Below are 1,082,854 nucleotides of genomic sequence, written 5' to 3'. Positions count from 1 at the left end.
CAGCATATTTTAAGAAGATTTAGAGTCCCCTTCATTTCTAAAACGCCCCTCCCTTAGGTGTATGAAAGTAACAAGTGCCCGATGATACCAATAGGAACAGTGTATACAGACAGTAAACCTAATTATTTTTGGTAATCACTTACAAGGCGTATAGTACAATTAGACTGACAGACAATTCCGCGACAGGCTAGATATTGATTGAGAAGGCGATTTAAGGAGTAGCAAAGCCGAGATATCGAAACTCAACCCCTGGGAGACTACTATGGCACCTTTTGGACGCCAGGTATCATGGAGAGTTTGAAGAAGGGCCGAGAATTTCAAACCAAGCCTACAGTTAACGGCTTTACTCTATCCTCTCCTCATATTCTAGCTTCCAACCTCTTTCTATATACCCTATAGAGATGTATTTTTATGAAAGAGAGTTTTTGGAATTGGACGTCTGGGATTCTCATGAATCACATTTCAGCAGTGGAATAAAGATATATTGAAAGGGTCGGAGTGATTAGAGTAAGCGGCTCTTCTAGATATAGGATAGGATTGGCAAGAAAATATAAGCATTGAATCTCTAGTATTGTAGTTTAATAATTCATCGCAGAATCCGGCGAAGGATGAAAATAAAAATCAAAGTAAATAGGGGGGTATAAAGCCGCTCGCCGCCATCCAGTCACAACCCGGACGACGACACTTTCTCCTCTGCGGGGAGGACGTCCGCGAGATAGTTCTCTAGGTCTTGGATCTCCAGCGGATCGCTGGTGTGGCCCATCCCACTGCAGTTGAACAAGGTTAGCAGCAGCACTGGAGAGGCAAGGAGAGCGGCTTTGGATCACACGTACGAGTATTCACGAAATTTCACATCAACACCCATGTCTTCAAGATGCTTGGCGGAATTCTGGCCGAATTCAAACTTGACGACGGCATCGGCGTCGCCATGGGCCATGAACACGGGGGTCTTCAGATTCGGAAAGCCGTCCGGGACCAACTCCTTAAACTTGTGCGACAAGGGCAGGTAGCACGACAGCGCGAAGATGCCGGCAAGCTTTTCCTTGGAGGTGAGACCGGTGATCAAGGCCATGGCGCCGCCCTGGGAAAAGCCGCCGAGCACGATGCGGCCCGGCTTGATGCCCTTGTCGAGCTCGGCCTGGATGAGCGAGTTGAAGTAGTCGCGCGACTTTAAAATGCCAGGCTCATCCTGCTGGCGGAGGAATTCTTCCTGTGAGGCCTGTGCTCATGGTGAGTATCGGCATACGCAAATTGGGAATGCTGGGGGTACGAACGGTGACGGAGAGCGTGGCGATGTCATACCAGCCAGGCATGCTCATACCAAAGTTCTACGGGTGGGAGTCAGCGAAAGGCGCCTGCCAGCAGCTCGAGGGACGCAGTTGACGTACGACGGTGATGGGGATGGAGGGCGCGTTGGGGAAGATGAACGAGACTTCCTCGAACAGGCCCCGTCGGCGCCAGTTGCTGGCCAGCATCATCCTGCGCGGCGGGGGGTCAGTCCAGCCGACGCTGGGCTGCGATAGAGAGAAAGAGAAAGGCAGCATACCATCCTGCACCGCTACCGGACCCGTCAGCACGCCGGGCATGGCTTGTTGGAGCGGGGGGAGCAACTCACGTATCGCCCAGACCGTGGGCCATAATGACGGTGGCGGTGTGCTTTTTCAGCGCGGGGACTACGAAGGGCGCCGCCATCCTGAACATGAGTCGCCTAGGAGTTGGAGGCGGAGATGCTGCTGTGGGAGTGCTGGAGGGAGAGGATGCTGAGGGTAGTTAATTATATGGGCGACGGATTGATGGCGGAGAGGCGGGCGGGGTTGATCCGAGCCGGCCCGCGCAGGCCGAGAAGAGAAATCACGAGGTGAATTGACGGACGATGCGACAACTAAAACTACATGCAGACAGACAGACAGACAGACAGACAACAGCCACAACGCTACGTGCTTGCAACCTGTCCAGAGCTCATTCCAAATGACTGACTATGACTGACCACAGCTCCCGGCTCGTTCTTCGACCAGCGACGACGACGACGACGACAGCGCTTACAGCAGAGCCAAACCACCGGCCACGACGGCGCCCATCACGCCCCACGCGGCCGTGTCCAGCGACGCCGCGCTCGACGACGACGTGGGCCGGGGCGCGCCGCTGCTGGTGCCGCTGCTGCTGCTGCCACCGCCGGACTGTGCCTGGCCGTTGGGCGTCGACACGTTGGCGTTGCGCTGCGCCGCGGCGCCCGAGAATAGCTGCGCGCTGACGCCGGTGCCATTCTTGCACTTGCCGGCGTCGGGTAGGTTGGCGCGCGACGAGAAGAAGATGTCGGCACACTAGCACGGACGGGTTAGTCGGTTACTCTTCCAGGCGATGGGGGCCGCCCGCGAATTCAAATGCTTACGTTGTACAGGCCGCCTTTGGGGTCGCCGTTGGTCACGACCTGGATGGTCGCGTTCATGTTCTCGATGGGGTCGACGCCGAGCACGTCGCGGTCGAGGCTGATCCCGGGTATACAGAAATCACCCAGACCGACCTGGCGGAAGGTCGGCTTAAGGGTGATGTTGAAGTTGGAGCCGGGGTCGGTGCCCAGTGCCATCAGCACCTGCACGGCCGACTGGTCGTGGCCCATCTGGAGGGCGATGTTGACCGTCGGGCGAACCAGCGAGACGTCGTAGCGCTGGCGCGACGGCGCCTGGCCACCGCATGGGAAGTTGACGAGCTGGTCCTCCGAGAAGCCACGGGGCGGCGGGTCCTTGAGGACGAAGTGCGCGGTGGAGCCGGCCGTGAGCGCGGCGAGGATGAGGGCACAGGAGAGCTGCATGGCGGGCGTGTATGGAACTAGGAAAAGAAGGGCAGTTGGATCGCGGTCGGAGCGGGAAGGACGGAGGCTCAAGAACGACGAGCAGCAGCTCCTTAAGCACAAGAAAAAAAAGAGAGATGCGGGGGGCGGCGCCAGGCGGTGGGCTCGCTGGCACCAGCGGCTGGCTCTGAACTTATTCTTATTAACGCTGCCTGCGATGGGGCCGCGAAGGATGCGGGTATCCGCTCAAAAGGGCGCGGCGGGTGGAGGCGAGGTTGGTGGGTTTGAGCGTGTGTTTTGCTCATTCGGCCTCATCGCCGCAGAAAAGCCTGCTTCGCGCCCGCCATCTGCGATACGATATGCGCTGTGCATGCCAGCCTGGTTGCGCGCAGGCTCGCGTGCGCCCGTCCCGCCGCAACGAAACTTGGGCGGCGCCGGCCCGGCATGGCCCCTCGCCCGGCGCGCGGGGGGTAGCTAATGTGCTCAAACCTGCGCGCTCTAGCCAGATCGGGACAAGCGCGGCAATGAAGCTTTGTTGGCGGTGGCAGAATACGGTACAGTACATGCGGTAATCTCGCTAGCCCCTTGCGGCCAAGCCCTAAACCCTAATCCCGTGCCCCCCGCGCCCAGCGCCCCGTGCCGCCCAACCTCAACCCTAACCCTAACCCTAAGCCCTCGCCCCCGATCAGTGCTCGTCCCAGCGGTGCGCAAACCGCCCGACCGCGACGTCGCCCAGGAACACGCCCGCCAGGATGCACAGGAAGTACCCCACGTTCATCGTCATCACCGCCAGCATCCTGCCCCGCGTTAGCCAGCCCGTCCGTCCTTTCGTGCTTCATAGGGGAGCTTACATGAGGTAGCCAACACCAGCCATCAGCGTCACAAACGCCGCGCGCGGCAGGTCCACGCTAAACCGCCACGGCATCACCGGCGGGCCAGCCGTCCGGGTCACTACCTTGACCTTCTCCTCCACGCCGTTCTCCGACAGCAGCGTCATGATTTTGGCGTCCGGGTCGCTGTACGCCCGCTCCGCCTGCGGTGACTGGCCCGCCACGACCACGAAGCGCCGCTGGCGCGCCTGGTTGAGCCAGCGCTGGTCGAGCGCCGCCTTAACCGCGATCAGCCCGCGCCCGATCATCGCGAGCAGCACTAGGAAGATGCACGTGGCCGCGTACGTGCCGCCGGTCTTGGGCGTCCACGTCGTCGTGAACAGCGGCGTCTGGATGAAGTTCTGGAAGACCATCGCCATGATGGCCGACGACGGGTCGCCGCCGCCGGTGCCGTGCGAGTGGCCGCCCGCCGCGGGCTGGGGCGCTGCCGACTCGGGCATCGCGCCGTGACTGTGCGACATGGTGGAGGCGTGTAGAGAATAACAGTTGCAACAACGATGGTGTCTCGCGAGGAGTCAACGCAGATGCTCACGGGGGAGGAGGGAGGAGACTGAGGACCCCGGGTCGAAGCGGAGTAGATGTGATATATAATAAGTCTTTGAAGGGCTCCCGGCCGAGCTGAGACAGGTCTGTGGCAGCCAAGATATTTGTTCGTCTCACGCCGCACAGAATGCGCTCATGTTCACGACACGTCAATGCCGTTTCCCTGCGAGCAGGTATTTATTCTTCTTGTTCGGTGTCGTTGCGCGGGAGGTGGCGCTGGACTGGGACAGCGGTGGTTGTCGCCGGCTAGGATAGCTGCCCAGGGGGGCGTGCTGGCTGCTATATATACAGCGAGTACGGCGGCGTACCAAAAATACCCTCCGGCTCAACGCAAACCCGGGCTCGGCGCCTCTCCGCCGCCGCCGCGGCCGCCAAGCGGCGCCTCGTCGGCAGCGCGTTAGTAATATTCTGCTCAGGCGCTGCTGTGCGAGCAACTCCGCGATCTCAACCACCGCCAGCCAGCCGACCGGCGGGTATCGGTTGTGCTGCTATAATAGCAAGACGTTGGCTGTGCTTCTGCTGCTCGCCGCCCCCTCCTCCCCGCCTGCCCGATCCTGCCAGATACGCCCCAGATGCCGTGACTCTCTACTCTGCACCTGTCCGTGATACCCCCAGAGCCATGGAGCGCCGCCACGACCACGGCGGCGGCGACGTCGCTGTCGCGGGCGTGCCCGGGAACCCGCAGCTGCAGCGCTTATACTATGCCATCGTGGGCGCTGTTGTTGCCGCCGCCGCTCTGGCGAATCTCATGAACAAGATCATTGCTGCGCAACGGTGTGTGGAGACTGAGCCCGTTGTACCGTATAACTAGCGATACGTACGCTGACAATGCATGGACTAGATTCTCCGACCGTACCGCAACCCCCTCGAAGCCCAAGTCGCTCTTCTTCAAAACCTATGCCACGCTTACGGCCACCGCCAGAGAATTCATCTATGCCATTCCAGCCGGCGTGGTGCTGGGGAAAGTCAGGCTCAGCCTCCCGCCGCTGGGCGGACTGGCCATGGTACTGGCCAACCTCGCCGTGGTGATGGTGCTTTGCTTCTACAAGCTGAACACTCTAGATCAATGGAGCTGGGAAACGATCGGCTACCGGACTGGTTCCGTGGCACTAGCCCAGATGCCGCTGATTTTTCTCCTCGCTGCGAAGACCAATATCATCGCCTTCTTTGCCGGTTCCAGCTATGAACGCCTGAACTGGCTGCATCGGTGGACTGCCAGGACACTATGGCTCACCACCACCATTCACATGTGCTTCTGGTTCCGCAGCTGGGGCAGATATAACTACATTCTGGTCAAGCTGAAGTCGGACGCCATCAGCCAGAGAGGACTAGTGGCGTGGTGCATTCTATCGCTTATCGTCATTCTGTCAATAGCTCCCCTGCGCCGCTGGAACTATGAGATATTCGTCGTCTCACATATCCTTACCTTCCTCGGCTTTCTCGTGGCCGTTTGGTATCATTCTCCGCCCGGCCTCAGGATGTGGGTATGGATTCCGATTGCCCTAGTGGTATTCGATCGCGTAATGAGAGTCGTCTTCATGGCCATTGCAAACCTTCCTCTGTTCTCTCGCCGCCAACAAGAGGCACCTACCGGCCCAAGGGCGAAGGTGGGGAACAGTGCTACCTTTACTCCATTGCCCGGAGGCGTTACGCGAATCACGATTCAAGATCCGATCGTTTCGTGGAAACCTGGACAACACGTCTTTCTCTCCTGCCATTCTCTCTTACCACTTCAAAGCCACCCGTTTACGATTGCTTCTATCCCGTCCGATAAAAGGATGGAATTCATAGTGCGTGCCGAAAAAGGAGCTACGAAAAAGATGTTCTCCTATGCGTCCAATAATAGTGTTGCTAAAACCGTGACGATCGATGGTCCATATGGAAGGATACGCCCGTTACGACAATTCGATAGCGTCGTGTTTATTGCTGGGGGCATGGGAGCCACCTTTACCATGCCCCTAGTACGTGATATCGTCGAAGGATGGAAAACTGAAATCCGCGACTCAAAAACATCTGAATCCAAAGCTCTTTCCCGTTCGAACTTTGCGTTAACAAAACGAATCCGGTTTGTCTGGGTTATCCGGGCGTATGCGCAGCTGGAGTGGTTTACGGATCAACTGCAAGAATTAATCCGGGATTTTGACGACTGCGCCGACATCAATCCTATGTTCGGTGAAACAAGGAGCCTTGAGATCAGTGTATATGTTACGTGTGACGCCAACTTATACCCTGAGGCGATCCGCCCTGGATCCTCGTCATCCATCGGATCAGCGCTCGACCAGGATGCGACACTGACCTCACGGGAAAAACAAGCTATTCTTGAAACAATCCCACTGACCCCGATTATCATCCCGGACAAAAGCATCCCGTCGCCATTTGAGCGCGAGTGCAGCTGTACCGTCAAAATCACTAACGAAGCAAACCCCCCCGCCCCATGTACCTGCGCCGGGCCGAGCGGCGAACGCGCTTCATCACCCATATCCGCGTCCACAACGGACACCAAGGCCACCAGCTCGTCGGGCGCCCCGATCTTCTCCCCGACACGCGAGTCGAGGACGTCAGTCGTCACTCAGCGAGTTCCTTTATTATCGGGCCGCCCGGACGTGCGGGCCATCATCCTCGCCGTTTTGGAACGCGCCGAGGGCGAAAGTGGCGTGGTTGTGTGTGGCCCGCCGGGGCTGAATGCGGACGCGAGGCGTAGCGTGGTGTCTCTGAGTGACGAGCGTGCGGTGCATAAAGGAACCGGTGCCCAGGGGATCTATCTGCATGTTGAGGAGTTCAAGAAGTTCTAGGATCGGCGGTTTGGTTTCTGGAAGACGGCGTTTTTTCCTTTTTTCGGTGCGTTTTTTTTTCTTCTTTTGGGCTGGAGTCGTACTGAATTTGACTGAAGAGCCATTGTCTGATGCCCGTTATGAGTACATCTTGGGTTTGAGTCTTGTTCCATACTGGGTAATATTTACATGATGCACATCCGTACATATGCGTGTGTTTGTGTGAATTCATCATTTTTCGTAGGCTCTTATGCAGTCATAGACTATGAAGGGCCACTCTCCATAATCTGGCTTATTTGCAGCATGTCTCATCCTTGATATCTGGTCTCCTGTCACTTCTGTTTAAGTCTCAAACTGTAGCATGTCCAGGGGGTCAAGACCCCTTATTAAGCTTTTCACCAAATTCTCCTATTAGATCATGCTCTCTAGGGAAATCCTCCCAAAATCTAGGATGTAACTGGTATATCTAACCATGGCAAGAATCAACAGAAATCAGAACTAGATGCACAAGGTCACACTAAGACTGATTTTTCCCAATTCCCAGCAGTCAATGACCTTGTCTTCTAGAGAAAATCCCACGCCACCCAGAGAAAGATGCTTCTCTGTCGGTAAAATATCTTTGGGGATAGTGGGATTTGAACCCGCGACCTTCTTTCTCAGGTGGTTGCCGCCCAACAACAGACCATGCCAGAATGATTCCTGCAGACATTTACCAACACGCCATACACTCTCCCCTTCCGTACATATATTTGACATCTGACTTGACTTCCGCTAGATAGTAACTAAACCGCGATATGCGATGGAGCCGACTCATAGGAGCCGTGCCATACAACACCCTTCATACCATTTATCATATGGATTGAACATGTTATAAAAGTTCGCGGGCAGAAGTAACTACAGTACTCCGTAATGGAGTTCCTATTGTGTCATGTGACTGCGCTCTCACGTTGGCCCCACTATCATTAGGCAACCGCGTTGAACCTTATTTAAATCCGCGTCAGACATCAACATGAGTACACAATACTCTATACAAAATAAAGACATCCACTTAGCAAGACTTAACTTAAGCACTCCGACAAGATGGATGATCTAGAGGAACTAAGGAGGCAGCTTCAGGAAGAAAGGCAACTTCGACAGGCTGCAGAGACGCTAGCGTCCGAGGAACGACGGGGGCGAGAGGCCGCAGAGACTCGAGCGTTCGAGGAACGACGGGGGCGAGAGGCCGCAGAGACTCGAGCGTTCGAGGAACGACGGGGGCGAGAGGCCGCAGAGACTCGAGCGTCCGAGGAACGACGGGGGCGAGAGGCTGCGGAGGCTGTTTCCGCCCCGACAGATTTGCGTACATATATCTGGAACTGCCATGACTTATCATTAGCGATCGACGTTGTTACTGAACCCACCGAGACTACAAAAGGAGAGACAGCAAAGGCAACCCGACGCTACTATCCTTCACAAATCATTCCTTGGAAGGGGTTCACACGCCAGCAGTCTTCAATTTGGGAAGTGTTTTATAAACACTCTTCATTCATGTCAACAAAACAATTTGCCAACTCCAATCAGATGGATTATATTCGAGGGATAATTAAACCAATCACGGCGGAGATGGACCTTCGCTATTATGAGCGTGATACTGTGGAGAACCATGTACAGTCAGTGGTGGAGAAGGTCTACGAGGACAATGTCTTGAGGCAGGAATTCCAGATGGTGGGGCCTGTGACATTTGAAAGCCATACCAATCTTGGAGTGTCAAATCAGCGGCCAACCTTGGAAGATAAAATGCAAGAACTGTCCCTTGGATCCAACCAAACTGCTGGCAAAATCAGAAAAGGCAAGGACATTGCCAGAGAGGATACACCACTTGTTGGCCAGGCGGATAGGTTCTGTGTGTATAGGCGAGGAGCAGAAGGAAATATCCCAGCAATTGCCATTGAATACAAGGCACCACATAAACTCACCTGTGATGAGATCATCACTGGACTTTCTGGGGAGATTCAGCCAGCTAGAGATGTGATCGGCAAGGAGGAAAATACTTCTGAATTTTATTCAATGCGTCTAGTCACTGTTGTGATCACCCAGCTCTTCTCATACATGATTGGCAAGAACCTGCAATATGGCTATGTGTGTACGGGGGAGGCTTTTATTTTTCTTCACATTCCAGAGGATCCCTCTATCGCTGAATATGCCTTGTGCGTCCCAAATCAGAATGTCCAGGCAGGATGTGAAGAAGATCTTGAGAGTACTGCAGTCGCACGAGTAGTTTCATTTACCCTACAGGCACTCGCCAGCACATCTCCATCTCAGAAATGGCGCAACACCTCGAAAGAACTTGGAATTTGGCCCGTTGAGTACGAACAGATCCTTGAGCAGACCCCGCGTGAAAAACGACTGAAAGGTCGCAAAGCTCTCTCCCCAATTTACCGTGGCAGGAAGCCTGACGTCCCTCCGTTCCGGATGACACTACGTTCATGCCGGCCAACGGAAAATCGGCCAAATAGATCTCCAACTCCACCGCCTCCGGATTCCCCTTCTCCCGCATCAAGAGCTCGCGGAAGGGGTTCCGCCAGCCTGCCGACTCAAACCCGAGGTGCAAACTCCAACCGTCGTGGGGGCCGAGGCCGCGGCGGACGTGGTGGTGCCAAACAAAGTACAAGTTCTACGATTAACATACGAGATCGCCCATACTGTTCTCAGAAATGCCTTCTTGGTTTAAGGGATGGAAGCTATCGCGACCCACTGTGCCCAAATTTCAAGGACCATTGTGGAAAACCCATTCCCTCTCGCGATTTTCGAAAACTTGTCCGAACGCAGCTTGCCATTGATCTCGGCAATGATGCTGACTGCTACCCACTCCACAGGTCTGGAAGTTATGGCACCCTTTTCAAAATACGCCTCTCTTCCCATGGGTTCACATTTGTAGCCAAGGGAGCGTGTTATGAGAATTGGAAGCTCTTACTGCATGAACAAAAGGTGTATCAGAAGCTGCGTAACATTCAGGGTGATCATGTCCCAGTATGTTTGGGTGCCATAACATTGGATAAAAAGTGTCCATACTACTTTCAGGAAGGTATATATACTCACATGATCCTTCTAAGCTGGGCAGGGGCGCCCATTACTAGAAGACTCACAGCCGAGCCACAGATGCACATGATGATTCGGCGCTCCCTTCAGGCAATTCACAATCAAGGTGTTCTTCATGGGGATGCTGAACCGCGGAATATTTTGTGGAATGACCAGTGTCATCGCCCGATGATAGTTGATTTCGGACGATCATCCTTCAAGGAGCCTCTGGGCACAATCAGCCCAAATACCATGCGCAAGAACCCCAAAGACCCGAAGAACAAAGATCCTTTTATTTTAGAACAGCAAACCATGCAACATGGCCTTGAGAGTGTTGGTATACTAGAGAATGAGATTCGGCTGCCAAGACACTATCAAGATTGGGTACTAGGAGTATGAGAGCAGCTATATCATTCAGACGACGAATACCATATATATATCACCACAGCCAAATGAATAGCTTTATAGCTGAGCTGAAAAATTGCTGTAGGGGGAATACCAGTTCTAGTTCAAGCCACCTTTGCTTCAGAGCACAGCACTTCTACAGCATTAGGCACTTCAGCCTCTTGTTTTTCTTTTACAATATGCCTTTCTTACCTTTCTTCAACACCCTTAAACGTGCTCATTGGCACTACTGTGATATTCTTGTCAGAGATGGCGTCTTTCTGCTTTATAGACCATCAAAGACAAGAAAGTCCTGTTGCAGTTTAATTCTAATAACTTTATTGATTTTTTTTTTTTTTTCAACTTTTCACTTATTAGCTTTTTTCGGGAATAGATTACCAATATTCACTGAGTCATATTAGTATGCACACTCAAAAGAATAGCAAAGATATATTGAAATAAGTACTAAATGAGATAGAAAAGTTGACTTCAAAAAGCAATATGTAAAATAGAAAGAGCTTCCTGTTTTGGCTGCAATAGATGACCATCTACTCTGCATGGAGTATGAAGTATTTTACATTCATGGCAAATGCTCCCCTAATGATATGTATGTTAGGGTGGCCAGCACCCATAATAACTAACCGCGTCTCGCGCCCTTATAAGGGCTTAGCTGGCCACCGCCGCCGGCCAAATTCCAAGCCATCTCGACGCCCACGCCTTCCTGTTGGCTATCTCGCGCTGCCTAGAAAGTACTCTAGTTATTTTGTATTCTCAAGAGAAAGTCAACTAGCCATGGCATTTGCTCCTGATCCGACAAACCCTGCACTGCTGATGCAGTTATATTAAAGAGCTTGCTCCACTGACCTTTGCTATAACAAATAATGTTCTTGCTTCAACATCAGTCATCTTTAGAGAATTTCTTAGACCTCTCCCCACAATTCTTACTAAATCCTCAATATCATGAAGCAGCAACAACTCTTGTCAGGAGCCTCATCCAGCTTTATGGAATTGAGCAGACTATCTGCCATGGCGATAAATTAGCATTTCTTATTCAGGCCATAATTCAGTATATTCAAGCAAAAGATTTGTTCCTTCTGTTCTTTTTCTCATTTTTGTATGAAAGCCTCTGCCCTGACATAACAGGCACAGCAGAGCCAGAAATCATGGATTCTTGTACATCTTGTTCTGATTTCTATTGGTTCTTGTCATGTTTAGAGTACCAGTTAGACCCTAGATTTTGGGAGGTAGTTATGATCTAATAGGAGAATTTGGTGAAAAGATGAATAAGGGGTCTTCGCCCCCCCTAGACATGCCAGATATCAAGCATAACAGATGCTGTAACTAAGCCAGATGAAGGAGAGTGACTGTCCATGGTCTAAGACTGCATAAGAGCCTAGGAAAAATAATGAATAACACACAGAGGACTCTGTATGGAGTAACTATATATTGACTAACTACTTCGTACTCCGTACAGTTAACTTATTAGCCCCAGCTAAGGTTTGAGATAGTTGTTAGTCGTCACAAACAACCTCTCCATCTGAGATGGCTACTGACAATAGTCCACAGAGCGATGGCCACCAGGTTTGGATGCTCCTGAGACAGCCATTGACTTGCCGGCTGCTGCTCACTTCATTGGCCTGCCAATTGTCTACATCCTGAACGCATCATGGCTGAAGGCAAGGGCAACAACGTCGCCGCGACCCCATTGAACCCAGATGCGCAAAATACGCCGTCTGTTCTCCAGGGCCTTCTGGCTCTGGGAACTCCCCTGTCGCGCTTCGCACTCTTCCCAGGGGAGCAGATCAAGCTACTGTGCTCGAATATCCGCCAGATGATGGGCCGGAAATTCGACCCCGAGAAGGACATCGTCGACCAGAGTGGCAAGGTCCTTCTGATCACTGGAGGTATGCGAGGGCCAGAAAAAATCACTTATCTTGCAGAGCTTTTAAATACTTATTGCATCCCCAGGAAACGCTGGTCTGGGCAAAGAGGCCGTTTTACAGCTAGCAAAGCACCATCCCGACCGCATCTACCTCGCGGCGCGCAACCCAGACAAGGCACGCGCCGCCATTGAGGAGATCCAGAAGACCCTTCCACAACCGGCAGATATTCGATATCTGCCTCTTGATCTCTCCTCGTTCCCCTCTGTACGCCGCGCCGCGCAGCAGTTCGTATCCGATAGCGACCGTCTCGATACTCTCATCCTCAATGCCGGCATAATTGCTCCCCAACCCAGCACGGCGGAGTCCGGCCACGAACTCAACCTCTGCACAAACCATCTCGGCCATTTCCTGCTCACGAAACTCCTCCTGCCCACGCTGGTAAAAACCGCCGAACGCGAGAATGCAGACGTGCGAGTTATCACAATCGGGTCAATGGCGTGGCAAATGGCACCTCCGCTGTCATCGATACTCTCTACGAACACCCTTCTATCCGAAAACCAATACGTCCGCTACGGCGCATCCAAAGCCGCTAATATGGTCTTCGCCGCTGAGCTTGCGCGCCGCTATCCCCAGCTCGTATCCGTCTCGCTACATCCGGGCGTGATATTCACGGGACTGTATGATGCCACAAGCGCTCTGAACCCGGTGATAGGGATGAGCGCGAAGGTGCTGAAGCTTGTCACAACTAGCGAGCAGCAAGGTACCTTGAACCATCTGTGGGCTGCGGGGTCGAAAATTGGTACTTTGAAGAGCGGCGAGTACTATACGCCCGTTGGTGTCGGCGGGTGGAAGAACAAGTGGGTAGAGGATAAAGAGGCGGGAAAGAAGTTGTGGGAGTGGTCTGAAGAGGCGGTGTCTGAATACCAAAAGGACTAAATATGATTAGAAGCCTGGAAGAAGGGCTGGCTCCTTCATCAAGTATCAAGTTGATATTTTGAAGATCTCTGCAGAATCTTGAAAATCAATCTGGAATGTTGGCAGGGTTGTTAAATTATATAGCGTACATAAAGCGCGCTCAGGCTTTGTAAGTATTTAAATTATTGTATTTACTATCATTGTGTCAGAAGCCCTGAACGGTAAAAGATACTTCTTCTTGTCTCGTGCAATAACCGGGGAGAGAAAGGCACCGTCATATCGTTCCTACATGATCATATTTGGAATGACATCGATATGGCATCGTGATAGGTCAAAAATTAAATCACAGACTCCGTTCTTCATACCACTCTTTTACTCGACCTTGGACTCGAATGTCTCTCCAACAAGATCTGGGATATCCTCATCATCTTCGTCATCCTTCTTGCCTTCCTCCTTCTTTTGCATGTTCTGGTAGCTTTCTGCCAGTTTACGGAGAGATGCGAGGGAGTCGGGGCCGAGCTGGTTAAGGATTCCAGGTACGAGTTCAGTAAGTTCTTTCTCTTCGCCGTTGCCGTAGATGGCGAAGGTGTTGCTAGGAACGGATGCTTGCACTGTTACAATAATACGAATTAGCGCTAATGTCTCCTTGCGGTGCTACCAGTCTCTACAATGAGGATCAAAGCTAGGTATACCTTTGGGGGCAGCGAAGTGAATCACGTTTCCATCCTCCTTAAACATGTTCACCTCCTCAATGGCCTGAATAGGCTGAACATTGAGCTTCTTCAGTGAAGTTTGCAGCTTCTTGTCATCGGTGCCGGACGACTTGTGAACCTTCTTTGTCTTGCGGCGTGGAGTACCTTTGCCTCTGGAAACGATATATCGTTAGTAAGTAATTCAGCAAAGTGTCGACGACCCATTGCGCTCCAAAAAAGTGCTTTGGGACAACCCAATCATCCAGATGTAATCGTAGATCCAAGGGCTAAAATTGTTTCACGTACCCTATGAAAATCACCAATTATTAGCAAAATCTCAACAGCACGAAGCTCTGTTTTATTGATGGTCAAGTAACAGAATATCGGAAGGCAATTCAATTGTTTCTAAGAAACTGCGTTCATTCTAAAATAAAGGAAAAAAGAACATACCAATCCGCACACTCTGTTGCAATCTAGCCAATTTCGCCGCATCCATGATTCCTACTGTATCGATATATCAAGCGTTCGAGTAACCGAGCGGTTCCCGAACAATCTTTCTAAATCCTTGAAATAAACCGCCCAATTGGCCGAATTCAATCGTTCAATAATCGTTAGACGGCGGGCGAAGGTGATTTGCACAAGCTATACAGCAGTTGCAAAGAAAAGATTAGCTTATACGCAAACTCCCATTTGAAACGATCGCGATTTATTTGTGGGGTTATTGTGTGGACAAAAGACAAGGAGGAAATCCACGCAGCGCCCCTCGACTCAGAGGCGTCGTGATGACCTTGGAAAAAGGTCCGATAAAATGGAGCCATACCAACCAAATAAAAGAATCGAAAATACCTTTGACGGACAGGAGTCTCTCGCAATGAAGGCGTTGAAGTTGGAATTCCCTTGTTCGCCTTTCGCGGTGCGGATGCTCTTTTCGGCCTAGCGGTAGAAAAGATGATGTAAGCATGCCGCTGGTGATCTTCAAAGCCCTAACTGCCGGATTCGGATGCTTAGGCTTCATTATCTATAATGATTCAAAAAGCAAGTATAATATCTCTATCGTTGGACAAGGTACATTTACTTTTGGTTAGCCCACACAAAACACCAGCGCTAGTAATATACAGAGTAGATGCCGGAACATAGTAGTCAGTAAATCAACATCATAAACCATGCGTATTGAACAAAAAAGTAATTAATATCGGCCTTCCCCTTGGGAACAGGGGCGCAGTATATTTGAAGAATTCTAAAGTTCGATTAAACTAGTGATCGATAATCAATTTCCAGCTAGTCGGAAGGGTTAACAACTAGTAGTAATGATGGGAGTCCGCATTTCAAAGGCATCGCCGGAGTTTGGAGTTTGGATGAATTGGGGTAAAAAGGTATGACCTGTTTGGTTGAGTTGCAATGGGTTTCTGCTCGGGTTTCACGTAGTAAAGTCTTTGATTTAATAATCGAATGATTAGGAGTCTTCTTTCAACCCACAGAGATCGGTTCTCAATATTTTATCAACCATATACCAGAAGCGCCAGTAAAGATTCGACTTGTCGTGGTCAAAAGTTCCATCGTCCTTAAGAACAGGGCCATCACCCACGATATCGCCGCTGAACCAGCTGAGTATGGGAATCGAACGAATAATGCGTTCACCTAGAGAAGGCTGTGGGGGCAACGCTTCTGATGCTGGCCGAAGAATGGCTCGCCGCACTGTGGGAATGTGAGTCATGAATTCGGATTTGGAGTTTTGTGGGGCTCGCGAGCGAAGAGTGGTATCAACAGGCGGAAGTGCCGTGACGGTAGCCGAGCTCGCAGTTACTGAGGAAATTTGAGATGTCACATCGTCATTAATAAGTCTATCAAATTTTGAGGTGGGATTAAAGGGTCGAAAATCGTTCATTTGGTCAAACTCTTCCGTTTTTTCACTATTATCAACCCCTGAATTGCCGACTAAAACTGCCTTCATTTGCTTCTTCCGACCCGATTCAAGGGAAGCATGTAGTAGAGGCACGTCTTCCTTAGGCCCATGGCCATGGTATAATTCACAGCGAACAGAGTAGCCGTCAATGACTTGCGGTGAGAAGTGGCAAGCGCGGTCAGCGGCACTAAACGAGTCGAATGTCACCTTGATCCAATGTCGACCACCGGCGTATTTTTTTGACTTTCTGTTTGCGTCGGCAGAAAGATTTTTATGTACCATGAGATCGTCAGCACTGAGTAGCTGTGGGTATTTTGGCGCAATATCAGGATCAGTGCGGGGATAATCTTCATAAATGGAGCCTTGTGAAATGCGCACAAATCGATCGATGACTTTCCATTCACAGGTGCGATCCTTGTAGCCATAGAAAATGCATTCAGTAGCAACAGCATCAGCAGATTTGCGAGAGTTCTCAACGGCGGAGGACGTCGTGGCGGACGGTAAAAGCTTGTTGCGGGCTTGCTCTTCCTCTTGCTGAAGCGCGAACAGTCTGCCAAATTCTGCTACATTCAGATTCTCACGTCTAGCAGGTGTGCCTGTCCGAGTTCCAGAGCGTGTAGAATTGTATCGGGCATTTCTTCGTTTGCCAAAGGAACCGGTCTCTTCGGGAGGTCTTCGCGGATTTCGGGATTCGCTGTAATTATCAGTAAATACCTTAATACCAAGAAGAAAAGGACAGAGGCACCGCTCATGAAAGCAGCCTTTTTGAGACGACAATATTGGCACTTACTCTTTATAAACATGCCCGAAAGGGAGAAGATTTCCTTTCGAATCTCTCGAGCGCTCTTCAAGAGGAACGGAGTGATATTCCATTGTGATGAAGGAGAGCTACAAGATTAAATTCTTTGGGGACGAGGACTAAATGACGTGAGAATGAGCCGCGAGCGACAGTTAATTCACTACTCCGTAGTTCACTAGCGAAGCCGAGCGCCGCGTTGGCTGGGAGAATCGGCGGGCGATCAACAGGGCGGTTGCCCGGCGCAAAATTGGCTGTTTATGGCATGACGTGAGGTTAGTCAGCATTGTGCACGTGAAGCATCTTGGCCTTTTCTCTTCTCGTTCGTCAGCGAACGCACGACGAGGCGGCGAGCAAGCAACTGGCCTGCAGTCGAGCTGGGCGACCTGGGGTAGCGATCGGAAGGCTTTCAACGTCTGTTCTAAAGATACGATGAGCACTCATTCAATAGTACACTAGCTACACGTCGATATTCCGACTCCACCCTCCTTGCATGAAGTTTCTGCCGTTCTCAGCTCCGCTAACCCCATACTATCATATATTAATATCAGAGAGGAGAAATTCCTCGTCACCATTGAGCATTTTCACAGAAATAAGCTCCAAGGACTGTTATCGGACCCTTAGGGCAGAATATGCTTCACCCAGGCTGCTCCTCTCGATAGCCTTGCGCCTTGTAAGAGTTCCATTCCCACTCTCCCTACCCATCCATTCCCAGAAACTTGCCAGGATTACGCCCACAAAACCCTCTCACTTGTGCGGCTTAGCTATGGCCATCTCAGCGAGATGGCTGAGTATTGTCGTCGCCTGTAGGGTCTGTCGGGTGGGTAGTGGTAGTGGTAGCCATGCCGGGGTCCGGCAGAGTGCTAGCCATCGCAGGCATTGTCGGCACTGTCCCGGTATTTGCACCAGCTTCAGCGACTGAAAGCTGCTGGATCCTATTTGAGAGTATCCTATCTACCGCAGGAGTCCTTGGGCCAAGATCTGGCAGGGGTATTAAGGCAGGCACTGGGGTGGGCTGAAGTTGAGAAGGCCAAGTTCTTGTGGGAATGCCGCTCCCCTGCATTGGCCGGGCTTCGCCGTGGTTGTTAGGATTTGAGCTCGAAGCCGCAGGTGCTTCTTGGCCCCTTCTCTGTCGAAGCGCCGCTGAAAAGGCCAAGTCAAAGACGTTCGTGTTCGGATCCGTAACATCCGGCAAGTCTCCCACGAGTAGAGAGTTGTTATTCGTACCATCGCCATTATCATGTTCGCCCCCTCCTTGGCCCAGTTCCTGCCCATTGGACGCTGGTATACAGTTAACATCAAACCATTCTTTCTCAGCAGGGGATAATATATACAGGACTGTACTCACCATGACCATTTGCTCGTGGTGCATCCGTCCCAGTGGTGCTTTGGCGCGAGGATGGATTGCCCGTGCGGTTAGGCATCTTACAAATGTAAGATTGTCGAAAATACCCTGCCCGAGGTGCAACTAGATGAAAGTATCAGGCATACAAACAAGGCCAAAATCGCAGGTAACACTCCAATGGCCGTTTTGTGTGAGTAGTAAGAAAGAGCAACCAAAGTGCGCAAGCTGGAGCGACTTTATATTTGGAAGCAGCAAAGCCTCGTTTCGTCTTGCATTTTTATATTACCTGGCTCTCGAAGATACCGCAAGACAAGTCCTGCCACCTTGCAAAGCGCGATATTCTGTCGAAGCTGCTTATATTTGACATGCTTCTCATTAAACTAATATTCCCTTTAAGTAAACAGATTTGGGAGATCGCTTTATACGGTCTGGACTCGCCCTTCGCGATGTTTTGCTATACCGAAAGTCTATTGTTGCGCCCATTCTCACAGACCCATTTCCTAAGGGTGATCTATTTCGGTTTCTAATATCTATGCAAAGCTATCACTGCTCTATTGCCTCAGAAAAGATATGCTTGCTTTTTTGCCTTTCTCTAGACCACACACGCTCTCAAATTCCCCTACTTGTTTGCCACGTACCCGCACCCGCTCCCCAAACTCCGCCAGAGAACAGCTTGCGCCTGGGCCAGAACGACACCCTGGCAGTGGGACAATACCGTCGTTGATATTAATCCGTAGAAAACTAGAAGTGCTGTCATCAGAAGAGGCCGTTCTCTTGCTTTCTTCGACTCTGCATCTCAGACGTTCAAATATGACCCTTCCACCCATCGGCATTACCTGCGACGTTTTCCACTTGCGGTTCCATGCGATGTGTGTTGTTGGCAAGGGCTCTGCATCGTTGAATATCTCTAGTGCAGCGAGCATTGGAGCAATATCTCCATCGTGGACGCTGCAGACTTCAGTGAGCAATGCACCTATTTAGGAGAGAGAGAAAACGCACAAACTTAGGAACATGTTGCCGGTGTTCGAAGACTGCAGTAGCAACTCGGCTGTTTTGTTCAGCCACAGCCATCCCATTGCAGCAGCGTATGGATTGCCTGGTCCCGCACGATAGTAATGCAACAAATCTCTTGCATATTCAAAATGATCCCAATCTTCTCGTGTGAAAACGTCACACCAGGGGCTCGAGCCTCGTGTCATTGTTTCAAACCCACACATCTCATGCATGCTATAGACTTCTGAGTTTGTGAATTTTATATTTGGATTATCTTTCATTATCCGGATAGAAATGGGGGGAATATAAGCCTCCTGAAACCTCGCTAGCATGTTGATACCTTTATCATGGCCATGTTCTGGATCGTCTAGGTAGTTAATACATGTATCTCCAGGAGTTAAGGTGTCTGCCGCACGGTCTGCTGTTTCAGGAATGATTTCTAGGTCTGCCAGGTTCCCCGTTTCCCAATTCCACCCGAACATTCCGGACGCAAAATACCGTGCCGAATCAATAACTCTTTTGCAGTCGCTAGCCCAGAAACGAATGCGCTTCTTGAGTGAAAGAAGATGGGAATACCGTGTTCGAAGCCTCATTCCAGTAGTAAACGCTTGCAGGGTTCCGGCATACGGCCCATGGCTGATTAATTGGTCGAAGTGAACTTCAGGTGATTGAGTTATGTACGTCCAGTTGTGCAGGAAAGCAAGGGTACCATTCATTGGAAGGCCTAAAGCTTTTATTCGCGAAAGAAGCAAGAGATGTCCTTTGTCATCGTGAGACTCAAAGTCATATATCAAATATAGGTTTCCAGAATGTCAGGAATGTCACATACTTCCACCAGCACTCGTTGTGGGGTATCGCTCTCCGTGCCTTGATAGCTAAACGCATCAGAAATCATGTCTTAGTATCAATCTCATCAGGAGCAGAAATGAATCGTCATGGTGCTCCTGTCGGGTGAATTGTGATGTTTGTAGTGCTGGAATAAAGGCGGAAAAAGAAATCCAGTACCATATGCACGCTGTCCACTGTACACCCCGCTGGAGGGGCGACGCCATTTCCGCTCTCTAGTACATCATCCACCTTCTCAATCCACGGACCAATTCCTCCAAAATGATAGAACAAATTCCAATCTTTTGACTGCTGTTGGGCGTGAGTCACGACGGAGCCCGGATGCCACCAGCTATTCCAGCTGGCGGTGTGAGGCGTAGGATGAAGAAGTAAAAATCGAGAAATAGGCTTGGAAGCATATAGGATATCGTAGAAAAAGCGAAATGATGCGTTGTCGGCAAGAGGGAAAACGGGCAGCCATATGGCGAACCCTAGGATCAAAAACGCTGGAATAAATAATCGAGGGGTTGCCATTGTCGATTAAGCATTCCTTTTTACTTATAATCAGATTCTCAAATTAGCCTCACGTCTTCCAGCTTCAAAAGCGACCTGGTGCCGGCGAGCTGAGACGAATGACGTTCAATGGAGTTTGCTTGGCAACGCGGTTCTTAGAAACCAACCCAACGTCAAAAAGATCGGCCATCAGATTTTCTGGCAGTCGAAACAAATGCAATATTTCAGGTAATTTTAAACACTATTGCTTCAATAGGTGCTGCGTCTTCTCTCATAAATACCAGTTCTCGCAAGACAACATCGAGGCTCAAGCCCGCGAATTCTGTTTTGAATCTTCTATATAGAGTATAACGAATTTAAGTGTGGAGTTTTCTTCTACGGGTGTGTTATAATGAGAGGTTTACATAGAAGATGAGAATAAGCTGCTTGAATCAATTGAAATTCAAATCATGCGACGCATTATTCGACACAAAATGCAAACTACAGTGGCTGTGTGAGAGCGCTACTCAGGTATAGGGTGACCATCCTCAGGTCTTTTGGCCAACGTCCCTACCCGTATGTTACTCGCTCACTGATACGCCGGGGTCAAATAGTTCAGGGTCGATCTTGGGATACCAGTTCTCTTACGGCCAAGCACAATGCTTGATATTTTGTGCTTCTCTAAATATATTATAGATCTACATACATAATGCATACAGAGCACGTGTATTTACTTTCGTAATAGTACCCCATTGACTATTAATGTAAAATGTACTGTCAAGCTCCGATAGACCCTTGGATGATCCTCGATTTATCTCAACTCATGCTGATACTTGATATTAGCCAAAACATGACAACTACTTTAGCTATCTGACTGATCGCTCCTCCGTGTGCGGCCATTCATGAGGGCTTTCGGATTGACATCTCGCCCGTAACGAGGCTCAAGTCCGGCCGATAAGCCGCCCCACCCGAGCCACGAGAAAGTTCAATCGGGCCCCACACCGCTCATCTTGGCGCTGCGGGTTGCCCGCGCGCTCGCTCGGAGTGCTGGAGCCAGGTCCTGCCGCGGCCAGTCAGCCATTGGATTTCAACTATGTCAGCATCTGTCATCAAGCAACTCGGCCCGAGTAGGAGCGGAGAAATAGTTCCACAGCAGACCGGGGCTCGAATGCTTCAGACGGTCGAGTACATCCCATTTCTCAGCATCGCCAAAGCATCCCCTCATCCAATGCCCCTGTGATTCAATATCTCTCCACTAAATTACCTCAGGTCGCTCCACGCTTTTGCTTGCCTGCTGTGGGATCCAATCCGTGTCACAGAATTATCAGTATCCAAGCTCACGAAACGAAGTCTATACTAGTCAAACTCTATCCCCAGACATATGCTATCCAGTTCCTGGAGGCCCTGTTTCTCTTTCCTGGAGAAAACTTCCGTTTGTGTCGATAGGAGCTCCTCGAGGCAGTATTATACCAAGCAAGGTGCCGGCAAATACACCTATTTATTTCTCTTCTCCTTGAACATAAACTGAGAGGGGGCTGCACATAGAAAATACTGGCCTCAAACCATGCCTGTTTTCACCGAATTCGCAACCTCAAGTCGCCAACTGCGTGTTCTGCCTTCATTTGCAGATCCGCTACCCCGTCTGAGCCCTGCATTTGAGAAAAGCGAAGACAAATATGAAGTGGTTATTGTGGGAGTGAGTATATTTACCTTTTTCTTTCAACATCCCAACAGGGCGCCTTCCGAACTTGACTGATCTAGTTCTAAGGGCGGGCCTGCAGGACTCATGCTCAATCTCCTACTAGCACGCTATGGGCTGGGGGATGACTCTCTGATATGCATCGATTCAAAGTCAAGCACGCTGTTATCCGGGCAAGCTGACGGGCTGCAACCCAGAACCCTCGAGGTCTTAAAGAGCTTAGGTGTCGTTGACGAGCTCTTGAATGATGGATGCCAGATGCATCAAATCGCTTTTTGGAACCCTTCAAACAATGGTGGGATTGAACGTACCTCCACTGTACCGGATATTGCCATTAGGGCAAGATACCCACATGAAATTACGATTCACCAAGGTAGGATAGAGCGTATCTTGGAGACCGATCTTCTTCGATATTCAAAACGCGGCGTAATGCGATCCACGAATTTGCTGAGTGTAAAGATCGATGAGGAGGGCGACCCAAAGTTTCCAGTTGCTGCAGAAATTGAGACTGCTCAAGGCCGTAAAGTGATCAGGGCAAAACACTTAGTCGGGGCTGATGGTGCTCACTCGATCGTTCGTCGTAGCATGGGCCTTAAACTAGTGGGTGAATCCTCAGATCATATCTGGGGAGTTGTGGATTTTGTTGCTGTGACCGACTTCCCAGATATTCGAAAACGATGCGCCATCCACTCCGAATCCGGATCTGTCATGGTGATCCCACGTGAGCGCATACAGTCGGGGGAATATTTGACACGCCTATACGTCCAAGTGCCGGGAGTTGTGAAGCCAGATGACGATTCCACAAACACCAGCATCGTGCCGGAGTGTGCCAAACTAGAAGCAAAAAACAGACGAGCAGAAGTAACTGCGGAAAGCATTTTTGAACAAGCAAGTCAGGCATTCAAGCCCTATACTATCAAGATGCGGGACGACAAAGCCCTCGATTGGTGGGCTGCATATCAGATTGGCCAGCGAATGACGAGCGACTTTTCAGTGAAAGATTCACGTGGAATAGAAAGGGTCTTCATTGTCGGAGATGGTAAGATTTATCTAAGACTTAATCAACCATTCCCACCACTAACTTGTGCTTTGTATCAGCATGTCATACACATAGTCCAAAGGTATGTTGCTAGGATAGGGCTCAGGCCATTTACCCCTTGCCCCAAGACAAATAAATATCTGATGCAATATCTAGGCTGGCCAAGGAATGAATGTTTCAATGATGGACTCATACAACTTAGCCTGGAAACTGGCTTATTCGATATTTGGCTTGACACCCGATGCAAAAGATGCGCCTAATAAATCAGACCGAATTCTTGAAACCTACCAGTCAGAGCGGCAGACAGTCGCCCAGCAGTTAATAGATTTTGACAAGGCCTTTGCCAGCATGTTCTCTGGCAAAATCAAAACCGAGGAGGACAGTGGCCTGACTCATGAGGAATTCCTGAATGTTTTCCTGACGGGAAATGGCTTTTCTAGCGGGTGTGGAGTAGAATATATCGAAGGAGTACTTGTAGACAAGGACTCCCGGGGTGTTATTGAGGGAACGGACTATCTTTTAGGGGCCTTGCAACCTGGAAGACGTCTTCCCGACGTCAAGGTGCTGCGACATGCTGATGCCAATCCTAGGAGCATCCAGGACGGTATTGACCTCCCCACCTGAGAATTTTCATGTACTAATATCCTACAAGATTTTCTCTCAAATGGTCGCTTTCGAGTGCTTTGCCTTGCATCGAACGACCTTCTCAGCCCTGATGGTATGTCTGCCAGAGCCTTTAGCGGAATCGGCGAAATATTATCCAAATTCCCGGCTCGAGTTATTGAGCTGGTTGGCGTCTACCCACCACAGCTGCCTGACTTTTACTGGCAAGAGATCCCAAGTGTCATCAAACAGCTTGCTGAAATGCGGTTTCATGCAGCGTCGATTGACGATACGTATAAAATTTATGGTGTATCTGTCGAGAAGGGAGCATTGGTGGTGGTTCGACCGGATGGATATGTCGGCTGCATTGCACCACTTTCAGAGCTCCAAACTGTGGAGGAATATCTTTCGCGTGTTGTATGCAAGAAAATTTAGTCAAGGGCCCTTCAGGGTCTGATCTAGAGCAGCATGAGCACAGTACAACGTCGTTATTCCTTAATTGTTCAATGTAAGTTAAAGTGCCCTGTCAAGTAGGAAATACACCAGGAGCACATTACCAAGATATATTTTGCTTCAACATTGCGATAGCTAGGAGCCCATGACTCTCTTCAGTAATAGAAGGAATTCCCGCTCGTAAGGCCGCCACAATGTTGCTCCTCGTGAGAAAGGCAATTTGCGGTCCCAAGACTCGGGCTTGGTTGGCTGGCTGGGAAGCTGCAAATTTCGGGCAGGAACAACTTTCTTACGTCGCCAAGCATTGGTTATGTAACTAGGGTCACGAAGTGCTAACCCTAGGTTTCGCCCGTCGAGATGCAACCTCTGTCCATGCTCTACATTTAAGCCAGCGACGCAGATATCGTCTCAATTCTATGTGTGAGCGGATTGTTATTCATATTCGAATCGCCTTTTGTCTCTAACTCTGTTATTTCGAACAGGCACCGATTAATCCTGCCTTGCCCAATGTTGCAAGAGGTACGCATTGCTTTGCTCCAAGGTGTTAAAACCAAGTACGCCGATAGAGCTTTCAATCAGACGGCAACTACGTGTATACATCTGTTTATCTTCTTTCATTTTTCTTAGCTGTTATTCAGAACATCTCCGTCTCTTATGCCTCCATACCTTTTGTTATTTCCCTGGTGAATTATATGATATCTGGGCCGTCCACCCGGTTTATTTCCCCTTGGAAGGATATAGTAAAATCCTTCCACATCAAGATAGTCTCAACTCGCTCTATTCAAATCAGAGCCCATGCTCTGGCAACATCTGTTTAGTGAGATGTTCACTCTTCTGCACACTTTCTCTTAACATACCTGGCTATTACTCTTAATTCTGATCAAACTCCTACTATCAGTTTTAGCCTCTGCATATGTATATTTCTTAAATGCTCACATTTCTAACAGCCATGGTAAACATGCACTTCGCCCGCTCATTTTGCCAGCAGTCTAGAAAGGGACTACTTTCCCCACACTCTGATCCCCTTTTACTTGCTTTTCTGGCGCCTCCTAAATTCCTATGAAGCATGTCCTAAAGCCAAATTTAAGGGAGCTGGGTTCTTTTCCCCAAGTATTACATGCCCCTCTCTATACTAAAAAGTTGGGAAGTTACGGGTATAATGTTGCAATGCGTCTATCAATATCAACTCACCCAACATTCATTCCCTATGGGAATAAAGCTACTACATTTGATGAGCAAAAGTCTAGCAATGTTGGAAATTTCACTTTACAAGTATAGCTGATCAATTAAGGGTCAAGTAGTATTAGTCCGTGCCTTTGACACTTGATTTTGGAGATTTTGTAGGTAGGAACCCGGGTATTCTTTGTTTTTAAAGTGCTTATTGCTTACTAGTAAGGTTCTTCTTCACTTTTTCTTTTCGAAAATTCCTCCATTATGACTGGGAGTGGACTTCTAATCAGCCCGTCTGTTATAACCAGCCTTCTATTAACATCCTACACCATTCCCGGTACTAAAGGTCAAATCTATGGAATATTCTTTCCCCGGCTTCAAATGAATATAACAAACTGCATGTTACCAGTAGCAATGTCAACGAGACTGATATTCTCATATCCAATATGGTTGAAAATTTATTTCTTATTCTCACTCTCCGTCTTGGACTTTGGAGTATGAAGTCTACACGTACTCATCATGATCCTAGTCAGTGTTAAAGACATACTCTGCTATCCAATTAGCAAGAATAACCACAGAGAGGTTACTCCTGAATGAAAAATTTTTTGTCATAAAAATGGCAATTTTGCGCGTATTAGCGGAATACTTGGAATAGTTAACAGTGCATGTAAAAGATTTACTTCTTGAAAGCTTTTATCTTTGCAGATGTTCAACTTCCTCCGGACCAATCTTTTGCTCCCTAAACTATTATCAATCTCAGCTTTACTCCAGTTGTGATGTTTAAGTGTCTGATATTTTCTATCAAAACCTGCGTCAGGTTTGGTTAACTGTCTATTGACTTTGATGTTCAGATATTCTTTACCAATTGCTTTTTTATAAATTCTTTAGTAGAATTCAACTCAACACAGGTGGCACTCACACGTTTATTACGGCTATATCTGCATTTCTGAATTCTGATCGTTGCATCCTAGACGTTCCCATATCCTCCACTTCTCATGGAGGGCGAATAAATCAAATCACATCTGAAAAGTCAACTATGAGTTATACAAAGTGGAAATTGACTATTGCTACACGCTATAGTATTGCCGAATAAAGATGGAATTATCCGAAAGAAAACGAAGATTCTGTATCCTACAACCTTCTTTTTCCCTTTAGAGCACTCCAATCTTTACCAAGACGCAAAACAGAGGAGTATTCGGACATCTGATGGCTCTCTTATTTGGTTGAACGGGCTCTTTAGGGAATATAGATAAATCGGATGTGTTTTGGTTGCCTAATGGGCATAATACATCACACTTTGATGCTCTTAATGTTACGCCAAAGAAGACTACTAAGAAAAACTGAGCAATAAGCGCTGGAGTTGTGCAAGCTGTGTGAAGTACGGACAACCTTCGTTCCAAATAAAATACACCCTTATTTCCATCATGTACAAATAATCTGACGAACTGGGTACCAGGACTTGAACAATTATTCTAGAACAGACCAGCTCCATACAGAAAAGCTAATCCAATCTACGTGATCCAGACTATCTATCCACTTCAAGTTCTTTGTCACTGAAAATTAGATAAAAGAATGCCAATATCACAAGATTAAAATTAAGCGAAATCGAGAGTGCCTGTTGCCCGTTAGTAGTATATATAGAATCGGGAAAAGAGATATCTTAAGGCTAAGGAGCTTTCACGTCAAGACCCCATACAATAACCTGCCTCTTCCTAGCTTGTATTGTGAAATAATATCATAAGAAGGGTAGGGAAAAGAGTCGCAAGGTAGGTGAATCGTGCCGAGTAAGGTACCTAGAAATGAACCGGGCTTCGAATCCAAGCAGGTTTGGAATCAGCATTATGAAAATTCTTCTTTCACTATTATTCATCCAGTTAAATTCTTCGGTCATAGAAAACATATGCACCTAGGGACGAATTCCTGCTGCCCACGGTCTCCCAGGGTCCGTTCCCCCATCAGTGTTTGCTTAGTGCTTATTTATCAAATCAGAATGTCCTGTGAGCTCACACGCCATCATAATGAAAAGTCCAAGCACACAAGTGCTCGCCCAAATACTCCCGCGCCGTTTGGGGGGCCGCGAATAAACTGACAGGGTATAGGGTATATGTTGGAACTTTCTAGCGAAGTGAGCTGAGGAAGGCATCGTTGCTAGTGTTCAGACGGCCGCTTGGGGTCTGCTGTGCTATTGGTATCATATTTTCGGTTCAAACCCCCAACTGTGGGGGCGAATTGGGGTAACTAAGCTATTTATTTTGTATGGTAAGATGTTAAGAGTACTATTGTACTGTACTTACAAGAGGGTTTCCGGGAAATAGCAAAGGAGAACACTCCAGTCCGTCGATCTACTCTTCCTCTAATCAACTCCGTACGAATGCTTGGGGCATGCCGCCCGTAGGGATGGAAGGCAGCGTATGATCATCTTTAGGTCTTTCTAGGATCTTCTCAAACAGCGACCTGCAATTCGAATTACGTATGTAGATTCGTCGTAAGCACGCGTCGTCTGAACACCGTGCCCTGCTTGCCACACTAAGTAACTCACTATGACTAGTCAGCTTGGTGGGCGGTGGTAGGATCGCCCGCATGCCGCTTGTCAGAAAGCGGAGGCATGGCCATTTTTTATCGTAGTCGCATCCAGCATTTTTTGCTTGGCGGTGCCGGGGCTAATCTGCTGAGCAAAGAAAGGCCAGAGAATGCCAGTGATGGGCGGGCGACGAAGGAGAGGATGTGCTGCTTCTTCGTAGGCAGATGGAACGCGAAATTGGCCTCCGCGCCAAAATCAACGAAGTTAAGACGCCTGAGTGTCTTGGGAATGGCTTTGTCGCCTCTATGATGTACTCCGCATGAGCGCAGAGCAAGTCTTGAAAAGAACCCCCAAACTCAAAAAGAGAAAAATAAAAAACGAAAACAGACACGTCTCCGCGGCTCGAGAATAAAGCAGTTGGGGTTTCAGCTCTGCTGTCAAACACGCAGATCCTGTCCTTGCAGTTCGATCTCGCGTGTCAGCCGATGGCATGTACTCCGTAGAGACGGCGGCTTGGTCTGAATCACCAATCAGTAAGTAGATGGATGGTTTGCAGTCTCCAGTCAAAGGACTCCAGAGGTGTTGGCCTCGGTAGATCGTCGGGAACTAGAGCGCCCGCCCTTGCGGAGATCTAGAAGAAATCCTACCTCGTAGCCCTCGACTGCTCGGAGATGGCCGTAGGGGTCAAACAGGGTTCATAAATACGTACTTCGTACACCGTGCACATTGTTGGTCAGAATTGCTGGCATTCAAAAGCGGATGTTTACCAACTCTGATGCTTAGAAGTATTGGGCAACTTTCATCGAGGTCGCTCTATTGTCGCAGAAATCCAGTTCAGGATTTGTATGTAGTCACCGCTTGCGATATCGGCGGCCTTGATCAATGTGGCGATTCTTAGCAATTTGCGGTAGTAGTAGACAATTAGTTAGAGGAGAACGGCCCAGGGTAAAAATAGATGATCGACAACGTGTCATTTTATTTCTACGAATAGAAAACCTAGCCTCAGCGGCTGTCCCCGCAACCCACTGGCATTCTATTGAAATTCACATGCCCTGGCCCTGTTACGTTGCGAGAAACTGGACTGGTGGAGTTGATATCGATTGCCTGTCTGTTATGGATATCAATAATATTCCAGCGACACGGAGGTTCTCAAAGAAACAAACAGATGCTCAAAAATTCGCTTCTGATCTTTAGAATGAGGCAATTCATGTTTTAATCGCCAAAACTCTGGACGATTGGGGCGGATGCCCACACGGAAAGGGCGTAAATAGGCGACATTTCGCAGAATCGCACTGTTTGATAGGCTGGTGCAGGGAATTGTCTATTGGATTGTGAGGTGCTTCCCGTAATTGCTGGTTAAATATAGCAGCAGGAAGTGAACGGAGTAGAACAAGCAGCACCAAGCAGAAGAACAAACAAGAGAAGAAGGCCGATATGGATTGTTTCTTTGAATGACAATTCCTAACATGTGATGAGGAAAGCCATGGTGATGATTGTATGTACATACATACGTATGAATGTATGGTAGCAGCGTCATTTGTTGACGTGACAAATCCTCTAAATAGTAATGCGTTGTCTTGTGACGAAGACAAGACTTCACGGAGTCTGGCCAGTGTTACACGAGATTGAGAGCGCAGGCGTGGCCGATGATCATTCTGCATGGCGCAACGGCTCCAAGTTTACGACGTTCATACACTTTGCAAGGGCATGAGAAGATACTTCCCGTCGAGATTGGACCACTTGTCGGATTTTCAACCTGCGCGGCAAGCGGCGCGACGCTTGAACGGGGTATTTTTTAAATAGTTCAGCACGAGCTGGCAGTGCGCTGATACTAGAAACAAGCAGTCAGTGCTGCAGGTTGCTCACCTCTTGACGCCCATGAAACAGTAGGTCGTTGCCCGATGCACGACCATGCTATGATCAACGATGATACTTAGTGGGTGCTTTTTCTCATGTTTTGCATTCGTCCATTGGAGTAGACCCGGATGTTAGAAAGTTCGTATGGAATCCTGAGAAAGAAGACTTGTAACCCAGTTAAGAAATCCTTTCTGTTCACCCCTCGCGACAAGACAGAAGGGGAGCTCGTCTCAAAAGCGCCTGGGGGGAGGAAATCCTGCCCGGGAGGGTAAAAAAAAGGCCCTGAAATAGGACGAAGAATCTTCCTCGCTCGTATGTACCCCGTGCGCTTGTCGTCCATTTTCATTTCTCAGCTTCGAATTTAGATTTGAAGACTTTGAAGGTTCCAGCATGATCCTACCCGCCTCTCGCGGGGAAATTTGGTGTCATGCAAGTTGTTCCTGTCAGCAAGTGTCTTTTCCCTTGTTGGAATAATAAGAAAAGCACGCCATTGAGCCAGGGAGATTGCGTCAGGTAATTGTTGAACATACTCCGTATGAAGTTTCCCTTTAAGCTGCTGGGGGATTTCTGGTGTGCCTTTCGGGTTCGAGTTAAGAATCCTTTCTGTGCGTATTTTAATAGCCGCATTCTTAATATTTCCTTTCATGGTTGGTCCTGCTTGTTACCCATGTTTAGGCGAATTGGAGAAGCGACATAATTATTACCATTCAAACCAGTCATTGAAGCACTCAGGCAGCTGCGAAAAGAGCTATTGTGTTGGACGCTGATTGGATGGCATTTTTGGTCTGTTCAAATCCTACCCAGAAGGGCCTTCTTTTCGGGCGAAACCCCGGGGTGTTCGGTACACACGACACTCCGTCGCTTCTCGGTTGAGGATCCCTACCTCGTGGCTCAATGACCTCGAGAACCTCGTATCGCCTTCGTCACGATTTGACATCCAGGTCACCGTCTAACACCAACAAAATAAGCACGCACATGTGCTGGTGTCACAGCTCAGCGCACCGGGCTTCATGCCTGAACAACTGTCGGTTTCAGCGCTTGGGTCACGGTGGGGGGCTTAGGAGTCAGAGCTGAGGTTTCTTCGCCGCAAATGCTAAATAATGCATACAAGTCTCCGATCCCAAGGGGCACTACTGCATCTACCCAGACTTGCAGAATTTTGAACATCTCCAAACCTGATTTGAAGGATCTCTTCCTCACGGGTGACAGAAACTCCTGGCCAAGGCGGCAGGGTCCGAAGGAAAAACATGCCCTTGCGAATCAGGCAAGCTAGCTTCAGACACAGCTAACTAATGCAGCTTAAAATTTCGGAAACAGACATAAGATGTGCCCAGGTGAAGGATAGGCAAGTCATTGTCGTCCTCCTCAGAGGCCTCCAATGTTCTCGTTCTGAATCGAAGGTCAAAGTTGGCCAAGACAGCGCAGCACGTGACTAGTTAGTTAACTAACTAGTTAACTAACTAGCTCAGCCAATCAGAGCGACCTGCTTAGTTAGTTAGTTATTCTCCCCAGAAGGGAACAGTACGGAGTATAGTCCTGCATGCAAGTCTGGAGTATGTGCACGGATTCATATGTACAGCGGCTCAATCAGACAAGATCTATCTTTACGAAACATATATAAATATATATATGCAATGTATATTACTGCAAGTGAGCGAATCCTATTGTTCTTCGATGCCTCCCATACCGAGAACAAGGGTAAGCGAATGCAATCTTTCAATACTAATTGTCTTCGCTTGAGGCACGAAGCGCGGCCCTGCATCGCTTATGTTGCTCGCACATTCGCTCTCCGTCATACGGAGCGTGCATATCATACATATGTCCAGAGTGATCCGTACTCAATACATACATATTTTCGGTTATGATTTCTTTTTTCGAGTCCGGGGAAGTGACAGCCAGCTTGGCTGGAAGAGAAGCTGAATACGACCCCTAAACTCAGCATCAGAGTCCTAAAGGGGATGCTGTTGGTCCTGGCAAACTTCGCGAGCTTGAGACAGAAGCAGCAGATCGCCGTCCAATCAAAAGAGGGCTTGTGTCAGTGGTTCCAGTGTCCGTGTGATGGCTGTAAAGAATAAGTGAATTTTCAGACACCCATAATAGTTCTGTACTCTGTACTCCGTATGTGAGTCTTCGTCGTCGTCAGAGGGCGTTGATTTCGCCAGTCATCCCAAGGGAAAGAGTATTTGTGATTCGTAAAGGGCCACTCCAGAGTCTAAAGCTTCCAAATCGATGGAAAAGTGTACTTATACCTTTTGGCTCGGTTCATTTTCGGCTATTGCTGTTCAAAGTTGGAGAGCTCCTGACAGCAAGTTGTCACGAACCAGGCGTTGTCGCGCGGGCTGTCTCTGGCCGGATCATCCTGCCCAACTCCAATCAAGAGCCATATGGCTTGTTTTAGGGAATCGCCTAGGCCAAATACGTCGATTGGTGAATCCCCTGGTTTTAGAGCAAATCCCGGGCTTGGATGTGTGTCTGTTCTCCGTAAATTGCCTCTGGCCAGCGGCGCAGCGGCCAGTATTCTGGATGCAGCCCGGAGAGGAACAGCCGTCGCGTCCAGACGTACCGCCCACCGCGGCTTCTCGCAGATCCACGGGCCAGATTTCTGGATCTAGTAATATTTGCCCTTGAACTCTGACCTGACTTTCGCTTCTTGGAGAGGCAAAATGGCAATTCCGGCTGAGTGGTTTGCGGTCGACGGGAGAAATAACCAAGGCTATGAGCAGGTTAAAAGAGGTTCCAGAGCAGTTCGAGAATAGCAAAAACTCTGTTGGCGGGCCCAAGAACCGGTTCTCGGATCTCCGCCGGGAATCACTCGCAGTGGCAGTAGTTGTGGTGGCGAGGCTTGCACGAAAGCAGTTAGCAGTAGAGACCAGGAGACGGGTGCGGTGAGTTGGGGCCTCCCGAAGGTTTGTTGCTCCTTTGGACCCAGCGAAATCTCTGTTGTGGAGCGGCTATCAAGATCGTACGCACACAGAGATTTGTTTGTCGTAGGATCCACAGAGCATACATAACATCTACGATCAAAAATGACTCGACAGTGATGATTTCTGGTAGAACTTAAGGCATGCAAAAGTGGGCGATTCCTATCTGTATCGACTGTTCAAGCACTGGCCTTTGCACTGCTTTTTGCTTGTATAAGAGCGATCACCAAACAGTAACTTGTTACACATACGGAGTACGAACGTACCATGTCCTCAGCCGAGGCGAAAAGCAAGACGCTTACATAGTTACCCCGGTCTGCATGCTGTAGTTACTTGAGCTCAGCATTAGGCTGAAGGCGTCGACAATAATCATCACAACCCTGCCATTCTCTTCAAGGAGAGACTACTTGCTTAGTTACTGACTTTTTTCGCTGTGGACGGGGCCTTTTCCAGAGCTCCATCTTCTACTTTGCGACCTGTGCAATTGTTGACTTATTTTTAAGATATCCCGTTCTGCAAGGATCACCAACAGATGTGACTCCCCACCAATATATGGATGTATGTACAGACATGCGTGAGGATAATACGTCAGCGAGTCGCAGCCAGTGAAGAGTATACATGTGCACGGGATATCATGGGGCAGGGTATTTTCTTTCGTGAGATGGGCCCATTATTATTAATAATAGTTATTGTGGAAAAGAGTAAAGCCCTTCAGGCTGAGGCCCCCGGTCAACCTCCTCTTTTCGATGCTTGATGCAATAGCGATCTCTTGATGATCAGCACATGAAGACGTGACGACATTGCTGTTTGGGTATGGATTGCGGTTGCGTTTTCAATACCGGGATGGATGGCGGCCGCAGCTCCAAGGCGAGCAAGTCCACAGGAGAATGTCCAGCGGAGAAGCAAAGCTGAGCTGAGTTCTGTCACCTGCGCCGTAATTTTTGCTTGAGAAAATGCTTATCCTGATGGGGGCCCGCAGCGTTCTCCTCCTTGAATCGTCTTGTAAACCGCCTGTGTCTAATATCGTTACATTCTGGGGGCAAGGTGAGCCTTACATCTGCCCCCAGATTGACTCAAAGTGGAACAGTTCTTCATGTGTCGCCCAAATGGCTTCGTCAACAACATAGTCTTTTCCCAGCCAATTGCAGCATGCGAAGTGACAAGTAGTCCGCTCAAATGCGATGTTGGGTTTGAAGGAGCGAACCCTGCAGGCTGCTGCCTCCCCTCAATCCTGGCTGAGACTATGATGCTTACTTTTGAAACAGGGGGTGTCTGGTCGACGGGCAAAACCCTATCCGATGCAATTGACGTTTGTGGAAAATGGAAATACAATGCCGTTCGTTCTCTTGCGCGGCCTGTCAGACGGCGCACCAAAACCACAGCTCCGCTGTCACCAAAGAATGGTTTGCGCTGGGGTGGATCGCTGATCGACGTGCTATGGCGATAGCGGCGGTTTGTATCGATCCAACAACAAATCATGAGTTGATCGGAATTGGGTCGACAAACCGGAATGGCAAAGCTGCAACAGATCCGCCAAATTTTCCCAGGAATTCCTTCGTTTTTTGACCGGGCGACTAAGAACAACTTGCCATCGAGCAGCGCTCTCCAAGCGATGATGTGGGCTTTACTCCGTACTGTGGTATGCGTGGATGTGTAGTAGTAATTGGAGGGGGCCTTTTAACCTTGGGGCAGCTGGTATGTGCTTGGAATTTTTAGCTCATCATATTCAGGTCGAATCACAGATGCCACTGCATGAGCCATGCTGGTATCATTGCTTTTCGCAAGTGATGGGCGGTTCAGGCCAGGGCACCGGTTTCCAGACATACCAAAGTCGGCCGCAGGGCCAGAGAAATGAACGCCGTCCGTCCGCAACCTGAAACACTGCGGGATGAATCATGATCAGCTCACGCTCCGTATTGCTGTTAGCGACTGTTTCCGGCGTTCGGTGTTTGCACGCCCCGTACTAGCGATACCGGCAGCGGGCCCACTTATCAGACTTTACAAAACACGTGGCCCATGAGGATGATCGGCCACCGCCCACCCTCCCCCCCCTTTCCCGCCCGCCAATCACCAGCCGGTAGCCGCGGGAGCTGTGGCTGGGCGGGGCGCATGGACCGTGTCCCTGGGGGCGCGCTAGCGAACCTTAGATACCGGCGGTCGGGGCGCGCGTATCGCAATTCTGGCGGTTGCGCAGGACAATCGCATTCTCCCACAACAAACCGTTGATCGCTGCGTGATGGCACAGCGTCGATCTGCGCGCGCGACGCGGTGCATCTGGCTCTCGATCCTGGGTCGCGGAGAACGGCCGTGATCGCGAGCGTGTGACGGTGGGAGCCTAACACGACGACACCAGCGGAGGTCGGTATGTAGATAAGTGCGACTTATGTAAGGTAAATGAATTATTCTTAGCACTCGCAGGTCATCTTCTGATCCCTGACCGACACGCGGGCCAGGAAATTCAATGGTGCAACCAGGATCCAGCTTTACCCGGGCAGAGGAGGCTGACAGACCCGCGTGGCCAATACGGCGGTTTGGTATTGGTACGACCTGTCCCGTATCGATACCGTGGGACGGCTTTGTCCCTGACTGGTCAGTTGCCGGTTCCGAGGCTGTAAAATACCGCGTGGCCGTACGTGTCGGAAATTTTCAGCCACTCGGCATGGAGAGAATGTTCCGTTTCAGGCCTCCAGGGATCACTGCCTTGCCAGCCAGCAGCCCAAGAGACATCGACTGAGCCTTGCAGAAGGAGTATTGGCAGGTAGGAGTTGGGAGTGAGGTGGCATTGTACTGCTTCAAAGGGAAGAATTGGGATTAACAGCCACCTGCCCGGCGTCGAATCCTCCGCTACCACCACCTTGCGTAATCGCCCGAGCAGCGATCTACCAAGGACGGACGATGTGCGACAAAAATAATAATATTAAATAATAATAATAGACGGCATCAGGCAAGGAGGGGGGTGTCTGAAAAAAGATCAACAGAGTTGTTGGTCGGGAGATTTGCTGCCAGTGATCTCCAGTGCTCTCGCTTGAGTGCGCCAATGGAGGCTCGAGCCGATATGCAGGCAAGGGATCCGCGCCTTTGTGCGCAACAACGCCCTGGCGACAGATGGCCCAAACGGTGTTAGTGTGGGACGGAAGTGCGGCCTGCACACAGAAGAAGAGGCTGCGTCCAGGGAGCGAGGATGACATGGCCGGATCTCGCTTTGCCGGCCACATGGCACCCACGAGATACGAGAGGGCAGCGTCTTGGTGGCCTGCACCAAGCAAGCGTCCCGAGACAGCTTACTTTGCTTTTGCGAAGAATGCGTCCCAAGCGTTGTCAGGTGCCAAAGATAGCTGTGCACCTGTGCTGTGCGGCGTCCATAGGTAACTAGTAGCTAACTAGTGTAGGTGCCTCCGTACTCTATCCACGGTGGTATGTGAGGGTCAGCACCCACGCCCCCTGGGGGGGATTTCATTTCTGCCGGGCAGCGCCCACAAGACCCCCAATCGTAGAAATAAGCGATTTGGTGTTCCTTTTGGCCCACGGCGGATGGGCAGCAGCGTTGAATTGTGACAAGTCACAGCGGCACGGGGCGATTTGGAAGATCATCCAACGTGAGCGATCAGGCGGAAAAAGAAAACATGCGTGCGGGCACCAACATTTGCCGTGTTAGGCAAGCATAGTTAAATTCTCGCAAGGCACACTACTGGCGTCCGCGTCCGCGTCTGCCTCCCCCACTCCCTCCCCCTGGACAAGAAGCACGACAAGAGAAAAAGAAGGCTGCGGGCCAGCAAAGCCCCTGGGCGTGGCATGCCGGTCTGGCGTGTCTGCGTCGGAGAATTATCAACATTATTATTATTGCTATTATTCAGACTTGCCGGGGGACTTATTTTTGACATCCAGGTCGGGCGGGCGTGGGCGGCGTGGGGCGGGCATTATGGACCCGCCGCTTGGCACTTATCCCAAGGGGGGAATTGCTAAGCCGCTAGCAGCGCGGAAGGGCAAGAGCCATGATCCTGGGTCCCAAGATCGCGGCGCGCGGGCGATCTGGAAGCACGACGCCCAAAGCTTCGCGCGCGCAGCGTGCTGATGGCGCGCCGGCGAGGCCAGCGCCTGCGGAGCGAGCGCGACGGCCGTTCTGCAGGCGTGTGCGACGCGACGGCCACACCGCGCGGATCGGCCTCGCGACGTGCGGGCGATCAGCTCCGTGGGACCTCTGCCTCCCCTCGCCGCCGTCGATCGTTTCCAGAACAATGCAGGATCTGAAACGGAGACGGAAAGACCACGCAGCACCCGCGGCGGCGGCGGGGGCGGCGTGGCTACAAGGGCCCGGGGCCGTGGCGGCAGCGCGCGGCACGGTATGGTACGGAACCGGCGTCCGTCCTGTACGCGGCGAGCCGCCCGCCGCCCAGCGCGCTAGACCTACCCCGGACTAGCGCCTTACCACGCGGCGCCGCATGTACGTAATGCGCGGTACCGCCCAATCACGGCCCCCGCTTCCTTCTGCGTCGACTTCGGCTGCCGATCGTCGCCCGTCCTCCTCTCGTTGCTCCTCCTCCTCCTCTTCCTCCTCCTCCTCCTTCTCCTTCTCCTCCTCCTGCTGCTCTCCACCACCGTCGCCGCCGTGCCCGTTTCACAACCGGGAGGGTTCTGATACAAACTCTACGGCCCGTGGCTGCCCTGGGTCGCCCCAATCGCCGCCTGCCACCCCGCCGTGTGCGCTGGCGCGTCTTGGGGCCCAGAACACCGCCAGCTGGGCGCCGGCGCACGTCCAGCTCGCTGCTCCGGCGAAGCTCCAGCGACGGCCGGCAGCAGCAGCAGCAGCACAGCTCCACTGCGCGCAGGCGTGGTCGCGGCGAACCATCGCGGCCTGCAGCTTAGCGGCACGCCCCTCGCCCCAACCCAGCAGCGCCGTCTCGACATCATCCCGTCCGCGGTTGGCTCGCATCGATCTGCGCTAGGTGCTGTTTGGGAGGATCATCCCCAAACTCTGCTCCTATATTTGCATGCTTTTCTTCGCTAACCCAGCCAGTCAGCGCCGCCGCTTAAGGTTCGATATTCGTTAATCACCCCATGGCTCAAGCCTCACTGGTCCCATGGATCCTGGGTCGACGATCCGTGATGGCTTCGCATGCCAAAAATCCCCTTGCCGTTGGCTTAAGCCTGCCCGGGCTAGCTTCCCACGAGGCACTCCAGTGGCGCGCTGTGCTCTTCCCATGTCACAGCTCGGCGCCCACGTTCCTCTGCCCACCTGGGCGGCCAGGGAGCATAGCCTCCCCCCCGAACTAGCACCAACGCAGCAAGTCCAAGGTCGTATCGCCTACGGGAGTACGGAGGACGGAGTACGGGAGCTAGATCCCTCTGCTGTGTGGCCCGCCGCTGGCCCTGTTTGCCAGCTCGCCTGCGTCCCGACACGCCAGCCCTGGGCCTGGGGGTGGGAACAGGCTCGCCTCCCTGCCATCACGACCCGGGTCCACCGGAAGAGAACGGCCACGATGGTTACGGCTTGCATTGTGATCACAACGCCTGAGTTTTTTTTGGTTCTCCGCACTGCCTTCCAATCATTCGTGGTTTTTACCGATCGCCCAGCCTCGTTTTCCCCGGTCACTTGGGAACCGGCTAAAATATAGAGTTACCTTCTGGGGAACCTCCGCCAGATGGCGACTTTTAGTTTGGGTTTATTCTTATTTTTCTCGCCTTTTAATACGGCCGTTCATTATTTCTTTTCGTACCAACCTCGTTGCCCCCATGCTCCAACCTACCCCCGTTTTTTACCTAGAGTATTATTACCAACTCTTATACCCAATCGTTATTCCCGTTTTGATGAGCGACACTGACCCCGCTGACGCCGTGAAAGATCCCTTAGCCTTGGTCGATCTTCTCATCTCGGCTGATATCAGCAAACTCGCAGTCATCAATTATTACTTGTTTTTCCCGTATTAATATCCTCCTCGCCCGCTACCCCCCGCCCCCGTCCCCTATCCACGTCCACACCTCAACCGCTTTCAGCCTTCCTGGACGGGTTATATCACCGCATTTTTCCCACTGCTATTCCACACACCAGGACCCAGACCAGATATCCCTAGTCTTCTGATATTCCTCTCCTTTGCTTCTGCCTTCGAGACACCCAGATCCCTGCAAGGCACAGCTATCAATATGAACGTGGCTAGCCTCATCAGCTGCGAGCAGCCAGAGCCCTTCCGTGGACCTACGAGCTCATATTTCACTCGACTACGGTCTCCGTCTATCCCCCATAGAGCTCCAAAAGAGCGCACGCCGTCCGCTTCTCCATATAGCAGAGCCACTAGATTTCCACTGTCGCCGTCAGAGGATGACGGAAAGCCAAAATGCTCTCTACCTTCTATTTCGTCTCTCTTTCGAGAGGTCAGCGGGGTGGCTGACACTCATGTTGCGAGTATGGCGCTCCCCAAAATTTCCTTGTATGCGACCTTTCTGGAAATCTAACATCTAGCCAGAGCGCCAACGAACAAACCCTCCCCAGATTGATTTGAGTCTGAAAGGTCGAAATGCACATCATGATGACGCCGCCGCCAGACTGAGACCTGCTTTGCCGCTCACGCCTCCTCTGAGACCCGATTCAAGCATGACTACCAACCAATCTCAATGTATCTCGTCACCACCGCGCAGCGCCATCTCCCTACCTAGCATCGTTAGTGGTTACCCGTCACCGATTTCAGAGGCCCCAGAAGCCCGACGGATGTCTCAAAACTCGCCCCACTCAAGAGGACTCTCGACTTCGCATTCTCAAGCTCCATGCCCCGAGACTCGTTACCCATCACCACCACAGGCAAATTCCCCAGCGTTCTCCGCCCCAGCTGAGCAACCCTCAGCTGGTCCGGAGTTTTACACTCCCGCTACGCGAACTGGCAGCTTCCCTCCGATCGCATTTACTGTCATTCCAACCCCAACCACACAACCTCAGATGCTTCCCCTGAGAGGACCTGCATGGCAACATCATCACTACTTTCCTCCGTCAAATACAACTGCATACCCACTCAACCACGATCGGTATATCTGCCGAATCTGCCACAAAGCCTTCTCTCGGCCCTCTAGTCTCCGCATTCACTCGCATAGCCATACTGGCGAAAAGCCCTTCCGATGTCCTCATGCTGGCTGCGGCAAGGCGTTCAGTGTGCGAAGCAACATGAAGCGACATGAGAGAGGCTGCCATCCTGGAAGAGCAACAGCACAAGCGGCCTTGGTCAACTAAGTGGGCTGCGCGAGCTGACTGTCGGCCCATTCTGGCAGCCGACCCACTTCTGGTAGTGGCTGGATAGAGACAACAAAGAATGAATTTTGTACAAAATACATCCTGGACATCGGAGCAAGGCAGAAGTCTGGTGGCGTAACCGTCTATTTTTCATATGTGGTGCATAGGGGGCGAAAGGAAATAACATTTTCGGAAAGCGGCATGATCTTTTTGCTATTTTTGACACTTCTCACAATGTATTACTTTATCAACTTTCGATTCTTTTTTTTGAATCGCCTTTTTGAGGCGTTTTTACAATAAATTATAATCTATTGAACACTTAAACACTCAAACCAAACTTTCCAGACTGGCGTGTAGCTAACTACTCCGTACTGTAGTGGGATCTCTTTAGTACGGATGGCCACAATTCATAGTAGTTATTTCGTTAAGACATACTTCGTTTAGCGCCCACTTCTCAATCTTGCTCACTATACGGGAGTAGTGAGACATATGGAGCAGACATGAAAATATATACAAAAGGGGCGAAAAGCAGCCAATCGTCGTGTCAACTCGATTGCAGTAGCACGGTGTATTGTACATTTATCGCTACCTGCGCCATGGTTTTTAAAAAAATAGACGGAGTACGGATACACTCAAGCATCCAGATTTAACTTTTCCAGTAGGATATCTAGCTTTCTTTGGAGAAGTTGATAGTTCGCAGCGTCCCTCGAAAACGTGGAAGAAGAGACTGGCGGCTGTTTGCTTAAACTCCGGATCTGGGGGCTGAAGGGGCTCTCTTTGGGGGCGTGCCCAGACAGCTCGACTTTGAAGTCGCCGATGTTTTCTGGATTTAGGGTTCCAGCGGCCCGAGAATCCGACGAAGAGGATGATGGAGTGTCTGTGTTGGAAGAATTCGAACTAGATGTGGGTTCCGTGATGGCCTCGCGCAGCTCCGCTACAACCTTTTCCGAATTTTCCTCCATCTCGTCAAACAAGCAGTCTTCTTCGAAGCGCATTCGAAATCGATCATCGAGGTAGTATCGAATATCGTCGATCAATTCAATAGTGTCTGTTTTGTGTCGTTTCTCAATACGTGCCGCTGACTCTAGCACCAACTGTTCGAATTCAGGCCTGTCGATATGTTTCTCCAGCCTGGTGGCTAAATATCGGGCTGCAAATTCTTCTAAGCGCTGAACACGGGTAAACCAGCCCGCGCGCATAATCTCGTAAATATCAATGGGTTCTTCGTCTTCTTCAGCCTCGCTCAAGGCTAACCCGTAGGCCATATCAGCTGAGAGCTGATCGGCTGCAGGGGCACCATTCAAAAGATTAGACTCAAGCGGATTGGTGTTTCCGCTACCCAGAGAGCTGATAATCAGTGCTGCTTTGTTTTTAAGTCTTTCAATCATGAGCAGATCTGCTGCATAAAGAACATCAATGGCCACATTAAGCGGGAAATTCGCTTTTTCGGTATATAGAAAAGTCAGTACTATCTCTAATACATCAGGGGCGCAGTCCACGGATATGACCTGCAAATGCTCAGACATCTGCGCTTCCCGAAATCCGGAAGAAAACATAGCGAGGAAGAATTCGGAGCGGAGAAGCATTGCCCGATGAACTGGGTATAAGACAGATTTGCGAGCCTGCAACTTTGGGCCTATTAGAATGCGCCCAAGCGTGCCTCCATCGTGAGATATTTCGGTCTGTTCCACTGCATCGGTAGCATCTTCGTCGGCTTGGAGAAGAACGTCAGCGAATACCATATTGTCTCGGCTCCACTTTACTTGATCAATCGAGTCTGTGTCGGTAACAATTTTGTGTTTCAGAACATTTTCCTGGAACCATATCTCCATATCATCCCTGCCTTTTGCGCTCTCATCCACCCTCCGCTGCCTGGCAAGTCTTCGATCACCACTATCCATTATGGTATCCATTAGAGTATGGAGTCCTAGTTGAGTAGCAATTTTGTCTATCCCGGCTAGGACTTCAGACTCAGAGAAACCAGTGCCAGGACCGGACCTTAGTTCTCGGGGAGTGTCTCCAAAGTAAAGATATCTTATACCAGCGCTAAATGCCTGCGGCGGAAGAGTAATTGGTAGCTGCGATGTCGATACATTCGGGAAATTGAGTAACTTCTTCCGAAAGTAGGGAGATCTTGCAGATAAAATAAACTTATGCAAGTGAAATGATTCATCCGCTGAAGTTACAACAATATCCGAGGTACGAGGATGTTCCCTTGTTAATAAAGATGTGATATGTGCCGCATAAGGTTGCAGAGGGTCTGTTGCCTTTGAGTAGTCATACTTCAATAAAAGGTTTCGAATATTGTCATTCAAGGCATTGTAAAGGCATCTGGAACAATGAAAGGCATTAGCACTACGGGGGCAAATGAAATGCATATTGGACGGGGAGGAGGGGGCCATTGCACCTTTCACCTTGAAAGGTATCTCGTTCACACAAGGCACCAGATTCAAGAAGAAGGCGTACAACATCGTAATGGCCACACAGGCTAGCCTTTAGATCGCTGTCATTTCTTTGTTCTACGGGATGAAACTTGAAATCACTCTCCCTCCCACATCGAGAATACACTTACAAGTATCAGAGGAGTACAATCAAAAAGATCCCGCCCATTTATATTCACCCCCAGGGCAATTTTTTCATGGCAAACTTTTAAGTCTCCTCTTCGACATGCCTCACACAACTCCTTGAAGTCATCGCTAAGGTCGAGAGGGTTATCCTCCTTCAGCTTGCCAGCTCGGATCAGTTCTCGCTCGTTATACAAACTTGTCTCTAGCTGATCTTTCCGTAGCACGGCAGGACCAGCCATTGTGGCTTCGAGGCGCAGAGTCCGTTGTGAAACGTATCAGATGAACGGCAAGGTTGGCGCTGAGTCACCAACGTCATCGATAACAGGCGCTAGCTCCATCTCGCCTAGCGCGAACGGCTAAATACCCGCCGACATCCCGTTCTTGGCAACGACTATTCCTGTTTTGACTAAGCGCCCCGTCCCACTCTCGTTGCCGCGCAACAACGTGAACCCAAACAACAAATTGCGCTTTTGGGTCGGCGAACATGAGACTTCCCTTGATCAACCGCAACGAACTCCGAGTCGCCAGCTCTCGTCCAGCTTCTTCAGCTATCTGCGGCTTATGGTACTAACATAGCAGGTTTTGTTTGGCTCAATTCTCGTCCATGCATTCATTTGTACCTTAATTTTCGGTTTTTAGCATTCATTACATCATGGCAATCGCATTGGCAGAAGCGGACAAGTATGAGGTCCTCGAGAGAATAGGTATGACAAATTATGTCTTCCTCAATGTTGTTATTGTTGCATTCTTGCTAAAATCAAGTTAGGAAGTGGTTCTTTTGGGGTGATTCGGAAGGTGAAGCGGAAGTCAGACGGATACGTATGGATTTCCCTATATCTACATCCTTGCAATAGTATTAACAACTACGTATTTTCAGATTTTATGCCGGAAAGAAATCAATTACATAAAAATGTCGCAGAAAGAACGTGAGCAGCTCACAACCGAATTCAACATCCTGAGTTCCCTTCGACATCCAAACATCGTGGCATATTATCATCGGGAACATTTAAAAGCAACTCAAGATCTCTACTTGTACATGGAATATTGTGGTGGCGGAGATCTCAGCATGGTGATAAAAAGCCTCAAAACGAATAATAAATATGCTGAAGAAGAATACGTCTGGCGCGTCCTTTCGCAGTTGGCTACAGCACTCTATCGCTGCCACTATGGTGTCGATCCTCCCGAGGTTGGCTCAAACGTCTTTGGCCCCACCTCCTCCACAAGGCCAACGGGGCTAAAAGGGAAGCAAGCTCAGGTTATGATTCTTCATCGTGATCTAAAGCCGGAAAACAGTAAGTAAGAACTGTTACCTTAATGCTTCCTGAAACTCTTTTTAATGGAGAATAGTTTTCCTTGGAGCGGATCAGTCAGTAAAATTGGGCGACTTTGGCTTATCTAAACTCATGGGCTCTCATGATTTTGCATCAACTTACGTTGGTACTCCTTTTTATATGTCCCCAGAGATTTCCGCTGGTGAAAAATACACCCTCCACTCCGATATTTGGGCTGTTGGCTGCATAATGTACGAACTATGCACCCATGAACCACCGTTTAACGCCAGAACACACCTGCAGTTAGTACAAAAAATTCGCGAAGGGCGATATCCCCCCTTGCCGGATTTATATTCTCCAGAACTCAGAAGTGTTATTGCCAACTGTTTGCGCGTCAATCCAGATCACCGCCCTGATACGGCAGGGCTATTAAAGCTTCCGGTAATTCGGCTAATGAGAAAAGAAAAGGAGGTTGTTGACCTGGGAAATTCTTTGCGTACCAGGGAAGATGCAGCTTTACAGAGGATCAAAGAATTGGAACTTAGATGTGCCCAAATGGATAAAGAAAAGGCTGCGATGAAGATAGATATCGGTAATTCGGTTCGTCGTGAGTGGGAAGTCAAAGCGAGACTGGAAATTGATCGACAGGTTCAAATGGAGCTTGAATCTCTTCGAAAACGTTTCGAAACTGAGGTGCAAGATCGGGTGGCACTCGAGCTACAGAAGATGAGGGTCACAATACAAACCCAATCACAACAGGTTGAGGATGATTGTCCTGGGTCGCCCAATGACGTTTCTCGCTCCTCTGTCGGAACCGATGATACAGACTTTCCTTCATCGACAGATTTGAGTGCTCTCTCCCTCGAATCGCCGACCTCGGACCAAAGCAAAACGAGTAAAAAATATAACAGAACACCCTTTGCCCGTGCTAGGTCGGCGCTAGAATCCCCAGTCGATATTCAAATGGCTGAGCCATCTCCTATGTCAATTGCGTCACTTTCGCTCTCTCCACGGCGCGTGCATCTTGGATCAACTGCAAGAAATATTTTCGCTGACGGTGGAAAGAAAGCTCCGAAATGGGATACGGCACTTATGTATTCGGACGATGAAGATGATGTCCCAGATCTTCCGTCGCCTACTCGGCCACAGGTCAAAGCTGATCCATTCAAAGCTCCACATAGGCCGTTATTACGACAAAATACCACGGCAATGATGCAAAGACTTAGTACTCAACCAAGCCTGTTCCCTTCCAAGCCCACAACACAACCTACGCAGTCTAATGGTCCTCCTCAGTCAGACGCCCGTGCGACAGAGTCACGACCCAAGTCTCCACATCGTCGTCTATCTAAAATTCCTTCTTGCACAAGCCTAGCCCTAGATGGCGGGTCGCCTCGAAGAGCAGCAATGAAAGCTCCAATCTCCAAAGCAAACGGTGGGGGAGAGGATATGTTCAAAGCTGTTATGCAGAGAAATATGGGTGGGAGGACATTGGTTGAGTTGGCTCAAGCTCGCGCTGGTGGTAGGCCTATTGAGGAGCTGAAACGCCCTGGAGGACTGGCAACCACCAAATCCATCGAAAGAGATCCACCTGCTACTTGGGACCCAGAAAAGGACGAGATGCCCAGCCCCTTTTTGGCTCGTGGGGCAAAAATCATTCGAAATTTCCGTTGAATCTAGGGCCAATCTAATTGACGGCTACGTCACATTAATGCCGGGGCCACGGGGTGCAGTATATACTGCAATATGTTTCCCTTTGATATCCTTGCAAAGATGATCTGCGGAAAAGCAAAAGAAAAAGTTCCGAAAATGAGAAGGCGCTTTTGTTAAAAGGTTTCTACACAACAACTTGCATATCGCTAGGAGCTACGCATACGTTGTCTAATCGCTACATTTTGGTGAACCTTGATATTCTAGGAGTCTCCTTTGTTATCGCATTTATGTGGCGTTGAGAGTTTGTGGATACGAATTGGTTCGTCGCCTCACTTTGGATTTGTGTTGGTCCGATATTATCAGTCCCTTTTGGATGGCATTGGTACATGAAGTTATGCGTACAATCTTATTTTTTGCTAGGAAATTTTTTTAAATATTACTTTCTACCATCGGTACCAGCCCGAATGAACGTCGTCACCATCGTCCAGCACTCGTTAAGCTCTATAATTTGGTGCATTACCTTCGTTCTCTCTTTTGGCCTAAGACCTCTTAATGTTCGAGCCCTGCCAGGCATATGAGATACATTTCGTTCATTCTTGGATGCTATATTGTCTAGGGGGTTGATTTTTTTTAAAAGGAGAACTGCTTGTAGTTTTGTGTACGTTTCCAGTTTGGACTAAATTTGGATTGAGTCTCTTGATCAGAGTTCCATGATGATTAAAGATAACCGTTTAGTAGCGATGCTACTGAGTCATATTTCATACTGTAACAAGATAATTGCACTATAGGGCTCGAATAAAATATAAAATGCTACAATTATTCAACTACAGGAAAAAATTTCACCACCTCATGAAGTTCATCAAGAAAATGCTATTGTACTATTAAAAATCGAGTTTCGGGTCTTTGGAGCAGTCTGCCGTCTTTGTACTCCAGTCATATATTCCACCTCTCTGATGAAAATTCTCCGCATCCCTGTAAACCTGTCGTAGCGCCTCCATAACACCGACGTCGAGAATGGATGGGGAGGGAGCGCCAACGCCCTTGTTTATGAATCGCATGTATTCATCCATTAGGAGATAGGAGCTCTTCATGACAGTATTCGACTCCGGAATCAAGCATTTATGATTCTCATGGGTTTTGCAGAACAGCTGGAAGTGTTCTTCCGTAATGGCAAACTGCCGAGCATCGCGTAGGGTAGATTCTGAGCCGTTTTCCTCTTCGATAATCAACACTTGGAACACTTTCCAGCGAAAGGGATTGAGAGCTGTAATATGCTCGTCCATATCCTCGTCAAAGTTGTACTTGTTAACAACGGTGTTGAGCTTAAACCTGATGCCGTACTTTTGGCAAAGGTCTGCCACCCGGGCCATGTCCCGGAGGTGGGCTCCCTTTCCCCTGCCAATTTTTATATTCACATACATGAGACCGCAATAATGTCAACATATTGTGCGTATTTGGACATAAAGCGCTCAGTAACACGGCTTCCATTGGTGACGATCGAAACTCACTCAATCTGAAGATCCCTTTTGCAGAATTCCGCTAAGGCTCCCAGGAACTTTGGGTATAAAAACGGTTCTCCACAAACGAAATTGATCTTTTTCATGCCTTCCTCTCGGAGAAGCTGCAGCCCCCGCTTGGCGTTTTCCAACGCCTCCATGTGCGAAGTCTTTGCGGTGTGAAAACAAAATCCGCACTCATAGTTGCAGGTTCGAGAAATGAAGTAACTCACCGAGGTTCGGGCTTGGGTTCACCATCACAAGCCGTGTTGTAATTTATTAGCACGCACTGGGCCTGATCCGACGTTTTCATCCGTCATGGACTATCATCTTCATTTTAGGCGGGCCTGGCGCTGGCAAAGGCACTCACAGCCACATAGCCGAGGCGAAGCTCCCTCTAGTCCATATCTCCGTGGGAGAGCTCGTACGGGCAGAACGTGAGCGATGCTCATCCGATAGCTGGCGGTTGATAGAAACGTGTATGCGAGAAGGCACCGTGATACTCGTGGAAATAGTGGTCGGAATTTTAAAAAAAGCTACCCTCGATTATGGGAGGCCCATAGTTATTTATGCAAACTATAGCACCGAAACAAAAGCCCAAATAAGGAGAAATAGCTTGTGTAAGCAAAGATTTAAACAGTTGATTTAGTAAAAAAAAAAAAAAAAAAAAAAAAAAAACAAAAGAATGACTCCGTATAGTTGTAAGGTAAAACCGAAATAGTAGCTATATCTTCAACATCAAGTGCTATTGACTGTATGCTAAAATGCTGACGTTAGAAAAGGCACAGTATGACGCAAGCTCCACGATATATTCTATAAACAGCAAAAAACTCAACATGGATACTCGCAATCAAATTGACGGCTCTACAGATAGGTTTGTTAGCTATTGGGTGAAAGGAGAGAGAGTTAAAAAGGAACTTACGAATGCTGCGGTTGGACAAGCTCCTGGCCCTTTTTTGTCCCAATCCTTGCCTTTAAGCTTGCATCTAGCTTCGCCATTCGAGGTTCCGGACGTCCAGGCAGTTTTGCCGTAGTAAAACTGGATATAATCATTTTTGTGCTCTCCAATAATCTTCAATTCATAGCGCATGTTACTTTGTTTTATTTTTAGAGGATTACTGTTGTTGATAGACAGGCCTGGGGTATGGGCAGACTGTTGAGTAGTGTAGAAGACCTTGCCGTCTGAGCCTGTAAGTTGAACTCGAGCATAGAGGTTCTTGTCGGCAGCTTCACAAGTCCAAATCTGGGTAATGGCGAGCTTGCACGTTCCAGAAGACTTCGTATTAATCTGAACATCATGAATAGTCTCAATGATTTTGTCACGATATGCCACCATGCCTGGGCTCCGAGGATGGAAGGTTTTAATTTGTCTTGTAGGTGTATACGAGGGAATGTGTTGACCCTTGAAATCCTTTTTGGCAATCTCCTCGTTAGCCATTTTTAGACGTTTCGCAGTCTCGCCATTTGGGTATTTTGCGACATCCTTCGCCGTATTGCACAGCCAGTTAGCCCAAGGATCCGGATCAGAACCCAACATTGAACCGCAGGTTTTGTGATCAGGAAGTTCAACTTTTCCAGCGTTTACAAGAGCTTTTATTTCATTCTGTTCTTGATTTATCCCAGACTATTTCAAGACAATTAGAGGATATTAGATGGATATATTGCCGGACACTTAAGCTTACCTGAATGGATGCACCCTCGATTTCAACATCTGGCCAGCCGCTCAAGAAAAACCAGGTGTCCTTGCGACCAGGATCTGGCTCGTGAAAGTTACCAGCCTCGCACCACCGATGATTTGCCCATTTGCTACCAACATCCACAAAGTGCACTTGGTTGCTTCGGTGCTCATTATTAGCATCATCAATCGCACCGCGTATCACATCGTTCAACTGGCCAACAAGATCATTGAGCTCTTTTCTAACAGGTTTTGTCAAGTAAACAATTCTCGGATCCCAAGATGGATTGTATCCAGCCCACCAGTAATCAAATGTCGTTTTGTCACAGTCAGGGTCGTCATGGTTGAAAAATCCAATATAGCCGGTGACATAAAGGTGGAAATCCTAGATGAGCTTTCAGCAACTACATGCAGCAAAAAGCGAGGGAAAAAAGCGTGGATCTGAGTCTAGGTAGAACATACATCTCTTCCTGATTTGTCAAGTATCTTCTTGTATGCTTTCTTCAGCTTACTCCGCAAGCCACCGTCGCCCCGATCTTCCATCAAACGTCTAGCCTTGTCTTTAGCGTCTTTACACTCCTTTCTAAGTGTCCAAGGAAACAAAAAGTGATTGAAGGTAAGAATGCAGTAGTAAACCATGTTGCTAAAACCTAGGTCGTTACCTCCAACAGAAACGGTTGCGATATCAGCTTTTCGTGGATTCTTCCATTCATCGATTTGGCGATTGAGGCCCACGGTCGTATCGCCGGAGCAGACCTTTCTCTGGAAGTCCACTCGATCGTTGTTGGTCCACTTATATAAGAGATCGCCGAAGTTGTTGGATCCAACTCGGCATGCATCTGAGGAAGTGGTGCCAGTGCCCATACCTGCACCGAACGAGTCACCGAAGGCAACATACCCGGTTTTGATAGGCCAGTTGTCGGGAGCTCGCCTCAGAAGCACACGATGCTCTGCATTGACTGCTCCCATCATAAGAAGAAACACAGTGAAGACATTTTTAGCGGCAATATTTGAACTCTTCATGGCTGCTTGATTCGAAGGAAACTGATGGCCCAGGAGAAGATAGCTGCAATACACCTTGCCATATCGACGGAAGTAATGACATTATATACAGCTCGTCGGCAGGCCATGTCGCCTGGGCCGTAGCAGTGGCCCCAAAGCGCCCCATCTCAATGTCCGGCCAGGGTTTTGAATTCTGCAAATAGATATGCGGTAGATTCCAACAGAATTCAGCTGAGATATGGGGGTGCTGGGTTTCGAAATCAAAATCGCCAGCGTTCTCAAGATTCGAGTTCAGGTAGGGGGCCGCGGCAAACGCCGGGCAGCATTAACAGAAGGTTTTGCATAAACAAACGGGTCAAGCGTGGATGTAAACCCAGCTGAAAATCATATTATAGGCGGGCTGCTTGCTGTATTTCCAGCAGGTATCACAAGGGTTGAGACGTCGTGCATATTGCCAACGAGTGTTCTGAGTAGTGATGCCATCATGGACGTATCGAATATAGTGCTTTCTGCAAGGAAGAGGCTCCAAACGGCAGCCTTCACCGTCGTATCAGTATTCAGCGTTCTACGGAGTATTTTGGTGTGGATGGAGCTTCATTTAAAACTTGGAGGTAAGTTGTTGATTCAAACGCCCCAAAGGTCGGTCTTTTCCTCTTCCGGCAAAATCCCCGTCGCTGGAACAAGCGGGCCGAACTTAACGAGGCTTTGATGTCCGAGCCATCCAACAGTGCTCTGACTAACTGAACATGCTGGTCAACAGTTGGGCGTTGCCGCCGGCAAGGCAGCCATGTTTCTGTCAGGAATTAAAACCGGACAGGCGTTGAACTCCCACTGTTCTAACTAACTAACTAACCATCTACCACCTTCCTCGCTGCACACCGCACATCTAGAGCAGTATGAGGGCGGCAGATATATTCCTGAGAGTGCTAGTACCACCAAGCTCAATTATGCGTCTAGTATACAGCTAACATTCAGCAGTGCTCTGCTCATCCTGAGCCTGGTCTCCTTTGTTCCGCAATACCGCCGCATTCTCTCGCGCGGCGACAGCTCAGGCATATCCATCCAGTACATTCTCTTCAACGCAATCGTTGCCACCGAGCAGTTCGCCTTTGGGCTGCATTTTATCGTTGATAATGCGGAGATAGGAGACACCATCGTGGCCAGTCCGCCCACAGCTGGCGACTGGCTTAATTTCCTCCAATTTACTGTCGTCTGTGTCTGCTATTTAGGCCTGTGAGTTCTTGATACCAACCAGCGCATACTAGCACCTTTCTCACTGGAATACAGATTCATATTGTGTTTCTACTATCCATCGGAGCAGGCTGGAGAAAAGCGTACTGCCTTGACGATCTACATTACCTTTTTCCTAATCTCGGTCGTACCTGTGATCGTCGAGTCCGCCCTCCCGGCACGCCGCGACGACGTCGAGCAAGACCGACGATGGTTCTCGGCCATGTTCTCGGGCGTGCATATGATCTTCGTCCACCCCATTGTCACGCTTCTTGGCTTCGCCTCGCTGTTTGCACAGGCCCGCGAGACACTCTCGCGCTCGTCTCCAGGCGCGTTAAGTCCTCTGGGTTTGGCGGCGCAGGCGGTGGTTTTCGCTGCTGTTGCGCTGTACTGGCCGTTTAGGATGACCATACCGGAGGAGTTTTGGAGAATGTCTCCGTGGAATAGACTTGTCGCCTGGTACCAGCTGGTTGGCTGGGCCACTGTCGATAACACTATTTTTGCTCTTGTCCAGGCAATCCTATTCTGGATTGCGACGCGCCGGACGGGAGATAACCTGGGGCTAACGAGTGATGAGACTGCTCCTCTATTGCACAGCTAGTGTCAGTGGACGCACTAAGTATGGAGCATGTAACTAGATATTTTGCTTTACCAACTTGTTTTTGTAGAATGTAGCTATCAGAGAGAACTGCACCGTGCACAAGCCTCCATCTGCCTCGGCAGGTCCTAGTGTCCGTGTAACTAACCCCATGTGCCAAGCGTCCGGCGGTTTATTAGCAGCATAGAGAATAATCGGAAGCCGGCTTCAAGCATCTGTTTCCACCTCGCAGTCATATATGTGGTTTCCAACACTGCTTGTTACAGCACGGGAAAATAAAGAAATTCATCTCATCTCTAGTTAACTGAATCAATTTGCCAAGATGGTATGCCTACTCCATATTGAATACCTGCTACCGCTAAACACATTTCGCAACAGGCGTCGTCCACCCAGCCAGCCGTAATTCGTTATCTCTACCATTCGTCCTTGGTCGTGCACATCGCCGACCTATTCCTCTTCTACACCGGTTCCCCACTCCTGTTCCCCAACCAGTCAGAAATTCGTGGAAGCGCCGCCGCGCGCTTCTTTATGCGCACCGCGGTGAACACCTCCTTTCCGTTCGCGCTGTGCGCATGGCTCTTACGCGACTATCACATACGGCGGACACATGTTGGGCGGGTAGTGGGCTCGTGTTTTGCCCTGTCGCATGCTGCCTTGCTGGCGCTTTATACATGGAGCAAGTTGATCGGCGGAGGATATCAGCTTGCAGACTTCTGGGGAGTGGTGGCGGTGCATGGTGGGTGGACGGCTGTTGCGTTATGGGGTTTGCTCTGCGCGTAGCGAAGGAACGTTGCATATCATGCTTTTTCGATTGTTACCAGATACTTATCATATATCCTCATCCTCCACATCCTCAATGTGAACATGTTTTAGCTCGCGGCGAAATCTTTCCTCTTCTGCTGCGAGAGTAGCTGCATCCACCTCTGTCGATGCTGGCTGCCCTTCCGAATTTCCCTGCCCCGTATCCGCCATCGAAGCGCTTCCCGAGTCCACAGAGGCTGGCGCATACCCTGCCTTTTCTAGGCGGTCCATCTCTTCCGGCTCTACCAAGCGTCCTTCCCCCCTCGCGGCAGCTTGTTTCATTCGGACAGTCGAAGGCACAAACTTGCTCACGGCCTCTTTTCGTAGATCGCGAATGACCGGCGCGGACTCGTAGACCGTCTTCACCGCTATCGATGGTTTCTCCGGCAGCGCGTGTGGTTGTCGATCGCTGGCATCTTCGATTTCGTCGGGAGGGCCTCGCCGTGGGTGCCGACGCGGAATCGGGGGCGGGGTGTCTCGTGGCATGGGTATGTTCCGAACACTTTCATCTGTCTCACTGCTGTCATCGTGTTGCCTGTGCTGCTCGTGTCCTTCTCGCCTCCTCTTGCCCAGGACAGCGCGATTCGGGTTGTCGTGTTCGGGAGCGCGTCGCTTCTCGCCACGACCAAACGGGGGAGCTTTGTCTCCCAGGGCTTCTCGCGCCTTTCTCACAGCGCGTAGGTCTTTTTCCAGGCCTTCCAGTATCTGCTTTTCGCGTGGTTTCAGCGGCTGGCCGGAGTCCTCGATGGCCTTGAGGTCGTCCACTTGGCGCTGGAGACGCTCTGGGTTGCGGCGGGCCAGCTTCTCATTGCGGCGGGCGTGTAGCTCAGCTTTTCCCTTCTTTAAGGCGCGTTGTTTCTCGAGGCGGCGCTGGGCCTGGGCCGGGTTGACGGTGCGTTCCTTGTCTTTGGCCATGGCCGGGCGGTTGAGACGATGCTGCAGTAGTTAGACGAAGAAGGGCGGCGCAGGCTTAGAGTTCAGAACAGAGCAACGATATCTTGGAGGAACGCAACCCATGGAAAGCTAGCGAGTAGCCTTTCCGAGGCGCCGACACTCGCCACGCTGGTTGGCCGTGGGTCGCTGGCGATCGCCTGTACAAGCCGGGGCGAGCCTCCCTGCACTCCTTAGCTCTGGCGGCGCGGGAGCCCTCCAGTTGGGGTGGTCGCGGGGGTGATAATGGGGTGATGGCTTCACAGAAGCCTCACAGGTTGGGCAGCCGGGTCAGCGTAGCTAGAGCCTAGCTCGTCAATGCCTGGGCGGATCCGCCCACCGGGGCCAGCAGGGCGATGCGATGCGATGCGATGCGGCTTGCTCCGTCGTTCGACGATCAAGTGGCCGGAATCGCCAATGGGCGCCCGGCGACAAGGCGTTTTCGCGGTGCGGCACTGCACGAGGAATCGCCGGGGAGGCTTGACCTGCGGCTGATGCAGCGCTCGAGGACGGCGCGCGTGATGGGATGGATGGATGGATGCTGGAGCGGCCGTTGCGTGCTGTGGTGGTGGTGGTGGTGGGTGAGTGTGAGTGTGTGTTCAGTGGCACGACAGGCCGTCTGCACTGGCTCTGGCGGGCGAGCGCGGGCAAGACGACGGACAAGCTGGTCGAGGACGAGAATACTGGACTGCGCCGTGCGTTAAGCAACTTACAAACTAACTCGATTAACGAAATCCCCAACTCCTGTCGCCGCCGCTGCCGCCGCAGCTCCACAAAAGCAACGGTGCGGCGCCCGTCTCGCCGCTTCTCCGCCGCCGCTCCTCCTCCCCAGCGCTCTTCGTGTTGGCCCTGCTGCGCCTGTCCCTCGCTACATGCAATAGTTAAATGCCCCCTGGGCTCTCCTCTCTCTCTCTCTCTCTCTCTTTCTCGCTCTGCACCCTCTGCGTCGCCGTTGAGCCCGCCGCGTTTTCAATCGGGCGTCTTGCCAGGAGATCGATGGTGACCAGCTTCACCTTCCTAATCGCCAGCAGCTCTCGGGGCGTCTTCCACCGCCTGTGATCCCTCCTCGCGCGTCGTCCCAACCGTATCCTCCCCGTCCAGCGCGCTCCCTCCCCCTTTCAACCATGCTTGGCCGTCAATCCTCTCGATCTAGCTCCCCCCGTTTCCCCCTCGAGCCTCGATTGTAAGAGCATGTCGAGAACGCACAAGCCCGTATCAAATGTCCACGTCAATATCAGTTCCTGATGCCCGCCTTGGCCTCACGTCGTCTGAGTGGCAGATGGTCGTCCACCAGCAGCAGATCGCCCTGCAGGGGAGCCACAATGGCAGCGTCGTGTCGCGGGGAAGGGGGATGGGCAGAAGCACCTCCAGCTCCCGCGCCGCCAGTGCCGCAAGCAGCCAGGGCAGACTGCTGCTGGATCCAGACAGTCTCCAGGCCCTGTACTATCAACTCGATCATTTGCTGAGGGATATCCGACGGAGAATCGAATATGTAGGTTGTCTCTTCATCTTTCTGCCGTCTCTCGCACATTCACGCCCCTTCTTTCGCCCGACCTAGGACTTTCTTTACGATTTCATTCTTACCTTTGGATTTGCACTTTGTGCGATGCCTGTCGCCTCGCAGTCCCGCCGATACAAATCTGGAGATAGGCTCTGACTCCTTGCAGTTGAACGAACAATCCGAACTTTCCATCCAGAATACCTATGACAAAGCGGGGAACGTAATCGCGGATGCTGATGCGGAGATCGCGCGTGTGCGGCGAATCATCGCATCAATCGACGAGCTCGAGATGGAGTTTGAAAAAATAAAACGGATTAGGGATATCGTCAAGGGCTTTCGCGCTCGAGTCGAGGCCCTAGATCACCGTCTAGACCAAGCATCACGCAGAAGGCGGTAATAGAACGCAACCCCTTTGCTCTTTTTCTCTCTTCCACTGCCGCCTGGAAGACCTGCGGTGCGAACCCGAATGTGACGAGCAATCCACAGCGACTTGTATGATGACATGAAGAAACGGCTTCTTTATTTTCTCAGTTTATATACATGGAAACGGCCCCCCACCACCACTGCGGAGTACTGGCTCCCCTAAATCTATGGCATTACCTGCCGGGCTTTCCTCTTTTATTCTTGATCCTGCATTATCGAGTGGGCCGGTTTCAGTAGTAACATCAGTCCGCAAAGTTACCTAAATGATGAAGGCTACCACGGACATCTATTTTATTCTTCTGGTCCTCCTTTCATGGCGCCTCTTGCGGAACAACACTCACGCGTATGGCAATCCATGGGAACGGAACCGACCTTTGCATTATTGAGCGTTGCCTCTGGAACCCAGCCCTATCAGGACCTTCCAATTCTTGATTTCGTCATAATACCTTGTGCTACAGCTCTATTTCTTCATGTAATTTCTATCCATTTTTCTTCCTTTTTTTAACTCGAAGATTGGTACATGCCTCACGGCGCACAGAAATGCCGTCCATTCTATACGGTTTTTGGCTTAGTATGTCATATGCTTTAATTCCCTCCCGCGGAGATATCTTTGCCAATGGCATTAATTGAATTTGTATTTGTTTTATTCCTTGGACCTATTGATGCGTGTCAAGTCCTAGGTATAATGTAAGCCCGGAAAGGGCATCGAGAAATAGTTTTTTTTGCGGGTGATTGTGAGATTTGTTATCTCGATCATACACACACAGACACAGAGAACTCCATTCTGGTTGATGCCGGGTTTATTGGCAGTCACTAAGAATATGAAGACTGCCTCCAAGCGTCGAGTTTGATTTCCAAGACACAGCCAAGAATCTGTATGGCAATACATGTCTCTTGGACGCCCTTGCAATTTCTACTTGGGCGCCTGAGTACTATGGAGAAGTGTCACGTTCCGGCCGTCGTCCGTAAGAGGCACAGTATAGGATTGGTAGAAGACCGAGCCTGCTCAATATACGACAGCATCATCCAACTTTTTCTTACTATTCGTCCCCTGCTGGCGATGTACTAATTTTACTGGCCGTTTTTTTATTTGGGGATACCGTTTTATAGCCCCACAAAAGCCACATGTCACGACCAGAACATCAGCCCAAGGCTTTTTCCCTCCACGGCTCTTGTTTTCAATCTTCCTTGAACAGGTCAAGTCAGGAACCAGCAAGGAATCACATCGCTTGCATAGCGTGTGTTTTATTTCCCGAGACAGCCTCAGCTGGGACTTTAATGAAACCGCTCGTAGCTGGGCGGCACATTGGCGGGCTAGGTATGAAGACTGGCTGGCTTTCGGGGGATGGTCTTCAGCTAGCATGCCTGTAGATAGACTGTTTTTATTCAATGAAGGACAATGCGGGGTTCTCTCTGAGCCACCTGCAATTTCCGGTTGATCCGTGGGTCTATTTTCAAACAGAACGAAAGAGTTTGTTTGCCCTTGACCGGGTGGCCGAGGGCCCTGTGCAGATTGAAATAACTGAGACGCATTATATAGATATGACATTCGAGCACGAAGATGGCTCTGTACTGCGCCCGTGGCGGGCTTCGGGTTTTTTGCTTTTGCCATTGCAGGAGCGATGCGTTTGATATCGGCGTTGAGGGAAGCTTGGCCTAATACGGGCAGCTAGGATTTCTTGCCCAAGCAGTTCTTCCTACCGAGTTTGGTTTAGAGCAAATTTATCGGAAAGATCCAGGCATAATTAAAGAAAGGAGGTGAGGCGGCCCAGGGAACCTGTTCATTTTCTGGTGTTTGTTTGCCAAATCACCGCTCGGCTGCCTGGACCCGTGATGAGTCATTCTTTGTGTACATCTTTCGGGGTATTTTTCAAGCCTTAGAATCTGACCAATAGTAACACACCAAACACAGCCCTCTCTAGTACTTAGCCAACCAGCGCTCAGCAGGACTTGCAGTGGCGCGTCACAGCCAAACAAGGGTGTTTAACCGTATGCGGCTAGCGTGTCTCGCGGCTCAACCTCCAACTCCTTCGTTCACCTTTTCATCGTCTTTTTGTTCTTCGCCTCTTCCACCTTGCTTTGCTTCTATCAAGGCCGCCTCTTCTTTGACTGCGTTTTTCGTGTCACAAGTCGCACAGTCTTCTCTGAAGGCCTACTTTCCCCTTTTTTCCTTCGAATTTTGACCTTTGTCGACGCGTATCCGTCTTTCACCCTCAATAACACCTTCATCATGTCCCACGAAGAAGATCTTATCGATTACTCCGATGAGGAGCTTCAAACGACCGATGCCGCGGCCGCGGCCGCTGCCCCGGCTGCCAATGGATCGGCTGCTAAGAAAGGCGACTTGACCGTCACGGGTGCTCGTCCAGACAAGAAGGGTAGTTATGTTGGCGTCCACTCGACTGGCTTCCGCGATTTCCTGCTGAAGGCCGAACTTTTACGTGCCATTACCGACTGCGGTTTCGAACATCCTTCGGAGGGTTAGTTATCATCTTTTTCACAAAGCTTTCCTCCACTTCCTGCATCTTCCAACGTCCGTCCATCGCGAACTGGGCTTCATCGGGTCAAATTCTATGCGAAGATTCCAGGCGGCACGGGGATATGTCTTTTTGAAATCAAGAAATACTGTATCGAAGCTGCGATTTGTTTCCTATGTCCCTTGGGGTTTCCTGTTAGGGATTCAGAAGAACTGCAGCCGTGAGCTTTCTCCAGTGCACGCCACTGTTTGAAAATCACCACTTTGACGAATACATTTCATCGTTTCAGCGCCGAGACTGAAACGTCAGGTTGACTACACCTGAATATGGAATCGAATCCTCGTGCCGACCTGTGAATGGCTTTCATCATTTTTCTGAGTGCTTCCTTCCTGCGGCCAGTTTTTGCCCTTCGTACGCTCTTGTTTTCGAACCTTTGCCCCATAATTGTTGATCACTTCAGGCCATTCGCGATGGACGGACGTTTGAGAACAGTGATGGTCGCTTGTTGCCAAGTTCAAAATTCTGGGTCGAATCAAGTCTAACATGTCCCTCGCTCCTCATACAGTCCAGCAAGTTTGTATTCCAACCGCCCTTCTCAAAGTCGATGTACTCTGCCAGGCAAAATCTGGTCTCGGTAAAACGGCAGTCTTCGTTTTGACCACTTTGAATCATCTGGAGCCTATTGCCGGTGAATGCTCGGTTCTTGTCATGTGCCACACGCGAGAGCTTGCGTATCAGATCAAGAACGAATATGCCAGATTCAGCAAATACCTTCCTGATGTCAAAACTGCTGTTTTCTACGGCGGTACTCCGATGCAAAAAGATATCGAGACGTTGTCCTCCAAAGATACCTACCCCAACATAGTTGTTGCTACTCCTGGTCGACTGAACGCTTTAGTTCGAGATAAAAAGCTTTCCCTTCGAAATGTTAAGGCTTTTGTTTTGGATGAGTGTGATAAAATGCTGGATCAGATTGGTAGGTGTTGTCATAAAAGCCCGACTTTTCATCATGTATAATGTTCTGATGAGCTCTTTAGACATGCGTCGTGACGTGCAGGAAATCTTCCGCGCGACTCCTGCGGAAAAACAAGTCATGATGTTCAGTGCCACTCTTTCCCAGGAGATTAGGCCCATTTGCAAAAAATTCATGCGCAACCCCCTAGAAGTCTATGTGGATGATGATACTAAATTGACGCTCCACGGTCTCCAGCAGTACTATATTAAATTAAGCGAGGCTGAAAAGAACCGGAAGCTCAATGAGCTCTTGGATAATCTTGAATTCAACCAAGTTATTATCTTTGTGAAGAGCACCCTTCGTGCGAATGAATTAGACAAGCTTCTTCGCGAATGCAACTTCCCTAGCATTGCAGTGCACTCCGGTGTTTCGCAGGAGGAACGGTAAGTCTTATGGATTGTTTACTTGAAGTCAGTAGCTGATTTGGCTCCATTCAGAATTAAACGATACAAGGAGTTTAAAGAATTCAACAAGCGCATCTGCGTTGCCACCGACGTTTTTGGCCGTGGTATCGACATCGAGCGTATCAACCTCGCGATTAACTACGACATGCCTGCCGACGCAGATTCGTACTTGCATCGTGTGGGCCGTGCCGGTCGTTTTGGTACTAAGGGTCTGTCGATCTCCTTCATCAGCAGCGAGGAAGACATGAAGGTCCTTAAGGATATCGAGAAGCGATTCGAGGTTGCCCTGCCGTAAGTTATATACATCTGATTTTTCCGTGTTTTTAAGCCTCTTACTTATACGTTAATGCTAGTGATTATCCTGAAGAGGGTGTCGACGCGGGTACCTATATGGCATGATTGGTTAGCATACGGGTGAGATTACCGCAGTTGAAAAATGCCGTAATATGGAGCTTCTCCGTCTTCCATTTTTAGTCTGTTTCCATGGTTGAAAGGGGTTTCTGGTTTCCAGTCTGCGTTGTCCGGTGTTTGATCTTTGCAATCGCGTTTACAGTATGCTGGCAGTTTGAAAATGGGGGGATTTAAGGGTCTTTCTGTAGGGAAAATAACAACGCTTCAGACTCAATCTTCTCTTATCAAGTGATTTCGCCCACGTTGACGTCAAGCTTCTATTTCAGTTTCACCTTAGGTTTCTAGTGTAGTTCTCAGCGCCAAAGCGGGCTCCGTCAAATTCCCGCACCCCGAGCTTACTCAGCACAGCGCATTCGCGCTTTATCGGCCGTGCAGCGATTGAGACCGTTGTCCCTAGAATATCGAAGGTAGCGTAGCCTGGTGACTGTCTGGGTCTTTAATGACTTTTGCGACTCGTGGAAAGTCAACAGTGCGCCTCCAGCCTCCGGGGAACCACCTTAAGCGGCGCGCCCAGACGCCAACCGCGCGCGTGCCGATGTGGTATCACATGCCCCGAGATTTCCCCAGACGAATCGCCGCTTTGCTGACCACCAGACATCCGTCATTTACCAACATCTGGCTTCACGCGTCTCTGCCTTGCAGGGCCATTCCACCACTTTGTCTATACTGTCCAATGGCGATATTGTCAGAGTGCCTTGTATACTTGCTGCATTTGAGATTTTCAAGCCGGTGCTATGCCTTATACCGGCAGAGACCTTGATCGCTCCACCCCCAGCCATGAGGGGCACAGCACAGCGCTTGTTCCCTGTGCCAATAATCTCGTCCCTAAACCTAGCAATACACTCCTGCCGCGCCCGGTAGCCTCTCTAGTGACTCTCTTCGCTCATTCGACCTCCCTTTCGCTGCGCGTAGGAACCTATTTGGGCGGCTTCGCAATCGATAGCGTTCGGGCAACTACACTTACAAGTCTAGAGTTGAGCCGGGCCGTGGTGGAGGGAATATTAATAAGAGCTGGTCGAGATATTGTTTCGAGGAGCAGTGATGACTATGGCAGGGTAGAGGCGGAGTCTTTACTGGAGCGCAGCGTTGGTATATAACTGGCCTTTTTGACGGAACCTATAGGACTAACTTGGTGGATGGTAGTTGGCAACTCTGCATTCTACAATTACCTCTGCGTCCTTCTTCGCCTCAGCGAGCTTCCACCTTTCATCTACCACCCTTACTTCGGTTGCCCATTTTTCTCAGTCCCTCCTTTCCACTCTCGACGCAATCCTCGGCTCGTCCGAGTCTTCCAGGGCAATCGCATCCATTATTACATTGATTCGAAGAGAGTTCCGCAATCCTGACACTGTTGCATATGGCGGTAAAGTTGGTATTGCCGATCTACTCGTCGGCTGCATAGGTTTCGCGATGCTACAGCGGATGGGTCGGCGAAACACGGAACGAGAGTTCAGGGAAAACGGCAACGAGGAGACCATTTGGGATGTTGTTATTTTGGACAATGGGTTGAGGGCGGATGTTGTTGGCACTCAACGTACCGAATACCCAACTGCTGTCGACAGCCTTGATAACCCACCTCCTCGCCCGGCATCGTTCCTAGCAACTGAAGGTGCAGGTACAGATGGAGATTTCCAAGCATTAGAGAGGGAGTCGACACCGTTCAATCCCCTTGGCCGACTTGTTCCGCATGTATCTCTTCCAGCGGATCGCCAACATGCACTCTCTGATGAGGAGATACGGCGGTACATTGTGGATCAACTTCCACGCGGCTCGCACGCTGCTATCAGAACCGATAGTGTTACTGCAAGGACGATTACTGTGGACGTTTTTGATAATCAACATAATTTTATAGAAATCGCCCCCCCTCCAGGAACCGCCCTCATTAAGGAAAGTTTTCATGACTCTAAAGACGCCGACGATATCACCATGGTAACCGAATCCCAATTACCGAAGCATTCCGTCGTATTTCAAACCATCTCGAATCAGTCTCATACTTCTGAACTGCGTCCGGACCGAAATATATCTAGAGAACCGTCAGTAGCCCGCCCCAGTGGCCCCCGCTCGAGGGTATCTCAGAGGCCCGCTACCAAACGGTCCAAGACTGGTAGCTGGGTAAATGACTCGACCCCCGCCCCCTCCTTCGATCTTGAGCCCATGGACGTCGATATGCCCACGGTTTCACCACGGCGTCCTTCCATTAAACGCACGAACTCAGACTCTTCAGCTAGTGGCACAGAAACACCTCGAGCTTCGCGGCAGAAGATTTCTATGGCCAAGGCAACACACAAGCTTATATCCAACGCTGAGGCAAAAATAGGGAATATGACCACTCTGAAGAAACGACCACCAGTGTCATCAGGTCATAGCCGCCATGCCTCTGAGTTCAGTGCGGATGACACCCTTAGTATCAAAGCCCGAATCCGAGGCAGGTCTAAGCCAGGTTCACGTGTCGCAGATCAAAAATCAAAACTACTACCTGCCCTAACACTATCGTCTCGAAAAACCGAAACCATAGAGCCAAAACAATCCGAAGAGCACCCTTCTGTTGGCTCTTCCGACTACTTTCGAGGCCGAGAGTACTTTTCATCTCATGAAAAAAGCGTTGAATCTTATATGGCTCGCACCGATGCGTATTCGTTACATTCTCTCCCTAAAACACCCTCTTCACCTAAAGTTGCCAGGAATCATATATCTAGCACGAGCTCCCTATCAAAGGTGAAATCTGATGGCGATATGCAACGACTATCAAGTGATACTAGCCGCCCGTGCAGCCCTATGCTGTCGCGCAGAAACTCGACCAGATCCCTCGCGCCGACTATCTATTCTCTTGCGGCAGCTGATTCGAGGGCTTCACTGGTACTTGCGCCTCGGTTTATCAGAAGCATATATGAAGACCAAGATACACTTTCAGCTCTTTCTAGAGATGGTAAATTTCCAGGTCTTTTCCCTTATAATCATCTCGTTCACAACATTCAACGTTTTTCGAGGTTCTCGTCTGCCTCGTATGGGTCAAATTTCCTGAGAGTCATGGGTATTGCTACTGGGCCACAGGACTGGCAAAATGAAGAAATGGACCATCATGAGCACGGCTCGTTCTCCAATCATACGGGACTACCCCCTTCAACTATCTTACTCTCTTCTTTTGTGGATCCTGCGGGTGGTTCAAATTCTTCTGGAGAGACCCAAGATGGGTTTCCGTTGGTGCATTACCTAACATTAGATCATGAGTCAAAAGCTGTGGTTCTTACACTTAGAGGGACCTGGGGTTTTGAAGATATCCTTACAGATATGACATGCGACTACGATGACTTACATTGGATGGGTAAAACCTGGCAGGTTCACAAAGGGATGCTGGCATCCGCCAAACGTTTACTCGAAGGAGGTGGCGCGCGTGTGATGGCAACTATAAAAGCGGCACTAGAGGAATTCACCGATTACGGCGTCGTGTTTTGCGGTCATTCATTAGGTGGCGGTGTCGCTGCGCTTCTTGCAGTGCTTACATCAAGACCCAATGACACCGACTTACGCGGACCGGCGTTTGTGACTACATCTACCCACGCTGGCAGCACTGATAGCAATACTCAGCGTCTACAAGGACAATTTCGACTACCGGCTGGCCGGCCCATTCATGTATACGCATATGGTCCGCCAGCAGTTATGAGTCCACCATTACGCCTTGCCACCAGGCGCCTGATTACGACCATGGTCAATGGACAGGATGTTGTTCCCACTTTATCATTAGGCGTCTTGCATGATTTCCATGCTGTTTCACTTTCATTCAAAAGCGACGTCGCTGACGCCAAATCTTACGTGAAATCCCGAGTTTGGGATAGCATCAGCCGCAGCATCGCCAACAAACTGTACATCAACCAGCCTCCTCTGTTGGTACATGCTGGTAATGGTGTGGGTGAGGATTCTTGGGCGTGGAACACGCTTAAATCCCTTCGAAGTCAATTGACTGCCCCAAAGCTCTTACCGCCGGGTGAAGTCTTTGTGGTTGATACGATGCGTGTCCTTCAACGAGATGCCTTTACTCTGGATACCCCTACCAGCGATGGATATCCACGGTTGGGTCGTCCTGCCACCAGGGTACAGCTAAGATTTATTCGCGACGTGGAAGCCAGGTATAGAGAGATCAGATTCGGCTCTGGGATGCTGGGCGATCATAGCCCTGGAAGATATGAGGCGAGTTTGGCGGTTTTGGCGAGAGGGGTTCTAGAGGAGTGATTGGATTTGAACAGAACATTTTCGAATTGCCTAACATTTCACTGCCTGTTCTTTTCGGATGATTTTATGATATTTACGGATGTGCTACGGCTGAATTACGATTGTTCTATGACAGAAGGGATGCTGATACACTTTAGAAATTTCGGTTACATATTTATTGCTGCACCTAGATGTTTTGTGTACATACAAAATATACATTTTCAGGATAATCGCCGCCCTGGATAATTATTGAAATGGCACAAGAGAGTCCCCAGAATCTTTTGGGCCTCAACCCCAAAATCGAACTCTTTGTAGCGTACTTAAGCCGTCTTTGTCGTAAATGGACTGTAACATCTGCTCCAGCAGCAGAGCCAGGCCGTTTTGTCTTCCCTACAAGACTCTCTCATGGAACATGGCGGAGTAGTCGCACAGTGGCATACGCCACGATACCAGCCGAACCATCAGTTGTAGATATTGGCAGGAGCAGGTCCATATATTCTACCGGGAAGACTCCAAGAACAGGTTGATGCGTCCCTGGTGAGCAACCTCCAGATACCTAACTCCACTAGACACGCATTCAGCTGTCTGGATTAATGCGGCAGGTTATCATGCCCATAGATCCATTATCACTTTTCCTCAATCCGCATATCGTAATTGATAGCCGCGCTTTAGGCGAATTATTTAGCTCGTGTTATCACCACCACGGCTCGCCTTCCTGCTCTGCCTTTCTTCGATATCGCGAATCTGTTGCTCCAATGTCTCCTTTTTCTGCATCAAGCCTGCTCGAACGCCTAGTAGTGCATCGATCTTCTCCTGTTCTGAAAGAGCCTGGCGCTTCTGGATGTTCTGTTTAAATTCCGAGTCAAAAATCGGCATCAAAATATAAACTGCTGAGGATCTCTAAAGACAAGGCCACAGTAAAGGAGGAAATACCTGCTTTGCATCTTGCGTCATTTTTAAACTTGCTCCATAAAGCGCCCCGGATGCCACTGCGGCTGCCATCGTGCCAGTTATGAGCACTCGGCGGAGTTTGTTGGTGGAAGACATGGTGCGAAGCCTCAAGAATCAACTTGTCAATTGAGAGCTAGAAAAATTCACAGTTTTAATTCTGGAGCAAAGATCTAATAGCCATCTTTTCTGCTCTCTGAGATCATGTTGTTTAATGCGAACTTGTGTTGGAGACTTTTACGATACGGAGCATGAAGTACATAACGTTTATTGTTTGGTATGTTTGCATCTAAGCTAAATTGAATAGCGCAGTGGATGAACTAAAACAAACGACTTCTATCTTTTGAGGCCAGATATGTCTTATAACCAAATGTTTCGAGTTTTCACATACAAGGGTTCAGCTTATGACTTCTTTTAACCACTTGTTCGATTGAAAGCTTCAGATAGAAACCGGCGATATATGTATCTCGCATCACGTAGGGCCCCGGATCTAAAGTGGATTGCAGGGATCAATAGTGAATTCATTCATTTATGTAAAGGAAGTCAAGATCGTGTCCTTGATGGCCTGGCCGACAGCTATAGATTTGTATTATTTAGTATATGTCGACTGTGTAAAATTGGTCGTGATGACATACCCATCAGCGAACGCCAATGAAGAATACTGTCTTTATATAGACGGCCTAGCACCCTGGATTCGAAAGTTCGACGAAATAGCAGCCAGTTAGGGCCTGCAGGGCGAAAAGCTGTATTTCAAGTCGGGTTCTTTTTAGGACCAACCCTAACCAAGTAACTCGACCCCAGACGCGTAGCTCCAGTCTATCAGGCCGGATCGCTAGCAGAATTTGCGCCGTGACTTGCGGTATTTTTATCTATCCCTTCTTCTCCCAGAACCTTCGCTGCTCCCATGAAAAGGCCACCTACGTAGCCGCCCAAAAACCTCATGTCGCCTGCCTGCGCACTGGTCATCCTCATAAGGGTTTCTGTGTCTGATAGATGTGCGCTCAGTTGCGCAATTTGGGCATGAAGATGCGCATACTGCCGTGCCTTAGATGCCGGCATACTGGATGCGGAGACTAGGGCGGCTGAGGTGGACGCTGATGCCGACGTCGGGATCGACGGGCCTGCTGCGGAAGAGGATGGCGCGGTGGATATGTTCCTGGTGTGCGAAAAGGCGGCGGATGACGGACGAGAAGGGCCGCGAGATGACATGGTCTTTCAGAAGCAGTTCTATTGATTGAGTGCTGTACGGAGTATGTCGATGCTCAGACGCGTTGGCGTGGAGGCGGCTATAAAGTGCTGACTAATGGGAAAGGCTATTTTGCGCCCCAGAACTAATTTACCTAGCTACTCCGTACTCCGTACAGCTTGTTTGTTCAGTTCTGCCTATCTCCCCTGTCAATTAGGCTTGAATCTATGCTGCAAATAGGCCAGTTTAGCCGGGTAGGCTCAGTTCGTCTTCTATTCCGCCACACAAAACAAACATTGCTGAGACATATTTCTATTACCTGCCGTGGTTTGTCGCGGAGACGTAGCCTATAACTCCTTCAAAAGACTAATTATTTGACGCAGGTAACCCTATTTGCAAAGACGATCTATTTAGGTATACCAATGGTCATTTTTTAATTGATGAAGAGCGCCAGTTTCACGGACGCTATGCGAAGTTCAATGTCGACGAGCTTTGCAGCGTGGCTGCTGCTTCTGGAGGCTCCGAATCGCCAATTATTGCCATCGATAAGATGGAAGGTGGCTTTTGCAAGGCTTTGTTAATGAAAAAGGCAGATGGCACAGAAGTTGTTGCAAAGCTACCTACCAAGCGAGCCGGCCCTCCTCAACGCCTAACCGAGTCAGAAGTAGCCACAATGCAATATGGCAAGTTTGCTCTTCTACAAAGCAATTTTGATGATTATTTTTAGGCGTTGACGGATGCTTCAGTTCAAGAGCATACTACTATACCCGTTCCTAAAGTGCTCGCGTGGAGCTCGAACTCTTCCAATAAGGTTGGCAGTGAGTATATACTCATGGAGAAAGCGCCTGGAGTTCAGCTGTGGAACAGATGGCCCAAGATGAATGGATCATCTAAGCTCGCTATAATCGAGCACCTCGTGAAGTTGGAGAGCCAACTTGGTTCGATAGAGTTCCCTTATTCAGGAAGCCTTTATTTTCGAGATGAAATTAAAGACATAAACGCCTCTACTCCACTTTCGAAGGAGTTGGACCCAAGACAGTCGTATTGTGTTGGACCAACGGTGAATAGCTCCTGGCACTACCAACTACACCCCGGGGCTTCATCGGTTGAACGTGATAATAGTGGACCTTGTAAGATTCATTTGGATCTATTTTTGAGTAGAAATTGATATTGTGCTTTTGATATTCCATAGGGTGCTCCCTGTCTGATTACGGAAAAGACCTTATACAGCGAGAAATATCCAAGATTTCTCAAAGAGAAGAGCACGGAGGCGACTCACATAGCCAAGCGGACAGCAAAGGAGCAATTAATGATCTTACTGCAGCAACAAAGGTTCTAGAAGTTCTAGAATCTTACCATCCAAAACTTACTTCGCTCTCAAAACCGACCCTCTGGCATACGGATCTACATTTAGGAAACATCTTCATTTCCGAAGATGATCCTTCAAAAATTGTCTCAATTATCGACTGGCAATCGACATCAATTGGCCCTTTGTTCCTTCAAGTAACTTGGCCAGAGTTCTTGAAGCCAACAGGCGAGTACATGTGCGGCTTGGTCAGGCCGCTACTACCAGAAAAATTTGAAGAGTTAGACGAGTCCGAAAAAAAACGTGCCATTCACACAAGGGATAATGCGCTTCTTACTAAAACATACGAACTAAGCAGTTGGCAGGTTAACAAAGGTGTGATTTATAGCGCATTGAATCTACCATCCGTCCTTCGCGAGATATTTATACGCTGTGGAGAATCGGCGGACCAAGGAACTACAGGGCTGCGTGCTTGTTTGGCTGAGTTGTTTCAGTCATGGACAGAGTTAGACATCAGTGGAGAGTGCCCTATCTCATTCTCAGCGGGAGAACTTTCGGATATCGAACAAGAGTTTGAGCGGTACCGGGAATGGAGTAGCATTCAAGAGTTTGCGAGGGAGTATCTAGAAACAGATGTTGACGGTTGGATATCCCCAGAGCGTGATTTTGCTGAGATCCAGCAACGCAACAAAGTCGGCCTGCAGAAGTATATCCATGAGATGTCCAAACGTATGAGCCCTCACGAGGCTCGAAAGATATGGCCCTTCCTAGAGAATGTCTAGTATTGTGAGATATTGAAGCATACTTTTGTATCTGTAGAATAACGCTACTCGTGCTTAACTATTCCCTTGTAACTATATGTATGTGTAAGTGCTCCGTAAGCTCATTATGCATGCATCCCTTAGAGTAGAATCAAGAAATCCAGTGGCTGGAGGCTGCAGTGACGGATACCCGCCCCAAGCAACTAACTAACTAGGCAGACATGATTCCATCCAAGAAACCAAATCGAGGCCCGATATCAACACGCCCACTGCTTCCAAATCAAAGCCACATCTTACATCAACCTAACCTCCCCCGAGCCCACGCCCAACAGCATGCCCTCCGAGTACGAGCTCGCCGTGCAGGGCCGCGACCTGTACAACTTCCATGGCAACCGCGTCGTCGAGTCGCAAACAACCGCCGGCCAGTTGGTGGCCGTCAAGGTCAAGCCCACGGCCTACTTCGCGCGCTCCGAGGCCGAGATGATGCATTTCGCCTCGCAGCAACCAGGCCTGCTCGCACCGCGCGTCATCGGCTGCTACGACATTCCACCGCGAATCACCACAACGGTCACCAACATCCTCGCCGGCGAGTCGCTCGACAAAGTCTGGCCCACCATGACCAGGGCACAGCAGAGCTCCATCAAGACGCAGCTGAAAGAACAGATCCGGCTGATGAGGACGTGCCCTCAGCCGTTTATCGGGCGGCTGGGCCGGCAGCAAACGCTGAATTTCTACGATCGACTGGAATTTAATTTCATGGGACCCTTCGAGACCGAGGAGGCGTTTGACGACTGGTGTCTGCAGCGGGTGGCTTCGCCGCTGGCGCGCGACGACGGGCGAGCAGCGGCGCTTTGTGCTCACGCACGGCGATCTGGCGGCTCGCAACATCATGGTAGCAGATGGGAAGATCACGGGCCTGGTGGACTGGGAGTACAGCGGCTTCTTCCCGGAGTACATGGAGTACGCGCTGGCCACGGTGATCCACGACTGTCATGAAGAATGGTGGACGCCAGTGTTGAAGGAGATCTTGGAGCCATGCGGATTTCAACGAGCCAAGTTTACGGCGGGGATCAGGTACCGCGGGTGGTGACGGGTATGTGACTATGCTCTGTAGCTAGATACTCTAGCGGACGTCGTTCATGCTCGATGACACCGGGAGCGCATTTTCCTGCCGCTTTGATTAATTTGTCGCACATGATTTGTCTTGAGACCGTTTCTTCCGAGCGACCTTGCTTGCCCTTGTCCCTCTGCGTCCTGATTTTCTATCCCACTGATATATGTAACAACACACCGCTTGGTAGAGACAGAGATTCCGGGCCAGAAGATCGACGCTAGACCATAATACAGGCTTGATATTTCTCCGTATTCCAGGCCTATTTCAAACGCAGACTGCGCGCCGTGAATCGCACATATAGTTACGCTGGGTCGAGCGTGTCGCCTCCCGCCCGGCCCGCGCTTTGCCGTGAGCAAACTTGCGCCGCTGTGACGGACGGACCGGGCTGGCGATCGCCGCAGCAATCACAGCGCCGGGTCGCTGCACAAGCCAGCAAGCAGCATTGCGCACGCCCGCTCACATTTCAATATTCGAAACCACTCCGGAAGGCTGTGACTCGGCCCGAGACCAAATGCCCGGCAGCCACCCCCTATAATGCATGGTCGCGTGTCGATGCAGGGTGACCGGTGATCACCCGTTGCGAGCACAAATCGCCCGACTCAGAGTCAGCGGAGATAAAAATAAAGATAAAAAAAAGGACCACGAGAAAAGCACGGTTGGGAAGCGTTGAGCGATGATTATGCGACAGGGTCCATCCATTAAACGATTTTGTAATTAACTAAGAAGACATGTTTGGAGAAAAGAACAAAAGGCCATGATGGTTGACACCGACAGGTCGGGGGGGAAAAAGGGGAGAGCAAAAAACAAAGGAGCAAGGTCCGTATCCGTACCACCAATTTTCTATCATGATATCAGCCACCCGAAAGCAAAAAGGAAACACAACATTAGCCCATCACCGGATTCATTTTCCCATCGTTTCCTTGCGCCAGACACGATTTCCATATCCCCTAATCCGGAGCAGGCCGAGGCAAGAATGTTGATGTGGCTTGCATTTGAATATAATAGTGTAGACAGAGCGCGGCTGGGAAGAAGCTGGAAGAAAGAAACATTATTTATTGTGCGTATGGCTGGCACGGAGCTCTGAAAAAAAAGGGGGAGAAGCAAAAGGAAAAGCAAAGCTGTCGAGCGCCGCAGGTATGCAAAGTGGATCAGGAAAAACAGCAAGCTAGAAGATGCAGACGGTTACACAAGTTTTTTAAGAGAAAAAAGAGATAGAGATTGATGCGGATGAGAACTTGTAAGGAAAGCCGGACATGAGAACACTGAAGAGAAGCTAAGACCGGAATAAAGAAGGGAAACAAGGGTCATTTTTTGTATAAAAAAAATTCAGGTCAACCACGTAAGTCGCATGAACGGCAAAAGAGCCTCAATTTAGAATCCGTCCTGGTAAAGCTCAGTCGCCCCGTCAGAGGGAGAGCAGAGTCAGGTGAAGTGCAGGTGAATGGCGTCCAGACGGCGATGGAGAACGTAGGAAAATCGACCGCTTGCAAAATATATGGAAAACCAGGCAGAAACCGGAATTAGAGTGGTAGGATAAGCGATGCGAATCCAGATGATATGGCCATATCCACGAAAACATTGTCAAAGGAAAAGCACGTATATGGAGGCAGTCGTTCGGAAAACAAAAATATTCGGCGAGGCGCAAACCGCGAGCCGATTAAGGTGCCTTCGGTTTCCGGAAAGCGGGATGTGGACGCAGGCTGCTTTGGCTGCTGTGAGCGGACGTTCCGGAATCGATATTCGCACTGGCACCGCTATCACCACTCCCCGCGCTAGCGCTCGCACTTCCTGTCAGACTTCGAACGTTTGGATGCCCTTTGGCAGGATACGAGTTGCTCACCCCAACATGCTGTTCGACTTGCTGCGGCATAATGCCATTGCCCTGCCCAGGAGGGTGTCTTGGAATTGGGGCTCTCATCATTCCCGGTGGGCTTCGGCGGTTGGGAGGAGGCGCTCCGTTCGGGGTTCCGTTGAAACCATCCATCGCACTTGCGTTGCGGCCCATGCCGCGACCGGCCGGGTTAAAGCTGTGGCCAGGGGACTGGCTTGTTCGTCTACTCGGCGGAGGATATGGCCCGTGTCCGACTGCCTGGCCGAGTTCGTTAATCCGATTCGCCGTCAATGAATTCGCTCGCGATTCGGCCTGCATCTCCCTTCTATCAACATTTCCATATCTATTTGATGAATAGTTGAGCATGGCATTATCAAGTAATGCGTCATGCGCTCCTGGAAACTCTTCGACAATTCGAGCACTGGTGCGATTTCTGTTCATGCCGAAGGCGCGGCTAAATGCTGAAGGGGGGCGGGAGGTGCCCATTTCTGGATTTTTGCGAAACTGCCCGGCGTTATTATTCACTACCTTTCTATTTTTCCGGGAAGTCACGCTCATCATGTCAAAGTTGTCAGGGTCGATTTGAGGCATTGGCGGGGGGGCGTCGAAATATTCGCCATCATCACCGTCGTCAAAGTTGTCACGAGCCGTTGACATTCTCCTGCTAGGTGCACTACGTCGCATATTCAACTCCTGCTCTCTCAGCTGTAGCTCTCGTTGTCGTAATCTCAGTTCGCGTTCTCTGAGTGCCAGATCGGCAGTGGAAGGTGTTCCGTTGGGAGTAGCGCCAGCGTGATTGTTGGCCTGTGGCAGTGATTCGTCAGGTGCGTCTTCGTAGAGAACAAGGTGGCTGAATTCCTCCAGGCCATGATCCTCTGCTGACGGATCGCGCTGGCTGGGTGGACCTCGGGGCGGAGGATGGCCGTTAGGCGGCCGGTGATTGCCCATCGACGAAGCAGCGCGTCTTTGCTGAGGCGCTCCCTGTGGCGAGGAATAATTTCGCGCGCCACCACGTGCATTCATAGGAGGACGGCCAGCAGACGACATGCGAGGAGGATGGGCTGCAACAGGCGAGGCAGGCTCGTGGGCCGGGCGGGTTTGGTTGACAGTATTGATGTGATGGAGCATAGCATAGAGTGTTTCGATTCGGGGGATTTTCACGCCATGTTCAATGCTGAGCTTGATTGGGGATCCGAGATAGGTTTCTACCTCCATGGGTCGACGGGCCAAGAAATCTTGGTACATGGTACTGGGATTTTCGGGCTGAGCGGTCATTTTTGCGATGGTTGTCTCATTAAAATCTTCAGAAAAAGTACAGCCAAGAGCTTGAGCGAGACTCATTAATTCGTTAATAACATCGGATATCAGATGCTGCACTCCAACTTTCTTCAGAAGCTGGGCATAATTGGCAGTTTCAAACACAACGCTCGCAGGGTGAAAGGCAATAGGTCTTTAGAAAAAATTCCCAGTTAGTGTGAACACGGTTGAGTAGAGGAAAGAAAACAGCTTACCCAATCATTCGCTCAAACTGCTGTTGTCGAATGTTCTGAGAAACTTTACAGTTGACCTGGCCGGTGCTCAATGTGATCGACAGAGCGGTAGCCATATCATTCTGAATTGCTGTTGGGATGGAGGCAGTGGTAGTAGCAGGGCCAACCCAGAGGTCACTAGACGCGGTGTGTTCAAATTCGCTGGGGCCGGTTTGCACGATGTCAACCCCTGAGACGAGGGAGAGAATGACATTGGTAGGGAAGCGATGCTCCAACTCAGACTCCACGCCGAGAGTGGTTGTAGTGTTTACAAGAATACATGTGTGTTCCGGAGTAACAACGGAGTGGATGATGTCGCCGAGATCGTACAGGTCGGGGAGAGCTTTGACGCACAAAATGACGTAGTCATACGAGTGCTCCCTTGAGGGAGCTTCATCTGTGCTGCGAATGACTGCAAAGAATCAGTATTTTGCCGACAGTGGACGCAGTCAGGATGCTTCATACCGTAGCGAGGTTTGAATCGCTCGTTCCCGAAAGCTTTTGATCTGAGGCAGACAACAAGTCAGTTCATCGAATTCCAGCACACAACAGGGTGTTTTCGTACTTGAATGTAATGCCATACTGCGCCACGGCTTCATAGTTTTGTTTCCAGACCAGAGTCACATCGCAGGCATTGGTAGCCTGCAGTCTCCACGACAGAAAGGCGGAGATCGCATTACCCCCCACTACAAGGCATTTGATCAGTTTCACAACCATCTGGGATTCAAGGCAATCAAAGCAAGTAAAGAAAAAAGGTGGTCTCGAAGTTGAGGAGGGTGGCGAGGCGAGTTCAGCACCCAGCGAAAACAAAGACACGGCAGACACAAGGGTGAAGAAAAGTAGCAAGCAGGGTACCATACCAGACAAGACGCGGAGTCGGGGCGGCGAGGCAGCCATTGGACCCATGCACAGGCGTCAGTAGGAGCTATCCAGCGTGTCGATGAAGGGCGGAGAGAAGCTGCCGGGCGACTGCGGGAAGCAACAACCACGGGGCACTCGGGCCGGCGTGTGCGTAGGCTTTGGTGTTCGGTCGGGCAGAGGTACTACGACTAAGCACGGCAGGTTGTGAATTAGAAGATTAGAAGCGGCGTGGTCTCGACGACGAGCATAGAGGTGTCGGCAGCCAAACGAGCGACGGCGTGGCGAAAGACGAGCTGGGAAAAAAAGGAGAAACAAGAAAGAAAGAAAGGAAGAAGGAAAAAAAAAAAAAAAAAGAAGAAGAGAGCGCGCGAAGAAGCAGGCGTGGCAGGCTGGGATGGGATGGGATGGGCGCGAGGGCCAGGATTGAGTGGGAGGTCAAGTAAGGTCTAACGAGAGGCAGAGCCCGACAGGTCTCCTGTCATCAGCGGGCCTGTGGGAGGCAGAGAGAGCGAGAGGCAGCAAGCGACGGCGGGCGGGGACGGCAGGACGGAGAGCGGCAGACTCGCGAAGCCACAGGCTGGGAGGGAGAGGAAGAGAGAGGGAGGGAGAGGAGGGGAGGCGGGGAGCGGGCGGCGGACGGCGGGTGATGGAGGAGAGATGGAGGAGGGCGGAGGTGAAGCTGGTGGTTGGTGGTTGGTGGTGATGGAGGAGGGAAAACGGACGACGGGGATGAGTTGGCTTGGGCCAAGATGGCGGAATACCTGCCCATGCGCGTACCGGCGTGTAATCGTGTATTTTTAGGGCGCGCGCGGGTGGGCGGGCTCCAGCCACAGGGCCCCGTAAATGAAACGTACGTAACAGGTAGCGAAAGTCACTGCTTAACAGCCTGTTGCCTCCTGTTTCTCCCCGAGCAGCAGTGCTGCGCGCAGCCCAACCGCAACGGGTGCTGGCGGAGCCGGAAACGATCTACGACGAACTACGTCTCGACGGCCGCGGCCACAGGCATTATTATAATTATTGCGAACGCGGCCGCAGTCGGGCAGCCTCAGTCGACGCGCGCGCAGGGGTGCCGGCGGGTGTGGGCGCGCGCCGTCGCCAGGCCCGGCGAACTCTCGCAGCTCGGTCCTCGCCAGCGCCCGTCGTGACGGGCGGCTATATCTGTCTGCCGGGGCTTGCTCGTCGACCCTCATCCGCGTCGCGACTTGCTTTTTCTATTCTTTTTTTCTGCGTTGTGGCCACCCGTGCGACTAACGAGTTAGCGTGCCGCTTCGCCGCAACGCGTCGTCGTCGTCGTCGTCTCGTCGGGGGATAGGGGGGTCAGCAGCACACGGCGAGGATGATGTGCACGCAGCCGAAACCGCTGGCGACCGCAACGGTGGAGACCAGACGGCGAGCGAGCTCACGGCGCGCGCCCAGAAGGGGATGTTGTTGCCGCCACCACCGCAGCTGAGAGCTCCTGCGTGCGCCGTCGCCGCCGCCGGAGGAACACTCGCGCCCCGTGCGTAAAACACTAGTACCAGTACCAGCCGGTGCTGTGCTTGGGTGCTCCGGTTTTGTTTGCACCAGCGCGCGCGCCGAGCGAAACACCAGCTGGGCGCCGACTGAGTCTGGCAGTCGGGTGTGCAGCTGTGCTGGCCGCGACGCCCGGAGGAACCATGGGGGCAGCAATGACAGCTGTCCGGTGTCTCAGGGTACGGAGCGGGCACGGCTCTGGCGTGCTGCCTGGCTGTTCTCGAACAGCTACGGAGTACTGCTCTCTCATCGCATGGACGCCAGCTCTATATGTAACCAGCGACTCTGTCTATCGCTGCTGATCTGGTATGCTCCGGCCCGCCAGGATTGATTGTTGTCCGCCATCCATCCACCGATCCCATAACTAACTACGGAGTACTCGCACATCCACCCCAACCGCAGCGCCCGCCGCCCACCACCACTACCACTACCACCACCACCACCACCACCACCACCACCACCACCACCACCACCACCACCACCACCACCACGCCGTCTCGCGGCTCCCCCAGCATCGCCCGATGCCTCCTCACCGCCCACCCAACGCCCACGGCGAGCTATCTCCCTACCCGTACTAGCGGCCTGGCCCGTGCTGTCTGGCTGCCCTGTTTTGCATACGCGGATCCTGCGTAATCTTACCGACGGGTGGGCCGCGCTAGCCCGGCTTGGGGGGGCGCCGAGCCCCGCGCTGATTGGGTCGCCGCGCCCGGTGCCTGATCCTGAATCTGCCTAGCGCGGCGGGGCGTTTCCTGCTTTTCGCCTCCCACCGACGTAATCGTGGCTGATTGGGCCGCTCCCCCCCCCCCGGATCGCCCTGACTCAGCAGCCACTTCCTTCAGGCGAGAGCCCGCCCGCCCGTGAACGCGCCCCCGACGGGCCCTGCAGCCGCGCGCGCCCTCCGCCTCCCTTCTCATGCTACACCACCACCACCACCCGACGGTGGCTGTGCGAGCCATCGTCCGGCTCCCTCGACTCACGCGCCTCCCGCTGCCGCTCGATGGATGAATGCTCGTTGCGCAGAACGCGGCACCGCTGCGCACCTGGCGCCCCCCAGCGACTCGCTAGTTATGTTATTTACCGCATGTGAGATTGAGCCAGCCACCGCCGCCTCCGATCCTCTCATTCCCCCCCCCATCAAATCGTCAACAAGCATTGCCGACCGTCGCGCCAAGCGCACCATACTCGGCCTGGACCTCCTCGCTGTTTGGGGGGTCTGGAGCTCTGTTCATTTTAATTTTTTGCCTTTTCGTGCTTGCTGCCACGCCGCCCGAATACCACCATATCCAGCCAAGAAGAGATCAGCCAACCATCTTCCTGGTATATTATTATTTCGAACCCGCGATCCCACTCGGCTTACTCCGTGCGCGCCTGTCATCTCCGGCCTCCCATTCCGTGCACCGCGCGTACGGAGTATTTTGGGCTGGTTCCATGAGCGAATGCTGTGGCCGGAGTTTTTATGATTGTTGACCGTCGTCATTGGAGCGCGCGGGACACGCTTGGGCCTACAGCGGGGCATGCCAATTGCGATCAAGCAAAGGAAAGGATTCTAGCATCGTCAATATCCGTGGAGGACTGTGGTGTCCCGGATAAAGATTCTTGTGTATGGCATCCGCAGGAGCATCATCATTGGGTCTATCCGTCCCCGTCCGGCCTCTCAACCGGTAGCACGGAGAATCAAAGGGCCCAAGCAACAGAAACAAGATTCAAAGGGTTACTTATATACCGAGTGCTCCGTACATTTGCCTGTACCCCGTACGTTCATGCATACGTAAGCCTTTTCGCTCCTGCTGGCACCTTGGGCGATGAACCGAGTACTCATGCAGTGCTGCGCATAGCGTGCGTTGTTGATATCAGGCATTACATACTTCATTATATAATAGAGACACGGTCCTTGGCCAAGGAGTGAAGTTTAAGCTCCCCCGGTTGCAAGGTTCAAAAGCCTGTTTTCAAGGTACGAGACAATGGCTCAATAAAACTTATAGCTCTAAACCAGCCATTTCCGTTTCAATTGTAGGAGAGAGCACCAAAGCCTCAGGGAAGGAATACCGAATGGTCCGTAGAACAGACATGAGCATGCGGTTTGCTCTTTTGGTACTCCGTACTGTGACCAGACACATTTCGCGATAACCTTTGGAAGAACTGGGTCAAGCGGGGCCACGAAGTGCACCTGTAATTACGCTGAAATCGATCGAAAGGCGTGCTACCACGAGGCCGTTTTTAGATGAGCATGGGTGTCAGGATGGATGGATGGACATACATATGGACCGGGCGCACGGAAGTGGCTCCAGAGACAAGACTTATTCTGTCATTTGGGCTAGACTTGATGGACACTCTGTTCAGAGGTCTTCAATAATAATGAGCACAATGCTCGTAAATGATGAGTCGCATCTACGCGAACCATGGAGTATGGACAAATTTTGCGAATTTTGAATCGGGAGATACATCTATAGCTGCACCCACGTCCAGGAAGTGCACGACTGATTCTGTTCAGATCATGTTCAGATGAGACCAACAAAGAGGATAGAGGATGACTCAGCAGGAGACGCCAAGGCCCAGTAATTAACGCGTCAACCCGCGTGCCCCAGAACGTTTGACCACCAGGCCAAAAAAAAGTGTCGTTTCGCGACCCCATCGCCACCTACGCACGCCATGAATCATGGCCTCCCTACCTCGTCGCCAGCGCCGGGTAGTGGACTCAGATTCAGAGGCTGACACTTCCCGGCAGGATGACTCGTTCTTGCAGGCCACCAATGGAGCCAAACGCGTGCGATTGTCACCCCAGCCTGGTCGCACCAACGCGGCAAGTTCAGTGAGCGAGGATGATGATGATGACGATGATGATGATGATGATGACGGTGACGAAGACGACGATGAGCCATCTGGCTCCGTGGATGCGGTCCCGGAGACCCAAGTGTCTTCTGCTCAAACCCGCGTTGCTGCCGTCCAGGCGGGTGCCGATCTGGATACCTATCGTCCCGGAGCTGTAGTCCGGATTAAGCTCACCGACTTCGTCACATACAAGTCCGCTGAGCTGAAGCCGGGCCCGCGGTTGAACATGGTAATTGGGCCAAATGGGACTGGCAAGAGTACACTGGTTTGTGCAATATGTTTAGGATTGGGGGAAGGCCCGCAGGTGCGAATTTGCCCCCGTTCTCTGATATGGATTTATGCTAAGAACACACTGGCGTATAGCATCTGGGACGTGCAAGAGACGCAGCTGAATATATCAAACATGGCTGCAAAGAAGCGACAATTGAAATCGAACTTGCCGGGGAACCAGGGCAGCGCAATTTGGTCATCACAAGAGTCATCAAGCGAGAGAATAAAAGTGTCTACACAATTAATGGGAAACAAGTTCCTGGGAAGGCTGTTCGGAAGCTCGCAAAGCAGCTATCTATTCAGATCGACAACCTTTGTCAATTCCTTCCTCAAGACAAGGTTTGCCAATTTGCTGCTCTGGCCCCCGTCGAACTCCTGCAATCGACACAGCGAGCGGCCGGCTCGCGTGAATTGAGTACGTGGCATGAGCAATTGAAAGAATTACGCTCTGGACAGAAGAAACTCCAAGCCTCAAATAGACATCAGCGGGAAACTCTGCAGAACTTAGAACGGCGACAAGAAGGCCAACGCGAATCAGTCGAGAGAATGAAACAAAGGGAAGAAACTAAAAAGCGCTTGAGATACCTTGAAGCCTTACGACCTCTTCCAAAATGTCGCGAGGTTAAAAGCAAACAAACTGAAGTAAAAGAACGTAGACGGCTTATTGTTCAAAAGAAAGCCAAAATAACCGAAGAGCTCAGTCCTATTTTGGATATCATCGCCGCAAAAAAGGAATATCACCAAAAACTTAGGCTGGCATCCGAGCGGAAACAAGAACAATTCGCAAGAACGGATAAAGCTGCCAGGGATGACCTCAAGGGTATTTTGAACACTGATGAGAAAATGAAGGAGCTCACGGCGAATATCGAAGCAGAGAAGAAAGCTAGCTCTTCCTATGTTGCTGACCTCAGGAGATTGAAACAGTCTATCAACCGGATCGAACGTCAGATGGAAGAAGGAGAACCCGAGTTTGATCTGTCTTTCTACACAGAGAAAATTGTATGTATTTTCACCCTTGCCTGAGGGTGGGTTGGCATTATTCACTGGCCTTGACTGATTCCATTCCAGCGTGATCGAGCCCGACAACTAAACGAGATCGAGCAAAAGGCATCTGCCATAGAAACACAGAAAGAGCATACCGCTCGTGAACTTCATCAAAAGAAGGAAGCCATTTATACGTGTAAGCGTCGGCTGGAGCATCTTGACTCCCAGGATGGCCAGCAAGAAGAAAAGTTAAGGAAGCTCTCTGAGGATTCATATGAGGCGTGGCAGTGGCTTAAACAGGAGAAAAACCAAGAGCTTTTCGAGAAACCTGTCTTTGGGCCTCCAGTGGTCGTATGCTCTGTGAAAGACCCAAGATACGCTTCAGCGTTGGAATCCTTGATGCAAAGAAATGACTTTTGCACAATTACTACACAAACTCGCCGTGACTTCGCTACGCTGCAAAGGATCCTCTACAGAGAAAAGGGTCTATATGACATTACCATAAAGACTTCAAGTGTTACCTTGTCGTCTTTGCGATCCCCTCTTTCAAGGGAGGAACTGAAAGAACTAAACTTCGATGGCTGGGCGAGCGATTACGTCGCTGGGCCCGAGCCGGTCCTAGCCATGCTTTTCAGCGAGAACAAGTTTCATACCACCCCCATCATGCTTCGAGACATTACGGACAGTGAATTCCAGCATCTGGAGAACAGCACGATTTCAATGTGGATTTCGAAAACTGAGTCCTACCAAGTCATTCGTCGTCGTGAATATGGCCCGTCGGCGGTTTCCACCCGTGTTCGACAATTGCGGGCTGCGAAATTATGGACGGACCAGCCCGTTGATGAGACTGTGAGACTAGAGCTGCAGCGTGAGATTGATATGCGACGAAGTGAGCTCGATGAAGTCGAGAAGAAGATTGAAGAAGAGAGATCTTCGCTCGGCAGGCTAAAAGCAGAGTATACCACCGCTTCAAGCGAGAAAGTGAGTTATTCTTTCTTGATATATGGCACATTTGCTAATTTTCTGTTAGGCCGAATTCGAGCGAGAAAAAGCCGAGAAACAGACTGCACTCACGACCTTTAGGGCTCTTCCGACCAGGCTTGGTAAGCATTTTGCTGATGGTATATCGCTGTCGTGTTCGCTAACCGTTGTGCAGCCCAGCAAAATGAAAAATTCAAGGAAGCGGAAGATAAACTGAATGACCTTAAGTCAACAGTTGAAGAAATGAGAAAGAAACAGGACTATGTCTCTTTGGAAAAAGCTGCGGCCGTGCTAAAATATGCAGTAAGTATAGCGAACTTTTTCTTGTCTGATGAAGCATGCTAAATTTTTACAGAAATATGTTGAAAGGCTTCAGGTAATGCATGAAGACTTTTTGCAGGTGGAAATCAAACGGCACGAAGCCCATTCTGACTGGGAGGCCCTTAAAGATCGAAACGTCGAAGCAAAACGAATACTTGAAGAGATTAATCAGGAACTCGATCAGATTTCCAAAGAAACCAAAGCTCTTCAAGAATCTTATGTGAAACTCTTTAGAGAGGTACAGGCGGTCACAACGGCGCATAATGATAGTGAAGAATTTCGGACCATTGTGGAAACCGTTACAAAATATTCTGTTGGTGAATTAGAAGCTGATATTGATTCTGCAAAGGCCTTACTGGATCTAAGTCATGAAGGCCATGGTAGTCGTTTCATTGAAGAATTTGAAAAGCGTCAAGAACAGATTGACATGTTAACGGAAAGGCTTGAGGAATCGCAGACAGAATTACTGCAGTTTGATAACAGTATTGCAGAGATTCGAGGGAAATGGGAGCCACAGCTTGAGGCTCTGGTGCAGAAAATCAACACTGCATTTTCCGGCTTCTTTGCCCGCATTGGGTGTGCAGGACAGGTTAGCATCGACAAAGCCGATGATCTTCCGGACGAGGAAGGCCGCCTGGGTGACACCACCAACTTTGATGCGTGGTCGATTCGTATCCAAGTCAAATTCCGCGAGCACGAGTCTCTTTCGGTTCTCGACTCCCACAGGCAGTCCGGCGGTGAACGCGCGGTCAGCACCATTTTCTACCTTATGGCTCTCCAGTCGCTTTCCTCCTCGCCGTTCCGTGTTGTTGACGAGATTAACCAGGGCATGGACCCTCGCAACGAACGCATGGTTCACGAGCGCATGGTCGAGATTGCGTGTGGCCAGGCTGACTCGGAGGAGTCCGGCGGACAATATTTCTTGATCACGCCAAAGTTACTGAGTGGTCTGCACTACCAGCCGGGAATGACTGTCTTGTGTATTTACAGCGGCGAGCATATGCCAGCAGACTATCAAAAGCTGGATTTCAAAAAGTGTGTGTTACGAATGAAGGATTTGCAGAAGGAAAAAAGCAGGAGATTATTGGAGCAAAGGGGTGGAAATGGGGTGGCGGTTGACGCTTAGACGATTTCGTTTGTTAGATTTATGATATCTTCGTGGTTAGTAGGGCGGAGGCTCTCTGATTTATAGCATGTCTATTGTTTGTAGCTTGCGTGGTTATCTTACACATAGTTACATGTACTCTCATTTTTCTTCTCATGATTTCTAACTTTTCATGTTGGGTAACCGATGAGTGCCGGTCGACTTCCCCCCTTTCCCCTGATGCAATCCCAATGCCCGCCCAATCCATATTGTCGCCGCAGCTTCCAGCCCCCCATCGCGTGCTGCCTCTCGCTCTACCAGTTGTTTAATCTGTTGTTCCACTTGGGTAGTCTGAGCCGTGCCTCTGTTGCTTGAAGGACACTTCCCAATCGCCTTACATCGATTCAACCCGCCGACAATACCAATATTTCGTGTACTCGGGATTCTCATCAAGGTCTTCTGAACATCATACCCCATCTCACTCGATATGTCCATAGTTTTTGCTGTGAGAGCTCCGTATGTGGATGACGGAAAATCGCCCCCATTCACTTGTTGAGCAAGCTTGGTAGCACGAAGAGCCTTTAGATCACCTGTAGATGGCTGTTCGTTCTCCTGTTCCGACTTTTGGGCCTTCTGTTTTGGTGTTGATGATTTTTTGGGTGGTGGGGGGTATCGAAATCTGGCACCAGATATGGAATGCGAGCAGCAGGGGATGGCCAAAAAGGGCAGAGGGGAGGAAGGGTTCGCCAGAGCACCAAGAAGGGGAGTCCAGATCGTGAGTTCATCCGCATGGTTAGATATAATGAAAGTATTTTTTTCAAATACGCCATCATTAACAGACACAGAGTCCGGAATGGATTTGAAGAGGATGGGAGCGGCGCTCCGGAACACTTCCGGAATGAAAATACTCTCTTTTAAGCGGCTTTGGGTTGTAGGCGGATATATATTCCAGCTTTTTCTTCGCCTCGCGTCGAATCCCCATCCGCTATAACCCTCAGCTAGGAGAAGATGAACAAGCACACCGTTTCCACATGCAATGTCGACAAAGCCTGGGAACCATGCTGCAGCATCACCCTCACTTTGTCCGGGTTCTGAGTTGTACATTATCTTCCACAACTCGATTAGAAACGCCGCTATGGCAATGTCTTCAAAAACATGTTTTGACGGCTCCGTCACTTCAACCCAGTCTTCTATCAGGGTTGATGCGTATTTATTCTTCAGCCTCACATACGTGGTTTGGAGTATATGCTGTGGAATGATATTATCCTTAAATGGCTTTGGTTTACTTCCAGTTGGATTGGATGTGGCCGACGGACTGCGAGCAAGACGGGCTTGCGTCGAAAGTAGGGCCAAAAATGTTCTTTCAAGACGGTAAGGTATTTCCTCTGGAATACCTGGTGCGAATGGTAAGAAGTGAAGTGATAGTGTTCCATTTCCTTTCTTGGTTTCGTCTGGATCCCTTAATAGAGGTACGGAGAATTCGTATAGAAATCCCAAGGCTCGCACTGCAGGATGATAAAAGGGGACCTTGTTTTCTGATATATAATGAGGCAAATATATTAAAAGGGATTTTTCCACTTGTAGGCCCCGGTCCTCTAAAGTTACAGCCTGTGAATAGAAGTGGCATGTTTGGTCCAGTTCAGGGTCGAGATTCTGATTTCTGGGAATAAATCTCCTCAAAATAGTCCTTGTTAAGTAAAATCCATCGAAATTCCTGGCAGCAAGTGGTTCAACAACTTCGTCACCTTCCGTCTCCGAAGTTCCATTCTTGGGCACAACTGTGTCAGACTCCTTTTCCTTCGGAGTCTTTAGCATGCCAGAGCTATCGAACAAGATGTCTGCTCGGAATAGATGGCTGGATGTCACATTTGGATTTGCCAAAAGATAACTTGCGGAACCTACGAAAATTGCAGGTTCAAATTCCAGATTTCGCTCCTCCAGTTGAGAAGACGATATCCAATTTTCGCCGTTTAACGCTAACGGCGACACGGTGAGAGTCTTGGAGAATTCCATGGCTCTGCCTCCAAACCCCATGCTAATCGTCTGCTTGTTAACTTCAACTGTCGCTTTCTACAGAGTATCAACGAAGCCTGCATAAGCTCAACTCAATTAGCTAGCCACGGCAAAAAGCGCCGGTAAAACATCGGCCCGAAGACCAATTATCGAGAAAGTCCACAGGCAATATCAACCTGTCAACAACAGGAAGATCAAAATTAGAGCGATAATAGCATGGCTTACATTTTATGCATTTATTGCCTTATCATCTACAGTTGATTTAGCACTAGTCTTTGGATCCGTACCGGACAAGCTTTGCCAGCTCTAGAAACGCCGCCGTGTCATTCAAGTGTGGGAACGGCACATCAGGTACTGGAACCCCCAAGAACTTACACAGCGGCTCCCATCCATCCTTGACTGAGTACTCTAAAAGGCTGTCTTTTGGTACCAGTCGCCGCACCATATCATAATGCCCAAGAAAAACTTCTTTGCCCCGGGATTTGAAGTCGTCCGAGAAATTGACTTGCCAGAGCCTGTCTATCATCTGGTCGCGAATCATATTCGGACTTTGTAATTCACCTTCGCTGGCATTTTTTACTTTTGCACTGTATACCATCAAATATACTGTGTCGGATACCGATCTATATCGCAAATGCATATTAGTAACTGAGACCCTTTCAGTCAAAATATCAAGAGCAGACTTTGTATATGCCTGCTTATGAACATACTTGAACCACGCATTGACGTCTCTAGTATTCAAGATAACTTTTGCGTCTGGATATGTCGCAACTAGCTCTGGAATAAATGTTGCTGATGGGTAGTCTGTCACAGCCTGGCATCAAGATTTATCAGTGGCCTGAGAAACGACATAGTTCTGTCTCCGTTATAGTTATCCCAACTACTGACCTGACAGTGCCCAAGAAGTTGGTCCCAATTCTCCTTTGTGAATTCACCAACGCCATCATATTTTGCACGGAGTGCGTCTGCCCACATCTCGCAGTCCTTGACATTTTCAAAAGCTGCTGAGACCATATGATAGGTATCGTCAAACCCTAAGCGTTTTAAGGCGGCCCTTAATGCTATGGGAATATCAGAATGTAGATTCGAAAGGTTAGTAGACTGATACTGGGTTTATTATGTACATACATGTTGTGCCGGTTCTGGGCAGGCCGGCACAGATGACTCGCATAGGTACAACGCGAGTGCAAGTTCGTCGGTCAATGCTGGTAATTTCTCCAATAAGTGGCTCCATGATGCACCGTTACTGTTGGGTACTTCTGATGTTTTGGTGTAGTGTTGTAGTTATTGGTACAATCATGGCTCAGCCCCCCATGCCGGCCTTTAGCTACTACATAACATGCTAGCAAGTATCGCGGGGTCATTGCCCCTTGCTCACCCCAAAGCTAAAGAGTATATGGTCCCGAGTTGCCACCATATTTACTTGATCGTTCTTAAAATCAATAATCATCTTGGACTTCCCGTATATATGTGCAGTATATACATATATTCAGGCCTAGGTGATTCCATACTGTGCATATAAATGGAAAGAACAACTGTCTGAGCTCCTGATAGTATATAATTATTTCAATGTTGTAGGTTGTTAGCAGAAACTAACGGGCCTACTCCATGCAACACGAGCCTAGAATAGTTTGATATCTCATACCATTGCAAGAACGACTCTCTGACTCCACAAGAACATTATTCTGTCTCGCAATAACAGCAAACACTTATCACTACATGGTCATAAATAAATTCTAAACCATCGTGAACCCTATATGTTTCTTTTTGAAGATATAAAGGATTATATCTGATCATGCCCACTCGCAATAAAGATAGGGTATATGTCGCCCTCTACGCGCGTGGAGGGAATGAGCCAAACACGTATCACTGGGCAATTATCGTTGGGCCTAAGAAGGAAGGGGATGGGAAACTCGGCTATCGCTACCATGTGAAGCATGTGCTTGTTCCAGCCGCCCTGGGTCAAGTGAAATGGGAGTATCAAGCCATCGAGATACCTCTTTTTCAGACAGCCATGTTACTCGGCCGGATTATGGTTGCCAAAGTCACCGATGGCGCCCAGCTACATCGCTCCTTAGCTGCAGTTCCAATCATACAAAACAACCCGGAGTGGACATGTCGAACTTGGGTAAAAGATGCCGTTGCGTCTTTAGAAGCTGATGGGAAAAGTCTGGGAACACGAGTCACAAATTGGGAGGAAATAGAGAAGACTGCCAATGAATACATTGAAACAAAACGCCAGCAAAGGCGATATGACGGTTCGGGGCCATGGAAGTTCAGACTGTTCCGACGTTTGATCTTATTCAGAAGAAAGAGACCATCCCATAATTATCAGAAGTTGTTGGTGCGGAGAGCGTGGGTAAAGATATCTCAAAAGTCCCCAAAATATTTCCGCCGTATTTCCTCCATCCTCAGAGCATCTGGGTATTCCACAAGGAATTTACCAACCTCTTCTCGCCAAAATTCATTGTAAGGATTGACATTCCAAGCAGTTGTATATTCCCAATATTCTGGATACCAACCACAGGTGTCCCAGTCCACAATTCCTGAAATTCTGTCCCCATCGACAAGAATATTTGCGCTGTTCAAATCGCCATGCGTGAAACATGTTGTAAATTGTGAGGTTTGGTACATTGACAATAATTGATTGATCTCTGGAAATTGATCTGTGGACTGTTCGACCGCATTTGTAAGAAAAGAGTGAAAGCTTGGGATGCTATCGAATGGCCCATATCCTTCCATGTCACTGGAAACTCTCAGGTCATAGAGCATGGTGCCATTAACACCCTCAACCACGCCTACAGCTGGAGGTTTCAAGGAGCGCATCTCATCAATATAACCTTTAAGTTGCTCTAAAAGTTTCTTCTTTGACTGATCGGACCGCTGAGACCAGTTACTGCCAATTGGCAAACCCTTGAGACGAGACATTACAATATACGTAATGCCCTTGCGCTCAAAGGCACAATAGATCTTCGGAACGGGCATTGAGGTATTAGAAGCGATTATCTGCATGGCTTCAGCCGAGGACAAATGTTGAAATTTGCCATATTTGATGCATATTCCGGGGGTAAGAAGCAGGACTTGCGACCAGTATGGTCGAAAACGTTTCAGGAGGGCGATTGCTGCAAGCGTCAAGTTGCGCCGCCACCAGTTGTTTTTTAGAGATACTTCATATGATCTGGGAGTGACCATTGCTTGTGGCAGAAATAATCCAACCCTTTGGTTTATAACCATTGATGTTGCTCAGGGCCAGCTTCAGGAAGTTAATAATGGCACCAGTATAAATGCACGTGATTCAAATTAAGGTTCAAAATCACGTGTATTTTCTTATTTTTCATTTGTACTCCGTACTCCGTAGTTAAACAACCAACTTGAATGCATATCAGTTCTTTAGCGTACATTAATGCAAAATAAAGGGCCATGAAAATGTATATATATACATAGATAAAGCACAATTATTAGCTATCTTTGAATATTAAACTTTTTGGCTGAGTTCCAATTCTGACTTCTTGTTTTTCATTCTACCCCCTCAACACTCATTTAGATGTCACTGAAAGTTGGGTCCGTTCTTTCTGGGATAAAATGGAGATATCGCCTCATTGATCGCCTTGGGGACCACACTGTCTTTTCCAGCGTGTTCAAGGCTGAGATCCTACCTGGCAGCCAGAGTAAAGTACCAACAAAATTGTATGTGTACACGATGTTTGGAGATGTCGGAGTAAATGCTGATGGCGCATCAGTGCCGTTATAAAAACGACTGATCCTCAGGTATGCTCCAAGAAAAACTCCCTTTTTAGGGAGTATAAATATCATAAGGCGTCTTCGATCAATGCATGTCCCAGTATCCGAAAGATGTATGACACTATCAATGACCCCAATGACTGGACAGCTGAAAAGCCATTTTGTCTTGCTTTGGAATGGATGGATACTACCTTAGAAGATGTCCCTGCTGTTATACCTCTCCGAAGTACAGCACTGGCTAAGGCCGTTGTTGAGGCAAGCCTTCATGCATTTGTAGCAGCAGATCAAGAAGGGCTCGTCTACACGGGTACAATTATCGTTCATTAACAAAGATTTATCATTATGTGCTAAATTTTGTAGATTTGAAACCCTCGAATGTTCTTCTTTCCGGTGTCGATGGGCCGTCCCCGCAGGCAAAAATTGGAGACTTGGGAGTGAGTATGTATAAAATCTCTCTATATCGGAAACATGGCATGCTCAATATTTAATTCTAGTGGGACCTGAGGGTCTTAATGAGAGCTGGCTTCAACCTGAGGCTTTCCGTGCCCCCGAGGTGTGGGTATCAGTGAGCTGCTACCACAAGTCTGATGTATGGTCTTTGGCTGCCCTGGTAAGTCCCATATGCACCTGTATTTCAGTCTTCCATAGCTGATAGGGGCAAGATGTTGAACTGGATCGATAATGGCATTGTCGGGAATCATGATAACAATGGCTCTTTTCCGCCTATGATTTGGTGCCTGGCAAAACTTATGCGTCTCTTCGCCACTGAAAATAATCCGATAGTGCCTCCCTCTTCTACTGCTAGCAAAGACCTGCAGCTCTCCTTCGAGTATGCCAAAAAACTTGTGTCAGCGGCACGACCTGATAATCCTAAGCAATACATTCTGGATACGCCGGGGTTTGACGAGTGGGCCGCGGCAGCAGAGGCAGCGGATCTTATACCGAAAGTGGTGTTGGACATGATTCGCTTTCTTGCTATTCTTGATCCCGCAAACCGACCCACAGCAGCCCAAGCCCTCGTGTCGAATGAATTCAAAGCCCTTGAAGCTGCAGCAGCTTTAGAATCCAAAGGCTGAGTTGCAAAGCCCAGCTAATTTTCCGAGGGCATAATCTCGAGTTATTAGCTGTGCAGAGAGTTGGCCTTAATCAACAACGTTAATATAAAAGAAGGGGTCAACACATGTACAGACAGGCTGGCTAACAAGATTCCACTGACATTCCAGAGCCAACAGTGAACTCTATATCACAATGATTCATGGTGTATTATATCTACAACCAAAACCCCACTCTTCAAGGACTAGGATAGTTTCATTAGGTAAATTTAAAAAATAACATCTTCAACCTATTAACGTACTGGTAAAGAGTGGGAAAAACGTGACGGTCAAAATCGTCGGGCACATATTACGCATTTTTCAAGGATTATGATGCATCGACATTCAAGCCTTTCTTTGATCAGGCCTTTTAACCGCACTTCCTACTGGATTGAGGTTTATAGCTTGCTTTTCAAAAGTCTTGGAGGTATCATCACCAGGGTTTTCGGGTTGGCTCGGGAATGAAGTAGGGTGGCCCTGAGTCACACTATCAGATGGTCTCAATCTACTACAAAACTGGTATATAGAAGTAGAATAGGTATGCTGTATTGGAAATAACATGATATTGATTGCTGGTAGGGTATCTGAAATTCTTTAGTTAACTTTTAAGCATAATGCTGCGACATTAGTAGCATCCCCGGTCTCCAAAACAAAGACCACCGATTTAGTAGGGGATTCTATTGTCTCTAATAGCCGCAAAATCCCCCGAATTCATGGTGAGCTCTAGCAATCCCCTGATGTCCTCCTGCACGGCATACAACGAAGCAAAAGTCATCAGCAGGTAAGACTTGGGCAAATCTTCGTAGAACTCAAACGCAATTGTGATTTTCCGCTCGGCCAGCCAGTAAAGTAGCGCCCGAGAATCTTCGACGTATCCGTATTTACTGTAGTCCTTCGTCGCAACGCTCCAAAGGCGCACTGTGCTGATGACAAGGAGGGCGGGGTGGAGGATATACACCTCAACAATTGCGTTGATGGGCAGCCTGAGGCCCGGTGAATACGCGGCGGAAGGGAAGTAGTATGGGGGCTCGCCGCTTTCGATGATATCGATGTAAATTGGGTCCGCGCTAACATACCCAACATCCTATCATTATCGTCAGCCAAACAGGAAAAAAGAAACGACTCCTGCTGGTGTAAAGCAAATACTCACCGGATCGAAAACAAGCCCTATGGCGGACGTTAAACCAAACGCCTCGCCCGAGGAAACAAGGACGTCTGCTATGTAATCTTTGTCCATGTCGACGAGGACGTTAAGAGTCATGGCAGAAGAGTCGGAGGTAGGCCCCGTTGCACCACCGATACATGCAGTCTCGATGGCATATCGGCCGACCAGCAAGTAAGGAATTCTGTGCCTTCCTAGGGCAATTTGGAGAGCCGAGGCGGCGCCTTGGATGTTCATGCTTCAGTACGAAGCAAAGGCTCAAGACAAAGTAAATTCCAAAAATAGATAGCACTGTCTGTTAAAGGAGTTGGTGCTGATTTTTCAAAACCAAGAGTTGAACTAGAAGAACTCACAGCCAATATGAAGAGCCTTAACACTGATGCTTTTTGTCACAGAGAGTAATACCAGTAGGTGCCCTAATAATGTCTCCAAGAACTTGTTTGCTGGTTAAAAGGAGTGTGCAGGTGTGATCGTGTGAAGAGGAAAAAATATGAGGGCAAGAGAACAAGATAGAACTTGTCCATGATGCCGAGAAGTCAAGTGATTGACAGTGAATATGGGTCTGCGTATTGTGAACACATGTTTCCTAGACGATTGCGACAGGCAAAAACGGTAAGATAATGTGTAAGGTGAAGGGTGGTAGATTCCACTGTGTAGGAACCGTAACACCCGGTGTAATAACAGTGGCATATAAGTATATGCACTCCAGATGCATGTAGCAGAAATTGAGAAGAGGAAGGCATCGTCTAGTAACCTCTGGCTAGAAGTGAAGAGTTATCTAGCCTTGAGATTTCAGAGCTCATGCAAGGGCAAGGATCTTTTAGGCAGCCGTAAGAAGTGCTGTTGGAGGCTTAGCCCCTCCACGAGGGGCTATGCACATATATATACATACATACGAAAGCTGGTGTGAAACAAGAAACTGCCGGCCTTATTGACTGTTGCCACGGGGTAAATAGTCAAGTTACAGCGGCTTGGTCAAAGAGTCTTTGGCTGCACTCAGGGTGTTTGTGAGTCCAGTACAAAGTACTTGGGGCTGGGCAAAGGAAAATGTCGGCCAAATGAGCCTCGCCATAATGGAAAAAGGACTTGTTTGGACTGCGTACTCCGTAGAGCACAAAGACAGCTTTGCAGCCTTTTGAGGCGGGATGTCGAGAATGCTCGCGAGAATCCGACGCGGAAAAAGGAACCAACTAGTGAATGCAGGCGTGCAAGGGCCGGTGTGCCGGCAGTCCCAGGCTGGGAGAGCTGGCGACAGCACGGATCAGCAGCAGCACGATCGGCATCGAGATCGGGGTGGTTGACTGACGCCAATGCAATCAATTGGCCGGCTGGTCAGCATTCGAACTGGGCGCGTTCCAACGTCATCGCATCGCGTAGGCACTGGCGGCAGGGCCGAAGTACCGGTACAGGCAGCACGGGCAATGGGTGGCAGGCGCCGAGGTACCGGTACGCGCCGCCAGGTAGTTCACTAGCTAGCTAAAGGGCTCAGCTGAGCAAACACGGCGGCTTGGATCAACTGACGAAGATCGCGGACTCGCGCTCCCATTGGACGTGCAGAGACGAGCCCACGGCCCGCGGGCGCGAGAACGCGCTCTCAGGGCCGGCAGCGGCCCTTTCGCTGGACGGCTGCGCGAACGAACGAACGAACGAACGAACGAAACGACGACGGCGGCGGGCGTATCGCGACGGGGCTCGTTCTGTTCTGGAAATACGGCGGGCGCGTGCAAACCAGACAAGCCCCGGAACGGCGAATAACAGCGGTACGCGTACGGGCGGGTGCGGCGGCTGGGCGGCGCGCGGCGGCCAGCGGCGCTGAGTCAGACGTACGTGACATAAAATACGCGAGGCCGTTTCTGACAGACCACGTATCGGGCCAGACAAAACAGGCGCCGAACCCAATTCGTGACAACACCACCACGCAACCTCCTCTGCTGCCCTCGACTCTCTCGCGCAAAAACACCCCCTTGGCACCCGCCGCGTCGTATTCTCTCCCGCTGCCGGCTCGAGGCTGCTCTGTCGACGTCGCCCGTCGCGCTGCCAAAACGTCTTCCCCTCTGAGCCTCTCGTTTTTCACTCCTTACGACGCTGCTCTCCGTGATACGATGGGTCGTACTGTCGACCAAGAGGTTCACGCGGCTTTCGTGGAATTTCGTGCCAAGGAAGACGATAAGGTGAAACTTCCGTATTTCATGTATCTTGGGTAATATTTCCGCCGCCGCAACGACTGTACTGACTGGAAACCGGTATAACAGTGCCTTTCCGTGCAGTGCATCTACTGCCAGCAGATTCGAGCGAAAAACACCAGCCGCCAGAAGCAGCATCTGCTGGAGTGCCCGGCCCTGCGTGGTCAGCACAACCCGCATGCGCCGCCGCCTCAGGCCAACGGCGTCACTGCCCCCAATGGCTATGGAGCGCCGCCCAACGCCCCCGCCGTGGCCCAGAGTGCCGCCTCCACCGGCGCTCTCCCCTCGAACACCGGCTCGATGCTGGCTGCCGGTGTGAACCCGCACGGTGCCACCCTGCAGACCTCCATGCAGAGCATCCCCGGCCGCCCGTCTCTCCCCTCCCAGGCTGCTCCTCAGGCGTCCTCCTCCGCCGTTCCCCCTCAGGCCCGCGCCCACAGCACGCCCAAAGCCCAGAAACCGCGCCAGAGCACTTCGAATCTGCCCGCGCCGCCCCTCGACGATGTCCATGCTGCGTTTGTGGAGTTCCGTGCGAAGGAGGAAGACAAGGTGTGTAGTCTTGGTCTATATTAGTTCATATTCAAGACGCTTTACTTACTGTTGGGCAGTGTTTGTCCGTCCAATGCATATACTGCCAGCAAGTCCGCGCAAAGAACACAAGCAGACAGCGCCAGCACCTTTTAGAATGCCCAACATATTTGAATGTGATGAAGGATTCCATCCCCGCAAACAATCTGCAACATACCTTCCCCGAGGGTGATATTGCGCGCTCGCTTCAGCTCCCGGCGCCGGCGCTAGAACTCGATTTTCGCATGAGCTTAAAGCTGAATCCAACTTTGTCTATTGGCCCAGGCGTCTGGGGCCAGAGGGATTGGATTACTTTTGTTGGTGGCCAGTGGGCAGGTAGATGGGCCAAGGGAATCGTCTTGGTATGCCTCAGGTCTCTTCATTCTTTTGATGTCATATGCTGATGTTTGTTGCTGCAGCCTGGTGGTCAAGATTCGCAAATCACCGTAAAGGAGCTTGCTACCAGCATCCGGTCGACTTTTTTGCTGCAGACTGCAGATGAACCCCCAGCATATATTGCTGTACGGACAAATGGCTGGCTGACTGGCGCAAAAGAAGTGCTTGAGAAACTCCAGGATCCGAATGTGGCAGACACTATCAATCCTAACACGTACAAGTATCGTGTTAATATCTCTATGGAAACCGGGGATGAGCGGTACTCATTCGTGAATACGGTAATGTGGATTGGCAGTGGTTGTCGTCGTGGTTCTGAAGGTATGATGCTCCGTGATTTTTGATCTCAGCGTATCTGACAATATTGTCCCAGTCATCTTCGATGCTTTCCGTATCACGTAAACGCCATCGCCGTGTCAATATATATGTGTTTAATCATCAGCACTGTTTGCAAGCTTGCGGTTTTTGTGGGAAATTGCAAAGGTGTTATGTCAAAGGTGTCTTGAGGTGAATGGGGGTTGCTCCGTCCTTGCCAAATTGCTTTCCTGGCTTTGTCTCCTGTTGTCTCAGTTACTAATCCCTTTTATCCTTGTTCATCCTCAAGCTCCGTTTTCTCCAATCCTTTGCTATTTCTCTTGTTTCCGTTCCTTTGCTAGCCTTTTTTGTTCCAATTCTCCCAAAACTTTTTCTCCTTGGTTGATCGGCTCTCCTACTTGAATCTGGTTCTACACAAGTTGGTTCAGCGTGAGATTTCTTGATTTTATCTGTATTTGAATTTCTATCTTGATACGGAGTCCTCGTGCTCTTATTTCCCCTGAATTTCATTATTATGTGCTTGTAAGAATGGCCGCAGCTGAGTCCTTTGAGCCAGTTAGGTGGGCACGTTGTGTACAGAGTAATGACTAAGCAATACGGAATACGCCGTACAAGATATACAGTACAGAGTACCCTGTATGTTGGTAGACCTAGTATGTAAAGGGACTTGTTTGTATTGTTACAGCACCGAGGGATGAAGAGTAAAGCAACAATTTATATTGGAGTTGAAGGTCTGGTGTCGATGAATGTTCCCCTTAGGTGCTGTCAGTCAATTTCAAATTTCACATGCTCGCTATCATGGTATGCTCTGTGTTAATTCACAATATATATGCCCCTCTTTTCGCAATTCGAGGAGGACGCGATACTTCATGTACTACAAAAATACTTCGTACACGAAGTACCGTCTATTATACGCATACCTTCGTACTGAAAAGTTCTAAGATGGAGTATGGAGTACCTGTACGGAATGTACTGGTACGTGTACTCCGTACAGTGCAATTAGAATGGAAATATAATATTCCGATCCCGTTTTCATAGGAGTAGGATATTTCTTAGGCTCTTCTTTGTTTACCGACACAGTTAACCAATTTATACCCCGTACGATTCTGCTTTTGAAAATTCGAATAGGCTAGCCAGCTGAGGGTGGCAGATGAGAACAACCTTCGAAGGTGGGAACAAGAATGGGAGGAGGGTGGCACCCTGATTAACAACTTTATGAGATATGGTGAAGGGGGTGACTTCATCTCATAACAAGATTTCATAATGCCCCAAGCTGAATCTCTTAAGGTATCCTAATTATGATCCTTGGTTTATTATTAAAAGCCCTCATTATAGACTCACTAGATTAGTCGGAAAACTTCTCTACGAATTCTTTATGTCGGGCAGCACGCTGGCACCCGCGGGCAAGAATGCCGACAAAAGGCCAACAGAAGCCGTTTAAGGACAATTGACGGGATATGAGACTCAGCCCTTGAGTGGGTTTGCAGATGTTCTGTGTTTAGCTTAAGCTTGCGGACCGCAGAAACATTCCTTGGTTGAGAAGCCCACTGCGCGATATGGGCGCGCAAAATGGTTGCCGTATCAGGATCAGGCGTGGGCAGCCAACGGAGGAATAATACAGTGTGGGACGCCCCAGTTGCATGTTGTATGTAACTGTGGGGAAATATTATCCATGGTACTTATAGCCGTTTGAAATATATCGATAATACCCCAGTTCCGTCGAGTATCTGGGGTCATTGAGTTTAAAATCGGCCGGTTCATGTATTATGCATTATTATTATTTCGCCCGACGAGACTGGCTTCATACCTTGCCGTCCAACAAAAAAGATCCACTGCTCGCGCTAGCATCCAAACTCTGGAATGACGCGGCCCCTGTCTAGCCGTCGCCTACCTTGCCCGTCCACTCTCCAGGCTATATTAGCTAGCTCCCTATGCGCAAACCCTGATCGCCCTAAAGATATAACTAGCCGCGCTGTCGCGGTAAAATCCAAACGAGCGGAATATGCAACTAGCCCAGTGACGTCGGCCCAGATCCATTTAGCCGCCGTTTCGGCCGGGTCTTGATTGAGCTTGTTGTTTGCGGAGTCTGCGTGTCTGAAAAGGCGACATGGAGAGCTGGTGGAGAATATGTACCTCCGGCGGCATTTTCCGTGGGAATTAATGTGGGCAGCCAGTAAGCCAATTTCCCGAATAAAGGCCGATACTCCAGTCCAACCTGCAGCCCTCGCGTGTTCTGATCCTGCTATGGGACCTTTGGATGATTTGCACAAAAATCTTCATACTAAGAGCAAAATTGAATATTGTAAATAATAATATTGATCTCCTTGTTCGAGACTATGGTGTATAATCCAGAAATGCATACATCTTCTACATAAGATATTCATAATATCATCAAAACGCTAGACAGTTTCAATATATCGCTTTACCTCCCTATATCACAACAAATCAGTATATCTGATGAAGTAGAGGAAATATAGAAAACTTACCAATCTGTGACTGCCTCCTCCCATAGCTTAACTTCATGTTCACGCGTTCCACCAAAATGATCAACAAACTCGTCGCTGAAAATTTCTCTCGCAATGCTATCTTTCGCCGTAAACCGCACAATAGCTTCCTTTAAAGATTTAGCAAGTCGTTGCCCTTTATCAGTTTCACCTCCCACATTTTCGCCCCGAGCCAGCGGGGGAACCGGTATTTCCAGCTTCTTTTCAACCCCACGCCACCCAAGACCAATGATGGCCGCTAGAACATAATGCGCATTGATATCTGCACCAGGAACTCGGATCTCAAGTCTCGAACTCTTGGGTGTGCATGTTGGTGGCGTGATTAATCTAACCGAGGCAGCGCGGTGTTCCAGGCCCCAAGATACTGTGACGGGCGCCCAGAAGTTCTCAACAAGTCGTTTATACGAGTTGATCGTCGGGGCGAGAAGAGGCATGATGTCTGGGAGCCCAACAAGCACACCAGCCAGGAAATGTCTCCCGAGATCCGAGAGGTATTCAACATCTGGATAGGGTGGTGATGGGTCACGTTCTTTGCGGTAGAAGAGATTTTCGCCTTCGCTATTGACAAGAGAGACATGCATGTGGCCGCTGTTTCCAGGGAGTCCATGTACTGGCTTGGCCATGAAAACTGGCGTAATTCCGTATTTACTGCCGAGAGCTTTCACCACATACCTAAGTGACTGTGTTAGCGGTGGTGGTCTGCTTCAAATTTCTGCTTAGGTGTTCTCACTTAAACAACCCTGCTCTATCGGCAATCTCTTTAATTTCTCCAAATTCGAGGGCCTATTTTCCAAAAACAAGTTAGTTCAGTAGACCACATTTCTATAATCAAGGGATCACAAACCGCTTCAAACACACCAGGGCCACTCTCAGTATGCCAGCTCTCGATGTCACAATGAAATTCCTGACAGCTATTGAATATGCGGTAGTAATACTCCTGATTATGAACCGGCCTTGTCAAACTATATCCAAACATTCCTTCCGTTAAAGGAGGTAGATCTGCGACTGTGTTTGATTTGAGAAATCTGGCTGTTCCTGACGAGTTGCGTTCTGAACTATCCTCACTTGATGGTACGCGAAATTGATAAAACTCATACTCAGCTAGAACCAGGGCGGTCAGCCTTGAACACAGTGCTAAATTGCACGGACAGGAAACATACCACCAGCCATAGCCTTATAGCCCTGTTTCTCCATTGCTGCACAAGTAGTTTTTATCAACCCACGGGGGCATGCTGAGATTGGGGCATGAGTATCGGGGTTAAGGAAATCCACCAAGAAGAATGGCACGTTGTCTTCCCAGGGGATCCGTCTGAAGCTCTTCAAGTCAGGAATAGCAAGCATATCTCTGTAACCGTTCTCCTTATTGCTGATCCCTAGCTCCCTGAAGTACGTCTGATCATGCATATCCCATCCGAAGATGACGGAGCAGAAGCCGAACCCATTGCGTGCGATCGAGAGGAACTTCTTCTTGGAGACGAGTTTTCCACGAAGGATGCCATCTGCGTCGATTCCAGCTAGCTTGACCTGGGTATCACCTGCGAGAAGCGTCTCCAGGGAGTCGTGACTGGTTTCTGAGAGGCGGATGTCGGCCGTCATGTTGGGTAAAGCTGGGGTTCGCAGGGTCTTGTAGGTGGCACATTCGCAGCTTGGTGTTGCGATCCGACCGGCTTTAAGCAAGAGGCTGATCGGGAGCTAGGAGGGATAAACTTCGCCCCTTGCGGGAAACGTCAGCAGGCGCAGTTCGGCGGTAAGATGCCGAAGCACAGCGAAACCGGCCAGAAGCTCATCCGCGGCCCTCGCGTTGGCGGCTTAGCGCCCTTATCTGGCTTATCGCCACCCGCGGTCACGGGAAATTCCCCAGCTGCGCAAGGTTCGCGCTAACCCCGGATCCAATAGCGTCAGGTGACTAGAACTATTCTATTCTAGGCCTAGTGTAATTTAAGCTTCGCGTTTGCCGCCGCAGCACTGACGAATGAATCCACGCAATTCCCGCCGGGTAGTTAAGGAGGGGCAGCTTTGGTCGGCGAGCTTATCGTGGTGGGGAGGTTATTCGTGCTGTCGACATTGGGGACACACCATTATCGCGACCCAGAAGCCCTGCTACACCGAACATATAAGAACGCCTACTTGTTGGCTGTACCGTCTGCATTGACCCCTCACTCACCCTACAAATTTCCAGCTCTTCGGACTTTACCAGCCTAAAGCTCGATTTCAAAGTTCCCTCGAAGTTTACCTCTTGAAAATGGCTGCTCGAGGACGTTTGCAAGGCAAGAATGCCATTATCACCGGTGCTGCAGGGTATGCTTGTAACTGCTCGTAATATCATGTATCTTCTCTATCATTTACTGACAGATCAAATCCTCTAGCGGTATCGGCCTCGAAACTAGCATTCTTTTTGCTCGCGAAGGAGCATCCGTCTTAATGGCAGATATTTCGGAGCAAGCTCTCGAGAAGGCTCTTGCTAGAGTTAAGGCAGCTGTCTCCAATGCTCCAAGGATTGAGACAGTCAAGTGCGACGTTTCCAAAGAATCAGATATTCAAGCTATGGTAGACAGCTTAGATTCGTGGGGTGGTCTAGATATTATTTTCAACAACGCTGGCATCATGCATGCGGATGATGCCGATGCTGTGGATACACCAGAGAAGATCTGGGATTTGACACAGAATATCAACGTCAAGGGCGTGTGGTATGGATCCAAGCATGCTGTTCTCAGCATGAGGAGAAACAAGAAGACCAAGGGTAGCATCATCAACACCGCAAGTGTCGTCGCTCTAGTGGGAAGTGCGACCCCACAACTTGCATACACAGCAAGTAAAGGTGCCGTTTTGGCTATGACCAGGGAGTTGGCCATTGTTCATGCCCGCGAGGGATTCAGATTTAACTCGCTGTGCCCAGCTCCTTTGAAGTATGTTTTCCTTTCAGCTCTGTACTCAAGCTATTCTGACAGTATCATTAGTACTCCCCTTCTTCAGGACTGGCTAGGCGATGATGCCCATAAGCGTATGAGACGTGAAATCCACTTCCCCTCTGGCCGCTTTGGCGAAGCTGTTGAGCAGGCCCAAGCTGTTCTCTTCCTTGCCAGCGATGAGAGCAGCTTCGTCAATGGATCTGACTTTGTGGTTGATGGTGGCATGACAAAGGCAAGCAGTGCATTCCAATTACTTTCCCCCCATAGCTGCTAACAGATTATATTTTAGGCATATGTCACCCCTGAAGGAAACCCAACCGAAGCACCCAAGAGCTTGGCCGCCTAGAGACCTAGATATACTGAACATGGCCCTAAGGTATCTTGTTTTATAGTGGGCTTAAATGGGTACGCTGTTAAATGACCTTACTTGTAACTAATCACCTCCCAAAATCTCCCCAGCAAACATGAAAGGAATGTATTGAAATATTCAATGACAAATTTGTCCATAGAACACTGTTAGTCTTGTTCCATATGCTATTATAGACCCAAATCTGTCAGAAAGAAAGATATGTACTCCATTGCAATTTTGAGAGCTACAGGTCCAAAAAGTAAAATCTAGTAGATACATTAGTGTTTTGAATACCGCATCCACTAGACCCAATAGTTCTTTTAATGTTCTGTGATCCGGCAGATCGACCTTAAGTGCTGCATGTACATACCTTCCTGTGTGTGGTCAATGCTCAGGATAGGCAAGGATTTGACCACCAGATAGCAGCATGCTAAGATAGTAAGGAGCACCCTGTAGTACAAGCTTGTTACTATTCAAGGCAACGTACATAGGAGGTCTCTATTTTACCATCTCTTTGTGCCTTGGGTCACAAGAGATATACTCTCTCGCGTGTTGGCCCTCGAACGGTAGTATTAGTACCTTTTGACCGATCTCTAGTAGGCAGGCATAAACTAAGAAGCTTTGCAAACACAATATCAGTTCATGATTTGAGAGGAATATTTTCTAGGTAGAAGGCTTAATAAATATGTAGGTGGGTAAGTTGGGTGAGGCGATCCCCCTACAGCGGTGCTAACACTGCTACGTAGCATCATGGTAGGGCTAAATTATGTAGTGACCCTTCATAGCAATGAACATTATTAAGCAGAGATTTAACACACCCACTCTGTGAGCGAAAGAGTGTGTTTATGACTGTTTGAAAAATGAAAATCTTTTTGCAAATTTCTTTTTGTGGCATCAAGGCTCACAGGTTGCTTTCTGCACATGGGGATCCTTATGCAACCACATCCAGCATCCAAATAGGCAGAATTTTGCTATTTTGGCTTTTCTTTATGGGTTTCTTTCTCAAACAGCGACAGTGAACCCCGACACTCTGAAGAGTTTCATCCCAACACTCCATCGTGATTCATTTTCAGAGCTATTTTCTCGTCAGAACTCTGGTTTGAAGTGTAATGGAAATACTGCTGAATAAGTTTTCACACGGCTAGGCTGTTATAACCGGTCTGTGCAGATGTTAAATGTTGCTATTATTGCCTGAAATTACAAGAAAGTTTCTGTAGTGGGACCTTACTCTTGGTTTATAATGCTTTCTATATGAAAGAGTCTGCTGTTAATGTTGCATCGCAGGTTGCTCTTCATTGATTTCTCAAGTCCACAACTATAGAAGGGAACAAAACGTCTTTAGATAACGAGAAGAGTGGTGTGGTGATTCTAGAATTGGGCATGTTGAGGAACATCACTCTGGTTAATATGACGGTTGCCTCCGTAGAAACCGCCATGGATGACCCTGCCGTAGAACAGAGCTTAGTGAGGAAATTGGACTTACATGTAGTGTCATTGCTCTTCGTCTTACGTATACCCCCTTGTTATCTGCTAATAAGTCCCCTGTTTGACACATGTTGCAGTTATGCTGAGCCTTCTCGATCGAACTAATATTGAAAACGCCAGGATTGCCGAAATGGAAGATGATCTTCAGCTTCATGGGAGACAGTATACATGGTTGCTGATATTTTTTTATATCTCGTATATTATTTTCCAGTTTGGAGCCATTCTGTGGAAGCTGCTTTCCCCACACATCGTCCTGGTGACTCTTGTTTTGGCCTGGTGAGTGTGATACCACTTCTATATTTAGAGAAAGATAAGTTGAATCAGTTAGGGGCATAGCTGCTACTTGCCAAGCAGTGGTGCAATCATGGGCTGGAGAGATAGCACATAAATTTCTTCATAGTGCAGCAGAAGCAGGATTTAGCCCCGGAATCCCGTACTTGCTGTCATCCTTCTATCGTCGGCGAGAGCTTGGGCTACGCTGTGGCATATTTTTGACAGCGGCCCCCGTCGCAAACACGTTTTCAGGGGCCCTGGCGATGGTATTATGTATAAGAAATCGAGCCTACCTCCCTGGAGGTTGCTTTTTCTTGTAGGGGGACTACCAACTGTCTTAATGGCCCCAGTGGCATTTTATTTCCTGCCTGACAGTCCGAGTACAGAACGTTTCCTCACTGAAGAAGAAAAGAAAGTGGCACGGGTGAGAGCAGTTCAACAGGTTGGAAAAGTGAAGCGGGTTGGTGGTATAGACTGGAAAGATGTTTCCGCAACACTTTGCGATATAAAAGTTTAGGTAGGCACAGTAGGTAGACCATATTTACCTATCTTTAATAGAGCGCAATTTGACTTGGAATATAGCTCATGTATTTCAGCTGCAGTTTTAGTTTCGCCTCCATTGCCGTATTTCTTCCAACGATAACCAGAGATATGGGTTTCACCGCGGTGAATGCCCAAGGCTTAACAGCCCCGCCATTTTTTGTGTCAATCATAACCACCGTTGGTACAACTTGGCTAGCCGATTAGCTTCAACAGAGGGGCATAATGGTTGCCATTCTCTCCTTCATTGCAGCGTCCGGTTACACTCTCCTTACACTTGCACTTTGCCCTGGTGTGGCGGCCCGGTACGCCGGAGTATGGGTTGCGGCGAGCGGTTTATTTGCAGCTATGGCTAGCCTCGGCCCATGGCATTTGGGTAATATAGCCCTTCCTCCTCCAAGGTATTCTTTAGATATATTCGAAGGCCAGATCTAACATTTCCCAGGTAATCAAGGATCTGATAGTAGGCGGGGAGCGATCATGGTGATCATCAACCTCACCGGCCAGTGTGGCACAGTGTTGGGAACAAACATCTTTCCAGATTCTGATAGCCCGCGATACGTCAAGGGCCAGGCAATATGTGGTACCTTTATGTTATTCAACTGCATCCTCGCGATAGGCTTGAGAACGTTCCTGCCATGGGAGAATCGTAAACTCGACGAAAATTATGGAGAAATAAAGAGAACTATGGCCCTACCTTTCGGTACGTCCTTTGAGGATGCTTAAAGAATGTGTGTTTTCACCACGGCTATTATCTGTAAGTCGGGCGATAGCAAGGGAAAAAATCATTCAAATCCGTCATTCCGCTCCATGCTGTGACATGAGTGAAAACGATTTCGAACTCAAGTACTGTAGCAACTTGGCGGTTTGTGCTGCCGGTCGTCCAGCGTAACGCCCTTCAGGGGCTTGACCCAACGAGCCCTAGAGTCCTGCTGGTACCTGGGCAGTTTCAGCAAGCAGCGATGTCTGTCTCAACAATCCCTGCACGTGATTACGGTACCGCCTTGGCGCGCCCAGCCGGATTAAATACGTACCGTACTGTCACGGCGCCCGATTGGGCCAAAAACTTCACTCAAGTCCGTCTCAGCCTCCCACTCTGTCATCATCGCATCCATCGTGCCATCAACCTCACAGCCACTTTTCTCTTTACCATCGCCACCAGACCGACCATCTCTGCTGAATTCTTCCTCCGCATCGTGATAACAAGCGTGTCGAGTTCTAGCGCCGTACCTCCAAATCATTGCCTTCGATTTCTCCTAGCATCTATTTCGACTTAGCCCTTAGCCATGGCCGACCGTGACCAGCCATACGATCCCTATATTCCATCAAACTCAAATCAAAATGGAGCAGCCAACAGCGGGAACCAGAGAACTGCTGCGCTGCAAGCGGTAGGTTCCCTACCACCTCTTGAATTGTTAAACATTGCACAATCGCTGGCTCTGTTTTGGAGGAGTTATTCCGTACACCGGCCTGAACAATGCACCTCTCAACTCCAAAGCTTGTTCCTACCCCCGATGCAAGCAGCTAGACAGTTATTCGCGTTTAGGGGAAGGGAAAACCGATGCGCTCAGCAGAGCCACCATTGTTTCTTGCACGACTTTTACCATGTTGTCTAAAACTATACTAATGTGTATCTGGTTTTTTCTAGCAAATTGATGATACAGTTGGCGTTATGAGAGAGAATATCAATAAAGTATCGCAGCGAGGTGAACGTTTAGATTCACTCCAGGACAAAACGGACAACCTAGCTGTCTCCGCACAAGGCTTCCGCCGTGGCGCCAACCGGGTCCGCAAGCAGATGTGGTGGAAGGATTTCAAAATGCGGATATGCTTAATTGTCGGAATTATAATCCTTCTAGTTATCATCATTGTTCCAGCAGGTATGTTGATAGGACTTGTGTTCTCAAGTTCCATGCTAATTTTACCTAGTCGTCGCCACTAACAAGGGGAAATAAATGGCCCCTTTCCTTCGACTCTCCTCATATCGATACTAAAATCTGTCGGTATCAGCCGGACGATGATTATACAATATGGCTTGTTCTGCTCTGTACAGCAATGAAGAAAGCTTTATGACATTCACTGTTTCTGATTGTGTTTTTTCTTTTGGCGCTTCTGTTTTCTGGTAGTGTTCTTGTCCTTTTTTAATTCAGCTATGGCTTATCTGGATTTTGCAACTTCCTCCAGGTCGAGCTTACGAGGGAGCGGGTCTTTGTAAATGATACTCTGGTAACTGTAACCGTCAGGTAGTGTGTTTTTTCTGATAGCAGCTCTTTAATGATTTGTGCCCTTTGCTTCAATGGCCCATATGGCAAGGCCTGGCATTGTCAACCTTTTAAGGTGATACATGGTGTCCATTTGTTCACTAGAAAAAGTGCTGCCTTTTTTTTTGTGGTTAGAAATAGCAGCGACCAGGCAACCAGAAAACTGTTGTAGGTGTCATCTTGTTGCAGGCTCCAGTGGCTGAGAGAGAGTTTTGCGGATGCTCTGTGGATGAACCCACACCCACTTAAGCTTGAGTCACGAGTGCCAGGGTGGAATTTTCTCCTTGGGCCTCCTCACAATTCCCACGCGGCAACAGATATTGAGTGCAACCTGGCCCCGACGACCCTTGCACGCATGCCTAAGAGTTCATTCATTTCACAGACTGGGCTGCCGCGCGTGGGTTGACAAAATGCTACCTGCTCGCGTCCTTGTGCGGGGAGGTGCCCGAGCTGCACGCCTCAGCATTCCATCCGCTCGTTTGGTCAACTTCACGGCTATTCCTTGCTGTGCATCCCAACGACGCCATTACGCTCCGGGCTCTGCGCCTTACCTGTCAACGCGTTCTACCGTTGTCCAATTGCTAAGTAACATTGGCTCGAAGCGAGAAGTCCAGCAGTACTTGTCTCATTTTACTTCCGTTTCTTCCCAGCAATTCGCCGTGATTAAAGTCGGCGGTGCGATTATAACCGAGCATCTACAAACTTTATCCTCCGCCCTTGCATTCCTTAACCATGTCGGCCTTTATCCTATCGTTGTGCACGGAGCGGGCCCACAATTGAACAAGTTGCTTGAGGCTGCAGGCGTAGAACCGCAGTTTGAGGATGGAATCCGAGTGACGGACGGCAAGACCCTGGCTCTGGCCAGGTCCCTTTTCCTGGAAGAGAACTTGAAATTGGTTGAGGAATTGGAACGCTTGGGCGTTCGAGCGAGGCCTCTTACGACTGGTGTCTTCTCGGCGGATTATCTTGATAAGGAAAAATACGACCTAGTTGGGAAAATCAATGGCGTTAACAAGAAGCCAATTGAGGCAGCCATCAAGTCTGGTTGCCTCCCGATTTTGACCTCTATGGCGGAAACCCCGGAAGGTCAGGTTCTCAATGTTAATGCTGATGTTGCTGCTGGGGAGCTGGCTCGCGCCTTGCAACCATTAAAGATCGTGTACCTCGCTGAGAAGGGAGGGCTTTTTAATGGAGATACTGGCGAAAAGATTTCTGCTATCAACTTAGACGAGGAATATGATGATTTGATGAAATTGTGGTGGGTTCGCCATGGTACAAGATTGAAGATCAAGGAAATGAAGGAATTATTGAACGACCTCCCACGAACTTCGAGTGTTGCCATCATTCATCCTGCAGACCTTCAGAAAGAGCTGTTTACAGATACAGGCGCAGGAACTTTGATCAGAAGGGGCAACAAGCTTCACGTGAAAACATCTATTAAGGATTTTGAAGACCTTGACGCTCTCCAAAAGACTCTTGTGCGGGATCAAGAGGGCTTGGATGCCGAAGCCATGGTTGACAGGTATATACAGGCCTTGAAAGGACGCGAATTTAAGGCATATTTCGATGAACCTATGGATGCACTTGCTATAGTTCTTCCTCCGAAAGAAGGCTCCAGTCTCGCCCACCTGGCAACACTCACTATTACGAAATCTGGCTGGCTTACTAACGTTGCTGATAATGTATTTGCAAGCATTCAGAAGGACTTCCCGAAATTGGTTTGGACAGTCAAGGAAGACGACGAGAATTTGACTTGGTTCTTTGATAAAGCCCAGGGTAGCCTTAACCGAAATGGCGAAGTATTGTTCTGGTCAGGAGTTAACAGCCCAGAGGAAGTAGGACAATTGGTTCATGAATTTAGCCAGCGTGGTGGTGATATGTTCGGCAACATTCACCTGGATGCCAAATTTACTGCCCCTAACAAAATTGGCTCAAGCCCAGTTTCTTCTCAACAGAGACGGGCATTCTCGACCACAGTTCGTCCAAATGCATTCCTTGGTATGAAATCTCACTCTGTTCGGCAATACACCACGACCAACCCTAACCCTCCTCTTGGGAAAAAGAATGCATCAAATACACATCCTTCTCGGGTAGCTCTGATTGGCGCTCGTGGCTATACGGGCCAGGCTCTTATCAACCTCATAAACGCTCACCCTTATTTGGATCTTCGACATGTATCTTCTCGTGAACTGGCTGGCAAACCACTTCAAGGCTACGATAAGCGATCCATCGTTTACGAAGAACTTAGCCCTGAGGATGTTCGTCGCATGGCGGAACAAGGCTCTGTTGATTGTTGGGTCATGGCACTACCAAACCTTGTTTGCAAACCCTACGTTGATGCAATTAATGAGGTTGACAAGGAGAAAGCTGTTATTGTGGACCTAAGTGCAGATTACCGATTTGATAGTAGCTGGACCTATGGGCTACCTGAACTTGTTAATCGGGGCAGCATTGCTCAAGCGAAGAGGATATCAAACCCTGGGTGTTATGCTACTGCTGCACAGCTGGGCATCGCTCCATTGGTTCCATTCCTCGCCGGCCAGCCCACAGTTTTCGGTGTCTCGGGCTATTCTGGAGCGGGAACCAAGCCAAGCCCAAAGAACGATGTTGCAAACCTTACCAACAATCTTATCCCATACAGCTTGACGGACCACATCCACGAGAAGGAGGTTAGCAACCAGCTTGGTATAGATGTTGCTTTTATCCCTCATGTCGCTGTATGGTTCCAGGGTATTCATGTGGGTCGTTCATACTCTTTTTACACTCATTACTTACTGACTATGTCTATAGCAATCTATTAGCATGCAATTGAAAGAACCCATGACATCGCGGGATATCCGCAACCTCTACCAGGACCGCTATGCCGGTGAAAAGCTGGTGAAGGTGGTTGGAGAAGCACCAGTGGTCAAAGAAATCGCTGGCCGCCATCATGTCGAGATTGGCGGGTTTGCTGTTCACTCCAGTGGGAAGAGGGTGGTTGTTTGTGCAACAATCGACAATTTGTTAAAGGGAGCTGCTACTCAATGTCTTCGTAAGTTTTCCGCTAATAGTTTCCCCTATAGTAGGGTCGATCTGACATATCTTGTAGAAAACATGAACCTTGCGCTCGGATACTCAGAGTTTGAAGGCATACCAGACGAGCACTAACCAGTATCATATTCCATGTATACTCACATGATACGATCTAGAGCGAACAGCACTAGATCGAATTTTATTTCATTCCTTTTCTTGCCTCTGAAAGGCTTTAGAACTCTTTGCTAGCGTGATATTTTTCAGTCTGTGTGCTGATATGCACCTGAAAGTTGGCGTTTCCCCATTGATGATTGTAGTATACTCTTGCATGTATGCTATAGATCTGCCTTTGGATGATTTCTGCTTCCAAATTATGTGATGTTCTAGAATTGCTTTCAACTAGCTTTACCTGACTGGTGTGTTTGGAGATTCGAAAAAAAAGAAGAATACGTATAGACAGAATACGCAGCAGGTTTCAACGATACTACGATTATACCTTTTCCTCGTATGGAGTATAATTGAGCCCATACCAGTGGCTCCATATTTCCCTTTCTTATTATTATAAAGTGAGTCTGGGGTGCTGTTCATCCCGTGGAGCAAGCCCTGAGGATCCGTCTTTTCCCAAGAAAAAGAATAACACCGCCACCGTTCTTCAATTCCCGTGTTCTTGCAAGCTACAAACGTATCCCGTGACTCTTCCTCGTCTTCACTCCCATGGCGACTCCCGTCCTTTCCCTTTTGGGCGTACGCGTCCTATGGCGCCCCTCATACCATTCACCGCGTGCACCTTCAGACCACCGAAAGGTCTCACTTCATCGAAGTGACCTGCATCTCTATTTTATTTTTTCAGCCCCTCATCGCCATGACTATATACATTTGACTACCCCGTTTTTTATGTAACGCCGCCGCATCTCATGATACTGAGGCGGAGACCGTTTCTCTAAGTAAAGTAAGCTTATCCGTATGATAGGTGGGCTAAAAAATGTTTTACAGCCACGAAGGTGTGTGTTTCCGGGGAGTCGACGATGGGTATTTGGCTTTGATTATAGCTCAAGGCACTGACGTGGATTACACGGTAGTCCTCACATCGCGTGAGCATGGCGTTGCAACCGTTTGGTAGGTCATGATCTATCTGGACTTTGATATAGAGTGCCGTACATTCTGCTAACCGGAGCCGGGCAATTGTTCAGGCTCGTAGCGACTCTGGGCTCTAAATCTACGACAAAGAAAATAAACCGCAAAGCGATTCTCGATGTCGACGTACCCAAAGCTTGTGGGATGATTATACACCCAGAAGCTCCAATGGCGTTGAGGTTGCAAGGAAACTTGCTGTATTCATTCCCTTGTACTCCGTAATTTGTCCAACTATATCAGCCAGAGCTAATTATATAACATCCCTCGCAGTTACGGTGTCTCTAAAGTATATAATCAGCAGTGTGGATATATACTCCTAGATGCACAGGCAGTCAGGGACCGCATGACGGCTATGTTGAAAGTCGTTCATGGCCGTGGGTTGGATCCAGACGCTGGAAAAGCAAGGTTTGCTCTCTGCATAGTGTTATTATCATATTATCCTGCTGCTAAGCTGGTCAAAATCCACCAGGCGGGATCAACTCGTATTACCTGAAGACCCGACATTTGTTCCAGGATTGATGCTCTCAGGGTTAAACCTAGATCTATCGGCATTGGATATTATGACTGTGCTCCAAACCCCACGTAAAATGACGAGCCTACTTTCCAGCTGCCACAATCAGTCAAATAGATCAGACCAAGCGTTTGACAATGAGGTCCAACTGAATCTTTCTTCCTCGCTCGGAGGATACAGCACTGTTGGCGGTTTGGGTTTGCCGAGCGAAATGAGCAGTAACAGAAAAGGGCCTCAAATGGAACTTCCGGCGTATTTAGGTGACGAGGAGGGGGTTCTCTTGCAACCGGATTTCGAATTTGATGCCGAGGGAAATATCGTTGAATTATCTGTCCATGGAAAGATAGATCATACGGGTGTAGACGGGACAGGTCAGAATCGACAGAGTTTGAAAATCGGTAGTGCAAACAAATCTGGCATTGAAGAAGTTCAAAACATGGTAAGATGACAAAAATTAGGACTGCATTGTTATTGACTTTGTGATAGCAGCTTGAAGATATGCCGATATATGACGAAAATCTGAGAGAAATGGTAAATGTGAATACGATTTTGCCATTCGAAGAATCCCCTTGTCCAAGACACCAGGGTCACGATCGACCAGCAATAACTGAGAATACTTCTGATCAAAACCCACAGCAATCCGAAAAGAAAAGGCGGCTGAGAGCTATGGAAGTTGACGACTATCCAGAACTCAGTAATGCTGACTTGGCCCAGTGGAATTCCGAATATGCACAGAATATGGCTTCTGCTGCTAAAGTGAAGGAAGCTAACAAGCTTATCACGATCGCTAAAAAGAACGCGGCGTTCTGTGTTCTGGAAGTGGGAATTGGGGCTGTCGGCATGGTTCTTGGGATGGCCAGATTTTCTCATCCACTAGAAATGTTCTCTGGGAGCAGACTTCTAAGTGCTCTAACAGGTTCACAGACAGATGGACCAAGGCGCAAACGCGACCGTAGCACGGAAAGCAGCAGTGACGAATCCAATGAGTCCAAGAGGAGAGTACGACAGAGAAGCAGAGACATCGAGACTGCTCGTGGACAACAGGCGGAGAATGAGGCATTTCTACCATTTGATGTAAGCCTATCAGCCACAGAGCCAGTCTAGGCTTCGAAATATCTGACTATACTCATAACGACAGGATATCGAGATCGGTCGACATGCACCCCCATCCCTTCAAGGCGATATATCCCTGCAAATGCCGTGGAATGTTACCGCCTCGATACACAGTTCTCATCGGGGTTCATCTGTCGTCGGACCATACTCTGGTATTGGAGGACCAAACTCTGCGTTGCGTTCTGGACAGGATCTGCAGGTTCCCAATTCGATCAGTGGGCGCAGAGGACGGCTTCCGAGCGCCAGCCCTCTTGCAGGCCGTGGAAGAATGCAGAATACCTTTCTTGGCGTTCGATTACAAGATGAAGATCTTGATATGGATATAATCGGCGGCATGGATGTAGACTCATATATGGACGAGGTTTGTATGAAAGAAACAACTGGGCTGAGTTCACCCTCGGCGCACCGAGATAAGATCGCCGAGCCTTCATGGTTCTTAAGTAACCTCGATCAACAAACTGTGAATTTCCTCGAATACGTGAAAACTCGAGGCAAAGAAATGCCTGGCACCGAGATGTCGTTCGCCTTCTTGTTTCCACCCGGACAGAACACAAGGGTTGTCGCAACCCATGGACTGTTGCACGTCTTGACTTTGGCAACAAATGGAGTGCTGCAGGTGCGCCAAGATGTGGATATAAGCTTCGCCAGAGGGTGTGACGATGTGGGAGAAATCTTGCTATCCATGCGATGCTAAGATCTAGACCATGAAAGGTGTCTACAGACAACCTTTTTGAACGATCTAAAACGACCAATTTCTGCTATAAGATTTATTCTTCGATTTTTCAAGCGATACATATTCAGAGGGACATATTGCTATCTGCGGGGAATTTGTTATGCTATTTATCGCTGCCATGTCCCTTTCTCTTTCTCTTTCTCTGCCTCCGTATTCCTAGTTAGTTACTCCGTACTCCCATTTTACCTTCGCCTTCTGTTTCATATCTTGACTACCGGATGACGCACTGCCACCACTCCCGTCTCGGCGCATGCCGCTGAGGGTCGCCGTGTAATGTAATTTCAGTCCCATACCGCTGGCCCCAGCAATTCTCCGTAAATTTCGGTTATGTTCCCTGCACACCTGTATTAATAGTACCCTCCCAGTCTTGGCAGCACGACACCAGCCCTTGAGCCGATCCAGACGCTGTCTTTGCTCCACGCTCGATCCCAACTCCCCCTTCATCTCTTTGCATCGTCTCTTTGCGATGTTATGAGATTCTCTTGCGGCTGCTTTAATCATCATTCACTCGTTTACTGTGTTTCCTCTTTCCGTGGTTTTCGTCGCCCCGGTCTCTACCCTCTCGACTCCCCTGATCGCCGGCTGGTTCCCCACTGTACCTTCGTCGAATTTTGATCGTTATTTGGGGGTCTATCGTCTATTTCGCTCCGCATGACATAACGAACCCTTTTGTTTGCTAAATCTCCACCGAGTTTCCGTTTTTGACTCCCTGTCAAAGCCCCTGGTTTCTGCGTACTTCGACGGAGGCACCCGTATATCCGCATGGTTGATTCCACGGCGACCTGATTGTTTTTGCACCGAATTTCATTTCAGTTTATCGATAAAAATCAAACATGAGGTTACTTACTGTCCAGTCAAAGAGTCCGCTTTCGACTCTTTTCGTAACGTCGCTACTTGGCGTCCAAACGGTACAAGCGTCTATTACTTTAGACCTAGGTAGTCCAGGTGAGTAATGCACAACTAATATTGTCTAGTAGGCTCATGGGCTGATTCCAATATCTTATAGAGTCGATCAAAGATGCAACAAAGCAAGTTTCGGCCGGTTTAGTCAAGTACTACACCGGATACAAGCCCGGTGATGTACCAGGAAATCTGCCCAGCCCTTACTACTGGTGGGAGGCAGGTGCTATGTTCGCCGCTCTGATTGACTACTGGTTCTATACGGGCGACTCTCAATATAACGATATAACGACACAAGCTATGCTTCACCAAGTTGGAACTGATAAGAACTTCATGCCTTCCAACCAGTCAGCAAGTCTTGGAAATGATGATCAGGCTTTTTGGGGAATTGCAGCCATGACTGCCGCTGAAAATAAGTTCCCGAATCCTCCAAATGATAAACCACAATGGCTTGAGCTTGCCCAGGCAGTTGTTCATTCTCAGATCCCTCGGTGGGATGCAGACACATGTGGGGGTGGCCTAAGATGGCAGATCTTTTCATTCAACAAAGGTTTTCCTTACAAGAACACCATTTCTAATGGTTGCTTTATCAATATTGCTGCCCGACTTGCACTCTACACGAAGAATGACACTTATGCCAAGGAGGTTGAAAAACATTGGGAGTGGATGGCTGATATTGGATTGATCAGCCCGACTTGGCAAATTTTCGACGGAACAGACTCGCTCAAAAATTGCAGCCAACTGAACCATATCCAATGGACGTATAATAATGGTGTGTTGCTGGCAGCAGCAGCTGCCATGTATAACTACGTACGTACTATTTATTCTCATTTTTTAGACGCACAGACCATTCTCGACTAACCAATTCTATAGACCAATGGGGCCGACATTTGGAAGAAACGTCTGGACGGTCTTATCGACGGAGCCGGAGTGTTCTTTTCCAAGGATCCACCAGATGTTATGACCGAAGTTGCTTGCGAGGCGAACGGTAAATGTGGAGTTGACCAGCGCTCCTTCAAAGCATACCTTGCTCGTTGGATGGCACTGACCATCCGAATTGCGCCTTATACCCGTGAGAAACTAATGCCTCGACTACAAGCTTCTGCCAAGGCGGCCGCATTGCAGTGTAACGGACCTGAAAATGCTTGCGGCCTACGCTGGACCATGGGTGCTGCATACGATGGCTCGACCGGCGTCGGAGAACAGATGTCTGCATTGGAGATTATGCAGGCACATTTGCTTGACTATGTCGGTGGCCCGGCAAACAACAAGACAGGCATAAGCAGGGGAAACCCAAATGCGGGCACAGGCAAAGAAACCAAGTATACCAAACTCAGTGATATCACCACCAAGGACAGAGTTGGCGCTGGGTTTTTAACCAGTGTTATTCTGCTGAGTGTCCTTGGTAGTGCTTGGTGGATGCTATCTTGAACTACTGGTGTCTCAGATGTACATGTCGTTGAGTTGTCGTTTCCCCTGAGTCTTCTTGTCGGCTCTATCATTTCTCTTTTTACGTCTTTTTTCAATATTCAATATTTGGATTGGGAATATGAGGGCTCAGATCTTATTTCGTTCAATGTCTTTTTTTGGACCTTGTCGGGGCCTTCGATACTTCTATATACTTTCATCTGTTGTGTATATGTATTCCTACTTTCTCTGATATCTGCTGGTCTACCTTGATGCCTTTTAGGTGTGTGGAGTTGGAGTGTTTATACAAAGCAATTTATATACATGAAATATACTCGAAGATACCAACAACTTGGAGTTGAGTATTATACATCTGAAATTTTTATTTTGGCAAGGCTATAAACCCGTAGGAGAGAATTTCTGTCATCCATTCGCCCACATTTCCTCATGGCGAAACGTCTCATGTTGATTGGAACGCCAGAAAGCCCTAAAGGAGATGGGCTGAGTTAGCCTACTCAGAATTCCATGCGCCGCCCATGGTAGTTATATTTAGCGCACCCTCAGACCAAGCCACCACATTGTATTCCACGAATCGCAAGCAAAAATATGCGAGGCCAAAAACGCAGTCTGCGAATATACCATACAGCACCACAAAGTCCGATAGTTGCTGTATATGCGGTGACGGGCGGCCTTATACATCCCAGGCCCTTTGTATAGAGAGATACGAGTCTGGACTGTCCAAAAATGGGAAAAAGAGCGTTACCAGTAGCAGGGCATTAGTTATGAAACTGTTTATTGTGCAGGGTTTTCTTCAGGCTGCTCGGCGGTTTTCTTTGCGGCGAGGGCGGCTTCTCGACGTTGTTTCTTTTGGAGCTCTTCGGCTTCCTTTGCTACAACCCAGACTGAGAACACAAGTATTAGCGTGGGAGCAAACAGGATGTGCGGGTGTGCACCGCATTGGGGTTCTGGGAGAACGTACTGGGCTTGTCGGATTTGGAGTATTCTTTCAGCTGGGTGACGAAGTCGTCGAATTCTTTTTGTCGCCTATCTCGATTTTCTAGGTTGCGCTTTTGGAGATCGGGGTTGAATCTCTGGAGACATCAGGGAGATGGCTTAGCAAGGGTGATGCACGGAGTTGTTTTTGCGATTTTGCGGGAGCAAGCTCGTACCTTGAACAGTTCTTCCTCAGATGGGCGGATGTAGTTCACGAACATGGGGCCGCCGATACAGATAACCGCTCCGCTAGTCATAAGATCCCGTCAACAGTGACCGCCGCGCAAGAAGTCCGTGGATACTTACCCTACGAGCATCTTCGCCCATTTCCCAACCGAACCCATGGCCGGGGAGGTGGATTTGGGCAAGTGAGGCGAAGCAGTAGCGGCTAAGAAACGGCGGACAAGCTACACGATGCAGCCCTGAGTGATTTGTATCTGGAGAAGCGTCTTGTACCGGGTCCTTGCTGGCGTGTCTGTTGCTGGTTGATGTTTGTTCGATCGGCCTGTCTGGATGATGCAATTTGAGTTCGCGGTGTGGCGCGTGTGTGGCTTGCGCGCCGAGGAGCCTCGCTCCCTGGCGAGGTCGATGGATCTCATCTACTCCAAACGCGCCGGCAGTCGGGGGCCTGAAGCCGCGGGAGTCTTACTGCGAGACGTGCGAGAAGGCCACACGCTCTCAATGCGAAACTGCAGGGCTGAATCTGCCCGGCTCCAGAAACGCGGTCCCTGGCTGCGGTACAGTGATATACAGCAACGGGGCCTCACGCTGCTCTTGCTGGCCGCCGGCCACTTGTTTCCAGACAGATCATGCGTCGAGGTCATGAAACGCCGGGGGACATTGCGATGGCCATCGCTAGCAGGGCTGGAGCTGATCTGCAGCGACTGTGGTGCTGACCATCGTCGCAAGGCCTCAGGCGGGCATGGATGAGCTCGCTAGGTAGTTGACTTATACGGCCATCGCGGCCTGTACGGGGCAAGGCCAGTCACTAGCCAGCGGACCAAGGCGTCGCGCTCCCGCGCGACCCGGGGCGTCGACAAGCAGGAATGCTGGCGGACTGGCGGCTAATAAGCAGCCTGGCAAAGCTTGGGCGTCGCCAGGAGACCCGTTGTGTTTGGGGGTGACTCGCGTGGCTCAGGCTTGGACGCCGAGCGGGGCTGCTGGGCTCGCCCGGACTCGCTCTCGACCCGCCAGCAGAGCCTGCGCGCTGCGAGCTGGCTGCCGTTTCTGCGCCCTCGCTGTGTCTCTCTCTCGCCAGTCTGCGCGCTGGCTTCTCCCAGGCCAACTGACTAGTTAACTACTTAACTAACTAACCGCCTGCCTCGCCCTGTACCCTAGTTGGCTAACTACAGGATCCGGATTGTCTGCTCTCGTTCTCAGCCGCCTCCCTCCCAACGCGCCGAATTCCGGCCATATCAACTGCGTTATTGGTGCGTCTCACCACCGGCCTGTTCGAGTTACATCGTATCCCGGACTCTCTGTGCTTTTGAACGAAGCAGAGCACATAAATTCCCAACCTGCCCCTGCGTGGGCGCATCGTATCCGCGGCTAGGGCCGCCACTCATCTTTTAGACCTCAATATTTCCCTCCATCAGGCTGCGCGCTCTGCTTTCTTTCTTCTGCGCTGGAAGGAAATTTTTCCCCCTTCCCTTTCCCCGTGAACGTTGGAGTTGTGTCGAGGCGAGCCGGTAAGGAACGCCAAATGTGTGGCTGTCCTATTGTGATACTCACTTTACTAATGCGAGGTTTGGGTTTTAGGAGTGTGTCGCATACCTCTTGATGCTCCAAAGCGCTTAGCTCTCGGAGAGTCGTTCTCATATCTATTGAATATCTGATTTTACCCTTGAAGCCGCCCGCAGATATGGCATACTCCCAGCGTGGCCCCCCATCCCGACCGCCTCCAGTCAGACAATATCCCAGCCAACAGGCACCTCCAGGCAATGGATGGCAAGGGAACATGGGTAGGGGGCAGAATAATTACAGAGAAGATCCAGGCTATGGTGGCTTTGATGACTACCAGTACAATCGCCAGGAACGGTATCCTGTTCAACAGCGTGGCCCACACTACCAGCAGAGACCGCCTCGTGGGCCGCCGCCGGAACATACTGGGTATGGATACAATGATTATGATTATCAAGAGCCGCGACGGCCGCCTCCTCCACAGGCCCATCGAAATGTGTCTTCAAACAGGCCTCCTCCACTGCGCAACCCGTCAAACGCTGGTAAGCTGTTTACTCCTTAGCCCCCCACTCCATGCCGATGCTTAATTCTTTCACAGCAATCGAACCAGCGCCTACGTCTGCCACTCTCTCTAGTCGACAGTGGGACGGGCCCTTTCCAACTTTCCCATCGAAAAAGCCGCGTGGAAATTCTTTTGATTTGGACCTAGGCGCGGAGCTAGGCGGCTTGAGTATCAACGATAAACCAGGTCCTGCGAGACCGCATACTTCGAATTCCCACCGCCAGCGGCCTGTTCAAATTCCCACAGAGCCTCTCCCTTCTTTGATGACCAGCCGCCCAGGCGGTTGGCCCTTAGCTGGCTCTAGTGATCGAGACCCCTACTCCGCACCCCCTAGAGAAAGCACCCCTCACGTCTCTGCTCCGAAGCGAAGTGCAACAATGCCAATGAATGCACCAAACCCGCCACGTTACCCAGGCCAACCAACTTGGCAAGAAGCTTCCTCCGATCGGGGTGGGTCTGCTGTTCCGCCCAGACCTGCAACTACGACAGGGGTGAGGCCCGACGCCGTTGCGCCGCCGAATGTGCCACCTGTTCCCAAGGAGCATCAAGCTACTACGTCGTATTATGAAGACGACTACTATGATGACGATGATGTGCTGGATCACTACCTCAACTCTACCGAGCATGATAGTGATTTGCCCAATTTTAGCGCCATGGATAATTCTCGGGGGCATCATGAAGAATCGTTAATACCTCTTGATAAATCAAAAGCCCCAAACGCAACACAGTCTGAGTCTAAGCCCACATATACAGCTTATCAGCCATCTAGCGGCACTGCGCAGCCATATCGATCGCAGGCTAGCCCAGACCAGAGTCAGAACTCAGGATATCAATACAATAGGCCTGGCATGGCACCACGATATCCTTCAAATGGCGACGGCTATGGATATCCAACTGCAGATCCCTATTCAAGGCCCCCAGACACTCGAGGGATGACTCCCCGTCCCGGCTCAGCTCGACCACACTATTCACCAGGCCCGCCAAATCAGTACCAGCAGTACCCAGCACCAAACAACATCGGGCGTCGACCATCGCTTGATTATCAAGGAAGCTATTCAGGTATTCAGGATCCTAATGTAAATGGCCAAGGGCAGTACCAAAATCCCGACGCCCTTCCCCACCACCCTGTACCTTTCCGGCCTGGTCTAGAACAAGGCTCAAAGCCGCCTCCAGTTCGACAATATGACAACCAATCAAATTTTGCTTCTCAGCCGAGGCCAGGGTCAATTGAGCAGCCCTCTCGGCCCGCTTCCGGCCCGATTACTCCGCAGGAGCTGCAGCAAATCCAGCAAGCTGCGCGAAGTAACCCTTCTGACCAGGCGACTCAACTTCTTCTAGCCAAGAAACTTGTAGAAGCCTCCGTTCATTTGATTGATGATGGCAGAGGGGACGCAAGGACTAGGAACAAAAACAGAGAGCGATACATCTTTGACGCCCATAAGATTATCAAGAAATTGGTCAATGGCGGTTATCCTCATGCGATGTTTTACTTGGCAGATTGCTATGGCCAGGGACTTTTAGGTCTGCAAGTTGACCCAAAGGAGGCGTTTAATCTGTATCAATCTGCAGCAAAACTAGGCCATGCGGAATCTGCGTACCGTCTTGCCGTATGTTGTGAAATGGGCCATGAGGGCGGTGGAGGAACGAGAAGGGATCCTATGAAGGCTGTACAATGGTACCGTCGGGCTGCCGCCCTGGGTGATACTCCTGCAATGTACAAGATGGGCATGATCCTACTCAAAGCCCTTTTGGGACAGGCAAGAAACCCTCGAGAAGCCCTCTCCTGGCTTAAGCGGGCGGCTGAACGGGCCGATGAAGACAACCCGCACGCGCTTCACGAGCTGGCTCTACTTTATGAAAACCCCAGTGGCAATGATGCTGTCATTCGCGACGAAAACTATGCCAGGGAGCTGTTGCTGCAAGCTGCTGAGCTCGGCTACAAGTTCTCTCAGCATCGCCTTGGTGCTGCGTTTGAGTATGGCCTTCTCGGTTGCCCTGTAGACCCACGCCAAAGCATTTTCTGGTACACTCGTGCAGCTGCACAAGGCGAACACCAGAGCGAATTATCCCTCAGTGGCTGGTATCTTACAGGGGCGGAAGGCATTTTGCAGCAGAATGACACGGAGGCCTATCTTTGGGCACGAAAAGCCGCCATTTCAGGCTTGGCGAAGGCAGAATACGCAATGGGCTACTTTACGGAAGTGGGAATCGGAGTTCCTGCGAACTTGGATGATGCCAAACGGTGGTATTGGAAGGCATCATGTAGGCATCCTCCCCTATCGATGGTATGTGAATTCTAGCTAACCCTTTGTCTCTAGCACAAAATTTTCTTAAGGCCCGCGAGCGCCTTGAGGATCTAAAGCGGGGCGGTGCGAAGATGCAGAAGACTCGGGTCTCGCGCTCGGCAGTCAACAAGCAGAATGAAGGTGACTGCGTTGTGATGTGATTTTTAATGCTTTCTTTTTAACCAACCTTTACTTAATTTCCTTTACCTTTTGTGAATTACTTTCTTCCCTTCTTAAACCCCTCTGAACCTCTGGCAGGAATTTTTTTCGCACCATCCACTTCCATCCCGTAGACCCTATGTCCTATTTTCCTTTCCCAACCTGTTGACTGATTGCTTGAATTTTTGCTTTGTTTGCATTGGCAAAACAACCTGTGCGGCGTGATGAGTTCCCTGATAAACGATAAAAAGATCCTGCCATGCTAGACTGAATATCCTATGTAATGTAATAATGCTCTACTTATAGAATAACGTTTCGGTTCCTGTTCCTTTCCTGCTCTCACCAAAAGAATGACGCAGCTTATCGGTCTTAGTCAGCACGATAAGCCGATAAGCCCGCCGCCCAAAAAAAAATCTCCTTCCTGCGCGTTTCAACCTCGTTGTCCATTTTCTTCAGTTGGGCCAGCTGTTTTGTCTTTTCTTCTTTTCTATGCATTTATAGGTCCTCTAAAAAGTCTATATTTTCTTCGTTTTTCTGGCGATAACGGTTGATTCCATCTCAACTCGGTGTCCTCGCCATTTTTCTTTTTTTCTTTGGGTAGTTTACCCCCTGAACGATGCCCCTCGTTGCGATGGACGGTGCATCGTCGTATCCGACGATGGTTTCCAAAACTCCATCTTCCATTCCTCCCAGCGATGCCGAAATCTCCTCGATCCTAAAATCTGCCCTCGAGGCCCAAACATCGCAGCAGTCCCTCGATGCCTCCTACGCCCTGACAAATGTCCTAATACAGAGCACTGGCGTTCTTGGCCTCCGAGATCCCAATTTATTACGAGAAATTAAAAAGGCAGCGACAGATAAAAAGAATGGCGCTAAGAGAGAAAGTTCCATGCTGATACTTGGTGCTTTGTTCGAACGGTTTCCTTCTGAACATCCGCTTAGTGAAGTTGTCTTCCTGACTGAAGATGGAGGACTGCTCAACCTGGCTCTAGACTTACTCGCAGACAAGGGGGCCGTGGTTCGAGATGCTGCACAGTATGCCGTCGATGCTTTGTTTTCTAATTTGAAGGAGGAGTCTCTGGTCAATGCTCTACTTCCAGCGCTCTCAAGATATTTGAGTAAACCCACCGGCAAATGGCAGGGTACAGTTGGAGCTTACAAATTGGTGGAGAAAATGGCGAATAAAGCCAAAATCGGCACAGATACGAAAGAAAAAGAACTGCTAAAGGATCTGCTGCGCGAGTCTATGGGCAAAACATTGAAGGATCTCATTCCTATCGTTGAATCTGGAATGCACGACTTGAAGAATGAGGTCGCAAAGCAAGCTGTGAAGACTATGTGCGCTATCACGACATTAATCGACAATGACGATGTGGCACCTCGAATTCCTTTGCTTCTCACTTCTATGGAGAAACCTTCCGTCGAAACCCTTCAGAAGGCGATACACGCTCTCTCACAGACCACGTTCGTTTCTATCGTGACTTCTCCCGTACTTGCGCTTCTTACACCGCTTCTCGAGCGATCTCTGAACACGCCCACAACGTCCCAGGAGGTTCTTAGACAGACTGTGATTGTCGTTGAAAATCTTACCAAGCTCGTTCACGATCCTGTCGAAGCGAGAACTTTCCTGCCTAAGCTCAAACCCGGCGTTAAGCGTGTCAAGGATGGTGCTTCTTTGCCTGAAGTCCGCGAAATTGGCACAAGGGCGATGGACGTCATTGAGCAGGCAATGGGAGAACACGGCGTAGCAGCCGGCTCTGTCGTTCAGACAACAACAGATGACGTTTTGCAGGTTCTAGAAAAACTGGTTAAGGCGCATGGTGGAATAATTAGAAAGGAAGATGCCGCCTTCTGGAACCTGACCAAAACATATGTGTCTGAGATGGTCCGTGAAGATGCAAATTCTCGTCAACTGGACCGCATCCCTCTTTGTGTGCGCCCTTATCTAAGCCCCCTGATTGCAAATTCCGAAGATGTTACATCCGCACTGAAGGCACATTTTATTGAGGAAGACCAACGGAAGTATGGCGTTCCTGCTCAGGAAGACGATGGCGAGATTGAGATTGTGAATGCTGATTTCTCGCTTGGCTACGGTGGTCGGCTTCTTCTCTCGCATGCTAACCTGCGACTGCTGAAAGGCCATCGATATGGTTTGTGTGGACGCAACGGTGTTGGAAAGTCGACTCTCATGCGCAGTATTGCGGAAGGAAAACTAGAGGGCTTCCCTCCAAAAGACGTTCTCAAAACTTGTTTTGTCGAGCATAACCAAGGTGAAGATGCCAGCCAGAGCGTGCTCCAGTTCCTTACAAATGACCCTGAGCTTGTTGGAGCTGGGGCTGAGAGCATAGCGAATGCACTTAATGAGGTTGGATTTACGCCAGGTCCAGATGGAAGACAACAGCAGGCTGTGAGCTCACTTTCTGGCGGATGGAAGATGAAGTTAGCACTAGCAAAAGCTATGATCATGAAGGCTGACGTTCTTCTGCTTGACGAACCGACGAATCATTTGGACGTTGCCAACGTGAAATGGCTTGAGGATTATCTGAAGCAACACACCAATATCACTAGTTTGATCGTCAGTCACGACTCCGGTTTCTTGGATGAAGTTTGCACAGATATTTATCATTATGAGCAAAAGAAATTGGTGCTTTACAAGGGAAATCTTGCTGCGTAAGTCAATTTCTCCAGTCAAAGCTTTTCAAATAAGATACTTACTACTCTCTAGGTTTGTGAAGCTCAAGCCTGAGGCTAAGAGTTACTATACGCTGTCTTCTATCAACGCACACTTCAAATTTCCCCCGCCAGGAATCCTTGCGGGTGTCAAGTCCCAGACTCGTGCAATTCTTCGAATGACGAACGTTTCGTATACTTATCCCAGCAACTCAAAGCCTTCTCTTTCTGAAGCAACTTGCTCCCTCTCGCTGTCTTCTCGTGTTGCCATCATCGGCGCCAATGGTGCTGGCAAATCTACTCTCATGAAGTTGCTGACTGGTGAATTGATTCCACAATCCGGGAGAGTTGAGAAACATCCAAATCTTCGAATTGGCTATATCAAACAGCACGCCTTGGAACACGTTGAAATGCACATGGAAAAAACTCCAAATCAATATCTGCAGTGGCGTTATGCTAACGGCGATGACCGAGAGGTGCTGATGAAACAAACTCGCGTACTCACTGCGGATGATCGAGCACAGATGGAAAAGCCAGTCGATTTGGGCGACGGCAAAGGTGCACGGCGAATTGAATGTCTCATGGGAAGGCAGAAGTATAAGAAGAGTTTCCAGTATGAAGTGTAAGTTTTATGACCATTCTTCAAGTACTTCTGTAGTACTGACAGTCATTTAGAAAATGGGTTGGACTCTTACCCAAGCATAACACACAAATATCGCGTGAGACGCTCCTTGATCTAGGGTTTTCCAAATTGATTCAGGAATTCGACGACCATGAGGCTTCCAGAGAAGGTCTTGGCTATCGAATCCTTGAACCAAAGGTTATCTCAAAACATTTCGATGACATCGGCCTGGATCCCGAGATTGCAAATCATAACGAAATCTCCGGTCTCTCTGGCGGCCAGAAAGTCAAAGTTGTGCTTGCAGGTGCAATGTGGAACAATCCCCATCTCCTCGTCCTCGACGAACCGACCAATTTCTTAGACCGTGACTTTTTAGGCGGCCTTGCAGTCGCTATTAGAGAATTCAAGGGCGGTGTGGTGATGATTTCTCACAACGAAGAATTTGTTGGCGCTCTCTGCCCTGAGCAATGGCACGTTGCCGACGGGCGGATTACGCATAAAGGCAGCAGTGCTGTCGCTCTTGATCGATTCGAAGACAGCTCACATGCCCCTAGCACCGTTGCCAGCAGTGTTGTGTCCAGTGCGAACGTGTCAGCAGTCAACTCTGGCGCTGAGGATACGGGCGAGCTGAAATTCCGGGCAAAGAAAAAGAAGAAGTTGACGAGAGCACAGCTCAAGGAGCGAGAAGTTAGGCGCAGGCTCCGTCATATCGAGTGGCTGAACAGTCCCAAAGGGACACCCCACCCACCAGATACAGACGACGAGGCTTAAATTTTGTTCAAATGGTTTTTTTATGTGTTTTAGCTTTACAAAATGTGGTTTTGGCTGTTTTGGATATACATCGAATAGACTAATTGGTTGTTTCTACTTGCGCTGCTAATAGATGGAGGTTCTTCGGGCTTTTTCTGATTATAGTTATGTCTTTCAGTGAAAATTTTCTCTTGGATATATTATCTTTTACAGTCGCTTTATATCGTGCATAAATGTATATCGATGGCTACATTCCTCCCTCGTGACCTCAAGGGAATACAGCGCTGCACTTAACAGCTCTCTTCAAACTACTTTCCAGCTCTGGTTTCTTTTCAAGTAGCCGACGAAGGGCCGCCACGCATTCGACAGTTTCACAAGCCAGCTCATGGACTTCAGCAATTGTCGTCAGGCAAGTAATGTCCAAAATATCGCTCTGTTCCTTCTTACTCCCCTCACGCTGGGCTTGCGACAATATCTTTTCCCGCAACAACCATGCAATACTCATGACCTGAACGGTTTTTCCCCTTATATGTACAGGAACTGGAGTATTTAACGGACTGTTGAGATCATACTGGGGTCGATCCGGCCAAGCTTCGATATCAAACAGCTTGATCTCCACCAGCAAGGGCTGATCGCCCCGCTGCATGCGAATAGCGGGCATGCTAAAGCCGTTCAGCGTCACTGCGGTAAATGTCTCAGGGAATTTGGTTGCGAGGGATCGTGAGATTTTGTCGGCATCGATGCCCTTTGCTGCATTGGGCTGGATGATGGCGTCGATGTCCGCGGTGGGATGCGCGGTGAGATGGAACCTTTGGGCGTGCAGCGCAACTCCGGCGCCTCCGATAATGCCATACTTGGCTCCACACGCGGTCAGAGCGTCGGCGAGGATAGCGGCAGTGTTGGAGAGCTCTTCGACGGTGAGAATAACGAGAGACATGGTGTCGAACTGGCTATGCTAGGCCGATATAGTGGACGGAATGGATGGATTGTCTGTTGAGGATTAGGCGGCAGCATGCAGTGGCACTGAGACCAAGAGCAGCTTGGTCGCGCCATGGCAGCACTGCTGCCTGCAGCAGCCATACCAGCCTGCGGCCTTGACAACAAAACATGGAAGCTCCCAGGCATCGCTTCCCACTTGTGCCCTGGCCCCTGAGTCTCGGCCAACAGGATGATCAGGCACTGGCGCCCTAAGACGCTAAAATAGTTCGCATCTGTCAAAGTCTATCGAGCACCAAAGAGCGTATCACTTTCATATTATATTACGTAGGCAGATAAGAAGGATTCTAATTTCGAACTTGACATTTCTACTCCATACAGTCTATTGCCACTACTTCTGGCGATATTTTAATCGAGGCGAAGTATAGTGGATCTAACTACATAACTAATCCTCGAACTGTTGTGTTCGAAGCCTCGCTTTATCAGAAACAACAATACCAATTTGAATAGGGATAAAAGGAAAAGTCTCGCCCCACCAAACCCCCAGAGGGTCATCGAAATGTATATGTTTCTGACGAGGAGACCAATGGGGAGGGATGGGAGGGCGCCACTGACCATCTACCCCAAACTAAGTCAAAGTAAGTACAAAGCCCAGGAACCTTGATTCGCTTTAACAGTCTCAACATACCTGAAGATATGGGATTTGAACTAGGTGTTGCTGGGCAAGTTCCCTTTCACAGAGGGAAAATCGTACAGACCTTGGAGGGCGACGAAAACTGGTAAAATACAATGTCTCGTAGGAATCTGAAATATTTACGTCAATATTTGAGATCCCTACCAGCGGATCAATTTGAAATCTGATGCTCTCCAAGGTAGCAAGGGGAATATAAGTTGCTCGTGTAAAATATCTAAGTGAAGCTCGAGACATTGAATACCTGGGCTCCACAGGCAACCCAGAATCAACCCAAGAGCCATGTGGTGGCATTAGTTTACTGGAGAAATACGGTTCTGCACCAGCTCTATTAAGAGGGACGATTGCACGGCACTTCTGAGTCTTTGACAATAGTCAGTAGAGTAATCAGCTTTAAGAAAAGGGAAAGGAAGGTAAATAGAGGCTACTTACGTCTCGAATGATCCGTAATCTTCGCGTGTCTGCACCTTGAATCACGGATAACTTGGCATGGAAGGGGCGGGCATAAGTATTCAAGACCCATTTTGGTCCAGCATGAGTTTGTTGAAATGCAATATCTATCACTCCCATTTCATCGCTTCTAATCGCAAGAAAGTTGCTTTCACCAAGCATATAATCTCGACTGGAATTTTGGCTGATTTTGGCGCCTGCGTTGAAAAGTGCTATAGATGTAGAAGAGAATAAAGTAAATCCGAGAGCTGTTATAACGGAAACTGGAACGATGTATCCTGAAATATGCTTCTGTACAAGCGTGTATAGAATCCAGTCGAAAAGAGCAGACACGACAAGCCGTAGAAATATTCGAGCATGGGTCGGAACTCCCAGATTCGGGGTATCAGAGATGTGGCTGATATAGGTCCGACCACCAATATCAACTAGGTGAACCCTGATCATGTCACTGTTTAGAGTCAACAGTGTCTCTGTGAATCTATGTTCTGGAACTGCTTCCACTGTTTTGTGTCCCTTGAGCAGCTGGGAGGCTGTCTTCATGACAAACATCAAGCGTCCAATATCATGTTCAAATATCATGTCTTGAATCTCTTGTGGTAAGCGACTGAGTGACCATACTGGTCCTAGGCTGCAATGGGCTGTAGCGGTGAATGCACCATGTGGGCCATAACGTGATAATGGGGCCAAGTAGTTAAGAAAGGTCGGCTCTACCAAATCAATCAGAAGGCGAAGCTGAGAAGGCGAAAGTTGTCCAGTCAGGTCATGGCATCTTTTATGAATGAGAAAAGACCGTTGTCTATAAGCAAGTATAGGGTAAGATTCCATGATGCTTAGCCGAAGATCACCAATTGTGATCACAGAGTATTTTTGCAGCTGCCAGTCATTGGAGGAGAAAAGTCTAGCATTCACTGGATGGACTGGAAGAATATAAAAGCAATCCTGTCGATGTATATCGACTGAGTCTTGGCACAATGGGCACTGAATCAAATAGAAACCGTTCATTTTAGAATAAGAGTTGAATTCTTGGATGTTGTAGACCAAGGGCTAGGGAAATAGAGCAAGAAGATATGAAGCTGGGTGCTAAGTTTTTGTGCATGCGATGAAAGTCGGGCATTCTGGTGACACAGGAGGTAACTAATCTGTGATTGACATGCTGATTGGTCTCACTTCAGGCACTGCGGGTGTCAAGGAAACCGCCAATGAGAATATCACGATGATCGTTAGAATCAGTTTCTTTCATTAGTACCAATTAGGAGAGGAGAATGCCGTAGGCATGGTTTTCATATTTATAGAGGCTTTGAATTGTACGGCCCCCTGATATACCGTGAAATTTGACAGCCCAGATACGATTATACAACTGCCGAGTGAAAATCTTCGGAGCCTTTCAGATGGCTGCAGGAATGGTATTAGGGTAAAATTGTGGTCGACTCTATGTGCCAGTCAAGCCAACCCACATATAAGCAGACATCTCTACGAGCGAACAGTCGGTGGTTTATAAGCAGCCCATCCACGAATTCAATACCAAGGCTCCAAGTTTTTCGGATGTTGAGAGACGCGAGACCTTGTCAATCTGGGCATGGTTTTAGTGAGTGGTGGAGATTTCGCGGCACCGCTGAAGTGTTGTTTCGACCGAGAGTATTTATAGAAGAGGGTACTTTGTACACGCCTGGGCCGTTTGCTGTACAGTCTATGCTGCCGGACATAAATAATGGTTTGTGTTAGTGTTTAGGAACGGGATGGGAGACTTATTGGGTATTCAAAACTGTCTACACTTGATAGCTCTATTTCACTCTTCTTATTCTAAGAACAACTGAGATGTAGAGAAAATAATTGAGGGGGGCAGAGTAGTATAGTGAAGAAACCGTTTGAGCCGAAATATGGTAGATTGATTCTGGTCAGCGAAAATTATCGCGTGCAATACGGAGTACATCCCACGCTTTGGTCTTCAAATCAGTGGCTTGTTTTTAACGGCCCAAGTCCGTGAGGATTTCTCGCAGCCCTTGTAAAATGGGGGTGCCAAGCAAGTAATAGTTATCTGAATCCTGCTGTCGTACTCCATAGGAGGAGTGGATGGATGACTTCCAAGTACAGAGAACCGTGCTGTACGGAGTAGTAGGGTGGAGGACATGGACTCTCTAAGGCCGCACCACTACCGTATAGCCGTCTTTAACCGTGTGGGTGAGAGTATTTCAATGCGCGATCGTTTTTTTGGTGGCAATTCGGACAAGAATTCACTACTGGCCAACAGTAATATTTTATTGTTGCTCCTTGCCTTGATGGCGTCTCTGCTTCGCTAGCTCGGCGATGGCTTAATTATAGGGAGACTTGGTAGTCCCTCTAGGCTCTGGGATACGGAGACTGATTGGAGTGCTTCTTAGTGTGCCTTGATTCGCATGAGACAGCTAACTTATGGGCTTATTTACCGTATTTGTCAATTACCTGGGCGGGCTGAGATTCCTCTTGAGAGGCAGAAATCAGTAGACCACAATTGTAATTTCACAACAATAATAAAGACAAAAAGATGCCTCGTTGTTGCGCTAACTATATATGTTCTCGGTGAAGGGTGATCTGAAAGAAAAAAAAACTAAGATGGGAACAAGGGGTCCACACTGCTCATCATTATTGTCTTTCACAAAGTCTGGCAAGGCCAGGAACTGGAAATAATGATAAATAAATACGGGACAAAGCTGTACCCTTATTAGACTTTATGCACGTAACATAAGGTGTGGATCGAAAACTCTTCATTGGCTCAGAAACCTTGCGAATATCTCTAATCTTGAAGCCACCACTTAGAAAGAATTTTGCAGCAATGTTGTAAGTTTCACCACCACTAATTTTGCCTTAGATGGGAGCAATAATGATGTGAACAAGCAGTCCTGTGTTGGTCAATGGGACTTTCTGAAGTTCATAAGCCGGTTCGTGCTCCGTACCCCCACCGTATACGACAACCCCACGCACAAGCCCTTCAGAAGAAAGAGGGACGAAACGTAGCCTGCCAAGGGCGTCTCCAGAGCCCCATAGTGCCGAAGCCGCCCTGCTGGCACGCTTGCGCTAGGCGAGAGGGTAGAACAGGGGGGCACGTGAGGTGTTTTCATGGACCTGACCTCTCAACGTAGGGGTGCATTCTTATCAACGGGCCGCTGGTGACTGATGGCCAGTTAGACGCTCGATGATCACAGGCCCGAAGCTTGACGGGCGGCATCTGTTAGACCTGCAACTTTGGGTTGGTGGTGAGGCCATACGGGTAGAGGGGCTAGTAATCGCCCCACGTCGATGGAGCTGCTAACGGAGAGGCATCATCATGGAGATTGCACGGAGGACTCCATTATTATGTGCTTTGTTGGGGCCATAATTGCGGGAGCCATCCGATGGCTAAAACGCCGAACAGATGCCCCTCTTTCCGGTTTCCAACGCTCAACTGCTGGGTCAAAATGAAACGAACCGCGACTGCGCGCTTGGGACGGGAGTCAGAACATGGCCACGCGGCACCAGAACAGCATGCTGGATATTGGGTCTGAACCGTCGGGCTCCGAGCCACGCGAAGCCAAGCCGTCGCGCGGGTAAAATCTGCCTGGAGTGGCCGTGCAGCATGCCGTAGCAGCCGGCTATTTCTCGGCAGAGCGGGGCGGATAAAACACGGGCCGTGGCTGGGCGCCACATATGACGTCACATATGCTGACTTAATGCGGGGCTGAGCAGGCTTGGCTTCACATGCTAGTCACCTGATTGCTGAGTAACAGGCGTTCGCTAGGCCTTAAAAGGCTAGTGCAGGTCATGGCCAATGAGAAGCGGCGGCTGGGCTGCTGGGCACGGCGAATTCATCGACGAAGGCAATCCCGCTTCGCCGCTCTCGATCCGCTCGGAGGCAAGGGTACGTCAACGCCCGCCAATTGCGCGCCGGCTGGAGGATTTTTTTTCACGCAACAAGCGGGCCCTCGCTGGCAAAAACTGGGTAGATGGCGGTGGGGACCGAGGCGCATCCGTGGTCAAGGAGTTAACTAAAATAAATTAGTTGAGCCCGACGGCACAGAGGCTTAAAAGCACCCCGGATTCACTCGTCGCCCAACACCGTGCGGGAAAAAAACTCTTTCTGTTTCGTTTCGCCGTTCCTCTCTTGTGTTGTCGTGCCCTCTGCGCCCTCTGCAACAGCCGTCTGTGTTTCTCTGCCCTCGCCGGGTCACCATTGCGCCCTCGTCGTCGTTGCCGTTAGCCATCCGGATGATGTCACTGCTCTGAACCCATCTCACGCGTCTATTCCCACACCATTGCACCTGTCAACGCCCTGTACGCAGCAATCCAGCCCTAGCAAAACTCGCGTTCATTCGTCCAATCTCCATCAGCCTCAGCATCGTGTAACGCCAGTCAAGGATCATCAGCAAACCCTCACCAATAGCGTTCGGTTTCATCAAAACGGTGAATAGTCTCGATCAACTTGTCCCTGTTGCCTCAACTGCCATCAACGAGATCGTAGCAACTCCCAATGCAACAAGATTCCCTGTGCGACTGAAACTGAAGTGCGTTATGTTCGCGGCTCGCGTCTAGTATCAATGCCCCAATGCAACGCTTGAGTTGATATTTGATCTCTTTTAGGAATCTTAAGTCAATTGACTTTCTGCCACCAGCAACAACTGCAGCTTAAGACAGTATTCTTATAGCAGTATAGTTACTCATGTCGTCCAAGATGGATGTCTCTGACAACGAAAAGCAATATGGAGAGCCCCATGTCCAGGATGACAGCTCCATGGACGAGGATGCCGCCAAACTTGCGGCTATGGGGTATTCCCAAGACATGACTCGGAAATTCTCCATTCTGTCCCTACTGGCTGTAGGTTTCTCGCTGACAAACTCGTGGTTTGGTATTTCGGCCTCTTTGATTACCGGTATCAACTCTGGCGGTCCAGTTTTGACAATCTATGGCATCCCCTGGATTGCTTTCATCTCAACCTGCGTTGGAATCACTCTCTCGGAACTGGCGAGTGCCATGCCCAATGCTGGGGGGCAATATTTTTGGGCCAGCGAACTGGCTCCTAGAAAACATGCCAATTTTGCCTCCTATTTGACCGGTTGGTTTGCGTGGACTGGAAGCATCTTCACTTCTGCCAGTGTTGCCTTGAGTCTGGGACTGGTTGGTGTGGGCATGTACCAACTGGCACACCCTGACTTGTATGTTTCAATTCCACGCTTGAATCTGTTAATCGTTCTAGAATTACTAATTGTATCGTTGAGTACAGCGTACCGAAGGCATGGCATGCTGTCCTTGCTTACCAGGTGATCAACACGTTCGCTTTCTTGTTCAATTGCGTGGGCAAGTTGCTTCCCAAAGTCGCAACGGTGACTCTTTATACCTCGCTTATCTCCTTCATCACCATCTTGATCACCGTGCCAGCTAAAGCTAAAACCCACCAGAGTCCCGAGTTCGTTTTTGCGACGTTTATCAATTCTACAGGCTGGAAGTCCAACGGTATCGCATACTTGGTTGGATTGATCAATTGTAATTGGGTTTTCGCCTGCCTCGACTCCGCAACGCACATGGCCGAAGAAGTTGCCCGACCTGAAAAAGCGATCCCAATCGCCATCATGGGCACCGTGGCTATTGGCTTCACTACCGCATGGTGCTTCGTTATTTCCATGTTTTTCAGCCTTAACGATTTTGATAAGGTGGTGAACAGCGCCACTGGTGTTCCAATCCTGGAGCTTTTCCATCAGGCTCTGGGCAGTAGGACAGGGGCTATTGCTCTGCAATCCCTGATCCTGGCCACTGGTATGGGATGTCAGATTGCGTCACATACCTGGCAATCGCGACTTTGCTGGTCCTTTGCACGCGATCGCGGACTACCATTCCATGCGCTGCTCTCCAAGATTGACCCCAGACTCGATGTTCCCTTCATGGCTCATTCGGTCAGTTGCTTTATTGTAGGCATTCTTGGGCTTCTCTATCTTGGATCTTCGGCTGCATTCAACAGCATGGTCACAGCTTGCATTGTCCTGCTGTATGTTTCGTATGCCATCCCGATCATTTGCCTGCTGATTCGCGGGCGCAACAACATCAGCCACGGCCCATTTTGGCTTGGAAAGCTTGGTATGGCTGCGAACATCATTGTCCTTGCTTGGACATGTTTTACCATTATTATGTTCTCGTTCCCTTCTGTATACCCTGTTCAAGTTGGCAGTAAGTACTCCGACCCAGAAGATGCGTTTATTTGGAGAGGCTAATGCGACGCTAGATATGAACTATGTGTCTGTTGTATATATGGTAGTGATTGTCGTCATCGTCATCGATTGGTTTGCGCGTGGAAGACGGGAGTTCAGAGGCCAGTCGACTCGCCATACCGAGGTCGACTTGATCGTGCGAAGAGAAAGCACCAAGGGGTAAGAGCAGAACTTATCGCTAGACATGGTGTCTGGTGACTTCATAGTGTAAATAGCACGTTAGAAAATCTATTCTTCTTATTTTTTTTTGGAAATTCATTCATTCTCTGCTGTTCTGGTGATTGATTGGCAGTTCGCGCGCAATCCTTGTAGTCGCGATGCCAAGCCAACACAGCTTAATGTTTTGGTTTTGCCCAACGCGGTCTACAGAGCAACAAAAAGCAAACAACTCACATTTGGCGGAAGCCATGCAGCCACCCAAACCGACACTCGCTTGATCCTCGGCGGCTGATTGCTTATTTTGAGGCCATTTTGTCCGGTAAACCCGGTTTGCCATTTTCACACACACGACCTAGTACCCTTGCATATATAGTTACCCTCATTGTACAGAGTACTCCGTACATAACTTGACAATTCACAGGTATCCATGTTTGTACTGGCTTGAACCCTTCATTAGGCTTCTCGATGAATGTGACAAGCAGCACCTCCTACGCCCAGCAGGGTGGCATTCCTCCACAAGCACAACAGTCGAGACTCAGCCAAGAAGCCCTTGATATGAAGAACACCAGAGACTCCGCCCACGAGTCCATGGGCCTCTTGCAATCAACAGGGGCCTTGCGGCATGAGAAACGCAAATTTCTACCTCCCTGGCTTCGCAAAAAACGCTGTTTTGCTTTATTAATAGTGCTCATCCTCGCCGTGGGCACGACACTTGCTGTACTTGGTGGTTTGGGAAGGCTAGGAGACCTTGGAAAGAAGAAGTCCCAGGCGATCGCGCCCAAAGATGGGGTGAGCTCTGCCATTTCTTTCTCCATACTTTCAGTATGATTAAGCCTGACGTTTGCTGAATATATTTTTAGCTCTCTCCACCATGGTATCCGACCCCAAAGGGGGGAACAGTTTCAAACTGGTCAGATAGCTATAAAAAGGCCCAGAAAATGGTAGAAAGGATGAGTCTGTCAGAAAAGGTGAATGTTACTACAGGAGTTGGCTGGCAAATGGGTCTCTGTGTCGGTAATACGGGTATGTCAGAATTTCTTTGATTCGGGAAAAATATGCTTTCTACCGCGAATATCTAAAATACCTGATTCGCACGCTGACTGATTTTCAATTAGGACCTGCCACTTCTGTAGGATTTCCGTCGTTATGTTTACAGGACGGGCCCCTTGGTCTACGGTTTGCAGATAATATCACCGCTTTCCCAGCTGGTATTACAGTCGGTGCAACTTGGGATCGAGACTTAATGCGAAAACGAGGCCGACTTCTTGGAGTTGAAGCACGTCTCAAAGGAGTTAATGTTCTTCTAGGACCAGCACTTGGGCCACTGGGAACGTTACCCGCTGGCGGCCGCAACTGGGAAGGCTTTGGATCAGATCCAGTTCTTCAAGGCGTTGCCGCAGCAGAAACAATTAGGGGCATACAGGAACTTGGCGTAATTGCAACCGCAAAACACTACGTCTTGAATGAACAGGAGCACTATAGGCAGCCCCATGAATGGGGCATACCTAATGCCATGTCATCAAATATCGACGATAGAACTTTGCGCGAGGTATACATCTGGCCGTTTGCCGAAAGTGTGAGAGCAGGAGTCGCTAGCATCATGTGCGCTTATCAGATGGTGAACAATTCATATTCTTGTGGCAACAGCTTGCTGCTAAACGGCATTCTGAAGGATGAACTAGGATTTCAAGGCTTCGTTCAGTCTGACTGGTGGGCTCAACAAGCTGGAGTATCGACCGCTCTCGCTGGCTTAGATATGTCAATGCCTGGTGGCGGTCCTCGTTTTAGCCCCGGAGTTTCGTACTGGGGCAGCAACCTCACGTTAGCTGCATTAAACACATCGGTCCCTATGGAGCGGATTAATGATATGGCTACAAGAATTGTTGCAGCTTGGTATCAGATGAAGCAAGACACGTGGCCCAAACCAGCTCCGGAGGGGGACGGCGGGCCGAACTTTTCGTCTTGGACGAGGGCGAAGGTCGGGCGCCTTCACGAAGGGAGCGATGACAAAGATGCTGTTGGCGTGGTAAATAAGTTTGTGAATGCCCAGGGAGAGGGAGACAATGCACATGGGCTTCTTGCACGACGAATTGCCGCTGAAAGTACTATCCTGCTTAAGAATGAGGGCAATATATTACCCCTATCAAGAGATGGCAACGGTCGAGACAATGCAACCTACCGCGTGGGTATTTTTGGAGAAGATGCCGGTCCAGGAAAAGGCCCCAACTTTTGCCTAGATCGAGCTTGCAATCAAGGGACTCTTGGTTCTGGTTGGGGCAGCGGCGCTGTCGAATTTCCCTACCTAATTACTCCGGGAAAGGCGCTTAGTCAAACCTTCAACAATGCATCTGTTAAAGTGTCACTTCATTACGAGAATGAAGTTTCCGATGCTGATTTAAAGGATAAAGAGCTTTGCATTGTATTTGTAAATTCGAACGGGGGCGAAGGCTTTGCGAGTGATGGCGATATCCGTGGAGACCGAAATGATCTCTTCTTGCAAAAAGGTGGAGATCGTTTGATAAAAGCTGTGGCCAGCAGGTGCGGCAAAGGTTCTGGCCACACAATCGTTGTTATCCATGCTGTTGGGCCGGTAGTGATGGAATCATGGGCGGACGAGCCTAATATTAAAGGCATCATACTTGCTAACCTTCCTGGTCAAGAGAGCGGAAATGCAATCGCGGACTTTTTGTTTGGCAATGTTGATGCTTGTGGCCGGCTCCCTTATACTATCGGCAAGAATCTAGATGATTACGGGCCCGAATCCAAAGTGCTTTACAAAACAGATGACCCCGTGCCGCAAAAAGATTTTTCACATGGACTTTACACAGACTATCGCTACTTTGATCGGCATAACATCACTCCCCGCTATGAATTCGGGTTTGGCCTCTCGTACACCAGCTTCAATTTCTCCGATCTCACTATTACACCCTTGCAGAACAAAACGGCCTTACCGTCTCCACGACCTGAGTCGGACGTTTCACCCCCCTCATATGACAACCAAATCCCATCAGTGAGGGACAGCCTATTCCCAAACAAATTCCGAAGGCTTTCTAAATACATATATCCTTACATATCTTCCGAGAGGCAAGTGACGCGTGGCAGCTATGACTACCCAGTAGGGTACAATATAACCCAACAACCATCCCAAGCGGGCGGCGGTGAAGGTGGCAACCCATCACTTTTTGAACCGTTTGTCAATATATCGGTTGTTGTAACCAACATCGGCCGGCGGGCAGGAAAAGAGGTCGTCCAGCTGTACGTCTCTTTTCCGCAGAATGTAACAGATGTCGGGAACCCTACAACGGGTGGTGGTAATACTACAGCAACCCACGGCACACAAGATAGTATTGATTTTCCCATTCGTGTGCTACGAGAATTCCGCAAAGTCGAGCTGGACGCAGGCAAATCAGCCACTGTGAATATGTCGCTGACGAGAAAAGACTTGAGCTTTTGGAGCACGAGACGACAAAACTGGGTGATGCCGACGGAGGGTGCATTTCGGATATGGGTTGGAAATAGTTCGAGGGCCCTGCCCCTGGCGGGCCGCTTCTAAAATACGAGTCATGAGGTTACATGCTGGAGCTGGGATAAGCTTATCGCGCGCGCCTGAGCACAAAGTGGCCCATAGGATGCCAGCAGGCGGGAAACCAGTTTGCCAGCGGTGAATAGCTGGTAAAGTCCTAATAGACAACGACACGCCCGTCGAAATGCACGGCGCAAACGATCCCGACTATCTCGGCCATTAGTCAGCCGACAGCGGGCTTGGCAGGATTCTCCGCGATTTCAGCCTGAACAGCCTCGGATCAACAGCAGGCGGGGATGCCGGTCGCCAGAGTAAGTACGCTCTACGTGCGGTTGGTTATGGCTTTCTTGATTTCTAATTTCGACATGGGGCGAGTTAGGTGTACCCGACCTTGCCGCTTTGTCCTCCGATGCATTATCCCTTTACGATAGCCTACATCTTGAGGCCGCAGTAGCCCGGCTTTAGGTTGCACCAAAACACGGCAGCCCCTCGGGAGGGAATTGGATAGGTATTTTTACTGCGAGTGGCGCCTAGCGAAGAGGGAGCTCGGCATTGGTGTCTGCTTCACTCAGATACACCGAGGGTCGTCGAACTGCCTGGAGGGGTACCGCCCATTGTTTGGGGCTGGGTATAGTCATGGCTCCGACAGCTGCAGCCTGTGAGGGGCACAGCCGTCGGCTCCGCATTTTAGCCCGCCTGGTATGTGTATGGCCATGCAAGCTGAAATACGGCGTCGAATAAGACGTAGCCAATAGTGCAACACAAGAGAACATTGCGTGGCATATTCTGATAGATTCGATTTACTTTTCTACCTCGCTGCTCCTTCGGTCTCTTCTTTTCTTCGACAGGCAAATAGTCTACATCTGCAACACATCCTTCGGATATCTCCCACCTATCCAGAACACGACGCATCTTACTCACTATGGCTCCCGGTATCGCTACACGATCTGGGAGTGCGTCGAATGGCATTTCTAATGACGGCCTTTCAAGTTCTTACGAGATTGATATGGATGCAATAATAGGAAGTTACCAGCGAAGAGTCAAAGTCATTACTATTGGAGCTGGAGTGAGCGGAATTTTGATGGCATACAAAATTCAGAAGCTGTGTAGCAACGTTGAACACGTCATCTATGAAAAGAATGAAGACATTGGTGGGACGTGGTTGGAGAATAGATACCCAAACTGCGCTTGTGATGTCCCGAGCCATGCATATATCTATGATTTTGCCCCTAATGTAGGTTTTCCTTGCACATCTATTAGCTTACAAGTATCATATTGATGTCTTTGCTAACTTGTTGCTGCAGCCTGAATGGCCACATTTCTATTCATACTCTCCAGATATCTGGAAGTATCTTGATAGAATCTGCAACACTTTTGACCTACGAAAGTATATGACCTTCAATACGAGGGTAACTGGTGCTTTTTGGGAAGCTGATAAAGGAGAATGGAGAGTTACAATGACACAAACAGCGCCAGATGGCACCGAGAAAGAAATTGAAGACAGATGTCACGTACTTCTAAACGGTAATGGTCTACTCAATAGTTATAAGTGGCCCGAGCTTGAAGGGCGAGAAAAATTTAAAGGCAAGGTGAGGGCTTTGGCAGATATAGATTTCTACAATACATGTTTCTAATCTCAATCGCAGGTAATTCATACTGCTCGGTGGCCCCAAGATTATCAGGCAGAGCAATGGAAGAATGAGAGAGTTGCTGTCATTGGGAGTGGGGCCTCAAGTATTCAAACTGTGCCAGGGATGCAGCCATATGTAAAACATCTGGATGTCTTTGTCAGAACAGTGTGTCATCCTCAAACTCTAGTTGGCTAGCAGCCACTGATATCTGATCACCGGAATAGGCAGTGTGGTTTACAAGTATCGCGGGTAATGAAGGCCTAAACAAGCCCTACCCAGATGAGGACAGAGCGAAATTCAGAAACGATCCTGTAGCACTGGTGGCGGAATCAAAGTTCATTGAGAACCAAGTCAACGGGCTGTGGGGGACGTTCTACAAAGATAGTGAGGCTCAATTGAAGAGTCAAGAGTTCCTTCGTAAAAGAATGGCGGAATGGATTAAAGATGAGCGTCTTTTGAAAGGTGAGCGTTTGACGCACAAATTCAAAGCTGCTAAAGAACCAGTTTCATTAACGTCTAAACCAGGCTTCACACCAACATTTGGAGTTGGTTGTCGGCGAGTAACCCCTGGCGATCCTTACATGCAAGCTATTCAAGAACCAAATGTGGATGTTCACTTCACCGCTGTCGCCAAGTTCACTGAGAACGGAGTTTTAGGTGAGGATGGTATTGAGAGAGAAGCTGACACCGTGGTCTGTGCCACCGGCTTTGACACGTCCTACAGGCCAAGGTTCCCAATTATTGGTGAAGGTGGCGTTGACTTGAGGGAAAAATGGAAGATTTGTCCGGAATCATACCTTGGGTTGGCAGTGCCAGGGTACGTTCCTGATTCCTTCTGGCCTTTGAAATGCATCTAATAACAGTAGCTTTCCCAACTACATTACCTTCATTGGCCCAACTTTCCCCGTGGAAAATGTAAGTGTTATGCTCAGCAGCAATGCACCACCTATTGTTAATAGTTAATTCTGGGATAGGGCTCTGTCATGGGACCATTAGTTGAAGTTGCGAACTATGCAGTCAAGATGATCAAAAAGATCCAAAACGAACAAATCCACTCACTCGCTCCGCGCCAAGATGTTACCGACGCATTCAACGACCATGTGCAGGAATGGGTTAAGCACACCGTTTGGGTCGATGACTGTCGCAGCTGGTATAAGAATAATGAGACGGGTCGTGTTAACGCCATCTGGCCAGGCAGCTCGCTGCATTATATAGACACTATCAAAGAGCCGCGATTTGAAGACTACATCATCAGTTACGAAAATAAGAAAAACATGTGGAGCTTCCTAGGCATGGGCAGAGCTCCAGCAAATGTCATACCTGGCTCTGACTATAGTCCCTACCTATCAGTGGAAGCAATTGATCCTTTGTGGCTAGAGGAGATCCAGGGCAAGCGGGACGGAGAACAGAAGGACGCAGAGGCGAAGCCGGCCATTGAAACATGATTGACGTTTTAATCTAGTTATATCTCCCCAGTTGTTGTAGTTAGCTGTTACAGGAATAATTTACGTCATTAGCTTAACTAAAAGGGTTGAACTTTTACTCCGATTTGCCATGGTTGCCCCTGTCCGGGAGCACCCCAGCACCGCGTCAGGCTGAGTGAAAGCAATGATCGCGTCCTGCGTCGCTGAACGCGTTACGCCACTGACAGGGAATCTGCCATACTATGCGCATGTACGCAGTACTCAAGTAACACAGCCACTCTTGTGTCTCTTGAGACACCAGCAACGTCGATCTATAGTCTTCCCTGCAAGTAAGGAGTATAAGGCTGTCGAGGAGCGGGATGAGTAAGCAGAGTCCCTGTTTAGGTAACTTGTATGGCCTTGGCGCTGAGGCCAATCAGAGTCATGAAAAAGGTGGGGAAAGGCCCGTGCCCTGTACACCCTCTGTACGGCTGTATACGGCTGTATAGGGGATAGTTTCTCGCCCGAAGGCGCGAGTCGTCCAACGCAGAGCATCAGTCACAGCAAACTCCATGCGATAGTTGTTCAATACAGTTGTGATGCTTCGCCTCATGCCCAGGAACTTAACAGCAACCGCTCGCGTGTTCGCTCAAACGCCACAACAGAGTTACTTTGCCCCTGAAACCACGCGCCAGCCTGGTCGATTGGGTTTCTGCTCAACCATGGATCAGGAAAACGCTGTTCCAGCCTTTCGCTCGGGGCCGTGATCTCGGCAATTCGCCTTGTCTTTTTGGTTAGAAAACCTTAGTTCTAATAGCTAATTCGCGACTATGCGCGCAAGCGAAGTTGCGGGCGCAAAAATATCGAAGTATAACGCCTCGTCGTGTTCGATTTGGGAGAAAAAAAAGCAGAAAGCAGCAATGGCAGGAGTCCATATAGCAAGCCGCGTCCGGCGAACGGGCAAGGAGGCACCTTCGCACAGTCTTTTGTTATTCCAGTCGCTCATTTGCTGTTCTGATAATGATGAAGCCGGCTTGTCTGCTTCTAGCCTTTGCGGCCGCGGCCTGTGCGACTGAGCTGCCTGTGGAGGATCGCGCATGCTGGGATCGCTTTGAACTTTGGAACAAGAACTGCGCTCTGTTGGCGACGACGAGGACAAAAGTGTACGTTTCCGGCATCCCGTTCCCCAGTCGGGTTTGCAACAGGAAGGACTCATGAGAATTGGATATAGTTGCACAAAGACAGTCACGCCGACGGGGATCACGGATTGTTCCAGCTTCACAACGCAAACGGTAGAGCATACGGCAACTATCACGCTTGACCCGGGCCATGTAACTGCTGTACGATCTGCATGCGGTCGTCCTTGAGTATTCCGTCGAGAACTAACTCATTGTTTGATAGACCGTCACTGCAACCGAGACACAGACGGCAGTTCAAACCGACTATCACACAGTAACAGCTATCCAGACAGAAATTGCCACGGTGACTGGTACACAGTTTCAAACAGAAATCCAAACAGTCACAAACACCCACACAGATCTCCAGACTGTGACCAACCTCCAGACGGATTATCAAACTGTCACCAATGTTGAGACTGTCACAGATGTCAAGACAAATTTTGAAACAATCACAAACATCCAAACGGTAGTGGATCTGCAAACAGTGACGGATATTCGAACCAACTTTGAAACAGTTACTGCTTTGCAAACAGTGACCGATGTTCAGACCGTTACAAATATACAGACCAATGTGGAAACAATTACAGCCATGCAGACAGTAACAGATCACGAAACTGTCACCAATGTCCAGACCCAAACAGTCACGCAGACAGCGGCGGTGAATCAAGCCTGCGCAACCTCCACAGGCCTCAATATCGTGGCAAACCCAGGCTTCGAAGTCTCCGGGTCGTGGGTATTCATGCCAGCTTCAAGCGACTCCGATGTGGAGATTGCAGCTGGCGGTGGCCAGGAAGGAGCCCGCTATCTCCGCATGCGCACTCCAGGAACCTCTTCGAACTTGGGCCAGAATGTTCTCCAATCGATTTCTGTTTGTCCCGGCAGAAGTTACAAGCTTACTTTCTGGTACAAGCGAGCCACCTCCGCTGGAACAATTACGGTGAGGGCGTATCTAGGTTCCATCGTCGTGTTCTCCGGCACTGCAACATCTTCCACTTGGGTGGAGGGACAAGGCGTCTGGACGGCCCCTAACGGACTTGATTCCGCCATGCTAAGGTTTGAAGCGGCCTTCTCGGGTGGAGTTGGCTCGTCGAAAGAAGTGAACCTGGACAATGTTAAGGTGGTGGCAACTAGTTAAGTGTACGTGTTGTTAGAGAACGTGCGGGGAGGGGCAAACATGACGAAATTCCATTTTAATTCGAAATAATAATAATGATAAGACCACAAACTAGTACTTCGCTTCTCCACAAGACTCTTAAGAAACAATTTAATAACGACGATACCCCGCTACTACCTTTTTGTCAAGATTCGCCCTCGCTACGTGTGTATGTACTGTAAGTAAGTTGCCTCTGGCAAGTTAAGAAAAGAATTTTAAACGTATTCCTTTGATCGTGTGTTAGACCACACCTGTGGCGTGGGCTGTAAAAATCGTGTTAGTCCCATGAATGGTGTATTGATGGGGCTGTCTCCGGTGTAAAGGAACACGTCGTATAAAAAGCCACCAAACAAGCATCCAAAGAAGGGCGAGACCATGGGTATCTATTAGTTGAGGGTTAGATATGGGCTCCTCTTACCATTAAGATTTGACTGGCTAGGCAGGGACTTACCCAGAAGTACCAGTTGCCAGCAGAAAATACTTCTTTCCCGTATCCAAGGAAGTAGGACATCACTCGCGGGCCGAAATCACGAGCAAGATTGATGGCATAACCAGTTTCCCATCCGAAGCAGGCTCCAATGCCAAAGATAACGAAAAATAATCCCAATGGGGTCAGGTTACCAGCTCCCATATTCCGGTCATCCAGGAGGGCGTAGATGCAGAACATCAGTATGGTGCTGGCAATAAACTCCGAGAAAAATTGGCCTGTCCGGGACATGAATGGAGCTGGGTAGGTACAAAAGATCCCGGCGGACGACGTGCTGAGACCGACAGTCCGGATACCTGGGCCACCTTCAAAAACGTCGATTGCGGAGATGTAATTGGCATAAACAATCCCTGAGGCGCAGAATGCACCCAGAGTTTGGGCAATAGTATAGATAGGGAACTTCCTCCAGGGAAACTTGCGGAAGACGCAGTTGGCGAAAGTAACAGCAGGGTTCAAATGGGCTCCAGAGATCCCAGCAGTATAGACCCCGAGCATGACGCCAAGCCTGAACGGGGAGAGATGTAATGTGAGCATGAGACGCGTGAATCAATTGTTTGGGGAGAACCAGACGCGCGTATGTTCAACTTACCCCCAGCCCCAGGAGATAGACTGATAGTCTCCCTTTTCACCCTTGCTCAGCACCACCTGGGCTACGGAGCCATTTCCGAAGAGAATCAGAACGAAGACTCCAAAGAACTCTGCAAAGGGTTCCCGAAGGGTGTGTCTAATCCTGCACCACAAGACATCATCATTCTTTGTCTGGGTGACTGTAAAAGTAAACAGAGAGTAAGCCACCCATCAACATATCTGGTTGAAAGAGACAACTGACCTTGTTCGACAGGGGAGTCAGGGGGAACTTCCTGTACGATAGGAGACATTTTACCCGACATGGTGGCATCCAGGGAATTGTTCGACGGGCTTCCGAAGAGGGGGAGCTGAGACGTTGAAGACATGATAGCGAGTCCTGGGGGTGTTGATATATAGGTCTGTTTCCTCACGATACCTCAGAAAAGGTGGGGGGGCTTTGGTGGGCTTTACATTCCACGGCTATAGGGTAGTCGGGAAAAAGGGAAGGTGAGTCGTCGTGCAGTAATTAATACCCGTTTTAAAGTCAGTGACAGGTGGAAATGGGGCCTGCAACTAGCAGCAGCCTGCAAGTACCAATTGCCCGACGACCAGGATGGGAGTGCAGCAGGACGGGCAAGGGATGGGATCCTCCTTGCAGGTCATGCGAAACAACAGCGGTTAGCTGGGTCCGGCGGGCGCTGGCTGGGTGGGCACGCTGGTAGCAGGCGTCACGCAATGATGGCAATCTCATGTTACAGACAGAGTGGCGGCCGAGAGCTGAGTGCAGGAAGGACACGGTGCCGGGCCCAGCGGGCTGCTGGTGAGACTTGGACTCTGGCGTCATGCAAGTCTCCCCAGGGTTACCTTGGGACCAACCTCCCCTCCGTGCAACCGCGCAGTAGATCCGCCAAACGTCATTGGCGCTGGCCAGAGCGTGGGTGCAGGTCGAAGTGCCAATATCACAGTTCGTCGCGGCGCCAAAGTCCGGACGTGCGTGCGCCGAACGCAGGCCTGGGCCAAGCGCCGTGCCACTTGTTCTCGAATGCGGACAAGCCGTGATCCACGACTATTCGGGGGGAACAGGAGCCAGGAGCGGCGTGGGCCGACCGGCCACAGCGGCGACGAGGCCACAACTGCGTGGAATCCCCGCGGGCGAAGAGGTTTAGCGGAGGGGGCATCGGCTTGGAGGCGTGTTGCAGGGATGTGGCGTGCCGATCGCAGCGGGGGAACGACAGGACTGCGCGCGCCCGCTGCTGCTGCACATGTGAAAAGCGGTGCGACGAGCGGGCGCGCGCGCAGCCGCTGTTATCTCCAGCGCAAGGACGAGCCAGCTGTGGATTAAAAGGACGGGCGGCGTGCTGTTGTGGGCTGGCTGGCCTGCAAGATCGTTGGCTCGAGAGTTAGTTTGTTCGAGTGCGTGACAATGGCAGACTCCGACGTGTACGTGGGCTCGATCGACCAGGGCACCACCAGCTCGCGCTTCTTGATATTCAACACCGCGGGCGAGGTCGTCGCATCGCATCAACTGGAGTTCACCCAGATCTATCCGCAGCCCGGGTGAGTCGAGCCGTGTATTCCTGCGAGTGAAGCTGACGGATCGCCCAGGTGGCACGAGCACGATCCGCGCGAGATCGTTTCGTCTGTGGAGCGCTGCATCGACGGCGCAGTGTCTGCCTTTGAGAAGCAGGGGCACCGCATTGGCGCCATCAAGGCCATTGGCATCACCAACCAGCGAGAGACCACCGTTGTCTGGAACAGCGAGACTGGCGAGCCGCTGCACAATGCCATCGTCTGGACTGACACCCGTACCCAGGCGCTGGTGCGTCGCCTCAAGCAGCGTCTGGGCCACAACGAGCTGCAGCAGCACTGTGGGCTTCCCCTGTCAACCTACCCCTCCGTGGGAAAGCTGCTGTGGCTGCTGGAGAATGTGCCCGAAGTCAAGGCGGCCTATGACAGCGGCGTGCTGGCCTTCGGGACAATTGACTCCTGGCTGGTGTACAAGCTCAATGGCGGGCCCAAGAAGAATGTCTTCGTCACAGATCCCTCCAATGCCTCGCGGACCATGTTCATGAACATCAAGACCCGCCAGTATGACGAAAATCTCATCGATTTCTTCCGTATCGATACCAAGAAGTTGAAGCTGCCGACGATCATCCGATCATCCGACCCGGAAGGCTATGGGTCACTGGAGTCAACGGTGCTGCGAGGTGTTCCTATCACTGGGTGTCTTGGAGACCAGTCTGCAGCCCTGGTTGGGCAGAAAGGCTTCTCGCCCGGAAAGGCGAAGAATACATATGGCACAGGTTGCTTTTTGTTATACAACGTGGGCGAGAATCCGGTGATCTCCAAGCACGGTCTTCTCACCACTATTGCGTACGACTTTGGCGACCGAGTCATGTATGCACTGGAAGGTAGCATTGCTGTAGCGGGTTCGAGCGTCAAATTCCTCAAGGATAATTTCCAATTCTTCGACTCATCCAGTGAAATCAATGACCTAGCTGCAACAGTAGAGGATAACGGTGGCTGTGTCTTCGTTACGGCCTTTAGTGGCTTGTTTGCTCCGTATTGGATGGACGATGCGAGAGGAACGATATTCGGTATCACAACATACACAAAACGTGGCCATATCGCCCGTGCCACGCTGGAAGCTACATGTTTCCAAACCAAAGCCATCCTTGACGCCATGGCTAAGGACAGCGGAAGAGCTTTGACCGAATTGGCAGTGGATGGCGGTATGTGTAACAGCGACCTGACTATGCAAGTAAGTAAATCCAAGGTTCCCCACTGTACCTTATTATTAAACAGAAGAATTCCCGTTGACGACGTGGCACTAGACTCAAGCTGATCTTATCTCGATCCCGGTTGTCCGTCCCGCAATGCGGGAGACCACGGCCTTTGGGGCCGCCATTGCTGCAGGACTAGCTGCAGGTGTCTGGCAGGATATCAAGGACCTGGAAGTTGTAAATACAGATGGTCAGACCATCTTCAATCCTGCAATAGACGAAAAGGAGGCTGGGAAACAGTTTGAGAGGTGGGAGAAAGCCGTGAGAATGTGCCAAGGGTGGGCAAACTAAGCTATCTCGCCAGATATTCCGTATTTGTTCATGGTAGTGAGTTCAATATATTCCGTATGACAGGTAACTGTAGAGCCAGGAGAACAGCTCCGGAGGGTGTTCCAAACCGAGAGTGCAAGAAACAATTGAAGAATTTCTCCAGAGAACACACAGTCACGAAAAGAAAATGTCGTTACCATCCTGTATCTGCCCGACGCGTGGGGGGTCAATGTTGGGCACCGCCAAGTCGCCGGCCCGGAAGCGCAGATATTTACACATATTGAAGAATCCAAACAGGGCTGAAGCACAGATGTAAAAGCAAGCTCCGGTGCTTAGTTTCAAAACGGTAGCTATAATTAGGCATCTGCAACCCATCCGTCATCTGCCGCGGGGCTGTCATTCGACGCACCAAGGCGACCAGATGTAACCGTCTGTACTCAAATGAGCGGCGCGTTGCCGTGGATGCGTGATCAGTCCGTACAAGCACGGAGAAAACGCAAAGGTCCCACAAGACAAGCCGTTTATCAATCTAAATCAGCGCAGATTGTTGCTTTTTTGCGCGGCTCTTAACGCTTAGTGGACGAGCCGTTGACGACCGGGATGAGCTCGTCTTGCCTGCAATGCGTTCCTGGCACGTCGGAAAAAAAAGTAGTACGGAGTACGGAGAACATAAAGCTACTCTATACGTCAGCATGTTACGAGCAGCTCCAGGTGCCATGGCTTTTCTTTTCATTTCATTTTCGTCTTGAGTTGTTTCGGGTGATTTGCGGGTTTCAAACAACCATGGCTCACTCACAGTCAACAACAGCCCGTCCCGGGTTTGCTCGTGGAACAGAGTCTTTGCCACGCCCGACGAGTCTTCCATCTCAAGAATTCCTGGTGGATCAAAAGCCTGTTGTGCGGAGGCTTGAGGTGAAACCGTTGATCGGGTTGGCGGCCGCCGAGAGGTTGACAGAGGCTCAGGGGTGAGTTTGCTGGGGTTGTCGAAGCTTGTTCTTTTTGTCGCTTCGCTTCCCAACCAGCGGTGAACATGTGTGGTTTCCGACGGAGTATCTTACTGCCACCTGCGCTTCACAGCCAAAGTTGCCCCCTCTTTCAGCGTACGAAAATGCACGTACGCATGCATGCATGTATGTATGTTCTTGTTCCTGGAGCAGGTTTCCAGTCACAGAAGAGAGCCAAGCGCTCATCCAGGTCAACCCACCATTCGTTTTCTGGAAGAAAGATACTACAAAAGGTGGACTGACAGCTAAATGGAATGAGGAGTTGTGTATTCGGCAGCAGGATCCGTTAGGGACACTCTCCCCAGGACCAGGTGCGGAGAATGAAATAGGATAAGGCGAAGGATACCAACCAGGCTTGGTAGCTGATGACATCCTTCTCGTCCAGCAGAAATTGGCGCTTGACGACAAATGACACTCGCTGATTGACCGCTGGAGCCCGTCTGAGCACAGCATCGCCTCCCGATTCCTACCAGCGCTGCTCCTGTCAATTACCTGTCAGTCAGCATGGCTAGGAAGAGAGCCTCGACATACTATTACGAGTATACTCACTCGCAGCCCTTCAAGTCAGGGATTACGGGTGTTCTACTCCGTCAAATCAAGCAATTTTACCAAGTTCTACTGGTCAGTCAAGAGACTATTAGGTCGAAAGACTCCTCTCCAAGCTCACCATGTGTCTCTAGAAGCCCAATCAATGCTTGACAGCACTGCTGGCGCTGGAAGGCCGAGATTCTTCCGCTCCCTTTTCTCTTCCGTGCGCAATGCACTCTTGACCACTCAAATCCCTCCTATGCGCCAAACATTTTTCTTTTTGGCCATGTCAAAGAACCCATTGTTATACATGCACCCTGATCCATCCGCCATGGACTCGGAGGGTTGATACTCTCAAGACACATCTAAGTAGCCGCAGACTGACTCGAAATCTACCCCCAACCACAGTCCCGCAGTTTATCAATCGCGTGGAGCATTGACAGCAGAGTAGTCTTTACAAGTATCAGAATCAAGTATCAGGATCCATGTGCACGTATTCATGATTGTTTCCCTGATTTCAGGTCATATTTTCCTGTCGGATTGTCTAAACAATAGCATTTTTCTCGCTGGCGTGAGGATAAAGTAAGTTAAAGGGACTCTCATGGGCATTGCGCTTACTCTGGAATGGCATAACGCTCTCCTTGAATCGTTCAACGAACCTTTTTCACACGTCAACTTTGCTGAGCATCTACTATGACGTATTGGAATATGGGCCAGACTATTAACCTGAGTAAAATAGAAATACCCATTTAGAGTGACACTGAGCTTGGACTGCATTACGTTTTTGAAAGTCTTGTTTAAAGGCTGTACACCCCACATATGACTCTGGTGATATATTATATCACGCACAGGATCATAAAACAGCCGATCGCGGAATATGAGGCCATTTTTTTCATAATGATAATAAAGATCTATGAAGCGGTGTTCAAACTTCGCCACCCACGCCGTCTTGGCGCTTTGCTGTCAGCCGTTCTTCCCAGAATATCTATCAATATCTACATACTGGAGAACATGCCTTCATTCAGGCTTTGATCAAATACCAAGGAAACCTCAACCTTGGCTTCTATATTCGCTGGCAATATGTCAAGATAGATGGTACCAATCACTATCCGAGGCTGGACGGAATCTTTGATCCCGCTTGTGGGGTGTTTCTGAAAATGAGGGGGTTGGTGGAAAACCTAACCTGTGAGGTTATAAAAGCTCGTCCTAAGTTATACTATATCTGCAGACGATACGACGCCTAGCTCTTCGTGTTCCTAGTCGAGAAGCTGAATTTGAGCGTGGCCGTAAAAAATTAGTTGTTTTGGATTCCGGAAGCAACCTTGTTGAATCTCTTGATAAAGTGCTTTGCAACAAGCTGTATTTGTAGATTACAGGCTGCCACACCGTAGGCTCATCCGTTGGAAGGACAGAGTGCTCGAAGGCTGGTGTGTTAATACATCTTGTTTTAATCTGACAGAATCTGGATTATTTCAATTTGCATAGACCAAAAATGAAACATGCTCAGATAGCAATAAGGCTACTTTTTGAATCAAACAGGATGTCAAGAAGACAAGCGGTTCCTTTTTTTCCTGTTTCAAATACAAAAGAAAACCGATGAAAATCATTGGTGTCCTAGGGAAGTTGGAAAACCGCTACACACTGACCTGGTCAACTGACATGAATATCGCTTTTTAGGACTATCTGACAAAGGCTTGTGGGTTTACATATACAATTGGGTTTGTGAAAGAAAGGAAAAAATTGACTGGTTTGCTGCAGTTTACAACTTGGCTGCACTTCCAGGAGCAGAGATCTCGTTGTATAGCAAACTGTTTCGCATTTGTCAGTTCTTGTAACCACATTTTAAGCAGTATACTTGGAGATTATGACTTACGTTGTCAGAAAATCTGCATAGTCTTCTCCTGTGACCTGGCCAGCAAAGTAGCGGGCGGCAAGCTGGAACTTATTACCCTTCGGTCCCTTGGCAGCAAGTTCGTCGGCCTGCTCTTTCAGTAATCGCAAGTTATATGATTTGTCGACCTTTTTGCCCTCCGCAGTCATCGCGTTATGCCGGGCCCATTGCCAGAGCTGACTGCGGCTGACTTCGGCGGTGGCAGCATCCTCCTGCTATCTGTCAGCATGCTTATGATTCAAGACTTGTGTTATTAGGACATACCATGAGGCTGTTGATTGGGATACAGCCAACACCGCGAAGCCATCCTTCCATGTAAGACAAGCCAATGTTAAGATTCTTTCTAATACCCTGCTCTGTGATGCTACCAGGGACATTGGTATTTAGTAGGTCATTGGCAGTTACATTCACATCTTCCCTTCGAACGAACAGTTGGTTAGGAGTTGGCATATACTTGTTAAAAATGTCTGAAGCAATTGCAGCAAGGGCGGGATGGGCAACCCATGTGCCGTCGTGACCCGCACGCACTTCTCGAAGTTTATCGGCGCGAACGCTCTCCATGGCAGCATCATTGGCCTTCGGGTCGTTCTTGATTGGAATTTGAGCAGCCATACCACCCTGTGGCTCAGTCAGTTTGGCATTTAAATTAATTAAGGCACGCAGGTGAACCCACCATAGCATGAACACCACGTCTGTGACAGGTCTTGATCAGAAGTCTGACATATGCATCCATAAATGGCACGGTCATGGTGACAGATGATCGATCAGGAAGAACAAAGTTGGGATTCTGTCGGAATTTCTTAATAAAGGAGAAGATATAGTCCCATCTTCCGCAGTTCAAACCCGAGCTATGGTCTCTGAGTTCATAGATAATCTGCCAGCCCTCGTTAGCCAATTTCATACAAGAATTATAGTCCGGCTGGTAATCACCTCGTCCATCTCAAAGGCAGCAGTGATAGTCTCGATAAGAACAGTACCACGGATTGTGCCTCTGGGAATACCAATATAATCTTGCGATATGTTGAAAACATCGTTCCATAGGCGAGCCTCCAAGTGAGATTCCATCTTAGGAAGATAAAAATATGGACCAGCACCTCTGCTCACGAGCTCTTTAGCATTGTGGAAGAAATAGAGGCCAAAATCGAATAAACCGCCGGAAATAGGTTCTCCATCGATAGTGAAATGTTTCTCGTCCAAATGCCAGCCTCTGGCACGGGCAATAAGTGTGGGCAATTTTCTGTCTGTCCGCAATTTGTATTCCTTTCCTCCCTGTGTGAAATCAATCTGTCGACGGATCGCATCATAGAGATTAACCTGGCCGTTGACCATATTTTCCCAAGTTGGGGCACTCGAGTCTGCACAGAGAGGCGTCCATTAATCACAGTGAACGACTAGAGCAAAAATAACAAACAAACCTTCAAAATCAGCCATATATGTCCACACGTCCGAGTTCAAAGCATTTACAACCATCTTCCTATCAGTTGGGCCTGTAATCTCAACGCGGCGATCGACCAATCCGGGCGCAGGAGGAGCACCCTTCCAGGCATCATTTTCACGGATATGCCGAGTCTCGGGTAAGAAATCTAGCAGCTGTCCGCGATCAATCTCGGCCTGACGGGCAATGCGTCGCTGAAGAAGCGCTTTTCTTGTTCCATTGAAGGTGCGGTGCAGCAAAGCTAGAAAGGCACAAGCGTCTTTGGTGAGGATTTTGCGGGCCGGCTCGCTGATCTGGCCGAGGATGGCGACATCCTTGAGTTGGGTATCGACGGAAGTCATGATTGTTGCAGTGTATTTGGGGGTGAAATGGAGACCTGAATATCAACCTCAGACGAGCAAGAGTACTGCCAGTTGACGTTCAGTATAGTATGGAGGATTTATAACGTCAGAGTCGTCGTAGCCGCGGCACATGCTAATTATTTATCTTCGCCTGAAGTTTGCTTGGATTTCAAGCTTACAGTCATCCAGTCACGGAAGTCCACCGAGTCTCGTCCAGTCACAACCAAACCGCGACCGGCCGGGCCAAGCACCGGAGGCGAAAATGAAAGCTAACACGTGAGTTGACATTATTGTTGAAGCTCGAGCTACAAACTTAACTCGGGCGAGAAGCAGTGGTAGCACGTCTGTATATGCGAGAACTACAGTGTCAACCAGCTAGCAAACCAGCCTCGGGATGCGAGTGTGGTTGCGGAGGTGGAGGTCAGCCGGGGGTTTGCTCTGTTTGCACCAAGCCGACGCATCCTCGACCACAACAACCGAAAGAGCGTGAACACAGCATTGACTATGCAGTTTGGAGCTCGTCGACAAATAATAATGTACAGTCCCAGCCCCTGCCTGCGCTGTTTTACCCGGCAGCCGGCCGAAAGTGGCGTTTAAAGGTACACAGACCCAACGAACAATTTGGCCAGCCTGCTTTCAAGCAAATATGCATGAATGGCTAACTAGTTAGGTGAGAGCTCTACATTTCTAAGTGATAGAGGCCGATAGTAGAGCTCACAAATACTCGTTGCCCCAATTATAATGATGACGATGGTGATCCCCTCCCAGAGAACACTTTTTTTATTCCTCTCCACTCCGGGGGTACTCCGGATTATGGCTGAAACGTAAAATAGCTGGAGCCTGTCGCATGTTAGGATGAACGGAACCCTTCGTGGTGAATCGGCGAATTTCTGCCTATCAAAAGACACACCAAAGAAACTTCCTCTCGGCCGGTTCTACCCGACGGGTCCTCCGTACACTCTGTGGGTTCGAATGCCACTCATGGTCCCTATCATTCTCCTACTGGCGAGAAGTAATTAAGGAACGCTCTCAATGCCAAAAAGCGATTTCCTTTGCAGGCTTCCGACCGAGCGAGCTCTGCAGCGGACTTGTACGCAGTCCGCACAATAATAGTGCCACACACACACACACAGCACAAACCTGAGCGCCGACAGCGACCCCAAAGGTTCAAAGCCCAAGGGCCGTACCGAGGTTTCGCGGCGCGCGCCCGAGGCTGCGGGGGTCCAGTTTCCCGGCGGGAAGGTCACGTGGAAACACACGGGCCGTTGCAATCTTGTCTTGTTGACAAGACAAAAATCAGAAGTTTTTACAGCAAAGGGAGAAGCACTTATACAAGTGAAGAGTTACTATTGCAAAATCTCTTATGCTGATCGCGGCTTTCAAATGAAGACGGAATATCAAAAAGAATGCTAACTAACATACATACAGTCCGCCGGCTTCGTCGTGTCGAGATAAAAATCGTTGTTTCTTCCCTATGATCCTTTTTGGTTGTGATTGGCCTTTCGCCAGTCATAGATTCCTATATATACTGCCAAGCGGCCGAATGTGGGGCTGTATAAGGGAATGCCATTGCTGAGAAGCCCAAGCAATCGTTAACATTTCCTGACGGCACGGTTGCGTTTTGGATATTCGCGAACACCTGATAATACTGAGATGTCGGGCTTGGACAAGCTATAAAGCCGGTAGCTCCCCACCCTGTGAATCCGTATGTGCCATGACTTGGTCCTGCCGTATACGTAAACCCTCCGATAAACGACCCGGCTGGGATGCTGGCTGAATGCGCTTGTGTGAATCCAACAGCGCCATTCGGCTCGACGTACATCATCTGGCCTCCAGGTACCATGACATCCTAGAATCAAGTCTGTTAGCAGTTAAGAACACCCCAACCTGAAAGACCAATAGCAGCTTTGCAAGGCAATTGAGAGAAACACACCAAAGAGCTTAGTCCCGCAATCACTGTGTCTTTTCCTGGGGGGCAATTTTTTCCAACTTGCTCTGGACAATATGTTTGTGTTGGACCCCCCAACCAAAAATGGCGGCCTCTAGCTGCCATGGGTAGTAAGTGGACTGGCGAAGCTGAGCGGGCGGACATTACTCCAAATCTTAGTGGAGTTGATGGTTCGGTTTCTTGTTGTTGTTCGGATGCAGGAGCCGCAGCCGCCAACAGTGGGAATACCACCGCAAAGAGACTAAACTTCATTATGACTTGTCAATATGTGATGGTTTCTGGGTTTGTTGATATCAAAACTTTTGTTGATTTCTAGGGTGTCAGACTTGCAGCTACTAGACCTGCGGGAGGTTGATGGGAGATTTATATCCGGATTCAAGTGCCTAGTACTAAGGTTTGCCACATCGCATTCTTGCACCTGGTGTCTCCTGACACCACAGCCCTCTGGTCGAAAATTTCTTAGCAGACATGCCACTGTACCTCCCGAGACATCATATGCAGATCAGTCGCCTTCTCGGATAATGGACCTCTTACGTTACTAGAATATACGGTGTACATGAGCCGAACTACGACTACTGCATTCGCTTACAAGAACCCCGCCACTACTATACTCTGCCAGATACACGTTCATCGAACATCAATACCTATACTCCGTACATATTTTCAGCACAGTCTAGCGCAGCATACCCCTACTCTGTATTAAGCATAGGACAAGCAAAGAGCTGCGTTCTACTTGTTGAAATTCGATCGCAGATGGTACTTCCAACCCGACATCTATATCTGGGAAGTGGATATGATCGTGATCTAAATATAAAGTGGGTCATCGCGTGAACAGGGCGAGGGTGGCAACCCGGCTACCAACATCGTTCAACGGTACTACTCGGGTAAACATAGTACTACCTAGTTAAAAACCCTGGTTAACTATGCTAGCTAACTCTATCCTTGGGCAGCTTCCAACTTCGGACCGGAGAATTTCACATCCGAACTAGTTAAGTTAGTTTACTAACAACAAAAGGGACAAACCTCTTTTAAAAGAGGTCAATGATCAGCCTATGACCATTCAAAGGCGAGAATTGCACTATAGCTTTGCTATGGATTTTATATTTATATTTATATATATATATAATATATACGAAACGCCCCACGATTCGATGCACTTAGCAGTTATCCGCTTACCGCCCACTGACTGTGTTATATACGTACAGTACATATGTACACGTATATCCCACCTTTTCAGAGGGACAGACAAGTTCTTTCGACACCTATGGAGTATCATATACTCCATGTGATATTATTTCTGAGCGGCTACCTTTGGAAGAGAAGCTAGCCGGAGCGCCGCACCCTCTCATGTTTCTCTCTATCATTGTTCAGAAGCTTGAGCCCGAACTCTAGGTGCCATCAACACCATCCAAATTTACGGCTCTTTTCTGCTGAATTGACTAAAATATACAGTTCAACAATGGGCATCAATATCAAGGCTCCTATAGTGGGAGCTCGAAAGGGTATCCGACACGTACTCTTTGTTTATGGAGTGCGCTGAGAACTTGCATATTTATTCCTCCTTTATGGGCCAACTTTGTCTCGATCCATCCATTGTTTAATTTTTCATCGAAACAATGGCGTTGAGGATCATATTTCCTCGAGTATTTCAATGTCCCTCCAACGCTCCGGAGTGGGCATAACTCTTATATATTTACCTGTAGGTTTTATCAAATTCCGCATTGTGGTCTCACTACCTCATTCCCCAACCTTTATTTGGTTGAGCGTCAATTTGACATTGGTATATGACGGTTCCGGTATCGACAGGATTGGAAATATGTCCTCTGACCCACCTTCTGAGGTCAATGAGAATTATCCCGACTTTGATTATAACCGATTACAACCCCCGCCCGAGGAGTGGGAGCTCTATGACATTCCTGACAAGACTCATTTGAGAAACAGGGCCCTCGACCTGAAAACGTTTAAGAAACTAGTCAAGCACCACTCATGGGGAATTCACGTAATCATCGGCGAGCGTCGGACAAAAGAGAGACTGCTACAAGTGCTCAAAAGAATTATTTTTAATCAAACACCGCAGCTTCGACCTACGTGGCATGAGTTTATATCTCGAAATTGCGATGCGGGCCCCAGACTTTTACGCAGAAGCTACAACGCCCTGCAAATCAGTCGAAATTATCCTACTGGTGTTCCCGGACAGTCAATTTATCTTCGGCCGCTAAACGCACAGAAGGCACAGTTGGCGCTTCAACCTAGCAATCAGTCTATCGCTTTCACTCATGCATCTAATCAGCCTGGGCAGATAGAAACAGGCAATTATCCTGCCGGTCCCAATGACAGTTCAAACACAATCCCTTCAGAGCCGCCGGGATTTATGACGGGTTCTAACATCCACCAAAATATGGCATTTGATCTGGGTAACCCTATGCCGCTCCTACCGATAAACTATGACTTACAGATGCCACAAAATCCTTCTTTTCTGCATCCCCTTCCGCCTGCGCCAGCTATAGGCCAATCCAACCAATATTATAATCCATCACGATTCGTGAGGCCCAATCAAACATCAAGGGAGCAATTACCTACCTTACCAGTAACTGATACTGCTGACGTTGTTGAAGCTATTGAGCGGGCCGTTATGAGCTTTCCCTACCAAGAGTTACAAAGACACCAAAATGCTCGCCAGATTGCTCGACCTATCCGAAATTATATTGCTACTTCAAGTCTTCACCTTACATTAAGTACACCTAGGCTATACTCAACCATTTCCCATATTCGAGCCATTATCGAGGGAAATATTCCGGCATTCAGGTTCGCGCCAAATGGTAGTCGCTACCCTTTTCGTGGCCGGGGTCCTGTATCAGGTCGAGATACAACCCCTATTGATTGCGCAATTGTTGTGGGTGTACTGTTAGATGCCGGATCTACCATTGCAGATTACACAAATGGAACGAGTGTGAAGCCTAGCCCCTCACTTCTGGAAAACGCTTTTTTGGATGCTCTGCATGTTAATTGGGAGGTACTTTCGGAAACAGCTAGTGTAGGCCGCCGCGATGAATTTCGAGATACCCTTGTCGACTGGCTAACCGGCAGAGGCTTGGCTGTGAGCCCTACAAATGTGTGGAGTCTATGTACTGAGTCCTTTAGGCAGTTCTTTATCACCTATACGGAGCAACTTCACCCATGCGCCTGCCAGGAGGCACAACCCAGCACATTACCCTTCACAACAAAATTTGTTACGCCCGAATTCCAGGATGGTGATGCAGCAGGAGTGGATGCGGCTACGTTACTTGAACGGTTCTTCCATAGTTCTCAGCAGTTCAATTGTTCTCTCTGTGGAAGCTTAAAGTCAAACCATATCGAGAGAAAATTTGGCGATCTCCCCTGGAGATTGGTCGTCCGCGTTGATCAGCGAACTTTGCTTCAATCCCACGCGGCACGAAGTATCAGTTTTGACTATGTCGACAGCGACTCAATACCGCAGAAGGCAACGTATCGTTGGCTAGGCGGAATCTACTGCGTCCTCATTGGCCAGAGTTACCATTTTCGCGTGTACTGGAATGACAACGAACGGGGAGAAATTGATAATGGCGCAATTCGAGTTTATGACGGAACGCAGGTATCTGGCTCGATTATCGGTGGATTGCGTGCAACAAAAACACTACAGCGCATACCACCTAGCTGGTGGGCAGGGGGGGCACCACCTCTATTGTTTTACGAAAAGATTGTTAACCCAACCAGGAATGCACTTCACTCTGCAAGATCCGCGATTGACAATATATTAAACATTATGGACAAAGGTGAACTTGTTTTTCAGCAACATCAAGGGTGGCATCCACACGGTTCTACACGAAGATCACAACAATGCAGACATGGCACCTTAGAAGCAGACCCCAGGGCTTCAGGTCCAACACTGGAGTCCTTCACTCGATCCCAGCCGCCGCATCAAATGAAAATTCCGGGTCAGACCGATAGAGAGAGTGATCAGCTTCAGTTACCACCTCACCCACAGAGCTTAGTCCGGTCAGGTCTACGGCAAATACCACGGAATCGACGGGTCGTATACCATCAACAGACTGGGATACCGTTCGCCCAGCCAACAGAACACAGAGCTGGAAACTCTCGTCAGACAATCAGCACCCAATATCTTGACACCACAGCAGGTGATGGCGGCACCACACAGGAAGATGGAATTCCGCCTGGCCCACAGCAGCAGGCTGCTTCGTCTGGGGCCCAGGCTACAAAACCTTCGTTTGATTCCACTACCCAACCTGTAGATAATAATGCTACCACGGACTTTGAAAATCTGTTTGATTTACCCGATATAGGATCTGCAGGTTTTTCATTTTCGTCCTTCAACGACATTGAAGAACGCACGGCCGCTCTCTTTCGTGATCCGTGTGATTTCTCTACTTCAGAGGCAATTTCTACAAGTACAATACCTCAAGGAATTACGCAAACCACTCTTGGAGAAAGGTCTGTAGTAGTCTCTGGGGATACAGATACAGGTCCCTTTCAGAAAACACAGGCTGTGCCGGAGGGAAATGACGATGGTGCGGATATGGCAAACGAATTTCTCGTGAATCCATACGCTGTGCCCCAAGGGCAGTCGAATGTGAGTCCTATTACCTTCTCTCAGACTCAATTCATAGAAGATACTGCCGATCTGGACACCTCAAATATGCCAGCGATGGACGACAGTATAGAGTGGGCTTTTGATTTTGAGGCTGCAAGCGCTGAGCTAATGGGCAACCCCAACACAACGCCTCCGACCACTACAAGAACAGCTCTACTGACGGAGACAGATCCTTTTGGGACAATGTTTCAAGAATTCTTGACTAGCCAACAAATGCAAGAAATGGGGTATGGTATGCCATATTCCAGCGAGCCAGCGCAGGGGCCTAGCGTTGACTTCGGAGACGGTGGTGGCGAAAATATAGGCACTGAAAAGCGAAAAAGAGGTGCAGATTTAGGCAGTGAATCGAGTGATCTAGGTGGCCCGAAGCTCGCCAAACGATGAACGCTATGTGGAGCGATTTATTATCATATGAAGGGATCGTCTGGTTATTTTGTCTTCTGACCGACGGGGGAAAGGCGCAAATTAGAATTTCTGAATGGAAAACTAAAGGTTTGACCAGATAGATGGAGTCTGCACATAGTCTACGTTGCTGAGGTATCATTTGCGGCATACTAGCAAGAAGTTATATATAGATTGGAATGCTGTGTAAATGCTGCCCTGCCGTTGGTTGTTCCTCCTCGGCTTCTCCGCACCACCCAGCGGCCCCGCATCTCCCTCGTCCCCTTCTTGTTCTCGTCGACACACCAGTTCTTGTATTTTGTCTATCGGTTTATCTTTGCAGTCTATAATCATACAAACGCTCATACCAGAGTAAGGAAATCCTCTATGTCTATGAAATACCAGGCGAACAAATAAGCAGATACCTGCTTTAGAGCCGGGCTCTCAAGTCTCTCACAGAGTTCTTTTTCGACTTCCGGGGCGGCCCCGTTGGCGTATCGCTCTTCTTGGGCGCAGAAATATACCCGCCCTTCTCGTTATCTGTATTGGTAATCTTCCCACTCCCATCTCGTGTGATGCCTAGCTCTAGTAGCTTGGAGAAAGCCTTTGCAAAATGATCGAAGAGTAGCTCCTTATCCGCCGCGTATTTGTCCACCCATTTCGAGAATTCCGGGTCGGAAAGCAGGCACATGTCCGTTGGAAGCATCATCAGTGGTTCTTCCTTTTCATCCTCTGGAACGTCCGGGTCGACATAGGTGAACTGTTTGACGCCGTTGGACAATGTTGTCGGTTTCCATTCCAGCCTCTTGAGGAGAATAAAGTATTGGTTGGAGAAGCGAATCGGGTTGTTCACCCATGGCCCATCGAACCCGCTACGGTCAGCATGCGTCCGGCCAAGGTTGTGGGCGCCAGAAAGAGCAACTATTTCCTGGTCGTTGAATCCCATCCGGTAGAAAATCGCCCGAAGATGATCGCTTCCTAGAGTTGCATCGGGCAAGCGTCCACGAGGAGGGACTTTCGAGTCGTCTACAAAATCGGTGCGGCCAGACTGCCACGGGATTTCAGGGCCACCCATCTCCTTGATTGCTACGGCTCCCGCAAGGGTCCAGAGGTCAGAGTATGTGATCCATGGGTGCTTCTTCTTGACTGGCTCTAGGAAAGCTCGACCATGTTGGAGTCCTGCATTCGCCGGGTCACCGCCCTCTTGCTCGTATCTCATGCCCGCCCCGTTCGAACCGCCAGTGTCAGATTCTTGGTCATAAGTCCCCGAGGAGTGCCTATGGGGGAAAAAAGATGTCAATAACGATACATGAATGATAGAACAGCCGCTGTTTACCATGCAAGGCGGACGAAGACCGGGCCTGCGCTACCGTCATCGTAGCCTGGCTGCTTCATTTGGGCAACTATATCCTTCCGGACGGCGTCGAAATCACCCGGCGAACTCATGATTATGCAAATTATGGGACAAGATTTGTATAAAGAAAGTGGAAATCGTCGAAGAAAGAAGGATGTCAAGTCAGAAGGCTCAAGGTATGAAGAAGGAAAGTAAAGACACCAATAATACGCAGCAAAGATCAATATCTCATTAGACGGCAAATTTCACATGACTGTTAACCTCTAGTTCTCGAAAAAAACACTTCTCGTTCCCGAAAACTGAGATCCACCCGTTCATTCGTCATAGCCCACGCCGAAGCTCTCGAATTGCCGAGGTTCTTCACCAAAGGCCTAAACGTCTGCGAGAAGATTATTATTAAGGGACATCTAAACCTTGTTTCGGGTTTTCTCGCGACCGAGATTATTTTCTTTTTTGTTACCTCGACAGAATGTAGGGCATGTTCCTTGGTGCTCAGGAAGAGGATTGAAGAAAACGTTGGCTGCCTACGGAGTATTGGATAGTGATTGGCCAATACAAGATGCGGAGACGCAAATAGAGAAATACGAAAACTTGATATCTTTTAATGGAGGGAATCAGGCAACCGTTATCTAGAACAAGATGAAAGGTGCCGGACAATGCAGTGAATGTCTACTTGACAAGGTAGGGTTCGAAGTGAAAAAGAAGACATTGAACAAGGCAATAGCCGCCTCAAAACACGGAAAGGTGTGCTATATCGCCTTTCTTGAGTGAAGGAAATATCACTAAATCACAACTTTACCATTCAACGAAACTTCAAGCTCTAACAAAGGTTTAAATATATGGAGTGAAAGAGGGCGGCTCTTTGGCGGAAAATCGTGGTTTTGACTCGCCGAGATACGGAGACCAAACCTTGCGGGCCCGACCACGATATCGGAACGATAAGATAGGGGCCCAAGGGGATATTTCTGATACCCCTGGGGCCTGGTTACGTGGACAAGGCGGAGGGTTGGATGCCAATAACGATGTGGCTTGAGAACCCAAGTTCGCCTGGTGACGCGCTACAAGCCCACAAAACGCGTCAAATGTGGATGTGAATTCAATAATTGAGGTTGAGCCGTTGGAGCCGCCGACGCGAGAAATTTTCGTCGCGGCAGCGTGGCGGTAGGGATTGGCAGAACTATCAGTCACGTGAAGGTATTGCTTATTTAAGCACCATTATCGCTTGTCGGTGACTGTCATTTTGCTCACCAGCGTTCGTTTGATCCATGTCCATGTCCTCGCTGGCACTGGCGTTGGTTTTGACTGCCAGCTTCTTTTCAACATCTCCCAAGTCAACCTTTCTTAGCCCCTTCAGCTCATCCAATTCCCTCTGCAACCTGCAAGCTCTCTGTTGCAAGATCGCAATGCCGTTTCTCGCCAGCCCCAGCAGCTTCTGGATATCCCTCTGGTGCTGGCCGGCCATCCTTTCGATACGTCGGTCCTGTCTCTTAAGCTCCCGCGCGAGGCTGCGTTTCTGCTTGTCTTCCACGGTCATGACGTTGTTGACGAAATCGTACATCGGCTTGCAGTTCAGCTTGGATAGGTTCCCGGCCTTGGAATGCTTTGCGATGAATATGATGGAGGCATAGATGTCGTTGACGAGGGCGGCGATGCGCGCGGTCTTTTCGCTTGAGGCGAGCTTTTCTATGCCTGTGAGAGATAGCGCGCCTCCCACTGGGACAGTGGCGCTCTTCCTAGGCATCGTAGATGGAGGTGTTTGGTGTCGTGGGGTCGAACTGATTTACTAACGCTAGAATATTCAACATAGTGTTTTTATTATAGATTTAAGAACTATGGATTTCTCAGCTATCTCCTTGACAATGGTATTTTGGTTCTAATTTGCAATGGAACTGAGACCGGAGGCATGAAGCAAGCGGCTTTCACGTCGGCTTAATAAGACCACGGCCATTTTCCCATTGTCTCCTAATAAGGAGCTGTTCTGTAGAGCCCATCCCATGGCTTTGTTGAGCTCAAGGAAGCCCTGCATGTGATTCTCGCGACGTGACTGATGACGTCGTGGGTTTGTCGGTTTGTCATGTTTGTCTCGGACATAATTTTTTTATCGCATTGCGGGGAAGCAAAAAGAAACCCGCCAGGCAAGCTACAAACAACGCGGGCTCCCGTTCGGCGGAGGGAAGAGAACGGACAAGGGAGGAGAAATAAAGAACACTACCGTGACAATGGCCCGAATAGAAGAGCTCCCCAGCGCCTTCGACGACGCCCTCAACCTGAACGTCCCGCCCACCACCACCAACACGACTACTGCCAACGCCTCCCACGAGACCCCCTTTGGCATCAAACCCAATGGGCTAACGACAAGCGACCCCACAGCCCCCTCCCTACCGCCCTCGATGGCATCCGTCAAATCGCACTCGGCAGCCGAGATCCAGGCGATGCTGAACCAGACGCCGCTGTTCATGACGGACGTCGCGGCGGCGGCGCAGCCGGACGAGGGAGGAGGGGAGAACATGTTCCTGGAAGCCATCCGCGCGCTGCAGCACGAGGGCACGCAGCTGGAGGTGGCGCGCGGGTTCCGCGAGACGGGCAACGAGCTGGCGCGCGAGAAGAAGTGGCGCGATGCGCGTGAGTTCTACGACAAGGCGCTGGCGACGGTGCGCGCGAAGGAGGGGCAGGGAGAGGGGGAGGGGAAGGTGGTGTGGGATGTGAGTGCGGATCCGGAGGGGGATAGGGAGGCGATGAGGGAGGTGGAGGAGAAAGTGCTGGTCAACCGCGCGCTGTGTAATCTCGAGATGAGTACGAAAATCCCCCCCCTTCAGGCCCCGTGGGCCGTATATCTAGACACAGTAAAGAGCGCTAATCCGGCCGTATAACACTGCTACTAGAGAACTACCGCTCGTGCACGCTCGACTGCGCGGCGGCGCTGCAGCTCAACCCGCGCAACCTCAAAGCCTACTACCGCACGGCGCGCGCGCTGCTGGCGCTGGACAAGACCACGGCCGCCGGCGACGCCGCGCACCGCGGCCTGGCGCTCGACCCGGCCAACGCCGCGCTGCAGCAGCTCGCGCCGCGCATCGCCGCGCGCCACGCCGCCCTGGAGCAAGACGCCGCGCGCCGAAGGGCCGCCGACGCGCGCGCCGCACGCATCGCACGCACGCTGGCCACGGCGCTGCGGGCGCGCGGCATCCGCACGCGGTCATCAGCATCAGCATCAGCATCACAGCAGAAGCAGCAGCCGGAGCTGGAGGACGCGGCGATGCATCTGGCGCCGGACCCGGAGGCGGCGGGCAGCACGCTGGTGGTGCCGTGCGTGGTGCTGTATCCGGCGCACGCGCAGAGCGACGTGATCAAGGCGTTTGCCGAGACCGACTGCGTGCGCGAGCACCTGGCGTACCTGCTGCCGGCGCCGTGGGACCGCGAGGGCGAGTATACGGTGGACGGCGTGGAGTGCTTCATGGAGACGGCGGCGGGCGGGCTGGTGCGCGTCGGCAAGGACGTGAGTCTGCTGGAGGTGCTCAGCAGCAGCAACGGTGGTGGTGGCGCGGTGGTCGAGATTGTCGACGGGCTGGTGACGATACATGTCTTGCCGGCCGCCAGGAGCGCGCGGTGGATCGAGGAGCTAAAGGCGCGAAGGAGCGTGCGCGGATGATGGACCATAGTAGTACGGAGTAATGAGTTACTTGCATGATATAACTAACTACTACATACGTGGTGGCCTGCCCAGCCATGCATGCCCTCTTGGCCGCGGGAACAAGCGCTCCGTCGTGCGCTGCGCAGGATTCGCGTGGCGTTTCACCCCGAAGGATGTGTGCAGCATGGCGCGGACAGGCCCAGCGCGCAGTGCCAATAATATAGTTAGTTCAGCGGCGGCGCGCGTGGAGGGATTGTTACTTGTCTGGCGTGCAGCAAAACGATAATAACAAGAATAGTAGCGCCATTATTGAGGGTTAGATAGTCGGGAAGTACTCCGTAATAAGAAGAAAAATATCCAATTTTTAACTCGTCAAGCGCCCCCCAAGACACCCCCAAGCCCGATAAATCAGAGCGCGAAGAAATTCGAAGAAAAAAAAACAGCGAAATAAATCCGAAGCCGCCCCAATGCTGCTCCATTCTCTATCCCAGAAACGCGCGTAAAGAAGACGAATTGTACATGCATACATACAAAGGAGTGACGTATAAATACAGTTTGGTTTGGTATCACAGAACAGAAGAACAGGGCGTATACGGGCAGTACAGGAGTGATTGGCAACTCCGCACGGTGGATGGATGGCATGGGCGTTGTGAAGAGGAATGAAGAAGAAGAAGAAGAAGAAGAAGAAGAAGAAGAAGAAGAAGAAGTAGAAGGAAGAAGGTGTATAGAACATGTGCGGAGTACTCCGCATGAAGAATGGAAATCACGGCTGATAGCCCGCGCTTGGCAGCAGGAGATCCCAGTCGACCGAGTACATGCTGTCGAAGCCAAAGTCCGGGGTCAGGTTGTACGCCGTGGGGTCGACGAAGTCCGGCATGATGGCCAGCGACGACGCCATGGTGTTGAAGCCGGTGCGAATGGGGTGCTGCAGCAGGAGCTGCTGCTGTTGCTGCTGTTGTTGCTGTTGCTGTTGCTGTTGCTGCATCTGCTGGCTCTGTTGTAGGTACGACGAGGCGGAGGCGGATGGCATGCCAAGTTCGCTGGGCCGTCTCCCGTTTGGTTCTGGTGCGTTGCTCGTCGAAGGATCGTCGTTCAGGACGTAGCCTATGTCGCACCGCTTCAGGTATTTTCGGGTGGTCTGCTCGCCCCCAAACACCGAGGAGATCTCGGAGATCAGAGTTTCGGGCTCCAGGGGCTCGTGCATCCCACGGCTGTCGTGCATTTCCAGCATCTTGATGAGAATCTTCCTTCCATCCGCCACCGTGGAGTAATCGGCGTCCCGCAAACTCAGGTCGCAGATCACCATCTCGATGTCCTTGCGGATGTTATCGGCCGGGAACGACCGCTCGACCAGGAGGAAGGCGGCCAGGGCGACGGCGGCCGAGAAGATCTGGTAGCCCTGGATGAGGAACTTCTGGGACTTGGTGAACTCCTCCACGTTGCGGTTGCGCAGGTTATGGTAGACGGCCAGGACTTCGTTGGCAGCCTTGGCGCAGACGGACCACGAACGGCCGGTTCGGGTGTGGATGAAGGGCCGGTTCATGCGAATGCGCTGCATGCAGATGCAGCTATGGATCATATGGTGCTGCCAAGTAATGAATTCAAGATTGTCGGAGAGCACGTTGCATTCTCGGTTGGGCTTGATCTGGAAGTACCACGGAAACGTCGAGACAAGCTGCTCGATCTGATCGTCAATGCATTTCACATGCTCGTAGTTGTTGAGGAGGTCGATGTCGTTGTCGAAGAGCTTGCGGAAGACCATGAACACCTGGGAGCGAAGGATGTTTCCGCTGGCATCGGTGGGCTCGGTTATGGGTCGGGCCTCGACGGAGGTTTCAGTGATATCGATGTCGTTGCAGTGCGAGGGGAAGGGGACTTTGGTGGGATTGGAGTGGATCAAAGGGGTGCGGCCTAGACACATGGACTGGAAGCTATCGGGGCAAGGGGGATCAGCGGGGATTAGAAGCATTATGCGCGGATTGGGACAACGTACACATCGCAATTGAACAGCTCCCACCAGATGCGGCGGCGGTTCTCGTTCTCGACGCAGTTCTTGACGGGAAAATCGCGGTCCAGGCCGAGCGCTTGGGCGTTTCTCAAGGCCTGGCCAAGGCAGCTGTATTACGACGATCAATATAGGCAGGCGGCAGTGGGCAAGCGGAAGGAGACTCACGAATTCAGGGCCTCGACGTTCTTGGTGGCCAGCCAGTACGATTGGGTGACGAGGAAGGTTTCAATGCCGACCAGGGTCGGGCGGGATTCAAAGTTGCCTGCATGCAGCGCCTGGCGGGAGGCGGAGTAGAACATGTGGGCTCTATTTCGGATGCTGGACTCGGCAAAGCCGGCAGTTTTGGCGACGCGCAGCGGGAGGTAGATGGCGCTGGAGGAGATGATGGCGTAGAGCAGGGCGAGCCAGATCAGGTTGACGTCGTGCACCTTGGTGTCCCAGAAGGCGGCGTACTCGTCGAGGTAGGAGGGCACATGCACGACATGGTAGACCCAATTGAGGTGCTCGAGGTAGTAGGTGACCAGCAGGTCGCACTGGCGCTTGGTGGGCAGGAAGGCGATCAACTGGGTCTTCCAGAAGGCGGCGACCTCGGCGTGGCGGACGGGGCTCTGGCCGGCGGCGGCCAGGAAGGGCAGCGAGGCGGGCAGCAGCGAGGTGCCGGCGAGGTGCTGGGTCAGGCTGGCGAGGTGGTGCGGCGGGACGGAGGCCACGGTGTCGCGCACGGTGAGGGCGGCCGCGGCCAGCAGGGCGTCGGGGGGGTGTCTGAGGGGGGCGGCGGCGGGTTGGGACGGGTGGAGGGCGGTGGTGGTGGTGGTGGTGGTGGTGGCGGCGGCGGCGGCGGCGGGGGGATAGGCAGCGGCGGCGGAGAGGTCGGCGACGGCGGCGATATGGTTAGGCGGGCCCTTGGGGGCGCCGCGCATGCCATCGAGCAGCGAGGAGGGCGCGGGGTGCTTGCGGCAGAGGTCCTCGCGGCGATAGCGGGTGCACGAGTGGCAGGGCACATGGCGGTCGCACTTGAGCTTGTGGCGGCGGCACGGCAGGCAGCTGAGGGCGCGGCGGGTGCTGGGGCCTTTGCGCGGCTGCTTGGGCTGGGCGGCAGCGGCGGTGTTGTCGGGCAGGGTGGCGTGGACGGGGTTATTGGGCGGTGGAGGAGGAGGAGGAGGAGGCATGGCGGAGGGGAGCAGATCGGGGGGAGGGTTCATGGTGGTGAGGGCATTGGCCGGCCCGGAGGAGGAGAGGAAGAAAGAAAAGAAGGAGAGGAAGAAAGAAAAGAAGGAGAAGAAGGAGGAGAAGAAGAAGAAGAAGAAGAAGAAGAAGAAGGAGACTGAGAAGAAGCGGAGAAGCGGAGGCGGGCAGGCAGCGGCAGCATCATGCAAGGGGCATGGCGGAGGCGAGGGGACACGGCGGTCCGCAGGCCAGACGGGGAGCGCAGGGGGGGAGGAGAGCGTGGAAGTGGAGTAATAGGAGAGAGAGAGAGTCGGAGGAGAGTAGACAGCAGGAGAGAGAGAGAGAGAGAGAGAGAGAAGACGGAGAGAAGACGACAGCTTGCCGTGCAGCCTGGGCGCCGCAACCTCGCTGGCCGTCCACGCCGCCCCGCTTTTTGCCGTCTTGGGGCTGGGTCGCGTGGGGTGTACCGCGCGCCGTAGTGTTTAGCTAGCTTAGTCAGCACGCCAGGCAGCAGGCTCAGTCAGCTGGTTCTCTCTCTCTCTCTCTGGTATTTCTCTCTCTCTCTCTCTCTCTCTCGCTCTGCCTGCCTCCCCCCCCTTACCCCCGCCATGAACCCCCCCGGCGTGCCCCCGTTCCACGCCCAGCAGCCCTTCCCGCCGCACTTCGCCAACGCCCCCGCCTACCACCCACTCCAGCAGCAGCAGCAGCAACAGCCACCCCAGCAGCTCGCCCAGCACCCGCAACAACAACAGCAGCAGCAGCATGCGCAGCACGGCCTGCACCAGCAGGTGCCCTTCTATCCCGCCCCGGGCCTCTACGCCCACGATCCCACGCCCCAGCTGCAGCCGCCGCAACAGCAGCACCAGCAGCCCTTCGCCCATGCCGCCCACGCCATGCCGCCGCAGCCCGCCGCCGCGCCCATCATGATGTCGCCCGCCCAGCTGCCGCATAACCGTGAGTCTGAGTCTGCCATTGCCGCCTCGCTGCGTCTGACACCCCCTCTAGCTGTCGCCCATCACCCCGGCTTCTCGCAGCCGCCGTTCTCGCACCCCGGCATGCCCGCCGCCGGCCCCCAGCTCGCCCACAACAACAACAACAATACCGCTGCCTTCGCGCAGTCCATGCCCATGCCCGTGCCCATGCCCATGGCCAGCGCTGCCATGCCGCGCCCTGCCTTCACCACGCCCGCCCGCCCGCCGCCGCCGCTGCCCGGCCAGCCCGCCGTGCACACGCCCACCGCGCCGCAGTTCCAGCCCTCCCCGTCGCCGCACTCCCCGCATCCTCCCGCCCAGGCTGCCCACGCCGCCGCCGCGGCTGCTCGCGAGAAGGCCCGCGTCACCGTGCTGCTCGACATCAACTCCGCGCTGCTCCAGGAGGTCGTGCACCTGCAGGCCACCGGCAAGGCCGGCGTCGCCAACCAGCCCACCACCACCACCACCACCAACAACCCGTCGCCCGATCCCAGCGCCGCCAAACCCACCACCAAGGCCTCGCCCGCGTACGTCGACTGCATGCGCCGCCTGCAGGCCAACCTCGCCTACCTGGCCACCATCGCCGACCGCGCCAAAAAGGCCGGCGCCCACGCCCCCGCCGCCCCGGCCATCATGACCCCGCCGCCCAGCTTGCCCGCCCTGCAGCCCGCCTACGCCCAGCTCAACGACCTCTTCCCCCCCGCCGCCGCCGCCGCCGCTGCCCCTGCCGCCAAGGGCCCGCTGCCGCCGCGCCCTGCTGCGCCCCAGCCCATGCCGCCCCACGCCCAGCCCTTCGTCGCCATGGATGGCATCCCGGGCTCCGTCGGCGCCATCGCCGGCTGAGTCGCCATTCTGGAATCCTTGTTAGTCTTCTTTCGTTCTTCGAAAATAATAGCCGAGAAATCCACGGAAAGTAATCATGGGGAGGACCCTGGGGGGAGGGAGGGAGCAGCACGCGCCCCATTGTGACTGTTTCCAGGATTGGAAGGGAGAATATTCACCCGTCGACACGCCGCGATCCTGGCTGGCGTGCTTGACCAGCATCCAAAGTCCATATACTATTTGCCAAAGAGCAAGCCCGACAACCTTCTTTTTGGCCTTTTTGTTTTCTTACTTGTATTCTTATTTTTTCTGTTTTCCTTTTTACTCCTTCTCTTTTGGTTACAGCTTGCCGCCGCCATCTCTCCTCCCCCAATCACCTGGTTGTTCGGCCGTGACCAGGGTGATTCGTTTCACGCCAACTAGTTAGTTACATGGGTTTGGTTGCATCTTCAGCCAACTAGTTACTTAGTCCCAGGGCCCGGGTTCGCCGCGCTTATTCGCCTCACGCCGTTCTTGCGTCCACCCGCGCTGTTGGGTTTACGACGGTGGCAGCAGCAGGGGCGTAACGCAAGCGCTTCCAGCCTCTCACCCCTGGCGCCAGAGACAGGGCTGCGCTACGTCTGTGATAGGGCTGCCTATTCGCCGTTCTACGCCGGACGACGATGGGCCATAGTTAGTTGCTTTTTGCCCGAGACTAGTTCCTCTGAGCGGTTTCGCGGCCTCAGTTGGTTCCTAGACAGCATAGGTGAACTACCATTCTACTGTACATACATACAAACAACACTGCCGCCGTCTCTGTACATACATCCATACTCCCTACTTCACCGCGTAGACCAGCGCGGTCGTCGTGGCAGCCCGCCAGCCACGTGACAATGCAAAGCACGCAAACATTTCGAGCTTCTTTTTCAGCTTCTCATCGCATCGCCAGCGACCACGACGACGACCACGACGACGAACCTCCCCAGCGGACGCCCTGCCCTTCCTACCCTCTGCTCCAGCCAGGCCCGGAGATCCCCCCCTCCCGCCGCTCTCCCTCCCCGCTCTGGCGTCGTGCATGCTCACAGCGCCCCAGTCGCTGTCGCCGCCGCTGCTGCTGCTCGTGGAGAGTCTTCCGCTCCGGCGCGCCGTCTCACAGCCAGCCGGGCTCTGCCGGTCTTCCCGTCCTCCATTGCGGCGTCGTCTGCACCTCTGGCCGTGCCAACCGCCGCTTTACCCACAGCCAGCCCACCTCAAACGTGGTTGGACCTCGTCGTCGTTGTCGTCGTCGTTGTCGTCGTCGTTGCTCGCGCGCTCGATTACGCCGCAGCGCCTAGACCCTCATCTTCCCCGTCGCCAGTCACAGCCAACGCCCTGTTTGCCGCCCGCGTCACCTGCCCCTGCAACACATTCACCAGCAGCAGCAGCGCTTACTATTCACCACGGCCTCGCACCAGCGTGCCGCCTGCCAGGAACAACTTTCCGGCCCTCGCCAATCCGCCCGCAGCAGCAGACACATAAATACCGCCTTTGTCTCCCCTCCCTCCGTTCTTTCACCATGGACCTCAACGGCACCCCGTCTCTCAAATCCAAACGCAAACACAGCGACTCCAGCCCGCTCTCCCTGCCCTCTGCCAAACACCGCCGCGCAGATAACACCTCCTCCTCCGCATCCATGTCTCCCGCTGCCGCGGCTGCGGCCGTCGACGAAGCCGCCGTCATGCAGATGCTGCCCGTGGGCAGCAATGCCGACTCGGCGGAGTGGCAGGAGACCATCGAGATGGTGGTGAAGAGCGTGGTGTCGATCCATTTCTGCCAGACCGCGTCGTTTGACACCGACTTGTCCATGTCCAGCCAGGCCACGGGCTTTGTGGTCGATGCCGAGCGTGGGTATATCCTGACCAATCGCCATGTTGTGTGCGCCGGCCCCTTTTGGGGGTATTGTATTTTTGATAATCATGAAGAGGTATGTAGCTCTAAATGCCTTTTTATTGGTAGACTGGCTAACGGGGAGGATTCCGCGATAGTGTGACGTTACGCCTATCTATCGAGATCCAGTCCATGACTTCGGCATCCTCAGATTCGACCCCAAAGCAATCAAGTACATGCCTCTCACAGAACTCAAACTGCAGCCAGAATCTGCCCGCGTTGGCGTGGAAATTAGGGTTGTTGGCAACGACGCCGGTGAAAAGCTTAGCATCCTCTCCGGCGTCATCAGCCGTCTGGACCGCAACGCCCCCGAGTACGGCGAAGGCTACAGCGACTTCAACACAAATTACATCCAGGCCGCCGCCGCCGCCAGCGGAGGCAGTTCCGGCAGCCCCGTCGTGAATATTGACGGCCACGCCATCGCGCTGCAAGCCGGCGGTCGTGCTGACGGCGCCGCCACCGACTACTTCCTCCCGCTCGACCGTCCGCTCCGCGCGCTGCAATGCATCCAGAAAGGAGAAGCGGTCAGCCGCGGAACCATCCAGACCCAGTGGATCCTCAAGCCCTTCGACGAGTGTCGCCGCCTGGGCCTGACGCCGGAATGGGAGACCAAAGTCCGCCAGGCCGCCCCCAAAGAGACGGGCATGCTTGTCGCCGAGATCGTTCTCCCAGAAGGCCCCGCCGACGGCAAGTTGAAAGAAGGCGACGTGTTGCTGAAAGTCAACGGCGAGCTGCTCACGCAGTTCATTCGGTTGGATGACATTCTCGACTCGAGCGTTGGGGGCGACGTCCAGCTCCTCCTTCAGCGAGGTGGCGAGGATCTCGAGGTCACTTGCAAAGTTCAGGACCTGCATGATATCACTCCATCTCGATACGTGACCGTGGCAGGCGCGACGTTTCACGATTTGTCGTACCAACAAGCAAGACTCTACGCTATTGCTTGTAAAGGGGTGTATGTCTGCGAGGCCGCAGGTTCTTTCAAATTGGAAAATACATTTTCGGGGTGGATTGTCGATTCCGTTGATAAGAGGCCAACCAAAGATCTAGATGAATTTATCGAAGTTATGAAGACTATCCCAGGTATATATGCCCCATAGCCCCATTCCCCTTAAGCGCCTGCCTAACAACTTTACTCTAGATCGCGCTAGAGTCGTTCTATCATATAGACACATTCGAGACCTGCATACGCGCGGCACGCACATCATCCACATTGACCGCCATTGGCACCCGCACATGGAACTCGCGCAAAGAAACGACGAAACCGGCCTGTGGGACTTCACACGTCTTGCCGAGCCAATCCCCGCGGAGCCCCCGGTTCCGCGCAAGGCGGATTTCATCCAGCTGGACGGCGTGAGCCATCCTGCCGCGGCGGATATCGTGCGAAGCTTCGTTCGCGTTTCGTGTACGATCCCCGTGAAGCTGGATGGCTTTCCGCAGGCCCGAAAGACCGGGTTTGGTTTGGTGGTCGATGCGGAGAAGGGCCTTGTTGTGATATCCAGAGCTATTGTCCCCTTCGATCTGTGCGATATCAACGTTACCGTTGCCGATTCGGTGATCGTGAGCGCGAAAGTTGTCTTTTTGCATCCCCTCCAGAACTACACGATCATCCAGTACGATCCTAGTCTCGTCCAGGCGCCGATCAAATCGGCTCGCTTAACTTCTGAGTATATGAAGCAAGGTGTGGACACCTTGTTTGTTGGCTTCAATCAGAATCTGCGAATTGTCGTTGCGAAAACGGCTGTGACGGATATTACGACTGTTGCCATTCCGCCCAACGCGTCTGCCCCTAGGTACCGTGCAATAAACCTGGATGCCATTACCGTCGACACGGGACTCAGCAGCCAGTGTACCAGTGGTGTCCTGCTCGGAGACGATGGTGTTGTTCAAGCCCTGTGGCTGAATTACCTGGGCGAGCGCACACAATCGTCGCATAAAGACGTGGAATATCACCTCGGCCTTGCCACGCCGTCTCTCATACCCGTCATCTCTCAAATCCAAAACGGGACGATCCCCCGCCTACGCATCTTGGACATGGAAACATACGTTATCCAGATGAGCCAGGCGCGGGTCATGGGCGTCTCCGAAGAATGGATCAACAAAGTCGCCGAAGCCAATTCCGCGCGGCACGAGCTGTTCATGGTGCGCAAGGTCGACTGCTCGTCGCCGCTGAGCACCGATCGCCGGCCCTTGCAGGAAGGCGACGTCATCCTGACCCTCAACGACAAGCTGATCACGCGCGTGTCGGAGTTCGATGTGATGTACGGCCAGGAGACGCTCGACGCCCTGATTGTGCGCAACGGCGAGGAGAAGCGCATCCAGATCCAGACCGTGCCCACGGAGGACCTGGAGACGGATCGCGCCCTGGGATTCTGCGGCGCCGTGCTGCAGAAACCGCATCATGCGGTTCGGCAGCAGATTAGCAAACTCCACAGCGAAGTCTATGTAAGCGCCAGGGTATGTATCAATATCTTGCAAGAAAGATCTTCCTTTTTGATAGTTGATACTGACAATCCTTTCCAGTCCCGCGGCTCCCCCGCCTACCAATACGGCCTGTCCCCGACCAACTTCATCACCGCCGTCAACGGCGTCAAAACCCCCGATCTCGACTCCTTCATCCGTGAAGTCAGCACCATCCCCAACAACACGTATTTCCGCCTTCGAGCCGTGACGTTCGACAACGTGCCGTGGGTGGTCACCATGAAGAAAAACGACCACTACGTAAGCCATCCCCCCAACCCCCCTTCCCTTCCCTACCTGTACTGATTAATTCCATATAGTTCCCCATGTCCGAATACGTCAAGGACGCCTCGGCTCCGCTGGGCTGGCGCACCATCCGCTACGACGGCAAGCGTCGCGGCACCGGCGATCTCTCCAATTTCAACGCCGATGCCATGGATGAAGGTCGAGACGATGGCCCCAGTGACGCCGAGCCGGACGAGTGTTGCCACGCGCGCAACTAGACTTGCTTAAATAGTTAGTTAACGGAAGCAAGGATCTTTCTCAGGGATTTATTTAGAAAAAGATTTATCAAAAAAAAGAAGAAGAATGACTTGCTCATGTACTGTATGTGTATAACCACTCTGGACTGCTCCTGGGGGCCCTTTGGCTGCTTTTCTGGGGGCTGGGGCTGGGCTTTGGCATATTGGGTAGTTAGTTATATGGTGTTCCAGGTCGACGACTTCTCTTTCTTACCTTTTGCCATTTTTTCCTAGAGTCTCGATGAAACTTAGTAGTAGTAGTAACAATATATTCTTCCTTGTTCTACCAAAACAGAAAAAAGCAGAAAGTAGCTCTATTTACTGGTCTTCCATATGCCCATGGTCGCTTAAAAAAGTGCAGACAAAATGAGTCAGAAATTGCTTCTTCATAGAAGAGAAGAAACACATGAATAAATGCTGTTGCCTTTTAACCTCCGTATATCCGATTCACTCTTTTAACACGGCCCGTAATTCCCAAGATGTACCGCCGAAAAAAAAAGCCGTGCTAAGTGTTTAAACCAATTCCCATTCCAAAATGGAGCCATTCTTCTCCATCTCCGTGTAAACCACCATCCAAATTACTGAACTCCAAACGTCCATCCTCCGTTCCTCTTCAGTCTCTCCCTTTGTTCGATATCCCATCTAACTTCCTCCACTGTCAGGCCATCCGTTCCAACCCAGTTGGCACTACTGGTTCTTTCCCGGAACCTTCTAAACCGATCTTTGTTGTCTTTGAAAATCTCTTCCATATGTAATGGCGCCGTGGGGCCGAATACCATTTCCCCATCTCGACCTTCTTGTTCTATTAGGATGTTGCGAAGATTTTCTTCTTTTGCCCATTCGGGTACATGGTATGGCTCGGTCTCAGAGTCCTCGTCTTCGCTATCCGTTGGGATTTCAGGAAGCTTAATATTTTCACCATGGGGGTATGCTGGGGAAGAGCGAACAATCTTCTGCTGTGGTATTTTACCCGGAGTTTTGTGAGAACCGGCATATGATGGGTTCGATTCAGCAAATGGGATCTTTCCGTTTGCGAATTTAGACATTTCCAAGGGGTGGGCGGGCTGCGAGTGACCAGAAGGTTGCAATTGCCGTGCTGCAGCGGGCGGATGTTTGAAAATAGACGCTCCGCCCTGGACTGGGGTCGGAGCCGATGGTGCAGCAAAATTGGTTGGAGGGGCTTGCGGCTTAAGTTCCTGCGTTCCCATTAATTGTTGTTCTTGGGCAAAATTCGTCTTTGTACTTACTTTTCGGACAGTTGACTGACGAATTGGGGGTGCCATCGTTGGCCGAACAGTCTCACTAGGAACTTTTTCGTCGGTCTTCCTTCGCTTCCCCGAAACTGACCGCACAGCTTCTTCCTCATTAGCACGTTTAGGTGGTTTTGCAGGGTTGATAGTGGGTTGCAGCCTGCTTGAGGGTTGAGCAGAATTCAACCTTGATGCAGGCCTTATTTGGCCCATTTCTGAACGCTGAGAAGTCTGAAAGCTAGATTTTTCAGAATGGAGAGCAGTACCCTTAGGAGAGGGGTTAGAATCATATTCAAGAGACCCATGCCGGTTCAACATACCGTGTCATTCGTGGTACCGGTTTGCTGGCTCCTCTGCTGCAATTTTCGAGCATTTTCCAGTCGTCTTTGCTCAATTGCCTGCTTCTTCATGGCACTCTTCGGGTCTTCTGCCGCCAGTCGTTCACGTTCCTTTCGTTCCGCTTCAATAGTCAGCTGTTCTTGTTTGCGATCAGCCTCGCGTCGCTGCTGTGCTTCACGACGTTGCTAGAGGTCGTTAATAGATGACAGGTGGTGAAAAGTATTCATGAAGGTAGCTCACCTGTTCTCGTCTCTCAGCGGTGAGAGCAGCTTTCGATTTGGAACTAGAAACTGTGGTAGAGCTTTTGAAACTACCTGCGGAGCTGCTTGTTTGCGATGAAGCAATGCTTGCTTTTTTAACAGAAAGTTGTCGGGTAATTCCTGGTGTATGGATAGAATCTTGAGTACCCACTGCACTAGGGGTCGCAGAATTCAATGGAATTCGCTGTGACAAAGTTCCAATTTTAATAGACAGGGGTTGAGGTCTTGCCTTCTGTGTCTCCCTTATTGGTTTAACTAATCGTCGATCATTTTTCTTCGCCTGGCTTTGAGTTAACGTTGGGATATAGAACTTAGCATCTTCCTCGCGACGCAATTCTGGCTCCGCCTGTTTTGGAGCTGCTTGATGCTTCGGTAGATTTAGTTTGGTCACAGGAGCCGGGGGGATCGCAACATCATCTAGTTTTTGCCTTACGGAGGGTGGGTTTTGCATCGTTTTAGGGCGGGCGGTGTTCGCTCTTTCAACTTCTCGGGCTTTTTCCAATTGTTCCTCAATGCGCTGGCGTTCCTTCAATTTTTGCTCCCTGTGTCTCTCCTCTTTTTCTGTCGAACTCCGAGTACGACGGCCCTCTTGTTTTATCGGGCTGGCTGATGTCGATGGGCGAGATACACTTTTATTGAACACACCATTTAAACTCGGATATCCTGTATTTTGGGGCCGAATTGCACTTGATGATATGGTGTCCTTTCCTGTTGCAGGCGAGGCACCATTACTACTAAATAATCCTTTAGCGGATTTCATGATTGACTGAAGCTTGGACTTGGACGCGCTCAACGGCCCCTCAAAACGCTTGGGCGAGCTCACGGGTGTTGTGGAACTTTTTGGTGTTCCGTCCACAGTGGTAGATTTATATAAGGATCCTGCTGTCCCGGGGCGAGGCGAGCCAATTAGTGACGAGACGGACGCAGACTTCCCATGAGAAATGAAATGCTTTGGTGCGGGTGACCGACGCTCAGGGGTGCCCATCCGCAATGACCTGAATCTGCTAGATGGGTCAGGATTCGACGGTAGTCCGGATTTAGGCCTCTCTCCCGCCTCTAGGCTCTGGTCCTGAACAAAATGAGACTTTTGAACCAGGAAAGGCGAACTTAAAGGCTTCGATACATCATCATCAACTGGCGTGTCGTCTCCAAAACTTGTCTTCGGAGCCTCGTCGGATGGTACAATACGTGAAACTGGTAATTCTGGATAAGAAATTTGTTGTGAGGCTAGTGGAGCAGTCGATGCAATTGACTTAGTGCTTCTTGTTGATTGTGTTTTTCCAAGCATGTTTATTTTCTCGTGAAGTAGTTGTGTTGACGATTTGGTGTGTAGCGTAGGAGCTTTGACGTCTGAATCAGATTCACCGTGAACTGAGGATTGCACATTGTCCACGCTATCTGCAACGCTGGTTTGTCGATTGTTCTCTTCACCTAACAGTTGGGTCATTCTTGCTCCAGTCGGGCGACCAAAATAGGCGCTTTTCGAAGGGTCAATCTGGCTTATCCTAGAAATCCTAGGACCTCCAATACTTTTTTTAGTCAGCGGTTCTCTAGCTGGTAGAGATGCAAAGCTAAGACTGCTCTTCCGAAGAAGAGGGCGACCAGGTGTAGACTTTTCAGACGGTGAGCCCATATCATCAAAGTGATCAAGAAGATTATCAATTTTTTGTTGCTCGAGTACGGTCGAAATGCTTTTTTGGTTAGGAGGCTGGGGTCGGGGAGGTGTCTCGTTTGCCATCAACTGACGGACAGGCGATGAAGGTAGAGAGGCTTTCTTATGGGAGGGAGAGGGAGAGTGATCCATGTCTACGGGATCTAGAGTGTTATCCTTGCTTGCTACAACCTCCTGTGCGGAGTGAAATGATTCATCGTTCGTGCGAGCAATCGACGGGCTATCATCTGGAGCGTCTCCTAGTATTGTAGACTCATCGGCACGCTGCGTAACTGTGGCACCACCCTCAAACTCGGATGCTGCCACTACTTCTGGAGCGGATTCTGGCTGTGATTCCGACGTTGCATTTGTTTCAGTTTCACATTCAGTCGCAAGTACATTCGTACTCTCTAAGGCAAGTTCTGCCTTCTGCGTTAAAGAGATGTCTAGCTCCATCTTGCCATCGTCGACTATCCCATGGTAGCCAGAATCATTGTTATAATCCGAATTAGAGTTCTGAGTTTGAGTAGGGCCCCATTGGTGCTGATGAATTGGCTCTCGAGTAACAGACAGTTTTGAAATCTCGTGGTTAAACCGATTTGATGGAAGAGGATTCGGGTTGGCAACCTGGGAAGAAAATATATCGCTCAAAGGCTAATTATAATCAGCCAGCCTTTCACATTGGCGCCAGTGAATGACAAAACATAGCGGCATATAACTTACAATTCGCTGCGTAGCCGGTGTCTTCATTCTCCTAATAGTGCGAGGCGTTTTACCTCGCAGTTTCCCCGGTGTTTTGAACATTTCGGCGACATTACTATACCCATTCTCAATCAGACCGCATTGTTACGAAAAAAGAAGCGCTGTGTCAGGCGGGCACATACAGTTGATCACCTCGAAAGACGCCAGCCATATGTTCATTCAACCAATGGAGTTCATGGCGAACGGGAAACTCCACTTCCTCCATCTCCTGGTCTACCAATTGTAAAATATTTTCCTTCTCGGCGGCAATCCATTTTGATGAGCCCACTGGCATCTGCAATTTCGACGCCATGGTGAACTGTAAACAAAGAAGTCGCGGAGGAAAGGCGGGAGAGGATTGGCGGGAGGCAATGTTAGTGAAGTAAGAGATACGAATTATGTTTTCATAGAATTTTATACCGCATTATATGGGAGTGAAGGGGTGTAGGTCGTCAACGGCGGGGATCTGTGTTGATGTTCGAAGTGTGAGTTGCGATGCGAAGAGGCGAAAACAACAAACCAGACGCGGGTTCACGTGATGCAATGGACTACCATCGGAATACCAATTTTCCGAGCTGTTACGTAACACCTATAAAATAATACCAACACTCAACAGCTTAAAGACATCTGACATGAATGGTATTTTGATTCCAGATCATTATCGGCCCAAGATCACTACAACACATGAAGTGATAGACTTAATCTTGTCATCTTCAAACAACATATCATCTGTTACTTCATTTCACTCTTAGATCAATGTATCAAAACCTTTACCTAATAGATGTCTTTACCATTTTCTGAATGTGCAAGTCCCCAAAGAAAATAATAATAATTTGAAAACTTCATGATGGGTTTAGATTCTGTCACCCATGTCTCTTCAAAATCAACAAAGTAGCTGTGTGTCATGCCCATTGTAGGCTAGGCCTGCCCTAAGAGCCAGTACCTTATTAGTTAGCATAGCCCTAACCTCACTAGTACTTAAAGCCATGCTGGCCTTCTCCCACAGAAGGTCAGCAATGAGTTCTTCTCTTACTGCACATATAGCAATACTACTTTGATACTATAAGTGCAACTTAGTTACCTTTCTTACACTGTAGGCTTGATACATTGTTCTTTAGCACCTATCTTGTAGGCTGCCACCTTACAGTTCTCATCACTAAAAATGTGAGATGATTCATCAAGCTACTCTGTTAGAAAACTTCTTTCTATCCTACCTCTTCAATATCAATGCATTTTACACAACAACAAACACAATTCCACACTGTTGGATACAATTAGATACTATGACTGAAATCAGAAGTGAAAACAGAAAGAGACAAACAGATGTGAACTCTGACAACAATCCACAGATTGAAGCCTCTACCACTGTCTCTCAGGGAGAACAGATGAGCCAGACTATAGCACCAGAGACTATAGCTGAAACTCCTCCAATGGGTAACTAAGAAGTGCCAGTAGTGCAAGTTGAACATCCAATTGACACTTTCAGTAAGTCAATGAATGTTGACACCTCAGAGAGAGCAACTCCAAGAGAACAGACATCAGAAGCTGTCATTTCAAATCAGAAAAAGAACATTACAGTCCAGAATCTTCTTTATGATGCAGATCAAACCATCATGAAGCTTGAGGCAAAGCTCAATCTTATCAAGAAAAAACAAGAGATTCAAAGATTGGAAAATCTCATTAAGAACAATGAAATCTCCAACAATCCTCCACTGGAGGAAAGGACTGAATGGAATCAAGAAACAATATCCCCTACATCTTTCTTCAATCTGACACTCAGAATGCAACCAATTCCTCTGGAATTAAACACAGAGAACATCAAAGGTGCAATGGATGCACAAGCAACAGTGCTGGAAGCACAGCAGAAGAACTCTTTCTGTGACAGAAGTGCAAAAGACATAGATTCTGTGCATGCTCTGATCCAAAAAGTGGAAAAAAGATTCATTGCCTGAACTCTCAAGGATTTAGAAGAGTTTATCACTGCCTCCAAAGTCTTCCACCTCTACCAAGAGAAATACTTCAAGAACAATGATAAACACAAGATGTTGAAAGTCATTCAACACTTTGAATCAAAGCTATTGACCAAGTGGTCACATAACTTTAAGGACTCTGAGGAAAGAACCTCATGGGAGGACTTAAAAGCATGGTTGAAATGTCAAATTGTGGACCCAGAATGTGCTCTTAGGGATGCAGAATGTGAATATCTGACACTGATGCAGAAGAAAAATCAAAAAGTGCATGACTTTGCCATGCAATTAGAGATCCTAGAATGCAGACTGAAACACAAATATGATGAACACCAGAGGAAGTCACATCTCTATTTAAAGGTGCTCAGTGAAGTATGTGCTGAATATGACAAGTATGCAGATAACTTTGATGCACTTGATTATGACACACTGGTATAAAGACTTGCCACTGCAGAAAGAAACATCTCAGAAAAGTACAAGAAACCAAAATCCAAAACATTTCCTTCATTCTCCTTCCATCAGAAAGGTAGTAAGAAAACCTACTATAAAGAGAAGAAAAAGAGCAAGCCATGGAACAATAAAACAGATCAAAACTCAGAGTATGGTAATTCCTCAGCAGACAAAAGCAGCAGAAAGTGCAAGTTTGATAACAAATTGATACCATATTGTACTTTCCACAAGCAAAAAGAGCATGCAACTGAAGATTGCTTGGTTCTGAAGAAACAGAAATTGATGAGCACCATGTCAAAAAATGAATAAAAGAGTTCATTAATGCTGCAATGGCTCTAGATTTATGCAAGAAGTGGTGAAGCCTCATGTCTTTTCTGATCACAGTACAGATTCAATCAGCAACAGAGAAAGAAACAGTTCTGATCTTAGTGAACTCAGAAGCAGAAGCAAACTTCATTGACTGATACTGAGTTAAATCAAAAGAACTGATTAATGATGGAAAACCCTTCAAGCTAGTCAAAGCAATTGATGGACACAAGATATGCATCTATGGAACCCATCATCTTGCTGTCAGTGCAACCAACAGTAATGAGATTACACAGTCAGTGAGTCAAGAGTTTGAAAGTGTTGATCTAATCAATTACAATATGATCTTAGACTACTCTTGGCTCAAAGAAATCAATCCACTGATTAACTGGCAGAAGAACAACTGAACATACTGACAAAACATTTCTGAAGATCTCCAAGAATCAGAGATTATCTTGGCTGAAGAAGCTATGGTGAAAGTTATCACAGAGACTTAAACTTATATGGTCTCAATTGATGAACTTCTTATCACAGACAATGATCAAGGTATCAGTGCGCTCTACAGCACAAACATTGCAGACACCATGTCAGAATCTCCCAACTACATTATGCCACTTGTGCAAAGTTTCTTCAAAGATAACACCAGCATCACAATTAATGGTGCAAATGTTGTGAATTTCATGTTGACATTGCCTGACTATGTTACACCATATGTGCACATCTTCTTTGAAGAAAACACTGCCAATCTGTCCAGACCATCAAACACTGAACATGCCATAGACCTGGAGGAAGAAAAGAAACCACCATTCATGCCAATCTATAATCTGTCAGAAACAGAGCTTGCAGTACTCCAGAAATACATAACTGATGCACTGAAGAAGAAATGGATTCAATTCTCAAAGAGCCCAGCTGGGGCATCTATACTCTTTGCACCAAAGAAGAATGGAGGTCTCAGACTCTGTGTAGACTATAGAGATCTTAATTGCATTACACTAAAGAATAGATATCCATTACCATTAGTTAGTGAAATGTTAGACAGATTGTCTGATGCTAAGATCTACACAAAGCTTGATCTCAGAGATGCTTACCATCATATCTCAATACACAAAACTGATAGGTGGAAGACTGCATTCTGCACCCATTATGGTCACTATGAATATAGAGTAATGTCTTTTGGCCTTATCAATGCACCTGCCACTTTCCAAGCTTACATAAATGAAGCTCTTGTGAATTTACTAGATGTGTGCTGTGTAGTCTATCTGGATGACATTCTTATATATTCAAATAGCATGGAAGAACATAAGGTGCACACACATATGGTATTAGAGCACTTGGAGTGTGCAGTACTGTTTGTCAAACAATTCAAATGTGAGTTTGCAATGGAAAAAGTCTTCTTCTTGAGATTTATCATTGGACCCAAGGGTATTTCAATGGAAATGGATAGAGTGTTAACCATTCTAGACTGACCAACTCTCAAAAGCATTAAGAAAATTCAATTCTTCCTTGAGTTTGCAAATTTCTATTGCTGCTTTATTCATGTCTATTCATGCATAGCAAATGCACTCTTTGAGCTCATCAAAGGGGATACAAAGGAGAAACAGTGCAACTTTGACTGAACAAAAAACACTTAACACACATTTGAAGAACTAAAAAGAAGCTTTACCTCAGCATCTTGCCTAGCACACTTTGACAATCAGCAGTGCATTCAGTTAGAACTAGATGCATCTGATTATGCAGTAGCAGCTATCCTTACACAACTTCAAGAAGATGGGCTATGGCACCCAGTTGTCTTCTGAAGTAGAAAGCTAATTGATGTGAAAACCTGCTATGATACCCATGACAAAGAACTTTTAGCTATAGTAGCTGCATTCAAACACTGAAGACACTATCTGAAGAGAAGTCAGAAATCAGTACATGTCTTGTCTGATCATGCCAATCTACAGTTCTTTATGACAACCAAGAGCTTAAACAGACATCAGACAAGATGGACAGAAGTGCTTAGCACATATGACTTCATATTACTGCACTGCCTGGGTAAATTAAATCCAGCAGATGCACCAAGTTGTCAACCAGATTACAAAGATACCTATCATGGTGAGACTCTTCTACCTACTCTGCAACAGAAGATCAGACATGGTGTTCAACTAGAATGAAATCTAGAGGACAACAAACAGTTGGCTCCTATAGTAAACTGTGTCAGAGTGCATGACTGAACACTGAAAGTGCAAGGAACAAATAAAAACACAGATGTTGGCATAAGTTCTTCCCTTGCATTGCACTCAATACAGACAATAACACTGCCAGAAGACATTAGAGGATCAATCCTTGTGTCAAGACTCATGATTAATGCTGTCATGAAGTCTGAGACAGTCTACACTAAAATGCCTGAATTCTTAACCTCTCTATTGCTGCAGCTCCAAGGGCTGGACACATTTGTGTCCACTCAAAGAAGAGAGGTGGAGAAGAAAGGTGTCTTCATGGCTGGAGATGTAACATGAACAATTTCCAAAGACAATGTGCTATGGGCAAATAATAGAGCATATGTACCTAGCCAACCAGCATTAATCAATGAGATTATACACTCAAATCATGATGACCCACAGGGGGGTCACTTTGGAATGAAATGTACCATTGAAGTCATTCAAGATAAGTACTATTGGCATGAACTTACCAAGAATGTAGTGGATTATGTCAAGACATGTGATATCTGCCAGAGAATCAAACCCAGAAGACATAAAACACATGGAGAATTAGGAACTATTTCAATGTCTTCACAATCCATGGAGTCAATCTCAATGGACTTCATCACAGAATTACTCCTCTTCAATTGGAGAGACAATACCTTTGATGCCATTCTAGTAATAGTGGACATCTATATGAAATTCGCCCTATATCTACCATGTAGAAAAGACATCAACACAGAAGACTTAGCAGAACTATGCTATGAGTGCATCTTTACTACCTATGGTACACCCAAGAATCTGATTTCTGATAGGGGATCTCTATTTACAAGCAATTATTGATCAACCCTATGCTTCTACTTTGATGCAAAATGAAGATTAAGCACTGCTTACCATCCTCAAACAGATGGTCAAACAGAAAGACAAAACCAAACCCTGGAACATTACTTATGAGGGTTTATTAACTACCACCAAGATGATTGGGTGCAATGGCTATCTATGGCTCAACACACATACAACCAATTGAAGCATAGCTCAACAGGAGAAATACCAGCAGTTGCATTAATGAAGTATAGACCAGAGTTATGTATAAATGTGGACAAACCATTGAAACACATGGCTCCAAAAGCCACAGAAAGGGCAGAGTCATTGCAAAAGATGCACAACCATCTTGAAAAAACACTCCATGTTGCCCATGAAGTGCAGAAAAAGTATTATGATTCAAAGCACATACCACAAGTATTCAATGTAGGAGAATGGGTACTCCTCAATGCAAAAAACTTAAGCATGCTTCATCCAGCCTGAAAACTGGACCATAAGTATATAGGACCATTTGAAATCATTGAAAAATGGGGGAAACAATTCTATAAGCTCCAATTACCACCCTCATTTAGAAGTATTCACCTGGTATTTCATATTTCTATGCTAGAGAAATACAATAAAAGGGAAAATAAATTACCACCACCAGATTCAGAACTGGTGGATGGTCATGAAGAATACCAAGTAGAAGATATTCTGAACAAACAGATACACAAAAACAAAATTGAATACCTAGTCTGTTGGAAAGAATGGGGACCAGAAAATGACATCTGGAAACCAGAAGAACATGTTCAGAATACAGAAGCACTAAACTTCTTTGAACAACAAGTAACATCCAAAGAAGAACACCCAAAAAAGTGCTGATGGGAAAGAAAAACAGCATAATTGCTGCAAAAAATGCAAGAAAGCACTCCATGTTGTGTAAGAAATATGAAAAACAGAACTTCCAAAGACTTTTGTTCTTGTTATTCAATGAAGAAAAGAAAAAGAAGTGTAATGGAAGACTTCTTCATTGATTAAACATCTGAAGATGGCCACTATGTGGACTTAAGAAACTAGGTACAGAAAAAAAGCACTGAAGTGTGCAAAAAACAACTCTTTTTTGAGCCAAAGCTCAATCTTTCTGAGAGTTGGGGATCTCCTGCTCATCATGGGCAGTGATGTGGACAGCATGGTGGACAGCACAGCAGGCAGCAGCAGTGTGAGCAGCTTGACAGACAAGATGATGAGCATGATGAGTGAGATGACATTTTAAATGTGCCTGCACTGACTTAATCTGCTCTTTCTCTCCCCCCTCTTCTCTGGCTCTACCCCCCTGCAAACACAGAGGGGTGCTGGGGGTGGCTGCAGGCAGAGACAGTGCAGGCATGTGGGCTCTTGCTGCTGACAGAATCCATCCATAGATGGCAGTCTCACATCTGGCATTGACTGTGGTGGTGACTTCACAGATCTGACATCTTTCAACATCAACCAAGGCAGCTGCACATGCATGCTTGCTGCACTGCCTTGTGGCAGAAGTGGCCAGACATTGCACCTCATGCTGAAGATTCAAACACTCAGTGAAGATGGCCATGTCCAATCTATCAGCATAGTAGATCAGACCCTGCAAATCAGAGATCCACCAGAGCTCACCCTCTGAACTGACAATCTAAAGTCTGTGTCAGCAAGGAATGGAACAATCTAGACATCAGAAGTGCATGGGACTTGACAAACTCTAGAGTGTTGGCACAACTTAGTGCTGAAAACACACCAATGGGTGACCACCAAAAACCCCCACACACACAAAAGATATAGGGTTCTTACTGGAGTACATGGGCAGTGCACCCCCTGGCACACTTTACAATGGTGGTGTCCAGGCATAACAATACACAAGTCATCAGGGTTGGTGAGCAGGGGGAGGCAGCAGGAGCATGGGGCATGACTACACCAAAATTGATTAGTGAATGTCCACACAAGTCCAAAAACCAAGACATCAAAAACACCGCAAAGGACATAAACAAAAACAAAAGTGAGTATATCACAAAAGATTAATGCTAACAGCAAATAGCATAGGCAAGTCAAGAGTCATTAGCAAAATCAAAATAACAGTAGCAAATGCTACTGTGCAATAATGTTGTGGATTGACAATCCACAATATGCAAAAGCAAAACCCCCATCACATCACTTAGCATCAACAAGGGTGCCAAAGTGGTGTGAACAGATCAATTCAGTACTCACACAACATGAAGGATGGCAGATGATGAGACAGTGTGATGAGAGGAGTGGTGAGGTATGATGATGATGGTGGTGTGATGATGCTTGAGTGAAGAAAGAAGAAGAAAAAGCTCACATGCTGATGTTGTTGATATTCACTAAGCATTAGTGCCACACTAACACTGATGACTACACAACCACCAACCACACTAATGCTCACACTAATGCTGGTGGTGTGGCACCACTAATTATTCAATCAGCACTGGTGCAACAAAACACCAACACTCAATCAGCACCAGCACAACAAAACACTGACATCACACCCCAATGCTGCAACACTGCAGACTCCATCTGTGTCAACACTCAACACTATTGCAAATTATTAATCATATGCTTTAATATTCCAAAATTAGGACACTGATAGCACAATCTGATGTCAAATTATATCACTATGCTACATTTTAGAGTCTTGAGAACAATGCCTACAAGGAAGGGGGACAATTGTCATGCCCATTGTAGACTAGGTCTGCCCTAAGAGCCAGTATCTTATTAGTTAGTGTAGCCCTAATCTCACTAGTACTTAAAGCCACACTGGCCTTCTCCCACAGAAGGTCAGCAATGAGTTCTTCTCTTACTGTGCATATAGCAATACTACTTTGATACTATAAGTGCAACTTAGTTATCTTTCTTACACTGTAGGCTTGATACATTGTCCTTTAGCACCTATCTTGTAGGCTGCCACCTTACACTGTGACAAATGGCAAAGTTATTATAGTAGCAAAGAAGGAGGAAATTGAGTTTGAAGCATACCACATGTCAGTGCTCTCATCATAGATTAAATTGTCAAGTCTGTAGTCAGCAGGGTACCCATGAACATTGAACAGTTCTCTGTTCAAATTGTGTCAGCTTAGTAAGTAACAGTACTATGTAGATTCATGAACGTACTCAAGGCTTCTTCGGAAGGAAGCTCGGATCTTGTCTCGTTTAGGGCAATCATACTTCCAGAAACCAGTCAAAGGCACACCAGGAAGCTCCTCCATGATCAAAAATACCAAGGAGCCACTTGGTACTGGCATATGTGAACCATGTTGCAATGTTACAACCAAATTCAGCAGCTGTGGTACTGATTTACATTTCTTTTTATTGAAATGTTGTAGAGCATGCACCTCAAAACGTGTCCAGAAGGCAGGCTGCTCCTGGGCTATTTTTGTCCTGGCCAGAGGGTTGAGGTCAGGTATATTGGTTGGAGGAACCCTATCTCAAATATTAGTTGTCTGGGCTAAGTTTCCCTCTATTTATTATAGCCTACTGCATTCGAACTTTCATAATAGCTCTCTGTTGGGGAGATTTACCAGGAAGTACCTGGGTGCAGTGATAGACGGCTTGAGCTTCGGCTTCCGTTGGATGCTTACCATCACTGAGATCAGGAGCAAGGAGGGATTTCTCACTGATCTTCTTACCAACCTGCCACACTGTTCCATCAGGACAGGTGATCCTTTCGTTGACCCACATAGTACCAATCCAATTGTCGCAGAAATTCGGGCGACCCATGATGATGTGTGCAAAAGAGAGGGAATGGAAAAAATGAATGGCTTAAAAGGCCCAAGAGGAGATTGCAATAAGATGCAGGACGAGGAGAGTACTACCGCTGTTGTTGCTCGAGCGAACCTATGACTCGCCACCAAGCCGGCGCGTTAAGTAAACGGAGTAGGTCAGCTACTCGCGCCACCGCGCTAGTTAACTAACTAATTAGTTAGTTAGAGTTTAGTGTCATATTAGAGTTCAGCATTTTTATTTCCGACAACATTGAAGCGGAAGGCCAAGCAACTTTACTCTTGCGGGCAATAGGACAAGGCGATATGCCCCCAAATGATGTGTCTCATTACATTGTGAAGAATAACTACAGGTCAAGTCACGGTGCAGGCTGACAAGTATTATGAAATGTCTGGAGTAGCTTTAGTGATTTGAGTTCCTCCCTTTTATTCATTGCAGAGTGTTCCGGTCCATATTTATGCCAGCAGCCTCGTAGCAGCCAATATCGCTGAAAACGGCTAGAATGATAATTCCTGCGAACCACGACAAGGCCTTCATGGTGTGAATGCTGATTGACGCCTGCTCGCTGGAGCAAGATTACGTACAGAGTAGTGCTCGAAAAGGCAGCAAGACATACGCACCAGATTTGGGCGGCCCATTGGTCGTTGTTACTGAAGGCATCTTGCATCCATTAACAAAGGGTACAAAAACTGCTATGGCGATGTATGTACATCGTATCATGTTAAGAGAAAGTTTTTACATATGTGAAGTGGAAGCTTTGATGATGTCTGATGCCCAAGATTACCTGCCAGTCGCGTGAGTAGACGATATCTATCCTCCGTATTGCCCCGGTGCAAACCCCTGAGAGAGTATCAAAATTGTCTGTTTGCCATGCACCTAACTAAAAAAATCGTATTTCGGCCGACAGGATAAGTAGTTGGTTGGTTAAGCTATCTGTTCTGGCTCAATTTTTGGATAAAATGAAAGAAGAAAGAGAACGCTGCCGCCCCAAACCCCAGATCTCCATAGCATCAGGGCCATCTCCACGTCTTATGCCGTTGTAGAAGTTCGCCCGTGCTAACGATAATCCACGCAACTTCTCGGGATTTGAGCTCTTGTCATCAACATTTCCAGTCGTCGATGGCTTTGTCTCTTGGCTCTGGTGGTTAACCTCTTCACATGAAAGCCTAGGGGACGCTAAACTCCAGGATTGCAGCCCTAACTCGTGCGTTCGTCATGGGCCGAGGCTTAACAAGAAGTGATTTAAGAGAGCGACATGCCAGAGAGCGCATGCCACTGCGTACTAGTTAGTTATGTGAAAAAAGAATATGGCGTTCTATATGCAACAGCTGGCCAGTGCTAAACTCGCCTCCGTCGAGAGTGTCTGGGCCGACATCGTCACCTCGTTCTCGCCCGCCACCATCGAATTTGTCGGCACGATCATCGTCCAGATTATCTCCTTCTGGATCCCGTCGTTCTTGTTCCTCGCGCTGGATAGCTGGGCGCCGTCCTTCTCGCACCGACACAAGCTGCAGCCCATCCCCAAACAGCCGACCAAGGAAGAAATCAAGTCCTGCACCCTCCTCGTTTTGCGCAACCAGGTGTACAGTTCCGCCCTGCACCTTCTGATCATCGCCGCTGCACCGTTCCCAACATATCGGGTCCAGCCCTCACTACCTACCTTAACGGAGCTCGTCAGAGACTTCATGCTCTCGCTTTTGATGCGCGAAGCCTTATTTTACTATGGCCACCGTCTCCTCCACCACCGCGCCTTATATGCCAGAATCCATAAACTCCATCACCGCTTCACTGCTCCCGTTGCGCTTGCAGCGCAGTTCGCGCACCCAGTCGAGCATCTCCTTGCAAACATCCTCCCTATCACCCTCCCTCCAGCAATTCTGAGAAGCCATATCTTAGTATTCTGGATCTTCCTGTCGTATGAATTGTCCAATACGGCACTGGTGCATAGTGGCTACGACTTTTTGAGTGGGTTGGCGAAAATGCACGACTTGCACCATGAAAAGTTCAATTTGAATTACGGCTCGATCGGGTTGCTGGACTGGTTCCATGGCACGAATAAACTTCACAAGAAAGTGCAGTAACCGGGTTTCCAGTTTTGGACACCAGGCACGCTGGTGAAGTGTTCGCCTTAGAGAGCTTTGCAAAGCTGAAATGCGGGTACACAATACCCGCTTTATACCCGCGAGGAATGTTGTTCTCGGAATGTTCTTATAGGGCCGGGTGGACCCCGCCCGGCAACTTGGAGCTGGCCCCTTCCGGCTTAAGAAGAAACAGCGGATCGGGAATCGAAGGAAGCTCTTGATCCCTTTTATCCCCTGTATATTTACGAATGATATGATCCATTGTATATATTTGCTCACTACATATGCTTGAAAAAACTCCTTGTCCTCTATGTCTCTTCTCGTACTTGCTAAATATACAACAAATGAGTAGATCAATAATTGGCTCAGAGTAGGTGATTGTAACCCCCCCCCAAGCTCCGGTTCTGATAAAATCACTGAATTTACCATAACGGAAGGCTTAGTCAGTTAAGGCAATCGGAAAAAAACAGCTCCATCTAGAATTCAAGATCCTGGTGCACGAATCTCAGCATCGCAGCCTCAAGCGGACAGGGATCAAGAATCTTCTCCAAGCTTTCAGGCCAATCATCTACCCACTGTAGACAGCAGAATGTTCCGGCGTACTCCCAATATGACGGATACCAGCCGGCGGTTTGCCAGTCGACAAGTGCACTGACGACATAGTGTTCTTCGCCTGACACCGTGTCAATTCTTTTTTCCACAAGTATATTTTTTCTCTGGAGGTCTGCATGAGTGAATACGCTCTCATGGTCTTTAAGCGCACGGTGAAGATTGCGCTCGTAGAAATCTGCAAGCCACGGATATCTGGCATTTTCTTCCCAGTTTTGACGCGAGTGCTTTGCGAGCGCGAGATTAAGATCGTTCTCAGTTTTGAATGGACCCACAATGGCCGGGTCTTTGTCCAAAGTCCAGAAATATTGGTGCTCTATCGGGCCACCACTAACATTTCCAAAAAAGTTTCGTGGAGGTAGAGATCTCATCTTATTGAAAATGTTTCGTAGTTGGCTTAATATCGATTGCTTATCGGGGCTTGACAATGCAGGCCACAGAATGTCCAGGTTTTCCCCAGACATATATTCCATGATAATATATAGCCAAGGTCCCTTTCGGTACATAGCGTACAAACGCGGAGCCGGAATTGACAAGTGTTTCTCAATGAATAGTAATGCATACCCTTCATTCTCGACATGGATGAGAGTTCTGCCATACTTCACAACAAATTTATTTCTGATCAGGACAATACGGCCGTACTTGGGATCTCGAATTGAGGGCAATGTTGTGGTTGCGGCCTCAATTTCTTCGTCGGTCGGCAACGGACCCGGCAGAAGGCTTGCGTCTCTGAAATAGGGCAGAGTTACAGACATTGCAGAAGAACCTTTCTTTGCGCTTGAGTAACCATAGAAAGTATAAATAAGTTTTTATTCCACCATTAGCTGAATATATACTCCGTACTCTGTATCGAGCACTCTGTATGGACATAAAGAGCAAGCGCTTAATAACTATTTGATCTGGTGTTGTTGATTTGAGTAAGTTAGGTACCTTCTAGCCGACTATCTATTTATGCAGCTTTGGCGCCGTCCAAAGAAGGCATTCAATGCACCTCGACAAGTAACTAGTTAACTATCTAACTAGTTACGGATTTGTCACAATTCACACAGCTCGACAGCCAACCATTTCAGCCACCAACACAAACACCTTGGAATCCCCATCTCGAGCAGCGCAATCCATGCAGCTATTACCCTGGAGGGCGCCTTTTTCCCTGCAATGCATTGCATGGAACAGATTCCCACTTCAACACACTTTCATCTTGCGTCGTTTCGGAAAGCCGAGCTTTCCTGTCAAGCATTGGCTCCAGCTCTCAATAGCATATTTGTATTTGGCCTGGATCATTGCAATGGGGTCAGAAGCTCCTTTCACCTTCTACTTACGGCAAACCAGCTGCTCTCTATTTGTGTGGCTCATTTGGTTGGCTGGCATTGTATACTCCAGGGCTCTGTTCCCGTCTCCCTATGCATTTCATGTGAGAAGATTTTCTCACCTTTGCGTCGCATTGATAGGCTTTTCAATAATCAGCTGAAGTACCCTGCAACGGATTCCGAAAATACCCTTCTACATCCACAAGATCATGTACGCGAGGCGTAGCAAATGCGCCATATAAGCGTCTGTATGGGTCTCATCTTCGGTCCCGTTCGATTGCTTTCCCCACAATGCTGTAAACCTATGAGGCCTTGCACCATTTCAAGTAAAAAATGTTATAAATAATGCCTCGATGCCCGTGCCGTTGAGTAATTTCAATCTTTTCAAGCCTGTCCACCCTCATCTGGCCGAATCCAAATTGGCTACAACCCCCTTAGTACACCGCAGCCAACGTTTTTCCAGCCCTTATTCTTACCGTTCGTTTTGATTTTCTCTTTCTTGAAGTGAATACAGAAAAACCATGCCTCAGCAATATGAAGTTTTTTTGGTCAGATATTCATTGCTTTTGGCAGACCCTGATATGCCTAGCCCACGGTATCACACTACAGTCGTGGTTCTGACTGACGGGGACAACGGCGGATACGTCCATCACGTCACCGGAGATCTCGTTTCGGCCAATGGGATGAAGTACGAATGCAAGAGATGCCATGCTCCTGAGAAATCCACTACCTTTTATTCCCAAGAATTACTTGGAATAAACACCCGCAGGCTTGGGAAGACTGTTTGAGAAAAGTACCTGCCCCTCCTCGTCAAAAGGCATTCAACCCAATTACATTAAAAACCGAGCCATTCAAAACTGCGAACCCTTTGACATTTTACGAGCCCGGTGAGCCCCGACGACCCCTGATTAAGTGTACCGAATGGACTTTGGAGCGAGCAATTCCCGCACTTCGAGCTGCTGGGCTTATCCAGTAGGAGGGATATGGAGGAAGGGGGGGGGGGGTTGACCTACCGCCAATCTAGGTTCGAATGTTTGATAACTAGGTGGTTGATGCTGGAGAAATGCTTTGTGACTTTTTTTTTTGTTGAAACGCGGTCTTGTTTTATTCGTCAACTTCTCGCCTAGGATTCAACTCCATGGGCATGTCAGGTAAAGAGCTATTCTAAGGACTTTGTCGATGAGTTTGATGGCAAGATATCTAAATGTGGGATGAATAATGTATGTAGTCAATGTGATGTGCCTTATTGACTGTGTAATTGGGAAATTGTAATTCGCAATCCAAAGGCTTAGCCACCCTCACTACCCTGTCATAAAAGATAAGCGCCAAAGAGCCCACTGAGTAGTTAAGCTAAGGATATTGGCCAAAAGAATAACATACAAGTAGTACTCTAGACCATATGGTCCTATGTGTGTATGTATTATTAGATCTCTATTCTAATTAAATATTTGAGCCTTGACGGTGTGCCCACGAACTTATAAAGGGTACCTGGCATAGCAGATATCAGATGAATCAAGTACTCTTCTCTAGCTCCTAGCAAGTAGCTTCAGACCAAAGAGCCTATGGTGTGACTACAGAGTAGTTACTGTGAGGGATGTTGTCTGACAAGGTTTCGATGTGCGGGATGATCCGAAAGACAAGAAGAGTTCATACTTAAGTGAACTAACTCTACCCTTGGCCCTTGTTGTGACTGGTGCATTAACTAAGCCAAACTAGCCATGTTCATGTCCTGGTCAAATGGGCTAAACAACTACCATCATCCTACCATAATAGTAGTTAATTAATAACGGGATCCCTGGTCTCTCATACTCTTTTCCCCGCTTCTTCCCTTCTCCCAGGACTGGTTTTCATTCAATAATGGGCCTTTTCCATTATTATAGGAATGTTGGTTGAAACAATTCAATCATGAGTTGTTTGCTGTTAAATATCCCCCAAAAATGTATCCTTTAGCTTCCATTTTTCTTTACAGTATATTTTCGGTGCTGTGGCTTTGCATCACAGTCTCTACTCAGCCTTTAATATCCCCCAACGTTGTTCGTGGTCTGCCAGATGAATTCTTAAACGAGCCATCCCTTTTCTCCTGCCCTGCCGCGTCCTGGCCGCCGACAAAAGCCGGGACTCCAAACAAGCCTCAGACCCCATCAAAGGAGCTTCAATCCATTCTCTCACAGATTTCTCCTACGCGAATTGAAGACTCTATCCGCAAGCTCGTGTCTTTCGGGACCCGACATACGCTCTCTACCCAGACAAACGCGACATACGGCATTGGAGCAGCGCGAGACTGGATCGCGGCAGAGTTTAAACGGTACGCGAATGCCAGCGATGGCCGGCTCAGCGTTGATGTTGTGGGCTATGAGCAGCAGCCGGATGGGTCCAGAGTGCCATTTCCCGTACGCATTAGTGACGTTGTCGCGACGTTGAAGGGGACAGAGGAGCCAGAAAGGATCTATCTTATTTCGGGGCATTACGACTCCAGAGTTAGCAATGCGAATGACTACACGAGTTTTGCACCGGGGGCTAACGATGAGTACGTGTACCCATTACGTCGGATCGCCTATAATTCCCTATAAACCTCCTTCCCATTTACACATCCCACAGATAAGATGGCTCGTTTGATGAAAAGGTTATCCAACAGTGTATAAATACTCATGCTGTTCACCTTAGTGCCTCGGGGGTAGCTGTCTCTCTTGAGCTCGCCCGCGTTATGTCACAGCCACATCTTCCTCGCCTCAAGGCAACACTTGTTTTCGCAGCCGTGGCTGGTGAAGAACAGGGCTTGTATGGCGCTAGATTTCTTGCACAGACATATCGAAACAAATCCGCCAACATAGAAGGGATGTTCACTAACGATATCATCGGCTCATCCACAGCGGACGATGGCACAACTGACCCTAATGTTGTCCGACTTTTTGCACAGGGAATACCACCACTAGGCGTCGAAGATCAAAGGACACGCGAGGCCCGTCTTAGCATCGGCGGTGAAAACGACACCCCAGCCCGTCAGCTAGCCCGTTTTGTAAAAGAAACAGCCGAGAACAATCATACCAGCATGCAGGTGTCCGTGGTCTATCGACTAGACCGATACCTGCGCGGTGGCGACCACAGGCCCTTCTTAGAAGCTGGATATCCTGCAGCACGATTCACTGAGCCACACGAAAACTTTGCCCACCAACATCAGGATGTACGTATAGAAACCGACCCAAAAACAGGAAAGAAAAAACAATACGGAGACCTACCTGAATTCTGCGATTTTGAGTACATTGCACGGGTTGGGAAAGTCAACGCAGCCACGCTCTGGAGCTTGGCAAATTCTCCGGGAATGCCACGCAACGTGCGCGTGAGTACCACTGAGCTTTCCAATGATAGTAAGTTCTATTGGGACCCGCCAGCAGGTGGGAATACTGCCGTTGGGGGGTATGAAATTGTCTGGCGGAGCACCATTGCGCCATTTTGGACACATGTACGTGATGTAGGGATGGTGACAGAAGCGACTGTTGATCTGAGCAAGGACAATGTGATCTTTGGGATTCGGGCGCGTGGGACAAATGGGGAGCGAGGCGTTGCAGTTTTACCGTTTCCAAGATAGACGATGTTTCTTGCAATGAAGCACCCATTTTTCTTTGTATGCGAAATATTGAGAATTGATACTATCAAAATACTGCCATTCTCACCACAGTAAGTAGTGACTACTAGAGCTGTCACAGTGTCTGATATTCAGCCGAAAGCGCTGCCATTCTCTGAATCCTGAAGCCCTGCAAGAATAAAATTCCTTTCAAAGACTGTTAAACTGGGTGAGTTATTTCCATTGACATGCAATGATAATGCTGCATGCTAACCCCAGGGTGGCACCAGCTACCCAGTATTGTGGACTGGGCCCTCCTGCTAGAAGAGAAAATTCCGTCCTGTATCCGCTAAACCAACCTTTCATAACATTTAACAACGAGGAGGACTTGTGACCTTGACTTTCAAGATTCGAGCCCAAGGGAATAACATCATTTTTAAGTTTATTGTAGTTATTCGTGTCAATTTTTATTCCAAGACTATTGCACTGGTTTTTAAATAACTCCAGTTCGTCGAGCTTCTGTCGTACTGCTTCCAGTTCAGGTTGACGAATCTCCATCGCAAAAAACTCGTCTACTCTTTTTCTATGAACTATGTCTTGCCGATAGTAGTCATGATCAAGCACTGAAGCGAACACATTCCCAAAATAATGAGGTTGCATCAGTCCATGAGCAATAAAAATATCTGGGGACCCAAACTTTTTGTTCCATAATCTTGTTAGTGGAAGCTCATCAATATCACAGCATTTGGGATGGTATGTGTGCTCAACATCGCTTGTTTCCATTTCAAAATCAAAAATCCTAGCTTAATAGGAGAGTCGCGCATACTGTTTTGTAACTCCTATTAGTTCGCAGCCAGTAAGCCACGATGGAGGGACAAACATTTGCTGGGGGATAGTGTGAGTCCATTCCCAGTCTAGAACAGAGGTAATATTAAGATCCTCATCAACAAGGATATTTGCAGAACGTAAGTCACCATGCATTAGAACAAAAGGTCCATGATTAAGCTCAGGCTTAACCCATTCCATCAAAAACTGACGTAATTGGTATATGTTGTAAAGATAAGCACGCGCATCCACCTTAGAGCTGATGCTGCCTGGTACCCGATGAAAATCATCCAAGAGTGCTTGATGCACCATGAAGACATAGTCAATGGTTGAGTGATATACCTGAATAGGTGAGATATAGCGGCATGGTTCAGCACCAGCAAGGGATTGTTCATTCATATAAACAGAGAGAGGGCGATTCCTCTCAAAAACCCAATTATCATCATTTGCGTCTAGGGTGAGCGCACCAATATGATCAAATTGGTGCTGGAACAGCTGCAGGTAGATTCTCCCTAACTGTGAATACAAATGGCGTCTTCGAGGAGCTGGGAGCTTTAGCAGATCCACCTTGATGAGCATTTCCCCATCAACGAAATTCAGTAACATGAACGGTAGGCCTAGGATATTATCCTTGCTGATCGAATAGCCGCGTAGACATGGAATATGGATCGTCGTTTTTTCGGCGATAAACCTACATAGCTGTCAGGGTCCTCCAGCCGATCAAACAGTAGTATTTTTCCACCTAATATTCCGTTGACAAGAGAAAACCTCATGAGCCTTACTTCATCGTAGCAATCTCGGCTCGAATTTTTTCGTCGGGAAACGCTAGGCGTGGTAGAAGTGGTATTCGCATCATCCATCGCTCGCGAATCGTGTGCTCATTTCCGGGGTCTTCCAGGAATTCAACCGGAAAGCAGACATTGAATGCGCCTTTTTTCTTTTCGTCGAAGATGCGGCAGGGCTTCTTTTGTGGGTGAAATGAAGACGCGAGGGCACACACGACGGAACAATCAATAGAAGCAATGAAACGCTCAACTTCCTTTCCAATTCGATGCCTCGTGATATCGTCCATTTTGCCGGGTGCTGGTAGTCCCTAGTTTGTCGAATTGGCCTTTTCGCGGGCTTGGCCGTTGTTGTTGGCGGCGCTTAGTCATCGTCCATATTTTTGATGCATCCTTCAACATTGTACTCTCGTGGCATTCATTAAGGCATCACTCATGAAGCACTTAAAAAGGGAGGTAAAGCTGCCGTTGAAGGAGACATGTCCATGAGGAAAGACATATTTCAGTGCCATTGAACACAGCCGTTGTTCATATGACAATTTTCTTATGCCTACCACTTCATCCGCAACCAGCTTTGACAACGACAGTTCTAGACTTCAGGTCTAGTTTCACATTATAATTCTAGTGAGATCAGGCTAAATGCCCCAAAATGCTGTGGGTGGTCGGCAAATGAATTTCCAGAGCTCTTGACGTGATTTTTCGACCTTGTTATTTCCATTTTGTAATCATAGCCCGAGATTAAGAAGTATTCTCGGATGCCAATCACGCATGCAGATATTAAAAAACGGTAAAGGAAGTTTGTAGTGGTTCGCGCCTTCAGGTCCGAAAACAACCTGGCAACGATTCATTGATATGAGAATACTCGGCTTCTCAGAGCCGACTGATGGTCATCAGTAAGCAGCAAAGTCGAAGCATACTGGATGCATGGCCAAACAATATGGTGTGCATATGAGAGAGGGAGTAATTAGCTTACATATTTAGAAGCGGCACTGCGAAAGTCAGTCCAAAGAACCGACAACGCTTATCGTGGATTGCACTCCTAGTGGTCGTCTGCTCTTTCCTCACGGAGCCCAAAGTACGGAGTATCAGTGGGAAATTCTTCTAGTTTCTTGAAGCGCACTCAGTTTCCGACAAGCAGAGTTCGACATCGCGCATGCGCATACTTCTGGGCCACTTCGGTCGGCAGATCTTGCCTGTCCGTTCTTCATGGGCCACACCTCGAAATAGAAAATGTCGTCGACCAGATTTGTTCTGCCGTTCAGCAGCATTTTCAATAAAACCACTTTCACCTGTCGTCGACGCGGTTCCGGAAACAATTTATGCTGTATCCACGGCACCGGGAAGGGCCGCAATAGCGATTCTGCGCGTCTCAGGCTCGGCTTGCACACAGGTACGAGATAGTGACTACATGCAATGGCACATTGACTGATTCATACGGCTTGCCTCTTAGGTCTATAATGGCCTATGCCCCAATTCTCAGCTCCCTAGGCCGCGATATGCCGGCCTTCGAACGTTATACGAACCCAATCAATCTCCGTCTACGGATACCGTACTCGACTCAGGAGCTCTAGTTCTATACTTTCCGTCGCCAAACACGGTCACGGGAGAAGATGTTCTCGAATTTCACGTCCACGGCAGCCCTGCCGTGGTAAAAGCCATACTGAATGCTATACCAAAAATCGCAAGCAACACAACGGAAGCTGGCTTGCAGCCATCTATACGTTATGCTGAACCAGGAGAGTTTACTCGACGGGCGTTTCTGAACAATCGCTTGGATCTTCCGCAAATTGAGGCTTTAGGGAGTACCTTGGCAGCTGATACTGAGCAACAACGCCGCTTGGCTATCAGAGGCACAAGCGATGCGCTGTCGGAGAGATACGAAAATTGGAGACAGCAGCTACTATACGCACGAGGGGAACTCGAAGCTTTGATTGACTTCTCGGAGGACCAGCATTTTGATGAATCTGTCGATGATTTTTTGGTATCCGTAACATCGCAGGTCCGAAGATTACTAAAGCATATCAAGGTGCACATTGAAAACGCCTCAAAAGGGGAATTACTGCGAAGTGGAATTAAGATCGCTTTGTTGGGTGCACCCAATGCTGGAAAGAGTTCGCTTCTAAATCGCATAGTGGGACGAGAAGCGGCCATTGTGAGCAGCGAAGAGGGGACTACTCGTGACATTGTCGATGTTGGTGTTGATATTGGCGGCTGGTTCTGTAAGTTCGGCGACATGGCGGGATTGCGCTCTGCGCCAACTGCGCAAGCTGAAGGCGATTGCGTGACGATCGGTGAGGTGGAAAAGGAGGGTATCCGCCGTGCGAAGAGCCGAGCATTAGAATCCGACGTAGTTGTTGCTGTATTGTCCGTTGAAACCTATGCGCACGGCTCAACGTTGAGGCTTGAATCGGAGGTGGTCGAGGCGGTTCGGGACTGCTTGCGACTGAAGAAGCAAGTCATCGTCGCGATTAATAAGACTGACAAACTACCCCTGGAGACGCCGCACGACTACACAAACGTTCTGGAGCAGATCTGTACAACGTTCCCGGGACTCGGCAAAAACCAAATCTACGCTATTTCGTGCAAGGAAGCCCAGAACGCGTTGGCCAGCGACGACGATCCAGGAAAGATACAGCAGCTACTACGAGGCATAGTCCATACGTTTGAAGAGATGGCCACGCCGACAAGATCAGAAGAGGAGGATAATCAGTATGATATTTCGTATTACCAGGACTCACTGGGAGTCACACATCGACAAAGCTCTAATCTAAAAACATGTGCGCAACATCTAGAAGACTTTCTATCCCAAATAGTAGCAATTCCAAACGCCAATACTGCAAGCGACAACAACAACAAGATAACCCGAACTCCAGAGGATGCTGTCGCTAATAATCAACCAATCGAGGACGAAATCGACATTGTGGTGGCGGCCGAGCATCTTCGGTTCGCGGCAGACGCGCTGGCGAAAATCACGGGTCGCGGTGAAAGTGGTGATGTGGAGAGTGTTTTAGGAGTGGTGTTCGAGAAGTTGGTCATCCCCCCCCTTTGCTGCCTAAATTTCGGTGGTATGGTCGCTGATCAAGTTTTGCGCAGGTTCTGCGTAGGGAAATGATACACCCCCCTGCCACAGGAACACGAGATTGGATTGAAAAAGCGGGCAAACTTGTTCTCCGTTATTCCTGGAATCTAGCAAACCCAGCCTTGGATTTCTAGCCCCCCTCCGTCATCAGTCATTCCCGAAAAACTTATCGTGCCTTTTGGGGGGGTTTTCGCCAGTGTCCTGCGCCAGTCAATCCCCCCTAGCACTGCTGAGAGCGGCATAATGCCTATTTCTCGTCGTCCTTGTCGTTCACATCGTTATAGCCGCCCCGGCCCCGGTTCACGGGCGGGGTTTGGGAGCCAGAAGACTGGTTGGGACTGTTATAGCCTCCGCGACCCATTGTTAGGTTTGATGTTGGAGTAGTTAGGTGACGGGTATTCAGAATTTCTGAGAAGTTGAGGTCCTGTGACAAAGAATTTGGTATAGTATATAAAGGCGAGTTTTGAACGTGCCAGATAGCAAGGGAGGTTGTTCGCAGTTTGATTATATGGTGGAATGAGGATGTTTATTACAATATATAATCAGAAGAGGGAACAAGGAAGAGGAGGTTGTCTGAATGAAAGAAGAATTCGGGGAGATAGGCGGAGGCTTGGTGCCTTATATATCCAGAGCGTGTCTGCCTGTAGAAGCATATCGTCAGATATAGAAAAGAGCACCAGTAGCGCCAAACGGCAGCACGAATGGCTCAGCTCGCATTCGTCGCCCTACATGGTCTGAAGTGCTCATGGGAATTGATAGCCGGCAGGTCAGGTCAGGAAATTGGGTCCAAAGAACCAAAAAAACCGTGAAAAAGAAGCTATGACACAAAGCAGATCCCAGCATGTTTTGTCTTACCATTTCCCTTGTGGCAGGGCACCTTTTTTTTTATTTTTCTTTTCGTTTCTTTTCTTTTCGGGCGCATTTTCCCTTTCACGGCATGGAGCCAAAAACAGTGGCTTGAATAGCGCAAACGAATCGGATGGCACCGAACGGCCGTAAAAAGAGTGGTAATGGGGTTTCCGACTACATGTTACAGCATGTACTCCGTAAGGGCACCCGCCAGCAGCAGCCAGGGGGGTTGATCTTTCGACCGGGGCACGGCGTGGCAGGCGTCGCCGATGGCCTGCGAGCGAGTCAGCTGCCCAGGCCTTTGGGGCTAGCTAACCGTCTGGGCTCTCAACGGTCGAGGTGTTTGTCCGCGGGCCGTTGCGGAAATGGGGGGACGACGGTCAAGATTGGGGCCATCATGGCTTAGCTCCATCCTTCTGCACGGCGTTCTTCAACCTGCCCTGGCTGCTGGCGTTGGGTCCGTGTTGATGAATCATCGTTAGTCGAGCGCCAGGCCCCGGGCGGAGGCCCGTGATTGGGAGGGGGGGCTTAAAAAACACGATCTACCGGACATGCACACAGACCGCTGATCCCTGAGGAACAGGCATCCTGGCTCGCAGGCGGGGGCCATGGGGGGGGATTGCCGTTCTCGACGCCGCGGGTGGGCGTTCCTTTGGGCGGGCGGGCAGGCGGGCGTTGAAAGCGTCGAGGGCGGCCAGGTTGGTTGGCGCTGCTCCACGGCCGTTTCATTTGCATTTTGACTCACTCGGGGATTACCGTGAGGGTGGGTCGGGGCCCGTATTGAGTGACTCTGCGTTCTTGAAGTAATTATGATGCAGGGTACAGCTACCGGCACAGAACACTGCGCGGGCGGCGTCGCGGCCTCCAACGCTCGAGGGCCGCAGGCCGGCCCCGGGTGTTGGGAGCGTGGTTAGTCATCCCCAAGGGGCGCTGGTTCCGGCGCAGAAGAAGCCATCGTGAGCTTAAGCTAATTATAGACACGACGGTGTCTCATGGACGGAGGCAGCCAACGCGGCCGGCAGTGAGACACGCAACAGCATATGCGTGCTATTATTGATGATGCTGCTGCTGCTGCTGCTGCGTCTCCGGTGCCGTGCGTGCGTCTCGACAGCTCCCGTCGCTGTGCAACTGGCCGGCTCCGGCTCCCGGCCAGCTTCCCTCCCTCTCGCGTGGCTGCTGCGCTGGGGGGGATCCCCGATCGGGAAATAGGCCGGGCTCCTGGTCGCGGCCCCAATTGGCTGCGCACACCCAACAGAACAGCGCGCGTTGGCGGCCGGCGCACGCCCAATGCGTTATAAATAATGTGCTGACAAACATGAGGGCCGTATTTGTCAAGTGCCCACGCATCGCCGCCATTATTAATTAATCTGAGGTTGGGTGCGGCCGTCAAGCGAGCGAGAGAGGGACAAGCAAGCGAGCGCGCGTCACCACGACGATGGTGATGATTACACGGCCGAAGCGAAATACGCGTCGTTTCCATACCGTTCGATACCACACCACGTGGGCCCAGGCCACCGCGGCCTCAGCCCTAACGAAACCGGCCTAGCGCCGCCCAGCCGGCGTACGGCCCGTGATATCTTCCGTACGGGACGCACCCGGCTTAGTCATGCTGTTGCGGCTCGAGCCACGCCCCGCCGCTGAAGTCCGCCCGCGCGCCAGCCGCGGCGGCTGACTGGAGTTGCATCTCAGCGCTGAGCCTGAGCATCCCGAGCAATTTTACTTGCCCGCCCAGCCCAGTTCCACCGCTCTTCTGGAACACCGGCCCCGCCACCGGCCAGTGCGGCTCCAGCGTCCTGGAGCTGGTCTGTTTCGTTGCAGCCGCGACAGAGTCAGCCTTATCCCGATGGATGACGGCATGGCAGGAGGCCCTGACGCAGGGAACGAGACACGATCAGCCCGCTGCCGGGTCGTTTCATGTTGGACACTGATGGGCGTCTTGGGTGGTCTCGTAACCCGCCATGATGTCGAATTTGCCGACTTGGTACCCCCTTTTCGCCTAACTGTACCTCCACGCCAGCCATGATGAACCTGGGAGAGAAATTTTTTTTTCCTGTGCACGTCGCACAAAGGGCGCAACTGAAAAGCCCGTCGGCCGCTGCTAGTTCGCGATCTCTCCGCGCCAGATTGCCGACGGAGACTCGTCTCAAGGAGTTTGCGTTAACTCCTCTAAACTCCGGCCGTACCTCGACCATACATGCAATGGCTCTCGGGGTTAGCCTACGATTGGCTCGTATGCAAGTTACCAACCCATGGGGGTTTCCCCCTTAGGGGAATAGCATCCCGGTCGGACATAACGTGCGTAGGGGCTTGCAATCCCGACTCCGCCGTGCGATTCGCTGGGGAAGGGCGAGGATCGACGGCAGGCTTAGGCCGAACCCTTACACTCGACGGGGGAGGATCTACGCAACCGCGTCGACGAATGGCTCGCAATGTATCGCCTGAGCAGATACGAGCAGTACGCGATGGGCCGGTTTGTGTATCTCCGGATTCGCAACGTAAACCGTATCAGGGTCGAGATGTCATTTGATGCCCGCGAAGAGTCATTATTCCTCACTATGAGATCACCTCGTCGACCTGCTGCGCTCGGGGCATCCGATTAAGCGGCTCTTCTACTCGGGATTTGCATCGGTCTTTTCCTCAGCCTTATCGGGACATTGCTCTGCGGGAAGCCAATCAGCAGACAGACCAGGCAAACTGGTCTCGAGAAGGGGTTCATCCTGCCCACGAGTCGTTTCTTGTTTGCCATACCCGGGTTTTGGTTAATCGTGGCGCAGGCATGGGGGCTCGTTCGTTGAACGGCCTCCCTGGTGCCGACTAAACCATAGAGTCTACTAACTGTTTGCCTTGCGGTGAGCTAGTTAGAGTGTTATAAATAGTAAATGGTACTGTAGTTACATACATGAAACGGGTGCCTAGAACCCTTTGCATAGTCCATGCATATGTTTGAGACAACTGGCCCGGCCTTTCCCTTTCTTCAAATCAAGATCCTGCAATGCTTAAAAGATATCACAGATTGCCTCCAAAAATATACACCGACAAAAAACAATTGTGCTACCAATTCAATCCTCAGAACAACGATAGCACGGCGAGCTTAATCGACCCTCATGGCGATATACCGCTGAAGCTGGCGGAGTACCGCCCGGCGCCAGCAAGTGGGAACACTCTCCACATGTTGGAAAAGGCTAGAAAGCTTGGAGAAGATTCGTCCGCATAAGAGGGCAAAAATAGGGGAAGGGGCTAGCGTCTGCATCGTGGTAGTATTTTCTGTCCGGCCGCCTGGACGCTAATCTATCGAGGTACTGCCTGGTAACGCCGCTGGGACAAGCGCCAGACTCGAGGTGAATGAGCATGCCCGAAAACGACATAAAGCTTCCGGTGCAGCCGTAGCACTCAAGGTCGCGAGGCAAGTGGACTTGTCGATGCTGTCATATCGCATTGGCCTAGATGTTAGAGCGGCCAACTTCCAAGAGCAATACAAACAACCCACCATTTTCAAGTTATTGTCATTTTCAAAAAAGGTCCCGCAGGTTTCACACCTATGAAAGAACTCCATCTTCACAGATGTAGATGAAAAAAGAAACAGAAAAGGAAGAAGGTTTGTAGATTCAATCCTTTGACGCTCCAGTCGAGACAAGCCAGTGTGGTGTGCTGGGAGTAGTTACGGAATAAGAACAGTGGTATTCCTCTCGCTCGCCGAGATCACGGCCGACGATGATGGGGGAAATTAAACATCCCGCCATTGTAGATAGTAGTACGTTGGCGTTCGTCAGGCTGGCTCATCTGTTTCAGGGGAACGCGATTTGGTGGAAAATCGTAGTTATTAGCTTAAAGGCAAGAATGCGTTAGCCTGTTCCAAGAGTCAAGCATGTTGGCGCAGCGGAAGCGCGCCGGGCTCATAACCCGGAGGACCTTGGATCGAAACCAAGACATGCTATTTCACATCTTTTTTTTTCTCGCCTTGTCAACGTCCCTACTACCACTTTAACAGATTAACAGACTATATATTCGATTTATGTCGTAACTTATGAGAGTGTGTGAGCTATCGCTCGTCTATAAAAGCCGCCTAAACAAACTGTTCCAACCAAAGCACCATAAATGGGCCGAAAACGCCACCTCCCATCTCTTTTTGTTAAGAAATCCAGATCAAAATATACACGCGCCCCCAGACTAGTTCTACAATCTATGATGAAATGGAGTTCTTTACCCACTTCTCCAATCCGCCAAGAGCTATGATCTCTTGCACGTTGGGTGGCAGTTCTCCGACCTTCTGGGTCCACTTCGGTCCGTCAGGGCCTTCCTGGACCTCAATTTGGCTCCGACGCACATCCCACGTTAAAGTCCAGCCTGTTCGACGTGTCAGCTGTTTATCACTAGCCGCATCGCTCGCAAAGGTCTCTCTTAAACGAGCGACTAGCCGCGGAACTTCCAGGCCCATCAGCGCATTGTTGATGCTGTTACGCGAGAAGATGTTGCCAAAACTGCCGGATACCACAAGAGGGATCTTTTTGGCTAAGATTGCGGTAGCAGCTTGTTCTCGAGAACTGCCACAACCAAAGTTATATCCAGTTACAAGGATGTCACCACCCTTAGCAACGCTTCGGAACTGTGTGTCGTAGTTCTCCATGCAGTATTCGCCCATCTGTTCGTAGGGAATGTTATCCTGATACGTGTATTTCCCAGGATAGATACCATCAGTATTGATGTTATCTGCGTCACAGAAAATGATTTCGCCAGACACTCGTTCAGGGAATCCGGGGTAGACTTCCGTCAGAGCACCGTCGTCCGAAGTCTGTGCACTTTCGCTGCCAAATAGCTTCTCCGCATCCTCGACCATATTATCCAGCTGCCCAATTACTTTTTCCAGGGCTTGTTCGGCAGTTATCATTTCGTTGCCATTACCTTCACCGCGAATAACACCGGTCCACCCCTCGGGGGCCTGGTACCACCCAGGACCACTGAGCTTGCCACTAAGCGCACTGGCTGCGACAATCTCAGGACTAGCGAGATATGCCTTTGCGTCAGTGCTTCCCATTCTACCCTTAAAATTTCGGTTTGTCGCACTGATGCCAACTTCGCCGGGTTCCAGTAAGCCAGTTCCGAGGCCGATGCACGGGCCACATCCAGCCGGAAGAGGCTCAGCTCCAGCTTCAAGCAAGGCCTGCCAGTCACCCGCCTCCTCAGCAGCGCGTTGCTCCGGGATGGATGCGGCTGCGATGTAGAATTTAACACCATCTGAAATCCTGGGTATTTGTCCACCGTTCTTCTCGGCAGCTTCCTTGAATACCTTGGCAGCTGCGGCAATATCGGATGCCCTAGAATTCGTACACGATACCAGGTATGCCTTATTAACTTGGATGTTCTGCGCCTCCAACTCTTTCAGGGGTGTGGCAACTTTCACAGAGTTGGGTCCAGCAACATATGGCGATAGAGAAGACAAGTCAAGGAACAACTCCTTGGCGTATTTAGCTCCCTTATCTGCGGTGAGAGATTCTTCGAAAAGGTTTTCCAATATAGAATGCTGGAATCTTTCAGGAGCAGAACTCTGTAGTTCAGGAACGGTCGACCCCCACATAGCAGCCGTAGTTGCTTTAGCCCTCAGCCACCCCTTTAATATCGAGTCCATCGGGAACAGCCCACTCAAAGCACCCCATTCAGTAGTCATGTTAGCGATTGTCAAGCGGTCATCGATCTGTAGGCTTCGCATTGTTTCCTCGGATCCCGTAAATTCAATAGCATGATTGAGAACATCATCCTTGTCAAATAGACCGCAGAGCGCAACGATGACATCTTTCCCAGTGACCCCTTTCGGGAGCACTCCTTGAAAGGTAACCTTTGCGACCGGGGGAATCTGCCACCAGGTCTTTCCAGTGGCCCAGATGCTAGCAGCATCGGTTCTAACGACAGGTGTGCCGAGACAGCCAACGCCACCATACATGTTGGAATGGCTATCAGATGCAACTACCAGCGTTCCAGGCCAGGCATATCCTTCTTCAACCATAATTTGGTGACCGATACCTCTGCCTGCAGGATAAAAATCCACCCCGTGGGTTTTCGCAAAATTTTCAATCTGCTCATACTTCTTCAAATTCTTTTCTGATTTGTTCTGTACGTCATGATCGAGGGTCATCACAATTTGGGTAGGATCGTTCAATTTAGAAGCACCTATCGACATAAACTTCAAAGCAACAGGCCAACTATTATCATGAGTCATAACGCGGTAAGGAGATATCGTAACGTAGTCGCCAGATTTGACAAATTTTTCTGCAGGAAGGCCAACAGAATAACGTTGTACAATCTTTTCCGTCAGAGTCTGCGGGACAGCCTTGGATGACTCCATTGCCGAAAGAATGGCGGCCATCGAAGGGTCATTGCGCTGTGCATGAAAAACGTCGGTTGACTGGGCGCGCGCAGTCGACGAGATACATCTCTGGTATCCGTAGATAGGAGGGACCCGGAGACATTGTAATTGCTGCTTCTGAGCTCTGGTGAAGGGCACTGGTCTTGTCTAAGTTGTCAGGCGGTATTGTCAGTCTTTTGAGCTTTGATAGAGGGGTCAGGAGGAAGGAACAAACGTACGACGAGCGCCCGCGAGCTCAAGGGAGGTTGCCTCGCTATCCCACGTAGCTGCCGATGCAGCAACTGCCGAACGCTGCTCATCGTTGCTCAATTGCACTCAACAGAGCGTAGATAATTCTTCGATCAATCAGCGTCGAGATAATTGCGTTGACTTTAGCGTGTGCAAACAGAGCAAACATTATCTTGGGAACTGGTATTCCCCTTCAATTTCGGAGCCCCTTTTCGCATGTGCTGCACCATTCAACGACATGCCGGCAGAGTAGATAACATGCGGGTCAAGCAAATTGAAATCCATCTACATTTCTTCAGCGTTTTACATTCTTTTATTCCGGAACTGTATGTAAGGAATTGGGAAGGTTATAGAAACGAGAGCCAGCCAGTTAAGAAGGTTCAGAAGCATCAGTGTTGAGGGGAATCTATGTGAGTAGCTCTTACAGAACCCTATAGACTATCAGATTATAGTTATATATATAACCTCTACACAGTAACCGTGCCTTCCTTTTGACAGGCACCTAGCGCCTTCTAAAATTGAGATAGGAAAGAGCAATGTATAATGGGGAAATAGCAGCCCAGCAGTCACACTTTCCAGTCCAAGTTAGGGAAGGAGCAGTGGACAATGAGGAAAGAGCATCCTAGTATTTGCACCTGCCAAATCTAAGATAGGAAAGGGTAAAGGACAAAGAGGAAAGAACGTCCCAGCAGTCGCACTTTCCAGCTTGATTTAAGGAAAGAATAATCGACAATGAGGACTCTTTCCTCTTTATTCTTTACCCTTGCCTATCTTAGATTTGGCAAGAGCAGCTCGGTAGTTGCACCTTCCAAACCTGGATAGGAAAGGGCATCCCATTAGTCACACCTTCATTTTGCAACTATGCACCTTCCAAGCCTAGGATAGGAAAGAGTGATCAGCAATAAGGAAGGTGCATCCCATCAGTCACACTTTCCATATCCAGGTATGCACTTTCCAAATTTGAGATAGATAAGAGCAAGTGACAATAAGGAAGGTGCATCCCATCAGTCACACTTTCCATTTCCAGGTATGTACTTTCCAAACTTGAGATAGGAAAGAGTGATGGGCAATAATAAAGGGGCATTCCAGGACTTGCAACTTCCTTTTGCAAGTATGCATCTTCCAGATCTAACACAGGAAAGAGCAATGAACAATTGGAGAGGAACGGGCAGCCGAGTAGTCGTACTTTCCAAATTTAAGATGGGAAAGAGCGATGGATAAGAATATTATAGGAAACTAATTCCACAGCATACACTCGCTCTCAATTTTTGAATTCTGTAATACTGAAAAAGGGATGATTCCATTTCAGTGTCAAGAGTCATTTGTCCATGGTCTTCCTGAATGACGGGTCCCTCACAAGCGTTGTGGCGGTCAAATTTTCTCAATATCGTAGTTAGAGTGAACAACTTGGCTCTGGCATTAAGCACGATTTTTCGCTCAACTTCAGGCTGGCGCTGGACTATTCGTCCTATAAGTCTATTTGGTGTTGCAAGCTGGCTGTACCAGTAATTAATAGTATGTAGGAGGATATAAATCTCTTTCCAATACTCAGATAAAGGATCGAGACACTTGACAGTCCCGGGTATTATTACTCCCTAGGAGTAGTGGGAAAATGTGAACATCAAGGTATATTTTCACAAATATAACGACGTAGCTCCGAATATCAGGCAAAGCTTAGAGGTTTAGCATAACGGCGATCTGAGGAATAAAAGTCCAAGGAAGGATATTTCAGTTTTGGAGAAAATAAGTCGCATGCTCCGACTTCCATGGCCGCTCGGAACCCAGCAAGGCAGAGTTCCCTTGTACTGAATAGGCCGCACAAGCTCTCCCTTCTTCCTGGGATTTAGATGTAGAGTATTTTCCTTCGCTATTCGGCCGAGCATGTAATATCTAGAATCTTTACTGAAACCATCGAGCGATTCCAGCCTCCATAAATAGCTCCTGTAGGATATTCATTAGGAATGTTGGTTTTAAAATATAGAAAATAAATCGTGAGTTAACAACTAACCACAGTGCATGCTTTCATCCTATTGTAGACTTTCCAATGCTGTAGGCCAGTGTTTCGCCACAGGCGTACGGCTTTCCATTGACCTCTGTGTCAGTACGAGTATGTCAGAGTCAAGACACGGACCCATTGTCGGAAATATCAGAACTCGAGATTGGCCATTATTTCCGTCTCTAAATAGCATAAATGCTGGGTGTAACGTTGGAAGGATTTGATCCTGGATATGAAACCCGTTTTCTGAAACTGCGTTCTCAACGACACAACTTGCAGGCAAACATGTCTTTGTCCCTGACGATCGTATCAAAGCCATCTAAACGGTAGAGAGGCCACCAAAGCCAAGTTTGTGCTCAATCAGGTATCTAGTATTCATTACTTCTCCAAGGTAATAGAATATGTAAGTCGTGGGCCCCTCTTATGTCATATCAATGTTGGGTTGACAGCAACTTCTAGGAGACCTGTTCTTTCATTTTCAGTGGTTAAAAAGGCTTTAAAATCGCCTATGACTTCGGTCTCAAGTGGCGTTGCCTTTTTTTGTACGCTGCGTGCGGCTGTGATGCTGAAGTTCTCAGGAGTAGTGATTTAGTTAGTTGAGACATTCGGGAAAGTACATGCAGGCCCCGCAGAGGAAGTCGCGTAAAGACTCGGGGTTGCCAATGTAAGTGGTGCAGTTTCCTTGTGGAGTGAGTGCCACCAGGATAGACCTAGTTATGTACATAATATCGCGAAAATATTCTTGTTTGAGAGCCCATAGGTACTCCGTAATTATAGCCATAGACTGGCGAGGCTTAGAGGTAATGCATGCAAAGGTGTGGAGAAACGGATAGTTACCAGGGTACGCTGGACGAGTTAACTATGTAACTACCTCGATCTCACGTTTATTTTCGCAAAAAGGCTGGTAACCATAAAAATACCCAGTTACACAATGCGCATTTTCTCCTTGCTATTTTGAAAGATATTGGATGTCAGTGCCCAACGCTGAAAGGCTAGTTGAAGGCCGGTGGTATCTTGACTCCTAAGCCCTCAGTTGATAGAAGCAGAGCAACTCCGGTTCTAGGGGCGTGGAAGTATGAATCTAGAATTTCTAGTTTATTCTCTCATACCTGAACAAGAGCGGAGAAATATTTTGTACGGTTTCACTCGAGGGAAGGTGCAGAGCAGGGTATTTCTGTAGCTCGCTGGCCAGTATATAGGTATGTTAACAGAATCCCCAGGTGGGCAGAGATACATCAAATGCAGTTCAAAGCAAGCTGTTGAAGACTGATGTTGGACCGGTGGGCCGGTCTGGTTAGCGGATGCTCAAAAGGGTGCTGACTCACCGAGGTACATAACTACTCAGAGCATCTCTTGGGGTGAAAGAATTGCGTGCTCGGCTCTGTGCGCCATGCCGCTCCGTTCAATATACATTGCACACTGAGAAAGACACTTCAAGATGAGTCATAATATCTATCACTGCTAGAAACCGCTCCTACTTACCTACCCCTCTCCGCCCATACATTCTCCCACTAATAGGGCATATCACCCAGCTCTCAAGGCGCATTCTCTTATTTCAAAAAGAACATACTTTGACTGTAGCTAGTTGAGGCGCCGGCGATGCCCTCTCGCCCCGAGGTCGCCTACTTTGGCGCAGGTCCCGCCCCCCTCCCCACTCCTGTTGTCGAAGCTGCCGCCAAAGCTTTTGTGAACTTCAATGATACCGGGCTCGGCCTAGGAGAGATATCACACCGGTCACCAACCGCGAATAAAATTCTTGCGGAAACTAAAGAAGCTCTGGCTACCCTGCTTGATATCCCGGACAACTATGAGATTTTGTTTATGCAAGGCGGGGGCTCTGGGGGATTTAGCGCTGTGGTGTATAACCTGGTGAATGTCTGGGTTGAGAGGCGTCGGCGCAAGATTGATGCAACTACAGAGGAAGCACTTGTGGCAGAATTGAAGAAGCAGGTAGAAGAGGAGCTTAAGTTGGATTACCTTGTCACCGGATCGTGGTCTTTGAAAGCTGCACAGGAAGCAACGCGGCTTCTTGGGGAAAAGCATGTCAATGTCGCTCTTGACTCAAGAAACGATAATGCTGGAAAGTTTGGAACGATTCCATCTGAGGATACCTGGAATCTAACAAAAACTAAAAAGGAGGGGGGAAAGTCGGCCCCTGCTCTGGTCTACTTCTGCGACAATGAGACTGTGGATGGAGTGGAATTTCCAAGTTTCCCTAAATCCTTAGAAACGGATGAATGGGGTGAGGATGATGAAAGAATTGTTGTTGCTGATATGAGCTCCAATATTTTGAGCCGAAAAGTTGATGTCAGCAAGTATGGCGTAATATTTGTAAGGCCCAGTGAATTTATTGATCTATTTTCAATGAACAGCACGCTTATTCAACCATTTAGGGAGGAGTCCAAAAAAATATAGGAGTCACAGGAATAGTGGTGACCATTGTTCGCAAAGATCTGTTGCCTCCTCATACTGCCACACCCTCCCCGTCCTTGCTACGACAGCTTAACATCGGTGGACTTCCTGGCCCAATCATTCTTGACTATGCCACCGCTGCCAAAAACAATTCTCTTTACAATACCCTTCCAATTTTCAACCTCTGGGTCTCTGGCCAGGTAGTGATCGACCTCGTTCGAACACACGGCACCAGAAAGGTGTCCGGTCAGGAAGAAGTTGCAAACAAAAAGGCGCAGATAATATATGACGTTTTAGATAAATACTCAGCAGTCTATCGCGTCGTTCCGGACAAATCTGTTCGAAGCCGCATGAATATCTGCTTCCGCGTGCACGGAGGAGACCTTGACAAAGAGAAAGACTTCATTGCTGGTGCAGAAAAGAGACTACTTCAAGGCTTAAAGGGCCATCGCAGTGTCGGTGGAATGAGAGTCAGCAATTACAACGCTGTGCCACTTGAAAATGTTGAAAGACTTGTTGGTTATCTAGACGATTATGCAAATGGTCGTGCGTAGTTAAGATCAATAGCCGCTGGGTATTTCTTTGCTGCATTAAATACATGTACAGTCCATAAATATAGATAAGTTCAACACACCAAAAATAGACATTTATGCGCCGTGTATACTCTAGTTTACCCAAACTCCAACGTTATGCTGGCTAAAAAAGGTCAAAAGAGACTCATCTCAAAGTTTCCAAATTACCCAACCTTGTAAGTCTAGCTGTTTCAATAAGCCTTGAAGAGGGCCTTGGACTTCAGTCCCAGCTCTCCATAATTTCGGACCTGCTAGATAGTTTACGAATCCATCAGGTCCTGAGACTAACACCAACTTCCGTGTTGAATCATGGTCCGGTTGGTTATCAGCTTTCTGAATGATTTTTGATAATAAAGCTTCATTTATAAGAGTGTTCTCCTCATCCACGAAATAGTCAACCGAAAGCTGCCCACGGGATTGAGCTTTCAGCTCCTCAAGTTGAGCGACTGTGAAGCCATGCGGTTCTTCTGTAAGCTCCGTTGTCTGTTTCTGCCCCGAATTGCCTAAAAACAACGACCACCGTCTTTTTGGCATTCCGGTAGCAGAGTTTCCCTTGCCGCCACGACAATCTTCTCTTCGCCTATTTGCCCAAAGGATATGCATCCTCACATCTCGCTTCGCCCTATCTCCAAAGATTGCATACGCAGCCTGCAACGCAGGTGCAATTCCGGTTCCGCCGGCGATAAACACGACTTCACGAATGCTGTCTGGTAGCTCATATTCCATTTGTGGGCCCCGAAATTCGAGTATTGCCCCAGGTTTCAGTGAATGCAGGTAGCCGGAAACTTCTCCTTCTGGCTCCCTGCGAATGAGGAATTGCAAATTATCGCCATCCCTGACCGCATCGTCAATTGATAACTCATCTTCTCGTATTGGTGGTAATGGTGTATAATCCCTTCCCACCTGCAATTGCGGTTGTTTAAACTGCACACTCCAAAGTCCCCTTTTCCAGGCTTCCTGGTACACTTCATAGTTTGGCCCTTGCTCCACAGGCCGCAGGGTAAAGACGCTACATGTTGAAGAAATGGGCTCTTTGGAAAGGAGTTTGAATTTCGTGAACGTTACCGGGTTGAGAGTAGAGGTAGTATTTATCTCTCGATTTCGGATGTAAAGGCCAATTCCGCCGGCAATGATTGCTACGATAGTGACCCGTAGCCATCTGTTCTTCTTCGGCGCCAAAGGGACATTTGTCTTCGCATTCGTTGCCTTCAAACGTAATAATATTGGTTTGTAAGTCAATAGTTTTTTCGCGGCCGAGCCTCTTATGGCAGGCTCAAAGCCCCTAAATGGAGGCAACCTAGGGACCATCGAAGAACGTAGGATGAGTAAAATGGCTTTGCGATTCAAACTTCGCTGTGGTCACATGCATTCAATAATTTGCCTTTCGCCCCTGGGGATTTTGCCTGCTTAGTCATTGGTCATGGACAGGGGGGGAGGTTATTATGATCAATCTTTTTGCGAATGCAATATGCTCCGACTCGCTTTGTACCTGGAGTCAATATCTGCCACCGTGTGCCGATTCATTATATATCCTTCCTATTGAGCATGAAAAGTTCTTTATTGTGTTTCTATGACCAAGCGATTTGATGAGAGATATGATGTCACGTTGAACTTGCACCAACCACCCACCTCCCTCAACAGCCATCACCAATGATGGCTCTGCTCCTGTCTGATAGAACGAAAAAAACCACCCTTGTTCTTTAACTCCAGCGTGTACCAGATGTCACACGTGGCATTTTCTACCCTCGTACGGCCCGGGCCCGGCACTGCCCGAGACTCTCTTGAGCTTGCATCCCTAGCTTCCTCCGAAGCCGAAATTATAACATCGAGGTCGACATCTCCTTCGGGCGTATCTTCTTCACGGAGGGCATCCCTCGAAAACCAAGACCCTCTCTCAGAGTCTCCTTACGAAGTCTCCAGTTCACGGCATGCTCGATCATACTCTGTTTCCTCCGCATTCGATTTCGGGAACAATCTATTTCCTCTATCGCAAACAGTTGGAGGATATACTCCGCTTGGAGCGCCATCGTCCGCGTCATTGGAACATGCTGGTTTAGTGGATGGCACCCTCGAAAAGCGCAAAACTTTGACCTACCTTAATGGACTTTCTTTGATCGTTGGGTTGATTATTGGCTCTGGTATATTTTCTTCTCCGGGACGAGTAAGCTCGAATGTTGGATCGCCTGGCGCGTCTTTAATAATATGGGCTGTGGCTGGGATACTTGCATGGACAGGCGCGGCGAGTTACGCTGAACTAGGAGGTGCTATTCCGTTAAACGGTGGAGCACAAGTATACCTAGCGAAGATTTTCGGCGAGATTGCGGGGTTTTTATTTGCTTGGTGTGCTGTGTTTGTTCTCAAACCTGGCTCTGCTGCGATTATCGCCATAATTTTCGGAGAATACGTTGTACGGGCAGTTGTCGGTACACACGTCGAGGCCGTCAATCCATGGATCAATAAAGGCGTGGCGTTACTGGGACTTGCCATCGTTACCTTCTTCAATTGCGTATCGACGAGACTGGGGACACGAATCGGGGATGTCTTCATGTTTTTCAAGTTTATTGCGCTGCTCGGAGTTACTATTACTGGAATCATCGTTGCGTGCACAGGCATATCATATGACGGAAAGCCAAATAAGGAATGGAAAACCACCGGGTGGTTTGAAGGGACTAATAAGGATGTCTCCAGCTGGGCCGTAGCATTGTATGCTGGTCTCTGGGCGTTCGACGGCTGGGATAACGTGCGTCTCTCGTTTATGACATTGTGTTATATCTAGGCCGCTAACTCTGACACAGACAAACTATGTCACCGGGGAATTCAAACGTCCTAGTCGAGATTTACCACGCGTGATTCATACGGCTATGCCTCTCGTTATTCTCTGCTACCTTCTTGCCAACATGGCATACATCTTCGTCCTACCTTCTTCTACCATTGCTGGTACTAATACTGTCGCTGTACAGTTTGGCGGCAAGGTATTTGGCCCCATTGGTGCTATAATCATTGCTCTTATCGTCTCTGGCAGCTGCATTGGGGCCTTGAATGCCACCACGTTTACTAGTGGTAGACTAATCTACGCTGCTGGTAGAGAAGGCTACCTGCCCTCTGTATTCGGCCAGATTGGGGTTGGAAACTCCACAAATCCTTCAAGTGATCGTTTGAGGACACGTTCATGGTTTCAAAAGCTCCTCGTTCGCGCGTTCGGGGACGATGTCGGCATCGGCTATACCCCCATTTACGCAATGATATTCAATAGTACTCTGTGCTCATGTTACATCGCAGTTGGCGAATTCGGAACTCTTGTCACGTTTTATGGAGTAGCAGGGTATACATTCTACTTTCTCACCGTCCTTGGCTTAATCGTACTTCGTATACGAGAGCCGAATTTAGAACGCCCATACAAAACCTGGATATCGACACCTATCATATTCTGCTGCGTCAGCTTGTTTTTGCTTAGTCGTGCGGTATTCGTGCAGCCATTACAGACCCTGGTTGTAGTGGGATTTATTGTTGCAGGAGTTCCTGTATACTTCTGGCGAATATCACAGCGGGACGGGAAGTTGGAGTTGAGTGCGGGCTGGTGGAAATTCTGGCAAAGATGGGGAAAGGCATAAGACCAATGATTTCCGAAATGTATAAGAAGTGTGATGGTGTGCTTTTAATTGCCTAGGATACACTTTTCTTGTCGATATTTTAATCGGGTCACGGGTGTGATGGCTTGAGGCTCCAACCTTCGCTTAGGAACCCTGACATGTAATTTACATTCTTCTTTACTAAGGCACTACCTAGATAGCGAGTATTTAATAACGAGGAACGATATCAAATTTTCACTTTTCGCTCAGTAGTTCTCTATATAATGTTTCGAGTGCACATCACCATAGTTAAGTCCCTTGAAAGAGAGATAAATCATCATCTGAGGAGGTTGCCACCTCTCTACCGGTTTAGCGCTGGTAGTCAATGGGTTAAGATCCAGCATTCCCAATGCTGGGGACCGGGTTCGAGTCCCGGCCGGCGCAATTCCTAAAGCCTTATTCGTTTTTAACTTTTTGAAACCACAAACATTTGATTACTATTTCCTCTCTGGAGTTGCAGTAGTTAATGGATTGATTTTCTAATTCATCTCAGAATCTGTTCTGTGGCTGAGGGATCAATAATAGTGACCTAGCAACAAGCGTATTTATCTGAGTAACTACACCCCAGATCCAGGGATAATGAAATTCATCGCGAGTCCTCAGTGCATAAGAGATCGCATCGACTGCCAATGCTAAGAGGCTTCACTTCATGCCCCGCCTTCTGCCTACCCTTCTCCGTCGCGCATATTCGTTCAACCCACTGCTTCCACTCCTCCTTCGAGAATGTCGTGATCTGGCCTCCGCGCGCAATGAGCTCCGATGGCTCCAGGAGCATGTACACTCACTCAATGCCGCGAATATCCGTGGTGAACGATGGCGCCAGAGAAAACTACGATTGATGGTACAGGACCGGTCCCGGGGCAAGCCACTCCAATATATACTTGGAGATCAACCCTTCGGTGAATTGGAGATTCTCTGTAGGAAAGGCGTGTTGATTCCTAGGTACCAAGGGGGATTTTGCCATTGATCTCGTTTGATTTTATTGTTCTACTGTTAACTTGCAAGCTCCTTTTTTCAGACCCGAAACAGAATCCTATACTTTGCGTGTAGCGCGCTTGATCTTGTCACGGCTTCGTACGAATGTTCCCCTCACAACACCGTTCCGGATACTTGATCTATGTACCGGTACTGGCTGCATTCCGCTACTTCTACACTCTCTTCTGGCACCATCCATACCTAATCTGACTATCGTTGGGATTGATATCAGTAAACAAGCATTAGCGCTTGCGAAGACAAATCTAGAGTACAATATTTGCCGGGGACATCTCCTGCCCCGGGCTAGGCAGGACGTCCACTTTCACCAAGCCGATGTTCTTGATGACGGGGCCACATGCGGCAACAATGCTAGCCCTAGGCTCCAATCTGTCCTTTCCAAATTCATATCTCTCGAGGATCGACATAAGGCACGGGCCCAAAGTACACAATGGGATATTCTTATATCAAATCCGCCCTATATCTCTCCAATTGAATTCCGCAATGGAACCACAAAGCGGAGCGTAAGGCTATATGAACCATCACTGGCACTTGTTCCTCCACCACTCATGCCAAATTCCGAAACTAGAGGCATTATAATGACGGAGCTAGAAAAGCAATCGCTAATAACAACCCGTCAAGACTTGTTTTATCCCCGGTTACTTGGAATATCCCAGCAAATAAATCCTACGCTTACTGTGTTGGAATGTGGAGACCTAGCACAGGCCAACAGAATAGTCGATTTGGTTAGAAAGGAGAGTTGCATTGGTCGTTTCATGGATGCTGTAGTTTGGAGCTGCGAAGTCTTTGTGGACTCGGGTTTTTCTGATGCTGATGAACAAGAAGGAGCACGAGCTATTGCAATCGCTAGTCGCCAGGACTCCTCAAGTCTACTCGGGCTAAAGTAGACTGCAGTCATGCTACGGCTGCCTGGTACTGCTACAAATTAATCTAGAACAATATATAGACAAATACCTATTGGCAAGGTTATATTGTCTACCGGTAATACAAGCTATCGATAGAAGATTAACTATATCATTCAGATAACTAGACTTGCCAAATGAGAGAAATAGCTTGAAAGACAGTACCATCAATGGCCCACAACAAACAACTTGTCTCTACCGAATATTGCAAGGAATGGTTCGTTACATTTTGAGGGTATATGCAGGAATCAAACAATGAGGGACCAAGGAGAAAAAGAAAAGCACCAAACACCAGAACCATAGATATGCAAATGATGAAATATTTCTTCTGGAGTATCAATCATTGAAGACATGAAATGTGACAGCATCGCCGCCGTATATACTTAATGAACAAATGTTTGCGTATTACCTCTCTCTGATTTGTTTTCGGAAAACCGACGCTGCTTTCTAGCGATCCTAGAAAGCGGCAACGAGTGTAGGGCTGTCTACATAGCAGCAAATACCAAGCCTGCTCCGGCGAGACCTGCGATCATCCCAATAGGATATTCAGGTTTCGCTGTCGGGACCGCGCCGGCGGTTGACTTAACAGGTCGAACGCCAGCATTCGAACCAGAAGTTGCGATTGGAGTCAAGGTGGTCTGAACGGTGGCAGTGGCAGTTCGGGGTGCACTGGATACGGCACCACTAGCCGCAGTCGCATCCGGTACACTTCCTTTGCCAGTGCCAATCTCGAGGATATCGTTAGAAGAAGTGTTGAAACGTGTCTGAGCAAGGGAAATTTCATCGTTATCAAGATCGTAAACCACGTAAGCGCTTCGAATAAAGGTATCACCGAGGATGGAAATCGCGTGCTGTGATGGGGCGATGCCAAAGATACATGCCAGCGTGCCGTCATCAAATTTAAGAGCCTCGCCGTTTGAACCGGGGCCGGGATTAATGACCATCTCATCCATATCCACGGAGATTTTAGGCTCAGAGAAACTGAAAACGAATTTGGATTTGGACCCAGCGAGAGAGCACGGAACGTAAGCCGCACCAGACTCCGGATCCCATTGCGCGGAGACGGCATCAAAAATGTCGGACACGATAGCATCTGGAAGGTAAGTAAGACTACTACCTGTATCAAGAACGGCACTGAATGGAAAATTAGCACTCGGAAGCTGCTGAGTACCGGAGCCACTGTTCACAGCCAATCCAGTTAAAGCAACAGCAAGATCTTTGTAGGTTCCCCGATTACGGATGACAGGAAGCGTTTTCAACGAGCCTTCGAACTTGGCTTTGTTGACACCACCAAACAATATTTCTCCTGTATTGGAGTCAAGATCATTAAGCCAGATACTATAGGCATTAGATTTGATGAGGCCGCCATCCACGAGAGCCTTTGGCAAATTGGCGTAAGGTGCCTCCCTGTTTCGAACAGCTTGGACTTCGTTCGTAGGGTATCCAATTCCTAATACTCCCTCTATTATAGTGGTCATTAGCCACGTTGTAAAAGCAAATTTTTGTATCAGCGTAGCCTACCTCTAGATGTAGACTGATATCCGACTGCGAATTGAAAATCCTCTAGAGAAATTCCACCAACGTTTATCTTATCAGATACATAGTCCCCAACAGCGCTGGAGCCATCTGCATAAGTGATATTGAAGTTACTGTTGATGCGCTTATACGTGGATGACTTCTTGGGATCGTATGTGCCGCCAGCCTGGCAGAGATTCCGTCTATCTTGGCAGATTTTGGAACTGGGGGTGTTTACCCACAGATCACTACTCCCAGTGTCAATGTGCATCTGCAATTTTTGTGGTGGGGTGCCTAGGGTGAGATTGCAGAAATAAAGCGTTTTCTAGAGGTGAGAGCCATGGTATCAGCAAGGTAAATTGCCACGACAGGATTATCCAGTGCAACACCTGGATTTCCCGCGTTTACCGCGAACGCTGGCAACAGGTGACACCGAGAATTGCGCTGCTCGCATACCTTATTATCTAATACCTGGCTCACCACCTTGCTCTGGCGCCGTACCCTTCGATCGTCTGATTCGGGGAGAATTGGCACCTTTCTGCGCTCGATTTCAAAGCCAATAACCGCCGGTGAAGACCTTTTCACTAGTTCTAGCGCTTGGGTAATCTGGAGGACTGTTGCCGCCGCTGCCAGCGACCAGAGGATAATGTCGCGCATGGTGGAAGGAAGGATGGACGGATGGATGGATGCGTTTGAACCGCTTCTCGAATTAGACCCAAGGCGGCCCACTTGGGATGGATGTATGTCCAATGGGGAATCAACGGCACTGGAGAGAAATGGGCCTGACAATTAGTGACCACTTAACTAGCATTGTCAGTTGAATGCCATTCTGTAGCAATCATAGAACGCCGGCAATTGAGGTCACGTACGCTGATGAAGGCGCCAAAACCGCCTGAAATGATGACGGGGTATGTGCAAAACGACGGAGAAAACTGGGAGAAAGGGCAGGTCTATTCACTTGCCCGCCAAGCTGGTGGTCTACGGGGGTTGAAATGGAATGGAAAAGACTGCGCAGGGAAGACAGAAGCACGAAGGCGATCACTTTGGGTATCTCCAGTCCTGGTTCGCCAGTTTTGAAGTTTGAGCCTAAAGCCGAACATGGAACAAGGGCTGGACAAAGGCCGAACCAGACGTCAGCCGAGCACAGCCCCCCATGCCGTCATCCACAACACGGCGTCAAAAGTTTCTGCTGCCACACTGGATGCGAAGCTGAGCGCTGGCTGCCGTCTCGTGGTGCCTCTTCCAAGCCGATTGTGCAGCCTGTCCGGCCACTCACGCGCCCCGGCCACCCACCGGTCCAGCGGCTGTGCACGGGCGGTCCAATCACGCCGCCAATATGCGGCTTGGCGCTTACCTAACCGCTGACGCGACTGTGGCGCGAGGCTGGAGTGGGAAGGTCACGTGAAGCGGCTGGGCGGAGGTCTGCCACAGTTAGGTTTCAGGCCACCATCAGTCAAACCACGGCTGTGAGGCAGTGGCACACCAGTCTGCGTGTTTAAGGTCAATATGCTTAATCTACCTATCCGTAGTCTTTCGGAAGATGCGCTTCCTCCTCACGCAAGGTGGCCCCTAAATGACGGGCATTGGCCGTGCTTCTACCGCAAGACCTCTTGCTCCCAAACTGTCGCATGTACTCCGTACCATACGCAACTGATCAAGTCTAGTTCCCACTGTAAAAAGTCTAAGGGTACTGACTTCTTGACCAAGACTATCATTTTAGCTTGCCAGTGGCCACTCCCTAGCTGCTCATTCGCCACATTATGGGCAACGCCACCCCAAGATTTCGAAGTCTATGGAGTAAATCCTTCTAGAAGCCGATATCAGGATTCTAGCACGGATGGTGGAGCCGAATACCGGCGGAGTACTGCTGGACAACGATATGCTCTACGCAGTTCCTCGACCGAAGGCCATTTCTCATCTGAAAATGATGTAACTAGGTGTTTGATCTACAGAACTACAGGCCCGGACCGCTTAGTTCTCCGTACACCCTATTGTACGGAGTGATCGGTATACGGAGTACGGAGGAGGCAAAAAGAGTTTATATAGACAAAAGTCTGCACGGGGTAGGACTGGCCCTTTGAACGCAGGGTGGAGAGCAGGAGTCGATCTACATAAATACACCCACCGGCTTTCGCCGTGAGTTTGCTGTGTATTACTCCGCTTGTCGCGCGGTTTGAAGACGAGAGAAGTCAGGATATCATGACCTTTCAAAACAACCACTACTTGACTTCCGGTCCATGTCAAGAGTTGGACTTGTTTGTCCAGCACGGATGCATGCTTAGGCCAGATTGTTCTACAGGCCCATTATAATTCCAGTTGAAACAACTACCTCTCATTCCCTATCTAGGGTTGCGGAAGACATCGCTTTTTGAATCTGGTGTTTACGTGAAAATAGCGCACTTTCCACCCCTGCGCTGAAACAAAAGAAGCCGACCAAGGGCCGGTGAGCCTCGGGAATGAAATAATAATGCCATGTATCATACCACATATGTAACCCCACGCCGCTATGGCAATTGTAATGAGTTTGGAAAGAGAAATGCAAATAGAGGAGGATCGTCAAGAATAAAGGCGATATTTCGGGTTTTCCTATTATTATCCCAGTCCGCTTTTTGGGAATGCCAACCGTGACGCCAATCACACCCTCCTTCGCCCCCAAAAAATAAGAAAAACAATGCATTATTTACCGGTCGCTGCCGCTGAGGTTTGTTCCGTCGAGGCATTCTCGTATCGAACTTCAAATTCGGTTCTCTGTAGTATTTCCTCTCTCGAATCAGTATCATTCCATTTATTAGCGCCTGGCTCCGCGGAGACAACAACGGTGTTTAATTCGTTTTTGGGAATCTGCACTGAGCGTTCGAACCGATGTCGTGAGCGTAGAGCTAGATCGCCTTCACTCAAGCCCGATTTGGATTTGGAGTGAATGTAGGAGTCGCCATTATATGCGGAAGGCCGTTTGCGAAGTGTGAACAGAGACTTGAAGGACGCAAAGCACGATGCCATCACTGCCACAGTTCCCTCCATTGCACTCCAAAAAAGTAGCCAGGATGGCGGCGGGTGCTTTGAATGGTTATCGTTGACAACTATGCGAACAATCGACATGGTAATGACCATGAAACCGAGCATGAACAGACCAACAAGGCCAACTTTTTGTGGCGCCGGAAGATAAGAGTTGAGAATGAATGCGACCGGAAGAGCCATGACTAGATACCGGATTAATTTCAAATGTCGCACGGGATTGGCATTGGTTGGTCATTGTCTGTACATACTCATAAGATCCGTGAGGATATCTGTAGCCGCAGTGAATCGTACGGCAACAAGGCCTCGGTGAATCGCGGCTGGGTTTGTACACGCAACTATAAACCGGAGTCAATAATGGTCCTGCCATGCATCATTTCAAATCCCTTACAAGCCTTCAAGTCTGAGCAAGCGATGACTGGCACAATGGCGGTGATCACCGCTATCAAGGCCGTTATAGAAGTAACAGCCCACCATAATTTGCGGAATGAAGGGAGATTTCGAAAAAGTCTCCATAGCAAAGCAAGCAAACTTGCTTTCACAAAATAAAGACAGCCAACAAAAAACATATTGCTCGCGAACATCAATACAACCAAGTATGTTATCTGATCGAAGAAATCTGGCGGTCTCGAGGCTCCCGCATATGTACGAAGCAGTAGATAGATTGACGGAGCGACCATCGTAAGTAATGTATTATGTGCCACCAAGCAGACATAGGCAATTGCCACGAATATGTCGTCCCAGAATAGTCGTCGGTGGAGCCATAATCGAATCGCATAACGGAAAATCAAAAGCATTGTCGCGACGGCGAAAAACACCCAGACGGTAATCTAGAATATCATTCAAAATGAATAATCCGCGAGGCGCACCGGAGTCGGAATTGCATACTAGTAAAGCATCGCGAGGGATATTGTTCGCGCGGACCGGCTTATCCTCTGCCCCCATCGTGGTTTTGTTATCATCAAATATGAAAATAAAAGAACGCCTTCAAATCCGAAGCATAACCCCTCCAAAAATCAGAAAGGCTCGAAGTAGTGATGTTAATTAGTAGGATTCCATGTCAAAGGTTGCTAATCCTCTCGATGTCGTTCCTTAGTAAAACTTTTGAATGTCATGCACGGAGTGGTGTACGACGCTTGCCGAGCACGAAAAGATTTATCCCGCGGGCGCCGTCCTGGAGATCGAGTCAGCTCGTTATATGTATGTAATGATCCCCGTCAATGAATCCACATTACTGTTTCCTCTATCAAGAAACAAGCGTAGATACGGAGTACAATTGATCTTTTACTCCAAAAACCCGGCCTACCGGCCAGGACTTAAAAGGGTGCCGGGGCCAAAGCGCCACCTCGAACCAGGGTCGAAGAATCTGATTGGTCATACAGGTAAATCTGGGGCACAGGCCGTCAAGGCTAGAGATTAATACTTGTACCCTAGCGTTGCTTGCATGGAGTAACTAACAGGCATGTCGAGACGGGTAGAGCAACACCTAGGCAAGCGAAGTTCTGGAGGCGACTAAACGCCGACAAGGTGGTCGAATAGAAAACTAGTTACTTAGTACTCCGTAGTGTTTGGCGATCGCAAGAATTCGCCTGCGACGACGTGTGAGAGTGTGCAATGGGCCGGTCTGGCTGATGTCCAAAATTTCCAGCGCCACAGCCGGTGAAAGGGAGTTTTATTAGGCCAAGCCGGACCTGACGGCTCGCAAGAAGAACAGCAACGTTGGCGGGCCAGCAAAAAGCCCAGGATCATCAGCCGCCACTGGTGGGCAGCTCTTACAACTTGAATATTTTAACGACGGCGCCTTTTGCTGCGACGAAAAGCCACGCCGCCGCGACAACTAGCGCACCGCCAACAACAAGCCGTGATTCGTGTCCTTCCGCCCTCGCACCGAGCCGTCAGACTAGAGAGATGTCTGTATGTTTCAGCCAGGTCTCCCTGCATATAAACCTGCAGAAGTCGATAGTGGGCCGAAGGTTTGCAGGGCCTGGCAGAGCCAGGCCAGGCCATCGCTACCCTGAAGTGTAATATCATGGAGCGCGCCGAATGCCGTGTTCACTCCGTTATAGCCACTGAAACGGAAGATTCCACATAAATTTTGGCTCTGTGGGCTTGAACGTTGTCCCGCATATTCAAGCCTAAGGTTTCTAGCGAACACTTTCCTGCTCCGTACTCCGTATAGAGTGCACATGCATTGCATCCATAATCTGTACAGAGTGGTACAGAATTCATGTGCGGCCTGGGAACAAGAGAGCGGCACGAAGAAGTTTTGGCGCAATAATACACTCCCCGTCTCAACGCTGGTTCGATGCCGGGCCGAGCCTCCACGAACCGAAGAATCTCAGGATCTAGGAAGCCCCTGACCAGATCGCCATTTTTAGTGGCTGCTATCGATCCCAACTCAAATGGCAGCTATTCGAGTCGCGAGGTGCATTGACGCTCGCATGGAACATCGCCAAAACAGCATTCCCGTGTATAATTATTTGCTTTTGCAGGCCAGGGGGAAGGACGAAGGAGATATGGAGTAGGACTGGTGACGCCGAGTTTGCCAAAATGGATGTCGTGGAGAGTCGAAATATAGCGTAGTTAACTACTCCGTACGGAGTAGTCAGTTCAGTAACTACCACTTGCCTGCCCCTTAGCTAGTTAGCTACTAATGGGCGGCAATTCCGGCTTGGTCTTGGGACAGGCCTGATCCAATGTATCGACAATGGGTTGTGATCAAGACTTGACCCAATATGCCTCCCTAGTAAGTTTTATTCGAAACGGCCAGGCGTGCTCCATTCCTCGGATGCTAGGAAAAAGGCGGCGCCATTTGTTGCCTGATGTCTCATTGCGATGATAGCCGCGCGTTATTTGGACGGCTGGGCTCCTCCTACCCATCAATTATCAAGGTACAGAGTAGTCACAAGCTTTTCTCGACATTTTATTCTGATCAGTTTTGCCTACCCTCCAATTCCTCTTCTATATCCGCTTGCTGCGAGAGTATTCCTTCACCCACTCCAAGAAGCTGCTGCAGCACTCCATGAACTAGGACATCTTTCCGCGGAGCTCGGTCTTTGAATACCCCTATGTGGAGGCTGCAAAGCCCTTGTGCTCCACTCCGAAAGGTAGTAAAACTCACGGCATGTAATAAAAGGTCTCCCAGGCGTTGTTGAAGCCAGGTCGCAGCCTCGACCAATTGCTTCAGATCAAATTGAACCCTGTGTCAGCATCTCATCCCAAGATTGCTGATGCGTGGGTAAGTTAAAGACCCTGCGATGATTCAAAACACCATTCGCTGCAAATGCAGACGGGCAGAGCTCCCGCTTTGAATGCCACGCCCTGCAGAGGTAAGTAGGTGACGTCTCCCACAGTCGGGCCCAGCTTTCACTACTGCTTCGGCATTCCCAACCTCTGGAGGCATGGTGTCCGTCTCCCCGCCCATTGGCGGACGAAGAATCAGGTGGCGCGGGAATTTTTCGATGGAATTCTGGAAGAGCGAGCCGCCTACCTTCCAAGGCTGACGACTGCGCATGTGTTAGTATCATTGTTCTTTTCTCAACGGAGCATGGAGTAGTATAGAAAACCACGGGAATCGACGGAGACCAAACCTCGGGCTGGCCACCGAGTGAGGGGTGGTTATGTATGTACTGAGTATTTATACGAGTCAATTGCGTTTATGCTGTTGTCATCGTCACCACTAGAGGTCAGCCAGCGTTGCCACACCATCGTGTCCACGGTTCTGGTTCGCTTTTGTCGATAATTACTATACCAAATGTTCATTTCACGTCACTAAACTTCCATTGGAAGCTGGACTCTGGATATGATGAATAAGACAACCACCTGGGTTCGATTGATTTGCCTCAAAAACCTGACAGGCCCTAAACAGACCAGATCTCTGAACAGACTGGATATATTTTGATGTGAAACTGGTCAGATTTAGTATCAAGTTATATTGATCATGACTCCTGAGCAATGGATCAAACGCTACGCTCATGCATGGGAAACCAGCAGTACGTATGAAATCAGTTGTCTCTTCTCCCCCGACGCTTCATATCGCTCCTTCATCTTCCGCGAGCCCCATGTCGGCCGTGAAGCTATCCAGCTCTATTGGGACGAGACCGCAGGCCGCCAGAAAGAGGTAAAAGTTAGAATGGGGAACCCCATCGTCTCCGGGAGCGGGCCGAGTGGCTCCAGTCGGGTGGCAGTGGAATGGTGGACTACAATGGTGGACCCGGAGAAGGGACCCGTTTCCTTGCCAGGCGTTTTACTACTGAAATTCACCGAGGAAGGGATGTGCAGGGACCTCTGGGAATACTGGGAGGTCAAAAAAGGAATGGAAGAACCACCAGTGGGCTGGGGCAAATGAAACGAACAGTGAGACATCAGTTCTTGGTGGCTTATGGCACTATACCTTCAGGCCCTTTTATTAGCAAACCCTGAATAGCGCGCATCTATGACAGTGTAGTGCCCTAACAAGCCGAAGAAACGCCCTGGAAAAACCAGTCCCACTCCCAGCCGCCTTTCTGGACTTAAACATCAGTGCGCCCTCTTCGTATTTGCTGTAACTGGATTTGCCAAGGGCAGATATCCTGGCGTTCTGTCTGCTTTCAGAGCTTCCAGCCGAATGATATGAACCCTATGGCTGGTTGTATAAATAAATTCTGAATTTTCAAAATATTAGGTTTCTGTCTTTCATCCTTTCGATGGCTTGAAAAGTTCTGGCTTCATGTTGATCTTGGATAATTTCGCTACACAACCGCTGAGCTGTACAAAAGTCTGTAGGCCCTCTAGGATGCGCATGTGTGCAAAGCCAATTTCTTTTATAAACTCAAGCTTCGAGTGCTCTGAAAGGGTCGGAATTGTTTTAGTAACGCGCAGCATAGTTGAAATAATGTCATGCGATGAATACCCCAGCTCCCTGCGAAGAAACAATTTTAGTTACAGCCAAACTTTTGCATATCTTTAAGGCAGAAAAAATCGAGGAACAAACGTACCATAATTCTGATAGTGCGTCCAATGCAGCATCAATTTTGCCCTCATAACAAGCTTTAATCATAGCCTGGACTTTGACGGGATGCGGACTATCGACCACCCTGAAAACATTGTCACCACTTACAAATCCAAAACCAGCCCAGGTGCTTTGTAAATTGTTTATTGCTTGGCGCATATCTCCTTCAGCACTAAATACAAGGGCTTCAATTCCATTGTCGGAGTGTTTTACACTTTCTGCCTCACATATTTGCATGAGTCTCTGGACGACTTGCGCGTCCGTTAGCCGAGAATAGCGTAATATGGCGCAACGGGATTGAAGTGGCTCTATAATTTTGTTCGATTGGTTGCATGCAAAGGCAAATCTGGTAGTCGCAGAGTATATCTCCATAGTGCGTCGCAGGGCTTGTTGTGCCCCAGATGTCATACTATCCACGTTCGGTCAGAACCGCGTTTAGAAGGAGTAAAAAGATAGGAAAAGGCCACACCTATCCGCCTCATCCAGAATTACCAGCTTATGCCTTCCAGGAGGGAGAGTCACCTTCTTTTGAGCAAATCCCTTGATTCGGTTTCTAACAACGTCAATACCTAACTAAGACTGTCAACAGTCGTCCAATTTTGTCAAGATAACAACTCCTTTGCAAAGGATACCTCGTTCATCACTAGCATTGAGCTCCAATACGGCCTCCTTGTAAGTATCCCCTAGCATTTGTCTTGCCAAGCATAAAATGGACGTTGTCTTTCCGATTCCCGGCATTCCAGAAATAATAACATGAGGCATATTGCCATCTCGGGCGATTATCTTAAGTCTCTCGATAGTCTCTGTATTTCCAACGACATCGTCAAGCAAAATCGGTCTATATTTCTCTACCCTATATACATTGGTCGGGTCAATGGCGGGGCTTGGATTGGGGAGAAGCTCGATACTTACCATGGTAGCTCATAGTCTGAAGGTGTACCCGCAGTATTGACGCGCTGCGCGTTTTTGGCGACAGCGTGAGAAGATTCCGCCTGTACCATTTTCAAAATACGCTTAAGCCTATATAGCTTGACTTCAAATGATGCGACTTTCGCTGAGGACGCGGCGTGATAAACGCGTCTCGGCACGTGATTTTCAAAGCCCTTATCGATAGCTAACCTATCAGATTCCTCAAGACTTTGCGAAGTATGGGGAAACGAAAATAGGTTTGGACAATTTCAGCGAAGAGACTGGGTTCTTATGAAAAAGTGCGAATACTAGTCCATTTTGCTGTCATCATCCAAGCTATTTTTACAAACCGCTCCTCTAAATCAAATCACCTTCACCCTTGAGACCCCTCAAGAGTGTGCATTGAGTAGCCCATTGGCATCAAGTCCATAGCTGTCCTATACCCATCAGTTCGGCCGAATTAAACGAAATGGTGCTTCGGTATGCAAAAAAAAAGTGAAAAAGAAATACAGACAAATGTGGACCATGATACGGAGGTCGTCTATACAAGGAGATTTCCTGCTGCGCCAGTTATAACCGCCTCGCACAAATACACAAGGAGAAAGGTAAAAATGAGATGCTGTGGAGTATGTATCAGGATATCGTTATTAAAAGCACCGAATGGAATGACGGGTCCGGTAGATAGGTATCAAAAGGCTTCTGGCTGGTTTCACTCGGGCTCATGCTGACTGCGTCATGATATGCCAATATTGCCATTAGAACGGTGGGGTTGCGGTGTTTCCTAGCTCGCCGCTTTCTTGCTGCTCCATCAACTCTTCTGTCGCCATTTCGAACGAGACGGCGAGGCCGATTTTGGCTTGTTGCTATTTACCAGAGACTTAGAATAGAACCACAAGGTACGGTTTTCTAGGCAGTAACTTACCTTAACCTGGTCGATCTCTCCTGCAAAGGTTAAAGAAATCGGCATGGCAACTCTCTTCTCAAGAAGACAGCCTATCTTGCCGGAGCTATCAAGCTGAGCTCGGAATGTGGATGCCCTGAATTCATACTTTGCACCTACAGTCGCATTTCCTTCTCTCTTGAGGCTACCGCCCATCATAGGATTGCCACTTGGTGAGAATTGTAGGTTTAAATCAACACCCGCCTCTACTTTGTCGGATAGCTTCCTCCAATAAGACGCATTGACTGCTCCTTGAGCCTGTAGTTGAGCACTTGCAATCCAGTCCTGGCCTTTGTATCTGGCGCAGTACGAAATTGCGGTTTCAGGACGGGCACTGAGCCCTGCCCGCTGCCACATCGCCTCCAAACCCAAAGCCAAGCCTGGGGTTATAGACTGCAAATAGCTTCCAATGTATATTCCTGTAGGGCTTCCGTCAAGGAACGACGGATTGAATGTCTTGAGAGACGCGGAGAAATCTGAGCCGGTATAATCATTGTCGATTTGTAAAAGACCCTGGGAAGCTCCGTGGGCTATCTGGGCGTTAACCTTCGTGACCAAGGCGGAATTCCAGCGATAATTGCAGACAGCGTTAAGAGCTCCGTCGCTACCAATATTACCTTGCATGAGAACCTAGCAATAAGTTAGGCTATGCTGATCGTACTTCCATTAACCAAGATTCAACAGAATTAGCAACTTACGTCGGGTGTTCCAAACATTGTCGAAAACGCGTAAGGCGGCAGATTGCCTTGTGAGCCCATTGCAAATGCATGCGAAATTCGAAACAGTGGGGAGACACCAAAGACTTTGGTTAAATCTGCACGTAGGCCGGTGAACATGAAAGCGGAGAGCAAAACATCTTTCTGCACTTCACGGCCAACATTCTCCACTGTTCCAGGGTTTGTTAACCCAAGTGTTTTCCTGCGTTCCGAAAATGCATCGTAGGCGTCTCTGAGAAAGGAAGCCACCGCATTGTCAGTGACGAGGCCGAGGGAAGAGCTGAAGTCCGCCATGGTGGTGAATGTCCAGATCGAATTGAAGGAGAAAAAGGCCGCTGAAGAGGGGGAGTTGGCTTTCTTGCTGTGCTAGAAGCCCTGTATCAATGGCCACAAGCGACTCCCAGCTTCTGGCGCTTGAACGTTAACCACTGCTGTGGAATGGGCAAGGAGTGGGTGACCAGCAACAATGCAGCTTTCACATCTGCAGAAAAAGCAGGTCGCTATCACCGGAGCTGGGTTTTCTCCGGCCGCGGCTTACGAAAGCACGAATGCCAAGGCAGTTCATACGACCGGCCGCTAACCCCGTTTTGGCCCTACCTGTCGCTGCTCTCGTGCCTAGTAACCGTCTCTGATGTCCCCACTTGGGTATTCTGCTATGATCTGGTGCATTGTTCAGCTAAAGCGCGATTGCTTTGCTGTCCCTTATCGATTCTGCCTGATATTTGCAGATATTGTGTGTGGCCCCCAATGCAGCCGGTGATGCCCAAAACCCTCACTACCTGAGGACAACATTATCCCCTACCCGCCTTGCATTGACAAGGGGTTCGCGCAAAGCGCCAACTATTGTGATTATCGCCCTGGAACCCTTGTTTGCGTACTGCCTCTTGTAAACATAGCTTAGTCGTGTTCACGCTGCTATATATATGCCTTCATTAATCCTGCCTCCTTGACGAATCCCCCTCTTTATTTCCCTTTAGCTTGTGCCTGAAGCATTAGTTAGTTCATAATGGATGCCCATTTGTGAGTATAAATCATCTGCACTATCCTTATTTGGTTCCTTAAAGGGGTTTATGATGGCTGTAGATATTTCTAGGATGCTTGGACTTCCATGAATACTTCTAACCACTACTAGAAATCCGGATGTTGTTGCGAGTTCGCCTCGTTTTCGCCGCAAGTCTAGCACCTTTGTGGATGCTATACACGATCTCCCTGATAAGCCAGAAATTGCTCCAGCACAACTGTACAGCACAGAGTCTGGCCGTCTATTTCACTCGGGGCGAATCGTGATTATCACTGTTGGCTTACCAGCAAGAGGCAAAACGTTAGTACTTCAATTTTCTGTATCCTTCGTTTGACTAAAGGCGAGGTCTAGTCATATTTCTGTAGCTATTGCTCGATACCTACGTTGGTATGTTCGTCCTTAATATTACCTTCACCATCCATTCTCATTCTTTGATAAAGGCTTGGGGTCAAAACCCGTATTTTTCACCTCGGGGATTATCGGCGCGCTACCGTGGGCCCAGGACAAGATTTGCCTGAAGATTATTTCTTCGTAAAGGGTAAGTATGCTTGTTATTTTTGATGTTGTCTTGAGGCCATTAGTGCCTTAAAAAATACCCGCTTCTTGTCGACAACAGTATACTTTGCTTCTACTAGTATTGAAGTCCATCTTATGCTTACAGCTCCCTTTCTAGCCTCCGCATCATCTGTTCTTCTCAGACAGAAAATTGTAAAAAAATGCAGGGATGACATATATCATTTCTTGAGTGACGAAAACGGCCAAGTTGCCATATACGATGCCGTCAATCCGATTGCAGCTGGCCGAAGATCGTTAGCGAAGGAGTTTGGCAAATATGGCATGGAGGTAAGGCAAACCAAACGCTATGATATGAATCCCCTTACTAATATTTTTAGACTCTTTTTCTTGAGTCGTGGTGTGACGATGAAAAAATCATAGAAGAAAACGTGCAAAGAGTCAAGATCTCATCGCCTGATGTGAGTTGAATCCGGCTTCTTAACATTAGACTGAAGCTGATGTTGTGAATTATAGTATAAAGGATGGGACCCCAAGGACGCAGTAAAGGATTACTTGTCAAGGATTTCAGCGCGCATACCACAATTCCAAACTATGGAAGAAAAAGATTTAAATTACATAAAGGTTTGGGTCTGTAGTATGCTTTTTTGAGCTGAACTAATCAGAATATGATAGATGATCAACGCTGGTGACAAGATGATGATCAACAATTGCAGCTTCGGGTACCTCCATCACCGGATTATTTTCTATCTGTTGAATCTACATATTCAAAACAGACGCACATATTTTGCACGGGTATGTTAACACTTCTCTGCTCTTGGTAGCTTTTCCTAAATTCTCTTATTTAGGCTGGGACATCTCTGGAAGCAGACTCATATAAGGCAGATGCTTCACTTTCTCCTCAAGGTGAAGATTATGCTCGCAAAATGACGCAGCGACTTCTTGAGCATCGTGAAGATGAACGGCAGACGGCCATTGAACAAGGAGACTTGGAGGGACAGATGCGGCCTCTAATTGTTTGGACTTCTACCAGACGCAGAACAATTGAAACGGCGCAGATTTTACACAGAAAAGGGTTTAAAACGCGGCATAGATCCCAGTTAAGTCAGCTTAACCCTGGTGTCTGTGAAAAGATGTCGGAACGTCGAATTCGAGAGGAATTCCCCGATGAGGTAATCCAGCATGACTTGGACCCCTACCATCATCGTTATCCCAGGGCAGAGGTGAGTTCGGAGTTTTAAATTCTATTATTAGCTGCCACTGAACAAGTTATCCATAGTCGTACCATGACCTCGCCGTTCGCCTTGAGCCCATCATCCTCGAGCTAGAACGTGAGAGAAACGACCTCCTCATCATCGCACACGAGAGTGTTTTACGCGTGTTGTACGGATACCTGATGGCTTGTAACGCTGCTGATATCCCTTTCTTGTCTTTCCCTCGTGATGAAATCATTGAGGTAATTCCCTATTTTTAACTTCCCTTAATGCAATATGACTGATGGTATTTTACTTATAGATTATACCCGCAAGCTACAGTAATGAAGCTAAAAGGATACATGTGCCGGATCTCCCTCCAGAGATAATTCCCGGGTCACCCGAAGACATCAAAATACCAGTACCACCAAGTGGCTCCGTCTCCCCAATAACCGACGGTTCCGCTGGTACTTTGACAAGGGGAGGGACTCCACAAAGTGGCCTAAGAACACCTCGAAACCCTGAGCGGATCTCACAACTTCATGTTGAGGATGTTGTGTAAATATTCGTCTGAACGCCGTGTTTTCGACTTTCGTCAATTCGAAAACTGTATCACGATCTCCACTAAAGATTTGTTTTCAATACAGTTCTCCAGAGCTACCCTCCATGTAGCGTTGATACAAATAGGATGTTATCTCCAGACTGTATCTGGTATTCTTCTTCGCCTTCTAGTTCCCAGTCTGCATCGTTTATGAGCACAAGTATTCCTGGGCGTCTGTTGGTTTTTAGAAGTCAGTAGTCATTCCAAGATTTTATTAGGTGAATCAAGGTATGCAGATAGTATTACACAGAGTCGTCCAGAACAAAGAGTTCTTTCCTACTATCTTTCATAACATTTTCGCAAAGGTGCTGTATCAGAAAAGCAATGTTTGACGGATCGCCATTTGGGTTCGTCGACGGTAGGGTAATCGTATGTTTACGGCAATTTGAAAATAACATTTCTAATCCTCCGCTGAAGCGCTTTACATTAGTTTTTTTCAACGTACAAGTGGCTAAATTCAAGAATACGAACGTGAATTCTACCGTTATAGCCAAAGAGGGTTGAACGTCAATATTCTCCATCGCATGAGATCCCATTACACTCGAATTAAGCCACCCTTTCCAATAAGGGAGTTTTTGAGTTGTCTTTTATTTCTTGATCGCTCGGAAGTCGCCAAAAAGTGATTCTGCGGGGAAGAAAGTCTCTTATCGATAAGGTCGGTATCTCTTGGCGCTACAATAATCTCCTCCAATGTCATTCTTGTCAACGCCCATCCTCACTACCATTACACTTTATATGTTATAATATCCCAATTAATTCTTTGATTGGCTCCCTCTAATTTTTATTCATGGTGTCTTTTAATACCCAGTATATCAGCGTCGGGGGCAATAGGCACCCCGCCGCAGCTGATTGGGACCAGCTGTCAGGCCTTGTCGCGTATGGAGCCCATGATAATGTCGCGCTTTGGGATCCTGCTGTATAATTTCATGGCATTTTCCGAGAATTTAAATTCACATGCTTATTCAGCCTCTAGGATCCATATCATCGTGGAGTGCATGCGCTTCTAGTAGGCCATACCGACAAAGTGAATGCCATCCGCTTTTGTACGCCATTGAACGGCGACTCCAAAACGCCATTGCTCATTTCGGGCTCAACTGATCGAAATATAAAGATATGGAGGCCCGATACCAATTTCCGCACCTTTACACTAGCTACCACACTCCAGGGCCACGAAAACTCTATAAATTGCATTGCTTGCGCGAGAGGGTCTGATATTTTTGTGTCCGGTGCTGCGGATGGGACAATAAAGACCTGGGCTATTGATACAAAGGGTTTAGAGACGGTCTCAGCTAGTCTACTGGATACTATCACCCTCAAACCCCATTACTTCCCTCTTGCATTGGCATTAAGGAAGCTAGATGGGGGACAGCTTGTGCTTGCTGTAGGTGGAACAAGAAGCATTGTACAGATCTTTGTCGCACAGAATTCATCAAAGTTTGAACTGAAAGCTACATTGACTGGACATGAGGGTTGGATAAGGGCTCTTGCTTTTACTGATGTTAACCTTCCTGGAAGCGAAGATTTTCTCCTTGCCTCTGCTAGCCAGGACAAGTACATTCGTCTATGGAGAGTCCATCCAGGTAACACAGCTAGCTCAGTATCTACAAGTGCTGAAGGCCCGATACTAGGAGCTGTGGACCATACTTTATCGAATAAGGCACACTCTTTTGAAGTCGCTGGAACGAAGTACTCCATCACCTTTGAAGCCTTACTCTTTGGCCATGAAGATTGGATATATTCAATCGCATGGAATCCGAATTCCCAAAGGCCTCAGTTAATGTCCTCATCAGCTGACAATTCTTTGGTAATATGGGAGTGTGACGCTGTGTCAGGTGTTTGGTTTTCAGGCTCAAGAATGGGAGAAATCAGCGTCCAGAAAGGATCTACCACGGCAACCGGCAGCGCTGGGGGTTTTTGGATTGGGCTTTGGTCCCCGGATGGGAATAGGGTCATATGCCTGGGACGTACTGGAAGTTGGAGATCCTGGGAGTATAAAAGCGACGCGGACGCATGGGCTCAGGTTTTGGGTATTACAGGGCATGTGAAATCAGTTAACGATGTTGTCTGGGAACCAAGTGGAGGGTACTTGTTGTCAACAAGTGGCGATCAGACAACAAGACTGCATGCACCTTGGCAACATAACAGCCATAGCTCCTGGCATGAATTCTCGAGACCTCAAATTCATGGATATGATCTAAATTGTCTAGCATCTCTTGGGCCTCGGAGGTTTGTGTCTGGCGCAGATGAAAAGCTCCTGAGAGTTTTTAGCGAGACAAAGTCAATAGCACTGCTGCTGGAACAGCTGTCTGGCTTCAAGCAAGCATCGCAAGATGAAATGGCCGAAGCCGCAAATATACCAGTTCTAGGGCTCTCAAACAAGGCTGTGGATGAATCAGATATGAACAGTGAGAATGAAAATGAAACAAACGGAATGGAGGGCGAGGCGCCTCGACCAGTTATCCAGCTCGATCTCCATCGGCCTCCTCTGGAAGATCACTTAGCCAGGCATACACTCTGGCCCGAACACGAGAAGCTCTACGGCCATGGTTACGAAATCTCAGCTGTTGCCGCAAGCAACGACCGGCTCCTTATAGCAACTGCATGCAAAGCTAGCTCAATAGACCACGCCGTGATTCGCTTATACAACGCTGAAACATGGCGTGAAATTCGCCCACCACTTACCGCTCACTCATTAACAATTACTTCTCTTCAATTTTCTAGCGACGATCAATTCCTTCTAAGCGTTGGGCGTGATCGTCAATGGGCGATATTTAAACGGGATGTGTCCGATAAAATGGCGTACAAACTCTGGACTTCGAACCTCAAGGCGCATTCACGGATGATACTTAGTGCAAATTGGGCGCCGCATCCAACAGGGGTTTTTGCAACTGCCGGGAGAGATAGATCAGTGAAAATATGGGCTCGCGAAGAAACCACTTTCGTTTGCAAGTGCACTATTGCCATTCCTCATCCCGTCACGGCAATCGATTTCCTACCGAAAATTGTGGAGGGTCGGTTATGTCTGGCTATTGGAGATGATACTGGGAGAGTAATGCTGCATGAAATTTCCTCCGATAGTTTCACACCTGGAAAGAGCGCAGAAATACCAAAGTCTGAGAGCCCGTCGAGGGCAATCACACGACTATCATGGCGGCCGATTTCTATAGCGAATGAAGACTCCAAAACAGACTTATACCAGATAGCTGTTGCTAGCGAAGATTCTTCCGTCCGTGTATATGATGTTTGGGGTTTTCCACGATAGTACGGTAGTGTATTTCTTTGATTTCAAAAACAAAAAGAAGACTAGATCGTCTATAAAAAGCCGAATCTTCTGTGCGTTGAAGCCTTAATCTAAAGTTATAGGATTCGCCTCACCGTTAAGGGTAGAGGTGACCTTGTTTAGACTCATAAGGCAGTGAATGCCTCGTCATATGCTCTCCGGTCAAATCTCCATGTTATAACCCGGGTCTGGTTGACTCTCGCTTGGTCGTCCCGGCCGTGGGCCTCTTTCCTTTAAATCTTGCTTTAGCCACTCCATGACGATTTCCCCTAGTCGACTATTCTCCGATACGTTTTTGTTTCCGGCGTGGAACTTCTCGAATGCTCCGGAGTCTCTAACTTTGCCCATGTGCATGTGGACTAGATGCGTGGGCCATTGGGCAAGGTTATCCAAAATATGGGTCGCGTATACGATCGTACATGGTCGAGTCTCTGTCTCTCTTTTCAGAAACTCCAGAAAATTTGCTCGGCTTAGTAGATCTAGGTCCACTGTAATCTCATCCAGAAGAAGTAGATTCCATGGCCGTAATAAACCCATAGCTAGCTGAACACGACGCCTTTCGCCGTCTGAGACGGCATGCATATGCCATGATAGATCTATGTCAAGCATCTCAACCAATTCATCTCGTCGCTCTGGGTAGTGGTCTCCTCCGACTGATGCGAGAAGAGTAGGAACGTCGATATCTGTCCGCACAATAGGGTTCAAAACCCATTCAACACCAAGATATGTTACCCCTTCGAGACCATCCTTGAAAGGATCGACACCGCCAATCAGTACGGTACCGGACGGAGCGAGGCGTTTACCGGATAGAAGTCGGAGAAGTGTGCTTTTGCCAGCACCATTCGCTATTTGAGGGGTAAGCAAATGCAGGTAGCATAGATAATGCACTTGCCTGACCTCCAATTAGCAGTGTACGGCTTCCCAAAGGAAGATCGAGATTAATACTCGTCAGTCCTAGCGTGCCATCAGGGAATTTATAGTTGAGGTTGGTGATGTGGATAGAAGAGTCGGGAACGGCTGACGCCATCGCACTAAGACCGCTAATGCCAGATTCTTTTGTAATGGGAGGCGTGATATCTTTCAACAATTTTTATTTATCAGGTTAAAAGCGAGCTGTTTCTCGTTAAATGAAGGGTTACAGTCGTCCGTGACTAAGCCGGTCAACGAACCTAGCCAGCAACCCGGGGTTAACAGGAGATATGCGCTCTAAAGGCGGAGGGGAACGGTCCGATGTTCAGACTGAACAGCCCCCTAAGATTATATACAACATCTCGACGGGTTTCTATGAAGCCTCTCGTTACCGTCCTCGGGGCAACGGGGACTGGCAAGTCTAAGGTTTGTTTCTCGCATTTAAGCTAGCTAAAGGAGTTGGTGGCTGATACCAGAACAGCTCGCGGTTGACCTAGCGATTCGCTTCAATGGAGAAATTATCAATGGAGATGCTATGCAGATGTATAAGGGGTTACCTATAATTACCAATCAAATACCACTTGACGAGAGGGCGGGCATTCCACACCATCTAATCGCGCGTATCAATATTGACCAGGAGCCATGGAAAGTTGGACAATTCCAAAGAAGTGCTCTGAAGGTCATTGAAGATATAAGGGCACGGGGAAAATTACCCATACTTGTGGGTGGCACACACTATTACACACAGTCCATCGTGTTCCACAAGCAGCTAGTTTCTGGATGCAATAGTGATGATGAAAATGCAGACGGAAAGTATGACGAGGTCGTAGAAAATGCGAAATGGCCTATTCTACAGGGAACAGCAGAGGAGCTCCTACATGCTTTACGAGAAGTTGACCCTGTTATGGCTGAACGCTGGCACCCTAACGAAAAGAGGAAGATTCGACGATCCCTACAGATATATTTGCAAACTGGCCGTCGGGCGTCCGATATTTATCAGGAACAAAAAGTTGAGCTTAAACGAATATCGGCAACGGATGATGACTTCAACCCTAGTTTGGAGTTTATCCCTACAGAGAAATCTGGGCATTTGAGATTTGATACCATTCTTTTGTGGGTACATAGTAACAAAAGTATCCTTCAACAAAGATTAGACGACCGTGTAGATGTGATGATCGATCAAGGGCTGCTGGCAGAGGCCCAGCATATGTTTGGCCACCTGAAACAAAAGGAGAGAGACGGTGTTCACATTGATAGAACAACTGGTGTCTGGGTATCCATTGGATTTAAGGAGCTAGATCCCTTTATCTCGGCCTTATCAGCCGGCAATTTCTCGTCGGACCACCTCCAGAAGCTTAAAAAAGAATGCATTGAATCTGTCAAATCAGCTACAAGACAATATGCGCGAAGTCAGATTAAATGGATACAAGGCAGATTATGGAATACCTTGGAAGCTGCGAACGCGACTGATCGACTTTATATTCTCGATTCCACAGAGGCAAAGAGCTGGGACAGTGCGGTTCGGCTGCCTGCAGAAGAGATTGTGGATGCTTTCTTGTCCGAAAATCCTCGCCCACATCCAAGCGAGGTGTCGGAGATAGCAAAAGAGGTGTTTGAGATGAAAAAGCAAAATGGGCAACCTTCAACTGATAATATAGAGATCAAACGTATGGGTTGTGAGGTGTGTAACGCGAGAGCAATGACTGAAGAGCAATGGAAGGTTCACATGAAAGGGAGAAAGCACAAGAATGCAGTGAAACGGGAGAGTAGGAAGAAGGACCGGGAAGAGTATTTTAAGCGCATTCAAGAGGTGCCGGAAAACGAAATACCCCAGCAGGCCCAAGAAATCAAATCCGGATGAGCAGACATAATAACAATTGGAGGAGCAAACAATACCATCGGATTTACCGGATCACTATGGATTTCTTGCCTGCCACATGGCCAGTATGCTTATATGTACCCGTTATCCACGAAGAGCATAACCAGCCAAAGGACCATGTTACGCTTTTATGTTCTAAAGCATTGCGTTGAGATTCACAAAGGGTTCGTAAGACGGCGCTGAACATTTAAGATGTCCAAGTGCCACAACTCAGAGAGCAATTTCACCAAAATTGCTCCTGTGAATATTATTTTTGAGATCGCCAATTCATGAACGCATCCGACAGAATTCCTCCATAACCTGTGTCTTCGAGTTTGAACACTTCAATAACCGGTGCCTTCTCTCTCTTCCTAATCCTCCATACACCTTCTGTGCTAATTATATTCCGTAACCCTGATATCATTAGTTCCTCCAGCCTTCCACGCCAAAAGCAGGAGCGCTTACAATCTAGTAATTGAGCGGTAAAATTGATGCATATGTTGCCATCCCAAGAATTTCTTCCATGTCTCTTAACGGACCCTGGTATCTCGTGGGTGGTCATCTCCTCGAGTCGGCGTAGAATTCCGTGCTCATCTCGAAATCCGACGATTATTTTTGGGACCCCAAGGAGGAACGATTGAGCCCAGAACTTTAACAACTTCCGCTCGTACTTCAAGATATCTCTGTCACTCCGAATCTCTGCAGTTGTTTTTAATTCAACCCAGTTAATAGGGTCCTCTTTCCGTTCGGGTTTACAATCCCATACTACGTCAGGGAATGAGTATTCGAAACACAGGTAGGGTCCGATATAATGCTCACCTGCATCAACCTCTCCGCCAAGAATTAACTTGTTATTTCCTATTCCTGTACGAACAACGGAACAGTATTGAGAGCTATTATTTACTACCTTTTCTTCACGGGACTCAATTGTTTCGCGAGACGTCTTATCCCATGGCTGGTCGATGAGGGACAATGCTTCAAATTTATATCCTATTTGTATCCATTAGCTGGAAATTTCGAAAGTTATATTAGTTATATTATACCCCAATACATCATCAATTCCTGGGACGGGGCACCAGGTGGCATTCTTTGCCCTTTCTGTACCTGTTTCTGGTTGTTTTTATACTCATTGTTTTCTTCGATAAATCTAGAGTAACCAAGAAACTATAAGCATACTCATCGTATGCATTTAAGGAAACTTCCAATGACTTACACTGTGCCCTTCAAAAGCAGCAGAACGAATGTAAGCCGCTTGATACTCGAAAGGACAAGAAAACAAGTTGCCCACCTGGAAAAAAGTTGCATTCATCTCAAACCTGTGAATTTCTCAGTATTCACTCTTGATCATTCAAGAACACGGGGAAAGCTCCAATCACCCATTCCAGTTATCAAACGGAGCAGTCATCAACTTCATCGATCTCCATCAGCTGGGTCTGTGGAGAGCGGGGTATATCTCATCTTCATGTGCTACCTTGGTCATCATACCCCTCCATGTAATTACATCCCCTTCGCATTTTGCATTCGTCCTTTGCTCAAGGTCAATAATGGTATCTAACAATGCATCCAGATGTTCATCTTGAGAATCATCTAGCTTTTCAAAACTTTCGAACCCTCCATTTAGGTCGGTAGGAAGCCTTGGAGGATAATAATATCGAAGAGATGATTCGTCGAGACGAAAATTATGCTCGTCATCATAAGAAAAATATGCAATCTCCTTCAAGAAGTTAGCCAATCTTGTTCGAGCGTGGGCGGATGGATTATATAGTAAGATCAACCTTTGGCCGACGAACTGCAGCGTTGGAGCCGGCGAACCTATGCGAGGGTTGAATTTCAAAAATGTGGGAATTCATAACTGGATACAGAAAATGGGCACTGTGGATTAATTATTTAGTTGACTAACTAGCCACACTCGCATCTTCAGTTCACATAGCCATATCACTCGGGCTTGGGGGCCGGTGGGGAAGGAACTATGAAAGTAAACAGGGAAAAAAAATCGACGCCGCAAGGATTCGAACCTTGGCCCTCGAAAGGATCACATGTCCTAAAGTATTGGAGACTTCAAGTGTGACGCGTTAACCACTCCGCCACAGCGCCTTGCTGATGGGCTTTCCTGATCGACTGCTATTTGACCACCAAAGCTAGGTGGGCTTAACTAGTTCTCTTTATGTCAATTTGGGTTCAGGACACTGTTTTAGGAGCTTTCGAGGCAGCTAACTTCCTCTTCCTTCTAGTCACTTATGCTACTTACTTCATCCCTGGTTATTCCGAATTCATCATAGACACGATAGTCTAACCTAAACCCATTGGCGCTGTGGTTGTTCTCAGACCATGAGCTCGAGAATCGATAAGACAATCGCCCGGCACCAAGAAAAGTATGAGCATCTACCGCCCGTTGCAGATATACTTCCAATATATCGAGCCCTTTTCACTCCATTGCTTGCGTTCCTAGTGTATTTGGTGAACCTCGATCTAACTGTCCCTTGTTAGGATCGCTGCCGGAGCGTACTATGAAGCCCACCAGCAACTCCGTGTTATCGCTGCCAGATATCTCAAACAATCAAACTACGATGCAGCAGCAGAAATACTCGCCGGTGGCGCAACGGCACTACTAAAGGCTGGAACCCAGCAAGGGGCGTCCGCGAGTGGTGGAGATCTTGCTATCATGCTTGTGGTTGATGTGTATAATAAAGCCGAGTGGGCGCTTTCAGAAGATGCTGCTGGTAATGAGAGAAAACGCACGTATATCTTTGATCCTGATTTGGAATTTTTCTCTTCTATGTTGCCATTCTGTACTAACTAAATGGAACATAGAGCGGCTAATCAACATCCTACGGGAGTTCCCACCAGAAGAGCCTACAAGGAAGAGGTACATCAATGAAATGGTAACATGGAGCTCTAAGTTCGGAGAAATCGAAACTGGCGACCCGGAAATACACCATGCTATTGGAGCTATTTACGCTGAAGGTATAGATATTGACTCGACTTACTATAAGTGGTCAACACGCTGATACGGCGATCAGAAAACGAAGCATATGATGCGGAACGGCACCTAGCTTTAGGAACCGCTGACTCGGCAGAGGTGCTGGGCAATTTAGAGTATAGGTGGTACACGTATGACGATGCGCACACGGCAGGAATATATGCTGCTCGTGCAGTATTCCCATACTTACTCACCGGAAACCTTCAAAATGCCAACAAAGCATCTATGGTGTTTAGGAACCAGTTGTCATCTTCACCCGCAAGTCAAGCACTAGGTGTGCAAGACGTGAGTAGTCAAAGCAACGATATCCGCGTTTACCCGTCCCTACCGCTTCTCAATTTCACAAATATGTTGTTGTTGGCTATTCAGCGCGGAAGCCCAGACTTGTTCAAACAGCTGTTAAGACATTATGCAACATACATTCAAGAAGCGGGAGATTGGGACCAGGCGCTGGCTCATATCGGCGAGATGTACTTCGGTATAAAAATACCCAAACAATCGAATCCGTTGATGGATATGATGGGGATGTTTTTTGGTGGGGGTTCTAAGTCAAAACCTTTACCAAAACCCGGTAGCACAAAACAGGTTGAAGCTCCAGTATCGATGGATTTGGATTAGATGTGTAGACAGAAAGTCGCAGTATTTCCAGTCAACTACGCACCGATCGGCAAAATATGAAATGGAGACCCAAAGCGTATTGGATGCTTATGTACGAATTTCTTGTTCAGATTCGAACATCCACCTATCTTCTTCCAACAAAGCTACTCTGTTTTGTAAGCTTTGCTGGATAAGTAGATAGACCTCTACAAATGACTGTTAGCTCTTGTTGCTTTGCACGTTGAGCGTAGAAATAGATGGGGTTGGATAGTCATGCTAGAAATGTAGAGCAAAAACAACAGCAAATGTATTGAGATGATGCAGAGTTGGATGATCGTTACTTACCAGAAGGCTCGCTGTTCAGTTGCCTGCTCCGGTTGCGTCGCATCATTTCGGCAATACCGGCATCGATTTCTAGAAAAGAAAGGTTAGAATGACATGGTAAGGAGCACTCAGCCAGGGAAACGAGTTCAACAGCAGAGATCGTTATGCAAACGAAAATACATACTCTCTTTGTCTACACTGGTCATCCCTCCGTCAGGCCCAAGCCCCATATGTTCATCACCCCCAATCGTTGCCATTGCATTGCCATTCTCACCGCTAGCCATCTCTCCTAGAGCCCCAGGCTGCAGCATTGGCATATCAATTTTATAGCTTCCGTTCTTATCACGGACAACAAGATCGTCCCCGTCGGATATCGAGTTACCAGCGGCGCCCAGAGACAAAGCCCCGGCTGGAAGGCGGTACTTCGACGACCCATTTATATCGCTGCTTAGCCCACTCCCATCCCCACCAGTCAGTGTACGGGTGTGCGTACGGTTGCTTGACAGGGAGCTCGATGAGGTGCTTGACGGCTGTTGTCTGCGACTGAAGTGGGAGTGAAAAAGATTGCGTCGGACCGAAGAGGGAGGAGGTGCGGGGGTTGGGTTCTGGGAACCTCCATAGCTGTTGGCAGTCGCAGAGGGGACTGTGCCGCTGGCTGAGGGAATGCGGGTGAAATGGTTTCTGGGCACCATGGTCGCGGGGCTTGGTGCGAGCGTCGGGCTCTGTGAGTGGCTGGGCTGTGAGTACAAGATATATCTATTTAGGGGGCAGAAATGCAGCCCGTGAGAAAATAAAAGAGTGGCTTCACCGGCTACGGCACCTTTGCTTACAGCAGTTTTCTGTAGTGGACTGAGAGCATGTAGAGTATAGAGAAACCGAAGGATAACTAATTAGTCAGCTTATGTAACTAAGGCGAGTGTAAACTCTCCGGTCTTCCGATGCGCTTATTAGCTGGGATGGTCGATCTCCTTGCGCCCCACAAATGCCAGGGGCGGGGGAAGCTTGGCCGTTTCTTCTGGACCTGTCCGGGACGCTCCACGGCAGGTAATGTGCTGATGTACTCGGTGCTTACCATTGTGCCTTTGCAAAGCTTCCAACTTCTCTTGCTATGGGGTAGTACACCCAACCGTCATGTAACCCCGCACGACATGTGATGAACGGGTTGTCAATCGGGGCTTTCCCCTCTTTGATACCCCTATAAATGCCCAATAGCTCTCCTTTTTTATATTGTTGGGCCAGACAGACCCTATATATCTATTCTTGGTTCATATATTCACTTCTATTGGCAGCAGCATCTATCTAATCGTAACTATGGGTAAAAAACGAGTTCTTGTTGGCTATGGAGTTGACATTGACGCTGTAGCTGGCTGGCTGGGCTCTTATGGTGGCCAGGATAGTACCAATGATATCAGCAGAGGCATGTCTTCACACATATTTTCCCCGACTTATTCCCCACTAATCATCCGCACACAGGCATTTGGGCAGGAACGCATGGGACTCGCAGACTTCTCAAGCTTTTTGAGAAGTACGGCATCAAAGCGACATGGTTTATTCCCGGGCACTCCCTTGAGTCCTTCCCTGAGGAATGTGCCATGGTCCGTGATGCAGGTCATGAGATAGGCCTCCATGGGTACTCTCACGAGAACCCGACAGACATGACCCTTGAGCAACAGCGAGATGTGCTTCACAAAACCTACCAACTACTCACCAATTTCTGCGGCAAACCTCCTCGAGGTACCGTTGCACCGTGGTGGGAGACAAGCACGGAGGGAACGGAGCTTCTTCTGAGCTATGGGATAGAGTATGACCACTCAATGTCCCACCATGATTGTCAGATGTATTGGCTTCCCGCAGAAGTCAAATGGACAAACATCGATTACACGAAAAAGGCAGAGGAGTGGATGAAGCCGTTGGACCAAGGGAAGCCAACCGGCCTGGTTGAGATCCCTGGAAATTGGTATCTCGACGATTTGCCACCAATGATGTTCATCAAGAACTCGCCGAACAGTCATGGCTGGGTGAATCCAAGAGATGTGGAGGATCTCTGGAAGGTAACAGCCCTATTTAACCAATTTCATAAATCGTAAACGTCATACTTAAGATCTCCCAACAGGACCACTTCGACTATTTCTATCGTGAATATGACGAATTTGTCTTTCCCATGACTATACACCCAGATGTTTCTGGCCGCCCCCACGTGCTACTTATGCATGAACGGTTGGTTACCACATCCCTCCCCTATCAAATTTCTTTTATGTGATCCTAAAATTCCATAGGATTATTGAGTATATTAACAAACATGAGGGGATCGAATGGGTGACCTTTGAGCAGATGGCGGATGACTTCAAGAGCAAAAATAACCCTCCTCAAGGTGCTGCGATGCCGGCATCTCCTGAATCTGTGCAGAAGAAGTTCAGTTCCTGAAGTCGAGTATGCTCAACACTTCATGTTGGAATGCGGAGCAATGGAGAAAAGGAGTAAGATCAAGCGCAGCTGTTTCCGTAGGCAATATGCCGAGCGTAAGCCACCCAGTATAATTTTATATACAAACCCGAATCGCAAGGAAATTGGTATTATTAGTCTAAGAGCTTTACTGTGTTTAGTGCTTAACTTTATCATCTTCCCTTAAATCATTTATCTGGTCGAAAATTCCCGGCTATCGGGCCGATTCCCAATCTATCATCATAATCCTCTAAATGAACGACGAATATATTGTAGCTTCATTCCATCTACCAAGTTGGAAAAGGGGTTGAAACAGGAATGAAACTAACAATACGTAGGATAATAACGAGGAAAATACATTGGATTTAAATCGACAGAGCTCTCGAAGGAAAAATGTCTCAGGGTCATTAAATATAATAGATATAAAGGCTGTTTATTGTCGTTTCTGTAGGCGTTCATCTTCCGCACAAGCCAGGGACAAGTTGCGCTTTCTTTCCCACCAATCCATCAAGATAGTCCAAAAGTTTCGAAACAGGGATCATATCTAGAAGGCCCAAACATGGGCTTGAGCTTCGCATGACTTGTCCACCAAATAGCACACGCACGAAATGCTCCGGTCTGCCTTCCCATGGGCTCTTCCGTTTGGTATACAATTCATATACTATCTCAGCACCCATTCCTGGCCACACCATTTGGTCAATTTGCATGACGGAAAGGACACGAGAAACACTGCCATCGTGCGCAATATTGTGTCGATACAGCATCTGTCCATCGCAGCCGGCAATTTGATCGCGCAGATGCTGTGCTAATTCGGCAGCCCAGACACCCATGCTGGCAGCACTCGCAGCCAGAGAGCTGGGCGCGTCACGGTAGACGTAGGAATACTCGAACTGACCCAGGCGGAAGACTGTGTCTGCCTGTGCTTGGGTAATGCATTTTGAAGTATCGTTGAGAGAGCAAGGAAGGGGCTTAGCATGGCAGAGACGGGCTGATAGATTGTCGAAGTAACGATCAAAGCTCGAGTGCCAGCCTGAATCTGACGCTGGAACGCCGGATACTGAGTCCAAGGAACTAAATAGGTCCTTTGTGCGGGAGAGATGCGCAGCCCAAGTGGTATTGGGTTGACTCTTAGCTTCAGAAAAAAGCGCGCTGGATTTGGGACATGAATAGGATGGCTCCAAAGAGTCAATCGACGATGACTGGTTTACCCATTAGCCGTTAGCTCTACAGCATGGTCTGGGGGAGGTTAGCATACCTCAACAAGTAGAGGCACGTCCTGGCACACTCTATACATCCCGTTGATCAACATTCCTGCAACCTGACTGGTAATCACGTTTGTGGTGACACGGAACGACACTTTGCGCAGGTCAAGGAATCTGGGGATAAAGCGCAAGAGATTATGGTAAACCTCATACAAGTCTCGCCCATGCTGCCAGGAGTCGTCCAGCCCTTCCTTGCTGATCTGCGGAAATCTGCAAGAGCCCTTGAATCCAGGCGCACTGAAGGGCGTGATCGGGTTCTGGTACCCTTTCCAATAGGCGTCAGCACTTCGTCTGCCATTCATCGGTTGGCCGTAGAAGTACAGCCCCTGATCATCACAATCCCAAGGATACGATTCTACAGGGAAAGTATTCGACTGGTAAGGAGTACGTTTGTGATGGCGGTGTATCTAGATCAAACTTAGACCGCATTCCTCACTCCCACAGCTGGTAACTAACTACCTACTCCGCAGTCAGGGGCTCACGTACCACTTCCACATACTTCAAGACATACTCCGGCGAAGGCCTCCTGTACTCCCGTCGACGCACACGCGGCATGTTGCACCAATTGTAGGTGCCATAGTCCTTATCAGGGGTATGCGAGGAATTGAAGATGAAGCCATACACGCCAGACGTGTTCAGGACGTTGTCGAGGTCATTGATCTCCGTGGATCGGGGGGGATACCACGACACACCCGCCGCCTGCGCACCCTGGCAGGCAAGCACGGCGAGGAAGAGGCACAGAGGATCCGTGCAATGCATCGTATGTAGCAACGAACGACCACGACTGGTGACTGACAGGGTCGATACGGCCAGACAGGGCGACAGCGCACCGCAGCACCAACGACGCTGGCGAGCGGCTGTTTATACGCAGCCGCCTGCGCGTCCAGGCGCGCCCAGCGACGGGCATGCGAGGATGCCTTGCCCGGCGGGAGATTTCGCTGTTCCTCCAGGCAGCGCGGCTCTCGCCCACGGCCAATCGCGCAGCACACGTGCGGCGCCGGAGATGTCGGGGATCGTCGGCTCGGCGCGCTTTGGCCGGCAGCTGCTGCTGGGCGTCGTTCTCGCCGCGCGCCTAGTATCCATAGTTATGTCCTGGATATAACAAAGCTGCCTTTGAACCGGCTCACCCGCCCACCCACTCGTTCCTGACCAGCCGCCATCTTATAATCTCCGAACGGCATGGCTGCTTCATCTAGGATCCTAGGAGCCATCCGCACTGGCCAGCTCTATGTAGTTGCCCCCACACAGGCAATCTCCGTTCGTTACCTTTATACAACTCTGATGTAGACTTGTGGGTTATAGATACTTCATTATTATGAATAATATAATATAATATACAAGATAAGAGTATACAATATAAGAATATATATAAGGATTTCAAATCCGTAAAGACGGTCTGTTCAACTTCGACAACATCAATAACAACAGCTGTCCCTGCTTCGTACTATCATCTGCCCAGCATCTCGGCTATTTAATAAAATAGACAGCTGTAGAGAGGGCACCATTAGCTTGAACGTGATTAAAATACACTGGCAGTTAAGGTCTTTCAACATACCGTTCAGAATCCCGTAACATAACAACTTCGTATATCAATAATCCAAAATATTCGCTCGACATACAAGAACAATTATCGTGCCTAGTCGGATGGCGATAGCTGCGCCGGAGTGGAATGTGTTTCCGGATCGAGGATTCAAAAGTGAGCGCCGTCACGTTTCTTAATGCGAGAAAAGGTCGGATGGCCAGAGCTGCGCCGGAGTGGGATGGGTTTCCGGGTCGAGGTATTCAACAGTGAGCGTTGTCATGTCTCTGAATGCGCTACACGGAGTAATAATTTGCTCAAATACAGCCCTTCCTTCAACATCACGAGATCCACGGATACGTATATGCAGGTACGGGATCTTGACGATAGCTGTCAATAGAATATTAAGCTGATATGCTCTAGCCAAGAGTGAGGATTCCTGCCAGCCCCAAGAAGCCACTGCTTCTAGATTCAAAGTGAGATGCACCTTGCTAAGTTTGTGGAAAGGGAAACTAATAAATTCGTCAACCGAAGACGAACGGTTTGCAAGAAAGCCCCGTAGCAAAGGCGGAGCAATTGTGCTTTGGCGGGAAACGCCTTTATATCTGGCAAAAAAGACAGTATTGAGATGGAACGATGGTGTCAAGACAAATTCCAAGAAAGAGTGACGATAGATGACCTCCGAGATTTCGTTATACATGGAGTGGTTTGTTTGGAGAACTCGAAGATCAGTCTTGTCCACAGCCACTGGAACAAAGTAGAGCCATATCATCTCTCTGATTTCAGCTGGAAGCCGTGAGAAAACGCCTAGAGGAGCGTCCGACATATTGCAGGGATGTCCCAATCGTCTTTGGTTGAAATCGTCGTTTGTAATAAAGAAACAGGGATGATTTTGAGTAATAGAAATGGGAGAAAAGAAGAAGAAGAAGAAGAAGGCGACAACGGCGAAGAGCAGGAAGATAAACTGAGAATAGGGCCATAAACTCAGATTTGACTCAAATAACCACCGTTTTGGGTATCTGTGGTATCCCTTCTACCAGGTAAACCGGTTTCGGGATGGAAATCGATGATGACAACTTGACTCATTTCGGAATCATCCATCCCCTACGTAGTATACTTTGAAGAGTGGCCTTGCTTTCTCAAACCATATCGGCTCTTCTTAGCTAATGTTTTCGTACTCATGTTGGCACAACACTCAACTTGAGTTTTCAAATTCCGCCCGTTTGATATTCAGGCGTAGGGGCTGTGAGAACGGTGGTATCATGAACTAATTCTCTTTAACTGCTCTGTATATAGATCAGTCCAATGAGGATGGCCATCATTGGAGGCAGCCAGCTGCGTAGTCGAGCTCTCAGATTACATAGAAGAGTTATGTAACTAAGCGCGAATATTCCTTATGGGAATGAGAAGGAAGGGGCGTTGGAAGAGAGGGACGGGAGGCAAGAGACGCGTCAGCAAACAACATCGTTCTCTTCAAGTTTCGATTAACTCTGCAAGTATGCAAGAATATACTGGAGAGAGAGCCAGTTTGTCTGCCTATTCTTCCAAGGCTCCAACGGCCCCGACAAAAACAGTCAGCCAGCTGCGAGCCAGAACCAAACTACGCAAACAACCTGATTCCCGGCCTGGGTCTTCGAGGGAATGGGTAGGAATCGGCGCAGCTCCTCTCCATGTCCCTATATATCTCTACATAAATACTAATATTTTCTCCTTCGAGGGATAAAGCATGGCTTACCGTTTTCGTCCCACCAAATCTGACACATTTCACTTCGCTTCAAGAATTCTTTCGGAGACGCAAAGGGTATGGCGCGCCAAGCGGTTGTACGGTCGGTCGGCCAGGCGGGCTGCTGCACGAGGCCCGTTCTGGTAGCTGAAGCTATCCCCGCAGCTTTTTTCGCTGGGGAAAAAGTCAAGGAATTTAAATACCGCAATATTCCTATCCTGACACCCCGACCTCCAGAAACCCCGGAAACACGATAAAAAAAATGGTATCAGTTGAACCAGTAACTTCCAAAGGGATAGCAGAGTGTTGCTTGTTTACCCAACAATGGATTGGCATCTGGGGAGATGGGGAACTTGTTTGGCATGTTCCAGTTGAGCCGTTGAACAAGGGTATGGATGAGAGGTACAGAACCAGGCGCCCCCCGGCGACAATACCAGGTATATATATGCATTCATGTTTGGTTGCTGCCAGTAAGCTTGACTGATCTCCAGGGATGCAGCAGAGGGGTCAGTCGACTTTCGGGGAGTCTTGGAAGCGAGCCACCTCGAGTCCGGAGAATGAGCTGTGACTGAGGATCAGGGCTCTTCTGTTAGCTGAAGTCGCTATGATTGGACAATACAAGAGGCCAGCTGCATGCCCTAAATAGTGCTGCGAGGAGCTTCAAACTCTTTTTCAAATGGGCCGCTTCGTGCTGGTTCGCACGGGAGGAGCCCAAGCGGCCAAGCTGCTCGCGAGGCAGGAAACGTCGAGAATGCATAACTAACCAAAAGACATTGAGTTCAAGAAAACACAAATCTGCCCTTGAGACGATGAGCGGTGAAAGCTCGTCGAACGGCATGTTTCCTTGCGGTGATATGGCAAGGAATGCTGTCTTAACACACCCAAGCCCAAGGCCTCTGTCGAGACAAAAAAAAAACAAAGCACGCATTTACATAAGTCTATCATGGCGCTGCAGGTAATAGCCCCACTGGCCAGGGGGAGCCCATGCCAGTCATGATCACCTGGCCAGTGATCTGGGCGCTGATCCGGCGGCCAGTCCAGGGGGCCACGCCAGCGACTTGGCATTCTCCTCCCAGCCGTCTGGCTTCTTTTGCTTGTCGTTGGTGGAAAAGCCAACACCGAACAACGCTAAGAATGCCCACGACATGATATATGCAAAACGAGCACTCCTGACAAAAAGTATGTGGGCTTGAAGGCCGTTAGGGTTGCCGGTGATTCAGACTGGAATCATAGTACAGGCTCAGGAGTAGATAGGGTATAATTCCCTCTGCCTCCGAAGGATCCAGCATGACGGATTTAATCCCTTGGGCATTATTATGGCGCCCGCTGGAATTGGGATTTCCACTCGGTATTGTTTTGTACCCTACCCAAACGGGCTGTGATCTTGAATGGAGATACAAGACATACGCTACTGACCTAGGTCCGCAGGCCCGGATAAACATTCACCCCAGGCACCAAACACTGTGTTTTCCGCAACTGATTGGGCATAATATCGAGGGATGAAGACCATAGTCGAACCCGTACGGAAGATGAGACAATAACGAGAAACCGACTGCGGGTAATAAAAGGCGAAGCTCGTTAAATAAAAAAGTTGAGGCGACTATGAGAATCATGTTCAGAAGGATGGCAGTGAAAGAGGCACCAAATCCTATCCGGTGTGTTGTCAATTGACATCAAGCTCTCGCCAACAAAGACGGGTAATCTAGCTGCTAGCGTCCGACCACGAAAGGAGGTACCCGAGCGATGAACAGGCAATTATTTGAACAGGGTGCATATACTCCATAAACAAGGCGAACGCCGAATTTTCTCCAGTTGTGGACGACGTGCACATGCAGGCAGGCATTATTATTATTAGAAATACTATGGCGCAACGCCGGAGAGGAGGATTAAAGCAATGAGCTTGGCTGGAGCAAACTCGCGGGGCGCGGAGACGTTTGGTGACTGGTCATTCTTGATAACATCCTATAATAAAGAAAGATACAGTTACTCGCGACGGTAGCTAACTAGCCAACTAGTGGGGGCATTGTTTTGATCACCAGGCTATTAATGCGCCTTTAGCGAAGTGGTCGCGGTACTGCATCGAAAAATGCCGAGAGTGGTTCAAATCGAGTCTGTTCGTGAATCTGGATATTTTATTCTCTCGCCAATGAACCTCAAGACCCCATCCACTGTGGCGCTAGCTGCGAAAGGCTTAGGGCGGGTGGGTCTCTGGCGGACTGCGCCTTTCCGAAAACGGACACGACGCCCAGAACCTTAAAAAACAAACTCTCCACTTATGTAACACGCCAGCCCACTTTCTTGGGACCGCCCTCCTCCCGAAAGCCGCGTTTGTCGCCGGCAGTTTTGAAGGGCGCTCTCAAGAACATGCTCAGCAGGGAGCGCGGGAGGGCAAAAATTGGGACGCATCTCATGTTCTTAGGTGTCGTTCCATGGGCGATTGATTATGCAGACCGTGGGAAAATACTGCTCGTACCAGAAGTGGAAGAAATCGAACTAGCTCACCCGCACCGCCGCAGACGCCAGCGATCCACTTGGTGGCAACGTGGCAATAAGAGAAACGGGCGTGCGGTTTCCCAAGGCGAAGCCTTAGAGCAGCTCCTCTGTCAGGGAAATTCCCTTTCCAGAAATACAAAGCTACCAGTTGTCCAGCAGCCCTTTACGGAAAGGTTCAGCATGACCTTGGTCTGGGGAAGAACGATGACCCTGTGGGACCTCTGGTGGTGGCGAGGTACGTGTTTAGTAAGTTTGACCTCGATTTTCTCAAAAATGCACAGAGTAGCTGCGAGGCGAGAAGAGACGTTAGAAAATGTTGCGTGATGAATAGAAATGTCGAAATTTTAAGGGGCAGTTCGCCCTTAGCCAGAGGGTAGCCTATGAACACCCAGCTTTGGACCCGGACGTGGCGATTAAGTTCAATATTAATATTATTTGGGGGCAGGAGCTCACAGACCTCTGTATTCAAGCTTCCTCCTTCTTGCAGAAGCAAGGCGTTCAGGTACAGCTGATATTATTTTTAGAGCCTTCGTCACTCCCGGGTGGACAAACACCTGCAGACGAATCAACGTAGATGTGATGTAAGGGGCAACGGGTTTTTCTTTTTTCTCGCTTCCTTTTTCTTTTTCTTTTGTTCTCTTTTTTATTTCAGCGATTCACACTAAATGTTTGGAGCAAAATTGGATCTCAGGTAAATCTCACTGGCGGCAGCGCCATTGGAAATGTTTCCTTCCAACAGTGTAGAAGGCTGGCGCTACTTCTGTCGGGTCTAAATTTGAGCCGCTGGGTATAAAAACAACATTATTATTGCACAGGAGTGTCTAGAAGTGTCGATCTGACAAAGGTGCTTGTGAACACTGTGTGTCCCCATCGAGGATCGATCACTCTATACCTGGCAGTACGGGGTGTTACGGCGAGCAGCAAGCGTGCCACAAAATCAACTGAACGGCATTTGACCTGAGTGGATTGTTGTCTTTGAATAATATATATTGTTCCAGGGACCACACAATATGGCAACAGGCGTCTCCGATAAACAACTAGTTCCGTGTAACATGGCGGGAAAAGCCCAGATTGTAGGAAAATATGGGCAACCAGGGCAAGCGGGCTGGTCAGGGTGAGAGTGTGCGCGCAGGGCCCAAAAAGGCCACCCCCAATTATGTGTCTGGCATTGGTTGCCTGAACTGGGAGTCCCATCCACGGTTCGGGAGCCAGCAAGCGGCCGATGGAGACGATCATGCCAGATCTCAACCGGTCTGGTCGCGCGGCCGGGCCAGCGTAGATTTTATGCTTCTGTTCCTGCATGGAACGGCTCCAAAGTGTATTGCCCGGTGGAGGGAGCGATCTTGTCTGGGAGCGAAAACAAAAGATGGGCGGGTGACTTCATGCCCGTGTGCTTGGCAGATCCGGGTGGATTAGTTTATTGGGAAAGCACAGAGCTTCTCTTGCTCCGTGGGCGTGTGCGCGCGCGCTCTCGTTGGGTGGCCCAAGGTTTGAGGTGGGCGCTAGCTAGTTGGTGCTAACTAGTTAGCCCACGTCGAGTGACCAGCTTACCCCTCCTTTTGCGCACGCGGCTACCCGAGTCGTCGACACAGCTTGCTGGGCAAAGCAGCAGTGGCAGCTGTAGAGGGCGATGCAGCAGCGGCAGAGTGCAGAGCGGGATAGATCCCAAAGCAGGGCGGTGCGGGCACACTCGCAACCGTTGCTTGTAGTCGTCGTGATGATGGATGGTGATGGGTGCATCGGAGCAGCGAGACGACAATACGGGCCTGGTACAAGCGTAGATTACGGTAGCGCCGTTGAGAGGGCGCGGGCCAATGGCGGGCGCAGGTTTGCGGAAATCCAGCGCGACGACGGCGGTCCGGTTGGGCGGCGGCGGGCTTGAAAATTGCAATTGGTCACCCGACTCTCGTGGTGTGGCGCTGAGTCAGCAGCCGCCAGTGGGCGTGGGGCCGGCCCAGCGCCTGTGAAACGCAACTCCTGCCCAGCGCGTGCTGACTCAGCGCCGGGTCAGCTGAGCTGCCCTCGCCCGATCGCCCAACGTCATCGCGCCCGGTGCTGCGCTGGCTGGCTCGCGCAGTGGGAGGCGGCGGCGGCGGCGGCGGCGGCGGCGGCGGGGAGGGGCAGGCCGGCCCTCGCGGTGCACTGTCCCGCTGGCTGGGCTGCTGCTCCGGCGGGTGCGAGGGGCGAGTGCAGGGAGCCGGCGCTGGTGCCGTGCTGCTGCTGGTGCACCCGCGCCTGCCCCTCTTTTTCGCTGAAACGCAGCAGCGCGACAGCTGTGAGGCCAGGCCTAAGAATAGTGCTCCGTCTTATTTAAACGCTCAACCCTCCGCCGGCCCAGATTGCAAGCACGGGAATTCGGTTCGTAAGAAACTGAACGCTGCTGGTGCGCAGCGCAAGTGATCGCCCGTCGTTGACTGCTGGCTGGAGTGGCGTTCCACTTTCGTCAGGCTGAAGCACGTGGACATTGACGTCGTCCAAGCACGCACCCCCCAGCGCAACACCGTATTTCCACGAACTGGCGCTGACCGTCGTGTGGTAGTTTCGCGGGCGCTGTTGAGTAGTTAAAATATTATTATTGCTGTTGCGAACCGGTGCCCGTCCTCGCGGGCGCGGTCGCTTCTTGGGCTGCGGGACAGGCCCTGGCGCTGCTGCCGCTGCCGGTGCTGCTGCCCGCCGTCGCCAGCCCCGGGTCGGCCTGAAACCCGCTTCTCTGGCCACCCAGCCCGTCGCCCGCCTGTCAACGCTCAGCTTCCCCTGTCATGTGGTTGGTGGTGGTGGTGGACGACGAGGGCCTGTTCCCTGATACCGTACGGTACCTCTGGTACGGGCTTGTAACACCGCCAATCTGCTGTCCGCCATTAAAGCACTTCCGCCCGTAAGATTCGAATCCACCGCCCGCCGTCTCTGTAGCCACAACCACCACCGCCCGCCGCCCCCGTCAGCTCTTTTCTGCTCTCTCGATCGCTTTGTCGTGCTGTGTGCTTGCTTGCCTGCCTCCCTCGCCCCGTGTCGCTCTCGTTGCTGCTCGCTGCTCGCTCGCAGGCTCAAGCTGCCTGTGTTATTCCGCCCGGCAGTGCTCCTCCCACTCCGCCTGCCCTCGCCTGCTCCCACCACCACCACCACCATCACCTCCACCCCAGTCTGCTCTTCGATCTCTCATCTTCACATCACCTGCCGCGCGCTGCCCTTGAGCTGTGACTCTGTTGTGACTGGCGCTGTGCTGACTGTTCTCTCGTCACCTCTTCACTTCCCTCACCCGCTGCCTGCTTTCGTCTGAGCCTGCAGTGACTGTGTGCCCCATTCACGTTGCCGTCTCAGCATTCACTTGTGTTGTTGCCAGCCATTCACTTTCGTCGCAACTCTCCTCACCTCACTTTCCGACATAAAACCCGCCTGCTGCCCTCTTTTTTCCTTCTTCCCACCATCCTTGCGACGCTATTTTTTTTCTTTTTCTCCTGCTCCACCACCATTGTCTTCGCTTCCCGGATCGTCAACCCAGCACCCGCTTTTCCCACTGCCTCGCCTCGCCTCGCTTCGCAATTGAACCCGCCGAACCAACCGACCCATTGGCGTTCCGCGTGTGATGCTACAGAATAATCGACCCAACATGTTCTCCAGCCTGCGCATGGGGGGTAGGTCGTTTCCGTGTTCCTGGCCCTGACTCTGATCCTGCTCGCCGAACCACTGCTGACCCTTTCTCTTGCTGCCACTACAGAGGTCATTCGCGAGAAAGTCCAAGATGGAGTGACCGGCGAAACTCGAGAGATGCAGTATACTCAGTGCAAGATCGTCGGCAATGGCTCCTTCGGCGTCGTTTTCCAGACCAAGCTCTCTCCCGGCGGGGAAGATGCTGCTATCAAACGTGTTCTTCAAGACAAGCGTTTCAAGGTTGGCCGACAAGTCCTCCCATCTGGAGAAAGTGTTAGTGTTTAACAGCTATTAGAACCGTGAGCTACAGATTATGCGTATCGTCCGTCACCCAAATATCGTCGAGCTCAAGGCTTTCTACTACTCCAACGGCGAGAGGGTACGTGCATAGGTCTTTTCTGGGTTTGACAATAGCGTGTTCACTGACGAATGTTGCCTGACTTTAGAAAGATGAAGTTTACTTGAATTTGGTCCTCGAATTCGTACCCGAGACCGTTTACCGTGCCTCTCGATACTTTAACAAAATGAAGTCCACCATGCCCATGCTCGAAGTCAAGCTTTACACGTACCAGCTTTTCCGTGCGTTGGCCTACATTCACTCTCAGGGCATCTGCCACCGTGATATCAAGCCCCAGAATCTTTTGCTTGATCCTAGCACTGGTATTCTCAAGCTCTGCGATTTTGGCAGTGCTAAGATTCTCGTTGAGAATGAGCCCAATGTTTCGTACATTTGCTCTCGTTACTATCGTGCTCCCGAACTAATCTTCGGAGCTACTAACTACACTACTAAAATTGGTATGGCACTTGGTTTTTCTTTTTTCCGAAGCTCTAGCTGCTAACCAGATACTAGATGTGTGGTCCACTGGATGTGTAATGGCTGAGCTGATGCTCGGTCAGCCACTCTTCCCTGGCGAGTCTGGTATTGACCAGCTTGTCGAAATCATCAAAGTCCTTGGTACCCCAACTCGTGAGCAGATCAAGACCATGAACCCGAACTACATGGAGCATAAATTCCCTCAGATTAAGCCTCACCCGTTCAACAAGGTATGAAACTTCACAGTAAAATTTCTCTGTTTGATGACTAATGAATCAATTCCAGGTGTTCCGCAAAGCGTCGCACGAAGCAATCGACTTGATCACCGCTCTTCTTGAATATACCCCTACTCAGCGTCTTTCCGCCATCGAGGCTATGTGCCACCCATTTTTCGATGAACTCAGAGATCCAAACACTCGTCTTCCCGATTCGCGCCACCCAAATGCTCCAAGCCGTGATATGCCCAAGCTGTTCAATTTCACTCATCATGGTAAATTCACGTACCCTTCCACCCACAACCTCGTACTTCTCACTGACTCCCATCTTTAGAGCTATCCATTTCCCCCGCCATGAATCACAAACTCGTTCCCTCCCATGCTAGAGCCGACCTCCTTGCTCGTGGCATCGATATTGATAACTTTACCCCACTTAGAAAGGAGGAGATGATGGCACGTCTGGACTGAGTGGCGCCACTTCTATGGGCTTAATATTTGTTTGCTGGAAGCAACAAACACAACGTCTCGAAACCTTCTTCTCCCTCCCTGATATGACTTGCAAGTTTTCAAGCTTACGCATTCGACGGTTCTCTCCCCGAAAGTTTTTTCGCCAACTAGATTATTCCCCTGGATGAGAACCTCGAACCCAGTCCGTCATAATCCTGCCTTTAAGATAATGATGGAGCCATGTGCCGACGAATCAATGATTTCTTTTTCCTGATCATGAGCTGGTGAACGTGATACCATGGAGTTACGGGACTGGTTGGTGGGGTCCTAAGATCAAATTTCCGGAAATTGCGAATGGATTGGGACATTTTATGCCTACTCGATCTCATTTTGTTTTTTTTTTCTTTACTTTTTATTGATGCAGGTATCTGATGAAACTGATGGGAAACGAAAAGTGTACCCGAAACTCGAGGATTGATGAGATGGCTTTGCACAAAATGATTGGACCGTGGTGTCAAGCAAAGCGAAACAGAGCTGGTCTGGGGATGATAGGCGTTTATCTTTTCATTGATATTCGCACTTGGCAGCGGCATCCATATTTGCGGTCTTATCATTGAATTCAGATACCTCTATTCCTGTTTTGTTTTATACAGCGTTCTGAAATGCCCCTGCTCCCTCAGTTCTGCCGTATCCTGCATTCTTCCATATTTCCCCTCTGGCCACCCCTCTTGCATTCCAGTGACTCGAAGTGAACTTCCGTGTTCCTTTAAACAATACTTTTTACTATGTCACTAGCTTCCATTCCTCGAGTTATGTTTTACTATGCGAGAATTTGCAGCGAGGCGTATGATCATGGCCTGGTCTTTTTTTTTCTTTTTGTCCATCAGGAGTTTTTACCTTTTTTTTCTCACCCTGAATTACCCATGCTACATACTTTACACGCCCACTTTAGGCTTATTTCGCTTCGTTATAAGTCGGAAACGTGGCTTTAAATTCCGGATATGTGCTGCTTTCGTATGCATTGTAGACGGTAAACCTCCAATTGCAGAGCTATGAAAGTCCCGGACTAAAGCTATAAATTATTGCTTGTTGTATAAATACACAGATAAGAAGTAGTTGCCCTGAAAATATACTCTAAGTTAGCACGAGTGCACAAACACGGAGCAGTACTGAGGCAATAGCCCTCTTCCCACCCAATAGGTATCTATCTAAACAATAAATATAGGCTTGAAAGATTCCTTGAATTTATAATTCGAAAGAAGGCTGGAACGCTGTCATAGGCAGGCGAATTCGTATCAAGAAGCACCTGCCATCTGATCTTGGGCGCAACGGCCTCCTGAGCGGCTGTTATTGTAGCTGTTAAGTATCATTTCCATCGCTCTTTCCAAACAGAAGGAGTCGTAGAAACAGCATAAATAGGACCTGACAACCTCCTATTCCTCTCTCTCTTGTTCTCTCCACCATATCTTGGTGAACTTTACCTTCAAAGCACACCCAAAAAGACATCTTGACAACTTGCCAATAAAATCGGAGAGAATAAAATAATCACTTTTTCCTTTTAGAGTCAGAGCGATAAGCAACTTCTCTCGATCTAAAACAACCACAATAGGGGCTGTTTTTTGATCAAGGTAGCGTTGGCTCAAGAAGAATCTCATCATTCTCTAGGAAATGGCCCCCGGAAACCCACTCTTCATCACAAATAAACCCCCAGATGGAACATGGGAAAACGTCTCAGGTACGTGTACTCGTACTTCTTGCCTATGATGAAACAAGACACATATCTGAGGGAAGAAAACCCCTTTGAAGATAACATATGACTACTCTGAGGCGAGGCATGGGATATATCCCTTGTGTTAGCACTGGGAGTCCTTAAGAGGGTTGTGGGTTTGTGGGTTTGTGGGTTTGCTGGATGCAGAGAGGCTAACCTCTCTGCAGTGACAATAGGTTGATGCTGAACGCACTGGAGAAAGAATAGACGGCAAATGGGGGAGGCATGAAAGAATAGGGTAGGGTATGTGTATGGGCTTACCTGAAGATGAAGTTGTTGTGGGGAATAACCAGGAATGAACAGGCTTTTTATAATCATGATACGGAGTACTGTTGACTCATCCACATAAGACGTCATACACTCTTCTGAATATGTTAACTATGTACTCCGTACTCCGTAAGGTGTACTCTGTAACCTCTCTATATATTTACAAGGTGTTATCAAGATTATGTAGCATCCACACCTACCTTACGACGCCTGATAAGATAATAAATATACCTCCATAGTATAAAGATAAAAGAAGACGGCCTGTATAGTAAGCCGAACAGACAGTTCTTCAGCCGACGGAGAGATGACGATGCCAAGCGATACTAAATACGGAACATTTCGGCCCGTCAATTAATCACGTGAAATATCAGGAGCCGGAAAATTGAAAATGCGACAATACTTGGCATAGGTTAGACCACTGATATGATTGGCCGCAGTTCTTTCCAGTGCTTTGCGCAACGAAGCCGCAACTGTTTTACGTGGAGTCGCGATTTACAGGCTTCAGAGCTACTACTCTTTGCCATTGCCATCATTCTTGAATTGAAGCCGATGGTTGAACACGAGCAGCGTCGAGGAGGAGGCGGTTTCAACCGCAAAAGGCGGCACAGAGGTGTGTACAACGGACCAGAAGCTCTCGCGGACTAGTAAACAGACGTGATAGCTAACACCTTTGGGCTGGAGCAGAGGATGAAGGAGGCGAGCGCCATCGGTCACGTAGAAGATATGATGAGCCATTGTCGTCTTCTGTTCGAAGACAGCTGCTGACAATTGGAGAATCGGTATGTCTTCTAGCTCTTTATGAGCTTGCAAGAGGGTTTCAGATCTTTGCTGACTGTGTCTTTGGGGAATTTTCGGATGGTTCTTAGCCTGTACGAAAAGTTCAAGAGGATATCGCTCGCGTTGTGAAAGCTATTTGTGACAACTATGAGGATGAAGAGGTGAAAGCGGATTTTCAGGATTTGGTTCTCCAATTGTAAGGGCTCCTGAGACGTGAATTGGAAAAGATAGCATACAGCTGACACTACCTATCGACAGGATCGTCGAGCAGCCGTTTAAAATACCATTTGTTGCCGCAGTTATCCTTCTAGTCAATGTTGAGAAGCCCGAGCTCCCTGGCCTCGTATTAGGCAAGGCCGGAGAAATGGTTCAGTCGTATATCACTGCGGGCGAGTGGCGCGAAGTGAAGCTCATGCTGCGCTTCTTTGGCTGCCTTCAAGGTATCCTGGAAGGGGATGGTGTGTTTCCAATACTTGAAGAACTCTTTTCACGCGCCGTCGACTTGCAGACATCGGCTTCTGAGGACGTATGTGTTTGATAGTCATCGCTGCTAAAAAGAAAACTCGCTGACGTATTTTTTGGCAGTCTCTTGGCCTTGAGCTTGTCAAAATCATTCTTTACACGATACCCTACGTGATGGCGTCTTCTGCCTCAGGATTCGAGTCTCATGCGTCTGTTTTGCTAGAGAAAACAGAAATTATTGCATCGATTCCGCATATTCTAGAGACGCTTGTCGACCCATTCCCCTCGGAAGAAAATCAAGAAGTTGAGAGACTAAGCTCATTGGCCCTTGTCCAGAAACAGTTGCAAGGAGAGGCCCAAAATTCTTGGGAGCTAGCTTGTATGCCTCGACCATGGAGAACGCCGCCCAAGGAGGCCGCCGAGGATGCGCCAGCGGCAGTTGAAACCAAGCATGCCTTCCCAGCACTTACGGTCCCAAGCCCAGTGAGAAATGGCCCACGGGCTATCTTTCCGGAGATTTACCTCTCGGTTTACACGGGTCAAAATATTGAAACTGTCCCTCCAATTACCAACATAGCTTCTACGTTGCTTCGTGATGTTTTGGTTGACACCATTAATATCCTAGATTACAATCGCATTGCAGCTGCTAAGTTTCTTATTGATGTCGACTGCTATTTCGCTCCAGACACCTTCATCAAACGGGCCACTCCCTTCGACAAGTTACGTGATCTTCCCGCAGAAAGCACGACCTGGAAGCCGGAAGATGTCGCCCTCGATGCTGTATTTTCGCAACTGTTACAGCTGCCAAATTCTGAGCACAAGCTAGTTTTTTACCACTCTCTCTTGACCGAAGCCTGCAAACTTGCGCCAGCAGCAATCGCACCAAGTTTAGGTCGTGCAATTCGATTCCTTTATCGTAACTCGGATAAGCTAGACTTAGCATTGACATATCGATTCCTCGACTGGTTCGCCCACCATCTAAGCAATTTTGGATTTACGTGGAAATGGACTGAATGGTAAGATTCGCCTACTACAAATGCTCCGCCGCCCATTTATACTAATTTTTAAAGGGTGGATGACGTTGAATTACCCTCCGTGCACCCTAAGAAGGCGTTCATTATCGGTGCACTGGATAAAGAGATTCGCTTAAGTTTCGCTCAAAGAATCAAGGGAACACTTCCCGAGCCATATCAACTCCTGATCTCCGAGAACAAAGAGAAGGACACTCCTGATTTCAAGTATGCACAAGAGAGTATGTTTGAATTCCGCTATCAGTCCGTAATGGGGCGTTGCTAATGCCATTACAGCTACTCCCTATGCGGAAGAAGGGCGGGAAATTCTACAACTTCTCCGAAAAAGAGCATCAGATGAAGAAATTGCACCTTTGATTGCTGCCATTGAAGAAAAGGCAAAGGCGCATGGCGTCGAGGACCCACTCATCCCCTCAACGGACGCCTATGTTACGTCCATCTGTTGCGTTGGCTCAAAATCACTTTCCCATTTCCTTTCTTGCATTGAGCGATGCAAAGAAAGGCTTCTCGCGATTGGACCGAGGTCCGCAAATGCCCGACGACAAATCATTACCTCCGTGATGGACTACTGGGTTGACCAGCCTGGAACTGCAGTAAACATTATTGACAAACTTCTTAACTACACAATACTCAGCCCCATCTCGGTCATCGAATGGGCACTTCTTGACAATCTCTCCGCAGGTGGCATCCTCGCAAAACCTCATATCTATGAAATGGTGTCTGCAACCATGGGGAAAGTTACAAACCGCATTCGACAGATCGTTGCCGCCCGTGTCCAACCGACACTCTTTGAGCCACAGCTCAGCGTCATTCAAGACACACTAACGAGAGAAAAAGGAGATATGGAGGCAATGTTTAAACTTATTGAAGACTCCATAGCTCCCATTGCGAATGGATCTAACGACGTGATGATGGAGCGTGCGGATGATAGTGCTTTGGCACCGGAGAATGCGCTCATTTGCGAATGGGGCAAGAGATGGTTACGGGTGTTTAGACGGAAAGCTTCCGTGGAAGAGTCGTTTATTACGGAGGCTATGCTCGCTGCAGTACCTGTTGGGACGATGCCACCACCCCAGCCCCAGGCCCAGCCGCAGCCCATGCAAAGCCCTCTAGAAAACGCTGAAGCCCATCTGCAGGAAGACTTGATCGATATGGAGTAACCCGAAATTTTGAGTTATAATCCAGGTTGTGAATTGTACAAATTTAAAGTGTGATAACAGCTGAATGATGAGTCCGTCAGGATGTGACTTTGGGTTTTCATTCGTATGTGTTGGGCTGCTGGTCTAGCTCATATTGCTATCTGCTGTGAATGTAGCATACATGTGTATGTACTCTATAATAATCGTTTACGTTAACAGGATTAGAAGAATTTGTACACTGGAGTTATCACGGTATCATGACAGCACCATACCTGACAGGGGGCTGGATCTTAGAGCTAGGGGATTTAGCTCAAGATATGCAACAACGACAAAATTTTCATAAGCTTTCAACTATTATTATAAGAATTAGTATATACGTCACGAGGAAATAATAAAGCATGGTAGTACAAATCGCCAAAAGCGAGATCGAAAGGCAAGGTTCACTTGGTACAAGAATTTAGGGCTTGGAACCTATAAGAAGACTCAAGGGGCAATGAGGTGACTGATCAAGGGCATAGATAAGCTCGGAGTAGGAAATATCTTGCGAAGCAGAAAGGAATACTATAAAAATGGCACTCAGTGTCGATATCGAAAAAAGTAAGGTCTTGGGGCAATCATATCTCGTTTCATTTGCCTGGTCAATTGGCCGGTCCGTGGGTTGGTCGTGTTAACCCGGGAAATGAATATTAATTTCATCTGACCAGCAGATTTAAATGTTCTTTTTCTTATCCTCGTCGTGCAAATACTGACGATCATCGTCACCTTCGACTTCTTTCACGAGAGCTTCCATCTCCTCGACTTGACGGTTCCATTCGGATTTGTCCATCTTAGTTTCACGGCGGAATAATTCATCGTTTGGTTTGCGGTAACTATTGCCGAGTCTGTCCCATAGGGTCGTAAATTGTCCATAGTTATAGTTAAAGTATAGATGATGCATTGTGTGGCACGCTGCACCGTTAATGACAGGATTGTTGGTTGCATACTCGCCATCGTGAATGAGGATGGTCCAGATGTTGATTGCCATGAAGAGGAGCACATAAGCGAATTTCTGGAGCGGAAAAATAAAAGGAAAGATGTGATATGGCAAACTTTGCGCCCAGCCATCAACAGGGTGGAATGCATGGGATGCAAATGGCGTTGGCATGATCCACTTATGGTGCGGTTTGTGCAAGCGTTTATAGATCAACGGGTGATGCAGGCCGCGGTGGATCCAGTAGATTAAGAAGTCGGTAAACATAAAGAAAAAGGGGAATTGAATAACGTTGTAGAGTTTAAACGGCGCCTCATCAAAAGTGTCGTACATTTTTCCAAAGCCTCGGACCTCTGCAAGAAAAAAAGGTACTGTCAGGATCGCCATTATCGGCAGAGCGCCCATAGTCTGCGCAATCTCAAGGCGCATCTGATTTTTGAGGTATTTCGGGTGGTTGACGGTCGTTTTATCAAAAACTAAGAGATACGAAAGGCTGGCAAAGACGAAGTACAAAACGACACCAAAGATCCTATTACATGACAGTATTAGTAAACAATGACCAAAACAGAGAGGTGGCAGCATTCCGTACCAAGTGATGATGAACAGCGAAAAGGCTTGCCTGTATGGATCATCACGGGTTAAAGAGCTCATATATGCATACTTAGAGGGTTCGAGATTCAAATATTGTGAGGCGGGGTGGTATATGAACCCGTTACCCTCTGTTGTAACGGTTTTGTTTAAGCCATCGACAATTTGGGTGGAAACCAAAGGGGCCGAATCCAATCCCGGCAATGCAAGAGCGTATAAGTAATCAAAGGCAAGCGAATCAAATACTTCAAGAACGACGTCCATGACGGGAGAACTTGGTCTTCGCGTCCTCCAATCAAAGGGGTATCATCGAGCGCGGATTGCGGCCACGAAGTAGCGAGTAGCTAGGAGGTCTAGCCAGCGGAAGGAATGAACAGATGATGGCTGGAGGGATAGTGTAAACGAATGTGGTGTCGCGGGCGAGCTGCTAGGAGGTGCGTGTTGTCTTTATGCGATCTTTTTTTTTCGACGCAAAACGATCTGATAAGCCAGTTGACGCCCCGGCGCTAAGGGCCCCGCTTTAGGGTTAGTGTCGAGCCCCTGGCGAGGGCAGCCGAGACTGGCAAGGCGTTTGCCGATAACTCCGAGCAGAAAGACGTTGAGTGAGGCTCGGCATTATTGTCACTGTAGACAGCACCTCTATAATGGCCTAGTATTAAGCGAGTTTCCCTGTCTAATTAAGAAGAAAAAGCTAATTACGTACAGAGAAAAGAACTTTCAGCCAGTAATCAACGGCACTTTGCCTGTCCCCATGGTTACCTTGAATCTCCATTCCATGCCTTCAAAACGCTCTCTAGGAGTGAACCTTATCATGAATGCCTCCCGCGGTGGTGGGATGGAAGCTGTTATTGATTTGGGGTTTATTGTCGGTGGTTCCCAGCTGCCTGCCACGGGTTGAATGTCAAACCTCAGCATTAGCATTGCCACTGTTGCTACGACTACGCCACTCGCGAAGTGACGTCCAGGGCATATATTGGGGGACGTTCCGAATGCCATGAAGCCTGGCGCTTTGTGGCGATTCTCTTTAACGCCGCCATTGCTAGAGACAAACCGCCTTGGGTTGAAGCTCTCAGCATCGGGTCCCCACGTTAAAATTTCACGGCTCATGAAATAGGCTGGCATCTGGACAATGGAGCCTTTCCTCAAAAAATATTGACTGTCCACCTCGATATCCTCTCTTACGATTCGGGTGGGCGCCGCACAGGACCTGAGACGAAGAACCTCCTGGAATGTGGAAACTAGGAGGCTGCACTTGTTTCTTATATCCGCAAGATCAATCGTATGTACTGTTATTCCATCTTCTTGACGTTGCGACTTTATTGCAACTTCTGTAATCTCTGCTCTCAGCTCAGCCAGCAGCTCAGGACGTGAATATATATCAAAGATTGTCCAAAACGTGGATGGAACAGTATTAGACAAAATACCGATACTCGAAGCAGTTTCGTTTCGGGCAATATTCTCTATGGTTGCACCTGCGTCATTCTGTATCTTCCAACGTGCAAAGGCGAAATCCGAAGAGATCAAATGGCCGCCAATTTCGAAATACTTTATGAAATTTCTCGCAATCTTATCCCGCGCTTTGCGTGGCACAGACGCGGTAACTTGTGGAAAAGGGCTGAACAGCAACCTGCTTAAGTTCGACTCATACTCCCTGTAAACCATTATCGGTTATTAAATGCAGTGCGAGGGGAGCGTGGTCACCACATACCAGAACGCGTCTTGTACCTCCACTGATTTGAATGGGTTCAACTCTCCCCAGATGGATTCGGTGCTAGCTGCAATTGCTACCTGTCGACACCACCCATGAAGATCAATTGGAATGTTGCTAGATGTTGTAATATTATCTATAGCAATCTTGAGGTGCCTTAGCATTGAGTCGTTCATCTTATCCACTCCAGGTCCGATCAAGCACGAATGCATTGAACGAGAAAGAGCTCCTTGGAGGCCACGGCCATGGACGTCAGTCTCCTGAAGAAGCTTAAGCCCGTCGCCATTTATTCCCGTCATACGATGGGTAAGGCCTCGCAAAACGGGATCAAAGGAAATAATCTTTGATAAACGCTGAACCTTTGAAACCAAGCTGGCGGACTTTATAACATATAGCTTCTTATGCAATATGTCTAAGGTAAATGCTGGCAGGGCTTCATTGCTATTTTATCAGTCGGTCAGCCCCAAGTTCACTTTTCTCTTCAACAGACAGGCCAATCCACGCTCCGACTTGGGGGTTTACCTCAGCCTTGTATAGTAAAACAAGCCAAAACGGAATAGACCAACAATATGGCCGATGGCTGGAAGACGTGATGGCACTGATGGTGGCTCTCGAGAATTCGACTTCGATATATAGCGTGTGAGTGCGTGACACGCCACACCAACAACCAAGACAATGAGCAGACTGAGAAAGTCCATTAAGCCCAATTAAAGACAATGGCCCAAATAGCAGTGGCCAGCTCAATTGAGCTCTCAATTTCGAAATTCAGAAACGTTCATTCAAAACCCACTATTATTGATTCCCACATCAAACCTGGCAGGGATATTCGAGTGTTTACAAGATTCCTGCTCTTAACCGTTGGTTTATGAGATCAATACGGTTTCCTGTAGTTAACTAAGCCTCGCTTTCATTGACTGCTGGAGTTTTACGAGGTGGAATTCTGCCGCCCTTTATGCCTGCAGATCGCGTAGTATTAACTTCGTGACGCACCTTGCTTTTATTTCACTAGTTATTACTCCGTAGTTTGGCTCCTCCGTATAGGCAATATATATAATTATTGGGCTCAAAAATTGAGCTTCGCTTGAATTAGCTACCTGCATAATTAGCAGATCATTTGGAATTTCAATTTGGCCTGTGTAGCTGTGCACCTTTAATGGTCATGCGTGCGGACCTATAGATTCACTGACAGAACCCAACGCCTGATGTGGTTCATGTAGGGGGAGCAGCAACATGTCGAGCCTACCTCGCTGCATAACCACAACAGAAAACAATTAAATCACTCAGGTTTGTTGCAATATGCGAATGGAGGACACTGAAGTGATCCACTGAGAGAGTGTCAGCTTGCTGAAGATCTATCAAAGATAGCATGCAATAAAATAAAACCAACAGCTGCAGGGGCGTATTTCCAAATTCAAGACATGAGCTCTCACTCTTATTTATTATCTATTGTCGTTCCCATTTCTTTTCAAGGCTGTTCTCCAGGTCAACTGTTCTCACTTGAACAACCTAATTACTTATAGTGATAACTAAATCAGGGCCTGCTAACATAATTTGCAATATTGCTATTGACGGCTAAGAGTATCTTAATATATCCATTTAAAAGTCAGCAGGTTATAAGTATTGAACACCTCAAGTATATATATATCTAAATCAAATTCTCGGCTTACCTGGTCCTACTGTTCTTACCGTCGAAACAGAAATATACCAAATAAATTGCTAGCTGGATGCCATATGCTACACAAACGTCTCACAATGTTTAGCTCTTATCTCCCTTTGGATGCTGGTTCAAATATACTTGCAAGCATCATATTGTGATAGAAGTTCATCATGCTTTTTGGATAGACCACTGATGCAAAAGAAATCTTGCAATGTTATTACTACCGGAACTGGAATATGGCACATCACGATGGTGCAAGCTCGTAAATTATTATTTTAATTTGGCATAATGATATAGAAATACAAGGTCTACATACGGAGTAGTGACGTAGAAAATTGAAGGTGCAAGTTCAAACAGTCAAAATAAAAGTCTCTGCAGCGGGGCGGCGCTTAGCGGGGAAATGGCTACCTGAAGCCTAAATGAAGCCAACAAGGGGTCTCTGAAACCAAATAATGCCATAGCGGAATTCCGGATCTTTTCACTACCATCGGGTTACCGATTTTCCAAGCTGTTACTCCGTACGTAGTTAACCCTTACCATCATATCGTAGTTTCAACGTTGGCTTCAGTAACTACTATGTATTTTGACTATTATGTAGTATAATATGTAGTAAGAGCTTTTTAAGTCACTAACTAACTAACTCTCTCTCCTACAGTAGAAGCCTACACATTTTTCTACTATCCTACTAGCTAGGCTAGTAGGCGACCCCCTACAATTCCTACTAGCTAGGCTAGTAGGCGATTCTCTACAATTCTTACTAGCTAGGCTAGTAGGTGATTTCTACTATCCTACTAGCTAGGTTAGCAGGCGATTCTCTACAATTCTCACTAGCCAGGCTAGCAGGCGATTTCTATAATTCTGTTATCACAGGCGCCATTCTCAAAGGCGGCAGGTGAATATAGCTAGGATAGGATTGACATGGCTCACGGATCTGGAAACCAAAATCTGTTTAGCTCTGCAAATCAGAACACGGGCGGGCAAATCTCACCGTATTTAGTAGTTCTACACAATGGTTTTTCCATTTCGTCAATAGCATGCTTGTAATCAAGGGAATCAGGGGCGTTCTCTGCTGTCGTCATTAGTCCTACTTAAAAGTCAGGTATATAGAGATATCGTAACTGACCGCCACACCTGAGTTTGGAGTATATCTGGCTACATTTATACCACATTACATAATGTATCAACGTGTCCCAAATTCGAACCACACTATCTTTCAAACAGTGAACAAGACGTTGGTTCCAGGAAAATGAAGTTGACAAGGTCTCTTGGAGATCAATTTGCAATGAAGCAAGAGAATCGTAATGTAAATGCCAGCATTTTTGAATAATCGGGCCTAGCAATAGGTCATCAATTGCGGGGAAAGTGAGCTCGCATAATTCCTCGACGGTATATGGCCCATCCCAGTCGCTGGGAATATCTTTATAAAGGAAAAAAAAGACCCATCCAATGGCATACTGATCACTTTTATGATCTCGCGTCTCAAAGGCAAATGGGACATACGGAGGGGATCCGCACTGCGACTCGCCTCCTATAGGTACAGCTTCCCCGAAATCACTCAATTTGATGTTGCTATGACAGTCAAGAAGCAAATTTCTTGGGGCAAGATCACCCTGGGAGTAGCCCAAAGATTCTAGCCACACTGAAGCAGAAATGATTTGTGATGCCCATCGCAGCCTGAGCTCGTCGCTGGCGTGCCACTCTTCAAAATGTAAATCACGGTAGCGTATGACACGGTCTTCAAGCGTGGACTGCATTCGAGGAAGAAATATTCCCTCAGAAACAATCATCAGCGCAGGGATGATATTTTGGTGTGGGCGATTTTTAAGGAGCTGGAATATCTTTTTCTCCACAGCCATAGATTCCTGCGAGACATATTCCTTGATCTGGGCGGACTTTACCGCTTTTTCAGGAAGATCACCTTTGTAACCCCAGCGAATAGGGCATTTAAAGACAATGGATCCCGGAAACGCGAGAACAAAGGCTTCGCCACCGTGGTCGAGGATGTTGGTAAGTCGTAGAGAGGGGAAGGGTGAGAGAAAGAATGTTCTAGGGGGCGAAGCAGCTCTATTTTCGGCGTTCATGGTCCAAGGTGGTCAGGGGAAGCTGGTAAGTGCTCAATTATACATCTATGCTTCAGAGACACTCATTCGAAGAAGAGACAAGTTCATGGCGAGGTGTTGTAAATTCATAGTCGCGTTTCACACTTTACAGAAAGTTGGTTAGTAACTATTCAGTAACTATGGGGCGCGTAGCGCGAAGGGAATACCTAACTAAGACAGGATAATTGTTTCTCCATCCAATGGTTCTAGGTAGTTACATAAGTGACCTACCTACACAAAATGCATCTAATTTACATACCTGACATTGATAAGTTGTTAAGTCTCAAGCTGTAACATGTTTTAGAAGAGGTCAAGATCCCTTACGCTGGCTTTCATCATATGCTTCTTTAAGATCTAATAGAAGTTCAGAAAAAGAATATACAAGGTTATAATAGACTGAAGTATTCAAATCTATGATTAACCCAGCAATATCCTTATATAACTAGCCTCTACTTTTCTCACTTGAAGTGTTTTCTAGCTCTCAGCAGTCAATAAACTTAATCTTTTTCATTCAGAGAAGAGTGCTTCTCTGTTCATAATATATCTTTCAGAATAGTGGGCCTTGAGCCCATAGTCTTCATCCTCGGGAGTCTGGTGGTGGTTTCCCCCCAACAAAAGATCATGTCAGAAAGACTTCTAAAGACGTTTATTGAGTGCACCACACACCCTCCACGTTCATAAATTGAAGAGAAGAGGTAGAAAATAACTTAATTCTCCAAGGCGAAGCGTTCTGTCAGACTGTAGACAGTTGTGAAGTACAAAAGAGACGTGATGAGTGGGAGGGCTGTGTTTATTCACATCAAAGACCAGCACCAAAAGGAACTCATTAAGTTATCTGATAAAAAGTCCACATCTATACCAAATCTCCATCTAGACAATTCAACTAGTTACAAGGAATTGTTATGCTGTACCTAAGCAAATCCCATGAAGAAAGTGATGAAGAAAACAAAGGGTGAGAAGTGAAGAAAAAAAACACATATGATTAAAGAAAAGAAAGCGGCGAACCCTCACTGGGAGTAAGTGGTTGGCGTGTTCCTTAAAAATGCCCCATTTGAAACGCCTATCGTCTTGATGTCAAGAATTATAACATCCTTGATTCGGAGCCAGCCCGAGAAGCAAAAAAGGAGACTTATCAAGCCTCGAAGTCAGGTAGCCACGGCACGGCTCGTAGCCTGGGTAAAAATGTGCTTTCTCGGCTAAATTTCATCCGTATTATACCGCTGTGTGGATGGATCATTTCGAGTGTGGCGAATACTGGGGCAGCGACGCTCAACCCTCTTCATCCTGATCGACTCTTCGATACTCTCCTTGGTTATCGTTTTTCTTGCCCTGCCTTCCACGCCTAATCATATTTGTGATCCATCCGCCAATACCTTCGCCGCGGCTTGCCTCCTCCACGGATTTGCCTGTTGTTCCATTGTTGCCACTTGCGGAGGGAGCGCTAAGGTTAAGCCCAGGAATCGCTGCTTCTGGAGGCCCACGTTGGATGTCAAGAGATGGAACAGGCGATCCAGCACCCATCAGAGCATTGCGTTCAGCTGGAGTTGCTGGAGTTGGCATTTCAGAAGGAGCATCGCCAAAGAGTACGTCCATGTCTTCGAGCCGCACGCCACTAGTTTCTGGATAAAGGAAGTAAACTGCAAGTACCAGTTAGCCGTCGAGCTAAATATACGCTTAAGAATACAGTCAACTCACCAACAACAAAACTTGTAGCGCAGAAGAACGCATGCATTAAATAAAGCCTCCACTGAATGACCTCTTGAAGAACTGGAGTAAGCTCTCCAACCAGCCAGTTGAAGGCCCAATTTGTCGCAGTACTCAGACTCGCACCTTTTGCACGGATGCTAAGGGGCAAGATCTCCGGTGGATAGAGCCAAGGGATAGGGCCCCATGAGGCACCGAATGCAGCGTTATATATCATGACAAAAACAACTGTCATGGTTGGTGTAGTGCCGGGAATATCAAGATAAATCCAGTAGGCAATAAGGGAGAGTGAGAAAATCATGGCGACGGCGCCAGACAATAAAATTGGACGCCTTCCCCAACGGTCAACCAGGTACCAAGGGGGTATAGTTGAGCCAAGGTACGTAATTGCGTTGATACCAGTCATTAGAATAGCATTGCGCCCAACCCAGCCAGCAGACTCAAATACAAGAGGCGCATAGTAGGATATAACGTTGATACCGTTGAGCTGCGCAAACGCTTGAGCTGACATCGCAATGAAGACACGATTACGGTAACGACGAAACATGTCTAGGTAGCTTCGTTCGCCTTCTTGACGCTGTATTAAAACGTCCATTTTGATATCACGATATTCTTGGCGGGCCTTATCGTTGTGGATATCACCCTTGCCATACAGGTTAGCAATGACAACCATTCCCTCTTCGTCATGGTCAACATCCAATAGCCACCTATAAAGACGTTAGTAATTATGTCATTGGCTTTGGCTTGGGAGGGGGGTGGAAGAATACTTACCGGGGCGATTCGCAGATAATAAGGCTGCCAAAACCTAGAAGCGCACCCATGACACATTGGAGAAACAATGGTAGACGCCAAGAGTAATGGTTATTGATAAAACTGCAGAAGTAATCTACCCAAACACTGGCTGCGTAGCCACAGATGTTGCCTGTAAACTCGATGCAAGCAAGCTGGCCACGGTTGTGCGGAGGGGAGATCTCGGACTGATAAACGGGGACAATAGTGGACAAAGCACCGACTCCCAGACCAGCAATAATACGGCCAACCAGCATCATCGGTATTCCCGTAGCAAAGGTCTGGAGAGCTCCGCCGATGAAGAAGACGATGGATCCGTAAAGTATAGTTCTCCTTCGGCCGATGATGTCACCGATTTTACCAACGCAGAGCGATGAAATGAAGGCACCAACTTCGAGAATGGCAACCATTGTTCCGATCTCCGCGCGCGTTGGTTGGTTAAAGTAATCCTTAAAAAATGGTCCTCTAAATAGCAGAACGGTTTAGTTTCATACGCACGGTCAACGAATAGATTCCACGTACGTGATGATTCCGGACATAACGCCTTGATCATATCCAAACAAAAAAACGCCTAATGATACAAAAACACTTGTAAAGTACCTGGTGTAGATATCAAGGTTAGCTTCGCCTGGATCGGGGTCTTAATCTAGCAGATGAAGTCATACAGAAGTGGTTTTCCCACCAGCCCGTGCATTTGGGCTGTCCGTCTGTCTCCTGGCGACATGATGGCAGCAAGGAGGATTTCTACCCGCGAAGGTGTGCGCTGAGGAGGTTCCGGGATGCGTATAGCCTCCTTTGAGATCTCGGCTTTGGCTTTAACCTCGTCTTCTTGCTCCGCGTAACGCACCCGTTTCCGAGAGCTTCGCGAGCGGGCGCCAGATCGATTAGAGCTTCCGTGGTCGAGGCCGGGTTCCAGCTGTATGCGTAAAGGGTCCTGCTCGTTGGCAAGTTGCTCGGCTAAGTCTCCGGTATCCGACCAGACCGAGAAAGCTGATTCCGAAGGAGTCAGGGGAGGAGAGGACGAAGGGGACCTCCGGGCGCCCTGCTTCTCGCGTGAGGAGCCTACTAGCGAGGAGGAGATTTCAGAGGAGGGCCGGGAATGAGGAGAAAGGGACCGGAGGGGAATCGGAGCGGAAGAGCCGGGCGGGAGTGGAGGAGAAATGTTGGCGGTGGTAGCCGGGCTGAGCGACGCAGCCCTACCGAAAGGAGAGGGAGTCGGAGAAAGACAAGATCACAGGTGACTGGGCGGTGGAGAATCCTGGGGGGGCATGGGGGGGGAGCACACGAGAGCAGGCAGAACGGCGACGCATCCCACGGCGATTGGCGACGGGGACCGGGATGGGCTGCAGACGTGTGCCTGGTGGTGCAACGCAGGTGGTGGTTGTTGTGGGTGTTGTTGGGCGTTGGCGGGCGGGCAAGACGCGGGTATGGGGGCGGGCAAACTAGCGTGGGCTGGCCGGGCGGGCGGCGGCGGGTGGGCGCTGGGGGAGAGAGCGCGGATCTGCCGTCAGCGAAGGATCGTGCACACACTGCTGGGGAATCGCTGGTCTCTCGCTGCCCAACACTATTTATCGCTCTCCTTTATTCAACGCCCTGACACGCCCTCGCGAGCCGAGCCCGATTCAAAGCCAGTTTCGTTTGAGATGCAGCTTTACCTAAACGGGACGCCACCGGCCCGTTGGGTGCAGGTGGCTGGCTATCACGGCCTCACGCCAGCGCAGATCGAGCGACAAAATGGTCACGGCATGCACCTATTGGCAGATGTGCGTATGTATATTGGGATTAGTTGGCTAACAGCTACGGAAGTCTATGAATCTCTAGCTGGAAGCGGCTTGGGTATCTAATCAAAGACCCTCTTACGTGGCACCGGATATTGAAACACGCATCAACGGCGGTGTCACCCAAGGTTCTAGAATCTGCAGCATCTCAATAAGCTGCTAAACTATGAACACCTTCCTCGAGCCCTCTCATGTCAGAAGAATGTCATAGCCGTCCTTTTTGATATGGATGGCCTCGGCGGGAAGTCCATACTTCCGCCGCACCAGTTCGAAAATCACAAGCCCTGCACTTGTGCTAGGCACCTGCCGGATGGTATTCCAAAGGAACCCACGAAATAACCACGCCCTCCAACCCTCAGCGCGCTGCGCTCGCTGTCGGCACCGCTCAAACGTCTCTTGATATGCATCAAGCCGGCGTTGCATCAGGTCTCGATTCGACTGCACTCGGCTCAGCCGGCAGTCCAGCTGCTCCAACCGCCTGTAGTACACACTCTGAACTAGTCCGATCGGGTGTAACACAGCCTGTTGTCCGATCGATGCCGTTACTCCTGCCAGCATCAAGAAACATGGCTCAAGTGCATAATGTGGTCGAATCACCGGGATATCACCAGGATGATTTGCGGTGGTTGATAATTTCTCTACCACCATTGGTTGTAGAGAGCCGTAGTAGCGCGTTACAAAGGAATAATACCCCTGGGATTTCACCGTTTCGAATAAGCAAAAGAAGAGTGCCGAGCCGAAACTATCTTTTAGGAAGGATAGACTCCAACCAGAAAATGTTCCTCTCAGTCCGATTTCGCTTAATTTATTTTTCCAGTGGTGCCAAGCACTCCTATGTTTGCCATTAAGCAGTTCATCCGATTTGAAGCGTGCTTGAATAGCATCCAACGGCGCGGCAATGACAGATTGGATAGTACCTGCAGCAAAACCAGCGGTAAATGTGTCAAGAGGGGAGGGTGGTGGATATATGCGCTTATTTGCCATTGATGTCGGTCCATGCAAACTGCTTAGAATCTGAAGGTACGACGTGTATAGAACAGCTCCAACACTTGGGCAATCGCCTATCAGCTCGGGTTCTGGGAAATAAGAACGAGAGTGCATACCTAACGTTTGCAACCAAAGGCGGCAAAACTTGATATGGAATAAATCTCCAGCCATAGATGCGCACTGCATGCGCGAGCAGTCCTGGTGTAGTAGTTTTCCATGACCAGGCTGCACCCTCTGCAAGTCGAGGGTTGATGGCTCGAGCAAGAACCTAGACTGATCAGCCTTGCAAGGCACCGAGCTTGGCTGTAATCTCCAGAAGAGCAGCATACCATGTAGCTACATGAACACATATTAGCAACTCAGTTCCACATCAGTCAACTACTAGCTACGGTGCACATAAACATACTCCACGCGGGTGCGGAAGAAGGCCTTGACTGGAGCGCGGAAATAGAAAGCTACAGCCTGGGCGCTAAGGGCACGTACTCCGGCAGCAGAAGCCGCCGTTGCAGCATTGGTTCGAGGGTTTCGGCGGGCACCTCCATCGGTATTTTCGTCCAAGGGAAAATCTCCTTCGAAAGACAGCTGTGAAGGGTCATCGGTAGGAAAGGACATAGCTTTGCGCCGAAGGGAGAGACGGGTGCTCCATCAGCAACGAAACGTAGGAGGTAAGTAAAAACAGCTAAATATTGAAGGAAATAAAGAAGTCAAGATTGAAGCAGAACTGTCAAAATGAAGGATGCAGTCACACGCAGCCCAAGTCATCAGAGGGGATCAGAATCGACGGTCAGCACGAAGTACAAGGAAGCCAATCAAACACGACAAACACCTCAATCAATTTATTAGCTAAGCAGAACGCGTTGCGCTAATCTAGATAAAGCTAGCGTGAAACCTTGCGACGCGTGAGAGCTAGGTCCCAATCACGATTTGTGAGCGCATCGCTTTCTTTGGTGGAGGAGCTTCATCCTTTCTCTCACTCTTCCTTCGGCATCGCTTCGGCATCGCTCTGGGCCTTCCAAGACTGCCCTTGTATCCTCTCTTTTTTTCCAATTGTTGGAATCTGCAACTTTCCGCCTGCCCGTATTTCTCCAGGTCCTTTTTGGGCTTCATCGCCCAAGATGGGAGAAGAAATCAAAATTGACAAGGCGTTGTTCTCCGATCGCCTATCTACTCTTTACACAGCATGGAAGGCGGACAAGCGATCTACCAGCCCTGTGTTTGGCGGAGCCACTTCCATTGTGGTCGTGATGGGCAGAACGGAGGACACGAACTCCTTTCAGAAGAGCAATTCAGTGCATGTAAGTCTTCATCTAGCCCTCTAGTCACAAGCAGAATAGCTTATTTTTCAGTTCTGGCTTCTCGGATACGAATTCCCCGCTACCCTCTGCGTATTCACACTAGAAGGGATGTACGTTGTCACAACTGGGAAAAAAGGTACGCCTGGCTGTTCTTCTACTTGAGGGATGAATTTAGCCTAACAAATAGTAGCCAAGCATTTGGAGCCTTTGCAGGGCGGCAAAATTCCCGTGGAGCTTTTGATCATTTCGAAAGACCCTGAAACTAAAACAAAAGCATTTGAAAAGTGTCTGGACTTGATTAAATCCTCAGGCGTAAGTAGATTACCTAATACCTATTTCCTTCAGTGTTCTGCATCAAAGCTAATATTTGACTATAGAATAAAGTCGGTGTCCTTCCTAAAGACACCTCTTCTGGCCCCTTTGCGGATGAGTGGAAACGAACATATTCAGATATTTCTAAAAATATTGAAGAAGTAGACATTGGGCCGGCGTTATCCAGTGTCTGTTTTTCTGTGAAGAGCCAGGAAGAACTGGTAAGCCCTATTCGTTTCCAATTTAGTTGCCTAGACTAAAAGTACTATTTTACAGATTCTCATGCGAAATGCCGCTCGCGCCTGCAGTGGACTTATGTCAGAGTATTTTGTTGATGAGATGTCACAACTTTTGGATGAAGAAAAAAAAATGAGCCATAGGGCACTGTCTGCGAAAATTGATGCGAAACTTGATGACGCCAAATTTTTCAATAAGTTAAAACTGCCAGCCCAATTCGATGCCCAGCATATTGATTGGGCGTACGGTCCTATTGTTCAGAGTGGCGGCAACTATGATTTGAAGTTCAGTGCTATCAGCGACTCTAATAATCTGCAAGCTGGCATCATCATTGCCACGTTTGGCATTCGATACCAAACCTATGCCGCAGCCATTGGACGCACTTTTCTTGTTGACCCTACGAAGTCTCAAGAAAACAATTATGGCTTTTTACTCAGCGTTTATGATGCAGTTATTAAAGAAATTCGTGATGGGGCAGTAGTAAAAGACCTTTATAACAAGGCATTGGGCCTCATCCGGGCCAAGAAACCTGATCTTGAGAAACATTTTGTGAAAAATATTGGTGCAAGTATTGGCATCGAATTACGAGATAACAACATGGTTCTCAATGGGAAAAATACCAAAACTTTGAGAAGTGGAATGACCTTGTGCCTTGCTGTCGGTTTTACGGATGTTGCGGATCCCGATGCCAAAGAAAAGAAAGATCGAACTTACTCTATGGTCATCACCGATACAGTTCGTGTTGGCGATAGTGGTCCTCATGTTTTCACCAAAGATGCTGGCATGGACTTGGATTCGGTGTCATTTTACTTTGGTGATGAGGAAGAAGAGCAAGCAAAACCAAAGAAATCTAAACAGGAATCCCAGCGATCGAGTGCCATCGCCAGCAAAAATATTACAAAGACGAAATTGCGAGCAGAAAGGCCCACCCAAAGTAACGAGGGTGCAGAGGCGCGCAGGCGAGAGCATCAAAAGGAACTCGCGGCAAAAAAAACCAAGGAAGGCCTTGAGCGATTTGCTGGCACAACAGGTGATGAGAATGGTGTAGCACAAAAGAACTTCAAAAGATTTGAGTCCTACAAGAGAGATAGTCAGCTACCCACTCGAGTGAAGGATTTAGCCGTCTACGTTGATCTCAAGGCCTCGTCCATTATTGTTCCCATTATGGGCCGTCCCGTGCCTTTCCATATAAACACAATCAAAAATGCAAGCAAAAATGACGAAGGTGAATATGCGTACCTACGTATCAATTTCCTATCCCCAGGTCAGGGTGTTGGTCGAAAAGATGATCAGCCCTTTGAGGATCCTTCAGCCCATTTCTTGCGAAATTTGACATTAAGATCCAAAGATAAGGATAGACTTGGCCAAGTGGCTCAGGATATCACCGAACTTAGGAAGAATGCCCTGCGACGGGAGCAGGTCAAGAAAGAAATGGAGGATGTCGTTGAACAAGACAAACTTATCGAAATTCGAAGTATGTTTCCTTTCATAAAATGTTCAGTTCTTATCAATGATATCGCCTTGCTAATATTTCTCAGATCGTCGGCCGGTGAAACTACCTGATGTTTACCTTCGACCCCCGTTGGATGGAAAACGAGTTCCCGGAGAGGTTGAAATACATCAAAACGGTCTTCGATACTTATCTCCCTTACGAAATGATCATGTTGATGTTCTTTTCAGCAATGTGAAGCACTTATTCTTTCAACCCTGTGCCCACGAGATGATTGTTATTATCCATGTCCACCTAAAAACCCCTATTATGATTGGCAAGCGAAAGACTAGAGATGTTCAATTTTACCGTGAAGCCACGGAGATGCAATTTGACGAGACTGGGAACCGCCGGCGAAAGCATCGATACGGAGACGAGGAAGAGTTTGAGGCTGAACAGGAGGAAAGAAGACGCCGGGCCGCCTTGGATCGTGAATTCAAAGCTTTTGCAGAGAAGATTTCTGATGCCGGAAAAGATGAAGGGGTTGATGTCGACATTCCATTTAGAGAGATCGGTTTCACTGGAGTGCCTAACAGATCAAATGTTTTGGTACAGCCCACAACTGACGCTGTTGTTCAGCTGACCGAGCCTCCATTTTTGGTTGTTACTCTTAACGAAATCGAAGTAGCGCATCTGGAGCGTGTGCAAGTAAGTCTTTCACTCTTGAATACAAACTGTGAGCGTATCTAACATTGGTCCAGTTCGGCCTGAAAAACTTTGACTTAGTATTTGTGTTCAAAGACTTCCACCGACCGCCTGCTCATATAAATACAATTCCTGTTGAAAACCTTGAGGGTGTTAAAGACTGGCTTGACTCGGTTGATATTGCGTTCACTGAAGGACCTCTCAACCTCAGCTGGAATGCCATTATGAAGACCGTCACTAGCGATCCCCATGGGTTTTTCCGTGATGGCGGGTGGTCCTTCCTGGCGACAGAGTCTGACTCCGAAGAATCAGAAGAGGATGAAGAGTCTGCGTTTGAAATGGATGATTCTGATGTGAACGAATCCGAAGAAAGCTCTGAGGAAGAGAGCGAGTTTGATGATGATGCCAGTGCTTCGGCTAGCGAAGGCATCAGTGGAGATGACGATGAGGACGGCGAGGACTGGGATGAGTTGGAGCGTAAGGCAAAAAAGAAGGACGCCGAAAATAAAATGGAAGACAGAGACAGCGGGAAGAAACGCAAACGCTAAGCTCTATGGAGTACACTCGTGTTTGTTTCTCCGGAGTCGTCCTCCGGTGATATTTTCTGCATTGCGCATTTTCCGATTTTTGGCAGTACTGGCCTGATTCGTCCCCTTTTTGCTCTTTAGGCGTACACTATTCTGGTCCTTTCTTTTACGCTCTCCTAATCTTGGCTGTTTTCACATACTGATGTTACTACTATGCATTCGACTGGCTGTTGCTGAGGGTAAACCAACCACACTATGGAAAATTTGGGTTTTGTACAAAATATCTACACTCAAGTATACGGCAATATAGGCTGCAAGGTTATTTTGAACTAGATTGTTCATGTTACCCCAGAACAACGAAAATTGACAATGCTTAAAATACACTGCCATGGCCTGGAGATGCCTGCTCAGCCACCTGGGGCGGATATAATCGACAAGATATCAGACCACCGATAATTCGCCGCGAGCTATGTTCGCAGGGTATGTTTTAACGAGTTGCAACTAGGAATCTCATAGCACGTTTGGCATACGATCAGCTCGTGTCTTCTACCTGCCGCTTTTTTAGGCGGTGGGGTTACATGCTGGATTAAAGTAATCTGCTGGGAGAGCGGGGGTCGCTTTGCGATAAATGCTCGGCCTAGATAGACGGGACAAGCATAACGAAGTCTGCATCCGGTACTCTATCCCCAGCATTATACGAACTTTCACCCTCAGCCTGGTTCAACAGCCATTATCCTTGTTTCACAATATGCTTTCTGAAGGCTAGAAAGCAGGGCCGGAGTGAAAGATGAATCAGTCTTCCATTTAATAGCCCGTTGTCCAGCGAAGCACACCATTCGGATCTACAACGTCAAACCTCTCTGATCCAATTGGAGAGCTCTTATGCATTTTGTCCATCCTTGCATTTGAAAAATATTTCATACTTTTGGCTTGCAGACTTACGGATATCAAGGTGACCTTGTATTGTTCAATTGATAATGAATCAAGTATGTACATGTTCTGGATAAGTCATTAAGATTGTTTTATGATCAATTATTACGAGAATTAACCGATATACTATTGATATGATTAATTACGCGTGATAGTAACAGAGATCTCGGTTGCCGTCGTGATACTGGGGGCTGTGAACAAGGCAAGGGTACGTTTGTCGCGTGGGAACTCCCGCAAAGCTGTATCAGGTGAAACTTGAACTTTGAAGCCTTGAGGGTATGTGAGTGCAGGCAGGATCAGTTCAGTGGGCGCTTTTATCTTGGGATCGACTATGAAGACCAGTTTAAATGTACCCGAGCTGGGGTCGAAATGATAGCTCTTGGGATTACCAGCAACGGCGGCGGGATATGGGCGGCTGTAGTGTCTCGCCAGCTCGGGATATGGCTGGCCAGTCGTGCCATTGTATAGATGGTCATACGTCCAGCCGATCCAGGAAACCATTTTCTCATCGGTGGCTGACATGGCGTCCTCCATCCCGCGCATCGTTTTCGCATCGCCCGTTTTGAACCACAACTCCGTTAGCACGCCTGCAGTCTTGAGGCGCTGGCTGTCCTTGCGGCGGTTGTAAAGCGTGTCTGCGATAGTGCCTAGCTGTGGTGGTCGATAGTAGTGAAAGGAATGCACCGCCTTGGAGCCATCACCCAGAGGCACCTTCTCGAAGCCAGACAGGATGTCGAAAGTGGCACCCTCAAACCAGATCAGCGTGTCATTGTCGACGGTACGGATCTGTGTGCTCACGCGGTCCCAGAGTGGCTGGAATACTTTACGGTCTGCCAATCCAGGAATCAGGAGTGTTGGATTACGCCAGGTGTTGCCCACCCACGGCTCATTGAGCAGGTTGTAGCCGACAATGTTGGTGGTTTTGACATAAACTGACGCCAGCTTCTTCCAGTATGCTGCAAAAGCATCAGCCAGGCCGTCGTGGTTGCGGTAAAACCGGTCGAAGGCGTCAGCTACTGCGGCGGAGAAGTAGGTAACTGACCACTCGATTGTCCCACAGATCGAAGGTGGCGAGGGAAAGCCATTAGAGTCGACGGGAAACGGCTTTAATTTGAGTGGCCACGGATACATCTGCCAATTTTTGACCCAATTGCTCTTCACGAACCACTACGCGGCGTCAGTGTTGACGAGGCCAGATCACAATCGTGACAATGCTTACCTCAGGCACACCGTTGCCGCAAAACTGCTGTGCCAATAAGTCCTGGTGCACGTCTACTAGCACATAGATACCGTGGTCCTCCGCCAGCTTGGTCTGCTTTTTCATGATATCAAAGAACGTCTCGTTGTACTGCCCTCGCACCGGCTCTGCGCCTGCCCAGCTGTGCCCCAGGCGAACAATGTTCATGCCCAAGTCACGCATATTCTGGACATCTCGTTCGCCAAACGAAACGACGCCGGGCTGCCACTTGGAGGGCAGATAGTATGGAGGTCCCTTCTTGACGGCATTTGTTCCGTGGAAGAACCGTGTACGACCAAATTCATCGACGATCTGATTCGTATTTTGATTCACCAGGCTGACCCGCGACAGGCCTGGATTGGCTTTGTACCATCCATCAAGATCCTGAGCCAGTACACTCGCTGGGTGTGTGCTGAGTGCGGCAAGAATCAATGCAGCAGTAAGGGGAATGGACGGCATACTCAACGGAAAGCCCAAATCGGGCCTAGGAATATAAATAAGACCAGAGCGTTATTCTCGCACGGCGAGATTGAACGAGACATTCTCAAGGCAGTTAGTTATATAGGATGCTGCTCTTGCTGTCCGTGCGGTGGGCGAACGGCCTATCTCAATATTATTCCCGCTCAATTGCGGAGGCAGACCCACAAGGCCAGCTTTAAGGTAGGATCGGGCCGTGCGAATTTGGCAGCGTCCCACGAGAATCAAGATGCGGAGGATTTTTGAGGATTTTCGAGGTTTTTTATTTAGCCTGGAACATGTGATGGGAACGGTAAGCGACGCCGAGGGATATGGCGCGGAGGCTAGCGAGCTCACGGACGCTCCAAGGCTCTCGAGACCCCTTTTCAGAGCATAGGGCAGTCAGTAGTAGCTTGAGAGACATGTTATTCAGGAAAGGCCACAAACGTGCTAGGACGTCGTTGGCGTAACTATATATCACTAACACGGGCTTTAGGTAGCGGCTCAACGTGATAAGCCCGGCAGCCCTTCTTGGAGGAAGCCAAGGTCGCTTCTGTCGAAAGAATAAGTAGATGAGAGCCACCGTTGTCCCAAACAAAATCAAATAAACAAAGGACACAGTCGGGTAGTTAATCAGTGGAATTGTGTTGACATGCGCAAAACTAAGTTAAAATGTCAACTAAAGCAGTCTCAGAATAAGGTTGCAGTGCAAAGTACGAATACGAGAAGCGCCGGAACAAAAGTAAAACATGACCCAAGAACTCAACGCCAATTTCACCTACCCATAGACCGCCATATATAACCAAGATATACAAATGTGAAGCCAAAATAAGGCAGCAAAGGATACACAGTATTCATCGAAGGAATTCATTGCCTGGCATGAATCGTAAGTCTAGCCCCCAAACCTACCGGTCGTAGTCGCTGTTGGTGGTTGCTCATTGTTCCAAGTGAGATACCTGTGGTCGCCCAATTTTCTAGATGTATTGATTAGCCATGTACATAGCGTGCGCAGGCAAAAGAAAATATATGGCACCTTCATACCTTGGTTTTATTAAATGTGCCACAGTGAACAATGCTCCTAGTATAACGCAGATGCCACCCACAACAACATATGCAATGCCCAAGAATGAGTTCTTTCCGCCCATGACTGTAGTCGTAGTGAGGACAATGGATTTCTTCCCGTCATATTTAGAAACCGGAAAAACTGTGTGAAACTATTAGCAAGGTCAGCGGACCCAAAGAATCAATCAATACATACAATCCATGATATCAATTCGATAAACACCGGCAGTCATCGTCCTGTTATCGACTCTTTTGGCAAGCTTGCTAAATGTAGGCAAACCCGCAGTCCTCATCCATACTTGGAATTCCTCCCAGTTCTGCAAATTTGGCGGCGGATTCTCCGCTGTGTAGCCATTTGGGTACATTTCCTTCCAATTCGGGGGTGGAGCAACTTGGTCAGGTTTATACTCCGTAGGTCTATACAACTCACGGTCCGACGCCCATGATATTCCCTGGTTCGTCATCTGGAACGTTTCGTCACGGCCTGAGCCGATTTTTAAAGGGCTGGAAAATGAATCGTTGAAGAGTGAGTTGGCAATTAGACCACAAGGGTAATATGCCTTGCCATCGCTGTTCAATTTCAAGGGGTCACACGAGCCACCTTTAATGGTATTATTTGGAAGTGCTTTCCCCTTCAGCTGGTCTAAATCCAACGACTTCACATAGCGACGATGGTTTTGATAGAATTTCGATAGACGATAATATAGATAAACAGGCGGGCCAATGTCGTTGGGGATGTCGAAGACCAGAGAACACATGGTAGAATCTTTTTTTGTAACACCGGAAGGAAGTCGCGCTTCTTGGTTTTCTGTGCGATACCACTGCAGTTGGGTCGGTTGCTTAGATCTGAACGAAGCCCGTACATTTCCAGGGGGTATTCCACCAGCATTTGATTCTCCTACAGGGGCGTCTCGAGCACAGCTTGTATAATCAATGACAATTTCTTGGACCTATCCATTGCATCGAACGTTAAAGGTGCATTGGTCTATTTTTAGAAAGTATGCTATACCTGTGAGCTAGCCCATATCAAAAGGCCGCCGATAGGCGCAAATATAACTCCGACAGCGAAGAAAAGAGGGAGGACAGTTTTGGGCGTAAGGATCGGCCTAAATTAAAGGCAAGATAGTTAGTAAAGTAAGTTCCAAATGGAATTTCAACCCGAGAGATCGTGGCGAGTCAGGACTCACTGCCATGCCTTCAGACGCTGCTGACGGAATGCGGTATCTATGGCATCATTACGAGATTAATCATGCATTCTGAAAATCGAAATGTAAAACGTTCCCGCTAGCCCGAGACTCATGTTATGGAAGTCTGCCGGGGATACTCAAGGAATGATAAGGCAATAACGTACTTGCCGGTCTCCTACTCTTCGCTTTCTTCTCCTCTTTGGAGTTATGAGGGTCCTGCTCCTCAACGGAGTCGGCGCGGGTCACGGTTTGCGACATTGCGCCGCCTCATTCGACGTGGCCGTAATCGGTGCTTCGTAAGTCAATAGTGATTCCAAAGGGGAAGCTGACGGCGGAATGGAAGGCAGAAAGGCCTCAGTAGAAACTATTTCGTAGCAACTTCTCTTGCGTTGCGTTTGGCTTTGCCCGTCGATGTAAGGATGGCGTTGGTCTTCGATGGCTTAGATGCTTACGAATGGCGGAACAGGGGCCGGAAGCGGTTAGTGTGATCACTTTCGGTACAATAATGCTCCTGTCACGTGCAATTACTAGCCGGCTATCACGTGAAAGCTGCTTTGGCCAATAATGTTAAATTTGGATGACTAAGCATGTCGTTTGTCTGCACGTTTCGGGATCCCTTGACCAACAGCAGTTTAACCTTCTCAAGGCTTATTTTACAATAGCCCGATGTGAACACGCTGTTTCATCACAAGAAACGGGAAATACCCAGACATATACGTTGTATACCCTCTGTAAGAGTACATTGTGGAATGGAATGATAGCTATCATTATTCATTCTTCCATAGTTAAACCCCCTATTTTTCTATCATATACCACGCCTTTTCCATGATATTGACCAGCCATGCGCAATTTCCGCCAGCATATTGTACCCAGCAGTTAACCTTCTCAGGCCGCAGTCGTTATCTCCATCTGTAACTTCACTCCCCAATCATAAGGAGGTGGAATCTATTTATCTACATCGTCCCCCTTCCTCATCAAACAAAAATGGACATGATCTGTAACATTCCTCATAATCCCTCGTCAAGATCCGTAGGGGGAAAAATACTTTCTGCGACCTTGAGGTTCCATTCTTCTTATAATGCCCCCGGGTGGTTATTTCTATCCAAAACAGAATACATAGTTTTTTTGGGACAGAGCGCTGACTACGGATATTCCCGAATATGGGGATCTTGTTGCCCGATAATCCTTCAATCCCCGAAACATCAGCGTTACACATCGAGATCCACCTCGACATAGAGTCCCGACATCCTGGACAATCGTGGGAATCCAGAACGTCTTGTTTGTTCGCCTCTCGGACGTGGAGTCATTGCATCTCAACCAACCATATCTTTCATTATTCTAGTTCATACTCACCTTCCCACGTCAGTTCCATGCGCGATGTTCGGCTCGACTTGTCAAAATACCGCGGGGGAGTATCCCTGGGGAACTTAGCACACATGACATATATTGTTGCAGGGGTTGGGATCATAACTAAAACAATCATCCTGGCTAATAACGCTTATCAGTAGCTAGAATATTATCATTGAGCCAACGCAGACCTGGCGGGGGCGTTCGATACCATCGTACCTAACCGAAGCCCTGAGTACGGGGAGGGCCATGGGGTGCCAGCTTTGAGTCTCAGGAAACTTCAGTCGCACTGATCAATAATTGAGAGTCGAGAGTCGGGGCTAGAAATGGTTGACTGTGGCAAATCAAAGTCATATACCCAAAACCTTGTTCATTATAAGAGTCCTATGCCGCCTGCACTGTAGATCATCACGTATCCTTACTTTCAGCAGGCGGCACGCCGTGAAGCGAAGAGATGGGGTCGATTATTGGTGGGCCACTGTTTGTCTTGTCACTGTCCGTGAGAAGCTGGGTGGCCCAAATCAACGGGAAAATTCTCGGCGGTCTGTGCCCATTTGTTCACAACAAGGAGTTCGTACATCCATCCCAGTTCTCCACGACGGATTTGAAGCTTAAATATTTGCCCATGCAGAAGAGTGACCATGGCAAATAGACGCCTTCCCTGTCGATCACTATCAAGAGAGCTTTGACTTTCGAGCCTCTTTTCCTCACCTGAGGGTTCGATGATGCTCTATGAAGCATATTGATATGCTTGAATCAAGATTAGCACCTCCCCTAGCTCAATTTTACCAAGTGCGTAACTTTTTGCACATAAAAGTCTGAAAGACTCCACTGTGGAAACAGAGAAAGGGGGGAAATGATAATAATAATTTACTGAGGACTCTGCAGCAGTCATGAATGCCCACTGGTCAGTGGTCACTTCTGTCCCGCGTTGTGTCACCATTTTACAGCCACCCAGCAAGCCAACAGCGCAGCGTTACCCCAGGTTTGATGGGTTAGGGCCCTGTACCATGTCGTTCTAGAAAGTAACGACATGCCCAAGAACCACTAAAAGGCCGGACCTGTACCGCGATACACGAGCCCGATATGGTGTGGAGAGTGCGTTTGCCACCTCAATCCGATGGAAGACAGCTGCTGAAGTCGAACGCCCAGTCACAGAAAATGGAACGACTCCGGGATACGTGCTCAGCAGCCCAATATGCATACCGCTTAACCTCCAGATAAATGAATAATGTCGTATTCCAAGCAAAGGTTCATCAGTTCCCTTCCGATAACTGTTCTTTTATGAATTCAGGGTGGCATTCATCAGGCTTTTGTCTGCAGGGAGCTTTTTGGTCGCCGTCAAAACACATGTGTGGACTCCCCCTCGGTTAGAATTGTCTGGTATCCTGAAGCAAATCATGGCGTGCCACAGCCCATGAGATATACGGACTGAATGCATAGTCCTTGATCCTAGCAAACCGTCGATACCCTTGAGACTAATGAAGAAGGTTGCATGGAGCACAACTCGTGGAAACATGAATATTTCCCTTCCTCTTGTTCCCCGCGCGACAAGAGATATAAAAGGCGAGGATTCTCCCTGCTGGGTTCTTGATCCTCTTTCACAGTGGCTCGTAGCCTCTAATCAAGACATCAGACTCTGCTACCTTTCTTGCCACATCGTGGTCACTGTTCGACATGAAGCCAACTCTCCTCCTTCTCGGCCTCGCCGCTGAGGTTCTCGCGGTTGCTGTTGCTCCGCGTGAAGAGAGAACCACCCAAGTTACCCGAACGTTCGAATTGCCGCCCTTCACGGACTTTCCACCAACCCACTTCCCCACTCGGACAACACGCCGCACCACCTCCACCACCTCCAAGAGGCCAACTCACCACCCAACCACCAGCAGCAGACCGACCCATCACCCAACCACCAGCAAGAGGCCAACTTGGACTCATGGCCCAAAACCCACCTGGGCTGGTGATGAAATCGTCGAACGCGATGTTATTGAGGAAGAGGCGGAGAAGCCCACCTGGACTCGCCACACTAGCTCCAGGAGGCCAACTCATCATCCAACCACCAGCAGGAGACCGCCTCACCACCCAACCACCAGCCGCAGACCAACTCGGACTCACGGTCCAAAGCCCACTTGGGCGGCTGAGGAAATTGTTGAACGTGATGTGATTGAGGAGGAGGAGAAGCCTACCCATTTCCCGACTGGCTTCCCAACCAAACTCCCAACCCAGATTCCCACTTGGACTCGCCATACTAGCTCCAGGAGACCAACTCATCACCCCACCACTAGCCGCAGACCAACTCGGACTCACGGTCCAAAGCCCACTTGGGCGGCTGAGGAAATTGTTGAACGCAGTGTTGTCAGCGGTGACAAGCCCGATGCGGACAAGATCAATATCGTTGGTGTCACCTATGGCGGTACCGGATGCCCTCAGGGAAGTGTTCGCAGTGTCATCTCTGATGACCGTGAAACTATCACCTTGATCTTCGACAAATATGTCGCTTCGGTCGGCCCCAATGTGCCATTGGAGGACAGCCGCAAGAACTGCCAGGTCAACCTCAAGCTCAACTACCCAGGTGGCTATCAGTACTCTGTTCTTGGCGTTGACTACCGTGGATATGCTCGTTTGGACCGCGGTGTCGAGGGTACCCACAAGACTAACTATTACTACTCTGGCGAGACTGACGACGTTCGTACCCCCTGATTTGCTGTTTATTTTTTTGATCTTCATCCCCACTGACAACGAGATAGTTCGCTCTCAGCACCAACTTCCATGGACCGACTGAAGGTGACTTTCTCCTCCACGACGAGAGTGACCAGGTCTCTCGCAACTGGTCTCCTTGTGGCAGCACCCGTGGCCTCAACATCAACTCTCAGGTCCGCGTCAGCAACAACCGCGACCGCAACGCCTCTGGCATTCTGACCAATGACTCCATTGATGCTGATTTCCGCCAGATCTTCCGCATCAGATGGCGACGATGCTAGACAGAGGACCGATAACCATCTGGAAAACCTCCAGGCCGGCACTCCGGTCGTCATGCTGCGTTTTCAACTGAAACGTTTGAGTAAGTTGAGGTGACGAAAATTATTAAAGATAATAGGAGCTGGTCCTTCAGATAGGGGGCTCTTCAATGGATCGTCTGTCATTTCTGCATACACATATTTCGCTAATACGTGATGGTTTAATTTTTGCATTCCTGCTCCTTTTTGAAAGAGGAATAGTTTTTGAAGAGGTGGAAAGGCACGCGAAGTCCTTTTTCCTTTCCCACCTGAATTTTTCACTTTGGTTGTACATATTTCACTCCCAATGATATAAAACCGTTGATTTCTGAAAAACCATCGCCATCGTTCTGGGTATCAACAAATGGAGCACATGTCACAGCTGGCCATTTGAGCTCAACCTCCATATTATCATTTAGTTAGGTAGTTATGTCGATTTGCCGTTGACCCGGTGAACCCGCTGCAGATCTTGCGTCTGTGCTCTTCACCAGCGGAGATCAGGTAGATAGGTGGGCGGCGCACAAAAGGTAGCATGGCCGCTCAAAGTTAGGAGACCGAATGTTTGACGGTGAGAGCGTTAGCTGTATCATGGAGCTCACGGGAGGACAAAGACGTCTGGATCTGCGGTTTGAAGTCCATATGAGCTGAAGGTGTCGAAGCTCCTCTATCGGCGATGCCGTTTGTGACTGTCGGAAAAAGAAAAACGAGACACAGCTTTTGTCTGAAGGATCCTCTTTTCTTGGAAAATGGAACGAGTTCTCTCTCCGGTCAGTCAGGTTCGTGGCTGACAGATCAGTATACGAAACAGGCCGTGGCACTATGTAATGTCAGAGGTGCCTAACTAGCTTACACGCGATGAGCAGGCAGAGCACAGACCGCCCCGGCAAAGGCGAAAGTCAATCAGTGCCGCCGAAAGGAAACCAAAAAAACAAACAGAGCAGGCAAAGCCCATTCATTAGTTGCTAATTCAGGTGTGGCTTTTTACTCGAATAACCCGTGAAGACAAGACGGAGTCATTGTCTCCGCAAGGCAGCCAGAGAGCCAGAGACGAGCGGAGGGGCAACCGGCCTTGCTTTTGCCGTGCTTCCTGCCACGGGCCCAATCGCCCGCCACCACAGCTCCCGCATTATTGCCTTCCATTGACAGCGCCCCATCAAGGAACGCCCTCAAATGGCGAGGCAATTCGATCAATGGGAGATAGACGCGTGTATTTCTCGCCAGGGAGGCTCCGTTTACTTTCTTCCGAAGCCGTCTGCAGCGTGCAGGCAAGAATGACGCAATGTCTCATCTTTCCGGCTGATTCAGCAACGTCCTCCAGGATCTCGCCCGGGGGTTGTGGGGGAAGGGACACAAAGGGAGCCGATGGTATTGACAAGCACGGTGCTTGGTTACTCCATACATACATGCAATTGAATCGAAGTTATGGACACGCGGAACGCGGGTGCTGGACAGAGAGAGAGAGAGGGGGGGTGTTGCGTATATTATTATTGGCATTTTGGTCATACGAAGATGCAGTGTGACCTGGTGCTTGTCTGTCTATCCGGCCCGCTAGCTTTGCCCGAGAGTGGCCAGATCCCCGAGATCCCCACCACCCCCCCCCCCCCCCCCCCCCCCCCCCCCCCCTCCCCCCCCCCCCCGATCCCCTGACACGCAGGGAAAAAGGGAAAGCGCCCATGACAAGAAAAGAAGAAGAAGCAGGCATTGATCAGGAACTAGGCAGGCCATTGGGGAAAACTCACGGCCTTGCCTTGCGCGTATGTATCCATTCTTGCCCGCGCCTCAATCCTTCTCTCAATTGTCTAAATATAGCCCTTGCGCCCGGGAGTCAGACTGTTCGAAGGAACCAGGCCGACGTAGCAACGTACACAAAGAAAAAACAAAGAAAAAAAGAAAAGAGACGGAGCAGTGCCTATAGGCCGAACGCCACGCTGTGGATATTGGGCCGGAGAACAAGGCACCCCGCATACCTACCGAGTCTTGTGAGCAGCCGGCTGGATCAATCATGCCTGCAAACGCAGGTCTGTGGCTTAGAAAGGCTGTTGACCGCTGTCCTACCACAGCGCCCGGCAGACAGCGCCGTGTTGGGGACAACCTGGTTGCACAGTGGACTGGAAGGGTGAATTGACATTTTTGAGCCGCAATCTGAGTGCAGGCCCTGATCATGATACGGAGCATGCACAGGTACCTCCCGCGAGCACTGTTGGTAAAACAATATTTCTAGAATCTTTTCTTGGTAAACTTATGGGCCTAGAATATAGAGAGTAGTACATATCTAATTGCACCCGATCGAACAAACATTCAAACTATGCCTCGAGCTATTATGGGGGGTATCACAGTATTGGGGAGAGACAACGCAAGCAAAATTCAAAACAGAAACCAACCCACAGCCTTAAAAGAAAGAACATTGGTGGAGATATGAAATATGTGTAGTAGCCAAAAAGAATAATAGTAATAGTAAAAATAACCGTGTGAAGAGGCCAGGGATCCGATGCTGGAAGAGAAACACATCAAACCAAAACAATCAGACAGGGTATCCTAAAAAAAAACACCAACCTCCCTAGTAGCCCATTCTGCGAGATGGAGATAAAAAAAAGCACACCGACCCGATGCAATCTGTGTAAAAATAAAATGCGGTTGAGTTGTAGTCCAGAAGTGTTCCAAAAACGCCAATTCCCGAAGAAAACAAAAAATCCAAATTTACTCCAAGTAGCCCTCCATGCAAATGCAAACAAATAATGAGGGTCGTAACAAGTCGTGGTCTGGATTCACCGTTGTGTTGTGGGTAAGAATGTGGAGGGAAAGCTTAAGAGCCCAGCCCAGCTAACCGGTTTGCCCCACATGGCAAATGAAAACGCGAAAATTTCAAATGAGCTCAGACCAACTCTCAAAAACCATCAAAAAAAAAAAGCCAAACAGTCGTGAAGAGACACACCGCAACCGCCTCAGTATTCGCGCTCTAGCTATACGGCCATAGGAAGAGCAGAAAGGATGAGACGGACGGACGGATCGGTTCGAGGACATGAGTTAGGTAATATACCCAGCTAACTCAAAGATATTGGGTAAAATACTTCGGCTGGAACCATCCAGCCCGGTCGAATGCTAGCCACAACTTGCTCGCTTTGTTCACGTCGATCTTGCACGCCTGCTGAGCATCCGTTTTCCGAAAGTCCTTGCGGCAACGAAACGAATTGATGCAAGCCACGAAGATGCGGCGTTTGTTGCACAGGTAGCTATTGCAAGAAAGACGAAGGGTGGCGGCGAGAGTAAGCTCATCTCGGTGAAGTATCTCCCGGTCTGGATCCTCGCTGAGGTCAAGCATCTGTCCTTTCCATTCCGCCTTGAATCCCTTTGCCGTGTCCAGCGTCGAGATGGGAGGGCTATAGTCGACGATAGACCGATAATCCGTGACATCGCGATTGGTGCCGATGACGCGAGGCTTGGGTGCCGCCTTCACAGGAGTAATGGGCGAGGGTTTTTCCGCTGGCTCCTGGGTCGTCGATTTGCGTGTCCGCATTGTATGCTGCGGCTTCTGCACTCCGCTGGCCTTCGCTTGGATTACCTTCGTCTTCGGGCTACTCTTCTTCGATTTGGCGTTCGTGGCCCGACCGACTGGTTTTCCATACATCCTCTCTAATTGCTTGTTCTCGAACTCAAGCCAGGCGCGAGGGTCGCGGTTGAATCCCTCTATCACTCGGCTGCGGCCGCATATCTTACGGGGCCTAGCTCTCCTCGTACCCTGCTTTTCCGTCGCCAATGTCTTTCGCTGCGCCAAAACCGATATATCGGGACCGAATAGCGGGACGTCGGAGGTTTCTTGAGGTCTTTGGTCAATCGGGAAGAGGATAGGGTCTTTTGACGATCCAGCTAGCTCGTTGTCCGGTCCGGCAGGCCCTTCCTGGGGCATGGCATCACCCTTTTTGAATGGAGTGATGGGCGGCGAAATCATTTCGGATGGCGAGGAGACTTCTGACGATGTGGCCGTCTGCTTCTCTTTCTGCGATGCGGCCGTCGAATAGGAGGTGTGAGGAGGTTGAGACGTGTTGGTATCGAAGGTGTGGGCGGTGTCGTTCGGGGGGGAGATAAACAGAGAATTAGACATTGTGAATAGAGCTGTGGATGCACAATGACTAAGGTGAAAGGAGGAGGTGAAGAAAGAAACAAAGAAGGAGAAGAAGAAGAGGAAGAGGAAGAAGGAGGAAGAAGAAGAATGGCCAGAAGGGAGTAGAAGAGGGAACCGGAAACGCAGGCAGCGCCTCAAAGGCCGAAAAGAAATAAGGGCAGGATTGGAGGGCTGACTTCTGACCAAGCCAGGCGGGCCTTGGCGCGCGCGGATTTGTCACGGAGGCGTGGCGATAAGCAGGCACGCGTCGGGGTTAAGATAAGGGCTGCAGTAAGGCCGGCAGGCGAAGGAGGGCGATTGGAAGAGTAAGAAGGGTACAGAACGAAGATCTGGAGCCGGGATGGTCGGGCGTGCAGCAATTGAGTTCGCAGGACTAAGTCTTGGAGAGAGAGAAGCCGACCAGGGGAGGCGGGTCAGGCAGGTATTTATAGCCGGGGAGTCAAATGATACAATCAGTCAGAGCTTGCGCGGAAATGGACGCAGTCAGCATCTAGAATAGCGGCGGGCGGGCATCAACGTGCACCGTCCTGGCCCTGAACCTTCCGAAAGCAAGCTGCAGTGGCAACGAGGATGGCGAACCAGGAATTGATGGGAAAGCGTTCCGTGACAGACAGCCAGATCACTAGCCGGATACGCAGAAAAGGCTGGTCAGAGCCTGCAGGAAACAAAAGACTTCTAGAAAGCAAGACTCGAGCCAGCAACCGTTGGCAAAGAGGGGCTACTAGGTTTAAGTATTTTGTCGGATGCTGTGGTGATGACTCCTTGTGTGCAGCGGCAAGCTAACTAACCTAGGATGGAGTTTGCTTTTTTGGGGCGCGTCTGCAACGCGCGCGGGCTGCTGGTCAGGCCTACCTACGGGGAGGGGAAGAGAGGGAGTTAGGCAGACAACAAGAATAGCAACCGACCGACCAGCCACAGCGGACGTGTTTGCTGATTTGACCACCTCCGATGACTGGGCCCGGTTTTTTTTTTTTTTTCCTCTCGTTTCCCTGCTCTTCCTTACACTACTTCGTATCGTAGAGGGCGCACAGCAACCTATGACTACGGGTGGGAAGCCGTCGTGTTAGTGACGGTTGTGCGTGGTTGTATGTATGTAATGCGACTCTGGAAAAGTTAAGCGGGTATCGGTACTCTGAACGAAATATCATCAATTCAGGTACTTACTACTCCATACCTACCTCATAGTTAGTTGGGTAGATACCGCGTGGCAAAGGGAGCATTGTTTATCCACCCCGAAACGGCGCCGTTGTGCTGCCAAAAACAGACCGCCGACGCAATGTAGATGAGACATTCAAACACAATAGCCAGAAGCAGCCCCAAGAACGGGACAGGGCTAGCTAGTCTGCATAATGCCATGGCCTCTACCCTCTCAAGGGTGCTCTGCCATGCTGCTGGAATGCAGTCCCAACCATACTTTCCAGTTCTGTGGTGGTCTGGATATTGAGTGGTGCGGTGCAGCATACGCAGTACGGAGTACATCGGCATGATACCAAGCCATGCAGGTAAAATTCATAATTACGTACGGAAACATCCAATTTTACACGGTCGGGCGTGGCCATAGAGAGACAAGCAATAGATTACCAACCCAACCCCCCTGCTACGCCGTGGCGGGAACGTGGCTATAGCTAGCTCGCCTCCATCGCCCATTACGAAGAGTCACTCCCAATGCGGCTGATGCCCCCGATCAGCCGCCAGGAAACGCCGGGGGCACTGATCGCTGGCAGGCCGTGCTACGCAGGGGGTGACTGCAGCAGCATCTCGAGCATTGGTAGGCAATCGCAAATTTGGGGCAAGTTCTCCGTATCTTGTTCGGCCGTTTGTTATTATTATTACTCAGTAGTATTAGTAGTGATCGCGGGCTGGTTGCGCCCATTCCCCGCGGTACCCACGAGGCGAGTGGGCCTTCCTTCTCCTCCCCAAGCAAGCAGGCCAAGTGCCCGAAACTCTCGTCGGAATCCCTCTTTTAAACGACCGAACCACTAGTACCGGACTAGCCGGATGATTTGACCATGGGTTGAGCAAAACTATTATTCCCGACTTGTCTCATATTTTGCACCGGATAATTCGAATCTTACTAATCAGAGCCACTGTCAAACGCCCGGTTCAACCAGTCTTATTCGCCCAACAGTGGATACCGGCTAGTTTACCAGAACAGAACCCCAGCGGGTTGGAAAGCCTTTGTCTGCATGGGCAAGCGCCATTATTGGCTGCATTGGCAATAGCAAGGCTCTTTGTGAGTCAGACACCTTGTATGACGTCGAGGCAGGCGGGAAGCAGGCCAAGAACCGGGCTTGCCTTTACTGAAAATGCTCTGGGCCCAATAATTCGTCCCCCTTCCATTCGCTGCGTTCGATCCCAGGCGCTGTCGTCGCTTGTGGTTCCTGCGTCCATTGGACGAGCAGCGCGGCCAATCACGGGGCGTGTCGAGGCAGCGCCCGCGGGCCAATAGGCACTGGCGCGCGGCCGCGCCAGTGGGCGGTGATTGGGCTGTTTCAGGCTGCATTGTTGCTCACCGCCCCCGGGGCCAATGGCGTTGTTTCCCGGCGGGTTCGCACGACGGCGGCACGCATGGTGGCCGCTGCGAGGCGCATCGGGAGATTTGCCCTGCAAAGGACGCGGGGTAGCCTGCCCACAAATGGAGGCCCCGTCGTATTCTTGCGGGCCCAGCTGGGCGTGGTGTGATGCTGAGCGCAGGGGCGCGTGCCGACCGTCGTGGCCAACGCACGGGAGGTAGATAGGTTTCAGTTACGGACTCTGTAGTAGAACTCAGGTAACTAACTAGTTAACTATGCAATTGGAGGAATAATGGACGTGCATACACCACAGCATCCAAGCAGAAGGCGGTTCGTCGTTGCGTCGGGGCACGCCCACCATCGATCGATCTTCGGGCGGTCAGCCTGGGCGCGTTCTCACCAACCAGGCAAATACTAATCACCTGCGCGCGGCACATGACCGGCCCCATCACGGGTGCCTGATCGATCTGCTCCATGGCTGGGTGTGGCTTCCCCCGCCGCCGCTGCCCCTCCTTTTCGCTCCACGCCTGCCACGCCCGCCAGTCGTGCGCCGCCCCCGGCTCGCCTCTGGCGCCCGTGTGAGTGCGTCAGGCGGCATGACGCCAGCGTGGTGTGACAGCACAGAAGCATGTCGGGTGGGTGGGACTGTTCTGTATGGATGTTTGTAGGTGCAACACTCGACCGGTACCACAACGCCAATGGCTCGCAGCTTGCCGCCAGCAAGTCCAATTGCATCCAGACTCAAAGGGCCCCAAAAGAAAACACAAAAAAAGACCAAAAACCGCCGCTGGAGGGCCTCTGGGACTACCACTCAGCATTACTACTCACCGCTGCGACGGTACGAAGACCGTAAATACGAAGCGCTGTGGCAAGCGTTCTCCCAGGAAATTCGCCAGTATGGCTTCCACGCGCGAGTCGCGCGCAAGGGTCCCGTTATTCACATGCGAAACGTCGGGCGGCATGCCAGATGACAGGCCTTTAGCGTTCGTCTGAAATGAAAGGGAACGCATGCAAAGCGTTTGGTTTGTTTGGTGTATCATCGTTATCTTATTAAACTCTCAAACAAAACCCAGACGGCAGTGACAACAATGCCAATTGAAGCAGGGGATTTGCTGGACGTCGTCTGCAGGTATGTATGTACTCCTGGCGGATGCAGGTGGGCTGCTGCTGGCAAAGCCGGTCCTGAATGGAGCCAGATCACAGACTTCGTGGCCTGACTGATAACTACATGCTGCTCTTCAGCCCGCCCACAATTGGGGCGACTTCGGCTGCGCCCTATCCGGTGAGTTAGCTGGTCCGGCTGGCCCTTTGCCTTGCACGGGCAAGGCAGAGATAGATCCGTATCCGGCGAGGCGTCCCGCGGCGTCAGTCAGCCATTTGAGTCATCGTTACTCATCTTGCCAGCGATATGAGAGAACAAAAAACAAACAATCCAGAAGCACCAATACAGCTGACAAAGCCTTAACTAGGCAATCCGATCGACTCCAATTCTTCTATTCGCATCTAAGCTGTTGTTTGATTTCTGTTTTGAAGTTGCTTTCAAGCTTTCGCCTTCTATTGTTTTTGAGTTGCCCTCAGTCAGGTACATGTACTCCTAGGCATCTCTACAAATAGAGGCTGTAACTACCCGCACATATCTGAAATAGTCAGTATTTTGAAGGACGAGGCACCAAGCATCAAAATTCCAAGTCAGGCGCTTTCTATCGACTCTCCCCACATAAACAGCAGCAGTGGTGCTACTACCGTCGCTGTAGGGTTGCGATTCTAGGTTATTGACGGGACGTGGCCAGAGAGTAGAAGAAAAGTTTGAAAGTAGCCAGACCCAGCGAACAATGCGTTGAGTCTGTAGTTGCCAGTGCCATTCAACACATATATTCCCAGAAATCCAACTACGTCGCGGCCGTTGGCTGGCCCTCCAAGCGCTGCAAGTCGGTGGAAGACCGGTCAGGCTTGGGAATGTATCACTGAATGGATGATTTAAATAAACTACGGGTATTCTTCCGAAAACGTCGATGGGTTGAACTTGTATTTCCTTGGTTTTTTTAGTCTATGGTACAACTGTAAATGCATCTCTATATAGTACAATCACTTCCATGATTTTCCCAAAACCTCGCGACAACCAAACCGGGCAAGAAAAAGCTTACTTGTCATAACCCTATGGCGTCTTTGACTCGACTCATCGTGCCGTGTGCGTTATCCGCAGCTATGCGTGCGCCTTCTTGTGCTATAGTATCCAAGTAGTCTCTCCCCGAGGCCTGGGCCATCAGCTCTGAATACTTCTGCCTGATGGGGGCGAGGTGATTCGCCACTTTCTCTGCAACATGCTCTTTCAGTGTCTTCAGACTTGAATTTTCGTGCTCTCGGGCGAGCTCTGCCGGCGAAAGATGGCAAGATGAGTCAAAGTTGCTAAGCAGCTCCAGAAGATTGGACACGCCCGGCCGGTTTACTGGATCATACGAGATCCCAGGAATTGAATCAGTAAGGGCAACTTTAATTTTGTTCTTGATTTCGTATGCGTCATCCGTAAGAAGTATCCGGGAGTTGGGAGCAGGATCGGATTTCGACATCTTGCTTTCCGGAGATTTTAGGGACATCACTCGTTTGGCAGGAGCTGGGGAGATGTCGTTAGTCAAAGACACCTAGCTCTGAGGACTTTATGGTAGACATACAAACGAGAGTGTCTGGAGCAGTAAGGACAGGTCCGTAGATTTGATTGAAGCTGTTTGCCACATCTCGCGCAAACTCGAGGTGTTGCCTTTGGTCTTCTCCAACCGGAACGTGGGTTGCCCTATTTTTTTTTTCCGGCTCTGATCAGCATCGTTCATCTCGAAGAGGATGAGAAGAAAGCGTACGAATGAACCAGGACATCCGCTGCCTGCAATACTGGGTATGAGAATAATCCTAGCCGTAGCTTCGCCCGCGCCCCAGAATCATCAAGTGTAGAGCTGTCCGGAAGCTGTAGTTTGCTCTTTATCCAAGAACGGAAGTATTTTAGCATATTTTTTGGCTTATTGTTGGAATACTAGCAAAGAGCCACACCTTCCACTGCGTCATGCGTGACAAATACCCCATCGACGATACCGTGCTCAGAATCCACATAAGTTCCGTATGCGCCGGAACCTAAACGGCCGTCTGAATTAGCCGCAATTCTCGAATTTTCATAGTCAGATCACTTACGGCACTTTGAAAAAACAACGCAACCTTCTCCGGTTTCAATCCCACCGCAAGGAGGATTGCAAAAGATTGCCTCCTCCACTCCTGCAGCACGGCCGGATCTTGCGGCAGCGTCAACGCATGTAGGTCGACGACCGAAAAAAGCAACTTGTCTTCCGGCGCAGCCTCATTCTGCAGTTTTACCCATTGCTGAAGCGCCCCGAGATAGTTTCCCAGGTGTGGAATGCCTGTTGGCTGGATCCCGGAAAAAATGACGCGAGAGGCATGGGGGGTGGTGGTTATCGATTTTCGCTGAAATGACGGGCACCTTGGATGCCAGGGACGTAATGTGGAGGCATGACAAAACCCTGTATGTCTTTGAAAGCTGCGAGCAGGTATTGACATCATGATCTTTTCAAAGGAGCGTAGCTATGGATTCATGGTAGTAAAAACGATGACACGTCACGTGAGGTTGTTTTTCATAGATAGATGCAAAACTCTTGTCTGTTTGTCTATACATGTGTGCGCGGAAATTAGGTAGTTACCCAGGACAATGGCGATGTGATTGATGTCCCATTTTTTAACAATGCAAGGATTATACATAGTTACTATACTCCCAATTCCCCCAGCTAAATGGTGCAAAACAGCTCCCAAAACCCGATATCTACAATCTGGTGATAATGCGTATGTATGAGTGAACATATATGCCGCATACAGAAATCTTCTCATCCCTATTAATCGCTTTTACCTCTTCGAGACCTTTTCGGTCCTTCAGGTAGCCTCATGCTTTGAGGACTAGGGCCAAATTTTCGAACTTCTGAAAGAGGCGCGTGATTGCGAGTAAACTTTTCTTTATCAAGAATATCTTGAATGGAATCGGGAAAGCTAGAGCCTTTCCTCGCACCAAAATTGGCCAATTGTGAACCAAGGGCCTTGAGGACCTCTTCGCCGGTTTTCTCCATCTCTTTGCCCACGTCTGGGATCGGTTAGCAGCTGGTCCAATCATCGAAGAAAAAGAAAATAAAGAGTCGCACCTAGACTAGCATACTCCCAGACATTTGCCTTCATACCCACACCGTAAAACGAGTTTTTTCTCAAAAAGGCCAACCAGGCTTGCACACCATCCACGTGTCCATCCTTGATCTGGATGAGCCGCCTCAGTGTAATTCGTTCGAAATTCTCTGGTTTTTTGCTGTGAATGAAAGGGCCTCGCAATACAGTCCATCTTTCAACGATACGTGGGAGTGGTACGGGCCCCGTCGCCGGAAGGTTTAGAAAGTATGCGGCACGGAGCGCAAAATCGGAAAAAAGATCTACTTGTCGGGAGCTGTAGGCGCGGAGCTGAAGATTGCAGACTGGAAGACCGTATTTAGCGGTTCGTTTGAGAGGCTGGAAATGTAGGGCTTGGACGCTTCGGGGTAATCGGAATTTAGAATGGATGGACTCCAGACGTTCCATCCTAGGAAGAAAGCCTTGCGTTAGATTTGTACAGCAACGGACTTCATACTGTTGGTATGAGCATGCGCACTCACCATTCTTTTGCTGCCGGATCTGCGTCTGGGTTTTGTACGAGGCTGTAGGTCCTGGTCTTAGTATTACATTTCGCGTCTATCCTCGGGGGACCGCAACCTACGCCAATTGTTCAGGCGTTAAGTCTGGTGCCTCTATCTCTTTTATTATATCAGAATTAGGAGTGTGGATCTCTTCTGATCGGACTGATGTGGTGGTGAGCGGCCGAGTTGGGATGGACAGCTATAACAGAAAAGCGTTGAGCGTCAGTGGATTGCTACTGTTCACGACGTCCAAGAAGAGGATTTGTACCTTCAGCCGCTTACTGCAGTGCAATATTGATCTAGAGTACGGAATCCCAAACATAATGCCTATCTGATCGCGCAAGTCTCCCAATGCCGTTTCCTCCGCCGTCGTGCTTGCGAGCAATTTTCGAGTAAGATAATTTGATTACATAATCAATCCATCCCGCATCCCGGCCAATAAACGGCGTCCGTCGGCGGGCTCCGCCGCCATGCAACGAATTGCCCGAACAAGCAGCCTCCGCAGTGCCATCGGCCCATCGCGAGAAGGTTGGCTGTCAAGCAGACCCGTTGTCGCTACTATTCACGTGGGATTCTCTTGGGCAAACTCAATCCAAAGCTGCTATAAAGTGGAGGGCCCGTCCCCATACTTTACCCCTCTGTAAAAGCCGTGCCGTCTCATTTCATCTCACAACAGTACGAATTCCCGCTGGGCGAAAGAGATCATGGCGGAATCCTCAACATTTAAGCTAGCCCAAGAAGCATTGGAATTCCTCAAGCCTAAGCTGCCAGAAGAGCTACAGAAGCCCCGGATAGCTATAATATGCGGTTCCGGCTTGGGCGGCCTTGCTGATACGATTGACCCCAAGGTCAAGGTTGAATTTGACTACGGGGATATTCCTCATTTTCCTACGTCAGCTGGTGAATAGTCTCGTCCTTATTTCTATCTTAATGCTAGGTTTTGACGCAATTGATTAGTCCCGGGCCATTTGGGAAAGCTTGTATTTGGGTACCTGGGAGACGGCACTCCAGGCGTCTTAATGGTGGGAAGAGCACAGTCAGTATTACTCCCAGCCGACTGGAAAGGTATATGGCTATGCGTAGACGGTCGGTCTCTGAGACAACGAATAGTTTCTACGAGGGACATGCCATCAACCGGGTTACATTCCCAGTGCGGCTCTTTAAACTGTTAGGCGTGGAGATCATGATAGGTGAGCATAACCACTGAACATGTTTGAACCATCACTCCATTCTAGATACTGATTAAGTAACTATGTACAGTCACCAATGCAAGCGGAGCATTGAATTCCGAGTATGCCGTCGGGGATGTTGTGATAATCAACGATGTAAGCTTGAGGAGATCCACTTACTACGGCATGGATTGGTAACATTGCTCAGCACATTTTCCTCGCCGGTTTCGCAGGCGCACATCCATTGCGAGGACTCAACGAGGACGAATTTGGAGTCCGATTTCCGGCTCTTTCAGATGCATATGATCTTGATTTGAGACGAACAGCGCATCGTGCATGGGCCAAGGTGATACCAGCGGACAGCAAGCGCAGACTACATGAAGGCGTATACGCCTTCTGTGCAGGACCAAGGTGAGAAACATTTCTACCATGCCATGAGTATGCAGCCGAAACTGAACTCCTCGAAAGCTTCGAAACTCGAGCCGAGTGTAGATTCATGCGACAACTCGGCGTAGATTTGGTTGGAATGTCAACAGTACCAGAAATTATTGTCGCTCGACATTCTGGGATCCGTGTTCTTGCCTTGAGTTTGGTCACCAATAATGCGGTTTTATCTCCGGTTCCACGAGGCGACGACACTCTCCTCCAAGAAACAGACAGATCAGGGCTAGCTAAGATCGTCGAGGAGGGTAAGGCGAACCACGAGGAAGTGTTGGAGGCAGGTCGGCAAGCCGCAACAGACGTCCAGGTATGTTGGCGTAAATGTCATATTTATAGTTGTTTCTAACCAGACGCCTGTAGAAAATGGTTCGACAAGCAGTTATCGACATGTTTCCACGGACCAATAATTAAAATTTCTGGTTAGGGGTATGTATATTTGTCCACCTTCGCTGGGTCGACGAATAACCGTCTGTAAAATAGAGGGTAGAATGCGAAAAGATGTTTCAGCGTTTCTTTTGGCTTCGTTTTCTCTTAGCTTGTAATCCTTTGTAGAAGGCTTTCTTGCCGCTAGTCTTCGCGTCCTGGATTTCATTATATTTGCGTTTGAAACGGCCGCTTTCTTCTTCAATGACCATGGCTTCTTCAACGAAAGTCTTCTTGCGATCCCTCTTCGCAATACGAGAGCTAAAGAATTCGGTAGCACCCTCAATAATGGTTCCAACTTGGGAATACTCTGGCAGCTTTGCTTTACCGTTTTCCTTCTTATAGTGACGTTTTGGGTCTAGCACGCTTCTCATTCGAAGAATTTGTAGATCCCTCTTCAGCTCAGGGGTAATAACAGTCTTGGGAAGGTCAAACCAATCCGGCCCAGAGGTGGGCTTGTCTTTGGCCTAAGGAATCCAATTAGTTGAGGCATTACACATTGGACGATATTTTAAACCCAGTATGGAATAATGTGGACGTTCAGAGTAACTATGATTATAAAAACTATCATGGAAGCAGACTAATCCAAGACGGACTAGGGGACCTGCATCAAGAAAATGTTTTGGGATAGGTTTTCCTCATAACATTCAGAGTAAAGGGGGAGTGCCAATTTTAAAGAGAGGTATCAAACGAACCTTAGCTAATTGACCAGGTTGCTCAACGGATCGGATTGTGTCTGACAGCTTTTTCAGCTGATCTGGAATGACCCGAGATTCATCTAATGAGGCAACACCTTCCACTTCTTGTACATAGGGCTTCACGGTTTGGTCCATGCGCAACTTTGGAATGCTATTTTAAGCTCGGTCAGTAGAGTGGTCCAGTTTGATCGCAGGCATAAGACGTGGTAACTCACTATACTCGCGTTTCAGTCTTTGGCGTCTCTACTAGGGATAAATGGCCACTATCGGCATTATCACCCTTATTTGTTTCTGCAGACTTCTGCAAAAGCCGCTGTTCTGCCTCAAGGAGAAGGGCTTGGATCTTGTCGTCAGAGAGAATTTTGTCATCTCCAATGTCAAGGAGCGGCTGCAAAGAGAGTACCATCGTAGCTGATTTGTATCACATTACTCCGTCGACAGCTCTGGAATACTCACTGAAGACGTAGATTTAGAGCTTGTTGGCTCACATGGATCAGTGAAATTGTTGTGGCATATTTTGGAAAATTAATCGAGCTTTCTGATTGCCAAGATTACACGTGATGCTGTCAGCCAATGAGAGGAACCATCGGTTTGGCGCGGATAAATCTATTATCCGATGCCGGAGTACTTTCGGACGGAAAATCTCTACTCCGAATACGATAGAACCCGCGAATCCATCAAGAGTCGTACTTGGTATCGAATTTATAGATTCAATTATATGTATTAACTCTATTAAATTCTTACGGCCATCGATTCTTGGCTAATACAGTGAAAGATGATACCCATTGCGAAGTCGGATATGGACTGAAAAGTTTCAGCAAGACAGGTGTCGGCGTTCATATCCGGCCCAATTATATAGCTGTCAACATCCAGACCATCCCCACATAATTCAGATTGCAGAGTTCTTCCTCTAGAAACGTGGCTCCAAACAATGAGGTGTATGTGTCGATTATCCGCGTTCTTCCTGTCCATGCTTCATCACTAGGATCGCCATCGTGCAACGGATCAAGTTAGTGGGATGCTTTGGTGCTGGCAGGCAATGCTTCTGGGGAGGGGAACCGAGGAGAAGAAATATAGTGCTTACACACATGGATGCCCACTATGCCCCACGTTCTGCAGACCAATGGCCAAGTGTGGGAAAAGAACAGTTAAAGGTAACGAAGACTTGTGACGGAACCCTGGAATATGATACTAGGCGCATTTCGCATTTAGCGACCGCAGCCAAGAACGATGATACCCCTCACACGATAGAGGGATACCTGTCTCAATTGGGCTCTTCGAGCAGATCTTACTTGAGCTTCAATAACAAAACGGGCGTGTCAGCCGTCCGCAGATCATGGCCAAGCGCCAACACACCAAATCTGGTATGCCGTAAGTCACACTCTCCTAACAGTACTTTTACAATAGATACAAAAGATACCTATGGAGATGCTCCATATGATAGTTGTGGTATGTATGTATCTACACAACATGCAAAGCTCTGGTATGGAACCGAGACGCCAATCACACTACGCTAAGAACTGTCATGGCCGGCTGCCCATCATGGCTTACCACTGAGCATTGTAGTCTCACATAACTGGGGCCTAGGAACCCAGAGTTTGTCCCTAAAGTTAGAGCCACGCTGAGGAATCAGCAGCGCCTCTACAATACCTGAAGCCTGCAATGATCTTATTAACATCTACTTTATATGAGTTATAGAGTCGAGCCCAATCACTGTTGAACTGCAGAGGTGTAGCTTCACTCAGGCAAGCTGACAGAATTTTATAGGTGGTCTACCTAAAGGCGCAACGATACATATTAGCAAAATTAAAGTTACTAGATGCCATGTCTAGCAATAGAGGGTGTCTGCTGTTCTGAATAATCCCGTGGAACTTGTATATACGGAGTATATTCAGGAACAGACTACTTTATTCCCCTATAACCAGTGGGCATTGTTACCGACAAGAACCAAGCCAAGAGTGGCAGAACTTCGTCTATGTAGCAATGCCTTTAATTTCTCACACTCTTCTCGCAGATGGAGGCGAGAGCGCTTATCCATTTTTAGTCCTGCCACGTCTATACAGACACGAACCTGCGTATTATGTTATAGTGGTTATTTCTTGCCCAGATGGAAGGATCTATGTAGAAAGGATTGTTTTTACACTCCATTTTAAACAGAACATATTACAAAACTCGAGCCGTACTTAACACTTAGCAATTCGCGAGACACGGGCAGCCTGACTGCACCAGGCTCAGCTCGCCCTTTGTGTTTACCGTCACGCATTGTAAAGAACGGAACAGATATGGGGCTGAAAGATCACAACTGGTTGTTTGACAGTTCAGACAACATGATGGTACTACTTACAATTTATCACGGAATTGCGTGTAGAGCGCATACGAACTACACGAGTTAGTTATGTACCCGTACGGAGTACTCGCCACTCAATTATTTCTTCAAGGTTCTCGTAGGGCAAAGGTGACCACCAGGCCTCTTGAGAAAGAAAAGAGCTGTTAGCGGGTAGCACCGATTGTCCACAACAACGGTTGGACGACAAGTCGAGTGATTGGCGCTCCAGCACACAGTGTTTCGCCCAGAGTCTGTGGGGGAAGTTTGACAAAAATAGCCGCGAGGTTCGGGGAGAATGCGCGATATCATTGGAACTCGTGTTGTCCCTTGTCGGACTTAATTGGCCCCCACCAGAGCCAGCGCTGGGATGGAATCCTATTAGCTGCCGGGCATTTATTGGGTTGCTCGCGCCTTGAGAACGAACTCATTATTATTCTTGCCTCACCATGCAGCGACAGGGGACACGGGCGTTGGGCAAGGCTGAGCGCAGCTGCGCTGGGGCCACGGCCAACAGCTGTAGCGAGCACGCGTGGTCGCAGGAGGAGCGCGACTATGCGCGGTGCTGCCAGTAGAGGGAGCATGAGTAGCTGTTCAGATTGTAGCTAGATCAGACTGACTGCTTTGCCAGGCACCCAAAGGGAGGCCCAGGAACGAACGCCGCGATCTTTGGGCGACAACTCCCCAGTGGTGGTTGGCGGTGGGCCGCCTGCAGCCTAACTAACTCGGCGCACGCAGCATCCCATGCATCATCGCACATCATCACATCAAACACCCAACCGTTGTCCAAATTCTCGTGCTGTCCACGCCCGCCTCTCCAGTCCCCTCGCACAGCCCTCTGCTTTCTTTCGCCGTCTGCCCTCCCTTTCCTGCACCTGCCGTCGTCCCTCCAAGCGCGCGTCTCCTTCCGAGCTCACCGCTTCCTACGCCCCGCTCGCGACCGCGCGCCCGTGCTGTTCTTGACCCCCGCTGACCTCTCCGCGTCGTGAATGCTCGAGTAACCGAAAAGCCTGTTTAAATAAGGATTTGAAATCGCGCACAGATAGCCGCTCGTTGAACGAGGACAAGCAGCCTGAATGGAGCAATCACAAGCAGGCGCTGGCGCGCAGCAATCATCGTCCTCCCGCCAACGGCACCACCACCACCAGCCACAGGAAGGCCAGGTACAACAGCAGCAATCGCAGCAGCAGCCTGTGTATGATATTCGGAATGGCGGACATTATGGTGCGTGTACCAACCCTGTAGCCTCTGGCCAGTCCGACGTCGCGACGTCCGCCGCGTTGGGGCCCTCTCTTATTTTGCCGACGACGGGCTAACAAGCATCTTACGAATTCTGGCTAGGATTAAAGGCGCAAGTGCCGCTGTATGATTCTGTGATTCACAGCTACGCCTATGAGCAATTAGACTAATTTTCACATAGCTTTCCGCTCAAGGATACGCACCCTCGCCAGATCTATATACCGGCACATGGGCCAACGTACGTCCGCGCGTGAACTTCAAGTCGCCGTTCTCTAGAGAAGTGGCTAATTGTAAATTAACGTGAATGTATAGGTCAACCAAGGCTTAACAGGTACAGCTCGGGATATTCTAACGACATATTGGCAACAAATGATCAATCACCTCGAATCCGACAACCATGACTACAAAATCCACCAATTGCCGCTCGCCCGGATCAAAAAGGTGATGAAAGCTGATCCCGAAGTGAAAATGATCTCAGCGGAGGCTCCCATCCTCTTTGCCAAAGGATGCGATATCTTCATAACCGAACTGACCATGCGTGCCTGGATCCATGCTGAAGACAACAAGCGACGGACTCTGCAGCGTTCAGATATTGCTGCGGCGCTAGCAAAATCAGACATGTTTGATTTCCTCATCGATATTGTTCCACGGGAAGAGGCGACGTCTACGAAGCGGTCCGCACCGGCCGCAGCTCAGCATACCAATGCTGGACAAATCCCGCCCCAACAGCCGGGCGTTCAGCAGCCGCACCACATGGGTCCTCCCGATTATGGATCTTTAGGGCAGCCCACGATGGGTCAAGAACAGGATTATAGGCCGCAAACCGCTATCTATGGCGGAGCCGTCCAGTCCGACCCAGGGTATGGTCAGCAGCCCCAAATATTTGAGGGCATGTACGGGTATTCGCATTTGCCCCCACAACAGGTCTGTCGTCCTCCCTGAGCAATTCTAGTTTCTCTGCGAGTTTGCCTCGAGACTAATGCAATGCACGCAGTGATGAAATTGCGGCTTTATGCGAGGCTGCCTTAATTTCGAGAAAGAAAACAGGATTATGGAGCTGGCGAAATTTGGGCGTAATTTGCGATTCCAGAAAAAAAGGTATCACGCTTTGCTTTGTCAATTAAGGCGCTTGAAATATGTAATAGTCCCCTTTAGTTGTTCGTTTGTTGGTTTTGGCGACAACTGAGCCTCTGAGTAACAATGAAATCTTGATTTGCAAAATAGATGCCTTTAGGCCGCCCTGCTCATGATCACCGCACAATTTTGTAGCTGTCGGTCTTTTCATTTCATTCCAAATCTACTCGACAAGGAGCCGAATTTGTCTGTTTTTGCGGGTGCGCTTTGTACGGTTTTGGTGAGTCTAAAAAAAGTACCAGTCAGCATACCTCTAGCAGTGCGTTTTAACGACTTGGCGTACTTCTCTATCAAGACTGGACCATTCATAGCATCCACACGGCCATATTTCTTATTTCGAATTGAAATATCGTAGAATTCTTCCGTGTTATCGGACATCAATAATTGCACCGTCTGCTGTAATTCGTCGAGATTCTCGAGAAGAATAGGCACGCCTAGGCCTTCTACAAATTTCGTGAGGTAATCCGCATCACGAGCTAGTGCTGCAACGCCGTTGGGGTTAATTTTCTTAACATCCGGTGAAAGAGGTAGGGCCTGTCGGATATGGTTAGCCATAATCTGAATATATGGAGAAAAAAGGAAGAAACGTACTAAAACCATGTTTGCAGCATGGCTCAAAGCATCAAAATAGATTAGCTCCTTAATCTCCGTGGGCAGACCAAGTAATGTGGAGTTCATAATATTGGATAAAAATCGGGTCAAGGTCTGCATATAATTACTGGGCTCCATTTGCAGTTTGGGTGCATTCCAATCATATTCGGCAGTTTCGATAAGATCATCGATTTTAGAGTTAACCAGTTCGAAAATTCGCTTTTCGGCGACTTTTTTATTGTTTCTGAACTTATCCGTAGCTCCAAGGGCCACTGGCCCGTCTCCGGTGGAAGGTGACCGAGCTGCTGCGAGAAGAAGCTCGAGTTCCTGACATGCGATTTCAAAATACTCAAGATTAATGAGAATTTGAACGATCTGGCCTAGATATTGAGCGTTGAGACGCTCGACAAGGGTTTCGCAGACTTTATCGGAAAGTAATTCGTCCAATGCCTAGACAGGGTTAGTTGAGTCTAAGGAATGACATTGGAAGGGAGCATACGCTTTTTAGGGTCTCATCAATAATGCTTGGATGTTGGAAGTCGTCATTCGAAAAAAAATAGAACTGATTCAAAAAGTTCCGGATATCAATGCAACAGAGGGGATACATCTGAGAGAAAGGCAAAACACAGGGGAAGCTGTAAGTTGTTAGCATCGGCAGCTGATCTGAGATGGCAACGGCAACTTACATTTGTTCTTCCCTAGGTTTCTCTGGAGTATACCAGCTTACATTGAGGACTTTGTCGTACTCTTCTTTATTTTGTATCGCCATTGGCATGTAATCATCGGATTGAACAATCTGTTTTAACGTGTAAGTAAATGGTGACTCTGTAATTGAAATTGAGAACATATACCTCTTGAAAATCATCGCTAAACCTCCTCTTCAAAAGATCGGAGTAGTTCTCAAAGAGTAGCAAAAGGAATCGATCAAACGCGTCGACTGGGAACCCCCAGGTCTGGAATCTGTAAGTAACTCAAACGGCCTGCAGGAAGATCTGACTTACATCCATCGTTTGCATGAATAAGGCAACTAGATTTTTAGTTTTGAGCAAGCTTTCCGCGTTATCTACTGCTGGGAGTCCCTTTTTCATTAAGCCAACGGCAGTCTGACACATGGAATCCCAAAGTTCGTCCACCTAAATGGGCATATGGTTAGCTGTAGTTCTTGAACTGAAACAATCGATTACATACGTCAACTGGTGACCTAAGATCTGGTATTCTTTTCATTGTCGTTCGTTCAACAATAGCAAAGCCCGCAATCTCTTCGAGAAGAGTATGAAGACAGGCGCCCTCTTCAGCCAGCAAGTCAATCGAGGGAGGCAATAATAGTTCCTTCTGTCGTCGCCTCGTCGTTGCATATTCGACGCGAAATCTATCCATTTGCCCCAAAGACTGGTGGATATGTAAACACTCAAACAAAGGGGTGAAGTCCACTTGAAGGTCATCGTTCTGTAATAGGTCAAATTCTTCGTTTTCGTCGGATATCAATTCAATGGCAGAGTTCAGCTTGAAATGTTCAAGGTACGGTATGTTTTGAGCGCGCTCCTGTAATCTTGCTCGACGTAGGTCGGTATGGTAGAGGGAAATTTCCCCAAGATACTGAGAAACTTCTCTGATACGATACAGCCAAGTGTTAAGATCAGCCATTACAGCGTCCGCAATTGCTTTTTGAGTAATGGGAACGGAGCGTTGGATAACTTCTGCGATCTTATATTGAGTGATTCCCTTTAAATGGACATTTTGGAGCTCATCAAGGGCCCGCAGTGCGGCGTAGTGGTTCTTCTTGGCAAGCAAATCATATACCTGATTTGCTAGAAGTAGAACCTCAAGGCAATCTTGTAATGCTTTGGAGGTCTCATCGATATTCTGTCTATGGCTCCGGGATTCAACCAGAGCCTTCTTTTGTTCCGCTAGCTTCTTTGTACTCGCTTGTATAGACTGATTGAGGTCCAATATTTCTGACGTCAGATTAACCGTACCTTCGCGGATATTCAACAATTTATTAATCGACGTTACGAATTCTTGATGCGTAGATGTACAGATACCCTCAATCTGCGACTCGCGATCATTCGCGAACTTAGTGAGAGACTGTAGAAGTTGGGAGGTTCGGTTGCCATGGCTATATTCTCGGATCGAGGGAATGAGCTGGTCTAGGTAGTCCGTGTCCGAAGAAGAATTGACTATCTATATGATCCGGAGGACAATTACTATGGTATTCTAGGCACTGGTAGGGGTAAATTCAGTTCAACTTACGTGATTAAGAAGATAAGCCAGTTCGCTGCGTGGGTTCACCGCGGCAGGCATTTTAGTTTCGGCGTAGTCGCGCACAGTTCGCTGACAGAGTCAAAGAAGAATACAATGAGATAGTATTTCTATGCGCCAGGAAGATGCCACACCATCCCCCTACATATTTAGTCCTTCTGATACGTCGTCAATGACTCCTGGATGGGTAGCTATGTGATTACATAATCACCCAAGCTCACAACAGGGCAGTGCTTGGCATCAACTTCATTCGGAAACAGACATGAAAGTCCAAGATGACTTTGTTATTAGAGTGATTGAAGCAGCCAATAATCGAATGTCCAAGATATTTAATATCTTATAAAATCCCAGATACAAGCAATGTTTGTGTGAATTGGCGTAACTTCACCTGGACCTCCTAAACCCAGACGACGAGCCTGAGTTGTGGACCTGGACTAGCTAGCTATATGGGCACGAATGTATGTACTATCCATACATTCCCTGAGAAGTTTCCCCAGCCTTCTCATTTTCTTTTTTTTCCAACACTCTCTTTTCGGATGTGATGTCCTTCCGAGCCGTTCAAACCGTCAGCCGACTAGCTTGACAGTTTCTCCTTGTTGGATATCGGCTGTGTTATGTGGTACCGGCTGGAGAAGACAGTTCGAGGAATTAGGCGAGGTAGCTAGAGTGACAACTTGATATGAAGGTTATGCTCTTCATATCACTGTTTACTGCTACGGTTTGCTTTATTTTGTAGAAGCAGCTACAGAGTATAATCACGCTGGCATCTCTCTGTGGCATAAAACCAAATACCCATGGCACGGATGGCTGTCACTACGAGTAACATGCGTAAAATAGTGGTATATGGCGGTGCTCTCTGGGAGTCGAGCCGCTGCAGTCACTGGGTCCGCCGGCCTTCCCAAATAGGCATTGTTGTGGTGCGCGTTCTTTGAGCCCCTCACTTGCAGCCTCACACCCACCCCCTCATCTGTTCAAAGAAGCCTCCCAACCTCCAGCCCTCTGCTTGTGTTTTAACCCAGCTGGCGCTCTGTAAGCGCTCTCTCACGCAGAGCCTTCTTTCTCAAAGAGCTTCACTCTCCTAGTTCCCCCGTGACACATTACCCACTGCTCGCGCTACACTCTGTGTTGTGGCTGTTTGACTGCTGGAACCCTCCGTCGCGTCAGGCCGCGCACAATCTCACTCGCTTACCCCGATCTCATCTCATCTACCCAGTTTTTTCCCACAACACTGAGCTTTATATCGACATTCCGTCTTTTCCCAGCCATCTTTTTTCCTCCTAGGTCTCGGGTCTCTGCCCACCCTTCTCATTTCTCGTCTCTCCCCCTTTATCCTCCTCTTCCTTTTCTTATATCTCTTTCTTACCCCCATTCTTTTCTCTTCTCGCCCTGTAACAACATTTCGAATCCTCTATCCACCTCTATTTCCGTTTGAATCTTTTTTCGCTGCTGGTTCCATTTTTATTTCAGACATCAAACTTATCTAACTTCGCAAACTACATTTTTACCAACGTTCGGCCCATTTTCCCGCGTTCTGAAACTTCGTCAATATGAATCGTGGAAAGGTCTCTCCTGGTGCAGCCAGTAGCAATCATTCTTCTGATGAGGCCGCTTCTCGTAACGGCTCTCCTGAGACCAAGCTCACGGCGTTCTCTCCAGAGGACGTTCGTATGAAATCGCTCTTGGGCCACGGAACTGCGATTGACGCTTGCAACAATGAAGCCATGGCTTTTGCCTCAGTGTGAGTACTCCTCCTTTCCCTCTCTCAATATTTCAGACTATTCTAATCATTTTTTACCTCTAAAGCCATCGTGCTGGATTGGGAAATGATCCTTTTATTGGATCTGTTGGACGAGCTCAGCTCTCTCCTACTGCAAGCCCCTTTACTCCGGCAAGCTACATTCATCGTAGCCATTTGGGGAATGAATATGCTTCGGCATATTTGAATCACGACCTTGCTTCCCAGTCCAAAATGAGTTATTTGACTCTCAATTCGGAGCCAGAAACCCCATTTACCCCTAATGGGTCGCTTGCTCGTAACTCCCCGCCCCGTTTTGGGCCAATTGCTCCCGGTGGTGTAGTTTCCTCTGCACCGAAACAGATTGAGGTCCCCCAGCTAAATATGGGCTACCTGATGGCTACTTCGGTCCCAGAAACCCCATTTACTCCGAATGGGACGTTGGCTCGTAACTCGCCCCCTCGCTACGGTGCAATCGGCCAAATTCATGTCGCTTCTGATCTACAGCCTATTAGCTTTTGTCAGGTTGGCACTTTTGACAAAACTAATTGTAACCGCGCTTTCGTCATTGAGGGAGTTCCAAAGGATTTTGCCTATTTGACTATCGTTAATCTTTTTGAGGTAAGAAATACATAAATTTTCAAAATTTTCTATGCTAATAGTTCGTATCAGAAACGTACTTACAGTAGCCTGAAGGGCCCTATTCTTACTGAATTGGGGTCTCACGGCAGAATTTATGCGGCGTTTGCCGATAGTCGTGATGCTAGAGCCGTTTTTGAGAAAATAAACGCTATGTATCCGAATTGGCACTTCCATGGCTTGACTGCAAAAGAGTTTGCAGGGAAGCTTGATGCTACTCATGTCGCTTGGACCTCCGACTACGAAGGTCATATCCTCGTCTCAGTGTTTTATAATGGTAATAATCCTAGTGCCGATCCACGTGCTATTTCGCACAACTTCAAGACTACTCTTGAGAAATTCGGTGATATCAAGGCTTTTGCTACTATACCCACTGAGCAGAATCATGTTATCGATTTCCATGTCGAGTTTTTTGATACTCATGTAGCAGAAAATGTGGTTTCTGCCCTAGACGGTAGCTGTGTCAACGTAAGTTCTGGTACCAGTTTATTTTTGCTTGCCTTAGTTAACAGTCTTAATTCAGGGTTGGGTTCTTGATATCAAACTTTATAGACCTGATGCTACGGAGATTCCCTATGAATACAAGAAAAGATCCGATGCATTTGCGAAGCAAGCATTTGGAAGCCACAGCAATGCTATTGGCCACTCATGTATTGAGCTTAGTCCAACCGGTCGTTCAACTATTCCAATGGGTGACCCTGCTGGTGACTTGACTTGGTTTTGCAAATCTGATGATCCTTATTCTTATCTTCCTCGTCCCGACTTTGGACGTCGTAACGACAATCGGATTAATAACCAGAACTATGTTGATATTGAGAAAGTTCGGCTTGGCCTTGATGTCCGCACTACAGTGAGTAGCTTCCTCTATTGGTTTCCTAAGCTTTTACTTACTGCCAATGTATAGATCATGCTTCGCAATATTCCCAACAAAATCGATCAAGCTATGCTTAAACATATTGTTGATGAGACTAGTTTCGGGAAATACGACTTCATGTATTTGCGTATCGGTAAGTCATCCTATCAGCGTAGTAGATTATTCAAGTTCTAATAATTGCTCCAGACTTTGCCAATAACTGCAAGTTAGTTGCAAAGCAAATACCCTTTCGTTGGAGCTGTGTTTAACTTACATGCGATTAGTGTTGGTTATGCTTTTATCAACTTCGAGGATGTATGCTCACTCTCCCTACCATCTTTTTTATAAGCAAGTTACTAATTCTCAAGTAGCCAATTGATATTATCGATGTGAGTTGGGGACTGTGATACTTTAATTGTCATTTCCTAACTTTTTGTAGTTCGCCAATGCCCGTGCTGGCCGTACTTGGTACGATATTGCTGCGACAATTTTGTAGATTTCACTAACCTTAGATAGGAATTGCTTCAATAGTGATAAGGTCGCTGAAATATCCTATGCTAGTAAGTATCTTTCAAGCTTTTTCTTATATTATTCACTAACCACTCGCTATAGCCATTCAAGGAAGAGATTGCCTTGTTCAGAAGTTTCGCAATAGCTCGGTGATGCTTGAACACCCGTCATTCCGCCCAAAGGTATTTAATGTCTTTACCGTTCTTTAATAAACATTATCTGACTTCTTCTAGTTGTTCTATACTGGCATGGGACCTCTCGCTGGCACAGAAGAACGATTCCCTGGTCCCGATAACCCATCCAAAATGCGACGAAGCGTCGAAAATGCCGAGCACGTTGGTGTGTAATGTCCAATAACTTATATCTTTAACCCTTCTTAACACCCATAACTTTAAGGCCTTTTCGCACCAAGAGTCGGTCAACAGTATCGTGATGAGCAACGTCGTCGTCGATCTCAGTTTGATCGTGGAACTACCGCTGCTGAACGTGAAAATTTCTGGAGTCGGTCTCAACATCCTCGTCGTATGTCCCATGAAAATGGTAATATCCATGGCTATGTCCAAATCCCACGTCTGTGTGAGTTCCAGTATCACCACTAGATATTGAACATTGCTTGGACGAAACGACAACGCAATACGTTTGTAATATTTTACTCAAGGATTTCTACGATCAATGATCGATTATTTACTTATGTTTTGATTTTTGCTTTTACTTTCAGTTTTCTTGCTATTTCTGGTTTTTTTCTTCGGTTCCCGAGAGAGTCAGGGTTGCTCGTTTGCAAATTTGGGGGTGCTGCCAATTGTTGACAGGGATTTCAGAAACATCCATTGACTAGCCCTACCATATTTTATCTTTGGCGGCTTGGGTACGGTGCATCGGGTTTCCCTCTACATATTTTTCCGCATTTGGTTGCGAAAAATACACCGTTGGAAGCCTACACCTTATTTCTTACAACACAGTTCCCATGTCTAGGCCTAGCCCTTACGATTGCCCACTACTGACTCTTAACTGAAATTTCTTTTTTTTCCCTTCTCCCTTGTATTACTTATCTGACTCTGCTGGTTTTTATTACTTGTGGTTACAGTTCTGAGAATGTACCCTCTACGCCAACAAATGTCCACGACATTTGCACATGGCCACAATACTTTCGATTTTAGTTTGTTAATTCTCTGTTCGATCGTTTTCGTTTATTGCTCTTTGCTGGAAATTTTACGAGAAACACTGGGAGAATCTTGTACTGTACATACTTAGCTATGTGAAAGCCTCGATTCTCAAATCTCGAATGGAAATACAGTTCCATATATATTCTTTTAATCTTGTCGCCTACAGGGACTGTAAAGCGACTTTGATAGTCTGTAAAAAGTCATAGACAGATATACTAGAAACGATACTTGAAGCCATGATGTACGTATTATAAGTAAGTAATAGAATGCCTAGTTTGAAAGAGGTCAACAGCACTCGTATCAAGTGATATTTGGTAACTATGGGAATATTAGCTAGAAGTATTGAGTCTTTTGTAATTTCTATATCTATGTGTGTTATATGAGTATAAAAGTTCTAGACCAACGTCTTCAACAAAGATTTAAACCTACTGAGATTTTTCTCTCTCTTTAAAGCCCACCAACTTCCCTACCCAGTGCTCGTTGCCATTTTCCAAATCTTCCGCTATGAAATCCGCAATATGTTCCAATTTAGTCGTATAGCCAATCGTGTTAAAGATAATTTCAAGAGAGGATCCAATCCAAGGGATTCGGCCAACCCATAAGCGCGGCCATGCCGGTGGGACACCTTCTCCTGTTAGCAAGTTATGAGTCTCCGGCTGGGACAGTAGCTCGATTCCATTGCGTAGTGGGAGCATGACGGCGATGCAAACGAGGGTCCAGTGGAGTTTCGAAAGGGATATGGCGCTAATGAGCGTTCTTGTTTCATGATGTTGCTCGAAAGCTATATTAGGAAGACTATCTAGGGGTTAGCAGAAGGCGTCTATCATAGAGTGATGCGTAAGTAATAGGGACAGAAAGCAAGGCTGGCATTGGACTCGGCTTAGAATTCTCAAAAAAATCCCATTTATCGATCTCTTCAAGGTGCTTAGATTTTAAGGAATTAAGATGCTAGTCGAATACTCATATAATTCCTCCAGTTTAGTTAGAGTCTGCTGAAGTCAATGAAATTTCCTACTATCCAATGCACTCCAGGGTTTTTGATTGTGATTCTGTAGACGATTTATGAAGAAAAGAAATGCTCACTAGCTGCCAAGGGTATATGCCGGTTCACCCCTCATTAATAGAGATCTGGATCCAGCAGTGGAAGCATTACCCAGCGAAGGATAGTTCAACTCGCCAAACCCACAGAGAAAATGGGCTCGTATGGGAATCCCACGCTCCTCTCCAATTTCTATGGCAGCTTGAGATACAGCTCTGGCAATTTTCCGGAGCTGATGCTCCTTCCATGGCCACACCTGATTACCCGCGGTATCAACAACCGCGGTGCAATTGTGCTCACGGATAGCAGTCTTCAGCCTTTCGACGTCTGTAGCATCGCCGTGGAAAATCTTCACATGCACAAGCACGGATTCTGGTGCCAGAGTTTGGAGCTTTTGCGGAGAACGCACGTAGGCCACAACCTGATGGCCATGGACGAGAAGAGCTGGGATCAGGCGAAGGCCTAGATTTCCGGTTGCACCGAGGAGGAGGACACGCATTTTGTATTTTTATACAAAGACAATTACTAGATCAAAAAAACACCGGGTATTCAAAGCTTAAACGGATGACATTATCTAGGTTAAACGAAGAATAACCTGCTGGTTCTGGAGATGGGTTAGTAGACAAGATGAATACGACTAGCAGAATAATGGGAGAGGGGACGGAGTAGTATATGTAGCAATGGCCGGAGTTCAGCTAGTCGAGAATATTGAAATCACCATCGCGGATCAACGTTGGCTTCTCGTGCTCGAATATCCAGCGTCACCATTGACAAAAGCTTAGCGGCGCCAAGCCCTGCAGCGGCTTAACGTCACCTCCGGAGATTGAACCAGTTCATCCGGCCCGTTGAGCTCGGCCGCATCCAAGCTCCCGGCTCTCGATTCTGATGCTAGCTACTACGCATTCTACATGGATTGCTATGCCGAAGCGCTGCTCGCAAACAGCGATCCCACCCGCAGAGTCTTTTTTCTACATACGCGATAAGCTTCACCTTATCTACCACCACAACAAAAACCAGCACCGGAATATAAAGTGGTTTAAGTGGCTAGGGATTTTGAAACGATGGACAAATAAACTGGCTGTTGAGATCGAAACTACTCGGACTCGAGTGCATTTTGATTTGATGTTTGAGGACGACGAGTCTGAAAGTATACAATCCATTGCGGCGCATCTCGCTCGTAATATTGTGCCGAGATGCTATGGGTGCGTATCATTTTTCTCTGCCTAACTCTGCAACTAGCCCAGGTTACATTTCTGCAATAAACTGACATTCATCTGCTATGTAGATCATTTTCAAACATAGTCGCTGATAGACAATTTTCGGCCCTGGGTACCGTACTAATTGCTTTACTGGCTGAGCTTTCTAGCCTCCTTAAAATGCCGAATCTAAAGGATGATTCTATTGATATCTCGGACGTAAAACAGGCAGGCATTTATATGGATGTCAGTCTTGATAACACTGCCACGTCATCCCCTAAGTTACAGTCCAAAAACCATCCTCACGAGGATTTGGGAGAGGTCGTCCGTCGATCCCCCGGGGTGGAAGTATTGCCATCTAGGATAGTAAGAAAGGAGCATCAAGCTATCCCGGAGTCAAGTACTGCACCAGCGGCAGAGATAGATGCCAACCGATGCCAGGGAAAGAGAAAGTTTGTAGATAGCAGCGATGCCAATGCCAATGGCCAGGCTGCTCGAGACAGAAGCCCACTACAGGCCGACGCACACACAAAATCCAAAGACAAGCGAAAAAAGAAGAAGAAAAGGAAAAAGGGCGATGCGATCGATGATATCTTCGGGGCCTTCGGCTAAGCTTGTACTATATAGCCCCTGCGTATTCATGTATGTTACTCCTATTCTTTTGGGTCTATTTTCTATATACGAACGAATAAAAAAGCTCCAAAGAGTAAATAAAATCACCATCTCTGTAAGACGAGGGTGAAACGCAGAACATATATCATACAAAAAAACAATTAATTATATAGCCACCTCATGAGTCCGTCTCCCAACAAGATATTTACACCAACATGCTGCCCCAGTGCCCACGCGGCGCTGTAAAGAAACTTTGGCGAAAAGACAGTCCATATAAACAAGTGTGCCCGGAGGATTGTACATGCCACCATGACAGCCAACAGGCTCGTGGCTGTAAAAAGCGTCCATAGCTGTATATGAACATCTTGTTGTTTCTGCTTTTTCTTCTGTCCCTTTTCTCGAATCATACAATATGTGGCTGATACCCACCAAATGGACCCGGCCCAATTGCCAACAAATGTCAAAATTCCAACTAGTACGACATTGTAGCTGCTTACTCCATTGTATGCATTCGATAAATCCACAGATGAGATGGCGTTAGAGCCACCAAAAGCGAAAAACGAGGTGTATTGAAGGATTAATGAAGTTATGGAAATTTCGACACTGGATAGATCCATAGATGAGAGAAAGTCATATTGCAGTTGGAAAATTCCGAATAGAGGAATGTTGGTTGCCCGTGACTGGGTTAGAAGAAAGAGGCTTAGAATTGAATGAAAAGCGGATGCATAATCTAATGTATGTATATTAGCATTGCTGTAGATGATAATTGACCATAAACCCACCTGTTTGCTTCCCAGAATTTGCTTTTTTCGCTGCTTTCCTCTTTTGATACACATTATATATCAAGGCGACAGTTAGTCCAAGAAATATTACTCGAGCTTGCAAGAGAAGAGTGAAGCCCCGCACACTTTTCACTATAGAGTCAAGAACAGGTGTATAGCGAATCAACTCCGGGGCATCTGCTGAGGTAAAAGCGGCCTTAAATATGAACGCAAAGCTTGTCAACGGAAGATAAAGGGCCGTCGAGATGTTAAGTCTCTCTCGCGATCCCGGGACCCTCAATCGTTGGTAGATATCGGTATATGTAAGAAGAGCTAATATCCATAAAATATTCGGATACTCAGTGAAAAATGTTTTGGCGATATCGGGTTCTGTTGTAAATTTCTGGCCTGTCTGGTTCCAACGCCTGACTATTCGGGACAATGCACCAAATATTAAAGCACTCTTGAATTCGAATCGGCCCTCAGCCTTCCTACAGCTACAAGTATATTAGCACAAACCAATAGCAAGAAATAGGAGTGAACATACGTCTTGATATAAAGATAACCAGTCCATCCAGTCAAAATCCAGTACCAGAATTGTTGTTCCTCTTCCACATAGCTGCTCGCAAACATGAGAGCAAAGTAGCCAGCAATGGCTAGTATGAAATACTGTATTGCCCCCGATGCTCGGTTCAGCAGCAAAGGATCACAACACAAGATAATGCATAAAAATACAGCAGCTGCGGCTATCACAGTTCCATAGTATAGTCTTGCTAAAATGTAATTACTAGCAGCATTGCTCATGATAGTTTGCGCTGCGCGGGAGAATTCTATGAGAGACAACTCAGCTTCAGCAAGGAAGCTCCTATCACTTTTGCTCTGTTGTACTAGCTGAGATGCCTTCTGCCATCGACATTCCAGGCTAGTCAAATCAGCTGATGAATTTCTAGTATCGCAGTAGAGGTCAGAACGTGTATTAAATTTGGGAAACGTTTCCTTCACGACGTTTAAAATCTGTTCGGCGTTGCTATACAGCAGGTTCAGTCTTCGTGTATCTAGGTAAAAAATTAGCTGAAACTTTAGGGCCAATTACTGTATTCTGGCCTACCTTGGGGCCACAAGGAAAGAAATTCTGGTATAAAAACACCAAGATTGTTCAAGGAGACGGGAAAACCAAGCAGACCCGCCAAGGTCGGCGCAATATCGGATTGTTCCACCAAATGATAGTAATTGAGATCTTCAGATGGTATAGTTGGGCAATCATTTCCTTTGTGGAAGTGCCGAAACTTTGGTGATATGAATGTCAGTGCGGGCGATGTTTCCCCTGGGGATGCTCCGCCATGATTTCCTGCGTCAGTCATCCCGTGGTCGCCACACAGAACTAGGACCGTAGAAGAAAGATGAGCTTTCTCTTCCATTGCAGTATAGATTTCCTTCACAATAGAGTCCATTTCTCGCTGCTTAGGAACCATATATGGACTAGTAATCCATCAGATTAGCCGTCATACGATTTGGTACTGTTCGTCTAACAACACACCTATACGGCCCTGCCTTATGGCCGATATGATCAAGACCCAAGTAATGCATGATCATTGCGGACCAATCATCGTTTTGTAACTCTTCGGGGATATGACGGGTAACATTATTGTCCACCTCGACAAAATCCTAGTAAAATTTAGCCTACTGTACTTACAAATGGTAGCATTTGGTTATACAAACTGAAACAAAAAAGCTGGATGTTCCATCGTGTCGATGGAACATACCTGGGAATAGTTTGAGCCAGGTATCATCTCCGTACATCACAAGTCGCCCACCAGGCCGGGTCCTGATTTGTGCTAGCCATGTATCTTGATTTGCAAGAGTCGATGAAGTATCAGACTCTGCGAAATTTAGAATTACATCCAAAAAAGAAGGGACAGATCCTGTAGTTATGGCCTTTACACGTGGCATTGTGATTGTTGGGGAGCTGGCATGTGCAGTAAATGGCAGAGCATTGCCATTTCTTATCAATCTGTTTAACATCAGACACCCTTCATATGGCTGTCGGAATGGATTAAACTACTAACTCTTGAGTAAATTCAAAGCCCGAATAATTGGAATAGACAAAATCACTGTAAGGGTAAAAATGAGATGTAGTGTACAGCAATATGGTGCTTTATGATATACCTGCGTAAGGCGTCAACAACCATGAATATAACCTTGTCGAACGCCGCCGGAGGACGTTCACCATCTCCATTGAACGTGGCAAGTCCTGGGAGAAAGGGCTTATGGGGGAAAAAGCCACTGGCAAACAGAATCAAAGAAAGAGGGAAAAGAGCGACCGACACCAGGGTCGCAATAACCTTTGGGTTCAACGGCATCCTGTCCTGTCATAAGAAAGGGTCTCGCAAAATGGCAACGGAAATTGCAAAGAGGATGCGACTACACGGCCCTCGGTATGTCACCGTATTCCACACATGATGTCCGCTGCAGCTTGATCGTTGGCTGTTGATAGTGAGTGGTTTTGTTACCTTGCGGGCGACGCCCCTTTCTACCACTAAATAACTAGCTGCCTGACCGCCCAGAGCTCCAGGCCAATGAGAGACGAGTAAAAGTGTTTGAAAATATTCTGCCACAATGATTCGAGAAATAATATGTGAGAATTGGTTGGGAAAATGGATTTGGAAATTGTAGTACTGTATCTAAAACCGTAGGCAAAAAAAAAAAAAGAATCATGCTTTTGCGAGCCCTCCTTAACCCCAGACGCCATTGACTGCAAGTTCACTATGATCGAAATCGAAACAGCACCCGCCCTTTAAGCCACTCCTATTTCCTCTTGGGTGTTTTCTTCACCTTCCTAGGGTGTGGTTTAAAAGTAATGGAAGGCCGGGTTTTCCTTCGTGGTCTCTTTTGAATCCGACCCGTACGGCCTGATTCATCGCTAGATTTCGGTTTGGAAGAGTCGGGCGACTGGTCAATGTCCATGTCTGCAGGCCGGTGGATTAGTTAAGGCCATGATAAGTTTACGTTTAAGGCAAGTTGACGAAGGGAAAAACTGACCATCCTTTGTAGTGGTTGCTTTACCAGCTGAAGGCTCGGATGCGTCTACAACACAGTCGTTAGAGACATCCACAAGGCAGTATGAAACGGACGTAAATACCTATCAGATTGATTTCTGCATCCACCATATCGGCATCTTTCACCAGTTTTGCCGACGCCAAATCCTGAAGCTTTGCCGAGAGTCTTTCTGTTCTTCGATCAACAACGGGGCCAAACACTGTGGCCCGCAACTTGGCCTTGTTGCGCTTCTTGACACTAGATCGAGCACCTTTCGCCATTTTTCCCGGGCGAGGGGGCTATGCAATGGTGGACGGCGGGGAGCGGGGGCAACGAACAGAGGTCGCTGGGTATTTGGAGGTGCGTACGGAGAAGTAATAATAATACCTCCGAGATAGGAAAAAAAATCAATCAGGCTATTTTTGAGGCTGGTTAATAAGCCAAGGTACCCTGGGCACTAATACAGACACTGTGGCGGAGTGGTTAACGCGTTGGACTCGAATCATCGATTGTCATCCAATCTCTTCGGAGGCGCAGGTTCAAATCCTGCCGGTGTCGGGTTTTTTTATTTTTTTTTCGTAGCCCTAAAATACTAGGTATGCGGTAAGAACTACAGAGTACAGAATTTTATTGTTGTTTTAGCTTGGATCTCCTTGTTACAATTTCTCGCTGTAGTTCTACTTAGGCAGCTACGGAGTAGACCTGAGAGACAATGAGAGCGTCCATACCTTTCCCACAAACAATATGCTAACCCGATCCGGTGTAGCCAACCGATTGATGCCTAGCATGATGATTATATAATCCGATCCATACTTTGGTGCCTTCCTTATGTCATCATCCTATCGTTCACGATATCACTCAATGTTCATAGAAAGAAGTTTCCGGCAATGAAAAACCACCTTGAGTGTGCACCACTTTTTCAGGAGCTAATCTAGCAGCAGGAAGGCCTTAGAGTCACCTTTTTCTCTCCACAATGCTTTCGTCTGCACTCATCTCCAACTTCCACCGCCAAAAGCTATCTGATTCTCATTAGTTAGAGCACCATCTTCTTTTCTTCAACACCATTCCCGGTTTCACACTAAACCTGCTGAATTCCAGCAGATAATTCTCTTCAATATGCCAACACCTCCTCAGCCATATATGCAGCATGTCACTGCCCTGGTTAAGTCTCTCCTCAATGCGCAGCTCAAAGTGATTCTGCGCAATGAACACCTGCCTGTGTCAGGGGTAAAGCATGTACTGCAATTAAGGATATTGAATCGTAAGCTCTTTCATTAGCTATTTTTAATGCTGCTTAATATCTGCTAATCCTTATCTGTCCCCTCTAAAAACAGATATACAATCAGTGGCGCATATCCCCGCGGAATTTGAACGGCTAAAGGCAAGCATTTATTTCACAGCGAAGAATTCACTGTCAACTACGCCCGATCAATCTCCCTCGTCTCATCCAATGCCTTCGCATGCACCGACCCAGCCTTTACCAACTCCCAGGCCAGCATTTTCTACAACAATAACACCCCCATATTCAACTTCGACTGGTATTTACACGTTACCCCCCTTCCAAAAATATCAAATTCGATCTGACATGAATATCCCAGTTTCTCCAATTTTTAAGGAGAGCCCCTTTTATACTATCCTCGAACCCTTAACCTCCGTGGCAGAATGCAAAAGTGAGATTTTCTACACATCTCCATTTTCTCCATGCCCCGCTAACCATTGAACAGTTCGTGAGACCGCAAGGGATGTGGTAGAGCTCAAATTCCATCTTACTGAGTCTGTGGCTGCGAGGTTCCAGACTGAATCAGACTTACGTGTTATGGTATATTGCACTGCTGATACCGGATTAAATCAATATTCAAAGTCCGACATCTCATTTCCCCACCAAGTGGAATTAAAGGTCAACCTTGATGAGGTTAAAACCAACCTTAGAGGGCTGAAAAATAAGCCTGGCACTACGAGGCCAGCGGACATTACGAATTTTGTTCGCAAAAAGGCCGGCTATGTTAATCACGTATCTATAACCTATGCTCTAACTCAAAAGGCAAGCAACCTGGAACTTTGATCCAAATACCGATACTAACATGATGATAAGAAATTCTTCGTTATTGTTAACCTTGTCAAGAAACATTCTGTTGAAGAACTTGTCGAAAAGTTGAAAAGCAAGCCATTGATAACAACGGAGCAAGTCATTAGAGAAAGTAAGACCGACAGTCCGAAATTTAAATGTTTCAAAATTCTGATATTTCAAAGTGAAAAGCAAGGCCGAAGATACAGATATTGTGGCTACATCAAGTATTATGTCCCTCAAGTGCCCATTATCAACGCTTCGCATTGCAATTCCCTGTCGCACGGTTTTGTGTTCTCACAGTCAATGCTTCGATGCCGTGTCATTCCTTCAGCTGCAAGAACAGGCGCCTACATGGACCTGCCCCGTCTGTAATAAAGTGACTTCGTTTGAAGGCCTTCAAATCGATCAGTATGGTACCTATATATACATGTCCCATGCCTTCAAGCTAATTAATAAAGATATTTTGACGATATACTTAAATCAACGTCCACGGATACCGACCAAGTGACGATCGAGCCAAACGGGGAGTGGTCCAAACCCGGCGACCGAGACCCAACAACTGAAACCCAAGCACACACACCTGCACTTAACGATGACGATGATTTGATAGAAATCCAAGACTCGCGCCTTTTATCACTAAAACAAGAGCCCTCGGCCTTCCAAATACCGCTTCCGCCATCAATCACCCCGACCCCTTCTTCGCGTGAAGCATCCTTAGTCTCACCAGCTCGGGTTTCAACCAATAAACGGTCGGCAAGCCAGGTCATTGACTTAACGGGTAGCGACGACGAAGAACCTCCACGGCCAGCGAAGCGACCAACGCTTCCTAACAGCGCATCTTTGAACGGGTTCCGAAGGCAAAGCTACGATTACCGTGTAGACGCTAATTACAGAAGTTCGCTTTCAAATTCTAACAGCAATTACTAATTTTCATTTTAAACATACATGAGAGGGATTTTTATTAAATATCTAGTTTAGCCGGACTGTTGGCAGCATTTTTTTCTTTAGGTGCATATCTCCATGTGAGGAGTCTAAGGTGGGTATCATTTTGCGGGTTGCAACAGATTCAGGCGGACGTAGATTATTTTTCGTGTGGGATCTGCTTTTTCCCAGCCATTCAATGCATACAATTCTCTATTGAAAGAGGATGGCCCCGGTTTCAGTCACTGTACAATCTAATTTTTTATGTTTCGATCGATTTTGTCGTGCATTGTAGGTATTTACCTGCGCTAACTCCGTTCACTGCTGTCTTCTTCCTAGTAGCTGATATGTGTTCCTATTACGATTTTATACATAAGGAAAAGCTATTGGATTTAAGGGTAAATACTAATGCACCCTGTAGGCAGATAAAGCAAGGACTTTCGGGATCAGATTACTGCTATTTTTGAACCCTCCGTGGCGCGATTAGGTTTTTTTTGGATATTAGAGAAAAGGCCAACTACTCTGTACAGAAGTAGCTATTATATCTTTCTTCTTAGTTATGTCTGAACTTCCATACTTTTTCATTTCCACTTGATACAAACGGGAGGGAATTATCAATGGCTCTACCCATAAAACAGCTAGCTAAATAAGACAAAAATGCTTTTATAGGCCCGCAGTGAGAGCTGGAGATGACTCCAAATCATGTAAAACTTCATCGACACTCTCATACCTTTCTGCCCAGCACTTGCTGACTACTGTCTGAATATTTATGGGCAATTCATCTAAAGCCGGGAATTCCCTCGCGCGTAGAAGTCGCTGGACATCCACACTCTGTTGGTCGGGATACAGTCGATGTCCGACAGTCATCTCATATATCAAAGTCCCAAGAGTAAATATTTCATCTTTGATCGTTAATACTAGGTTATCCTCAAACACTCTCTCTGGAGATAATGGGAGCTGATACCGAGTGGCATAGCAAACCTTTGGCAGAGTACCGTCTATCATTGAGCCGCCAAAATCAGCCAAAACTATCGAACCATCATCTCTGATAAGAAAGTTATGACAACCAATATCGCAATGGATCACATTTTTGGAGTGGATATATTATGGCTTTAGTGGCTTGCATAGGCCAGCTAGAGTAGAGCTCACAGTTAGAACAAAATATACAGAGCATAGAGACGTATACTGAAGGGTCACTAACAGAGGTCTCTGTTCAGGATATTCAGAAAGAGCAAGTTTCTCTGCTAGCGTTCCCCCAGGCAAATATTGAAAAACAAGCCCGCTGGGAACCCCGTTTGATTGATCGGTGCTGGACTGATACTCCCCATAGTATTGGAGAATAACTTGGTGATGGCCAAGACGCTCATATATCTGTTTTTCCACAGGTAAAAGATCGGGTACTACGGGGTGCTCCAAGGACTCCTTCACGACATATCCAGTATCACCAATGCGGATAACGTGAGCAAAACAGCCAATTCCCGCAAGCCAAATATCACTTTTAACTGCATTATCCAATGCGTCTTTCCAGGCGGTTGTCATCACAAAGCGAGCAGAGAGTATCTAGATTATAATAACGATTGGGATTAGAGTTGTTGATACTCGCTCGTAGTTAGTTAATTAAAGTTAAGCGCTGCAAGGAAACGACTCAGGCACATAACTTTACTTAAATGCGAAAGGGGACGATGGCGAAAACGAAGAAACAGATATGGGTTTGCTTTGGTTAGTTGTCTTCGGGTTTAGTATGTCTTGCTAATTTTACTCTGTTTATGAACAAATCAAAGGTCATCGGCTCGTCTTTTACATGTACACAACTATGGAGGATCTAGGGCGTCGGCACTACATTAACTCTATCTAGGCTGAAGGGGTGGTCAGGGCAATTCAGAATCAATACTCCGTACACTGTCAAAATATTACTTTCTAGAATCATTAAGCATGGTCACATCGATTAAAAATGCAGGGGATAAGAGGCCAGGAACCAGCCTAAAGCGTGAAAACATCTAACCAGTAATACCCGAAATGAACGGCGAGCAAACAACCTCAATCTAAGGCTTCGGTCTGCTGAGTAGAGGGTTTAAACTGTACGATTCGCCAGCCGCTGGTATGAAGGCTGAAGATAACAACGTAAGCCGACAAATCAGCGCTCACAGGGATGCCCTAGATCAATAGGTTGAAATGAACGTGAGTACAGTCGCTGTAGAGGGCGAAGGGAAATATGTCAATCCAACGTGGCCGTCTGGAATCAATACCCTCTCAAGAGAGACAACTTGTAAGTCTGAAGATTAAGTGTCTGTGATTCACAAATTGACTATCAATGATGGCCTGCAATTATGAAATACGGCCGGACACATCCCACTGGATGGGATTGGGCAATGCGGGCTATGGGTTAAAAGGATGTAATGACATGGTTAATGAAACGATGATGGTGGACTGGGATCGGACGCAACAGAGAACTGCTCCGACTTGCCTGGATGTTGAGATGAGGCTGGACGGGCGCTGTCAACTGCCATCCCGGAATTTCGGATTAACATGTCTTCCGAGCTGATAATCCACCACCAAACACAACCACGGAATACGGAGTAGTTGACTGGTTGGCGCTTTATTAATTAGAATCGCAGGCACCGGAATCACGGGAGGAGACAATTACATCAACGTCTCGCTACACAGCTCTCTCTACAGAACCCGATACCTCTGAAGCTGAGATTGTCTCACAGATTGTTCTTCTATAATAACATACCGAATTCAAGCATTCAACCCCGTCTTCGTATCTGCTCACAAGACTAAGCAGCAGAAATGTCCTTCGACACGACACCGACCCCCTCATTCAACGCCTCCGATCCTCACGCGCGGTTTCTAAATTCCTCATGTCTTGATCTCCTACTCATTGAACTGGTGCCCATGGCCGAACGATTAGTTCAGGAACTCGATTCCAAGAATTCATCCGATGAAACAAACGGCGTCAAGGTATTAGATGACGAAGAGTTGAGAGAAGCTGCCTTCTATAGGCTAGAAAGTCTAGGATACCGTGTTGGACAGGGTTTAGCGGAGCGGTGAGTGAGAAGAGGGTCTTCTTTTTGAGCGGTGATATACAATTACAAGAACAAGTTCTGCGTGTGGGGATGAAGGTTACCAAACCGGGAACCTGAGCTGTCTACGAGTAATTATGTGGCTATTATAGAGCCCGTAGCGACATTCCTCTGTTGTAGCAATGCCAGACTGCCGGATTTGCAATTGTTCTCAAGCGTTTCCACCCTTCTCCATACCTTCTAGCTAACTCTGATTCCCTCCAGTTTCTCCCGCGATCGTCCACGCTTCACTGATAATCTCGACGTAATCAAATTCCTGTGCAAAGATATGTGGACAATTCTTTTTAGAAAGCAGATAGATAACCTGAAAACAAACCACCGAGTACGTTACCCAAGGTCGTTCCCATCTACACTCGATTCGACTGTTTTTCTGACATATTGTGGCGGTGAATACAGGGCGTATATGTTCTTACAGATAACTCATTTCGACCCTTTCAGCGTATGAGTATGGCGGTTCGAAGCGAAGCTGTGTCTAAAGCACAAATGGTAATATCGGTCGCCCCATATAAACAAACAGCTACTAACATCAATAGCACTTATGGTTCCCATGTGGTATCATTCGCGGATTATTGGCAAATTTAGGTATCAGTGCTACAGTGCAGGCCGAGTCGGCGGATTTACCTGGTGCCACGTTTCAAATCAAGACAAGCCCTCCAAAATCATGAAATTGTTGCATGCTAGAGCGTCTTAAACAAAAACTCGGGAATATTTCGAATTCGAATCGTCCTACATGACAAGGGCGTTACGCGGAGATTTGCGGTATAAAGATATGGTTCCGGAAGCGCGACAAGGTCTCGTTTAACATCATAATTTTATTCAGTTATGCGGTATATCTACCTGCATGGTCTACCGCGAAACTCGACTTGAGCCCCCCCATCCGTCTGCAACGTGCTACCTCTGATTTACAACCTGCCGATCAACAAATATCATTAGTAAGATGTTCTCACTGGCGCAACAACGACAGTCCATTCCTCAGAGACAATGATGCAAATCGATGGTTGCACAAACGGTGGTGGTGAATCAGACATTATGTCCAATCAAGGCGGCAGGTGTTTTTACTTTTGAGCAGGAGGATTTTTGACGAAGTCAATACCCTTCTCGATGTTGCCTTTGAGACCCTTAAGGCAGACCTCGAGAAGCTGCTTCTCTTTCTCGGAGGCGTTGCCGAGGATATCGATAGCTTTTTCGGCACCGGAAGTCTGTACATAATGTAAGCTAACTAGAAGAGCTCAGAAACATAAGGGTACTTACTCCAAGTTCAACGGGGGTCGAAAAGAATTCCAATCCAGTCTGCTTAACGATAGCGTCACCGCCCTGAACTCCTGGAAGGTAAACAAATGTGGGTTCAATAATGCCTTTCTCGCCCTTAGCAGCCTTGATCACACGTTCGGCGAATCTGCTGCCGTCAGCGATACTACTACAACACGCCAAATGCCCAGGTTATAACATACCGGTATCCAGCGTACGCCATAGAGAGGGTTGCAGATCCGGCGCCATTCTTAGCCTGGACGACTTCGTCACCACCGAATTGAACGCCTAGTGGAAACTGAGTTAAACCATGTAACAAAGAGCAAACACGATAGGCTTACGGTGAACGAGAGCATCATATTTATCCGCTGGGATTTCAAAGGCAGGCTTGGCTTGGCTGAACATCGGAACGATGGTGTCACCGGAGTGTCCTCCGATGACAGGAATCACGGTTGAGGCAGGGTTCTTCTGGCCAGTGAATTCTTGAGAGAACGTCTCGGAGCGGACAACATCTAGGGTGGTAACGCCAAAAAGTTTCTTTGCGTCGAAAACGCCAGCAGCCTTGAGCACTTCAGCAGCAATTGGGACGGTGGAGTTGACAGGGTTGGAAATGATGAGGACAAATGCCTTAGGGCAGTGTTCGGCAACGCCCTGGATTAATTCCTTAACGATGCCTGCATTAATTTTGAAAAGGTCGTCACGAGTCATGCCAGGCTTGCCTGTCATGGGGGTTAGCACCGGGAACTTGTGCTCGAAATGCAAGGCTTGGCATACGGGGAATTCCAGCAGGAATGATGACAACATCAGTTCCAGTAAGAGCACTCTTCAAGCCATCATTGTCTTTGAGAAAGCCGGTGGTTGCCTGCAGGCAATCGTCAGCAACAGCTACCCCCGCATTTGGAATTATCACTCACGGCAATGGAGGAGATGTGAGACAAGTCAGCCGTGACACCGGGGGTGTTGACAACATCAAAAAGAGCGAGTTCATCAACCAAAGGGCAGATTTTGAGCAAAAGAGAGAGCGGCTATATGAACGAGTTCTGTCAGTCTACCAGTTTAGGAGCAATCATTGTATACAATGAATTATTTACCTGGCCAATGCCACCAGAAGCACCGAGAACAGCTGTAGTACCATTAGAAATATGATCTCCCCTAAGATGACATCCATTTATCGTACTCACCAGCCTTAACCATTGTTGTTGTGTTGAGGAAGGTGACGCGGGGTAATGTAGGATATCTGAAGCTTTAAATCAGAGTAGTTAGTTATCAAGAGCAGGGCAGGGGTGCAAAGTAGTTGGTCCAGCAACTCACCACAAAGTTAATAACAGTGAACTGATGGATGAAATGATTGAAGAGAAACCAGCTTGGAGAGAAGAGGGAGGGGAAGTGAAGTGAGGTCTGAGAGAAGAAGTCGGGCTCGGGAAGTGCCAGTCACATGTTCTGAGAGGGGCTACAAAGCCCGGCGACGGCGCCCAAGGTGGGGAAGCAATTCGGAGGCAAAACCGAGCACCATGACGGAAGTCTATGCATTGGCTTACAATATTCCGCTGTTGAGTTAAACTGAGCCTGTGGCCGCCTTCCGGGAATTTCTCTTGCGAAGTAGAAATCACCCGGCGTGGGGATAAAGTGCTGCTTAGCCGGAACTTTTAGGAACAGCCTGCCGCCGACATGGCTACTGGGAGACTTCTGGCTGAGGTATTACAGAGCACTTTGTACAGCATGGAGCTGTGTTCTAATTTGTGATACCCTGCAGTGATAGGAGGGATACGCGATTGAACTGAAACATAGCTGTTACCAATCCTGCTAGGGGTGTCGTCAGCAAAGCATATGTGCTCGTCCAACGCCTGTTTGCAGCCCAATTGAATAATCAAGTAATGAGACAGGGGTTCAAAAGATGGTCATTAGAGAGCAATTGGTGTCTAGGAGCAGCGTAAAATGAGTATCACAGACATAGCAAAGTCCTCAAGAATGCATCTATCAAGCAATGATCTCATGTTCTCCATTTCACTGGGACATAATAATTCACATCAGAACATCAAAGAAACTCCCGGCTGCCTAGGTCCAACATCAATCCCAGATGTAATAAGCCTGCCCCCCTCCAACCTCACAAGGAACGCTTCCATGCTGAGAGATTTGAGAGGCTGCATCCCCAGCGCTCTAGAGAATAGATATGATTTTCTTTCATTTTGATTCCAGACATCCACATCTTTATTCCTCCTTCTCAGCGGCCTTGCGGGCCTTTACGCCTCGTGGCTTTCGCTCGGGCGTATCCTTCTTTGGGCGCTGGGAGCGTCTGAGGGCACTGGCACGGGCAACAGCGTCTGCGCGGAGGTCTGCGCGGTAACCACCGAGAGTGGCGCGGTTGGCAACACCCTTGTAGACCCTAAAGCGAAGAAAAGACGAACACACAAGGTCAGTCTAACCATTTTGATCCTGTATTTTCATATCTTTCGCCTCGTATTCTCGGAAGAGGGGCCGTTTGCTTACTTGCGGTTGTGGCTGGTACCGGAGATGGGGGTGTTTGCGAGGTGCTTGGCCGGCTGGTTAGCATTGCCAGCCTTCTTGGTGGTGATGGTAAGACCGTTGTTGTCCGCAGTTTGGATTCCGATAGCCTAAGTTTGAAGACTGTGAGCCCATTGCTTCCTGCCTCCCCCGTCTACCGAGACAAATTTGACATACTTTGTTATTGGAGAAACCAGAGTTCTGCACAGAATACAGTCAGCACATTTTAACCCAGATTACATATATCATTGCAGACGAACCTTGCGGCTGTGGATGTTGGTCAAATTTAAGGGATCGCGGGAGAATCTGACACCACCACCACTCTTGCGGTTGACCAGATAGGCGTTCTGGGAGCCTGTCGCACAGATTTATACCATTAGAATCGCATATAACCGACCATCATATCATAGTCTTCGAAGTGCAAAAAGTGTCACGAAAGAAAATGGTCCACGTACGAACAACCTCCCAGACGAGGTCCTCGGAAACATTAGGTCTTGCAGCGGCCATTGTAGCGTATCCGTGTCGGTAGACTGAAAAGGGAGCGAGGACGTTCGACGGCGAGCTTTCGAAATTGTTCCTTGGCCTAGACGGCAACGCTGCTTCTTTCGATTAATTGTTGTGTATTTTGAAGTCTTGGCGTTCAGCGACTGGCGGAGCCCTGTGATTGGCTTCGCTAACATGCCCCCTTTAAGCCTAGATTACATCACCTGCTTAGTAATTTATCTTGTATCGGAGATATATTTTCCCTCTGCCGGGCTGCAGTCGCCAAGGCGCAGCCCTGCATTTGTCCGTCATCAGATCGTCGCAAGCTTGTGGCATTGCTCTCAAGAAGAACGAAAGAAGTGATTCGAATCTCAGGGCTGCGAACTAGCTCGTAAACTGAGCTGGTTTCAGGCCTTTTATTCAAACAAGTTGTATCCCTCCTTTTCGCTCGTTTGTCCCCTATTCAACTCGTTGCAACTCGATCCGTGATATACCATACCCCCCTCCCGGCGATACCGATTCATTCATTATTGCTCTATTTTCAACAACCCGAAAATCCATCTCAAAGATATTATTCCCAGGATATATCTTCCCCACTTAATACCCAACTTCTCTCCACGATGGGCTACCTCCTCTACTCGCTCACCCTCTCCGTCCTCATCGTCGGCACAAGTAAGAACCACCACCACAAAGAACCCCTTCTGCCCACAGCCACTCACTCACCCCTGCTTCACAGTCCTCATCATTTTCCGCAGCCGCTGGATCCATCTCGTCGCTCTGCCCGAGCACATCTACCACCGCCTCCCGACCACCTTCCACGGCGACGCCGAACTCGGCCTGTCGTCCGCCGATTTCAACCTCGCGTCCAATATCGTCGAAGGCGACAACCGCGGCGGGCTGGACGAGCGCGGCAAAAGAGAAGTGCTCAAGATCATGAGGAGCCAGCGCGTGGACTTCAACGAGGCGCGAAAGATCTACATGGAGAAGCGATTTGCGAAGAATAACATTGGCCCCGACGGCATGCCGAAAGACCCGAAATTCGTTTCCTTTTCGTGACGTGGAATACTTTGATACTTCTTCTCCTTTGTTCTTGATTTTTTTGCTTGCGGGTTGAGCGGTTTACTTTCTATAGGCCGCGCTTGAATGTATGCATTCGCGAGGTTTGGGTAATTTCTATGTTACTGGTTCAAAGCACCGGCGTCTTTGAAATGCTACTGATACACACACATCCACTCCCTTCTTCCCTTTTGTTGGATTTTCCTCTATACCCGTCTTGTGGCTAAAGGGTAATACTCTTGCGATTCAATTCCTTGAGTCTCTCCTTTTCGAATTCCTGATCGTCATATCCTTTGATTGTATTAGTTCTATATCACATCTTGCAATGTGTTTTGAGCATACTTAATGGAAAATATCTCCCTTTATTCTATCTCCCAGCTTCCCACCACGTCTCGCTACCTTAGACTCCAACTTAAAGTTGACCATCGGAGACGGGAGCGACGGTATGGAGTACCCAACAGTATCCTCGAGAGCCCGCATCTTCCCGTATCAGATACGCGCATACAGCCTCAATTTTAACTCTAACTCTGTAGCACCACGCCTCTCATCGACCTCGTCCATAGCCGACCTGCTGAAATCCCGGTGGTAATTGGCCGGGGGGCGGACCATGCCCGCCGACGGGCGGCACGCCGAAGCCAGGAGGTGGCGCAGGCTGGCCATATCTCTGAGGGAGAGGAGGGGCTGCAAAGCCGGGAGGCGGACCTCCGTAGCCAACCTGCGACGGCGGCGGGCGGGCAGGCAAGCCGGCGGGAGGCGTGGCGAGAGATGCTGCGAGCGGTTGTGGCGGAGGAACAGCCCGGTGAGGCGGCTGCGGCGGCATATTCGAGTACGGCCCGTTGGGCATGGGCGCGCCTCTGCCGGCGCCGTAGTCTGGCGGCGCAGTGCTCATGGGGCGGCTGAGGTCGCCGTTGATCATGGGCGTAGGGGCGATTGGGGGCGGTGGAGGGCCGCCGGGCAGCTGTGGCGGTATGGCTTGGGTCTGGGGCTGAACGTTGTGTTTGCGAGCCTGGGCTGCCAGCATTCGTTCTGCTTCGTCGCCGTGTCGTTCTCCCTTGCCGTCTTTCTTGTAGGCGTATTGGACGGAGATTTCTTTGTTCATCAGGTACTGGCCGTTCATGTTGTTCACGGCGTCGTCGGAGGCTTCGAAGTTAGAGAAGGAAACGAAGCCGTAGCCTTTGGATAAATTGGCATCATCGCGAGCGACCTGCCCACCCAATTAGTATCTTATAAGAGAGCCAAACAACAGGCCGACACTCACCTTCGGCATCGACACCAGCGACCCAAACCTGCTAAAAGTATCATACAACATCTGCTCCGTAACCATGGGATCCAGATTCCCCACGAACAGCTCCGCGCCCACCTCGACGGTCTTCTGTTTATCCGCCGACGCCTTATTGACCCGAATCGGCTTGCCATACAGGCGCACCTGGTTCATAATGCGCGAGGCATACTCGGCATCCTCCTCGCTGATGAACTCGACGAAACCGTAGCCCTGGTGCGCCTGGGTGACACGGTCTTTGGGAAGGTGGACGTTAACGATGCGGCCGGCCTGGAGCATCAGCTCCCAGACCAGGCTGTCCGTCACGCGCTCATCGAGGTTGCCCACGTATACCGTCGCTTCTTTATCCTGCTCCCTGGAAGCTTGTCAGCGCTGCTGGTCCGGACGCGGTTAGATGGGTGTGCGGGCGTGCGTACCAGTGTCTAGCTCCCGACATGATGAATCGAAGACAGTGCCTGTTCCTTGCGTGTTTGTGACGATAATTACCCGAACACTGAAAGCTCTCGAAGCGGCACCGGCGGAAGCTTTGGTATGTAGACAGGTCGGCCGGCGGAAACGAAGTTTGAACGTAAGGTTGCTGGGCCCAGAACAAACATTCCAAACAACGTCCAAACCCAAAACTGCAAAACCGTAAAAGTTGCGAACCTCCATCGACAGGTTCGTGCCCCGACTTTGAACGAACAGCCCCCCCTTTGCTCGCAGCCAGGCAGAGAACCCGAGCAGCTTGCAAATCATCATTGTGCGAAATTAACTCAGAACCGCTTTACCCACCCGGCTGTCAAAATGGTTCAATTCTCCGAAGAAACCAAGGTAAGCTTACCGCCAACAACTGCACCGCCATAGCAGCGCACCAGGCTAATTATCGGCATTCAGGAACGCATCACCAAGGTGATCGACGTCTCTCGCGTCGCGATCCACTAGTGAGTACTCGAAATTAACCCAGAATAGTCCTTTGAAGACGCAAGATGGACTCATACATCGATACCAGCGGGTATCTCCCCTTGATCATCTACCTCGGTGAGTCTTGACTTTCTTTGCAACGGGAACGATTCTAGAACAGCCCAGCTAATAGTTTATAGGCTACACCTACAGCGAACCGCGACCGGCGCTTTTCAAGTATGATTTAGTCACGCATCCCGACAATGTATGCTCTATACTGATTGTCCGCGCAGGCTCTTCTCGCCTCTCGCATAGACTCGAGACTCAACGACCTTGCAAACGCCTACGCAGCGTATTTCCCGCTTCCATCGAATATACAATGGGCAAGTTTGGGCCTATTTAAACCTATGTCGAGAACAGGAGCCGATCTTGTGAATGGTCAGAGTCTTTTTTTTTTTGGAAAGGGGCCCTTACTTCTGGGGTCTGAAAATTTCATTTGCGTGGAGTTTAGAGATGTGTATGACTAGATGGATAGTATTATGGGGAACATGATGGCCAAATTTGCATCGGACTGAAGTATTCGCGTCGCATATAAGTACTATGGGAAGCAGGGCGTGGCAGTAGATGATAGATCATAAGGTGACGCTCCGGCTGGAGGTCGGGTTATGAGTCCGGTGTACCTACCTGGAGATCGCAGAGCAGCATAGTATAGCCAATGAAGCTTTTAAACTGGAAATATTATTGCCCTACCTCGCAGTAGAATAACATTCCCGTTGAAGCACCATGAAGCTTCGCTAGCGTTCCGCCAAAGGCCCTGCAAGAAAAAAAAAAAAAAGCAAAACCATGACCACCAAACCACAACCACACCCTCAACCACCCGCCAAACGAACCTCACACCAACCCTCCGAGACCGCGCACACACCTGCCCTCCAACGCGCGGGCTCTCCACAAAGCATATCCTGAGAGGAGTACGGAGGCGGGAGGGGGGCACGGGACGCCGATTGATGAGCGACGCACGCGGGCTGTCGCCATGGGTCGTGGAGACGGCGGCCGGGTTCACGGCGGGCGTCATCTCGACGCTGGTGGTGCACCCGCTGGACATCATCAAGACGCGACTACAAGGTAAGCCCAGAAAAACAAGCATAACACCGCACCCCATCCATCCATCCATCCAGCGCAAACTCATGAGGGGCCGGCAAGGGCTAACGCGCGCCGGCGAAAACTACCAGTGGACCGGTTCTCGCGGTCGCGCATGGGCAACTCGCTGCGGATCGTGCGCGAGATGGCACAGCACGAGGGCAGCGGCGGCGGTGGGCTGCTGCGGACGTTCTACCGCGGGCTGACGCCGAACGTGGTGGGCAACTCGATCAGCTGGGGGCTGTATTTCCTGTGGTATAGCAAATTGAAAGACGCGCTGCAGACGGTGCGTGGGCGTGAGGAGTTGACGTCGCTGGATTACTTCGTGGCGTCGGGGACGGCGGGTAAGGAGGATCTCTCTCTCTCTCTCTTCCCAGGCTTGAGGCTTATACTTATGCTGATATATGGATTGTGGCCCAGGGATTCTCACGGCCATCCTGACGAACCCGATCTGGGTGATCAAGACACGCATGCTGTCGACGGGCGCGCACGTCGCGGGCGCGTACTCGTCGATGACGCACGGCGTGCGGCAGATCTACCAGACAGAGGGCGCGCGCGGGTTCTACCGCGGGATGGTGCCGGCGCTGTTCGGCGTGGGCCACGGGGCGCTGCAGTTCATGGCGTACGAGCAGCTCAAGCAGTACCGGACACGCAGCAGCACGACGACGACGCGCCTGGGCAACATGGACTACGTGGTGCTGTCGGGGGCGTCGAAGCTGTTCGCGGGCAGCGTGACCTACCCGTACCAGGTGCTGCGGGCGCGGCTGCAGACGTACGACGCAGCGGGCACGTACGGCGGGCTGGGCGACGCGGTGGCGCAGATGTGGCGGCGCGAGGGGGTGGCTGGGTTCTACAAGGGGCTGGGGCCGAATCTCGTGCGCGTGCTGCCCAGCACCTGGGTGACCTTCCTGGTGTACGAGAACATGCGCGCGTACCTGGGGCCGCAGGGAGGTATCATATAACTAGGTAGATCGTTGAATTTTAGGCTATCATCCCTTCATGACCCTACGGCCGCGCGGCGGGAAGGCCGGAGCGCAAGGGCACGCGCTTGGCGGATCCTGCGGGGGAGCGGGCGCACGCATCGGCCGCGGTTTCATCGGCGGCGCTGGTGGAGGGCCCGCGCGTGCGTGACGTCACCGCCACCCAGGCAGGCACATTTCAACTCGCCAGACAGCGACGGGACCATGCGTGAGCATTGACGAACGAAGAGAAGAAAGGAGGACAGAAAGACACAAAGAAAGATCACTTAGAATGCCCCCCGTGCGGATCCGCGGGGCGCGCAACTTCGGCGTCTACGTGCCCGACCTGGACGACGCAGAGCAGCAGGCGGTGTTTGGCGAGCGCAGCAACAACAACGACGACGACGACGACGGCGACGAGGACAAGGAGGAGCCGGACCGGCAGCAAGACACCGACGGCACGACGATGGGCAACGCGCTCAGCGACGGCAAGCACGACGAATACTTCCCCAGCGTCAGCGACGTGCTGTGCGCGCGCGAGATGCTGGCGCGGCGGCGGCGGCTGCCGGTCGAGATTGTCGATGTGATCCTGGACCACGCGGAGTACTGGGCGTCGGCGGAGACGGTGGCGGCCGCGGGCGTCTGCATCGCGCAGGACGGCGACGCCGAGGTGCTGCGCACGCGCGGGCTGTGCGAGGTGTGTATACCTGTCTGTCGTATCAGGATGCCCGTCTACCTACCTACCTACCTACCTACCATCTACTAACTCCTCCCTCCTCGCAGCACCCGTCCTCGTCGCGCCCGCTGCCGCACCGCACGCAGCACCCGTGCCGCAAGATCCGCTTCACCATCCACGCCTGCGACCAGGGCTGGGGCGGCAGCAACAACAGCAACCACCCCGCGACGTTCCTGCGCCGCAACCCGCTGACGGGCCGCGACGAGCCCGTGCCCGCGCGCTACGAGGGCTCGTACTCGTGGTTCGACGCCTACCGCATCCCGGCCAACACTGACACCGACGACGACGACGACGCGCCCGACTTCTCCGCCGCCACGCACTTCCTGCCCACCGACACGCGCCTGTGCAGCAACGCCGTGGCCGACCGCGCCGTGGCCGCGCGCGTGATCGAGTGGCACTTCACGGACGCAGAAGACGACGACGATGCCGCGCGCACGGTCGAGCTGGCCGAGGGCCGCGGGCGCGCGACGCTGGACGGCCGCGTGGTGCGCGCGATGGGCGTGGGCGACGCGGTGAGCGTGTGGGCGCGCGCGCGCTTCCCGGGCTGGCAGAACGACGTGCGCCGCGTCGCCGTGCGGCTGTTCTGGGCCGTGTGATTGTCTCTGGTCTTTCTTTTCCGAGCAAGTGCTGCAGCCCCGGCGCCGGGCTGGAGTTCGTTATCTGGTTAGTTAGTTTCCTAGTCAAGCTAAACAACTGGCTGCTGCAGCTTTTCCTGGCCTCTCACCAATAATAATCATGACGCCATCCCATCCAATCGCACAATGATGAGGATTGACCAGAATACGGGGCCCGCCCGTCCATCCCTATCCCGTTTTTGCTTTTCCGGCGTTTTCCCCTTCTTCTCTCTTTTTTTCTTTTGAGTTCCTGGTCCGTTTGACAATTTCGATCCGGCCCGCGCGCCCGATAAACAGGGAACCCAGCTAGCTAGTCTGTACGGAGTAGTTCCTAACTTACTATTTGAAATCATTATTGTAATGTATGGCCCGCCGTTCCGGCAGTTCCAAGCGCCCGCTCCACGCAACACCAACGCGAAGCTAGTCCGCTGCCGGTGGTCTAAATCGGAGTACGGAGCACATCACGTACAGATACGGAGGACGCGAATCGACATGGGGTTGGGAGTGGCCCTGCGGCCTCGTTTCCGCGTATCTGTATATGCCGCGATTGTCGTTGATCGAGGTGCGAACAAAGGATAATAGATGCATAGATAATCATTGAGAATCGACAATAATAGTATTATTATTACGCCGAGGATCCGCGAGGCCAATCAATTCGGTTTTTTGTTTACGAGAAGAAGAGACAAGATACGCCTCGCCTGCCATGCCCTAAATACAGAGAGATAAAAGAGACGAGATAATACGGCAAGTATACGGAGTACATAAAGAAAAAAAAAAAATAAAAAATAAAAAATAAAAATCCAGGGGAAATGAATAAAGAAAAGAAAAGGAGGCTGAAATGACAGGCAAAAAATAGAAACAAACACAAAAACAAAAAATAACTTAACTTTCAAAGGCTTTGGGTGGGCGATTATTTTGTCAAAAATCATGCATCAATTTTTGTTTTTTTTTTTTCTTCTGGTTCCCTCCTGCTGGTGCAAATTCCCCCTCTTTACCATGAAAAAAGAAAACTGTGTCTTGTGTTCTGCCCAAAAAAAAAAAAAAAAAAGAAAAGAAAAACAAACCAAAAGACAATCCTCCTCAAATGTAGACAATATACGCTTGCAATCTCCTCTTCTCCATTTTGTAAAAACCAGTGCTTTGTCAATGCTGCGTATTTTAGGGGAGAGTGGGGTGGGAAGTGGGAATATATCAAAATAGTATGTGTGTGTGTGTGTGCGCGCCTGCTTGCTGTTGTGGAGTTCTTCGCTACCCGAGTTGCTGATAAGATATTAACCGTCCAAAAAAAAAAAAAAAAAAAAAAAAAAAGCTGTCAAAGATTCCACGCTGTAAAGTCTGTATTACTCTCGCCCGCCAACCAAAAAAAAAAGTAAGTTGAGTGCCGTATATAGTTATTGTATTTTGGATTTATGTATAAGGATTTTCTTTTCAATGCGGCCCGCGCGAATACATGTGCTCGTGGAAATCGACCTCGTCGCTGCTCGGCGTGCTCAGATACGACGACCGATGGTGGAACATGCTCATGCGGTGCTTCTCGTCGTCGAGACTGCCCGCCGCCGCCGCCGACGTCGCGGTGCCGCCCATCTCGTCCATGCCGCTGCTCACCGACGATCCGGCCGTCGATGACGACGACGACAGGGAAGCCGAGGACGAAGCCGAGGACGAGGGGGCAGGCGGGTGCGGGTGCTGGAGCGCGTGTGGGTGTGGGTGTGGGTGTGGGTGCGACGAGGACGAGGGGGCAGACGACGGCGGCGGCGGCGGCGGCGGGTGGCGGAGCTGCTTCGCGGTGGACGAGACGCGGCGGTCCTTGCCGCGGCCCTTGATGCCCTTGTTGCTGTTCTTGTACAGGGTCGCGAAGTACTCCCACAGCTCGACGTCGTGCTGGGCGAGCCGCTCCGTCTCGGACAGGGTGGAGAAGCGGATCGTCAGCTCGCGCAGGGTTTGGGCGTGGAATTTGTTTTGGTGAGACTAGTCCGTTCGTCTCTTGTCTCAGCATACTTGGGTTTCGCGGAACGGGGGGGAGGGAGGGAACTTAAAAAAGGGAACTTGGGGAGAAAGTTTAAACAAACGCCCCAAGCAAATTGGACTACTGACCTTGAGGTTGCCGAGCTGTGTGAACTGCTTGCCGCAGTCGTCCAGGCGGCAGATGAAGGGCTTGGCCTTTTCATGCGTGATCTTGTGAGCGCGCACGTTGCCGCGCTGGGCGAATTTCTTGTTGCAGATGTCGCAGGAGTACGGCTTCTCGCCAGTGTGGCGGCGTTCGTGGGTCTGAATAATTTTAATAATTAGCTTAGCTTCGCGGCCCGACCGTTGGTTTGCAACGCTAAAAAAGCAAAACGCGAAAGGCAACGTTTGAAAAATAAAATAATAAAGAATGGAAAAAAAAACTAAAAAACAGGCGGTTGGTTTGTTTGTTTTTTGGCTTACCTTTAAGTTGCCCAGCTGCGAGAACCGTTGACCACAGCCGGCCTCTTTGCAGATCTAATATAAGCGCCCGCATTAGCTCCCAACCGTAGACGTATCGTTTGAATAAGGGGGAAGGAAGGGCAATGTCGCGTACAAACGGCTTGTCACCCGTATGCGCGCGCATGTGGATGTCCAGATGGGTCTTCTGGTAGAAGCTCTTCCTGCAGTTCGGCAGGGTGCACTCGTACTTGCGGCGGGACTTCTGCTTGGAGGGCGGCGGGCGGTCGGGCTGGGGCGGCGCAAACATCGACGCGGATGACAACGACGACGAAGACTGCTGCTGTTGTTGCTGCTGTTGCTGGACGAGCGGTGGCGGCGGGGGCGGTGGCGGAGCGGCTGAGACGGCGGCACCAGGGCCCGGGTAGGACCAGCCGGGCACGCCGGTGGTGAACTGGTGCAGCGGCGGCAGCTGCGGCTGGGCGAGCTTGGGCTTGGACTGGATGGTCTTCATGAGCGTGTCGACCTCGGTGGAGAACTCGATGTCGGGCTTGACGCGCAGGGACTGCTTGCCGGGCCGCGAGTCGCCGGTGGGCTGCTGGTGCTGGTGCTGCTGCTGCTGCTGCTGGTGGTCGTCGGGCTTGTGCTGGTGGATGATGCTGGCGGGGCGGGAGTGCGAGTGTTGCTGGTGGTGGAGGTGGTGTGTGGGATGTTGATGGTGGTGTTGGTGGTGCTGGTGCTGGTGGTGGTCCGGGTCGAGTCTGGCGGGATGGGACTCGATCAGGCGGGCGAGGCCGTTGGCAGCGGCGGTGGAGGGCGGAGAGGAGGAGGAGGAGGGAGATGTCGTGGGAATGGTGGTAGTAGGCGTGGCGGCGGCGGAGGAGCGGGCAAGGGGGGCGGCAGCGGGGTGGTCGGGCAGGCGGTGGGCCAGCGGACTGGCGGCGGCGGCGTAGAAGGGCTGGTAGGAGGAGGCATGGCTGGTGTTGAGGATGTGGCCGAAGCCGTAGGCGGCGGGGGCGTGCAGGTGGGCGGCGTAAGGCAGCGGCGGGCTGGCGTAGTAGGGCGGCATGGGCGTGTCGGGCGGCGGGCCCATCAGGCGGCGGTGCGAGACGGCGGCCAGGTCATGGGGGCCGCCGAAGCCGTAGGAGACGGGCACGGCGGTTTCCATGGGAGGAGAGAGAAGAAGAAGAAGAAGAAGAAGAAGAAGAAGAAAGGAGCGGCAGAAGCAAGAATAAAGGAGTGAACGAAGCCACGAGAACTGCCAGACTTTGTTTTGCGGCTGTGTGAGAGAGAGAGAGAGAGAGAGCGAGACAGAAAGAAAGAGAGGTCAGAGCAGACGCTGAGGCCCAGCGGGCGGGTATAGCAGTTAATAACAGCGCGCGGGCTGGGCTGGGCGGCGGCGGCGGCGGCGCTAGGCGGACAGATAGGCAGGCTGGTAGGCTGGTAGGCTGGTAGGCTGGTAGGCTGGCCCGGGGCTGGCTGGCTGGCTGGCTGGCTGGCGGGCGGGTGCGCGGCGGGCCATTTAAGCTTAACGCCGGCGGCCGCGGCGGGCGCACAGGTCACGCTGGGCGGCGAGTCTACGGGCGGTCGTTAGGTAGTTATCTGTCGCTGGACGGAGTACGGAGTACATCTTACAACTGACTGCCCTATACTCTCTCTCTCTCTCTCTCTCTCTCTCTCACACACACACACACACACACATACTCCGTACTCACACCTCTCCTCCAAGGCCAGCTGCGCCCGCGCAGGGATGCCGCTTTGCGACTGATCAGACCCGCCGGCCGATCGTGCCTGGCAGGCGGGCGCCCGCGCCCTCACCGAACCACGGCCGGTGGCGGGCCGCTCACCACCGCTACTACTACTACTACTACTACTACTACTACTACTACTGGCGGCCGGTTGGGCAGCACGGCCAGCCGTCGCTGCCAGCGGGATGCAGCCCTAAAACATGGGATGACCCGGCTCACCGCCCGCTGCCTCTTCCTCCCTCCCTCCCCCCCGGCGATCCAGCTCGCTAAACTAGCCAGCTAGTCAACCCACTGGCTAGCCGGCCTGTCTCGCACGGCTTCGCTTCCCCGGCCGTCGCTGTCCCCAGCTCCCGGCGCCCTGGACACCGGGAGCCCGTCCGTTGCTTTCTTCTGCCGTGCGTGCGTGCGGCCCCGTGCCTCGCTCGCCTGTCTTGTTTTAGCCTCACCATCACTCCTCCTCCTCCTCCTACTCTCCCCTCTCCCCCCCAAGCACCAGCCCTCCGATCCCGCGCGTGCTTCTCTCCAGCCCAGCCCCAGCCCGGCGATACGAGCGCCTGCACTGTTCCCCGGACGTCTAATAACCCGCCCGCCTAAACTTCCGAGCCTGCTTGTTATTCTTAGCTCTCCCTGTCTGTAGTTACTCCGTATCGACCACCTGCTCGTTTCTTTTCTCCCTCCCTCCTTGCTTTTCCTGCGCCCACGCGGCAGCCCTCCAGGGCCCGGGACAAGGCAGAATTTCCGGCGAGTCGGAAGATAAAGTTAGCCATCGTTTTTTTATTTTTATTTTTTTTCATTTTTCCTTTTCTTCATGTCAGCATAAAACCAACAAAGCTCAAGACGCGTGCCTGGCACGCCATGCCGTCATCGCCCGGGGCCATGAAACTCGACCCGCGGCCGAGTTAACTAGCTAGTAATGTGATTTAGCCCTGTCACCGCATTATTGATGCCAGGCGCTGTGACGGGCCCCCGTCCGAACAGTCTTCAAACCCGCCCGCCCTGCGCACTGGCCCCTCGCTGCCCCTCGCCCGCCTCTACTAGTTAACGACTCCGTACATATGCGCGCATGCGCATCACCACGCAGTACATCCAGTCATATCTATGCAGGCGCCAATCCTGCGCGCCCAGCACATTCTCGCCCCGCATGACGGGCATCCTCATCTCCCTTCTTCATCCCGCTCGCGGGCGGGCACTCACAGAGAGTTTCTGCCTGTGCCCGCCAAGCGGCGGTCGCCAGCGTATCACCGTCCGCAGCGCGCCTGCGTCGCCCTGAGGCTGTTGCGGGCATGTCCCCGGTTCCTGGTCGGTCGCGCTGCTAGTTAGCTTCTCCTGGCCCCCGGTCGTCAGTCTTTTTTTTTTTTTTTTCTTTTCGTTGTTGTTGTTGTTGTTGCCGCGTGACTTGGCGATATCTCTTTTCTGCTCGGGCTGTGCCACGGGGCGAGACATAGTCACTAACTAGTAGTAGATCGAACAGAGAGAGAGAAAAAACGAACGAAAGACGACCAGCAAAAACCGTCGGCAATCGTGGCCAGTCACTAGCTAGCTGGCGAGTTGGCTGGGTTCGAACGGCCGCTCGCCAATCGGGCCTGTTCCACACTTCCGAAACCAGGCCCTGGCGGGCGAAGAGCTTGTCAGCCTCTCTCTGGCCGCGACAGACTGCCCGTTTCCCACCCCTTAGCGAGCCACAAACACTCTACTCCATCCCCAGCCGACGAGGACCGTGATTGCCCACCGCTACTTAGTGACTTTATCTGTTCTGCCTGGAAGGGAGGCAAAAAATCCGCGCCGAGCTAGTTTGGCTAACTAACTAACTAGTTAATTATCCGGAAAGGATTTCCCACCCGAACGAGAAGGGAAAAAGGGTCTCATGATGCCAAAGCGGGAGAGCGAGAGGGAGAAAGAGAAGTAAGTGGGTTGGGTTGACAAGGGCCCCGCGCTCGCTCTGGACGAGCCTCGCCGTCAGCGACCAGGGAAGTAGTTACTAGTTAGAGGACCGACCGACATGGGGGACGGACGGGCTGCCGCCCCAAACAAGCCCGTGCCTTGGGATCTGTGGTCTGTGCCTGTGGCACAGCCTAGTTCCGCGTCTGTAGCTACTACCAAGCTGTCATCATCATCATCATCATCATCATCATCATCATCATCATTTATCGTCGTCGTCGTCGTTGAGCCACACTGCCACTGGTTTCAGTGATCGGCGGCCGGTCCGCCAGTGTGTGTGTGTGTAACTGTTGGGACAGTTAGTTAGTTAGATAGCTCCTCCGTGACTGGCTGGCTGGGCTGGCTATCAACGCCCTATTACTCTCGCGCTCCCAGCTGTTCGTTCCAGCCTGCATGCCGAACTCCCCCCCCCCCCTGCCCGGCCAGGGGGGACATCTCTGCATGTTATTACTCTATGTACTCCATCGGTAACTGGGTATTCCAAATCATCCCCCGTCGAGACCTGAATATGCACGCCGCCAGTCCTCGCACTGCATTTCCTGTCCTCCGCAACTATGTAACTACTAACTACTTCTTACCTCCAAGTCCAGTCACAACTACAACAACAACAATGATAGCCGCCCCAACCAGCAACACGTTCCCGGAAAACCATACATTTTTCTTTTCGCAATGCATGTCCGGAGTAGACAGCGTCCTGCTGCTGATCCCCAAAGCTTAAGAGCCGATCGTTGTTCTTTTTTTTTTTCTCGTCGGCAACGGAGAGGCCTGGTACTTACCTAGTTACCTACCTACACACATAACTACGGAGTACATACATACGATCGGACTTTGAGGCTTGCTGGATGCGGTATGCTGTTGATCCCGGCCGGGCGTGGGGCGTGGTGGGTTCAGGGGGGGAGGGGCGTGTTGCTGTCAGGCAACCTTCGCCAGCGAGAGCAGCTAGGTAACTAGGTAGTTAGTTGACTGGTCACATAACTAACGACCTGGCCGAACGACAGGAGCTGGAACTTCCCCCAACAAGACAGGCAGAGATGTTACATGTGCGAATTCTCAGAGAGATTGAGAATCAGGGTTGCCGCTCCCCCCCTTTTTTTTTGTACCATCCCCTGACAATGAACACACGGCATTGACCTTTTTTTTTTTTCAATTCTGATTCTGATGCTCATCTAAATATTCCCTCAGGGTCCTTGCGCACATACACCCGCGGCTAAACTAACTAATAACTAACTAAATGCCTAGCAGGCACATCGTCAGATCATCATCATCATCATCGCCCGCTAACTCCTCCGTACCCAGACCCAGCTATCTAACCCGCATCTCCTTAACCCTGGCACTGCTCTGCTAGCTCTCCATTTTCCCTAAACGACCAGATATTTATGGGGAACGGGGAAACCGGTCGCCGCGCACGCGAAACAAGGACCTAGATCTCGTCCGCCCAGCGCGGCGAGAACTACACCGGCCCACACTTACCCACCACCCCCCCGATATATTTATTATTGTCGTTGGGCAGCAAGCGGGCAGCTTCTCCACCCCCCTCCAAGTCCTCAGGGCCCCAAGTATTTATATTATTATTATGCAGAGTGTGCATTAATATGATAAGAGGGGAGGGGTGGGCGGTGGGGTTGGGCGGAGCCAACCAAGGCAGTGCGCGCGCGCGCGCGAAGCTGCCTGCCTCGCTTGCCGAGTCAAGAAGAGTTGAGTGTGCACGCGCGGGCTCAGTCAGGGCTTGGACCTTGGGAGCCGCTGCTCAAACGCACCGCTCAAGGGCGGCCCCCGGCTTGGGACGGGAGGGGGAGATCTCGCCACCCGAGTCATGCTGAATAAATCACTCGCATGATGGGTGAGGCGGGCAGGCGGGCGATGATGGAGAAAAAAATGATCCACAGGACTAAAATTGCTCTTGAGCGGGAGGGCGTTTTCTTAGTATCGAAGCGGGTGGGCCGTCGATTATTAATTGAGATGTTTTTATTTTTGGAGTCCTGTAGGGGGAATACGAGGCTGGAAGAATGGAAGCTGTGAAGGTCCATCGCAAAGGATTGTGTGTGAATCACTGCCAGTAGGATTCTCGCTTCAGGCCCGATCAAAGAAAACTATTTATTTGGCGCTGGGCAGCCACACGCATAGTCGTCGCTGCATCGGAAATTGCGCGGGAAGAGACGAGCTGATGATGCACTCGCAAGTCACAGACAAGCGCCAGGCTGGCCGCGGATACTGTAGGACTTTCTTTTTATGTTTATTTTTTTCGTAATCAAGATTTCTTTTTTGTCGATTTCCAAGTCGGCTACTGGGCATTGGCAAAGTCTTCGAAGCTTTTTGGCACTCATGACGATTTGCAAGCCAACCCGTCGACCACGAAGTCGCATCCAACAACGACAAGACCCTGAGCGACACTTAGCCTCCTTCCAGAGTGAAGCAATAAGAGTACGCGACTCCCGGCCGAGATGTCGCCCCTTTGTGAGCAGCAGCAGCAGCAGTAGTACTCCGTAGCTGATTCTCATCGCAATCACACCGGGCGGGCCAATGAGGAAACCGCATCGTCGGCGACGAGCAAGCCGAGTACCGGGATGAGAGCTCGTCGCCCGCGCGCGGGCCCGTCGACTTGTGTCACCTCTTTCTCTCTCTCTCTCTCTCCCCCCTTTCCATCCTTGCACCGTTTCTCGCCTCCTGGGCCCCCGTTGGACGGTGAAGGGCGCGCAAATCAGGCTCGCTCGCCGAGGAGCAACGGGGTCCCCTCCCTTCCCTCCCCGGTCGCCAGCTCTCTCCCCCCCGTTTTCGTTTCAAAGGCCCCGGGAGACTTCCTAGTGGAGGAGGACAACGACGACGACGACGACGGAAGAGGCAGAACCCATGCGGGATGCGCACGTACGCGCGCGGTAGGAAGTCTAGTTCGTTTAGTTGGCGGTAGTGTCAGAGGAAGCGAAGTAGGAAGCGTGCAAATCACACGCAAGCAAAACACGCTTCGGAACACCCGACGTCTGCTGCCCAATCAAACTCAGCTTGTCGGCGCTATCGCCGACTCGCCACCCCACGCTCTTGAAACGCCTTTGCCGGCGGAGCTTCTTGGAAGGAATAATAATAATAAGGGCACACTACTGTCCCTTCCGTAGCTTCATCCCAAACGTCACCTGACACCCCTTCATGCCAAGTTTGGGGAAAGTGGCCGCTTCATTTTTGGTGCCCGCGGGACCAGTGGCGGGCCAGAATTGGCGGCTGTCAGTTGCCGGGTAGTTATCGAGTTGGGATGCGAGGGAGCCGTTATGCTTCCATCCCGCGTCGAGCCTGCCAATGCGTAGTTTGTTCCCCGGCGCACGCGGTGTCTTGGTGGCATGGACCAGCTAAAACAGGTTTGCGTTCTGGCCGCAGGTGGTTTCGAGAGAGAAAAAAAAAAACAAATAACCACCATTAAACCCAATCTGACAGAAAGATATCCAACTCTGATATACAATAAAATACATCTTCACCCAAAAAAAAACCTGCGCGATACGAGGGATTCTGCTGGAGTTGGCACAACTCCGCCTTGAAATCCAAGCTTTGGCGAGAGAATTAAGGAGAATTGCCTGTGTGAGAAGAACAGCGGATCCACGGCATGCGCAAGAGAATCAAGGTGAGGCGGTCCAAAGGACGCGCGCATCGCGACGAATAGGGAACAAAGCCAGCACAGAGGCCTAGAGAATTGTACCCGTCCAAGGTACAATTCGTGACCAAAGGGACACATGGAACCGGATCCAAAGCCTCCCGGGGAGACACAGAACTCTTATCTATCAAACCCTTTTCCGGAGGGGGGTATTGGGGGGGCCCTTCTCAATGGATCGGGTCCAAGACAAGGGACGACCAGTCACACGATTCAGAGTGGACGGTGATATCTGACTGAATATGCTGAGTTCCTGGACCAATGAGGCATCATTGCATTTTTGAAATTTCTATTAGCCATTGGGATTTTTTGAAGAGCTTTCCCCTGTCATATACATACGCATCTGCTCGCTGGTAGGAGACGAGCTGGCTGCACTCTTCCCGCCGTTATATGGACATTCGCCGTTCTCACAGTCCAAGGGTCTGGAGTGTATATAACATGATTTCGAACAAAACAAAAACCGTTATCTCGCCGGCGATAGACCCACGGTATCCATAGGGACCACATTGGTCAATCTCCTCTATCCATGGAACCCGCAACGGTATTTGCCCCGGGCTCGCGGAAGATTCCGAGATTGCCGGGCGTCGGGTTCAGTTGTCGAGAATGCGTTCGCGGGATGGAAACCTATTGCCGCTCGCAACACGGCAGATCACAGTGCCATCCCTCTTCTGGCGAAGGTGAGTGATACTGCATGAGAAGAGTAGCCGAAGTCACTCGCCGTCGCCATCCGGGCCTTCTCGAGCAGCTGCGTTCCGCATGGAGGTCACCCAACCAGCGCCCGGCTCAACGTTTCTCCGCCCACGGTTCCGATTCGCGTTAAGTTCGCGCCCAGAACCTTGACCGCCAGCCTGTTACGCCAAAAAAAAAAGGCAGCTCATGGCAGCTCGTTTGGAGGTGTGGGGGGAGGCGAGGGGAGGGATTTTCGTCTGGCTGCCGTAGTTACTCCAAGAGACGTGTGGCCCGAGAGCCCTGGCCGCCGAATAGACGCGTCTCCTTTTCCGAACAGCGCATATGCACCTCCCGACAACAAGGGGCGGCCGGCCTCGAGTCCAGGAGCCTCTTGGAGCTTAGCAGCGGACCCGATCTGCCCGGGCATGCATACGCGAGGGTACGTGGACGCATTAGGCTAAAGTGGCCGAACAGCCACCGGCGCACCAAGTGCTGCATATCGCATCCTTCCATTCATAGCTGTATGCTCGATGTGCGACAACCGAGAATGAAATGTGGGGAAGCGCGGGCCGGGTGGGAATCGCCAAAGTCGCGCAACAAGGAAGACCGAACGCCCATTGACGCCCAGCATCATCGCCTCAGGCCCGGGTGAGTGAGGTGTGGAAAGCTGAGAGAAACAGAGATGCAGGAAGTGGTGCACGGAGGACGTATCTTGTGTACAGGATAACATATGCCAGCCTATGATTACGAGCGAAAGCCGGCATTGTTGGACAGACAGCTTGAGACCGCAAGACTTTCTCCATCCGGTTCCTTTTCCAAAACGATCGGGCTGCGTTTCTGGTAGGTCGTATTCATCACTAACATCATGGTTGATCAACAAGACACGTAGGAGATGGAATATAGCGGTATGAGAACTTGCACTCCGTACGTAGTACTAAAGAAAAAAAATTCAATTCATAGCCCAACGAACACCAGCATTTTCGAATATTTCGCACACCAGAAGTACAGTACATGCAAACCACATCTGTTCCGTTTGGTATCTTTTTCTCCCGGTCCTCCTCGGGAATGACGGCATCCACAACCTGAGGACGGCTAGTTCCGACCACAGCAATAACAACCCCCATCGAAAATCCAGTATTATTCAACGCGGAGCATTGTGTAAAAAGCAGTAAACACCGAGAAGCACAACATTTGATCGAATTCACATATCTTTGAAGGGGAGAAAAAAACACAGCGAGAGTGAGAAAAAGAGTGGGAAAAATTACAGCACAATACTTTGCATACATGCTGATAAGGCATGGCAATACTAACAAACCCAGTATCTCACTTCCATATTTCGCCAGGCATGACTTCCACATTTGTATTAACTCCCAAAACTCTGTTTAGCTCTGTCAAAAGAGGTCTTCTCGGCCACAAAGGCCAGCGTTGAGATCCGTTTATGACAAGCAAACAGCAAAACACGACAGCCAGGATCAGAAATCGAGTGCCATCAGAAAGCAATACTGTTTCTCGTACGATAGCAAAATGTCAAAGAGTAGGGGGATAGATGGAGGGTATTTAACCAAAACATCTTTACCGACGTCCCCAAGGACCGTAGCTAAACAAGGAAAATAGGTCATCAGTAAAACGGAAAAAACTGCAAAGGGACTGAAAGTGAATACCCACCTCCAGATTTTAGCACGGCAATCACCGCTGCCAGTAGCAAAGAGCTGTCCTGTTGGGCTGGGTGCAACAGAAATGACTATGACGAATTAGCATCACTATAAAAAAAATGTAATCGATCATTTTAAACGCACCAGAGTTCTTATGGCCCTGAAGCATCATTTGGGCATGGCCAGTCATCACATCCCAGAATTGTACACCTCTATCTTTAGAGCCGCTCAGAACCCAGTGGCCATCTGGAGTGAAGCAAACACTTAGGACGAAGTCCTGTTCAGTGGTTAGCAATGCAAGAACTAGTAAGGTTGCATAGGTTGTTTTGTCCTTTTACCTTGTGGCCTTCAAATGTACGAACGCATTTTCCACCCTTTGGACCATTGCCAGGTGCCATACCACGCGATGGAGTTAACTCCCACATCTTGATGGTCTTATCTAAACTACCGCTGACCAAATCTCGGCCGTTAGGAGCAAATGCAACGGAGTACACGCTGTCTCGGTGGCCATCGGGGCTCTCCAGACGTTCCACAAGGTAGCCAGTCGTGGTATCCCATACCCTTACGCTTCGATCGAGAGACCCAGCAGCGACGTATCGGCCATCAGGAGAAATAGCAACAGTTGTTACGCCGTCCTCGATGCTCAGGATAAGTTCTTGCTTTCCATCATACACATCCCACATCCGCACGGTCTTGTCTCCACTGCCAGATGCGATATACCGGCCGTTGCGCGAGTAATCGAGGGAATAAATGTCATTTTCGTGCCCGGCAAATATGTGTCTGATTTTTCGGTTCGCAATATCCCAGACCTGTGAAATTTCACAGTTAGTAGATAAAACACAATGTAATATAAAATTTTGATAGTCGTACCCGAATTTGCCTGTCTTCAGCACCAGTAGCTAAGCATTTTCCATCTGGGCTGAAGCAAACGCTACGAATATAAAGGTCACCCTCCTTATTCGCCGTTTCATCTTGCAAGGTCGTTACCAGTTGTCCAGAGGCAACGTCAAAGATCTGGGCCGAACGGTTGCAACCTGTTGCAACATATTTCCCATCGGAGCTAAACTTGACACAGCAAACAACGCTGTTATGGGACAGAGTGTGGACCAGCTCGACATCCAGGACACGGGGGATCTCAGGGTTGAACACAGCATACCAATCGCTGCCTTCTTTTTTCTGGGTCGGGGGAAGCTTGTCGGGCTCTAATTCTCCAAGGGCATTACCGACACGGTAGGGCACTTGTTGGCCGGGGGGAGTAGGCTGTGGAATCTGTGGAGATGCTCTAGGGTCAGGATACGCCACCGGATGGTTTTGCTGGGGTGTAGCGGGTCCAGGAGGTGCTCTGTTCGCACGTACTTTTCCAGGGCCAGGAGAGGAAGTTTGAGTTGGTGGTGGTGGCCCATAACCTGCGAAAACGACTGTTAGAGTTTGCTTGACGAGTAATATCGGTTACTTAGCTATTACCATTCACACCAGAATTCGGTTGATAACCGCCGAATGCGCCTTGCTGTGGCTGGGGCGGTCCTTGCGCACCTGAAGCTGGTTGCTGCATGGAGTGCTGAGGAGGCTGTTGTTGGTCCTGAGGAGGGGGAGGGGCCAAAGCAGGGGGCCCGCCACCTTGGTTTGTTATAATACCACCAAAGAGATTACTGGGACCGTGGCCTAAGGCAGGGGGCGGCGCCTGAGACAAACCACCATGGGTTGGAGGACCACCAACGTGTGAGGGCGGGAGATGGATACCGCGAGACTCTAGCTCCATTCGCAGAGCGCGAATTTCGCCTTCATATCTATTTTAGGCGCGGTGAGATTCGAGTGCGAAACAATACAATGGCGTGTTCATATCAAAAAGCGCGCACGTACTTTTGTTTCATATCCATATGAGCCTGCTCCAACTGACTTACTCGCTGGCGGATCATCTCCATCTCTTGAAGCTGCCCGGTCACTAGAGTAAAGTTAGTTCCAATTAACATTATAAATCGCAAGCCGTATTCTATTTCATCACGCCGACATAGGAAAGCGCGTGCGCTAGGGCTATCATGCCCATCCACCAGTAAATCTGGGTTTCCTGGCAAGAATAAAAAGAAATTCGGCGCCTATCTAGGTTTTTCATACATTGATGCTCACACTCGCCATGGCTTCGAGATTGATTCTCGTACTCTTGACGCAGCTGGTCAAAGAGTTCTGTCAGACGCGGATTCGGCGCCGGAACCATCGCTCGATTGTACATATTCAACCAAAGTGATGGCGACGAAGTTGGGCGACAAGCGACGGGGTCAGGCGAAGGTCAGATTTAGAGGGTTGCGAGGAAGGCAAAAAAAATGCGCGTTCAAAACTAAGTAAGGCAGCGTCAATAACAAGCGACAGGTCTGCAGCGATGGCGTCGAGCGTGGGGTGCAGTTGCGCCAGTCGTGGCGATGTGATGTTGCGATGTTGTTATTGTGAAGATTTGCAGTTTGGGGGTTGAGCGAGGGGTGAGCACTGACCACCTTTTTGAGGCTGAAATTGGCGCGAGAAGCGAGGTGGAACCTCGTCCGTTCATTCGGCAAACAAGCGACAGGCCGTCAGCAGAGACGACGAGAGACGAACAGAGCTCGGACGATGGCTAAAAAGCACGAACGGTGATGGGAAGAGCTGGCCGGGAGCAGGATAGGCGGATGTTGGAAGGAGGTGCAAAGGCAAAAAGTCAGATGGGGCGGGAGAAGGGTCCCTGTTTGATACAGGCACTCCGCTTAGTTCCTTTTTTTTGGATGGATCCTGTGGCACCCCTGGTTGATGGCACGGAAAGGCTAAAAGCGTACGTCGAGATGCGGTGGTCAGCCAGCGGTGGTGCGGCGACGGGCTGGACTGGCGAGCGGGCGGCGGCGCCAAGCCTGCAGCCGGGGCATTAGCTAAGCAGCCCGACTCGCCGCCGCGCTGGTTCTGCGCTAGCCCAGCCACCGCCCCCAGCTGTGGCGCAGGCCCGATTTGGCACCACACGTGGCACGTTTGCCCTGTTTGCACCACCGCCAAACCTCGCGTCTGGCGGCCAGCACCTGTCCAGGCTCTGGTCGCCGGGGGCCGCGTTTCTGCGGCGCGCTGTGCTTTATCAGCTCCAGGGGGCCAAGCCTGGGGATTGCAACGCTGGTCCACGGGATGGATGCCGGGAAACACGCTGCTGATCCCTTCTCATCCATATTATTATATGGGGCACCGCGCCGGCTGGCGTGTGTTATTATTAATTATCACCATGGCAGATACACTGCGCTAGCCCAGTGAATTGGCTATAAAAATCTAAACCCTGCCCGCACCCTAGCAGACCAGTCACAATCACAGTCATGGCTGAGCACGCGTGGGCGCTGCCATTGACATTCCCTGGATGAAGTATCCTCATGGCCCCCATTCGCAGTCAACTTCGCAGTGGCCTGATCAACCGTGCGCCGCCAGCGCGGCGAGCTCCGTATTGTTCCAACATTCTTCTTTACGCTGTCGCCAAGCAACGCATTGTCGAACACGTTCAGCCCGCCCAGGCAATCCCGGCTTGCTGGTGGAGATCCGAATCTTCCTCCGCCCTGGATCGGCGGATTAACTTCCTCCTTCGTTCACGTGATATGCAATCCCCGGATCTCGGTGGATTCGTTTCTCCGGCGACTGGCCTCCTACGTCACTGGCCCAAACTCACTTGCATCCAAGCTTTTCGCATCGCAACCGTTGTTTGTGTTGGCCGTTCTGCTGTTTCACGGAACAAACTCAGTTTTTGTCTCTGACTTTCCTTACTCTTCTCGCCTAGAAAATCTAAACCTCTCCAAAAAGCTTTGAAAACACACACACACCTTTGCTCAATTTCGGTTCTTATCGTCAGTGGCGCGTCTTACGTTGTCTTCACTCGGTCTCTCCAATTGGCGCTTCCGTTGCTTCTTCATATGGTCCGGCGCCTAAAATTCCCTAGAACGTGCTGCTTTACCTTTTTGGAAGCCTGGCGACCTATCGTGCATGCAAATCGCCCCACTATAGCTCTGGAACTACTCCGAGCTCCTTCCCATCAACCTCCTCATCGTTCAGCCAGAACGTCTACAGACAAGACAATCGTTCTTCGCTCAGCTTTCCTTTGCAATTCCATTATCCCACCAGAACCTCAAAGTGGCGTCAAGACGAGATAGCCTGAAGCATTCTCTTTTACGGCTCTCAAATCCCACCATCCCATCTGCCTCGAAGGCCAATCTCCGAACCCCATTGGTAGACTCGAGGTGCAGTGACTTATCCGGTTTTGTGGTGGATAATAATGCCGACATGAGGGTTGAGTCTGAGAGCGTGGGAGGCTCCCATGCTGATATTTCTCGTGAGCGGCGCACTCAGCAGGATACTGATTCCCGTCGGGGGTCTATCATGTCGACCCAAACTTTTCCGGAGTCAGGGCCACTTCCTGTGCTGCAAACTCTAGCCAATGAGAAAATCATCGCCTCTGGGAACGGAATTACTGTCGCAATTGCTCAAGCCGAGCCTGTGATCTTTCTCGAGGACGCAGATAGCGGAGACAGTTCAAAGGCCGCCATGCTCAGGGGCCATTTGCATATCAAGGTTACCAAGACGACCAAAATCAAGAGAATACTCCTCACATTTAAGGGTGTGGTAAATGCAACGTGGTCGGAGAGTGAGTATTCTTGTAACGCCAGGGGTCTCAACATCTAGTACAGTCACTAACGTTTTCCAATTTCTTCGACAGGTTTACCAAGCCAGAAACATTTTTACCGTGATAGCCGCGGTGTTATGACCCATATATGGCCCTTTTATGATGACAGATATATAACCCAGCAAAATCGTTATGGTGCCGATTATTTTCGACTGCTTCACCCCAAGAAGGGAGCACCAACCTACCCAACCTCCGGACTCTTCCCACGGTCTCGCTCCTCTGTAAGTTTAGATCGCATGGCAAAAGAGTTTAGGCGACTTTCACTCCCACACAGTTCATCACGAAGCTTCGCAAGCGATGAATTTGCTACCCCCTCAGCCTCCGCACAGACGGGCTATACGTTGTTTCAGCCAGGTGATTATATCTACAATTTCGAGCTACCAATCGACTCTCACTTTCCAGAAACTATAAAAACTGATTATGGGTCTGTCAAATATTCGCTTGAGGCGTTTGTCGAACGAGCGGGCGTGTTTCGTCCAAACATTTCAGGCTCAAAAGAAGTGCTTCTCGTTCGGACTCCATCGCAGAACTCGTTAGAACAGGTTGAACCAATCGCGATTTCTCGCTCATGGGAAGACCAGCTTCATTACGATATCATTATATCGGGCAAATCATTTCCTTTAGGGGCACAAATCCCGATTGCATTCAAACTTACGCCCCTTGCTAAAGTTTCATGCCATCGGATCAAAGTTTACGTATCCGAGACAGCTCTGCATTGGTCATTAGGCAATGTCGAGCATCGTACAGACAAAAATCGACAAATCCTGCTCTTTGATAAACGTGCTGGATTTCCTGTGATCAGTACATATCCAGGAAGCAAGTTACGAATCACTTCGGGCGGTGGCATTCGATGGGAAGATCGCGAGGCTGCAGCACGTGGCGTTGAAATATCCGATCCCATGTGTACGAATCTCCTCGGCGATGTTGAGAATGACTTCGGTGCTGGGCCAACAGAGATGGAATTTGACGTGCAGCTTCCAACATGTCCGCTCATGCGGAATGTTGAGTCGGCTCAGAAATTGCATTGCGACTCCGCGTACGATAATATCACTATTAACCACTGGATCAGGGTAGGTTATTTCATCCCTAACCCGTTATCGCAACAGCCGCTAATGCTATGTAGATCGTCCTTCGACTATCAAGGCCCGATGAAAACTACTCCCATAAGCGCCGCCACTTTGAGATTTCAATCGACTCGCCATTCCACATTCTATCCTGCCTGGCAAAGCAATCAAACCTTGCACTTCCACATTATACATCTCCTACGTCAGCCCCATCTGCAGAGTATGAATGTGGCTGTCCTGATGCTAGACCTCTCGCCCCACCCACTTCAATGAACACTGGGCTAGGCGATCTCAATATGATCCTCAATATTTCCAACGCTAGCGACGGCTCCCCCATCTATACGCCGCAGTCCTCTTCCTCTGAGTCTGTAGACCGCGCCCGTGAGGACACACAGCCTACAGATTCCGGGGACTCTTTAAACATGCGCACCCGACCTATCCACCTCATACGAGTCCCGTCATTTGCACCACCGCCATTCGAAGACATTCCCCCGCCTCCTCCTGTCATGACCCCGCCACCTGATTATGCCGCGATCATGCCGAATCAGGACCCCAATAGGGGCCTTGTCGATTATTTTCAACGGCTACACCAAGCCGAACAGGAGTATGACCAGAACACGCGCGGGAATGCTAGGGTGGATGTGCCTCTAACTCCAGGTGGAAGAGTGCACCGAAGCATTGAGATCCCAAGGGGATTTTTCCCAGGGGTGGAGGCCATTACTGAATGAAAAAATTTCTGTTATTTCCCCTCCGTTTCTAGTATGATACTCCCGACGTGGAGATGACCTTCATTGGTCCTATCACAAGGTAGGATTACTGATCTTGATGCCATTGATTTTATTTGAATGAAAATATTATGCAATTTTGATGTTCAATAATCATTTGGAGTGGTATATTTGGTGGAAGCCTATTCCTGCAGGAACATTTCTCCTTGTAAATACAGGTTTTGGGAGCACGGGAACGCTGAAAATTGATATTTTTTATTTTTTTCCTTATCCATTTTTTCAGGAATCAATTGATAGCAAGCGTTCCTACTACTATTTTCTGGTTGATGGGACACATTTGACTATAAAATGAATGATTTCTGGAGGCTGATTGAGAATGTATATAATTGAGTATATCTATGGTTTCTTACCAGCCAATCACTGCACATTCTTTCTCCTATGTCACTCTTAAGTTGTCCTGATTTAATATTCTTTTATCTATGCTATTCTAATCTAAAATAAAACAGAAATAACATATTCAACAACTACCACTGGGGCAGTAATACTTTCAACTACTTCGTATCATATATTCGTATAGGACATTTTTTCCCCCATCCCAGAAATCTTTTTCCTTGATTACTTTAAACTACAATCGATGTTGCCCTGTTGGAAAGCTTTTCCTCTCTTGATCTGTTACAGATATTCATGGGAAGTCTCAAGTGTTTACGCATCCAATGGCTTATATGTATGTATAGCACATAGAAATTCAGAAATTACCTAGTTACTCGATTCTGCAGTCAAATTGTTTACTGTAGACCAGCGCTTAGTTAGGGGGAGGGGCCCGTGCACTCACCGCTAGTTGGTCTTAAATCCCCAACGTCTCGATATCAATACTCTCCTGCCTCATTCACCTTCTTCGGTTATTTCACGTTTGCATTCTACAAGATATATTCGAGGGTTCTCTGCTTCGTTTTATGTTGGTAACTAATCCTAAGGCAAGGCTTTCCGTCTCTTCGGTGTTAACATCAAAGGAATTTCGGGCACTTGAGGCCCTCTGATGACTCAACCGGAAGTTATACCTCACTCACATATGTGGCAATCTAAGAACAAATATAGGATATATGTGATTTACGTTCCTTACTGCCCTTATATATTCAACTGCTACTAAACAGTGTATCACAGGGATTGCACAAGCTTTAAACTAATTAATTGTCTTGCCCACCAATCTTCCAATCTTTAAGGATTGTTAGTAAGTGCTCATTTCTCCATAGGTGGAAAGTTTCTCCTACTATGTTTATAGGAGTGGTTTCAAACAAATCTAGGGTCACCACTACGTTGTTTAACTACCCTTAGTGTTGTCAAACTGGTTTCTAGGTTTTGACTAAGTGCAGTGATATATCTCACCAGAGCTCCGGTGATTCAGAGGTGAAAAAGGAAAGTTTAGCAGTTTGTCAGTCAGCCAGTTCAATTAAGATTCAGCATAGAAATTAATCCCGAAAATCAATAGACGGTTAGTTAAAGCCCGTCATCAAGGGCCTTGCGACCTTGTCTGCCACCCGGGCATCAGTCACTCGCCAAAGGAAAATTGCAAATGATTAGTTAATCCACAATAAGCAAAATCACTCTGTCTGTTAGACCTACCTATGGAAAATACCTCCTTTCGCTAAGTCTTATCTTTTCCAACAATCGCCATCAAATGTGGCCCGCTTGGAAGAATATGCCACTCAAGCACCCTGGCGTCACCCAACGCCCCTCGATTCTCCCCGAGAAGCTGAAAAACACCTCTTCCGTTTGCTGTGCCGGACAGGGTGTCAAATGACTTTTGCATCTGTTCGCTGCCATGGGGTGTGATTTTCTTGTCCACACCATGGGTATACTCCCATCCCATATCCTTATATACCTGTTCCATCGCTTTCTTGGTGTTTCTGTTGGTAACGGTGTCCCTCATGATCCGTTGAAGATTACCCCGGTTTGCGCCTGCGACCTCGGACCATTGCTGCCATGTCACTTCAGACCATGACATACCCTCTCCTTTCCTCCCTTCGTTTTCTTTAATATTGCGTATTGCAATTATTGTTCCCTGATCCTTGCTATAACCGTTTTCAAACACTTTGAGGGTCTTTATCGTCTGAGTTTTACTACCGAGGACCCTCGTTTCAACGGTGATCGTATCATGTCCCATCACTGACTTGAAGCCTTCAGTTGAATACTTGATATTTTGAGTCATTGTGTCCTGCTCATACATCTCTTGGTAGCGCCGTGAGACTAGATCTGGCTGGCGTTCTTTTATTACTCTGTCCAGCCATACTTGCTCTGCTTTACCCATACGAGGATAAAAGTCCGCGTCGTAAGCTTGTGGCTCCTTGTTATCTTTTGTCGGTGAAGGGATTCGATCCGCAGGATCTCGTGCAGCCCCTGGGCCAATCGATAGATCACCAAACCCGGTGGTTACGTCAGTGACTGCTTTATCCAGTGCACTATTGCGGTTATTTCCTTTGCGCCCACTTCCCCCTCGACGAAGGTTAACATGTGCAGTTGGACCGTCATGTTTCAATATCTCCTCGATCCACTTCTTGCTGGCTTGATGTTGTTGCTCTATCAACGGGTTAACAATTTTTGGTTTGACAAATGACTAGGTTTGCCTACCAGCCCGAGGGCTGCTGCTAACTTCCTTGATATCATGGGGCCCTCTTGCTAACAGGCGTGAATGGGGAACTCCAGCATCAATCAGGAGTAAAGTCGCTAGGAAGGGTATTGATATCCAGATACGGGAGCGCATTCTGGCGATTATCGGGTCGAACTTTAGTCGTTTAGATTTCCTGAATGGCTACTATGAGTAAACATGGATTCTTATATATAACCATGTCCTTCAGGTGCTGCACCCAAAGCTCAGCTGGGGACTGGACACAAGCAACGATGACATCCTGTTCTCAATCGGGACTTTCTCCGGTCTCTGTGTAATAGGGCACCGGTAACTCACACCCATACCCAAGCAATCTCTTCGACAGGTGACCATTTGGCGAGCCCCCTAATATCACCCTCAAGTTTGAGTCGCGCCATATATCACCATTGCCTCTTGTTTCATAGCTGACTATCTGCCGAAGAGGAAAATATTTGTATGGTTGCACATACATACACGTATGATGGCCGCATACATGTTTACTATGTCTGTATTATATGCCCAATTGCGGAGGCGAACCGTGACCATCATTAAGAATGCGGTCTGCACGAAGCTACATTTCTCCGGGCATGAATCGGACTTATCGCCTCAATCAAACGCAGCCTCGCTTTGACTAAGTAAAGTGGCAGTTTCACCACCCACCCCTATCTTACGTTCACCTCAGGAGTTATGGCATGTACGGCCTAGTTTCTAGTGAGAGGTTTTTTTGGGATAGTACAGGTCTATCGATAGCTTAAAAGTTCTTTTAAGCCAATAGATGGGACAAATCGACTACCAAATATTCCAGATAATGCACCACGCGGCGAGTATGCCATGGATACAATGGGAGTAGATAATACTGTGTTATAATACGATATGATAGCTCTACATACAATTAAGAGAGCCAATTCAAAAGAGAAAAAGAGAAATTGCAACAAAGACAAGATGAACCAAAGCCAAGCTTCCGCCAGCCGGGGCGGTCTGGTTCGTCTGCTGCATACCCAGGCCTTGCCTGTAAAACACCGGCCTTAAACAGGAAAGAGTTGCCTCCGGTGCCGTCAACATACCCGGATAGGATGCGGAGCCATTTTTATGCCAAAACAATGTCATTATCGGAGTCACGCCGTGTATAGCGCGTCTAAGACTGACATAGTCAACTGCAACGCGAACTTCGGTCTTTTCAAAAATGGTGATATTATTATTTTTCTCCGTTGTTGGGTAACACTCGCCTTTTGGTACGCGCGATGAATTGGACGGGCCGGTTAGTGCTGTGATCCTGGTTAGTTGTATTGCGATAGGGTCTTTTGAATGGCGGAGATGCTCACCTTTGGCAGTGACACGGCCCCACTGCCCTTTATATACATGAGCACACGAAGATGGTGCATGCTGATGCTGCATTTTATTGCCCAACGCCTCACATGTAGACTTGGTCTGATTGCCGTGGGTTGCTTTCAATTCTGTTACCGCCTGTGATAGCAAATCATTCAGACACTGATCGCCTAGCAAGCTGGGGCACGTCCAAGTCTTTTCATCTGAATTCGAGAATCTCAAGAAGGTCGCAACGCCTTCGAAGAGCAGCGCACATCCGTCGAATGGCAACTTCTCGTCCGTCAAGTCTAGGGACGACGGGCTGGAGAAGAGATAATTGCGGTTGAAGCTAAAGAAATTACCCTTAAGTGGAATGCTGATCCACTCGATGCCAAAGGTCCAAGTGAATATTGCTTTCGGGTTGAGCTTTGAGTGAACGGTTGCAACTCCTACGTTGGAAAGGGAGGTGTTTCCAATGTTGCATTCATGCATCGAGTTAAAATGACCCACGGGGCAGGAAACGTCTTTGCAGCCGGCGATCTGGGAGCTGGCATGCTTGGTAGCTACAAGCAGAACGGTTAAAATTGAAAGGAGAGGTGTGTGGGGGGCCATTTCTCTCAGCATGTAGAGAAGGAAAACTAGAGAAAAAGTAGCAGAGCAAGAGAATCTCAAGAGATAGTAATAGGTTTAACAGGGCATATATGTGAATATATGCATCATCAGAAGGGCTGACACGGAGTCAGTCCCCTATCTACCGTTTGTCATTGTGGTATAAACCGGAACTGTTATATTGAGAGGCAGGTAACTATAAAAATAAAATGGCCAAAACATATGTCTGTGGTATAAGATCCGAGCATATCCATTTCGCTAGCAGGCTGCGGTTCGGCTATTCTCACCAACGCAGATTGTACGTCAGTTATGATATCGGCGTTGGATACGAGAAGGCCAGCATTCACCCAGGTGGCACAGGCACAGTCGAAGGAACTAGGTTCAATAACCTAGCTCCATCTGCTCTTTTGCTTGTTGGATACTCTGTTTCATATTCTCTTGCTCCCCCCTGAAACGTTTCAGGTATCGACAACAAGTTGGTGTCACACACGGAGGGGAAACGTTTTATCCTTTTGGGAGTTGCCCCGAATATCCGTGAAGTACTCAAGGGGTGTAGAGTAGTGAGCAGAGCCGCCGGGGAATGGCGGTATGCTGCAGCGGGAACTAACTCCCCCCTCCGCCCTTCTGAGGGGCCTTTAACTCACTGTACAATACTGCTCTTATAAGTCTGTTAGAATAGCAGTCTCTCTGTTTCTACAGATGAGAGCGCATTGTTATCGTGCCCCCCCCCTAAAGTAAAGGCAGCTATACATGAATAACTGACCTGCTGGTCAAATACACCCTGGAACCGCATTCCGATGTACTTCGCCGAGACGAACGCAACATTCGCTGCAGTAGAATCTGCAGCAAAACTCGCTCCTCGAGGTCTTTCTTTTGGAGCCACAGTCGGCTGGATATTAGCCTTGGGGTTCCTCGGAATGGGCATTGAAGGGTATATCCCACCGGCGCCCAAGGAACCTGGCACTAGCGTCAGAATCGGCCTCGGCACAATAAGGGAAGAAGGCAGTGCTGGCGGGAACCTGCCCGGTGTTGCTGCGTGGGATGTATATGGTAAACGACTGGGCGAGGCTTGGGGAGGGAAAAAAATAATTTCAAACGGAAGCCCCGTTGATATCCTGGCAGTGCACTACAAGGGCCTCGGCGGCGCCCTAGGGCAGTACGTCGCAGTCACCAATGGCGGAAACGACGCGATTTGCATTGCTTTCATGGTGGTCAAGTGGCTGGAGGACAATTTTGCCTGGATCGGGGATGCTGGAAAGGAGTGCAACGCCGACTGGTACTATTCCGAGACGATCATCAGGAACAGTCCCACGGGGCAGTCGTTTAAGCCGGTGTGCATCTGGATTGACCGCGATCGGTCTCTGGGCCTCCGATTTCAGGGTTTCGGAATGCATATCATCGATTTTGACGTCCGGGAAATCGGGCGGCAGCGACAGTACACCAAATATCCCGAAACGATGTGCAGTAGGCCGAGATTCCACATGTATAAAGATATGAAAACCGAGGACGACATCTATGTCTTTGATCCTCCTCTGGAGTATCTGCCTGACGGCACCGACAAAGATATTCGGAAAGTCCTGGTGGGAGGGAAGCTGGCCGGTACGTTACGGAAGCCCTGGAGAAAACGCGACAACTATCACATTATGCCACGGGCCGTTCCGATTACGCCACGCGAGCAAAAACTTCGCTCGAAATTCCTGAGGGACGTTCTGATAGTGAGCGGTTGGCCAGCGCACAAAGCGGTGCAGCTGTGCAAGAGCCAGACGTCGGCGGGGCCGGACCTGGTATCCCTGAGCGACGGTTTATTCTGTGATATGGAGAGTAAGGAGGTCTGGCCGCTGTGTAAGAACGGGACGATGACGAAGCATGCTTGCTTTGACGTTGATACGCGGAGGATGAAGGGAGGAAGAATCGGCGCTCGAGACCGGCTCTCTGGGCGAGCGATCCCGGCCAAGGCGTATGCAACAGTCAGAAACTGGGGTAGCTGATCTAGTTAGTTAGTTGGCTAGTTAGCATCGTGGATTAGTTCGCCGGTTTCTATCTATAGTGTACAGCGGATATTACGCAATTTGCTTAAAATGCAGGGCTTAAAAATAGTTGCAAGACGTTTATTTCGGGGAAAGATTGAATTTGGTTGATGTATGTACAGGCCACGACAAGTATGTTCTGGCCTTGGTAGGCGTTCGGGTTCCTGACCCACATAACTAGCAACTATATAAACATCAGGGGGTAAAGAACTCTATTATCCCATTAACGAGTGTAGTAAGATCTGGGGATCCAGTAAACAAAATGATATTGGGGCAAAAAGAAGGTGAATAGAAGCAGGGGGTTGAAATTAGGCCAGAACACGCCACAAGAAAGAAAAAGAAGAAAACAAAAAGATTGAGTGGCAATTGTGGGAATCGAAAGTATCAAATCATATTTCTCATCTTTGGGCAAACATCGTGTATGTCCGGCAATTTTTAGTATTATACCATAGCGTCATTCTCAGCAGCAAGAAAGATTCTGTGTTAGGCGAAGGGGCCGTATTATAGTAGGCGATTCAAATGCCCTCTTAGCCAAGAGTTTTAGACGAAAGCCTCTTTCTATCACTGTCGTCCTCTTTCAGGGTACTGCTTCTAAAAGTAGGGGAGCCGGGAACAACGGTCGGCGAGGGTGGATGTCCCAGGTCTACCAAGTTTCGTTTTAAATTCTTTTGTTGGTGTAGAACCCAGCTTGAGGTAGTGCGGAATCGGGGAGCTTCGCTGTCTTCCGAAAATACGGTCCCGGCGTAGTTGCTTGCTAATGAAGGGAGTCGCTGGGTGTGAGACATGGATGCCAGGGATGTGGTTTTGGTGGTTGGGGTAGACCATGACAGTTTGGAGAGACTCTTGCGAGCGACTCTCTGGGGACGGGCCGGGGCATCCTGCGGCGTGTTATCCCGCAGGGCTGGCGCCGGTATATCTACACATAGGGCGCCAGATGACCTGGTGCTGATGGTCGTTGCATGCGCCTTTTCCGGCATGTCCGGCAAATGGTCATCATCGGCGGCTTCTTTCGTCAACGAGACTTGGGAGCTGTTGTCCGGGGGAATGGGTAAAGGTTTCCGTCGCAATATTTCAGATAAGGCCAGACCTCCCTGAGACGTTTTGCGGGCGTGGTGCCATATTTTATGGATTACTGAAGAAGCGGACGATTCCGTCCTCAAATGGCGGTTTGATCGCCGCTTGACGAACGGTGGGGCAAACGTAGACTCTGGGTCCCATTCATAACCCCCAGAAGGGCCGGCGGATCGATTTGAGCCTTTTTCATGGAGATTCAGCTCATCCCGGAAGGACTCATCTGCCTCTCTATCCCGACGGCGTCGTATAAATATTACAATTAACCAGCCAACCACGGTAAAGAGGATAAGAGAGGCAACTAAAAGAGAGCATGTTAGAGACGTGCAAAGAAATTCGACTTGCGAGGGCCCTTACTGGTGATTCCAACGGCTAAACCCGCCACCCTGCCAGAGTCTTGCAGAAAGCCGTTTTTGGCGGGAGCGGTGGTGGGAGATGGGGTTGGAGCGATCAAAAGAGGCGGATCCGTTGCCCTATCGCGAGACGTGGTGCTGGGGGTTGCAATTTGTGTGATCTTAGAGACGACTGTTTCTGTCCGTACAGCAGTGACGGGGCTGGATGGCTCGGGGGTTGGGCTAGAAGTGGTGGCCGGGATAGCAAAGCGTAGCCGGGAGCTGAAAGGTTCGGGCGGCTCCGTCTGTATGGGGAGCAGGGTAAATGGATTCGCGGAGCCTGGGGTCGTAGGAGTAAAAGGTGAGGGCGTGGACGGCGTGGACGGCGACGGCGGTGGTGGGATCTCGTGCGGTGGCAGCTGCGGCGGCGGGACGACGAAGGGCAGGGCCGGCTCGCTGGCGTCTTGTGCCGTCACTGGGCTTGGGTCTGCCGCGGGCTTGTTCTTCGCGTTGCCTCTGGCCTTTTCTTGACCGTCGTCCTTTGCCTTGCCAGGCTTATCCGGTTTGTCTGGCTTGTCTGGCTTGTCCTTTTTCTCCACCTTGTCCTCTTTGTCGTTCCCACCTCGACGTCGCTGCAGCAGCCCGGGCGAGAAGCCGCTGGTCGTCGAGCTCCTCTGCTCGCGCGGGGCGCCGTCCGATCGCCGAGCCACGATCTGGGCGTGTTTGGGCCATACTCCCGGGTCTAATATGTACACGGATTCCTCACGGCGAGCAAGATGGGGTTGATGCGACCTGTAGCTCATTTTGCCGTGCGAGAAATCGGTTGCCAGCGCCAAACCTCAGACAGAATCCCCATCCACGTCCACAAGACCACCACGGCGAACGAAAGAAGGAGAAGGAAAAAAAAACACCAGCAACACAGATCAGATGAATAATTGCGAACAGACCAGCTGCATTGGAAAGGAACAGGAAAGAATGCGAAAAGGGACAGTTTTGAATGCGCAAGAAAACAACGGCAGACAAACAGGCTGAAAACGACCCCCAGTCGTGGCGGGAGGGATCCGGTGTTTAACTAAATCATCCTTAGCTTGCCGGAGGTCGCACTCCGTGGCCAACCCAACTCTGTCCTGAACCCGGAACTCGGGAGATCACCGTTGCACGCCATGCGTGACTGATGGAGACTCTGGGGTTTGTGGAGCTGCATGCCAGGCCGACACGCGAGACCACGCACCGCCGCCTGTCCACGAGCATTCCCATCGGTGTGTTTCTGGCCCTCGCAGGACGGCTGCCGTGCGCTGCGCCGTCTGAGGGGGGGGGCTTCCTGCTCCGGGGGTGCTCCAGACGCCCCTGTCGAGTGCGAAGGAACTGGTTCTCGCCCGCCAAACTAGGGGGCTGCCGTCGCACCTATCCCAGAGAGTTCACATCGGCTTCTGTTTAACATCGTTAAGTGGCTTGGCGATGTCTCAACCCAACTAACTACCGCGCCCGCTGAGGCTGCAAGAAGCGAGATCTTAACAATGCTGTTATTCTTAGGCCAGCTCAGGGTTGTGCTTGTGGTGCTCCAGGGAGCTGAACGATGCAATCTCTGCTGCTGACATCGACGCGACCGGTGGGTGTGCGCCGTGGCAAATCGCTGCTCGTGAGATCGATCGTGATGATCCTCTCACTGAGCACGGGCAGGGTTCAACATGAAACACAGCTTCCCTGGTTCTCAACATTGATGTTTCTTTTCACGTAAGTCCTCCAAGGCCGCTGTCTAGCCTAGATGTCAGCGCAAAGAGTGCTTCTTGGGGACGTGCAGTCGATGGCTGTCTCGCTACTAAGATGGGAACCAAGGGAATGACATGAAATCTCTACTCCGCCCACATATTAAGAACAGACCAGGAGCTACGCTCGCGGTCTTTACTATTCTAGCATAACTAATCATCCCGCTTGAATCAATTTTGAGTCAAGACCCATGGCTTCTGGGCGGACAAGAACAAAATACGGAGTCCACTGGTCGGAACCACGACTTCGTAATGACTTTGGAGCCCTCGACACAGGTTTTACTGTGGCAATGTTCTTGTCGAAGATTGATGTGTCCGTGCCTACACCGTAGTTGCCTCTACGAATATCTAGTGGATCGTAACTGGTGTATTGGCCAAGTGATGACGCCTGCCATTTTTGCCTTACACACCTGGGGTGATGATCCTACTCCGTACTTATTAATCTGACGCCGGCAACTTTGATCTTGAAAACGATAAGATGTTTAATGTCGGTGATCAAGAAGATGGCCGCCACAAATCAGGCTCATTTGTACGCTCTGCACGGGATATTTGTTGCATCAGATATATCGCATTCGCCATCAGTCCCGGCAGGGGCTTTGAATGTCTGGAGGGCCTGTGGAAGAAGAAAGAGAGAAATTGAAGTCAAGCTTCTGACCCCCAAGGGAATATGTTGTGTAGATCGACATAAAATCTACTCTTTCTCTGTGGCGAAAATACGGAGTACCATGGTAATCATGCATTCTGTGCATAGTCTATGCATTTCTCTTTTTATCTTAAAAAGATCCATGAGTTCTCGGGTGTGAACTACAAAAAAGCAACCCGAGCTTTTTTTTTGAATATTTTACGCGAAAGTGGCGTTCTGCGCAGAGCTGAGTTGATTTATAATTCTATCGAGTAAACCCAGGTTTATGCCAACCTGCGCGAAAGGCTCGAATCCAACATCTGCTACGTATGTTTGGCTTGTTACCCTGCTCGACGGTCTTAGCTAGGCCAACGCAAGCAAGACCTCGACTTGGCTCGCTCCCATGAAGAAATATGTATCAGGTGTGGTATGGGACCTAGGTTAATGAGCGAAGATCAGCTATTTTATTCCGGTCTAGGGGATTGTTTTCCTTCTACAGTCTCCTAAAGCGGGCTTTGCACCGAGTTCATCTACCCTACAGGCTTTTAGTCTGTTAGGCTGGCAATAACAGGGGCCAGACAATCACAGCGTCTGCTGGGCTACCACTTCAATGTTACTATTCTACAGAATATCTTCATAACTTTGCTCCAACCTCTTCTATGAGCATGGGGCATATACATATTCAGCTGGGCCCTATATACAGAAATTTCTCTGTATTGTCCCCTGTCTCTAGGAATTGCCTTCGACGGAATGACGCTTTTCCATTGATAACAATTATTATTTATCAAGAATAATGGAAAAACATTATACTCCTAAGAGAAATTCCTAGAGACATTCTCTGAAATACCAGGAATATATCGCGGATACTCCAAGAACGAAAAGTGCTACTAACAGCCAGTAACATCACTGTGGAAGACAGGTGGGTTGCTTTCCCGGATTTAAATATGTATAAATCGTCCAAATTGTTTTTCTAGATAAAAAGCTATACGTCCATTGTTTGCTGAGAGCCGTCATCGTACCTCTCCCAGAACTCAACAGCCATCACGGATACCTCTGTTGAAGAAAACTACCCTAAAAGTTGTCAAAAATAAAAGAGGAAAAAAAAGGTAAAAGTAAATAGAAAAGAAAGAAAGAGTGCAATGTCAGTAAGAAAAACGCGCCTTCGCATCATAGCCATGGTTACTCGATTATCAAGTGGGCGGGTGTTCGGGGGCTGTTTGAGAAATAAGATATGTCAGTGAAATCATTCTTAACGAGAACATGAAAAATTATCTAGTTAAGAAAGTAGGAGAAGGAAAACCTACAAAACTTATCTAAGAGTAGTACTCTCTGTATGAGACGAAGCGTTGATAACTACTCTGCTTTGTGGTTCGTTGATGGAGCGGGGTCACGGGTCATGCAGTATAGCTTCAGAGAGTTAGCAATGCCAAACCGAAGGAGATATCAGAGCTCACCTTGCAGACAGTCCCATTGTCGTCACAGTCCAAATCTCCAACGGGGTTGAACCCCATGCGCTTATAGATGTCAATGTTGGGCTCCGCCTTGGAGCTTTCCAGATAGCACCTCATGCCTTCTTTGTCAGCTTTATCAGTGACTACCTTTATCAGTTTTTTCCCTATCCCTTTGCCATGCATTTCCGGCAGAACTGCAACCAGATTGCAGTGGTAATACCCGCGCGCATCGGTCCAGAACTTCTCCGTTGCTTTCGTCTGGGAGTCCTTCCAGATCCAGTATCGATGGACCTGCAAGCCACCGTGGCCCTGGAACTGGATATTTGTCATGAGTTGACGAAGACTGAGAAGCCAGTCTTGGAAGCGTGAATTCCAAGTTCCACTGTGCCCCGGCGGGTAGGGTGGAAGCCACATAGACGCTCCAACGACGCGGTACGAGGCCGGTTGCTCTTTGCCAGAGTCGTCTTTCACCCCCGGAAGTCTCTCCCTGGCAACATAAAACAAGCCGTTGGTGATACCCCAGAGACAGCGGTTTCTCAGCGAGACGTAGTTTCTTTCCTTGGAGAACTATGTATTTAACATGATGGTCCAGAAAGAATCTGGCCGCGGGCGGAGGAGACCTCGGCCGCGAAGGGACAAAAAACGTCAGCTTGAGTTTATTGTCAGATGGAGTAGGAGTGAAGCACTCCTTTCCCAATGCCAGCTAAGAAAAAAGTTTTTATGTTAGCTGGACTATTAGGTAGAACGCATACCTTTGCAGGGTCGAACACCCAGCAGAAATAGGGGTCGTCCTCGAAGGCCCGTTGAACGCACTCTATCGCGCCGGGAATGTCTTCGGGCGTCAGACGACAGATCTCGATCGCCATGGTATGCCGGCGTTCTCCACAAATGCTTTCGTGGACTTGTTTCAGCAATCACGGACTGCGGTGCGGAGAGGAAAGTGCTGTTCTGCAGTGTTTTAAACTACTACTGCTACTAGAACTGGGAGGTCTCAGAAAGAGAGTAAATGCCACGGCAAGAGGAGCGGAGAGGTTGCAATGCAACATCAATGATGATATCCCGTGGAATATCCTTAAAGGGGAGCGGGAATAGCAGAGATCAGTGGTGCTTTCCAGCAACAAAGCCACCACTGTTTAGAGCACAAGCAATCTTCGGTTTACAATCCACACTCGAGGCTGTCTGGATGGATGTTGTTGAGAGCTCTAGGATCGGGGGGCCAAGGGACGGGTCCACTGGGCGGGCGGCGGGTTTTATATCCCACGGAATGGCGCCTCGCACGCTCCGGACCAAACAGGCCGGAAAAAGAAACACCGCACGGGAGCTCCATCTCCCCCGCCGATTGGTGTCACTGAGCGCACTTGGCCCTGCACGTCCTGATTGCTAGCATCACCAGCTGGTGGTATGCCGCTGGCCACCCTGCTGAGGCTGCCCGCCCGAGGCCAACCACGGCGCGCCGCTCGCCCGACACAGCATGGCGGTCAGGTGACGGGGCCGTGGCGCGCAGGGTTGCGCACAGCGAATCGCCGCCGGGATCGCCAGCAAACCGCCGTGCGAGCGTCGATGCGCTGCGACCTTGCGGCCGTGTGGTGGTCGCACGCCCGGCACCTGACGCGGCGGCGGGCGGGCTCGAACCTCCCGTTGGGCTTATGGTGGTTGCTCCGACGCCTCCGTCTTAGGCTGCACGGAAGCCCCACTCATCGCGCTGGAGCGTCGGCCTGAGACGCAGCAACCGTCTCGTATCATCTGTCCTCACTTAACTACTGCGGTAAGTCTAAGCGGGATCGGAAGCGGTTTGTGGAAAGGGAGAGGACCTTGCTTAATCTATCTCTCTCGAACGACCTCCTCTTCCCTCCTGTTCTTCGTACCTCGCTCCGCACGGAGCTGGGTGGACTGCGCATTGCCCACATGCCCCGGCGCGTGGAAGGGCGCCTGGCGTCTGGCGCAATTATATGCAGCGATATACGGAGTTCCTGTACAGAGCCCCTGGCAAGTTTACTCGGATTTTTGACTTTGGAATGGTGCAATGGTGGCTGCTAGCGGCACATATCTGACTTGCTCGACAGGAAACGTGCCCGTCAGCGTTCTTCCCACCATTGGTCGAGAGCACTCCTGGCTGGCTGGCTGCCTGGAGTGAAGAGAGGTCTCACAGCAAGCAGCCTTAGGTTTGCCAAAAAGCTTCTCAACAACTGAAAAGACAAAAAAGAAATTCTTAGATTTCATGGTCCCAGAGGGGGTCGAACCCTCGACTTTGGCGTTATTAGCACCACACTCTAACCAACTGAGTTATGGGACCTCAATGGGTGCAAACTTAGCGCAATTGTGAAACAATATTTATTTGTGAACTGTGAACATATTACTCATGTTAACTTGCAGACAACTCAGCAGCCTAAGTTCCTCCCTGACCTCTATACTGCTCATCCGCTGTTCTAGGGACAGGTATCATTGGTGTGTTCGGCTTTTCGGCAGGAATTTCGCATATCTATGAAATATATAGTCACCTAGATGCCAAACATCACGCATCGTGGATACCCAAGGTATCACAAAAAGCCGTTCCACTGCATGCCTATATCCCTTCCAGGTCCGTGGTCGTTACGCAGAAATTTACGTCGTGTCCACGATTTATATCTCTGCTAAACAACTCGCATCTTCCAAGCCAATCCATTCTCGAATTATCAGTTATCATGTGCCGAAACGAAACCAGAAGCTACCATCACCAGGTAGCCGAGAACAATTTACGGAGGGCTGGGCCAACTACAAGTGGAGCAAACACCTTTAAAGCGCTGCACTGCTAGTATATGGAACCATGTTCATCTGGACCCGGTCATTCTCTGGCCCGGAAACTTGATTGCTAAATCACCGAGGTCGTAATCTAGCCATGGGCGAGCTCTGACTGTAATTCATATGACAAGTTCTAACAGTCAATCTCGGGAGACAGCATTTCAAATCAGATGCACATGTGAGCTTATGTGTCAATCTGCCCTGATTTTTTAAAGTCAAACTTTCAGAAAATGACCATTCTGGCCACTTTTAAGGATATAGCAAATGTCTTTCCAGCGAATGCTGTCAATTGGCAGGACAGATTTCATGTGGCTGAGGGACATTCTTGCGGAGCTTCAAAATACAAAGACCCATCGCTGCCCATAGCTTGATCGAACTGAAAATTTTCAGACCGGCAAACTATCATATACTTGTTATGATCCTTGAAAAAGTACCTTTCCCTACAGCAACAAATGTATTCTGAATATGGACAAGGAGCTTGGGGCCTGACATGATAGGTACCTCTCAGAAGCTCATTTGCCCCCAATCAAGAACAAACTCTTCTCAAAATGTGACATTATCTCAAATTTGTGATCGAGAGTACGTGGGGCCACTAATCCACAGATACTCTCTGTTGTTAAAGCAGGATCTTGCTTGCCCTAATGCTCTTGCCCAAGTTGTGATACTTCTAAGAAAGAGGTTGGTCAATGAATTGACCTTGGAGACCTCTTGCCATGACATGGACATCAACGGATATAAAGATACCCTCGATCCATGAGATGAGTAGCGTCACGTAGCCTGATATTCACTTACAGAGTCTCTTTCTATACCTTCTTTTTATATTGGCCATATTTGTCAGTACCACTATGACTGCGCTGCTTGAAAATACAGCTGCTGCATTCCCTGTGCTGCAATTGAAGCACTTAATGGTAGTAGATAAATAAATATGCAGCTCACTGCAGTTGGAAAAGCTATATAAAAAGTGATTATGATAAAGGGGCAAGCGTGAGCTTACAGTCTCGAAATTGAGCTGTGTACTGATTCTTTCCCAGGCACTAGGGTGAATGTATACAAGGAAGGTGACGAATTGTGACGATCTCGAATAATCATATACATCAGACACGCATACCAGGATGATGGACTATAAATAAATTGGATCCCAGTGAGACTGTTAAACTTTCAGAACATGGCTCTGCTATGATTTTCTTAACTAGTCTTTCAGCTGACTCGCCCTTGAGGCCCAAATTTTTCTAAAATGATTCAATGCTGATCTGATGAATTCAAAATATGAATGCCAAAATTGCATTTTCCGCCAAAACTGAAGGCGCAGTGGCCTTTATATATAGGTACTGATGTTCATGCGCGTTATCTGTGGAGATTCGAAGCGCCGATTATACTTAAATGCCGTGATACCGATCAAGCATCTGTTTTCGCCCCTGAGCTGACCCACATGCATCACGTTTATGGGGAAGCTTGACTGGGTTATAGGTATGAGAACTTACCAATCTCTCATGGTGGAGAGAGCATTCAACAACACAATTACTTTTGCCGTTATGGCACTGGTATGCCACTCGTCTCTTCCATTTTTCTCAATCCAATACTTGACTCTCTCATGATAGATGCTTCCCGTGGGAGTTTTAAATCAGAACAGTGACCAGGAATAGTGATGTCTTAGAGGTGACAAATACTAGATAAATACTTTGTAACCCCCACGGCCGTGACTGTAAGAGCTATAGCGGCCAAGGCCTAAGTTAGATATTTAAAGTTCCTTTCTATATTAACTACTCACTATGTTTTTTGTATCCAACTTTTGCTTCATAGTATTCTTGCAAAGTATAAGTAACCAAAGCAAGACAGTTTTACCATGTAACTACCCCGCAATTCGTACCCCGTGTAAGTATCTTTTATGCCGAGTAATGGGATGCCGAATCTTAGCAGACTCTAGTTAGCCAGTTAGGCCATAGGGCCTTCCAGGTTTCAAAGAAACGCGCCAAGTTCTTGAATTCTGCAAAGGTGTTTCGTGGTGAATGCGCCATGGAAGTTGGCTCTGTTACAGTTGATCTGGAGAGGTAAAGCCGGGTATATAGTGCAATTGCTATATGCTTGGGAAGGTGTCGGTTTTAGACGCGAGAATCTTGGCTTTGGCATGTCTTGTATTTTGCCATTGCCTATCCCCGTATTACGATACTGTTTAAGAAAAAAAAAGGCAGTTGATTACATTGTGTCACTGAAAGCCGTTGCCGACTTCACTCCTATATTAATTACGCAAAGCGTTGCTGTTTCTAAAATTATACCATTTTCGTTGTAATTGAGAAAAAAAGGAAGAGTCAACTTCAAATATGACAACCAATAAGTCTCAATTTATAATTGGTTAAGAGAGGAGAGTCTGTCAATTGTTAAGTATATTGATGAAGTGAATTATCTTCGATGATTAACAAACGCTGCCATCAGCCTGCCCTTGTCAGACACAGCTTGAAGAAATATATGAAATACCTTGTCGAAAACCATCGAACAATCCTCAGAATCTAAAATGTCGAACTCCTCATCATAGCGCGGCATCGGCTGCAACCCACCTAATTGATAGTGATAAAGTCCAAAGACAGAGCCAATGGCAATGGCCGCGCTAATGTAAACTGCACGCTTGAAGCGCTGGTCAATGAAACCAGCCAGTTGTCGCTCGCACCCTTCCCAGTAGCCTTCGCTAATATTTTCGCGAGACTTCGAGCATTGAATCACAAATATGCAACTCTCACGCTGTTTCTGACAGCAGAAGAGGCTGCAGCGCTGCTCGACCAAGATGTAGACGCGGTTTCCATCAATTTCTTTAGTCATTCGTATATTCGGGAAAAAAATTGAGGGTGCAAGACAGACAGTAGACCAAAATTGGACTACGGATTCTTCGTTGAGCTTCTTGCCTTTGGGATCATCTTCGTTTGAGAATTCCAAAAGAGCATCTAAAAGATCGTCCACTGCGTCCATCAGCCGATCAAAGCTTGGTCTTGAAAGATCCACCGGCATATTTTGTCTGTGGAGCTCTTTGCGCAATAATAGTCCACTACTGAGGGTCTGCGGAGTACTAGTATTCAGCGGAGTAGCGGGCTGTGTACCGAGTGCATATGAAAACAAGAATCAATAACCAATAATCCCGGAAAGGGGTAATCCACACCTTGCATGTAAGTACTCCGTATTAAATGGGTTTCTTGATAATTTATGTGTCAACTGCGGATATTCATTTCTTGGACAAGTGGAGGTCTGGGTCGATTTTGGTTTTGTTTCAGTAGTAGTGATGTGAAGCACAGCCTGCTTGCAGACCCTTTGAATTGGACGCCATTTGTATATACGTATGCAGCTACATACATATCCTGATTGATTCATTTCCAATCATCATTATTCACCTGCAGGTTGTGATGCAAGTTGGGGGTACTCGGACCTCCATATGGAGTATTAATACTCCGTAGAGGTGTTCGTCGTTAAAAATAGAGTTTCAACCTCCATCCTCGCATCCTTTCACAGGTTAGCTAGTTACCGCAATCACATGGGGCTCGGCCAGTACAGCCTCGTCGTATTCGAATGGCAGTATTCTTGCTGTTGTGGGCAGAGTATCGAACGTGCCTCTCCGCAGACCAACGGTTGCAGGCTAGTTCATGCCCCGGGCAGCCTCGGCCGCACGAACGTGACAAGTCGCCGCGTCATGCCTGGCGGGCCAAGCGGGAGCCTAGCCCGATGCGGGCACGGCGGCGGGATGACTCAGCGCGCTAACTGCCGCGCGGTGCTATCGGCCAGCACGTCTATTATTAAAAAGCCACTGCTGCGATGATCCTCTTCACCGATGCACGGCTCCTGTCGTTGGCACTGCGCGTTTCGGGCCGTGCTTTGGCAGCAACCCTTTCGCCCCGACTTGCCACGAAGCCTTGTTGCGCTCGACCGACCATGAGTCCCTGTCCTCCATCGATCAGACCCTGCGAGACTTACTTGATCGCTGAAAGCTGGGTTTGGGAGCCCCGCTCCCTTTACAAACACCAACCTTTTTGAAATTTCTGCTTTTTGCTTCTTAAGAGCTGGAATTGGAGGCCAAGGAGACATAGAAGCACACCTGCCAGCCAGCCAGGCCAAAAGACGGCGAATATTCAGTGAGCCGCAACCTTGCCATGGCCGCTCATAACGACAATCGAGATGGGAGACACGGATCACAATCCCCACGTTATCAGCCGTCTGAATCGCCGCTTAGAAATTCCAGCGACGCTGAAGATGGGAACCAGCTCGCTGAAAACATAATTTCATCCCAGAATCCTGGGGAACAGCAACCTTTGGAGACTGCTGGAAATGGAGCAGAGTCACAGCCAACTTCACGGGGTCAGCCCTCAGAGACAGGTCCAGGGCCTTCAACAAACACGCCTGTTTTTAGAAGACCTTCACAGCAACAGGTACGGTTCTCCATCGATATAGAAGGTCTCCCGCAAACCAATACAGATCGATACACAGTCGGAGAACTTCAGGATAGGCCGTTAAGTCGCAGCAACCGTGTTGCTGCATCCGGGCTGACAATCAACACCACCGCATTATCTTCTCAAACCCAAGACTCCCGGACAAGCGCAAACCCCTCTGGGGTATCTCCAACTTCATCACCTATCATATCTCCAGGAACCCGTAACCGGGGCTACTCGCTTCGACGCTCCTTATTCAATCGCAACCTCACTCAAGACACTTCTCCCGTGAAGAATACGTCCACCGAATCTACCAAACAGGGAGATGTCTTCGAGCTTAAACATCGCCGATCGCGTAGTGGTGGCACGAAAAACTCGAATGCTCCAGAGGTTGAAGTTGTGACGGAACCAGCCTGTAATAAGGACGATGAGTCTATGTCGGAACGAACAGATACCCTCAAGGGATCCCGGACTTACTACTCGGGTGGCAGGCAAACACTTACCAAAAGATTCGTCAGCCAAGCGTTGCTGTTTTTTGGACTACTTAGTGCTGCCTTTCGAACGCACGTTCTCAGAATCAAACCGATTCCACCAAGCAAGGATGGAAGACATATAGATTTGGACGCTCACCGCAGTGAACCTTTAATAGATGAGCGAACCGGCAAACACTATATCAGTAATTATATTCGCTCAAGTCGATATAGCTTATGGAGCTTTTTCCCCAACCAGTTTATTGCACAATTTTCAAAACTTGCTAATTTCTACTTCCTTATTGTTTCTATTTTGCAGATGATACCCGGCCTGAGTACTACTGGTACTTTTACCACCTTTGTGCCTCTCATGATTTTTGTTGGAATTTCTATGGGAAAAGAAGGATTCGATGATTTTCGTCGGTACAGATTGGATAAGGAAGAGAACAACCGAATTGCCTGGGTCCTTCGCGCAAGCCCAACGAATAATTCGGAATCAAAGTTGTCGAAAGAACAGGAAGCAGGAAACAACAACAACTCTGGGCCGTGGATCGGAACGAAATGGATTGACGTCCAAGTGGGCGATATCATTCGGTTAGATCGTGATAGCCCTGCGCCCGCTGATCTAGTTCTTCTACACGCCGAGGAACCAAATGGAATCGCCTATATCGAGACTATGGCATTAGACGGTGAAACGAATTTGAAAGCCAAAAAACCCTGTATTCCTGTTGGAAACGCCTGCGCTACTATCAACGACGTTATCTCAAACAAGGTCACCCATTTCGCGGTGGAAGACCCTAATATAGACCTATATAAATTCGACGGAAATGTTACAGTAGCTAACGAGAAGCTTCCCCTGACAAATAATGAAGTTATATACCGTGGCAGTATTCTGAGGAATACCCAGGAGGCATTTGGGCTGGTCATCTATACTGGGGAGGAATGCAAAATTCGAATGAATGCCAACAAAAACCCGCGGATCAAGGCACCTGCTCTCCAGGCAATGGTGAATCGTGTGGTTGCCGTGATTGTACTTTTTGTTGTTGTTCTGGCTTCTGCTTGCACCATTGCGTACCGTTTTTGGTCCAAGGATATTGATGATAAATCTTGGTACCTTGCGATGGCAAGGGTCTCTTATGGTCCCATTTTCACCTCATTTATTATCATGTTTAACACCATGATCCCAATCTCTCTCTATGTCAGTCTTGAAATCGTCAAAGTTGTTCAGATGCTTTTGCTCAATGATATCGATATGTACGATGAAGATTCCAATACTCCTCTGGAAGCAAGAACTTCAACCATCAATGAGGAACTTGGGCAAGTAAGGTGAGTTTATCCAATTACTTGATGGTATTTCCTGATACTAAGATAATAAATAGTTACATATTTTCGGATAAAACGGGGACGTTGACCAATAATTCCATGCGCTTCCGTAAAATGAGTGTCGCTGGGACCGCTTGGCTTCATGATACCGACTTAAACGAGGAGGGAGAGCCCAAAATGCTCATTCACAAAAAGAGAAAGGGCAAAAAACCAGCCGGCCGAAAGTGCACTGTTGATGACGTAACGATAGCATCAAAGCCTTCCAGAATGTCAATATCAAACCAAGAAGATGCGACGAGAGCATTGCCGTCACGGTGGAAGTCTAATAGGCGGGGTAAACAATACCACGGCGGTCGAACTACTGAAATGTTACGCTATATTCACCAAAGACCTCACACATTGTTTGCCATAAAGGCGAAGCTATTTATTCTGGCCATTGCCTTATGTCATACCTGTCTTCCCGAGGAGACGGAGGATGGGGATATTTCTTTTCAGGCCGCATCACCAGATGAGGTTGCATTGGCGCTCGCGGCTAAGGAGCTAGGATACGTTATTGTGGACAGACAGCCAAAAAGCATCACGATACGGAGGCTATCTCTCAGTCCCGATGAATCATATGCCGACGAGGTGTATGAAATTCTAGACATCATTGACTTCTCTAGCAGTCGCAAACGGATGTCGATTGTGGTTCGCTTACCGGATCAAAGAATATGTGTATTCTGTAAGGGCGCAGATTCAATATTGATGAAGCGGCTGAAACATTCTGGCTTAGCAATTGAGAAGGCTACAGAAATCGAGGGAAGGGTAAGCGTCAGGAAGAGCATGGAAGCGAAAGAAGTTATGCGGCGCAATAGTGAGCATATGTCGAGGCGAGACACAAAGCGGTCTAGCATCAGTATTGGACGACCCAGTTTTGCCGTCGCGCGCAGATCAAGTGTATCCGGAAAAGGCAACTCGGCTTTACGAGAAAGCATTGATGTGTGGTTACGGGAGCGCGAGACGGATGGAGGAATTGATCTCAGGCAAAATGGCAATGAAAACTACAGCCCGCGTCCATCTGGCCAATTCGGTGGCCGGCCCTCTCTCGCATACTCTGACGGCCGGACTTCTTTTCAGACCGATGACAGTGGGGATTTGGTCGATGAAGCTCTCGTGGTCAACGAGGCTCAAGTTTTTGAAAGGTGTTTCCAACACTTGAATGATTTTGCTACGGAAGGTCTACGGACTCTTCTCTATGGATGCCGGTACATGACTGAGGCCGAGTATAATGACTGGAAGCAGCAATATCATGAGGCTGTAACGAGCCTGGTTGACCGACAAGAAAAGATCGAGGAAGTAGGGGAGCAGATCGAAAAGGATTTCGATCTTTTGGGCGCAACTGCTATCGAAGACAAGCTTCAAAAGGGGGTACCGGAAGCAATAGATAAGCTAAGACGAGCGAATATCAAACTTTGGATGCTCACTGGTGATAAACGGGAGACGGCCATCAATATCGGGCATTCTTGCCGGCTAGTGAAAGATTATTCGTCAGTTATCATCATCGATAATGCTTCAGGGAATGTCGAACAGGTGATAAACTCCACGATGGCAGATATTAAACGAGGGGATGTCGCGCACTCGGTGGTTGTTGTGGACGGCCAAACTCTTTCAGTCATTGAGAGCGACCCGCTCCTCCAGGCTCTGTTTTTAGACCTTGCTATTCTCGCCGACTCAGTCATTTGCTGCCGTGCTAGCCCGAAACAAAAGGCGTTCCTTGTCAAATCGATTCGAAAGCGAGTAAACGGCTCTATCACCCTTGCTATTGGTGACGGGGCAAATGATATTGCTATGATCCAAGAAGCACATGTTGGAATTGGAATTACTGGCAAGGAAGGCCTCCAGGCTTCCAGGATCGCAGATTACTCAATCGCCCAGTTTAGATTCCTACTCAAACTATTGCTTGTCCATGGCCGCTGGAATTATATCCGAGTTTGCAAGTACACGCTGGGCACATTTTGGAAGGAAACAATATTTTACTTAACGCAGGCTCTTTACCAACGCTGGAACGGATACACTGGGACCAGTTTGTATGAGCCGTGGAGTTTGAGTATGTTCAATACTCTTTTCACCTCCCTCCCTGTTATATTTCTTGGTATATTCGAGAAAGACCTTGCAGCGTCCACTCTTCTCGCAGTTCCTGAGCTATATACCAAGGGCCAGTTGCGACAAGGGTTTAATGTTCTGATTTACCTCGGATGGGCATTCATGGGGACGTGCGAAGCCATGATTGTCTACTTCGTGATGTATGGATTGTTTGGAAGGGCCATATTGTCGAACGATAATGGAGTTTTCGCAATGGGCTTGCTCACCTACTCTGCATGTGTGGTTATTATCTCAGTGAAGCTACAGATCCTTGAGATTCACAACCGCTCCGTGATGGCTGTGATCTCGACTGTGCTTTCTATCGCCGGCTGGTGGTTATGGAATATCGTTCTTTCTGAGCGCTACAAAAGGGACAAGATCTACAACGTTCGGCACAATCTGCTCAAGCGGATCGGGCTTGACCTATCTTGGTGGACTACGCTTCTAATCACGATCGTCATCGTAATCCTCTTTGAGATCGCTGTCAGCACCATTCGTTCTCTTTTCTTCCCCACGGACGTCGATATTTTTCAGGAGTTTGAAAAAGACATTGAAATCCGCAAACGGTTCGAGGAGGCTGCCGCGTCAGAGCTGCAGCAAGGATGGGATCGCGGTACCAAGAAATCCAGCTCTGAGCTTCAGCGCGAAGCCGCGATTGCAGACGCTAGAGAGCAGCAGGTTCAGGAGTTGCTTGACCGACGAAAGGGGGACGACGACGTCAGCAACGGTGGCGCAGAGGCGATTTCTACGGGCCAGCAACAACGTAGCAGCCAAACTGTTGCGGCAGGCCTGGGCGAATCCGACCAGCGCGCTGGTGGCGATGCTACAGCTACGCGTCGGTCTCTGGACACCCATGAACTGTTCAGCAAAGGATTTGGGTCGATTCGAAAAGGCCCAGACCTACGCTAATACTTGATTTTTATCTCCCTGTCCGTGTGCTCTAGACGAGGTGGTTTTCTCGCGTCTGCCAATGTTTTTTTTTTTTTTTTTTAGGTGACGTTGGCCCGTTGTTTAGATACTACCTTCTTGATTTCCAATGGCTCCAATGGCCACCCCGACGGACCTTTATGTTTCGCCGCTCCCGCCTTCTGGAATTCCAGCGTGCGGAGTCGCGTCTACGCTCCCAAATATCGGCTGGCGGCTGGCTTCCCACGTGGCTGTCGCACCATCCCGCCCTGCCCAGTCTTGATTTCCAAACTTCCCGTTTTCGGCATCCATGATGTCCTATTGGGAACCAGTCTTCGCTCTGTTGCGCATACATTTTGATACCCCGTAGTCGCCAGACCAGCTGCCGCTGGGGTGTTGGCTTGGATGCCTTTTTTACATACCCTCTCTTTTTCTTGTCAGAGCCACGTCTTGCCATCTCTGCTCCACATTCTTTGCCACTAACTCCATACTTTGTCGCCTCTTTTCGTTCTGTTTTTGCGGGCATCCCTGTATATAGATGGCATTGTTCTATGATATCATGTTTCCCTGGTCGGCTGGATTATTTGTCTGTGATATACCCTCTTGCAAAGTGTCACCTGATTGTTTTTGCTGGGGTGCATTACCGAATATAGGGTGTTAATACGGGTGGGATTTATTTTTTTCAAGGCGCGTGGCATGTATATACGTTGCATGTATTTCTAAGTCTCCTCCTCGGATCCTCACACTTCAACGAAACCCTCACGGGCCCTGTGACCAGCGCAAATGGGGTTGTCTTGAAAGATGGGGGGGATATGTTTCAGAAGAGTAGATGTATTACGACATATATTGCAGCAGCTTCAGGATTTTTTTTAAATTAACGGGCGCATTCTATAACCCCAGGGTGTTTCCCGCACAGACATTTTCCAGCCCACCACCGCACCGCGCGTGGAATAATAATAACACCATCGCAAAAAAAAAAAAGATGGTGTCGAACCTGAGACCAGCTGAGAACGGCAGGCTAAACTCCAACCCAAGCGTCCTAGCTCGCGAGCTAAACTTGGCAGGGCGGCATTCAACCAGAGAGAAAAAGGCAGGCCGCGGTGTAGCAGAGAAAAACATGCCTGCCGCAGATCCAGAACCGGCGTGTGTCGACGGGCAGTTCGTTATATGGCCTTCCAGAAGAAGAATAATAATAATAACGAGAAGCAAAAAGTTTTACAGGCCCAGTAACTCTGAACAGGGGACAGGAGTATTTTAGGCACACGTCCCAAGCGTTAATTTCAGACCAGGGTTAGTCCCAGAAAAAAAGGGGGGGCTTTCTTATTAAGATCAAGGGGCGAATGTGTGAAACGGGCTCAATTTCGCTTGATTTCGGATTTTTTTTTTTATTTTTTATTTTTTATTTTTTCTTTTGTGTATTCTGTATTTTTTTCAGTCTTTCGGCGTAACTAATCAACCCCCCTCTTCTAGTGGCGAGACACGCCGCATTGCTTGGAAAGAAATGGAATGATAGACGGCGCGACAGGATGAAGGAATGGTTTTGGAAAGTCGCATTGCAGCTGTTTTACATTTTGGGGCGTCCGTGTGTTGGATTACGATTATTGATACTCCCGTAGCCTTGGGCAAAGCCGAGGGTTACCTCTCTGCCCCTGGCGGAACACGGCGACGGATGTGGGGTACGTGTATAGTGTGTCTGCACGATGGCTCAGAGATGGAGACCTTTCTTTTTTTTTTTTTTTTCTTTCAGCTACTGGTAACTCACTAGTAGTCAATAACTGGGTGGACTGTATTTTATGACGCCGGCTCGCGAACGCTGGGGCTCAGCTGGTTCCTGCAGTCGAGATCCTTTCGCCAAAGGAATGGAGCCGATTAGGTAGCGCTGTGGGATGCGGAGCTGCATGGCGCGCGGGCTCGACCGGCGCGTGAAAGCGCCAGCAGAAAAGCAAAATGTAAGGAAGCGAAAAATCAAAAATAAGGAGAAAAAAGAAAAGGAGCAAAGCCGCGGTATGCGTTGCATCGTTGTGAGTAAGAAGCTTGGCTCAGTCATGCGCGCGCGGGCGCGCGGGCGCGAGGTGCATATACGGAGTGCCCGTCAAATATCTCTTGTCCCAAGACGAAAAGATCCCGGAGAATCGGGAACAGATGGAGTATGGGATGGAGGTGGGAGATCGACCGGCCTCTTGAGCTCGATGCTCGGGAAAGGACTCCATTATTATTATTTGTCTGTCTTGGCCGTTACTGTTCGGGGATGTTTTTACCGCCGCCGGCATGGCAGTTTATGTAAACTGTTTTCGTGTGCATCCCGAGCATTCATTATTACTAGATGTCAGAATAGTAAGCACCGTGTTATTGGCGGGGATACGCTTGGTTGGGCGATTCCCGTTTACCATGCATTCCTGTGATACCTCAAACGGGCTTCTAGAAAATGTTTCTCCAGCGGTGTCCTGACATCGGCTGTGCCACCAGGTTTCGGCTTCGGCCCCCCTTTTGCTTTTTTCTCAATGCCTCCTTTTTCTTCAGCCTTGTGGACCTGGCACCCCCTTTTCCTCCTGCAGAAGGTGCATAATAGAGCGCATCATCATTGTCGTCGGTGGTAAAGGGGCTGAAGCGAAAGGATAACAGCTGTAAAACGGTAACTCCTGTGAAACGGGGTCTGCCCAATGCTGCGGTTTCCAATGTAATAGCCTAATGGAGTTAGTTCCACCGCACACTATATGGCTACTAGTTGGTGATGGGATCCGCGGAGACGGCCCATGAGGCAAGACAAGAGATCTGAAGCGGTGGCTCGGCCTCCAAGAGTCCCCGATCCAACGAGTCCCCGAGTTAGTTACAAAAATTCTCAGATAGACAGTAATCCTTTGTGTTTCCTCTAGCTTTCGTCGTTTTCGCGTATTCCCTGCAGATACGAGCACAGAGCACGAGAAGAAACAGGTCTGGCAATCGCCTGATCAGTCATCGGCTCGTGTTCTGCGCGATGCACATTTCGCGTTGCAAGGGAACTCGCTCGCTCTTTGAGGGCAGTAGTAAGAATAATACAAGTGGTATGCCCGCACAAAAAGGATCATCCGGAGTCAGAAGCGTGGGGAGGCGACGGGCCCGCTTTCCAGGAATTATAGCCAGGGGAGACGCTATAACTCGGGTATGCAGGCTAGCGCTCTTAGCACAGCCGATAAGAAAGGGCTGGAATGTCCAGAGTGCCAATTCGTAATTTCAACGCGAACCAATCAGTGGAAGATCTGGGAGGGTTGGCTCTCTCTCCGGCAAGAGTCAGCAAGTGCATCGCTCGCGCAGAGCAGTATTTGCATGGCTGAGGAGGGCAGCGGCAACAAAGACATGGCCACCACGAGGTGACGTCCAGCGTTGACACATAATGGAAGTGTTATCGACAGGCTCCCTGACAATAATTCAATGCGATATATACGTACGTACGGTACGTATGCCAGCCGTCAGGTGTTTCCAAGGACACGTTCTCCGTGTCGGAAACGCCGTGATCGACGTTTCGGGGTCAAGCAGACGTGGAAGGGCGAGAGTTTCAAGAGCTTCGAAACTGGCTGACTCGACAGTCTTGGTATTTGGCTTTTGCCATCCTAGCTCAAGGTTCCGCGCTTACCCAGAGGCATAATGATGTGCAGAGGGGAGTTCCCGGGTTACAAGCGCTTTGGCAGTCCTAGTAGTGGGCGGGCCGGGCAGAGAGCAGGCCGACAGGGCCAGTCACAGCGCCCCAATGGTCACGCGTGAGCTTGCGGCCGGAGCTCTGAGTCGGCGGCAGATTAAATGTTTCTGATCCACGGGTACCCAGGCGGGGAAACGGTCGAAGACCACGTTCTGAAGGCAAAAAAAGCAGCGAGAGAGAAAAAGATTGCTGGAGCTGGTTTGCGGAAGGGGAAGGAATGTCTCAATATCCTGGTCCACGAGTCGTCAATTTCAGCGAACCCAGTATAGCTGGTTTTCTTGGTCGCCCTTGGGTTTCCTCCCCTGGGCCCTGAACCTGATGTCCGGATCCAAGGGGCCATGGGACGGCGAAAATGGGGCTCGTAGGCCTTCGCCCGTCCAGGCCCTTGCATTCGGGAAGCGACGCCAGGTTCCGACGAAGCACTGACCATGGATGGGCATGCTCAGCAGCGAGATGCGCCCTGGTCTCGATCGGCCTTGTGACCAGTCCGCGATGGGCACGTCGAATGCAACCGGCGTCGTCGGGGCGGGCAGGCAAGCTGGCTGCGCGCGCACCGACGCGGGCCCGGGCCGGACCACGGGCCAACACGCGCACGGCGGACCACGCCAGAGCAGGCAGGCAGGCAGGCAGGCAGGCAGGCCAGGCCAGGCCAGCACAGGACGTGGCGAGCGCTGGCTGGCTCTGCGTGCGGGCCTAGGGCTGATTGATATGAGCTTGGATTCCGTGTTCCCGCGCAGTGCTATTATATCCGACGACCCAGGGGACCAGGAAGCGAGTCAAAAGAGCATCTGGACGGGCAGCGGGCAGATCTGCGACTATTCTTAGCGACAATGTTTCCGGATCTATAAATACGGGCGAGAGGGGAGGGGGTGGGAGGCCGGGCACGCGAAGCCCGCGAGGAGCCGGGGTGGGTTTCAAACATCGCCATGTGGGACCAGCCAGACACGGCGCGGCGGCGGGCGTGCAGGGCGGGCGCCCCCGAGCAGGGCAGGGCAGGGCAGGCAGGACGGCGGCAGCGCGGTAGTCACACAGCGCGGTCAAGCGACGGCGGCGGCGGCGGCGAGGCGGGCAGGATTTATTTTTCACTGCACATGAAGCGGCGCGGGCGCTTGGCGGGGGGGCGCGAGTCTGTAACGGCGCGCGTCTCTGCTGCCGACGCTCGCCCCGTGACCCGCATGACGCCGCCCGCCTGGTCTTAGTCAGCGCCGGCGCGCTAGCCCCAATGCGGCGCGCGTTCCTGGATCGGGCGGGCGGCGCCGGCCAATCGCAGCCCACGGTCCGCCCGCCGCGCAGCCAATCGCCGCGGCCGCCGTTGCCAGCGCGGCGGCGCACTAGGCCGTGTTGGGGCTGGCGCGGGGGGCACGGCGCGCTCTGGTTGGCCGGCCAGGCTGCGACCGCGAGTGACTTAGTGTGTCTGGCATTCTGCGTGGCCGCGCGAGTACCGCCCGGTCGCCTCCCGTGCCGGGCCCATGCCCTCTGCCTGGTCTGTCCGGCGCGCCCTTCTTATCACCACCGCCCGCTCCTCCTCCTCGCTCCTCCTCCTCCTCCTCCTCCTCCTCCCTCCTTCTCCCCTCCCGCTGTCGCTTTGCCTTCACTTCTTCGCTTCTTTTCCTTTCCTTCGTGCCTTTTTTTGCCCTTCCTTTCTTTTGGCTGCCGCTGCTGCCGCTGCCTGGACTGCCCGTTCACTCCTTTACGGCGTCCACTCCACGCTCCTTCGTGCCGTCTCTCCCTTTGCTTTCATTATTCAACTTCCCTTCTTGGCCCTGCTTCGCCTCCCCCGGCCTTGCGCCCCAGCTCTTGCGCTCCCACGCTCTCTTCTGCCTTCTCTTCGTCTTCGTCTTCTTCGCCGTCTGCCCGTGCGCCCGCCGCGGCTGATACTCGTCCTCTCCCTCCCCCCCCCCGTCGCTGCCTTGGTCCAGCGACTCCCGACGTTTCTTCTTTTTTCTTCGGCCCGCCTTCGTTTCCACCCTGGTCCTGGGCCGCTTTGAAAAGTCACCCATCATTCATTCAGGAACATTTCACTGCGCCTCCAAAACGTCGCTAGGTTTTGCCCTGTGGTGGAGAGTGTCGCACCGCTGCCGGTGTCAATCTCTGCGCTGCTGTCCGCGCGCGCTGGCTGGACGCCTACATTCGTTTGACCCCCTCTTATTGGACGCCACCTCCGCTCCCCTTGCGCGGCAACAAACAAAAAGATCTCGCTCGAGCTTGATGCCTCGACTTTCGACGACTTGACGATTCATCGCTTCTTGTCCACTGGCTTGCGACGAATACTTTCTCTCGTTTTTTTTTTTTTTTTTTTGGCTGACTGGTTTGCTACCCCCGAACCCGCCGTCCCTTCGTTCGTTTTCCCCTCTCCTCTATCCATACATAGTATGTCCCGGACCATGAACTCTATCATCGTCCCCGTCCGTACGGAGCCGTCGAGCACGTCGGCTCCCCACGCTCCTTCGCGCCCGGCAACCTCGAGTCCTTCCATCTCCTCCGCGATGGTCAATGCGCCCGGCACGCCCGGCGCCAACGCCTCCGCTCAGCAGCAGCAGCAACAACAACGTGCATCGCGGCGTCCTCCACGAAAAAGCACGCTGACACAGCAACAGAAGAATCATAAGCGCCAACGCGCCACACAAGATCAGCTCGTGACGTTGGAGATGGAATTCAACAAGAACCCTACGCCAACTGCTGCTGTGCGAGAGAGAATAGCGGAGGAAATCAACATGACTGAACGTTCAGTTCAGATCTGGTTTCAAAATAGGTACCTTCATTCATAATCTTCCCGTCTGTCTGTGGTTCGCATGCTAACCCTCTGTCTTAGGCGTGCCAAAATTAAGATGATCGCAAAGCGAGGAATCGAAACCGGCGAAGATTGCGACTCTGTGCCTGAGTCCATGCGTCAATACCTCGCCTTGCACTGGGACCCATCCAAGTCCCGTAACATCTTTAATCGAGGCTATGGCCCTGGAGACCCCATGCTGAACTCCCCTGCCACGTCCGGCAAAATCGGTACGCCGCTGTCTTTTCATTTACCTTTACAAGTGATTTATGCTTACCGAACCTACAGTTATTTCCCACTTTTCCTGTCGTTCCCTGAGAATTGGAACATGGAGACGTGTTGGCCAAAATACGATGGACCTGGTCATCTTTTACTCTCCTGAAAAGTCTTGTATGACTTACTATATCAATAACGACTCGGCTGGATATAAAATCGAGTACCCCTTCTCTTCCATCAAGAATATTGCTTTAGAACCAGCGGAAGCCGGTCCCGCTACTGATGGTGTGCCCCCAAAATTCGGTGGGATCGTTATCGAATTGAACCGCCCTCCGCATTTCTACATGGACTCGTCCAACTCTGGAGGATTCTACCAGTGTGGAGACTTCACTGAAGACCAGCAAGCCTCAAAGGCTTTTGTTCACCATCTTGGAGGCGGCCATCCTAAGGTCCTTAGTGTACAACTTGCGAAGTTGGTATCTTTGGAATCTTTCCAGAACCGTCACGTCCATTTTGGTTTCAATGGCTTTTCTTCGGCTCCAGTATCTCCGCACATCATTCATCGACCGGCTTCACAGCCAAACCAGCTCGCACGCACGCAATCAGTGGTCTATCCTGAAGGGCATTTCGGTATGAGCCTTCATCCACCGCGTGGTCATAAGCGCCAACGCAGCCGGTCCGTTCCTGTTCCGGTCGATTTCTCTGCTATGCAAAGTCCGATGCCATCCTTCCACGTTCAACACCCCTCTACTCAATTCCAGTCCAATCCAAACATATTCGCACCCGTACCTCAAACCCATATTCCCGTAAATGGGGTCGCAAGTTCACTCCAGGTTGACACCTCTGCGGCATACAGTATGGATTTCCACAATTACCCGATGTCCGCTACCACTGCCTCTCCATCGGAATTCAGCCCATCCTTGTTCGCCACCACGGCGCCACCAGATCAATCGCATGCAGCTCACATGGGCCCACAGTATACTCTCCCATTCCTATCGCCATCGTCCATGGACCATAGCAATGTTATGGCGCACTCGACAGGTCCCCTGTCCCATGTTAATCCTGCCGAACCTTCTATTGCTGATCAGTCCCCACAACTTACAACTCAACGTAGCTCACCGGCGGACATCTTTCCGATGTCAGGCGACGCCGTCTCATCTTTATCCGATGACGGTCTTGTTTTAAGTGAATTGTACTCCAAACAAAACTTGAACATGTCGATGCCCTCGCCTCCCATGGACGACAGTGCTTTCGCTCTGACGATACAGGGTCTCCAGGACCAAGGCACGCCTGACAATGGAGTTGACTTCCATGGAATGCTTGCTTTCGAGACCGTGGACCCGTCGTCGCTTGCTACTGAATCCTGAAAATTCGCTCCTTTATGACCACTGAAGCCCAACGGCGGTCGCTCAGACCTTATTTAATATATAATATACCGCCTCTTGACATGGATTTGGAACATCTACGGCTGCTCATTACGAAAATCCTAGGTTCGTTTCTCGGATACTACCGCTGAAATCGCGATACCGGTGATATGTGCTTGTGATGGCTTCATATATTCTGTTTTTACGGGGCCGGCTAATGGCCTAAAACTCCAAAAACAATTTATCAACTACGGTCTCCTTGATGACCCTTTCCGCTACTCGATTTCGCCTTTACCTTCAACTACGGCTGGCCAGTAGACCTTGGTACTCTCTTCTCCCTCAGATTCCGCTCAATTTTTTTCTTTTTTTCTTTTCTCTTTTGAATTTTTTATTCTTTTTCTGGTTTTGCCCCCATCCTCGGTTTCCTTTTTGGTTTGAAGCGACTTTTACCCGTTATTTCCCTTCTAGTTTTCTTCCCTTTCTTAGATTGGCTTATATTTTCGTCATGATCTATTCATTATCTATTCATCATACCTTTCGAATTTATATGAGTGTGCAAAGGAACCTTGGATGGGTCAGGGGGGTTTGAGGATTTTGATTTCATTTATATTTTCAACCTTTTTTTTTTCATTATATTTTTCTTTTTTATTTCCACCATTTGGATACATCTGCTTTCTTCGCTTCTTTGCATGCCTAAAAAGCGCATGCGGTGACTAATTTGCTGCATCCCCGATCCTTCATACCCCCGCACCTTGAGTCTTGTGCCATCCGTTTGTTTTTGGCAACTCTCCACCTCAAAAGCTTTGGCGTGCAAGTCGACCATCCTAGAGATCTTGTCGCTTTCTTGCACGCAACAGGGCCATGGCTACCTTGAATCATGGCCCATATTAAAGCAGGAGGGAGGGATAGTAACAAGTTGGATTTTTCATGGCAGGCGAATTTTTCCATTTTTTGAAAAACAAAGAGTTTGTTCGTCTTTTCTACGTTTCTGATTGACGACTGGGGATGAAACCGTTTCATAGCTTGTGTCTTACCAATCTTGATTTTGTGTTTTATTTTTTTGATTTTTGCGAGTTGCCATTTTTTCCTTTCCTTTTTCTTTTCACCTTTTTCCCTCAGAAGCGGAATCGATCTTGTGTATCTTATAGCGGAGCTATGTATACTTATCAATGAATATCTTATTTCACACCAGTGCTCCACTTACCTTGTAGGTTCTCAGATCATCTGTGACTCCATCCACTCCGATTGGTACGCCTCTCCCGTCCAATTCTGGGCTCAGAGGAAAACAGGCCAGCACTGCGCATCATCAATCCGTATCCTCCCACCCTTTCGGCATCGAAGGCTTGACCCCCCTCCTCCTTAGATATCTCTCCAGCCTCGTCTCCATTTTCGCCCATATCCCGCGGTAATCCACGCCCTGCCTCCCTAGATCTACACCCTCCGCGCCCTCCGTCACCCCATCCTTCACCCAAACGCTCCAAGCACCCATCAGCCCCGCCATCAGCACATCGGTCCCCAACCGATCCCCCACCACCGCAATCTCCGCCGGCGACTCCACCACCCCACGCTCCACCAAATACCTCAAGATCGCCCGGTGCGAAAACGGCTTCTTGATAGGCGTCCGGTGGTGGTGGTTGCTGCCGCCGCCGCTCTCATGCGGCGGCGAGCGGAACACGGGGATGCGCAGGTCAGCAAGCGCGGCTTCGAGCGCATCGGCCTCTGCGGCGTACCGCGCGTTGGCGGGATTGCTGCCGGCGGTGTTGGAGACGATCAGGATGCCGTGAGGATTGCGCGTGAGGTTGAAGGGCGAGGCCGGGTCGGTGCGGAGTGAGCGCAGCTTCGCGAGGTACGAGGGCGGGACGGCGAGCCGGTTGGGCGGCGTGAAGGTGTTGTCTTTGTCGAGCACCAGGGCGCGGATCGTGGGCGGTTTGAAGGCGGTGCGCGCGGTGGAGGATGGCGGCGCGAGGTGTGCGCCGAGGTCGGCGGGGAGCTGGAGCAGAGTCGGGACGGTGAGGTTCGGGAGCAGGAGGGACGGGCGGCGGAGGAGGGTTGAGACGGTGAGGTTGAAGGCGGGGATGTTGCTGTTGAGCGGGCGCATGGTTGAAGAGGGTGTGAGTAGGGGTTTTCGAGGTGGTCAGGTCGTGTAGAGCAGCATTCTGGAATTCTCGTAGCTGGTGGCGCGCTGTGGTGTTGCGGGTGAAGCACTCGAGCTGCTCTCGTGCTGTGCGGGCGAGGTTGAGCATCGTGATGTGGCCCGTGCGCGCCCTCCAACTCTCCCAAATCTCCGCTCTCTCGCATTCCGGCTTATCACCCATCTATCAGCTGCCCGTCTGCTTTATCTTCTGATCGATTATCATTTGTTTTGAATAACTAGTTGCACTTCTGCCATCCAGCAATGGGCAAGCTGACCAGCACTATCGGCATCCCCATCAAGCTCCTCAACGAGGCACAGGTCAGTTCCAGGTCGAGCGCGCCCGCGCACGATTCTACGGATCCAGTGCAGAACGCATGCTAACGCAGATAATCGCGCTATCAGGGCCATGTCGTTACTCTCGAAATCACATCCGGCCAGGTCTACCGAGGAAAGCTCTTAGAAGGTGCCCATCCTACGTCCTTTTTTTCGCATCCGTGAACAAGACTAATTCGCTCTTTTTTTTTTTTTTTGCCCCCTCTAGCCGAAGATAACATGAATGTGCAGCTTAAGGACATCACAGTTACAGCGCGTGACGGCCGTGTCTCGCATCTCGATCAGGTTTATATCCGTGGAAGCCATGTTAGATTCTTTATTGTACCGGACATGTTGCGGTATGCTGAGCTGTTTCCTTTCTACTCCAAGAGGCTATATCGGCTCAAACCTCTGTGTTATTACCGTGATATCTGCAATACTAATGCATACCGATGAAATTTTAGAAATGCGCCAATGTTCCGATCAAGAGGCCAGCGTGGAAGAGGTGTTGGGCTCGCCAGAGGCAGAGCCACCGTGAACAGAGCTCGTGGGCAACGACGTGGTTAGACGTATTTTAGAGAAATGAATGCCTGAGCCACACATAAACCGCTTATAAACGGGTTCCTTTCGATGAATGTGCGCAATATGTTCTTCGATGAATACCCGGCCATATTAACATTGTTTTTTCTGGGGTCCGTCTAAGAAAGAATACCCAAAAATATTCTTGCGGGCGGATTCTTAAGATATCTCAACTTCATCGGACCCAGGGATTAAAGCGTGGGGCTACTTTCCAGAGTGGTATTGTCTTTGATGCGAGAGTCTGCAAGGCGCTGATTGTGGGAATATGGCATATTGATTTGTGAAAAAATGGATAAATCTCATTTCCGGCCATAGTTAAAACGGCTACGTACTTTAATGCAGACCCTATGATATTAATTCAGGCGTAGTCTAGCTTCGGTTGATATTCGTCCCCATCAGTATAAACCATGCCGCCACTCTCCGCTCCCTCTCCGCCCCGCCACTACAAAAACACATCGCAATCACATAGTAGAATGCCTTCAGGAACTAACCAAGAAGAAGGGCAACTGCAGAAAGGCGGGCGAATATCAAATCCGCAACGTCTCTTAATAGTGACGCCCAACATACACTCGCATTCTACCATCCCGTCCTTTCTACACAACTTGACTGGTGTACAGGTTTCCCCACAGAGACCGCAGAATGAGCCCTCAACGGAAGACGACAATCAATGTATGTGCTCATGTTCCGACCATTTTTGCCCTCCGAATGATTAATGGCCCGTGCTAACCGCTCAATGTAGCTCATGGCGCAACGTTCGCCGGTTATACCACCCACTCGCCCTTACAACTAAACACAAAGTACTACTCTGCAGATATACCAATATGGGTGGATGAAATCCCTATTCCTACAGAAACCCCGTCGTCTACCACCCCATCATCCCAATCGCAACAAGAACATGATACTCCGTCCACCTGGTCCCTCACGTTCCTCGCCCCAGCCGCTGCAGAGGTCCGCTCCGCCATTGGTGCAGTCATAATTCTCCTCCAAAAACCCGCCACTGTGAGCCCTGCTATCCCAAGCAGTGAGGCGAGTGAAGAAAGGGATCGGGTGCGTGGCGAAGTAGCCGCGCTGAAAGACATTGTGAAAGCCGTAGCTGATGTGAGGAGGAAGATTGGAGAGGAGAGGGGAGAGGGCAGCTTCGGTGAAGTACCGGGGATGGTAGTGCTCGTTGGCAGTGATGAAGAAAAACTAAGCAAGAAATCATCGGAAACTATTGAAAATGATGAGATTATAGGGCCTGAAATGGTTGAGTATGGTGTGAGGTGGTGGGATGAAGAGCTAGCGGATATGGGGATATACGAATTTGAGGTTCTAAACTGGGATCCAGCTATTGCTAGTAGCAGGAAGGAGGATGAGGAGGAGGTGAAGAAGAGGAATGAGTTTGGTGGTATGCTCTTCTTTGCTTGGAGTTGATTCTAAGCCTTACTGATCTTTTGATAGAGCTAGAGGGGATGCCCAGGATACGGGAGGTGCTGGAAGCCAATGAATGGGCAATGGCTTCTAGCCATGAAGATGCTACTGATCTATCTTCAAGCATGTTGGAAGATATAGAGGAAGGAGGGCTGGGGTTTGAGGTTGGTGAGTTGGAGCGAGAGATGTTGGGATTACGCATGGCCATCGAAAGAGGCGGAGACGATGGTGCGGAAGATGATTTTGAAGAGGATGATCTCCAAGTAGAGCAGCTGGAAGCGTTGATGCAGAGGGTACAAGCCATACGCGGTGAGTTTGCCTTTCTAGCCTTAATGGGTGGGTCTGATCCGACTTGACCAGATATGGGAGCAGAGCTACCTGAATCCGAGAGAAAAAAGTTTGCTGCAAAAGCAATCAGGGATATCATGGAGGACCTGTGAATTATTAAAATTGCTAATCTTGCAATCATCGCCGACAAAACGCCACGCAATGCCAGCGTCGATTGATTCTAAGACGACAATCTATCCACATTTTTTGCGAAACCAGAAAGAAATACACGCAATATCTTACATATAAGCCATGTAGGATAACGGATGGCTAGAAAGAGGAAACGCAGTCAAGTCCATCCTTTCATTTATTCTTCTTTTTTGCGGCTGCCTTCAAGACCTTTCGTCTTTGGGCCATCATGTGCGTGTACAAGATATACGATCCTGAATTTATATCAGCAAAGCTGTTTTTGGTGCTATAAGAGAATCATTGAAAGGATAATCCTCACCTGGTACATATACTAGCAAAATCGCCTTGAACGCCCAGGGCAGCAATGGGTGTTTGTGCGCCGCTGGCCCCAGGGCAAGATACATCAAAATACACTCACTGGAGATACCAATCGGGTACAGCACAAAAAAAGTATTATACCTTAACCCCAATGTCAGCAAAACCCTCGCCATGCAAGGTCTCCAAAGAGGATAGAAAACCTACCTTAACCAACTAACCCATCCCGGCACCCCTCTCCCCCAAATCTGGCCCACAAAGAACCCATATCGAATACACTCCGTCACACCCCACGCGCAGACGCAGCCTACAAAAGCCCAATCGCCCAGCCCGGCCGGCTTCTTCTCCATCCCACCCAACATCTCGTTTCCAAACAGCCACATCACACCCCACACCACGACGATGCGACTCGCCACCTGCATGCCCGTCGTCACCACCGGCGCCCTCACAATGCCCGCGAGCGAATGCAGGATCTCAAGCAGCGCCAACGTCTGCGTGTTTCGTAGGAATGGGAAGAGCGCATCGTAGACGGCGGGGACGTGGCCGGCGGGGGCCAGGAGGATTAGGAGCAAGAGGAGGCGGAGGGTGATGATGCTCCAGAGACTGAAAGAGAGGGCATTGTAGGCAAGAAGGTATGTTCGGGTAGAGTTCGAGGTTGGCGGTTTGGCGGGCGCAGAGGAAGATGCTGGCTTCGAGGCCATGTTTGTCAACTCTGGGTGCTCCTCTTTGTGCTAGAAGAGCGATAGGGGGATGAACCCTCTTATTTGTTTAATTCAATAATATCTAAATAGGAATTGAATATGTCGACGCGTCCTGGTGTTGGTTGACCCTGACCCTAAGCTACTACGAAGCTTACTTTGAAGAGCTCGGCTAGAAAGCACGTGATAGCTAGGAAATGCCCGATAGAAACCCCGTTGATGCCATCACCAAGCCGTCATTGCGAGTATTTATTTTGAGAAAGATAGGGTGCAATCAAACTTTAGAAATGAAGAGCGGAGCATGGTACATAATGATAGAGTGTGGGATTAACTACATTAACTAAACTGTTATTACATAAAGTAATTCTTCGCAACCCGAAAAAAGTCGACAGACTGCAACGACAGTAGAAATACACTACCGCTTTCCTCTTAGTTAAGTGGCGTCCTGCTGTTGCCACTGCATATATTATATTTCGAGCACAAACAAACAAAGGCAAGCCACCATAAGAATACATTTCCCAACTATTGATTGGTATCATAAAAGAAACATGTGACAAATGAAACGTCGCAAGAGAGGGTATATCAGTTTAACGTCGAGTTCTTGTTGAACAAAAATTCTACAGGACTGGAGCTTTGGTACCAGGAATGGTCTGGAGTCCGTTTGAAAAAGTGGTTCCAGCGGTTCCTGCAGCGCCGGTGGCCGCTGCGGCGCCTTGCGCCCCGGCCGAGTAAGCGCCGCGAGCAGCATCATCAATCACTGTAGCACCAGTTGTAACACCAACAGGGGCAGCCTGTCCAGGATACGATACTGGTCCTGGTGGGTAGGTGGTCGGGGGCTGGCTGGCGAAGCCAATAGGCTCTCCTTGAGTAATAGGCATGGGAGCAGCGCGTGGTTCACCATATTGAGCAGGGGCAACGCGTTGGGCAGTAGCACGATCCGCTGTCTCCTGCTCACGGGGCTTGACGACAATTTGATGGGGTTTTCGGGTAATAGGGGCCAATTTCGGTAGATTGCTTGTCTGAGAGGCCTTGCCGATTCCGAAAACAGGAGATTCCCAGCGATCACCCTTGGCAGCCAACTCTTTGTATTCCGTGGCCTTGGAAGAAATGCCTCCTGGGAGTTTGACCGCCTGGAATATGGAATCATGTTGGGTAACGGCCATGTTGACCTTCGTGTCTCGCTTTGACTTGGCCTGGGCTTGTTTTTCAGCTACCTCTTTCTTCTCTGCCATCTTCTTTTTGCCTGCCTCAATGTAATGCGAGTACATGCTGCTCTTATCTTCAGGGTCAGCACGAGCCGCTTCCCTCGTGCGGTTAGCTTCCTTGTGAATATCGTAGGCAAATGCGTCCGCCTTCGTAAACGAGTCGCGGATCTGCTTCTCCAACGCCTTTTGAATCGCTGGGCGAACCAACGAAAACAGTAGGGGCCTGAAGATACTAAACAACAACTTGTGCTTCGACTGCTTGAGTCGGATGTCAAGGTTCTTGATAGCGACCTGGACTTTATCGGCCTTAAAGAAATGTTGTTTGTCATTGGGTTGACATGTCGATCCGATGATCTTACAGCTAAATCCTTCGCCACCGAGATAAATGTCCATCACACCTGTGTCAGAAATCTTGGGAAATCCCTGCTTCTTTTTGATATAGTAGCTAACATCTGCTCGCGAGTCAGCAGGCGCAAATAATCCCAAGTGAAAGAAAAAAAAAAGCATACCCCTCAAATCAGCTTGAATTCCAGTGGCAGAGATCAGCATCTTATTGTCGTGCTTATTAGTAAACTTCTTGCGTCCCCAGCGCCAGTAATTGTCACTGCCAAACTCGACAATATTCGGCATTAGGTTGTCGCTCTCGATGGCAAGGTTTTCAACAATCTGGGGCGTATGGTTAGGCCAGCGCTCCCATAAGATCAAATATTCAGCATGCTAACTTACCACATCAATCATTGGGTCAGACACTTCGATGCGAGGAATTGGAATGTAGTGGAGGTTTTCAAAGAAACCCGGCACCACAACAGTTGCAAAATCATTCAAGAGATTCTTCTTAAAAACAACTTTTCCTTCTCTGTCGGTACCCAGATCGGTGAACAACTTTTGCATAGAGGTGGAAAACTGCTTGTTGAGGGGGTCTTGGTCGAATTGTTCACCCATGAATTTTACCTCGCCGACAAGGCGATTGCTGTCGTCACGATAGCGGTCCCGGAAAAGGTATTGCCCTTCATCATACAATCTTCTCCATTCCTCATTGGATGCTTCCTGCAACACAAAGCCTTGCTCTTGCAGACAACGGCTAGGTATGTGGTTAACTGTGTGATCAAACAATCTCGCGGCTTTTTTACACATACCGAATGAAGAAATTGACAGCCTGGAACCATTCTCGTAGTCGTGGATCCTTTTCAGCATTTCGATAAAACTTGTTGATAGAATCAAACAAGTCATCGAGGGACGTGCTGTTGGCAAAACGCTCAATTAGAACCTATGATCTGATTAGCTACATGTATTTCCAATGCCGTCAGCAGGTCCACAACGTACCTTCAAGTTAGCCTCTAATCTCTTGAGATCGGACGACTCGTTCCTAGCGCCCTTCAAGTTGCCTAATCCTTGTTTGGATAGATCCTTGGTGTGACCAGTGTAGGTCTCAGCGAGACTGAGAAGCGTTTCAATAGCTTGTTGATCTGTAAATTGAAATTGTTAGAGACGTATTGCAAATGGACTATACAATAAGAACGTACAGTCCGAATGGCCCTGAATCTCCACAATCATTTTCTTCATGCGCCAAACGGTCTGTTCTCGGCGTTCTTGCGGCATTTTCGTGGCGAGGAATTCCTTAGTCTTTTCAGTCATTTCACGGCGGCGCTTGTTGGCTTCTTCTTTTACTTCTGCTGTCATGTCACCGTTGGCGGCACCGTTTTGAGGTTCGACACCTCCGCTCTCCTTGTCTTTTTGAGTTCTTTGCTTCCAACGGGCTTTCAGGCCGTCTTTGGACATATCAGGTCTTTCATGCCACACATTTTCTGCTGCAGGCTGGTCAATCTGGGAAAGCTGATCCGCAGGTGGTCTGATGAAATTGGCAGCCTTCTGTGCAGAGTCGCTGGCCATATCACGGATCAGCAGGGTAGCGTCGTTCACTGTGCGAGCTTGTTAGGTCATATTTAGTTCATTAGGCACGGCTAATGCTTACAGAGTTTCCTGAATTCGCCATTAGTAACCAAGAGTGTTCCTAGTGTCTTTAAACCTTCAGTGACCTGCTGGCCATGTTGTTTGGCACCCTCTTTGTCGAACGGCTTCTCTGGAGTCGCGATTTCGGGGCGTTTGAAGCGTTCGGCATCCCAGATAAACTCCTGCAGGAGATTGCCTTCGTTCTTGACCAGAGCAAGATTTCGCGTATGCGTGATAACATCGCGAATATCACGTACGATGACACGGCCCTCTTCCGAAAGCTTGTCTGACGGCGTCGCAAGGGCTTTGGATTCCAAAGCACTATTCAAGGCAATGTCGATTTGTTTGTTCTATGGGCACTGTAAGTTAATTGGGACCACAACTGGGACGGAGCATTGAGCGCCATACCGATGGCACTTTTCCATTTTTAAACGCCGAGTATATGCCGTATAACTGCAATTTTTTATTGATATCCTAGTAGGATGGTCAGCGAGATGCGGGTAGGTGGCAATTGAGCGAGCTCACTTTCTCCCTGAACTCGGCGTTCATGGGTCTGTTGACGTTTGACTTGGTCATTGCGAATCAATTGCGCCCAATAACAAGAAAAAGACAACGGATAAGTTCAAAATATAGCGTAGATACAAGGTAACGATAGGTGTCACAATATTCGCCGTCCTAGCATTAGGTGTGGTTAGGGTGAGGGTGAGTGAGGGAGGTTGCGGGTATCAGGGCCAATGGGCGCAGAACTGGGAAGAACAACAAGAGGAGGGAAGCACGACCCGGCTTAAGAAGCACCGGCCGGGGCTGACGTCATGGAGCTGCCGCGATTTGCCAGCAAAATTAAGGCAGAAGGGAGAGGGAGCCAGCGCCTGGCAGCAGGGCAGCAGGGTTGCGCTGGCCCATGGGTGGGTTTTGACCAAGTATTTGCAAAACAGCTTCGTGTCCCACTCTAGCCGCCTTGGTTGTTACGTTGCCTGGCGACCGGCAGGGCTCAGATGAAACTAGCAGTTCGCCACGGGCGCACTATCATGTGCTAGCTGGCTAGCATGCGCCGGTGATGCGGCGCGCGCAACGCATGGCGGGCACACAGAGCTCTGCGGTGGCTACGTCATGCACCCGCCCACTGGGCAATGGAGCTGCAGGACGCGCACCGCCACGGCCGAATATTGGCTTTGGGCTTGGCCGGCGACACGCATCCCCAAGGTTGGCTCGCCAGCCAGGTTCTGGACCAGCGGCGCCACTGACGACCGGGGGTGCCGAAGCCATCGCGCGCCTTGGGAGTGAGCTGTCACGGCAACGGGGATGGTGGCCAGCAGGGCCAGCAGCGCTGTGGCTTTTGCACAGGGCGCGGCCATTGCGACCTATGCGCCTATAAATATGGGCTGTCGCGATATCCCGGCGCTCGCTTCGCTGGCGATGTCGATGCGGCTCGATCCTGCAATCCTCACATGCACCCCACGCTAGGCCCGATATGGCAGCTTCCCATGTGCTGTCACGTGCCCGCACCTCGGCGACGCGCCGCGACGAGGCAAACCAAACAAACATACGGCCGTTGATTGCCTGAGCCTGAATTGAGCTTTGTCGAAGGAGCGGCTGGAGCTCCGTTGCCACACCGCTGCTCAACAGACAGCCTTGAGGCTGGCATTAACATTGGCTTCGATGCATGCAAGCTAGGGTTCTCCGAGAATGTCCCGCATCGCAGCGAGACCCAGGGTGAAGAGGCAAACTCGTCTGGACTTGACCCCAATCCCATCCTCCTCGCCTCGTTTCGACCATAGCTCTGATAGCGCTGCTACTGACCACTTTGCTGCTGTTCGATGTGCGCCCGCTGGTAGCTCTCCATTTTCGCGGAGACCTCTCGCCAAACGCGATGTTCCGCCAGGCAGCCCTGCGCCGTTGCAAAAAGCGGACAAGTCATCGTCATCTGATGACGACGAAGACGCTATCTGTACTCCGGGCCGTAGAACCCAAATTGTGCCGCGTGTTTTGATTCACGAACCGTTGGCAATGAAAGCAAAGGCCGAAAATGAAGATGGCGATGAGAGTGTGGACGAAGACGACGACGAGGACGACATTCGGGGCCTTGGCTCTACTCGCCGCCGAACTGGCAAAAGACTCCTCGTTGAACTACGTGACAATAACGAGAGTCAGAGTTCCAGCTCCGAAGCCATTATCTCATCTCCTGCAAAGCGTAGGAGGCGAAACAGAGTTGCAAGTGTCCAGGTGCGCGCCCAAGGTGAATCTGAGCAGACCTTGCGCGACCTAGAGGAAGATCTAGAAGACTTACGCGACTCCGGTAGGTAGCATGTCTCATCACACAGCACAATTCTACTAACCGTATTATACTTCTAGCTGTGACTAAGGAAAGAACAAGAGGTAGCGTGGTTCACTCAGCTGCGACATTGAAACGCAAAGAACAATTGGAAGCGCTACGTCTTCGTCGAGCAGGCGAGAAACCGCCTACCACTAGACCTACTAACGAATCGCAGAATTCCTTAGAACATGGCGGCGACAGCCTAAGCAATGAAGAAAATGAAGACCAAGCGTCAGACTGCGCAACATATACTTCGGACGAGGATTTACCTGGCGATAGCGACGAAGAGCCTCCGCCCCCAGAAGATTTAGATAAATATGAAGATGACTTTGTTTTACAAGATGAGGACGCCGAGATCGGTGTGCCATCCGAGGTCGTGGATTTGCCCTTCGAATTCTCCCGCCACCGATATAAGCGGCTAAAAGACCACTTCCGAGACGTGGTGGAATGGATGGTGCATAACAAACTAAATCCGGCGTTTCCACGCGACGATGAAGTGTATAAGGTGGCTTTCAGCAAAGTTCAGGATGAGGTTTTGGGAGTGGCTGGATCCCAGCTAGTCTCATCAGTTTGGGTTGGCGGTTTCAAACACGCGCTTGAAGCGCGACCCGGGATTGAGGTTCTGCCGTTCTCAGATCCGTCTATGGACTACTGCGATGCCTGTAATCGGTCTAAACACCCTGCCTCGTACGATATTCGCTTTACCGGACGCCCGTATTCACTTAAGACACTCGAACCACTATTCGATGAAGATGACACAAGTACCAGCAATGATGGCAACGATAGTGATAATAGCCAACCAGAAAACAAGAATAATATCGACCGAGACGGCCGCACTATTCCTGATGAATCCACTCATTTCTTCCTAGGCAGTTTCTGCAAATCCAAAGCCACCATGGCTCACACCCTGATCCACTGGCGATTCCATCTGAATGAATGGGTTATTGACTATCTCGAGCGGAAAGAGCTATTCTCCGATGAGAGTGTTTTGGAACGAGAGCATTGGAGTGTCAAGAAGCGAACCAAGTATGCGAACCAGGTGGTGGACTCGATGCGTCAAACGGGGGAGACTGATCGGTTGTGGAAGGATTTTAACTTGAATGCAAAAACTGCAAGGGAGCATGGCCCAGTATGTTTCCTTCGCGGCCATTATACTCGCGCGGGCTACTGACAAATGTTCTTTAGGGCGCTGGAAGATGGTGAGAGTTTCATGGAGATGGAGAACGATTCGTTATCCGTTTTAATCAAGTGGTGTTGTCCATTCTTCTTTCTCTTCTTCATCATAATGGCATATTTTTAGCATTTACTCTCTAGGATATCTATTTATTCCTTCGCGGTATTTGGTATGGGGGAGGCAGGCGTTTCAGGAATTACCAAACTTCCGAGACTGATATGCATTCCACCAGATTTCCATTCAGATATACACATACCGTATTTCCATGTCAATATAATATGAGAAATGAGACGCCAATTGGTAAACTACAAGGGTTCAAGAGGGATTGGAGAAAAAAAGAGGGAACATTAGAGTAACGTGAGGTGTATCGGAGATGCCGCAAAATCCAATGCGCCCTAGTAAATGCCCACACAGCCTGATAAAACTATAGAAATTGGCGGCACGACACTGGGTACCGCGACGTAGGCCGCCAAGCCGATTCGATCCAGGCTGATCAAGTTCTCCTGCTACTCGATCGTACATCATATGCATGGAGCCGTTAATGTATGTTTTTTCGAGTATCATAGCGCACGACCGAAAGCTCCCATTCCGATTTCAAAGAAGTTGTTTCTTTGTTTCTTACAACGTCGGCTGCGCGGGCTGTTGGGTTAAGGCACTCGTAGCACCGGGCGTCAACATCTAGGAAGTCACCCATATTAGCTTCATGAAATATCAAGTGACAATGGCGAGTCGCAGCTCACTTCGTTGGCACCCTTGATCATCCCCTGCTCCCTCTCCATCTGCACATACTGTTGCTCCTCGGCCAAGGCCAATGCCCACGGCACGCCGAGCAAGAACGCGCTGGTGCTCACGACCCATAAGGTCTTTCCACCGAAGGAGAAAGTTGATTTGGTAAATGAGGTCATGGAGGAGAAAACGTTGGAGATCTTGCGGCGGGAGGATGGGGAGATGATGTCTTGAAGAGCAGCGAGGCGTTCGAGCAGGGTTTCTTCTTCGAGGATGGAGTAGGAGTCGGACGAGATCTCGGATTCTGCAGTTACATGTTAGAAGACCACTGAAACAATCAATCAGCTACAAAGGGAAAACTGTACCTGTGTCTGTGAAGTCGTCATCCTCCTCGTCGCTGACCAGAAGAGCATCGTCCTTGCTCGTGGTAGGCTTCTCCTTGAAGTGCTCGTCTTCGACCTCGGTAAGCTTAACCATTGCGGCGGTATTTGGCGGCTTCGATGGATTTGATTGATATACACAATGGGCGTGTGCTCCGTTGCTTCGATGAGTGAAGGAAGCACGAAGTCCAACTTTTTCGGCCGCTTGTTTAGCGGTGCTGAGTCAGCAACACCTGCATGCAGGCTGCGGCTAAAGCGGCGCCGGCCCACGACACTTGATTCGCTCGCGATCGAGACGTCTGAATAGAAGAAAAGGACATGCTTGCTCTGCTGGACATCTGCCAGGCGGCGCCGTGATTGTCTGTACTCCGTATGGGTGGGCGATGGCACTCTGGCCCCCAGCCCATGCCTGTGCTTCGGCGAGTGTTTCGGCCAGGGAGTCGGTCTCGGCCTTGCATTTGACTTTTCAGGCAACCTTCTTTGATGCCCCAAACAACCCGCCTCTGTCTCTTCCTGCGCCATGGGATCACTGTTGCAGAACAATGCTGTGCTGACTGCCCCATTGTGCGCATTTGATCCGCTATTCGCCCTCGAAACGGCCCGCGCCTGACAGAAGCTGTTATCCCGGCGCCCTGCAAGGTGTCTTCCACCGCAAAGGCTGCTCTCCGTCAAGACTCAGCAGGGTTTGCAGGAACATCGCCGACTTAACAGCCGTTCCCTAATCATGCGCATGCCGGACCGTTACTTGGTCTTATGTGACACGATACGCCGAACGAGCTGAACGGGGAGGACTGTCGTCCCGCCAGGTTACGTCTAAATCTCAGATTAACGTGACTGACTCTGGTGAAGCACTGGATCTGCTCACTCTTTTTGCAAAGGGATCTAGTATTCTCAGCCCTTTCCTGCCAGGGCAGAACGCATCCATCATGGCAGAAGACTACGTTCCCGACATACCTATACCTCCTCCCAACAACCGTGGCTTCCTCGACCCCTTCATCATTCCTCCGCGCCGCAACCACACCCACACCATGATCCTCCTCCACGGTCGCGGCGGGGACGGCCGTGACTTTGGCGTTGAACTCATCACCACCAAACTCCTCTCTGGCGATACCCTCCCTCAACGATTCCCTACTACGAAATTTATTTTTCCTACCGCCAAGCTTCGACGGTCCTCCCACTACCACCGCATGCCCACACCACAATGGTTCGACCTTGTTAACCTTGGTACGGACCGCGAACGAAAAGATATCCAGCATCAAGGACTTAGAGAAAGCGCTCAATTTGTGCATCGACTAATCGACAAGGAGGCTGCTTTGGTGGGACCCAAAAACGTCGTCATTGGAGGGCATAGTCAAGGTGCCGCCCAAGCATTACATATTCTGCTGAGCTATGATGACAATGGCAGTGGCTCCTTGGGCGGTTTTGTGGGAATAAGCGGGTGGTTACCTTTTAATAAAGAAATGGCTGCTCTTGCCGAAGAACATTCATCTCAATTTGAGTGCAAAGTTGAATCCAACAACAACTACGACTCGGACGGTGTTCTAATTAGGAATGCCGACAAACATATAGCACTTGGTACAGTTGCAATGAATTTCTGTCGCCAAGAAGTGCTCAATATTGAGCCACTCTCACCAAATGCCTCACCACCTGGCTGCTTATTCACGCCAGTATGGCTTGCTCACGGCGCATTGGACGAGAAAGTTGCCCCGCGCTTGGGTGAATCGGCGGCACACACAATCGAGAAATTCGGATGGGATGTCACCTGGATGCTCTATGATGAATTGGAGCATTGGTTCGCATCGCATGAGTTAGATGATCTGTCAATATTTCTGAACGCTAGGGTAGGTGTTCCAGAAATCGACTGACCTGATACCTCAGCAGTTCACTGGGCTGGAATTATTTCATACAATGGTTAGCATGGTTATGGAATGGAACATTAAAACGGGGGGTTACAAAAAGGGCGGGGAAATAGGTTTTTCGGATTTTAATATGGATTCTCGAGGGTTGGGTATACTGGGGCTTGTTGGCAACGGCGATTCATTCTATTTGATATTTGCAATGGGTTCGGAATATATTCTTGCCTTTAATTGCTTGTCACGATGCATACATACACATGATTATTTAAATATTTGTTTTAGATGGTGGAAAGAAAACGACGCCATTTAGCAGGCCTTACGCCTTGTTTATAAAAATAAATAAAAACAAAAAAAAAGTGGTATACACAGTAATCCTAATGCAAATGTCCACGCCTCTTTCAGACGCCGCAGGCGAGAAATACTAATAAACGCACCTTCACACATCGAGAGTTCCTCAATTTCTGCCCAAGTGCCATCTGGAAATCCTCTGCTGGACTTCCTCCCAACTAGATGGGTTTAATCTCACACCCTCCATTTCACCCTCTTGCATGACCACTGTGGGGCGTCCGGTCCCATTGCCCGGGTTCCTCACTCTTCCAAAAAACACATCCTTCGCCACGCGGCGCAGATCTGCCACGGTCACGGCTTCGATCTGTCTGCACATCTCCATGACGCCGATTTTGCGCCCGTGGACTTGCACTTGTCTGCCCAAGTCCTCCAGCTCAACCATGCGCGACTCAAGATTCATCAGCAACGAAGATCGTAGCTGATTCTTCGCGCGATTGACCTCGGTAGGCTGGAGCGCTGAGTGTCCGCCTTCTAAGGTGAGCGCCTGTAACTCACGGCACATGACGTCGATCATACTTTTAATGTGGGTTGGGCTGCAAGACGCGGCGATTCCAAATAGCCCGCTGTCGGTATAGCTAAGGTTGAATGCCATGCAACTTTCTACCCAGCCGAATTGGTTCAAGACATTAGTATATAGGCGTGAGTACATTCCCTTTCCGGGACCGCCTGCAGAAAAGGAGCCGCCGCCTCCCAGGAGGGTTTGGAGTGTCGCCAGGGCATAAATATCGGGTGAAGAGATTGGCAGCGCTTCGAAGGCGAGGTGCACATGGCTGAGACGGGGGAGGGCAGGATTAGCTGGAGGTGGAATTGGTGGTAGGGAGAGGAAACCACCAGTATAATGTGATGGCTGAGTGAGGTTTAAGGTGGAGGGCAGTAAAAGGTCTGAAGATAAAGGCGAGACGGAAGCACCATGTGCTGCAGAAGTGGAAAGATTTTTGAAGAAGGGTATCCGTGAGAAAACGCTCGAGGATGTCGACGAGGCGGGTGAAGATGGGCTTGGCGGTGGCGATGATACAGATGATTCGGTTGGTGTAGTCGACGAGGGCGAAAATGCTGGGAATGTAGGCACCTTTTCATCACCTTCTAATGTTGGTAGGTCATCTCGCTTCTCCATATCTCCGAAAAACTTTTCAGTCAACTTGACCGCCTCCTCATGCTGCACGCCAGCGAAGGCTACGACAATTCTCTCCGGTCGATAAAATATATCTCGGTACTTCTCAACCGTGGTCCGGTTGATTTCGTTCAGTCTTTCTTTTGGACATAGCAGCGGATTACCTAGCGTGTTATCCTTATACGCTGCCATATTCACTAGCTCTGGCAAAATCATCTCTGGCTTCGCCCACAGCTCTCGAATCTCATACTCAGCTACATCCAGTTGCATCCGCACTTCCTCATCCGTAATCAGAGGCTCGCGAATCGTCTCCGCAAGCAATCCAAGCGTCGTAGGCACTGCTGAATTGAAACTGGCAGATTGATACATGAGCGATTCGCGGGACGACGCACACTGGATGTTTCCGCCGAGAGATTCGAGAGTCTCAAGCATCTGGTCTCCATCTCGATGCTTGGTTGATTTGAAAGCAAGTCGGTCTATTATATGGCTGACACCGCGCAGGCTATCATTCTCGTAGCGGGAGCCGGCGTCGACGTAGACACCTACGCCGGCAAAGGGGCCGGGAAGGGATTCGGTTGCGACGCGGAGGCCATTTGGAAGCTGAGTAACTCGATCAAGCTCGACGGGATCCTAGATAAGCCAAGAGCTATAAGTCCATGCGACAATGAAAGTGGCGTTGATATTGGGGCTTTCAAACCTTTGCCGAGTTTGCAGCGTTGACTTGGGCGAAGCGTTTAGTCCAAGGCAGGGTAGATTTTGGTATAGAGTGGGCGCGTGTTAACGACTGAAGTGAGCCTGGTTTTAATGCAAAGCGACGCATTGTGGCTATTTTCCGGTGTTATTGAGCCGTTTTACCTGTCCTGGCCAGAGAGAAAAAAAGATGCAGGCCGGATTGGTGATGCAACATTTAGACTCTGCCTAGCGTGCGTAACTATCGGCGAGCTGGGAATAGTTACATAGCCACATAGTTACTCCGTACGGAGATAAGGATTTCAGCCATTACAGAACTCAGTAATTATATACAAATCTAGTCTAAAACTTATATATGCTTCAAGAGAAAAAAAAATCAAATTATCAATAAAATAACAATCACCTTAATGTTCGGCCGCCCATTTTCGATACCACTCCAGGCATGCAGCGTTTGCAACGCTTGCGCCAGTCTTGATATTCAACCCGCAAAGAATCTGTTTGACTGCATTCTCAATCTTCTTGCCATTCGAAGTTACTGGGATCTCTGGACAGGAGTCAATGATCGCAGGAACATGGCGGGGACTCAGCTCCTTGCGAATAACAGCTTGGATGCTAGCAGCCAAGCCTTCTGGTAGAGCGTCTGGTTCCCTCACAGTACCTGTCGGGGTTGACATGCCGGATGGAGGACACGATGTGCTGTTGAGTTTTACAAACAGCACTACAGTCTCATCGGTCTCAATGCCGTTCCTTCGCCGTCCGATGCAAAGAGAATCCTCGATGATATCCGCAAAGTGTTTCAAGATCACATTATATATCTCGGCGCTGCCGAATCTCACTCCCGCAGGCTTGAGTACGCCGTCACTTCTGCCAAGCATGACCAGTCCCCCAGTGGTTGGGTTGATTTTGATGAAATCTCCGTGGTGCCAGATGCGGTCGCCATAGGTCTCAAAATAGCTGGCGCGGTATTTCTCTGCCCCGACAGGCCCGGGCGGCCAGAACATGACCGGCTGCGCAGGAAATGACTTCGTACACACAAGGTCTCCAGCGTCGTCTGTGTTCGTGATATCTTGAGCAGCATGATCAAAGACAGATACGGCCATGCCAAGTCCTCGACACTGGATTTCACCACGGTGAACAGGTAGAATGGGGCAGCATGCTCCAAATAAGGAAATGATATCAGTTCCCCCTGTTATTGATCCGAGGAGGATGTCCTCATGGATGGATGAGTAGACATAGTCAAACGTGGACGGCGCAAGTGGAGAGCCAGTGCTGAAGATAGCCTTGAGTGTCCGCAGTGTCACAGGCCTATATGGATGATTTCTTGGGTTCAGAGAAGCTTGCTCTAGCACGGATAAGTACTTCGCTGACGTTCCGAAATGTGTAATGTGTAACTCGTCGATAAGACGGGCCATGGCCATATCACCCTTAGCATTCTCTGGGTCTAACGGCCGGAACGGTGAGCCATCATATAGAACTACGCTGGCACCGCTAGCTAACGCAGAGACTAGCCAATGCCACATCATCCATGTGGTGGTTGTGAAATAGAACAAACGATCCCCGAGGCCAATATCACAATGGAGGACGTGCTCCTTTTTATGTTGAATCAAGGTTCCCAGTGCACCATGAACAATAGGCTTTGGCGCCCCAGTTGTTCCGGAGGAGTAGAGAATATAGACTGGATGGTCTGGGGGCAGGTATTCAAACTGCAGCGGGACAGTCGATTGAACGGCGGGGGCGATAAAGTTTGCAAAAGACACACAGGTACCATTGGGTGGCCGGATCGACTGGGCGTCAAATGCGTGATCTCTAACTGCGTCAAAGACCACTACCAACTGCAGACAAGGTAGGCTGGCGGCTACCTCAGCCACCTTAGCATGCGTGTTGTGTACCCGACCATTGTAAAATGCAGCATTATCGGCAAAAAGCAGCTTCGGCTCGATCTGCCGTAATCGCTCGAGAACGGCGTGCACACCGGTGTCTGTAGAAACGCCACTCCACAGGGCGCCAACAGCAGTGGTGGCCAGCATGGCGATCAGAGTATTTGCATGATTGCCGACGAAGCCTGCAACGCGGTCACCCTTTGCAACGCCGGCATCTCGCATGGCGACAGTGCACTGGCGCACTCTCTCGCGGAGGTCCTTCCATGATATATGTTCCCGCGTGCATTCGGTGGCGGTGATGACAGCAACGGAGTGTTCGTGGGGATTACTGGCGGGGAAGAGGAGGTTTTCGGCGAAGTTGAGCAAGCTTCCGTCAAAGAACGGTCGCTTCGGGAACATGGGGGCATCAAGATCGCAAACCTAGAACGCGATCAGCGCCAGATGTTTCGTATCTGCTGGGTATTTTTATTTTTGCTCATGCATACCGACTCGTAGGTCGCATGCGCCTTGACGCCGGTGTAAGCCCACACTTCCTCCCAAAATTTCGCCGGCTCCTCGACACTCCACTGCCACAGATCCTGATACGAATCAATGGGCAGAGCGTGTTTGGTCGCTACCTTCGTTATGAAGTCGAAAATCCTCGTGTTCTGAGGGTTGGAGGGGCGCCATAGCTCCCGTGCTTCGTCTGCACCGTTGGCGGCGCTGCTTGTCTGGGCGATGAAGGGCATGATTGCTCGGGATGGTGTCTGTCGTGTCGCCGTCAATAGAAATGCAGATGGGGAAGGCTGCGGCTGCTCGCCGCGCTTTTTTGCCTGCTGCTCTCTACCGACATCCCCGTCGCTCAACGTCCGATGCGAAATTCCCGACCGCCGCGGGCCAATCAGACGTCGTCGGGGCCCGGCCGGATTATGTCATCGCGGCTTCGGCGTATTACCCCATTCAGCACGGCGCGGAATATTGTCTTGCCGAGAAACTGTTGGGAATCACGTGTTCGGGCTGGAGAACCTTTACCGTCACGAGCCGTACGCCGTTACCGTACAATCCCTGTACAAACGAAACACGAACACAAAAGCAGCGCGTAATTGCCCCTGAATTGTGGGTCGGATGATGTGCAGCTAGTAAGAATGGGTGGCCAACCCGTTTCGTCTGATTCAATACGCGTTAAATTTCGCAATACAGACTAAGGCCTGCCGATTTTACCTCGTTCGTCCAGTACGCATACCATTTGTATGGTTGTGACACGCCGTGACCACCTGCCTCGAAATTACTATCCGCATCATCGCCGACAGACGTCGAATCCGTTCAAAAGATCTTCTCGACAACTCTCACCGCTCCCTCGAGCTCCTCAATTACCTTCAATATCCAATTCAGCCGATGTTGTGATTATCGCCACGACTGCCCTCGACCTCAACTCTTGTTCTGGTGCCCACTTTCTCGGATGCACCGGATCCCTACCTGCAGCAAGGTTTCTTTTCGGGCAGACTCATCCGCCCGTGCCAGAGCTTGAATTCCCACGCGAGCTCTCCTGTTTTTCCCTCCCGTCCGTCGCGGGTTCTAAAAGTATATCCCTCTTCAGCAATTTTTTTCTGCTCTTACCATGGTATCAGAAAACTGACTTGAAAAAAACTTTTTCCTCGTTTTGCAGCCAAATCGCCGCAGCTCCATCGAGGCTGCCTCCTGCGCATCCGGCCGAGTTGCTGAGGGTTAGGCCCTTCAGCCTCTTCAGCAGACGGGCTCCAGCCGATTAGCTGGATACCCACACCCTGAATTGCTGTTGAACCCAAGAGCCGTTGTTCCTGGGTGTGGCCGCCTGCGATGCCTCGTCAACCTACGAGCAACATCGCCAGCAACTCCCCTAACTCCTCAAGGCCTACAAATCCGAATCGCAATCGATTCAGTCAGCTGTTCCTAAGCTCACCCAAGCCCAAACAGGAGACGTCCTCGAATCAGCTTCTGTCTGGTGGTTTGGACCATTCTGCAGCAAACACTCCTTTGTCCTCAATGTCGCTCCCTACAATAGAAGCCACCAGCGTGGATGATCCGACGACAACAACTCTCTTTCAACCCCCTTCCCCGCAGGAGGCCCGTCGTCTCGCAAAACAACATGCCCAGTTCGGCCCCCTCGGTCATCCCAGCCATCGCTACACCTCCCGCCATCAGGGTGGCCCGTTCCCTGATCCGGTGATGGACGAACCACCGTATTTTTACCTCTTTACGACCTATATTAGCTACCTTCTCTTGATTGCTTGTGGCCATATTCGAGATTTTTTCGGGAAACGCTTCAAAGAAAGGCACTACCGTCATCTAAAACCGCAAAACGGCTTTGGTGCGTTATATAGCGATTTTGATAGCTTTTACGTTCGACGCCTGAAATTACGAATCAACGACTGCTTTGAGCGTCCCACCACGGGTGTTCCAGGGAGATATATAACTCTAATCGACCGTGTTAGTGACGATTTCAATGGCCATTTTCGTTTTACGGGTACCACTACCGATACTTTGAACATGAGTTCCTATAATTATCTCGGATTTGCCCAGTCTGAAGGTCCATGCGCAGATGCAGTTGAGCAGACTATTAAAAAGTACGGAATCAGCTCCGTTTCGACCCGAGTAGACGCTGGAACGCAGGATCTCCATGTCGAAGTTGAGGATTCGGTCGCAAAGTTTGTTGGCAAGGAGGCCTCAATGGTATTTTCAATGGGATTCGGTACCAACGCAGGAATTTTTCCTTGCTTAGTATCTAAGGGATGTTTGATTATTTCTGACGAGCTGAATCATGCCTCCATCCGCTTTGGGGCACGTTTGTCCGGCGCTTCTATCGAGATGTTTAAGCATAACGACGTTCATGCACTTGAGAAGAAGCTACGAGAGGTTATCTCCCAAGGTCAGCCGCGTACTCATCGTCCCTGGAAAAAGGTCCTGGTTGTTGTGGAGGGTCTTTACTCGATGGAAGGGTCAATGTGCAATCTTCCTGGGATCCTTGCCCTGAAAAAGAAGTACAAGTTTCACCTTTTCATTGATGAGGCTCATTCGATCGGTGCGATCGGCCCCCGCGGCCGAGGGATATGTGACTATTTTGGAATTGATACAAGCGAAGTTGATATTCTAATGGGCACATTGACCAAGTCATTTGGTGCCAACGGAGGCTATATCGCTGCAGACAAAATTATCATCGATCGGCTACGCGCATCCAATGCGGCCGTGTTTTTCGGAGAAGCGCCTACGCCTCCCATCCTCGCTCAAATTTCAACTTCACTCCGCATAATTTCAGGCGAGCTTGTTCCTGGCCAGGGCGAGGAACGATTACAACGTCTGGCGTTCAATTCGCGATACTTACGCCTAGGGCTGAAACGCCTTGGCTTCATTGTGTATGGAAACGATGACTCTCCTATTATTCCTTTGCTCCTATTCCATCCTGCAAAAATGCCAGCCTTTTCACACGAAATGCTTCGACGGAAGATTTCGGTTGTTGTCGTCGGCTACCCTGCTACCCCACTGGTTTCATCTCGGGCTCGATTCTGTGTGTCTGCGGCACATACTAAAGAGGATTTGGATCGGTTGTTGTCAGCTTGTGATGAGATCGGCAATGTGTTGCAACTGAAGTTTTCCAGTGGTGTTGCGGGAGGCGCACTTCCACCGCCGGATGGAGTTAGCCCAGAAATGGAGAATGATTGGTACCGCAAACAGGCCACTACCGGTCAAATAACTCCCCCAAGATGGCGGTACGAGGACGTTGTTCGCCGCGGAGTGCAAGATGTTAAACGACCATTAAGATAGACCTAGTGCATTTTGAGTCAGCTGTGCGTCCCGAGACCGAGGGTGTGGCAGTGCTGGCAGTTGTGATACCCTAAACGACTTTGCTTTCTTCCTTTCCGGCTTGCACGTTGGACCCTTTGTCGCCTTCCGGCCCTCGATTGGGGAGAGCCAATTTAATCGTCAGGCATTTGCGGCGTCTTTCTCGCTTTGTCGGCGTTGATGGGGAAGAGTGTGTACGGTGGAGTCAATTATTATGTCTTGTAATCCTTTTTTTTCATGGTCCTACCAGCACAGGAAGTGTTCCGGTATTCGGCTGATGCTGAGTGTTCTTCATTTTTGCCTCAGGGAAATTTTGGACGGGTTGCCGCTTCCGAGACCAATGTGTGGCAGCAGCTCGACTGCCTTCTTACAAGAGACTAAGAGTCCTTCTGGCAGAACCTCGGTTGCATGCAAGTTGATGCAACTGACCTTGTTTCCTCAGACCTAGTTGTCAGAATTCCGCCATGTCGCACATGTCCCTCCAACCCTCTTTTTCTTTTACCTCGAACTTTTGTACATTCACGAGAGAATGAAAATTACCCTAATGCGTATTCTAATGGACAACTTATTACTCTTTCTTGTTTCCGATTTCTGGATTAGCCCCATATTTTGTCTTAACAGCAATGTCGATAGCTAAATGCCGAACTGTCATAAGAATGATAATACATACCTATACTTGTGATGGATTCTCCCTGTTTTCAACCTCCAACGGTTTTCCGTCTAGCGGGGCTCTCGCCTAGTGTTATCAAGCCCAGATTGCGTGCCGAGGACTAACAGACCAAGGAAAGACACATGCTGCATAATGCAGCTGTGCGGTTCCATACAACAAGCTGAGCACAATGTGTTGCCACTTATCCCAACCGACCATGAAAAAAGTGCAGAAATGCAAGTTCTGTTGAGATTTGCTATGAGCTTCTAACCTACTGTGGGTTGTTTACGCGCCGGTGTCCAGTACACGACATGCACATCATGGAAAAGTTGGTGTCTGCCCTTGTCATCTACCGGAACACTGCTGCTTGTCTTGTGTTTTCTGCATGATGAACTGTTCTTTTCATTATACCCCCTTTGTGACACGCTATATGGGCACAGCCGATGGACTGGCCCTCTCTGTGCTTGAGTGCTCCGCGGAGAGTTTATGCCTTGTATTTGAGGTATAAATAAGCGCCCTGCGAAGGATACTATTCTGTACTTTTTTCTCCCTTCATTTCATTATCATCTTCACTGATAACTGGTTTATACAGAGTTTCCGTGATTGCGCAGTCTTTCTGTCCCTGTGATATTTGTTCTATGTAATATTTGCTATTGTACTTCCTTAGGTATATGGCCTCCTCTTACACTCCTACCCCCTGGCACATGGTATAATCTCGAATATATCGCTCCTTTCCTAACTTACAGCAATACTGGAATGCGCAGCGGCTTTACGTGTTGAAATTGCCTTTCAGGGACAACACATCACTCTAGGGAGAAGCTTGGAGTTTAGATTTATATATTCCAGCCACGATACTCTGTAGTGTTGCTTTTGCTTTTGGGTATGATACCTATTCCCACCTCTGCCTCATGTTGCTCCCCTGAGTCTCTGGGCTTACCAAACAGGATAGCACCAAGGATACCACTTTTTTGCACGGATCACAGAACGACGAATAGCTATACAAGGGGGGAAAGGGGGAACCCTCTACAGCTCGGAATACGTCACACGACACAAGTTCTAGCCTAGAGATAGGCGACAGAAGGGCCGTCCCCATCGAGCTTGTCCACATATATACACGCTGGTATTATCTTTATTCGGCGATATATCACTCTCGTCTTCCTCGTCACTGCAAGATCGAAAGCAGCTATACAACAGCCTCACTCCTTAAAGTGGGGCTTTGTCAATACAATATCAAGACTACTTCTTATTATAGTAGAAGCAACAACCACACCGGATATTGCAGAAGCGAAATCAACTCATTTCTTGCAACACTGTGCACAGGATAGGATGTGTCATCAGGTCATTCGTCATTGTGAATGCGGGCATTTTGAACCTGGTGGGTTTCATTCTTGCTTAAGAAAAGGACATAAGCGTGATGGTTGTCGGAAGGTGAGGCAGATCCCTGTACACTGGGGGTGCTGCTATTTATGCCGAAAGGCTCGATGAAGGTGGCTAGCAGTTAATGGTTTCTTTTTAATGCCCGAGGCGTCTAAACTACCTCCACTATTATATAGTAGGATCAAAATTCCTCCCCATATTCTATTCGTGCAATTAAAAGCATATTAATACACAGGTTTTAACCTCCAGAGCAACCTCTCTGCCTCCAATTCATCTTCATAGTTCTTGTCAAATGCGAGGCGCATTTGACGAGCAAATCTCTCGTTGCTCATAAAGCCCCACACGACCTTTGTGTAGTCCCAGTACTCAGGTTTAAAGCCTGCGTTTTCCCAGTCAACAATACCTGAGAGCTTGCCATTCTCAAGAAGAAGGTTTGAAAGGTGTAAGTCAGAGTGTGTGAAACAAATCTCATGCTCCTTATCATAGAGCAAAGAAAGCGGCGGCTTTTTCCTGAGCTCGTCAAGTCCTTCAGTGAGCTGGTTTAAAAAAGCAGCCTTTGACATATAGGGCCCAGATGGGACATCATCCGTCCTATGATCTGTAACTGGGCCACCCAAGGTGTCGCATATAAGGTTTTTGTTGCAGTTCTTGATACGACGGTATTGAGAGACACATTTTCCAACGTCCCTTGCAAGCTGTTCCCGTTCTTCATATGTCATTCGAAATATTACTTTCTCGGCTGGGATGCCTGGGACTGTAGTCATCAAGAGAAATCCTACTCCATTTTTTTCTTGAACAAAATCAAGGAATTTGGGAGCTGGAATTTTCGTGTGCTTCTCAATGAGCCGAAGGGTATTGGCTTCGTTTCTGGAAACACGTTTACCGAATTTTAAGCAGAGGCCGAGCGGAAGATATGTGACCAACGAGACGGAAGAGTGGGATACATAACCCATTGCTTTTATATAATAATTGTAGGCTGCAGATTTCAAGAATACAGGGAGAATACTTAGACACCCTCGCAGGGTAAAAAATATAGCTTTTTGAAGCCATTGTTTACCTGCTAATGAATCAATGACTTGGTAATTGGTATGCAAAAAGTGTTAAAAGACTAACTTTTTTGTGACTCTGGCCAACCTTGCTGGATTTCACCTTCAAGCAATTGAAGGTATCTTATAGACGAGAATGTTTTTTGAATGTCGAGTAAAAAAGCTTCCGGCAATGGCAAACCCGTCTCGTCTGGTGATGATGGCTCGGTATAAAATTGATCGTCCAGCAACCCAGGAATGTCAGAGTCCTCATAAAAGTGTTTTCGGATGTTCCACTGCACGAATCAGGTTAGAAGCCATAGGAGAATATAATCAGAGCGGAACGAACGTAGATCTTGGATGAGGTGCATATTTTAGACACGCTGATGCGCCCATCTTGAAAAGCTGAACTTATAGGCTGAGACATAAGCCATAGATTTTTTAGTTGGTTTTCCTGGCTACGGCATTCTATAAAAGAGAAGAGGTTTCTGGACGTTTCAGGGGATATAACTGCCTCAAGATAGGGTCGCAATTCTCCCTGATTTTTTTTAGCACATAAATTGCCAAGTCAAAGAATAAAAAGAACATACTCCAGGGAGCAAATCTGGATCATCTAGGATTGAGGGCGGAACAATGTAGGTTGCTTGGAGGCAATTTTCCGAGCCCGATACACAACATCGGGAATTGTCCCTTTTGCGAAGAGCAGAATGCACCTCTGGAGATATCACGAGGTCATTTGGCAAGACTATTGGTAGAATTAGATATTGTTCGGTGGCATGATACAGTGCAGCTGGCATTACATCTTTGGGCTAAAGATTTGAAAGATCGATTAATGGACCTAAGGCTATCTTCAATACTCTCCCCGGGTTTCTGGGAGGCGTTTAAGATGAGTCGCGCAGTATCATCTTTTGAAATGGCGTTTATCAGGAGAAGTCCTAATTGGAGATGCTCTATCGCTGAGAGCTGAGCAGATTCGATAGTGTCTCTTGCCAACCGATAAAGTTCATCGCTATCAAGCGTAGATTGCATATCTTTGTCGCCAGAAAAATTCGGAAGCGTAATTCCTTGAGCCCTCCGGGCATATAGAGCTTATTCAAACTTCTTTTATATGCATGTTGGTTCACTACAGGAGTTGGAGCGGAGCTACAGGTGGACAGCTCTGAGAGAGACCGGAAGTTTATTGATCCGAAACGACTTCCACCTGCTGGCTTCACATGAGATGATGGTTGCTACCTATCCACTAGTTACACACCCAAGAAGGCGGCAGGGCAGGGGCCTCAAGCAACAAGAGGACGTATTTACTACTGCCTGAGCTTTAGGGCTTGCTTAAGTCACTCTTTCTAACAACCTTGACTCTTCCATAATAGCAGTATTGTGCTATGTCTTTCGCTTCTTGTTCGATTTTTTGAATGTCATCCCACTGAGGCAACAGCCCAATGAAGCCCCCATCAGCAAGGTTGTAAAGTGCGGCCAGAGCCCAGGTGCGGCAAGTAAACTCCCCAGTGACTTCGGTCTGGCGGATAATATCCTTGATCGCAGCCATCCACTGATCGTCAACACCTTCGACAACTCCGAGTTTCAGCGCAACAAGCAGGCTACGCGAATTTGAAACGTTTCTGGGTTCGGCAGTGTATTTCCATTTCAGCCCAAGCAAGGTCTGATGGAAAACGATGCCGCTTTCCTGATCTAACGCAACAAATAGACCCCAGTGGTACTTATTAGAAACGCCTGTGTTCCATAGTAACATATATAGCCCGTTTTTTTCAACCTCAAATGACGCTTGAGGAGATGGATTGGGAGAAGTATCGGGTGCATTGGTCTCTGATTTGGAGGAGAGCCCAAACATGTCCACTCTAGTTACAATCGTGAACGCGACAAAGGCGTTGGTTCTGTTTGATGCAGACTAGGGAACTCTTAGCACTCGAGATAATTGGCGATCTGAGACCAGTAGGTTGTAGGCTTACTGGTAGCTAGACTAGTCAGTGACTATGTACTTCTCAGTGTCGATTCATAGATAAACAGCACTCAAAAAGGCTTGGATATGCTCACGACAGATTGATTTCGGAGGAAATTTTCGCCCATAATTGGGACACATTTCGTATTTATATTGTGCACTGCATGGCCAGCGCTATCGCGCCGTAGAACATGCAGGGATCAGTATCCCTTGCGAATCAGATTGATATCTGAGGGCGCCTAGTTCTAAACCCAGTATATCCGATTCGCTATTTGCACCTGCGCTGTGATGTCAGTTACCACTGAGGGGCAATGTTAAACTAGAGTCAACTTTCGAAGGTTTTTTGGTCGGCGCGTAAGTAGTATTTTTCGCCGTCTAATCCTACATGAAGGCTGAATATCGATTTGAGGATGAAATCAGTAGTCGGTCAGCCAAAGAGTCGTCATAGCCAGAAGTGGACCATTAGGACGTTCCACCTCCACTGTTGGTTCATTGATAAACTACCCCATACTTATCTTAAAGAAGAGACTTAGGGACCGGATACTGATGGTGATAAGGGGCACTGAAGCACGGGGAATGCAGCGATGATAGATATGCAATGCTAGGTGCTCAAAAAGGAAATTCGATACTGTAGAATGAGCACCTATGTATGCTTAAGGAGATACGCAAGTCAAGTGTCTGATTGGTTCATAGAAGCAGTTCGTCTATATGTCAACAGGAGGATGATTGTTTCCAGCGCTATTATGCTCACAATCCATTCCTTGGATCTTAGCTAACCAAAACAAATCCAGTGCTAGTATATGACTTAAGAAATATGATGAGGGAACCCGAAAAAATTCTCACAGTAGGAAATCAAGCTGTCAAGTGAAGCCTGAAGATAAGGATCTCACAAGACATGTAATAGCCAAAAAGAAAAATGGCTGTACAGAGTAGATGCATCAACAACGCTATGTATCGTCAAGAATAGAAGTCAAAACGTGGATATCGTCACAAAGGGAGGCCTCAAGGAGGCCCAAATGGGTCAAAACAAGGAAGTTAGAAGGGCAGCGAGAGTGGCAGAGAACCAGATCATGAAAAGACCTCGATTCTTAGACCTTGATTCTCGAGACTTGAGTCTCGTCAGCCACAGCCGAGAACACTCTCATAGTCTAATGCTCAAGGTTATATAGCAAACCAAACAATTCCAAATGTTCGATGGGTAAGGGAGATGCAAAAAGAGACTTAAACAGCACCATATCTATCCCTTTGATATGCAGCCAATAACGCCTGGTTCTCTGCTCTTACCACAGCTGCGACAGCTGCGTTGTCGGTTTCCGGACTCGAAGGAACCCAGCCCCTCATCCAGCCTGTCACCTTTCTCCACTTATTTTTCCCATGCTCGCGGACCTTGACCACTAGTTCGTCATGTTGCTCTGCATACATCATAAATTGGATACCCACAGTGGCGTCAAGTAGTAAAACGCCCGCAGCACCGAGGAAAAAAGGGACGGCCCGTGTAATCCACTCCCAGCGGTCATTGCCGTCGGCGCCGACCCATCCACCACCACCATAGGCGGGATAATCATTCCAGGCGTTCGGGTTTGTCAGCAAGGACGAAGAATAGAAACAGTTTCCACAAAATGCAGCGAAGAAGAGAAGCGGTGATAGGCCCGCGGTACTTTTTCGGCGATGGTTCTTCAAAATTTGGGGAAGACGAGATGCGAGGTACATAACAGTACAAGTCCAAGAGGCAATGCGCCCAGCCAGAATTCTGGCATCGGAGTCATGAGGAGATGGATATGGATTGGTTGGTGGTGGTTGTGTAGCGGGAAGGGTGGCTGCGTTAGAAAGAACTGCGCAGAGTAATGTAACCATAACGACAGCGCGGGGAGATGTAAGTGGTAGTGCACCGGCAGCACCGGCGACGCTGCGCTGAATGGTTCGGGAGGGCTGGTTGCGTTTCTCATCCGGGGATGCAAGTGAATTGGTCCGAAATCTATTTGAGTGATCACCAGTTGGCGCTGGGGAGGTTTTTGTCTCAAGTGGTGCAGCAGGATCAATAGTGTCATTTCGCCCGCAAGCATCGGCGTCGCAAGGCAGTATGGCATCCCATGATGCTTCATCTCTATCAAGGTCGAGAGATCGGACATGAGCAAATCTTGGAAACTGCCATTCTTTTAAGTAGGTATACCAGTAATACTGGAAAACAAGGACAACGTCCACCAGCACATAGTATGCTGCGATGGTTATCTGCCATCCTGCCTGGCGAGTTAATATTGACCCTATCAAGTTGCCAGAGTCACCTAAACACCATTCGACGAGAAACCAAGCAGATAACCCTGCCGTCGACTGAATTGTATAGTTTTTGTATATCTGGGGTACTTGGGCGAATAGCCATGACACGATACTCAGAGTCCCAAGCGTTGTCGAGAGTAGTCCAAGAGGTGTAGGTAGGCATGTGTGAAAAAGAGACGAAATCGCGGCTAAAAATGGTGACGAAGGTTCGCAGTGCTCAGGAAGGGCATATAACGATGGGTACAGGGCCCATGATGACGACATTATTTGGTACTCCCCGTCAAGTCTGCAGTTCAACGTCACAGTCCTTGGGATAGAGGAATATGATAGAACTGGAAGTTAAACGTAATAAAATGCTGAAAACCAAACCCACGTTCAATAGGAAGGGTATAAACGACGGTTTCGAACAGCTCGGCGGGTGATGTAGGAGTCAGGCGACAGTAGGATGGCCGAAAGTTAAGGTGTCGACGGAGGTTTCAGACTTCGGCACGCGAGCCCACGAATATCAAAATGCTACGTTATTAAACGCTCCCAGAGGCTTCGACTATGCTGTGTGCCCGCCGTATGCAGAGGGGCCGTTATTGTGGAGGGTCTGACGTGTTCACTATGACGCGAACTGACTGCCCGAGGCTGCGTTCAGCAAATGACCACACAACAAAGCCCAAAAACCAAAAAACAGAGCTGGAAAGTCGCGTGCTAGTAGGATACAGGCGCTTCTAACAGCGACAAAGACGAACGGACGCAATCAGTGAGGGGACAGTGATGGGGGAAGAACAAGACGACACGAAGCACAGCCGGGGTGTTGACTGGGGGCTTATGTAACGGCGTTGTTATCACGCGGGCGCGATAGGGTTTGGGTTAGCGCGAGCCTTGTTTGTCTTTAGCTTCCACGCTAAGATAACCCAGATAGCGACGCTGACTCAGCGGACGATAACCACCAGTGTGATGTTATCAGCAGAGCCAAAATCATGTCGACGTAGGGACGAGCCAGTCACCATAAATAGCATCTGCCCGTAATGAGCGGAGGTGGTCGCGTAGTCCGAGCTATGTGTAACGCTATCTGCTCTAGGTAGGTAAACCCACCGACCGCTGATGTTCGAGATGGTAGAGGCGAGTCGTTGAGTTTTAAAGATAGTGATAGAAGAACTCAAAAAAGTCTTGAAAAGAAAATGTCGAATTTTCTTGCAGCTATGTGAATGTATGTACTCCGTCTGTATGTATGTACCTAATGCGTGTAGCAAAAGTGAAGTATCGAGAAAGGGCAGCAGCGGGAATGAACGGAGTCTAAAAAGAGACAAATGCTAATATGCTATAGCAATCAAGGCACGGAATGAAGCACAGAGGTAAAGTCCTGCTGAATGAACATATGGGAAAAGGAAAAATAATGAGAAATGAAGAAGTCGTTGTGAGGGCGGTTAAATGAAAAAGCATGTACGGAAAATGAACATATAACACAAAAGCAGCAACAGGGGGTATTTCGAAGCATGAAATCAAAACAGAAGTGAAAGTCTCCGTTCGTAAAGTCATGTATTAGGACGTCGCAGATATGGTCACTCAGTGGCAGTCAAATGCGATGACGATGCCTGCACTGCGTATTCGAGGGGTAGATACAGCCTTTCGCTCACAAAAAGCACCACAAACTCCTACTGAATAGTATCAAGGGTGAAATCACACCCATGTTTCATTATCAGAGCATCAAAAACCGCGGCAAACCATGAGGATCGTTTCTCATCTAGCCGCAACAGAAGGCTTTCTAGCTAGCCATCCAGCTAGCATTTCATCAAGGCGGCTTGACATCTCGTTTAGTGCCTTGCTCTCTTCCCTAAAAAGATTTCCGGTGATAGGATGGTCGGGTCCGGCGGGTAAGACATTCGATTTGTCATGAACAATTATCAATAGATCACGAATATCGCTGCCATCCTCCAGATAGGCCCGTAAACCAGCGTCGTTCCATACCGGGCTAGGAGTCGGTGCGGGCGCAGTTTCCATCGTATCATTAAGTTCACTTTTGGATTGTGAACTTTCGAGAGGATCTGACGAAGGTGGGGGTACGGAGCCGGTAGAATAGACATCTTCCTCTGGAGGCGCTTGCTCCTTGGGTAATACCGTAGCATCATCCGAGCGATAAGGATCCACGGGAGTTTCTTGAACAGCGGGTCGGGAAGATATAACCGGCGGCGCTATAAGCATATTTTCTACTTTCGTTGAAGAAAGGGCGATGGGGATTTCAGAAGGTTTGTCAGCAGCATCTATTGGTTGCAGTGAATAATGTATCGAGTCAGTCCTGGGGGGTGCGGATATAGTAGAAGTAGGGTCACGATCCAAGGGTGGATTATAAGATGGCTCTTGCTTCATGTCCGACGGACGGACGCGAAGCTCTGAGACCCCTTCCTTTGATTCGGGGATAACAGCGCGTACAGACGGGGCGATGGAAGTGTTAGTCGACGACACAGACTCCATTGGTTGTGACACAGGCCCAGAAGAAGCTGGTTTTGTCAGTTTGCTTAATTGGCGAGACACCACCTGCTGCTTTGGAGAGCGGCTCTCTTCCTTAAGCGACTCGATTGACATTTTCCGATCCGTGGACGAGCGAGAGGATTCTTCGGATATCTTTTCGGGATTTTCGTCACCTTCATCTTCTGCTTTGCTCTTCTTATCTTTTCTTTTGAATAGCCCGCTAAGCATTCCTGGTTTCTTTTCCTTGCGCTTTTTGTCGTCTTTGCCTTTATCGCTAACCAGAGTCTCGAAACTTCCTCGAGTTTTCATCTATCAATAGTAGTTAGTACAATGAAGGTGGCTGGACCAGACTATGCGAACCTCTTTGGAATCGATCGAAGCAGTCTCAGTGGCATCATCCCGTAATAGGTTTGGGGTGAGCGATATCTTCTTTGTTTCGCCCGTATCGTCTTTGAAAAACGAGTCGGTATTTCGTAGAGTTCCGTTTCTCGATCTGCCATGTTTGAAGTCGTCTAGAAACACGTTAGCGCAATGTTCCCTCAATATCAGACACGGCGACTTGCCTTGTTGATTTGAGGGTTGTTCCGTATCAACGTCTTGCTCAAGGCTCTGCCGCTGTGATTCCTCCTCTTTCGCATTCATCCCACCATCCACCTGAAGTTTCGAGCGCAATGGCTCTACGTTGATATTTCCTGTCCCAGACTCCTCTCGGTTGACTTGAGCATCTGAATTTTCTGCCCCATCTTCATCTTCTTGTTCCTCCAAAAATTCGCCGTCCGCGTCTTCTTCAGTGGAGTAATCGATATCCGATGGTTCGAAGTAAACGGGAGAGGCAAAGGTAACTGTTTTCGCGTTCCGTCGGCGCATCGCTTTCTTCAGGGGGTTTTTGGATTTTTCTGCATTATCACCAAGCATGGTGGCCGAAAGCTACAGCTATTAGTGAAAGGTCTAATAAGAGAAGTAAGGGATGAAGGGCGTACATCAACGTTTCGATGCTTGTTCAAACGAGCAAGCCTCTCGGTAGGGGTTTCAATATGCTCGGCAGGAAGGTATCCTAGGCGCGTTTAGCTATGAACGCGTGGGAAGAGACAGTGTCTGGGATATACCTATGCTTCCATCTTTTACAACACGTACTAACCACCAATAGCTATTACTATCGTCCAGAAGGACCATAGTATCCCCTTTGGTTGCATTCGCTTGGCCTTCGACCGTGGCAAAAAATGTATGAAGAGCATAAACAAATTCGAAATCGATGTCCTCTGTGGAGAGAGTCAGCAGTGTTTGTGACGACATTCAAAGGACCAAACAAGAACGAGCGGCCGTAAGGTCCCTGAACAACCGGGAAATTCATTGATAGGTACAAGGGGCGAAAGCACAACGACGCTTTTCCGCTAGGGATGCAAAAACTCGATTGGGCCTGGTGACGAAAAGTTGAAGTAGATCGGTGTAGCAGGGCAAGAGTATCTTGAAGTCACTTTGCGATAGACGAATAGCAATAACGGCGCGCAAGTAAGAACACATGTGATTCGCCACGTCAAGTTTTAACATGAAAAGTGCGCGGTTTCAGGGTGACTCTGATCCTCCTCAAAGCTTGAATAGTTCGTCGCAAGAGATAAATGAAAAGTAGAGACACCCACCATCATCTATTGAGGGAGAACTCGAGATTTTATCTAGCATATCATCGTCATCTTCGTCATCGTCAAGCTGATCATCAAGGTCGCCGTCTCCAACATCATCCCCAATAAGATTCTCATAGCCACCAGTTCGACCACTTCGCAGTTTATCAGAACGGTCTCGTAAGTCAGTTTGGTCTTTTTGAATATCTTCTTGGAAAGAATCCTTTTCCGGAGATAGAGGGCCTCTAGCAATTTCTTCTAACATGTCCTGCTCCGCGTTGCGCAAAGTCTGGTCCTGATGGCGGCCATGCACGGATCGAGATACTTTGCTATTTGCGGAACGAGAGTGGTCTTGCGTGGATGGAGCATCGGGATTCTGCAAATCGATCGTATCTAAACGATGACAATCAGCGAAGTTCTCGCAACCACAAGAGTTCGTGTTCAGTCTCACCAGCCCGGATCATCTGCGGTCGAGTCATGGTGCATAAAAATAGCCGGAGCCAAATTAATCGGAGTACACGGTATCTGGAGTGACTGGATCAACAGCCCCGTCATTTGCCAGTTGTTCAAACAATATGAAGGAAGCCCTTGCAGAGGAGCGAATTTTCTGGGCAAAACACGCTCCGGAGCGGGGATGATTAGAGACGAAGGAAACAAAGCGAAGGCAGCGGCAGCACAGGCAAATTAGGATGTAATCAGTTCAAACGAGCGACAGGTGTCCTTATGACTTCAGGTGGCAGAGCCATCGTCGATGCGCATGGTGCATTGATCAGGACGATGGTAGTGCTTCGACGGTGTTCCTGATTAGGGCGCGCGACAACAAATCGGATTTAAGGTTTCAGGAGGTTGGCCCAGGGGCCCTAATATGGTTTAGTGTCGTCATGGAGAACTCTATTTTGGTCCTTCTTAGTCATTGTCTCTGCATGGGCCAGCCCAATCCTGATCCACCAACCACAGTAACAGAGAATACACCTCGCCACTAAGACGCCAAGTGCGGAGCAGTTTGCAAGAATCAAATTGCGTTTGTTCTCTCCTGTCCGCCAATCCGGTATTTATATATGTGTGGGATCCGGCCAAAGGGACAGAGGCATTTTCAACGCGGTAAACCATAAAATACTTAGGTAAGCAGCACCAAGAAATATTGCGGATTCGGTTTATTGCTTTGGGTATGAACAAGAAGTAGGGTCAGCTAACTAGATATTGTTACAGGCATACTACCATATCTGCGAAAAGCGCGTGTTCATACACTTGCGTATGAAGTATTTTGATTTGTACATCCACAGCTATATTTAAGAAACTAGCAACGTAATTCAGAGGAGAAAGAAAGAGATAAGCAATGTAGAACAGAGCTTCTGGGGGATTGCTAGGCTATGAAATGTTGTCGACTGCCTCTCAAGATTGGCTGCATGTCACTTCTCAAATGCCGCAGGAAACCAGTCACTCATAGCGCTCATAGCGTTGAACAGGGAGAGTGAGAGAACAGGGAAAAGACCAATAGTCCATACATTATCCTGATGGATTTACTTTACTGTCTATGCAATAATAATAATAATGAGATTTTGGAAGTGTGTGAATGTCAACATTGCTACCTATCAAACGTCCGATATCTAAGCTGACCGCGTGATAGAGCACCGGCTACGGTAGAACAATAGTCCGAAAAACTGACTAAGCAAATATAAGCCTCGGCACGGTTTCTATGACACATCGCCTGAGTCACAGATTGCAGTGCGCCGCATTGGGCCTAGCGCCTTGGAGATAAGGCGTTTTCGTGGCGGGATCCGGTTTTGCCCGACTGCTCGCGACGCCGCTGCCTTCGCACGCTTTGTCTTCCGGTGGCCTGTTCGGGCTATCTCCTTTTCTCCCGCCGTCTCCGGCTTCTTCTTCTTCTTCTTCCTCTTCTTTTTCTGTTTCTCTCCTCGTCGTTGTTTTGCTTGCAGCGTTGTTGTTCGTCCTCTGGTTCCGCTGCTTCTAGTTCGGCATCTATCTTCGCCGCAGCACATGCTAATCCTGATAAGAAACTCTATCAAATTCTGAGTTTGGCTTCTTCCTTTGCCTCCGGACTCTCCCCGCAGCTCCATCGCACGCACCTTGCTCGCGAGAGTCCCTTCTTGCGGACTCGCAACAGGCGTCTTTGGGAGCATCAAGATATCCGTTGCCATATTCACTTTGCCCATATCTTCTCTTTACACTTCTTTGCAGTCATCCCCCCGTTTTCTGAGGGGATGGCCGATACGGAGATCCTTCCATTTGAAAATAGTCAGATTGATGCACGTTTCCCGGAATCACCTATCCCATTACGCGGTGATCGTCACTATGGCTTCGATGGTGCTAGAAAAGTTGCTGCGCGATGCGTCTTAAAGGACGAAGATGGCCCGGTCGATGCCGATACCGCCCATGAACGGGGCGAGGCATGGCAGGAGCACCGTCCAACGCCTCCAATCAGTGTCCCATATGCCGATGATAAGCAACGCCAGGACTACGCAGATGATTCGTCTTATGGTCACCTCTCGCCGCTCGAAGAGTTCAATCGAAAAAGGCGGCCGTCTATTTCCTTCAACCCGGAAGTGACTCTTGACTGTGGAGCGCATCTTGCTCTCGATGAGCCACTGAGGAAGCTGCGTGTTGAAGAACAGGCCGTTACGAAATCTCCCTGTAGCGAAACCAGCGGCGAATCCGATGAAGAGCAATGTAACAGTCCACAGCATTATGAAAATGCCTTGTTCTCTCGTCGCTTTGCGCAGCAACCCCTCTCCTCATCCGACTCTGATAGCTTTTCTTTGGATGTGGAACTACCTCGAGCCGTCTCTTTGACATCTCTCTCAACAGCATCGCCTGCTACAGATGAGTTGCGGACGCCTCCAGACGGCCGTCGTGATCTTTATCTTGCTAGTTTGAGATCATCGAAGCTATACCGGCCACATTCACTCGAAGCAACCGACGTTTGGTTTGATCGACACGGTATAGACACCAAGTCCCGGAGCTTTTCGGGTCGCCATAGCTTTCGTCATGGTTCCCGCAGGTCTACCAACTCTGGAGGCAAGTCTCCTGCTAGTGCATTCCTGTCTTCATTCGGCCGGGATACATCAGCCCCAAAACCCGATGATGAAGGTCAACTTGTTGGTACAGATTACGTGCTTGGCAAAATTATTGCCCATGGAGGCTTTAGTACTGTTAAGGAAGCTTTCAAAGTGAAAGATGATGGCAAGACAGAACGCCTGGCGGTGAAAATTGTGAAAAAGCAACTTTCTGGTCAGTCAGAAAGGGAGAACGAGCAGTTCCAGGCAGAGTTTGATCACGAAGTTCGAGTTTGGAGATACCTGAACCACCCACATATTCTACCACTCCACGCCGTCTACGAAACAGATTACGCCACTTTCTGCTTTACTCGTTTGACAAACGGCGGGACATTGTTTGACTTGGTCAAGAGACATCATCGAGAAGGCTTACGGATGGACCAAGCAAAACATTACGCATACCAGTTGGCGTCAGCTGTCCGATTTTTGCATGAAGATTCCCGTGTGATCCATCGAGATGTTAAACTGGAAAACTGCCTGTTACAATTCAAAGACCCTAATGATAAAGAGGCACTCGGAAAATTATACCTGTGTGACTTCGGGATGTCGGAATGGATGGTGACAGACAATGGCGTCAATGCGCCGGCCCCCTACGATGATGCCGCTGATCGGCCGCCACCAAAGACTATTGGTCCCTCCAATATGAGTTCCAGCGTTGCAGGTGGCGTTGCTGGTAGTCTCGAATACGCCGCTCCCGAATTGCTTATGTCCAAAGAGGGTGTCCTTGAACCTTCAGTGGACATCTGGGCTCTTGGTGTCATTATTTTTGCTTTGGTGGCTGGAAAGCGGCCTTTTGACCATTCTTTTCAACCCAAGGTGCCAACGAACATTGCGAATGGCCGATGGAATCGGAATGCTGTTTTCAAGGGCGATGACGATCTTGAGCAGCGACACGACGCACTCGTTCTGATCCAGGGCTGCCTCGAATTGGATCCTTTGAAACGATGGACGATCGCAGACGTTCTGGAGTGTCGTTGGTTTGAAGATTGTGCCACGAAAATCGAAGAGCATATCCACCCGAAGTGGAACTATTAAAATACGTTCTCCTTTTGCATTTTCCCCCCCTTTCTATTATCAACGTTTATACGAAATCATCAGTGTGCGACGGCGCTTCGGGGTTTTCTATCATAGTTATTATCCTAGGGTTTCAGATTCGTCAGTTTTCTTGATACCCTGTGGAGCCTTGTTACAACTTTTCGGTTACTTCTACAGATTGTTTTAACTGCTATCCCATTCTAGCGCGAGCTTTTCACGTGGGCGCCGGTGAAGTCCTTGAAATTCCCTGACCTGAACCTACGGCCTTACAGGTATTTCTTTCCGCTCTGTCTTCTATTTTTGTGACTTTATCTTCTCCTCTTGCTTTTGGTTTCTTTTCCGGGCGGCTTCGTCTCTTTGCGCAGCGTGGAGTCGAGTGGGTTCACCTTTTCCAACATACTTTTCGGTTGATGAATGTTTATGAGCCGATAATTTATTTCTCCCTTCTTCCCCTTAAACTTGGATGTTTTCTTCTAGTGCATCTCGCTGATACCAAGGCCTTTTCTTTGGCAGCGATAACCCAGCCTGCTCATTTTGTCCAGACGATCTATTTACGATGATGATGAGTGTTTTGGCGTTTTCCTGCATCATTCATGTTCTCTCTTATTCTCGGGGTTTAGCATTTACCCATACTTTTTTCTGGGACTTCAGGTGATTGACTTGACGGAAACCGTGTTGCGGATGGATGCACTTTGCACCTGTACCAGTAGCTGTTTCTTTGATCGGCGGCAGAATTCTTGTGAAACGAAATATATAAGTAACAAAGATAATTCAGTAATGAATGACGATATGCCATTCCTCTTCTAACTTTCCCATTCAACTCGGAGCAGCCTGTCACATTATGCTTCTCCAACGGAAACGGCTACTACCACATAGGAGCCCTCCGACCAGAGCCTTGTTGAGATACTCTATAGCCTCAGTTGGTGGAGTAAATAGTCTTTGTAAAATGCGAGATAGCATTAAATCTAGCTTTGGCCAACAAGAAAAAATACGGTAGCTACTGCGCCGCGGAAAACCTCAAGCTCCTAGACCCCGGTGGAAAACAAAACCAGCCAATGTATCCGCCATCCACTCAGCCGCGATGGAGTCAACTTTAATCGCGCTACCAAATAGATCCTCAGGCCCGCTGAACCCTATAACAATATCATGTCTTGGCATAGTTATCTAGTTGAGCAAGCAACCCAGCCGGGCCTGTTAGTAGCAAACATTACTTTCTGGATATGCAAAAAGCCGTGTTTATTCGATTTGTTGGTTCTCTAAGTACTATATATGAAGATAGTATCACCATTGCTCTCTCTCAATAGTAATGAATAATGGGAACTCTAGAGCAACTTGCCTATCTTTAACTTCTAAGATCAATGTAAGAGTGGAGAGCAGTAATGAAAAGGAAAATGAGAAGAGATAGTTACATAATATCAACCAAAAATCGTACTGAAAACACTGCTTCCTGTTTTCCGAATACAGCTGCGAAGCCTGGGACTACAGGGTGTGTATCGAGAGACCTTTTCTCCATACTGATGTATTGGGTGTAAGAACGGGCCTTATCTGGTTCTGACGATTGGCTTTTGAATATTAAGGCCCTTCATCAGCCAAGGGTCCAATACTAGTTCCTCACAGTTTGGCCTCTCTTCAGGGACCCAGCATAACATTTTCCGGAAATATTCCAGAAACCCTTCTTTATCTTCATCATCTCCAATGATGTTGGCCCCGAGCTTCTCTAGACTAATATCAGGAATTGGTGCGGCTCCCTTCCATTTGCCTGTCGAACGTCCTTGTCAGCTTATCATATGGCTTTCAGCCCTTCTGACAACCGATTGGGCGCAACTTACCTGTTTCATCCCACAACGCACGACTCATATGTGATCGCTGAGTAAACTCCAAAGGGGGGTTCCCCATAAGCGCAACCATTTCGGCCATATGTACTCTATCATCTTGATACGTACCACAAGGACTTCGACCCTTAAATAAAGGTTCTCCCATGAGAAGATGCCAGACCTGCAATTTTATTAGAGCAGAGAAAAGCTGTGGACAAAGAGTTAGGGGTTCTCACCACCATAGCAACGTTCCAAATGTCAATTTGATGATCCCATTTCATTTGAAGAATAACCTCTGGTGCTTTATAAACATCCGGCATGACATCTTCACCAGGAGTTCCAGCCTCCTCAAAAGTCCGAGCTTCTCCAAAATCACATAGCAAAGGTAGCCCATTGCATAAATTCAATGGTCTAGTTGAATATATAGTACGGCCATCGTCGAGAATTTTCCTTGGTACGGGGTCGGAAGCCTGTTGATCTTCGAAGGCCGCAAGGATCTCTGGTCTGCTCACACTAAAAATTAAGTTGGTAGTTTGTAAATCTCCAGATACAAACAAGTTAGCCACTTCTCTTCGGAAGCCCCGTGACGTTGGAGTTACCTGTATGGATAATGCCTGCTATTATGTGTAAAAAATCCAAGCCAATGAGAATATTACGAAGAGAAGGCCTTATTATCTCGAGATCTAATTTTCTTCCGGGGTAATAGTCTGAGATCTGACTCAAATTGAGCCCAAGCGGCTCGTGGACTAGACATAGATGATCACCATGAGGGCCTTTCACCTGAAAAGAATGAAGAAGTTTGCGAATAAATGGTCTTCCTGGATGATCTGTTTCTGCGCAAGCAGCCTCTATGCGCTTGTACATGTTTAGCTCACGGTCTCTCTTAGCCCCGGTGACATAGAGCTTGAGTGCAACGTAGGCATCTGTTCTAAATTTGGTTGGAAATGTTTTCCACTATCGCAAGATATAACGAAAAGGGATTTTCAGACGAATTAAGGGCGAAACTTAACATACTGAAGATCACGGCCTAACCATACGGTCGATGTAGTTCCAAACCCTAACTTCCCAAGAATTTGATATCTCTCGCCAAGAATCTCCCCCAAATGAGCCGGATAGTATTTTTCGGGGTAATAGGATGGAAGAGTCTCCTCATCTAGAAGTTTAGGATTTTCAATCAATTCAAAGCCGGTGGTCGGATAGGTTCCGGGTATTCGGGAAGAGGATAACATCGGGTGTGTATGAAAGTGCGAGATCCTGACCTGACACCAGATAGGTCGCGCCCTGGATTTCACTACCGCGGAAACAAGTCTTTTCAAAGTAAAGGACATCAGTATTGGTTAGCTTTTACAAAGAAGAACCTTCCTGCGCGCCCCGTCAAGCTTGTCCCCAGGTACAGGCGCTAAGTTTCGAAGACCACACGGAGTAAAAAATAGAAGAAGTATGCACCTATGTAGCTCTTAAAACAGGAACAAGGTTAGTCCGCCATGCCGTTTACTCTACCAAGAGAAGTTCGTTTAGAGCTGTCTATCTATGCCAATCTGTAACCGCTTTACTACCTGAAAACATGGAATTTAGCTGCTAACCAACTTCTCATGACAAGGCAATTGTCTTAACAAACATGGTGCCTACGTTGCCTCTCAGAAAGCTACTGGCGCGCGAAGATGTGATCATACTATCATGGGTCTTTGGAAACACCTCCCTGGTTCGTAGCTATGAGTAATACTATAATTTTCTTGGGAAATTGCCATTATTGATATCCAGGAACACTCTGGGACATCTTGAGGGTTGCTATCGATACCGCTCCAAAGTCCTTGCATCATAATGAAGAATCCACCTCACAAGCATATTTCAAGCTAACACATATCAAAACGTCACGATATGAGAAAAATAAGTTTGTTGTACAAAAGAGCCTATGGTCAAGATTAAGGCTCCTTTCTAAGTTCATAGCATAAGCCTTGCAGCGATGGTATCGTTCAGCAAAACCATAAACCTTTAGTCATTACGGCAGTCCTCGTAAATGGCTTACAGCGGCCTCAAGATACACCATAGAGTGGTTTTCATTCCTGTCGAGGATATGGAGCATTGGCAACTTGAATTCATAGTTATATGGGTATATATTTCTTAGGCCCAATGCAGTAGCTTCAGGCAGCTGGCTCCTTCAAAGTTGTGAGTATTATTGCCTAGCACTCTGTAGTGGCAGCCAGCCGATTCGCTTGAGGCGTGCGGATGAGGGTCTGCCAAATGAAGGCTAGAGATTGTTTCTTTGTGCTGGAGAAGTGGGGGTTGTTCAAACCAACATCTTGGAAAATGAACAACAGGCAGCCATTGGCGGCAGACTATCTATGAGCTTTAGGCCTTGAATCTGCCGGTATCCCGATCAACTGCTCGTGTGGTTGCTGGGCCTTGGGAATAAGCTGAACACGGCCACAAAATTGCATGTAAATCCAGCATGCTGGACGGTGAGGAGCTGCACGTGATTGCACAGGCGAATGCCGGTTGAACTGGAGAAATAAATAGTGAGGAGTTTTCTTTCTCTCCTTGTTGTTCAGCGCGAGATTTGTGCGAGGTTGGTTGTTTGGCTCGCTCCAAAGCACGTCAGTCTGCGCAACAGACTTTTCTCTCCACCGCAGGAAAAAAGCTCAAGCCAGGGGATTTTAGCTCGCTGGTCTCGGTGAGAGAACCCCGGCTCCGCCAATCCACGGGCGCGCCGGCAAGAAGGTTTCAGAGTTCTCACCTGTGATCCAAGAATAGGGTGAGTGGCTGTTAGCTTGTAATTGTTATCAGCGTCCGAGAAGAGTCATCGGCTGGAACTTTTCTCCTTCAGCGCCTGCAGCAATCTGACATCTCTCCCCTCCCTTGTCTTCTTTTTGCTGATTGACCTCTCAGTTCCGTTTGTTCTCTGCTTTTCACCCCTTTGAGCCTGGATTATCCCGAGTCCGCACCGCTTTGTTGATCCAGCCGACGACTTTCACAAGGAAAACACATGGCAACTTCAAAGCTGCTGGTCCGGCCAGCATTGCAGCTGTCTGTCGCTGCATCGCGCCGGCCATTATTCACCCTTTCACAGAGGCAATTGACTCAATTCACACGTCCAGTCAAGAGAACAACTGCTCTGCGCACTCTCCCTCAGCAACGTTATGCTACCACCTCCTCAACCACACCTACACCACCCGCTCCCAGCCCACGACGGAAATTCAGATTCTTCAGATGGTTCTACCGATTGGTGCTGTTGTCACTGCTGGGAGGAGCTGGAGCATTAGGATATAGCGTCTATGCCCTGCGCCATCCTGCAGAGCAGTTTGTCCCGGACCCAGATAAGAAGACTTTGGTCATCCTAGGTATGCAGCCTCTGCTCTACGCCCTCGGTTACTCCATTAACGCGATGCATTGCAGGCACTGGATGGGGCTCAGTGTCTCTTCTTAAGAAACTCGATACCGAAAACTACAATGTTGTCGTTATCTCTCCCCGCAACTTCTTCCTCTTCACTCCTTTGCTCCCATCGTGTACTACCGGCCTTATTGAGCATCGATCGATCATGGAGCCTATCCGGAACATCCTTAGACATAAAAATGCAACTGTTAAATACTATGAAGCTGAGGCTACCAAGATCGACTATGAGAGAAAGGTAATCCAAATCAGGGATGAATCGGAGATCCAGGGTGATACCTCTCAGACAGAGGTTCCGTTTGATATGCTGGTTGTTGGAGTTGGCGCTGAGAATGCTACTTTTGGTAAGTTGAGTGCATTGCCCGTTCTCTTGCAGCAATGCTAATCTTTGTCCGAACCACAGGTATCCCCGGTGTGAAAGAGCACTCTTGCTTCTTGAAGGAAGTCGGCGACGCGCAGAAGATCCGAAAGCGCATCATGGACTGTGTTGAAACCGCCATTTTCAAGGACCAGACTGCGGAAGAGGTCAAACGACTACTTCACATGGTCGTTGTCGGAGGTGGCCCCACCGGCGTCGAGTTCGCGGGCGAGCTTCAGGACTTTTTCAATGAGGATCTAAAGAAATGGGTTCCTGATATCAAGGATAATTTCCAAGTCACCCTAGTGGAGGCATTGCCAAACGTAAGGCTTGCTGTGCTTCTTCTACGACTATTCCGATGCTAATTGATCTTTTTGATAGGTTCTTCCAATGTTTTCTAAACAGCTTATTGATTACACCGAGTCTACCTTCAAGGAAGAAGCCATCACCATTCGTACCAAAACCATGGTGAAGAGAGTTACAGACAAGTTCATCGAAGCCGAGATCACCAAGCCCGATGGTACAAAAGAAATTGAAAAGATTCCCTATGGTCTACTAGTGTGGGCAACTGGCAACGCCGTGCGTGGAGTTGTCAAGGATCTCATGGCTCAAATCCCGGCCCAGAAGAACTCCCGCCGTGGCCTTGCGGTCAATGAATACTTGGTTGTCAATGGCGCTGAGAACATCTGGGCCGTTGGTGACTGCGCTATCACGAATTATGCCCCCACCGCACAAGTTGCCAGCCAAGAAGGTGCGTTCCTAGCACGCCTCTTCAACACCATGGCAAAGACGGAAACAATTGAAAAGGATCTGAAGCACCTGTCCGTCGCCCAGTATGAGGCCAAGAATGACGAGCAGCGCAACCAGATCCTCGATGAGATTCGGGCCCTGCAGAAGCAACTCCGACGAACAAAACAGATCGGACCCTTCCAGTACTCCCACCAAGGTAGTCTGGCATACATTGGCAAGGAACGTGCAGTTGCAGATATCAGCTGGCTTAGCGGTAACATTGCCAGCGGTGGCACTTTGACTTATCTTTTCTGGCGCAGTGCATACCTGAGCATGTGCTTTAGCAGTAAGTTCCCCTCCTCGTTATCCTTAACTTACCGTCCGTCCTGGGCCTCGATCCCTCATTTCCCTTCGGTTCTTCGAATATCGCCCTTGTCCCGTAATCTTCCGAACTCCCCCTCTTGGTTTTCCGAAGACTAGGTTGCTGACATTATCATTTGAACTGATTAGCGCGCAATCGTATCCTCGTTAGCCTTGACTGGATCAAAGCTAAACTCTTTGGCCGAGATGTTTCCAGAGAGTAGAAGCTGTCATTTTTTTCCAACCAATCTTCATTGTCAATTACCGATGGGAAACCAAAGACTACCCCTTTTTCGGCTTTAAGAAATAAACGATACAGCGATTGCCTTTTCAAAACGTGCTTTGTATTCTATTTCCTTCTTTCTGCTTGTATTTGTGCCTTTTAAAAGTTGTTTCCAGATACCGCCAGCAAAGCCCAATTTTCCAATATTCCCTTTAATGGTGTTGAATAGCGCTATAGTTCTTATTTTCTGGCTGTCTGTGACTACGAAAGCCCCTTCTTTCTTCGTTGCGTACTAGAATCAATATAGACTTGTTCTTTTCTATAACCATGTACTGTATGAATCCGGCCTTTCTCTTCTTATCTAGACTTCTCTAGCCTACAGAAGAATACCCACCTACTTTATTTGGATTTCAGAAAATGCATATCCATTTTTGTGTTAGGATCTTCTTATCTAGGCCCCTCTGCCGCACTCACACACTCACCCCATTATGTTGATCATATTTACACTTTCAAAAACACTCAAAGATCCTGCGCCGTGTATGCATTTCAATATGAAAAGTATGTTCGCATAATCCTCAATTCCGATGAGAAAAAAGCACAGATCTTCGAAATGTCTTGCTTTTTCTCCATTTTATCATCAACTGTATATAAAAACAAAATTTATCACTAGAAATACATTATAAGATACATCGAAATAACAAATTATAGAAAGTATTCGATTCCCTTAAAAGACGGTATCAGAAGTCAGAATTTAGAATAACCCCAACCCAGCCGCATCCTCCGACTATTGTGATTGTGACATCAGAAATCGTTCGACATGAGAAATCGGATCCACGAAGACAGGTTGGTGTGCGATGTCGAAACACGGTACATTATGTTTTTTTGAGGACGGCAACCTAAATGTTTAGCATATATCATAGTCGTGATCGCCATGTTGGCACTGAATTTGCGCTTGTTCCATGGAGTATTGATCTAACGCCGCCATTCCTTTACCTGTTCGCCGTAGATATACATGTGAATGAAACGCTTTGGAACGTACAATTATTTGGCAGAAATCAACAATGTTGAGACACACGAGCCAAGTGCTCGATAGCGACAAAGTTGGAATTTAACAATAGCCCTCCCTTAGCGGTAAAAGTGCAATAAATCCAGCCAGGCGGAATATATAGGACTTTTGAAGCATCAAGTTCCACAGCATATCCACCTTCAAGTCCTTGCGAAATCATGGATAGCCGGCTTGATTCATTGCGAGCAGTGTAGAAATGTCGCAAGTTAGCTTCGGTTGGAGGGTACAGAAGCCAGATAGCAGAAGACCCTCCAATCGGCAGTGATAGACGGCAATGGTTATAATCTGTAAGTTGTTAGAGAACACATAGTTACCCATTGAACTGGCGTATACAGTAGCATACCAATATTGAGATCTGCAAAGGTTCCAGCAGAAGTGCAATTCGCCCTCAAAGGCAGATGGCGGTCTTCTAAGATATGAAGGGTTTTTCGAAGATGCAGGTTGGGCCGCAGATGCCATAAACTCTCAGGGAGAGGGACTTCCATCAAGGAATACGGTTCTAATTCAGCAAAATCGGATGGCTCACCGAGGCATTGCACCAGGGCGGCTGTCACAGCGAGATTCCACGATTCCAACTCCCTCGCTGTTTCCCCTTGTTTTACAAGGACGCCATCTTCCAGAACATCAAATTTATGTTTGGATTCAATTGACATGCGAAAAGCATGCCAGACTGTTAAGTTAGAAACTGTGTCATCCCAACATTCGGATGGTTCTAGCAGTAGAGGCCGATCTGTCCGTGAGGATGATACATTCGAGCTGGAAACAATGGTCACACCCTGCAGCTGGCAGGGGGGAAAGCGTCCTGAAGCCTGGAGATCCCGGATTTTGACAAACAAGGCATTTTCTTCACCAAAAGATGGGACAGCGAGAATGTTATCTACAGCAGCAGAAGGGACTTCTATTACACCATTAGACCTGGAGAATGAACGTGTTAAAATTCGATAGCCTACCGGACTTTATTCTATTTCGTCTTCTGCAGGTCATCATGTGTTTCTTCAAGTACCACTTCGAGTAATCTCTCCCACAGATCCCGCAACGCGGCTTGTCGGGTCTACAGCACCTATGTCGTGGCAGGTCGCGCGCAGGCATGGAAAAGCCACATATAGTACATGCCACAACGCCATTCTGCTTGGGACAATTGGACCTCAAATGTTCAGGGATGTAGTTTTTATTAAACGACTTTCCGCAGCCCGGGCAATCCCGCCGCAAGGCCATTGACGATCAAAGGAATGAATTGGCCGCAGCACTTGCCTATAGCGTGGGTACAGCTTCAGTGCTAGCTGCATCAGCCGAGGCCTCAACCTATGTACATACACTCTGTATACTTGTACAAGAGAAATTCCGAAAAACCACGCCTAGGCTGATGTCTAGCAGAGATGCCCAGCAGGCGAACCATTGGCCGGTTATGCCGCTTACTAACCAAAAAACTACTGCTTACCTAAGTTTGTTTTGTTTGCACTCACTGGGCACCTTTACAGTCCTTCACCTCCACGCCCGAGTTCTCTGCACGCATCCCTTCGCACAGAGGCCGTTTATGACTTCAACGCCCCGTATACCGGATGCCACATATATGCCATGAACCAGGCGGAGATTGCCGATGGCTTCAAGACACATCGTTGGGGCCTTGTTGCTTCCATATACCTCTTGGGTGTCGATCCCAGGCATTTCTCCGCTGGCGATTGATTGGGCCAGGAAGGGTCCATGAAACATGATCGCCTTGGCAATCCTGGCCGGTGAGGTCTTGCGACGCGTGTTCTCGTTGGCTCTTTTCATCTTTCCCGTCGGAAATTTGGCCAAACCTCGTCCCAGTTCTTCCCGCGCCCGCTCTTGTTTGCGCCCTCGATGTCCTTCTGCATGACAAACATCCGCCTCTCCCCGCAGAAACCCCCCGCTGGTGCCCGCCGCTCAACGACCTTAAAAACCCCTCGTCTTGGCTTCTGGATATCCGATACCCAGATTTTCTGCTTGACCCATTGCCCCGGCTTATGCGACCGACGAGGGTTATCTTTTGAATACGCCACTGTGCTAGCGATGTACTGGAAATTGCGCCAAACCCTTTCATACCTCCGAAAGAACTGTATCCATTTCCAAGTAGCCTGTGAGTAAGCAACGCGAACATATGGGTTGACAAATACTCCAGTTCCATTTTTCGCTTCCGGCACGCCTAAGCGTTGTTCCATATCCGCAAAAACTAGGCAGCATTCTGCGGCTTCCCAGAAGGGTTCTGGGTCGTAGCGAAATTGTATTGACAGTTCGTATGTATCCTTGTTGGTAAGGCGCTGGAATACACTAGCATCGAACGCCGCAATCCCACCCCAGCAGCTCCGAACTCTCACAGCATCCTTTTCAGCTAGCACATCCCGTCGACTGGTAGCTTCGCCTTGAGTAGGAAACCAAGGAAAAAATGGAGTGCCAATTCTATACCCTTCAACGTCTCGCATGACAAACGTATCATAAATCTTGCCAGGAGACCCGAAGTCAATGGCACATGCGGCGCGATAACTAGCGCGTCTATTAGGAGCAGCGTTGGTAGAAAATAATAACTGAGCTACATCAAGTGGGGTGAAGTAGACGTCATTTAGAAATAGTACCCGACGGAATTTTATTGGTGCATGACGGAACTCCGTTGCGTCATCTTTCGGGGTATATGAAGGGTCCAGAGGTCTCAGAGCGCGATTTCGGACTTCTGCCAGGTAAGCAATGCGCTTTATTCGCCTTTCTCCATTCGGTAGTGTCACGGCAGGAAATTGAGATAGTGGCAAACGTGCACCAGTCACGATCGACGAGTTACCTAAGAATTTAACATGATCAGTACTTATGCCACGGTATCATTGCAGGTCAAAGTATATACCGACATGGTAAACGCGCCCGCAGTTCGTTCAGTACAGCACTTGTACCGGGCCCGCTGTCATTTTCAAAGATGCTGACGAACACGTTCTCCTCACCGAGAATACCGACAAGTTCTAGCAAGGCATCTCCCCAACTTCCCCGAATCAGCCGTTCATTGACAATATTTGCCGCGATAAAGATCTTTTCGTTATGCTCATTTCCTCGCCCGGAATGTGAGAAACTAGTAATTTTGTCGCGAAGTGTCTCATAGTGCTTCGGCGGATGCTGATATGAAGGGTATATAATTCCTTCCAAAATCGAAATGAAAGCGAAAAAAAAGCTCGATATAATGGTGGCTTTTACGAGGCGAACGAGCAGAATATGAATGCGGGATCGTCCTCGTGAGCGACGTTTGCCGGGGTTCAGGAGATTGCACTGCAACCACGCTTTGCCTTGATGCAGGAATCTCCAAATAGGGTAGGTAAGAAAACGGCACAATGACGCGTAATTCCGAGGATCTCGACGGCTGGGTTGTTGTTTGGTGGCCAAGGCGTCTGGTAGGCTATCGCGCGTTGGTGCCCGCCGTAGAAACGGGGTATACTCTGCCATTGCACGCAAATAAACCCGAACATCCACAGGCAGCAGGAACAAGAAAATAAGAGTAAGTTGGTTTGCTTTGATCAAAGAAGTCCATGACTGTAGTTTTGTGGGTATCTGGTCCTGCCGGCCGTCGTTGCTTGTTTACGCAATTCGGTGCTCCAGCCTCTAAACTAAGTCAGGAGCGTCGTCACCGCTGCGCCCACGCTCCTCCTCCTTTCACCGCCCTCAAAGCTGCCGGCAACACTGCGACAACGGCTTCTGTAGCGTCGTGAGATCGGCATATGGTCACATCTGCATGTGGGACGGCGCAGAGCAAAGTGATCGCCCACATCAGTTGGGGCATAGAGTCGATATTCCCACAACTCCCTAGATCCGACTTCGCCAAGAATAATAAATTGGCCACTCCGTCCAGAACCTGGAGTATTATTTTAAAGCCATCTTCGCAGCTAGCTGGCTCCCTTCCGAGGCTCCGGACGCCTGAGAGTGACCTGCCAAGTGCAGATCAAACCTCGTCGCAGCAACGGCTCTGTATATGCGGAGTAGGAAGGCTAGAGCAGGAGTTCTAGGCAGCAGGCTAACAGCCGCAGTGGCAAAACGGGCCATGGCAGCTAACGGGTAGGTAGGAGTGGAGGATGCCCACAGATGTATGCTTATTTCGGGTCGTGATGCTCTTCTAGTCCTAGCTGGAAGAGTACTCCGTAGTAGAGAGTAAGTTGTGTTTACTCCGTATGTTGGCCTATTATTAGGCTGCGACGATAGCTCAGATGCAGGGAAATTGCCCTTCCGCCCTGAGCAGCACGCCGGCACACAAGCTTTTTAGCCGACCGTAATCCCTGGCGCGCTTTAGGCCTTAATACCCTTGGGCGGCTAAACTCAAAATCCCGCCGCTCGCTCCGGATCCAAAAACCGGATTTTGGGGCCACGGTGATCGCTCGATATTCCGTACGGGGTACATGCATGAACTCAATAATGGGCATGCGCAAAAGCGTCCTGCCTCAAGTCGTGAATTATATTGACTCTGTAACTATGGATACTGTATACCCACCCGCCTGGCTGCCGTGCTGACCCCCGTCCTAGCACGGAGTACTTAGTGGCCAAACTTCAAACGGCCAGCTTAGGCTATTTCCAACTCGGCCCATCTAAAGGCCTGTTGCCTGTCGTTCCGTTTCACGACTGGGTTACCGGGGATGTCCCAGACGGGCATCTGCCATCCCATACCTTCGGGAGGCAGCAGCTGTACATGAAGCCAGAGTCTGAGGGGTGTATGCCGGAATCTTCTGGTAAATGTTTGCTGGCCTCAGTATGTGCTACCTCCTGCTCCATTGACCGGAGAGGAAAACTATCATGGGAGCCACCGTTCCACCTCTGGCCGTGTTCCGATGTTGATACCCGAGACATCCTCCGTACCGTGAGGTCAATTGTTCTTGTGTGCGGGCAGAGGTCGCCGACCTTTGGCTCCATTATTTCTTGTGCTGAACTGGCACATGCATGCCTAGATCCTCCATCCACTCCGGCATTATTGCGCTAGAATGGACCTCCTTCGCCGATCCATATGATTATTCGCCAAGGCGTTGAAGCAGTGCAGTATACACGACTCATATTAGGTTGCTTTGAATATCTCGGCAGTGGAATGTAGATTTCCAGAATCACTGTATTATTATTCGTACAAGCAGGCGTTAGACGAGGATAGAATGCCGACAAACTTAGCTGTCATTCTGAAAGCCGGACCGGGCCGCGCGTGATTCGTGCCTAGAGAACTTTGGTACGGAGTATTCGGTAACTAAAAAGCCAGAATGTAGTTTTTGCCAATATGCTAGTGTCTACTCCGTAATTCAGAGAGCAAGTCCCCATAAACGACCCTACCCCAAAACGCCAATCCAACGCTCTATCCAAGATGGAGAAAACTAATGAAAAATGGGTATTCCCCTATTGTTTGTGTATTCCGTAAGCTCGACCCAAAGAAAATTTCACCAAAAAACAAAAAGGAACCCAAAGGGATAGAAAAAGCAGGGGCCGCCGTCCTCGCCCTATAGACGAACACCAAAACTCCACGTTCCAAACATAATGTCATTGAGATCACGGTATCCAGCCGTATAGAGAGAGAGAGGATTCATAAACTGCCACCAATACCTCGTTGCGCTGGTCAGAATAGGCATGTTGGAACGAGCTGTGGAGGGACAACTTACAAAGCAGGCAGGGAGTGACGGCAAAGTCCGACGCCAAATGCGATCATTACACGCATTGCATCCATCCAGGGTACTCATACTCTGCGGAAGAGCCCACGAGCCCGCCCCGCGAGACTCGGAGACCGCCACCGTCCGTCCGAAGGCAAAATAATAATGGTCAGCGTTTACAAACACGGCATTGACCCACTACGACAATGAACCGCTCGTGGGGGCTGCCGTTGCATCTCACTCCGCCGTTTCCATCAGTGGAGATCCGGAAGAAATGGTTGGCAGGGTCTCGACAAGAGCTATAGACATAGAAGTTCTTGAAGAAGTTGCACATTATCGAAAACAGCTGGTGAAGGCGGTTCCCGGGCCTCACGCAACACTTGTGAATGTGCTTCAGTAAATCTGTAAAATCTAAGTATCAAGCTGAGGTCAGCAAATGCAAATCCTGCTGCAACTCTTGAAGAGATTCCATACCGATTATAAATTCTGAAGAAATCGAGCTGCGAAATTCGGCACCAGGCTCCTTTGTAGGGCAATGCGTTGAGGGTATTTTGTTTGATCAAGAGCCCGGCTGATTTATATTTGAAATTAGTAGCCCGGTGAACTAATTAAGAAATACGACGGAATGAATCCAGTACCCGAAGCACGAACCAACAGAGAAACTCAACGACCCTCCCAGACGTCAAATCCTTGCCATAGAGTGGAGATTGGTTCATTGACACTACTTCAGAGCCGGTGGAGGAAGCAGAAGTATGAAGCTTTCAAGGCTGAAATGCCAATGATAATACTATAGTAGCAGACAAGCATGAACGCTGCTATGCATGTGAGCATGACGAAACGTAGGGGCCAAGGATGTCAGCTTGACCTCGTGGAAAACCAGACAAGCTCGACTAGCTTTGGGGCGACATAAGGACGGGGAATCTAGGCAAAGTCCCGTTAAAATGCAAAATCATCGGGTACCCGATATTAGCCAGTACTCCACATGAAACATTCCAATCAGAATGCGCGTCGGCAGCCCGCTGGATGTTGCAGGTCGAGGAGAAAAAAGCACAGACATCAGTGCTTTGGAAATAGCCAATAAAATCCCCCAAAGCCTCGGGTAGATGCTTCTTCAGAGGCAGCCGGCTTTGGCACTTCTGTATATATTTTTCAAAGCATGGCCGCTATGTGCTCATACCCCTCTACATCTTAGCTCAGCCAAAAATGACAAAACATAGTAAATGCACAACGAGAAAAAGAAAAAAAAAAGAAAAGAAAAGGACCTGGGCTTTCGATCGCTCTTCCGAAAAAGGTTGGGTGTCCGGTCATGACTCCGTTCAAACACACAAGGATCTTTGCCAATACTGAACATAAGGGTGTCAGCAAATATAGCTGTCTCAAACTAGTATCTTAAAGGAATAACGTGGTTAGGCCCATTCAGAATTGGGAGACTTGTCTGGATCCCGTTTGTGGCAATGGCGTGATTTAAGAAAATCCAAGGGGAGCAGTGATGCCGTTAATCCTGGCACCCAATGCTGGGGGGGATCTGGAATGTTTCTGCATGTGCTTTGACATCTATCGTGGTTAGCAGCAGAGGAGGTGAAATTGCTATTATTTGTGTGGAGGGACCCGTGGGAAGTGTGATGCCCACCCCACCCCAATGCCGAGAGCACACCCTGCCGCTCACCTTGAGAGACTGGAGTTAAAGTTTTCGGTAAGAAAAGCGTTCCTTGAGAGCCGCTACGCATTATTTTCTCCAGGTCGGAGTCACCGGAAATGACCCAGCATCCTGTTTGAAGGGGTACCCATGCAGGGTAATGTAAGGAGAGGTTCAAGAAACAACGCTTGGAGTGCCAATTTGAGATTTTTATTAAGGCAAGGAGGACAGGCATCACCGAGAGAAAAGCATGAATCATGACCCATGACGAACATTCATCTTAACACCACGGTTATACGTAGCCGGCGCGATGATTTGACGATCAAGCGGCCACAGCGTTTGGTGCTGCCGCCTCGCGCTAACTGGATCTGGCTCCCGCCGAGTGGCGGGGGAGGCTGGGCTAGCGCGGCTCACGTCAGCCTCACGATTACCTCAGCAACAGCCGCCCAAAACAGCAAAGCGCCGCCTAGTCCCGAGCGGGAAACTCCAATGTCCAGCCATCCGCAATCAACATCTCAACGCTCGCTCGCCTAGATATCCAGCCACCTTCGTTTGCCTTCACAATATCGTCGTCCCCCCCCAGCGACGTCTCGTCCGTCTTACAACAACCCCAGCTCGCCCTTCGTTTCTCGACTGCCCTGCGTGTTTTTCAACTCGGATCCTCACAGCCTTTTTCACTTCACACGCTCCCTAGCCCCACGCCGTTTCTGCCCCCTTTGAGGTCAGGGGTGGCCATAGCGGTGCTCTATCACGAGGCACCATGGGGTTCGGCCAATTTGACTCGCTGTGCCGGAAGGCGGCGATTCCTCTGTGCTCCCTGGTCGGCCAGACGTCGTCGCTTTCTGGAACCAGGGGCATTTTGCCGAACTGTTACGCAAGGAATATTGAAGTCGCCAACACCATTATTTTTCAAGGAGCCACCGATGTGATACATATTTTAGCCCTTGGTATGACCGTCGTTATGATCATACATGTGCGATCGAAATTTACAGCTGTCGGTATGTTGCGCCCCGGCCTAGCCGCCAGCTACATGAGCGTTCCGTCTCGTATCCCGACTAACACGCCATTTTCTTTACGTTAGGACGCAAGGAAGTTATTACTTTTTTCTATCTTTACATGGCACTAACGATGTGCTCTCTCGTTCTGGACTCTGGCGTGACACCACCGGGGAGCAGCGTTTTCCCCTATTTCGCGGCTGTACAGAATGGCCTCACCTCCGCTCTTTGCACTTGCTTACTGATAAATGGGTTTGTGGGCTTTCAACTCTACGAAGATGGCACCACACTTTCCGTGTGGCTTTTACGGGTCGCTTCGCTCGGCATGTTCATTATTTCCGGCGCCGTGTCTCTCCTTACTTTTAAGTCCTGGGGCGGACTTTCGCCGTCGAATACTATCGGACTCTTTGTTGTTGTTTACATACTAAATGCCATATGCCTGTTTGTGTATGTGGTTATGCAAATTATCCTGGTTGTGAATACTCTTCAGGACCGCTGGCCACTTTGGCACATTGGCTTTGGTGTGTTCTTTTTCGCCATTGGACAAGTTATCCTGTATTCCTTTAGCGACCTCATTTGCGAAGGTGTTCAGCATTACCTTGATGGCCTGTTTTTTGTCACGTTTTGCAACCTCCTTGCCGTCATGATGATCTATAAGGTGAGTCTACCTCCAAGCTACGTTACACAACAGAACAAGTGTCTGACAATTCTGCAGTATTGGGACTCGATAACAAAAGAGGATCTCGAGTTCTCGGTTGGCTTAAAGCAGAATAACTGGGAGGTTAAAGAGCTACTTCCTGAAGAAGACCGCAGAGCCACAGTATATCATGACACCAATTCAGAATATGCTAGTAGCGTGTATCACCATCGCACGTCAACATATGGTGGACAATCTTCCTATTAATTCCTGTAATGATGACATTACTCTGGAATATCTTTTTGAAAAGATTTCATTTATTGGATAATACCCTGAAATTTCGGGTTTCTAACGTCTACTCAGCAATCTCGATGTGGGTCATGCATGTCTATTTCAGACTCCCCACATGTTCAACCCTTGTTTTGCTACCCTTGATCATTTTTCTCAGAAAAATTTTGTGACGACCCTTCTTGGTGGCGTTTTGATGTTACATGGCGCAGATCGGTCTTGGTGTTCAATTTTATATAGTTCCTTCTTGAGCACGCTCCCACATTATTCAGCAAACCCTGCACATATTTTTAGCTACATGTATATCTTTCTACCTGCTCTTTATATTAATTTTAATGCATAATATCATCTTTTGAATTTGTCTTGAGTATATTGGCCTATTAAAACAGATAAATACACATACGTATATACGCCTCACTCTATGACAGCTACGCGGTCAGGATCTGTGGGACCCCTGTTTGCGCTTTGACTATCATCATCAGGCCCGGTATTCCGAGAAGACGTGTCGCCAGCGGCAGAATACCAGCCCTTATCGACCCAGGTGATCAACAGGTCTCGAGCTCGATGTGCCATGTAATAAAATGCAGGGTTTTCAGAAGGCAAAAACATACTGATATGCGCCTTTGTTTCATCAGCAACCTTATCGTTCACTGCTTCGATCCACTTAAGTCCCTCCTCCTGCTTAGAGGCTTTTGACGAATTACTGTCCTCTACATCGCGGGGAAGATTGCAGAACGTCCGCACCTTGGACCGAACTATATGCCGACTGATCGAAAATTGTTGTGGCGCAGCACTATCAGGAGCCTCAGATGGCACCGCCACTGCACCCCTGCCGAGACGAGTATAAAAGTTGGCGCAGCCTAGGTTGCGTTCTTTCCGTAGTTGAGTGAGGGCAGCAACCCTCTTACGCAAGTCCTCAGGCTGAGCTAGGCAGCCGACAAATTCTAGGTGCGAAGTAGCCCAGGCCCAGCCTGCTGAAAACCGGTCTCGCTGCGAATACAGGGCTGCGGCACCCCCGGCCGCCATGGCGCCGGCGGCGCCTGCAAACATGGCATAGCGGCCCCAGCGTTGCCATGGCGGCGCGGCTGCCGCATCACCAACCGGCGACGCAGGTGTGGGGAGAGGCGCTGGGGTCGGGGTTTTAGCAGCCGCTTGCGAGGCAGCTCCAGCACTGGAGCGAGAATCCTTTTTCGAACCCCAGCCAAAGACGCTCGCAACGTCCGTTATAGCACCATATGCCGTGGAGGCGGTATTATAGTGGTTCTCGGCCGTGTACGAAACCGTGCCCGGGGCGATGCCGAGAAAAGGAGTATCAAATGCCATGACCCCTTGAACGTGTGGGAACATGAAGTTGTTTTGCTCAACGGACGCCGAGATATTTGATGAACCTATCAAATTTTCAGAGGCAAGCAGACACACTACCTCCGCGGCGACAATCCCTCCCATCGAATGCCCGATTAGGATAACGTGGACCGAAGGATCCACCGTAGGCGAGGGTGCTTGGTTTGAGACTTCAATGTCTATCACGGTATTCTGCAGCCTACGCTCTGTTAGCCCACATGTTATTCATCAAGAGCTAAGCGAAATACAGACCATTCTCTGAGCCTGCTCACACAGCCTCGCAAATCACCTCTTGTCTCGAATTGTGGGTATGTGACCGTGATCACATCGATGTTAGGGAGCGCAGTGCTGGTGATGGCGCGCAGATGCGCGGGAAAGTTGCCAAAGGTGTCGTTTCCGCCCTAAAAGATGCGACAACGCCCTCGATGTCAGATAGTAGCACTTCGACGCCTAAGCGAGATCAGACCCCACCTGAAACCCATGGATGAAGACAAGAAGAAGAGTCTTCTTCATCCTGCATTATTAGCTGCCGCGTGGGCTATCTGGGAGCCTAGTCCTCATTGTGGTCCGTGGAGAATGGCCTCCAGAGACAGTGCGGAATTGGCACTGTATCCAGATGGCTAATAGCTAGCCAATGGAGAGAGATTACGTCATCTCAGCATGATATTTACCTTAGTCTCAAGTACCATCCAACCACCATTCTCGAGTTTACACTGAATAATCGCAGGGTGTTTCGGACGCCTGCCCACCTAAGTCCGTACTAGGGCCTAGGCTTTTCGGTACGCGAAAAACGCGTGGTCATTGTGAGGTGTGCGCAAATATGCCCCTGTGATCTGCCAACCGCCAAAAAATATATCCCCTCCCAATTGTTATATTCTGAAACTTCCTCCTCAGTGTTTAGCCCAGACTCGCGAGAAACACGGCACATGGGTACTCGCAAATATATTTTTCGGTTGAGCTCTGTTAAGCCTTTGCCGCGTGGCTATATGTCGCTAAGCATGGGCTTGTACACTAAGAGCGACGGAGCGAGAATCTTTGCCACATTCTCGTGAGCTGAGGTATTTGCACTGTACAAAATGTCAAATTCTTCTTTTATCCTAATGGCCAAGTATCAGTGGAACCAAACACATTTATAGCCTCAGGAATATTTATATTTCCTAAAATTTAAGTCTGAAGATCATGGGAGAAATGTAAGCTGTGGAAAGCCAAATGGAAGATTTTTCAATGCAAACATGCTATTTAATAATGATTTTTGAGCCAGGTGTTCTAGTAGACTAGCATAACGAACACTGATCCAAGTGAAGTCAGGTACAGTGTAGTTAGCGTTTGGCGTTATAATAAGAAGGCATGGGATACAGCTTGTGTCTAAGTATACAGGTCAGATCTAGCCGACAGTATTTTTGAATAATTATGGGACGCTTTTTGGAGTACCTGTGGTCTTTCTCTACCTTCAGAGCAAAAAAGTAAAAGTGTAGCCATGTGAGCCCTGCCTAATATTGGTAGCATTTACTTCTCTTTCTGACTTGAGGATAATTGATATTCTATACTCTATAGAATTTACCCATGATGATTTGTAGCCTTCGAATACACATGTCTGCCCGGAAGCATGTTTGATGGGCATAACACGGGTTATAGAGTAACTAGTTACAGAAAGTGTCAGACTTGTCTGCCAGCCAAGCAAAAGAATGACCACCCTTCTAATTCCACTAGGCTCATGCACATAGTCTGTTCAACAGAAAAGGTATGTACTCCGTACAGAGTAAATAGTTAAGTTAACTTAGTTGGTTAAACAAACTAAGTAAATGACTAACTACATCACGTGGTACCACGCCACGGCCGCTATTGCTAATTGGACAAACTATCAGACAGCAAGGATGCTTTCTATTTACCTTTTTTTTTTGTTGTTCTCTCAACAGTCACTAGCACATCATAAGATACACCCAATATTAATTATTTCAATTGCTCCCCTATCTTCCAACCCTCAATTGTCCCCATGAGTCGACGTCGCACGACCAAAGCTCCGACTACCAATGCAGTTCCTACTAAACGACGCCTCGAGACGGACACAGCCTCTCAACGCGATACAAAACGAGTCAAAGCAAGACCGACAAAGGTAGCCAAGCGCACGAAGCCAATAAAGAAACGTCAATCTCAAGCTATTTTAAACTCGGTATCAACAAGAAGGCTACATACCTTTACCTTTGGTACTGGAAGCTCAGGGGAACTTGGTCTGGGGCAGTACAGAGATCGTACATATCGTCCCACCCCGAATGAAATGTTAAACTCCGATTCAGTTGGTATTATCGGCCTAGCTGCTGGTGGAATGCATGCTGCTGCAATAACCCATGACAATCGGATTTTCACTTGGGGCGGGAATGACGACTTTGCCCTTGGCCGGGACACCACCTTTGAAATGAAAATGCAGGATATCGATGATGCTGATTCCGACGATTCGGAAGACCCCGAGTTGAATCCCTTAGAAGCTACTCCAACTGCAATTCCTTCCCGCTTCTTTTCGTCCGACGTTAGCTTTGTTCAGGTTGTAGCTGGAGACAGCGCCACATTCGCTTTAACTGCGGATGGTTTAGTATATGGTTGGGGTACATTTCGAGTAAGATTTGTCTTCGTTTGCTAAGGATATAAGCTTATCTTTTGTCAAGGACTCCAATGGCAAACTTGCCTTCTCCATTGACCAGAGTGGCCAAATAATTCAAATCCAACGATCGCCGCAGTTGATCCCACAACTAAAAGACATTACCCAGCTTAGTGCTGGTACAAATTATGTTCTAGCGCTTGACACAAGTGGCACCGTCTATTCCTGGGGAAATAATGAGCAATATCAACTTGGGCACCGCTCACTTTCGCGGCATCGGTCTTTGCCACTTCTGCCTAAGCTCGTCAGCTTGCCCAAAAAACAAATCGCCTTTATTTCTGCTGGAGCTTACCATGCATTTGCCATCGACAAGACCGGAAATGTTTGGGCATGGGGTTGTAACAATTTTGCACAAACAGGAATCCGTCAAAATGCAGGTGATGATGGTGCTGTTGTCTTTCCTCCACAGAAAGTTGAATCCCTTGGGACGGGACAGATCAAATTGATTCAGGGGGGGAAACATCATTCCGTTGCTGTCTCATACAACGGTAAATGCCTAGCCTGGGGCAAGATTGATGATGGTCGGACTGGGATTGATACCAAGAGTCTTCCTTTGGATGATGCAAGCATTCTTGTCGAATACAACAAACCACGGGTTCTTCTTACACCTACGGCTTTGCCCATTTCTAATTGCAGTTTTGCCGCTGCTGGGGACGACCATAGCATCGCTCTGACCTCCGAGGGAACCGCTTACTCGTGGGGTCTGAATAACTCAGGCCAATGCGGCTTGGGCCCAAATAACTACAAACGTGACCCTGAAGAGGAGGTCCTTACCGCTACTGTTATAAGTTGCGATGCCCTCCGCGGAAAACGTATCTCCTGGGCTGGTGCCGGAGGCCAATACTCAATCATCGCCTGTGAAACTTCCCCTGAGCCTTCTGAGGCCCATGCCAATGGTACCTCCTAAGTCATTTTCTTACATTTTTAATGTTTCATCTCAAACGACTAGCAATAAGTTTCTTTCATTGGCTCTGGCTTGTATTGGAGTGTGTTGGCCATCAGTTTCATCATTAAGCTCTACTGCTTAAACGAATGGCCACGGAAAAAAACTATTGATGCATGGGCAAGGCGACGTTCGCTCTATACTCGCTTTACCTTGTTGATTCAGCCGCCTTGCCCACTATTTGGAGCGAAATATTTGGTTGCTTGGATATGAGATACCCAGCACCACTTTCCTTTTCTCTTGCTGCTCACTAGGGGGCGTTTCACGGGACTTCAGATACCTGTCACGTTGCAATACTAGCTCACACTCTGTTGTGCCTCTCATCAGTGAGATGGAAAAGATCCTGCGGATGTGTACAAAAGGGCAGCATTTCCCAACCATAACTGTGAAATATCTCTCAATATCAAAACTCCCTGTGCAGCTATGATCAACTTGGTTGTGGCATTATCGTGAGACTAATCTCCTTGGACTTCGGTGGGCTTAATTTAGGGGTGAGGAACGTCCTCCCGCCGTAGTACGCGGTCCTCTCGCTCTAATGGCTATTCCCACGGCTCGTTCCTGAGAAATAATGATGATAGAGACGATTTATCATCCCGCCTGTCACCTGATCGCGCTCAATACCGCTACGGGGTTCTAACCAGTTCTAGATCAAGTGGTTATGAATTACCCGGCAACGGATTAAATACCTATCAGTCAACTGGCTTCGGAACAGGTCATGGCCCAGAGCAATGCCAAAATGCCCCAGGCTCGATACGCCATGGATCTTTGCAATATCAGTATGAACTCATCTAGGGAAAGGGCAGTGAGGGTACAAACAAACTACTCGGATATTAAGCCGAGAGGTGAGGCAAAGACGTGAATGGGAACGACAAATAATAACCCCCTTGAGAATTCTCAAACCAAGCATCCCCAATATAGTCTAAGATACTGACCAAACCTACCAATTTTTAGTATATCCGGAGCAGAAAACTAGCTACAGAAGGGCAGAAAACCACGCAGCTTCAGCAACAATCGAGCAGAGCTGCGCCCTTTTTGCTTATAGAATTGTGGTAGAAGTACTTACTCGCGCCGCCATGCCCACGGGAGTAGCAGCAGCGAACGAAACGAGCAAGCTAAAGTAATACTAGAATTATACGAACACTCCCCTTTTTGGCTCATGTCCAACTATGCTAGTCCAGGCAAGCCCCGTCTGCAGTCCTTTTGAAAGCCACGGGGCACATGCCCTGCGGTGTGTCCAGAGGACGAAATACGTTGAGAATAGAGGGACCCCTAAATCTCAATAGATTTGCTGTCCTATTAACTCGTAGTTAACTGTAGAGCAGTGGAAGTGCCTCGCATAACAAAAATCAGTCTTTTATGCCCGTTTATGTATGTCTTGAGTACATGGAACAAGTGGGATTATGGCCAACAATATATCTGAAAGTCGTGTAAAAAGGATCCATGAGGAGTCCTTGTACTCGGTACTGTGAGCCATGTAAAAAGGATTGCAAGTGGAGTACTTCTACTCTGTACAGTATCAATATCCAGATTCTGCACTCAGGTCAGCTCCCCTATAGCAAAGACAGGTCCATTTCTGCCCTAGTTAAGATCAAAGTGAAATAGCATCATATTTCAGCCCTGATTGCTTTCCCTAAAAAAGCGTAAGGAGGCCCACAATCTTTCATCGATAGTGTGAAGAGGTGGATATTCACGAGCTGGGGTCAACCAACTCAGCCATTCGGCTAAAAAGGTGAACCCCTTCCTAGGTGTAGGCTGTCGGTTCTGTCGTCTTTTCCCACCGCTGGCTACCCAGGTACCTCGCAGCCGTGGAGCTATTCCGATCTCGTCAACTCACGACCTCGTACACCTAGTTAGTTGACCAGCTTAACTAGTGTCGGCGAGGCGGTTGAGCATTTCGCTAGGGCTGCAACGGGAGAACGTCCCTGGCGAACTACCATCACGGAACGTAAATCACTAGCTCCAACGGCTGACCAACCTTGTGATTTCCCTCCGGCGCAAGGCGGATTTCGAAAGCAAGGGATGAGACCTCTGGAGAAAGGGGATAGTCGCTGGTGTGCTAGGGAGGGCGGTGTTGATGATTCCCACCCGCTAACTAGGCCAACTGGACGGCCGCTATTGACACGGCTCATCGGTCGATAATTACCCTCCGTGTGCAGCATGGCTGGCTCTAGAGCAGGAATCATCGGCTGAAAACCGAAGTTCAACAAGAATAACATCCATCCCCAGTGCTCCTGAAGCTCGCGCAAAAGTCAATTCACGCGCCGCAAGCGGGACCCTGGAAGGGCTGTCGTCTTTTCGAAACCGAAGGGCCAGCGAGCTAAATCAAGTTGCCGTTTGATTCAGAGCATCGCGCACGCGGGAGAAAAAAAAACACATCCCGCTTTCGCCGTGAATCTGGCTCGGCACATGTGGGCTCGTTAATAATAATATTCTTATTCAAAAAAAGGGGGGGGAAGAGAGAGAGAGATTGGAGATTTCTATTTTTATAGCCGATGATGCTCTTTTAGGTGCTGAAACCCCAACCCCCCTCGCAAATCCACAAATCAACCAGGGGCGGCACGCAAGAGTCAATCTCTCTCTGACTTACTCCGTCATCCTCTCAGACTGAACTAACTACTACATCGTTAGCGAAGGAGGAGGAGCGCGCGGGCGTAAGATGGGCACGAAAGCTCATCCCGGGCGTGGGATTGCAGCACAAACAGAAAAGCAAAAGAAAAACCTGCTCGAATGTCGCATCATCCAGGCCCCCCGATCGGTATACGGCTGCGACCTTCTCGAACGCCGGGTCCATGCGAGGGACAGGGGCACACTTGGGAGAACCTGCGGCCGGCGGTCGAGGCCCGGCGACCGTCCCCGTCTGCTCATTTAGTTATCGCTCCTTGCAGAGGAATGGAAAGACAAGAGAGAGAGCGGCGTGAAACCGGCGATGTCTCCTCGCCAGCAATACTGGATTTCTTCGCTCATCGCGCGATGCGCATTGAATCTTTTTCTTTTGGCTAGTATCGAGGAGTTGTACCTAGTCAAAACACCCTGCGCGTCCTCCGTACGTACAAACAAGACTTTTGACACAGTTTTTCTTTACATACGAAGATCGATCGAAATCTTGCGCAAATAATAATAATACCTGTCCTGCCATGCTAATAATCATTTCGTTCATTATCAGACGGGGCCCCCAGAGCTCCGCTTTTCCCTGGGGGGAGCCCTGAGAATCCCAGGCACTCTGAAGCTCTCGGTTCCCAGGTTTTCCCTGTCGACAAGCCAGAAGGCGGGCAGGGCCGCAGGGGGGTGGGAAGGCAACTCGAAATCCCAGAGCTGGAGATGGAGAATACATACGGAGTACAACAATAATAACCATCGGTTACTATATGCACGTATCCCTCTCGAGTCAGCGATTAGCGTTCTTGAGCATCAGGTATTTCTTGCGCGGTCGAAGTGATCGATGCCTTGCGGACCCTGCTGCGCGGTCGAAAAAAGTGGCCGTTAACTCTCTTGGTAATGCACGCGTGTTTCCAATGGGAATGGCCGCCCGGCAGCGTGTCGGCCTGGGGGGTCGTGAAGTGACAAATAATACTAGTTCGTCGGGCCCGCAAGTGACAAGTCTCATCAAAAAGAAAAGAGCATTGTTTCTCTACAGCATAGTTAGTTAACTATGCCCGCTGGGCGAAAATGGACTCGCTCAAAGCTTCACGCCTATTTTCTTCTCTCTCTTTTGTGTTTCTTGTTTATGAAAAGGTACCTGCACGATGCGATTTTCCCCAGGGACCCTGCCTGGCTCTGACATAGCAGTCATATGTATCTCCCGGGGGAAGCGCGGATCTCTCGAAATGGCATGACAAGGAAAAAAAAAAAAAAAACAAAAGAAAGGGACGCCATATGTCGCCAAAACCAAAGACCATGCAGTGATGGCTCGAGACGGCGCGTCGTGGGACGGCGTCGAGCCCGATCAGACACCCTGGGCCTCAGGCGCACGCATGTGTATATCTTCGAGCATGATGTTTCAACTCCTCGGCCTGGAGAGGCGATATTCTCGAATTCTGATGCTTTGCCCAAACAAGGCACTGGTGTTGCGGCGTGAGCGCCGGCCCACGGCGCCCTGCTGGCTGGGTATATTGTAGTAGTTAACTACTGAATATGCAGTGTATGTAAAAATGGAAAAAGCGCAGAGCAAAGGACCCAAGAACCCCTCCCCCCCCGGCCATGCTGCGGGAAATAAATGATAAATGAAATAATAAAAAAAGATATGCACGCCAGGCCTGGTTCCATGCAGCTCGCGCGTGCATAAAAAAAAAGCCCACTCACTCTCCTGTCTGGGAGAGCTGGTAACAAAAAAATAAGACGAGAGAGGGCGAGAGGGCAGTGAAATGCCGAGATTGGGATTGCCCTCAAATTTGAGACTCCGGACGAGTCGCCGTCGCTCAACAGCAGAGCATCACCAGACCAAACGCATGAAAGCCGGCTGCCGTAGACAACACAGTACCCGCCCGTGGCACTCTTTTGCTTTTTTTTTTCTTGTTCCCCATTCTCACCTCTCTCATCATAGAGTCTGGGGGTGTTAAAATGGTCTTGGGAGAGGGGGGGCTGGGTATGGAGTACGGAGTAAAGAGGAGCCCCAATGATACCCTTTTATTTTTATTATTTCCCCCTCGCGCTGGTTTGAGCTGGCGCTGTGCTCGCTCTTCTTCTGGGCTCTGATTCATCAGACGGGGTCTGACGACGACCCTACCCTGGCCGCCGGGCGGGGGAGGGGCTTGAACAGCGCAGCGCAGCGCAGCATGTTGTGCGGTGGGCTGGCTGGTGGCCGTGTTGGTTTAGTTAGTTAGTATAAGGACCAGAATCGGGGTAACTTATGTACCTCGTAACCCGTGTACTCGGTGGTAGTTACATCGCTGGTATTTTGATGTGATTGTCGCATCTGCGAGAGTTGACCTGTGATGCGCACAAATTGTTTTTTTTTTTTTTGTTCTCCCCTCCCTGGTATCCCTTCTCTGCTCTCCAGCTGACCTCAGTGTGCATCAGAGCAGTAGTAGTGAATGCCCAGCCGTACGTATCACAGCGCGCAGCCCCCGTCTCTCTCACACATCATCGACCTACCTAATGGACGCACAACCTTGGCTCTCCTCCGAGTTGAACAGGCGTGCTGTTGACACCAAAAAAGGTCACGACGACTCGCCCGAAAGCTTCGCACGTAAGTCATATGTAGTCAGTTAGTTACTAGCATCTAGCATGGAAGACCGGATCGGTATTATTGTTATTGTTATTTTCATTATTTGTCTTTTCGCCGCTCTCGCGTATGTATGTACGGATGGGGTTGGATGGGGCATGCGATCCATCCAATGCATGGCCGCAAGCCCGGGCCGGGGGGTTATGAAGTTGTTGGGCGTGAAGCATGGCGAAAAGGCAACCTTTTTTTTTTTTTTTTTTTTTTTTTTTGCCTGTCAGCAGGTAACTAGGCCCAGGGCGAAGTTTCTTTCTCTTTCTCTTCTTTCTTTATCTCGCCGTGTGTAAACAGTTTCATCCTCATGATGGCAACCACTCACTCTACTAACTCGCTTCCGGCGCGGGTCACCGACGGGCGACCCTGTCTGACATTATTTTTCGTTATCATCAATCAGCATTCCACACCACCCGCGTCTCCTCTTTCTTAATGTTTTTTTTTTTTTCAAGCGGCCCATCGCTTAACCCACTAGTGAGTTACTTCGTCGTCACAGCGGCCACCCGCCTGCCTGCTCTAGGTCCGTGTTCGCGGCCCGGCATGGGATCCAGTCATTCATCATCATCATCATCATCATCCTCGCCACGCCCGGACTCGCAAATAATAAAATAAAGAATAAAAAAAAAAAATTTCGAAATCAAATCAGAAATCGTAAAATACGGGAGCAAAAATCCAACAAATAATAATAATAAGAAGTCGTTTACGGTCTAGGAGACCCTCCCCCGCCGAGGATGGAGCCACGCCCAAACATTGGCTGGCTCATGGATTAGTTAGTTAACTACTCCGTAGTTAGTGAGCCCTTTCTTATGCGCCAGCGCCAGCTCGACGCTTTGGAATATAAATAAGGAATCCGTGTGTGTTGTACAAGATCCCTCTTCGACATGGGCGGCGGTCGGTGCTGGGCCGGACCTGGCCTGGCGGAGTTACATAGTCACATACTACTACATACAACGATGGCCCCAAGACGTGGCTTGGAGAAATCGGATCGGGGGTCATCCGCTTGAAGAGTTGATATTTTTCTTTATTGTGTCTGCCTGTCAGGCCTGTCGATGGCGCTTGGCTTCAGCTGGGCGGAGGGCATAGACCTGACAGGTAAGCCAGTCAGTGAACTATCACGAAGTGGCCGGGCTACGATCAGCGGTTGGACGGAGGAGTATCGTAACTATGCTTGCATCGTCCGTCAGGCAGTTATTCATTATTCATTGGTCGCTGCAGGCGTTTCGACGGCGGGCGATCGATCTCTGCTTGGGAGTTAGCGAACTACGTGGTCTTACATAGTTAGTTAGCCAACGCTGCCCTGGAACCATGTAACTCTCATACGCATGATGGAGTCACGGAGTGGCAGATCCATCGGCCTTCCTGGGGTTGCGTCGCGCGTACAGGTTTACCTGCGCATCCCAGGATGATATGTATGGCATGGATTTACTCGTTACGGAGGCAGCGGAAACAGGTACATACTAGTCCTCTTGTCCGCGGGCTTCGACGCTCTTCGTTGGCAGGAAGTGCCATCCGTCGAGGACCTGCGGGATCCAGCGGGAAAATGCCCATCCGCACACATCGACTCCCAAGACCAGCCGGCCTGGCCTTCTGCGGCGCACGCCAACCGGGTTCATCCTGATTAGTTAGATACCACGATCAGCCCCCCCTCTCCCGCGTTCAAACCGGTCAGATCGGGGTGCACAACGACGGTATCCTCTTCCCTCCCTCTCTCTTTTCTCTCTCTTTCTCGCCCTCCCGAGCGAGTGAAACCTGCAGCGACAAGGTTTACGCCCGGTCCCCGCCCCCATCGAATATCCTTTCAAATGCGCGCTGACTCAGCCGCCAGTGGGCATCGTGAGAGGGGCGGCGTGTATTATTATTTGCGCGGCCCCGGCACGCACCAAACACACACATACGACCTGCCTTGCTCCGGGGGTTTTTTGTCTTTGGTAAACTCCTGCGTAGCAGTCAGGCCTAGGCTCGCCGGGGCAGGAGCCGCAGCAGCAGCAACAGCAGCAGGAAGAGGATGAAAGAAGACGGGGGCGGCGGCGGCGGCGGCGGCACGGTAAGATCTTAAAGGGTCTCGCCAGGCTGGCACCCGTTTGTGCGCGGGTTGTGACTTAGGGCGGCGATGGTGGTGGTGGTGGTGGTAGAATGACGACGGGCTTTGTTGTGTGATTCGGACCTTGGGAGTGAAACGGCGGGCGGGCGGGTTTCATAGTCATCATCGCGGATTCACAGCCCGCAACGCAACGCACGGTGGGACGCACACACATGAGCGATGCTGCTGCCGTGGGGCTGGGCGGCCCGGCGGATGGCGATGGCGATGGCGATGTCGTGCTCAAAGCCAGATCGTAATAAATGCCGTGATTAATAGAATAATAATAAGGAGAATGCACGAGCATGTCACATGCGTTGTTTTACGGGAATAATAATAAGAAGAAGAATATAAGTCTTCTTTTTTTTTGTCAAGACAATAGTCCCATGCGCACTGGCTGCGTTCAGAACGCCAAAGCGCCTTGAATCTCGTAACTGGGAGGGAAACACGGGGGATTGGCAACACACATCCTGTGCCAGTGATTGTTCCAGGATGGCCGCTTTGTGCTTGCTCGCGAGTCTTAGGACCGAGCCAGAGGAGGAAAATACGATGATGATTTAGATGAAGGGGACGGCAACACACATGTGCTCTTTTTGATGAGAGAGGTGAATGATAATAATAATAATAATAATATGTCTTGGGATGCTGGCCTCGCTAGTTGAAGCCAGCCCATCCCAAACTTCGCTTTTTCGCACAGGAAAACTCTGTGCTCGCTTGGAGGGGGGGGGGGAGGCAAGTGACAGGCAAAGCCGTGCTTGGGTCTTACGGTCTGACCCTTGCATAACGGAGTAGTGATATGTACTCCGTATGTACTCTGTATAGTACCAATCAACCGATCACATATGCAATCAAGTTGTCCTGCTGTGTTTTCACGCGCCGGGCGGGCTGAGTAGATTAAGTACATACTCCGCAGTACGGACATCCCCCTCCCTCCAATCAATCGATTGAAACGTTGGGCTCAAACTCCCACGGTCGTGAAAAAATCAAACCCGGCCAAACAAAAAGAACCAAGAGAGAGAGAGATTTTCGAGTCACATCTATTCATAGCCTGCGGGCCAGACAAGTCCGGTTTGTTCTGTTTGGCCAGCAACGCCAAACTCCGCAGGAGTAGTTAGTATGTCTGACGGCCGTGCAGCAGTGGGGGGACGATGGATGAGGCGGGCTGGAAAGACCGTGGCCCTGATGATGGACATCACTCAATTTGCAGGGCGTCACCCGGGGGGTAAAAGCTGCGTGGTGGTGGTGGTGGTGGTGCCGCTGCACGCCAGCGGAGGAGAGACGACAGACAGACAAGGCGGGTTCGACAACTCCGTGACAAGGCAAGGGTGGCTCCTGGCCAGTAGTACTCCGTAGTCACGTAACTACGTTAGGTAGGTATGTACGGGAGTATAAGAGCGAGGCGAGTCCGAGAACGCGACCGTACGGAAAAGCCGTAATGTCCGGAACGGCACAGGTATTGTAACAAGCTCGCTCTCATGCATTCATTCATTCGCTCGCCGGCTGGCTGGCTGGCGCGCGCATGCATCTGGGGACTTGGATTGGCTGGCACAATCCCCAGCCAATGGGCGGGCGCGCCGAGGCTGGAGCCAGCCAGAGCCAGCCGCGTAACGGCGCTAAAGGATGCCGCGTGGGATTGGCTGCGTAAAAGCGGCAGTCTGTTATTCCTTTGCTGACAAAGCCCCTTTTTTGTCCTTCCCACCGCCTCCCCCTAAACCTAGTGTTGTTCGCCGCACAGAGAGCGAGAAGAGAAGAGAGAGTCTGGGCGCGGGCTGAGCAAGCCCGCCAAAGAAGGACGGGACGAGCATAAAGCAGATGCCTAAAGTCTTTATGTGGGCGGTGCACACAAAACCCCGCGGTGTCATTATTAATTACGCCGTCCCTCCCTCACCTGACAATAATAATTCGCCATGTTCGCCCAAGCGAACGCAAATCCTTGGGATGGGCTGAACTGATCGCCAGAAATCCATTATTATTATTATTATTATTATATTTTTTTCCAACGACCCAGATAATCTCTTTTTTGCGTTTTTTATTTTCTTTCTTTCGTGTTCGGCCGCGGGCGGCGGCGGCGTGCTGCAAGCGGTGTAAATACTAATCAGAGTGAGACTTGCTCAATTTAATAATAATGGGGGCGGGGGGAGGGGAAAGTGAGCGGGGTGGTTATCCCCTTCTTTTTTGTTCCCGCGCCTGGCTTGCGTAGTGAGTGAGAGCGACAGACCCCGAGGGAAGATCGCTGGTCGACCCGGTCGTCGTCGTCGCAGGTAGATAGAGTATTATTACGAAAGCTGCGCTGTCTCGCGTGCTGATTGGAGCCCCCCCCCCCCCTCTCCCGGACAAGGAGACCGGCCGTTGATACGAGCCATGCCGCTTTAGGCCAGGCATTCCGCGGGTTGATTTTTCTTTGTATTTTGTATCTTGTCTTGTCCTTTTCCTTTTGGTTTTTTCTCTTTTTCGTGATTCGCTGTGTGGGGGTTTTCTTGTGCTGCGGCGAATAATGCGGAATACTCCTACGACCGACCGAATGAACAAACGCAACGGGAGTGGTCGCACTCCGTAGAGCCGTTTAGTTAGTTACAGCCTCGGGAGGAATTTCTACGCGCTGTGGTTCCCTCTCCCAAGCCCCCCCAGCAGCCCCTACTTCTGCAGCCACCAATCCGCAGGCGGGCGGCGGGGCCCCGTCAGCTTTTCACAAAGCACCCGTAATCACACTTTTTGTGCTTTGTGGACCACGGATAGAGGGGGGGCAAAGAAAGAATAAAACTGGAGCAGTATTAATGAAAAGCTTTACCATTCACCTAAAAGAACCAAAAAAATCTCCACTCCCCGATCGTCTCTTTTCTCTTTCAACGCAAAAAACCTACCACCACCACCATCACCCCACCCCCTACCCACAGGAAAAGTAAGGACGGAGTACGGCCGACGTCGTTGTCTGACGATTCAAGCTGAAAGAGGTTGGTGGTGGAATTTGAACCAGCTTAGTATTAGTTAATTAGCAGGCTAGCGAGCAGGGCCAGCAACACAACACGTTGGTGCTGCTGCTGCTGCCCCTTGTTCTGGGCGCGGGTTTTGGCCCAGGCAAAAAAGCAAGCCGTGGCTGTTCTGTTGGCATTCGAAACGCCGGAATGGAGAGCGACACGGGAAGAAAAAAAGAGTGCAAGGTGTGTGTGTGTGTTTGTCTCATGCCTGTTTTAACAAGAAATCCCGGAACAAAAAAAGAGTTGTAGAACAACATATGAATGGGCGATGAATTATTAAAGGAAAAAATTACAGAGTAATTGCAGGACAACTGGTTCATGATAAGTTTGGGTCTGGCCCAAACTAAACTTCCTTTCAGGCATTGCATCCCACAGGACTGTTTTTGTTTGCAGGCCGCAGGATACATCCATCCCTGAGCAAGTACTTGTCCGTCCAATCCATTCTCACATTCCCGCTTTTTCTTGTCCTCGGGGTTTTTTCCCTGTGAACACTGTGTCATATGCCCGGTGAGGCCAGCAAGCCGGACCAACTACTTAACTAGCTCACTCACCCAAGACCTGGCCCGGTTGGCGGACTGCATGACTCAAAAAGGATCCCGACAGGAGCTGGCGGTACGGAGCCAGAGTAGAGTAATATACATTAATAACAACCAAGATAATACATGCGCTCTCTCTTTCCAGCATTGGTCGATATATTATTAATCTTCCATCCATGCAAAAAACACAAAAACGTAAAAAAATGTAAACGACGGGCGAATCCACGTTCCTCCCTTCCTACTACTGCTATCCCTACCAAAGACCATTATGTTTTTTTTGTTTTCATTTGCTGCGTGTGACTTGAATGGAAATTAACAAATGGATTGATTTCCTTTTTGTCTCACTGTGTCTTTTTTGTCTCTGCTCGCATCCTTCTCTGGAGCCAGTATTCTTATTATTGATTACGGCTAGCTACGAGATAGTTACTTTGATAGTCGGCCGGCCCTCTTTTTTTGGGTGTTGCATGATGTTATTACGGAGTATTGATTTGATTTGCATTTATCGTTAGATTGCGGCCCAGAGCAGCAGCGGTAGTGTGCTGTCCAACCTTGCACGCAGGCCAGGCTGGCAGGCAGGCAGCTTAGTGATATTAGTGTCAGAAGAGACTCACTAGTGTGTGCATCGCTGCCCCCTTTTCTTGAAAAGACGCGGCACCGTCGTAGGGGACTAACTAGTGTTATGTCGGAAGTTGGCGGTTGGCAGGCAGGACGGGGCGGCTGCGATTGAGATGGGGTCGAAGTGTGCCGGGTCGCTGCTGGCGGGCGTGGGTGCAACGCCGTATCGCTGGTGCTGCGGTGGTGGTGGTAGTGGTGGTGGTGATGGGGGTGAATAACGAGTATTGATAGTCACAGGCGATGGAGACGGGGTTTGCGAGGGTGCGCGGGGCGTATCGGGTGGCCCGAACAGGCAAGCGATGGGCGCGCGGGCGTCGTGGCCCTTTGGGCTGTGTGAGTACGAGGCGTAATCTTACCGCGCCGGAACCATCGCTGGGCGGCGTACGGTACGATACGATACGGCACGGTACGGGGCCTCTTGCGCGCTTGGGGACCAACCGTCGCAACGGGCGCTGCGTCGCCTCCCTGCCGCGGCCTGGGCCCCCCGATACACCCCCTCCCCCGGCCACCCGTCCCCAAGCCCATACGCCCGGCGGATACACTACCACGAGCCACGGCGCTCGTCGCCCAAGGAATCCTCTTTTTTTCCTTTTTTTTTTTTTATTTTCTGATTTCTCGCTTTTGTCGTTTTGAGTTTGTTGGATGGCCCTGTCTGGTCTGGCTGTTCTGGCGGTCCCCTGATCGGCGGCCTGGTCGGGGGGGGGGGGGGGGCAGCAGCGCAACAACAGCAGCAAACAGCGCCCGCCGCGGCTCCACCGCCGGGCCTTGCTGCGCTCCTAAGTAACTAATAATCCCTAGAGGACGAGACCGCCAAAACCCAAAACCTTCCAGCGGCACGCCTTGATTTGCCGCCTCCCATTATTTGCTGTTATTACCACCACCGTCTTCTTGTTCGGCTCCCTCGCTCGCTTTTTTTTTTGGCATTATTTGCTGCTCTTCTTGCTTCTTTTTGTTTTTTTGTTTCCCTGATCCACCGGAACTCCTCTCCCAATCCCCAATCCCAAACCGCCGCCCGCTAGCGACCAGCCCGCACCGCTCCTCGTCCCAGCCATGGCCCGCCCTCCACTAACCTGCCCTCGCTGAAACCTTGTGCTGCTTGCCCGCTGCCGCTGCTGCTGCTTGCTGATGCCGGTGCTGGTGCCGGCGGTTGGCTAGTGAAGTAAATGAGAAGGTGTGGGCTAGCTAGCTAGTTAACTCACTTCGCTCGCTCGCTCGCTGGCTGCTGCTCGGCCCTGGCCAATTGCTCGCTCTGTCGTCATCTGCGCTTCCTCTTCCCGCCGCTGCCCTTCACTCCTTCATTCTTCTTATTACTCGCGTTCCTCTCGCTCCTCTTTTTAGTCACTCCACCGCTGCTGCTGCCCATGCCTTGATTGTCCTCTTCCTCTTCCTCCTCCTTTAATGCCTCCTTCGCTCCCCGGCCTCTTCTTCCACTTCTTCTCTTTCTCCTCCTCTTCCTCCTCCTCACCTGCCACTCCATAACCTCCATCCCCCCCACTCATGCTCTGCACGCCTGCCCGTGCCCACGACCCATTGTCGCCCTCACCTCCCGCCTGCCGCTCCCCAGGCTGCTCCCCCTCGCGAATGCCGTGAGCCAACGCCGTTTGCTCGCCGCCCGAGGACATGATCGACCTCGCCGTCAAGCCGCCCTTCTCGCTCGGTCATGGCCGCCAGCCCTTCCACTTCCCCGGTCCTCTGCACTCGGCCGTGGCTGGCTCCCTCGCCATGCCGTCCCAGACCAAACCCGCCGCTGTCGCTGCTATCGACTCCCACGGCTCGCGTCAGCAGCAACCGCCGTCCCTGACCAGCCAGATGCCCGCCGCCGTGCCCAAGCACGCCAAGGAGTCTTCCATTGCCATATATCTGCAGGTGCCGTCGTCGATCAGTGAGAATGGTGGCAGCCTGGCCGATTTTGCTGCCCAGGTGAGATTCTGCCCCTTGCTGCTGTGTGAAGTGGTTTTATATTGACTTGGCCTGGTCTCGTGTTCTAGATCACCTGTCTGTTCTGGTTTGCCAAATCATCGAAACTCAAGCAGATCGAAGAGCGAGGACTGTCGTCACAGTTCATTCCTCCGCTCGACCCGGAGTGCATCCCCAGCATCGGCTTCACAAAATGGATGACCACAATCCTCTCCACCACGCAAGTCAGCCGCAACGTCGTCTTGCTGGCATTGATGTTCATATATCGTTTGAAAAAGTTCAATCAGTCCGTGAGGGGCAAACGGGGCAGTGAATTTAGGCTCATGACCATTGCCTTGATGATGGGAAATAAGTGTATATGATCCTTTTGGTTGTCTGGTCTTTGAAAATGCTTGCTGACCTGGTGCTCTAGTTCTCGATGATAACACATATACCAATAAGACATGGGGCGAGGTATCGGGCATCCCAATACAAGAAATACACGTTATGGAGGTCGAGTTTCTGAGCAACATACGCTACAACCTCTTCGTCACCAAGAAGGAGTGGGAGAAATGGCATTCGACCCTTCGGATCTTTGCGAACTATTTTGCCCGTGCATCTCGCATGCCATTGGACACCTCGACACAACAGCCCCAAATCCCAAGCCTCCAGACCTCCCCGTCCTTCACATCCATGTCCGCAAGCCCAATAGGAGTTGGTCGAGCCACACCGCCCACTTACCCTTCAACCCCAGTGACGCCATTTGGTGGGTCGTCGGCTTCCTTCTCTCGCCACCTTCCAGCAGTCCATCCACCAATATTGAACTCAACTCTGGCCAACGAGAGAAAACGCAGCTATGACGAACAGGCGGACGAGCATCCTCCCAAGAAATATGCTGGCCCTAGTACTTGGAGACAACCCGTTGCACACCCCCCTTACTCCGTGGCGACGTCCGAACCTGTCTCTGCCTCGTACAACACTTTGCCTGCTCTGTCAATTCCCCCTATACCTCAGCTGGTTCCTACAATGCACGTACCTGTCTGTCTCCCATCTACTCCGTCATCCGCCGGCCTTCCCACGTCGAGCTCGTCCACCAGTTTTCCGTTGTCCAATCAGCTGCCACTCCCAGTGTCCCGTGCCATGCCGAATACCTACACATCTGCTCCTACTTGGGGACGACAAGGAATCTCACCACCAGCCCTGGCACCCGTACTCAATCCAGCACCTACATCGGCCTTGCTGCCCGACCTTGCCAGACACTCCACTACGTATCCAGCAAACACATCGATTATCTCGCCTGCTCTCACAGCTTACTCGACACAAACTCCTACCCGTCTTTCTCCCACCGGAATGCTCGATAGAAACTCTCCCTATCGGCCCGTCCGCCCTGTCAACACGCTTCTATATCCCAATCCCTCTCCATCCTTCCCGCAAGCACGACAATTTCCCATGAACATGATGTATTACCAGCCGCTCGGCAAATCTTTGGCGGAACGCCGAACCGGTGTTCTTCCCTACTATCCGCAGCCGGAAGAGTGGCCAGAGAATTCATTGCCACCCTTTCCTCAGCTTCCGCCCCGATGAGCATGTTCACATCGAAAACCATTTCCCATTTGCTTAGCCCATCTCATTCATACTAGTCCTGACCGTTTCTTTGTACAGCATTACATCTCTGCATCTGATTTTGATCTGCATTTTCCCGGTGTTTGAGTAGAATGGAACCTTGGCTCGCTGCATATTTTATACCACTGTTTGGCTCTTTTTATTATTTTATTCTGCGACGATCATGACAATCATATTGGAGGGGAAAACTTTGCAATACGCCAGGCTATAGCCTTGGGTTAAATTGTTTATGCTATTACCTGGATTCATTTTAAGAGATATCCATGGGGGTGCGCAATATCATGTGCTTTTTTGTGTAAACTAATAATCACTTGGAATGCAATATTTATGCGCCACCCAAAATACCTGGTTTTCCTCCAGGAATGCTTTACCCGCATTTTCTTTTTTCACGAGACGGGCCATTCCGTGGTTGGCCTGCAGGGCGCCCGGCCCCGAGTCACGTGGATGTTTCAATTTCGCCGGAGCCGCAGTAACAATAGTCCGGGATATGCCGTGGCATCCCCCAGAGCCTGGTGGAGCAGCGAAGGACGGGCTGGGCTGGCTGATTGAGTGAGTGAGTGAGCTATTATTAAAAATACCCCCGGGCGTTGTCGATAGTAGGGTACTCAGGCCCTTATGTCTTGAGAGTATGGAGTTTTGTATGTGCCTATGTATGTGAAACAAGGGCTCCCTCCATGTTTCGGTATATACATCAGAAAAACAATTACCAAAAGAGAAAACGTATGGGGACGGGGCGGAAGGAAAGTTATTTCTTTTTCTTTCTGGGACCTGTCGGCTATTGAACCCTCGCTCGCTTAAGTCTGGTCTTGTCTGCACTTTTTTTTATTTTATTTCTTTTTTTTTTGATTATCTATTGATTGACTATTGGCGCGGTTGTTTTTGATCCCTTTCGAAGGATCCGAGGCTGGGTGAGATAACTCTCTAACTAACTAACTAACTAACTAGTCGATCTGTTTTGGGGCGAGCGCGCGCTGGCCTAGACCTTGCGAGAGAGCAAGGCAAGCTCCGATTGCCTGCTGTTCTTTTTATTTTTGTTGACCGAACGGAGTATTCGGAGGGTGGATGGTCTCAGGTTTTTCTTGCTGGCTTGTTTGCTGTTGCTAGCTATGCTTATTATTATCGACTAACTAATTATTGCTGCTGAGCACTCGGTACTACTACTACTACTACTTAGGTGTTGAGTTGGTTGCTGAGAAGGAGGAGGAATTGAACCCCCCCCCTCGAGGGATCATCGCACTTGTGCGTCATTTTTATCTTATGCCTGATACGGCGAGAGGCGGTCTGTGTACGGCAGGATATGTAACTCGTTCTTATTTATTCTTGTTATTAATATCAAATGCCATCCAGCGAAAGAAAAAAAAAACAGTGAGGAGCGTGGCGGTGGGGACCAGAAAAAAAAAAAGAAAGGGATGATAGATAAAGATAAAGACATACATACATACATACATTGACTGATCTACAGAATATGTATCGTCCGTACGGAGTCCTCTGTACAAAACAAATGAACCTGAAATCCCCAAACACACGAATCAACCCGCCAACCCCTTCCACTCGTATGCACGTACGTAGTTACTTACGTCACGTTCGTCCCGAAAAACCCCCCAGTCTATCCAGCCCCGTGTGCGTCTCACACGGACGCCAAAAGGCTCCTTGCCTTGCCTATGTGTGGCTTCTTGCTGGCAATAATGCCACGCGGGGCTCCGCCGCGCGTGTTCCTTCCGGGTTTCATGCCTCGAAACGGCGGGAGGGGGGAATACGTAGTATGCATGTATGCGCGTGTGTGTCGATGTGAATAATCGCTGGGCGGATGGATAGGGGCGGGGGGGGGGGGGGGGGGGGGGGGGGGGGGGGGGGGGGGGGGGGGGGGGGGGGGGGGGGGGGGTTGCTGTGCATCCCTTGGCGCGCTGCTGCTCGGGACGTTTGTATGTATGTATGGAGGGCCTGGTGGGTTTGAGTCTAGCGTGCGTGTGTCTGCGCGCTGGGGGAGAGAGAGAAAGAGGGTTGGTGGTGGAGAGTTGGGTCTGAGAGCTGGTGGGTATTTATGTATGTGTGGATGGAGCTCTGCGGGACGCGTGCTGATCATAGATAACGACCCGAGGGCGGACGGACGGACGGATGTTGGTTTGTTCCTCGAGGAGTATCGAGAAGGGATGATCAGCTGCGTGCGCTGTTGTGGGTGGGTTTGGAGCGAGAGAGAGCACGGGGTGCTTGCGAGTGGAGGATTGGGTCTGAGGGTTAGGGGCGTTTGTTTGTGATGAGCGTTGGAGGTCTTGTGGATGGAGTACGGGCTGCGTAGGGGGAGGCTGAAGGTTTTGATTATCTGCTGGGGCTGACGATGGCACGGCGGGTGGGAGATGGGGAGGGTGGAAGACGGGATATGTTGTTGCATTGGGGCTAGATGTGACCGTGCAGTCTTCCAGGATAAGCGGTAAAATAAAGCCTTTGAAAAACGGTGCAATAAAAGGACCAATGGACTGAAGAAGCAAATCCTCGTGGGTTTGCTGGGGAATATCTAGACACTGTGCAATAGAATTGATATATCGTGGTAAACTCAAATCACATAATATACAATCGTACCTGGCGAGCTTACCAGACCCGGTTCTCGGATAGCTTCGTCACCTCCTTCTTCGTCGTCTTGCGGGATTCTTCGCCCGGCGGCCTGAAGAACAAGCTGGGTCCTTCATGCTCCCCAACCAAATAGCTCAAGTAGCCCCGATGTTCCGGATCACGGTAGTACTCGATATCCTTCCGATTCGACGGATCCGGTAAGCGGTACTGGAACCCTTCACCCTTCACTCTGGGCTTATCGAAGCCCATTCCAACAATCAACTTGGGCGGAGCATTTGTGCCGTCAGCCGTCTTGCTCTCGACCTCCCCGTTGTTGTCCTGCTCTTGTTTTTGCTCTTGCTGCATCTTCACCCACGCCAGCGACACAAACGGATCCGTCTGGCCTTTCATGATCCGTTTGATCGCGTGGCGCGTGTAGTACCTCGTCACAATGGTGCCGCCGGCGGCTTCGACGGCGGCAATGGCGGACGCGGACGCCCGTGAGACGATGATGTTGATCGGCTGCTTGAGGGCCGACGAGCCGCCGCGGCCCAGCAGCTTGACGCCATCCTTGATACCGTGGATGCAGCGCGATTTGGCGAGTTCTTTGACTGTGATGGGCTGCGCAGGGTTAATGCGGCCTTGGTCGATCCAGTCCTGGATGCGGTCGATATTGACTTTGGACATATCCAGGGTGAAGCTGAAAACAATATAGGTTAGATATATCCTTCTGTTCCAATGATCAACTCATATTTTCTTTCTCAAGCTTACATATTGTCAAATCCGTGCGTTCCGTGCACGACTATGTCTTTGGTCTGCCCACCATTGAACCCAGCAGGGACTTTGCCATGCTGTTTTTGACCCTTGTGCCCCCGGCCAGAGGTTTTGCCCTTGCCGGAAGCCGGACCTCGACCTCGTCTGATGCGTTTGTTATATGCGCTTGGATTATCGGAGAGAGAGGAGAGGATTGATGCGTTGCGACTCTGGCTGGATTGCTGGAATGGTGACTGGCATTGGGACTGGGATAGAATTGATGGGAGTAGGCGGAGGAAAGGAGAGGGCGTCGAGGATGAGAGCTGCGATTGGAAAGGCAGAAGGGAAAGCGACGGTCGCCAGGGGAGTCGTGGAGGCATTGTGCGTACTTCCGAAGCTGTTGAACAGCCTAGCCTTGAGTTCCTGGACGTCTTTTTTGCTGTCGAACGAATTTCTTTGGCGCAATCATGTGATCGGAACAAATATATTCCGACTTTTAGAGTCCTTCTATGTTCCGCATGATCTATCGATACCATTCAGGGCTGTTGGTTTAGTGGTATAATACCCCCTTAGCATGGGGGTGGTCCGGAGTTCGATTCTCCGACAGTCCAAGTTTCTTTTTGCCGTTTATCCATTTTTATCCAACCTCTGGTGACATTGCCCCTGCACAAAGAAGGTTGGGGAAACCTTCTAGATAGACTTATACTTGCTTTGTTGATCCAAAGCCTGTACTCGGAGTATAATTTTTTTTCCCAACCAAGGAATGGTAATCCTGTCATCTACTCGAGTTGGGGTTCAACGTTGACGGTTCCCTGATATTTTTATGTTGCCCTCTCTGCCGATGTCATAAACATTGTAAAACTTGTTAGAAGAGGGGTATTCTTTCTTTTACTGGCTAATAATAATTGCAGGATTCGCGGTTGGTTTCCAATCCATTGATACTTCAATGAGATGCGCCTGATTGGCCAATGGCTATCGGGCCGGTGAAATTCCGCTTAATCGCTTACCTAATCTCTTTACAGGGTAATGACGTCAGGGCAAAGCTGTGCCACAGCCCCGCCGAGCCACACGTCATTTCGGCACGATGGCTGTGCTTTAGCGCGTGAATGCTCAAGGCTCAGGATATTAAGCATAGACAGCTGCCTGCCCGCCTTGCCCGTGCTCCGTGTTTTTTTCGCTTCTTATCAACAACCGTCATTTATCTGTCTCTCTCCAGTTCTTTAACTTCCAAATTAGAGACTAAAAAATGGGTGTAAGTTGCTTCTCAGATGTCCCTCAACCCTCAGAACCACCCCCGCCATCACCCCGCCTCAATCCACTCCTGCTTCTCAAGCCTCTTGCTGCTCCGTTCCCAACAGCGCACGGTGCTAACCAGTAGATTCTTCTTTGACGGTCAATAGCTTGCTTCGAAACTTGCTGCCGCCGGTGGCGCTCCGCCTGCCACGTACCCGGGAGGCCCGCCGCCGCCGCAGCAGCAACAGCAGCCGCAGCATGGAGGCCAGCAACAAAAACCGGCATATGTAAGTCAAAATTGCACTGCTTACGCGTTCGATAGAGGAATTGGAATCTTCGAGCCCGTTTAGGCGATTTAGCATTTCTTTTAGGGGACTAACCACTGTTTTCCAGCCGGGACAGCAGCAATATCAGGCGTACCCAGGCAATGCTCCCGCAGCCGCCCAAGGCCCACCATCAGTAAGCAAATCACGTTTTCCTGCCCACTTCACCCCACCGTCATCAGAAACTGCTTGCCTGTTTTCGCAACGTCGTTCCATCTACCGTCGCGCAACTTGCATCGCTCTTTTCTTTGCCCGGCTTGTCGTGTTTGCCAATTGTTTTCCCTGATCTGGTTTTTGTGTTTCACTGCTGCTCGGGGCCCCTCCATTCCACCCGACAGTTACCCTTTCAATCACTCGCCAAGTCGATCATTATGAGTGCTCCATTTGGCCAACGGTATCACGGACAGCCGCATCCGAACGCAGGTCAACCCCCCTATCCGCCGGCGGGTCATCAGCAGCAACCTCCGTCTCAGTATCAAGGCCAGTACGGCCGCCCTGCTGTTCCTCCAACACCCCCGCCAAGTACTCCGTTCCAGGGTCAGCCTGGTCAGACTCAAGGTTATCAGCAACCCCAATACCAACAAGGCTATCAACAGCAACCATATGGTCAATCACAGGCGCCTTATGGTCAACAACAGCAACAGCAACCACCTTATGGTCAACAGCAGCAGCAACAACCACCATATGGACAGCCACAACAATATGGAGGCCCGCCCCAGCAGAATCCCTACGGTCAACCCTATCAGCAGCAACAGCAGCAGCCCTATTACGTTGGTTCCATTTTCTGAATTTTTGTTCCCAAAACTTCGCTGTATAGACATTTCTAACCCATCTTTAATTTTTAGGGACAGCAACAACCTCCCCAGGGCCAGTATCCGCCGCAAGGCGGTCCCGGCTACCCACCGCAGGCGCAAGGTTATCCTCCTCAGGGAGGTCAAGGCTATCCGCAGCACAACCCCCCATACCCCAATGCACCCCAATATGGCGGTCCACCACCTCAAGCTTCCCAGGCACCCAGCCCGCAAATGCTTGCCGCCTATAAGCAGTCGCTCCTAGCTACGATCAATGAGAAAGGGTTACAAAACATGTATCCGCCCAATTCACCCGCTCTTGACCAGATCGTGGGCAGAATAACTACCCAGATTGACCAGCTTTGTACCGCATGGCGTGTACCCCGCGAGGTTGGGCAAGATATTGTCAAGCTGGCCCTCTTTGATGTTATCTTGTACATCGATGACAGTGGCTCCATGCAATTTGAAGAGAACGGAGAACGTATCAAGGACCTTAAGCTTATTCTCTCTCGTGTTGCTTACGCTGCGGCTTTGTTCGACGACGACGGCATCCAAGTCCGTTTCATGAACTCTACAGAGCAGGGTGATGGCATTCGCAGCGAGGCGCAGGTTGAAGCTCTTGTTCAACGCGTCCAGTTCAAGGGTTTGACCCCAATGGGTACTAGCTTGAGAAACAAAGTCCTGGAGCCTTTGGTTGTTGGACCTGCCCGCGCTGGCCAGCTCAAGAAGCCAGTTCTCATTATTACCATCACTGATGGACAGCCCGCTGGAGAGCCGCAAGGTGCTGTGTTTGATGCTATCCGGTACGCAAGTTCTGAATTGCAAAACAACACTCGCTATGGCCGCGGTGCTGTGTCCTTCCAGTTCGCTCAAGTTGGAAATGATCTCAAAGCTCGGGAATTCCTTTCTAAGCTGGATGAAGAGCCTGGAATTGGGGAGTTGGTCGACTGTACTTCAAGTATGTATCCCCGTACCTGCTTCATCATGAAGTCTTCCTTTTGCTGATCAAAAAAATAGATTTCGAAGTCGAACAGGATGAGATGTCTCGCGCAAACCCACCTGTTGACTTGACACCAGACCTTTGGGTAAGCACATGATCTACTTACCCCTTCACCTCCTCAGATTTCTAATATCTATCACAGTTGGCAAAAATGATCCTCGGTGCTATCGACTCCTCATATGATACCAGAGATGAGAAGGGTGGTTCTCGCCCCAACCCTCCTCCCCAGCCTGGATACGGAGGTCCTCCACCTCAAGGACAATATGGTGCTCCTCCTCAAGGTCAGGGTCAGGGTCAATATGGCGGCGGTCCTCCCCAACAGCAAGGCTACCCTCAATATCCCCAACAAGGCGGGTATGGTCAACCTCCTCAGCAGGGAGGCTATCCGCCTCAGGGAGGCTATGGCGGTCCACCTCCACCTCAAAGATACTAGAATTGTGGTTTAAAATCCCGAAATCTCCGCTATTTGTTATGTGAATTCTTGTAATTCTCGGCTTCTATGTTCATGACTGTCATGTTTTCAACTTTTCTGATTTAACGACCTGGTTTATGAATGTGTGTGGTGATGAATTCTTTATCCGATATGCTTGTAATGTTATCATGTTTCTATAAACTAAAGTAAAATTGTTAAGATAAGCTAGCAATGTAAATGGCAAGATGCATACTATAGGTGACCTTTTTTAGATATAGATGGCACAAACTATCAACACTACACAGTTATACATAATACATATATATTTGTCTATCTAAACTATCAACAGGTCTAAGGTGCTACAGAGTCGAGATTGCTCTCTTACTTAACAATATATACAATGTAGGTGTTTGTTTAACCTCGAAGTATCCTACGCCAAACTTCCCGAGCTACGTTGAAAGTGCTAGCTACCGATATCAGATCACCTTGGATGACATTCTCCTGCATCCAAGATTCACCGGCAGATTTGGAGGGAAAGAGACCGATATTCGGACACCAATCACTGCACAGCGAGGCAGCAGTAGACGTATTTACAAGAAATAGCATGGCGCCGTCAATTTCGCGAGCCCGCCCATCTTCGAAACTGAGCTGGATCATCTCATTTGTTCCTGGAACACATGCTGTCCCGGAACCGGAGGCATCGAGAGCGCCAAAGATGCCAATAATATCCAATGGGCACCAAGTCCAGAGTTTTTGACCCTTGAGGGTAATTTGGTGCTTGGTTGGCGTAGTACTCAGACCAGCGGCGGCCGCAATATGGCCGTCAGAATCTAGCTTCAAGAAGCCGGCATTTCGCATGGATGCTATGCGTTGCAGGGCAGTTTGCTCGTCTAGCTTCGTTGATGTGCAGATGTCTGAGATGCTAACGCGGCGCCCAGTGGCAAGAATCGCTTGGAATGCGTTGGCAAGAATCAGTTTCTCATGCGGATCGTGACAGTCTAAGATGGGTATGACACGGAGCGCGGCGATGATTTCTTCCGGCTTCGGAAGATCAAGCCGACAAGAGATCTGTCTGATCGACGTCGTTCGACCTGTGACATCGAAGTCGTTGATTAGAAGCGTGGGGGAGCTGTAGTCCCCGATCGTGGTTTCAACGGCCGTTTGGATATGTGTCTGGGTCAGACATTGATCGACAAGATCTTGCACCCTTGGGACCAACGGACAGTCTGGAACTGCGAGGATCCGAACCCGCAAAGGCTGTTGTTTTTGGATCATTATTATTGCTATTATTGTTGCCGTCAAGGAGCTGAACACCCAGCAAGGGGCGTGAGGATTCGCCGTGGAGTGGTAGCGATGCCTCCTGCGACAGGTCTGATGCCCCTCCGCGTGTTTCGGCCCGAAGGGAGTGAGTGGGTCACATGAACACGCGTCATTCCTTGCTCAACATCGCCTTCTCGACCGTCTCGCGGAAGACCTGTCAACAACGGGCGCACCGCAGGCTTGAGCGAAGCGTCACACCAGCTCTGGCGTGCTACAATTGAGCTTGAACTGGGATCTGCACGGCCTGGAGTATCCCTTTTTTTGTGATGGAGTCAAGAATTCAATTAGCGCTGTCGTCCAGCTCCATCGCCGGCCAAGGTCCCTCGGACACCCCTGCCAGACATAACGTGGCAAACGCCTGTCATCACCAGCAACGTGGAGGCGGACGGACTTCTCATTTCCAACTACGGAGCATATCCAGAATCCAAGCCGAATACGAGGCCACCAACGAACTCCATGAAACTTCTCCCAAGCGCATCGCCGCCGGAGAAAAGGGAAACGGCGAACCAAAAACCCACAAAAGGAGCAAGGTTTGCCTCGATTCTGGTCCCGGTCGCTGCCTTGAAGTGGCTGAGCTCCTGCGGCCGCCAACATGGCCTAAATGAACCCGCGGCAATCCCTTAGATTAGGCAAAAATGCGGAGACCTGCATAAGCCCCTACCAATTTTCCGGCAACATCTGCGGCGGTGGTAGTGGTGGATTGCGACTGAAAAGCCCATGGAGACATCGCGGAGCAGATGGGCCTGATTCTAAAACCGGTAAAACAATGAAACGGTGTCAAAGTTTGTTTGACCAGAAGCCTGCCTCTTGGAAAGACGCTATAGATAGTCATCGGCCGCGCAATGGCTGTTCTGCACAGCGCTAGCCATTATTGAACGAGACTTGTGCACGGTACTCTTCATACATTCATGCAGAGTGCAGATAGGGATGTATACTAATGCGTCCTGGGTACGGAGTGCATCGCGCGGGATGTAACTCCATGCCGAGAAGAACGGTGGGGTGGAGCAAAGGAGCACCCCAAACTGAGGATAATAAAATAATAATAACTAGTAGTAGTTAGCTCCTAAGCATTAGAGCTGCATCCCGCAAGTGATCCGGCCCACTGGAATGAAACGTCCGTGCAGCGCATGGCGACAATCAAAACACGATCCTTCTTGTCGCGCCGGAATCCGTTTGCGGAGCCGTTTGCCAGATCCCATGAGCTTTCTGCCCAGTCAAGGACCATTTCAGCAGTGGGCCCCAGGCCCAATAAAAATTTTATATTTGTGCGAGGAAATTATCAATAATAACATGTTCGTTATTATTTTTTCCGATATTCTGGAAATCTCCCAGAAGGTCTGCAGCCAAGGATACCCCATGATATGAAAAATCCCCAAGCTCCAGTCCAGCCCGTCTTGCGTTGTACCCCTATGCCAGACGGGTTTTATTAAGCGGGAAGAATAGCCTGCGACGAAATCCTGCGTAATAGATGCGCGTTCTCGGACCTCTGCCTGTACCAACACCATGTGTTGGTGCAGCGCGGTGAGAAATCTCAAGAGAAGCTAATCCTTTCACACAAATAGGTTAGAACTGTGAAGCATGTATACATGAAACGCGTCTTGCGCCCGCGAATTGGATGATTGTATTGATGTTCGTCCGATGTCACACGGGTTTCTTTGCTCGATTCAGCGATGATATTCGGTCGCAGGTTTCGCCTCCCCCAAGTTTCTTTGCAAAGTCAAAATAACTCGTGGCTGCACGGAGTCCGCGAGACACGTGCGTCGAAAATTACGTGGCTCATATGGATAGAACTACGACTCAACTTTGCCCAAGCTTCGAGGAGGAATGTGCATCGTGCCTGAGCTTCTTTCGACAAATAATAATTCTGTTTGACGACGACCGAGATGGGGCCCGAAGTGGCCGTGTGGGTTCGCGCTTGAGGTGGGCGGGAAGAAAGGAGCGCTATAGACAAGCGCGATACTGGGTCCAACGGTGCGAATCGGCGTCTGTGGTGCAGCAGCTAACTAGTAGTTAGACGCTATGCTAGTTAGTTAGTGAACTACTTAACCGGAGCGGCCAAGCTGAGGTCCGAAAAGTTCCCCATACTCTTCGATTCTGGACCAGACATAGGGTGAACACTCGCTAACCCACGGGATGAATAGTATGATATATACTTCCGTGATCCTCCAGGTGCGCTCCGCATCGACTAGTTGGGCACTAATTGTTCAATTGGAAGAAGGGATAGCACGTTACGACTGACGTGTAAAAGCTGAGGCTGCGCGATGCATCCTTCACTCTGCCAGCTCAGAGCCTCGATGTTCGGCGGTTTCGGCTGACCCTTGGCCAGCATCCTTCCTATTGGCTTTCTCGTAAAGGAGGTTAATTGATATTGATATAGGAGGATGGTGGAGTGATAAGCTTCGAAGTACTCCGTAGGGAGTCATGAGGCGACAAAAAAACAGATGTAAGAGTGCGGGAGGGTCTTCCTCCAAGCGTCGCTCTTGGATGCAATAATGGCTAGCTTTGTCTCTGCCAGATATAGTCAAGGACGAATCGGCTTTTGCCTGGTTCGAGATCAATCATATGCTCGTTGCCCAGGAATTGAGAGACAAGACTTGCATTTGTTGTCAGAAAGCGAAGGTCCGTGTCCCTTCTCCGCCCGTGTGTTGCAGCCTATCAAGGCCCTGGTGAATCATATCAATTCAGTTTTCTGCTTTACAAGTTTCACCAATAATTATGGAGTACTACCAGATAACCGTTCTGAAATTGCAGACTCTGGTTGCGTTAGTGGCAGATCATATGTCCATCAAAATGGTCGCCTGCAACGGCGATCTCAGATACTGCCCTGGGCCGTGTCAAGGATTGATAGCAAGATGACCATGGTCAACAAGTGGTCTCCTTGAAGATTCTCTAGCATGTATGCATATCTTGAGTCTTGCATGACCCTTCTAGTGCCGAGAGGCTCCAAGGCCATGAACCCTGCACGGCCAAAGGGGTCCGACGCCGAGAGGCGGGAACGCAAACATTCCTTCAGGGGGAACCAAACCCCAGCCTGTCGACAACTCCTGTTTAATACGTCACTGGGCGTTTTGTTCAGCTCATACTCTTCACGCAGACTCGCACATATGTGGGATGCGTGGTGGAAAAAAGCACAGATAGGATGGATCCCTGAAGATCATGGGGCCGTGACCCCCTCCGAAGGTGGCGGAGTTGTTTTGGCACAGCACAGCTTGTCGGCGAGCAAATCCTTCAATGTTCTGATCAGCATTCGGCAAGTTTTGACCCGAAAGTAAAGAATGCGACAGTCAAACACGTCTGAAGAGTCTGTACGGAGTAAACGAATAATAATTTAACAACGGAATGCTACAGCAAGCGGCAGATGTGTGAGGGTCCGTCATGTGAGTTCTGTCGCCAGACCCTTGGCTGAGCTATGGACTGTGATTGTACGGGTAAAGCGGACGGATCATTCCATCGTGCAGGCTTGGCAGGATTGACAGAAGTACTTGTGGCTAGTCGACCGCTTGGTCCGGCTGCGGAACTTGAAACTAAGAGGAGCAGGGTATAGATGACATCGAACTTCAGGGATAGTAGGTGGTGGAAGGGGGGAGGAAAAAAACAAGGCAATATACTTCCTATCGTGCATGATCGGGAAGTACCCGATACGATATCTGCTCAGGTGCACCCGGGTTTTTTCACCGGCGCCGAGAAACAATGAAAAATGATTCGATAAAAAAAAAGGAAAAATGTGGGATATGGTGGCTAGATCTGCAGAGAGTGTTCCGTAGGGAGTCCCTCGCTCTCTGGCTTCGACAGGTTCTCGCTCAAACGCCGCAGGATCGGACCACCCACACACAGCCCTTATTGAGCGGGATTTCCTTGTAGTGTAGTAGTAGATACTGAGCAAGAAGCATCGAGGCGAAGCAACTAACGGCAGCGAGAAGGTAAGAATACGAGACCTTGGCGAAGATGTGAGCCACTCTAAAGGCCAAAGAAAAGAAAAGCAAAGAGCAGAGCTAAAAAGGGGCAATCAAACGATAGCGACCATGACTCTTTTTTTTTTTCGCGCGGCGGCGAACATCCCGGCCGCAGGAAGGGACCAGACAGACCGCGCGCGAGAGTTGAAGTTTAGGAGGGGACGGCCCGCGATTTGCAAAGGCTTGCTTGAGGGATTATTATTAAGGGAAAAAACAAATAAAATAAAATCATGCTCCGCTAGGTTCGCGCGAGGAGGACGAACGAGGATCGCGGCCGAACGAACGAACACATGCTATTTTGCCTGACCTTGCGGCCCGGCAGGCGGATATTTGAGAAAACTGACGATTTTTTTTTCCTTTCTCCTTATCTCCCAGGCTAGAAAAATCTAGTTTTCTTGTTCATAGAAATTGCCGATGGAAGAGCCGCTAAGATGTGGATGGAGACTTGCGTTGAGTTTATCTGAACTAGAACTGGTGGCCAGAATCAGTAAATGCTGAAATTTTTAGGTCCTTTTTTTGTCCTTTCGACACGGCCGTATCATCAGTTCTTCTGCCGGTCGAGAGAGGGCGAAGAAATTTATTACTTTTCGCCTCCCACCTGAACAGTTTCACTGTGGTCCCACTTTGGAGAGGAGCCCAAATATTTTATTGTGGTGGTCAAACATACACGCACACACGTAGCCATGCACGCACACACGAGCACACCCTGCGCCCACAAAAGAGCAAGCTTTTCCCTGTCTGTAGTGGTCATCTGGTGCCCCGACCCCACGGTTCAGAGTCGAAGGAGCTGCATATGGGAGGGGCGCGGTGCGGGCGCGACGTGGGACAGCTGCTTTCCTGGGAAAAAAAGGAAAAGAAAAAAAAAGACGCTGTCAGTTTTGCATGATGATAAGACACCGGAAAGCATATATAATGGGCCTCCCCTCCTCCTGTTGTTGTTGTTGCTGCTGTGCTGGCATACTACCCCTCCCCTTGCACAGAGTATCGGCCGGAGGGCATTTATTTTGACGGGCTGGGAGGGGGACCCAAACGCGGTTCCTAAGATTAGAAACAAGCAAATGAAAAAAAAGGGCCGACGCAACCTTCCAAATAATAATAATAACGAGCTTCCTCAACGGGAGGAAAGGGGGAGGGGAAAGTAAATTGCGGGAAGGTCGGAGGACCAATTGACCAAAGCAAAAAAAAAATAGAAAATAAGGGACTCCTTGGCTGGACAGACGGGACGGGAACACCCTTGTTATAAGAAAACAGAGCGCGAGAGTTATAGTCGTAGAAAGTCGTCTTTTCTTTGCGAGAAACACCCCCGGTTGGTCGCCAGGCATTATTACAGTAGCTAGCCAGGTAGTGTAGTTAGGCGTTAAAAAGTTATACGGGAAATAAGACCAGGAGCAAGGCCAGGGGGGTGCAACACGGCGCCGTTCCAACGCATGTCATCGCGTCAGCCCTATTTAGCTCGAGCTTACGCCGGCTGTCTCGGTGCGGTCTTGACGGGACGGGGGTAGAATAATGATTTTATTTTATTTTTCATTTTGCGTTTGATTTGCTAAAGAGGCGAGAATTTGACTTTTTATTGTAGTTTCCTTCTTCCCGTCCTTTTTGTCTTCCGTCCTTTTTTTCTTTTGCCATCCCTTTCTCCGGGTTATTTTATTATTTATGCTGCGTATTATATTTATTCATGAGGGGCGCGCGGGCAAATTGGGAAAAGGGTCGCATGCTAGAAACCACCGCGTCTCAAGCTCCGGCCGAAGGAGCCAGACCCCGGCGGCCCACGCTAAGTGGAGGAAAAAAATAATAATGGATGGATATAAAAAGAAAGTGTCAAGTGGAGACACCGCAGAATCGGAGAGAGAACGAGAGAAAAGAGAGAGAGAGAGAGAGGACTCCGTCGTAGTAGTAGTAGCTAGTTAGTTAGTTAGAGAGAGGCTAGGAGCCGGCCACGTTGTTTCAGTTCGACGGACGGTTGTGAAGGAGACCGGTTTGGGGTTCGACACACACTAGGCGGTGGTGAGTTGGGATCTGACAGCCATCATCCCTCCCGCGGAGCCCTGCTAGTGAGTTAGTTAGCTAGCCGGCATTTAGTGGTGCACTCCAGCGGTTGTATGCGACCGCGATCTAACAGCGGTTGCGGACTTGGCTTCCTCGTGGCCTAAAAAAAAAGTAATCGCAGGACAGTGGGCTGATCCACTGCGGCTTGCTGGCTAGCCAACTAGCGAGTGTTTAGTGAGAGCGTTAACGTGCGCGAGCAGACAGAAGACTGACACACGACGGCGACGATCGGGGGCGCGCGTCGGGGCCAAATAGCCGAGACGGGCAAACAAGAGACAACACGCTAAGCAGCTAGGCGGGGGCGGATGACGCCGACATCCAGGCCGTTTGCATAAAGGAAAGCTGAAGCGGCGAAATGAGAGGGGGGTTCGTTATGGCGGAGTCGGCGTGTGTGCTCAAGGCGGAGCGCGCGGTGTGTGCTGAGCAAGGATGAGGTAATATATGGCGGCGTGAAACTGGCGGTGCTGGCGGGCGCAGGGGGGCACGGCCGGGGCGCGGCGTGGCAGCAGCAGCCGTCGGGGTAGGGCTGCAGCTGCGGGTGGCCTGCCGCATCGCGAGCTAGCGAGGGCGGTATTACTATTCACCGTGTTAGCTAGGTAGCTGCTGTGGCCACGGCCCGGCTGGTATCGGGGGCTGGACGGGCGCCGTCGCGACGGGGAGGGTGGTGCGGCTCGCGGACTGGAGGCTGGAGTCTGGCGAAAATACGCGCCGGGGGAGTGTTTGGCTGGTGTTTCCTGCGGGCTGTCAGGGTCTCCAACGGGGAGAGGCAGGCTGTTTGAGCGGTGTCTCAAGTTGTGGTCAGGATACGGTTTGAGGCGCCCCGGGGGGTGTCGGAGGAGGTGAGGAGGAGGGGAGGGAGGGAGGTTGAAGGCGACGGCGACAGAAGAAGGCCAGGTCACTGGACACAGGTCACTGGACGCGAGTCACTGGACCAGCCCGCATCGCCGTCGCGACTTCATCTCTCCGCCGCCCATCCACGCTGCTACGGAGTAAGTACAACCACACACTACTCACTCTCTGACACCGCCCGCGTTCAGATCTGTTTTGAAACAGCGCATCGCTAAACTCAAATGCGGCCTCGGCTGGCGCTCTCGCTGGCGCAACCTACGCTCGCCCGTTGCCGCGAACCCAAGCTTCCTAGGCACGCCCATCCCCATCCACCCATCCTGACCTCGCGACTAACTAAACCACCCAGCTAGTGAACTAACTAACTAACTCGCACACTGTCGAACTTACCGGTAAACCTAGCGGCCAGCTAGTCAGCTCCCCAACTTAGCTCATCACTCTGCCTGGCTGTCTCACGCCCGCATGGCAGCGCCACCGCGCACATCACTTGTCTGTAATCCGCCGCAGCCAGCGTCGGATCGCTCTCCTGTCACCCTCAACCTTATCCCATCGCGCTCCACTCCCTCCATGATCGTCGCCCGCCGCTGAGGGCGAGACGCCCGTGGCCCATGCGCCCGCCGCCCGGCGCGGTTTAAAAAATATGCCCTCCGACATGCCCGGCACCCCCTCGACCGATCTATGTCTTTCCCTCCCTTCGCTCCCCTCCATACCTCTCGCTCCCTGGCCCTCTCTTCCCTTTCCGCTGCCCCGTTGCTTGACTTCGCCTTTCCCTGATCTGCTCCTCTCCCCCCTTGGCACGCCCCAGACGGCCGCCCACACTCTCTCGCGTTTAGATCTGGCCTGGTTGACGTCCTTGTCAGTGAGAGCTGGTGCGCCGTCACCTCCCGTCTGTTGAATGGCTACCACTGTCTTCCCGCGCCCATCTTCTCGCTGACCGGTGGAACGTCCAAGTCGTCATTGTCAACGTCGCCTCCGGTCCGTCTCGTGCTCGCTCGTTCTTGCTTTACACACAAACTCACCCTTTCTTTCTCTCTCTAAACTTCTTGCATACTTTCTCTTTACCACTCTTCTTCTTCTTTAACTTCTTTCCTCTTGCCTCTCGCTTGCTCTGGTTCCTGGTCCGCTCGTGTGTCCCGAGATATAGTTCCGTATATATATATCTTGCTCTCCTTTCCTGCCAGTCCTTCTGGCAGCTTCCCTTATGCCCCGCCAACCTTCGCCGGCTGAGCGATCAAGAAATATGGCAGTGTCGTTCTCTGGTCATGCCTCTGGGCATACCCCAAAGTTGCCCTCTTTTCGAGAGGTGAATATACCCCTTACTCGGGTGCTCTCTCTCATCACTAACGCTCCTGCCCGTCTAGCTGCTCCCTGACTATCTACATGACGAAATCGATTCCGCTTCATACAACCCGCACTCAGGCTCCCAACACGGGGGCCGCCTACCTCCCGTCTCCCGCCAGGATATGGCCTCAAAACGGGCCTCCGTCAGCCGTCAGTCGTCTGGCTCGACCTCGCGAGATGTAGACTTTGACCGTCTGCCTTCTCGCCCCAGCAGCTATATCGAAGGACAATCCCGATATCACACCCACCACCTGCCCCAGGAGAACCCTTACTACGACAACAGAGTACCCTTGACCCCGACATCCCGCACACGTGGACTCGACTCTAGCGATCCCAGCAATTATCTACCCCCCCTGCGCAGCTATGAGTCCGTGGCTCCTCCCCTCTCGTCACCCAGCACTCGGCATGATGCCAGGAACTATGCACGAGGGTACGATGCCGAGCGAGTAGGCTACACGCCCTCCCGTTCGAGCACGCTGGCAACCACGGTCGCCGGCTACCCAGCCTACAGCAGCCCCGTCCACGCCTCGTACCCTGGGCACTACGGCAGCGGCGGTGGAGGGGACTACGAGCCGGCGAGCCATCCCGGAGCGTACATGGACGCCAAATCCACCAAGTACGACGACGCCGGCGACGCTAAAAGCAAGAAGCGGCGCGGCAACCTGCCCAAGCCAACGACGGACATCCTGCGGGCCTGGTTCTATGAGCACCTTGATCATCCGTATCCGAGTGAGCAGGATAAACAGATGTTTATGACTCGTACGGGACTGACGATCAGTCAGGTAAGAAAACAAACAATAAAAAAAAGAACCAGTGGTCCCGTGTTCCTAACTTGCGTTTTCTAGATAAGCAATTGGTTCATTAATGCCCGACGTCGACACCTGCCGGCGCTGCGCAACCAGGGCCGCATCTCTGAGTCCGAACGGCCGCGTCCCAGCTCGTCGCTGAGCGAAGACGATCCCGATTATGATACGTCGCCTTCTCGTAGATGAAGAAGATAATAAAAAGAAAAAAAAGTCCTGCATCTTTCCCACCCTCCGACATGCATGCCTTAAACCTTGCTCACCTTTTTTTTTCTTTTTTTTTTTTTTTTTGCTTTTCGACACGCCTTAACTCCCGGGGGGAAAAAACCCATGCCTTGCTTGTTATACGGCGTAGTTTCGGCGCATCGGATGGGGCGATCTTGCGGGTGTCCCCGTGGGCTAGTTACTCTTTTCTTTTTTTTCTTTCTCTCTCTTTTTCCTTTCTTTTTTGCACACCCCCTTTTCCTCGTATTTACATACATACACCATCGTCCTCGTCATCATCGTCATCTATCCTCCGTAGTGCCGGCGGGGGTGACACTTGAGTCGTTATTGGATTTGGGTTAGTGTTTTGTGTTCTGGTAAGGCGTCTTGGCACATTAGTAGGTAGTTTACTATAGCATCAATGCATCATTCTATTTCTGATATATACAATTTATTCTTCTAAGTTCTTGCCGCTTTTTCATTAACCCAACTTACTCGAGTACATCCTTTCATTTCATCTTTTTAAATTTTGTCCTTGACTTGATTGTAATACTGGATTGGCATAAGTCAGGTGGTACGGAGTATAGTTACTCCGTACCTCGTAATTGAAATGCTGACATAAGCATGGGCGACGCCAACAACACACTCCAGAGATGTGGGGGCTATCTGATTGACACATTCGTTGAAAACTAAATATCACATACCAGCCTGCAACTTGGCACAAGTCGTGGGAGACCATACGTTGATGCAAAGCGTGGACTACACCAGTGTTGTTTGACGGTAACCACCCCCCAAAAACAAGTCCTCCAATGTAGCGAGTGGCCTTTGGAAAGCCGCCGGGGAGCTTGTCCAGCCCTCCCCGTGTCCCACAGGATTTGCGTACGGAATATACTTTTTTTTTGCTCTTTGGTAATTTTGGAATTTCATCAGAAACTCGCATTCTAGCAACAGAATCCGGCCTGCCGCCTGCTGTCATCAGTTCTCTGGATGGGTTGCTTCTTCAACAAAAGGCCCAAAGTACACACAGTTTGTGACATGTGGAACTACAGGTGTATTTTTGCCGAACTTTATGGGGAATATCAACCGCTGCTTCCTGGACTTCAAGGCAGGACTTACTGGGAGTCCGTTGCCGAAACAATTGAAAGGCCACTATCATCAGCTTCAGAAAGAGCCGGACGGATTACAGAGAGGCTGAAAACATAAAACATGCTCTGAAAGCTCCTTTTAGGCCATCATGGATGCATATTGCATTACAATACAGCAATTACCTCCTGTGTATCAGCTTTTTTGGACCATTCCATCGATTTTGAAGACTGATGTCAATATGTGCCAAGAAAAACCACAAGCAATAACAGGATGGCCAATTTGCTGCTTGTTAGGTCCTGGACGAAATACTGGAAAAAAGGGGCGCCACTATTTTGCACTCAAATGCCACAGTGTATGTAGCTCAGGGCTTTTGTTGAGATCCGGACTTACTCCGTACTCCATATACTCTCTCCTTTCGGCTCTTTACAGGTTTTCAAACACACAAGGAGCGCTTTTTTTCAGTTTGGAAACATTATACGTCTCTACGGAGTTCTTGTTTTTTTATCCCCTCAGAATCTTTTTATTTTTGGCCTGCTTGCAAGTCTGTGTCACGTCGGGGCTGGCTTCAAACTACTATTGCTGCTACCAGAAAATAGACTGGGAAATTGGAAGGAGGGTCGACAGGACCGGGCGGGCGATGTGTGTGTGTGTGTGTGTGTGGGCCATGGGCCACAGAATTCGTTTGAAACTGGATTTCTGTGTGCGCCTGGCTGGCTTGCCCTTTCTCTATCCCGTCTTTTTTCTCTTCTTGCTGTCAAGTTCGGGACCGTCTGGATGAGGGATTATTCCTCTCCCTCCGCCCCACAGGTTTTCGGCGTGCTATAGCGTGTGTCGTCTCTTGAGCCTTTTTTATCCATCATCCTTTCTCCCCCATGTGGCTTTTTGTTTGCCGGTTTTGGGGCGGTGGGCGCCCGGTTAGTTAGGAAGAGTAGTTGCGATTGTTTTATTTTTATTTTATTTTTTTTGTTTTTGACGCCATCTGGCACTGACAGCTTTACACTTCAGCTTTTTTACACATATTTTACTTTTTAATCTTCTCCAGCGGGGTCAGGGTTGCTGTTGTTGTTGCATACCTTCGTGGATGAGCGCTAAAATCACACCAAAAAAAGTAGATGTATCGCATTTTCAATCTTGCTCGTCTTCCTTGCTCCACCAAGAATAATAGTATGGTCTGGGGCGGCTATAGCTCCGTCGGCCACGCCCCGACGTCGGCGGACCGCCATGTGGCCTCCATTCTCTCGATCAGCAGCCATTTCGATAGCCTTATTTCTTTTCTTTTCTTGTCATTCGTCCTCTTTTTTCCCCTGTACGGAGTGCATACAACGATCTCGCCAAGCCGCCGGCGTGCAGAGCAGCACAGCAGAAATTCTAGCTCCAGCCAACCAGTATTATTCTTCGGCTGGACGTGTATACTATTCTCCTGGCGATGCTCTTTTGCTCTTGCTTCACCCCGCCAAGCTGCCCAGAGCCGGAACGCAAAAGAACACGCCAATATCTTGCTCCCGGCGCAAGGCTTGAAGGCCAAGTGTGACACAACGAGATTGGACTCGCAGAAATTGCCCGCCCGGGTAGTTATTTGAAATTGTTGGCCACAGCTTGCACGCGTAACGCGGAGGGAATTTGGAGAGATGGGTCAGGAAGGATGACGATGCCGATGACGCCCGTTTCACCGCCGGTGCTTTGTTGCCTGGCTGGGCTGCCTGGGTAGAAGATGAAGTCCTTTTCCCCGGGCCCAATCTATTCTGGGTGAGCCTTTAATTCCCGGGCGATCGCAAGACAGTCGTCCATTTTGAATTTCGCGGTTCCAGGGGACGTCCAGATTGTACCATGGAACGCCGCTGATAAGTTAGTCTTCTCCCCCGTACACGCAGCAAAGGCCCGTGGAACCGGTGAATCAACCACAGATGCCCTTCCCTGGTAACGAGAGCCGTGCAAATCAACGGCCAGCAATCCCCCGAAGGCCCGGATCGCAAGCTTTCTCGCGGAAACTCTCGTGCAGGCGGCGTGTCACTCGCTCACTCCCGCACTCTCGCACAACTCGATTCGCCATCTGCTTGGAGAGGCCACTCAGCCAAACTACACGGCCAAATGGGGCGTGTTGCGTGCGGGTGCGAGGAGTGTGTTTTCTGGGCTTTTCTTCCTCCAGCCGAATCCAGGCAAGTGTCGTGTGTCGAAGCTCTGCTGCAAAACACTGGCGGAGAACCTGTCTCCGCCGCCGTCTCGGGTCTGTAACAGACCCGATCTCCGTTGCGTCTGCAGTTTTGCCCATTTTCTTCATGCAGAAGAGACGAAGAAGAGGACGGCCATAGGCTTCACGCATGTTTCGCGCGGGCTCTCTTTCTTTTTCTATTTTTGGACTGCATGGCTTTGCTCTGTGTCTCAGTCCGCGCTGCAGACATACATAAAACTCAGGACGCCGGGCTGACAAGCCCAGCCCAGCCCGCTGGCGCCAGGTAGTCTTGCGGAGCGGCGTGCCGAGTCGTGAACTACCGTAGCGCCTGTGTGAGGTTGCTCGACGCCGATTCTCAGAGGCTTCAGGCTGGCATCCGCGTCCAGTGCAAGGTCCCGGAGCAGCACAGCCCGTGCGCAGTCAAGTCTGCCCGTCTCTCTACACCGCCATCCCGCAGGCTCTGGCTGGGCCAGGCCGTTCTCTGCGTGTGGCTTGTCTCTGAAGGTGGAACGCAGCTGCCTGTTCCCGTGGCAGGCGGGCCTGAGCTCCCAACGATCTCTCGATGCGCCAAGTGCCCGTTCAAGGACAGCTGCGTTTTCACATACTAGCACCCCCGGCTAGGGGTAGACGCGGGCGCCTGTAGCTCTGGGCCTGAACTTCCCCAGCAGGTCTGGAACTTGGTCTGAGGGTGGTGGCAGACAATCCCACCCGCGCACGGAACATTAACTAGTTTGCGTTGCGAGGATGAGGGAGGCGTGTCTCTCGCTATGACCGCCTGAGATCGCCCAGATATGCTGCCGCAAGGGCTCGTTTGTCTTTTCTCACCCACCCCCCTGGGCATACTTGTGATTTGGCGAGGATTCCCTTGGGTCTGGTATCTGACGCGGCCTACATTCTTGTTTGCTCTACGCTGGGGGCAGCTGACGAGGGATCAGCGCATCAAACGAAAATCTAAAAAAAAAAATAAAAACAAAAAGCAAAAGGCTTCTTCCAGCGTTTCGCTATCCGTGCTATAAACAACCTATCAGCTGGTCAAGGTTGCTAAGTCGGCTTCAGACCCTTCCACTCATGACAGTCGGCTGTCTCAAGCTGCGTGATTTTTCCCATAGGTTGGCGGGATACCTAGGTTGGTCCCAACCTATTCTGTTTTACGAGCAATTGATAGAAGCATGGACACATAGTACCTGTCAGCGTCTTCAGCTTGGGTTAGCTCTGCGTGCCGTGGCATGTTTCAAGATGCATGTTGTCTGTTTTGTCCCGTTTTATCCGAGTCTAGATGCCGCATGTTGTGACGAATACAGAGCATGGATGGCTCCTTTCTCTGGACACGAGGTGAACCGCCTGGTACCATGGTACCCTCAAACATGCCGTAAGAGCTCGATTGATATTGTCGCCTTGATATTGCCTTTTTTGCTTGATGTCAGGAGTAGTAATCATCTCTGAATTCGCCTGGAAACTCTTGCCGACACCCTCAACAGCACTAAGATAGTGGCGGCCTTGCTAAAATACCCCCATGCCACACTACTATACGAAATTGCGGGTGGGTGGGCATGCCCGCCGGCGAATGATGGTTGCTTATTTGCCGATGCCTGCTTGGATCATGTCAAGGTTGGCGTGAAGAGCGGGCTTTCCATGGCATCCGCCACGCTAATGAAGAATATCCGGGAAGTTTGAGCTCCCCATGACAGACCAGGTCATGCCCTGCCGTCTTTGCTCTTTATCAGATGGGCCCCATGCCCTCAAAGCAGGCGATATAGCCGGACCAGTCGCTTCTGTTCCGGTGAAAACCCGGAACCGAAAGCTCCAGCACTTGTTTCTCCCGCAAAGGGTGCCACGGGACAAGGCCTTCAGCCTGTTTTCGGCTTGTTTTTTGTGTTCATTCCCGTCATATGGAATACTGGCAGATCCTCGGCATTGGAGAAGCTGAAGTTTCAGGCTTCAGCCATCCAGCCATCTTCTCAAGCCTGTGGGCTCGCGCGAAATGGCCATGTTAACAAGAATCTTGCGCCCCCTAAACCAACCCTCGTTTCGGAACAATAGCTGCCAGTGCTAAGCTTGGGCTTGTGCACGGACCTTAGCTGATGGTGTCTTGTCAAGTATCTGGCTTTTTGGCTTGCCAAATTCCTCTCAGTAGCTTTCCACCGGAGCTGGATATGAACCGACCTCCGGTTCAGACGACCGCTAACAATGGGTTTGGCTTTGTGTACCTTTCACGAGATCTCCACGCCCCGGGCGGCTTCTTAGACCGTGCTCTAACCGTGTATAGGTCTTGAGAGCGCCACGAACCGCCTAGCCCATCCAGCCCTCGCATTTCGTAGAGTTCTGAGCTGAGGAGTCCTCTAGTCTTGCGATATATCCGCGGAGAAGAACCCCAGAGAGGGGGAAGGGAGGCTCTTACCCCACAGCGAGGCCCGTGCGTCTTGCGGCGAAATACTATATCATCCCTAATATTAAGAGCTAGGCGATTATCTGACCAACTACTCCGCGCCAACGTTTAAGCGCGATCTCGAGATTAGTTTGGTTCCATGCGCGGTTCAGGCTTGCGTCTGTCCATGCTCCTAAAAGCGTTCACTGCGCCCCTTCTGGAGACCGGTCCGGCCTCTGATTTGAAAATAATAAACTAAGTTGTATTTTCTTGCAAGTTAACCAAGGGAATGGCCTAACACGGACATCAACGCTTCTCTGACTTGCCATTATCGGATATGCAGGTACTCCCTCAGACGTGCCTTGCGTACGCACGCCTCCCCCCTACGCCACTCAGTGGACGCGCAGCCCAGGACCCGCATCTCTGGGTTGCCGTTTGATTAGTGAGAGGAAGGGTGAGCTGTTACCAAGGAAAAGGAAACGCGCGTAAGTTGGATTTGGTCTAGCCAGCCCGCAAACTCTATTTTGGTACGTGAAGAACTAACGTATCATATGCACAATCGAGGTTGTCGATGCATAGGATGTTTGTACAACAATGATGCGCAGACGGGCTGTGTCTAATAAGCGAGTACTGGAGATGGGCTGCCGAATGAAGGGTTTGGATTGTTCATTGATTACTGGTTGGATAATATCAAGAAGTTGACAGGCTGCTGATAAGCAATCAAACTTCTCAGCTACCGAGTACGGTTTGGGGCCAGAAACAGCAAAAGAGCCTCGGTCTAGATTGGTTACTTTTTGTTTACAAGTCGAAAACTCGCCGTCCTATTTTTAGATGCATCTTGTGATGTGCTGGAAGCAGCGGCGGCAGTATCAGCATGCTGGGGAAGACGTCAGTCGAGGGTATCGAAAAAAAAACTAGCAGACCTGAAAACGTACTCCGTACGTTCGAACGAGGAACGCAAGTTCTGCAAACCAGAAAGAAGGCTACCTTTAGAAAAATTGATGTCATCTAGATCTAAATACGCTGCTACACAATCGGTCCTACAAAGTATCGCCAATGACCGACCATTGATACTATTGTCAGATGTGATACGCAACATAGAAGTACATGCATCCTCTTCGAGAGCGAAATTGAAGCCCATTGATACCAAATATTGTGTCGATGCTCGTTATTATACCCGGAAGTTACCGTATTGAGACGGACTGAGTACATCCACGTTGTATATCTGAGGGAGCGCATCAGCCCCGTTATTGAAAATTTAGAAGTAGAGTAGAATGGCATCCCCCACTGATCAAGATATCCGCTAAGAAAAAACAGTCTTGAGTATCAATTTTCGATTGGTGGCTGAAATACAGCATCGCAAGTGTGGCAGTGTATGTGACTCCAATACAGTTGATGTCAATGACTGTAGTATCTGGTTTTCTCGGAGGTTTGGAGGGATCTAGACAACGGGGTCAGATTCTGCAGCGGCGTTAATACTAATAGGCTTCAAAGAAGGTAACACAAGAAACGTCACGAGCGGGTAGTTGGTTTGCTAACCAGGACTACTGCCCAGGATATCACCGCCTATAATGCCGGTATCTGCAATGACAATATGGCTGGTTTTTCCCGGCGACTTTGAAATCGCCGCTTCGAACAATTGGACTTGTTCTTCCCATGAACAGACATTGCATTTTACAAATTGCGTTTTCCTGTAAGGCGGGGTAGTTTGAAATCGGATACCAATGTATGGATGAGAAAGTAGTTGGATATGTCCTTGCAGATCTGAAGCAACTGCATCTCCCTCGGCCTCTGAAATATCACCAAATGTAACAAAGGCTCAAATTCAGTCCATGTTATTAAACGCCTTCAAACTCACATTGAACCCCTATGGTGGCACAAGACCCAGCAGCAACAAAGGCTTGACGTATGCGTGGCCCAGTCCTCTTGCCTCTGTATTGAAACTGTATATAATTGTAAGTAAATGAGTGTATGGATGGATGTAGTCATGTGGCGTCGTCCACGACGCTGCTCCCAGTAAGGTTTGGGCTTGGTTCTAGTACCTTGGAACCGGCATTTTTCGATCAATAATCGATAAAACGGATGGAAGCTTTCTTTGACACCGAGAACCTAATCTGTAGAGTTCGGATGGTTGCTGTTAATGTCTAGCTTAACCAGGTTTAAGGACAGAGAGAAAGAATTTGCCATTTTGCGTAGATCTCCGAAAACTGTTTTAGAAGTTCTAACATTGAAGGACAAGTACAGCAAAGATAGGAAATCTTCATTGATACGGAAGAAAGGTTGGCGTCACCCTCTTCTACTCCATTGGCCAAAAATGGGTGCTCAATGAAACTTGGTTCGCACGATGAATGGTGAGTCGGCGAATGGAGGTGGCTAAGAGAGTTCGATTCAAAGAAATTTCTCGAGTCGGTGTTGTGCCACCCAGCTACTGACCTGATTCTTCTCTTCCTTGAACAGACGGGCTGCGGCAGGATTCGGAGGCCGAAATACGGCGGCGGATTAACTATTCCCCATAAGGCATCTTAGGGTTTAGGGCTTGAGACATTGCTGTCAGTCTTCAGTGACATTGAAGTCGCAGTGGGTGTTGGATTATAGGTGATTTTCCGACGAAAGATCGAGCTACAGGGTTTCCGGGTATTACGGCCATAAGCCTTCATAATATAAGTGAGCTTTTCTCTGGTCGAATGGTCTCTTTAGCGCATGCTAACGGGATTCAATGGCTTTTCAGGAACTACATGAACTTCGCAAATGGCAGCTTTACAGAGCATAAGCGCTCTGCTACAACAAAGCTCAATCGATGATCATGACGAAATTATTAAGGCTTGCAATGCAGCCCTGAAAAAGTCTAAGACCGATCTTGAGGCGCAGCATGTCAAGGCCGTGGCTCTCATCAAACAGGACCGTTTTGACGATGCGGTTCGGGTGATTGAAGATGGAGGTGATGCCCTGAAAAAAAGAGCTTCTTTGGAATGGGCGTACGCTCTATATAAGAATGGGAAGCTTGAAGAAGCCATTGAAGCAGCAGTAGCTTCCGATGGGAGAGGGGCAAAGCATTTGGAGGCACAAGCTGTTCGTTTCCTGCTTTGAGCTATGGACCCGTTTAATTCAAAAGTCCGGGCTGATTTTTCGTTGTTTACAAAGGCATACCGACTAGAGGATTTTCAACGTACCAAAGATACGTATGATGAGCTATATAAAAATCGCAATGCCTCTGCGCAAGAACACACCGACCTTCGAATCAATATGACTGCCACTCAAGCCCAGCAGCAATGGGCTGGGAAGTCAAATTCTCCACAAATTTCAATTTCCAGTGACGAGGACCTGGACGCTTTTGAAACAACGTATAATGTTGCTTGTGAGCTTATTGGTAGAGGGGAGTTGTTGCAGGCCCAACAATTGCTTAAGAGAGCGAAAGGTAGATTACTTGCTAAATTTGGGCATATAAAAGTGGGCGCTGATTATTTTTCTATAGAACTTTGCAAATCTTCCCAGGATCTATCGCCGGAAGAGAAAAGGGCTGAGTTGGTTCCCATTGCCCTCCAAGAATTATACGTCACGCAGCGACTGGGTAGGGTAGATGAATTCACTACCCTCCTTCAAGATATAGAAATTTCCGAGTACGTTTTTTACTACCGTAACATATATTTACTAGGCTAACCTCGTCCTAGAATACCTGAATTATCGACAAAAAGAATTGCCCAAAATAACATTCTTTTAGCATCACAGCAAAGCCTTAACCCCTTTTTGCAGCACAAACTATTCCATGAAACACCTAATCCCAGCGATAGTGACAAGTTGTTTCGGTTTCAAAGCAGGGTACTTAATCAAAACTCGAACATTATTGAGCTTCTTGTTCACAAATCTGATGGTGTTGTGCGGTCAACATTGAAACTTCTCTCGCAGCAAAAATCTGCGACATTGTCAGAAAACGCAAATTCTCTGTCAGTTTTGAATGTTGCAGCACAGACGCAAAATGCTACAGGACAAGCTGCTATCAAAATAACATTGTCTATGCTGTCAAAACGGCCACAAGATGTTGGGCTTGTTCTCCTTGGTGTTCAGTTATACATCTGTGAAGGTAATGTCAGCTGTGCAGTATCTATTCTAGAAAGGTTCTTGAAACATCTGGACGAATCAATATCTGAAGAAGATCAAGAAATACGGTTCAATCCTGGTTTGATTAGTGTTCTTGTCGCCCTTTACAAACACCAAGGACGCGAACGGCAAATCAAGTCAGAGCTTGCCAAAGCCGCCACATTTTGGCGCCAGCACCCAGAAAAAGAGCAGCCGGTATCCCTTCTACGAGCAGCGGCATCTTCACTTCTTCATTCCTATGACCATTCAGAGTTTCGCACTGCAACCGAGCTATTCGACACACTACATGCTATTGACCCAACAGACCAAATTGCAACAGCCGGCTTTGTTGCATCCAATGCTATTTCATCCCCATCCAAGATTAAAAACGAACCGTCCAATCTCTCATCAATTCCAGACTTAATATCAGGTCTTGATGTTGCCGCCCTCGAAGCAGCCGGAATTCCTTCTACTACCACCACCGCAACCTCAGGCTCCACGTCACGTAAACGGAAGGCTGAAGATGAGAAGAAACAAAATGTTCCCAAAAAGAAACGAATACGCAAGTCTCGCCTACCTAAGGACTTTGACCCGAGTAAGAAACCCGATCCCGAACGTTGGCTCCCATTGCGTGATCGTTCGACATACCGACCCAAGGGTAAGAAGGGAAAGCAAAGAGCCGCCGATAGGACCCAAGGGGGTATAGTGAATGATGAGGCAGCAACGCCGACGGCTGGCGTCGTTCAGCAGAAAAGTAGTGGGGGAAAGAAGAAGAAAGGCAAAGGAAAACGATGATAATCCAACCCCATAACACTTAAATACTTTTGGGGCTCATATCTAGAGAATAATAATGAAACAATTTTTCAAGTGTGTCTCAGAAAACTTAGGCCTTCAGCCAACTTTATGAATTGCTGATACGGAGCTCATTTACATACCAGAATTATACGGGATAATATAGCATAAGGCAAGAAAGGTATGCAGTCATCTTTCCCTAGCACACATGCTAGCATCCTCGTTGAAACTGGACGCCATACATTTCAAGGGCAGTTCAGCGTTAGGGAGCATACCCCCACCCCCCACACGAGCCACAATACTGAATTTGGTAAGAATGTTACCATTTCGAATGAGAATATTCCTTCCATATATGACGTTTTATTCGTAGCTTGCGCCATGATAGCTTGCAAGTGGGCCTTATAAACCGAGTAATACACGAAGGACAGATTTTTTAAATAATAATAATTGGGCTAGTTGATGCTATTGCTTGAATGCCTAAGAGCAGTGGTTGTAGTTGGAAATCCAGCATCCTTCTATCATTCATCAGCCAAATGTATAAAACAGAAATATTCCAGAGGGGCGCTTGCAAACATTTATCCATATACCCGAAAAAAAGAGGAACAAAGGGGCAGAACATCAGGAGTGAACGATAAGGAGAGTAAAGAGGCCGTTTCAGAGAAAGGCTTTTCGAGAGATATCACTTTCTGATAAGGAAATCTATTTTTTTCTTTCAGCATAAACAAAACACCACCATATCAACGAGAAGAGGGAAAAGCCAAAAGAGATAGAGATATAAAGCGTCGTTAGGTTTGCAGGACGATGGGTATCGAGCAGATGCTCAGAATTGAGCTATAAGAAAGCAGCTATTTCAGGGAGATTCCGGGCAGGATGGCTATCAGATGCTGGACAAAAATCTATGGTACGGTGCTGAAGATGGAGCATCTTAGGGTCCGTATGACGACTTTTTCTAAGAAGAAAAGCAGAAATGAAAAGAAGTAGATTGTAGAAAGATACGTGGTGACGGAGGCAAGCGTCAGCCAAACGATCCACTACCATGTTTCCTGTGGAAAGAAAGTCAGTATCTGCGGCACGCAACTATCCGAAATACACATACTGCAATGTATTGACCGGCATCTTTCTTGCCATTCCAAAACTGCTGGGCTTCAGAGCGGTTCAGGTTGCCCTTGGCCATGGCGACATCTAGCAGAGCCGCCTCGACGCCCTCGCCCATGCCTTTGCTGCTCCCGCAAACAAAAACACGGCCATCAAGTGCATTAATCACATACCAGACAAGATCTGCCTGGTTGCGCACTTCTTCCTGCACATAACGACCTTCTCCACGTCTGCTTTGAACGACTTTCTTGACAGTCTCTTCGTGAACGCCCCATTCGCCAGAGTAAAGCTCGTCAAGTAAAGAATCTCGAATTCCCTGTAGCACCCAGACCTTGTTGGCACAATTTGCGGATTTCAAGCGTCGCTGAACGAAACCACGGAATGGGGCAACACCCACGCCAGCGCCAATAAGCAGCATTGGGCCATCCAGGACGAATTCTCGGGCAAGCGGGTTGGCCATGAGGCCACGGAACATTGGAACATGCAAGTTAAGTGCGCTTACGTCGGTTCCAGCTTTCTCTGCATCAATGACCTGCTGTGCGATTCGCTGCAAGAAGCCGGACCCGACTCCGTTTCGCTTTCCACCCCGCCAGTCTGGAGAATCATGGAGGGTAACGGCTATTTCGATGAGACGGTGGCTTTTCCCATCATTCACGGTCTGGGATATGAGAGGATCCTGAGAAAGAGAATAGAAACGCGGCATGAGAGGGTTCAGAACTGAGAGAAGATGGTCCAAAGGGGGCTGAGAAGAGGGAAATGCATGAAGGAGCTGGGAGACAGTAATATGCTGGTTTGTGCGAAGATCACAGAAAGCCCCTTGGCCCTGGGCAGAGCAAATATACATCAATATTTTCTTTTCATCTTTGTTCGATGCGTACTCTGCTAATAGTCGTAGCAAAGGTTTCGTTGGCGGGTAGCTCTGTATATCTGTACACCAGGATAGCAGTTCACGCCGTGTAGTCAATAAATCTCTTGGTTTGTCGTCGCCCCAAACAGTTGGCCATCTTCCCTTCGTAGTGTGAAGCACCACTTTCTTATCTCGTACAAGTCTTGGGACACCTAGACAATTAAAAATATCTTCAACAACATCACGGCTATTGCTAGGGCAAATTCCAATTGCCCCCCCGACGACAAAGTCAACATCTCCTCCTTCCGTTGGGTAATCCGTAACGTCGATATCAAAATGAAACGTTCGTTTTTCAGCACCAGGCCTAGTCAATTCCCTGGAGTGCCTAAGTGGAGCGCGGTAGACTTCGTAAGGAGGATGCGGTTGAACGTACTTCGGTGGGTGATCACTTGGGCCTAACTGTTTGTCTAGCAGCTCCGTTGGTACCGCGGAAAATGAAGCTGTCTTTTCAGGCAATTCAACTATACTTGTGAGCTCGCTGTCATGAGATAGAGTACCAAGATACAGTTGCAGGCTCTCAAAAGCGTCGTTGCTTGGTGGGATGACTGGCCATGCTCCGGCTGCCAACGATGGTTTCCTGAGGGGTTGGAGTTTGCAGCACCCGCCGCCACAGCAAAGTTTCTCAATTCGAGTTGTGCCGGCGCTCCCAACATTTCCGAGGATTTTCTGAACATCATCTGAATTTTGGGAAATAAGAACCGTCGACGCCCGTCTTCTGTGAACAGCTGGTTTGGGGGATATGGTGGAATTCCCTTGTAGCTTTAGTTTTTCAATCCCCTCGGTAATTTCATCATGGACTAGCTCTGTCAAGGGCGTGGCGGGAGCTTCCGAGTCGCTTGAGGCTTCTGAACCAGCAATCAAAGAGGGTACTGACGACTTTGGTTCAAGAGAAGCAACAGAGTCTGGGTGGAGGAGTGTTAGGTGGGGTACACCAGTTGGTTCTTCAGGAATAGGATTCTCAGGATGAGACGTGATTGAGGAGGGTATATTGATGTGGTCTATAGGTTTGTTCTCTATTGCTCCTGATGCCATGGCTGCTGAGGAGGTGAAAGACTTGGTGGTTCCAATACCTGCAAAAAGTGAGATAGTTAGTCACCGAATTGCACACATTGCAGTTGAATAACCAGGAGAGATGGAGGGGAATGACACATCAAATGTTGCCATTCACCAGACCATGGAAGAAGAGAACTACGGAGTCCTCACCTCTACTTGCAACCACAATGCACCTGTAAGAATAATGTAGGCTCGGTGAAATCAAGAGAGAATCTGCGCCGAGATGATGGCAAAGTCAATCTCATCAGATAACCACAGGGCTGGTGTTGTGACACAGGACTGCGCACTGGTGACAGACAGCAAACGCACTGGATGTTAGCTCACAAACACAGACATATCAATGGAGGGAGGTGGTTTGTTCTCTGCATTTGGGCCGCTTGAATGAGGGAGAGACAGTTGGGAGGCAAAAAAGGGACGGCGAGATGGGTATCGGCTGCGATTAATTACGCCCAGCGAAACGGCGGATTCGGCTTGAAAATTACATCAAAGCCGGTTAGGATCGCGACGTCCGATCGATCACGCGGGTGCACGACTCGATGGCGATCGCAGCGATCGAAATCCTCCGCAAAACAAAACATGAGCCGCTCTTCCAGCCAAAATACTCTGCCTCAACTGCGTGCCGCACCGCTGGCGCAGAGGCTGCAGCACCCGGAGCCCGATGTGGCCCGTATTGACATTACCCGAAATACGCTACTTATCAGATTGTTTCGGCTGCGCAGCGCCAAGACCGGCGTGAAAAAGGAAATTGTCTCCACGTTTCTTAGTCACGCCACATCGCCGGATCAGATAACGCAGCACCATCGATCAGATTAGATTGCACGTTGCCTGGCTGTACGGAGAGACGACACACGACGGCGCCGAGAGGTGCTGGCACAGTTGAAGCCCAGCCCGACGGCCGATGAGCCTGACGGAGCCAGTTTCACGCGCACAGAACCCCAGGAGAAGTGCAATGTGAAATTTCTACGGAGAAGAAGGATTGTGATATCATGTTGCTGAACGCACAAGTGGTACGGAGTGTCGCATTCTTTTCCTCTGTGCAGATGGCCTTTTCCTAACAATTATTGCAGTGTAGAGACAAAAAAGGGGAGCCGGAGTTTCGGCTTTTTGATCTTCTTAAATGGAGTCCGTATTTATCATATGCTAGACCCATTGAAACCGCGCCGTGAAACCGTAAAACAGGTATCGACCCTGTAAGTCTCAACATAATATTTGGCCTAGAGCGCCCCAGAGCGTCCCAGTGAGGCCCACACAAGTTCTTTGCGTTCAGCTAATGCAATTCTTGGGTACTTGTGAGAGGAGATCGACCCAACAACCTGGTCTTATGAAGACTGAAGTCCTGTACCTGCATAGTGGAGTTGCGTTGTGTGTTTTTTCCTGCATTCGGCGGCAGGATAAATGGGGCGGTATTACTACTGACAGCCGTCTAACCGGGGCGACGACTCCCTGGTATAGTTAAATAACCTTATGGATCGGGGTCGTTAGTCCCTTGCCACAAAACAGCCTCACAAGCATCTGTGCAGCCGAAGCTCGACAAGAAGGGTCAAAAGCAGCCATTTCTTGGATCCTTGACAGCACTGGATCCATTTTGGCCATCTCCACCAGCTGCTGGGCCTCTACAGGCGACCTGAGCCGGGGTTCCAGGTGACGAAACCCGTGGACATCCATCACCCACATCATCGTCATAAATAATGCCCATACGTCTACTCGATCTGTCTGCGGCATCCCGAGAACGATTTCAGGGGCAAAGTATACCCTAGTTCCGATATTAGATGTCGTACCAAAGTTGTCAATAAGCCCGAAATCAGCAAGGTAGAAGTGGTACCTGCCATTGGACTGGATTGAATAAAGGATGTTTGCGGGTTTGACATCTCGATGAATCAAATTCTGATAGGCAAGATAGTCAAGAGCGGAAAGGATCTGCGGCAATAGTCGATCACAGATATCGAGGGTGCTTATCTGACGCTTAGACATCAAAGCCTCCACACTACCCTGTTGCAACTCTACAAACATTTCAATTTTTTCAGGCCAGATACGAGACCGAATAAATGGTATAACATGCGGCTGCTGGTTGATTAGCATGATAGTAGAGAGGGCTTCAAAAATATTCCCTTTTTGGTTTTAAGGTAAAAGTACGACTCACATGTTCTAACGTGGCGAGGGCCTTTGCTTCGCGCAACAGAAGGTCATATTGGAAGCGCCATAGCTGTGGTTCCATCTTTGATTTATCTCCTGCTTGTTTTACAGCCATCATCCTTCCAGTGTCAACATCGATGGCTTTAAAAACTTGCCCACACGCGCCGGCGCCGAGTGCACCTATTTTGACATGCCGAATTCGACGTCGTCGATCGCCCTGGTTAGTACTAGGAATATCAACATGTCGCGGTGCATGGCCCACCCTAAGACCTCTGGCTAAGACCTTGGCTATCGTTTCTGCCGCATAATCATGCCACAGCATCTCGAACTGCACAGCGCCTGGGGCTTCGCCGCCAAGCCCGATTTTTGAGTTGAGTCCATGTATAACGGCAATCTGACGTGACGAGCCGGAGCGAAACGGTATAGAATCCCTACCGAAGACATGGGTGCTTTGATCAACAGAATGATCCCGAAGCATGATAACTCCAGTATCCCAATTGACCTTGAATGAGCACTGGGTAGGGGATATATCACGCCTTTCCACCAAAATATCAGCGTTATCACTCCCAAAGGTAGCCAAGGTATTGGAGTTCTTCGAATAGTTTTCAAAGCCAATATTCAAGACAGCGCCACCGTTCGGTAACATAGACACTAGTCGCCTGTTGTGATGACTTTTAAGAACCGCAGTAGCGGCGCTGTTCAAGGGCTTGATGGACAGTAGAGTGTGCCTCCGTGACTCGTGACGTATATGTCGGGGGGACATAATGATGGTATATATGCTTTATAGATTATAAAGCAAATAGATATTCCGAAAATGTGCAGACTTGCACTGGAAAGTTATACCAGAGTCGCAGATGAGTTGTTCTCTGTTGCCCTATTGAATTGTATATAAATACTGATGCCAACCATCATGGCAATTATTATACTATGGTCGGTGAAAACAGAATGGTATTTTGTTTTGTATTGCTCCAGGATCTGAGTGAAGAGTAAGTGGGAAAATTCTATACAGATTTGGTTTATTATTGTTGTATTATGCATATTGAATATAGGAACTTACTTCACGCAGCGTCTTCCTCAAGCTGTATGCTCAAGCGTTTCATTGGTATCCCTTACACATGACTGGCAAGTAGTTATGCCATTTAAACCGGCAATGGTATCTGGATACCGGCATAAACCATAATTTTGGCGTCAGGGGCTATAAAGCATTTTACAGCACCGGTTGCTCAACATATATGAAGAAATAGTGACATCTGGACTGGTATCTGAATGATTTCGTGGAAACACCCCTTTTGCGGGAAGACCTGTGTCCCGCGCTGTATGGTATGTAGTTGAATTGTGTCTCCAGCTCAGGATTTCAACCACATTGACTTGCATCAAAGCAGGTTCGTCCGACTCCTGTTCCCATATCGGGGAATAATTGCGTCCTGGCGGACGGTTAGCAAGATCGGCCGCGGTGGATGTTCAGGGTTCCGCGGATCAAGCCACCGAGAAAAGCGCATCTTTATATATCTAAATTCGACGTCAGGACGGGCAGTGCGGTATAAAGTGATAGTGTGATCTTGTTGACAGAATAGAGCAGTGGAGGTCGAATGTTGTAAACACTTGGCTAATGACGGCAAAGCTAGCCAGTATTCTTTACTGGTTATATAGAAGACAACAATTCTCCGTGTAGAATCAACATGCTTCAGGTCAGTAAGGGCAAATAATACACCAACATCTTTGATTGATATCCGGCAACAAACAATGTCTTGGAAGCGGCTGCCCAAAAATCAGATTTTCATTGGAAACACCCTGGACTGAAATGTGTACCCCAGTTTAACACCATCAAATGATCAACATCAACATCTGTTCTATTCTATTATAACTATCAGCAGTGAGCCATAGTTGTTTGTTTAATAGGAAGGCTGACCAATACCAACATAATTTTGGACATTCATAACAAACATCACCCTTTTATAATATTACATTCAGGAGATGGCTGTGAGCGGCCCTTATTAATATTATTTCTTGGTTTGTCAACTGCAACTGAATTTAGGGTGAATGAGAAGATGCACCCTTCTAGCACATTGATGTAACAAAAAATCTAGGTGTATAAAAAATGACACTTTACTGCAGGCTTAGTTTGAATTTCTCACAATAAAGTTAGAAACTGGATCCTGCCTTAATCGAATTGTAAAGATTGATATTGGTTTAATAACCGATTGATTAAAACAAGGGAAAGATAAGGACGTTGCTCTGCCCGTACATAGTAAGACTTTATGCATGGAGGTTGATGCGTACGGCCGGTCCCCTGCTCGCACTACCTTGAAGTAAATAAATATATCGTCTCACTTTAATGGCAAGCATCTACACCTGCCATCTCCCTTCTCTCCAAACAGGGCGGCTGATCGGCCCTGGGAAGTCAGGAGGCACTGGTTTACTGTTCCCGGTTGACCAGTCATTCTTGTCAAGCGTCAATCCTATACCAACATTTGTTAGCCAGTGGTACAGATAAAATACTTAAACAGTGCAAAGAAAACTTACCGAGGAGAAACATTGCAAATGTATCTATTTGAGGTTTGTCAACACAAAGTTCTGCAGAAGTATTATAGCTCATCAGGACGAGGCGGCACAACTTACCAGCATTCCTAGAAGCCGCACCAGGGTTTTGTTTGGCAAGCTCGGTAATAAGTTTCCACCCATAGCAAGTTTCCCCATTCACATCATAATCATCTGGTTACCCAAAGTTAGAAATGGCGACGTGTAACCTTAGGTGAGATACATACATGTTCCACCATCACAGTCGAAGATTGAGCCGGAATGTGAGAACTCATGGGTCAATATAGTTGCAAGATTGTTGTCATCAATATTATCAATTTTGATGGAATCAGCATCAAAAGTTTTTTCCCGTAAAGCCGCATAAGGTGCAGAATTGTGCTCGTTCCAATTAGAAGACTTCAGAGTTTGATCACAAAGAACGGTAAGGTCGACGAGCTCCGGTAACATGTCATATTTTGTTGAGGACCAGGCTTGTGCCTCTGGATTTTTACATGGGAAAAGCTCTGACTTGTCTTCGACAAAGTTCAAGGTACGTCCACCCCACTCTGCAGGGCGCATGTCCATAACTTCGGTATCGAGGTCAACTAGGTGAAAATGATAATCAGCAATCCACGAGTGCATATGATTTGCATGCAAAGATAGCTGGGATATTAGGGATATTAGCTCTCGTGCATTAATTAAACTTACGGCCTTCTTCCTGTTTCAGGAATCCCTCTCGACATACGATATTGACCTTATATTTGGGGTTATTTAGAAAATTGCGGAATGTTTCAATTCTTTCTATTCAGAATCAGTAGCTGAAAATTTGGGTGATCTAAACAGGTTGCTTACTATGAATATCCTCTACCCTCTCAGGTCCTGCACACTCTCCAAACACAGTTTCAAAGAACATCAGTGTCGAGAGATCAGAGCCTTTGATAATATCGTTTGGACCCGGGTTCCTCTTCAGAACATCTAGCAGTTTTCCAGTGCGGTCCTCTGCAACCGAAGCCTATTTTATTATGGGTGTCAGTAGGTATATGACTGGCAACCAACGAATCACGCACAGCCAGTTTCATGCTATCGACTGCCTTCGATACAAGGGCTTCTTCTTCTGGGGCGCAGTCGCTGATTTTGAGGGTGAAGCTGCCATCGCCAAGAGCGAATTGCACCGTCAATCCAAGTAGCAAAAGCTTAAGGGCGTTCGGGAAACCGAGTTTAGAAGGCCTCATTTTGCTGCTTTTAGTATGCAGATGACAGTCTTGCATGAAAATAGATTGAGTCGGCAGAAATTCTGGGTCTATTTATCATAGACAAACTATCAACTAGGTCTGTGATAATGCGGCTTTTTTCTTGTGTATTACCAGATGTTCAGTGCATGCCCCTGTGATATAAAAATAATACCGCATGGCACCTGGCGCCGATTCTTATGGTACTACCACATTCTCCCATGTCCTATTGCCAAATTGTCGGCTTGCATCTGAAATGTGTCGGAACTTCCATTGTTGTGAACTTGACTGATTGAGACGCCAATCATGGCCCTCTGCATTCTCCTAGGCCAGCAGATACATTATGCTGCTTAGGATAACAACAAAACTGTTGGCAATAGCCACTTAAAACTTAAATGGACGGTAAGTGCACAAATGATGAACCACAATACTGTGAGAAAAATAATCTGTATAACAGCCCTTGAGGATATTGTAGGAGGAAAGGCATTCATTTCTGGGCTATCACAGGTGGTTTGTTGATTTTGAAGTACTCTGTATGGCTTACACCTTAGCCAACTTCCATTCTGCATAAAGGAAGTTTCCAGCTCATGCTGGCGGCAGAACTTCAATCCCGAAGTTCGGTAGCTTTCGAGCCTAGGGCATATGGGACACTGTTACTGCCTGTGGTTTGGATCCAGTTGGCTTGGATGCGCGAAGCTATGGCCGTTCCACAAGTTGGGTTTTCCAACTTCGATATGAATAATAATACCGTCATGATAGCAGCAAACAAGCCCAAGCGGATGTCTTGAAACACCTCGGCTAGCGAGGACACGGCATGGGACAAGGAAATCTGTGCTGATGTGGGTTCGGTGAGAAAATTCGCGAGAAACAACGCGTAGTGTTCATGACTAGATCAGAGACACGCGTCGATCAGCAGCCAGGACGTAAGTGATGTCTAGTCGTATGATGGTAGTAAGATTGAGATGCTCTTCTGAAGGGTTTTCAGCCTCTCGATAATTAGCAAGTACTCCGTATAGCGTTCTCAACATTAGATGTAGCTAAACATACCCGTCTGTCGTTCTTTGTCCCGGTTCTGAGGGGGTTCATAGTCACAAGATCTTACTATTTTGATTGGCTCAAAACTGGGTTAAACTTTAGGTATGGAGTACTCCGTAAATTCTGCTTTATCAGTCTATTGTGCAGCGAGAGCTCTGCGCCCTTCATATCAATAGTATCAATTCATCACCGAGATGAAATGTCTCTCCAAGAGGAAATAATACGTAACACATATGGTGCATACCGCGGGAGTTTTGTTAGCACCTAAAAACTCCAGTGGTCGTGGCAATACAGCGTATGATGTTTTCAGATGATGTTAGATTGAATAAGGTCTGAATCTGGCAAGAGAATGGCACTTTAGGCATAGGGCTAATTTGGATCCCTTGGAAAGTGGGCGGCTAATTGGTCGGATCTTGATTGGGAAAGGTCTCTGGCAGAGCAACATGAGAACAACTCCAGTGGTGTTGCTCTGCCAGACAAAAATTTGGGTGAAAGATGTCGCTATCGGGTCTGGAGAGCCATACCCACCCTGTAAAATGCCTTGGTGATACCGAAATTTGACATCGAAGAATTCAAGGCTTGGAAATTGGACTATGCCAACCAGTGCTTCGCCAAACCTAGCCCAAGGAATGTGCGTGACTATAAAAGCACAAACTTGTAGTGTGAAACATTCCCTGGTTCGTCATACAACCTCCAAAGAAGGCGTTCGGCGATGAGCTCGTTCGCGTACGATGGAAGTTTCAGTTTGATGTTCTCCGGCCAGTCTGGTGTCTTAAACGAACTATAATATGCCTTTGTTAGATCCCAATACTCTGGGTACCATCCTGCAAGTGCCCAGTCCACAACTCCCACGATCCTGCCATGGTGTATGATAATATTCCGCGGAGCTAGATCTGAATGTGAAAAAAAAGTTCGATAATTGCTGCTATGACAGGATGCAATTTCATCACCGAAAATCCTTGCTGTGTTTTCCAGGGTAACGCCGCCCCGTAAGAAAGAGTGGAAACTGAGATGCGACTCAAATGGTCCAACTGGATGACTACCGATGCGATAATCAAGAATAGGACCGCCCTGCGCAGATGCAACAATTCCTTCTTTGGGAGGATGTAGCGATCTAAGCTGAATTAAGATAGCCGCGATATCGTTGATAATAGCTTCCTTTTCCTTCGGCTTCACCAGGCCTCGCATCCATAAAGTTTGAAGATCTGTGCCTTGAATGTGATCCATCAAAATATAGATGCCTTCTGGCCTATTGTATGTACATCGAACTCGAGGAACCGGAATAGTGGTGTGTTCTGAAACGTAGAGAAGTGCTTCAAGTTCTGCGGGTTCACAGGGCCCCTTAATTACACGTTTCCAACTAACCCTGACAACAGTTGGACCCATAGATCCAAAGATTGACCGGGCTATTCTAAACCAAGTGTGAAGAATGATAGTTTTCAATTCTAACATAAAAGGCCGAAATTTATGTTAGCATCGTCTTGATGGATGGTAAGGCTTTATATGAGCAAACCTTGTAATGCCATCATCTTCCGTTTTAATGGTCGATAAGCAATATTAACTAGTTTTCTCTAAAGTTTGCAATGGGAGAGGGTAAGTGAGGGTGATATATAGGAAGTTTGCATGGAACATCAGGATCATTTATGTTATATAGAACACTAGGAGTTCCAATGCTTTGGGCCAAGCTCTCTAAATTGACAGGTAAGATGGAGGTGCGGAGTGTCTAGTTTACTAGGTAAGGTACCTTAATCAAGGCTGGAAGCTGCGTTAGGTTAGTTACCTAACGAGGTAGCTAGGTAGCTAACATCCAATTTTGAGGAACAGCTGGAGGTTGCCTCAGTTTCTGGTTGGAGGAGGCCGATACTCTATTGCCAAGGAGCTAGGCCAAACTAGGTAGCATGATATTGGCTCCACATTTGCAGAAGAAGGTACCTAAAGTACCCCGTAGTTAGTAGCCCGTAAATTTGTACTCCGTACAGAGTACTCCCCTTCTTCCTCTCCTTAACACCACCTTAAGGTACTGCGTAAGGCGTACAGAGTACTCCTTATATCTCATTGACTGATCAATTGTGTGCCCGCGATAATTTTACAGAGGACAGACACTATACCAATATTCTGATATTGATCATTATTGCAAACTTAGTTCGAAAAATTCGAGTTACTGATATCAAGACGATTTATGGGAGGAAGATCGTCAATAGGAAGATTGTCAATAATCTCGAGTTCGAATTGTGATCACTGGAGACAAGTGGAATATTAGCCCATTTGTACCAATAGTACTCCATTCGAATGCTCCTTTACATCGAAACGAATTTGAATAACGAGGATATTAACTCGCCCTATCAAGAATACAAGCTCCATCGCGCCCCGGTAGTGACTGGGTGCCAGTGCAGTTCAAGATGCCAATCACTGGGTGCGTTCATCTATTGCACTTCCACGGGGCTCTCCTAATGCTCGTATAGAGTATATTTCATCCCATCAAACCCAGGCTCGCCTACAGCGCTGGCCACAGTGATGGAAAGACTTCGTTCAACATGTAACGCCACACCCATTGACCGATGGGTACTTGAGCATAAGCTCCTGAGAGATACTCCTTCCTGCCTCCCCCCTTCATCATACTCCCCACTCCCCCAACTACAGCCCCGATTTATGCATTTTCTCACCTTAAGCCATTTTCCCTCTCACTCGTTTGTGAATATCTCAGATCGACCTGATCCAGACCCATGGGCGCCGGCCAAACATCATCCCACATCTACAGGTAGCTCTATTTCAACAGCACAACAATTAAATATAAATCCACGGGCAACCGCTGAAAAGCATGGCTCGGGAGAACATTCCTCGAAAGTATCGCAGTCGTCATCGTCATGGACCATGATGACGATTGATACAGAGTCGTTTCAATCCTTCTTTACGATGACGTTGCGCATCTGCGAACCTCTTTGGAGTCTTCGACATACCATGGTTGTTGCAGCTGGCATAGTCTACGATGCAGGGGAGTTTCGTGTGCGGCTGGGAGATGTTCAGCAAATTCAGCCTCTCAAGCGCACTCGAGGGTGTGTCATTGAAATTGAATACCGCGACAATAAAGGCTTACTTGCGCTAGCAAACGGTGACGCTGAAACGGCCTCGCTGGTTGGGGATGGGTGGCCTGGGTTCTCAGATGCCACCGTGGAGGAAGATTTGGTCACGGAGGAGGACTGGGAGACGGGAGAGAAAATAATTCGGCAATTTTGGAAACTCTTTGCGGTTGATGGTGCGAGGGAGGCGATTCGTGTTCCAGGACTGATGACGGAGGCGAAGCGGGCGAAACAGAATGGAGTGAAAAGGCTAACCGCGGGGGATGCGGGGGCGTCTAATGACGGAATCGCCGGTGCGGATTTGGCGAGGCAATATATGGAGGTCTTGCGGTTAAATCGGTGAAATATAATGATGGTTATAGACCTCCATTCTTAGGAGCTGACGTCGCCCAGAAAGGACAGGAAGCCATTGTTCTTCAACACGAATCGTTCTCCAAGGGCGGTTCTGTATCCAAGCGTGTTGATAACACGTTTTTGGTGGACTACGACCATATCCAACATGCGGCCCCAGGAAGCGATATGTCCTTCCAGGGTACGTTCCCGCCAGGTACCGGGTGGCCATTTAGGTGCTGATTCTCAACTACGATAAATGAAATGTCGAAGCCGCTGCTGGGAGAAAGTAACACAGTAAACTAAAACAACCACTACACATAAGAGGTCTTATTTCATCCACGAAATTATATTCGTATAGCTCAAAATAACATAGTCATAATTGTCAGGGCCGTGAGAGGGAAAGCCAGCAACACCCTCGCGCCTTCTAGCCTTCTTCAGGTACCGCGTGGGCATACAAGTAGCGCTTCGACAGCGCTAGATGAAAGGCTCGAGTGCGGAAAGCAAGTGGACATGAGGAAAAGAATCAACACGGCAGATTAGATTCGCTGCTCCAAACGGGGGGGATGTTGGGTTTGTTTTAAAAAGTTCTTGGCCTGCATATTAAACCTATTTCTGCATCATGAGCTGCACAAATTCATTATCTGGGAAGTTGTGAAGTTAGCGAAGGGTGTTTGAGTTTTTAACGTGTGTCACAAATCGACAGATCACATACAGTCGATTCTTCCATCCCCATCCTGGTCTGCCTCGCGGATCATCTCATCCACCTCATCGTCCGTTAATTTCTCGCCAATCGAGGTCATCACGTGACGGAGTTCGGCGGCAGAGATGAAGCCGTTGTTGTCTCGATCAAAGACCTTAAACGCTTCTCTGATCTCCTCCTCTGAATCAGTATCTTTCATTTTTCGCGCCATCATGGTAAGGAATTCTGCGCAAAGAGGTAAATGTTAGACACAGTTGCTTCCCCTAAAAACCAACTCAAGCTTGAATGGTCGAATGGGAGCCGTATACCTGGGAAGTCAATGGTTCCATTGTTATCGGCATCAACCTCATTGATCATATCCTGCAGTTCAGATTCGGATGGGTTCTGGCCAAGGGAGCGCATTACTGTTCCCAGTTCTTTGGTCGTGATCTGGCCTATACAAGTTCTGGGAATCAGCATTCGAATCGCGGTACTTGCGAGCAGCAAGAACACTGGGCCGTGAAATAGAAGTGTGCTTCCACTAACCATCGCCATCTTTGTCCTATATAGCAATTATAATCAGTCAACAGCCCACGTAGTGATTACCCCGCAGGGGTGGGCGTGGGCCAAACTTACAAACAAGGAGAAGGCTTCCTTGTACTCAGAAACTTGCTCTTCAGTCAATGAATCAGCCTAATCGACAGTGATTAGCTTGTCAGCGTGGACTCGGGAGTCGCGAGGTTCAGTGGCACTGGGAGAGAAATGAGGGGCACGAGGCTGGAGTCGACGCAACACACCATCTTGAAAGCCTATGAAGCGGGCACAGGAGTATACGGATTAAGCAAAGACGGGGAGGGTATATAGCGATACGAACGAGACAGCAAGAGCGCGATGATCTGGGAGAGCAAACGGGCTTGTTTGTTGACTGCAAAGGCGAGAAAGAGGGAGATGGTGGATTAGGAGTTCGCTTTAAGCCTTCTGGGTCGGCAGAGGCGAACTTTCTTGGGGCTTAGGGCGCTCCAGGCAGCTTGCCAGCGACGGTGCTGGGCGTGGGCGATGCCGGCTTGCACCCTGGCTCGGCTGGCCAAGGCGCCCTGGGGGCCTTGCTGGCGCATCTGGCACGGCGCGGTGCTAGCTGTCAAGCAAGCAGCAGCTAGCTACGTAGGTACATCCATCACCCGCCCATCGTTGTGCAGCTTCGCGATGCCTGCGCCGCAGCTGACAGCCTGGCCTTCAGCGCTTACGCAATGGCACTCTCAAACCCACTCCGGCCCAAGGCTCTGCAACGTCTGCTCGAACATGGCCCCCATCGCTTGGAACGGCCTGCTCAGCTGGGCATGGATTGGCAGCGGAGAGATTTATCGCGATATTGGCCCGGTGCTCTGTTCGCGTGGGCGGGGGGGGGGAGATCATTTGGGTTATCATGGCACGCGGTGAGAGGTTTTTATATTGGCCTGGTTACTTGATTGACGAACTACAGTCTGGGCCTGGGTTCTTGGGAGCATAGGAGTTTGTTAGTAGGCGCTCGACATGGTATCGGCAAATTCGTTAGGTAGTTATGTAGCCGGTGAGTTGCCGACTCTGAATAGCTAGTTAGTTAGTTGACTAGCACGCGGCAGATGAAGCCGTGGTCGAGAGAGGCGCACTGCACGGATCACCGACAGTGACGGCCGCTCCATCGTAGGAGCCTGGCAACTCGTTAGCCAGCCAGCTGGTGGCCTGGGAGCCCGAGAGCCTGAGAGCCTCTGAGTGTTTAGGCGGCTCCCCGGTCGAAATGGGCTTAATTCGGGGATCGGCTGGGGCTCGCGATCCTCCCCAAATGCCAACCCCAAGGCAGCCCCAACATCCAACACACGTCCTACGCTACGGTTGTCGTCATCGAGCGTCCGCAGAACCTCTCGCCAGCAAGAGCCATTTTGCGTTTACTCGACCATGAGCTGGCCCCCGTCGTGATATCTGCTGCCTGATAAGCATTCCCCTGCGATCGTTCTAGGACCTGAACAGAACATGTGGCGGGATCGAACGAACCTGTGAGCCTCCATTACGTCCGCTCGTCTAACGGAATATTTTCGCTGACTTTCCGGTTTCTATAGATACATCTCTTACCGCCAGTCCTTTGCGCATCATCCTGCGAAAAAACCCAGGCACCTCGGGGGCTCATGGACCGATGACACCTCCGAGGAGCGCCGGGGGCTCATGTCCGGAGGCGCCGGCTTCGATGACGATGGCGATGCAATAATAGAGATGGATCTTTTGCCTCCGCGGTGGCTAGACGTGCAAGACGAGGTGCTGGATTTACTACGTGGTATCGGACAGAAATCCGCCCAGCTCGACAAATTACATCAGAAGCATGTACTACCAAGTTTTGGCGACGAAGATGTGCGGCAGGAGGAGGAAAGCGTAATCGAGCGATTGACCCAGGAGATCACAAGGGCGTTTCATGACTGCCAGCGCAATATCCAGAAGATAGATGTGATGGTTCGAGACGCGCGGCAGCCAGACCAGGAGAACCGGGGAGAAGAGACGATGGCACGGAATCTCCAGATCTCGCTGGCTGCAAAGGTACAGGAAGCAAGTGCTGGATTCAGGAAGAAACAAAGCACTTATTTAAAAAGTACTACGCCCAACCCTCCCCATGAAAGCCGCTGTGTTCCTAACCCATTTCAGAACTTCGCAGTCTAGACGGTCTATCCTCGCCGATCGACCGCTCACCAACCCCAATCCTGCACCAAAACCCCTACACAGACCCTTCCCTCCTCGAATCCGATGCCGACAAATCATACTCCCAGTCCACCCTCCTCCAAACCTCCCAACAGCAGCGTCAGCTCGGCCGTAACGCCAATGACGCCGCGATCGTCCAACGAGAACGAGAAATAAACGACATTGCGAAAGGAATAATCGAGCTGTCAGATATATTCCGGGACCTACAAACCATGATTATTGACCAGGGCACGATGCTGGATCGGATAGACTACAACGTGGAACGCATGAACGTCGACGTTAAAGCCGCCGATAAGGAGCTAACGGTGGTATGTATTAATCTATCACCGCATATCTCTCGACTTTCTTAAGTAGATACTTCTTACTGATCTTTCTCCAGGCAACTGGCTACCAACGGCGCACCACAAAGCGCAAAATCCTCCTTTTACTCTTCTTGTTAATCGTTGGCATGCTCGTCTTGCTCCTCGTCAAGCCGAAACGCTACGACTCAGCACCCCCGAAACCTCCACCTCAGACTTCCTCTGGCGATATCCAAAAAATAGAAGCCCGTCCGCCGGCGCGTGTAGGCTCTCGATTCCAAGGGAGAAGGGTAGTGTATCCCCCGGTCGGGACGGTTTCGGACGACGATGCTCTACGTAGTTTGCTGCGTAGCAGTTGGGACAACCCGCCAATATATAGAATTTAATAGTCGCCGTACCGGCCTATGACAAATAATGATGAAAATATTATATTACAATTTTCACGGAAGTCTCTGTAGGAGCATAGTGGACCCTATTGAGTACAGATCGAAGGGCATAGTTTCGGGATTGATCCCTGTATCAAATCAACTGTTTTCACCGAGGCATTATTTCCTTTATAAAAAGAATTTCAGCACGCTACTACAACGGGCCGTATGGAATCATCGAGGATACAAACACAAAGAGGAGATAGCGCCAAAGTCCATCCCGAAGGAGGTCCATAACTCGTATAGGAAAAATACACAACACCAGAATCGAACTTGCATTTAGCCAGCCGCCTTAATATTTATTGCTCTCCTGCCGCAGCAGCTCTGCCACATCAGCGTCCAGATCTGCCATCGCATCCCCTTCAAAAGTCGCCGCGAACTCGTCCATCTCATGTGTCACCTTGCGTTTCTTGGAGCTGGAGCTACTCTCAGCTTGGTGGAGCTCCGTGGGAGGGTGAGCACTTGGAAAAGGTAAGTCAACGCTCTTATCATGGCTAAGGCCACCAATAGGTAGACTTTCGCTGGTAGGAATTCCAGGATTGAGGGTTGGGTTTAGTTTTGGTGATCCTACAGGTGTGAGGGCTTCCACTGGCGGCGGGGTCAATTCTTCCACGGCGGGAGCTTCGAGTTCGTGGTCTCCATTGCCCGCACCGGGGCCCATCCAGTTCATATCACCATCGCCCTGAGGGCTTTCTGCAGCAAGATTCCGCATGATGGCGTCTTCGACCTCTCGTTTCTTGTTCTCAGTCTCGGTTTTACGCGCAAATATGCTTTCAAATTGAGCCTTCTCTGCAGTAAATGCTGCACGATTTGTATCTAGTAGCTTTTCGAGGCCTTCAATAAGACTTTGGCGGGACTTGATTATTTCAGAAACAGAGCTTTCGGCACTGGCGAGAGATTTTAGAAGCTGGCTTAATCGGGCAGCGTGCACTGGCGGCGTTGGAATTGTAGCCGTAGGCTCATTCATTTTCTCGTATTCTGAGTTTGCATTCGATACTGCAGTACTCGAGGACATGGCCGCTTTTGAAACAGCAAGCTGCAGAGGAGCTAATGGTTGTAATTCGGGGGGAAGGGAACCGCTAGAGGTTGAGAACAGGGAGCCGCCGAGTAGTTGTTTTTTCCCGGAGGACCGGGATCTATCAACGTCTAAAAAAACAGATAAGTCAGTAAATATAGCTGGCAAATATCATCTTGTTGATTCTATAACATACCATCTACTCGAGCCTCGACAGCTTCCTGGATTGGCATTTCGAAGATGCGTCTTTGCCTCCACACTTCCACGACGCGTCGCAATTTCTGCTGGATATCGTTTGATGCACCTTTGAAGGCAGTGGCCGTGGCATCGGCAATGATCTATGTCATCTAGTCAGCATCTTCGAAACATCAGCAAACCGGGCGATAGAGTAAGCACCAACCGGAGAAAAAGCGATCAAAAAGTCTTCTTTTCTTCTTGCTTTGGATTGCTGTGCAACTTCTATAACATATATATGTCAGGTCATTAAATCCGAATCCGGACGAAGGGTGGTAAACAAACCATTTGCAAGATATATCAAATTGAGCCGTTTGGCAGAATTTGCATCGCGTAACTTTTCCAGCCAGAGCTGTGCGGTGCGGTCTGCATGTCTCCTACAGGCAGCAAGCTGATCAGCAGCGGATACAGCTTCTTGGTAAACGCGTTGTTACCTATGAAACATCACCCATTGTGCAACGGTTACAATGGATTCTTGCGTCTCGTTAAGCGCCGAGAGCTTTGCTTTGACAGCATCATCTGTATAGGACATTGCTGCGACACTACAAGTCTAACACCAAGTGAAGGGTATGTTCAGAGAGCTGTGAATTGGAAGCTTGAAATGTGATGCCTGCAAACTGAGCGGGAATGAGACAAGAGGTCCTGTCAGAGACAATGACTTCTCTCAGCCATCTACAAAATGCAATAAGGGGGGGGGAAAAAGAAGTAAATAAAGTTGAGCAGAAATGTCAAGCGTTAGAGAAGTGAAGGAGATGGAGCTTGCATGTTGGAGCCAAACCAAACGATGTTTGGGATGGGTTGTCGTCACCGCCTTGGGGGTGGCTGGCAGAAACGTTGGGCTGTCCATTCCAGTTTGCCTGCTGGTCGATGTTGTGCCCTGTTGGTACTTAGCCATTCACCTCACATACATTCAATGAAACATCATCAACGCCTCTTTGTCAGGCCTACACTCCACTTCTAAGCATTTCTCTTTCGAAACTACATCTAGGGTGCCATTGGTCTTCACACCCACATAGAACCCTGGCTAGAGGAGTTGTTGTTCCTCCTATTCAGGCCACATTATTGTATCCCTCTTCGCCCATCCTTTTAAATACCTCAATATGGCAGATCGATTCCCATCGTTGGACGAATTAGGGGGTATGACAGCCCCGCCCTGCTTCACTCGCTCTGGCTGAGATATCTCTAACATACCTCGACCCATAGACCAGCCTGCACCAACAACCAGCACGCCGGCCGCGGATAGCGATGATTTCCTGGCTCGAGAGCGAGCTGCATTGGGGGACGATGCCGACCAGTTCATCTCCGCCAATGATCATATGAAAACCCCCACGGTAGCAGATGCCGAAGACGACCTCCTAGGCGCCGGCGAGCAGCATCAGGGAATGGATGAGGAGACGGCAGGCTTTGAGTCGTCGTTTCCAGCTTTAGAATCGCAAAACGAGGTGCGTATATGGGCCTGTCTGTCGCAGCGCTTACCCCTTTGCTGATGGGCATCGCGTTTCTAGCAAGTCGCTCCCGGCGGGACAATCACTGGCGCAGACACCTTCCAGCGTTCTTTCTCGACGTATCAGGAACCTGAGGAGGAGTCGGAAGCTGTCCGGTAAGAGCCATATTTATTACACCACAGTTTCTTTTTCTTTTATACTGGCGAGTTTGTCACCTAGCGATTAACACCCACATTCCCCACCACAGCGAATGGCGCACGAAGCGCGACGAAGAGCTCTCCCGGCGCGCCGCCATCTCCTCGGAACGCAAGGCGGCCACCATCAAAAAGGCGCAGGAGGACATCGACGACTACTACGAATCCTACAACAAGCGCGCCGACAAAGCCAAGGAGCGCACGCGCGCCGACGCGGAGGAATTCCTCGCCAACCGCGAAGACACCGCCGCCGGCGGCACCAGCTGGGAGCGCATCGCCAAGCTCGTCGATGTCAGCGGCAAGGGCATCAAGGGCGGCGCGAGCGGGTCGGGCAAGGAGCGCTTTAGAGAGTTGCTGATGGACCTGAAGAAGGACCAGAGTGCCCCTGGGGTGAGCGGGCTTTGAAGAGAGGGAGAGGGGGTTGTATACGCTGTTTTTTTCTTTTTTTTTGCTACGTCGGGTATACTTCGTTCGGTGATGGGGGCAAGCCGGGGTATCGTGGTTTTAATTCGTTTTGTGTACTCTAGAAATTCCATTCCCATTGCTTGCTTTGCAAAACAGGTAGCTAAAAAAAGACGATTTCCAAGTTGCACGTTGCGCCTTCAGAGAAGCATATAGTATATCAAACGTAGCCCGCCCCTGGAGATATAGCCAAATTATTTACTTTGGGAAAAGGGTTTCCTTTTAGCTGTCGTCCCATACATAACAAAGGAGCAAAGCAGAATATGGTAAACAAACCGACCTAGAAGAGATGCATCACCCACAAAAAAAAAAAAAAAAAAAAAAAAAAAACCGTGACTCCAAAGAGTAAAGAAAGAAAAAAAAAATACAATGAAGGGATAAATGAAGAGAGAGAGCAAGTGAGTTTGAGATGGTATGTATGTATAGCTCGAGAGGGTATCAAAAAGAGGATATCACTGAGCATATGGGGTGTCGAAGATAGATACACGCGCGAAAGAGAATATACAAAAAAAGGTGGCCATGGGCGGAGTATATGCAAATAATCACGTATTTTCGAGTATCACCAGTCATATTATATATATATTCTTGAGATAGAAGCTACGGGCCTAAATCGCCTCGCCTCGAGGGGTCTATTTCGAGGCTCCAAGGTGGGGGAGGCAGGCTCGGAGCTGCAGGCGTTTCCAAAAGAAAAACCAAGCGTTTGGCCGAGAACAAAGAGCTCTTCGGTTTGTTGTCGGCAACATTGGGGGGGGGGGGGGGGGGGGGGGGGGGGTGGTTCTACGTCACTTGGGTCAAAGGGAGAGGTTTCTCCTGGGGCTGCTTCTCTTCCTCCAGGAACATCAGGTCCTTCATCCAGTCGACCACGGAGGCGCAGGCGGGGTCGACGTGCTTGGTCCACAGCCACGAGACCATGTACAAGACGGCGTAGAAGGTGGGGATGGCGAAGACGAAGGCCAGGGGACCGGCGCGCTTGACCTCGACGAGCTTGCCCTTGTCGTCGCGGAGGGGGGTCTTGGCGGCGTTGGGCCCGTAGATCATCCAGACGAGGATGGTGCGGATGAGGGAGTTGTGCAGCAGGTACACCGGGTAGGAGACGCGGCCGAGGAAGTTGAAAAAGGGCGTGGTGAGCAGTTTCCGCGCGTTCTTGGAGAAGAAGATGCCCAGCATCAGCAGCGTGACGCCGACCGAGGAGCAGTACTTGTTGGTTTCGGAGCCGCGGGGCGTGATGGCGGCGAAGCAGTTTTGCATGATCCTGGACCAGAGCGCCCAGTGCGGGTTGTCCTGCGGAATGCACCAGAGGAAGAGGCCTAGAATTATGAGGATGCTGGGGACAATTTTTGGTAGCATGCTGGTGGCACGCGAGCCGTAGTCGACGTGCAGCTGGGCGATCAGCATCCCGGCGAATATGTTGGTACCAATGAGGTCTGTTTTATGGTGCAGGGATTAGCTTCCGGTCGCATACTTGCCGCGAAGTATGGTAGCACAGGGACAGGAACCAAGCTTGCGGCGCAAGTTTTAACACTCACAGTCACTGGAAACCCAGGAGAATACATATAAAAACGACGTAATCAGCCACCAATAGCGCGGGGCCACCAGAATCATGGCCAGCAGCGCGACGTAGATGCGGAACGAGCCGTGCAGGAAAAACGGCAGCGGCCAGTGCGTGGCGTCGTACTCGCCGCCGCCGGAGCTCCAGTAGATGGTCACGGAGCGCAGCAGCTTCAGCAAGGACACGGCGAAGGGGTCCGGGTCATGGCCGACATTGCGGATCCAGCCGGCATCGACGCGCTTGGCCAGCTGAAAGGCGCCGATCTGGGTGAGGAACCAAGCGATGACGGTGGCGGAGCTGGTGGGCAGCACGAGGCGGCCGGAGCGCGTGAAGGAGCTGCGGGCGAGGCCGGTGAGGGCGGCGTGGGTGTTGGCGGCGCGGGCGCTCTTGACGGTGGACAGCGAGTTGACGAAGCCGGTGATGACGAAGAAGAGGGCGACGGCGCCGCGGCCGCCCATGGCCAGGCGCAGGAATGGCAGCTGCCAGAAGCCGATCGGGCCGTTCTCAGCGAGCGCGGGATTCTGGAGATACGGCGCGAAGGATGAGCACAGGTGGCCCGTGACCACGATCAGGGACGCCACACCACGCACGCCCTGCGGCGGTTAGCTATTATGTTATTGCACATACACAAACACGACGGCAAGGGGAGAAGAGTTCAGCGTACATCGACCCAGTTGTCGTCCCGTCGCCGGGGAGGCATGGCTGGCCAAATCTGCTCTGTGTGCGCGGCGTGCGGACTACTGCGGGTGGATCATCTACGTCGGTCGCAGGCGAGAGCTCGGGCAGTTACCTAGCGAGTTAGGTGACTGGCTGAGCCGGCGGGCATCTGCCACGGTCCAATTGCCAGCACAAGCGAACGCAGACGACGGACGAAGGCTGAGGCCAGCTCGAGCGCAGGCGGCGAAACGAAGGCGGAAGCACAAGCGAGAGTGCCCGACAGACAGAGAGACAGACAGAAAGAAAGGAAGAGAGAAAGAAAGGAAGAAAGAAAGAAAGAAAGAAAGACAAGGAGGGATGGAGGGGGAGAGGAAAGAAAGAAAGACAGACAGACAGAGAGAGAACTAGCAAGGTGGATGAATTCAGGGGAGAGACTGAGGCGCAGAAAATGCCCGAAAAGTTGGCGGGCGATAAGGCTCGCAAGCCGCGCCGCGCGCAAGGGGAGAGACAGAGAGAGAGAGAGAGAGAAAGGCGGGATCAGCGCCAGTTGAAACCCTCTAGCGGGGCTCCAGGCCAGCCGGGCACGACGCGGCGCAAAGCATGGCGGGCGAGGCGCAGGCGTGGCCGGCGTGTGTACAGACTTCGAAGGGGTAGTTCATTGACTGACGCTCAGTCCCTGCAAGCCTGGGCCGTCGTGGACGCAGCATCGGGGGCCGGGCGTGCGGGTGCGACGAGCCGGCGAGGAAGCGCGGCGCTTGGCTCGAGGATGCGGCGAGGACTGAGGAGCAGCGCAGATCAGGGTAATCATTAATAGCGATGGGGTTGCCGGCTTCGTCTTCGGAACACGGCAGCATCCTTCGCTGGCGGTAGGATGCGGCGTGCAACAGACCGGCGATCTACGCCGCCGAGAGAACAGCGACGCCCGCCGTGCTCGGCTGGGTTTGGGCGATGTTTGTTATATGAGAACAGGAGTGTCGGGGGGGCGTCCTCCGAGTTAATATTGATACCAGGACTCTACTACTACGAATTCCTGATGATTCAGAGGACCGAGCTTCTGTTCCTTCGCAGGGGCGCGGGTGGGGACCGGCAGGCCAAGCGACAGAAACAAGCCTCGCTTTAGACTCCTTGGCTGCGAGTTGGGAAGCGACCTCACGACCTCCTCGTCTTCATCTTCGCCTTCGCCGTTGTTAGCACCCGCGGCGTGCTTGCGGCGGACGGCGGCTGTCCGCAGACACGCGCGCTGAATGCCCAGGATGGCTCTGGGCCGCTCCCGGCTGGCCGTGGTGCGAGCGATCAACAGTACCGAGTACTCTCGTGAGTCTCGTCCGCCTGCAAGCCACCTTCCCAGCGCCGCGGCGGCCGCCTAGCCGTCTCGCCGACTCCCGCGCTATACTCTCGCCCGTGGCTCATCCCAAGCTCTGCCCTCTCAGCTCTCTCTTTCTTTCTCTCTCTCTCTCTCAGCCTCGCACTCTCTCTCTCTCTCCCTCTCCCTCTCTCGTCTTCCTTTCTCTTTCTCCCTCTTCTTCCTTTCCACTGTTCTTACTCGGCGCCCGCCGTCGGATGTGCGCTCTCCCTCTCCCGCGCTGCTGAGCCCGGCTGCCCTTCGTGACCCTGGCCGCCATGGGCCAGAGCCCGCGGTTCTTCCGCCGCAGTCTTGCCCTCCTGGCCGCTGTGGCCCTGCTGTTCTTCACCCTCCGCCACGGCTTCGCGCCCCAGTACCTCGGCCGGTCCAGCGCCCCGTCCATCGACAGCCATGGCCACTTCTGGCTGCACTTCCACCGCATCCTCAAGGCCGCCGCCCCCGACTGCAAGTCGCCCAGGAGGATCGAGGACCACCCCAAGGCCATCGGCTTCCGCCCCGACGCCACCAGCAACGTCACCCTGCCGCAGCATATCGTCGTCGACAAAGAGGATCTCGAGAAGCTGACCAACGCCCACGAGCGCCTGATGACCTTGCTGTCCGCCCCCTCCAGCCCCAAGCTGGCCTATCACCCTCGCTCCAAGGGCATCGTCACCACCGCCGGCGGCTCCTTTCTCCCCGTCGTCGTCACCTCCCTGCATATGCTGCGCCAGACCGGCTCGACCTTGCCGCTGGAGATCTTCATCGCCGACCCCAGCGAGCATGATGCCTACATCTGCGACTCCCTGCTCCCGACCCTGAATGCGAGGTGCATCACCCTGTCCGATATCCTGGCCTACTCGCCCCTGGCCGCCGGCCTGAAGAAGTACCAGTTCAAGATCTTTGCCCTGCTCTTCTCCTCCTTCGAGGACGTGCTGTTTCTCGATGCCGACGCCTTCCCCATCCGCGATCCCACCCCGCTCTTCTCCTCCGAGCCCTTCGCCTCGCACGGCCTGGTGACCTGGCCCGACTTCTGGCAGGTCACCTACCACCCGGCCTTCTTCAACATCACCGCCCAAGACCTCCCCACCGGCTTCGATTACGCCTCCACCGAATCCGGCCAGCTCCTCGTCTCCAAGAAGTCGCACGGCAAGATGCTGCTGCTCTCCGCCTACTACAATTTCTACGGCCCTTCGCACTACTACCCCCTCCTCTCCCAGGGCCACCCGGGCGAGGGCGACAAGGAAACATTCATCCCGCCCGCGCGCATCCTCAACCTCCCTTTCTACCCCGTCTCCACGGGCCCCGCCGTGCTCGGCTACCGCAAGCACGACGGCCAGTGGGAAGGCGGCGTGATCATGCAGGCCAGCCCGACCTGGGACTTCAAGCAGCCCAAGGGCCACTTCGCCGGCTGGCGCGACAAGCCGCGCGCGCCGCCCGAGTCGTTCCTCACCTGCCACGCCAACCTCCCGAAACTCGAGCCGATCGGTGTCTTTGGCGACAAGGGTCTGGCCTGGTCCAAGGACCGCCGGCCCCAGCGCATGTGGGGCTCCGCCCGGGACATCGCCAATCAGGTCGGCCACGACATGGAGCGGCATCTGTGGATCGCCTTGGGCGCTACCGCCTGCGACCTCGAGGGCCAGTTCAAGCCGTGGCAGGGCAAGCCGAAATTGTGCGCGACAATTAAGAAATTCATCGTCGATATGGAGGGCCAGTGAGCCGGCTCCCTCTCTTCCTCTGCTTCCTTCCGTCGACTACGACTACGCCTGCATCATCGGTGGAGTCTGCCACCTTCGGCCATCCCGCGCTTCTTATAACCTAAGTGGACCATATACCCAAGCGTTTTTGATTACCGATATGCATATCATTATTTTCGGAATTAATAATAATTGGGACACCTCACCGCCAAGGTTCATCCCCCTTTAAACTCCGTTTTTTGGCCTCTTGGCCCCCCTTATTAAAACAACATCTCGGCCCTTTTTTTTGAGCACGTTGTTTTGCATCAGCGACCAGCCCATCCAAGCCCGGTCGGGCAGTTTGACCGTGTCCCCATTTTCCTTTTCTCTCTGACCCTATTCCTCCTTAGCCACATGTAATACATGACCTAATGGTGTTGTTAGCGGTGGGGTACTCCGTTCATGCGGACGCGTCGTGTCTGTCACCCTCTCCTTGTTTTTTTTTTTTTTTTTTTTTTTTTGCTTTTTTTTTATGATACCAGAGAGGCTTAAAAGGCCGGCGTCGTGGCTATATTTACCTAAATGGCTACAGCCCATGATAATTTGAAAAAAAAAATATAACAGAGGCAGTTTTTTTTTTAATTCTGGGACTCACGGAACAAAATGCCATCTTGCCTCAGAGTGACTTGGCTGAGACACGGCATGTTGGGATTCTTAATACTCATCACAGGAGGGGGAAAGGGGGGCGGTGCATTATTAGAGCAGTCTCAGCAGCATGGCGCTCGAATTTTTTTTTGTGACTAGCAAATGGAAGTTGGTGCTTGACTGCAGCATGGGGAAATATTTGATCGAGAATATGTATTAACATTGTTAAACACACACACACTTTGTTCCATCAAATGATATTCACACTTTTGAACCAGAAACAGACTGTCAGGTAAATGCGCAGACTATGTTGTCCCACGCTCATCATTCAGGATCCCCAATCGCTTCCTCCTTCTTGTGAGCCGCCGCCGCCGCCTTACCTTCCGCTTCCATTTCCTCCAGCCATTTTTTCCCTTCGTCCGTGGTCGCATCGACAATCCCCTCCTCCAGCGTCAGGATCCCACTATTCCCCAAATTCTCCACCACCTCCTCCGCCTCTTCAACGTTCATCTTCCCCAGCACGCTATTGACCTCGTCCAGGCTCTCCGACCGCAACGCCGCCTGGAGGCCCGGCGGGAAACGGTCGAAGATTTCCCGCGCGGCGATGTCCTGCGGCGATGTGCTGTCGGCCGGCGGGATGGTGATGTGGATCTTCGTGGACGGGTCGACGGCGTGCAGTTGGATCTGCTCGACGCCGCCGCCGCCGCCGGACGATTTGGCCAGCTCGCGAGAGCGGTTCTTGATGCGGTTGTAGGTCCCGTTGACGTCGTCGCGGAAGTGTGCGTTGGCGCGGTGGTCTTTGGTGGTGATGCTGGAAAAAAAAAAACAAAGCTGGTATGTTAGCTGTGCAAGTAGTCGTTACCTAGTTTAAACGAATTCTCCGGGAAACTTGCCGTTTGAAGAACAGTGAAACGCCATCGCGACCCAGCGCGCGACAGTACTGAAGGAGCAGCCCCTGGTGCACGCACTGGCGAGCATAGTCCTCGTGGCCGGCGATCTGCGCGTCAAACGCTTCCATCAACAGCTCGTCCGTCTTCCGTTCCGCCACCACCTCCGGGTGGTCCATGATGAATCGGAGATACCCCTGGTAGTCGCCCACGGGCAGCTTGGCGAACTGCCGCGCCAGGGCCGTCACTTTGATATCATCTTCCGGCTCCTCATCGGCCTCCGCGCCCGACGACACGGCGCCGCCGATTTCGCCGCCGGCCATCGCACCGGGGTTCAAGAGCTGCACGCTGCCGCCGGCGTCTTTCTTCTCCGCCGACGCGAGCGGTGTTTTGGGCTTCGCGATGAAGCTGCTGTTGAATCCCGTGTGGATGCTGTCGCTGGTGATCTTGCTGCCTTCTTCCCGCTCGAGCTGCGCCAGTTTCACGAGCAGTTCCTGCTGTAGATCCAGGACTTTTTTCCTGTGGCCCTCCACGCCCTGGATGAAGGCCTCGAACCGGTTCGCGGGCGTAGTCTCATCGAGCTCCTTTTTGACTTGGTCCACCAAGGAGCCCATCATCTGCGAGAACTTGGGCGTGTCCTTGACCTGCGTGTAGACATCTTCTGGCGGGACGGGGGGCTGGTCGTGTTCGGGCGCGCCGGCAGACTCGATCAAGGCCTGGAAGACAAGTTCGTCAGGCTGCCTCGTGCTGTCTTTGTGCTTCTTGAGGGCAACCAGGAGGCTATCGATGCGTTGCAGAAGCCCGTCGTTGATGATCCGCTCGTACTTTAGTGTCGCGATCTCCTGGCGGCGCTGGTGCCGCTGCTGGTGAATCTGGTTCTGCTTGGCCCGGATGAAGGATCGCTTGTCGACATTGGGGTGCACTTCAATGTCCGAGTCGTCAGATAGTTCCAGAGAGTCCCACTTGCTGTAGTCCAGAACCATTTTTGAAAGAGGGGTGGCGGGCGGCTATGGAGCTTCTCAAAGGACGGAAGTGCAAATTGTGCGTAGACGGGGACGGACAGCCAGTCCTAAACAACAGGTACAGCGGAAAGTCGCTCCCTGTGTACTCCAAGCTGTGAGCCGGTGGTGGGATTGTGGTATCGCCGTGACTGAGCTTGAGGTGGGGGAGCTGAGAGGAACCATCCGCAACCGGCGAAGGTCGCTAACTTACTAAATCGTCATCGCGGGTTAAAATTCTCTCCGGAAACTATAGCTCAGCAACGACATGCAACCCAACTCGAGCCCGTGAATTCCGGGCTGCACCCATGAATTCATCGGGCCAGTCTCTCTGAAACACCGCTCCGTCCGAGCACACGAATGCCGATTGACAATTCGAATCATTACTTATCGCCCATCAACCAGCGGGCGAGCGGCGGCCGCCGCCGCAGTTCCTTGAACGCCTCTCCGCGATGTGCAGCTCCGGTCTGCTCGCAACGCTCCCCTCGCGAATACCTTTGCATCGAGTTTCTCGTCTAAATGGCCTCCGCCTTGTAGCTCTTCCTCCTCAGATCACCCAGCGAGCACTAACAACTGGTCCTACGCACACCCTTCCAAACTCCCGAACTCCGCTGGAGACCTCTCCAGGCCATGCGTTTTCGAAACATCCCTTCCCCGGCGGCATATATTCAACTATTCACGGGCTTTCCATTGCGGGGCCTACGAATTTAAAGCCTATTCGCTCGTTTTCTGATTGTCAAAGTCTTCGAAAGGACAATAGTCCCCAAAAACCAGGCAGCCATGTGAAAGAGGATCTGGAAGAAGCTATCGCGCACGAGGATTTACACAAAGGATTTGAGCGCTCGGAAAAGGCCTCGCAGGCCGCGCAGATAAATCTCAGCGCGAAGCTGGCGAAGGATGGCCTGGCTCATGGACAACGCGCCGGGATTTCGGAGATCTGGCGGCTGATCAAGATTGCTCGACCGGAAGCCAAGGTTCTCTCGGTGGCATTTGTGCTTCTGCTTATCTCGTCGTCGGTGTCCATGTCGATTCCATTCTCTATCGGCAAGATCCTAGATATCGCCACGAGTTCAAACCCAGACGGACTGAAACAGCTTTTCGGGCTGAGCCTCCCTTGGTTCTACGGTGCTCTTGGAGGAGTGCTTACCCTTGGTGCTATGGCTAGCTATGGAAGAATTGTCATTCTACGCATCGTTGGCGAGAGGATTGTGGCTAGGTTACGGTCCAGGCTGTACCGGAGAACCTATGTCCAGGACGCCGAGTTTTTCGATGCGAACCGCGTCGGTGATCTCATTTCGCGATTGAGTTCTGACACCATCATCGTTGGCAAAAGCATCACGCAAAATCTCTCCGATGGCCTTCGAGCTGCAGTAAGTGGTGCTGCTGGTTTTGGCATGATGGCCTACGTCAGCCTCAAGCTCTCTGGTATTCTTGCCTTACTACTTCCACCAGTCGCCGTCGCTGCTTTCTTTTATGGAAGGGCTATCAGGAATTTGAGCCGCAAGATCCAGAAAAATCTAGGCACGCTCACCAAAATCGCGGAAGAACGATTGGGGAATGTGCGAACTAGCCAATCTTTTGCAGGAGAGAGATTAGAAGTACACCGATACAACAGCCAAATCAAACGCATATTTGAACTGGGGAAAAGGGAATCATTCATAAGTGCAACGTTTTTCAGCTCTGTAAGTGCTTCTATGCTGTAGCTTCAATAAGTACCCGATTAACAACATTGGTATAGACTGGCTGGACGGGTAACATGACAATTCTTGCTTTACTTTATGTAGGTGGTGGAATGGTCCAAACAGGAGCAATCTCGATTGGCGACCTCACGTCGTTCCTGATGTATACTGCCTACGCCGGTTCTAGCATGTTTGGTCTATCTAGCTTTTACTCGGAGCTGATGAAAGGAGTCGGGGCCGCCAGCCGTTTATTTGAACTTCAAGATCGGCCGCCTACCATTTCACCTACGATTGGTGCGAAGGTTGAGTCGGCCCAAGGGCCTATTCGCTTCCAACACCTTGCATTCAGCTACCCCACTCGCCCTGCTGTGACCATCTTCAAAGACCTCGATTTCGAAATTCCCCAGGGGGCCAATGTAGCAATTGTCGGTCCTTCGGGTGGTGGAAAATCGACGATAGCAGCGTTGTTGCTCCGGTTTTATAATCCAACCAAAGGCCAGATTTACATTGGTGGCAAAGACATTGCTACAATGAACGCCAAATCGCTCCGAAGGAGGATTGGTGTGGTACCGCAGGAGCCTGTGCTCTTCTCAGGCTCTATAGCTGAGAATATATCTTATGGAAAGCCGGACGCCACGAGAGCGGAGGTCATTGCCGCTGCAAGAAAGGCCAATTGCCAGTTTATCAGTGATTTTGTAAGTCTCGACGGAACCCAATCTCTTGTTATCCAATCTATGTGCTGACTATGCAATTCAGCCTGATGGCCTGGATACAAATGTAGGTGCGCGAGGTGCGCAGCTTTCTGGCGGACAGAAACAGCGTATAGCCATTGCTCGAGCGCTAATTAAGAACCCTGATATCCTGATCCTCGATGAAGCCACATCTGCTCTTGATGCGGAGTCGGAAACGCTCGTTAATAGCGCTCTGGCAGCTTTAATTCGTGACAGTAACACCACAATCAGCATTGCCCATCGATTATCAACGATTAAACGCTCTGATATAATCATTGTGCTTGATTCCGACGGCCGAGTTGCCGAGCAAGGATCCTTTAACGAGCTTAGCTCAAAAAAGGACAGTGCATTTATGAAGCTTATGGAATGGCAGATGACCGGTGGGGAGTCAGGAATGACTCCAGTAGCACACTACGAGGGATCCACAGCTCGTGGACCACCTTCTGAAGCGGAAGAGTTACAGCAAATGCTTCAAGAAGGAGAAGACGAAGAGTACGATGATGGTATTGATGCTGAGGATGAAGAACCTCATCGACAAAAGCCTTTGGAGCCTGCACGGAGTGATGAGGAAGTCGGTGAAAGAGCCGGCACCGCCGTCAGGCCTTAATTCTCTTAATGTATCTCCGTCGCCCTTCTTCTGTGTCAAAGCCTTATGACGCTTTGCATAATATATTCCACCTCCGCTACTCCCCACCCTACTTGATTTGCCACTGGCTACCTGACAGCGCCTCCTCATTCACTTGTATATAGTGGATATTTTTGGTGGATGTCTGACAAATGATTCCTACGAATCTTTGTTTACTTTATTTGACTATTTGAATCATGATATCCAATATGAGACTAAGCATATAGACTTTGTGTGTTATTCTGCTTTTCTCTTACCGGCCTTTTGTGTATTATTGATATATCAGCCAAAGCCATGTATCTAGATGAATTCCCCATTTCGGTGGTTTATCCCCCTTTTCATTTCTTATGTACAAGCATTCCACTCCGCTCTTGTCCTGTCTTGTTCCCCAAAAATGTTGCGCCGCACAATTATTCAGCTTGTTGGGTTGGCCATCAGACATGGTTATGTCAGAGCAGCTCCAGTGAAAAGCTTTATAACTCCATTAAATAAAAGGCCAGAATGTTCAGAATTACTTCAAAACACTTTAGGGGGCTTTTGTTTCCTTAACCTGATAGATTCAGACTCCAAAACAGCACGATAGCCCAAATATATTAAATATTTCATGAATTCAACGCCCCCTAAAATGCCTGATCTATCTAGGTATGTAGCACTATGATACCCCAAGAAATGCAACCCATATTTATAAGTAAAAGAAAACGCCCTAAAACATTGAAGAATGGGATTTATAATTTCGCAACCAGAAAACTTAATAGACTTCCAGTCGCCAGTCCAGCAGCCAGCATGAGGCTCATAAACCCTCCTGCAGCTTCTCTCTCGTCTTCATCGACCCATGCTGCCGCTCCAATCATGCATGCAGAGCACAGGTACCCACTCGTGAGACCAAACATAAATTGTACAACAAACAGATAATAGAAATCACTGTTGATCTTTGCGCCTTGTCCGCGAATATTACACATCAAGTACATGGGAATAAACAAGATGCGCATCAAGGAACCAGCAAACAGCAAAAATGGATAGCGGCTGGCTTTCTTAAAGCATGAAATGCCTGCTGATGTTCGCCCGATAAGATCTCCTGTGTTCCAGAAAAGGAAGGCCAACGGTATGAATACGGCAGATTGGAAAATACGAGGTGGTGCTGGGGTTCCTGATTCTCGAATGCTATGTATTTCGACTGTGAATACCGGGAAAGCCATCGTGATTGCAAAGCAAATGAGTATTCCCAAAGAAATCCAACGGAGCTTCCGGAACAATAGGCGAAGGGGAATGGACTTCTTGTTGAGAGTCTCGTCCTCATCCAGATGAAGAGGAGATTCATCGGTGATTCTGTGAAAGCCCTTCGAACCATTGAGGTAAAGGAAAGCAAAAAAGGCAAGACCAGAGACACCAACTGCTGCTGTGAAGTATATGAAGGCTGATTTTGCAGACTGGTATTCGACGGTGTCTAAATCTAAAGTTTCGCTGGCGTCGGGAACCGCGAGAACAGCTAGCATTTGCACAATGCAGGGCAAAACACCGGAAATGCCCTGTCCAACCATGATTCCCTGCGTGTATTCGCTTCGGCCAAATCCTGTAACATAAGCGAAAAGGCCGTTCTGACTCATACCTGTAGCCAAAGAAGCGATAAAGACCATTGCAAGCACAAAGACGAAGTATACAAGAGATGAAATGTTCCGAAACATGACGGTGGATATGGCAAGGAGAGCGAAAACGGCTATGTTGAGGAGTATCGAAATTCTGATTCTTCGGGGGTACGAGGCATTCTCCTGGAGTTTGGCCAGTATAAGCGCCGAGGAGAGGTTTGTGAGGCAAGAAACCGATAATATGCAAGATTGAAAGTTCGACCGGATCCAGGGGTTGGACCCAAATCGCCGTTGGAAGTAGGGTGCTGCTGCGAGGAACATATTCCTGGGCGTCACGATGAATGGGTTAGTTCACTCGAACAGCAGTATCGTCCAAGAATACCAACGTACCACGCCCATAGCATAGACACCCCAAGCCATAAAAATATTACATATTCCAGCCGGGAGAATGGAGCCACTGGGGGCTCTTCTGGAGTAGCATATTCATCCAACCGCTCCTCTCCATCTTCTTCCGCTACACGCTCATAGGAGCGGCGCGGATTAACGAGCCGTTCGAGAATGCTCCTTGACATTTTGGGTCGCTGACGAAAAGCGAAGCCCTATGCAGGCATCGTCAACAGAACATTGTATTCCAGTCTATAGCTGTTGTTGGCTCGGGGGATTCAATGATGAAAGTACCGGCGCACAATTGACGTCATGTGACAAGGTCACGCGCTTGAACCTTAATTACGGAATACTGCGTACGGGGTACGGAGTACTGAAGTCGTGGTGGTTAACTACGCCGTGCCGTGGGGAAATTCAACATAGGAATCCAGCCTACAGTGAATTGCTAAGATGTCTTTTCATCCCAACTACTCCGTATGGAGTACTCTATACCCGGTGGCCTGAGTTGCTATTTATTTGCACGTGATCGCCTAGCCAGGTCTTCCCCACACGCCACCCAGCACGAGGGGCACACTTCTCCATCCCACAATCCCCATGACGATCTGGTACATTTCCCCAACAGCACCCAAAGCTCACCGCGGCTCGATTGGGGCGGATGGATAGAACCGCTGCCAAGGGGGATAATCCGCAAAATTCCCCTGGGTTGGAGGCCGAGAAGGCCGTAGCGAGCCCGCCGGCAACGAAGTTGAGGCGATTCCAGTGCCGACACTGCGAAAACAAGTTCTCTAGACTAGAACATCTCCAACGACATGAAAGAATCCGTATGTACATAATACTGCTTTTTGTATCAACTTTCTGTTACTGAATACCAAATTGCCATATGCAGACACACAGGAAAAGCCGTTTGCCTGCCAGTTGTGTGAGCTTAGATTTACTAGAAGGTAATAACTATATCGCCCAAAACCTTAAACAATGCTGCTAACATATCTCAGTGATCTTTTAACCCGCCATGAGCGACTGTCACACAATAAAATTACACCACCAAAACGTGGCAGGGGGTCTAGATCAAGGGCCGGCAGGTCAGGGGCCTTGAGCCAACGGGAGATACCACCAGTCCCACACCATCCCGCCACTACTGAGGATGGTGTTCGTCACACTCCCACAGGCACCGAACATCCAAGCATAGAATTGGCTACATTATCTATGGCTGCAGAGCATGTCGCTCTTCAAATGCCCTATGACACTCCCTCTAATCATGCAACCTCTCATGCTCACCATGTCTCGTTGGGCCAGAATGATTCCATGACAACGACAGGAACCCCTTCTCATTCAAGAGCTCATATTCATAATTTGGAATTTGATAACTCTTTTAGCGGCCTTGCATCTTTCTTGGATAATAGTACCTTATCGTCTTATCATTTCTCTTCGCTTGTCTCTGCTGAGCAGCCCATGCCTCTCTTTTCTCCAGAATCCATGGCTCGTCTTTCTGATTTACACGGGGATACTTTAATCTCTTATGATGTCAGCCATCACCCCAGTGATGGATCATTCTCTCATTTTGGCTCACGCCTTCCATCACTCCAACCGGAAGAACAACCGCCGCAGATTAAACGGATGCATATTCCCCATCGTCCTCTTGGTGAAATTTCCCTGGAAGATAGAAGAGAGATCCTGTCAAAATTGGATGGATTTTCTGCCGTTCTCCAGCCCTCTTTCCAACTGCCATCATGCTTAGCACTGACAAGATATATTGCCGCTTATATTAACGGTTTTCATGAACATCTTCCTTTTCTGCATATTCCCAGCATGTCCGTCCCCCACTGCTCTGTTGACCTTCTCCTTGCTATCGCGGCCATGGGAACTCAGTATTGTCTAGAAGCAGAAAAGGGCATTGACTTATTTCACGCTAGCCAAGCAATTGCTATGGAAAAGATTCGGCGCAGAGATGTGAAAAGAAATACATTACACCGCCATGAAGTCACAGGTGCTGCTTGTGTTCCAGAGAATGAAGAGCAGGAGCAGAACTCGCACTGCGTATCATCCTCATTCAAGGAGAGTCGCTCTCCCAGCGAAGCAGCACATGAGAAGGAAGATCCAATACAAACGATCCAAGCGTTACTTGTCCTAATGGCCGTGGCGACCTGGGCAAAGCAAAAAGAGATCCTGCGCGAAGCGTTGGCTTTGCAGAGCATTTTAGCCACACTTGTTCGTGATCACGGCCTCCATGATCAGCCCATGCCAAAAAATGTCCAGTGGGAAGATTGGGTTCGACTAGAAACTGCGAAGAGGACGAAGTTCATAGTTTATTGTTTTTTTAATCTACATTGCATCGTTTATAACATTCCATCTCTGATACTAAATTCGGAGGTTAATCTTATGTTGCCCTCTGGCTCAGCCGAGTTCAAAGCCTCAAATGAATCATCATGGCTCGAGGAGAGAAATAAAGGTTCCCCTGAAGTGAATTTTCAGGATGCTTTAAATCACTTATTTTCTCGCGGTGGAAATGATGTCGCAGAATCCACCTCTTCACTAGGGAATTACATACTAATTCACGCAATCATACAACATATCTTTTTCCTCCGCCAAGTAGCCCTTGGTTGCTTCGGTGGTAGAAGAGATATGGCAACTGAAGACATTTGCGCGTTGGAACGAGCGTTGCGAAATTGGCAAATTGGATGGAAACGGCACCCAGAATCATGTCATGATCCCCAGGACCCAAACGGCCCTGTGGCATTCAATTCCACCGCCCTGCTCCGTCTCGCCTATATACGCCTCAATATCGACATTGGCCCTGGTCGTGCTCTCGATACACGAGACCCCGTGCAAATTGCAAAGGCTTTCCGAGCGAGCCCACCTATACAACGTACTCCGAAATTAGTTCGCGCGGTTCTTCATTCTGCTCATGCCTTGAGCATTCCGGTCAAAATTGGCATCAGACTTGTTGCCCAAACTCAAACTTTCATATGGTCTATCCAGCACTCGATTTGCTCGCTTGAATGCGCCTTTCTTTTGAGTAAATGGCTTGAGGCGTTATCTGTACCAAACCCTGAGCCCCCAATTAGTGATGATGAACGTCGCGTCATTGCTCTTGTGAAGTTGATGCTTGATGAGACGGAATTTCCTGTGTCGCCTACACTATCGATGTGGTCGCCGCAGATGAATCAACAGTTGAATGCCGGAATATTGCGCGTATGGGCGCAGATTTTTAAAGGATCCCAAACTTGGGCTATAGTTGGTGTTATTGGAAATGCTTTGAATATCTGCGCTGATTTGGCTTAGTCTCCGTACAGAGTAGTGTATTGTCAAGCTCAAATCTACTCCATTATTGGTAGTGTTATTTCCTATTCACTAAAGCACTATTCCGTACTCCGTACTCTGTGAGGGCAAGAAAGGCTATACCGGAATTCGAATTCTAGATTTATAGGCGTACAGCAACATTACTCCCAACGGTTGCCCGCAATGTAGTAGTACCCCCGCAGCAGTTTGGGGTGGGGCATTCCCCCAATAGCAATGGAACTACTCCGTACTTAGGTATTTCTTCATAGTTATCCCAAAAGGTCTGAGGTTATGAGGTAGCTGACTGCTAATAATTCGGTTGAAACACCAGGGCCCCATTGATTTGGATGGGCCTTAGGATTCCTAGAGACAGCAAGGGTCGTCAATATTCTTCAAATCGAGTTTCGGCATCTGTGGGAAGCAACAAATACAGGATAAGCTTCCAAGAGTCTCGGCACGGTTCAAAGACATCATGGCACGCCGTATTGGGCCATCTGATATTGTTGACTCCAAACGTCTAGTGGAATGCAAATTTGTTAATGTTTACCGCGTCGATGAGCATACAGTAGCTAAGCTATGTCCTCCAGCACAACTTGTGGAAGCAGTAGCTATGCAGCTAGTTCGATCAAAAACTTCCGTGCCTGTGCCTAGAGTATACAACGCGTACGTCGATGATTCAACCTCGCGTGGCGTCATTCTTATGGAATATATCCATGGGGATGTTTTGACCGACGTTTGGGACAAGCTTGATCCTTGTCAGCGTGCCAATATTATTTCCCAGCTTCGACAATTTATGGATGAACTTCATGCAATTAAGGGTAACCTTTTGGAGCGGTGGATGGTACTCCTTGTAACGACCCAATGTTTTGTGCTGAACTTGGAGGCTTTGGCCCCTATAAGACCGAGGAGGAACTCAACAATGGAATTGTGAGAGCGTTGCAGCTCTCAATCAGTGATACATGGGTGGATCGTGTTGGCCGAATGGTCAAGCCAATCCCCAGCCATGAGATTGTTTTCTCTCATGCCGACCTTTCTCCACAAAACATCATTGTTCGTGGGGATAAGGTCCTTGCTCTTCTTGATTGGGAGATGGCGGGTTTTTATCCAGCGTACTGGGACTACATTAAAGCCTTATACCGTCCCGACTGGCAGATCGGGTAAATAAAAGACGGAGTAGTAGAAAAGGTCTCAAAGCCTTATTATCTTGAACTCGCGGTGTTTCTACATGTACAGGAGTTTCTTTAGCAGAACAAGGCAATGATGCTTGTCAAGGAATTAGTTCCTATTGTCAGTGGATGCTGGGATCTTCATAACTTTCCCAGCTCTTCTGTGCCTTCCCAGATGCAGGACAACACCCAAGCTATTTTATTCTTTTTGTTGTGTTTTCGTCATCAAGGTATACAGATAGACTATGCTCTCTAAATGTACAGCCTTTACATAGCTACATGTGCTTAAGTATTTGTCTAGTAAAGCTCTTGCATTTATCAATCTGCCTCGGTGCAAGATACTCTTCCGATGCTTCTGAAGGGGTCTCTTGGAAAACGAGAACCTATTGAAATCAACATAAAAAATCGGACTCTGCTAACCATTGTGATCCAATGGCAAAGGCCACTAAACTCCCTGTGCAATGCAACAGCTCCCCTTCTTCCTCTAGATTTTCCGGCTCTAAAATATCCAGAACTGTCTGTAACCTGTCAAGTAATTCACGCTGAAAATCTAGCTCAAGTAATTCATACTTCGGCGTAGCTTTAGATTTGGCAGCCTCCTTTCCACGTAGTTTCGAATTGTAAATGGTGGTGTTATTCACGCACCGAGGGGTTAATGCTTGTCGAGATGCTGGGAGAATACCTCTGGCCTGACCTTTGGTAAGTAGCATAGTCAAAAGGAACGACAGCCATATTAAATTGGTTCTTGGGTTAAACCCTTTCCATGGCTCGCCTTGAGATTTAGCCGAGTCCCGATTCTCATATACTTCCGCCCGCATTCTGGAAGCATTAGCTTTAAGTTTAAAAGACAATTGTAGTAAACAGGCTCTTACAATCTGTATGTATCTCGAAGGAGCCTCTCATCGTCGTCCCTGCCAATAGCGTCAAAAAGTTGTTTCTTGTCAAGGTCAGACCAGGCGACATTGCAATCATTTGAAGTCCCACCAAGCAGAATATCGGCTCGCGAAAGAGAATAGTCAATTATTGTTGACTCAAGACCACTAAGTCCGAAGCCGGTGCTATTTTTTGCTATTGGTCTATTCGGCAATTCTTCTTTTGCTGACTTAATACAAATATTTCCAAGATGAAGATCACGATGCTGTTTGACACACTTAGCAATAGACTTCCAAAAAAAGGATATTCTGTCGCCTTACCTCGAAAGCAGCAAATTGCTCCGCTCGAGCCAGCGCAAGCGCAACGCCCCAGAATATATCATATATCTGAAAAATAGAAGAGCAATCAAACTTCTCTAGCTCAGAACCAGCATTATCCATTTCAAGAATTGCCCATAGCTGAGTATCTGGATATGATTTCTTTTTGCTTGGATCTGGGTTATAGCAGTCATCCCTTGTTTGGCTATACCGAGTCCAAGCGGCTTGGTAAGAAGCTGGAAACCGGCCTTGAACAACATGAACATCTCGGTACCTCGCAAATCCTGGGATTGCGTCTAGCAATTTTAACATTTGCACTTCGGCTACGACTTCAGGTATTGAGGTGAATTTCTTCGAGCCAGGGCCGGTTCGTGCACGAAGAGGAACAATTTTGAACACACCGTTATCATATTCTTTTAACTTCTCTATCTTGAGTTTTGAAATGTCCCGCTTGGCATTCTCTCGTCGAACGTGTAGTTGATATACCTCACCGTAAGAACCTTCTGCAATCTTCTCGACGTCAAACATCTCTGCCGCACGATCTGCCCAAGAATTAAAGTCTTGCACGGTCTTGGAAGCTATTGCCTCTCTTAATATTGGCCTAGCATAATCGTTTATAACATCTTCCAATGGTATCGATGGGGCCTTCAGAGGCGATTTCTGTTTTCGCTTTTGCCTTGTCCTGACTGGTCTGCACGCTTTCACAAGTGGCTTCATTGGCGATTCTGGCGAAGATTTTCTAGCGATATTACTTGATGGGCTCGATTTAGGGCGTCCGTCCTCCTCCGAGTTTTGTTTTGCTTGCGATTTCCGCTGCTTGATCACTACTTTCACTTCGGGGTAGGCTGTCGATTTTGAGCACGCGTCCTCGAGATTGATGGCAGCCAGGGTTTCTCTCAAATCATCAACTAGTTTATCCGTTGTTTTCTCCATGATTCCTTGATTTTTCACCTTCTTGGATGCTGAATCCTCCTTTTCCAGTACCGCTTTTGCTGATGCTAACTTTCGTCTGCCGTATACGCGATTCGATTGTAATGTGCGACTTGGGGCTTTCGGTGGAGGAGATATGTTCCAAGGAGACTGTGAGTTTAGAAAACATTCCGAAGAGGTCATTTTGTGCGATTCCTGACTTCATCTCCAGCCAAGTTCATTGTGATCTGGTTGATCAAGATAGCGGGTTATCCGTTTCTTTTGATTATTCCCATCTAGGCCTAGCGCTCTTCGTTACTGTGGAGACCAATCGGTAGATTACCTGAGAACGTTTAATTCATCGGCAAAACGGTTTCTCCGACCCGCTCTTGATGTCGACAACGCCCAATCATGAGCTCTGTCTTCTTCACTCAACAACTTTAGGGGTTGCGCGATTTGTCGAGGAAAATCAACCAGGACGATAAACGAATCAAGCTGGATGATGTTCTGAACTAACTAGTTTCTTATTAATTCTCGCCCAAAGCAAACTGTTGGCCGCTCAGTCAGAGCGTAATTATTTCTTGTACTTCAAAGAAGTTATATGGCATCGTGAGAAAATATCCCGCTAGCTGAGTTGTAAAGAAAATGTTATTGCTCCAGGGCCCAGCGGACTTTCCCCTAAGTCATCATGGATATACCCACCATATACCGATAAGCGCCTATACTGATGGGAAAGTATAACCAAGTTACTGTTTATAACCAAGTTACTGTTTTTTTATGAAGGGCAGTCTGGGTATTTTAGGCAGTTAGAGTCGTTTTTCACATCATAGTGCTCTTCATGTGCAAGCCTTGTACAATAGTGCAGGAGTACGGGCGTTTTAGTTCGAGGGTCCCTAGCGTTTTGTACTCCCTACAACTTCAAGGACATACGAATATCCGCGGGGGAGGCGGTGTGGTTTGTTAAACCATGAGCGCCGTGGGCCGTGGCCAAGCCAGTTTTAGCACACTGGAAGCAACCTTAACCTTGTGGCTAGCCATCTTCCAAATATAATAATGATTCCTCCTAGAAACAATCAAGTAAAATCCAGCTGTATTTGAGAAATAGCATTTTTTCCTATCGTTGATTATTTGGCATAAACAAGTTATAGCAGCAATGATATCATTTGCCACACTTTCCGAAATTGCTTTATAAGACTCGCTTGCAACTGAGATAACCCATTAGACAATTAGGCACGGCGTCAAAGGACGTTAAAACAGTTAAGAAAAAATTTGGTTCCGGTTCCATCTTCCATTGTCAAGGATCAATGGAAGGGTGGGGATATTCAGGGCCTTTTCGAGAAAAAAGGCTAAAAAATATCAAAGGCATTAGCTGACATCACCCTTGACTGGGGCATATGGTTGGATGATATCTTGAATGCTGGTGGGGGCGGGGTTTAGGTTCCGAGCCGTTCCAGGAGGATTTTGCAACAGAAGATGTATATTATTGTGTAGTCTGTACTCTGTAGTGCGGCGTAGTTGAGACAGCCATAAACGGGCGAAAGCCAGCTGACACGATAGTCTAGTATGTATGTAGGCATATGTACGCCGAGACAGAGGCTTCCATGCATCAAGCAGTCATAGATGGGTCTTCAACGGGAGATCATCAGAAAAGCGGATCCTTATGGGCGGCGCGGAGTATCTTTCTTAAAGAAGATGTGGGGTCGGATAAACAATTGTCCCTAGGAACTGTGCCGCGAATAAACACCGTGTGGTTGTAGCCACCCATGCCCAGGCTCCACTGCACTCCGGTGCGTTGCCGATACACCCACAGCCTCGTAACGGTACTGCCACGCTCCTATTCCTCCCGGCCGGGTAACATTGGTACGGCGAGACCGCGTAAATCTGGTATTTTTCGCTCTTGGCCCCAGTATTTGGCCGCCAAGACTGTTTTCTTGTTTTCTTTTTCTCTTCAGGGCAAAATTTCGCGATTTTGCCGCCCCGTCGTCGCCCTTCCAACCCTCCGCACAGCCATCCCGAGCGTGCTCAGAGCAGCCCATCCCGAGACACGCCAGTTCACATGTGTGGGATCAATATATTATTAGCTTGATTTCAAATGTCGCCCGCCCGCGTTGTTTGGATCTCCATTTCCCCTCCGTTCTCACGAGACCCCCGGCCCACGCGACTAGGCAGAGTCTAGTCATTCTCCATATATTCTGCCCTCCCGATTCCATCAAATACCACGACGCCTCGACCGCTGCTTCTTCGAGACCCAATGCGCCACGATGGCCTTCAACTTCAACTGGTCCCCGTTGATGGCGGATGCGGGATTCTACATCCGTGCACAGGACCTGCTAACCGCGGCTCTCAATAAATCACCAAAACCCCCGATCATTGTTGATGACATTGTTGTAACGGAATTGAATCTGGGCTCGATCCCTCCGGATCTAGAAATTTTAGAGATTGGCGACCTTGCCGAGGATCGATTTCGCGGCATCTTTAAAATGTCATATTCTGGTGACGCCTTTCTTACTCTGAAAACCCGCGTTCAGGCCAATCCATTGAATACATTTCTAATTACTCGCCCTGCCTATGCCTCGCCTAAACCTCTTGCTGCAGCGTAAGCTATGTCGTCCTCCTCTCTAGTTATATATTGCTAACCGAGGTGCGAACAAAGGTCCGGCTTAACCATCCCCCTCCAAATCACGCTTTCCGATTTCAGACTTTCCGGTTTCGTTGTTCTGGTATTTTCGAAACAAAAGGGAATAACTGTCGTGTTCCGAAACGATCCGCTCGAGTCTCTAAAAGTATCTTCAACGTTTGATTCAATTCCCTCCGTCCGAGACTATCTTCAGCGAGAAATCGAAGGACAGCTGCGAATACTCTTTATGGACGAACTCCCCGCCATCATACATAGACTGTCCTTGCGACTATGGGTTCCCGAGTATCGTGGTTTAGAAACTGATGCAGCAGTCTCACCCGGATCCGGAGAAGATCCACTCCTGAGCCCGCCAAAAGATCCAGTGGATGCGTCGGGTAACCTATTGACTTCCGCTGACCTTGCATCTCTATCCTTTGACTCAGGTGTCGAAATGCATTCCCTTTTCTCGCAGCAAAGCCTTTTACGACTTGCTGCACTAACAAACTCCCAACGCACACTATCGCTCTTCACACCATCAATTCGGGAAGTCGTATTTCGAGCATGTACAGGATTTGCCGATCAAAACGAAGGCTTTGGCAGTGGCCTGGCTTCTCCATGTGGCATGGCTCTCTCCAGGTCGCATTCTCATATCTCGTCTCCGTCAGCATCCTTCCAGGACACCTCCAGTGTCCTATCTCTTCAAAATCGATCAACAACAACTGGCACATCGTTCAGCAGTTATGGTCTTGGTCTAGGCGCTGGTCGCCATCACAAAACTCGACCGACCAGAAAGAGAAAGAAGCGAGTTGTGGACTTGAGAAAGCATAATAAACCCACAGACTCGGAGAGTGTGGATGGTGAAAGTGAATTTACAGAATCCACTGCTGCTTCAATGACATTCTCATCTTCCGTGATTCCAGAGGAAGCGAATGATGACCCCGTCACTCCGCCTACCTCACCCGAAGCCGCACTTCGAATATCTAATCGCCAGCATCGATTCTCTACATCAGAGGGCAAGGGTAAAATGAAGACACCTGTTGCTCAGCAATTAACTTATGGTCAATTGCGAAATAATAGTCCTCACTCCGAGCCTACAAGCAGTTTACCGCGCTACACTGAAACTTGCAAAACACCACCCCGACAATCTCCGCCTAATCCAGAAGCATATTCAGCTGCCCAGGAGAAATCTTTTTTACACCAGCAACTTTCTGTTTCAGACTCCGCATCACAGAGTAGCATCCTAGGACAGGCGTGGGTGATGAAAATGGCAAATGAAATTGCTCGCCAGATGCAAGAAAGCAAATTTTCTGCGGACAACAACAAGTTTCATGGCGCCTGGGAGCCGGCCCGAGCCCACACACCCCCACCGGCATATGGCCAGTAAACCTCGAGTAATCGTGGTGTTTGGTGTTTTGCCGTTCTTGTTTTCATCTACTATCCCCACTCTGTTGATCCAGCAGGGCATGTTCGTTTTTAGCAATTTCACTACTAGACATTCCTTAGTCTAGTCTTGGTCTAGTTTGTATTTATACGTCTGGAGGCTTTTGTGTTGAATTTTGGCGCTTTCAAGAGGTTATCTCCTGGCTAGGAAAAAGGGATTCGGTACCTGGAGTCGGAAAAAGGGAGAAAACCGAGTTGATTTTGGAATATTGAGATGCGTGTATATTGAGATTGATATCAGTCGCTCCTTATAATTTCTTTTGTCGAATATATGTACTTTTTATCCAAGTTTGACGAAATATTACTGGATTGAGCATTATTATATGGAGTAAACAATCGAACCCATTCCTCCACATTTTGAGTGGCGGACGTGGCTTGGCACCCAACATTTTAGCTAGCCCAAGCTACTGCTTCGTGCATATGTGCAGTTTCAATACACCACAACAATTCAGCAGCGCCCTGCTGGATGCCAATTGAGCTCCAAGCATCATGTCTGGTCTGTTTCAAAATTTGCTGAAAGGCGGATCGCAAGGCCCAGCCGCGGGAGCTTCGAAGCAAGAGGATACAGGTATGTTCTCAGCAAAACTGCTGCTCAAAACAAATTGCCTCCAGTAATAGAAGAATATAAGTTAATGGAAATCTTTTTACTTGAAAGACTTCGCCGAATTCGCCGTACCATCTCAGCAGTCCGGCTCGCCGATTTCCGCGGCCACAGACCCCCGTTCGACCCTCGAAGCGCCAGGAAGCAACGTGCCGTACACAAGATGGTATCGCGTATGGGAGCGGACGTCGCCAAAGGACTTCATGCAAGAAGCATTTGTTCTTCCATTTATTATTTTTATTGTCATTTTCCATATATGGGGAACCCGAAAGAACCGCAGCAAGGCTAAGGCGTGGGCGCAAGCTCATATCCCAGTTTTGCACAATGAGTTTGCTGTTGTGGGTTTCAAAAGTGTGCGAAGGGGCGCTGGACTCAAGGATCTTTCATCCTCAGAGGACCTAATGATTGATGATAGCTTACTGAAGGAGAATGCCGCAAATGAGTTTTCTACGTACGCAACCGGACGGCAAAATGTCGCGTTTGTGGATATCTCGATCCAGCTATGGAAACGATATAACCCTGCGTTTATGATAGGTGATTCCATTATGGGTCTATTTTTCGAATCCCTATCCACCCCAGCAGAAAAAATTGAGATCACTGCCTACCCGTTCGACGGCAAAGAAAAGGACATGGTTCCAGCACCCCCAGCGGAAAAAGAGCAGTTGACCAAAGGAAACAATTCTGCCTTTGATGGATTTGTTTTTGCCATTGTGCATAAAAATGCCATGCGCAAATTGAGAGAGGATCGATATGATGTTTCCTTAACATTCACAAAGGACAATGCGAAACTCCCAGGCTGGATTACAGTAATGAGCGAGAGTGCGGAGATTACAGATATTATTCTTACCAATGAACTCATTAAGGCCGTTGAAGATGCTGGCGATGACTTCGAATACTTGCTCATCACCGATCAACCTGCAGATAAGCCAAACACGTATGGTTCTACTTCTTGATGCTACTGTGTGTCTACTAATTATGCTACCTAGGGTCGAGGAGGTTACATCGCGCAAGCGCACCATGCTCTCCATGCGTGTGCCATCATCCACATCGTCCACTGCATATGCTTCTTCACTTCCCCTTTTCCATCTCTTCCTTCGTCTTAACGATCGACTTGCCTCTGCTGCTCGGTTCCGTCAAGAAGTCCTCCGTAAACTCCGCGCCACTCGAGAAGACGAACTACGCAAGCTGCGACGCGCCAGCGAAGAAGAGAAGGCTGAAGAACGCAAAGCTGCTGCCGAAAAATCAAAGAAAGAAGAGCGGGACAAACTCTTACGTGGTATGTCTGCGGAAGAGCAGAGGAAATATCTAGAGAAGGAAAAGGAAAGAGAGACGAAGAGGGAGATGAAGAAGCATTCCAGGAGAGCTTGATGTGTACGATTATTCATCTTCATTCCAAATGCTGTGGTTCAATTTGGCTATGGAGAGGAATTTGCTGGGGCAAATATTTTTTTTAATTGTTAAACTACTTTTATATAATGTGTTTTATAGTGATGTGTGCACCCAATCAAGGAAAAGTCGTGCATCTTGCAATGCATTGTATTGCCCAAAAGGCAAGCGTTATCGGTCTTCACGAATAGTTAATTCTTAATGCCTTATGGGATCAAGTAAAGTGTCTGTAGTCGCATTCTCTAGAACCGAAATTGTGTGGGAGAAAAAAAAGCTCGTTTCAGTGATAGCATATTTCTCTGTAGTATTATATACAAGCTCTCCTCAATCTATCTTCTGACGTAGCCAAAAAGATCACAAGGGAATATGTTTAGGAGCTCAGTCTTGTTCTAGGAAACGTTTAGCCTTTTCCGAACCAAGTCTTGTGGCCCTGTAGAAAATTATCAGTCGAATTCGATGATACGGGACAGGCGGCCTTTGAATTGGCGGCAATATCTGCTACCAAAGTGGACGTGCAGGGGATGTAGGAAGTAACGATTTACTTACGAAAACCAGTCTCGTCATTCCGTAAAGAGCGGCTAGAAATACAGACATTAGTGATTTTGCATGGAATATAATCACTCATAATAAATGTGTAGACCTACCGCCTAAGCTTCCAGCCATGGAGATATAGTATGGGTACATGAAGTATGCACTTCTATCGGTCTATGTAGAAGTATATGTTAACAATGTCTCTTATCCGAGCTAGTTCTAGGGCCTCGAACCTTCCACCATTGGCGCTTGCCATCGTGCCTCTGGAAAAGTCGTTGATAGTAAGGAACACGATTCTCGCGGAAAACGAATCTAGGTAGTGATAGTAAGCATCTGAAATGGTCACTGGCCTGGGTTCTTGCCCAGTCGCACACAACCCAAACGACGGGGTTCGGGGCGGCAAAGGATGATATTCAGGTAGTCGGAAGTATTAATATAAGGAGGGAAGCTTACCCGCCGAGTCTGGGGAGTGTTCTGGCGACCATTTTTTCACGAATTCGAAATTTTTGGAGGGGTTAACAGGGTACAAAACGACCTGGTATCGTGGTTGTTTGGCGTGAGGTCAAGATCTCGGGAACTCCAGAATCGCATCACGTTATCCAATAACTAGTCACCGCTTAGTCAGATAAAGTTAAGTTTGTTACGTAAGCATATTCGTTATTAGTCAGCGATTACTTCCAAAAAACTTCAATGTTTGCGACCAGCTCGATGAGAAGAGATGGTTGTACTCCATATGGACGGTATGGTCTAGCCTTGAAGATTTCCGGCCTCGACTGGGCTACACCCGCTCATCAGCTATTTGTCAATAAGCTGGTGGCTTGCTGTCAATGCGGCTGGCGTGCCTCCGACTAGCACTCCCATTGACATCCCGAAAAAATGACACCCTCGTGAAGTTCTACACGCCAATTGCACACCGGACCGTATTTTCACGTCACCGGAGACTTGTTCCATGTAATTTGGTGGCTAGATCCAGTACCTTAGCTCCCGAACACACCGTTGAATGTCCAAAGTGCCATCAAAGCTCTGGAAATAATGGGATAGCAGACGACGTATCTTCCGCCGAAAATCAAAAAGCACTTTCCACCCCACCGCCACAATCCCTCCACATATATGAGCAAAGGGCAGCCAATCCGGGCCTACCGGATCGGATTTCAAATTACTTGGGGCCTACCCACGATGTACTCGACCCTATGAGGCTTGAATTTGAGTCGAATGTCGGCAATCTTGAGCATATTGGAAGTAAATTGATCGACGATTTTCGTTATCAGCAAGACTTTCATCTCTGGAGGGTACTTCTAGAATACCGCCAACGGCACTATGGCGACGAGGGGGTTGTGCATATATGGAAGGGATTAAATGGGAGATGTGCTGAGCTGGGTCTTCCAGTCGAAGGAGATGATGCTGATTACCTATGGAAGACGTTTATTTCCATTGGCTTGAAGCAGGAATGGCTAATGAGGGAAATACAGCTTCATGGGGAAACAATATGGAAGGCAACGAGGAAGAGATGGCACCCATTCTATGAAGAGGTTATCGGCGGTTATTTCAAGTTACACCTACCACGAGAAGCCCTGCGTTGGCATCTGAAGCTGAAAGAGATTCATCTCGAACGGTCAAACGAAGTCATTTGTATTCTTCCTCATGCCATGACGACCGAACATGGCGTACGCGGCTTCAGGAATATCTGCCGGAGTCTGGAGGGACACCAAATTTATAGCTTTGTTGTTCCTATTCTTTGGGAAAAGGGTATGGTAGGGGATGCCCTTGCTATGCATGAATTCTTGGTTTCCCGCCGTGACGGCCCAAAATCCCTGTCGGAAATTGAGCCTCTATTAAGATATGTTGAGATGTATGGGTCAGAAAAGCAGCACAATTATTTCATGCAGGAATTAGTTAAAGCCGGTCTTATGGATGATACATCTATCGATGCAAAGCAACATCAACACCATACCCCGAAAGCAGCAAAAAAATCCACTAAACAGCCCTTTCGCGACGATTTTGGAGCTCGGTTGTTCGCAACTAAATCCTTAACCTTCGAACTTATCCTTGGGGGCTTCAAGATGTTTGGTGTTGATACGATCGGCCCTTTAACGTTACGAGAAATGGCTCTAAGAACGGTTAACATGAAGGAGTTGGTATCCCAGCTTGCCGCCCTCCAATCATCCGGGATCTCTACTGGAAAATCTGTTTTTTCAAAATTGGTTATTAAGTCTGTCCAGGACAGAAATACGGCATTGCTACGCGATATTCTTGAGAGCGATCAGCACCCTGATGTATTTGAAGACCTAGAAACGCAAAAAGTGCTTCTTGCCATGTATTCAAGAGCCGGAGACTGGCCCCAGGTCCATAAAACTTTGGCTATCATGTCAATGGCATCAGATTCACGACGTGAGAGGCATGACGTGCTGTTTCGAGATGTTGTGAGAACCGGCAATGCAGCTTTAATTATACAGCAACTTGAGTCGATGAAAGAACACGGTCTTTGTTTGTCAATATCAACTGTGGAATCGATGGCCCGCGAAATTCTTCCTGCCCGACCCAGCGGCTACAGCCCTCCTCGGGATTCAGCATCTATGAATGATCTTCGGTTTTTGATTTGGCTATATCAACAAGTAATAATGTCTGGAGGGCATGTCCCTCCAGAATCCTGGCTAGAATGCTTGAAACGACTCGGCATGTACAACCTTTGGGATGAGTTGGAAAAGCTCTGTTTCTGGCTGGTGCCAATTTACGGACCCCCCAAAAAATCCACTTCCGAGCCAATTGACGGCATTAAGCCGCCCAAAGCAGGCACTCGAAAGGGCTCTGATTTGTTGGAACACCTTTTGCCTGCGAGTCACCCAAGATCGCCTCTTAGACGGATCTTTGGAGTTCAGTTGCAGCATGCTATCGTTGCTTGGGGGTTCAGCATGCGCCCCTATGACGCCGAAAATACTATTATGCTCAACCCATTCGGCAATGAGGGCGAGCATCTGATCCCATGGGCCCGTGGAATCGTTCTCCTTCGCCAATTAAAAGACAGGGGCGTTATTGTACAAACTAATACTATCAAAAGCGCCAGCCGTATGCGCCTGGCCGCACTCTTCTCCGATAACCGTTCTTCGCGTCGCAAATACAATCGTCTACTTCGGAAGAACAATCCATGGTCTCTGGAGGAACTCATGCAGAGTATAGACCAGGCGTGGGGGAAGCCTGTATTTTCTGAATATGAAGGGGACCTTCACAGGCTAGTGAACCCTAGGCCTAAGGTTCGACATGCACCGTTTCGTTCCCGACTACCATTCCAGACCCCCCCGGTAAATTTTACAAATTTCTAGCCAACGACGTCAACGATGGTTTGGAGGGTTACCTAATCCTATAATGGAAGCTCTAGGATATTGCTTTTTGTTTTGTGTATTAGAAATGTCCTCAAAAAGTGACATTCTAGCGCAATTTCGATAGCTTGCCTAATACCCTCCCTAATCATGACGGTCTCTTTCATATTCATATATAATTAGGCACAATATAGAATATTACAATGGAATAATGAAATGCCAAATGCAATTCTCTAAACTGGTGAAAGCTCCTGCTGTAGCCTTTACAAATCGGACGCTAGTATATCCTCGACAGCTTTGACCTTGCTTTCCATCGTTTCTTTTTTATCCGTTCTATTTTTCTTGTTAGACTTTATCATGCAATATATGCAAGAGGCCACCTCACCTCGTGCCCACCCTGATGCTAGTGTGAATGCGAGCCATTCCCTGCTTGTGAAGCATGGCGTGTGCCTGACCGATCAGATCGAAGACTTTATCCCACGGGCCCTCTTCACACGCCGGCATTAGCCTCCCCTATGTAAAATTTCCGCTATTGTTGAAGAGAAATATAATTACCAACTGTGGTCCCGCACGAATGCATCTTGAATTTCAGTCCTGATTTCCCAATCAGCCGCTCCACATCGGCAATACAATGAGAAACAGATGGAGAAGATGTTCCTATCTACTCAGAAAGACCAAATGAGGTCAGGGTTTTGAATGGGAAATAGCCAGGGAAAGAAAGGAAAAAAACGCACTGGGACCAAGCAGAAGTCGGCGACGCAGTGGTCTGGCAGATTAGACACATTCGAGTCCCCCACATTGGCCATTGTGGAATAGCAGGTGTATTCAGCGTTAGCTTGATTTCAATTTAGTATAAAGGAAACGCGGGTTACGGAGACACGTTCTATCAGACTATCTGGGCAACGAGTTCAAACATTTTGCTTTCCGGAGAGCAATTAAGGTTCGTTAAGTGGTGGAGGTTGGATTTGGTTATTATTCCGCCTTGCCCAGCTGATGTCATATGTAACCAATAGCGACTACGCCTGCATGACTTCTTTGAGTACTCCGTAGGAAACACTGTTTACTCCTACAAACAAAATCCATCATGGCTACTTCAGATGCGGCAGCGAGGTGCGGCAAGCCTGCATTTGGTTTCTGCACTTTGCCAACCACTTGGACCCCATTTGTTGTTTATTGTTCATTGTTCGTTGTTACCAGCAGCGCTGCATTATACGTACGTACTACATGCATACCATCAGACAATTCTTCAACCCGGACACGATAAGTGCTCTCCAGGTCTATGGCTTCAGCGGCCACTTCAGCAAGCTCTTCAATATTGAATTGTCTATAATGTTGTGCCAAGTTCTTTTCCTCATCGCAAGAAACCAGGAACGTATGTGTCAAAAGAATTCATCATTTTTTGCTCCAGCAGTCGAGCATGTATAAAAAAGCCGATTTTGGGCGAACAGTACCAGGGCTTGTTCCAGCAGAACTTTGCCTCTTTCCGCCCTTGACAGGTGCATTTGCAGTCAGAGAATCTCACCCAAGGTTCATTGTTTCAACCGCCGCAAAACATCCTCTAAACACAATTGTGATACTGTAATCTTTGCCTGTGAAATCAGTCGGCATAGAGTTAGGAATAAATCAACTGATTAGGCAGTTCATAATTGATGCTTTTTGCAGATGTGAAATAACATTTTGGTAATACAGAGTGCGGAGTACTCTATGGACTTAATTCGCTTGCATCTTGAAGATTCATACCACTTATAAGCAATTTAATCAGGAAACAAGACAAGGGTGCCGACCTGTACTTGATAACTGACTCCAATACCACATAACTGTAATTCACAGAGTTGTCACTAAGCTGAAGATGACGTTTGGTGGGGGCGGGTATTCCAATGACTTCAGGACACATTACAGTGTTGGCTCTTCCGTGGGTCACATCGAATTCTGATACGATAAGAATCCTAGCATCCTAGCATCGTACGTGTGGTGAAATCGGTTTAAAATATATTACTACCCCTGGCATTGATAGCTGATCAGCAGGTGACGAGAAGAGAGGGCCAGGCAGGCTGGCTCGCAGGGCCGTTCCACATAGATCAACCCAAAAAACACCCTTGATGCAGGGCCAAAGCGCGCCGCTCAACCCCTGAAACTTGCAGATCTAGTTACCTAACTAGCCCTTCGGCTGATAGGCTGTCCTTGTCGCTCTGGTTGGGGGCCTCTTTCTGAGTGGGTTCGATATTTCAGCTCTCGAGACCATAATAGTCCATGGTGCACGGAGTACTCCATACGGAGCAGATACAACCATAACTACTCCATCGTATGACTCCGTAAGCTTGCGCTATTCCGTGGGACAACGGAGAGCGATCGACAGGCCGACGTTTCGACCCAGACGGCGCTGTTCCACACTCTGGTAAAACCACGCTTCGCCGTTAGACACAAGCAACGCCTCTCTGATTTCTGCCTCCTGTGGCTGGTCGGCAATGCCAGGCCGTGCCGCAGCGCCGAGCGCACTCCCGGGCCTCTCATCCCTGGCCTGCGCGCAGTCAAGTCCAATCAAGAATGCTGGGCGCGGGTGGCTCTAGCTGCAACCGGGCAAGATATTCGCCGTGCCAATGGGCACCGCCCCGTGGCTGCCGCGGTGTCGAGGGTACCTGAGGCGTCGCGATCCCACGATCTGGTTTGACCGCCTGATCTGCTCCGTGGATGATTCTTCCTGTATCTCTCCGGGCGCAAGAGCCGCTCGACGAGCTGGCGCCCGGGTATTTGTCCCCTCCCCGGCCCATATCGGACCTGCATAACCCTCGTATTTGGATCCGATCACAGACGACGTGCAGTTGCAAACCCGGCCGGGTGGGCAGCGCGCGTTCTCCGGTGATGCACGTCGTCAGCATCCTGGCAGGCTGTCATCTGCGAGTCTTGCGCCGTATTTTTCCTGAGTGTCTTCATCGCAGACTGCGTGTCGTCGTCGTCGTCGTCGTCGCTGCAGCCCTGCGCACGCGCAGAGATCAGGCCATCAGCGTCCCGCCCAGCTCGTGTCGTCGACCATGTGACGGATAGACTTTTTCCGCTGTCGTTTTGAGACTTCGTAGAGGATTTCGCGGTCCATGGATCTGCCTGGTTTGTTGTTGGCGGCGCAGAGGCCGACGGGCGATTCGTGAGAAAAGCCGCCACATGGAGCTTAACGGATGCGCCCGCAATCCTCCTCCTCAGCCCACGCGATGCTGGTCCAGCAACGGAGGCGAGAATGCTCCACGATCTGGCATTTAAGCTTGCCTGCCCCCGAGCGCGTGCTCTTTGTCCCGTCTCCCGTCTCTCGCTCTCGGTCGCGAGCGCAGATGAAGCGCCGCCGTCTCGCATCCCCCTCTTCTCGCCGCCTCGCTGACGCGCCCGCTGACCAGACTCCGCTGCTGCTTAGGTATGTAACGCTGGATGTGCGGCTGTTTTTTGTTTCCCTCTTGTCGCCATGCGCCACACCAGCAGTCTGCCGGCCAGTCGGAAGCTGTCGTGCTGCGGGCGTTCTGCGCTCAAATACGAGGCCCATGCCGGGTCTGGCCTGCGCCTTGTTTTTCCTTCTTGCGCCGGTGCTCCTGCTGAGCATCCTCCTCTTCGGCTCTCATGTGCTAAGTATTTCATACATAGCCTGTCCTCGCCGCCCTGCTGCCGCCCGGAGGTGTTGCCGTTCCCCTGACCGTCGCCATACTTCACTATCAGCCCCGAGACGCTTCCCCCAGCGCCCCTCTCCCGCTATCAACCCGCCGTCCATGGCCCCGGCTATCTGTCGAAACCTCCCAAGTACTGCGTTGTCGGAGCACAAGTACTTTCTTCTCCTGCTACGTCTCCAAGCCTGGCATTTCTCGTCAACTCAGTTGCAGCCGCTCGTTTCTTTTCTTTGACCACAACTGTTAGCTAGCTCTATATCTTGTCCACGTGAGGAAATGACTGCATCGATTGCTCTATAGGACTACGTCGGCTTTGTTCTATAGCTCTACTTAAAAGCCCACGGTGAAGCTAAGGCTACATCCACCAACCTTGAGAGGGGGTAGCTTCCCATATCGCTGCATCACCCTTTCCAGCAGGGAGCTTATTTGGTTGCCTATTGAGGCCCAATTAACGCAACCTTTGTTATGCTTTACGGGCGACTCCCCACTGCTGACGTTGCAATCGCCCGTACGGTTGCCCTGTCGCCGATGTCTCCAGCGTCGGTAGATACAGCAGCAGGACTCTTGTCAGCAATGATGCGAATCCCCGAACTACAGACCGATATAGAGCTGGCATACCTTGCCGAAGGTGGTGCAAATATCGTTTACCGGATGGTGATGCCCGAATCATGTAGGGCAAAGAAAGAAACTGAAACAGAGTGGCAGCACACGTACGGCGGAAGACTGCTGCGTCTCAGAAAGAAAATCGGATCCGGCACGCCGTATATTGAGACGGCGATCAATTTTGATTCCCAAATCAAAGCATTGTTTCATGACAGCGAGCTCGTGGAGCAGACGCTGGTGGCATTGCCGAAGGATATCGTTTCAGTATGCAACGCACAGCTAGAGAGCGACGAGGCGAGTGGCCGTCGACCAAAAGGCAGACGTGGGGGATATTTGTCCTTAAAGGAACCATTCGGGCTGCTCATTACAGATATGAGTCCGTCTCCCAACTCTGGCGCAAGTCTCTGGGAGTTTAAACCAAAATGGCTGCTTCAGTCACCTTCAGCTCCACCAAATGCAAAGAGATGCCGGACTTGCGCTCTGCGCGAAATGAAGAATTTTTATGCTTGCCAACGTGGAGAGAAGACGAGTCGCGCGTTTTGTCCGCTCGATCTCGTCTCGAGCGACTTTGACGATGTCTTGCGCGCGGTGCGATTGATGAAGGGGCCACAGCATGAAAGGAGTCGCCTCGCAAAGTTCTTGCATCAGCATCCAACGCTACTCAAGCTGCGAGACTGTCAGATATTAAAGAATGCAGTTGGTTTGCCTGGGTTGTGTGCTGACTCTCGCGAAAGGGCCGTGTCAATGACCATCCGAGACTGTACAATGTTTGTTCGGGTACGTAATCTATTCTCAGTATTTTCCTTTTTTTGATCACCCTCATGACGCAGTCCGGTTTTCTTTGAGCACATCATAACGCGATTCGCACGTAGTTGCTAACCTGAGCTCTAGGTCCCGCGCGACGAACGCGAAACGCCCGAAGTGCGCCTCGGGGACCTTGATTTCAAAAGTGGGACAGGAGGAAAATTAGAGTATTGGCGGGATCTCGAGACCCGGCTCATAGAGGAGGGATGGTATCATGGCAGGGAGGCCGTCGCAGAGATGCCCGACTGTTCTTTGCAATATCGCCGCCAAAGAACCCCGGCCTGAAACAAAGAGGCCCAAACACCGCTCATCCTTGAGTGCGTTTTCTTTGCATCTCGTTTCTTTTCGAATTTTTTTTGAACATAAATTATGCTGGAATAGATGCGACCACAGGAGCAGGCATAGACCTCTGCACGCAGACACATTACATACCTGTAGCAGGCCCCGTATTCATGATCCATGCCACTTGATTGCAGCGAAACCCAGCAGCGCTCATAAACCACCGGAAAGCGCAAAAGATATGCAAAATGCTGTCAGGAGGATCATCATGTGTAACTCCAACCCCAGTGGTGACCAGAATACCCATGCTTCAACGTCCCTTGGCCCGGAGAACGAACCCTGAGTCGAGCGACCAAGGATCGGATAATTCTACTCCGTCCGGAGTACTCCGTACTGCCAAAGTCAAATATGTTTTTCATGATGAAACAAAGGAGGGTTCATGGCTAGCTAATTATAATAAACCAACTAGCTGCTTGTTAGCTTGTTGTTGGTTGTTTTTAGTAACCGCCTATTATGTAGTTAGCGAAATGAATCCAGAACTCCCAAGCACGGGGCACTACTCCGTATTGGAAGCCACAATATAAGAAGCGCCCAGACAACTGCACTCTCGACCCCGAGAAATTTCACAACGAGATGTGACAGCTCATCAAGAAATCCAAGCAGAACAATCCATATACCCCACCAAACAATGAAGCTCCTAGCCGCCTCTTTCCTCCTCTCGCTCGCGCCTTTAGTTGCCGCCGCCGCTCCCAATCAAGCAGCTGGAGGCGTCGTATTCTCCGGCAGGCTCATCAACGCGGAATGCACCGGCTATCGCCTCGATGACGAGAAATGCACAGGGAAAATGTTAGTCGGAGGTGTTGGGCAACCGCTAAACTGGTAATTACCCCTCCCTCTATAGAGAAAACAAATCCTACGGATAGAGCCCTACAGTGGGACGACCACCGAAAACGGGGGCGCGCAAGCGATTCACCCTTATTGCCATGTGCCAGAGACTAATATGTGTCATGATATAGTAAGGAGATGAACGGTAAATGCTGTGCCCTCGATAAAAACGGAAAAGGGGGCTTCATGATCGAGAAGGGGACTACACGATTCGGGCCTTGTGAATTCTGCTTTAGTGGGGGATGTAAGAAGGCGTGAGGGGGGACTGGTTATGCAGGCGAGGGAACATGGATGCAAGGCGTACTCGAGGCGGATATACTAAGGATTGGAGCATTGTCATTTGATTTTCTTATTCTACTGCTTTGCAGGCCAAGCTCCCTTATGATTTCGGGACAAGGACATATATTTCTGACGTATGGATTTAGACAGCCTTGAACCCATTAAAACACATCATCTTCCTTCCCAGGGCTAAGGTTGTTGAAGTATATGACGCTGGGGTTCATCACCTGTCAGCCTAATCCTCGAACAGAACCTATGCCAATAATACATCAAAGAAGTATCCAGCAGACACCACAGTCCATAATAGATTGTGGTGTTTGTTCTTCTTAGGGTAACCTTATCGTACACACACCCTGGCATTTTGATTTACTGTAGTAAGGAAGTGTTTGGAGCATTCTTGGGGGCCATGCAGGTGTCCGTTTACCTCAAAGGGTGGTATTGAACCAAGAAATAGCCTGTGCATGCAGAAACGGCCATGTGCGAGTTGGAGTAGCCACTATTAGTCGGCTCTCGGGTACTGCAAGGACACTTCAGTGGTTAAGCCCCAAGGTAACCTCACGCCGGTTGTCCATGTCCGCTAAGTGTCGAAATCGTATTGTTGAAGATGTGGTTCACTTTTTCTTCTGAACAACAGGCAAACCTTCACTTTCCTTGAGCTTGCCGAGATACACTTCTCGCTCTATTAGTTTGGCACGCTCCTCTTTCAACATTCTGTCCACCGTCTTTGTGGCCTCGCCAAGCTTATCGAGTTCCTTGGCCTCCGATTTCTGGCTATAGGGATTCCTGGGAGAATCCGAATATGGAATCTCTGCTGTTCGGCCGCTTTGCTGTTGCTGTTGCTTTGAACCCTTTCCGGCTTTCCCTTTCGAGGGTAGTGGGGCGAGAGTTCCGCCAGTCAGCAAGTTGTAGAATTGCTCCACTGGCTCGTTGAAAACAACTTCTTCATAATGCTGGCTGATGATGGTATCTCGTCTCGCCTTTTGGGCTTCCGCGTCTGGTCCGTAAGGGTGCAATTTCAAGCCATGCCATAACGTCTGTGGTTTTTCCGTCGACTCTGGAATAAAGTACAGCTTGATTTGGATCTCAAATTCACCCCAGCCAGTTTCTGTAACTTCAAATGGTGGGCCTTCAATCGTCCGGATAGATTGGGCGTAGGTTTCGTGGAGCTTGAACTGGACTTTCTTCAACCAGTAGGAAATATCTTCGTCATTGACACCTTTGACAAAGATGCGCCATTGGTGCGTGTGATCTTCGGGAATGCCAGTCGGCCGTTTATTTGGATCAAATGGCTGCGCTTCGCTTCCGAAGACTGTTATTAAAGATCAGCTTTAGCTTAGCAGGTATGGATGCTCGCCGAGAGGGTCATACTGAAAGGCCGGAATATCGAAACACCCTGTCACAGCGACGATGGTCAGTAACAGCAAGCCTAGCACTCGAAACAAAGGCGACAAACCCTAACTCGCTTTGTACCGGCGGGCGCTGGCATCCTTGCTTTTATAGACGTTAATTTGAGAGTATTTGCGCACGTCGATGGCCAGCCGCGATTGTTCATTCAGCGCGTTGAAGATAAAGTCCTGCCAAGCCCATTCGCACGTGATGTTCGGAGAGGTCCAGCCGGGAGCCAGAGCTATCGGACGACGAGGAGCAGCGGAGCAGAATGTGAAGGGATCTAGATCCCTAGGACGCAATTGAGAAGCGCCCAGCTGCCTTGAACTTGGAAAGCCCGTGAAATCTACTAGATAGCAAAAAATTGTCACGATCACAGCGAATTTCATTACCCCCACGCATGCTAGCTTGGAAACATACTTTCTAGAACATGGCAGCAGCAGCAACAAGGCTCGTCGTTGCAGGCGGAAGCGGCTTTCTAGGTACACTGGTTATTCAATATCCGATGCTCAATATCAAACTAAAACTCTGTCGATAGGGTCTAGAATCTGTCAATCTGCCGTTACTCGAGGGTGGGATGTCGTTTCCTTGAGGTACTTGCTCTCCAATGCTTGTGCACTACTTCTCACATCGCAATCACTAATAACTACGTGGCAATAGTCGACATGGAGAACCTACGTGGGATGCGATCACATCATCTTCCCAGGCACCGCGCTGGGCGAAGTCTGTCAACTGGGCCAAGGCTGATATGTTGGACCCAGCAACGTACTCGTCGCACCTCAAAAACGCTACAGCCGTTGTATACTCAATGGGAATTCTCTTAGAAGTAGATTATAAAGGTATCCTACAGGGAAAAGAGTCGGTAACTAGTGGAATACAAAAAATGCTCTGCTCATCATCGCTGGAAAATGGAAAACGGAATAATCCACCACAACAAAGTTATGCGGTTATGAATAGAGATTTAGGTAGATTTCGAGCCCTGCGCGAGTGTTATATTAATACTAACAAAGGCTGTCGTGACAGCGGTAACCCTGGCAAAACATTCATCGGAAGAGAAGGTCCCGACGTTCGTGTATATTTCCGCTGAATCCGGCCAACCTATTCTACCTTCGGGCTACATCGGTTCCAAGAGACAAGCCGAATCTTTGATCTCAATAGATTTCCCCGAGACACGGAGTATTTTCATGCGGCCGACATTCTTGTACGATTCTTCGAGAAAACTAACAATGCCCATTGCATTAGGCGGAATAATCGGATCCGAGGTCAACAATATGTTGGGTGGCAGATTATCTTTTTTGGGCCCGATGATGGCAAAACCATTGAAGGTCGGTACGGTTGGCGAAGCGGTTGTTGAGGCCATTTCAGATGGGGTGACCAAGGGTGTGGTAAGTCCCAGAAAGATCGAGGATTTGGCAACGAAGGGCTGGAGGAGAACGATGCTTTGAATCGTTCCATGGCCATTACTCCGTTCCCATCATCCTATCAATAACTGCCACAGCAGGTTAAGTATCCTGTGACTGTTATTGAAATTCTGTACATTGTTGTGTTTTTAGCCTCAGATCATGGTGCCTCTCTCAAAACTATCTCGAATTTCAGCAGTATACTGTAACAAAATAAAGGTTAGCTGACTATTCTAAGAATCATCTTAAGCTTATACTGCATACCTTGTTATAAAACCTGGCCAATTTCTGGTTAAATCGTTTGTTTTTGTCATTGATATATGTAACGTCGCCATCGTCGTCTCCAAGGCCACGTTCTCTTCGCTTTTTCAGGCGCATCTCTTCCGCCTTTTGCAGATCGGCTACCAATCTATCAACTGCGGCGCGATCCGGTCGGTTCTGCGTGAAATCTATTGAGTCTGCGGTAGAGTAAAAAGTTCCATTCTTATCCACAGCCACTAGCTCGCCATCTTCGCCTTCAATGAGATCAAGACCTCCATTTGCGGCGGCGCGCATAACGGCATCCGCTTTCTGGGATTCGTAAGCCTCAAGATTGGGTTCCATTCGTCGCAGCTGCCTTTTATAATTCTTATGAGAGTCTTGACGCCAATCCTGGAATGCAACACCCTCCCGATGCTTTTGTTTCTTCTCCACTCGGCGGTCCCATTTTTCGGATTCATCCACGGTCCAGTCCCAAGCACGTTTGCGTTCAAAGTCTTCACCAGCGGCTTCGACATCCGCTTTTAAAAGATTGTGTGATGCAAAAGCATGTTTGCGAGAGATGGAATTTAGTAGTGTCGGATCTGTAGACAATCGGTGGGACTCGGCAGCGGTTTCTTTGAGATTACTCTTCGCAGCGCTTTTCTATCCAGAGAGTTAGGCGGCTTTATTCCAGATTGGGCAATATTAGGAGCTTACCGCTCGCGCTTGGAGTGCTTTGAATCTCTCAAGCCTCGTTTGGCTCTTCGAAGCCTGATTGCCGTCATCCTTCTGATCACAGGGTTTGGCTGGGCCAGCTTCTGGTGATCCGCAAACATCTTGCTTTTCTTCGGTACCCTCGATTTTAGATTCCTGTAAATCTTCGGTGTCCTGCGACTCCTTTATAACGTTCTCTTTGGCCGTCATATTGTATTCGAAGCCTCGTTTGGTGCTCTGATATGGACGATGTTTCAATATAATGAGAGCGTATTCTATACTCCGTAGTTGGTTTTGCCAAGCCTGTATTTTCTTACATAAGCACCAAATCTTCGCAGGCAGACCAGCTGTTTAAGAGTAGCCTCCAGTGCGATGTCGATTACACGCACGCCTCAATGTTCACGGCGACTTCAAGGGCGTACCGGTTCCTTAGGGCTCTCCAGCTGAGGAAGTACAGCTCGCCATGCGCGGGATCAAGGGCGCCTTCCAATGTCCCTCCCCCAAGAAATACCTCTTCCTACACTGAGCTCCCGCGAGTCCAGCTTCTCCGATATGCGTTGACGGGATCAGTGGAGGTTCCTGGAAACGTAACCTGCGGCGCGATTATTAATGCCGAACTAGCAAAGCAGTTTTCAAGCCATCGTCTACCCTGGACCACCAGTCCCGCGGAGCATCCTGTGAACTTCACGCTACACCCTAGTGGTGGAAGAGACGTGCTCTCTGGGATACAAGATGAAATTCAGACCAAAGTCAAAGATCGAGACTCAGCAAATGAGCTGGTATACTCCCTCGCTTTGTTAGACAAAGCTTTTTCGCTGTGCGAAGGTGGAGCGCAATGGGAGGATCTCCTAGCAACAATCAACGGGACATTGGCAAGGCTGCGAAAACTGGGAGCTACAGATACGAAGGGGCTGCTTCTTTTAGGGATAATATATGCCTCTCGATGCTTTTCCGTTCCCGCGTTACGATGTTATTTGCAACAATACTCTGCCAATGGATATGGCTATTTAACTCCTGAGATGGCAGCCAAGGTAATAAGGCATCTTAATCAAGCCTTAGAAACGGGAGATTTTGATGTTCGGATGGATGGAGCTTACATGCGCTCAATCATCGTGGGAAATACCGATAGTGATGACCGCCCTGGTACTCTTGATTCGCTTCTCGATATATCGCGGCCATCAGATAACTCTTTCCTTGGCTTGTATGCCGAATTATTGGGAAAATTAGGCTGTTATCAGAGGCTGAAAGAGCTATGGTCAATCATACGGGTAGAAATTGGCCGCGGTCATACAGCAAAGCCGCTCATTGATACCGTCACATCCTGCTTGCAAGGTATGATTGAGACTGGTAACCCAGAAGCAGCAATAGCAGCTGCCCAGGATATTTCTTCTTGCGTGGATTTGAATGCACTACTTCCTCCTCGACTTTGGGTTCTGTTAGCCCGTGATGATAGCAACGGGATAATCCGCACTCTTGCCACTGAAAAAACAACACAATCGATCCTTACAACAGAGCTGTCTTCTGTCGAATTGATGCTTGGGCTACAGTGGGTGGGAGGTGACATTGGAAACCACATTGTTTCCCGAGATACACCAATTTGGTGTAATAGCGGCAATCCAGAGGAGGCCTTTGAATCACTCGGCACTATTAATACAACCCCTAGTGCACAATACTTGGTAGATACCTTTAGGTTTCTCACCTCGACCAAATCTGCAGCAAATCTGTCCATGATGGCAGATATATTGCACGAATACGATGGTGTCGAGATGTCACTATGCACAACGCGGGATGATAACCTTGGCCAGATCGAACTGACGTGGATCATCCAGTGTTCGCCTGTTGAAGTATTGCAAAATACTATGCCCGCTGTGGCATATGATAATGTTTCTCTTAATTGTTCATCTCTAGGCTTGCTGAGGGTCCGCCAGGACTGCAATGGTGCTCCTCAAAAACTTAGCCCCCACCTCTACTTGATGCAGCTTGGATATGTCGCTGCACGAAACAAGACTTTGGATGAACGAAATAAATCAACACCAACGGGACACTTAGTATGTTGGGATCGTCAGAAAGGCGAGCTTATCCTTTTGTGGGTTGGGGAATCCTGTGGCGTCGTGGGAGCAGGGCCACGACAGTCTCAACCCCCACCGTATTTTCAGTATTCCTGCGTGAAGGCAGGAAAATTGACAGAGCAGCAACAGCGCTCTGAATTCGATATACAGGGACTCGAGCTCATTGAGATCTTCAAAGATGAACGAAACGTTTGGATTGATATTGATCCAGCATATGATTTGCGAACCTAAGTGGAATACTGAGCGGAGTATAGAGTGATCTGTACGGGCTATAGCACCGGGCCTTCCTGCTCCTCAAATTGTGTGCGCTTACATCCATACCTGCTCCGTACTTCGTACATATATATGGATATACATGCAATTAACCTCATCTGCTGCCCTTGTTACAACATTTTGGTCGCAATAGGGAGGCTCTTCTTCCACCCCTCGCCTCCTGTTCCGCCCCTCCTCCGGTAATCGATTTCCTTACCTTTTCTAAGACTTAATTCCTGCTCCAAGCTCAAGCATCGTTAAAAACCATTCACTCTAGTCTGAAAGTCAATACGAAATGGCCGTGCAGCCTGAGGAGCCAGTGCGGCCCAACATGTAAATATAATTCAAGTGAATCACCTGTCTTAAATGAAATTATACTTTTTTTAGGGCCAATGAAATGCGAGTTATCATTGGGGTGTCTTGTCCCAGCCTGGGTGGGTTCGTATTGGTACCTTGCATCGGGTGCATTCTCTAGGAAACGCAAACTATTGGAATACCGACTAGATTGCTGTCAGATGCAATTAGCTGGCGGTCAGTGAGCCAGCGGTCAATTTGAACCCTCACCGGCCCTTGTCTGGCAAAGGCGATTTTGCAATATCAAGCGTTGATCACCAAATCCCCTCGGTTCCGCAACACACCACTAGTAATATATACTCACAGCCTTGTGAGAAACCCAGTATTATACATCACACTTCTGACCCAAATATTATGATTTCATATCCCGCTACTTTTGCAATGCCATTGGGGTAAGGGCCGTGGGCCCAAGAAAGTGCCGTCTCGGAAGATGTATTCCGTAGACTCTGATTTCGCAGCACTGATCGTTCAATCTGCAGGTCAGCTCGTAGGAGGGTTCGGCACAATCATGACCAAGATCAGAGAATGAATTCAGCCCGTCAGCAAATTAGTTTTCATTTTCTGCGGCAGCTTTCGGAACCGGACTTCGACACTCGCTACCAAGCACCATCTCTGGGTTTGTGGCTGTCAGAATGGGCTTATGTAGCTATATCGGGGGGCACGTGTGGAAAAAGTTTGCTGGCACGCACAGGGCTGTTGGCGACTATCCACTGAGATCCTTATCTAGAAGGCTGAAGGGAAAAAAGGCAGTCAGAATCTCAACAAATGGGTATCGAGTGCTCTCGCTTCGATGATCGCAATGTGGAAACACCAACTAACCAACAGTAGAATCCTCTGCCGTAAGGTGTCACAAGAAACGTGGAACTGAGCGGTATAGCAGAGAGAGTTGCTCTGGTGCGATCGTCAGCGTTGCCCTTGACAGGAATTAGTTGCAGCGAGCTGTTTAGGAAAAGGGGGTTGACGATCAAACCACGCGGAATATGAACGCAAGAAAAAGGAACGAAGAAGTAAAGCTATTGGGGGGAATGTCCCACGCGATTTGCATAGACTGGCACCCTTTCCGGTATCGTCCCATTATTATTTCGTCCTGAGAATGTTCTTTTTTCCGATACTTTTCCTGGTGCGGGAGACCCGGCATGATACCCTGGCTCGGCTACACGAACGCTGAGTGGCCTGCTCAAATATCAGCCGTACCATCACTATTTTTTGCTTTCATCGTGATTGGCAGGCCTTGCGACGGGTCGCCGCATGCTAACCTGAACTATGCAGTATTTTTCGCTCGTTGACAGGCGACGTGAGACTCAAGCTTTGGAATCGAAAGCTTCCTGGACGCGGTAGAACATGGACTATAGCTAGCGACGCACGGGCCGTTCCATGCGTTCGCCATGTGGATTTTGAACCGAAAGTCAATCACACTAGCCCCCTTGACAACCGGGGTTCTAAACCTGCGAGACCCAATGTACACGTCTTCTTAGACTACCAGAAAACCGCCTTGAGACTGGCTGCAGGTTGACTAGGATCCCGACGAGGCAGGCCCATATTGCTTTTGGTTTCAGAAGTCCGTCAATAGTTGAGTGGACTTCAGATTACCCTAAGCATGACGGAAGGAACTTTTATTCTCAGCCCTCTTGACGCATTGTCTGGAAATTTTTGGAGTGGACATTACTCTTGGGATCAACATTTGCTTGCCGAAAGCTTCGTAGTTTTCATATTCACTCTTTGTTGATCGTTGGGGAATTGGGTATCATTAAAGCAGCCATCAGGGAAACGATTCACAAAGTTTTTTGCTCTGGAATTTATAAAGTCTCAGTGCTGGGCCGGATATTATATCAATGTCCTTCCAACACAATGCTTTTTCGGCAGATAGCTTCCTGGTCCCCAAGCATAGCAAGATGTATCCCAGTGAAGGCAATTTGGATCAGACCACTGCCTCTGAGTATCCTCGTTTTGCTCCGAAGTCAAATATTTGTTATGGGCCTGGAACCTATGTTTTCCAAGCACCTGTGTACCTCAAAGAAAGCACATACAGATTGACCAGCCTTTCACGACAAGAATCAGGAGAGCGACGGGTAGAAGAAAGGAGAAGCTTTGAAAGTGGAGAGTAAGCAGGGTCCAAAATCTATGTTCAAGATTCAAAAGCTAACAAGCCTAGATATATCCAAGAGGAAACTCCCAGTATGCCAAACACGGTCTCCAATCAGTCTCGAAAACCATCTGTCCCATCAGGTTTTGATCACCTCCTTAACCCATCCCCGGATCTACCTCTTGCTTCTCGGCTGCGATTATATGTACGGCAGCAACCCATTGCCGCGCGAACTTGTGCAGCTGGCGAAAAGAGTCGTCGCTGTATCGATCCATCACCTGTTCTTCAACTCCTCGTAGCGGGTTTTGATCCCCATTCAACGGAAGATCACAAAATCTTGAAATACAGTCAATACGTCGTTGCTTGCCAACTCTTCATCGTCCTTAAGAAGACACATGGTTTCGATTCAGCACCGCAGTCAATGCTCGTCGAGCAGGGCAAAGACGATCCTAATTTAATTAGGCCTGTATATGGGAAAACGTGCGTTAGCCCATTTTTCGTTGAGATGGACCCGGAGCCTGCCAAGGCTCCTCCGCACCCCGGCTCAGCATCCCGAGGAAGACAAAGCACATTCTTTGTATTTGCTGATCTCCGTATACCAACAGCGGGGGTATATCAACTACGTTTCCGACTTATAGATGCTGGGGCGCCGCCCACAACAGGCAAGATACCCATTTTGGACGAAGTATGGTCGAACCATTTCCGAGCCTATCCCGCGAAAGATTTCCCAGGAATGAATCCGGCGCCATTCCTATCGGAACAATTAAAGGCGCTGGGGGCCGATGGGGCGAAGTCCAAGAAAACGAGATGAATACCTGGTAGCCATGGATGACTACGGCATAACACATGTACATAATATATAAGCAAAAGTCATAGTTGATGACTCGCCAATAGGATTGAAGAAGTGTCGGCATCTGGGGTAGTCCAAATTTCCCTGAGGTTAGCGACCACTTGTGTGTATTTTGAATCATCTCCCACTCGATCTAAATAAGCCAACCCGTCTTGAAGTTTGTTTTCCTGGCGAAGCAATATTGCCATTTGCAGAGAAGCCATTGCTACTCCTTCGTAGGCAGCAAGTTCAAGCCACTCTTTTGCCATTCGATAATACTCTGCAGTTGATATATATGGTGAGCGGTCAAGTATGAGCCCTGGAGATATCTTTCTTGAAGCAAATAGGACCTGATAAAATGGATCATTTTCGGCTTGTTTTAACCCAAGATGTTTTAAGCGGTATATTTGGCCCAGTACATGACAAGCATTTGGATCACGAGACATTGCCGACTTCATGAGATGACCTTCAGCCTTATCGTGGTCTTGATTGTTCGAAGAAAGTATTGAGGCAAGTAATTTGTGGCACCCTGAGTTGTTATATTGGGAGACCCCTACCTCAGCTGCTTTCCTTGCTTCGTCGACTTGCTCAAGTTTTAGCTTGAGTTCGGCATAAGCTTCAAAGGGAGATTTTACGAGGGCAACCGCGTTTAAGATTGTCTGAAGCGACGAAGGAGTTTCAATTGGCTTTACCGCATTCATGGCACTTTGGTACCAATTTGCTGCTTCGTCAGGCTGGCCCTTTTCAAGCAGAATCATGCCGTAAAGGACCATTGCTTTCCAACTATTACCTTCACGGGCAAGAGTCTCCACTTTTTGGATCAGCCACGGTTGGTTATTTATTGAAGAAGAGTGAATCAGTTTGGAGGCGAGAGTGTTGATAGAGAGCGGCTCGCCAGCACGAGCCAATGCGGTCCTCACAAAACGGGAAACCGTTTTATGGCTTGGAGAACGGTCCAGTATTGCAGTCACTATAGCGATTTTCCTCAAGTCTACATGTACAGTTAACGTGTGCGTAATCAACATTCAAGGATGAGGGCGCTGACTTATGTCTATGCTCTTGACGTCCAATGATGACGATTGAGTGTTGTTCTGAACGGCTGCTATACATTTTCGAGCAATATCAAGAGCTTCTGCACAATCAAATTCGGTCTCGCCGTAAAGAGCCGAAGAAAACAATGCCACAGGAGGTTCTAGAGTGGACGAAAAGTTTTGGGCCAACTTTGATGTTCGTGTTGGTCTCCGGACCGGTAGGCGCGCATGCTGGGAGCTTGCATATCGACAGCGGAACTTGGCGTTACATATTGTAGCCAGAGGGCTTCTGGCCCAATAGGAGGCTCGCATTTGCCACTAAACAACGATTTTGGACGATAGATGAGGCGTAGACGAGCACTCCTTGTGAAGTATTCTGATAGAGCAAGAGTGAAAAATATGATGACATAAGGAATACGCTAATCTGAGTTTGGCCTAGTTAGTCAGAGCATCTCGGCCGCTACTCTATTCAAACGACGTTTCTCATCATCAACCAAGGCTAAGACAACTATCGATACCAACATCATACGATCGGGCAATAATTATTGCATATACTATGTCATCCATTATGAACACTGCTATTGTGCATTTGGTTCTACGAGCATAGAGCTCTAGTTTACGGGGGCCCAAGAAAAATAGTGTACAGCAGGGTACGCCGGATCAGACCATGTTTTCTATCTGCTGCATGAGATGGCTTCTAAAATGAGGGCGGTTTCTCTAGGCTTACCTGTTATCAACTTGGCAAACCACCTCAAACGGACTCTGGCAATCTTTTCTATTGTTAATACTGACTGTTATTTATTGGTCTGTAAAACAAAGAGAATGGACCGACCTCCCAACAACTTTTACTTGCAAATTTCTAGCGTCCTTGCAACCCTCTGCTAAAAACCTTTCAAAAGCATGTTGTGATATTTGGGCCGGGAAATATCTCGCGCCCCCACCTTCCCCACTGCTCCCAATACGAAGCACCCCCAAACTCATTAGCGTCAGTCGAGACCTTGGCTCAGGGGACTCCCTCCTCTTATGCCTAAGCAAAGTCCGTGGTACCAAAATCCGGGTCTCGTGACAAGACGAACAGCTCAAAGATGCGTGTGGAAACTTACAAAAGAGAGTGCCACCGTATCTCGATCATTATTTACTATTTTATATTTGTTGAACTTCTCGACTATTGTTTATTTGCCTCTATTTGCTAACAGAAAGCGAGACAAGACCAGGGATTATTCAACACTAAGACTGGACCTGTAGCGGCATACTAAAGCCCAACGCTTAAAAACAAGTGGCCACCTACGGAGTACCTTATACTTCTTTGGGTGAAGACTGGTGGCTGTCATTGCATCTTTCTCGAGCTGATATCAGACGCTATCTCCGCTACACGATATAATATTACAGAAATATAGGCAGTATCAAATTAACCTATTAAGACTCACCTTAAGAGTTGCTCTAGTGTGGAGAAGCAAGCTGCTTACTAGACCACCTTTTAGATGGGGCCCGGAAATCGGCAATTCATTAATGCCCAGCGGCTCAGCATCGCTGTTCTTAAGAAGATGTTAATTACTATATATGAGCATCCATACATATAGGGGCGAAGTGCGTTTCATAATGGTAATCTATTACTCTCTACCTTACTATATGTGGCTAAAATATATGAGTGAGTTTGTTTGTTTGAATACGTAAAGCAAAATCAGATCAACGAAGCCGAGTCCCGTTAACTGGACACCCCTCTTTCGCTATTGAAGTTTGGTGAAGGAGCATCAACTGTTGCTGTCCCTTAAATGGCAGGGAAGTCACCGTTTGCAGACAGCGGTTACCTGGCTTAAATAAATATTATTATTTCGAAATTAAGGCTTCGGCAGCACTCAAAGCGCTTATTATTACAACTCAACCTGACACGATTTCGATGAAAGCTCGCTTAAAGAATTGTACACTTTACTCGCATTGAGTTTCTAAAGAGAAGGGTTGTCAATTATGTTTATAGCTGACAAGGGTGATTGGAGTGAAAACCGTTATTGATTTCTCCGCCGTCAAATATTCAATGCCGACGGGAAATATAGTCCGATTAAGATGGCCTGCGGGGCAAACTAAATGAAGTAAAGCGAGTTGAGAGTGCTCCATGATACTAAGGTTTACTCTCTTTGGCAGCTCCTGTTTTTAAACAGTTTATCAAAAGCTACCAACGCGATGCCCGTCGATTCGTATCTGTCTAGATGCGCGGCCTGCCGATTTGCTAACTAGCCAAAAGGGCCATTTTGTTCAAAACCATTCTCCTAGATCTCAGATCGACGCTAGTATAGCTTATCCCCTATAATACGAAAGCTAATCAACGATGCATGCCCTGTTACATCAGCCCAAAGAGGAAAGAAGCTGGGACTCGCGGTTTCGGGCGTCTAGATACAGCGTAGCAAGACCTTTTTTCTCCGATTATGGCAACACCCTTGTTCAAAACATTAGTCGCTTACAGTTCAAACTCCAGAAGTTCCGGGGAAGGGAGCCCGTATTAGTTCTGGAAGGGATAATCAGCCTACCTTCATCTTATTTGGAACAGCTTCGGTATTCTTAGTATGATGAATGCTCTCAAAATCAGCAGGAAATGCAACTATTTCTTGAGTAGTCGCGTGGCACATCTGGTGGCTGGAGCTTACCATATAGTTTTCGCTCTAGCGTTCAAGATCTTCCATCTATTGAAAAGTGACGTTTTCTTGTTTTACAAATGGCACCATAGGGCGGCGCTTAGGACAATAAGCGCATATTTGGCAAATTTCAGACTATATGCCAGATCAAGCCGGCGGAGTTTGAAATCCCACTATCGGCAGCTACTCAGTCCGCCTATATGTTTGCCGCAACTAGGTCAATTAAGTCAGAGAGAACGTCAATGACCCTTGCTGAAGTTACGTGACTTTGAAAGCAAAACTTCCTCATTATTGTCTGAGAACTCTCGACTCGAGAGAATTGGCAAGCATGTGCCAGAGCCAGCCAGCAGTTTCATCAAACACGACGCCACCTTACACACATAGTTAGCAGACCAGCGACCCAGTTTCATCTAGAAGTATTGACGAAGCGATCATTCTTCATTCTTCACGTATTTTTCCTAACAGCAATATTAAAGGGTTCTATACGAGATGGCCTTCTGAATCGGAGACATGTCAAAAAAGTAAGAAATTGAGCGGGACGTCACGTTCAACATCTGGTTCTTGCAGGAAGGATCGGAGTTTGGTCACCCCAACTCGATGTCTGACACCAAAACCAGGATACCGAGCGAAGAACAAATAGGGAGTGAGTCCAAGGCCGATGATGGCGATGTACGATCAGAAGCAAACATCAGCGACGACAGGTTTGAGAGCCAAACAGGGCAGGCTTAGCCCTACCCTCCACCAGAGACGACGTACAAAGCAGGGAGGAAGCTTTTGGTAGACCACAACACAGCTGGGATGACGCCATTGGAGTAGGTGTTGTCTAGGAATAGACATCTACATCTAACGTAATAGATAGCTCCAGAGCAGCGATCGGCCAGGGGCGAGACACCTGCGAGCGCGCTGAAACGGTCGGCGGTTTTGCATGCAGTTGAGGGTAGCATTAAACAAAAAGCTCGACGGGCACCAGGGGGGAAGATAATCACGCAGCCAATTGGACAGCAAAGCCGCTTTGCTCACACGCAGGCGATAGATAGGATGGAAGCAGCATGACGACTACTGCTACTGTACTTGGAGCCTGCGGGCGCGCGTACGAGGAACTAGTTAACTAGGCTCGTGAGGGGCGTGGCGCAAGCTGGGGTTGGGAATCGTCGGGCACCGAGCAACACCCACCCAGGGCCGGAACGAGGCATCCGGGACGAGGTGTTTCTTCACGATCGCAGGAAAACTAGATGACAGGCCTCATTCCAGCACTGCGGTAGCCAAAGCGCCACCCGACAGGCTGCGAGACGTATTTCTTTTTCGGCCGGGCCCTGGCTCGCCAAGTGGGGACCACGCGCTGGGTTGTGCGGTGGAGGCCTAACGCTGCCGCTCGTCGCGGGCCCAGTCCGCGCGGCGAGCGGCGGGGCTTGGCGCATTGCGGCGTCTTTGCTTTTCGGCGGAAGCCACGGCCTCTCATCCTGAAGAAGCAATATAGCCAAAGGGGAGACGTTCGCCAGTGCCGGCCGGGCGCGTATTGGCTGGATCCTGCGTGGGTGCAATACGGGCGGACGGGTCGGGCAGCAGCTGTTGCGCCCGTCGATTTAAGATTCAGGAACAGCATCCGGAAGATGGAAATGCGCTGCAGCGTCGCCGCCTGATTGGCAGGCTGCCCGGGCGCCGTTCTCGCCCGTGCAGCGCCAATATCATCACTCCAATACTCCGTACTCCGTACTGCTATTATTCAGCTCCAGACAGTTGCACAAACAATGCAGCGAGTCAGGACTCAGGGTGCCCTGCCTGCCCATAAGCAGGGATGCCCCTAACGACCAGCGTATATGTATAATAACCCCCCACCTCCGAAAAGCTAGCTGGCAGCAGGCAGCTCGGGTGGCCGATACCTGGCATGATTTGGCCCGAAGGGGATATCGGTGCGTTCCCTGGGGGGATAATAATAATTCCTGACAATGCGAATAACGGCCCGGAGCGTGCAGAGGGCGCGGGCATCTGATCTGCCCAGGTCCCTACCCCATACTCCGTCCTACACGCTATTACGATGTTGATGCCACTGCTGTTCCTGCGCGCAGCAGCCTGACACTGGGTGACATCCGGACAGCACTTTTTCCCCTAGCGCAGGCAGATCGGCGGTAGGCAACGAGCAGCAGCATGGCGAGGACGTTGCAGGCAGCACTCGCCCCATGCGCGTGGAGCAGCGAAACGGCAAACACTCGGCAGCGCGGGCGCGAAACGGCCAGCTGCGAAACACATTTAGGTATCCAGCGCGCGAAATCGGCGCGGGGGGTACATCGCCGCGCCCCGCCACGTGCCCTGGCCACATGGAGCTAGCTTGGAAGATGGCGCTAGCCCGATCAGGCCAAGGCTGCGCTCGAAAAACACTCGCTTACGGCAGGAGTATCCACGCACCGGGCAGCCAATCAGCGGCGAGTTCCTGGCTGCTGGCCCGCTCTTTTCCCCTCCGCGCTGCATTGCCGCCGCCGCCGCGAGAGCAAACGACGACGAGGACGCCGACGACGCCAGGCGGCGACAGACCTTCCACACAGCCACACCACCGCTTCTCGCCATGCCGGCCGGCTCGCACGCTCAGCGCGGCTGCAAGTGCCCTGCCCAGCGCGCCGGCGGCCGCTGCCGGCAGGCCTGACGCCGCCGTCCGAGGCCCCAAGGATGACACGGCTTTGGTTACAGACAACCCCTGGTTGAAGGACGACATGGTAGCGTCAACCGGCTCCACCGGGCAGCGTCAAGGGGGGGAAGGGATTCGTGCTTGGGGCGTCCTTCCCGGCTGAGGGGGCCAAAAAGTCCAAACGGACGCCACAATGGGGTTTACTGGCTGACTTTAGCGTCTGGACCCGCGCGCGCCCAGCTGCCTCGCCCGTCGTTGATTCACCCTCATCAAGGCCGCTGGACCCGGATTCTGTGTTTTTTCCCCCTTCTCCTCCGCTCCCCTTTGGCTGTGCTGCGCCCTGTCCGTTTCTTTCTGGTTGTTTGCTTTCAACGCTGTTGAGGGGTCGCCGCGCGCACTGCATCAAGCCACACCACTCTTTTGCTGCCGGTCTCTTTGTTTGTCATAGTATTGCTCCCCCCCAGAGCTGAAGATCCTCCTGCAGTCCTCCCCCGATCCGCGCCTTTGGGGTTGCCGTAGCGGAGCCCCATCCAAAGAGCCACCAGTATCTGCCCCTTTGGGGGGAATTCCCGAAATCCTCGAGTTTGAATTCCTCTTACTACATACTCAGTACATTCCCTGTCAGCCGCTCGCTTTTTTTTATCCGCTGCACCCCCGCCTGGCCCAAATCCGGTACCGCTTTGCACCAAGGATCTACGACCGGAAGCCCGCTGGATCAAAGCCGCGTGTGAACAAAGAAGCCAACTTGCCAAATAGCAGCTTTTTCTACTCCGTATTACCTCTCCATCTCTGTTCTAAACCTATTTGACCAACCGGACTTCAAATCGGCCCCAAGCGGCGGTCGTTTTTCTCCTACCCACGACGAACGATGATGGATGTGGAGCGCGCCCGGAGCCGCCGGGAGAGGACATTTGTTGGGAGCGAGTGCGCGGTCTGTGAGGAGCCGCTGGAACACACACTTCGTGGAGAGCGGGTGATTCAACTCTCTTGCGCGCATGTCTCTCACGAAGCCTGCTTCTACGAATACATGAAAGAATTCGACAGCCAGTACTGCCCGACATGTAATGCACCGCTCGGGCTAGATAGCAACCGAGGTGGAAGTGTCTTGGACCTTGGTATTTTTCTCCGTGGACGTGGTCGTGAGGGCATACCCAAAAAAACTAATCTCGATATAGCGAAAATAAGCAAAATAGTTCGCGCCGCTTCGGTCAGCGAGCCGACGACACGGCTTAATAGCCCCAATAATGCTGCGCCGACGCCTTGGGACCTGGGAAACCGCATAAGCCAAGCGACGAACGATTACTCATCTCACTCAATGTCTCACGAGAGTCAACAGTCACGACGTCGTGATTTCAGGGATTCGAATGTTCAGCGCGAGAGAATCGAGCGCATGGTCGCACCTTTGCGACCCAATCATACGCGCAATATTAGTGAGGCTACCGGCACTGGCGCATCGGTCGAGTATGCGAGCATCGGAAGAAGACATGACTACGATGTGCAAGCGATGGAATCGGCTCTCAGTCCGCGCCAGGGCTCGATGAAAAATCCAATACCCTCGCCAGTAGTCACAGTGCGCAGCGAATTTCCGACTCTGAACCGTTCGCGACAGCAACAGTCTCTCACGTGCCTGGTTACAATTGAGGTTCCTGTAGGGAAATGGCAGCCGGATCTAGAAACTATGCGGCTTGCTCCACCAACACCCGCGTTGCCTCGGGAGGAACTCCAGAGTCCAATGAAGCCTGCACAGGCAAGCCAAAGCCCAAACCGTTCACAGTATGACATGCAGGAGGATCTCGATGAGATTGCGGAAGATCTGCGCACACGTGTCGATAACTGGCATGGCCTGGAATTTGATCGGTACGTCAATACACTCACACCGGATATTGTATATTGTTGCTGACAAGTATCTTGTAGATTCGGCAAACTCAGGCTGCAGGGTAGACTAAAGGTCGGCAAAGATCGAAGATCTTGGCAGGAACTAGAGTGCTTTCTATTCTCGGAGATGCTCATTTGTATAAAGGAGAAGAAGCCCCCAAGCCAGCACCAATTCGACGATAATAGCGTTAATACCAAGTCTCCGCGGTGTGCGTTGAAGGGTTCTATACTTATCAAAAAACACTTAAGAGAGGTTGAAACAGTGCCTGGTACTACAGACTACTCCTTTCTACGTGAACTGTGTTTATCAAATCGGTTACTGACTCCGCTCCAGATGAACCCGTTTTGACTTTAAATCTCTCCGTGAACGAACTGCCTTGTTTCCATCTCCGATTCCAGCATCGTAACCAGCTCGAGATTTGGAAGAGGGCTTTGCTGGATTTGCATCACCCAGAGACTCCTGCACGGAATCCCGATTATGATTTGGAAAATTCTAGCCCTGAAGATGAAGACTACAGAGCCTCCAAAAATCCTAAGAGGGTGTCGTCAACTACTTCCTCCTATGGCGCTGGAAAATCGAACGCTACCGCAATTACTGATTATACAAACCCGCTTCGAGATACTAGACCAAGCAGCTTCCATGTTCCCCTAGACATTGTCGTTGTGATTCCTGTTTCTTCCTCAATGCAGGGGTTGAAGATTACACTTTTACGCGACACCCTCCGGTTCCTTGTCCAGAATCTTGGACCTCGCGATCGGATGGGGCTGGTGACATTTGGGTCTAGTGGTGGCGGAGTGCCCCTTGTTGGCATGACCTCGAATTCCTGGAATGGGTGGAATAACGTCTTCAACTCTATTCGACCCGTAGGCCAGAAAAGCCTTCGGGCGGACCTTATCGAGGGTGCAAACGTGGCGATGGACTTACTGATGCAGCGCAAATCAAGCAATCCTCTCTCGTCGATATTGTTGATCAGCGACTCGTCGACATCAGAGCCAGAGAGTGTTGACTTTGTCATTTCCCGTGCCGAAGCTGCCAAGTGAGTGCTCCACTTCTGTTTCATGTACCTTTTTCCTTTTAGGGTTTCGGGAAACTAATCCTGCTGATAGAGTTGGCATCTACACTTTCGGCCTCGGGATGACACACAAGCCCGATACCATGATTGAGTTGTCCACTCGTACCAAGGCATGCTACATGTATGTCAAGGACTGGATGATGCTGCGAGAATGCGTTGCTGGGTGTTTGGGCTCGTTACAGACGACTTCGCATCAGAATGTGAAACTCGAGCTGCGCCTGCCGGAAGGATCTCCCGCGAGGTTCGTGAAAATTAGCGGCGCGCTGAGCACTACGAAACGTGCGACCGGAAGGGATGCGGAGGCGGTTTTGGGGGATTTAAGGTTTGGGGACAAGAGAGGTATGGACCTGACTCCGATCGTAGGAACGGGCATGGAAGATCTTACTAACATCTTTGGTAGACGTTTTGGTTCAACTGGCGATCTCTCCTGACAGTGCCTCCCCTGACCACGTACCCCAAGATCCCTGGGAGACGATTGTGTCAGGACTCGAAGCTCTCGGGGGTCCTCTCGATGGGGAGGATCAACGTGTCGTAAGCGTCGAGGAAGTGCCATTGCTCCAGGCGGACGTTACATACGGCGATATCCTACGTGAAGGCCATCTCACTCGGTCTCCCCGCCCATCCCTGCTTGCGATAACGATGCTTCCCGCGCCGCCTAAAGCAAAGCATATCGGACGACCAATCACTCCTCCGATTCCTCCCCATCCTTCCATCGTCCAAAGGCGAATGGAACTACTTACCTCCGATATGCTGCTGCGCGCTCTGACTTTGGTATCGCGTGGTCAACAGGACCGTGCGCATCATCTTCTCACTGAGACGCGGAGTATTCTTAAAGGGCTTGGAAAAGGTAGCCTCCCTCCTCTCCCACCCAGCGCCACCATCAAACACTCCCACGGGCCAAGTACCAGTAGCAGCATCGACACCAATTCCCCTGCTTCTCTCTCGCCGCGTTCTTCTGAAGCTCCTGAAGGTAGCCGCCACTCATCCCATAGCTCTGAGGCCGCGACAATCACCCCGGTTGCCGTTGTTGACTGCAACACTTTCTCTGCTCTCGACGCAGATCTGGAAGCGGCCTTGGAGTGGATTGGTCACCCTGCTGTTTTTGGGCGCGACTCGCGCAAAGCGGTGTTGCAGGCTATTGGTGTGATTTCGTCTCAGCGGGCGTATACGTTCCGCACTCCGTCCGAGGTGCAGTGGGCGGACAGAATAGCAGGTATTAAACGGCTCACGGAACGATCGCGTGACTGGCGCGAAGCTGGGGATGAGTCGCTCACTGAAGAGTAAAATTTTCTACGCCCTTCATGATTTTCATGTTGACTGCGCTTTTTTCCATTTATTTAACGTTTCCCTGCCCTTTTTGTGCCTGTTGCATCTATACGGCTTCGTTTCATGCTTCGGATATAGGTCTGGTTTAATGATTCAATGCTGAATGCCCCCCCCCTACGTGATTATTTACGTCGTCAAGATTTTTCCCCAGCTGGTTTTTGACAAGTTTTTATACCCCTTGGTCTTGTGCTCCTCCGTCCACAATGCCTTACACCGTTGCTGCCTGGTTTTTGATTTTTTTTCTTTTTTGTTTGGGGAATTTTCAGGGCCCAGACCCTAGTAGATTCTCTCTTAATTCTCCTATCCTAATATCTGGATGGCATATATGCTACCATTAATGTCGGTTTTTGGGTCAGATGGTATGGTTTAGACTGGACTGGGGGGCTTTGGATGGTTTTATTGGGTTGGCAGTTCCTTTGGTGTGCATTCACTTTTTTAATATTTTGATCAAAGTCACTCTCTCCAAAATTATGGCTAGTTCCAGCTTGAATATCAATGAAATTTTTTGGTTCTTTGAAAGAAACTCTGCTCTCGCTCACGTTGGGATTTTCATTGTACAGTGGGAAAGATATGATGTTGGGGGGAAGACAAAACAGGGTCAAACTCCAAAAGGGAACCAATAATATACAGAGCAGGAGAAAAACGAAAAGATAGACTCTATCAAATCCATCCCTAGCCTCAAGCAAAGAAACATGTATATGATGAAGACACCATGGCGTTTTTTCCCTTTTTGTCTACTCCATTACCGCCTTCGCGCCCAAGGCCTTCAGAGTCTCGACAATCTTCTCAGCCTCCTCCTTAGGCACGCTCTCCTTCAAGACCTTGGGCACGCTCTCGACGAACTTCTTGCTTTCCACCAAACTCAGGCCCAGCAGCGACTTGACCTCCTTGATCACCTTGGCCTTGGACGTGGCCTCGAATGACTCCAGTTTGAGGTTGAAGAGCGTCTTCTCCTGCGCCGCGGGCGCAGGGTCGTCTTCCTCCACGGCGGCCGCGGCTCCGGCGCCGGGTCCTCCGGCCGGCATGGCGAAGCCGCCTACGGGGAGGTCGGGGATGTTCAGACGGGTCTGGAGAGGAGGGGGTTAGTAAAATAGTAGAGTGTATTGATTGGGACAGTGAATTTCGGACGAAGTGTTTGCCGGGTTCCGGGTGTTTGCTCTCGGGGGTATGCATTCTCATACCTTCAAACTCGACACCAAATCAGCGGTTTCCAGCAGCGTCAATTGGCTGATCTGGTCCACAATCTGCGTGATCTTGGGGTTGACGGGCGCCGCCGCGGCAGCGGCGGCGTCTGTCGATTGCCATCGGCGGGCTCGCGACGCCGAGTATGCTGGGGCGGCGGCTCGAACCACGGCGGGAGATTGCCGGAGGGCATTTCGGCAGCACCGGGCGGAGATCTGAAGGGGGAGGGCCATAGTGTGGTCGGGATTATTTTTGACAAAGTGATTTTCGAAACTTCCGGCGGCGCAATTCCACCGTTGTCGCACTGGCTTTTGAGTCCAGAGTAGCCGCTGATGATGCCACAGGTCAGTCAGATGCAATTGGGCGGAACAGAAGAGCTGAGGTGGAGGTGTGGTCGTTTTTTTTCTCTGCTGGCGCCGTTCGGCTGTCAACGCTGAAAAGTTATGCTCCAGTTGGGACGAGCACGTGACACATCAAGGCCCTGCTTAGTCAGGAATTCCACTAGCCACATTAACCATCAGCCACACTACCCCGTGTGTGGCTGTGGCGCGGTGCCCTGTAGTCGAAACTCGGTCGCGCGGCTGCAATCACAACCAACCGTGCCAACACGGAGCACAATGGGCGTGATGCAGCGGACGCGGGCAGCGGCGAAGACGAGGGCGCGGGGTGGCCGCCAGCCCGTGGCGACGTCGCCTCGTCATCCTTCCCAAGAGACGAACTGGCGGTTGGTTCTCTAGCCCACGGCTTGTTCTCCACGGCCAATTTCACGACCCGGAATCGCGCCAGCCAAGGGGGCTGCCAGCCCGCTCGCAGCGCGCCGCCGTCCAGCGCGCGACGCACCGCGTATTCGATTCGACGGCGGACCAGGCGTGCGCAAGTGCGAGCGGTGCGGCCGGGGGGCAGCAGCGCCGGGCCAGGCAATGAGACGGGCGCGCGCCCGCACGCAGCGCGACCTTGGACGGCGGCTGCTGGGCAAGCAGCTTCCACGTGCAGCGCGATGGCACGCTGGGGAGGATCCGCCCGCCCCGATAAATTGGCTGCTGCTCCCCGGCTGCTGTTGTCGTTGCTGCTGCTGCGCGTCGCTGCGTCTCTCTGCCTGCAATTGTCACCATGAAGCTCACTGCGGCCGCTGTCGTGGCCGGCGCTCTGCTCGCGGGCTCTGCCACCGCCGCCCCCCGGAGCCATGGCCAGACGCCCATCCGCAACATCCAGGTCGGCGTGCGCCCGGACTGGCTCGTCAGCAAGATGGCCGACGGCCCGCTCAAGCGCAAGCTGCAGTCGTGCTCTGAGAAGCGCCCATGCAAGACCGACTTCACCATCAGCCATCGCGGCGCGCCGCTGCAGTTCCCCGAGCACACCATGGAGGGCCTGTACGCCGCCGCGCGCATGGGCGCCGGCATCATCGAGTGCGACGTCACCTTCACCAAGGACCGCCAGCTCGTCTGCCGCCATTCGCAGTGCGACCTGCACACCACCACCAACGTGCTGACCATCCCCGAGCTGGCGAAGAAATGCACCGCCCCGTTCACTCCTGCGACGGACGGCAAGCCCGCTGCCGCCAAATGCTGCACCAGCGACTTCACCCTCGCCGAGTTCCGCACCTTGTGTGGCAAGATGGACTCCTTCAATAGGACCGCAAAGACCCCGGAGGATTTCCAGGGCGGCGTTGCCGACTGGCGCACCACCCTCTACGACCAGTTCTGCGGCACGCTCTATACCCACAAGGAATACATCCAGTTCATCGACACTCTCGGCCTCAAGTTCACGCCCGAGCTCAAGACGCCCGAGGTGAAGATGCCATACGAAGGAGACTACACGCAGGAGAAGTACGCACAGCAGATGATCGACGAGTACAAGGCCGCGCGCATCCACCCCAGCCGCGTGTTCGCGCAGTCCTTCCTCGCCGACGACATCTACTACTGGGGGCGGCGCGAGCCCGAGTTCGCCAAACAGGCCGTGTTCCTGGACGAGCGCGTCGACACCCCCGCCGGCTACAAGACGGCCGTCGCCGACATGGACAAGCTCGCCCAGAAGGGCGTGCGCATCGTGGCCCCGCCCATCTTCGCGCTCCTCACCACCGACGCGCAGAACCGCATTGTCCCCTCGGACTACGCCAAGGCCGCGAAGAAGGCGGGCCTCCAGATCATTACGTGGTCGCTGGAGCGGTCGGGCCCGCTGAAGAACGTGGCCAAGACCAAGGAGTACTACTACCAGTCCGTGCTGTCCGCCGTCAAGAGTGACGGCGATATGTATGTCGTGCTGGATGTGCTGGCGAGAGAAGTCGGCATCATTGGAATCTTCTCCGACTGGCCTGCCACCGTGACGTATTATGCTAATTGTTTCGGGCTGTGAGCGATGTCTTTCTTTGTTCTGCCTGGTTTTTGATGGGGAAAACCAGTTCCACGGGGATATGTATTCTACTTCACATTCACATAACCGTAATTAGCTCGTTAGATAGAGCAGTTAGTTAGATACGTGCTTTTATATAAACAAGTATGGGGAACTCTCGTCCCTGGCCCCGTCCCAGAAAAAGAGAGAGAGAGGTGCGGAGTCATAGGGGGCGGCGGTGAACTCTGGCCCACAAAAGGCAAGATGACCGAGCGGTTAAGGTGGTAGACTCAAGTAAGCGTGGCAAACTGCGCCCTTCGGCCCTCAAACGGCTGTGAATTCTACTGGGGAAACCCGCCAGGGTTCGAATCCCTGTCTTGTCAAGATCTTTTTTGGATTTTTGAAAAAGGCACCACCAGAGTAGATAATGCTGGGAGAAAGAATACTGGATGTTTCTTGCTGCGACGCGAACCAGATGTCTCGATGCAGGATGGACTACGTGACAGTAGACGAACGGACACCTGAGCAGCTATAATTTACTCTCTTCTTCGCAATCATGCACAAGGCACGCCGACGATGAAAAGATAGTATCCCTTTAGAGAGAAGAGCCAAAAAATGCGCCTGTCAAAATCCCGAAGGATGTTGAGTGGCAAGACTCGCCACGCTGTGCAATGTAGGAGCCTCTCCACGGCAAGACGCCTTGATGATCGCGTCCGCCCAAACAAGGTAAGTATGAAGAAGAGAAAAGAAGAAAGAAAAGTGAAAGTGGCGGGCGGGCGGCCGGCTATTTATGCCCTGGCCGGCCCAGCAAGGTTCGCGCTAGGGGCTAGCGTGGATTAAGCGAGGCGCTGTGGTTGGCTGGACGTGCCGGCGCGGACTATCGTTGATGCGAACGCTCTGCTTACATACGACATCTTGCACGTGACGGGCTATGTCGAATTTTGTCTGCAGAGCAGTGGTGCAAGGCCGGCCAGCAAACCGTCCTAGCTGTCGTCGTTGAGTTCGCATTTCTCTGGGCACAATGCGGAATCGGTGCACCTTCAGCTTAAGGAAGCCGGTAAGCCCTGCCTTCAATTGCCCCCCCCCATCGGCCGGAGCTAACACCACAGCACAGAAAGTCCGGCAGTCATGGAACAAATACAACCTCTACAATCTCTACCGCGCCAAACATCCCCAAACCGCGAATAGAACCTTCTTCCAGCAGAAATGGACCGCCAAAGCTATGGCCCGTGGCTACCACGGCGAGCAGATCCGCGAAGGCCAGTGGGAGCTCATGTTCGCCCGCCGCCTGCGCTCCGTCGTGCCAATGGACGCCAGGTATCTCGCCCGGAACGACGGCTCACGGGAGTCTGACGGCCGGGGCTCGGGACTGGAGCGGTCGCCGTCGCGCGGCGGCGTGGAGGGAGTCTTTCGCCGCAAGTTGCAGCCCATCCCGTACATGCAGATGACTTTTGCCCCCATGGAGCGCCGCCTGGATGTGGCTATCTTCCGGGCCATGTTTGCCAGCAGTACGCGGCAGGCCAGGCAGTTTGTGATTCATGGGTTTGTGACCGTCAATGGGAAGAAGGTAGAAAACCACTCGCCCCTATCGTGCGCTTTAGGGACCTGTCTAATTCGGTGGGATTTTTTGCATTGTAGATGAAACATGCTGGGTATCTCTTGAATCCTGGAGATCTCTTCCAAGTTCAGACTGAAAGAGTCATGTATGCCACAGGAGCTCCAAAGGATGCCCTAGAAAGACGCTCCGGGCGTATACGACGGCGTGCAGCAAAAGGGGGGGAAGACGGAGACAAGAAGAAGGACCCTGAACTCAAGGAGGAAGATACAAAGGAGGAGGAGGAGGGAGAGGAGGACCATCGAGAGGTTCTGAAACGACTTCTCTCGCAGGCTAAGGGCATTATGAACGTCAACAAAGACACTCTCCCTGCCAAACGAAGACAAGATATCCGGGCTTTCCAGCGCGCCGTTCGCAGAGTCCTTTCTCGCTCATCAACCAGCACGATATTAACAGAGAATCTCGAAGCCCAGTTCCTAGAGCTCAAAGCTATTCTCTCAAAAGACGCCGAATCCGCCCCCTCACCACCACCACCATCACAACAGACCGAGGACACCCCCTCCAAACAGCCCCAGTCACCCTCACCTCAACCAAAATCTTCACAAACCGGCGACGCATCCATGGACCACCTCAACCAAGCCTTCCGTGAAGCCACTCTCGACCCCTCCAAGCCCCTCGACGCCGCCACCATCTCAAACCTCTCCGACAACGACCTCGACGTCCTCAAGCAAGCCCTCGTCCAGCTCCGCGACAACCCCATCGACAGCACGAAGCCGTACGCCACGCCGTGGCGCCCGCGCGACTACATGAGCCCGTTCGCTTTCATCCCGCGGTATCTCGAGGTCAATCACAATATCTGCGCCGCGGTCTACATCCGCCATCCGGTTGCGAGACCGGGGCTGGCGGAGGTGCCGACGCCCTTCGGGGAGCAGATTGGAGGTCCTGCGTTTGTCTGGTACTTGAAGAGGAGATAAAAAAACAAAAACACGGATTAGTTGTGTTTAACTGGAATATTTTGACCAGGAGTTTTTTTGTCCTGGGCTTAGAGGGGGAGGCGTATGCACAGTACAAACTTCCTCCTTTTACTATTTGATCAAACCCCCTCTATATGTCTGTACGATTTGGCTTGGGTAGATCCGGATTCATGTGCTCCGTATGTATATTATTTCTCAAATGAGCCTGCGTCGCATACTTTGCTTCATACTTTGAATATTCTTCTGGGAATAAAGGTTATCAAAGAAACATAATCACTTTTTTTCTATCAACGAGCGGAGACTGGAAGGCTGATAATAACTCAGGGCCGATGAAACTCAAAATTGGTAGCCTGGCTTCATTGGTTTTGAAGTTGGGTCCAGTAAGTAGTATAGGGGCCTAGATAGAAGGAGCTTCGAGCTTGGGGGTAGTTGATCCATGAAAAATGTATAATGAGTGTGTCATTGATTTCTACTACTCTGTATCGGCCAGTCTTCTAACTATAACCGAAAAACATTCCATTGCGTCTAACAATGGGCTGAACAACAATTTGTCTAAAAATGATGCTCATCTCTCTCTCTCTCTCTCTAAAGACCGTTCGCTGTGCTGGCTCAGGCAGATTATGGGAGTAATGTACGGGGCATTTCTCCACGTCCGGGAGTGCTCGGTGCCTCGACAGCGGTCCTTGGGAAGCATGCCATATTAACGGCAGCGCTTGCTTTTGGAAACACAGGTGCCAGAGCAGCATTGGCTCCCCGAGCTGCAGGGATACCCAGCCTCTATGTCAACAGTTAAATCGTTGACTTGTCCATAAAGGCATACTCATATCATGCCCCGAGGAAACAGACCTTTGCATGGCGGGTGTCTAGCAGCACCACCCAGATCAACCGCTGCCCCGGCTTGAGCCGAAGACGCAAGGACGCCGGAGGCAAGGAGGACGAAGAAGATGGTGCTGGTAAAAGTGAACTTCATTGTTTTGGGTTGATGGAGGTCTGCCACTAGGGTAACTGAAGGAGCTGAAATTTGGGAATGAGGCTTGATGCTGGTGAGGAGTAAGCTGATGGTTTTAGAGAGGAGATAGTGGGGTTCTGGCAGCTTTATATATCCATTTCTCTCTCACTGAGATATAATAGCATCCCAGCCGTCTGGGAGAATCGGGTGTTCACTTTTCGACAGTGGGGGTGAAGTGCATGTCCAGACCCTATCGGGTTGCGATTTCGTTCCATTTCGGTGTTAATACGCGAACAATGATATTCAACCAGGCCATCAAGAGAAGATCAGCTACGCTGAGGGGTGACAACAGTAGACAGGAAAAAGAACAGAACGTCGCCCTGCCCAATGACGATGGGAATGGACTGCACTGTTCTGCTGTCACATCTCCACGGTAGGTAAATAGTCCACTTGGCATGCAGCGTTCTCAGCCCGCGTTCTACGGCCGGCATCTCTGTGGATGGGAACACTGCATGCGATAGTGCGACAGTACGAACATAGCCGTTTGGGTCACTCTGCTGATTGATGACGCGAAGGTGGGCTGGCGAGTTTTGGGCGGCTTACATAGATCTACCTTCCTAAATGGAGGAAATATGGTGTATTTTGCATGCGGGCATCGACAGCGTTGGCTAGGAACTGGGATGTTCTTAATACAACGGAGTACAATACTTCGTAGATGAGATTCAAAACGAATATCCACTGGCTTCGAAATTGGCGAGTTAAGCTTGAAGTTAAGCAACAACTAGCTGGGCTGCAGCTCTGGGCAAACCTTCGTTCCCGGCTGGAGTTAGGAATCTGCCTCCTAATATATTTTGATAGCATTCTACGCGATGCGAAAGTATCAGGTATCATTTTGAAGGACAATAACCACAGGTTACCTCGGACTCAGTAGACTGCCCAAACTAGGCACAGAAGAGCCAACCATGCAGCCATGGTATTTTATATACTCTTAAATTACAGGCAAAAAGGGAAAAGGAAAAGAAGGTGTCCAGTAAGAAGGTCATACAAGTTGAATCCTAAACGTCCAGTGGCTATTCCGGAAAAAAGAAATCTTTTTAGTAGTAGAATGTTTCTTCGGCGGTACGGCCACGCATCCAGAGGGGCTCGCTGCCGCGTACATAGATGTCCTCAAATAAGATACGAGGAGTCGCGTCTGGTACAGGCATTTTCTCGGCTTCCGCCACTTCCGAGTCGACAAAGCTGCGGGCTTCCTTATCAATCGTCTTTAATTCTTCTTCCGTTGTGATGTTCCAGTCAAGCAATTTCTGTTTCAGTCCTGCGATTGGATCATTCGTGCTGCGCATGCGCTGGATTTCCTCACGGGTGCGGTAGGTAGTTCCGGGGTCGGACATGGAGTGGCCACCATATCGATATGTAACGTATTCGTAGACGAGGGGTCCGTGGCCGGCGAGAGTATACTCACGGCCGTACTTGACAGCAGCTTTGATAGCGAGAACATCCATGCCGTTGATCTTAAGACCTGGGATATACTGGCCACGCTTGTAGTAGTCGGTCATGGCCGCGGCACGATTGGCTGCGGTTCCCATGCCGTATTTGTTGTCTAGATAAATTGTCAGCGGTTGTTTGGCTATGATATTTCAGGTTGAAACGTACTCTCGCATCCAAAGATAACAGGAAGTTTCCACAATTTTGCCATGTTGAAGGCTTCGAAGACCTGTCCTTGATTCGATGCACCATCGCCATACAAGCAGATAGTGGCGTTTTGCTTGCCCTCGTACTTCTGCGCAAACGCCAGTCCAGCACCGACGGGGACCTGAGCACCGACAATCCCGTTACCACCATAGAATCCCTGAGCGAACATGTGCATGGAGCCACCCTTGCCATAGGCAATACCCTCGCGGCGACCAAGAAGCTCTCCCACGACGGATCTGATGGTTCCTCCGCGCATATATGCAAAACCATGGCACCGGTAGGCCGTAATCAGCTTATCCTCTTTCTGAAGTGCGTGCTCAATTCCGACTGCAACAGCTTCTTGACCTGTCGACAAGTGGCAGAATCCTCGGATTTTCTTTTCTTTGTACAGTCGATCGGACGCCATTTCCATGCGTCTAATTGTGTCTTAGCGACATCAAACTAAGAGGGAGGTTCTAAACGCACCTTATCGCTACCATATCGCGGTACATTTGTTTGAGTTCTTTTTTTGTTACTTCAAGTGTGTATGGGGGAGGGTCGAATTCGTATGATTCGAAGCTCTCATCGGAGAGCTTGATTGTGAATGGCTTATCCTCTTCCTACGGAGCGTTAGACACAGCCAACCTAGTAACTCCCGGTTGCGATCCTACTGTAGGGACATCTTCTGCATGAGCCGAAGCAGCATTGGTCGTCACAGACCGGCGTGCAACAGAACGGGGAAAGCGGCCCAGCTGGGCCACCGAGCGAGCACGAACTAGTCTCGAGAACATGTTCAAACCGAGACCACTCCGGTACAATGTGCAGACGAAAAGGAAAGGGAAGGGCGAGGAGCGGAGAGATATTTTGCTGCTCAAAGAAACGTTGGGGAATTGTATGCGAACAGCTTGTTGGGTCTGCTTATGTCACGGAGCAAACAGTGCAAACACGCAGGCTTCGCTCCCATTCCGAATTCCATCCACAGCCAAACATTTGAACTGAGCTTGAAGAGCCAGAATACCCTTACTTTTGGTGCTGTACAGTCTCGTGGAAGCCACAGTTATATTTGTCTGTATAGTCCACGATGTCTCTAGCGATTCCAAACGCGCCCAATGCTGGCCTGTTTAAACAGGGCTATACCAGGTGAGAAACTCCCAAGGGCACCCCACCAAAGAGCTCAAGCTTACCCTACGCCTCGACACCCAACAGCTACGACGCCGAAGATGGCGCTGTTCTTCGCAATATAGACGCTTGTAGGACCATTGCACAGACCGTCCAAACCTCCTTAGGGCCTTATGGCCGAAACAAGATTGTCATCAACCACCTTCAGAAGATGATTCTTACTTCGGACGCCGCAACAATCTTACGGGAACTAGATGTGGTACATCCTGCAGCTAAACTATTAGTCATGGCCAGCCAGCAACAAGAATCAGAAATGGGAGATGGTACGAACATGGTTATTGTTTTCGCTGGGGAATTATTACGAAAGGCCGAAGATCTTTTGCGGATGGGATTGAAAGCCAGTGATATTGTGCAGGGCTACGAGAAGGCTCAGGCATTTGCTTTGGCCTGTTTAGATGGTTAGTCATTTATATTTGAGGCTTCTTATCTGTTTGAATGATAAATTTTGCTGACTAGGTGACTAGATTTGGAGGTGGATAGATTAAAGGAGCTACGCTCCACAACCGAGCTAGGGAAGGCATTGAAAACAGTGATTGGGAGTAAACAATGCGGTTCCGAAGACATCCTAGCTCCTCTGGTCGCCGAGGCAATCCTCGCTGTTATGCCAAAAACTCCTGCTCAGTTTAATATTGATAATGTGCGTGTGGTTAAAATTATGGGTGGGAGTTTAGAACAGTCGAAGGTCATCAAGGGTATGGTATTTGGTCGGGAACCAGAGGGCTCCATTAAAAAGGCTAAAAAGGCGAAGGTTGGGGTTTTTAGCTGTCCGATCGATATTTCACAGACTGAGACCAAGGGGACTGTCCTCTTGAAGAATGCGCAAGAGATGCTCAGTTTCACAAAGGGCGAAGAAGATCGCCTGGAGGCTGCGATTAAAGAAATTTACGATTCTGGAGTTCGGGTGCTTGTTGCGGGTGCGACGATTGGCGAGTTGTCTCTACATTACTTGAACCGGTTCAACATTTTAGTGATCAAGGTTCTTTCTAAATTTGAGCTTCGCAGGCTGTGCCGTGTTGTTGGAGCTACTCCGCTTGCTCGGCTAGGAGCTCCCATGCCCGATGAGATGGGTAGCATCGATGTTGTTGAAACCATGGAGATTGGAGGCGATCGAGTGACAGTCTTCCGTCAAGAAGATACTTCCAGCATCACTCGAACGTCTACAATCGTTCTTCGTGGAGCTACGCAAAATCTTTTGGACGATATTGAACGTGCAATTGACGACGGAGTCAATGCTGTCAAGGCGGTTACCAAAGATCCACGCCTTGTGCCCGGTGCTGGAGCCACCGAAATCCAGCTCACAGAAAGAGTTTCCCAATTTGCCGATAGAACCCCAGGACTAGCTCAATATGCGATTAGAAAATATGCCGAAGCGTTCGAAGTCATTCCTCGCACGTTGGCCGAATCAGCGGGTCTCAACGCTACAGAAGTCCTATCCAGATTATATGCCGCTCACCAACGACAAGACGAATCCGCTGATAGCAAAGCAGAGTCAGAAGAGTCATCTGAAGATGGCGATGGAGAGGAGGAGGGTGATAACGATGACGAATCGGAGGAGGAAGAGGAAGCATACTGGACCACTGGAGTTGATATGCACGCATCGACGCCTGCTGGCACCATTGATGCCGTGGAAGAGGAAATCCTGGACCTCCTGGTGTCCAAGCAGTGGGCAATTAAGCTTGCGACCGAAGCTGCTCGGACAGTGCTCAGTGTTGACCAGATCATCGTAGCCAGGCAAGCGGGCGGACCCAAGCCTCCGGGCCAGAACCCCAACTGGGATGAGGATTAAACGGAGTTTGCTGCATGGAGGAATGCTTCTCGTGTTCTTTCGGACACCATGTTACTCAAGGATATGGAGTGCTTAGGTCGATAATCAAAAGCTCAATTATGTAGTATTCAAGCTGAGGTGCTTTTGGCGAATTTCCTGCCTCAATATGAGATATTTACATACCGACTTTTTCTTTTCACCACGCTTGGGAGTTTTGGCTGTTCCTGTAATTCCAGTTGTCAGACTCGATACACAATCTAGGAGCCGCGCCAACCAACATGCAGGCACCTGCATTCTCTATTGGGCAAAATGAGAATTCCAAGCTCCAGCATGTTGCCTGCTTTCAATAACAAGAGGTGATTCTAGTTATCAGACCCTCGAGTGAAGAGCCAATGTCGCAAATGAGTATATTAATGTAGATTATCAGTCCTCTTTACTGTCTACAACACCCAAAGCGCATCAAACATCGTAAGTGAGCATAGTCTTTCCAAGTCCAGAGCCGTGCTTCTTCATGCCCTCAAGTTACCCCCTGTTTAGATATCATGTCCAAAAAAAGTCCAACAACCGACTACCTCCTTCATTGCAGTAGAATCTACCCGCAACTAGGAACTGTTATGACTGGGTGTGGGATCGCTGGGTTTGTCTATCGTTTTAGCAATAACATCTTTCCTGGCGCAAAAAACTATGTGATGGAATGATTCCAAAGAAATTTACAATGCCATTCCCACATATCACCTGCTGGGCGAAATCATGTGAGGCTCTGGATTACCCTAGCCTTCAGGGAGTTGCTTTGGGCGATGTTATCCAACGTTGTTGGCAAAAGGGGTTCTCTTCTGCTAAGGAAGTGGAAGAAGCTATTGAAAAAGAGCAGGCGATTCAGAAAGAGGCGACTGTTTGACGTCCTCCATTCAGATTTCCTAGAAAGGGTTCTATACCGGGCTGATCACTCCACTCAAAGATTTCTCTCCAATTAAATGGATTGATATGGTTGGATTAGTATATTGTTGGCGGAGCAAGTCGGTAGAACACGATGGTTTATGGCTGCTTAGTCACCCAAAAGCACTGGCTATAGGAGCAAAGTGGCGCAGAGTCCATAATGAAGGCAAGATGACCGAGTGGTTAAGGTGCCAGATTTAAGTTTACTCCGCCTGAAAAAGGTGGGCCAGGAACTCTGGTGGGGAGACCCGCGGGAGTTCGAACCTCCCTCTTGCCAAATCGTCTTCTTTTTTGCGTCCCCTTTTTTATAACAAGATAATGGTTAGAAGGGAGTAGTAACTATTATTTATGTATTGATTGGCCTTGATATATCTTACAGCAGAGCAGGCCGCATCTGCAGCACGCTATATACATTTTACATTCATCTATCATCATCATTCATTACATGAGGGTTCATGCACCAGAAAATCGCCAAAAATGGCATCTCGAAAAATCTCATGTATCAGGCAATGTTCGCTGGAGTGTTTTTGACGGGCGAAATGCTTCTAGCAACGCCTCCGCCTCCTGCGGATTGACCGTGTCTTCTAGCATCTCATGCGCCATTTCAACCGTCTCGTCCGTAATTCCGGCCTCGAGAACAGGCCCTTCACTAAACGCCAGCCGCGTGAGCACCACCAGGTGTTTTTGTACTGCGCCTGGGAACCCGCGCAGTTTTGTCGGCAGATCGACCACGTCCGGAAACGTCATGATGACTCCGTATGCTAAATGCGTAAGGCCATTGACGGTTGCGGCGCGAAGCTCTCGCTCTGGCGGATATGAGTAGAGAGAATCGAGTTCGTCATGCATCGCACGGAACACGCGTGCCAGCGCGCTCGGATGCGTGGCGATCATACGAGCTGCGTAATTTTGCTGCGGCGTCGGGGAAGGGCAGGAGAAAGCAATTTCTTGCAGAAGGGACATCGCCTCGTAGCGTAGGGTAGCGATGTCCCACGACGTGTATGGCGTTTCGCCCTCGTCCACGGAGGGCTGTTCTTGGAGTAAATTGGCAATCCGATCGATTAAGTAGTTTTGATTTGCGACTTGGTCCGCTGGTGAGTTCAAAATAGGCCCAAATGTGGTGGAGAAAATGCTGCAGGAGAGGAGGTTGAGGATGAGGATAATGTCTTTGATGGGCTGATAAGAATTGAGCATCATAAGAATAAAATCGCAGCAAATCAAACGCCAAGCTCGCTGAAGGGCGCCGCCAGTGTGAGAGCATGCGTTCGCTGCAAGGTAAAGCAGTTCCAGAGCCTCTGTGCCATTTACTAGGGGATAGAGCTCTTTTTGTGGCGTTTGCTTCACTTGTCCAAAATTCGTATGCGAAACAGGGGAGTTAGTAAATCGTGGGACTCCATTGACATATGCTGACTTCTCTATTACCGGTACTAGATCTGCAATGAGAAGAGGAGCGATGGTCGTAGTATCTAGTGTAATAATGAACCTGACAATAGACATGAGCATAGAGACAGGCTTGTAAAATTTCTCTTTTAAGGCACGGGCCCATAACGAAATGACAGCCTTTCCATATTCTACCACAAAATTCTGCGATGGCTTTGTGGTCGTTGCTTGTAGAATATACGAAGAAAACATCTTCCCAGGCTCGCTGGGAAACGAGATGTCCGCAAAAGCCTCAAGGTCAGAGACTTTACGTGGATAAGTTTTATGCTTGAGAATTCTCTGCACTAATTGAAGAGCACGGTCTTCACTGTATTTCTTATCCAGTACTGGTTCTGAATGTATGGCATTTGGGGGTTCTGCAGCTGCCAGTGTTTCTGATTCGAACGACTGGCTCAGCTGAAGAGCAGGGACAATGGGAGAGTCATCTGGTATAGTCCGTTTGCGTTTCCCGGGAGCAGATGGTGTTCCTCGTTTCGATCTCCTTCCCGCTGACTTCGTTGGGGAGGCTATTAACTCGTCGTCGTCGAACCCATCCCTCAGGGGAAGTACCTTTGGCTTTTTTGGTGTGGTCGGGGCCAAATCATCTACCTTGGATTTGGCTTTACGATTTTGCTGCATTTCATTGAACCTAAAAGCTTCTTCCTTCAGGTCCTGTTTTAAGAATTGGTTTTCGGTAGTCAGCCGCTTGCTTTCCATGACCAAGGCATCGATCTCTGCCTGGTGCTTTTCTAGCTCTTCATCTCGAGCACTCCGCAACGCTACTAGTTGGCGAGACTGGCCTTGCTCTAGTTTCGCTTGGTTCGCCCGTATAATGGCAATCTCTCCAGCGCGGGTTTCTGATTCGGTTTTAGCCGCTTCTAATTCTTGATATAACCGCTCACGCTCTCTCGTAAGCTACATACGCAATTAGCATATCAAGCCCTATAGCACTGAAATATAAGAGACAAACCTGCTCGAGTTGCTCCATCAATTCTACCGTATCCACTGTTTCCCTGTTGCCATTGACCTTGCCCCCGTCGTGAATTATATCCATTTCCTCCTCCGACGCCGTGTCCTCAAGCTCTGGTGGTACATTATATAGCGGCGCATGCTCTTTCACAGAGCCTGAAGTTCCATTTAATAGTGAATTGCGTGCTTTGGCTTCGTGAGTGAGGGATGCGCCGTCTGCTCTTATGTCATTTCGAAACCCCGGCTTCGCGTCCAGCAGCAAAGATTTTCCGCCATCATCTAGAACACCAGCATCGAGCGTTCGAGCATCTGTATCACCAAAGCTTATAGGATTGCGAATGAGCCGCGCCGACGGAGGGAGAATGTGTCTAGTGCCGTGGTTGTCATCTGGGGGGGCGGGATACGCGGCAACCGCGGATTTCTGAAGGGGCTGAGCATTGGCAGATTGACTCTGGGCATTGTCTACGAGGGCAAACAATTCCTCGGCTGGGATATCGGCCAGGTCGAAGTCAAAGTCGTCATCCATCGTCCACGGGAAATATTTCCTCTAGCTCGCTGTGCACGGACGGTTGGTGCGTAGTTGGATTCATAAGGAGAGCAGCTCTAGATCAGCGGGAAAGGAATTTTAGACAGAGAGCCTTCCGTCTCAAGACACGCAAGACAAGCCAGAGGGCACAGCATTGCCTGTGTGGGCGGAGTCGAGCAGCGGCGGTGCTTCGCGTGAAGCGGCGCGGCTGGTTTGCGTTGACGGCGGAATTTCACAAGGCTGATCGCCAAATCGACTGAATTGAGTTCGTCGCTGCACGAAAGAGACTCTCGCCCAACCCAACAAACAAGCACCCAAGCTGGCTGCAGACATCCGCCGTCCGCCGGCCGAAGCAGCTCTGCCCTGAAGCTCTTGTGCCCAGTTGCCTATCGCAAGCGATCTGCCTCACAGCTCCCCCGAGCCTTCTTTTTTTCCTCGCCCAACAGTTGTTCCGCCAGCTCTGCCAGCTTTTTCTCTCAACTCCACCACACGCCCTCTCTATGAAAGTCGCCTCCATTTAGGTCACTATGGGCAAGCCGAAAAGGACTGTCCGCTTCCAGCACCGGACTGGTAGCGAGATCTCGAAAGCCACGTCAGACACCAGCGATGTATCAGAGCCCTCGAGCCCGCGCGAAGACCGTGAGAACAAGGCAGACACCTCGTCACCCGAGGTAAGGAAGTACCTGTATAATCTTTGCTCAAAGCTGATCTTGCGCTAATATCATCTGGGGTCACTGAAACAGGCACCTTCTGACGGCCAGATTTCGGAATACGAGAAAAAGAAGCAGACCTTCATAACTCGCACGATATGGACCTTCGTGATGATCGCCGGGTTCTTTGTGGCCATGTTTTCCGGGCACATATACCTCATTGCTGTTGTTACGGCTATTCAGATTGTGTCTTTCAAGGAGGTCATCGCTATCGCCAACGTGCCTAGCAAGGCAAAAAATCTCCGGTTCACCAAAGCTCTCAATTGGTACTTCTTGACTACGACGATGTACTTCCTCTACGGAGAAAGCGTCATCTACTATTTCAAACGTATTCTGCTTGTCGATCGCGTGCTTTTGCCGCTGGCTACGCACCATCGGTTTATTAGCTTTATGCTCTATCTGATCGGTAGAGTCCCTGCCTGACTCTGGAGTTGTTGAAGCTCTTGCTAATAGCTACTTAGGCTTTGTATTTTTCGTTGGCTCCCTACAGAAAGGGCATTACAGATTCCAATTTACTCAGTTTGCATGGACGCATATGGCACTGTTTCTTATTGTTGTCCAGGCACATTTTATTATGAACAATATCTTCGAGGGCATGATTTGGTTTTTCCTTCCTGTCTCGCTCGTCATTACGAATGATATTTTCGCCTATATCTGTGGGATCACATTCGGCCGCACGCAGCTTATTAAACTATCGCCTAAGAAGACGGTCGAAGGCTTTGTCGGCGCCTGGATATGCACCATTCTCTTTGGCTTCGTCATGACCAATATCCTGATGCGATATAAGTACTTTACATGCCCTGTAAACGACTTGGGTTCAAATGTTCTGACAGGCCTGGAATGCGACGTCAACCCCGTTTTCAAGCCACAAGTCTACCAGCTACCCCAATGGACCCACTTCACACGATCCTTTCAAATTGCCCCAATACAATTTCATATTCTCATGTTTGCAACTTTTGCTTCACTAATTGCTCCCTTCGGAGGGTTTTTTGCCTCTGGGTTGAAACGGACCTTTAAGATCAAGGATTTTGGCGAATCGATACCTGGACACGGCGGTATTACGGACCGCATGGATTGTCAATTTATCATGGGATTTTTTTCATACATGTACTACCACAGTTTTATTGCACTGCACAAGACGAGCGTTGGCGACATCATCGAAACTGCCATTACTGGGTTGACGGTTGACGACCAGCTTGAAGTTATTAAAGGACTGAGTAAATATTTATATAATCAAGGCGCGGTTTCGGAAAAGGTATGTTTGCGATAAGCTACTTGATTCCCGATGCTGCTAACATGACTCGTAGATTCTTGAATGTATAAGCGGAGATTTCAGACTCCCAAGGTGACCTGTTTGTCATCGATCTTCATACCGTTACGAACTTCTAAATTGATTTTACTGTTGTCCAGGCCGGTAGGCCATTTTATCTTTCTGTTTGAGTGCTAGCGTGCATGTATCTGTGCTCCATCATGGTACTTGTTGATCTTCCGATGAAAATTCTTTCAGTGAGGTTCTAGTTCTATTCTACCTCTTTTTTCAGAACTGTGATACTGACCCTTGCATACAAAAAATTTTTACTTTGTTAATTTCTCTATACAACTACTTCCTCAGTTCCGATGACAGCAGTTTTGTTCAATACTGAGTTAAGATTACAAAATTGGAACATGGATATCGCATGCCTACTTATGTTGATGCAAATATTCTTATTACTTAATTACTGGGTCATTGGTGCCTGTCAATGTTAAATGACATCAGAAACCATCTTGGTGATGGTGGAGACAGCAAACAGAAACATAGAAAAGTCGCAGCCTTCAGAGGAACTCGAAGAATTTGATGTTAAAACTCTGTATATAAATATTAAGTATATATTTGCCGATGGAGTATTACCTAATAAGAAGCTGGGAAGTTGGAAATATTACGGAGTAGTTTTGGTTGGTTCAAGAGGCAGCTATATTTACTTGACTTACCCCAAAAGGCTCCATTACCAATTCCACTTATACTAAATCCTCCCGGTCGTCTATGGGCAGAATATCATTCAATAGCTATGCTGAATAAATATTGATCGGCCGACCGGTTGTTTTCTGTCCTCTGGAAAGTCCTAAGATGTCCCTTTATCTCCCCGTATACTGGAACGAGCCATGACTGCCTCGGTAAGCTTGTGCATTGCTGTGGACTTTCCATAGATTGTAACAACCATTGAACAATGTTGTTTCACTCCATGGTTGATGTGACCAACTTAAATAGGGCCCATGGAATGCATATATGATAGCCAGAGGTTCCAATTACCAGAGGGTCTGAGTTGTCTTGACCAAGCCAAAATCATGATGTCCTGCTTGAGAGGGGGACCAAAGGCAGGCTAAGCCAGGCCCACCCTGGCTATCCGTATCGTCTTCCAAGAGAAGGGTAGGAGTGGTATGAGGAAGATGCATATGTGAATGGTCCTTGAGGAGTAGATACCAAGGGAGAGAATAAGGTCTGCAGAGATATAAATAGCGGTTTGCTATGATTATCGGTAGAAGACTCTTGAGGTCTCTCTTTCTCGTTAGGCGGCATGGTCTTTAATTCAAGGTCACAATAGCTTCGCCTAGACACGGTCATGGCCCTTTAGAATAGCTGTATCTCTCTTAGTATTCTCATTCTTACTTCAACTGTTATTCCTTTGTAATTCCGGGGGTAGCTTCGGCGGGAATACCATATTTCTCTCAAAGAGCTGCTTGCTGTCAGATTGCTTTCACTAGAGGCCGGCTGGTTAATTTATCTTCGATCCAGTTTTTCACTAGCATCGCGGGTATTTTCAATGTCACGGCTCGCGGATCAAGTCAGCATCAGCGCACCCGGGAAGCCAATGCCGCCGGCGCTTGAGCCTCAGATTGCCGGATCAGTCCACGCACTCCCAACCGTTTTCAAGGGATTCGGCTGCATGAGCCCAAGCACATCGGAGAAAGCGAATTGAGACTCATAATCTCACAAACAGTTGGAGGGATGCGTGGAGGAGGTGGTTGTGGTGGTTGTTGTCAGGTACGGAATACAGCGGCTGAAGCTCTCTTCTCTTTAAGCTTTCCTTCCCTGGTGGCCTGACCATGACGTAACTAACACTAGCGCACTGGGGCCTGGGGCCTGGGAGCCCCTGGCCAATCATGGGACCGTAACGGCTATCTGATCCGATTACATAAGCTCACTGTTTTCTGAAAGCGGATGCGGATGCGAAACGACACGAAGCAGACGATGCGAGGAAAAGGGGGGAATGCAGAGGCTGGACGTGGGCTCTTGCAGAACTGACTGTCGATATCATTCCAGCAGATTGAAGTTAAGCAACACTTCTCTCTATCCGTCAAACCTAGACGCTCCCGTCTCGACCTTCTTTGAAGCCGTTCTTTCGTAACAAATTCACCATGGATATAGCCCTCGATCTCTTAGACCCTTTGATATTCGACAAAACCTACGCATACCTCGTTCCAGCGACATCTTCCAATACCACAGCCAGTGCAGGCCTGGGCCTGAAGCCATTCTCATCGCCCATTTCGGCATGGCCACGGGATAGCATACTGCGACAATGCATCTCAATCCTCGCGATCACGCAGGTTGGCGCTTGTCTTCTCTACTGGTTCTTTAGTGCTATTTCGTACTTCCTGATTTTCGATCGACGTCTTGAATACCACCCTCGTTTCCTCAAGAACCAAGTCCGGCAGGAGATGATATCGTCGATGAAGGCTGTGCCGTGGATCAACATCTTTACACTACCATTTTTCCTGGCTGAGGTCCGGGGCAAGAGCATGTTGTATGATAGGGTAGATGAGTACGGCTGGGCGTGGATGGGAGCCTCAACTCTGTTGTTCATGATATGGAATGACTTCCTCATCTACTGGATTCACAGACTCGAGCATCACCCCAGTGTTTATAAATACATTCATAAGCCCCATCACAAATGGATCGGTATGGATCGCCATCTGGTATGATAAGGCAGATGCATTGGCTGACTTATCTAGTACCGACCCCATGGGCGGCGCTTGCGTTCCACCCCCTTGATGGATATGTTCAGTCTTTGCCGTACCAGTGAGCACCCCATACCCTTCAAAAAGTAGCCGTGAGAACGCCACCCTGACGTCTTTATTTAGTATCTTCGTTTTTATCTTCCCCGTGCAAAAGTACCTTTACATAACACTCTTTGCTCTCGTGCAGATTTGGACAATTCTGATTCACGATGGCGACATGATATCGGGCCACTGGCTTGAAAAGTATATAAATAGTCCCGCTCACCACACCCTTCACCACATGTACTTTACCGTCAACTACGGCCAGTACTTCACCTGGGCTGATAGTTACTTCCATTCGCATCGAGCACCATGCCCTGAGCTGGACCCGCTTCACGATGCTCTCCGTGTCATGCGCGAAAAGGGGCTTGTGGATGAGAATGGTAACCCAATTCCCAATAAGAACAAGAAGGAGTAGAGTTCTCTGATAAATGTTTGTTGTTTATCCTCATAGACAAGGTGTTGGAATGTATTAAACTTATAATTTTATGGACCTACCAAGTGCATGGTCTGCATATGACAACTAGAATTAATATTAGCTTTCTGTACATTTCGCTAATGAATGGTAAAACCATTGCTTTTATCTTTTTGCCTTGAATCCAATACTTCAAAAAGCATTTGGGTATCTTCCAAAATCCACCGCTATGTCTCTTTTTATTATGAAAGAGAGCGAATAATATCCTCTGGCCGGGATTTTCCACTCGGGCTAACACCGATCTTTGGATTTCTAAACCAGAAAGCCTAGCGCATGTGAGGGTCGTCCCTTACATGACCGGAAGGTACAGAATAACTTGTCAAGGCAAGGTTTTAATTAGGTAATTCTGGCTCGAGGAGTCCTCTTGTCCCGATAACAGCCGCTATTCAAGAGAGGGAGACCGGTAGCAGAAGCGACAAAAAGTCTTGAACGGGAAAATCTGCTGTATAGACAGTGGCTTGTAGTCGTAAAAGTATATTGCCAGCCGTCTTGGCAAGAATTTCTTACCCCGTTTTTTGGGTGACGTATAAGAAGCACGTCTTATTCTTCCACTTCATATTGCTCCATTTCCACCTTGAAATATTGCTCGACGGTCGACCTTTCTGCTTGCGCTTGTTCCGGGTCCAGCATGAACCGTATTGTAGCATCTCGACCTCTCTCCCGATTGGACGTATCGTGGGCAGCAGTTGGCGCGAGAGGGTTAAAACGAGAAGCCTCCTTGGCTGTTTGCGCGACTATATCCTTATGCGGATTATCCCTATCCCTCCTCGATCCATTAGATGCCCGTACGCCATTGGCGTCAGGGTAATGTTTGGCAAAATTGCTGTAGCGAGGCAGTTTTCTAGAGTCAGCCTCTTGATTTAGGGGGATGCGAATGTTGAGAAGGGTGTCAAGGGAGAAATCAGGCCCGACCGAGGTTGAGTTACGGTGATGTGTATAGAGTTCAAGTAGATCAAGTATAGTTTCTAGAAAAAATATGGTAAGCATCTGCTGTTAATGAAAATAACGTGCAAGAGGGATGGTCACGAACCCATCACTTCTACCCGTGATGTCTGCCACTGTTCATACTCCAAGTCCGACTCAAGATCCTCTAGTCGTTCATCTAGTAATCTTCCTGCTAATTCTAAGCAAGCGAACGCCATTGTAGCCGATGTTTGCTTGAGTGGGGCAAATGTGCGATATAAGTCAAGACTTATTGAATAGGCAGTTCTGGCGATCTGTGAGTCTTTTCTATAGCCATGCAGCTTTATAAGCTTCAAGAGGATTTTCTGCGGGTGACGACTTCGAAAATCGAAACCAGATGACTCTAGCATTAGTCGCTCGAGGCCAATAATGCTGCGGGAGTGGGATTCAAAAACCTGCACACACAAATGAGTCTTGAACACACGAACAGGCTATCAGGGGTTAAAATGGACATACAGGGTCATCAGCAGAGGCTTGTTCTGCAGGTGATAGCTTTAAATTGTAAGCAGTGCACAGAATATCTCGCGATTTCTTGAGCGTATCCTCCACTTTGCATGCAGTGAAAAGAGCAGCGGCAGCGGCGTCCTTTAAGAAAAGGTTAGAGTAAAACAAGCACCCGAGGTGAGAGATCAGAAGCATACTATGTGATTATACTCAGCGTCCGAGTGTACCAAGCGAAATTTGTGGAAGTAGGTAGCTGCTGTATTGTACGTCTTCACTGGGCTATCTCACGGGTCAATATATACTTCATCGATATCAAAAGATGCTCGCGGTGCAGCCTACAGATGGAGTGCCTTTCGCACATTATCAATCCAGGTGATGCCCTGGAGTCGAACGCTATCCTCCCGTTGCGGATTTACCCTGGTTGCTGCGAGACACTCTTGTACAGTCTTCTCGAAGACATACGGATTTGCTACCTGAATAAATGATGGATGCGGGCCCGTAGGGGGAGGGGGAGGTGGCGGAGGGACATTATTTTGATCGCCGGAGCGAGAACTTTCGCTCTTTGCCGGCGCCATGAGGTGCAGGGTTGTTTACTGCTGGACGGCACAGGACATTTTGATATCGAGCTTGGTCGACGACCGCCATTTAGACTTTCTGGGCGACAGTCGGCAATATGATGATCCGTTTCCGACGGCCTTAACGCTGCCAAGCTAGAAGGGCGAGACATCATAGGGGCGACTTCTAGGGTCCTTTTAAGGCTCATATATAGGGCACTATAAGGGGGCTAGCTAATGTCTGCTATGGTTGAAATTTGCTCTATTTATACTATATCAGCCCCGAAATGGCCTCCTTGGCTACCTTAAGTACTAGCCGCTATCTTTCTTGCATTCAAGTTTTCAGCATGCCGACCCCCTCCGGACTTATGATTTTTCAGCGCCAGACTATCACAGAATGCTTTGTTGCATGGCCGGCAAAAGTTGTGGTTCTCCTGCTCTTGGTGGGTGCGCAGAGTGTTAGCACTGTATGCAGAAAATGAACAGCCATGAACAGTACATTTATATTTTCCACCAGCCACTCCAACTTTGACAGGGCGAGGTCGCAAGCTACAGTGAGCATTATCATGCATGACAGACATATGCTGTTTGTGACTGTTCACATTCTCAAAATAGCTGTTGCATGGCTTGCAATAGCAGTGTCCCTTCAACTGCTTGTGCGTCATGAGATCCCCCAGGGTAATGTGGATTAAATCACAAGTTGCACACTGGAAGTTGTGTACTTGGTCTTTGTGCTTCCGCAGCATCGTGCGGTCAATAAAGAAAGCAAAACACCACTGGCAATAGTTGTGACCCTCCACCATCTGATGCTGATGGAGCGCGAGGATATTGCCGAAGACTGCTTGGCATTCAAAGCAGATAATTCGGCCTGGCTCCACGGCTGCCGTCTCCTGGTTGTGCAATACCAATGAAACTCCTTCAACATCCCGAATAGGGGACCCCATTGTCGCTTCTGAGCTCCCTGGAGTGAATTCCGGCAAAACTGGAGATCCAGTCGACGTCGTCTCCAGTGGAATAACAAACCGCTTCTTGAGCTCAACCTCTGAATTCTGACCTTTCCCACCGGTAGACTCATGCGAGTTCCGCTTCTTCAAAGCACCTTGAAAATCTGTAATTGCTTGCCCAAGGGTTTCCGCTTTTGTGGATACGGGACTTAGGTCCAATAGATCACCATGTGGCTGCCCTAGCAATGTCGAAATGAGGAGCTTTTTACTAGTTCCTCCACCCAAAACCGGAGCATCATCAAATGGATTATCAAGTGCAAAGTTCTGCGGAACCTGGTGACTTGTGGTGATTGCGTTAGACGATGTACTCGACGTCGAAGACTCTAAGTTAAGCATTTGGACATATTTTTCGAAGGATTGCTGTTCGAGAGGTTCTTCATTATCCGGTAGAGCAGATGCAATTTCTGGCCGCACATTTTCCTTCGCTGTGTTCTCTTGGTCGCTATGGAAAGCTTTATTAGCGGCATTTCCCCTACATATCGGGCTGTTGGGTGTGATTGTGACTTACTGGGTATGCACAGTCAACTTGTGCAGCTCATAATCACACTCAATCTGAAATGAGAGAGAACAGGCGGGGCATTGCTTGTTCGCAGCTGGCTTGACATGCTCCAAGTATTCCTGTAAATTCGCCAGGACAGTGTTGCAAGACACACATTGCCTCATGACTGCAACTGCTATCGTGTGCGTCTGCCTTAAAATTTTAGTAGTGATGCGGGACAATGCTAGAGCGTTTTATGCCAAATACGGAGGTTGCTGAGATCAGCAGAAAGTGAGCTGCATTCAAAACACTGATGAAAGAACTGGTCTTGTCAACAGCACTCTGAAAATGGTGTTTGTTGCACCCACCTTTTCCAATTTCAAACATCTGTTTGCTGGCAGCGTTTTTGAGTGCAGTTAAGGACAAAGGGTTGAAGAAGCCGTCTTTGAACTGAGGAAGAGAATACTTTGCGTTCAAGTCTGCCTGGTAGGGTCAAGATCTGAATTTATAATGAACAAGCAGATGAAGAAGGCTTGAAGTGAATTTAGACTGCCAAAGACACATGAATGTTGCAAAGTGTTTTTGTTTTTCTTTCATTCACAGATTTCTATACCAGTATGATGTTAATGTGAGGAGAAGGCATTAGAGGTTCATTTTCACCAAGAACCTGAGGCTATTATCAGGTTTGTTTCCTCCTGCATTCCTTACAGCTCTGTTCCTTGCTCTAGCCCTGAAACTTTTGCTTTCCTTGGTGGGAATGCAAGTAGCCGATCGCAACAAACTCATGCGGGTAGAGTTGGTCACACTAACTAAGCCAAAACACATCATATGGGAGTTTAGTACAAATCCGTTTGAGGGCTCTAACGGAAAGCCCAGAAACACAGTCTTGAAATGACTGTGCTACATGCATGAGCTGCAGATTCCCCCATTATAACCTACTATGGGCATTAAATTGGCTCTAACGGCGAGAAGAGTTGTGGCTTTCATAATCTCTCTTGATTCCTTTTATTTCTCTGGTATTGCTAGGTGCAGATCAAAATCAAGATTCTTTCAGAAACTCTCCATTCCTCAGGCTCTCTTTTGCTTTTGGCCCCGTTCAAAGAAAGAAGCTAGAATCTTCTTACCTTGTGGTATCTTTTGAAACATGCTTTCCTTTGTCTGGACATAAGTATCAAAGACCAAACAAGATGCAGCCCCCTGTGTTCCACTTAGTTGCGATCAGTGCTGCGTACAAAGCTGTCGAGCCGCACTCGAAGGCCGTGTCCAAATCACCGGTATGTCTCCGTTTTTCGTATTTCATCAACATTGGATGGATTAGTGGGAACCTGATAAAAATATACACTGCATTGTCGTCTGGACGTGGCGCAAATCCTCCGTTTCCAAGGAAATGAAACCATCGGGTCTCGATGCTGTGTTGACATAGTGAGTCATGAGAGTTTCGATAAGAGTTAGTTAATTGAACAAACGTAATCCAGGTAGCAGAAGTCGCCGGCTCTGGTAGCATTGCTGCGCCATCTATGAAAAGCTTTTAAAAAACATCAGAGCTATATTATGGTTTAAATGGCAAAAAGAAACAAAAATTATATCCTTTGCAACCATTCAGGATCATATTTCTTAAGCAGCTGATGCATTATAGCCACAGCACCTGAACGGTAGCCACCGCCAAATATCGTATGGTGGTTCAAATGATGATACCTAAAAGCACTTGAAATCAGCTCCCATTCGTCAGCTCAGGGTACGGACTCACAGTTCATAGAGCGAGACTCGATCAGAATACTCCTCAACCGGCTCCGTCTTGGGCACCAGGCGGTGATACTCCTCATAGAAGTCCCTGCCAAACCCTCCAAACATCTTCATGATCCCCAATTCAAACTCACTATGTGCATAGCAAGCCGACGGATCATAAACAATATCGCCAACCTCCCCATCTCCATCCCCATTACCATTCGCATCTCGAACCTCATTCCTCACCACCCTCCCCCTGCCCACATTCCCACTCCATAAATCCCCATGCACCACCACCGGCACAATCCAACTCCCCTTTCCGTTCTTATCATACCCCAGATGACCATCCCCCAACAACCTCGGCACCACAACCCGCGCCACCCTCTCCACCAGCTCCCGCAGACCACCATCCGCCCCATTCCTCCTCTCCGACTCCGCCAGCACACTCCGCAGCCGCTGCTCGGCGTAAAACTCCGCCCACGACCGCCGAAACGCATTCTCCTGCCGCACGTCTCCGCAGAACGTCGGCACGGGGAATCCAAACTGCGGCGTCACGCCACTGCCCGTGGCCGCATCTCCCTGCGCGATGTTCACGATGTTCATCTCCGCTGCCACCTTCGTGGGCGGCGGTGGCGCCGGCCTAGAATGCAACGCCGCCAACCTCCTCGCCAGCACCACCGCTCCATCCCCAGCCCGCTTCCCACGGCGACCGCCCAAGTCCAAAAACTCCGTCGCCAAAAACCACCCCTCGCCCTCCTCCTTCTCCTCATCATACTTAATCTGCCCCCACGCCAGCGCGCGCGGACCCAAGCCCGGCACCACCTCCGCAATAGCGTTCAAGCCCGCGAACTCGCCGCGAGCCATCTCCATGCTGGGATCGGGGAGCGAGGCGCGGGGGTTGGCGGTCTTGATGAAGAAGTGCTTCTCGACATCTTGGGCCGGGTTGGCTGGGTCCGGGACGAGGGCGTGGAGGTGTGCGGTGGATGTGAAGCCGGAGCCGGAGCCGTGGGGGGAGAGGGTGGTTTTGGAGGGGTCGGTGGGAGGGGGGAGCGAGAGGGCTGTGAGGATGGAGGCCGGGATGGGGAAGGATCTGGGGGCCATGGTGTAGCGTTGGATGGAAAATGTGGACTCTGTGCTTGCTGTCCGGGAGGCGTACTGGCCTGAGAAATTATGGTCATCAAACGTGGATGATAAATTTCCGTTTCTCCTGGTTGAAAACTATCTAGATAAGCAAGGGAGGTTGATGATGACGTAGTTGACTACAAGGTGGTGCAAACAGGGCAAATCGACCAGGAAAAAGGTATCTACACCGTAGCTAGACCACAAGTAATTACGATGTTGTTTGCATGCAATGTCAATCAATTTGTATGCCCCAAAATACCGAGCTACCTCGTCTATAATCCCCCTTTTTCGACCGTCCACGCCTCGCTGGAAACTTTTTTTTACCAACCAAAAAGCTAACTTCCAGAACAATGAGCAGAATGCTAAAAGGGGCAAGATAAAAAATCAACAGCACCAAAAAAAAAAAAAAGACAAAACAAACACCAAGTTGAGTATGCTAGGAATATTATATGCAGAGAGAGGAAACAGTTCTGACCGTTTCTCTTCTTTTGGAAAACATGTTCACAGGCTAAATGAATAGAAGGGGGGGGGGCCAATTCGCCACTCACGCTTGACTTCATTATAACATCAACTGGTTTATCAAATGCAAAGCCGTTTTCGTACGCTCGCGTACGTCAGATTCCATATCATCGTCCAACAGCATCAATTGCTCCAGTACACCCAAATCACGCAACTTAGTCGCGCGCTCCCGGCAGCTGTTGTGGTCGCTCTGATCATCTTCAAACGTAAGATTGATCACGATCCACACACAATTAACACGAACCTGCCGGCTGGGGTGCTGGAAGAGGGGCAGCAGGAGCTCGATGAGCTCCGTTTGCGCTATGAGCAGCTGTCGATGGCGGGACAGGCCAGCCGCGATGTGGATCATGATGTACGTCACAGAACAAATGATCTCGGTCGGCACTGGCGAGACTTTGGCAGTAGAATCCTTGCGGCTGAGTTGAGATTTGGGACGTAGCTTATCCGCCAGGACATCGAAAAGATCGGTGACCTCCTGAAGCAGATAGTCGATCATTTCGGTAGCTCCGGATCCACAAATCAGGTTTCGCACGAGATCGAGGGTTTGCTCTTGGACTTGTATATCGTCTCGACGCATTTGTTTTGTTTGGTCTAGGTCCCCGCTCAGAGCCAATTTCCGTTGTCGAGCGCCATTCGTTAGGAATGCATCAAGGCTCATCTTCGGCGGCATGACCGTGTCGGTCATTCTGTGATCCACCGTTGGTTCCGGGGTGTTGCGGAGATTGCCTGGGGCGGAATCTTGGGGCTCGCTCAACTCCGCGGGAGCCGGCGAAATGTCCATCTCACTATCTCCCAACGCCGCGAGGTCTTCTTCCACTTTCTGTCGAATTGTCGTATCAGTAGGATCCTCGCAAATGACTTGCTTCAGCCACGATGGCTCAAGCGCGGCAAGTATCTTCATCTTGATATCGTTCGTCGAATTATAGGCAATGTGTTTCAACGCCCAGATCGACTCTAATCGCAGCTTTGTGTTGTCAGACCGAGAATGTTCACAAAGCGTGGGAATCATATCAGCGGATATAATTGCCTAAGATAATGTTAGCTATTATTCTACCCGAAAAAAAAAAGACGAGGGCCGTTTTGGCGTGGAAACTGACTTCTTTCATCGGGCTAAAGTCCATAGCCAGATTACAGATCACAGCGGTAGCCGCAATCTGGACTTCAACATCATGAGACTTGACGAGATCAAATATTGGGCTTGCTACGCCGGCGTCAATCAAGCTAGTGCGCAAGACACTAACGGAGCGGGTGAGCGACCGGGCAGCAGCACAGGCAGCAAGTAACGTAGGAACGGGATTGCCTTCCAGCGAGGATACTTTCGAACTAGGGTCACCGGGTTCATAGCTTTTCAAAGAATCAATTACATAGGAAATGACGCCATTATCGCAAATAGCTTTCCGGTATTCTTCTTTGAAGAGAGAAAGCGCGGATAGGGCTCGAAGAACTCCTTCTCGAACCCTGACACGATGGAGCAGAGTAGGGGAAACACCAGCTACGCCGAGGCTCGTTTCTGGTAAACCATTGGTCGAGGTGTCTTTCGGAACAGGACTCCACATGGGTTTTCCAGAGTCCTCGATCGGGTTGAATGATTCCTTGAGCATCTGCGAGAGCTTCCTGATAGCACCGCCATCCGCCGCGTACTTCTGTAGGTCCCGACTCTCCATTAAAAACGTCGCAAGAACAGCGGGAGCTTCTTCCTTGACCCTTTCAGTGCATGAGGCCATCCCGTTCTCACGCGTCTCGCTGTTATTGGGGGCAACGTAATCATTGTCGAGCATTTGTATAAGAAGTGGCACCAGCAGGTATCCAAACATCGCAACACGCTCCTTTCTCGCAAGGCCCAAGCGAAAGAGTACAGCACCCAACCTAATAGCCATGAGCCGTAGTAAGCCTGAATTTTGTCTCGCGATGCATATCAGCCATGATATCATTGCACTTTCAGGCTCGTTACCAACTGATGGTTCGTCGTCGAGCAAAGAGGGGGCCGGCGACTGAGCGATAGCAATGCCCCTCCTATCATAACCTAAAGGCGGAAAGCTAAGAGGTCCAGGGGGCTGCGGATGGGGCACTGATGGCAAAAGCTGATCAATGGGGTTTGAAGGACTGAGCTTCGCAGAGACTAATGGGGTAATCCATGGACCTCTTTGGGACATACGGTCCTGCATAGTGTTGTGCAGCGGAAATACAGTCACCAAGGCTGGGGATGTTATCAAATGCTCAGCGCGAGATTGGGAGTACTCGATGATGACGGAAACAGCTCGAAGCAAAGGGCTGAGCTGGGCGCTTGGTGGAGCGGGTGGGGGTAAGGCGTCCAAAGTGCCAGCAGTTTTGATTTGATTTTCGGCGCCAGGAATAACAAAGCCTTGTGAAACGACAAAGCTCGCCAACTTGGATGCTAAGGCATCTAAGACGCCGGCCTCGGCAAGCATGACCTTGTAAGACTCTTCCGTACATGTTTTCGAGATAATATCGGCGGCTAGAGCAATAGATGCTTGTGTTATAGAAGATTTTGAGGTTTGTTCAAAGATTTTGAGCAAGCAGTGGATGTAGTCCCCGGAGTATAGAAGCGTTGAGAGGCGCTGGAGCTGGGTTTTGCCATGCTGATATGCTAGTGGGAGTTTGTCGGCAATGGTGTGTAAGGTTTGGAGAATTGTCAGGTCCAAGACGGCTGGAGAGGAGGGCGATGATAGCATTGAAAGAAGGGCGGGAAGGATGTCACTGGCGAGGATGGACGAAATGTAGGCTGGTCCAGCTGCAGGTAGAATCCGACGGTCAGCACGGCACAGAGATGGAGGCCGGAGAACAGGTCTCAAACAATGGTGGGAAAAGAACAAGCACTAACCTTGGGCAAGACTGCCAATGATCACCACGGCCTCCCGGTGGATGGCATCTCGTTCGGCCCGGTCGACGCGGTGGACTGGGAGCCGTTCTGCGCCGTCGGCCGGGGTCACAGGATCCTTCTCGGCAGAGAGCGGCTCAAACAGGATGGCGGACAGCACGGGCACAACGCCCTTCTCTATCCACATGGCCTTTTTCTGGTCATGGCCGACGAGATCGTTTTTCAAGGCGCGCAGGGCCGTCAGTCGATCATAGGGAGCATGTGGGTCCCGGAAGTCCGCAAAGATCTCCAGAGAGGAGATCGGCATCATGTTGGCGGGATTGAAGGCGTTGGGTAGAAAAGATGCCGGTGAATTGAAGTGCACGAGAAGAGCTTGATAGTATGATGTTTTTTTAAGCTAGGGCTGCAGTTGTGGTGACGTCAACGGGCGTCTTGCGCTTGCAATCTTGGAACAAGCTCCAGCTGCACACACCTCCCCCGAGGACACCGTATTGTCCGTCGCCAGATGCAGGGCCGGGTGGGTGTGGATGGCAGGGTCGGGGGTCGCGGGTTGGACGGCGTGGAGGAAGCGCAGGGTTGTCCGGGCAGCGGGCGAGAAGACGGCGACGGACAGGCGCAAACGACAGGCGGCAGTAGTGGGCAGTAGCAAGGTAGCAAACCGGCAGCAGCGACTGTGCAGGCAGCGTCGGGCAGCAAACGGCGAGTCGACGTCGTCGTCGTCGTTGGGATGGGCGGCGAGGGCGAGCTGGATGTCGCGGCCGACGGTGGCCCGGCTGTGTTGGCAGGCGCTGACATAATCGGCCTGCCCTATGGCTGAGTCAGGGCTGAGTCAGCTAGCGCCGGCCGCGGTAGCCGCGACCCCATGACCCTTCTGGACCACATCACCACCACCCACCACCACCCTCACTCACTGACTCACCTCACGTCGACGACCGTACCACGCCGTCCTCCGTACCGCGGACGGAGCCACCACATCGTCCGCTGCGTCGCCGCTCTCTGACTGGCCCGCAGGCCCGCAGCTGCAGCCGCCGCCGCCGTCGCTGCGGCCACGATGCGCGCCGATCGCCGCCGCGCCCGCCGCCTGCCGCCCCCCGTCGCGTGCCCGCCATAGCGGCTGCCGCGCTGGCCCACGTGCGCGATGCTGTCGCCGTCGCCGCAGCCGCCGCCGCAGCACGCCGGGCAGGCATCGTCGCCGCCCGCTGTGGTGATGCCCGCCTGCTGCCCGCCGTCTGCTGCTGCTGCTGCTGCTGCTGCTGCTGCACCACCACCGCTGCCGCCCGCCCGCGCGCTGGCCTTCCGTCGCCCAACCGCCGACGCGGCCACACAGTCGTCGCGCCCGCCGCCGCCCGCCAGTCTCGCCGCCCGCCCAGCCCGCCCGCCGTTGTCTCCCACCTCTACCACTACCACTACCACAGCTCTCACCACAGCTCTTACCACCACCGCTGCTACTGCTGCCACTACTACTCTTAATCCCACCTCCCCGCCGCCGCCAGACGGCCCTCCACACCTCCCGTCCTCGCCCGCTGCCCAATTGACGCCCACCACTACCACCACTACCACTACTACAGCTGCTGCTGCTGCTGCTACTGCTGACACTGCGCGCTCTCCTCTCGCTGGCTCCCGAATGCCCTCGACCGCTGCAGGCTCCAGGCGCACCACGCACACCTCCCGCGCCACGGCTGCGAATGCGCGCTCCCAGCCGTCCTCCACCACCGCCCCCCCATCCTCCTCCTCCTCTTCCTCCTCCGCCCTCGCCATCGCCCCCAGGACCAAGAACAAGGCCAAAAACAAGGACTGCGCCGACCACGACGCCCCCGACGGCTCCGTGCCCAAGAAGCCCCGTCCGCCCAGGCCCGCGCCCAAGGTGCTCCCGCGCCGCTACGACAAGGCCGACCCGCGCGACCTGGTCGTGCTCATCGCCAGCATGCTCATGGAGCTGATCGGCTTCAACGACGACATCCCGCTGCGCGACGGCCGCCTGACGCGCTTCCACTCGCGCTCGCCGCCGCGCATCTCCGTGCGCGACTATCTCGCCCGCCTCACCACCCACGCCACGCTCTCGCCGCCCATCCTGCTCAGCATGGTCTACTACATCGACCTGCTGTGCGAGCTGTACCCGTCCTTCACCGTCTCCAGCCTGACCGTCCACCGCTTCCTCATCACCGCCGCCACCGTCGCCAGCAAGGGCCTCAGCGACAGCTTCTGGACCAACAAGACCTACTCGCGCGTCGGCGGCATCTCCGTCCCCGAACTCGCCCTGCTCGAGCTCGAGTTCCTGTGGCGCGTCGAGTGGCGCATCGTGCCCCAGCCCGAGAAGCTCGTCGAGTACTACCAGAACCTCGTCGAGCGCTGCGCCGACTACGTGATGGAGCCCGAGCCCGCGCTCACCGACCCCGAGCCCGACCCTCGCCCATATCAGCATGCAAGGCCCCACGGGGGCTCCGTCGGCTAGTTTTGAGCGTGCTTTACTTTTTTATTTCTTTTGTTTTTGAATTTTCTTTACCCAAAATCCAGATCTCACGAAAAAATCATTTCTTATCCCACTGCATTTCTCTCGTTACCAGCATCATATTCTACGGAGATCCCTTTTGTTCCGAACGAGTTTCTTCTGCGCATGTTGCATGGAGTTCAGTGCTTTCCCGGTCTACCCACACGAGAGAGAGAAGGGGCTTATGCGGTCGATTAGATGGGCGGCTTCCTGGATTTCCCACGTTGGCGTTTTACACTTGCATTCTTGCTGCATATATTACTTAACGCGGTTGCGGCCAATACACACATACATACGCACTGCATGACCTTGACTTTCTTTTCTGTTTTGTTTTTTGTTTTTTGTTTTTCTACTGTTGATTTGCTCTTCGCTTTCTAGAGTGTTTCTCGTGCGACGGGGGTAGGGGGGGGGGGAACTACGCTCTCGAGCCTCCTCGGCGGGAAACAAAGCCTGAGTGAGACAGCACCGAAGAGAAGCTCGTGATAAATTAGTTAGCTACCACATGGCTCTTTCGCGGCGCCTAATAGGACTCTGTGCCACTAAACAAAAGACCAATCTATACTCTTTCTTTCTTTGATCCCTGTGCTGGGTTGTCTGCCCCGTCTGTGTTTGTTGCTGTGACGTAGATTCCGAATGCGGCGCCAGTTAGGGCTTTAGCTTAGGGCCTGCCCGCTTCGGGACGACATCGCCCATCGCGCGCATCACCCACACGCTGCTTCACAACAACCTCAACGCCCACCGGCAGAAGACGCGCGCATCGCGGCCTACGGTGTGTACTCTATACTACTACGATCGGAATCCTGGGTGCCCCGGTGGCCCGGCAGTCATGCGCTCCCCGCGGATCTGATCTGGGCTGGTCCTGACAATAATAGGCTGCCCCCCCTCCACGCTCGATGGCTTCGAAGACGGACGTCTTGGATGGCCTGACGCCGCTGAGTGGGCGGCTGGTCGCTCTGCCGACTGTCCAGGAGCTTCGGCCGTCCTTCGAACAAGGTGAGCACCAATAGTACTCCCACGCAGTGACCTCTGACACCCCCACGCTAACCAACGGATAACAAAGCCGACGCTCTGGTCGCGGAAATCGACATCAAGTCCGCCAACACTGTAGTAAAGTCCGCTTGGAACATCCTCCCCACCCTCCCCTTGTGCCCGGCTTATTACAGCAGAAGCCCCGAAAAACTAAGCCCTTTGTTATCTGTGCTAGGTTACTCGACTCCACCTTCCCACGAGACCCGTCGCTCAGTCTCACCCACCTCCGACGCTTCGCGAAGCCGGAACACCTCCCGGAGCATCTGAAGCCAGCCAGCGAAGGAGACAGCAGCACCAGCACCAGCACCGGCAGCACGATCTACGTCTTGATCTCCCCACCGCTGCCCGACCGCTCCGAGCTCCTCGCGCTGCTCACACCGTACCTCCCTCCCAACAACAACAATAACAACCCAGCACCCACACCCATCCTCCGCACCACCACCATCCCGCTCCAACCACCCCTCTCACCCACCCAAGCCCGCCAGTGGTCCCACAACCACTGGCCCACCACCTACAACCCCGCCGCGCAGCCGGCCTCGCACGCCCCGCCGCCCAAGATCCTGCAGCGCGCGCACACCAGCCTCGCGCGCCACGCCGGCCGCTTCCTCGCGCTGGCCTGGCACGCCGCGCGCGACGCGCAGACGTCCAGCTGCGGCCGGCGTGTGGGCGCCGTCGTCGTTGATCCCGCGCTCGTCGCGGACAATGACAATGACGACCCGCTAGCGGCCGTCGTCGCAGTGGCGGGCGACGCGCGGTATCGCGACGGGCCCCGGCCGACTGTGCCCCGCGCTCCAGACGAGGACGGCGGCGGCGGCGGCGGCGAACCGCCTCTGAAGTACGACCCGGACACGGAAGGCCAGCCCAGCTCGCACGCGGTGATGCGCGCGATCGACCTCGTGTCTCAGAAACGGCAATGCGGCGCCGCACCGCCTCCGCCGTCGTCGTTGTTGTCGCTGTCCGCTCTGGAAGCGCGCTTTTTCGGCGTGGCCAACCTGAGCGCGCCCGCGGGCGGCGGATACCTGTGCACGGGGCTGGACGTGTACGTGACGCACGAGCCGTGTGTGTGCTGCGCGATGGGGGTGTTGCTGTCGCGCTTTCGCGCGATTGTGGTGGGGAGGCGGGATGGGAGGAGGGCTGGGGCGGCGCTGGATGCGGAGAAGGGGTATGGGCTGCATTGGCGGAGGGAGTTGAATTGGAGGGCCATGGCGTTTGAGTTTGTCGAGGATGGTGTGGAGGATGATGGTGGTGGGGATGATGGGTTTGGATTCCATGCGTGAAAGAGAGAAAGAAGAATAGACTAAATCTGCTTGATTGCAACTTTTTGTTGATCATGATTCCTTCCATCCATCACTAGAATACAGTCCACAGCTTCAGCCCCGGATAGGAGAAGAATGGATATCAACAGGCACTTCACATCAGATCACCTGTCTTAGCCATCGGCCCCCCAACGCTCAATCATGATCTCCACGTAGTCATGCCTCCAGAAGTCTATCAGCCATTCTTCCGCCTCGGGCCCGTCTTAAATACATCAAGTGAGATCACCACCATAGCCGAGAAATGGAAAAGATGGTATATAAAGTTGCATAGTGTACATATCCACAGCCGTAAACAAAGAGATAACGAGATATGTTGGCACATTTCCTTTTGCACTTCATAGTACAGGGGAAGAAAGTCATGTAAAACCAGTAAGCCAATAAAGAGGTGCCCGTTTTACCATACCAACAAGGAAAAGGAAATGACAAGATAATTATGAGGCAGTGTCATAGCTTCTCATGCATGATCGCTTTTTGATCAAACGCCGGGTTCAAAAGGGGAAAAGACTTTGAAAACGAGAATAATTCAAGCACAATTGCAGACTAAGATTGGGAAGGAGTCGTATCCTTCAGCTGTCGAGCCCAACGGCTAAGCTGTGAGATTTGGCGAAGATACGGGGCATGTGGATCATGAGACGCAACCGACATGTAAAGCTCTTGGAGTCTCTCGATTAACACATCCATGATTTTTGGCACAATGCTTGCGATATCAGGGTCCTAGTGATGCACCCGTTAGCTTGTTAGTCTAATATATGTGTAGGGGATCCATACATTGGTTTTGACGGATCCGAAGACGTGGAACAACCAATTGAGACGCTCCACCGGGTGTGTTTTTAGCGAGGACGTCACAGCAACACTGACGGAAAGTGACACAATCGGTGAAACCGTTTTCAAATAGGCCGGATCATGATGGATAAATAAAGTATCGAAAAGTTCTGCTTGCTTGGTAGATTGCACCCACTATATTTATTGATGAGAACATGCGGTCAAACTAAAATAGGGTATTAACTATACCTTAATGGAAGCTTGTTCATACTCCCTTCCAGTCATCAGACGGCGGACCTCTTCAACCTCTGTATCCTCGGGCGGTGGCTTAGAAGCTTCTTTTTCAATCACTGGAGCAGCAGCAGGGGGTCGGGTGCTCCGTTCCTGGGTAGCTATCTGCATCTCCTCCAGTCGGCGACTCATTCCCAAAATTTCTTCTTGCAATTTCGTTTGGGAGGTGGCCATTGTTGATACAACTTGGACAAGAGAATTGATTTGGTTGGTCAGCTGGTCAATTTTAACACTGTCGCTGAGATGTTGATTTTCCATCTGCTGGAATTTAGAAATAACCACCTTCTCGACGTCGCCCATGACCTTCTCAGTAGAACTAGAGCACTCGTTCTTGATTGCTGGCAGAATCTTGTGGCGAACAGTGATGCTGAGTTCGCTCTCCACGCTTTTAACAACCGCTGTAGCCACTGAATCCGAAAAAGATTTGAATGCCTGGGGTGTCTGGATTCCATGGGCAACTGCATCTGGTAATGATTTCTTAACCGAATCGGATATCGCTGAACGAACGCGCTTATCAAATTCCGCTGCAAACTGCTTTTCCAGAGATGCAGTCGTCACGGTTTTGATACTTGGCACAACAGTGGACTCAATAGCACCGGTAACAATGCGGGAGAGACTTTTCTCAACATTTTCAGACAGAGTGCTGGAAATTAATCGGAGCACGGCGTCCTGTCGAGAAACTGAAAGTTCGTCTTGGGCACGCCTGTCCTCATTGAACCGGCTATAGAAAATACCTAGTTCGCGGCTAAGTAGAGTAGAAAACTCTTTGGACAGATCAGCCTCCGCGGCTTTGGCCGTTTTGGCAGAATAATCAGAAACCCCTTCAACAGATGGTCCCGCAGGTGGTTTGGGTGTTTGCAGTGTTGGTTTTTGTGGTGGAACTAGCTCCGCTCCTTTGAGCGAGGTATCAGGCTTTCCTGCAGGTTCCACTGGACCGGTTTCTCGAGAAGATTTGGGCCCTTCGTTGGACTCTTTCGGCTTAGGCGAGGTCTCTATGGCAGACTTTTTCTTTTTCTTCTTGTCTGGTTTTTCTACAGGCTCACGCTGAGTGTTATTTACGTTGTCTTGTGACTTTTTCTTTGTCTCTTTAATTGGAGATTGGCTGCCCGATGAGACTGCAGAGGATGGTTTTTCAGGCGAAATTTCGATTTTCTTGGCCGTCTCTTTCCCATTCACAACGATTGATGGCGATACTTCCCCAGCAACAGATTGCTCATCGGTTTGAGAAGGAGAGGTTTGCAATTCTTTAATCTCGACAAAATCTTCGTCCACGCCATTGATGTGTTGAGCGATCTTGTTGTCCATGGTCCAGCCCAAATCTGCCTTCTTAATGTTCAAGCAGGTGACACCCTTAGAATGCATAACATACAGCTCGAACAGCCCGGAATCCTCATCGCGCGTGGATGGATAGGGTTTGCCCAGAGGGAGCAGTTCCAGACTTCTAAGCTCACCTTTGGGCCCAAAAGATAGCTCTCGAAGCCCACTCATGCAGGCGGTGGATTGAGGACCAAACAGCTGCTCATCTTTATTAATGATACCCTTCATGTACGCTTCTTGAGACATTGGCGGAAGAGTATATTTGGGGGCCGATAAATGGATAAAGTAGATAGAATTGCGCGTAGGATGACCAACAACGATAATGCCCGACGCGGGGTGGTAAGCCACGCTGCAAATTGCATCCGACTCATTTTCATGAGGAAAGCTCAATTCCTGAACTGCTTTTCCAAGTGCCAGATCCCATAGTTGAAACGTATGATTTTGCCTAAGACCGACAAGCATATATCGCATCGCAGACATCTTTATATAAGGCCGCAATTTATCAACAAATAGGACAGATGTAGGCCACGATTTTTCATTTGGAGTGCTGGTCACCAGGGTCAGGAGAGGCACACGAATATCAGCCTTGCCGGCTTCGCTGTTTCCATTAACCATCTCATGAATATCCCAGAACCTCAAGCGCCCTGTTTTGTCTAGAGAGACGATGACAGTATCATCATCACTGAAAATGAAATCCTTTCCAGCTTTTCCAGTTGAAATCTTCACAGCTCGATCCTTGTAAAACTTTTCGGTATCGACTTCACGGCTAGATCCTGAAACACTATACTTTGGAGACAGGGCAGCGCTAGGCCACACGATGTGGATTGATTTGCCGCGGCCGATGGCGAAGAATTCAGGATGACGCGAGCTTGGTCGGGCGCGCGTTTTCAGCTGACCACCAGACGTATTCTCATCGGATGCCGGAAACGGAGGAAATATTAAACTATTAATATCAAGCGCATCCTTTTCAAAAAGATTTTCATCTCCTTTGGAGAGAGGCGCCCAATACACGGAACCACTATCACCAATACCTAGAACTGCCTCATCCTTCCCAGACGGAGAATTTGGACCCAAGCGGCATAGAGCAACATTGAAGATGCGGTCGTTACAAGCACGGAATACTTGCCGATCGTAGCCATCATCCTGCCTAATAACGCGTATTCCACCATTTTTGGACAGAGCGTAAATGATATACTTTGCTGTGGCCGAGGTAAGCGAGCGGTCAAGTTGATCAAATGGTTTCTTTAGCCTAGCGATGTCCATGAACCCATCATCGCGAACCGAGACTATGTTTTTTGTGGTACCCTTCCATGTAATAGAAATGAAAGGTCGCAGCGGGAAGCCATAGACAGGAACAATGCGTTCCGCTTCATTTTCCCATGAGTCAGCGAGGTCTTTCTCTACATTCCCTTTAACAGCAACTGATACAGAGCTGCTGGCGGCGGGCTCTTTTTCAAGTCGGCCGCCAATTCGGTCCTTAATCGAATCCACATCCCCCGAACCCCTGAGAATTGGTTTATGGGTGCCATTCGATTCCGTCGTTTTCAGGACAGCTTTCCCTTCAGTAGGACGGGCCAGTGCGGTCTCTACTTTAGCCTTGGCTTCCTCGCCAGCACTAATGAGAGCATCGGAAACTGTTTCTTTTGTCTTCAGCTTTTTCCCAGGGCGAAGCTCTTGGATAGTAGTTGACCCTGCTTTGGTTAACGGTTCTGGTTCTTCCCGTGGTCGTGTCAATCCAGTTGAGACATTACGCTCAAGGCTTTGACGTTTAGAGGCATCTTCCACTGTTGGTGCACCAGGCTTCCCTATGGGGCTTGAAGACGCTGCAGCAAGCTGTTCAAACGGATTAACGTAACTAAAAATTGGGGCTTGCACCGGCGCATCTGACTTAGGAGCTTCGAAAGGCGTTGTTTCACGGCTTTCACGAGTTCCAAAAGCACGAACAGGAGAGTATTTACGCTCTTCTGAAATTTCTTTCTCAGGAAGCTGGGTCTCAGTAGAGGCAGGCGGTGAAAAAACTGGCTTATGTTCCAAAGGTTTTGGCAAGTCTGCATACTGAGTTTTAGATGCTGGCCGATCATTGAGCACTTTTAATAACATTTCCTGAGTATCATCCTTCTGTCGAACACCAACCGTGGGAGGCTGATTCACATTATCTTTGCTAAGCGGTAGACTCCGGTTCCCCGGCTCAGCCGTAGGTTTCGGCATAAAGGCCGCAACTAGATCAGAAGCTGATATTCCCTGAGTATTTGCACCACGATCTATACCAGTCCCCGGCTTATTTGGGTTTGAAGGTATATCCGTAGCTGCTTGGGGCGGAGGTGAAGAGCCGTTGGAAGTAGGCGATTCAAATTTAAGTAAACCGAGTAGATGATCGGTACATTGTGAAATCGAAGGAGGTGTTGGATTTGCTTCGTTTCGAGGAGTGGGAACATTAGGGCTTATGATGTCAGATCCATGGTGGGGAGGAGTCCCAGCCACCGGTGGACTAACAACTGGTGACGATACGGATGGAGGGGCGTAGTGCGGGCGGGAATGAGTGTTGGGTCCAGGTGAGCCTGATAGAGTACGGCTTTGCTGCTGCTGGTACTGAGCGGCAGATGAGCTCTGGGACGATGGTGTTTTGCTCACCAACGAGGCAAAGAGCCTTTGAAGCTCCGCCGACGACGACATTTCTGCCTGCACCACCGACGAAAGACCCCTGACACGTAAAGAAAAGAAGGAGTAATTACAAAATAGACTAAAAAAGTACTGTTGTAGCTAGAGAGGGTGGGGGAACGGTTTGATGAGAAGGTGAGAAGAGGAGGAGGTGAGAAGGTTGATGATACAGAAGCTGGCGAGGTTGTTTTTGGGCAGGCCGGGTGTTTGCTCTGTTTGTGTGCTTTGCCTCGCTGTCAAACATTGTGGGCGATAACTGCCGCCTGTTCTCGGCCACCACCAGCGCAGCGCGGGTTGTTGCGAAACCAGAAGCATCCTCCCGTCGATGCAGTCTCTCAGCTAACTATAGCGGCAGCTTTAACAGTCGTACTCAGCTCTCTTAGGCGAAACCGCCTCGGATGCGAGAATGTTCTGCCTCAGAAGGTACGCCACTCTTGCTCCTTGTTTGTCCGAAGGTTGCCTAACATTTGCGGTATCAAGCTGGCTTCCTCTGCTCTTCATCCCAACGAACGCAAGCCCTCTGTTCATAATATCTTTTGTCGCTCTCACTTATCTCCTACATCGACCTTGCATCTACTGCTCCGCGCTCCTCTTAATCCTATTTCTATCTTCGTGCCATTGGTCCGACCGATGCTTCATTGATTTTAAAAGCAACTGGTTCTCCCCCCAATTCGTCGCGCCGACCTCCACCACGCCCAGTAATGCTACGGAAGATACTACCGCCGGGTTAGTCGGGTATGCTCTAGAAACCGTGAATTCGACAGCCACTGCATTAGCCACTGCTGCGTTTGAGGAGGCGAAGAAGCGAATTACTCCAACTGGAACGGAGCCAGTGGAGGCGCAGCCGCAGTGGACGGGCGTTGGTTTAGAATGGTTGCGGAGCCTTTTGGGTAGGAGGGAATGGACCTTACCATGTATTGGTGTCAAAGTGAGGCTATAAGAAACTTTGAAAGAAAAAACCCCCCTCAATTAAACTTGGAGGGTCTCCTCAACCACCCTACTGGCCTATGCTGGGTCTTTGGAACTGCATCGCTTGTGCCTTCGGGCCTACAGGCCATAGGATAACAGAACAACGACGGAACCCCATCACCGTCTCGGATTTCGACCTTTCGAGTATATTGAGCGTGGATTGCTACTATAATACGCGTTTTGACGGCTCTTCAATGACTGTTCTATTTTTAACAGAACACTGTTTGCAATTCAAAAACCCACAAGGCACATGTATTTTATAAGCTTGTTGTGGATACATATGCCCCAGATCTGTATTTTTTTATATATACATATTCTTAAGTTCTCAGTTGCCCCTATAAATAATTTGTTCCATCGAACGACAGGCTAATTGGCGTCTCTCGTATGGACCCCCCCTAATTTGGAATCCACCCATGGTATAGTCGTGTTTTTTTCTTATTCTTACCGACTGTTCAGGTAGCTGGTCGTCAAATGGGACAACGCTTCCCACGGCCTTTTTCTCACCCAAAGCCCTAAAATACTAAGATGAAAGGACTATTTATTTGGGTCAGAGAAAATTTTGCCCTGGCTGTTCGTATGTCACTTTAATTCTCGTGTTTGCCCTTGGCGCATCTAACTATGACTTGAGCTTAACGCATTGCTGCCTGGAAGCTCGCAGCCTTTACCGTCTTAGGAGTTATACTTTCCTATTGTCCTAAGCAATGGGGGGCGTATTTTCCTTAGAGTAGATTCTAGGTCTAAGGTGCCGATATAAAACTTTTCACGCCGCAGCTCTGAGTCTCAGTATATATCCTTACCCCAGTGACCATTTTCGTCATTTTATACCTAATTACGCCTCCGCAACTATGCCTTTCTCGCATCTCGGGTTCTGCGTCCCTCACAGCAAGCTCAATGAGACTCTTTCCTTTTACCTTGCTGCCCTAGCCCCTCTCGGGTATAAGGAGCACATGCGGCCTGTGGAAAATGTCATTGGGCTCGGGGTATATTATCCAGACTTCTGGATCACTGGTGTCAAACCGGAGTCTGAAGACGGGGGCGACAGAGACCAAGACGAACAAGAAAACCAGCGAAAACCCCTGCATATCGCATTCAGTGCCAGCAGTAAGTCCCAATATCCCAGGAAGCTTAAGATATCACCAGTCAATTAACTTATCCCCTTCCAAGGCCGCGAGCAGGTCCACGCGTTCTATGAAGCGGCCATAAAGGCCGGTGGCAAATGCAACGGTCCGCCAGGCCTAAGGCCGCAATACACACGGTTTTACTATGGGGCTTTTGTGCTCGATCCGATGGGGAACAATATTGAAGCTGTGTGCATGTGGCCGGGTTGGACGCATTGGCGGTATTGGCTCGGGATGGGAGTTTTCGGTAAGCCGAGTCAGAGTCCCGCCGAAGGTCCTCAAGAAGAAAATACTACAAGGGATTCAACAGAATAAGGATTTGTACAGAGTAGTTTCTGGATTATAGTTGCTGTCGTCACTCTTTTCCTAATAATGGGATGAAATTGAAACAACAGTTTACCTCCACTGCAGTTGCCCAGGTTTCCAATTACGATAGGGTATATACACTTTAAACAGAAGGGGATACCAAAGCACAGACGCCTATGTAATCGCATGAATAAGTCACTGCAGCAAATGATAGATCTGTTAGAGATCTATTTCTGATTGATGAATGTACGGATTATAATTCATAAGCTCCGGGTATATATCTTTATGTACTAGACATGCAGGTTGCAAGCAGCAGAGCAAACAACCAAGTCATCGATATTACATCATTAATTTTTCCCCCAAGCGAGAAATCGCCAACGCTGCATTTATATATATAACAGGCATACACGCATAAATTAGTAGACACATTAAAGAAGAGGTGATACAGAAGAAAGTAGAGAAACCCAAAGATGATCAACAAAACATATCAATAGAGCAGGGGGTATTGTCGGCATATCTTCCACTAAAAAATCACACTCCTTTCCGTATGGGTATCATCATTTGTTCAGGAGTATCCCCCACTTCCACCAGAGGGCATCGGCCAGTCATCTTCCGTTATACTACTCCAGAAGACCCAAACCATGGCGACGGAAAGCATGGTAAAGAATGTCTCGAACATAGCGCCATTGATTTTGCCATTTACCGACTGGCAAATATGAGTGCTGATAACGAAGTTGAATATTTGGGCAATTACGAAAAGCAGGCCGGCAACAGACAGATATACTATAATTTTCGATCTATATTAGCAAGGTGTCAAGGATGGAATGGGGCAACTGGAACATACCCATTGGGCGCTTTTCTCCAAGCACTCTAATGACAAGAATTGACTCCAGAACAAAAAACCCTACGAGGCAAATCAACGGAAATAACAGGTATAGGACGTAAAGCCCAATATTTTTGTTATCTCCTGAAAGGCTTGGGTCAAAATGTCCTGTCCAGCTGAAAGAAGTGTCCAGCGAGATATAGCCCGTTCCAACGAAAAGGACGGCCGCAGACGTCAAAGTGAGACCAATTGAAATCGCAGTTCCGTCATCAATAAATTGAAACCCGACGACAGCATTGACAAAAAGTATCCAGGTTGTCGCGGATATGGCCGCAAGGTGGACCGCGGTAAATCCCTAAAAAATGGTCAGCAATTGACCCAGACATTCTATGTAATAGGTACTTGAACACTGCGTACCTTTCGCACGTTATCATCTAGCGGGAAACCGCCGACAGTAAATATTTCGCATATCTGGATAATGATATAGCCGAGAAGGAACAATTGAATTTCCCTAAAAGTCGTTGTCAGTATCAAACTGTTACATTGTCGACTCTACAGTGATTGAATAAAGGTCTAACCTTCTTCCTACTGCGGCCTTTTTTCTATCCGATCTCCATATGAAGAAGGCGCTCATAAATATTGCGAGGAAACAGAATAGGATCGAGCCTGTAGCCTATCAGAATCATGCCATTCTGATGATAAGAGATATCTGAGCGAACCGAGATTTGCAAGATGGCGGCCATTGCTTAGAGGTATTCCGGTCAAGGGGCATCCACCAAACTTTGCGTTTGGAGGTTGGTTATTATCCACGAATATCTGATCCTAGTCAGCGCCAATTTCCTAGACGATTTCAGTAACGACGTACATTGCATATCGGCAGTGTCGTATCACGACAAAAGTTCTATGTTCACAGCCAGCGGTCAGCATGATGTCCCAAACCACTCCCAGCAGCCCAGCGAGTTATGGACGTACATCAAATTTGCCAAACTGAGTTGACCCCATGGTGCCGGCGATAAAACGATGCAGGCCACCCTTCGATTCGCAGACTGCGAATCGGTCTACCTCAGGCTACCCAAGGACCAGCTATGCCGTGGCTTCCTCCTACTCCAAGTGAATGGTGAGTGTGGTAATAGCCGATACAACAAAGCGGTGTCTCTTCGTGGTGACAAGCGAGGTGAGGTCAATGCGAGGAAACATACGACCAGCGAATGAGAGGAGAGTGAAGGCTCGTGGGGTCAAACGAGAGCTCGAAAGCAGTGTGAGAAAGACCAGAACAGTCTCGACAGGGACCCGCCTAATGAGAGAGAGATTGGAGTCGTCGCGCGTGGGCGAGCGTCGGTGGGAGGCGGAGGAACCGATTGCTCGCTGCCGTCGGTCACAGTAGGTAGTAGGGCTGGGCAGTACGGCCCAATACCGCGCAAGCCACCGCGTATTGTCAGCGTGGCTGGGCTCCACTGCGCCGGCTACATCGTGAGCGGTTTTTATATGGCCCTGGCACGGGGTTTCAGGGGTCTCCACGGAAACGTAGCCAATCAAAACCGCGACATGTGCGCTGTTACTCCACCGGAATACGGCGCGTGGTACAGGCCCGTAACAGCGGTATGGCTGCCCGGAACGGGCGTGGTCGCCGAATCGGGCAGCGCGAATTGCTTGGATGCAGACCCTCCGCCAGATTGCGCTGCGAAACAATTCATGCTCCAATGGGCCAATGACCCAAGGATTTTTGTGGTTGAAACTGCCACTCGCTGCCTTGGAGCTGCCGCCGTGGCGATAAACTTTAGCCCTCGCGTCCACTAAAACCTTTTTTGCTTCTTTGCCCGAACAGAAACGCGGCTGGTCTCACAGTCGACACCGCTCCCAGCGCTGAGCACTTGTCCCACCCATCTCAGACGGCTCCCGGTCCACCCTGAGGCGATAGGCAGCCGCTGTTCCGTGCGCCCGCCTCCTTGAATCGCCGTGGTTGGGAGGTGGTTGGGCAAATGCGTATGCAGTACGGAGTACGGAGTGCTCCATAAGCCTTTCAGACCCGTACCAAGGCTGTCCACTCCGCTTCGTGCTCAACGAAGCGAGTTGATTTTGGCGTTCCCGTTGTTGCATTTCTTGGCTGTGATCGGCTGGTTATAATGGCCGATGAATACTTATTGAGGCCGTGTTATCAAGACTGGATGACTTGGAATATTTTTTGCGAATACACCATAGACTATCACCCAACAATGCTGGCTCTTTGATTGTCTTTGTTAATTCCCATTGTGTACCAGCATCCGCCCTGCGCCGGAATAAGAGAATGCATATCGCGATCACACAAATGCAAAAATAACAAGAATTATGCCACGACAGAAGACAAAAATCATTATGGTTTGTGGTTCACAGTTGGAAAATTCTGTTTCTGAAGGCAACTACTTTTATCCACTGGAAACTTTCAGTGACTACCAGAGCTCAGGCAAAAGAACTTGTGGCGCTCCCATCTGTGCTGGGTTGAGCCATGGGAATTCTTTCCCCATGCCCATGGTTTACATGTCTCTGAAGATTTCAGAGGCAAGGGTTTGTCATCATATCTAGGAAAGGGGGCAGCGAAAGCATAGATCGCCTCAATTCACTACTACACATTTCAAAAGTAAGCATATCCCACAGAGGAACCGCTGATGGCGTGCAAGTTAGCAGACATGCTCTACTTTCAGGTCTTTTCCATCCGAGTCCCCCAGCTCGACCTTGAGCGTGCGTCCAAATACTTCGAACATCATCTCTATGCAAATTTTTGTCACTGCAGGGTCATATCGGCCTTTGCTCAATTCATCTCTGATAAATGCGTCTGAATAACGGTCAGCAGGGATTGGAGAAATGCTTGTCATTTTGACGTGACAACTCACGCTGAGCCCAGGCTGCCTCATAAAAGCTGAAGCAGACTCCTTTTTCATGAAGCGTGTCACGAATCAAATTGCGCCCAGCCGGTGGGACATGGGTGTCGTTTTTGCCAAATATCTATATAACCTGACATCAGTATCAACTAAATTACGTCAATGAAGTCGGATAGCGCCAATGCTATAGACCTACCATAACCAATTCGCCTTTGATATCCCCTGCCCTCTGCAGACTGTCGTCGTTTTTCCCTTCGCCAAGGGTCTTACTGTGAATGTCGGTCGCAAAAAAACATACAGCCGCTTTCACCCGCTCATCTAACGCACAACGATATGCTAAGTGCCCACCCAGGCACATTCCCGTGGCGCCAATGCGCCCATTACAGGTAGGAAGAGAGACAAGATAATCGATGCACAGCTTTGCGTCTTCATCGTAGGCGGCAACTTTCTGTATGGAAATGACTTAGTCCTGAGTTTTGCCTTGGATTTTCCTATGTTAAAATGGCAGGCACCGATATACCTTAGTGATTTTCCATACGTTACCCTTATCTGTGTCCTCTGCGTCGTACTTCAACGGCTCGGGCCCTGTGAACTCGTGATAGCTTGATGGAGCGGCGCAGATATAGCCATGGCCGGCAATTAAGCGTGCAAAACGGGCAACCGGCCCGGTAACTGTCCCACAATCCTTTTTAGTATTTAACTTCCGATTTACAATGTAACATAGCAAGTGGATGTAGCATGGATGCATAATTTATGATCTGATCCTTCACGGGCTGTTCATATATACGCACCTTGGTATATCTCACTAAACACCACGACACCGGGAAATTTAGCTTTTGGGTATCCGGGTATTGTGGGATGGAATACATAGATCCCTAAACATGACGTCAAGAGAAAAAAAAGGAGGTCAGTAGTTGTAACATATCTAGAAGTTTTGATGTGAGGGTATCTGATGAAGCAGTGCTTAGGCGCGGTATGCAATTCAGCGCCTCAAAAAAAACGTCATCTCTGGTTTCAAAGTGGGTACAACAAGAGGACAATCATGTAACCATTTGCTTGAAGGAAGTGTTTGGCGCAGCAACATGAGTTGAACTTTCGTGTGAACACTTACTCATGCTCCCCTCCCCTGCAACTGTTGTTTTAACATCATGATATGACTCCTGGAGAAGCATCCTGTCAATTGCTGTACACTATGTAGCAAATTAGTGTCCAAATAAAAATGCTGTTTTACCAGGCAGGCGAATACGGAGCGGCTAGATGTTGGTCAACTCTCGGGTAATGTTAGCTACGCCCTGACTAACCCACTTTCTCAAGGTTTGATATTCCAAAGTGAAACAGAGGGGCATAGTCAAGCCCAAAACTCAATATTTAAAGTGACAAACGAAATCTAGGGGATTTCTATGCTGATATTTAGGATCTGTTTAGGTATTGAATACAATCAAGCCATACACTTCTCATGGATTGGAATCCAGCATATCCCTAGAGCTATATACGTGCACATGTCTAGAGAACACCCCGCTATGAAGCCTAAGGAATCCTCAATAAAACGGCAGCTCCCTAGCTTTCTCTGAAATGGGCGCTCCGCCCGTCTACCATTTTCTCAGGGACGACTGAGCTACAATAGCTATCGAAACAAATGGAGTTTAAAAGATATATTTCGTTGGTCATCCCAACACGTTAGGGCACATCATAGCTCCAGGCCTCTCAGGAAATTGGCATTTAATCACACCAGGAATCCTCATTCCAGCCCTCCATTCCCATTGCATATCCCTTTTGAGGAGAATCCAAACACTTCACGACCCACGCTTTTATGTATTCCGAAGACCACTCCACACCTACGGCAAAAATCAATCAATAGGGCGGCGTTTGGCAGAAGCAAACAGACAAGGAGGATTGCCGCTGACAGAGGGGAAACATGATCTCTGTATTGTTTGTTTCCCAGCTCGAGAGAGTTACGCGTGAACCGACCATGCAAGAAACAAAAGTAAAAACCGATTTGACCAGCCTTCCATTCATGCAACAATGAAGCACCTGGAAAATGCCCAGAGACGTGAAAAATTTCCAAGGCATGTCAAACAAGAAAACAATGGTGAAAAAAGGCCCTAGAAAGTTGTTTCACAAAGGCTATACGAAAGGAGGAAGTCATTGAGGGAGGTAATATATCAGAAAGTATTAAAGATATCTATTTGTCAACGACGTTCAGATCTGTTGATAAAATAGTAAATAGGCGACCTTATTCTCTCGAGTGGCCGACCGGTTGCTGGGGATTCTTTTGCTCGTAGAAGCTCCCGACGTTGGAGAAATAGTCCCGTTTGCTAGGGAGCTGATAGATTTCTTGCTTCCGTGGCCCGAGCCTGAGCCATTGACACGATTCCATCCACTGTCACTATCTTGATCATCATCTTGATCAAAGTGGCGGAAAATGTTCGTCTGCGAGCCATTGCTTGCAAGCTTTTGTTGTTCTAGAGCTGCAGCAAGGGCTTTGGGATCTTCCTCGCTACCAGCGAAGGCAACATCGTCGCTCCTAACGCGAAGAATTTCAGTGTCGTCAATACGTATCCATTCACGGCCATCTTGGCGGCGGAGTTCAACTGTATAATGGCCACCACTTGCACTTTTGCCGTGGTGATATATGACGCCAGTAAGCCGATATTTCGGCAGGCCGCTGCCCTGTGCAGCGAACATGTTTCGGCGTGACTGGGGAAATACTTCCTTGGGTATTTCAAGTTCTAAAGGATACCCGACTTTTTTCCAGATCTTCTGGGTGCCTTTTGTCACATTGTCATATTGGAAGCGTTTAAGGTGGAGAATTAGAACTGGTGGTAGGCTTTCTATAAAGATCTGCTTCGTAGCGCTCACTCTGGGGCCGCGCGATGAGCTGAAATCTCCATGCATAGTTTCCGGCCTTGTGAGGCCTTTAAGCGCATCGATTATGTTATTAACCTGAGGAGAGCCAATGTCAAGCTGAAGCGACTGGTATGGCTCCAGGGTGACGGATATTTTGTTGCCTGGAACCCTGAATTCGGAACGGATCTTGCCTCCGAAAATTTTTGTGATCGGAGATTCCGTGGCGATGTGGCCCGAAGACCTGGTAACGGCGGGTTTTTGTTTATGGCCAACTTCAAGCCAACCCTCTGAAGTATTAGTAATGGAAAGATCATCGAGATCACTGGGAGTCGGGACATCAGAAGGAGTATTCGAACTCTTCACTGCAAGTAAGCATTCTTCGTGGAGTTCTTCAAAAAGAAAGCCAAGAAATTCTTGTGCATCTTGTTGGTGTCCTCGCTATCGGTTGTTAGAACTAGATACTTTCATAGCTGGGACAGCTGAATCTACTTACGCGCATATCTCTGAAACGAGGAAGATGCCGAATAACTTGGTACACGTGTTCAGGTATCAATGACGGACCGAACTGCTCTAGCTCATTTGGTTTCAAACGTAGCCGTAGCTGTTCGGTCGATACAGCAGAATCAATTACTCTGAACTCTCTCATAAACATGATCCTGTCAAACAACCAATTAGTATTATGGTAATATCGAGCGGAAGAACGATAGCTTACATGGCATCAAGAAGGGGTAATTCGCTCTTGAAGGCATGTGCAGCACGACGACTAATTCGATCAAGGAAGTTGTAGAAGGGGACGCAAAAGACTAGCACTTGGAGAATCTGGAGAAAGTAAGTCAGTATTCCAAGGTCTGAGAGGTCGATCAACTTACAGAGTTCATGTAGCACATATTCCCTGTGTTGACGAGACCACGAGGCTCGAAAAAAGTAACCATATTATTACTGCTGCTGTAGAACTCAAGTTCAGAAGACCCAAGATCATTAATGACATCGGAGAGAGATTCATTTTTGGTAGAGCCCAGGGCGCCAACGACTCCTGAGGACGGTAGAACGCTATTGCTGGCAGTACTTGGCTTTGTGGTTCGAACCAGGTCAGCCCATGATTTTGGTGGCGGGCGTGAGATGGGAGCGGGCTTCACATCCTGTTTAACGGACAGATCTTCAGCAGGCTCGCTAAGACTATCTGCAGAGACCTGTCCATTCGCTTTTGCGCTTTCAGAAACTTTTTCGATCTTTTGTGGGCTTTGTTTATGAACAACAGGGCTAGGTGGGAGGATCGGAATAATGGGAATTATGGGCGCTATATGTCGTGATGTAGTTGATTGGGAGGATTGGCGACCATGAAGTGGGGTATGGACGCTGACGCTGGTTGAAGGGCTAGTGGGTTGTGTCGATGCAGGCTCAGATGTTGGATGCGACGTTGTGGGGGTCGCAGCGGTGAAGTCTTCCACGAGAGCTAGAGTAGTAGGTTTGGGGCCATTAACATCATTTTCAACTTTGAAAGATAATGCAACGGATTGTTGTGTAATTTGGGAGAACCCAGGCTTTCGTCGCCGAGGCAGGCGTCGAGGGAACGGGGCTTCGGGGACCGACAGCCAGGGAAGCTAGAGTGAGATGCGTGTCAGAGAACAAACGTTTGTTTTGCGGGGCTACTAGGACTTACAGGTGGTTTGAATGGCGCTTTGGTTGGCTGTTGTTCTTTAGTTTGTTTTTTTACCTCCGGTGGTTGAGAATTGGAACAGGGCGTGAGAGGAGAGGAATCGGCAGAGGTATCAGATCCTTTCACTTGTACCTCTAGTTGTTGGATACGAGGTGCATCTTCTTTTGCGTCTGACTTGACTGGCGCTGAAACTGCCGACAGAGGTGGAGGGGTAGAAGTAAACGAGGCAGCTTGCGGGGTTGAGGTGGTTGGGTGTTGCGGGAGAGAGTGAGGAGGAAGAGTGGCGGCAATATGTTGAGAACGAGGATATGAAGAGACGATTAGAGGACTGTACGACTGGTACGGCTGTGGTGGTATGGGGTGAGGTGGATGGGGCATCTGTGGATAAGAATACCAATGCGGCTGATATTGGTGAGGAGTATATGGAGGCAATGGTCCAGTGGCATGGGTGTGGGCGTGAGGATGATAGCCCGTGAATGCTTGCGAAGAGCGGGCATTAGGCGGCCCACTTGTATATGGTATCTCGGCTTGCCTGCGATGAGGGGGAGCGGGAGATTGCCCGTGAGGTGGCGGAGGATGCTGGTTCATTGTTCCCATTCCCGGCATGGTTACGTTGAGCGGACGAAATAGGCTAGTGGGGAGCCATGCAAGTGATGTCTAAGCACGGCAGATAGATGGGAATAGCAGCAAGCGCCGCAGGGAATTAAAACCGCATTGTGAACAAGAAAGTGCGGGCTTAAGGACGACGGAGTGTTGTTGATTGCTGGGGCGAACTGTAAGCTGAGCAACTCTTTCGGCGAAGTGAAAACGTTGGGTTGCAAGCTTCCTTCAGATATCAGAGTGTTGAGACAGCATGCAACAGAATAAGATATGTTATTAGAATTTAGAAATGAAGTAGAACAGAGGTGCTCGGCGGACTGGGGGAAGCTGCGTGGGTGTTGGCGAGTGGAGGGCTGGCGGCTGGACGTCGCTTCGGCTGCGATTTTGATGTTTTTTTCGTGAAACCGGCTTCTGCTGACTCACCAACCCAGTCACGGGAGCATGGGCCAGTAGGAGGTGGTACTGTATTTTCAACGCGTCATACAATACCCAAACTGTTGCGTGCTTTGAATGTAACCCCGTCGGTGATTTAACTGGTAGAAAAGAAACGGGATTACTGTACGCCACTGTACGATACACGTATGGTATACATTGCCCTGCTGACTCACCCGCCCGCGTCGCCCCTCATCATCATTCGATCCTCGCAAGCTCACCAAGCCGACAACACGCCCCTCGGGGGAGCTGAGGTTCAATGTGTGCTGGAATATCTTGCTCTTTATTTGGTTGCTCGCTTCTGTGGAAGATTTACGGCGGTGCTGCCTTCTTGTTGCCGCAAAGAGCTGAGCTCCGGCAAGCAACACCTGGTATATACGGCAGAGCTTGATAGAGGCTTTGGATTCGGCCAGCAATGTCGTCGGCATCAGGCCAGTCCTCTAACCTGTCGAAATCGGTGAATACCCAAATCCAGTCTGCGCCTGCACCCACAGCTCAGGCATATACCGGCAACCCCGACTCCAACTCGCAGCGCAGGGGCGTTGGGAACCCCGGGGCGCTTCGGAACTCGTCGGTACCAAAAGCCAACCAAGCTCGCAGGCAGCAGCACAAACGTCACCGTCGGCCGCGTTTGGTAGATGAGGATGCGTTTGCGGAGTCTGTGTGTGCTGATGTTTCTTTTTAGCTTGGTGCATGGTGCTAATTGGAGTAGGTTGCAGTGAGAAACACCATGAGTCGCAAAGGCCAGACGTCCATCACCCACCTTATGAACTTTTCTCTCCCTCCGCGCCCACACGCTCATCAGCACTATGCACCCTCTCGGCCACCTCCTCGCCGTAGTTATGGATTGGGACTTCGCTCGGGTGCCGTGGACAAAGCCAGGTTAGACTAGTGACCCAAATACCGCTTTCTTGCCTGCTAAAGATTGTTAGATATGTTCATGCCAACTATCGATTCATAGTAGATCCGACAAAAGACTACTATGCGCAAGCAGCGGACGCGAATCGCCATCTTGATTGGAACACCGTTTTACAGGTTCTGGTCTCGTCCCAAACCCAACAGACTTCCTGTCCGATCTGCCTCTCCACCCCTGTCGCGCCACGAATGGCTAAATGTGGTCATGTTTTCTGCCTCCCATGTCTTATTCGGTACATGAATTCCGTTGATGACTCGAATCCGGTATTTGAGAAGAAGGCGAGGTGGAAAAAATGCCCAATCTGCTGGGATGCTATCTACATTTCAGATACCCGTTGCGTTGCATGGTACGCTGGACAGCAAGTTGACCTGCTCATGGAGGGAGGTGATGTCCTGCTAAGATTGATCTGGAGGATGCCCAGGAGCACTCTCGCTCTCCCGTGTGACGGTGCTGTTCTTGGACCAGAGGAAGATATTCCATGGTACCATATTGCCGATGTACCTGATTACGCTCGCATTATGAAGGGTGGTGAAGATTACATGATGTCACACTACGATCAGGAGATCGAGGATCTTGGAAGGTTGGAGCATGAGGATGAGTTGCTTTTTGGGGAAGATTCAACTTGGACTCAAAAAGCGATTTCAGCAATCAAGGACGCGAAAGAGAAAATTAGAGGAATCGGAAACCCGCCCGAGTTGTCTAGGGAACTGGTCGAGCGGCGACCAGCACGATCACAGCGATCGTGTGAAGAATCGGTGGGCGACGCTCCCGATATGTATTTGATCGAACGTTCGATTAAATCGGGAAGTACCCCAGCAAGCCCTGCTGTCACTCCTTTGACTACTGAAACTGGTAAGCCCAGTGTCAGTCAGTCAGACACGAATGGAGTATCCGACATCTGTTCAGGCCTTTCGACACTATCTGTCCTCTCGAATGAGGTTGTTACTAGCACCACGCCCGAAAAACTTCATTCGCCTGGTCTACTACGCGGTGCTGAGAAGTCGAAGTACTCCAATCTGCCGTATTACTTTTATCAAGCTCTCCCTCATTTTTATCTTTCGCCTTTGGACATTCGCATATTGAAAGCCGAATTCGGCGACTTTTCACAATTTCCTTCTACAATTTTGCCCCGTGTCGAACACATCTCAACGGGCCATATTGTTGACGATGAACTACTAAACCGTATGAAGTATCTCAACCACCTGCCTTATGGCTGCGAGGTAAGTTTCTTGGAATGCGATTGGACAGATCTTGTGAGCCCCTCGAATCTCGAGAAGTTTGCGCCAGAGATCAATCGCCGTCGAAAGCGCAATGTGGACAAGGCCACCCGAGAGGAAAAGGAACGTATTCGGGCCGAGAAAGAGGAAGACGAAAAACGATGGGCCACCGCTCGAAGGAAACGGTCGAGTATAAGTGCCCCATCCAACCAGCCGTTTTCCGATAGTGATTTCCTGCCTCTAATCACGCCGTCGAAGGTTGAAGCAGCTGCCTCAGAGTCAGACACAGTTGCTTCTCCTCCCTTCGGACCCTCTCGCGGCGAAGAGCACCCATCATTTGCTGCGCTTGCTTCTCCATCCAGCAGTCCCCCCACTCATAGAACAGTGTGGGGTACGACAGCCGTTGGTCCCAGCCCAGAGCCGCTTGCCCAGCCTAGCCAGACTCAAGGCGATGATGGGTGGCTCCAAGACTGGGAAAGAGAGCTTTTGCTTGCTGAACAAGAAGGAATCCTCGCGCAGGTCGAGGAGGCTGCTACACCCAGCAGTGGTAAAAAGAAGAAAACAAAGAAGATCACACTGATGTCAACTAATGCTAGACGTGCAGCTTGAACAATGTTTTTGCTCTGTTCCTCTGGTCCATAGTTGCCTAGTAACGGCAGACTTGGCCCTTTAGCTCTTGCTCACTTCATCGTGTTTGCATATCATCAAGTGCTTTGCACACAGGGTGGCCGGCGCAAGAGGCCCGTGTCTGCTTGCCGCGTACCCGACATGATGCTGTAAGTACGCTCCAGCCGTCTGCTACGCACGACTCGGGCAACGGGCTTCCAGGGCTCCGAGCGTCGCTGGTCGTGTTCCGCCGCGCCGAGCAAACGCAGCGGCTCTGTGGCGTTGTAACGAACGTGTTTTGGCTGGTGCTGTCCGCCTGTCACATAGTGTTAATTACATGTATCATCCGACCCGGCCAATCAACGCCTGGGCTGCGACAGCTTCAGGGGCTTCAACGTATTGGCGCGTCACGCCGTTACCGTATCGTTCGCCCGGTAAGATCGGCCTGCGCGAATTCATTGGCGACTGTTTTCGCCAAAAAACACAACGGCAGCGTGACGGCTGTGGCAGCATCGCCGGCGTGGAGGAAAATTCTGCTTTCGCGTAGCCAGTCAGGGGCCGCCAGTCCTCCTTTAGTTAACCCGCTGCGCTTGTCCTGTTGCCCGTTATGACTCTCACGCGCTCACAGACGGGCAAGACGCCAAAGTAAGTGCGATCCCCATGCTCCTCGCTGCCCCAGCCCAATCACACCGTGGGCTTCTCGGAACGGGCTGCAATGCGTCGCACAGACTCTGCTGCCTATCGACCGTCGTCTAACGTCCATCGTGCCCTAGGAAAATCGTCCTCGAAGGCTTCGTTGAAACCCCGACCCGGCGCGTCACGAGAAGTCGAGCTTCCAAGAGCCCCGAACGCACCGAGGCAAAGCTTCTGTCGAACGGAATAATGGCGACGTCCATCCAGACGAGACACCGGCGTGATGCTCAGAAGGTCGGCGTCGAGGTGGTTGGGTCTGTCGACTCTGCGGCTGTCGTGCAGTCGAAGGATCAAACAAACGTTAAACAGGCGGAGACCCAGGCTTCGGGCAAGTACACGGACCACTTCGAGTTTGGGGGATCGTGGGGCGTGCTGTCTATGATGATTGGTTTCCCGCTGCTTATGTATTATATGTGGATTGGGGCCGTCTACTACAACGGCCATCTTCCTCTGCCGGCGCAGGGCCAGTCTATGGGGGATTTCGTGAAGCACTTGGGCAATATCGTGTACGAGGGTGCTTTCCCCTCGCTCAAGGCGTGGACTATCTACTGGACCTTCTTCGTCTTCGAGGCCCTGTGCTACTTGTATCTCCCTGGCATCGAGGTGAAAGGCAGGCCCCTGGAGCACCTGGGTGGAAAGCAGCTCCCCTATCGCTGCTCTGCCGTCGCCTCTTTCTACACGACGATTGTCATTGCACTTGGCCTTCACTTTTCGGGGCTCTTCAAGCTCTACACGATAATCGACGAGTTCGGTCCGTTGATGAGCGTTGCTATTGCAACTGGCTTCATCCTCTCGTTCGTTGCTTATTTCTCCGCGTTTGCTCGTGGCAACCAACATCGTATCACTGGATATCCGATTTACGATTTCTTTATGGGCGCGGAATTGAACCCTAGATTGTTTGGTATCTTGGATTTCAAGATGTTTTTCGAAGTACGCCTGCCTTGGTATATCCTGCTATTGGTCACAATGGGCGCGGCAGCACGGCAGTACGAAAAGTATGGATACATTTCAGGCGAAGTGGGCTTTCTTTTGATGGCCCACTTTTTGTACGCCAATGCCTGTTCAAAGGGTGAAGAGTGCATTATTCCGACTTGGTATGTGGTTGCTCAGCTCAGCAATACTATACGGAACAGAGCTGGGACGGTGCTAATAATTTTTTTGCTTTACAGGGATATGTACTACGAAAAACTTGGCTTTATGCTAATTTTCTGGAACCTTGCTGGTGTGCCACTCAGTTATTGCCATTGCACAATATACCTTGCCAGCCATGACCCCACCACCTACCAGTGGAATAAATACGCTCTCGCTGCCATGTACGTTGCCTACGTGTTCGTCTACTGGGTCTGGGATACAACAAACAGCCAGAAGAACCGATTTCGTCAACAACAGCGGGGTGATATGGTCTTGAGAAAGGCCTTCCCTCAGCTGCCATGGCAGACGGTTGAGAACCCCCGGACTATTACAAGCAAGAAAGGCGATACAATTCTTGTTGACGGCTGGTGTAAGTGTTCCTCTTCGCCCAGCGTAACGCCTCTTCTCGATACTAAATACACTTTAGACCGTTATGCCCGCAAAATTCACTATACCTGCGACCTTTATTTTGCCTTGAATTGGGGCTTGGTCACTGGATTTAGCAGCCCGTTCCCATGGTTCTATCCTGTTTTCTTTGCCGCCATGATCACGCATCGTGCAATGAGAGATATTCAGAGATGTAGAGCTAAGTACGGAGAAGCCTGGACCCAATACGAAAAGGAGGTTCCATATCTATTTATTCCTGTATGTGATCATATCCACCCATGCCAATATTTTTACGATAGACACTGACGTTCTGATATTAGTATGTCATCTGAGCTAGTGCCTCCAGGTATTTTTACATTTTGAGACTCCTTTTTTTTCTTTCTATCATCATAATACCCCTATACATTTGATAATCAATAATTCAATAATGTTGAGGTAGTACCTTTTAATTAGCCAATAACGAACACATGAATTTTGATCACCTTTTATCTCAGTCTTCCAGCAGGCCCTCTCAAAAGAGCGAGGTGCCGATTACATTGCCTCGAAGCAAAAGCCCGAACTCTCAATGGATAACAGCACCAACCACGACACAACAGAAAGACTAGGAATCTCCTCTCCATGGCGTCTTCTTCTAGAAGCTTAGCTTTGTCCGCAGTAATTGACATGAACTTCCATATAGTATTTTATGGCTTCCTTCCATAAATAAATCTCATTATCCCGTATAAATGACTGCGTGGATCAGAAAAATCATTTCTAACGGCCGTCAATAATATATCAAGCTCATCCACAGTCCAGCCCAAGATACGTGTGAACAGTGCTAAAGAGTATGATTCGATAGATTCCTTGATTTGGATTGCTTGCAATTCGCCAAGTTGCCTTAATTTTGGGTCTTTTGCCCAGGGGCGAAGAGGCACCTGAATAGTTATTTAGTTTAGATGTGTGAAAATGAAATAAATAACATAGAAAAAATGCCATACTTTAAATGATACATCCGCCACATCTATAAATCCAGCTTTTTCCATTTTCTCCCTCCACCCATCCTCAACATCCAGCCGCTTGCCGAACTTTTCGCTGCCTATTAGAAGAAGTTGCTGCCACTGCGTCGCGGTTACAGCCCGCTTATCGGTTCCGTCGTCAGAGAAGAATTTAGCCTCTAGACTTTGTAGCTCCAGGTATCCACCAGGGCTGAGATGGTCAAATGCTTGATCAAAAAGCTTGTCATAGTCAGAAACAGACCCTGCTATATTGCGGGCATGAATAAAATCGAACGAGGCAAATGGCTGGTAGGGCCATTCGGCTTCGAAATCGTCTATTTCGAATATACAGTTGCGTGGGCACCTAATGGAATAATTAGTAATTGATCCTGAAATTCGAATTTAAAAGGTAATAAAAACCATAGTTGTTGAATAGGACTAAGATCAGTGCCTGTTATACTTTGATACTCAGCATTTTGTCCTCGGCGTACAGGTTTATCGATCATGCGAGGGTCACACACCTAATACTCGAGAATTGGGATGTCGTCTGTAGTACAGGTCATGTCAAACAACGGAATTCGTATACGGGGCGCGTGCATCACAACTCACTGTGCAAAATCCAATGCCCATGATCCCGTTCCCGTGCCCAAATCGAGAACTTTCCTCGGGTCCTTAGTGAGCGGAGAGAGATATAGTCTCCCCTCTAACACTAGCCGAAACAACCTATGTTCCTAAAAGAAACATGTTAGAAGCCATCCAATAGCCCAAGTCTTCTTCTGGTAGCCCCACCATTTCCATACGCTCCTGCTCTCGTCTGTCATTGGGCTAAGATATAGTGAAGTACCTGTCAGCAACAGCTTAAACTAGGATGGGATGCCGCCGATGAGACTGACCAACAGATATGCCCCATCACGGTAGCCATGATACTGTCGACCATTCTGAGAAAAGCAATTAGTTCTACTTTGACTCCTGCATTGTTATCAGGCGTGGCTTGCCGTGCAGCTATCATGGCCATACCTCAACTCTACATGAAGGATGTTAGCAACTGCTAGCCATTTCTACCAAAATATCAAGAGTACAGACCTGTACTTGTGGACTTCAGACGCAACTGAGGTGGCCGAACTATGCCTTTAGAGCACGTAAGTAACCAATCTATCATTTTCATGCAATGTTTTATTTCCATTGAGGGGCATGTGGATGCAGAGAACACTCTTGTCTCAACAACAGGTAGCTTAATACCAGTGCAAATGCCGGGTCAAGGGCAAGGAGAAGCAGCCTTACGTACAGGTATGAAACTGCGGGCTTATCTATCTCCTCTTCCTACGAAGAAGCCCATTAGTCTGTATATTCTTGAAGTCAAAAGGAGCTCCAATGCTGAACTCACATCGACTTCGATGGTACCTGTCGGATTTCCGATTGCAGCCGCATCGTCACTATCAGCCATGATGATGGGTGTGTTTGTCGTTGCCGTGTCGGCGGCTACTTGGACATGTCCATTGGGGAGATCTCAACTGGAAACCCGACAAGTGGCGCGGAGGTGACACAGACGATTATTTGAAGAAAAAGAGGCTTGACCCATCCGTTCATGCGGCCTGCTGTTCTGAGCCCTCTTCTCCCATGGTGTTCTCGGGCCTCTGTCGGACAGATCACACGCTCGACCAACTCCATGCACACTCGCCCCCTACAGGTGGCCACAATATAAGCCTGCATTCAAGATGCCAGGATTGGGCGGCGCAGACAAAGAAAAACGGGCCCTCGCGACCCGGCGTCATGGCCAGCGCGGGCTCAATTTTGCGATTCTCTGCTCGACTTCCCTTCTCTGGCGAGTCGATTGGCGTGCGACCAGGGTCGGCCTTCGGGCGGCGTGTTCGCTATCGGCGGCGCGCACAGTTATTTATTCTTAGTAGCGGATGCAACGCATTTCTTGGGCATTCGTTTGCCGGCCTTGGAACCCCAGCATCAGTCAAGAGCCTGGCAGCCCAGTTTTTACGGACGCAACATTACGATTTGAAAGCTGCACACCGGGCCTCAGCTCTCACCAACATTTTTCGGTTGGATACCTGCATACATGTGGGACTGTAGGCAGGTGGTTATATCAGCTCTCTCTCTGAAACGGCCAAGGTATGTAAAACGCTTGTCGTCTTCCATGAAACGTGTCATGTTGGCTGGCGCATGGCAGGGCTTGTAGTGAACTTGCAGCAAAAAAATGCCCGAGAAGCGATCGGGCTAGCTTGGATCGTTTCCCCTCCTACCCATACAGGCTCCAATTTTTTTAGGGCAAATGATAGGTATATGCATGCTGGGGCCGTTCAGGGGATGATATTACTGGAGGCGACATAGGAAAAACTTGTCAAGATTTCGTATCGAATAGCTACTGGAGTTATCGCTATCCACCCTAAACTTCTGGTCCAAACCGCGCTGGCCTCTCTCCCAGCGCCAGTAATAGCCGTGTTCCTATAAAGGCCACATAAACGTTGGTTTGTTTAAAGCGGTCCTGTCCTACAAACAAAGGAGTCAGTTACCTGCTGCTAATGCACCCAATATGCTTTGCTTACTTGTGTTGCAACATGATTTTACATCACGATCTTACGAATGATCGCTTTTTCTGGGACGCGATGGAGTACGAGGAACTCTGAGTCGGTCAGTGCCGAAGGCCGGAGGCTCAGACATAGGGCCTTCCGAAGATGGCGCACTTCAAAAACATATGACGTGTTCAGTTTCTTCCCATTAATATGAAATACCTGCGACGGTATTCCCGTTTTGCGTGACATGAGCCTTGCGAAGTTTTCGGTATGCTCTTTATTGACCAAGAGCGAAATGTACGGACTAGGTTTTCTACAAGTCCAATTCATGTGGTCTTCGACGGATTCTTTATAGGAATATAAGGCATGATTATGAGCATGGAAGAAGGTGGGATCTTGTGCTTTAATGCCATCCGTAGTGTTTGCCTGAGACCTCGCGTGGTGAACATAATAGAGACGATTCGGGACCTGTTCTTTGGAAACACGGTAATCGTTCATGCTGGATGATGTAGGAACCGAAGATATGATTATGAGATGTTGAAACGCTTCGACTCCTTCGTGAAGACCGGGGGCAGAATTGCCCTGGCCCAGACAACTTGTTCGGCTGTACGGAGTAGTAGAAGGGCTGTGCTGTAGCTTCGTGTAGGTTTCAGCACTACAGTTCGTTGCGTTTGAAGGGAGTGAAGGCAGATTTCCCACCAGGAGCAAATGAGTGTCGCCGGAATTTCGTTTAATAGGGCGGCGTATTCTGCGGTGACTGCTGACAGTTAATGTCTGTAGAAGAGTGCTCGGCATCTGCACTGATTCCGCAGCTCTGTTTGATCTCCATTAGACTCTCTGTTCTCATTGCCTTTTGAATTAGGCCTGGTCCTTCCCGGGGAATATCATTTCTCCGACCCCACATGATCATGTAATATTCCACACAGATACGGAGTATAGCGCTGTCATTCGGGGTAATTGATTGAGGGCCCAAGTCCGTTGGGATCAACAACATATGAGTACGGATACTCCATTGCTCTGTAGTGACTTAGGCCACGAAAAATAATGATTGTTACCCTTTATGCCTAGTGTACAACACTCTCATAGTTTCATTGAGACACTCGGAGGCAACGCGCTTACCCATCTGCTATATGAAAAGTATCGAAAATCGAATATTCGACTTTATTAGCAAGATTACCACTCGTACTCCTGTGCAGAGGCCTGTTTTTCGTTTTGATTCAAAAATGAATTCAAAAATTAGTTCCCCTTGGCTCAAACAATGCCCTATAAACAGGTGGACAAAGGCCATTTTTGCCGCAGTCTTTTCGTGTCCATCCTTAAACACATCATGGTGGGGAGGAGTAGTGGTACTCAATATCTCGCAAATTGGAAGGCACCGTTCAAGTTCCCCCTACTTTCCAGGACCCAAACTTTCCTCCAAGAATTGCTGGGACATGACGTCCAGCATTACATCAGATTTACGAAAGCTCCAAAACACTCAATCTTCCCTATAAAAACGATCTATATCTGGAGTCGTCTTCTGTGGGTATTTTCGACATTGCTAAGGGTTCGTATTATCGTTTTAGAATTGCTATCTGCTTCTTCACCATGACGTTTGTTCTTGAAGGCCTAAATTCCCTGCAACAATACGCTTTATCATGGGTGTATGCGAAGAAAGAAACATCAAGTATGGCGAAAAAGCTCGGTGTCCTTTCATCTGCAAATATCAATGCTTCAGCTAGTCAGTATTTGCTTTAGTTTCCATCTATATTCAAAATAAAATAACCAGGCAATCCAGTAATCTACCCCTCTAAATCCCACCCGGACGTGTGTCTATACGGCGTTGCATCCCGAGATGTGTCCAAAGCGGCAGCGTATGCAAGAAAATACGGCTTCCAGAAACACTACGGTTCTTATCAGGCACTACTCGATGACCCAGACATCAGCATTGTGTATATCTCGCTGCCAAATGGCATGCATTTTGAATGGGCAAAGAAAGCTATGATAGCCGGAAAGCACGTTCTGTGTGAAAAGCCGCTGGCATCGAATGCTGAGGAGGCAAAGGAATTGGCGAGGATGGCTAAACTGAAGAAATTGGTTCTCGAAGAAGCAGTATAGTTTTACTCCCCAAGCTAGAATAACTTGAGCTAAGTTAGGAAACTCCTACAGCTTCACTGGCAATTCCACCCAGCTGCGCACAAATTCCGCGAAATTATCGAATATGGAAATTATGGTAAAATCCTTAGCACGGCTGCGTGGATGACCTCTAGCATAGGAATTCCAGAAGGAGATATTCGCTGGAATTTCGACTTGGGGGGTATGCATATTTATTCTTCATTCTTGAGCTTCTATAAAGCTAACATGGTCATATTTTAGGTGGCTCACTGATGGATCAAACATATGCTCTCTCTTTTACCCGCTACGCAATCCACACACCTCACTGTCCTAAAACTGTTCTCTCTGCCGTCTGCCGCTCATCAAAAAATGACCCCCGCGTCGACGCCGCCATGCATGCGCATCTTCTCTTCACCTCACCCACTGAGCCCAGCTACAGCATCCAAAGCCGCATCTACACTGACATGTCCCGCAAGTGGACTTTTTTTGGTCTCTTGCCGCGCCTCTGGGAGCTTCCTTCCATTGAAGTTGAAATGGCCAACGCGACGATCTTCTTCCACAATGCTCTGATGCCGCATCTTTACCACTATATTTCTGTGACAGATAAGCGCACAGGGAAAATTGATTATTTTACTCAGTTTTTTGGCGGCCCGCTGTGGGGTGACAAATGGACAACTGGCGGTAAGGGAGGACATCTGTCCTGGAGTACGTACCGGTGGCAGCTGGAGGCGTTTATGGATAAAATTAGGGGGAAAGAACCTCCCTGCTGGATTACAAATGAGGACAGTATTTCGCAGATGGAAGGTATTGATGCTATTTACAAGGCAGCAGGGCTTCCCAAGAGAGGAATGGGAGAGAAGAATGGCTAATTAAGCTACGACGTGTGTACGAGGAGTACTCCGTAAAGAGACCAGGATAAAAAGTTACGAGCCTACTGTGTATGCTTTTTTAACTGTGTATAATGGGTATTGAGGAAATATTTTCCTTGAATATATCAAGGTCCATGATAACTATATGCTGAAGACTTCAATGATACAAATTTTTCAATACCATCACGCAAAGGAAGATGTATGTAAAGGCAAATGCCAAGTGAAATATTTCCCTATGATGTCATTGATCAAAACAAGCATAAAAACTCTATCTAATCAATCTAGTCTAGTTAGTCACAGCTTACAGCCCTGCAAGCTATTCTGAGCAAATATTTCGAGTCATCTGCAAAACATGTCGTGCCAAATCTAACAGAATAATACTCACAAATATAAACTCATTTACTTGTGACAACATTGGAAATATCATAATCGCCCTGGCACACCACGATTCGAGGCAAAGTGGGTGTCTCATCCAGAGCCCCGTATCCGTTTACTGCCTGTGAGGAATTTAGAGCCTCATTTTCAATGTCGCAGTCATTAGAGCATCTGCTTGGATCTCGTATCGGTAGCGAAATACCCAGTAACGGGGAAGATGCCGTAAGTGGAGCTGCCGGAGGAAGAGGGCACTCATGGGCTATTTTCCCCCCCGGTGCCGCCGAATTACTGTCGTTGTTTGAGATAACTGGCCGTCCAATGCGAAATACCACGGGCTTTGGGGGTTGAGAGCGCTCGCGAGACGTAGTTTTGCCATCTTGCTTGGATGATGCCCTGCCCCGAATGCTAGGGGGGAGCATACGGGACGCAAAAGCAGCTAAGGATTGGCGGAATGGAAAATTTATAGGCTCCGGATCGGGATCTGTGCTCATGCTCAGAGATATTGAGAGGGTACGTGGGAGGTAGAACACCAGTTTAGCAAGTGGGATCGAAAGCCCATGAACAATCTAAGCCCAGATCAGTAACTCTCTTGGTACAGAACGAATTAGGGGAGAAAATAAACCTACAATGCTGCATATTGTCATGAACCAGACTACAATATGTACGACCTCTCCCAAATGCTTTGCATCCTCCCGTATTTCGCCATCAACTTTGATATGGTGTTCTAAGTATTCCAGTGTGATATAGAGATAGAATATAGCACTGACACCGATAGGGCCAAAAAACCCAACAAATGCTGCTTGGCGAAATTCTTCAATCTGTCGAATGTGTTTGTGCATAGCAAAAACTACAGGAATGCGTCGAAAAACAAGGACGAGTATGCCTAGGGGCAAAAGCTTATGGAAGGGAATGACGTTGTTATCAATGAATTTGGACCAGGGGCAAACAGCGCCAAACCACATGAAGATCGAGAGATTGAGGAGCATATCAATTGTAGGCTGTAAGGAGTCATCCATCGTTTCGACACGGAACCAATCGCTGCTCAATTGTTTGGCTTCATAATGCTACATAGGCTCCACGCTTGTGGAGGGAAGGTGGAAATAGACTTACTCAATGGTGAAGACATTACCAGCAATAAAACAGGCAAGAACATCGTCACTTCCGATCATACCACATGTACCAACAATGAATAACTTTGGTAGTCAATGATACTATCTTTGAGAGAGCACAAATAGGGGGAAAACTTACGGCTAAAGCTATAGCAAAAACCAAAAAGCTTTCTCGGTCAATGTACCTATTCTTTTCTGCCCAGTGGAGCAGCTCTTTCGCAAGCCACCCTACAGCAACACCATAAACTATACTTAGAAGGATTGTATAGCCCCAGATTTCTCCAAACCAAAGTGTCATAGCTTTTTGGACGCCGCCTGTTTGGCCAAGTGCACCATGTCCTGTGTACCGAATGAGGTATAATGCAAAGAATAAGAATGGATATCCCAACCCATCATTGGCACCAGATTCTGCAACAATGATGCTTTGGAGGGGCCGCGGAATGTTGTTATCAGCAAACTTGCCTTTCACGATAGAGTTGGACAAGATGGGATCAGTAGGAGTAACACAGGCTGCTACCGCGAGTGCATGGAGAAATGGAATATGCGGCACAAACGCCCAGATAATTAAACTTGTGCAGAGCCACATGCCAGTCATGCCGGGTCCAATTAGAAGTGAGAGACTTCGCCATTCCTTCAACAAATAGCGAGTAGGAAGCTGCACTCCGGCAATGATGAGCTGGACTCCAAGAACTAGACGGGTAAAATAAAGAGTTATTGCTTCCAAAGACGCCTGTGATCCCTGAGCATACTCTAGAGGCCTGATAAAGTTGGCTGCATTCGGGGAGAAAGCAACACCTGCCAGAAGCGATATCACTGCACATATAATTAGAGCCGACCAGTAAACATTGACCAAGGTTGATAAAACATCTAGTTCTGCATCGCAAACTTGTTCGAGATTCTAGGGATCCTACATACGCGCTTCTGAGAGATAGAACTGCTCCTTAAAAAGGTACGACACCAGGCCGAAGAGCGAGATAAAGCCTCCCAAGACTGCGCAGACGATATTGAAGTTGGTAACTGCGAGAGTCGGCATACCGAGAGGCGTTCTTCCCGTTGTTCTTGAACTGCGCTTGGCGGGCCGGATCTGAACAATCGACCAGGGAACAAGCCCGAACGATAGCTGCTAAGAAATGCTTGATGTAGTTAAAAGATATGGAGGTGGATTTCAGGAGCTTATTCTCCTGAAGAACAGAAATCCAGAGAGGTATATGTAGGAAGACTGTGAGAAAGGACAGGCAAGCCAATATGGTAAGTTCGCCAGGATATAGCGGAGCAAAAAGGACAGAAAAAAGCCCAAAAACAATTCTAGAACGTGTTATTCTGATAAACAGGGCATTCTCATACCATGCACAAAAACAAAACGTTTCTTGCTCATTGGAAAGGGACGAATCAGATAGCAGTGAAGAAAAGCAATGAACAGGAAACTATACACAGGAATTAACAAGAGCACGGTTGAATAGGGGGGAGGGTAGAGCTGAGATGAGGAGGAAACAGTTGTTGAGAGCGCAGCAATGCCTGCTCTGTGTATTATAGAAGTAGTCAGAGGAAGACGCAGAGTAGGCGGGGAAAGCAGCTGATGATAAGCAACGCGCTGGGTGTCTGGGGCTAGGCCGTATCGGGTAGTTTGTTGGGTTTGCGGGGATTGGGGGCAAGGAGCCAAGGACGCGCTTTCCTCCCGAGCCCCATATCGCGCCAGTCAGCTGGGTCTTGGCGCGGCGATGCCTTGTTTTGCTGTTTCGCGTGACGGTCAGGAGGACGCAGATGACCGCGTAGTTACGCCTGGGCGGGGGGCGGAGTCTTCCCGGGTATGCAATAATTACAAAATGTGCACTTCCATGGAAGCGTTAGCTATCAGTGCGACTGCATAAAGTCCGCGGCACATATTTCCATGTGGTTGCCGCTTAACCTGGTCAACGGCGGGATCACGGAGCCAATCATAAGCCCTGTATTTGGCACAAATGTACTGTTTGTATGGACTAACCTTATGTGATATAGCCTCATATCCCCTGCTTATGTCATCGCACTACTCCTAATATGTTTATCTGCAGAATCCCACCTCACAAAGTCGCCGTGCTTTGATGCCTCAGCCCTGGACTGATGTTGTCTGAATGGTGATATTTGCGGGTGATTCTCAAATACTTTCCACTGCCGACTGTAACTCCAGATCCCTGTCAGATGGCCGCCTCCGCGTCTGAGCTCACCACGAGCTACCGAAATTTGTTGGGGTGGTCAGTAACTACCTCCCCCCCCCCCCCGCCTTGGGCTTTAGTGGAACCCTAGTGATGCTGATTTGCCAACAGGTACAACTGCCTACACTCTCGAACCGTTGACCTAGTCGGTGACTATGCGGGCGATGACCTTTTCATCATTGAGGGTGACTCCCTTCTTCTACATGCGTTCTGTGATGAACAGTTAGACTTTTCGCCAGGTCTCCAGATACTCCACGCGACCTATATTGTAGAGGCCTTTCTGAACAGACTGCGTCAGCGCAGATGTGTTTTTCAAATTATTTTTTTTACTGATCACGCCCACTTGTGTATACCAAATGGCGTAGCTGAAGAGCTTCGCCCAAGGTATCTTTTTGCCCGAGAGGCAATCATTCAGCATCTCTGCCAGAATGCTGCTCCGTCCATAGAAATTAAGATCTTTAAGAATTATCGCCTTGAAGACTTCAGAGTCCACCTCCCGTCCTCCGGAGCATATTTTTTTATGTGCCATGATGGCGCATTGTCTGAATCAATAGAATCAAGAGGCATAGATAGCGATATAGAAGAGTCCGATGAGTCTGAATCCGAGGATGATTACTCTGAAGACGATATTTCCGGGGAAACGCCTTTGGGCAGTCAAAGCAGCCGTTCAAAGTTTGACTTGCGGCTTATGATAAATTGGCTTATGTCTCATGGATATAACATTGCTCTTATTAATAGTGTCGAGTTCAAAGACTCAAAGGTATGATATCTTGCTTGATTAACTTCCCTTTTATGATATTGATCGTGATTAGATCATGGCGATGATCGTTGAAGGATCCGCCCCAAAGGCCAAAAAACTCTTATGTAGTTTGATGCCCATTGATACAAACGGTGTGCAGGATCTATCTGACTCTGAAGAGCACCCTACTCAATTTGGATCTACGGGAATGTTCCTTCCTGTATCTTATACTGCGGGAGATGCGCCACTCGAATTTCCTCAAGCAGAAGAACTCCTCAAAAGGCTGGTGATGCATAACCCAGACCTAACGCAGCGACAATGCCTGGCCATTGCATCTTTGAGCATAATGCTCAATTCTGATACCATTGGCTGTACTACCGATGAAGCCAAGGCTATGATTTTGCATACAGTACTTCTGCAGAATATTCAAATGTTGGATAGACTAGTTGAGTCTTGCTATACCGACACGGCTAACGAATTTTTCAACAAATTCGCAAAAACAGCCCTCTCACTACTTTCTTCACGTTTTTGGAGAGAAACAATGAGTAACGCCGGATCAGTGTGCGATCTATCGGATGCGGTAGATGCGAGGCTTTTTCTTAAGGTCCACAGGTTCCTAATGAGAAATGATGAGACCATACCGCTCATGTGTTTAACACCCTTTACAGATCTTGTATCTCTGCTTAACCTTCTTTCTGGAGCTAATATTCCTTTGCCACAGGCAGAACAAAAACAAAAAATCCCAACTAACCCCGCAGACTCCTCTAGCAAATACCAGAATAAATGCGTCAACATTTCCACTAGAGTGCTTCCCTTCAAAAATCCTGTTTTTGAGGCCCACTTACAACCGATTCGTCTATCGATTGATAATTCTGCAAACTCAGTCACTGAAACAGAAACTTCGAAACTGTTTCAGGAGTTAACTCACTGGCATAACCATAGGCGGCCGCTTGATCAGAAGGCAAAAGTTCCATTGACCCCCTTGCAGATCCTTCGATCCCAACGCCGAAACCAGTTTTTCATGGCTGAAATGAGAGATTATGCGTTAACTATGTCCAGCTCTGGGGGCGCCTTTGAGCCGGAAACGGTATTCGTGACATCCGCGAAAGCAAAGCAGCAGAAAATCACGAACAGTGCCACGACAGAAGTTCGTAACTCTGGCTCAACTAAGACTCTTCCAAAATCCGGTAAAAAGGTTCAATCCAAAGGCAGCAAGCCATCCGTTAAGGACATGGCTGCTTTCAATGCTCAGCAAAAGGAGTTGGAAGCAATCCAAAAACAGATACAAAAATGGGGCTATAAACGGGCGACCCTGGACAAGGAAAGTGATGTCATGTCTCGCTTTATCAAAGCGAGAACATATTTGTCGGGTTTGGCAAAAGATAGTCGCCTTGTCCTTGAAGCTGAAGTTTTAATCTACATGCTGGATACTCTTCTTCAAATACTGATTGACACAGAAGAAAAGCAGCGGCAAATGAATACTGTGGCACTGATTTGGAATACTATCAACTGCGCTGGGAAGGTTAAGTCCGGCATCCCCGCTGATGGCGTATCATTTATTACGGCTGTTACTAAATTGCTTGGATTGCCGAGTATTGATGTTCGCACCCGAGAGGAAGATAAGCTCTCCTTTAAATGCGCTTCTCCTCTTAGATTCAATAAAGTCGATATCAACACGAAAATGTCACCAATGGAGTTTCAACTTATGCATGCAGGTCCTTTTATGGATCGCAACATGGACTCTGCACCAGACCCGCGAACTCCGGACTTTGAGCCAGATCGGTGGCAGCGTGACGTCCTGGATCAGATCGACGAAAAGAAAAGCGTGTTTGTAGTTGCTCCTACTAGTGCTGGAAAAACATTCATATCGTAAGTCTTTTGTTCAGCCAATGATTAATAATTATTATTAGCATGTTAACAGTTTTTCCTAGCTTCTATGCTATGAAACAAATTCTAAAGGAGGACGATGATGGAGTTCTTGTATATGTCGCCCCCACGAAAGCCCTTGTCAATCAGATTGCCGCAGAGATCCAAGCCCGCTTTTCAAAAAATTATAACGCTAAGCATGGCGGGAAGTCGGTATGGGCAATACACACCAGAGATTACCGTATCAACAATCCCAACGGCTGTCAAATCCTAGTCACAGTGCCTCACATTCTCCAGATTATGCTGCTTTCGCCATCCAATGCAAAATCGTGGTCCCCTCGTGTTAAGCGCGTTATCTTTGACGAGATCCATTGCATCGGACAGGCTGAAGACGGTGTTATATGGGAACAACTACTGCTTCTATCACCATGCCCAATTATCGCCCTATCAGCTACCGTTGGAAACCCCAGGGAATTTTGCGATTGGTTAAGCCTAACACAAAAGGCAAATAATATTGATTTGACAATGATTGAGCATCGGCATCGCTACTCGGAACTACGAAAATATACCTACAATGTGCCCCATATATTCTCTTTCAAAAGGCTTCCAGATCCTGTTCCATTAGCCCCCCTTGACTTGGATGACATTCCCGAAATGTCTTTCGTTCATCCAGTTGCCAGCTTGGTGGACCGCTCAAGGGGGATGCCAGATGATCTTAGCCTTGAGCCACGAGACTGCTTTACGCTATGGAAAGCGATGATGAAGCATCAGACGAAGAATTTCCCGGTAGATCCATCACTAGACCCATCCGTCACGCTGCCTGCCGTCATTCGAAAACTCGATATCGTTCACTGGCAACAAGGTCTCAAAGCGCAATTAACATGTTGGATGAAGGACGGAAAATCACCGTTTGCGAAAGTGATAAATGAACTAGAGCCTGTTTCAAAGGGTGAGAGTCAGCTGCTTCTTACACACTCGCCCATCACCGCTGAATCAGAGAGCGGCCGTTCGGTACAAACTGACGACCCGATTGAGACAACCCTTCCACTAGTTTGTTCACTCTATGCGCAAAATGCTCTCCCGGCTCTTTTCTTCAACTATGACCGGGCTAAATGTGAAGAAATTTGTCGTACGTTGCTCACGCGCTTTCAAGATGCGGAGAAAGAGTGGAAAGAAGTTAATCCAGCGTGGAAAGCCAAGGTTGCTCAGTGGGAGGAATGGAAAAAATACCAGGAGAAAGCATCCAAGAAAGCGCAAAAGATCGCAAAAAAAGATACTAATGACGGTGAAATGTCCAAGGCAGACCGGGCACGAGATACTGCATCCGCCGAGACGAGTTGGCTCGAAACCTTTGATCCTGACCGACCTGTGGAGGGTTTCCATGTGGCAGATATTAAAAAGCTTACACCATCACAATTCCAAGAGTACACTAATAAATTACGACATTTTTCTATTGCAGATTGGCTAATCGATGCTCTGGAGCGTGGCATCGGTGTACATCATGCTGGTATGAACCGCAAATACCGACAGGTTTGCGAAATGCTATTCCGTCGAGGATTCTTGCGAGTGGTTATTGCTACCGGCACTCTGGCTTTGGGTATCAATATGCCGTGTAAAACGGTCGTTTTTTCCGGAGACTCTGTGTTCTTAACAGCTCTTAACTTTCGCCAGGCCGCTGGTCGGGCAGGTCGCCGTGGTTTTGATATGCTTGGAAATGTCGTCTTCCAGGGCATCTCCTATGCAAAAATTTGTCGGTTGATCAGCTCCAGACTTCCAGATCTCAATGGGCACTTTCCAATCACAACAAGTTTAGTCCTACGTCTTTTCATCTTGCTGAACGAGTCAAAACAGTCGGTATTCGCTATCAAGGCAATCAATTCCCTGCTTTCATGCCCACGCATTTACTTAGGTGGGCCTGCCATGAGGGACACGGTGCTGCATCACCTCCGGTTTTCTATTGAATACCTTCGGAGAAACAGGTTGCTTAGTAGCACAGGTGCACCGTTGAATTTTGCTGGCTGTGTATCCCATCTCTACTACACTGAGAATTCCAGCTTTGCATTCCATGCTTTACTTGAAGGCGGCTATTTTCATAAGCTTTGCCAAGGCATCAACTCTAAACCTAAATCAACCTTACTTACGTTAATGCTCACCATGGCGCATATTTTTGGACGGAGAAATCTCCGATCTTCTATTATCGAAACGTTTCAAAGGGGCGACAGCAGGACCTCCTCACTTGTTCTCCTTCCGCCAATGCCAAGGCAAGCAGCACAAATCTTACATCTGCAAAACAAGAAGACGCTTGGTGTTTATGCTGCATATGTAACAACTTTCATTGAGCAACACATTCAGGAGCCCGATTGTACCTTACCCCTTAGTAATATGAAATGCGGTGGAGATCATTCGGCCGCAGAGCTTGGTGTTGGCTGGTATCCTGAAAAGCCTACCCGAGTAACATCTCCTTTCTTTGCCCTTTCTGGGCACCGTGACGAATGGGATAGCGTATATCATCTTTGCAGGACTGTTCGTAGTGGGATCTGGCTTGAAGAGTCAGTGATTCCTTACGTGTCTGTGGAGGAAGACGAAAGAAAAATGCCTCTGAACGCCTACCTATATGATTTTTTCAAGCACGGGAACGTTCATGAGCTGGAAAGTGCGAATCGAGTTCGACGCGGTGACGTTTGGTTTGTCCTCAATGATTTCTCGCTCATTCTTGCGACAATTGTGACTAGTTTTGAAAATTTCCTACAGCTCTCGAGTAACGTTGACGTGGATATGATTGACGTTATGGGCGGTGGTGATGCGCACGAAAATGAACTTGATGACCATGTTATTGAGAATGGGGCTCCAGTAACAACTCATGGTGCTGCCAGTGCCGGGGTACTTCCGATCCGCCAGCAGCAGGTGCCCACGGCTGCCCCTCTCCAAAGCAATCCCCCAACCCAGAAAACCAAAAAAAAGGTCACGGAAAGCTGGGACGATGACCTATCAGATGATTCAGAAGACAATGGAGAGTTTTCCGACGGTTATAGTGATGTAAAAAAAAGCAATAACCAGGGAGATACGCCCAGCATCGAAACCTCAAATGTCTCTAGCGTCAATGACTTGTTATTGGTGCTTAAGGCCTTCAGGATGCTCCAGAGCGAGTTCAACCAGAAGTTTAGAGCAATGTGGGCATAGTCGGTCAATTTCAGGCCGCAGCCAACAAAGCATAGTCTTTTTAGGGCATTGATCGAGCTGTGTGGTATAATTTGCATACCCAAAAGTCTGTATTCTGTTTGATAAAAAGCCGTACTGAGTAAATATTTGTCTGTACGTCCACATGCCAAGATTTACCACTGAGTCACTAGAGCCTCAAAACGATAATTAACGCGATTCAACGGCTCTCTGTCCTCGCTTGCCGATGCTCCGTAAACTGCCAATAACAATCACTGTGCTGGGGTGTTGGTTGTGTTGGCCATGTACTCCGTATTCTTAAAACTCATGTGTTGAAGCCCGTTCTAGCCGTCTTGGCGAGGGGTCCAGGGGCGGTAATTGGACCTGCCCATTGGCCAGCCGGGTCTCGCTCCGCCACACTCCGATTGATTATTGGAGGCGGCTGTTCTGATGGGAGTGTATGGAGGCGCCTAGGTATCTACCTACGGAGTAGTTATCCCATAATCACTCTGGACTGCACCGGTGGGTCTCTCGCTGTGTAGGCCAGAAAATGAAGGACAAGTAGGGAGCACTCTGTAGTTACCCTGCACACCTATACATACAGTACATAAAAACGCGCCTTGACCCTTGCAAGCACCACCTCGCAGCAGCGAGAAACTCCAGTGGTCTCTTTGTAAATGAGGGGTAAGTCTCGTTCATTCCCAAAACATTTAAAAGGGCTGGATTCCTCTCTTCTGAAAAGCAACAATCAATCTCTGGTTAGAACTGTTAGCCTCCATTACAGTGCAGTATGCAAATCCAGAGTCCCTCCTTACTTGAGAATAGCATAGCTAATAGTATGACAGCAATGTGTGAATATACTATCTTCTCCTGCACACATTCGTTGTGCCGCGCTGATCCCAAACACCTGATCAAAGAGCGAAAACGGACCGATTTTATTCCTGGGACGCTCACAAACGAAGGAGTCCCTACACCCGATCCCTGTCCCAACCCCAAAACGGGGATTGGCCTTGGTCGTATGTGTGCTCAAGCAACACAGTCAGACAGCATGGTGTTTGGCAGTTCCAGTAAAATAGGAGGATCGGTTATTCGGTGCCCAGAGTGTGTCAGATTGGGGTACTATTAACAATTACACTTGCGCGAGTTTATCGATGCTAAGGTGATATTGAGGGCGGGGGGTTTATATCAAACAGCGTGGATGGCACCGATTGGAGCATGAAAATCAGTCGACCGAATAGTTAAATCTAGTGTCGAAGCGGCTTTAAGTTAGAAACTCGCAACAACACCCAATAGAATCTATTTTTATAGGCTCACTACTTATGGAATACACAACTGTATGGAGTATCTTGATAGTATCCATATGTACACGTTGTCTTTACTAGAAAATGCCATGGGCACACAGATTGTTAGGATATTTCTTTCAAAGTACGCAATACATTCTTCATTTGTGCCCAACTACTCTGTTACTACTCTGTAGCTATATAGTTAGGTTACTAGTATGGAGTACAAAGTTCACTAGCCTGAAACTTACGGGGCCATTAAGGTCGCGCCCCGCGAATCGGGACGCCCCGTAACTATAAATAGTGCAAACAGAGCAAACACAGCGGCAATCAAAAGCAACGCTCATTCCCATCAAAGCCTCCTCACACCGCAAATAAATCCCAACCACCCTCTCGGTCATCCCCTCCACTACCGCAGCAATGAAGAGTATTGCATTCGGCGCGACCTCGATTGTCACGAGGGCCACAGATACAACGGTGATGAAGCAGCCCTTCCCTGGATCAGAACATGAGGTCAAGTTTGAACGGCAAATTTATGAGCTGCTTGGGCCGCATCCTCGAATCGCCAGGTACATAGGTCCAGTTGTGCATACTGTGAAACTACAATTCTATGAGAATGGCTGCATCGATCAGCTGAAAATGAAGAGGCCTGACTTTGAAATACCCTATCTACAGTGGGCTGAACAAATTGTTGAAGGATTGGTCTTCTTACACGAAAACGGCGTTATACATTGTGACTTACGATCTGCCAACATTCTAGTTACTGACTCCTTGGATATTGTTTTGGCCGATTTCGCCTCCTCTTGCTTGAATGGCGAGAGGGTGTCCTACATCACAAACAAAACTAGATATCGCCCCGGTAGCTGTGAGGACCCGTACGACTACTCCTTTACTATTCAAGACGATTTTTTTGCATTTGGCTCTGTGTTGTATAACTTGATTACCTCCAAAGATCCTTATCCAGATCTAGAAGATCATGAAGTAGTCCAGCTATATAACTCTGGAACATTTCCTGATGTCTCAGGACTACCCATGAGCAATATAATGGGTAAATGCTGGCGTGGAGAGTACTCTTGTGCAACAGAGCTGCTGGAAGATATTCGTTAGTATTTCATTAAGCCGCTATCATTCTTAGACTAATATCATTAGGCCGGATATCAAACCCTCCATCTACATCCAAGTATTGGCCTCTAAACCTCTTTACTTTTCGATATCCTAGAATCAATATTTTTCAATGGCTAGGGTTATCAAGCTGGAAGCTCCCACGCCCTCTATCGGCACTATGGCAAAGATTCTTCGCAAAGAGGAACGAAGACAGTCAATAGTAAAACTCAGACAAGAACATATATTGATAATATCGAGGTTGGATGAGCTCTTCATCCATCGTCTTGGACGAATTTGGCTAGCTATAGAGATATGAGCTACAATCTGTGATTGTGCGGGGACACCGGCAATACTTCTCTCCAATGAAGTCGAACGACTGTTGGTAGCCTGGTCGCATTTGCTCCATATTGCCGATGCCTACGGACTACGAATACTTATTCTCTGCTAGACTCAGCAACTCCTCCATCGAAGGGTTAGAAGCTACCGAAAAGCTGCAGTTCGCTCAGTATTGGGTGCATGTAGAGGATATTCAGTGAGCCTTTCCTGGCAGACCCATCATTTCATATCCGAGCTACCTTTTATATTTTTCTCCTTCCGACTAAGGCACAAAATAACCATATCTTGATTATTAACCATGTCGACAGATCATCTCCACACTATTTCTGGGCTATTTTCCTTTTTAAAGTATTATCCTCTTGAGAAGAAGCACCCTAACGAATGTTCCCCTTCTTATTGAAAGTTATATCAAAAAAAAAAAAAAAAAAAAAAAAAAAAACTCACTGTACTACGGGATGCTATTGATTCATAAAGATACCTTTGGCTATCTGATGTTAGTTCTGCAGTACTCTCCAGAGCAGCGGCAAAATTAGACTATAGTAGTCTCCATGGCATCTGATACAACATAGAAAGACCGATTTTCGGTATTAGACGAAAATACAAATGATAATATTGCGGTTTAGGCAATGTTATCTCATGCTCACTCACACATCATAGACAAAGGAGGGCCCAATAAACTGGCATAGAGAAGACAGCCGAAGTTCGGGAGGTATTTAGGAAAAGCACACACCAAGGTGCTGATTGAAAACATAAATATTCAGACAAAATAAACGAAAAGAAAACAGATGAGAAAGTTAAAATAAAGAGTATAGAAACACCATCATAATTCGTCCTCTTCTTCTTCTCCTTTTTCCTCCTCGTTTTCCCCTGATTCCTTTCCATCTCCCACAGAAAGATGGTCATTCATTGCTTGTAGAGCGGTTCTCGCCCCTCGCACGGCTAGTCGATCAGCAGCCTCATTCCCTGCATCTTTATTATGTCCCTTTACCCACTCAAACAGCGTCTTCACACGTAACAGTGTGCGTTCTTCAATTTTAGCAATAATTGCTTGGATAAGGTCTTTGTTTTCAACAGGTTTATTATCCTTCGTCATCCACTTATTTCGCTGCCATTTCAAACACCAGACTGTCACGCAATCGATGGCATACTTGCTGTCTGTAAATATGGTAACGTCACGATGACGGGGCGCAATGTCCAAGGCACGGGATATAGCTGTCAGCTCCGCTCGTTGGTTGGTCTGGCGGGAGCCTTTCAGGGGCTCGGAAACATTTCTATACAGCAGACAACGGTTTAGTTGAAACGGCAGAGAGTGAGAGGAAGAATGCGAATTGAATACCTCTCATCTCCTGGGCCGAAGTACACTCCGACACCCGCTTTGGCCACGGACTTGCCATTGCCTAGCGCGCTACCATCTGTGTAAATGTTCAGCATGTTGGGTATTTCTTGCTTCGGCTGCAATTTCGTCGCAGCTTTCTGGCTAGCTGTTTTGTACACTAGCTGCCCAGTAGTTGGATTTAGTAACACGTTCGGATCAAAGCCATCCTCCGCGCCAGCGGGCAATGGCCCCAGACCTGCGGGGAGTTCGTTTCCTTGTTCATCTTTAGGCGGCTCGGCCGTCATTCCCGGCGCGCCGCGGAGGGGCTTATTCACACTGGCTCCATCTTGGCCTCGACCTAGCCGGACAAACTCATCTGCTTCAGCCCAGGTGGAGAATTTGCGGTATTTGGGTCCACGGAAGCCTTTGATCTGATCTTGAGCTACTGCCCAATCGGTATACACGCCGGGCTGCCTTCCACGCTGTACGCCGTAATATTTGGCATGGGCCGTTGTTGGGTTCTCTGAGACTGGTGCAGAGTTGCCTGCCAGGAAGGAATTGGCTTCTGCAATGGAGGGAAATGATTGAACTGCTCATACATCGTTTGCGTCAGTATATGGGTTTGAGGGCCGATGGAAATACAGGCAAGACGCACAAACAGCACCCTTGTACCCTTTTACCTGAGCAAAGCATTCACTCCACGTGTTATATATGCCAGGGTGGAATCCATCTTTAACGGCGTAGAACTTGGGCTCTGTGCCCCGCTTTCGTTTCGTGCCTGCGGCCGTCTGCGTCTCTGGAGACTCTGGAACAGGAGATTGCGCGGGACTTTTTGCGATCGCGTTGGAAGTTGCTCGAGAATTCATGGTTGAGGCTGGGTGGTGACCATGAATGGCAGATGCAACGTGGGAGGTGGTGAGGTGGAAACAGGATGGGGGGCCGGCGTTACGGAGGGATGGGGGGAGCAGGACGAAGGGCTTCCACAAGGGAAGAGAGTGGGGTCTGATGCGCGGCGTGGTGGCTGTGGTGACAACGGGAGGGGCGGCAAGTTCCGAGGAGTACGAGGGCGATGCGATGCTTTGCTTCAGGGTCTTTCTGGCAGAAACAAGCCTGGCACTGGCGATGCGAGGAATTTCGCGATGAAGCTTCGTCGCATCTTTGAGTTTGGGAAGCACGGGCCGGCGACGCGGCGCTGAGCCTGGGTTTGCGTTGAGCCCGCGCCGGCGTCAGGGACTGAGTTGTTCTAGAACTGAGCTTACTCGAGCTACATAGATATAGACAAGATTTAGGAACCTATTTACACAGCAGCACTGAGTGTATTCTAGATAAATCTTTTGCCGGCCCGGCGAAGAGGCTCCGCCTGCTTATAATGCAGGGCACGGTATGTGCCAATAAAAGTATATACGGGAATATGTCCGACAACATTGATATATAGACAAAAGTCACCATCACTTCATATCTTAGCCTTGAGAAGCGTTCCGAGAACGCTGAGCCCGGCTGGGCCGTCGTATATAAGCTGTTCAACAGCTCGAGCATTGATCTATAACGTTTAATTAGTATCACTTCAGGGCGGCGGGAGTAGCGTGACTGACATGCTGCATGCCGAGGTCCTCCACCTTCTCCACTCCTAGAAGACGCATAGCAGTTGCGGTTTCATCGTTGAGAACTTGATAGAAAATTGTTAGCTGAGGCCGTCAAGTCAAGGCACCCAACTTACTCTGCAAGACCCTTTCTACGCCCGCAACCCCACCAGCTCCCAGGCCAAAAAGAGCGGGCCTCCCAATACCAACACCCTTGGCACCCAGACATAGCGCCTTCACAACATCTGTACCACGTTTAACTCCTCCGTCAATCCAAACTTCTAATTTATCAAAAACTTCTGGACAAAACTTCCTCATCTCCAGCAGTGTATGCACTGCCGGAGGTGCAGTATCCAAGGCTCTGCCACCGTGGTTGGAGAGAATGATGCCTTTGACTTGTGGGGTATGAAGTGAAGCAATGTATGCATCTTCATGGGTCTGAAGGCCCTTGAGAACAATGGGAAGATCGGTATGCTGTGCCAGCCAGGGCAGTGTCGTCTTCCACGTTAACGACGGGTCAGTGCCACCAAACAGCTGCTTTCCAATACCGCTGGCGCCAGAGGCAGGTGTACCGCCAGCGTCCTTGACCAACTCCAGCGTTTCACTAGAGTTTGGAATATCCTGCGTTCGCTCGTCGTCCTCTCGCTTCCCGGGTACCGCTGCGTCCAACGTTAAACAAACAAACTTGATAGGCTTGAGTTTCTTGATGCGTGCCAGCATGGCTTCACTCTTGCGCTTATCCGTTTGCACATATAACTGCCACCCAAAAATTTGGTTGGGATCCGCGTTCTTGACGATCTCCTCGGGTGTCATGGAGGCATTGTTGGAGATGAGCTGCATCGCGCCGAATTTCGAGCAGGCGGCGGCAATGCCAGCTTCGCCGGCGGGGTGGGCCAGACGCGCCATTGCGGTTGGCGAGACATAGATGGGCGAGCCGATCTTGTAGCCCAGCGCCGTGGTGGAGAGGTCGCATTTTTCGCAGTCTACAAAAACCCGAGGGCGTAGGAGTATGGAGCGATAGACAGTAGTGTTGAGGGACTTGGAAATGAGATCGTCGGCAGCAGAATAGTAGTAGCCCCAGGCCTTTCGGCTGATCTGCTGCGTGGCCACGCGCTCGATATCGTCGAGGTTAAGCAGCGTCGACAGCGGCGGGGGGCCTTCGCGGGCCTGTGCGGGTCTTTGGGCCTTGACGGGTTTCAACTTGTGCAGCGATTCGGGGTCGACGGCGCCAATGCAGGCTTCTGGCCGCAGATTCTCCTCCAACGTCCCGCTGGGGTGAATCGGGTCGTATTCTTCGGTCGCATCCTTACCGGCTAATTTCAGAATAATGCTCGCGCCTCCAGGGTGTTCGGGAACGAAGTCAGTCACCTAAAATGCCAGGCTGTTAGGATCGTCCCAAGGACTAATTAATGGGCTGCAGGCGAGCCACTCACGTCGTACACCTTGCCATAGAGGACGACCCAGCAGCTGTCGGCAGTGTTGTGTTTCGCAACTGGCGAGATGTCAGTATCCGCGATCTGTGCCACGGCAGCCAACGAGAATTACGCACCCTCTGCCGAATCTAAAAATTTGTTTTGTGCCATCACCAGTCAATAATGACTCTGCTGCTTTCTCTCTTCTTTCTTTTTCTGTGTCTTTTCTCCGCCACGTTCCAATCGATGGCTTTCCGGGACCGACTATCCAATGGCCAGTCCTATTCCAAGGATGATACTGATATTTGCTACACAGCAGCGTGCTCCCGCAAGGTTATATCCGGAACGTGGCCTGGAAAAGACGGCACGAGGTGGCTGCGGACAGCCTGGCAGGATTCCCCCCGGCTTGCGGGGTGGGCAGTCTGGGGTTCGGACGGCCTTGTTGAGTCTGATCCGGGCACACGCGATGACGCCTCCCGTGGAGCTCCAGCATTTTTGATGGAGCTTTGGGCGTCGGCTCCAGGCAATTCGGCCGACAAGCCCGGAGTTTGAGTTTCTGCTTAGAATCTTGGGCTTGCTGATTCGGCGCCAGCGCCTATAGAGCTTGCTGGCCTGGCTCCTACCCACGGAGCACGGGTGGCATCCTCGGAAATAGCCGCCAAATTATCCGGCTCGGGGATTATATATGGGTGAAGGGTGTTCCTAGCAAGTTTGGAGGTTGTGCCAAACGGAGGCTCTACATGTGTACATGCGACTGGAAGCAAAGAAGATATGTCATTTTGTTTTGATCAGTTAGTTACCCCGGCTGCATCTCTGTGGCTTCGCTTGAGTTAAATTCGTTGGCTTGGATTTGTTTGGCGCTTGAGATTTTCATCTGGGAGGGCTGCGTTTCTCTTGCGGTTGACTCCTCCATCACCGAAGATACTCATCAGGAGCATTGAAGCGAGATGCAGCACGCCGCATCACTGTGCATGGAGATTGTCGCATGCAGCCCACATTCTGCAGCCATGGGACAGCCGTTGTCCGCCACACCGACCGTGCGCCAGGCCACGCGGGCGAGCCATTGCCGGCAACGAGCCTCGACAGCGGTAGCGAGAGTGATGCACACACACGGAGTACGCCTCTGCACATCTAGGGCTCAGTCAAGCCCGGCTCGTAGGATCGCCACCGTATTGCTAGCAGCGTAGGCACAAGGAGCGGGCAGAATGATGTCAGGCTCAGCTGACGGCCGATGCACCCGCGACGGTTTGCCGTCAGCCACCACAGCGACCAGAGCGCGAAGGATTCGGGCGAACGCTTCTCGCTCTTATACCCCGAGTGTCTCTTGATTTCTCTCGAAAATCAACCTGTAGACTCGAGTCTGCAACCCCTGCTCGCTTACACACGCCATCTTAAGGCTCTTTTAACTTCGTTTGAGCGATTATGTTTGAGGTACGAGAGCGCCCTACTCCTGACCGCCTGTTGGACAACCCCCGGCCCGCCAGGCTATTACCACACACGCACACAGTCCCCATTCACGTTGTCCAGACTCTCTCGTTTGAGTTTCCCGTCTGGTCTTGTCTCTACTGAAGCTGACAAAAGGCCTTTTTTCACTGGCAAACCAGCGTCGAGCCGGTGAACGATACCGCTTGCGGCTGCACCGCGCCCGCTCCGTGGTCTTGACCGAGCAAGAAATCGTCGAAGTCCGCGCCGCCCAGCGCACCTTCGAGGGCGCATACATCCGCACCTCGCTCTCGCAGTTCTCCTTTGCCCTCGTCGTACTGAAGATCTTCACCACCGAATTCTACAGTATTGGGGCGCTGTTTGCCGTGTATGGCGCCGCCGTCATGGTCGTCGGCTTGTTTCGCCGGCAGCAGGGCAACAAATCGTTCTTCCAGGAGGTCGACGACGACGGGGTGAATCGACGCAAGTTTCGGACCAGCGGCAATGTCGTCGTCGTGCTGACTGCCCTGAGTGTGGCTGCGTATGGCTGCCTGATGGGATTAACGCTGACGCTGAAAATTTAAGCATGCCCTCGTCGTCGCCGGGAGGCAATATGGCAAATGTTTTGGATCGACAAATACTTTTACGATATTCTGTTTTTTATCGGTGATTTACTGGGCTGTCTCGATCAGCTGGACTAGGCCTTGAGTACGCTCGAGATCTTTGCAATTTTCTTTTACCCCCCGAGGAACGCCGAAATTAGGGGAGGGGCGGCTACGTGCTTTGACTAGAGAGGAGTGATAGACGAGATGTATGGGAATGGCTTTCTTATTCTCACTGACGGCTACGGCAGGTTGGAGCGCGGCGTACAGGACGATTAGGCCAGGGGTGCGGGCATAGTTAAGTGTCCATCTGTATTCGCTACCTGGCCGGCCCAACCCCCGGCCGAAGAGAAGCTGATGAGAGTTGTTCTAGGAGGTTGTCTACAGCTGCTGCAGGTTATGTACCCGGTGACTGACTGTTTCTTGCATTCTACGTGTGCGTGGGTGGGTGCATCTGGGTTAGAGTCTTTGAACATTCTGGTCGAGGCGCGGAATGCATTTACAAGCCACTATATCATTGTGTATGTATGTATGTACGTACTCCGTTCTGTGTGTATCTGTATGGATAGCAGGTAATAGCTGAAATTTCTTTCCATGGGATCTTCCATGGCTTTCTATCCCCCTTAGCGCAAAACAAGCGGAAGTTCTCACTTGGGTCCGTCCCTGCTATCTGAGCCTGATCGCAGGACGACCAGAAGCCAATGGCTTCCTTGACCATCCGGCTATATATAGAGGGTGCTGGGCCGAATGCTGGTGAGAGAACTTCCAGCATGCGAAGCATACATATAAGGCGTCTTCCTCAGTGTTTCAACAATGGTCTGGAAGCCCAAGCAGCGGCAGTGTAGGCTCTTTGTGTGTGTGCAGGCGGTGCATTGTATATCAGGATCTGGTCGGGAGGCTTCATCATAGTGACGGTTACCAGGCCATTCAGCTGCATCAACACAACCAGACGCGTCTGCTTTCTGTGCTTTGAAGAACACATTTCCCCTCCTTCTCCTCTCATTTAGCCCTCAGCCTTTTCTTTCTCTTTTGTCCTCCATCCTCAGTTTCTTTTTCTTTCTCACTCACCCGCACACAACTGCATCTCGCGTCACTCTCTGTAACCACCAAGCTTCTGCGCCGAGAAGCCTCTCATTAAGCTTAACCAGGTAAATCACACACTCTCCAATCACCAGGGCAGCCACTGTTACGCTGCGTGCGGGCCCTCTCACTGACCGGCATGGTAGGGCTGAGCGTGTTTGATATCAGGGTGCGTGTGCCCAAGCGCCGCCAATGTCACGACACTCGCTCCTCGCCCGGCAGGCCATTCTGTCCAACTTCTTCAATGCCACCACCAGAATGCACGACCAACTCGCGGCCATCGAGAGCCCCAGCGACTCCACTTTCGGCCCCAGCAGTGACACCAGCTCTGCACCCTCTTGTGACCTGGAAGAAGACCCCGACCGTTTGATGCCTCCGCCAAAAACCGTGGTTGGACGGGCTCTTGGCACCAACGCAGCGACAGGTGGCTTTTCCAGCGCTGCAGCGCCGGCGGGTGCTGGTAATGCCCTGGCCGACACGCCGATATCCACCGCTCCCCCGTCGCCTCAAATGTGAGTAGTCTGTTCTTGCTGTCCTGCCCTGTCTTCTGTCTGCGTCTCCGTCCGTCTCGGGCGCTCCTCTCTCGCCCGATCTATATACTTTTAACTTTGCAGGGCTGTTTCGCGGCATGTGGAGCCAGCTGCAAATGAGACTAGCAACGAGCCGCTGACTTTGCGTTGAATATCAGTCATCCCTTCATCTCTGGCACGTCGACTCCAAGCAAGCCGCGTGCCACCACCCTTGATATCCCCGGCCTGACCAAATCCAAGGTCTCTCCCGATGGCCGTATCGCTCAGCGTGATGTCGGCTCTAAGCTGGTCATCGTTATGGTGGGCCTGCCTGCCAGAGGCAAGAGCTATATCACGAAGAAGCTCTCCCGATATCTGAACTGGCTGCAGCACGACACCAGAATCTTCAATGTCGGAGAGCGTCGCCGTGTTGCTGCCAGTAGCGGGCCAGCCGACGGTGCAAAACACGAGCAAGAAAATGATCATCACAATTCCCAGAATGCACCTGAAAACAGCTCTCAAGACGCCTTTAAAAACGACGCTGAACAAGAGCCTCAACCAGAAGCAAACAAGATTATTCAAAATGAAAGCAAAAGCAACAATGCTAGCAAACAGGACGCTGTAGGGGAGCTGCATAATGAGACTCAGGATATTCCAGTCATCACGCTCCAAGACACCGATGAAAACACGATCAAAGAAGGCTTGAAGGCGCCGGCTTCTGTTGAAGATGAGCTGAGAGATTCAGTTCGCTCAGTTGTCGATGATGCCAATTACACGCAAACCCCAGAAGTTCGTCGCCAGGTCGAAGCTACTGTAGCTATTCCGGCTGCCAGAATTCTGATGGGTGGCAAGGCTCTAGAAGATCCACGAAAGGGATTACAATCTGCAAGCCCAATGACTGATCTGCCTTCCACACCCGCTGAAACAATCTCAGCTACCACAAACACCGATAAAGAGAACAAAGCGGCGACCGCAAAGACTGAAGGCCAAGAACACGAAGTGATGGACCAATCTGCTGGCTTTTTCGATCCCGATAACGAACGCGCATTGCAGATTAGGGAAAGACTTGCCCTTCAAACCTTGGATGAACTTCTTGATTACATTCTTGAGCAGGGTGGCAGTGTCGGTATTCTTGATGCAACTAACAGCACCCTGAAGCGCCGCAAGGCAATTATGCAGTATATCCGTGCCCGAGCTGGACCGGACTTGAACATTCTATTTGTCGAAAGCCAGTGTCTTGACCAAAATCTATTAGAGTCAAACATGCTTCTAAAGCTCTCTGGCCCCGACTACAAGGGTATGGACCCTACCGTCGCTTTGGCGGATTTTAAACAACGCGTCAAATTGTATGAAAAATCCTATGTGCCTCTTGGTGAATATGAAGAGATAAACAGCCTTCCATACGTCAAAACGATTGATGTCTGCCGGAAGGTTGTTTCTTTTGAAGTGAATGGCTTTCTTTCCTCGCAGGTTGTTTATTACTTGCTTAACTTCAATCTATCCCCGCGACAGATTTGGATTTCCCGTCATGGTGAAAGCTTGGATGACCGTTCTGGTAAAATTGGAGGAGACTCACCATTGAGTGATACTGGAATAGCCTATGCTGAAGCTCTTGCAGGTTTTATTGGATGGAAACGCTGTATGTGGGAGCTTAACCTGCGAAACAAAGCTGAAAAAAGTCATTTCCCGCCACGCCCTGGAGACAGCACACCTCCAAACCCACAACGCAGTACTTCCCAGGGCATTGAAGCGCCTCGAAACTTTTGTGTCTGGTCATCTATGATGCAGCGATCAATTCAGACTGTGCAGTTCTTCAACGAAGAACAATATGATGTGAAGCAGATGAGAATGTTGGATGAACTGAATGCCGGCAAAATGGAAGGCTTGACATATGAGCAGATCCGTGCACAGTACCCAGAAGAGTATGCTGCACGTCGCCGTGAGAAACTTCACTATCGCTATCCTGGTGTTGGTGGTGAAGGATATCTGGATGTCATCAACCGTTTACGAGCAGTGATTGTTGAGGTTGAACGCATGACAGATCATGTGTTGCTGGTTGGGCCTCGCTCTGTTGCAAGGATTCTGCTTGCTTACTTTCTCGGGCTCAAAAGGGAGATCCTGACTGACTTAGATGTGCCCCCTGGAACCATCTATGCCCTGGAGCCTGTGAGTCCCCTCTTGTTCCCCTTTGCGTTTGTCCGAAAAAACATACCCTTCTAAGCCTGTGTCCATTCACTGACATTCAACTCTGTTTGCCCTTTAGAAACCCTATGGTGTGGAGCTCAATGTCTTCCGGTATAACGCGAAGACCAACTGGTTTGAAGAGATGCCCAACTATGAGCTGAAGCACGAGACCTACTACTAGAGAATCCTTGCTTCTCGCCAACGCTCTTGCTTTCCTCTGGTGGCGGCCTTGCTTTCCTTTAGTTAGGCTTCGTAGACTCTCCTCAATCAATGGCTCCGTAACGATACCCTCCACTTCGTCCCTTTCTCCTCTTCCTTGGTTCCCTTAGCACAGTGAGGCGTTCGGACGCTTCTCTACTTCTCTTCCCCCCTCTGTTGGCCCTTGTCTTTCGTCTGCATCTCTGCCCTCTGTGGGTCTTATTTCTTAGGCGTTTAATTCCTCCTTCACAGTAATACCACTTCTCCTAATATTAATCCTTATCCCCATTCCGTTTTAAGCATAGGACTGGCCGGCGTTGGTATGGAGTTATATGGGATCTTTTTGTTGCGCCATAAGGGATAGATATATGATTGTTTCGGAAATAAATACATTCTGTCCCTTCTTCAACTCACGCAGATTAGTAGGACTTCCAAATAACAAGGGAGTGTGTGAAAGTTTGCTACATGTAAGATTACCCAATAGAGCTGTCAAACGCGTGCTGTCTCAGCAAGGCCGCGAACCTTGGTGGATCCCCTGCAGGTGAGCTGTCGAATTCTTGTCTTGCGGGAGGATCACCCCGAGGTGGGGATCCCGTTTTGACTCTGCCGGTGGAAACGCCCGTAATCACTTGATGCCGATTCGACGATGGCTATAAATAAGAGAGAGCCGCCAGCATGGAGGAACACTACGTGTCTCCATTACATCGCACCGTGAAATTCTGCCCTTTCGAACAATTTATTATAACTACGTACATAGGTACAGATCAAGGCGAGAACTCCAATGAGAAAGAAAATACTCCGAAAAATGAGGGGTTATTTTGTACGCGCACAGGTACATACAAGATGCGTGTGGTGTTTAGGGAACGGGATTAAATTGCATCGTTTGAATCTCGAGAGATTCAAGACGACCCAACTTGGTTGACAAATTGAAAAACGGCTTCGCGTGCTGAATCCGCAACACTGGACGAATTCATCGCAGCGATAGAGGTGGAAGTCGACGGGGGTGGATGGGGGTGTTTCGCGTTCCAGACAGTCGCATACTATCAATCAGGACCATGGTTAGTCTCACTATATATGAAGAGCTGACAAATAGGGATCTTGCAATGAGAGGCCTAGGAAGACTACTGTCTGATACGACGAGTCGGCGAAAATGCGATTGGCAGGCGCAGTGCTTTCCGTGACACAGATGCACTGACGCAATGGCATGGAGGGCCGGAAGAGAAAACACAAAGGGAATATGAAAAAATGGCTGGGAACCGACCTTTAACCAGAAATTCAACACCAGGGCAACGGCCATCCCCAAGCACACCACCAACGGCCCCGCGACGTTGTCGAGATTCCGCCCACTCCGCTGCCTAATCAACTTCGCTCGCCACATATATATCCACCAGCCCCATGCGCCTGCAAAAAGAGCAAAACACGTATACACAATTGCTAGCGTGCGGGCGATAGGGTTCTTGGGGCCCGCGGCGTTATACAAACCAAGTGATACTGCGGCGAGAAGGACAGAGATGTGCTGCCACTTAATAAAGGTTCGTTGGTTGGCTAGCCATACTTTGGCTTCGACACGGACTGGCCCGGAGTCTTTGATCCATGTATCAGGAGCATACACGCCAGGGGGGAGAGGCTGTCTATGGGCGCGAGCATAACGAGACATGGAGAGCCGCGGGAGGTTGAAACGAAGACCGTTGGACCAGGGGCGTTCATCTTGCTCCTGCGGCTGTTCTTGCACATTGTCGATCTCTTCTGGGATATGATCAGGAATGGGTTTGGGCGCCACAACTTGCAGAGAACGAGGTCTTGCACGCTCGGCAGATTCTTCAGACAGAATCCTGCCAATAGGTGATCCTACAAGGGGCTGGATTACCGGAGTCTTGTTCCCTAAGAAGCTGCCTACAGCAATTTGGTCTTCAGCACGTCTGGCAATCTTTTCCTGTTCCTCCTGAAATGCTGTCTCGGGGTCTCTGCGAATATCGATATCAAGGTCGCTAAGCCAGAAAGGGAAGCTGTTAATTTGATCCTCAAAAAGCTGAGCTGTTCCATGCACGAATTTTGAGAACCGTGGAGCTTCTTTTACCAGATGGGAGGACATAAGGTCAGCAAGCCATTCTCTACTAGCTCTGCGCTGGCTATCACCCCTCACTTTGATTTCCAATAGGGCATGTGGGAAGCGAGCAATTTCTGCCGGGTTAATGCCAGTGAAAGGAAATTCCATGTCACCATCGTCAATATCATGGCGATGCCAGTCTTTTGGATCGCGGCATGGATTCTCTGAATCCAATGAATCTTCTTTAATTAAGGCAACATCCGTATCTAAGGAAACCCTGATACGGTCATCGCCTGGGATCTGAAAAGCTGTCCGAGTGTAGTTGGCTCTGATCATAGGTTGAAGCTCATTCTCTCGAATGAAGCTCTGGATCTCTTCAATATCGCTCTTCAGGGCATCTATACGGCTCTGGTCCACGTGTCCACGTCGCTGCATTCTTTCAATTATTTTTTCCATCTTATAATTTCCTTCTAGGAAGGACTGGATGTGCTTTGCCTTCAAGCTGATTCTGACTTCGCGGCTGTTGCCGCGTTCTCCCATTACCTTCTTTTCGAGATAGATTTCAGGCTTATCCCTTAGCTTCCCGGTCCAACGGAGTCGTAGGGAGCCTGCACCCGATGATCTTTCGATTTTCTGACTATACAGATCGAACGATGGGCTGTCGAAATATAAGGAGGTGATACTAGGATCGTATTGTCCCAGGTCCAGGTCCTTTGAGGCATTTGGATTATAGAGAAGCACAGGTAAACGACGAAGGATATACGTTTTTACTTCCATGATGTTATCCACATGAACCCAGAACTTATGGGAGATGTAAGCATCGTGGCCAATGTGGACATCCACAGTGGGGACTTCCTTCACGACCTCGGAACCGAAGTCCAGAATTTGGCGAACGAACGAATACATAACGGAGAGGCGATATAGGAGCGGAGAGTAGTCCTCAGAGTTGAAAGGTAGTTGGGATAGGCGCACTTGAAGTAACGGCCTTACTCTGTACCGGGTACCTCTGCGACGATCATGCTTCTTTGCCGCTTTCAAGAAGCCAGTGAAGTTGATGCGACTGAACTTCTCAAGTTCACTTAGCTCCTTGGTCACCTTGTCCAGCTCATTTAGAGCTTCCTGCGCGATAGCTTTCCTCTCATTTTCTTGCAGATGGCTGACGCTCGTGTCCAGAGTCAAGGGCTCTAGTTTAGTTTCGCAAGCCGAAATCCGGTCCCGAAGCTGCTTGTATGTCTCCACCTGGAACGAATTGACCTTATCAAGTTGGACGTTCACCAACTCCTGCACGAAATTTTCCTCATCGTCCTCCGTCCACTGCGCCCCGTCCCCGTCGGCTTTGGGCTCATGCTCTCGCAGGAGCTTCTTAAGGGTGGAATAATCGATATAATGCTCCTTCCATGGCGCATAGATGGAGCTCTTCAAGATTTTGCCGAAGCGCATTATGGCGGATAGAGAGGGGCACGCGACGCAAGCCCTCGCTGCGGTGATGCCGGTGAGAGTGCTAGGAAAAGATCCAATTGATCACGACGGCGGGCGGGCGTCAGGGTATATATGGACTGAGTCTGTCGGAAGATTAGTATCGGCCGCACTGCCAGCCTAGGCCTGTCGTTGTCCCCGCTCACGCGCACACAGACCGGGGTCGAGAGCGAAAAAGCTGCGGCGGCTGCGATGCGAGTGGCCGGGGTTGCGCGGGCGACCGCCGCGGCGAGACTTCCGCTGCAGCTACGGGCCAATCAGCGGCCGCGGCACCCTCACGTTACACGAGCGGCCAGCGGTGCCTTTCTGGAAGCGGACTAGCGTGTTTTACTCTCATTTCACCAAGAATGATGTCATGCATAAGCGGATGAGTAATACCTTGGCTTATTTGTATAGTTTGTATAAATTATGTAAGCTGCGTCGACGCGATGCATTTCAAGGCGAAGAGGGGAAGCTCAACGACAACCCGCGAGCCACACGCCATGACTGCTGCGGTGCGGCTCCCTTTTCCAGAAGACATTGGCTAAATTTCGGTGGAAGCCATGGTGGTGGCCCCTAAGCTGTACCCGCGGGCAACTGTCAAGCGAATTGTCAAGGCCCACACGCGGATGAACCTGAGCAAGAATGCAGACATTCTCGTGCGTCTCGCGCAAACCTCCCGCTCATTAACAGCTGGCAATCGTGCAGTGAGCTTCCGGGCTTATGATGCTAATCATGCCGTACAGATATATTTAGACTATATGCTCTTTATGCAAGAGTGAGTACAACACCATCGCCGGGAACGACTGGGCCGCATCACTTCACCGCCGCATGCGATATTGACTGTAGTGAGTTCAGGTTGATGCGAGAAGCTTCGATCCGGTCAAAGAAAAGCGGAGAGAGTGGTGTTTCTGCTCGAAGCATTCGACGAGTTACAGAGGTCGGCATTTTCGTTCAATGAGCACCTTGCTACCGTGCTAATGCGTTAATATTTTAGGGGACGTTGCGCAAGTTTAAAGGATAACGGGCTGGGCGAATAACCGAGACTGCTACCCAAAACGTGTTGATATTGACAAGGGGGGTGACTTAGCAATGCTGGATACCCTGTGAATCCTGGGTGCGGGAGTTATTGGAATCGTGGTTGTCGCATGTAGTATTAGAGCAGTATAGTAGATTTCAGTCCTCACAGGCTGCCTGTTGAATTCGCGTGGAATCCTCACATGCCGGATGGACCGGCGTAGAAATCAAGAGAAGCGCTCGCTGGTGAGCTTAAGGGGCCTGGAGGATGCCGCCGCGTGGATTTGCTGCTGCACCACAGCTCCACAAAGGCGAGCGGCTCGCCCACCAAAATCAAAACAGCCCGCGGCTTCTTTCTCGCACTCGATTATTGTCTCCACGACACACCTCTTACCGCACCCATATCTTTCTTTTTCACTTGTACGCTTTGGACAAACCCAAGCGCGATTATTACTATTCCACGCTCCTATAGCCACCCTTGACTGCATCTTGTCTCTTGTCCCGCATCACACGACCCGCCCACCTTACCGACCATGTCTGCATCGGCAGTTGGAAACACCTCCCCAGTCGACTCTAAGAGCTCTAAGAAGAAGCGTGGTAAGGCCGAAACTCCTGCGACGCCTCCAACTCCTTCCGCCCCAGAGTCAGCTTCTGTTGCTGAGTCGACTGCCAATGGCGCTGGCTCCGATTTTTCCTATCTGAAGGACCTTCAAAAGTACGCTTTCCCTATGTCTAGACCTTCGTGAGCTTTTTTTTTTTTTTTTTTGCATTCTTGCGTGCTGCTAACACTGTGGTCTCTGATAGGAGCTTGAGAAATGCAACCAAGAAGCTGGTAAGTTCTATTAGGTGTTCAATGGGCTGTGGGGTGAGGCATCACTGACGCTGAATGCCCTAGAACGCCACGGCTAAGGTCGATACCATTGTTGCCGAAAATCCTGGGCTATCGCTGGATGATCTGGTTGCTGCCAAAAAGATCAATGCAGACCAGAAGGCGCAAATGATAAAAAAGCCCGCCCTCCAGGAAAACGTTGCATCCATCGAGGAGCAGATCTCTCAGTTCAAACAATATGGCGCGCACTATGAAGAACGTCTCGCAAAACAAAAGGCAGAGCTGGAAAAGACACATCAAGAGCAAGTGGATGCTATCAAGAAAGATGCTACTGCTGATGCCCATCAAACTGCAGAGAAGGACTTCAAGGAGAAACTGCTTATCCTCAGTAAATTCTTGCGTGCTGCTGCTGCTATGAGACGTAGTGGAGATGAAAATTCAACCGACAGCCGTGCTTTCGAAGGTTTATTGTTTCAGGTGTATGGAGGCACAGATGAAGCAGTTGATGCCATGGAAAAGTTGATCAAGGGTGCTGAAGAGAACGTTACAAGTGTCGACGGAGACGCAATCGAATTGACCTGTAAGTCAGCAACGCAATAATCGATGATAATCAACCCTCATCCTTATACTAATATTACGTTTAGATGAACGAGTCAAACAGGCATCGTTGGACTACCAGCCCCCGGCAGAGACATGGACTGAAGAAGCTCAACAGTCTACCGAATCGATTCTCACCTCTAGTGCTATCCAGGCTACAGACCCTACCCTAGCGAACGCCGGGATGACTGAATTGCAGGATCAGTCCTTAATGGCCCAGGTATCAACAATGAACTCCTCTACACTCCAGCCCGCAGAGACTGTCCCAGCACAAGCCGTTGTTGCGAATGACTCTGCTAATGCTGTGGCACAGGCTGCATGGGCCACCCAGCCAGCGATGAGCTCTTCCCAAATGACCGAGGAATGGGTTAACGTTGAGAATCCGGACAAGATCGCAGAGGCCTTGGCAGCATCGCAAGAAGCTCCACGCCCTCCCTTCCAGTCTTCCAACAGTTGGGCCGATGATATCCCCGTCGCCCCTCTTGCTTCAACCCAGGGCGTTCAGCAAGTGGACGGCTTTGAGCCCGTCCTTCATCATAACAGACAGAACAGCGGACGTGGCAGAGGCTTCCGTGGCCGTGGCCCGCGAGGTGACGGCTATCGTGGACGAGGCGGCTACTTTCGTGGAGATCGTGGAGACTTCCGTGGACGTGGACGTGGCCGTGGAGAGTTTAGAGGTGGCCGTGGTCGCGGGTCATTCTCCCATCAGGCCGGAGAAACTGGACCGGCACAGTAACAGGAGCCGTAGAGCGCGCAAGTTTTACATCAACTGATCGCCAACGACGTGCTGCTTGTACTGTGAATACCCTACGACACAGATGCCTGCCGGAATCGCAGATTGATAGTCGGGTCGGTATCTCTGCTCTGACTCTGCTCCTATTTTTCTTGCCGCCGAATCGAGGATCCTATCTTTCACCTAAAGCCCCACCAGTCCTTTGCCTTACGGTCTCTCTCCTTTTACCATTCGTGTTCCGCCCTCGCCGTAACTGACGACTTCGCATCATCGGGAAGTGGCCATTTCTTTTTCAATCGAGACAACGCAGAGGAATCAACAATGAAAAAATTGGCTTTATGATTGTTTTAGCGTGCATTCGGTGTTGTTCGTTTCTTCCCTAGTTATCTCCTGGGCCCCTATTTCTCGTTTGTTCGTTGTCTCTTTTGCCGGTTGGGGGCGAGCTTTTTTTTGTTCCATGTAATTTAATTGACCTGGCTAGCACTTGGGACTGGGGCGGAGGGGATGGAGATTGACCCCTAGAGACTTGATAATACCCTTTATCCTTAGCAATGGCAGTCGAAGAGAACCTGGCTGTTCAATATCAATTTGATAATTCCGCAGGCAACCGAGAGAAGAATATGACATGTAGAACTAAGAACACAGCCCTTCCGATCCTGAAGGAACCGAATCCTTCACCAACTACGGCTCTCGCTGCAAACACTCTCGCCATTATTAGCTAACTATAGGGGCTCAGCCGTTTCCTCCGCAAATAGCCCATCGGTTCGGCATGAGGTACTTGGAGCTGGAACCCCGCCAAATCAAGGTTCGGTTTGGGCGTGTCTCAGTCTCAGGAGAGCTCCGAAACCGTAACCAGTTAACTAACTAACTAGTCAACTAAAATGCGCCAAAGCTTCTCACTGCTCTCGCTTGTCTAGTTCGTTAACTTACATTTAAAAAGACCCCGCCGGTTGCTGCTCCAACTGAGAATTTCACCTCCAGGAGCAAAAATGCTTGAGTGCGCTTGATTGACCCCGACGTTTTCCTCTCCATGGCGACTACTGCTGTCGCTCCGGCGCAACGGAAGCGCATTCTCAAAGTCCTGTTCATCTCTCTACTGTTAGACCTGGTAAGCAAGTCCAAAGAACTTCTAGCCCCCAGCTGAGCAATATTGTACTGAAATCGGGGCCACTTACAGATATCCTTTACGTTCATTCTGCCGCTGTTCCCGTCTCTGCTCACTTTCTACCTCCAACGAGATCAATCGCCGAATTCGGTGCTCAACCGCATACTCCATTATCTTAATGCCTATAAAAATTCATTTGCAAGGCCTATTGACTCCAAATATGATGTCGTTCTTTTGGGAGGCGCGCTTGGGTCCCTATTCTCATTTCTCCAGGCCATGGCAGCACCGTTTATTGGGAAAATATCCGATAGAAAAGGGCGCCGGACAGCTCTTCTCTGGTCCATGATGGGCAATATCGCTAGTGTTGCCTTATGGGTTGCTGCTACAGATTTCAGAACGTTTCTCGGGAGCAGAATTGTTGGTGGCTTGAGCGAAGGAAACGTACAGATCGCGAATGCGATTGCCACGGATATCAGCGACGAGAGCCAGAGAGGAGGAACCATGGCTCTGGTTGGGGCGTGCTTTAGCATTGCCTTCACCTTCGGGCCTGCCATTGGAGCTGCACTCTCTAACGTGACGGGGGTAGCGGAGAACCCTTTTGCCGTTGCAGCAGGCTGCTCGCTATTGTTGATTTTGACGGAGACAGTTTACATCTACTTCTATCTACCGGAAACACACCCGCGATATTCAAACCTTACCGAGAAAAAGATATCTCCTGAAACCTCGACAAAACAATCAAAAGATAATACCAATACCTCAGCAAGTCCTGCCGCGAAAAAGTATGCCAACAACCCATATTTGCTCAACATCACACATTTCCTATTCCTCCTACCCTTCTCGGGCCTCGAGTTCTCTCTACCATTCCTTACCGCAACGCTTTATTCCCAAATATCACCGTCACACTCGACAGCAAGCCCATCAGCCCTGAACGGCCGGCTTCTCTCCGCCATGGGCCTCCTATCCTCCATACTCCAAGGCTCCATAATTCGCCGCCTCCCACCTCTTCTTACCATTCGCATCGGTGTTTTAGCATGCACCTTTTCTTTCTTTTTCCTAGCTCGTATCTCCTCTTTGACTGGCCTCTACGCTGCCGGTTGCCTGCTTGCTGTAACAAGCGCCACTGTAGTCACGGGGCTGAACAGTCTGGGGAGTCTCGAAGCTGCAGAGGGTGAGAGGGGCGTGTTTCTAGGCCGCTTGCGAAGCTGGGGCCAGGCAGGCAGAGCAACAGGTCCAATTCTTTTCTGCACCCTCTTCTGGTGGGGCGGACGAGAAATTGCCTACAATGTTGGTGCCGCCGCTATGATGGGTGTTTGCGCCATTGTCTTTGGTGCTTTGAAATCCCCAGCCAGATCAAAAATAGCGGCAGGCAAATAAGTTTCTTTTGGATCATGGGCTCATAGATTACATTGAGTATTCCATTTACTACATAACACGGTAAGTTCACGGCTTGCCACACCTTGTTTGAATACCACTGTTTTTCTCTTCAATTTTGGCTTCTGGGGTCAATGGAATTATAGAAGCGAGCTGTTTCCTAAGGGGCGGTATATTATTTATCACAAGGATTGGACTTAAAAAAATTCCGAAGCCTTGTTCTGAAGAAATGCATCTACATTTATATCTTTTATTTTATCTATAAACCCATACTATGCTAAACGCCGTGAAACAATTCCATACAATTGAAGGGACTTATGTTATTTTTTCATTACTATATGGAGGAAACACGGTTCCGCTAAGAATATAAACGAAACAAGCTCGAAGCTTGCATATTACTACTGTAACAGGTATCTGAAAGCTTGATACTATAGAACATACTAACAAATGACCAATCTTCGATGCTTTAAAGAATACTTCTTGTAGTCCCTATCCTATCATACTATAGCCAGTCCACTCTAAGCCTTCTTCTCGGCAAATACTGGGTAAGAATGGTGTCCCATGCGCCATTCCACCACTCCAAAATCATAACATAATTGGCGGCTACGAGATGTTCTCTATACCGGGCATTCGAGCGCACGTATGGGTCAAATATCAAGTTTTCTTTTAATGGATCTAGCCCGGTCTCTCTGAAGCTGCCAAAGCAGTTTGAATATTTGGAGCACTAGGATACTTCATTTATACATGTCTCATTGTTCAACTCAGATTTATCTGAATTTCATAACAAGAAAAGTCTGAGAGGAGAATTTCAAACCCAGTTCTTGGGCGGGGGAAAATGACAATCAACATAGAGCCTCCCATAACTGCTGTCCCAATTGGGTATTGTACAGAGTGAAATGACACTTGGTCAAACGCCAGTTCAAAACTCCCACAACTTAAGGCATCGGCAAACTGATACAACCTGCGCATTCGAGATAACATGAAGCTAAATTAGGAGACCAACTTAAACAGAGAGATGAAGGCGACTGTAAGCAATGAGCGCCACACCTTTCAAAAGTGAAGTATATGTTCAGGCTGCCTCATGCTGACCAACATTTCTTGTCATCACAAGTTGCACACTCACTGGGTAGCCGATCACTAGGAAGCTGTGCAGCTTTGTTCAATCTTAATCTCTCACACGCATTCATCGGTGGTATTTCGACCACAAATGCAGGTGCGGGATTCGATGGCTCTCTAGAGCCCCATTTGGCTTTTCCTAGCAGCCAATCCGTCAACGTAACGACCTTAGCAGTTCTATCCCAGCCGGAATTCTCATCTGCATGCTCAATGGTATGTGTAGCTATACGGCCTTCCTCGTCGAAAGAAAATATAAACAATCCTGTAAATTGTTCTTCTTTTCCAAGCTTGAAAATTGGCACATCACCGCCTAGCAAGGCACTCAATCCCCTGTTTGCCCCGTTAGACGATGACGATGCTGATGATACAGCACTGCTTCCCGAACCTTTACATTCACCCCTAGACATAGATGACAAGTCACTTTTGGTCACTACTCTATTTTTTGATCCTGACGATGGGTTTGAAGAGCCGTCTTCCGTCACCCAGCGCACAACCAGCTTCTCGTCACCGTAGGAGTCATCGCGATCAAATTCGCACATTGCCCCTCCACGTACCATGCGTTCGCTGATAATTTGCAATCGAACATTTCCAACAATCGGAACACTGCCCCATGCCACCGGGGCGGTCCACAGCGCCGCACGGTAGGCAACACGGCCCTTGACGGTGGGTAGGTGAGGATGGGTTGATGGAAAAAGATGAAGACTTATATTTGGCGAAAGGATTTCCTGAGGAATTGGGTGAAGTAGGAGAGTTGGTAGGTGGGTAGTGAGGGTACGAAGAGCTACATAAGTCAAAAGTATAAAAGTCAGCTTGATATCCGTGTTGATTGAGGATGTTAATATCAGCACACACTCTTCCCAAGCTTAAGGATCCGCTCATCCAGGGGCTTGTGATTTTCATCCTCTCTTCCTCCGCTTGTTGCCCTTGAATCACTCCGGGATATTAATGTAGGCTGTGTGGCAGTTGTCCATAGCTCCGAGTCTGTGTCGCGCTCAGGTCGCAATCGAGCAAGAGAGCGCCGCGGTATGAACGGGGCCGAAATTATATAATTTTGGGCATGTGTTCGGTGCAAAGTAGAGGGAGCAGCTGGGACTATCGACGAAGAGCATCGGTAAAGGGCATTGATCACTGACGGTCTTGGGCATAGGCTGCAGAGAGGTTTGGGCATAGTGGAGATGGCGGCAAATGCTAAGGAAAACAGGAATTCAAAAATCGGGATACTTCATGAGTATCGATAACAGCAATATAGCTCGCCTTCATAGGGATTCGTTAGAGGGAAACCTGCAGTTGATGCTAAGCACGCCGTCCGTCGGAGGCAGCAGAAAGTTTTGTGCTGCGGGCAAACGGCCAATGACGTCGCTCGATAGGAGCTCAGACTCAAGCAAACAGCAAAGAGAACAATTGATCTGTCTGAACAGCTATAAAGAAGTGTATATTTTGTGAGAAATAGTCTAGTATCATACAAAGGTATCATCATTGTCGTCATCTTCACCCAGAAGCCTCCTCTCAGCTAATGTCCTGATCCGCTCATCCAGAATTGTTCGCTCATATCTCTGCGCAATCTTGCTAGCAGCCTCAAGCATCTTTCCTGTTCGATCTCGGAACATGGTAACCAGCTCATATGCCTTCATCCCCTTTTCTTCTCCTTCCCGACATTCGACTGCCAACAGCTGTAAAATGGTCTTGTCAACCTCGACCTCTTTCCTTCGTTGGTCTGCAAGTTGCGCCGAGCTGCCTTCTTCCGCTTCTACACAATCTTCCAAAAGACTGGCTTCGATGACGACCCTAACCAAGGTTTCTTGAAGTTTACGGTTAGTGTCTTGACCGTTCGGTGCCTCCATTTCCGTATCGCCGTCGTCGTCATTTGCTGGGTCCTTGCGTGTGGAAGAAATCGGTATTTTAAAGTCGAACTCAGTGAGAAGTGGGCGAGGGAAGTATGGATACTGATCTCCCCCTTTGAGAATGATGCAGTGGAAAGCATTTTCTGCAACAGCAACCGGCCAGTATGTTTCTTGCTTCTTGCCGGACGCCACACGATCAAGCTGCTTGGTATCTAGTAGAGGTACCCACCTCGCCTGACCGGGCTTTCGCCAATGTTGAAGCACTAGAAGTACTCCAGACGAATCGTATATGCATGGATCCTATTTGCACGTTTTAGCATTATGGAACAACGGGCGCTTCGAGCTGCACCTACTCCTTTATCAGAGAAAAAAACGCTTCTGAGATCGGTATCGTCTGCGAGGGCAACAATGTCTTCGTTTTGGCAAATGCGGTCCTCTTTAACATTTTCTATTGAATATGTTAATTGAGCGATGCCATCACTACCAACTGAGCCATTCCCAATGGTAAGAACATAATCTCGCCATGCAGCGCAGGTGACAGTTTGGCTTTTTTGCCGATAGATCCGAAATGGGGTCCCAAATAATGTGTAGACTCGGATATAGTTCGCAGAAGTGCTGACAGTGATATAGGAGTTGCTTAATGCAATTGCTATATATGAATCAGTCGATGGAATGCAAAAAATTGTATGCCATGATACCTGTGATTTTTTCGCCTTCTGGAAGGTCAGTCCTCCAGTCTGTTCTGGCTGTCCACATTTCATGAGGTCGATAGAAAATACTAGCAGGATTTCCGTCAGAGGGCTGGCAGGAAAATAACGTGCCTTTGTCATCTGCGATGTTTTAGTCTTGGATTCGGTGAAGAGAGAAAATTATCGACATACTCATGCATGCTTTATCGTATAAAAACGGATCTGTAAAATGGAAATCTCGGTAACGTTCTCGATCATAAAACTCAACAGTCACTGTATTATGAGTATCTTGGTCTACGCTCCATACAAATCCAATAAGATTTAGGCCTTTTTTGTATCCATTAGCATGTACAGTACGTGCATGGCTATATCTTGAAGAACTCACATAAATATCTTCTACCACCACGCCAGGGAGTGCTACCGGGTTGGAATGGCTCATGCTTTTGCGGCTGCCATAATTCGCCGGTTCTTCGCTTTTTTGCATGGCCAAACGGATCCCCTAGATGGCCATTGCTACGCTTTCCCAAAGGGTTGATACCTTCAGCATAGCCAGCACCATCGTCGTCATCCACGAAGTCTTCCTCATCGTCCATAGGTCCTAAAATATCATCAAGGGAGTCAGGGGAGTCTTTTCTTAACCCCCTTTCCCTGCGCAACCCATTTGCAAAGGTTCTACTCGGAAATTCCGAGCCAACATCGATTCCCGTTGAGAGTAAAGGTGCAACTTCCAGGGTCTTCTCAAGCAATTGTTTATATTCAGAAGGAATAAAATCTTTATGAATAAACAACTCTCCATCAGAGGTAGTGAATGAGAGTTCGTTTGCAACAGGATGCCATGCAACATTAGTGACGTTTGGAAAGTCATATTTGCGGAGGATATTCTGGGTTCTCGTTTCCCAAAGGACAATCTGACCATCTGCGCTTGCACTAACAAGCAATGCACCGTTGGGTGACCATGCTAGTGCCGTTATATCAGCAGTGTGGCCGTTAGAGAATTTCTTCTGTTTTGTCCAATCGCTGCTCGACACTACAACGATGTCTTTGGTAGCTTCGACAGCCGCAAACGCTGTACCATCCGGGTGCCATACAGCTTGAGACGTTGCTTCATCCTCGGTTTCTAATCTTCGAATCACACCATCAACTTTTTGGAGTAGGGTAGGTTCGGTTTCAATAAAAGAATAAACATAGATAATCCCATCTGAACAAGAAACAGCGACGTATCTTCCGCTTGGATCAAATGTAACATGTTTGACAGCTTTAGTTTGGTCTCGAAGGTATTTAACATGCGTCATATCCTCTATATTAACGATTTTGACTGAGAGTTCACTAGGAATAGCACTATTAGCCCTTGCATAATGGCATCTCTGAAAAAGTATGTTCACTTACTCGCTGGCAACCGCTACCCATTCTCCATCTTTAGAAATTGCTAAGTTCCGTACGGGTAATGAGCACCTGACGAGCATTTTATCCATTTTGCCATCTGGCAAACCATATTGCCAAACGGTACCATCCTCTGCGCCCATGACAAAGGAGTCATTCTAGATGTGTCTGATTAGCAACCTGCGCCCGAAATTTTATCCGATATTTTCCCGGCCATACCAGTGCAGCTATCGCCAAATGGCCATCCACGCCCTCGTCGACGGTTTTCGGCTCGCCATCTTCCGCGGTTGTGTAGATCCGAATGGCAGAATTTGATCCACCAGTGATTACTTTTCGTCCATTAGGAGTGTACGATAGCACCGTTACCCCAGGAGTATCTAATCAGACAATATTAGATGTTAATGAACTATGAAAAAAAGGCATTAAATATAGGAGTATTATCATGGGGGGTTCTTACGGGCTGGTCTGCCTCTTGGTCTCGCCGCCTCCGGCGCCATTGGACGGGGTAATTTCGTCAGGAATCTGTGGAATTACAGAAGAAAAAGACCGTAGTAAAAATAATGTAAGTGTAAACCAGAAGTGGCATTGCTCAATTCTGAGAAGTCTACTCAACAGCCCTTAACTTCTTCCTCGTTGCTTCTCGATTGAGCGACGCGTTGCGCGCTTGACACGCGTCGCGAAATTAGGTAGTTAACCAGCAAATTAACGTTTATTCCAAGGCTATAGTTAGCTTGATCTGATAAGATAATATCTTTCTCCAGTTGAGAAGTACCCGTGACCTTGCCAAGCCTTCATTGAACTGCTGGAAGGCTTGGCAAGGTCACGGGTACTCCATATGCCGTCTGGAGTAGTAATATAATATTGAGATGGCATGCTTTGAATAAGGACTTAGAGAATCAGAACTATAATTTATATTTTAGATTTTCAACTTCATTTTTACTCTAATATCCCTTTTAGGCACGCAAGTTGCGCTCCCATTTCTGCTAGGTAATACCTCCCATGCCTTGCCATCGGCACGCTGGATGTCCCACATGGCCAAAAAGGAAGCAGTAAAGAGTAGGGCTTGCCGTTCTGCAAAAGAGCGGCTGTAGCTAAACATGTCGTTAATTCCATCCGGCCATATATCGTCAATTCCCTTCGAGACCAGCTCACTCGATAGTAAGCTTTCATTTTCGACGGATACAACCTCGGTTTGAGAATCGAGCCCATCTTCCAACAGTTGCGCCAAAAATCTCTGCGGGTCAAATTTGCGTGGTTCTGGAAAATGCTCAGGGTCGGTATTGTGAATGAAGTGCGGAATAGCGACATAGCTTCCTGCTTCACATCGATACGCAATTGAATTTCGATTCGTAGCAGCGGAGCTTGATTCCTCAAGAATAATATCATTGTTCAATCTTCGGTAACTTATTGGTGTGGAATAGACACGAAGAGTCTCCATGTAGGTGGCCTTTAATAGAGGGCAAGCAGATGCGATTTTGTCTGGGTCTAAAGATAAGCGGGGTGGTTCAGGGATGTTGAAACCGGATTCCTGCCAGTTTGGGCGCGATGCTTGTGCGCATAGCCTAGTCTCCTCTAAAATTCTACCATGCAGCTCCTTATCGGATAAAATGTGAACAAGGTTCCAAAATACAATTGTATTCGTGGTCAGATTCAGTGTCCAAAGAAAAAATAAGTGTTCAGCGGCTGCTTGCTCTGCCGTGTATCCTGCGTCAACCATTGATCGAGAACGACTTTTTATTACTTCGGAGACATCATCCATATCCTGCCAGTCGAACCCGGGATCCACACCAATTTCTGTGGCAGCAAGAGCATTATGAAATGCTTTTAAAGCAAGTAGTAAACGGCGGCGGGCAGCATATGAAGTCACAAGTCCAGGAAAGGGGACCCAGCGTGGGACGCCCAGCAACATGGCGTTGAAATTCTTGTCGAATTCCCAAAGGTCATTTAGAGAGTAGGGGAAAGCTTCAGTAAACGACTTGCCCATAATGGCGGTGGTGGATATTACCCCAATAAAATTCCGCACAAGAGCAAATAAGTCAGTTTCACAGATAGGCCCACTATCAGCATCGACAATGGATACTCCGCTAAGCCTCTCCCAGGTTGATTGGTCAACAACACTCTGAGAAAATGATAGTAGATTTGGCATAGCTTGTTTGATTTCACGTGCAACCGTGGATGCGATATCTGTTAGCCAAGGGTCTTCGTTGAGAAACTGCATTGGCCCAGACGAAGAGTAAAGATCAGTCCTCTTGAAAAACCTGGGATTTCTTGGCGCACCAAAAACATTTTCAAGAATGTAATGAGCAGGGCCTTCATTAGATGAGGATGATGCTTTCTCCAGTAGGGAATTTGCTAAAGATGCGGTGAGTAATACATAGTGATCTTTCCCCTGAACATAAAGCGCCGGGAGAGCATTGTGCCTCCCCGTCCTATTAGATGTTAGGCAAAACCTTTGATAAAGAAACGAGGTTTCCAGCTGCACACACCTCAGCTTCTCGAATAGAATCCGTCGTCGGAATCCAAGGAGCACGCCATGCCCGATGTATGGGAACCAATATGGTACTCGTGTTGGCGATATCGACCCATCAGGAAACGTCGCTTCAGAGCGACCCCCTACGCCGGTGACGACTCGAGTTAAGACACAGACCAAAGCTATGAGTAATAAGACAGATAATGGTGATATTCCTGATCCAGTTTCTTTCAATGACTGAAGAATAAGTAGCGGTAGAGAGACTGGGCTCTCGTCCATGGCTTGGGGTTTGGTATTCAACCAATTCCGTTCTATAAGAGGACCCAAAGCGCCCGTCCGTGATACAGAGTGCCACTCTGTCGACACTATTGTAAAATACACATAACGCTAAATGACTTTCTAAAGATAAGCTGCGTCCCTTGGAGGCGAAGATAGAATATGGCCAGAGAAACGACTCCTGAAATGCGGGCCTAACCAAAATAACACTAGCGTGTAGCAACTTAACTTAGGCCTGTGGAGATTACCTAATCAAAGTTAGTTACTCCCTAGGTGGAGCTTCCTTAACTCAGGGACGCCAAGGCGACCCCGTCTTCTTACACCAAAAGGATGAGGGTCTGGCCTAATAATAACACTACTCGGATAAGAACCCATTTTTCATTGGGGGTTCTTCTATTGTTTATCATTCAGTATCTCAGCCATTTTGCTATCTCGCATCAATGAAGCGCTCATATCAGCGAAACTGGGCGGCTTTACACCTGATTGTGGTCTATTGCGCAAAGGGCTCAGTGGACAAGCTAACCGACACAAAAGATGCGGTACAATAGCACTTTGGGGATAGTGGGATTCAAACCCACAAACTTCCTTCCGAGGTGGTTGCTCCCCAACAGTAGCCCATGCCAGAAGAATTCCTGCAAGCGTTTACCAACTATACCAGCACCCTCTGCAGGTGTTATCATATAAATATTTGCGAGAGTTTGAATGTTATATGAGTTGGGGAAAATTGCAGGTTTTACCGCCCCATCGCTCATCCAAGCGAACTGAGGTGTGGCACTCGAAATCAGACTTGGGATTGAAGCGTCTTCTTCAGCTCTGCGCTTTCTCTTTCATACCCCTCGATCTTGGCTTGGCTGCTCGCTAGCTTGCTTAGAAGCCATGATACTCGGGGTCTGATTTCTCTCGGCTCTTTTGCAAAGGATGACAACACCTGTAATTCTCCTTCGCACTTTTTAATATTCTCAAGTTCCATCTCTGTTTGCTGCCCAAGCGTGCGAATATCAAGCCGACAGCGGAGAACATCATCTTCAAGAAGGCGCTTAAAAGCTGCGGCGTAGACTGGCCTGCCAGGTTTTATTGTCGAGGGGCGCCCGTTTAGTGTGGTCACGGAGATCAATTCCATTTGCTCTAGAGCCCGTATGGTCCTCTCGCCATCTTTCTTAAATAAGTCAGAAAATAGCACCTGGCTATACAAGACGTCACCATCTTTAGTATCGCCGAGACTCTTGATAAGAAACCATGCCTGTTCTGGAGACCAAGTCCGAGACGAAGTATCTACGTCAGCAATGAACATCTTCAAAATTTCTGCTGCCGATTGGCGAATGATGTCGTTAACGGCGCCTACATTTATTAGAATAGATCCACAGCATGCAGCATAACAAATCACATGTAGATAACGTACCTTTTGGGCTCTCCCCCCTACTTATCATCCTTGCAAAGAACTCTAGGTCCGACAAGCGGCCACCTAGCACTCCAATACTTTCCTCAAGATCGCTTATATATTTGTCTTCCAAAGACTCTAATTGTATACCGGCCTTTGGATCAATATTATTTTGATTCGCAAGAAGATGCTTTAGCACGAACTGTTTCGCCACTTTGGGGGTACAGTCCCCTAGCTGAATTTCATGGAATACTTGATTAGGCAAAGCACGACTAAGTGTTTTCGAATATGAAATGTCTCCAGTTAGAAAAATAACGCGAGCAATATTGGAAGCCGTGAGTGCAGCCGCCCAGTCTGATAGTTTATCGTAAATCATCTGGTTATCATTTGCCTTATGCAAGAAGTTATCGATGATAATAACGGGTCTATATTCAGGATGAGTTTCGAGAAACTCATCGTCTGTCAAATTTGCATCCTTTCCGTCTTTCTTCTTCTTTTCTAACGCAACTTTTTTCAGCGCATTAGCAGTATTCTGAAGAATGTGACCCAGCTGAGAATCCAGGGTTTCTGAAAGTCCGGCGTTTGCGCCTAGCGTCTGTGTTGCGATATCAATCAAGCTGCTTATGCTGTTCATCCACGAGAACACCGGTCGATAACCGACTTCCGCAGCGGCAGCATTTATTGTGGCACTATCGCCTTTTGCCTCCTGAATCTGCTTGCAATCAATAACCAATTTGTGGCGATAATCTTTAAGTGCTTCATCAAGAACGAGTTCTTTCTTCCCTGAGCCCCTAGGGCCATGCACGACTGTGAATGTATTTGTAGCCTCGATCAACCAGGTTTGAAGTTGCTGGATATCACCTCTGCGGTCGTCCCATATAGCAGTTAATCCGCTAGAGTCTGAGCGCTGTTGCGAGCGGAACGAAAGTATGTCATTTGCTTTGCTTGCTTGAAGTTGTATCCATTTCCATAGCCTGCTATCATGAACATCAATTGGTGGAGATATCCGTATTTTGATAAAAAACGTGCGGATAGGGTCGAAAATTATGACTGTTAGCGTAGCCAAGAGGGCAGCAATAACTGGAATTACAATTCTCGGGTGATTGAAAACCCAATCTCTTATGACGTGAGGTTTCAGTTTCTGCTCGTAAGAAAATTTTAATACTGTACCGGTACTTCCTCCACCTTCTGCTTCCGAGACATTATACCCATGTAAACAGTTTTTTGCCATTATAGCGTACCCTGGGTTGGAAAATTCGAGTAGTGCATATCTCGGTTGGACTTTCGAATCGGAGGGCTGAGGAATAATATCGGAAAGCTTCCCGTACCTTCGAGCTAATGAATAAAGTGACTCGGGTGATAGTTCCACGTATGATGCTCCTGGATGTGTTGGAAGAAATTCCACCTTAAGTCTAGAGCTCGGGTATCTTTGTAGGTCTTCTAGCCAGGGGCGTCCACGAACCACAGCAGCTCGTACGGACCTGAAAGGACTAAACCATGGTTTTACAGGCTGATTTTCCAAATGTGAGTCTATCAGGCTTGAAAGGCCCTCTGGGTTCAGGTTTTGTGTACCTGAAAGCTTCACAAATGCACCGCCTTCCGAGTAACGGGGAATAACTTTTTCGATATTACCCCGAAGCTCGGGGGGAAAAGAGCTCTCAATAATATTCAACGGACTAGCACCAGTGAATCGTTGCATTAAGTTTCCCACTCGCTCTAGAAATGAAGGGGTCGGATCTATGCTGGAAATCCGACGGGAGAAGATAACTTTCACCGGGAGCACATCTTTTATTTGAGTCAACGCTGGGCTTGTAGATGCATTACAAAAATTAGAGCACTTACTGTCAAGGTATAATACAGACTCGCTTGGCGTCGTGACAATATGGCCAGTTTCGTCGGCATTCGAATAAGTAGCGGCATATCTTCCCTTAAGGGGCAGGCAAAACAGCCTGCAATTGATGGGCGGAATTTCTCGCCGGGCAAGGCATACTGGGGTCTGCCAAACCGTCCTCACATGTGTCCTCTTCACAATATGTATCATTATGCAGCCCCAGCCTCTCTATATACAAATGTAGAGAGATTTATGGATGGTGATAGTCAGAATCAATATATCGTGTTGCAAGACAAACATGACGTAGGGCAGCATTATTCCGGCGCTAGTAACTTTGTAGTGAAAAATACGCCTTGGTACACCAAAATTTCACCTTCGTAATTATATTTCAATCTTGCATTTCGAGGAGTTTTGCGACAAACGGCGCTTGTCCAACCTTGTATACCATAATGGGGTGGTGGTGGAATTCATCCGAGCAATCATCCCAATCACCCAAACCTCACAATGCAGACGCGTCGACACCGCTCCAGCCGAAAAGCAAAAACCCAACACTTCCTTCGCAACAGCAAACGCCGGTGGCTCGCGATGAATTAGCAGAAGCGGAGCTTCAGAACTTCCTTGCGAGCATAAAAGACACAAACGAGGCTGTTCAGCAGGCTCCAACGCAAAAGGCTCCTTTAGAATCCACATCCACACCTTCTTCGATTGACCCCGACTCCCTCTACCAGACCACCATGTCTTGCCGCATGGCTTTTGACTACGCTTTCTTCTGCCAATCCTTCGGTGGTCAGTGGGTGAATTACTACAGATATGGTGAATTAAAGGATTGCTCCCAACATTGGTCCGATTTTTGGTTTTGCATGCGAACAAAATCATATTCAGAAGCAGATAAGGCTAAGATGATTGCGGATCATAATCGAAAAAAGGCTACGAAATGGAAGACTGGTCCAAATAGTGAAGATGTGTGGGATATAAGAACAGAACCTGTGCGGGGAGCTTTTGAAGGAGACTTTGAAGCTGCGGAGCGGGAAATGAAGCTTGCAGAGCAGCGAGAGCGCGAGGAATAGCACCAGGTGACAGCATCTGGAATCTGGGCCAATCATGTCTTCACCGTATCATTTTTATTGGTTGAATATACTTATTTGATAACGGTGATTTGCATGGATTATGTACATGTCTTTTATCATCATTTCTCTTCTAATGATTTTCCCACTTTATCATATCTCGGATCTTTTGCCTTGTGAGGATGTAGATCTAGAAGCGGCAGTCTTGAATTTGAAAAATTCCTTACCTAGTAGGATAAATCTGGTGAAAGGCGGTAGATACGAAAATAAAAAGGGATCGCACTAAAAAAACGAAAAAATGCTTTCAGAGACCTCAAAACGAATCGTAGTAATATTTGCATACATTATTTATATACATGTCTGTACGGAGTACATACGGATCCTTTTATCAAGGATAGGTTCTAAGTCACACAATCAACTCATCAGATGACAGGTAATATTCGCCAAAAAATATGCATTTCGAAAAAATTGCGTAGAGCAAGGGAAGTAAGAGAAAAAGAGTATATGTCTCAATAAGGGAAAAGGCATAGTTTTATAAAGTCGCCTCACAATTAAACAGGCTATGGACGTTCAGCTGACCACCATAAATCATAATAAAACAAAAAGATATTGCAAAAAGGAAAAATAGTAGTACACCTCGTAAACTGTCGGAAAGTGTCCCATCGGGTTATGCAGTAAGTTACCATGCCGATGCGGATGTTATCAAATGGCTGATGGTTGCGTTTAAGCAGTAACGCTTTGCAGCTGGACTGGACGGGTTTGTGGCACCGAGTCTATCGCGGAGCGACGAACGATACCTCCAGTAATAGGAAGGTGAGAGGACGTGCCTAAAAGGTAGGAGTCGATTTCACGAGCAGCTTGACGGCCTTCATTGATGCCCCTGAAGCGAGAAAAGGTAAGTACATGAGTCACGACCAGAAAGGGGGACAGAAATGTTTCTTACCAGACAATTAATGACTGGCCGCGCCTGCAATCTCCAGCGGCAAATACTCCTGGGATATTAGTTGAATAGTGACCAGGAGGTGTTTTTATATTTTTTCTTGCGTCCAGTTCGACGCCATCGCCCAAAACCCGGTCTTCTGGGCCCAAAAAGCCCATTGACAGCAAAACAAGATCCGCTGGGAAAAACTGCTCGCTCCCTTCAATTGTTTTCATGTCCCAGCCGCCAGAAGAGCTCTTGGCCCACTCAACGCGAGTGATATTAATACCTCTCACGTTGCCTTGGTCATCTCCAACGAACTCCTTGGACATCACACAGTATTCACGAGGGTCCCTACCAAAGTGAGATTTAACTTCACTATGACCGTAATCCACGCGATAGACTCGAGGCCATTGTGGCCAAGGGTTGTCCCCTGCACGCTCACCAGGTGGCTGTGGAAGCAGCTCAAAGTTAGTGACTGATTTAGCGCCATGACGTACGGAAGTGCCAATGCAGTCATTCCCAGTATCTCCACCCCCAATAACAATAACGTGTTTGTCCTTGGCCGATATGTATGCGCCATCGGCGAGTTCAGAGTCAAGGAGAGACTTGGTATTTTTGTGGAGAAATTCCATAGCAAAGTGAATCCCATTTAATTCGCGGTTCGGGATTTTAAGGTCTCGAGCAACTGTTGCGCCTGTAGCAATGACAACAGCATCGCTTTCCTTTCGCAGAGATTCCAAGGTGACACCATCATCTGGTCCAACAGGAGTGCCCGCACAGAACTTGATACCTTCGGCAGTCATGAAATCAACACGTCTCTGAACAACCCGCTTGTCTAATTTCATATTCGGGATGCCGTACATTAAAAGGCCACCGATGCGGTCTGCGCGCTCATACACAGTGACACTATGACCTGCGCGATTCAGTTGATCCGCCGCAGCAAGACCAGCTGGGCCAGAACCAATGATTGCCACGGTCTTCCCAGTGCGATTTGGCGGTGGATTCGGCACCATCCAACCCATCTCAAACCCTCGATCAATGATAGCGCACTCAATGGATTTTATGCCAACTGGGTCTTCATTAATTCCAAGGACACAAGCACCTTCACAAGGAGCCGGGCAAACTCGGCCGGTGAATTCGGGAAAGTTATTTGTCATTAGCAAGCGGTTCAGAGCATCCTGCCATTGGTTCTGGAACACAAGCTCATTCCATTTAGGAATGATGTTAGAAATTGGGCATCCCGTATCAGATTGGCAGAAGGGAACACCGCAGTCCATGCAGCGGGCAGATTGATACTTCAGTTCATCTTCTGTCAATCGTTGTGACAACTCGGCCCAGTCCTTCGTTCGAGTCTTAGCATTGCGGTATTTCTCATTATGGCGACGGTATTTCATAAAACCCTTAGTTTTATCAAGAATCAAAGCAGTTCGCTTTTTCTCCGCTTTAGAATCTATGATACTATCCTCTATATCAAGGATCTGGCTCTTTTTGCCTTCTTCGTGACCGGCACCTACCTTCTCCTTAACAAGTGGCTCTGGGGATTTCACAATAGAGTGCCAGGGCTTCTTAGCCGCAGCTTTTTTGGCAGCTTCTTCTTCCATAACACGTTTATAGTCAGTCGGGAGAACCTTAACAAAATGACTTAATGCTCTGCTAAAGTCGAGAAGAATGCGAGCAGCAATTTCGGAGCCAGTATAGTGGTGATGGTCTTCAATAAGACCACGGACAAAAGCAATTTCGCTTGGGTCCTCAATTCCACAGAGCTCAACCATTTCCGTGTTTACTCGAGTGTGGAAATCACCTTGCATGTCAAGTACGTACGCAATGCCACCGGACATGCCAGCTGCGAAATTGCGGCCAGTAGTGCCTAAAATAAGCACACGGCCACCAGTCATATACTCACAGCCATGATCACCAACGCCTTCAACGACCGCGGTGGCTCCAGAATTGCGAACAGCAAATCGCTCGGCCGCTACGCCGCGGAAATAGCAGCTACCGCCAGTTGCACCGTATAGACATACGTTACCAATAATGATATTTTCTTCGGCTTTGAAAGCAGCTCCCCGATGGGGATATATGATGAGGCGACCGCCAGATAAGCCTTTCCCAACATAGTCATTTGAATCACCCTCTAACTCTAAGGTGATACCGGGCGCAAGATATGCACCGAACGACTGCCCAGCCGAGCCTTTGATATTTGCATGGATGGTATCCTGAGGAAGGCCAACATTTCCATATCGTTTACTTACGTGGTATGAGAGGGTGGCACCCATCGCTCGGTCGGTGTTGACAATGTCACATTCAACACGACATGGAAGGCCTTTCTCTAATGCGAGTTCTGCTTCAGCAATAAGCTTGTTGTCGAGTCGAACATGGAGGCGGTGGTCCTGCTTTCTAACATTGTATGTCGCAACACCCGGGCGAAGTGAATGAGCAGGTGTAAGGATGAGTGAGAGATCAATATTTTCCAATTTGGGGGATGACAAGTCATCGCGAATCTTGAGTAACTCTGCACGACCAACCATCTCATTAATAGTTCTGATACCTAGTTTTGCCATGATAGCACGGAGTTCATTCGCCACGTAGTAAAAGAAATTAATAACATGCTCTGGTGTGCCCTCGAATTTTTCTCTGAGAGCAGGGTCTTGGGTCGCGATTCCAACCGGACACGTACCCAAATGGCATTTACGCATCATTATGCAGCCCATAGCGATAAGAGGAGTAGTTGCGAAACCCCATTCTTCGGCTCCAAGTAAGCAGGCGATGGCAACGTCTCGGCCCGTTCTCAGTTGACCATCGGTCTGTACGATCACACGACCTCGAAGATCGTTGAGCACAAGCGTCTGGTGAGTCTCAGCGAGGCCTAGCTCCCATGGCAAGCCTGCATACTTAATACCTGTCCATCTCGACGCGCCTGTTCCTCCATCATGGCCAGAGATGAGGATATGATCAGCCTTGGCTTTCGCGACTCCGGAGGCAACGATACCAACGCCAACTTCGGAGACCAGTTTCACCGAAACACGCGCGCGAGGATTAGAGCATTTCAGATCGTAGATCAGCTGCTTCAAGTCTTCAATGGAGTAAATATCGTGGTGTGGTGGTGGTGAGATCAAGCCGACGCCAGGGGTAGAGCGGCGAGTGTTGGCAATTGGCCCCGTGACCTTCGAGCCTGGAAGCTCACCGCCTTCTCCCGGCTTGGCGCCTTGGGCCATTTTAATCTGCAGCTCATCTGCGTCGGCGAGATATGCCGACGTCACCCCAAACCGACCTGAGGCTATCTGCTTAATAGCAGATCGCATAGTGTCGCCATTTTCGAGAATTTGACTGCGCTCCGGGTCTTCGCCTCCTTCTCCGGTATTGGATTTGCCGCCCAGTCGATTCATTGCGACAGCAAGAGTGGAGTGCGATTCATAAGAAATGGAGCCATACGACATGGCTCCGGTGACAAAACGCCGAACAATTTCTGTCCATGGCTCGACTTGTTCAATTGGTACAGGTGGGCGCTGCTCGAAATCAAAGTCCAGTAACCCACGAAGTGTACAGTTTTTGACCTGCTCATGTTCTGATCTCGCATACGCTTCGTACGACTTGTCGTTCTTAGTGCGCACGGCATCCTGAATATTTGCAATACTGACGGGGTCGTTAATATGAGCTTCGCCACCGTCTCGCCAATGGTATTCACCAGACTCAGGAAGGCCAGGGATTTGGGTAATATGTCGTGTGGGATATCCCCGTTCGTGGAAAGCGAACGCGTCCTGCGCAATTTGTTCGAATGTCATACCACGAATCCTGCTGGCGGTGCCAGCGAAGCAACGGTCAATTACACTGTCATCGATGCCTAAGGCCTCAAAAATTTGAGCGCCTTTATAACTCTGCAGTGTGGAAATACCCATTTTGCTCATCACCTTGAGAATGCCACCATCGCAGGATGTCTTGTAGTTGGTGATCACTTGTTCATCTGTGAGCGTCTTTCTAATCAGATTTTCGCGGTGCATTTTCAAAATACATTCCATAGCCAGATATGGGCAGATAGCATCGGCGCCATATCCCACAAGGACACACATGTGGTGAACTTCACGGGCTTCTGCAGTCTCTACTACTAGGGCAACAAGTGAACGCCACTTATTTCGAACCAGATGATGGTGGACTAAACCAGTAGCAAGAAGGGTTGACACCGATACTCGATCTTCAGATGTAGCACGGTCGGATAGTATAAGAATACGGTCTCCATTTTCAATGCCCGTAGTAGCGGCAGCACAAATATCATCCAAAGCATTAAGATATCCCTGGATACCCTTTGATTTTTCAAAAGTGATATCTATTGTTTTGATAGACCAATCGCTGTGCAACGATGGAAGACTTTTAACGGCATTAAATTCGTTGATTGAAAGGATCGGCGAAGGAAGATGGAGGCGATTGCATTGAGAAGAGTCGATTTCCAAGAGGTTTCCCTGAGGTCCGACATAACACTCTAACGACATAACAATAGCCTCACGGATGGGGTCAATTGGGGGGTTGGTGACTTGTGCGAAAAGCTCACGGAAATATTCGTACAACAATCTTGGCTGCTGTGCTAGACAGGCTAATGGGGCATCGTTACCCATAGACCCAAGTGCTTCCTTAGAATCTGCAGCCATGGGACCAAGAAGAAGACTGACTTGTTCGAAAGAATAGCCGAAAGCCTTGAGACGTGGGTCCTGTTGGATAGTGATACTATCCAGTGTTGGTGTGAGATTAACATCTCCATCTGATAACTTTTGATGGATTTCAGGAAGGCTCAGCAAGTGCTCTTCAATCCAGTCTTCAAAGGGCTGACGATTAGCTACAGTCTTCTTCAGCTCTGTATCATCAATGATCCTTCCGGCTACAGTATCAACTAGAAGCATCTTCCCTGGTTGTAATCGCCCTTTTTCGATAATTCGTTCCGGGTCGATGGCAATGGTACCAACTTCTGATGCACAAATTATCCGGTCATCGTCAGTCACATAGTACCTGCATGGACGAAGGCCGTTCCGGTCAAGATTTGCGCCACAGTAGCGACCGTCGGAGAAAGTGAAAAGAGCTGGCCCATCCCATGGCTCCATCAAACAGGCAGCCCACTCATAAAAGGCAGCTTTTTTGGGGTCCATCGCCGGATTATCCTGCCAGGCCTCAGGAACCATCATCATGACAGCCTCTGGGAGGGACAGCACACCATTAATCGTGAGCAACTCGAGAACATTATCAAAGGCGGCAGAATCGGAACCACCGTCTTCGACAATAGGGTAAAGGTATTCGAGTTCATCGCCGAAGATATCAGATTTAAGTACACCCTCTCGGGCTCTCATCCAATTTTTGTTTCCACGCAGAGTATTAATTTCACCGTTATGAGCGGCCCATCGCAGAGGCTGTGCGCGGTCCCATGATGGAAAAGTGTTGGTCGAGAAACGTGAGTGAACGAGAGCGAAATGACCCTCGTAATCAACGGATAGAAGGTCATGATAATATTCATACACTTGGATCGGCGCAAGTTGGCCCTTATAAATAATGTTTTTGTTGCTCAGCGAGCAAATATAAAACCAATTCACTAGGCCCAAGACGTGCGTTGCTCGTTTGCGAAGGACATAGAGTTGTCTCTCGAATGTTCTCTCATCGAAGTTTTCTTCATGATCACTATTTGGTTTATTTCCATCACCATACGCAGAGTGTAGCACAACGAATGGCTGAATAATAAATGGCTCACGAGAAAGCGCAGCTGGCCCGAGAAGAGTCGAGTCGCGGGGAACCTCGCGCCAGCCTAAAACACGGAGGCCGAGGGACTTTGCTAGATCCTCAAAGGTAACTTTGGACTCTTCAAAGGCTTCCAAATCTGGTTTAAAAAATAGGTTGCCCGCGGCATATTTTCCCAGTGGTGGTAATTCCACACCAGCATCCCGAGCAAAGTGTTTTACGAAAAACTTGTGTGGAATGCTGGTCATAACGCCTGCTCCGTCTCCATCTCGGGCATCTGAACCCACAGCACCCCGATGAGTCATGTTGCAAAGTAGGTATCGCGCTATTCGAAGAAAAAACAGTCAGTTTCGATAACCCAAACCACAAGATTAAGAAAGCCGCCCTACCATCAGTGATGATTTTATGACTCGGCTTGCCTTTAATATGACTGAATTGGTTCGTTAGCTAAGGTAGGAGCGAATTTTATTCCAACAAATTTCACATACGCTGTGAAGCCTACTCCGCAGGCATCTTTCTCCAGCTCAGGGTCATAAAGGCCCTGCCTTCGCGGCAAGGCCTCCGCCCAGCCATAGCCCTTCTCAGACCGGTACTCTGAGTACTCGTGCGGTTGTTCCTCCTCTAGATTAGGACCATATATGTCTTCCAAGAGACCCATTCTTCCGTCGGCAAGCGACAGAGAATGCTAACAACGACTCTGGTGTACAACAGGAATCAAAAAAAGATATGATCCTGACTCTCCAGCTGGGTCTTCCTTTTTCGCAGAGAAAATGTGTCTCCGGATACCACGGTTCGTAAAAAAGTTGAAAAAAAGTGAGATGGAAAGGAAGGTGTGAGAGAATGTGGGAAACTTAGGCGAAAGGTGATCTGTGATTATATTGCCCAATTCTGCCTGGCCGAAGGCGTTCCGGCAGTGTGGGGTCAAGTTCCCGATGCAGGACCGTGGCAAAGGGTCTGGGAAAAGCTGGGCCAGCCGGTGAGGAGCGTTTATTGCAGCCACTGCGATGGGATGTGATACAGGTCCTGAACAAGCCGGCCCGGGGAGCGCGTGGTAGTACAATTCAGCCAAAGGTTGTCAGCCAACTGATATTGAAAAGAAGCTGTTGTCCGATCGGAGTGTACTTTGGAGCTTCTCGCAGAATCCGCGGTACATGTGAATGTGAAGCAGCTGCCAAAGTTCGTTCGCCTTGGAAGATTGCGAAACTAGGCCCGCGCGTTCTTCCTCGGTCCTCCTCCATCATGAAGCCAACCTGGGGAAGAATGGAGCCCTAAACCCAAAACCTAGAGATAAGCGCTTCAAGCCAATCAGCGCCGCCTGATTAGCCCATGCTGGCGCCGCTGCCCCACCGAACGAGAATCGGAATCCTTGGCTAAACCTTACCGGCGTTAGGCTCGGAGCTAATTTCGACTCAGCGCTCCTGGCAGCACGGCTGGCTTCGTTCGCAGTGAGTATTCAAGTGCCTTGGGCTCTGGCTCTACGTTCTTCTGCGGACATAGTTAATATATACCCGACTTCCTCTGGCCTCGAAAGAAAATATTAGGAGGACCGGAAAGAACGACCACCCCGCCCTTGGCAACTGTGGCCGTATCACCCTTGGCTACCTCCAGGTGATCGCCGGCAGCAGCTGAATACGCCCCCGGGTGAAAGGACTGACAGGAATACAAGCCGTGGATTGACTGAGGCCATCTCACAAAATCCTTTGTGTACTCTGGGATCGCCCAAAGCTCGCTCCGGCAGGAATGAATAAGTAAGGCCGCGCGGGATACAGGCCTTCACCACTTCTTAGAATACGGAGGACTTTTTGGCCCATCTCGGGGACCCGTCAAGAAGAGGGATTTCCCCAAAGAATCGGATCATCCACTGCTTTCCTTGGCATGGTCTACCTCTCGCTAGTACTCCGTACGGAGTACGCAGTATTGAATGGCACAACAGATGCCATTGGCTTGGCATCACGATGAGAATTTCTAACCTGCGTCTCTTGCGTACACCCGTAACTCGCTGCAAAATACGGACGGTGTTCAGATAAGTAAGACCCGCGATTGCCGTGATGATTCTCAAGTATTCCACTGCCGGGCTTTCCATCCTTTGCCGACCCGACGGTCCTGAGCCAAACCCAACGGCACGGATAAATGTCCTCCCGGCTAAGTTCGCCCCTGTGGATCCCACCCCACCGAATAAGCATCCGACATCGGCCGAGCTTCGCGCTAAAGAGCCGCACCTTCGACTCTCAAATCCCAGCCGCGTGATTGGCCCGGTTCAGTTTTCTGCTGTCATGGATTCGAGTCATCAAACATCGCCTCCCGCATTTATCTGGACAAGTTCTAATTAGCGGCAGTAAAGCACTGGCACTAGCACGAGCTGCCGTATGATCCCCTCCCGCCGCAATGACCTTTCCAGCTCTTGAGTTTCTGCCGTCAAGGTGGGGAAACAGAGCTTCAACTTCACGATGTTGATTCGCGAGGCGGCACGAATACTTTTCTCCTACCGTTGGCAACATTATACCTTCATCAAATCGGATCCATTTGTTTCAAAAGCTCTCTAGCATGTGAACTAATGCTTCCCCAGCTTGATTTGGCCGAGGGGGTTTGTTCAACACCAAAGCCCCACATCCGGCCAACTCCGATAGCCTCGGGAGATTTCGGGTTCCCATATCATTCAACTGGCATTACTCCGTATTGCAGGCAGTGTCCAACATATCTGACGTAACCCGTCGTCGCTTACTTGACTATGGCGGTCTTCAAGCAGCTCGCAGTTTTTGTGTGGGCTGTCATTATAATTGCCACCTTTCTCGCCTTCCACATCACCTGAGCAATAAGATGAGTATACAGAGATTTGCTCACGTTTGCATGATACTGACAAGCCGGATTAATATACGGTTCGAACCACTTATTATTCCGTTCTCTGGCTATGGGCTATTATTACCACAGACTATGCATTCAATTTGATGCCCCACAGCCCATGGTAAAAACTACCATACATTTTATGGACCCCTTTCCGCTTCTTAAGCAGAACCCAAGATATTTGTCTCAAATACGGTGGAGGTCTTGCCGGTGTTCATGTTTTTGATCTTTTGGAGATACTTTCTCAGCACGCTCTCCCAAGCTGATGTTGATCTGAAATCCGCTTACCTCGTACCTTGGGTCCTCCGCGCCCCCAGCAACATTTCGGCCAGCTTGTTGCGTTGGCTCCGTCGAGATTGCCATTATTTTTCCAGTGCTTTCAGAAGTGTTCGATCCTGGGCCTGAATGCCGGTGAGATTTCCCTGATAATTCAATGCGGAGAACGGGCCATGTCACGTACCACCAACGGGCTTATAACGAACGCTCTGACCTTCGGAGTAACGAGGCATTATTAAATCCTTGCTTAAGTGGTTCTTCTTGATTTGCTCTCTAAGTATTTTCAATGTTATTTTTTGAAAGATTCCGCCGTAATCCTTCTCCGCTAGCTATATATACACATACATACCAATGCCTTTCTCCTGGGCTACGTCATGTCAAACCATCCCATACCGTCATGCAGTCGTCATCTAGAAGAATACGCTTCTCCAAACGTGCAATCACACTCACTCAAGGAGCCGGTACGTGTCAATATGCAGCCAGCGTACAAGAAGATCGGGCTTGCCACCAGGCGGGATTGGTTAGGACGGCCGTCAGGTGCAGGTTTCTGCGGAATCTTGAACCTGAATCGAAATTTCGCAATGGATCTAGAACAAGACATCAGAAGCCCGAATGGTTGAACATTGAGCTACATTATGTGAGTGCTGAGCTGAACAATAATCGATCGAGAGTTTATTTTTACAGAATCAAGGTCAACAATTGCCGCTCTATAAATATCAGAGTTTATGCTTACATTATGATTGCGCAGCTGCTGTTGCCAGGTATTGGAGTGAAGTACTGGCTGGAAACAGAAGTAGGAGGGCTAGGGGCCTGGGCGATTCCTCCACTTGTGTATGAACATAATATTCACAATTCTTATAAAATGAAAATCACCCATGGCATGAACTACTCTGGCAATATGACACTACAGAATCAAAAGCACAGGATTACAGGTGACGAGAAATTTGTTTCCCCTTTCAGAATTAAAGAGGCTAGAAATTATCTCTCATATTCATAACCCCATAATTTAGGGAATGGAATATCCTATATCTCGTCAGGTCAATAAACAGCAAGAGCAAAAAGGCCTTTCAGCACACAGCATACGAAGACATTGTCTGATAACAGCTGGTCTGGTTTGAATAAAGTAACATTTTGAAGTGCTTTCGCGAAAGACATAGAATGGAGACAAGGGTAATCTTTTCAAAGGAGGTTCTGACACCTTTGATCTAGCTAATAAAAAGTGTCCTAGGGTATCAGGCCCTATGAATATGTACCCATTTGGCTGAGCACATGCCTGTGTGAGCCTATATCCACACTATCCAGGGCTTTGCGAATAAAGGGCCTGGTGGCCTAGTGGTTCACTCATACTGGCGAGCCAGCCCCGAAATGGCTTGGGCTGAAACCCGCCTCTACTCCAGTATGCACTTTCTCGCTATATATTGATACTGCTCAATCATCCCCAGTTATAGTGGCACAGGGTCAGAAGATTAGGGGCAGTATAGAATTGCAGAGGATGACTTACTGTGATCCTCAAATTCTCAGCATTGCTTACTAGGCTTTGTGATAATTAGTTACTAGCAGTCTTTTACTGTATTTTCCTATGGAGAACACTTCGAACTCCGCCTACTATTAAGAATTTTTTCAATGTAATGTAGAATATTTCGAACTGATGCAATTTAGCGGTCATTGGGGCTCTCGGCCACCAAAGTGCTCCCTAGCTTTTTTTTGCTTTTTTGTATATGAAATCGTGAAATGCTATTGACACAGCTCATTCATTTCATTCAATGAATGACAGTGCAAGGAACTATGGAGGCAGACATAGATTTGATACCACTTCTAATAGATTCACCCACCTATCACACTTGAGACTTTTATTTCATCTCCAAGATACCATTGTAGGCAACCTTGTTTGGACTATCCTTTGCATCCTGGACCAAGTCGGGGATTGAAAGACTAAGAACCTTTGCAGTAACTGCAGAAGGAGAAGCAAAGTTTTGCATGCTCATGAGGTATGCGACAATGCCAGCGACATGGGGACTTGCTGCAGAGGTTCCAGATGCAACGTTGGTTGCGTTGTTCGCGCCCATCCAGCAGGACTTGATGCCATCTCCAGGTGCCCAGATGTCAACAACCTTTCCATAGTTGGAGAAGCTTGGCCTGGTGTTATTCCATCGAACGGCTGCTACAGTAATGGCATTTGGCGATGATGCTGGGGTGTTTTGTGAGGCGTCCCTCTAGATGAACGTATTAGCCAACGTCTGATTTATCTAAATGTTAAGTCTCTTGAAAGACTTACTCCGTCGTTACCAGCCGCAGCGACCGTCAAAACGCCGGCCTTGAAGGCCTTCTCAACAGCATTGTCGAAGGGTTGGTATTTAGCCCCAGCTTCACGTTACGGTCAGTACTTGGCATCAAGAGGTCGCGGTGTGGGCTTGTCTTACAGATACTCAAGTTAATAACTGATTTTGACTGACGTTTGCTATCAGTGATGTTCTTGACAATCCAGCTGTATGCATCGAGGATATACGTGTATGTGCTCTTTTAATCAAGTTAGCATAATGAGCTTGGACAGAAAGCTGGTTAAGGGGACTAACAGATCCGCCATCAAAGGCTTTGGCAGAAACTACGTTGGCCTTCTTTGCAACTCCCCAAGTTTTTCCAGCAATAATTCCGGCAACATATGTACCATGGCCGAAGGTGTCTTCATGAGGCTTTCCTTTAACGGCATTTCGGCCTAAAATTGCACGCCCTTCGAATTCTTCGTGGTTAACGTTGATACCAGTATCCAAAACATAGGCCCACACTCCCTCTCCAGCCTTGCTGTCGTAAATGTAATCAGCAGGATTCTGCCATGTGGAGGTTGGCTTTCCTTTGTTCGAAATGTGACCGAGGTTCCATGTGGCATTTGTTTGTGTAATTGTCTCTGCAAGATGAATCATTTGGTCAGGATGAACTGATTTGACCTATTTGAATAGTATATTCTAGTTAATAAACAATACTTGCTGAAGTTAGGACATTTTTAGCTTACATATGGGCTACGTCTGATCTCTTCTACGGTTCGCCTGTCAAAGCCTCCCGAGTACATGTTCAAAGTATCAATCTGGAAATGGTTCGTAATTCCCTCTGATTCAATTCCCCCACGACCGCTAGCAATATTTGATCGGTGGATAGAGGCAACAGACGTCTTGTGAGACTCAATATCTGCAGCCGAGAGGCCATCTTTCAGAGTAACGATGTATTGCCCGGGGATTATGTCCTTGCTTGCCTGTGATACAGGACTTGCTACCACGAAGGGTACCAAGAACAAGAGGCTGCTCAACAACTGCATGATGACCAAGATATTATTAGGAAAAGGAATGCCACGAATTAAGGTATGGATAAGAAAGAGACACCCAGGAAGTGGGTTCTGACATCAGTTTATAATGAATGGCGCGGGTCACATCCGGTCAGACACCGCCCATCAACCAAAAAACAATTTAAATTGGCATTGTCAATACGGAGTAGAGTACCCTGCTGGCTTGAAGTATTAGGCCTCAAGGCGCAACTATACAGAGTACATCCTCGACATATACCGGGGCGAACGAATACCTTCCTCGTCGGGAGAGTAACCCCACAGGTGGGACATCCAGTAAGCGTATCGCTAGCTTTCACCGTGATATCTCTGGCGGTGTTGCATTGAACATTCCCGGGGTCCCTGGGAATTACTCCCCCAAGGGTAAATCTGCTCGAACATCTTTCTCAAGATCATGGAGATGGGGTGGATATCCGACAATATCCAAGGATAAAAGCCGAAGTGGCACTTTCTCATGTGGGCAAGGCTATTAACGGCCATGGTTGTTAATACTGAACTTGCGTCAGTTGATAAAATGACAGGGTGGTTTGCCAGGCTGTTGTTCGATATTGCGGGATGAGATGGTTACCCCAGTGTGGGTATTTGAGGGGAAGGGGCAATCACCCGCCTTCTAATCATTTATATCCAACTCTATTCTCGATAAGAATGCACACAATAGTTTCGAAGATGCGACTATTGACGGGGATCATGCCACAAGAACGATGCTCTGGAACATTGAGTGATGCTACCATGCGTGGCTCGCTGCCGGATTCTGGAAGATTGCCGATGTATTGAATTGGCCGGTATCGTTCTGTTTCAATACTGAAATTTACGACTGGTGTTTCAATTCCACGTCTCTGAATGAGCAAACAAGTGGTGCAAATGAGCCAAACAGGCAAAGCGGTAAGAGACCGCTATTACGTGACCTGAAATGCGGGTGGCCAGCCCTGGACCATACCAAACGCGCTCGGAACAAGGGAAACAACATACTAACTTTGTAAACACTACCAAGCTCACGAAACCTCTACTGTTGAAGATATCAAGGACCCGCTGGTTGAGTTCTGTATGTTGAGTCTGATATGAAGAGACTCGAGCAGTCCGGATCTTTGTGTGTATTGATAGCCCTTTGTTGAATAACTACACCAACCGGTTTCTATAGCAGTGGGAGACACTGTCTCTCTTTACTTTTGACAATGATCTTCATATATTATCAGCAGTGGTTCTCTCAAAGTAACCTGCTGCGCAGGATAGCGGGCGACTCACCTCGTCAGTCAGCATTTGAAAGAAGAAAAAGCAAAGAGTCACCATGTAATGGTTCACGGAAGCTTCCCTACATCAATTCATTCTCTCAGTTTACAAATAAATCACTAACTTCTAGAGGAGCGCAAAAAACCCATTACCCTGGAAAATATATGTTAATTTAAGCTGATGGCACTTAAGACTCAACAATTGCAGCTGCAGTTTAAGAGTACCGAGATCTACTCGGTAATAACGATAAACTACGTCCTCAAGGAATTAGTCTTTATGTTTGCCTTCCATGAATTATTGACTATGGTGACCACTCATCGGGGAAGACCTCAGTTCTCGAAGCCATATTTGGCTTATCATTCCCAGTAAAAAAATCATCTTTGTATAGAGTTGCGACCGACTTTATACTTCGCCAAAGCTTTGACTTCAACTACGACTATCGTCCCCTCAACAAACCGTTCAGAGGGAGGGAATGCAGCCCTTCGCCAATTTACCCCTTCTATTTGGAGGGCCCGTCTCTGCTTAGACTGGGCTGCGGAACATGAAAGTAGCAATGGACCGTTCATCCACTAGCTCTGGAAACGTCTTTAGCACTTGATGTTCTATGCATTGGATTGCCCAGGTGCCAATAGACTCACTCGATGATGGTGGATTTACCTGGCATTTTCGAGGCTGCGAACAGTGAACGGTCCCACGAAGATGCGGTAGTAGTCAAAGAGCTTGCCTGCTTATATATGCAAAGTCCGCGCAGTATTATACTCGCCGTTGTTTCCACAAACAGTAACCCTGCCCTTCAAAGTATTACCAAACATACCCGCAGGTTTTACCCAGAGGAAATGCATACCTGGGGATAAATCACCAAACCCGGCACCTTAGACAAAGGGTCAGATAGTGAATATTCTGCTCCAGACACAAATAGGGCATAGTCTTCAATTAAAATCCGTTTAAAGGCGATATTCTTCAATACATGACTCGATTTTTAAAAGCCCCCTTGGCTGTCTCCTAACTCCTGCACAATCGAGACCGCCCGAATAACCTCAGAGAATGGAGAGTCTATAATAAACATGGAAAATATAAACATCAAAGACTCTATGTAGAGCACGTCAAACCGAGACAGAACACATATACTCGAACGCCGAGGCGCCAAAACGTGGTTTTCTCATTATACCACCTGTCCAAAAGCGGGTATCAAGGTTTGTGCCAGCCAAAAGCTGAATACCAGTTTCGGGCCGGTCATCAGCAATTTAGGGGTTAATCCTTTGAAGAAACTGGTCATGCCTTCGTTTCGTATCATGCTGCTAACAATGCGGAATCCCGACTCCGGGTTCTCAAAGTTTCGGTTTTGAATACGTGTTTTAATGACATCTAGTGGTGCGGAGACAATAAGCGATGCGCTGGCGCCGGCGACAGATGCGACAAAGTTTTGAGACCAAGTTGCGGCGTTGTAGTCCGAAAGGCCGTAGATGTACTCCTTGGCGAAGGCAGAACCTCCGAAAAGCTAGGAGGTCCGTTAGCGGGGGTCGTTAGAAACTTTAAATCCGGATTCACATACCGCGAAGGAACCGGGGGCGTTACGAGCTGCCGTCCAGCCAGCACCACGGTACAAGCCCATGCCCTCATCAGAAATAATCTTAAAAAGGCCGCGGCCACGGAATGCTTCTGGGTTGGTCTGTCGTTTAATCTTTAACACGTCGAGAGGTAGAAGAACAATTTCTCCAATTCCGATTAAACTAGAGTTGTAATGTCAGGGGGGGCATGTGCTCCGAATTGGGAGGGCTATTCATACCTTCCAGCAGTAGCGTGCATGATGGCCTTGCCAGTACCTTTTCCAAATGCATTGTCAAAATCGGCTCCATAGTGTTTAGCCAAGTAGTCACGGGCAAAAGGTTGCCCTCCATACTTATAAATTCGTTGCAAGACCTACGCCTGATACGTAAGCCCAGTTCACAAAATCAGGTATTTCTCATATTTAAGCACCCACCTTATACCCTGCAGCATATCCAAGACCAGGAAATAGAGAGGTGAATTTACGGAGCACGGAGGCGGAGGCAAAATCTTTGAAGACGACTTTGTTGAAAGCGGGAACAGATGTAATCTGCAAGACATCAGGTTAATTAAGGGGTAAATTTCCGTGTTGTGTGGTCTCACATACTTTTGACTGGTTGCTCATCAGGCGCTTTGCAGTTGTGTCAACCTAATAGCAAGCTGTTAGCCATGGCCGCATTCCATTTGAATGCCAACATGTGAATACCGGATGGAAAATGAGCAATTCAGCAATACCAGCAGAGCCTAGAAAGATGGTGTTAACAAAGAAACATCTCAGAACAACTAAGGGAATAAGGTCTATACCAGATCCCAATAACCTAGCAGTTGCAGACTCTTTTTTCATGTCTTTAGCTGCAGCGCCGGCACCGGCAGCAGGAGCTAGGACTACAGGAGCCATTTTGGAATTGTCGATCGGCAGAAAAAATGAATGTTGAAACAGATAAAATGAAGGAAAGTTCACGGTAAAGTGCAAAAATACACAGGATACACTGCTATGAGTACACCTTCAAGAGAATGAAAGAATCTTCGACTCCGCGCATCTGAACACCAAAAGTTGATCAAAATTTTGATGCACCGAGAACTCGAGCTTGGACATACGCTAGTCCTGAATATGCCTAGCGCATTATATTTTGGGTCCCGAGGCTGCGGACAATCGGCGCCGATTCCGGAGAGTCACCTGATGAGGTCTCCATAAATCACGTGGGCATCGGGCGGCTTTTGGCCCCGACTGAATGTCAACTTCAGCTTTGTGATTATTGCCAGCACCGCCAGATGCCCTGTTTTGACCAGCGGCAATGTCAACATGTCAATGCACATGCTTGAATCTAGCTCCCTTTTGCGGGATGTTCACTGAAGTTTGTGATGTGAACGCCATAGTATCTGAAATACCCGCCAAAAATGCCTTCATTGAAGCAAGAATGTGGGGTGTGACGGACTATAAAATACTGATATAGTATTTTGACTCTCCAAGTTTCAGTACCAGCACCAGTGGTGCATTTCAATTCATTATTCCCTAATACGGGAAACCCCCATGCAGTTTGTTGTTTATGGCCTGTGAATGAAGCCAATCCCGGGCGCTAGGCTACTCCCGAAATGTTGCAATGGCCATAAGGTGAAAAGTATGGCATTACTGGTTCTAAACTGTGAATGCACCTCTGAGTCTAACTTGATTCTAAAGTCTACATAAACCCCTTCTAGCAGCACTTGAACAATCTCTCTTTTACAACATTACTTTGAAAGAACACAATATCAACTCTCCAATCTTCTACCCCTTCAGCCGCCTTTATTTGCTCTGTCATTGATATTAATACCTAATTTGCCAACAATATGAAGGCTACCGCCTTAATCCTCATATTTTTGCATGCCATAGTTGCATTGTCCCAGGCGTCCTTCGAGACTAGTACTGAATCAAAACTCGAAAAATTTACATTGGCGCCTGGCGAAGTCGTCAACACTCTACACCCTCCCGAGCAACCTAAGAACGCTGCCCGCGCTTTGAATACCGAATTCAAATTCGACCCGAGCTCCGTTTTTCCTGCCATCTCACCGCCCAGCGATGACAACATGAATACTAACCGAACACACGCGCGGGGCCTTCAAAAGCGCGAGGGCTGTCCCCCCGAGCGCCCCTGGCTTTGCGATGGGGTTTCCTGTTTCAATAAGCTGTGGTTTACGTGCTGCAAAACCGGAGTGGTGTGCCCAGACAATACAGTCTGCGTTACGAACCGCCTCAACATGGTTGTCTGCCGGCGTGTATAAGCATCGATTCGAATACAAATGGTGTCGGTGATTTGCTAACGGCTAATTTCTATGGGTTTTTCAATGACATTTTTTCAGTGTTAAATTTCAGAGGCTGGCTAAATGTTTTGTCGAATTTTTTCTTCCCTTTTTGCAAATTTCGATGACAGGCTGTTCAAAACAATGACTATGCAATGGATTCTCTCTTCTCATGATTATTTATGTATCTAGATGTTTCTGCTTCCTCTCGATAACTTTCAGTTGAATCTGCCAGGCTTTTCTTTTGCACATTTAACTACATTGCGCACTGAAGCTCGAACCTGTCTCGAGGCATCGGGAAAAGTAGACAATGTAATATTAATCTTATACTAATCATGCTCCAGCTAGCTTATTGGACACAATAGCTCAGTTCGTTTTATATTGGTTTTGTCCCTGCCATACGGGGTACAGAGTGTCAACTCTAAACAAGACCGGTGCCTAGCTGTCATGGTTCCAGGCCCCAGAAGCTTAAAAATAGCGACAAGGTGCCGGAATAACAACTCCAAACACAAAAACTGCCCAAGCGGTGCGACTGATCAAGCTCCCTAAAGCCACTTTGGAGACACTAGATTTTATAACTGGCCTTTTTTACTACCTTGATAAATTGCTCCTTTAGACCATCACTATCCATTGTTGCATTTTATCTATCTGCTAATGTTCTCACTACCATCTCTTGAGCCGCGAGATGTGAGTAACCGAAGAAGATACATTCCAGAGCTATTAGCTTGGATCTTGAGTCTGTAGAAAAATTGCTGACTCTTGTAGCCTCATGCCTTTTGGTACGCTCCATCCCAACGATTCCGCCGCGGGAACTCTCAGTACAACAGCCATGGACACCGTCCACATGGCCACAATCGCAGGTCTGACCAATATAGAACACCGAATTTACCGCCATCTTCAGACTCCCTTGCCGCTCTAGCGCTTGAAGAGCGGGCGTTTCGTATTCGCAAACAAAATATTGCATCTTTTGGCTACTCATGGATTCGGCCCGCCGGGTATCCCAAGACAATGCAAGGAATTCGGGAGGAGGAGGCTGAAAGGGAAGAGGCAGCGAATGCGGCTACAGAAGGCGAAGCGGAATTTACTGCGGGAACGGGACTAGATGGCGCGACCGCGGGGGATACTGAGGATCCAGAGGCACTAGCGGCCATGGAGAGGGATTTAGACGACGATATTCCGGATGCTGACGAGACGACCGGTGGGCTAGTGGAAGATGGGGAAGAAGGTCTAGATGAGGATGATCTTATTGACGATGACGAGGAGGCATTAATGGAAAGGGACCTGGATGATGATGTCCCGGATGGTTTTGGCCCTGAGGAAGATGACCTAGATGAAGAAGACGACTTTGATGAACATCCTGATCTAGACGACGACATACCATCAGCTTCAATACACGAAGACGTCGATGATAGCATGATGGAACGGGATCTAGATGCGGATATCCCTGACGAGGAAAATGACATTGGCGACGACGATGATGAAGATGATCACAATCTGCAGCAAGAATGGGAGCACACAGATACAGATGCAGATGAAGACGAGGAAAACTACTCTGACGAAGCATCCTACGACGCTATCGACCCACAGTTCTCAGGATACTCCCATCGAATAAGGTCAAGTATCCCTGGCCGCGTCGAGAATTCACCTCACCTGCCGCCGCCTCTCATTCGTCATAGAGAAACAGAAGCCCAAAGACTGTTCCTTGACAGGTGGAGCGGGGGAGTTGGCGACGATGTCGAGGATTCTATGGCAGCTTTTCGAGCGAGTGGCATGTCTGAGCGAAGCTTGCGGATTCCCAGGGTTCGGACGCGAACACGGCGGTCGATGATGTCCGATGATTCTAATGGTAGCATTGAGTAATGAGCTCCATTCAACTACGGTCTCTGAAACGCCGCTTTGTCTGTTTAATATTCGTCACTCCAACGAAACTATCGCTACGATAGAGCTGTGCTTCGCCCTTGAACATCTTGGCTAGATATCAGCACGATGTACCTTTTATTAGAAATTAAGACACTGCGCTAGAAGTTTCATCGCAGACTCAGATACCTCTCAAAGGAAGGCGCCGCTTCTATAAACCGCGTATATTAAAAGTTGAAGCTTTTAATCACAAAGTTATGGACACAAATTTGGCTAGAGCAAAAGGAAAACAACGCCATCCGTACCCAGGACTCACCAGGAGGTCCCAGGGGTTATCGTATGCTCAAAACAAACATATAGAGTAACGCCATTTGCCCAAAAATTACACATGGCTTGCGTGAAATATTACTGTAGCACCGAATTTGATGATGCTAGTTGCTCTTTCGTTTCTTTTCTCATGCCAACAATATAACTCCAGTAAAATCGACAAGGGTGTGGGTATGGTGTCGATAAGGCCCAAGGAACGCAAAATGTATGTCGCTGCATATGAATCAAGTTAAGGTATCGCGAGAGTAGCTGCGTTGTCAATCATTCAAAACAGCCAGACGTAAGCGAAAAGCATGAAGACGGCGAAGAAAAAGCCGAGCCAGACTTTCCATCCGACACCAGTGCGTTCTGCCATTCGTAACATTCTGTTCATGGTGCCCCGGAGGCGGACGCGGGTATTGTCGAATGATTCATTCATCTTATCTGCGAGGGCAGAAGAGTCGCGGATCTCATCGCCAATTGCCAGAGTAATCTTGGTGCTTGTCAGTGGTTATCCTATGCGTGAAATTGAGGGGCAAGACAGCGGTGGGAGAGACTTTACATCTTTCAACATTTTAACCTTCGCTGTAATGCCCTCCACTTCGGCGTCATTTTGAGACTCTAGAGATGATAACACTGCATCAGAATATTGACCACTAAGGCAAGATTGTCAGATCACGTCTTTCAATATCAAAAAAGATCACGCGACCGAGAACAATGCGATGCCATACCTCTTGTTCGGCGTGGCGCTGCGAAAACTTCCGTTTATATCCCCGCTTGAAGATCCCGCTAAGCCATAGCCACCGCCGGCATATGCGGGAGATTTGTTTCCAGGTCGATTTCGCTCCTTGCCTCCGCTGTAGGAATCAAACAAACTGGATGAAGATCTGGGGTCTCGCTGATGCAGCGTCGAATGAGGAAATCTGAGCCGTAAAAGTTTAGCTACCCGTATACGTAGTTGTATCATATCTGTTAGTAAGGCTCACCTTGATGCCATTTAGCAGGACAATAGGAACAATGTGGTTATCATAATGGAATCAATTCTTTAAATCATAGAAAACAAAATGATTCGGAAGATCGTGAGTGGCTGGCTGAGTCAGCGGTATGGAAACTCTATATATAAACACGCTAGTCCCGGTATGGATTAGCTCCAGATAAGTAGGTACCTAATAGTTAGAGCCATAGAACCTGGCGTACCAGAGTGATCGATTGCAAGAACAACGACAAACTTCCAGGCTTTTTAAGCAGACTGGTCAAAACAGCATCCGTCTAACTCCCTAGAGCTCAAGCTCTGAGAGAAAAGGCCGAAATCGTACAATCTCGTTTTGAATGAGACAAAATCCTTACACAAGATGCAGACTAACTAGAACACACGGCTTCCCAGGCCCCCAGCTATACTCCACAATCTCCCTGGTGGCTCGAATAGACAATCTCATATACGTGCCCGTCCGGATCCTCCACTGTGCGCGAGTACATTCCCCACTTCTCTTCTTCCGGCACCATCCTCGGCCCCCTCTTCCCGCCCGCCCCAATGGCCTTCCCTACCAAACTCTCCACTTCCTCTGGGGATTCAGCGCCTAGGCTGATCAGTGACTGCGTGACTTGATGTGCGTCCGCGGTTTTGCGACCCTGGAATAGCCATCGCTCCCAGGTTTCGTGGGAGTGGTAGAATATATGGACAGAATCGGAGTAGGCGAAGCTAGCGGATCTCATACCGTCACGGCCGCCATCGAATTTTTTGATCAGGCCGAGCGCGGATGCGAAGCGTTTGGAGGCGTCGATGTCTTTGCTGGGAAGGTTGATATAGACCACTCTTGGAGACGACATCGTGTTGGTTTGGTTGTGGGAGGTGTGAGGGCGCAGAAAGGTATGTACTTTGAAGTTTTATTTGCCGATAGTAGATATTTGCTCTAGAGCTAGTAGGTATCGATTGAACCTCTACGTGACAGAAGCACAACCGCTCTTTTTATATCCATTTCTCTTCTACCTTGTTGGACCGTCAGACCACCGCAACTATCCTGCAGCCTGTCGCATTCATGGATCCGACACCCATTCCAAGCAGCTGCTATATGATGTTCAATAATCAGTCCTCTCCAGTCATGACAGTCAGAAAATTCGCTCTACCAAAAGGTAAATTTGATTTAGCTGGCCCGGCAAGCCTGCCATTCCCATGCATGAGGCAGCTTGAATTAGAGCATCTATCCTAGAATACGAGGCGGGATAGCTCGTGCGTTGACAAGCTAAAGCGTGAATAGTAATACAGAAAACTCAGGCGCTCCGTAATCCCCGACGCCTCCAGCTGGTTGTTCAGTAATCGGAGTGCCCAACCCCTGCATGGCGGTTCTGGGCGGAACTGCAACCTTTCACTTGCGCGAAATCCCGCTGTCTTGAGAAGTGAGATTTTTAGCATTTGCGGAACTCAGTTATCCCGGCAGCCCTGGCTAGTGAAGTGAGATGTTACTCGGCGTGGTGATCGTCGTCGAACCCTTCACCACTGAGGCATATTCTGGCTGCAGGGCTGCCACTCGACTCTCTAGGCACCCGAGGGTCCCGTCACAACTTATCGGCATTGGGAAACAATGCATGATGGATTATGAGACCCAACCTGTTAGATTGACCTCATTTGAACAGCACAGAAGTGAATGCTGGTACGGGTCCACGGTTACTCTTGCTGCCTTCACTATCACTTGTGTACTCACGCGGAGTACATGGCCTCCTCTTATAAAAACTCAACTTGCAAGTTCAAACTCTCTGATCCCTATCTTACCCTATGTTTCTGGATTGTTTAGAAATCCACCAAATCAAAATAAACTACAGAATTAGCAGCTACAATATCCTCACACATATTTGGACATTCTCTGTAGCTCATGGGCATATCGACTGGCGTGGAAACTTAGTTTCAGGTATTTGAATGCCTGGGCAGTCGATATGCTCGTGAGCTACAGTGCCACGGCAATGCTTATTCAAGCAGCAGGCACACCCAGGGCGGTGGAGCCGTGTCTGGCAAGCGCCCGCTGATGGGATCGACAGCGGACGGGATATGGTAAGTGCGACCACATCGCTCGTGAGCCAATGCACTCGCTGTATCTGCAGCTTGTTAAGTTGCTGAAGCTGCTGTTTTTTCTACAGGACAACGACCGGCCATAACTGTGCGACATGCCTCGGTTCACCACTCCCCAGGGTTATGGTCGGAATGGGGAGGCGAATTCGCTTTCTTCCGCGGTTGTACCAGTCGCAGACCTATCTGCTAGAGGATTTCCGAAATATGACCCCAGGTACTAAGTGAAATCACCAAATGCCCGTCAAAATATATCCTTTATACCTATAAGCTAATGCATTTACACCCCCTATAATACACCAGTCTCTGCTACACAGAGAGAGAGAGAGTCCAAACTTTCACTCTCAAAAAAGAAGGTGTATAGGACACTCTTCTCTGATACAACCCTGGGAACACCGCCACGTACACTGGAATTCTCAAGGAGGTACCCACCGATGGACCTGATAGCGGCGGTGGCACAGGGATGATAATTTGTATGCTCTCCGCTTGCCGTGGAATTGGAAGCGCCGCAGGTGGCCCCCTAAGCGAGATTTTAATAAACATCCTTGTGGGGTGATCGGTGGAAGTTTTATATAATTTTCGACGCCTTTCGAATACACCAGCAAGGTTTCTTTCCAAGTACTAGAAATCAGCCAACATGACAGAAGAGGCGATCAAGAATCTCGCCGCCTTCGGAAAATCCATGATAGAAGCAATGGGGTCATCGAACCAAGTCAGCTGAACTGGCTAGGGGCCGGTATTATACTGTATGTCATGGGTGCTCTAATGGAAATGGAGCTTAATTCATAGTCATTTAACTGTTGCAGTGGCAGATCCGGATTGATGTTTTATAGGGTTTTGCCCTATGCAGTCATGTCTCTCTTGATTGGTTGGATTTCTTTATGTGATGGAAGAGTACAGCTCTTTACACTCAAATCTGTCTAGAAAACAGAGTATCTGATATGATATTCTCAAGTCAGCGAGAAAAGGGTACAACAGTAGTAAGTACAAATTCGCTTAACTAGGCTTTTTAACTTTTCACCCGCAAAACACAAGCTGCAGATGAAATGTCCTATGATTTTGCTGCATGGCTGCAGACTAGGCTTGACTGTCTGAATACATGGACATGAGCTGAAAGTGGGTTGCTATAATTATCTGCTGTACCCTATATTGTTGCAGGTAACACTGAGCTGAAGGCAAGGTGTGACCTTGTGTAACATGAAGTCTAACACTATTTCACAGAGACAAGTTATAACATCATAACATACACTGTGGATAATGTCCCCCTGCAATGGGCCTGTGAACCTCATGAACAGGCTAGAAAGCTTGACACAGTCACAGATATACTCCCATGAATAAGGCCAACTGCATAGCCCTCATTTCAGATCAAATTCCGAGTTTAAACAATGTCAGCTACGCCACTATCCTGACCTGGATGAGGCAATATGCATCACTCTGTCCATACGACATTTCCCTGTTTTCTTGTAGCACAGCCTTTAACCCAATTTCAGCAATTCCAATGTTAATCGCCGCAGGAAGGTTGCCTTACCACCTTCTTAAGGCTGCCGGTTGCCTATAAATATGTGGACTGTTTCCAGCACCTCGATGAGCTATAAAATCAGTCAAACTACCCATTTGTCACGTAGGCTTTCTGGCAATCCTCTGCTTTGCGTGTCAATATTCTTATTCACTAGAATACACTATCTCCTCTATCCCCCAACATTATTCCGATACCAGTCACCACAGTTTTCTCGGCATAAAAATGGTTTCCTTCAACGACATCAAGTGGGATTCTCACAAGAAACAGTTTTACTACGATGACGACGACGTTGCACGTACCCATGTCCCCGTCAACTATGAGGACCAACGTGGCAATTTTTCCCTCAGCAAAGCGCAGTTGGATAAATGGTTCTCGATCGACAAACGTTCAAAATTATCTCTGCCAAAATACATAATCACGAACGAGATGGAGTATGGAAACAAAGAACAAAACCAGTACTGGCGTCTCAATGGAGGTATCGCAGTTTACGAGCCCATTGAATGGGTCCCTTGCGTCCATCTCATAAAACAATTCCCAGCAAGCATGCTCGAGAAGGAAATCACGATAACGGAGTCCGAAACCCAGCAAACCGAGCTTTGGGCCGAAGCAAGTGCATCTCTTTCTATGTCTGCCAGTGCCAGCTACTTTGGCGTTCAAGTTGCAGCCGAGGCGAAGGTCGAAGGAGGAGTCAAGACCAAAAAGGAAACCAGCAGGATTATGGAAGTTAAAGAACACGGGAAAATACCACCAGGAACCCCCTGCTATGAAGTCATGGTCGGTATGATTCTCAAGTTGAAAAAGACCCACTCCTTTAACCTGAGACCTGATGATGTGTACTGGACACAAAATGACAACAGAAAGCTTACCTGGGGTGGCGACGAGTCCTGGGGCAGTATCCAGGTCTTAGACTATTCACTTCAGAGGAAGGAGGTCAAGGCACTGCAGTTTTATTACCAGTCAACTTTTATCCAGACATTGCCGGTGCTGCAGAACCAAAAGTTGCATGGTATGCATATTCTATTTTCATGCGTAGGGTGGAAAGAATGGTATGCTTATACCCGGGCTGAAAATAAGGACGAAAGGGGGCAAATCCGGCTCCAAGCTTACCCAGCATGGGATCCAATGTCAACTCTCCTTACACTTGAATAGTACGTCGCCTTTACCCAATGGGATGTTTTTCCCTTCTATTTTTTCCACACATCGTCATCTAGCCGAAATGCGGGCAGGTGTAAGAACCAGGTTTTTGCTGGGAGATGCAGGGCAAAAGCCGTGGTATTCTGTCTTCAGGGTTGATATGACAAGTTTTCTGAAATTTGTAGAGGTATAGTTTCTTTTTCCGGCTGTTTAGTTGGGTGATAAAGTGCAAATATCAAGGCTAGATAGAGTCTTATACCCGCGATCACACCAGCTACAGTTCTACCATACTGCTAAAAACAACTACACTATTCCATATTTTCACTGAATATTACATTTGATACCCTTTGTCCATTCACCAGATCAACTTTGTCTTCATTACTCACAAAGACCTTCAGTTTTCACGCGCGCTGACTGAAATCACACTTGAAACTGGGAGATATTCTCGCTTTGGCCTTGTATCTCGCCCCCGGGACTGACCCGTCTCCTACAACGGATCACTTCCATACACATTGCTTTCAAAAACTACTCCTTTACGTAACTATTGTGGAAGTCGTCTACAGGGCCTCTCTTTTCTATCTTAGTGATAGATCCCTTGGCATAAGCCTCGGAAGATGCGTTATCTTTTACTCCATGCTCTGTAGGTAGCAAGAAATATCATTTCGCTCACTGACCTCGTCACGCCCGTAACTTCATGATTAAGGATTCTGTTTCTTTTATTTAGGCTCTAGGAAATGCGCTTTTAGAGAGTGGCCTTAGTCGCGATGAAATTTAATTTTCCGCAGGCGGTGGAGATGAAAGTACAGTAAGAGAAGCACGAATCAACGGTTCCTCTCGTTCTAAATTGAATTACCTCTTCGACATCTTCAGGTTTGATTTCGGGGAACAGATTCCAGATCGGTGACCAGCACGGCCGCCATTAAAGGGCGCGTGGCGCGGGTAGTCCGCAAATTCAAGTAATGGGAATACGAATAGGCAAAATTGGTATTGGAGCTGAGCCGAAAAGGTGGATGTAAATAGCAGTATCTTCATGAATAACCCATAATGTGACATTTTCTAAAGCGCTGTGCCGTTGTTTTAAGAAAACATCGAGCTCTCATTGAAGCCAGAAAGCCAACTGGCTGCATTTTCCATTCCTTACCACCCGTAAACTTGCCCTAGTCCACGCCTCCGTCATGCATGAACACCATTGCCATCCGCGCTAGAAACCGCTCTAGGGGAATAATAGGTTGAAATGAAAACCAGCCAAAATAAAAAAAGACATGGAGAGAATTAAAAAGTAAAAATCAAAGGTAAAAGAGATACATTTTGTAGGCATTCGAAGTCGTAAATACCGTGCCGATTCTTTCGGTGGACGATGGAAATTGCGGGCGGTATTACCTAAGATCTCATTTCCTCAGCGTCCTCGCGTGGCGGGGCATAGTAATCTTCGTCGTCGTCGTCCTCCATGGTCTCGTCCTCATCAGCCTTCGCAGCAGCTTGGGCGTAGTCAATCTTCTTGCCACGAGTGCGACGACCGCCTTCGATGATGTTGCTGGCGGAGATTGGCTCGAGCTTATCATCATCATGATCCTCTTCTTCGTCGATGTCATCTAGAGAATGCGCGTGAGCATTGGCCCAATACGGCGATAGGGTCTGGATAAGAGCGCAAGATGGGGAGGAAGGGGACAAGTGGATGGAGGAGCGATGGAAAAAATGGCCCTGGAATAATTGGAATGTGTCTCCATACCTTCAACAAGCTATGTTATGAAAAAAAGACATGTCAGTCAAACTATTATATCATCAAAACAAACAAAAAGGTGTTTCAGCAATTGTAAATAAACAACAACTCACAACCTCATCATCTCCAGCCTCACTCTCCTCAGAATCAGTATCCTCAGCCTCCTGGCCCATGAACGCATCCTCTGGCTCCACAGCCTTTGCCTTCCCCTTGCCCTTGCTGGCGGTAGCAGTAACATCAGGAGCGGCAGAGCCGGCGTGCTCCAGCTGGGCGGGATTCTCGTTCTCAGTACTCATCTTGTAGAGATAATTAGATTAAAAAAAGAAAGAATTGGATATCACAAATGACTTGCGACGCAACAAAACAAGCTCAATAGGTATGAGAGAGTGTGGGGAGGCAGTGGTTTGGAAGAGTGTGAGAGTGGAGGGAGAGAAACAGAATCGCGATGGATGTTCTTTTGCGCGAACCTTCGCTGCTGGGCACGTGAACAGACATCACGTGCTGGGCTGTGATAAATCACATTGATGGGCAACGACTGTTAGGGATGGTAACATGGCATATTCCCTTGAATGGCAGTGAAGTGGTGATGCTCGAAGATGCTATCACGGCGGCTCTAGTGAGAAAGCATGAGAGCCCCTGTACAAGCAACCTGGTCTGTTTTCTGCAAATCATTGCTAGGAACGATAATATCGAGTCTTACACAGTCGGCGAGATAGAAATTTTGGAGAATTACACGTTCTACGAAGGGATTTGAGAGTGGAAAAAAGTTAAGCATTGAAAAGCAGCTCCATTCATCATTATCAGAAACTTTTCCTGCCTACAGAACCATGTAAGAAATTTTCATTTGTTGTTTCAGAGAGCATGATTAAGAGAATTCGAATTGGCCGCGGCCTAACCCAAATCTATGCATCGTGTGAAATTAAAAAAAAAAGAGCACACCGTATCTCATACCCATCGCAACCCTTTAGGAAACCATTGAAACAAAGAGCAGAACCCGCACCCAAGGAAAGACATTGAGACATCATAATTTTAAGCGCCGGATATGAAGAGCGGTCGGAAACATAGAAAAGAGGCGTCAAATTTAGTCGACTTCCTCAACGGTTGGGCCGTCATCACCGCCGTGGCCACGAGGAGCAGCACCGCCAGGGAAGCCTCCAGGGCCACCAGCACCAGGTGGGAAGCCGGCACCGGGAGCACCGCCTTCACCGCCAGCTCCGTAGAATTTCATCATGATGGGGTTGGCAACACTATAACAAATCAGTTAGCTTATGTTTTGAGTTGAATGATGGAAGTATTAAGAATACATACCCCTCGAGTTCCTTCTGCTTCTCTTCGTATTCTTCCTTAGTAGCAGTCTGGTTGTCATCGAGCCAGGCAACGACCTTGTCGACCTCAGTCTTCAAGGTTTCTTTGTCGGCAGCATCAAGTTTCTCATCGACCTTGGAGTCGCTCATGGTGTTGCGGAGAGAGTAGGCATAAGATTCGAGACCGTTCTTGGCGCCAATGCGAGAAGCTTCGGCCTCATCTTCAGCCTTGTATTTTTCAGCTTCAGCCAACATGCGTTCAATCTCTTCCTTGGAAAGACGACCCTTGTCGTTGGTGATAACAATCTTGTTGGTCTTGCCAGTGCCCTTCTCAAGAGCAGAGACGTTCATGATACCATTGGCGTCAACATCGAAAGTGACTTCGATCTGAGGAACACCACGGGGAGCAGGAGGAATGCCAGTAAGTTCGAATTTACCGAGCAAGTTGTTGTCCTTGGTGCGAGCACGTTCACCTTCGTAGACCTGGATCAAGACACCAGGCTGGTTGTCGGAGAAAGTAGAGAAAGTCTCGGACTTCTTGGTTGGGATAGTAGTGTTGCGCTTGATGAGAGGAGTCATGACGCCACCAGCAGTCTCGATGCCCAAGGAAAGAGGAGCAACGTCGAGAAGCAAGATTTCGTTGGTAGACTTGGAGGAAGTATCGCCAGACAAGATAGCAGCCTGGACAGCAGCACCGTAGGCAACGGCCTCGTCAGGGTTGATAGACTTGTTGGGCTCCTTGCCATTGAAGAAGTCGGAGACCATCTTCTGGATCTTGGGGATACGGGTAGAACCACCGACCAAGACGATTTCGTGGACGGAAGATTTATCGATTTTAGCGTCACGGAGGACACGCTCAACAGGCTCCATGGTGGAACGGAAGAGATCCTGGCAAAGTTCCTCGAAACGGGCACGAGTGATGGAAGTGTAGAAGTCAACACCCTCGTAGAGAGAGTCGATTTCAATAGAAGTCTGGGCAGCAGACGAGAGAGTGCGCTTGGCACGTTCGCAAGCAGTGCGGAGGCGGCGAAGGGCGCGAGCATTGGAGGACAGATCCTTCTTGTGCTTACGCTTGAATTCGTTGACAAAGTGGTTGACAAGACGGTTGTCGAAATCTTCACCACCCAAGTGAGTGTCACCAGCAGTAGATTTGACTTCAAAGATACCCTCCTCGATGGTCAAAAGAGAAACATCGAAAGTACCACCACCCAAATCAAAGATAAGGACATTGCGTTCGCCCTCAGCTTTCTTGTCCAAGCCGTACGCAATAGCAGCGGCAGTAGGCTCGTTGATGATTCGAAGAACGTTAAGGCCGGCAATCAGACCAGCATCCTTGGTGGCCTGACGCTGAGAGTCATTGAAGTAAGCAGGGACGGTAACGACAGCATTGTTGACAGTGCCGCCAAGGTAGGCTTCGGCAGTTTCACGCATCTTGGTCAAGACCATCGACGAGATTTCTTCGGGAGTGAATTGCTTCTCCTCGCCCTTGAACTCGACCTGGATGACGGGTTTGCCGGCTTTGTCGATGATCTTGAAGGGGAAGTGCTTCATATCAGCCTGGACTTCAGCATCGTTGAATTTGCGGCCGATAAGACGTTTTGCATCGAAAACAGTGTTTGTGGGGTTCATGGCCACTTGGTTCTTTGCGGCATCACCGATCAAGCGCTCGGTATCTGTGAAAGCCACGAAAGAGGGCGTAGTACGGTTACCCTGGTCGTTGGCGATAATTTCAATGCGGTCATCACGAAAGATACCCACGCAGGAGTATGTCGTGCCCAGATCGATACCTGAAAATATATTAGCTAGGGTGACTCAAGGAGAGGAAGCTCAAGAGCGGGGGAAAAGCAGCCACTTACCGATAGCTGGAGCCATTGTGAAGAAAAAATGCAGGGAATATGGTACAAGAGAAGTTTAGGAATGAAAAAACAGTTGATCTATGGGGGAGAAGGGAGGAGAGAGATGGTCACAGAGGAAGAGAAGAAGAGTGGATGGGTTGGGAGAATTTTGCAAGTTGGGTGGAAGCCGAAGCGAAGAAGATGCTTATATGTGGGCAGTCGAGGTTTTGGCGCCAGAAGCTTCTAGCAACCCTGCGGTTCGACGGGCATCCACGACCTTCCATCGCCTGCCCAGCGCCCACGCGAACGTTCTGGCGCACGCAGGCGGCCTCTGGCATTGCGCGACAGTCTCTACAGGCTAGCTGACCGTCTACATATTCCCAATGCCCCCTGCGAGTCGCTCCACGGCTGTTCTGGCGCACTCATGGCGGGTAGGCGGGCGGGTTGCGTGTGGGCAGCTGTGACGTAATCGGGTGGGATGCCCGCCGAAAACTCTTCTGGCCGGGCGGAGAGAGAGACTCGCGCATGTCAGGCCACAGAAAGCATGGCTAGCCTGGGAGCATGTGGCAAACTCACTTGCACCGGCTACACTGAGCTCTTCGCTGTCGCTAGCAAGCTCCGTGACGCTGCTGGAGGGCGAGATGGCGGCTTCATCGCGGGGCACCACAAGCGACGCTGAGTCAGCAGACTTCTAGCGAGATCGGATGGTCAACAACACGCATTTGCATAAATAAATTAGGGTCAATCATTGCTACAGTACACTATGGAAACCCGTCTAGCATACATTCCAATCCCAGCACCGCTCGATTAGTGATTAATTAACCTATTACTAGATGTTACAGAACTACCCAAACATATCCACCCTCTTTCTACTCGCTTACATTAAGGCAGCGAGAGCACCCATAACCCCAAGGCCAAGAGCCATGGCGGCGCTCTGCAGCTGGCTGGCGGCATTCTTCGTCTGCTGAGGCGGAGCAGCAGTCGTCACAGTCGTGTTTCTGCCGGGAGTGCTTGGGCTACCGGTGCCGGTGGGGATGATGGCACGCGAGGAAGCCGTGGATGTGGACGCAGGCCTCGTCGAGTTGGTAGACGGCGCGGGCGAAGAGGCCGGGGTGCTGACCTGGGCCTGTGGTGGCGGGATAACGCTGAGCCTGCGAGTGGCACCGCATTGCTCAAGCGTCGAGCCATTCGGGCAACACCCGGTGTCTGTGCAGTACGTGCCAGCCCGGCAGTACTCTGTTGCAGGCCCTGTTAGCTGGCTGACCTTTTTTACACCTCGCTGGAGCTTTCATTGTGGTCTACTTACTTCCATTGGAGCAGCATGATTCGCCTTGACCGGGGTTGTAGCACATGTTCGGGTACACACACTGGGCGTATCCGATGCCACAGGACCGCTCGCAAGTGACTGGGGGAGCGACCGCCTTGCAGATTTGCGTCTGGCGCTTCAAAATGGGGGTGTTATCGTTTGATTCATGGGTGGCTGCGACGAACTCGAGCGCCTGGGAGGCAACGGCGAGAGTGCCGACAAGAAGAAGCGAAGCCTTGAACAACATGTTTCAATCAAGAGCACGCCCTTCTACTGGGTAACTAGGCTATCAAGGACCGGGAGAATCTTTTTGCACAGACTTGAAGCGAGAGGCTGCACGCGGAAAAGACACCAGGACGGAAGCCTTTCATGGGAGACCCGATGACCCGAATCCTTCTTATATCTATCTTCACATCCTTTCAGCTCACACAGACTATGCCCCTAAGCGATGGTACATCAAAAAAACAAATAATTCAGGAACAGCCAGTAAGCAGACATCTTTTAAGCCTGCGGTCTTCGTATCTCGAATATTCTCTCAGGCCATCCGTTGATGTTCGAATCCAATACGAGGTGTCTGCCTTGGTCAAACAAGCTCACGACGCCCACAGCAGCCCTAGTTACAATCCAAAGGGTCCAGACAAGCTGACGCAGCTTTGCTCAATTTAATTATATGCAAAATTCCTACTCGTTGTCTCGCTCCTAGAATTCAACACAGCAAGGCATGGGTGTGGACTACCTTGCACCTTCCACCATTCCCGACAGGAATAGTCTGGAATAGCGTTTTGTTCTCCTGAGTTCGCCTTGAAATGCCAGTAGCCAATTGGCAATGTGTGCGTGAAGCGCATATTTGTGGTAAGCGACAGGCGGCTGACAAGGAGAAAATAAGCTTGTTTGAGGCGTTCGCCGGTAGGCAACGTGGGTGCTCTGACGGGCTGCAGCCAGCCTGGACAAGTTCAGCCCGATGCGAAAAACTCGAGAAAAAGCAAATGAATACAGGTCCATTCCCTAGCTGCTTTAAATCGAAGGTTAACTAGGTACCTACCTAATTAAACCTTATTGTTGAGCCGTTTTGTTTCTTTAAAAACAGGCGTGAGTGCTACAGAGTGATGGAACTATGGTCACCGCCTGTCCATGGTGTATGTAGTTACCATTCACTTCTACACTATCCGGTGTGGCCAGTCTATTACAATGACCCTTGTGAATGGCGAAGTCGAAAAAATGTGATTTTCTCTGCCTTGAGGTAAAGCCGACCTCTTTCATTCCTTTTACGAGACACGGCCTCTCAATATGACAGGGCCCAGTGCTATGTCAAATGGTTCCAAGCTTTGATATCGGTTTCGTCAACCAGCCAAGAAGCGCCATCGAGTTTCTTTCCCGAATCAACAACAGGAAACTTGAGGCCGCTCTGAATACTACCTAACACCATGCCTTACAGTGCACAATGCAGGACTGCGTCCCGGGCTTCGCCTAACTCCCGTCTTCTTGAAAATATATTTGGTAAGGAGTTCATTTTTTTTCTTTTAACCTTTCCCGGCTACTACAACAATATTCGTCTTTTTGCGACACTTTGCAACGAATCAAAGTTTTAAACATATACATTCATGACTTCTTACCCACCTACCTTCGGCCACTCAGTCTTTCTTCTCGTATTGGTTAAAAAGAGAGCATAGGCAAATTCTATCCGATAGCTACAGCCTATATACAGAAAATAAGGGTACGAATATCTCCTACGAAGCTTAACGGCCGCTACCCAGCATAACCCTTCACCCATAAGGAGTACATTACCTCACACCCTGTACACAGCACTGATATGAGATCAAAAATAGCCAAATATACTCCACATAACTGATAATAGATACACACGTCTGATACCCCCCCCCCCATGGGCCACTCAATGCTATCTATTTTTAAATTCAGGCCTTGGCAAATAATTAGCTATATCTAACGAACGGTAGGTCTTTGATGAGGAGTTTTAAGCGTTATGTACTTCATATACCAGGACTATGTCTCTTTGGCCTTGTCTCTATCCCACGATTACTGCGGCTTTATCGGCAACAGTGGATAATACCTTCCTCGAAGGCGAGAACCCATCCTCAAGGCTGATTGTTTGGTTTTCGCAGATGCCCTGCACTCAAAGACAAGCAGGAAGAACCAAGGAATCAGACATATCAAAATTTGCTCGCATCTTGCCTGGCAAGTTGGTGAATAATTCTAGCGACAGGTCAGTATATCGCAGCAGCAGCTCACAGATATAGTCAACTACCACCCATGCTAGTGCTACTTGGGGTTTATGATGCGGTGTTGCTGGGCACAGATCTACCAAGGCCTAACCCTCCTCGAAATACACTCCGTATCGACCGGTGAACGACATACTCTTATTTCTAGCTCAGGGGCCATCATGATTTTGGTCAAGTAGGGTGACTTACAAAAGGTTGGCCCGAGGTAGGCGGTTGTGAAACCCGAAACTGAGTTTTTTTAAGATTGCCTATTTGCTTTCCCTGCAAAATTTACCTGGCCGGAGAGTACACTAGGGAGCCTCGACTGGCGTTCCATTTTCCCGAGCTCACTTTTGGTGAGTTTGTATAGCGGCTATTGATTATCAGTTTATCTGGGAGGGGGCAAACTACCATACTACATGTTCCTTGTTGCTATTATTAGTAGAGTTCTGAATTGCATTAAATATAAATACATATAATTTATATATGTGAGTACAGGAGTTTCAAATAGCAGAGGCAATTACTCTATCGGATGATTCATGAAAAGCCCGTTTGGAAGTAACGGGCCACTCTACCTAGCCAAAAGCTTGGAATCTCCCATCAGAGCCCCTTTGGAGGAGTTAGATTTTGTTGGATCCAATCAATATACTTGCTGACCCTGGTATATACGGTCGGATGTCCGCGGGAGCTGCAATAATATGAGAACGACGTGAGCCCCACTACAGCTTTTGTTTTTTCATCATAAAGAGGGCCTCCGCTATCCCCAGAGCATGTAGCCTTTTCCTTTATGCCCGCACAAACGTGGAAGTCTGTGATGTTGGGTGAATCGGGAACTGTTGTAAAAATGTCTCGACATTTCGAACGGTTCCAAATAGGAACCCCAACCTTCTGCAGATACTCGGTCGACTTTCCTTCAAATACGCTACTTCCCCTATTTACGAATTAATAGGATTCCAGCCTTGGGGCGGGAAGAATTGACTAACCAGCCTGCTGCCACGTCTATCTTATTGGGACGAGGATCGGTTCCGTTTTTTGGCAGCTTGGCAAAAGTAATATTTGGACCCTGTAGAGGTGTCTTTAAATAGATAAGAGCAATGTCATTGTGCCCTTTGTCGAATACAAACCCGGGGTGCACATAAACAGACCTAACCCTGGCGGTTTTCCCACCATATCTCCAAGTCTAATACAAATTAGTTGTGGTCAAGACATTAAAAGAACAACTTACGAGGGACCCTCCGCGGATAAGGACGGTCTTAAACCAAATTGGTAGGTTCTAGATGTAAAATTTATCAATCTCAAACCTGTTTTGAGTAGAGACAGGTGCATACAGTAACCGGTGGAGTGCCGTCATAGAGCGAAACACAATGGGCGGCCGTGAGAACAACGTTCTGATTCAGCAATACGCCGCCACAACGGTGATATGTACTTATGGCATCATCCGTTGCGTTATTACCGCCGATATGGAGAATATCAGTGAATTCGCCCGGTGCTGCTGGTGATCCTCCGACGATTCGAGAACTAAGAGCTGGGGCCGGAGCAGCGACTGTCAAGACGGCTGGGAACGCAAAAAATGCAATAATACAGAGTGCAGAAAGTATGCTTGCCATTATCTCGGTTTGGTTTGAAATAACTCCCAACATACCTAGGGGCAGAGTAGCTCTTATAACTATCCCTTTAACTAAGCCTTTGAACTATGAGAGATTTTTTGAAAATCACCAAGACATTCTGAGCAGTGGATATAGTTACCGTTGCCCCATTGCGTTGTTGTAACAGGACCGAGAAAGCTTCGGTCTCGATGATCCCATACCAACTTAAGTTTGGGGTTTGTGGAAGAGTGTCATTAATAAAGGATAGCGCGTTGAGAACGGGAAGTATGTTCAAGTAGATCTCAGAGAGCGTTGCATTTCCACGTCATCACACAAGATATTTTTCGTTGAGTGGGTATATGGAGTGGTTGACCAAACGAGCACATTTCAAACATGCAACCTAGAGACGGCGCATGCTTGTTTCTTTTTAGAGTTGAGCTTTATCTTCATCGGATGGTGATATAACTAGTATCTAGTTATATCCTCCGTACTGCGTACACATACTTCGTACTCTGTAGAACAGATAATTATTGGAGTACTCCGTAGTTAAGTAACGTCGTATCGAAGAAAGCTAAGCTTGCTTGATACCGCGTCTTGGGGGAAATAAGGCCTAGGAGACGCGTGAAACAGAAGTCTGGTAGGAGGAAGAAGATCAAGCCAAGCGACTACTCCATTGCGCTTTGTTTGTCCGTTTTGGGCGAAGTCGAGAGTTGATGCCTGTGGAGACAAGAATTGCCAAGGTAACCCGCCTGTTTAGGTGGCCTAATTAGCTAACTAGTTCACCCCTAGTTAACTAGTTAGTCACATGATATAGTTACATCGTGGGTTAGGTAAATTTGGACATACAGCGACGACAACATGAAGGCCATCTCCGCAATGGCACCTGCAGCTTACCCATATTTGATCTCCAGGTAGGACCCCGCTCACCGCTGATAGCATTTCATTTCCTGCTGCAGGGTAGGAGTACTGATCTCTTTGCGCCCAGGCTTGGGGATCCTATCTTCGCGCTGTTTATTGGCACATCAGCGGCTCTTATCCGTATTCGTCGCGAGCACCGGGAAAAGCACCCAAATGACCCCAGCGACATTCTGTCGGTACTGAGTTTGGGAAAGGGGAGACTGGAGAGATGGTGGAGTGGCTGGCCGTGAGCGGGTACCAAACAGCCCCTCGTTTAACATCTTGACAGACGTTGGGAGACTGTTCTGGCTTCCTCACTGGTGGCCGCTATTTACGGGTTTCAAAGTTCTATTGGCAGAGAAGGCCGAGTTATCATAGCTACAACATCGGTTTCGGAAGTACTGGAGTTGGTTAAAAGGAGGTGGACCCAATAATGCACCACTGGTTGAGGGTAAAAGAAACCGGCGTTTAATGGAAAACTACTTAATTGCTCGGATATCCTTATCCAGTGCTTCCCCATGCATTACAACATCATCAAAGACATTATCGCACTTACCGGTGGATTCTGTTTTGCTCCGCAAATTGTTCAGCCGCTATTGCACCGTCGTCCACAATGGCATTACCATGCTCTAATCGATGTTCGCCTTGCTGTCTGCAATTCCCTCAATGACCACTCAGGAGATGAGAATTGATAGACTCTAAAGCGACCTTTCACACTCAAATCCACTCTCCATCCGACGGTGTCAAGCATCCTCTGGCAGAACCCCATTAGGCTCCCGAAGTAAACGCCGTGGCCATCACGTATCTTGCCACCATACTCATCGATGTCTGGATGTCCCAGCCTGCCTGTTGTCACTGGGAGATAGGCATGGCACATTTCGTGGATCAGAACCTCGACTATCAAATCAACACGTCTTTTAATACTCTTTATTTTGCGGTTGCAGTTCAGATCACTGCTCGATAATTGTATTTCGAGGGGGTAAACTCCACACTTCGTCTCTCCTAGTGCCTTTATGGAACCCAAATTATTTCCCAAGCCAATGCGTACGTGCGTCCACAGAGCCTGCGCGAAAAAGATTCTGTCCATTATTTTAAAGATGGCAAGAACAATTATTCTCACAGGAAGCCGTTGAAAATCTTGGTCGAAGTAGAGTTTTCTGTATAACCTCTCAGCCGCTCTCGCGTTAGATCGAAGAAAATTTTCAGGCCGGCTCCAATTCTCCATCGCGGCCATTGCTTGAGTGGTGCTCATGAAGGCTCCAGCTTGAGGTGTAATTACTTGGCCTAGAAGAATATCCACGTCACCTGGGTGCACGTGGGGATCAGCTTCACATACAATCTCGACAGTCTCTTCATGATCGGGTTCACGGGGCACCGTCTTGTACGGTTCATATTCATATTGAATATTGTCGACTACCCCACATATGTCGCAGAAATAGTCCATTGATATAGCTGCTCAGAGCTCTCAGGGGCTTTCGTAAGCAGATTGACTATAATCGAGTGCGGTGTAAGTGCAACTCAGTAACTTCTCTCCTAGTTGTTTTTTTTTTAATTGCCGAATGTCTGTGAGCTTTGTCTTCAAGGTTGACTTTGATGGTTAGGGTCTTGAGGGAGAATGTTTTCAAATGCTTTTATATGTGCGCTGGATGTTACTTTGGCAATGATTACAATGCATTGGATACCTGCGCTTGTACTGTTGCTGAGGTACTTTTTGGGGTTTTGTATGTATGACATACATGCATACATAAATTAGATCAACCCTAAGGCTCTTCACTGTCCCCTTTTTTGGAGAATCAGTATTAGGGACTTCCTGAGAACATATGTAACATCATCACACTTCCTGGAAGTGATAATTTTCTTACATCCCTGTTAATGGTTGAGAAATAGTGATTTATATAATAGATCATTGATGACATACTACCAATGCCACAAAAGTAGACTCCATCCATTATCAGACATTCTTATAGTAATCACAGCCCCATCGAAAAAAAATGCATAAGGATAAAGAAAGCTATCATCCTCTGCCCGTAACACACGGTATCACGGACAGGAGGTTAGAAAAGAGAGGGTAAATAGGGTAAAAGCAAAGGGAGAAAACGCCATAGTAAGACTAAAACACCGAGTACCGCAAGAACCCTGATTTCTTAAGCACATGCATTTTACCCAATATAAGAAAGACCGTGGCATAGAGAAAGAATCCAAAATGAGAATACGAGGGATGGGGCAGTATATGGAAAATACGCTGAGATTACTGTTCCAGACCATGCATCAAAGGAAGCTTAGAAAGCAAATTCTATTTCCCGAGATGCTAAGTGCCAACTTGAAACTGGGCGATCCAGATTAGTTTCCAAACGTATTCTCCCCCGAATATCTAGATCTTAGTCAGTAGGGCTTCTATTAAATTTCCATACAAACAGGCATGACATACGTGATATACAAGAACCCGTCATCATCCTTGTGCTCTTCATAGATACTGCTCATTAAGGCGGCAGTTGGGGGCAAAACCTCGTCGACGAAAATGAAAATCGCCTTCTCTGGTGACAGCTTGATACGTTTGCGGATAACGTAGACAAACTGGCCTACGGTCAGGTCGGCAGGAACGAGATACTTCTTCTTGTCGATAGTAGCAATATCTGACTTCTCAACCTTTTCACAGATTACCTAGGAAAGAGTGTAAGTCAGCAGTGAAGCGGCGAGGACGGGGTAGGGGAGAGGAGGCGTCCGTAACGTACAGGAATGCGATCTGTGTACTTCTGGCGGATCCGCTCGGCCTCAGCCTTGCGCTTTTCGAAAGGGTGCTCGTCCTTAAACTTGGAACGCATGGTGGTTTATGCTTGGTGGAGGCCTGACGTAGGTTTAAAGGCGCAGGTATCACGTTGCGAAGGGAACAACGGGAAGGAAGAGTTCAGCTCTGTCTAGGTGGGTCTTGATACCTGCTGTGTAGAGACTGTAGGATAATGTAGCTGTTAGAATCGATGCGGGAGATGGAGATAGATGGATTCCGTCTAGGTAGTCGATAGAAAGTAGAAGAGAAGTTCAGCCCCGCGTAATCGATCGGGAGGGCGGTGGAGGCAGAACTATGCTGGACTGGGTTAGCGGGGGGAGCCTGTGACAGGATATGATGACTAATTCGCCTCTGTGGCCAATGACGTGACCCGTAAGGCGTCCACGTGATACGCTGTTTACCATCGAGTGACAACCTGCAGCAACTGCTCGTGGGAAGGGAAGAGTCATAGGTTTGGTAGTAGTCTCCACGCCTTGTTTTATACCATTCTAGTCAGTTGCGTGGTCCTTGCGCAATTGTAGGTCCATTCGCACTTTGTGAGCGCTTGTCGCCTCCCAAAACGATGACCTCATGAACTCAAAACGGGAGGGCAAGCAAACAGTGCAAATACTCCGGACTGGAATAAAGATGATCCGAATTTGAAGCCAAGCGGAAAATAACGGAGGATATATAATTCACTAACCAAGATTGGTTAGTAAGTTCGTTACTTAGTCATAGGTGAGGCTACCTCGTGAAGCCAGCTAACAACAAGATAGTGATGCTTTTGTATGGAGCGACTACTGTGTACTCCGTGCCTGTAGGTCATTGACAAATAGGAGCATATCTTTTCCTCGATGATTATAGGATAGAAGTACCCAGGCATGTTTTTGAACAAGATGTTCTGCCTGGTAGTATGTTTGTTGTACGGAGTACTCCGCACTTACTCCAGACTCGGTTGGTATTCAAGGAATAAATATGGATGACGGAGCGAAGGTATTATTCTTAATAAATAAAACTAAGCCTGTTGTCTTGCAGCATACAAAATCCTATACAAAATCCTTAATTATCAACAAAACAAATCCAGAGTTTTTAAATGCCGGACAGTTTTTAAAAGAATACAGATCTTTAGTTCTAGAGTGGAAAGCATCTACATGCAGGGGATCTGGGCATATTAAGAGAGTCTGTGGTTTGCAACCATAGCGCGGGCCAAGGGGGGTGTTTGCTTTGACACGTCAGTAGGGTTGTCTTCCGTTGCCAATCCTGTGAGCAGCAGCAAGAGCAACCATAGATATCTTCAGATTTTACAGTAGTAAGAACGAAATGTGCATTTCGAGGCCCCGAAATAATTACAGGGAACTATGCGTGATATACGTGCGTAGTGATTGGCCCGGTGCATCCTCGGAGTTACTCCCCGCTGTCCCAAGCACGGTCCTGGGCGCGCCGATTAAGGTTGCCATGTTATGGTTGGAAATTCGGGGGCAGACATTGGACTGACGCTTGCATGCCTGTACGACAGGGTCCTTAGCCGTGGAGAATTCAAAAACAGAAACTCCGGCGAAGACGTAAAATAGGCAATCTGCGGGCTGCGTCCCAGAACCTGGGAGTGGCGGGAGCCCGCATGACTCCAGCATTCCGGCACTCGGGTGGCCTCGTGAACTTGGCCGGGTTGTTTGCGAGCTTCGCTGTAATTGCCGTCTCTCAGCCACTGGAAGGATGAGGCCACAAGCCAGTTGTAGTCGAAGTGATGCAATTCTCGTACGATGGGCACGAATATTCGCCGAAACGCGGCGGGCGCCGAAGAGTCTGCCCACCCCCGGTCACGTGCGGCCGCCGTCGTTCCGGAGCCGCGCAGCTATCAAGCCAAATAGGCTTGCAGGAATACAAACCAGAGCTCCGGCTGCTGGCTAATGGCGGCAATTTCGGGGCATTTATAGCCTGAGCGGTCCGGCTGTCTGTCTCCGGCTGTATTGCACTTCTTCCTGCTTCGATTTACGCACCATGGCTGCTCCGCGCATCTACTCCCGCTGCTCCAGAGCGCTGGCGCGTTCAACCTTCCAAAAATGCCCACGTCCTATGCCCGTGAGAATTCCACGCCGCCAGATGGCTACCTCACCTCCTGAACCTCAAGGTGGCCCTAAAAACTGGAGGCCAGTAGTTGCCATCTCGGTTGTGGCAGCCTTGAGCCTGGGTATACTACAAATTTTGGTTAGAGCTTCCCTCGATCCCCCTCGAGGTTAAGACACCCCATTGCTAATCATCCGATCAAATAGAAATCCTCCGTGCCGGTTGAGCTCGATGCCCCCTCAATCGCCTCCCTAGATGACAAGACCAAGCGGGAAACCTTCATCACGTCATCGTCACCCATGCGCCTGCGCATGGAGAAGCTTATAAAGGATCACCAGAAAAAAATAGTAGATGAACTTTCGAGAATAGACGGAAAGCAATTTACAATTGATGACTGGAATCGGCCGGATGGTGGAGGAGGGATCTCCTGTGTTTTGCAAGACGGAAATGTCTTTGAAAAAGCCGGCGTCAATGTCTCTGTGGTATATGGAAAATTGCCCCGGCCAGCTATTGAAAAGATGCGAGCAGATCACAAATCGTTTGTGGGCACGGATGTAGATTCATTGGATTTTTTTGCCTCTGGCCTGTCCCTGGTGTTACATCCCAAGAACCCTATGGCACCAACAGTTCATCTTAACTACCGCTACTTTGAAACTTCGGATCCCAAGGACCCAATGCACGGCCCGAAGAACTGGTGGTTCGGCGGTGGAACTGACCTCACACCCTCATACCTTTTCCCTGAAGACTGCAAGCACTTCCACCAAACCATCAAAGACGTCTGCGATAACCACGACCCAACCTACTACCCCAAATTCAAAAAATGGTGTGACGAATACTTTTATATCCCTCACCGACATGAGTCCCGCGGCATTGGCGGCATCTTCTTTGACGACCTAGACACCGATTTCCTATCCCATTCTTCTGCCCACTCCTCCACCAACGCCCAGGAGACGCTCTTCTCATTTGTCTCTGACGCCCTTGCCTCCTTCCTGCCATCATACGTCCCTATTCTTGAGCGAAGAAAAGATATGCCCTTCACACAAGCCGAGAAAGACTGGCAACAGTTACGCCGGGGCCGCTACGTCGAGTTCAATCTTGTATATGACCGTGGTACGAGTTTCGGTTTAAAAACACCCAACGCTAGAGTGGAGAGCATATTGATGAGTCTACCGCGCACTGCAGAGTGGGTGTATATGGATCCTGTTTCTGGCACGAGAATAGGCGAAGAGAAAAGGATCGTCGACGCTCCCGATAAGAAGAGAGAGCAAGAAATGATAGATGTTCTGAAATATCCACGAGAGTGGGTATGAAGTGATATTTCGAGCATTGAGGGTTTTGGATTATTACTCGTTGGTATCAGTCTGGCTACCGGACCAACAGATATGTGCTGAGCCTTGTTGGGAACTTAGAAATGTACCATATGCACCGAACGACTTGGTTCTAGAGCGGCGCGGCACATAGACAGCTTTTATTTTACTGAATTTGGGAGGTTGTATATCGGGTTGGGAAGTATGTGATTAAGACATACAAAGGATTTATAATAATATATTCAAACTTTGACAATCATATTTCTTTAAGTCTCGCACATGAGTAGTTGGAAGTCAAAACGCCGTAAATAAACACCTCTGGAGGACAATAAACCATAGCAATGCTTTGCCTGACTGAAAAAGATGATTGGTATGCCCGCCCATATATTGACACATTTGCTATAAAAAGACCCGGCAAAAAGGCTATACAACCGTGTTCACCGAATAATGAGATGGCTAATGCAAGGAAGAGCTCAAGATATGAAAGCTCAATGTTAAAACACCGGTTCCGTTTTAATTCTAATATTAGATCCTGGAGAATCATCCTAGATAAACAGATCAATAAGAATCGATAAATTCAAACGGTGAAATTACTCACTTCGGCCTTACGCTTCCCTAAAACCGAATCAGGCGTCCCTGTTCGCCCAACAGGCGTCACTGAACGAGCGGCAGTGCCAGCAACGGCTCCATTCTTTGTAATTTCCGAGTAGCAACTGGCATGATAGACACGATTTCCAACTTTTACTGCGTCTCTCCATATCCAATCCTGTGCCTCTTCTGACCATGTGGACTCAAACTGTTCTTGGCAGATTGGGCATGGGGTATTCCTTAGAGCAGCATCGTTTGGTGCACGAATCCATCGTTGCTGAGGTGCTTTCTTGGAAGCTTCCTCTTCGGTCATGGGTTTACTAGACGCTGTAGTGGCATCGCCTAGGCCAACATCATCATCAAACTCGCGGGATTTGATCCAGTCCTAATGTATATTAGAGGCAAAGTTTAGAAAATATAGAGGGAATAGAAGGTGGCTTACCCGTTCATCTACATACCAACTGCGGCTTTGTCCGCGTTTGGAGGCCTCATTCATACGCTGGTTGGTTTTGAAATGCCAGTCTAAATGCCGGGCCTTTTTCTCCTTGCCCTCATCATTAGCAGCGAATCGACGACCGCAAGTGCCACATCTATTAGGCTTTTCTTCATAGAGACGGAATATCAAATTTGGCCGAGGTCTAGAAAATAAATAAGTATATGGTTTAAAGAGCGGCGAACGATAATTGCTTACACTCTAATGGATGCAGAAGTCATTTGCACGGAGATTTTGATGTTAGATTGTCCTGTGAGAGGCAACTGGGGCGTGGCACTAGGCGTATATCCATTCTGGCCTGGAAGAATGAATGGGAAACCAGGCGAGGACTGCTGCACTGAAGCCCCAGGAACCAGTGGGAGCAACCCTCGAGCTCTCAGTGAAGCAATCAGGGGATTCTCACTGACGGTAGTTGCAGATGTAGCCGACGCTGCAGCAGAGACTTGAGGATAAGTTTGTGGCAGCGGTGGAGGGGGTGTTCGATTTTGGGGGTTGGCTGTAGCTTTTATTAAGTCGGCAAGTGTGCTGGGGTTTAATAAAGCTTGGAGGTTCGGCTGTGGAGTATGGCCAGTAAGCGTTGGGGGTGGTGTCGGAGCAGATGGTGTTGAGATAGGGGGGATCGGTAGGCCAGGAGGTATTGAAAATGTGGTAGGGGCGGTAGTTGAAAGCTTGGATACCTGGTTTCGAATAAGCTTCAGCTGCTCTTGGGGCAATTCTTGCTGTTGAAGAATGCTTTGCAGATCTAAGAGCGCTTTAAGACGCTGCTGAACAGACGCATCAAGGGGTTTGTTTGCAAAATCATTTCTGGCACTAAGGATGAGGCTGTCGATATCGCGGTGCAGGGACCCTAAATCAACAGTATCCTGTTGCCTGTAGGAGGTCTGATGGTTCAGTGGGTACTGTGGGGGTGAAGACTGGGCATATCTTCCTTTATAAGGATCAGACTAATAAGATTTAGCATCAATGTATCAACAAGGATAACCGGGTGACTTACATGGCCATTAGTCTGGGCTTGACCAGCAGCATACGGAGCAGCACTTTGGGGCGGAGTTGATGTACGCATCCATACTGGAGGAGTGGCAACGCCTAGATTTCTGCCGCGAAACTCTTGATGTTGCCGGGCCTGTTGCTGCTGAAGTGCAGCTGTTCTTGCTTTTATCAAAGCATTCTCGATGCTGCGTGTGAGCTCAACAGGAAATACGGGCCTCGGATCCAACGAGCCTGGAACAGGTTCCTTCCAAGTCTTCAACATTTCATCTAACTTTTTGCGTGTCTGGGAGTCGACTAAGGTATATGCATTCATGAACGTCTGGTAGAGGTTGCGTCCCAAGAACAGGGTGTAGGGGGTTCCTACATTCTTGACGACTGAATCCACTACATAAAGAGCCGGTAACTTTTGGGCGGGAGGGGTCTACAGAACCAATTAGACTATGCTCAGCAAAGAAAAGGAGTCTACAGCCCAATGCTATAAAGTGAATGGTTAAAGACGAACAAAAGCATAAAAGCACAACTTAAAATTTAGCACAGAAAAGGAGAGCCTTTGACCTACTGTTCGGATGTGGTTTTCCAGGACTCTGGATATGGCCATCGCATGCTCGGTATTCTCCTTTGCGATAACAGTTAGATTGCTGATTTGGAACTTGTCGTTGGTCATTAGATCCTCAAGAGAATTTTTGTAGTCCTCAGCAACTTCATCTGAAGCGAGTCCAGACATGCTGGGCGGCTATATCACTGGAATTTGAAATCGACCAGATGCAACTAATTAGTCCAGAGAGGTGACAAGATAAAGGTGGACTGGGGAGATAAGAGGAAAAGTAATAATAATAATAATAGAAAAATCAGGGAACAGGGTCGAGTTGTGATTATTTTGTTGCAAAGTAAGATTTTTTTTTGGAGTTGATGGCTTCCTGCAACACCAGGAGTAAAAAGTCAATGATATCTTGTTTCTTTGTCTGACTGTCTTCTGTCTCTCTCCCTCCTTGCGGAGATGAACTCTGAATCGGGCGAGTAATAGAAGAAGACACAACACAAAAACCCAGAATAAGCAGAAAAAATTTTCTTCGCTAGCTATTGTTCGCAGAGAGTCATAGAACAGAATCCATGCGACCTCCCACGAATTCAATCCCAAAGCACCTTTGTTCCCTCTCACAGTATAGCAATATCAAAAACACTTCCCCGCTCTCAATACTTCCCCCGATCGATAAAGGACAAAGCGGACTCTCCAAACTCTGCTATTGGCAAGCGGCTGTCACGGAATCCCCGGAAGATGGCGAGCGGTACGCAGAGGCCACGGCGAATCCAAAGGAGGAAAAAGAAGTGAAGAAGGTAAAATTACAGCAATCTGTCGCTAATAAACAAAGACCAAGCAGAGGAAAATTAGGGTCGGGCACAGGCAACAGGGGTGGCTTGATGTTGAGTTGAAGTGATGTTTGGCGGGCGAGAGCGGCGGAAGTTTGCTGGTGGCTTACATAATTTCAGTAGTCAGCCTAGAAGCCAGGGATGACTCAGCGCAACCCTAACTAGTGTGCTAGCCAAGCCACGCCAGTGCCATGACGTCGCGGGTCAAGCCACAGCCAATCCCGCGGGATCGCACTATTCGGGCTTCCGCTCCGTCACGCTCGATCCCTGCGATACCACCCAACCGAGTGCTATTAAGACTCCAGGCAGACACATAAAAGGCGCCTCTGCGCCCCGCTTCTCGTGGCTGTTGCTAACGAGCTCATCGCAAGCAATTCACAGACCTCTTTCGCCAATAATGAAATTCCTCTACACTCTTCTTGCAAGCGCCCTCTTTGCAGTTGTCATGGCGGGCACTCCACTCAAATCCGTCATCATCAGCTATCCTGAAAACACCCCTAATTCGGTGATCGATATGGCCAAGAAAGCCATCCGGGACGCTGTACGATAATCTATGACTTGCCACTCCCTTTCATATGACCTCGCGTGCTGACCACATATCTCTGTAGGGGGGCAAAATCACCCATGAATACTGTAAGTTGCGCCTGGACCTTACCATATTTGTTGGCTGGTGCTAATGTGTTCTCCTTCACAGCTTTAATCAGGTACGCCTCCTTCCTCGTCATGCCCCTCACTCAACGTTGGTTTTAACACGTGTCATCTCTAGGGGATTCGCAGCAATGGCACCGCAAGTAGCCTTAGACTCTGTGAAAGCTTTCGAGACACCGTATCCTGCGACAATCGAAAACGACCAAATAGTCACTCTCGATGATCCGAACGACCCAAAATTTGGAGACTCAAAGTTCGCGATAGGGGGTTGAATTTTGAAAAATGGTAGCATTATTTCAAGCAGGATAACTGAAGGCGAGGAAAAGTCTTATTTGCAGGAATGATATGAAATGGCTATTTTATGATATATACAATGAAACTTAAACCCCAGTATGAGACCAAATATAAATCCATATACATACTCTGTACATCTTATCACTATTCTCTCCCTTCACTTATAGGCAAGGTGTGTCAGGGTGTGCACCGAATCCATTCAATCCCGTGTTTTATCGAGGATGAGATATTTGCTAAATCCTCTTCCAAATCCATCGAGAATACTTGTCAGTCGAGCTTATAGCTAAGGAGCCCTCTACTAGGCCTAAGCCGTCAACAAGTATTTCCAAGCCAAGTACTAGAATGCTGCAGTTCTGTTGATGCTAAGTAGCTCTCAAGACTTCGAAACAGGTACGGTACTCCGTATCAAGCCTGGCGTACACGAACTTCCCGGTCTAATATGTCCTCTTAACAAGTCTTATTTGGAGGATCATTATTATTCTTGAGCCATCGTCATTCGCGCATCCTTCTCACTCTCGAGCGAGAAGGCCGGAAGAAAAATATGTATATTCAGCCCTGTGAACTTGGCGTAGGAATAGCAGTTCGCTGGATAGCAAGCCCGCAGGATTCGGTAACTAGAAAGCTTGAAAGCTGGCAGTAGCGTTAATTTCACCATGGCAAAAACAACCGTGGGTGTGTGTAGTACCGAGAGATCGTCATCTGCGTTTAGGAAAGAAGCCGTTAGGCCGTTGGTTCCCAAGCAAAGGAGCCGGGCATCAGGAGCTGGAGGAAAATAAAAATCTAAGGTATGTACTCCGTAGCATTGTCTGCTGGGAAATCCTGCGCGCCCTGTCTTGGGCTGGGTGACTATGTATGGCACCGTTCTTCAGTCGCTAGGAGCGAAGCAGGACTCAACCATGCTGGCATCCGCACCTAAACAATACTCGAGTTAGGCAACCGGATGGAAAACGGACGGTGGCATGTATGTAACTACCCGCCGCAGGTCTGGACAGGGGATGGGGGCGGATTTGACTCCGTGCTAGCCCACAATCTTCGGCCTATTTGGCTGGGCCTGCGCATGAAATATTCGTGATGCCAAACAAACGACGGAGCAGCACCAACTACTCGAATTCAAGCGACCCGACATCTCCGGCCTCCGCCGACGGTCTATGAACGTCGACATCTTCTAAAGCCCGTTGCCGCAATGCACGAGCAGTGTCGGCTGGTCTTCTTGGTATTGGCTTAACCAACTAACCTCCAGGCGCGCCGTCCCGCCCCCCTGAAATCATGCTTCCCGATCTCGAGACCACCACCCTCCTTGAATGGATTAACAGCTTCTCTCTGGGAACTGTCATCCGCTGCAGTGAAGACCTGAACGATGGGTCTATTCTTTGGGAGATCTTACAGGATATCGATCCGTCGTACTTCCTGGGGGCTCTCCCAGAAAATGCACCGGCCGACCACTGGGTTCCCAAATGGCAGAATTTGAAGCATATCCATAAGCTGTTGATCAGCTACCTTCGAAACCAGAACGATGGCGAACTACCCTCAGGACTCTCTACCGTCCCGGACCTTAAAGCGATCGCCGAAAAAGGCTCCGTCAAAGAAACCAACCGGCTGTTAAAGCTGCTGTTAATGGCAGCAATTGGATCTCCGCACGCAGAAGCTTATATCATGACGATGCAGAAGCTCACCACGCCGACACAAGAAGGGCTAAAGGACATCATAGAAGAGGCGCAGAACCCATCGGACGACCGTCTTGAGCAGATCAATTTTGAGCAGGACGAATATAGGGCTAGGCGTGATATTGCTATGGACCCGGAATTACAATTTGAGGAGCGAGTCGGAAAACTCCTGGCAGAGAACGATAAACTATCCAATGAAAAGAGGGAGTTGGAAAAGTCTCTGGCAAATTTACATGAACGCCTAGCGAAACTTCAAGAAAATAGCGATACATTAGAAACAAAGCTATCGTCCACCGAAGATCGGTTGGCAACGCTCAAGGCTGGAAAAGGAGACAGAGGACTTGATGCCACCGGCTTTGAAGGCCGCGGTCGTCAGCAGGAGGACATCATCGCCTCCCAAGAAGCAAGGCTGTCGACGGCACAAGATGAAATTGACAGTCTTCGAATGTCGCTTGAATCAATGCGCCAGAAAACGGAACGGTATCAAAAGCTACAGGACGATTACGATGAAATTAAAAACGAAAGGGATCAGCTGTCTAGAAAGGCAAATGCTGCCGAGAAGTATCGCCAAAAGCTTCAGGCAAGCCAGGATTTTGAAAAAGAAAACCAAGCGCTTAAAAACCAGGTGAATGACTTAAAGCAACAGTTGAAAGAGAGCGACTCTAGCCAGCGCCTTTCATCTGAACACAGCAAAGAACTCCAAAAATACAAACAGCTTATCACTCAAATTGAGCTGGATCATCATGAAATCCAAAATTTGAAAAAACAACTGGAATTTGATAATCATGCTTTGACCGAAAGGCTACAAGGCTCCGAAGAACAGCACTCTCGAGACGAAGCTGCCATTGCCGAATTACGAGAACGGATAAGGGAGCTAGAAGGCCTTGAGAGCCCTGCCACTGGAAATTCGACGCCAAAAGATCAAGGGACTTTCCAACGCGATCTTGATGAAGCTGGAAGGCGGGAGGCTGAACTGTTAGTTGTATTCTGTCCACCTCAAAGTACCCCCATACTAACAAAGAGCAGCAGTGCCGAAAATGAGCTTCAAGCCGATCTCGAAGAAATAAAAGGTAGCTCTGTATTAAGTGAACCTAACATTGAGAGGTGAGATTCTCGCTTGATGTTAAGATATATCAAAATTAACCCTTCTTTAGCGAAATATACCGAAAGCTGCATGAAGAATATGCGAGCCTCCGCACTAGACTTACCGTATCTGAGACCCGCGCTGAGACTACTGAACGTGAACTCTCAGATGCAAAGATTGATTGTAACTCTCTCGCTCTCCTTTCATAAAGCAGTTGCTAATGGCTACGGCAGTGGAACTTGTGGACAAAGATAAGGTAGACATCCTTAACGAAATTAAGCAATATAACGGCTCGGAATTGGCAAAGATGCGTGCCGATTGGGATACTCTTCAGAATAGGATCCGCGAGCTTGAGGGTAAATTAGACGTTAGCAGAACTATCGTCAGAGAGGTGTGCAGTGAGCGGAATGCTCTTCGTGAGATACGGGATAGAAGGGAGCAAGAGGTCCGTGAAGAAGATCGGGAAACGTTGCAAGAGATGAAGAGGTTACTTGAAGAGTTGACGGCCAGAATGGACGGCACTTTGAAGACCCCGGAGCTGTCACCTTTACAGCTTTTGAAGCGGTTCGCTGATACGACTGAGAAGAGCGCTGATAGCCTGGCGAAACGCTCAGAGGTGAGTCAGCAATCATTTCATCTACTTTTATTGGATTTCTATTGCACGTCCAAAGGTGCAGGCATTTTTTCCTGTCCCCCATACTCTCTCGGAACCTTTACCAAATTGTATCCCTCCCACCCCCAATCCCCAGGTTCGATGGGGTATAAAATGAAAATGTCTACTGCCGCAAGATATAGAAGCGCTGCAAAGCAGAAGTTGACCATCACTAGGTCAATGGTAGCCCCATCAGGCTCTGGCATTGGTCCTTCTCTTTGCCCTTTCTTGCCATTGTCGTGTTCTCCGCAGTCTATCCCCAATCCACATCTGCTTTGACCCAGCTATTTTCCGTCGAGATCACTTTGCATCATGGCGAACAGGGCTTCCTAGCTAATACCTCCTCGCTTCTCCCTCTCCCCGGACCACCGAGGGATGGAGGGAAGGCGATTGAATCGAATATAGCATATTAATCAGCAAAATGAGCTGATCAAGTCGTTGCAAGAGCGACTTGAGAATTATGAGGGGCTGCCTGGTGATTTGGAAGGGTATAAGACAGCCAAGGAAAAGGAGGTATGTTCGTCATCCCCTATTTGTTATCATCGGCTAACCCAAAATTCTACGACAGGCCGAACTCATGCAAGTTGTCCAACGTCAAGCCCGAGAAATCGCCCTCATATCTTCCGCCTGGTACAATTTCCAGTCACGGCTGCAGATTCATAATGCCGGTAACATGGCACGATACAACCATCGCAGCATTGCGTCTCCTGATGCAGGACGGACGTGGCTGGCAAGGCAGCGGGCGATTGTAGGTGGTGCTGGAGGAAGAGGGGCTGCTGGGGGCAGGGAGCCTTGATGGAGTGGAAGACATACGATAATACGATAGATATACACACAGTAGCGGAAGTGTGATTAATCTCCTCTAGATTTTGCTTCGATTGGGTGACAAATATAGAACAGATGACACAAGATACCTTTTAGAATACACGGGCTTTTAATTGACAATTGACTATAATTTTCGATAGCTAGCTCACTTGCTAGGTTTTTTACAAGCCAACAGTCATCACTACGTAGTTAGGCGAAGAAACGGTAAAAGGAAATTTAATGATACATACTATTAATTACATATCGCGGTATGGCAGATTTCGATCAGGATGAGAAATCTTATTGCTGAAACGGTATTGAGGGAAACATCGCGATAGGAAACTACCCCAGAAGAAATATTTCTTTCCTTTTACCGGGAACCCAACAATAGCATGTTTCATAAGTATCAAATAGTAGAGCATGAGATAGCCCCGAAGCCTAAAGGAAGGCTGGCCGCAAGGAGACAGTTATCGAAATTTCATCAAGAAAGCGCTTGACCTAGTCCTGTGAAGTTCCAGTTCTCCCAGTGGGAAGGGCGATTGGTTTCTTCCTCAACCAACACCCTAGGACCAAAATCACGTTAATCTTTCTTTGTAAGAGAAACATTCATAAAATATGTGGAAATATGTTGCCAATGTCTCTCAGGGACTGGAAGAGGTTGTAAAAGCCCCAGGGTCTTGTCTCGTGGAACCGTGGTGCGACGACAAGTAACACAGTTAGCCACAAGCCTATCCACATCCTTGGTCCATTCTTCAGTAATATCTTTTTCTTCCCAGGATGAGCTAATGTATAGAGCTGTAACAGTCATTGAAAAAGCGTAAAAAGAAGAATCGCCGGTGATTGCTTTCCCGATGTCTCCGTTTGCCATGATGCATATGGCAAGGCGTAGAAACGCAGGGAAAATTTCCCTGGTTTCCAAGTGAAGAGAAACGCGCCAACCGAAAGTGAGTCGAGAATGCAGGGAGAAACGGAACCACCATGCGATGCCCTAGCTCCAACACCGAAAAGCAGGTCCAGCATCGAACATGGTGAGAGAGCGTAGGCAGCTTCGAACGGCTTTGTTGCCAGCATAAAAACACCCCCTTTATCGTTTTAAATGGTGCCAGGGGCACCGCAGGTGGTGCAGGGCTGCGTGCCTGGTTCGCACGCAGGGGACCCCTGAAAATTGTCTGTTTGTTGCGCCGCTATGGTGCCCGCAATTGCTACATAAAGTACATTAGCCTAGATAGCAATATCACTTTTCCACTTGTTAAGAATTCCAGAGTGGTATTTGGGTGTTAAGGAGAGCCATCATAATATGGTCACTTACGCACTGGCAGTGGTGCGCCAGCCCAGCGCGCAGATTTATGGCGATGATAAATAAATCGCCCGTGCGGGCCTCCAGGGAGGCACCTATTGCCCCCAGGGTGACGAGGCCCCAATGCACATCCCATTGGAACAGGGATATGTTGATGTTGCTGAGAAGAACAATGGGAAAGGAGAAAGGAATGTAAGGGAAGAGGTGTATTTATATAGACAGAAACACGTGAACTGCACGTGGGAATGTTTTATATCACATTGAGCAACAGGAAACTTACGCTTAACATTCAATCTCTCCATGTTAACAGTGGTATGTTCCCTGAAAGGAGGAGTAATGTTAGACATCATTCATTCATTCCGAGAAGAATGCTCACTCAAAACAACAGGGAAATCATAAACTCACAGAACTGGCCGACTGATTTTACAGTTATCATACTTTTTTGGAGACTCCTTCTGGGTAAAGAGTCGGGCTAGCATTGGCAAGCACATCATGGCAGGGCAGAAACAAACGTTCTGTTAAGCTGGAATAGAACTGAAGAAGGGTATGGGTGCTTAAGTTAAAATTGTATAAGATTCTGCAGGTCCTAATGTTGGATGGGCAGATGCACATAATATTGAGAATGGTGGAAGGAATCATCTCTGCGTCAGAAAGATACATGGTCCGGCTTAGTCGTCAGTCTTGAGAACCACACAATGCACTGAAGAAGTGCAGAAAAGAATCTTTTGAATCTCATTCAGGGTAATTCACTGGTGCCAATTGGTGCATTGTCTATTGGGATCCATGAATAGAAAGAAATAATAGGGAAACAATGCTCAAATTGAACATTGCCATGAAAGGTCAAATTCCCAGTGCAAAAAAAAAAAAAAAATAATAGTATACATAGGAGGCAGACCCTGCAGTCTATACGCATACAATTTAGCTTGCCTATCACAGAAGAGACACAGACAAAAACATTTTCAGAAGAACAGTCATAAAGACATATCCAATTCTCTAGGGGTGTTTGAAATGAAAATACCCCGTTGATTGAAAAAAGGGTGGTTATAGTATGTCAAAAGGTCGTAAATCTATTTTGACAATCCCATCTTATTGAGCAGGCTGGAGTCTTTCTTTTCAAAGACTCCCAGGAGGCTTTTCCATACTTGACCAGGTTCCTGGCTGGCATCAATACCTTTCCAGATACCAGTCGTCTTGTAGTATCCTACGACGGGAGCGGTCTGCGAGTGGTAGGTGACTAAACGTTTCTTCAAGGCTTCGACGTTGTCGTCTGAACGCTGAATCAATGGTTCACCGGTGATGTCGTCAGTCATTTCAGTCTTTGGGGGGTTGAATATCTTGTGGTAAGATCTTCCTGAAGCCGGGTGGATCAATCGGCCAGTTATCCTGGAGACCAGAAGTTCGTCGTCGATTTGGAGCTCAACGGCGTGTTGCAGTTTCTGGTTGCGAGAGTTAAGCATGTCGTCGAGTTTCTCAGCTTGTGTTACGGTGCGTGGAAAGCCATCCAAGATGAAACTATGGATTATTGTGTTAGTAAATATATCATTTGTATCCCTGGATATTTCGGGTTCCGATTCGTACCCATTGCGGCATTCTTGGTTTGTTTCGAGCTCATGCTTGATCATATTGACCATGATTTCATCGCTCACTAAACCACCTTGATCCATGATCTCCTTGGCTTGTTTTCCTAGCTCTGTTTTCGCAGCAACCTGCGATCGGAGCATGTCACCGGTGGCCTAGACGACGTGCTCAGGTAAGTATTTATCAACAGTGGATGCGTCAATTGGAGTACCCGAACATACGAGGTGGCAGACACAGTATTTATCCTTGATTTTAGGGGCCTGTGTTCCCTTTCCTGCAGCCTACAAGTTAGTGAACAGACATGGCGCATCGAGCATGAAAGAGCAGCCGGCACGCACCAGCGCCTGGAGGACCCATCAAGACCATTCGCATGCTCTCCATAAGCGAATTGGGCTTTGAGCTGCTCCCCCCATCGACGATCTTGCGTTCCAATTGAACGACTCGGGCCTCTAGGTCTCGGATGATGCTCTTGAGGCTATCAACCGTTTCGTCTCTAGCGGGTGCCATGGCGTGAAATTCAACGGAGGACGCGGGCGTGGGCTCGGTCGTGTGATATCGCTCGATGGATGAGGGCACGAAATGGGGTGGGAGGAAAGGGGCGGCGGAGAGACAACGGGCCGTTTGGCTGCGAGCCGGCGTGAGGTTGGAAAATTGATGTGGTTTGAAGGTTTGCTTGTGTTGAGTTTCCAGGATGCCAGGCCGCCCGCAGGGCCGAGGATCTGCCAAACCACAGAGCACAAGAGGCCACGGTTGGGCTGGACGGCGGATCTGCACGTCTCTTTCCCCAGAAGAAATGCAGGCTGCTTAGAATGCAACTCAACCCAGATTAGATCTATTGCTCAAGCAGGGTTCTACCAGCCCAAACCGTTGGGGATCGCATCTCTACGGCATGCCCATACGAGGCAAAACGAAGCGCCCGTCGAGTTCGGCTGAGGCGTCCCAATCAACGTTCGTCTACTTCCCGCTGTGCTCGCATCGGCCGGGGGCTTTACAGGTGGCCTCCAGTCCCTTCGGCCCAGCATTCGCATTCCTTTTTCGCGGCCTTTCGAAACAAATCGAAGTCGGCCCGTTTAGACTTTAGAGTTCGCGGTCCCTGTCGAGCTTAGTCATCTGCCGAGTGGGAAGAGTTCCAGCTTACTCCGGAGAGTACTCCGTACGGAGTATGGAGCACTCTATAATATATTCTGCTCCGTACTGCCTTGTATTCAGCAGGGATGACTGAATCCCCGCCTCCCATGTTTTATATATACGTTGCAGGCGAATACATAGCTCTCATGCCAGATTCCAGTGTCATGAAGGATGCAATACGGAGTACAGCAGCCTGGTATCAAATCCCAACACTACGTACAGACATGCATTATCATGGAAATCAAAGAAATCAGAATTAGGTGGGGGAGCGTTTCCCGGGCCCTCTTTGTCAGATTTGTCACTCTCGCAGAGAACAAGATCCGGCCAAGTGACAAGAAACAATAGAGAATGTTCCGCAAAACGTCCCTTAGTAGGAGCATCTTATGAAAGTGCCCGCCATGCAACCAAAAGGTTGACTATCCTTAAGGCCCTGTGGCCCAAGGCACTACTTCTCTCTTGTGTATGCTCTTCACTGGTGAATATGGCGGGTACATACATACAAATAGGACGTCAGAGAAATGGGTATGCGAGATGTTTCGCTGCGCTCCTGCTTGACCAGTGAGGTTGTATCCGGGGGAAACCGTTGTTACCTAGTTAACTAGCCAGCTCATGTTCGCGTTCTTCAACCAAGCTCAGATTGAGGACATAAAGTCCTATTTATGCTATCGGCGCTAGTCTCCAGCGGGCTAGACGGCCACCGGCTCGGTAATGGATCATCATTTACCCGGCTCCCAGCTCCAAACCGCTCCCAGTAAGCAGCTTGAGCAGCATCGCAGTTTGCATTGTCCATTAGAATTCTCCAAAGCTTATATCAAGAGAAAAGGGCCCTTTTGTACCTAACATTGCTCTCTTAAACTGTCATTATGCCGGCTACGACTGCCGACACTCTCTCCCTAGTCGCTCGCACCGTTTCCGTTGCTCCCTTGGTACTTCTATCGGTCGCGGATCATTACGGTCGGACAGCAAAAGGTACTCACAGGCGGGTGGTTGGCGTACTGCTGGGCCAAAATGACGGGCAGAATGTTCGAGTATCAAACAGCTTTGCAGGTGCGCTGGCAGCCAAGCAAACCAATTAATGATACCCGCTTTCTACTAACACGTCCGTTGGCTTTCAGTTCCGTTTGAAGAGGACGACAAAAACCCCTCCGTCTGGTTTTTAGACCACAATTTTGTGGAAGCGATGAATGATATGTTCAAGAAGATCAATGCGCGAGAGAAACTCATTGGATGGTATCATTCCGGACCCAAACTGAGAGCATCAGATTTGGAGATTAACGAACTGTTCAAACGATATACACCGAATCCTTTACTAGTTATTATTGATGTGCAGCCAAAAGAAGTTGGCGTTCCCACTGATGCATACTTTGCTGTAGAGGAGATTAAAGACGTGAGTTTCCTTTCTTTTTAGAGAATCTTTGAGAACATCGATCTGACAAGCAATTACTTGCTACGTAATAGGACGGAACGACAACTGCAAAAACTTTTGTTCACACCCCATCTATAATTGAAGCGGAAGAGGCTGAAGAAATAGGCGTGGAGCATCTTCTCAGAGATATTCGCGACGTCGCAGTTGGCACCCTCTCTACAAGAATAACATCACAACTCCAATCATTACAAGGATTACACCTAAGATTGCGCGACATCGGGCAATATTTACAAAAGGTTCTTGACGGTGAATTACCCGTCAATCATGCCATCTTGGGAAACCTTCAGGATATCTTTAACCTCCTCCCCAACCTTGCAACTGCAAAACAACGCACTCCAGGAAATGCTTCAGAGCCCACACAAATCGAAAATGCAGAGCTCGCGCGTGCTATGAACATTAAGACCAATGACCAATTGATGTCAATATACATAAGCAGTTTGATTCGAGCTATCACTGCCTTCCACGATTTAATCGAAAATAAAATCCAGAACCGTCAACAGCAGGAAGAGCAGGAGGCCAAGGCAGAAGAGTCAAAAGATGAAAAAGCTACGACAAATGGCAGTAGTGAAGAGAAGAAAAAGAAGAATGACGGCGAGAAACAAGATGAACCAGACAGCTCGAAGGACAAGGACAAGAACAAGAAAAAGGGATAATCGCTGCTCGCCACCTTCCTCCCGCTCTTTCCACCATTTTGGTCTGAACAATACATTGCATATTCTGTGCGTTTTAGAGTAGAGAAGATTCTATTCCATCGTCACGGCTTTCAGACGTATTCAGACAATCTAAACCTGGCTAACTGGCATCGAATCAGGTCCTTTACGCTTGATACGCTCATAAAAATCATGAACTAGGTTCTCCATCCTTGGTATTTGAGTCAAGAAGCAACAGGATATAGCCAGAGCCCAGTCAAGGCATATGTAGTCGGGAATTCAGACATTTTTAAAATCATGGAGGCCTCGTAGCCCACGGATTTGTTCTCTCGTAAATCTAGACAATATTTTAAGATGCTCATATTCACAAGCACTTATTCTATAAAATGTGTGCTGTGTAGTTCTGTTTCATCCAGCATATAAAGCTGCCATCTCAGCCTGGGTTACGGAAACCCGCTCGATACCATGCCCAAATAATTCTGGACACTGTGTGCCCAAAATACAGGCGAGCAAGTGTTTGCATATTGCCGGATTAAGATGCCCGTCCTCAATATCACTTCCTCTGGTCAGAGTGCCACCGAATCGCCAGCCCGTAGAAACGGCATCATTCGCACGCGTAAGAGGTTCTTCCGTGTCATTGTGAGCAGTTCCTGGGGTACTTGTATCCGAAGAGGACAAAGAGGCAATAGCGAATGCAGGGCATGTGCAGTGCCATGAATCAAGATGTACCTGATAATACTTCGCTGGTAGATATAGCAAATCCGCCGGGTCATCCGGAGCGGACGACATACGTGTATCAACTTTAGATTCAGGAACTGGGATAGCTACCTGGACAGTGGCAGGTATCATCGAGGAAGAGAGGACAAATAACGTCCCCCGTGTTACATTCTCTATGATAGGTATATTCGACAGGACATAGTTTCTGATAAGCCTGCGATCCAAGATATCCAGGGCCAGTAGGAATTCACTGGGAAAGAGGCAATGTAGTGTCAAAAGAAGCGGTTTGACTTCACTCAGTGTCTGTGGTGGTAAAGATTTAAGCGGGTTAACAACCCTATCAGCACATGAAGCTCTAGGAGATGTTGACAACGCCGGCGGGGTGGCTGCTAATAGCTGCCTGAAAATTGAAGTTATGAACGAAGATGGGCTAGGCGGAGAGCCTGACTGCTGCTCGGGCTCCATTTACATGAGACGGGGAAGTGACGGGAGGTTAACTTGAAAATTGAAATGTAACTAAATAGCCACAGAGTTAAGTTGTATATGTAACTAGGTCTAGCGACATCAATATCTTACTTTCTTACCATCCAACTAACTACACAGAACACCGAGCTAAAAGGGATGTCTTGAAGAAAATCTGATAGACCAATACCGGCCCCTAACGCCGAGTCAAGAGATAAAATCCAGGCTATGTACATAAAAGACAATTGTCTTATTTTATGGTATCTACTTTGGCTGTTGCCTTGCATTTGCGACCTGGCGGTTTTCTGTTCTTTTTTACACCTTCTGGCTTTTCCGGGGGCACTGAGCCCTTGGTGTTAGTGGGTTGATCTGGCCGGCCCCGGCTTCTTCTCAGCACTCCTTTCATCTTACCCTCCAAAACAATATCACCCATTATGACTTTGATAATAACTTCCGCAGGTTGGCCTTCCCATCGCGCTGAAAGGGACGGCGAGACTGCTGCCTCTTCTGTAGGAGAATCTCCTACTTCCGGGTGGTTACTCTCTCCCGCGGCTGGAAATGAAATACTGGCCTCTACCTCCACATTCGACTCGATTTTATTGAGAGTTTGGGTCGTCATGGTTCGTTTGTTTTCATCGTCCGGCTTACTGGCTTGACCGGTTGACTTTTCTATGGAAACTTCTGGAACGGTTGGTAATTTCTCATTGTACGAGCTGTCATTGGCAAGAGGTTTTGGCTCAAGAGGCTTTGGCTTAAAAAAATTTGGATCAATAGGTATTCGCCTGGGGACTGTGGAGTTGAAGGGAGTGCGAGCATAAAACAAGAGGTATGGTATTGCTAGCTTAGAATGCCTCGAATCGTTTCCGAGCGCATCTTGGACGTTTGCGCTGTGTATTTCTTCGTCGTCTATATATGACCATTGGTCCGTCGGTGACCTAGCAACGGTGATATAATGACCTCGCTCAGAACTTGTACCTATATGAAAAATGACGGAATACAGCTTATAAGTCAAGGATTCGCCTTTTTCTCGGGCATAGGGTTCGAGTAATTCTGTAAGGTCCATATGTTCTTCGTAAGTCACTTTATTCGTTCGTCGGGTGCCGGTATGATTTCCATGCCTATTTAACGCAATAACGAGGATTTCAGGAGCGTCCCTGATGTACCCACGGCGAGTAGGCTTCGCATTTGAGAAGCAGCTGCCGCACTTATAAGATGCATCGGGAACGCCCATAGTCTGCACCAGCGCCTGAGGCAGTGTTGGCGACCCAGAATCAGGGATATGGACGCGGAGAACACTATCACTGTATTTTTCTGGGAATGACACATGCTTACACATGGTGCACTCCTCGCGGTACTTAATAACAGTGTAGAACATATGCTGCAAGAGCTCTTGGTGGGATCTAATTCACATAAATTTTATAAGTAAAAGTAGAAAAATGCCGGATTTGCATTGTTACCAACCTCTCTGGGCCTAAAGGGTCATTGGAAAGGTGGGAAAGAAGATATTGTAGGAATTCTTCGGCGTCTTGTTGAACGCCTTCGCGCTCTTTCCAGAAAGTGATTTTGCAAGTAGACCACACGTAGTGACTCATTAGACGGTTCAAACCCCTTTGGTGGTTTTTAAGTTTGGCGTCTGTCCAGTATGTCATACCGAAGACACTCAAGATACAGGTAACACATTTATGACGGGCTGGATCATCTAGGCTGTGGTTGTGTTCACAAAGCCAGTAGTACATGACGGGCATATGTAACAATGCTACAAATACACTGTTTCGAAAACAAACTAGTTGGTCATCGTTTGAGATACCGAATCCTGGGGAGAAAGAGGCGCCAATCTCCCATGCAGAGGGAATTGTTGTTAACTGACTATGTTAATATAAAAAATGAAGGCTGGGATTGCGAAGCAGCTTACCCTTCCACGCCTCTCATGTTTGGTCAGGCTCTCTGGTGTGTGGCAGGAGCTCATCGTTGCTGATGCTAGGTATACTTTATGTGAAGCCAACTATATGCTGCAGTTGATCCCCTATTATTGGGCATGTGAGGGAAGATGACGGCCCAAGCAATTTATCGGGAAAAGTAACTTGAAAATAAAACTCCATGGAAATTGAAAAGGCCAAGGGAAGGGGAATTCTGGGGTTTTAAACATCTCATACATGATATAAAGAAGTTCCTTTGATCAAAAGTGGAATGGAGTAGTGATATTGTTTGAATAAGCATTGAATAAGAAAGGTATATTTTTGATTGTTTTGGGACTCTCTGTTCCGCAATAAGCCTTCATCAGGATAGGTATAATGATATATTCAATTTCAAAATAGGCAGGCAGAGCATAATAGTGCTTTATGCTTGGTCATGGAAATTGCTATAATGACAATAAAGGGTAGGTATGTATACATACATACCAGCCATTCATGCAAAGGGCAGCCTCATGTTTGTCATTTGTTGGATGTTTTATTGTGTTGTCCATTGTTCTGAGTTGTAGTTGTGGAGAGAACCCAGGCAGAATCGAGCACCAGCATTGGTATGAGGTGCCTTCCAGCTAGGTAACTAGTTTATGGGATGAGTGGTATTTCTCCTAGTTTCAAAGGGCCACAGTGCTCACCATTCAACCTAAAGGATGATCACCCTTAAGACCTTGTGGCCTAGATGTTCACCAGCTGAAGTTGCTGGAAGTTACATAGTCACATGACTGGAGGCAGCTGCGGGCAACAGAATGCAACTTCGCATCACGATGGTAATGAAACTCCTAGCACCAGAATATCTAGGAGAAGGCCTGTGAACATCTAGTATGTATCAATTTTTGCCTGTCAATAGAAGAGAGGCTCGTTCTTGAATGTGGTTCATTCAACAGCCCTAACATTACTCTGTACTCCGTACACCCTGAGTATTCGCTCTCATTACAGAAACACTGGTCTTACCTGGGCTAAAATATGGCTAGGGAATTGGTACAGTTATATATTTTTCTTTTCTTTTTCTAACATCTCATTATTACTACTTTATAGATATTGTCAGGCTCATCAATCACTAACTCACATAGTTTAGCTGAGGGTTGTATTAAGCATTGTGGAGTATTTCATAAACATGTTCCTATCAAGATGTCCTCTTGCCAGCTTATGGGCCATCTCCAGCTAGGACACAGGTATGATTGATATGAGAATTGGATTTAGGTTTGGATACCATAGGCCTTGCTCTTGATTTCATTTCCCCTCTGCTGTTTGAGGTAACTACTCACCGCCTCTCCAGAACACCAGGCCACATTGTGATGCATTGCATGTTAATTGCGAACTCGCCCCGCTCCGATACACCATCCCAAGTGTTAAGACCCAACCTGATCGAAGGAATTTTATCTTGTTTCTGCTCACTATCTTTTTTTTGAACTACTTGGTACCTGACCGCTCTTTCAGATTTTGTTGGCTCTTACATCATCTTCTTAAATCTCGGTACCAGCTGCCTCTCATAATACTGGGAGGTTTGGTAAATGCCCGCCCCCGAAGCTTTGGCAGGTGTTGGGTTATACGATGACAGCGGAGTCCTCGCTCTCCGTGCCTCTAGCAGAATTCGGAAGCCTCACTTTCGTAACTTGGCAAGGATCACCAAGCGTTATCGTTATTTCCTATCTCTTCCCGATTCCGTCTCCCACTGGTGTTGCGTACTCTGTGCCCTACATGCTATTGGGCTGTTATGCTTAACTTCACGCATCTTGGAACCAACCTTACGCATCTAAGCCCCAAAGCTAAGATGTGGTTGCAAAATGATGGGCGGTTGGCCATTATTCCTTTTAGGCGTTGACTTCTTGCCTCTCGAGGCAAGCTCTTCGGCTTGTCCGATTATCCGCCAGCCAATCCCGGAAAGATTCAATCCATACAAATAACACCGTTAGACCAAGGCAAAAATCTACTTGAAGTGAGCTGTGGGGGGTGAGAATCTTGGAGATTGGCACGTTCGGGCGCCTGAAAATTCCGTTTTTGTTTTGTACCATCAGGCTCATTACTTTGGGCACCATCCTTGATAGGTCTAAACGCGGGATTAGCCAGGCTGGGGTAAGGTAAGACATGGATGGCAACTGACAGGCACAATCCAGCGGTATACGGAGTATTGAAATTCAATACTCCGTCGCTGCCACCGAAACTCACAAGGCTGTGGGTTGCAGACGTGTGGATGAGAGAAGTACGCAATGCTGTAACCCCCCGCCAGATGACTAGGATCACAGGTTTAACTAATGCTGGCATCCATACCAATCAACTGCGTCGGCTGGGATCTTTTGATTTTCAGTTTCCATCATATGTTTCAGCAAAATTTGAAACAACGTGACAACGCAACATTATTCGCAGATGCAATTATCCACTGATGTGGTTGATGTGATATGTACGTACATGGACACGCCAGGCTGGCAAGTACCCCTGGGCTCCATCGATGTATGTACATTGTATGTACAATTACTGACCCAAAACCTCAGGCTAGTTGTTCAATTCCGCTATTTCTGTTCTTGAAGCACGAGCTATTTATTGGTTACGGCAGAAAAATGCGTCTTTCCGTCCCATCTTATCTACAACTGCCATGTCATCATTACCATTTTGTTTCCGGGAACAGGAATACACCGGTACGAGCGTCGGGCTTTTTCCGGCTTGCTACTAGAGTCGGTGCTCTAGGTAAAGCCCAAACGTCAACGAGCCCCCAGTCTTGTTCTCTTCAGCACAGTTGATCGGCTATACCATACCTTCACGATCTTAACTTCAGGGTGACTCCCCACATGACTCGATCTCCGGCTAATATTACTTGCATCTAACCTTATCGGAGCTCAGCTTCGCTGCCTTGTTGAATGCGTTCCCAGATTTCATATGTATGAGAGTTGGACCTCTCCTGTACAGCCACAACTTGCACGGCTAATATACGTATGATTTTTATATCGTCTGGACTCGAGATATTTAAATGCGACCAGCTCAGCGTTGGCAATTGAACCTGGAATTAGGTAGTTATTTAAGTTGGGCGCATTCATACTTCATAGCCTGATCTTCACTACAACGCGCAGGCGTCTAGCCAACGTGATTCTCAACTGACAGCCCCCGTGTTTGATCTGATTGTAGATACAATTTTGCTTCAACTGTCTTTGTTTGGTAATAGCGAGAAGTTATCATAGCCTACCAGATACGTTTTCTATAAGGGGCGCAGGAAACAACACCAACGGCGACGTTGGCCTAACAAAGCAGACGATCGCTGCTTGGTGCGCTCAAACCATAGTCAATTCCTACCTACTTCCATGGCCTGCTCCATTTCGCGATTGGCATAGCTTACTAAGCGATAGTACGCAAAAACCTTTCTGACCGCAAGATTCACCGCCATCTGAAACTACCCGAGGAGGATTGGGCCGGCGACCATATGGCCTCCGATTTGGAAGCCGCAAAGATCGGTGAAGGATGAATGACCCATTTATGACGGATAAGGTTGCCTAGTAGATCCTCACTGGAGCAGGCGGAGAGGTACGTTGCTGATCTTACCCGATACTATTTTTTTACTTCTGCTGGTGACCGCAAGCCTGCGTCGGGCTAACATCAACGATCCCAACTGCGAATATCCTTTTTTGTCGTTGGTTGCGCGGCCCCCTCCGGTTCATATCCCCAAAGCTTAAAAAAAAAAAAAAACTCCTGTTGGTTTTCTTCGCCCACGTCGAATGCGGCGCAACTCTATTTATTCCAATTGCTTGGTGACCCCGACGCGGGAAAAATTTTCGTGTTCGGAGAACTCCTATTCGTAAAGAAAAGCCGCGGAGGACGCAAGGAGCGAAGCATTACGCACACATGTGGGCGAAATTCACACAAACAAAGAATCAGCAGTCGTGTCTGCAACATGTTTTCATTATTTCAGGCCTCCTTGTAAATTCTCGCTTCACGAAATTCAGTCACAGCAATCAAAAGCAACGGCACGGGAAAGTGTGCCGTACTCGGCTATATGTGAGTCCTCGCATGTAGTGCTATGAAGCCATGCTATATGGTTATGGGTATCAATAATGGGGGCGATGCTCATCTGTATTCCTATATTACGTTGGGCCGGATACATTGGGTGCATAACGGCTTGGTGAGCCTGAGAGGCTTGTTCTCTATTGCCCTATTCAGTTAGAGATGCGAGAGAGGGGATAAAGGCGGAATGCTTTCTGAAAGGATCTTTTAACAAGCAACTCTCGGCATGTGCTGATGCGCCTGTAAAAGTATCATCTGGCGTAAAATTGATTTTCTGGGTAGAAATCCGCCATGCAGGCTCGTTGTAGTGCCGCAGAACACCCCTCGATAGACCATATGACCTCAGTCCCAGGCAAGATAGGAGCTCTGCTCGAATATTATAGTGTAGGCAGGTCTTCGGATGACCGGGAGGCAGCATCCAGCTGGAGGAATAACCCAAAGCGGCATCGCAGAGGCACGGCCAGCGGAAGCGAGCAGTGAAACAGGCTCTCACCAGCACGCAGTGACGCCCAGTCATGGGGCCCGGCAAGCGGCCGCAGCGTCAGCCTATGGAGCCGAGCTCATCAAGAGAGCTCAGCCCACCGCCCGCGCGGCTGTTGTCGTGTGACGCGGACGAAGCGCAGGCGACCGACCTGGCGTGCCCCGCGCGATTCCCCGGATGACCCCGGGCGCCACGTGACGGCCGGATCGCCAACGTTGTCTTCGCCTTCGCGTCGACGTTGCACAGTCACCTCGCCGTCCACACCACACGAATCCTTCCTGCTTGGCCGATAACGGCCGCATTTATACTCTGATACACGAGCACGCCCGTGAACTTTGCCTCGACAAAATTGTTGATGCCCAAACGGCGCGTTGTCTGCCAGGCCGGGGCTAGTAGCGTGGCGCCTGAGGCATCAGAACCCAATCTTGAAGGCCGCCCAGTTTCAGCCCTGGGTCTGTTCATGCAAGTCATCTGCGCCGGAGGGGGAGTGGGTGTTAGTGACGACGCCCTCCATCACACCCGACGAACCACCCCAATCAACCGTTGCTGGTGCCCCCTCGCTAGCTCGACCACACGACTGATTGGGTAGACCTATCTTCCTCATGGGGGTTTTTTTTTCTGCCCTTTTCCAGGGATCGGGCTTTGTGGTTAATTCCTTACTCGGCATTACGAGCAGATTAAGGAGCTAGAGCATCCCGTTTACGTCTTTCGAGCGGTTCGGATGTGAAACCAAATTTGGATTCTGGCTCAGTTCAATGGCTCGGAATCGACGGACATGGGTCTCAATATTGCCCTGGGCCGGTCAGTTTATGGCCTACTTGTATTGCTATTATTCTTTTTTTCTCCGGCTTGTCGATTCGCGGAAACACAGTCCTAAGGATTCGGAAATCTTGAGGAAACGGGATATTGCCAATGAATGGGGATTGTTTCCGAGTCGACCAAAAACCTTGCACTACACACCCTTTTCAGGTTAAGTGTGAAAGGAGTTGACCGTCATTGCGGTCAGCGAATGACGTGTCGAAAGGGCTCACAACATTTTTTTAGCCGAATCATTACTCAGAATATTCCGTCCCATGTGAGCGCATGAGGTTCTAGGCCTGGTTTTGCGCATGGATGAACCCCTTCTGATTAGGAGTGGTGCTAGCGAAGAACTAGATCCGGCCGAATCAGATCTTAAGCCCACAATGTGTACAATTCATAATTAATTCGATTGCCTTGGAACCCCTGAAAGCTTTAGGTAACGAATTCTGCGAGCCAAGAAAGCCCAATTCATGCCGCGGCGAACCCCAGCATAGGCATAGTTCTTCGGAAAATGCTAGCGAAGTGTCTTGCGGGCATTTTCGAAGGAAAAAGAAAATCTCTGGATAGCATATTTCTTCGACAGGAGATCATTTTCAGGGTCCTAACGCCAAATTTTGACAGCTCGAAACAGGGTAGGCGATTTTCATGCGCGATTTCAAGTTGATTAGCACCGTATCTACTCCGTACGGGTGCCTGCTATCTTTCTTGAGTCAGGCACCCCAACAAACTATTAATTTCTCAGAATGACTATTCATTTCACCCCTTCAATCACGATATGATATCGGCCCGTCATGATAAATTTTGACACATCTTCTTCGGGGTACTATCCCGGGCAAGCCCACTCATGGCCACAGGTAAGTGCTGAATACCGGCATAGACTTGAGAAATACAGTCAAGTTACGAAGTACGACATACTTGTGAGATACCATTAAGGTATGGAGTGCATTTTATTGGCAACACTGCGTATAGACATGCGTATTTGAAGACTGCCTTGGCGGTCACCTTACCGCTGAAATCAAGCTCTGCTTGCATAGAGTTGTATACGACGACCACCGAATGTCTGTTCGATAGCCAAGATTTTCGTTGCTGCTCAAGACGTTATTTGACAAATAGGGGTTGAAAATCTTTCTGACTTCGGGAAATGCCACATGGACGAGTAAGCAAAACTCCCAAATAGAGTGTATTTACCGGAAAAACATGGAAAACAAGCTATTGGCGTCGACAATAATTACTGGGATCCCAACACCACGGTTCATGCATGTTCGCTTTTTGATACCCGGCACCATGAAGATCGGTAGTCATTGTTTGCACCGTGCGCTGCCACTTAGGGCGTAGCAAGCTTAGATCCACACTTTAATTTGGGGATATACGGGATACGCAAAGTCCCAGAGCAAACTGGGCGTTGCAGCACATGCATACCAAAAGAAATTGCTTATACAGTAGTTACTGCACATACACTCCGAGCCGTTGTCAGTCCTTTTTGCAAGGTTCTGAGATAGGATAACTAACTGGGCGCCATGTTTGCTTCTATCAAACGCCGCCTAGTCCTACGTACTCACCGGCCCCTTCTCCAACCCCAATGCATTAAAAAAAAAAGAAAAAAATTAAAAATTAAAAATACGGATCAAAATCCAGTCCATTGCTGCCAGACACCTAGTGACTATCTCTTTTGCGTAACCAATGCGACCCAACTGAGAGATAGACTGGATATCGCATCCAAAAAAGGGGTGCAAACTGGGGCCAAGATCGGCCATGCGAGAATTCGCGAGAGGGAGCACGGGATGGCTGTAGTATGTAGTTATGTGCTACCATCACTTGCGTCAACAAAACGGCCCCTTTTTTCAAGGGAGGATGGGGATGACAATCCCAGCACAGAGTTCTTTGCACGCTTTGGTGTGACTATCAACCACAGGAAATGTAACCATCTCAGCTTCTCTCGCCTGTTTTCTTTTTTAGCTGTAGACTCTTTTGTGTGAAATACTTTGTATCATCATGGCCATTCCAAGTAATTGCTCGCGCACACCGGCAGACCTCATGCATAAGCGCAAGAATCAATTCTTTGTTTTATTCTTTCTGAACCATGGTCGGTCTGCGCAGGCAACACGAAGTGGGTTGCGAAGAAGTCGAATAGAGAGCTGTACTGCTGGTTTGTGTCCCTGATATCGCAGATTGATTGACAACCACGCATAGTTACATTATTCAGCCAAACAGAGGTCCTGCCTTTACCCCCGATTTCATTCTCGTGGATTCGCCTCACCCGGACTCGCCGTATGATCGGCCAAACGGGTAGGCTGTTCTGAGATTGCACCAAGGTTAGGCAAGTCCATGCAAAAATAATGAGGGATTGCAACGGCCCAAATAGGATAACGCTTTGAATGAGATTTCACTGGAAGGAAATGATCGTCAGTTTACCTCGCATGATGGATGTATGTATGTGTCAGTTTTAGTTCTTTTCTTTGATGGCAAGACCCGCAGACGGTACCTGGTAAACTGCTTTCGCTGCTCCGTGTCATGATTCATAATGAAGAGGGCCATGAAATTATCTGCACCTGAGGAGTTCTGTCTCGTTTTTCTCACCGCAAATTCATATCCTCTGGGTCATGCCGTAGCCATGCATGCTTAGTGTCTCCAGGAGGAACCCGACAATGCATGAATGATTGAAAGTGATAAATCGTAAAAAGGAGAATTATAGACAGAACAATTTGTCATGGCGGAAATTGCCACAATGCGGATTGCGAACGCCGTGTGTTCTGGACCACTCGTGCGAAAGGCTTCGACGTATTGGCATGGGTGCGTTTCCTAAGATGTACGAAGTATGGAAGATCGATTCAAGGGACCCTGAACAAGAAACTTAAGAGGCAGAGGACTATGAGGTGCTATTATTATCTTCTGTACGGAGTAGTTGCAGTGGTTTCTTGGTCAATGCTTTTTCTTGGATGGGGAGAGAAACGCCCCCAGGTTTCATTCCTGAAGCACGTCTAGGCCCTTGCCCACACTGCATGGAGTTTAAGCCACCTGAAGAAGGCTCTCATCCAACCTCATGCAGTTAGTTCGCCAGCATGAAAAAGTCAAGATGGAAGGGAATTCGATCTTAGCTTCAAGCTAGTTAGATCTCCAGCCGTTTGATTTCATAAATAGGGTTCAAATCAAATAAGGGTCTTCACAGCCCCTCCAAAATTATTGTACAAATATTTCGAATCAGATCCTTGAACTTCCAAAACTACCAACTGGCCGTTCAGGTGATCCTGTACGATATTACCGGCTGCGATATCAAGCGCCCGTTTTGATACCCAACGACGCGCCGATACGATTAACAGATCCCTACCAAGAAGGGCCCCATGACATCACTGACGCGTCTGGCGTTAGACGATTGTTAGCAAGTCTGACTAACAGATTCTACACGGGAAAAGAAAAGGGCGGTTGGTTTCCACGCTCCAGATATTATCCCACAAAGGAACCAGCCGTGTCCAGCGTCGCGGGGCTTTATGCTGGCGGTTTCGATAGCCGTTATTCGACAGTCACTGGACAGGCGCAAGAACTCGGGGGAATGTCGGTCTGACGTGACCAAACCGATCTAGTATCGAAGGATGGAGAATGTTCATGCAAGCCCAGGAACCCTTGTTCAAAAATTCGTTGAGGCGTAGAAAGGTGGTCAGAGGATCCAGTTTTTCCACGCCAAATGTTTCGGCGGCCACTCTCAGTCCTCTGGTAGGGCCTTTAGGCGGCCTCGCACGGATGTGCGCGCCCCGGAATCACTCGTCGAGAGACGAATCTTCGTCCCGAACTCCAGGGAAAAGTAAAATCTGCCACCGACGCCGGAGATCGCATCCGCATATCCACATGTTCTGCTTTTTATAGCATCTCATTAGCAAGCCGTTGGTCATAGATCGTTTTGTGTGGGTGCTGGGAGACATGGCTGCGCTCCGGTTCCATCCTTAGCCATCGTTAGTTACTTGTTATCCATCCATAGGGCCTGTTCCAACGCCTCACTAACCCGAGGGTATCACTGGTGCCCACCCATGTTTTCTGCAGTAGCCTGTAAGCGCGCCGTAGTCATATGTGTTCGTCCCTCTGTCGGTATCGGCCGCCCTGCACTCTGCATTGACGCCCGTTTGACCTCGCCCCGGTTTTGATTACGTTCTGGTCGAAGCTCAGGCGCAAAATCCGAAGCCTGTGTGTTTCATGATACACTTTCCTTCCATCCTGCCGATGAAATCCCCTCTTGGCCTTTGACATATAACAGCGCCGAGAAAAAAGAATTATCACACATATGCACTCAAGCCACACAAAAGTGGTCAAATAAGGTAAGCAACGCACCAGGCGCAGAAAAAAGAACGCCGAAAAAAGCAACAAATACTGGATGGGTGGCAGGACTGGCGAGGACGCGAAAAAATAATAATAAACGGTGTCTGTCAGGTCTTGCGGGACGTAAAGTCGAAAACAAAAAGAGGCCCGTCTAGGTTCTTTTACTTATTTTGTCCATATTATTTTTTTCCCACTTGGTACTCGTCGGTTTTGATTTGACAGGACCTGATAATAACTTGTCGCATGCAGCAGTTTCCCATTATAATAATGTCAATTGTGCTTGAGTCGGATCAAAAGGAAAACGAATAGCTCCCCTGGCGTTCCAGTTTCTTCCACCCCACTTACCCATTTGCTCCTGATTAAAATACAATATTGTCTGTGCGTGTCATACCTCGTGGCATAAGTGCTGTCGAATATCCCCCCCGGCACGGGGCGAGGTCAATATCCCTTCCTGAGTTTCTAATCTCTGCTCTCTATTCACTCCCTTGCTTCTTACCTGAGGTGACACAATCATCAGATCACAGTTAGAAGCAGACGCAGCGTGTATCAAGATTTGGTGGTTGAGAACAGGGTGCCGTCAACTCAATCATTGGCTGGCTGTCGATTAAGGATTCGAGGCCGGCAATTGGTCAGCGAAAGGAGGCGAAAGACAATCCGCAATAAAAGGGTACAGACACGGTTGACCGACTATTTGTACCCGTTCCATTTCTCCCTTCCTCCCCTCGTGCAGCCTGTTTTGGTTGATTGACATTTTTCAACCCACTGAAAGACCGGATCGACAGTGTCACCACGTTCGTGAGACGGTCTAATCTGATTTTGCTTCGATTATTCTTCCAGATCTCTTGCAACCTTCCCGCAATCTCCTAACGTGTACCTGACTGTCTCTCAGCGTCCCACAGCGCAGACGCAAGGCACAGGGGCGGGCTCGACAATAAAGCTTTCGCCGCCAGATCAAAGACCCACCAAACCGCTTCTGGAAAGCCGACTTTGGTATCAAGCTCTGCGAATGGTCGGTGTGAGGAAGAGCTAGACAGAACCCGCATTAATATAATACCCGAATTCGTCTGCATCAGTCGACGACAAGGCCCCGCGCAAAACGCATTCGCTTAAAGAACAGTCACACCGTCGCCATTCTCGAGCACTGCCCGCTGTCACTAGAGAACTGACATCAGCGGCGCAAAGCCATATGATCTTGCGCCTCCCTCCGCCCGTTACCACCAACAAGTTGGATATCTCATTGCTCCTGGGTTCTCACGATGAGGAAAAAGAAGCGAAAAGCGCGGCAACAGGTGGGGACGCAATGGTGTCACCCAGGCCATCAGAATCGGACTTAGCAGTCCTACCTAGACCTTTATTATCGACAGCATCGCCGGAGATTCAAGGCGAGCCGCTAGTCGCACGGCCCGGCTCTTCAACGAAGAGGCCGCTATCCGATGTATCGCCGAGAGGCCGCCCTGCTAAAAAGCAATCAAAGTGGTCTCCTGAAGAAAATGCGCTGATTCTCGAGCTTCGGGGAAGCGGAATGAAGTGGGACGACATCAGCAAAAGGATCCCGGGGCGAAGCCCTATAAGTTGCCGACTACACTATCAAAACTATCTTGAACGGCGTTGTGAATGGGATGAAGACAGAAAAAACAGACTGGCCCGGCTCTATGAGAGGTGAGTCACATAATGATCTTGCGCGCAAGTCAGTTACTTTCAGGGTGACTGACGATCAAGCTTAGATTCAAGGAAGAAATGTGGTCAAGAATCGCCGAAGAAATGGCCATACCATGGAGGGCAGCGGAAGCGATGCACTGGCAGCTGGGCGAAACTGAAATGGCACAACGGGCAGGGGTCACGCCGTTTTCATTCTCGACTCCCCCACAGACTTCACCGAGACTTCGTCGCAATACACTCTCTCGAAGAGACCGGCTAAGCACTAGCCAGCTACCTTCATTGGCGGAACTGACAGCTGGTATCCCGGCGTACTCACCACATTTAACGGGCGAGCCTCCGTTTGCAATGGGCTCCCCAATGTTTCACCCTGAATCGAATCCGGTACAAGGCCGAAGAGGATCGAGATCTCGAGCTAGGAGGTGAGAATTTGGAGGAAGAGGAATTTATATACTTAGCATACATGCATAGCGCGGGTTGGAGAATGCAGGATCTGGTATGGTAGACACGAGGTTTTTGGAAACGGCATATTATGTAAACCTTAATTTCTGAGATCTCCTTTTTTGGTCTTCTTCTCAATTCGATGAATTCTGTTATCATATTGCGTTGTCACGAGAGATAGATTTCAAATATTTCGAGATTGAATAGCAACTTGTGGATTTTTCTTTCACTGAGAAAGCGGAGTTGCAATAGCCCACCAGTTATCCTTCTCGTAGCCGTGGTCCAAAACATTGCCACCGGCGGTATGTATGTCGTTTTCTAATTCCCCCGACTGGTAGAGATGATAATAACGAAGGAAAGTCTGCGTCGACTCTTGGTGGTTATCAGAATTCTTTCCTTTCTTCACCCAAGGCACCATCACATCCTGCTCATCGCCTGCATCCCAGCCCCGGCGGCTATTCTTTTGTTCGAGTGCCCAAACATATATGAGGGCTTTACCGCCTACTTGGTTCGAACGGGGTGACTTCAAAGTGCCAAGAATAGATTCGATGGCTTTGACCCTGCGTTCGCGGGTCGACAAATGATGTACCACTGCAATTGAAATTGCAAAGTCAAATTGCCCATTAGGGTGAGGGAGATTCAAACTATCGGCTACCACGGCGGAATGTGGTGCATGTTCACTCGCAATCCTGACAAGGGCTTCAGATCTGTTCATCCGGAGTCAGTAATAATTCAAGAATGCCAAGGAGCATCTTCTTCACCTATCTGAGCCTATTATGAAGATATCGGTATTAACAGGTAAATACTTACCATTGCCACAGCCAACGTCCAAGCCAAGTGAGCCAGGGGGCAATTCCGACAGAAATCGCTCAACAATCGGCCAAGGCTGGGAAATAACATGTCAGTTATAAGTATCCCAAATCCAACTGCCACCAGACATCGAAAATTCACTCACTTTATACCTTGTAGAAGAGAAATGATGTGCGATCTCCTGGTAAACCCGGTGAACATGTTCCTCCTCATAAGTCGCCGCGTTGTCACTAACGTCGGCCATTTTTACCCCCAAGACAGTGCAACGAAAGGCACCCAGAGACGTCTCCGCACTAAATACACCTAGGAAGAACAGATTCAGAGACAGCGATGTTGTGAGGGCCGTCGTCTGCTGTTGCTTTCGTCCACCTGCAGCTCGACAAATGAAGCTGTTCGCCGCTTAAGGTTTGAGATGACGCGCTTAGGGTTGTGGGGCCGATAGCCGCTCACGTGTCGGCGCTACTTTCGCTTATATAATAAAATGTTGTATATATCGAGGCCTTGCTGGCCTCGCAAGACGACTGGTCATAGCAGCATGGAAATATACTGGTAGGTGAAGGATATACTTACAGGGCTATACCTGCTAGTTTGATCGTCTTCAGCTGGTTCGGGCGGAAAACCATGACACCCTCTACTATGGGACTAGCAGCGCACAGACCACTGCTTAATTCGAAACTGAACATGTCTTCCAGCAATATCAAACCCTTGCCACGCGTCTCCGTCCAGGAAAAGGGAGAATTATTTCTTGTTCGTTTTATCTACAGTGTTTGTCAAGGACGTCAGTGCGTGTCAGGGTATCATTCCACATTTTCGTAGGGTTTCAGCCCCTTGGTTACATTATTCAGGAGTAAGGCGGCAGGCGGGGTGTGCTGTTCAACCTGAAAGTCTGAATTTATATATAATTAGAAGAGCATATACGCCAAGCAAGACTGTCACCCATAATGGACTTCCAAGCTACTCCTGCGGACGTTTCTGTTGTGGTCAGCATCGCCGCTGATGCTGGGCGAAACCATTCGTCTTTTGCAACTGAGCGTCGAATTACCCCAACATGGACTATCTCGCAGCTGAGAAGCAAGTTAGAAACGATGTGTGGAATTCCCCCGAGTTGTCAAAGGCTACGGTTAAAGTCCCCTGGCCGTGAAGATCAATGGCTTGATGATGGCGATCAGCCGATCGGTAACTGGGCATTGGCAAAGGGTTGTGAGATCGAAGTTAGTACTTAATTTCCTACCTCCGGACATGATTTAACATTGTTCCTGTTTTTGCCCTTTGGTATTGAGCTCTATAATATCAAATATTTTTCCATCAAGGGCTTAATATAATATACGCAAGAAATGTCATTTTAGGACATAGGATTGACAAATATTAGATTCATGACTTACGACCGCCCTCTGCGCGCCCGAACTTTACAGACGTTTCTTCTGTTGAAAAATACACTCTCCCCACTTCGACTTATGAATCCTTGCCTAACACCGTTCTCGCATGGAAAAAGGCACAAAAGTTAGGGCGCTTTGACCCCAATGCACTCACTATCGAGCAGCTGGCCCAGCATCAAGCAGACAAGGACAGGCAGGATATTCAAGAGAGAGGTATGTGATTTTTGACTAGTGCGTCTGAAGGCTCATTGACCTAATTAGCTGAAACCCTTTAAAAAGGTATTGAAATTTCAAAGCGGGCAATCATATTACCCTCCAGCCCACCTCATATTCGCAGAGGAACAATTCGCTTTATTGGCCCTGCCCCAACAATACCCTCTGGTACCTCAAGAGCTGGCTCCGATTCTGACGGACTAGTGCCAGTGTGGATAGGAATAGAGCTTGATGAGCCAACCGGAAAAAATGATGGCAGTGTAGGTGGGAGAAGATATTTTACGTGCCCAGACAAATGCGGGGCCTTTGTTAAACCTGAGAAAGTAGAGGTTGGAGATTTTCCCCCACTGGGATTAGACTTGGATGAAAATATGGAAGAGATCTGATATATTTTTCCAAGGGCAATTTTCGGATTGTAAGTACTAAGAATACACCACGGACTTTCGGAAGTCCAAGTGAACTAAAGATTATATATAGGTGCTGTACCCTTTTGTTTATTGTTCACAATTGGGCGGGAACAAAGTAACAGGAATTACGGGGGTGACATGTGCTTGGGTGGACGGTAAACATCAGCAGGCATTTTTAGCGACCGGAAAAAAAACCATACTTGGTAAAGGATAGACATTTAACATCGAGTATTCAAGCATGGCCTGGTTTGATCTGGGCTATCAGGATCAGGAAAGAGACATATGATGAGATGGGGTAATAGGTGAAAATATTTGTAGGAACAAAGGCGCGCAAAAGTGATATAAGTCGACTCATAACATAGACGGCTTTGTCTGAGCCAGCAAAACACCTCTTCTTCAACTTGCTCGTAAAGAACATTGAGAAAGAAGACCACATATGCACAAAGCATAGACTAATGCCTGGGATTTTCTTGTTCCGTACAGTTATTAATATAAAAAACTTCGCCATTCCCTATCAAGTCAGTTATGCATTGCGTTTCGCCCTCCCTCTCTTCTTCTTCTCAGGCTTTGCAGATCCCTTTTTCCCCTTTGCTTGGGCTATCTCCGCAGGCTGTTCGTTCTGTTCCTGCTGTTCTTGGTTTTCCTGCGGCGGTTGTTGTGATGGGTCTAGTAGAGGCGGGGCGGGGGCGCCGGTATCCACGTTTCCTTCTTCATCCAGGGGAATGCATCCCTGAGTGAAGAAGATCGCGGCTGGTGTGCCATAATCGTTTTCAAAGCTGTAATTATTCCCTAAAGACCTTGAATTCAGCGTTTTGCCGCGCCATAAGCTTTTGAGATAAACAGACCTCGTGGCACTTGAAATACGCAGCCTTTCCCAGCACTAAATTCCAATCCGGATACATTAACACGTATCCTGCCACGGTATACGAAGAATACCATGTGCATTCGCTTTGAGTTCTTCTGTTTTTTAACTGCCCCTGGCGGCATTTCAACAAACCCCGACCCTAGAAATGGCGTGCTGAGAATTTTGGCGAAACGAAAACTCGATCCTTTGACTTCTTGCGTCTGGATAGCTAGGGGTGCATAGGCAATATCTTGATATAGTTTATTAGTTAAGTATATACCTTTAGTGCGTATATTCAGATGCATACCCATTATCTCTTCTTCCTGGGTTCCAGCCTGTAGTTCAGAATCCCAGACGTGTACCGGTCCATAGAACACGCCAACGTCAGTTTCCCAGGGCTCGACGTCCTCGGCCTCATCATCAGAAGACTCTGTGCGTTCCTTTTTCAGCTTAGACTTCTTTTTACTTGACTTTTTCTTACTCTTCAAGAAAACAGGCTCAGGGTCATCTATTCGAATGATCTCTTTGATGGTTGACAAAGGAAACCTCTGCCCAACTTCGGTATCTCCTGTACCATACACGCACTTTTCGTTGCGCCAGAACGCCAGTGGCCGAACCGACGGCCGGCCGGATCGGGTATGTCGGACGGTATCATCTGACGGAGTCTCCTTCTTGAGAATGTGAAGGCTTCGCTGCCGCAAGGGTCCATCTCGCTTTGTGATATTGTTAATGACTTGATTTAATTCTTTCTCCTGCTCAGCCGACATTTGCAGACCAGCCGTATTTACTCTAGACGTATCTGTTTTGGTTCGTTTTGCCGGTCTCGATGGCTCCACATGTTCCTTAACATCGTCGAATTCTTCTCGGGTCGCTTTCGGTTTTCTGCCTCTTTTTTTAGGGGCAGCGGAGTTCTCTTTTGGGATAATCTCTTCTGACTCTACTCGGGCTTCCTTTCGTTTTCTTCCTCTGCCGGTCGCTTTTACAACAACCACCGGCGACGGTTGTGCTTCTGAATTGTTACCCTGGTCTTCTGATTCTTCGCTATCATTGGTGTCAGTATTTGCATGTTGGTCATGCCCATCTTGACCGCTACTTTCGTGATAATCTCCATGTGCTTCTACGAAAAGTTCTTCCTCAGCTTCCTCAGCTAAATGGCTTCCATCGTCTGAGAAATCTGCAGTTTGATCTTCCAGGTGGATAGGCGCTTCTTCAGGGTGCTCTCTACTTTCTGGAGACCCAACGTGTAGAGTAGCAGATGTAGACCGGATATGTTTCAGGGGTGAATTGCTATGCTGATCTTGCGTTTTGGAGAAATTAAGCGTCCTCTTGGCGACAGTGCGCGAGGAAGGACTCGATATTTGATCGCTTTGAGGGATTGGCGAAGAGCGTATGCCAGGGGTTCTGCGAGGGGAGCCGCTTAAGAAAGTTTTGATAGGTGATCGTGAACGGGGAGGAAGAACAAAGCGGTCGCGAGCGTTACGACGCGCAGTAAGCATGTCTGCCGGTTCAGGAATACTACTACCTATGTTTGGATCATGTTAGCACGTTTGTAGTAAAGAGCAAAAGATGAAGCGCCCTGTTCGCCTCCTTCAGGCGAAATAAGAACATACTCCCTCCAGTCTCCATGTCTTCGGACTGCACGGTCGTGTCGTTTCCAAACCCATTGGCGCTTGCACCCACAGGGGATTTTTCTGGCGACGAGAACATCCCATCGATTTCTTCCATGCCATGTTCGTCAATCTTGCCCTTCTCTAGGGTGACACCGGTCCGTCTAGCAACAGGCATGAATTAACATCTCAGTCCATTGTGCGGCAATGTCGACGCGATTTTTCACAGGCTTACCTTCCAGCAACTCCTACATTGCCGAAATCCATCTCACGGGTCTTTGGAGGGAGCCTGCGTGCTGCCATGGTGCTCAATCATAGGCGGGTTGAGGGTCTTGCAATACCGTGATTCGGGGGCACTGAGGATATCAAAGCACAAAAGTACGGCAATCACAAGTTTCAGTTCTTGCGATGTTACGCTGGCCGCGATGTAGCTGCTTTGATCCAGGCGACAATGTATACGGTACTCCGTTCTCCGGACCTATACATTGTTTCGATGAAGCTTGCCAGCCACAAAGCGCGATGGCGCTAAACCTAATTCGGCTGCAGCCGTTGGGACCCGACGCGTCTCGTCACGTCACTCTGCGATGTGACTTAAAGATAACAAGAGACGTGATGGACAGGCAACCAGGGCGTGATGCTGTTTATGACAATGGAAGACCCTCAGGAAAGTAATATTGAAATTCCCCCAAGCAAACTATCGCCAAATACCTATATTCCGCCTTCTGTTCATCACTCCGCCCTCATTTCAGGCCATTCCTACGCCCATTATTCCCAATGTCCGGCTGCAATAATACCCACAGATACTACTGGCTGCTCTTCTTTCCAGTCAGACTCGCCTCTTGAGCCTACGCCATGTGTTCTTGGGGTTGACGAAGCCGGACGTGGTCCCGTACTGGGGCCGATGGTCTACAGCGCATTCTATCTTCCTATTCCTCTTCATCATTCCCTCTTAGCAGAGGAGCACCATTTCAACGATAGCAAAGTTCTCACACCCGGTGTTCGTTCAAATCTAATGCGCCTTCTCTGCACACCTGATCACCCACTATACAATTCTTGTGGATGGGGAATAAAGCTTTTGTCAGCGTTAGATATTTCCTCGGGAATGCAACGGCCTAGGGGGGCAATATACAATCTAAACGCTCAGGCAATGGATGCTACCATTGAGCTTATTCGTAACATTACCGAGGAGCGTGGGGTGAATGTTCAGGAGGTGTATATTGATACAATTGGCAATCCACAGGCATACCAGAAAAAATTAGAAAGAATATTTCCTACCATGAAAATCACTGTAGCGAAAAAAGCTGACTCGTTGTATCCGTGCGTTAGCGCAGCGAGTGTTTGTGCGAAAGTCACAAGAGATGCCGCGCTGGAGGTTTGCTTCGAGGATTTGAGGAAGCAGAGGCAAGGCAGAGCCGGCATGGAGCACATGGAAGACGGTTGGGGCAGCGGATATCCATCGGATTCCAAATGTGTATCATGGCTGAAAAAGGAAATGCACCCTTTATTTGGGTGGGGGAACGAATGTCGGTTTAGCTGGGGCACTGCGAAGGAATTGATAGAAGGAAACACAGGCACCAGAGTGGATTGGCCGGCGGATGGGGACGAAGATACTATGAAGATGTCGCAGTTCTTTGTTGCTGCATCAGCAGAAAATAATGAAGTACAAGACGAACTGCGAGATTGGTTCGGGCGAAGGCCGAAGGAGATATTTTGACCTTTAGCAATTGCAAATCATTAATATCTAAGCCTCAGGGGGGCAAATATAGATAAATCGAAACAATATACCCGCGAATAAAAGGAGAACCCAACCTAGTGCCCAGATGCCCTCAGCACCACCTCCGGGTATAACCACCTCAAGCCCAAATGAAAATACATAAATACATGCCAAGGGTCCCAATGTGAATGATAATCAAATGCTAACAGACCCCAACCAAGGACAAATGAAATGATAGGTACCGCTTAAAGCGTGGCGGTAGAGAAGTAGTAATTATCCCAGAGATATTCGTAGTCGTCGATGACACTTCCCACGAGGTCAAGCAACGGCTTGCCTTTCATACGGCGCGTCATTCCTTGTAACCACGATCTATTGCTCAAGTTAGAGAGTACTGACCAGAATATTAAGGATAAGGAAACGTACTTTGTCACGGTTTCATAGAAAGCACCTCTCATCGTCCACCATCCCATACTCCAGCCTCTCTTTCTAAGCTCATCCCTTTCCAAACCGGTCAGACCTCTAAGACCACCAGCTACACGATCACGGAAATCACGTTTCGCAAGCTGCCTACACCCGTACTCCATTCCAAACCCGATCAACCACGGGGTCCAGTTTCTTTTCTTTCCGCTCCATTTCTGTAGTGCAAGAACATACACCAAGGGTCGCAAAATAAATAAGACTTCCGCTAGTTGGCCCATTCCGGAAACGCGATGTAACAGCGATCTGGGAGGTTTTATATCGTCTGCAGTAAGCACTTTTGAGATTAAATAGTTCGAAACATCACCGGTATCCGGCAAATTCGGCAGAGAAAAGCCTGTTCTCGGCATCGCCCAGCTGGCGTCAGAAGACTTTTCAGATTTTGGCGTGTCCATCCCATTCCAATCAGCAAGATCATCGTCATCATCCTCTGCCGGCCGTGGATCCACTTCCCGTTCTGGTAGAGGAGGGCTTACTAGCGGTCGAGAATTGGTTAATCGAAGTAGGACCAAGCGACAGAGTGCTTTGAGCGCTTCGATGAAGACGACGACCCGCCAGCGAATTTTCTCTCCTTTACGCCTAGCAACCATCTCCCAGAGTAGCTCTGTGTATTTGATCACCTGTAAGACCAGCGCGACGCGGTGGTATAGGCTTGAACTCGAAGACCAGTATTTGGTATAGCGGGCGTGAGGCGTAGGGGGTGCTCGCGGGATAGTGAGCGGAAGTCGAGAGATGACGCGCGCAACGAGAGAGTCATGGTATAGGGAGAGAAGCTGAACCCCAGAGTGGACTATAGCAGTTAGATATTGCTTCTCACGTTGATATAAGTGTGTAACTCACTTGACTCCGAAGCAATGTCAGACTCTCGAAACCGACCTGCAAATAGACCTGTTAGCTATCAAAACATTCACAACGTCCAGCAAGTCACGGTACTAACCAGGTATCATATATGTCAACGACCGTAATGCCATTTCGATCTGACTGACAGAGCTGGAGTTCTTTGTGACAAACTCCTCGTACATTTCTACCAGCTTGGACGGCTGCGCGAAGGCCGCCGCAAGCTGGCTCGGGGGTCGCTGGGCTGACTCCATGTTGGGCATCATGTTGTCACAATCAGCTTCCAGCCATATCGAGTACAAAGAGGAACAAGATGTGGCTGTGGGCTCGCAAGATAAACCTCAGGAGATGTTGTTGATGCGATGCGCGACCTCAACGGCAGCCACCTGCACGTGATCGATTGGCCGAGGTTGAACTACAGGACTATTTTATGCGGCTCACGAATCTGAATCTACTAATTACACATCAATTGAATGAAGTATATCCAGTCTACAGAGAGACGGATTCTAGTTATATACCAGTGGGATGGTCATTCATCTGCGAATCTCCAAACGCCATCTCCCCGCAGTGCCTGCTGATACCGCTCATACACCTTCTCCTGCTCCAACTCCAAGGCCCTTTGCCGATCGGCCTCCTCTTCTTGAGTGGTAGGCATGTCGGTACGCCAAAAACCAGGCGGGGATGACTCCCGTGCGTGAGCGTGCCTGTGTCGCCCAAATCTATTTGAAAACTCCCATGCTTTCGCTTCAACGAGAAGGTTGTATATCCTATCGTCTGGGAGAGACTGAAGTTTGCTCTTTTCCACGCCATGGTATTCTTCCAACAGCTGGCGATATTCCTGTGTGAGCGTATCAAATGTGACATTTTTTGGAATTTCACTGCGCGCCATGGCGCGGAATGTCGGCCCACAGTATGATTGTGCAAGACAGCCAGGAAGGCACTTTCTGGCGCTTTTATCCCGGACTACCTCATCATACGCGTAATCCAGGCCATGGTTTCTTTCTGGGTTCAATTTGAAGTGTTCAAGGCCTAGTGCTCGCAATGGGCGGGAACGGAGGGAGCCCCGGCGTGGCCCGCCATCTATGGAGTTATTGGCATCAATGCTTCGTCGAAGATTCTTCCTCGCAGAGATTCCAGCCGGAGTAGATGCCTGAAAACCGGCACGGCGAGGGGTTGTTAGTAAAACAGGCCGTGGAGGTGGAGGCGTATCGAGGAGATCTAAGATACGGAGGCCTTGGGCACCCTTCTGCTGCCTGTGGGAAGATAATTCCTGATCCTCTACTGCTCGATTCAGCCGTCGAGTCCCATAATTTTCCTCTTCGCCGTCCTCGGCAACTGAAGGCACGGAAACGGCGCCACGTGAAGCAAACTTTCTTCGTTTTCCATTTGCTAGTTCACGTTGCGGTGAAGGGGGAATATTGCGGTCAATATCGCGCAGAGGCTGCCGTCGCTTCCCTCTAGGCGACACAGGACGCATGCCCCCGGTATGAAACACAGAGCCAATGGGAGCCATATACGGTGCGGCAGCCTTCTCCACAGAATTCCCAGAGATTGCCTCCACCCTTTCAGGAAGCCCTTGTCTTCCCTCAGTATTCAAATCCCGGCCCATATTGACTTCAGCGTGATTTGAATTCTCTGAAGACGGCTCGCTTTTTACCGTCACAGGCCTCATGAAACTTCCGGTCTCAACCAGATTGCGAGTTGCTTGTGCCGATGTATTCTGGATTATGTCTCTCCTTCTCACTGGTCTGGCAGACATGAATACTGGGCTACCCAAGGAGGGGACAAGTGAAGGGTGATTGTCATTGGTCTCATAGGCCGGGTCTTGGGATTGCGTTGAAATGAGTTCTGGGTCATCAGAAGGTAGCTGGGTATCGATATTTGCTTCGTCCGAAGCGTGGTTTGGCGTGGGCAGATTTGCCGATTCCCGGCTTCCTGTCGCCTCACTTTGCACTGCGGGGGCAGGATAAGCTCCGACCCGCTGGAAAGCAATGAGTTCCCCATCAACATCAACTTCAAAGGATGACTGGTTGAAAAACAGCTTCCAATGGTCAACCCTCTCCTGCATTTCTTGCAGTCTGATGCGGGCGGAAGACACAGTTTTAATGGCTATAGAGAAGCTTCTATACAACTCGCGATACCTACTATCAAATGCGAGCAACCGATCACAGTTCTTGCACCCAACTTCGTCACTGGTATGAAAGTTCCCCGGTTTTGCGTTTTGCATAATTTCAAGGAGGTCCTCATGCTTCAATTCGGCTGCATTGTCTCTGCGTAAGGCCTCGACTTGATTTTGTAAAGCAGTATTTTCTTCTTTCAGTACTGCAACCGCTGATGTCGCCTGAGCTACGCGATTTCTTTCCAGTTCGAGGTCGATTTCTAGCTCTGTAATTCTGTCTTGTTGTAGTTGTATATGGCGTTTGCAATCATGGGCGAAGTCGTCAACCAGGTCGGACAGCTTTTGATACGACGCCATTTAGCCTATCATAATAGCGCCAAAATAGAAACGAAAGACTGGATGAGACGTTGAGTGGGCTAGCATAAAGAAACTTGATATCTGTACTCCGTACGGAGTGCAGCCTTTCATGCAGTCAAACGCCCGAGTCGTTTGGACGCGACGCGTCTATGACACGTGACGATAAGCTTCTTATCGGCGAAGCTTATCAATCTCCACGATAAGACGAGGAACCGCATCCCTCATCAATGGATAGCTAAAGAAAACGAACTGTGCACAGAGTTTATCTCAAGAGGCTGCCAACTGAAGGTTGGAAAGGTGTGTTGACAATTTGTCTCTTGATCCTTGCGGGGGCATTATGTCGAAACGTGCACAAGAAGATTCCCCTTCCGACGAAAGGCGATCCAAGCGAGCTCGGCAATCAGGCGCACCCGATCGAATATCGGCTCTCAGCGATGAGCTCGCCCTCCACATCCTAAGTTTTCTACCCACACAATCCTTATTAACCTGTCAAAGGTACCTGAGAAGCCTATGCCGCTGCTTAAATGATTTCCATTGGCTGACCGATTCACACTGTTAGTATATCCCGGCGCTTCCACATCCTCGCTGCAGACTCGGAGCTTTGGAAGCGGAAATATTATTTACGCTGGATCCTGCCTCGAACCCGACGGGCGCCGCAACTTTCGGGCATAGGCGTGCCGAGTGAAGCGACCAGCTACTCTTCGAGAGTGGTGAGATGGCTGAATCATGGGCGATCGTGGCGGGAAGGCCGCGAGATAAACTGGATGAAAGAGTACCGGCTTCAGCACAATTGGGCGAAGGGTAGCTGTCGTGTTAGGGAGCTAGAGGTGGCACAGCCGCCAATTCCGCCCGTGCTTGTGAACCTCCATGATGGAATCGCATTGACTGTGGATGGAAGAAATGGGCTTCGTGCTTTCTCGTTAAAAGATACGGAGTCAGATCTGGCCCATTTCAAGCTCCCTAATGCTCTCCAGCACGGGCAACCGACGGCTCTGACCGTGTGTCCTGATAGCATCTCGTCTGACAAGTTTACAGTGGCTGTTGGATTCGAGAGTGGCTCATTCTCTCTATATACCTTGGACAAAATAGCGAAGGAGATCGTCTGCCGGGTCACAGGCTCACGAGCCGACGACGGTGAAGTCACTGCGCTCGCATCATGTCCCGGATATTTGCTCGTCTTGTTCGGAAACAAAACCGTTTCGCTCTACCGCGAGACCTCCAAACCGTCGCTTCAACTGGTCGATTGTCTACAAACCCACAACATCCGGGCACCGCTAACGCTATCGTTACGGATTTTGGCCACCACTGTAATCGCATCGATAGCGTACAGCTTCCTGCGGATTGGGAACCGCTGGTCTGTTGGCTTACAGGAACTTCGCTGGAACGAAGCCGGAGCCCGGCTGGGCTCTCACCTGGCGACGCCTCTCGACCTCCACGACGTCAGCTCTGCAGGCCACACCGCACGGGCATCGCAGCCGCACCACACACGCCTGTCTCATATCTCCTACTCGCAGCCGCCGACGTCTTTATCCTACGCGCACCCGTACCTGGTGGCAGGGCACGGGGACAACACGCTGACGATGCACCTCGTGGTGTCGACCACGGACGGGCTCACAATCAGCCCGCCGCGGCGGCTCTGGGGCCACACGTCGTGCGTGTCGGGCGTGCGCGTGGGCGACCGCGGCAAGACGGTGTCGGTGAGCTCGCGCGGCGATGACATGCGCATCTGGGAGCTCGAGGACCTGGTGTCGTCGCTGTGGTCGCTGCGGGCAAGGCGGTCGCGCGAGCGCAGCATCCGCGTGAGCGTCGAGCCCAGGCCGGAGCTGCTGCTGTGCGAGGTCGAGCGCCGCGGCGGGCTGGCGAGGCGCGAGGCGGCGCAGATGCCCCGGCTGGTTGGGTTCGACGACGAGCAGGTGGTGGTGCTCCGCGAGCAGGGCCGCGGCGCGCCGCTGCTCGACTGCTACGACTTTAGCTAGTTAGTTGAGTAACTAGGTAGGTAGCCAGTGTGCGGACTATGTATGTAGTCAACTATGTCCATACATATGCTGTCTGGATGCCCGCATCCAAGCCGTGCGGGCGCGTCCGTCTCCAAAGGTCCCCAGCCCGCCCTGCTTAATCAATCCATATAAAAACCCTGGCGGCCCCCGGCAGCCGTCCATCACCGTCGTCGCCATCTTCCTCTCCTTCTTCGTCTTCTTGTTCTTCTCTTCGCCCGGCCTCATTGGCGACGGGCCGCCGCTGTGCTCCGATTGGGCTCCGCCGGCGCCCGCCCGCCGGCCACCAACAGGGATGCCTCAGCGTCGCAGCAAGACTAGAAAAGCGGCGGCCCCCCCGTCGTCATCATCGTTGTCGTCGTTGTCGTCGCCAGCAGCAGCAGCTGCTGCTGCTCCGTGCCCGGGCTCGCATGACCACGGCCCACGATGGTGAGGATCTGGTGCCCGGCCCAGCATCCAGGACAGTCTGGTCTGGTTTCACCCTTGCTCACGCGCGACAACGGCGGCCTTCTGCGCCCGGAACGCTTCTTGCGGCCGTGAAACCGCTCCCTGGCTTTGCCTCTGCCTCGCCGTCTCGCTGTCCCCGCCGCTTGTCGTCGCTTCTCACGGGGGCAGGCTGGTCGCGCGGCCCGGCGAGAATCTTCCCCAGCGCCCGCCTCCACCGTGCGAACCTTCGCCCAGCGCCAGACGAGACGGCCAGCCTCAGTTTGCCACTATGCGACGCTGGTTTTCCTGGGCCCCCCTCGCCCGGCAAGCCGCCGCCGGCTGCTGCTCGCCCTGCCCGCCCGGCGTGTTGGCGTTGGCGGGGCTGAGGGCAGATAGTTCAAAATCCGACGCCTGCAGCGGGCCTGGCGCCAGCATGGCCGTGCTACAGGGGGCGGACAGGTCCAAAGGCAAAATAGACGGCGCGCGCGCGCCCATCGCATCATTGGGTCTCGATGATTGGGAGGCTGCGCAGCGCAGAGAGTTGCGGGAGGCGAAAAACGCAGCGCCGCTAAAGTGGCACGCCGGGGCGAAAAAAAAAACCACACACAAAGCCATCGATCGCATCGCAGGCAGCGTGAAAGCACCAACCAGGCCCAAATCTGCTGTCTAAACAACCTCTGTCGCCCCCGAGCCAGCTCTGTAATCTGCGTGTGTCTGGCGTGTTGCCGGTGCGTTCTGCTCACTAGCCAGTTTGCTCGCGTCTTCCTGTTTTTCGTCTCGTCTCGCCCTCTTCCACCTCGCTTCTCCCAAACACTCACTCACTCTTTCTCCCGCTCTCTCTCTCTCCTGCTGCCACCACTGTCTTCATCTTGCTGTGCCTCTCACCTGCGCTTCTGCTCTGCTTCTCACTTCCCATCTCTGTGTCCTAGTTCTTCTCTGCAACCTGCACTGCTTTGCCTTTCTGTGAGTTGGCCTCTCCCCTCCAAAATACCCCTCCTCTTGCCCGCCGACTCGTTTCGCGACGCCTCGCCCCCCTCGCGCGCTTCTCTTGCAGTCTCTTCGTGTCTGGGCTGCTACTGACCTGCCAAACGGCTATTAGATCGACGAACACCGTTTCTACCTCGAAATAACAAATAATGGACTACCAACGTGGATGTTTTAACTGTGAGTCAGCCTGCTTCTTTTTCCTGCCTCGTCGCGCAGTCTCGTTGGCCGTATCGGCCGTCGCTTCGCCTATTCTCTTGCAGCCATCATGCCGAATGGCGGAGACAGTCTTCGCTGTCCTTGTCTTGCGTTTTGTGTGCTGTTTTGCCCTCTTTTTTTTGACCAAAAAATTTCACTCGGGGCCCTCGATTTCCCTGTACCACGGCACAGTCTATTGCACATCAGCTCACTTGGAACCACATTGGCGGCTAACGGTTCTACTAGGTGGCGACTCCGCCCACCAGGTCAATAGATTGTGTGCTCTATTCGTGGCGGGATATCATTAATCATTCTTCCCTATAGGCCCGCGACTGCCCTAAGAAAGGAGCCTCTGTTTGGTATGTCTCTGAACCCGGAACGCTATCGGAGCACAGTCCCAATGCTATCGCACCCCTACTGACTCATCTCCTAGCTACAACTGCGGTGGTATGTCTAGCATCGCGTCACCACTCTTGGACGTTGCGCTTTGAAGTATGCTGCTCCCTAACTTTACCATTTCTGAATTTTAGGAGAAGGACATCTTAGTGAGTTTCGCTTGGGGGAACAACACAGGGCAGGCCGAGTGTACACCATCCCCATTACTAACCCTATAACCCTGTTAACTTGTAGGCCGCGATTGCAATGAACCCGCCAAGGAGAAGTCTTGCTACCGTTGCGGTATGACCGGTCATATTTCCCGTGATTGCACCCAGTCCGGCGGCGGCGAATCCGGAGAGACTAGATCTCAGGAATGCTACAAGTGTGGTCAGGTCGGTCATATTGCCCGCAACTGCAACCAGGGATCCGGATACAGCGGCTATAGCGGTGGTTCTTATGGTGGCAGCGGCGGCGGTTATGGCGGCCGTGGTCAGACCTGCTACTCTTGTGGTGGGTATGGCCATATGGCTCGCGATTGCACCCAGGGTCAGAAATGCTACAACTGTATGTGCCCATTATCTTACACACCCCCTAATAATGACTAATATTCATTTTTCCCCCTCAACAGGCGGTGAGCACGGCCACGTTTCTCGCGACTGCACCACCGAAGGCAAAGGAGAGCGTGTTTGCTACAAGTGCAAGCAGCCTGGTCACGTTCAGGCCGCCTGCACCAACTAAATTGAGACGTTTAATTCGGAATTCTAGCATGGGACAAGATAGTAAATTTGAATCTTGGTCATGAATAATGTCACTCCCCCATTTGTTCAGCAAAATATCTTTCGAAACCTGAAACATCGACAAAAATTATGTACGCCATGACTGTTTCGTCCTCTTTCATCATCAGATGTCCTGTTTTTGCTGCCTTATCTGCCGACACACCGTACTGTACCCTTTGTGCACTTCGTTCCTCACTGTCCGACAAAATTAAAACCTCGGTGACCCGTGCCTTGAGGAATGAGGTATTGAAGGCGTCTGTCGATTAGGTGCACAGGCGACGGAGGTGGGAGACGAAAAGGAAAAAGAAGTTCAAAGGTCCATGGGGAAGTTTACATACCAAAAACAACTGTGCAAATGGGCGTTGCTAAGCCAAGTGGAATTGTAAATGGAGATATGGGGAATCTTTCCGTGCTTTTTAAGGAATGAGCAGAAGCAAATTATACCAGGGTCTTTCAGTACTTATTTTCCAATACGTTGCCTGCGTGGCTCCTTGCCATGCTTGCAATGCTGCTAGTTTTCTGAGAGTTATTTCATTTTTTCCCTTTATGCAAATCGAGCATTGTTTCTCGGTTTTTTGTCTTTGCAAGACTGGCCTTGTCGATGGGCGGTTTATGTTGTTGCGTTATGGGACATCCCAACTTGCTAGCAGTCGTAGTCAGTTGTGCAATGTGGCATGTCTTGTGAACTTGCTATCCATGACTTGTGAGAACATTGTGGGTATATCAACTCTCCCAAGAGCAGCAATCAGTATTGAGATATTCAAACGCTAATACCCAATATCCAGCAGCACCACAAAAAAACTCCAGCCATATCCGTTGTCATGCCCATCCATTACATACAAACACCCCCTACTAACTATCTCCTTTCATCATCCCTGTTCACATTCTGATTCGCAACCCTCATCGCCTCCCTCAAATCCATATCTCCCACAATCTTCACCGCGCCCTCAGCACTAGCACCCGGCCCCCTCGGCCCCTGAAACACATACCTCGCTCCCCTAGGCGCCTGGTACCGCGGCATGCGGCACGCCTCGTCGTACGTCGGCACTCCACGACTCCGCTGCACCGCCTCCTCATCCTCATCGCGCGCCTGGTTCGCCGACACGTTGATCGCCGCCTGCAAGCCCGCGTCGAACGCCGGGTCAGCGTCGTCGGGCCGGAAGGGCCCTCTGGAGAAGGCGTCGGCGCGCGAGCGCGCGAGGATATCGGCCAGGAAGTACGCGTTTGGGTCCGGCGTCAAGGTGCGCCTCGTCTGCGTGGAGCGCCGTCGGGGGAGAGCCCGTCCCGCAGCAGCGATGCGGCTGGGCAGCGAGATGGTGCTGGCTTGCAGTGGAGTGGCCTCAGCAGCAGGGGGTGGTCGGGATGACGGCGTGCTGTTCTGACGGCGTGGTTGACGCCTGGTTTCTTCGAGGGCCGGTGTGCTCTCGCGCAATGTATGACGGCGTCCTGGCGCTGGATGGCTCGTAATCGGGCCCGGCTGAGACGCCGTTATTCCGTCATCTTCGACAAATGCGCCTGGCATACTCGTATGCGAAGCTGAGTGGCTTTGAGCATCCGGCGCAACGGTAGATCTGTCTCCAAATTCTCTGTCCATGCGAGAGAGTCTGTCTCTCTCACCCGCGAGCCTCCTTTCTCTGGCCTGCTCCTCTGCTACACTTCTTTCCATCGCCAATCTCAGTTCTTCGGCTTCATTCTCAGTAGCTTCTTGTTCTCGTTGAGCAGCGCTTTCGGATATCCTAATTATTCTTTCTTCCGCTTCCCGTGCTTGCCTTTGGGCATCCTCAATCCGCCGCTGGCGCTCCTCTGTAATGCGGAGATTCTCTTCAAGAGCTCGACGAAGATATTCATCCTCATCCATCTTAAAGATGATATGCTCTTCTTTAAAAAGAAATCAAAGGGTATGGTTGATCAAGCACTGATGGGCTGCTACTGTGTCTGTGTCCCCTGATTAAGTCTTGCAGACTTAGTGAACAGAATGATGCGGCCGTTGTTTGATGTTTTAAAATACATTGAAGGCCAGAATGTAAACAGTTCCCTACAATGGTAATTGTTCAGTGAAATCTGTTGTCGCAAACTATGTACAGGTTCATCACTGCGACCTAGAGGGAGTCACTCACAAACCAAGCATTCGGTAAGAAAATTAAATGCACGTAACATAGCTATGGCATTTAAGAGCTACAGCTGCACATAGCCATTCTCTTAAAGCGAGGTACGTCGCCACAGAATCTCTCTTCTTCCACTCTATCCCACCCCCACTCCTCCTGGAAGGGATGGAGAGCCATATGCATGATACGACCAAGTATCTCTCTGTCACCTTGGCGCTCAACACGGTGTATCACTTCTTCCAGCACCCAGGACCGTGGAAGGAACTATCATGGAGTTAGCGGAAGTTTCCATTTCATGATGTAAAATAGTAGTCTGTTTCTTTCTACCTTTGGATTTACCGCCTTCATTGCGGTTTGCCGTTCGACATCGGAGCCCATGCTCCAGTCTTCCACTACCCTCTCTCTCCATGCAGAGAGCCAGCCGGCAAGTCGTTCTCTAGCAGACTCATCAGTATTGCCAACGCCACCAATACCTTCCTCATGGAAAAATATACTGGCGGTCCTTTTTCTACTCTCGTCACTGCTCACGTCATTGACAGCAAGTCCCGAGAGTTTTCTATAAAAATGGTTGAAGTCCAGTTCAAGTGCTTCAAGGGTATCAAGTAAATCCGAAAACAATTTCTCGAAATCTGAATCTTTTTGGGTCTTTAACCCCAATCGTGCCGTCATTAACCGTTTATATTCATTCAAAAACACCGTTCGAAATTCTTTCGAGGCGTTGTCGATCAAAGTCTCCGCCCTTTTTATGAGAATCGGGGCAAAATCCTCTGTGATTCCTTTAGACACGAAAACTTCATCGTCAACCTTGTCTCCCGCGCCCATTAGTTCCCCAAATGATTCTCCTAAGCGGACGAGATTCCACCATATAATCGAGGGCTGGTTCTTATATGAGTAGCGTAGCAATTGATCGTCATGATTTGGCGTATAGTTGGGATCAAAATTGTCCATAAAAGCAAACGGGCCATAATCAAGTGATAGGCCAAAAATCGAGGTATTGTCGGTGTTCAACACACCGTTCATGAAACCATATGCTTGCCATGCCGCAACTGTCTTCGCATTACGACGTACAATCTCACGATATAGCCGGGTAAATCTGTTTTGCTCTGCTCCTTCTTCTCCCTGTATCTCGCCTTTCGGAACACATCTTGGTGGGTTATCTATATCGGCAGGAGGAAGGTTGTTTTCTTGGAAATTCAACGCAGCTGGGAGCGACTCCCAGCCAGGGAAGACATCTTCGGCAACGTAAGTGGCTAATTTTCTGGTTAAGTCTCTATCTTTGCGGGCGCGAAGGAGATCAAAAGTGCCGATTCGAAGCCAGGATTCGGCAAAACGAGTGACAATAGCTCCTGGTTCTATTTTTTCTCGCCTAACGCTAACATTCGGCAGCAGGGTGAGTGCAAGAGCTCGTGTAGTGGGAATTCCAATGGCATTTATAGCTGTGTGTTGCTTAGTGTCCGATTTGACAATTTTTAGATTGAGGGTTATGGTACACCTACCCTCCGATACTATATATTCTCTTATGCTGGAGCGAAGCACTGCTTTACCATCAGCGAACCGCGAGTAAGGCGTCAAGCCGGCACCTTTTAGCTGAATTTCATATCTCTTGTTTGTATCCGGGTTTATGGCTTCGAACAGGCTGATCGCACGCTAAAGAACGTGTGAGCTTCTCGACAAATGTTGGAAAAGGGAGCACAACGCACACCATCACCTAATTGGCCGGCCCACGAACCACTATAAATAGATATTAATCAACCCGAATTCAGTAGCAAGGTACGGGTGCAAATGATTCCCACATACAATTGCCAGCCTCGATAACCATACACATTAGCTCTCAGGCCGTCTAAGCAATACTGTCACTGGCGAACTAACCTCCATAGCACTGAGACCAAGGGTATACACCCCCGTCTTCCTTGCTCCAGAAGATCTTATTCCCCGCAACCATATCCTTAAACGCCGGGGTATTCTCCTCGTCGGGCTTCAATCCAATATCGTGCATGGCACGGGAGCTCACCCCCAGGAGTTCCGGCTCATCTTGTGGTTCCGGTCTAACATATGTATATAGCGCACCTTTAACCAAGCGAGGGCCCAGGGCCTCTCGAGGCGCAGCATGGGAGGCGTCTGGCGTCTCAAATGCAGAATCAGGTGGGAGCTTAGTTGTGAAGGTACTCGTCTTAGGGAGATCGGCTAAGGAAGTACCAGATCGTGGCGTATTCCCGGCCAGAGACCCATTATTGGAAAAATGTGATGCCATTCGAATGAATTTAGGGTGCAGAAACGACAGGGCGCGGTGAGGGGTTGCTGATGTTGTTCTGGAAAGCATTGGCGGGCGGGTGGGAGGCCTGGGCGTCGGCGTGGGTGTTTGCAGTGGTCGGGAATCTCGGAGCGAAGACAGTCAGGGCCTGGTCTGGCCCATGCAACAGACTAACTAGTTAACTAGCGAGGTCTGTACCTGTCTGGGAAATCCGCAACGAGTTGTATCAGAATCTTCGCTGATCTTGAGCAGAAAACACGATCTTATCTAATCAGCGATGACATCACCTGGCTGTGTACCAAACACGCTCAACACAGCCCGTCCAGCAGTGGCTATTGAGGAGAAAAAGCCGCATCGCGTCGGATCCCTGCGCTCTTCATTGTTCTGGATCACACTTTCAGATATTCGCGCGACCCGCTGACTAGCTAGTTAGTTAACTAACCGAAGCTTATGGCCCCAAAGGAATCCCCAGGATGATTAGCCGAAGGCTTCACCCAAGTGGTCAAGCTCCTGCCGACATGCCCGTGCATATGTACAAACATAGTTACATGCATAACGGATCACTGTTGAACGCGATGCGGTCGCTCCACCTTACGCATCTTGCAGCTAACATATAACTAGACGGGAGAAAGGCTAACTGGCTAACTCGGTAACTAACTACGGAATAACCAGTTAGTTACCCGCTTCCCCCACGTCTATAAAACCCGCGGTACCCCAAACCCACCCTTTGGTCCCTTTCACCCCGCTATACTGCTCGGCTTCCTAGAATAAACGTATCAATCAGACACCATGGCAGCAGAAATACCTTTCGTCAAGCTCAATGATGGTACCACAATACCAAGTGTACGTACCCCGCTGTACTACTTTCCCATGGCTTCGTACTAACGACTTCTAGTTGGGATATGGATTTGGTACCGCATGGTATAAACGAGGTGACCACGAAATTATCGATCGGAGTCTTGTCGAAGCCGCCAAGTCTGCCATCAAGTTAGGATATTATCATCTTGATGGAGCCGAGGTCTATGGAACGGAACGAGAGTTGGGAGCTGCTATCAAAGAGAGCGGCGTATCCAGAGACAAATTGTTTGTGACCACGAAGGTCATGAATAATATTGCCAACATTCCAAAAGCAATTGACGAAAGTCTTGAAAAGTTACAGCTGGATTATGTTGACCTGTATGCCTGCATTCCCTTTGGCAGCGTGTATAGGAATTTGGTTACTGATAGATACACAGCTACCTGATCCACGCTCCTTTCTTTGCAAATTCCGATGAAGACCTTCAGAAAGCATGGGCAGATATGGAAAAGGTCAAGGAGGCAGGCAAAGCCCGGTCGATCGGCGTATCAAACTGGCTGCCGCAACACTTCGAGGCGATCTCCCAAACCGCAAAGATCGTCCCTTCCATCAACCAGATTGAGTATCACCCTTATCTGCAGCATGGCCCGCTGTTGGCGTACCAGCAATCGAAAGGCATTGCCGCTGCCGCGTATTCCCCTCTAACACCGGCAACCAGGGCCAAAGGAGGGCCCGTGGATGGTGTTCTGGAGAGACTTGCTAAAAAGTACGACACCACGGAGGGAAATATTTTGCTTCGATGGGGCATTGATCAGGGCGTGGTTGTTCTTACAACCAGCTCGAAAGAATCACGGATGGCCGAGTATCTACAGATCCTAAAGTTCAAACTGACGGCGGAGGAGGTCAATGAGATTAAGACACTAGGCGATGAGAAACATTACCGGGTGTTTTGGAATGAGAAATTCGCTGCAGATGATCGGTCTTAAACAGCACTATTTTTCACAAGCAGGCGATCTCTTCCCCTCTCAGGCTACTGTTATTTGCTGATAAAAGCTTGAAGTTGTATGGAAATTCCTAATATAACTGCCTTATTATACTGGTTCTTAAGTGCCTGTCCATGTGAGCTTATAGAGTTGTGCAAGAATCCTACCTTACACAACACTGCCAAAATCGGGGGCTACCAAAAGGCATACCATGTGCCTGTGAAGCCATACAACAGGGTCAAGGTTCTCGGAGCCTCCTTTGAGCATAAAAGCCAGCCCAATGTTCTCTTATGGATATCTGAACCCTCATCGTCTCTCCTTAGAAAGGTACTTCAAAGTCAGCATCTTTTTGTTGATTTACGCTTGCATGATACTATCTGATATCCTTTGACATCTCAATCTTCAAGACAATGCGCGTTAAGAGGTCGGTTCTGTATGTGTTGCCTCTGGCTCATCTTGCTTGGGGTGCAAATATCGATCAAACCTGCAACAATTTTAAGCTTTCGGGGACTATCTTCAGGGCAGACTGTTTGATCCCTGGAACTAATAGGAGTCAAACCAGCTCCATTGACCTCAACCAATGCCTTGAAAATAGGCTTGGGCATCTTATTGTGAGCATGTTCTACATCATTTGCCGTTATTTAGAAGATGGTATCAATGAAATTGAAACATATCTAATGTAAATGCTAATAGTGCGCCAAAAAGTATGATGATATTCTCCATGCATATCTCACATAGTGCTTACCTTGTGTTGTCTAGTGGAAACTATGGTAAGACCTGTACTGGTTGTTATCGATACAATGGAGGCGTTGTTGGAATCCTCTGTTACTGTGACGTTCCCAAACGTATTAACCTCCAAGCCCATTATTTCCTTGGTTCCAAGCCATAAATGGATAATATTGCACTGAATGGCCTTACCAACACTAATGGCAATCTGACTTGTTGATATGGAAGCCGCCATGTGCTGGAAACTTGGATCGGGTTGTCAGGCAGTATATCAGTATTCATTTGTGTAATTTACACTGTTTTGTAGGTTTGGGGTGGATGGTGGTTTCTTGTAAAACATATTTCAAGCTGACGATGGAAATTGAAATCGATAACTTTATGCCCATGCATATAGCTAGATAGAATACAGTCAATAGATTACCATTGACTGTTATATGGCTTCACCTCTCCAGTTCTTCTGCACTTTGTTTTCACTAAAAATGTGAAAGCAGGAAATTTATTTTGCTAGTTGTCATTTCCTAGTGGAGAGGGGATGGACGGTACTTCCACCTTTTCAGAAGAACGATGGTAGAATGTGCTGTTTGGAGCAGGGGAGAAATATACGTGGCAATGGCCGCATGGCTCGATTCGAATGAGAGGCCTCGTCACGCTCGGAGAAAGAAATACGGCTGTAGGACAAAGCTGCGAAGGACGGAGATAACCATGTTTGCCAGCGACGACGAGGCGCTGATGCACAAAACCAGGATGGGATTCCTCGACGCGAGCCATTCAGGATGCAGGCCAGGGCATCGGCCAGTGCAGCAGGGCCCAGAGACCCAATCCGGGGGACGAGGGCAACACGAGGGTGATGCACACACACTGATGACACCCCCACGGGGCGGGCTGTCACGTCCGGGCCGGTTCGCATGCAAAGAATCAAGTGGTCGGCGCTGCGTCCGGTTGCTCTGGCGCGCAGTCGAGCACAGGCGTGGAGGAAGGCCATCCATACATAGCACGCCCACAGCGCTGGGTGAATCTGGCAGGAATGCGTGGCGGGTGCGTGAGTTTGGCCGCCGCCGTGGAGTCGTAGTTACTTAACTAGTTAGTTGGTTGATGGCTGCAGCGCTTCATCGCCCGTCGTCGCCAGCTGCGTCGCCGCGAGCCTCGCGGATGCTCTTCATCTCCTCTGCTGCCCAGCCCACCGCCATCTCTCCATCAACACCTCCACCTCCACCTCCACCACCCACCCGCCGTCTCGCCGTCGACGCTGCGTGCCGCTCGCTCGCGTCTGCCCCAAAGCCACCGTCCGCGCCTATGCGAGCCGGCCACGCTGTCGCCGATCGTGCGTTCGGTCCCAGCCCGCCCGAGCCCGCCTCCGCCAGCCTGCTCGCGGCGCCCTCTGCCTGCTCGACGCCTGGCACGCCGCCTGGTCCTCGCTGGCCCTGCCCTGTTCTGCCCTGCCCTGCCTGTCGTCTCTCGCCCCGGGCCCGCGTCGGCGCTTCGGTCGCACGTCCGGCGCGCAATCCGCCTCGCCCACTGGCTGACCGCCGTCGTGCAGCGCTTGCGGTACGCTCCCTAACCACGCCCGTGGGCAGCTTGATTGAACTGCTATTGACTGTGGCCCGTCTATTATTGTTGCAGGCCTTCAGCTCTGCGCCCGTGAATGCGCTGTCTGGCGCATTCACTGCTGCCGCTGCCGCCTGCACGCCTCCTTCGCGCCCATCAGATGGCGTGAATGCCGGTCTACAACGACTGTGCCTTTGACCGTTTCTTTACCTCGTCCTGCTCGACCTCCCTCCGCCTCTGCACTTGCTGCCCCGCGCTCTCCCGTCCCTGCCGTTACGTCATTATCATGTCCCTCGACTCGCCGCGGAACTCCAGCCTCACTGTCCTTGAGCCCGTCCAGAGCAAGAAGAGATCCTATGCGCAGTACCTGTCCGACATCGACTCGCGATTCCACCACCTGACCAGCGACGTCTTCCCCTACCATCCCTACCTCCTCACCGTCCCCAGCGAACGGCCCTACCGCCTGGGCTCCCAGACCGTTTCCAACTGGGCCGTGGGGAACGGCTGTCTGTTTGCGCCGGAGGAGGAGCAGCTCCAGTACCTGACCTTTCTGTCTCGCCAGGCAGAGGACACGCTGCTCGTCGCCGTGGGGGGATGGTCGGACGAGAACGGGAATATCATGGCCGAGGAGCCTGAGAAGCCGCCTCCCGATTCTACTGCGCCGCACCGCCTGCAGAAAAAGAAGATTACCTTTAATGATTATAAGAGGAAAGCTCTGGAGAGTCCCGCACCGCCCACCCCTACCACACTAACCAACGGGAAAATGGGCCATTCCCCACACAGCGAAGAAGCTATACCAGCCCCCAGGGCTGAAATGCCAAACTCAATCGCCATCTCGACAAAGTATACAGACTCTAGAAAGCGAGATACAGCTCCGCCTGTCGGCCGCCCCTCCGCAATTCAAGCAAAGAAATCACCATCAAAGCCAACCGAACCAACCCACCCTCCTCCCATCAAAAGGCCTCGTCAAGATATCAACAATGACCAAGAATCACAGCCAATATCCACCAAATCAACAAAAAACTCGCCAGCCGTTCCCGAATTACTTTCCCCTACTCTCCCTCCAGCCACCAGCAGTCCGTCCCGTTTACCCCCGCTGCTCTCCCCGACTCTTCCCCCCGAGCTTGAAGAGGAGCTGCTCAACCTTGCAGACCCGTCGCCAACAAAAGACGAACCTCGCCTAGCGAAAAAGACCATACCAAAACCTACAGTAGCTGCTCCAAATGGCTCTGCAAAATCAACAAAACTAGACCTAGGTCGAGGGCGATCGGCATCGGCTTCGAGTACGGCCACGAAAGGTGACTTGAGAGCAAAACAACTGAACGGATCAACCTCGAAGGCCGCCGTCAAGAACTCGCCTATTCCCCCACCACTCGCGCAACGGCCCGTCAAGAAAATCGTCGTCCCTGCAGCCGCGAAGGCCAAGCCTGTGCCTTCCTCCACCGCGGGCAAGTCGGTGCCGGCTACTCCTGTCAAGCCCAAACTCATCGCCAAGCTCAAATATGGCCGCCAGAACAAAAAACGCGTGGAGGCCCTGCTGCGAATGCCCAAGCGTGGGAAACCGTCCGTCGAGAAGCCCCCAGCAAAGCAAAGGACTCAAGAGGTTACCCCAAATAGAAAGGAAACCAAAGCGCCCAAGACTTTTCAGGACAACTCTGAGACTTCTATTGGCAATAAACGCCCCAAGCCCTCTGACGGCGGCCTGGCAGATAGCCCTGCGCTCAAGAGACCAAAGACTACAGCAGTTGCTGCGTCCGAACGCCCGCCAACACCCAGCGTATCCTCTACATCTAAAGCTGCTGGTCAGCAACCAAAGGCCCAATTTGCTGCTCCACGAAAGGAGCCGAAAACTGACGGCAAAAGCACTGCTATGCGACGCACTGGATCCTCTGATAGCGAACTGAAAACACCAACGGCCAAAATGAATTATGTGCATGATGAAAAGCAGAGTGAAAAAACATCTCCTACATTGTCTAGTCAATCTAACAAATCGCACGATTCTTCTGACTGGCGGGCATGGCGCGACGAGTGGATGAAATTCAAGGATATTGGTCGAGAAGTGAAGCATGCGTCAGATCGCCTTGCAATGGCCAGCTCTCATCCATCGCCGGAAGCACAGCTCAGCGCAGTGACTGCCCTGGAAGGCGTTCTGTGTTTTATCCTTGCTTTCATAGCCGAAGACAAGTGCAAATCTCTCACCCGCCAAATCGGCGACTCGGCGAACTGGCGCTCGCTCATTCCCTACTGGCAGGCTGTTGCCAATCGTACGGCGCCATACCCGCACATAAACGGCCTCTGCCTACTCCTAGGCGCGATCTCCCACGCCGCTATCCACACGCTTGACCTTGAGCGTCTGGCTACCATAGCTTTCCCCAGCGATTCCTCTGGAAGCACCAATAGCACTAACAATAAAGACAAAACCATTGTCTCCACCCCTGGCACGCATGACCCCGACCACCCATCTCCCTCCTCCTCCGTCCTCGCTCAAGACTCCAAACTCTTCCGCGATCTGTCGGACCTGCGAACACGTCTCGTGGAGTCGCATCGCGAGTCTAACCGCCTCTGGCTCGAAGGCAGCCGTCTCCTGCCGGACTCGGTGCTTGCTCGAGAATACCCAGCTACGTGGCTGCGGCGGTGTCGAAATCACCCCGACAGAGGCAGGGAGGTGCTCAAGCCCGGGAGATACAGTGGAGATTTTTACTTGCCGCTCGCGAGAGATGGTGGTATGGGAACGGGAGCGGGCACCGTGGGCGCCATCGAAGGAGTGCGGTTTGCCTCCGTGTTTTTGCAAGAATGGAGCGAAAAAGAAGGCGTAGCATGGCTGGCGAAGTTGACATTATGAAGGTCCACTGGACGGTTTATTGGTATTTTTCCTAACTTCTTTTTTTGTTTTTTTTTTGTTTTTTGTTGGTTCTATCTAGTCTTTTTTTTTTTGACTGCTACTGCACCGGACTTGGGATCTCTCTTGGTGCCTGGAGGCAAGGCATGCATTCATTCCTTTTTTTTTTGCCGTTTTCTATTTTTTCTGTCATCTACAAGCTATACGGCCCTTCCTCCTTCCTTTTTGTTTGTTGATTTTCCCAGCATGCCGGATGAGCATATGGATGCATGTATGATATCCTGCAGCGTTCGTATGGGCCCTTTATTCCTGTATATCCCCCCCCAAAACCCTTTTGGCGCACTCTTCTATTCCTATGCTTCTTTAACGATACCCTATTGTCTCCTTTTTATTAGTTTTACTTTTTGGATTTTACAAAGTGCATCATATCCAGTTAGATGGCACTCAAAATTAAACCAGATGCAATTTTGTTCTTCAAAACAGTGGAGAGATGGGGGCAGAGATTCTGCCTTCTATCCAAGTACCGTCTGCTACTAATGTACATTCGACAGCTACTGATCTCAGACATCATATAGAGATACAGTTATTTGCGTAAATGGTGCACACAGAGTCTGTACAGCTAGATAAATTTAAAAAAAAAACATCAAATGAGTTATGCTGATAACACTGTACATCATTCAGACAAAAAAAATAAAAGAGAAAATGTCACACCTCAACAGAAAGCAAAGAACACTAGCTCACTATAGCTATGATTATATGAGATTAGGTGCAATCTGGATCATACAAGATTAGTCAAGTATGATGAGATTGTTGACAGTCACACCAGAGACTGAAAGCTGGAGTTGATGATCATTAGTTAGAGAGCGAGAGCTATGTTGGAAGATATAAAAGATCAGATCTCCATTAAATTATATATTAGAAGTTTATCTGATAGTTCCTATACAGAGTAATGACTTGCATGATTGTGCCACTTGCAATTATCACATGCTCTGTCAAAATGCTCTGTTGTATGATAGTATTGAGAAAAGAATATAAGATCAGAAGCTCTGACTCAATCTGCAGCTTTCTTTCATGAGAGTTGATCAGAATCTCATTGATGTATGAGAATTGATGGAATATGATCTGATAAAAGATTCAACTGTTCATGTACAAACTCAACATCACAGTCTGACAGTGTGAGCAGAGCATGACTCTGTGGGCTGTGGCAGAGCTGGCTGAACTGCAGCAAGGATGCAAGAATTATCCTGTATGGGCTGGGATTGTCAACTCTTGCAAGTTGAGCGCGTAGCAATCCAAGCGCAGCTACGGCCGGATCGTACGAGAAAGACCATTTTCCCATTCCCAGATTAGATCCACACCATGTTTTTGGCGAGGGTAAAGAGGTTGAAAGTGTCAATTAGCAACAAGGATGTATACCTTGTAGTAGTATCTACTCGGTACTGATAGTCTGAATGAACATGAGTACGGAATATAGAGGAGAAAATACTCAAGCCCAACAAATGAGCTGTTGATCAGCTTCTTTAATTGGGCGGGGCCTGTTTTTTTCGTGCCAATATGTGGATGCAAGGTTCCAATGTGAGATGCCATGGAGGGGCCCTCGTTTTTATGGACGGAATTGATTTAGAATATTTGCAGGTATGGTATTCTAGTTCTAGGAGCCTAGATTCCCATTGTTTTAGAAATGCCCCCCCATTTTTATATTCATTATTTGCGTCTCTGACACATCTGGTTCCAATTTTAAGTGTATAGGAATTTTAAAATCAATCACGCTGCCACATTTTCTCTTTTCAGACAAGGAAATGTAAATTAAGTGACAATGACTTAAAGATTCTTTCTTTGAATATGACATGATGTTGTTGCTTATTGTAGAGCGTTGGTTATTTAAGCCCTCAATGCTATCGCATTGTTCTCAATCACAATGAAAGGATACAAAGGCCTCAGACTTGGTCTCTGCCACGACGACAGAGATAATGCCAGGGCTAGCTGCAGGAGAGGAGCCGGGGTCGGAATCAGCGAAGTGACCTTGGAGGTGGTGAGGGTGGTTTTAGAGGGACCCATGACTCCATATGCTGATGAGTAGTATGTGTAAGAGAGGAGCAAGGTGAAGCTGAATATATACAAGGAATGGAATGACGAGGACTGAAGGCTAAACAGTCCTACTGGGTGGCACTGGTGGATGGATAGTAGGTGTAAGGGAGACCATGTTTTCAACAAATTGAGGCCATTTTGAAGGAGGTGTTCCTGTTTCTTGATGCGTTGGGACTATAAAGCCTCATCAATCCTCAACTGCCGTGATAATCAGGTTAAGTTGCTGAATGTTACTAGAACTCAAGGTTGTATATATAATGGAAGTCTCAAAGGAGCTGCTTTTGAAGCTCAATTTGAGCACTTTTAAAAGCTTGAAAAAGCATGCGGTTTTATATGAGAGATAGAAAGTAATAAACCCTCTTTAGTGCTGCGTAGAGTTGTGTTCTTGACCTTTCAGAGATGTATGTTTAAGTGTATAGTTATTAAGAGGTCAAGGTTCTTGGACTCTGGTTTCCCGGTAGTTATCTCCTGATCATTTAGCATCTATCTCTCAGGAAAGGCCTGGCTGTAGTCAGCTCATTGCATGATCATCATTATCATGCCTAAAAACATGTGTAGGGGCATTTGTTGTTTATTATTTATAATTTTTTAAAGTTGCAGAAGAAGATGTTGAAGTTTGCTGTTAAATACTATCAGCTTCAGCAGCTGAGCTGGCAGAACAGCATCTATTAGTTGTAATTAGTAACTTCAGTAACATTTAGCTGTACTCTCACAATGTCTTCATCTTTTATTAAATCCAATTAGCCTCACTTTATGGGCCCCCGTCCACGGGCGGCAGCCTCGCGCCTGGCATTGGCCGTGGCGGCAGCTTCACGGGCCCGACGTCTCTCGACGCCGACCATGGCGGCTGCACGCGCACGCTCGCTACGCTGCCTTGCGGTAAGAGCAGCCAGGCGCTGCACCTCACGCCGGATGGACCGATGCTCGGAGGAGGTGGCCATGCCTAACCTACAATGCGTTTAGTGTATTTGTCTGTTATGGTTAGAAGCATGTTGTATTGGCCATCTGGCAAACCTTGTATAAGGTCCATAGTAATAGTATGGTGATATATTTTAGGTGTGAGGATTGGTCGGTAATCCCCATATGATTTGCGGTGCCTTGAGTGAATGTGGGAGCATTGTTGATAGTGTTCAATATATATTTGAACATGTGCTGAAGTTGGTGGATGAAAAGTTCATGTAGTCTTGCTAAGATTTTTTCAATGCTGGAATAAGCTGGGCTGTGTGCTAATCCTCTTATAGAGGGTATTAGTGTTTTTGGTATACATAGAAGATCTTGGTCTTGATATTTGCACCATAGTAGCTGGTCTTCAATATAAAATTTGGTTCTACTAATGTAGAGGGTGGAGTAGTAGTAAAGTCTCTGTTAGTGAAGGCTACCCACTTACCTTTTACATGGAATATCATGACGCGCAACTTAGTGGTAAGTCACATGTAAGATAAGGACATTGTGCTGCCGGGTCCATGAACTGTTTTGTTGCACCATGTATTGCTGCTTCAAATTCATACGAAACACTCTTTAGTGAAGCCTTTCTGGAGAGTAATCCTTTTGGCTTTTCAGGCAACAGTCGACAGTTCAGTTTTCAGGTTTCAATTTCACACGTTTTTAGGGTTTGTGGCTGCTTTTCCTCCACTGACTGTCGCTTTTTCGAAGTCTTTTTTGGCACTAGAAGTTGCAGATGAAGTGTTCATATTGAACTAACCACAACTTTGGTTTTGAATTTATCGCAGAATGACCTGGCCGAACTTCGTTTAAAAAAGAACCTTGTAAACTGTTGCTAAAGAGAATAACCCTGAAATTGTCCGACGCCTCGTATGCAGTAAGCAAACGACTATTTGTAGATAATCTAAAGCTCCAGCGCATAAAAGATGCGTCATGACTGTTCAATGGTGTATCAGTCCACCACAATGCTTGCACGCAGCAACGTGGAGGATGCCTGAGTCTGTAAACTCTTTGCGCAAAATATCTCTTATGAATACGCGTTGAGTACTCTGTATAGTTGATATAAAGAATGATGCGGTCTTATTTATTTTAAAATCCGCTGTATGGTATATATATTCAGATCCTCAGCAAGAAGAGAGTGGTCTTTGTAGTATTCATATCATTGAACTTTACATCAAAGGCTCAAAGTTCAATGATATGAATACTACAGAGGTTTCTTTTCTGAACATAAAGAGGCAATTTTGAATAAAGTAGCGTAGCAAGATATAGTCGAAGGATTTGGGAATGGAATTAAATCTAATCTCTTGATATAGTCATATTGCAATAGATGAAGCCTTTTGGGGTAATTGTAGTTGGGCGGCTTTGAGTAAGAGCAGTAGCAACACATGGTGATGTGCTTTAATGGCATCAAAGATGCTTGCTGTTTTCATGGTTGAGGAGATGAAGGTAGAAGAAGGAATGGAGAAGAATCTGAAGCTTTTATAGCCGGTTGATGGTTAGTTAGTTCAGTAATCAATGATTCAACGCCTTGTAGCTTATTCACTTCAAGGTGGAGGGGGAACTTAGAGTATGCTGCTCACATTATTTCCTACATTTCACTTTTAATGCTTGGGTGTTCAGAATTCACCTGGTATAATGTAGCAAAGACCAGAGCTTCACTTGATGTTTGTTTAGGGGTCAAAATATACTTTTTAAGTTTGTGGGAAGAGTTGCGGGGAATACTCCATAGAGCCGCTAAACTTAAAGCATATATAAATGAGGAGGAGCACCGTGAAGAATCGGCCTCGCGAATACTAGCTTGTTCAGCAGTAAGGATCATATGTAAAATCTAAAAATATCTGGATTGCGCTTGTAAATAGGAGTTGGATAGTTGGTTGATTAGTTGCTGGAATGTATGAAGCCGAGGCTATAATATACTGTTGGAAACAACAAACAAGTCCAGAGAGATAAAATAACTCAGTTAATTAAATGCTCAACACTTGCAGGCACGCAAGAAAGGCAGAACTTGGTCAGCAAACTAGTAAAAGCAAATTCAACGCCGTTTTTCTATCCCCAAGCTCCTCGCTACAGAAAACGATCGAACTCCCAGCCCATAGGCTTATGGTTGATTCACGCCCAGATATGGAACCCAAGAAAAGAAGCGGTATTCCGCTGATGCATGTAGCGGACAGCGTTTGCCCAAATGATGACTGAGACTCTCAAAAGGTCAAATATTTCTATACGTCTTCTGTATATTGTTCCCTCTCTCCACCAAAGAGCCAACCTGCCTCTCGGCAGTACCTCGCCTCCTTGCGTGTTGTTCCCACTTCGCTCGCCCAACAGACCACAGCTGCATCTAAAACGGAAGCAAGTACACCTTCCATTGCGGCCAGAACTCCCCATCCAATGGCACCGGCAATCATGCCGACAACATAAGCATATAAACTGCCGCGGATTGAGCTGCTACCATCAGGTAGTTGCAGTGTCCTAGCACTGGACACCCAGCCTGCAAAACCAAGGGCAAGCGACATTATAAGACGTGTCGCATGAAGGAGAAGCTTGGCGAGACGGTACGGAACGAGAGTAGATGTTCCGTTCCCAACGTCATTTGAAAATGACCGTGGGTGAATTGTCGTTGCCGACGAGGGCGCAAGAAAGGTAAGCTGGCTAAGGGATCGTGCCGAGCTAACCAAAGGCTGGGCAAATATAGTGGCATATGTGAGGGTGAGGGGGTTTGTTAGCGCCGCAATAGGCGCTGGGACGATAGAATAGGCAAGTAGAGAGAGAAAAGACGAGAGCCGTCGGGGTAACACAATTAATGGTAGACGGATGAGCAGGGAGAGAAATGTGGACAGACAAATCGTTCCAAACATCGAAGTAAGAGAAAAAGAGAGTGCCGCAGGAACTACTTGGTTAGGCGATACCTGTGGAACCGCACGACGATGGAAATACCACTGGCTGACGGTGGCAGCAGTCACGGAGCGTTGAATTCCGGAAATAATACCAAGGGACCACAGGTAAACTAGAATGAAGAACGCTCCTAGCCACCAACTCTCATAGTTGATGATGAAGATGGACTTAGACGAGCTCATGTGTCCTCCTAGGAATACGCGAGTGAACATGGCAATCCACACCCATGTCCAAACGGCAATAACTGCCAAGGTGGCAAATCCGAATAGGAGTAAAGGGGAGTTTGCGGTGAGAATTCGACAAGAAAATTCCAAAATGCCGATCGCCTTTCCAGTGGAGTGGCGGCCTTTAGCCACAGAATATACCCACGTCGTTGCAAGTATCATCGGAACCAATGATCCCCAGCGCATGACCTTGTCCTGGAGAGTTGAGCCATGCCACGATCCCTTGAAGCTAGATATGAACGAATAAAGAGCAAATGAGTAGAGGATTATAGGAACAGCAATTAACATTGCATAGACCAGTGGTTTGACATATGACTTTAGGAGGGCCAACCACAGCAGAGATACGAAAACGGAGATCATAGTATATGTGCCAAGAAGGTAGAATGATGCGTGAAGTGTAGAGTATATCGTATCTCCTAATCCCGGTTTACCCGATGGCGCCGAAGTGTGGAGGTAAACCATGAATGCTGATGCAAAAAGGCCGGCTACCGAGAGTAAGAAGAAGTGGCCCCAAAAAGCATCGTGCATAGGAGGCTCAGGTTCGGCCCCCACTGAAGCTAGGCGTTCTGACTCGCTAGGGCTGGGGGGGCGAGGGTGATTCAGTAGGGTTTGTTTATCTGTTTCTTGGGGTATGAAGGAGTTGTTTTGGAAATTATTGTTTGGATAGGGTGATCGTCTGAATTGTTCAGAAGAGAGGTGACTATCTTGGAAGTCGGATGCCAATTCAGGGTCGATATTTATCATGTCGTTTGGCACTGAGTCTTCGAGGCGTATATCGACCATTTTGCCCTTTCCCTTGCTTATTGTGGATTGTACCCCATCGTCTTGGTCGCCTTTCTGCTCGTGCACAGGGTCCACAGAAGGTTTAGGGCACTTTTCGTGGCTGGATCTTTTATCTTTCCAGGAGCTCCTTATTCCCCGTGCTTTTCCAAATGAGTTTTCCGTACTCTTGCGCCCCTCATCTTCCCCCTCCAGTTCTGATGATTCTTCCAACTGGATTGGATCAAAAGTCCTTCTAGACCGCTGGAGGGCATAATGATCCGCTATTTCTCGCTCATGATCCTGCTCATCATCTTCTTCGCGGAATCTACCGGCAGTACTGTGAAAGAGTGGGGCTTGTTGCATGGATCCCCGCCCAAACGGCAACTGCAAGTGGGAGGAGCTGGGTTGGTATGGATTGCCTCGTCCCCGATTTAAAAAGGATCTTGAAGCTGGAAACCGTGAAGAGGATCGGTCTCGTTGTCTTTGGGCTTCGCGTCCATTTTGAGTATTATCGGGAGCGAAGTTGACCCTTGACTGCGACTGGGAAAGAAAGCGCGATGCGTCTGTTTAAGTCAGTTAGTCAAAGGGCCACACACAGGTAATATCCAGAGCAGACAGGGGAATCTCACATTCTGAGAACATCTTGCTGGTAAGTCATTCACACGGGTTGCAGGTTGAAGGGCGGGACTAGCGGTGAAGAGCTCACACACCGCCACGCTGCTACGTTCTGAGAATACAGCAGGTTGTAGTGTATCTGGAAGGCGCAGAAGATTTTGGGAGAACTTTGAAAAGGTATATTAGTGATGGAAGTGGATAGGCTGCAACAGAGACGGCATTAAGGTGGTGTGCTTCTGTAGTTGACACAAGCTCCTCAGCCAGCAGATAGACTCATTGCAGGATAGAGTTCATGCAAGATAAGTAGGGGCAGCAAACAGCGGAGAAGCAACAGGAGCCGTAAAGAGACCTCTCGCTCTGGTCTATCAAAGAAACGACAGGAAAAGAAAAGAAAAACGCACAGAGAGAAGATCGAGAGACGGCGAGCGAGTGACGGACGCAAGTGACAGGCAGGCGGTACAGTGACGGTACGTGACGACGCTAGGCAAATACGCTAGGCGAGAAGAGGCCTAGCTGCAGTCACAAGACACGCGGGGGTCCGGGGCCGCACGGCTCGTGACCTGGTACCGTACACGCCGTTACGGGGGTGATATCATCGGCAGCGCGACGGCACGCGAGAGAGACGAAGACGGTGAAGAGAAGACCGCATCAAGTAGAGGAGTGTGAGGAAAGCCGAGCGGACGGCCGACGGGCAGCACCGTGGAGCAGACGACGCACAACGACAGCGCATTACACAGCTAGTACGCCGGCTGGCTGCAGCTCGCCCGGCCATCCCTGCACGCGCCCTGGAGCGGCGCCTAAAGCTAAGCGTCGCCAAACCGCATTTGGTGCCACCACACGCCGCCGCTGCGGCCAGCTCAGCCAGGCACTGTAAGCTTGGACGCAACGGCCGAGCAGACGTTCGACACCGCTCTGGATCTTTCTCTGTCCTGCCCGCCTATGCTCAGCGCCTCTTCGGCACGAGAGCGAGCTCGATTGCCTGGACGGCACAGCGTCCATGTCGCACCAACCGCCATGGGACTACATCGCGAAGCTCGTCTGCATTGGTGATTCTGGCACCGGCAAGTCCAGCGTATGCAGCCCCCAGGCTTGCCTCGTCTCCCATCCCACAACGGCTGCCCATCACTAACTTGGTCTGCCAGCTCACGATCCGGCTGTGCGAAGGCCGCTTCACTACTACCCACGATGTCACCATCGGCGTTGAGTTCGGCTCGCGCATTGTCCCCGTTGGACCCCCAGCCAGCAACGCCCTTGATACTGTCTTGAACGACGACTCCCAGCCCCAGCCCAATCTCCCTATCACTCCTCTCTCCGAAGCCTTGCCCTCCAAACACTCCACGCGGCCTGCGACCCCAATCGGCACCGATGAGGACCCTAGCAAGCCATCTGGTCTCCCTCCGCCTCCTCAGAAGCGGAAACCCGACCCGCCTGCCGTCCAAAAGCGCTTGAAGCTCTCGCTCTGGGACACCGCCGGCCAGGAGACATACAAATCAATAACACGATCCTACTTCCGCGGTGCGTCAGGCGCCCTGCTCGTTTTCGACATCACCCGCCCATCGACCTTCTCCTCTCTGTCCGCCTGGTTGCAGGACTTGCGTCAAATCGCCGAGGAAGGCATCGTTGTCGTCCTCGTCGGCAACAAATCAGATCTTCTGCCCCACAAATCCGCGAACGGCGCTGCCTCAGGCGCCGGCACGGCACCCGCTGCCGAGGGCGAGCACATCACGCGCACTCAGGCAGAGGCGTGGTGCAAGGCCAATGGCGTGGTTCGTTATGTCGAAACAAGTGCGAAATCCGGCGAGAACGTGGAGCGCGCGTTTCTCGAGGTCGCGGAGCGGATATATCGAAATATCGAGGCCGGCCGGTATGATTTGAATGATCGTCGCAGCGGCGTGAAGGGCTACGGCAGCACGAGCGCGTCAAGGAATGCCGCCGGAGGTGGATTACAGAGAACAGTAACGCTAGGGGTTAATGATGCGATGGGAAGGAGAGGAGGCGGCTGGGCGGGAGGTTGTTGTTAATATTTTTTCTTCTCTTACCTTTCAACAATGTTGTACTTTTTCTTAAGCGACGATATTATCGATTTTAATCGCTGATTGGGACGGGTATTTTGGTGCATGGCTAGCGTTGTTGGGGTGGAATTTTTGATATTTTTCCACCCTTTGAATATATATATTAAGTCAAGAGCACGCAGTCCTTAGTGTTTATATAGCACACGCCTAGGATATAAATTCATAATTATATACATACTTGCTCTGTGGACAGTGTGTTCAACTTCAAGTGGTGTGCTCAATATTAAATGCGTGAAACCCCATTTCTACGTCTAGCGGATACTAGACTGGAATGAAATACAATAAAATACATAGAAACAATTGACACTAATACATGGGCGAGGGATCATTTTCGAGAAGAGGGACATCCCATCCGTACAGCCATCCCATTTTTTCGTTTTTAGTTGTGCGGATGGTAGGGTACATAAGCAAAAAAGTCATCCACCGTCCCAAATCCAAAGTAACATCACACAAACTGGGAGCCGTGTATTCCTTGAGTCTGCATCTATTCGTCAACACCCAAGTCGAACTGGAAATATGCAAAAAGAAAAGAGAATAGATAAGGGAAAAACAAAATATTACATGACTCAAAACTGGCATCATTCTAGAGGGAAGATAAGAAGACTATTTGGGGGTCGCAACTCGCCAGGTAGAGAGCCAGTTCAGATATTGCCATTTATCATTTGATCCTTCCATGCCAAAGACGATGTCTTTGAACAAAATAAACAGCGAAATAATAGCGGCGTACAAAACAAAGTACACCGCCCATTCCGTCGCCTTGTTGAGCCTCTGTGTAAACCAGTTGACGCAGAATCCCATTGTTAGAATAGCAAAATATAATGCTGGGTAGTAGTGGTGCACATAGGTGACACGAGCCATGATGATGAAGGGCAGGTAGTGGAGCACCCAGCCCAAAAGCGGATAGAGACCCGAGTAATGAATATGATCTATGTCAGCTTGGCTGAGCTCCGTGTAACCGCGCTGCCAGCGAATGAGATACCAAGCGATCATCATGCCGAAGATTCCCAAACTGGCTGTGCTACCCCAGTAGACCAGAGGGTTTCCAAGGAGGTAATACTTCACAGTATTGTCGTCCCAGGAGCACATACGAAGACCGACGTTAAGGATGGGCCACTGCCACCACTGGGAGGCGAGATCATCCTGCTTATCGGGATCTGGAACAAGTGCGTTGTTGGAGGTCATCATTGCAACGTTTAGATGAATGAAGTCCTTCAAAAAAGGAGACTTATAGACCCCTGGGTCGCCCTTAGGTACTAAATAAGAGTTAGTATTCAGTAATGACCAGGTATGATGTAAGAGATTAACATACGCCTCTCGTTGATATGAGACTCAACGTTCCAGTGAGTATGAACATCATATGGCTTGCTATCCTTCACACATGTTGTTTCGATTTGTTTAAACCCCCACTGCGGTAAGTTAACGTTACCCGCACGGAGATAGCAGCCAAGAACTGGATGTCGAAGACGGAACCCGGTTGTCAACGTTCGGATTTTGGATCTATCCCTCGAAGCTACATCATTGACAACTTCAATGACCCAATGATCCTTGTCGTCACCAACAGTGGTATTGCCATAGCAAGAGACCTCCCAGTGCGACTTTGTGATTGGAGCAGCGATAGCATGCGAATGCAGATTGCGACCAGTCTGAGCGTGAATAAGACGAATCTCATCGCCATCGCCAATGAACCTCAGGTCACCCGTGCCATTATAATCGGGTTGGGTGCGGTTTGGATAAATAAACCAATCATTGTTAGTGTCTTTGTGGTGATAGCAGGTGACCTGCTGTTGCGAGGACCCTGAAGGATAAGTTTGGACATGAGAGTGAAGAAGACCGCCGCCATATCCCATGTTCTTGATGGTAACTTTGGATCCAATAGCAATTTCCAATGGGCTATCCTTTCCAACGGTAGTGCCTCTAAGGTTAGCCTGGAAGAGGGAGCTCATTTGAGCGTCACCAGGGCCAGAGTTCTCGAGCACGAGGAAATGTATGTAGAAAGAAAACATGTAGACAAGCAAAGGAATGATTATAAGGCCAATGACACGGGCAACAAAGTGTTGGGCGAGGACAGTCTATTAGGAAGTTAGAACTCAAAAGCTTCTGAGGTGATGCGCATTAGAATGGGTTACCTTAGGCATTTTTAGATCGCCAAACTTGTTCCATAGATCCTCCGCAGTGTAGAGTCCAACCAATGCGGTACAAAACAAGCCAACCATCTTCACGCTACAGACACACCCGATGCTAAGGCCAGTTAAAATCAACCACGAAAACCATTCAATAGAAAAGCTCTGGTTCTGCAGCCTATGGAATCGGGACCAGCAGAGAACAGTTGTGAAGGTAAAACAAAGAAGCATCGAGTCTAGCAGGATAAATCGGGAAATCGTGGCATAGGAGTTTTCGAAAAGTACCATTAGGGTAATGAGCCAGACAGTTGTACGGCGGAAATTAAGTTGTCGGGCAGTAAAGTAGGCCAGCGGTATGCATACGATGCCGAAGAAAGCATTGAATACTCGCATAAATGCATAGTTAACATCTTCAGGGTATTTTTCACCGGATTTGAATGCAAAGGAGCCATTGTAGCCAGCCAAGTATCCCGACAAGCCAACGAGCATTTTACCCAGAGGAGGATGCACATCAAAGTAAAACTCGCGTTTGATATAGTGAGAGCCGAACTTCCCAAAGCTGTGTGATAGCGCAGGCGTTAGTCAATGGGATACATGCGGCAAAACATCAGGGCAACCTACTGAGCCTCGTCCCACGTCACGATGTTCGATAGACCGATACGCCATAATCGGGTGAAGAATGCCAACGCTGTAAATATTATTGGGGCGATAAGGAACTCCCATTCATCGAGAATATCTAGAAAAGATGATTTCTATGAGAGCCAAGATATGTTAGCCAGGTTGTTTCCAGGTTTCGTTTTTTGCGCGTAGCTCCATGTCAACACAAGTATTAAGCAAGCAATGAGCGCTGCAGGGGTTATTAAGAGCAACTCGAGCTTACTTTTGCAAACTTCTTGCCATCAACTACTATTTCAGGTATGTCAGGCCCACGGCTCGCCTTCCCCGAGCTGGGAACATTTCTTCTTCGAGCGTCGGCATTATGAAACGCGCCGGTAGTCAACGCCGCGTCCTTGGTCGCCATAATGTACGCAATGAAGAATCACCGAGGATCAAAGGAATATTCAGTATGCGTAAGATTTTGAAACGAAAATAAAAGTTTTAGTCGGATAGAAATGGGCGTCGAATCGAAACGAGGGGACAATGAACCAATGGCTCATAAGAATCCGAATATTAAACTTATATTTTCCCCAAATAAGCCAATTGTCCCAACGGACCTCTCTAGGTAAAAACGAAACCCCGGCTGTATCGACAGAAGTTTTTCTAGGCGTGGAGGTGGTTCATAAACAAGGAGGTTGGAGCGACTCCAAGAAAAGGGGCGGGCCAAAAAGCGCCTCACAAGCGCATTACCTGACGAATTACAAAAAATGATAGGCGAAAAAAAGAAATCGGAGAAGCGGAGGGAAGGGGAAGTAGTAGAAAGAAACACGAAGAGAAGAGAAAAGAAGAACCAAGCCAGGTAAAGCGAAGGCCTCTGTCGCAGTATAATAAGTCCGCGCTGGTGTGAAGCCAGCTGCGAACGAAGCGTGGTCTCACTCAACACGCCAGGCCGAAAACGGGTAGTCACGTGATGCGGATACTAGTGACGGCCGCACCCACAGAACGGGACGGCGGGAGGCGAAGAGAGTGAGGGTCGACATTGGACGGGTCAGTTGGACTATTTACTGCTTCCGGCAGGGCTGAAGAGACGCCACAAGGTCTGGGGGAACCCGAATCTAGGGCTGAATAGTCACTGCAAACAGCATGGGGCCCAAGCTCCAGGTTGATCCCTCGGCGGGAGCTTAGTTATTGCCGCCATACTACGGGTGTATGAACAGGCTGAAGAAAGACTACGGAATAACAATGGTAGCTTTAGAGTAAGGACGCATGGCGCGATATGACTGGGTGGATAAGAGGGTGTATTAACCCGATGTTTGCATAGCTCTGATGGATGCTAAAATATTAAAGGCTGAAACTTACAGCGCAAACGGAAAGTAAAATCGTGCAGCATTAAATATTGCGTAGGCTTTTGAGATCCAGTGGAAAATTTGCCTGTAATTAAGAGCCATTATCACGTAGGCTAGGCAAGTATCACTCACGAAAACCAGGAATCATCTAAATCGCCAATATCCTCTCCCTGAAGTAGTAAATCATCTCCGTCGGTCGCAAAATGGGCAGATCCAATAAACAAATCATCAAAAGTCGACTCAGCATGTGGCACATCCTCCATTGATATGTCGGCCCTCACTCCTTCGTGTGCAGGCATGTGCGGTTTGGTCGACGAGTCCGTGGTATCCCCAGGCTCATTTTTGATGGCACTGAATTCAGGTGCATTTTGATCCGCGCCAGAAAGGTCCATTGCCGCCTCGTCTGTGCCAGCCATGGCGTATGTCTCTAACCCCGGCAGAATCGGTCCGAAGGCACCACCAAAGTCCAGGGGGTTTTCCGCCGGTAATGATTGGCCCTCTGCGCCAGTCATATTCAAGTCCGGGCTGGAGAGGTTTATATCAGGTGGAGCATTTTCAGCGTCCTGCTCTGATGGCACAACAGTGGACGGTGGTTCTTGTTTGATCGCCGTGGGCGGGGGAGCGGGGTTTGTAGGGGGAAGTGAAAGGGCGCTACCAGCATTGGTGGTTGTGGGTGTCGTGGACAAAGCCTGCTTTGTTGTTGCAGGAGTTGGGGAAACAGTTGACGTCAGGGGAGCGGTATCTGCGAGGGTGGCGGTAGATTCTGATGGGTTTTGCGAGGACGATGCACTCGAGGCCTGACCAACGGGGCTTTCTTTCATTGGGCTGTCCTTCCGGCCGTCTTCGGGCGGTGCAGCCTGTGGCCGCGTGCCTCGCAGGTTCGCCCTTTTGGCCACAATAGCCTCGTAGTCCTTTTCTAGAAACGCTTTCGCGATGAACTGTTACATAGACGGCCACGCAGTCAGCCAAGAACGGTGCAAACGTCCGCCACGAAGGGAGATCGGCGTGCCAACGTACAATCTGCTCCGACAGCGCGTCCAGGGCAGACTGATACTGCTCGTGCACGTCGGGGAAGTTCCTCTTCAGCTGCGCTCGTGACTGCAGCGAGCCGGAGGAGCGAAAGAAGCGGCCGGTCTCAATCAGCTGTGGGGTTCGGGTCAGCGGTCTCTCTCCAGGGCCCCAGGCGCCGGGCGGCTCACCGTCTGGTTGACCATGGCGGTCAGCGTCTCGAGCGACTGCTCGCCGGGCTGCGCGGGCGCGGCCATCGCTCTGGCTGCTGGCGGTGCGGCGATACGAAGCAGCGGGCGGGCTCGCAGGAGCTGCGCAGGCCGTAGTTATGTAAGGCGGCTAGGCCCCCCCATCCAGCCTAGCGCGTCGCCCCCCAACAGCTTGTGTGAGTTGCTGTGCTTTCTCCCCCTCCCACACCCGCGTTCTCCAGCTCGTCGTTTTCCTTCTCTGTTCCTGCATTTGCCCTCCTTTTGTCTTGTGCGCATCTGTTTCCTTGGTTGTGGTTTCCATATCCTTATATATAGCTGCTGCACCTGCGGCTGCTTGCTCAAGAAGTCGTGCTTCGTGGCTTGTTGGCTTGGATTGTTTTTCCCGTTTGCTTTTTTCTCTTTCTCTCTTGTCCTCCACCTCACCGTCTCACAACTCTCTTCTTTCGTCTCTTCTTCCTCCTCTTCCACCAATTTCCATCATTTTGGCTATCTGTTACCCTGCCTCTGCTGCTTTCTGTTGCGTGCGCTGCACCTCCTCTTGCTGCCGCCGCCTCCTCTCTCTCCCCTGCTCGCAGCTTATTCGTCGCTTCTTTTCTCCCTGCTCTACTTAGCGAACTGTTCTCCGCCTCGAGCTTGACGGCTGCGAGACTTCTCCTTGTCAAGCTGTGCCTTTTAGCTGTAGCGTTGTGGCAATCGCAAACGAGTGGTGTCTGCTTGGGCCAGTTATCAAATCCGTGAACACATTCCCAAAGCTGCTCTCATCAACGCACCAATAGTCGAGGCACTCTGCGCCTATCGGCTTGCTCTAGTACTTCCAGACCGGTTTGCAACCAGCTGTCTCCCGTGCGTACATCTTCCTCCCGCTACCGCCGAGTGATCCTCGATCAGTGATAGTGACAGATCCCGTTTCACCAGTAGTAACACTTCCGCTCTCTACCTCTCCGCGCAGGATCCTGGTCCAAAAGAAAAGAAAAGAAAAAAAAAAATAAAAAGAGAAACAAGAGATCCTACTCTCCCCTGCGTCCCTCGAACCGCCTCGAGGACTCGCGTCTGGCTTAATTTTTCTGGTTTTTGCTAGATTTTTTCCAGTTTCTCCCGACTCAATGGCTGACAACGCTCCCCCCACCTCGTCGTCCTCCCTCCCCCCGCCTCCCCAGGCCTCTGCAGGCGTGCCCGGCCAGCAGCAGTTCGACGGCTCTCAGGGCAACGGCCAGGGTAATCCTTCACACATGCCTCCGCCCCCACTGCCACCCGTTGTCATTCCCCAGAACACCAATCCCATCCCGACCGCTATCACCTCACCCATGTCCGGCAACATGATGTCACCCACCAGTGCCGGGGGATACGTGCGTCGGGCTGCCCCAGAGCCCAACAAGCGCGCGCTGTATGTTGGCGGACTCGATGCTCGTGTGACCGAAGACATCCTGCGACAAATCTTCGAAACGACCGGCCATGTGCAGAGCGTGAAGATTATTCCCGACAAAAACGTAAGTCATTTCACACTTGCCGTTTCGGGCAGCCCGCACTTCTTTGTTCTCGCGCCCGACGTCTTTCCCTCTCCTCCTCATCGACCCCCATCAGCCACCACTTTGCCTTCTGGCGTCAAAATTCGAGCAGTGACTTATACTAATCACTTAGCTTCAGAGCAAGGGTTTGAACTACGGCTTTGTTGAGTACGACGATCCTGGTGCGGCAGAACGCGCAATGCAGACGCTCAATGGCCGTCGAGTCCACCAATCTGTACGTGCCCTTATCTGCTCTACCTCCGCACCAGGTGTCCGCTGACCACGCTGTCCATTTGTCTAGGAAATCCGTGTCAACTGGGCATACCAGTCCAACAACAACAATAAAGAAGACACCTCGAGTCACTTTCATATATTTGTTGGCGATCTCAGTAACGAAGTAAATGATGAGGTCCTGCTTCAAGCTTTCTCCGCTTTTGGATCTGTTTCTGAGGCTCGTGTCATGTGGGACATGAAAACAGGGCGCTCTCGCGGCTATGGGTTTGTCGCCTTCCGTGAACGTGGTGATGCTGAGAAAGCTCTGAGCTCTATGGATGGCGAATGGCTCGGCTCGCGCGCAATCCGCTGCAACTGGGCGAACCAAAAGGGACAGCCCTCTATCTCTCAACAGCAAGCAATGGCTGCTATGGGCATGACCCCTACCACCCCCTTTGGGCATCATCACTTCCCCACCCATGGAGTTCAGAGCTATGATATGGTTGTTCAGCAGACTCCGCAGTGGCAGACAACCTGCTACGTTGGTAACCTAACACCGTACACAACTCAGAATGATCTAGTCCCATTGTTTCAAAACTTTGGTTATGTTGTTGAAACCAGATTCCAGGCGGACCGTGGATTTGCTTTTGTGAAGATGGACACTCACGAAAATGCTGCAATGGCGATCTGTCAGCTAAATGGCTACAATGTCAACGGTCGCGCACTGAAATGCAGCGTAAGTTACTTTTTGCTTTGCCCAGCTTCTGCACCTGAATCCTTCTCAAGAAGCTAATTCGGGTTTGCCTTTACAGTGGGGCAAAGATCGCCCCCCAACTGGCCAGTTTGAATATTCTCCTCAGCAAGGCGCGAACCCAGCCTTTAATTCCGGTACCTCCCCATATTTCCCCCAATACGGTGGTCCTGGTGGGCCTATGACCCCTCAAGGTCGGTAGCCATATCAATTGGAATCGGCACCATCGCTGCTGAACTCTAAGCTGACCTTTCGAGAATCACTAGGTCCCAACCCTGCCGGTCGTGGCTGGGATCAGTCGGGTGCTAACTTTGGTCCTGGAATGCCTGGCCAAGGCTACGGCCAAGTTCCTGGAGCCGCAGCCGGTGGGTACGGCCGCGGCCAAAACAACCCCAACTCCGGGTGGGCTCAGCCTAATGCTGGTAACTTTGGTAATGGCTTCGGAGGCTATCAAGCTTAAAAATCCCTGTCTCACGAGTATCTCACCCACAATTCTTGCCGATAATCTCACCTCCAATCACCCTGTTCAAGGTTGTTTTCAGCTGGATTCTATTTTGACGACTTCTGTTGCCGGTGCCTCTCTTCTATACGCAATGAATGCCTGTTACAGCCTTTTATTACGATATTTCTTCGAGATTTCCCTCAAGCATTTTCCAAATTGCTACGTCCAAGTGGGTTTTTGTGAGAGCATTTTCATTCTGCTTTGATCGTTCTGCCTAGCCTTGACACTTTTCGAATGAAATTCTCCTTCTGTTTAATTAAAGGAACAATACCCCCTTGGATTCATTCGACTTTACTATGCAGATTGTTCCCAAATCCTCATTGCGATGGCCCTGTTTCAAATGGTCGTTTTGTTGTTGTCTTTCTTTCCTTCATAAGCTATGTGCATCTGAGACTGAATTAAAAAGCGGAAAAAGTATCTTATGATTTCAAGGCTCTGATGAAATTTCGTCTTTTTCCTGGATACGGACACATTCTCAGTTTTGATTGTATTCTCCCTCTGTCTTTGATTTGGAACCATTACTTTTTCCCACTAGATGCGTCAGCGATTTGACTGTGTAGCGTATGATGTGTCATTTCCAATTTTTGCGTTGTTCTGAATTCTATGCTATCTGGCTTGTGTCTCGCATCTCCAACAGGGTTCTGTGGTGTCACTTATGAGTTTCTCAAATTCATTCTTGCATGCATGCACCTGTTCTTATGACACCCCTTTTCCTGGTGTTGAAAGGACATTTTGTTTTTGTTGGAATAAGAGCATACCATTGATGGTGCCCAACTGGATGTCCACCTATGATGATGGGCTGCTTCCCTTTTCCCAAGGGATACTTGCCTATGAGCCAATGATACTGGTGCACATCTCAGTGCATATTGAAATTCCCGTGACCACTTCTATCTAAACCAGCAGATAGGCCCCTCACTGTTTGTTTTGCATCTTTATTAGCTGTTCACAACCAAGATACACATTCAAAACATTATGTGACAATGGTATCTGCATATGGTTTCTAGTGAATATCTAGGGCCTGTTTCTTGGAGAATGTGGTTGCGAATACATCTCCTTGGTCTTCTACTCAAAATCACCTGGTTTACTCTGATTCTCACCTACTATATCTCTACTATACTACTTTGCAATACTTCTATAATACGCATAGCGGGTATTGTTTTTTGGCTTTCGGAATTTGCCAGTTAGTTGTATTTTTATTGCCATAAAGGCAGGAAAATACTTTAATACATTGCCTTCCCACAAAAAATTTTTCTACTTATCCTCTTAATACCTTCTTATTTATTTACAATTTATCCTGCTTTTGATCTTAGGACGCCCATACAACCATTCTTTGCAGCACTTTTCTTTATAAATCCTTTGCTTCTTGGTGATACTCAACATTTTCGACGCTCAGGAGATATTTTTCATTTGACGCCATGGAAGCTGAAGCTGAGTCTCACCCGCAATTCTTTCAGCCCCTTCTATGCTCCGGCAAAAAGCGTGGCTCTGATGGCGCATTTTCTCCCTGTCAAGCGAGGAGTGTCAAAGCCTGTGGCGCATGCCACTTGGTGCATGTCAGTTTCTTCTCTATCAATTCCCTTTTCATTTAGGCTGCAGAAGCATGCTAATGGGTAGATCACGTAGTACTGTAATGAAACTTGTCAAAAGGCTGATTGGCCTGAACACAAGCACTACTGCCACTCTCCCATGAGCAAGGATGCGTGGAAACCTGCTTGGGAAGAGGAACAACGGGTTCCAAGCTTCATCACTTCTTCCATGAATCTCCATGTCACGCAGTATGGTGGGAGTAAATATATGTGGGGGAATATGCCTGCTCTCAATCTGCTCAACCTGCAATCCAATGAGGGCAAAGAGACATCCCAGGGTCTTCGGCTACTGCTTGCCGGTAGTATTTTATTTCTCCTTGATATCATACTGGTTGGTGACTTCTAACTCTATATTATAGCTTCAGGCGATCCAAGGAACTTGATCAAGACTGTGGCAGCTTTGCCCGATGGGTATTCAGGAAAGGTAGACGCTACGCTCAATGATGCTTGACTTCAGCATCGTGGCTAGGAATGTAATTCTCCTTTTAACAGCCCTGCATTTACCACCAGAGAAAGCCACTCCTATCATACTCCACACCTGGTACTCGGACTATGAAGTACGATCACGATGGCTCCTAGCCGAGAGGACTATGTTCATCGCGCCCTTTGTATGCAGCCGCCTTCCTGGCGTTTGCCAAAAGTTAAATTTCGCACGGATGGCATTTTACTGCCGTTTGGCTCACCTCGAGAGGAGTTCGATACACCGAACCCGTGAGTACGAGTCCAATGATAGAAAGGGTCAATACTAACAGTATATACTAGGACGTTTTTCCAAAGTGGTGGCTGGCCCATGTTTGATTCCTCGGTCCCGTTAGGCGGCTGGGATCTGAAGACTGTTGTGCAAAACGCGCTCCCAGCAAAGCACGATTTGTATGGTGCTTTATTTTTCCATCTTAGAGATATTATTCTCAATTTTTGTCTTCATTTTACGACGCTGAATGTTCACATCACACTTTTTCATGTGCATGCGGCGCAGCTTCCCTAATTTCTGAAGGGTGAGCATTTTGACAGGATAGAGGTTTTTATACTCCATACTTTGAAACTATATCAACGATGCTAACGTAAAGTGTGTAGATCTCCAACATTTGCGACCGAGGCTATTTAGGTGTGGAAACGTGCCTCAGCATATTTTCGCCGCTCCTAAAATCCAAAGAAGACAACCCGCATGCCACGCTTCTGGCCCTGTTTATGAACGACGTTGAAAAAGAGGGCAACGCTGCCGACTATCTCACAGGCCGCCGTGAGAGTATCACACGTGCTACTTCCTATATTCCAGGATGCGCTCAGGCTGTTGGGAGTAGAAACCAGTACTCACCAGCATCCCTGAAAATAATGCAAACAGTAGCCGCATTTCGGAATTTTGATGCTATGTTCAAACGTTTTATGCTTAACACGAGGTCTGCTGAGTTGACCAGGGCATATAGGCTCCAGGCAAGGGAGAATCACACAATTGTCTCCCCGTGGCCTGCGAGATTGAAGGACACCCCGACGCAGTCAGAGTTTGAATTGTTCCATGGGGCTGAGCAAAGTGGAACTGAGAGGTATGTGGAGTGGGTGAGGGTGGATTAGGTATGATCGACTCCGTACTCCGTATACAATCGGGCAATTGGTGTTCAAGAGGGTTATTCAGGCGGCTCCTGTTGCAGGTCAGCAGTAAATAGAACAAAGAATTCGTCAGAGTAGTGATCCCAGCTTTAGAATGTACTCGGTTTTTAATAATTTACTCCCAGAATAGGGAATACAGTATTAAGTGTCTTCTTATTAAAAACAAGGAGCATGGCACCACCATTCTACAGCATAGAAATGGCCTCCACAACACCTTCATCCTCTGCACTACGTATTTTTTGGAGTCTTATGGAGTGGAAATAGACCGTGATATTCTGGTTGGTTACATAGCCCAGCCGGGGTAGGTGTGTTGAGGCGTAAAGTAGGGCATCATCATTCTATCCACCATCAAAGAGATCAAAGTCAAAGAGAATGAAACAATGAAGGCTGAATATTACAAGTCATAGCACGGTATTCAGGGAGAATGCTTTCGAATGAGGGTTGATTCGTAAGGCCATCAGCAACCAGTTCCCTCTGACAAGCAGAATGCGAAACAGTGCGCCTCTGGGGGTCCTGATGCTCGATGTCAAGCCCAAGGTTCTCATAAAAGACTAGTAAATCCTACCCGCCATGCTTAAGAATAGAATGGATGACACTATGAGTGCCATATTTGAAAGGGTCTCAACCAATCCTTTTCTGTCTTCAAAGTCCAACTGCTCATCAAATAAAAATCTAGCGCGATCAAGAGGGTCTCGATATAGTGCAACTGGATTAGCTCCCTCATCCAGCAGGCATCGCATCATCTTAATCTGCTTATCTTTATGAGCAGTTCTTTCTCTGCTATGAAGATAGTGGCTTGGATATGGGAATCGAAAGCAGCTGCCTGCAATGGATACCAAAGGACATCAATAGACTTACTGTCATAGAAATATGTACGGCAGATGCGGTTACCATCACGCGTAGCCCAGCCTGGAGCAACACCTGCATTAACAGGAAAAGCTGCCAGTGCTCGTATGTTGGTGTGCTGCTAGAGCGAAGTAAGAGCTACAGACTACCCCGTCGGCTACTTCAGCAGCGGCTATAACAGCTTCTCCCGTGATAACGCGTACTCCCTCAGAGATGTACCGATGTAGTCTGTCAGGTGATTGGATGAAATTGACGATAATCGAACCAATATCTTCTTAATTAGTATTCTTTGGTCTTTTGGGCAGTCTGTTGTCTGAGTCTGAGTGGTCGTGCAGGGCAGCCATGCTGGTTCTCACTTTTGGTGAGATCTATCAAAATGGCGGGGTTTTAGGCCGTAGGTGACATGAGAGGAATTTCGAGACCGCACGCCTAAGAAAGTGCATCGGTTCCCTAAGGCGGAAGACCCGGCCCTTGTTTATTTGGTGAAATTTACCCGTCAATATGCAATGTAACGTCCAATGTAACCGGGCCAGTAGTGATAAGATGGCAATTTCGGGGAACGGATGGCACTTGAAGGTGGAAATCATCGACTGGTCTCAGCCATGGTTGGTGCGGCTATGAGTGGCAATGTCCTGGGCTGTTGGGACGAAGCGTGCTCCGTACTCCGTACAGTCTCCCTAGCTAATGAAGTGCTGAGGGGCAGAACATGAAAAGCTGTTATTCCACAGTGATGTTGCTTGCCTTTTAACTACCTACATAGTTAACTAACTAACTAGTTAACTCGTTAGTTAAACCTACTGCTTACTGCTAGCCAGCGCTCTCAGCGGGATCTTCGATAGTCTCGGAGCTCTGTGCCAACTCTTTTTGCACTCATTACATACCTGTTCCTTTTTGGCTGAAGCCTGTTCCTCTGATAGTAAGCTCCGCCCCATGGGGCTTGTGACAGCTGCCGCTGTGGGACCAGCCCGCGCTGGCAATGATGATGGCAGACGATCCAGATCCGGTAGCTCCTGCAGCACAGCGCATAAACGGAGCGTATCGGCGGCACTGCTCTCGAAACTTACGTCGATCCGTATGAATCAACCGAGCGATGATGCTGGCGTTGAGAATGGCGGGGAGGAAATCTCGCCACAGAACGAGAACCATGGGCCCCTAACCGGCCGGAATTTACCCGATGGCAAAGCCGGAGGCGGGAAGTCCATGGCGACTGCGCTGCAGCACCAGATACGGACAAGACGGAGAAAAGGGTCGTTGCGAAAAACAGCATTGCTAGGCACTGGCGTGCTGAAAATGTCGCAAAAGGGGCTGTCGAGCCGGGCTCAAGAAATATCTCGAGACGATGGCGGCCGTAACACATCCCCAGGCAAAGAGCCGGCCAGCGATGACCTGTCGCGGCTTCCCGGCGTTCTGCTTGCTCCTCGCCGTGACGACGCGACCACCTCCTCGCAGGCTTCGAATATGCAAACTCCCGTTACTCCGCGGCCTCCGACACCCCCAGTTCGCCCGTTGCCTCAGTCAACCTGGAGCAGCCGCCCAGTGCAAAGAGCTGAACAGCAGCAGAAACGCACCGATGACTTTACCAAACATCACAGTCCAGAGCATCAGAAAACAGCAGACGCCGTCCACGATGATGGAACCACAGACGACGAGGACCTGATCTCCTTCCCGCCTCTTGAAAACACCTTATCCCGACTCTCCAGTCGAACAAGCACCAGCAGCATCTCTGCCATTTCCCTCCTCCCCGCACGCCGGCTTCCACTGGCCATTCCTACCCCGTCGTCCAGCTCGGAATCTTACTTCCCACCGCCTCGTTCCACGGACCCCGGGATCATGTCGCAACCCCGCCAGCGCGCCCCGTCGCAGCGGATCCGCTCACCTTTAGCCACAGCGCCTGCTGAATTGTCGTCAGATACCGAAGGCTGGGACTACTCCGAGACCGAATGGTGGGGCTGGATCATACTTATTGTTACCTGGGTGGTGTTTGTTGTGGGAATGGGGAGCTGCTTTGATGTGTGGAGCTGGGCCTGGGACGTTGGCGAGACACCCTATGCGCCGCCCGAGCTCGAAGATGACCCAACGTTGCCCATAGTGGGATACTACCCGGCCCTCATTACCTTAACAGCCGTAATGGCATGGGTGTGGGTTGTTGTCGCATGGATGGGCATGAAGTATTTCCGACACGCAAATATTTCAGGGGAAGATGTATGACGGAACGCGCTTCTTGTGCTTAATTGAAATACATAACTACTTTGACACAGCAGGGTATCCAACTAGGGCAACCCACTATTGGTTACGCAGGCTAATAATGAAAACAGAAATCAGGAGCAAAGTAAGAAACAGCGCTTAAATCCCGAATGAAGGTTGCTAATGTATCATGATTATCAGCCAGAACACCGATACAAACAAAGCAAATGCAACGCCTGCTCTTCCTGGCATCTGAAATCAGACAACTTCCCGACACCAAGCTTGAAAAGGAAAAGACGCCACCTGCAAAAGGCGAGTATTCTCTGAGAGTCAATCCATGCCTGCTTCGTAAACTAAGCGAGAATCAAAGACTGGCTTGCGCCATTTTCTTCTTCAAAAGATAGAGCTTGCGGAGCTCGTTTGTTCTCTGATGCCCGTTGACCTGTTCTTCGATAGGGGTCGTGGATTCAGATGTGTTTGGGGATCCTGTTTCATCAGGCACAACCGTTGTTCCGGGTGCCTTACTGACGAGACCCTTGGAGACCGCAAAACCAGCAGAGCGGTCATGATTTGGGTCTTCATCATAAAATTCATCCATGATGGGATGAATTAAGACGGTTTGTTTGTGAATTGTGAGCATGGAATTTGTTGGTACGGTGACCCAATTATCTATAATTAGATGGTTAGCTAAGAGCATTCAATCTGTGAAGGTGGGTTGCTCTGCTCACGTCTTTCAAAGGTTAAAGGCTCACTCGCAACGAGAACAATATCGGCTCCTTTATCGTGTCTCTCCATCTTAAAATGTCCTTTGGTTTTCCCCTCCTTCCATTTTGTTCCGGATGAGAAGTACAAACTTGCTGCTTCGTCAGTCTTGCTACTCACATAGCGTGTGCAGACTACGGTGTGCCCATCAGTGACTGCGAAATTGAGAAGACTTCTCGTCTCCAAATCAGTCAATCTACCCGCCTCTGGAATATTGGCAATCATATCGTTGATTCTTTTGATTGTTTTTTCCATGACTGTGCGTAGCAAAACATGTCCAAATCCTTCCTCTGGTGCTGCACTTGGGTCAACCCCTTCTCGTGCCATCAGATCTAAGAACAAGGCGAATGCCCATTCACTATCTGTACCTCCTTTGACGCCCAAGTACCACTTGTCCGCAAGGGAGTCTGCTAGAGTCCGCTTTATATATTTCCATCCTCCCAAATTTCCATTATGCATCCACATGAGGGTGTTATGTTGGAATGGATGGCAATTGTTATCTGCCAACGCGCCTTCGGTTGTGGCTCGTACATGTGCAAAAACTAAGGAAGAGCAGGTTTTCGATGCTATTCGCTCGAGATTCTCGCAATTCCAAGCAGGGAGAGTGGACGTAAATATACAAGGGTCACCGCCGAGTTTGGGGTCTGTGTAGAAGCCTACGCCAAACCCATCGCCATTTACAGGGCGGCGGGTGTCCTGAAGACAGTTAGACTCTATTGAAGACATGACAATCTAGCAAGGAGATTTACCAATCTGAGTCGGGAATCATATGACTGTGTAAGAATGGAATGGGACGGCTCCGTGATGAGTTTGCTCAAGAGAATGTCATTTCTACCTTTGTATACCTACTCTTTGTTAGTGACTATTAATAGCAGCTTTTCGAGTGACATACTAGAAAGCGGCACATCGCGAACAAAGGTAGCGAGCTCGGTATGCGATGCAAAATATAGATCTGGATGAGACGAGTGGGAGGTTTGGTGTCATTGAATCTGGGAGCAGATTATAAGAGAAGATGATAGCAAATAATTAATGATTGATTAAGGCTAAATGACAATTGTATTAATGCAGCGTGAGTCTGATATAGTTGAGCTGTCAGAACACAATAAGCTGGACTGTGCAAGATGAAACAAGTTCCTTGGATGCCGCAAAACACTTCAGATGAGGGAGATTAGCAGCCTCCAGCTACAGGTATATATTTCCCCCTTAGTATCCCTGTCTGTCGCCTCGGCGTAAGTATTAGTGACTCTTCTTTGGCTTGCAGAATCAGAGCTTCGAATGTCGTGATGCGGCTCCTGCCACATGATCGGTGCTGGCCTAAGAATGCTGAGTCAGAGAGTTAACTATCTCCTGGGTAAGTTAAGGCGGCGAGTCGTTCTGCCATCATACCTCGAGCGCTTGAGATAATACCAATAATAAAAACAGCTCTCGGCTGATGCGCGTCCTACTCACTTACTGATTATCGAACCCATATGAGAAGAAAACCATGAGTGGGAGACTGCTCTCCCGCAGCTCTGCGCTGCTATCCCGGAGAAGCTCTTTAATCACCCGTCAAATCCACCATACAGGCGGTGTTCAATCCGGGGGGCTTTTACGTTCTCCAGGCAATGGATACTACTTACGCGCTCGTCTTCCGCCCTTGCCCGTCGGGCAAAACTGGATTCACCATGTGCCCGCTGTCCGGACGATATCGTTTGCAAGGATCATCCCGAAGCTGGCTATGAAACTGGTGAGGGTGCCCGCGATGTTTGGAGGAGCAATGATTGCGGGGTTGGCGTATTTGCAGTACCAAGCTGCTCGTGGGTCATTTCTTTGCCATAGATTACCTACGGATTTTTGGCTGACGTTTGTTTGTTCTATTAGAGGCGGGTAATTATGCCCTAGACATCTTCAAATCCGCGGGAGAGACAGCGAGCGGAATCGCTTCAAGCGCCCTTCAGGGTGTACAGGGAGTGGCAGATCAGACCAAGAGAGGATGGACAAGGACAACGGAGCAACTTGAGCTCCCTGAATGGGCACAGAAAATACTACGACTTGAAGAGTATGCCTCGACGTCGGGTGGGTCTTCGGGTTCCGGTGGAAGCGGCGGATCCCCAAAGAAGAGCAGAACTGGTGCGGCTGGAGTAGCAGGTGCAGCGGCTGGAACTGCTTTAGAATACGATTCAACAGATGATGAGGTTGCAGAAGGGCAACGCGTAGTTGACGAACAGATGATGACACTAACAAGAAAAATGATTGAGATCAGAAATATGCTTCAACGTGTTGGGCAATCCACTTCTCTCACTCTCCCATCGATCGTTGTTATCGGTTCACAGTCTTCGGGGAAAAGCTCGGTTTTAGAGGCTATTGTTGGACATGAGTTCTTGCCAAAGGGATTGAACATGGTTACTAGACGGCCAATTGAACTAACCTTAGTGAATACGCCAAACTCCCAAGCAGAGTATGGTGAATTCCCGGCTTTACGTCTTGGAAAAATTACGGATTTCAGTGTTATACAACGCACTCTCACTGAATTAAACATGGGCGTACCGGAGAAGGACTGCGTTGCAGATGATCCGATTCAGCTCTCAATATATTCGCCCCATGTTCCGGATTTATCTTTGATCGATTTACCAGGCTATATTCAAGTTGCTGGCCGTGATCAACCACCAGAACTGAAACAGAAGATCTCTGACCTTTGTGACAAGTATATTCAAGCACCCAATATTATACTAGCCATATCTGCAGCCGATGTTGATCTTGCAAATTCAACTGCTTTACGTGCTAGTCGACGTGTTGATCCCCGTGGAGAACGTACGATTGGCGTGATTACCAAAATGGACCTGGTTGACGCCGACAGAGGCGTCAGTATGCTGATGGATAAGAAGTATCCCCTCCGTTTGGGATATGTGGGGATTGTGTCCCGAATTCCCCCCACCACTGGGCTATTTTCAAGAGGAGCCGGAAATATAACAAATGCAATCGCCAAAAACGAATCAGCTTACTTTAACAGCCACCAACAATTTGGGCCCCAAAGCGAAGTTTCAGTTGGAACTACAACATTGCGAAAGAAATTGATGCGCGTATTGGAGCAAACTATGGCATCAAATTTGGCTAGCACCCGAGATGCTGTGTCGCAAGAGCTGGAAGAAGCTACATACGAATTCAAAGTCCAATATAATGATCGCCCACTCAGCGCCGAGTCATATCTTGCAGAAAGCCTGGATAGCTTCAAGCATTCGTTTAAGGAGCTTACTGAAAATTTTGGCCGCCCGCAAGTTCGAGAAATGTTAAAAGCCCATCTTGACCAACGTGTCATGGATATTCTCGCCCAACGGTACTGGAACAGACCTATTGATGACCTATCCCCGCCTCTTCTCGATCTAGACCCCCTATCAGAGCTTCCAAAAGCTGATGCAGAGTCCTTGTATTGGCATCGAAAACTAGATGCCTCCTCGTCAGCCCTAACAAAATTAGGGATTGGACGATTAGCTACTACAGTCGTAGCAAACGCATTACAAAATCAAGTTGACGATCTTATAGCCTTATCCACCTTCGCCACTCACCCCTTTGCGCAGAAATCTATTGCAGATGCCGCCACGAGCATTTTGAATGATCGTTTTTTCAGCACAAGTGACCAAGTCGAAAACTGTATCAAACCATACAAGTACGAAATTGAAATAGACGATGTTGAATGGGCTAAAGGTAGGGAGAACATTAGTAGGACATTAAAGGAGGAGCTCAAAGCCTGCCAATCTTCTCTGAAACACGTTGAGGATACCGTAGGAAAACGCAAGCTTAAGGATGTTGTGACATTTGTGGACAAAGTACGAAGGGGCGATATTCAAATCGAGGGCGATGGCAGCGGAGGAGCCGGGGGCTTTAGTGCTGCCTTGATACAACAAGGTTCGTTGTACCATATGCCTACTTTGTTTGCTATGATTATGAGTTAACCTATACTGGCAGGTCGAGAGGGAGCCTTTCTTCGTGATAGAGCGGATATCATCAAAATGCGACTCCTTGCCCTGCGTTCCAAGCAATGCGCCTCGAAAAAAAATAAATACCATTGCCCTGAAATATTTCTTGATGTCGTTGCGGACAAACTCACCGCTACAGCTGTCCTTTTCCTAAACGTGGAACTTCTCTCTGAGTTTTATTATCATTTCCCGCGTGAGCTTGACTCCAGACTTGGCCGCCATCTATCTGACGCAGAAGTCGAGCGATTCGCACGGGAGGATCCCCGTATTCGTCGACATCTTGACATAATTCAAAAGAAAGAGATGCTGGAGTTAGTACTGCAAAAGATAGAGAGCTTAAGACAATTAGAGGGGAGGAGTAAGTCGAATTCCCAGCAACGAAATATCAATTCAAAAGAACGAGGCAAGGGATGGCGTCTTTTTTGAACTATGCACATGCCTTTGTTCTTTTTCAGCACTCTCTTGATCGGCAAATTTTCCCCAGAAATTCGGTGTCTTCGTCCCCTTTCTTTCTTTGGCTTTCCTCACACTATATACCAGGACATGTTGGATTTGGGTTGGCGTACTTGGTTTGATCACTGACTTGTATTCATACCCTTCATGGGTTGGGGGACTGCCTCTGACAGGCTTTTGCTTTTGTTGATGATGGTTTTCATCATGAATTGTTGACACGCCGTTTCCTTTTATATTTTGGATTATAGACTCTAAAATAATAGCAAGATTACATGGTCCTTATGTGATGGGAATCTGCATCGTCCAATTATAGTTTTAGTACAATGATATGATAAGTTTTGAACTGCATGTGGCAGACTTTTTCTATAATACACGGCCCATCGCGGACCAGCACTTATATGGGAGCATGAAAGAGGAAAACAGCCCGCTTTAGACCAAAATCAATACCCTCGTAACGCCAATGTTCACCAAATACAACGTTTGCAGGCGGAATTATCCTTCCCAATGTCATAATTCGATCTTGTTCTCGACTGTCCCACGAACGACCTTGAATGCCGAGATAGGATAAACGCCACCCTTCGAACCATAATGCTACAGCCCTAGATGCTGTCCTGTAACCTCGTTCGATCATTCCATTCGATCTTTCCTTTAATATCATTTATCTCGTGGAGTTTCGTGCCGAGTTTCACTACTGAGAATCGAATCATTCGCGGATCCAAACCCAACGTGCGACGAACTTCTTGCTGCACAGGCCCAGAACTATCAAAGCGCATTATGAAATGATAACCCGTTGTTTGGCGGGCTTGGTGCTTGGTGGTCGGATGCGGGAGGCGGAAGGTACCCCAGTTAGTGAACCCGCGAACGACACCGCCAGCTCGGAGCACTTGGAGGCCGGCGGTTCGTGCAATTCTAAGGCAAGTAGCGAGGATTAGTCGAGTTCAAGCAATAGTCTTCATTTAATGAAAGGGTACAGAGTGAATGTGCAGGCATGCTTCGGAGCTTACTCCTTCACTTCATTAATACTGCCCGGGCGGACCTGCGGAGACGCTTAGCAAGCTACTATAACCAAAGTTGGGGGTATATGGGAGCGTACAACTGCAATTAGTTCGTATAGCATGTCTACAGTCGGGGTTGAAGAGCTGTCCTGTGCAAGTCGATGTTGATGGCCAAGATCGAGAAAAGACGGATTGATAGTGTATTTAATTATTTTGATTGTGGTATTGAGACTGTTTATGTATTTTACAATGCTGAGAAGGACTTATTAATCAGAGTGACTGCAACACATTCCGAGGTACCCAAAGCTCTCGATAGCAGTATCAGCATTACCGGCCGTGCGCAGCTACAAAAAGCGGGCGAAATACTGCGATGGGCATAAATAACGACAGAATGCGCTGCCAGACAGCTTTCTCTGCCGTGTAGACCATCTGCCGCCACGCGCCCTTGCGTTGTGGCCGCCGCTGAGTTTCCCGTCGGAGAATCGAAGTCTGGACTGATTCTCGTCCGAACATCGTCGACACCCGCCAACTCTCAAACTCGCTTGTATCCCGCACATCCCTGCGCCCGCGCAAACTCCCATTGCTGTTCTAAAAAGCTGTTTTTATAGCCGCTGCTCTTCTACACGTTCAATTGCATTGCGAGAATGTCTGCCGCTGCCCGAATCGTCAATCCCTTGCGGGTTGCTTTTGCTGCGGCCCCCAAGGTTCGAGTGTGCTCATCACCCCTCCGCTACACCGTGCCCTCGAAAGCTGCCTGGAATACCAGACGAGGCTTTGCGCAGTCTGCCTTCTGTACGTGCTGAGTATGCTCCGTGGGTGTTTTGTTGCACAGTTCGCCCAACCAAAGTGCGTCGCAAACTGACCCAATTGGCCCCAGTGCAAGCAAAGAAGTACACCGAACAGCACGAATGGGTTGAGCTGTCCGCAGATAACACGACAGGTATGGTCTCTCTGATCCTCTAGTAAGAAATTCCGACGTCTAACCGTGCTTCTCAGCGTCCATCGGCATCACCGAATACGCCGCCAAGGCCCTTGGAGACGTTGTTTTCGTCGAACTTCCTGCCATTGACTCTGAGATCAACGCTGGAGAGACCATTGGTGCCGTGGAATCTGTCAAATCCGCTTCAGATATCATGTCGCCCGTCTCCGGCACTGTTGTCGACACAAACACTGCTCTGGAGGACAAGCCAAAAATCGTCAACGAGTCCCCCGAGGCCGATGGTTGGTTCGTGAAGATCAAGGTTACGGACCAGAGCGAATTGGAAGGTTTGATGGACGAGGCTGCTTACCGTGCTTCGCTAGAGGAAGAAGAGTAGTCAACCTCTCCCCTTGCTACTAAATCCTTTACCGCGCGGAATATAACTGCGTCAGTTTTCCGCATGCTTTAATATAATCTGATCTTCCAAAACCTACTACGAGCCGAAGCAATAAAGACAAAAACGGTGAGGCCAGTTGTGCTGTTTGACTTTAACATGTGCGTTCCGCCTATATCTGTACTGTATATACACCAAAATTCTTCAACAGACACTTTCGATCAAACAGTATTCAGACTTGCTGGTCTATCACAATGTTTTTCGTGGATGTAAGCTGTGCTTTGTACTGATTAGATCTATGCATGTACCGATACCGCTACCCCATAGTGTAATGAGCCTAGTCTTGAGATATTCATTCAATAGATATCTTCACTCCACATCCAACCATGAACAGCTTCCGTGGATAATTCGGTATGACAGTAGTATTATTATCACGATGTTTGATCTAGCAATACCTTTTACGCACACTTAAGATGATAAGATCCAGCCCCCGTTGCAATGATAGAAACTTAACCCTGTTGAATCACTGATTAGCCGTCATATTTGTACCACCTACATATTCAATGCCAAAGGATGACGACTTGAATACATTCCAGTCATTATTTTTACCTTGCTCTCCATGATACCTTAGTGCTTTTACTGACATTGTGAATTTCCCTTCTGGAGCGAAATCTCCAGAAGCTAGATTTCCAAAAACCGGGATAGGAATTATTATTCCAGGTGGAAACGGCCCAAATGGCTCGTTACCTCCTAACTTACCATTGAATCCCTCTATTGGCTTCTCCGGGATAATCTCAGCTACTATTTCGCGTGTGTAAAAATCAAGGCCAACCATCATGATGGGTAAGTCGAAGTCTTCGATGTCTGTGATATTGTTTCGGGGGAATTTAAAGGTGCGCCCAGGTGCAGCCTTCTTGCTAATATCGTCTGTAGTGGCTAGGTACGTAGATCGGTTATTGAAGCATTCAATTGTCTTTAAGTCAGACGGCGACCCCAAGTAGGAGACGGAGAATTCAGGGCCATCATCTTCTTTAACAAGGATATGGCCACTGTAAATGGGCACTCTTTGGTTGGCTAAATTGCGTGGAAGTATGAAATAAGCGATGAATCCAAGAGTCGTTCTTGCGGGAACCTTAATCCTTGGTGGGAACGTGAGCACACGGGCACTAGCTGCCTCGAGCTCAGGGAGTGTTCCCCGTTCCAGGAGATTTGAAAAGACAGTGTATACGCTATGCGATGGTTTGTGAGAGATTGAATACCACTTCGCCTGGCGCCCGGTATTGCGGAGAGTAATCAGGGCTGTATCATCATATCTTCCCTTGATTTTTATGTGTGATGGCGAAAGGAGAGTTTCAGAATGTACAGCGGAGAATGCATTGATAAGGCCACCACCTTGTTGGATGGGAGGCGCAAGGGTATTGTCAGTTGATTGCCCATTGCTGAAATTTAGTAAGTTTGCCGTTGTAGTCAACGCCCGAATAATATATTTGGGGTCTATTTTTTTGTTATTTTGCTTCAGAAGAGCAGCAACACCTGCTGCATATGGAGCCGCACCCCCTGCGTGAGACAGAACACCATAGATACCCTCTCTCTTTGGTAGCGTTGAAAGCACATTCGTACCCGGTGCGGCAACAATAGGAGTTGAATCAAGTTCTAATGTTGGCCCCCAAGAGCTCCATATATCAACTAAGCCTCCAACCTTGTTTGGAGTTTCACGGTATCGAAATTCTGGCTTGTTTGGGTCTGTAAATGTGAGTGTTGCCTTCATCCCGCTCAAAAAGTTTCTCTGCCATTCGTCGCCCTGCTGGCGATTTACAATCCCAAGTCCAAGTATAGCTTTAGCGTCATTATCTTTTTTGGCTGCAACGGACGGAAAGATCTCGCCACGGTCATGCAGCATAATATGTTTCACACCAAGGCCAACAGCACTAAGCATAGTAGCTAAACAAAATGGTACCAGAGCAACATGTTCTTTCAGATCGGGAATTTCTTCAGTAAATTCAGGACAATTTGTCAGACTGTATGGGTCCTGAAAGTCCATTGTATAGTTCCAGGTCCACAAAGACCGACGTTGGGTGAGGGGCAGATTAGTGGGTTCATATTCAAAGGCTTCACTTTTGCTGTTCACAACTGAGTAATTGCCAATAAAATGGAACATGGGTTTGACTGAGTTTTCAACAGTAGCAACAGAGATGACGCCCAGGGCACTGGCTGGGCTGTTTGCCTGGAACGGCGGACCGCCAACTTCACCACTAACAGCAATACAAACAACACCAGAATCAACAATACTAGACACAACACGTCCAAGAGGGTCTGGTAACAACAATTAGCACAAGATGTTAAATGGAAAAATTCACACGAAAACTTGCCATTGTGGACGCCACTGTATGAGCCAAATGACAGAGAAATAACATCTGCACCATCATCGTAGGCTTTTAAGTATGCACTGATGACAATGTCTTCCGATGTCCACAGGAAACAATCAAAGATGCGGTACATGCCAAGGGTGGCATCCGGAGCGACACCAGGGGCATTGAGTGCACCAGGGTTGGCAGCAACAATCCCCGAAACCCAGGTGCCATGAAATCCACACGAGTCGTAAGGATCAGCATCCGGTTGAGGGCGTCCGATTATCGCGTTATCACCCACAAAATCGTAGCCCTTAGCAACTTTGAACCCTGGACCAAAGCCGCCACCAAGGTCTGGATGCTTGTAGTCCACGCCAGTGTCTAAAATAGCGACAAACATCCCTTTTCCGGTCATTCCCTTTGCATGAAGCTTATCAACTCCAGTCATTGCATGCGTTGACCATGCTTTTCCAGATTCACGTTTTGGTAACTTTGATGATCTAAGTTTTGCTCCAGGGGGAAGTTTTGAGTGTAATTGCCCTGGATCCCGTTGAATAAGTCGCAATGGCCAGACATTTTTTACTTGGTTTGTGGCCATTATTTTTGCCATTGCACTCTGTTGATCTCCATTATCATTGATAACAAAGGAAGAACCACGAAAATATTTATGGTTGAAGTCGAAGCGGTGTTTAGCAGGGAAACCTGCACCGCCGAGTGCGGTAGAAAAGGCTGAGAATTGCTTCGAAATGTTAAAAATGTCGAAATTAACCACTGTGAATTATTAAAATACCTTTGCATTGTCATGGTATTCAACCAAATAGCCTCCTTGAAGGAAATTCGCCTTCGGGTTTTGGATAAATGGCGTATTGTCTCTTCCCTGGAATAAAAAAGTGTCCACAGGAGCTCTTGCGGAGTGCACAGGTAATGTGTACAAAATAGTCGCAAGCACAAGCAGTAGTAAGAAGTCCATGCTGACAAATTTTGCGGATATCAATGACCAGGCAAACGTAAGAGCAGAAAGATCGCGGCTATCCCGTTATATAGCCACCCATCAAGCTGGAGCGCTTGACGTGTGTATGTTGCAGAAATAGGAGATTCTCAGCCTCAAAAAAAAGTCACTTCTTGGGATTATGTGACAGCCCATCAGCACCCTGCCTATTGTTGCATTTAACGCTGTGCCTCCAGCATATAAAATATGCTAAAGGGGGGACTCGTCCAATTGAGAGACAAGTCTATCCACATGGTAGCATTGTGCTATTGAATTCAGCCCGCAGAATCCGGAAAAACGCACTGAGAGCTCGACACGACGAGAGCTGACCCCTTGTCACTAACCCCCTGTCAGTGACAACATCAATTTGTGTATATTTATGCCGTACTAATGCGAGCAAGGGGGACATACGTCTCGGAAAGAGAAACATTTTGGGAACCGTACAGAGTAATTTACCTTCGAATTGAACATCGGGACATCGCGGCGACTCCATTGTGTTTATACTCAGGCGAGCTAGTGAAGAGAGGAGGATGAAAGCAATTCCGTCCCCAGCAGCAGCTATCAACGATTCAGAGGAAGCAATTTGCTCTGAACGACAAATCCTTTAACTTTCTAAGGGGTTCATTCATGGTGCAAGTATCCAAAGTTGAGGTCTATGGATAATTTGAGAGATATCAAGCCTCTTGCTTCTTCCCCGACCCACAAAGAAAGGGTACACGAAGTATTATGAGCTGTCTTGGAATCTCAGCCATACCTTATCAACCCATAACCACTACGCCAAGTGGAAAGGAAAAGGCGTCGCCATTTCCGGAATACTCCATAGCAACTAGTAGCAAAATGGTATGCAGATACGGACTATAACACTTCTTTAACCTTTCGCATTGCCAACTCAGCCACGGCAAACACCAGGAACGGTATGTACACTGCACTTACATAAATGCAGATATTTATGTAGATAGTTATGTACCGAGCTCCGTGGAACGGGTTCGATCTGTCTTCAGTAAAATTTCGACGGCCGTTTGTTAATACCGTCAAACTACGAAGTACACAGAGCTCGTCCGTTCCCGTTATTAAATAATCCAGAATCTTTGAGTGCTGGAATGCCCATAGCATCAAGCAACAGCACCATAAACGGTCTAGTGAAATGAGAATCAAGTCGCCTTTTCTGTTTTGGCGGTGTGTTTGAGGTAGTATTTGCTCTCGTCACTCGGGGCCAGCCGCCCTGCCGTTAACATGGCATACACATATCAATGCACGCAATCCATGAGATGTTAAAAGAATAAATGACGGAAGCTATTTCGGACAAGGATTGGACCGTGGAGGCTCTCCCATGTCTGGAGTTTAGGTGGTTTAGAATCGGCCGTATCTAAATTAGAAACACCCTGGATATTTCGAGCCAAGGAGTCCCAGAAGATGTCAATTGTGCGCCTATGGCTCAAGTAACTACGAATGTATCGTAAATGCCGTTATATACGTGATATCCGTTGGCTTAGGAGTAGAAATTTTCAACGGCCACCTGGGAGCTTCTAGGTGCCATGAAATGGCTGTGATGAAAGGGCATCATTTCATATCGGCTGTAGAAGAGGATTTGCATAGAATTTGAAAGTCACAAAATACCGGATGCTGAGACGACACTTCATGTTCAGTGACCCATGGGTAGGTATTCTCTGCGACGAGAATATAGTAGGAGGCTTACATCCACGAAAGACAAGGGAGATTTTTCACAAAAACTCCCACAGCTATGTATATTTGTATACATTCCCAATAATAAAATCTTGCGATGAAATATCGTAAAATACTGCCTAGATCGGTGGGATCGTTTCGCGGCAGATAGGGCATTGCAATCTGAGTCTCATCCAAGTCTCCAAACATGAGCTATGGAAAATATGGCGGCACGGAGTGACCATATAGGAACGTCTGGCCAGGATGTTGGTGGCATTTTCTGCTACACTGGTTCCAGCCCCATTTCCGGGTGTTGAAGTAATAGAAACTTCTATGTCCTGCATGCAAATGGCACAGTCGAACACCTTTTTCTTTCGATCTTTGCTGCCTGGTTTATCCTCTTCTTTGGAAGTTACTAGAACATCGCGCTGCTCGGCCCTAAGTGAGCTGACAGGGAGGGTATCTCCTGACTCTAAATCCTCGCCCGACCCCGAGGCGGATGCATCCCGTAAGATTGGATGATAGTCATATGCTGGCGGAAGCCAGCTCTTCGGAATGAAAAACCTCGGACCCAAGATATTTTGGCTAACGAGCAACCAATGCTGGATCCAAACCCATGATACGTAAATGGTTATCTCAGTGGAGCTTAATGTTACCATCAAGACATTTCGTGGAAAGAGATAGATGTATATGAAGGGGAAAACACGGAGAATGCTTTCTCCAACGACAAACTCCCATTGAAATGCCTTCCGACAGTTTCGCATGATATTTCGATATATCTGGGGTGACCAGAAGGAAAGGTAGATAAAGGAAATCATATTGGCGTACATTGCGGCGAGTCGAGTAGGCCAAAAAGCCGCCCAGGATGAAAGCAGAAACAAGGTAGGGAGCATAACGTAAAAGCGAGTATACATTGCCCCTGCACTAACTCCGCCCTCGATGGTCTGGAAAGTGTTCAGCGGAGTGCCATTGACAGGCATATCCTGATCTGGAGGAAGAGTAATTGGCGTTGCGCCTGTGTCCCGTGGTTCGGGGACAGTCGCCGGCATGGGCAGGGAGGAAGGAGGCGACGATGAAGAGGAGCTGGTTGTCCTACGTTCAGGCTCCTGAGTTGTCCATATTTCAATTTGAAACTTCATACCCAGAAAGCTGATAGAAAATAAGGCCAGAAAGGAGGTGGCTACCAACAATAGCCATGAAGCTTCGGACCACAGCTTCACAAGTACAAATGATATAAAAAGGTAGTCTCCAGTAGACATCATTGCTATGGTAAAAAAGCTTACTCGACTTCGGGTGGATGGTGTGGACGACTCCTTCATCTGGCGCATTAATAAATGAATCTGAAGTATGAAAGTACCGGCAACAATAACGATGAATCTCTTGGCATATTTGGAGTGCTCCTCTCGCTTCAAGCCAGATATATAGAGCCTATCACTAGGCGCATATGCAGGAGATCCTTTAGATTCTAGGACAAAGCCGCAGTCAGGTGAAAACATTGAAGCAGACATCAGCATTGGCGGTGCGTCGGGGATTGGAGTCCCCTTGGGAAACCGTAGTTCACTCTCAATTGTACCTATCATAGATTCCTGGGCTACCTCATTATTGATAATGACCGGATGTTGTTGGAGGTACACAACGTATTCACACTTCGGGGAGGGAAAAGGTAGCTTGTCAGCAGGATGAGATAACGAGGCCCAAGGTAGGTACCGCTCCTGTAGAGCTTTATCTTCTCCCAGGGAATTAAGAAGAGACCTATTAAGTAGCTGGCGCGAAACTTCAAAGCTGTCTCTTGATAGAGTCATGTGAGGCAACGCCATTAGTCCGGCAAATTTGTCACTGGAGGTCGTCAGCACCATTGCCCCGGTGGCTTCAAAGTGCAGCCCAAACACTGTCATAGCCCATGTTTCTCCGAGGGAGTCGTTCATTTCAACCATTATATGTGCCTCGATTTCGCGAACCGGTACGCCATTGACACTCATGGCTTCGCCAACCTCGGCCCGTTCGTGGAAGTCAATCACCAGCCGGCCCTCATCTGTGGTGACATTATGACCAAATTCACGCACAAAAAGAGGGTATTTTTTCGCAATAGAGGTCATATTCAGGTGTGGGCGATTCGCTGACTCTGGTTCTTTCCATCTTACCCAGTCCCCTCGCACTCTGCCGGTTACATTTCGGTATACAGGAAGGGTCAAATTCGTGAGACTAGAGTCGGGCGATAAGGAGTTCAAAGGCCCCAAGGCTAAAATCCCTAAAGACTGAAGGATAGATTGAAGCTGTTCCCTAGCTCTGTGCTGCACTTCGGGCAACAGGCCCCAGGCGAAGCCATCTTCTTTCGTTAGCCCCGTAAGCGGCAGCCAACGTTCGTTTTGGCTGTCAAAGTCGCCATAGTTCGAAGAGTTGAGGAATGACAGAGCTTGTTGCTCCTCATCTATTTTCTTCTGGAGCTCCTCTTTTGTTAATGGAGCTTGTGGGTGCGGATCTGGGGTGGTGAAGAGGAAGAAGAGCAACACGAGAAAGAGAACGGCACGACGGCTATCCATGTACGGCCACCTGCAAGACAGTGGGGGCCTTGTCTTCCAGTTTCAGGGTCAGTAATATCCATGCCCAGCATAAGGTAGAACTGGAGGTAATGGAGTCGAAAGCGTTCGTGGGTGTGACAGGATCGGCCAATGTGCCGGCAGACTAGTAAGTTAGTTAGTACTAACTAACTAACTAACTTAACTGTACTAGGTAGTTAGTTAGTTAGTGAATTAGTTAACTAGTTAGCTAACTAACTAACTAACAGAGTGGTTAGGTTAGTTAGTTAGTTAACTAGTTAGTGAAGAGCCAAATATGCTTTGTTTCGAGAAACGATCATAAAGCTATTATTTACAACGGCTGGGCGATTGCAGGACAGGCAGTGCCCTGCAAGATGCTCTTGTGAATACAATTTTTCTGCCTTGATAATGCCTGTTGCTTCAGCTGGATGATTTTACGCTTGCCTTCCGAAGTATACAAAAGCTTCCAGCCCCGGCCTGGCTGTCGCCAACATGGCTTCAAATCTCCCCATCCCAGCCCCTCCGCGCACACCGACCCCTCCTCCAGAGGATGCGGGAATGACTTCAGGTGGCTCTTCATATGCCAGTCCGATGCAGTCTGCTTTTGATTTTAATTCTCTCTCCCCAATGGTTGACACCTTTGCCTCGGGAGGTATGGCTCTAACTTCTGCGCAACGAATGAGGGACTCTGCGACTGATACAGCGCGCTCCCTTAGATCCTTCTCGGAACCCGCATAAAATATCGGGCCAGGATGCAACAAGCCCTTTTAATTTTCGCCCGACTGCTCTTGCAAAAGGCCCAGTCGCCAAATCGGTGCGTTGTTATTTATACCTTTACCTATCCTCGAACGATGCTGACAGACGCTGTAGGGGGTCGGACAGCGGCGCGGACATAAATATAAGCACAGCAGCATATCCCATCAATTTTTCCTAGAACCACCGCCCAGAGCACCGCTTGCTCTTCCCAATTCACTGCCGATTCCGACTCTAAAAGAATGCCGTGGCAGTATGTCCAGAGAGCAGAGGGTTCGATTTTGGTGGAGTCTTTGTCATATAACGATCGCTGGATATACACTCTGGAGTGCACACGGCTCTATGGCGATGACAGGGCTTTCTCATCTTCTACTTTTCGACTCCTTGGGGGCGATGCTCTGCGTGGCCGTCGATGTGCTTGGAAATTTTGAAGTTTGGAAACGATCCACTGTCCGCCATCCTTTCGGCCTTGAACGAGCAGAGGTAGTAGCTGGCTTTGCGCTGTCCGTTCTACTATTTTTCATGGGTGGGGATCTTATCTCGCATGCCATGACCCATGTTCTAGAGGAGTCGGGCCCAGAGGCGCATCGATCTCATTCGCACGAACGTGTTTCTTCTGGGAGTATCGACATTACGGCACTTCTTGCTATTGCAGCCACTCTTATTTCTGCGATTGGTCTCAAAAACCACGCGAGAATTGGCAAAGCAATGCGTTTCGCATATATTTCCTCCTTACCATCTGTACTCAGCAATCCATCCCATTTTCTCACCCTTTCTTGCTCTTTTCTCCTTATCTTGCTTCCCCTTCTATCAATCACAATCTATGTTTGGATGGACAGGGCCTTTGCACTGGTTGTTGCCATTTCAATGTGTGTTTTGGGGATCCGTCTTGTGACCACTCTCGGATCCATGCTTTTGATGTCATATTCTGGACCTGGAGTCTCCGCCGTGATGCAAGATATTGTTTCCCATCCATCTGTCTCAGGAGTTGAAGAAGCGAAGTTCTGGCAAGTGCACTATGGTCTCTGTATGGCAAATCTCAAACTGAGAGTCATCGGAACAGAAGATAGTTTGGTAAAACTGCGGGAACGTATTACCAGTATGGTCAAAGAGCGGCTTGGTGGTGGATATGGAACTGGAGCTCAAAAATGGGAGGTTTCCATACAATTCAATGTTGAACAGCTATGACAAGTTTCGCAGTTTTGGTTGGATTTTTTGAAAAACCGGCAGGCCTGAACAGCAGAATATGATACCCCAGCAGAGTTTATTATATGCTTACTATATTATATCTAAAATCTTTACATCAATACAAACTATGTCACCATGGGCATAATTCTACCTTCTCTGAGCACAAAATGTTACTACAAGGTGAAGTCGCGTCCAAGAAAAAAGAGTGCAAGGTGCATAGTGAATCCAGTATTACGGACGTTCCAAAGCAGTTGATGAATAAAAACAGTCGTTAAGGAAAACGGTGTCAGAACTTGACGAGGACGAGTATTCCTACAAGCTGAAAGAGGCGCTAGTTTCAGTAAGAGCAATTAGTTTAAGAAGAAATTTACCCCAGCTGCAAATTCTTGACAGCTGGAGAACTGGGGCAATAAGAAATACATGTCAAAAAAAATTGATGTGTACTGAGTGTGTATAAGTATTTAATGTGCATTCTGAGGCACCCATGGCAAGTTCAGGGAAGTCACAACTGAACATACGGGGCAAAAATGGTCCTTTATTGTATGATTACGAACAGAGAAATGGCCTCAACCTGCCCTTACTCCCTTTTTAGCAAGAATATATTCGTGTTATCCTCATCGTTATTGCGTTTTCAAGCCCCAACTTCCGGCCGTTGTAGACTATCGGGTGTGATTAAATGCCTGATAATACCACCTTGCCGGAAGCAGGCTCTAGATCAATATTCACGACGTGCTTGCCAGCAGTCCACCCTCTTCTACCTTGCTCAAGCCGACCTCGGCCGCTTCTCTTTCGGCTCTTCGCCGTCGCTTTTCCAATAGCATCTCTTTTCTGTCTGCAAGCATCTTCAATTGTCGCGATTCAACACCCTCCAGCCAGTATCCAAAGCTTCCGCCAACGGTAGCAAAGAGGGGATATACCCATAAGGATTCTCTGTTGAAAAATGGGCGCATTTCGATACCGAGTTGCCAGAGACGGACGGCAATGCCTTTGAAGGGAATCAGAGTTGGGATCACAGGGAGCTGGCTAAAGATAAAAAGGGATGGAAGATAAAATTCATGGAAGGAATAATACATACCGAACCCGCTCCAAAAGAGCACTTTATGCACAGGCATGGTGGGAGAGCAGGTTGTTATGAAGGTATGTATGAATGTATGGAGCACAAAGTAGGCTGCGCAGAGGATCAAGTCAAATATGCAAAATATAAACGGCGTTGTACAGTTTTTAGCCGCGTATTATGGTATAAATGCTTCTTTTTCTTCCCACAAGAGGACGCAATTGGCGTTGATATTGAAGAACCCAATCGTCGTCAACTGAAAGTCGGAAGTTGTCCTCGGATCGGATCAATGTTTTCCCTTCATCGCAACTTGACTTGGGAAGCTGAGAGAGCCATCAGATAGTTTAGGAATGCGCACGGTCTGCTTTCGTGCATTTCGACTACTCCCCTCTATAGGCAGTGATGCCTGCGTCCGAAATTGAAATGATTGGCGCGAAGCGCTCCCATGAAGAGACTGAAGATATCCATCGTAAAAAGTTCAAAGCTTCGGAGCTCCCCATCACATCTGCCCAACGCAATGCCATTGACAATCTACTATACTCTTTTAAAAAGAAGGGCGGCTTTGACAATGCGCGCAAAAAAATATGGGCTGAGTTCAACGAAAGCGTACGCAAACTGAAACAGCACCTTCGCCGGACAGCGCAGTATAAGCTAACTATCCATATACTATCCTAGGAGGCCAAGAAATCATTCATTGAATCTTTAACTCAAATGGCGGAATCAGAAATCGAACGTGACACTTCACTTTTATCCCGTGAGAGAGGCAAAGCTGCTACCCTCATTGAAGGTGCGGTGGACCGGAGCGACTTGTATAAAACAGTAGACAGGGCTATTGATAAAATATCGACTAATTACCTGGATGATATACTCGAGGTTTTGAGGAGCATTCGTCGACAGGATGCAGGCGACGAGATCGCAAACTCCGAGGAGCAGAGAGGCAATACAACAGATGAGGAGTATGGTCGTTTAGTTGAAGCAAAGAGACAGGAGAGAGAAGAGGAGAGAAGGAAAGAACTGGAGTTACAAAAAAAACTAGAGCAGGAGCGTGCTGAAGCCGAGGCAGAAGAACGCCAGAAGCAACGAGAGCTCCGGAGACAACAGAAGGAGGCTGAGAGGAAAGAGCGAGAGGAGCGCGAAGAACGGCGTCGTTCTGAGCGTGAAAAGCGCCGTGAAGAAGAGAGAAAGATGGAAGAACAGCGAGAAAAAGAACGGGAGGAGCGGAGACGGCGGAGACGCGAAGAGGAGGAAAAGGAATATCGCGAAAGGAGACGTGAGGAACGAGAGAGAGAAAGAGAATGGGAAAAGGAAGATGATCGATGGCGCGACAGTGACCGTTGTAGAGATCGGGATAAAAAACACGACTTGGATGCAAAGGACACTAAACCCCCTCCAAAGGCCCCTACACCAGCACCCGTCGATGAAAAGGCATTGGAGGACGAGGCTCTAGAGCTTCTATTGAAAGAAGGCAAAGAACTCGCTGCCAAGTCTCGACAGCGGCCTGAGTTCGATTTTGAAAAAGCAGAGGAGTTGGAAGCGCAGAATCAGGCAGCAATGGTAAACCAGGCACAGCCCAAATCTAACACTTCCGTTCGTTCAAAAGTAGACAAAGAGTCAGATAGACCAAAGAATGATGGCTTCGAAGACCGTTACGACCAGTATCGTACAAAACGGCGGGACGAGTCAAGAAATGGATCACGGACTAGGAGGTCGTCACGCTATGAAGACCCCCGGTATCGTGATAGGGATTTGGAAAGGCGAGATTCGGAGAGAAGAGATCGTGATCGTGAGATGGACCTCTATCGACCAACTCGCGATAGGATTGACAGGGACGATCGGTCTGAGACACATCGCAGGAGCCGTGCTCACAGCGGCTCGTCGGCTAGAGATCGTGATAGGGAGCGGGATAAGGGACCCGATGGCTATCGACCTCGCGACCGGGACATTGAGCGGGATCGAGATCGAGAAAGAGAAAAGGTTGGTGGGGACGCATATAGACCTCTCGAAAAGGAACGGGAAAGAGAACGAGATATAGATAAAGACCGCGAGTGGGAGTGGGATCGAGATCGTGAGCGAGATAGGGCAAGAGACCGTAACAGAGACCGTGACCGTGATAGGGATAGGGGTAGAGATCAAGAGAGAGACCGAGGTCGAGATCGAGACCGATCAGGCGGAAAAGATAGAGATAGGGGTTGGAATAGGGACAGAGACAGGGACCACATTGACCGTAACTACCGCCCTCGAGCCTATTCACCCTCACGATCGCGATCACGATCCCGACGTCGAAGATCAAAATCACGGATTCGATCTCGATCTCCGCTACACAAAAGCCGGGGGGAAAGAGATCGATCAGAATCCCGCAGACGACACTCTCGCCGATCTAGGTCTCGCGACCAACTTGATATCGATCGTTACGTACCACCGACCTCGACAAGGAGTCGCTCACCCAAAAGGCGAGCGCGATCTCCGGAGAGAGATACTCGTCGTGACAGATCGCGTGACCGAAATGGAGACAGAGACTGGGATAGAGATAGAGATCGTGATGACAGGGGTAGGATTGACCGTTATATTCCCGGCGGAGGCCCCGTTGGTGAGAGCACAGCCTCCGCGCAAGCATCAAGTATGGATAAAGACGATCGAAAGAGCAGACGCCAGAGTCGAAGCAGATAACTAAACTAGGCGTTTAGTCGTGGCCATTCTCGCTATGGTAAAATTGGTTTTCAGGTCTATGCATTGATTGGCGCTCGCTTTGGATTCATTACTACAGGATTATAGTGTAGGGTATTCTTGATTGCCCCTCTGAAAACGTTTTTTTTTCTTCAAAGTCAAGACGAATGTGGTTATCTCTTTAGCAGATTGGATTATCAGTTTGCTAACCATGGTTGTATATTATGGCGTATATTTGTATATGTATGCAATTCCTTTCTTCAAGGCATGAAATAGCAGGTGATATATATAGACATATTCATTGACACCGTAAAGACATAATTCTATCGCACCATCATACTCACATAGACAAAGAATATAGATAAGACGCTTAATAAAAAAGGGAGGCTGTCTATTCGTTGATGCTGCCACAACATGGATTTTCGAGTGGTAAGCCATCAACGCCTTTATTTATGCTTTTATTCTCACATTGTCTCTTCTTTTGTGCAGCTTGTATGGCAGCTTCAAAGCCATCGTGTTCGTCATGTCGTTTATAATAGTACGTTTTAGTTGACAAAGGGCGTAATTCGGGCGACAGACGCTCGATGATAGTGTCACCAAGGATGCGGATAGATTTTTCATTCCTGCCCGCTTTGTTCCAGACGGAAACAAGATGGGTCTTGAAACGAACAGAAGAGGATACGCCTAATACATGGTCGTGCTCTAGAGGAATTTAAATTAGAAGCAATTTCGGCGAGTGAAAACTGGCAATGTATGCACGACTTACCTCCTTGAACGGCGGCTTGTAACTCATTTGCCATACAAAGGATGGCCAATTCATGAAAAAATGCCTGACTCTTAGCTTTTGGAACCTGGAACGTCCAGCAGCCGCCCTTCATGTTCTCAGGGTCTTCCCATATGGGCTTGGTTCCCTTCCGAAAAATATGCACCGAATCTCGTAACTTGACTTTATCCCAGGGGTAGTTGTTATAAATGCGGTAGAATATCCCAATGTCAGCAACATCTCCGTGTAAAAGGTATAGTCTGTCGTCGTAATTGGTAGAGTCCATGTGTTTCTCATACCAGACAACCCATCTATACTGAAACGGAAGAGGACGTAGCTTCCCAATGATGTTCTGGTGGAGGGTTTTGCGGGTCGAGGGAGAAGTTGTGTGGTTATCATGAGAACCCGGGTCTGCAGTTGCTGGCCTGGGAGGTTGGCTACTCATGCTGAACAGAGACATCGGTTCTTCAATCGAGAATGACAGGGCAGTATTTTGCTTGCTGAACGAGGCGCCCTGCTAGAAATCGGCTACCGCATGAAGTAATGGGTTCCTATAAAAAGTAACGATGTCTTTACTGGATTACTCGTTAAAGAGCGTGGGCGGACTAGTCTTTTGCCGCTTGTGTATGCACTGATATGATACTCAGAGACGTTAGCTCTTGGGTCGTAGGTAGAGCTGCAAGGACGTTCTGAAGGGGATATTTTACTAAAGCAACAATGGCACTGGATGAGGACTTCAGATATGCTGAAAGCATGAGCAGTAAGTGGAAGACCGAAAAGCACCTGGCGGTAGGCAGTGCATCGTTTGAGCCGGCGTATCACCAGAGATGGCTGTACTCACACTAGCGATACCGGAGGCCAAATTTAATCCAGGAGAAGAACAGGGGCATATCAATGGAGCTTACCTGAGAGAGATACTGCGTGACCCTAAGCCCGGCAGCAGTTCGCAAGAACAGATTGGAGCAGTCTGCCAAAGGGCTAACCACTGGGAGGATCATCGCCTGGCTGACAGCGGGCATATGTATGTATGTACCTGAATACGGGGCCACGCACGGCTAGCCGCCGTGGTGTAGCCCTGGGCGGCGTCGTTGGTCGTGATGTTTCATCGAAGGTTTGATCGCCTGCCACGTGATGGCCACGTTTCACATTGGCGGGCAATAGGCAGCGCCGCGTTGCAGGACGGGTTGCGCGGCGAGACAGTTGAATGACAGGACGGCCACGGTTCCATCGTTCGGCCCTGGGTGGAGCGAGCCGCACGGCCTGAAAGCTTAACCGTGCCTCACTTCAATCCTACAGTGCGGCCATTCGTGCTTGTGATCCAACTCGATACAAGAATGCCCGGCGAGTCAAGAAAGCGTGTTTGCGCGTCTCGCCTTCAGACGCATCCCGGCTCTCCACCAAAGAAATCAAGGCTTGACTTAGCTTCGACTAGCCAAACTGCAGGCCAAGCTACTGACAAAAACACGTCCGAGGACGAATCCACAACCCCATCTCATGAACCAGCTGTTTCGAGCTCCTCCTCGTCAATAACCTCCCCCGCACCGTCTGAAGCCAGTGATAGCGATGACGATGACGATGACGATGACCCGCCTGATATCGTCTCATTGAACCACAGTCCACCCCAATCCTCTTCCGGCGAAGATGAGGATAGCGAAGTCGAAGGCAATATCATAACAATTACACAGCCCAAGCCACAAATACGACGTATACCCGCCTCCGAATTGTCATCGCGTCTTTCGGCGTTCCTGCCCGTGCTCAAAGCTGCCAATGAAGACCTTGAAAGAGATATTGTTGCAGGGAAATTGATCAGGGCAGAAATTCATGACGAGGGCGAGAGCGTCAATGAAGAGACTGGTGGCAAACAACCAGAAAGCCAGTACATTGAAATGGTACGTCTTAGTCGACCTTCCCCCCTGGATATCTCAGCTGAACTCGCTATGTTTTAGAACCTTGGCCTAGGAGTCCTTGAGCAGAACCAAGATCAAGTCTCCGAAACAAGCAGTGACGAGGCCTCTACCCCGATAGAGAACGAGGGTGGCCAGGCGCGTCCCGAAAAGGATACTAACGTTCTGGATAAATTGATGGGAAGCAAGTCTAAAGTCAAAAAGCCCGTGATTCATGAGATGGACTAGCTCGGGCCCTGTTTCCCTTTCTGAAAGTCGCCATAGAATTCGATTCCGGATAACTAGGCATACATTTTCTTCCCGACACCATTGTGATTTGTGATACCCAAATATACATTCCCGACAGCTCAAGTATAATACAACAAGGCAGAGTATAATAAACAATATCATTCAAAGCAATATCTTCTATTAGGTCAAGTCCATACAATGAGAATAATCATTGGCAGCGTTTCAACAAATGATAATACGATAAGGCGCAGCCCAGAAGAAAGCAATCTCAAAAACCAGATAACCAATTCGTAGCCCAATGCCATAATGCATAATTTTTGGGTTTTTCAGCGACGCCAGAGTCATGAATTAGTATTATGTACGAAGAAATAAAACAAGTGGCAGGGGGGAGCCATGAAAAGAAAATATGTCTAGCTCTATCATTTAAATGATTTGTTTGACGCGGCACTGCCAGCCTGAGTCCTGGCTGAGAAGTGGGAGACTACAAGGGAAGATTAGTATAATCCCGTGCACTATGAGTAGAAAAAATATTCTTACCTGGCACCTAAGCACCAACCCAATTCATTACCATCGATTTTTTTCGCAGTCTTGACCTCACGATCAAGTGGCATCTCATACCCATGATGAAGAAGAGAAAGCATAAAGTTCAAATCCAAGCAATACTCTGGGCGGCCCTTTAATTCCTCAAGAGCATCGGCAACGCTTTCAAAGACACCCCAGCTACCTTCACCAGCACAGACAGTATCCGTCAAATGATGGAGATCGCGCAAAGTGAACGATTCCGGCATCCCAAGAGGGGCGGTACGGTCATAGAAATAAGAAAAGATATACACATCTTCTCGTGCGAAGGTCTTAGCGAGTGATGGCTGGTGAATACCGTTAAATGAGCACGGCTTTAATGAACAAGTTGCATCTTTCTGTAAAATTTTGTTTGCAATTCCTCGACACTGAGCCACTGAGGGGGAGGCATTTGGTCCAACCATCTTGACTTGGACCTTTTCTCCAAGAGGGTGCTCTTCACCTAGGGTAACGTTGACATGTGTTTCCATACCAGGGCCAATGCAAGGATTGGTAACAGGTTTAGAGAGCCATGCGCGATTCCCACCATTAGAGCTGTGCTTTGCCTCGACAATAGCCTTGTGGACTGCGTTTCTGGCAGCCATCAAGCCGTAACCAAGATGCGAGTGCTGATATAAGGTAAACTTTCTACCACCAAAAGTCAGCTCGTATTTATGATCACCATCTGCCATCTTGTCGGGAACCTTGAACATTGGTTCAAAAACAATTTGAGTAGACCCTCCCCCAAGGTCAAATATGGCCGCAGTGGGATTGTTTCCAGGTCCGCCGATATTCCCAAGAAGATAGTTCGTTGTGATCCAGGCATAGACACCTTCATCTTTTCCATCCATAATTTCGACCCCACCTCGTTCTTTAGATACAACGGGGAAAGGGTATACCGTCTCTAGCCGATGCCGCACCGCCTCCAAGATTTTCTGGCTAAGCTCTGGGCCTAACATACGCAGGCCTGCTGTGGCTTTAACAGCAACGGGAGAGCAAGACCTATACTGTTCCGGCACAGTGTCAAGGGCCACTTGCATCAAGGAATCAAGACTCTTCGCAGCTCCCTCTGCATCGGCACCATAAGAACTGAGCCCAGCTCCGCCCTTCCTCTTCTCCGTCATCTTGAATTCTTCGTGTTCTAGTTCGGGGGTTGGGCCGCAGTTATTGAAACGGTATACGTGGATTCTGGAGCCGGTGCTCCCAGCGTCGATCATCAAGGCATACTGAATAAGGGGTTTAGAGGAGTCATGTGGTTTCGAGCATTTTGTTGTCGTGGGCTTGTTACCGAGGGCAGCGGACGGGCCACTCGGCGGGGAAAGAACGTAAATGAAAAATATTAAGAGGGCAATGATACCACCTGTTTTCAGGTATCTTGCTCTCTGGCTTTGTGTCATAATGATGGCAAGGCAGTTCCTTGCCAGCTCTGATAGCGATTGGTTTCGTCTAGCCAGGGTGTCGGCGGGTTTAGGCTGAGCGTTCGGGTTTTTTCTGGCGGTAGAATTTCGCTTGCGAGGGCGATCGGCGTGCTGAGAGGGCGAGGAAACTGGTTTAGAAAAGGGTTCAGTCTCTTCGGACATCCGGGCCTAGAGGATTGAGGGCCTCGTTTCTCTCAGGGGAATCAACGAGTGGCAGGATCAAGACAGATTACGAGAATATAGAGGCATAAGGAGCAAAGTTCCAAGGCTGCGTCGATATCAGGTACTCTTCCCGCGTCCACAGTGTCCTGGCTTGTCTGGTTCAGACCGACACGAATGGTTGGGTTGTTGTCGTCGAAAGTTTGAGTTCCACCGCAAGCGGAGAATTTGACTCGATTTTGTCCTGGCGCGATCTGACGATGCTTGGCGCGTTTGCAGGGACTTTGGACTAACTCAATCCATACTCGCACGACACAACTCGAAGACCACCGCCAGGCGAGCAGCTTTCTCTATTGCCCATTCTGCTCGTCTCTCGCCTAGCGAGCTGGTCATGGCACACCGGCGTCCCGTCTTTTCCGCTGCTCTCGCCCTCCGCTCCGCCTTTTTGCCCAAAATCCCATTTCATGCACGCCGCCAGGTCATAAATACAATCAGGGCTGACCATATCTCTTATCGCCCACTCGACCGAAATTTTCCTACGTCGACGGTGGCCATCAGCGAGTCGTTAGATATCCCTCAGAACCCACCCAAAAACGCCCCTCAAAACGAAGCCATCAGGTACCCACGAGTACATCTCGTGAACGACGACGGGTCACTAAGCTCATTGATACCGACTCGACAAATATTTCGCACATTCAACCGGATAGAAAGCGTTCTAGTGCTATTACTGCCTCCTTCCGAGGAATATGGGGCGATTTGCAAAGTTGTGAGCAAGAGATTTCTACGCGAGCAAGAATACCAAATGAGTCGACAGGCAGTCAAACCAAAGGTTGGAAAGCAAATTGAACTCAACTGGGCTATCGAACCCAATGATCTGGATATGAGACTGAAACAAGCGGAGTCCTTTCTTTCCAAGGGGAAGCCTGTGGAGTTGGTTCTTTTAAAAAAAGCCCGCAAAAAAAGGGCTACGGTGGACCAAGCCACTGCTCTGGTGGACACTATACAAAAATGGATTCTTGAGAAGGGGGCTGTTCAAACGAAACCGCCTGAAGGGGAGGTATTAGGTTTGTTTTATTTCAAATTAGAACCGAAGGGATCGAATTTATAGAAGGGCAATTTCTGATTGCTATATCCATCTGAGGGTAGCCTATATTTTAGGCCCTGCGTTACATACTGCCTCATTGTATTTTTCTTGAATTTCTTGTGCTCTAAATGAGGGCCCAGGATCTCCTTAGTCGGAATGATCATGCTATTTGGAGATCAACAATCTACAATCAGATGATAGGAAAAGACACCTGAAACCCCTACAAAAAAGCTCCACATATCCAATCATCAAAGATAAATTCTACAGGAGCTTGGTTGATAATCCTACACTAATAGGTCGGTCTTGCTGATCACGTGAAGGGTCACATGGTTAATCACGTGGAAGATAATGGAATACAATTATGTAACCGTGATCGCTGACCAGGGCGACATTATGATTGGCGAGAGACCACCTACTAAGAAACATTAAATAACGGTCCAAGAACGGGTTAGCGCTCTAACGACAGCTTTGCGACCTCGAAAATTTTGTTGGCGCATTAGAAGCTCTGACTCCAGAGAAGCCTTGTCAATTCCACCATATTCATATCGCAAAGGATTGCCAGCATGTCAAACATTTCTAGATCGCTTAACTTTCTACTCAGGACGAGCAGGCTCTCCCTGCAACGACCTAGAGCGATCAATCCCATTCACCACGCCTTTACACAAGACAGACTTGCTGCTCGCGGCCTAGCCACTGTTTTTGAGAGAACCAAGCCTCATGTCAACGTCGGTAGGTTATTGCATGGTACCCTCCAGTTGCAGCTGAAGCTTACAGATGAAAGGCACTATTGGTCACGTTGATCATGGAAAGGTTGGTCTAATAGAGCCGTCCTAAGCTCCTCCCAACCGTACCTAACGAGAATCGCAGACAACTTTAACGGCGGCCATTACTAAACGCCAGGCAGAGAAGGGCATGGCCAATTTCTTGGAATATGGTGCTATTGACAAGGCTCCCGAGGAGAGAAAGCGTGGTATCACTATCTCTTCTGCGCATATTGAATACCAAACCGACAACCGGCACTACGCCCATGTTGACTGTCCCGGCCACGCTGATTATATCAAGAACATGATTACTGGTGCGGCAAGCATGGACGGCGCCGTTGTCGTTGTCGCTGCTTCAGACGGACAGATGTACGCAAATCACATTCAATACATGGCCGCTTTTCCCAGACGCTAACACAGCCTAGGCCCCAAACCCGTGAGCACCTTCTTCTTGCCCGCCAGATTGGTATCCAGAAAATTGTCGTCTTTGTCAACAAGGTCGATGCTATTGAAGATAAGGAGATGTTGGAACTCGTGGAGTTAGAAATGCGTGAGCTCTTGAGTAGCTATGGCTTTGAGGGAGAGGAAACTCCCATTATCTTCGGCTCTGCCCTTTGTGCCCTTGAAGGCAGACAACCTGAAATCGGTGCCAGCAAGATTGATGCACTCTTGGAAGCGGTTGATACATGGATTCCAACCCCACAGCGTGACACCGACAAACCCTTCCTCATGTCAGTTGAAGAAGTTTTCTCTATTTCTGGCCGAGGAACCGTGGTATCTGGCCGTGTTGAGCGGGGTATATTAAAGAAGGATTCTGAAGTTGAAATTGTCGGTGGTAAAGCCGAGCCAACCAAAACCAAAGTCACCGACATTGAAACGTTTAAAAAGTCATGCGACGAATCCCGTGCTGGTGATAACTCTGGTCTTCTTCTCCGAGGTGTCAAGCGTGAAGACATCAATCGTGGCATGGTCGTTGCTGTTCCAGGATCCGTCAAAGCACATACTGAATTTATGGTTTCCCTATACGTTCTCACCGAAGCCGAAGGAGGTCGTAAATATGGTTTTACCAGCAAGTATCGTCCACAAATGTTCATCCGCACAGCTGGTATGTTATACTTAATCTTATTTCCCTCGCCTTTTCTTCATGACATACTAACAGCTGCGTTAGACGAAGCTGCGCAACTCAGCTGGCCAGGAGAAGATCAAGAGAAGATGGCCATGCCTGGAGACAATGTTGAGATGATTTGCACAACTTTACACCCTGTAGCTGCAGAGGCTGGCCAGCGATTCAACATCCGCGAGGGTGGACGAACAGTGGCCACTGGTCTTGTGACCCGTGTTATAAAATAGACAAAATGTGGGATCAGCATTACTTTTTTGACGCTCAAAATGCCTTTCATGTACCACTCTTCTAAACATGCATTTTTCGAGCAGGAAAATTCTGGGGGTATTGAGCAAATGGAGTCTGTGTTTTCCGACTGTACATCAAGTTAATACTTGTGGGATTCTTTGGTATTTGCCTTTTCGTTCAACTTTTTCTTGTCTATGGGAAGGGATCCATCGGTGTAACATATGATGTAGCTTCTCTCGACTCTTCTTCTTGGCGTGTATTCAGATGATGAATGGAATCCTCTCATAGACTGGACAATATAGTTTACTTTTGTGACTAGAATGAAGACTTTGGGTAAAAGTTAGACATGCTTCTATACATGGACAGCAACCAATGCTGTGAAACAGCTTTTCCATCCATTAATTCGTTACTACTACCACTCCTTTGCAAAAAATTACAGTTGGTAGTTGCGAGTTCAAATATGTGTTCATATAATTGCTTCAGATATAAGTAGCCGAAATGATGAAAAACCAGGTTGGCGTCATCAAAGCAGTCGGTCGCTTACCAGCACCCTAGGGTATACCGGATGCCAGCTCACCAGTCACAATACTTGAAGTTGATGCTTACACGGCCATATGTCCAAGAGCCTCCGTCTCTCCTGCCATAACAGTCGCTAACGATTGATCTTCCAGCATCAATACATTGTTCGCGGCTCAAGAATCGGCCGACTTGGCCGATGAATCCAACAGTTCCACCACCACCATTGTATTGTTGCCAATCAGTGCAAGCACCATGCCAGTGAGCATTGCAAAATCTAAGGACAACACTGTTGGCATCGGCGCGGGACAGACATCGTCGACCTCCGCTTTGTTGATGACACTCAGCGGCGTATGTGCCGGTAGACAGCGCAGCGACAGCAAGGGTGACCGTAGAGAAGAAACGCATGGTGAACGGATAATATCTGTTTAGGGATCAGAGACGGGCTGGAAAGGCGAAGAGATAATCTTACCTGGTGTGTGGATAGATGAGCGTATTTTTTTATGTGTGTTTGTGCTTGAGCTACTCCTGAGAGGAAGTTTCGTCGACGGCCAAAGGGAGCAATTTATACCTTTTGGTCTACCTCATATCAAATCAACTCAAAAGCCGAAGAGCCTAATGCCGCAGGTAAGGGGTATATTACCCGACTACCTTTCTCAAAGCCAAGTTGAACAACGTTGAATGAGCAACCCATAGATTTACACCAGTATGCAGTCACCCGCAGACGTAGTGCCCGATACCAGTCTTGAATTAAGCAGCGGCGAAAATGTTGATCACACATCTGATCGAACAACTGGAAGATATATGATGATACCTGGTTCATGAGCAATCCTCATTCCAGGTCATTTTTTATTTAGCATAAACACGGCCAATCTTCGGCATTCGTCTCATTTATGCAATCTTATCAAAATATTTTGGCAAGGTGATTTTAAAAAGTAGCAAAATAGAATAAGGGGGTTATCGTGGAATATAGAGGAGTAACATAAACTTGTAGCACAAAGTTTTACAGAATCTGGATTAGCCGAGAATGACTATACTGTGAGAAATTACTGAATTCTTAGCCACAAATCAAAGTACTAATAATCTAAAGGAAACAGAAGGGGGTACGATACCTTGGTTCCAATGCCAGCCGCCCCGAACTCCGTGATACAGAGTAACAAGCCTCTTCGAAGATCTCACAACATTCGTGTTATATGTGATCTTCTTGGATAGGCTGAGAAACGGTGGGCTGCAGAGCCGGACACCATCCCAATATTGCAAGTCGCAGAAGGGTGTGCGACACGACTCCTCATCGCAGGTCAGTCGGTATCCCCTTGACCCCTCATCTGTATCCATCAAACTTCAACAAGTCGCCCCCGAACCCGCAAAGAGGACAAAGGCTGGCTGAAATTCATCAGGATGCGTTACACAAATGGAAACCTATGGGAATACGTGGATCCAAATGTGAGCCCGTCTCAAAGCGTTGCTTGTATTATTATTTCGCTCGTAGAAAATATTTGGATTTTTATTTCCCGATCAATTTAAACTTATAATTGCATATGTATGTGCTCCGTAAAATATACACTTATGATGCCAGTACGAAGCATTGAAAATGTTCATTCATCAACTACGGAGTAGTTAAGCCAATCACGTGCCTACTCAAGCTTTGTAAGCAACTCTGTCGCCACTGGAGAAGACTCGAATGATGCCGCACGCGCTCTACAGCATAAATTCATCTCTGCGGCACGGCAACCATTTCTATTATTCTTTTGGGGCTAAAGAGTAAGCTTCTCGGGTATTGAAGGCCTTTTCTACTTCTATTTTTTCCGAGAGTCGCCCCTAACACACCAGACTGTTGAGTAGATGGCGGAGTCACCACACAAGGTTGAAGTGGAAGCTCCGGTGCCAGCCTTTTCCTTCAAAAAAAGAGCGTCACGCCTTAGGGAAAATGTTAGGAAACGACCAGTATCCCCGGAGCCAGCCTCGGCCTCTGATAAAGAAACTTCTGGGTACTCTTCGTCAGAAGAAGTCTCTCGGCAAGGCCATAGGACCAAGCGCAGGCAACGGAGAGGTGGGGTTGCAGCTGCCGCATCTACTAATAACGGCAGTATTGAAAAGGAAGAGCCTCATAATACGTCTACTACAAAACAAAAGCTTCCTCTCGTCACGAATGATGCCACAAAAGCGACTAATTGGTATGATGAGGATATAAAAACTAAAATCGGCCCAACTCGTGTTGCAGCTACAAATGTTCGCATGACCACCTTCACCGATTTTGCCCCAGATGTCTGCAAAGATTATAAAAAGACAGGGTTTTGTGGGTTTGGGCAAAATTGTGTCTTTCTCCATGACCGAAGTGACTATAAGCAAGGGTGGGAGCTTGACCGAGAGTGGGAGAATGTGACAAAGAGAAGCAAAAATTTAGCCGGTACGGTGGTTGCTAGCGCTAACAGGAGCAATAACACTGAGGGCCGTGATGACGATGAGGGGGAGGAGGAGGCTATGTTGAAGGATATACCTTTTGCTTGCATAATTTGCCAGCAGGCATACAAAACACCGATCATTACAAAGTGTGGCCACTACTTTTGTGAGTCTTGCGCCCTCAAGAGATATAGAAAAGACCCTAAATGTGCAGCATGCGGGACTGGCACAAACGGTGTCTTCAATACTGCATCAAGATTAAAAAAGTTACTTGACAGAAAGAGGGAACGTTTGGCTAAAAAGCGTGAAGCCGCTATCGAAGCAGGGGAAGAGATCAGTGATGAAGACGAGTGATAACCTACAAGGTCGAAAAAGCACACACAAATGCCAAATTCACAGTAAAGTTAACGACAATCCAAAGCAATCAAATCTCCTGCATCTTATATGGTGGCGAGGAGGCAATATATACAGATCGAGGCCTTCAATTGAGGGATACACGTGCCAAGCAAGGTGGCAGAGTGGAGTCCAAATTTTCAATACCTAAGTTACCAATTCTAATGGTAGCTAACATTGCCTTCTAAGCTGAAAGCATGAACGACCTCACTACCACTCTAAGTTCTTACTTTCAGAAGGACTGCATCCATTTTCAGCTTTGCCCTGATCTCTACTCCAGTCATAGACTCCTCCTCGTTTAACAAAGCTTTCTTCATCCCAAAAAACCTGTTTCAGTGCCGTTGCGACTTCGACTTCCAGAATAGATTCTGACGGCGATCTCCCGTCGCGATCCAAAAACCGCATGTACTCATCTAAAATCAAGTACGATTTTGCCATCAGATTGTTTGGCTCCGCCACAAACGAGGGTTGATGTTTATGCCGCAAGCAAAAGTCGGCATATTGATCGTCAGTAATCTGGAATTTACGAACGTCACGGAGAGTCTTCTCTGAGTCATTCTCCCCAGCCACCATGAGGACCTGAAAACACTTCCATCGAAATGGCTGCAATCTTTGAATTGTCGCGTTCATGTCTTCTTGATAGTTCAAGTTGCAGACCACTGTGTTCAACTTGAATTTGATACCAAATTCATGACACCAGTCCGCGATTTTAAATAGCTTGGTGACTTGGTCACCTTTGCCTCTGCCGATATTGATATTTGTCTGCTCATTGAAAGAATCACAGGAAACTGCGAGGATATCTATGTATTTCCCATATTTTTCAAGAAACTTTCTTTCAACTAAGCTTCCGTTCGTTACAATTGAAACTGATTCTAGACGTAAGTCTTCTTTACAAAATTTCGCAAGCATACCCAAAAATTTTGGATAAAGGAACGGCTCTCCCCCCGCAAAATTGAGCTTTTTCATGCCTGCAGCTCTAAGGCGAGCTAAACCCTCTTTCGCTTTCTCGTCGTCCAATTTAAATGACGTTGTTGCAGTGTGGAAACAAAATCCGCAAGATTTATTGCATTGCCGAGTGAAGTGGTAGTTCACTGAAACGGGAAGTGTTGATTTTTTGCTGACACCCGGCCCTCGGAAATAAACAAATGCTGCGGCTGCTGCTAGCATCGCCGTAAATATAAGTACCCCGAGCCCATATTTTGATACATCTGTCAAGAATGCATTTGATAGAAGCCTCACGATCATTTTGGCGGCAAACGTCAAATAAATAATATTAAAATGATATCTCTGGATCACTACTTATCAGGACTTATTATTATGTTGGCGGAGATTATATATTCATCAAGACTCTATTTCTAATTTTCCATTTCTTTATAGCTATGATGCGGCTCTGTTAACCCCTGCTAATTTTTTGGTTTTTTGTTGGAAGCAAACACGTCAATGGGAAGGCTTAAGGCCCCTGTATTGGAATATTTGCTACCAGCATTCCAGCAATCAGAACGGAAGTATTCTCAGCCGTATGCTTCATGATCCTGGAAGTGTTGTCTTCAGCCTCTCGGCTCAATTACAAACCAAACCATTCAACATCTAGTCTAGCGGCATCTGATTGGCAAAATATGAACAAGCGGTGGTCATGCTTGATGGTAGTGAATGGAACATCTGAAACATGTTTGATGGACTTTGGCTTGTAGCTAACTAAAATAGTTATACTAAATAGGCTTGAAGATAAATTCACAGTCACTGATGAACATGATTTAACTATTAAATCTTTTTTGGAAATTCACAAGCCAGTGCCCACCATCTAAGCATGAATGTTTGTGTTTTTAATAGGCGGGATGAGCGGGGAGTAGTAGTCATATCCCAGCTACTGAGATACATAATCTCGGAAACCTGGCCCATCCAGAACATTCTGTGGAAATTTAATGAAATCAGTTTAAACTAGATAAATCATTGAAATAAGAAAATGTTTTAATCTCATTGACATCTTTTAGTTTCTAGGCAAGGTCACTTGGAAAATGGTATCAACTATTATTTTCTTGATTGGTGAGTGGGAGTTCAGCAATCTCTGTAAATGCAGGGGGCTAATGTGCTGAAGGCGCACCTGGCTCTGGAAAAGGCACGCTTGGCCGAAGACTTTGTGAACAGTATGGCATGTATCATTTCTCTGTTGGCGACTACATGAGAGATCTTCGCCGCTCCCCAGGTTCATACGCAGAAGTCATTCAGGAAGCCATTCAAACCGCGACGCTTCTTCCCGGAAATATCATTATTCCCATGTTGCAGCGGAAGCTGGAAAAGGAAGAGCGGGAAGGAGGGTATCGTGTTATTGTTATTGATGGGTTCCCAAGAGAAGTCGACCAGGCAGTATCCTTCGAAGAGCAGGTGACTGACCATGAACTCCATATAGACGGACATGCTAATAACAACACTCAAAGATCGGGAAGCCAGCCTTGGCTATTTATCTCAATTGCCCAAAAGACGAAGCAAAACGAAGATATTTGAGCCGTAATCTTCCTGGGAGAATAGAGGACACTACAGATATGTTTGAAAAAAGATACGCTGAGTATGATAAAAACAACACCCCCATCCTCGAGCGCTATCGTCAGACAGGTATTCTCGAAGAAGTAAGTCTTGGAAGATAAATCATGATTTTGATTCAGCTTGCTAACTGATCCGATTAGGTGGACTCAAGCACGGAGACACAGGAATCTTACCAGACTCTTCTCGATGTCCTGAGTCGAAACGCGGTCTGGAATAGAATGTTGGCATAGTTAACTATCCAGCCACAAGTCAAATAGCTAGAGACAGTGGTGTCTCGTAGTATGTAAAGAACGCGAATTTGGCACATTTCAACAATACTTTTGCAACCAACTGTAACCAACGATTTACAAAACTCTGTCTTTTCGGCGGTGAATATTGGCACTTGACGATACAAAGACATTAAAGACGTTGTTACACACCAGCAATAGAGCAAATCTGAAATCTCTAAACTAGGTGGAAATTTCCTCTTTCCTTTTGCTTTGTAAAAAATTCCTTGAGAAGCGAGCGTCTAGAATTTTCCAAGCATCAGCTATGTAACTAGTCAACTAGCTTGGGGCCTGCTTTAGTTCTTTCATTCCATTTTATACTGGATATCTAGGCTGTGTTAGCTTCGATCATACAAACACACAATTTCTAATGCGGCTATTTGTAGGGGTATTGAGAATTATAATTTCGGCTGATATTGGTTAACTACGAATCTCTCAAACATGCGGGCACCAAACGTCAGTCGATTACGGCAGTCTGTGATCGAAGTGGAACGGAAATTCTTGTGTAATGAGCAGCACCTCAGACAATTTCGCGCAAATCAAGGCACGCCAGCATTCAGCCCCTTGGAGAGTCTAGGCAAACAATGTTTTGAGGATACGTATTTTGATCGAGACAACATCTTGTCAGCAAACGGAATCTGGGTTCGCAGGCGCGACGGTCGGTGGCAGGCTAAAGTTCGACCGGATCCTAAACATAGCTCATTTACCAATTCTCAATTTGAGGAGCTCACCAAGCCGAGCGAAATTGCGCAGATGCTTCGCACACGCCTGAATATCGACGCGGTGCCTTCGATGGAGCAAGACTTTGGACTTGTGCAGATGGCTCGTTTCACGACATATCGCGAGATGTGGAAGGCGAACAAGAAATTTGGCATTGTGGTTGACCAGACTGATTTTGGGCATGTTGTGGGAGAAGTGGAGCTGGAACAGGAGATCCAAGTCGACGACAATGATGAGACATCGCTGGCAAGGAGGCAAAGTGCAATCGTACAGATGGATGAGGAGATTAGGATCTTTATGGAGAGGTATCAGTGGGCATTTCCTCTGGGAAAGCCTGTTGGAAAGCTTTCGGCCTATTTTGCAAGGCAGAGATGATGGGGGGTAACCACTGTACAGTAATCTGTGTCTGTAGTCTGTAGGACTAGGGCTTGCTGCCGAGACTCTTAGGCGGCCAGACGTTGAAAATAGTGCAACGTTCCAGGTAGTTAATAACAGAGTCAATTTAAATTCGACTTGTTATACACAAGGAGTTCGGCTGTGCCACTTTTATTCTTACGAGGGGCTTGATACTACTACTGTACGGGGAACATAGGGGCATACCGAGTGTCCGGGATAAAAATAGTTGGGAACGGGGGGTTTAAAACCAAAATCTACTCCGTAGGATCAGTTCATTCAGAAACGCAAAGGATGCAATTATTTAGCGGCTGTTTTGGCCGCTCGGCCTAATGATGCCGCTAAGATTTAGGCTGAACTTTGGCGGGTGGCTCCTTCAATCTAGGCCTGGTGTATGGAGTAGTTAGCAACGCTGGCGAGGCGAGAACTCTCAACCGTCAGCCGACTAGTTAGCCATTCCGCTAAAAAGGTGGAGGCTGTCAGTGCTGTTATCTTTTTCCCACACCAACCTCTCTGCCAGCTAGTATGATTTCAACCCAGATGTAGCTATAATATCTACTGGATGTGCTTTTTGCTATTTGGAGAAATATCCGAAAGACCAAATTGTTAGAATGCTGTGCTGGTCTGCTGGTCTGCTGGCCTGTTAGCTGGTTGGCTGGTAGCTTCTTGGGCTGGTGTTTCACTCAATCCGCCTTTTCCTCATACCCTACTCCGTAGAAGCCATTGTTAAGTCTTCCAATACTCCGTAGAATGATGGAATTTCCAACTGCCTGAAAACTTCACCATCAAAATGCCTCCAAATAAAGATCGCCTTTACATTGCACTCTTTGCCCATTCACGCCCTGACGTGTACGTTCCTTCTTTACATGACTCCATTGACAAGTTAAATATCTAAACTCACCATTAGGTACCATTGGGCGTTCCTGGTCTCACCAAAGGAGAATTCGAACTCTAACTGCCAAACCATACAATATCATGCGACAAACCGAATCCAACTTCGCGATGGTATGATGAAGGCAACCTGGGAACTTGAGCGCGTGCAACTTGGGAAATCGGAGCCCGTAAGGCTTCTCGCTAGAATCCTCATCGGTAAGGTGGAGAGGTCGCGGGATGAGCTTGACAAATCACTTGAGAGTGTAGCGGTTGTTCAAGATGTGCGTATTGGCCATGGATGGTTACCCTTCCTTCTGATGGTAACGGCGACAGGATCCAAACTGGAGATGTCGAACGTGGGCAGAGCACGCTCTTACACAGCTGGGAAAGGATAAAATTCTGAGTAAGGTGCAGCATGAAGAATATCCAGGAACTACTCGCTAATGGGCCCAAGCCTCTACATCGGTAACCGATTGGACGGTCGTTGAGGCCGGATGCCTGGCCTATGTTCAAAAGAAAAGGGAGGAAGGACGGTATTGTAGTAGTATGGTGCCCACAGCACCGGTGTATGACCTGATGGCAAAGAAGGAACTGGCCTCCTAATCAGAAATTTGGGCATGACAGCCTAGGAATTAACCCCTTAGCAATGGGCGATGCTCCACTGCTTGGGCACGAACAGAGCCGTGCTGCAGTCTTTGAGCCCTGGTAAATGGATCTTTGGATCACCGGAAGTTGGCATGCTGGTTTGCATGGCTTTCATAGAGATCTAGCTGTCTAAGCAAGTAAAGACATAGTGTTAGAACAGACGACCAAGCCACTCGACTCGACTAAAAAGGTGACCACCTTTGAGGTCATTCAGCATTAGTCATTGTCTGTCTGTTCTAACAGTTAAATAGTTAGTTTAGTTAACTAAGCACACATCCCCATGTGTTGCATATTTACTGCACATAACTATATAGACAGATCAACAGTGAGGGCAAAATCGTGGAACAGCCTCAAGTCATGCACAACAAAACGAACATCATTCTCCAACGCCAACAGGCAAACCATCTGCCCGGTAGATCTCGAAACAAGTGGCGCAGACAGCAGCCGTTTTGATCCAAACGGCTTGGGGCGACGCAGCAAGGATGCGCCAGGACGCTCTTGGTTTAACTAACTAGTTAACTAACTGACTGACTCCTAAGAACCGGACGGCGAATCTTCAATCCAATCGGCAGTCGATGGGCTGACCAGGCCTGATCGACAAATCCCCCTCGCGTGAGGGCGACTCGCACATCTCACCCTCTGAGATCTCGCACGTTATCGTCACTTCTTCACCCGGCCACTCTCGCGATTGCGCTTGGATGCATGTACAATTTAAGTTGGCCCTGGTGTGCGCTCTTCGGGGCCTGGTGATTTGGAATCATTCTCTTGCCCAATAGTTAGTTGGTCACTCAACACCCCCAAAGCCCAGCGCGTGCCGGCGGATCCGCGCTGGGACGCAGGCTTTCGGACCCGATATTGCGCGCATGTCGACGACATCCCTGACCGACTCGCTGTGGCAGCGGTCGAAGGAGAAAATCCCGCTCCTCGGTCGTATATCAAAGCCGAAAAATGGTGAGCTCTTTGGTCCACTTGTTGTTCGCTGGTCATGGCGCTGCCCACTGGCTGTCGACATACCTAGTTACCCCCCCATCCGGCGCCGTGTGAGGCCCCGACTAGAGCAGCGGGTTTGATACCTGTCATATCTTATCCGCTGTGCTACGGTGTGGAATTGCTGAATGGCTGCATCCACCGGCGATCGAGATTTGCTCTATGCTGTGTGGTACTTCCGCCATATTCCTCACTACTTGCTGCATCCATTAACTACTTACCTATCATTTGTTTTCTTTTCTTTTCTTTTTTTCTTATATTCGCCGCATGTTCGCTGAAACCTCGGTAGACACAGTTGAGGACCAGGCCCAGCTGGACGCAGCCAAAGCTGCTCATGCGCGTCGCCGGGAGCAGGTTAGGAGAGCCCAGCGGTGAGTTCATGACCATCCAATATTCAGTTAAGACCTAGGTCTTACTATTAAACTCTTCTATGGTGTCAGAAATCACCGTGAAAGGAAGGAAACCTATGTCAAAGCTCTTGAACTTGAGTTTCGTACACTGCGGGATGAAGAGCACTCTATTATAATGGAAACACAGGACATAGCGAATGAGAATAAAATGCTTCGCGAGATCATGCTCGCGCATGATATCCCCTTTCCTGGCAAGACCCCGCCTGGCAGACCGCCGACCGTTGTCAAAGTTATTGGTGACCCTGGCGCCGAGCAGCGACTAGAAGTCTCCGTGGATGGGGCAATTAATATACAGCGATTACTCCCTCCCCCCCCTAGTCCTAGCTCTAAAAAATTTATGCCCTCCATGGCATCGAACACCCACCACCATGCGCCGAAAGGCGCTTCTCAAACCGCCCAGGATGAAATTGTGCTGAATCGTTATAGCCAGGAGGGGTCTCCGACGACACCCCCAAACAAACACCCTCTTGGGCTAGATGCAACCCAGGTTGGAGTTGATTTTATTCTTTTGTAACTAATTTCTACAATCTCCCCCTCTGTGAGATGGTATGCCTATTAACCCTGAGTATATAGCTTGGAACACCCTTGCTTGCAGCATGCCCGGACGAATTGTGCCAAAGCACCATTTTCTGGACACGTCTTCACCTTTCAAACGCCATTAATCGCTAATGGACCCAAGACTCTCCGTAACAATGATACATGGGAGGTCCCCGCTTGCCATTTAGACCGGCTCCTTGATTTGGCCGGCGCGCTCCATCTCGACGGCGACATTACTCCAGTACAGGCCTGGAATAGAATCAAGCAGCATCCTTCTTTCCATAAACTGGATGTAGAGCGCTTCCAGAAGCTAAGCGTATTGCTAAGTCAAGAGGTTCAGTGTTTCGGGTGAGTTACATATGCCTATCCTGAGAATGATGAGGCCGCGATCGTGGCTCACGTATTTTTCAACTCAAGATTCGGCGCTGTCATTGACGACAAACTATTCACCATGTACTTGGAACAGACATTCGAGTCTCTATGAAGTTCAGAGTATAAGATCGTTTTCTTGTTAATAATTGCAGCCCCTTGTCTATATTCTTGGCAAGGGTTTCGTATATGGGTTCAGGAAACTGCCAGAACAAAATATTGGGTGCATTGAATTATTCATTCCTGTTTGCTAATAACTATCTTGTTTGCATTTCTCTTATTGCAGAAATACACCATGTGCAAACTCACTGGCTTCTCTTTACGAGTTTAATATCCATCACCACCTATACTATATCTGCCATTGTCTTGCATGTTTCACTTCAAAAGTGGCTAGGAATCCCCTGGCTTCTCTATACTCCTTATCTCCTTCTTTTTGAGAAAAGGCAGTGGAATGTGCCGTATCACACCACCCTGAAAAGAGAACAAATTCCTCCTTGTCGACTTTGCTGTTAGCATCATGATCCAGTTTCCATCCACTGCAAATCGAATATGGTTCTGTGAAGTTCAACAAAGGCTGCTTGCTTTTTTCAAACATAGCCACAGTATCCTCCCTCTTCCCTGAATCAACGTCCCGTCTCGCGATGGCGATCAGAGGGGCTGAGAATGGAATACCGCCCTGTTGAGCATCCTTCAATGCCACCTGATCAATGTCAAGATGGAACATCCACTCAACGTCCAGCATACCGTCAACGGATTTCAAAATCTCTTGGTTCTTATTCGACGGGATCCACTGCTCCATGTGTTGTGCGACGCTACCCCAGCTACCGATTACGTAGATGTAAGAGGGGTCTTCAATTTGGGTATAAAGATAAAATGGATAGCCCGTGAAGGATTCCATTGAATGTCTTGCGAAGCGCAGGGCCGACTGAACGTTGGGGCTATCAGTAGAGAAACTGGGCTTCAGGTGAAGAAGCGCAAGTTCGGTCACAGGCATGGCTATCCAGCTGTTAATTTTCCAGGGCTTCTCCAGCTGCGAATATCTTCCGAATATAAATTTCTCCTTGGCAAATGCTATATTCCGAGATAAGAGGGTGTTTAGTTTTAACCCATGCTATGTGGCCATCGGGATAGAGCTATACCTCGCAAGGATTCAGTCGTGGGTACACGGCTTCTTTTGGGTACTGGTAGTGAACTGCGAGTCAGATGTGGCAAGGCGCCTGGGAGAAGGCAGAAGGAAATCTTTTCGTTGATGTTACACAAGTCAAGATAATGACTTCCCGCTCCACATCCATATATTCCCTTTTTCATCTCGTATTGAGGCTAGCGGCATGACGCATACCTTTGCTGCCTCAGATGGTCCGTACATGTTGGGCGAAAAGGGTCATAGTCATGTATGCAAATACACACTCGTAGTCTCGGCTGAAGAAAATCAGACTCAACTGCCGCATCTCTGAGCCATGCCCATATTCCCGGTTCGCTCGCCAGTTTATTCCTGCGCAACGAGTCATGTCGTTATCTTTCCGACCGCCTGGGCCGGAGTGCGGAGAAACACTACCGCCTATGCCAAGGCCCGAAGGAACGGAACGATTATATAACCTTGTACCGACATAGCCACATGGCTGCCTTCGAATCAACCCGTCTCACATCAAAGAAACACGGAAACTGTGACCGATAATTGATATCGGTAAAGAAGGTGAGTGTTTACAAAGCCGTCCCGGGGTTTTGTATTTGTTGGCACCTATGACAATGGCACATGCCTGATCTTTCCGGATTGCTCAACATGAGTCATTCCCTGTCATGGGCATTGTGGCCCAAGATTCAGCCGATGATCCTCAAGCGCAAAACCCAATTATGCAAGCCCTCTAGCCCTCGCTTTTTCTTGGATGAGAAAACCCAGGCCGTCAATAATACGTTCGGGGCTACGCTTTACTCTGGCCTGTTTCATGACTCGTTCACCATCATTGGTGACAAGACCTGGGTTCCCGTGCCCCTGACACCTTGAACTCTGTGTTGCCCAGAACCGCAACCATTACGAGGGAGGAATGGGACGAGTTTCGCCCACCTAGCCGTTTTTCTCATGGTGATTTCTCATGAAAAATTATTATTGTCCAGATATGAACGGTTTGCTTGACACATGCAAGGGCGGTCCCTGCTGCCATCATATCACTACTAGCATATAGCGTCAGTGGTTGCGTCTGGAAAACCTGAAGGCTTACGTTAAATAACGCATCTTCTTTCTTCCCTACATACTGCTGATCGCAACTTTTGGCTACATATTTTGCATCTTTTTTCCCCTTCCACTCGCCGCCAGCGGTTAAGACCATGACGGCAAATATGGCGGCCTCAAACACCCAAGCGCCAAGTTCCTTATCGTCTGCCAGTACTATCCAAGGCGATTCTTGCCCCGGGTCACCATTTCCAGAAAAAACAAACCAGCAGGATGCCAAAGATACCGCTGACAGTCTCCAAGGGGGGGTGCCAGCTATTGCTGGCGTGGAGTATCCTGGCCCAATGGCAACCTTTTTCATTGTAATTGCTCTGATTCTCGCAATTTTCCTAATGGCTCTGGACATGACGATTGTGGCAACTGCAATTCCAAAAATAACGGATCACTTCAAATCATTAGATCAAGTTGGTTGGTATGGCTCTGCATTTTTTCTTACTCTCGCATCCTTTCAATCCACCTGGGGCAAGGGTTATAAATATTTTCCCCTCAAAACGGTGTTCATGCTATCGATATTTGCTTTTGAGGTGGGGTCTTTGGTGTGCGCCGTTGCAAAGAACAGCACCACGTTGATTGTCGGAAGAGCACTTGCCGGAGCGGGCGCTTCTGGATTGGCGAGTGGTGCATATACTATCATTGCATTTTCTGCACCACCACATCAACGGCCGGCATATACCGGCATCCTTGGAGCGACCTACGGCGTTGCGAGTGTCGTTGGGCCTCTTTTGGGAGGCGTTTTCACAGATAAAGTATCCTGGCGCTGGTGGTGTGTTCCTCGGATCCCTCAAAAGCTGAGATATTGGATTTAGCTGACAAAGGACCCATAGCTTCTACATTAACCTTCCTATTGGCGCTATAAGTGCCGTTATTTTGACACTTTTCTTCAAAACACCACCAGCGGCCCAGCCCGCAAAGGCAACATTGAGAGAAAAAATTCTACAAATGGATCTTGTTGGAACATCGATCATCATGGCCGCTGTAATTAGCTACTTGCTTGCGCTACAGTGGGGAGGGGCCACCAAGACCTGGTCCGATCGCAACGTTGTAGGAACATTGGTTGCATTTGGGTTACTTATCATTTTATTCGTGCTGAATGAGTGGTGGATGGATGAAAGGGCCCTTTTACAGCCGAGACTTTTCAAAAACCGCAATACCTTAGTCGCATCCATATATGCTTTCTTCTTTGCAGGTCCAATGTTTGTGTCGATCTACTATTTGCCGATTTACTTCCAGTCGATCCAAAACGTGTCTGCCGCACAGTCCGGAGTTCGCAACCTCCCTTTTATTCTAACTGTTAGTTTATTTTCCGTGATATCTGGGGCATTGATCACCGCGTTTGGATATTTTTCATATCTTTTGATCGGCGGCTCTGCTTTGGCGACAATCGGCAGCGGCCTTATTTATACATTTGACATTGGCACTGAAACCGGAAAATGGATCGGCTACCAGCTTATATTGGGCACTGGTGCCGGCCTTGCTATCCAGGTGCCAGTCATTATCAACCAGGCATTTTCGCAACCTTCCGACTTGGCTAGTATTTCTGCGATTACGATGTTTTTACAGACCATGGGCGGTGCCATCTGGGTGTCTGCCGCTCAGGCTGGGTGGGTAAACAGGCTTCTCCAAAGGTTGCCACAGGTCGCGCCAAACGTACGTCCCGATTTGGTTGTGGCTACTGGTGCATCGGAGCTAAGCCGCATATTTGAAGGGGAGGATTTTAACGGCGTGTTGATTGCATATATGGACGGATTAAGGGTGACATTTCTTATATGTGTCGCCGCTTCTGGAGTAAGCTTCATGGCGTCATTGTTTGTCAAGCCGCACAGCATCCGAGGAAAAGTGGTCGCGAGCGGCGTTGCATAAAGCTCCTGGTTTTTTGAGAGCGCGCGTTTGCCATCGAGGCTGTTTTCGTTGCTAAGCATTATAGTAAATAGAAGTAAATTTTATCTGATTCTTTTTGACAACACGCTTCGACCCGCTAGTTGCATATATAAGGTTAACTTGGTTAGTTAGTTAACTACCTAAAGTACTCCGTACTCCGTATTTTGCTTTAGTAATGTATTGCAGTACATCTAGCTATTTCTACTACAAGTGCATCTAGCTACATACAAAGAACCTTCAAGAAAATTTCTTAAGTCTACAAAAACCATGAAAATAGTAAAATCATCTACTTTCCTATCTAGTAAAATAGTAGAAATCGCCTACTAGCTAGGCTAGTAGGAATAGCAGAGAAGCGCGCAGTCTTCTACTGTACTCCGTACTCCGTAGAAGAGAGAGTTAAAATGACCTCGGGATTTGTGGGGAATAAATTGGCTTCTTGCTTGCTGAATAATAGGGTGTGCCGCACCGGACGAATTCGTCCGGCACGTGAGCCGACATCGAGCGCCTAACTACTCCCTACTCGTACGTAGTACAACAAACGCGGGTTCTTCAAGTGTAGTTCAGCAGGGAAGAGAATGAAATTTAGCTGAAGCTGGTGATTGAGTGGAGATCCAATTATTTCTGTTATATGTCCACTTTTTTTGACACTTTGTTGCTGATAATACAAAACTACAATTTCTCCAGCATTGAGCTAGCTCAGTTGTTACCGCGTGAGCTGGGGATGTTACCTTGTCCAAATGGATTCTTTCACGGCACATTCCGCTTCCTTTATCTATCGCTCGGGCTCTGGCGACCATGAGCTGGAGACCACACGCAAGAAGATGAGAAAAGGGACAAAGAGCTGCGTTGAATGTAACTCACCTGCCTCACACTTCAGTAGTGAAGGGTGAGTGAGGTATTCTGACTGCCCACTTAGGCCGACGCCGCAAAATTCGATGCACATTTAGTGCTGTGCGACCAGACCGCTGCAATGAGTGCTTTTCACGAGGATTTCGATGCATTGACCAGGAGCACGCGCCCGTGCGCTCTAGTAAATCGCAATATCAAGGAACTGAGCAAGTTTACAGTTTGCGTGAAAGGGTGGCCATTCTTGAGAATACACTCGATACTGTTCTAAAAAAGCTAGACAAGGTTGATGGGAAAAGGATGGACTCGATTTCTCCAGGTGCGTTGGTTTCCCATGCCCCTTTTGGTCTAAATTTTTACAAATATATCTAAACATTTAACTAGGTACCCCAGTTACTATCTCTGCTGACTCTGCTCTCACACTCTCTGAGACTGTTGAGTCAGATTCGAATGGCCATACCGAGCAGGCACCGTTACTTACACTTCTAGATAATCATGTCGTTTCTCGATCACATCCTCATGTGGAGCCACGAGACCAGAGCTACTCTGGAAACCAACCATCTAGCAATGCAGCATTAAAATCTGTTTTGCTCTCGCTACTTCCGCCATGTCGTGACATAGAAGCTATCTTGAAGGCTTTCCCGCTCCAGTATCATACCCTAGAAACACGATATACGGAGATTCAGAACGAAAACCTGCCAAAAAGCCTTTCAAACTGGAGAAGATGCTCTAAGTCAGAAACTTTGGGGGAAATTGCCAAGCTTCTTCTTTTTCTTGTTAGCACTATTGACCAGCTGCCTGCTTCATTCGATTTCCGCGGCCTTCAGGCCCCATTTCAACCAAAAGATTTTGTTGATCGTGTGCTTTCTGTTATGAATCATGTGGTAACAAGTAATGAAGATATTTCATCAACACTTCCTGGGATTGAATGCTTTTTCTTTGCCGCAAAATACTATATGAATAGTGGCCAGCCTCGAAAGGCATGGCGACTATATCGCCGTGGCATTGAATTTGCGCAACTGCGTGGATTCCATTTATCAACAAGTCGCCCAATTGATCAAAAAGATATTCTTGCTTTACGACAGTCATATATCTGGTGCTCATTGTCGTGCTGTGAGAGGTATTTCAGCCTAATTCTTGGCCTTCCATATATGGTTCCTGATCGGTTCCTCCTCCCGAATTTTTTGATTCTGGTTGAAACAGGATATATGCGACCATCTGAGGAGTATGTCTATAAACTATGCTGTTTTGCTAGCCGAATCATCGACAGAAATCAAGACGCGCATGAGTTGTCCGTTTCTAAAACATTGGCCATAGATCGAGAGCTTGAGACGCTAAGACACAATTTTTCCCTCAAAGGCTCGGATATAGTGTCCGGTGAGAGTCACGACGAATTTCTTCTGAGCCATTTTATGCATTATTTTATCAGGGCAATGCTACACCTTCCATTCTCTTTGAAATCTGGTGGAGACTCAGAGTCTCAGTATTGTTATAATGCAGCTCTTCAGTCATCACGAAACTGCATTGAGTTCTACAGAAGAATTCGACAGACGTCCAGATTTCACTATGCGGTGTGCAAAATGATCGACTTCCAAATGTTTACAGCAGCCATGATTTTAGCAATACATCTCTTAAGTAGATCTGACCTGGTTGGCACCGGCAATTTGACGGAGATCATGGAAGATCGGCGGCTGCTACATGAGGCAATATACATTTTTCGAGAAATTTCCGTCAACCCCGGTGGTTCCGTTGCCGCACAATCCGCGAATGTTTTAGAAATGCTGTATGGTTTCTCTCAGCCTGGACAACAGCGCCGAAATCATGATCGGGATGGTTGCAAGATTACCATTCCGTATTTTGGATCTCTCTACCTTCGACTGGGAAGAAATTTTGAGCAAATGACCAAATCTTCCGATGCTGGCGATACTCAACCTTCCTTCCCTAACCCTATCTCTAATACTCCGTTGTTTTTTAAACCCCCATTCACGCCCATAATATCTGAAGCTGGCCAGAACCAGAACCCAGCTTCCCTTTTGGATGGAACAGTAGTGGCTCTTGAAAACATTCTCGCCCTTCCAAACACTGATTTCGATTATAACAGGATTTCGGGATTGGAAGCAGGTAGTTCGGGAATAGACCCCTCCCTGCACCTGGATCTCTGCCTCGATCAAGGCTGGAATCTGGATTGGGTTAGAACAAATGATTTTCCAACACCACCACCGATAGAATGATTAATTTAGCTAGCATGGTCGATAGCGTACCGATAGGGAGAGGGTGTATGGCGGATTTGGTAAACGTCTGCAGGAATCCTTCTGGCATGGTCTGTTGTCGGGGCCAATCATCTGGGAAAGAGGGCTGTGGATTCAAATCCCACTTTCCCAAAGGATATTTTGCCAACAGAGAAGCCTTTTTCTTTGAGTGAAGATTTCTCTGTAGCCATAAGAGCAAAGGTTCATTGACTGCTTGAGAATTAGGAAACAATGTAGGGATTATATAAGTATACTTAATTAACAGACTGCGTTTGTCAGTCTTAGTGTGATCTGAATTTCTATTGATTTAGATATATCAGTTCCATTTTGGGTTTTGGGAGGATTTTCCTAGAGAACATGATCTAATAGAAGAGCAGGATAAAAGGCTATATAAGAGATCTTAACCTTTTCTAGACATACTGCAGTTTAAGACTTAGACAGAATGGAGTGGCAGAAGCTCAGATATCAAGGATAACACATGCTGTAAACTAACTGGCCTAGAGTAGAGAGGTGCCTCCATAGTCTAGGACTGCATGAGAGCCTATGAAGAAGAAGAAGGTGAATAATAATAATAATCATAGTGTACTCCGTACTGAGGCATTTGATCCCTAAAACTCAAGTGGTTGCTCTCATCCTTCAGGGGTGCTGTGGGCGTCAGAGCCGGGGGGCTACCTAGGTACCTACTCCGTACTCCGTACGGAGTACTCCGTAGTTAAAAATGCTAAACAATATTGTCTTGGCGCTGGCCATGCTTCCATTAGGTTTAGTGGTCGGAACCCTATGATAACGTCAGCAGACTCGATGACGGCCACTGTTTATGTTTGTTGAAACAACTTCACGACATTTTGATGCTTGCAATTCTCTTCGGAGATACACCTCTCCTGCCTATACTTGGGCATAAACTGAACTTTGGGATTACTTTCATTTGATAGGTTATTGGAGTGCACTTCCTGCTACACCTTACGCCACAGCCCTTGAGATATATCCAGGGGCTATTTTTCGTGGGAGTCTATGCGTGATCGCCTATACATATTATTCTCGTTGGATGTTATGGTGATCACCTATTAAACAAGTACCTTCTATTGCCTTTCTCAAAGGGAGATCGCGCATTCGGTGTTGCCAAGATGGTATTCAACGGGCATTTTGCGTCGGCTGGAGACGTCCACGATGGCGCCAACTACGAGCATGGAGTGCAGGTGGTAGACGAAGATAAGGAGTTCAAGTATGCAGTTATACTCTTTGGCTCTTTTTGACAAAAGCCTTCTCTGCGTGCAATGTTCTAACGTATCCACGCTCTTTATAGTCCTAACGTCTCTAAATACCTTGCATACGAGAGTGTTACTCCTGCTGGTTTCAATTATCATCTCATTTCTGTCTTTGGATCGCAATCTACCGGGAAATCTACCTTGCTCAATCACCTCTTCAAGACACACTTTAGTGTGATGTCCGAAACGGAAAGACGGCAAACAACAAAAGGAATATGGATGTCAAAGAATAAGCGCCAAGCCGATGATCAGGACGATAGCAGGTGTAAAATGGCCGATAATATACTGGTTATGGATGTTGAAGGTACTGATGGACGAGAGCGCGGGGAAGATCAGGATTTTGAGCGGAAGAGCGCCCTGTTTGCGCTTGCTACCAGCGAAGTCCTGATTGTTAATATTTGGGAACATCAAGTTGGGTTGTATCAGGGGGCTAATATGGGACTTTTAAAAACCGTATTTGAGGTCAACATGCAACTCTTTTTGAAGGACAGAAAGTATGCCATCACCAAACACATTTTTCACAGTAGTGTCTGACATTTTATGTACAAAGGTCCACTCCACGATCCTTACTCTTTTTCGTTATTCGCGATTTCCTTGGAACTACTCCGCTTCAAAATTTGCAGAATACGTTGATGCAAGATCTTCAGCGCATCTGGACCTCTCTATCAAAACCTCCAGGCCTCGAACATTCTACGATTGACGACTATTTTGACTTTGAATTTGCAGCCCTTCCCCATAAAAATTTTCAGCCCGAAAAATTTGTTACAGAAGTGCATAAGCTCAGCAAACGTTTTCGCGAAGGACACCGCGAGCCCCTCAAGTCAAACAAGGCGGAAGGTGGGATTTTTCTACCGGAATATCATCGACGCATTCCAGCGGACGGCTTTGCGGTTTACGCCGAAGGCATCTGGGACCAAATTGTGAACAATAAAGATCTCGACTTGCCGACACAGCAAGAACTGCTAGCCCAGTTTCGCTGTGACGAGATATCAAGAGAGGTACTTGTGGTCTTTGACGCGGCAATTATCCCGTTTGAAACTAAACAGGCAGAAGCCATTCAGACTGGGAACCCTCAGATCCTTGATGATCTTGGGTCAGCGATGACGAGCGCAAGGGTTGCCATACTTCAGAATTTTGAAACAGAGGCTAGTCGGTACCATAAACGTGTTTATCAAATGAAAAAAATGGAACTTGAGGAGAAAGTTGACACTCGCCTCAAGGTTCTCTTTTCTGGGCAACTCACCGCCGCGCACAAGTCTGGTGTTAGCCAATTCAAAGATGCGGTTACCGCCACAGTGAAAGCAGGGCAGAAAAAGGGCGCAAGCTATGACTTTGCTGAAATAGTATCCAAGGAGAAGAAACTAGCTCTAGAAAAATTCGAAAATGACGCAAAACTGGCTGTTATCGACGGTGTTTCGTGGGGAAGTTACACCCAAGAACTGTCATTATATCGAAAGGATTTAGAAAGTATTAGCGCGCAACTCCGGAAAGATGAAATGAGACGTCTCGCAACGAGAGTTGAGCGATGGGTGAGAAGCCGACTGGGTGAATCTGTTGGCGTAGAGTTCAATGCTCTTGGGTCAGGTAGAGGTGGCTCTGGTGCCCCTGAAACAGGTGACCGGCCGTCAGAGAACACCATCTGGGATAGGATATGGTCCATTTTTGTCGATACAGTGCTTGAGGCTGAGCGTAAATTCACTGAACGCGCTAGCAGCTATGATGCCAGCCTGGATGAAGTCGATGTCGGACTTTGGAGACTTCGTCGGAAGTCATGGGGAGTGCTGCGATCTAAGATCGACGAAGAGATGATGGAGGGCAATTTGCTTCTCAAACTGCGAGAGAACTTCGAGGACAAGTTTCGATATGACTCGGCTGGAGTTCCTAGAATATGGAGACCTACCGATGACATTGAAGGCTTATATACTAAAGCTCGAGAATCGACCCTTACTCTTATTCCGCTTTTGTCTCGATTTAGACTTCAAGAGACGAGCACAACCCCACAGTTGGATAGATGGGTTGGATATACCCCAGGTTCTGCTACTGCAGCTGACGAAGAGGACCTGGCCCCGATTGGGGGAATAGATGATGATGGAAAGAGTCTGGAGGAAGAAATGACCATGCTCGGTGACGCCAAAAAACAAGATCTTACAGCTCGATTCAAGAAAGCAGCCGACGGCGTATACGTCGAAGCAAAGAGAAGCGCTATTGGAGGCATGACACAAATACCTCTATATTTCTATATTTTGCTGCTGGCGCTGGGCTGGAATGAGATTGTTTCCGGTAGGTTCCGCCTTTTAAGTATCCCGCAAAACGCCTTTTTCACTCCTCTCCTTTAGCATCTGCTGACATATATCCCAGTCTTGCGAAACCCTGTGTACTTCTTTATGCTTTTCCTAGGTGCTGTAGCTGCATATCTCACGTACCAACTTAATCTTTGGGGCCCTATGATTAAAATGGCAGAGGCAGCTTCCCATCAAGCAATGGAGGAGGGCAAGAAAAGACTTCGGGATTTTCTTGAGCCGTCAGATGCGGGCCAATACGCTAGGTACAAGAATAGCACGGAGGAGTATGAAATGTCCAATGTCAAAGTGTCCCAGACGACCGTCGAAGGGGATAAGCAGGATGAGGATGACGGATCATCATGGTAATACGAACAATTTTGGTTTCGTCATGTCAATAACGGGGTATTTTCTCCGGTAATTGGTTGTATACATATTTGATTTGAAATAAGCCACTCTTTTACTTGTATATCAAGCTGTACAGTAAATATTCTGACTCATTGGTTGCCTTTCAGAACAAAGAGCTCCCCCCCCTCAACCCTAGCCTTATATTACTTTAATATCGGGACTTACTCTGCTTGTATTTGGCCTTATGATTCTTCAGCAATCCATATTGAAAGTAATTTATGCGCAGACTACTCGGTGTACTACATCCATCCAAGCAACCTATTTTTACATTACCATCCGCGAGATCACACCCCGTACGGAGCAGTCAGTCCTTTCTACTTGGTTAAGCAAAATCTTGGAGCTACCTAAACTGGAATTATATCGGGCCGACGAAACTCCGTAAAATATCATGTGACGAATCCGTTGGGGCCTTCGGATGAGGCTTCTGCTCCAGCAGCTTTATTGGCAAGCGGTTTGGAAATCTTAACAAAATGGGCTCTGTTGTTCTTCCACATCTGCCTACTGCCTGGCATGTGGATCAGGCTATTCTCTCCGAAGAAGACCGCCTGGTCGTTATCCGTTTCGGACGAGACTGGGACAAAGATTGTACGCCTAGGCATCGCTCCCTTCAAGTTGGCTTGCTAACTTGTCTATAGGCATGGCACAAGATGAAGTTCTTTATAAAGTCGCTGACCGTGTGAAAAATTTTGCCGTTATTTATCTCTGCGACATTGACCAAGTCCCGGATTTCAAACAGATGTACGAACTGTACGACCCGATGACAATCATGTTTTTCTTCCGTAATAAACATATGATGTGTGATTTTGGCACCGGCAACAACAATAAACTGAACTGGGTTCTGGAAGATAAGCAAGAATTAATTGACATCGTCGAGGCAATCTATAGGGGAGCCAAAAAAGGCCGAGGTTTGGTAGTGAGCCCGAAAGGTACTGAACTTGCACCTTTGACCACATGTTTCTGCAGATACTAACAAGACTATTTTAGATTACTCGACAAGGTATCGGTACTAGTTTGCATTGCAGACAAATTGTCTGCGGGTTAGCCTCCGATGGACTCATTACATCGATATTTGACAACGGAATGTTATAGGTAGATCACATTTTGGTCATCCGTTGTGCAAGACCGGCGTGTATGGACAAGTAATGGTATGTTTTTATGACCTAGCGATATTTCTCTGCAATTTTTAAAGCTTAAACTCCATAAAGTTGCCCAAACTACGAGATAGCTTCAACTTAACAGTAAACTTCTCCCATCCTTCCCTTTGCCCGAAGGGGAAACTGCTTTCTTGATACACACAATCTACTTGAGACTGTGCTTGCCTATCGCTCGCCTAGATCGAGGCTTCAACGGCACCCAAAATGCACTGGCCAGATGAAAACTATGTCCAGAAAACGCACTTCCCTAATTATTTTCTTATTGCTGGGTACTGCGGGGAAACAGCCAAGACGCGGTACAAACCGTTTCTGGCACCGATGATAGTTGCTTTTAGGATTGGGTATACATAGTGAGAGGAGAAGCTACAGGTTGCATTCAAATGGAAGCTCAATATCAACATATATATCCATTATAGACCGTTTAGCCGCTAAGAACCAACTCTAACCTCCCTCACACAACAGTCTCTGCCATTTATTAAAGGTTAACCGACTTTGATCTTGTCAAGCCTCGAAACATTGGTCGTGACTTCATTGCCTTGGTTTGAAAATCCTTAAACACCTGATCCGCCACATTGATTGCAAAAACCATACCCTTTAAGCAATGTCCGTTGGGCGTGCCGTTCCCTTGTTTGCAGTAAAAGAACTTTGGATCAAATGAAGTGACTTTCAGGTCAAACGTCTTTAAGCCAGAAACGTCATTTGGGTTAAAATTCTGGAAATCGGTATCGATGGCATAAGGTGACCGAAGCTTCGTGCATGGCAAATCGCGACTAGACTCCGTAAGGGTGTGATTCCGCCCGAGAAAGTCGAAACGCAATGTCGTTCCTGGCACAACGCGTTGAAGGTATGGCGGACTAAACCGAAGGTTCGTTCCCCCGCCGACCGTGATAGTTTGGGTTGGAAGCAGAGGTTGAGTGCTTGATGCCGCGGTTGTCGAGGCGTGACAAGGCGTCGGGCATTCGTTGCTTGTGACAACAAAAGGCATGCCAATAACAAGAATCAATTTGCAAAGGAATTTCATGTTGGCTTTGATAATGATATGATGATCAGAAGAATGTGTTCGAGACCAAGTGCTGAGCTGGTGTGTTGCTGATAGTTCATATCGCAGAACATGCTCACCATTTTATACCCATTGGGACCGGCCCTCTGGCTACGCCCGCTCTAGAGAGAGGCGTTCTCCGTCCGATTTTGGAGTCCGTTTGCAGCGCCAGGAATAGAAATCAACTACCTGAATTGCCGTTGAGTCGGCATCCTCACAGGCCGTCTAATCCTAAAGAGTTAATGGCCCCCGTTATGATTCCCAGTTTGGTCAATACAGCCCCAAAGGGATCCCTATCCAGCTGGAAAAGAATACGAGATGCTGCGCTTTCGTGGAAATCTTTCCTAATCTGGCACCCATGCTTGTTGCGGGCCAGCGCTAGTCCCAAAACGCGCACCTCGACTCGCAGCCCGACAGACCTTGGCGCCCAAAATGGAAGAGCACGTGGCTGAGGCTGTACCGTTGTTGGCCGCAGCATTGCCCATTAATGGAAAGCTTGCTCCAGCGTCGTGTCGTTCAGTGACTTCTTTTACAACCTCCGCCAGAAGAAATGCTAACCCTCAGCTTGTTCGAGACAAGCCACCTGGCTTAGTAGACTTAGCACAACTGCATGACTGAGATCGTTTTTCCTAATAATAGTGGCTCCTGGTACAGTAACCATGACATTAACTTGATAATTTACCCGCATGGGGTTCCACGCACAACGACGCCTCCACTACTATCCAGCGTTGGTGTCATTTGAAACTAGGAGTACTTTAGTATAGTTTACTTGATATACCCCATCGCTTAGGATAGCACATATTTATGGAAGGCAAGCCAGCCTTATTATTATTGGTATTTATAGAGCCCTTCGATTAACGAGGTACAACCATCACACTTCGTTCTCTGTGGAGATGCTGATATAGTTATGCATCAACAGGTAAGCTTGGAAACAAGATTTACTAAATGGTAGCTAGTCCGATCTGGATAAACGCTAAACCGAAAGAGGCGGCGTCTAGTTGGAAGATAGAAACCTTAATTTTCGGCTTCATTTTTCATGTTGCATTCCTCAATCCCGTAACTGGTGCAATTGCCAGCCGATAGCTTCCAAAGTATTGTGCTTTTCGTCGCCGAGGTGCTGTCGACTTGCTATGCAATAGACATTGAACAAGCCCAGCATACTGTGTCATGCGCGGATTTCCCATATTTCAAATGAGATACCTCCTGGTACGTATGGTGATATATATATATATCTCTCTTCCTAGTGTGTATTATGTGCGTTCGATGCTTCATTAAAATCCTCGGGGATATGTAGAAAGTCCTCTGAGAGGCCTGGGCAGGCTGGAAATTGCCCTGCTTATCTCCTTTTATTTCATTGCTCTTCAAAGACTGCTAAACATCCATGCAGAGTCGTGAATCCTCCTATTCAAGGCGACTGGCAGAAATATACCGAGGGCATTGCCGATACGCACCACGCCGCCAGATTGCCATCGCTGCATCGGTTCAATGTTGCCGACAAGCTGTGCGCCAGCGCCTCCCCAACGTTAGTTTTCACTTCCTAGTAAGTACCAAACTGACTGGTGTGGATTCTACAAAGGTTTTAATAGATTCAACAGAATATTCGGTACTATTCGTCGGAAGAAGCAAAAAATACAAATGATACTCTCACCGACGAACAAACGATATACCTCGCATATCGGCCTTTCACCCAACATAACGGCAAATTCTTTTCTCGAAAAACAGCTGCAAGTCTCAAGCACTTTGTCGTTACTCATACAAAACCTGCTCAAGCTGTTGTTGACAGAGTGGGTGTTCTAGGAGTTGTTCGGATCCTGAAATCCCTGGTTGATAAGGAAATTTTCGCATCTGAAGAGAAAGCCAAGAAAGAATTTCCGACTCTGTTTGGTTTGCCTCCTGCTGATTGTGCAGCCCCACCCCCCTCTGATACGTCTGCCCTTGATGTGGATAATATACCCTCCGAGGATGGAACTGAGGAAGAAAAAACAGAGACAAGCCAGAGCGAAGAGTCCAATGGCGAGACCGTCCTATCGCGGCGTAAGTACTCAGCAGTGAATTATCGCGTTTTTGATTCGGCATCTCCCATGACGATACCTGGTACGGAGACCTTGTCCCTCCACCCTACATACCTTCCATACCGCACCCAGCATTTGATCCTCTGCCGAGTACAGTCCATATTGGAGCATACCTGCTTTGAATTCGCCTCTAAATGGGCTCCCCAGCTCATGGGACACAGAGGATGGGAGTGCCCTGAAGCTCTTGAGCTGAGCAGATGGGTAGGGAATCTTTACCCTTACTTTGAAAGGTTTCCTGATAACGTGTGGGACTCTACATATAAACCTCATATTAACTCTATATTTGGCTCGTTAATCGGGCTCCGAAATGCTGCGGTTCATCGGCATCATGTCAGTCTCCGAGCAATGGATGAGATGATTCGTAATTCCATACTCTTGATGGGTATGCTCCGCGATCACGCCGCAGAATACAAACTGACAGCACTGCATCTGGGGTTAAAAAAAGTAACTAAGACTCAGAACACCCACGTGGATTTCCTGGAACGTCAATATCTAGAGGAATTGACTGAGATACGAAGATTACGCGAGGAGTTGCGCCAAAGAGAACAGAAGGCTTTCGATGTCATGATGCAAGGAAGTAAAACAGTCCGAGATCAGCTAGGATCGGAGCTGGAGATGTCCTTTGAGGCTCTCCTCAGCAAAGATATGGAAATCGGCGAGCAGGATTACAGCCTCCGTGACATATGTGGGGCCAGCCAGACTTCAGAAGACCCATCAGTGTCAACACCAGAACCTCCAGTTTCCATGGATGATTATCTGTCCGCAAAAGCGGCGGTTGAAGAACCTTCCTGCGAAATCGAATCAGAGCAATGCGACCCCAAGAGTAAAGCATCAATAGCATCAAGCTCACCAACAGAAGAATCGGATTTGGAGAAACAGGAGGACCTCACGCTCGCCACACCTGAAAATAGAGCTGACAACATTCGCGAAAAGATCGATGCGACTCCGGTGCTTCTAGAGTCGCAGCCCACGGAGGAATCAACGAATAAGGATATAGAACCGACGCCCGATGAGGCGTCTGACCGTAAAAGCCCTCCTAAAGTAGGATGTCACATTTTATAGCACTGATGGAGTACTTTGATCAAGCACGAATTATTAGATATACTGCGATACCACTGGTTGAGATTGCTAGAGCAAAACTAAGAGCTCTTTTTGTATTTGTATTAATATTTATAGAAGGAAAAAATTTGGAGTGCGTTGGACATTCAGAGTTGCTTAGAACTTCTATAGCCGGCTTCGCTCATTTGTTGATTGGAGGTTACAATTGTACGATAATCCCATCTCTTTGGGGGCTCTTGAAACTTGTTCGGCTAGCCGGCTCGCTTTGTATCACGGGAATGAGGAGCGCCGTTGGCTCTTCACTAGCGTTTGTACAACGAACGGCCTTTCAAATTCCTCGGGGCGCCGTCAACCCGATAATTAAACAAAGACAACGTCATCCAGTGCTATCCTGTGATATCAGTAGAAGAGGAATACGTCAATCTTGATACAATAATGCCATCGCGTGGTGATATAAAACGGGCCTCGGCAAATCCAAAATCAAGCTCATCCGAACCCACTCGCGCGCACAGGCACTCAAGCCCACGGACCTGGCTTCGCAATGCAGCGATCTTTGTCTCAGTAGCTGCAGTTGCAGGAACGGCGAGCGGATATTTATCATTCCGCGACATTCTCAAGATCGCATCTCCCTCCCTTGACCCGCGTGATTATCCGGCCAGAGCTCGGCAAATACTCTCCACTACGCCTCTGATCGACGGGCACAATGATCTCCCTTACCTCATCCGGCTGGAGACAAAAAATAAGATTTACGACCACCGGGCGTTTCCCTTTCGAACTGGACTGCTAAGCCATACAGATGAAAAGAAAATCCGTACTGGGAAGCTTGGGGGGCAGTTCTGGAGTGTATTCGTCGAATGCCCTGCGGATCCCAAGGCGAATATCGATGATCCAACGGTACGTCGTGATTGTCACTATAAATCTGTTTAACGCTGGGAGGGTAGGATACTGAAGTACATCTTCCTGTGTAGTGGGCAGTCAGAGATACACTGGAGCAAATTGATGTCGCAAAGCGACTTGTAGAGGAGTACAATGATCTTCTCCAGTACTGTGAAACTGCAGCTTGCGCTAAAGCGGCTTTCAAGAGTGGAAAAGTCGGTAGTTTCTTAGGCATTGAGGTACAGATTCTCCTATTCCTGTCAATACAGCAAAGTGGCTGACTAGATGGGCTAGGGAGGGCATCAAATTGGAAATTCGCTGGGCTCGCTGAGGCAAGTGTATGATCTCGGTGTTCGCTACATCACCATAACACACAACTGTGACAATGCTTTTGCGACGGCAGCATCTACAGTTGCTGCGGGCGGTAAAGACCTTGGACTGGCCAGCTTCGGCCATGAGTTCGTTGACGAAATGAACCGTCTCGGAATGCTGATCGATCTGTCGCACGTCTCCCATCAGACCATGCGTGATGTTTTGTCCAGGACGAAAGCCCCAGTGATATTTTCGCATTCCTCTTCATATGCACTTTCTAAACATCTTAGAAATGTGCCTGACGACGTCCTGCGCGAAGTCGCGAAGAACGGCGGAGTTGTGATGGTCACGTTTGTGCCTTCATTCCTTAAGGTGGATGATCCTTCGTCCGCAACCATACATGACGCCGTTGAGCATATTTTCCACATTGCAGCCGTGGCGGGATGGGATCATGTTGGAGTTGGCGGTGATTTCGATGGCACACTCGATGTCTCCAAAGGCCTTGAGGTTAGTATATACTTACATCGAATACCCATACTGGTATTCCAATATGCTAACTAAGGACCTTGAATAGGACGTCTCGAAATATCCAGGGCTTGTCGAACTCCTCCTCGAGCGTGGAGCAACGGACGAACAAGTCCGCAAATTTGTTGGAGAGAATATCCTTCGTGTCTGGTCTAGAGCAGAGAAAATTGCGCAAAATATCAAGGCATCTGGCAAGAAACCAAACGAGGAGACCTGGTCGGGTCGCCGCTGGACGATGGTCGATCTCCCCATGCCGTCCATGTTTTCTAGTAGCAACAGCAGGTGATAGTGTGGTTCCTGAGGATATATTCCATCACTGGCGAGCCCACCTCGCGCCGTTCAGCCTAACAATGCATTGTTGAAACACAACCTCGGCGGACTGCAGCATAATAGAAAGGACACATATCTTCCGTAGGTATATATAGAAGACCCCATATCCAGTAGGATTGGCGGACTTCCTGTTGCACATGTGTCGAGTCCAAACTCTAGCTCTTGTCAGTGCCAAAAGTACAGCGTGGCTGGACCTCGGCTAGCCGTGAAAATAACCCTAACGCCTAGCGCCACGCTTGTTCTGTTGATCATATAAAGCTGGTGACTGGCTATTCTCCGTGTAAAGGTAGCGATCGCCTGGGCCCGTCTCTCTTTCATATGTTATTTCCTTCCTTTCAGCATCTTTACAGTCCATATTCGCGTGGTGCGGGTGATTCTCTACCTTAGGCGCAAACTTGACCTTCATACGTCGCTCTTTCATTGCGAGAATCCTCCAGGCGCAAAGCACGGTCTTCTTGCGCGGTGAACATTCCGGTAACAAAGCTTCCTAGTACGGATCTATTAGCGACTGCACACCTGTGGCAATGGCTGTCCTGTCACGTCCTGAACTGGCCTCTACCATTAAGTGGTTCTTTTCACAGTCCAATTTGAAATGGGCCATTCTCATATACGCCTTGTTAAATCTGAAATGCGTTCCCTTCTCATGGCATGTATGTCGTCCTTTTAAACCGATATTCGCTTATCTGCAACGTCGCTGATGTGAATTGCTTGCAATGCTGAATAGACTCGCCTCTTCTTCCACCTTATCCGTCGCGTTCGATGGCAACCCCATGTCTACCCCAGTCCCAAGCTTCTTAATGCCAATAAAACATGCCTCGAGCAGCATCTTCACCCAATTTTCACACCTGCGAGCCTGACAAGCCGCGCCCCTCTATGGGAGATAGATTATAATATGCACAAGTCGAATAGCACATATTTCTCCGACCTGGATGTTGCCCGTACAGTACTAGTTACAAATCTTTACACGCCCGCTTTTGCGATTCTACGAAAAGAAATGGACAAGGAAGTTGACGCGGCAGGGAAAAGGAAATACCCTCATGGCCGGCTATCGGTGATGCTAGGAAGTGTATATTGCACCTTCAAGCAAGAGATCAAACCCTACGAACTATATGAAATGCGCAGCAAAGTCGCCGGTTGGGATGAGAAATGGCTCTATGTTGTCACATTCTTCTTTCGACCAGGAAAACGCAAGGGGGAAGGCAAAACCTTGCTTGCTGTAGGTGTGAGTAAATATGTCACAAAGAAGGGCCGTTTGACTATTCGCCCAGAAAAGGTGCTCAGGGCTAGTGGACTGTTGCCTGATCGGCCAGACGGGGAGGTCTCGACCGCTCCACCTTCGATAGAATCGCCCGCAAGTGGGGAGAAAATTAACGCGGATGACGGTCTAGAAGAGTCGGCACTTAGGGAAGTGTTGACACTGGGCGACAGCATCAACTTAGATCAGGCGTTGGTAGAGAATGATAAGAAAGTTCGCTCGACATGGGATGACTCGCTGTGGACTTGGGAAAAGATTGAGCTAGAGAGGTTGCGCGGGCTGGCTACCGTGCAGGCGTTTATTGACATGGATGCAAAGCTCTATGAAGAGGCTGCAATGACTCAATGACTTTCTTTTTTGGACTTCGTCCATTAGACTTACTGATATATTTTTTTAGAACAGCACTTGATACGCAAAGTACGGCTGAGAGTTACAGTCCTGTAGTAATACTTTTTTATACTATTGATAAGGGATTCGGTCATTTCATTGCATTTTGTTTAAGCTCTAAAAATTCCTAGAATCCAAACGGACGGACGAGTCTTCAAATAACAACCCCATTTTTATGCTGCAACCAAACCGCCATGATATCCTATACAATACTAGAAAGCCTGACAACGCCGTTTTGATGTGCAAAGAGATGAATATCGAAAGAAATCGGTATGAGAGAGGGGACTGGTCATAGATAAAAAGGCGACTGGAACGGGATCGTTCGGCGAAGTCGGAGATCGGTGTATAATGTACATGCGTTTAAGACGAATGTTGATTAGAACAAACAGCCATGGGTATATCGTAGCTGTGTTTGGGGAGGAGAAGTATGAAATATCGCCGGGTCCGTTCATATTCGGTCCATAGGAGGGAAAGAAGTAATACTCCCAAAGGACGATGCGGTGAGACAGTCGCTATCTCCCAGTCCTAGGAATGCAAGGCGCCAAGGCCCATGCTACCCACAGTCTAATCAGTGCCTGGCTTTGACAGACTTGTCTTGTTTATGCTTCATCCGCTCCTCTTCTGCGTCAACCATGTCCTTCCAGAGGTCCTCAGACGCGTGTTGCTCGTTGATATTTTCTCTGGCCTTCTTGGCCTTCAGAGCATCCAGGACTCCCTGGCCCTTTCTTTGGTCTGATATCTCAAACGCCGCGGAAGCGCAGAGCACGGCCAACGTCAAGCCCTGCGCGTACACACGGGCCTGTACAAGCTTCTGTTGTCCGCTGAGGTATGGATTGCGGCCGACGAGCACGAACGAGCCGACCATGCTGGCAAGCCAGGTAACACCGATAATCTTGTACTTTTCTCGGCGGGCAAAGTCCATCACACGCTCCATTGTAGTCATGCGAGACCATTCTTCATGCCGGATGCGCGCTCGTCGCTCCTCAACCAGACGCTTTTCCTGATGCAGGCTGAAGTCGAAATCTCGAGAACTGATATCTGCGGCAATGACGGCGGCAAAACTGCCGGCTGAGGTGACGAGGAAGGCTTTCATGGGTAAGGTGAGGTTTCGAATGGTGGCCCAGCGGCGGGAGGCGAGTGCGACGCCGGCATAGCCTGCAGCCAGGCCCAGGACGCCGCCGACCGAACCGCCCTTGAGAACGGCACTGCAAGCACATTGTCAGCTTCTGAGTGCACACGTGGCCCGCGGGAGGGTGTATACTGACTTGTAGTGGGCGTCTTCCTGTTCTTTGGTGAGAATCTTCATGGTGACAACGACGTAACGAGATGCAGGATGCGATAGTGGGCAGCGGAGGACGGGGTGCGACTGGCAGCGCTTCTTATATGGCGAGCGGGCGATGACGTCGCGCGCGTTCGAGGCTTTTCCTCGCAGTTTTTTCCCTTCTCGGGATTTGCAAAACACACTTCGTGGCTCGCCCAGCCAGGTTCGCCTCGACTGCGCGGGTTTGCCCGGCCGGCCTGCGTTTCGGCGTTTGCTCGGCAGCGTCTTCCCTCATGGCGCCACCCCGTATTTGCGGGTGTTTTTTCCTTTGCGCCGTCGCGCCGCTGTGTCCTCCGCGATCGACCGGGATCTCGTGGATTGCAAAGGCCAGCTCATACATATTATGTATGACTCGCCGTCGCCGTGCCACGGAGGTGGCCGCCGGCTTCGTTGAGCTCGTCTGGCATATACCCTGTTGTCTGTTCTGAGACCGAAAGCCAGCCATGGCTCCCATCTCTGGTATGCTATGCTTTACATACTAGACAGGTCACGGTCAAGTACGGAGTAGTTACTCTGGACCCAGAACCGAGCACCCTCGTGACCCTTCGTGTACATCCTTTGCGCAAGCCGCAAAACACATCAGTCCCTAGGACTTTTGCTCTGAGCTGCCAGCTGGATGTGAATTGTCATTTTGAAAAATTACATAACTAATATATGTCAACGCCAAAAATAGCATCAAGAATTGGAAATTTAGCAACCGTTGACCCAAATGTTCCATTTCGTGACCCCTTTTGCTCCATAATTCCGAAAAACCCCGGTACGCCGAAAAGGGACGCAATAATAAAGAACCAGACACGTCAAAAACGAGGGCTAAGAAATATAGAGACAAAAAAAATGCGAGGATGAGAAAATAATATGTTCGAAACTCAGTCTGTTGTTGACATCCCCCGCATATCAAAAAACAACAATGCAGTTCTTTCGGTAGCCATCAAACCCTATTTCCTTGATGCTTTCATAGCTGCGGCTTGCCTGGCTTTCATACGTCTAAAGCGATCCTCACCACTAGCCCCTAGTGGGCGCGCAAATTTGCTTTCCTGCACGGCAACAGAGCGAGGGACAATGGTGTAGGAGGTGTGACCGCCTTCAGCGCGCGCACGATTCGCCAAGCGAGGCGGCAGCAATGCTCTGGCACGGACTTCGGCAGCAGTGGTTTCTGCGGTGACTTGCTTGCGCACGGTGAGGAGGCTGCAAGAAATGTCAGATGAACCGCTAACCTATAGAAATGCCCAGACAATACATACCTTGGATCGAAATCAGCTTCTTCGTAGATCCTTTTGGAATAATCGTCACTCTTTTGTAAAATGGGCCGTGTCCATTCCGCAAGGAGTCGCTCGGCTTGACGCTTAATTCCAACCTGTGGCCTCTTGCTCTTGGTATAAAACACTATTACTTTGCCGATGCCGCTAGCGATCAGTGCGTCTTTTGTAATCGGGAGCCTGGACAATGCCGCAAACAATTCTCGTTGTATGTCGTATGCTGGCAAAGAGCCATCGTCCAAGGGCTCAAGGAAGAACTTGACAGCCTCAAGAAGGTTGATTTCGGGGTCCACCAAGCTGTTTACGTAGTGAGTGCGATTCAATAGCGAAACCACCTCTGGAAGCATTTTCAGTTTGTATTGTGCAGGTCGATTCTCTTTTCGCGCAATGCTGTCGAGCCTCGCTGCGTCAGTCATACGTCGGCGGACGTCTTCAATTTCCGCATCGGCTTGATCAGCAAGATCCTATTGTAGATAAGCATTAGCACGCTTTTGTAGTGGTGGTGGGCGCGAGTCAACGCACAATGCCATCTGCTTTTCTGACGCGGCGTTTAGTAGGCTTTTTCAACGCCTCGTCCATTAAACGGTCCAGGGCACGACGGCGACCTAGAATCCGCGAGGTTAGGAAATGTATTCTGTCCAAATTGAAGCAGATGTCATACGTGTCGCCGGATCTAATGACTCCTCATCAATCTCCGGTACCGCTTTTGCCTGCCTTTCTCGACCTTCCTTGCGCTTTCTTGAGCGCTTCCCCTCTACAGTTTCTCCTCCGCTAAAAGCATCGTCACTATCCTGCTGCTTCCTACGGCTTCTTTTCTCTCGTTTGTATTCCTTTTTCTTTTTTCGGTATGAATCATCATCTCCCTCTGCTCGTCTGCGTTTGTGACGGCCAATCAGTTTTAAGTTCTCTTCGTCGATTGCAAGGGCTGGACGGTCATCGATAGCGATGTTGGCGGGGTCAAAGCCTTCAAACTGTGCTTCGTCAACATCCGAAAGAACGGACTCATCATCTGATAGATCCGCAGCCGCTAAGTGATCCGGGGGAGCATCCTCTGCCGCACTGCCTTCAGGATCAGCAACGGGCAGGTCCGCCTGTGGCTCCGGCGAGGCTGACATTATGCCAGCAAGTTCAGAGTTGGAGCGGAGCAATTGGGGAATCCAGTCAACGAGGAGGAAGTGGAGGAAAGTGCTCCGTATTCAGGTCAGGTAACTAGAAAATGGAGTAAATGAGGAGATTAAGCAGGAGAATCAGAGTACTAAAGGTGCACACAACCAGCAGAATGGTTCTGTGACGGAGAGAAATATAGCTGTCTTCCACATTGACGGAGGTTTGGAGTCGTTTCTCGCCGACGAGGCGAGCCGATTCCCGTATTGGGTTTAGCTCCCAAACGGTGCTATTTGGGGCTTTCTGGGGGCTATTAGGGTCTAAGCTTCCATCGCGAAAAAAAGTGACGACAGTCTGAGGAGAAAGAGACTTGCAACTCAAGTACCCGCCCCAATACGTTTGTCTCCCTACAACAACCCACCAATTTTCATAAGTATTTAGAAAAAATGTTTATGCCAGGTATTTAAAGGCTCTGATGACTCCCAAAGCCGTGCTTACACTAACTTCACTCAGGTCAAGAACAGCTCTCCAAGGAAGAGATCAAGGTCAGATTGATATCTTTAGTCGTTTTCCCGTACCACGGACACAATAAGGCTGGAATACATACTAATGCTATTCTTTTCAGGCTGGAGAAGTTGAAGCTCGCCAGACTGTTAACCGAGTCATCGCGGGCAGTATCCTCTTGTATCTTTGTAAGTTGGTATAAATTTCTACATCAGAGATAGCACTAACATATTTACTTGTTTTTTCCTTAGCTCCGTTTGCCATTGATTTTGTGCGCAAGTTGTTTTGAGCGCGAGATTATTCCATCTCCTTCCGCGTGTTTACGATGCCGACTTTTTGGATACCGAAGCGACCTATGCACTAGTACTATATTGAATGCGTCGATCGATTTGTCCCAAGAAGATTAAACTTGGTTCAAAGTATATTCCGACAGGCAAGATTCGTTGTTGAAGTTGGATAGAAGGAAAGCATATCAGGTGTATCAAATTTGATCATGTACAATAAATAGCTGACCAGCAGGTAAAAAATGCCTTGCTTTTTCATGTTTCTTGTTTCTAGGCTCTAGTCTGAGAAGAAAGCTGCAATGACTGCTTAGACACGCTTCCAGTGTAACGCCATCGCCAAAGGTATCTTCGGCCCTAAGTAAACAATCGATGAGACCAGGAGAGATAATACGAAAATTAAAAAGATGAATCTTCAAGACATAACAGGCACTTCAAGGCGCCCGTATTCTGTCTGAATCGCAGCTAGCTCTTTGTTCAGGTGTTGTATTTGCGAGGAATAATCATCAAGAATCTACCAGAATTAAATTAGTATGTTTGAAGGGAAACCCCGATAATGTGGGGGAAGGCATACTTTCTTAGCTGTCTTTAACTGTGCGTCACTTAAGGTATCATCTCCTTGATTCAGGGCTTCAGTACCAGTTCTTTCAACTTCCATTTGCAGCCGTTTGATATTTTCTCTGATTGCCAACATCCTAGCCCAAATTTCCTCGGACCTTCCATTCAAGGTTGGATCAAAAATAGACCGTTCAAGTTGGAGCAGCTTTTTTGCTAATTCTTCTTCTGCTTCGTCCATTGCATACCCTCGATTTCTAAGAAGCTGTGTTTTCGCAGCTAGAGCAAGGCATCGTTGGTATAAGACTTGATGCCTCCTCTTGCAGGCAGCTATTTTGACTGAAATGTTAAGATCGTGACGAGAAAGTAATCCGGTAAGAGCGGTGTTAATTTCATGTAACCTCGTTTGTATCATTGCCAGAAAATCCCTCTGCCGCTGCGCTCGCTTCCCAAGCTCCCAGAAGCCTCTGACAAGAACTGGAACGAAATTAGGACCAGGTCTTTTGCGTAACGCCTCTTCCCATTTATTCTCGTCATCGTCTACGGTGGGCTGGAAGAAAGGTGCAGTTTCTTCACCCGGGTTATTGTAAGTGTATCCGCGAAATGGAGAAACTCGGTTAACTGGGTCCCACTTTTCCCTGACAATCGTCATCTGCATTGGAACGGTACGATGGACTTAGATTCATGTAAGCTGCGAGCTTGATAGTTAAAAGTAACAGAAAACTTACCACCGGTCATTCCTTGCCCAGGAGTCCATATGGTAGAGCCAAGGCCCTGAGATTGGCCGAGGGTCTGGCCCAATTGCTGTGGAGCCTGCTGCTGTCCCAGTGCAGCAACAGTAGAACCAAATGGCTGTTGCTGTTGTTGTGGCTGTTGCTGGCCAAAGCCCGAAAATAATGATGTAGCCCCCGACTGCTGCTGCGGTTGCTGTGCTGTGGAGCCAAACCCAGATAATAAACTACCTGCCTGTTGCTGGGTTTGAGGAGTAGCAGTACTTAGACTAGCAAACATATTACTCCCGCCTTGTGCTTGCTGCTGTTGCGGTTGAGCCCCAAAACCAGAAAATAAACTAGTACCCTGTCGTTGCTGCTGCGGTGGCTGTGCTGTAGAGCCAAACCCAGAAAAGAGCCCTCCGCTTTGTTGCTGGGGTTGCTGGGTACTGGAACCGAAGCCCGAGAACGGTCCAGCGTTTTGCTGTTGCGTCTGCGGCTGCTGTTGTTGGCCTAGATTACTGAAAAGACCACCCGGTTTCGATTGAGTACCTAATGACCCAAAAGGCGAAGGATTCTGTTGTTGTTCCGTGTTACCAAAAAGACTTCCGCTCTGTTGGGGCTGATTGGCGGTCAGTCCAGACCCGAAAAGCCTGGGCTTTTGGACATTTAGTTGACTCATATTGACGGCAAGGAAGGTTATTAGAAAGCAACCGGGTGCAAAGGGACTTTAGGGAACGGGTGAGCGTCGTCGTCACGTCTAGAGGCGCAAAAGAGTTGGAGCGAAATTGGTAGCTGGTGTCATTAGATGATCATCAAATAGCTAACCACCGGGATCCCAGACTGAAAAAATCCACAGCCCTCTGCGCCGAGAGGTAGTCAATCAACTGGTGTTTATGTGGATGAAGCTCCAGACATTTTCATTGTGGAATGATTATTCCTAAGTTCTCCCTTGCAAGCTTCGATGCTCTGTTTGCTTAGCTAAGCTTCTTGAGTTCTTCCCCGCGAGGAACGCTATTCCTCAATTATACTAGTAACAGGAGTTGATGCGCTAGACTCTAAATAGAATAATGGAAATATAGAAATATAACTCTATTTCGCGCCAAGACGCGCCAAGACTACGCGTCAACGACCTTACGAGTACTGCATACGGAGTACTGAGTGAGTGATACCCTCTTGTTCTTGCGAAGCTCCTCTTACGATGCCTTCTAAGAATAGAAAGACTGGCCAAACCAAGGCTCAAGAATTGGCAAGACTTTGGCTCACAAAAGGGGGCGTCCATCATGAGGACTCGGACGATGAGCTTGGTTGTGAAGACCTCCCATGGGAGTGGATTTATAACTCTTGTCCTGCAGCGGAGCTGCCTGGGGAAGGATTGCGAGCTAGGAAAACCTCAAGGGTCACAAGTCCCTACCAGATGCCCAGGAAGATCATAGGAGCTCGAATGGGGTCTTTTGAGTGCAGATTAGGCCAAGCTGTTCTTCTAAAATCACCAGAGCCGGGCAAGGATTGGGCTGGAATTATTTGTGAATTTGTCGAAGAAAAAGATGAAGACTCAGATGAGCAAGCTGCACCCATCAAATCTGCCAATATCATGTGGTTCGCATCCCCCGATGAATTTTTATCTACAAGGAAAAAGAAGAGATCCGACGCTCTACCAAACGAACAGTACATCACTATGGATTTCAATATAAACCCTTTGACTGCTATCAATGGCAGAGCGCGTATACTCTCTGCGGATGCCTTCTTTGCCAAATACCCTGAGGGTAAGCCCCCTAAAGGACGGGCGGCCCTGGCTGAGTATAACAAATGCATCTTGTGTCGAAGGGGCGTCAATCAGCTTCAAGGAAACTATACTGAGCCATTCATTTGGGAGGACATATATGATGAAACAGAAGAAGGGATGTTTGGTTTGATTGGGACTATCCAATCCGGTTTGAGAAGATCAAAAAAGAGGAAGGCGGAACAATCCAACGTATGTCCAGATGGCTAACCTGGCACTCAGACTGATACTAAAATTATACTACTAGGTGACGGACCACACGTCGGCGCCCGCCACTCCAAAGAAAAAGCAGAAGACAGCATCCGTTGCAGGGACACCACAGTCACAGCGCAGAAAAATGCTTACAACACCGACTCATAAGAGGTACAAAAGAGCCTTAATACATGCGCATCAAGAACTAATGACCTTTTACGTAGGATTCTAGTAAAAAAGCCCCTGGAATTTACGCCACTTGGAACTCGTGTACTTTCTCCTTCATACTTTTCTTCGCCCTATAGGCAAGCCCGAAATTTACTTCATGTCTCTACGGTGCCCGATTCCCTGCCCTGTCGGGATGTGGAGTTCAACACTGTATACGACAGCCTCCGCGTTGCGATTACTGAGGGTACTGGAACATGTATATATATCTCTGGGCCTCCAGGCACAGGAAAAACCGCGACAGTTCGAGATGTCATTGCACATCTTAATGGGGCAGTATTATCGGAAGAAATGGATGACTTCATATTCGTTGAAATAAACGGAATGAAGGTAACAGACCCACACCAATCGTACTCTTTATTGTGGGAAGCATTAAAAGGTGATCGAGTTTCGCCCTCCCATGCTCTCGATCTTCTGGAGAGAGAGTTTTCGAGGCCATCACCGCGGCGGGTACCGTGTGTTGTACTTATGGACGAACTCGATCAACTAGTAACCAGAAACCAGTCTGTCATGTACAATTTTTTTAACTGGCCGGCCCTTCGACACTCTCATCTCATCGTTTTGGCGGTTGCAAACACTATGGACTTGCCAGAGCGAACCCTGAGCAACAAGATTTCAAGCCGTCTTGGCCTCACTAGAATCACCTTTTCCGGCTATAAACATCAGGAACTTATGGAGATCATTGGTTCTCGACTCAAGAACGTTCCCGGAAATATTGTTGACTCCGACGCCATACAGTTTGCGAGTCGGAAAGTTGCAGCTGTCAGTGGAGACGCACGCCGTGCGCTAGATATTTGCCGTCGAGCAGTAGAAATTGCCGAACAAGTCAGTGATGCAACCCAAATGAAGACCAACAACATATCTCTAGACGCCGATGATGATTTTCCACCGACACCAAGTAAGAGTACGAACCGTCGTACCAGAAAGGAGGTCACCATCAAGGAAAGTTCTTCGAAAGCTCATGGAACGGGAAAGAAAGAACAAAAACAAGAAACTCTCCCTCGCGTGACAATTGCAACGATCAAACAAGCCATTCAAGAAGCAACGTCCACGCCACTTCAGCAGTCCCTTCGTTGTCTTCCGCTTTCTGCTAAAGTCTTCCTCTCGGGCCTTCTTGCTCGCCTTCGTCGCACAGGGATCACCGAATGTACCCTCGGAGACATTCTTGACGAGGCCAAGCGCATATCTGACGGCGCAATAGCTGTTGCTGGCGCTGCAAGTCAGTCCTTGAAGGAATATATCACATCTTCATCGCGTGTCCATTCAATGGGGTGGGCCGCTGTTGAAATGATGAATACCGGTATTCTAGCTTTGGAAGGTGAATTGGGGATAAAAAATGGATACGGTATGGGGTATGCCCTAGGTAGAGGGAATAGAAGCGGAAAGGTTAGGCTAAGAATTGCTCCAGAAGATGTGAAGGCGGCATTTAGAGACGATGGGGAGGCAAGAATGTTGGGGATCGGATTTGATGGGTAGGAAAAAACATATGAATCAGAGGAGGTGTCAATAGAATACACAGTGTAGTTAGGTGATATGATTGGATTGTACGGCACAAAGGTACTACTAAACAAAACTGGATATATTTTATCGAAATGAAACACCAATCCAAACGAGGAACGGACACACGCATTAACGCCGTGAAATGCATAGAAATACAAGCAAGGAATATTCCGCAATTTGCCAGTCAATATCTTTGCCTTCCAAGTGTAGGCTTCCAGTCAAGAGGATGTGTTTCTGGGGTAGCTTCGTCATCCGGCTTCCAAATTTTGATTGTTTTATCCGCCTCACCACATATCAATCGCAAACCGGTCCGGTCGAAAGTAGATGACATGAGTCCAGCTTCGGCTTCCAAAGATCCTGGCTGGGCAGTGGTATCTAATGTTTGAAAGCGGTGCCCAGACTTCCAGTCCCAGAACGAGATAGACCCGTTGTCCCCGCCGGAGAAGAGAACATTGTCCTCGTTAACAGAAAGCGTATTGATGATGGCATTGTGCCCGTCAAAGTTTTGCATGAAAGCCCCTTCAGGGCACTTCCATTGTTTGATGCTGCCCGCGCTGGCACTTGCAAACGTAAATTCCTTCGGGTGGGTAGCCAAGGCTCGAACGCCCTTCTTATGGTGGGTGAGAACTCCCATTGTCTTGCCGGCAGCGAGATCCCATAGTCTAACAGTAGCATCCAAAGAACTGGAGATGACTTGCGGATCCGCCTCTTGACATTGCACCTCAGTAACGGTTCCTTTGTGGCCAGAAAGCACGTGAATATTGCTGCGCGTTCGCATGTCCCATACTCTAGCGACACCGTCTCTGCCTCCGGTCACAAGTACATCTAAGGTCGGATGTAAGGACAGGGTATACACGCCGCTCAAATGGCCGTGATAGTGGCGAATCACTTTGTTCGTTTCCAAGTCCCAGCATTTAACCATCTTATCCTCACCACACGAAAAAAGGTAAGGATGTCTTGGCGACACTGCTAGCCCTCGAACTGTAGAAATATGCCCAGTCAGAGTAAGGCGAAGCGATCCCGTCGCCAAATCCCATATTTTTATCGTCCTGTCCCCAGCACCACTGGCAAACCATTGATTATTCGGCTCCACAGTCAAGCTTCGAACCCATCCCAAGTGGCCAGATATCACGCGCATAAGCTTCCAGGGAGCATGCCAGTCGGGTTTTGGTTGTTGAGTCACCGCCGGCCTTCTCACCAAGCTTGTTGGAGCGTCACCTGCACCGTTCTGGGTACCAGACGACAACGAACTTTTCACAAGGGCGGTTGAGCTTGCTGCACCTCCTTCTGCTTTTGCCTTTGGTCGCTTAGCCCGACCAGCGGCGGCTGCTTTCGCTTGTTTCTCTGCTAAGGATGGGGGAAGTGTTTGAACGTCGTCGTATTCTGCTTTTCGACGATAGGATACGCCGATAGATTCGCCATTGGTAGACGATGGTACCGTGGGAAGTAGATGGTCCGCGCCAAATAGATCAAGTGTCCTCTTCGTAGAGCTTCGAACGGCCTGTTCTGGCGTGAGCGAGCATTGCTCGATCTCCATTGTGTGAGGCGTGTGCCCTGAACGATGCACTACAATCAAAGGTTTGGGGGCATAAGACGCGTTTTCGCGAGGCGCAGAAATCGATATAAGATTAAGGAAGGTCTCCAAATCTAAAGAATAACGAGTTCCCGGTGTTTTAGTTGATGAGTGGAAGAATCGAATCTTGATTGAGGTCAAGAGAGCTTCGCCGGAACATTTCGTCCAAGCGCCAAGGCCGCGCGCAAAAGGCCCAAATCGTCCCCGCATTCTCCTCCACGATTCCATGGCAATCAATATTTATCTAGTTCTATTCTTTCACGATAGAAAATATACCCATGGATCCTGACTATCACGCCAAATTCGCCATTCACGAGGCAACCCGTGAAGGGAAGAGTATATACAATCCCTCTCTGTTTCACTTCATTCTGCTCTGACCGATCAAACGATTATTAGCTTCTGAAGTTGAGTCGTTTCTTAATGTAAGCAGCACCGCTACCTATGGGGCCATGTGCTCGGCTCATATTGGATTTAAACAGGCAAACCCGAAGCTCGCCGTTTTGAGAGATGGCGACGATCGCCTGCCCATACACTGGGCTGCCGCGTACAATCAGATGCCTATAGCTCGGTTACTGATGTCACATAATGATTTTGACCCAGACGTTGTTGTCAGTCTGCCCGCTATCGATATATCCTAGGACATGGCGGTGTGAGATTGCTGGTGACACGGCACTAATTCCAACCATTCATTCAGGATTCTTCAGGCTGGACTCCTCTCATGATTGCCGCCAGTCTCAAGGACGGTGAAGGAGAAGCCATGGTCAAGCTTCTATTACAAAAAGGGGCGGATGCAAACTTGAAAAGTCTCGCGGGGCAGGTAACTATGCCATTCCCCCCTTAGGGAACCAGAATAGCGACCCTGACTCCCTCCCCAGAACGCAATCCACTTCGCAACATCCAAGGGCAACACAGACATCATCCGCGCTCTTCTCGCCAGCAAATGCAGTGCCAGACTCCGCGATAACCGCGGGCAATTAGCCCTCCACCGCGCCGCGGCCATCGGCTCAGTCCCGATCCTCAACCTCCTGCTCAAAGAAGGAAACAGCCCGCTAAACGCCTCGGATGCGGACGGATTAACTCCTTTACACCATGCCGTTTCAGAGGGCCATGGAGAGGCTGCGTTAATCCTCCTGCGCGCCGGCGCGGAAGCTGATAAAAGAGATAATGATGGCCATTTGGCGATTGATCTGGCCCCAGATATCAAGGTATGTTCGTTGTGACGGGGAAAATTATAGAACCTTCTTTCTAACTTCTCCGCGTTATCACAGGTCCGGAAGTTTATTCTCACGGCCGCTGAACATGAGGGAATTGAGTTGCCCTGATTTATGAAAGCGTCTTCCATTGGCAAACGGCAGTGTATAATTTATGTAGATACAGTCTCCTCTCAAAGGTGAACCAGATGAAAAATAATGTGATACGTACAGATCTGAATTCATATATCTTCACTTCATAGTACTTTCCACCAGCTCCCGGTAAATCTTCTTCAGGTCTTGGATATCCGCCCTTTGCTCCTCGACGAGCTCACTCTTCTCTCCAAGCATCTCCAGCGTAGTCTGGTATCTCTCATTCAGACTCTTGACGGAGCTTTCCAGTTCTTGTATCCGCGCATCAGACGCCCGCTTCTCTTCAACCTCCTTCATCAGCTCCACCACTTCCTGCCGCGCTTCATCGCGCTGCGTCGTGATGCAAGCCAGTTCGTCCTTGGACGCAGCCCGTTCGCTCTCCAGTCGGCGCACTGTGGCACTCATTCTTTCAACAAGTTGCACGGACGGGCCTGCGGCAACAGTGGAAGCGGAAACGATGTCGTTGATTCCTCTGGAGTGGTATGCTCCAGTTCCTGGGGGGCTGGTGGGGGTTTGGGAGCCGGTAAAATACTCCTCTGGCTCGGAGGTCTGCATAGGTAGCTCTAAAGAGGTGGACGAAACGCCGAGGGAGGGATGTCGAAGGTTAAGGCCCGAAGTGAGAGACGAATATGAGTTTTGCCTAGGTGGAGTGTCCTGCTCCGGTGGGAACAGAGGTACAGGGGATCGACGGCTCGAAGAATGGTCTAGCATGATCCCGAGGGTATCAGGTCTTCGATTCAGCCCTGTTGGAGATTCGATATGTTGGTTAAGGTACGGAGGCGATGCTGGGAGCTGCTCGTGCCATTTAGATTTCTCTTCTTCAAGCCGCTGGGACCATGTCGCTTCGATGGCTTCTTTCTGGTTTGCAAGATCTTGTTTGGCCTCGAGAACATCGGCTTCTGCTTTTGCAAGCTTTTGTTCCAGTTTCTTTCCCTCTTGCCGTGCTTCCTCCAGGTTCCTTTCCGTCTCACTGATCACCTCTCGAGAATTCTCTGCTTCACCCTCAGCACGCTTGGCTTTCAGCGTCTACATCAAATTTGTTAGCTTGTTTGCACAGAGATATTTCCCCCAGGTAGACCATACCGCTTCTCTAATCTTCCGTCTCAAATCCCCTTCCTTTCGCGCGATCTCGTCCCGCTCCTTTTCAACATTCGCCAGACGCGACATCAGCGAGCTTTCAATCCCATTCCAATTCTCTCTCGCAACAGCGTACTGGGTCTGCAACCGCTCAATCTGCCGTAGGAGCTTGGCCTGTGCATCGCCCGTCGCGCTGGAAGACACCTCCTCAGCCCGAGTTCGAAGAGTCTCCATTTTACTCTCCAGAACCGACAACTCCCCCCGAAGCTCCATCTCTTGCACCTTGCCACGCTCCTTTTCCCGCTCTAACGACTCCTTGAGATCTCGGGCCTCCCTGCGCAGTTTCTCTTCGCTTATCTCGCGCTCGACCTTGGCGCTCGAAAGATCGTCCTTGAGCTCTGTGATACGACGGCTCTCTGCTTCTTCTGTCTGAGACTGCATTCTTTTCTCAGCAGCTTCGGCTCGAGCAACCACCATGCTAAGCCGAGCATTCAGTTCCATTAATTTTGTATTAGAGGCATCTCGCTCAGCAGTAATCGCTTCTAAGTCCTTCTCAGTTTTTGACTGAGAACTCAATTTCGACAAGGCTCGTTGCTCTGCTTGCTCAAGCCGTTGAGCTTTAGCTTCTGCCTTTGACAAATCCTTTTCCAGCTTCTCCATCCGTCGCTTCGCATCAGCTTGGGACCTCGTATTATCTGCAATAAACTGTCGCAGACTCTTAATAGTTGCGCGATGGTCCAGCTCCGTTTTTGACAGCTTTTGTCCTTCCTCCATCAATGCAGCTATCCGTTCATCCTTCTCAAGCAGCTTCTTTTCCAGACTTCCGGGAGTTGCAGTTGCAGCCGCATTTTTGGCCGATTCCGCGGCCTCCTTCGCCAGATATTTTAATTTCGCTTGTAAAGCATCGATCTTCTCGATATATGTGTGCAATTCTTCTTTCCATCGGGCTTCTGCTAGCTCGTGCTCCGCGTGCAGCTCGGAAAGAGCAGACTCGAGACCCGTAGGCGGTTCAGGGGGAGGAGACGTGACACCAATGGCAGGCACAGGGCTACCTTGCGGTTCGACAGGTTCTATATCCGGCTGGCCAGCGTCCCCTCTCGAGCTTATAGACATTCGTAGTTCCTCTCCATCTGCATCCTCTGAACCAGTAAGTTTTTCCACCACGGGTTGGCTATCCGAACCATTTGACGCTGGTGTCGGCGTCTTCTCAGCTTTCGCAGACTTTTCAATGTTTCCAGCTATACTATCCACACTTGATCTGCTTTCCGTCTGTTGAAGGGGGCTAGTAGTCCGGGATGGCAGGCCCGTCGATGGCGTGGTGCTGGCAAGATTGGTAGAGGAGCCGCCTTGCTTAACCATCGCGCGTGCGAGCCGTTCTTGCAGGCGCTCATTGGTCCGAGCTGAAGAAGAACTCCTTGATACGCCTGCAATTGTGAGCCTAACGCGCTCCTGGACTAAAAGGGGGGGGGAGAAAAAGGCATACGCACCAGGCCTCGCGGGGGAGTCGCCAGCGCGAGTATCTTGCTTCTCAGCTGGAGCCGCAGCTCTTGATTCCTCCTCTTTTGTAGACACGTTGTCATCCTCGTTGTCGGCTAGTATGGTATCTAATCGAGACTCGACGGTGGTGACGGCCTGCTGCAGGAGCGAGCCGACCGACCATTTCGACGGCTTCGGGGGCCGCGAATTGGCGGACATTTTGTGTAGGAGAGGGCTTCGCCGGCGGAGGAGGCGGAATTCAGGTTGCGGATAGCGGCATTGAATCCGATGCTAGCATTTGAGTCGATTGGAGTGAGGCTTTCCGGGGTCTTTATTGGAGGCTTTGTGGTATTGCTCGGATTGACATGGGTGGAGCTTTCTTTGCTGTCTTCCCCAGTAGGAACAAAAAAAAATGACAGCTACTGAGCTTCTAGACGCATCTTTGGGAAACGACCCCCCCCGTTCGACAAGACTTGCGCACTGCCTGGCAAAAGAGACCTAAGACGTGCGTTGGCCGTGGCCCAAGCAGCCTTGTGAGGATGTTTCAGCCGACCAGGCTCTTGGCAAGCCAACCCAACTTATAACTACGTAGCTTGACAGCAAGCTTGAAGACGGTGCAGAAACAACCACGACGACCAGCCATTCATCTATGCGCGGCTGAGACACACACACATACCCCCGTTCCCCGACCATGTCTCTCGACTCGCCTACGTACCTGACGTCGCTGCAGAACAACATCCGCGCGCGGCCGATCCCGTGGGATGGCGCCGTCCGAGCCGGGAACATCACCGACGAGCAGCTGAAGCGCATTCGCGCGGTCGACAAGGTGCGCAAGGAGCAGCGGCAGAAGACCGTCGAGGCCGACCTGGCCGCGTACACGACGCTGCTGGCCGGCGGCAGCTCCGGCAAGAGCATCCTCGAGTCGGCGTCGAGGCGCACCGACATCATCCAGTATATCCTGGTGCTCGCGGCGGATCTGATCAATGGTAGGTGCTGCTGCAGCGGTTCCCCGGGATAGCTTGGGATGGAGAGCAGATTGCTAAGCAGCCGCGCGCCCCCCCGTGGTTTTGATAGATGTGGCCTCGCTCAAGACGGCGTTGGCGCAGGACCAGGGAAGCTACCGGCATTTCCTCCCTCTGCTCCGGCACTCCACGAACCCCGAAGACCCCATACCCCTCCTGACGTCTTCGTTTCTCACCAACCTGATCTCGGCCTCCCTTCTCGTATCTCGCAAGACGGGCGCGAAAGACGACGAAGCGCTGCCCCGGCTCTTTTCCTACCTCGCCACGCTCACCAAAAGCACGGACACCGGACTACAGGATATCGGCGTGCAGGCTTACTCGGAGCTACTACGGACGACTCGCTCACGGGAGCTCTTTTGGAACCAGAGGTCTACGACGCTTCAGCCGCTGGTTGATATACTGCGGGCCGCAGCAGGCTCGGGGAAAGATAATGGGTCGACCACGCTGGGCGGCAGCAGCATTCGGACAGCGGACCTGAAGATCGGGGGCGGCGTAGGGATCCAGCTGCTGTACCATGTGCTGATTGTGATCTGGGAGCTGAGCTTTGAAGGGGCCTTGGTGGGCAACCAGCTCGAGTCGTATGTCCTCACCTTGTCTGTTCTGCGGTTGTGTTGGGGTCTAACGATAGTAGGGAATACGAGATCATCGCGTTGTACACACACTTGCTCCGCATCTCGCCGAAAGAGAAGACTACGCGGCTGGTGGTGTACACGCTGTCGAACATTCTATCCGCCAACAAGGCGAGCCTGCTCCCGGCGGCGATCTTCAACGGGCTTCCGGCGCTGCTGGGCACGATGGAGGCGCGGCACTACGTGGACGACGACCTGCTGGAGGCGATGAGCACGCTGTCGGAGATGCTGGCCGAATACACGCGCACGCAGACGACGTTCGACACGTACGCGGCGGAGGTGCTGTCGGGCCACCTGCGGTGGTCGCCGGCGCACACGAACGCGGCGTTCTGGCGCGACAACGCACGACGCATCCTGGAGGCGGAGGGCGGGCAGCTGCCGAAGCAGCTGGCGGCGATCCTGGCGCAGAACTGGGAGGGCGACAAGCAGGTGCTGGCGATCGCGTGCCACGACGTGGGGTGCCTGGTGAAGGCGGCGCCGGAGCAGCGGGCGGCGCTGGAGAAGCTGGGGCTGAAGGCGCGGGTGATGGCGCTGATGGCGGACGGCGACGAGGCGGTGCGGTGGGAGAGCCTGCGGGCGGTGGGCGAGTGGCTGCGGTACACGTTTGAGACGTGAGCGGGCGGGGCGGGCGGTGAAACTGGCGCGGAGAACGCCTGGAACGTGGACTGCGTGTTGAGTGTTCGGCAGCGGGAGCCGCCCCTTGCTCGCATTATTGCGGTTGGGAGGAGAGGAGTGGTTCGGTCGTACTCCGTAGGATAGGATAGTACTTAATAAGTCATGGCGTAATCACAGGCATCATCGCTTCTCACGTAACAGAGTGGTAATCGAGTCCCAGCGGGCGGTGCGGCGGCCCACGGGCTGGGTGCGGGGCTTGGCTCGCAGCGTTACATGCGGTGGCGACAGAGCGTGCCCTGTGCGGACGCGGCAGGCTCTTGGACGCCGGCTGGGCCAGCGAGGACTGAGGGAGTGGGAGTGTGTGGTGTCCTTCCCCCAGCCAGCGGTTCTCACGTTCCGATCGGCATGAGCACGCGGCGTGTCGGGTTGGCGAGCGATGTTTTAGGCCTGCGCGACCTGGCAGGGGGGCCAGCAGACGGGACTGGGCGTGCGGTGGCGCGGCCGGCGACGCTGCAGTTAGCTGGCCCTGCACCGATGTACCTGGCAGGCGGGCGACGGCCGCTGATTGGCGGTGCCTGGGCCGCCCGCCTGCAGCCACCCCGCCGGGCTGCGCGTGCTGATTGGCCACCCCCTGGCAGGCGCCTCGACCGCGCGCGCATCACAAAGCCCGAGAGCGGCAGCCGCTGCGGAAAACCACGCAGGCCAGGACGAGTGCCCAGCACGCTCGACTACTACTACTACTACTAGTCTCCCTCCTCCCTCCTCACCCCCCCAGCCGCCCCCTATGCCCTCACCACCCTAACCACCGCCCACGCTAGCCGCCTCGATAGTCGCGCCCATCATTGCCCCATTGCCCCTGGGCGCCCTGCCCGCCCGCTCCCCAAAAAGCGTCCGTCGCTGCGCGCCCGCGCCCCTGATTCTCGATCCGTCGCCGCCGCCCCGGGTCCCAGTCCGCTGCTGCTGCTGCTGCTGCTGCTGCTGCCGCCGCCGCCATGTCGCCCTCGCTGGGCCCGTCCGCGCTGTCGTCCACCGCCGCCGTCGCGCGATCCAGCCCCAACCCGCCCGTCGACGACGCGAAGCCCTTCGCCCGTCCGCTCCGGCTGTCGTCCTCCGCCTCCTCGCCTCGCTCGCCCGCCTTCCCGTCCTCCCCTATTCGCCGCAAGCCGCTGCCCGTCCGCCAGAACCCCGACCTGGCCTCCATCTCCTCCACCTCCTCCTCCAAGTCCACCGTCGGCCTCAACACCCCATCGCCGCCCTTCTCGCCCCTCGAGCCCTTCGAGGTCAGGGACCTTGATAAGTGAGTGGTCCTTCCCCCCCCCCCTGGCTTCGCCTTGCGCTCGTGATTCGAGTGGGTTCGTGGTCGCAAGCGCCCTGACACATGTGCTTTTTTGCTTTTGCGCGGCCTCCAGATTCCCTCACGGACACACCCCTTTACACACGCCTCACGACTCCATTGCTGTCTTTCCACCCGCCCGTGCCCCAGACGCTCGTTCCTCCAATGCCTATTCTTCGGACCGTTCGCTGCACGTCCACTCCAGCAATCGAACCTCGCTCCCCCTCGCCAAGCAGACGCCCTTTCCACTCCCACCTCCAAACACCCAGCAGCCCGCGTTAATGGCCCTGCACCCGCCGTCCACCCGGCCTCCGCCCCTGAGAATCGATCTCAATTCCCGCAAGATATCGTCCGGCTCCATCGACTACAAGCAGCTGCCAAAAACCCCGGGGGGCAGGATCACCTCCTTCTTTGGCTGGAAGAGCGCTGCCTCCCCGGGCAACGAGTCCGTCAGCACTGAGATATCAGACTCGATCTTGTCGCCCATGCCGTCGCCCATGAACGCCTCCACCCAACCCTCCGCTCAGTCTTCCCGCTTTCCCTCCCGTGACTCCTTTGCCGGCGCATCGCCAAAGCTACCACCATCGCGCTCGCAATCGATGCCAACAGACAATAACAACATGGCTTCGAAGTTAGCAGAGATGGAGAATGAACTCCGGGAGATCAGCTGTGAATTGGCAGGCTCAATACGCAGAGAGATGGATCTAGAAGATCTGGTAGACCGACTGCAGTCAGAAACGACCACCCTGCCGGGGATAAGTAATCGAAACAGTGACCACTTCTCCGATTCCGGCTATGGATCTGTTAAATATCCCATGAGTGACGCTGGCTTTTCCAGAGCAGATGATGTGGATAAAATGAAGCGAGAGTTTGAGCAGGAGAGGGCCCAGCTTAAGGTGGATCTGTCTCAGAGGCTGCAAGAGGAGAGGTCTAAGAGACAAGCTGCGGATTCTCATGTTCAGATATTGGAAACCCAGGTCAATCAGGTATGTGTACTTCTTTGCAATTTTCCATGCTTGTGTTTTCCTGACATGCTTGATATAGCTTCGCCGCGAGAAGGTGGAAGCCTCAAATGCCAGTGCTAGAGCCAAGGAACTTGAAGCTGCTCTAGATGATACCCGCCGTCGGCTCACAGAAGAAAGACAGTTAAAAGATAATTTCGAAGACCTTCTCACTGCAATGAGAGTTGAGTTAGAACAACATCGAAATGAGCGAGATCAGCTGCAAAACCGCATGCAGCAGGAGATCCAAGTCCTTCGAAATGAAAACAGCCTCCTCAGCCAAAGTCGAAAGATGATTTCTGAGCAACAACCTACCAGGTTCAACTCCATCGCCGAGGAGGACGGGGACTTTCCTCAAAAAACTCCTGGCCTTACCAGGTCAAATTCCCTTGCGCGAATTCCGCCCACTCGGTCTGGTGGACTGTCAAGATCAGAGTCCTTATCGCGCCCCAGTTCTATCATCGGCAAGGAGCGTGATTTCCGCGAGTCGCTGGCGGATCGAGTTAAGGATGTCGAAACGCAGCGCGATGCTCTTCACCAAACTGTCAAAAGTTTGCTTGAAAGACAATCCTATGAAGCCAAAAAACACGAGAAACGTATTCGCATTTTGGAAATAGAGCTGGGCCGTGCAAAGCAATCAACTTCGCCGCGCAAACAAGGATACGAGCGTGAAGTCACGACCTTAAGAGAAGAAATAAATATCCTCAGAAGACGCGCTGATGACGCCTTGGACCAAAAATGGCAATGTGAAAAGGGTCTCGCCGGGTTAAAGATGGATCTTGACCGGGCTGAACAAGAAACGGCCTCTCTTCGAGTTCTCTTACTCGAACATGCAGTCACGCCTATAGAAGATGAAAACGATTCGGCCGATTTCCACGCCACGGCGAGTTCTCTTGAGCACGCCTATACCCAGTTACAGTCCAACCGACAGAGGAACTCCAGGTTAGCATCGGATGATGCCTTCATTTCTGACGTGACCAAGCAAGTCGCTACTAATAGCGCACTTCGCGGTCGTCTCTCTGAGGCCATCGGTCGAGGCGAACGGGAACAAAAGCTCTCCGCTGAAAGAATCAACGACATGCAAACAAGGCTAAAACTGCTCGAGGACACGTTAATATTGGCACAGCAGCAGTCTGAGGATGAAATTGCAAAACACGAACAGGAAATCGCGACCTTGAAGGAAAGCCATAGCGCCCAGCTGTTGCGGGCTAAGAACGGGGCGAGAACCCCGGCATTACTTTCTCCCATCATGCCGCCCTCTCCATTCTCGGGCCCGCGCTCTCCTCGGTTGCAGGTCACGACCAGCGGGCCTGGCGTCGCGCTAAATCAAGCCGTTCAAGTCTCAGGACTCGAAGCCAAAGTGAAAGAACTCGAAAAAGCGCTGCGCGATGCCGATACCGAAATGAAGCATGTTGTGGGCAGAATGAACATGGCGCAAATTGAAGTCGCCGAGCTTCAGGCTGATAGGTATGCTTTTTTTTTTTTTTCCTAGCCTTACGTTGGAGCTGACGCTAACCTTGACGACAGAGACGAGGCGCTCCGCCAGACTAGAAAGCTCCAAGCGCAGATCCTTGAGCAAATCAATGACGCCGACGTTTGATCATGTTCTTATTTTTTTTTAATTCTTCCAAGACCCGCACGGCCTCTTTTATTTCGAAACACTTGCAATGCTTCTCCCTTGCATGTGGAACCACACATATAAAACTCATTGAGCGATCGCGAATAATATATCGGTACTGTAGAGATACAGCCTTGCCCATGAACGAAACGAATACCTCAACTTCGCCAGCTTTCTTATTAATTTTGTACTATACTGGCTTTATTTTTATTTTTATTTTTTTTTCCTGTGTCTTTTCTTCCTAGTCGATTTTCTCTCGCGCGTCTGGCCCCCTTTGTTTTATCAACGAAGTAATGCGTCCACTCCGGGCAACGAAAAACAGCATCGTTCTTTTTCCCGAGTCCAACAGCATCTATGGTCTCCATTGTACTTTTACGGGGCGCCTTTTTCTTGTTCTTTTCCCCACCTTCCCAGGTGTTGATTTTCTTGACGATCTAGAAGATCAAAATTTCCAAGTAGCATGTCGGGCTTTCTCGCCGCTTGCTTGAATATTTTCTTTTCTTTTTCTCTTTTCTTTTTAATCGCATTTTTTGAGAAGTACCTTTTGGTGTAAAGGCGCTTTCTTTGGCATATGCATATGGAGTTTGATACCAGGTTTGGTGTGTTTGTATTTGGACACCTGGAATGCGTCCCTTTCTTTTTCTATTCTCTTTCTTCTTCGTGCTAGATGGGCACTATTTGTCTTTTTTTTTATTTTGTAATATCATCAGCGCCAACGCTGACAAGCGCTGTGGCTGCTCTTCAGTGCGATACTTACTCTTGTTACTTAATTTCTGCTGTGGTTAGAGACGCCGAGTAACCCGTTCGTTACCCGGTAGGACTGTATAATAAAAAGGTCAAATGACAAAGAGACAAAAGACAACGCAGCAACAGAAGCTACGACGCAGGAAAGGAGCGTAGCGCTGGGGCGGGTAAATGTTCCTTCCCATCCAAGGTCATGGGCCTTATCAGATCAAGATCAAAGTTATCAGATAATCTTAGATCAAAACCTTAATTCAATCTCAGCCAATTGAAACGCCGTGGTGATTTGGCCTGTCGCCGCTTTTATGCTCTCGCACGTGTGGGCCAATGAACATGAGTCCCTCTATCTGCCAAGGCTGTATAGCGGCAGCATTTTTCTCAGATGCCAATTCTTATTTCTAGCGAAACGTTCACCCCTGGACAGTCCCGGCCGATGAAGCCGGCGGGCATATCCGCTGGCTACACGGTGTTACTGACAGCACTTGGAAGTCAAACCGTCGCTACTACATGTCAAAGTAAAGAAGAGGGTAATTCCTAAAACTTCTCGGTGCAAATTCTCACCAAAATATGGTTTTCCAACCCTTTTCTCGCAGAACCCCAACGTCCACGCCGCCCTTTAAAGGAACAAGCCAAGACCCCCGAAGTGGGGTTGGTCGGAATGTTGTTGGTCTTATCTGATCCGATTCCCGTCTTCTGACCTTGAAAGACGGTCATGCAGTCCCCCTTCCCTCATACCTACTGAGCCCCGAGGCACAGCCTCTTGAAGGTAGTCGAGCCGTTCTTCTTTCTATCTTGACCCTGCACGGAGTGTGTATTGCTAGTCAGCCGCCGGAAGCTCGGATCGACGATTCTATCCGGGTTTATGTTTTTTTTTTTACCCTCGCAACTTCTCTTCTCTAATCGAATGGGTTTGCGGGTTTGATCACTTTCTTTCTTTCTGTTTTGCGGGGTATTTGAATGGTTCTAAATGCTTTCGTTATCCTGGACCTCGTCCGTCAGAGAGACGCATATTTTATAGCACGCCTGCAATAATTCCGCACTTTGCTCGGAGCTTACCCCCACGAATTCGGAAGCTATGCGCCTCCTACCGATTCTCATTACGCTGCCGGGCGTGGTGGTTGCGGGTTTAGGTATTCCTGAATCCGCCCGTTGCATCATCTCCATCGGCGAAGCGCTATCCCGCCTTAGATTCCTCAACCCCTCCCACTCTTCCTACACAGCATACGTTTGCACGAATCGGCTCTATGTTTATTCGATGTATGCTGCTTCTAAAACTTACTGCACTGCTTCTGAAATATATGATGGCCTACGGGTTATTGACAGAGACTGTGAGCAAGAGGGCTTAACGAGGATACCCTATGAGGATGTTGAGCCAGAGTTATCTGACGAATATCTTGCTGGGTTGAAGCGTGTGGAATATGGGGAATTTAATAAAGGGACGGAATTACCAGAACCGGTTCTCATTTCGAAAGATTATTTTCAGAGGGCATTTAGGACAAATGTGAGGGACTACCCTTTTGCTTTCTTTATATTGTTGGAGTAGGGAACTAATAGTATCCTTCCACAGAGAGCATGGGCATTGGAGACATGGGCACATCATGCCTTTGGGTTGGTAACCCCTATCCTTACCGCTAATATTTGCAATATCAACGCCTTTACTTACTATATTTTTTAGGGTTGCTTCCTACCTGTTTTGGGGCACTGTTCTATTCTGTGGCATTCTCAGTCGTTTATACGAACATTATCTGGCCAGCAGGGCCCTAGAAAATGTCTATGACCAGGAAAGAGACTCGTGCGCGAGAACCAAGCTTCCCCGCTGGCTTGTGATTCTTGAGTTTGGCCGCGATTGGGCGAAAGCCCATCTATTTTTTCCTCCCGCTGTCGGCGATTATCATCAACGACTCTTATATTGGTGTACCATTCCAACCCGCATGGAAGCGATGGTAATTGTTTCATTTTACCTACTCAGCCTTGGTTTAACAGTAATAGGACATGATGTGTTCAAAGGAAATCTCCAGTAGGTCCTACCTAAAGGAACATGTCTAGGATAGCTCGGAACTAATATGACTTATAGTTGGGATGATGTTTTCACGCAAACATGGCGCTATCTCTCTGATAGGACAGGAATAATGGCATACGCCAATTTAGTTGTCCTGTGGCTTTTTGGTGGTAGAAATAACCCCTTTCTTTGGGCTACGGGCTGGAGTTTTGGGACATTTAATCTGTTCCATCGTGCCATTGCAAGAGTTGCCACCATACAGGCAATAATCCATTCTGTGGGATATACTGTGTTGACTTTGAATAGTTAGTTTTATTAGTTTCCCCCTGTGACCCCCGTTATCTGACCGTGTCTCTTTCTCGTTACAGCGAACACTTACTCTGTATATTGGCCGTCAGCCTGGTGGTACATGGGTGCAGTGGTAAGCCCCGGTTTCCTCGTGGCTGTAGAAGTTAATTAACGCGGTGTGTAGGGAACTATTGGCATGAGCCTCTTGTTAGGATTTTCTTCTATTTGGCTACGGCGCAACTATTACGAAGTATTTCTGCTTATTCATATCCTCCTTTCAGTAGTGGTCCTGGTTGGATTATTCATGTACTACATCTCCCTCTCTCATTCGTATTCACATGCTAATTAAAAAAAGTCACACGAGTATTTTCGTCGGGAAATATAATGCTTATGATATTTATCTATGGCCTGTTGTCGTTGTTTGGGTGGTGGACAGAATTGCCCGCCTCGTCAAACTAGCACGCTGCAATTTCCACGTCCAGCGCAATGGTATGAAATTGATAACATCAAAAGGACGAGCTAATTACGATCGAGCATCTAATCTCATACGCCTCGAAATCAGCCCCGGCTCTTCGACGCTGCTTCCACAGCCAGGGCAGTTTTATTATATCTATCAGCCATTGAAATGGAGGGGTTATGAAAGTCATCCATTTACCGCGGGCAGCTGGGCCGAGAGTCCAAAGGTTGTGCAGGATGGGATGTATACGCATCTCAACACCGAGATGACCAAGGACAGGGCGGCTGCTAGACGCAAAATAATATTTTGGATTCGTCCTTTCAACGGCTGGACGAGGAGATTACGTTCCGAGTGCCTACGCTCCCAAGACTATACTATTCATTCGACATTCCTGATTGAAGGCCCATACGGAAACCCAATATCCCTTCATACGTATGAAAACGTAATCCTAATTGCTGGGGGTACCGGAATAGCGGGAGTATGGCCGCACCTTGAGGAACACATGAGACGCTCATATGTATCTGCGAGAGGCCTAGCGACCGAGCATGGCCCAGAAACATCAGATATGTCTGAATCTCTGCCGAGCGCGGTAACTTGCACAAAAAATATAACTCTGATATTTGCCTCCAGGCAGCAGGCGCTTAACGACGAGCTATTTTGTAGTGAAACACTATCTTTACTTGAGCAAAAAGGCGTCAAGATTGAATTTTACTCTACGTCGCAATCTGACAGACCGGCACTGTTAGCAGACGAGAACACCGGGCTTCTATCACAAGCTCAAGACACCTACGGGCCCCGCACTTCAATTTCCATTGCCATGAAACATGGCCGTCCGGATATCAAGAAATCAGTGAGCCAAGTGCTATATGATACTTTTGGGAATGATCGTTCTCTTCGTGGGGCTGGTACCCAAACGGTTGTTTTGGTCTGTGGGCCAGCGGCAATGGCTGATGAAACAAGGGCTGCGGTTCGAGGAGCATTGAAAGCTGGGTATAGGGCAATTGATTATTATGAGGAAGCATTTAATTGGTAAAGATGGCAGGGCGTCTTTCTGGCCGGCGTATCTAGCGTGGGAAAAAGAGGCATAGAATTTGATAGAACTGAGACTTTCATATAATTTTGAATTGAAAAATCAATTGAAAAATTACAGCAGAAATTGAAATAATTTGCCTGAATACTTTATCACACCCTAAAAGGAACAGGATGAAAAAAATGCTACTTTCACTTGACGGCATGACTAAGTCGAACAGAAAAAAGTATTTGCATCGGCCGGGAATCGAACCCGGGGCCCGTCGATGGCAACGACGGATTTTACCACTAAACCACCAATGCTGTACTTGTTACATATGAAAAATTGCCTTTATGTTTGCATATATAAACCAAACAAACCTTGTAGAACTTCGGCTTGGCATATTTGCTTTGTTTGCGCAGTCATCATCAAAACAACAAATATGCTGAACAGTTCTGCCGTGAATGAGGAACTTGCATTATTGATACGAAGCAAGAACAAAAAACATTTGAATGCTTGCCTCCGTACTTTATATAGAATTTCCAATACCGTGTTGTTAATTCAATCTCTCAGGACATCCAGGCAGTGATAGCTTCCAACATTCCATATATTACCGCAATTTCGTATAACTAGTATAGCTGGCTGGCGCCTTGCCCAGCTGAATTTATCTGAAAATGGAGGCTGTTCAAGGTGAGCCCCAACCGTTAAATACTACAAAATTCATGGGCAGCTAACCATTCATCTTTATAGATTACATTATCCCTGCCTTTCACACTATACGGCAAAACATCCCTCCATCTCTATATCTTCAGATGGCATCATATGCCGCCTTAGCCCACACCCATTTTCAGGAGATTCGGGTGACCTACGCCGAACCCTACCTCATAAACCCTCTGAACACTCTAATTAACTCGCCCCCGGATCTCTACTCCATACTCATACTCTTCTTCGTTCTTGTCATTTCACTCAAGATCTTGGACTATGCTCGGCGGGTGATAACCTTCTGGATCGTGCTTTTTTTTCGCCTGCTGTTTTGGTCAGCCATCCTAGGTGGGGGATACTATGTGTACCAAGTCGGCTGGGTGAAGGCTTCCCAGGATGCGGCATGGATACTTGGCTTGTTTGAAGGCTTTATCCGTCAAGTAATAGCGGAAAGCTAGTAAAATCGGGAACTCTTTCCGGGCTAGAAGCACTGGAAATGGGCAGGGTAGACGCTCAAATTGGAGATAAGCGCATCGCTCTCTGAAATAAAGTGCCTTGGTCATGGTTGTTTCTGCATTAATTGGTAAGAGTATTTTTGTAGGTTCCGAAGTTTGGTTGAGTATGAGTTCGGATTCATTAAATCATAAAATTGGATACTATTCTTATCTCTTCCCAGAGCCACTTCTCTTGGTTGTCAATTGAATTCGACCGCAATGCCTCATTGGCAACTTCGTTCGTGTTGAGTATCGATATATGAGCGAGCTGTTTTTCATTATTTTTTTATCCCCTCGCCAGAGTTAGTATTTCCTTTCAAAAGTAATTGTCTGAATATAATGCCGAGGATAAATTGCCTCATATCAAATATTTACTATTGAATGAACTAGTGGAGTGCTGTTCGGCGCTGAATCTCAAGGCAAAGATTTTCAAATTTATAGGATTCATCTCAGTACTTTTGGTATACATGCAAAATAAGATTCATTCCAAGTCGTATTCTTGCTCATCAACGGGCTCTCTTGGCTCTTGGGCTTCGTGATACTGAATAGTATCATCGATGTGGCTCAAAACTCCAGCAATACTATCTTCATCCTGCACATTTAGTTTCAAAAATGAGACCATGCTGAAGTCATCTATTAGCTGCGCAACGGCACGATTTAGCCGCTTGAAAGACCCTCCACTTAATAGCTCCCCAGTAGATGATGGATCAACTGGGATTCCCTCTTCCCCCTGCTCCTCAGCCAACAAGTTCACATCCACGGAGGTGAATCTCTTCAATTCTCGCTTCCCCACCAACCCTTTGACTTGATCCATCTTACTTAATATATTGACGTGCGGCATTTCCAAGAGAATCATAGCAGACATGGCACTCAAAGTACCAGCAAAAAACTTTGCCCGGTCCGCAACAAAGGTGCTTTCCATCAGGTACGCAGCACAAAGTGAAATGTTCAACGGCCCAGCACGGGAGAGATATTGAACTAGTGATGGCAGTAATGGGACATGGGTATATAACTCTATCTGGCCGGGCATGTCAAAAATGATCAAATATTCCTCAGTAAGCGGATCAAGAGCATCGTTGAGAAAATCGAGATTCTGTAGTAGAAACTCAAAACAGTACATTAGGCCGCCGTTAGGGCCGAGGTGCAACTCTTCCATCACATCTTCAAGCGTGATTAATTCCCGAATGTCTAGGTCCGGTTCATAGGCGAAAGATTCGGCCGCAGGGTCAAGATTGACATAAAAGCAGCTACGGCGGTTGTTTTGAAGGTGCTGGATGAGGGCGGTGCAGAACGTCGTTTTGCCGGCGCCAGCCGGACCCATAACCAAAACGCCGAATTTAGACATTTCTGACTTGGGAAGATAGATGGGGGCGATTTGGTAGAGAGAGTAGCTAGCTGTATTATGTTAGGCTTCGCTGCGGCGTTTTTACCGGATTAGAAGGCGTGAGGGCTGAAGGAAGGGCAGCGGAAGAGAGATCACTGTAAAGGCGCACATTTCCCAAAGAAATGGTCAGACCAAGATAGCCAGGTCGCTGACTGCTATGCTCATTGTGGTGTGCGGGTTTCCAGCTCGCCTACGGAGTACTCCTTACAGAGTGCCGACACGAGCAACCGTTCTGCCGGCCGCCACCGCCCCACGTTTCGATGGCGCAATTTCCCGCCGTAGCGCGTCGGAACCCGAGTGTTTCCTCCCATCCCGCCCCCCACCAACAGCCGCATCTTTTCTCTTACACAGCAAAAAACCCGACCGCCCCCCCGCCCACGCAGCCTCTTCCCTCTTGATTCCACTCCCCTCAACCACGAATCCTCCTATTATCTTCTTCCACGAACTTTAATCGACCTTTCTTGCATTTTTCCATCCGTTTAATTGCTATTATGGGTTCTCTCGCAAACGGCCAACGGCAGGGGGGAACTTTCCTCTTCACCTCCGAGTCTGTCGGAGAGGGTCATCCAGACAAGATTGCGTGGGTCTCTTGTTTGGTATCCGATCATTTTCTGTGCCATTGAGCTGACGAGCACTGCAGCGATCAAGTATCCGATGCTATTCTCGATGCCTGTCTTGCTGAAGACCCCTTGTCAAAGGTGATTTTACCCCTCTTTACGTCTGAAAAACATGATTAACAGCAGTCCCACGATAGGTGGCTTGTGAAACTGCTACCAAAACTGGTAAGATCTGCAGACTCTCCTATACTCCAATTCTTTTCAAGTCACTAAATCTCTTGCTAGGTATGATCATGGTTTTTGGTGAGATCACCACGAAAGCCAACCTTGACTATCAACGGGTTATCCGAAACGCCATCAAAGACATTGGCTACGATGATTCCTCTAAGGGTTTTGACTACAAGACCTGCAATGTCCTCGTTGCCATCGAGGAGCAATCTCCCGATATCGCTCAGGGTCTTCACTATGATGAGGCCCTTGAGAAATTGGGTGCTGGCGACCAGGGTATCATGTTTGGATATGCCACCGATGAGACTCCTGAGTTACTGCCGTTGACCATCCAGCTTGCGCATAAACTTAACCGCGCCATGAAAGATGCTAGAGTGGATGGCAGCCTTGCTTGGCTCCGCCCAGATACCAAGACCCAAGTCACTATTGAATATGCCCATGACAACGGTGCTGTGAAGCCTCTACGTGTCGATACCGTTGTCGTCAGCGCTCAGCACAGTGAAGATATCACTACTGAAGAACTGCGAAAGGAAATTTTGAACAAGATTATCAAAAAGGTCATCCCAAGCCACCTCCTTGACGACTGCACTGTCTACCACATTCAACCCTCTGGCTTGTTTATCATTGGTGGACCTCAGGGTGATGCCGGCCTCACTGGCAGAAAAATCATTGTCGATACATATGGTGGCTGGGGTGCCCATGGTGGCGGTGCGTTTTCTGGCAAGGACTATTCCAAGGTTGATCGTTCTGCGGCTTACGTCGCACGGTGGATTGCTAAGTCTCTGGTCAACGCTGGCCTCGCTCGTCGTGCTCTTGTCCAGCTTTCATATGCCATCGGTGTTGCTGAGCCTCTTTCGATCTTTGTTGAGACCTACGGTACATCTACCAAGTCATCGGATGAACTGGTGAAGATCATCAGAGACAACTTTGACCTTCGACCCGGCGTCATCGTTCAGGAGCTCGACCTGGCCAAGCCTATCTACTATCAAACTGCCAAGAACGGCCACTTCACTAGCCAGGATTTTGCCTGGGAAAAACCGAAGACTCTTAAGTTCTAAATGCACCTTTGAAGGATTGTACGAAATGAATGGTTCATGATTGCGACGATTTTGCTTTGCATTCAACAATTCAAAGCATAGCCTGTTAGATGGATGGTTTTTCAGCAACTTTATTTTTATTTCTCATTGCATTAGGCCTATAACCACCGGCGCCTGGCAAAAATTCAACATGTGATACCACTTTTCTTTCTGGTCGACGGCGTTATGGAAGGGGGCAAAAGTTCAACAGAATTGTCTGGGGTTTCGGGACATAGAGAATTCAACAACCTAATTTTGACTGACTCATTTGGAGTCGGTAGTGGAGGCATTATCGCTGCATCAAATGTCCGGCGTGCCAAACCCGTTGCGTCGAGAAGGTTTGCGATGATATAAGCGATGCGGGGGGTTAGGAACCTGGAAAGGAGCAAACAGTTTCTGTACGGAGTAGACTAGACAGGATAGTTACCTGAATATATTCTTACTGTTTGCCAATCCGATTCAAGCATCTATTGTTACTGTTACCGGCTGCAAGCATCCAAAGTACTTGGCACAGGGCCTAAAGTAAAAAAGGCATCATGTGACTTGATATAACGTAGTGGCTTGGCGGTATCAGTCATTACGTCGTATTAATACACAAACTACGTAATGACAAGACGCGACTTCAAGTCCAGCGGCATGCGTGCAATATGTTATAGAAACAGTCTACCAAGCCCGCATGCCTTGCCAGCTACTGATACCCCTGGTTGAATGGCATCCAAAGATATCACAGTACTTGAAACCGCAGCGGCATCCTCTTTAAATGCAAATCACACCTTTTCGTTCCCGCAGCTAAAAAGAAGGAAGATATCCCACGAAACCGAAATTGGCAATACAAAGTGCGACTTGGGTTCTACTTTCACTATCCTTGTGAGGTTCCTTTGCTATTCCATGTCCGCCTTGAACCTTGCGCTGACCATTATGTCCATAATAGCCCCATGATGAGTCGTCAACCAAGCCTCAAACATTGACCTCAATAGCCGTTCTTCCTCGTTCTCGGCTACCTCTGTCATGGCTGGATCTGTGTCCTGGTACTCAACGAAGCATCCCTTCGGGGATGCTATTTGCTTCGAATATATCCATTCTCGAAACAAGACTGCAGTGTAAAAGAGAGCGCGTCGTGTTAGTAGCGCGCTTACAACCTAGAAAATCCGCGACTACCAATTCTCGGGCTTTGACACGTGGTGATGCTAGCCAAGATGAGCTGTACGTTATCGAGAGAGTGAAAGCAGGCCTATACACAATATATGGCCTGGTACAATCCGTAGGGGAGGGAGATGTGGTTGTCACAGCAAAGAGCTGGAAACCTGATCTTGAAAATGATACAATACTAGACCCCAATCCAGCTGTTATATATGAGAATTGGCTTAGCAATGCGGAGATTCCCGGCTCTCTAGACCTTGAACAAACCTACACGCGAACAACCGATGGCGTGGTATTTGTTTTTGGACAGCAAAGCGAGAGAGGGCACCACAATTCCTCTAACACCGGAAATGTAGCCTCCCTAGAAGACACAACTACAGTTGAATTAGCATCGCTCTATGAAGCAATGCAACCCGTTGTTGACACTCCCACTTCCAAAAGAAAAGCTGAAGGTATGCTTGCCCGTGCAAATGCAGAAGCACTGATTAACTTTGCGGCAGATCTACAGAACCCCCGGGTTCTCTTGGAAGGCTTAAGGACACAGTACCTGGAAGCCCTTTACACCTCAAAAGTACGTTATTCTAACGCCAGCATGCATCAGCCACGTTTCTTACCATCAATAGACCTCAGTTGCCTACTTTGCCAAAGGACCTCTCTCTCGTGCTCGTACCGCTTTCCAATGCCCTGGGAATTCTAGTGCAAGGCGGATTTCTGATTTATGTTACTTTTATCGGGAAAGCATTGTTCCTATCAAAAAAGTAGATGTCAAGTATCGTGACTCTATTCCAGAGGTCGTGCGAACCTTGGCTCCTGACAGGCTCGATTGTTTGGCACCCTGTACATCGGGAGAGAACAAAGGCAAAAGCAAGAAGAGAAAGATAGGTAAAGACGGTTTATACCCGGAAGAAAAGGATATGATTTTGAAATGGTGGGCACGACGGAGTGTTACGGAAACACCCCTTGTGGACCGCTCAGCAGATACAGAATTAAAGCAGCTTGTGGCTGAGCTTCGTTTTCGCGAAACACAACTCCAAATACTGTTAATTCTCGAAACCATGTCTATCGAGACTCTGCTAAATGCAGATGATGAATCGCAGAGCCCACCACCTAGTAAATGTTCAAAAAAGAAAAAGCAAGACCTGGGCATTATTCTCGAGCTACTAGTTGATAGACTATGTATTTGGCACACTGTAGGCTCCGATGAGCCCTCCACTTTCGACTCGGGTAAACGACGAGATGACGGCCAACCGCTGAATAAGGCAGAGAATGACAAATTGCGTGACTTCTGTGCGGAAGTAATTATACCTTTTTATGCACCCCGCCTTCCAGAGCAGTGCAAGGCCATTAGTTTGAAATTGGGTGGCCCGATATCAGTGTCGCCCAAACGCCCTACAACGCTACTCCAAAAGAGTACGGTGGAAAATTCTACCACAACGGTTAAGAGACAGGATCCCCGAAAACCCAGACGTACATTGCAGCGTGTCTTGACAGATGAGAAAGCGGCTGCAAAGAGACGCATTCCATCTCTAGTCCGGCATAAAAGTACCACAGGCATTCAAGACATCAAGAGAGAATCAAGCGAACCGGTCTGTCTCTCCTTGATATCAAGTGGCCGAGGTGCAATTCAGAAACGCAAACGCCAGGACAACAGAGAAATAGACCTCGATGCCGTAGCTAAAACCCACGAGACAAAATTGAAAAAGGTCAATATGTTCTTAGAACAGAAAAAAGAACTAGACGCTGCCATCAGTGCTTTAAGAAAACCCAACAGAGAGCAGGCTGGACGGGACTGGGCGGATTCTGCAGCCAAAAGATCATCGGCTGAGAGCTCAAGAAAACAAAAAGAGCCCAGACGCTACCCATTAGGTGAAGGAGTTCAAGTTATGGTGACCCCCAGGACTGTCAGGAAGAAGGATTGCGGAATGGTTAGAGTGTCTTCTCTTTCGCAGAAATGGGACGAGTCAAACAATAAAGGCCCTCTCTCAATATCTGATACAGAAGATCCAGTTGTTCCTTCTTCCATTTCGCGGCCTCAAATGGGATCTAGTGGACCAAAGAATGTCTCCGTATCTGTGCAAGAAACTCCCTTAAAGCCAACAGCACAAATATCTAATCTTTACCGTCACTCCAATACCGCTGGGCAATCCTCCTTTTTAAGTGCAGCTTCTATAGATACCCCACCCAAAGACTCCAAACGACCATCATTATCAGGTACCAATCCGCTTGCCACTACATTCGCCACGCCTACAAAACCTTTGAATTCCGGCTCTAAAGGCGACTATAAGATTCCGAATTCGGATGGCATTGAGCATTCCCCCGGAATAAAGGAGACTCCACTTCATTCCCTTTCATGGCGACCAAGTGCTCCAACTACTTCCAAGAGCCAAAATGATCTATCACGCCCGCCAGCAAGTTCCGTAGTTTTCAGTACACCCGTGAGAAAAGCCAGTTCAACTTTGAATAGAATTTCCCCAGTCGTTCAAGGAAAAGTCGGGTCCCAACCCAAGTTGGAAAATTCAATATACAATGAACTGGGGTGGGACGAAGACGATGACGATGAACTTGCAGTACCTTGGAGCACTTTGAAATAGATGTTATCTTGGCTGCCCGGTTTCTTAGTTGTTGAAATACGAACCCTATCTATGTATGTATGTACATATATTTCTTCTCGTTGAAAAGTCCTCACATTATAAAACTGTGGCCGCCATGCAGCTTCAAATTCCCCAGACCAAGGTTAATGTCAAGATCATAACAATTTAACCTCGCCCGTGAGCTCAATATGATATCGGACTGAATGACACCATGATAGAAATTCAACGACTCTCTCAATCTAATGCGCAATTGAGAAGGGTGAAGAATGGCTCTTACCAAGTACTTTTAGAGCAGCAAGTGAGAAGGGCTCGAAAGTCAATGACACCCAGTTGTGGTGGGAGAGTTGGTGATTAATTGGTAGCCAACCTTTGTGTCAAGTTGTTCTTGATAAGGAATAAGGATGCTATGACCAGGATTACCAGATGATATTTTCTCACTGATAGACTGTCTGTTGCAGCAAGTGAGAGGAGATGGAGAATATGACCCTAATCTGTCATGTATGTTGATGATTGCGTCCTGCAGCCAGGATGCGCCCATTTGGAAAGAAAAGCAGACTTGGGTTTATACCTTAAGCCACAGTTGTTGTGCAAGGGTGTTAAGGCAAGGCAGTCTCCAGGTTTTCTTCAGACCATGCATCATGGACAATGACAGGGTTCGCCGCGCACAGGGGCACAGGGTTGTATATTAATCATGGTGATAGCGGACTATCCCCTGTCTCATTAGTGAATTAGGTCGTTGATGGCAGGGTTCTCCGCCTCGTCTACTAGCAGCCACTTAGCCCAATATTTTGCCATCCGGGTTTAACAACAAATCTCGTGTCCAAGGCAGTTAAAGGTTAACAGCCTATATACCAGGCTCCTGAATTGGTTACATAACAAAGAGACAAGTGGCTGGCTTGTCTGTGATAACACTGTTCACATTCACTTTCAGTGGTTGACATCCCTCTAAATAAAAGTACAGTTTGATTTTTTGCTGCTCAGCATCATCGCAGACACAAAAAGGCTGAGCAAGAGCTACATCGCCAGTTGGGCCATACCACAGGCCATACTTCTGACAGAAAGAACCAATGAACGGGCATGCATCAACCAGGGCCCTTACCCTCTGACTGACAAGGCTGCACTGAAAACGAACTGTTTGGGCGACATGGGCCTTTCATGATAGCTGTTGAGCAGCCGAGAACACAGCCCCATGACCTTCTTCGTCAGTATCTGCTGGAAAAATTCTCCTGGCGTCTCTTGGATAGCATGGCGATGTTGCCATAGGCTTTGGCTTTTCTCTAATGCTCCCAATTTGAATCAATACCTGAAACCACCTATCTTTGCTGGTAGTTGAAACGCTATCTATCCATGGCGAACGTTCTCGGTAATGGGCTTATTGAGATCGCAGCCCTAACTGCACTAGTCGGTGCTTCCACGGCAGAGAGCCTGAGATTAGGCACCCGGAGAGCCAGTGGCCTGCCTTGGGCTGTCTTGAGCTCCTTCGGATTGATGTCAGTGGTGAAATCATGTATTTCGGCATCTACTCCAGTTTGGTTACGTGACACGATGGGCGTCAGGACGAAAGGTTCTGATGGGGCCGTTGGCGTGACTGGCAGTCTTCGAAGAAGCAAGAAAGCTCTAAGAAGCGTCGGAGAGGCCATGGGTGTTATGGTGAAGATTGGTAAGGTATGTGCATTGCGAGTACACATACCAGTCCTCTAGCGAAAAATGTGTTTCTTCGTTCTTATACCACAACAAGGGAGACAAAACATCAGACACCCCGAATTTACAGTGCGAAGCCTTCGAGGATGTTTATGCCTTTGATGAGCACCTAGCTGGCCCGCTACGCTCGTGTCCATTGCTGGGCCCTACGGATCGTCTTCAAACCCATTTATATATCCGAGACTCTCACTGAACGGGCCTACATCGTTCGCAGGTTCGGTCAGACTGGATAAGCACGTTTATTACTCTTATCAAGATCTTAGAAGTACTTCTGCTATACCGATTTGGGTTTGTGAGACTCTTCTGGATGACCGGCGTGCCATGGATATATTTCTTCCTCGCTGCCTCTATGCTCCAGCTTTATGGGCGTGGAAGGGCATATACTACCTCTGACAGCAGCTCATGTTTTGACATCCTTGCTGGAAAACTTCCCACGCCGCTTGTTGTCGGAGAAGAGCGGAAAATTCCGTTCGATGTTCCTCTGAATGCGAGGACAAGTCATCTATGGCAAGCTACTTGGGTCGGTGGAGCCATTATTTGCGCTACCTCCCTTATTGTAACCTATGTACTTGTTGCAAAAGAGGATTCAGTATCTTTTCTGGTCTGGCTATGCTTCCAAATTTTCTGGCTTGTTCTGCGTTCCATATTCTTCCATTTTTGGCAGGAAACGGATAATACCAACCACGTCGTGACGCCCTCTCCTACCAACGATCGACGACCCATACAGCTGAATTTTCGCTTATTCGCTTTATCCGTCGCCTTATCCAAGTACCAGGTGCTTGATTATCCTCGCGGTGCATACTCTTACGGCGAAGATGTGCAAGATCCTGCCAAAATCCAAGATCTACTGATTCAGACAGACCGACGGTTTTGTGACGTCCTGAAAATCCCAGGACCGGTTGTGATTGGCAATACCGTTGAAGTTGAAATCACTGCTGTCATTGGTGATACGTTACTTTCAAGTGTTTCTTGGATTATGGGGGCCACCATGACGGGAATGGACTTATACGATTCTTGTATCTTAGCCATTAACACCACCAGTGGGCCTATTCTAGTGCCAGCGGCTCGCGTTCTAGCCGGAAACATACCCGGTGAGTCGCAAGGAAATCCAGAGTCCACTTTGTCAAGCTATTTTCTTCCGAAAGGATCCTCAAATACCGGAACTGGCTTGAGCTGGGTGTATTGGATTCCATGTCAAAACCACTCCTGGTTCACTTTCAGCACACCCTGGACTACGGCTCTCGGGCAGAATATGCCTGTTGTTGGCAAAAGAAAAGGCACTATAGTGACAGCGTCGGATATAACGTCTGCCTTGTCTTCGGGGGAGTTGTTGGTCAGCCTCACCAGTGTAGCAGCGGTTAAAGATGTCGTGAGAAGGTCGCGAATAGCCGCAAATCTTCTTATTGAGATGCTCACAACAACTGGCTAACAGGAAAAACCCAGCAAGTACCCTGTATTCAGATTGGATTCATCACACAAGATACAGCCACCTTGTTAGATCGGAGTTTTTCTTTACGCAGCTTGGAATGCAATCATACTTGGCGAACTGGTTAATGTGATTTCATAGCGGACTTTGGCAGATATCCAATGGTCTCCTTTTCTAACATCACTCAAACGCTCAACTCTCTCAAACAGCTCTCTAGCAAACCGTATGCAAGGTTGTTTTCTTATAGGATTAATGTTGAGCTCATGCTCACTTGGAAAATATGAAATCATGTTTAGGACATTTTATAGAAATTCAGATATTTGCCCCCACTGTGATCAATCACCTTACAGCCTCACCTGTGAAGGAACTCAACTAAAACAATAGGTACATACATTCGCAGCTCATTTTCTAACAAGACTTGTCGTATAGAAAGCCCGCCTGCGAAATTGGAGCTCTAAAAACCACATAGTTGCCTATAGCTATCATGTAGCAAATTCGGAGCCGGCGACGCATGGCCTTACCCAAGTAAGTTAACTGATATATCTCATGGTTCAGGTCACTAGGGTTTCTAGTATATCTAGTTTTACTGTCAGAACAGATAGCTCCCTGGATGTAAGGAAGTCTTCATATATTATGAAGACTTGCAGGTGTAAAAGATGATAGATAAGACGATAGATAGTGCTGAGCCCCATCGTGGGAATTGGTGGTAGTGTTAGTCTTTAGCCTGAACAGCAAGGTGAAAACAGCTAGCTAGATGTGGAAAAAGCAACAGAAAGAAAGATGAGGGTTTAAGGATTGTGATGATTCCGAATATTGAAAATGTAGCTTAGTGGCAGCTATCAGATTATCTAGGATAAAACTCACACTGTCAATCTTATCGTACCTGATTGGAATGGTAATGTCACCAGATAAATGCGAGAATGCAGGCATGTTTCAAACACGGCGTATTTGTATGTTCTACAATAGCAGTCACAGCATTGAAGATACTTCGCCGTGTATATTTCCAAAATCAATACCAAGGCTCATGTTGTCACGGCTTTTCCTGGAGCACAATGGTGTAGAAACCCCCAGGACATACACGGCGCCCTATGGTATTATCCATGTTACAGTATTAGTCAAAAGTCTTGAATTTAGAAGACTTGTCTGGGTCATTGAAAAATCGGCCTCAAAAACGAGGCAATACGAGTTCACCAGGGATCTGACACTGCTAATCAACAGCTTCGACTATTATCACGACACTAAGGCACCAAATATCATCTGCGAGTTCCCTTTGCACAACAACGAATTTGCTGGGCGGCTATGATTCCGATACCCCCCCCCCCCCCCCCATCCAGGAGGGGAAGAGGGTAACCAAGCTATCGCCGCAGCGAATATACTTGTTTTGGGGAAAGCAATGTTTTGACATGTCCGGAGATGGATCCCATGGTTTTGATATCCCACAACCCCCAGAATCCACAAGGAGAGGTGCAAAAAGTGGCAGACGCAGGGGTATGAAAGACAATTGGTAGGACGTAGGTAGATCAACGGACGGGTTCATAAGTCATGGTGATTATATCGGTTTTGGCGGAGAGAGCCACTGTTTTTATTTGTCAGGAGACGAATCCCATGGTCTCGCTATCCTAACACCCCCAGAACCCACAAGGAGAGATGCAAGAAGGGGCAGACACAGGGGTATGGAAGACAATTGATAGGACGGAGGTAGATCAACGGACGGGTTCACAAGTCACGAGGAGTTTTCACGTCGTCCAAGAGCTATGTCGCGGTGGGCAGGACAGACATGAGCGACCGGTTCGGTGGAGGAACGCAAATTTTAGATATAGTTACAGGAACGGCTTCGAATCCAGCACCAAGCGGCCGCAAATTTAGGGGTAGTTATGAGGATGACGATATCAAGAAAAGACCCATTTACCTCAAAGAGCTAGAAGACTTGCGCGGCATGCACGACCGTGAGGTGAGGGCTTTATTTCCACACCACGAAACGGTTCATTCCGGCCGAGGATGTAGCTCGAGCCTTTACCAATTTCAGAATTGGAGTGAACGATATGGGCTTCCCCCCCCAGATATACGAACGGTATTGCTCAGATCCAATGAGGATGGATGGCAGATCACGCTCAATAGCCTCTTCTGGGGAAAGCTCGCCCATTTGGCTCCTTTTGGGCCCGGGACTCACCGCTTCGTGGGCTTCCACTAGGCTCATGCAAGGGGGGGCGGGAGGGTGGTGTGAAGTTTCCCCCTCCACATCAAGAAGAAGTCTGGCACACCCAGTTGCTTGTTTCAAACGCTCCATGGCTCACGCCTTCGGCTCTGCTAAGGAGGAGCACACGCTGTTCGGGGTTATTTCTGTCGTCTGGATGTCCATCTGTCACAGCCCCCAGACTGAATCATTGGCTGACCTCTCATTTCTTTTTTTTTGTCTCTTTTGGCGCGATCACAAGCCCAGTTGTATGTTCTGGTTCTTTTAATACAGCTGTAACGGAGCCGCGGCTCGCAAGCCAATAATCCAAGTCGAATTTTGAACCTGGCACGACTGATACTGCGTTTCGTGCAGGCGATTAAGCTCCGCAAACGGAGCTGAATCTGGCTGGCAAAATGCACCGCGGGACTTCGTATTGCAAATCAGGAGTCGCTCTGCTTCCACGACCGCAGTTTTTGCACACGGGTGAGACCAAGAGGGCGGGAGAGTGCCCCCTTGTGCCACCCGACTTTGCAAGGCAATGAGACTGTGTGGCACGGCGCGCGTTGCACAGAAAAGGCCAGACATGAGCAGTCGAAGCTGTACAGGGCCGGGATAATGATATGATATAATATTGTGCGTCGACATTTGGCGCCACAGGCAGCTATATGTCTGGATACATCCGAACAGACTCTGGGTTCTCTGTACTCCGTACAGCATGGGGAGAATAATAATTGCAATGCGATCCGGGCCATATGCAGCCCGGGCGTTGGCTCGGATAACAAGGCGCGGCCCTCAAGTTTCGAGGGCCGAGTTTTGGCCATGAGCTTCGCTAGTCCCAGGCGATCACTTGCTTGTGAGATCGTGGGAGGGTTTTGGCTGGCAGTCTAGGCCAATCAATATGCATCCATGACTCGACGACAGGAAAGCTGCAGCTCCCGCAGAGATGGAGTTTTCTCGGGGTCGGTCGGGCGCATCGCCGCCAGCGCTGGACCTCGTCGCCTCGCCGGGGATTGCAGAATGTCCGTTCCGCAGTCCCCTCCCAGCGCTGGCCGTGTCGGCTGGCGCCGTTTGCTCAGATCTTACGCCTTTCGAGAAAGGAGGCGGGATTTTGCTTCTGGAGCGCGGTGGCACACAGGCAAAATCCGAATACTGGGCTGCTGGAGCGGTTTGGGGGTGCTCGGGTTCTTCTGAGGTTCGAGAAGCCGGAGCGGATTGTTCTGCGAGGCGGATGCTCGTCGCCAACGCGCCACCGGGCTCCAAACCGCCGCAGCAGGCCTGTCGTTTCGTTGGCTCAAGACCAAGCTCATGGCTAATAATAGCGGACCAGGATCGCATCGTGCAAGAACCTTCGTTAACTCTAACTGCGGCGCCAAGCTGTTCAACCAGACATGGTTTGCAGGGGAAGGGCGTGAGTGCGCGGTGTCATATAGGACACTCGATATAGTTTCTACGGTATGCGTGTCTACTCTACACAGGCCGCTTTCTTCAGGCTCCGTATCGCAGTGGCCAGGTTCCCGTGGCTACACAGGGCCTTGACTTGGGTTTGAAGGCCACAGCCCGCATCGACGCCCGGTCGAACAGCAAAGCCAGGAACGAGAGGAGCCAGGGCGAAAGATGCCATGAGATGGGGCCGACGGCCCCGCGCAGTCACCGGGCCACCACGGCGCTTTTGTTTTGGGTGTGAATCGGCGGCGTGCGTGGGCGCAACCCCGGCCGGGCGAGGGCAACAGGGCCAGAGGGGTCACGAGGCCGGATCGTCGTGCAAATCAGACGACGCGCAGCGGCAGGCCAGTTCGAGGGACTCTGCAGGCAGGGAAGTGTCGGATCTGATAAACGCTGCGCTGGAGGGAGCAAGCAAGGGGGGCTGGACGTGTAAGACGGGAAATTTGTTGCGCCTCCCCCCCCCCCCCCCCGCCAGGTGATCGCCGGCCAGAGAACGCCAACCAGGCGCTGTGGATGGGGCGGCGAGGTTCGCAGACGGGGATCAGCTTGGGCTCTGATGCATCAGAGAGCTGCTGATCGCGGGTGTTTGGCGTCGGCGCGCGCTGGAGGCTCGCGGGCGCGGCGCCGTGCGGTTGCGAGCTGTAGGGCTTGGTTCAGGTAACTAACCGATGTAGTTGTGGATGAGTAGTACATCGGCGTGGGTAGTTCACTCTCCCGGCCCTCCGTCGTCCGGCGCGCGCGCGGGGCGGTTGTTTGCCTGCGCACGGCACTGGGGGCCGGCGGAGTCGCACAGGAAGCGGGCGTTCACATGCAAGCAACTGCTGGCGCGCAGGACGACTCGCGCGCAGCCGCATGAGCTGTGTGGCCTGCTCCGTACGCTGCGGCACTGCAGACCAGGCCCGCCGCCGGCCTGGCCGGTGACTGGCCGTGCGGAGGACGGTGACCTGAAGATCGAATGAATCTTGACGGACGAGCTCAGCGCCGGCGCGGATGATCGGCCGGCGGTGGCGGAGACTGGTTTTTCCGGCGCCGGCCCGTGCGCGGCGTAACCGCGTTGGGCGTAGCGCGGGCGGCGGGCACATGACGCGCGCCGGCTGACCCCGCGTACCGCCACGCTGCCGCCACGCACCCCGCCCGAGCCGCGCGCGAGAGAGCGAGAGAGACGCGGCGCCGCCGTGCTTGCAGACAGTCAGCCCGCCGCCGCCGCGCTGCTGCTGCTGCTGAGAGCGCCGCTGCTGTTCAGCACCCGTCCGACCACCACCACTACTTCCTCCTCCTCCTCCACCGCTTCCTCTCGCTCCCTCGCTTGTCCGTCTCCCCTCGCACGCCCACGGCCCTGCGCTTACGTCTAGCCCCGTGGCCCTGCTATCTATCGAACTATCTGCTGCGTCTTTGTTTGCCTCGTCCGCCGTCCATCCAGCCACCGTTGCAGCACCGTACGCTTCGCCCACACCCCCCTCCCCGGCCACCACCAGCGGCTCTCCAGCCGCCGTCGACCAGACACCCCCCCGCCCCGCTCGTCGCGCTCATCTTACGCCCGTCCGTCCCATCTGTCGCTGGCGCTGCTTCTCCCAACCCGTCTTGCCGCGCCCTGCAGAGCTCCCGCCGGTGTGCGCCCCGCCATCGACCCAGCCCGCGCCCGCTCTCCGGGCCGTGCCTTTTGCCGCCCTCCAGCATGTACTCCGCCTCCGGTCCCGGGTCTATCAATGGCCTGGGGAACATCGACGGCACCATCAACCCCGCCGCGCTCAATACTCCAGGTGTGTCGCTCCGCGCCCGCTGGCTCGCGCGTCGCGCCCGTAACTAATCTCTGCTGCGCCTGCTAGCTGCCGTTCATAGCTCGCCGTTGACCTCCACGCCCTGCTGCACGGCCGTGAGCGACGGGTCTATCCCCGCCGCCGCCGCTGCCACGTCTCCCGGAAGCTTGCACATTCCCAGCCCCTCGCTCGCCCGAGGCGTAAAACGCGGTCGGTCCGTGGACCAGTATGACGAGCAGCATGACGGTGTCGAGGATGGTATGTCGGCTACATGTAGTACCCCATCCCTTTGGCAATCTGTGCTTTTGTTCTTTTGATGATTCTCCAAGCGCGTTCACTAGTGACATAACTACTTCGACTAACTACGACCCATCAAAAAACGTCCCGGCCGCCAAGGTTCTTTTTGTACCTCTTTCTTGCTTTCTTTCTTTCTTTGTTTCTTTTTCTTTTTTTTCTTTTGTTTTTCGTCCCTTATTTTTCTGTTCGGGGTGGCTCGTGGCCATTCTGCGCTGTTGCAATGCGTTTCCATTCTGTTTTCCACTCGCTAACCATCGGTGTTCGATTGCTTAGATGAGCAAGTTCGCCGCAAACGAGGAAGGCCGCCAAAACACCCGCGCCCATCAGGAACCACGCCCACCTCGAGCCCTCTGGCTTCGCAAAAACAGATCAGGACACCACTCCCTCAGCCCCAAACTCCCCAAATGTCTCAGCGACCACCGCCCATCCCAAACACACCGACTTCCCAGTCCTCGCCACCTTCCCGCACCACCCCTACCAAACCGGTGATAAAAGCACTGCCGACCGTACGAGACCACACAACCGATCAGCTTAACAAGGATGGCGATGAATACATTGCCAAGGAGTTCGACCCCAGCGGCGATAACAAAGTAGATGACCTGGGTTATCTTCAAGATGGACGCACCTACAAGTGTCGAACTTTTCGTGTACATAACAGAGGCCAACGACTCTTCATGCTGGCTACAGAATGTGCTCGCGTCCTAGGATACCGCGACTCTTACCTGCTCTTCAACAAAAACCGGTCTTTGTATAAGATCATCGCTAGTCAGGAGGAAAAGGACGATTTAATCAGCCAAGATATTCTTCCCTACTCCTACCGATCACGCCAGATCGCCATTGTCACTGCAAAGTCCATGTTTCGGCAGTTTGGCAGCAGAGTCATTGTCAACGGTCGGCGAGTACGAGACGACTATTGGGAGGGCAAGGCTAGGAAGCAAGGGTTCACGGAAGAGGACCTAGCGGGGGAAAAGCGGCCTGGAGGAGCCAAGGCTAGAGAAGCTGCTGAAGCAGCGAATTCCACCGGGTCGCTTCCCGCGCTCGGCCATGGCGACGTGATCTACAGCAATGCAGCGCCCCCGGACGGCTTGATACACACCCCTGGATTGCCGCCTGGTCTGGCCACCAGCCTAGCGCCCTTGCCAATGATAAATCCTGCACCCGTGGATGACCCGCGGATGAGAGAATATAGCAGCATGCCGCGACCTAGGCAAGAACTATCCGGGCAGCCTTACAATGATCGCCTCTCATCTAGCAACACACCCGATTTGTTGAGTCAGGCCTCTCTGACCACCGAATTTAGCAAGGCATTGAATCACCAGCGGGGCTTTCGTGGACGTGGTTTGGAGGATAGTTGGTTCAAATCGCGCGACCTGCCAGCTTCCGATCAAGGACTGCCATCGCTCTCCGAACAACTGGAGCCCAACCTTTCGCCATCTCAAACAATCCAATCTCCTCAGTTAAATTCCTCCGCCATGCTGTCAGCAACACCAATCGCCCGACAACCACCGCACTCCCTTACACCCCATTCCTCCTTCCCCCAGCCTTCAATGACACCTCCAATGCGTGGAATGCTGCAAGGCGTACGGCCGGACCACCTACATCATCGCACCTCTACTAACACATTAGCATCAACAAACACGAGCCAAGCCTCGCTGTATTCATACCCTCAGACACAGCATATGTGGAACCAAGTCCCAAATCAACCCGTGGGGCCTGCCCAGTACAGTCATCCACTGCATCCACATCAGTCACCTTCTCCGCACCTGGCGCCCCATCAATCCCCACGGCATCTAGGCCACCCTGCTCCGTCTCCTCAAATGCACCCGCAGCCGCAAAACCAAAATCTAGTTGCTGTCGGTTATCCCAACAGTACCGCATCCGCCTACCCGCCAATGGCCGCTCCAAGGGCAGCATACTCCTCTCCAGGGGGTCCAAATATCTATCATACCCCGCAGAATGCCCTGAATATGGGCATGGTAACAAATGCGACCCTGCCAGGGTGGCCTTCTTCGAGTGGTCCACTCCCGCCTTCCCAACAGTCACAGCCAGGAGCCTCACATAGCGGTTGGCCTGGTGCGTTCTAGTTTCGTGCAGGACCTTTTTTTGCTCGTTGAATTCTGGAACCCGGCTTACTTGGTCGATTATAACATTTCTAGGGTTTCAATGTCCTACACTGTGCCTGATTCGTACTTTTTTTTCTATTCGCCAGTTCATGTCAATACTCTCATTTTGAAAAAAAAAAACTCCTTGTTGGATTCTACACCTTATTACCCCCCGTTCCTGAGATAAGTTGTCTGTTCGCACACTTTATGTGTTCTTTCGACTCCAGTTCATTCTTCATTAACCCTGTATTATTCTATGCTTCTACTTCGCTATTAGCAAAATTTCAGGATTCTATGTTTTTCCTCTTTCAAGCACAGCACCACCCTAAACCCAAAATATTCAAGAGGACTATGTTTGATGTGATACCCCTTGCCTTCATGTATCATGCCTTTCATTCATTTAATGCATTCATGGATGAGCTTCCTTTGGCAGCGGAGTTGGCTGATTCACCCCCCCCCCCCCCCCACAGAGCCTGAAATGGTTGTTACAATGATTGACCTTGTATACTCTAGGTAGTCCATGCTTGTCATCATTTGACGAATAAAATGTAGCATTTTTGGGCTCCGAAACCAATAGGAGATCGAGGTGATGGCCCCAATATATTGATTTTTCTCTGTGAATTCTGTCCCTCTCTTTTATTTCCTTAAAATACATTCTGCTTGTAAACACGTGCTTCATATTACAGGTTATAGGCAGGCAGCAACAATAGGAATTGCACAGGAGTAATAAATGTACTTACAAATCTACAGTACATAGCCACAAGATGTGCTCAACATTCATTGTAGCAATTCATATGCAATCAAAAATTTGATTATCAAAGTAGCAATGATCTCAATTTAACGAAGAGATATTAAACTATGTGGCAATAAAGGGACACTCAAAGGAAGGGGCAAGGAAAATTGGTTACTTGAAAAAAGGAAGCGAGTAGACAAGATCAGAGGACTAGCATTACACGGGAAAAAGCATGCCTTGCTCAAGGACTTCGAGCAGATGAAAGGAAAATTTGGACTAGTATTAGGCGCGGTATCGTACGTAGTACAGGGACACAAACATAAAACAAAGACCCGACCCATGTCCTCCCGCGTCACATGGTCATATACATTTCGCAGAATCAAGTTTCAAGACGACAAGAAGAAAAAATTGAGAGAAATTTGCCGATAGGATGTAGCCGTGGAATCTCCAGATCACATTCGGTACCAAATTCGGGCAGTAAAAGACAGAGACGAGTATATATATTAGCCACTTCAGTTAGCATTCCCAAGTAGCACTGCACATTCGCTTATTAAAAATCGTTTGGGGTCTGGTTAGTAAACGTATAAGCTTTCGGCTTTTCAGAGATAAGAAGCTGCGAAGGGTCATGACGGGTTTGTTGATTTGGAAACTCCTCGATCATGAATTCGGGATTCAGGTGCGAAAATGAGGCAGAAGCGTGATCTGATAAGGTGGAGCCCAGTTCTTTCGACTGCCACCTGGAAACAGATGAAAATGCAGCCGGCCAATTGTTCCTAGTAGTCACTTCCGCCTGTTCCGCAATAGATTGGGTAATGGGTGATATATGAGTGGATTTGGGCACATGAATATCGGGTACCGATAGAGTCTCTGTGACGAAATTGGTTTCAGACCATGTCGGGTTTGTCATGGAATCCTGGGGCGCTGGGAGAGAATGGTTTTCAAATGCCGTCCCAAACGAGGATGCAGATAGGTGCGAACTTAAGGAATTACATTGCTGCTGCAACGCATTCTCAGGATGGTATGGGGTTCTTGGAGGCGAGTGTCCGTCAGCATTGTACGAGGCCGGGAAGAGTCGCGCGCACCGCAATTCGTCTGTAGGAGAGTGGCAATACTGTGCGTCGTTTGGAGTGGGCGGAAAAAGGTACTGCAGGTCATCTGGGGTTAACGGAGTGTGCGGTGCGATGGTGGTAGTAATCAGAGGCGACACAACAAAATCAGAGTTAGAGCTAGAGGCTCCAGAGACGTCCAACGCAGCTGGCATCCCTAATGGAGAGCGAAGCGGTGCAGAGATTTTCCGTACCCCCGCATATTTTGGGCTGAGGCTTGACCCAAGGGCTTGAGAAGACTTTACATGTCGCAATGAGTGAGAAACCCCAAGGGAGGGTGGCCTTGTGGTTGGGGACATTGACGAAGGACCTATGAGGGAACGATTTGGGGCCCCCACACCGATAGCTGGGGGACGCGGTCGTTTGCGACGGGCTGCAAGATCCAACTTCTTATCGCGAAGGCGTGGGAAGGTATGATCGTTAGGGGAAATCATTTGCTGACTTTGAAAAGACCCTCCAGAAATATCGCGGGCTAGGGCTATAGTTCTGTGCGGAGTAGTATGATTTGGGAATTCAATCGGTTCCGAACGATAGGACTCCGGTCGGTGAGAACTCATATGTGAGAGCTCACTAGCAATATCGGCTGTGAGGAAATCTCTTATTGAACGAGATCCACAAGTGCTGCTGTATGATGCACCAAACAAAGAATGCTCTGAGATATTCGAATCTTGCAACCAGGGTCCAGAAGCGTCGAAAAGGTGCTGCTGCGGGCCAGTCTGATTATCAATAACGCCATCTTGGTTAAAAACATTTACCCAAACCGGTGGAGGGGAGACTGATTGAGATTCCGAAACATTTGATAAGCGTCTCCCATTGATCTCTGAGGGTGTGGACTGAGTGGGATAATCTGGTGTTTGATCCGTGCTTCCTGGTATACTTGTGTGGCAGTCGCTATGATTGTCATGCAAATCCAAATCCAATTTCGGAAGTAAAAAAGCCGCTCCCTTCACAGCTAGATCCACTGGTTTCGGTAAATCTTGGGATATGGCTATGCCGGAAGTAGCCTTGGTTTGCTGTGGCGACACAGCGGCTTCGCCTTCTGCAGACGGGGTAGTTGTTCGATCTATTTCTTCAGAAGGCGATCCGTTGTCCAACTCGCAACCCGAATTTAGATCGGTAGACAAAATCTCATTTTCCGCCTGGTCGGATTTTGCTAGAGCTTGTATTCTTTCGAATTCTCTTTGTCGTTTCTGTTGTTTTTCTTTTGCTCTTCGGTTTTGAAACCAATTCTACGCCATTAAGAGAGTTAGTTCCAGCTTCCTGAACACACCGTGTCTCGATACGTACAGCAACTCGGGGCAAAGTAAGGTTAGTTTGTACCGCCAGCTGGCGCTTTACGTTGCTTGTAGGTTTCGGGTGAGCCTGGAATTGCGCCTCCAAGGTCTCAACCTGCTCCTTAGTCAAGCGAGGTCGCGACAAATTCTCAACATATTCTTCATAGTCTTCAAAGGGCCCAGAGTGGCCAGGGTAGAAGCCGGGGAAAGCGGCAACTTCGCTCGAGGGGTAGGCGACAAGATACTGCCCAACCGGGTGGGTATATGGAGAGACGGAGACAGGAGGACCAAAGCCGATAGGCTGGTGGAACGGAGCGGTTAAGTTATCGTTGAAAGGGGACGAGTCGTTAACGTAGTTCATCGTGAACTATAAGCAAACAATACGATGAGGAGAAGTGTGGCTACTCGGAAAGCATATCCCAGCGTCAACATTTACCTCATTGGCGTCAGATATCGTGGTGGGACCGGCACAAAAAAGATATTCGAAATAAAAAATAATAAAACCTTTGCGTAGGCTGTATCGGGGCAAATAGCGACAGGTTGAGTATTTATTTAAGGAAGAGACAGGTCAACAGGCTACTCAGAGCCGCAGAAGGGAGCGTGGAGGTAGGGGGTGGAGAGCTGATCACCCAATGAGTGAAAGAAGTTGGAGTGGGTTAAAAAGAATGAGCGTAGATTAAAAGGTGCGTAGATAATGACTGACAGAAGACATTAAGGAAAGGAAAACGAGAGTGGTGACCGCGGGTGGACGTCAACGTTGTGGTGGAAGGGTTGAAGTCAGGCTGAGGGCGAATGGCACCCGTTGGACGAAGCTTCCTCATCGCCGTTTCAGCACGCAGCGCCCGTGATTGGTTGGTTTCTGGCCCACGGATAACTACGCCACACCTAGTGCCGTACATACAAGACTCATTCCCGACTGTTCGCAGGTCCCCATGCGGGTGGTCCACAGGTGCTCTAAATGGTAATTACTGGTGCCAGACACTGTTCTTGCCGGTGCGTAACTGGGCTGATGTGGGTTGAACTGTCCCCAGATGTTGCAAAGTGGCTCAGCAGGTCTTGACCTTGTATAGTTAATCAGGTTAAGCTACTGAATATAACCAAGTAAATCTAGTATTAGTAAATATCTTACTGATAATAATCAGATGTGGCCATGCACATGCCGACAAGCAGGGTTTTCTATGGATTCTACAGAGAAGGCTGAGAGAAACTGATTTTATGGTATGGAAGTAGGTACAGACTCCTGAAATCGGCTGCTAGCCTTCTGGACGCCCTGCTGGATATTTTCTTCCAAGCGCCTTTGCACATCTATCACTGACAAAACAACCATCTGATTAGAGTGCCAACTAACGAGTCAAGCAATCCAGAAATTGATCTCTTGCTAACGCTTTTGATCTCCGAGCCTGCGGCGCCTGAGCCTTAACTTACCTTTGCCTGTCCGGAGTATACCAGCTCTAAACCTGAATCAGCATGGAACCGGGACCCCTCACTCATGGATCAGTTCCTCGTTTCGGCGAATGGCCTGTTGACCCGCAGGAGGACATTCCTATCCAAAAAGACCGCATTTGGGTGGATGGCTGTTTTGATTTCAGCCACCACGGTCAGTAGCCCATGCCGGCGAATTTCCGTATGTCTTGCCCTTGGTGCCGTGGCTAACATCAAATAAACAGGTCATGCCGGAGCGATATTACAAGCCCGGAAATTGGGCAAGGAGCTTCTAGTCGGCGTTCATTCGGATGAAGAAATTCTAGAGAACAAAGGCCCGACTGTTATGACACTTGCTGAACGGTCCGTTGTCGCCCCCTTGCCTTCAATTCCGTTACTTACATTTGCAAAGAGTTGCAGCTGTGAACGCCTGTCGATGGGTTACAAAGTCGGTTCCCCATGCCCCTTACGTAACTTCGCTGCCTTGGATCTCTCATTATGGCTGCCACTACGTTGTTCATGGTGACGACATCACTTCAGACAGCGACGGAAATGACTGTTATAGATTCGTGAAGAGCGCAGGGCGTTTTCTTGTCGTGAAGAGGACTCCAGGAATCTCGACCACCGATCTTGTTGGGCGCATGCTCCTCTGTACCCGGAGCCACTTTATTAAGTCCTTGACTGCTCTTTTGGCTGGTAATGAGGGTCCTGGCACTCGTGAGGAACTTCAAGAGCATGCGAAGCAATCCCTTCAACGAATCAAAGACTACGCCTCTGATGAAACTGGCCTTAAGCCTGGGCCGGCGGTATGGACTTGGACGACAAGTTGTCAAGGATATAATGACAGCCTGCCTACTCTACCAACGGGTTCTTTTGGACAAATATTCCAAGGCAAAGGGCCTCGACCTGGTCAACGCCTTGTTTATGTTGACGGTGGTTTTGATCTGTTCTCTTCAGGTCACATAGAATTTCTTCGGCGTGTACATGAAGAGGAAAAAGAGCTAGGCTCTCGCCAGCAGTGGTATTCGCCGGGTCGCGTCGCTGCGCGATTAGAGCAATTCGGCGAAGATTACGCCCCTGCATATGTCATAGCCGGCGTTCATGATGACGAAGTTATCAACAGTTGGAAAGGCCTAAACTACCCGATCATGAACATATTTGAGCGTGGGCTTTGTGTTCTCCAGTGTCGTGTGAGTGGTTCGAGAATGTTTGATTCTCCAACCCTTGTTTTCATAACTAATTCCTACTACCAGTACATCAACGCCATCATTTTTGGGGCTCCATTTACACCATCAGAGTCGTTTTTACGATCTCTCCCGCTCGGAATGCCTAACGCTGTTTACCATGGGCCTACTACTTTCATTCCCCTCACTTATGACCCTTATGTTGACCCAAAAAGGATGGGTATCTTTAAAGAAATTGGCTCCCACCAATTTCAACATGTCAATGCAGGTGAAATTGTCCAAAGAATCCTAAAAAGTAGGGAAGCGTTTGAGGTACGACAGAAAACGAAGCTCCTGAAATCTATCGGCGAGGAAACTATAAAGCAGAAAGAACAAAACATCGAACTTCGATCTTCTAACTAGCTTTTTCTTTTCATATTAAAAACAGCCAAGCATGCAACTTTGGAGGTTTTGGGCTTTTCAGTAAACACAGGTTGCTCTACGTTTTCCTTGGGATACCAAGCCTGGCATTGGCATACTTTAGGTGCTTGTTTTGTTAGAGTTGAAGAATATGAATATGGAGCCCTTTTTCCATATGTATACATCTCTATATATGTTCCTGCCCACATCCCATTCCACATAACATAGTCTTATCTCTTTATAGATACTCCTCACTCTTCAAACAACACCTTAGCTCTCTGTCTAGGAATCCACAATCATTTTCCTAGCCAGCTTGCAAACTTCTCCACTTTGTCGTCGAGCATCAAATTTCCATTTCTGTGAAGTACAAGATAAGCATACGTAGCCATACCGAGGAAAGTCTCATTGAGATTTCACCTTTTCTTGCATTGCCAATTCTTTTAGAATCTTCCCTACCATAAAGTAAATAAGTTCTTTTTGTTTCTCCACCACTCTCTGTGATTCCCCATAGCGAGAAGCCAATCGGCCATGTTTGAAAATGGCCTGACTATGTTTTTTCTTAGATTCTTGAAGGTTGTATCCTATATGGTCTATGCAGTGGGGTCCTAGAACTTCTACCCCCAGACATAGGATCTTTTTTTTAATATTGGTCCATTCTTGCCACTTTTTTTCTAGCTCGCCCTCCATAGATCTCAGTTTCCAGCTAAAATCTACCATTTGATCTAAATAGCGTGCCCAATCAAGGTTGAGTGATTGCTCTCTATGAAAAGTTTGGCATTTTGGGCCTGAAGCCGAAAGAATATCAAGAATATTTGCATGATTTGCTTTCAGTTCTTTAATTTTTCTTGTAGATATCAGGCTAAAGCCTGAGAGCCTGCTGGCAAGAAGGTTTTCAGCGTTGATAAGGGTATTAAAAGCATCGCCAACTATTTCGTCTCTTGTACCCTCGAGAGATTCTTAATTCAGAGTTAATTAAGGCAAGGACCGGGCAGTAGGATGTGATCTTACTGGAGAAATCATGCAGAGAGCTTCGGCAGATAGGTAGATGGCTATTTTTAAAGAGAAGCCTCGTGGCACGTCTTGTGTGCTCATGTTTGGTAATTGATTTCTGTAGTAATATGTTGTTTTTTGGGCCTAGGACGCGAGACTGCTGTCCCCCTCGAATGACTCTTGATCTGCATATGGAGGCTTTCCTGGAGACTTGATTCTGAAATCTGGTTTTCGCCATAATTGCGAACGCACTCTCTGTGAAGGTTCTGCTACATAAGTTTGGCAGAAATGTAGATTGGAAGCGAGACCTGTCCCCAATACATGTGGCCGTTTCCTATTTTAGCCGATCACGAGAACAAGTAATCTCTGGACACCCAACTGCCATTGCCTTTGTACCAGAGAAAGAATTACATTGCGAATCTACAGTTATAGAAGATTATGTCTTGTATCTAATGTAATTGCATAGCTCACAGAGAATAACAAATATAAGATTAATAAGAAATTCAAGTATACAGAGAGAAAAGCAGAGGTCTGAGCATTGTACTGTATGTATAATACTTAGATATATTTGAACTGGAAAGGTAATAAATGTTATCTATCTTTTAACTTTAGATTCTTCCAGAGTCAGAACACTTTTTTGTCTAATAGCGTTACTAACTCTCTGTTCTGATGCATAGATATTAATGTGAGGATTGTTGTTTGTGGAGAAAGATGTAACAGATCTATGATACTGAATACTCCGATAATCTTTGACAGAATCCGAAGTTTCAAGTCATCACTTCCTTATTAAAAAAAATGTGTAGGCGCTGTCGCAGGGCATACGCACAGGACACACATGCTCAGGTATGGTTGCAGGCGTCTCAGGGTAACTATATGAAATCTTTGAGATAAGTAGACCTCTTGTGGTTATTTATGAATTAATTTTCCGGGGCGCAGTATACTAGGTGATGGTCAGATCTGTAAATTCCGAATACCTGGAGAAGGTAATCCGCAAATAGCCCGGTAACAACACCACCGCCGGTAAACCAGCAGCCATATCTAAACCACCACCAGCAATTTTTGACATCATCTAGTTTGACACGCCAAACCATGACGCTAAGAGCAATTGATGCACTGCCGCAGCTCCCAACAAAGAAGGCGGGGCCAGAGCCCGCTGCAATTCCGGCAAGAGTGAGTAAACCTACCTGAACCGCTGCTAGGCTGGACAATATTGATTTCGTATTTCTCTTATGTTTTAATGCAATCGATTTGATCCCAGCAGCAGCATCGTCTTTTACGTCCATATGTGCGTATATTGTGTCATAAAGTACGGTCCATGCAACGCAACTCGAGTATAAGGCCGCAGCAGCTGTTGCGGCGCTGTCATTAACTAGTAGATCGATGCCCAAGGTAGGAAACCCCATTATGGCGCCCCACGAAAATGTTAAGCCCAGGACCGCTTGAGGGTAGTTTGTGATTCGTTTAGCAAGTGGATATGTTGCCACCAGAAGTAGGCTGGGTGTTGCATACCAAAAACAGTCCGCGGGAAATTGTAAGAGAACTGCTAAGCCCGAAAGGAGCTGAGCGCCAATAAATACAAGTGCTTTTTGTGGTGTAATTGCATTTCTTGCAATTGGTCGGAATTTGGTTCTTTCCACGTGGGGGTCCAAGTTACGATCCCATAAGTCATTGATTGCGCATCCCGCGCCTCGCATGATCAAGGAGCCCAAGATAAATAAACACGAATATGATGCGACTTCTAGTGGTGCTGCCATGGGTGTGGCCATTGGCGCAGCAAGCATGGTCGAGAAGAGACAAGGAAAAAGTAGGTAATATGTACCAGTTGGCTTATCTAGTCGCATCAATTCGGCATAGGGTATCCATGACGTGGGAAGCAAAGCAATGAGGCCGCGGGTTGGAGGTGTATATTTTGTGGTCAAGGGCTTGGACGTTGGGCCTAAGTGGGTTACGGAGGTTGTCGATGGACGAAAAGCAATGGTGATGGCTATGATTTATTCAGCAACCTCGGAGCATGGGTGGCAGTGATAACTCACGCTTTATGCTGTGGTTTGTTTGTAGCCACGGCGCAGATAAAAGGGATTGAGCGCTTCTTTGAATACCGTATCGGCCACAGCAAGGGGTTGCGAGCGTGATACACGCTTTGGAGGCCTTGAGTGAACGCATTTCTCGTCAGGGCTGAATTCGACACGGAAGATACGGATCGTCTGTAGTCGGAGCGCGTCTTAACGAACCTGGTAGGTCAAATTAGAGGTGTTATAAAAGTAATCATATGCTCAGTACTCCTTAGATCGGCATACTTCGTACGCCGTACAAAGGGAGTTAAACTAACTACTTATAACTAGTTAGTTAACTGGCTTGATTATTCACCCATGACTCAGATTAAGGGGACATGCATGTGCAGCTCTGCGCCCTTCATATCAATGGCTGGCCTTTGCTTATAAAGTTGCAGTAGAAGCGCTTAGCAGCTATTGGCAAGAGTGGAGTAGGTGAGCCTTGCTTGTGTACATATTTAGTTAACTATGTATAAACATTGAAATTGTTGAATTCAAAACGGATGTTTTAGTTAGTTGTACGGAGAGTACGGAGTAACCTTGCCCCCTCCCCCACCCAACACCCCCTTCACTACTAGGTATTCTACTCATATGTCACCTACAGCATGGCACAAGTCCCAGCGCAGGTTCCTACTACATCCTACAGTATCCAAAATGCTAGTGCCATATATATACATATCCATGAAACTTCAAGCAAGCGAATACAGACATTAGATTACTTACGAAAGGCGTTAGTCCCTTCCCTGCTATTCAGTGTAATGAGACTGCAACTACTGACTACCACCATGAAAGCCATGAAGGAAGAGTCTATTGGTTCAATACCATTCATTTCACGAGAACAGATATCTCCCGGCTGCCATATTTTGAGAAACGGAAGCTCGCCCGTCGGGCCATCAATTATTTGCTGCTCGGGTTGTCGCTCCCGCCAATATTAGATGTCAGCTCAAATTCTTTCGAGTATCTCCGTTCCTTAAACGCTCTGCTTATCGAATTCGAGGCCTTTCAGCAAATACACCCCGTCGATGGTGGAACAGCCTCAACCCTTGCCCGTGCCCGAATTCCTCAAATGTTTAAGCGATCAACCCATACTGCCACCAAAGCCAGAAGAGCAAGCTCAGCAACCGAGATAGGCCTCCCGATGCTGTCGAGTGACCAATCGGATCTAAAAGCAAAAACGGGCAACATAGCTTCTTCTACAAATGCCGCTTCTACGGTTGCCTCCTTTCCATCCATCGCCGAATCCTCGGATCTTCTCCCGGGCGAGGAGTATACATATTTGCTAACTCCCACGCTACCATTTGATCCTGACTTCTTTGAGACCTTCTCCACTCTATGCGATGTCCTGATAGATTGTTATACGAGACTTATGGCTCTAGTATCTAGTCCCTCCATATGTACAGCCGCTTTAGGCGAAATATTTGCGAAGGCAGATTCCCGGTTACGGAAAGTAATCATGTCAAGCGTTGTGCGAGAATTCGAGGACGCGAGCCGCAGCAGCGTAAAGGGCGAAATTGCTGGTGTTGGCAGAGTAATATTGGGAGGCCTGGTAGGCTAGTTTGAATCTTTTCTACCATTCTCAGTATTTCACAAGTTATACCTTCTTTAGCGTTCTTTATATTCCAATCAGCAAATCATAGGGTTTTCATTCGTTTTCTTTAGTGTTCTAGAGTATGGCTAGCGTATGGAGTAATGCTTCATGTAACGGCAATATGATGCTCATTCGTATAATGATACAATGGTGCAGTATATACATAAAGTGCAATTTTATCATGTCCCGGTGCGCTAAGTATGCTGCAGAAAAACGCCGTGAGTAAAAAGCAAGTTTATTGCGCCCGCCATTGGTAAATTTTCAAATGTGGGGTGAGAAATATCAGATTTCCAAACTCCCAGCTTTTTCCCCTTTTACATCAAGAAGCAATGTCAATGAAATAATCCATCACGCGAAATTGGATATTGGGATGCGAAGGTTGATGTTATTGATGAGTATTCCGTAGAAGTTCCATTTCCCTTTGCTCCCTGAATACCCTTCGACTCATTTCGAGAACTGTTTCAAACCCTTCTCGCCCTTTCTTAGCATTCTGACTAAAGGTCTCAATGCTAAGCTCTTCTATCTTGTTCTTGACTTTTTGCCAGCCGCCGCAAACGGCGGTGATCTGAGCATCCTGTTTGAAATCCGTTTTTATTGTCGGCCTTAATTTAGAGGGCTGGTAGGTAACAGTCTCTTTGACATTAAGGACGTTTGACCATGTGAGATTTGAGGAAGACATTGTAACTTTTTTGGCAGCAGCATCAACATAGGAGACTTCGTATACATGTGATGTCGAAGAGCCCCCAAAAAGATTTAGTATCCATTGTGGAGCAGACTGGTTGCAGGTGATTAAACGTTCTGTCCGTAGCTAGGTAGCTGAGTGTCAGTGTCTTTCTTAGAGAAGAGCTGAAAGAAGTCATGCAGACATACTATTCCAGATGTAGGATCCAGCGTGCGCGATAGTACATCAACAGCGACAACATGAGTGGATTTATTGTTCCACGGACAATATTTCTGCCAGTTTGCTGTAGAGACTTCCTCCCAGGAATAATCAAATGTACATTCCGAAGCAAAAACTTTCATGCTGATATAGACCTTGGATTAGACAAAGGGAATTTTGGGGAAATAAGAAAGTGAGTATAACAGATTGACAAAAACAAAAATAACAGGCCAAATTACGGGCATTAATAAAAAGCAGTGAAGGGGCCAGCCAGAGGCAATAAGTGACTTGTGAAATGGAGATCCGATCTCACGAAATCGGACCGAGGAAAAATTTGGGTTGATTCCAGGAAATGCTGACTCAGCGGCTAACTAGTGGTTATTTGGGAGTACTCCGTACTCCGTACATACTCCGTACATACTCCGTACCTACAAACCAAATATGGGCTGTCTCACCACTTACACAACATGATCCTCTTCTGAGGCCAAATCATTAACATAGCTAGATGTTAATTCAAATAGATAAATTGAAATTTTCCTGTATGATCCCTACCGGCCTTTATAGGGCCAGATAATATTTCGAAACCTAAGGTTCCAATGAGAGCTGACTAATTTATTCCTTTGACTAGATCAAATCTCTCACCTCATTCGAGTCCCCGATCGCCGATTGTCCGTATATCAAATCAAAGCAGAATTATAATTCTGTTACCATTACACTCATCCAAAGTGTTATTCTCAACACACCCTTCGTCTCATAAGCTTGCATTAGATCTCTTCCCTCTCCCTTGATACCCTAGTGCATACTTCTGTCAAGTGCGAGCCAAAACAATCAGCTTTCCTGCTCATATGGCCCACGGATATTTGCAGGGAAATTTTCGTTTTCTTATCGCGTACAATAAAAAATGTCGTCGGTTGAGGCGCCTAGGGAGCCTTTGAGCAAGGCGGGGAATACTTTCCCGTCCTCACCACAGCAAAAAGATGCATCAAACCGACTGACTTCCTTCTTTCTTAAACAAGCTATTCCTTTTCTCGTTCAATGCAACTTAATTTCCGTCGCTGCCTTTGCTAGCATTGTTTTTCTAATTTTATATTCAATTTTTGGTCGAGTTTTTTTAATTCTTACTGGTGTTATTGGGGGCGTAATACTGCATGCTTGGTGGGAAGCATTTAGTATTGGTTCTGATGAGAACAAAGCTAAAGAATCGACCCGAAGGCAGCGAGAAATTGGTGTCGAGGTTGTAAGAAGGCTGTTGGCTGGTGTAGAACTTCCAACAGAAAGAACACGGGCAAGCGTCTGCATTACTGCTGAAGCCCATACTACTGAAACAAATCTTAAAAACTCGAATGAACCGATGGCTTCTGCCATAGAAGGATTCATTGATATTTTGATTAAAGACTATATACGGTGAGTTTGACAAACAGCCCGTAGAATTGTATGATATCGCTGAAGGCTTGCAGATGGTGGTACGAACCTATTTTGCCCTCGGAACATGCATTTCCAGATACGTGCCGACGTTTGATGCTCCGCTTTGTTTCTTCGCTTTCGGCTCATCTCGGGCGCAAGAGACCTGCCGAACTTTTTGTCCAATTCACAATGAATTCGTCTTCGGTAATGATTGTATTCCTCAGTGAATTATCAATGGCTGTCAATCTTTCAAATACTAATGCTTCTGTGGCCGATGCCCTCAATGAATATTTGAGGCAATTTCCGGATAGCGGACTTTCAAATCTCCTGTCCACAGAACAACAAAGAAAACGTTTAAGTCTTCTGACTAGTGAATTACTTAAAGGTTTTCTCGATTCTAACACATATGACTGTGAACTGGCACAAATATTTTTACGAGAAATACTTACTGGAGTTGTTCTCGAGGCGACTATAAATACTTGCTCCGCGCCAGAATATCTCAATAGCTGGATTGTCCACCTCTTTAAGGAAGGGGAGCCTGAACTAGTAAATGCTATCGATGCTGGCCTGGATGAATTAGAAGGAGTAGGGAGCGAACTAGGCGCTGTTTCTGCCGATCCCCTATCCGCTTCCGAAAATTCATTTTCAAGTCTGGCTTCAATTCAGTCTTCAGGTCGCGACGATTTAGGGCATTCAGACAAGCTGTTGTTTAACTCTGGTTCGAGCTCCAGGTCGAGTAAAAGGGTGAAAGAATGCAGCTTCGAAAGTGCCCCTAATTGTCCACAGGGGGCACGTCGATCCAGAAACACTTCCGATTACTTAGCTTCTTGTCCGATAACGTCAACAAGGTCAACATCTGATACCAAGATTGGTTTCAAGGATTTAAACCCGCAAGGGTCAACTGTGATACCAAATTTGGATACATCTTTGGAGGACATGAGTAGTCATCACGGAGTAACACTCCCAAGGTCCATTCAATCTAAGCCTTGTCCAAAGGATATAGTTAATACAACACAGAGCATAGCTAACTTTCACAATGCTTCAATATCGATACTGGATGATTCCACCCCAAACGCGGAAGCCAAATTACGCTCAAAGCCAACGACAGAATATCTCATACAAATCGAGCCGAGTGGCGCGCACCTTACAGGCTGGATGATTGCGAGAAAGTATGTCGATTTTGAAATCCTTCACGAAACTCTGCGTCGCATATCAGTTATATCAGGGACCACCGAGTTCTCGGCGAGCTACGCAGATTTGCCAGACTGGAGAAACCGAAGACCGCAAGAATTATGCACACACCTTGAACGATATCTACAGGATGCTTTACACCATAAATATCTTGCTGAATCTGAAGGAATGAAACGATTTCTCGAAAAAGGGTTGGGAGCGGCTTCTCAAAACAAAGCAGGCACAAGAACAGGCTTTGGTTTTCGTAACCCTGCCGTTTTTGAGGCCATGGGGAAAAATATGATGGGAGTCATAAGCCCTAAAGGTGTTGCTGAAGGTGGTAAAGCTATGCTCGGTGGAGTGACGGGCCTTTTCAGCAACTCTGCTAATGGGTCGATGGGAGCAAAGATGGAGGGTTACACTTCTCGAGGCCGCACCGAATCCACAAAATCGAAAACAGACTATGACATTTCCATACTGAATGAATCTCGCCCTGATGATTTCGTTCACACTGAATTGACCCAATCGTCTCCTGTACAGAGATCCCATATTTTGGATGATGACCGTACCGCCGAATCACTTTCATTTCAAGCCAATGACGCTGCCTCGCATAATAAAAAGACTATTCCCGAGCGAGATAGAAGTGATAGTATGGCTTCAAGCCGAAACCGGGGCACCTGTGATGGTTTAATTCCCATATCTGAGAGTTCCAGTGAATCACTAGAATCAACTACCTGCTCTAATACACGAAGCAACAAGACAGTCGACTCTTCCCTTTCAGAAGAAGAGACTATCCTTATTATCGAATTATTGTTTGCTGTTGTGAACGAAATATATGGACTTTCATCTGCATGGACACTGAGAAAACGGCTCCTACAAGCAGCAAAGTCGTATATTCTGAGGCCTGGCAACCCAAGCCTCCAATCCATTCGTCAACTTATTCAAGGCATGATCAGCCGAAATACTACCCACGAAGCTCTTGCTGGCTTCATCAATACAATTCGTGAATCTTGTTTTGCCACACAAGCTGATGAGCCATCGAAATCTTTCCCAGCAGATGCAGATCGGAGCAGTTTGCGGGATAGCGCCCGCAGCTTGTTGATTTCAAATGGCCTACCGCCGGCATTAGTCGGTTGTATGGGTGTGGGGGCAACAGATGAAGCTCTTGGGCGGATTTTCGACTGTCTTCAGGTGGAATCGGTTGCAAGAGGATTTGTCTGTTCCGTTATATTGCAAGCACTGAAAATCATAGTTCAATAAGGCCCGTGTTTATTATATAGAGATCTGTATGGCTCATTTAGTCTCTGATCCTATATATGTCTTCATGCTTGTTTATGTACTCCGTACGTACATATTTTTTCTTTAAGTCATCTATCCGCGCCACGCGCCCTTTAATGGGCGCTGGCCATCCCAAAGTATATTTTTGCTCGGATTTCTACTAAATAATTAATAAATAGCCACACAGCAATGTTTAAAAAAATGTGAGTAGCTAGTATCATAGAGTAGGAGATTCTTCTTTATTTTCTAACTTTTTAAATAAAAAGGACCCTTTGTTGAGTGGCTGTGAAATATTTTGTATAGGGTCTTTCAAACTGCTTAAGATCTGCTTTCTCTTTTCTAATACACAATGCATACAACATTCATTCTTTTTTTTTCTTTACAGAATTCCTTTATTTATTACATCACTAAGATCAGACTGTGGCTAAAGCTCTTTATTAAGTTCCCCGTTTTCAACACATGCAAATGAGCTTCATATATGGTACTAGGCCAAATATGATGGCACCACTCCCTGCTTTTACACCAAACCCAACACTTCTCACGATCACATTGCTCAACAAGATTATATTGTACCATATCAATTAATACATAAATTGTAGATAATTAGAAGAATACTTTGATGCTGATTTTTTTAAATGATTTTGAATGACTAAAAATTATCATTACATGCTCTTCTACTCTTCATGAAAATGAGTCAGAATTAAATTATTAAAGATACAGTAGATAGTCGAAGTACTATAAATAGGGTGTCAACACATATGACGAGACAAGTTCTAATATATACTACAGAGAAGTTTACTTGAGGCCTTTACCATTAAATATTCAGCATATTAATGTTACATGCTTTGGTAAAAAGTGTCTAAAATTCTATGTCTGAAATTTATTTTGAAGCCAACACCATCTTTTGAGACCGTACAGCTGTTATTTTCGTGCAACGTATTTCAAAGTGCAGTTACCCAAAATTAGGCGGTTTTCTTACCAAGACCGAGAAAAAAGTCGCGTGTCAATTCAAAGCTGAGCCAGCTGCTGGCCATGCTGGGAGCCACTTTCAGTAGATTGGGCACAATTCCCTTATACAAACCTCTGATACCCTCTTGAGCAAGAATGATCCGGACCGCATCCCAAATTGACGTATATCTATAACCAAGACCGGACATCGTGTTGATCTGAAATCGTCTCCGAAGTACATCGCTATAGGAAGAAAAATCAGACAAGAACCCCCGCAAAAAAAAGAAGGAAAACGGCAAAGAGTACTTACAAAGGATAGGTGCATGTTTGGGCGACAGCTCCCGAGATAGCACCTGCTAACAGCTTTCGGGACGGACTTGGATTGAGTTCTCCCTCTGGAGTCAAATATCTCCGAACCGATTCGTACGTCATGAAGTTCAGCCCAACCTTCGAACCTAATTAGCAATCAGAAGTATTTTATGCCAATAGAAGATCAGGGGTCGAGCATACGTAAGGCGCCACGCCAGCAACGGTGGGAAGAATTCCACGATAAAGCGCTATTGTCCCTCCTTCAGTCTGATACATGAGCCGCATAGTGTGGAACATGCCAGGCAATTTTTGACCACTACCGTGCTTCAGCTCAGAGAACGACGCCGATTGAATCGATAAACGGGTCCGGACAATGTCTAGAGGATACGTGAATGTGACAGAGGTAATTCCGGCTAAACCTCCGCAAATCAGGCGACTTAATGGTGTTAAGTCACCGTCAGGGTACGGTTCCGCAAACTAGGGAGGCCCGATATTAGTCGTAAATGTAATTGGCAATTATCTACCACGAGCAACATATGTTCACACACACGGGAACATACCTTTTTATATATGCTATAACTGCCAAACTGTACGGCTGAATATGGAATAATTCGAATGCAATTTGTCCCATTTCCGCGCATGAAACCTCGCCAGCCTTCCTCTTTCCACATCTTTATCAACGCCTTGGATATGGATAATCTATATTCATTTCTGCCGGCATTCTGGATTTGAAGGAGAATCTTGAGCCTTTCTAGAGGGGAAACAATTGTCCGGGAAACTGCACCGGCTACTCCACCAGCTATGAACGCAGCAACGACAGGGTCCCTTAGAAACGATTCTGGGTCTCGGTACCAAATTGAATGGGCATTTTGTGGTACCTGAGTGCCATTCTAATGTTAATAAGTCATCGGGGCAAGTGAGTCAACGAGAAGTGCATACCTCTTGCGAAGGCGGACTTCCTGACAATGGAGCTTTAAGGAACGTATTGTGTGTCTTGGTCGCTGGACGGTTGGGAGGAGGGTTCTCCTTGCCACCGAGACTCATAATGGGTGGGCCGAGGTGACAACTATGTGATAAGGAGTGAGACAAACATCTATCAAGGTCTGGGCAAACGCACCTTGACCATTCAGAGAGGTAGCCAACCAAAAATAATACTGATAGCGACTGTCCTCACAGTATATTTATTCGCAGGTTTGGGGTTTGGCGATGGGCGTTTGGTTGAATGTCGTCATTACCAAAATGGCCATGGAGAGATCGATTCAGTATGCTGGGAATAATCTAAGAAGGTAGTATAGATATAGAAACATAGCCAAGCCAAACTGATATGAATGGGAGAATTATGCTAATTGAAAGAGCTGGTACGGAGTACAGTATAGAATTTGACTTGACGGTCAGGTAAGGGCTGATATTCTAGTCAACGCGGAGTAAAACAGGCCCATCTAGCCACTTTGAAAGACAATGGTAATCTTAGGTAAAAGGGAAAGAAATAAATCTTCGCCTCACAAAGATATGTGAGTGTAGTAGTGTTATGAGGGTAGTATTATTTGATGGATTTCCTTTCCACTCTGTAATCATATTTAGATTACATAATATAGCTACCTCCCCGGAGACATTGTTTCTCCATTCCGTTACCACCCCCTGATGTAAATACTACGTCTAAAGGTATTGAACGGAGTACTCCGTACTCCGTACTCACTCCATACAACCAACCTTACTCCGTACATGGTAACCTAAGACGAATCGAGTCTAGCTAAATCAAGAAGTTGAAAAGCCTTCTTTCCTTCATCAACACACATGCCCTAGGTTGTCATCAGACATTCCACGACATTAGTTCCATCTTCATAGTTGTCTTTATTTGTGTACTATCTGTGCTAGTTTCGTTTCTCGGCCTTTTTTTCTTGTACCGCTTTCTGGTTGTGTGCCAGCTCACATAGAACAGCTCTGCAGTGTTTTTATAACTATCAGTCATGTCTCGCAGCGGCACCACCCTCTATGTCACCGGTTTTGGCCACGGTACTCGTGCACGAGAACTTGCGTACGAATTCGAACGGTACGTCCCAGTCGTGGATGCTCTCCTCCATCGATGTCCCACGAACGATCCTCTTTCCGTCCCCCATCTCGAAACGTCATATTTCGCGAAATATCAATCTCTCCTCCCCGTACCTCTCGAGCGCGTGTAGTCCATCGACGACTTTATGACCTAAAAATCCTATGTGTATAAAAGCTCGCCCAAAATAGCGGTTGTCTATTCGCTCCCTCACGCCTCGCATCTCGACTTGAACCCCTATTGACCTCTCATTTACCGAGCCCTACCTGCGATTTGTCTTATCATACTAATAGCGTTTCCCGATTGAAGGTATGGTCGACTTGTTCGTTGTGATATTCCGGCACCTCGAACTGCTGCTAGCCGCCTGTAAGATTCCTGGGAATTGGAGTCGACGATAGCTTTTAATTTACTTTTTAGCTTCGCCTTTGTTGAGTATGAAAGTCGACGTGATGCAGATGATGCATATCATGAAATGCACAACAAACGAATTGGTCGCGATGATGTTTTGAAGATTGAGGTGAATTTTCTTGCATTGACCCCACCCCTTTCTAACAATCTTGACTATGGATTCTGATATATTAATGATAGTGGGCCCGTACTCCCCCATCTGCTTCATGGCGATTCGATTCTGGCCGTGATCGCCGCCGCGACCGCTCCCCACCTCGCCGCATGCGATCCCCTTCACCTCGCCGCAGCCGTGGAGATTATTCCCCACGTAAAGATGATCGTCGCGACCGTGACTACGACCGTCGAGACCGCGATCGATCTCGTAGCCCAGATGATCGCGAGCGTGAGCGTGATCGCGAAAGGGATCGGGATCGGGATCGGGATGACCGTGATAGGCGAGATGAGGATCGCGAGAACGGAACTAATAACGATGACAGGAAAGGTAATTCCTAGTAAGAATTGCCTGCTTTTTTTCGCGTTGGTAACCAGTGACTAGTTCCCTTGGATTCTCCCACCCCTGCTCATGATGAGCTAGATACTGCTGAGTAGGCCATATCGGTTAAGTGGTAGTCGTGTCCTAGTTCCGTTCGAGGGTTAGAGCGCCGTCCTGAAAATCGCGTGCCGGTTTTAATCCTGACTGCCTTCAATGCCCATCAGTGCAGAGCCACTGGAACCGATTTTTCGATACATATTATACAGGTCATGCCCCGTTTCTTTCCTTACCTGTCTAAGTTCTGTTTCCCCATCTGCATCCCACCATTGTATGTGCCTTTTTTTACTCTTGAAACCAAAAAAATTTGGGCGGAATAGGTCTATATTCTGCTGTGGTCAGATACGTTCACAATACAGGGCGGTGTTTACGACGGTTGCCTCCCGAACCATCCGGTTTTTATCCTTATTTTGCTGTCGTCCCGTTGGCGAGCAGCTGTTTCCCGTCCTGCTTCTCATCAAGGCAACTCGATTTGTTTGGCCTATGTAGTTTCTTCTATTTACCTCGTCTAGTTGAAGAAAATCCGGTTTCGGGTTATCAAAACCGCACTGGCGCCTCCCTTCTATCTCCTCCCGTCCACAGAAAGCAGTATTCGGGCAATGGTCGCTTAGTTAAACGGGTGGCAAGTCTAATTAGGTAGTATAGCTACCCTGTTGTATTGTATACTTTTTCAGCATTTATTTGAAGATTGATTTCACTCTAACGCTGGTTTTGCATGAAGGGCTACAATTCGTAGTCTGAAAAATCAGACGCCAGGGGTTTGTACTCCCCGTACAGAGTATATTTAATTGGTGGATATGTCGGGCTGCGTGTTCTTAAAAGCCGATGCCTCCAAAAGTATGTACTCCGTCCATAGAACCCCCGGGCTATGGAACAGGAGCCGCGTCACACCCTTTGTACGTTCATAGACAGAACATGCATACTGTACGGAGTACATACGAAGTACGGAGGGTCAACGTATTTATGTAATCAAGGCTACTTACGGAATACTGGGACCTTCATCAGACCCTGTACGGAGTACGGGTTAACGAAGTTCTTTCCTTACATTTGTATCGCGATTTCTTGCATGTTTCCCAGTGACAACTCAAGAAGTCGGGAGCCCCTTGCTCCTTCAGTTTCAACAACAATTCTTCCTCGAAAATTATTTGACCTTTTTTATCTGTTCTCAATAGAAGTCCATTTGACCATGCCAGGTTCAAACAGTCTAAAGCGAAGTGCAAGCCATTTGGCTGTTTCCACCAACGCAAAAAAACCGAAACCAAACAGGACTCTCACATCATTCTTTGGTGTTCCGAAAGGCGGTGAAGATGATTGTAGAAATCCTATTTCTAGCCCTTCGAAATTCGACAAAAAAAAATGGATTGCTTCCCTGACCCCTGAACAGAAAGAACTACTTCAACTTGAGATTGACACCCTGGACGAGAGTTGGCTGGCTCATCTGAAAGATGAACTCATTACTAAAGACTTTTTGAAACTCAAGGCTTTTATCCAGAAGGATATAGCCTCGGGAATACAAGTCTTTCCCCCTCTTGCTGACATCTATTCTTGGTGCGCTCTTCAATATGCATACATTCCATAACTTTATAGCCTAACTTGTTTCTGTTCTTTTCGCATCAGGTCCCGACATACACCACTACACAAGGTCAAAGCCGTGATTCTTGGTCAAGACCCTTACCATGGGCCTGGCCAAGCCCATGGATTGTGCTTTTCAGTCCGTCCTCCCACTCCAGCACCTCCATCACTCAAGAACATATACATTGCTCTCAAAAAGGATTATCCCTCATTTGAATCGCCGCCGAAGAATGGCGGACTCCTTACCCCATGGGCGGATCGTGGTGTCTTGATGCTGAATACTTGCCTGACGGTACGCGCCCGATGTCCCAATAGCCATGCTAAACAAGGCTGGGAGCATTTTACACAAAAGGCTATCGATCTGGTTTCCAAAGTTCGTACTCGCGGCGTTGTCTTTCTTGCTTGGGGCAACCCGGCCGCGAAACGTGTCGCTAACGTCAATCGAGAACGACATTGCGTGCTGCATGCTGTTCATCCAAGCCCTCTAAGCGCGCATAATGGATTTGTAGGTTCATCTGGTTTCCTCCTGCGATGTACTGTTTCACATCTCATTTTTCGCTGATGAACTCTAAGTTTGACAGTGGACATTTTAAGAAAGCCAATGAGTGGCTGGAAAATAGGTATGGTGCGGAAGGTATCATAGATTGGAGCCTTACTCCTAGACCTATCAAGCTTGAGAATCATACCACAGAAACCTTGTTCTCTACGAAACCAGAAGAGCCTCAAGCTGAAACTCAAGGGAGCCAGGTTTCTGCAAAGTAGTTTTGCCATGGTCCACAGGCTAGGTATATCAATTAATCACAGCTCTTCTAGTTGGGTAGGGAGGGGAGAAGCCCAACTAGAGGCGTACTTGATATTATCTAATACTCGAATTCAGCTTATTCTATTTTCTGGATTGTACTACCCAGTGGAATGCAAATTCTCTCTGGATATCAAAGAGTTGTATATGCCCCGTATGCCTTACCTATATATATAATATATATCTGGAAGGTACTAAGGATATTAATAGATTTATAAGGACATGGTGCATATACATTTCTAACGTATTTACCTCACTCTGAGCTAAGCAGTACAAATTCTCTTGGGTCAAGAATCATTACGTCGTATCTCATTCAGGGCCCAAACTCCGATTCATCGTTTGCATTTAGTAGTTCTTTCTCTTTTAAGAGATATCATACATGGCGATTAAATCAGCAATTTTAGAAGCTTCGACTGAATAGTTTATCGGAGTAGCAGTCAAAACTTGATAACGAACCCTACCAAACGGTTAGCTTTTACACTATTTGAGCCCTCATGGTTTTGAACATCTCACCGTTGCTGATTCTGGTAGGTATCGAGTTTTGCTCTGCACTTGAAATTCCACGTCTGGCAGTTTGCGTCTAGAACAGATTCACTCGCGGCCTTGTCATCGTTCTCTTTTAACTCCATAAGACTATCTGCAGTCATTCCTATAATAGAACGTCCCACATCATCAAAGCAATTTAGCCACAGTTGGCCAGTGTGGTCGGCTACATTTGTAGAAAGGATATATCGATATTCAGGTTTAGTATGCGACTTTTCACAGTGTTCACATAGCCATTGTCCAGAGTCAAGCTGAATAACCTTTTTGTTGCATCCTTCTTGAAGACAAGCAGGATAGCACATGCTATCTTGCTTGACAAAAATCACAGTTGCTTTCAAAAAAAAGTAATCAGGCTTCTCGGACATCCCAAGCTGCTCGTCTCTAATTTGAGCGATTGTTTTGAATGGATCTTGTCGAGAGCCAGTTGCTGATGCTGGATCGCTGAATGAATGGGATGCAAACTGGTCAAATTTTCCTTGGGCTTCATACCAGCCTTTGAGCTTGTGAGCTTCTTCGATGTCTGGATCTGCTATCATTGAGCCAGAACTCAAGAGGCTTAGGGATCTCCCCCCAAAATCAGAAACTTTAACGCCTTTAAAGGCAAGGACTGATGCAGGCATCTCCTCAAAAGAGGTGGCCATTGTACCCCAGATAGTAAGCCGAACAGAGTACCCAGTATCATCAACCAGCGTAAGCTCTCGCTTGGTATACCTTTTGCCAGTTGACTTGGATGGAATGTCCGTGACTTGATCCGCGGTTTTCAAAACTCCTAATATGTCAATGGTTGTTCCTTTCTCCACGGACTGTAAATCGGCAATGCTCGTAAAATTATAACGCAACCGAGGGACATCTTCATTGTCCTCTGCCTAGATAATTTTGTTAGGTTTTACTAAGCTATAAAATCCCCACATTTAAACTAAGGAATCTTACCTTCTCAACAACGGTATCCCTCTCAAATGTGAGTTCATAGTCGTTATTCACATTGCTAAATTCCCTCTTTGCCATTTGAACACGGCATGGGCTGGATATATAATATACACTGCCTTCTTCGAAAAGTGGATAAAGCAAATCGCATTGCTCCTTGAATGCCGTAGCTCGTATCTCTCCACTATCATCCAAAAGGTTGACGTTAAAAAGCTTTCCCTCACCATTCCTATTTTTCCAAGTTTTAATCGCAGATTTACTCGTGCATCTGGCTTTAATGGTCCATTTATGAGAGTATGGCGACAATGCCTCAATCGGATAGATATTGGCGTGAACAGGGGCCATTGTCGGTATACCAGTCCGTTGGTGGTACTGTTGCTGGGGCTGTGGCGGTGGATTCTGTCGTTGCGCGCCGTAGAACCCATTACCAGAGATCGACGTAGAAGCGGAGTTTTCTGCTTCGGAGGAAGTGATCTCCAGTGCCTTTGGTTCCCCAACCCTGTCGCATTCTCCCAAATCTTCGAGAACATCAAGATCTAACACGATCAGGATTCTGGCAAGGGTCAGTCACGGCCTAGGTACGATATAAGACGAACACATACCGCTTGCCTTTGACAGAATTGGCTTGGAACGATTTTAGCCTTACGAATGATCCACGGCGCAAAGCTCCACTGGACGCAACATGGTTCAGAGCTATAGGACATATTTAGATTAGAAGATTATATTCCACATCGTCGTCGCAGCACATACAGCTTGCTAGCATGGTTTGCACAAAATTCGACACGTCACTAAAAACCGCTCTATACCTATCATTTCCCCCGGATGGAGGAGCAAGAAGCTTCACATGAAGACACTGCACAATAGGATTAGGCACTTTGGGCTTTGAATCGTCGAAAATCGCACTGCAAGGGTAAGTAAATCTATCCGGTATTACAGCAAATAATTGTTGGGAGTTTACCTAAGAGCCCCGATGTCAATGTGGCTCGCCATGTTTTCCCTCACAAATCAAGTTCCTAAATTTCAAAGTGATATGTGCATAACTAACGCGTAGTTTTCCAACGCGTTGTTGGGCGTAATAAATAACTACTTGTAGTTACGGAGTATATGTAACGTAATTCCCCACCAAACGCCCGATCTGCCGATCTCACCTATGACAACTCCCCCGTGACCTTGCCAAGTCTTCTAGCCTGTTCATGCACCTGCCCATAGCACGGGAGTTGTGTTTGGTGATGGATTAAATACGTTAAATGTTAGTTAAAACTTTATAGGGCCTACCAAAAAATTCTGTCAATGAAACCAAATCCAGTAGGAAGAGAAAAAAAAATGCCAAAAGTGCACTTGCTGGATTATGTTGCTGGGAATGTCAGATCTCTTGTGAATGCAGTGGAAACATTAGGATATGAAGTTGAATGGGTTACATCCCCAGCAGATGTGAAGAAGGCAGAGGTGAGCAACGAGATTACTGAAGCTGAAAGTAGTGTACTGACGTTCATCCAATTGTTAAAGAAACTGATATTACCAGGTGTCGGACATTTTAGGCATTGCGTAACCCAGCTATCTAAAGGTGGCTTTCTTGAGCCCATTCGCGAACATATAGAGTCTGGCAAACCATTCATGGGAATTTGTGTCGGTCTTCAGGTACTATGCCAAGGTTCAGCTGAGGCCCCTGGGGTGAAAGGTTTAGGACTGGTTCCTACGACCCTGGTGAAATTTGATTCTTCCACCAAGAGTGTGCCTCACATTGGCTGGAATTCCGCCAAGTGCGAACAAGAGAACGTGTTTTATGGGTTGCAACCAGGAAACAAGTACTATTACGTACACTCGTATGCAATTCCTTACAGTAGGAATATTTTTGATGCCGAATGGGACGTAGCGACTGCAATGCATGGAGAGGAAACCTTCGTCGGTGCCATCAGCCGACAAAATGTGTTTGCCACCCAATTCCACCCCGAGAAAAGTGGCCCGGCCGGATTGAGTACGTTGCGTGCTTTTCTAACCGGTGATAAGAGTTCAGTGAAGTCCCAGCTGCACTCTATGGCGGCGGGAGGTCTTACACGGCGGGTCATCGCCTGCTTGGATGTGCGCGCTAATGATCAGGACGATCTTGTGGTGACGAAAGGAGATCAATATGACGTACGTGAGAAGGAGGATGGCGCTGCCCAGGGGAATGTCAGGAATCTTGGTAATCCAGTTGATCTGGCCAAGCAATATTACCAACAAGGAGCAGATGAAATTGTCTTCTTAAACATTACCTCTTTTCGCAATTGTCCGCTGGCGGATACACCAATGCTTGAGATTCTTCGTCGGACGGCTGAAACTGTATTCGTTCCGTTGACGGTTGGTGGAGGTATCAGAGATATCGTCGACGCCGATGGGTCTTATATTTCGGCCCTGGATGTTGCAACACTTTATTTTAAGTCGGGTGCAGATAAGGTAAGCATCGGTTCGGATGCGGTGACGGCTGCTGAAAATTATTACGCTGCTGGAAAGCGGCTATCTGGCGCTACAGCCATTGAGGCAATATCAGGTGCATACGGAAAGCAAGCAGTTGTGGTCAGCGTCGACCCCGTTCGAGTATATGTTTCTGGACCGACGGACACGGGGCACCATACGATTCAAACAGATTTCCCGGACGATGCCGGCAATGAATACTGTTGGTATCAATGTACGATAAAGGGTGGCCGCGAACGGAGGGATGTCGATGTGCGGCAATTGATCGAGGCTGTTGAGGCCATGGGTGCTGGGGAGATACTACTCAATTGTATTGACAAAGATGGTGCAAGCAATGGTTTTGACCTTGAATTAATAAAGGATGTTAAATCTTTCTCCACGATTCCAATAATCGCATCTAGTGGTGCTGGAAAGCCGCTCCATTTTCAGGAGGTATTTGAACGAACAGAAGCTGATGCTGCTCTGGGTGCCGGCATGGTAGGTTCCAATATACCTAATTTGCCTTCATACCTGGCTAACACAATTTAGTTTCATAGGGGGGAGTTTACAGTTTCCGATGTCAAGAGCTGCCTCCAAAAAAGTGGTCTGGTTGTGAATATGTTTTCACAACCCAGATAAATGTTTTAGGGTAGTTTTCTTTAAAAAAGCAAGCTCATTGTTTCATTATGAACAAGAATATACTACCAGCCATAGTTTTTTCAAGCAGAAATATTGAAAATGAGAGTTACAGATATTTCACACTATGGCTATCAACCTTTGATCGAAAGTACATGAGTATTACAATACTCTGTAAATTATAACTGAGTTAGAACCTGACCAATTTCAACATAGAAAACGCCTGTATCATATAAGAAAACAGCTCTGAAAGTTGAAAAATTGTATGTTTTGACCTTATTATTCCTTTATAATTCTTCATGCACAGTAGCTTCTGGACGATCCGAAGATGTTGATGATTGGCTCTTAGACTCCGCGCTTGGAGTCGCACTCTCAGCTTTTGATTCAAAAGTGACATCACCACCCTCTTCCATGCCCTTAACATAAGCATCGATGTGATACTTTCCATTATCACGAACAAAATTAGCTAGATCTTCGATAGTCCTGGTCCCACTATATTCTACCGGGGAATCTTTTGAACCAGCCGGGTAGAGTTTGATTGTAGGAAAACCCTGGATTTCATCGGGTACATCATTAGCAGTGGCATCGATCTTGGCAATGGTTACCTTTGAAGCGAACTCAGGATTGTTTGCGTAAAGGGAAGCTAGCTGGTCATATTTAGGTGCAAGGCTAAAAAATTGTTAGTTAGTACAACAGGAAGGAGCAAAAATTCAATGAAGCTAGCTTTAAAGTAACTTACGCTTTGCAATGTCCACACCATGGGGCATAAAACTCTAATAAAACGTCCTTATCAGTATTTTTGACAATCTCATCGTAGGAGCGTGCGACGACAACGCTAACAGGGCCTTCCTGTGACTCTGGGATTGGTTCTGATTTAATGCTAGGTTCGATCTTTCCGTCGAGAACATCTTGAACAAATTTTGAAATATCCTTTTCGACAATCTCTTTATCTTGACTGTAGGGAAATTTGGTGTTTTTAACCGTATCCTGGATGGCAAATGCAGGGAATTTCTCTGGGTCAAGATTCAAATTTCCGGCATGAGCACCGAATGCTTTGGCATCGATTGTTGCGAAATTGATGGAGCCCTTTAATTTTTTAGCAAGTGGCTTGAACTCAGTGGTAAGGCGTTCACGTTCTTCTGGCGTCTCAGCAAAAATATATGCCAGAGGAATTCCAGTCTGAAAAAAGTAAATGGTAATGTCAGTCAATCAACGACGTATTGTTAGGGCAAAAACCTACAGCCATGTACGCCGAGTAGGTCTCGGGCCCAACTTCACCAACAAGTGGAGTGCCGGCAGTTTTAATGAAAGTTGTGATAGAATCCTTATTGAACTCTTTGCGAAAAACATCCTTTCGGTCATCGAAATCCTTATAAAGAGCGATCCCAGGGCGAGGTACGCCCTCAGCGGTGGCTAATGCAGCATCATTTGTGTCTGCAAAAAGGTAGTCATCACGCAACTCCTCCGCAATGGCAGCGAAGGTTTGATTGGATGCTTTGTCTCCTTCCTCAAAGAAGCCAATGATGACTATCTTATCAAGTGCTATAACAGTTTCCAAGGTATCTGACGTTACCTTGGATACTGTGGGAAGTGACTGTTTAACCATGAAAGACACAATCCTAATGCAAGTTAGCGATGGTAAATATATGCTTTCATTACTCTGCATACGATTGGGATTTCCTTGCACCATTATAGGGCTTAATAGACTCTGTTCCCCGGAAAACCTTTAGAGTCGGATAGCCCTCTATGCCATACTCTTCACACAAGCTAGCTTCTTCAGTGCAATCCACCTTTACCAGCGGGATATTCTTCTCTTTGAGCTCCGTTGCCGCGGTTTCGTATTCTGGAGCAAGGGCTTTACAATGACCACACCATGGCGCGAAGAACTCAGCCAAAACTAAGTTGTGCTCGGAGATGAACTCTTTAAAAGTATCAGCTTTCAGAGAATGAACGCTTGACTCGGCATCAGTGGCGAGTGCAGAAGTAGCAAAGGATATGCCAGCTAAGCCAAGTGCAAGGTGTCGCAGTCGGTACATCGTGGAATAGATTCCTAAGTCATCATCAACTAAATTTCATTGACACCTAGGTGACATTCGAATAAGGGGTGAAGGGAGTGGAGCGTACCCAAACAAAGAGGATTTATTTGAGGAGAATTTACAACTAGTCAAGCATAGTAAGAAAAATCAATATATCTCACAAGGCCGAGGAATTTGCAGGTTGTTATAGCTTGCACTCTGTGGCTTGATGCAAGAGATAAGGCCAGGCTGTTCTTTTCAACTTAGAGAATTAGCTGAATCCATACTCCTTGGTGAGTGGACAGTTATTATTAACTAGCCGCCTGATCAGCTCTGGGGCTTGGCGTCGACTTAAAAGTTATATAACGTAATTCCTCACCGAACACCTGATCTCACCCAATGACTGCTTCTTATGAAATTACCACTACCTTCAAAATATGATTATTCAACAATCACATAGTAAATTTACTTAAGCTATTAGTTACAGCAAGTAGGAAAGAAAGAAAACATAAAAATTAGTATGATTAATTCAAAAATTGACAGAATGATCTAATAGCTTAATCTAGACTGACTGCAGGGACAGGAATTTCCCAACTGAAATCCCATTTCTAATGAACTAATGGAAAATTGAGATGAGACTGGAGCTTGTTGATTCAAACTGAGATGGAACTGAGACTTGAGTTCCAAGTATTGAAATGAAAATGAAACTTAATTTAAAGAAAATGAAATTATTGAATTAAAGATAGAGATTTTCAATTTCTCTAATCTTAAAAAAAATCTTATTTTATACTATTTTTAGTATCAAAATCATATATAAATGTACATATGCATTTTGACTTGATTTGTCAATTTTTCTATTTTGTCATATTTTGGTGTAAAAAGACACTTTCAAAATAAAGTTTGAAAAAAAATTAAAGTTGTTTTAGAAATAGAAAAATCTAGAAATGAGACTTAAAATATAAAATTTAAAACTGAGAAGAAAATAGGACTTTTATTCATATTTGAAGCTGAAATTAAAACTAACTTTTAAATTTTGAGAGAAGATGAGAATCAACTCAATTGAATTTGACTTTAAGTCTTGTTTCATTGAGATTTCAATGAAATTTCAATGATCAGTCTAATTTTAGTAGCTCTGCAATTAATTATTAAGCTTCATTACATTAATGTTTATTATCACTGATTATGACAGATAGTTACTAATAAAAAATTGAATATTAGCTGAAATTCTGAATTGAAAGTAATAATATATCTGCAGATGACTTAACAAAAATCTTATCTAGACAGAAATTTAAATATTCATAAATGTGAGAATTGAGTGGTTGCAAGTAACATGGCAATGACTTACAGTCTTTGTAAATGAGATGGGGTCTGGTGAGAGATGGTTATGAAGAAATTCAAGCATAAGAGAGAGAGAGATAACTTATATTGCTACAATAGTATCTAGAGTCTCTAGATATGTTGTCACTGATCTTCATAAGAAAGTGTCTGTGGCAGATTTTGTGTGTTCAGCTATGCTAGTGAGATTATATGACTAATTATGAAATTTATGAATCTTAGATGACACAGAGTATATACTAGTGAAATCATGTAATCAGTTATGAAGTTTATGAACTTCAGATGACATGAAGTATGATCATCTAAGCATCAAGAAAATTTTATAAATCTCTTTTAGATGATGAAATGAATGTAAAAAGACTGCAATACAGAGTCTTATAGATTTCTTCTTCTTCATAAATTTTGATTCTCAAGATGTTGATGTGATCAAGATCACAGTAAGAGTGACAGCTTCACTGTGATTATAACAACTTTTTACAAAATCTCTTTTTAATGTAATGAAGTGACTATCATTTTTCATAATTCATCTAGTGATATTTAATAATTTTTTGAATATAAATATCTCTTTCTTAATCTTCTCTCTCTTTCTCTTTCTTTTTTCTTTTCAACAACATTCTTCTTTATTTTGATAAGAGTTTCAGACAAGCATTTTCTTCTTGATAATTATAAATTCTGAGAGACTTCATAAATGACTTTTCTTAGTGCTAACACATCATGCAAAGAGAAAATTTTGCTGTGTCTTTCTTCTGTTCAAAAATAAAATGTCAAAACATGAGCAACAATGACTCAGTAAGTTTAAGAATAAAATTTTAATCAGTCATCATTTAAGATTCTTTTTAGAAGCAATAAGAGAGATGTCTTTAAAATTTTCTGCTTCATTTAAAGTGAAATTCTCAGTCACTGTCATTTCTTCAGAAAATTAAAGTGAAGAGACATCATTGCTGTCAGTTTTTATTTATGCAACAGAGAGTTATGTTTCTGAAGACTTTAAGATCTCTTCTTAAATGTCATAATTCAGTTAGTCTGATTCTGATTAGAATGATGTAAGTGATTTTTTTCTGTTTCTTCATCTTTTAGTGCTTCATAATCACTTTTACAAAGTCTGAAATGTCTTTTATAAAGTGTTTTCTCACTCCATAATTCTCTTTCCATGTGCATGACTGATGACTTATTCAGAGTGCTAATATTCAGACTTAACAGAAACACTTAATGATGTCTACTGTGTCTAATAATAATTCTTTTTCAACTACTAGTTTCATTATCTTGATTGATCAGATTTTGAGAGAGAGTGATCATTCATCTCTCAGATCTGAAACTTCTATTAATAATGCATCACTTCATTTTTCTCAGTTTGATTTGTTTCTATTACATTCTTGCTCTCAGCTCATGCTTTTTTCTATGCTGCACTCATTCTCAAGCATTGATTCTGTCTCTGATGCACTCAAGATATGTTGAGTTGCTTTGTAACATGACTTATAAGACAGTTTCTGCTTTGTAAATTCATTTATAAAGTGATATTGAGAGCTTCAGCTAATGCTTTTCTTTTTCAGAAGTCAGTCTTATTAAATTCTTTTCTGTCTATTGTGTCTGCTTCTGTTGTCACTTCTCTAACATCTGCTCCAGTTGCTAACTTATCAGTCAGAACATCAGTTATCATGAGTCATCTTTCACTTTTAATTTCAGATCAGAATTTATTTGATTATGAGAGACAACTTCTTAGTTTTTCTCTCATTCAGTCTGCAGTTTTTACTGATTCAATGAACTTTGTTCAGTTGAGAAATAGAGTTAAGCTCTGAGAGAAAGTTCTAATCATCATGACAGATAATTATTTTTAGTAGTCATGTACAGCATGCTGAAATAACTTAAATTCTTCATTGAAACAGTGTGTTACAAGTCTTCTGAGTAGAAACAGATGTAATAACTGTATCTATCAGACACACAAAACTTATTCTTTCAATTCTTAGAATTGTCTTCTTATTTTCTTTTCTCTGTTACTGCAGACTTTGATTACTAATAGTCTAGTTTTCTCTTTTTTCTTGCAGACTTCAGTCATTAATAGTCTAGTTCTTTCTTTTATTCTAGAGTCAATTCACTACTTCTGCTTCATGAATCACTTCTTAACAGTTTATAAGTACTTTTATGAATTTGAAATTTTCTTCTAAATCACTTCACTACTCAGATCACTACTCTTCTGCTTCATGAATCATTCTCTAACTACTTTATAAATGTCTTTACAAATTCAACAAGATCTCTCTAAGTGCACATTCTCAAAATACAGCATAGATCAGACTTGTCTGAGTGTTTTCCATAAAACTGAAACAGCTTTTTATCTAGATGTCTCACATTCTTTAAAAACTTCTAAGTTCTTTTCTTATATCTCTGCCATCACATAAGATATTCAATTGCTTAGTCATTCTTATTAAAGTCAATAATTTTCTATATCTGATACTCTTGCTTCACAGAGAATGTCTCACAAATTGAGTGATGTGAATGACTATTCTCTTCTGTTTCTAATGTTTGATTAGAAAAGACACATGAAACACATTGTGTACTTTCAGCTCTGATGATAGTTTCAATCAATAGATTTGGAGTCTCAATTTTTTCACAATTTGACATGATTTATACTGAAGAACATCTAACTTCTTGCTAAAATGTGCTGTTCTAATGTTATAAAGATTTAATCACATCTGATCATCTTCATAAAATAATACTGCAGTATGTTTCTTGTCATAGTAGCTCTTTTAATAGACTTACATCTTCATAAGACTCTCTCAAGCTGTTTTATACAGCTCTTTCAACTGATCTGTTAGTTTATGAGACTCAGTTGTGACTGACACTGATAATTCTGCTTTCAGAAAATTCATTTATGAATGACTTACTGTCAAAAGCTCAAAGAGACTTTTCTCAGTTGAGAATTGTCTAGAGTTGTTGTAAGCAAACTCTGCATGAGACAATTTCTTAATTCAGTCATCTTATTCATAATTGATGAAGCTTTGTAAGTACTATTCAAGAGTACTATTCAGTCTTTCAGTCTGATTATCTGTCTGAGAATGAAATGTCATGCTCATTCTTCTATTAATTTTGAGAAGATATAACAGATCTTTTCAGAACTCACTTATAAATATTGTTCTGTGATCAGAAACTATGCTTGAGAGAAGTTCATGCAATCTAACTAGCTCATACATAATTAATTCAGTAAGTTGTTCAGATGTCAGCTTCTTTCTGACTGAAACAAAGTGAGACATCTTTGTAAATCAGTTCACAATGATCAGAATACAGTTGAATTTCACTCTCTCAAAATTTTGACTTGACAGAAGATCTTCATCTTTTTCTTAATCTTCTTTCTCTCTATCTTTCTTTTTTCTTTTCAACAATGTTCTTTTTTATTTTAATAAGTCAAATCACAGCACTTGATATGGAACACCATCAATTCTAAGTAAAATTTAATGAAAATATAGTCATTGAAAAGCTCTTGTTTCATTTAGTTATTCTCTCCATTCTCACTCAGCAATTCACTGTGGTGGGTGAAAAATCTCACATCAAAGACTGAGTCATCAGTTTTGGCTACTCAGACACTTTGTCTGATCACCACAACACAACTATCTCCACTACAGCTCTGAAACATTGGAAATTGATTTCTTTTGTGTTAAAAAATCTATATTCAAGAGAAAAATACTTGCATTCTCAAACTGATCAAGAATTCACTCAGGTTTGATGGCTCTCCATCAGTCTTTCACAGTGAAAAGTTTTTGTAATTCTGGCTTACTAAGCCTTAACCAGCAACACCAAAGCTGAATTGAAGTCTGAACTTACATAATTATTCCACCAAACTCTATTATATCTCATCAAAGTGGTACAACTCAAGCAATGAGACAACTGTACATGGCTCAATTCTAAGTCAAATTTAATGAAAATATATTCATTGGAAAGCTCTTGTTTCATTTAGTTATTCTCTCCATTTTCGCCCGGCAATTTACTGTGGTGGGTGGGAAATCTCACACCAAAGACTGGGTTGCCAGTTTTGGCTACTCAGGCACTTTGCCTGGTCACCACAACACAACCATCTTCACTACAGCTCTGAAACGTTGGAAATTGCTTTCTTTTGTGTTAAAGAATCTATACCCAAGAGGAAAATACTTGCATCCTCAAACTGATTAAGAATTCACTCAGTTTTGGTGGCTCTCTATCAGTCTTTCACAGTGAAAAGTTTTCGTGTTCCTGGCTTACTAAGCCTTAACCAGCAACACCAAAGCTAAATTGGAGTCTGAGCTTACATAATTTTTCCACCAAACTCTATTATACCCCATCAAAGTGGTACAACTGCAGAACACAGCCAAAATTCCGGCAGAACATAGAAATTTGATCACAACTCAGCCAAAACAAAATCTTTTTAAATTCAGTTGGATATCTCTGATTCTCTGATCAATTCTCTATCTTCCTGATATCCTATCGATTTTCTCCGGCGCTGATTTTCACTTCCGAAAAGTCAAAACCATTGGCCAGTTGGGGTCAGCAAAGATAAATTCAACCACAACTCAGTCAAAACAAGATCTCTTCAAAATTGATTTGATATCTCTGATTCTCTGATCAATTCTCTATCTCTCTGATATCCTATCAATTTTCTCCGGCCCCGATTTTCACTTCCGAAAAGTCAGAACCATTGGCCAGTTGGGGTCAGCAAAGATAAATTCAACCACAACTTAAACAAAACAACTTTTCTCTCTTTCTTATTTGTCCCAAAGGCATAGACTCTCCCAGTCACTGATCCCTGCATCCATCAGCTAGTGATGGTTAAAATTGCTCTTTTATAGTTAGAATAATCATACTAGGCTTGTTGATTTTCTAGCAAAGAAGAAGGCTTTTTACTTGCATATCATAACAGTTTCTTCCAGTTCTTCTGCAGTTGGAATTTGACTTTGCCTTGAGATACATTAGTGTCTTGCAAAGAAGAATTAGAATTGTAATCTGAGGTTAAAAAAGAACTGAGTTATCTTGAATCTTAGATAGTGGTTCTGAGATTCTGATAAAGTTGCTTGTCACTCTTCAAAAAGACAAGGAGAGGTTTTTTCCTGGGCTTGACTTCTTAGATAGACAGAAACAGCACATAAGTCATCCATTTTCTGTGATCAACATAAGATATAGGGACTAAAGTTACACTCTTGAAGTGTGAGGCTAGTTGATATATTGAACTGAGATTACAAGTGGTTTACTTAAGTCTTCCCTACCAAAAAGACTTTCAGTTTGACAATTCTCTTGAAAAATTGTTAGTGGGTTCTCTTATTCAAGTACATCTACTCATCTGACTCCACAAGTTTTCTTTTGTTATCTTGCACCATTCCCCCCAGTTCCAGAGTAATCTTAAAATAAACTGCTCTAATAGTTCAGGAACGCACCATCTATTACTGCTATTTTTTTTCAGAGAATTTTGAAAACTTTGACTTTTTCTTTACTGATTTCTGCCAAAACTTAGTCTTAGTTTCCCTGTTCTCTCAAAAAACTGGGATTAGTTTTTGGGAGATTTCTATTCTGAGAGGAAAAAATCTCTCTAGATAAGTTCCCAACTGAAACAAATCAAAATGTCCTCTATCTCCACTTCTCTCTCTCTGAATTCTGAACAAGAACTTAAATCAGTTCTCAAAGTTCTTGCACAAGAATGTCAGAAAGAAAATCATGTTCTTGTTCAAAAAGAATTAAACTCTTACATTCTCAGTCTTCAAAAGATTCTCTTCTTTCAAAAGGAAAAAGATATCTTCTGTTTTCAGTTTGAAAATGACAATGACAAGCTGAATCCTTTGGAAAAGAGACTCAAAAAGTTGGAAAGTCTGTCTAGAAGTTCAGAATCTTCAGTTTCTTCTTCAAATTCCATCTCTTCTGTATCTTCTCTGTCTTCTGTGACTGTGAATACAGTTTCACAGAAATCAAGTGCTGGATGTAAATTCAGTTACTCTGAAGCTGTTAAGCAAAATCTACAAAAACAGTCAACAGTCTCTTCCTCTTCAACTTATACTTCTGAGACTGGGAAATCAAAGTCTGGTTTGAGAAACCCAAGAGAAAACAGACTGATTTTTAGAGTCAATTCTGAAATTGCTGAAAGAATTCAAAATAAGACCTACTTTATCAGAAACAGAATCAATGATGCCTTTGTGAATGTTAAAATTACTGAAAAACCAGTGGTCTTCTCAGTTGTCAAATCATTTAAGGGACTGTCAGTGATTCTGATCACAACAGATCAATTTTCTGCAGAATTTCTTCAAGAACATGATAAAATCTGGCAATATGCTCTTTCTGATGTATTGACTGACTGTGACTTTGATTTTTCTCAGTCAAAATATCATAAAGATGAACATTGGAGAGTGTTTGTTGTTAATGAAATTTCTACTGAGATTTTCAACAATGACAATTGTCTTGATCTTCTAAAAGAAGAATTTGAAACTTTCAATTCAATTTCTTTATTATTATTATTATTATTCATTATAGTCTTGTGCAGTCTGAGACTATGAAGACTACCTGCAAGCTGTCTTGCAGGATTTAACTAAGTTACAAAAACAAAGATCAGAGACATGATTATAGACAAATTAACAAATAAAAAACATACAAGAGTGTCAGGGCAGTGATTTATGTCTTTTCTCCACAGAAATTTGAAAACAAATAATGAGATTGTAAGTGAGATCTTTAAAGATACTCAGTCTGTTTCATTCAGAAGCCATCTTCTGATGACTATCTCAGTTTGTTTGAGAAACTTTCCCATCCATTTCAAACCCAATTCAGTGTTAATAGAAACTTAAGTGACAGTTGTGGAATTTTAAACTCTTTCAAACACTGTTGTCTGTCATCTTTCAGACTTAAACAATCCATGAGCAAATGTTTTGGTGTTTCTTTGCAGTCACAGTGTCTGCAGATTTCCCTATCATGATTTGGTAGTCTTATTAAGTAAGAACCAAAGTAACCATGACCCAATTTCAACTGAATAATTGTTGACCAAATCTGTTTGGGGAATGAAAGTGAACATGCTTTCCACTTTGGTTTTGAATTGAATTGAGAGTAGTGATTTACATCACTTCCATTTTTAAAGATGTGTTCCAGTCATTCAAGCATTGCCATTTCCTTAATTTGTCTCTTAATGTAAGCAAAGAAAACATACTTTTCAGCACAATCTTGTCTCAATTCAGTTGCTTTCTTTGCAGCAATATCAGCTTCTTCATTGCCAAAGATGCCCATGTGAGCTGAAACCCAGTGAAGATGACACTTAATGTCTTTAGACTCAAGTTGTTTAGCAATTTTTCTAATTGATTCAATGTAGAACAGTTCAGCTTTCATATTCTGTGCATTGAGTCTCTAAATGACAGCTTGACTGTCAGAAAACACCCATAGTTCTGAAAAGATTCTTGAATTTGAAAAAGTCAAAGCATTGGAGAAAGCCTTTTCAATTGCAAAGAGTTCAGCATCAAACACTTTCATATGTTTGCTCAATCTTCAAGAATATCTTTGATTTGTTTCTGAAATATAAAGACCTGCATCAGTAGTCAGATTTTCTGACTGTAATCCATCTGAATACATGATTAAAGAGTCTTTCAAATTGAGAAGAAGTTGTTGATGATTTTTCTTTGTAAGTATCTTCTCTGCTGAATCAATTTGAATGTCAATGATTTCATTCAGACTTGAATTCCAAGGTTTATTCCATTCTGGATTTACTGTTTCAATCTTCAGAGAAAGAACATAGTTTAAACAAGTGACTTGGATATTTTTTAATTCTTTTTGTTCTTTTTCTCTTTCTTTTTCCAGGTGTTTGTTCAACATGATCCAGAGTCAACTCATTTTGATTCCAGTCCAGAAACTTTCTTCAATCTAGCTCAATTTCATTTGAATGTGGAGGAAAACTTGAAGAAACTCTTGTTCTGATTGCATGTTTTTCTGGCAATTTCAACAATCTGAAAGCATAGTTTCTGCACAGTTTATTGAATCTCACTTTGGATGGAGAAATAGCAGCTTCAATTTCCATAGCATAGATTGAAGAAGTTCTGAAAGTCTCTAGAATCTTTCTTAAAGCTGAATTTTGAAGTCTTTCAAACTTGTGAAGTAGACTCTTTTGATCATTCCACCAAACTGAAACTCCAAAATCAGCAACAGAAGTGATGCAAGCCATGTACAGTTGTCTCATTGCTTGAAAAGTAAGATCTTTTTCTGTGTTTGAAAGTCTTATTATTTGATTCAAGACTCTTTCAGCTGATGCAATTTTGATTTCCACATGTCTTTTGAAAGTGAGTTGATTGTCAAATCAGATTCCCAACCATCTAACTAGATCTTTTGATTTGAAAGTCAGATCATTCAATGAAACTGAATCTGATTCAGAATAGTCTTTGATGAAGTGAATCAGTTCAGTTTTGTTCATATTAAATTGAACAACATGAGAAGTCTGTCTTTCATACATCACACTGATTGCTTTATTTAACAACTCACTGTTCTTCTCAACTGATTCAGAAGAAATAATCAAATCAGTGTCATCAATGTAACTTGAAATTCTCACATCTTTCAGTTCTTTCAAATTTTCAAAAAGATATCTTGTGTAAATTGAGAAAAGAACTGATGAGAGAGATGAGTCTTGGAGCACATCAATATTAATTGAAACTGATTTTGACTGTTTTTCTTCATCAAAAATCAATTGAATCTTTTTGGTTCTCATGAAAGATTCAATTCATCTGGCAAGATTCTTGGACAACTTCAAATTCAAACAAATCTTCATCAATCTATTCACTGACACAAAATCAAATGCTTTTTTAATGTCAATGAAAAGAGCTGAAGTCACCAATTTCCTAGCTTTGGCAAGTTAAATGTCATGAGTGAGACTTAAAGCAGCATCAATTGCAGAACACTGTTTCTTTTCACCAAACTGATTAAAGTACAAGAGATCAGTAGTAGTTGCCCAGAAACTGAGTCTAGTAGCTATCACTCTTTCCATCACTTTGCCCAAACAATTCAGAAGTGAAATGATTCTGTAAGACTTGGAAATAGAATCATTTCTGTTTGATTTCTTCAAAATGACTTCAGCAGCTTGTCTTCAGACATCAGAATGATAGTTCTTCTCAAACAGACTCTTATAGAGTTGAAACAATCTATCATTAAGAACTGGATAGATTTTCTGTAAGATCAGAAAAGAGATTTCATCTGAACCAGATGCACTAACTTTTGAACCACTAAAGACTGATCTTTTGATTTCAATCTCAGTGATTTGCTGCCATTCCCACTTCTCACTCTCATGATATTCAGATCAATTGATTGATGGATATTCAGATGATTTTCTGAAAAGAGTACTGATGAAAGCATTGCATTTCTCATCAAATGTGACTGCAGATTTTGATTCATTATCTGAGTCAACATAGTTGAGAATTGGAGTTTTTTCTGCTTTCAAGTTCTTTGTGTACTTGTATGCTTTGAAGATTTCTTTTCCTTCAGCACTTATGTGCTGTTTCTGTTTATCTGAGAAGTCAAGCTCAGGAAAAAATCTCTTCTTGTCTTTTTGAAGAGTGACAAGCAACTTTATCAGAATCTAAGAATTAATATCTAAGATTCAAGATAACTTAGTTCTTTTTCAATCTCAGATTACAATTTTAATTCTTCTTTGCAAGACACTAATGTATCTCAAGACAAAGTCAAATTCCAACTGCAGAAGAACTGAAAGAAACTATTATGATATGTAAGTAAAAAGTCTTCTTCTTTGCTAGAAAATCAACAAATTTAGTATAATTATTCTAACTATAAAAGAGCAATTTTGACCACCACTAGCTGATGAATGTAGAGATTAGTGACCGAGAGAGTCTATGTCTCTGAGACAAATAAGAAAGAGAGAAGAGTTGTTTTGTTTAAGTTGTGATTGAGTTTATCTTTGCTGATCTCAACTGGCAAATGGTTTTGACTTTTCAGAAGTGAAAATCAGGGCTTGAGGAAATTGATAGAATATTAGAAATGCAGAGAATTGATCAGAGAATCAGAAATATTAAACTGAATTTAAAAAGATTTTGTTTTAACTGAGTTGTGATTAAATTTCTATGTTCTGCTGAAATTTTAACTGTGTTCTGCAGTTGTACCACTTTGATGGAGTATAATAGAGTTTGATAAAATAATTATATAAGTTCAGAGTTCAATTCAGCTTTGATGTTGCTGATTAAGACTTAGTAAGCCAGAAATACAAAAACTTTTCACTGTGAGAGACTGAGAGAAAGTCATCAAAACTGAGTGAATTCTTAATCAGTTTGAGAACATAAGTATTTTTCTCTTGAATATTGATTCTTTGACATAAATGTAATCAATTTTCAATGTTTCAGAGCTGTAGTAGAGATGATTGTGTTGTGATGATCAGATAAAGTGTCTGAGTAGTCAAAACTGACAATTCAGTCTTTGATGTGAGATTTCCCACTCATCACAGTGAATTGCTGGGTGAAAATGAAGAGAATAACTAAGTGAAACAAGAGCTTTTCAATGAATATATTTTCAGTAAATTTGACTTAGAATTGATAATCTTTCATATTAAGTGCTATCAAGATATACTTCAAAAATAATAATGTTCTGTAATTCTTCTTCAAATAACAAAAACTGAATATGTCAAAATCAGAGAAATGACATCTAGTGTCTGAAGCTCTAATTACTTTAATGATTAAGTCTTATTTTAAAGAAATATTGAATAAACTTTAAGAAGATAATTAAGTGCTCTTTTTGAGATAAATAAAATATAAACTCATTTACTTTCTATATTGATTCTCTGAAGAATTTATTCAAATGCAATTATCTACAACAATAACTACAGAAATCTGAACAGTTTTAGATGAGAATAATGTTATAGCAATGAAAGAAATTTAAGAATAATTTAATCTAAGAATAAATAAAAAAAGAAATATTTACAGAGAATATTAATTTATTCTAAATGATTTCATCAGACACAAAGTATCACATTTTTCTAATCATCTACAAAAATTTCATCTAGCTCATCTGTGAGCACTAGAAGCAACAGCTAAAGATTATTCAAATCTAACTTAAATCAATGATACTGACATACTAGAACAGAATTCAAAGAACACTCTACAACTATAAAAGAGCTTTGTGTTAGATGAAGATAGGCTGACTGTTGGTGTCTCTTTGAGATCTCAATGGAACAAGACTGAATGTTAATCTCAATTGAGTTGATTCCAATTCCTTCCCAAAATTTGAAAATTGGTCCCAATTCCATCTCAAAATATGAAAACAAGTTCCATTCTCTTCCCAGTTTCAAATTTTCTATGTTATGTCCCATCCTTGGATTTCCCTATCCCTAAAACAACTTTAATTTTTTTTCAAACTTTATTTTGAAAGTGTATTTTTACACCAAAATATGACAAAATAGAAAAATTGGCACATCAAGTCAAAATGCATATATACATTTGTATATGATGTTGGTACTAAAAATAGTATAAAATAAGATTTTATTTTAAGTTTAGGGAAATTGGAGATTCTTATCTCTAATTAAATAATCTCAATTTCTTTAAATTAAGTCCCATTTCCATCTCAGTACTTAAAACTCAAGTCCCAGTCCCATCTCAGTTTAAACTATCAAGTCCCAGTCCCATTCCAATTTCCCATTAGTGCATTAGGGATGGGATCCCAGTTGGAAAATCTCTGTCCCTATGGTCAGCCTAGATGAAGAATAATATTTTCAATGATAAATTAAAATATATGCACTGATGTAACTAATCATGTCTACTCTAGCTTAAAAGAAGTTTCTATACTCAATAACACATTTTACATTAATTAATAAAGCAGTTATTGTGAAGATGTTCTTCTTTTTTAACTTCTTCTACTATAATTATCAATTTTAACTTCATATGTTTAGTACACATGCTTTCAGTGAGATCACTGCTCTTAAAAAATATTTCTCAGCAACTGACATGAAATTATCAATGTACATAATATCAGAATAGTTAGTTAGTTAGTCAGCATCTCAAGCTTACTCATAAAGCTAGAGAAAGAATACAGAACCATCTTCTACTACATAATTAAAATTGCACAGATGTTTCATAGCTTCATTAGATCAAATAGTAGTTTGAATCATTAAGTTTTAGTTTCATTTCAATTTTCCATTAGTGCATTAGAAATAGAATCTCAGTTGGAAAATCTCTGTCTCTGTGGTCAGTCTAATTAGAGATGAAATTCCAGTTGAAAAATCTCTGTCTCTGCAGTCAGTCTATCTGCAAGGCAGTCTGCAGATAGTCATTATAGTTTCAGACTGCATAAAATTATAATGAATAATAAATATTAGACTGACTGTTGAAATCTCTTTGAGATTTCAATGGAACAGAACTTAAAGTTAAATTCAATTCAGTTGATTTCAATCTCTTCCCAAAATTTGAAAGTTAGTCTCAATTTCAGCTTAAAATATGAATAAAAGTTTCATTCTCTTCTCAGTTTCATTTTATATTTTAAGTTCCATCTCTAGATTTCTCTATTTCTAAAACAACTTTAATTTTTTTTTCAAACTTTATTTTGAAAGTGTATTTTTACAACAAAATATGACAAAATAGAAAAATTGACAAATCAAGTCAAAATGCATATATACATTTGTATATGATTTTGATTCTAAAAATAGTATAAAATAAGATTTTATTTTAAGTTTAGGAAAATTAAAAATCTTTTTCTCTAATTAAATAATCTCAATCTCTTTAAATTAAATTTCATTTTCATCTCAATATCTCAAACTTAAGTTTCAGTTTCATCTCAGTTTGAATCATTAAGTTTCAGTTCCATCTCAATTTCTCATTAGTTCATTAGAACTGGGATTTCAGTTGGGAAATCTCTGTCTCTGTGGTCAGTCTACAGAGATTGCCACCAAAAGTTTTGATCCCTCCATAAAATACAGAGCTGTAAATAAATTACAATAGATTACCACTATGTAACAAATTACATTTCACTAAATCACTTAATTAACTAGACTAGTTAACAAGCTTCTGTATGAAGTATGCACTTCTTCATCTCTCTCCATTCTAAAATCATTATATTAAATTGAAAATTCTACAGCTCTTCAATCTCTACTGTTTCTATTAAATCAAGCTCATTAAACTGAGATAGATCTTCACTTAAATTATGTTCAAAATTACCATCTATGCTTGAATCAGAATTGCTTTCTTCATCAGAGATTGTTTTCTGAGAGATAGAAATTAGACTTCACATTCAACACTTTTGAATGATGACTGTAAAAGCTTGCTCAAAGCCCCTACTTCATGTACAAAGAATATGGAGCATGTGGAGTAGAGATCAAGCTCTCCATACTCTGTACAAAATCATTTTTAAAGCTCAGATGGAAACCAAAAGTGGGCCCCTTTTCAGCCTGATTACACTAGTGTACAGTAATTATGTTGTATGCATTTGGAAATATTACAGCTGCTAAGCCCCTGAGGACCAAAACTTTTGGCGGCGACCTCCGTACTGGTGACCACCCGCCTGGGCACCTGGGGACCCTAGAATTCAAGCCTGAAGTAGTGACGGTAAGGTCAGCCAAGGTTGGAAAGCAACCTAATGTCAAGATAACTGCCTACTAACCGGATACGGCTAGCGCCAATGGCCAACATAAAAGTTACATGGAAGCTGTTGGTGTTCATTTGTACGCCTGAAATACTTGGTTTGTTACAGAGAAGTACGGAGTACGGAGTACAGAGTACAGAGGAAGTACTTTTGTGAAGCAAACCACGAGACTTCTGAGAAATTCGTTGCGATTAGGCTCCAACCCACTTGTTTGCATTCTACTTGGTGGTCGTTTAGTATGTCGATATTTCTGCAGCCTCATAAACGCTGCCGTGATTCGGCCTTATCAAATGTAAGTCTTCCAATTCACATTCTTAATGTTATTTACCAACACGTGTCAGGGCTCTGCAATTCCTGGCGACGCAGAAATCGTCGAGATAGATGATGATAGCAATGAAGATGTCGATGATAACATATCTTTCTCAAAGGAAGACGTAGAAATGCGTGCAGAGTCAGAAATAGACGGAGACGAAGATGAAGCGGGAAATGAAACCGAGCATGAAAGCCGCAGGATTGAGTATGAAGAGGACATGGCCAAAAGTGGGAGTGTCGATCTTCATGAAATTCAAGAGTATGATGATGAAGAGAGTTGCCACTACTTACGGAACAGTGAGGGAGCCGAGGACGTCACCGAAAAGGACAAAGTATTGAACAGGATTAGCTCCATCGCACAACGAGTTCCAAATTTTGGGATAAGCAACGACGGTCGGTCATGCGTCTAAATCTAATACTGTAGCCTCACTTTTTTGCTGACCTGTGGAATCCTCCAGATCCCATTTCCCGAGCCTCCAATTTTATCACTTCCAATATTTTTAGCTTGGGCATCAACCAAACCTTACATCCGCTTCAAGACATTGCTGAACGTGTACTAAAACAAATGGAATCATTTGCGCTCAATTTAGATCAATTTAGACGACAATCTCCAGGTGCCAATGAGACGCAAACTTTTCGCGAAGCTTGTAAACTGGCTAAAAACTACCAGCTAATTGCGGAAAAAAATGTCCGCGACATATCGAAGGCTAGAAGTGCCAAAAAACCTAACAAGTTGGCTTCAAATAAAATCGAAGACAAACCCTTGGAAGGTGAGGTAAGGGAACAATTAACACGTTGGCAGCTTGAGGCGGAAACTTGGGATTTGTTACATCAGCTCCTATCCGTAGCAGATCCGGTCTCGCGGGAACAGGCCAGACACGCTGAAAAAACCGTTTTCCACTCTCTTCATAGATACTCCTCCGATCATGAGATTTGGGAACAGTTTCTCGAAGCTGATCATTTTGCTCGCGAGAATGTGATCATCCTCCAATGGCTTGAGAAAACCGCGAGCTCCACCGCAGAGCTAGATACTATCATCTCGGAATTAGAGCAGGAAGCTGACCGAGTTCAAGGGCTATGGGCTTATGGTTGGCTCTATACAAAGGAAACAATTAAGGGAGCAAAAAGATTACGGTCTTGGCCACAACCTCTAGAACCAGAAGATAGTCGAATCACCTCGTCTTTAATAGGCTCGGCCAAACGGTCACCTTTGATTACCCAACTTGATCCTGATGCCGTCATACGACAGGGCTTGGGACTGCAAAAGCAGGATCAGTTCTACGAACAAGCCGCTTGGATAAAATGTTGGAAGATGCTACGATCCGGCCAAAGCTGGAGCGACATCAGGGCGTGGTCGTACGAACGTCTCGAAAGCTGGAGAGCGATGAGCGTTTCTGGATCAAACCCGATGTCGAAGGCCGGAAGCGCTGTTGATAATGGCCTAGGTCGAATGATGTGCTGCAGGTCTCAAGATTCCTGGAGATCTGCGTGCTCTTTTCTTGCGAATGATTCTCGAGCTGACCGGTATGAAAAAGCCGTCTACGCTTTGCTTTGTGGCGAAACAGAGTCAGCATATGCGGTATGTCAAAGCTGGGGAGATTTACTTTATGTCTTTTATAATCATCTTGTCTTGGACCGTTACGGCAACTTTTGTCAGCAATTCCTCCGAAAATTAAACTCTTCAGCCGACATGAACGTGTTCGTAAAAATCGATCCTCCCAGACACGATGATATCCTAAAGTTCTTGGTGGGCATGAAAACAGACAAGCGAGTAGCACAGGAGGCCAAGAATCCATATCGTCAAATCCAAGCTGCGATTTTGAGCCGGAACTTCGATCACTTGTTTTATCACCATGCCAATGCCTTGTTGAACATCGCAAATGCCCCAAATGGATCCACCCTTATGCCTAGGATTGACCCAACTATGAGCGTCGATGACCCCGTGTTGATCATAGCAAACGATCAATCCTCATTACGAATTATTGCCCATTTATATCTACTCTTGAGCAAGGTTGGCATTGTACGCGGCGATACGTACTTCTGCAATATTGTTGCTATCAATGTGGTTAGATATATTGAGTTTCTCCGAGAAAATGGTAGAACTCATTTGATACCACTTTACTCATCATTGCTACCCCGAGAAACTGGTCACACGGTTCTCGGCAAGGTCTTGATTGATGTAACTGGAGGAGATGAACGACAGAATTTGGTTGACCGGTTGAGAGCTATTGGGGTTGACCTGGCTGCCGTTTTGAGAAGTCAGTGGACTTGGGCCCTATCGGAAGCTGGTCCTGATATACAGGATCATATTAACATCGCCGGAAAATTTGTCGAAAGAAATAGCAGCCCGGAAGGTGTTTGTGCTTTGCCTGCAAATATTTTTGGGGACGACGTTTCTTTACAGCAAGAGCGACTGATTCGTTGTTTGGAGTGGCATCGGTTTATTGGTACTGATTGGCCGGCTCTATGTTTGAACGGGGCTTATTTGTATACGCGGTTCTTGAGTAAGGGCAGTTTACCTCTGGAATTTGGTCCATTTGTTGACAATTCGATTAGGGAACGGGGAACTGTCGGCTGCGCGAGAATTGTACCGACGTGTACATATTTCAAGCTTGCCGGTACCGCCTGAATTCAGCGTAATATCGCTTTCCCGAAATGCTGAAGTCTGGTGTAATCGTCAGCAATTGAATGGTGGTGGACCGATTAGCCCGAGAAGAAGTCGCCGCTCCATGAGTCCTCTTAAATCGGCTGTACAGCATCAACGGCAGCGTTCTTTTTTCAACCCGAATGCAATGAATGCGGAACAACTCTCATTGAAGATGCAAATAGTAGAAGACCTGGAAGCTCTCGTCAAAATTTTTGAGGCCATAGAAACGTGGGGCAATCTTTCCAACGAGTACTTGCAGTGCGTAGTAAACTGTCACATGACTGTCAGCTTATTGACTTATTTAGCAGGCTATCTAATCCAGATGGGAAAAGAGCGCTCCAGCACCAGCTGCAAAGAGCCATCGATACTGTGACCGACGCCGTGAACCCACTTTGCCAGGATTGGCTTTGTCAGCTAGCCAACGGTAAGTAGTTGAAGCCACGCACCCTAAGGAGAGAGCCTTGCAGGCTGACAAAGGTCTATAGAAGAACGCGCCGAGCTTGAGATGATCCGAACGGCCTACCTCCCAGAAATTATTCTTCTATATCATAATTCTTTATACTTTGCAGGATGCACGATTGGTCGGGAGGTCCTTGCTCAGTGCATGACGCTTGCGATTGCTGTTGCTGGGTCCTCATCACTTACAGAGTGCTTTGTATCGGCCGGCCGCATGAGTGAGCTTGTTCGAGCTCTAGCTATGTCAAGTATGGCGGTTCTAGCAATCAAAGATCCCAAATTGAAGAAGAAGCTGCCACGAAACGCGACTCTTGGCATTTGGAAGATTGAACCAATCGAGGACGATGCTACCGGCCTTACTCTCCTATGGCGAAAAGACTAGTCAATACTATTGGTGGATCCAATCAGTAATTTAGCATTGACAAAGGCATCATTGATTCTGTTTCTGATAAAATAAGCTTTGTTTTGAATTTTTTGAGCAGTTTTTGCATTGACTTTAAAGATATGTCTGGTTTCTCTTGAATTTCTCAACTCAAACTTTATGCTGACAGTCTGAGAGGCAGTAATGTTATCAGACAAACAAAGAGCACGTGAAAATCATGTGGTTGGAGGTCTGTACCATACCGGAATTGTGGCGATTCCAATACCTCCGTAGGTAACTTGGTTGCAGGGTCGGCGGGAATATGGGTCACCAGGTGATTGGGTAGCCTTTCTGGTAATTACCAGTAATGGTACTAGTAATCACTAGAATCTGTATAGTAGCCCATGGTAGCCTAGCTCACTGGGTGTTAGAACTGAGGTCATAGAGAATATAGATTTGTATTACTGGAGTTTTAACTATTGAGCTCTGGAGATTTCTAGATGAAGATGAAAGCTATCTGATAGCATAAACTCAGTGACTCTAGTAATGTATTGTAAGAATAGAAGCTTTTATATGTTTTCTAGTAGTAGCTGATATACTCATAGTTTCTAGTGGCTATTAACCATTGAATTGGTTGTAACCACTGTAGTAATTTCTGTGTAAATGTGGCAACTACCTATTATTATTATTATTATTATTATTATTATTATTATTATTATTATTATTATTATTATTATTATTATTATATTTAATTGATAACATCTGTGTTTGGAATCAGTAATTACCCAGTTAAGACACCTGGTGACCACCCACCTGGGCACCTGGGGACCTGCAAATGGTTCAGGCTTAGCGCAGCCGCTTTTCTCAAGTCGCTTCCCATACTCCATATGGAGGTCGCCGCCAAAAGTTTTAGTCCCCCCATAAAATACAGAGCTGTAAATAAATTACAATAGATTACCACTATGTAACAAATTACACCCTGCCAAATCAATTAATCAACTAAGTCAACAAGCTTCTGTACAGAGTACACACTCTTCCATCTCCCTCCATCCTAAAATCACCATATTAAATTGAAAATTCTATGGCTCTTCAACCTCTACTGTTTCTATTAAATTAAGCTCATCAAACTGAGATAGATCTTTATTTAAATCATGTTTAAAATCATCATCTATGCTTGAATCAGAATTGCTTGCTTCATCATTGAAATCAATATGATGAGATAGTTGATCTTTGTGAACTCTTCTTCTAGTTTGATTTAAATTCTTGTCAGTACAGTCCTCTCTACACTCATTTCTCTTCTCTAGAGCTAGTATGTACTGAATATGATGAAATATGCACTCAATTCACTGTTGAATTCACTTTTGTTACATGTCATTTCAGATCTCAACTCATTTTCATTCCATAGCAGTATGTGATTCAGGAGCTTCACAAACTGTTGTACATCTTTTCATATAATTTCAGACTGACTCAATCATATTGAGATCTGATGAATTTTCTGATCAAAGCATTTATTGAACATCTGCTGTGTTGAAGATATTTTGTTGAAAAGAATGTGCATGAGATGGAGCATTATTCTTCTGTACTATAGTATTGAGATAATTCTACATGCATTTAAGTGCAAATGGAATCAACTTTGGCTTCAAAATCAACTGAATAGATCAGTGGAATAGAATAACAAATATATATGAAAATTTACTAATCTTTTGATATCTATACCAGTCAATTTCTTCTTTACTGTTTTGTACAAGCTTGTCATTTCTTGCTGTAAATCTTCATTGAGGCTTACACTCACTCTTGCTTCAAAGATCTAGCTGCTTCATCTTACAGTTAAGTTTTCATTCAGTTTTGCAAGCAGACTTATGATCAGCATTTAATTGATCTAACTCATACTGAGTCTCTAATTTCTCTGCTGTAGTTTCAGACTTTTAAATATGATATGAACTCTTCTTCTCATATGAAAAACAACTTCAGAACATGAATTCAGAGTAGTTTTTTTAGTGATTTTGAATACAGATTTTGTTGAATTTCTCTGACACTCTTCTTCATATTTGTACATTTTCTCTTTGCTGATTCATAATAACAGAGATCTCATCACTTCAAATAACATTTTTTCAATTTTCTATGATTCAGTTCTTATATTTTTCACAGAACTCCATTCATGCCTGTTTAACTTTAATGAAAAGATCAGACTTATAAGTAGATTTGACATTTTGAAATTCATGCTTTTTGTGAATTCAATGAACTATATGAAAACTAAGCTTATAATTATATGCTAGCATTTCAGTTGAGCTTTCTCAGTCTGATTAATCTCTTCTTATATTCTCTATAATCTGCTGTTCTATCTCTTCAGAAATCTCTTTTGAGTGATCAGAGTGCTCTTCATGCTCAACATACTCTAAAAGTATACAGAAATTGACTTCATAATTAAATTCTTATTCATGAACTTGTTGCTTAATCTTCTTCAGAGTAGAAACAGAAATTTGAGTGATTTTGGAAATCTCAGTAAGAGTATAGTCAACAGAGAGAACAGTAAGAGCTTGAATCTTTACTGAAAGAGAATGAAATTCAGTGGCAGGCATGATTAACTTCAAGTAGTAATTAAATAGAGCTTCTACTAGCTATATAAAAGCTTATTCAAAGCTTCTACTTTATGTACAAAGAATATGGAGCACACAGAGTAGAGATCAAGCTCTCCATACAAAATCATTTTTAAAGCTCAGATGGAAACCAAAAGGGGGCCTCTTTTCAGCCTGATTACACTAGTGTACAGTAATTATGTTGTATGCATTTGGAAATATTACAGCCGCTAAGCCCCTGAGGACCAAAACTTTTGGCGGCGACCTCCGTAGTTATTTACAATAAATGACCACGTGCACCGCCACATTAGCACCAAAACTGTGACTCTCACCTACTTTCTAATACCTTTGCAAACAACTATAGAGAACCTGTGAACTGTACATTTTCTGGTCTGGGAATCTGTAAGCAGATTTTGGCTTTCATCACCCCCTCTTTTTCAATCTTTTTCAACATGTCTCAATTGGATCTGGACAAAGCAAGTAGGGCTTATCACTAACCTTTTAATGACAACATATGCTAATCACTAGCACTACCAATGGATATCAGTTGATATTGCCGCCCTCTCTGTTCCCCAACTACAGAGCCTTCAATCGCAACTGAACAGTGAAATTGAGCACCTCGCAGTCTCCCATGCGAAACTTCGCTCAGCACAGTCCAAGTTTAGAGAATGTATCCGGTCCATGAATGATAGCTTGGCCAGGAACAACTCTTCTATCTCTAAGGTTGACGAAAATAGAATTCTGGTTCCGTTGACGAATTCATTATATGTGAGGGGTCACCTAGCTGGCAAAGAAAAGGTTATTTTGGATATTGGAACGGGCTTCTATGTTGAGAAGGTATGGCGCTGTCGAAGAAAGGCGCAAGGGTTTGTGCCATGTTTTGATTGGATCCGATTTCCTAACAAACTTGAATGCTGTTGTCAAACTGTAGTCAATTGCGAAAGCGACTCTTTTTTATGACGGAAAAGTAGAGGCACTACACGGGAATCTACGTGACCTAGAGAAGGTATTACAAGCGAAAAGTACTAATATCAGGATCATTGAAGATGGTATGTATGTTTGGCTCGATCTTATTTATCAATCCATTGTGAATAGCCGAAGCTGTCCTGACATGCGGATAGTTCTACGCCAGAAGCTTCTTGCGAGTGAGTCGATCTCAGCTGAGGATGTAGCTGGATTGTAGCATTTTATTTATCGGTATCAACTTCTTCTGCCGCTCGTCGTCGGGCCTATGACTTATAGAATACCTAAAGATCATGCTAAGAGCAACCCTCGATAAAAAAAATGAAATAACATCCAAAGCATTGAAATATAGTATCGAAGTATATTCGTGCGAATGGCTCCTGAGAGTGAAACAGCTCAATGATGCTGGTCATCATTTTGGCTCACTACGTCAATACTACGTCTATCTGATATCAAGATTCTTGGGCACACAATTGCTTATGGTCATATGTATGAGCCATCGGGAAATAAAAAAACCATCGTGATGCATCTGTCTTTAAGACCTTGGTGTAGTGCGGAATTTGCGAACGGGGGGATGGTAGAAACGAATTCCCGCATCCGATCCTTGGGTGTGTTTACAGGAAATAGACCTATCTACGATTGAAAGATAACTATGGTCGATCTCCTCGTTAAAGAACTCGTCATTTGGGATCGCTTAGCTGTAATTGTTCCTAAGTGTTGTACACAAAATTATTGTGTATGGCAGGCCTTTTATCTGTTCCAAGCGCGACCTAAGCCAGATACTTGCCGCCTGAGAAAGTTGAATATGCGCTACCTCGTAGAAGACCGTATGGCGGTATCGCACTTGGGTGCGGGCCTTTCTGAACTCTGGGATCCTATAGTAATATCTTCATGAACGACAGAACCGCGGATAGCGTTGGGGCTTAGAAGAAGGGCGATTCGGTGGATAAGATCTATGAATTGTTCAAACCCCTTACATTCGTCTGTGGATCTTGCATGGTGAAGATCAGGAAACCAAGTACTCAAAGATGGAGTCCATTCGGGTGCATATCCCAGCTTAATGTTCGCATGTTGACCGAGCAGGTTATCCCATTGAACATCAAAAACAGATGCCCCCCAAGTGGTCATAGGAGTATCTGACAATTTAGTACCTGAGATCGCGCGGATGTACGTATCGTAGCGGGCAACTTCCAATATATAGCTGCTTTCCTTCAGCTGGTAGCGGAGGGCGGTCTTTTCAACAAGTCTGTTAATGGGGGCAAGATGTGAAAATGTCACTCTTCGTGTGATGTTACCACAGAAACCAAGGTTTGCATCGGGTTTGAAGTGTATTGAATTGGCAAAAGCTCTAAGCGACTGCGCAATGCTCGAAGAAGGTTGAAAATTTAGAGCGCAAATTTCGAGTTGCCAATGGCAGCTAGAGTATTGTGAGTGAGAAAACTCAAGGCAATGACGCATCGTACTGTACCTCTCAAAATCAATCACAGCTACCTGCAACGGTGGGTGCTTGTCGCCAACATCAACCGCGTTCTGTGGCCGTATCCACCGTCGTTGAGAGACTTCAAAAAGGCCAGAGCCGGGGGATTTTGCGAATTCAGTTTCAAGCTGCAAAGATGAAGAATGTTCTCCCATAAATTCAAAATTGACTGTGTATAGAGGCTGAGTATTCTCAAGTGAGAATGAGTTAGCCCCACAGGGTGACAAAATGTCGGTAGCAGATGCGATTCTGGTCAAAATACTCCCACCAAAGGGTTCAGAATCAAGCCTAATTCCAGATGAGCCCGGTAATTTGAAAAATCGGAGTTTAAGCATTACCCCGGAATTACATTTCCCTTTGTTTTAGAATGTAAAAGCATATCCCTAAACTTATCGAAAGAATAGCGGGCTCCTCCTTGTGGAACGCGATAATCATTTAGTATAAATTTTCCAAAACTGACTCGCATTCGAACATGAGCTCGAAGAAAACGTAGCCCTTGCAGTGAACGCGTAACGGAGTCACGTAACAGGCTCATATTTTTTGCGCGAAGTGCTTGATTCTCATTGTAGAAAAGTGCTGAATCTGAACATATACCATGGAGTATGGGATTGCAGAGAACAGCACCGTTGTAGGAGGGCGCCTGATCAATCCGAACTTCGCATTTTGTCAAAGCTCTTGGAGGTTGGACGAGGTATAGTTTCACTTTTACGTGCATTGCGGCAAGTATTTTCGCCCATTCAACTCGAAGTCTATGTGCAATTCTCAGTATTGTATCATGATCACAAGCATCCACGCGGATATAGTTTGGTAATTGGTCATCCACATATATGGGACATCCAGATTCAGACCGTAAGGGATCAAGCGCTTCTAATTGAGGCCCAAGGCATGCATCCATTGGCAGCTCATCGATTGGCCAGATGAACACCAACTATACTAGTATTAGTCTATACACAAGGAAAAATGTAAATATCATATAAACCTTACTGTTTCCGGGAATTTGAGCGTTGCAGTAGGCTTTTGTCTAAGTAGCTGGAGTATGGCCTCGTGTTTTGCATCTTTAGTAATCCTCTCTTCCTTTTGCTCAGAATATGATGTAATCTTTGCAAAGTGATTTGATTTCCTCTTCATCTGTGTTTCAGGAGGCATGTGAATAGATAGGGCACTGGAAACCAGAGCACGTGCAACCTGGAGCTGGTTGGAAGTACCCCAAACCTGCAAGGACTGTATGGAGAAAGTAGTTAGCCAAATCAATCAAATTGGGCAAATAGTAATACCTGATCGTTGTTGTTGGGTAGAGGGATGAAGGTGCTAGAGTGCAGCATGATTTTCTCAAGGAAAGCATGCTCTGTTTCACCAGCTACGTTGATATCACTATGGTTAATGATTCTACACTATATCAGCCAACTATTTCGTCCACTTCTCGTACGAATTATACTTTTGTTTCAATTCTGCATATGGAACAGGGAGTCTGATTTGGCCTATAATTAGCTGTTAGTCCATATTTCAAAAAGCAAAACATATACATTTACCGATTCGGGGACGGCCTGCTCTCCATGCAGCTCGCGCTAGATTGTCTCCCAAACCTTGGGTGCGTATTATATGTAAACCAGGTTTCATAGAACTTCTTTTAAGATTGGTGGGGATAGGGTCAGTGCCGGCCAATGGCACTGGGCTTGAAAACTTGTAATGCATCGGCAATTTGCGCTTTATAACATGGATATCTGCGCTAGACTCATGAACGACGGAGTCATGAGTGGCCAGAGAGTTATCTAGGGATGAGGATGGGGTGCAGGACTTTTGAACGCCTCGACTATCTTGAATGCGAGGTAAGCTCGTCCGTTCACCAGATTGTGGAAACGCAGGGTTGCCTGATATTAGGCTCTTTTGGTATTGACAGCTTGTTGTACTATTCAGTGATGGTCTATTATCATTAAGAAGCCATTCTATATTTTGTTAGGACTGCTGACAAATAGGAAGAAAATAACCTGGAGCCTTTGAGGGTAGCTCACCTTGAGCACCAACAAGCTCATATCTGTTCCCTGTTAGCAAGTGGGTTCACGAAGAAGACAAGTGAAGATTCCTCCTTACTCCTCCATTTCACACAGGCGCCTATAGTAGAACAAATTTTGAGAGAAAGTGCAGTCTCTAAGATGCGGATAGTTTAAAAAATGATCGAGAGGGGAGATGTTGAATTAACAAGGAAGTGTGAAAAGATAATACTGGCAATGGCAACAGGAAGAAACTTCAGGTAGATCAAGTTCATTAAACAACAACACTGTATTTCGAGTTGTGACTTCCCTGAAATCACTCGTAAATCGTCCTAATAGTTGTATGGGTATTGACATTGAATCCATTAGGTTTGGAATAATTGCACATTACATTTACATGTAAATCTTTCATCATTAGTTGGCAAAAACTGGGGTATTGTAGCCTCAACCCTTTGTTGAACTGTTGGTGGGCAGAGAGCTCTGGCTGCTATTTAGTATTTATCATTAAAGGGAAAAAACAAAGGTTCAAGCTTGTTTCTGTCTGTAGTTTGCCTCAATCACTAACCACTAACTACATATGAGACAAAGGCTAAGCTATGGTGTTAAAGGAGATATGAAGTTTACAGACTTGCCTGCACATCTAGCTACCATCGAAGCAAGATCCTTGGACCAAGGAGTGGAGTTTGTTCTTTAAAAAGGCTATTTATTATGTCAGCGAGAGCAACAGACTACATAACACTTCGTGCGGGCAAAGAAAATGAGGCCAGGTTGTTAATTACATACAGTACTCCGCACTGTAGTTATATCTAACCAGCCAACTAATTGGTACATAATACAGAATAGTGAGCGACAAATCGGGCTGAAGCTAGAACGAAGTTACAACCGCGAGCTTTGTGATTCAGGGGATAACACATTGACTTTAAAAATGTCTGGAACTCGACAAGCCAGGTACGACATCATCAACGTTTAATAGATATGTATCAGTGATTTAACAATACGAATTAGATTCAATCAGCATGTCCTCATCGATACCACCCCGATGCCTGATCGTATCCCAAAAGTAGAAGAAATTGGAGCGACCTCGGCCCCCTTGATGAGTGCTTCTTATTTCATTGGTGATCGCTGCAAAGCTTTCAATGATGATTATATGAAATGCAAGCAGGACTCCAATGGAAAGGGTGAATTAGAATGTCTTAAGGAAGGCCGTAAAGTCACGCGCTGTGCAGCTAGCGTGTATGCCCTCTGTCCCCCAAGCTAAAAGGATCAGTGGCTGATTGCTGTTGATATTAAAGCCTAAAGGACCTAAACATCCACTGCCTTGATGAATTTCGGAGCCATTGGCAGTGTCTTGAAAACAACAACCAACAAATGTGGCATTGCCGTATTCCGGAGCGGAAGCTCAACGATTGTGTATTCAACAAAATTGTTTGCTCCCCCTCACCCCTTCCATTCTATTCTCTATCCTGCTGACGTGCCTTTTGTACTAGGGACTTCAAAAGTCTATCCCGGATACGCCAGCAGGCCAAACCCCAGTACATTTGCGCAGCGAGCAGATATTTGCGCCCTTCAAAGCATCATCACATCGGTAACATTCAGTGTACACATTAGTTCAACAGCGTTTATGATGTCTGCTAGAAATTTTAAAAAATTCTGAAAAAAATGTATTGAGAGAAAGCATAGTCGCTTTCCATGCATTTGAAATGTCTTGTCTAGTTATGGGTTATTGTTGAATACGGCATTTTATCCAACACAGGCTGCAATATTGTGTCTGCTCTATTGCAGTCCCAATCTTTTTGTATCTTTCATCGCGCTCCAATGAAAAAGCATTGTTTGTCTTTTTCCAAAGGCGCCATCTATCTATGGGTCAATGATGAATCACTGCGAAGATTATCAGTACGAAGTACTTTGTTTACCGAGTACTTTACGTACCGAGTTTAAAGATTGGAAAAGTAGGGGAAACCTGGCATGGGTATGTAACTATCCCGTAATCTGTGGCCTCCTGTATGTTCCATAGTTGCGCATTATGTATCTCGGTGTTGCCCGCCCATTCCGTGGCTGGCTAAGTGCGTGTTGGGGTTCGAAGGTGTTTTGGAAAAATCGACATGGAATTCTCTCCTCTAACCGGCCCCCAAAAACGACTGGTTTGGCAATTTTTTGCAAACAATTTCATGTATCTCATAAGAGATGACAGTTTGAAGCTTTTAGTATACGAGAAATCAAATAAGCCAGGGAAACTTAATGTACAATATCTGCCACAATTAGTGTGCATAGTACTCTAAATATTGAAGGCCATGCGCCTCACAATGTTGATGCCGGAAGATATTTTAGAAAGCAAATTCTTAAGGGCTTATTACTTAGTTTCTTCCATATACTTTTTACCATCGTCTCTAGCCGTCTGTCTCCTCGAAACCTCATCCATGTATAAATCAGCCCAAGAACAGCAATGTCCAAGAGCAACTGTTTCAGAATAACCCAAGAGAGCCATTTAATCCATTTCAATATGCTTTTTCTCTGCCCCTGATGATGTGTACGCGACTCTATGAGCTCCCTCATCGCAACAATTTCGGTGGTCATTTTCGTCAGTGCCTGTTCAATTCGACGCTGCCATCTACGAGTTTGCTTATCATTAACATGAGCAGAATCGACCCTTCGCTGTCGTAAGTCATTCTTCTGTTGCTCTTCGTCTCTGTAGAAACTGTCCTGTGCTTCCTGGAACTCATCATCATCATCATCATCATGACGATCGCCGTCTTCTTGAACCTCTATTTCTTTATCTTCACACTTTTCTTGCATTTCTTCACCATCTTCTGTTGCTTGTTTGTGATCTTGTCTTTTAGCCCTTCGTTCCCCGGGTTGACTGACAGGGCTTAGGACTCTTAGTCGCGAATCTCTTTCTGAGTACTTTTGGCGCCCAATTGAACTGTACCCTTGGTTAAATCGAGGAGAATCTAAGTGGGCTAGACCAGAAGAGGATGAAGATGCAGTATTTGACTTTATCTGGTCCCAAACAAATTCTAGCTCAGATATAAGTTCTCGAGCCTCAGGACTCGGGGCTGCATATCTATGCATTGTCTCTATGAGTGTCGTGATATAGCGTCGCTTGGCTTCCGTTCGTGATAGGTTTCTTTGGGTATACCATGCATCCCTATTAAAATGTTATCTCACCTAGTTTTAGGGCTAACAAAACACAGGTCAACCAGGCATCGTAAAATCAAACTTGCCATTTTTCTTTTTCAGCTTGCACGTCAGCACCCTCGCCAGCTGGGCGCGCCATGACCCCCTGAACATTTCCCTCTTGAGTAAGAAAGATCGTATTAGTTATGAGGTACCATTTCAAAAAATGGGCATGATGCAGAATAATTACCCATGCTCTGTTTGTATAATCCATAAAGTTTTAAGCGATCAGCTGGCGGCGGTCGCGCCGACCCAGTTCGTGGAATCTTTTTAACGGTGTTGAGCGCATGAACAAAAACACGATCTGAGTTATAGAAAAATAGCTATGTTATCAGGAAGCTGGGTCGAACAAGTCTTCAAATATTCGACCTTAAGGCACTAACCCAAAGGAAGACATACCTACAGAATCCGACATCACAGCGGTTTTGAAACTGGGAAGGCGGAAGTTGGGAAAGACGATGAGGCCCAATCAACTTTCCACAGGCGGCATTGCCTTTTCCTGTTTTGTGCCCTTGCGTTTAGAGTGTTAGACCAGTTTGACGAACAGCTGGTATGAGTGTGCTATATGTATGTATATATATACGGAGTATATTTTGCATGTATATTTATATGAATATGGATATGGATATTTATGTACATATATGGAGTACAAACATCATACATGTAATCATTTAACTGGAATCCATAGTAACCTTTTAGACGGAGTACTTTATACTTTGTATAACAAACCAACTAACCAATAAAAGTACGGAGTACATAGGGCAACTTCATGTGAGCCGCGGTTACCTAGGTACTTGCCTCATAACCTCAGACCTTCACCGTATGTTGAAGAGCCGTCTACTAACTACCTAAGGGTGGGTCTATGCCAAGATACACTAGGCTGAATTGAGACTTCTCTTCAATATCTGTTGAAGATCTGAGTCAGTTTTCATTGTTGTGACACAACTTTTCTTTAACTATGACCATTCAATATCTCAACCACCACATTTAATAATGTCAAAAGTGATGCATATAATTGTTCAAAAAAAAAATCAAAAAATCAAAAAATATACTAATTCTTTCAGTATAAGACTTCTCTCAAGATTACTTATTTTGTGATGAATGCAGTCTGAAATTTTCATTTTGTTCAATTATTCAATCATCACAACTCTCAGCCTCAGAATTTTCATACTAAATCTGAGAGTAGCTAATAGTTATACAAAGATATATTCAATTTAAAATTTGTATTTATTTAAAAAATCATGAAGTAATCATTCTGTAATCTGTATCTTATTTATCTCAATTAAATGATCAAACAGAAAAATATAATAATGCTGAGCAGATTGAATCAGATGTAGTATATATTATGGATCTGAAGTAATAAAGAGAATGTATAGTAACTCATATTGTATTAAATTTTTGAAATCAGACATTCAGTATTAAGATTATAAGCTTAAATTATAAATTTGAAATTTATATAGAAATTTCAGAGTTTTTTGACTTCCTTCTATCTTTATGAAAAATGTTTTAGATGTTGTTAAAATTTCATAAGAAGCGGTCATTGGGTGAGATCGGGCGTTCGGTGAGGAATTACGTTAGCCCATTTCTGACTCATCCAAAGTGGAAGAAGTTCTGAGGGTATGAGGCAAACATCTACACAACTCCAACACCAAGGCAATTGCCAGTATCAAACCTTGAGACCGCACACTCTCCTCCCATACTTTTAGCTCATGTCTGTGTTAAGCTAATACACTCATTTCTACCTCTCTTTTCCTTGGCAATGTCCAAACAAAATAAGTACATCCTCCTCTCTCTTCCGAACTCCATTACCCCTTCCCATCACCGCGACGACGCATTTAATGCCATCACCAAAACAGCCTCTTCCGAGAATGGCGTAGTAACCGCCTTCCAGGTACCCGAGTTCAAAATCGGGACCCTAGATGCTCTAGTGCAGCAAGCAGATGAGCTGGCCAAGGCCGAAGCTACATGTCAAACAGTGGTAGGGAAGATAGGGGACGTACTGAGGAGCATACTAGAAGGCGATGAAGAGCAGATGCAGCGTATGAGGATGGTCAATGATAGTATGGAGAATTTTCACCTCAATCCTTTACATCCCCAAAGCCGCCCCTTTCAGATCTGATTGCAATTATATAGAGCCTGTTGATCAGTACCTACGAACGTTCTCATGGAATAAAGTCAAGTATCGAGCAGACAAACCACTGTCAGAGCTCATCGATCTACTGCAAAAAGTATGTGCACAGGGTAAATGTCATTTTCTGCAGGAACTTACATTTTTCGTTCGATCTGTAGGAGACGACCAGCATTGATAACGATCTACGCGCTAAATTTACCCAGTACAACCAAGTGAAATCCAGTCTAGCTACATTGCAGAGGAAGCAGACGTATGTATTATTGATATACCACATTGTGTAGCCAAAGCCTTCTCTCCACATAAGCTCACAGATGAATTGCTACAGAGGAAACTTAGCTACGAGGTCTCTCGCAGGAATAGTTGACCCACGCCAGCTCGTTCAGAATTCCGAGTACATAGAAACCCATCTCATTGCTATCCCCTCACGAGATAGCAAGAACTTTCTTCGTTCCTACGAAACGCTCTCTCCGATGGTTGTGCCACGGTCTGCGACATGTATCGCATCAGACGATGACTTTACGCTATACGGAGTGACAACATTTAGGAAACACAGCCATGAATTTGTCCACAAATGCCGAGAGAATAAGTGGACACCTAGAGACTTCAAGTATGTTGAGGGTGGCGAAGAGCAGGAGCGGAAAGAGGTTGAACAAGTCGGCGCTGATTCAAAAAGGCTATGGGGAGAAGCCCTGCGACTGGGTAGGACAGGGTGGAGCGAAGCTGTTATGGCCTGGATTCATCTTCTGGCCTTAAGAGTATTTGTTGAAACAGTTTTGAGGTATGGGTTACCTCTGGACTTCGTCTGTGCTTTAATCAAGGTATCTCCCCCGCCTTCCATCGTATATTCCTTGTGATAGAACCGCATACCGCTACCGTCGTGTGCCAGCACACTAACCAACTTGCTAGACAACTTCTAAAAATAGTCGAAAAACCAAAGCTCTACTGGATGATTCATATTCTTATCTTGGAGGTAACGCTTTCATTCGAGATAAGAAGGGTCGTGTTCGGAAGGATGAATCTGAAATGCAACACCTTGCGAGTGGAGAGAGCGGGGCGGACTACACGGCTTATGTTTACTATGAATTTGAGCTTGAGTAAATAATCGAAATGGGTGTTGTTTCGTACATCATCCTTGGCGCTATTCTATTACCATGCCCCCACACCTACCTACCTTGACCGTTGATATGCTGATTCCGAAGAAATTTTTTAAAAAGGGTCATTTTGGAAGCACAAGAGAACCAGATATTCCGTCAAGTAGCCTCGTCAAACTGCATGCATTCTATGGATGTTTCTCTATCATTAACAAGAGGAAGATGAGAAGGGAACAAGCTTAGTTCACCGGAGGTTTAGGGGGGAGATAACCCTGCTTGTCCAGATATGCCACGATTTTTTCCACGGCTTCCCTCACAGGTATCTGATCATTTCGAATATGAACCTCGGCGTTCAATGGAGCCTCATATGGCGCGCTAATACCGGTAAAATTTTTAATCTCACCGGTTCTTGCCTTCTTATACAGTCCCTTAGGGTCTCTTTGCTCAGCAACCTCAACCGGCACATCAATGAAAACTTCCACGAATGGAAGACCATCCGACTCTCCATCTGTGGGTGCGGCATGTAACTCCCTCGCGGTATCACGGTCCTTTCGGTATGGGGAGATGAAAGACGTAATGGCAATAGTGTTGCTGTCGGCAAATAGCTTCGCAACCTCTGCTATACGACGGATGTTTTCATTGCGATCTGCTTCGGCGAAACCAAGGTCCTTGTTGAGGCCAAAACGGATGTTGTCTCCGTCGAGGCGGTAGGCAGCGACACCACGTTCAGCGATAAGATAGTGTTCGAGATCCACAGCAACAGTGGATTTCCCAGAAGCCGAGAGGCCAGTCAGCCAAATGGTAAGACCTCGCTGACCCCGAAGTTTGGTGCGCTCAGCCCGGGTGAAAGCGGCTTGATGGAATGTGATATTGCTAAATGACAATTGAGTGATTGCAATACAAGGCCCAGGTGCCCGATAGGAAGTTGCGGGATACTTACGTTGCCATTTTTGTCTGGTGCGTTTGGTATATTGACTCAATGAAGGAACGAAGGGGCAGCGGGCTGCTTTTAAATGCCCAGCTTGGTTTTGCGACACCTGCAAGCTAATCAGATAAGAGGAGGGTCCTTGCAACAATGAGACAGGCTAACATGCAAGGAAATGTGACTAAAGGGTTTCGAACAGGGGGCCTATAGCAAAAGGGTAGCAGGGATTTGAGGGATCGACCAGAACAATGTAACGGAAAACCCGGGGCGCGATATTCTAAACACTATATGATTGCTTGCAATAAAAAAACAGATATTGGGAAATCTCAAACTACTGTCGTGATTGTGTGTCGTATTTAGAATTGCAAAATAGGTACGGAGTATTGAATAATGATCTGACTAATAAGCTTCTTTTGATGCCCCTCAAGTCATCAATTAGTAATATGTCGGAGTACTCCGTATTGTGCGGTGTACCCCTGCTCCTGCTCCTACAGATCAGCCGGTGAGGATATCAGAGGCATTGGCCAGGCCCACCCTGGTTTCTCATCTGACATCGACCATCATTCCCTTCTTGCTTCGTAGTATTATTATTATTAAATTGCTACTAACGGCACACAAATTTAGATACAGAGTACTCCGTACCTCATACGACAATGTTGCACCCCACGTTTGGCGCAGGACACTGAGATGAAACAAATGACGAAGATGATTCCGGACATGAGGGTGAATATCAGTAGCATGTTTCACGTTCCACACCCGACACGGTTTTCGAGGCTGTAGCCGCTGTACGTGCGCGGGTTTTTAAGGTCCGTTTTCGACCCTCGATAACTTCCCTAAACTAGCGATCGTACATATGTACAATATATCTATAGTACTTCGTAAGTATATTTTGGATAATAACTTAAAGCACCGAAATTTGGTACAAAATTGGTAATAACAACAAAGAAAACAACATCTCATGATTTGCCATTTTTTACAATGTCGAATCCGAGTTCGGGGGTTAGGCTCGATCGCAGCACACCTAATGACCAATAACTTAAAATGGGTGCGTTACGGAGCACATACAAGCCATTTAGGGACCCTTGAAAGAACGTTTCTGGATATGTAAAGCAGGGGAATGGAGGTGGAGAGGGTTCTGATCTAGGCCCTATAAAACTTGCTCTCGATCCAGGGCATCTGGGTGACGGTTGCCTTTCTCAGCTTTTTTCTCACAAGGACACCCACTTCGGTGCCCTTCTTGTGGAAGCCTTGCTTTATATAGCCCATGGCAATGTTGGTGCCATTTAGTGTAGGGCTAGGAAGTCCTGACGTAACAACCCCAACCTTTGTCATTCCATCAGCCAAGTCAACAATAGCGGCGCCCTCGCGGGCAGGTGCCCCCGCCTCGATTGTGAGACCTATGCGCCGCTCGTTTAGCATCTTGCCGGGAGAAGCTAGCTGCGGGAGGATGACCGAAGATCCGTTGAAAGTTGAAAATTGCGACGAAACGTCACGACGCTCTTTACCGACAACCCAGCTAAGCCCTGCAATAGGAGGTGTGTGTGCAGTGCTTATGTCATGTCCATATAAACACATCCCAGCTTCAAGACGGAGAGAATCACGGGCAGCAAGGCCAGCAAGCCGAACTTCCGAGTTCAATAAGAGAAGGTTTGTAATGCGACGTGGAAGTTGCGGATCTTGATCTGTGGGTATGGAAATTTCAAAACCATCTTCTCCAGTATACCCGGTCCTAGAAATCAAAAGGCGCGCAGGGGTATGAGAGCCGTCAGGAAAAGTAAGGTGCAACTGGCGGGTCTGGCCAAAGTAGAGCGTGCTAAGGTCTGTCTCTACAGACGCTTCTCCACGAGTAATGAGGGGCTGGAGAACAGCAGCGCTTGATGGACCTTGCAGAGCCACAAGAGCTCTATTGTTGAGAATAGACCAGTGGATAACAGACGCACGAGTCGATGGATCGTGTAGTTGTTTAAAAGCCTCAATTTCTTTAGTTAAGAAATCCAAATCCTCTTTCTTCCTCCCTGCATTCGTAACGAAGTAAAATGATTCACAGCCGAGGCGAGTAATGACCGTGTCATCGATGATGCCGCCTGTCCTCTCCTCGAGAAGGCAAGAAAGCGTCGAACAGTTGTCTTTTAAAGTATCGAGAGACGAAGGAGTGATCTTCATGAGAAGGTCTTTCGCGCCAGGGCCAATAAGGTGATGTTGAACCCTGTTGAGAGAAATCAGCAGTGTCGACAAAACGAGGGCAGACTGGTGCATTTAATCGCGACGTACATATGACTCACATCAAACAAACTAGAGTGCTTCCTCGTCCAATGGTGGCTTTCGAGGTGGCTTTGGTTCGCGTATTGTAGCGGCATAGAGTATCCCGCGAACGGCACCATCTTAGCTCCGTACTCCAGATGCAGGTCATAGAGCGGAGTTTTGCTCAATACTGTAGAAGCATAAGTTCGGCTTGTCTTCCCACAGCCTGCACCACGAGTAATTAAGGACTCTATAGACGCATGAGTTCCAGCTCCGATACTACACCGTGGTTGATAGAAAGAGCCGGGCAGGCTCGCCTGGGTGCGACGCCTAACGAGGCTTAAAAAAGCGCGTCTCTCAGAAACCGACGAGAGGGAATTGGCCTTTCCCAGAAAGGGACGCCTTAGTAGAGCGTTCATGGTGAACTGTATCGGTCTCCAGAATGGCGGAAAAAGAATATAACGAAGTCAATATATCAGCAACCCCAGTGCTTCTTTGGATAAGTTCCCCGCGGAGTCGTCTCTCAGTCGAAATATATGTAACATTACGGAGTAAAGTTACAAACTAACGTAATTCATCACCGAACGACCTAACCCACAAAGCGACTGATTTTTCTACCATAGACCTCTACTTTCAAAATTCAATAAAATGACCAACAAAGCTGCTATTAAATTGGTGATTGAAGATCTGTGCTTGCAGGAGACTTCTAATTATGCCAAAACTGTCAAAAAGTATGAAATCAACATAACTACATTGATATGTTGCTTTAAAGACATATAAGTCTCTAGACACAAAGCTGCCTCTCTATATTCAAGAAATCTTACAGATGTGCAGGAAGAAGCTCTTCTAGGGCATATTGACACTCTTACAAATCATGATTTTCCTGCTACATCTCAGCTTTTATGAAATCTAGTAAATGAGATTCTACTTGGCTGACTGTGGGGACAGAGATTTCCCAACTGAGATCCTGTCCCTAATGCACTAATGAGAAATTGGGATGGGACTGAGACTTGATTTCAAGTACTGAAATGGAAATAAGACTTAATTTAAAGAGATTGAAATTTTTTAATTAGAGATAGAGATCCTCAATTTGTCTAAACTTAAAATAAAAGCTTATTTTATACTATTTTTAGTACCAAAATCATATACAAATGTATATATGCATTTTAACTTGATGTGCCAATTTTTCTATTTTGTCATATTTTGATGTAAAAATACACTCCCAAACACATTTCATCAACAATCATTCAGTTGAAATTGAGTCATGGTTACTTTGGTTCTTACTTAATAAAACTACCAGATCATGACAGAGAAATCTGCAGACACTGTAGCTGCAAAGAAACATCAAAACATCTGTTCTTGAATTGTTCAATTCTAAAAGATGATAGACAACAGTGTTTGAAAGAGTTTAAAATTTCACAACTGTCACTTAAGTTTCTATTTAACACTAAATTAAGTTTGAAATAGATGGAAAAGTTTCTCAAATAAACTGAAATAGATATCAGAAGATGACTTCTAAATGAAACAGACTGAGTATCTTTAAAGATCTCACTTACAATCTCATTATTTATTTTCAAATTTCTGTAAAGAAAAGACATAAATCACTATTCTGACACTCTTATATGTTTTTCATTTGTTAATTTATCTATGATCATGTCTTTGATCATTGTTTTTGTAACTTAGTTAAATTCTGCAAGAAAGCTTGCAGGTAGTCTTCATAGTTTCAGACTGCACAAGACTATAATGAATAATAATAATAATAATAATCATCAGATACAAAGTGCTATGTTTTTCTAATCATTCATAAGAAGTTCAGTCAGCTCATCTGTGAGCACTAGAAGCAATAACTGAAAATTATTTAAATCTAACTTAAATTGATAATACCAACATACTAGAATAGAATTTAATTCACATTCTACAGCTATGAAAGAACTTTATGTTAGATGAAGAATAATATTCTCAATGTTAAATTAAAATATATGCACTAATGCAATTAATCATGTTTATTCTAGCTCAAAACAAGTTTCTATATTCAATGACACATTCTAAATTGATCAATAAAACAGTTATTGAGAAAATGTTCTTCTTTTTCAACTTTCTCTACTATGATTATTTTAACTTTATATGTTCAGTACACATGCTTTCAGTGAGAGCACTGCTCTTAAAAATATTTCCTGACAACTGATATGAAATTATCACTGTACATAATATCAGAATAGTTAGTTAGTTAGTCAGAATCTTAAGCTTACTTATAAAGCTAGAGAGAGAACAGAGAATCATCTTCTACTACACAATTAAAATAGTACTGACATTTTATAGCTTCATTAAATCAGATAGCAATTATGATTCTGTTGTTTCATTTGAAAATCTGTCACTTAAGTTTCATAAACAGAGTGTATTAGACTCTATAATGAAAATTAAGTCAGTTTTTCTAAATAAACTTGTCAATGATGACAAATTCTTCTATGTAATAAAAGTTCACAAAAGTAAACAAGTTATTATCATGAATGTAGATCTGCAGATATCAGACAGTTATAAAGATTTAATTGATGCATTTAGTGATGTAAAAGATACTTTCTTATTCTCTCATCAGAGAAATAATCTAGACATTAAGTTATTGCTGAAGACAGTGTTAAAGTTTGATCTCATTTATCAGCTTTCAGAAACAGAGACAGAGACTTTACAAAAGTATGTCAACTTCATCTTATTAAGTGAGTTTATCAGACTCTTCAGATCATCAGTTGAATCATTCATTTTGTTTGCAAAAAAGAAGAATGGAGAGTTATGAATAGACTGACTGCAGAAACAGAAATTTTTCAACAAAAATTTCATTTCTAATGCACTAATGAGAAATTGAGATGAAACTAGACTGACTACTGAAATCTCTTTGAAATCTCAATGGAACAAGACTGAATGTCAATCTCAATTGAGTTGATCTTCTCTTCTTAAAATTCAAAAGTTTGTCTCAATTTCAGCTCTTAAAATATGAATATAAGTCCGATTCTCTTCTCAGTTTCAAATCTTATATTTTAAGTTCCATCTCTAGATTTTTCTATTTTCAAAACAACTTTAATTTTTTTTCAAACTTTATTTTGAAAGTGTATTTTTACACCAAAATATGACAAAACAGAAAAATTGGCACATTAAGTCAAAATGCATATATACATTTATATATGATTTTGAAATCAAAATAGACTGAGTGTTGGGGTTCCTTTGAGGTCTCAATGGAACAGAACTGAATGTTAATTTCAATTGAGTTGATCTCAATCTCTTCTTAAAATTTGAAAATTAGTTCCATTCCCTTCTCAGTTTCAAATTTTATATTTTAAGTCCCATTTCTAGATTTCTCTATCTCTAAAACAATTTTAATTTTTTCTCAAACTTTATTTTGAAAGTGTATTTTTACACCAAAATATGACAAAATAGAAAAATTGGCACATCAAGTCAAAATGCATATATACATTTGTATATGATTTTGATACTAAAAATAGTATAAAATAAGGTTTTATTTTAAGTTTAGGGAAATTGAGAATCTCTACCTCTAATTAAATAATTTCAATCTCTTTAAATTAAGTCTCATTTTCATTTCAGTACTTAGACTGACCATTGAAGTCTCTTCAGAATTTCAAAGAGACAAGACTGAATGTCAATTTCAATTGAGTTGATCTCAATCTCTTCTCAAAATTTGAAAATTAGTCTCAATTTCATTTCAAAATATGAATAAAAGTCTCATTCTCTTTTCAGTTTCAAATTTTCTATATTATGTCTGTAAGACTCTATGCTGCAGTCTTCTTACATTCATCTCATCATCTAAAAGAGATTTATAAAATCTTCTTGATGCTTAGATAATCATGCTTCATGTCATTTGAGATTTGTAAACTCTGTGACTGATTACATGATTTCACTAGCATAGTTAAACACATAAAATCTGCCATGAACACTACTTTATAAAGATCAGTGGCAACATATCTAGAGATTCTAGATACTATTGTAGCAATATAAGTTATCTCTCTCTCTCTTATGATTTGATCTTTTCATAATCATCTATCATTCAATCTAATCTCACTTACAAAGACTGTAAATCATTGCCATGTTATCTGCACCACTCAATTCTCAAAGTTTGCCACTTAAATAAGCAGATGGCTCAATAATGATTTTCACAAGATAGAATAATCAAGATCAAACTGAATTCTCAACTCTTTTCTCAGTATCAGAGTTAGTCAAGACATCAAATGCAACAATAAATTTGAATGAAAGCATAATTCAGACTGAAAGATCATCTTCAGAGAACACAGAATTTCTTGAAGACTTAAGAGAGTGAATACATCTCATGAAAAAAATTCAAGAACTACAGCAGAGTTTACAAATTCTAGATAGAAAGCATGAGTGAACAGAATCACTTAATGTTCTGATCTCTAATTTAAATTCTTCAAAGAAGAGTTCAGTCATCAAGTCTTCACAATATAAGATCAACTGACATGTACATATTTATGAAAGTAGCTAGATAAAGATAGTAGTTAGTTAGTCAGCATTCCAAGCCTATCAAGAAAGCTCAGAGAAGGAAGAATAGAATCATCTTCTACCACACAACCAAAATTGCATGGACATTTCATAGCTCAGCTAGGCAAGATAACAAACTGATAGCATGTCTTGCTTGATCAGAGACTCCAAGGGCAGCTCAAAATTCTAAAAAATCTTACTGAAATACTCACAAACTCTAAGCATATTTAACAAGAAATAATGAAACCAGCAAATGAAACCAGATCAATTATTGAGTCTCTCCCAAATTCTGTATTGCAAACAGCTAAATACATAATTAACTATAGCCAAAGTAACCCTAGCTCTCAAGTAATTTCACTTGGCACATGACATCTAGCAGAATTCATCACCAAAAATAATAAGATATCATTACCACAAAGTCAAGTCTCCAACATTTATCAATCTTGTATACCAAAAGAAAATTCTAAAGTGCTTTCACTGAACAGTTCACAGCTGACTTGATCAGAATCAGAGCTCTCTGACATTTTTTACCCAGCAGACTGAAATCTTGATCCATCAATAATCAGAACAGCAATCTGCAAATTTATCCAGAACACAATGATAGTTACAAAGCTATCTTTTTATAGAGTGTCACTATCAAGCAAGCAAGTCATCTTGAATAAGTTCTTAAGTAATCTCTCAACTAACTTGATCATGGACTTTTCATCTGAAAGTGGTAATTCAAACAACATCTCATCAACAACTTCTGATCAAATACAGCAGAAACTACCTACTCCAACAACATATGAATTTTCATCTCTTGACCAGACAACTACAGAAAATCAACAATCAATTGCAATCATAATCTCCAACAATCAAAATCTCCCAAACTCTGGCAATTCTTCAGAATCATTAATTAAAGCCCTAGAGAAATGTGCAGCTCATACAAATGACATGGATATGCAACATATTATAGATGCAGTAACAGTAAATATGTGCACAATTATACACTCAGAATTAGCAGTCTTACACAGAGAATCATCTACTTCTCTTTCAACTTCAGTTTTATCAGCTCAACATTCTATCACTAATAACTTCATACCCCAGCAAAACTGGAAAATCACTGATATTGGCTATTTCTACTCAGATATGCCATGCCATTGAGGAAGAGACATTGCAGACTGAGAAGAAAAGATCTGGATTAAAGATGTCTATCTTTTCACAGCTAGAATCAAAGCAGCAGCAGCAATTAAAGACTCACTGCAGATAGAAGTTGAATTGCACTTATGTCTCTGTGAAAATGTTATGATCTGATGAATAGTTGAACTAAATAATCTCACACACAAAGCTCTTATCTGAAATTCAGTTGGCATTCATGATTGATGTTTTGCCCTTGAAAAACATTTTCAGATTTCATCAGCCCAAGCACAAGCAAAATTTGATAACATCCACTACACAGTTCTGGACATCTATAACAATAAGTCAACAGCAGCCTATCTCACTGATATCACAGCAGCAGCTCACCAATGTGAACTGACCACTTTAGAATTTGCAGTTGTACTGCATGCATGACATCATCTTGAAACTTCTCTATGAGTCACAATAGATGAATCACTAGAAGGCACAACAATGGACATTTTTTGTGAACTGCTGACTCATAAAGAAGTCAATTGATTTGATCAATATAACATGACATCTATCTACTGACCTTTCTATAAAGCAGTCACATTTCAGGCACCAAATATGAGACACCCATATGCAACTAGTCAATTCTATGAACAGTCCAGCCACTCACAAAATAATCAACAATGGAGAACAAGATCAAATAACCAGCCCCAAAAATTCCAGCTCAAGCCAACTGAATGAAGTTCACCATCTCCATCTCATAATACAGTAGAATCACAACAAGCATATATAACAGATTCAGACCCAACAAATGTTGATGAAGATTATTCATATGAATCAGAAGAAAATCCAATTACTTCTGAAGACAACACATCTTCAGAATCTGAAATGAATCAGATGAATGCTGATTCTCACACTATCTGCTACTATTGTGAAGAAGTCTTTTCTTTGCAAAATCAGCTCTTCAAACATCTAAATACATGTGAATCATCAGTCTATCTCACTAGTTCTGAACATGATATAGTGGTGTCACAATGCATTGATCTCATTCTGGACATGCAACAGAACTTCCATCACTGAAAACATGCAACAGTGCAAGATTACATCAAGAACTCTTTCAGACTAGCAGTCTGTTGTCTTGACTCAGAGTGCAACTCTATGTTAGTTAATCAAAAATTCCTCCAGAAACAGAATCTGATGATAATTATTCAAGCTTTAACATCATTGCCCATTAGTGAAATTGATGAGAAATTGATATTCCATGTCTCAGCATGCTTTCCACTACACTTTTCAGATTTCAACTCAAAAGACAATAAAATCATCATTCACATCATGATAATGGCTCAAGTTGTCAACACTCTGCCAGTTAACATACTCATTGAAGTTGACAATCTAGCATCAGAAGACATTATCCTTGATTTTCTTTAACAGCATGCAATATTTGCAAGAGCAGATAATGCCCACACATGGCTGGCTGTCACCCCAAAATCTAATCATCAATCAAAATGAACATTGTACACAGTCTTGACCATGAACATTCCACCACATTCTCAAATCAAACTACCAATTAGAATCCAGAACCAACAATCACTATCAACAGATAGAGACTATATTTTTCACCTTCAATGCCCTACTTTAACATGCTATAATTAAGTAATGCAGGCTAATCTCCCATTCACTATTTTAGAAAACAATATCAATATCTTCTACACTATTAAATGTTGTGCCTGCATTGGATATCTAGAGAAAGCTCAGAAAGACTTTGCATACCATGTTGACATTCTGATGTCAGAAACTTTAGCTTGCATATCAGCACAACAACTGTCAATAATAAAATTAATCATGCCAGTACTAGAGAAAACCAAGCTACCAAATGGAGTCATCATATTTGATAAATCATCAGACATCCAAAAACTGACTGATGCAGTCATGGCCCACCACAATGTATGGGAAGACAAAGAAACATTCATGGACATTTCACAACATCAATGAATGAGAATTTCAATTAAAGACACTGCTAAATCACAAGAATCTGCAAGAAAGTATCCTCTTTTTAAACAAGAAGAAGTCATAATTGACAAGACATTTGACAAACTTCATCACAAAGACCATATGACACACAGTCTACACCATGCAAAGTACACTTATTCAGTCTTTATAGCATACTGATGGGTCATGAAAAATGAGCAGCAAATAGTCAAAGACTGTTCAGTGATTGACATCAACTCATTAAATGTCTGTTCAGTCTCAGATATCTATCCACTACATCAATAAGAGAATATAATAGCAGTCATAGTTGACTGTTTCTACATTACAGTTTTAGATGCCACATTCTTTTTTTATTAATGGCAAGTACATTCTGATGACTGAGATAAACTAACAGTGGTAACACACAGAGATCAGAAAGTTTTTAATGTTGCAGTCATGGAATACATTAATAGTGTCTCTTATGTTCAATGTCAAATGGATTATGAATTCTGACACTGGAAAAAATTTGTCCATATATATAGATGACATAGTCATTTTCTTCAAAACACTAGAGAAGCATATTCAGCATCTTCACATCATTCTTAATCATCTTGACTTTCTGAACATTTCTCTGAATTCAAAGAAAGCCTTCATTGGATTTCCATTGATCAATCTTCTAGAACAACAGATTATCAGCCTAGACATGTCCACAGCAAAAGAAAAACTTAAAGCAATTGCTCAATTAAAATTTCCAAAAACTTTACACCAACTTAAAATGTATCTTGATTTAACAGAATGGCTACATCAATACATTTCTTACTATGCACAACTCAGCAAACCACTCCAAATCAGAAAAATGGAACTCAATACAAACACACCACCTAAAGACAAGAAACAGCTAAACTATGCTAACAGAACTTACATGAACAATTCATTACAACAAGAACTGAATTCTTTTGCAAAAATTCAAAAGCACTTCACTGTTGAAAATTTTCTAGCACATCATGATCTAAATTGCAACTTATTTATGAACATCAATGCTTCAAAGAAATGAGACTTTGGAGTCATGATTTTTCATATCAAAAGTACATGAACTGACATAATTAACAAGCAATTTACCACATCATCACCATCAACACTAGTTGAATCAATCATGTTTCTAAGTAAACTACTCAACAGCACTGAACAAAACTACTGACCAACAGAACTTAAAGTTTCTTGTCTAGTCTGAACTCTTTAAAAAACTTGCCATTTAGTCCTAAATAACTACAATCCAACAGTAGTATACATGGACCACACTGCCACCCTAGCCATAGCTAAGCAAATCTCAATGAACATCACAGTCACTGATAAACTAATTTTACACCTAGTCCAAGTTGCAGCATATATACAGCAATATCAACTACTTATCTACCACAAGTCAGGAAAAACCCACATAATATCAGATGCACTATTCTGGCTGGAATCAAATCTTGACACATCAGCACACACTTTTCTCACCTCATACACTGTCATCATTGTTGAACTTAGTCCAAAGTTCCATGCAGAACTAATAGCAGAATATATTAAAGACTCTTTCTTCATGAAAGTCTTCTGAACACTCAACTCATCAACAACAGCCAAACTGCCATTCTATATACAGAATGATCTCATATGATGTTGGGACAATGAACACAATAGTCTCTGCATTTCAAAAGCAAGTATATCTATGATAATCAAATTAGCACATAATTCAATCCACTTTGACATTAAATGAACACTAGCAAGACTTCATGAACTTTTCATTCATTAAATGCATCATAACATCTAAATCTACATTCAACATTGTCAACAATGTAATTGCATTTGCCCTAGACACCACAGATCATTTAATGACTATCAATCAATATTGACACCAAACATTTCTCACCACACAATCATCATAAATTTTGTACAAGAGCTATCTGATGGACAATATAATATGCTTCTGACAATAACCAACAAGTACATCAAAAGAATTATCTTGATTCCAGATCACACAACATGGACAGTCCATGACTGAACTATAGCTTTCTACATCAGGCTCAGCATAGCAGATTGGGCAATCTCTAAAGTTATAATCTCTGACAGAGATTCAAAATTCACATCACAGTTATGATGCTCACTTCTAGCCCAAACAGATATCAAGCTACTATACTCAACAGTCTATCACCCACAAATGAATGGTCAGTTCAAAAGAACTAATCAAACAGTTGAAATTGCACTCACCCATCTCCTACTAAGCATTGTCAATTCATTTCAATGGCACACACTTCTGCCTATGTTGCAAAGATACCTAAATTCAGCCATAAATACCAGCACAAAGACATCAGCATATGAAATTCTCTATAACATATCATCCCCAACAGTATTGAATTGGCCACTAGACAATCAATCTTGATTCACAGCCAGAGCTGATGCAGCTTTACTTCTTGATAAAGCAACAATGATAGCAAAGCATTATTTCAACAAAAAGCATTGCTACCCAGAATTCAAGAAAGAAGATCAAGTTTATCTCCAACTTTGTAAAGAATATATCACCACACTCAGCAAACAACTCTGAAAATTTGACAACCAATACATAAGACCTTTCACCATCACAAAAAAAGTAGAAAAGTTAGCTTGTGAACTGAATCTGTCAGACACATGGAAAGTTCATAAAACAGTCAGTGTCACTCATTTGGAATCAGCCCCAAATATATCAGATCTCTTTAAATGAACAATCCAGTCTCCCCTACCAATACAAATCAACAGTCATGAAGAATATGAACTGGAACAAATTGTCACAGAATGTATGAAAGACAAAGATACCAAAGCACAAAAAGAATATCTAGTCTGCTGAAAAGACTACAGACCCCAAGAAGACTTCTGATTAAAAGAATCAGAACTAGCCAACATCAAAGAACTTTTACAGCAATACCAACTTGCTGACAAATCAATATAATATTCAACAACAACACCAACAACACAAACAGTCCACACACACTAAGTGAATATATATTCCCCCCCAAACATTCTTCATTTTACAAACCCCACTCACAAAGCAACATATTACATCTCCCCTTGAACCACAGAAGCCCATACTGTATCCCACCAGCATACAAGCATAAGTATATCTTAAGCATTGCACAGAATCTCCTTGAATCACAGAAGCCCATATTGCATTTGATCAGCTTACAAGCATATCTCAAGCATTGCACAAAATTCTCTTGTATCTTATCAACAGCCCAACATGAATACCCCCCCAAACACCAATGCATTTCCAAAAACTCCAACCAGAGTACCAAAGCCTATCATCTTGTCTGCAGCTAAGACCCTCTCCCATGCCAAAGAATGACATAAACTGCAAGAACAACATGAACTACCAGAGAAAAAAACAGATTCTCAAGCAGAATATACTCTATGTTTTGTATCTGAAAATGCTCAAGTCTGACTCCACTCTGCTAATGAATGGAATTTCCAGGGTTCTTCATCTTGAAATCCACCACCAGCCACTCCTGAGCCATGCCATCTAACTTAAATTAAGATAGGAATGGCCACAGACACATGAAAAGATAAAATCATGACAAACAAATGTACTGAGAACAAAACAATCACTTGAAACTGCATTAAATGAATTTATATTTGTCTATCCACCAGAGCACCTTTCTTCAAGCAGTGTGATTCAGTTAGATGTAACATTGATGATAACAATGTTTGATATGATGAGAACTTTACCACACTACAGCAACAAACAACAGCTGCTCTAGCTCTATAAATGCAAGCTGAAATGATACAAACAGAAATAAATAGAAAACATGAGGAAGAAATGATTCAGTGATGAGAAAGTCAGATTATATGAGAACAAAAATTTCTCTGATGCAAATGATTTAAAAACAACAACACTGTAATCTGAGTCCCAGAAACAACAGATGCTGTTATCAATGAAGCAATCAATCATCTGAAAAATCTCTCTGAAGAAAACTTCCAAAAGAAATTGCCAATTGAATACATTGACTGTCCAGCAAGACAAGAAATTCAAACAAAAAAATACAACATGAAAGCTTCAGAAGACATCTTTGATCTCTCTGAATCTGAAGATAATATTCTAGCATTTCTTGATGACTTGCCATCTGACAATGCTGACACTAGCCCACAAACAGTTCCCTTCATGCCCACCCCAAAGCAAAAGCTCAGCAAACATAAAGTTCCAGCAAAGAAAAGCACCCCACACAAAAAGAAAACTCTGACTAAACAAACCCCAATCTGAAAAAGTCAACATCTACAAAAATCAGCAAAAAAAGTCAATTCACAAGATGATATCTCTGAACAAGAACTTGACACTGATGGAGCCTTCATCAATGATAACATGGAATTCTCAACATTATCAGACTATCACAATAACAGTTCTCTTGATTGAGGTACATCATGAAGTCATGTATTCTCTGAACCAACTGCAATGGCAATCTCACCACAAGATACAGCAACAGCTTTGGCTATAGAAATTTCAAAACACAAAGAGCACAAAGACTCAGAGTCTCAAATGCAAATGAAATCATCATTGAAAGACAACAATGACAATCTCTCTGACTTCACTGATCTTCTCTCTTGAGAGCAAGAGCTAATAGCACAACATTCTCATCAAGATCAAATTACCTACTTACAAAATAGGCAATTCCCTATATTTTATCTGCCCACAGACTTTTCAGCATGAAATGACAATGACATCCTCACCATGAATACCATGAATGAACTGAACACTATAATCAAACAATCTGCAATTCCAAGTGGACAAACAGCAACTCTCATCAAGTACAAGAATACTTAATATGCAATGACCATGGATCAATGTCTTGAATTCTTTCAATTCTTCCCCAAACAACACCACATAAACTTATCAAATCTGGAGGAACAACATCTAGTGCCTCAAGCACTCATTATTGCAGTTGTTAACTCTTATTTCAAAGACATGCTGAATAAACTTCAATCTTATCAACTCACTTTATTAACAAAGTCTACTAAATATGAACTCCTCCACTTCCTGTGTCAATTCTCTGGAGAATCCATTCAGATCCAACCACCAAACACAATAAACACAGAAATCTGGACAGCATTAGATGAAGACAATGTTATAATCACAGAAGAGATTCAAGAATGACTCACTCTGAGCACAGATGATAAATGAAATTTCTACAGAGAACAGCAATTTCTTCTAAATGACTTCACCAGACATAAACTACTGCATCTTCCAAACCATCAATGGGAAGTCCATTCAGCTTGTCTATGAGCACTTAAAGCAGCAGCTGAGAACTATTCACACTTGACTTAAATTGATGACACTGGCATACTAGAACAGAACTCAAAGAATACACTACAGCTATGAGAAAACTTTGCACTAGATGGAGAATGGTATCCACAACATCAAATTAAAATATATGCATTAATGAGGCTGATCATGTCTACTCTAGCTCAAAAAAAATTCCTATATTCAATGACACATGCAAAATTGATCAACAAAGCCATCATTGAGAGAATGTCATTCTTTTTTGACTTTCTCTACTACAATTATCAATTCTAGCAACATTACATGCTTTCAGTGCACACACTTTCAGTGATGACACTGATCTTTAAAAACATATTCTCTGACAACTGACATGTACATATTTATGGAAGTAGCTAGATAAAGATAGTAGTTAGTTAGTCAGCATCCCAAGTCTATCAAGGAAGCTTGGAGGAGGAAGAATAGAATCATCTTCTACCACACAACCAAAATCACACAGACATTCTGTAGCTCAGCTAGGTCAGGTAACATCAACTATTAAATCAAGAACTATGCAGTCTACTGACAGTTTATCACTCAGTGTGAGAATTGAGTGGTTGCAAGTAACATGACAATGGCTTACAGTCTTTATAAGTGGGGATTAGATTGGGTGAGAGATGGTTATGAAGGGATTCAAGCATAAGAGAGAGAGAGATAACTCATATTGCTACAACAGTATCTAGAGTCTCTAGATATGTTGCCACTGATCTTCATAAGAAAGCATTTATGACAGATTTTGTGTGTTCAGCTATGCTAGTGAGATTATGTATTCAGTCACAGAGTTTATGAATCTCAGATGACATAAAGCATAATTATCTAAGCATCAAGAAGATTTTATAAATCTCTTTTAGATGATGAAATAAATGTAAGAAAACTGCAATGCAGAGTCTTACAGATTCTCTTCTCTTCATAAGTCTTAATCTTTAAAATGTTAATGTGATCAAGATCATAGTAAGAGTGACAGCTTCACTGTGATTGTAACAACTTCTTACAAAATCTCTTTTTAATGTGATGAATGTAAGAAGACTGCAGTGCAGAGTCTTCATTCAATCTCAGTTTCTAGATATAGATGTAATAACAAGATCACAGTGAGAGTGACAGCTCTTCTGTAATTATAATGTAGTTGCTGTAGTGACTGTCATTTCTCATAATTCATTTAGTGATACTTAATGATCTCTTGAATATAAATATCTCTTTCTTAATCTTCTCTCTCTCTCTCTTTCTTTTTTCTTTTCAACAATATTTTTCTTTATTTTAATAAGAGTTTCAGACAAGCATTCTCTTCTTGATGATTACAATTCTTGAAAGACTTCATAAATAACTTTTCTCAATGCTAACACATTCTGCAGAGAGATAATTTTGCTGTGTCTCTCTTCTGTTCAAAAATAAAATGTCAAAACATGAGCAACAATGGCTCAGTAAGTTTGAGAGTAAAATTTCAATCAGTCATTATTCAAGACTCTTTTCAGAAGTAATGAGAGAGATGTCTTTAGAGTTTTCTGCTTCATCTGAAGTAAAGTTCTCAGTCACTGTCATTTCTTCAGAAAATTAAAGTGAAGAGACATCATTATCATCAATCTCTGTTTATGCAACAGAGAGTTATGTCTCTGAAGATTTTGAGATCTCTTCTCAGACATTATGACTCAGTTAGTCTGATTTCAATTATGATGATGTAAGTGATTTTTCTCTGTTTCTTCTTCTCTTAGTGCTTCATAATCATTTTTATAAAGTCTGAAATGTCTTTTATAAAGTGTTTTCTCACTCCATAATTCTCTTTCTGTGTGCATGACTGATGACTTATTCAGAGTGCTAATATTCAGACTTGATGAAAACACTTAATGATGTCTACTGTATCTAGTAACAATTCTTTTTCAACTACTAATTCTGTTGTCTTGATTGATCAGATTTTAAGAGAGAACAATCATTCATCTTTCAGATCTGAAACTTTTGTTGATAATGTGTTATCTCATTTTTCTCAGTCTGATTCATTTCTATTACATTTTTGTTTCTGATCTGTGCTCTTTTCTATGCTGTGCTCATTCTCAAGCATTGATTCTGTTTCTGATGCACTCAAGATATGTTGAGTTGCTTCATAACATAACTTATAAGACAGTTTCTGAACTTTCTGCTTCATAAACTCATTTACAAAGTGATATTGAGAGCTTCAGTTAATGCTTTTCTTTTTCAGAAGTCAGTTTCATTAAGTTCTTTTCTGTCTGCTGTGTCTGCTTCTGCTCTTACTTCTCTGATGTCTGCTCTGACTGCTAACTTATCAGTCAGAACACTTATTATCATGAGCCATCTTTCACTTTTAATTTCAGATCAGAATTCATCTGATCATGAGAGATGACTTCTTGCTTTTTCTCTCATTTATTTCACAACTTTTACTGATTCAACAGACTCTGCTCAGCTGAGAAATAGAGCTCAGCTTCAGAAGAGAGTTCTGATCATCATGACAGATAATTATTTCTAGCAGTCATGTACAGCATGTCAGAGTAACTTAAATTCTTCATTGAGACAGTGTGTTGTAAGTTCTCTGAGTAGAGATAGATGTAATAACTGTGTCTATTAAATACACAAAACTTATTCTTTTAATTCTTAGAATTGTCTTCTTGTTTTCTTTTCTTTGTTACTGCAGACTTTAATCACTAATAGTCTAGTTTTCTCTTTCTCTTATGAACTTTAATTATTAATAGTATAGTTCTTTCTTTTATTTTAGAGTCAATTTACTACTTCTACTTCATGAATCACTTCTTAACAGTTTGTAAGTGCTTTTATGAACTTGAAATTTCTTCTAAATCAATTCACTACTCAGATCACTGCTCTTTCACTTTATAAATCATTCTCTAACTGCTTCATAAATGTCATTACAAATTCAACAGAACCTCTCTAAGTGCACAATCTCAGAATACAGTGTAGATCTGTAAGGTGGCAGCCTATAAGATAGGTGCTAAAGAACAATGTATCAAGTCTACAGTGTAAGAAAGGTAACTAAGTTGCACTTATAGTATCAAAGTAGTATTGCTATATGCACAGTAAGAGAAGAACTCATCACTGACCTTCTGTGGGAGAAGGCCAGCATGGCTTTAAGTACTAGTGAGGTTAGGGCTACACTAACTAATAAGGTACTAGCTTTTAGGGCAGGCCTAGTCTACAGTGGGCATGACAAGATCAGACTTGTCTGAATGTTTTCTATGAAACTGAAACAGCTTTTTATCTAGATGCCTCACATTCTTTGAAGACTTTCAAGTTCTTTTCTCATATCTCTGTCACTGCACAAGATATTCAATTGCTTGATCATTCTTATGAAAGTTAACAATCTTCTGTATCTGATACTCTTGCTTCACAGAGAATGTCTCATGAATTAAATGATGTGAATGACTATTCACTCTCTTTCATTTCTGATGTTTGATTAAAAGAGACACATGAAACACATTGTGTACTCTCAGTTCTGATGATAGTTTCAATCAATAGATTTGAAGCTTCAATTTTTTCACAATTCAGTATGATTTATATCAGAGAACATCTAACTTCTTGCTAAAATGTACTGTTCTAATATTATGAAGATCTAGTCACATCTGATCATCTTTGTAAAATGATATCACAGTATGTTTCTTGTCATAGTAGCTTTTTTAATAGATTTGCATCTTTGTAAGACTCTTTCAAGCTGTCTTATGCAGCTCTTTCAACTGATCTGTCAGTTTATAAGACTTAGTTGTGACTGTAACTGATAATTCTGCTTTTGGAAAATTCATTTATGAATGACTTACTGTCAAAAGCTCAAAGAGACTCTTCTCAGTTAAGAATTGTCTAGAGTTGTTGTAAGCAAACTCTGCATGAGATAATTTTTCAACTCAGTCATCTTGTTCATAATTAATGAAGCTTTATAAGTACTATTCAAGAATACTATTCAGTCTTTCAGTCTGATCATCTGTCTGAGAATGAAATGCCATATTCATTCTTCTATTAATTTTGAGAAGATATAACAGATCTTCTCAAAACTCACTTATAAATATTGACTCACAGTCAGAGACTATGCTTGAGAAAAGTTCATGCAATCTGACTAACTCATGCATAATCAATTCAGTAAGTTGTTCAGATGTCAGCTTCTTTCTGACTGAAACAAAGTGAGACATCTTCATAAATCAGTTCATATTGATCAGAATACAGTTAAATTTCACTTTCTCAAAATTCTGACTTGACAGAAGATCTGTAATCACATTCATTGTGATATATTCTCAAGACTTTTCAGAAATTGAGAAAGAAGACATCTTTTCTTGTGATTTCATTCAGATTTATCTGAATCTCAAGCAAACATTACAGACATCAACACATTCTTTTACAAGCTTCTTCATTCTTGATTAATAGAATCTGCATGCTAGCAGTTCATAAGTTCTTTCATTTGCAAAGTGACTTATCAGAGATAAATTATGATGTCTTTTAATTAGTTCAATTTACAGAGCTTCACTTATAAATATATAGAAACATTCTTTCATAAAAAGATAGTTCTTTTTCTCTGTTCATGTAAGATGGCAGTCTATAAGATAGATGCTAAAGAACAATGTACCAAGTCTACAGTGTAAGAAAGGGAACTAAGTTGCACTTATAGTATCAAAGTAGTATTGCTATATGTGCAGTAAGAGAAAAACTCAACACTGACTTTCTGTGAGAGAAGATCAGTGTGGCTTTAAGTACTAGTGAGATTAGAGCTACACTAACTAATAAGATACTAGCTCTTAGAGCAGATCTAGTCTACAGTGAACATGACAATTACTCTTCTTTCTTGTAGACATTGTTCTTGAGATCTTGTAAGACTTCACACTGCAGCCTTCTTACATTCATCTCATCATCTAAAAGAGGTTTGTAAAACCTTCTTGATGCTTAGATGATCATGCTCCATGACATCTGAGGTTCATAAGCTCTGTGACTGATCACATGATCACACTAGCAAAGCTGAACACACAAAATCTGTCACAGATGCTTCTTTATGAAGATCAGTGGCAACATATCTAGAGACTCTAGATACTGTTGTAGCAACATAAGTTATCTCTCTCTCTCTCATGCTTAGATCTCTTCATAATCACTTCTTACTCAATCTAATCTCATCTATGAAGACTATAAGCCATTGCCATGTTACCTGCAACCATCTGATCCTCACAGTTTGCCACTCAAATAAGCAGATGACCTGACAATGATTTCCACAAGGCAGAACAACTGAGACCAAACTGAATTCTCAACTCTTTTCTCAGTACCTGAGTTAGCCAAGACACCAAGTGCAACAATAAATCTGAATGAAAGCATAATTCAGACTGAGAAACCATCTTCAGAGAACACAGAATCTCTTGAGAACTTAAGAGAGTGAATACATCTCATAGAAAGAATTCAAGAACTACAGCAGAGTTTATGAACTCTGAATAGAAAGCATGAGTGAACAGAATCACTTGATGTTCTGATCTCTAACTCAAATTCTCCAAAGAAGAGTTCAGTCATCAAGCCTCCACAACATAAGATCAACTACCAGACTAAGAACTATGCAGCCTACTGACAGTTTATCTTCCAAATAGAATTCATCTGAGATGCTAGTGGTCTGGACAACAATGAAACTCTGAAGTATGCAGTCACAGAGTTGGACTATAATAAGAAAGATCTTTGGAAATCACACTCAGTTCAGAACTCTACTCTGAACATCTAAACTGAACTCAAACAATTTCTACTTTTATGACTAGATGATTCTGAAAACTGAACTCAATTAGCCTGAAGAAATCTTTTTCACCTTCATAAAAGAGATGATGAATCAGACTTTGACTGGTTGCAATGATTCCAACAACATTTGCAACAAGTGGGTGAAGAGACACAGAGTGTGAATAAGTTCATCAAACATCTTTTCCTATGGCAATATGACAAATCTATGCACAACAAGCTGGATGAACAGAAGAATCTTCCAGAGAAACTGAATGAGATTCAGACAGTTGTGATGTGATTACAATCTAGTGTCAAGAGTTTCACTCCCAACCCAAAGTCACAATCCACCTCAGAGACAAATACCAACCATGGTGGAACACCATCCTATTCAAATTGAGCCTGTGGACCATGAGGTCAGGGTTATAGAAACAAGACCTGAATCTCATCACAACAGAGAGAAAATCAACATCAGGAAATCTTCAATTCCCAGTTTATGAACCCAAAGTGAGGTGGAAAATCAGATAAGAATGCTTGCTACAATTGTGATGAGACTGATCACTATGTGAATAAGTGCACCAAGCCAAAGAAGAAATAGAGATTTGGGGAGCAGTCTGTAAATAGAATGAATATCAAGCAATTGAAGTTATCTGAGCTACAAACTGTTTTTCCAATCACATTGTTCATCAGAGTTCATAACTCTGAGGTAGAAAAAGAAGTTAAGTGAACTGCTGTGGCAGACTCACTATGTTTCTTTCTGATCATAAGTCTGAAGCTTGCAGTAAGACTGGGTCTGAAGGTTTGTAAGATGAATGTTGAGATGAAGACTGCAGAAAAGAATCATTTAAAGTTAGTATCTGAAGAAATTGTGAACATTTTCTTTGAGACACAAGATACTATGGATAATTGACAGATGTTTAATGAGCAGGCATTGATTGCTGATATATCTAAGAATATGATGTTAGGTCTCTTTTGGCTACACTGTCATGATTTTGTTGTTTCATTTGGAAATCTGACACTTGAGTTTTGTAAACAGGGTGGACTAGACCCTATGACAAAAATCAAGTCAGTTTCTCTAAATGAACTTGTTGATGGTGGTAAACCCTTCTATGTAATGAGGATTTGTAAAAGTGAACAAGTCATCACCATGAATGTGAATCTGCAGATATCAGACAGTTATAAAGATTTGATTGATGCATTCAGTGATGCAAAAGATGCTTTCTTGTCTTCTCATCAGAAGAATGATCTGGACATTGAGTTGTTGTCAGGGGCAGTGCCAAAGTTTGGCCCCATTTATCAGCTTTCAGAAACAGAGACAGAGACTTTATAAGAGTATGTCAACTCTGCCTTGTTAAGTGAATTCATCAGACCCTCCAGATCATCAGCTGGATCATTCATTCTGTTTGCAAAGAAGAAGAATGAGGGATTACAAATGTGTGTGGATTATTGAGACTTGAATTTAAAGACAGTAAAGAACTGATATCCACTTTCACTGATTAAAGACATTCTGAATCAGATTGGGAAAGCTAAGATCTATACCCAGCTGAATGTGAAGAATGCATATCATTGTTTATGAATAAAAAAGAGAGATGAATGAAAAACAGCTTTTTGAACTTCACTGAAAATGTTTGAATATCAGATGATTCCATTTGGACTTATGAATGCATCAGTGACATTCCAGTTATACATTAACAAGACACTGAGAAAGTACTTAGATGTCTTTGTGATGATGTATCTGAATGATGTTGTGGTGTACTCTGAGAATGAGAAAGAACACACTGAACATGTTCATAAAGTACTCAAGACACTGAAAGAGACTGGACTCTATTGCAAGAGATTCAAGTGTCAGTTCAGTGTTACAGAGATAGACTTTCTGAGATATGTGATATCATTAGAAGATGTCTCAATGAAAAAAGTCTGGATGAACATAATCATTTCTTGATCAGAGTCCAAGAGTTGCTGGAATATTCAAGTCTTTCTGAAATTTGCTAACTTCTACTGATGGTTCATTCCCAAGTTCTCTAAGCTTGCACTTGGTTTAACTAGCATGTTAAAGGGTGGGAAGTCAGAGAAGAAGCAATTCAGAAAGAAAAGAAGAAGAAGTGAAGAAGTGAGCAGTTCATTCAGCTTTCTCACAGAAGAGACTCATAAATTCTTCTATGACTTGAAGAAGACATTTATGACGCAAGTGATGGTATATCACTTTAATTCAAAGAAGAAAATCAAGCTGAAAACAGATGCATCTGAATTTGCTGTGTATGGAATTCTCTTTCAGCTACAGAATGATGGCATGTGGAGACCAGTGAGATTCTATTCAAGAAAGATGATTTCAGCTGAATACAACTATGACATTCATGATCAAGAATTGCTGGCCATAGTTGAGTCATTCTGCCAATGGAGATGCTGACTAGAGAAATCAATTCAACTCATTTCTGTTCTGACTGATCATGACAGTCTCAGACATTTTGAAACCATGCAAGAGCTGTCAAAATGACAAGTGTGGTGAGCTCAGAAGTTGTCAGCTTTCTGATTTAAGATTGATTATGTGAAAGAATCAAAGAATCCAGCAGATGATTCTTTGTGAAGACCAGACTATGCTGAAGCATTGAAATATGAGAATATTCAAGAGTGTAAAGCAGCTGAACAGCTCTGTTCCATGCTGATCTGTTCTGATCAGTGAGCTGAGAAGAAAGATTCAGAACATGTCTTGTCTAACAAAAATGTGCACTCTTTGAACAGAAAGACATGTTATGAATCAGAACAGACTTACATGAAGCTGCTTCTGAGTGGTACTCACAGTATTCAAAGATTTGAGAATGAGTTATGAGATGTCAAGCAGCTCATTCTCAGTGATGCTCTGAATGAAACAGACTCATAAGAAACTGCATCTCTGAATCTAATGACAATGTTATCTGAGATGCTTGCTGATGATGACCATGCAATAGAGATTAGAAAGGGTCTTCAGTTAGACTCAATTAAGTTTGCAGACTGAACAGAGAAGAAAGACTGTCTCTTTATGAAAGAGCATCTCTATATATTCATAAGTGAAGCCCTGCAAATTGAATTGATTAAAAGACATCATGATTTACCTCTGACAGATCACTTCACAAGTGAAAGAACTTACAAACTGCTAGCACACAGATTCTATTGATCAAAAATGAAGAAGCTTGTGAAAGAATGTGTTGATGTCTGTGATATTTGCTTGAAATTCAGACAGATCTGAATGAAATTACAAGAAGAGATGTCTTCTTTGCCAATTTCTGAAAAGTCTTGAAAACACATTGCAATGAATGTGATTATGAATCTCTCATTAAGTCAGAATTTTGAGAGAGTGGAATTCAACTGTATTCTGATCATTGTGAACTGATTTATGAAGATGTCTCACTTTGTTTCAGTCAGAAAAGAGCTGACATCTGAACAACTTACTAAATTAATTATGTGTGAGCTAGTCAAATTGCATGAACTTCTTTCAAGCATAGTCTCTGATCATGAATTAATATTCACAAGTGAGTTCTGGAGAGATCTGTTATATCTTCTCAAAGTTGATAGAAGAATGAGCACAACATTTCATTCTCAAACAGATGGTCAGACTGAAAGACTGAATAGTACTCTTGAACAGTACTTATAAAGCTTCATCAATTATGAACAAGATGACTGAATTGGAAAATTGTCTCATGCAGAGTTTGCTTACAACAACTCTAGACAATTCTCAACAGAAAAGAGTCTCTTTGAGCTTTTGACAGCAAGCCATTTACAGATGAATTTTCTGGAAGCAGAAATATCAGTGTCAGTCACAACTGAGTCTCATAAACTGACAGATCAGTTGGAAGAACTGCATAAGATGGCTCAGAAGAGTCTTACAAAGATGCAAGTCTATTAAAAGAGCTACTATGACAAGAAACATACTGCAGTATCATTTTACAAAGATGACCAGATGTGATTAGATCTTCATAACATTAGAACAGTACATTCTAGCAAGAAGTTGAATGTTCTTCAGCACAGATCATGCTGAATTGTGGAAAATTTGAGACTCCAAATCTATTGATTGAAACTATCATCAGAGCTGAAAGTACACAATGTGTTTCATGTGTCTCTTCTAATTAAACACAAGGAATGGGAGGAAGTGGATAGTCAACCACACCACTCAATTTGTGAGACATTCTCTGTGAAGCAAGAGTACCAGATACAGAAGATTGTTGACTTTCATAAGAATGGTCAAGCAATTGAATATCTTGTGTGATGGCAGAAATATGAGGAAAGGACTTGAAAGTCTTCAAAGAATGTGAGACATCTAGATAAGAAGCTGTTTAAGTTTCATAGAAAACATTCAGACAAGTCTGATCTATACTGTATTCTGAGAATGTGCACTTAGAGAGGTCTTGTTAGATTCATAAAGACATTTATGAAGCAGTTAGAGATTGATTCATGAAGCAGAAGAGTAGTGATCTGAGTAGTGAATCAATTTAAAAGAAAACTCAGTCTGTAAAAGCATTTACAACTGTCAAGAAGTAGTTCATGAAGCAGAAGTAGTGAATTTACTCTAAGATAAAAGAAAGAACTAGACTATTAATGGCTGAAGTCTGCAAGAGAAAGAGAAAACTAGACTATTGATGATCAAAGTCTGCAGTAACAAAAGAAAGAAAACAAGAGAGCAACTCTAAGAATTGAAAGAATAAGTTTTGTGTGTCTGATAGACACAGTTATTACATCTGTCTCTATCAAGAAGACTTGTGACACATGTCTCAATGAGAAATTTAAGTTACTCTGACATGCTGTACATGACTGCTGAGAATAATTATCTGTCATGATGATCAGAACTTCTTCTCAGAGCTGGGCTCTATCTCTCAGCCAGACAGAGTCTGTTGAATCAGTAAAAGTTGCAGATTAAAGGAGGGAGAAAGCAAAAAGTTGTCTCTCACAATCAGATGATTTCTGATCTGAGATTAAGAGCAGAAGATGGCTCATAGTAATCAGTGTTCTGGTCAGCAAGTTAACAGTCAGGGCAGGAGCTGGAGGAGCAGAAGCAGAAGCAGACACAGCAGACAGAGAAGAAGTTGATGAGACTGACTTCTAGAGAAAGAAAAGCATTAGCTGAGACTCTCAATATCACTTTGTAAATGAGTTTATGAAGCAGAAACTGTCTTATGAGTCATGTTACAAAGCAACTCAACATATCTTGAATGCATTGAAGACAGAACCAATGCTTGAGAATGGATGCAGTATAGAAAAGAGCACAGACTGAAAATGTGAATGCAGTAGAAACAGATCAGATTAAGAAAAACAGAGTGACACATTATCAATAAGAATTTCAGATTTGAGAGATGAGTGGCCACCCTCTCTCAAAACCTGATCAATCAAGGCAACAGAGCTAGTAGTTGAAAAGAAATCATTACTAAACACAGTAGACATCATTGAGTGTTTCCATCAAGCTCAAATATTAGCATTCTGAATATGCCATCAGCCATGCACACAGAAAAGAGAATTATGAAGTGAGAAAACACTTCATAAAGAATATTTCAGACTTCATAAAAGCAATTACAAAGCATTAAAAGAGAAAGAAATGAAAGGATATCACTTACATCATCATAATCAGAATCAGACTGACTGAGTCATAACATCTGAGAAGAGATCTTAAAGTTTTCAGAGACATAACTCTCTGTTGCATAAATGAAAATCAACAGCAATGATGCTCCTTCACTTTAATTTTCTTAAGAAACAGCAGTAGTTAAGAACTCTGCTTCAGATGAAGCAGAAGATTCTGAAGACATCTCTCACATTGCTTCTAAAGAGAGTCTTGAACAACAACTGATTGAGATTTTACTCCCAAACTTATTGAGCCATTGTTGCTCATGTTTTAACATCTTAATTTGAACAGAAGAAAGACACAGCAAATTATCTCTCTGCATAATGTATTAGCACTGAGAAAAGTCTTTATGAAGTCTCTCAAGATTTATAATCATCAAGAAGAGAATGCTTGTCTAGAACTCTTATTAAAATAAAGAAGAATGTTGTTGAAAAAGAAAAAGAAAGAGAGAGAAAGAGGAGATTAAGAAAGAGATATTTATATTCAAGAGATTGCTGAGTATCACTAGATGAATCATGAGAAATGACAGTCACTACAGCAACTACATTACAATCACAGAAAAGCTGTCACTCTTGCTGTGATCTTACTGTCACATCTATATCTAGAAACTGAGATTAAATTAAGGCTCTGTGATGTGGCCTCCTCACATTCATCACATCAAAAAGAGATTTTGTACAAAATTGTTACAATCACAGTGAAGCTGTCACTCTCACTGTGATCTTGATCACATCAACATCTTGAGAATTAAGACTTGTGAAGAGAAGAGAATCTGTAAGACTCTGTGCTGCAGTCTTCTTACATTCATTTCATCATCTAAAAGAGATTCATAAAATCTTCTTGATGCTTAGATGATCATACTTCATGACATCTGAAGTTCATAAATCTCATAACTGATCACATGATCACACTAGCAAAGCTGAACACACAAAATCTGCCACAGACACTTCTTTATGAACATCAGTGGCAACATATCTAGAGACTCTAGATACTGTTGTAGCAACACAAGTTATCTCTCTCTCTCTCATGCTTAGATCTCTTTGTAACCACTTCTCACTCAACCTAATCTCATCTACAAAGACTGTAAGCCATTGCCACATTACCTGCAACCACCCAATCCTCACAGATCTTAAAATGTAGCATAGTGATTTAATTAGACATCAGATTGTGCTGTTGGCATTCTAATTTTGAAATATTAAAGCATATGGTTAATAATTTGCAATAGCATTGGGTGTTAATGTGAGTGAAGTCTGCAGTGTTGTGACATTGAAGTGTGATGTTGATGTTTTGTTATGCTGATGTCAATCAGACATTGACATTTTGTTGCACTGACACTGATTGAACATTAATGTTTTGTTGTGCTGTCATCAATTGAATAATTAGTGACACCACACTGTCAGTGTTAGTGTGAGTGTTAGTTTGGTTGATGATTGTGTAGTCATCAGTGTTAGTGTGATGCTAATGCTTAGTGAATATCAATAATATCAGTGTGTGAGCTTTTTCTTCTTCTTTCTTCACTTAAGCATTGTCACATTATCATTGTTATCATGTCTTGCTGCTTCTCTTGTCACACTGTCTCACTGTCTGTCATTCTTTATGTTATGTAAGTACTAAATTAATCTGTTTGCATCACTTTGACACTTTTGTTAATGCTAAGTAGTGCAACAGAGATTTTACTTTTGTGTGTTGTGAATCATCAATTCACAATATTATTGCACAGTAGCATTTACTACTGTTATTTTGATTTTGCTAATGACTCTTAACTCATCTATACTATTTACTGTTAGCATTAATCTTTTACAATATACTTGCTTTTGCTTTTGTTTATATTCTTTGTGGTGTTTTTGGTGTCTTGATTTTTGAACTTATGTGAACATTTACTAATCAATTTTAATGTAGTTGTGCTCTGTGCTCTCACTGTCTCTCTCTGCTCATCAACTCTGACAACTCATGTGTCATTATATTCAGACATCATCATTGCAAAGCATGTCAGAAGATGCATCATTTATGTACTCTAATAAGAATCTTATATCTTTTGTGTGTGTGAAATTTTTGATGATCATCTATTGATGTTATTTTGACACTAAGTTGCATCAATGCTCTAGAATCTATTAAGTTCTGTGTACTTCTAACATCTAAATTGTTCTGATTCTTACTAACATAGCTATTAAATCATCAGCTCAGAGAGTGAGCTCTGACAGATTTCTGATTTGCAGAGTCTGATCTACTATGCTAATAGATTGACTATGATCATCTTTACTAAATATTTAAATTTCTGATGTGAGATGCAACATCTGATCATTTTTGCTGTAAGATAGCACAGTAAGTGTGCATGTGTAGTTGTCATGATTAATGTTGAAAGATGTTAAATCCATGAAGCTGCTGTTACAGTCAACATCAGACATAAAACTGTCATTCATGAACAGAGTCTGTTAGCAGCAAAAGTCTGTATGTCTGTGCTGTTTTGATCTGCAGCCATTCTGAGCACCTTTCTGTGTTTGCAGAGAGATAGAGTCAGAGAGGAGAAGAATGAAAAGAAGCAGATTGAGTCAGTGTAGATATATTTAAAGTGTTGTCTTACTTATTATGTCTGCTATCTTGTTTATCATGCTGTCTGCACTACTGCTGCCATCTGTGATGAGTGAAAGATTCTCAACTTGCAGAAAGATTGAGCTTTAGCTCAGAAAAGAGTTGTTTTTTGCACACTTTAATGCTTTTTTTCTGTTTTTAGTTGTTAAGTTTATGTAGTGATCATCTTTGAATGTTTAATCAATGAAGCAGTTGTCTGTTACACTTCTTTTTCTTTTTTTTATTGAACAATAAGAACAGAACTTCTCTGAAAGTCTTATTTTTTGAAATTTCTATGCAAGATGAAATACTATTCTACATTCTTTGCAGCAGTTATGCTGTTTTTCTTCTCTGTCAGCATTTTTTTAAGCATTCTTCTTTAAATATTTCTTATTGTTCAAAGAAGTTTAGTACTTCTGTATTCTAATTATATTCTTCTGATTTTCAGATTTCATTTTCTGATCTTTATTCTTTTCAACAGACTAGATATTCAATTTTGTTTCTGTGTATCTGTTTATTCAGAATATCTTCTACTTGATATTCTTTATGACCATTCATCAGTTCTGAATCTGATGATGGTAATTTATTTTCTCTTCTATTGTATTTCTCTAGCATGGAAATGTAAAATATCAGATGAATACTTCTAAATGAGAGTGATAATTGAAGCTTATAAAATTGTTTCTCTCATTTTTCAATGATTTCAAATGATTCTATATACTTATGATTCAGTTTTCAGACTAAATGAAGTATGCTTAAGTTCTTTGCATTGAGAAGTATTCATTCTTCTACATTGAATACTTATGATATGTACTTTGAATCATAATACTTTTTCTGCACTTTGCAGACAATTTAAAGTGTTTTTTCAAGACATTTGTGCATCTCTTGTAACAACTCTGTTCTTTCTGCAGCTTTTGGAGTCATGTCTTCTAATGATTTGTCCACATTTATATGTAACTCTGATCTGTACTTCATTAATGCAGCTGCTGGTATTTCTTCTGTTGAGCTATGCTTCAATTGATTGTATGTGTGTTAAGTCATAGATAGCCATTGCATTCAATCATCTTGATGATAATTAATAAACTCTCATAAATAATGTTCTAGAGTTTGATTCTGTCTTTCTGTTTAATTATCTGTTTGAGAATGGTAAGCAGTGCTTAATCTTTGTTTGGCATTAAAGTAGAAGCATAGAGTTGATCAGTAGTTGCTTGTAAATAGAGATTCTCTATCAGAAATCAAATTTTTGAGTGTATTATAGATAGTAAAGATGCACTTATAGCATAGCTCTGCTAAGTCTTCTACATCAATGTCTTTTCTATATGATAGATATAGAGCAAATTTCATATAGATGTTCACCACTACTAAAATGACATCAAAGATATTGTCTCTTCAATTAAAGAGAGATAACTCTGTGATGAAGTTCATTGAGATTGACTTCATGAATTGTAAAGATATTGAAATAGTTTCTAATTCTTTATATGTTTTATGTCTTCTGAATTTGATTCTCTGGCAGATATCATATGTCTTGACATAATTCACTACATTCTTGATAAGTTCATGCCAATAGTACTTATCTTAAATAACTTCAATGGTATGTTTCATTTCAAAGTGACTTCTCTGTGGATCATCATAATTTGAGTGTATAATCTCATTGATTAATGCTGACTGACTAGATACATATGCTCTATTATTTGTCTGTAGCACATTATCTTTGAAAATTGTTCATATTACATCTTCAGTCATGAAGACATCTTTCTTCTTCATCTCTCTTCTTTGAGTGAACATAAATGTGTTCAGTTCTTGGAGCTGCAGCAATAGAGAGATTAAGAATTCAGACATTTTAGTGTAGACTGTCTCAGACTTTATGACAGCATTAATCATGAGTCTTGACACAAGAATTGATTCTCTAATGTCTTTCAGCAGTGTTATTGTCTGTATTAAGTGCAACATAAGAGAAGAACTTGCATCAACATCTGTGTTTTTATTTGTTTCTTGTGCTTTCAGTAGGCTGACTGTTGGGGTCCCTTTGGAATCTCAAAGAGACAAGACTGAATGTCAATCTCAATTGAGTTGATTTCAATTTCTTCTCAAAATTTGAAAATTGATTCCAATCCCATCTCAAAATATGAAAACAAGTTTCATTCTCTTCTCAGTTTCAAATTTTCTATGTTATGTCCCATGCCTGGATTTCTCTATCCCTAAAACAACTTTAATTTTTTTTCAAACTTTATTTTGAAAGTGTATTTTTACACCAAAATATGACAAAATAGAAAAATTGGCACATCAAGTCAAAATGCATGTGTACATTTGTATATGATTTTGATACTAAAAATAGTATAAAATAAGGTTTTATTTTAAGTTTAGGGAAATTGGGGATCTCTATCTCTAATTAAATAATCCCAATCTCTTTAAATTAAGTCCCATTTCCATCTCAGTACTTAAAACTCAAGTCCCAGTTCCATCTCAGTTTGAACTATCAAGTCCCAGTCCCATCTCAATTTCCCATTAGTGCATTAGAGATGGGATCCCAGTTGGGAAATTTCTGTTTCTGTGGTCAGTCTAGCTTTCAGTGTTCAGTCATGCACTCTGATGCAGTTTACTATAGAAGTCAACTGTTTGTTGTTCTCTAGATTTTATTCTAGTTGAACATCATGTCTGATCTTCTGTTGCAGAGTAGATAGAAGAGTCTCATCATGATAGATGTCTTTGTAATCTAGTTGATGACTTGATGCATCTGCTGAATTTAATTTACTCAGACAGTGCAGTAATATGAAGTCATATGCACTAAGTGCTTCTGCTCATCTTGTCTGATGTCTGTTTAAGCTCTTGATTGTCATAAAGAACTGTAGATTGACATGATCAGACAAAACATGTACTGATTTCTGACTTCTCTTCAGATAGTGTCTTCAGTGTTTAAAAGCAGCTACTATAGCTAAAAGTTCTTTGTCATGAATATTGTGAGAATATCACATTTTCAAATATAATCAAATTTATATACTATATATTGTCTTATATAACATGTGTATAACATGTATAACATCTATAACATTTACAGAGTCATACACATAAATCTTGATTAAATATAAAGTTTGATCTATAACTTTTTTTGGATTAGTTCAAATCTTATTCTATAAAAGTTTATTTCAAACTTTATTTTCTAATAGAGTTACAGCAATAAGATTACCACCATAGTATTGCTTGTATAAATTATTAATCAAGAAAAGAGTAATAAATTGAGGTGATAAATTACATCATAATATGATATTACATCATATGAAATGTCATCATATGTGACATCATCAATAACATCATAAAATTCAATGTTGCATAGTTTATTTTCAAGATTAATAAACTATTGCACATTATATTCAACTTTAATAAGTTTCATAATTAGTTATACCAACTTTCTATAAATCTACATCATAGATATTCTGGTTTATGAAAGTATCAGTCACTGAAACCAGAATTTATAAAATGCTTCATATAATAATTCAGTTTTCTATAAAGTATAACTACTTTTTACAAAACTATTGCAAGTATTGCACAATATACTGCATCATACTGCATCATACATTACATCACACATGATGTAGCACTTATAAATTAAGACAAATATGTCATAACTTACATAACTCAAACTCTAAACTCACAATCTATAAATAAGATCAAAATCCCCACTGCAAAATGTAATTAATAGAACAATTCAACAACTTCTTTGAATATTTATTAACTACTTCTTCTATATCATTGTTTTCTGAACTCTATTATCATTGTTCTCACTCTACTCATTCACAAAAACCTTATATATAACTATATACTTATATATTTATATATATTTATATAGTTATTAGTAAGTATATTCTACTAACTAAGCTTTTGTTGTATGAGCTTCTACTGCACATTGACTTGCTCACAGTAGTCTTGATACATTGTTCTTTAGTATTTATCTTATAGACTGCCACTTTACATTTATAAACTTATTATGAGTCTTCTTAACATGCATGAAAATTATAATGCAATAACTAATAGAGCCGCAAAAAAAATTCTACTTAAAAATATAAGTTATTAAGCAGATAGTTTATTTAAAACTATTAAAACTGTAGAAAATTCTTTGTTTACTATTCTTATCTTTCTCAATATTACTGCTGCTGCTCTCATTAATTAAAATTCTGAAGTCTTGCAGAAGTAAAAGAATCTTTTTGAGATTATTGTTTTTGTTGTTAAGATAAATTTATTTTTTTTATAGAGATTAATAGTGAAAAGTAAGTTAAGAGTGCACTAGAACATTCAGAATGCTGCAATTAAGTTAACTATTAATTTAAATATATATTATGCTGAGTTTTCTGCTGCTTCTGACATGATAAGTAGATCTATAAAGAATCATGCAACTTAATTAAATACTGACAATTATTTAAAAAAAGAAAGCATAATAGATTATTAACTGCTTTCTTTTTATAATATTAACAGAATTTCAATTTCAATTTTTATACAATATTATTTTATATGTTTTTGAGCTTTTTTTCTGTCTCATCAGAAATTCAGAATTACATCTATCATTAGTGTAGTAAATATTCACTATTATTAGTATCATTTTTATTAGTAAGTATATACTCTCTTTATTATTATCTTACTACTTACTGTTTCTTCCCATTTTAAATTTCAACATCTTTTTAGATAATAATAAAAATAATAACTTTAGTGATTACTAAATAATTCTATTTTACTGTCTGAATGAATGAATGAAATTTTTTGGTTTTTATTTATAATTTTTTAGATGAGTGAATGAATTTATTATGTTAGTTTAATTATCTTATCTTAAATGAATCTTTTTTAAAATATCACTGCAACTTAATAGTAAGAAGCTCAACATATTAATGTGCTCAATGTAGTGCATGCTCACTATGTTGAGTTGAAAATATGTAGTAATTACTGACACCAACATTGACATTACAAGATGGTGGTAATGGTTACATAACAGCTTGGAAAATTGGTAACCTGATGGTAGTGCAGAGATACGCGATTCCGCTATGGCACTTAGCCAGTTTAGTTAAACTAACTAACTAGCTGCCCTTGGCGCGGGCTCACTCCAAAGACTGGCCAGGTGTGCTGTAACTGCAACCCTCATCTTCTCTACAACAACAATAACAACAATAACAGGGTATCTCGGGGTTGCTAAATTGCATTACTACCTGAATTGCTGACTGGCTGTCACCTCTGGCTCCGCTCGACTAGGGTACATTCAAACGCGGATTAGACGTCACCATGGCGTTGTATCTCGAGAATGCCTATAGCCTGGTGCACCAGGATAATTCTGCCGACCAGCCGACGCTTCAGGAGCTGAAGACTCAATTAGAAAAGGGAACAGACGAGTCGAAAATGGACACTATGCGGAGAATTCTGACAATTATGCTGAACGGCGATCCAATGCCCCAACTACTCATGCACATTATTCGATTCGTCATGCCTTCGAAATGCAAGCCTCTGAAAAAGCTACTTTACTTCTATTACGAGATCTGCCCAAAATTAGATGCTAGCGGGAAGCTGAAGCAGGAAATGATATTGGTCTGGTGAGTGATGCCATTGATTGGCATGTCAACCGTGCTATTTTAGAATTAACGGTACCTAGCAATGGCATTCGAAACGACCTCCAACATCCCAACGAATACATTCGAGGGAATACCCTCCGATTTCTATGTAAATTACGAGAACCCGAGCTCTTAGAGCCACTGCTTTCCTCAGCTCGTTTGTGCTTAGACTACCGACATGCGTATGTGCGAAAGAGTGCCGTTTGGGCCATTGCATCCATATTCCAGCACTCCGAAACCCTTATTCCAGATGCTCCGGACCTTTTATTTTCTTTTCTCGAGGAAGAAGCCGATCGCACCTGCAAACGTAACGCTTTCGCTGCGTTGCTCAGTATTAGCCATCAAAAAGCCCTTGAGTACCTTAACCGGACATTGGACGGTTTTCCACACACCGATGAACTGCTTCAATTGGCCGGGCTTGAATTTATCAGAAAGGATGCTCTTCAAAATTCTCAAAATAAGGCAAGTATCTCTAAATGCTAGAACACATAGCGCTATGTGCTGACTCCGGATAGGCGAAATATCTTCGTTTAATATTTGATCTACTGGATGCTGGAGATAGTACAGTAGTATATGAAGCTGCCACGTCGTTAACAGCTCTGACCTCGAACCCTGTTGCAGTCAAAGCGGCCGCCGCCAAATTAATCGAACTGAGCATCAGAGAGCCTGATAACAATGTCAAACTGATCGTTCTAGATAGAGTAGATCAACTCCGTGTTCGAAATGAAGGCGTATTGGAGGATCTTACCATGGAAATCTTGCGCGTCTTGTCCAGTCCCGATATCGATGTACGACGGAAAGCTTTAGGTATCGCCCTTGAGATGATATCAAGCAAAAATGTCGAAGAAATTGTTTTACTTTTGAAGAAAGAACTCTCAAAGACTGTCGATGAACAATACGAGAAGGTAACGTTGAATACACTATCACTTATTCAAGATAAGTCCTAATCATATGTTTAGAATAATGAATACCGACAGCTGCTCATCCAATCAATACATCAATGCGCCATCAAATTTTCAGAGATTGCCGCGAGTGTCGTTGATCTCCTCATGGATTTTATTGCAGATCTTAACAACAATTCTGCTATTGGGGTCATTACATTTGTCAAGGAAGTCGTGGAGAAATTCCCAAATCTACGACAGTCGATCCTAGAACGCTTAGTCTCCACACTAAGAGAAGTTCGGACTGGGAGAGTCTATCGTGGTGTTCTCTGGGTTATCGGTGAATACTCCCTTGAGCAGAACGATATTCGAGAAGCTTGGAAACATATCAGAGCTAGTTTAGGGGAAATTCCAATATTAGCATCTGAACAGAGGTTGTTGGATGAAGATCTTGATGAAGCTGCACTGGGAAATGAACAGATCAATGGCTACTCGAAGCCATCAACAGCACCCAAAGTTTTAGCAGATGGTACTTATGCACAAGAAACAGCTCTAACCAGCCAATCTGCAGCAGCCACTAAGCTAGAAGCTGTGAAGGCTGCACACAAACCCCCTCTTCGTCAACTTATTCTTGATGGCGACTATTTTCTAGCCACAGTACTTTCATCCACCTTAACTAAGCTTGTTATGCGCCACTCAGATGTTTCACAAGACACTTCTCGTACTAATGCTCTTCAGGCTGAAGCTATGCTGATTATGATCTCTATTCTTCAAGTTGGTCAATCACAATTTGTCAAAGCTCATATTGATGAAGACTCAGTTGACCGTATCATGTCCTGTGTCCAATCACTAGCAGAATTCACCAAAGAAAAGGAACTTGAAGTTATGTTCTTAGAAGACACCCGGCAAGCTTTCCGTGCAATGGTTCAGGTGGAAGAAAGAAAGAGAGAAGCAAAAGAAGCTGTAGAGAAAGCGAAAGCTGCTGTACAAGTAGACAGCATGATACCCATCAGACAATTTGCCAGAAAGTCAGCAGGAGATGATGGTGATGAAATGGAACTTGATTTGGCAAAAGCTACAGGGGGAGATTCAGCCTTAGAAGATATCTCCTCAAAACTAAGCACAGTCATCCAGCTTACCGGCTATTCAGATTCAGTATACGCGGAGGCTTATGTCAATGTCCATCAGTTTGATATCATCCTTGATGTATTATTAGTGAATCAGACTATGGACACCCTACAAAACCTCTCAGTGGAATTTGCAACCCTTGGAGACTTGAAGGTTGTGGAGCGACCTACTACGCAAAATCTTGGTCCCCATGATTTTCTCAATGTGCAGGCCACCATCAAAGTGTCCTCAACGGACACCGGCGTCATTTTTGGCAACATTGTGTATGACGGATCTAGCTCGATGGAGTCGCACGTTGTCATTCTTAACGATATCAAAGCAGATGTTATGGATTATATCCAACCTGCCCATTGCACTGAGATCCAGTTCCGGTCTATGTGGACTGAATTTGAGTGGGAGAACAAGGTAGATCTCCTTTCAAAAGGCAGGAATTTACTAGACTTCCTACAGCAGATTATGAAACGCACTAATATGAGCTGCCTAACGCCGGAAGCTTCGCTCGAAGGCGATTGCCAGTTCTTGAGTGCAAACTTGTATGCAAAGAGCATTTTTGGTAAGTTTCCATCAATGCCTCATAGGATGAATAGGTGCTGACAAAACTCTAAGGCGAGGATGCTCTTGCAAATGTAAGTATTGAAAAACAGGGTGAAGATGGCCCTATTACTGGATTTGTGAGGATACGGAGCCGTTCTCAAGGCCTAGCGCTAAGTTTGGGCTCCTTGCAGGGGTTGAAGGCAAATGCGTAGTGTCATTGAAATTAGTCGTGTCAAGATGTTTTGTTCTTTACTACTACTATTTTTCTATCAACTGGAGGCCTCTTGAGTATTTGAACTGCTTTTTCCCAAAAGGAAGGATTGATGGATGGATGGTGTATCTACTTGCGCTTGCTGTGTTCTTTGTTCGCGGGAAAACGCCACGAAACTCACCAAAGCTTGTTTTACCTTCTCCAGTTTTCTCAGTTGCAGCCGAGCTTCTCAACACTACGTAGAAACTCACATGTGACCACGAGGCTGCCATTGTTAAAACCGCCGGGACGGACCTCGCATCTGCATCTCTTCAACACTTTTACCTTATCTAACTTCTTCGCTACATCTCAGCCTATCCCACCCTCGCGCGGGAGCATTTGGTGCTACAGTAGGATATCCCTCGAAGGGGGCTTTTGCCTCTTTCGGCTGACGTTAGCACGAAGCCCCTTCGACGGGTTGCAGGCGTCGCCATTCCTATTCAACCGCTGGTACCAAATCGAGCTTTGAAGCATCTCAAGCATTGGGAACCTGTTGTATTACGTCGCAACTCTTTAGAACTATACAAACTGCAACACCATGTTGTAAGTCGACGCGATGACTCTAGGCAGTTTTCTCGATTGCGATCGGTCTCCAGAAGGATACTCTTCGTCTGAAGAAGAGCGGGTGCGCCTCTCGGGGAAAGATGTTATTTTTAACGTGGATAAGACTGTGTCGTTGAGGCTGTCTGCAGACGCTTTGCTTATTGTCGGCAAGTCCTCCATGCCCTTTCCCTAGCAAGGCCAATTATTCGATTCACGGAGCAATCTCTCATTCTATGGTTCTGCAGATAAAGAACCACAGAAGCATGGTCCTCGCAGATGTTGCCCCTCGTTCTCGTCGTGTATGTCTGTTCACTATTTCTTACTCGTTGGAATTTGCTGATTTTTATATTTTCTCGCTTTGTAGCGCAGAAGCCACAAAGGCATATACTTCCGTATTTTTATGTTTTATGGGCGGAGGTCACCCTAGAAAAAATCACTATCAGCTACGCCGAACCTACCTCAGCGGATGATTTATCAGTTATGTCAGTTCGTTTTGAACTGGATGCCAAGGAGAAAACAAAAACTGAAAGATGGATTGAACAGCTTTTGCAATTAGCATATGGGAAAGCACAGAGGCAAAAAAGGATTAAAGTACTTATAAATCCCTTCGGCGGAAAGGGTCGAGCGAAAAAACTTTTCGACAGGGATGTTAAGCCAGTCTTCACTGCCGCCCGATGTATGGTTGACGTTCAAATGACCACACACCAAGGTCATGCTGTGGAGATTGCGCAAAACGTTAATATAGAAGCCTACGACGTAATTGCACCTGCTTCAGGAGACGGTGTCGTTCATGAGGTTTTTAACGGACTGGGCAAAAGAGTCAATGCAGGCGAAGCTCTCGCCAAAGTCGCGGTGGCCCACATTCCATGCGGGTCAGGAAATGCTATGAGCTGGAATCTTTATGGCACTGGGAGTCCGAGCATGGCTGGGCTCTGTATCGTCAAGGGTCTAAGGACCCCACTCGATCTTACATCTATATCACAGGGAGATAGAAGATCATTATCATTTTTATCGCAATCTTTCGGTATAATTGCTGAAAGCGATCTTGGAACAGAGCATATCCGTTGGATGGGGAGTGCACGTTTTACCTATGGATTCCTAGTTCGTCTTTTCGGGAAAACGTTGTATCCATGCGACCTCGCCGTCAAGGTTGAGGTTGGTGATAAACAGGGTGTGAAGGACCACTATCGAGCAAAATCAAAACAAAAACTCCCCGACGCTATCAATCAGGACAAGACCACGCCTGTAGGCCTACCGCCTCTTAAGTATGGCACCATCGCTGATCCTCTTCCTGACAATTGGGAACTTATCACACATGAAAAGATGGGCAACTTTTATGCTGGAAACATGAGTTACATGGCACCTAATACAAATTTCTTCCCTACAGCCCTTCCAAACGATGGCCTCTTAGACCTAGTAACCGTTCGCGGTGATATCTCGCTTCTAACAGCATTACAGATGCTGACTGCAGTGGACAATGGCACCTTTTTAGATATGTCTGATGTTAAAATCCAAAAAGTATCCGGTTACAGGATTATTCCCCGAACTGCAGAGGCAGGGCATATCAGCATTGACGGGGAGAAAGTACCCTTTGAACCATTCCAGGCAGAAGTGCATAGGGGACTTGGGATGGTGATCTCGAAGTCCCGCTATAAGTACGAAGCCCCCGGAGTATGATAAGCCCTGTGGTCTGTTTTCAATTTTCTCTTCTTGTTGCTGTAACACTATATCCATTTAGAGATGTCGTTTTGTTGGGTGATTCTTCTTTGTTTTTACCTCCGGCTTCAACTACCCCTGTTACAGCTCATTGGCGTTCAAGAGAAATTTCTTACTCCATGAGTAAGTTACACGGTTATTTGGCCAACAACCCCCTACATTTCCTGAGAAGTTTCCACATAACTCCTGAGACCTCTAATGTTTCTTGCGAGTTTTCTAGGTTCCAGTACTTTGGGAAACCATTCTCCACTTGTTGAATACTCTTATCTTTCCGAGAACTAAGTTACTAACTGAAGGGTACTCCTAAAAGATGCTGTCACCAGGGGTACACTCCTTGAGCGGTTTGGCTAGTGGTTACCTATTATTTTTGAAGTCTCTAGATATTCATAGAACACATTTCTGATTATATATCTTGCTTTGCAATTATTTGTGACATATCTTCTAATAGTGAAGTTCCTGATGGACGCCTGTGGAAATTCAGACTTATAGTGCCTGGAGATGTGTTTATCATTCAACTGAGTCTTGCTTTTCTACCTACGGAGCTGAGTATACGCGTTCTCAAGTAATAGCAGCGCACAACAATGAATATTAACCGAAGCTGAGTCCTGTCACTTAGGGGTATGATGAATGCCTCAGAAGGCCTGTCACATCGACTTTAAAGACGGTTGAGAGTATAAATAGTATCCAGATGTCTGCATAGGCGGCCAAGCACTTTATGTTGCTTCTCAAGCGGATGGACAGTCTGTTTTAAGTTCTGTCTGACACGCTTCCAAGGACTAAGAGCTGGCCAGCCATTTGCTTTTGACGAGGTGCTATCAAATCCATAATATGGAATCAGATAGTGAGGGGGGAGAGATTACTTAAGGGGACAATACATTTCAAAGGGGTGCCTAAGGTTGATGAAGCCTTTAAAGCTGATTGCCCACTAGCTGAAGATATCTTTGGGGATGATAATATGAAAGAAGGTAAATAGCAATGACTAGGAAGTGAGAGATCAAATATAACCCTTTCCATGATAGTAGGGTACACTGAGATCTTAGACAAAACACAGTCGCCCCGCTGGGATTGCAAAAAGCGGAAGCAACTACCACTAATAGAATAATAAATATCTTATTAGCTCCTACAAAAGATGCAAGTGCATGAAATAGAGCCAGGTTTAAATGAATCAACAATGAATAAAGTAGTTATGGTGTTAGATTAATTGCGATACGTGCATTTCATAAGAGGGTCATTTATACTCAAAGTCTTAGTGCATCAAGGATCTTTTTAGCCATCTCCCGGTATTGCCACATTCCACCAGAGACCTTCTTGAATTGAATGCCATGGAGTGAAAACAGAGGAACCTTAACAATAAGAATCTCAAATCGCAAAACAAGATTCTCACCAGTATCACTTTGGACTCTGGTTGTTGTTTCACCCAGCACACGCTCTCCAGCATTGTGTTCTTGATTGGCTGCATAATCATCAGATCCATCTGAATTGCTAACAAAGCTTTGGTCTGGATGCCGCCGGGATGACCGTGCGTGATGTTTGCCATCATCTTTGTCTTTATCTTCACGATCATGCACACGAAGACCACCAAAGCTGATACGACGACGGTGGTTAGCCGCAACTGTATCCTGATGTTCAGGGCTTGAAGGCCGAGCATAAACAATACGGTTAAGATCAATGCTGGGTGCATGTCGACAGCTGAATCCGCCCCTAATTTCAACGTATTCAACGCCGAGTTGTTTTAAGACCCTTATGATGTCAGACCGAATAAACTGCAGTGGTTTGTTACTCGTCGTAGACACGCTGAACAGGCCCTTTAGATATACAGGCTTTGTAAAATCTTCACCACCATTGCCATTTTCTACACTTGTGCCAACTTCAGCCAACTCCGCGTCTGTCTCTTCGGGCACGTTTGCCTCCCTAGCCTCTTCCCGTCGAGCTCGACGAGCCTGAATACTCTCACGCCGGGCATGGCCCAACGACTTTGTTCTTAGCGTTTGGGGTTTGTATAAAGTTCTTGCATCTGATGCTTCTGGTACTTTGGCTCTTGGAATGTTTAAGCTAGAACGATCAGAGCCGCTAGTAAGAGGCGGGTCTTGCGCGCTAGTTGGGGACAAACTATCCAATACGCCTCTTCGTATATCCCTTCGACCCCTAAAGTCTGCAGAATTCACACTGGTTGATCTGCCTAGCGAGTTGTTTGTCTTCGAGGATAACTCGTTCCGGGAGACTTCTTGTTGGGGTTGGCTCCCGCCAGGGTGAAGAGTCCCTGGGGCTGCCTCTCCACGCCGACTTCTTCTTACACTAAAACTCTTGCGTGGAGAAGGAAGACTGTCAGGCGTGTTCAGAATTGGGACTTGCTGCACATTGCCTCGCTCCTCTCGTCCTCGGTCGCGTGTTCTTCTCGTACTTAGCCGCCTAAGCAGACCCACGGCGGGGTTTTCCTTTTTGGGGGCCTGTTCAATCTGGGGCGTAATAATTGCCGGGGGTATCGCATCTGATGGCCTGGCCAAGCGAAGATTTTTGGTGGCTTCGGTAAGATCATCGTCACCATGGGTTCGAGCTCGTGGTCGTGACCGGCCACCGGCGTCCTTATCCCCTGGGATTTCATACGAATTTTGGTTCGTATGTGCTGCTTTCGGTACAGGAATGTCTGGAAATGAAACGGGTACATCACCAGGGCTATGGGGAATGGCAAGACCACCAGGGTGCAGCTCATGCTTTTCTCTGTTGAGTTTCTCCTTAACGAGGTTATATATGGAAAGGAGTGGATGATAACCATTTATAGAATCAGGGGTTTGATGCATTGTTTCTAATGAGGCATTAGAAAGTGTGTCTTTGCTAGCGGAATTTCGGCGCTTATAAAAATCGAATACACCTCTTTTCTTGTCACCCATAGGGTTAGGGCTATGTTGTTCCTTTATGCAAGCCCGAACAGCATTCTGATACTCATCCGATTCGAGTATCTTTGTAAGTTGTACCGATATGAACTCTGGCGGTCCAAAATCAAACCCTGTCATTTTGTGAATGACTTCAGAATCCAAAGGGAGCTGGAGGGGTTCACGATGTGGAAGGTGATTTTCCGGGGGGCCGTTGAAACCCTTTGTCATCCAAGGGTGGTTCATGATTTCACTTAGGCTCGCACGTTGCTTGGGGTCCGTAACAAGCATCCGAGAGATTATATGACGACAGTCTTGGAAAGAGGTATTAACAATCGCGTCAAGCCCGATACTAGAGGTGCAAACTCACCAGATGAAAGTCCTTGAGGATATTCCACTATGCCTTTCTTGATCTTTGCATGTAACTGTGGCATGCTCTGGTCATCAAAGGGAACTTTGCCACAAACAAGGACGTAAAGGACAATTCCAAAGCTCCATACATCAACCTCTGGGCCGGTATATTGTCGAGCTTGAAGGAGTTCAGGGGCAGCAAAGTACAAACTGCCACAGAAGGTCTTCAATTGACCTTTGGGGGAGAATAAGTTGCTGAGGCCAAAATCAATAATTTTGATGTCTCCTGTTTTGCTGATTAAAATGTTTTCGATCTTCAGATCTCGATGCACAATATTATTTTTATGGCAGTACTCAAGCGCGCTTGCGATTTGGCGAGCAAATTTACGAGCTTGCTTTTCTTTCAATTTTCCATGTGAAATGATGTAGTCCAGCATCTGGCCACCATTCACATACTCAAACAACATGTACCAATGGTGATTGGTTCGAACAACGTCTCGCATTCCGCATATGAAGGGGTGGTTCAGAAGCATGACTATAGCTGCTTCTCTTGCCGTCCGAATTTCCTTTGATCGATCCGCTCGTTCACTTTCACGTGTGCTTCGGTGTTCCTCGGTGGAGTGCCTAGGAATTATTTTTACCGCAGCCTACAAAACACATAGGAAAATTAATATTGAAGTAACTCCGTATTTAATGCGGTTACAAGTCATCAATCATACCTGTTCGCCAGTCTCTGTATTCTTCGCTAGTTTCACTTTCCCCATGCTCCCAGCACCAATGGTTTTACCCAAAGCCCATTGACCTGAGGATGCGGCGATTGTGGTGCGGCGTCTTGTTTGGTTAGTGATGCCAGATCCATTGGGCGGAATATGATGGGGTGCATGCCCGGGAGCGTATCCATCTGCCACTGTAGCCGTTCCGGGCATGCTGGAGGAATTCTGCGAATACGAGGGTCTAGAAGAGGAAGGGCGATAAGAGCGAGAATCCGTACGGTACGGTAAGTTGGGGTCTTGAGAGCGATCCCTGGAAGAACTGCGACGAGTATTCCCGGTGTCGGGGGGTCGTGACGAGTCGCCGTTTCGTGGGGGAAAGCTTCGATTTGGCGGCGGGCGATTGTACGCGTAGGAGCGAGAGCCTGAGCGGCTGTGCGAAGGTGAATGTTGCGAATGAGCCCCGCCGCTGCTTCGGGCTCTTTGGTGGTTGGCTAGGGGCGGGCGGTATGAATGAGAGTGGGACGCAGCGTGGTTGCGGACTACGACTGGGGAAGTCTGTGGTGCTGTTGTGGACATTGCGAAGAGGAATTGAGCGTGCTTTGAGAGACGGAGGCGCTGGAACTCGTGATGCGTTCCCGGGTCGTCGCTTGATAAGGATGGACGATCGCTAACCAGCTGGCTTGGGGGGGGCGGAGAGAGGGGAGGCCAAAACGACAGATGGGCAGAACAACAAGTCGGGTGGCGGGAGCCAAGCGCTGGAGTTCACAGCATGGCAGCCATCCACGCAGATGGCTGGAGATGGCGTGCAGGAAGAAATAAACGATGGACTCTGCAACGTTAAGATGGCCGTTCCAGCTGGGTGGCAGGAGTTGGTGTGAAGTTGGTTTGTTTGAGACACCGAAGCAGCTGGCTGGCTTGGAGGAAAGTTAAGTGGCTAGCACTGCTGGGGGGGCGGCCGTGGAGTGGCGGTCCTGCGCTGCAGTGCCGACAGTGGATCACCCACCCGCAACCAAAGCGCTCTGCAGGAGCATCGACGTTTCTGAAGCGGAGGATCTCGACGCCTTCACACCCGCCTCGCGAGCGATCGACGGCTGTCGTTCTCGAGCCTCGACGGGCTCTGTTTGCAGCGTTTGCACTGGCCACCACGTGACGGCCCGCAAGTCCGTGCAGGCGTGTCTTCGCTCACGGCTGCTCTGCGGATTGCAGGGACGATGCCATCTGTCGGTTCTGGATCGCGTGGGTAACGTTTGGTCCCGTGGGATATCGGGCAGTTAACTAACTATAGCCGCACACGTACAGAGTACAGATGCGCGCAATGTCTAGAATGCCTTTCAAACGATCTCGAGATCTATTTGAAGACGAGCCACAGCACCAGCAGTCGTCTCAGTTTGTTTTCTACGGTACCCCCCTCCCTGTCACGGACCGTCAGTCACGCGACGATGGCTCCTACGTACCGATCTGGAAACAGGAGGTGACTGATGAGCGTGGCCGGAAACGATTGCATGGCGCATTTACTGGTGGTTTTAGCGCAGGGTCTGTTTTCAGGGTTTTTCTCCGCGAGTGTCTACGCAGAGCACTAAACAAATTTTAACAGGTACTTTAATACTGTGGGTTCAAAAGAGGGATGGAGCCCTTCCGCCTTTATCTCATCTCGTCAGGACCGCGCAAAGGACAAGCCCCAGCCAGTACAGCAGCGGCCTGAGGATTTCATGGACGCAGAAGATCTTCAAGAGGCAGAAGATGCGCGTAAACTGCACACTGCGGAAGACTTCGTTGGCTTTGGCTCTACTGCGACTGATCATCGACAGGCGGGCTTGATAAATATTTCCAAGATACGTGGAGACACAATGGGCGCGAAGCTCCTAAAACGAATGGGCTGGAGAGAAGGCCAGGGAATTGGTCCAAAAGTGCGGCGAAAAGCTGACTTGGGTGTTGAAGGGGATTCGACCGACCAAACTTTTCTTTTTGCTCCTGAAAATCCGCCGTTAGTGTCTTTGACTAAAAAGAAGGACTATGTGGGAATTGGCTTTGACACTAAGGCCAGTCTAGAAGCACCTTTGAATTGTGAAGGTGACCTGGCAGATGGCAATAGTGGCGTGCTACATGTCTCCAATATCATGAAACCGAGGTCAAATAAGTTCGCGGGCAAAAAGCAGAAGCCCTTAAGGCGGGGGGGATTTGGCGTCGGTGTTCTAAATGACACTGGCTCAGATAATGATGATCCTTATGAAATGGGACCGCAGCTGCTATGTAATAGAGTCCTGGAGGATCGGAAAGGGAAGTCGTCCAAACCCGTTATCAAATCTTCAAACCCCCTTCTAGAGAGCAAACCTGTTTTTATTCGAAAAAAAGCAGATGCAAACAAACAAAAATTGGGCTTTCGAAAATGCCATGACGGTCGTCTTCCAATTGATGGCTTCTCACTTGGAACTTGTATGTCGGAAGTTTCTCTACCCTTAGACATGAATAAATATACCCCTCCTAAAATACCCAAAGATTGGGCATCCTCTAAGGAGCAAATTTCGACAATTGACCCTGCTGCTTACGTTTCTGTCGTTGACGCGGCGAAATCTTCGTCTCTTGACCCAAGATCGAGAGCTACTATTCTTGGGGCAGCCGAGCTTCCTGGAAAGTCTGTATTTGATTTTATCACCCCAGAGAGTCGCGAGAAGTTGGCTAAAGCCACCGGCCGTACCGATCTGCCGCCTGCTCTTGGAGAAACACCTCCGGAAGGGTTTGAAGTATCTGAGTCCCAAAAACAAAAAGAGCTCTGGAATCTTGTGCCGCACCTTGGCAAAGGCATCGCAATACAGGCACTGAGCCGTGGCATAGGAGGTTGGATGCCCTACGCTGAAGATGAATCTAAACGTGCTCGCTATCGTGCATTTTTAGAAGTCCAAGCAGGGATCACAGATACACTCCCGCCTCGAGCCCCAGGCGCTTCGACAAAGGACTGGGTTACTGAACTTCATGAATTTTCTAGGGCAGCAGAAGTCTTCAAACCCATATCGGGTCTCATGGCTTCACGTTTTACATCATCCACATCCAACGTCTTTCAGTCATCACAGGCTGGTAATGATCCATTACTAAAAACACCAGTTACAACACCTAAAGATCCTGCTGAAGCTGCGGCTAGACTTGGGATATATGGTCCGATGACTCGTTCAGTCCTACGGTTTTCGCCCACACGCCTCCTTTACAAACGATTCAATATTCCCACTACCCCTGTTAGGACAGATGCTGGAAATGCTACTAGTCCTACCCGTGATGTACCTCCAAAATCTGTCGATAAGCGTAATGCTGCGCTTCTCTCCAAAAACAGTATGATCAAATTGATGGCAGAGCCCAAAGCGAACCCATTGCCAGAGTCCAGAACTACCAAAATAGATCCCAATCATAACGAGGCCTTGGAGGCTGCTCGCCCAGAGGATGCTGTGTTCAAAGCAATCTTTGGTAGTGATGATGAGGACGGCGCACTGTGACTGGCGTTCCTGGCACCGGCTTTCAAAGAAGACCTCCACTTTGCCTATATGATGCTTTGCCTCCAGAGACCCGTTTTATATAATATGCAACACTGGGTACTTTAGACGGTCATGTGCTCAATATACATACGTATTTACCCATGTACTCAATTAACATGATAAAGCAGGAAAATTATCATGGGAAATACCAGCAATTTGGATCGTTCATGATATTTACAACATATGGAGCACATCAATAGCCAAGACAGGGTAGTATTCTGTCGCAGTTAATTATCTCAACAACGAAAGAACGAAATCAAATAGAATATCAAACGGCTAGGAAGAGGACGCCCAAAACACCCACGCTAGCTCCCGACGGAAGACGATGAGGCCCTATCTGCGCTGAATTTAGCCGGAAGAAATGAAAAGGCTCAAGTGCACAAGTTAGATTAGATACGCAGACAAATCGCATACCAGGTAGATGGCTTGGCGTGAAATGGCACATTTAAAGTTAAATATCGCACCAGGGCAAGATGCCATGCAAAAATCCTAGGAAATTGAAGACGTCAAGAGGCAAAGTTAAGGCAAGTTCGTCGAGTGGAATTAGGTGGATGGTGGACGAAAACAGACGAATCGGACTAGGGGAGTGACGAGAATGTGTCAAAGAACTTTACTGAGGGCGATGGATGACAAGTGCGTTGACAACATGGCCTTCTTTCCAACCTTGAACGAGCAGACTTTCGTTTTCTTTCAAAATCTTCCCCAAGTAGGCGATTCGAAGCCGGAAAATTCTCGCAAGCTATACACTCGATACTCAGTACTATCAGTGCAAGTTCTGTAAGTGTACATTTGATACGTACCCCTATCTCCGTCTCTATTTTTTTTACTAGCGTACCAACTGACTGTTCTTTGCTGATGGGAATTTCAAGATCTGGGCCATCTCGATCGCTAAGTCTCGCACGAACCCTGATAGTATCTCGTTCGCTTTTCTTCCCTTTTTCTTCATGTCTGCTCTCACCAACTTCCTCTATCTCATAGTCGGAATCCATATCCACCCCTAGCTTGCTATTTGTCTGTTCATCATCGGCTTCAATTCTTTCATTGTCTTCGCCATCAGCTACTATGTTTGTAGGGTCGGAAACAATGACATGAGGTAATCTATATAGAGCACCATTTTCATCGTAGCAACCATCGCAAAAATCTCCAGTCGGAACGGTGACTCCAGCAGCATCGATAACGCCTTGTGCAGTAGCAATATCACCAGATCTCACGAGGGAGACAGCTAGTTGTAAAGCTGCCCAAACCTCTGGTTTACCAGTCACCCGAGTTTCAAAGAATTCTTTTCGTTCACGCGCAATTTCAGGTTTCGACCAAAGCCGGCGCTTGCTATGCCACACATGAGGATGGATGGGTTGGTTATAATGTTCGCTTAAAGGAATCAATTGGCGGCGGCGTCGATCTGATTGTGATGGATAAGGAGTAGATGCATCTGACGCGTGGCGAGATAAGGAATGACGACGGGCTAAGGGGTTTGAGGAAGTGTTTTCAGTAGTTGAATTAATCGCTCTCGACGAATCGCTATGCTGGTCACGGTCGCCGTTAGTGGGATACGGCGAGCCGGGAGCATCTCGTGATAGGCAGCAGCCCTATAATTTAATCAAGCGAATGTCAGAAAAAAGGTGACACGCATGCCGTGCAAGCTGGAAGTAGAAAGATCCAAGTTGCCGGGAGAGCATTTGGTGACCCGACGCGCCAACCTCAAAATGCCCCAAAGAAGTTTGGTATCTCATCATGCTGTTCCACCAAAGACTAAACACAAAAAACAAAATAGAGACATCCCATCTTTTCCCCTGCCCGGGAGGTTGAATTCGACGCCGCGTGCAGATCATTCCACTCACCATAGCTCATGATGCAGTGGCACCTTTTTTACGCTTCTGGTCAGCTTGACATAGCAATATAATAGCAATAGATGAAATGATAGGCCACGTAATTTGGAGCAGTCCTGGGAACGATGTTGAGCGTGAGAAAGCCTGCGAGTTGACTTGAAGCAGCAACGCAAGTGTGGGGAAACGTGCCGGATATTTCATTGCGCCGAGACTCAAGCAAACGCTGCAAACATATTCCTATCAAACATCCACCGCTAAGGATCAAGAGAGGATCTGAAGCCAGTTAATCGGAGAGAATATTCAGGCATCATTGCTTTTTGTTCATGGGTGCTTGCATTATTACTGCAGAATACTCCGTACGGAGTACTCTCTATGGTGTATGCTCCAGTTCCAAAACATGGGTGGTTGTTGATAGGCTGAATGACAAATTTTAACCACATTTAATCCGGTATTACCACTAGTCATAGGTCAGTGAACTCTATAGATCCTACCTCCGTACTCCGTACGGAGTATGGATTAGGTAATGCATGTTCTTTCTCGGAAAAAATACATCAGCCGTGCCCAGCCAACTACCAAACCAAGGGGCCACCCAGGAAACTGTTGGAAGGTTTTTTTGAGTTTTGGAGGCTATCTGAGAATTTTATACTCCATACTCCATTGTCTGTCCAGAGAACGGACTAACTTACTGTACCTGTTTGACCCGACCCCTTTATTTTCCCACCTCTAACTGCGTCGTCTAGAATGGAAGGTTTACAGAATTCCCCCTTTCTCAGGGAGCTATCGTCGAGTGGTTAGTTTCACTTTTGTCTCCCAATATCAATCGAGCTCTCAATTCCTTCCTAATATTCCCGAATTCCAGACCGACGAACACGCGATGAAGCACTTGACTCTTTAACGCTGTTTCTTAAAAGTCGCCGCGACTTACAATTGAATGATCTTTTAAAGATATGGAAAGGCTTGTTCTTTTGTATGTTGGAAGCTTGATTAGGCCTTCTATAGAATATTAACAAAACGCAAGGCATGTACCACTGCGACCGGCCCGTAAACCAACAAAACCTCTCGCGCTCCTTATCATATACACTAGTACCAAAATTGCCGGACCAGATTTTACAGCCCTTTCTCCGCGCATTCTGGATTACAATGTCTCGAGATTTTCACTCACTAGATCGACTAAGACTGGACAAGTACCTCTTTCTGCTACGCTGCTATGTAGGCGTCGCTCTTGGAATTTTCATTAAAAAGGGTATTGAAAATACAAAGGCGAGGAATAGTGCATCAGCAAATGGAAGCGATGCAACAAACTCTCGGAAGGGCAGAAAAAGAAAAAGAGCTGAGAAAAATGAAGAATTAGACGACTGGGTAGAACTAAAACATTTTCTTGATATGCTTGAGGAAGGCCCACTGTGCCCCGTGAATTTTGATGGCACAGAGACCAACCCTCTCGTGATGCCAAAAGGCCCGGATGGTATCCGATATCATATCATGGATATTTGGCTTGACGAGATTGAAAAATACGTCATCAGCTCAGTCGATCATAAAGATGATGAAATCGAAAAATATATACCAACATTGACCCCGGAAAAGAGTATCCCAATGGAGTTGCTGCTCCGCCCCATTGAGCGAATAAAAGCGAAAAGCCTCAACAAAACAGCTCGCAAAAGAGCCATAGAGACCCTTGGTGACGAACGGTTAGTAAAGTGGGGTGTTAAAGCGAAAGAGAGTAGTGTAGAGCCCGATGATGAAGAGGAAGAATGGGGTGGAATAGACTATTGAATTTTCTCTTTTGGTTCAATATTGAGGCTGACTATATGGCATATTCCGATGTCTACTGTGCTTTATATACACTTCCCAAAAACAATGAAAGCTCCTATAACCATTTTACAAGCTGATTTACTCTTCAACAACTTACAGACTTTTTATTTTCACCTTGTTGGTGCTCCCATGCCCTTCCCAACCCCTTTATTTATTTCATCCGGATGGACTGTATTGTATATGCAATAGTCTTTCACACGACATTACTCTATTAGGTTTCAATGATTGAAACATGTACAATCCCTTTACCCTCAGTACCTCCCTGTCAGGCCAACTGATTCTTAAATTATCAAAATGTAGCTATTAGTTATCTTAGATCCAGTTTCTCTATTGTCCCCTTGAGAGTTGTACAAGTCTCTCTGCCCTCACTAACACCAGCTCCGTTATAAGCTGGGTTAATTTAAACCAACTATTGGGTGGCATTACTTAACTGGTTCCCACCAAAGATTTTTAATTGAGGGTCCTGTGTAGAACGGCACATTATTAGTTAATGCTGTCTCTAGAGTAGCATCTTTACCATGGCTGCAATAAAAGAGTTTCAAATATTATATATCATTGATATACCTCTAAAAGCCTTTAGATAACATTGTCTGGGTAGCTGTGGTTTGATAAGTGATGTGTGTTATATATACAATAATTGAGGATATATACTCCGTAGTAGTTTTTCTGCGCGCCGAACCCGCATGGTCTAAGCGATGCTCGCAACTTCGTCAGGCCATCCAGCTATGCTAGTTACTCCGCAACTAGTAGTTAGTTGAGCAATTTAGCAACCGCAAAATACTAATTGTCAATTGATAATTAGTTTCCAATTTCCAAATGTCATACTCCATAGACACATATAAATAATAAATATAGTTTATGTAAAGTTCTAAATATATTCAAAGTTAATTAATATAACAAGTTTAACAACAAATACTAAAAAGTACACTTCTTTGTTTTCTTTATGTAAAAACAGTAAAATTTAGAATTTAGAATTTTATAACTAAATAGCAATTGAAAATTTTAAATCATCGATGGCTGACTCAAAATTAATGAATCAGTGATATCAAATGTGAAAACTTTAAATTTATAATTTATTAAACATTAAAAATATAAAGTAAAATCAGTAAATAGTAAATAATAAATTAAGATTCAATATAATAGGTGTAAAGTCTATATACTATATATGAATCATTGAATACTATTTATCAATATATTGATACATAAATTTGACTATTTTAATGAAAGAATTACCTTATTCAATATTGAGAAATACATTGATACAAACCATACAATAAATAGTAAAAATCAAAAAAGATTGAAAAGCTAAAATTAAGTTATTTGAAATATTAAAATTGACATTATTATAGTAATATAGACTACATTACTTTAATGATTAATCTAACTTGCAGGTTAACAAATTTACAAATTTACAATGCATCTAATGATCTAAGCATGCTGCATGCTGCAGCTACCTGCTTGGTTCATCATCAGCTCTTAGCCTCTTACAATTGTACTTAAAAAGTTAAACTTATTTTAACATTTCCATTTCCAGAAGTCTGAAAATCAACTAGTCTCTGCAAGTACTCAATCTTTTAACTTTCAAGTTTTAATAAAATCTAACATTAATTCTTCAGATTTCTCAGTTCTGACATTCTCACAAATCAGTAGTAAAAACTTTGTATCTTTCATCCTTTGAAATATCAGCATTCAGTGCAATTATTTCATAGAATTGTGCAGCTGTGCTCTTACTTCTCAATTTTAACCCTTGAGTTTTTTGAAAAGCTTTATTCAGAAACCAAAATTACAACCAAGTTAAAACGCAACATCATTGCAATCTGCTCTGAAGACTTAGTCAGTAACTGAGTGCTGATTGTTTGTCAAGTCTGAAGAGGAGGCGGAATTTGTGTGATATTTATATTGCATGGAAGTAGAAGACTGCTTTTCTGGCTTGAAGAACTTGGTGGCAATTTCATACAATGGTGATTGATTTGACTACCGAGTCAGTGTTAAAAGATAAGCCACCTCAAGTCGCTCTAAAGGTATGAAAAAGCCTTCCAAAATTTTATGTTATTTCTATCCAACTCTATCTGCAGCATGACTGTCTCAAGGCACCATGCTTTGGTATAAAGGCAGCTTATCCTCATTATCTTTTGACCACAGCAGCGCGACTACTTGTTTTTCTGGATCTCCACGCTAACTATTTTAGGCAACTCAAACGCCCACCCAGAGACGCGACGTATTCTTTACAGCATTGCGGCAGAAAGGAATTCATCATGAGGAAAAACTTATTGCCTTAAAATCATCTCTTCCATTACGAAAACCATCACCGAAGTGTACCGCTGGAAATTCCATCTCATCCAGAAATTCATCCATCTCATTGAAGATTGATAGTGGTCGCTTGGGTCGAAAACGCCGACTTGAAAATTTACTGGAAAGTCCCTCTGGCGCTTTTTTGCTATCTTCCCTACCTGAGCATCATGGTCTTAGCAATCACTTCTGCGTCGATGACGTGAAGAAGACAGCTTCTGGCATGTACCCCAAAGCTAAAGCAGTTAAACGAGAGTCAGTTAAACTTCACCGTGGTTCTCAGGAATTTCAACATTTATCTCTCGCCACTCAAAGCAACCTAGTTTTGCAGGAGCTCTATGGTGAAAAGCTTGCATCTATCAAGGGTCCTCCTGTCGCTTTTACAAGTGTCCAAAACACACGCAAAATTGACTTTAACTTTGAGTTCATCGAGCGCTATAAAATACACGAAGATGTTCAGCAAGTTGACTCCAATTTTAATGCCGGGTGCTACTGCTTGGGGAAGACTTGCAATCTTGAAAATTGTTCCTGCCTCTCTTTTGCGTTGGGTAAGGAGCAGGTAGTCATTCCCTATAAGATGGGAAAGAATGGCGTCGTTGTTTTGCACGAGGATTTTATGAAACGCACACTAATGATTTATGAATGTTCCTTTCTGTGTAACTGTGCCAGTAGCTGTATGAACAGGGTTGTTGATCGGGGGAGGACAGTGCGCCTTGAAATATTTCAGACAGAAAACCGAGGATTTGGTAAGCACAAAGGCCCAATCCTAAGCTCAGTAGGCCCCATTTCTTACTTGAATGATAGGACTGAAATCACCTGATCCAATTCAATTTGGCCAATATATTGATTCCTACTGTGGGGAAGTAGTGACAAAGTCCACGGTTGCTCGCCGCGAAAAAGCTTTTCCAAACGGGGGTGCCAGCTATTTCTTTGATCTGGATTTTTGGGACAATGATGAAGCTTATATTGTTGATGGAAAAAAGTTTGGTTCTATTACTCGGTTTATGAACCATTCTTGCAAGCCAAACTGCAAAATGTTCTCAGTCTCCCATAATCATGCCGATGATTCCGTGTTTGGGATGGCTTTTTTTGCATTATATGATTTACCCCCTGGTACAGAGCTAACTTTTGACTATGACCCATCTTGGGAACAGGACATCCAAGGAGGAATGCATGAAGTGAACCCAGAAGCAACAAAATGCTTGTGTGGAGAAAAGACCTGTAGGAGAGTGCTTTGGACATATCAGAGAGGCTGACCTTCAGAATCTGGCATTATGGAATTGTCAAATCAGGAATCTTTGATACATTGGCCCATTGGGATGAGAAGATTAAGAGACTTGAAAAGTTGAGCTTTGCTCAATGCAATGGTGAGGTATCTACCACTGCTACCAGTGAACTAATGCCATTATGTGCCATTATGATGTTGAAACTTGAAAGCTTTATCTGAAAATTTAATTTTCAATGGCATTAGCTTATGAAGTGTTTACTATTAAATAAATTGGGTTTGGGCCCAAGGCCTTCAGCTCTAATATTCTAATATGATTTATCCATGATTCTATGGATCTTTGATATAATGATATTGCAAAGTACTTTACTACTGTACTATTGTACAATGTACTACAGTACTACAGTTGTACAAGAATGAAGAAATAGTATATTAGTATTTGTTAAACAAGTTAGTAGAGACTAGATACTAATATTTAATAGTTTTTATCAAGTTTTGAAAAATGGTGAAAGAGAAAAAAAGTCTACTGATAGTCTGATTTATAAATTTGTGTTTGTAACTTTGTATTCAATGGATCATTCTATAGCACTCTACTATGAGAATAGAGTTATTCAAAAATGGCAGTAACATGTTTCCAAAGAACCAAAACGCTACCCTAATTTCCTAATCTGTTACAAGTTACAACTTGCCACATCAAAAATTATAGTACTGTGATTGATCTAATATATGTTAAACTTTAGTAGCCTACAATGATTTAAGACAGTGTTTAATCAGCTTATTCAAGTTATTCTTAATTACGGAGTACTCATTCACTACTCCGTCTCCCTGTACTCCGTACTCCATAATTAGCCCAAAATTAAATTCAACTTCAGTAGCTTATGATGAGATAACACAGATCCTAGCTTAATCAGTTAATTCTTGAGTACAGGTCCAGGTTGAGAATAGGTGAAGGGCGAAGGTTTGTGCCCTTTTTGCCTTCGAGTCTTCGAGAATCGTGGTAGAGCACTAAGCAGCTATGCAGTACGCCGGCTACTAGCAAGAGCTAAGCAGTGAACGAAGTGAGCGAGTTGTAACTACTCGTGATTGATAATTCGTGACAACTTACTCCGTACCATCAAAATCCTCTTACCGCCATCGGTCTAAGTCTAGGTATATTGAACTTTACTAGTTCCTAATGGCCTTCTAAGACAGTAGTCAATTCGTACGGAGTACTCTGTGTTACTAAACCTTGTGACGGTCGCCTTTTTAGTTGAATGGTTTAGTCGTCTGATACGGAGTACCTTAATCGGCCATTCCTTGATTACTAATCGGATTGAGAACAGCTTCTTTTTGCTTAGTACAGAATTGTGGTAAAAGGAGCACTTAGCAACTATTGAAAGAGTGGAAGAGTGAACAAAGTGAGCGAGCTCTGGTGTATTTCGTATTGGTAACATTGACGCGTCTAGATAGGAGATTAAGCGCGGCGGCTAACTCAACCGGAATCAATCGTCTTGGCGTAGAGGCTTAATCTTATATGCCCTTTGCCCCGTGTTCATAGGGGCGGCAGGGTAACTGGAAACCTCCTTTAACCCCGGCTCAGAGTTACGGAGTATGAACATGTCATACTATGAGGAGCTGTTTATGATAATTATTGAATGTTGGCATGATTGGAAGGCTTCCACAATCCTCTAGGATACTTTCCTACTAACTCGGTGTTTGGTTGTCTATATATAGTATAATATTTAGAGACTAACTCTTTCAAGGCGAGAATTCCTAATTTCTTTACTTTATTACTTTCATTAAGATGAAGGAACGGGCTAAGTTCTAACCATTATTGATATAGTTAAGGGTTATGGGCCGCTGGACCTAAATTCGACATGTTGCCACACACAGGTTCCTTCTTCAAGAACCAAAGATATTTCTGGGAGACAATACTCTATGCACTCTATGCGGCGAATAATCACCACTTTTCCAGCTCCAACTTGGGAGTTGAAGATATTTAGCCAAGAAGCTTATATCAGATGAGTGCGATGTCGCTAACATCGTTTTTCTCAATCATGCCTCTTCCAGCGAAAGAAAAACATTTTCTAGCCATTATTATTATTATTATTATTCATTATTTTTTTATGGGCTCTCTTGCAGCCTAATACTATGGAGAGCCACTCATGAGTCGTCCCGTAGATATTGTTTCAATATGTTTTCTTTCACCAAAGGTAAGCGGTATCTAGGGCCGGAAGCCTTGCTGATATGGGCTCCTAAAAAAGGCCTCTTAAATCGAAGGCAGCCGGGGGGCTAAGTGCAAGGCGATTATTGTTAGCGTGCAGGCACCGATTACTGTATGGCAAGAAAAGTAAGCGCGGCACAAAAACATAGTAGGCCGAATCTCCTGTTGTCTCAAAAATGGGATTCATCCTCAACAATGATTGCCAGGTGGAACGGCCCTCCATCTGCTTCTCGGGCAGGTTTCGCTCCCCATCTGCCGGGTGGCCAGGCAGTCCCGGTAGCCCTGGAACTTTGAGCAACAACATGAAACATTCCTCTTGGGGTCCGAGACGTGAATCATTGTTAACTGACTACCACAGAATAGGGAGCCAGCCGAGTTTAGGCTGAGTAACCAGGGTGAAGCAGGTTGGAGGTTTTTATTGTGCATTTGTGGCCGCAAAGCATTGGGTGCTGGGGGGTGACAGAGCAAGGATTCTTCGTTCACGTCGCGGAGCACCAAGATTCTGTGAAATGGAACATCCCGACGGGCTGAAAGGCGGACCGGCGATGACAGCGTCACACTCATCCTTTTTAGAGTCAAATAATAGGTATTATTTGCTCGGACCCCAAGCCTTGGTTCTCGCGGTAACTGGTAAGCTAAACTGGACTAGTGACAAAAAACGCAAAAACCTGGCCGATAAGCGGTTTAGCAGCTTAGCAAGTCTCACTAAGGTTAGAATCTAGGATCTCCTTGAAACGCAAGTGATCCAGCACAGTAGCAAGAAATCATCGCCCAGACATGTTTTCTAGTGTTATGTTGAGGCCTCCTGAGCCAGAAATCCACGAGAGGCACGATGGGGCAGATTTACAGGACAAAAAGTAGCATCGATTCGCTGTCTGATGGTATATACACAATATAGATACATAGGCAAGATATAGGCACAACCCTGGACTACCCGGGGTTAATAAAAGTATAGAGAAATATTAAAAAGTCTTATCGATAGTATCTGGGTGCCGTTTCGGGCCAGGAATCTCCTCGACGGTTTTTGAATAGGAAAAAAGAGGTGTACGGCTTGAGAATTTCGGCCGCATGATTTTGATCATGCAGTTCCTTCCATTACTTCAAATATGCCTCCCATAACGTATCGCGGGGGTTGGTGAATGGGAGTCGATGCCGAGCGGGTATTGCTTGTTGTATTCACCCGATTGTCCAAGACTTTGCTTTCCTCCTCAATCATATCCACGAGCGCAGGCATAGGATCTACCGGGCGCGGCTCCATTAGGCCCAGACCGCGCCGTTCAATCTCGTCTCCAAAGCATCGGGAGCGCTCCTCGCTGAGAGCGAGGTCGACGGCAGACGGGCGGCGACGGAGAAGCAGACTGGACAAGCGGAACGAACTGTGAGAGTGCGAGGCAAACGAATTTCGGCTGCGGCTACGAGCCCGGCGAATGAACGGGCCAAACGCATGGCTGCGAAATGTGCTGATGGGACTGGAGGTGGGCGAGCATGTTGGGCTGGAGGTGGCCGACGTGAGCGGGCTGCCGCGTTCCGACTCGGAGGGATTAGAGGAGTTATAGGAGAATGGGTTGCGGAGAGGGCTGAAGTCAGTCCAGGGCGACGGCAGTAGATCGAGGGTGTCTCGTTTGGCCTCCGCCATGTTCGATTTGGAGTTGGGGATGGTTGGGAAAGGTGTGGCGGAGCCAGGTGTTCACAAGGCAATAATGCTTAGAGATTAGGCGGGCCGCAGCAGCAGGACGAGGCGCAGGGCGGGCGTATAGGCAAGATATCTATGCGGGCAAAAGATGGAGATGCTGGCGTAGGACTGCAAGCAGTAGCGATGTCTGCGTGTATCCAAGGCCAGCGTGGGATCGCGAGAGGAAAGGAAGGAAAACGACGGATCGACCGCGCAGAAGAGAGAATCGCCGCAGGGCAGCTGCCAGCAACAATGACAACAACGACAAGCACAATTGACAACGACAACAGACGGGAGAGCGAACGACTAGAAGAAGCGAGCGAGAGCGACACAGCGGGCCTAAAGAAGGACGGGCGACGGCAGGGATGCAGCGGGCTGGGGGGGAATTTGGCGGGCGGGCGCAGGGAGGTCGGCCAGCTAGCGGGCGGCCTAGTCTGTCTCAGCCGGGCGGAGGCGAGACGAGACGAGACGTCATGGCCGACCGGCCAGCTCGCCGTGAAGCGCTCGTCGGGGATCTGTCGCAGCCATGTCGCAGCCCGTCAATGCGAGGCCGCTCGCGGGCGGCGACTGGGTGGTTGAAGCGGTCCCATAGCTCTTCGACGAACTAGCTAGCCGACGCTCGCGATCACTCGAGACAGGCACGGCCAGGCTTTCTACGCGCGATAATTGAGGCCCAGACGGCGGTTCTACTGCAGGGAGGAATCACGATCTATCTGGTTACTGCGCTTCCAACACAGGCGGCACAAGGACACATGGCCGGCGGCGGAACTAAAGTAGCATGAATGACAAACCTCCGCCGCCCCGGACCCGGTAAATGCAAAAAGAAAGCAAACAAAGAGAGAATACATGAAGCGGCCGCAGTCCTGGGAGTCCATGCGCAACGGCTGGCAGTCTGGGGCTGTCGATACGCCCGCTACTCCTGAAACACCCGTCCAGCGCTGGCCCCTCTCCGCTCTCATGCCTATCATGTTCGCATCAAATAATCATATGGAAATACATGGTATCTTCTCTTTTTTCGCTCGTCGCCAATGTTCAACAGATTCACCCGCCGTAAGAAAAAACTGAAGAGAGAAAGCAAAAGTAAAGGAGTAGTTAACTATGTAGGAGTAGGCTCATTCGCCCTGGGATCGACGCCGGGTGAAACTGCGCCGAATACTCTCACCCCAGACCGAATTGTCGAACGAGTCCATCACCCCTTGAACACTCACGGAACTGTTGGCCCGTGACCGGCCGCCAGCAACGTCCGTGTGGCCTGGGTCACCATCGCCCAGCGTCGTTCGATGGGGTGACAGCGACCCGATTTGAGACCATTCTGAATGGGTGGGCGAAAAGAACGGATCCTCCGCGGACTGTGTAGTATCGACACGAAGCCCACGGCTGCTGCGTTCCGACGTTCCCGATCGGTCGCTCGTGGGTGATAGCATCGATGGAGACGGTGCCCGGCTCTGTGTGCCCTCGGACACTGCATCTTCGGGACCATCGTCCTCGACGTAGATCTCCGGTACGGAGAACTGCGGCACCTCCACAAGACGGGAGTTATGCTTGAACTCTTGATGCCGGCGGAACCGACGAGACCAATACAAGGTGTTGAAAAACCCAACCACTATGCTGCGACGGACTGCCTCATCAACACGTTGAAGCCGGGCGCGTCTTCGCAGAAATTCTTCAAGCCTAGAATAATTCCAATTAGCAGAGTAGACGCAATCCAGAGAAAATAAACTCGCCTTAAGCTCTTGCTGTCGTTAATGACATTGTAATGAGCAAGAATCATAAGACAAGATGTGAAAGAAATCCCTCGTTCGGGGTCTGCGGAGACGAGAACCTCTTCGTAGAATGCGTTCAGACGGGCGCGTCTCCTTCGAATTTCCGTGACCGGCAGCCCCTGAAGCACCCGGTTCAGTGTCTTGAGATCAATACAATCCGTCGATTTGGCCCGTGGTTGCTGAGAGTGGCGGCGATTGAAATTACATTGCTCAAGTATATGCCCAACAGTAAAGTCGCCGTCATAAACTCGCATTTCGAATACGCCAGAGAGTTCCTAGGAGTATGTTAGTCAATTCCAACCGTTCACAACAAAATAGCAACAGCGTACCCCGAGAAGTCTTGGAAACTGCTCCTTTGAAATGTATCCAGACCCGTCTGGATCAAACGTCGCCCATGCTTCTTTATACCGACGAATCTCCTCTCTGCTGATGGCGTAAAGACCACTACTCCTCTGGTAGACATAGGAAAAACTCTCGAAAATAAGGGACACAAATAGAGAAACAAAAATGTACATGCTAAGAATATTCCAAGAAATAAAAAGTGTACGGGCCCAGGCTTTGCTCCCACAATCACTATTGAAGAATTCGGTGGCCGCGGTGCAGTAAGGGTATTCCATCGTCGCAAAATCTTCCATGAGTTGATTCCAACCCTCACCACAACTCATCCGGAATAGAAGAATCAGTGCTTTGGGGACGGTTCTGAAATTGATATTATTATTCTCGCCCTCGCCAAATTTCGTAAGTCCGAATATCTGCGTCAAGGCAATCGCATAGACAAGAAATAAAACGAACCAGGTAGTTAGTAAGTTGAAAATTGATGTCAAACTTGCTGCGGCAGTCTTGAACAACTGGTCAAGCTGGTTGTTTCGCGGAATAATCATAAGCGTTATGGAAACCAGGAAAAGTTTATGTAGCTGCATAAAAGCACGGTTTTCATGACCGATGATGGAGAGCAGAGTAGTGACAAAAGTGCCTGACACCGCAGCCACTGAATACAGATCCCAGGAACTCCGGCGAAACCGAGGCCAAGTCAGCCCAACAAGGCGGATGACAATATTAGCGATGTAAAATAAAGTCAAAACGAAGAAGAGAGCATCTGATAATGTCAGCCAAAGGTATTACAGTGTAGGAAGGGTCGAATATTACCTCTTGTCTTATCCCACCACAGCTTTGAGGGATAGAACTCCAAAACCAGCAAGAATAAATGAATGAGGAGAAGGGTAGTGATTGTCCTGGCCCAGGCGCCATGCTTTTTAACAGCTATCCTGTAAGACCATGCCTTAAATTTGCTGCTTTTCTTATCCACAGACCTTTTGGATGGAGATATCTGTCTTAATAATTTTCGTAGCTCAAGCCACGATCGCTGTTCAGCGGTCAAAAATGCCACGCCAGTCTGCTCTGTGTAGTTTCGCATAAAGACGGAGACAAAAAGTGTAAGCACGAAGACAGCGCCCAAAAGGTTGAAAACGACAAAGAACAGCCCGTTGGCCTGAGAAGTGAGGGGTTTTGGTTGCCGTCCGACACCAGTGATGCTCATAGCACTCCATAATACATCCGTCCAGCCTTCTTGAGAGACGATTTGGAAGAGAATAAACAATGAGTCCCCGAATGTATCAAAGCTGTAGAACGGGTTGTCGACCGATCGGGGAGCTAATACCTTCCAGGCAAATGGCGAAGCAGTGTATTCTCCAACACAATGGCTAAGAGAGTCGTAACCAAAATCATCATCGTTGCACTTTTTCATCTTACCATTGAAGAGGTTTAAGCCGTATATAGCAAATGGTACCAGAAATCCCATAGAGACAAATGCAGCCTAGAGTATGAAATAATTAGAGGTTAATCAAATTCAAGGAAGTGAGCACTACTGACTGAAATAACTTTCCAGCCGCCTATGATGATGACAGAGTGGAATGTTTCTCTCGCACTATCACTGACATTAAGCAGCCGTAATGCCCTCAAGGCTCGAAAAGCCCCGACAACACGAGAAACATCCCCATTCCTGGACAATGAAGCGATAACATTTATCCAAAGGGTGACTAGAACAACGCCGTCGATAAACCCCCATGAGCCCCGAAAATAAGCATTCGGAGTCCAGAAGAAGCCGTCTGCGATGACCTTGATAAGTGTTTCAACAGAGAAAAGAATAGCGAACCCAATATCGGTCCAGACAAACCAGCTCGTGACCGCAAAATGGTTTCTCTGGAAATACGCCCGTTGGTACAAGGGGGTGGCAATGCATGCTATCAGAACCATGGCAACGATAGCAGCATAGATAAACGCTGAAAATGTATACCACACGGGTTTGTAAGGGTCAACGCCTTCAATGCGAGTGTTACCACGCCCTGGGCCGACCATCCGTTGACAAAGGCGACGGATGGGATTAGTAGGCTGAAAAAGAAATAGCGAAACGTTATATCTTGGATATCTTTGCAAGTACTTTCGCTGGGCCTGTTTCCTTTGCTCAGATGCGGATAGCACTTCCTTGGCCATTGCGGTAGGATCTAACTCATCATAATCTCTTGAGATTTTTAGCTTTGAGTAGAAAGGATTGGGTTCACGGTTCATGATTCGGCTTTTCAGTTTGCTAAAGAATGTTGCAAAACGTCCAGGCTGGGCGGGCTCTGAGGATAAATCCGGAGCCTGGCTTTCTGTTTGTCGTAATGGAACTGGTTCATCAAGAAACTCATGAACAACGGCATCTTTAAGAAGCATCTCAAGGGCGGCTGGTCCATGGTCAAGGGGGTCGCGATACCTCTGCTCATTACGGCCAAACCTGAAAATAGACGAAAGTGCAGGGTTTCCTGAGGAAGAAGCATTGAGTTGCTTCTGCTGTAAAAAAGCTTTTACTTGATGAAGTCGTTTTTCATCTTCTGAAACGTCAAAGCTCTCTTGAATGACCGCAATAAACATATTCAGCACAACAAAATTGGCCAGAATAAACCACATTATAAAAAAAGATGCGGATATCCACGCAGTTTTCCATGGCGCACTCGAAGCCGTGGAATTATACAGAATCGATGTCCAGTTCTCGCTCGACAGGATCTGATACATTCCTAAAAATGAATTATAAATATTAAAAAAGGATACCCGGACTATTTCGCCGTCATCGGTCTTTCTTGGGATCACGTCACGGAAAAGGCGAACCGCGAAAATAGCTGTTAGAAAGGTGATAAGAAACACGAAGAGGATTAAGTTCAATAATCCGACGACATTACCAAAAACTGTCATGATAAGGGACCTAGTCAGGGAGAAGGCGAGAATCACGCGATAGATCCTCAAAATCTGGAAAATAGATAGGGCGGCATAAGTATTGTCGGAGTTGTGAATGAATGGTAGCTGAATTATTGCTGTTGCGACAGCCAACATAAGGTCAAACCAGTTCTGAATATTTTTGAAAAAATTTCTCCAATCTGCTGCAAATCGGAAAAGTATTTCAAACACGAGAATAACCGTCACTGCAAGTTCTATCGAATTAATTAAGTAGCGGACCCCAGATCCCGTCGATGAGCTTCTCATTCCCTGGACAATCAAATCCAAGACTATCAACGATATCCAGAGCCAATACGTTTTGGAGTATACGCGTTTCAAAGTGCTAACGCGCTTTGGGGTCTCTTCTTCGGGTGGGATAACATCTATATTATCGGCGGTGAATGCGCTTCTTTTGCTCTCTTCTCGGATGACTTGGAAGGAGGATGTTATAACGGCGATCAACAGATTGACAAGCCATAAACTCAAAACAACAAAGCTTGCAATGAAAAAGACAGAGGCAACAAGATAGTCACTGTCAGTGGTGTAGTAAAGGAGATCAGTGAAGGTATTCGAGCTCATAACGACAAACACAAGCTCGAGAGAATGGGCCACGTTATCGAAACTAATGGTTCCACCGTAGGGATTGGTTCCTTCTACACAAAGTGAGCCTTGAGGACACAAGTAACCCTTCGGTTTTGTTGCGCCTGGAACCCCATTTGATAGAACCCAAGGTTTAGCAACACCGGTGGTATTGTCTAGATGTCCCCCGCAGAATTGAATACCATCAGGAGCGTTATTCATGGTAAAATTCCGTACGTTTTCTGGGTCTACCCAAACGCAGGACCGCTGGAGGCTAGATTTGAAGCTTTGAACACCGATGATGGCGAAAAGCAGCCAAAAGAAACCGATAAAGAAGGCGACATTAACAAGTAACGGCGCGGCTTTTTTAAGACTTCGAAGGATAACCTATTGTAATTTAGATCGATTGAAGAGGTGGGGCCTTAGAGGGAGTGTGAATTACCGTGGTGCCATTTGTTAGAGCAAGTAAACGCAAGATTCGGAGACTACTAAGCATTCGAAATAGGAATATATGCCGGCTCGACTCAACTGCCATCAGAGAAAGAACAAAGGATATCCAATATGAGATTACAGCGAGGAAATCAAGCCTGTTAAAAGAATGACGTAAAAATGCTCGTCGGGCAAGTCTTGCACGCTGTCGGGCTGCCTCATCGCCATCATTAGTTTGGGGTTGAATGCTTGTAAAAGACCGTAATACGGACATTTGGCTATCCAATGGATTTGTCTTTTTAGTTGACAGATGTCTATGGGGCATAAAGAGCTCTCTCCCTTTGATAACAAGGGCATTTCGAAGGCCATTTGAACGATCCAAAGTGCTGTATTCTTGGGGATTAATGATGAGGCCGGACACAATTATTCTGGCGGCTAACTCAAAGGTATAAATGACGAAGATAACTAAGAAGGCATAATCAAATGCAGTGTCTCCCCATTTTCCGGTCTTGTTGTCGGCCTGAAACGACGACTCGACTGCAAGAAGAACTGTCTGAATGATGATAAGAATAAGAATTGTCGGCTCCGTGGCAGGATGGATTAATATTTCACATAATATCTTGCGTAGTTTATTTCCGGATGAAAAGATCCCTAAGGCTTTCCCTTTTAGTGGGTTGATTGGGACCGGACTGCTTTCGTGGTGTACTGAAGGCCGCTTTTCGGGTGTATTTTCTTGAGTCTTCCACGAACCATCCGTTCTATCGTGCGCATAGTCCGTCATGGCTGGTAAAGAGGGCGGTCCTTCCAAACGCGCAGTTTTAAGCGATGATTTTCTTCTCAATGACTGCTCGACCAATTCAGGCTCATTACTTAGGTTTACAACGCGTTGGGACATAATTCTCATCATAGAGCCCGCACGGGATAGAGCTGAGCTGGAACTGGCGGGAGACAAGCGTCTCGATCGATGGGAACTTGGGCGTGACGACCTTGGTGGGCTATCAAAGCTGCTATTTCTCCTGCCCAGCCCACCCTCCAGGTGGGGTAAATCATCTCCAAGGTGACGACCGGAAGGGGCATCTGCAAATCGCACACTCTGACCACTGTGGCTACTAAAGCTCTTTTTCCGGTTGGTAGGGGGCTCTGTAGCGCCACTTATCGGTTGTAGATATCTTCGGTCAGTCAAAGGGGTCCTATCACTTTCACTAGCGTCCACTGGCGACGACACATTCTCGTTGAAATACTCGGTTTCCATCTGCGAGAGGGAAGCTAAATTATCCGACTCAGAATATCCGTAATTATGGCCTCCAATGTTGTCCAGTCGTGAATGGACATGAGGGCTCTGTTCGCGCGGGACGTATGGTATATGCAAATTAGGTCCTCTCTCGGGGGTCCGAGGAAGCCCTCCACCGCTTGAATTGGCATCTTGTGACAAACTAATTGTCTGGAATCCATCAGAGCTGTCTGCAGGCGCCTGGCCCGGCGAATCCTCTGCGAGGCGTTCATATCTCCGAGGAAAGGACCTGCCACTAAGTAGCGAGCGTCTTATATGGCCCTGGGCATCATCAGACCTTTGTAGACCATCTCCGGTATGGTGGGTGGCCGCTGCGCCGGGAGGACGTGACAGGTCTCTTAGTGGGATAGGCTGGTTATCACTATTAGGTTCGCGATTACCGCCGCCCGATGAGGCCATTTGTAAACGTCTGTCACCGGATACCAATCATCGCCGCTTTGCCTATTCAATTGGTTCTGTCAGGGGGTCTCCCAGGTACCTTCTAAGATTGCTTGAAGGTTTGTAGCGAGAATCGTGCAGAGGACAGTTCACCGCGCAGGCGCGTTCCACGGGGAGGATCTATCAGGGTAGGGACAATTATGCGCTAAACATCAATACACAGCAGCGGACAGTATGAAATGAGTATGTTATATGTTATGTAGTTCTGGGTGTGGTCTGTCTTGCTGGCATGTTTCGGGATACCTGCGTTGATAGGTCTTCGCCCATAAATTACAGTGACATCGCCGTACAGGTGTCGTCATGGGATTTTGCCGTAGGATTTGTCTCCATACAGTACGCGCTAGTATTGACAGCTGGGGGCGGCTCATTTTTACGATAAGCCTTGCGGAAAATCGGACGGAACGCAGCCTGCACCCACGATTTTTGACAACGTCGACAGGGGTTGTTCATTATTGGGAGGGGAAAGGCGATTTCACTGTAACATGTTGGAACTTCTTTTCTTCATGAGACATCCTCCTGTAGCACTAGCAGAATCTAAGTTTTGGTTCGAATCGCGCACTTGATATAGGGTGCCAAGGGATGCTAACATTATCCATGCCGCTGATAGTAAATACTTTGTACCATATCGTAGCAGACTAATCCGTCTCCATGCTGTCTTCTCGATCCGTCTTTTTTTCAACATGGCGCTTTACACCATTCAAGAATGCCTGCACAGCTTCTCCACCTCCCAATGGAACGCCTCCACGACGCATAAATCCCCCATTCTCCACCTCAATTTGTAAAGCATCACTGATGCTGGGAAGTCCACCATCTCGTAACGCTACGGTTAGGCTTCCAAGGCTCTGTGCGAACTGGGGAGACCGAAGGACCCTCCGCAAAATACTCTTTTTCTGATCAAGGTCCAAATACGCCAGCGCATCTTTGGCTTCTTGTGGGCTAACTTCGGCAGCAGGTATTTTAAGTCCTAACTCTAGCATTAATAATGTGGATGGAAGAAAGGTTAGTAAATTATCAATCTCGTTCATATCTGCTGATTCTACCAGGGGCAATGTTGACAAAGGTGGGAGGAGTTCATTGAGTGTGGTGAACACCTTTTCAGTGGGTTCGGGGTGGGAGGCGTCATTATTTCCCTGAAGCGAGCGCAGGAGATTCTGGACGACCGCAGATGGATCTGAGCTACCTGCAACACTGAAGGAATTCTATCAGCAACAGAATGTTTTGGGTAGGTGAAAAAATGAATACTCCGGTTGTCTAAATCACTGTCCAGACAAGAAGTTCTGTAATGGCCGCAATCTAGAGCTAGAGCAACAACTTCCCACCCATATTGTAACTGTAGAGAGTAATACCTACGCTCGTCCACCATCTGCACCGCCCTCTCTTGCCTGTTCACCTTCCTCCCGGACATCCCCACCTGTAGCACCTGGTCCCGCACCACCACCGCCTGGTCGATAACGATCTGGACTGTGGTCAGTGCCCTCGACGTCTTCCATAGTCTCGTCGTCATCATGGTCTTCGGTTCTTGGTAGGCTTGCAATCTCCGCCTGAACGTCAATATCTTCGCCTTGGAGTAGTCCATTGACAATGTGGCCCAGTTTTAAGTCTCGGGCACTAAACCATGCTGGATTTCCGTGTTCGTGTTGGGTTTTCGATTGTAGCCAGAAGAGAAACCTCTGGGAGCTTGAGGAGAATTTGAGAACATATATCCTACCATTCGTTGGGCGATTTCGATTAAGGGGATTTTCAGCGCTGGTAGGTTTATAAGGTGTAAAGGTCGCATCCATTGGAACCATTACAAGATCCAGTTCCGGTTCGTCGAGGGAGACAGCTCGAGGCCGCCAGCAGAAGTGAACCAGATCATCTTCAGAGTACAAGTAAATATAGCCTGGTGTTTGCCTTGGCTTTACTGTGGGGGGTGTGACAGAGGTCTAGGTAAGAATTAGTACAGTCAAGAAAGCTTGGGTATTCTTTGTGGTGCTGTTCGCTCATGAAGCATCCTCTGGAACGTCATCACACTAGATGGGGCGACTCACATCAAGCTCGCAAAGCCCTGCCTTGAAGGTTATGATCGGAGATATCGACATGGCGAGCACTGTCTAATAGAAAAACATGCAATGTGCCCTGAAACTGCTGTCCCAGAGTCCAACTACCAGCCACGAAGAGAATCACACTACTTGGTGATGATGATGTTGATGAGGCAAAGGTATTTGGGTTCGGATGAAGCTCCGCACCCCACACGGTGATTGGCTGCATCCCGCACTAGCTCCGGATTAGCACTAGCGCCATTCGGCTAAGCAGTAGGGCACTGTAACCCACAAAATCATCTTCGAGTGTGCGTTTGGGCGACCCAAGTCGATTCACCGTCAACTCCCGCAACTCCCTCCGTCGACAACCCGGACACGCCCATTCCTACGTTCTTTTCCAAATACCTTCGTCACAGCAGCCAATATGTCGGCGACTTTGGACTCAAAGTCTGTTGGCCAGACGAAGAAGTTTGGAAAGGGTGAGAGAACGATCCCACACCCCAGCCAAAAGGCCTCAAAGTGGTATCCTGCGGTCGATGAGCAGCAGCTGAAGAAAGTCAGTATACACCATTTTTGTCTTTTTTTGCAGTATGTTTTTCGCGCATCGTGCGCGCGTGGCTACATATCAGGCTTGCCAATACCGAAATATCAAATATCACAGCGCGCTTCCCATACAAACAAGCAGAGATTGTTTACTTCTTGGAGGTTGAATAAAAATAGCTGACTGTGCCTATTGCTGCAGGTCCGTAAGACCGCTCATCCCACAAAGTTGCGACCCAGCTTGAAACCGGGCACAATTCTCATCCTTCTCGCTGGCCGCTTCCGCGGAAAGCGAGTCGTCCTACTCAAGCACCTGGACCAGGGTGTTCTTCTCGTTACCGGTCCTTTCAAGCTCAACGGTGTTCCTCTTCGACGGGTAAATGCTAGATATGTCATCGCCACTAGCTCGACAGTTGACCTGAAGGGGGTGGATTCCAAGACTTTAGAGAAGGTTTCTCAGGCCGACTACTTCACCCGTGAAAAGGCTGAACAGAAGAAGGGTGAAGAAGCTTTCTTTAAACAGGGAGAAAAGCCAGAGGTATTTGGGCACCTTTAATTCATTATTTGATATTTTGAGCTTGTATTTGGCATGGGAAACTAATCTTGCAATTCGTATCAGAAGAAGAAGGTTGCTAGTGCACGCGCTGCCGACCAAAAAGCCGTAGATCAGACTCTCTTGGCCACTATCAAAAAAGAACCTTTCCTTGCTAGTTACCTCGCCTCCACTTTCAGCCTACGATCGGGAGACAAGCCTCACGAAATGAAATGGTAGATATGCGGGTTAGGGGAGCTACGGTTTAATGGTCTTCTTTATTTGTATGCGAGAGAGGGAAATTTGCGACACTTCCTTAAATACATTTGTACACTTATGCAATTGCCATAGGTGATCTCTCTATTTTGAAGCACCTGTATTGCAGGGAGGGGCCAAATAGTTACTCGAAACTGGCAATACAAAACTTCGCCTTCAAGTTCTTTCTGCTCCACATGAGGGTGTCTACTAGCAGATGTACCTCTTTGGCCGTCCAATCATTTAATATCACTGTCGAGTGTTATGGGCAGAGGTCATTTTATTTGATTGCCTCACTGTTGCAAAATTATCGTTACATACTCTTTCAGTCAAAAAGCATACAAAACATGTCCAAAGAAGCTCCGTGTCTATGAATCTACCGTTTTTCTGGTGCGTCTCTTAAAATTTTTTACTTTCCTTCTTGACTTCTCCATCAATCTTTCAGCCAACTCATCAACATCAACGTCCTCCATGTCTTCTAAAACGTCGTCAGCAACATTGTCCCCAATAGCACTTCCAAAAACCCAATCCATGATACCCCATGGTGAATAATTTCCAGTGCCACCACTAGAGAGGTGTGCTTCCACTCGTTTCGCAATCCCTCCGATAAAGAAATTCGTAGGCATTGCTTTGTAACCCGAATATGCGAACGTCTCCTCTAAAGATATAGTTGAAAGATAAAGGATGTATGTAAGTAGGTGGAAGCGGAACATCGCGGCTGGAAGGAAAGTTGGGAGAAATTTCGACAAGAGATATGATGCGGGATGGTCGTAATGTGCTGTTAGAGGATAGGGAGTGTGTAGTGAATGATACCATGTATTATGGCACTTCGAGACATGAAGATTGGGCCAGTGAAGGACATAGCGATGGATGGTATACTCAAGAAGCTAAATAGCGCAGCTGGTTCAGTTTCCAGTTCCATCTGGGGACAACACCAGAAATATTACAGAAAAAGCACGTACCTCACGCCCCAGCAAACCCCGCAGGAGGTCTTTCAGAATGCCCCAAGGCAGTGGTAGACGCGTCGATACCTTGATCGCGCTCTTGATGCCCAATATTCTGGTCAATCCAAATTCCACGGTCGTCTGAACAAGCAGCCCAAGTAATAGATTCAGGACTGCGCACGCAGCGACCTTGATCTCTTTGCCGCTTCTTCTTCTTCTTCTTCCTCCCGTCGGTAGCCCATACGCACCTTGAGCTTTCAGCACTTGAGCAGCTGAAGGCACGAGAACATCAAAGAGGAAAAAGAGCAACGAGGGAATTAGGAAAAAAAGGAGTCGCACGGCAATAGTTCCAACAATTTCGACCTTTAGTGGCGAGTGCGACAGCACTAAGGTCGTCCATGTTATGTAGAAAAACAGAAGATTGAGGCTGGTCCCATAAGAGGACATGACAGGGACTAGCATGAAGGACAGCATCGGCAACGAGAGTAGGGCGCCCATTGCATTGTGGACAGGAAGAGGCTCGCGGGCTATAAAACTAGCTATGTACTTGACTAACACAAATACAGTGTCTTCCTTGCCTCGTTGCCTCTGGCCATCCAACCAAAATGCTGTAGCTGATGTCAATAATGTATGTATTTACATACAGCCTTCACCTCAAGAGTACTTTGAGACGCGCAAGTCAAAAACTGGTGTGTTTAGCTAACTAGTTACGGAGTACTTCGTACGGAGTACCTATTGCGTCATTTGACTTGATCAGTAACTAGTTAACCCCATGTTTTTCCGCCCCGAGTCCTCTCGGCGGATTGCTACTTTGTACTCCGTACACCTCACAACAGCCCTTCATTCACTTGAAATGCTTTCCAAAATTCAAAAATCATCTGCAGCATCACTGCCACATCTCCAGCCGGATCTCCACCCTTCCAGGATAGCTCCAGAAGGCTCAACTGCCAAGCAACTTCCGAGAGGAGCCCTATGGAGCTTATCTCTGTTATATCCGTTACCCAGTTTAAGAAGGCCTCGAAAACTATAGGCACACTTGGATCGGTCGAGAAAATCCTGTATGATCTCGTCAGTTTCATCCCACAAGCTTTAACACCAGCACGAGTGTACAGAATGCCCACATCTTGATCAACCATAGCAATGTCTGTCGATGCTGCATTATTGTACGGAAGACATTTGTAAATTGATGCCACCTTTGTTCCCACTGAGTTAGAGGCTTAAGGTCAGGCCTCGAAGATGCAAGTTGCATGCCATAGTTAACCGCGGTTTGTTCGGCAATTGACCAAGCGCGGTCATGCATCTAACAGGAAAATCAGTATCAATCACACAGGGCATAGATTAGATTCCCACATCACAGTCAACAAGTTTTCCTGTCTTCCGTTGGTCCAAGAATGTCGCCCATTTCGATGCTGCGGGATTACCAGCCGTGCTATTAGAGTATCCCAGCGAGATCGCTGCTCCACGTTGGATAGCTTCTAACCCCACCGCATTGACCAAAGACATAACAGTTCCTTGGGTTCCTAAACCCCTTGTAACAAAAAATCCTATAACAGCCTCAATTGCGTTGAACTGGTTCTCAGAACCGAGGTGACTGAGTTTCCGCCTCGTCATATATTGAATAAATTTCAAGCGATCGATCATTGCCATTGAATCGAGGTCCTTAAGGGTACAGTCAAGGGAGTTCCAACAAGGCATCACAAGTTCGGTGCCTGGAATTTCATTCATTACCCCCGCGATTTGATCATGATCACTTGCACTGGAGGTGGCACTTATACCTGTATTCAGGAAAAAAATAAAATAACGACGAGGACCCTCATTCCGATATCCTGAATATCAGTTTCACAAATAGCTTGATTTGGCTATAGACAACAATGAGGCCGAACGGATCCATCAAGTTCATACCCTGTATCACAGACGCCCCTCTTTCCGTCGTTGGAGTCACATGTTGGGAGGAAGCCGCAACGCCCTAGCCTGGCTGAGCTACGACCAAAGCAATGGAATTGTATTAAGTCAGCAGGCTTTAAAAAATATAGATACAAAGTAGAGGGCTGTATAGTCTCATATAATAAATTGGCAGTGAGTTATGGGCTATCATCTTAGCAGTGTTTAGTCTGCCGCTGGAATGCCGTGCTTTCGGCCCCAGTGTCGAGCCTTTGAGCTCAAATCCGAGATAACGTAGAGAAAGGCGAGAGAACTGATCCAGCTCAGGATCGTATCTCGAATAGAATTGTTGCGCGGGCTACCACCTAAAGCGCTGGTTTTCATAAGAGTACCGGTGAGTGCCGTGGTAATCATGTAGTCACCGTTTTGGAGACCCTTGATTGCTATTTGGGCGACTTCCTCTGGAGTCTGCGGAGTATCTGCTTCTTCCAGTAGCTTCGTTAGCTCAGGTTTTATCTTTTGTTCGTTCTCAAAGCCAGGAGAAAGGATGCCCATTGGGTAAACTATGTGTATTTTCACATCTGCCGGAGGGGCAGCAATTTTCAAATTGGTTCTTGCCCCGTTGTAGACTTCAATCTCCTGAGCTAGAGTATCCGAGAGGGCACGCATTGCCGCCTTGGCGGGGCTGTACGGTGCATACCCAGTTATAGGGACGAAAACTGCAACGGATGAGGTGAATATAAGATGTCGACAGGGAATAATATCAGATTTCTGCCGAGATGCCGTGGGTGTAAGCCATTTCCTCAGTGTTGCATGTGCTGTGAAGGCTGCAGTCCAGTAGACAGTGTCCATCTGATCTTTCAAAGTTTTGGGAGGTGTGTTAATAAAGTAACCCGGCAAAGCCTGGCCAGCGCAGCACCACAAAATATCAGGGGGCGCGTCATTATTCCATACAGCAACTTCCGTAAGAACTCGGTCAGCTTCATCCGCATGTCTGAGATCTGCACTTATGAAGTGGAATCTCTGGTTCTTCAAATCAAGAGCAGCAGCCTATGTCAAGAATAAATAAATAACGAGGTCTCTTGCATTAACAGAATCTCCTTATACCTTTATATCTTTGAGCGCCGCTTCAAGCTTTGCTACAGTGCGAGAGACAATGACAACATTCGCACCCTGTCGGGATAGCTCAATTGCAACACTTTTCCCCATGCCTTCAGAGCCACCAGTGATCACAACAGTCTGCTGTTTTATTAACGAAAAGAAGTAAAAAAGGGCTCATATTATTAACCTACCCTTCCTTGCACCTCGAAGGCATTAGCTGAGCTGAAGCCCAGCATAGCTGCCAGTAGATATCCGAATGATAGAAAAAGAACAGCCACAATACCCAATTCGAGGTTTAAATGTGTCATTTAGAATACTCAATTTAAAAAGGTCATGGATGTCATGCCATGAGCAGTAGTTGAAATGGTAGACGATGCTTAGATCCGATCCACACACTATAAGAGGAACCAACAATCAGTGGTAGAATAAATGAATGAAATCTTCAAAGAGCGCCTTTCACACCCTTAGTCCGTCTAAGGGAAGACGCGAATACAGCTGAGATACGGAGTATGTAGAATACTACGCGCCTCGATCCATACAGAGTCCATATAGCAAGTACAAACAGCCGTTTGACTTAGGAGGCAAGGTTGATTTGTTTGCTAGTTAGCTATTCTAAATGTAGACTAGTGTCTGAAGACGAAATTAAGGTTTAGGTACCAGCTTAGTGTTTCTGTATTTCGTAAGGTAACGGCAATACATCAGTATCAACTTTATCGTCACTTTTTTTTTCAAAACTCTCAGCTTAGGGTATCAACTTCAACCCAATTGATGACGCTACGAAACATGGGGAAAAAGAGAAAGTCCAGGTCATCTTCTGGTCTATCAGTCTCGAGACCCGGAGTACGCAAGGAAACTTCGCGGTTTGATCCCGACGAAGAATTTACAGATTCAACGGACGAATTTCATGCGGGAAGAGACCTCATTCTACTTGATGAGGGTCCGGATACCAAACGGAGGCGGAAGTTAATAGAAGATGGTACTTGTTGTATCTAAAAAAGAGGCTGGAATTTTGCTAATTGTTTATTCTAGAGGAGTTTCTTCAACCCTCTGATGAAGAGGTTTATACCTGCCCGTCAGTGTCTGATGATGAATATAACTGTAGCGATAGCGCAGACGAGGAAGACGACGGCAACGATACGGCGCAGAAAAAGTCTCCACGTTCAAGACACCGAAAGGCTGTAAGCCCAGCACTGCTGGAGGATGCCAAAGCCTATCCGGAAGAAGAAGAAGAAGAAATTGGCGGTTGGGGCTTATCCAGAAAAGATTATTATGATGCGGATAGAATTGAAACCGAAGGAGATGCATTGGAGGAGGAGGCGGAAGCCAAAAAAATTCAGCAAAAGAGATTGCAGTCCATGAACGAAGCAGATTTTGGCTTTGATGCAGATGAGTGGGCCACGCCTATACAAGCAGCGTCGACACGTAAAATACAGGATGGGAATGTTGTTACGGAGTCGTTACCAGAATTGGAAATCTCCGCTGACATGACTGCTGATAGTCGCTTAAAAATACTGAAGCAGAGACATCCTGAGTTTGAGCCACTCTCGAAAGACTTTATTCACCTGCAAGTGCTTTACCGAGAGCTTTCTGAAGTGATAAAGCAGACTCATATGAGTATTGATGATAGCTGCTCTATTTCTTTATTAAAGTGGCGCTCTCTCTCGGCCTATCTAGGTGCTATTAGCATGTATTTTGTGCTTCTAACATCGCCTGGGGAAGATTCTAAAAAACTCTCGCTTGCATTGTCACCAGCTCAACTCAGGGACCATCCTATTATGGACATCCTGATTAGCTGCCGAAAGCAGTGGGAATACGTCCAGAGCATATTAGAGCCAAAGCAAGATTCCGTCAACAGCCAGACCTCGAAACAGGATACGGATGAGCCAACTCTCAATTCCAATAACTTAAAACGTCTCACGGAAAAATTGGCAACGAAAACGGGGGAGAAAAAGGTAGAGACGGCTTCGGAACAAGCCAAAAAGGCATCGCAGTTACGACGTGCGGAACGAATACGCCAGACTGAAGCTGGCTTGGAAGAACTTTCCCAGATACTAGAATCTCGTGTATCACGAAATCTCACGCCTAAAGGGGATAGATCATATGCCGGTAACGATTCTGAGTTCGGTGATGAGACCACACTTACACCCCACGAAGCAGCAGAAAAGGCAAAGAAGAAAAGATCACTGCGTTTCTATACCTCTCAAATCGCGCAAAAGGCGAATAAACGTGGTGCCGCAGGCCGAGATGCTGGTGGCGACACTGATTTGCCCTACCGAGAGCGACTGAAGGATAGACAAGCGCGCCTCAACATGGATGCCGAGAAAAGAGGTCGCCAGCAAGCAAATGAGCTAGAACGTCTTGGCGGGGAAAGTGATGAGGATGACTACAGGGCTGCAAAAGAAATCCGGGGTGGTGGTGCTTCCGATAGTGACGATTATTACGATTTTGTTGCTTCCAGGGGTAAGGAGAAGAAGGAGGATAAAAGAATTCGTGCAGAGGCATATGCCAAGGCTACCCGTGAGGGTGGTCACGTTGAAGTGCAGGAAGAGATTGGTGCTGATGGTAAGAGAGCCATTACATATGCTATTGAAAAGAATAAAGGTTTGGCACCCAAGCGAAATAAGGATGTGCGCAACCCTCGTGTGAAGAAGAGGAAGAAATTTGAAGAAAAGAAAAAGAAGTTGGGAAGTATAAGAGCGGTATACAAAGGCGGAGAGGGCCGCGGTGGCTATGGAGGAGAGTTGACAGGTATCAAAAAGAACCTTATCAAGAGTGTCAAACTGTAACTAATGCCGGGTTTCTTCGCCCATAAACTGCCACGCTTCGACTATGAGATGCAATTTGACATTCCTTCACTCGTCTTACCGCTGACAGAACTGGAAAAGCTTCTGCTATCGAGAATTTCCCGGGTTTCTTCCTCCGTGGAAACGCTGGTTGTGCCACTCTGACCGCCAATGATTTCGTCAAGGAGAGAGGTAATCTGTCCAAACTGGCCTTTTCGGTGAGGCAGAGACCTCGACTGAGCAAACTCAGCTTGAAGGAATCGTCTAGCAATGATCTCCTAGCTGACTTGTTAGTTAGGAGCATAGCGACAAGTCTTGTTACTTTTTTCGAATGGCGACAGAGAATGACAAAGCTTGGCTTTTTGACTTACAGCGTCTTCGAGCACATCTAATTCTGCAACAGTTACGCCTGCGCATGCCGCAACAATGTCCCCTCCGCAACGTAGCATTTCCCCAATTCTGTTCGCCCGGGAAACGATAGCAGGGTCGATGCCATTCATCGCTGCGCAACTATATAGAAATATAAGGGAAAGAAAGTAAAAGTTGGGTAGCAATTATACCTGGTTCCGAAGCTTTCACTGCTCCATCCAGATCGAAAACTGAACTAGTTAATTTCGTTAGTGAAAGTTTGGGTGTATGGGCCACTCACTTATATAGATATGTAATCTGGTCTTCAATTTCGGATGCAGTCGGGTCTATTTGAACTTCCATGTGTCCAAACTGAAGCTCAGGCGTCTGACACAAGAAACCGTTTTCAAATATTTCGTGAAAATGTGTAGCAGCTAGAACTCTGGGCCGTTCCTCATCCCTGTGTATCAAGTGCTTGAACAGTCCACAAGCCAGTCCTATTCCGTCTAAATAGTATGTCTTAGCATCGAAAAGTGCCCAGGAATATCTCGTCATACCACTTGATTCCGTCCCTTTCCCAAATTCGTCGATTATTATCAAGCTTCGGCGAGAACAATGCGTAAGTGCGAACGAAATTTGCTGCAGATCTATGGCGAATGTGCTCTGTGTCTGTTTCATGTTGGCTTAAGAATTACTAAGACTTCTATAAGTTTGAAATTATACCTTGGAGACAGTTTCTCGGGTTGTGATGCGGGTGAGGATCTTATCGGTCAACCCGATGATTGCCATATCTGCAGGGACAAAACTGGTAAACAAGTAGTTAGGGTTCACAATTAGCCGGTAATTCTAAGTCTTATTATACATATGTGAATGCCAACATACCTCCCGATATGAGCCATGTAGACAATCAGTGCAACCTTATTTTTTAAGTCAGTTAATATCATTCATTACCTATGTGTCTAATCTCCTTGCCTGTTTTAAGTAAATGCTTTTCCCAGAGTAGTTCGGGCCAGTTAGAAGAACCAAACTGGGGCCATCCGAAGGCACCGCGCTTTTGAAGTCGTTCAAGAGCCCCTCGGCCGTAGAAACTTGTGTTCCTAGATTCCCCTTTCCACCTACAAGAACGGCATCATTAGGGACGTAAGACGGGACACTGGCTTCTTGAAGCAGATGACTATAACCCTAAGCACGTGAAGAGCGATATCCGGAGGTTTCTTACCGGCCCCCTTTGATCTTGACTATATTTTCGTCCGTCATCTGAGGTCGCACAAGCTTATACAAGCTCGCGCCCTGCGCTAATGCTAAAAGACTAAAAAAGTTCATAATCTATCAGCCTCGTTCCCAAAAGAAGAAAAACATCCGGTTGCATACCTATCGATCTCACCACATATGTCAGAAGCTTCAACAAGAAGTGGTTCGTAACCCAAAATACGTTGAGCAAGGTCATAAACAATCTCAATTTCTTTCTCTATTGATAATGAGGAGTGGGTTAGAAGCTAAGGCTGAATATCTGGCTTACCACATATGATCCCATACATATCACCTAGTCTTTCATCCATTTCTCGCATGCGAAAATCTTTGAAATAGGCGCGATTTTCGGTGTTGAACACTTGCGTCCAAGCCTCATCCCCCCCTGCGTATACTGCTCTACCATGTGCATCGAGGGGTATCGCAATATTGAATCCAAGTTGGGGGAAGTAGATGACATTCAGTTCATTGCTTATGTTTTCTGGGAGAGTAGCTGCGATAGCTACTGCCACCTGGCTCAGTAACGAATCCATACCATCATACGCTTCTTTAAGCCTGTCAAGATCCCCGTTGACTCTGGGTTTGACAATCGTCCGATGCTCTAATACTGAGCTCTCTAGATCTACCTAGACTCTTATTAGGTCTTCAAAAACACTGAAAACCTGGAGCAATAAATTACTGTTTCGTGAATCAACCTTCCAACTTGATGTAGTTTGGTGAGATCCAATTTATGCATTGCCTAGTGCTTAGTTATCAGTAGCAGCCCCAGTAAATACGTATCAAGGGCATACTTTAACACATAAATCTAGGTTCCCAACATTGACAACTTCCTTCAGGGTATCGTGAATATCAATGGCATGAAATGCAAACTCCGAAGGTCAGCATTCATGTCATATTCCAGTGCTAAGGGCTGGCTGACCTCTAAAATAGTGGCCCAAACGATACTCTTGAATCCTTTAAACTTCGCATTCCCGGTGCTGATACCTTTCTGGAGATGAATCATGATTGGACGCAAATTCTTAATACCACTAAGACTCTTGATCACTTTTGACATTGCATCGTCATTTTCGGCTCTTAAAAAGGTACTGATAATGTTATGTCTCTCGTAAATAACAGTTGGTTTGGTGGTAGGCCGAAGAAAGACCTTCTTAAGCATTCCTTTCCCTTGGGGGGTACGAGCAAACCTATGAAAAAGGCCATATATAGAAAGGCTCTCTTTAGAGCCGGAATTCGTTTTTCCGGGACCTTGATTAAATGCATTTGGATGGGATTCTGACTGGATAATTTGGAGCGACGAGAGTGTATCTCGGTTAATAAACCTATACGTGCAAACCTGAGCTGCAGTCCATAAGCTGGGGGGCACCTAGAATGCTATACTCACATATTCCCGTCCAAGCTTCGCATTTCAATTGCATTTATTTGAAATGCCTGGTCGCCGGTAGGGTCCCCATGCAGATACTGCGCTGACTGTTTCCTTTGTAAGTACGTTATTAAGGCCCCTGCACATCCAACGGAAATGCAGTTCTCCATGTCAACGATGCCACTAATATTCAAAAATTTCCCTTGCTGGTCTGTGTAGCCAACGTCTTCGCCGTCAACATGCTCGTGCGAAAAAGCGTTTCCAGGAACAAGAAATTTCGGCGCGCTCTTCTGCCCACGGTTAAGATTCATCAGTTTTGATTTTGCTGCTTCAAAGCCAAATTCCTGGCAAGGGCGAATCTCGAGGTGATACGGGAGTTGAAATTGCTTATCTAAAGCATCTTCGTAAGAATAATGATGTTAAGTATAGATAGATGGTATTGTTATTAAATACCGTTTATTGAGGTGGCTTCGTCTGGATTCATAGTACCAAATATCTGCGCATCTTGGTCTGCACGCGTTGACAGGATAACCACCGTAGGTTCAATATCGAGTTTTACTGCAACCTTTATATTAATACAAACGCATAGCGTGATGGGCGGATGACAGAACGGGTTTCCACAATATCCAGCCCTCCAAAAGTTATATCCTCCATGATAAATAGTATCTTCTGTTCAGCGACGTAGTAGGAACAACCAACCGTGCCACGATCTTTCATATCAATGGCCATGACGACCTGGCATATATCGTCGCCTTCATTTTCCAGAACACTCTCGGGCGAGTTTAATTCACTAGTGGACAGCGGACTATGGGGAATGGGAGGGACGTTTAGATTCACCGATAAATTCCTTGTCGATTGTCTTGAGAAAGACGAATTGCTGTGGAACTGGGTGGACGGTGTGCTTTGCGCGCCATGAACGGCTCTGCTGGATCGTTGTCTAGGAGGGAACCGCGTTGATTTATTTGCACGAGGGAGTGCCATTTTAGAGACGATGAAGAAAACACTGGAATAACAAGAGAGAAGACAAAGAAAAATGGAAGGTAAAAGTCCTGGTGAGTATATGGGAAGTGGGTGGGGAGGACGGGGGAGGAAGATGGGTAGACGTTAGAAATACCAGATTGGGTAATCGGGGATATGATATATATTACATGAGCTGCGATTATGGTACAATATCAATCCTATATGTACAGTCGTTACCTATAAACTCCAATATCCAAGTGAGCAGAGTACATCAGCGTTAAAAGTAAGGAAAGTACCTGACTTTTTTTTATCTCATTATTCAGTTATTGGAAGGTTTGTTGTAATATCAAGCCCGGTTTTGCTATCATTCATAGTAACGTATGCTGTCTGGCCGGATGTAACTTCCCCACGAATGAGTTTGTCTGCTAGGTGATTCCCGATTTCTCTAGAAATCAAACGATTAAGAGGCCTCGCTCCGTACCTTGGGTCATACCCTCTGCTACAGAGCCAGTCTTTGACTTCGTCATTTGCTTTCAAAGCAATTCGTCGATCATCCAGTCGGCCTTGCAATTCTCGAAGTCTTATGTCAACTATATCCCTAAGAGCCTGACGGGAGAGTCTCTTGAATATAATAAACTCGTCTATCCGATTTAGGAACTCCGGCGCATATGACGACTGGACGGTTGCCATAACGGCGGCTCTGATCTCTTGTGAGATCTCATCTCCACTCGCGGGGTCTGCCGCCACGAGAATATCAGCGCCTAGATTTGAAGTTAATACGATTAACGTGTTTCGAAAATCGATCTTGTGGCCTTGAGCGTCCGTAAGGAATCCCTCATCCAACACTTGTAGAAGTAGGGAAGATATATCGCGGTGGGCTTTTTCGAATTCGTCAAAGAGCAGTACAGCATAAGGCTTCCTCCTCACTGCTTCTGTTAACTGTCCAGCATCTTCATAGCCAACGTAGCCAGCTGGCGACCCAATTAAGCGGCTAATCGTATGTTTTTCTTGAAATTCGCTCATATCGAACCTTACGACGGCTGTTTCAGTAGAGAATAAGAATTCTGCCATTTTCTTGCAGAGCTCAGTCTTTCCAACACCGGTTGGTCCAAGGAACATAAACGAGGCCAATGGGCGGTTTTCACCACTGAGACCTGCTCTTTGCATTCTTACAGCATTGGCAACGGATGCCAGAGCTTCATCCTGACCACGCACGGATTTCCGTAGAGTGTCTTCCATATGGATCAATTTTTCAACTTCCCCAGCCATGAGCTTGTTGACAGGAATGCCAGTGGTCCGAGATACCACGCCTGCAATATCATCAGCAGTGACAGAATCATGAATAAGACTCTGACCATCAGTTGCTGAGATCGTGGCACCTTCTTGCGGGAGTTTTAACTCGAGTCCTGGGATAATAGAGTATCTTAATTCACCAGCCCTCGCAAAATTTCCTTCTCGTTGTGCCTGTTCGAGATCAAGTCTAGCACGTTCAAGTTCTTCTTTCGTCTTTTTGATTTCATCAATCTGAGCACGCTCCTTTTCCCAAACCTCATTCAGCTTGCCGACTTCTTCTTGTTTACCTTTCAGCAGTGTTTCAAGATTCTCTCGACGTTCCTTGCTGGCAATATCTGTCTCTTTTCGGAGCGATTCGAGCTCGATCTGGATGGTCATGATTTCTCTGTCTAGCTTCAGAATAGCATCGGGTTTAGATTCCTGTTGGAGGCGTAATGCAGAAGCAGCCTCATCAACCAAATCAATTGCTTTGTCAGGTAAAAAGCGGTCCGTTATGTATCTATTGCTGTAGGTAGCAGCGGCGACTAGGGCGCCATCCGTAATCCGCACACCATGGTGGACTTCGTAACGGTCTTTAATGCCTCGCAAGATAGAAATAGTATCAGGTACTGAAGGTTCGTCGACTAGAATGGGCTGAAATCGCCGCGCAAGCGCCACATCCTTTTCAATCTGTCGATATTCGTTAAGCGTAGTAGCACCACAACATTGCAGCTCGCCTCTTGATAGGGCAGGTTTGAGAAGATTACTGGCGTCAATGCTACCTTCGGCTTTTCCCAGGCCAAGCAAGGTATGCAATTCATCCACAAATAATATGATACCGCCTTGGGCTTCGGTTACTTCTTTCAACACTTTCTTCAATCTCTCTTCGAAGTCTCCACGAAATTTTGCGCCGGCAATGAGCTGACCGAGGTCGAGCGTGATTACCTTTTTGTTCTTTATGCTCTCTGGTACGTCACCCTGAACAATTCGTTGGGCCAGTCCCTCTAGAACAGCCGTTTTCCCCGTTCCCGCCGCTCCAATCAAAACCGGGTTGTTCTTGGTCCTACGTGACAGTATCTGAATCGTCCTGTGAATCTCTGCGTCGCGTCCGATTACCGGATCAAGCTTCCCATCTCTTGCTCGCGCAGTGAGATCAACACCGAATTCTTCGAGGGCAGGCTTTTCGGGTTCTCCGCCAAAATTCATACGGTGTGTCCCGCCAGGCGGATGAGGTCGTCCGTTTGCGTAGCATCGGGCAAAGGTGACTTGTGAGTTGCCGATTAGAAAAGGGTAATTTGGGGCAATGGATCTGCTATACAAGGTGGTACGGTGTCCAGATATTCGAGGAGTTGTCTGGCATCGTGCAATGGCTGCGGAAGCTCTCAGTGCTGATGGTTCGGCTCTCGAGAGCTTCGAAAGCAACCGTGTAGACATTATTTCGAGGAAAAGATAAAAGAGACAAACAAATTGATTCTAGACTTAACTAACTGTGCTAAGCAAGTCATGGCCGGCCGAGCGCCAGAGCCTACTTTATACACAACACTTCCCTCCGACCGTTCTCGAAAGCTCTGTAACTTTCCCCGACAAGCAATGCGGTCATCCTCATCACCTGACCGCTGACTCAGCAACGCGCCCCTGCAGCCACCAACCGAGAAAAATCTGAACAATAACGCCCAAGGCTCTCCCAACCACCCCTCCTCGTACATCCCCTCAGACCTTTCTTTCTTCCACACATCTTGTCACTATGGGTTTCGCCGACTTTTCTGCGGATTCTGGCCTTGCCAGTAAGCTACCTTTGCTTTTAAATTTCGCGTTTCGTTGCCTTTGGCTAATTACTCTGCCCAGTCGCCAACCAATTCTTTTCCACACACAGCTATGTTGAGGGGTAAGTCACCTTTGGAGAACATGATCTCTGTTGTCCACGGCTCCTGTAATATTGTTTATGATGAGAAAAATTTGGTCCGTGTTTATGAGGCGGCTTAAGACCCCGCTGAATGACTACCCACAAAAGCGATTTCGCACCTCTGACCTTGTTGCCCCTGTTCAGTGCCGATTTAGCACTTTGCGAGTACGAAGCCTGACGAGCGTGACTGACGAATGTATTTACAGATATGCCCCATCGCAGGCTGATGTCGTGACATACAAAGCTGTTCAGGGTGCCCCTGACGCTGCCAAATATCCTCATTTCGCTCGTTGGTATAAACACATTACCTCGTACGAGTCGGAGCATTCATCCCTACCCGGAGACTCTTCTAAACCTTACACCGCATATGGCCCAGAGAACGCTGATATCCCAGTGAATGTCAAGGCTGCCCCTGCTGCGGCTGCGGCTGATGATGATGACATGGATCTTTTTGGCAGCGAGTCTGAGGAAGAGGACCCAGAAGTTGTAGCTGAGAGAGAGAAGAGACTGGCTGAGTACAGAGCGAAGAAGGCCGCCAAGCCCAAGCCAGCTGCTAAATCTATTGTTACAATGGAAGTGAAGCCATGGGGTAAGTCGTCAGAGTCGCGATGAGCGAAAGTCGAACTGCGCTAACACATCATAGATGATGAGACCGACATGGCAGAGCTGGAGAAAAACGTCAGAGCCATCGAAAAAGATGGTCTTGTCTGGGGTGGCTCGAAACTCGTCCCTGTTGGCTTTGGTATCCGGAAATTGCAAATCACTCTTGTCGTTGAAGATGAGAAGATTTCTCTCAGCGACCTCCAGGAGGAGATCGAGGGCGATGAAGACCATGTCCAGTCTACTGACATTGTAAGCCGTATTCCTGACTTCCTAGGGTTTTTTGGTATTTTGGATAGATTGGCATCCTAACATATTCACAGGCTGCTATGCAAAAACTTTGAGCGAGGATACTCTGCTTGGTTAAAAAGGTTCGATTGATGGATAATGATATTTAAACACGATAACCTCCACTAGCATCTAATGCCATGCTGTTGGAAAGCTAGATACCAACCTAGCATCTCTGAAAACAATTAAAATGATTCCAAATTAGATATGTGATGGCTTTCTTCTGCATCGTTGTGTAGCTTGGGATCAGAAGAGTAGTCATTTTGTACTTCGTAGCGCTCAGGAGAAAAACGTACCCTAAACTGGCGACCCGGTCTTGGCACCTGCGGAGAACTTGCGAATCGCAGCTTGCCGTATCCGCCAACAATCGCAACCATCTTCACCCAGAAAAGAGCGTCACCGCCAACCACACGCCTCAAAGCATGGCATTCCTGCCTCGACTCCTAATCGCCTTCGGGCTCATCCTCATCTCTCACGCGTAAGTACAGACGCGCGCCACCGCCCGCCGCCTACTCTCCCTCTGCGCTCCATAACACTGACAAAACGGGCGTCAATGCCCGCACTACCTATCTAGCGGCTACTCTTCGCACGAACACTCTATTCTCTACGGCAGCAGCCATCCACTGCCCCTCGATATCACCTTGGAGACGCTCGTCGCCGTCGTCCTGGTGATGCTTGGGCTTGTGCTGGGAGCCGAGCGGCCGAAGCCGATTAGCTGGAGTGCTTGGGCGGGCGAGATCGAGAAGAATGGCGGCAAGGAGAATCCATTCCGGGGGCTGGAAGATCGCACAGGATTTATAGATATTAGGGTGAGTTATTTTCGTGTGGTAGCTCGAGGGGCGTGGGTTGAGTTGTGTGCTGATGTGGATTTTTTTGGGGGGGGATAGGCGAAGCGGAGAGAGTTTGCGGAGTGGATGAAGAAACAAGGTAGTGAAGGGACGATAAAAAAGCAGTGATTTGGTGTACGGAGTAGATGGAGGTTTAAGTGATTTTTAATTCATTTTCTTTGATATGTGTTTTTAATACTATAGGGTAAGTGGACTTGGTATTTTCGATTCACAGGCTGGAAATAGCTAACACATTCTTTTTTTAAGATGATGCATATATTACCCTGTTTGCTAGGTAGTAAGGTATGGGAGCTTCGGCTAAAGCCTGTCGTGACGCTGGAGTCATTCATGGCAGTGCAGCAGATCGCCGCGCTGGGTTGGCGGTGTCCTTCCCAAGGCAGCGGCATTGAGCGGTGCCACCTAGTCCGGAAAGCAGGCAGGCAGGGCGGGAAAGGTAGCCTATTTGAAACGAAGACGTAATTGATACCCATTGCGGCTAATTTATATATGCGACACTGCCTCGCGACAACCAAGACAATGCGCTTGGCCGAAGGAAGAGTTTTGATCGAACAGAAGCTTGTCTGAACCGACAGAGCGATTTCTACTCCGTAACGATTCATCATACTAATTCTGGGTCCCTGGCCCTGGCCCTGGCCCTGGCGATTCTGGGGTTTGGTGCTTGTTATGGATGAAGTAGTTATGATGTATGTGTAGACTTGGGTGGGGATCTGGGTAAAACAGCATGTTTTGGGTGGCGCAGTCTCAAATGCAATTTTTTTTTAAGCATGGCCCTTTGCTGAGCATGAAATCGCTGCCGCGAGGCGTCGAGGTTTGATGATCCGACGCGACGACAACGCATGCGTTCGCTCTATTGATCGTTAGCTGCCTGACGTGGATAGCATCAGGGGCAGGCCAGGGGGGCTGTTCGCTTAGAGGCTTTTTTGTCTCCGGCGGCGCCCTGGCAACCGACACGCGTTGCCCGGCGCCCCGTGCTGGCAGCCTCGATCTGCACGTCGGAGAGAAAACACGATAATAAATAATGGGCGTGATAATGATGGTGGTGATGATGAAAGATGGTTCATTAATAATTATAATTTTGCTCCCAGCCTGGTTGCTGCGACAGCGCGACAGCAGAGCGCGAGGGAGTGGGCCTGGCGGCGGGCCAGCAGCGTTGGCAGACACTAACAAGCATCGCCATTGTGGATTGGCGGCGCGGCGGGCGGTTCCAGATGCTGTTTCGGTGGGCTGCTATTTTTGTCGTCGCCACTACTGTTGGGAATGCAACCGCGCGAGGGAGCCGGAGTGACAGGCAGGGCAGGTTCAGACGGCTCGGGGGTTAGCCGTGTGACGACAGCAGCGAGGATCAGCGCGGGCGGGCAGGGTCGTCGTCGTAATAATAAAATAATAATAATAATAATAATAATAACATAACAACGATAAGCACAGCGCGTGCCAATACGACGCCGGGGAGAGTGCTGTCGGTGGTTGTTCTTCGCAGCAAGCTGGCCTGGCCACGCCGCTGCCGCCGCCGCCGCCGCCGCCGCCGCCGTTGGCCGTGCCGAGACGCCCCCGACCGCCGTAGTGCTGCTACGGCGTGCCGCTGCGGCTGCGCCAAGCCGCGCTGGCCGTGTCCGAAACGGCGCTAAGGCGGGCGCGGCCAATCGCGCGGCGATCGGCGCTGGGATTGGCTGCTCGCCAGGTCGCATCCGGCTGGGCTGCCGCCGCGCCATTTAAGAGCTGACGAGGCCCCTACCGAGCGCTTCCTCTTTCTTTTCTTTCTTCCATCTTCCATCCTCCTCCCTCGTTGTGCTGCGCCTCTGTACTATACGCTCGCTGTATATTATCCCCTCGCCGCCCTTCGCTCGTTCATTCAGCTTCCCAACGTTCACACCACCACCTCTCACCATGCGTTACTCCGTCGTCTCGCTCTTTGCTCTCTCGGCTGCCGCCGTTGCTCAGAACTCTGTCAGCGCTTCGGTATGTCCCTAACTCTGCTCGGATCCCCCCTTGTAATTGCCCTGCTAACATCCCCAACAGCCCTCTGCGAGCCTGAGCACCCCCATCTTCATCCCCACAGATCTCGCCTCCAGCTTGATCCTCACCGACACGGGCAGCATGACTATTCTTCCCATTCCCACCGTCACCCCCACCCCCTCTGGTCCTTCTGGCCCCGTTGGCACTGCTCCTGGTGGCACTGGCTCCATGCCCGGTACCAACAGCACCATGACCCGCTCCACCTCCAGCAGCTCGACCAGCCGTACCGTCAGCCGACCCTCCGGCACCTCCAGCAGTGCCTCCGGTACCTCTCGCCCTTCGAGCTCCGCTGGTCTGGCTCCCACCAACGCTCCTCAAGCCATCGGCCTCGGCCTTGGTTTCGGTGCTCTCATTGCTGCCTTCCTTTAAGCGTCTAATCGAACGGTCTCGTTCCCAAAAAACTTTAAAAATCCAACAAAAAACATAATTCGTATCTGGTCTTTTGGCTATCGCCTGCATGTCTTGGACAAGCAGCATTCTCGGCACGGTATCTCATGCAGGACTGTCTTAAAAGGCTACTCTTTTTTAAATAATTGTGACAATGTTTCGAATACCCTTACTCCACCTAATCTATGTTTTAAATTGAGACCTGGCGTTTAGACCCATCGGCTTCTTGAAGCTGTTTATTTCTTGTATGGCTCATTGCCGACTTACACTAGTACATTATCATAATTGTCAAAGTAACGAATTCGCATGCACTGTAGTAAAAATTCCCATGTTATTCCACAGACCATAATAAACCACATAATTTTCGGCGAGCCCGCCTCCTTTTCCCACAACAAAACAATAAAATTAAACCACAACAATGCCAGCCCGTCTTTGTTTCGGATTGTCCTAGGGGCTGCGTCATTAGCTCCAAGCGATTGGCTGCCCGTTCAGCCAATGCCAATGTGGCTTTTCTGGCTTTCCAATGTTTGTTGGTTTGGTTCTCGGCACCGGCCCGGCTTGGTTGCATGGCAGTTAGCCAATCAGCAGCTGGGCTAGGCAATTGCTCGGTCACGTGATCTAATCAGACACGTAGATTCGGAAGGGACGCGTTACGCGTTGTTTGGATCGCACCTGCAGCTCTGTAATTATTGCCTGTCTGAGCTAGCCCCGCCCCGTAGCTGCACCAACGCCCGCCTGTCAACAAAACAATACATCATCGCATCACTCTCTTATCTAGGATTCGCACTGAGCAACATAGCGGAACCAAAACCAATAAATTAACAATGGTAAGGATTGTCGCTCCCAGCACCATTATCCCGTACCACGGATCTCTAATCTGACTTATCTTGTTTTGTAGGCGTCCGGATTCCGCCGCCTCGTCGCTGATCATGCCTCCCTCCACAACTCCGAGCTTCCACCCAATTATTTCTTCCCCCCTGCGGGCTCTCACTCGTCCATTCCGGACGATTTGAGACAGCTCACGATTCTTCTGACTGGACCGCAAGAGACGCCCTACGCCCAAGGCCTATGGCGCCTGCACCTTCGCATGCCGGAGGACTATCCGAAGAACCCCCCAAAGGCAACGTTCAAGACGCGCATATGGCATCCCAATGTGGACGAATCGACCGGCGTGGTGTGCGTAGATACTCTAAAGAGAGATTGGGAGGCTTCATTGACGTTGAGAGACGTTCTCATCGTATGTTTTATTCTTCCTACTTCCGCTAAGGCGATCGAGGCTAACACCCGCTGACACAGATAATATCGTGTCTTCTCATACATCCCAATCCAGACTCAGCTTTGAATTCTGCGGCCGGCGCCTTGCTGCAAGATGATTACGAGACATTTGCACGGCAAGCGAAATTATTGACCTCCATACACGCCCCAATTCCCGCAGAACTAAGAGATGTCGCATTTCAAGCTAAAAGACGGGGAGAAGATCCCAGTCTCTCCATAAAGACAAATAAAGAATTTACACTGCCCCTACAACCAAAGCGGGATGCAACTCGGCCTTCCGCTGTTGTGATGAAGAAAAAGAAGACGATGACGTCAAGCCGGCGAGAGGTGGATTCAAAGTTCGACATCGACGTTACTTCCGAGATCTGGCAAGAAAGCCCGCCGATTTACCACCAAGAAACCGAGTCAGATGATGAAGCCGAAGACCCTGCTAGCGCATCAAAAGAAAACGACCCTTCCCTGTCTCCGTCACCTGTTACTCTCCCACCTCCGCCCAGCCCGCGCAGAAGCGTGCTCGGCAAGCGACCGCTGGCAGCGCTCGATACCCCTCAGCCAGCAGAAGTCCTCATAATTGATGATCCTGAGGATGACGATGGCAATGGTGCTGATAACCGTTTCCGCCATGGTCTAAGTGCCTCCGAGAGAAACGTTGTGGCGAACAGTCACGCGCCCAAGACCTCAAGCGATCAGTATCTCTTCCCGTCCCAGCGAAAATCACCCAAGCTCTCGAGCGCAGGCAGGAGACCATCTGCGTCCAGTGCCCGGACACATACACTGCCCCACCATAAGCCACACCCCGTGCCCGATCATAGCGCCTCATGCACGACAAGACCATCACCACCACTACCAGCCCAAATCCCGTTCGCTTCTTCTTCCCTGCACATCTCTAAACCATCATGCCAAGACCTGAAAGAAAACATGGTTGCCTGCTCACCTGCAGCGGAACCCGCCTCCTCCACCGCCCCAAGCATACGCAATCCCCACCACCTTTGCGGGTCTGAGCCCTTGGGACCTTCTGCCGGCCGCTCGTCGCCCGGCTCTTTGTGCCCGCCAAGTTTACCCAGGAACCCTACTCAAACACCCTCAACTATGCGGAAAAGTTCGAATTCTAGTAATAGTAGTAGTGCCCGGGCGAAGCCTCGCATAGGGCTTCGCCGCTTATAGTTGCTGTCATTGTCACCTCTTGAAATATTCAGGACGATCTCTCTTGTATAGCAAAAGCAAGTGATGATGTAACTATTAGGCTTGGCATACAGAGTAACTACATCAGATACATTGATTGGACAAGCGTCAATCGAGAACAATTTTGTATTGATTAAAAAAGAGATAATGGTACTTCACAAATTTTTTTCTTTTTAGTAATATCCTCTGTGCCAGTTTTGCTATGTGGACAACCATTAACGTAACAATAAAATGCACATTGAAATATGCCATGAACAAGTACTGAATCAATTTGCCGACCCCCTACTACCAACCTCAACGACCGCATAACTTTAGACAGTGGAGACATGCTGCCACGGAGATATAAAGCTCCACAACCCAGAGAAAGGATCTTGATCATAGATAGTGGACGCATTTCGAAAGGTGCTGCTCGACTATCCTGCTCAACATTCAAAACAAATAAGGGGTGCTATAACCACCGTAATTCAATTTATTGTTGCAGCTGGTCAGTTAATATTGTGATATGCATAAAAAGTACGAAAACACCCAAACACCAGAGACCAAACGAAAGGCCTCATGTTAAAGAAAGATGATGTATCGACAGGGGCATAATATTAGTTGACGATGGACAAGTATTGGCGAGAAAAATTAGTGGTGAAGGGGGATGTGTAAATATCCGCAGTGCGGGGAACGACTAGTGTCATTATAGAGTCGGTCTGAGAATCTTACTAGATTCAAAGAGCGTAGGGGTTCACCGATCGAATGGTCAGGCACCTATTTTGATTCCAGGTCAGTATATAGCCACAACGATATTAGAGGACAGAGGGCGACCTACGGTGGGCTCTTAGAGAGGTCAGTCTTTAGGATGATGGGAACTCGGGTCATCTCAGTCACATCTTGGATGTACTCTCCATCTTCCTCACGGAGTTTAAAGAGATTAAGGTATTTCTCTTTGTTGGTTAATTTGGACTCCGGAGCATCGGCAGCACTCACGGCTATTTTTGGATCGGATTGAGTCCGATGGGGGCCTTGAGCGTGACCATTCCTGGTTGGGGAAGGGGGCATGCTTTGAGTAGAGCGGTCTCCCAAAGATACACCGGATACCATTTCTGCAATCTCGGACATATCATCGTCGTCGTCAAAGAGGGCGTCAACATCATCTGTTGACATCGTTCCTGTTTCTGTTTGTTTTCTTTGAGCTTCTTCCCTTTCCATTGCCTTTTGCTTGGCTTCTTCCGCTTGCCGCGCAGCAGCAGCAGCCGTAGCAGCGCGGGTACTTAGGGTAGGTTTGACCCGTTCGTCCTCGGGAATGTATGCCGAGGAAGGGACGCCTTTTTCCCAGTAGAGTTCAAGCACCCGTTCGTCCTTGCGGAATTCGGCCTTCTTTAATGGAAGTTGGTCACAGTGCACTCGCTTCTCAAAACCGTATTCTGGAATAAGCACGTCAAAGGCGGATTCATAGACAGAGAGGACAATGCCTTCGGTAATAAGGTCGCCTCCAACTTCCTGTCTTTTCTTGTCAATGATCCGGCAGGATTCAATGTGAACACTCTGCTCCTGTGCAATCTGAGCGGAGTCCTTTTTATTGTTGCAGTGCTCGGCAGTTTTTGTTAAATTTGTAATGTCGTCAGGCAGGTCGACACCTTTTAATATCGCCTCCAACTGGCGATGAACAATGATGTCTGCATAACGCCGGGACGGATTTGTAAAATGGGTGTAAAGAGGAAGATTGAGCGCATAGTGCTGGCGATCTTCATCCCGAACAGATCCAGCAACATAATATTTTGCTCGGCGCATTGCTTTGATCAAAATGGTCTCCATACCCTATAACTAAATTAGCAAGGCTGAGAAAGGTGGTATTGGTAATAAATACGAACATTTCGCAAATCAATATCCTCAACTTTGAAAAGGCTGTCTTGTAAAGTACCACTACTAGTAGAATCGATTTCGAACCCAAGCCGCGCCATCCTGTCAACAAACGTTCTCAGTCGTCTGAAATTGGGGGGCGCTTGTCGTCGGAGAAAGGCTTTTTCCGGAGAAGCAGCAAAAAGACGTTTGGCAATAATGGAGTTTGTCTTGTGGCTCAGTTCTTCCATGAGCTCGTGTGCTGGAGACGAATTGAAAATATTATGCAAAACAGGAACATTTTCATCATCAACTTGATAGAAAAGCCTGAGTGATGGAATATCAGTAGATCGGTGGCCAAAGCGAGCTTCTCTGAATTTTGAGGTAATATCCTAGAAGCAATGGGTTAGGGTGCATACAAGAGTTTTGAATCAGAAATGATCCACTCACACTCAGCAATTTGATATCAGCGAGAGTAGCCGCACTGAGTTGGCTACCTTTCCCAGCGAGAACAGCATCAACCTCGGCATAAGTCAACTTTCCGGAACTCTGGATTATGCCTTTCCCAATCCAAGGCTCCTCTTCCACGGCGCCCGTTTTTGGATCCACCTTGCAGACAACACTGACGGTCAAGCGATCTTGGCCTGGATGGAGAGAGCATATTTCCTCACAGAGACGGGGAGGTAGCATTTTTACCACGCGGGTCATCAGATAGACTCCGGTGCCACGCTTCTTTGCTTCTCTGTCAACCAGCGCAGTCGCTTTGATGAAATGTGCAACGTCGGCGACATGAAAGCCAATTTCTACTTTATTATCAGGAAGCTGTTTCACATGAACAGCGTTATCCAATTCCTTCGAGCCATTAGGATCAATTGAAAACACTTTCTCATTACGGAAGTCATGGCGAGACTCCAGTGAGGCAGCGGTCTCATCATCAAGGGACCAGTTTTCGAAACCGACATTCTTCAGGACGGCGTCGGAAAATTCATCGGAGGCGAAATTATTGTCTCGTAAGAGCGCGTCGGTCTCAACATTCAAGTTACCCATCTGGCCCAACTGTTCGACGAGAGTGCCGAACGGATGTAGAGAGGTGATAGGCCATCGTTTAATGGCGGCGACGAAAATGTTGTTTGCATAATCCTGGTGCCTTTCAACAAAATCTCTAGGGGCCTGTTCAGTAGGTATAGCAATTAGGGGAACACGTTTGTCTGTAGGTTTAAACCAAACAATCTTTGGCTTGTCCTGATGGCGATCCTGTTGAGGTCGATTGTGAGCACCGTCTCTTGCCTGCCGTTCGGCTTCTTGTTTCTCTTTTGTTGCTTGGCTGCTAGGTCGAAGGAGGCCAAGGGAACCAGAGAACATTTGGCCAGCGACACGTTCTATCACAGCAACTACGTGACCCGCGTACAATGGCTTGTGGTCATCACTGATCTCATCTTCTTCAACAAGTAAAAGACTTTGACCTTCAACTTCCACATCATCGTTTTTCTTTTGCGTTGGCCGTTGACGAAGACTTCCTCGTCGACGAATACTTCCATCCGGGCCAACTTGTGAATCCCCATTGGTAGTAGAATCCGACCTTCCCTTTTCCAGGCCGGCACCGCTGCCGCTTCTAGTATCGGTAATATCCTTGCGTTTCTTTTTCTCCTCTTTCTCACGCTTCTGACTCCACACTTCATCAACATCTAGAAGCTCTATGGCAACAAGGTCACCCTCAAGAGCTCTGTTTCTGTCTTTGCTACCACAGATGAAGATGTCTGCATCAAGATCAGGGGTGGTGACATATGCGTCTGAACGATTCTTTTTGTTAACTCTTAAAATGCCCGTGACGAGTTGGCCGTCACTGAGCAGGGCAGGTACGTTCGCCTGGGGTAGATAAGGAGTGAACAAGGTCTTGCGTGGCTGCTGTTGCTGCTGTTGTTGAGTAAGCTGAGGGTTTACCTGTTGATTACCTTGCAGAGTAACATTCTGCCCATTGAGCTGCCCACTTTGTTGCAGGGCCTGAAGCTGAGCAAGCTGGAGAGCTCCCAGTTGTTGTCCGGCAAAGAGTTGAGGAGGCGTCATGATAACGGGGCCCTGGGGAAGTTGAATAATTTGAGGCTGCCCAGAATATTGAAATTGACCAAGAGAGCCGGAAGACTGATGGTTTGTGGAGCCCCGTGTACGATGGCCGGGTTGAAAGTTGCCTGACGGTTGTTGCTGGTTGAATCCTCTCTGCGGATCCGGGGCTGGGGGTTGATTGCTCTGCTGGCGCCAGTTACTGTCGAAGTTTCTTGAGGCATTCCGGCCATGTCCCTGGTGGCTCGCTCGGCGGGAAGCATCTCCAGAGCTGTCTGCGCCTTGTGGAAATTGAAATCCACCAGCCCCTCTGGCAGGAGGGCCGCGGCCATTACCAACAGCTAGCGACTGGCTACGCATATGAGCCCCACCACGAACATTGCTAGCCCGTTGAACACCGAGACCTTGTGAGCCCTGAGGTGCACCGGTGTTCTGGACTCCCTGCTCATCCGGTGCAGAAACAACTTCAGCTTGTCCTGTATTGGAGCCGCCAGAAGAACCAGGAATTGGGAATTGAAAGCCAGAAGTTGTTCGTTTTTGCTGAGCTAATTCAGCAGCCTTTCTGGCTTCAGGAAGAGCTAAAGAATGGCGACGTTGGTGCCCGCCTCCAGGAGCACCACGACCGCGAGACGAGCCCCCACCTTCACGGGTAGGATTGCCCTGGGTTTGACCTTGCTGATTGTAATCATTGTATGCTGATCCAGAAGAAGGGGCAGGGGGTGGCCCGGCACCGACATTAGAGATTGCAGACTGATTTCGACGATGAGACGACTGATTTTGATTGTTCATAGGAATACCGAGCTGCTGTTGCTGCACTTGTGGGAACTGAAATGCGTTTCCATGAGATGATAAACCTCCAAGACTAGCCTGTCCTTGGATGGCAGGATTGTAGGCATTTGCAACATGCTGTAGAGGCTGCTGGGGCTGCAGATAACCCATGTTTACATATTGTTGGTGTGTCGCAGCGATATGCTGTTGTTGTTGCTGAAGCAGCTCGATTTGTTGCTGTAAAGCTAGTTGTTCCACTAATATCGATTGTTAGCCATACATCTTTCCTTGCATGTGTGAGATGTCTATTATAACGGATGAACTCACTCATAAGTGGAGTAAGTTCGGAGGGGCTTCTCCGGTGGGCGATGTGAAGGCGTCGGCCAGAAGGGCCCGGTATACCTGATTGACCTTGTTGATCCATCCTCAAAATTCCACCAGCAAACAGGGTGGTATGAAGCGGATTCTATTGGAATTAGGCTGGAGTCAAGAGATGGGTTTAGAAGTATATTCTACATGAGACGAAATTTAGCTCATGTAACAAAAAAAGCCACTTTCAGCTATTGCTGATACACCGGAATAGCCATACAGAAACTGAGAGGAGGACTCACACTTTTATCAAAAGATAGAACACACTATTCCTGTTTCATGAACAGTTTCACCTAATGACTAGACAACAAGACAGGGATAGATGTCTCATATATGGGATGTTTTGGAGGCGATGGGAGGGGATGGAAAAGATGGTTGACACAGAACTCGACAGCTTTTTTTTGATAGGGATGTTTATTTGTCTGTACGCGTTGTAGTCCCAGAGGAAGGAAGGGACGCAGTGACTGAGAGGGATGAGGGCAGTTACGATCGAGAAACGAGTATTTAGCAGGACGTGCTGTAGAAAGCAGTTAGAATAATGGATTGTGTTGAACAGGAGGAAAGACTGCAGAAGGAAGAAATATCGACTAGTTGGGCAGGGTGGGCGTGGGTGTACTTGCAATGAAGGTAGCTGTGATGCCCGAGGAGGGAGTGAGACAGGCTGCGTGATACAGAAAAAGCTGCGGTAATGAGGGAAGGGGGCTATGAGAAAGACCGTGCGCAAACTAAACAACAACAAGACCAAGATTAAAAGCGGGATTAAGAAACAGCAACGACAGAAGAATGTAAAACCGAGACGCAGGCGGAGAGAAGAACAACAATGCCGAGTTCAGGCGGACTGAGAGAGGCGAGAATGGGGGGGCAAGCAGGCTGGGGGAGAACGGCGGGCGCTGGTTGGCCAAACGAATTCGTTCCGAGCTCCAATAGGGGCCCGGCCATTTCGGGCCTAGTGCGAGCAGCTGTACGGCACTTACCTACTTAGTCCTAGCGCCAGCGAAAGCGGCGCTAACCGGATTGGGGGAGTAAGCTTCCCTTTAGTGACGAACGACGGCGACAACGGGTAGCAGACGGACGAGTGGATGGAGCACTGGCAACAGTGCGTATTGTAGACAGCTGTGGAAGAAAGAGATCGCTGAGAACTGTGTGTAAAGAGGGCTCCGATGTGAATCGGCAGCGCTACGCGAAGGAGGCGCAAGCCGATGGTGGTGGAAGAGGAGTGGAGGAAGAAAGAGAAGAAGAAGAAGCAGAAAAAGAAGAAGACGATTGCTCGGGCGCCGTTTTTTATGGCCTAAAACAACTGGTTTGACTTCTGGCAACCAGAGAACTGCCGGCCTGCAGGTTGAAGTAGTGATGTAAACGCCACCAGGGAATACCTGCCCGCGCGTTGTTTCATGCTGTTGGGTTCCGTGGTAACTAGTCAAAGAACTAGGTAATTGGCTTTTCCTATCAACTCAACCACAACACGTCCATCCGCCATCTTACCTGACGTCTACCTACCTCGGGAGTGGCTTTCTAGGTTGAACCAGGCGTGTTATGTACTTATCGTTATAGCATTTGATTTGTCCTAAACAACGACTCGAAGCCCACAGCTGTCTACGGTAAGAGAAGCTCCGCTGCAGCCGAGATACCTCGTCCTTAGTGCTAATTGCCTTTTGTTCGCACTAGGACTACGTGTTTCTATCCATCGTTTTAAGTTCGAGTGTATCCTGTTCAGCACCTTTCAGCACGAAGACGGAACTTGGATTGTTCTGAGTCTGGTAATTCTACGTTCCATTACCACGGTATCTCGAAGCTCCGGGCGTTTTTTGGCGGGAGGCTCCACACAACTACTGGTTTGCTTTATTGTTATACAACGGTGTCAAGGACAGGTTGTCATTCGCTTCCTTGAGTTGGTTCTTTTCACTTCATGAACAACTCTTCCTTCAAAACCATGGATATTGTGAAAATTGCTCCGTATAGCTGATTATCTGGTTTGGAGCAGTTCAGCTTTCCCTCATTTGTCTTTGTAGCTTTTGAGGCAATTCATTCTAGGAAAAAGTTGATAATCTCTGCCCTTCGTGTTCACTCCTTGTGCGGCTGCATACACTATTTGTTTGACTGTCATTCATTAAATCACGTGTTCTATTATTTCCATCTGATATTACATTATCATGACTCGGGTGAGAGCACTGCTGGATAGCCCGTCCAAGCAGTTGATGCAGGATTTGGTGAAAGATCTTGAGCAAGTACGATTACATACTACTGAACTTAAACGTGTCAAGGAGTATGAAAGACGTTCTTTTATTGAACACCTTGACCGACTTGACCGCGAACGGGAACAATTACACAATGATGCATTGAGTGCTACTGCTGCGAAGCGAGAGCAGCTGCGAAGGGAAGCGGAGGAAACTCTACGGCAACACCTACAGAAGGTTGAAGAGGATAGAAGACGGGCAGCAGAGGAAGAACGGATAATAAGGGACAACCTGCAGCGCCAAAAAGTCGAGAATGAGCGTCGCGAGCGAGAAGAAGCTGCGAAACGCGAAACCGAGAGGGCGAAAGCAGAGGAACGAAAAAGACAAGTTGAAGAGAATGAACGCCTACAGAGAGCAAAAGAAGAAGCAGAGAAAGCTAGGATAGAGCGCGAGCGCCTCGAGCAGGAGAAGAGGAGACAAGAAGATGCCCAGTTGAGGTCAAAGAAAGAGCAAGAAGAGCAAAGGCTTGCGCAGCAAAAGAAACAGCAAAGTGAACATACATTTCTTGGAGAGACAAGGCGGTCACCTGAAGAGATTGCTGAACACCGTCGCTACCTAGAATTACACAAATACCTCAAAGAGTTCCGAAATAGAATGCTGGATGAAACAAAAAGGACTCCAGTTCTCAAACAGCAGATGGGTGATATGCGTCGAACAATAAAAAAGTGCGTTGGTCAGCTACTGACAGACGATAAAGTAGCCAATAGAACACCGGTGAGACCAAATTCAGTTTCCCTGAAATGTACTTGGTAGATACAGTTCTAACCCTTGTTAGACCAACGAGATCGTCAACGTTCTCAAAAAAGCTGCAACTCTTCAAGAACCCTCAATTGACATTCGTCAAATGATCGCATTTCCCCCACCTCACATCGCAAACGAAGAGAACAAAGTGCCCGCGCTCTTGATATACCTTCTCAACATATTTTCCAAAGCAATCATAGCACAGCTCGTAGCTGAAGCCGGGGTAACTCCAAAGTGTGCAGGTCCACTCGGCGTTCTCACTGCCCAAATATTCTCAATGGATGCCTTCGTCTATAAAGGCTGTCCTCTCATAGACATTTTGCTTGCGAAATTTCACTACGTATGCCCCGTTCTCTGGGGCTTTTATGGCAGCGAGTCTACCGCTGCTGGCAAGACGGCGCTAGGTTGGTGGCGCGATGAGCCCAATGGGCCCTTTGTTTCCAACCAAGTCCATGAAGAGCGCATGATTGGCCTGGGAGCCGGGTTTGCAGCAATATCGCTGCGTGACTTTTCAAAAACTTCCCGGCAAAATCCATTGCCGAACACACACTTCTGGAGGGCACTTGCGAATATCGTCAATGTTCCTCCGGAAGAGGTCCAAGATACTCACTTAACTGTTTTAGGTGCCATGTTGAAGTTTTCGGCGCAGAGAGTCGTTGGGTTTTGGGGTGATATTGGACTTCTGGCACTACGGAATGCGATTGTAACGTTCCCTGGGACTTTACCCAGGAAATCAAGTGCGAGGTCGTCAGTGGAGATTCTAGGGGATCTGTATGCGAGAGAGCATCGAATCCTGGTTTAAAACGGCGCTCGGCATGCGATGTCTACATCCGCTGTCACACCACCAACGGTGGTATAAAGAAGATGTCCCGGCGCCCGCCAACTTCTCACCTAGGTATAACCCTTGATACTCCTCACTATAACTACTTCAAAACCGCTGTCCGCTTATAGCTAGTGTTTATATATCCAGGATAGAAACTGTTTGCAGGATACTTGTTTGTTAAAGGCGTGGAAGGTTTATTTAGTGCCCACTTTGTCAAAAATCTAGTAAATGAGATTCAGAGCGTGGTCCCGCGATGCAAAACGGAGAAAGAGCTCGTATCTACCTACAGTACTCCGTAATGTTTTCGTCACCACTCTGGCTCGCAATCTCACTTAAACAATCTAGACCTGTGGTCGAAATTCAAATATTCCATGCATTTTGGCCTGCCCCCGGGGTTGCTTGTTCAACCTAAACCATGCCATCGGTTGACCTCGGACCCAGTGCAACGGCTTCTGAATAGCCACGGAATTGAGGCTAATCTGTACCAAAACTCTATGACGTAACCACCCAACTATGCCTAGACACACCTTCTAGTCTGAAGGAAAAGCCATGTCAGTGTTGCCAGGTGAAGAAAACTAGTAATAGCATTCTGGTATCTAAATCCAAGCTGCGAAAAAGATCAAAAGCTTCCAACAGGGGTATAAGTGGCTACAGCCAGGCAACAAAGTCAGAACAAAAGAAGACAGTAAATAACGAATGATTGGCAATAATAAAGGGAAAGCAGAATATAATGTACAAGTAGATCCGTTGGGAGATTAGTATTAAGAGAGATAATAAATGGGGAAAATGGCATAACAGTCATCATTACCATGCGTCGATGGTATTTGCAAAACCGAAAATATCAAAAAGCTATGTAAAAACAAATGACATAGGAAATTGTACGATCTGTGTAGTATTTTCAAAATATAAAAATTTTCCAAGATTTTCACGACTAATAACGCCACGGCGCATCGCCGTTAGATCGCCGGGCCAAATGGGCCATCGTCTGCTGCCACATCAGGGTTTTGGGTTAAAATGCCGCCAAGGATGCTCTCATTGTCATATGCATCATCAAAACCAGCGGACTCTGCGTCGTGGTCATAGCTTGATGTTTGCAAAAGTGGCGGTGTCCGCGGCGGTTCCGCCATTTGACGGTTTGCTTGGCTGGGTTGCAATGTTGATGGTCTGTGGAGACTTCGGCCAGAAGACCTTAATGGGCGGCTGTCAGAGGACACCCGACTCTGGGGAGGAGCAGATCGGTTCAACGGCAATTGCCGCGTGTTCGAATTCGGAGGAGTCAAAAGGCCGGATAGGAACGTTTGAGAGGTCGACGTCTTAGAAGGCGTGTGATCAGCGCTGTTCGGCCCGCTATCGGTAACATTTGTCTCCCTTGCTTTACGCCAGTTCCCCCATGCGGCAGCAGCAGCAAGTGGTAGCGCACGAGGTGAGGCAGCAAGGCTTGAGATACTAGCAAGAGAAGGGAAGGTTTGAGTGCTACCGGTCATGATTCGTTCTTTTTCTTGCTGCTGCATTTGCAAATTTGCTTTTAAGCGAATGGCAGCATCGCGCACAGCACTTTGGTTGAATGATGATTGTGAGAGCACATGGATGATATCTTGTAAGTCATCCAAGCGAACATGGAGTAGCTCGCGAAGCCAGGTAATCTCTGTCTCCTTTTCTTTGATTTTCATTGGGGCATCCTTATCGACAAGTGAGAGTTCATGCTCAAGCTCTTCAATACGGCCTTCACGCTGCTGCAACTGATCCTGCAACACCATAATAGATTCGCGCAGTGCTTGGGGTGAAATCTTTTCAGGAATATTGCTGCCTTTAGAGACCCTCATTGATGGCGAGAAAACCTGACTGGGAGACACGGTATGCGCTGCCTTTGCGTCCTGCGCAGCTTGTGCAGCTGTGCGGGCAGCTGTCTTGGCGATCTCGAGTCTCTCTTCTAGCAGAGCAACTTTGTCATGGAAGTGGTCAATCTTTTCATCTCGGAGAGCAAGAAGCTCCATGTAGTGAGACTCTTCGCGCTGTCGATCTTCTGAACTATTATGCAGAGCTCGAGCATGTCGTTCTCGAAGGTCATTCAACGTGCGTTCGTGCACAAGACGCTGTTCCTGAAGAGCCAGCTCCTTGGATTCTGCAGCTTCTCGAAGTGCAGCTATCTTGGAATCTCTAGCTTCTTCTAGCATAAGCTCATGCTTTGCCTTCGCAGTATCAGCATCCATCTTTGTGCTCTCTAGCTGATTTTCAATATTGTTAATTTGGTTTTCTAGCTCAGCACGAACAAAGTTGACCTGGTGATTTGCGTTGTCTAAGTCCGCTTCCATTGAGGTTCTCACTCTCTGGATTTCGATACAGCTGCTATTACGCGCCTCGATGAATTCTTGCTCATACCGGGCAGCTTTACTTTGATAGTCATGGCTCTCCTGTCGCACCATTATTAGCAACTCCTCCAATCTTGCGTTCTCTTCCTGGGATTGGCCAAGAATAAACCGCAGTTTTGTGGCCTCCCTCTCCTTCTGTTCTAGATCGCCAACATGGAGTTCCAACTTCTGGCGACGTTTAACTTCATCCTCGAGCTGAGCTTTGAGAATATTGTACTCAATGTTCTGTTGCTCCTCCCTCTTCCTCCAAGATGATTGGTCGCGGGCGATGTCTCTTGTTGCGGTCGCCATATCCTCCTGAAGTTTTTCAAACTTCCCTCGCAGATTTTTCCGGGAATGTAGCCCATCTTCCATTTGAGCTTTCAACACACTGATGGTTTGGCAAAGTGCCTTGTTTTCAGACTTGACTTCTTCGAGGTGAGAACGTAAATGATCCCCGGTTTCTCTATATTCGTCTAGGGTGCCCTGAAGAGTGATATTTTTCTGGGAGAGTTCTGAAAGCGTCAGTTGGAGACTTTCTTGATTTTCATTAAGCAATACTGATTGTTTTTCTAATCGGTCAAGCTCGGGCAATTTCTGTCCCTTGAAGTTTTCTAATGCTTGCTCAGCAGCCTCGGCAGCGAGCTTGTATTTGGCGACATCCTCTTCAGCAGCTTGCAGATGCCTTTGAGTGTCAGATAGAGAGTCCTGCACTCTTCTGCGGTTATTGTACTCTTCATCAGACCGCTCCTCCGCAAGGCGCAACATGTTTTGAAGTCCTTCTAGCTGCATTTCGAGCTTCTCTGCGTCTTTAACAGAATTTGACGCACCAATCAAGGCAGTGAGTTTTGGGTGATTCACAATTGAGTCCACGATGTCAGCCTTCATTTTACTGTTTTCATCCTCGCCCGACTTTGCTGTGACTAGCGTCTTTAACACTGAAAGAGAAGCGTGGACCTCAGAAAAGTCGACAGGGGGTACATCTCGAGCAGCCGACTGGGCTGTGAAAGTTCTCAGCTCCGATAGTGACTCTTGAATTTCAGAGAAATCCCTTCGCAGAGGAGCCTCCTCTCGAGCCCTACTTGCCACCAAACTATCCACAACTGCCTGCTTGATCTTCTCGATCAGTCGATTTTGCTTCTTCAGAGGGGACCGGGATCTGTGTTTTGCGGCATCTTCGTCATCTTCGTCCTCGTCATCAGCATCACTATGCTCTACATCAGCAGGTGTACCTTTGGACATTGTTTGCGCTGCAAGCAAAGCAATTGAATTCTCAATTGTGTCCAACATTCTTTCTAAAGGAACAAGACGATCATCTAATACTGCTCCAATAACTTCATCAACGTGTGTATCAAAGAAGCGTGCTCTTTGCTGGAATTCCTCATCTTGGGCGGATGAGATTGCATCATCCCATTCACTGATGTGGTCAATGTCAGGGTTGTTCAATTGGCGGATGGGAGATTTATATCCAAGGTTAGAACTATGTTGAGGAGCGAACATGGCGTGTGAAGATGCAGTCAGGCTTGTTTTTAGTTTTGGCAGATTCACTTGTGCAAATTGACCGCCATGAGCACTTGGGCTGGGAGCATCACTGCGAACTAAACTTGGTGCACTAAGCTCAGGTGTATCATATTGGCGCTCGGAGAAATTTCTATTTTCTACCGAATGCTGAAGGAACGAAGGCTCGGTTCTCTCAACACCAAGATCAGAATCATCCTCGTTGAGCTGTCGCATTACAGCGTCAATTTCTTGCTCGTCGGAGGAATTATACTCCACCTCGTCGTCGAAACTGCCGGCGTTCACTTGAACTTCCTGTTCTTCGGGAGTAAGCGAAGTCTCTCTGGTGATAGGAGAAATGGGAGGACTTGGCGCAATATATTTGGAGCCTTCTAAGCCAACTACCTTCTCTCGTTCTGAAGGACGAAGCTCAGATATGGCCGATACTGGAGAGTCGGCTGTAGCAGGCTGGAACTCAAAAAGAGCTGCGGTTGGCTCTAGGTTTGAGAATGCCAGTGGGGTGTCCTCAACAACATTCTGAGAGGTAGCTTTTTGGCCATTTTCAGCCACTGTGGCGATAACATCTTCCATATTCTGATCAGCCGACACCCGGCGTTCATCTAACGGAGACTTATCGTTTCCGTAGGCAAAAGAGGGGCCAAGTGGAAGTGCAGCATGGAAAGCCGCAGCATCCTCCTCGTTTTTGAATTCAAATGGTTTCCAAGTGGTAGATTCACTAATCGTCGTATGAGTAGATCTTTCTGTTTCTGCTTCAAGTTCATCGTCAATTGATATTCCAAGCGGAATAAAATTATGGGCTTCGTTGTCGGAAAGTTGAGTTAAATCGACCGTGGGCAAATTTTGTTTAGCACTAGCTGGGATATCTGCTAGATCAGGCAAAGATACTTCTTGATCGTCATCTCGTTGAGATCTTCGAACACGTTTCTCACGACCTTGTTTCCCTGTGCGACCGGCCTCATCTTCGAGAATGTCGTTGTTCTTCTCGTCCCCTTTTAGCTGCTCTTCAGGTCGTACGATTGGTATTGCCTTTGACTTTTTGGCAGGCGGCACGATTACTGACGAATCAAGACTACCAAAGATCTTCTGTTCATCTCCTACCGATACATCTCGGACATCACTGTTAATATGTATACTCTTGCCTGGGTTGAACACAGGAGCCTCTACATTGAATGAGGCTGCTGAGAATTTGAACCGACTAGAAATCGATCCCCGAGTTGATTGCCCAGCCAAAGATGGCGAGTTTACATGGAAATTACCCGACTTCGCGCTATGTTGTGAGATAGGGCTGAACACCGAATTATTCCTGTTAGACCCTGGCTGGAAATTATTGGCCACGAAGGAAAAATTGGTGGGTGAGAAAGAGGCTGTTGGATCAAACGCCTTGGCACCAATGTTGAGGTTCGACATAGAGGCCTTCGCTTGATGACTTGGAATAAATGTGCCTGTACTGCTAGAGTGGTGATTAGACGTGCTGAAATTATGGTGGTGCATGCTTTCATTGGTTGGAGTCCCCATCAGGCTCGGATTTGTATCAATTTCGGAACCATCAAGCTGGCCATCTTCATGAAGCTGGTCGCCAAAAAATTGTTGCGGAAGGGAATGTGGCTGCTGGTTGTTTTGTACGGGGGAAATGAAGGCTTTTTGAATAGCATCATTATGTACCGCCCATCGCGACTGCATCAAGTCGTTGTGGGGTTGGACAATGTTGTGATCTCCAGACTGCATCCTTATAGAACTCTCCAGCTGGAAATCTGCCCGTTCGACACCTCTCTGAAGAGTTTCGCTCAGGTTATGACGATGGCCTCTTGGAGTTGGATGTGCTATCTCAGGCCCAGAGGACGACACCATTGTTTCTGAATTCCCTTCAACTACCAAAGCACGATTTTCTACAGGAGGTGAAAGCATATTGCCTGTCTCATCTAGTTGCGTTGTTTGGTGATGATGAGTATTGAAGCCGTGACTCATCGCATGAACATTGATGCCCGTTGAGAATTGCTTCGAATCATCCGGAGTCAGTGGGGATACAGGCTGCAATAACGAACCAAAATTCGGCAAAGTTGCACCGCCCGCAGGTGATATAACACTAGGCTGAAGACCGTACACATTTTGAGGTGTAAGAGTACCCTGTGTAGTCGCCGCTGGTGTCTGATAGGATAAAAATGGATATCCTGGCTCGTTTGAAAACGACGCAGGTCCACTGGGAAATGGAGAACTAGCAGGATAACCGAAGGGAGATGAGGAGGTAAGAGTCTTCGATGTCTGCGCAAGGATCGCAGCCAGGGGATTTCCCGTCATATTAAGATGATTACTCGCTGCTGAAGAAGTGGGAAGAGGGGGAGAAACAGTATTCCCAAAGAACTGAGTCGGAGTCTGGCTCACTGGAGCAGGCGATACGTCGTTGCCTCCAAGAGAGACTCCAAGAGCTCTGAGCTTCTCCTCGTTCAAAAAATTTACATAGGAATCCCATTCTGCTTTGTTAGGAAACCGAACTGCATAGTTTTTCTGTTCGGGTCCCCTTTGAAATTCAGTGGTATCAGGGAAGGCAGGACGGCTTTGCGAGACGTCCACACCAAGCGTTCGAACATTATAACCTTCCGCTTCCCATTTTTTAAGGCGTAACTCCACGTCGGCAGGTGTCAGTAAAGGCCCTGTGTGTTCGATTGAGCCGCGGACGTCATGAATAGGTAGCGCAATTACACATTGTTTTCCGCGCCATGCCACCCGCTTTTTGGTTCTTTGAGGCGTGCTTCTACTAGTAGGCGCAGGCTTCGGATTCGGCGCTGGCGCTGGGCTTACAGGCACCGCATCCATATCTGGCGGAGGAGGGAGTGGTTTTTCTACACCGGATATTGATAGACCTGGCGCTCGAACCATGTGCTCAGTGCCAGTCGCAGAATTGGGAATCGTGGTAGGAATTGCGTCTTGGTCGTAGCCGAAATCCCAGAAATCGGCTTGTTTCACCGTAGCCGTACTATTTGTTTTGAGATGCCTTGCTTGAAGCCTCGGCAGTTCAAGCCTACCAGCCCGTTCCTTGAGTTTTCGTCCAAATGAAGAAGCGGCTGTCGGCGTTTTCAAAGGATCTTCTTCCAATGGATCGTCGTCGAGGCCCAACCAGCCTTCAGATTCACTTAAGTGGTTTTTAGCAGTCAGGTACGAAGCAAAATCGTCACCCGAATCGTCGCTCAGCCAATTCGTTCGCTCGGAACGTGATTGGCCGGTAAGATATTGATTGATCCAATCTTGGGTGAAGTCTTTGATCGATTTCCCGCCCTGCCGCACGAGATGATCTTTCTCCAATCGTCGGCCAAGCGGACCGTAAAGGTGCTGCGAAACGTTCGATGATGCCGCTCCAGTGTCTTGCAAATTAGAATGATCCCTCTGCGACGGGACAGACTGGCCACTCAGCATGGAGTGGGCAGGAGAAGCATCCAATGCAAAGTCAGCAATGCCGTGACGGCTTCTTATCGAAGAAGACAGCCGCCTAGGACTGGGCGTAGCATACGGAGAACCCCAAGCGGCGGTGTAGTATGCACTGCTCAAACGACTTTCAGTCCTCCTATTTTCCGGGGAAGCAGGGTGCGAGCCGGCGGTGGAATGATATCGAGCAAGGGTTGGGAGCGACAGTCGACCGGGAGAGGCAGGCCGCGAGATGCCCCGGACAGAAGGAGGAGCGGCAGCGGCAGCAGCAGCAGCAGCCGTCAGGCTCGACGGTCCTGGTGATACGGACCGCTTCACCACAGGCACGATGGGTTCGTGGCAGCTATTGTGCTTCAAGTCGTGGGGAGGCAGTTGGGGCGCCCGATTGGCGGGACCTAAAAACGAAGAGATCTGTAAGCCTGCAAGTCTCGCACATGTGTAGGCGGGTTAACGATCGCGGGGCAAGGGGAGCATGAGAGCGCAGTTGAGGCAATAGGGATGAATGCCCCTGAGATGCACTGCAAACAGAAAGTCAGAATAGGTCTCAGGAACGCACGGCGTAAATCGACGGACGCAAGAGGCACCAGCTTGCCGCTTGTAGTATCCGGCGGAAATTTGAAGCATGGAAATCACACGCTCCAAATTCGCACCGCGAAGCACTATTCACGCTCGACAGACAGAAAACGCTGTTGGAAGGAGACGTTGACGAGGCGTCTGCGTTGGGCACCTGACGCGACGGCCGGGGAGAATTGGTGCCACGACGATAACCGACAGTAGTTCGCGAGAGGACGGTAAACAAAAGCGTGTCAGAGTAGATTGGAGCGGTCCAGGACGTGAACCATGGCGCGCACTCTCGCCTCAGTTCGAGCTATCCGTGTAGTCGATGTTTTTTTCCGGTTGGGGGACGGAAAACGGCGAAAAATAGGTTTGGCCTCGCCAGGGGAAATTTACACGCTTTGCCACGCTAGCAACTGGCCATGCCTGGCATCGCGGAGCAGCGACAGCGACCAGGGCCGGGGGAAGTGGGCTGTCTTGACTACAGACCAGCCGCCGACATTGGTATGGCCGAGGCTCAGCCCTTTTAAAGCCAGAATGCCAGTATTGTTCTAGTTCACACTGCTAGGCATGCTGAGCTCGCCCATAAATGCGAAAAGTAACCTCATGAATTAGTTAAAGAGCGGCTATAATGTATGTAATTATCAATAGCAGTTACAGTACCCAATTTTCCCTTGGCCGTATTGAACCGGCTAAAAACGAACTGCAAGTGTCCAGAAAACAAAAATATAACAAAAAACACACAAGGAGATCGGAGGTTTTAGAATCAGAAGAGTCCAATTAGCTACATCAGTGCCCTGGCAGGCACGCTTTTGGTTCCCCCAAATATTTTAACGCCGATCTCAAATGCCAGCATGCATGGAAACATGGCGGGCCACTTATTGGCATTCAACCCGGTATTTGGGCTTACGTTCTGCGGTGTACATGCCCCAATGAGTCTCGTCGGCGGCGACCCCGTTTTGACCAATGCTCTTAGGCTTCCATGGCTCATCAAGAAACTCGAAAAAGAAAAGGTCGAAGCCCCAAGCCAGCATTCCGCAGACGGCGCTGTCATGGTAAGTCTTAGCGTTTTGGGTTCCGGCTTTGGCAGCACCATAATCAGTGCCACCATCTGCTCCGGGTTAGAACCCAATACCAACTAACAGAATAAAAGGAAAATACTTACCAGAAGGCCAGCCGGTCTCTCCAACAGCAATGTAGATGTTATCAGCACGCTGACCAGCGAGCTTTTGAATATGAGCGGTGGCCTGCATCATATCATCGAACAACGTAGCAGAGGCATTTGTGATGGGCTGTGCTTGCCAGTAGGAGAAGGCATTCACAAGGCTGAAACAACAATACTTTAGCAACTCCCAGGACAGGAGAAAAGGAAAGCCATTAACTTACAAATAGTCAACACCACCAAGAATCAGAGCATCAGCAGTGCCATCAGCATATTTATTCCAGCTGTCTGCAGTGCCAACTTTGGTTCTGGGGAACAGCTTCTTGACCTGGTTGATCTTCTCCAATAGTTGGGGGCCAGTGAAGTTGCGGCGGTAGAGACTCTCAGAGCCGACGGTAACAGCGGCAATTATATCTTCGTTTCCTGGCATAACCTTTTGTAAAGCGCGTACGTCCGCATTAAAAGATGACTCAGTATCGGGCCTAGACAGACATGGCATATTTCATTAGTATCCTTTAACAGTAGCGGCAACATCCAGATCAAACCCACCAGACACCTATGACAACACTCACGCCCTTAGCTCTGGCGGCTGGCACAAGGGCATCAACATGATTACAGTCGGCTGCGGCGTATGTTCGAGCAACCTTTGCATGGGCTTTCATGACATCGAAATCTTTTTCGAAGTCCTGCTGGGACTTGCAAGAACCATCGGGGTTCTTGACGCCAAGAGCAAACCCGAGAGTTCCAGCAGCAGACACAGCGGGAGCTGCCGCTAAAGCAAAAGGAAGGACAGTCGAAAGACGCATGGTCACAACCTGAGAACGAAATCTTGAATGAGCGAGAATATGTCAGGGGTTGCTAAGGTGAGGATATGCGAATAGCAGGGGGAAATAGTGGTTAAGCAAGAGAATGTGAAGAAGGAGTGAAAAAAAAATGGAAAACAAAGATGGTAGACGAAAAGGCAAAAAGAGATGGCGAAAAAAGAGAGAACGACAGGAAGATGAGAGAGGGAAGAGAGGGAAAAGGCGATCTTGTTTGGCCACAAAGTTGGTTAAGGGAAGACGACGTGGAGGTGGACCCTAGTGGTTTCCTCGGCGTATCGCCAATACAACCCTAGCGCCAAATATAGCACGCGCCAGGGGAATTTTACACGGACGCGGTGTTTCAGAAACAGCGTGTACAGGCGCTAGCACTGCTGCCCAGGGTAGGTACTACTGTAGTTAGATGAAGAACGCCGGTGTCAACAGGACCGCCTTCAAAGTCTGCCGCCAGTGCGATCTCCAGGGCTGCAGCGGACCGTGCAAATCGACGTTTTTGTGTGCGAAAACCACGGGTGTCGGCTTGAGCATGGCGCCATGTACCCCCACCGTGGATAACTAGATCAAACCATAACGCCTCACGAAACTTACGAACAGCGGGAGCCAATGTCGGGTCAATAATAATGCCTGATCGTTTCGCCCATGATATATAACTAGCCACGATGGATCTACATAAAACGCGAGAGGAATAACGCCGCAACCGCAGAATCTTCGTATAAAACTTTCATTCCGTCCGAACGTGCTTCTTGAGAATGCTGGCTGGAAGTCGCTTCCCCGTTTTATCGAAGAACCGCGAACTGACCCGGATCCATTTGTCCTCCTCATATTTCGCTGCGATCTGATTCAGAAGAACGACATCCTCGAGTGTAAACGCCTCGTCGAGGTAAAGCACTTTACCGTCACTCTCTCGCGCGCCGTCCTGGTAATAGGGAGGACACGACCAGTCAGCTTGGACAGTGGCAAAGTCAAAATGGTATGTAGTAATTGTGGGAGCTTACATTGTTGGACGTAGTCAGCGGCTCTGAAAACGATACCTTGGGGCCATTGGGTTTTTCGGACCCTTCTGGCTTATCAGGCTTCGTTTCCTCGTGGGTTTTTCGTGATTCTTTTGAATCCTTAACTTTTGGTTGAATTCCTTCCCACCGGGCCTTCAGCGCAAAGACTGGTTTCCCGATCGATGCTGATATACTTTTCCAAGATGAATGTTCAGCCTTCATCTTCAGTAGTTGGAAATCCTGTTCCGTAGTCCATTCTAATACATTATTTGGAGCGGCAGGGGTGGCAGTAGGCTTCGTATCCTGTTTCTCAGACTCAGGCGGCGTAGGACCAGATTCCTTTGGAGGTACTGAAGATGGTGCCGCTTCTTCAGGCTTCTTCTTGTTTGCTTCCAATACAGACCTCTATATAAAAAATCAGTTCAGCTTGAGATACGTCCTTGGAGGGGCTGGTGTCCCTGTACCCGCAAAGCTGCAGCCGCAACCTCCTCCCGAAGCGTCCTTGTGCTTTTAAAGATATCAGCAAATGAAACTTTGCATTGTACCGGTGGATATCCAGCGGGAGACATAGTGCTGAAAGTAGTCTGCAGGATGGTAGGTACAGGTTTTAGATATGAACTCTTAGTGCTTTGGCTATCTGAGTGAAGTCAAAGGTTGTTAGGTATTCAGTGCAGAGGGCAAAGTGCAGAAAGAGCAAAGCAGTAATACAACAAAGTCCCCACGATAGTGCTGTGTCAACCCATCTTTTGATACAGTAGTTATATACTAGTGAATGAACATAGTTGCCGGCAACCTCAGGCAGGATATATGATTTTGTGCTGTTTATGTATTCAAGGCTACCTGGCAGCACTCAGAACATGGAGATGCATGCTGTGGTGACTCTCTAGCCATTAGATGTGGCTACCTTATAACGCAGGAGTTCTGTATTATATAAGTACAGTACAGAGTAGTGATAATGAACAAAGCAAAGCCATTATTATTTCCCAGGCGCGGCTATCCCTCACATGGTTGATGTGGTCCGTGCGCTGTTCTCCTGGAAATTGAGTTGGACAACTTGGTGTCAACGGCAGCAGAGCCAGAGCCAGAAACTTCACACTCCATCCACTCAGTCTGTTATTTGTTCTTCTAGCGTTGCTTGATGTTCATAAGACAATATTGAGAGCGATTCAGCATGCGATTTTCTACCTTCTCCTGCCTGGCGGCGACGCTGGGATGGATGGGCGCTGCTTCAGCACATAACATTCTTCTCCATTCACACTCGCGAGAATGTTTCTTCGAGCAATTGCACACTGGTGATAAAATGACAGTTACATTCCAGACTGGCGACAGAGAATATGGTGGAAGCAGTAACCTTGATATCAACTTCTGGGTATGCCAAATCCGGCCTCGATGACTATTGTGCGATTTTTACAGGCTGCTAATACTTTGATCGTTTTCGAAAATGACAGGTCGAGGATCCCTCGGGCAATCACCAACACAGCAAAAACGGCGTATCCTCTGATGAATATACATTTACTGCGGCCCGAGATGGGAAATACATATACTGCTTTAGCAATGACGGGTGGTCGTCGAACACCAAAGAAGTCTCCTTCAACGTCCACGGAGTTGTCTACGTGCCAGAAGCCGATCTACCCAGCGATCCTCTAGAAGCTGAAGGTTTGTCGCGTTTTTTCGCGCGACAGTTGACACGCGAAGTTATATGCTGATTGTAGTTTTCTAGTGAAAAAATTGTCTGAAGAGCTCGAACAGGTGAAAGACGAGCAGGAATACATCGTCATGCGCGAGCGTACGCACCGAAATACTGCCGAAAGCACAAATGCTCGAGTAAAATGGTGGAGTATTTTCCAGTTGGCGGTTCTTATTTCAAACGGCGTTTTTCAGGTCTGGTGGTTAAAGAGGTTCTTCGAGGTGATTATTTTTCTCCTAACTCCCCGCCTCCCGATGACCAAGTATATTTCTGTTTTTGCTAACACTTCTCGATTGTTGTAGGTGAAACGAGTAGTCTAATACCTTATTTTCCGTTGGAGGGACGATATCATGGTTACTGAATGTTATGTGACATGAAGTACTTCCAGGGGGCTTGCGCTTTTAACGTACGGAGTAACTAGTGGTTTTGTACAACTAAATTCATGGCATATTATGTATCCCGATATTCTGAGTGTTACGAGTGAATAAATTTTGAGTCGGGTTATTTCTGTAGACAGGTGGGCGTTAGCTCTTCGTCCGCAGCTCAATGTTTGGATGGCCTCCAATATATCGAATTTCACCTTCCGGTCACATAGGTGGTTGCACAAAGCAGCAGCGGAGAATAGACCCAGCAATACGGAGTACGGAGCATATAACAAGTTCAGCCATCAATCAACAACGGCCCTTGTGCCTCTTTTTAAAGTCGGGTATCACTGGAAATGGGTCAAGGTGCTTTATACTCCGTATTGAACAGGCATTCCTTCTCCGTCCGAAAGGCCGACTTTACTCCTTCGGAATACCCCAGATCGAGAATGCGGTCCGTGGGTTGTGCAACACACGAGACGCGGCTACTTCCGGGTGCCCTTGCTGGCGCTATGGCCTGGAAGAAGATATCACATCAGCCGTGGCGTTTCTCAAGAAGCCCAATTCGATACATCACCTCCATAGCACCAGGTAACACATGCGGTGATTCGCTAACCCCGTAACTACTCGTACTTCGTTCATGGGACGAAATGTGACCTCTGGTCTGATGTTATTGAAGGTCTTCGCGACCCGAGAATCAGGGCATAGAGAATTCTAAGACTATTGTATTTAACACTGATGATACTCATGATATATGTGTGCCTCCGCCTGGCTTGGATTTTGTAGATCAAATCCCGTTCTGTTGCTTCATGCCTGCGCTCGAAATATTGGGCGAGTTTCACGCCATCACACCAACCCGTATAGTTAGCTAGCATGTTTCGTTCCGCCAGGCCAGGCCGGCCGGCGCATGTCGAAACATCTTCACGCTGATCAACAGCACAGGCTCGTGACCCCGCCAGGAAACCCCCTGCTCGGACAGCCCGGGAGATCTAGAACGGCATCACGCACTGGGCTCCACTGCTGCGCGCCGCCACAGCCCCCTCCCGGAACGACGACGACGACGACTACGATGACAACCCAAAAGAAAGGAGGTGTGAGAAACCTGCGAGTTAGCGCCTACGAACAACCATGTAGGCATTTAATATGATTTCATGCGTTTGCCTCCTCCCCCGCCTGGCTTTTTATCGCTCCGCGCCCCAGGAGAAGAGGGTGTAAGGGGGGCCAACCGAGCCCACGAGTAAAAGTACCCTGCGTCGATTGGCCCGGGCCAGGATTTTATTTTCGGGAACAAGCACCGTGTGGACGAGCACGCCGTGGCGGCGCCGGGTTGGGTGTTGCGTATGTGTGTACGGAGTACGGAGCAGGCCAACACGGGGGGGAAGGGGGAGGCAAGGCAATCGCAGGGCCCGCTCGGGGCGCCAGCGGACACGCAGCTGTCTTGTTGGTGCTGCGGGGATTCCGCCCCGATGATTTGTTGTCGTCGTCGTCATGCTTGACTCCGAAATCCATGCCGCGCCGGGCCCTGCACGGTGTTGGCAGGCTTGGGAGGCGGTGCGCCATGCGCGGCGGCCCAAGGCAGGAATGTTATAACAGCACAGTATTAAGTCTTCTTCTCCGCATGGCATGAATCCGTCAGAAACGCTTCGACCCAGCGTGCAAGATGGGACGGCGCGCGGGGGGGGGGGGGGGGGGGGGGGGGGGGGGGGGGGGGGGGGGGGGGGGGGGGGGGGGGGGGGGGGGGGGGGGGGGGGGGGGGGCCGGCTGTACGGCTGGGGTTTTTCTGGTTGAGACGAAAGCGACGTATTTCTCACGATTCTGCTCCGTGCTGCGCAAGCTTCTCCACTAGCAAAACTTGATTGTTCTATTAGGAGAAAAAAAATAAAGTCTATCTATCAGACATGATTCGCAGATAATCACTCGAAGATTGAGCGTTTTGCCGCTTCTTTGTTCTCCGCTGCAGGCTTCTCATCATGGCGGCAACCCCCAAAGAAGAGCCGGCCTTCTGGGGCCATGAGCATTCATGCGTTGCCTCCCGTTGTTTACATGTACCCGTATATCCAGTAAGAGAGTAGAAAGGAAAAAAGGAATTAAATAAGGTGCACAGCCAGTCCCTGATCTCCTCGGTTCCCTCCCCTCTCGACGGACAATATCGTGACCGTGGCCTTGAACGATGCAAGGCGTCTGTGGCCCATCCTCTGGGCTAGATGGATTCTAGAGACTGCAAATTAGCACATTGCTCTCCATGTAAAATGCATCGCGGACAACAAATTTTGGTGTAGTTGGGACAAGAGTCGTACTCACCACTTGTTAGTGACATTATTATATATATAGTATATTAACCATTAATTTCTTCGACATAATCTTACACACAACGTGGGGATTTGTGTCCCCACAATCGCAGTTCACGCTGGGCGAGCCGAAGGACTCGAATTTGGGGGGCTCCCATAGTCGTCCTTCGGCTCCGTTCGTTCGGTCATTTCTCCACGCTCAGCGTCGCGCGCACCTTCGCCGTTTAATAAGCGCTCCTGTCGCTTATACATGGTCCAGAATACAGTGCTGCCATGGATCTGAGCTGCCGAGAAGGCACAGTGGAGCAACGGTGCCGCGATCTTAAACGCCAGCAGCCACTTGTTCCACAAGCACCCCAGGAAAAACATGATCACTATCGTTTCACAGGTGGTGCCGACAGCCGTCGTGATACACGAGAAGAGGAAGACGCGGCTCAGGAAGCGATGGTCGTTAGGATATATGCGGTAGAGAATAATGGCAACGTGGGGGAACATCTCGAACACAATGTCGAAGGCACCTAAAAACCAAAAGATTGCTCAGTTAGAAATGCTATGACGGGAAAGTCGGATTCTGGTAGAATTACCCCACATAACGCAGAGGACGAACTCGAGATTTGGGTGTGGTTTTCTCGACGAGCCCAAGCTGAGGGCGATCACAGCTTGGCCAATAAGCACTGTTCCAATATGGTGCAGCATAGCGACCGGCGATACTCTGACTCGGTAGATGAGCTCAAAAATGTACATAGCAATCAGCATCTGAGCGGCTATGATTAACATGTCACCCAGAGTTGTACGCGAGCCCGGAGCAAAAGGCGTCCGAAAAGCTGCTCGTCCCGACACAACCGCGACAAACGGATATATAGCCAACACCAGAATAATGGCCTTCGTGGCCCCGGCGATATGATGGTTGATGAAGCCACGGCGGTTGAGATCGCTGAGATCTGTATATACGCGGCCATAGAGCCGCGGAATCAGGCATCTTTCCAAAAGGTGGTAGCGAGTAAAAAAGAGAATCACAAATATCGTCGAGATGATCAGGCCGCAGTAGGGAGCCAGGCGCGAAATTGGCTCCAGAGGTTTGTTCCGAAGGGCGGAGAGATATCGCTCGCCGTGGCTACTCATTGGAGAGAGTAAGGTTGGTAGGAAAGGGGAATGTCGGTGAAGGACAGTATATATGTAGAGCTGCCAAAAAAAAGAGGGAGAGAGGAGAAAAAGCAAGGAAGAAAGAAAGGATAGCGCAGGCTCAGGGCCAGCAGTTTAAAAATAAACGGGCGAGTAGAAGAAGAGAGGGTGAGCCGGGTTGAGAAAAAAGTAGGATTCTGGTCTAGTAGATGTTTGTGGTAGGAAATGCGAGCGGACGGGCTCGGAATAGGATTTTAAAAAGAGAAAAAAAAAAGTAAATAATAAGACGACGGCCGTTCCCTCCGTCCATCCCCATATTATTATTATGTAGGGGACAGAAAGGGGAACAAAGGCCGTACGATGGGTCCAGGTGTACGTACGCAGCCGCCTCAGCCCTAACCAAGACTGACCTGGCGGATACGTTAAAAAAAACTCGGCTCAGTCGCTGCACAGCCTTCGCAGGTTAGTGAAGTGGATGTTACATGGAAGACGTAACATCGGAAGTTTCGTTTCGACGGGCATTTGTGGCCAGCAAATCTCGGGCAGCCGGTAATAATACTCTGTACTCCGTACGGAAGTATGGGATTGCTGGTAGAACCAGGCCAGTAGTATTTTTTTTTTTGAATTTTTTTGTTCTAGGGATGCCGGAAAGTAACCAACTAACTAACTAGGCTGGCTGGCGTGAGTCGCAGGAGTCATAGTGAGGGGGTCAAGCTGCAGGACGTGAGTGGCTCACGGGCAGGTCGGCCGCCAATAATGGGCGCTGTGATCCTCAATTATTATTATTATTATTATTATTATTACCATTAGCGTACGGAGTAGTCGCAAGGCACAGCGCGTGCCAAACGGGGGGCGCGCTGTGGTGAGCAGTACCAGAGCCGGCGGGCCTGGAGCATCCACCGGAGGATTCCAATCAAGCCTTTTTGGAGCCCGTTGGGGATCGTTCAGCCTCGGCGCTGCGCGGTCGGGTGGTCTGGCCTTCGCCGCGCACGGCGGCCGGGGGGATAATCCGGCGCGCGCCCTCGTTTCACGCACCGCGACCACCGCCGCCCCCGATGCCGCGCGCGGGAATGCGGAGAAGAGCCAGCAGAATGGGGGGGGTGTTCGCCCGTGAAGTCTCCATGCGGCGGTGCTGCGGGCGCTGGCCTTCGTCGACGAGACGCTCGCCATTGTTGCATCCGCTGGTGGGATCCCTCACCATAGCGCTCGTGGTCTACCCTTGTTCGCGGCCAGAGCTGGGGCACTGCTGGTGATGCCGGCGCTCTTTATAAAATCCTTCCCTGAGTTCGCCTCAGTAGTAGTCAGCAGCGCAGCCCCCTGAGGGTAATGGGTCTGCACTTTAAGGTTGGTGGCCGTCTCTGTTCTGCAGCGCGCCCGTGTGTGATTATTGGATGTTTAATTAGCTTATCCGCTTTTTGCCCCTTTTTCACTGCTGATCGGGGTGCAGTGGTCGTGCGAGGATCGTGTTGCTGAGCGTCCGCGGCGCCTTGTGGCTGGCGGCAAATTGCTTCGCGAGACTCCGTTCCTCCGAAGTGTCGACGGCATATGGACGACTTTTGTCCTTCGTACCCCGTACTATCGCCGTTGGGTGTTTTGAAGATAAACTTTCTGCTTGGAATTTCGCGTGTGCTGAAAGGACGGAGTTGCCAGTTGCTCGTATGACGGGAGGTGGTTGTTTGCGCCTCCTCAGCACTGCTGTGCGATTGGCCGGCGAGCCCAAGAATGCGGCTATTAGGTTCGCAACCCATTTGTCAATTGCTCGGCTTAGAGTTTGCTGGTACAGAATGTATTGATAAATAGTGAGAACTTTGTGCATCCTTCTCGCAGCTGCGTCTCCTCTTGGAAGTTAAGAACTGCCGTGAGGAGCTAGTGATCAGCACTTGTTCTGTTCTGTACGGAGTGGCCGTACGAAGTATTTCCTACGTAGGCGATTTCAACGATTTTCCTTGGATGAGCAGGTAGGTCACCTAGGTAGGTGAGTGGGAGATAGTTGCCCGATTTTCCTTAAATACGGAGAACAGAGTACGTTCCAGCTCATCGATCTATGGCCTTGAAGTGCTCCTGACACATCTCCAGTGGCTGAATAACATGCTTGGTGATTTCGCTCCGCCATGAAGGATCCCGATTATTATTACGCATTCCTTCGAAGCACCAGTTCACAGCTGAAGCATATTAATCGTCACCGCCCTCGTCCCCCACACTCTTGGACCACTCCCGCGCCGCGTGGACCTCAGACGCCCTCCTACCTTGCGCTTCGTCGAACGGGAATTCCCCGCGAATTCTACATTGATCGTGATCCTCTAGTCGTTGGCCAAAGCAAAGCTCCAAGAGAATGATACCAAGCGAGCGAAATCGCAGCTGTTTTGCTCGGCTGTCCTAGTCGAAAATTCAGAACATCTCGACGGACGAATGGCTCATCGTAGGCCATACAATTGCAATCACCTGGACCTAGAAAGAAGAGAATGTCCTTTTTTTGAAGAATCAACTTTGAGCCATGGCGTGAACTGCAACCGAGTGATTGAGGATGCAAGCAGCAAAGCAATGACGTAACGTTGGCGTCGACTGAGTAAGTTTCCGGAGAGAATATGACACAAGCTTTATGCATTGGTATCTTCACACGGCTCACTCTTCAATCCGGGTGTAAATGGTATGTTTCACCTGCCCCATGAGTGATTTCGGCGCTGTCGTTATCATGTCGGTAATGGTCTCGACTTTGGTCAACCTGGAGATTTGAGCCAGCTATCTCTAGATGAACGCTACATTCATCTGCCTCGATAGGAGAGGGCAACCAGTAAAGCAGCGCTGCGGTTTCGATAGCCGGAGGGCATTTGCGGGAATAGATCTCATATTCCAGATGAAATTGATCTCAAACAACGTTTCTAAAAGAGCGTGGTGTTCTAGCTGAAGGTTTATACAATGGTTCTTTCTATAAGAGCACGGCCACTGCTTCTGGAGTGCTAAAAAGAATTTCTAATTTCTCTCATAACTTCTTGAACACCACTTCCAAATGTGAAATATCGTTCACTCTATGATTAGAGATGTTTGGCGGTGACAATGCTGGCTTGATGTTCCTGATTCTTTTCCCCACCCGCTCATTACCTATGTCCAACTGGTCAAACAGCCCCTTTCTGAGAGGACTTCTAAACTGAATTTGAGCCAAAATTCAGCGCAAAGGGATTTTGAGCGTGCTGGTTGCCAGTTGAAGGTTCCGAACCTGGCTCCGCCTGAAGCTGTATTGTCAAGGGACAAATACTCTTTCAGGCTCATTGCTATCGCGTTTATCCTGCAGATAGTGTCCAGAAATGGTTCATACCAATATCCTGACGCACCCTGTGCAAAACATAGTGCAAATCCATGTTACTCCAGCCTCTGCTTCCTGGGTCGTTCACCAAACACCTAGCTTGAGGCGATCAGTGGAAACGGCCCGACGAGAATGCCAGCCACTTCAATACTACTTATTTTGATATAGAAAAGTAGAGGAGAAAGGAGGTGATCTGATTCTGGAAGATTACCTGAGGGCGCTTGAAAACACTACGTTCCGATGGAGAGATGTTGTATGTCTTCTTGATGTCGGCATCAGAGACTGCATGTCCATTCTACCAATTTTAGTGACTCGGTTGACATGTGAGGTCGTCTCTGGAAGCCGCGAAGGGTGGGTAATCTCTACAGCCCACAGTGACCTTAACAAGAACAATGTAAATGAAGAGACGGAGCTTCTAAAGGAAATCGCAGCATGCGTCACACCGCTCTTCAGAACGTCCGATTTCGTCTGCCAAGAATCACCTATGTAGTTACCGATCTATTTGCTGGACTCCTAAGTCGTAATCGACATAAATTTAATACCGATTTCGATATTTCTCACAGATGCAAGAAGCATCCGAAGTTCGTCGAGAAGGATACATTTGGCTTTGCACAAGACTAGCCCAGGCTATTACAGAACGACGAGGCTACTTTGAATACGTTGAAGAGTGCAATGGTAAGAAGCTCAAAGCTATAACTCCTGGAGATAGAGCTCTTGCAAACCGAATTTCCCGTTCCCTTGAAACCCTAACCCGTTTTGTATAGTCTACCATCTAAAGCCGCTATGGAAAGCGTTCATGAGTCCAGTAAACAGTATCCTCTCTCGATCTGTCGCTGAAAAGGATGAATCAGACTTAAGACAATAAGAAGTCGTATGCCACTATATCTTACTCTATACCTTACTTCGTCGATAGTGAGGTGTCTAAGTCAACCTCTGCCGAAACTCATCATTTCAAGCTGCGAACGAGACTTAACGAAGCAGTGAAATGCTGCCCCATTTTGCCTTCAAGGGAAGATATTTTGGAATGAACAAGAGTGGTGGAAACACCTTTTCTCCGATATTTGTGCTCCTATTTGTGCGTTTTCAAACTGCGACTCCCCGTGCTTCTGCGATATCGATGAGAGGTTTTTACCATGAAATGCAAACTCATCGTGTTAACTACTCATATGATCAAGGCCACGAAAATAGATATCCTTAGTATTGCCAAAAGGTCACTAGATAAGATATACCTCTTTAACTGCCTTTAAAAAACATCTCGCATCTCATCAAGGACAATTGGCATTAGTTGCAGTCACTAGTTATCTTATTTTTTAATGTTTAATTATTGCCACAAGTGCAAAAAGAGAAGGGCAATCCTCTTTTATTACACCCTTTGAATAAGCGTCATCTGAGTCCCACCTCAACAGACCCAAGACCTACGAAGGTACTTTAATATTTCTCCAATTTTGTGTGAGAAGAATTTAAGACAGCCAGGTGCCTCAGATACATATGAAAGTTGAAAGCTGAAGAGAGCTCTAATGTTGAAAAGTTTTTGTTTATGACTGCAACTGAAAGCCAACGAGGGGTATTGGGGTCGACTCTGGAAGATAGTAATAGTAAAATAAGCCTAACAAATCCGTCGGATGACTCGCCTTTAATAGTTGTTGCCAGAACCGGGCATGGGCCAGTGGTAACTGTGGGATTATTGCTTGAAACTAAAAAATTGGATGTGAATGAGAAAAAATAAATAGTTACATGCTCATTGCACATGCTATTTCTGAAGTTACTACTTTAAGGGGCTCTTAGGTCTTCAGGATACAGGTTTGTTCTCTCAACGTAGTTTATACACGCGGTAGAATCATCGTAAACTAGTCATCAGAAGCACTATGTTATTGAAAGGCTTTGTCCATAGATTAATTTAAACGTCCATCTTGTGATTTCCCCAAATATCTTGGAGAGGAGGGGGTATAAACAAGTCTAAGACGGATACAGCAAGCAAGATTTTCGCAGTTGGGAACATTTATCGGGTCGGCAGGACGGAAAATTTGACGATATTCCTTTCCTCTCGAAGTAGCACAGGCGCGGAAGTAAATCCCCGTTGACCCTCGAGGAACCCATTCGGTGTACCCTGCTGAAAATCCGCTTACATCGGAGCCCGGAGGGATATCCTTTTCCTCCCAAGAAGTGTATCGGAGAGCCCCGTTGGCATCAATGTAGACGGTTTGGTTTCCACTATGGGCCCAATTGTCCTGTTTTCATTGAAGACAAACCCTTAGTTGATTCAGGAAGGCGATAAGAAGTATTGATAGCGTACCAACTGGTTCATCAAGCCATGTCCATCCTTGAAGCGCGTACTTTGATCAATTGGATAGTGTTTGTATATGGACCAGTCCACCGTTGCGTTACCGCCGAGATAAAATTCGCCATAATACGCAGTCACCGGCCACACCCGCCCTTCTTCTGGATACTCGCCGAAAAGAACAAACGTTTCAGGCACTACTGGGGGCCCCGCGAGAGCGACCGCCCCAAAAAGGGGTGCCAGCAAGGCCAAAGCGCAAAGCTTCATTTTCGATCTGCAAGGAAAGTACCTAGTTCGGGGCCCACCCGAAACCAGCAGGGTATAAAGAACAAAAAAATGCGTAATCTATGATGTTTCAGAAAGCATCAATTCGGGAACACATGCTTATCTTTATATACGGTCAATATCCGACAGAGACGATGTATC

At 48.1% G+C, this 1,082,854-nt stretch overlaps 352 protein-coding genes and 9 non-coding genes across 361 annotated transcripts; 182 read left to right on the top strand and 179 right to left on the bottom strand.

The window, feature by feature from the left end:
• Positions 1-664: 664 nt before the first annotated feature.
• On the bottom strand, positions 665-1,692 carry LOZ57_000534 (uncharacterized protein; the record flags this gene model as incomplete). Its single annotated transcript, XM_049249633.1, has 6 exons — positions 665-767; positions 834-1,219; positions 1,275-1,328; positions 1,389-1,479; positions 1,547-1,558; positions 1,616-1,692. 6 exons carry the CDS (start codon positions 1,690-1,692, stop codon positions 665-667), a joined length of 723 nt encoding a protein of 240 aa, XP_049111827.1.
• A 347-nt stretch (positions 1,693-2,039) lies between these two features.
• On the bottom strand, positions 2,040-2,809 carry LOZ57_000533 (uncharacterized protein; the record flags this gene model as incomplete). The annotated part of the gene is made up of 2 exons (XM_049249632.1): positions 2,040-2,321; positions 2,390-2,809. 2 exons carry the CDS (start codon positions 2,807-2,809, stop codon positions 2,040-2,042), a joined length of 702 nt encoding a protein of 233 aa, XP_049111826.1.
• Positions 2,810-3,635: 826 nt separating this feature from the next.
• On the bottom strand, positions 3,636-4,139 carry LOZ57_000532 (uncharacterized protein; the record flags this gene model as incomplete). The annotated part of the gene is made up of 1 exon (XM_049249631.1): positions 3,636-4,139. One exon carries the CDS (start codon positions 4,137-4,139, stop codon positions 3,636-3,638), a length of 504 nt encoding a protein of 167 aa, XP_049111825.1.
• Positions 4,140-4,840: 701 nt separating this feature from the next.
• FRP1 (ferric-chelate reductase Frp1) lies at positions 4,841-7,013 on the top strand (the record flags this gene model as incomplete). The annotated part of the gene is made up of 2 exons (XM_049249630.1): positions 4,841-4,995; positions 5,063-7,013. The coding sequence occupies 2 exons, from the start codon at positions 4,841-4,843 to the stop codon at positions 7,011-7,013; spliced, it is 2,106 nt and encodes a 701-aa protein (XP_049111824.1).
• A 1,059-nt stretch (positions 7,014-8,072) lies between these two features.
• LOZ57_000530 (uncharacterized protein) lies at positions 8,073-10,448 on the top strand (the record flags this gene model as incomplete). Its single annotated transcript, XM_049249629.1, has 1 exon — positions 8,073-10,448. The coding sequence occupies one exon, from the start codon at positions 8,073-8,075 to the stop codon at positions 10,446-10,448; it is 2,376 nt and encodes a 791-aa protein (XP_049111823.1).
• Positions 10,449-12,099: 1,651 nt separating this feature from the next.
• LOZ57_000529 (uncharacterized protein) lies at positions 12,100-13,252 on the top strand (the record flags this gene model as incomplete). The annotated part of the gene is made up of 2 exons (XM_049249628.1): positions 12,100-12,337; positions 12,402-13,252. The coding sequence occupies 2 exons, from the start codon at positions 12,100-12,102 to the stop codon at positions 13,250-13,252; spliced, it is 1,089 nt and encodes a 362-aa protein (XP_049111822.1).
• Positions 13,253-13,603: 351 nt separating this feature from the next.
• EGD1 (Nascent polypeptide-associated complex subunit beta) lies at positions 13,604-14,419 on the bottom strand (the record flags this gene model as incomplete). The annotated part of the gene is made up of 3 exons (XM_049249627.1): positions 13,604-13,842; positions 13,924-14,094; positions 14,374-14,419. 3 exons carry the CDS (start codon positions 14,417-14,419, stop codon positions 13,604-13,606), a joined length of 456 nt encoding a protein of 151 aa, XP_049111821.1.
• A 957-nt stretch (positions 14,420-15,376) lies between these two features.
• LOZ57_000527 (uncharacterized protein) lies at positions 15,377-16,699 on the bottom strand (the record flags this gene model as incomplete). Its single annotated transcript, XM_049249626.1, has 2 exons — positions 15,377-16,520; positions 16,617-16,699. The coding sequence occupies 2 exons, from the start codon at positions 16,697-16,699 to the stop codon at positions 15,377-15,379; spliced, it is 1,227 nt and encodes a 408-aa protein (XP_049111820.1).
• A 698-nt stretch (positions 16,700-17,397) lies between these two features.
• LOZ57_000526 (uncharacterized protein) lies at positions 17,398-19,676 on the bottom strand (the record flags this gene model as incomplete). The annotated part of the gene is made up of 5 exons (XM_049249625.1): positions 17,398-17,903; positions 17,971-18,090; positions 18,254-18,347; positions 18,606-18,915; positions 18,967-19,676. The coding sequence occupies 5 exons, from the start codon at positions 19,674-19,676 to the stop codon at positions 17,398-17,400; spliced, it is 1,740 nt and encodes a 579-aa protein (XP_049111819.1).
• Positions 19,677-21,841: 2,165 nt separating this feature from the next.
• On the top strand, positions 21,842-24,053 carry LOZ57_000525 (uncharacterized protein; the record flags this gene model as incomplete). Its single annotated transcript, XM_049249624.1, has 5 exons — positions 21,842-21,973; positions 22,046-23,015; positions 23,075-23,097; positions 23,172-23,619; positions 23,668-24,053. 5 exons carry the CDS (start codon positions 21,842-21,844, stop codon positions 24,051-24,053), a joined length of 1,959 nt encoding a protein of 652 aa, XP_049111818.1.
• A 14,625-nt stretch (positions 24,054-38,678) lies between these two features.
• On the top strand, positions 38,679-39,753 carry LOZ57_000524 (uncharacterized protein; the record flags this gene model as incomplete). Its single annotated transcript, XM_049249623.1, has 2 exons — positions 38,679-38,937; positions 38,999-39,753. The coding sequence occupies 2 exons, from the start codon at positions 38,679-38,681 to the stop codon at positions 39,751-39,753; spliced, it is 1,014 nt and encodes a 337-aa protein (XP_049111817.1).
• Positions 39,754-40,385: 632 nt separating this feature from the next.
• Positions 40,386-42,559, bottom strand: LOZ57_000523 (uncharacterized protein; the record flags this gene model as incomplete). Its single annotated transcript, XM_049249622.1, has 3 exons — positions 40,386-42,084; positions 42,161-42,246; positions 42,326-42,559. The coding sequence occupies 3 exons, from the start codon at positions 42,557-42,559 to the stop codon at positions 40,386-40,388; spliced, it is 2,019 nt and encodes a 672-aa protein (XP_049111816.1).
• A 413-nt stretch (positions 42,560-42,972) lies between these two features.
• On the top strand, positions 42,973-45,262 carry KIN3 (G2-specific serine/threonine protein kinase; the record flags this gene model as incomplete). Its single annotated transcript, XM_049249621.1, has 4 exons — positions 42,973-43,024; positions 43,087-43,139; positions 43,198-43,612; positions 43,668-45,262. The coding sequence occupies 4 exons, from the start codon at positions 42,973-42,975 to the stop codon at positions 45,260-45,262; spliced, it is 2,115 nt and encodes a 704-aa protein (XP_049111815.1).
• An 860-nt stretch (positions 45,263-46,122) lies between these two features.
• LOZ57_000521 (uncharacterized protein) lies at positions 46,123-46,898 on the bottom strand (the record flags this gene model as incomplete). Its single annotated transcript, XM_049249620.1, has 2 exons — positions 46,123-46,636; positions 46,750-46,898. The coding sequence occupies 2 exons, from the start codon at positions 46,896-46,898 to the stop codon at positions 46,123-46,125; spliced, it is 663 nt and encodes a 220-aa protein (XP_049111814.1).
• A 670-nt stretch (positions 46,899-47,568) lies between these two features.
• Positions 47,569-49,435, bottom strand: LOZ57_000520 (uncharacterized protein; the record flags this gene model as incomplete). The annotated part of the gene is made up of 4 exons (XM_049249619.1): positions 47,569-47,601; positions 47,660-48,361; positions 48,420-48,797; positions 48,875-49,435. 4 exons carry the CDS (start codon positions 49,433-49,435, stop codon positions 47,569-47,571), a joined length of 1,674 nt encoding a protein of 557 aa, XP_049111813.1.
• Positions 49,436-49,898: 463 nt separating this feature from the next.
• Positions 49,899-51,245, top strand: LOZ57_000519 (uncharacterized protein; the record flags this gene model as incomplete). The annotated part of the gene is made up of 3 exons (XM_049249618.1): positions 49,899-50,025; positions 50,305-50,647; positions 50,702-51,245. The coding sequence occupies 3 exons, from the start codon at positions 49,899-49,901 to the stop codon at positions 51,243-51,245; spliced, it is 1,014 nt and encodes a 337-aa protein (XP_049111812.1).
• An 825-nt stretch (positions 51,246-52,070) lies between these two features.
• Positions 52,071-52,958, bottom strand: LOZ57_000518 (uncharacterized protein; the record flags this gene model as incomplete). The annotated part of the gene is made up of 1 exon (XM_049249617.1): positions 52,071-52,958. One exon carries the CDS (start codon positions 52,956-52,958, stop codon positions 52,071-52,073), a length of 888 nt encoding a protein of 295 aa, XP_049111811.1.
• A 1,234-nt stretch (positions 52,959-54,192) lies between these two features.
• On the top strand, positions 54,193-54,871 carry LOZ57_000517 (uncharacterized protein; the record flags this gene model as incomplete). The annotated part of the gene is made up of 2 exons (XM_049249616.1): positions 54,193-54,465; positions 54,641-54,871. The coding sequence occupies 2 exons, from the start codon at positions 54,193-54,195 to the stop codon at positions 54,869-54,871; spliced, it is 504 nt and encodes a 167-aa protein (XP_049111810.1).
• Positions 54,872-57,127: 2,256 nt separating this feature from the next.
• Positions 57,128-59,192, top strand: SUB2 (Suppressor of the cold-sensitive snRNP biogenesis mutant brr1-1; the record flags this gene model as incomplete). Its single annotated transcript, XM_049249615.1, has 5 exons — positions 57,128-57,377; positions 57,940-58,350; positions 58,412-58,772; positions 58,827-59,084; positions 59,147-59,192. The coding sequence occupies 5 exons, from the start codon at positions 57,128-57,130 to the stop codon at positions 59,190-59,192; spliced, it is 1,326 nt and encodes a 441-aa protein (XP_049111809.1).
• A 746-nt stretch (positions 59,193-59,938) lies between these two features.
• Positions 59,939-63,431, top strand: LOZ57_000515 (uncharacterized protein; the record flags this gene model as incomplete). The annotated part of the gene is made up of 2 exons (XM_049249614.1): positions 59,939-60,289; positions 60,348-63,431. The coding sequence occupies 2 exons, from the start codon at positions 59,939-59,941 to the stop codon at positions 63,429-63,431; spliced, it is 3,435 nt and encodes a 1,144-aa protein (XP_049111808.1).
• A 660-nt stretch (positions 63,432-64,091) lies between these two features.
• Positions 64,092-64,412, bottom strand: LOZ57_000514 (uncharacterized protein; the record flags this gene model as incomplete). The annotated part of the gene is made up of 2 exons (XM_049249613.1): positions 64,092-64,256; positions 64,344-64,412. 2 exons carry the CDS (start codon positions 64,410-64,412, stop codon positions 64,092-64,094), a joined length of 234 nt encoding a protein of 77 aa, XP_049111807.1.
• A 1,359-nt stretch (positions 64,413-65,771) lies between these two features.
• LOZ57_000513 (uncharacterized protein) lies at positions 65,772-67,632 on the top strand (the record flags this gene model as incomplete). Its single annotated transcript, XM_049249612.1, has 4 exons — positions 65,772-65,871; positions 65,928-66,208; positions 66,272-66,674; positions 66,737-67,632. The coding sequence occupies 4 exons, from the start codon at positions 65,772-65,774 to the stop codon at positions 67,630-67,632; spliced, it is 1,680 nt and encodes a 559-aa protein (XP_049111806.1).
• Positions 67,633-67,944: 312 nt separating this feature from the next.
• LOZ57_000512 (uncharacterized protein) lies at positions 67,945-68,607 on the top strand (the record flags this gene model as incomplete). The annotated part of the gene is made up of 1 exon (XM_049249611.1): positions 67,945-68,607. One exon carries the CDS (start codon positions 67,945-67,947, stop codon positions 68,605-68,607), a length of 663 nt encoding a protein of 220 aa, XP_049111805.1.
• A 1,775-nt stretch (positions 68,608-70,382) lies between these two features.
• Positions 70,383-72,802, bottom strand: LOZ57_000511 (uncharacterized protein; the record flags this gene model as incomplete). The annotated part of the gene is made up of 4 exons (XM_049249610.1): positions 70,383-72,006; positions 72,068-72,497; positions 72,551-72,591; positions 72,651-72,802. The coding sequence occupies 4 exons, from the start codon at positions 72,800-72,802 to the stop codon at positions 70,383-70,385; spliced, it is 2,247 nt and encodes a 748-aa protein (XP_049111804.1).
• A 4,312-nt stretch (positions 72,803-77,114) lies between these two features.
• SMC5 (Structural maintenance of chromosomes protein 5) lies at positions 77,115-80,969 on the top strand (the record flags this gene model as incomplete). Its single annotated transcript, XM_049249609.1, has 6 exons — positions 77,115-77,591; positions 77,651-78,556; positions 78,626-79,522; positions 79,572-79,644; positions 79,698-79,825; positions 79,878-80,969. The coding sequence occupies 6 exons, from the start codon at positions 77,115-77,117 to the stop codon at positions 80,967-80,969; spliced, it is 3,573 nt and encodes a 1,190-aa protein (XP_049111803.1).
• A 141-nt stretch (positions 80,970-81,110) lies between these two features.
• TRM44 (tRNA(Ser) Um(44) 2'-O-methyltransferase) lies at positions 81,111-82,961 on the bottom strand (the record flags this gene model as incomplete). Its single annotated transcript, XM_049249608.1, is given in 2 exon segments — positions 81,111-82,944; positions 82,957-82,961. 2 exon segments carry the CDS (start codon positions 82,959-82,961, stop codon positions 81,111-81,113), a joined length of 1,839 nt encoding a protein of 612 aa, XP_049111802.1.
• A 247-nt stretch (positions 82,962-83,208) lies between these two features.
• Positions 83,209-84,174, bottom strand: LOZ57_000508 (uncharacterized protein; the record flags this gene model as incomplete). The annotated part of the gene is made up of 4 exons (XM_049249607.1): positions 83,209-83,563; positions 83,651-83,754; positions 83,829-84,001; positions 84,069-84,174. 4 exons carry the CDS (start codon positions 84,172-84,174, stop codon positions 83,209-83,211), a joined length of 738 nt encoding a protein of 245 aa, XP_049111801.1.
• A 561-nt stretch (positions 84,175-84,735) lies between these two features.
• On the top strand, positions 84,736-85,268 carry LOZ57_000507 (uncharacterized protein; the record flags this gene model as incomplete). Its single annotated transcript, XM_049249606.1, is given in 2 exon segments — positions 84,736-85,198; positions 85,216-85,268. 2 exon segments carry the CDS (start codon positions 84,736-84,738, stop codon positions 85,266-85,268), a joined length of 516 nt encoding a protein of 171 aa, XP_049111800.1.
• Positions 85,269-85,310: 42 nt separating this feature from the next.
• LOZ57_000506 (uncharacterized protein) lies at positions 85,311-85,925 on the bottom strand (the record flags this gene model as incomplete). Its single annotated transcript, XM_049249605.1, has 1 exon — positions 85,311-85,925. The coding sequence occupies one exon, from the start codon at positions 85,923-85,925 to the stop codon at positions 85,311-85,313; it is 615 nt and encodes a 204-aa protein (XP_049111799.1).
• A 559-nt stretch (positions 85,926-86,484) lies between these two features.
• Positions 86,485-87,757, top strand: LOZ57_000505 (uncharacterized protein; the record flags this gene model as incomplete). The annotated part of the gene is made up of 5 exons (XM_049249604.1): positions 86,485-86,627; positions 86,681-86,988; positions 87,042-87,119; positions 87,176-87,291; positions 87,344-87,757. The coding sequence occupies 5 exons, from the start codon at positions 86,485-86,487 to the stop codon at positions 87,755-87,757; spliced, it is 1,059 nt and encodes a 352-aa protein (XP_049111798.1).
• Positions 87,758-88,436: 679 nt separating this feature from the next.
• On the bottom strand, positions 88,437-89,171 carry LOZ57_000504 (uncharacterized protein; the record flags this gene model as incomplete). The annotated part of the gene is made up of 2 exons (XM_049249603.1): positions 88,437-88,856; positions 88,923-89,171. The coding sequence occupies 2 exons, from the start codon at positions 89,169-89,171 to the stop codon at positions 88,437-88,439; spliced, it is 669 nt and encodes a 222-aa protein (XP_049111797.1).
• A 1,865-nt stretch (positions 89,172-91,036) lies between these two features.
• LOZ57_000503 (uncharacterized protein) lies at positions 91,037-92,479 on the top strand (the record flags this gene model as incomplete). Its single annotated transcript, XM_049249602.1, has 5 exons — positions 91,037-91,105; positions 91,187-91,666; positions 91,726-92,046; positions 92,104-92,398; positions 92,451-92,479. The coding sequence occupies 5 exons, from the start codon at positions 91,037-91,039 to the stop codon at positions 92,477-92,479; spliced, it is 1,194 nt and encodes a 397-aa protein (XP_049111796.1).
• A 2,312-nt stretch (positions 92,480-94,791) lies between these two features.
• On the bottom strand, positions 94,792-96,492 carry LOZ57_000502 (uncharacterized protein; the record flags this gene model as incomplete). The annotated part of the gene is made up of 5 exons (XM_049249601.1): positions 94,792-94,822; positions 94,879-95,568; positions 95,627-95,679; positions 95,741-95,997; positions 96,057-96,492. The coding sequence occupies 5 exons, from the start codon at positions 96,490-96,492 to the stop codon at positions 94,792-94,794; spliced, it is 1,467 nt and encodes a 488-aa protein (XP_049111795.1).
• A 646-nt stretch (positions 96,493-97,138) lies between these two features.
• LOZ57_000501 (uncharacterized protein) lies at positions 97,139-98,079 on the top strand (the record flags this gene model as incomplete). Its single annotated transcript, XM_049249600.1, has 3 exons — positions 97,139-97,194; positions 97,263-97,802; positions 97,854-98,079. The coding sequence occupies 3 exons, from the start codon at positions 97,139-97,141 to the stop codon at positions 98,077-98,079; spliced, it is 822 nt and encodes a 273-aa protein (XP_049111794.1).
• A 3,659-nt stretch (positions 98,080-101,738) lies between these two features.
• SNC2 (Vesicle membrane receptor protein (v-SNARE)) lies at positions 101,739-102,407 on the top strand (the record flags this gene model as incomplete). The annotated part of the gene is made up of 3 exons (XM_049249599.1): positions 101,739-101,840; positions 102,101-102,332; positions 102,382-102,407. The coding sequence occupies 3 exons, from the start codon at positions 101,739-101,741 to the stop codon at positions 102,405-102,407; spliced, it is 360 nt and encodes a 119-aa protein (XP_049111793.1).
• Positions 102,408-103,123: 716 nt separating this feature from the next.
• Positions 103,124-105,860, top strand: ARG6 (Protein arg-6, mitochondrial; the record flags this gene model as incomplete). The annotated part of the gene is made up of 3 exons (XM_049249598.1): positions 103,124-105,451; positions 105,504-105,744; positions 105,802-105,860. The coding sequence occupies 3 exons, from the start codon at positions 103,124-103,126 to the stop codon at positions 105,858-105,860; spliced, it is 2,628 nt and encodes an 875-aa protein (XP_049111792.1).
• Positions 105,861-107,202: 1,342 nt separating this feature from the next.
• Positions 107,203-109,177, top strand: rec8 (R8 protein; the record flags this gene model as incomplete). The annotated part of the gene is made up of 4 exons (XM_049249597.1): positions 107,203-107,264; positions 107,329-107,809; positions 107,857-108,444; positions 108,509-109,177. The coding sequence occupies 4 exons, from the start codon at positions 107,203-107,205 to the stop codon at positions 109,175-109,177; spliced, it is 1,800 nt and encodes a 599-aa protein (XP_049111791.1).
• An 872-nt stretch (positions 109,178-110,049) lies between these two features.
• Positions 110,050-111,547, top strand: LOZ57_000497 (uncharacterized protein; the record flags this gene model as incomplete). The annotated part of the gene is made up of 3 exons (XM_049249596.1): positions 110,050-110,161; positions 110,223-110,926; positions 110,990-111,547. 3 exons carry the CDS (start codon positions 110,050-110,052, stop codon positions 111,545-111,547), a joined length of 1,374 nt encoding a protein of 457 aa, XP_049111790.1.
• Positions 111,548-112,315: 768 nt separating this feature from the next.
• On the bottom strand, positions 112,316-112,860 carry cbp4 (Assembly factor cbp4; the record flags this gene model as incomplete). Its single annotated transcript, XM_049249595.1, has 4 exons — positions 112,316-112,425; positions 112,503-112,614; positions 112,693-112,765; positions 112,823-112,860. 4 exons carry the CDS (start codon positions 112,858-112,860, stop codon positions 112,316-112,318), a joined length of 333 nt encoding a protein of 110 aa, XP_049111789.1.
• A 1,517-nt stretch (positions 112,861-114,377) lies between these two features.
• LOZ57_000495 (uncharacterized protein) lies at positions 114,378-117,204 on the top strand (the record flags this gene model as incomplete). Its single annotated transcript, XM_049249594.1, has 3 exons — positions 114,378-114,738; positions 114,795-117,020; positions 117,077-117,204. The coding sequence occupies 3 exons, from the start codon at positions 114,378-114,380 to the stop codon at positions 117,202-117,204; spliced, it is 2,715 nt and encodes a 904-aa protein (XP_049111788.1).
• Positions 117,205-117,818: 614 nt separating this feature from the next.
• NEW1 ([NU+] prion formation protein 1) lies at positions 117,819-121,265 on the top strand (the record flags this gene model as incomplete). Its single annotated transcript, XM_049249593.1, has 3 exons — positions 117,819-119,872; positions 119,928-120,494; positions 120,548-121,265. 3 exons carry the CDS (start codon positions 117,819-117,821, stop codon positions 121,263-121,265), a joined length of 3,339 nt encoding a protein of 1,112 aa, XP_049111787.1.
• Positions 121,266-121,512: 247 nt separating this feature from the next.
• LOZ57_000493 (uncharacterized protein) lies at positions 121,513-122,181 on the bottom strand (the record flags this gene model as incomplete). The annotated part of the gene is made up of 1 exon (XM_049249592.1): positions 121,513-122,181. The coding sequence occupies one exon, from the start codon at positions 122,179-122,181 to the stop codon at positions 121,513-121,515; it is 669 nt and encodes a 222-aa protein (XP_049111786.1).
• Positions 122,182-122,625: 444 nt separating this feature from the next.
• On the bottom strand, positions 122,626-124,323 carry LOZ57_000492 (uncharacterized protein; the record flags this gene model as incomplete). Its single annotated transcript, XM_049249591.1, has 3 exons — positions 122,626-122,808; positions 122,869-123,234; positions 123,304-124,323. 3 exons carry the CDS (start codon positions 124,321-124,323, stop codon positions 122,626-122,628), a joined length of 1,569 nt encoding a protein of 522 aa, XP_049111785.1.
• A 3,679-nt stretch (positions 124,324-128,002) lies between these two features.
• On the top strand, positions 128,003-133,243 carry LOZ57_000491 (uncharacterized protein; the record flags this gene model as incomplete). Its single annotated transcript, XM_049249590.1, has 6 exons — positions 128,003-128,484; positions 128,553-129,490; positions 129,546-129,690; positions 130,173-130,479; positions 130,551-130,713; positions 130,806-133,243. 6 exons carry the CDS (start codon positions 128,003-128,005, stop codon positions 133,241-133,243), a joined length of 4,473 nt encoding a protein of 1,490 aa, XP_049111784.1.
• An 892-nt stretch (positions 133,244-134,135) lies between these two features.
• On the top strand, positions 134,136-136,289 carry LOZ57_000490 (uncharacterized protein; the record flags this gene model as incomplete). Its single annotated transcript, XM_049249589.1, has 6 exons — positions 134,136-134,447; positions 134,518-134,802; positions 134,860-135,009; positions 135,069-135,661; positions 135,711-135,759; positions 135,819-136,289. 6 exons carry the CDS (start codon positions 134,136-134,138, stop codon positions 136,287-136,289), a joined length of 1,860 nt encoding a protein of 619 aa, XP_049111783.1.
• A 978-nt stretch (positions 136,290-137,267) lies between these two features.
• On the top strand, positions 137,268-138,560 carry LOZ57_000489 (uncharacterized protein; the record flags this gene model as incomplete). Its single annotated transcript, XM_049249588.1, has 3 exons — positions 137,268-137,410; positions 137,479-137,578; positions 137,649-138,560. The coding sequence occupies 3 exons, from the start codon at positions 137,268-137,270 to the stop codon at positions 138,558-138,560; spliced, it is 1,155 nt and encodes a 384-aa protein (XP_049111782.1).
• Positions 138,561-138,793: 233 nt separating this feature from the next.
• Positions 138,794-139,955, bottom strand: FPS1 (glycerol channel; the record flags this gene model as incomplete). Its single annotated transcript, XM_049249587.1, has 4 exons — positions 138,794-138,961; positions 139,030-139,570; positions 139,655-139,832; positions 139,895-139,955. 4 exons carry the CDS (start codon positions 139,953-139,955, stop codon positions 138,794-138,796), a joined length of 948 nt encoding a protein of 315 aa, XP_049111781.1.
• Positions 139,956-141,055: 1,100 nt separating this feature from the next.
• GUT1_1 (Glycerol kinase) lies at positions 141,056-142,706 on the top strand (the record flags this gene model as incomplete). The annotated part of the gene is made up of 3 exons (XM_049249586.1): positions 141,056-141,189; positions 141,238-142,393; positions 142,467-142,706. 3 exons carry the CDS (start codon positions 141,056-141,058, stop codon positions 142,704-142,706), a joined length of 1,530 nt encoding a protein of 509 aa, XP_049111780.1.
• Positions 142,707-145,976: 3,270 nt separating this feature from the next.
• LOZ57_000486 (uncharacterized protein) lies at positions 145,977-147,884 on the bottom strand (the record flags this gene model as incomplete). The annotated part of the gene is made up of 6 exons (XM_049249585.1): positions 145,977-146,025; positions 146,091-146,320; positions 146,373-146,726; positions 146,782-146,982; positions 147,039-147,463; positions 147,524-147,884. 6 exons carry the CDS (start codon positions 147,882-147,884, stop codon positions 145,977-145,979), a joined length of 1,620 nt encoding a protein of 539 aa, XP_049111779.1.
• A 3,599-nt stretch (positions 147,885-151,483) lies between these two features.
• LOZ57_000485 (uncharacterized protein) lies at positions 151,484-154,846 on the top strand (the record flags this gene model as incomplete). The annotated part of the gene is made up of 1 exon (XM_049249584.1): positions 151,484-154,846. The coding sequence occupies one exon, from the start codon at positions 151,484-151,486 to the stop codon at positions 154,844-154,846; it is 3,363 nt and encodes a 1,120-aa protein (XP_049111778.1).
• A 427-nt stretch (positions 154,847-155,273) lies between these two features.
• On the bottom strand, positions 155,274-156,289 carry LOZ57_000484 (uncharacterized protein; the record flags this gene model as incomplete). The annotated part of the gene is made up of 2 exons (XM_049249583.1): positions 155,274-156,120; positions 156,180-156,289. 2 exons carry the CDS (start codon positions 156,287-156,289, stop codon positions 155,274-155,276), a joined length of 957 nt encoding a protein of 318 aa, XP_049111777.1.
• A 1,109-nt stretch (positions 156,290-157,398) lies between these two features.
• LOZ57_000483 (uncharacterized protein) lies at positions 157,399-157,938 on the bottom strand (the record flags this gene model as incomplete). Its single annotated transcript, XM_049249582.1, has 1 exon — positions 157,399-157,938. The coding sequence occupies one exon, from the start codon at positions 157,936-157,938 to the stop codon at positions 157,399-157,401; it is 540 nt and encodes a 179-aa protein (XP_049111776.1).
• A 478-nt stretch (positions 157,939-158,416) lies between these two features.
• Positions 158,417-159,843, top strand: CNS1 (HSP70/90 co-chaperone; the record flags this gene model as incomplete). The annotated part of the gene is made up of 2 exons (XM_049249581.1): positions 158,417-158,990; positions 159,080-159,843. 2 exons carry the CDS (start codon positions 158,417-158,419, stop codon positions 159,841-159,843), a joined length of 1,338 nt encoding a protein of 445 aa, XP_049111775.1.
• Positions 159,844-160,588: 745 nt separating this feature from the next.
• Positions 160,589-163,002, bottom strand: LOZ57_000481 (uncharacterized protein; the record flags this gene model as incomplete). The annotated part of the gene is made up of 3 exons (XM_049249580.1): positions 160,589-161,756; positions 161,819-161,941; positions 161,999-163,002. 3 exons carry the CDS (start codon positions 163,000-163,002, stop codon positions 160,589-160,591), a joined length of 2,295 nt encoding a protein of 764 aa, XP_049111774.1.
• A 606-nt stretch (positions 163,003-163,608) lies between these two features.
• On the top strand, positions 163,609-164,814 carry LOZ57_000480 (uncharacterized protein; the record flags this gene model as incomplete). Its single annotated transcript, XM_049249579.1, has 1 exon — positions 163,609-164,814. The coding sequence occupies one exon, from the start codon at positions 163,609-163,611 to the stop codon at positions 164,812-164,814; it is 1,206 nt and encodes a 401-aa protein (XP_049111773.1).
• Positions 164,815-166,327: 1,513 nt separating this feature from the next.
• Positions 166,328-169,658, top strand: LOZ57_000479 (uncharacterized protein; the record flags this gene model as incomplete). The annotated part of the gene is made up of 5 exons (XM_049249578.1): positions 166,328-166,735; positions 166,797-167,778; positions 167,837-169,152; positions 169,219-169,416; positions 169,476-169,658. 5 exons carry the CDS (start codon positions 166,328-166,330, stop codon positions 169,656-169,658), a joined length of 3,087 nt encoding a protein of 1,028 aa, XP_049111772.1.
• Positions 169,659-170,254: 596 nt separating this feature from the next.
• On the bottom strand, positions 170,255-174,230 carry LOZ57_000478 (uncharacterized protein; the record flags this gene model as incomplete). The annotated part of the gene is made up of 5 exons (XM_049249577.1): positions 170,255-171,193; positions 171,247-171,450; positions 171,506-173,830; positions 173,900-173,993; positions 174,061-174,230. 5 exons carry the CDS (start codon positions 174,228-174,230, stop codon positions 170,255-170,257), a joined length of 3,732 nt encoding a protein of 1,243 aa, XP_049111771.1.
• Positions 174,231-182,755: 8,525 nt separating this feature from the next.
• Positions 182,756-183,383, bottom strand: LOZ57_000477 (uncharacterized protein; the record flags this gene model as incomplete). The annotated part of the gene is made up of 2 exons (XM_049249576.1): positions 182,756-183,086; positions 183,142-183,383. 2 exons carry the CDS (start codon positions 183,381-183,383, stop codon positions 182,756-182,758), a joined length of 573 nt encoding a protein of 190 aa, XP_049111770.1.
• A 1,310-nt stretch (positions 183,384-184,693) lies between these two features.
• Positions 184,694-185,467, top strand: LOZ57_000476 (uncharacterized protein; the record flags this gene model as incomplete). The annotated part of the gene is made up of 1 exon (XM_049249575.1): positions 184,694-185,467. The coding sequence occupies one exon, from the start codon at positions 184,694-184,696 to the stop codon at positions 185,465-185,467; it is 774 nt and encodes a 257-aa protein (XP_049111769.1).
• A 476-nt stretch (positions 185,468-185,943) lies between these two features.
• Positions 185,944-186,831, bottom strand: LOZ57_000475 (uncharacterized protein; the record flags this gene model as incomplete). Its single annotated transcript, XM_049249574.1, has 1 exon — positions 185,944-186,831. The coding sequence occupies one exon, from the start codon at positions 186,829-186,831 to the stop codon at positions 185,944-185,946; it is 888 nt and encodes a 295-aa protein (XP_049111768.1).
• A 2,489-nt stretch (positions 186,832-189,320) lies between these two features.
• On the top strand, positions 189,321-190,969 carry LOZ57_000474 (uncharacterized protein; the record flags this gene model as incomplete). The annotated part of the gene is made up of 2 exons (XM_049249573.1): positions 189,321-189,910; positions 190,048-190,969. The coding sequence occupies 2 exons, from the start codon at positions 189,321-189,323 to the stop codon at positions 190,967-190,969; spliced, it is 1,512 nt and encodes a 503-aa protein (XP_049111767.1).
• A 210-nt stretch (positions 190,970-191,179) lies between these two features.
• Positions 191,180-192,842, bottom strand: LOZ57_000473 (uncharacterized protein; the record flags this gene model as incomplete). Its single annotated transcript, XM_049249572.1, has 3 exons — positions 191,180-191,744; positions 191,772-192,461; positions 192,553-192,842. 3 exons carry the CDS (start codon positions 192,840-192,842, stop codon positions 191,180-191,182), a joined length of 1,545 nt encoding a protein of 514 aa, XP_049111766.1.
• An 863-nt stretch (positions 192,843-193,705) lies between these two features.
• On the top strand, positions 193,706-195,664 carry MSS1 (mitochondrial splicing system protein; the record flags this gene model as incomplete). Its single annotated transcript, XM_049249571.1, has 2 exons — positions 193,706-193,942; positions 194,003-195,664. 2 exons carry the CDS (start codon positions 193,706-193,708, stop codon positions 195,662-195,664), a joined length of 1,899 nt encoding a protein of 632 aa, XP_049111765.1.
• A 4,678-nt stretch (positions 195,665-200,342) lies between these two features.
• Positions 200,343-200,414, top strand: LOZ57_000471. Its single transcript has one exon. It is a non-coding gene; the product is annotated as a tRNA-Met (tRNA).
• A 246-nt stretch (positions 200,415-200,660) lies between these two features.
• Positions 200,661-203,137, bottom strand: LYS4 (mitochondrial Homoaconitase; the record flags this gene model as incomplete). The annotated part of the gene is made up of 2 exons (XM_049249570.1): positions 200,661-202,985; positions 203,057-203,137. The coding sequence occupies 2 exons, from the start codon at positions 203,135-203,137 to the stop codon at positions 200,661-200,663; spliced, it is 2,406 nt and encodes an 801-aa protein (XP_049111764.1).
• A 3,524-nt stretch (positions 203,138-206,661) lies between these two features.
• SER1 (Phosphoserine transaminase) lies at positions 206,662-208,028 on the top strand (the record flags this gene model as incomplete). Its single annotated transcript, XM_049249569.1, has 2 exons — positions 206,662-207,393; positions 207,456-208,028. 2 exons carry the CDS (start codon positions 206,662-206,664, stop codon positions 208,026-208,028), a joined length of 1,305 nt encoding a protein of 434 aa, XP_049111763.1.
• Positions 208,029-208,196: 168 nt separating this feature from the next.
• CYC2 (mitochondrial peripheral inner membrane protein) lies at positions 208,197-209,354 on the bottom strand (the record flags this gene model as incomplete). Its single annotated transcript, XM_049249568.1, has 1 exon — positions 208,197-209,354. One exon carries the CDS (start codon positions 209,352-209,354, stop codon positions 208,197-208,199), a length of 1,158 nt encoding a protein of 385 aa, XP_049111762.1.
• A 412-nt stretch (positions 209,355-209,766) lies between these two features.
• LOZ57_000467 (uncharacterized protein) lies at positions 209,767-211,657 on the top strand (the record flags this gene model as incomplete). The annotated part of the gene is made up of 2 exons (XM_049249567.1): positions 209,767-210,786; positions 210,842-211,657. The coding sequence occupies 2 exons, from the start codon at positions 209,767-209,769 to the stop codon at positions 211,655-211,657; spliced, it is 1,836 nt and encodes a 611-aa protein (XP_049111761.1).
• A 330-nt stretch (positions 211,658-211,987) lies between these two features.
• LOZ57_000466 lies at positions 211,988-212,059 on the top strand. Its single transcript has one exon. It is a non-coding gene; the product is annotated as a tRNA-Gly (tRNA).
• Positions 212,060-212,324: 265 nt separating this feature from the next.
• LOZ57_000465 (uncharacterized protein) lies at positions 212,325-213,555 on the top strand (the record flags this gene model as incomplete). Its single annotated transcript, XM_049249566.1, has 2 exons — positions 212,325-212,617; positions 212,694-213,555. 2 exons carry the CDS (start codon positions 212,325-212,327, stop codon positions 213,553-213,555), a joined length of 1,155 nt encoding a protein of 384 aa, XP_049111760.1.
• A 500-nt stretch (positions 213,556-214,055) lies between these two features.
• On the bottom strand, positions 214,056-215,742 carry LOZ57_000464 (uncharacterized protein; the record flags this gene model as incomplete). The annotated part of the gene is made up of 3 exons (XM_049249565.1): positions 214,056-215,032; positions 215,092-215,410; positions 215,542-215,742. 3 exons carry the CDS (start codon positions 215,740-215,742, stop codon positions 214,056-214,058), a joined length of 1,497 nt encoding a protein of 498 aa, XP_049111759.1.
• A 2,019-nt stretch (positions 215,743-217,761) lies between these two features.
• Positions 217,762-218,780, bottom strand: LOZ57_000463 (uncharacterized protein; the record flags this gene model as incomplete). Its single annotated transcript, XM_049249564.1, has 3 exons — positions 217,762-218,285; positions 218,352-218,438; positions 218,492-218,780. The coding sequence occupies 3 exons, from the start codon at positions 218,778-218,780 to the stop codon at positions 217,762-217,764; spliced, it is 900 nt and encodes a 299-aa protein (XP_049111758.1).
• Positions 218,781-222,040: 3,260 nt separating this feature from the next.
• On the top strand, positions 222,041-222,448 carry LOZ57_000462 (uncharacterized protein; the record flags this gene model as incomplete). The annotated part of the gene is made up of 1 exon (XM_049249563.1): positions 222,041-222,448. The coding sequence occupies one exon, from the start codon at positions 222,041-222,043 to the stop codon at positions 222,446-222,448; it is 408 nt and encodes a 135-aa protein (XP_049111757.1).
• Positions 222,449-222,774: 326 nt separating this feature from the next.
• Positions 222,775-224,091, bottom strand: RFC4 (replication factor C subunit 4; the record flags this gene model as incomplete). The annotated part of the gene is made up of 5 exons (XM_049249562.1): positions 222,775-223,000; positions 223,077-223,499; positions 223,560-223,659; positions 223,723-223,943; positions 224,003-224,091. The coding sequence occupies 5 exons, from the start codon at positions 224,089-224,091 to the stop codon at positions 222,775-222,777; spliced, it is 1,059 nt and encodes a 352-aa protein (XP_049111756.1).
• A 663-nt stretch (positions 224,092-224,754) lies between these two features.
• TOM40 (translocase of outer mitochondrial membrane) lies at positions 224,755-225,949 on the bottom strand (the record flags this gene model as incomplete). Its single annotated transcript, XM_049249561.1, has 3 exons — positions 224,755-224,862; positions 224,922-225,569; positions 225,638-225,949. 3 exons carry the CDS (start codon positions 225,947-225,949, stop codon positions 224,755-224,757), a joined length of 1,068 nt encoding a protein of 355 aa, XP_049111755.1.
• Positions 225,950-226,661: 712 nt separating this feature from the next.
• On the top strand, positions 226,662-228,944 carry LOZ57_000459 (uncharacterized protein; the record flags this gene model as incomplete). The annotated part of the gene is made up of 11 exons (XM_049249560.1): positions 226,662-226,675; positions 226,788-226,976; positions 227,028-227,063; positions 227,117-227,218; positions 227,312-227,519; positions 227,570-227,650; positions 227,706-227,813; positions 227,865-227,984; positions 228,038-228,412; positions 228,469-228,645; positions 228,705-228,944. 11 exons carry the CDS (start codon positions 226,662-226,664, stop codon positions 228,942-228,944), a joined length of 1,650 nt encoding a protein of 549 aa, XP_049111754.1.
• Positions 228,945-229,770: 826 nt separating this feature from the next.
• ELP2 (Elongator subunit elp2) lies at positions 229,771-232,245 on the top strand (the record flags this gene model as incomplete). Its single annotated transcript, XM_049249559.1, has 2 exons — positions 229,771-229,899; positions 229,957-232,245. The coding sequence occupies 2 exons, from the start codon at positions 229,771-229,773 to the stop codon at positions 232,243-232,245; spliced, it is 2,418 nt and encodes an 805-aa protein (XP_049111753.1).
• A 180-nt stretch (positions 232,246-232,425) lies between these two features.
• Positions 232,426-233,290, bottom strand: CAF16 (CCR4-NOT regulatory complex component; the record flags this gene model as incomplete). Its single annotated transcript, XM_049249558.1, has 2 exons — positions 232,426-233,108; positions 233,161-233,290. The coding sequence occupies 2 exons, from the start codon at positions 233,288-233,290 to the stop codon at positions 232,426-232,428; spliced, it is 813 nt and encodes a 270-aa protein (XP_049111752.1).
• Positions 233,291-233,547: 257 nt separating this feature from the next.
• Positions 233,548-235,033, top strand: tit1 (tRNA dimethylallyltransferase, mitochondrial; the record flags this gene model as incomplete). The annotated part of the gene is made up of 2 exons (XM_049249557.1): positions 233,548-233,598; positions 233,654-235,033. 2 exons carry the CDS (start codon positions 233,548-233,550, stop codon positions 235,031-235,033), a joined length of 1,431 nt encoding a protein of 476 aa, XP_049111751.1.
• Positions 235,034-235,298: 265 nt separating this feature from the next.
• Positions 235,299-236,880, bottom strand: RAI1 (decapping endonuclease targeting mRNA; the record flags this gene model as incomplete). Its single annotated transcript, XM_049249556.1, has 7 exons — positions 235,299-235,444; positions 235,496-235,795; positions 235,850-236,020; positions 236,074-236,177; positions 236,207-236,238; positions 236,502-236,744; positions 236,821-236,880. The coding sequence occupies 7 exons, from the start codon at positions 236,878-236,880 to the stop codon at positions 235,299-235,301; spliced, it is 1,056 nt and encodes a 351-aa protein (XP_049111750.1).
• A 144-nt stretch (positions 236,881-237,024) lies between these two features.
• Positions 237,025-237,124, bottom strand: LOZ57_000454. Its single transcript has one exon. It is a non-coding gene; the product is annotated as a tRNA-Ser (tRNA).
• Positions 237,125-237,358: 234 nt separating this feature from the next.
• Positions 237,359-238,628, top strand: LOZ57_000453 (uncharacterized protein; the record flags this gene model as incomplete). Its single annotated transcript, XM_049249555.1, has 4 exons — positions 237,359-237,402; positions 237,518-237,750; positions 237,842-237,994; positions 238,051-238,628. The coding sequence occupies 4 exons, from the start codon at positions 237,359-237,361 to the stop codon at positions 238,626-238,628; spliced, it is 1,008 nt and encodes a 335-aa protein (XP_049111749.1).
• Positions 238,629-238,715: 87 nt separating this feature from the next.
• LOZ57_000452 (uncharacterized protein) lies at positions 238,716-239,623 on the bottom strand (the record flags this gene model as incomplete). Its single annotated transcript, XM_049249554.1, has 3 exons — positions 238,716-238,813; positions 238,953-239,021; positions 239,116-239,623. The coding sequence occupies 3 exons, from the start codon at positions 239,621-239,623 to the stop codon at positions 238,716-238,718; spliced, it is 675 nt and encodes a 224-aa protein (XP_049111748.1).
• Positions 239,624-240,242: 619 nt separating this feature from the next.
• On the top strand, positions 240,243-241,355 carry LOZ57_000451 (uncharacterized protein; the record flags this gene model as incomplete). Its single annotated transcript, XM_049249553.1, has 4 exons — positions 240,243-240,327; positions 240,405-240,982; positions 241,045-241,148; positions 241,208-241,355. 4 exons carry the CDS (start codon positions 240,243-240,245, stop codon positions 241,353-241,355), a joined length of 915 nt encoding a protein of 304 aa, XP_049111747.1.
• Positions 241,356-241,828: 473 nt separating this feature from the next.
• On the bottom strand, positions 241,829-243,394 carry LOZ57_000450 (uncharacterized protein; the record flags this gene model as incomplete). The annotated part of the gene is made up of 3 exons (XM_049249552.1): positions 241,829-242,572; positions 242,629-243,042; positions 243,122-243,394. The coding sequence occupies 3 exons, from the start codon at positions 243,392-243,394 to the stop codon at positions 241,829-241,831; spliced, it is 1,431 nt and encodes a 476-aa protein (XP_049111746.1).
• Positions 243,395-244,350: 956 nt separating this feature from the next.
• Positions 244,351-244,980, bottom strand: LOZ57_000449 (uncharacterized protein; the record flags this gene model as incomplete). The annotated part of the gene is made up of 1 exon (XM_049249551.1): positions 244,351-244,980. One exon carries the CDS (start codon positions 244,978-244,980, stop codon positions 244,351-244,353), a length of 630 nt encoding a protein of 209 aa, XP_049111745.1.
• A 6,997-nt stretch (positions 244,981-251,977) lies between these two features.
• Positions 251,978-253,515, top strand: gsk3 (glycogen synthase kinase 3; the record flags this gene model as incomplete). Its single annotated transcript, XM_049249550.1, has 7 exons — positions 251,978-252,002; positions 252,086-252,258; positions 252,314-252,397; positions 252,465-252,813; positions 252,869-253,062; positions 253,118-253,322; positions 253,382-253,515. 7 exons carry the CDS (start codon positions 251,978-251,980, stop codon positions 253,513-253,515), a joined length of 1,164 nt encoding a protein of 387 aa, XP_049111744.1.
• Positions 253,516-255,952: 2,437 nt separating this feature from the next.
• Positions 255,953-258,959, top strand: cbc1 (Nuclear cap-binding protein subunit 1; the record flags this gene model as incomplete). The annotated part of the gene is made up of 7 exons (XM_049249549.1): positions 255,953-256,139; positions 256,214-256,308; positions 256,396-256,502; positions 256,565-256,832; positions 256,892-257,784; positions 257,839-258,020; positions 258,076-258,959. 7 exons carry the CDS (start codon positions 255,953-255,955, stop codon positions 258,957-258,959), a joined length of 2,616 nt encoding a protein of 871 aa, XP_049111743.1.
• A 688-nt stretch (positions 258,960-259,647) lies between these two features.
• Positions 259,648-260,760, bottom strand: ERG3_2 (c-5 sterol desaturase; the record flags this gene model as incomplete). Its single annotated transcript, XM_049249548.1, has 2 exons — positions 259,648-260,437; positions 260,498-260,760. The coding sequence occupies 2 exons, from the start codon at positions 260,758-260,760 to the stop codon at positions 259,648-259,650; spliced, it is 1,053 nt and encodes a 350-aa protein (XP_049111742.1).
• Positions 260,761-261,213: 453 nt separating this feature from the next.
• LOZ57_000445 (uncharacterized protein) lies at positions 261,214-262,380 on the bottom strand (the record flags this gene model as incomplete). Its single annotated transcript, XM_049249547.1, has 2 exons — positions 261,214-262,147; positions 262,205-262,380. 2 exons carry the CDS (start codon positions 262,378-262,380, stop codon positions 261,214-261,216), a joined length of 1,110 nt encoding a protein of 369 aa, XP_049111741.1.
• Positions 262,381-264,823: 2,443 nt separating this feature from the next.
• Positions 264,824-265,942, bottom strand: LOZ57_000444 (uncharacterized protein; the record flags this gene model as incomplete). The annotated part of the gene is made up of 2 exons (XM_049249546.1): positions 264,824-264,930; positions 264,985-265,942. 2 exons carry the CDS (start codon positions 265,940-265,942, stop codon positions 264,824-264,826), a joined length of 1,065 nt encoding a protein of 354 aa, XP_049111740.1.
• Positions 265,943-267,229: 1,287 nt separating this feature from the next.
• Positions 267,230-269,723, bottom strand: HGT3 (Ribulose bisphosphate carboxylase large chain; the record flags this gene model as incomplete). The annotated part of the gene is made up of 6 exons (XM_049249545.1): positions 267,230-267,597; positions 267,656-268,371; positions 268,436-268,918; positions 268,976-269,053; positions 269,119-269,634; positions 269,689-269,723. The coding sequence occupies 6 exons, from the start codon at positions 269,721-269,723 to the stop codon at positions 267,230-267,232; spliced, it is 2,196 nt and encodes a 731-aa protein (XP_049111739.1).
• A 697-nt stretch (positions 269,724-270,420) lies between these two features.
• On the bottom strand, positions 270,421-271,830 carry LOZ57_000442 (uncharacterized protein; the record flags this gene model as incomplete). The annotated part of the gene is made up of 4 exons (XM_049249544.1): positions 270,421-271,279; positions 271,335-271,486; positions 271,548-271,554; positions 271,625-271,830. The coding sequence occupies 4 exons, from the start codon at positions 271,828-271,830 to the stop codon at positions 270,421-270,423; spliced, it is 1,224 nt and encodes a 407-aa protein (XP_049111738.1).
• A 503-nt stretch (positions 271,831-272,333) lies between these two features.
• SPT16 (FACT complex subunit spt16) lies at positions 272,334-275,744 on the top strand (the record flags this gene model as incomplete). Its single annotated transcript, XM_049249543.1, has 7 exons — positions 272,334-272,513; positions 272,565-272,649; positions 272,704-272,825; positions 272,891-273,046; positions 273,102-274,536; positions 274,601-275,199; positions 275,253-275,744. 7 exons carry the CDS (start codon positions 272,334-272,336, stop codon positions 275,742-275,744), a joined length of 3,069 nt encoding a protein of 1,022 aa, XP_049111737.1.
• A 1,047-nt stretch (positions 275,745-276,791) lies between these two features.
• LOZ57_000440 (uncharacterized protein) lies at positions 276,792-278,349 on the bottom strand (the record flags this gene model as incomplete). The annotated part of the gene is made up of 2 exons (XM_049249542.1): positions 276,792-277,820; positions 277,873-278,349. 2 exons carry the CDS (start codon positions 278,347-278,349, stop codon positions 276,792-276,794), a joined length of 1,506 nt encoding a protein of 501 aa, XP_049111736.1.
• An 889-nt stretch (positions 278,350-279,238) lies between these two features.
• On the bottom strand, positions 279,239-280,853 carry LEM3 (alkylphosphocholine resistance protein lem3; the record flags this gene model as incomplete). Its single annotated transcript, XM_049249541.1, has 6 exons — positions 279,239-279,320; positions 279,388-279,550; positions 279,605-280,358; positions 280,418-280,514; positions 280,596-280,632; positions 280,760-280,853. The coding sequence occupies 6 exons, from the start codon at positions 280,851-280,853 to the stop codon at positions 279,239-279,241; spliced, it is 1,227 nt and encodes a 408-aa protein (XP_049111735.1).
• A 2,524-nt stretch (positions 280,854-283,377) lies between these two features.
• Positions 283,378-284,920, top strand: LOZ57_000438 (uncharacterized protein; the record flags this gene model as incomplete). Its single annotated transcript, XM_049249540.1, has 3 exons — positions 283,378-283,384; positions 283,579-284,624; positions 284,687-284,920. 3 exons carry the CDS (start codon positions 283,378-283,380, stop codon positions 284,918-284,920), a joined length of 1,287 nt encoding a protein of 428 aa, XP_049111734.1.
• Positions 284,921-287,981: 3,061 nt separating this feature from the next.
• LOZ57_000437 (uncharacterized protein) lies at positions 287,982-289,034 on the bottom strand (the record flags this gene model as incomplete). Its single annotated transcript, XM_049249539.1, has 1 exon — positions 287,982-289,034. The coding sequence occupies one exon, from the start codon at positions 289,032-289,034 to the stop codon at positions 287,982-287,984; it is 1,053 nt and encodes a 350-aa protein (XP_049111733.1).
• Positions 289,035-293,715: 4,681 nt separating this feature from the next.
• On the bottom strand, positions 293,716-295,126 carry MSW1 (Tryptophan--tRNA ligase, mitochondrial; the record flags this gene model as incomplete). Its single annotated transcript, XM_049249538.1, has 5 exons — positions 293,716-294,179; positions 294,238-294,356; positions 294,421-294,536; positions 294,608-294,688; positions 294,746-295,126. The coding sequence occupies 5 exons, from the start codon at positions 295,124-295,126 to the stop codon at positions 293,716-293,718; spliced, it is 1,161 nt and encodes a 386-aa protein (XP_049111732.1).
• A 329-nt stretch (positions 295,127-295,455) lies between these two features.
• Positions 295,456-296,179, bottom strand: RSM10 (mitochondrial 37S ribosomal protein rsm10; the record flags this gene model as incomplete). The annotated part of the gene is made up of 2 exons (XM_049249537.1): positions 295,456-295,697; positions 295,756-296,179. 2 exons carry the CDS (start codon positions 296,177-296,179, stop codon positions 295,456-295,458), a joined length of 666 nt encoding a protein of 221 aa, XP_049111731.1.
• A 799-nt stretch (positions 296,180-296,978) lies between these two features.
• Positions 296,979-298,295, top strand: PNP1 (Purine nucleoside phosphorylase; the record flags this gene model as incomplete). Its single annotated transcript, XM_049249536.1, has 6 exons — positions 296,979-297,166; positions 297,232-297,464; positions 297,535-297,599; positions 297,652-297,854; positions 297,912-298,191; positions 298,245-298,295. The coding sequence occupies 6 exons, from the start codon at positions 296,979-296,981 to the stop codon at positions 298,293-298,295; spliced, it is 1,020 nt and encodes a 339-aa protein (XP_049111730.1).
• A 92-nt stretch (positions 298,296-298,387) lies between these two features.
• On the bottom strand, positions 298,388-299,411 carry fcf2 (dTDP-fucopyranose mutase; the record flags this gene model as incomplete). Its single annotated transcript, XM_049249535.1, has 3 exons — positions 298,388-298,774; positions 299,003-299,156; positions 299,221-299,411. The coding sequence occupies 3 exons, from the start codon at positions 299,409-299,411 to the stop codon at positions 298,388-298,390; spliced, it is 732 nt and encodes a 243-aa protein (XP_049111729.1).
• A 2,993-nt stretch (positions 299,412-302,404) lies between these two features.
• Positions 302,405-303,509, top strand: HAP5 (CCAAT- binding transcription factor component; the record flags this gene model as incomplete). Its single annotated transcript, XM_049249534.1, has 4 exons — positions 302,405-302,598; positions 302,670-302,691; positions 302,749-302,805; positions 302,880-303,509. 4 exons carry the CDS (start codon positions 302,405-302,407, stop codon positions 303,507-303,509), a joined length of 903 nt encoding a protein of 300 aa, XP_049111728.1.
• A 339-nt stretch (positions 303,510-303,848) lies between these two features.
• On the bottom strand, positions 303,849-306,593 carry SEC15 (Rab GTPase-binding exocyst subunit S15; the record flags this gene model as incomplete). The annotated part of the gene is made up of 9 exons (XM_049249533.1): positions 303,849-303,927; positions 303,985-304,235; positions 304,293-304,742; positions 304,792-304,927; positions 304,979-305,088; positions 305,144-305,245; positions 305,294-305,425; positions 305,481-306,473; positions 306,543-306,593. 9 exons carry the CDS (start codon positions 306,591-306,593, stop codon positions 303,849-303,851), a joined length of 2,304 nt encoding a protein of 767 aa, XP_049111727.1.
• A 1,505-nt stretch (positions 306,594-308,098) lies between these two features.
• LOZ57_000430 (uncharacterized protein) lies at positions 308,099-310,887 on the top strand (the record flags this gene model as incomplete). The annotated part of the gene is made up of 13 exons (XM_049249532.1): positions 308,099-308,289; positions 308,355-308,907; positions 308,959-309,393; positions 309,449-309,775; positions 309,830-309,932; positions 309,986-310,004; positions 310,063-310,093; positions 310,150-310,167; positions 310,218-310,246; positions 310,295-310,338; positions 310,391-310,470; positions 310,522-310,627; positions 310,685-310,887. 13 exons carry the CDS (start codon positions 308,099-308,101, stop codon positions 310,885-310,887), a joined length of 2,139 nt encoding a protein of 712 aa, XP_049111726.1.
• Positions 310,888-311,876: 989 nt separating this feature from the next.
• LOZ57_000429 (uncharacterized protein) lies at positions 311,877-312,989 on the bottom strand (the record flags this gene model as incomplete). Its single annotated transcript, XM_049249531.1, has 2 exons — positions 311,877-312,246; positions 312,535-312,989. The coding sequence occupies 2 exons, from the start codon at positions 312,987-312,989 to the stop codon at positions 311,877-311,879; spliced, it is 825 nt and encodes a 274-aa protein (XP_049111725.1).
• A 419-nt stretch (positions 312,990-313,408) lies between these two features.
• RMP1 (RNase MRP subunit) lies at positions 313,409-314,298 on the top strand (the record flags this gene model as incomplete). The annotated part of the gene is made up of 2 exons (XM_049249530.1): positions 313,409-313,692; positions 313,776-314,298. 2 exons carry the CDS (start codon positions 313,409-313,411, stop codon positions 314,296-314,298), a joined length of 807 nt encoding a protein of 268 aa, XP_049111724.1.
• Positions 314,299-315,042: 744 nt separating this feature from the next.
• Positions 315,043-317,419, bottom strand: LAS21 (major facilitator super transporter protein; the record flags this gene model as incomplete). Its single annotated transcript, XM_049249529.1, has 7 exons — positions 315,043-315,550; positions 315,607-316,114; positions 316,168-316,538; positions 316,597-316,724; positions 316,779-317,070; positions 317,126-317,170; positions 317,226-317,419. The coding sequence occupies 7 exons, from the start codon at positions 317,417-317,419 to the stop codon at positions 315,043-315,045; spliced, it is 2,046 nt and encodes a 681-aa protein (XP_049111723.1).
• A 445-nt stretch (positions 317,420-317,864) lies between these two features.
• LOZ57_000426 (uncharacterized protein) lies at positions 317,865-318,376 on the bottom strand (the record flags this gene model as incomplete). Its single annotated transcript, XM_049249528.1, has 3 exons — positions 317,865-318,025; positions 318,099-318,143; positions 318,199-318,376. The coding sequence occupies 3 exons, from the start codon at positions 318,374-318,376 to the stop codon at positions 317,865-317,867; spliced, it is 384 nt and encodes a 127-aa protein (XP_049111722.1).
• A 184-nt stretch (positions 318,377-318,560) lies between these two features.
• On the top strand, positions 318,561-318,653 carry LOZ57_000425. Its single transcript has one exon. It is a non-coding gene; the product is annotated as a tRNA-Ser (tRNA).
• Positions 318,654-319,211: 558 nt separating this feature from the next.
• pli1 (E3 SUMO-protein ligase pli1) lies at positions 319,212-321,090 on the top strand (the record flags this gene model as incomplete). Its single annotated transcript, XM_049249527.1, has 6 exons — positions 319,212-319,356; positions 319,430-319,765; positions 319,820-320,106; positions 320,188-320,293; positions 320,346-320,571; positions 320,622-321,090. 6 exons carry the CDS (start codon positions 319,212-319,214, stop codon positions 321,088-321,090), a joined length of 1,569 nt encoding a protein of 522 aa, XP_049111721.1.
• Positions 321,091-321,747: 657 nt separating this feature from the next.
• Positions 321,748-322,623, bottom strand: LOZ57_000423 (uncharacterized protein; the record flags this gene model as incomplete). The annotated part of the gene is made up of 2 exons (XM_049249526.1): positions 321,748-322,129; positions 322,286-322,623. The coding sequence occupies 2 exons, from the start codon at positions 322,621-322,623 to the stop codon at positions 321,748-321,750; spliced, it is 720 nt and encodes a 239-aa protein (XP_049111720.1).
• A 1,251-nt stretch (positions 322,624-323,874) lies between these two features.
• On the top strand, positions 323,875-324,832 carry LOZ57_000422 (uncharacterized protein; the record flags this gene model as incomplete). The annotated part of the gene is made up of 4 exons (XM_049249525.1): positions 323,875-324,131; positions 324,372-324,489; positions 324,564-324,653; positions 324,701-324,832. The coding sequence occupies 4 exons, from the start codon at positions 323,875-323,877 to the stop codon at positions 324,830-324,832; spliced, it is 597 nt and encodes a 198-aa protein (XP_049111719.1).
• A 390-nt stretch (positions 324,833-325,222) lies between these two features.
• LOZ57_000421 (uncharacterized protein) lies at positions 325,223-326,609 on the bottom strand (the record flags this gene model as incomplete). Its single annotated transcript, XM_049249524.1, has 8 exons — positions 325,223-325,366; positions 325,419-325,563; positions 325,619-325,703; positions 325,757-326,134; positions 326,190-326,277; positions 326,330-326,440; positions 326,507-326,538; positions 326,597-326,609. 8 exons carry the CDS (start codon positions 326,607-326,609, stop codon positions 325,223-325,225), a joined length of 996 nt encoding a protein of 331 aa, XP_049111718.1.
• Positions 326,610-327,623: 1,014 nt separating this feature from the next.
• On the bottom strand, positions 327,624-328,424 carry LOZ57_000420 (uncharacterized protein; the record flags this gene model as incomplete). The annotated part of the gene is made up of 5 exons (XM_049249523.1): positions 327,624-327,798; positions 327,903-328,027; positions 328,095-328,118; positions 328,178-328,272; positions 328,373-328,424. 5 exons carry the CDS (start codon positions 328,422-328,424, stop codon positions 327,624-327,626), a joined length of 471 nt encoding a protein of 156 aa, XP_049111717.1.
• A 596-nt stretch (positions 328,425-329,020) lies between these two features.
• LOZ57_000419 (uncharacterized protein) lies at positions 329,021-329,456 on the top strand (the record flags this gene model as incomplete). Its single annotated transcript, XM_049249522.1, has 2 exons — positions 329,021-329,072; positions 329,137-329,456. 2 exons carry the CDS (start codon positions 329,021-329,023, stop codon positions 329,454-329,456), a joined length of 372 nt encoding a protein of 123 aa, XP_049111716.1.
• A 544-nt stretch (positions 329,457-330,000) lies between these two features.
• On the bottom strand, positions 330,001-331,171 carry sap49 (Spliceosome-associated protein 49; the record flags this gene model as incomplete). The annotated part of the gene is made up of 3 exons (XM_049249521.1): positions 330,001-330,660; positions 330,715-331,090; positions 331,152-331,171. The coding sequence occupies 3 exons, from the start codon at positions 331,169-331,171 to the stop codon at positions 330,001-330,003; spliced, it is 1,056 nt and encodes a 351-aa protein (XP_049111715.1).
• Positions 331,172-331,518: 347 nt separating this feature from the next.
• Positions 331,519-332,141, top strand: LOZ57_000417 (uncharacterized protein; the record flags this gene model as incomplete). The annotated part of the gene is made up of 5 exons (XM_049249520.1): positions 331,519-331,545; positions 331,609-331,655; positions 331,724-331,756; positions 331,815-331,851; positions 331,908-332,141. 5 exons carry the CDS (start codon positions 331,519-331,521, stop codon positions 332,139-332,141), a joined length of 378 nt encoding a protein of 125 aa, XP_049111714.1.
• Positions 332,142-332,866: 725 nt separating this feature from the next.
• Positions 332,867-333,713, top strand: FLX1 (mitochondrial FAD carrier protein flx1; the record flags this gene model as incomplete). The annotated part of the gene is made up of 2 exons (XM_049249519.1): positions 332,867-333,095; positions 333,172-333,713. 2 exons carry the CDS (start codon positions 332,867-332,869, stop codon positions 333,711-333,713), a joined length of 771 nt encoding a protein of 256 aa, XP_049111713.1.
• Positions 333,714-334,002: 289 nt separating this feature from the next.
• Positions 334,003-335,042, top strand: LOZ57_000415 (uncharacterized protein; the record flags this gene model as incomplete). The annotated part of the gene is made up of 2 exons (XM_049249518.1): positions 334,003-334,407; positions 334,494-335,042. The coding sequence occupies 2 exons, from the start codon at positions 334,003-334,005 to the stop codon at positions 335,040-335,042; spliced, it is 954 nt and encodes a 317-aa protein (XP_049111712.1).
• Positions 335,043-336,488: 1,446 nt separating this feature from the next.
• Positions 336,489-338,631, bottom strand: AZF1 (DNA-binding transcription factor; the record flags this gene model as incomplete). Its single annotated transcript, XM_049249517.1, has 4 exons — positions 336,489-337,028; positions 337,155-337,328; positions 337,488-337,541; positions 337,621-338,631. The coding sequence occupies 4 exons, from the start codon at positions 338,629-338,631 to the stop codon at positions 336,489-336,491; spliced, it is 1,779 nt and encodes a 592-aa protein (XP_049111711.1).
• An 8,390-nt stretch (positions 338,632-347,021) lies between these two features.
• Positions 347,022-349,313, bottom strand: TUP1 (general transcription repressor; the record flags this gene model as incomplete). Its single annotated transcript, XM_049249516.1, has 8 exons — positions 347,022-347,046; positions 347,115-347,190; positions 347,246-347,378; positions 347,440-347,910; positions 347,972-348,507; positions 348,566-348,888; positions 348,962-349,043; positions 349,214-349,313. The coding sequence occupies 8 exons, from the start codon at positions 349,311-349,313 to the stop codon at positions 347,022-347,024; spliced, it is 1,746 nt and encodes a 581-aa protein (XP_049111710.1).
• Positions 349,314-351,367: 2,054 nt separating this feature from the next.
• LOZ57_000412 (uncharacterized protein) lies at positions 351,368-353,559 on the top strand (the record flags this gene model as incomplete). Its single annotated transcript, XM_049249515.1, has 3 exons — positions 351,368-351,728; positions 351,801-352,837; positions 352,891-353,559. 3 exons carry the CDS (start codon positions 351,368-351,370, stop codon positions 353,557-353,559), a joined length of 2,067 nt encoding a protein of 688 aa, XP_049111709.1.
• Positions 353,560-355,198: 1,639 nt separating this feature from the next.
• LOZ57_000411 (uncharacterized protein) lies at positions 355,199-356,314 on the bottom strand (the record flags this gene model as incomplete). Its single annotated transcript, XM_049249514.1, has 2 exons — positions 355,199-356,130; positions 356,182-356,314. The coding sequence occupies 2 exons, from the start codon at positions 356,312-356,314 to the stop codon at positions 355,199-355,201; spliced, it is 1,065 nt and encodes a 354-aa protein (XP_049111708.1).
• Positions 356,315-358,908: 2,594 nt separating this feature from the next.
• LOZ57_000410 (uncharacterized protein) lies at positions 358,909-360,099 on the top strand (the record flags this gene model as incomplete). The annotated part of the gene is made up of 1 exon (XM_049249513.1): positions 358,909-360,099. The coding sequence occupies one exon, from the start codon at positions 358,909-358,911 to the stop codon at positions 360,097-360,099; it is 1,191 nt and encodes a 396-aa protein (XP_049111707.1).
• A 566-nt stretch (positions 360,100-360,665) lies between these two features.
• LOZ57_000409 (uncharacterized protein) lies at positions 360,666-362,344 on the bottom strand (the record flags this gene model as incomplete). The annotated part of the gene is made up of 2 exons (XM_049249512.1): positions 360,666-361,510; positions 361,567-362,344. The coding sequence occupies 2 exons, from the start codon at positions 362,342-362,344 to the stop codon at positions 360,666-360,668; spliced, it is 1,623 nt and encodes a 540-aa protein (XP_049111706.1).
• Positions 362,345-365,282: 2,938 nt separating this feature from the next.
• On the bottom strand, positions 365,283-366,246 carry LOZ57_000408 (uncharacterized protein; the record flags this gene model as incomplete). Its single annotated transcript, XM_049249511.1, has 3 exons — positions 365,283-365,336; positions 365,384-365,947; positions 366,133-366,246. The coding sequence occupies 3 exons, from the start codon at positions 366,244-366,246 to the stop codon at positions 365,283-365,285; spliced, it is 732 nt and encodes a 243-aa protein (XP_049111705.1).
• Positions 366,247-367,599: 1,353 nt separating this feature from the next.
• On the bottom strand, positions 367,600-367,673 carry LOZ57_000407. Its single transcript has one exon. It is a non-coding gene; the product is annotated as a tRNA-Ile (tRNA).
• Positions 367,674-370,555: 2,882 nt separating this feature from the next.
• LOZ57_000406 (uncharacterized protein) lies at positions 370,556-371,155 on the bottom strand (the record flags this gene model as incomplete). Its single annotated transcript, XM_049249510.1, has 1 exon — positions 370,556-371,155. The coding sequence occupies one exon, from the start codon at positions 371,153-371,155 to the stop codon at positions 370,556-370,558; it is 600 nt and encodes a 199-aa protein (XP_049111704.1).
• Positions 371,156-372,285: 1,130 nt separating this feature from the next.
• Positions 372,286-377,384, top strand: DNF3 (drs2 neo1 protein; the record flags this gene model as incomplete). Its single annotated transcript, XM_049249509.1, has 2 exons — positions 372,286-374,357; positions 374,411-377,384. The coding sequence occupies 2 exons, from the start codon at positions 372,286-372,288 to the stop codon at positions 377,382-377,384; spliced, it is 5,046 nt and encodes a 1,681-aa protein (XP_049111703.1).
• A 6,156-nt stretch (positions 377,385-383,540) lies between these two features.
• On the top strand, positions 383,541-385,407 carry LOZ57_000404 (uncharacterized protein; the record flags this gene model as incomplete). The annotated part of the gene is made up of 3 exons (XM_049249508.1): positions 383,541-383,806; positions 383,867-384,054; positions 384,113-385,407. 3 exons carry the CDS (start codon positions 383,541-383,543, stop codon positions 385,405-385,407), a joined length of 1,749 nt encoding a protein of 582 aa, XP_049111702.1.
• Positions 385,408-386,710: 1,303 nt separating this feature from the next.
• Positions 386,711-387,502, bottom strand: LOZ57_000403 (uncharacterized protein; the record flags this gene model as incomplete). Its single annotated transcript, XM_049249507.1, has 1 exon — positions 386,711-387,502. The coding sequence occupies one exon, from the start codon at positions 387,500-387,502 to the stop codon at positions 386,711-386,713; it is 792 nt and encodes a 263-aa protein (XP_049111701.1).
• Positions 387,503-387,799: 297 nt separating this feature from the next.
• On the top strand, positions 387,800-388,417 carry SMD3 (small nuclear ribonucleoprotein Sm D3; the record flags this gene model as incomplete). Its single annotated transcript, XM_049249506.1, has 4 exons — positions 387,800-387,856; positions 387,941-388,001; positions 388,080-388,209; positions 388,315-388,417. 4 exons carry the CDS (start codon positions 387,800-387,802, stop codon positions 388,415-388,417), a joined length of 351 nt encoding a protein of 116 aa, XP_049111700.1.
• A 419-nt stretch (positions 388,418-388,836) lies between these two features.
• Positions 388,837-390,279, top strand: LOZ57_000401 (uncharacterized protein; the record flags this gene model as incomplete). Its single annotated transcript, XM_049249505.1, has 4 exons — positions 388,837-389,098; positions 389,169-389,816; positions 389,870-390,148; positions 390,200-390,279. The coding sequence occupies 4 exons, from the start codon at positions 388,837-388,839 to the stop codon at positions 390,277-390,279; spliced, it is 1,269 nt and encodes a 422-aa protein (XP_049111699.1).
• A 1,646-nt stretch (positions 390,280-391,925) lies between these two features.
• Positions 391,926-395,039, bottom strand: LOZ57_000400 (uncharacterized protein; the record flags this gene model as incomplete). Its single annotated transcript, XM_049249504.1, has 9 exons — positions 391,926-392,965; positions 393,023-393,179; positions 393,240-393,594; positions 393,650-393,780; positions 393,837-393,979; positions 394,037-394,432; positions 394,486-394,813; positions 394,872-394,937; positions 394,989-395,039. The coding sequence occupies 9 exons, from the start codon at positions 395,037-395,039 to the stop codon at positions 391,926-391,928; spliced, it is 2,667 nt and encodes an 888-aa protein (XP_049111698.1).
• A 1,110-nt stretch (positions 395,040-396,149) lies between these two features.
• LOZ57_000399 (uncharacterized protein) lies at positions 396,150-397,948 on the top strand (the record flags this gene model as incomplete). The annotated part of the gene is made up of 2 exons (XM_049249503.1): positions 396,150-396,759; positions 396,816-397,948. 2 exons carry the CDS (start codon positions 396,150-396,152, stop codon positions 397,946-397,948), a joined length of 1,743 nt encoding a protein of 580 aa, XP_049111697.1.
• A 621-nt stretch (positions 397,949-398,569) lies between these two features.
• On the bottom strand, positions 398,570-399,154 carry tom22 (mitochondrial import receptor subunit Tom22; the record flags this gene model as incomplete). Its single annotated transcript, XM_049249502.1, has 3 exons — positions 398,570-398,629; positions 398,692-398,981; positions 399,043-399,154. The coding sequence occupies 3 exons, from the start codon at positions 399,152-399,154 to the stop codon at positions 398,570-398,572; spliced, it is 462 nt and encodes a 153-aa protein (XP_049111696.1).
• An 829-nt stretch (positions 399,155-399,983) lies between these two features.
• LOZ57_000397 (uncharacterized protein) lies at positions 399,984-400,922 on the top strand (the record flags this gene model as incomplete). The annotated part of the gene is made up of 1 exon (XM_049249501.1): positions 399,984-400,922. The coding sequence occupies one exon, from the start codon at positions 399,984-399,986 to the stop codon at positions 400,920-400,922; it is 939 nt and encodes a 312-aa protein (XP_049111695.1).
• A 445-nt stretch (positions 400,923-401,367) lies between these two features.
• MAS2 (Mitochondrial-processing peptidase subunit alpha) lies at positions 401,368-403,192 on the bottom strand (the record flags this gene model as incomplete). The annotated part of the gene is made up of 2 exons (XM_049249500.1): positions 401,368-403,002; positions 403,070-403,192. 2 exons carry the CDS (start codon positions 403,190-403,192, stop codon positions 401,368-401,370), a joined length of 1,758 nt encoding a protein of 585 aa, XP_049111694.1.
• A 274-nt stretch (positions 403,193-403,466) lies between these two features.
• On the bottom strand, positions 403,467-405,670 carry LOZ57_000395 (uncharacterized protein; the record flags this gene model as incomplete). Its single annotated transcript, XM_049249499.1, has 2 exons — positions 403,467-405,362; positions 405,428-405,670. 2 exons carry the CDS (start codon positions 405,668-405,670, stop codon positions 403,467-403,469), a joined length of 2,139 nt encoding a protein of 712 aa, XP_049111693.1.
• A 1,087-nt stretch (positions 405,671-406,757) lies between these two features.
• On the top strand, positions 406,758-408,719 carry LCB2 (serine palmitoyltransferase component; the record flags this gene model as incomplete). The annotated part of the gene is made up of 1 exon (XM_049249498.1): positions 406,758-408,719. The coding sequence occupies one exon, from the start codon at positions 406,758-406,760 to the stop codon at positions 408,717-408,719; it is 1,962 nt and encodes a 653-aa protein (XP_049111692.1).
• A 2,268-nt stretch (positions 408,720-410,987) lies between these two features.
• LOZ57_000393 (uncharacterized protein) lies at positions 410,988-412,817 on the bottom strand (the record flags this gene model as incomplete). Its single annotated transcript, XM_049249497.1, has 5 exons — positions 410,988-411,820; positions 411,877-412,084; positions 412,138-412,326; positions 412,379-412,533; positions 412,589-412,817. 5 exons carry the CDS (start codon positions 412,815-412,817, stop codon positions 410,988-410,990), a joined length of 1,614 nt encoding a protein of 537 aa, XP_049111691.1.
• A 286-nt stretch (positions 412,818-413,103) lies between these two features.
• LOZ57_000392 (uncharacterized protein) lies at positions 413,104-413,870 on the bottom strand (the record flags this gene model as incomplete). Its single annotated transcript, XM_049249496.1, has 3 exons — positions 413,104-413,691; positions 413,753-413,758; positions 413,838-413,870. The coding sequence occupies 3 exons, from the start codon at positions 413,868-413,870 to the stop codon at positions 413,104-413,106; spliced, it is 627 nt and encodes a 208-aa protein (XP_049111690.1).
• Positions 413,871-414,963: 1,093 nt separating this feature from the next.
• LOZ57_000391 (uncharacterized protein) lies at positions 414,964-416,280 on the bottom strand (the record flags this gene model as incomplete). The annotated part of the gene is made up of 1 exon (XM_049249495.1): positions 414,964-416,280. One exon carries the CDS (start codon positions 416,278-416,280, stop codon positions 414,964-414,966), a length of 1,317 nt encoding a protein of 438 aa, XP_049111689.1.
• A 1,464-nt stretch (positions 416,281-417,744) lies between these two features.
• BUD14 (protein phosphatase regulator) lies at positions 417,745-420,568 on the bottom strand (the record flags this gene model as incomplete). The annotated part of the gene is made up of 6 exons (XM_049249494.1): positions 417,745-418,782; positions 418,834-419,400; positions 419,454-419,527; positions 419,580-419,732; positions 420,111-420,482; positions 420,541-420,568. 6 exons carry the CDS (start codon positions 420,566-420,568, stop codon positions 417,745-417,747), a joined length of 2,232 nt encoding a protein of 743 aa, XP_049111688.1.
• A 1,743-nt stretch (positions 420,569-422,311) lies between these two features.
• LOZ57_000389 (uncharacterized protein) lies at positions 422,312-424,198 on the top strand (the record flags this gene model as incomplete). The annotated part of the gene is made up of 1 exon (XM_049249493.1): positions 422,312-424,198. The coding sequence occupies one exon, from the start codon at positions 422,312-422,314 to the stop codon at positions 424,196-424,198; it is 1,887 nt and encodes a 628-aa protein (XP_049111687.1).
• A 1,541-nt stretch (positions 424,199-425,739) lies between these two features.
• On the bottom strand, positions 425,740-427,241 carry LOZ57_000388 (uncharacterized protein; the record flags this gene model as incomplete). Its single annotated transcript, XM_049249492.1, has 5 exons — positions 425,740-425,957; positions 426,028-426,193; positions 426,249-426,553; positions 426,612-426,966; positions 427,050-427,241. The coding sequence occupies 5 exons, from the start codon at positions 427,239-427,241 to the stop codon at positions 425,740-425,742; spliced, it is 1,236 nt and encodes a 411-aa protein (XP_049111686.1).
• Positions 427,242-428,995: 1,754 nt separating this feature from the next.
• On the top strand, positions 428,996-430,967 carry NDE1_1 (NADH:ubiquinone oxidoreductase; the record flags this gene model as incomplete). The annotated part of the gene is made up of 4 exons (XM_049249491.1): positions 428,996-429,350; positions 429,406-429,744; positions 429,804-430,081; positions 430,140-430,967. 4 exons carry the CDS (start codon positions 428,996-428,998, stop codon positions 430,965-430,967), a joined length of 1,800 nt encoding a protein of 599 aa, XP_049111685.1.
• Positions 430,968-432,125: 1,158 nt separating this feature from the next.
• LOZ57_000386 (uncharacterized protein) lies at positions 432,126-433,120 on the bottom strand (the record flags this gene model as incomplete). Its single annotated transcript, XM_049249490.1, has 3 exons — positions 432,126-432,421; positions 432,480-433,034; positions 433,087-433,120. 3 exons carry the CDS (start codon positions 433,118-433,120, stop codon positions 432,126-432,128), a joined length of 885 nt encoding a protein of 294 aa, XP_049111684.1.
• A 785-nt stretch (positions 433,121-433,905) lies between these two features.
• LOZ57_000385 (uncharacterized protein) lies at positions 433,906-435,574 on the bottom strand (the record flags this gene model as incomplete). Its single annotated transcript, XM_049249489.1, has 2 exons — positions 433,906-434,927; positions 434,992-435,574. The coding sequence occupies 2 exons, from the start codon at positions 435,572-435,574 to the stop codon at positions 433,906-433,908; spliced, it is 1,605 nt and encodes a 534-aa protein (XP_049111683.1).
• A 4,561-nt stretch (positions 435,575-440,135) lies between these two features.
• CHS7 (Chitin synthase, class 7) lies at positions 440,136-441,274 on the top strand (the record flags this gene model as incomplete). The annotated part of the gene is made up of 3 exons (XM_049249488.1): positions 440,136-440,373; positions 440,457-441,028; positions 441,086-441,274. 3 exons carry the CDS (start codon positions 440,136-440,138, stop codon positions 441,272-441,274), a joined length of 999 nt encoding a protein of 332 aa, XP_049111682.1.
• Positions 441,275-441,709: 435 nt separating this feature from the next.
• On the bottom strand, positions 441,710-443,149 carry LOZ57_000383 (uncharacterized protein; the record flags this gene model as incomplete). The annotated part of the gene is made up of 3 exons (XM_049249487.1): positions 441,710-442,835; positions 442,889-443,037; positions 443,108-443,149. 3 exons carry the CDS (start codon positions 443,147-443,149, stop codon positions 441,710-441,712), a joined length of 1,317 nt encoding a protein of 438 aa, XP_049111681.1.
• Positions 443,150-444,629: 1,480 nt separating this feature from the next.
• Positions 444,630-446,196, top strand: LOZ57_000382 (uncharacterized protein; the record flags this gene model as incomplete). Its single annotated transcript, XM_049249486.1, has 2 exons — positions 444,630-445,247; positions 445,297-446,196. The coding sequence occupies 2 exons, from the start codon at positions 444,630-444,632 to the stop codon at positions 446,194-446,196; spliced, it is 1,518 nt and encodes a 505-aa protein (XP_049111680.1).
• A 13,071-nt stretch (positions 446,197-459,267) lies between these two features.
• Positions 459,268-461,127, top strand: LOZ57_000381 (uncharacterized protein; the record flags this gene model as incomplete). Its single annotated transcript, XM_049249485.1, has 3 exons — positions 459,268-459,567; positions 459,636-459,918; positions 459,977-461,127. The coding sequence occupies 3 exons, from the start codon at positions 459,268-459,270 to the stop codon at positions 461,125-461,127; spliced, it is 1,734 nt and encodes a 577-aa protein (XP_049111679.1).
• A 2,625-nt stretch (positions 461,128-463,752) lies between these two features.
• Positions 463,753-464,846, bottom strand: MRPL10 (YmL10; the record flags this gene model as incomplete). The annotated part of the gene is made up of 2 exons (XM_049249484.1): positions 463,753-464,413; positions 464,485-464,846. The coding sequence occupies 2 exons, from the start codon at positions 464,844-464,846 to the stop codon at positions 463,753-463,755; spliced, it is 1,023 nt and encodes a 340-aa protein (XP_049111678.1).
• Positions 464,847-465,005: 159 nt separating this feature from the next.
• LOZ57_000379 lies at positions 465,006-465,077 on the top strand. Its single transcript has one exon. It is a non-coding gene; the product is annotated as a tRNA-Ala (tRNA).
• A 1,314-nt stretch (positions 465,078-466,391) lies between these two features.
• On the bottom strand, positions 466,392-466,854 carry LOZ57_000378 (uncharacterized protein; the record flags this gene model as incomplete). Its single annotated transcript, XM_049249483.1, is given in 2 exon segments — positions 466,392-466,831; positions 466,851-466,854. The coding sequence occupies 2 exon segments, from the start codon at positions 466,852-466,854 to the stop codon at positions 466,392-466,394; spliced, it is 444 nt and encodes a 147-aa protein (XP_049111677.1).
• Positions 466,855-467,047: 193 nt separating this feature from the next.
• LOZ57_000377 (uncharacterized protein) lies at positions 467,048-468,246 on the top strand (the record flags this gene model as incomplete). The annotated part of the gene is made up of 3 exons (XM_049249482.1): positions 467,048-467,771; positions 467,831-467,898; positions 467,956-468,246. 3 exons carry the CDS (start codon positions 467,048-467,050, stop codon positions 468,244-468,246), a joined length of 1,083 nt encoding a protein of 360 aa, XP_049111676.1.
• Positions 468,247-468,639: 393 nt separating this feature from the next.
• LOZ57_000376 (uncharacterized protein) lies at positions 468,640-469,500 on the bottom strand (the record flags this gene model as incomplete). Its single annotated transcript, XM_049249481.1, has 1 exon — positions 468,640-469,500. One exon carries the CDS (start codon positions 469,498-469,500, stop codon positions 468,640-468,642), a length of 861 nt encoding a protein of 286 aa, XP_049111675.1.
• Positions 469,501-477,630: 8,130 nt separating this feature from the next.
• CUP9 (homeodomain super) lies at positions 477,631-478,723 on the top strand (the record flags this gene model as incomplete). The annotated part of the gene is made up of 3 exons (XM_049249480.1): positions 477,631-477,693; positions 477,752-478,513; positions 478,577-478,723. The coding sequence occupies 3 exons, from the start codon at positions 477,631-477,633 to the stop codon at positions 478,721-478,723; spliced, it is 972 nt and encodes a 323-aa protein (XP_049111674.1).
• An 8,384-nt stretch (positions 478,724-487,107) lies between these two features.
• srp72 (Signal recognition particle subunit SRP72) lies at positions 487,108-489,228 on the top strand (the record flags this gene model as incomplete). Its single annotated transcript, XM_049249479.1, has 4 exons — positions 487,108-487,428; positions 487,501-487,774; positions 487,832-487,976; positions 488,028-489,228. The coding sequence occupies 4 exons, from the start codon at positions 487,108-487,110 to the stop codon at positions 489,226-489,228; spliced, it is 1,941 nt and encodes a 646-aa protein (XP_049111673.1).
• Positions 489,229-490,256: 1,028 nt separating this feature from the next.
• Positions 490,257-492,259, bottom strand: LOZ57_000373 (uncharacterized protein; the record flags this gene model as incomplete). The annotated part of the gene is made up of 2 exons (XM_049249478.1): positions 490,257-490,268; positions 490,322-492,259. The coding sequence occupies 2 exons, from the start codon at positions 492,257-492,259 to the stop codon at positions 490,257-490,259; spliced, it is 1,950 nt and encodes a 649-aa protein (XP_049111672.1).
• Positions 492,260-493,732: 1,473 nt separating this feature from the next.
• Positions 493,733-495,176, bottom strand: LOZ57_000372 (uncharacterized protein; the record flags this gene model as incomplete). The annotated part of the gene is made up of 2 exons (XM_049249477.1): positions 493,733-494,341; positions 494,421-495,176. 2 exons carry the CDS (start codon positions 495,174-495,176, stop codon positions 493,733-493,735), a joined length of 1,365 nt encoding a protein of 454 aa, XP_049111671.1.
• Positions 495,177-496,759: 1,583 nt separating this feature from the next.
• On the bottom strand, positions 496,760-498,162 carry LOZ57_000371 (uncharacterized protein; the record flags this gene model as incomplete). Its single annotated transcript, XM_049249476.1, has 7 exons — positions 496,760-496,872; positions 496,937-496,960; positions 497,033-497,125; positions 497,179-497,535; positions 497,639-497,731; positions 497,783-497,942; positions 497,998-498,162. The coding sequence occupies 7 exons, from the start codon at positions 498,160-498,162 to the stop codon at positions 496,760-496,762; spliced, it is 1,005 nt and encodes a 334-aa protein (XP_049111670.1).
• A 1,671-nt stretch (positions 498,163-499,833) lies between these two features.
• LOZ57_000370 (uncharacterized protein) lies at positions 499,834-500,580 on the bottom strand (the record flags this gene model as incomplete). The annotated part of the gene is made up of 1 exon (XM_049249475.1): positions 499,834-500,580. The coding sequence occupies one exon, from the start codon at positions 500,578-500,580 to the stop codon at positions 499,834-499,836; it is 747 nt and encodes a 248-aa protein (XP_049111669.1).
• A 1,013-nt stretch (positions 500,581-501,593) lies between these two features.
• Positions 501,594-502,614, top strand: LOZ57_000369 (uncharacterized protein; the record flags this gene model as incomplete). Its single annotated transcript, XM_049249474.1, has 2 exons — positions 501,594-501,607; positions 501,657-502,614. The coding sequence occupies 2 exons, from the start codon at positions 501,594-501,596 to the stop codon at positions 502,612-502,614; spliced, it is 972 nt and encodes a 323-aa protein (XP_049111668.1).
• Positions 502,615-503,210: 596 nt separating this feature from the next.
• CMD1 (calmodulin) lies at positions 503,211-504,083 on the bottom strand (the record flags this gene model as incomplete). The annotated part of the gene is made up of 6 exons (XM_049249473.1): positions 503,211-503,245; positions 503,317-503,529; positions 503,613-503,738; positions 503,830-503,845; positions 503,920-503,976; positions 504,081-504,083. The coding sequence occupies 6 exons, from the start codon at positions 504,081-504,083 to the stop codon at positions 503,211-503,213; spliced, it is 450 nt and encodes a 149-aa protein (XP_049111667.1).
• Positions 504,084-505,290: 1,207 nt separating this feature from the next.
• Positions 505,291-506,689, top strand: tlg2 (t-SNARE affecting a late Golgi compartment protein 2; the record flags this gene model as incomplete). Its single annotated transcript, XM_049249472.1, has 4 exons — positions 505,291-505,313; positions 505,377-505,897; positions 505,951-506,312; positions 506,384-506,689. The coding sequence occupies 4 exons, from the start codon at positions 505,291-505,293 to the stop codon at positions 506,687-506,689; spliced, it is 1,212 nt and encodes a 403-aa protein (XP_049111666.1).
• Positions 506,690-507,020: 331 nt separating this feature from the next.
• On the bottom strand, positions 507,021-508,509 carry LOZ57_000366 (uncharacterized protein; the record flags this gene model as incomplete). Its single annotated transcript, XM_049249471.1, has 5 exons — positions 507,021-507,874; positions 507,940-508,081; positions 508,144-508,202; positions 508,263-508,354; positions 508,412-508,509. 5 exons carry the CDS (start codon positions 508,507-508,509, stop codon positions 507,021-507,023), a joined length of 1,245 nt encoding a protein of 414 aa, XP_049111665.1.
• A 568-nt stretch (positions 508,510-509,077) lies between these two features.
• Positions 509,078-510,021, top strand: clc1 (Clathrin light chain; the record flags this gene model as incomplete). The annotated part of the gene is made up of 4 exons (XM_049249470.1): positions 509,078-509,114; positions 509,181-509,419; positions 509,483-509,577; positions 509,670-510,021. The coding sequence occupies 4 exons, from the start codon at positions 509,078-509,080 to the stop codon at positions 510,019-510,021; spliced, it is 723 nt and encodes a 240-aa protein (XP_049111664.1).
• Positions 510,022-510,855: 834 nt separating this feature from the next.
• On the bottom strand, positions 510,856-512,327 carry LOZ57_000364 (uncharacterized protein; the record flags this gene model as incomplete). The annotated part of the gene is made up of 3 exons (XM_049249469.1): positions 510,856-511,502; positions 511,605-512,220; positions 512,292-512,327. 3 exons carry the CDS (start codon positions 512,325-512,327, stop codon positions 510,856-510,858), a joined length of 1,299 nt encoding a protein of 432 aa, XP_049111663.1.
• A 1,577-nt stretch (positions 512,328-513,904) lies between these two features.
• Positions 513,905-515,341, top strand: MNN2_1 (mannosyltransferase; the record flags this gene model as incomplete). Its single annotated transcript, XM_049249468.1, has 1 exon — positions 513,905-515,341. One exon carries the CDS (start codon positions 513,905-513,907, stop codon positions 515,339-515,341), a length of 1,437 nt encoding a protein of 478 aa, XP_049111662.1.
• Positions 515,342-516,268: 927 nt separating this feature from the next.
• On the bottom strand, positions 516,269-517,814 carry CDC37 (hsp90 co-chaperone Cdc37; the record flags this gene model as incomplete). The annotated part of the gene is made up of 2 exons (XM_049249467.1): positions 516,269-516,755; positions 516,913-517,814. The coding sequence occupies 2 exons, from the start codon at positions 517,812-517,814 to the stop codon at positions 516,269-516,271; spliced, it is 1,389 nt and encodes a 462-aa protein (XP_049111661.1).
• A 467-nt stretch (positions 517,815-518,281) lies between these two features.
• Positions 518,282-520,846, top strand: MDL1 (ATP-binding cassette permease mdl1; the record flags this gene model as incomplete). Its single annotated transcript, XM_049249466.1, has 3 exons — positions 518,282-519,511; positions 519,568-520,203; positions 520,265-520,846. 3 exons carry the CDS (start codon positions 518,282-518,284, stop codon positions 520,844-520,846), a joined length of 2,448 nt encoding a protein of 815 aa, XP_049111660.1.
• Positions 520,847-521,589: 743 nt separating this feature from the next.
• On the bottom strand, positions 521,590-523,019 carry LOZ57_000360 (uncharacterized protein; the record flags this gene model as incomplete). Its single annotated transcript, XM_049249465.1, has 2 exons — positions 521,590-522,772; positions 522,838-523,019. The coding sequence occupies 2 exons, from the start codon at positions 523,017-523,019 to the stop codon at positions 521,590-521,592; spliced, it is 1,365 nt and encodes a 454-aa protein (XP_049111659.1).
• A 784-nt stretch (positions 523,020-523,803) lies between these two features.
• On the top strand, positions 523,804-526,110 carry LOZ57_000359 (uncharacterized protein; the record flags this gene model as incomplete). The annotated part of the gene is made up of 1 exon (XM_049249464.1): positions 523,804-526,110. One exon carries the CDS (start codon positions 523,804-523,806, stop codon positions 526,108-526,110), a length of 2,307 nt encoding a protein of 768 aa, XP_049111658.1.
• Positions 526,111-526,579: 469 nt separating this feature from the next.
• Positions 526,580-527,268, top strand: LOZ57_000358 (uncharacterized protein; the record flags this gene model as incomplete). Its single annotated transcript, XM_049249463.1, has 2 exons — positions 526,580-526,925; positions 526,991-527,268. 2 exons carry the CDS (start codon positions 526,580-526,582, stop codon positions 527,266-527,268), a joined length of 624 nt encoding a protein of 207 aa, XP_049111657.1.
• A 397-nt stretch (positions 527,269-527,665) lies between these two features.
• Positions 527,666-529,576, bottom strand: LOZ57_000357 (uncharacterized protein; the record flags this gene model as incomplete). Its single annotated transcript, XM_049249462.1, has 3 exons — positions 527,666-528,092; positions 528,146-528,411; positions 528,467-529,576. 3 exons carry the CDS (start codon positions 529,574-529,576, stop codon positions 527,666-527,668), a joined length of 1,803 nt encoding a protein of 600 aa, XP_049111656.1.
• Positions 529,577-531,633: 2,057 nt separating this feature from the next.
• Positions 531,634-533,373, top strand: MDM34 (ERMES complex subunit; the record flags this gene model as incomplete). The annotated part of the gene is made up of 2 exons (XM_049249461.1): positions 531,634-531,968; positions 532,026-533,373. 2 exons carry the CDS (start codon positions 531,634-531,636, stop codon positions 533,371-533,373), a joined length of 1,683 nt encoding a protein of 560 aa, XP_049111655.1.
• A 545-nt stretch (positions 533,374-533,918) lies between these two features.
• On the top strand, positions 533,919-535,398 carry LOZ57_000355 (uncharacterized protein; the record flags this gene model as incomplete). The annotated part of the gene is made up of 3 exons (XM_049249460.1): positions 533,919-533,997; positions 534,085-534,964; positions 535,017-535,398. 3 exons carry the CDS (start codon positions 533,919-533,921, stop codon positions 535,396-535,398), a joined length of 1,341 nt encoding a protein of 446 aa, XP_049111654.1.
• A 1,282-nt stretch (positions 535,399-536,680) lies between these two features.
• Positions 536,681-539,264, top strand: LOZ57_000354 (uncharacterized protein; the record flags this gene model as incomplete). The annotated part of the gene is made up of 2 exons (XM_049249459.1): positions 536,681-536,687; positions 536,758-539,264. The coding sequence occupies 2 exons, from the start codon at positions 536,681-536,683 to the stop codon at positions 539,262-539,264; spliced, it is 2,514 nt and encodes an 837-aa protein (XP_049111653.1).
• A 4,169-nt stretch (positions 539,265-543,433) lies between these two features.
• IPK1 (Inositol-pentakisphosphate 2-kinase) lies at positions 543,434-544,597 on the top strand (the record flags this gene model as incomplete). Its single annotated transcript, XM_049249458.1, has 2 exons — positions 543,434-544,285; positions 544,400-544,597. The coding sequence occupies 2 exons, from the start codon at positions 543,434-543,436 to the stop codon at positions 544,595-544,597; spliced, it is 1,050 nt and encodes a 349-aa protein (XP_049111652.1).
• Positions 544,598-546,366: 1,769 nt separating this feature from the next.
• Positions 546,367-547,241, bottom strand: YAF9 (NuA4 histone H4 acetyltransferase complex and the SWR1 complex subunit; the record flags this gene model as incomplete). Its single annotated transcript, XM_049249457.1, has 3 exons — positions 546,367-547,064; positions 547,124-547,148; positions 547,209-547,241. The coding sequence occupies 3 exons, from the start codon at positions 547,239-547,241 to the stop codon at positions 546,367-546,369; spliced, it is 756 nt and encodes a 251-aa protein (XP_049111651.1).
• Positions 547,242-547,571: 330 nt separating this feature from the next.
• LOZ57_000351 (uncharacterized protein) lies at positions 547,572-548,586 on the top strand (the record flags this gene model as incomplete). Its single annotated transcript, XM_049249456.1, has 4 exons — positions 547,572-547,623; positions 547,680-547,734; positions 547,802-548,106; positions 548,165-548,586. 4 exons carry the CDS (start codon positions 547,572-547,574, stop codon positions 548,584-548,586), a joined length of 834 nt encoding a protein of 277 aa, XP_049111650.1.
• Positions 548,587-548,696: 110 nt separating this feature from the next.
• syf2 (Pre-mRNA-splicing factor SYF2) lies at positions 548,697-549,705 on the bottom strand (the record flags this gene model as incomplete). The annotated part of the gene is made up of 3 exons (XM_049249455.1): positions 548,697-548,744; positions 548,806-549,444; positions 549,499-549,705. The coding sequence occupies 3 exons, from the start codon at positions 549,703-549,705 to the stop codon at positions 548,697-548,699; spliced, it is 894 nt and encodes a 297-aa protein (XP_049111649.1).
• Positions 549,706-549,890: 185 nt separating this feature from the next.
• LOZ57_000349 (uncharacterized protein) lies at positions 549,891-551,795 on the top strand (the record flags this gene model as incomplete). The annotated part of the gene is made up of 1 exon (XM_049249454.1): positions 549,891-551,795. The coding sequence occupies one exon, from the start codon at positions 549,891-549,893 to the stop codon at positions 551,793-551,795; it is 1,905 nt and encodes a 634-aa protein (XP_049111648.1).
• A 2,207-nt stretch (positions 551,796-554,002) lies between these two features.
• LOZ57_000348 (uncharacterized protein) lies at positions 554,003-555,064 on the top strand (the record flags this gene model as incomplete). The annotated part of the gene is made up of 2 exons (XM_049249453.1): positions 554,003-554,271; positions 554,323-555,064. The coding sequence occupies 2 exons, from the start codon at positions 554,003-554,005 to the stop codon at positions 555,062-555,064; spliced, it is 1,011 nt and encodes a 336-aa protein (XP_049111647.1).
• Positions 555,065-555,123: 59 nt separating this feature from the next.
• On the bottom strand, positions 555,124-555,855 carry LOZ57_000347 (uncharacterized protein; the record flags this gene model as incomplete). The annotated part of the gene is made up of 1 exon (XM_049249452.1): positions 555,124-555,855. The coding sequence occupies one exon, from the start codon at positions 555,853-555,855 to the stop codon at positions 555,124-555,126; it is 732 nt and encodes a 243-aa protein (XP_049111646.1).
• A 6,373-nt stretch (positions 555,856-562,228) lies between these two features.
• Positions 562,229-565,592, top strand: LOZ57_000346 (uncharacterized protein; the record flags this gene model as incomplete). Its single annotated transcript, XM_049249451.1, has 6 exons — positions 562,229-562,475; positions 562,536-563,217; positions 563,275-563,504; positions 563,570-564,272; positions 564,343-564,647; positions 564,709-565,592. The coding sequence occupies 6 exons, from the start codon at positions 562,229-562,231 to the stop codon at positions 565,590-565,592; spliced, it is 3,051 nt and encodes a 1,016-aa protein (XP_049111645.1).
• Positions 565,593-566,368: 776 nt separating this feature from the next.
• Positions 566,369-567,049, bottom strand: MNP1 (54S ribosomal protein L12, mitochondrial; the record flags this gene model as incomplete). The annotated part of the gene is made up of 2 exons (XM_049249450.1): positions 566,369-566,701; positions 566,816-567,049. 2 exons carry the CDS (start codon positions 567,047-567,049, stop codon positions 566,369-566,371), a joined length of 567 nt encoding a protein of 188 aa, XP_049111644.1.
• Positions 567,050-567,926: 877 nt separating this feature from the next.
• LOZ57_000344 (uncharacterized protein) lies at positions 567,927-569,168 on the top strand (the record flags this gene model as incomplete). Its single annotated transcript, XM_049249449.1, has 1 exon — positions 567,927-569,168. The coding sequence occupies one exon, from the start codon at positions 567,927-567,929 to the stop codon at positions 569,166-569,168; it is 1,242 nt and encodes a 413-aa protein (XP_049111643.1).
• Positions 569,169-569,402: 234 nt separating this feature from the next.
• On the top strand, positions 569,403-569,527 carry LOZ57_000343. The gene has a single exon. It is a non-coding gene; the product is annotated as a tRNA-Leu (tRNA).
• A 638-nt stretch (positions 569,528-570,165) lies between these two features.
• Positions 570,166-571,673, top strand: LOZ57_000342 (uncharacterized protein; the record flags this gene model as incomplete). The annotated part of the gene is made up of 3 exons (XM_049249448.1): positions 570,166-570,201; positions 570,259-570,711; positions 570,783-571,673. The coding sequence occupies 3 exons, from the start codon at positions 570,166-570,168 to the stop codon at positions 571,671-571,673; spliced, it is 1,380 nt and encodes a 459-aa protein (XP_049111642.1).
• A 2,043-nt stretch (positions 571,674-573,716) lies between these two features.
• On the bottom strand, positions 573,717-574,720 carry PDA1 (alpha subunit of pyruvate dehydrogenase; the record flags this gene model as incomplete). Its single annotated transcript, XM_049249447.1, has 2 exons — positions 573,717-574,222; positions 574,276-574,720. 2 exons carry the CDS (start codon positions 574,718-574,720, stop codon positions 573,717-573,719), a joined length of 951 nt encoding a protein of 316 aa, XP_049111641.1.
• A 654-nt stretch (positions 574,721-575,374) lies between these two features.
• Positions 575,375-577,258, top strand: CCT8 (T-complex protein 1 subunit theta; the record flags this gene model as incomplete). The annotated part of the gene is made up of 3 exons (XM_049249446.1): positions 575,375-575,433; positions 575,500-575,870; positions 575,937-577,258. The coding sequence occupies 3 exons, from the start codon at positions 575,375-575,377 to the stop codon at positions 577,256-577,258; spliced, it is 1,752 nt and encodes a 583-aa protein (XP_049111640.1).
• A 1,080-nt stretch (positions 577,259-578,338) lies between these two features.
• LOZ57_000339 lies at positions 578,339-578,450 on the top strand. Its single transcript has one exon. It is a non-coding gene; the product is annotated as a tRNA-Leu (tRNA).
• A 218-nt stretch (positions 578,451-578,668) lies between these two features.
• LOZ57_000338 (uncharacterized protein) lies at positions 578,669-581,084 on the bottom strand (the record flags this gene model as incomplete). Its single annotated transcript, XM_049249445.1, has 2 exons — positions 578,669-580,504; positions 580,560-581,084. 2 exons carry the CDS (start codon positions 581,082-581,084, stop codon positions 578,669-578,671), a joined length of 2,361 nt encoding a protein of 786 aa, XP_049111639.1.
• A 527-nt stretch (positions 581,085-581,611) lies between these two features.
• CDS1 (phosphatidate cytidylyltransferase) lies at positions 581,612-583,143 on the top strand (the record flags this gene model as incomplete). Its single annotated transcript, XM_049249444.1, has 4 exons — positions 581,612-581,755; positions 581,828-582,200; positions 582,256-583,049; positions 583,102-583,143. The coding sequence occupies 4 exons, from the start codon at positions 581,612-581,614 to the stop codon at positions 583,141-583,143; spliced, it is 1,353 nt and encodes a 450-aa protein (XP_049111638.1).
• A 2,044-nt stretch (positions 583,144-585,187) lies between these two features.
• Positions 585,188-586,244, top strand: ERG3_1 (c-5 sterol desaturase; the record flags this gene model as incomplete). Its single annotated transcript, XM_049249443.1, has 3 exons — positions 585,188-585,728; positions 585,782-585,848; positions 585,911-586,244. 3 exons carry the CDS (start codon positions 585,188-585,190, stop codon positions 586,242-586,244), a joined length of 942 nt encoding a protein of 313 aa, XP_049111637.1.
• Positions 586,245-586,841: 597 nt separating this feature from the next.
• On the bottom strand, positions 586,842-588,283 carry CTK2 (RNA polymerase II C-terminal domain kinase beta subunit; the record flags this gene model as incomplete). Its single annotated transcript, XM_049249442.1, has 5 exons — positions 586,842-587,266; positions 587,332-587,659; positions 587,721-587,849; positions 587,906-587,987; positions 588,048-588,283. The coding sequence occupies 5 exons, from the start codon at positions 588,281-588,283 to the stop codon at positions 586,842-586,844; spliced, it is 1,200 nt and encodes a 399-aa protein (XP_049111636.1).
• Positions 588,284-588,567: 284 nt separating this feature from the next.
• On the bottom strand, positions 588,568-589,929 carry LOZ57_000334 (uncharacterized protein; the record flags this gene model as incomplete). Its single annotated transcript, XM_049249441.1, has 2 exons — positions 588,568-589,708; positions 589,775-589,929. The coding sequence occupies 2 exons, from the start codon at positions 589,927-589,929 to the stop codon at positions 588,568-588,570; spliced, it is 1,296 nt and encodes a 431-aa protein (XP_049111635.1).
• A 1,558-nt stretch (positions 589,930-591,487) lies between these two features.
• LOZ57_000333 (uncharacterized protein) lies at positions 591,488-592,570 on the bottom strand (the record flags this gene model as incomplete). Its single annotated transcript, XM_049249440.1, has 1 exon — positions 591,488-592,570. The coding sequence occupies one exon, from the start codon at positions 592,568-592,570 to the stop codon at positions 591,488-591,490; it is 1,083 nt and encodes a 360-aa protein (XP_049111634.1).
• A 580-nt stretch (positions 592,571-593,150) lies between these two features.
• Positions 593,151-596,259, bottom strand: LOZ57_000332 (uncharacterized protein; the record flags this gene model as incomplete). The annotated part of the gene is made up of 3 exons (XM_049249439.1): positions 593,151-594,137; positions 594,208-595,862; positions 595,953-596,259. The coding sequence occupies 3 exons, from the start codon at positions 596,257-596,259 to the stop codon at positions 593,151-593,153; spliced, it is 2,949 nt and encodes a 982-aa protein (XP_049111633.1).
• Positions 596,260-597,573: 1,314 nt separating this feature from the next.
• Positions 597,574-598,401, top strand: PHO80 (Pho80p cyclin; the record flags this gene model as incomplete). The annotated part of the gene is made up of 1 exon (XM_049249438.1): positions 597,574-598,401. The coding sequence occupies one exon, from the start codon at positions 597,574-597,576 to the stop codon at positions 598,399-598,401; it is 828 nt and encodes a 275-aa protein (XP_049111632.1).
• A 929-nt stretch (positions 598,402-599,330) lies between these two features.
• LOZ57_000330 (uncharacterized protein) lies at positions 599,331-600,743 on the top strand (the record flags this gene model as incomplete). Its single annotated transcript, XM_049249437.1, has 3 exons — positions 599,331-599,430; positions 599,498-599,544; positions 599,601-600,743. The coding sequence occupies 3 exons, from the start codon at positions 599,331-599,333 to the stop codon at positions 600,741-600,743; spliced, it is 1,290 nt and encodes a 429-aa protein (XP_049111631.1).
• A 579-nt stretch (positions 600,744-601,322) lies between these two features.
• LOZ57_000329 (uncharacterized protein) lies at positions 601,323-605,825 on the bottom strand (the record flags this gene model as incomplete). The annotated part of the gene is made up of 3 exons (XM_049249436.1): positions 601,323-601,496; positions 601,551-601,739; positions 601,794-605,825. 3 exons carry the CDS (start codon positions 605,823-605,825, stop codon positions 601,323-601,325), a joined length of 4,395 nt encoding a protein of 1,464 aa, XP_049111630.1.
• A 1,799-nt stretch (positions 605,826-607,624) lies between these two features.
• Positions 607,625-608,212, top strand: LOZ57_000328 (uncharacterized protein; the record flags this gene model as incomplete). The annotated part of the gene is made up of 2 exons (XM_049249435.1): positions 607,625-607,880; positions 607,944-608,212. 2 exons carry the CDS (start codon positions 607,625-607,627, stop codon positions 608,210-608,212), a joined length of 525 nt encoding a protein of 174 aa, XP_049111629.1.
• A 556-nt stretch (positions 608,213-608,768) lies between these two features.
• LOZ57_000327 (uncharacterized protein) lies at positions 608,769-610,028 on the bottom strand (the record flags this gene model as incomplete). The annotated part of the gene is made up of 7 exons (XM_049249434.1): positions 608,769-608,986; positions 609,048-609,381; positions 609,444-609,537; positions 609,605-609,692; positions 609,746-609,842; positions 609,892-609,927; positions 609,999-610,028. 7 exons carry the CDS (start codon positions 610,026-610,028, stop codon positions 608,769-608,771), a joined length of 897 nt encoding a protein of 298 aa, XP_049111628.1.
• Positions 610,029-611,680: 1,652 nt separating this feature from the next.
• On the bottom strand, positions 611,681-613,053 carry LOZ57_000326 (uncharacterized protein; the record flags this gene model as incomplete). The annotated part of the gene is made up of 5 exons (XM_049249433.1): positions 611,681-611,835; positions 611,894-612,005; positions 612,078-612,329; positions 612,402-612,553; positions 612,993-613,053. 5 exons carry the CDS (start codon positions 613,051-613,053, stop codon positions 611,681-611,683), a joined length of 732 nt encoding a protein of 243 aa, XP_049111627.1.
• Positions 613,054-614,080: 1,027 nt separating this feature from the next.
• LOZ57_000325 (uncharacterized protein) lies at positions 614,081-616,991 on the bottom strand (the record flags this gene model as incomplete). Its single annotated transcript, XM_049249432.1, has 5 exons — positions 614,081-615,166; positions 615,222-615,384; positions 615,441-615,547; positions 615,598-616,329; positions 616,389-616,991. The coding sequence occupies 5 exons, from the start codon at positions 616,989-616,991 to the stop codon at positions 614,081-614,083; spliced, it is 2,691 nt and encodes an 896-aa protein (XP_049111626.1).
• Positions 616,992-617,832: 841 nt separating this feature from the next.
• On the top strand, positions 617,833-620,159 carry LOZ57_000324 (uncharacterized protein; the record flags this gene model as incomplete). The annotated part of the gene is made up of 3 exons (XM_049249431.1): positions 617,833-618,078; positions 618,130-618,299; positions 618,350-620,159. The coding sequence occupies 3 exons, from the start codon at positions 617,833-617,835 to the stop codon at positions 620,157-620,159; spliced, it is 2,226 nt and encodes a 741-aa protein (XP_049111625.1).
• Positions 620,160-620,763: 604 nt separating this feature from the next.
• On the top strand, positions 620,764-622,699 carry ERG4 (C-24(28) sterol reductase; the record flags this gene model as incomplete). Its single annotated transcript, XM_049249430.1, has 3 exons — positions 620,764-620,801; positions 620,930-622,625; positions 622,688-622,699. 3 exons carry the CDS (start codon positions 620,764-620,766, stop codon positions 622,697-622,699), a joined length of 1,746 nt encoding a protein of 581 aa, XP_049111624.1.
• Positions 622,700-623,050: 351 nt separating this feature from the next.
• Positions 623,051-624,785, bottom strand: LOZ57_000322 (uncharacterized protein; the record flags this gene model as incomplete). Its single annotated transcript, XM_049249429.1, has 9 exons — positions 623,051-623,281; positions 623,345-623,705; positions 623,951-624,072; positions 624,142-624,166; positions 624,239-624,279; positions 624,359-624,365; positions 624,425-624,463; positions 624,627-624,661; positions 624,726-624,785. The coding sequence occupies 9 exons, from the start codon at positions 624,783-624,785 to the stop codon at positions 623,051-623,053; spliced, it is 921 nt and encodes a 306-aa protein (XP_049111623.1).
• A 2,665-nt stretch (positions 624,786-627,450) lies between these two features.
• On the top strand, positions 627,451-628,826 carry LOZ57_000321 (uncharacterized protein; the record flags this gene model as incomplete). The annotated part of the gene is made up of 4 exons (XM_049249428.1): positions 627,451-627,583; positions 627,641-627,954; positions 628,012-628,159; positions 628,219-628,826. 4 exons carry the CDS (start codon positions 627,451-627,453, stop codon positions 628,824-628,826), a joined length of 1,203 nt encoding a protein of 400 aa, XP_049111622.1.
• A 395-nt stretch (positions 628,827-629,221) lies between these two features.
• On the bottom strand, positions 629,222-631,343 carry LOZ57_000320 (uncharacterized protein; the record flags this gene model as incomplete). The annotated part of the gene is made up of 5 exons (XM_049249427.1): positions 629,222-629,767; positions 629,828-630,239; positions 630,312-630,394; positions 630,450-631,123; positions 631,226-631,343. The coding sequence occupies 5 exons, from the start codon at positions 631,341-631,343 to the stop codon at positions 629,222-629,224; spliced, it is 1,833 nt and encodes a 610-aa protein (XP_049111621.1).
• Positions 631,344-632,485: 1,142 nt separating this feature from the next.
• LOZ57_000319 (uncharacterized protein) lies at positions 632,486-638,284 on the top strand (the record flags this gene model as incomplete). The annotated part of the gene is made up of 4 exons (XM_049249426.1): positions 632,486-632,538; positions 632,611-633,259; positions 633,312-635,107; positions 635,170-638,284. 4 exons carry the CDS (start codon positions 632,486-632,488, stop codon positions 638,282-638,284), a joined length of 5,613 nt encoding a protein of 1,870 aa, XP_049111620.1.
• Positions 638,285-639,960: 1,676 nt separating this feature from the next.
• Positions 639,961-640,647, top strand: LOZ57_000318 (uncharacterized protein; the record flags this gene model as incomplete). The annotated part of the gene is made up of 1 exon (XM_049249425.1): positions 639,961-640,647. The coding sequence occupies one exon, from the start codon at positions 639,961-639,963 to the stop codon at positions 640,645-640,647; it is 687 nt and encodes a 228-aa protein (XP_049111619.1).
• A 1,153-nt stretch (positions 640,648-641,800) lies between these two features.
• On the bottom strand, positions 641,801-643,161 carry LOZ57_000317 (uncharacterized protein; the record flags this gene model as incomplete). The annotated part of the gene is made up of 3 exons (XM_049249424.1): positions 641,801-642,251; positions 642,317-642,884; positions 642,951-643,161. 3 exons carry the CDS (start codon positions 643,159-643,161, stop codon positions 641,801-641,803), a joined length of 1,230 nt encoding a protein of 409 aa, XP_049111618.1.
• A 587-nt stretch (positions 643,162-643,748) lies between these two features.
• On the bottom strand, positions 643,749-645,458 carry LOZ57_000316 (uncharacterized protein; the record flags this gene model as incomplete). Its single annotated transcript, XM_049249423.1, has 5 exons — positions 643,749-643,835; positions 643,888-643,961; positions 644,013-645,243; positions 645,309-645,367; positions 645,425-645,458. 5 exons carry the CDS (start codon positions 645,456-645,458, stop codon positions 643,749-643,751), a joined length of 1,485 nt encoding a protein of 494 aa, XP_049111617.1.
• Positions 645,459-646,709: 1,251 nt separating this feature from the next.
• Positions 646,710-647,293, top strand: LOZ57_000315 (uncharacterized protein; the record flags this gene model as incomplete). Its single annotated transcript, XM_049249422.1, has 2 exons — positions 646,710-646,718; positions 646,892-647,293. 2 exons carry the CDS (start codon positions 646,710-646,712, stop codon positions 647,291-647,293), a joined length of 411 nt encoding a protein of 136 aa, XP_049111616.1.
• Positions 647,294-648,583: 1,290 nt separating this feature from the next.
• Positions 648,584-651,265, top strand: PFK26 (6-phosphofructo-2-kinase; the record flags this gene model as incomplete). The annotated part of the gene is made up of 3 exons (XM_049249421.1): positions 648,584-648,903; positions 649,080-651,066; positions 651,164-651,265. 3 exons carry the CDS (start codon positions 648,584-648,586, stop codon positions 651,263-651,265), a joined length of 2,409 nt encoding a protein of 802 aa, XP_049111615.1.
• A 916-nt stretch (positions 651,266-652,181) lies between these two features.
• VTC2 (Phosphate metabolism transcription protein) lies at positions 652,182-654,769 on the bottom strand (the record flags this gene model as incomplete). Its single annotated transcript, XM_049249420.1, has 2 exons — positions 652,182-652,322; positions 652,544-654,769. 2 exons carry the CDS (start codon positions 654,767-654,769, stop codon positions 652,182-652,184), a joined length of 2,367 nt encoding a protein of 788 aa, XP_049111614.1.
• A 1,565-nt stretch (positions 654,770-656,334) lies between these two features.
• LOZ57_000312 (uncharacterized protein) lies at positions 656,335-657,963 on the top strand (the record flags this gene model as incomplete). The annotated part of the gene is made up of 4 exons (XM_049249419.1): positions 656,335-656,543; positions 656,606-656,633; positions 656,697-657,210; positions 657,275-657,963. 4 exons carry the CDS (start codon positions 656,335-656,337, stop codon positions 657,961-657,963), a joined length of 1,440 nt encoding a protein of 479 aa, XP_049111613.1.
• Positions 657,964-658,990: 1,027 nt separating this feature from the next.
• LOZ57_000311 (uncharacterized protein) lies at positions 658,991-660,439 on the top strand (the record flags this gene model as incomplete). The annotated part of the gene is made up of 2 exons (XM_049249418.1): positions 658,991-659,068; positions 659,138-660,439. 2 exons carry the CDS (start codon positions 658,991-658,993, stop codon positions 660,437-660,439), a joined length of 1,380 nt encoding a protein of 459 aa, XP_049111612.1.
• Positions 660,440-661,515: 1,076 nt separating this feature from the next.
• On the bottom strand, positions 661,516-662,720 carry LOZ57_000310 (uncharacterized protein; the record flags this gene model as incomplete). The annotated part of the gene is made up of 2 exons (XM_049249417.1): positions 661,516-662,333; positions 662,405-662,720. The coding sequence occupies 2 exons, from the start codon at positions 662,718-662,720 to the stop codon at positions 661,516-661,518; spliced, it is 1,134 nt and encodes a 377-aa protein (XP_049111611.1).
• Positions 662,721-663,009: 289 nt separating this feature from the next.
• Positions 663,010-665,959, bottom strand: mcl1 (DNA polymerase alpha accessory factor Mcl1; the record flags this gene model as incomplete). Its single annotated transcript, XM_049249416.1, has 8 exons — positions 663,010-663,693; positions 663,747-664,042; positions 664,092-664,223; positions 664,275-664,409; positions 664,468-665,408; positions 665,469-665,620; positions 665,682-665,839; positions 665,920-665,959. 8 exons carry the CDS (start codon positions 665,957-665,959, stop codon positions 663,010-663,012), a joined length of 2,538 nt encoding a protein of 845 aa, XP_049111610.1.
• Positions 665,960-666,378: 419 nt separating this feature from the next.
• LOZ57_000308 (uncharacterized protein) lies at positions 666,379-668,211 on the bottom strand (the record flags this gene model as incomplete). The annotated part of the gene is made up of 2 exons (XM_049249415.1): positions 666,379-667,891; positions 667,949-668,211. The coding sequence occupies 2 exons, from the start codon at positions 668,209-668,211 to the stop codon at positions 666,379-666,381; spliced, it is 1,776 nt and encodes a 591-aa protein (XP_049111609.1).
• Positions 668,212-668,989: 778 nt separating this feature from the next.
• Positions 668,990-671,627, bottom strand: YME2 (mitochondrial escape protein 2; the record flags this gene model as incomplete). Its single annotated transcript, XM_049249414.1, has 3 exons — positions 668,990-669,546; positions 669,608-671,371; positions 671,429-671,627. 3 exons carry the CDS (start codon positions 671,625-671,627, stop codon positions 668,990-668,992), a joined length of 2,520 nt encoding a protein of 839 aa, XP_049111608.1.
• A 239-nt stretch (positions 671,628-671,866) lies between these two features.
• LOZ57_000306 (uncharacterized protein) lies at positions 671,867-672,484 on the top strand (the record flags this gene model as incomplete). The annotated part of the gene is made up of 1 exon (XM_049249413.1): positions 671,867-672,484. The coding sequence occupies one exon, from the start codon at positions 671,867-671,869 to the stop codon at positions 672,482-672,484; it is 618 nt and encodes a 205-aa protein (XP_049111607.1).
• A 720-nt stretch (positions 672,485-673,204) lies between these two features.
• Positions 673,205-679,770, bottom strand: GLT1 (glutamate synthase [NADH]; the record flags this gene model as incomplete). Its single annotated transcript, XM_049249412.1, has 4 exons — positions 673,205-673,361; positions 673,425-679,437; positions 679,502-679,542; positions 679,601-679,770. 4 exons carry the CDS (start codon positions 679,768-679,770, stop codon positions 673,205-673,207), a joined length of 6,381 nt encoding a protein of 2,126 aa, XP_049111606.1.
• Positions 679,771-684,079: 4,309 nt separating this feature from the next.
• On the bottom strand, positions 684,080-685,536 carry LOZ57_000304 (uncharacterized protein; the record flags this gene model as incomplete). The annotated part of the gene is made up of 5 exons (XM_049249411.1): positions 684,080-684,442; positions 684,505-684,593; positions 684,650-684,746; positions 684,803-685,171; positions 685,237-685,536. The coding sequence occupies 5 exons, from the start codon at positions 685,534-685,536 to the stop codon at positions 684,080-684,082; spliced, it is 1,218 nt and encodes a 405-aa protein (XP_049111605.1).
• Positions 685,537-687,949: 2,413 nt separating this feature from the next.
• YHM1 (high copy suppressor of abf2) lies at positions 687,950-689,230 on the bottom strand (the record flags this gene model as incomplete). Its single annotated transcript, XM_049249410.1, has 7 exons — positions 687,950-688,285; positions 688,340-688,517; positions 688,574-688,707; positions 688,769-688,882; positions 688,940-688,981; positions 689,039-689,076; positions 689,137-689,230. 7 exons carry the CDS (start codon positions 689,228-689,230, stop codon positions 687,950-687,952), a joined length of 936 nt encoding a protein of 311 aa, XP_049111604.1.
• A 2,033-nt stretch (positions 689,231-691,263) lies between these two features.
• LOZ57_000302 (uncharacterized protein) lies at positions 691,264-692,469 on the top strand (the record flags this gene model as incomplete). Its single annotated transcript, XM_049249409.1, has 2 exons — positions 691,264-691,296; positions 691,375-692,469. 2 exons carry the CDS (start codon positions 691,264-691,266, stop codon positions 692,467-692,469), a joined length of 1,128 nt encoding a protein of 375 aa, XP_049111603.1.
• A 589-nt stretch (positions 692,470-693,058) lies between these two features.
• BET1 (protein transport protein bet1) lies at positions 693,059-693,769 on the bottom strand (the record flags this gene model as incomplete). Its single annotated transcript, XM_049249408.1, has 4 exons — positions 693,059-693,265; positions 693,335-693,428; positions 693,504-693,695; positions 693,759-693,769. 4 exons carry the CDS (start codon positions 693,767-693,769, stop codon positions 693,059-693,061), a joined length of 504 nt encoding a protein of 167 aa, XP_049111602.1.
• A 395-nt stretch (positions 693,770-694,164) lies between these two features.
• LOZ57_000300 (uncharacterized protein) lies at positions 694,165-694,599 on the bottom strand (the record flags this gene model as incomplete). Its single annotated transcript, XM_049249407.1, has 1 exon — positions 694,165-694,599. One exon carries the CDS (start codon positions 694,597-694,599, stop codon positions 694,165-694,167), a length of 435 nt encoding a protein of 144 aa, XP_049111601.1.
• Positions 694,600-697,571: 2,972 nt separating this feature from the next.
• Positions 697,572-698,498, top strand: LOZ57_000299 (uncharacterized protein; the record flags this gene model as incomplete). The annotated part of the gene is made up of 1 exon (XM_049249406.1): positions 697,572-698,498. The coding sequence occupies one exon, from the start codon at positions 697,572-697,574 to the stop codon at positions 698,496-698,498; it is 927 nt and encodes a 308-aa protein (XP_049111600.1).
• Positions 698,499-699,863: 1,365 nt separating this feature from the next.
• chz1 (Histone H2A.Z-specific chaperone CHZ1) lies at positions 699,864-700,499 on the bottom strand (the record flags this gene model as incomplete). The annotated part of the gene is made up of 3 exons (XM_049249405.1): positions 699,864-700,075; positions 700,213-700,222; positions 700,317-700,499. The coding sequence occupies 3 exons, from the start codon at positions 700,497-700,499 to the stop codon at positions 699,864-699,866; spliced, it is 405 nt and encodes a 134-aa protein (XP_049111599.1).
• Positions 700,500-701,284: 785 nt separating this feature from the next.
• On the bottom strand, positions 701,285-703,379 carry SSA2 (Hsp70 chaperone; the record flags this gene model as incomplete). Its single annotated transcript, XM_049249404.1, has 3 exons — positions 701,285-701,450; positions 701,512-703,294; positions 703,364-703,379. 3 exons carry the CDS (start codon positions 703,377-703,379, stop codon positions 701,285-701,287), a joined length of 1,965 nt encoding a protein of 654 aa, XP_049111598.1.
• An 840-nt stretch (positions 703,380-704,219) lies between these two features.
• Positions 704,220-704,895, bottom strand: LOZ57_000296 (uncharacterized protein; the record flags this gene model as incomplete). The annotated part of the gene is made up of 2 exons (XM_049249403.1): positions 704,220-704,578; positions 704,649-704,895. The coding sequence occupies 2 exons, from the start codon at positions 704,893-704,895 to the stop codon at positions 704,220-704,222; spliced, it is 606 nt and encodes a 201-aa protein (XP_049111597.1).
• A 5,071-nt stretch (positions 704,896-709,966) lies between these two features.
• Positions 709,967-710,791, bottom strand: LOZ57_000295 (uncharacterized protein; the record flags this gene model as incomplete). The annotated part of the gene is made up of 1 exon (XM_049249402.1): positions 709,967-710,791. One exon carries the CDS (start codon positions 710,789-710,791, stop codon positions 709,967-709,969), a length of 825 nt encoding a protein of 274 aa, XP_049111596.1.
• Positions 710,792-711,687: 896 nt separating this feature from the next.
• Positions 711,688-712,169, bottom strand: ATG8 (ubiquitin-like protein atg8; the record flags this gene model as incomplete). The annotated part of the gene is made up of 3 exons (XM_049249401.1): positions 711,688-711,718; positions 711,776-712,008; positions 712,080-712,169. The coding sequence occupies 3 exons, from the start codon at positions 712,167-712,169 to the stop codon at positions 711,688-711,690; spliced, it is 354 nt and encodes a 117-aa protein (XP_049111595.1).
• Positions 712,170-714,109: 1,940 nt separating this feature from the next.
• Positions 714,110-715,485, top strand: HEM13 (Coproporphyrinogen-III oxidase; the record flags this gene model as incomplete). Its single annotated transcript, XM_049249400.1, has 2 exons — positions 714,110-714,316; positions 714,382-715,485. 2 exons carry the CDS (start codon positions 714,110-714,112, stop codon positions 715,483-715,485), a joined length of 1,311 nt encoding a protein of 436 aa, XP_049111594.1.
• Positions 715,486-715,976: 491 nt separating this feature from the next.
• PCF11 (mRNA 3' end processing factor) lies at positions 715,977-718,277 on the bottom strand (the record flags this gene model as incomplete). Its single annotated transcript, XM_049249399.1, has 6 exons — positions 715,977-716,027; positions 716,081-716,455; positions 716,513-716,708; positions 716,762-717,507; positions 717,558-717,974; positions 718,113-718,277. The coding sequence occupies 6 exons, from the start codon at positions 718,275-718,277 to the stop codon at positions 715,977-715,979; spliced, it is 1,950 nt and encodes a 649-aa protein (XP_049111593.1).
• A 1,041-nt stretch (positions 718,278-719,318) lies between these two features.
• Positions 719,319-719,841, top strand: LOZ57_000291 (uncharacterized protein; the record flags this gene model as incomplete). Its single annotated transcript, XM_049249398.1, has 4 exons — positions 719,319-719,462; positions 719,530-719,554; positions 719,616-719,625; positions 719,688-719,841. The coding sequence occupies 4 exons, from the start codon at positions 719,319-719,321 to the stop codon at positions 719,839-719,841; spliced, it is 333 nt and encodes a 110-aa protein (XP_049111592.1).
• Positions 719,842-721,129: 1,288 nt separating this feature from the next.
• Positions 721,130-724,059, top strand: LOZ57_000290 (uncharacterized protein; the record flags this gene model as incomplete). Its single annotated transcript, XM_049249397.1, has 6 exons — positions 721,130-722,502; positions 722,557-722,631; positions 722,682-722,794; positions 722,845-723,227; positions 723,681-723,776; positions 723,832-724,059. 6 exons carry the CDS (start codon positions 721,130-721,132, stop codon positions 724,057-724,059), a joined length of 2,268 nt encoding a protein of 755 aa, XP_049111591.1.
• A 2,372-nt stretch (positions 724,060-726,431) lies between these two features.
• Positions 726,432-727,449, bottom strand: ADK1 (adenylate kinase; the record flags this gene model as incomplete). Its single annotated transcript, XM_049249396.1, has 4 exons — positions 726,432-726,876; positions 726,943-727,097; positions 727,164-727,216; positions 727,281-727,449. 4 exons carry the CDS (start codon positions 727,447-727,449, stop codon positions 726,432-726,434), a joined length of 822 nt encoding a protein of 273 aa, XP_049111590.1.
• Positions 727,450-728,933: 1,484 nt separating this feature from the next.
• RPN8 (proteasome regulatory particle subunit) lies at positions 728,934-730,149 on the top strand (the record flags this gene model as incomplete). The annotated part of the gene is made up of 3 exons (XM_049249395.1): positions 728,934-729,117; positions 729,186-729,457; positions 729,529-730,149. The coding sequence occupies 3 exons, from the start codon at positions 728,934-728,936 to the stop codon at positions 730,147-730,149; spliced, it is 1,077 nt and encodes a 358-aa protein (XP_049111589.1).
• A 1,426-nt stretch (positions 730,150-731,575) lies between these two features.
• On the bottom strand, positions 731,576-733,291 carry LOZ57_000287 (uncharacterized protein; the record flags this gene model as incomplete). The annotated part of the gene is made up of 3 exons (XM_049249394.1): positions 731,576-732,725; positions 732,787-733,187; positions 733,238-733,291. 3 exons carry the CDS (start codon positions 733,289-733,291, stop codon positions 731,576-731,578), a joined length of 1,605 nt encoding a protein of 534 aa, XP_049111588.1.
• Positions 733,292-744,049: 10,758 nt separating this feature from the next.
• On the top strand, positions 744,050-744,945 carry LOZ57_000286 (uncharacterized protein; the record flags this gene model as incomplete). Its single annotated transcript, XM_049249393.1, has 2 exons — positions 744,050-744,522; positions 744,588-744,945. 2 exons carry the CDS (start codon positions 744,050-744,052, stop codon positions 744,943-744,945), a joined length of 831 nt encoding a protein of 276 aa, XP_049111587.1.
• A 241-nt stretch (positions 744,946-745,186) lies between these two features.
• TRM9 (tRNA methyltransferase, has a role in tRNA modification) lies at positions 745,187-746,014 on the bottom strand (the record flags this gene model as incomplete). Its single annotated transcript, XM_049249392.1, has 3 exons — positions 745,187-745,667; positions 745,722-745,846; positions 745,916-746,014. 3 exons carry the CDS (start codon positions 746,012-746,014, stop codon positions 745,187-745,189), a joined length of 705 nt encoding a protein of 234 aa, XP_049111586.1.
• A 697-nt stretch (positions 746,015-746,711) lies between these two features.
• On the top strand, positions 746,712-747,745 carry LOZ57_000284 (uncharacterized protein; the record flags this gene model as incomplete). Its single annotated transcript, XM_049249391.1, has 3 exons — positions 746,712-746,981; positions 747,140-747,359; positions 747,426-747,745. The coding sequence occupies 3 exons, from the start codon at positions 746,712-746,714 to the stop codon at positions 747,743-747,745; spliced, it is 810 nt and encodes a 269-aa protein (XP_049111585.1).
• Positions 747,746-748,289: 544 nt separating this feature from the next.
• Positions 748,290-750,520, bottom strand: MIF2 (mitotic fidelity of chromosome transmission- protein; the record flags this gene model as incomplete). The annotated part of the gene is made up of 5 exons (XM_049249390.1): positions 748,290-748,555; positions 748,612-748,860; positions 748,918-750,132; positions 750,221-750,381; positions 750,453-750,520. 5 exons carry the CDS (start codon positions 750,518-750,520, stop codon positions 748,290-748,292), a joined length of 1,959 nt encoding a protein of 652 aa, XP_049111584.1.
• Positions 750,521-750,866: 346 nt separating this feature from the next.
• On the top strand, positions 750,867-751,931 carry LOZ57_000282 (uncharacterized protein; the record flags this gene model as incomplete). Its single annotated transcript, XM_049249389.1, has 1 exon — positions 750,867-751,931. One exon carries the CDS (start codon positions 750,867-750,869, stop codon positions 751,929-751,931), a length of 1,065 nt encoding a protein of 354 aa, XP_049111583.1.
• Positions 751,932-752,176: 245 nt separating this feature from the next.
• Positions 752,177-753,499, bottom strand: LOZ57_000281 (uncharacterized protein; the record flags this gene model as incomplete). The annotated part of the gene is made up of 4 exons (XM_049249388.1): positions 752,177-752,300; positions 752,355-753,198; positions 753,249-753,284; positions 753,346-753,499. The coding sequence occupies 4 exons, from the start codon at positions 753,497-753,499 to the stop codon at positions 752,177-752,179; spliced, it is 1,158 nt and encodes a 385-aa protein (XP_049111582.1).
• A 275-nt stretch (positions 753,500-753,774) lies between these two features.
• On the bottom strand, positions 753,775-755,721 carry LOZ57_000280 (uncharacterized protein; the record flags this gene model as incomplete). Its single annotated transcript, XM_049249387.1, has 1 exon — positions 753,775-755,721. The coding sequence occupies one exon, from the start codon at positions 755,719-755,721 to the stop codon at positions 753,775-753,777; it is 1,947 nt and encodes a 648-aa protein (XP_049111581.1).
• Positions 755,722-756,058: 337 nt separating this feature from the next.
• Positions 756,059-757,697, top strand: LOZ57_000279 (uncharacterized protein; the record flags this gene model as incomplete). Its single annotated transcript, XM_049249386.1, has 2 exons — positions 756,059-756,216; positions 756,281-757,697. The coding sequence occupies 2 exons, from the start codon at positions 756,059-756,061 to the stop codon at positions 757,695-757,697; spliced, it is 1,575 nt and encodes a 524-aa protein (XP_049111580.1).
• Positions 757,698-759,393: 1,696 nt separating this feature from the next.
• On the top strand, positions 759,394-760,439 carry LOZ57_000278 (uncharacterized protein; the record flags this gene model as incomplete). Its single annotated transcript, XM_049249385.1, has 7 exons — positions 759,394-759,439; positions 759,570-759,589; positions 759,648-759,682; positions 759,757-759,770; positions 759,854-759,868; positions 759,954-760,265; positions 760,330-760,439. The coding sequence occupies 7 exons, from the start codon at positions 759,394-759,396 to the stop codon at positions 760,437-760,439; spliced, it is 552 nt and encodes a 183-aa protein (XP_049111579.1).
• An 894-nt stretch (positions 760,440-761,333) lies between these two features.
• Positions 761,334-762,335, bottom strand: LOZ57_000277 (uncharacterized protein; the record flags this gene model as incomplete). The annotated part of the gene is made up of 1 exon (XM_049249384.1): positions 761,334-762,335. One exon carries the CDS (start codon positions 762,333-762,335, stop codon positions 761,334-761,336), a length of 1,002 nt encoding a protein of 333 aa, XP_049111578.1.
• Positions 762,336-762,645: 310 nt separating this feature from the next.
• On the bottom strand, positions 762,646-764,833 carry LOZ57_000276 (uncharacterized protein; the record flags this gene model as incomplete). Its single annotated transcript, XM_049249383.1, has 5 exons — positions 762,646-762,846; positions 762,910-764,229; positions 764,283-764,313; positions 764,380-764,389; positions 764,452-764,833. The coding sequence occupies 5 exons, from the start codon at positions 764,831-764,833 to the stop codon at positions 762,646-762,648; spliced, it is 1,944 nt and encodes a 647-aa protein (XP_049111577.1).
• Positions 764,834-765,622: 789 nt separating this feature from the next.
• On the top strand, positions 765,623-766,615 carry LOZ57_000275 (uncharacterized protein; the record flags this gene model as incomplete). The annotated part of the gene is made up of 3 exons (XM_049249382.1): positions 765,623-765,676; positions 765,729-766,009; positions 766,069-766,615. The coding sequence occupies 3 exons, from the start codon at positions 765,623-765,625 to the stop codon at positions 766,613-766,615; spliced, it is 882 nt and encodes a 293-aa protein (XP_049111576.1).
• A 2,554-nt stretch (positions 766,616-769,169) lies between these two features.
• On the top strand, positions 769,170-771,725 carry LOZ57_000274 (uncharacterized protein; the record flags this gene model as incomplete). Its single annotated transcript, XM_049249381.1, has 1 exon — positions 769,170-771,725. The coding sequence occupies one exon, from the start codon at positions 769,170-769,172 to the stop codon at positions 771,723-771,725; it is 2,556 nt and encodes an 851-aa protein (XP_049111575.1).
• A 5,243-nt stretch (positions 771,726-776,968) lies between these two features.
• Positions 776,969-779,269, bottom strand: LOZ57_000273 (uncharacterized protein; the record flags this gene model as incomplete). The annotated part of the gene is made up of 2 exons (XM_049249380.1): positions 776,969-779,190; positions 779,257-779,269. 2 exons carry the CDS (start codon positions 779,267-779,269, stop codon positions 776,969-776,971), a joined length of 2,235 nt encoding a protein of 744 aa, XP_049111574.1.
• Positions 779,270-780,239: 970 nt separating this feature from the next.
• LOZ57_000272 (uncharacterized protein) lies at positions 780,240-781,263 on the top strand (the record flags this gene model as incomplete). Its single annotated transcript, XM_049249379.1, has 2 exons — positions 780,240-780,314; positions 780,385-781,263. 2 exons carry the CDS (start codon positions 780,240-780,242, stop codon positions 781,261-781,263), a joined length of 954 nt encoding a protein of 317 aa, XP_049111573.1.
• Positions 781,264-781,917: 654 nt separating this feature from the next.
• Positions 781,918-784,455, bottom strand: PMT2 (Protein O-mannosyltransferase 2; the record flags this gene model as incomplete). Its single annotated transcript, XM_049249378.1, has 5 exons — positions 781,918-782,567; positions 782,624-783,383; positions 783,441-783,993; positions 784,056-784,186; positions 784,315-784,455. 5 exons carry the CDS (start codon positions 784,453-784,455, stop codon positions 781,918-781,920), a joined length of 2,235 nt encoding a protein of 744 aa, XP_049111572.1.
• Positions 784,456-785,505: 1,050 nt separating this feature from the next.
• On the bottom strand, positions 785,506-786,591 carry LOZ57_000270 (uncharacterized protein; the record flags this gene model as incomplete). The annotated part of the gene is made up of 3 exons (XM_049249377.1): positions 785,506-786,315; positions 786,395-786,520; positions 786,577-786,591. The coding sequence occupies 3 exons, from the start codon at positions 786,589-786,591 to the stop codon at positions 785,506-785,508; spliced, it is 951 nt and encodes a 316-aa protein (XP_049111571.1).
• Positions 786,592-787,697: 1,106 nt separating this feature from the next.
• Positions 787,698-789,523, top strand: PUB1 (E3 ubiquitin-protein ligase pub1; the record flags this gene model as incomplete). Its single annotated transcript, XM_049249376.1, has 5 exons — positions 787,698-788,081; positions 788,233-788,334; positions 788,401-789,048; positions 789,125-789,257; positions 789,321-789,523. 5 exons carry the CDS (start codon positions 787,698-787,700, stop codon positions 789,521-789,523), a joined length of 1,470 nt encoding a protein of 489 aa, XP_049111570.1.
• Positions 789,524-790,980: 1,457 nt separating this feature from the next.
• Positions 790,981-791,602, top strand: LOZ57_000268 (uncharacterized protein; the record flags this gene model as incomplete). Its single annotated transcript, XM_049249375.1, has 3 exons — positions 790,981-791,118; positions 791,189-791,450; positions 791,511-791,602. The coding sequence occupies 3 exons, from the start codon at positions 790,981-790,983 to the stop codon at positions 791,600-791,602; spliced, it is 492 nt and encodes a 163-aa protein (XP_049111569.1).
• Positions 791,603-791,719: 117 nt separating this feature from the next.
• On the top strand, positions 791,720-792,720 carry LOZ57_000267 (uncharacterized protein; the record flags this gene model as incomplete). Its single annotated transcript, XM_049249374.1, has 3 exons — positions 791,720-791,862; positions 791,914-792,112; positions 792,226-792,720. 3 exons carry the CDS (start codon positions 791,720-791,722, stop codon positions 792,718-792,720), a joined length of 837 nt encoding a protein of 278 aa, XP_049111568.1.
• A 1,812-nt stretch (positions 792,721-794,532) lies between these two features.
• LOZ57_000266 (uncharacterized protein) lies at positions 794,533-795,810 on the top strand (the record flags this gene model as incomplete). Its single annotated transcript, XM_049249373.1, has 1 exon — positions 794,533-795,810. One exon carries the CDS (start codon positions 794,533-794,535, stop codon positions 795,808-795,810), a length of 1,278 nt encoding a protein of 425 aa, XP_049111567.1.
• A 340-nt stretch (positions 795,811-796,150) lies between these two features.
• DUG3 (glutamine amidotransferase subunit) lies at positions 796,151-797,455 on the bottom strand (the record flags this gene model as incomplete). Its single annotated transcript, XM_049249372.1, has 4 exons — positions 796,151-796,455; positions 796,515-797,244; positions 797,298-797,393; positions 797,441-797,455. The coding sequence occupies 4 exons, from the start codon at positions 797,453-797,455 to the stop codon at positions 796,151-796,153; spliced, it is 1,146 nt and encodes a 381-aa protein (XP_049111566.1).
• Positions 797,456-798,031: 576 nt separating this feature from the next.
• msp1 (mitochondrial dynamin GTPase Msp1) lies at positions 798,032-800,927 on the top strand (the record flags this gene model as incomplete). Its single annotated transcript, XM_049249371.1, has 3 exons — positions 798,032-798,344; positions 798,409-800,430; positions 800,491-800,927. 3 exons carry the CDS (start codon positions 798,032-798,034, stop codon positions 800,925-800,927), a joined length of 2,772 nt encoding a protein of 923 aa, XP_049111565.1.
• A 1,666-nt stretch (positions 800,928-802,593) lies between these two features.
• On the top strand, positions 802,594-803,265 carry GCV3 (glycine cleavage system H-protein subunit; the record flags this gene model as incomplete). Its single annotated transcript, XM_049249370.1, has 3 exons — positions 802,594-802,741; positions 802,827-802,889; positions 802,946-803,265. The coding sequence occupies 3 exons, from the start codon at positions 802,594-802,596 to the stop codon at positions 803,263-803,265; spliced, it is 531 nt and encodes a 176-aa protein (XP_049111564.1).
• A 520-nt stretch (positions 803,266-803,785) lies between these two features.
• Positions 803,786-806,580, bottom strand: LOZ57_000262 (uncharacterized protein; the record flags this gene model as incomplete). The annotated part of the gene is made up of 3 exons (XM_049249369.1): positions 803,786-805,575; positions 805,620-806,349; positions 806,401-806,580. 3 exons carry the CDS (start codon positions 806,578-806,580, stop codon positions 803,786-803,788), a joined length of 2,700 nt encoding a protein of 899 aa, XP_049111563.1.
• Positions 806,581-808,400: 1,820 nt separating this feature from the next.
• LOZ57_000261 (uncharacterized protein) lies at positions 808,401-810,800 on the bottom strand (the record flags this gene model as incomplete). The annotated part of the gene is made up of 1 exon (XM_049249368.1): positions 808,401-810,800. One exon carries the CDS (start codon positions 810,798-810,800, stop codon positions 808,401-808,403), a length of 2,400 nt encoding a protein of 799 aa, XP_049111562.1.
• Positions 810,801-811,289: 489 nt separating this feature from the next.
• On the top strand, positions 811,290-812,738 carry zrg17 (cation diffusion zinc membrane transporter Zrg17; the record flags this gene model as incomplete). The annotated part of the gene is made up of 3 exons (XM_049249367.1): positions 811,290-811,449; positions 811,514-811,611; positions 811,668-812,738. The coding sequence occupies 3 exons, from the start codon at positions 811,290-811,292 to the stop codon at positions 812,736-812,738; spliced, it is 1,329 nt and encodes a 442-aa protein (XP_049111561.1).
• A 722-nt stretch (positions 812,739-813,460) lies between these two features.
• Positions 813,461-813,850, bottom strand: LOZ57_000259 (uncharacterized protein; the record flags this gene model as incomplete). The annotated part of the gene is made up of 2 exons (XM_049249366.1): positions 813,461-813,723; positions 813,814-813,850. 2 exons carry the CDS (start codon positions 813,848-813,850, stop codon positions 813,461-813,463), a joined length of 300 nt encoding a protein of 99 aa, XP_049111560.1.
• A 344-nt stretch (positions 813,851-814,194) lies between these two features.
• Positions 814,195-816,459, top strand: LOZ57_000258 (uncharacterized protein; the record flags this gene model as incomplete). The annotated part of the gene is made up of 2 exons (XM_049249365.1): positions 814,195-814,398; positions 814,468-816,459. 2 exons carry the CDS (start codon positions 814,195-814,197, stop codon positions 816,457-816,459), a joined length of 2,196 nt encoding a protein of 731 aa, XP_049111559.1.
• A 388-nt stretch (positions 816,460-816,847) lies between these two features.
• Positions 816,848-817,664, bottom strand: LOZ57_000257 (uncharacterized protein; the record flags this gene model as incomplete). Its single annotated transcript, XM_049249364.1, has 2 exons — positions 816,848-817,158; positions 817,223-817,664. 2 exons carry the CDS (start codon positions 817,662-817,664, stop codon positions 816,848-816,850), a joined length of 753 nt encoding a protein of 250 aa, XP_049111558.1.
• An 889-nt stretch (positions 817,665-818,553) lies between these two features.
• On the top strand, positions 818,554-819,351 carry LOZ57_000256 (uncharacterized protein; the record flags this gene model as incomplete). Its single annotated transcript, XM_049249363.1, has 2 exons — positions 818,554-819,108; positions 819,166-819,351. The coding sequence occupies 2 exons, from the start codon at positions 818,554-818,556 to the stop codon at positions 819,349-819,351; spliced, it is 741 nt and encodes a 246-aa protein (XP_049111557.1).
• A 423-nt stretch (positions 819,352-819,774) lies between these two features.
• Positions 819,775-821,489, bottom strand: GDA1 (Guanosine-diphosphatase; the record flags this gene model as incomplete). The annotated part of the gene is made up of 2 exons (XM_049249362.1): positions 819,775-819,832; positions 819,889-821,489. 2 exons carry the CDS (start codon positions 821,487-821,489, stop codon positions 819,775-819,777), a joined length of 1,659 nt encoding a protein of 552 aa, XP_049111556.1.
• Positions 821,490-821,877: 388 nt separating this feature from the next.
• LOZ57_000254 (uncharacterized protein) lies at positions 821,878-822,594 on the top strand (the record flags this gene model as incomplete). The annotated part of the gene is made up of 1 exon (XM_049249361.1): positions 821,878-822,594. The coding sequence occupies one exon, from the start codon at positions 821,878-821,880 to the stop codon at positions 822,592-822,594; it is 717 nt and encodes a 238-aa protein (XP_049111555.1).
• Positions 822,595-823,482: 888 nt separating this feature from the next.
• On the top strand, positions 823,483-824,681 carry TUF1 (translation elongation factor Tu; the record flags this gene model as incomplete). The annotated part of the gene is made up of 3 exons (XM_049249360.1): positions 823,483-823,700; positions 823,757-824,436; positions 824,500-824,681. 3 exons carry the CDS (start codon positions 823,483-823,485, stop codon positions 824,679-824,681), a joined length of 1,080 nt encoding a protein of 359 aa, XP_049111554.1.
• A 2,086-nt stretch (positions 824,682-826,767) lies between these two features.
• CWC24 (RNA-splicing factor) lies at positions 826,768-827,952 on the top strand (the record flags this gene model as incomplete). The annotated part of the gene is made up of 2 exons (XM_049249359.1): positions 826,768-826,773; positions 827,041-827,952. The coding sequence occupies 2 exons, from the start codon at positions 826,768-826,770 to the stop codon at positions 827,950-827,952; spliced, it is 918 nt and encodes a 305-aa protein (XP_049111553.1).
• A 249-nt stretch (positions 827,953-828,201) lies between these two features.
• On the bottom strand, positions 828,202-829,236 carry LOZ57_000251 (uncharacterized protein; the record flags this gene model as incomplete). Its single annotated transcript, XM_049249358.1, has 1 exon — positions 828,202-829,236. The coding sequence occupies one exon, from the start codon at positions 829,234-829,236 to the stop codon at positions 828,202-828,204; it is 1,035 nt and encodes a 344-aa protein (XP_049111552.1).
• Positions 829,237-829,798: 562 nt separating this feature from the next.
• Positions 829,799-830,762, top strand: LOZ57_000250 (uncharacterized protein; the record flags this gene model as incomplete). Its single annotated transcript, XM_049249357.1, has 5 exons — positions 829,799-829,804; positions 829,983-830,034; positions 830,087-830,373; positions 830,427-830,615; positions 830,673-830,762. The coding sequence occupies 5 exons, from the start codon at positions 829,799-829,801 to the stop codon at positions 830,760-830,762; spliced, it is 624 nt and encodes a 207-aa protein (XP_049111551.1).
• A 477-nt stretch (positions 830,763-831,239) lies between these two features.
• Positions 831,240-831,893, top strand: LOZ57_000249 (uncharacterized protein; the record flags this gene model as incomplete). The annotated part of the gene is made up of 1 exon (XM_049249356.1): positions 831,240-831,893. The coding sequence occupies one exon, from the start codon at positions 831,240-831,242 to the stop codon at positions 831,891-831,893; it is 654 nt and encodes a 217-aa protein (XP_049111550.1).
• Positions 831,894-832,701: 808 nt separating this feature from the next.
• LOZ57_000248 (uncharacterized protein) lies at positions 832,702-833,228 on the top strand (the record flags this gene model as incomplete). The annotated part of the gene is made up of 3 exons (XM_049249355.1): positions 832,702-832,760; positions 832,819-833,065; positions 833,118-833,228. 3 exons carry the CDS (start codon positions 832,702-832,704, stop codon positions 833,226-833,228), a joined length of 417 nt encoding a protein of 138 aa, XP_049111549.1.
• A 1,455-nt stretch (positions 833,229-834,683) lies between these two features.
• LOZ57_000247 (uncharacterized protein) lies at positions 834,684-835,340 on the top strand (the record flags this gene model as incomplete). The annotated part of the gene is made up of 2 exons (XM_049249354.1): positions 834,684-834,787; positions 834,857-835,340. The coding sequence occupies 2 exons, from the start codon at positions 834,684-834,686 to the stop codon at positions 835,338-835,340; spliced, it is 588 nt and encodes a 195-aa protein (XP_049111548.1).
• A 741-nt stretch (positions 835,341-836,081) lies between these two features.
• On the bottom strand, positions 836,082-836,726 carry LOZ57_000246 (uncharacterized protein; the record flags this gene model as incomplete). The annotated part of the gene is made up of 1 exon (XM_049249353.1): positions 836,082-836,726. One exon carries the CDS (start codon positions 836,724-836,726, stop codon positions 836,082-836,084), a length of 645 nt encoding a protein of 214 aa, XP_049111547.1.
• A 1,340-nt stretch (positions 836,727-838,066) lies between these two features.
• LOZ57_000245 (uncharacterized protein) lies at positions 838,067-839,819 on the top strand (the record flags this gene model as incomplete). The annotated part of the gene is made up of 2 exons (XM_049249352.1): positions 838,067-838,722; positions 838,784-839,819. The coding sequence occupies 2 exons, from the start codon at positions 838,067-838,069 to the stop codon at positions 839,817-839,819; spliced, it is 1,692 nt and encodes a 563-aa protein (XP_049111546.1).
• A 755-nt stretch (positions 839,820-840,574) lies between these two features.
• LOZ57_000244 (uncharacterized protein) lies at positions 840,575-842,914 on the top strand (the record flags this gene model as incomplete). Its single annotated transcript, XM_049249351.1, has 3 exons — positions 840,575-840,689; positions 840,754-841,002; positions 841,068-842,914. The coding sequence occupies 3 exons, from the start codon at positions 840,575-840,577 to the stop codon at positions 842,912-842,914; spliced, it is 2,211 nt and encodes a 736-aa protein (XP_049111545.1).
• A 1,142-nt stretch (positions 842,915-844,056) lies between these two features.
• On the top strand, positions 844,057-846,845 carry SEY1 (Dynamin-like GTPase that mediates homotypic ER fusion; the record flags this gene model as incomplete). The annotated part of the gene is made up of 4 exons (XM_049249350.1): positions 844,057-844,154; positions 844,236-844,691; positions 844,748-846,477; positions 846,556-846,845. 4 exons carry the CDS (start codon positions 844,057-844,059, stop codon positions 846,843-846,845), a joined length of 2,574 nt encoding a protein of 857 aa, XP_049111544.1.
• A 509-nt stretch (positions 846,846-847,354) lies between these two features.
• On the top strand, positions 847,355-847,973 carry TXNL4A (Thioredoxin-like 4A; the record flags this gene model as incomplete). The annotated part of the gene is made up of 3 exons (XM_049249349.1): positions 847,355-847,469; positions 847,520-847,797; positions 847,869-847,973. The coding sequence occupies 3 exons, from the start codon at positions 847,355-847,357 to the stop codon at positions 847,971-847,973; spliced, it is 498 nt and encodes a 165-aa protein (XP_049111543.1).
• A 540-nt stretch (positions 847,974-848,513) lies between these two features.
• On the bottom strand, positions 848,514-849,059 carry LOZ57_000241 (uncharacterized protein; the record flags this gene model as incomplete). Its single annotated transcript, XM_049249348.1, has 1 exon — positions 848,514-849,059. One exon carries the CDS (start codon positions 849,057-849,059, stop codon positions 848,514-848,516), a length of 546 nt encoding a protein of 181 aa, XP_049111542.1.
• Positions 849,060-850,458: 1,399 nt separating this feature from the next.
• On the top strand, positions 850,459-852,211 carry LOZ57_000240 (uncharacterized protein; the record flags this gene model as incomplete). Its single annotated transcript, XM_049249347.1, has 2 exons — positions 850,459-850,617; positions 850,673-852,211. The coding sequence occupies 2 exons, from the start codon at positions 850,459-850,461 to the stop codon at positions 852,209-852,211; spliced, it is 1,698 nt and encodes a 565-aa protein (XP_049111541.1).
• Positions 852,212-852,643: 432 nt separating this feature from the next.
• On the top strand, positions 852,644-854,207 carry LOZ57_000239 (uncharacterized protein; the record flags this gene model as incomplete). The annotated part of the gene is made up of 4 exons (XM_049249346.1): positions 852,644-853,102; positions 853,177-853,323; positions 853,379-853,903; positions 853,971-854,207. 4 exons carry the CDS (start codon positions 852,644-852,646, stop codon positions 854,205-854,207), a joined length of 1,368 nt encoding a protein of 455 aa, XP_049111540.1.
• A 568-nt stretch (positions 854,208-854,775) lies between these two features.
• On the top strand, positions 854,776-855,854 carry LOZ57_000238 (uncharacterized protein; the record flags this gene model as incomplete). Its single annotated transcript, XM_049249345.1, has 2 exons — positions 854,776-854,901; positions 854,976-855,854. 2 exons carry the CDS (start codon positions 854,776-854,778, stop codon positions 855,852-855,854), a joined length of 1,005 nt encoding a protein of 334 aa, XP_049111539.1.
• A 607-nt stretch (positions 855,855-856,461) lies between these two features.
• Positions 856,462-857,199, bottom strand: RCF2 (Replication factor C, subunit RFC4; the record flags this gene model as incomplete). The annotated part of the gene is made up of 2 exons (XM_049249344.1): positions 856,462-857,098; positions 857,159-857,199. The coding sequence occupies 2 exons, from the start codon at positions 857,197-857,199 to the stop codon at positions 856,462-856,464; spliced, it is 678 nt and encodes a 225-aa protein (XP_049111538.1).
• A 950-nt stretch (positions 857,200-858,149) lies between these two features.
• IWS1 (Transcription factor iws1) lies at positions 858,150-859,585 on the bottom strand (the record flags this gene model as incomplete). Its single annotated transcript, XM_049249343.1, has 4 exons — positions 858,150-858,399; positions 858,456-858,934; positions 858,993-859,075; positions 859,132-859,585. 4 exons carry the CDS (start codon positions 859,583-859,585, stop codon positions 858,150-858,152), a joined length of 1,266 nt encoding a protein of 421 aa, XP_049111537.1.
• Positions 859,586-860,774: 1,189 nt separating this feature from the next.
• NUP57 (Nucleoporin nup57) lies at positions 860,775-862,306 on the bottom strand (the record flags this gene model as incomplete). The annotated part of the gene is made up of 3 exons (XM_049249342.1): positions 860,775-860,873; positions 860,934-861,589; positions 861,643-862,306. 3 exons carry the CDS (start codon positions 862,304-862,306, stop codon positions 860,775-860,777), a joined length of 1,419 nt encoding a protein of 472 aa, XP_049111536.1.
• A 519-nt stretch (positions 862,307-862,825) lies between these two features.
• On the top strand, positions 862,826-865,300 carry ORC1 (Origin recognition complex, subunit 1; the record flags this gene model as incomplete). Its single annotated transcript, XM_049249341.1, has 3 exons — positions 862,826-863,599; positions 863,655-863,770; positions 863,824-865,300. The coding sequence occupies 3 exons, from the start codon at positions 862,826-862,828 to the stop codon at positions 865,298-865,300; spliced, it is 2,367 nt and encodes a 788-aa protein (XP_049111535.1).
• Positions 865,301-865,508: 208 nt separating this feature from the next.
• Positions 865,509-866,861, bottom strand: PRP46 (pre-mRNA-splicing factor prp46; the record flags this gene model as incomplete). The annotated part of the gene is made up of 1 exon (XM_049249340.1): positions 865,509-866,861. The coding sequence occupies one exon, from the start codon at positions 866,859-866,861 to the stop codon at positions 865,509-865,511; it is 1,353 nt and encodes a 450-aa protein (XP_049111534.1).
• Positions 866,862-867,175: 314 nt separating this feature from the next.
• NAS6 (putative ankyrin-repeat protein) lies at positions 867,176-868,219 on the top strand (the record flags this gene model as incomplete). Its single annotated transcript, XM_049249339.1, has 6 exons — positions 867,176-867,233; positions 867,294-867,319; positions 867,377-867,505; positions 867,592-867,714; positions 867,773-868,102; positions 868,166-868,219. 6 exons carry the CDS (start codon positions 867,176-867,178, stop codon positions 868,217-868,219), a joined length of 720 nt encoding a protein of 239 aa, XP_049111533.1.
• Positions 868,220-868,339: 120 nt separating this feature from the next.
• Positions 868,340-871,012, bottom strand: LOZ57_000231 (uncharacterized protein; the record flags this gene model as incomplete). Its single annotated transcript, XM_049249338.1, has 2 exons — positions 868,340-869,266; positions 869,324-871,012. 2 exons carry the CDS (start codon positions 871,010-871,012, stop codon positions 868,340-868,342), a joined length of 2,616 nt encoding a protein of 871 aa, XP_049111532.1.
• A 472-nt stretch (positions 871,013-871,484) lies between these two features.
• Positions 871,485-873,059, top strand: VMA13 (H(+)-transporting V1 sector ATPase subunit H; the record flags this gene model as incomplete). The annotated part of the gene is made up of 3 exons (XM_049249337.1): positions 871,485-871,779; positions 871,868-872,393; positions 872,447-873,059. The coding sequence occupies 3 exons, from the start codon at positions 871,485-871,487 to the stop codon at positions 873,057-873,059; spliced, it is 1,434 nt and encodes a 477-aa protein (XP_049111531.1).
• A 992-nt stretch (positions 873,060-874,051) lies between these two features.
• Positions 874,052-876,993, top strand: LOZ57_000229 (uncharacterized protein; the record flags this gene model as incomplete). Its single annotated transcript, XM_049249336.1, has 4 exons — positions 874,052-874,356; positions 874,469-875,378; positions 875,437-876,860; positions 876,921-876,993. The coding sequence occupies 4 exons, from the start codon at positions 874,052-874,054 to the stop codon at positions 876,991-876,993; spliced, it is 2,712 nt and encodes a 903-aa protein (XP_049111530.1).
• A 1,834-nt stretch (positions 876,994-878,827) lies between these two features.
• On the top strand, positions 878,828-881,529 carry LOZ57_000228 (uncharacterized protein; the record flags this gene model as incomplete). The annotated part of the gene is made up of 7 exons (XM_049249335.1): positions 878,828-879,253; positions 879,320-879,360; positions 879,428-879,769; positions 879,827-880,056; positions 880,120-880,172; positions 880,224-880,345; positions 880,395-881,529. The coding sequence occupies 7 exons, from the start codon at positions 878,828-878,830 to the stop codon at positions 881,527-881,529; spliced, it is 2,349 nt and encodes a 782-aa protein (XP_049111529.1).
• A 228-nt stretch (positions 881,530-881,757) lies between these two features.
• LOZ57_000227 lies at positions 881,758-881,828 on the bottom strand. The gene has a single exon. It is a non-coding gene; the product is annotated as a tRNA-Gly (tRNA).
• A 351-nt stretch (positions 881,829-882,179) lies between these two features.
• LOZ57_000226 (uncharacterized protein) lies at positions 882,180-882,665 on the top strand (the record flags this gene model as incomplete). Its single annotated transcript, XM_049249334.1, has 2 exons — positions 882,180-882,195; positions 882,256-882,665. The coding sequence occupies 2 exons, from the start codon at positions 882,180-882,182 to the stop codon at positions 882,663-882,665; spliced, it is 426 nt and encodes a 141-aa protein (XP_049111528.1).
• Positions 882,666-883,182: 517 nt separating this feature from the next.
• LOZ57_000225 (uncharacterized protein) lies at positions 883,183-884,046 on the bottom strand (the record flags this gene model as incomplete). The annotated part of the gene is made up of 1 exon (XM_049249333.1): positions 883,183-884,046. The coding sequence occupies one exon, from the start codon at positions 884,044-884,046 to the stop codon at positions 883,183-883,185; it is 864 nt and encodes a 287-aa protein (XP_049111527.1).
• Positions 884,047-884,576: 530 nt separating this feature from the next.
• On the top strand, positions 884,577-885,928 carry SAM2 (methionine adenosyltransferase sam2; the record flags this gene model as incomplete). Its single annotated transcript, XM_049249332.1, has 4 exons — positions 884,577-884,665; positions 884,726-884,783; positions 884,840-884,867; positions 884,928-885,928. The coding sequence occupies 4 exons, from the start codon at positions 884,577-884,579 to the stop codon at positions 885,926-885,928; spliced, it is 1,176 nt and encodes a 391-aa protein (XP_049111526.1).
• A 726-nt stretch (positions 885,929-886,654) lies between these two features.
• LOZ57_000223 (uncharacterized protein) lies at positions 886,655-889,677 on the top strand (the record flags this gene model as incomplete). Its single annotated transcript, XM_049249331.1, has 3 exons — positions 886,655-886,813; positions 886,878-887,657; positions 887,710-889,677. 3 exons carry the CDS (start codon positions 886,655-886,657, stop codon positions 889,675-889,677), a joined length of 2,907 nt encoding a protein of 968 aa, XP_049111525.1.
• Positions 889,678-891,222: 1,545 nt separating this feature from the next.
• On the top strand, positions 891,223-892,807 carry LOZ57_000222 (uncharacterized protein; the record flags this gene model as incomplete). Its single annotated transcript, XM_049249330.1, has 2 exons — positions 891,223-891,342; positions 891,593-892,807. 2 exons carry the CDS (start codon positions 891,223-891,225, stop codon positions 892,805-892,807), a joined length of 1,335 nt encoding a protein of 444 aa, XP_049111524.1.
• Positions 892,808-898,098: 5,291 nt separating this feature from the next.
• Positions 898,099-900,561, top strand: LOZ57_000221 (uncharacterized protein; the record flags this gene model as incomplete). The annotated part of the gene is made up of 3 exons (XM_049249329.1): positions 898,099-898,183; positions 898,250-898,438; positions 898,751-900,561. The coding sequence occupies 3 exons, from the start codon at positions 898,099-898,101 to the stop codon at positions 900,559-900,561; spliced, it is 2,085 nt and encodes a 694-aa protein (XP_049111523.1).
• Positions 900,562-901,862: 1,301 nt separating this feature from the next.
• Positions 901,863-904,053, bottom strand: LOZ57_000220 (uncharacterized protein; the record flags this gene model as incomplete). The annotated part of the gene is made up of 2 exons (XM_049249328.1): positions 901,863-903,647; positions 903,706-904,053. 2 exons carry the CDS (start codon positions 904,051-904,053, stop codon positions 901,863-901,865), a joined length of 2,133 nt encoding a protein of 710 aa, XP_049111522.1.
• A 1,106-nt stretch (positions 904,054-905,159) lies between these two features.
• On the top strand, positions 905,160-906,700 carry MUQ1 (choline phosphate cytidylyltransferase; the record flags this gene model as incomplete). The annotated part of the gene is made up of 3 exons (XM_049249327.1): positions 905,160-905,289; positions 905,360-905,477; positions 905,527-906,700. The coding sequence occupies 3 exons, from the start codon at positions 905,160-905,162 to the stop codon at positions 906,698-906,700; spliced, it is 1,422 nt and encodes a 473-aa protein (XP_049111521.1).
• A 1,904-nt stretch (positions 906,701-908,604) lies between these two features.
• Positions 908,605-909,850, bottom strand: COQ2 (Para-hydroxybenzoate--polyprenyltransferase, mitochondrial precursor (PHB:polyprenyltransferase); the record flags this gene model as incomplete). The annotated part of the gene is made up of 2 exons (XM_049249326.1): positions 908,605-909,671; positions 909,721-909,850. The coding sequence occupies 2 exons, from the start codon at positions 909,848-909,850 to the stop codon at positions 908,605-908,607; spliced, it is 1,197 nt and encodes a 398-aa protein (XP_049111520.1).
• Positions 909,851-910,343: 493 nt separating this feature from the next.
• Positions 910,344-911,293, top strand: LOZ57_000217 (uncharacterized protein; the record flags this gene model as incomplete). Its single annotated transcript, XM_049249325.1, has 2 exons — positions 910,344-910,468; positions 910,531-911,293. 2 exons carry the CDS (start codon positions 910,344-910,346, stop codon positions 911,291-911,293), a joined length of 888 nt encoding a protein of 295 aa, XP_049111519.1.
• Positions 911,294-911,711: 418 nt separating this feature from the next.
• Positions 911,712-912,349, bottom strand: UPS2 (Phospholipid metabolism protein; the record flags this gene model as incomplete). Its single annotated transcript, XM_049249324.1, has 2 exons — positions 911,712-912,134; positions 912,197-912,349. The coding sequence occupies 2 exons, from the start codon at positions 912,347-912,349 to the stop codon at positions 911,712-911,714; spliced, it is 576 nt and encodes a 191-aa protein (XP_049111518.1).
• Positions 912,350-913,107: 758 nt separating this feature from the next.
• Positions 913,108-916,040, top strand: LOZ57_000215 (uncharacterized protein; the record flags this gene model as incomplete). The annotated part of the gene is made up of 2 exons (XM_049249323.1): positions 913,108-913,610; positions 913,664-916,040. 2 exons carry the CDS (start codon positions 913,108-913,110, stop codon positions 916,038-916,040), a joined length of 2,880 nt encoding a protein of 959 aa, XP_049111517.1.
• Positions 916,041-917,020: 980 nt separating this feature from the next.
• Positions 917,021-918,359, bottom strand: LOZ57_000214 (uncharacterized protein; the record flags this gene model as incomplete). Its single annotated transcript, XM_049249322.1, has 5 exons — positions 917,021-917,249; positions 917,317-917,453; positions 917,517-917,792; positions 917,876-918,193; positions 918,255-918,359. The coding sequence occupies 5 exons, from the start codon at positions 918,357-918,359 to the stop codon at positions 917,021-917,023; spliced, it is 1,065 nt and encodes a 354-aa protein (XP_049111516.1).
• A 923-nt stretch (positions 918,360-919,282) lies between these two features.
• On the top strand, positions 919,283-920,358 carry LOZ57_000213 (uncharacterized protein; the record flags this gene model as incomplete). Its single annotated transcript, XM_049249321.1, has 5 exons — positions 919,283-919,365; positions 919,672-919,728; positions 919,780-919,879; positions 919,951-920,251; positions 920,306-920,358. 5 exons carry the CDS (start codon positions 919,283-919,285, stop codon positions 920,356-920,358), a joined length of 594 nt encoding a protein of 197 aa, XP_049111515.1.
• Positions 920,359-921,485: 1,127 nt separating this feature from the next.
• Positions 921,486-922,633, top strand: UNG1 (uracil DNA glycosylase; the record flags this gene model as incomplete). Its single annotated transcript, XM_049249320.1, has 3 exons — positions 921,486-921,847; positions 921,917-922,376; positions 922,445-922,633. 3 exons carry the CDS (start codon positions 921,486-921,488, stop codon positions 922,631-922,633), a joined length of 1,011 nt encoding a protein of 336 aa, XP_049111514.1.
• Positions 922,634-923,033: 400 nt separating this feature from the next.
• Positions 923,034-925,127, bottom strand: RFA1 (Replication factor A protein 1; the record flags this gene model as incomplete). Its single annotated transcript, XM_049249319.1, has 6 exons — positions 923,034-923,127; positions 923,184-924,079; positions 924,144-924,690; positions 924,740-924,830; positions 924,888-925,039; positions 925,096-925,127. 6 exons carry the CDS (start codon positions 925,125-925,127, stop codon positions 923,034-923,036), a joined length of 1,812 nt encoding a protein of 603 aa, XP_049111513.1.
• A 333-nt stretch (positions 925,128-925,460) lies between these two features.
• On the top strand, positions 925,461-927,116 carry HIS7 (Histidine biosynthesis bifunctional protein hisB; the record flags this gene model as incomplete). Its single annotated transcript, XM_049249318.1, has 1 exon — positions 925,461-927,116. One exon carries the CDS (start codon positions 925,461-925,463, stop codon positions 927,114-927,116), a length of 1,656 nt encoding a protein of 551 aa, XP_049111512.1.
• A 374-nt stretch (positions 927,117-927,490) lies between these two features.
• On the bottom strand, positions 927,491-929,239 carry PDI1 (protein disulfide-isomerase precursor; the record flags this gene model as incomplete). Its single annotated transcript, XM_049249317.1, has 4 exons — positions 927,491-927,872; positions 927,943-928,382; positions 928,444-928,822; positions 928,872-929,239. The coding sequence occupies 4 exons, from the start codon at positions 929,237-929,239 to the stop codon at positions 927,491-927,493; spliced, it is 1,569 nt and encodes a 522-aa protein (XP_049111511.1).
• Positions 929,240-944,412: 15,173 nt separating this feature from the next.
• NUP84 (Nucleoporin nup84) lies at positions 944,413-947,892 on the top strand (the record flags this gene model as incomplete). The annotated part of the gene is made up of 5 exons (XM_049249316.1): positions 944,413-944,800; positions 944,866-946,911; positions 946,964-947,312; positions 947,363-947,478; positions 947,540-947,892. The coding sequence occupies 5 exons, from the start codon at positions 944,413-944,415 to the stop codon at positions 947,890-947,892; spliced, it is 3,252 nt and encodes a 1,083-aa protein (XP_049111510.1).
• A 3,007-nt stretch (positions 947,893-950,899) lies between these two features.
• GIM5 (subunit of tubulin prefoldin) lies at positions 950,900-951,630 on the top strand (the record flags this gene model as incomplete). The annotated part of the gene is made up of 4 exons (XM_049249315.1): positions 950,900-950,927; positions 950,995-951,284; positions 951,379-951,496; positions 951,569-951,630. 4 exons carry the CDS (start codon positions 950,900-950,902, stop codon positions 951,628-951,630), a joined length of 498 nt encoding a protein of 165 aa, XP_049111509.1.
• A 590-nt stretch (positions 951,631-952,220) lies between these two features.
• Positions 952,221-954,983, bottom strand: LOZ57_000206 (uncharacterized protein; the record flags this gene model as incomplete). Its single annotated transcript, XM_049249314.1, has 9 exons — positions 952,221-952,827; positions 952,879-953,175; positions 953,226-953,815; positions 953,872-954,108; positions 954,162-954,258; positions 954,323-954,365; positions 954,417-954,830; positions 954,897-954,919; positions 954,976-954,983. The coding sequence occupies 9 exons, from the start codon at positions 954,981-954,983 to the stop codon at positions 952,221-952,223; spliced, it is 2,316 nt and encodes a 771-aa protein (XP_049111508.1).
• An 817-nt stretch (positions 954,984-955,800) lies between these two features.
• On the top strand, positions 955,801-956,133 carry NdufA8 (ndufa8, NADH-ubiquinone oxidoreductase complex I 19kd subunit; the record flags this gene model as incomplete). Its single annotated transcript, XM_049249313.1, has 2 exons — positions 955,801-955,823; positions 955,881-956,133. 2 exons carry the CDS (start codon positions 955,801-955,803, stop codon positions 956,131-956,133), a joined length of 276 nt encoding a protein of 91 aa, XP_049111507.1.
• A 1,040-nt stretch (positions 956,134-957,173) lies between these two features.
• Positions 957,174-957,944, bottom strand: LOZ57_000204 (uncharacterized protein; the record flags this gene model as incomplete). Its single annotated transcript, XM_049249312.1, has 1 exon — positions 957,174-957,944. One exon carries the CDS (start codon positions 957,942-957,944, stop codon positions 957,174-957,176), a length of 771 nt encoding a protein of 256 aa, XP_049111506.1.
• Positions 957,945-959,808: 1,864 nt separating this feature from the next.
• On the top strand, positions 959,809-961,278 carry VMA5 (Vacuolar ATP synthase subunit C; the record flags this gene model as incomplete). Its single annotated transcript, XM_049249311.1, has 5 exons — positions 959,809-960,109; positions 960,183-960,277; positions 960,339-960,430; positions 960,506-960,998; positions 961,087-961,278. 5 exons carry the CDS (start codon positions 959,809-959,811, stop codon positions 961,276-961,278), a joined length of 1,173 nt encoding a protein of 390 aa, XP_049111505.1.
• Positions 961,279-961,510: 232 nt separating this feature from the next.
• On the bottom strand, positions 961,511-962,219 carry MET14 (Adenylyl-sulfate kinase; the record flags this gene model as incomplete). The annotated part of the gene is made up of 2 exons (XM_049249310.1): positions 961,511-962,144; positions 962,212-962,219. 2 exons carry the CDS (start codon positions 962,217-962,219, stop codon positions 961,511-961,513), a joined length of 642 nt encoding a protein of 213 aa, XP_049111504.1.
• Positions 962,220-963,336: 1,117 nt separating this feature from the next.
• GCV1 (Aminomethyltransferase, mitochondrial) lies at positions 963,337-964,577 on the bottom strand (the record flags this gene model as incomplete). The annotated part of the gene is made up of 2 exons (XM_049249309.1): positions 963,337-964,402; positions 964,468-964,577. The coding sequence occupies 2 exons, from the start codon at positions 964,575-964,577 to the stop codon at positions 963,337-963,339; spliced, it is 1,176 nt and encodes a 391-aa protein (XP_049111503.1).
• Positions 964,578-996,413: 31,836 nt separating this feature from the next.
• Positions 996,414-999,491, top strand: SEC26 (coatomer subunit beta; the record flags this gene model as incomplete). Its single annotated transcript, XM_049249308.1, has 5 exons — positions 996,414-996,718; positions 996,778-997,202; positions 997,304-997,641; positions 997,696-999,298; positions 999,352-999,491. The coding sequence occupies 5 exons, from the start codon at positions 996,414-996,416 to the stop codon at positions 999,489-999,491; spliced, it is 2,811 nt and encodes a 936-aa protein (XP_049111502.1).
• Positions 999,492-1,000,085: 594 nt separating this feature from the next.
• LCB4 (sphinganine kinase lcb4) lies at positions 1,000,086-1,001,749 on the top strand (the record flags this gene model as incomplete). The annotated part of the gene is made up of 3 exons (XM_049249307.1): positions 1,000,086-1,000,187; positions 1,000,266-1,000,371; positions 1,000,437-1,001,749. 3 exons carry the CDS (start codon positions 1,000,086-1,000,088, stop codon positions 1,001,747-1,001,749), a joined length of 1,521 nt encoding a protein of 506 aa, XP_049111501.1.
• A 1,277-nt stretch (positions 1,001,750-1,003,026) lies between these two features.
• Positions 1,003,027-1,005,935, bottom strand: KIN2 (Serine/threonine-protein kinase; the record flags this gene model as incomplete). The annotated part of the gene is made up of 3 exons (XM_049249306.1): positions 1,003,027-1,004,972; positions 1,005,029-1,005,656; positions 1,005,729-1,005,935. 3 exons carry the CDS (start codon positions 1,005,933-1,005,935, stop codon positions 1,003,027-1,003,029), a joined length of 2,781 nt encoding a protein of 926 aa, XP_049111500.1.
• Positions 1,005,936-1,007,037: 1,102 nt separating this feature from the next.
• Positions 1,007,038-1,009,204, top strand: LOZ57_000197 (uncharacterized protein; the record flags this gene model as incomplete). Its single annotated transcript, XM_049249305.1, has 2 exons — positions 1,007,038-1,007,255; positions 1,007,317-1,009,204. 2 exons carry the CDS (start codon positions 1,007,038-1,007,040, stop codon positions 1,009,202-1,009,204), a joined length of 2,106 nt encoding a protein of 701 aa, XP_049111499.1.
• Positions 1,009,205-1,009,853: 649 nt separating this feature from the next.
• LOZ57_000196 (uncharacterized protein) lies at positions 1,009,854-1,011,084 on the bottom strand (the record flags this gene model as incomplete). The annotated part of the gene is made up of 3 exons (XM_049249304.1): positions 1,009,854-1,009,982; positions 1,010,044-1,010,829; positions 1,011,082-1,011,084. 3 exons carry the CDS (start codon positions 1,011,082-1,011,084, stop codon positions 1,009,854-1,009,856), a joined length of 918 nt encoding a protein of 305 aa, XP_049111498.1.
• A 726-nt stretch (positions 1,011,085-1,011,810) lies between these two features.
• Positions 1,011,811-1,012,842, top strand: LOZ57_000195 (uncharacterized protein; the record flags this gene model as incomplete). The annotated part of the gene is made up of 3 exons (XM_049249303.1): positions 1,011,811-1,011,859; positions 1,011,929-1,012,036; positions 1,012,088-1,012,842. The coding sequence occupies 3 exons, from the start codon at positions 1,011,811-1,011,813 to the stop codon at positions 1,012,840-1,012,842; spliced, it is 912 nt and encodes a 303-aa protein (XP_049111497.1).
• Positions 1,012,843-1,014,839: 1,997 nt separating this feature from the next.
• Positions 1,014,840-1,016,426, top strand: LOZ57_000194 (uncharacterized protein; the record flags this gene model as incomplete). The annotated part of the gene is made up of 3 exons (XM_049249302.1): positions 1,014,840-1,014,902; positions 1,015,070-1,015,916; positions 1,015,975-1,016,426. 3 exons carry the CDS (start codon positions 1,014,840-1,014,842, stop codon positions 1,016,424-1,016,426), a joined length of 1,362 nt encoding a protein of 453 aa, XP_049111496.1.
• Positions 1,016,427-1,019,676: 3,250 nt separating this feature from the next.
• Positions 1,019,677-1,020,234, bottom strand: LOZ57_000193 (uncharacterized protein; the record flags this gene model as incomplete). The annotated part of the gene is made up of 1 exon (XM_049249301.1): positions 1,019,677-1,020,234. One exon carries the CDS (start codon positions 1,020,232-1,020,234, stop codon positions 1,019,677-1,019,679), a length of 558 nt encoding a protein of 185 aa, XP_049111495.1.
• A 1,148-nt stretch (positions 1,020,235-1,021,382) lies between these two features.
• Positions 1,021,383-1,027,980, bottom strand: CCH1 (calcium channel protein; the record flags this gene model as incomplete). The annotated part of the gene is made up of 6 exons (XM_049249300.1): positions 1,021,383-1,021,941; positions 1,021,971-1,022,308; positions 1,022,363-1,023,129; positions 1,023,180-1,023,846; positions 1,023,903-1,026,248; positions 1,026,304-1,027,980. 6 exons carry the CDS (start codon positions 1,027,978-1,027,980, stop codon positions 1,021,383-1,021,385), a joined length of 6,354 nt encoding a protein of 2,117 aa, XP_049111494.1.
• A 674-nt stretch (positions 1,027,981-1,028,654) lies between these two features.
• Positions 1,028,655-1,030,100, bottom strand: LOZ57_000191 (uncharacterized protein; the record flags this gene model as incomplete). The annotated part of the gene is made up of 3 exons (XM_049249299.1): positions 1,028,655-1,029,207; positions 1,029,370-1,029,944; positions 1,030,050-1,030,100. 3 exons carry the CDS (start codon positions 1,030,098-1,030,100, stop codon positions 1,028,655-1,028,657), a joined length of 1,179 nt encoding a protein of 392 aa, XP_049111493.1.
• A 364-nt stretch (positions 1,030,101-1,030,464) lies between these two features.
• On the top strand, positions 1,030,465-1,031,352 carry RPL6 (60S ribosomal protein L6; the record flags this gene model as incomplete). The annotated part of the gene is made up of 3 exons (XM_049249298.1): positions 1,030,465-1,030,596; positions 1,030,783-1,031,118; positions 1,031,200-1,031,352. The coding sequence occupies 3 exons, from the start codon at positions 1,030,465-1,030,467 to the stop codon at positions 1,031,350-1,031,352; spliced, it is 621 nt and encodes a 206-aa protein (XP_049111492.1).
• Positions 1,031,353-1,031,735: 383 nt separating this feature from the next.
• Positions 1,031,736-1,032,758, bottom strand: LOZ57_000189 (uncharacterized protein; the record flags this gene model as incomplete). The annotated part of the gene is made up of 2 exons (XM_049249297.1): positions 1,031,736-1,032,254; positions 1,032,330-1,032,758. 2 exons carry the CDS (start codon positions 1,032,756-1,032,758, stop codon positions 1,031,736-1,031,738), a joined length of 948 nt encoding a protein of 315 aa, XP_049111491.1.
• A 380-nt stretch (positions 1,032,759-1,033,138) lies between these two features.
• Positions 1,033,139-1,033,952, bottom strand: LOZ57_000188 (uncharacterized protein; the record flags this gene model as incomplete). Its single annotated transcript, XM_049249296.1, has 3 exons — positions 1,033,139-1,033,367; positions 1,033,433-1,033,611; positions 1,033,662-1,033,952. The coding sequence occupies 3 exons, from the start codon at positions 1,033,950-1,033,952 to the stop codon at positions 1,033,139-1,033,141; spliced, it is 699 nt and encodes a 232-aa protein (XP_049111490.1).
• Positions 1,033,953-1,034,417: 465 nt separating this feature from the next.
• Positions 1,034,418-1,035,529, bottom strand: TSC10 (3-dehydrosphinganine reductase; the record flags this gene model as incomplete). Its single annotated transcript, XM_049249295.1, has 3 exons — positions 1,034,418-1,035,242; positions 1,035,300-1,035,434; positions 1,035,485-1,035,529. The coding sequence occupies 3 exons, from the start codon at positions 1,035,527-1,035,529 to the stop codon at positions 1,034,418-1,034,420; spliced, it is 1,005 nt and encodes a 334-aa protein (XP_049111489.1).
• Positions 1,035,530-1,036,076: 547 nt separating this feature from the next.
• Positions 1,036,077-1,038,079, top strand: SAS10 (something about silencing protein 10; the record flags this gene model as incomplete). The annotated part of the gene is made up of 2 exons (XM_049249294.1): positions 1,036,077-1,036,269; positions 1,036,323-1,038,079. The coding sequence occupies 2 exons, from the start codon at positions 1,036,077-1,036,079 to the stop codon at positions 1,038,077-1,038,079; spliced, it is 1,950 nt and encodes a 649-aa protein (XP_049111488.1).
• Positions 1,038,080-1,038,120: 41 nt separating this feature from the next.
• On the bottom strand, positions 1,038,121-1,042,013 carry LOZ57_000185 (uncharacterized protein; the record flags this gene model as incomplete). The annotated part of the gene is made up of 16 exons (XM_049249293.1): positions 1,038,121-1,038,354; positions 1,038,448-1,038,586; positions 1,038,637-1,038,675; positions 1,038,726-1,039,093; positions 1,039,148-1,039,229; positions 1,039,307-1,039,341; positions 1,039,544-1,039,598; positions 1,039,644-1,039,733; positions 1,039,796-1,039,892; positions 1,039,944-1,040,298; positions 1,040,352-1,040,411; positions 1,040,464-1,040,541; positions 1,040,592-1,040,991; positions 1,041,054-1,041,423; positions 1,041,486-1,041,597; positions 1,041,732-1,042,013. 16 exons carry the CDS (start codon positions 1,042,011-1,042,013, stop codon positions 1,038,121-1,038,123), a joined length of 2,796 nt encoding a protein of 931 aa, XP_049111487.1.
• A 294-nt stretch (positions 1,042,014-1,042,307) lies between these two features.
• HSP78 (chaperone ATPase hsp78) lies at positions 1,042,308-1,044,698 on the bottom strand (the record flags this gene model as incomplete). Its single annotated transcript, XM_049249292.1, has 1 exon — positions 1,042,308-1,044,698. One exon carries the CDS (start codon positions 1,044,696-1,044,698, stop codon positions 1,042,308-1,042,310), a length of 2,391 nt encoding a protein of 796 aa, XP_049111486.1.
• Positions 1,044,699-1,045,008: 310 nt separating this feature from the next.
• LOZ57_000183 (uncharacterized protein) lies at positions 1,045,009-1,046,111 on the top strand (the record flags this gene model as incomplete). Its single annotated transcript, XM_049249291.1, has 5 exons — positions 1,045,009-1,045,048; positions 1,045,110-1,045,149; positions 1,045,215-1,045,756; positions 1,045,811-1,046,019; positions 1,046,091-1,046,111. 5 exons carry the CDS (start codon positions 1,045,009-1,045,011, stop codon positions 1,046,109-1,046,111), a joined length of 852 nt encoding a protein of 283 aa, XP_049111485.1.
• Positions 1,046,112-1,048,787: 2,676 nt separating this feature from the next.
• On the top strand, positions 1,048,788-1,049,285 carry LOZ57_000182 (uncharacterized protein; the record flags this gene model as incomplete). The annotated part of the gene is made up of 2 exons (XM_049249290.1): positions 1,048,788-1,048,859; positions 1,048,920-1,049,285. The coding sequence occupies 2 exons, from the start codon at positions 1,048,788-1,048,790 to the stop codon at positions 1,049,283-1,049,285; spliced, it is 438 nt and encodes a 145-aa protein (XP_049111484.1).
• An 842-nt stretch (positions 1,049,286-1,050,127) lies between these two features.
• LOZ57_000181 (uncharacterized protein) lies at positions 1,050,128-1,051,742 on the top strand (the record flags this gene model as incomplete). The annotated part of the gene is made up of 3 exons (XM_049249289.1): positions 1,050,128-1,050,130; positions 1,050,202-1,050,540; positions 1,050,600-1,051,742. The coding sequence occupies 3 exons, from the start codon at positions 1,050,128-1,050,130 to the stop codon at positions 1,051,740-1,051,742; spliced, it is 1,485 nt and encodes a 494-aa protein (XP_049111483.1).
• An 828-nt stretch (positions 1,051,743-1,052,570) lies between these two features.
• On the bottom strand, positions 1,052,571-1,056,741 carry SSD1 (Translational repressor; the record flags this gene model as incomplete). Its single annotated transcript, XM_049249288.1, has 4 exons — positions 1,052,571-1,053,563; positions 1,053,617-1,053,976; positions 1,054,035-1,056,667; positions 1,056,738-1,056,741. The coding sequence occupies 4 exons, from the start codon at positions 1,056,739-1,056,741 to the stop codon at positions 1,052,571-1,052,573; spliced, it is 3,990 nt and encodes a 1,329-aa protein (XP_049111482.1).
• Positions 1,056,742-1,058,929: 2,188 nt separating this feature from the next.
• Positions 1,058,930-1,060,556, top strand: LOZ57_000179 (uncharacterized protein; the record flags this gene model as incomplete). Its single annotated transcript, XM_049249287.1, has 2 exons — positions 1,058,930-1,059,727; positions 1,059,789-1,060,556. The coding sequence occupies 2 exons, from the start codon at positions 1,058,930-1,058,932 to the stop codon at positions 1,060,554-1,060,556; spliced, it is 1,566 nt and encodes a 521-aa protein (XP_049111481.1).
• A 977-nt stretch (positions 1,060,557-1,061,533) lies between these two features.
• Positions 1,061,534-1,068,702, bottom strand: LOZ57_000178 (uncharacterized protein; the record flags this gene model as incomplete). Its single annotated transcript, XM_049249286.1, has 2 exons — positions 1,061,534-1,068,271; positions 1,068,694-1,068,702. 2 exons carry the CDS (start codon positions 1,068,700-1,068,702, stop codon positions 1,061,534-1,061,536), a joined length of 6,747 nt encoding a protein of 2,248 aa, XP_049111480.1.
• Positions 1,068,703-1,069,293: 591 nt separating this feature from the next.
• Positions 1,069,294-1,070,383, bottom strand: BGL2 (glycoside hydrolase 3 protein; the record flags this gene model as incomplete). Its single annotated transcript, XM_049249285.1, has 4 exons — positions 1,069,294-1,069,526; positions 1,069,581-1,069,741; positions 1,069,802-1,070,059; positions 1,070,127-1,070,383. The coding sequence occupies 4 exons, from the start codon at positions 1,070,381-1,070,383 to the stop codon at positions 1,069,294-1,069,296; spliced, it is 909 nt and encodes a 302-aa protein (XP_049111479.1).
• Positions 1,070,384-1,071,119: 736 nt separating this feature from the next.
• LOZ57_000176 (uncharacterized protein) lies at positions 1,071,120-1,071,959 on the bottom strand (the record flags this gene model as incomplete). The annotated part of the gene is made up of 3 exons (XM_049249284.1): positions 1,071,120-1,071,314; positions 1,071,394-1,071,795; positions 1,071,855-1,071,959. 3 exons carry the CDS (start codon positions 1,071,957-1,071,959, stop codon positions 1,071,120-1,071,122), a joined length of 702 nt encoding a protein of 233 aa, XP_049111478.1.
• Positions 1,071,960-1,072,561: 602 nt separating this feature from the next.
• Positions 1,072,562-1,073,397, top strand: EMP24 (p24 complex component; the record flags this gene model as incomplete). Its single annotated transcript, XM_049249283.1, has 4 exons — positions 1,072,562-1,072,759; positions 1,072,839-1,073,046; positions 1,073,111-1,073,298; positions 1,073,380-1,073,397. The coding sequence occupies 4 exons, from the start codon at positions 1,072,562-1,072,564 to the stop codon at positions 1,073,395-1,073,397; spliced, it is 612 nt and encodes a 203-aa protein (XP_049111477.1).
• Positions 1,073,398-1,075,841: 2,444 nt separating this feature from the next.
• On the bottom strand, positions 1,075,842-1,076,849 carry LOZ57_000174 (uncharacterized protein; the record flags this gene model as incomplete). The annotated part of the gene is made up of 2 exons (XM_049249282.1): positions 1,075,842-1,076,245; positions 1,076,312-1,076,849. The coding sequence occupies 2 exons, from the start codon at positions 1,076,847-1,076,849 to the stop codon at positions 1,075,842-1,075,844; spliced, it is 942 nt and encodes a 313-aa protein (XP_049111476.1).
• Between the last annotated feature and the right edge of the window lie 6,005 nt (positions 1,076,850-1,082,854).

This window comes from Ophidiomyces ophidiicola (assembly GCF_022830035.1).
Source record: "Ophidiomyces ophidiicola strain CBS 122913 chromosome Unknown scaffold_1, whole genome shotgun sequence".
Classification (NCBI taxonomy): Eukaryota; Fungi; Ascomycota; class Eurotiomycetes; order Onygenales; family Onygenaceae; genus Ophidiomyces; species Ophidiomyces ophidiicola.
Note: the sequence above shows the minus strand (reverse complement) of the source record. Positions and strands in the feature narration are given on the sequence as shown.